Below are 1,001,615 nucleotides of genomic sequence, written 5' to 3'. Positions count from 1 at the left end.
AATTGCCGACACTTGGCCCATATCCCTCTATACCCATCTTACCCATGTAACTGTCCAAATACTTTTTAAAAGACAAAATTGTACCCGCCTCTACTACTGCCTCTGGCAGCTCATTCCAGACATTCACCACCCTTTGAGTGAAAAAATTGCCCCTCTGGACCCTTTTGTATCTCTCCCCTCTCACCTTAAATCTATGTCCCCTCGTTATAGACTCCCCTACCTTTGGGAAAAGATTTTGACTATCTACCTTTTCTATGCCCCTCATTATTTTATAGACTTCTATAAAATAATGAGGGGCATATAAGATCACCCCTTAACCTCCTACTCTCCAGGGAAAAAAGTCTCAGTCCATCCAACCTCTCCCTATAAGTCAAACCATCAAGTCCCGGTAGCATCCTAGTAAATCTTTTCTGCACTCTTTCGAGTTTAATAATATCCTTTCTATAATAGGGTGACCAGAACTGTACACAGTACTCCAAGTGTGGCCTTACTAATGTCTTGTACAACTTCAACAAGACATCCCAACTCCTGTATTCAATGTTCTGACCAATGAAACCAAGCATGCTGAATGCCTTCTTCACCACCCTATCCACCTGTGACTCCACTTTCAAGGAGCTATGAACCTGTACTCCTAGATCTCTTTGTTCTATAACTCTCCCCAACGCCCTACCATTAACGGAATAGGTCCTGGCCCGATTCGATCTCCCAAAATGCATCACCTCACATTTATCTAAATTAAACTCCATCTGCCATTCAGATGGAGTTTAATTTAGATAAATGTGAGGTGATGCACTGGCCCAATTTATCAAGATCCCGTTGCAATCCTAGATAACCTTCTTCACTGTCCACAATGCCACCAATCTTGGTGTCATCTGCAAACTTACTAACCATGCCTCCTAAATTCTCATCCAAATCATTAATATAAATAACAAATAACAGCGGACCCAGCACCGATCCCTGAGGCACACCGCTGGACACAGGCATCCAGTTCGAAAAACAACCCTCTACAACCACCCTCTGTCTTCTGTTGTCAATCCAATTTTGTATCCAATTGGCTACCTCACCTTGGATCCCGTGAGATTTAACCTTATGTAACAACCTACCATGTGGTACCTTGTCAAAGGCTTTGCTGAAGTCCATGTAGACCACGTCTACTGCAAAGCCCTCATCTATCTTCTTGGTTACTCCTTCAAAAAACTCAATCAAATTCGTGAGACATGATTTTCCTCTCACAATACCATGCTGACTGTTCCTAATCAGTCCCTGCCTCTCCAAATGCCTGTAGATCCTGTCTCTCAGAATACCCTCTAACAACTTACCCACTACAGATGTCAGGCTCACCGGTCTGTAGTTCCCAGGCTTTTCCCTGCCTCCCTTCTTAAACAAAGGCACAACATTTGCTACCCTCCAATCTTCAGGCACCTCACCTGTAGCTGTCGATGATTCAAATATCTCTGCTAGGGGACCCGCAATTTCCTCCCTAACCTCCCATAACGTCCTGGGATACATTTCATCAGGTCCCGGAGATTTATCTACCTTGATGCGCATTAAGACTTCCAGCACCTCCCTCTCTGTAATATGTACACTCCTCAAGACATCACTATTTATTTCCCCAAGTTCCCTAACATCCATGCCTTTCTCAACCGTAAATACCGATGTGAAATATTCATTTAGGATCTCATCCATCTCTTGTGGTTCCGCACATAGATGACCTTGTTGATCCTTAAGTGGCCCTACTCTCTCCCTAGTTACTCTTTTGCCCTTTACGTATTTGTAGAAGCTCTTTGGATTCTCCTTTGCCTTATCTGCCAAAGCAATCTCATGTCCCCTTTTTGCCCTCCTGATTTCTCTCTTAACTCTACTCGGCAATCTCTATACTCTTCAAGGGATCCACTTGATCCCAGCTGTCTATTCATGTCATATGCCTCCTTCTTCTTTTTGACTAGGGCCTCAATCTCCCGAGTCATCCAAGGTTCCCTACTTCTACCAGCCTTGCCCTTCACTTTATAAGGAATGTGCTTACCCTGAACCCTGGTGAACACACTTTTGAAAGCCTCCCACTTACCAGACGTCCCTTTGCCTGTCAACAGACTCTCCCAATCAACTTCTGAAAGTTCCTGTCTAATACCATCAAAATTGGCCTTTCCCCAAATTAGAATTTTAACTTTTGGGCCTGTCTGGAACCTTCATGACTTTGAACACCTCTATCAAATCTCCTCTCAGCCTTCTCTGTTCCAAGGAGAACAACCCCAGCTTCTCCAGTCTATCCACATAACTAAAGTCCCTCATCCCTGGGATCATTCTAGTAAATATCTTCTGCACCCTCTCTAAGGCCTTCACATCTTTCCTAAAGTGCGGTGCCCAGAACTGGACACAATACTCCAGTTCTGGCCAAACCAATGTTTTATAAAGTTGCATCAGAACTTCCTTGCTTTTGTACTCTATAGACTATTTGGAAAGCCCAGGATCCTGTAAGCTTTTTTAACCGCTTTCTCAACCTGCCCTGCCACCTTAAACGATTTGTGCACAAACACTCCCAGATCTCTGATCCTGTACTCCTTTTAGAATTGTGTCCTTTAGTTTATATTGCCTCTCCTCATTCTTCCTACTGAAATATATCACTTCGCATTTTCTGCGTTAATTTTCATCTGCCACGTGTCTGCCCATTCCATCTGCCTGTCTACATCCTCTTGATGTCTATCACTATCCTCCTCACTGTTCATTACCCTTCGAATTTTTGTGTCATGTGCAAATTTGGAAATTGTGCCCTGTACATCCAAGTCCAAGTCATTAATATATATCAAGAAAAGCAGTGGTCCCAGCGCTGACCCCTGGTTAACACCACTGTACACCTCCCTCCAGTCCGAAAAACAACCGTTCACCACTACTCTCTGTTTCCTGGTACTTAGCCAATTCTGTATCCATGTTACTACTGCCCCCTTTCTTCCATGGGCTTCAGTCTTGATGATAAGCCTACCGTGCGGCACTTTATCAAATGCCTTTTGAAAGTCCATATATACCACATCTACCGCTTTGCCCTCATCTACCCTCTTTCTTACATCATCAAAAAACTCTATCAGGTTAGTTAAACACGATTTGCCTTTAACAAATCCGTGCTGCCTTTCCCTAATCAATCCACACTCGTCCAAGTGACTGATAATTCTGTCCCGGATTATCGTTTCTAAAAGTTTCCCCACCACTGAGGTTAAACTGATTGGCCTGTAGTTGCTGGTATTTTCCTTACACCCTTTTGTGAACAAGGGTGTAACATTTGCAATTCTCCAGTCCTCTGGCACCACCCCCGTATCTAAGGATGTTTGGAAGATTATGGTCAGTACCTCCGCAATTTCCACCCTTACTTCCCTCAGCAACCTAGGATGCATCCCATCCGGGCCGGGTGACTTATCTACTTTAAGTACAGCCAGCCTTTCTAGTACCTCCTCTTTATCAATTTTTAGCCCATCCAGCATCTCAACCACATCTTCCTTTACTGAGACTCTGGCAGCATCTTCTTCCTTGGTAAAGACAGATGCAAAATACTCATTTAATACCTCGGCCATCCCCACTGCCTCCATGAGTAGATCTCCTTTATGGTCCCTAATCGGCCCCACCCCTCCTCTTACTACCCGCTTACTGTTTACATGTCTATAGAAGACTTTTGGATTCCCTTTTATGTTGGCCGCCAGTCTATTCTCATACTCTCTCTTTGCCCCTCTTATTTCCTTTTCCACTTCCCCTCTGGACTTTCCATATTCTGCCTGGTTCTCACTTGTGTTATCAACCTGACATCTGTCATACGCCCCTTTTTGCAAGTTCTTTTTTACTTGCAGCATTGCTGTCAGAACACGCCTGCTGTTTATATTACGTGGAATTCTACATTTTCCCCCTCTCAGTGATGTGCTTGCTGCATCCTCAGAGTCAGGTAGCATCTCTTCCAGACTTACAAACACAATGGGGTGAGTTTTAACCCCCCCCCCCCCAACAAGGATGGGTGGGAGAGGATCGGGTGGGGGGGGGCGGGGGTGGCGGTTATATCGTCAAACTCGCAAAACCTGCCCCGATTCGCAGGTGCCTGTTTCCGTTATAACCGCGGTGGCTGTCGCGGTGTCGGAGTAACCTGCTCCGGAGAGGTCGGCCCATCATTATAAGATGTTCATCAGATTTTGGCAGCGATTCAAAATTAACGGCTCCAGCACAGGTTTCCCAGGACTCGGGAGACTGGCCAGTGAAACGGAGGTGAGATTGAGCGACACTTCATGGGGCTGGTTAACGGTCAGATATCCCCAATATGGATAAAGGCTCAGTGATCACAGCTGCTTCCTCAGTTCCCTCTGGGAAACGGTTTGGTGAGAGTTCTTGTGATGGAGATGTATTTGTAAAGTTTAGAGATGTTCACACAGAGAACATTAAGATGGGGGACGTCATGGCTGCTTTAGATTGGACCTCGGATGAGGAAGATAATCAGCATCATCAGCAGTAAGGACGTGTTGTGGTGGGAGCAGCAGGTGGACAACAGAGAGTTGGGCAACAGAGAGGTGGGCAACAGAGAGAGGTGGACAACAGAGAGGTGGACAACAGAGAGTTGGGCAACAGAGAGGTGGACAACAGAGAGGTGGGCAACAGAGAGAGGTGGGCAACAGAGAGGTGGACAACAGAGAGTTGGGCAACAGAGAGGTGGACAACAGAGAGAGGTGGACAACAGAGAGGTGGGCAACAGAGAGGTGGGCAACAGAGAGGTGGGCAACAGAGAGGTGGGCAACAGAGAGGTGGGCAACAGAGAGGTGGGCAACAGAGAGGTGGACAACAGAGAGGTGGGCAACAGAGAGAGGTGGAAAATAGAGAGGTGGACGATTGAGAGGTGGGCAACAGAGAGGTGGGTGACAGAGAGGTGGGCGACAGAGAGGTGGGCGACAGAGAGGTGGACGACAGAGAGGTGGACGACAGAGAGGTGGGCGACAGAGAGGTGGACAACAGAGAGGTGGGCGACAGAGAGCTGGGCGATGGAGAGGTGGGCGACAGAGAGGTGGGCGACAGAGAGGTGGGCGACAGAGAGGTGGGCGACAGAGAGGTGGGCGACAGAGAGGTGGGCGACAGAGAGGTGGACAACAGAGAGGTGGGCGATGGAGAGGTTGAGGCTGAGGAGGCACTAACCACCTAACAGGATCGACAGACACAGGCTCAGCTTCCTTGACCTGTCAGAGGAGCAGTGCTTCCGAAGACTCAGATTGTTACATCTGGTGGTCACAGACACCTGCAGCCTCCGAGAGGAACACTTGATCCCTGCTGGACCTGGTGGCCACACATTACCAATAACTGTGGAAATCACCACCGCCCTCGACTTCTTTGCCTCTGGCTCCTTCCAGGGTGCCACCAGAGACATATTGAGGGTCTCGCAGTGTGCTGCACATAAATACATAAGGAGGGTGATGGATGGGTTGTTTGCCAGGGCTGGGAGGTATATAAACTTCCCCTGTGATGACAATAGCCAGAATGAGTGGGCACTCAGATTCGGATCTCTGGCTTCCCACAGGTACAGGGTGCCATCGATTGCTCACACAGGGCAATCCGAGCACCACCAAATCAATCAGGAACATTCGTCAACCACAAGGGATTTCACTCCATCAATGGTCAGCTGGTGTTCAACCACAGGAAAAGGTTCATGCAGGTCCGCACCACATTCCCTGAGAGCTGCTTTCATCCTGCGGCAGTCCAACATCCCCAACACGTTCAGACCTGGAACCAGCCTTAAGGGTGGCTGCTGGGCTACAAAGGATACCCCCTTTAAACCTGGATGGTGGTATCTCTGAGGACCCCCAAGAGAGATACAACACAAGCCACAAGGCAGCTAGATTTGTGATCGAGCAAGCGATCGGCATGCTGAAGATGCGTTTCAGGTGCTTGGACAGTTCTGGAGGCGTCCTTCAGTACTCACCAGCGAGGGCCTCTGGGATAATCATGGTGTGCTGCATTCTGCTCATTGCACAGCACTGAGGATTAGAGGTGGAGGAGGAACAAGGCGATCATCACTCATCATCTGATGAGGATTCCAGTGGAGAGAAGGAGGAAGATGAAGATGGGGCCCCCAGCGCCAGACCAGCCAATCACATTGCTGTTCGGGATACCAGGAATGGAAACATAGAAACATAGAAAATAGGAGCAGGAGTAGGCCATTCGGCCCATCGGGCCTGCTCCGCCATTCAAAATGATCATGGCTGATCCTCTAACTCAGTACCCTGTTCCCACTTTTTCCCCATATCCCATGATCCCTTTAGCATTAAGAAATATATGTATCTCCTTCTTGAATATATTTAATGACTTGGCCTCCACTGCCTTCTGTGGTAGAGAATTCCACAGGTTCACCACCCTCTGAGTGAAGAGATTTCTCCTCATCTCGGTTCTAAATGGCATACCCCGTATCCTGAGACTGTGACCCCTGGTTCTGGACTCCCCAGACATCGGGAACATCATCCCTGCATCTAGTCTGTCTAGTCCTGTTAGAATTTTATATGTTTCGATGAGATCACCTCTCATTCTTCTAAACTTGAGTGAATATAGGCCTAGTCGACCCAATCTCTCCTCATACGTCAGTCCTGCCATCCCAGGAATCAGTCTGGTAAACCTTTGTTGCACTCCCTCCATGGCAAGGACATCCTTCCTCAGATAAGGAGACCAAAACTGTACACAATACTCCAGGTGTGGTCTCACCAAGGCCCCGTACAACTGCAGTAAGACATCCCTGCTCCTGTACTCAAATCCTCTTGCAATGAAGGCCAACATACCATTCGCCTTCCTAACTGCTTGCTGCACCTGAATGCTCGCTTTCAGCGACTGGTGTACAAGGACACCCAGGTCTCGTTGCACCTCCCCTTTTCCCAATCTATCACCATTCAGATAATAATCTGCCTTTCTGTTTTTACAACCAAAGTGGATAACCTCACATTTATCCACGTTATACTGCATCTGCCATGTTCTTGCCCACTCTCCCAACTTGTCTAAATCACATTGGAGCCTCTTTGCATCCTCCTCACAGCTCACATTCCACCCCAGCTTTGTGTCGTCTGCAAACTTGGAAATGTCACATTTAGTTCCCTCATCCAAATCATTGATATATATTGTGAATAGCTGGGGCCCAAGCACTGATCCCTGCGGTACCCCACTAGTCACTGCCTGCCACCCGGAAAAAGACCCGTTTATTCCTACTCTCTGTTTCCTGTCTGTCAACCAATTCTCAATCCATGCCAGTATATTCCCCCCAATCCCATGTGCTTTAATTTTGCTCACTAACCTCTTGTGTGGGACCTTATCAAAAGCCTTCTGAAAATCCAAGTACACCACATCCACTGGTTCTCCCCTATCTATTCTACCAGTTACATCCTCAAAAAACTCCAGTAGATTTGTTAAGCATGATTTCCCTTTCATAAACCCATGCTGATTTTGTCCAATCCCGTTAATACCCTCCAAGTGTATCATATCTTTTACAATAGACTACCATTCTCCCCACTACTGATGTTAGACTAACTGGTCTGTAGTTCCCTGTTTTTTCTCTCCCTCCTTTTTTAAATAGTGGGGTTACATTTGCCACTCTCCAATCTGTAGGAACTGTTCCAGAGTCGATAGAATTTTGGAAGATGATCACCAATGCATCCACTATTTCCAGGGCCACTTCCTTTAATACTCTGGGATGTAGATTATCAGGCCCTGGGGATTTGTCAGCCTTTAGCCCCATTAATTTCCCTAGCACTATTTTTTTACTAATACTGGTTTCCTTCAGTTCCTCCCTCTCACGAGACCCTTGGTTCCCGAACATTTCTGGCAGGTTATTTGTGTCCTCCTTTGTGAAGACAGAACCAAAGTATGTGTTTAATTGTTCTGCCATTTCTTTGTTCCCCATTATAATTTCCCCCATTTCTGACTGTAAGGGAGCTACATTTGTCTTCACTAATCTTTTTCTCTTGACATATTTATAGAAGCTCTTACAGTCAGTTTTTATGTTCCCTGCTAGTTTTCCCCTCTTAATCAATCTCTTTGTCCTCCTTTGCTGAATTCTAAACTGCTCCCAATCCTCAGGCTTGCTGCTTTTTCTGGCAATTTTATATGTCTCCTCTTTGGTCATTGATGAAGCAGCTGAAGATGGTTGGGCCTCGGACACTGCCCTGAGGAACTCCTGCAGGAGTGTCCTGGGGCTGAGATGATTGGCCTCCAACAACCACTACCATCTTCCTTTGTGCTAGGTATGACTCCAGCCACTGGAGAGTTTTCCCCCTGATTCCCATTGACTTCAATTTTACTCGGGCTCCTTGGTGCCACACTCGGTCAAATGCTGCCTTGATGTCAAGGGCAGTCACTCTCACCTCACCTCTGGAATTCAGCTCTTTTGTCCATGTTTGGACCAAGGCTGTAATGAGGTCTGGAGCCGAGTGGTCCTGGCGGAACCCAAACTGAGCATCGGTGAGCAGGTTATTGGTGAGTAAGTGCCGCTTGATAGCACTGTCGATGACACCTTCCATCACTTTGCTGATGATTGAGAGTAGACTGATGGGGTGGTAATTGGTCGGATTGGGTTTGTCCTGTTTCTTGTGGACAGGACATACCTGGGCAATTTTCCACATTGTCAGGTAGATGCCAGTGTTGTAGCTGTACTGGAACAGTTTGGCTAGAGGCGAGCACAAGTCTTCAGCACTACAACTGGGATGTTGTCGGGGCCCATAGCCTTTGTTGTATCCAATGCACTCAGCTGTTTCTTGATATCACGTGGAGTGAATCAAATTGGCTGAAGATTGGCTTCTGTGATGGTGGGGATATCGGGAGGAGGCCGAGATGGATCATCCACACAGCACTTCTGGCTGAAGATGGTTGCAAACGCTTCAGCCTTGTCTTTTGCACTCACATGCTGGACTCCACCATCATTGAGGATGGGGATGTTCACGGAGCCTCCTCCTCCCATTAGTTGTTTAATTGTCCACCACCATTCACGACTGGATGTGGTAGGACTGCAGAGCTTTGATCTGATCCGTTGGTTGTGGGATCGCTTAGCTCTGTCTATAGCATGTTGCTTCCACTGTTTAGGATGCACGCAGTCCTGAGTTGTAGCTTCACCAGGTTGGCACCTTATTTTTAGGTACGCCTGGTGCTGGTCCTGGCATGCTCTTCTACACTCCTCATTGAACCAGGGTTGATCCCCTGTTGGTAATGGTAGAGTGAGGAATATGCCGGGCCATGTGGCACAAGTCAGGAGTGTGATGGAATACTCTCCACTTGCCTGGATGAGTGCAGCTCCAACAACACTCAAGAAGCTCGATAGCATCCTGGACAAAGCAGCCCACTTGATTGGCACCCCAACCACCACCTTAAACATTCAATCCTTTCACCACCGGCGTACAGTGGCTGCAGTGTGTACCATCCACAGGATGCACTGCAGCAACTGGCCAAGGCTTCTTCGACATCACCTCCCAAACCCACGACCTGTACCACCTAGAAGGACAAGGGCAGCAGGCACATGGGAACAACACCATCTGCACGTTCCCCTCCAAGTCACACACCATCGCGACTTGGAAATATATCGCCGTTCCTTCATTGTCGCTGGGTCAAAATCCTGGAACTCCCTTCCTAACAGCACTGTGGGAGAACCGTCACCACACGGACTGCAGCGGTTCAAGAAGGCGGCTCACCACCACCTTCTCAAGGGCAATTAGGGATAGGCAATAAATGCTGGCCTCGCCAGCGATACCCACATCCCATGAGCGAATAAAAAAAAAATCATACAAAGGGTACAGCACAAAGGTGGCCATTCGGCCCATCGAGTTCGTGATGGCTCGATGCAAGAGTCCCACTCCCCCCACCTTTCCCCATCGCCCCGCAAAATTTTCCCTTTCAAGTACTCATCCAGTTCCCTTTTGAAGCCCATGATTGAATCTGCCTCCACCACCCCCTCAGGCAGTGCATTCCAGATCCTAACCACTCGCTGCGTAAAAAAGTTTTTCCTCATGTCACCTTTGGTTCTTTTGCCAATTACCTTAAATCTGTGTCCTCTGGTTTTGACCCTTCCTCCAATGGGAACAGTTTCTCTCCGTCTATTCTGTCCAGACCCTTCATGATTTTGAACACCTCGATCAAATGTCCTCGCAACCGTTTCTGTTTCAAGGAGAACAATCCCAGCTTCTCCAGTCTATCCACGTAACTAAAGTCCCTCATCCCTGGAATCATTCCAGTAAATCTCTTCTGCACCCTCTCTAAGGCCTTCACATCCTTCCTAAAGTGCGGTGCCCAGAACTGGAGACAATACTCCAGTTACGGTCGAGCCAGTGTTTTATAAAGGTGCATCATGACCTCCACACTTCTGTATAGAGTCATAGAGTCATAGAGTTATACAGCACGGATAGAGGCCCTTCGGCCCATCGTGTCCGCGCCAGCCATCAATCCCTGTCTACTCTAATCCCATATTCCAGCATTTGGTCCGTAGACTTGTATGCCTTGTTAGTCCCTTCAAAGTGCATCACCTCGCACTTTTCCGGGTTAAATTCCATTTGCCACTGTTCCGCCCATCTGACCAACCCATCTATATCGTCCTGCAGACTGAGGCTATCCTCCTCGCTATTTACCACCCTACCAATTTTTGTATCATCAGCGAACTTACTGATCATACCTTTTACATTCATATCCAAATCATTAATGTAGACCACAAACAGCAAGGGACCCAGCACCGATCCCTGTGGTACCCCACTGGCCACAGGCTTCCAGTCACAAAAACAACCTTCGACCATCACCCTCTGCCTTCTGCCACTAAGCCAGTTTTGTATCCAAAGTGCCAAGGCACCCTGGATTCCATGGGCTCGTACCTTCTTGACCAGCCTCCTGTGGGGGACTTTATCGAAGGCCTTACTGAAATCCATGTATACCACATCCACTGCGTTACCCTCATCCACACGCCTAGTCACCCCCTCAAAAAATTCAATCAAATTAGTCAGACATGATCTTCCCTTGACAAAGCCATGTTGACTATCCCTGATTAATCCTTGCTTCTCCAAGTGGAGACTAATTTTGTCCTTCAGAATTTTTTCCAATAATTTTCCTACCACTGGCTCACTGGCCTGTAGTTCCCCGGTTTTTCCCTACTCCCCTTCTTGAATAATGGTATTACATTAGCGGTTCTCCAGTCCTCTGGCACATCCCCTGTGGCCAGAGAGGTTCTGAATATATGTGTTAGAGCCCCCGCAATCTCCTCCTTTGCCTCATACAGTAGCCTGGGATACATTTCGTCCGGGCCTGGGGATTTATCCATTTTTAGACCTGCTAAAACCGCCAATACCTCCTCCCGCTCGATGTTAATTTGTTCGAGTATATCTCAGTCTCCCTGCCGTATTTCTATGTCTACATCGTCCTTCTCCACAGTGAAAACAGATGCAAAAAATTCATTTAGAACCCCTCCTACATCTGCCGGCTCCACACACAGATTGCCATTTTTGTCCCTAATGGGCCCTATTTTTTCCCGAGTTATCCTCTTACCCTTAATATACTTATAAAACATCTTAGGATTTTCCTTTATTTTGCTCGCCAGTGTTATTTCATGGCCCCTCCTTGATCTCCTAATTTCTTTTTTAAGTATCCCCCTGCTCTTTTTGTACTCCTCGAGGGCTTCCTCCGTCTTTAGCCTTTTGTATCTGCCAAAAGCCCTCCTTTTTTTCCTAATCCATTCTCGTATATCCCCTGACATCCAAGGTTCCCTGGAGTTCTTGGAACCAGCCTTGACCTTTACGGGAACATGTTGCCATTGTATGGTCTCAATCTCCCTTCTGAAAGACTCCCATTGCTCCGATGCGGATTTTCCTACAAGCTAAGCCCAGGATCCCGTTTGCTTTTTTAACCGCTTTCTCAACCTGGCCTGCCATCTTCAATGATTTGTGCACATAAACCCCCAGATCTCTCTGTTCCTGTACCCCTTTTAGAGTTGTGCCCATTAGTTTATGTTGCCTCTCTTCGTTCCTCCTATCAAAAGGTATCACTTCGTATTTTCAGCTTTAAATTTCATCTGCCACATGTCTGCCTGTGCCACCACTGTCTATATCCTCTTGACGTCTATTACTATCCTCCTCACTGTTCACGACCCTGCCTTTATCCGTGTGAACCCAGGGTATCTCCCTCTCCGTGTGAACCAAGGGTATCTCTCTCTCCGTGTGAACCCAGGGTATCTCTTTCTCCGTGTGAACCCAGGGTATCTCCCTCTCCGTGTGAACCAAGGGTATCTCCCTCTCCGTGTGAACGAAGGGTATCTCTCTCTCCGTGTGAACCCAGGGTATCTCTCTCTCCATGTGAACCCAGGGTATCTCTTTCTCCGTGTGAACCCAGGGTATCTCTCTCTCCGTGTGAACCCAGGGTATCTCTCTCTCCGTGTGAACCCAGGGTATCTCTCTCTCCGTGTGAACCCAGGGTATCTCTCTCTCCGTGTGAACCCAGGGTATCTCTCTCTCCGTGTGAACGCAGGGTATCTGTCTCTCTGTGTGAACCCAGGGTATCTCTTTCTCCGTGTGAACCCAAGGTATCTCTCTCTCCGTGTGATCCCAGGGTATCTGTCTCTCCGTGTGAACCCAGGGTATCTATCTCTCTGTCTGAACCCGGGGTATCTCTCTCTCCGTGTGAACTCAGGGTATCTCTTTCTGCGTGTGAACCCAGGGAATCTCTCTCTCCATGTGAACCCAGGGTATCTCATTCTCCGTGTGAACCAAGGTTTTCTCTTTCTCCGTGCAAACCAAGGGTATCTCTCTCTCCGTGTGATCCCAGGGTATCTGTCTCTCCGTGTGAACCCAGGGTATCTATCTCTCTGTCTGAACCCGGGGTATCTCTCTCTCCGTGTGAACTCAGGGTATCTCTTTCTTCGTGTGAACCCAGGGAATCTCTCTCTCCATGTGAACCCAGGGTATCTCATTCTCCGTGTGAACCAAGGTTTTCTCTTTCTCCGTGCAAACCAAGGGTATCTCTCTCTCCGTGTGAACCCAGGGTATCTCTCTCTCCGTGTGAACCTAGGGTATCTCTATCTCCGTGTGAACACAGGGTATCTCTCTCTCCGTGTGAACCCAGGGTATCTCTATCTCTCTGTGTTCCCAGGATATCACTTTCTCTGTGTGAACCCAGAGTATCTCTTTCTCCGTGTGAACCCAGGGTATCTCTTTCTCCGTGTGAATCCAGGGTATCTCGCTCTCTCTGTGAAGACAGGGAATCTCTCTCTTCGTGGGACCCCAGGGTATCTCTCTCTCCGTGTGAACACAGGGTAAATCTTTCTCCGTATGAACCCAGGGTATCTCTCTCTCTCTGTGAACCCAGGGTATCTGTCTCTCCGTGTCAACCCAGGGTATCTCTTTCTCCGTGTGAACCCTGGGTTTCTCTTTCGCCGTGTGAACCCAGGGTATCTCTCTATCCATGTGAAACATAGGTAGAACTTTCTCTGTCTGAACCCAGGGTATCTGTCTCTCCGTGTGAACCCAGGGTATCTCTTTCTCCGTGTAAACCCAAGGTATCTCTCTCTCCATGTGAACCCAGGGTATCTCTCTCTCCGTGTGAACCCAGGGTATCTCTTTCTCCGTGTGAACCCAGGGTATCTCTCTCTCCGTGTGAACCCAGGGTATCTCTCTCTCCGTGTGAACCCAGGGGATCTCTTTCTCCGTGTGAACCCAGGGTATCTCTCTCTCCATGTGAACCCAGGGTATCTCTTTCTCCGTGTGAACCCAGGGTATCTCTTTCTCCGTGTGAACCCAAGGTATCTCTCTCTCCATGTGAACCCAGGTTATCTCTCTCTCCATGTGAACCCAGGGTATCTCTCTCTCCGTGTGAACCCAGGGTATCTCTTTCTCCGTGTGAACCCAAGGTATCTCTCTCTCCATGTGAACCCAGGGTATCTCTCTCTCCGTGTGAACCCAGGGTATCTCTTTCTCCGTGTGAACCCAAGGTATCTCTCTCTCCATGTGAACCCAGGGTATCTCTCTCTCCGTGTGAACCCAGGGTATCTCTTTCTCCATGTGAACCCAGGGTATCTCTCTCTCCGTGTGAACCCAGGGTATCTCTCTCTCCGTGTGAACCCAGGGTATCTCTCTCTCCGTGTGAACCCAGGGTATCTCTTTCTCCGTGTGAACCCAGGGTATCTCTCTCTCCGTGTGAACCCAGGGTATCTCTTTCTCCGTGTGAACCCAGGGTATCTCTCTATCCATGTGAAACATAGGTAGAACTTTCTCTGTCTGAACCCAGGGTATCTGTCTCTCCGTGTGAACCCAGGGTATCTCTTTCTCCGTGTAAACCCAAGGTATCTCTCTCTCCATGTGAACCCAGGGTATCTCTCTCTCCGTGTGAACCCAGGGTATCTCTTTCTCCGTGTGAACCCAGGGTATCTCTCTCTCCGTGTGAACCCAGGGTATCTGTCTCTCCGTGTGAACCCAGGGTATCTCTTTCTCCGTGTGAACCCAAGGTATCTCTCTCTCCGTGTGAACCCAGGGTATCTCTCTCTCCGTGTGAACCCAGGGTATCTCTTTCTCCGTGTGAACCCAGGGTATCTCTCTCTCCATGTGAACCCAGGGTGTCTCTTTCTCCGTGTGAACCCAGGGTATCTCTTTCTCCGTGTGAACCCAAGGTATCTCTCTCTCCATGTGAACCCAGGTTATCTCTCTCTCCATGTGAACCCAGGGTATCTCTCTCTCCGTGTGAACCCAGGGTATCTCTTTCTCCGTGTGAACCCAAGGTATCTCTCTCTCCATGTGAACCCAGGGTATCTCTCTCTCCGTGTGAACCCAGGGTATCTCTTTATCCGTGTGAACCCAGGGTATCTCTCTCTCCATGTGAACCCAGGGTATCTCTATCTCCGTGTGAACCCAGGGTATCTCTCTCTCCATGTGAACCCAGGGTATCTCTCTCTCCGTGTGAACCCAGGGTATCTCTCTCTCCATGTGAACCCAGGGTATCTCTCTCTCCGTGTGAACCCAGGGTATCTCTCTCTCCCTGTGAACCCAGGGTATCTCTCTCTCCGTGTGAACCCAGGGTATCTCTTTCTCCGTGTGAACCCAGGGTATCTCTCTCTCCATGTGAACCCAGGGTATCTCTTTCTCCATGTGAACCCAGGGTATCTCTTTCTCCATGTGAACCCAAGGTATCTCTCTCTCCATGTGAACCCAGGGTATCTCTCTCTCCGTGTGAACCCAGGGTATCTCTTTCTCCGTGTGAACCCAAGGTATCTCTCTCTCCATGTGAACCCAGGGTATCTCTCTCTCCGTGTGAACCCAGGGTATCTCTTTCTCCGTGTGAACCCAGGGTATCTCTCTCTCCATGTGAACCCAGGGTATCTCTTTCTCCGTGTGAACCCAGGGTATCTCTCTCTCCATGTGAACCCAGGGTATCTCTCTCTCCGTGTGAACCCAGGGTATCTCTCTCTCCATGTGAACCCAGGGTATCTCTCTCTCCGTGTGAACCCAGGGTATCTCTCTCTCCCTGTGAACCCAGGGAATCTCTCTCTCCATGTGAACCCAGGGTAACTCTCTCTCCATGTGAACCCAGGGTATCTCTCTCTCCGTGTGAACCCAGGGTATCTCTCTCTCCATGTGAACCCAGGGTATCTCTCTCTCAGTGTGAACCCAGGGTATCTCTCTCTCCCTGTGAACCCAGGGAATCTCTCTCTCCATGTGAACCCAGGGTAACTCTCTCTCCATGTGAACCCAGGGTATCTCTCTCTCCCTGTGAACCCAGGGTATCTCTCTCCCCATGTGAACCCAGGGAATCTCTCTCTCCGTGTGAACCCAGGGTATCTCTCTCTCCATGTGAACCCAGGGTATCTCTCTCTCCCTGTGAACCCAGGGAATCTTTCTCTCCGTGTGAACCCAGGGTATCTCTCTCTCCGTGTGAACCCAGGGTATCTCTCTCTCCATGTGAACCCAGGGTATCTCTCTCTCCCTGTGAACCCAGGGAATCTTTCTCTCCATGTGAACCCAGGGTATCTCTTTCTCCGTGTGAACCCAGGGTATCTCTCTCTCCATGTGAACCCAGGGTATCTCTCTCTCCGTGTGAACCCAGGGTATCTCTCTCTCCATGTGAACCCAGGGTATCTCTCTCTCCGTGTGAACCCAGGGTATCTCTCTCTCCCTGTGAACCCAGTGAATCTCTCTCTCCATGTGAACCCAGGGTAACTCTCTCTCCATGTGAACCCAGGGTATCTCTCTCTCCGTGTGAACCCAGGGTATCTCTCTCTCCATGTGAACCCAGGGTATCTTTCTCTCAGTGTGAACCCAGGGTATCTCTCTCTCCCTGTGAACCCAGGGAATCTCTCTCTCCATGTGAACCCAGGGTATCTCTCTCTCCGTGTGAACCCAGGGTATCTCTCTCTCCATGTGAACCCAGGGTATCTTTCTCTCAGTGTGAACCCAGGGTATCTCTCTCTCCATGTGAACCCAGGGTATCTCTCTCTCCCTGTGAACCCAGGGTATCTCTCTCTCCCTGTGAACCCAGGGTATCTCTCTCTCCATGTGAACCCAGGGTAACTCTCTCTCTATGTGAACCCAGGGTATCTCTCTCTCCCTGTGTACCCAGGGTATCTCTCTCTCCATGTGAACCCAGGGAATCTCTCTCTCCGTGTGAACCCAGGGTATCTCTCTCTCCATGTGAACCCAGGGTATCTCTCTCTCCCTGTGAACCCAGGGAATCTTTCTCTCCGTGTGAACCCAGGGTATCTCTCTCTCCGTGTGAACCCAGGGTATCTCTCTCTCCATGTGAACCCAGGGTATCTCTCTCTCCCTGTGAACCCAGGGAATCTTTCTCTCCGTGTGAACCCAGGGTATCTCTCTCTCCGTGTGAACCCAGGGTATCTCTCTCTCCATGTGAACCCAGGGTATCTCTCTCTCCCTGTGAACCCAGGGTATCTCTCTCTCCCTGTGAACCCAGGGTATCTCTCTCTCCATGTGAACCCAGGGTATCTCTTTCTCCATGTGAACACAGGGTATCTATTTCTCTGTGTGAACCCAGGGTATCTCTTTCTCCGTGTGAACCCAGGGTATCTCTCTATCCTTGTGAACCCAGGGTATCTCTCTCTCCCTGTGAACCCAGGGAATCTCTCTCTCCCTGTGAACCCAAGGAATCTCTCTCTCCATGTGAACCCAGGGTATCTGTCTCTCCGTGTGAACCCATGGTATCTCTTTCTCCGTGTGAACCCAGGGTATCTCTCTCTCCGTGTGAACCCAGGGTATCTCTCTCTCCGTGTGAACCCAGGGTATCTCTTTCTCCGTGTGAACCCAGGGTATCTCTCTCTCCGTGTGAACCCAGGGTATCTCTTTCTCCGTGTGAACCCAGGGTATCTCTCTATCCATGTGAAACATAGGTAGAACTTTCTCTGTCTGAACCCAGGGTATCTGTCTCTCCGTGTGAACCCAGGGTATCTCTTTCTCCATGTAAACCCAAGGTATCTCTCTCTCCATGTGAACCCAGGGTATCTCTCTCTCCGTGTGAACCCAGGGTATCTCTTTCTCCGTGTGAACCCAGGGTATCTCTCTCTCCGTGTGAACCCAGGGTATCTCTCTCTCCGTGTGAACCCAGGGTATCTCTTTCTCCGTGTGAACCCAAGGTATCTCTCTCTCCGTGTGAACCCAGGGTATCTCTTTCTCCGTGTGAACCCAGGGTATCTCTCTCTCCATGTGAACCCAGGGTGTCTCTTTCTCCGTGTGAACCCAGGGTATCTCTTTCTCCGTGTGAACCCAAGGTATCTCTCTCTCCATGTGAACCCAGGGTATCTCTCTCTCCGTGTGAACCCAGGGTATCTCTTTCTCCGTGTGAACCCAGGGTATCTCTCTATCCATGTGAAACATAGGTAGAACTTTCTCTGTCTGAACCCAGGGTATCTGTCTCTCCGTGTGAACCCAGGGTATCTCTTTCTCCGTGTAAACCCAAGGTATCTCTCTCTCCATGTGAACCCAGGGTATCTCTCTCTCCGTGTGAACCCAGGGTATCTCTTTCTCCGTGTAAACCCAGGGTATCTCTCTCTCCGTGTGAACCCAGGGTATCTCTCTCTCCGTGTGAACCCAGGGTATCTCTTTCTCCGTGTGAACCCAAGGTATCTCTCTCTCCGTGTGAACCCAGGGGATCTCTCTCTCCGTGTGAACCCAGGGTATCTCTTTCTCCGTGTGAACCCAGGGTATCTCTCTCTCCATGTGAACCCAGGATGTCTCTTTCTCCGTGTGAACCCAGGGTATCTCTTTCTCCGTGTGAACCCAAGGTATCTCTCTCTCCATGTGAACCCAGGTTATCTCTCTCTCCATGTGAACCCAGGGTATCTCTCTCTCCGTGTGAACCCAGGGTATCTCTTTCTCCGTGTGAACCCAAGGTATCTCTCTCTCCATGTGAACCCAGGGTATCTCTCTCTCCGTGTGAACCCAGGGTATCTCTTTATCCGTGTGAACCCAGGGTATCTCTCTCTCCATGTGAACCCAGGGTATCTCTTTCTCCGTGTGAACCCAGGGTATCTCTCTCTCCATGTGAACCCAGGGTATCTCTCTCTCCGTGTGAACCCAGGGTATCTCTCTCTCCATGTGAACCCAGGGTATCTCTCTCTCCGTGTGAACCCAGGGTATCTCTCTCTCCCTGTGAACCCAGGGTATCTCTCTCTCCGTGTGAACCCAGGATATCTCTTTCTCCGTGTGAACCCAGGGTATCTCTCTCTCCATGTGAACCCAGGGTATCTCTTTCTCCATGTGAACCCAGGGTATCTCTTTCTCCATGTGAACCCAAGGTATCTCTCTCTCCATGTGAACCCAGGGTATCTCTCTCTCCGTGTGAACCCAGGGTATCTCTTTCTCCGTGTGAACCCAAGGTATCTCTCTCTCCATGTGAACCCAGGGTATCTCTCTCTCCGTGTGAACCCAGGGTATCTCTTTCTCCGTGTGAACCCAGGGTATCTCTCTCTCCATGTGAACCCAGGGTATCTCTTTCTCCGTGTGAACCCAGGGTATCTCTCTCTCCATGTGAACCCAGGGTATCTCTCTCTCCGTGTGAACCCAGGGTATCTCTCTCTCCATGTGAACCCAGGGTATCTCTCTCTCCCTGTGAACCCAGGGAATCTTTCTCTCCGTGTGAACCCAGGGTATCTCTCTCTCCGTGTGAACCCAGGGTATCTCTCTCTCCATGTGAACCCAGGGTATCTCTCTCTCCCTGTGAACCCAGGGAATCTTTCTCTCCATGTGAACCCAGGGTATCTCTTTCTCCGTGTGAACCCAGGGTATCTCTCTCTCCATGTGAACCCAGGGTATCTCTCTCTCCGTGTGAACCCAGGGTATCTCTCTCTCCATGTGAACCCAGGGTATCTCTCTCTCCGTGTGAACCCAGGGTATCTCTCTCTCACTGTGAACCCAGTGAATCTCTCTCTCCATGTGAACCCAGGGTAACTCTCTCTCCATGTGAACCCAGGGTATCTCTCTCTCCGTGTGAACCCAGGGTATCTCTCTCTCCATGTGAACCCAGGGTATCTTTCTCTCAGTGTGAACCCAGGGTATCTCTCTCTCCCTGTGAACCCAGGGAATCTCTCTCTCCATGTGAACCCAGGGTAACTCTCTCTCCATGTGAACCCAGGGTATCTCTCTCTCCCTGTGTACCCAGGGTATCTCTCTCTCCATGTGAACCCAGGGAATCTCTCTCTCCGTGTGAACCCAGGGTATCTCTCTCTCCATGTGAACCCAGGGTATCTCTCTCTCCCTGTGAACCCAGGGAATCTTTCTCTCCGTGTGAACCCAGGGTATCTCTCTCTCCGTGTGAACCCAGGGTATCTCTCTCTCCATGTGAACCCAGGGTATCTCTCTCTCCCTGTGAACCCAGGGAATCTTTCTCTCCGTGTGAACCCAGGGTATCTCTCTCTCCGTGTGAACCCAGGGTATCTCTCTCTCCATGTGAACCCAGGGTATCTCTCTCTCCCTGTGAACCCAGGGTATCTCTCTCTCCCTGTGAACCCAGGGTATCTCTTTCTCCATGTGAACACAGGGTATCTATTTCTCTGTGTGAACCCAGGGTATCTCTTTCTCCGTGTGAACCCAGGGTATCTCTCTCTCCGTGTGAACCCAGGGTATCTCTCTCTCCGTGTGAACCCAGGGTATCTCTTTCTCCGTGTGAACCCAGGGTATCTCTCTCTCCGTGTGAACCCAGGGTATCTCTTTCTCCGTGTGAACCCAGGGTATCTCTCTATCCATGTGAAACATAGGTAGAACTTTCTCTGTCTGAACCCAGGGTATCTGTCTCTCCGTGTGAACCCAGGGTATCTCTTTCTCCGTGTAAACCCAAGGTATCTCTCTCTCCATGTGAACCCAGGGTATCTCTCTCTCCGTGTGAACCCAGGGTATCTCTTTCTCCGTGTGAACCCAGGGTATCTCTCTCTCCGTGTGAACCCACGGTATCTCTCTCTCCGTGTGAACCCAGGGTATCTCTTTCTCCGTGTGAACCCAAGGTATCTCTCTCTCCGTGTGAACCCAGGGTATCTCTTTCTCCGTGTGAACCCAGGGTATCTCTCTCTCCATGTGAACCCAGGGTGTCTCTTTCTCCGTGTGAACCCAGGGTATCTCTTTCTCCGTGTGAACCCAAGGTATCTCTCTCTCCATGTGAACCCAGGGTATCTCTTTCTCCGTGTGAACCCAGGGTATCTCTCTATCCATGTGAAACATAGGTAGAACTTTCTCTGTCTGAACCCAGGGTATCTGTCTCTCCGTGTGAACCCAGGGTATCTCTTTCTCCGTGTAAACCCAAGGTATCTCTCTCTCCATGTGAACCCAGGGTATCTCTCTCTCCGTGTGAACCCAGGGTATCTCTTTCTCCGTGTGAACCCAGGGTATCTCTCTCTCCGTGTGAACCCAGGGTATCTCTCTCTCCGTGTGAACCCAGGGTATCTCTTTCTCCGTGTGAACCCAAGGTATCTCTCTCTCCGTGTGAACCCAGGGTATCTCTCTCTCCGTGTGAACCCAGGGTATCTCTTTCTCCGTGTGAACCCAGGGTATCTCTCTCTCCATGTGAACCCAGGGTGTCTCTTTCTCCGTGTGAACCCAGGGTATCTCTTTCTCCGTGTGAACCCAAGGTATCTCTCTCTCCATGTGAACCCAGGTTATCTCTCTCTCCATGTGAACCCAGGGTATCTCTCTCTACGTGTGAACCCAGGGTATCTCTTTCTCCGTGTGAACCCAAGGTATCTCTCTCTCCATGTGAACCCAGGGTATCTCTCTCTCCGTGTGAACCCAGGGTATCTCTTTATCCGTGTGAACCCAGGGTATCTCTCTCTCCATGTGAACCCAGGGTATCTCTTTCTCCGTGTGAACCCAGGGTATCTCTCTCTCCATGTGAACCCAGGGTATCTCTCTCTCCGTGTGAACCCAGGGTATCTCTCTCTCCATGTGAACCCAGGGTATCTCTCTCTCCGTGTGAACCCAGGGTATCTCTCTCTCCCTGTGAACCCAGGGTATCTCTCTCTCCGTGTGAACCCAGGGTATCTCTTTCTCCGTGTGAACCCAGGGTATCTCTCTCTCCATGTGAACCCAGGGTATCTCTTTCTCCATGTGAACCCAGGGTATCTCTTTCTCCATGTGAACCCAAGGTATCTCTCTCTCCATGTGAACCCAGGGTATTTCTCTCTCCGTGTGAACCCAGGGTATCTCTTTCTCCGTGTGAACCCAAGGTATCTCTCTCTCCATGTGAACCCAGGGTATCTCTCTCTCCGTGTGAACCCAGGGTATCTCTTTCTCCGTGTGAACCCAGGGTATCTCTCTCTCCATGTGAACCCAGGGTATCTCTTTCTCCGTGTGAACCCAGGGTATCTCTCTCTCCATGTGAACCCAGGGTATCTCTCTCTCCGTGTGAACCCAGGGTATCTCTCTCTCCATGTGAACCCAGGGTATCTCTCTCTCCCTGTGAACCCAGGGAATCTTTCTCTCCGTGTGAACCCAGGGTATCTCTCTCTCCGTGTGAACCCAGGGTATCTCTCTCTCCATGTGAACCCAGGGTATCTCTCTCTCCCTGTGAACCCAGGGAATCTTTCTCTCCATGTGAACCCAGGGTATCTCTTTCTCCGTGTGAACCCAGGGTATCTCTCTCTCCATGTGAACCCAGGGTATCTTTCTCTCAGTGTGAACCCAGGGTATCTCTCTCTCCCTGTGAACCCAGGGAATCTCTCTCTCCATGTGAACCCAGGGTAACTCTCTCTCCATGTGAACCCAGGGTATCTCTCTCTCCCTGTGAACCCAGGGTATCTCTCTCTCCGTGTGAACCCAGGGTATCTCTCTCTCCCTGTGAACCCAGTGAATCTCTCTCTCCATGTGAACCCAGGGTAACTCTCTCTCCATGTGAACCCAGGGTATCTCTCTCTCCGTGTGAACCCAGGGTATCTCTCTCTCCATGTGAACCCAGGGTATCTTTCTCTCAGTGTGAACCCAGGGGATCTCTCTCTCCCTGTGAACCCAGGGAATCTCTCTCTCCATGTGAACCCAGGGTAACTCTCTCTCCATGTGAACCCAGGGTATCTCTCTCTCCCTGTGTACCCAGGGTATCTCTCTCTCCATGTGAACCCAGGGTATCTCTCTCTCCATGTGAACCCAGGGTATCTCTCTCTCCCTGTGAACCCAGGGTATCTCTCTCTCCATGTGAACCCAGGGTATCTCTCTCTCCCTGTGAACCCAGGGTAACTCTCTCTCCATGTGAACCCAGGGTATCTCTCTCTCCGTGTGAACCCAGGGTATCTCTCTCTCCATGTGAACCCAGGGTATCTTTCTCTCAGTGTGAACCCAGGGTATCTCTCTCTCCCTGTGAACCCAGGGAATCTCTCTCTCCATGTGAACCCAGGGTAACTCTCTCTCCATGTGAACCCAGGGTATCTCTTTCTCCGTGTGAACCCAAGGTATCTCTCTCTCCATGTGAACCCAGGGTATCTCTCTCTCCGTGTGAACCCAGGGTATCTCTTTATCCGTGTGAACCCAGGGTATCTCTCTCTCCATGTGAACCCAGGGTATCTCTATCTCCGTGTGAACCCAGGGTATCTCTCTCTCCATGTGAACCCAGGGTATCTCTCTCTCCGTGTGAACCCAGGGTATCTCTCTCTCCATGTGAACCCAGGGTATCTCTCTCTCCGTATGAACCCAGGGTATCTCTCTCTCCCTGTGAACCCAGGGTATCTCTCTCGCCGTGTGAACCCAGGGTATCTCTTTCTCCGTGTGAACCCAGGGTATCTCTCTCTCCATGTGAACCCAGGGTATCTCTTTCTCCATGTGAACCCAGGGTATCTCTTTCTCCATGTGAACCCAAGGTATCTCTCTCTCCATGTGAACCCAGGGTATCTCTCTCTCCGTGTGAACCCAGGGTATCTCTTTCTCCGTGTGAACCCAAGGTATCTCTCTCTCCATGTGAACCCAGGGTATCTCTCTCTCCGTGTGAACCCAGGGTATCTCTTTCTCCGTGTGAACCCAGGGTATCTCTCTCTCCATGTGAACCCAGGGTATCTCTTTCTCCGTGTGAACCCAGGGTATCTCTCTCTCCATGTGAACCCAGGGTATCTCTCTCTCCGTGTGAACCCAGGGTATCTCTCTCTCCATGTGAACCCAGGGTATCTCTCTCTCCGTGTGAACCCAGGGTATCTCTCTCTCCCTGTGAACCCAGGGAATCTCTCTCTCCATGTGAACCCAGGGTAACTCTCTCTCCATGTGAACCCAGGGTATCTCTCTCTCCGTGTGAACCCAGGGTATCTCTCTCTCCATGTGAACCCAGGGTATCTCTCTCTCAGTGTGAACCCAGGGTATCTCTCTCTCCCTGTGAACCCAGGGAATCTCTCTCTCCATGTGAACCCAGGGTAACTCTCTCTCCATGTGAACCCAGGGTATCTCTCTCTCCCTGTGAACCCAGGATATCTCTCTCCCCATGTGAACCCAGGGAATCTCTCTCTCCGTGTGAACCCAGGGTATCTCTCTCTCCATGTGAACCCAGGGTATCTCTCTCTCCCTGTGAACCCAGGGAATCTTTCTCTCCGTGTGAACCCAGGGTATCTCTCTCTCCGTGTGAACCCAGGGTATCTCTCTCTCCATGTGAACCCAGGGTATCTCTCTCTCCCTGTGAACCCAGGGAATCTTTCTCTCCATGTGAACCCAGGGTATCTCTTTCTCCGTGTGAACCCAGGGTATCTCTCTCTCCATGTGAACCCAGGGTATCTCTCTCTCCGTGTGAACCCAGGGTATCTCTCTCTCCATGTGAACCCAGGGTATCTCTCTCTCCGTGTGAACCCAGGGTATCTCTCTCTCCCTGTGAACCCAGTGAATCTCTCTCTCCATGTGAACCCAGGGTAACTCTCTCTCCATGTGAACCCAGGGTATCTCTCTCTCCGTGTGAACCCAGGGTATCTCTCTCTCCATGTGAACCCAGGGTATCTTTCTCTCAGTGTGAACCCAGGGTATCTCTCTCTCCCTGTGAACCCAGGGAATCTCTCTCTCCATGTGAACCCAGGGTATCTCTCTCTCCGTGTGAACCCAGGGTATCTCTCTCTCCATGTGAACCCAGGGTATCTTTCTCTCAGTGTGAACCCAGGGTATCTCTCTCTCCATGTGAACCCAGGGTATCTCTCTCTCCCTGTGAACCCAGGGTATCTCTCTCTCCCTGTGAACCCAGGGTATCTCTCTCTCCATGTGAACCCAGGGTAACTCTCTCTCCATGTGAACCCAGGGTATCTCTCTCTCCCTGTGTACCCAGGGTATCTCTCTCTCCATGTGAACCCAGGGAATCTCTCTCTCCGTGTGAACCCAGGGTATCTCTCTCTCCATGTGAACCCAGGGTATCTCTCTCTCCCTGTGAACCCAGGGAATCTTTCTCTCCGTGTGAACCCAGGGTATCTCTCTCTCCGTGTGAACCCAGGGTATCTCTCTCTCCATGTGAACCCAGGGTATCTCTCTCTCCCTGTGAACCCAGGGAATCTTTCTCTCCGTGTGAACCCAGGGTATCTCTCTCTCCGTGTGAACCCAGGGTATCTCTCTCTCCATGTGAACCCAGGGTATCTCTCTCTCCCTGTGAACCCAGGGTATCTCTCTCTCCCTGTGAACCCAGGGTATCTCTCTCTCCATGTGAACCCAGGGTATCTCTTTCTCCATGTGAACACAGGGTATCTATTTCTCTGTGTGAACCCAGGGTATCTCTTTCTCCGTGTGAACCCAGGGTATCTCTCTATCCTTGTGAACCCAGGGTATCTCTCTCTCCCTGTGAACCCAGGGAATCTCTCTCTCCCTGTGAACCCAAGGAATCTCTCTCTCCATGTGAACCCAGGGTATCTGTCTCTCCGTGTGAACCCATGGTATCTCTTTCTCCGTGTGAACCCAGGGTATCTCTCTCTCCGTGTGAACCCAGGGTATCTCTCTCTCCGTGTGAACCCAGGGTATCTCTTTCTCCGTGTGAACCCAGGGTATCTCTCTCTCCGTGTGAACCCAGGGTATCTCTTTCTCCGTGTGAACCCAGGGTATCTCTCTATCCATGTGAAACATAGGTAGAACTTTCTCTGTCTGAACCCAGGGTATCTGTCTCTCCGTGTGAACCCAGGGTATCTCTTTCTCCGTGTAAACCCAAGGTATCTCTCTCTCCATTTGAACCCAGGGTATCTCTCTCTCCGTGTGAACCCAGGGTATCTCTTTCTCCGTGTGAACCCAGGGTATCTCTCTCTCCGTGTGAACCCAGGGTATCTCTCTCTCCGTGTGAACCCAGGGTATCTCTTTCTCCGTGTGAACCCAAGGTATCTCTCTCTCCGTGTGAACCCAGGGTATCTCTTTCTCCGTGTGAACCCAGGGTATCTCTCTCTCCATGTGAACCCAGGGTGTCTCTTTCTCCGTGTGAACCCAGGGTATCTCTTTCTCCGTGTGAACCCAAGGTATCTCTCTCTCCATGTGAACCCAGGGTATCTCTCTCTCCGTGTGAACCCAGGGTATCTCTTTCTCCGTGTGAACCCAGGGTATCTCTCTATCCATGTGAAACATAGGTAGAACTTTCTCTGTCTGAACCCAGGGTATCTGTCTCTCCGTGTGAACCCAGGGTATCTCTTTCTCCGTGTAAACCCAAGGTATCTCTCTCTCCATGTGAACCCAGGGTATCTCTCTCTCCGTGTGAACCCAGGGTATCTCTTTCTCCGTGTGAACCCAGGGTATCTCTCTCTCCGTGTGAACCCAGGGTATCTCTCTCTCCGTGTGAACCCAGGGTATCTCTTTCTCCGTGTGAACCCAAGGTATCTCTCTCTCCGTGTGAACCCAGGGGATCTCTCTCTCCGTGTGAACCCAGGGTATCTCTTTCTCCGTGTGAACCCAGGGTATCTCTCTCTCCATGTGAACCCAGGATGTCTCTTTCTCCGTGTGAACCCAGGGTATCTCTTTCTCCGTGTGAACCCAAGGTATCTCTCTCTCCATGTGAACCCAGGTTATCTCTCTCTCCATGTGAACCCAGGGTATCTCTCTCTCCGTGTGAACCCAGGGTATCTCTTTCTCCGTGTGAACCCAAGGTATCTCTCTCTCCATGTGAACCCAGGGTATCTCTCTCTCCGTGTGAACCCAGGGTATCTCTTTATCCGTGTGAACCCAGGGTATCTCTCTCTCCATGTGAACCCAGGGTATCTCTTTCTCCGTGTGAACCCAGGGTATCTCTCTCTCCATGTGAACCCAGGGTATCTCTCTCTCCGTGTGAACCCAGGGTATCTCTCTCTCCATGTGAACCCAGGGTATCTCTCTCTCCGTGTGAACCCAGGGTATCTCTCTCTCCCTGTGAACCCAGGGTATCTCTCTCTCCGTGTGAACCCAGGATATCTCTTTCTCCGTGTGAACCCAGGGTATCTCTCTCTCCATGTGAACCCAGGGTATCTCTTTCTCCATGTGAACCCAGGGTATCTCTTTCTCCATGTGAACCCAAGGTATCTCTCTCTCCATGTGAACCCAGGGTATCTCTCTCTCCGTGTGAACCCAGGGTATCTCTTTCTCCGTGTGAACCCAAGGTATCTCTCTCTCCATGTGAACCCAGGGTATCTCTCTCTCCGTGTGAACCCAGGGTATCTCTTTCTCCGTGTGAACCCAGGGTATCTCTCTCTCCATGTGAACCCAGGGTATCTCTTTCTCCGTGTGAACCCAGGGTATCTCTCTCTCCATGTGAACCCAGGGTATCTCTCTCTCCGTGTGAACCCAGGGTATCTCTCTCTCCATGTGAACCCAGGGTATCTCTCTCTCCCTGTGAACCCAGGGAATCTTTCTCTCCGTGTGAACCCAGGGTATCTCTCTCTCCGTGTGAACCCAGGGTATCTCTCTCTCCATGTGAACCCAGGGTATCTCTCTCTCCCTGTGAACCCAGGGAATCTTTCTCTCCATGTGAACCCAGGGTATCTCTTTCTCCGTGTGAACCCAGGGTATCTCTCTCTCCATGTGAACCCAGGGTATCTCTCTCTCCGTGTGAACCCAGGTTATCTCTCTCTCCATGTGAACCCAGGGTATCTCTCTCTCCGTGTGAACCCAGGGTATCTCTCTCTCCCTGTGAACCCAGTGAATCTCTCTCTCCATGTGAACCCAGGGTAACTCTCTCTCCATGTGAACCCAGGGTATCTCTCTCTCCGTGTGAACCCAGGGTATCTCTCTCTCCATGTGAACCCAGGGTATCTTTCTCTCAGTGTGAACCCAGGGTATCTCTCTCTCCCTGTGAACCCAGGGAATCTCTCTCTCCATGTGAACCCAGGGTAACTCTCTCTCCATGTGAACCCAGGGTATCTCTCTCTCCCTGTGTACCCAGGGTATCTCTCTCTCCATGTGAACCCAGGGAATCTCTCTCTCCGTGTGAACCCAGGGTATCTCTCTCTCCATGTGAACCCAGGGTATCTCTCTCTCCCTGTGAACCCAGGGAATCTTTCTCTCCGTGTGAACCCAGGGTATCTCTCTCTCCGTGTGAACCCAGGGTATCTCTCTCTCCATGTGAACCCAGGGTATCTCTCTCTCCCTGTGAACCCAGGGAATCTTTCTCTCCGTGTGAACCCAGGGTATCTCTCTCTCCGTGTGAACCCAGGGTATCTCTCTCTCCATGTGAACCCAGGGTATCTCTCTCTCCCTGTGAACCCAGGGTATCTCTCTCTCCCTGTGAACCCAGGGTATCTCTTTCTCCATGTGAACACAGGGTATCTATTTCTCTGTGTGAACCCAGGGTATCTCTTTCTCCGTGTGAACCCAGGGTATCTCTCTCTCCGTGTGAACCCAGGGTATCTCTCTCTCCGTGTGAACCCAGGGTATCTCTTTCTCCGTGTGAACCCAGGGTATCTCTCTCTCCGTGTGAACCCAGGGTATCTCTTTCTCCGTGTGAACCCAGGGTATCTCTCTATCCATGTGAAACATAGGTAGAACTTTCTCTGTCTGAACCCAGGGTATCTGTCTCTCCGTGTGAACCCAGGGTATCTCTTTCTCCGTGTAAACCCAAGGTATCTCTCTCTCCATGTGAACCCAGGGTATCTCTCTCTCCGTGTGAACCCAGGGTATCTCTTTCTCCGTGTGAACCCAGGGTATCTCTCTCTCCGTGTGAACCCAGGGTATCTCTCTCTCCGTGTGAACCCAGGGTATCTCTTTCTCCGTGTGAACCCAAGGTATCTCTCTCTCCGTGTGAACCCAGGGTATCTCTTTCTCCGTGTGAACCCAGGGTATCTCTCTCTCCATGTGAACCCAGGGTGTCTCTTTCTCCGTGTGAACCCAGGGTATCTCTTTCTCCGTGTGAACCCAAGGTATCTCTCTCTCCATGTGAACCCAGGGTATCTCTTTCTCCGTGTGAACCCAGGGTATCTCTCTATCCATGTGAAACATAGGTAGAACTTTCTCTGTCTGAACCCAGGGTATCTGTCTCTCCGTGTGAACCCAGGGTATCTCTTTCTCCGTGTAAACCCAAGGTATCTCTCTCTCCATGTGAACCCAGGGTATCTCTCTCTCCGTGTGAACCCAGGGTATCTCTTTCTCCGTGTGAACCCAGGGTATCTCTCTCTCCGTGTGAACCCAGGGTATCTCTCTCTCCGTGTGAACCCAGGGTATCTCTTTCTCCGTGTGAACCCAAGGTATCTCTCTCTCCGTGTGAACCCAGGGTATCTCTCTCTCCGTGTGAACCCAGGGTATCTCTTTCTCCGTGTGAACCCAGGGTATCTCTCTCTCCATGTGAACCCAGGGTGTCTCTTTCTCCGTGTGAACCCAGGGTATCTCTTTCTCCGTGTGAACCCAAGGTATCTCTCTCTCCATGTGAACCCAGGTTATCTCTCTCTCCATGTGAACCCAGGGTATCTCTCTCTACGTGTGAACCCAGGGTATCTCTTTCTCCGTGTGAACCCAAGGTATCTCTCTCTCCATGTGAACCCAGGGTATCTCTCTCTCCGTGTGAACCCAGGGTATCTCTTTATCCGTGTGAACCCAGGGTATCTCTCTCTCCATGTGAACCCAGGGTATCTCTTTCTCCGTGTGAACCCAGGGTATCTCTCTCTCCATGTGAACCCAGGGTATCTCTCTCTCCGTGTGAACCCAGGGTATCTCTCTCTCCATGTGAACCCAGGGTATCTCTCTCTCCGTGTGAACCCAGGGTATCTCTCTCTCCCTGTGAACCCAGGGTATCTCTCTCTCCGTGTGAACCCAGGGTATCTCTTTCTCCGTGTGAACCCAGGGTATCTCTCTCTCCATGTGAACCCAGGGTATCTCTTTCTCCATGTGAACCCAGGGTATCTCTTTCTCCATGTGAACCCAAGGTATCTCTCTCTCCATGTGAACCCAGGGTATTTCTCTCTCCGTGTGAACCCAGGGTATCTCTTTCTCCGTGTGAACCCAAGGTATCTCTCTCTCCATGTGAACCCAGGGTATCTCTCTCTCCGTGTGAACCCAGGGTATCTCTTTCTCCGTGTGAACCCAGGGTATCTCTCTCTCCATGTGAACCCAGGGTATCTCTTTCTCCGTGTGAACCCAGGGTATCTCTCTCTCCATGTGAACCCAGGGTATCTCTCTCTCCGTGTGAACCCAGGGTATCTCTCTCTCCATGTGAACCCAGGGTATCTCTCTCTCCCTGTGAACCCAGGGAATCTTTCTCTCCGTGTGAACCCAGGGTATCTCTCTCTCCGTGTGAACCCAGGGTATCTCTCTCTCCATGTGAACCCAGGGTATCTCTCTCTCCCTGTGAACCCAGGGAATCTTTCTCTCCATGTGAACCCAGGGTATCTCTTTCTCCGTGTGAACCCAGGGTATCTCTCTCTCCATGTGAACCCAGGGTATCTTTCTCTCAGTGTGAACCCAGGGTATCTCTCTCTCCCTGTGAACCCAGGGAATCTCTCTCTCCATGTGAACCCAGGGTAACTCTCTCTCCATGTGAACCCAGGGTATCTCTCTCTCCCTGTGAACCCAGGGTATCTCTCTCTCCGTGTGAACCCAGGGTATCTCTCTCTCCCTGTGAACCCAGTGAATCTCTCTCTCCATGTGAACCCAGGGTAACTCTCTCTCCATGTGAACCCAGGGTATCTCTCTCTCCGTGTGAACCCAGGGTATCTCTCTCTCCATGTGAACCCAGGGTATCTTTCTCTCAGTGTGAACCCAGGGTATCTCTCTCTCCCTGTGAACCCAGGGAATCTCTCTCTCCATGTGAACCCAGGGTAACTCTCTCTCCATGTGAACCCAGGGTATCTCTCTCTCCCTGTGTACCCAGGGTATCTCTCTCTCCATGTGAACCCAGGGTATCTCTCTCTCCATGAGAACCCAGGGTATCTCTCTCTCCCTGTGAACCCAGGGAATCTTTCTCTCCGTGTGAACCCAGGGTATCTCTCTCTCCGTGTGAACCCAGGGGATCTCTCTCTCCATGTGAACCCAGGGTATCTCTCTCTCCCTGTGAACCCAGGGAATCTTTCTCTCCATGTGAACCCAGGGTATCTCTCTCTCCGTGTGAACCCAGGGTATCTCTCTCTCCATGTGAACCCAGGGTATCTCTCTCTCCCTGTGAACCCAGGGTATCTCTCTCTCCCTGTGAACCCAGGGTATCTCTCTCTCCATGTGAACCCAGGGTATCTCTTTCTCCATGTGAACACAGGGTATCTATTTCTCTGTGTGAACCCAGGGTATCTCTTTCTCCGTGTGAACCCAGGGTATCTCTCTGTCCTTGTGAACCCAGGGTATCTCTCTCTCCCTGTGAACCCAGGGAATCTCTCTCTCCCTGTGAACCCAAGGAATCTCTCTCTCCATGTGAACCCAGGGTATCTGTCTCTCCGTGTGAACCCAGGGTATCTCTTTCTCCGTGTGAACCCAGGGTATCTCTCTCTCCGTGTGAACCCAGGGTATCTCTCTCTCCGTGTGAACCCAGGGTATCTCTTTCTCCGTGTGAACCCAGGGTATCTCTCTCTCCGTGTGAACCCAGGGTATCTCTTTCTCCGTGTGAACCCAGGGTATCTCTCTATCCATGTGAAACATAGGTAGAACTTTCTCTGTCTGAACCCAGGGTATCTGTCTCTCCGTGTGAACCCAGGGTATCTCTTTCTCCGTGTAAACCCAAGGTATCTCTCTCTCCATGTGAACCCAGGGTATCTCTCTCTCCGTGTGAACCCAGGGTATCTCTTTCTCCGTGTGATCCCAGGGTATCTCTCTCTCCGTGTGAACCCAGGGTATCTCTCTCTCCGTGTGAACCCAGGGTATCTCTTTCTCCGTGTGAACCCAAGGTATCTCTCTCTCCGTGTGAACCCAGGGTATCTCTTTCTCCGTGTGAACCCAGGGTATCTCTCTCTCCATGTGAACCCAGGGTGTCTCTTTCTCCGTGTGAACCCAGGGTATCTCTTTCTCCGTGTGAACCCAAGGTATCTCTCTCTCCATGTGAACCCAGGTTATCTCTCCCTCCATGTGAACCCAGGGTATCTCTCTCTCCGTGTGAAACCAGGGTATCTCTTTCTCCGTGTGAACCCAAGGTATCTCTCTCTCCATGTGAACCCAGGGTATCTCTCTCTCCGTGTGAACCCAGGGTATCTCTTTCTCCGTGTGAACCCAGGGTATCTCTCTATCCATGTGAAACATAGGTAGAACTTTCTCTGTCTGAACCCAGGGTATCTGTCTCTCCGTGTGAACCCAGGGTATCTCTTTCTCCGTGTAAACCCAAGGTATCTCTCTCTCCATGTGAACCCAGGGTATCTCTCTCTCCGTGTGAACCCAGGGTATCTCTTTCTCCGTGTGAACCCAGGGTATCTCTCTCTCCGTGTGAACCCAGGGTATCTCTCTCTCCGTGTGAACCCAGGGTATCTCTTTCTCCGTGTGAACCCAGGGTATCTCTCTCTCCATGTGAACCCAGGGTGTCTCTTTCTCCGTGTGAACCCAGGGTATCTCTTTCTCCGTGTGAACCCAAGGTATCTCTCTCTCCATGTGAACCCAGGTTATCTCTCTCTCCATGTGAACCCAGGGTATCTCTCTCTCCGTGTGAACCCAGGGTATCTCTCTCTCCGTGTGAACCCAGGGTATCTCTCTCTCCATGTGAACCCAGGGTGTCTCTTTCTCCGTGTGAACCCAGGGTATCTCTTTCTCCGTGTGAACCCAAGGTATCTCTCTCTCCATGTGAACCCAGGTTATCTCTCTCTCCATGTGAACCCAGGGTATCTCTCTCTCCGTGTGAACCCAGGGTATCTCTCTCTCCGTGTGAACCCAGGGTATCTCTCTCTCCGTGTGATCCCAGGGTATCTCTTTATCCGTGTGAACCCAGGGTATCTCTCTCTCCATGTGAACCCAGGGTATCTCTTTCTCCGTGTGAACCCAGGGTATCTCTCTCTCCATGTGAACCCAGGGTATCTCTCTCTCCGTGTGAACCCAGGGTATCTCTCTCTCCATGTGAACCCAGGGTATCTCTCTCTCCGTGTGAACCCAGGGTATCTCTCTCTCCCTGTGAACCCAGGGTATCTCTCTCTTCGTGTGAACCCAGGGTATCTCTTTCTCCGTGTGAACCCAGGGTATCTCTCTCTCCATGTGAACCCAGGGTATCTCTTTCTCCATGTGAACCCAGGGTATCTCTTTCTCCATGTGAACCCAAGGTATCTCTCTCTCCATGTGAACCCAGGGTATCTCTCTCTCCGTGTGAACCCAGGGTATTTCTTTCTCCGTGTGAACCCAAGGTATCTCTCTCTCCATGTGAACCCAGGGTATCTCTCTCTCCGTGTGAACCCAGGGTATCTCTTTCTCCGTGTGAACCCAGGGTATCTCTCTCTCCATGTGAACCCAGGGTATCTCTTTCTCCGTGTGAACCCAGGGTATCTCTCTCTCCATGTGAACCCAGGGTATCTCTCTCTCCCTGTGAACCCAGGGAATCTCTCTCTCCATGTGAACCCAGGGTATCTCTCTCTCCGTGTGAACCCAGGGTATCTCTCTCTCCATGTGAACCCAGGGTATCTCTCTCTCAGTGTGAACCCAGGGTATCTCTCTCTCCCTGTGAACCCAGGGAATCTCTCTCTCCATGTGAACCCAGGGTAACTCTCTCTCCATGTGAACCCAGGGTATCTCTCTCTCCCTGTGAACCCAGGGTATCTCTCTCTCCATGTGAACCCAGGGAATCTCTCTCTCCGTGTGAACCCAGGGTATCTCTCTCTCCATGTGAACCCAGGGTATCTCTCTCTCCCTGTGAACACAGGGAATCTTTCTCTCCGTGTGAACCCAGGGTATCTCTCTCTCCGTGTGAACCCAGGGTATCTCTCTCTCCATGTGAACCCAGGGTATCTCTCTCTCCCTGTGAACCCAGGGAATCTTTCTCTCCATGTGAACCCAGCGTATCTCTTTCTCCGTGTGAACCCAGGGTATCTCTCTCTCCATGTGAACCCAGGGTATCTCTCTCTCCGTGTGAACCCAGGGTATCTCTCTCTCCATGTGAACCCAGGGTATCTCTCTCTCCGTGTGAACCCAGGGTATCTCTCTCTCCCTGTGAACCCAGTGAATCTCTCTCTCCATGTGAACCCAGGGTAACTCTCTCTCCGTGTGAACCCAGGGTATCTCTCTCTCCGTGTGAACCCAGGGTATCTCTCTCTCCATGTGAACCCAGGGTATCTCTCTCTCCGTGTGAACCCAGGGTATCTCTCTCTCCATGTGAACCCAGGGTATCTTTCTCTCAGTGTGAACCCAGGGTATCTCTCTCTCCCTGTGAACCCAGGGAATCTCTCTCTCCATGTGAACCCAGGGTAACTCTCTCTCCATGTGAACCCAGGGTATCTCTCTCTCCCTGTGTACCCAGGGTATCTCTCTCTCCATGTGAACCCAGGGAATCTCTCTCTCCGTGTGAACCCAGGGTATCTCTCTCTCCATGTGAACCCAGGGTATCTCTCTCTCCCTGTGAACCCAGGGAATCTTTCTCTCCGTGTGAACCCAGGGTATCTCTCTCTCCGTGTGAACCCAGTGTATCTCTCTCTCCATGTGAACCCAGGGTATCTCTCTCTCCCTGTGAACCCAGGGTATCTCTCTCTCCCTGTGAACCCAGGGTATCTCTCTCTCCATGTGAACCCAGGGTATCTCTTTCTCCATGTGAACACAGGGTATCTATTTCTCTGTGTGAACCCAGGGTATCTCTTTCTCTGTGTGAACCCAGGGTATCTCTCTATCCTTGTGAACCCAGGGTATCTCTCTCTCCCTGTGAACCCAGGGAATCTCTCTCTCCCTGTGAACCCAAGGAATCTCTCTCTCCATGTGAACCCAGGGTATCTGTCTCTCCGTGTGAACCCAGGGTATCTCTTTCTCCGTGTGAACCCAGGGTATCTCTCTCTCCGTGTGAACCCAGGGTATCTCTCTCTCCGTGTGAACCCAGGGTATCTCTTTCTCCGTGTGAACCCAGGGTATCTCTCTCTCCGTGTGAACCCAGGGTATCTCTTTCTCCGTGTGAACCCAGGGTATCTCTCTATCCGTGTGAAACATAGGTAGAACTTTCTCTGTCTGAACCCAGGGTATCTGTCTCTCCGTGTGAACCCAGGGTATCTCTTTCTCCGTGTAAACCCAAGGTATCTCTCTCTCCATGTGAACCCAGGGTATCTCTCTCTCCGTGTGAACCCAGGGTATCTCTTTCTCCGTGTGAACCCAGGGTATCTCTCTCTCCGTGTGAACCCAGGGTATCTCTCTCTCCGTGTGAACCCAGGGTATCTCTTTCTCCGTGTGAACCCAAGGTATCTCTCTCTCCGTGTGAACCCAGGGTATCTCTTTCTCCGTGTGAACCCAGGGTATCTCTCTCTCCATGTGAACCCAGGGTGTCTCTTTCTCCGTGTGAACCCAGGGTATCTCTTTCTCCGTGTGAACCCAAGGTATCTCTCTCTCCATGTGAACCCAGGTTATCTCTCTCTCCATGTGAACCCAGGGTATCTCTCTCTCCGTGTGAACCCAGGGTATCTCTTTCTCCGTGTGAACCCAAGGTATCTCTCTCTCCATGTGAACCCAGGGTATCTCTCTCTCCGTGTGAACCCAGGGTATCTCTTTATCCGTGTGAACCCAGGGTATCTCTCTCTCCATGTGAACCCAGGGTATCTCTTTCTCCGTGTGAACCCAGGGTATCTCTCTCTCCATGTGAACCCAGGGTATCTCTCTCTCCGTGTGAACCCAGGGTATCTCTCTCTCCATGTGAACCCAGGGTATCTCTCACTCCGTGTGAACCCAGGGTATCTCTCTCTCCCTGTGAACCCAGGGTATCTCTCTCTCCGTGTGAACCCAGGGTATTTCTTTCTCCGTGTGAACCCAGGGTATCTCTTTCTCCGTGTGAACCCAAGGTATCTCTCTCTCCATGTGAACCCAGGGTATCTCTCTCTCCGTGTGAACCCAGGGTATCTCTTTCTCCGTGTGAACCCAGGGTATCTCTCTATCCATGTGAAACATAGGTAGAACTTTCTCTGTCTGAACCCAGGGTATCTGTCTCTCCGTGTGAACCCAGGGTATCTCTTTCTCCGTGTAAACCCAAGGTATCTCTCTCTCCATGTGAACCCAGGGTATCTCTCTCTCCGTGTGAACCCAGGGTATCTCTTTCTCCGTGTGATCCCAGGGTATCTCTCTCTCCGTGTGAACCCAGGGTATCTCTCTCTCCGTGTGAACCCAGGGTATCTCTTTCTCCGTGTGAACCCAAGGTATCTCTCTCTCCATGTGAACCCAGGGTATCTCTTTCTCCGTGTGAACCCAGGGTATCTCTCTCTCCATGTGAACCCAGGGTGTCTCTTTCTCCGTGTGAACCCAGGGTATCTCTTTCTCCGTGTGAACCCAAGGTATCTCTCTCTCCATGTGAACCCAGGTTATCTCTCCCTCCATGTGAACCCAGGGTATCTCTCTCTCCGTGTGAACCCAGGGTATCTCTTTCTCCGTGTGAACCCAAGGTATCTCTCTCTCCATGTGAACCCAGGGTATCTCTCTCTCCGTGTGAACCCAGGGTATCTCTTTCTCCGTGTGAACCCAGGGTATCTCTCTATCCATGTGAAACATAGGTAGAACTTTCTCTGTCTGAACCCAGGGTATCTGTCTCTCCGTGTGAACCCAGGGTATCTCTTTCTCCGTGTAAACCCAAGGTATCTCTCTCTCCATGTGAACCCAGGGTATCTCTCTCTCCGTGTGAACCCAGGGTATCTCTTTCTCCGTCTGAACCCAGGGTATCTCTCTCTCCGTGTGAACCCAGGGTATCTCTCTCTCCGTGTGAACCCAGGGTATCTCTTTCTCCGTGTGAACCCAAGGTATCTCTCTCTCCGTGTGAACCCAGGGTATCTCTCTCTCCGTGTGAACCCAGGGTATCTCTTTCTCCGTGTGAACCCAGGGTATCTCTCTCTCCATGTGAACCCAGGGTGTCTCTTTCTCCGTGTGAACCCAGGGTATCTCTTTCTCCGTGTGAACCCAAGGTATCTCTCTCTCCATGTGAACCCAGGTTATCTCTCTCTCCATGTGAACCCAGGGTATCTCTCTCTCCGTGTGAACCCAGGGTATCTCTCTCTCCGTGTGAACCCAGGGTATCTCTCTCTCCATGTGAACCCAGGGTGTCTCTTTCTCCGTGTGAACCCAGGGTATCTCTTTCTCCGTGTGAACCCAAGGTATCTCTCTCTCCATGTGAACCCAGGTTATCTCTCTCTCCATGTGAACCCAGGGTATCTCTCTCTCCGTGTGAACCCAGGGTATCTCTCTCTCCGTGTGAACCCAGGGTATCTCTCTCTCCGTGTGAACCCAGGGTATCTCTTTATCCGTGTGAACCCAGGGTATCTCTCTCTCCATGTGAACCCAGGGTATCTCTTTCTCCGTGTGAACCCAGGGTATCTCTCTCTCCATGTGAACCCAGGGTATCTCTCTCTCCGTGTGAACCCAGGGTATCTCTCTCTCCATGTGAACCCAGGGTATCTCTCTCTCCGTGTGAACCCAGGGTATCTCTCTCTCCCTGTGAACCCAGGGTATCTCTCTCTTCGTGTGAACCCAGGGTATCTCTTTCTCCGTGTGAACCCAGGGTATCTCTCTCTCCATGTGAACCCAGGGTATCTCTTTCTCCATGTGAACCCAGGGTATCTCTTTCTCCATGTGAACCCAAGGTATCTCTCTCTCCATGTGAACCCAGGGTATCTCTCTCTCCGTGTGAACCCAGGGTATCTCTTTCTCCGTGTGAACCCAAGGTATCTCTCTCTCCATGTGAACCCAGGGTATCTCTCTCTCCGTGTGAACCCAGGGTATCTCTTTCTCCGTGTGAACCCAGGGTATCTCTCTCTCCATGTGAACCAGGGTATCTCTTTCTCCGTGTGAACCCAGGGTATCTCTCTCTCCATGTGAACCCAGGGTATCTCTCTCTCCCTGTGAACCCAGGGAATCTCTCTCTCCATGTGAACCCAGGGTATCTCTCTCTCCGTGTGAACCCAGGGTATCTCTCTCTCCATGTGAACCCAGGGTATCTCTCTCTCAGTGTGAACCCAGGGTATCTCTCTCTCCCTGTGAACCCAGGGAATCTCTCTCTCCATGTGAACCCAGGGTAACTCTCTCTCCATGTGAACCCAGGGTATCTCTCTCTCCCTGTGAACCCAGGGTATCTCTCTCTCCATGTGAACCCAGGGAATCTCTCTCTCCGTGTGAACCCAGGGTATCTCTCTCTCCATGTGAACCCAGGGTATCTCTCTCTCCCTGTGAACACAGGGAATCTTTCTCTCCGTGTGAACCCAGGGTATCTCTCTCTCCGTGTGAACCCAGGGTATCTCTCTCTCCATGTGAACCCAGGGTATCTCTCTCTCCCTGTGAACCCAGGGAATCTTTCTCTCCATGTGAACCCAGCGTATCTCTTTCTCCGTGTGAACCCAGGGTATCTCTCTCTCCATGTGAACCCAGGGTATCTCTCTCTCCGTGTGAACCCAGGGTATCTCTCTCTCCATGTGAACCCAGGGTATCTCTCTCTCCGTGTGAACCCAGGGTATCTCTCTCTCCCTGTGAACCCAGTGAATCTCTCTCTCCATGTGAACCCAGGGTAACTCTCTCTCCGTGTGAACCCAGGGTATCTCTCTCTCCGTGTGAACCCAGGGTATCTCTCTCTCCATGTGAACCCAGGGTATCTCTCTCTCCGTGTGAACCCAGGGTATCTCTCTCTCCATGTGAACCCAGGGTATCTTTCTCTCAGTGTGAACCCAGGGTATCTCTCTCTCCCTGTGAACCCAGGGAATCTCTCTCTCCATGTGAACCCAGGGTAACTCTCTCTCCATGTGAACCCAGGGTATCTCTCTCTCCCTGTGTACCCAGGGTATCTCTCTCTCCATGTGAACCCAGGGAATCTCTCTCTCCGTGTGAACCCAGGTTATCTCTCTCTCCATGTGAACCCAGGGTATCTCTCTCTCCCTGTGAACCCAGGGAATCTTTCTCTCCGTGTGAACCCAGGGTATCTCTCTCTCCGTGTGAACCCAGGGTATCTCTCTCTCCATGTGAACCCAGGGTATCTCTCTCTCCCTGTGAACCCAGGGAATCTTTCTCTCCGTGTGAACCCAGGGTATCTCTCTCTCCGTGTGAACCCAGTGTATCTCTCTCTCCATGTGAACCCAGGGTATCTCTCTCTCCCTGTGAACCCAGGGTATCTCTCTCTCCCTGTGAACCCAGGGTATCTCTCTCTCCATGTGAACCCAGGGTATCTCTTTCTCCATGTGAACACAGGGTATCTATTTCTCTGTGTGAACCCAGGGTATCTCTTTCTCTGTGTGAACCCAGGGTATCTCTCTATCCTTGTGAACCCAGGGTATCTCTCTCTCCCTGTGAACCCAGGGAATCTCTCTCTCCCTGTGAACCCAAGGAATCTCTCTCTCCATGTGAACCCAGGGTATCTGTCTCTCCGTGTGAACCCAGGGTATCTCTTTCTCCGTGTGAACCCAGGGTATCTCTCTCTCCGTGTGAACCCAGGGTATCTCTCTCTCCGTGTGAACCCAGGGTATCTCTTTCTCCGTGTGAACCCAGGGTATCTCTCTCTCCGTGTGAACCCAGGGTATCTCTTTCTCCGTGTGAACCCAGGGTATCTCTCTATCCGTGTGAAACATAGGTAGAACTTTCTCTGTCTGAACCCAGGGTATCTGTCTCTCCGTGTGAACCCAGGGTATCTCTTTCTCCGTGTAAACCCAAGGTATCTCTCTCTCCATGTGAACCCAGGGTATCTCTCTCTCCGTGTGAACCCAGGGTATCTCTTTCTCCGTGTGAACCCAGGGTATCTCTCTCTCCGTGTGAACCCAGGGTATCTCTCTCTCCGTGTGAACCCAGGGTATCTCTTTCTCCGTGTGAACCCAAGGTATCTCTCTCTCCGTGTGAACCCAGGGTATCTCTTTCTCCGTGTGAACCCAGGGTATCTCTCTCTCCATGTGAACCCAGGGTGTCTCTTTCTCCGTGTGAACCCAGGGTATCTCTTTCTCCGTGTGAACCCAAGGTATCTCTCTCTCCATGTGAACCCAGGTTATCTCTCTCTCCATGTGAACCCAGGGTATCTCTCTCTCCGTGTGAACCCAGGGTATCTCTTTCTCCGTGTGAACCCAAGGTATCTCTCTCTCCATGTGAACCCAGGGTATCTCTCTCTCCGTGTGAACCCAGGGTATCTCTTTATCCGTGTGAACCCAGGGTATCTCTCTCTCCATGTGAACCCAGGGTATCTCTTTCTCCGTGTGAACCCAGGGTATCTCTCTCTCCATGTGAACCCAGGGTATCTCTCTCTCCGTGTGAACCCAGGGTATCTCTCTCTCCATGTGAACCCAGGGTATCTCTCTCTCCGTGTGAACCCAGGGTATCTCTCTCTCCCTGTGAACCCAGGGTATCTCTCTCTCCGTGTGAACCCAGGGTATTTCTTTCTCCGTGTGAACCCAGGGTATCTCTTTCTCCGTGTGAACCCAAGGTATCTCTCTCTCCATGTGAACCCAGGGTATCTCTCTCTCCGTGTGAACCCAGGGTATCTCTTTCTCCGTGTGAACCCAAGGTATCTCTCTCTCCATGTGAACCCAGGGTATCTCTCTCTCCGTGTGAACCCAGGGTATCTCTTTCTCCGTGTGAACCCAGGGTATCTCTCTCTCCATGTGAACCCAGGGTATCTCTTTCTCCGTGTGAACCCAGGGTATCTCTCTCTCCATGTGAACCCAGGGTATCTCTCTCTCCGTGTGAACCCAGGGTATCTCTCTCTCCATGTGAACCCAGGGTATCTCTCTCTCCGTGTGAACCCAGGGTATCTCTCTCTCCCTGTGAACCCAGGGAATCTCTCTCTCCATGTGAACCCAGGGTAACTCTCTCTCCATGTGAACCCAGGGTATCTCTCTCTCCGTGTGAACCCAGGTTATCTCTCTCTCCATGTGAACCCAGGGTATCTCTCTCTCAGTGTGAACCCAGGGTATCTCTCTCTCCCTGTGAACCCAGGGAATCTCTCTCTCCATGTGAACCCAGGGTATCTCTCTCTCCATGTGAACCCAGGGTATCTCTCTCTCCCTGTGAACCCAGGGTATCTCTCTCTCCATGTGAACCCAGGGAATCTCTCTCTCCGTGTGAACCCAGGGTATCTCTCTCTCCATGTGAACCCAGGGTATCTCTCTCTCCGTGTGAACCCAGGGTATCTCTCTCTCCATGTGAACCCAGGGTATCTCTCTCTCCCTGTGAACCCAGGGAATCTTTCTCTCCATGTGAACCCAGGGTATCTCTTTCTCCGTGTGAACCCAGGGTATCTCTCTCTCCATGTGAACCCAGGGTATCTCTCTCTCCGTGTGAACCCAGGGTATCTCTCTCTCCATGTGAACCCAGGGTATCTCTCTCTCCGTGTGAACCCAGGGTATCTCTATCTCCATGTGAACCCAGGGTATCTCTCTCTCAGTGTGAACCCAGGGTATCTATCTCTCCCTGTGAACCCAGGGAATCTCTCTCTCCGTGTGAACCCAGGGTATCTCTCTCTCCATGTGAACCCAGGGTATCTCTCTCTCCCTGTGAACCCAGGGATTCTCTCTCTCCCTGTGAACCCAGGGTATCTCTCTCTCCCTGTGAACCCAGGGTATCTCTCTCTCCATGTGAACCCAGGGTATCTCTTTCTCCATGTGAATACAGGGTATCTATTTCTCTGTGTGAACCCAGGGTATCTCTTTCTCCGTGTGAACCCAGCGTATCTCTCTCTCCTTGTGAACCCAGGGTATCTCTCTCTCCCTGTGAACCCAGGGAATCTCTCTCTCCGTGTGAACCCAGGGTATCTCTCTCTCGATGTGAACCCAGGGTATCTCTCTCTCCATGTGAACCCAGGGTATCTCTCTCTCCCTGTGAACCCAGGGAATCTTTCTCTCCGTGTGAACCCAGGGTATCTCTCTCTCCGTGTGAACCCAGGGTATCTCTCTCTCCATGTGAACCCAGGGTATCTCTCTCTCCCTGTGAACCCAGGGAATCTTTCTCTCCGTGTGAACCCAGGGTATCTCTCTCTCCGTGTGAACCCAGGGTATCTCTCTCTCCATGTGAACCCAGGGTATCTCTCTCTCCCTGTGAACCCAGGGTATCTCTCTCTCCCTGTGAACCCAGGGTATCTCTCTCTCCATGTGAACCCAGGGTATCTCTTTCTCCATGTGAACACAGGGTATCTATTTCTCTGTGTGAACCCAGGGTATCTCTTTCTCCGTGTGAACCCAGGGTATCTCTCTATCCTTGTGAACCCAGGGTATCTCTCTCTCCCTGTGAACCCAGGGAATCTCTCTCTCCCTGTGAACCCAAGGAATCTCTCTCTCCATGTGAACCCAGGGTATCTCTCTCTCCGTGTGAACCCAGGGTATCTCTTTCTCCGTGTGAACCCAGGGTATCTCTCTCTCCGTGTGAACCCAGGGTATCTCTTTCTCCGTGTGAACCCAGGGTATCTCTCTCTCCGTGTGAACCCAGGGTATCTCTTTCTCCGTGTGAACCCAGGGTATCTCTCTATCCATGTGAAACATAGGTAGAACTTTCTCTGTCTGAACCCAGGGTATCTGTCTCTCCGTGTGAACCCAGGGTATCTCTTTCTCCGTGTGAACCCAAGGTATCTCTCTCTCCATGTGAACCCAGGTTATCTCACTCTCCATGTGAACCCAGGGTATCTCTCTCTCCGTGTGAACCCAGGGTATCTCTTTCTCCGTGTGAACCCAAGGTGTCTCTCTCTCCATGTGAACCCAGGGTATCTCTCTCTCCGTGTGAACCCAGGGTATCTCTTTATCCGTGTGAACCCAGGGTATCTCTCTCTCCATGTGAACCCAGGGTATCTCTTTCTCCGTGTGAACCCAGGGTATCTCTCTCTCCATGTGAACCCAGGGTATCTCTCTCTCCGTGTGAACCCAGGGTATCTCTCTCTCCATGTGAACCCAGGGTATCTCTCTCTCCGTGTGAACCCAGGGTATCTCTCTCTCCCTGTGAACCCAGGGTATCTCTCTCACCGTGTGAACCCAGGGTATCTCTTTCTCCGTGTGAACCCAGGGTATCTCTTTCTCCCTGTGAACCCAAGCTATCTCTCTCTCCATGTGAACCCAGGGTATCTCTCTCTCCGTGTGAACCCAGGTTATCTCTTTCTCCGTGTGAACCCAAGGTATCTCTCTCTCCATGTGAAGCCAGGGTATCTCTCTCTCCGTGTGAACCCAGGGTATCTCTTTCTCCGTGTGAACCCAGGGTATCTCTCTCTCCCTGTGAACCCAGGGAATCTCTCTCTACATGTGAACCCAGGGTAACTCTCTCTCCATGTGAACCCAGGGTATCTCTCTCTCCGTGTGAACCCAGGGTATCTCTCTCTCCATGTGAACCCAGGATATCTCTCTCTCAGTGTGAACCCAGGGTATCTCTCTCTCCCTGTGAACCCAGGGAATCTCTCTCTCCATGTGAACCCAGGGTATCTCTCTCTCCATGTGAACCCAGGGTATCTCTCTCTCCCTGTGAACCCAGGGTATCTCTCTCTCCATGTGAACCCAGGGAATCTCTCTCTCCGTGTGAACCCAGGGTATCTCTCTCTCCATGTGAACCCAGGGTATCTCTCTCTCCCTATGAACCCAGGGAATCTTTCTCTCCGTGTGAACCCAGGGTATCTCTCTCTCCGTGTGAACCCAGGGTATCTCTCTCTCCATGTGAACCCAGGGTATCTCTCTCTCCCTGTGAACCCAGGGAATCTTTCTCTCCATGTGAACCCAGGGTATCTCTTTCTCCGTGTGAACCCAGGGTATCTCTCTCTCCATGTGAACCCAGGGTATCTCTCTCTCTGTGTGAACCCAGGGTATCTCTCTCTCCATGTGAACCCAGGGTATCTCTCTCTCCGTGTGAACCCAGGGTATCTCTCTCTCCCTGTGAACGCAGTGAATGTCTCTCTCCATGTGAACCCAGGGTAACTCTCTCTCCATGTGAACCCAGGGTATCTCTCTCTCCGTGTGAACCCAGGGGATCTCTCTCTCCATGTGAACCCAGGGTATCTCTCTCTCAGTGTGAACCCAGGGTATCTCTCTCTCCCTGTGAACCCAGGGAATCTCTCTCTCCGTGTGAACCCAGGGTATCTCTCTCTCCATGTGAACCCAGGGTATCTCTCTCTCCCTGTGAACCCAGGGAATCTTTCTCTCCGTGTGAACCCAGGGTATCTCTCTCTCCGTGTGAACCCAGGGTATCTCTCTCTCCCTGTGAACCCAGGGAATCTCTCTCTCCCTGTGAACCCAGGGTATCTCTCTGTCCCTGTGAACCCAGGGTATCTCTCTCTCCATGTGAACCCAGGGTATCTCTTTCTCCATGTGAACACAGGGTATCAATTTCTCTGTGTGAACCCAGGGTATCTCTTTCTCCGTGTGAACCCAGGGTATCTCTCTCTCCTTGTGAACCCAGGGTATCTCTCTCTCCGTGTGAACCCAGGGTATCTCTCTCTCCCTGTGAACCCAGGGAATCTCTCTCTCCGTGTGAACCCAGGGTATCTCTCTCTCGATGTGAACCCAGGGTATCTCTCTCTCCCTGTGAACCCAGGGTATCTCTCTCTCCATGTGAACCCAGGGTATCTCTCTCTCCCTGTGAACCCAGGGTATCTCTTTATCCGTGTGAACCCAGGGTATCTCTCTATCCTTGTGAACCCAGGGTATCTCTCTCTCCGTGTGAACCCAGGGTATCTATTTCTCTGTGTGAACCCAGGGTATCTCTTTCTCCGTGTGAACCCAGGGTATCTCTCTATCCTTGTGAACCCAGGGTATCTCTCTCTCCCTGTGAACCCAGGGAATCTCTCTCTCCCTGTGAACCCAAGGAATCTCTCTCTCCATGTGAACCCAGGGTATCTCTCTCTCCGTGTGAACCCAGGGTATCTCTTTCTCCGTGTGAACCCAGGGTATCTCTCTCTCCGTGTGAACCCAGGGTATCTCTTTCTCCGTGTGAACCCAGGGTATCTCTCTCTCCGTGTGAACCCAGGGTATCTCTTTCTCCGTGTGAACCCAGGGTATCTCTCTATCCATGTGAAACATAGGTAGAACTTTCTCTGTCTGAACCCAGGGTATCTGTCTCTCCGTGTGAACCCAGGGTATCTCTTTCTCCGTGTGAACCCAAGGTATCTCTCTCTCCATGTGAACCCAGGTTATCTCACTCTCCATGTGAACCCAGGGTATCTCTCTCTCCGTGTGAACCCAGGGTATCTCTTTCTCCGTGTGAACCCAAGGTGTCTCTCTCTCCATGTGAACCCAGGGTATCTCTCTCTCCGTGTGAACCCAGGGTATCTCTTTATCCGTGTGAACCCAGGGTATCTCTCTCTCCATGTGAACCCAGGGTATCTCTTTCTCCGTGTGAACCCAGGGTATCTCTCTCTCCATGTGAACCCAGGGTATCTCTCTCTCCGTGTGAACCCAGGGTATCTCTCTCTCCATGTGAACCCAGGGTATCTCTCTCTCCGTGTGAACCCAGGGTATCTCTCTCTCCCTGTGAACCCAGGGTATCTCTCTCACCGTGTGAACCCAGGGTATCTCTTTCTCCGTGTGAACCCAGGGTATCTCTTTCTCCGTGTGAACCCAAGCTATCTCTCTCTCCATGTGAACCCAGGGTATCTCTCTCTCCGTGTGAACCCAGGTTATCTCTTTCTCCGTGTGAACCCAAGGTATCTCTCTCTCCATGTGAACCCAGGGTATCTCTCTCTCCGTGTGAACCCAGGGTATCTCTTTCTCCGTGTGAACCCAGGGTATCTCTCTCTCCCTGTGAACCCAGGGAATCTCTCTCTACATGTGAACCCAGGGTAACTCTCTCTCCATGTGAACCCAGGGTATCTCTCTCTCCGTGTGAACCCAGGGTATCTCTCTCTCCATGTGAACCCAGGATATCTCTCTCTCAGTGTGAACCCAGGGTATCTCTCTCTCCCTGTGAACCCAGGGAATCTCTCTCTCCATGTGAACCCAGGGTATCTCTCTCTCCATGTGAACCCAGGGTATCTCTCTCTCCCTGTGAACCCAGGGTATCTCTCTCTCCATGTGAACCCAGGGAATCTCTCTCTCCGTGTGAACCCAGGGTATCTCTCTCTCCATGTGAACCCAGGGTATCTCTCTCTCCCTATGAACCCAGGGAATCTTTCTCTCCGTGTGAACCCAGGGTATCTCTCTCTCCGTGTGAACCCAGGGTATCTCTCTCTCCATGTGAACCCAGGGTATCTCTCTCTCCCTGTGAACCCAGGGAATCTTTCTCTCCATGTGAACCCAGGGTATCTCTTTCTCCGTGTGAACCCAGGGTATCTCTCTCTCCATGTGAACCCAGGGTATCTCTCTCTCTGTGTGAACCCAGGGTATCTCTCTCTCCATGTGAACCCAGGGTATCTCTCTCTCCGTGTGAACCCAGGGTATCTCTCTCTCCCTGTGAACGCAGTGAATGTCTCTCTCCATGTGAACCCAGGGTAACTCTCTCTCCATGTGAACCCAGGGTATCTCTCTCTCCGTGTGAACCCAGGGGATCTCTCTCTCCATGTGAACCCAGGGTATCTCTCTCTCAGTGTGAACCCAGGGTATCTCTCTCTCCCTGTGAACCCAGGGAATCTCTCTCTCCGTGTGAACCCAGGGTATCTCTCTCTCCATGTGAACCCAGGGTATCTCTCTCTCCCTGTGAACCCAGGGAATCTTTCTCTCCGTGTGAACCCAGGGTATCTCTCTCTCCGTGTGAACCCAGGGTATCTCTCTCTCCCTGTGAACCCAGGGAATCTCTCTCTCCCTGTGAACCCAGGGTATCTCTCTGTCCCTGTGAACCCAGGGTATCTCTCTCTCCATGTGAACCCAGGGTATCTCTTTCTCCATGTGAACACAGGGTATCAATTTCTCTGTGTGAACCCAGGGTATCTCTTTCTCCGTGTGAACCCAGGGTATCTCTCTCTCCTTGTGAACCCAGGGTATCTCTCTCTCCGTGTGAACCCAGGGTATCTCTCTCTCCCTGTGAACCCAGGGAATCTCTCTCTCCGTGTGAACCCAGGGTATCTCTCTCTCCGTGTGAACCCAGGGAATCTCTCTCTCCGTGTGAACCCAGGGTATCTCTCTCTCCCTGTGAACCCAGGGAATCTCTCTCTCCGTGTGAACCCAGGGAATCTCTCTCTCCGTGTGAACCCAGGGTATCTCTCTCTCGATGTGAACCCAGGGTATCTCTCTCTCCCTGTGAACCCAGGGTATCTCTCTCTCCATGTGAACCCAGGGTATCTCTCTCTCCCTGTGAACCCAGGGTATCTCTCTCTCCCTGTGAACCCAGGGTATCTCTCTCTCCATGTGAACCCAGGGTATCTCTTTCTCCATGTGAACACAGGGTATCTATTTCTCTGTGTGAACCCAGGGTATCTCTTTCTCCGTGTGAACCCAGGGTATCTCTCTATCCTTGTGAACCCAGGGTATCTCTCTCTCCCTGTGAACCCAGGGAATCTCTCTCTCCATGTGAACCCAGGGTATCTGTCTCTCCGTGTGAACCCAGGGTATCTCTTTCTCCGTGTGAACCCAGGGTATCTCTCTCTCCGTGTGAACCCAGGGTATCTCTCTCTCCGTGTGAACCCAGGGTATCTCTTTCTCCGTGTGAACCCAGGGTATCTCTCTCTCCGTGTGAACCCAGGGTATCTCTTTCTCCGTGTGAACCCAGGGTATCTCTCTATCCATGTGAAACATAGGTAGAACTTTCTCTGTCTGAACCCAGGGTATCTGTCTCTCCGTGTGAACCCAGGGTATCTCTTTCTCCGTGTAAACCCAAGGTATCTCTCTCTCCATGTGAACCCAGGGTATCTCTCTCTCCGTGTGAACCCAGGGTATCTCTCTCTCCCTGTGAACCCAGGGAATCTCTCTCTCCGTGTGAACCCAGGGTATCTCTCTCTCCATGTGAACCCAGGGTATCTCTCTCTCCCTGTGAACCCAGGGAATCTTTCTCTCCGTGTGAACCCAGGGTATCTCTCTCTCCGTGTGAACCCAGGGTATCTCTTTCTCCGTGTGAACCCAGGGTATCTCTCTCTCCTTGTGAACCCAGGGTATCTCTCTCTCCGTGTGAACCCAGGGTATCTCTCTCTCCCTGTGAACCCAGGGAATCTCTCTCTCCGTGTGAACCCAGGGTATCTCTCTCTCGATGTGAACCCAGGGTATCTCTCTCTCCCTGTGAACCCAGGGTATCTCTCTCTCCATGTGAACCCAGGGTATCTCTCTCTCCCTGTGAACCCAGGGTATCTCTCTCTCCCTGTGAACCCATGGTATCTCTCTCTCCATGTGAACCCAGGGTATCTCTTTCTCCATGTGAACACAGGGTATCTATTTCTCTGTGTGAACCCAGGGTATCTCTTTCTCCGTGTGAACCCAGGGTATCTCTCTATCCTTGTGAACCCAGGGTATCTCTCTCTCCCTGTGAACCCAGGGAATCTCTCTCTCCATGTGAACCCAGGGTATCTGTCTCTCCGTGTGAACCCAGGGTATCTCTTTCTCCGTGTGAACCCAGGGTATCTCTCTCTCCGTGTGAACCCAGGGTATCTCTCTCTCCGTGTGAACCCAGGGTATCTCTTTCTCCGTGTGAACCCAGGGTATCTCTCTCTCCGTGTGAACCCAGGGTATCTCTCTCTCCATGTGAACCCAGGGTATCTGTCTCTCCGTGTGAACCCAGGGTATCTCTTTCTCCGTGTGAACCCAGGGTATCTCTCTCTCCGTGTGAACCCAGGGTATCTCTCTCTCCGTGTGAACCCAAGGTATCTCTCTCTCCGTGTGAACCCAGGGTATCTCTTTCTCCGTGTGAACCCAGGGTATCTCTCTATCCATGTGAAACATAGGTAGAACTTTCTCTGTCTGAACCCAGGGTATCTGTCTCTCCGTGTGAACCCAGGGTATCTCTTTCTCCGTGTAAACCCAAGGTATCTCTCTCTCCATGTGAACCCAGGGTATCTCTCTCTCCGTGTGAACCCAGGGTATCTCATTCTCCGTGTGAACCCAGGGTATCTCTCTCTCCGTGTGAACCCAGGGTATCTCTCTCTCCGTGTGAACCCAGGGTATCTCTTTCTCCGTGTGAACCCAGGGTATCTCTCTCTCCGTGTGAACCCAGGGTATCTCTTTCTCCGTGTGAACCCAGGGTATCTCTCTATCCATGTGAAACATAGGTAGAACTTTCTCTGTCTGAACCCAGGGTATCTGTCTCTCCGTGTGAACCCAGGGTATCTCTTTCTCCGTGTAAACCCAAGGTATCTCTCTCTCCATGTGAACCCAGGGTATCTCTCTCTCCGTGTGAACCCAGGGTATCTCTTTCTCCGTGTGAACCCAGGGTATCTCTCTCTCCGTGTGAACCCAGGGTATCTCTCTCTCCGTGTGAACCCAGGGTATCTCTTTCTCCGTGTGAACCCAATGTATCTCTCTCTCCGTGTGAACCCAGGGTATCTCTTTCTCCGTGTGAACCCAGGGTATCTCTCTCTCCATGTGAACCCAGGGTGTCTCTTTCTCCGTGTGAACCCAGGGTATCTCTTTCTCCGTGTGAACCCAAGGTATCTCTCTCTCCATGTGAACCCAGGTTATCTCTCTCTCCGTGTGAACCCAGGGTATCTCTTTCTCCGTGTGAACCCAAGGTATCTCTCTCTCCGTGTGAACCCAAGGTATCTCTCTCTCCATGTGAACCCAGGTTATCTCTCTCTCCGTGTGAACCCAGGGTATCTCTCTCTCCCTGTGAACCCAGGGAATCTTTCTCTCCATGTGAACCCAGGGTATCTCTTTCTCCGTGTGAACCCAGGGTATCTCTCTCTCCATGTGAACCCAGGGTATCTCTCTCTCTGTGTGAACCCAGGGTATCTCTCTCTCCATGTGAACCCAGGGTATCTCTCTCTCCGTGTGAACCCAGGGTATCTCTCTCTCCCTGTGAACGCAGTGAATGTCTCTCTCCATGTGAACCCAGGGTAACTCTCTCTCCATGTGAACCCAGGGTATCTCTCTCTCCGTGTGAACCCAGGGTATCTCTCTCTCCATGTGAACCCAGGGTATCTCTCTCTCAGTGTGAACCCAGGGTATCTCTCTCTCCCTGTGAACCCAGGGAATCTCTCTCTCCGTGTGAACCCAGGGTATCTCTCTCTCCATGTGAACCCAGGGTATCTCTCTCTCCCTGTGAACCCAGGGAATCTTTCTCTCCGTGTGAACCCAGGGTATCTCTCTCTCCGTGTGAACCCAGGGTATCTCTCTCTCCCTGTGAACCCAGGGAATCTCTCTCTCCCTGTGAACCCAGGGTATCTCTCTGTCCCTGTGAACCCAGGGTATCTCTCTCTCCATGTGAACCCAGGGTATCTCTTTCTCCATGTGAACACAGGGTATCTATTTCTCTGTGTGAACCCAGGGTATCTCTTTCTCCGTGTGAACCCAGGGTATCTCTCTCTCCTTGTGAACCCAGGGTATCTCTCTCTCCGTGTGAACCCAGGGTATCTCTCTCTCCCTGTGAACCCAGGGAATCTCTCTCTCCGTGTGAACCCAGGGTATCTCTCTCTCGATGTGAACCCAGGGTATCTCTCTCTCCCTGTGAACCCAGGGTATCTCTCTCTCCATGTGAACCCAGGGTATCTCTCTCTCCCTGTGAACCCAGGGTATCTCTCTCTCCCTGTGAACCCAGGGTATCTCTCTCTCCATGTGAACCCAGGGTATCTCTTTCTCCATGTGAACACAGGGTATCTATTTCTCTGTGTGAACCCTGGGTATCTCTTTCTCCGTGTGAACCCAGGGTATCTCTCTATCCTTGTGAACCCAGGGTATCTCTCTCTCCCTGTGAACCCAGGGAATCTCTCTCTCCATGTGAACCCAGGGTATCTGTCTCTCCGTGTGAACCCAGGGTATCTCTTTCTCCGTGTGAACCCAGGGTATCTCTCTCTCCGTGTGAACCCAGGGTATCTCTCTCTCCGTGTGAACCCAGGGTATCTCTTTCTCCGTGTGAACCCAGGGTATCTCTCTCTCCGTGTGAACCCAGGGTATCTCTTTCTCCGTGTGAACCCAGGGTATCTCTCTATCCATGTGAAACATAGGTAGAACTTTCTCTGTCTGAACCCAGGGTATCTGTCTCTCCGTGTGAACCCAGGGTATCTCTTTCTCCGTGTAAACCCAAGGTATCTCTCTCTCCATGTGAACCCAGGGTATCTCTCTCTCCGTGTGAACCCAGGGTATCTCTTTCTCCGTGTGAACCCAGGGTATCTCTCTCTCCGTGTGAACCCAGGGTATCTCTCTCTCCGTGTGAACCCAGGGTATCTCTTTCTCCGTGTGAACCCAATGTATCTCTCTCTCCGTGTGAACCCAGGGTATCTCTTTCTCCGTGTGAACCCAGGGTATCTCTCTCTCCATGTGAACCCAGGGTGTCTCTTTCTCCGTGTGAACCCAGGGTATCTCTTTCTCCGTGTGAACCCAAGGTATCTCTCTCTCCATGTGAACCCAGGTTATCTCTCTCTCCGTGTGAACCCAGGGTATCTCTTTCTCCGTGTGAACCCAAGGTATCTCTCTCTCCGTGTGAACCCAAGGTATCTCTCTCTCCATGTGAACCCAGGTTATCTCTCTCTCCGTGTGAACCCAGGGTATCTCTCTCTCCGTGTGAACCCAGGGTATCTCTTTCTCCGTGTGAACCCAAGGTATCTCTCTCTCCATGTGAACCCAGGGTATCTCTCTCTCCGTGTGAACCCAGGGTATCTCTTTATCCGTGTGAACCCAGGGTATCTCTCTCTCCATGTGAACCCAGGGTATCTCTTTCTCCGTGTGAACCCAGGGTATCTCTCTCTCCATGTGAACCCAGGGTATCTCTCTCTCCGTGTGAACCCAGGGTATCTCTTTCTCCGTGTGAACCCAATGTATCTCTCTCTCCGTGTGAACCCAGGGTATCTCTTTCTCCGTGTGAACCCAGGGTATCTCTCTCTCCATGTGAACCCAGGGTGTCTCTTTCTCCGTGTGAACCCAGGGTATCTCTCTCTCCATGTGAACCCAGGGTATCTCTCTCTCAGTGTGAACCCAGGGTATCTCTCTCTCCCTGTGAACCCAGGGAATCTCTCTCTCCGTGTGAACCCAGGGTATCTCTCTCTCCATGTGAACCCAGGGTATCTCTCTCTCCCTGTGAACCCAGGGAATCTTTCTCTCCGTGTGAACCCAGGGTATCTCTCTCTCCGTGTGAACCCAGGGTATCTCTCTCTCTCTGTGAACCCAGGGAATCTCTCTCTCCCTGTGAACCCAGGGTATCTCTCTGTCCCTGTGAACCCAGGGTATCTCTCTCTCCATGTGAACCCAGGGTATCTCTTTCTCCATGTGAACACAGGGTATCAATTTCTCTGTGTGAACCCAGGGTATCTCTTTCTCCGTGTGAACCCAGGGTATCTCTCTCTCCTTGTGAACCCAGGGTATCTCTCTCTCCGTGTGAACCCAGGGTATCTCTCTCTCCCTGTGAACCCAGGGAATCTCTCTCTCCGTGTGAACCCAGGGTATCTCTCTCTCGATGTGAACCCAGGGTATCTCTCTCTCCCTGTGAACCCAGGGTATCTCTCTCTCCATGTGAACCCAGGGTATCTCTCTCTCCCTGTGAACCCAGGGTATCTCTCTCTCCCTGTGAACCCAGGGTATCTCTCTCTCCATGTGAACCCAGGGTATCTCTTTCTCCATGTGAACACAGGGTATCTATTTCTCTGTGTGAACCCAGGGTATCTCTTTCTCCGTGTGAACCCAGGGTATCTCTCTATCCTTGTGAACCCAGGGTATCTCTCTCTCCCTGTGAACCCAGGGAATCTCTCTCTCCATGTGAACCCAGGGTATCTGTCTCTCCGTGTGAACCCAGGGTATCTCTTTCTCCGTGTGAACCCAGGGTATCTCTCTCTCCGTGTGAACCCAGGGTATCTCTCTCTCCGTGTGAACCCAGGGTATCTCTTTCTCCGTGTGAACCCAGGGTATCTCTCTCTCCGTGTGAACCCAGGGTATCTCTTTCTCCGTGTGAACCCAGGGTATCTCTCTATCCATGTGAAACATAGGTAGAACTTTCTCTGTCTGAACCCAGGGTATCTGTCTCTCCGTGTGAACCCAGGGTATCTCTTTCTCCGTGTAAACCCAAGGTATCTCTCTCTCCATGTGAACCCAGGGTATCTCTCTCTCCGTGTGAACCCAGGGTATCTCTTTCTCCGTGTGAACCCAGGGTATCTCTCTCTCCGTGTGAACCCAGGGTATCTCTCTCTCCGTGTGAACCCAGGGTATCTCTTTCTCCGTGTGAACCCAATGTATCTCTCTCTCCGTGTGAACCCAGGGTATCTCTTTCTCCGTGTGAACCCAGGGTATCTCTCTCTCCATGTGAACCCAGGGTGTCTCTTTCTCCGTGTGAACCCAGGGTATCTCTTTCTCCGTGTGAACCCAAGGTATCTCTCTCTCCATGTGAACCCAGGTTATCTCTCTCTCCGTGTGAACCCAGGGTATCTCTTTCTCCGTGTGAACCCAAGGTATCTCTCTCTCCGTGTGAACCCAAGGTATCTCTCTCTCCATGTGAACCCAGGTTATCTCTCTCTCCGTGTGAACCCAGGGTATCTCTCTCTCCCTGTGAACCCAGGGAATCTTTCTCTCCATGTGAACCCAGGGTATCTCTTTCTCCGTGTGAACCCAGGGTATCTCTCTCTCCATGTGAACCCAGGGTATCTCTCTCTCTGTGTGAACCCAGGGTATCTCTCTCTCCATGTGAACCCAGGGTATCTCTCTCTCCGTGTGAACCCAGGGTATCTCTCTCTCCCTGTGAACGCAGTGAATGTCTCTCTCCATGTGAACCCAGGGTAACTCTCTCTCCATGTGAACCCAGGGTATCTCTCTCTCCGTGTGAACCCAGGGTATCTCTCTCTCCATGTGAACCCAGGGTATCTCTCTCTCAGTGTGAACCCAGGGTATCTCTCTCTCCCTGTGAACCCAGGGAATCTCTCTCTCCGTGTGAACCCAGGGTATCTCTCTCTCCATGTGAACCCAGGGTATCTCTCTCTCCCTGTGAACCCAGGGAATCTTTCTCTCCGTGTGAACCCAGGGTATCTCTCTCTCCGTGTGAACCCAGGGTATCTCTCTCTCCCTGTGAACCCAGGGAATCTCTCTCTCCCTGTGAACCCAGGGTATCTCTCTGTCCCTGTGAACCCAGGGTATCTCTTTCTCCGTGTGAACCCAAGGTATCTCTTTCTCCATGTGAACACAGGGTATCTATTTCTCTGTGTGAACCCAGGGTATCTCTCTCTCCATGTGAACCCAGGTTATCTCTCTCTCCGTGTGAACCCAGGGTATCTCTTTCTCCGTGTGAACCCAAGGTATCTCTCTCTCCATGTGAACCCAGGGTATCTCTCTCTCCGTGTGAACCCAGGGTATCTCTTTATCCGTGTGAACCCAGGGTATCTCTCTCTCCATGTGAACCCAGGGTATCTCTTTCTCCGTGTGAACCCAGGGTATCTCTCTCTCCATGTGAACCCAGGGTATCTCTCTCTCCGTGTGAACCCAGGGTATCTCTCTCTCCATGTGAACCCAGGGTATCTCTCTCTCCGTGTGAACCCAGGGTATCTCTCTCTCCCTGTGAACCCAGGGTATCTCTCTCTCCGTGTGAACCCAGGGTATCTCTTTCTCCGTGTGAACCCAGGGTATCTCTTTCTCCGTGTGAACCCAAGGTATCTCTCTCTCCATGTGAACCCAGGGTATCTCTCTCTCCGTGTGAACCCAGGGTATCTCTTTCTCCGTGTGAACCCAAGGTATCTCTCTCTCCATGTGAACCCAGGGTATCTCTCTCTCCGTGTGAACCCAGGGTATCTCTCTCTCCATGTGAACCCAGGGTATCTCTCTCTCCGTGTGAACCCAGGGTATCTCTCTCTCCCTGTGAACCCAGGGAATGTCTCTCTCCATGTGAACCCAGGGTAACTCTCTCTCCATGTGAACCCAGGGTATCTCTCTCTCCGTGTGAACCCAGGGTATCTCTCTCTCCATGTGAACCCAGGGTATCTCTCTCTCAGTGTGAACCCAGGGTATCTCTCTCTCCCTGTGAACCCAGGGAATCTCTCTCTCCATGTGAACCCAGGGTATCTCTCTCTCCATGTGAACCCAGGGTATCTCTCTCTCCGTGTGAACCCAGGGTATCTCTCTCTCCATGTGAACCCAGGGAATCTCTCTCTCCGTGTGAACCCAGGGTATCTCTCTCTCCATGTGAACCCAGGGTATCTCTCTCTCCGTGTGAACCCAGGGTATCTCTCTCTCCATGTGAACCCAGGGTATCTCTCTCTCCCTGTGAACCCAGGGAATCTTTCTCTCCATGTGAACCCAGGGTATCTCTTTCTCCGTGTGAACCCAGGGTATCTCTCTCTCCATGTGAACCCAGGGTATCTCTCTCTCCGTGTGAACCCAGGGTATCTCTCTCTCCATGTGAACCCAGGGTATCTCTCTCTCCGTGTGAACCCAGGGTATCTCTATCTCCATGTGAACCCAGGGTATCTCTCTCTCAGTGTGAACCCAGGGTATCTATCTCTCCCTGTGAACCCAGGGAATCTCTCTCTCCGTGTGAACCCAGGGTATCTCTCTCTCCATGTGAACCCAGGGTATCTCTCTCTCCCTGTGAACCCAGGGAATCTTTCTCTCCGTGTGAACCCAGGGAATCTCTCTCTCCGTGTGAACCCAGGGTATCTCTCTCTCCCTGTGAACCCAGGGAATCTCTCTCTCCCTGTGAACCCAGGGTATCTCTCTCTCCCTGTGAACCCAGTGAATCTCTCTCTCCATGTGAACCCAGGGTAACTCTCTCTCCATGTGAACCCAGGGTATCTCTCTCTCCGTGTGAACCCAGGGTATCTCTATCTCCATGTGAACCCAGGGTATCTCTCTCTCAGTGTGAACCCAGGGTATCTCTCTCTCCCTGTGAACCCAGGGTATCTCTCTCTCCGTGTGAACCCAGGGTATCTCTCTCTCCATGTGAACCCAGGGTATCTCTCTCTCCCTGTGAACCCAGGGAATCTTTCTCTCCGTGTGAACCCAGGGTATCTCTCTCTCCGTGTGAACCCAGGGTATCTCTCTCTCCCTGTGAACCCAGGGAATCTCTCTCTCCCTGTGAACCCAGGGTATCTCTCTCTCCCTGTGAACCCAGGGTATCTCTCTCTCCATGTGAACCCAGGGTATCTCTTTCTCCATGTGAACACAGGGTATCTATTTCTCTGTGTGAACCCAGGGTATCTCTTTCTCCGTGTGAACCCAGGGTATCTCTCTCTCCTTGTGAACCCAGGGTATCTCTCTCTCCCTGTGAACCCAGGGAATCTCTCTCTCCGTGTGAACCCAGGGTATCTCTCTCTCGATGTGAACCCAGGGTATCTCTCTCTCCATGTGAACCCAGGGTATCTCTCTCTCCCTGTGAACCCAGGGAATCTTTCTCTCCGTGTGAACCCAGGGTATCTCTCTCTCCGTGTGAACCCAGGGTATCTCTCTCTCCATGTGAACCCAGGGTATCTCTCTCTCCCTGTGAACCCAGGGAATCTTTCTCTCCGTGTGAACCCAGGGTATCTCTCTCTCCGTGTGAACCCAGGGTATCTCTCTCTCCATGTGAACCCAGGGTATCTCTCTCTCCCTGTGAACCCAGGGTATCTCTCTCTCCCTGTGAACCCAGGGTATCTCTCTCTCCATGTGAACCCAGGGTATCTCTTTCTCCATGTGAACACAGGGTATCTATTTCTCTGTGTGAACCCAGGGTATCTCTTTCTCCATGTGAACCCAGGGTATCTCTCTATCCTTGTGAACCCAGGGTATCTCTCTCTCCCTGTGAACCCAGGGAATCTCTCTCTCCCTGTGAACCCAAGGAATCTCTCTCTCCATGTGAACCCAGGGTATCTCTCTCTCCGTGTGAACCCAGGGTATCTCTTTCTCCGTGTGAACCCAGGGTATCTCTCTCTCCGTGTGAACCCAGGGTATCTCTCTCTCCGTGTGAACCCAGGGTATCTCTCTCTCCGTGTGAACCCAGGGTATCTCTTTCTCCGTGTGAACCCAGGGTATCTCTCTATCCATGTGAAACATAGGTAGAACTTTCTCTGTCTGAACCCAGGGTATCTGTCTCTCCGTGTGAACCCAGGGTATCTCTTTCTCCGTGTGAACCCAAGGTATCTCTCTCTCCATGTGAACCCAGGTTATCTCACTCTCCATGTGAACCCAGGGTATCTCTCTCTCCGTGTGAACCCAGGGTATCTCTTTCTCCGTGTGAACCCAAGGTGTCTCTCTCTCCATGTGAACCCAGGGTATCTCTCTCTCCATGTGAACCCAGGGTATCTCTTTCTCCGTGTGAACCCAGGGTATCTCTCTCTCCATGTGAACCCAGGGTATCTCTCTCTCCGTGTGAACCCAGGGTATCTCTCTCTCCATGTGAACCCAGGGTATCTCTCTCTCCGTGTGAACCCAGGGTATCTCTCTCTCCCTGTGAACCCAGGGTATCTCTCTCTCCGTGTGAACCCAGGGTATCTCTTTCTCCGTGTGAACCCAGGGTATCTCTTTCTCCGTGTGAACCCAAGGTATCTCTCTCTCCATGTGAACCCAGGGTATCTCTCTCTCCGTGTGAACCCAGGTTATCTCTTTCTCCGTGTGAACCCAAGGTATCTCTCTCTCCATGTGAACCCAGGGTATCTCTCTCTCCGTGTGAACCCAGGGTATCTCTTTCTCCGTGTGAACCCAGGGTATCTCTCTCTCCATGTGAACCCAGGGTATCTCTTTCTCCGTGTGAACCCAGGGTATCTCTTTCTCCGTGTGAACCCAGGGTATCTCTCTCTCCATGTGAACCCAGGGTATCTCTCTCTCCGTGTGAACCCAGGGTATCTCTCTCTCCATGTGAACCCAGGGTATCTCTCTCTCCGTGTGAACCCAGGGTATCTCTCTCTCCCTGTGAACCCAGGGTATCTCTCTCTCCGTGTGAACCCAGGGTATCTCTTTCTCCGTGTGAACCCAGGGTATCTCTTTCTCCGTGTGAACCCAAGGTATCTCTCTCTCCATGTGAACCCAGGGTATCTCTCTCTCCGTGTGAACCCAGGTTATCTCTTTCTCCGTGTGAACCCAAGGTATCTCTCTCTCCATGTGAACCCAGGGTATCTCTCTCTCCGTGTGAACCCAGGGTATCTCTTTCTCCGTGTGAACCCAGGGTATCTCTCTCTCCATGTGAACCCAGGGTATCTCTTTCTCCGTGTGAACCCAGGGTATCTCTCTCTCCATGTGAACCCAGGGTATCTCTCTCTCCGTGTGAACCCAGGGTATCTCTCTCTCCATGTGAACCCAGGGTATCTCTCTCTCCGTGTGAACCCAGGGTATCTCTCTCTCCCTGTGAACCCAGGGAATCTCTCTCTCCATGTGAACCCAGGGTAACTCTCTCTCCATGTGAACCCAGGGTATCTCTCCCTCCGTGTGAACCCAGGGTATCTCTCTCTCCATGTGAACCCAGGATATCTCTCTCTCAGTGTGAACCCAGGGTATCTCTCTCTCCCTGTGAACCCAGGGAATCTCTCTCTCCATGTGAACCCAGGGTATCTCTCTCTCCATGTGAACCCAGGGTATCTCTCTCTCCGTGTGAACCCAGGGTATCTCTCTCTCCATGTGAACCCAGGGAATCTCTCTCTCCGTGTGAACCCAGGGTATCTCTCTCTCCCTGTGAACCCAGGGAATCTTTCTCTCCGTGTGAACCCAGGGTATCTCTCTCTCCGTGTGAACCCAGGGTATCTCTCTCTCCATGTGAACCCAGGGTATCTCTCTCTCCCTGTGAACCCAGGGAATCTTTCTCTCCATGTGAACCCAGGGTATCTCTTTCTCCGTGTGAACCCAGGGTATCTCTCTCTCCATGTGAACCCAGGGTATCTCTCTCTCCGTGTGAACCCAGGGTATCTCTCTCTCCCTGTGAACCCAGGGAATCTCTCTCTCCATGTGAACCCAGGGTAACTCTCTCTCCATGTGAACCCAGGGTATCTCTCCCTCCGTGTGAACCCAGGGTAAGACGGTACATGAGCAGTGGTGTTCATTTCGGGAGTTATTTTACAACTTTCAAAATAAATATATTCCACTGAGGAAAAAAGGGTGTAAAAGAAATGACAGCCACCCGTGGCTAAGTAAAGAAATCAAGGATAGTATCCGACTAAAAACAAGGACATATAAGGTAGCCAAACTTAGTGGGAGGATAGAAGATTGGGAATTCTTCAAAAGACAGCAAAAAGTAACTAAAGGATTGATTAAGAAAGGGAAGTTAGATTATGAAAAGAAATTAGCAAAAAATATAGAAACAGATAGCAAGAGTTTCTATAGTTATATAAAAAGAAAAAGGGTGGCTAAGGCAAACATAGGTCCCTTAGAGGATGAGACCGGGAAATTAATGGTGGGAAACATGGAGATGGCAAAAATGCTGAACAAATATTTTGTTTCAGTCTTTACAGTAGAGGACACTAAGAATATCCCAACACTGGACAAACAGGGGACTCTCGGGGGGGAGGAGCTAAATACGATTAAAATCACTCAAGAGATGGTACTCAGTAAAATAATGGGACTCAAGGCGGATAAATCCCCTGGACCTGATGGCTTCCATCCTAGGGTCTTGAGGGAAGTGGCAGTAGGGATTGTGGATGCTTTGGTGATAGTTTTCCAAAATTCCCTGGACTCAGGAGAGGTCCCGGCAGATTGGAAAACTGCTAATGTAACACCGTTATTTAAAAAGGGTAGTAGGCAGAAGGCTGGAAATTATAGGCCAGTTAGCTTAACATCTGTGGTGGGTAAAATTTTGGAGTCTATTATTAAGGAGACAGTAACGGAACATTTAGATAAGCATAATTTAATAGGACAAAGTCAGCATGGCTTTATGAAGGGGAAGTCATGTCTGACAAATTTGCTTGAGTTCTTCGAGGATATAACGTATAGGGTGGATAAAGGGGAACCAGTGGACGTAGTGTATTTAGACTTCCAGAAGGCATTCGACAAGGTGCCACATAAAAGATTATTACTTAAGATAAAAAATCACGGGATTGGGGGTAATATTCTGGCATGGGTGGAGGATTGGTTATCAAACAGGAAGCAGAGAGTTGGGATAAATGGTTCATTTTCGGACTGGCAACCAGTAACCAGTGGTGTTCCACAGGGGTCGGTGCTGGGTCCCCAACTCTTTACAATCTATATTAACGATTTGGAGGAGGGGACCGAGTGCAACATATCAAAATTTGCAGATGATACAAAGATGGGAGGGAAAGTAGAGAGTGAGGAGGACATAAAAAACCTGCAAGGGGATATAGACAGGCTGGGTGAGTGGGCGGAGATTTGGCAGATGCAATATAATATTGGAAAATGTGAGGTTATGCACTTTGGCAGGAAAAATCAGAGAGCAAGTTATTTTCTTAATGGCGAGAGACTGGAAAGTACTGCAGTACAAAGGGATCTGGGGGTCCTAGTGCAAGAAAATCAAAAAGTTGGTATGCAGGTGCAGCAGGTGATCAAGAAAGCCAACGGAATGTTGGCTTTTATTGCTAGGGGGATAGAATATAAAAACAAGGAGGTATTGCTGCAGTTATATAAGGTATTGGTGAGACCGCACCTGGAATACTGCATACAGTTTTGGTCTCCATACTTAAGAAAAGACATACTTGCTCTCGAGGCAGTACAAAGAAGGTTCACTCGGTTAATCCCGGGGATGAGGGGGCGGACATATGAGGAGAGGTTGAGTAGATTGGGACTCTACTCATTGGAGTTCAGAAGAATGAGAGGCGATCTTATTGAAACATATAAGATTGTGAAGGGTCTTGATCGGGTGGATGCAGTAAGGATGTTCCCAAAGATGGGTGAAACTAGAACTAGGGGGCATAATCTTAGAATAAGGGGCTGCTCTTTCAAAACTGAGATGAGGAGAAACTTCTTCACTCAGAGGGTGGTAGGTCTGTGGAATTTGCTGCCCCAGGAAGCTGTGGAAGCTACATCATTAGATAAATTTAAAACCGAAATAGACAGTTTCCTAGAAGTAAAGGGAATTAGGGGTTATGGGGAGCGGGCAGGAAATTGGACATGAAGCTGAGTTCGGATCGGTCAATGCCCTGTGGGTGGCGGAGAGGGCCCAGGGGCTATGTGGCCGGGTCCTGCTCCGACTTCTTGTGTTCTTTAGATTTGTGGTTGGGATCAGATCAGCCATGATCTTATTGAATGGCGGAGCAGGCTCGAGGGGCCGATTGGCCTACTCCTGCTCCAATTTCTTATGTTCTTATGTTCTTAAAAGGTTACTCAACTCACTGGTGGTCCCTACCAATCTGGCCCTCTTTTACAGCACGACCTATGAAGAAAATCAACTAAAATTCCATTTTAAGTGATTTTCCCCCATGTTGGTTGAGGTCCATTGAGGCACCTTATTGGCTGAGATGAGCTAACCTTGGATAGTCCAAGGATCAAACTGCAACATCATAGAACACCATCACTTGCAAGTTCCTCTGCAAGTCATGCACTATCCTGACCGACATATACTGCTGTTCCTTTGTTGTTGCTGCGTCAAAATACTAGAATTCCCTACTTAATTCCATCACGGGAGAACAGTCATTGTAAGGAATGCAACTGTTCAAGGAGAAGGCCCACCACCTCTTTAGGGCAACTAGGGATGGGCAATAAATGAGGCCTCGCCGGCATCACCCGTATCCCAAGAACAAATAATAAAAAACTACATATTTACTATAAAAAGTCAAATGCAATTGTAAATAACCTCGCAGATAGCAATTGTAAATAACCTGACAGGTCACAGATCTGTGTCAAACAAAAATGTAAAAAGATGGAACTACTCTCACATCCAAGGGCCAATAATAATGTTAATAAAATAATAAACAACCTCCATTTGATCTTTTGATTGAAAGACATCATACAATTCCAAAGCAAATGAAATAAACTATTATATTTACTAGGTATAATATTCAGGAATCGAGAACTATTTCCATGATGGCTGTTTAAATCACAGGCAGTTTATGATAGAGATTTATTCACTGTTAATTATAATAAGCAGAAGCAACAGGGCTCCATTTTGTGGGCACCATTTCCAGAGGACACAGTTCTTCTCAGAGACTAGCTCAAGAAATGCTGCAACATCAAAGAAACATTTTCAATCCATGTTTTAAAATTATTTTTATGGTGCCTGCAACTACAGTTTTGCTAACGTTCTCTTTGTATTGTAATTTAAAAGACAGCACTACTCCTTGAATAGCTATAAATAAGTTGTACCTGACTGGATAAGACAAGCAGGGGGCGGACATATGAGGAGAGGTTGAGTAGATTGGGACTCTACTCATTGGAGTTCAGAAGAATGAGAGGCGATCTTATTGAAACATATAAGATTGTGAAGGGTCTTGATCGGGTGGATGCAGTAAGGATGTTCCCAAAGATGGGTGAAACTAGAACTAGGGGGCATAATCTTAGAATAAGGGGCTGCTCTTTCAAAACTGAGATGAGGAGAAACTTCTTCACTCAGAGGGTGGTAGGTCTGTGGAATTTGCTGCCCCAGGAAGCTGTGGAAGCTACATCATTAGATAAATTTAAAACAGAAATAGACAGTTTCCTAGAAGTAAAGGGAATTAGGGGTTATGGGGAGCGGGCAGGAAATTGGACATGAAGCTGAGTTCGGATCAGTCAATGCCCTGTGGGTGGCGGAGAGGGCCCAGGGGCTATGTGGCCGGGTCCTGCTCCGACTTCTTGTGTTCTTTAGATTTGTGGTTGGGATCAGATCAGCCATGATCTTATTCAATGGCGGAGCAGGCTCGAGGGGCCGATTGGCCTACTCCTGCTCCAATTTCTTATCTTCTTATGTTCTTATGTTCTCCATGTGAACCCAGGGTATCTCTCTCTCAGTGTGAACCCAGGGTATCTCTCTCTCCCTGTGAACCCAGGGAATCTCTCTCTCCGTGTGAACCCAGGGTATCTCTCTCTCCATGTGAACCCAGGGTATCTCTCTCTCCCTGTGAACCCAGGGAATCTTTCTCTCCGTGTGAACCCAGGGTATCTCTCTCTCCGTGTGAACCCAGGGTATCTCTCTCTCCGTGTGAACCCAGGGTATCTCTATCTCCGTGTGAACACAGGGCATCTCTCTCTGTGTGATCCCAGGATATCACATTCTCCGTGTGAACCAAAGTATCTCTTTCTCCGTGTGAATCCAGGGTATCTCACTCTCTCTGTGAACACAGGGAATCTCTCTCTCCTTGTGACGCCAGGGAATCTCTCTCTCCGTGTGAACCCAACGGGATCTCTCTCTCCGTGTGACCCCAGGGTATCTCTGTCTCCGTGTGACCCCAGGGTATCTCTTTCTCCGTGTGAACCCAGGGTATCTCTCTCTCCGTGTGAACACAGGGTATCTCTCCCTCCGTGTGAACCAAGGGTATCTCTTTCTCCGTGTGAACCCAGGGTATCTCTCTCTCTGTGTTCCCAGGGTATCTCTTTCTCCGTGTGAACCCAGGGTATCTCTCTCTCCGTGTGAACACAGGGTATCTCTCTCTCCGTGTGAACCAAGGGTATCTCTTTCTCCGTGTGAACCCAGGGTATCTCTCTCTCTGTGTTCCCAGGATATCTCTCTGTCCGTGTGAACCCAGGGTATCTCTCTCTCCGTGTGAACCCAGGGAATCTCTCTGTCCATGTGAACCCAGGGTATCTCTGTTTCCGTGTGAACCCAGGGTATCTCTTTCTCCGTGTGAACCAAGGGTATCTCTTTCTCTGTGTGAACCCAGGGGATCTCATTCTCTGTGTGAACCAAGGTTTTCTCTTTCTGCGTGTGAATCAAGGGTATCTCTCTCTCTGTGTGAAGCCAGGCTATCTCTCTCTCCATGTGAACACAGGGTATCTCTCTCTCCGTGTGAACCCAGCGAATCTCTCTCTACGTGTGAACCCAGGGTATCTCTTTCTCCGTGTGAACCCAGGGTATCTCTCTCTCCGTGTGAACCCAGGGTATCTCTCTCTCCATGTGAACCCAGGGTATCTCTCTCTCCATGTGAACCCAGGGTATCTCTCTCTCCCTGTGAACCCAGGGTATCTCTCTCTCCGTGTGAACCCAGGGTATCTCTTTCTCCGTGTGAACCCAGGGTATCTCTCTCTCCATGTGAACCCAGGGTATCTCTTTATCCGTGTGAACCCAGGGAATCTCTTTCTCCGTGTGAACCCAAGGTATCTCTCTCTCCATGTGAACCCAGGGTATCTCTCTCTCCGTGTGAACCCAGGGTATCTCTTTCTCCGTGTGAACCCAAGGTATCTCTCTCTCCATGTGAACCCAGGGTATCTCTCTCTCCGTGTGACCCCAGGGTATCTCTTTCTCCGTGTGAACCCAGGGTATCTCTCTCTCCATGTGAACCCAGGGTATCTCTTTCTCCGTGTGAACCCAGGGTATCTCTCTCTCCATGTGAACCCAGGGTATCTCTCTCTCCGTGTGAACCCAGGGTATCTCTCTCTCCATGTGAACGCAGGGTATCTCTCTCTCCGTGTGAACCCAGGGTATCTCTCTCTCCCTGTGAACCCAGGGAATCTCTCTCTCCATGTGAACCCAGGGTAACTCTCTCTCCATGTGAACCCAGGGTATCTCTCTCTCCGTGTGAACCCAGGGTATCTCTCTCTCCATGTGAACCCAGGGTATCTCTCTCTCAGTGTGAACCCAGGGTATCTCTCTCTCCCTGTGAACCCAGGGTATCTCTCTCTCGATGTGAACACAGGGTATCTCTCTCTTCCTGTGAACCCAGGGTATCTCTCTCTCCATGTGAACCCACGGAATCTCTCTCTCCGTGTGAACCCAGGGTATCTCTCTCTCCATGTGAACCCAGGGAATCTCTCTCTCCCTGTGAACCCAGGGAATCTTTCTCTCCGTGTGAACCCAGGGTATCTCTCTCTCCGTGTAAACCCAGGGTATCTCTCTCTCCATGTGAACCCAGGGTATCTCTCTCTCCCTGTGAACCCAGGGAATCTTTCTCTCCATGTGAACCCAGGGTATCTCTTTCTCCGTGTGAACCCAGGGTATCTCTCTCTCCATGTGAACCCAGGGTATCTCTCTCTCCATGTGAACCCAGGGTATCTCTCTCTCCGTGTGAACCCAGGGTATCTCTCTCTCCCTGTGAACCCAGTGAATCTCTCTCTCCATGTGAACCCAGGGTAACTCTCTCTCCATGTGAACCCAGGGTATCTCTCTCTCCGTGTGAACCCAGGGTATCTCTCTCTCCATGTGAACCCAGGGTATCTCTCTCTCAGTGTGAACCCAGGGTATCTCTCTCTCCCTGTGAACCCAGGGAATCTCTCTCTCCATGTGAACCCAGGGTAACTCTCTCTCCATGTGAACCCAGGGTATCTCTCTCTCCCTGTGAACCCAGGGTATCTCTCTCTCCATGTGAACCCAGGGAATCTCTCTCTCCGTGTGAACCCAGGGTATCTCTCTCTCCATGTGAACCCAGGGTATCTCTCTCTCCCTGTGAACCCAGGGAATCTTTCTCCCCGTGTGAACCCAGGGTATCTCTCACTCCGTGTGAACCCAGGGTATCTCTCTCTCCATGTGAACCCAGGGTATCTCTCTCTCCCTGTGAACCCAGGGAATCTTTCTCTCCGTGTGAACCCAGGGTATCTCTCTCTCCATGTGAACCCAGGGTATCTCTCTCTCCATGTGAACCCAGGGTATCTCTCTCTCCCTGTGAACCCAGGGTATCTCTCTCTCCCTGTGAACCCAGGGTATCTCTCTCTCCATGTGAACCCAGGGTATCTCTTTCTCCATGTGAACACAGGGTATCTATTTCTCTGTGTGAACCCAGGGTATCTCTTTCTCCGTGTGAACCCAGGGTATCTCTCTCTCCTTGTGAACCCAGGGTATCTCTCTCTCCCTGTGAACCCAGGGAATCTCTCTCTCCGTGTGAACCCAGGGTATCTCTCTCTCGATGTGAACCCAGGGTATCTCTCTCTCCCTGTGAACCCAGGGTATCTCTCTCTCCATGTGAACCCAGGGTATCTCTCTCTCCCTGTGAACCCAGGGTATCTCTCTCTCCCTGTGAACCCAGGGAATCTCTCTCTCCATGTGAACCCAGGGTATCTCTTTCTCCATGTGAACACAGGGTATCTATTTCTCTGTGTGAACCCAGGGTATCTGTCTCTCCGTGTGAACCCAGGGTATCTCTCTCTCCATGTGAACCCAGGGAATCTCTCTCTCCGTGTGAATCCAGGGTATCTCTTTCTCCATGTGAACCCAGGGTATCTCTCTCTCCGTGTGAACCCAGGGTATCTCTCTCTCCGTGTGAACCCAGGGTATCTCTATCTCCGTGTGAACACAGGGCATCTCTCTCTGTGTGATCCCAGGATATCACATTCTCCGTGTGAACCAAAGTATCTCTTTCTCCGTGTGAATCCAGGGTATCTCACTCTCTCTGTGAACACAGGGTATCTCTCTCTCCGTGTGAACCCAGGGTATCTCTCTCTCCGTGTGAACCTAGGGTATCTCTATCTCCGTGTGAACACAGGGTATCTCTCTCTCCGTGTGAACCCAGGGTATCTCTCTCTCCGTGTGAACCTAGGGTATCTCTTTCTCCATGTGAACCCAGGGTATCTCTCTCTCCATGTGAACCCAGGGTATCTCTTTCTCCGTGTGAACCCAGGGTATCTCTCTCTCCATGTGAACCCAGGGTATCTCTCTCTCCGTGTGAAGCCAGGGTATCTCTCTCTCCATGTGAACCCAGGGTATCTCTCTCTCCATGTGAACCCAGGGTATCTCTCTCTCCGTGTGAACCCAGGGTATCTCTTTCTCCGTGTGAACCCAGGGTATCTCTCTCTCCATGTGAACCCAGGGTATCTCTCTCTCCGTGTGAACCCAGGGTATCTCCCTCTCCGTGTGAACCCAAGGTATCTCTCTCTCCATGTGAACCCAGGGTATCTCTCTCTCCGTGTGAACCCAGGGTATCTCTTTCTCCGTGTGAACCCAGGGTATCTCTCTCTCCATGTGAACACAGGGTATCTCTTTCTCCGTGTGAACCCAGGGTATCTCTCTCTCCATGTGAACCCAGGGTATCTCTCTCTCCGTGTGAACCCAGGGTATCTCTCTCTCCATGTGAACGCAGGGTATCTCTCTCTCCGTGTGAACCCAGGGTATCTCTCTCTCCCTGTGAACCCAGGGAATCTCTCTCTCCATGTGAACCCAGGGTATCTCTCTCTCCATGTGAACCCAGGGTATCTCTCTCTCCCTGTGAACCCAGGGTATCTCTCTCTCCGTGTGAACCCAGGGTAACTCTCTCTCCATGTGAACCCAGGGTATCTCTCTCTCCGTGTGAACCCAGGGTATCTCTCTCTCCATGTGAACCCAGGGTATCTCTCTCTCAGTGTGAACCCAGGGTATCTCTCTCTCCCTGTGAACCCAGGGTATCTCTCTCTCGATGTGAACACAGGGTATCTCTCTCTTCCTGTGAACCGAGGGTATCTCTCTCTCCATGTGAACCCACGGAATCTCTCTCTCCGTGTGAACCCAGGGTATCTCTCTCTCCATGTGAACCCAGGGAATCTCTCTCTCCCTGTGAACCCAGGGAATCTTTCTCTCCGTGTGAACCCAGGGTATCTCTCTCTCCGTGTGAACCCAGGGTATCTCTCTCTCCATGTGAACCCAGGGTATCTCTCTCTCCCTGTGAACCCAGGGAATCTTTCTCTCCATGTGAACCCAGGGGATCTCTTTCTCCGTGTGAACCCAGGGTATCTCTCTCTCCATGTGAACCCAGGGTATCTCTCTCTCCGTGTGAACCCAGGGTATCTCTCTCTCCATGTGAACCCAGGGTATCTCTCTCTCCGTGTGAACCCAGGGTATCTCTCTCTCCCTGTGAACCCAGGGTATCTCTCTCTCCCTGTGAACCCAGTGAATCTCTCTCTCCATGTGAACCCAGGGTAACTCTCTCTCCATGTGAACCCAGGGTATCTCTCTCTCCGTGTGAACCCAGGGTATCTCTCTCTCCATGTGAACCCAGGGTATCTCTCTCTCAGTGTGAACCCAGGGTATCTCTCTCTCCCTGTGAACCCAGGGAATCTCTCTCTCCATGTGAACCCAGGGTAACTCTCTCTCCATGTGAACCCAGGGTATCTCTCTCTCCATGTGAACCCAGGGTATCTCTCTCTCCCTGTGAACCCAGGGAATCTTTCTCTCCGTGTGAACCCAGGGTAACTCTCTCTCCGTGTGAACCCAGGGTATCTCTCTCTCCATGAGAACCCAGGGTATCTCTCTCTCCCTGTGAACCCAGGGTATCTCTCTCTCCCTGTGAACCCAGGGTATCTCTCTCTCCATGTGAACCCAGGGTATCTCTTTCTCCATGTGAACACAGGGTATCTATTTCTCTGTGTGAACCCAGGGTATCTCTTTCTCCCTGTGAACCCAGGGTATCTCTCTCTCCTTGTGAACCCAGGGTATCTCTCTCTCCCTGTGAACCCAGGGAATCTCTCTCTCCGTGTGAACCCAGGGTATCTCTCTCTCGATGTGAACCCAGGGTATCTCTCTCTCCCTGTGAACCCAGGGTATCTCTCTCTCCATGTGAACCCAGGGTATCTCTCTCTCCCTGTGAACCCAGGGTATCTCTCTCTCCCTGTGAACCCAGGGAATCTCTCTCTCCATGTGAACCCAGGGTATCTCTTTCTCCATGTGAACACAGGGTATCTATTTCTCTGTGTGAACCCAGGGTATCTGTCTCTCCGTGTGAACCCAGGGTATCTCTCTCTCCATGTGAACCCAGGGAATCTCTCTCTCCGTGTGAACCCAGGGTATCTCTTTCTCCATGTGAACCCAGGGTATCTCTCTCTCCGTGTGAACCCAGGGTATCTCTCTCTCCGTGTGAACCCAGGGTATCTCTATCTCCGTGTGAACACAGGGCATCTCTCTCTGTGTGATCCCAGGATATCACATTCTCCGTGTGAACCAAAGTATCTCTTTCTCCGTGTGAATCCAGGGTATCTCACTCTCTCTGTGAACACAGGGAATCTCTCTCTCCGTGTGACCCTCGGGAATCTCTCTCTCCGTGTGAACCCAGGGGATCTCTCTCTCCGTGTGACCCCAGGGTATCTCTGTCTCCGTGTGACCCCAGGGTATCTCTTTCTCCGTGTGAACCCAGGGTATCTCTCTCTCCGTGTGAACACAGGGTATCTCTCCCTCCGTGTGAACCAAGGGTATCTCTTTCTCCGTGTGAACCCAGGGTATCTCTCTCTCTGTGTTCCCAGGGTATCTCTTTCTCCGTGTGAACCCAGTGTATCTCTCTCTCCGTGTGAACACAGGGTATCTCTCTCTCCGTGTGAACCAAGGGTATCTCTTTCTCCGTGTGAACCCAGGGTATCTCTCTCTCTGTGTTCCCAGGATATCTCTCTGTCCGTGTGAACCCAGGGTATCTCTCTCTCCGTGTGAACCCAGGGAATCTCTCTGTCCATGTGAACCCAGGGTATCTCTGTTTCCGTGTGAACCCAGGGTATCTCTTTCTCCGTGTGAACCAAGGGTATCTCTTTCTCTGTGTGAACCCAGGGGATCTCATTCTCTGTGTGAACCAAGGTTTTCTCTTTCTGCGTGTGAATCAAGGGTATCTCTCTCTCTGTGTGAACCCAGGGTATCTCTCTCTCCATGTGAACACATGGTATCTCTCTCTCCGTGTGAACCCAGCGAATCTCTCTCTACGTGTGACCCCAGGGTATCTCTTTCTCCGTGTGAACCCAGGGTATCTCTCTCTCCGTGTGAACCTAGGGTATCTCTATCTCCGTGTGAACACAGGGTATCTCTCTCTCCGTGTGAACCTAGGGTATCTCTATCTCCGTGTGAACACAGGGTATCTCTCTCTCCGTGTGAACCCAGGGTATCTCTCTCTCCGTGTGAACCTAGGGTATCTCTATCTCCGTGTGAACACAGGGTATCTCTCTCTCCGTGTGAACCCAGGGTATCTCTCTCTCCGTGTGAACCTAGGGTATCTCTCTCTCCGTGTGAACCCAGGGTATCTCTCTCTCCGTGTGAACCCAGGGTATCTCTCTCTCCGTGTGAACCTCGGGTATCTCTATCTCCGTGTGAACACAGGGTATCTCTCTCTCCGTGTGAACCCAGGGTATCTCTATCTCTCTGTGTTCCCAGGATATCACTTTCTCTGTGTGAACCCAAAGTATCTCTTTCTCCGTGTGAACCCAGGGTATCTCTATCTCCGTGTGAACACAGGGCATCTCTCTCTGTGTGATCCCAGGATATCACTTTCTCCGTGTGAACCCAAAGTATCTCTTTCTCCGTGTGAATCCAGGGTATCTCGCTCTCTCTGTGAACACAGGGAATCTCTCTCTTCGTGGGACGCCAGGGTATCTCTCTCTCCGTGTGAACACAGGGTAAATCTTTCTCCGTATGAACCCAGGGTATCTCTCTCTCTGTGTGAACCCAGGGTATCTGCCTCTCCGTGTCAACCCAGGGTATCTCTTTCTCCGTGTGAACCAAGGGGATCTCTCTATCCATGTGAAACATAGGTAGAACTTTCTCTGTCTGAACCCAGGGTATCTGTCTCTCCGTGTGAACCCAGGGTATCTCTTTCTCCGTGTAAACCCAAGGTATCTCTCTCTCCATGTGAACCCAGGGTATCTCTCTCTCCGTGTGAACCCAGGGTATCTCTTTCTCCTTGTGAACCCAGGGTATCTCTCTCTCCATGTGAACCCAGGGTATCTCTTTCTCCGTGTGAACCCAGGGTATCTCTCTCTCCATGTGAACCCAGGGTATCTCTCTCTCCGTGTGAACCCAGGGTATCTCTCTCTCCATGTGAACCCAGGGTATCTCTCTCTCCGTGTGAACCCAGGGTATCTCTCTCTCCGTGTGAACCCAGGGAATCTCTCTCTCCATGTGAACCCAGGGTAACTCGCTCTCCATGTGAACCCAGGGTATCTCTCTCTCCCTGTGAACCCAGGGTATCTCTCTCTCCCTGTGAAACCAGGGAATCTCTCTCTCCGTGTGAACCCAGGGTATCTCTCTCTCCATGTGAACCCAGGGTATCTCTCTCTCCCTGTGAACCCAGGGAATCTCTCTCTCCGTGTGAACCCAGGGTATCTCTCTCTCCGTGTGAACCCAGGGTATCTCTCTCTCCATGTGAACCCAGGGTATCTCTCTCTCCCTGTGAACCCAGGGAATCTCTCTCTCCGTGTGAACCCAGGGTATCTCTCTCTCGATGTGAACCCAGGGTATCTCTCTCAACCTGTGAACCCAGGGTATCTCACTCTCCCTGTGAACCCAGGGAATCTCTCTCTCCATGTGAACCCAGGGTATCTATTTCTCTGTGTGAACCCAGGGTATCTGTCTCTCCGTGCGAACCCAGGGTATCTCTTTCTCCGTGTGAACCCAGGGTATCTCTCTCTCCATGTGAACCCAGGGTATCTCTCTCTCCCTGTGAACCCAGGGAATCTCTCTCTCCGTGTGAACCCAGGGTATCTCTCTCTCGATGTGAACCCAGGGTATCTCTCTCTCCCTGTGAACCCAGGGTATCTCACTCTCCCTGTGAACCCAGGGAATCTCTCTCTCCATGTGAACCCAGGGTATCTCTTTCTCCATGTGAACACAGGGTATCTATTTCTCTGTGTGAACCCATGGTATCTGTCTCTCCGTGTGAACCCAGGGTATCTCTCTCTCCATGTGAACCCAGGGAATCTCTCTCTCCGTGTGAACCCAGGGTATCTCTCTCTCCGTGTGAACCCAGGGTATCTCTCTCTCCGTGTGAACCCAGGGTATCTCTTTCTCTGTGTGAACCCAGGGTATCTCTATCTCCGTGTGAACACAGGGCATCTCTCTCTGTGTGATCCCAGGATATCACATTCTCCGTGTGAACCAAAGTATCTCTTTCTCCGTGTGAATCCAGGGTATCTCACTCTCTCTGTGAACCCAGGGAATCTCTCTCTCCGTGTGACCCCAGGGAATCTCTCTCTCCGTGTGACCCCAGGGGATCTCTCTCTCCGTGTGACCCCAGGGTATCTCTCTCTCCGTGTGACCCCAGGGTATCTGTTCTCCGTGTGAACCCAGGGTATCTCTCTCTCCGTGTGAACACAGGGTATCTCTCTCTCCGTGTGAACCCAGGGTATCTCTCTCTCTGTGTTCCCAGGATATCTCTCTCTCCGTGTGAACCCAGGGTATCTCTCTCTCCGTGTGAAGCCAGGGAATCTCTCTGTCCATGTCAACCCAGGGTATCTCTGTTTCCGTGTGAACCCAGGGTATTTCTTTCTCCGTGTGAACCAAGGGTATCTCTCTCACCGTGTGAACCCAGCGAATCACTCTCTCCGTGTGAACCCAGGGTATATCTCTCTCCTTGTGAACCCAGGGTATCTCTCTCTCTTTGTGAACCCAGGGAATCTCTCTCTCCGTGTGAACCCAGGGTATCTCTCTCTCCGTGTGAACCCAGGGTATCTCTCTCTCCTTGTGAACCCAGGGTATCTCTCTCTCTTTGTGAACCCAGGGTATCTCTCTCTCCGTGTGAACCCAGGGTATCTCTCTCTCCGTGTGAACCCAGGGTATCTCTCTCTCCGTGTGAACCCAGGGTATCTCTCTCTCCGTGTGAACCCATGGTATCTCTCTCTCCGTGTGAACCGAGGGTATCTCTCTCTCCGTGTGTACCCAGGGGATCTCTCTCTCCGTGTGAACCCATGGTATCTCTCTCTCCGTGTGAACCCAGGGTATCTCTCTCTCCGTGTGAACCGAGGGTATCTCTTTCTCTGTGTGAACCCAGGGGATCTCTCTCTCCGTGTCAACCCATGGTATCTCTCTCTCCGTGTGAACCGAGGGTATCTCTCTCTCCGTGTGAACCCAGGGTATCTCTCTCTCCCTGTGAACCCAGGGTATCTCTCTCTCCCTGTGAAACCAGGGAATCTCTCTCTCCGTGTGAACCCAGGGTATCTCTCTCTCCATGTGAACCCAGGGTATCTCTCTCTCCCTGTGAACCCAGGGAATCTCTCTCTCCGTGTGAACCCAGGGTATCTCTCTCTCCGTGTGAACCCAGGGTATCTCTCTCTCCATGTGAACCCAGGGTATCTCTCTCTCCCTGTGAACCCAGGGAATCTCTCTCTCCGTGTGAACCCAGGGTATCTCTCTCTCGATGTGAACCCAGGGTATCTCTCTCTCCCTGTGAACCCAGGGTATCTCACTCTCCCTGTGAACCCAGGGAATCTCTCTCTCCATGTGAACCCAGGGTATCTCTTTCTCCATGTGAACACAGGGTATCTATTTCTCTGTGTGAACCCAGGGTATCTGTCTCTCCGTGCGAACCCAGGGTATCTCTTTCTCCGTGTGAACCCAGGGTATCTCTCTCTCCATGTGAACCCAGGGTATCTCTCTCTCCCTGTGAACCCAGGGAATCTCTCTCTCCGTGTGAACCCAGGGTATCTCTCTCTCGATGTGAACCCAGGGTATCTCTCTCTCCCTGTGAACCCAGGGTATCTCACTCTCCCTGTGAACCCAGGGAATCTCTCTCTCCATGTGAACCCAGGGTATCTCTTTCTCCATGTGAACACAGGGTATCTATTTCTCTGTGTGAACCCATGGTATCTGTCTCTCCGTGTGAACCCAGGGTATCTCTCTCTCCATGTGAACCCAGGGAATCTCTCTCTCCGTGTGAACCCAGGGTATCTCTCTCTCCGTGTGAACCCAGGGTATCTCTCTCTCCGTGTGAACCCAGGGTATCTCTTTCTCTGTGTGAACCCAGGGTATCTCTATCTCCGTGTGAACACAGGGCATCTCTCTCTGTGTGATCCCAAGATATCACATTCTCCGTGTGAACCAAAGTATCTCTTTCTCCGTGTGAATCCAGGGTATCTCACTCTCTCTGTGAACCCAGGGAATCTCTCTCTCCGTGTGACCCCAGGGAATCTCTCTCTCCGTGTGACCCCAGGGGATCTCTCTCTCCGTGTGACCCCAGGGTATCTCACTCTCCGTGTGACCCCAGGGTATCTCTTTCTCCGTGTGAACCCAGGGTATCTCTCTCTCCGTGTGAACACAGGGTATCTCTCTCTCCGTGTGAACCCAGGGTATCTCTCTCTCTGTGTTCCCAGGATATCTCTCTCTCCGTGTGAACCCAGGGTATCTCTCTCTCCGTGTGAACCCAGGGAATCTCTCTGTCCATGTCAACCCAGGGTATCTCTGTTTCCGTGTGAACCCAGGGTATTTCTTTCTCCGTGTGAACCAAGGGTATCTCTCTCACCGTGTGAACCCAGCGAATCACTCTCTCCGTGTGAACCCAGGGTATATCTCTCTCCTTGTGAACCCAGGGTATATCTCTCTCTTTGTGAACCCAGGGAATCTCTCTCTCCGTGTGAACCCAGGGTATCTCTCTCTCCGTGTGAACCCAGGGTATCTCTCTCTCCTTGTGAACCCAGGGTATCTCTCTCTCTTTATGAACCCAGGGTATCTCTCTCTCCGTGTGAACCCAGGGTATCTCTCTCTCCGTGTGAACCCAGGGTATCTCTCTCTCCGTGTGAACCCAGGGTATCTCTCTCTCCGTGTGAACCCATGGTATCTCTCTCTCCGTGTGAACCGAGGGTATCTCTCTCTCCGTGTGTACCCAGGGGATCTCTCTCTCCGTGTGAACCCATGGTATCTCTCTCTCCGTGTGAACCCAGGGTATCTCTCTCTCCGTGTGAACCGAGGGTATCTCTCTCTCTGTGTGAACCCAGGGGATCTCTCTCTCCGTGTCAACCCATGGTATCTCTCTCTCCGTGTGAACCGAGGGTATCTCTCTCTCCGTGTGAACCCAGGGGATCTCTCTCTCCGTGTGAACCCAGGGTATCTCTTTCTCCGTGTGAACCCAGGGTATCTCTCTCTCCTTGTGAACCCAGGGTATCTCTCTCTCTTTGTGAACCCAGGGAATCTCTATCTCCGTCTGAATCCAGGGTGTCTTTCTCTCCTTGTGAACCCAGGGGATCTCTTTCTCCTTATGAACCCAGGGTATCTCTTTCTCCGTGTGAACCCAGGGTATCTCTCCCTCCGTGTGAACCCAGGGTATCTCTCTCTCCGTGTGAACCCAGGGTATCTCTTTCTCCGTGTGAACCCAAGGTATCTCTCTCTCCGTGTGAACCCAGGGTATCTCTTTCTCCGTGTGAACCCAGGGTATCTCTCTCTCCATGTGAACCCAGGGTGTCTCTTTCTCCGTGTGAACCCAGGGTATCTCTTTCTCCGTGTGAACCCAAGGTATCTCTCTCTCCATGTGAACCCAGGTTATCTCTCTCTCCATGTGAACCCAGGGTATCTCTCTCTCCGTGTGAACCCAGGGTATCTCTTTCTCCGTGTGAACCCAAGGTATCTCTCTCTCCATGTGAACCCAGGGTATCTCTCTCTCCGTGTGAACCCAGGGTATCTCTTTATCCGTGTGAACCCAGGGTATCTCTCTCTCCATGTGAACCCAGGGTATCTCTTTCTCCGTGTGAACCCAGGGTATCTCTCTCTCCGTGTGAACCCAGGGTATCTCTTTCTCCTTGTGATCCCAGGGTATCTCTTTCTCCGTGTGAACCCAGGGTATCTCTTTCTCCGTGTGAACCCAGGGTATCTCCTTATCCGTGTGAACCCAGGGTATCTCCTCATCCGTGTGAACCCACTGTATCTCCTTATCCGTGTGTTCCAAGGGTATCTCCTTATCCGTGTGTTCCCAGGGTATCTCCTCATCCGTGTGAACCCACAGTATCTCCTTATCCGTGTTTTCCCAGGGTATCTCCTTATCCGTCTGAACCCAGGGTATCTCCTTTTTCGTGTGAACCCAGGCTATCTCCTTATCCCTGTGAACCCAGTGTATTTCATTATCCGTGTGTTCCCAGGGTATCTCCTTATCCGTGTGTTCACAGAGTATCTCCTTATCCATGTGAACCCAGGGTATCTCCTTATCTGTGTGAACCCAGGGTATCTCCTTATCCGTGTGAACACAGTGTATCTCCTTATCCGTGTGAACCCAGGGTATCTCCTTATCCGTGTGAACCCAGGGTAACTCCTGATCTGTGTGAACACAGTGTATCTCCTTATCCGTGTGTTCCCAGGGTATCTCCTTATCCGTGAGAACCCAGGGTATCTCCTTATCCGTGTGAACCCAGGGTATCTCCTTATCCGTGTGAACCCAGGGTATCTCCTTATCCGTGTGAACCCAGGGTATCTCCTTATCCGTGTGAACCCAGGGTATCTCCTTATCTGTGTGAACACAGGGTATCTCCTTATCAGTGTGAACCCAGGGTATCTCCTGATCTGTGTGAACACAGTGTATATCCTGATCCGTGTGAACCCAGGGTATCTCTTTATCCGTGTGAACCCAGGGTATGTCCTTACCCGTGTAAACCCAGTGCATATTCTTATCCGTGTGAACCCAGAGTATCTCCTCATCCATGTTAACCCAGGGTATCTCCTTATCCATGTAAACCCAGAGCATCTCCTTATCCGTGTGAACCCAGAGTATCTCCTTATCCGTGTGTTCCCAGGGTATCTCCTTATCTGTGTGTTCCCAGGGTATCTCCTTATCCGTGTGAACGCAGGGTATCTCCTTATCCGTGTGAACCCAGGGTATCTCCTTATCCGTGTGAACCCAGGGTATCTCCTCATCCGTGTGAAGCCAGGGTATCTCCTCATCCGTGTGAACCCAGGGTATCTCTTTATCCGTGTGAACCCAGGGTATCTTCTTACCCGTGTGAACACAGAGTATCTCCTTATCTGTGTGTTCCCAGGGTATCTCCTTATCCGTGTGAACCCAGGGTATCTCCTTATCCGTGTGAACCCAGGGTATCTCCTTATCCATGTAAACCCAGTGCATATTCTTATCCGTGTGAACCCAGAGTATCTCCTCATCCATGTTAACCCAGGGTATCTCCTTATCCATGTGAACCCAGTGTATCTCCTCATCTGTGTGAACCCAGAGGATCTCCTTATCCGTGTTTTCCCAGAGTATCTCCTTATCCGTCTGAACCCAGGGTATCTCCTTTTTCGTGTGAACCCAGGGTATCTCCTTATCCGTGTGTTCCCAGGGTATCTCCTTACATGTGTGAACACAGGGTATCTCAATATCCGTGTGAATCCAGGGTATCTCCTTATCCGTGTGAGCCCAGGGTATCTCCTTATCCGTGTGAACCCAGGGTATCTCCTTATCAGTGTGAACCCAGGGTTTCTCCTTATCCGTGTGTTCCCAGTGTATCTCCTTATCCGTGTGTTCCCAGTGTATTTCCTTATCTGTGTGAACCCAGGGTATCTCCTCATCTGTGTGAACCCAGGGTATCTCCTTATCCGTGTGAACCCAGGGTATCTCATTATCCGTGTGAACCCAGGGTATCTCCTTATCCGTGTGTTCCCAGGGTATCTCCTTATCCGTGTGTTCCCAGTGTATTTCCTTATCTGTGTGAACCCAGGGTATCTCCTTATCCGTGTGAACCCACAGTATCTCCTTATCCGTGTGTTCACAGGTTATCTCCTTATCCGTGTGAACCCAGGGTATCTCCTAATCCGTGTGAACCCAGGGTATCTCCTTATCCGTGTGAACCCAGGGTATCTCCTTATCCGTGTGTTCCCAGGGTATCTCCTTCTCCGTGTGTTCCCAGTGTATTTCCTTATCTTTGTGAACCCAGTGTATCTCCTCATCCGTGTGAACCCAGGGTATCTCCTTGTCCGTGTGAACCCAGGGTATCTCCTTATCCGTGTGAACCCAGGGTATCTCCTCATCCGTGTGAACCCAGGGTATCTCGTTATCCGTGTGAACCCACAGTATCTCCTTATCCGTGTGTTCACAGGTTATATCCTTATCCGTGTGAACCCAGGGTATCTCCTAATCCGTGTGAACCCAGGGTATCTCCTTATCCGTGTGAACCCAGGGTATCTCCTCATCCGTGTGTTCCCAGGCTATCTCCTTACATGTGTGAACCCAGGGTATCTCCTTATCCGTGTGAGCCCAGGGTATCTCCTAATCCGTGTGAACCCAGGGTATCTCCTTATCCGTGAGAACCCAGGGTATCTCCTTATCCGTGTGAACCCAGGGTATCTCCTTATCCGTGTGAACCCAGGGTATCTCCTCATCCGTGTGAACCCAGGGTATCTCGTTATCCGTGTGAACCCACAGTATCTCCTTATCCGTGTGTTCACAGGTTATATCCTTATCCGTGTGAACCCAGGGTATCTCCTAATCCGTGTGAACCCAGGGTATCTCCTTATCCGTGTGAACCCAGGGTATCTCCTCATCCGTGTGTTCCCAGGGTATCTCCTTACATGTGTGAACCCAGGGTATCTCCTTATCCGTGTGAGCCCAGGGTATCTCCTAATCCGTGTGAACCCAGGGTATCTCCTTATCCGTGAGAACCCAGGGTATCTCCTTATCAGTGTGAACCCAGGGTAACTCCTTATCCGTGTGAACCCAGGGTATCTCCTGATCTGTGTGAACACAGTGTATATCCTTATCCGTGTGAACCCAGGGTATCTCCTTATCCGTGTGAACCCAGGGTATCTCCTTATCTGTGTGTTCCCAGGGTATCTCCTTATCCCTGTGAACCCAGGGTATCTCCTCATCCGTGTGAACCCAGGGTATCTCCTCATCCGTGTGAACCCAGGGTATCTCCTTACCCGTGTGAACACAGAGTATCTCCATATCTGTGTGTTCCCAGGGTATCTCCTTATCCGTGTGAACCCAGGGTATCTCCTTATCCATGTAAACCCAGTGCATATTCTTATCCGTGTGAACCCAGAGTATCTCCTCATCCATGTTAACCCAGGGTATCTCCTTATCCATGTAAACCCAGAGCATCTCCTTATCCGTGTGAACCCAGGGTATCTCCTTATCCGTGTGTTCCCAGGGTATCTCCTTATCTGTGTGTTCCCAGGGTATCTCCTTATCCGTGTGAACGCAGGGTATCTCCTTATCCGTGTGAACCCAGGGTATCTCCTTATCCGTGTGAACCCAGGGTATCTACTTATCCGTGTGAACCCAGGGTATCTCCTTATCCGTGTGAACCCAGGGTATCTCCTTATCCGTGTGAACCCAGGGTATCTCCTTATCCGTGTGAACCCAGGGTATCTCCTTATCCGTGTGAATCCAGGGTATCTCCTTATCCGTGTGAACCCAGGGTATCTCCTCATCCGTGTGAAGCCAGGGTATCTCCTCATCCGTGTGAACCCAGGGTATCTCTTTATCCGTGTGAACCCAGGGTATCTTCTTACCCGTGTGAACACAGAGTATCTCCTTATCTGTGTGTTCCCAGGGTATCTCCTTATCCGTGTGAACCCAGGGTATCTCCTCATCCATGTTAACCCAGGGTATCTCCTTATCCATGTGAACCCAGTGTATCTCCTCATCTGTGTGAACCCAGAGGATCTCCTTATCCGTGTTTTCCCAGAGTATCTCCTTATCCGTCTGAACCCAGGGTATCTCCTTTTTCGTGTGAACCCAGGGTATCTCCTTATCCGTGTGTTCCCAGGGTATCTCCTTACATGTGTGAACACAGGGTATCTCAATATCCGTGTGAATCCAGGGTATCTCCTTATCCGTGTGTTCCCAGGGTATCTCCTTATCCGTGTGAGCCCAGGGTATCTCCTTATCCGTGTGAACCCAGGGTATCTCCTTATCAGTGTGAACCCAGGGTTTCTCCTTATCCGTGTGTTCCCAGTGTATCTCCTTATCCGTGTGTTCCCAGTGTATTTCCTTATCTGTGTGAACCCAGGGTATCTCCTCATCTGTGTGAACCCAGGGTATCTCCTTATCCGTGTGAACCCAGGGTATCTCATTATCCGTGTGAACCCAGGGTATCTCATTATCCGTGTGTTCCCAGGGTATCTCCTTATCCGTGTGTTCCCAGTGTATTTCCTTATCTGTGTGAACCCAGGGTATCTCCTTATCCGTGTGAACCCAGGGTATCTCCTTATCCGTGTGAACCCACAGTATCTCCTTATCCGTGTGTTCACAGGTTGTCTCCTTATCCGTGTGAACCCAGGGTATCTCCTAATCCGTGTGAACCCAGGGTATCTCCTTATCCGTGTGAACCCAGGGTATCTCCTTATCCGTGTGTTCCCAGGGTATCTCCTTCTCCGTGTGTTCCCAGTGTATTTCCTTATCTTTGTGAACCCAGTGTATCTCCTCATCCGTGTGAACCCAGGGTATCTCCTTGTCCGTGTGAACCCAGGGTATCTCCTTATCCGTGTGAACCCAGGGTATCTCCTCATCCGTGTGAACCCAGGGTATCTCGTTATCCGTGTGAACCCACAGTATCTCCTTATCCGTGTGTTCACAGGTTATATCCTTATCCGTGTGAACCCAGGGTATCTCCTAATCCGTGTGAACCCAGGGTATCTCCTTATCCGTGTGAACCCAGGGTATCTGCTCATCCGTGTGTTCCCAGGGTATCTCCTTACATGTGTGAACCCAGGGTATCTCCTTATCCGTGTGAGCCCAGGGTATGTCCTAATCCGTGTGAACCCAGGGTATCTCCTTATCCGTGAGAACCCAGGGTATCTCCTTATCCGTGTGAACCCAGGGTATCTCCTTATCCGTGTGAACCCAGGGTATCTCCTCATCCGTGTGAAGCCAGGGTATCTCCTTATCCGTGTGTTCCCAGGGTATCTCCTTATCCGTGTGAGCCCAGGGTATCTCCTTATCCGTGTGAACCCAGGGTATCTCCTTATCAGTGTGAACCCAGGGTTTCTCCTTATCCGTGTGTTCCCAGTGTATCTCCTTATCCGTGTGTTCCCAGTGTATTTCCTTATCTGTGTGAACCCAGGGTATCTCCTCATCTGTGTGAACCCAGGGTATCTCCTTATCCGTGTGAACCCAGGGTATCTCATTATCCGTGTGAACCCAGGGTATCTCCTTATCCGTGTGTTCCCAGGGTATCTCCTTATCCGTGTGTTCCCAGTGTATTTCCTTATCTGTGTGAACCCAGGGTATCTCCTTATCCGTGTGAACCCAGGGTATCTCCTTATCCGTGTGAACCCACAGTCTCTCCTTATCCGTGTGTTCACAGGTTATCTCCTTATCCGTGTGAACCCAGGGTATCTCCTAATCCGTGTGAACCCAGGGTATCTCCTTATCCGTGTGAACCCAGGGTATCTCCTTATCCGTGTGTTCCCAGGGTATCTCCTTCTCCGTGTGTTCCCAGTGTATTTCCTTATCTTTGTGAACCCAGTGTATCTCCTCATCCGTGTGAACCCAGGGTATCTCCTTGTCCGTGTGAACCCAGGGTATCTCCTTATCCGTGTGAACCCAGGGTATCTCCTCATCCGTGTGAACCCAGGGTATCTCGTTATCCGTGTGAACCCACAGTATCTCCTTATCCGTGTGTTCACAGGTTATATCCTTATCCGTGTGAACCCAGGGTATCTCCTAATCCGTGTGAACCCAGGGTATCTCCTTATCCGTGTGAACCCAGGGTATCTCCTCATCCGTGTGTTCCCAGGGTATCTCCTTACATGTGTGAACCCAGGGTATCTCCTTATCCGTGTGAGCCCAGGGTATCTCCTAATCCGTGTGAACCCAGGGTATCTCCTTATCCGTGAGAACCCAGGGTATCTCCTTATCCGTGTGAACCCAGGGTATCTCCTTATCCGTGTGAACCCAGGGTATCTCCTTATCCGTGTGAACCCACTGTATCTCCTTATCCGTGTGTTCCAAGGGTATCTCCTTATCCGTGTGTTCCCAGGGTATCTCCTCATCCGTGTGAACCCACAGTATCTCCTTATCCGTGTTTTCCCAGGGTATCTCCTTATCCGTCTGAACCCAGGGTATCTCCTTTTTCGTGTGAACCCAGGCTATCTCCTTATCCCTGTGAACCCAGCGTATTTCATTATCCGTGTGTTCCCAGGGTATCTCCTTATCCGTGTGTTCACAGAGTATCTCCTTATCCATGTGAACCCAGGGTATCTCCTTATCTGTGTGAACCCAGGGTATCTCCTTATCCGTTTGAACCCAGGGTATCTCCTTATCCGTGTGAACCCAGGGTATCTCCTTATCCGTGTGAACCCAGGGTATCTCCTTATCCGTGTGAACCCAGGGTAACTCCTGATCTGTGTGAACACAGTGTATCTCCTTATCCGTGTGAACCCAGGGTATCTCCTTATCCGTGTGAACCCAGGGTATCTCCTTATCAGTGTGAACCCATGGTACCTCCTTATCCGTGTGAACCCAGGGTATCTCCTTATCCGTGTGAACCCAGGGTATCTCCTTATCCGTGTGAACCCAGGGTATCTCCTTATCCGTGTGTTCTCAGGGTATCTCCTTATCTGTGTGAACCCAGGGTATCTCCTTATCCGTGTGAACCCAGGGTATCTCCTTATCTGTGTGAACACAGTGTATCTCCTTATCCGTGTGAACCCAGGGTATCTCCTTATCTGTGTGAACACAGGGTATCTCCTTATCAGTGTGAACCCAGGGTAACTCCTTATCCGTGTGAACCCAGGGTATCTCCTGATCTGTGTGAACACAGTGTATACCTTATCCGTGTGAATCCAGGGTATCTCCTTATCCGTGTGAACCCAGGGTAACTCCTTATCCGTGTGAACCCAGGGTATCTCCTTATCTGTGTGTTCCCAGGGTATCTCCTTATCCCTGTGAACCCAGGGTATCTCCTCATCCGTGTGAACCCAGGGTATCTCCTCATCCGTGTGAACCCAGGGTATCTCTTTATCCGTGTGAACCCAGGGTATCTCCTTACCCGTGTGAACACAGAGTATCTCCATATCTGTGTGTTCCCAGAGTATCTCCTTATCCGTGTGAACCCAGGGTATCTCTTTATCCGTGTGAACCCAGGGTATCTCCTTACCCGTGTGAACACAGAGTATCTCCATATCTGTGTGTTCCCAGAGTATCTCCTTATCCGTGTGAACCCAGGGTATCTCATTATCCGTGTGAACCCAGGGTATCTCCTTATCCGTGTGTTCCCAGGGTATCTCCTTATCCGTGTGTTCCCAGTGTATTTCCTTATCTGTGTGAACCCAGGGTATCTCCTTATCCGTGTGAACCCAGGGTATCTCCTTATCCGTGTGAACCCACAGTCTCTCCTTATCCGTGTGTTCACAGGTTATCTCCTTATCCGTGTGAACCCAGGGTATCTCCTAATCCGTGTGAACCCAGGGTATCTCCTTATCCGTGTGAACCCAGGGTATCTCCTTATCCGTGTGTTCCCAGGGTATCTCCTTCTCCGTGTGTTCCCAGTGTATTTCCTTATCTTTGTGAACCCAGTGTATCTCCTCATCCGTGTGAACCCAGGGTATCTCCTTGTCCGTGTGAACCCAGGGTATCTCCTTATCCGTGTGAACCCAGGGTATCTCCTCATCCGTGTGAACCCAGGGTATCTCGTTATCCGTGTGAACCCACAGTATCTCCTTATCCGTGTGTTCACAGGTTATATCCTTATCCGTGTGAACCCAGGGTATCTCCTAATCCGTGTGAACCCAGGGTATCTCCTTATCCGTGTGAACCCAGGGTATCTCCTCATCCGTGTGTTCCCAGGGTATCTCCTTACATGTGTGAACCCAGGGTATCTCCTTATCCGTGTGAGCCCAGGGTATCTCCTAATCCGTGTGAACCCAGGGTATCTCCTTATCCGTGAGAACCCAGGGTATCTCCTTATCCGTGTGAACCCAGGGTATCTCCTTATCCGTGTGAACCCAGGGTATCTCCTTATCCGTGTGAACCCACTGTATCTCCTTATCCGTGTGTTCCAAGGGTATCTCCTTATCCGTGTGTTCCCAGGGTATCTCCTCATCCGTGTGAACCCACAGTATCTCCTTATCCGTGTTTTCCCAGGGTATCTCCTTATCCGTCTGAACCCAGGGTATCTCCTTTTTCGTGTGAACCCAGGCTATCTCCTTATCCCTGTGAACCCAGCGTATTTCATTATCCGTGTGTTCCCAGGGTATCTCCTTATCCGTGTGTTCACAGAGTATCTCCTTATCCATGTGAACCCAGGGTATCTCCTTATCTGTGTGAACCCAGGGTATCTCCTTATCCGTGTGAACCCAGGGTATCTCCTTATCCGTGTGAACCCAGGGTATCTCCTTATCCGTGTGAACCCAGGGTATCTCCTTATCCGTGTGAACCCAGGGTAACTCCTGATCTGTGTGAACACAGTGTATCTCCTTATCCGTGTGAACCCAGGGTATCTCCTTATCCGTGTGAACCCAGGGTATCTCCTTATCAGTGTGAACCCATGGTACCTCCTTATCCGTGTGAACCCAGGGTATCTCCTTATCCGTGTGAACCCAGGGTATCTCCTTATCCGTGTGAACCCAGGGTATCTCCTTATCCGTGTGTTCTCAGGGTATCTCCTTATCTGTGTGAACCCAGGGTATCTCCTTATCCGTGTGCACCCAGGGTATCTCCTTATCTGTGTGAACACAGTGTATCTCCTTATCCGTGTGAACCCAGGGTATCTCCTTATCTGTGTGAACACAGGGTATCTCCTTATCAGTGTGAACCCAGGGTAACTCCTTATCCGTGTGAACCCAGGGTATCTCCTGATCTGTGTGAACACAGTGTATACCTTATCCGTGTGAATCCAGGGTATCTCCTTATCCGTGTGAACCCAGGGTAACTCCTTATCCGTGTGAACCCAGGGTATCTCCTTATCTGTGTGTTCCCAGGGTATCTCCTTATCCCTGTGAACCCAGGGTATCTCCTCATCCGTGTGAACCCAGGGTATCTCCTCATCCGTGTGAACCCAGGGTATCTCTTTATCCGTGTGAACCCAGGGTATCTCCTTACCCGTGTGAACACAGAGTATCTCCATATCTGTGTGTTCCCAGAGTATCTCCTTATCCGTGTGAACCCAGGGTATCTCCTTATCCGTGTGAACCCAGGGTATCTCCTTATCCGTGTGAACCCAGGGTATCTCCTTATCCGTGTGAACCCAGGGTATCTCCTTATCCGTGTGAACCCAGGGTATCTCCTCATCCGTGTGAAGCCAGGGTATCTCCTCATCCGTGTGAACCCAGGGTATCTCTTTATCCGTGTGAACCCAGGGTATCTTCTTACCCGTGTGAACACAGAGTATCTCCTTATCTGTGTGTTCCCAGGGTATCTCCTTATCCGTGTGAACCCAGGGTATCTCCTTATCCGTGTGAACCCAGGGTATCTCCTTATCCATGTAAACCCAGTGCATATTCTTATCCGTGTGAACCCAGAGTATCTCCTCATCCATGTTAACCCAGGGTATCTCCTTATCCATGTGAACCCAGTGTATCTCCTCATCTGTGTGAACCCAGAGGATCTCCTTATCCGTGTTTTCCCAGAGTATCTCCTTATCCGTCTGAACCCAGGGTATCTCCTTTTTCGTGTGAACCCAGGGTATCTCCTTATCCGTGTGTTCCCAGGGTATCTCCTTACATGTGTGAACACAGGGTATCTCAATATCCGTGTGAATCCAGGGTATCTCCTTATCCGTGTGTTCCCAGGGTATCTCCTTATCCGTGTGAGCCCAGGGTATCTCCTTATCCGTGTGAACCCAGGGTATCTCCTTATCAGTGTGAACCCAGGGTTTCTCCTTATCCGTGTGTTCCCAGTGTATCTCCTTATCCGTGTGTTCCCAGTGTATTTCCTTATCTGTGTGAACCCAGGGTATCTCCTCATCTGTGTGAACCCAGGGTATCTCCTTATCCGTGTGAACCCAGGGTATCTCATTATCCGTGTGAACCCAGGGTATCTCCTTATCCGTGTGTTCCCAGGGTATCTCCTTATCCGTGTGTTCCCAGTGTATTTCCTTATCTGTGTGAACCCAGGGTATCTCCTTATCCGTGTGAACCCAGGGTATCTCCTTATCCGTGTGAACCCACAGTATCTCCTTATCCGTGTGTTCACAGGTTATCTCCTTATCCGTGTGAACCCAGGGTATCTCCTAATCCGTGTGAACCCAGGGTATCTCCTTATCCGTGTGAACCCAGGGTATCTCCTTATCCGTGTGTTCCCAGGGTATCTCCTTCTACGTGTGTTCCCAGTGTATTTCCTTATCTTTGTGAACCCAGTGTATCTCCTCATCCGTATGAACCCAGGGTATCTCCTTGTCCGTGTGAACCCAGTGTATCTCCTTATCCGTGTGAACCCAGGGTATCTCGTTATCCGTGTGAACCCACAGTATCTCCTTATCCGTGTGTTCCCAGTGTATTTCCTTATCTTTGTGAACCCAGTGTATCTCCTCATCCGTGTGAACCCAGGGTATCTCGTTATCCGTGTGAACCCAGGGTATCTCCTTATCCGTGTGAACCCAGGGTATCTCCTCATCCGTGTGAGGCCAGGGTATCTCCTCATCCGTGTGAACCCAGGGTATCTCTTTATCCGTGTGAACCCAGGGTATCTTCTTACCCGTGTGAACACAGAGTATCTCCTTATCTGTGTGTTCCCAGGGTATCTCCTTATCCGTGTGAACCCAGGGTATCTCCTTATCCGTGTGAACCCAGGGTATCTCCTCATCCGTGTGAACCCAGGGTATCTCGTTATCCGTGTGAACCCACAGTATCTCCTTATCCGTGTGTTCACAGGTTATATCCTTATCCGTGTGAACCCAGGGTATCTCCTAATCCGTGTGAACCCAGGGTATCTCCTTATCCGTGTGAACCCAGGGTATCTCCTCATCCGTGTGTTCCCAGGGTATCTCCTTACATGTGTGAACCCAGGGTATCTCCTTATCCGTGTGAGCCCAGGGTATCTCCTAATCCGTGTGAACCCAGGGTATCTCCTTATCCGTGAGAACCCAGGGTATCTCCTTATCCGTGTGAACCCAGGGTGTCTCCTTATCCGTGTGAACCCAGGGTATCTCCTCATCCGTGTGAACCCAGGGTATCTCGTTATCCGTGTGAACCCACAGTATCTCCTTATCCGTGTGTTCACAGGTTATATCCTTATCCGTGTGAACCCAGGGTATCTCCTTATCCGTGTGAACCCAGGGTATCTCCTCATCCGTGTGTTCCCAGGGTATCTCCTTACATGTGTGAACCCAGGGTATCTCCTGATCCGTGTGAGCCCAGGGTATCTCCTAATCCGTGTGAACCCAGGGTATCTCCTTATCCGTGAGAACCCAGGGTATCTCCTTATCAGTGTGAACCCAGGGTAACTCCTTATCCGTGTGAACCCAGGGTATCTCCTTATCCGTGTGAACCCAGGGTGTCTCCTTATCCGTGTGAACCCAGGGTATCTCCTCATCCGTGTGAACCCAGGGTATCTCGTTATCCGTGTGAACCCACAGTATCTCCTTATCCGTGTGTTCACAGGTTATATCCTTATCCGTGTGAACCCAGGGTATCTCCTTATCCGTGTGAACCCAGGGTATCTCCTTATCAGTGTGAACCCAGGGTATCTCCTGATCTGTGTGAACACAGTGTATATCCTTATCCGTGTGAACCCAGGGTATCTCCTTATCCGTGTGAACCCAGGGTATCTCCTTATCTGTGTGTTCCCAGGGTATCTCCTTATCCCTGTGAACCCAGGGTATCTCCTCATCCGTGTGAACCCAGGGTATCTCTTTATCCGTGTGAACCCAGGGTATCTCCTTACCCGTGTGAACACAGAGTATCTCCATATCTGTGTGTTCCCAGGGTATCTCCTTATCCGTGTGAACCCAGGGTATCTCCTTATCCATGTAAACCCAGGGTATCTCCTTATCCATGTAAACCCAGAGCATCTCCTTATCCATGTAAACCCAGAGCATCTCCTTATCCGTGTGAACCCAGGGTATCTCCTTATCCGTGTGTTCCCAGGGTATCTCCTTATCTGTGTGTTCCCAGGGTATCTCCTTATCCGTGTGAACGCAGGGTATCTCCTTATCCGTCTGAACCCAGGGTATCTCCTTATCCGTGTGAACCCAGGGTATCTCCTTATCCGTGTGAACCCAGGGTATCTCCTTATCCGTGTGAACCCAGGGTATCTCCTTATCCGTGTGAACCCAGGGTATCTCCTCATCCGTGTGAAGCCAGGGTATCTCCTCATCCGTGTGAACCCAGGGTATCTCTTTATCCGTGTGAACCCAGGGTATCTTCTTACCCGTGTGAACACAGAGTATCTCCTTATCTGTGTGTTCCCAGGGTATCTCCTTATCCGTGTGAACCCAGGGTATCTCCTTATCCATGTAAACCCAGTGCATATTCTTATCCGTGTGAACCCAGAGTATCTCCTCATCCATGTTAACCCAGGGTATCTCCTTATCCATGTGAACCCAGTGTATCTCCTCATCTGTGTGAACCCAGAGGATCTCCTTATCCGTGTTTTCCCAGAGTATCTCCTTATCCGTCTGAACCCAGGGTATCTCCTTTTTCGTGTGAACCCAGGGTATCTCCTTATCCGTGTGTTCCCAGGGTATCTCCTTACATGTGTGAACACAGGGTATCTCAATATCCGTGTGAATCCAGGGTATCTCCTTATCCGTGTGTTCCCAGGGTATCTCCTTATCCGTGTGAGCCCAGGGTATCTCCTTATCCGTGTGTACCCAGGGTATCTCCTTATCAGTGTGAACCCAGGGTTTCTCCTTATCCGTGTGTTCCCAGTGTATCTCCTTATCCGTGTGTTCCCAGTGTATTTCCTTATCTGTGTGAACCCAGGGTATCTCCTCATCTGTGTGAACCCAGGGTATCTCCTTATCCGTGTGAACCCAGGGTATCTCATTATCCGTGTGAACCCAGGGTATCTCCTTATCCGTGTGTTCCCAGGGTATCTCCTTATCCGTGTGTTCCCAGTGTATTTCCTTATCTGTGTGAACCCAGGGTATCTCCTTATCCGTGTGAACCCAGGGTATCTCCTTATCCGTGTGAACCCACAGTATCTCCTTATCCGTGTGTTCACAGGTTATCTCCTTATCCGTGTGAACCCAGGGTATCTCCTAATCCGTGTGAACCCAGGGTATCTCCTTATCCGTGTGAACCCAGGGTATCTCCTTATCCGTGTGTTCCCAGGGTATCTCCTTCTCCGTGTGTTCCCAGTGTATTTCCTTATCTTTGTGAACCCAGTGTATCTCCTTATCCGTGTGAACCCAGGGTATCTCCTTGTCCGTGTGAACCCAGGGTATCTCCTTATCCGTGTGAACCCAGGGTATCTCCTCATCCGTGTGAACCCAGGGTATCTCGTTATCCGTGTGAACCCACAGTATCTCCTTATCCGTGTGTTCACAGGTTATATCCTTATCCGTGTGAACCCAGGGTATCTCCTAATCCGTGTGAACCCAGGGTATCTCCTTATCCGTGTGAACCCAGGGTATCTCCTCATCCGTGTGTTCCCAGGGTATCTCCTTACATGTGTGAACCCAGGGTATCTCCTTATCCGTGTGAGCCCAGGGTATCTCCTAATCCGTGTGAACCCAGGGTATCTCCTTATCCGTGAGAACCCAGGGTATCTCCTTATCCGTGTGAACCCAGGGTATCTCCTTATCCGTGTGAACCCAGGGTATCTCCTTATCCGTGTGAACCCAGGGTATCTCCTTATCCGTGTGAACCCAGGGTATCTCCTTATCCGTGTGAACCCAGGGTATCTCCTTATCCGTGTGAACCCTGGGTATCTCCTCATCCGTGTGACCCCAGAGTATCTCCTTATCCGTGTGTTCCAAGGGTATTTCCTTATCTGTGTGAACCCAGGGTATCTCCTCATCCGTGTGAACCCAGAGTATCTCCTTATCCGTGTGTTCCAAGGGTATCTCCTTATCCGTGTGAACCCAGGGTATCTCCTTATCTGTGTGAACCCAGGGTATCTCCTTATCCGTGTGAACCCAGGGTATCTCCTTATCCGTGTGAACCCTGGGTATCTCCTTATCCGTGTGAACCCTGGGTATCTCCTTATCCGTGTGAACCCAGGTTATCTCCTTATCCGTGTGAACCCTGGGTATCTCCTTATCCGTGTGAACCCTGGGTATCTCCTTATCCGTGTGAACCCAGGGTATCTCCTTATCCGTGTGAACCCAGTGTATCTCCTTATCAGTGTGAACCCAGGGTATCTCCTTATCTGTGTGAACCCAGGGTATCTCCTTATCCGTGTGAACCCAGGGTATCTCCTTATCCGTGTGAACCCTGGGTATCTCCTTATCCGTGTGAACCCAGGGTATCTACTTATCCGTGTGAACCCAGGGTATCTCCTTATCTGTGTGAACCCAGGGTATCTCATTATCCGTGTGAACCCAGGGTATCTCCTTATCCGTGTGAACCCTGGGTATCTCCTTATCAGTGTGAACCCAGGGTATCTCCTTATCCGTGTGAACCCAGGGTATCTCCTTATCCGTGTGAACCCAGGGTATCTCCTTATCCGTGTGAACCCAGGGTATCTCCTTATCCGAGTGAACCCAGGGTATCTCCTTATCCGTGTATTCCCAGGGCATCTCCTTATCCGTGTGAACCCAGGGTATCTCCTTTACCGTGTGAACCCAGGGTATCTCCTTATCCGTGTGAACCCAGAGTTTCTCCTTATCCGTGTGAACCCAGGGTATCTCCTTATCCGTGTGTTCCCACTGTATCTCCTTATCCGTGTGTTCCCAGATTATCTCCTTATCCGTGTGAACCGAGGGTATCTCCCTCTCCGTGTGAACCCAGAGTATCTCCTCATCCGTGTGAACCCAGGGTATCTCCTCATCCGTGTGAACCCACAGTATCTCCTTATCCGTGTGTTCCCAGGGTATCTCCTTATCCGTCTGAACCCAGGGTATCTCCTTATCTGTGTGTTCCCATTGTATCTCCTTATCCGTGTGAACCCAGGGTATCTCCTTATCCGTGTGTTCCCAGAGTATCTCCTTATCCGTGTGAACCCAGGGTATTTCCTTATCCGGTTGAACCCAGGGTATCTCCTTATCCGTGTGAACCCAGGGTATCTCCTTATCCGTGTGAACTCAGGGTATCTTCTTATCCGTGTGAACCGAGGGTATCTCCCTCTCCGTGTGAACCCAAGGTATATCCTTATCCGTGTGTACCCAGGGTATCTCATTATCCGTGTGTTCCCAGAGTATCTCCTTATCCGTGTGAACCCAGGTTATCTCCTTATCCGTGTGAACCCAGGGTATCTCCTTATCCGTGTGAACCCAGGGTATCTCCTTATCCGTGTGAACCCAGGGTATCTCCTTACCCGTGTGAACCCAGGGTATCTCCTTATCCATGTGAACCCAGGGTATCTCCTTATCCGTGTGAACCCAGGGTATCTCCTTATCCGTGTGAACCCAGGGTATCTCCTTATCCGTGTGAACCCAGGGGATCTCCTTATCCGTGTGAACCCAGGGTATCTCCTTATCCGTGTGAACCCAGGGTATCTCCTTATCCGTGTGAACCCAGGGTATCTCCTTATCCGTGTGAACCAAGGGTATCTCCTTATCCGTGTTCCCAGGGTATCTCCTTATCCCTGTGTTCCCAGGGTATCTCCTTATCCGTCTGAACCCAGGGTATCTCCTTTTTCATGTGAACCCAGGATATCTCCTTATCCCTGTGAACCCAGTGTATTTCAATATCCGTGTGAACCCAGGGTATCTCCTTATCCGTGTGTTCCCAGGGTATCTCCTTATCCGTGTGAACCCAGGGTATCTCCTTATCCGTGTGAACGCAGGGTATCTCCTAATCCGTGTGAACCCAGGGTATCTCCTTATCCGTGTGTTCCCAGGGTATCTCCTGATCTGTGTGTTCCCAGGGTATCTCCTTATCCGTGTGAACCCAGGTTATCTCCTAATCCGTGTGAACCCAGGGTATCTCCTTATCCGTGTGAACCCAGGGTATCTCCTCATCTGTGTGAACCCAGGGTATCTCCTTATCCCTGTGTTCCCAGGGTATCTCCTTATCCGTGTGAACCCAGGGTATCTCCTTATCCGTGTGTTCCCAGGGTATCTCCTTACATGTGTGAACCCAGGGTATCTCCTTATCCGTGTGAATCCAGGCTATCTCCTTATCCTTGTTTTCCCAGGGTATCTCCTTATCCGTGTGAACCCAGGGTATCTCCTCATCCGTGTGAACCCAGGGTATCTCCTTATCCGTGTGAACCCAGGGTATCTCCTTATCCGTGTGAACCCAGGGTATCTCCTTATGAGTGTGAACCCAGGGTATCTCCTTATCCGTGTGAACCCAGGGTATCTCCTTATCCGTGTGAACCCAGGGTATCTCCTTATCCGTGTGAACCCAGGGTATCTCCTTATCCGTGTGAACCCAGGGTATCTCCTTATCCGTGTGTTCCCAGTTTATTTCCTTATCTGTGTGAACCCAGGGTATCTCCTCATCCGTGTAAACCCAGAGTATCTCCTTATCCGTGTGTTCCAAGGGTATCTCCTTATCCGTGTGAACCCAGTGTATCTCCTCATCTGTGTGAACCCAGAGAATCTCCTTATCCGTGTGAACCCAGGGTATCTCCTTATCCGTGTGAACCCAGTGTATCTCCTTGTCCAAGTGAACCCAGGGTTTCTCCTTATCCGTGTGAACCCAGGGTATCTCCTTATCCGTGTGAACCCAGGTTATCTCCTTATCCGTGTGAACCCTGGGTATCTCCTTATCCGTGTGAACCCTGGGTATCTCCTTATCCGTGTGAACCCAGGGTATCTCCTTATCCGTGTGAACCCAGTGTATCTCCTTATCAGTGTGAACCCAGGGTATCTCCTTATCTGTGTGAACCCAGGGTATCTCCTTATCCGTGTGAACCCAGGGTATCTCCTTATCCGTGTGAACCCTGGGTATCTCCTTATCCGTGTGAACCCAGGGTATCTACTTATCCGTGTGAACCCAGGGTATCTCCTTATCTGTGTGAACCCAGGGTATCTCATTATCCGTGTGAACCCAGGGTATCTCCTTATCCGTGTGAACCCTGGGTATCTCCTTATCAGTGTGAACCCAGGGTATCTCCTTATCCGTGTGAACCCAGGGTATCTCCTTATCCGTGTGAACCCAGGGTATCTCCTTATCCGTGTGAACCCAGGGTATCTCCTTCTCCGAGTGAACCCAGGGTATCTCCTTATCCGTGTATTCCCAGGGCATCTCCTTATCCGTGTGAACCCAGGGTATCTCCTTTACCGTGTGAACCCAGGGTATCTCCTTATCCGTGTGAACCCAGAGTTTCTCCTTATCCGTGTGAACCCAGGGTATCTCCTTATCCGTGTGTTCCCACTGTATCTCCTTATCCGTGTGTTCCCAGATTATCTCCTTATCCGTGTGAACCGAGGGTATCTCCCTCTCCGTGTGAACCCAGAGTATCTCCTCATCCGTGTGAACCCAGGGTATCTCCTCATCCGTGTGAACCCACAGTATCTCCTTATCCGTGTGTTCCCAGGGTATCTCCTTATCCGTCTGAACCCAGGGTATCTCCTTATCTGTGTGTTCCCATTGTATCTCCTTATCCGTGTGAACCCAGGGTATCTCCTTATCCGTGTGTTCCCAGAGTATCTCCTTATCCGTGTGAACCCAGGGTATTTCCTTATCCGGTTGAACCCAGGGTATCTCCTTATCCGTGTGAACCCAGGGTATCTCCTTATCCGTGTGAACTCAGGGTATCTTCTTATCCGTGTGAACCGAGGGTATCTCCCTCTCCGTGTGAACCCAAGGTATATCCTTATCCGTGTGTACCCAGGGTATCTCATTATCCGTGTGTTCCCAGAGTATCTCCTTATCCGTGTGAACCCAGGTTATCTCCTTATCCGTGTGAACCCAGGGTATCTCCTTATCCGTGTGAACCCAGGGTATCTCCTTATCCGTGTGAACCCAGGGTATCTCCTTACCCGTGTGAACCCAGGGTATCTCCTTATCCATGTGAACCCAGGGTATCTCCTTATCCGTGTGAACCCAGGGTATCTCCTTATCCGTGTGAACCCAGGGTATCTCCTTATCCGTGTGAACCCAGGGGATCTCCTTATCCGTGTGAACCCAGGGTATCTCCTTATCCGTGTGAACCCAGGGTATCTCCTTATCCGTGTGAACCCAGGGTATCTCCTTATCCGTGTGAACCAAGGGTATCTCCTTATCCGTGTTCCCAGGGTATCTCCTTATCCCTGTGTTCCCAGGGTATCTCCTTATCCGTCTGAACCCAGGGTATCTCCTTTTTCATGTGAACCCAGGATATCTCCTTATCCCTGTGAACCCAGTGTATTTCAATATCCGTGTGAACCCAGGGTATCTCCTTATCCGTGTGTTCCCAGGGTATCTCCTTATCCGTGTGAACCCAGGGTATCTCCTTATCCGTGTGAACGCAGGGTATCTCCTAATCCGTGTGAACCCAGGGTATCTCCTTATCCGTGTGTTCCCAGGGTATCTCCTGATCTGTGTGTTCCCAGGGTATCTCCTTATCCGTGTGAACCCAGGTTATCTCCTAATCCGTGTGAACCCAGGGTATCTCCTTATCCGTGTGAACCCAGGTTATCTCCTTATCCGTGTGAACCCAGGGTATCTCCTTATCCCTGTGTTCCCAGGGTATCTCCTTATCCGTGTGAACCCAGGGTATCTCCTTATCCGTGTGTTCCCAGGGTATCTCCTTACATGTGTGAACCCAGGGTATCTCCTTATCCGTGTGAATCCAGGCTATCTCCTTATCCTTGTTTTCCCAGGGTATCTCCTTATCCGTGTGAACCCAGGGTATCTCCTCATCCGTGTGAACCCAGGGTATCTCCTTATCCGTGTGAACCCAGGGTATCTCCTTATCCGTGTGAACCCAGGGTATCTCCTTATGAGTGTGAACCCAGGGTATCTCCTTATCCGTGTGAACCCAGGGTATCTCCTTATCCGTGTGAACCCAGGGTATCTCCTTATCCGTGTGAACCCAGGGTATCTCCTTATCCGTGTGAACCCAGGGTATCTCCTTATCCGTGTGTTCCCAGTTTATTTCCTTATCTGTGTGAACCCAGGGTATCTCCTCATCCGTGTAAACCCAGAGTATCTCCTTATCCGTGTGTTCCAAGGGTATCTCCTTATCCGTGTGAACCCAGTGTATCTCCTCATCTGTGTGAACCCAGAGAATCTCCTTATCCGTGTGAACCCAGGGTATCTCCTTATCCGTGTGAACCCAGTGTATCTCCTTATCCAAGTGAACCCAGGGTTTCTCCTTATCCGTGTGAACCCAGGGTATCTCCTTATCCGTGTGAACCCAGGGTATCTCCTTATCCGTGTGAACCCAGGGTATCTCCTTATCCGTGTGTTCCCAGGGTATCTCCTTACATGTGTGAACCCAGGGTATCTCCTTATCCGTGTGAACCCAGGGTATCTCCTTATCCGTGTGTTCCCAGGGCATCTCCTTATCCGTGTGAACCCAGGGTATCTCCTTATCCGTGTGAACCCAGGGTATCTCCTTATCCGTGTGAACCCAGAGTATCTCCTTATCCGTGTGAACCCAGGGTATCTCCTTATCCGTGTGTTCCCAGGGTATCTCCTTATCCGTGTGTTTTCGGGCATCTCCTTATCCGTGTGAACGCAGAGTATCTCTTTATCCGTGTGAACCCAGGGTATCTCCTTATCCGTGTGAATCCAGGGTATCTCCTTATCCGTGTGAACCCAGGGTATCTCCTTATCTGTGTGAATCCAGGGTATCTCCTTATCCGTGTGAAACCACTGTATCTCCTTATCCGTGTTTTCCCAGAGTATCTCCTTATCCATGTGCTCCCAGTGTATCTCCCTCTCCGTGTGAACCCAAGGTATCTCCTTATCCGTGTGTACCCAGCGTCTCTCCTTATCCGTGTGTTCCCAGAGTATCTCCTTATCCGTGTGAACCCAGGGTATCTCCTTATCCGCTGAACCCAGGGTATCTCCTTATCCGTGTGAACCCAGGGTATCTCCTTATCCGTGTGAACCCAGGGTATCTCCTCATCCGTGTGAACCCACAGTATCTCCTTCTCCGTGTGTTCCCAGGGTATCTCCTTATCCGTGTGAACCCAGGGTATCTCCTTATCCGTGTGTTCCCAGAGTATCTCCTTATCCGTGTGAACCCAGGGTATTTCCTTATCCGTGTGAACCCAGGGTATCTCCTTATCCGTGTGAACCCAGGGTATCTCCTTATCCGTGTGAACTCAGGGTATCTTCTTATCCGTGTGAACCGAGGGTATCTCCCTCTCCGTGTGAACCCAAGGTATATCCTTATCCGTGTGTACCCAGGGTATCTCATTATCCGTGTGTTCCCAGAGTATCTCCTTATCCGTGTGAACCCAGGTTATCTCCTTATCCGTGTGAACCCAGGGTATCTCCTTATCCGTGTGAACCCAGGGTATCTCCTTATCCGTGTGAACCCAGGGTATTTCCTTACCCGTGTGAACCCAGGGTATCTCCTTATCCGTGTGAACCCAGGTTATCTACTTATCCGTGTGAACCCAGGGGATCTCCTTATCCGTGTGAACCCAGGGTATCTCCTTATCCGTGTGAACCCAGGGTATCTCCTTATCCGTGTGAACCCAGGGTATCTCCTTATCCGTGTGAACCAAGGGTATCTCCTTATCCGTGTTCCCAGGGTATCTCCTTATCCCTGTGTTCCCAGGGTATCTCCTTATCCGTCTGAACCCAGGATATCTCCTTTTTCATGTGAACCCAGGCTATCTCCTTATCCCTGTGAACCCAGTGTATTTCAATATCCGTGTGAACCCAGGGTATCTCCTTATCCGTGTGTTCCCAGGGTATCTCCTTATCCGTGTGAACCCAGGGTATCTCCTTATCCGTGTGAACGCAGGGTATCTCCTAATCCGTGTGAACCCAGGGTATCTCCTTATCCGTGTGTTCCCAGGGTATCTCCTTATCCGTGTGTTCCCAGGGTATCTCCTTATCCGTGTGAACCCAGGTTATCTCCTAATCCGTGTGAACCCAGGGTATCTCCTTATCCGTGTGAACCCAGGGTATCTCCTTATCCGTGTGAACCCAGGGTATCTCCTTATCCCTGTGTTCCCAGGGTATCTCCTTATCCGTGTGAACCCAGGGTATCTCCTTATCCGTGTGTTCCCAGGATATCTCCTTACATGTGTGAACCCAGGGTATCTCCTTATCCGTGTGAATCCAGGCTATCTCCTTATCCTTGTTTTCCCAGGGTATCTCCTTATCCGTGTGAACCCAGGGTATCTCCTCATCCGTGTGTTCCCAGGGTATCTCCTTATCCGTGTGAACTCAGGGTATCTCCTAATCCGTGTGAACCCAGGGTATCTCCTTATCCGTGTGAACCCAGGGTATCTCCTTATCCGTGTGAACCCAGGGTATCTCCTTATGAGTGTGAACCCAGGGTATCTCCTTATCCGTGTGAACCCAGGGTATCTCCTTATCCGTGTGAACCCAGGGTATCTCCTTATCCGTGTGAACCCAGGGTATCTACTTATCCGTGTGAACACAGGGTATCTCCTTATCCGTGTGTTCCCAGTTTATTTCCTTATCTGTGTGAACCCAGGGTATCTCCTCATCCGTGTAAACCCAGAGTATCTCCTTATCCGTGTGTTCCAAGGGTATCTCCTTATCCGTGTGAACCCAGTGTATCTCCTCATCTGTGTGAACCCAGAGTATCTCCTTATCCGTGTGAACCCAGGGTATCTCCTTATCCGTGTGAACCCAGTGTATCTCCTCATCTGTGTGAACCCAGAGAATCTCCTTATCCGTGTGAACCCAGGGTATCTCCTTATCCGTGTGAACCCAGTGTATCTCCTTATCCATGTGAACCCAGGGTTTCTCCTTATCCGTGTGAACCCAGGGTATCTCCTTATCCGTGTGAACCCAGTGTATCTCCTCATCCGTGTGAAGCCAGGGTATCTCCTTATCCGTGTGTTCCCAGGGTATCTCCTTACATGTGTGAACCCAGGGTATCTCCTTATCCGTGTGAACCCAGGGTATCTCCTTATCCGTGTGTTCCCAGGGCATCTCCTTATCCGTGTGAACCCAGGGTATCTCCTTATCCGTGTGAACCCAGGGTATCTCCTTATCCGTGTGAACCCAGAGTATCTCCTTATCCGTGTGAACCCAGGGTATCTCCTTATCCGTGTGTTCCCAGGGTATCTCCTTATCCGTGTGTTTTCGGGCATCTCCTTATCCGTGTGAACGCAGAGTATCTCTTTATCCGTGTGAACCCAGGGTATCTCCTTATCCGTGTGAATCCAGGGTATCTCCTTATCCGTGTGAACCCAGGGTATCTCCTTATCTGTGTGAATCCAGGGTATCTCCTTATCCATGTGAAACCACTGTATCTCCTTATCGGTGTGTTCCCAGAGTATCTCCTTATCCATGTGCTCCCAGTGTATCTCCCTCTCCGTGTGAACCCAAGGTATCTCCTTATCCGTGTGTACCCAGCGTATCTCCTTATCCGTGTGTTCCCAGAGCATCTCCTTATCCGTGTGAACCCAGGGTATCTCCTTATCCGTGTGAACCCAGGGTATCTCCTTATCCGGTGAACCCAGGGTATCTCCTTATCCGTGTGAACCCAGGGTATCTCCTTATCCGTGTGAACCCAGGGTATCTCCTCATCCGTGTGAACCCACAGTATCTCCTTCTCCGTGTGTTCCCAGGGTATCTCCTTATCCGTGTGAACCCAGTGTATCTCCTCATCTGTGTGAACCCAGAGTATCTCCTTATCCGTGTGTTCCCAGGGTATCTCCTTATCCGTCTGAACCCAGGGTATCTCATTATCCGTGTGTTCCCAGGGTATCTCCTTATCCATGTGCTCCCAGGGTATCTCCTTATCCGTGTCTTCCCAGAGTATCTCCTTATCCGTGTGAACCCAGGGTATCTCCTTATCCGTGTGTTCCCAGGGTATCTGTTATCCATGTGCTCCCAGGGTATCTCATTATCTGTGTGTTCCCATTGTATCTCCTTATCCGTGTGAACCCAGGGTATCTCCTTATCCGTGTGAACCCAGGGTATCTCCTTATCCGTGTGAACCCAGGGTATCTCCTTATCCGTGTGAACCCAGGGTATCTCCTTATCCATGTGCTCCCAGGGTATCTCATTATCTGTGTGTTCCCATTGTATCTCCTCATCCGTGTGAACCCAGGGTATCTCCTTATCCGTGTGTTCCCAGGGTATCTCCTTATCCATGTGCTCCCAGGGTATCTCATTATCTGTGTGTTCCCATTGTATCTCCTTATCCATGTGAACCCAGGGTATCTCCTTATCCGTGTGAACCCAGGGTATCTCCTTATCCGTGTGAACCCAAGGTATCTCCTTATCCGTGTGTTCCCAGGGTATCTCCTTATCCATGTGCTCCCAGGGTATCTCATTATCTGTGTGTTCCCATTGTATCTCCTTATCCGTGTGAACCCAGGTTATCTCCTTATCCGTGTGAACCCAAGGTATCTCCTTATCCGTGTGAACTCAGGGAATCTTCTTATCCGTGTGAACCGAGGGTATCTCCTTATCAGTGTGTACCCAGGGTATCTCCTTATCCGTGTGTTCCCAGAGTATCTCTTCATCCGTGTGAACCCAGGGTATCTCCTTATCCGTGTGAACCCAGGGTATCTACTTATCCATGTGAACCCAGGGTATCTCCTTATCTGTGTGAACCCAGGGTATCTCCTTATCCCTGTGTTCCCAGGGTATCTCCTTATCCGTCTGAACCCAGGGTATCTCCTTTTTCGTGTGAACCCAGGCTATCTCCTTATCTCTGTGAACCCAGTGTATTTCAATATCCGTGTGTTCCCAGGGTGTCTCCTTATCCGTGTGAACCCAGAGTATCTCCTTATCCATGTTAACCCAGTGTATCTCCTTATCCGTGTGTTCCCAGGGTATCTCCTCATCCGTGTGAACGCAGGGTATCTCCTTATCCATGTTAACCCAGTGTATCTCCTCATCCGTGTGTTCCCAGGGGATCTCCTTATCCGTGTGAACCCAGGTTATCTCCTAATCCGTGTGAACCCAGGGTATCTCCTTATCCGTGTGAACCCAGGGTATCTCCTTATCCGTGTGAACCCAGGGTATCTCCTTATCCGTGTGAACCCAGGGTATCTCCTTATCCGTGTGAACCCAGGGTATCTCCTTATCCGTGTGAACCCAGGGTATCTCCTTATCCGTGTGAACCCAGGGTATCTCCTTATCCGTGTGAACCCAGGGTATCTCCTTATCCGTGTGATCCCAGGTTATCTCCTTATCCGTGTGAACCCAGGGTATCTCCTTATCCGTGTGAACCCAGGGTATCTCCTTATCCGTGTGAACCCAGGGTATCTCCTTATCCATGTGAACCCAGGGTATCTCCTTATCTGTGTGAACCCAGGGTATCTCATTATCCGTGTGTTCCCAGTGTATTTCCTTATCTGTGTGAACCCAGGGTATCTCCTTATCCGTGTGAACCCAGTGTATCTCCTTATCCGTGTGTTCCCAGGGTATCTCCTCATCCGTGTGAACGCAGGGTATCTCCTTATCCATGTTAACCCAGTGTATCTCCTTATCCGTGTGTTCCCAGGGGATCTCCTTATCCGTGTGAACCCAGGTTATCTCCTAATCCGTGTGAACCCAGGGTATCTCCTTATCCGTGTGAACCCAGGGTATCTCCTTATCCGTGTGAACCCAGGGAATCTCCTTATCCGTGTGTTCCCAGGGTATCTCCTTGTCCGTGTGAACCCAGGGTATCTCCTTTTTCGTGTGAACCCAGGCTATCTCCTTATCCCTGTGAACCCAGGGTATCTCCTTATCTGTGTGAACCCAGGGTATCTCCTTATCCGTGTGTTCCCAGGGTATCTCCTTGTCCGTGTGAACCCAGGGTATCTCCTTTTTCGTGTGAACCCAGGCTATCTCCTTATCCCTGTGAACCCAGGGTATCTCCTTATCCGTGTGAACCCAGGGTATCTCCTTATCCGTGTGAACCCAGGGTATCTCCTTTTTCGTGTGAACCCAGGCTATCTCCTTATCCCTGTGAACCCAGGGTATCTCCTTATCCGTGTGTTCCCAGGGTATCTCCTTTTCCGTGTGAACGCAGGGTATCTCCTTATCCATGTAAACCCAGTGTATCTCCTTATCCGTGTGTTCCCAGGGTATCTCCTTTTCCGTGTGAACGCAGGGTATCTCCTTATCCATGTTAACCCAGTGTATCTCCTTATCCGTGTGAACCCAGGTTATATCCTAATCCGTGTGAACCCAGGGTATCTCCTTATCCGTGTGAACACAGGGTATCACCTTATCCGTGTGAACCCAGGGTATCTCCTGATCCGTGTGAACCCAGGGTATCTCCTTATCCGTGTGTTCACAGGGTATCTCCTTATCCGTGTGAACCCAGGGTATCTCCTTATCCGTGTGAACCAAGGGTATCTCCTTATCAGTGTGAACCCAGGGTATCTCCTTATCCGTGTGAACCCAGAGTATCTCCTCATCTGTGTGAACCCAGAGTATCTCCTTATCCGTGTGTTCCCAGGGTATCTCCTCATCCGTGTGAACCCAGAGTATCTCCTTATCCGTGTGTTCCCAGGGTATCTCCTTATCCGTGTGTACCCAGGGTATCTCCTCATCTGTGTGAACCCAGAGTATCTCCTTATCCGTGTGTTCCCAGTGTATCTCCTTATCCGTGTGTTCCCCGGGTTTCTCCTTATCCGTGTGTTCCCAGGGTTTCTCCTTATCCGTGTGTTCCCAGGGTATTTCCTTATCCGTGTGATCCCAGGGTATCTCCTTATCTGTGTGAACCCAGGGTATCTCCTTATCCGTGTGAATCCAGGGTATCTCCTTATCCGTGTGTTCCCAGGGTATCTCCATATCCGAGTGATCCCAGGGTATCTCCTTTTTCGTGTGAACCCAGGCTATCTCCTTATCTCTGTGAACCCAGTGTATTTCAATATCCGTGTGTTCCCAGGGTATCTCCTTATCCGTGTGAACCCAGAGTATCTCCTTATCCATGTTAACCCAGTGTATCTCCTTATCCGTGTGTTCCCAGGGTATCTCCTCATCCGTGTGAACGCAGGGTATCTCCTTATCCATGTTAACCCAGTGTATCTCCTTATCCGTGTGTTCCCAGGGGATCTCCTTATCCGTGTGAACCCAGGTTATCTCCTAATCCGTGTGAACCCAGGGTATCTCCTTATCCGTGTGAACCCAGGGTATCACCTTATCCGTGTGAACCCAGGGTATCTCCTTATCCGTGTGAACCCAGGTTATCTCCTTATCCGTGTGAACCCAGGGTATCTCCTTATCCGTGTGAACCCAGGGTATCTCCTTATCCGTGTGAACCCAGGGTATCTCCTTATCCATGTGAACCCAGGGTATCTCCTTATCTGTGTGAACCCAGGGTATCTCATTATCCGTGTGTTCCCAGTGTATTTCCTTATCTGTGTGAACCCAGGGTATCTCCTTATCCCTGTGTTCCCAGGGTATCTCCTTATCCGTCTGAACCCAGGGTATCTCCTTTTTCGTGTGAACCCAGGGTATCTCCTTATCCCTGTGAACCCAGTGTATTTCAATATCCGTGTGTTCCCAGGGTATCTCCTTATCCGTGTGAACCCAGGGTATCTCCTTATCCATGTAAACCCAGTGTATCTCCTTATCCGTGTGTTCCCAGGGTATCTCCTTTTCCGTGTGAACGCAGGGTATCTCCTTATCCATGTTAACCCAGTGTATCTCCTTATCCGTGTGTTCCCAGGGTATCTCCTTATCCGTGTGAACCCAGGTTATATCCTAATCCGTGTGAACCCAGGCTATCTCCTTATCCGTGTGAACCCAGGGTATCACCTTATCCGTGTGAACCCAGGGTATCTCCTTATCCGTGTGAATCCAGGGTATATCCTTATCCGTGTGTTCCCAGGGTATCTCCTTATCCGTGTGAACCCAGGGTATCTCCATATCCGTGTGAACCAAGCGTATCTCCTTATCAGTGTGAACCCAGGGTATCTCCTTATCCGAGTGAACCCAGAGTATCTCCTCATCTGTGTGAACCCAGAGTATCTCCTTATCCGTGTGTTCCCAGGGTATCTCCTCATCCGTGTGAACCCAGAGTATCTCCTTATCCGTGTGTTCCCAGGGTATCTCCTTATCCGTGTGAACCCAGGGTATCTCCTCATTTGTGTGAACCCAGAGTATCTCCTTATCCGTGTGTTCCCAGTGTATCTCCTTATCCGTGTGTTCCCCGGGTTTCTCCTTATCCGTGTGTTCCCAGGGTTTCTCCTTATCCGTGTGTTCCCAGGGTATTTCCTTATCCGTGTGATCCCAGGGTATCTCCTGATCTGTGTGAACCCAGGGTATCTCCTTATCCGTATGAATCCAGGGTATCTCCTTATCCGTGTGTTCCCAGGGTATCTCCATATCCGTGTGATCCCAGGGTATCTCCTTATCTGTGTGAATCCAGGGTATCTGCACATCAGTGTGAACCCAGGGTATCTCCTTATCTGTGTGAACCCAGGGTATCTCCTTATCCGTGTGAACCCAGGGTATCTCCTTATCCATGTGAACCCAGGGTATCTCCTTATCCGTGTGAACCCAGGGTATCTCCTTATCCGTGTGTTTCCAGGGTATCTCCTTATCCGTGTGAACCCAGGGTATCTCCTTACCCGTGTGAACCCAGGGTATCTCCTTATCCGTGTGAACCCAGGGTATCTCCTTATCCGTGTGAACCCAGGGTATCTCCTTATCCGTGTGAACCCAGGGTATCTCCTTATCCGTGTGAACCCATGGTATCTCCTTATCTGTGTGAACCCAGGGTATCTCCTTATCCGTTTGTTCCCAGTGTATTTCCTTATCTGTGTGAACCCAGGGTATCTCCTTATCCGTGTGTTCCCAGTGTATTTCCTTATCTGTGTGAACCCAGTGTATCTCCTCATCTGTGTTCCCAGGGTATCTCCTTATCCCTGTGTTCCCAGGGTATCTCCTTATCCGTCTGAACCCAGGCTATCTCCTTATCCTTGTGAACCCAGTGTATTTCAATATCCGTGTGAACCCAGGGTATCTCCTTATCCGTGTGTTCCCAGGGTATCTCCTTATCCGTGTGAACCCAGGGTATCTCCTTATCCATGTTAACCCAGTGTATCTCCTTATCCGTGTGTTCCCAGGGTATCTCCTTATCCGTGTGAATGCAGGGTATCTCCTTATCCATGGTAACCCAGTGTATCTCCTTATCCGTGTGTTCCCAGGGTATCTCCTTATCCGTGTGAACCCAGGTTATCTCCTAATCCGTGTGAACCCAGGGTATCTCCTTATCTGTGTGTTCCCAGGGTATCTCCTTATCCGTGTGAACCCAGGGTATCTCCTTATCCGTGTGAACCCAGGGTATCTCCTTATCCGTGTGAACCCAGGGTATCTCCTTATCCGTGTGAACCCAGAGTATCTCCTCATCTGTGTGAACCCAGAGTATCTCCTTATCCGTGTGTTCCCAGGGTATCTCCTCATCCGTGTGAACCCAGAGTATCTCCTTATCCGTGTGTTCCCAGGGTATCTCCTTATCCGTGTGAACCCAGGGTATCTCCTCATCTGTGTGAACCCAGAGTATCTCCTTATCCGTGTGTTCCCTGGGTTTCTCCTTATCCGTGTGTTCCCAGGGTTTCTCCTTATCCGTGTGTTCCCAGGGTATCTCCTTATCCGTGTGATCCCAGGGTATCTCCTTATCTGTGTGAACCCAGGGTATCTCCTTATCCGTCTGAATCCAGGGTATCTCCTTATCCGTGTGTTCCCAGGGTATCTCCTTATCCGTGTGATCCCAGGGTATCTCCTTATCTATGTGAACCCAGGGTATCTCCTTATCCGTGTGATCCCAGGGTATCTCCTTATCTGTGTGAACCCAGGGTATCTCCTTATCCGTGTGAATCCAGGGTATCTCCTTATCCGTGTGTTCCCAGGGTATCTTCTTATCCGTGTGAACCCAGGGTATCTCCTTATCCGTGTGAACCCAGAGTATCTCCTTATCCCTGTGTTCCCAGAGTATCTCCTGATCCGTGTGAACCCAGGGTATCTCCTCACCCGTGTGAACCCAGGGTATCTCCTTATCCGTGTGAACCCAGGGTATCTCCTTATCCGTGTGAACCCAGGGTATCTCCTTATGCGTGTGTTCCCAGAGTATCTCCTTATCCGTGTAAACCCAGGGTATCTCCTTGTCCGTGTGTTCCCAGAATATCTCCTTGTCAGTGTGAACCCAGAGTATCTCCCTATCCGTGTAAACCCAGGATATCTCCTTATCCGTGTGTTCCCAGGGTATCTCCTTATCGGTCTGTTCCCAGAGCATCTCCTTATCCGTGTGAACCCAGGGTATCTCCTTATCCATTTAAACCCAGGGTATCTCCTTATCCGTGTAAACCCAGGGTATCTCCTTATCCGTGTGTTCCCAGGGTATCTCCTTATCCGTGTGTTCCCAGAGTATCTCCTTATCCGTGTGAACCCAGGGTATCTCCTTATCCGTGTAAACCTAGGGTATCTCCTTATCCGTGTGAACCCAGGATATCTCCATATCCGTGTGAACCCAGGGTATCTCCTTATCCGTGTGAACCCAGGGTATCTCCTTATCCGTGTGAACCCAGGGTATCCCCTTATCCGTGTGAACCCAGGGTATCTCCTTATCCGTGTGAACCCAGGGTATTTCATATTCCTTGTGTTCCCAGGGTATCTCCTAATCCGTGTGAACCCAGGGTATCTCCTCATCCGTGTGAATCCAGGGTGTCTCCTTATCCGTGTGTTCCCAGGGTATCTCCTTATCCGTGTGAACCCAGGGTTTCTCCTTATCCGTGTGAACCCAGGATATCTCCTTATCCGTGTGAACCTAGGGTATCTCCTTATCCGTGTGAACCCAGGATATCTCCATATCCGTGTGAACCCAGGGTATCTCCTTATCCGTGTGAACCCAGGGTATCTCCTTATCCGTGTGAACCCAGGGTATCCCCTTATCCGTGTGAACCCAGGGTATCTCCTTATCCGTGTGAACCCAGGGTATCTCCTTATCCGTGTGAACCCAGGGTATCTCCTTATCCGTGTGAACCCAGGGTATCTCCTTATCCGTGTGAACCCAGGGTATCTCCTTATCCGTGTGAACCCAGGGTATCTCCTTATCCGTGTGAACCCAGGGTATCTCCTTATCCGTGTGAACCCAGGGTATCTCCTTATCCGTGTGAACCCAGGGTATCCCCTTATCCCTGTGAACCCAGGGTATCTCCTTATCCGTGTGAACCCAGGGTATCTCCTTATCCGTGTGAACCCAGGGTATCTCCTTATCCGTGTGAACCCAGGGTATCTCCTTATCCGTGTGAACCCAGGGTATCTCCTTATCCGTGTGAACCCAGAGTATCTCCTTATCCCTGTGTTCCCAGAGTATCTCCTTATCAGTGTGAACCCAGGTTATCTCCTTATCCGTGTGTTCCCAGAGTATCTCCTTATCCGTGTAAACCCAGGGTATCTCCGTATCCGTGTGTTCCCAGGGTATCTCCTTATCCGTGTGTTCCCAGAGCATCTCCTTATCCGTGTGAACCCAGGGTATCTCCTTATCCGTGTAAACCCAGAGTATCTCCTTATCCGTGTGTTCCCAGGGTATCTCCTTATCCGTGTGAACCCAGGGTATCTCCTTATCCGTGTAAACCCAGGGTATCTCCTTATCCGTGTGAACCCAGGGTATCTCCTTATCCGTGTGTTCCCAGAGTATCTCCTTATCCGTGTAAACCCACGGTATCTCCTTATCCGTGTGAACCCAGGGTATCTCCTTATCCGTGTGTTCCCAGAGTATCTCCTTATCCGTGTGAACCCAGGGTATCTCCTTATCCGTGTAAACCCAGGGTATCTCCTTCTCCGTGTGAACCCAGGTTATCTCCTTATCCGTGTGAACCCAGGGTATCTCCTTATCCGTGTGAACCCAGGGTATCTACTTATCCGTGTGAACCCTGGGTCTCTCCTTATCCGTGTGAACCCAGGGTATCTCCTTATCCGTGTGAACCCAGGGTATCTCCTTATCCGTGTGAACCCAGGGTATCTCCTTATCCGTGTGAACCCAGAGTATCTCCTGATCCGTGTGTTCCCAGGGTATCTCCATATCCGTCTGAACCCAGGGTATCTCCTTTTTCGTGTGAACCCAGGCTATCTCCTTATCCGTGTGAACCCAGGGTATTTCATTATCCTTGTGTTCCCAGGGTATCTCCTAATCCGTGTGAACCCAGGGTATCTCCTCATCCGTGTGAATCCAGGGTGTCTCCTTATCCGTGTGTTCCCAGGGTATCTCCTTATCCGTGTGAACCCAGGGTATCTCCTTATCCGTGTGAACCCAGGATATCTCCTTATCCGTGTGAACCTAGGGTATCTCCTTATCCGTGTGAACCCAGGGTATCTCCTTATCCGTGTGAACCCAGGGTATCTCCTTATCCGTGTGAACCCAGGGTATCTCCTTATCCGTGTGAACCCAGGATATCTCCATATCCGTGTGAACCCAGGGTATCTCCTTATCCGTGTGAACCCAGGGTATCTCCTTATCCGTGTGAACCCAGGGTATCTCCTTATCCGTGTGTTCCCAGAGTATCTCCTTATCCGTGTGAACCCAGGGTATCTCATTATCCGTGTGAACCCAGGGTATCTCCTTATCCGTGTGAACCCAGGGTATCTCCTTATCCGTGTGAACCCAGGGTATCTCCTTATCCGTGTGAACCCAGGGTATCTCCTTATCCGTGTGAACCCAGGGTATCTCCTTATCCGTGTGAACCCAGGGTATCTCCTCATCCGTGTGAACCCAGGGTATCTCCTTATCCGTGTGAACCCAGGGTATCTCCTGATCCGTGTGAACCCAGGGTATCTCCTTATCCGTGTGAACCCAGAGTATCTCCTTATCCCTGTGTTCCCAGAGTATCTCCTTATCAGTGTGAACCCAGGTTATCTCCTTATCCGTGTGTTCCCAGAGTATCTCCTTATCCGTGTAAACCCAGGGTATCTCCGTATCCGTGTGTTCCCAGGGTATCTCCTTATCCGTGTGTTCCCAGAGCATCTCCTTATCCGTGTGAACCCAGGGTATCTCCTTATCCGTGTAAACCCAGTGTATCTCCTTATCCGTGTGTTCCCAGGGTATCTCCTTATCCGTGTGAACCCAGGGTATCTCCTTATCCGTGTAAACCCAGGGTATCTCCTTATCCGTGTGAACCCAGGGTATCTCCTTATCCGTGTGTTCCCAGAGTATCTCCTTATCCGTGTAAACCCAGGGTATCTCCTTATCCGTGTGAACCCAGGGTATCTCCTTATCCGTGTGTTCCCAGAGTATCTCCTTATCCGTGTGAACCCAGGGTATCTCCTTATCCGTGTAAACCCAGGGTATCTCCTTATCCGTGTGAACCCAGGTTATCTCCTTATCCGTGTGAACCCAGGGTATCTCCTTATCCGTGTGAACCCAGGGTATCTACTTATCCGTGTGAACCCTGGGTCTCTCCTTATCCGTGTGAACCCAGGGTATCTCCTTATCCGTGTGAACCCAGGGTATCTCCTTATCCGTGTGAACCCAGGGTATCTCCTTATCCGTGTGAACCCAGGGGATCTCCTTAGCAGTGTGAACCCAGGGGATCTCCTTATCAGTGTGAACCCAGGGTATCTCCTTATCCGTGTGTTCCCAGGGTATCTCCTTATCCGTGTGAACCCAGGGGATCTCCTTAGCAGTGTGAACCCAGGGGATCTCCATATCAGTGTGAACCCAGGGGATCTCCTTAGCAGTGTGAACACAGGGTATCTCCTTAGCAGTGTGAACCCAGGGTATCTCCTTATCCGTGTGTTCCCAGGGTATCTCCTTATCCGTGTGAACCCAGGGTATCTCCTTATCCGTGTGTTCCCAGTGTATTTCCTTATCCGTGTGAACCCAGTGTATCTCCTCATCTGTGTGAACCCAGAGTATCTCCTTATCTGTGTGTTCCCAGGGTATCTCCTTATCCGTCTGAACCCAGGGTATCTCCTTTTTCGTGTGAACCCAGGGTATCTCCTTATCCCTGTGAACCCAGGGTATCTCCTAATCCGTGTGAACCCAGGGTATCTCCTAATCCGTGTGAACCCAGGGTATCTCCTTAGCAGTGTGAACCCAGGGTATCTCCTTATCCGTGTGAACCCAGGGTATCTCCTTAGCAGTGTGAACCCAGGGTATCTCCTTATCCGTGTGAACCCAGGGTATCTCCTTATCCGTGTGAACCCAGGGTATCTCCTTATCCGTGTGAACCCAGGGTATCTCCTTATCCGTGTGAACCCAGGGTATCTCCTTATCCGTGTGAACCCAGGGTATCTCCTTATCCGTGTGAACCCAGGGTATCTCCTTATCCGTGTGTTCCCAGGGTATCTCCTTATCCGTGTGTTCCAAGGGTATCGACTTATCCGTGTGAACCCAGGGTATCTCCTTATCCGTGTGAACCCAGGGTATCTCCTTAGCAGTGTGAACCCAGGGTATCTCCTTATCCGTGTGAACGCAGAGTATCTCCTTATCCGTGTGAACCCAGGGTATCTCCTTATCCGTGTGAACCCAGGGTATCTCCTTATCTGTCTGAACCCAGGGTATCTCCTTAGCAGTGTGCACCCAGGGTATCTCCTTAGCAGTGTGAACCCAGGGTATCTACTTATCCGTGTGAACCCAGGGTATCTCCTTATCCGTGTGAACCCAGGGTATCTCCTTATCCGTGTGAACCCAGGGTATCTCCTTAGCAGTGTGAACCCAGGGTATCTCCTTAGCAGTGTGAACCCTGGGTATCTCCTTAGCAGTGTGAACCCAGGGTATCTCCTTATCCGTGTGAACCCAGGGTATCTCCTTAGCAGTGTGAACCCAGGGTATCTCCTTATCAGTGTGAACGCAGAGTATCTCCTTAGCAGTGTGAACCCAGAGTATCTCCTTAGCAGTGTGAACCCAGGGTATCTCCTTATCCGTGTGAACCCAGAGTATCTCCTTCGCAGTGTGAGCCCAGAGTATCTCCTTAGCAGTGTGAACCCAGGGTATCTCCTTATCAGTGTGAACCCAGGGTATCTCCTTAGCAGTGTGAACCCAGGGTATCTCCTTAGCAGTGTGAACCCAGGGTATCTCCTTATCGGTGTGAACCCAGGGTATCTCCTTAGCAGTGTGAACCCAGGGTACCTCCTTATCAGTGTGAACGCAGAGTATCTCCTTAGCAGTGTGAACCCAGAGTGTCTCCTGAGCAGTGTGAACCCAGGGTATCTCCTTATCCGTCTGAACCCAGAGTATCTCCTTCGCAGTGTGAACCCAGAGTATCTCCTTAGCAGTGTGAACCCAGGGTATCTCCTTATCAGTGTGAACCCAGGGTATCTCCTTAGCAGTGTGAACCCAGGGTATCTCCTTAGCAGTGTGAACCCAGGGTATCTCCTTAGCAGTGTGAACCCAGGGTATCTCGTTATCCGTGTGAACCCAGGGTATCTCCTTATCAGTGTGAACGCAGGGTATCTCCTTATCCGTGTGAACCCAGGGTATCTCCTTATCCGTGTGTTCCCAGGGTATCTCCTTATCCGTGTGAACCCAGGGTATCTCCTGATCCGTGTGAACCCAGGGTATCTCCTTATCCGTGTGTTCCCAGGGTATCTCCTTATCCGTGTGAACCCAGGGTATCTCCTTATCCGTGTGAACCCAGGGGATCTCCTAATCCGTGTGAACCCAGGGTATCTCCTTATCCGTGTGAACCCAGGGTATCTCCTTATCCGTGTGAACCCAGGGTATCTCCTTATCCGTGTGAACCCAGGGTATCTCCTTATCCGTGTGAATCCAGGGTATCTCCTTATCCGTGTGAACCCAGGGTATCTCCTTATCCGTGTGTTCCCAGGGTATCTCCTTATCCGTGTGAACCCAGGGTATCTCCTTATCTGTGTGAACCCAGGTTATCTCCACATCCATGTGAACCCAGGGTATCTCCTTATCCGTGTGTTCCCAGGGTATCTCCTTATCCGTGTGAACCCAGGGTATCTCCTTATCCGTGTGAACCCAGGTTTTCTCCTTATCCGTGTGTTCCCAGGGTATCTCCTTACATGTGTGAACCCAGAGTATCTCCTTATCCGTGGAAACGCAGGGTATCTCCTTATCCGTGTGAACCCAGGGTATCTCCTTATCCGTGTGTTCCCAGAGTATCTCCTTATCCGTGTGAACCCAGGGTATCTCCTTATCCGTGTGAACCCAAGGTATCTCATTATCCGTGTGAACCCAGGGTATCTCCTTATCCGTGTGAACCCGAGGTATCTCCTTATCCGTGTGAACCCAGGGTATCTCCTTATCCGTGTGAACCCAGGCTATCTCCTTATCCGTGTGAACCCAGGGTATTTCATTATCCGTGTGTTCCCAGGGTATCTCCTAATCCGTGTGAACCCAGGGTATCTCCTCATCCGTGTGAATCCAGGGTATCTCCTTATCCGTGTGAACCCAGGGTATTTCATTATCCGTGTGTTCCCAGGGTATCTCCTTATCCGTGTGAAACCAGGGTATCTCCTTTTCCGTGTGAGCCCAGGATATCTCCTTATCCGTGTGAACCCAGGGTATCTCCTTATCCGTGTGAACCCAGGATATCTCCATATCCGTGTGAACCCAAGGTATCTCCTTATCCGTGTGAACCCAGGGTATCTCCTTATCCGTGTGAACCCAGGGTATCCCCTTATCCGTGTGAACCCAGGGTATCTCCTTATCCGTGTGAACCCAGGGTATCTCTTTATCCGTGTGAACCCAGGGTATCTCCTTATCCGTGTGAACCCAGGGTATCTCCTGATCCGTGTGAACCCAGGGTATCTCCTTATCCGTGTGAACCCAGGGTATCTCCTTATCCGTGTGAACCCAGGGTATCTCCTTATCCGTGTGAACCCAGGGTATCTCCTTATCCGTGTGAACCCAGGGTATCTCCTTATCCGTGTGAACCCAGGGTATCTCCTTATCCGTGTGAACCCAGAGTATCTCCTTATCCCTGTGTTCCCAGAGGATCTCCTTATCCGTGTGAACCCAGGGTATCTCCTTATCCGTGTGAACCCAGGGTATCTCCTTATCCGTGTGAACCCAGGGTATCTCCTTATCCGTGTGTTCCCAGGGTATCTCATTATCCGTGTGAACCCAGGGTATCTCCTTATCCGTGTGAACCCAGGGTATCTCCTTATCCGTGTGAACCCAGGGTATCTCCTTATCCGTGTGTTCCCAGGGTATCTCCTTATCCGTGTGAACCCAGGGTATCTCCTTATCCGTGTGAAGCCAGGTTTTCTCCTTATCCGTGTGTTCCCAGGGTATCTCCTTACATGTGTGAACCCAGAGTATCTCCTTATCCATGTGAACCCAGGGTATCTCCTTATCCGTGTGAACCCAGGGTATCTCCTTATCCGTGTAAACGCAGGGTATCTCCTTATCCGTGTGAACACAGGGTATCTCCTTATCCGTGTGTTCCCAGAGGATCTCCTTATCCGTGTGAACCCAGGGTATCTCCTTATCCGTGTGAACCCAGGGTATCTCCTTATCCGTGAGAACCCAGGGTATCTCCTTATCCGTGTGAACCCAGGGTATCTCCTTATCTGTGTGAACCCAGGTTATCTCCTAATCCGTGTGAACCCAGGGTATCTCATTATCCGTGTGAACACAGGGTATCTCCTTATCCGTGTGAACCCAGGGTATCTCCTTAGCAGTGTGAACCCAGAGTGTCTCCTGAGCAGTGTGAACCCAGGGTATCTCCTTATCCGTCTGAACCCAGAGTATCTCCTTCGCAGTGTGAACCCAGAGTATCTCCTTAGCAGTGTGAACCCAGGGTATCTCCTTATCAGTGTGAACCCAGGGTATCTCCTTAGCAGTGTGAACCCAGGGTATCTCCTTAGCAGTGTGAACCCAGGGTATCTCCTTAGCAGTGTGAACCCAGGGTATCTCGTTATCCGTGTGAACCCAGGGTATCTCCTTATCAGTGTGAACGCAGGGTATCTCCTTATCCGTGTGAACCCAGGGTATCTCCTTATCCGTGTGTTCCCAGGGTATCTCCTTATCCGTGTGAACCCAGGGTATCTCCTGATCCGTGTGAACCCAGGGTATCTCCTTATCCGTGTGTTCCCAGGGTATCTCCTTATCCGTGTGAACCCAGGGTATCTCCTTATCCGTGTGAACCCAGGGGATCTCCTAATCCGTGTGAACCCAGGGTATCTCCTTATCCGTGTGAACCCAGGGTATCTCCTTATCCGTGTGAAACCAGGGTATCTCCTTATCCGTGTGAACCCAGGGTATCTCCTTATCCGTGTGAATCCAGGGTATCTCCTTATCCGTGTGAACCCAGGGTATCTCCTTATCCGTGTGTTCCCAGGGTATCTCCTTATCCGTGTGAACCCAGGGTATCTCCTTATCTGTGTGAACCCAGGTTATCTCCACATCCATGTGAACCCAGGGTATCTCCTTATCCGTGTGTTCCCAGGGTATCTCCTTATCCGTGTGAACCCAGGGTATCTCCTTATCCGTGTGAACCCAGGTTTTCTCCTTATCCGTGTGTTCCCAGGGTATCTCCTTACATGTGTGAACCCAGAGTATCTCCTTATCCGTGGAAACGCAGGGTATCTCCTTATCCGTGTGAACCCAGGGTATCTCCTTATCCGTGTGTTCCCAGAGTATCTCCTTATCCGTGTGAACCCAGGGTATCTCCTTATCCGTGTGAACCCAGAGTATCTCATTATCCGTGTGAACCCAGGGTATCTCCTTATCCGTGTGAACCCGAGGTATCTCCTTATCCGTGTGAACCCAGGGTATCTCCTTATCCGTGTGAACCCAGGCTATCTCCTTATCCGTGTGAACCCAGGGTATTTCATTATCCGTGTGTTCCCAGGGTATCTCCTAATCCGTGTGAACCCAGGGTATCTCCTCATCCGTGTGAATCCAGGGTATCTCCTTATCCGTGTGAACCCAGGGTATTTCATTATCCGTGTGTTCCCAGGGTATCTCCTTATCCGTGTGAAACCAGGGTATCTCCTTTTCCGTGTGAGCCCAGGATATCTCCTTATCCGTGTGAACCCAGGGTATCTCCTTATCCGTGTGAACCCAGGATATCTCCATATCCGTGTGAACCCAAGGTATCTCCTTATCCGTGTGAACCCAGGGTATCTCCTTATCCGTGTGAACCCAGGGTATCCCCTTATCCGTGTGAACCCAGGGTATCTCCTTATCCGTGTGAACCCAGGGTATCTCTTTATCCGTGTGAACTCAGGGTATCTCCTTATCCGTGTGAACCCAGGGTATCTCCTGATCCGTGTGAACCCAGGGTATCTCCTTATCCGTGTGAACCCAGGGTATCTCCTTATCCGTGTGAACCCAGGGTATCTCCTTATCCGTGTGAACCCAGGGTATCTCCTTATCCGTGTGAACCCAGGGTATCTCCTTATCCGTGTGAACCCAGGGTATCTCCTTATCCGTGTGAACCCAGAGTATCTCCTTATCCCTGTGTTCCCAGAGGATCTCCTTATCCGTGTGAACCCAGGGTATCTCCTTATCCGTGTGAACCCAGGGTATCTCCTTATCCGTGTGAACCCAGGGTATCTCCTTATCCGTGTGTTCCCAGGGTATCTCATTATCCGTGTGAACCCAGGGTATCTCCATATCCGTGTGAACCCAGGGTATCTCCTTATCCGTGTGAACCCAGGGTATCTCCTTATCCGTGTGTTCCCAGGGTATCTCCTTATCCGTGTGAACCCAGGGTATCTCCTTATCCGTGTGAAGCCAGGTTTTCTCCTTATCCGTGTGTTCCCAGGGTATCTCCTTACATGTGTGAACCCAGAGTATCTCCTTATCCATGTGAACCCAGGGTATCTCCTTATCCGTGTGAACCCAGGGTATCTCCTTATCCGTGTAAACGCAGGGTATCTCCTTATCCGTGTGAACACAGGGTATCTCCTTATCCGTGTGTTCCCAGAGGATCTCCTGATCCGTGTGAACCCAGGGTATCTCCTTATCCGTGTGAACCCAGGGTATCTCCTTATCCGTGAGAACCCAGGGTATCTCCTTATCCGTGTGAACCCAGGGTATCTCCTTATCTGTGTGAACCCAGGTTATCTCCTAATCCGTGTGAACCCAGGGTATCTCATTATCCGTGTGAACACAGGGTATCTCCTTATCCGTGTGAACCCAGGGTATCTCCTTATCCGTGTGAACCCAGGATATCTCCATATCCGTGTGAACCCAGGGTATCTCCATATCCGTGTGAACCCAGGGTATTTCATTATCCGTGTGTTCCCAGGGTATCTCCTAATCCATGTGAACCCAGGGTATCTCCTCATCCGTGTGAATCCAGGGTGTCTCCTTATCCGTGTGTTCCCAGGGTATCTCCTTATCCGTGTGAACCCAGGGTATCTCCTTATCCGTGTGAACCCAGGATATCTCCTTGTCCGTGTGAACCCAGGGTATCTCCTTATCCGTGTGAACCCAGGATATCTCCATATCCGTGTGAACCCAGGGTATCTCCTTATCCGTGTGAACCCAGGGTATCTCCTTATCCGTGTGAACCCAGGGTGTCCCCTTATCCGTGTGAACCCAGGGTATCTCCTTATCCGTGTGAACCCAGGGTATCTCCTTATCCGTGTGTTCCCAGGGTATCTCCTTATCCGTGTGAACCCAGGGTATCTCCTTATCCGTGTGAACCCAGAGTATCTCCTTATCCGTGTGAACCCAGGGTGTCCCCTTATCCGTGTGAACCCAGGGTATCTCCTTATCCGTGTGAACCCAGGGTATCTCCTTATCCGTGTGAACCCAGGGTATCTCCTTATCCGTGTGAACCCAGGGTATCTCCTTATCCGTGTGAACCCAGAGTATCTCCTTATCCCTGTGTTCCCAGAGTATCTCCTTATCAGTGTGAACCCAGGTTATCTCCTTATCCGTGTGTTCCCAGAGTATCTCCTTATCCGTGTAAACCCAGGGTATCTCCGTATCCGTGTGTTCCCAGGGTATCTCCTTATCCGTGTGTTCCCAGAGCATCTCCTTATCCGTGTGAACCCAGGGTATCTCCTTATCCGTGTAAACCCAGGGTATCTCCTTATCCGTGTGTTCCCAGGGTATCTCCTTATCCGTGTGAACCCAGGGTATCTCCTTATCCGTGTAAACCCAGGGTATCTCCTTATCCGTGTGAACCCAGGGTATCTCCTTATCCGTGTGTTCCCAGAGTATCTCCTTATCCGTGTAAACCCAGGGTATCTCCTTATCCGTGTGAACCCAGGGTATCTCCTTATCCGTGTGTTCCCAGAGTATCTCCTTATCCGTGTGAACCCAGGGTATCTCCTTATCCGTGTAAACCCAGGGTATCTCCTTATCCGTGTGAACCCAGGGTATCTCCTTATCCGTGTGAACCCAGGGTATCTACTTATCCGTGTGAACCCTGGGTCTCTCCTTATCCGTGTGAACCCAGGGTATCTCCTTATCCGTGTGAACCCAGGGTATCTCCTTATCCGTGTGAACCCAGGGTATCTCCTTATCCGTGTGAACCCAGGGGATCTCCTTAGCAGTGTGAACCCAGGGGATCTCCTTATCAGTGTGAACCCAGGGTATCTCCTTATCCGTGTGTTCCCAGGGTATCTCCTTATCCGTGTGAACCCAGGGGATCTCCTTAGCAGTGTGAACCCAGGGGATCTCCTTATCAGTGTGAACCCAGGGGATCTCCTTAGCAGTGTGAACACAGGGTATCTCCTTAGCAGTGTGAACCCAGGGTATCTCCTTATCCGTGTGTTCCCAGGGTATTTCCTTATCCGTGTAAACCCAGTGTATCTCCTCATCTGTTTGAACCCAGAGTATCTCCTTATCCGTCTGAACCCAGGGTATCTCCTTTTTCGTGTGAACCCAGGGTATCTCCTTATCCCTGTGAACCCAGGGTATCTCCTAATCCGTGTGAACCCAGGGTATCTCCTAATCCGTGTGAACCCAGGGTATCTCCTTAGCAGTGTGAACCCAGGGTATCTCCTTATCCGTGTGAACCCAGGGTATCTCCTTAGCAGTGTGAACCCAGGGTATCTCCTTATCTGTGTGAACCCAGGGTATCTCCTTATCCGTGTGAACCCAGGATATCTCCTTATCCGTGTGTTCCCAGGGTATCTCCTTATCCGTGTGTTCCAAGGGTATCTACTTATCCGTGTGAACCCAGGGTATCTCCTTATCCGTGTGAACCCAGGGTATCTCCTTAGCAGTGTGAACCCAGGGTATCTCCTTATCAGTGTGAACACAGGGTATCTCCTTATCCGTGTGAACGCAGAGTATCTCCTTATCCGTGTGAACCCAGGGTATCTCCTTATCCGTGTAAACCCAGGGTATCTCCTTATCCGTGTGAACCCAGGGTATCTCCTTAGCAGTGTGAACCCAGGGTATCTCCTTAGCAGTGTGAACCCAGGGTATCTACTTATCCGTGTGAACCCAGGGTATCTCCTTATCCGTGTGAACCCAGGGTATCTCCTTAGCAGCGTGAACCCAGGGTATCTCCTTAGCAGTGTGAACCCAGGGTATCTCCTTAGCAGTGTGAACCCAGGGTATCTCCTTATCCGTGTGAACCCAGGGTATCTCCTTAGCAGTGTGAACCCAGGGTATCTCCTTATCAGTGTGAACGCAGAGTATCTCCTTAGCAGTGTGAACCCAGAGTATCTCCTTAGCAGTGTGAACCCAGGGTATCTCCTTATCCGTGTGAACCCAGAGTATCTCCTTAGCAGTGTGAACCCAGAGTATCTCCTTAGCAGTGTGAACCCAGGGTATCTCCTTAGCAGTGTGAACCCAGGGTATCTCCTTAGCAGTGTGAACCCAGGGTATCTCCTTAGCAGTGTGAACCCAGGGTATCTCCTTAGCAGTGTGAACCCAGGGTATCTCCTTATCCGTGTGAACCCAGGGAATCTCCTTATCAGTGTGAACGCAGGGTATCTCCTTATCCGTGTGAACCCAGGGTATCTCCTTTTCCGTGTGTTCCCAGGGTATCTCCTTATCCGTGTGAACCCAGGATATCTCCTAATCCGTGTGAACCCAGGGTATCACCTTATCCGTGTGTTCCCAGGGTATCTCCTTATCCGTGTGAACCCAGGGTATCTCCTTATCCGTGTGAACCCAGGGGATCTCCTAATCCGTGTGAACCCAGGGTATCTCATTATCCGTGTGAACCCAGGGTATCTCCTTATCCGTGTGAACCCAGGGTATCTCCTTATCCGTGTGAACCCAGGGTATCTCCTTATCCGTGTGAACCCAGGGTATCTCCTTATCCGTGTGAACCCAGGGTATCTCCTTATCCGTGTGAACCCAGGGTATCTCCTTATCCGTGTGAACCCAGGGTATCTCCTTATCCGTGTGAACCCAGGGTATCTCCTTATCCGTGTGAACCCAGGGTATCTCCTTATCCGTGTGAACCCAGGGTATCTCCTTATCCGTGTGTTCCCAGGGTATCTCCTTATCCGTGTGAACCCAGGGTATCTCCTTATCCGTGTGAACCCATGTTTTCTCCTTATCCGTGTGTTCCCAGGGTATCTCCTTACATGTGTGATCCCAGAGTATCTCCTTATCCATGTGAACCCAGGGTATCTCCTTATCCGTGTGAACCCAGGGTATCTCCTTATCCGTGTAAAAGCAGGGTATCTCCTTATCCGTGTGAACCCAGGGTATCTCCTTATCCGTGTGTTCCCAGAGTATCTCCTTATCCGTGTGAACCCAGGGTATCTCCTTATCCGTGTGAACCCAGGGTATCTCCTTATCCGTGTGAACCCAGGGTATCTCCTTATCCGTGTGAACCCAGGGTATCTCCTTATCCGTGTGAACCCAGGGTATCTCCTAATCCGTGTGAACCCAGGGTATCTCATTATCCGTGTGAACCCAGGGTATCTCCTTATCCGTGTGAACCCAGGGTATCTCCTTATCCGTGTGAACCCAGGGTATCTCCTTATCCGTGTGAACCCAGGGTATCTCCTTATCCGTGTGAACCCTGGGTATCTCCTTATCCGTGTGAACCCAGGGTATCTCCTTATCCGTGTGTTCCCAGGGTATCTCCTTATCCGTGTGAACCCAGGGTATCTCCTTATCCGTGTGAACCCAGGGTATCTCCATATCCGTGTGAACCCAGGGTATCTCCTTATCCGTGTGAACCCAGGGTATCTCCTTATCCGTGTGTTCCCAGGGTATCTCCTTATCCGTGTGAACCCAGGGTATCTCCTTATCCGTGTGAACCCAGGTTTTCTCCTCATCCGTGTGTTCCCAGGGTATCTCCTTACATGTGTGAACCCAGAGTATCTCCTTATCCATGTGAACCCAGGGTATCTCCTTATCCGTGTGAACCCAGGGTATCTCCTTATCCGTGTAAACGCAGGGTATCTCCTTATCCGTGTGAACCCAGAGTATCTCCTTATCCCTGTGTTCCCAGAGTATCTCCTTATCCGTGTAAACCCAGGGTATCTCCTTATCCATGTGTTCCCAGAGTATCTCCTTATCCGTGTGAACCCAGAGTATCTCCCTATCCGTGTAAACCCAGGGTATCTCCTTATCCGTGTAAACCCAGGATATTCCTTATCCGTGTAAACCCAGGGTATCTCCTTATCCGTGTGTTCCCAGAGTATCTCCTTATCCGTGTGAACCCAGGGTATCTCCTTATCCGTGTAAACCCAGGGTATCTCCTTATCCGTGTGAACCCAGGGTATCTCCTTATCCGTGTGTTCCCAGAGTATCTCCTTATCCGTGTAAACACAGGGTATCTCCTTATCCGTGTGAACCCAGGGTATCTCCTTATCCGTGGGTTCCCAGAGTATCTCCTTATCCGTGTGAACCCAAGGTATCTCCTTATCCGTGTAAACTCAGGGTATCTCCTTATCCGTGTGAACCCAGGGTATCTCCTTATCCGTGTGTTCCCAGAGTATCTCCTTATCCGTGTGAACCCAGGGTATCTCCTTATCCGTGTAAACCCAGGGTATCTCCTTATCCGTGTGAACCCAGGGTATCTACTTATCCGTGTGAACCCTGGGTAACTTCTTATCCGTGTGAACCCAGGGTATCTCCTTATCCGTGTGAACCCAGGGTATCTCCTTATCCGTGTGAACCCAGGGTATCTCCTTATCCGTGTGAACCCAAGGTATCTCCTTATCCGTGTGAACCCAGGGGATCTCCTTAGCAGTGTGAACCCAGGGGATCTCCTTATCAGTGTGAACACAGGGTATCTCCTTATCCGTGTGAACCCAGGGTATCTCCTTATCCGTGTGAACCCAGGGTATATTCTTATCCGTGTGAACCCAGGGTATCTCCTTACATGTGTGAACCCAGGGTATCTCCTTTTCCGTGTGAACCCAGGGTATCTCCTTATCCGTGTGATCCCAGGGTATCTCCTTATCCGTGTGAACCCAGGGTATCTCCTTATCCGTGTGAACCCAGGGTATCTCCTTATCCGTGTGAACCCAGGGTATCTCCTTATCCGTGTGAACCCAGTTTTTCTCCTTATCCGTGTGAACCCAGGGTATCTCCTGACATGTGTGAACCCAGAGTATCTCCTTATCCGTGTGATCCCAGGGTATCTCCTTATCCGTGTGAACCCAGGGTATCTCCTTATCAGTATGAACCCAGGGTATCTCCTTATACGTGTGAACCCAGGGTATCTCCTTATCCGTGTGTTCCCAGGGTATATCCTTAACCGCGTGAACCCAGGGTATCTCCTTATCCGCGTGAACCCAGAGTATCTCCTTATCCATGTGAACCCAGGGTATCTCCTTATCCGTGTAAACGCAGGGTATCTCCTTATCCGTGTGAACCCAGAGTATCTCCTTATCCCTGTGTTCCCAGAGTATCTCCTTATCCGTGTAAACCCAGGGTATCTCCTTATCCGTGTGTTCCCAGAGTATCTCCTTATCCGTGTGAACCCAGAGTATCTCCCTATCCGTGTAAACCCAGGGTATCTCCATATCCGTGTGTTCCCAGGGTATCTCCTTATCCGTGTGTTCCCAGAGCATCTCCTTATCCGTGTGAACCCAGGGTATCTCCTTATCCGTGTGAACCCAGTGTATCTCCTCATCTGTGTGAACCCAGAGTATCTCCTTATCCGTGTGTACCCAGGGTATCTCCTTTTTCGTGTGAACCCAGGGTATCTCCTTATCCCTGTGAACCCAGGGTATCTCCTTATCCGTGTGAACCCAGGGTATCTCCTAATCCGTGTGAACCCAGTGTATTTCATTATCCGTGTGTTCCCAGGTTATCTCCTTATCCGTGTGAACCCAGGGTATCTCCTAATCCGTGTGAACCCAGGGTATCTCCTTATCCATGTGTTCCCAGGTTATCTCCTTATCCGTGTGAACCCAGTGTATCTCCTTATCCGTGTGAACCCAGGGCATCTCCTTATCCGTGTGAACCCAGGGTATCTCCTTATCCGTGTGAACCCAGGTTATCTCCTTATCCGTGTGAACCCAGGGTATCTCCTTATCCGTGTGAACCCAGGTTATCTCCTTATCCGTGTGAACCCAGGGTATCTCCTTATCCGTGTGAACCCAGGGTATCTCCTCATCCGTGTGAACCCAGGGTATCTCCTTATCCGTGTGAACCCAGGGTATCTCCTTATCCGTGTGAACCAAAGGTATCTCCTTATCCGTGTGAACCCAGGGTATCTTCTTAGCAGTGTGAACCCAGGGTATCTCCTTAGCAGTGTGAACCCAGGGTATCTCCTTATCCGTCTGAACCCAGGGTATCTCCTTTTTCGTGTGAACCCAGGCGATCTCCTTAACCCTGTGAACCCAGGGTATCTCCTTATCCGTGTGAACCCAGGGTATCTCCTTATCCGTGTGAACCCAGGGTATCTCCTTATCCGTGTGAACCCAGGGTATCTCCTTATCCGTGTGAACCCAGGGTATCTCCTTATCCGTGTGAACCCAGGGTATCTCCTTATCCGTGTGTTCCCAGGGTATCTCCTTATCCGTGTGAACCCAGGGTATCTCCTTATCCGTGTGAACCCAGGGTATCTCCTTATCCGTGTGAACCCAGAGTATCTCCTTATCCGTGTGAACCCAGGGTATCTCCTTATCCGTGTGAACCCAGGGTCTCTCCTTACATGTGTGAACGCAGGGTATCTCCTTATCCGTGTGAACCCAGGGTATCTCCTTATCCGTGTGAACCCAGTTTTTCTCCTTATCCGTGTGAACCCAGGGTATCTCCTTACATGTGTGAACCCAGAGTATCTCCTTATCCGTGTGTTCCCAGGGTATCTCCTTATCCGTGTGAACCCAGGGTATCTCCTTATCAGTATGAACCCAGGGTATCTCCTTATACGTGTGAACCCAGGGTATCTCCTTATCCGTGTGTTCCCAGGGTATATCCTGAACCGCGTGAACCCAGGGTATCTCCTTATCCGCGTGAACCCAGAGTATCTCCTTATCCATGTGAACCCAGGGTATCTCCTTATCCGTGTGAACCCAGGGTATCTCCTTATCCGTGTAAACGCAGGGTATCTCCTTATCCGTGTGAACCCAGAGTATCTCCTTATCCCTGTGTTCCCAGAGTATCTCCTTATCCGTGTAAACCCAGGGTATCTCCTTATCCGTGTGTTCCCAGAGTATCTCCTTATCCGTGTGAACCCAGAGTATCTCCCTATCCGTGTAAACCCAGGGTATCTCCATATCCGTGTGTTCCCAGGGTATCTCCTTATCCGTGTGTTCCCAGAGCATCTCCTTATCCGTGTGAACCCAGGGTATCTCCTTATCCGTGTAAACCCAGGGTATCTCCTTATCCGTGTGAACCCAGTGTATCTCCTCATCTGTGTGAACCCAGAGTATCTCCTTATCCGTGTGTACCCAGGGTATCTCCTTTTTCGTGTGAACCCAGGGTATCTCCTTATCCCTGTGAACCCAGTGTATTTCATTATCCGTGTGTTCCCAGGTTATCTCCTTATCCGTGTGAACCCAGGTTATCTCCTTATCCGTGTGAACCCAGGGTATCTCCTTATCCGTGTGAACCCAGGGTATCTCCTCATCCGTGTGAACCCAGGGTATCTCCTTATCCGTGTGAACCCAGGGTATCTCCTTATCCGTGTGAACCCAAGGTATCTCCTTATCCGTGTGAACCCAGGGTATCTTCTTAGCAGTGTGAACCCAGGGTATCTCCTTAGCAGTGTGAACCCAGGGTATCTCCTTAGCAGTGTGAACCCAGGGTATCTCCTTATCCGTCTGAACCCAGGGTATCTCCTTTTTCGTGTGAACCCAGGCGATCTCCTTAACCCTGTGAACCCAGGGTATCTCCTTATCCGTGTGAACCCAGGGTATCTCCTTATCCGTGTGAACCCAGGGTATCTCCTTATCCGTGTGAACCCAGGGTATCTCCTTATCCGTGTGAACCCAGGGTATCTCCTTATCCGTGTGAACCCAGGGTATCTCCTTATCCGTGTGTTCCCAGGGTATCTCCTTATCCGTGTGAACCCAGGGTATCTCCTTATCCGTGTGAAGCCAGGGTATCTCCTTATCCGTGTGAACCCAGGGTATCTCCTTATCCGTGTGAACCCAGGGTATCTCCTTATCCGTGTGAACCCAGGGTATCTCCTTACATGTGTGAACCCAGGGTATCTCCTTATCCGTGTGAACCCAGGGTATCTCCTTATCCGTGTGATCCCAAGGTATCTCCTTATCCGTGTGAACCCAGGGTATCTCCTTATCCGTGTGAACCCAGGGTATCTCCTTATCCGTGTGAACCCAGGGTATCTCCTTATCCGTGTGAACCCAGGGTATCTCCTTATCCGTGTGAACCCAGGGTATCTCCTTATCCGTGTGAACCCAGGTTTTCTCCTTATCCGTGTGAACCCAGGGTATCTCCTTACATGTGTGAACCCAGAGTATCTCCTTATCCGTGTGTTCCCAGGGTATCTCCTTATCCGTGTGAACCCAGGGTATCTCCTTATCAGTATGAACCCAGGGTATCTCCTTATCCGTGTGAACCCAGGGTATCTCCTTATCCGTGTGTTCCCAGGGTATATCCTTAACCGCGTGAACCCAGGGTATCTCCTTATCCGCGTGAACCCAGAGTATCTCCTTATCCATGTGAACCCAGGGTATCTCCTTATCCGTGTGAACCCAGGGTATCTCCTTATCCGTGTAAACGCAGGGTATCTCCTTATCCGTGTGAACCCAGAGTATCTCCTTATCCCTGTGTTCCCAGAGTATCTCCTTATCCGTGTAAACCCAGGGTATCTCCTTATCCGTGTGTTCCCAGAGTATCTCCTTATCCGTGTGAACCCAGAGTATCTCCCTATCCGTGTAAACCCAGGGTATCTCCATATCCGTGTGTTCCCAGGGTATCTCCTTATCCGTGTGTTCCCAGAGCATCTCCTTATCCGTGTGAACCCAGGGTATCTCCTTATCTGTGTAAACCCAGGGTATCTCCTTATCCGTGTAAACCCAGGGTATCTCCTTATCCGTGTGTTCCCAGGGTATCTCCTTATCCGTGTGTTCCCAGAGTATCTCCTTATCCGTGTGAACCCAGGGTATCTCCTTATCCGTGTAAACCCAGGGTATCTCCTTATCCGTGTGAACCCAGGGTATCTCCTTATCCGTGTGAACCCAGGGTATCTCCTTATCCGTGTGAACCCAGGGGATCTCCTTAGCAGTGTGAACCCAGGGGATCTCCTTATCAGTGTGAACACAGGGTATCTGCTTAGCAGTGTGAACCCAGGGTATCTCCTTATCCGTGTGTTCCCAGGGTATCTCCTTATCCGTGTGAACCCAGGGTATCTCCTTATCCGTGTGTTACCAGTGTATTTCCTTATCCGTGTGAACCCAGTGTATCTCCTCATCTGTGTGAACCCAGAGTATCTCCTTATCGGTGTGTACCCAGGGTATCTCCTTTTTCGTGTGAACCCAGGGTATCTCCATATCCGTGTGAACCCAGTGTAACTCCTTATCCGTGTGTTCCCAGGGTATCTCCTTATCCCTGTGAACCCAGGGTATCTCCTTATCCATGTGTTCCCAGGTTACCTCCTTATCCGTGTGAACCCAGGGTATCTCATTATCCGTGTGAACCCAGGGTATCTCCTTATCCGTGTGAACCCAGGTTATCTCCTTATCCGTGTGAACCCAGGGTATCTCCATATCCGTGTGAACCCAGTGTAACTCCTTATCCGTGTGAACCCAGGGTATCTCCTTATCCGTGTGAACCCAGGGTATCTCCTAATCCGTGTGAACCCAGGGTATCTCCTTATCCATGTGTTCCCAGGTTACCTCCTTATCCGTGTGAACCCAGGGTATCTCATTATCCGTGTGAACCCAGTGTAACTCCTTATCCGTGTGAACCCAGGGTATCTCCTTATCCGTGTGTACCCAGGGTATCTCCTTTTCCGTGTGAACCCAGGGTATCTCCTTATCCGTGTGAACCCAGGGTATCTCCTCATCCGTGTGAACCCAGGGTATCTCCTTATCCGTGTGAACCCAGGGTATCTCCTTATCCGTGTGAACCCAGGGTATCTCCTTAGCAGTGTGAACCCAGGGTATCTCCTCAGCAGTGTGAACCCAGGGTATCTCCTTAGCAGTGTGAACCCAGGGTATCTCCTTATCCGTCTGAACCCAGGGTATCTCCTTTTTCGTGTGAACCCAGGCGATCTCCTTATCCCTGTGAACCCAGGGTATCTCCTTATCCGTGTGAACCCAGGGTATCTCCTTATCCGTGTGAACCCAGGGTATCTCCTTATCCGTGTGAACCCAGGGTATCTCCTTATCCGTGTGAACCCAGGGTATCTCCTTATCCGTGTGAACCCAGGGTATCTCCTTATCCCTGTGTTCCCAGGGTATCTCCTTATCCGTGTGAACCCAGGGTATCTCCTTATCCGTGTGTTCCCAGGGTATCTCCTTATCCGTGTGTTCCCAGGGTATCTCCTTATCCGTGTGAACCCAGGGTATCTCCTTATCCGTGTGAACCCAGGGTATCTCCTTATCCGTGTGATCCCAGGGTATCTCCTTACATGTGTGAACCCAGAGTATCTCCTTATCCGTGTGAACCCAGGGTATCTCCTTATTCGTGTGCACCCAGGGTATCTCCTTATCCGTGTGAACCCAGGTTTTCTCTTAATCCGTGTGAACCCAGGGTATCTCCTTACATGTGTGAACCCAGAGTATCTCCTTATCCGTGTGTTCCCAGGGTATCTCCTTATCCGTGTGAACCCAGGGTATCTCCTTATCAGTATGAACCCAGGGTATCCCCTTATCCGTGTGAACCCAGGGTATCTCCATATCCGTGTGTTCCCAGGGTATATCCTTAACCGCGTGAACCCAGGGTATCTCCTTATCCGCGTGAACCCAGAGTATCTCCTTATCCATGTGAACCCAGAGTATCTCCTTATCCCTGTGTTCCCAGAGTATCTCCTTATCCGTGTAAACCCAGGGTATCTCCTTATCCGTGTGTTCCCAGAGTATCTCCTTATCCGTGTGAACCCAGAGTATCTCCCTATCCGTGTAAACCCAGGGTATCTCCATATCCGTGTGTTCCCAGGGTATCTCCTTATCCGTGTGTTCCCAGAGCATCTCCTTATCCGTGTGAACCCAGGGTATCTCCTTATCCGTGTAAACCCAGGGTATCTCCTTATCCGTGTAAACCCAGGGTATCTCCTTATCCGTGTGTTCCCAGGGTATCTCCTTATCCGTGTGTTCCCAGAGTATCTCCTTATCCGTGTGAACCCACGGTATCTCCTTATCCGTGTAAACCCAGGGTATCTCCTTATCCGTGTGAACCCAGGGTATCTCCTTATCCGTGTGTTCCCAGAGTATCTCCTTATCCGTGTAAACCCAGGGTATCTCCTTATCCGTGTGAACCCAGGGTATCTCCTTATCCGTGTGTTCCCAGAGTATCTCCTTATCCGTGTGAACCCAGGGTATCTCCTTATCCGTGTAAACCCATGGTATCTCCTTATCCGTGTGAACCCAGGGTATCTCCTTATCCGTGTGAACCCAGGGTATCTCCTTATCAGTGTGAACCCAGGGTATCTCCTCATCAGTGTGAACCCAGGGTATCTCCGATTCCGTGTGAACCCAGGGTATCTCCTTATCGGTGTGAACCCAGGGTATCTCCTTATCCGTGTGAACCCAGGGTATCTCCTTATCGGTGTGAACCCAGGGTATCTCCTTATCCGTGTGAACCCAGGGTATCTCCTTATCGGTGTGAACCCAGTGTATCAACTTATCCGTGTGAACCCAGGGTATCTCCTCATCCGTGTGAACCCAGAGTATCTCCTTATCCGTGTGTTCCCAGTGTATTTCCTTATCTGTGTGAACCCAGGGTATCTCCTTATCCGTGTGAACCCAGTGTATCTCCTCATCTGTGTGAAACCACTGTATCTCCTTATCCGTGTGTTCCCAGGGTATCTCCTTATCCGTCTGAACCCAGGGTATCTCCTTTTTCTTGTGAACGCAGGCTATCTCCTTATCCCTGTGAACCCAGTGGATTTCATTATCCGTGTGAACCCAGGGTATCTCCTTATCCGTGTGAACCCAGAGTATCTCCTGATCCGTGTGCACCCAGTGTATCTCCTTATCCGTGTGTTCCCAGAGTATTTCCTTATCCGTGTGAATCCAGGATATCTCCTTATCCGTGTGAAACCACTGTATCTCCTTATCCGTGTGTTCCCAGAGTATCTCCTGATCCGTGTGCACCCAGTGTATCTCCTTATCCGTGTGTTCCCCGAGTATCTCCTGATCCGTGTGCACACACTGTATCTCCTTATCCGTGTGTTCCCAGAGTATCTCATTATCCCTGTGAACCCAGGGCATCTCCTTATCCGTGTGAACCCAGGGTATCTCCTTATCCGTGTGAACCCAGGGAATCTCCATATCCATGTGAACCCAGGGCATCTCCTTATCCGTGTGAACCCAGGGTATCTCCTTATCCGTGTGAACCCAGGGAATCTCCATATCCATGTGAACCCAGAGTATCTCCTTATCCGTGTGAACCCAGGGTATCTCCTTATCCGTGTGAACCCAGTGCATATTCTTATCCGTGTGAAGCCAGGGTATCTCCTTATCCGTGTAAACCCAGGGTATCTCCTTATCCGTGTGTTCCCAGGGTATCTCCATATCCGTGTGAACACAGGGTATCTCCTTATCCGTGTAATCCCGGGGTATCTCCTTATCCGTGTAAACCCAGAGCATCTCCTTATCCGTGTGAACCCAGGGTATCTCCTTATCCGTGTGTTCCCAGGGTATCTCCTTATCCATGTGCTCCCAGGGTATCTCCTTATCTGTGTGTTCCCAGGTTATCTCCTTATCCGTGTGAACCCAGCGTATCTCCTTATCCGTGTGAACTCAGGGTATCTTCTTATCCGTGTGAACCGAGGGTATCTCCTTATCCGTGTGTTCCCAGGGTATCTCCTTATCCGTTTGAACCCAAGGTATCTCCTTATCCGTGTGAACCCAGGGTATCTCCTTATCCGTGTGAACCCAGGGTATCTCCTTACCGTGTGTTCCCAGAGTATCTCCTTATCAGTGTGAACTCAGGGTATCTCCTTATCCGTGTGAACCCAGAGTATCTCCTTATTCGTGTGAACCCAGAGTATCTCCTTATCCGTGTGAACCCAGGGTATCTCCTTATCCGTGTGAACCCAGATTATCTCCTTATCCGTGTGAACCCAGGGTTTCTCCTTATCCGTGTGAACCCAGGGTAGCACCTTATCCCTGTGTTCCCAGAGTATCTCCTTATCCGTGTGAACCTCGGGTATCTCCTCATCCGTGTGAAACCAGAGTATCTCCTTATCCGTGTGTTCCCAGAGTATCTCCTTATCCGTGTAAACCCAGGGCATCTCCTTATCCGTGTGAACCCAGGGTATCTCCTTATCCGTGTGAACCCAGAGTATCTCCTTAGCCGTGTGAACCCAGGGTATCTCCTTATCCGTGTGAACCCAGGGTATCTCCTTATCCGTGTGAACCCAGGGTATCTCCTTATCCGTGTGAACCCAGGGTATCTCCTTATCCGTGTGAACCCAGGTTTTCTCCTTATCCGTGTGAACCCAGGGTATCTCCTTACATGTGTGAACCCAGAGTATCTCCTTATCCGTGTGAACCCAGGGTATCTCCTTATCCGTGTGTTCCCAGAGCATCTCCTTATCCGTGTTAACACAGGGTATCTCCTTATCCGTGTTAACACAGGGTATCTCCTTATCCGTGTAAACCCAGGGTATCTCCTTATCCGTGTAAACCCAGGGTATCTCCTTATCCGTGTGATCCCAGAGTATCTCCTTATCCGTGTGAACCCAGGGTATCTCCTTATCCGTGTAAACCCAGGGTATCTCCTTATCCGTGTGTTCCCAGGGTATATCCTTAACCGCGTGAACCCAGGGTATCTCCTTATCCGCGTGAACCCAGAGTATCTCCTTATCCATGTGAACCCAGGGTATCTCCTTATCCGTGTGAACCCAGGGTATCTCCTTATCCGTGTAAACGCAGGGTATCTCCTTATCCGTGTGAACCCAGAGTATCTCCTTATCCCTGTGTTCCCAGAGTATCTCCTTATCCGTGTAAACCCAGGGTATCTCCTTATCCGTGTGTTCCCAGAGTATCTCCTTATCCGTGTGAACCCAGAGTATCTCCCTATCCGTGTAAACCCAGGGTATCTCCATATCCGTGTGTTCCCAGGGTATCTCCTTATCCGTGTGTTCCCAGAGCATCTCCTTATCCGTGTGAACCCAGGGTATCTCCTTATCCGTGTAAACCCAGGGTATCTCCTTATCCGTGTAAACCCAGGGTATCTCCTTATCCGTGTGTTCCCAGGGTATCTCCTTATCCGTGTGTTCCCAGAGTATCTCCTTATCCGTGTGAACCCAGGGTATCTCCTTATCCGTGTAAACCCAGGGTATCTCCTTATCCGTGTGAACCCAGGGTATCTCCTTATCCGTGTGAACCCAGGGTATCTCCTTATCCGTGTGAACCCAGGGTATCTCCTTATCCGTGTGAACCCAGGGGATCTCCTTAGCAGTGTGAACCCAGGGGATCTCCTTATCAGTGTGAACACAGGGTATCTGCTTAGCAGTGTGAACCCAGGGTATCTCCTTATCCGTGTGTTCCCAGGGTATCTCCTTATCCGTGTGAACCCAGGGTATCTCCTTATCCGTGTGTTACCAGTGTATTTCCTTATCCGTGTGAACCCAGTGTATCTCCTCATCTGTGTGAACCCAGAGTATCTCCTTATCGGTGTGTACCCAGGGTATCTCCTTTTTCGTGTGAACCCAGGGTCTCTCCTTATCCCTGTGAACCCAGGGTATCTCCTTATCCGTGTGAACCCAGGGTATCTCCTTATCCATGTGTTCCCAGGTTACCTCCTTATCCGTGTGAACCCAGTGTATCTCCTTATCCGTGTGAACCCAGGGTATCTCCTTATCCGTGTGAACCCAGGGTATCTCCTTATCCGTGTGAACCCAGGTTATCTCCTTATCCGTGTGAACCCAGGGTATCTCCTTATCCGTGTGAACCCAGTGTATCTCCTTATCCGTGTGAACCCAGGGTATCTCCTTATCCGTGTGAACCCAGGGTATCTCCTTTTCCGTGTGAACCCAGGGTATCTCCTTATCCATGTGAACCCACGGTATCTCCTTATTCGTGTGAACCCAGGGTATCTCCTCATCCGTGTGAACCCAGGGTATCTCCTTATCCGTGTGAACCCAGGGTATCTCCTTATCCGTGTGAACCCAGGGTATCTCCTTAGCAGTGTGAACCCAGGGTATCTCCTTAGCAGTGTGAACCCAGGGTATCTCCTTATCCGTCTGAACCCAGGGTATCTCCTTTTTCGTGTGAACCCAGGCGATCTCCTTATCCCTGTGAACCCAGGGTATCTCCTTATCCGTGTGAACCCAGGGTATCTCCTTATCCGTGTGAACCCAGGGTATCTCCTTATCCGTGTGAACCCAGGGTATCTCCTTATCCGTGTGAACCCAGGGTATCTCCTTATCCGTGTGAACCCAGGGTATCTCCTTATCCCTGTGTTCCCAGGGTATCTCCTTATCCGTGTGAACCCAGGGTATCTCCTTATCCGTGTGTTCCCAGGGTATCTCCTTATCCGTGTGTTCCCAGGGTATCTCCTTATCCGTGTGAACCCAGGGTATCTCCTTATCCGTGTGAACCCAGGGTATCTCCTTATCCGTGTGATCCCAGGGTATCTCCTTACATGTGTGAACCCAGAGTATCTCCTTATCCGTGTGAACCCAGGGTATCTCCTTATTCGTGTGCACCCAGGGTATCTCCTTATCCGTGTGAACCCAGGTTTTCTCCTTATCCGTGTGAACCCAGGGTATCTCCTTACATGTGTGAACCCAGAGTAGCTCCTTATCCGTGTGTTCCCAGGGTATCTCCTTATCCGTGTGAACCCAGGGTATCTCCTTATCAGTATGAACCCAGGGTATCCCCTTATCCGTGTGAACCCAGGGTATCTCCATATCCGTGTGTTCCCAGGGTATATCCTTAACCGCGTGAACCCAGGGTATCTCCTTATCCGCGTGAACCCAGAGTATCTCCTTATCCATGTGAACCCAGGGTATCTCCTTATCCGTGTGAACCCAGGGTATCTCCTTATCCGTGTAAACGCAGGGTATCTCCTTATCCGTGTGAACCCAGAGTATCTCCTTATCCCTGTGTTCCCAGAGTATCTCCTTATCCGTGTAAACCCAGGGTATCTCCTTATCCGTGTGTTCCCAGAGTATCTCCTTCTCCGTGTGAACCCAGAGTATCTCCCTATCCGTGTAAACCCAGGGTATCTCCATATCCGTGTGTTCCCAGGGTATCTCCTTATCCGTGTGTTCCCAGAGCATCTCCTTATCCGTGTGAACCCAGGGTATCTCCTTATCCGTGCAAACCCAGGGTATCTCCTTATCCGTGTAAACCCAGGGTATCTCCTTATCCGTGTGTTCCCAGGGTATCTCCTTATCCGTGTGTTCCCAGAGTATCTCCTTATCCGTGTGAACCCAGGGTATCTCCTTATCCGTGTAAACCCAGGGTATCTCCTTATCCGTGTAAACCCAGGGTATCTCCTTATCCGTGTGTTCCCAGGGTATCTCCTTATCCGTGTGTTCCCAGAGTATCTCCTTATCCGTGTGAACCCAGGGTATCTCCTTATCCGTGTAAACCCAGGGTATCTCCTTATCCGTGTGAACCCAGGGTATCTCCTTATCCGTGTGAACCCAGGGTATCTCCTTATCCGTGTGAACCCAGGGTATCTCCTTATCCGTGTGAACCCAGGGGATCTCCTTAGCAGTGTGAACCCAGGGGATCTCCTTATCAGTGTGAACACAGGGTATCTGCTTAGCAGTGTGAACCCAGGGTATCTCCTTATCCGTGTGTTCCCAGGGTATCTCCTTATCCGTGTGAACCCAGGGTATCTCCTTATCCGTGTGTTACCAGTGTATTTCCTTATCCGTGTGAACCCAGGGTATCTCCTTATCCGTGTGTTACCAGTGTATTTCCTTATCCGTGTGAACCCAGGGTATCTCCTTATCCGTGTGTTACCAGTGTATCTCCTCATCTGTGTGAACCCAGAGTATCTCCTTATCGGTGTGTACCCAGGGTATCTCCTTTTTCGTGTGAACCCAGGGTCTCTCCTTATCCCTGTGAACCCAGGGTATCTCCTAATCCGTGTGAACCCAGGGTATCTCCTTATCCATGTGTTCCCAGGTTACCTCCTTATCCGTGTGAACCCAGTGTATCTCCTTATCCGTGTGAACCCAGGGTATCTCCTTATCCGTGTGAACCCAGGGTATCTCCTTATCCGTGTGAACCCAGGTTATCTCCTTATCCGTGTGAACCCAGGGTATCTCCTTATCCGTGTGAACCCAGTGTATCTCCTTATCCGTGTGAACCCAGGGTATCTCCTTATCCGTGTGAACCCAGTGTATCTCCTTTTCCGTGTGAACCCAGGGTATCTCCTTATCCGTGTGAACCCAGGTTATCTCCTTATCCGTGTGAACCCACGGTATCTCCTTATCCGTGTGAACCCAGGGTATCTCCTCATCCGTGTGAACCCAGGGTATCTCCTTATCCGTGTGAACCCAGGGTATCTCCTTATCCGTGTGAACCCAGGGTATCTCCTTAGCAGTGTGAACCCAGGGTATCTCCTTAGCAGTGTGAACCCAGGGTATCTCCTTAGCAGTGTGAACCCAGGGTATCTCCTTATCCGTCTGAACCCAGGGTATCTCCTTTTTCGTGTGAACCCAGGCGATCTCCTTATCCCTGTGAACCCAGGGTATCTCCTTATCCGTGTGAACCCAGGGTATCTCCTTATCCGTGTGAACCCAGGGTATCTCCTTATCCGTGTGAACCCAGGGTATCTCCTTATCCGTGTGAACCCAGGGTATCTCCTTATCCGTGTGAACCCAGGGTATCTCCTTATCCGTGTGAACCCAGGGTATCTCCTTATCCGTGTGAACCCAGGGTATCTCCTTATCCCTGTGTTCCCAGGGTATCTCCTTATCCGTGTGAACCCAGGGTATCTCCTTATCCGTGTGTTCCCAGGGTATCTCCTTATCCGTGTGTTCCCAGGGTATCTCCTTATCCGTGTGAACCCAGGGTATCTCCTTATCCGTGTGAACCCAGGGTATCTCCTTATCCGTGTGATCCCAGGGTATCTCCTTATCCGTGTGAACCCAGGGTATCTCCTTACATGTGTGAACCCAGAGTATCTCCTTATCCGTGTGAACCCAGGGTATCTCCTTATTCGTGTGCACCCAGGGTATCTCCTTATCCGTGTGAACCCAGGTTTTCTCCTTATCCGTGTGAACCCAGGGGATCTGCTTACATGTGTGAACCCAGAGTATCTCCTTATCCGTGTGTTCCCAGGGTATCTCCTTATCCGTGTAAACCCAGGGTATCTCCTTATCCGTGTGTTCCCAGGGTATCTCCTTATCCGTGTGTTCCCAGAGTATCTCCTTATCCGTGTGAACCCAGGGTATCTCCTTATCCGTGTAAACCCAGGGTATCTCCTTATCCGTGTGAACCCAGGGTATCTCCTTATCCGTGTGAACCCAGGGTATCTCCTTATCCGTGTGAACCCAGGGTATCTCCTTATCCGTGTGAACCCAGGGGATCTCCTTAGCAGTGTGAACCCAGGGGATCTCCTTATCAGTGTGAACACAGGGTATCTGCTTAGCAGTGTGAACCCAGGGTATCTCCTTATCCGTGTGTTCCCAGGGTATCTCCTTATCCGTGTGAACCCAGGGTATCTCCTTATCCGTGTGTTACCAGTGTATTTCCTTATCCGTGTGAACCCAGTGTATCTCCTCATCTGTGTGAACCCAGAGTATCTCCTTATCGGTGTGTACCCAGGGTATCTCCTTTTTCGTGTGAACCCAGGGTCTCTCCTTATCCCTGTGAACCCAGGGTATCTCCTTATCCGTGTGAACCCAGGGTATCTCCTTATCCATGTGTTCCCAGGTTACCTCCTTATCCGTGTGAACCCAGTGTATCTCCTTATCCGTGTGAACCCAGGGTATCTCCTTATCCGTGTGAACCCAGGGTATCTCCTTATCCGTGTGAACCCAGGTTATCTCCATATCCGTGTGAACCCAGGGTATCTCCTTATCCGTGTGAACCCAGTGTATCTCCTTATCCGTGTGAACCCAGGGTATCTCCTTATCCGTGTGAACCCAGGGTATCTCCTTTTCCGTGTGAACCCAGGGTATCTCCTTATCCATGTGAACCCACGGTATCTCCTTATCCGTGTGAACCCAGGGTATCTCCTCATCCGTGTGAACCCAGGGTATCTCCTTATCCGTGTGAACCCAGGGTATCTCCTTATCCGTGTGAACCCAGGGTATCTCCTTAGCAGTGTGAACCCAGGGTATCTCCTTAGCAGTGTGAACCCAGGGTATCTCCTTATCCGTCTGAACCCAGGGTATCTCCTTTTTCGTGTGAACCCAGGCGATCTCCTTATCCCTGTGAACCCAGGGTATCTCCTTATCCGTGTGAACCCAGGGTATCTCCTTATCCGTGTGAACCCAGGGTATCTCCTTATCCGTGTGAACCCAGGGTATCTCCTTATCCGTGTGAACCCAGGGTATCTCCTTATCCGTGTGAACCCAGGGTATCTCCTTATCCCTGTGTTCCCAGGGTATCTCCTTATCCGTGTGAACCCAGGGTATCTCCTTATCCGTGTGTTCCCAGGGTATCTCCTTATCCGTGTGTTCCCAGGGTATCTCCTTATCCGTGTGAACCCAGGGTATCTCCTTATCCGTGTGAACCCAGGGTATCTCCTTATCCGTGTGATCCCAGGGTATCTCCTTACATGTGTGAACCCACAGTATCTCCTTATCCGTGTGAACCCAGGGTATCTCCTTATTCGTGTGCACCCAGGGTATCTCCTTATCCGTGTGAACCCAGGTTTTCTCCTTATCCGTGTGAACCCAGGGTATCTCCTTACATGTGTGAACCCAGAGTAGCTCCTTATCCGTGTGTTCCCAGGGTATCTCCTTATCCGTGTGAACCCAGGGTATCTCCTTATCAGTATGAACCCAGGGTATCCCCTTATCCGTGTGAACCCAGGGTATCTCCATATCCGTGTGTTCCCAGGGTATATCCTTAACCGCGTGAACCCAGGGTATCTCCTTATCCGCGTGAACCCAGAGTATCTCCTTATCCATGTGAACCCAGGGTATCTCCTTATCCGTGTGAACCCAGGGTATCTCCTTATCCGTGTAAACGCAGGGTATCTCCTTATCCGTGTGAACCCAGAGTATCTCCTTATCCCTGTGTTCCCAGAGTATCTCCTTATCCGTGTAAACCCAGGGTATCTCCTTATCCGTGTGTTCCCAGAGTATCTCCTTCTCCGTGTGAACCCAGAGTATCTCCCTATCCGTGTAAACCCAGGGTATCTCCATATCCGTGTGTTCCCAGGGTATCTCCTTATCCGTGTGTTCCCAGAGCATCTCCTTATCCGTGTGAACCCAGGGTATCTCCTTATCCGTGTAAACCCAGGGTATCTCCTTATCCGTGTAAACCCAGGGTATCTCCTTATCCGTGTGTTCCCAGGGTATCTCCTTATCCGTGTGTTCCCAGAGTATCTCCTTATCCGTGTCAACCCAGGGTATCTCCTTATCCGTGTAAACCCAGGGTATCTCCTTATCCGTGTAAACCCAGGGTATCTCCTTATCCGTGTGTTCCCAGGGTATCTCCTTATCCGTGTGTTCCCAGAGTATCTCCTTATCCGTGTGAACCCAGGGTATCTCCTTATCCGTGTAAACCCAGGGTATCTCCTTATCCGTGTGAACCCAGGGTATCTCCTTATCCGTGTGAACCCAGGGTATCTCCTTATCCGTGTGAACCCAGGGTATCTCCTTATCCGTGTGAACCCAGGGGATCTCCTTAGCAGTGTGAACCCAGGGGATCTCCTTATCAGTGTGAACACAGGGTATCTGCTTAGCAGTGTGAACCCAGGGTATCTCCTTATCCGTGTGTTCCCAGGGTATCTCCTTATCCGTGTGAACCCAGGGTATCTCCTTATCCGTGTGTTACCAGTGTATTTCCTTATCCGTGTGAACCCAGGGTATCTCCTTATCCGTGTGTTACCAGTGTATTTCCTTATCCGTGTGAACCCAGGGTATCTCCTTATCCGTGTGTTACCAGTGTATCTCCTCATCTGTGTGAACCCAGAGTATCTCCTTATCGGTGTGTACCCAGGGTATCTCCTTTTTCGTGTGAACCCAGGGTCTCTCCTTATCCCTGTGAACCCAGGGTATCTCCTAATTCGTGTGAACCCAGGGTATCTCCTTATCCATGTGTTCCCAGGTTACCTCCTTATCCGTGTGAACCCAGTGTATCTCCTTATCCGTGTGAACCCAGGGTATCTCCTTATCCGTGTGAACCCAGGGTATCTCCTTATCCGTGTGAACCCAGGTTATCTCCTTATCCGTGTGAACCCAGGGTATCTCCTTATCCGTGTGAACCCAGTGTATCTCCTTATCCGTGTGAACCCAGGGTATCTCCTTATCCGTGTGAACCCAGTGTATCTCCTTTTCCGTGTGAACCCAGGGTATCTCCTTATCCGTGTGAACCCAGGTTATCTCCTTATCCGTGTGAACCCACGGTATCTCCTTATCCGTGTGAACCCAGGGTATCTCCTCATCCGTGTGAACCCAGGGTATCTCCTTATCCGTGTGAACCCAGGGTATCTCCTTATCCGTGTGAACCCAGGGTATCTCCTTAGCAGTGTGAACCCAGGGTATCTCCTTAGCAGTGTGAACCCAGGGTATCTCCTTAGCAGTGTGAACCCAGGGTATCTCCTTATCCGTCTGAACCCAGGGTATCTCCTTTTTCGTGTGAACCCAGGCGATCTCCTTATCCCTGTGAACCCAGGGTATCTCCTTATCCGTGTGAACCCAGGGTATCTCCTTATCCGTGTGAACCCAGGGTATCTCCTTATCCGTGTGAACCCAGGGTATCTCCTTATCCGTGTGAACCCAGGGTATCTCCTTATCCGTGTGAACCCAGGGTATCTCCTTATCCGTGTGAACCCAGGGTATCTCCTTATCCCTGTGTTCCCAGGGTATCTCCTTATCCGTGTGAACCCAGGGTATCTCCTTATCCGTGTGTTCCCAGGGTATCTCCTTATCCGTGTGTTCCGAGGGTATCTCCTTATCCGTGTGAACCCAGGGTATCTCCTTATCCGTGTGAACCCAGGGTATCTCCTTATCCGTGTGATCCCAGGGTATCTCCTTATCCGTGTGAACCCAGGGTATCTCCTTACATGTGTGAACCCAGAGTATCTCCTTATCCGTGTGAACCCAGGGTATCTCCTTATTCGTGTGCACCCAGGGTATCTCCTTATCCGTGTGAACCCAGGTTTTCTCCTTATCCGTGTGAACCCAGGGTATCTCCTTACATGTGTGAACCCAGAGTATCTCCTTATCCGTGTGTTCCCAGGGTATCTCCTTATCCGTGTGAACCCAGGGTATCTCCTTATCAGTATGAACCCAGGGTATCCCCTTATCCGTGTGAACCCAGGGTATCTCCATATCCGTGTGTTCCCAGGGTATATCCTTAACCGCGTGAACCCAGGGTATCTCCTTATCCGCGTGAACCCAGAGTATCTCCTTATCCATGTGAACCCAGGGTATCTCCTTATCCGTGTGAACCCAGGGTATCTCCTTATCCGTGTAAACGCAGGGTATCTCCTTATCCGTGTGAACCCAGAGTATCTCCTTATCCCTGTGTTCCCAGAGTATCTCCTTATCCGTGTAAACCCAGGGTATCTCCTTATCCGTGTGTTCCCAGAGTATCTCCTTCTCCGTGTGAACCCAGAGTATCTCCCTATCCGTGTAAACCCAGGGTATCTCCATATCCGTGCGTTCCCAGGGTATCTCCTTATCCGTGTGTTCCCAGAGCATCTCCTTATCCGTGTGAACCCAGGGTATCTCCTTATCCGTGTTAACCCAGGGTATCTCCTTATCCGTGTAAACCCAGGGTATCTCCTTATCCGTGTGTTCCCAGGGTATCTCCTTATCCGTGTGTTCCCAGAGTATCTCCTTATCCGTGTGAACCCACGGTATCTCCTTATCCGTGTAAACCCAGGGTATCTCCTTATCCGTGTGAACCCAGGGTATCTCCTTATCCGTGTGTTCCCTGAGTATCTCCTTATCCGTGTAAACCCAGGGTATCTCCTTATCCGTGTGAACCCAGGGTATCTCCTTATCCGTGTGTTCCCAGAGTATCTCCTTATCCGTGTGAACCCAGGGTATCTCCTTATCCGTGTAAACCCATGGTATCTCCTTATCCGTGTGAACCCAGGGTATCTCCTTATCCGTGTGAACCCAGGGTATCTCCTTATCAGTGTGAACCCAGGGTATCTCCTCATCAGTGTGAACCCAGGGTATCTCCTTATCCATGTGAACCCAGGGTATCTCCGAATCCGTGTGAACCCAGGGTATCTCCTTATCGGTGTGAACCCAGGGTATCTCCTTATCCGTGTGAACCCAGGGTATCTCCTTATCCATGTGTTCCCAGTGTATTTCCTTGTCTGTGTGAACCCAGGGTATCTCCTCATCCGTGTGAACCCAGAGTATCTCCTTATCCGTGTGTTCCCAGTGTATTTCCTTATCTGTGTGAACCCAGGGTATCTCCTTATCCGTGTGAACCCAGTGTATCTCCTCATCTGTGTGAAACCACTGTATCTCCTTATCCGTGTGTTCCCAGGGTATCTCCTTATCCGTCTGAACCCAGGCTATCTCCTTATCCCTGTGAACCCAGTGGATTTCATTATCCGTGTGAACCCAGGGTATCTCCTTATCCGTGTGAACCCAGAGTATCTCCTGATCCGTGTGCACCCAGTGTATCTCCTTATCCGTGTGTTCCCAGAGTATTTCCTTATCCGTGTGAATCCAGGGTATCTCCTTATCCGTGTGAAACCACTGTATCTCCTTATCCGTGTGTTCCCAGAGTATCTCCTGATCCGTGTGCACCCAGTGTATCTCCTTATCCGTGTGTTCCCCGAGTATCTCCTGATCCGTGTGCACACACTGTATCTCCTTATCCGTGTGTTCCCAGAGTATCTCATTATCCCTGTGAACCCAGGGCATCTCCTTATCCGTGTGAACCCAGGGTATCTCCTTATCCGTGTGAACCCAGGGAATCTCCATATCCATGTGAACCCAGAGTATCTCCTGATCCGTGTGAACCCAGGGTATCTCCTTATCCGTGTGAACCCAGTGCATATTCTTATCCGTGTGAAGCCAGGGTATCTCCTTATCCGTGTAAACCCAGGGTATCTCCTTATCCGTATGTTCCCAGGGTATCTCCATCTCCGTGTGAACACAGGGTATCTCCTTATCCGTGTAATCCCGGGGTATCTCCTTATCCGTGTAAACCCAGAGCATCTCCTTATCCGTGTGAACCCAGGGTATCTCCTTATCCGTGTGTTCCCAGGGTATCTCCTTATCCATGTGCTCCCAGGGTATCTCCTTATCTGTGTGTTCCCAGGTTATCTCCTTATCCGTGTGAACCCAGCGTATCTCCTTATCCGTGTGAACTCAGGGTATCTTCTTATCCGTGTGAACCGAGGGTATCTCCTTATCCGTGTGTTCCCAGGGTATCTCCTTATCCATTTGAACCCAAGGTATCTCCATATCCGTGTGAACCCAGGGTATCTCCTTATCCGTGTGAACCCAGGGTATCTCCTTACCGTGTGTTCCCAGAGTATCTCCTTATCCGTGTGAACTCAGGGTATCTCCTTATCCGTGTGAACCCAGAGTATCTCCTTATTCGTGTGAACCCAGAGTATCTCCTTATCCGTGTGAACCCAGGGTATCTCCTTATCCGTGTGAACCCAGATTATCTCCTTATCCGTGTGAACCCAGGGTTTCTCCTTATCCGTGTGAACCCAGGGTAGCACCTTATCCCTGTGTTCCCAGAGTATCTCCTTATCCGTGTGAACCTCGGGTATCTCCTCATCCGTGTGAAACCAGAGTATCTCCTTATCCGTGTGAACCCAGGGTATCTCCTTATCCGTGTGAACCCAGGGTATCTCCTTATCCGTGTGTTCCCAGAGTATCTCCTTATCCGTGTAAACCCAGGGTATCTCCTTATCCGTGTGTTCCCAGGGTATCTCCTTATCCGTGTGTTCCCAGAGTATCTCCTTATCCGTGTGAACCCACGGTATCTCCTTATCCGTGTAAACCCAGGGTATCTCCTTATCCGTGTGAACCCAGGGTATCTCCTTATCCGTGTGTTCCCAGAGTATCTCCTTATCCGTGTAAACCCAGGGTATCTCCTTATCCGTGTGCACCCAGGGTATCTCCTTATCCGTGTGTTCCCAGAGTATCTCCTTATCCGTGTGAACCCAGGGTATCTCCTTATCCGTGTAAACCCATGGTATCTCCTTATCCGTGTGAACCCAGGGTATCTCCTTATCCGTGTGAACCCAGGGTATCTCCTTATCAGTGTGAACCCAGGGTATCTCCTCATCAGTGTGAACCCAGGGTATCTCCTTATCCATGTGAACCCAGGGTATCTCCGAATCCGTGTGAACCCAGGGTATCTCCTTATCGGTGTGAACCCAGGGTATCTCCTTATCCGTGTGAACCCAGGGTATCTCCTTATCCATGTGTTCCCAGTGTATTTCCTTGTCTGTGTGAACCCAGGGTATCTCCTCATCCGTGTGAACCCAGAGTATCTCCTTATCCGTGTGTTCCCAGTGTATTTCCTTATCTGTGTGAACCCAGGGTATCTCCTTATCCGTGTGAACCCAGTGTATCTCCTCATCTGTGTGAAACCACTGTATCTCCTTATCCGTGTGTTCCCAGGGTATCTCCTTATCCGTCTGAACCCAGGGTATCTCCTTATCAGTGTGAACCCAGGGTATCTCCTTATCCGTGTGTTCCCAGAGTATCTCCTTATCCGTGCAAACCCAGGGTATCTCCTTATCCGTGTGTTCCCAGGGTATCTCCTTATCCGTGTGTTCCCAGAGCATCTCCTTATCCGTGTTAACACAGGGTATCTCCTTATCCGTGTAAACCCAGTGTATCTCCTTATCCGTGTAAACCCAGGGTATCTCCTTATCCGTGTGATCCCAGAGTATCTCCTTATCCGTGTGAACCCAGGGTATCTCCTTATCCGTGTAAACCCAGGGTATCTCCTTATCCGTGTGAACCCAGGGTATCTCCTTATCCGTGTGTTCCCAGAGTATCTCCTTATCCGTGTAAACCCAGGGCATCTCCTTATCCGTGTGAACCCAGGGTATCTCCTTATCCGTGTGAACCCAGAGTATCTCCTTAGCCGTGTGAACCCAGGGTATCTCCTTATCAGTGTGAACCCAGGGTATCTCCTTATCAGTGTGAACCCAGGGTATCTCCTTATCAGTGTGAACCCAGGGTATCTCCTTATCCGTGTGTTCCCAGGGTATCTCCTTATCCGTTTGTTCCCAGAGTATCTCCTTATCCATGTGAACCGAGAGTATCTTCTTATCCGTGTGTACCCAGGGTATCTCCTTATCCGTGTGAACCCAGGGTATCTCCTTATCCGCGTGAACCCAGAGTATCTCCTTATCCATGTGAACCCAGGGTATCTCTGAATCCGTGTGAACCCAGGGTATCTCCTTATCCGTGTGTTCCCAGTGTATTTCCTTATCTGTGTGAACCCAGGGTATCTCCTTATCCGTGTGAACCCAGGGTATCTCCTTATCCGTGTGTTCCCAGTGTATTTCCTTATCTGTGTGAACCCAGAGTATCTCCTTATCCGTGTGTTCCAAGGGTATCTCCTTATCCGTGTGAACCCAGTGTATCTCCTCATCTGTGTGAACCCAGAGTATCTCCTTATCCGTGTGTTCCCAGGGTATCTCCTTATCCGTCTGAACCCAGGGTATCTCCTTATCCGTGTGTACCCAGGGTATCTCCTTTTTCGTGTGAAACAAGGGTATCTCCTTATCCCTGTGAACCTAGTGTATTTCATTATCCGTGTGTTCCCAGAGTATCTCCTTATCCGTGTTAACCCAGTGTATCTCCTGATCCGTGTGTTCCCAGGTTATCTCCATATCCGTGTGAACCCAGGGTATCTCCTAATCCGTGTGAACCCAGGGTATCTCCTTATCCGTGTGATCCCAGGGTATCTCCTTATCCGTGTGAACCCAGGGTATCTCCTTATCCGTGTGAACCCAGGGTATCTCCTTATCCGTGTGAACCCAGGGTATCTCCTTATCCGTGTGAACCCAGTGTATCTCCTTATCCGTGTGAACCCAGGGTATCTCCTTATCCGTGTTAACCCAGTGTATCTCCTTATCCGTGTGTTCCCAGGGTATCTCCTTATCCGTGTGAACCCAGGGTATCTCCTTATCCGTGTGAACCCAGTGTATCTCCTTATCCGTGTGAACCCAGGGTATCTCCTTATCCGTGTTAACCCAGTGTATCTCCTTATCCGTGTGTTCCCAGGGTATCTCCTCATCCGTGTGTTCCCAGGGTATCTCCTTATCCGTGTGAACCCAGGGTATCTCCTCATCCGTGTTAACCCAGGGTATCTTCTTATCCGTGTGAACCCAGGGTATCTCCTTACATGTGTGAACCCAGGGTATCTCCTTATCCGTGTGAACCCAGGGTATCTCCTTATCCGTGTGAACCCAGGGTATCTCCTTATCAGTGTGAACCCAGGGTATCTCCTTCTCAGTGTGAACCCAGGGTATCTCCTTATCAGTGTGAACACAGGGTATCTCCTTATCCGTGTGAACACAGGGTATCTCCTTACATGTGTGAACCCAGAGTATCTCCTTATCCGTGTGAACCCAGGGTATCTCCTTATCCGTGTGAACCCAGGGTATCTCCTTATCAGTGTGAACCCAGGGTATCTCCTTATCCGTGTGAACCCAGGGTATCTCCTTATCCGCGTGAACCCAGGGTATCTCCTTATCCGTGTGAACCCAGGGTATCTCCTTATCCGTGTGAACCCAGGGAATCTCTTTATCCCTGTGAACCCAGGGTATCTCCTTATCAGTGTGAACCCAGGGTATCTCCTTATCCCTGTGAACCCTGGGTATCTCCTTATCCGTGTGAACCCATGGTATCTCCTTATCAGTGTGAACCCAGGGTATCTCCTTATCAGTGTGAACACAGGGTATCTCCTTATCCGTGTGAACCCAGGGTATCTCCTTACATGTGTGAACCCAGAGTATCTCCTTATCCGTGTGAACCCAGGGTATCTCCTTATCCGTGTGAACTCAGGGTATCTCCTTATCCGTGTGAACCCAGGGTATCTCCTTATCCGTGTGTTCCCAGGGTATCTCCTTATCAGTGTGAACCCAGGGTATCTCCTTATCCGTGTGAACCCAGGGTATCTCCTTATCCGTGTGTTCCCAGAGTATCTCCTTATCCGAGTGAACCCAGGGTATCTCCTTATCAGTGTGAACCCAGGGTATCTCCTTATCCGTGTGAACCCAGGGTATCTCCTTATCCGTGTGAACCCAGGGTATCTCCTTACATGTGTGAACCCAGGGTATCTCCTTATCCGTGTGAACCCAGGGTATCTCCTTATTCGTGTGAACCCAGGGTATCTCCTTATCCGTGTGAACCCAGGGTATCTCCTTATCCGCGTGAACCCAGGGTACCTCCTTATCCGTGTGAACCCAGGGTATCTCCTTATCAGTGTGAACCCAGGATATCTCCTTATCCGTGAGTTCCCAGTGTATTTCCTTATCTGTGTGTTCCCAGGGTATCTCCTTATCCGTGTGTTCCCAGAGTATCTCCTTATCCGTGTGTTCCAAGGGTATCTCCTCATCCGTGTGAACCCAGAGTATCTCCTTATCCGTGTGTTCCCAGGGTATCTCCTTTTTCGTGTGAACCCAGGGTATCTCCTTATCCCTGTGAACCCAGTGTATTTCATTGTCCGTGTGAACCCAGGGTTTCTCCTTATCCGTGTGTTCCCAGGGTATCTCCTTACATGTGTGAACCTAGGGTATCTCCATATCCGTGTGAACCCAGGGTATCTCCTTACATGTGTGAACCCAGCGTATCTCCTTACATGTGTGAACCCAGGGTATCTCCTTATCCGTGTGAACCCAGGGTATCTCCTTTCCGTGTGAACCCAGGGTATCTCCTTATCCGTGTGAACCCAGGGTATCTCCTTATCCGTGTGAACCCAGGGTATCTCCTTATCCGTGTGAACCCAGGGTATCTCCTTATCCGTGTGAACCCAGGGTATCTCCTTATCCGTGTGTTCCCACGGTATCTCCTTATCCGTGTGAACCCAGGGTATCTCCTTATCCGTGTGAACCCAGGGTATCTCCTTATCCGTGTGAACCCAGTGTATCTCCTTATCCGTCTGAACCCAGGGTATCTCCTTTTTCGTGTGAACCCAGGCTGTCTCCTTATCCCTGTGAACCCAGGGTATCTCCTTTTTCGTGTGAACCCAGGCTGTCTCCTTATCCCTGTGAACCCAGGGTATCTCCTTATCCGTGTGAACCCAGGGTATCTACTGATCCGTGTGAACCCAGGGTATCTCCTTATCCGTGTGTTCCCAGGGTATCTCCTTATCCGTGTCTTCCCAGGGTATCTCCTTATCCGTGTGAACCCAGGGTATCTCCTTATCCGTGTGAACCCAGAGCATCTCCTTATCCGTGTGAACCCAGGGTATCTCCTTATCCGTGTGAACCCAGGGTATCTCCTTATCCGTGTGAACCCAGGGTATCTCCTGATCCGTGTGAACCCAGGGTATCTCCTTATCCGTGTGAACCCAGGGTATCTCCTTATCCGTGTGAACCCAGGGTATCTCCTTATCCATGTGTTCACAGAGTATCTCCTTATCCGTGTAAACCCAGGGTATCTCCTTATCCGTGTGTTCCCAGAGTATCTCCTTATCCGTGTAAACCCAGGGTATCTCCTTATCCGCGTGTTCCCAGAGTATCTCCTTATCCGTGTGAACCCAGAGTATCTCCCAATCCGTGTCAACACAGGGTATCTCCTTATCCGTGTGAACCCAGAGTATCTCCTTATCCGTGAGTTCCCAGAGTATCTCCTTATCCGTGTGAACCCAGAGTATCTCCCAATCCGTGAAAACCCAGGGTATCTCCTTATCCGTGTGTTCCCAGAGTATCTCCTTATCCGTGTGAACCCAGGGTATCTCCTTATCAGTGTGAACCCAGGGTATCTCCTTATCCGTGAGTTCCCAGGGTATCTCCTTATCCGTGTGAACCCAGAGTATCTCCTTATCCGTGTGTTCCAAGGGTATCTCCTTATCCGTGTGAACCCAGTGTATTTCCTTATCTGTGTGTTCCCAGAGTATCTCCTTATCCGTGTGAACCCAGTGTATTTCCTTATCTGTGTGAACCCAGACTATCTCCTTATCCGTGTGTTCCCAGAGTATCTCCTGATCCGTGTGAACACAGTGTATTTCCTTATCTGTGTGAACCCAGAGTATCTCCTTATCCGTGTGTTCCCAGAGTATCTCCTTATCCGTGTGTTCCCAGAGTATCTCCTTATCCGTGTGAACCCATTGTATCTCCTCATCTGTGTGAACCCAGAGCATCTCCTTATCCGTGTGTTCCCAGGGTATCTCCTTTTTCGTGTGAACCCAGGGTATCTCCTTATCCCTGTGAACCCAGTGTATTTCATTGTCCGTGTGAACCCAGGGTTTCTCCTTATCCGTGTGTTCCCAGGGTATCTCCTTACATGTGTGAACCCAGGGTATCTCCTTATCCGTGTGAACCCAGGGTATCTCCTTATCCGTGTGAACCCAGGGTATCTCCTTATCCGTGTGAACCCAGGGTATCTCCTTATCCGTATGTTCCCAGGGTATCTCCTTATCCGTGTGTTCCCATGGCATCTCCTTATCCGTGTGAACCCAGAGTATCTCCTTATCCGTGTGAACCCAGGGGATCTCCTTATCCGTGTGTTCCCAGAGTATCTCCTTATCCGTGTGAATCCAGGGTATCTCCTGATCCGTGTGCATCCACAGAATCTCCTTATCCGTGTGATCCAAGGGTATCTCCTTATCCGTCTGAACCCAGGGTATCTCCTTTTTCGTGTGAACCCAGGGTATCTCCTTGTCGGTGAGAACCCAGGGTTTCTCCTTATCCGTGTGTTCCCAGGGTATCTCCTTACATGTGTGAACCCAGGTTATCTCCTTATCCGTGTGAACCCAGGGTATCTCCTTATCCGTGTGAACCCAGGGTATCTCCTTATCCATGTGTTCCCAGGGTATCTCCTTATCTGTGTGAACCCAGGGTATCTCCTTATCCGTGTGAACCCAGGGTATCTCCTTATCAGTGTGAACCCAGGGTATCTCCTTATCCGTGTGTTCCCAGGGTATATCCTTATCCGTGTGTTCCCATGGTATCTCCTTATCCGTGTGAACCCAGGGTATCTCCTTATCCGTGTGAACCCAGGGTATCTCCTTATCAGTGTGAACCCAGGGTATCTCCTTATCAGTGTGAACACAGTGTATTTCATTATCCGTGTGAACCCAGGGTATCTCCTTATCCGTGTGAACCCAGAGTAGCACCTTATCCCTGTGTTCCCAGAGTATCTCCTTATCCGTGTGAACCTCGGGTATCTCCTCATCCGTGTGAATCCAGAGTATCTCCTTATCCGTGTGAACCCAGGGTATCTCCTTATCAGTGTGAACCCAGGGTATCTCCTTATCCGTGTGTTCCCAGAGTATCTCCTTATCCGTGTAAACCCAGGGTATCTCCTTATCCGTGTGTTCCCAGGGTATCTCCTTATCCGTGTGTTCCCAGAGCATCTCCTTATCCGTGTTAACACAGGGTATCTCCTTATCCGTGTAAACCCAGGGTATCTCCTTATCCGTGTAAACCCAGGGTATCTCCTTATCCGTGTGATCCCAGAGTATCTCCTTATCCGTGTGAACCCAGGGTATCTCCTTATCCGTGTAAACCCAGGGTATCTCCTTATCCGTGTGAACCCAGGGTATGTCCTTATCCGTGTGTTCCCAGAGTATCTCCTTATCCGTGTAAACCCAGGGCATCTCCTTATCCGTGTGAACCCAGGGTATCTCCTTATCCGTGTGAACCCAGGGTATCTCCTTATCCGTGTGAACCCAGGGTATCTCCTTATCAGTGTGAACCCAGGGTATCTCCTTATCAGTGTGAACCCAGGGTATCTCCTTATCAGTGTGAACCCAGGGTATCTCCTTATCCGTGTGTTCCCAGGGTATCTCCTTATCCGTTTGTTCCCAGAGTATCTCCTTATCCATGTGAACCCAGGGTATCTCCTTATCCGTGTGAACCCAGTGTATTTCCTTATCTGTGTGAACCCAGAGTATCTCCTTATCCGTGTGAACCCAGAGTATCTCCTTATCCGTGTGTTCCCAGGGTATCTCCTTATCCGTGTGAACCCAGTGTATTTCTTCATCTGTGTGAACCCAGAGCATCTCCTTATCCGTGTGAACCCAGAGTATCTCCTTATCCGTGTGTTCCAAGGTTATCTCCTTATCCGTGTGAACCCATTGTATCTCCTCATCTGTGTGAACCCAGAGCATCTCCTTATCCGTGTGTTCCCAGGGTATCTCCTTTTTCGTGTGAACCCAGGCTATCTCCTTATCCCTGTGAACCCAGTTTATTTCATTGTCCGTGTGAACCCAGGGTTTCTCCTTATCCGTGTGTTCCCAGGGTATCTCCTTACATGTGTGAACCCAGGGTATCTCCTTATCCGTCTGAACCCAGGGTATCTCCTTACATGTGTGAACCCAGGGTATCTCCTTATCCGTGAGAACCCAGAGTATCTCCTTATCCGTGAGTTCCCAGAGTATCTCCTTATCCGTGTGAACCCAGAGTATCTCCCAATCCGTGAAAACCCAGGGTATCTCCTTATCCGTGTGTTCCCAGAGTATCTCCTGATCCGTGTGCACCCACAGAATCTCCTTATCCGTGTGTTCCAAGGGTATCTCCTTATCCGTGTGAACCCAGTGTATCTCCTTATCCGTCTGAACCCAGGGTATCTCCTTTTTCGTGTGAACCCAGGGTATCTCCTTATCCGTGAGAACCCAGGGTTTCTCCTTATCCGTGTGTTCCCAGGGTATCTCCTTACATGTGTGAACCCAGGGTATCTCCTTATCCGTGAGAACCCAGAGTATCTCCTTATCCGTGAGTTCCCAGAGTATCTCCTTATCCGTGTGAACCCAGAGTATCTCCCAATCCGTGAAAACCCAGGGTATCTCCTTATCCGTGTGTTCCCAGAGTATCTTCTTATCCGTGTGAACCCAGGGTATCTCCTTATCAGTGTGAACCCAGGGTATCTCCTTATCCGTGAGTTCCCAGGGTATCTCCTTATCCGTGTGAACCCAGAGTATCTCCTTATCCGTGTGTTCCAAGGGTATCTCCTTATCCGTGTGAACCCAGTGTATTTCCTTATCTGTGTGTTCCCAGAGTATCTCCTTATCCGTGTGAACACAGTGTATTTCCTTATCTGTGTGAACCCAGAGTATCTCCTCATCCGTGTGTTCCCAGAGTATCTCCTTATCCGTGTGAACACAGTGTATTTCCTTATCTGTGTGAACCCAGAGTATCTCCTTATCCGTGTGAACCCAGGGTATCTCCTTATCCGTGTGTTCCCAGGGTATATCCTTATCCGTGTGTTCCCATGGTATCTCCTTATCCGTGTGAACCCAGGGTATCTCCTTATCCGTGTGAACCCAGGGTATCTCCTTATCAGTGTGAACCCAGGGTATCTCCTTATCAGTGTGAACACAGTGTATTTCATTATCCGTGTGAACCCAGGGTATCTCCTTATCCGTGTGAACCCAGAGTAGCACCTTATCCCTGTGTTCCCAGAGTATCTCCTTATCCGTGTGAACCTCGGGTATCTCCTCATCCGTGTGAATCCAGAGTATCTCCTTATCCGTGTGAACCCAGGGTATCTCCTTATCAGTGTGAACCCAGGGTATCTCCTTATCCGTGTGTTCCCAGAGTATCTCCTTATCCGTGTAAACCCAGGGTATCTCCTTATCCGTGTGTTCCCAGGGTATCTCCTTATCCGTGTGTTCCCAGAGCATCTCCTTATCCGTGTTAACACAGGGTATCTCCTTATCCGTGTAAACCCAGGGTATCTCCTTATCCGTGTAAACCCAGGGTATCTCCTTATCCGTGTGATCCCAGAGTATCTCCTTATCCGTGTGAACCCAGGGTATCTCCTTATCCGTGTAAACCCAGGGTATCTCCTTATCCGTGTGAACCCAGGGTATGTCCTTATCCGTGTGTTCCCAGAGTATCTCCTTATCCGTGTAAACCCAGGGCATCTCCTTATCCGTGTGAACCCAGGGTATCTCCTTATCCGTGTGAACCCAGGGTATCTCCTTATCCGTGTGAACCCAGGGTATCTCCTTATCAGTGTGAACCCAGGGTATCTCCTTATCAGTGTGAACCCAGGGTATCTCCTTATCAGTGTGAACCCAGGGTATCTCCTTATCCGTGTGTTCCCAGGGTATCTCCTTATCCGTTTGTTCCCAGAGTATCTCCTTATCCATGTGAACCCAGAGTATCTCCTTATCCGTGTGAACCCAGTGTATTTCCTTATCTGTGTGAACCCAGAGTATCTCCTTATCCGTGTGAACCCAGAGTATCTCCTTATCCGTGTGTTCCCAGGGTATCTCCTTATCCGTGTGAACCCAGAGTATCTCCTTATCCGTGTGTTCCAAGGTTATCTCCTTATCCGTGTGAACCCATTGTATCTCCTCATCTGTGTGAACCCAGAGCATCTCCTTATCCGTGTGTTCCCAGGGTATCTCCTTTTTCGTGTGAACCCAGGCTATCTCCTTATCCCTGTGAACCCAGTTTATTTCATTGTCCGTGTGAACCCAGGGTTTCTCCTTATCCGTGTGTTCCCAGGGTATCTCCTTACATGTGTGAACCCAGGGTATCTCCTTATCCGTGTGAACCCAGGGTATCTCCTTATCCGTGTGAACCCAGGGTATCTCCTTATCCGTGTGAACCCAGGGTATCTCCTTATCCGTGTGTTCCCAGGGTATCTCCTTATCCGTGTGTTCCCAGGGCATCTCCTTATCCGTGTGAACCCAGAGTATCTCCTTATCCGTGTGAACCCAGGGTACCTCCTTATCCGTGTGTTCCCAGAGCAGCTCCTTATCCGTGTGAATCCAGGGTATCTCCTTATCCGTGTGAAACCACTGTATCTCCTTATCCGTGTGTTCCCAGAGTATCTCCTGATCCGTGTGCACCCACAGAATCTCCTTATCCGTGTGTTCCAAGGGTATCTCCTTATCCGTGTGAACCCAGTGTATCTCCTTATCCGTCTGAACCCAGGGTATCTCCTTTTTCGTGTGAACCCAGGGTGTCTCCTTATCCGTGAGAACCCAGGGTTTCTCCTTATCCGTGTGTTCCCAGGGTATCTCCTTACATGTGTGAACCCAGGGTATCTCCTTATCCGTGAGAACCCAGAGTATCTCCTTATCCGTGAGTTCCCAGAGTATCTCCTTATCCGTGTGAACCCAGAGTATCTCCCAATCCGTGAAAACCCAGGGTATCTCCTTATCCGTGTGTTCCCAGAGTATCTCCTTATCCGTGTGAACCCAGGGTATCTCCTTATCAGTGTGAACCCAGGGTATCTCCTTATCCGTGAGTTCCCAGGGTATCTCCTTATCCGTGTGAACCCAGAGTATCTCCTTATCCGTGTGTTCCAAGGGTATCTCCTTATCCGTGTGAACCCAGTGTATTTCCTTATCTGTGTGTTCCCAGAGTATCTCCTTATCCGTGTGAACACAGTGTATTTCCTTATCTGTGTGAACCCAGAGTATCTCCTTATCCGTGTGTTCCCAGAGTATCTCCTTATCCGTGTGAACACAGTGTATTTCCTTATCTGTGTGAACCCAGAGTATCTCCTTATCCGTGTGTTCCCAGAGTATCTCCTTATCCGTGTGTTCCCAGAGTATCTCCTTATCCGTGTGAACCCATTGTATCTCCTCATCTGTGTGAACCCAGAGCATCTCCTTATCCGTGTGTTCCCAGGGTATCTCCTTTTTCGTGTGAACCCTGGGTATCTCCTTATCCCTGTGAACCCAGTGTATTTCATTGTCCGTGTGAACCCAGGGTTTCTCCTTATCCGTGTGTTCCCAGGGTATCTCCTTACATGTGTGAACCCAGGGTATCTCCTTATCCGTGTGAACCCAGGGTATCTCCTTATCCGTGTGAACCCAGGGTATCTCCTTATCCGTGTGAACCCAGGGTATCTCCTTATCCGTATGTTCCCAGGGTATCTCCTTATCCGTGTGTTCCCATGGCATCTCCTTATCCGTGTGAACCCAGAGTATCTCCTTATCCGTGTGAACCCAGGGTATCTCCTTATCCGTGTGTTCCCAGCGTATCTCCTTATCCGTCTGAACCCAGGGTATCTCCTTTTTCGTGTGAACCCAGGGTATCTCCTTGTCGGTGAGAACCCAGGGTTTCTCCTTGTCCGTGTGTTCCCAGGGTATCTCCTTACATGTGTGAACCCAGGTTATCTCCTTATCCGTGTGAACCCAGGGAATCTCCTTATCCGTGTGAACCCAGGGTATCTCCTTATCCATGTGTTCCCAGGGTATCTCCTTATCTGTGTGAACCCAGGGTATCTCCTTATCCGTGTGAACCCAGGGTATCTCCTTATCAGTGTGAACCCAGGGTATCTCCTTATCCGTGTGTTCCCAGGGTATATCCTTATCCGTGTGTTCCCATGGTATCTCCTTATCCGTGTGAACCCAGGGTATCTCCTTATCCGTGTGAACCCAGGGTATCTCCTTATCTGTGTGAACACAGTGTATTTCATTATCCGTGTGAACCCAGGGTATCTCCTTATCCGTGTGAACCCAGAGTAGCACCTTATCCCTGTGTTCCCAGAGTATCTCCTTATCCGTGTGAACCTCGGGTATCTCCTCATCCGTGTGAATCCAGAGTATCTCCTTATCCGTGTGAACCCAGGGTATCTCCTTATCAGTGTGAACCCAGGGTATCTCCTTATCCGTGTGTTCCCAGAGTATCTCCTTATCCGTGTAAACCCAGGGTATCTCCTTATCCGTGTGTTCCCAGGGTATCTCCTTATCCGTGTGTTCCCAGAGCATCTCCTTATCCGTGTTAACACAGGGTATCTCCTTATCCGTGTAAACCCAGGGTATCTCCTTATCCGTGTAAACCCAGGGTATCTCCTTATCCGTGTGATCCCAGAGTATCTCCTTATCCGTGTGAACCCAGGGTATCTCCTTATCCGTGTAAACCCAGGGTATCTCCTTATCCGTGTGAACCCAGGGTATCTCCTTATCCGTATGTTCCCAGAGTATCTCCTTATCCGTGTAAACCCAGGGCATCTCCTTATCCGTGTGAACCCAGGGTATCTCCTTATCAGTGTGAACCCAGGGTATCTCCTTATCCGTGTGTTCCCAGGGTATCTCCTTATCCGTTTGTTCCCAGAGTATCTCCTTATCCATGTGAACCCAGGGTATCTCCTTATCCGTGTGAACCCAGTGTATTTCCTTATCTGTGTGAACCCAGAGTATCTCCTTATCCGTGTGAACCCAGAGTATCTCCTTATCCGTGTGTTCCCAGGGTATCTCCTTATCCGTGTGAACCCAGTGTATTTCTTCATCTGTGTGAACCCAGAGCATCTCCTTATCCGTGTGAACCCAGAGTATCTCCTTATCCGTGTGTTCCAAGGTTATCTCCTTATCCGTGTGAACCCATTGTATCTCCTCATCTGTGTGAACCCAGAGCATCTCCTTATCCGTGTGTTCCCAGGGTATCTCCTTTTTCGTGTGAACCCAGGCTATCTCCTTATCCCTGTGAACCCAGTTTATTTCATTGTCCGTGTGAACCCAGGGTTTCTCCTTATCCGTGTGTTCCCAGGGTATCTCCTTACATGTGTGAACCCAGGGTATCTCCTTATCCGTGTGAACCCAGGGTATCTCCTTATCCGTGTGAACCCAGGGTATCTCCTTATCCGTGTGAACCCAGGGTATCTCCTTATCCGTGTGTTCCCAGGGTATCTCCTTATCCGTGTGTTCCCAGGGCATCTCCTTATCCGTGTGAACCCAGAGTATCTCCTTATCCGTGTGAACCCAGGGTACCTCCTTATCCGTGTGTTCCCAGAGCAGCTCCTTATCCGTGTGAATCCAGGGTATCTCCTTATCCGTGTGAAACCACTGTATCTCCTTATCCGTGTGTTCCCAGAGTATCTCCTGATCCGTGTGCACCCACAGAATCTCCTTATCCGTGTGTTCCAAGGGTATCTCCTTATCCGTGTGAACCCAGTGTATCTCCTTATCCGTCTGAACCCAGGGTATCTCCTTTTTCGTGTGAACCCAGGGTATCTCCTTATCCGTGAGAACCCAGGGTTTCTCCTTATCCGTGTGTTCCCAGGGTATCTCCTTACATGTGTGAACCCAGGGTATCTCCTTATCCGTGAGAACCCAGAGTATCTCCTTATCCGTGAGTTCCCAGAGTATCTCCTTATCCGTGTGAACCCAGAGTATCTCCCAATCCGTGAAAACCCAGGGTATCTCCTTATCCGTGTGTTCCCAGAGTATCTCCTTATCCGTGTGAACCCAGGGTATCTCCTTATCAGTGTGAACCCAGGGTATCTCCTTATCCGTGAGTTCCCAGGGTATCTCCTTATCCGTGTGAACCCAGAGTATCTCCTTATCCGTGTGTTCCAAGGGTATCTCCTTATCCGTGTGAACCCAGTGTATTTCCTTATCTGTGTGTTCCCAGAGTATCTCCTTATCCGTGTGAACACAGTGTATTTCCTTATCTGTGTGTTCCAAGGGTATCTCCTTATCCGTGTGAACCCAGTGTATCTCCTTATCCGTGTGAACACAGTGTATTTCCTTATCTGTGTGAACCCAGAGTATCTCCTTATCCGTGTGTTCCCAGAGTATCTCCTTATCCGTGTGTTCCCAGAGTATCTCCTCATCCGTGTGAACCCATTGTATCTCCTCATCTGTGTGAACCCAGAGCATCTCCTTATCCGTGTGTTCCCAGGGTATCTCCTTTTTCGTGTGAACCCTGGGTATCTCCTTATCCCTGTGAACCCAGTGTATTTCATTGTCCGTGTGAACCCAGGGTTTCTCCTTATCCGTGTGTTCCCAGGGTATCTCCTTACATGTGTGAACCCAGGGTATCTCCTTATCCGTGTGAACCCAGGGTATCTCCTTATCCGTGTGAACCCAGGGTATCTCCTTATCCGTGTGAACCCAGGGTATCTCCTTATCCGTATGTTCCCAGGGTATCTCCTTATCCGTGTGTTCCCATGGCATCTCCTTATCCGTGTGAACCCAGAGTATCTCCTTATCCGTGTGAACCCAGGGTATCTCCTTATCCGTGTGTTCCCAGCGTATCTCCTTATCCGTGTGAATCCAGGGTATCTCCTGATCCGTGTGCACCCACAGAATCTCCTTATCCGTGTGATCCAAGGGTATCTCCTTATCCGTGTGAACCCAGTGTATCTCCTTATCCGTCTGAACCCAGGGTATCTCCTTTTTCGTGTGAACCCAGGGTATCTCCTTGTCGGTGAGAACCCAGGGTTTCTCCTTGTCCGTGTGTTCCCAGGGTATCTCCTTACATGTGTGAACCCAGGTTATCTCCTTATCCGTGTGAACCCAGGGTATCTCCTTATCCGTGTGAACCCAGGGTATCTCCTTATCCATGTGTTCCCAGGGTATCTCCTTATCTGTGTGAACCCAGGGTATCTCCTTATCCGTGTGAACCCAGGGTATCTCCTTATCAGTGTGAACCCAGGGTATCTCCTTATCCGTGTGTTCCCAGGGTATATCCTTATCCGTGTGTTCCCATGGTATCTCCTTATCCGTGTGAACCCAGGGTATCTCCTTATCCGTGTGAACCCAGGGTATCTCCTTATCTGTGTGAACACAGTGTATTTCATTATCCGTGTGAACCCAGGGTATCTCCTTATCCGTGTGAACCCAGAGTAGCACCTTATCCCTGTGTTCCCAGAGTATCTCCTTATCCGTGTGAACCTCGGGTATCTCCTCATCCGTGTGAATCCAGAGTATCTCCTTATCCGTGTGAACCCAGGGTATCTCCTTATCAGTGTGAACCCAGGGTATCTCCTTATCCGTGTGTTCCCAGAGTATCTCCTTATCCGTGTAAACCCAGGGTATCTCCTTATCCGTGTGTTCCCAGGGTATCTCCTTATCCGTGTGTTCCCAGAGCATCTCCTTATCCGTGTTAACACAGGGTATCTCCTTATCCGTGTAAACCCAGGGTATCTCCTTATCCGTGTAAACCCAGGGTATCTCCTTATCCGTGTGATCCCAGAGTATCTCCTTATCCGTGTGAACCCAGGGTATCTCCTTATCCGTGTAAACCCAGGGTATCTCCTTATCCGTGTGAACCCAGGGTATCTCCTTATCCGTATGTTCCCAGAGTATCTCCTTATCCGTGTAAACCCAGGGCATCTCCTTATCCGTGTGAACCCAGGGTATCTCCTTATCAGTGTGAACCCAGGGTATCTCCTTATCCGTGTGTTCCCAGGGTATCTCCTTATCCGTTTGTTCCCAGAGTATCTCCTTATCCATGTGAACCCAGGGTATCTCCTTATCCGTGTGAACCCAGTGTATTTCCTTATCTGTGTGAACCCAGAGTATCTCCTTATCCGTGTGAACCCAGAGTATCTCCTTATCCGTGTGTTCCCAGGGTATCTCCTTATCCGTGTGAACCCAGTGTATTTCTTCATCTGTGTGAACCCAGAGCATCTCCTTATCCGTGTGAACCCAGAGTATCTCCTTATCCGTGTGTTCCAAGGTTATCTCCTTATCCGTGTGAACCCATTGTATCTCCTCATCTGTGTGAACCCAGAGCATCTCCTTATCCGTGTGTTCCCAGGGTATCTCCTTTTTCGTGTGAACCCAGGCTATCTCCTTATCCCTGTGAACCCAGTTTATTTCATTGTCCGTGTGAACCCAGGGTTTCTCCTTATCCGTGTGTTCCCAGGGTATCTCCTTACATGTGTGAACCCAGGGTATCTCCTTATCCGTGTGAACCCAGGGTATCTCCTTATCCGTGTGAACCCAGGGTATCTCCTTATCCGTGTGAACCCAGGGTATCTCCTTATCCGTGTGTTCCCAGGGTATCTCCTTATCCGTGTGTTCCCAGGGCATCTCCTTATCCGTGTGAACCCAGAGTATCTCCTTATCCGTGTGAACCCAGGGTACCTCCTTATCCGTGTGTTCCCAGAGTATCTCCTTATCCGTGTGAATCCAGGGTATCTCCTTATCCGTGTGAAACCACTGTATCTCCTTATCCGTGTGTTCCCAGAGTATCTCCTGATCCGTGTGCACCCACAGAATCTCCTTATCCGTGTGTTCCAAGGGTATCTCCTTATCCGTGTGAACCCAGTGTATCTCCTTATCCGTCTGAACCCAGGGTATCTCCTTTTTCGTGTGAACCCAGGGTATCTCCTTATCCGTGAGAACCCAGGGTTTCTCCTTATCCGTGTGTTCCCAGGGTATCTCCTTACATGTGTGAACCCAGGGTATCTCCTTATCCGTGAGAACCCAGAGTATCTCCTTATCCGTGAGTTCCCAGAGTATCTCCTTATCCGTGTGAACCCAGAGTATCTCCCAATCCGTGAAAACCCAGGGTATCTCCTTATCCGTGTGTTCCCAGAGTATCTCCTTATCCGTGTGAACCCAGGGTATCTCCTTATCAGTGTGAACCCAGGGTATCTCCTTATCCGTGAGTTCCCAGGGTATCTCCTTATCCGTGTGAACCCAGAGTATCTCCTTATCCGTGTGTTCCAAGGGTATCTCCTTATCCGTGTGAACCCAGTGTATTTCCTTATCTGTGTGTTCCCAGAGTATCTCCTTATCCGTGTGAACACAGTGTATTTCCTTATCTGTTTGAACCCAGAGTATCTCCTTATCCGTGTGTTCCCAGAGTATCTCCTTATCCGTGTGAACACAGTGTATTTCCTTATCTGTGTGAACCCAGAATATCTCCTTATCCGTGTGAACCCAGGGTATCTCCTTATCCGTGTGTTCCCAGGGTATATCCTTATCCGTGTGTTCCCATGGTATCTCCTTATCCGTGTGAACCCAGGGTATCTCCTTATCCGTGTGAACCCAGGGTATCTCCTTATCAGTGTGAACCCAGGGTATCTCCTTATCAGTGTGAACACAGTGTATTTCATTATCCGTGTGAACCCAGGGTATCTCCTTATCCGTGTGAACCCAGAGTAGCACCTTATCCCTGTGTTCCCAGAGTATCTCCTTATCCGTGTGAACCTCGGGTATCTCCTCATCCGTGTGAATCCAGAGTATCTCCTTATCCGTGTGAACCCAGGGTATCTCCTTATCAGTGTGAACCCAGGGTATCTCCTTATCCGTGTGTTCCCAGAGTATCTCCTTATCCGTGTAAACCCAGGGTATCTCCTTATCCGTGTGTTCCCAGGGTATCTCCTTATCCGTGTGTTCCCAGAGCATCTCCTTATCCGTGTTAACACAGGGTATCTCCTTATCCGTGTAAACCCAGGGTATCTCCTTATCCGTGTAAACCCAGGGTATCTCCTTATCCGTGTGATCCCAGAGTATCTCCTTATCCGTGTGAACCCAGGGTATCTCCTTATCCGTGTAAACCCAGGGTATCTCCTTATCCGTGTGAACCCAGGGTATGTCCTTATCCGTGTGTTCCCAGAGTATCTCCTTATCCGTGTAAACCCAGGGCATCTCCTTATCCGTGTGAACCCAGGGTATCTCCTTATCCGTGTGAACCCAGGGTATCTCCTTATCCGTGTGAACCCAGGGTATCTCCTTATCAGTGTGAACCCAGGGTATCTCCTTATCAGTGTGAACCCAGGGTATCTCCTTATCAGTGTGAACCCAGGGTATCTCCTTATCCGTGTGTTCCCAGGGTATCTCCTTATCCGTTTGTTCCCAGAGTATCTCCTTATCCATGTGAACCCAGAGTATCTCCTTATCCGTGTGAACCCAGTGTATTTCCTTATCTGTGTGAACCCAGAGTATCTCCTTATCCGTGTGAACCCAGAGTATCTCCTTATCCGTGTGTTCCCAGGGTATCTCCTTATCCGTGTGAACCCAGTGTATTTCTTCATCTGTGTGAACCCAGAGCATCTCCTTATCCGTGTGAACCCAGAGTATCTCCTTATCCGTGTGTTCCAAGGTTATCTCCTTATCCGTGTGAACCCATTGTATCTCCTCATCTGTGTGAACCCAGAGCATCTCCTTATCCGTGTGTTCCCAGGGTATCTCCTTTTTCGTGTGAACCCAGGCTATCTCCTTATCCCTGTGAACCCAGTTTATTTCATTGTCCGTGTGAACCCAGGGTTTCTCCTTATCCGTGTGTTCCCAGGGTATCTCCTTACATGTGTGAACCCAGGGTATCTCCTTATCCGTGTGAACCCAGGGTATCTCCTTATCCGTGTGAACCCAGGGTATCTCCTTATCCGTGTGAACCCAGGGTATCTCCTTATCCGTGTGTTCCCAGGGTATCTCCTTATCCGTGTGTTCCCAGGGCATCTCCTTATCCGTGTGAACCCAGAGTATCTCCTTATCCGTGTGAACCCAGGGTACCTCCTTATCCGTGTGTTCCCAGAGCAGCTCCTTATCCGTGTGAATCCAGGGTATCTCCTTATCCGTGTGAAACCACTGTATCTCCTTATCCGTGTGTTCCCAGAGTATCTCCTGATCCGTGTGCACCCACAGAATCTCCTTATCCGTGTGTTCCAAGGGTATCTCCTTATCCGTGTGAACCCAGTGTATCTCCTTATCCGTCTGAACCCAGGGTATCTCCTTTTTCGTGTGAACCCAGGGTATCTCCTTATCCGTGAGAACCCAGGGTTTCTCCTTATCCGTGTGTTCCCAGGGTATCTCCTTACATGTGTGAACCCAGGGTATCTCCTTATCCGTGAGAACCCAGAGTATCTCCTTATCCGTGAGTTCCCAGAGTATCTCCTTATCCGTGTGAACCCAGAGTATCTCCCAATCCGTGAAAACCCAGGGTATCTCCTTATCCGTGTGTTCCCAGAGTATCTCCTTATCCGTGTGAACCCAGGGTATCTCCTTATCAGTGTGAACCCAGGGTATCTCCTTATCCGTGAGTTCCCAGGGTATCTCCTTATCCGTGTGAACCCAGAGTATCTCCTTATCCGTGTGTTCCAAGGGTATCTCCTTATCCGTGTGAACCCAGTGTATTTCCTTATCTGTGTGTTCCCAGAGTATCTCCTTATCCGTGTGAACACAGTGTATTTCCTTATCTGTGTGAACCCAGAGTATCTCCTTATCCGTGTGTTCCCAGAGTATCTCCTTATCCGTGTGAACACAGTGTATTTCCTTATCTGTGTGAACCCAGAGTATCTCCTTATCCGTGTGTTCCCAGAGTATCTCCTTATCCGTGTGTTCCCAGAGTATCTCCTTATCCGTGTGAACCCATTGTATCTCCTCATCTGTGTGAACCCAGAGCATCTCCTTATCCGTGTGTTCCCAGGGTATCTCCTTTTTCGTGTGAACCCTGGGTATCTCCTTATCCCTGTGAACCCAGTGTATTTCATTGTCCGTGTGAACCCAGGGTTTCTCCTTATCCGTGTGTTCCCAGGGTATCTCCTTACATGTGTGAACCCAGGGTATCTCCTTATCCGTGTGAACCCAGGGTATCTCCTTATCCGTGTGAACCCAGGGTATCTCCTTATCCGTGTGAACCCAGGGTATCTCCTTATCCGTATGTTCCCAGGGTATCTCCTTATCCGTGTGTTCCCATGGCATCTCCTTATCCGTGTGAACCCAGAGTATCTCCTTATCCGTGTGAACCCAGGGTATCTCCTTATCCGTGTGTTCCCAGCGTATCTCCTTATCCGTGTGAATCCAGGGTATCTCCTGATCCGTGTGCACCCACAGAATCTCCTTATCCGTGTGATCCAAGGGTATCTCCTTATCCGTGTGAACCCAGTGTATCTCCTAATCCGTCTGAACCCAGGGTATCTCCTTTTTCGTGTGAACCCAGGGTATCTCCTTGTCGGTGAGAACCCAGGGTTTCTCCTTGTCCGTGTGTTCCCAGGGTATCTCCTTACATGTGTGAACCCAGGTTATCTCCTTATCCGTGTGAACCCAGGGTATCTCCTTATCCGTGTGAACCCAGGGTATCTCCTTATCCATGTGTTCCCAGGGTATCTCCTTATCTGTGTGAACCCAGGGTATCTCCTTATCCGTGTGAACCCAGGGTATCTCCTTATCAGTGTGAACCCAGGGTATCTCCTTATCCGTGTGTTCCCAGGGTATATCCTTATCCGTGTGTTCCCATGGTATCTCCTTATCCGTGTGAACCCAGGGTATCTCCTTATCCGTGTGAACCCAGGGTATCTCCTTATCTGTGTGAACACAGTGTATTTCATTATCCGTGTGAACCCAGGGTATCTCCTTATCCGTGTGAACCCAGAGTAGCACCTTATCCCTGTGTTCCCAGAGTATCTCCTTATCCGTGTGAACCTCGGGTATCTCCTCATCCGTGTGAATCCAGAGTATCTCCTTATCCGTGTGAACCCAGGGTATCTCCTTATCAGTGTGAACCCAGGGTATCTCCTTATCCGTGTGTTCCCAGAGTATCTCCTTATCCGTGTAAACCCAGGGTATCTCCTTATCCGTGTGTTCCCAGGGTATCTCCTTATCCGTGTGTTCCCAGAGCATCTCCTTATCCGTGTTAACACAGGGTATCTCCTTATCCGTGTAAACCCAGGGTATCTCCTTATCCGTGTAAACCCAGGGTATCTCCTTATCCGTGTGATCCCAGAGTATCTCCTTATCCGTGTGAACCCAGGGTATCTCCTTATCCGTGTAAACCCAGGGTATCTCCTTATCCGTGTGAACCCAGGGTATCTCCTTATCCGTATGTTCCCAGAGTATCTCCTTATCCGTGTAAACCCAGGGCATCTCCTTATCCGTGTGAACCCAGGGTATCTCCTTATCCGTGTGAACCCAGGGTATCTCCTTATCCGTGTGAACCCAGGGTATCTCCTTATCAGTGTGAACCCAGGGTATCTCCTTATCAGTGTGAACCCAGGGTATCTCCTTATCAGTGTGAACCCAGGGTATCTCCTTATCCGTGTGTTCCCAGGGTATCTCCTTATCCGTTTGTTCCCAGAGTATCTCCTTATCCATGTGAACCCAGAGTATCTCCTTATCCGTGTGAACCCAGTGTATTTCCTTATCTGTGTGAACCCAGAGTATCTCCTTATCCGTGTGAACCCAGAGTATCTCCTTATCCGTGTGTTCCCAGGGTATCTCCTTATCCGTGTGAACCCAGTGTATTTCTTCATCTGTGTGAACCCAGAGCATCTCCTTATCCGTGTGAACCCAGAGTATCTCCTTATCCGTGTGTTCCAAGGTTATCTCCTTATCCGTGTGAACCCATTGTATCTCCTCATCTGTGTGAACCCAGAGCATCTCCTTATCCGTGTGTTCCCAGGGTATCTCCTTTTTCGTGTGAACCCAGGCTATCTCCTTATCCCTGTGAACCCAGTTTATTTCATTGTCCGTGTGAACCCAGGGTTTCTCCTTATCCGTGTGTTCCCAGGGTATCTCCTTACATGTGTGAACCCAGGGTATCTCCTTATCCGTGTGAACCCAGGGTATCTCCTTATCCGTGTGAACCCAGGGTATCTCCTTATCCGTGTGAACCCAGGGTATCTCCTTATCCGTGTGTTCCCAGGGTATCTCCTTATCCGTGTGTTCCCAGGGCATCTCCTTATCCGTGTGAACCCAGAGTATCTCCTTATCCGTGTGTTCCCAGGGTATCTCCTTTTTCGTGTGAACCCAGGCTATCTCCTTATCCCTGTGAACCCAGTTTATTTCATTGTCCGTGTGAACCCAGGGTTTCTCCTTATCCGTGTGTTCCCAGGGTATCTCCTTACATGTGTGAACCCAGGGTATCTCCTTATCCGTGTGAACCCAGGGTATCTCCTTATCCGTGTGAACCCAGGGTATCTCCTTATCCGTGTGAACCCAGGGTATCTCCTTATCCGTGTGTTCCCAGGGTACCTCCTTATCCGTGTGTTCCCAGAGTATCTCCTTATCCGTGTGAATCCAGGGTATCTCCTTATCCGTGTGAAACCACTGTATCTCCTTATCCGTGTGTTCCCAGAGTATCTCCTGATCCGTGTGCACCCACAGAATCTCCTTATCCGTGTGTTCCAAGGGTATCTCCTTATCCGTGTGAACCCAGTGTATCTCCTTATCCGTCTGAACCCAGGGTATCTCCTTTTTCGTGTGAACCCAGGGTATCTCCTTATCCGTGAGAACCCAGGGTTTCTCCTTATCCGTGTGTTCCCAGGGTATCTCCTTACATGTGTGAACCCAGGGTATCTCCTTATCCGTGAGAACCCAGGGTTTCTCCTTATCCGTGTGTTCCCAGGGTATCTCCTTACATGTGTGTACCCAGGGTATCTCCTTATCCGTGTGAACCCAGGGTATCTCCTTATCCATGTGAACCCAGGGTATCTCCTTATCCGTGTGTTCCCAGGGTATCTCCTTATCCGGGTGAACCCAGGGTATCTCCTTATCTGTGTGAACCCAGGGTATCTCCTTATCCGTGTGAACCCAGGGTATCTCCTGATCCGTGTGAACCCAGGGTATCTCCTTATCCGTGTGTTCCCAGGGTATCTCCTCATCCGTGTCTTCCCAGGGTATCTCCTTATCCGTGTGAACCCAGGGTATCTCCTTATCCGTGTGAACCCAGAGCATCTCCTTATCCGTGTGAACCCAGGGTATCTCCTTATCCGTGTGAACCCAGGGTATCTCCTTATCCGTGTGAACCCAGGGTATCTCCTGATCCGTGTGAACCCAGGGTATCTCCTTATCCGTGTGAACCCAGGGTATCTCCTTATCCGTGTGAACCCAGGGTATCTCCTTATCCATGTGTTCACAGAGTATCTCCTTATCCGTGTAAACCCAGGGTATCTCCTTATCCGTGTTTTCCCAGAGTATCTCCTTATCCGTGTAAACCCAGGGTATCTCCTTATCCGCGTGTTCCCAGAGTATCTCCTTATCCGTGAGTTCCCAGAGTATCTCCTTATCCGTGTGAACCCAGAGTATCTCCCAATCCGTGTAAACACAGGGTATCTCCTTATCCGTGTGAACCCAGAGTATCTCCTTATCCGTGAGTTCCCAGAGTATCTCCTTATCCGTGTGAACCCAGAGTATCTCCCAATCCGTGAAAACCCATGGTATCTCCTTATCCGTGTGTTCCCAGAGTATCTCCTTATCCGTGTGAACCCAGGGTATCTCCTTATCAGTGTGAACCCAGGGTATCTCCTTATCCGTGAGTTCCCAGGGTATCTCCTTATCCGTGTGAACCCAGAGTATCTCCTTATCCGTGTGAACCCAGAGTATCTCCTTATCCGTGTGAACCCAGTGTATTTCCTTATCTGTGTGTTCCCAGAGTATCTCCTTATCCGTGTGAACACAGTGTATTTCCTTCTCTGTGTGAACCCAGAGTATCTCCTTATCCGTGTGTTCTCAGAGTATCTCCTTATCCGTGTGAACCCAGTGTATTTCCTTATCTGTGTGAACCCAGAGTATCTCCTTATCCGTGTGTTCCCAGAGTATCTCCTTATCCGTGTGTTCCCAGAGTATCTCCTTATCCGTGTGAACCCATTGTATCTCCTCATTTATGTGAACCCAGAGCATCTCCTTATCCGTGTGTTCCCAGGGTATCTCCTTTTTCGTGTGAACCCAGGGTATCTCCTTATCCCTGTGAACCCAGTGTATTTCATTGTCCGTGTGAACCCAGGGTTTCTCCTTATCCGTGTGTTCCCAGGGTATCTCCTTACATGTGTGAACCCAGGGTATCTCCTTATCCGTGTGAACCCAGGGTATCTCCTTATACGTGTGAACCCAGGGTATCTCCTTATCCGTGTGAACCCAGGGTATCTCCTTATCTGTGTGTTCCCAGGGTATCTCCTTATCCGTGTGTTCCCATGGCATCTCCTTATCCGTGTGAACCCAGAGTATCTCCTTATCCGTGTGAACCCAGGGTATCTCCTTATCCGTGTGTTCCCAGAGTATCTCCTTATCCGTGTGAATCCAGGGTATCTCCTGATCCGTGTGCACCCACACAATCTCCTTATCCGTGTGATCCAAGGGTATCTCCTTATCCGTGTGAACCCAGTGTATCTCCTTATCCGTCTGAACCCAGGGTATCTCCTTTTTCGTGTGAACCCAGGGTATCTCCTTATCGGTGAGAACCCAGGGTTTCTCCTTATCCGTGTGTTCCCAGGGTATCTCCTTACATGTGTGAACCCAGGTTACCTCCTTATCCGTGTGAACCCAGGGTATCTCCTTATCCGTGTGAACCCAGGGTATCTCCTTATCCATGTGTTCCCAGGGTATCTCCTTATCTGTGTGAACCCAGGGTATCTCCTTATCCGTGTGAACCCAGGGTATCTCCTTATCAGTGTGAACCCAGGGTATCTCCTTATCCGTGTGTTCCCAGGGTATATCCTTATCCGTGTGTTCCCATGGTATCTCCTTATCCGTGTGAACCCAGGGTATCTCCTTATCCGTGTGAACCCAGGGTATCTCCTTATCAGTGTGAACCCAGGGTATCTCCTTATCTGTGTGAACACAGTGTATTTCATTATCCGTGTGAACCCAGGGTATCTCCTTATCCGTGTGAACCCAGAGTAGCACCTTATCCCTGTGTTCCCAGAGTATCTCCTTATAAATGTGAACCTCGGGTATCTCCTCATCCGTGTGAAACCAGAGTATCTCCTTATCCGTGTGAACCCAGGGTATCTCCTTATCAGTGTGAACCCAGGGTATCTCCTTATCCGTGTGTTCCCAGAGTATCTCCTTATCCGTGCAAACCCAGGGTATCTCCTTATCCGTGTGTTCCAAGGGTATCTCCTTATCCGTGTGTTCCCAGAGCATCTCCTTATCCGTGTAAACCCAGGGTATCTCCTTATCCGTGTAAACCCAGGGTATCTCCTTATCCGTGTGATCCCAGAGTATCTCCTTATCCGTGTGAACCCAGGGTATCTCCTTATCCGTGTAAAGCCAGGGTATCTCCTTATCCGTGTGAACCCAGGGTATCTCCTTATCCGTGTGTTCCCAGAGTATCTCCTTATCCGTGTAAACCCAGGGCATCTCCTTATCCGTGTGAACCCAGGGTATCTCCTTATCCGTGTGAACCCAGGGTATCTCCTTATCCGTGTGAACCCAGGGTATCTCCTTATCAGTGTGAACCCAGGGTATCTCCTTATCAGTGTGAACCCAGGGTATCTCCTTATCAGTGTGAACCCAGGGTATCTCCTTATCCGTGTGTTCCCAGGGTATCTCCTTATCCGTTTGTTCCCAGAGTATCTCCTTATCCATGTGAACCCAGAGTATCTCCTTATCCGTGTGTTCCCAGGGTATCTCCTTATCCGTTTGTTCCCAGAGTATCTCCTTATCCGTGTGAACCCAGGGTATCTCCTTATCCGTGTGAACCCAGGGTATCTCCTTATCCGCGTGAACCCAGAGTATCTCCTTATCCATGTGAACCCAGGGTATCTCTGAATCCGTGTGAACCCAGGGTATCTCCTTATCCGTGTGTTCCCAGTGTATTTCCTTATCTGTGTGAACCCAGGGTATCTCCTTATCCGTGTGTTCCCATGGCATCTCCTTATCCGTGTGAACCCAGAGTATCTCCTTATCCGTGTGAACCCAGGGTATCTCCTTATCCGTGTGTTCCCAGAGTATCTCCTTATCCGTGTGAATCCAGGGTATCTCCTGATCCGTGTGCACCCACACAATCTCCTTATCCGTGTGATCCAAGGGTATCTCCTTATCCGTGTGAACCCAGTGTATCTCCTTATCCGTCTGAACCCAGGGTATCTCCTTTTTCGTGTGAACCCAGGGTATCTCCTTATCGGTGAGAACCCAGGGTTTCTCCTTATCCGTGTGTTCCCAGGGTATCTCCTTACATGTGTGAACCCAGGTTACCTCCTTATCCGTGTGAACCCAGGGTATCTCCTTATCCGTGTGAACCCAGGGTATCTCCTTATCCATGTGTTCCCAGGGTATCTCCTTATCTGTGTGAACCCAGGGTATCTCCTTATCCGTGTGAACCCAGGGTATCTCCTTATCAGTGTGAACCCAGGGTATCTCCTTATCCGTGTGTTCCCAGGGTATATCCTTATCCGTGTGTTCCCATGGTATCTCCTTATCCGTGTGAACCCAGGGTATCTCCTTATCCGTGTGAACCCAGGGTATCTCCTTATCAGTGTGAACCCAGGGTATCTCCTTATCTGTGTGAACACAGTGTATTTCATTATCCGTGTGAACCCAGGGTATCTCCTTATCCGTGTGAACCCAGAGTAGCACCTTATCCCTGTGTTCCCAGAGTATCTCCTTATAAATGTGAACCTCGGGTATCTCCTCATCCGTGTGAAACCAGAGTATCTCCTTATCCGTGTGAACCCAGGGTATCTCCTTATCAGTGTGAACCCAGGGTATCTCCTTATCCGTGTGTTCCCAGAGTATCTCCTTATCCGTGCAAACCCAGGGTATCTCCTTATCCGTGTGTTCCAAGGGTATCTCCTTATCCGTGTGTTCCCAGAGCATCTCCTTATCCGTGTAAACCCAGGGTATCTCCTTATCCGTGTAAACCCAGGGTATCTCCTTATCCGTGTGATCCCAGAGTATCTCCTTATCCGTGTGAACCCAGGGTATCTCCTTATCCGTGTAAAGCCAGGGTATCTCCTTATCCGTGTGAACCCAGGGTATCTCCTTATCCGTGTGTTCCCAGAGTATCTCCTTATCCGTGTAAACCCAGGGCATCTCCTTATCCGTGTGAACCCAGGGTATCTCCTTATCCGTGTGAACCCAGGGTATCTCCTTATCCGTGTGAACCCAGGGTATCTCCTTATCAGTGTGAACCCAGGGTATCTCCTTATCAGTGTGAACCCAGGGTATCTCCTTATCAGTGTGAACCCAGGGTATCTCCTTATCCGTGTGTTCCCAGGGTATCTCCTTATCCGTTTGTTCCCAGAGTATCTCCTTATCCATGTGAACCCAGAGTATCTCCTTATCCGTGTGTTCCCAGGGTATCTCCTTATCCGTTTGTTCCCAGAGTATCTCCTTATCCGTGTGAACCCAGGGTATCTCCTTATCCGTGTGAACCCAGGGTATCTCCTTATCCGCGTGAACCCAGAGTATCTCCTTATCCATGTGAACCCAGGGTATCTCTGAATCCGTGTGAACCCAGGGTATCTCCTTATCCGTGTGTTCCCAGTGTATTTCCTTATCTGTGTGAACCCAGGGTATCTCCTTATCCGTGTGAACCCAGGGTATCTCCTTATCCGTGTGTTCCCAGTGTATTTCCTTATCTGTGTGAACCCAGAGTATCTCCTTATCCGTGTGTTCCAAGGGTATCTCCTTATCCGTGTGAACCCAGTGTATCTCCTCATCCGTGTCAACCCAGAGTATCTCCTTATCCGTGTGTTCCCAGGGTATCTCCTTATCCGTCTGAACCCAGGGTATCTCCTTTTTCGTGTGAAACAAGGGTATCTCCTTATCCCTGTGAAGCTAGTGTATTTCATTATCCGTGTGTTCCCAGAGTATCTCCTTATCCGTGTTAACCCAGTGTATCTCCTGATCCGTGTGTTCCCAGGTTATCTCCTTATCCGTGTGAACCCAGGGTATCTCCTAATCCGTGTGAACCCAGGGTATCTCCTTATCCGTGTGAACCCAGGGTATCTCCTTATCCGTGTGAACCCAGGGTATCTCCTTATCCGTGTGAACCCAGTGTATCTCCTTATCCGTGTGAACCCAGGGTATCTCCTTATCCGTGTTAACCCAGTGTATCTCCTTATCCGTGTGTTCCCAGGGTATCTCCTTATCCGTGTGAACCCAGGGTATCTCCTAATCCGTCTGAACCCAGTGTATCTCGTTATCCGTGTGAACCCAGGGTATCTTCTTATCCGTGTGAACCCAGGGTATCTCCTTACATGTGTGAACCCAGGGTATCTCCTTATCCGTGTGAACCCAGGGTATCTCCTTATCCGTGTGAACCCAGGGTATCTCCTTATCCGCGTGAACCCAGGGTATCTCCTTATCCGTGTGTTCCCAGGGTATCTCCTTATCCGTGTGTTCCCAGGGTATCTCCTTATCCGTGTGAACCCAGGGTATCTCCTTATCCGTGAGTTCCCAGTGTATTTCCTTATCTGTGTGTTCCCAGGGTATCTCCTTATCCGTGTGTTCCCAGAGTATCTCCTTATCCGTGTGTTCCAAGGGTATCTCCTCATCCGTGTGAACCCAGAGTATCTCCTTATCCGTGTGTTCCCAGGGTATCTCCTATTTCGTGTGAACCCAGGCTATCTCCTTATCCCTGTGAACCCAGTGTATTTCATTGTCCGTGTGAACCCAGGGTTTCTCCTTATCCGTGTGTTCCCAGGGTATCTCCTTACATGTGTGAACCCAGGGTATCTCCATATCCGTGTGAACCCAGGGTATCTCCTTATCCGTGTGAACAGAGGGTATCTCCTTACATATGTGAACCCAGGGTATATCCTTATCCGTGTGAACCCAGGGTATCTACTTACATGTTTGAACCCAGGGTATCTCCTTACATGTGTGAACCCAGGGTATCTCCTTATCCGTGTGAACCCAGGGTATCTCCTTACATGTGTGAACCCAGGGTATCTCCTTATCCGTGTGAACCCAGGGTATCTCCTTATCCGTGTAAACCCAGGGTATCTCCTTACATGTGTGAACCCAGGGTATCTCCTTCTCCGTGTGAACCCAGTGTATCTCCTTATCCGTCTGAACCCAGGGTATCTCCTTTTTCGTGTGAACCCAGTGTATCTCCTTATCCGTCTGAACCCAGGGTATCTCCTTTTTCGTGTGAACCCAGGCTGTCTCCTTATCCCTGTGAACCCAGGGTATCTCCTTATCCGTGTGAACCCAGGGTATCTCCTTATCCGTGTGAACCCAGGTTCTCTCCTTATCCGTGTGTTCCCAGGGTATGTCCTTATCCGGGTGAACCCACGGTATCTCCTTATCCGTGTGTTCCCAGGGTATCTCCTTATCCGGGTGAACCCACGGTATCTCCTTATCCGTGTGAACCCAGGGTATCTCCTCATCAGTGTGAACCCAGGGTATCTCCTTATCTGTGTGAACCCAGGGTATCTCCTTATCAGTGTGAACCCAGGGTATCTCCTTATCCGTGTGAAACCAGGGTATCTCCTTATCCGTGTGAAACCAGGGTATCTCCTTATCCGTGTGAACCCAGGGTATCTCCTTATCAGTGTGAACCCAGGGTATCTCCTTATCCGTGTGAACCCAGGGTATCTCCTTATCCGTGTGATCCCAGGGTATCTCCTTATCCGTGTGAACCCAGGTATCTCCTTATCAGTGTGAACCCAGGGTATCTCCTTATCCGTGTGAACCCAGGGTATCTCCTTATCAGTGTGAACCCAGGGTATCTCCTTATCAGTGTGAACCCAGGGTATATCCTTATCTGTGTGAACACAGTGTATTTGATTATCCGTGTGAACCCAGGGTATCTCCTTATCCGTGTGAACCCGGAGTAGCTCCTTATCCCTGTGTTCCCAGGGTATCTCCTCATCCGTGTGAACCCAGAGTATCTCCTTATCCGTGTGAACCCAGGGTATCTCCTTATCAGTGTGAACCCAGGTATCTCCTTATCCGTGTGCTCACAGAGTATCTCCTTATCCGTGTGAACCCAGGGTATCTCCTTATCCGTGTGTTCCCAGGTTATCTCCTTATCCGTGAGAACCCAGGGTATCTCCTTATCCGTGTGTTCCCAGGGTATCTCCTAATCCGTGTGAACCCAGGGTATCTCCTTATCCGTGTGAACCCAGGGTATCTCCTTATCCGTGTGAACCCAGGGTATCTCCTTATCCGTGTGAACCCAGGGTATCTCCTTATCCGTGTGAACCCAGAGTATCTCCTTATCCGTGTGAACCCAGGGTATCTCCTTATCCGTGTTAACCCAGTGTATCTCCTTATCCGTGTGAACCCAGTGTATCTCCTTATCCGTGTGAACCCAGGGTATCTCCTTATCCGTGTTAACCCAGTGTATCTCCTTATCCGTGTGTTCCCAGGGTATCTCCTTATCCGTGTGAACCCAGGGTATCTCCTAATCTGTGTGAACCCAGTGTATCTCCTTATCCGTGTGAACCCAGGGTATCTCCTTATCCGTGTGAACCCAGGGTATCTCCTTATCCGTGTGAACCCAGGGTATCTCCTTATCCGTGTGAACCCAGGGTATCTCCTTATCCGTGTGAACCCAGGGTATCTCCTTGTCCGTGTGAACCCAGGGTATCTCCTTATCCGTGTGAACCCAGGGTATCTCCTTGTCCGTGTGAACCCAGAGTATCTCCTTATCCATGTGAACCCAGGGTATCTCCTTATCCGTGTGAACCCAGGGTATCTCCTGATCAGTGTGAACCCAGGGTATCTCCTTATCCGTGTGAACCCAGGGTATCTCCTTATCCGTGTGAGACCCAGGGTATCTCCTTATCCGCGTGAACCCAGGGTATCTCCTTATCCGTGTGAACCCAGGGTATCTCCTTATCCATGTGAACCCAGGGTATCTCCTTATCCGTGTGAACCCAGGGTATCTCCTCATCCGTGTGAACGCAGGGGATCTCCTTATCCGTGTGTTCCCAGGGTATCTCCTTATCCGTGTGAACCCAGGGTATCTCCTTATCCGTGTGAACCCAGGGTATCTCCTTATCCGTGTGAACCCAGGGTATCTCCTTATCCGCGTGAACCCAGGGTATCTCCTTATCCGTGTGAACCCAGGGTATCTCCTCATCCGTGTGAACCCAGGGTATCTCCTTATCAGTGTGAACCCAGGGTATCTCCTTATCCGTGTGAACCCAGGGTATCTCCTTATCCGTGTGTTCTCAGGGTATCTCCTTATCACCGTGAACGCAGAGTATCTCCTTATCCGTGTGTTCCCAGGGTATCTCCTTATCCGTGTGAACCCAGGGTATCTCCTTATCCGTGTGTTCCCAGAGTATCTCCTTATCCGTGTGTTCCAAGGGTATATCCTCATCCGTGTGAACCCAGAGGATCTCCTTATCCGTGTGTTCCAAGGGTATCTCCTTATCCGTGTGAACCCAGGGTTTCTCCTGATCCGTGTGTTCCCAGGGTATCTCCTTACATGTGTGAACCCACGGTATCTCCTTATCCGTGTGAACCCAGGGTATCTCCTTATCTGTGTGAACCCAGGGTATCTCCTTATCCGTGTGAACCCAGGGTATCTCCTTATCAGTGTGAACGCAGGGTATCTCCTTATCCGTGTGAACCCAGGGTATCTCCTTATCAGTGTGAACCCAGGGTATCTCCTTATCAGTGTGAACCCAGGGTATCTCCTTATCTGTGTGAACACAGTGTATTTGATTATCCGTTTGAACCCAGGGTATCTCCTTATCCGTGTGAACCCGGAGTAGCTCCTTATCCCTGTGTTCCCAGGGTATCTCCTCATCCGTGTGAACCCAGAGTATCTCCTTATCCGTGTGAACCCAGGGTATCTCCTTATCAGTGTGAACCCAGGTATCTCCTTATCCGTGTGCTCACAGAGTATCTCCTTATCCGTGTTTACCCAGTGTATCTCCTTATCCGTGTGTTCCCAGGTTATCTCCTTATCCGTGTGAACCCAGGGTATCTCCTTATCCGTGTGTTCCCAGGTTATCTCCTTATCCGTGAGAACCCAGGGTATCTCCTTATCCGTGTGTTCCCAGGGTATCTCCTAATCCGTGTGAACCCAGGGTATCTCCTTATCCGTGTGAACCCAGGGTATCTCCTTATCCGTGTGTTCCCAGGTTATCTCCTTATCCGTGTGAACCCAGGGTATCTCCGAATCCGTGTGAACCCAGGGTATCTCCTTATCCGTGTGAACACAGGGTATCTCCTTATCCGTGTGAACCCAGGGTATCTCCTTATCCGTGTGAACCCAGGGTATCTCCTTATCCGTGTGAACCCAGGGTATCTCCTTATCCGTGTGAAGCCAGAGTATCTCCTTATCCGTGTGAACCCAGGGTATCTCCTTATCCGTGTTAACCCAGTGTATCTCCTTATCCGTGTGAACCCAGGGTATCTCCTTATCCGTGTGAACCCAGGGTATCTCCTTATCCGTGTTAACCCAGTGTATCTCCTTATCCGTGTTTTCCCAGGGTATCTCCTTATCCGTGTGAACTCAGGGTATCTCCTAATCCGTGTGAACCCAGTGTATCTCCTTATCCGTGTGAACCCAGGGTATCTCCTTATCCGTGTGAACCCAGGGTATCTCCTTATCCTTGTGTTCCCAGGGTATCTCCTTATCCGTGTGTTCCCAGGGTATCTCCTTATCCGTGTGAACCCAGGGTATCTCCTTATCCGTGTGAACCCAGGGTATCTCCTTATCAGTGTGAACCCAGGGTATCTCCTTATCCGTGTGAACCCAGGGTATCTCCTTATCCGTGTGAACCCAGGGTATCTCCTTATCCGTGTGAACCCAGGGTATCTCCTTGTCCGTGTGAACCCAGGGTATCTCCTTATCCGTGTGAACCCAGGGTATCTCCTTACATGTGTGAACCCAGAGTATCTCCTTATCCGTGTGAACCCAGAGTATCTCCTTATCCGTGTGAACCCAGGGTATCTCCTTATCAGTGTGAACCCAGGGTATCTCCTTATCCGTGTGTTCCCAGGGTATCTCCTTATCCGTGTGAGACCCAGGGTATCTCCTTATCCGCGTGAACCCAGGGTATCTCCTTATCCGTGTGAACCCAGGGTATCTCCTTATCCGTGTGAACCCAGGGTATCTCCTTATCCGCGTGAACACAGGGTATCTCCTTATCCGTGTGAACCCAGGGTATCTCCTTATCCGTGTGAACCCAGGGTATCTCCTTATCAGTGTGAACCCAGGGTATCTCCTTATCCGTGTGAACCCAGGGTATCTCCTTATCCGTGTGTTCTCAGGGTATCTCCTTATCCCCGTGAACGCAGAGTATCTCCTTATCCGTGTGTTCCCAGGGTATCTCCTTATCCGTGTGAACCCATGGTATCTCCTTATCCGTGTGTTCCCAGAGTATCTCCTTATCCGTGTGTTCCCAGGGTATCTCCTTATCAGTGTGAACCCAGGGTATCTCCTTATCCGTGTGTTCCCAGAGTATCTCCTTATCTGTGTGTTCCCAGGGTATTTCCTTATCTGTGTGTTCCCAGGGTATCTCCTTATCCGTGTGAACCCAGGGTATCTCCTTATCCGTGTGTTCCCAGAGTATCTCCTTATCCGTGTGTTCCAAGGGTATCTCCTCATCCGTGTGAACCCAGAGTATCTCCTTATCCGTGTGTTCCAAGGGTATCTCCTTATCCGTGTGAACCCAGGGTTTCTCCTTATCCGTGTGTTCCCAGGGTATCTCCTTACATGTGTGAACCCAGGGTATCTCCTTATCCGTGTGAACCCAGGGTATCTCCTTATCTGTGTGAACCCAGGGTATCTCCTTATCCGTGTGAACCCAGGGTATCTCCTTATCCGTGTGAACCCAGGGTATCTCCTTATCAGTGTGAACCCAGGGTATCTCCTTATCTGTGTGAACACAGTGTATTTGATTATCCGTGTGAACCCAGGGTATCTCCTTATCCGTGTGAACCCGGAGTAGCTCCTTATCCCTGTGTTCCCAGGGTATCTCCTCATCCGTGTGAACCCAGAGTATCTCCTTCTCCGTGTGAACCCAGGGTATCTCCTTATCAGTGTGAACCCAGGTATCTCCTTATCCGTGTGCTCACAGAGTATCTCCTTATCCGTGTTAACCCAGTGTATCTCCTTATCCGTGTGTTCCCAGGTTATCTCCTTATCCGTGTGAACCCAGGGTATCTCCTTATCCGTGTGTTCCCAGGTTATCTCCTTATCCGTGAGAACCCAGGGTATCTCCTTATCCGTGTGTTCCCAGGGTATCTCCTAATCCGTGTGAACCCAGGGTATCTCCTTATCCGTGTGAACCCAGGGTATCTTTTTATCCGTGTGTTCCCAGGTTATCTCCTTATCCGTGTGAACCCAGGGTATCTCCGAATCCGTGTGAACCCAGGGTATCTCCTTATCCGTGTGAACCCAGGGTATCTCCTTATCCGTGTGAACCCAGGGTATCTCCTTATCCGTGTGAACCCAGTGTATCTCCTTATCCGTGTGAACCCAGGGTATCTCCTTATCCGTGTGAACCCAGGATATCTCCTTATCCTTGTGTTCCCAGGGTATCTCATTATCCGTGTGTTCCCAGGGTATTTCTTATCCGTGTGAACCCAGGGTATCTCCTTATCCGTGTGAACCCAGGGTATCTCCTTATCAGTGTGAACCCAGGGTATCTCCTTATCAGTGTGAACCCAGGGTATCTCCTTATCCGTGTGAACCCAGAGTATCTCCTTATCCGTGTGAACCCAGGGTATCTCCTTATCCGTGTTAACCCAGTGTATCTCCTTATCCGTGTGAACCCATTTTATCTCCTTATCCGTGTGAACCCAGGGTATCTCCTTATCCGTGTTAACCCAGTGTATCTCCTTATCCTTGTGTTCCCAGGGGATCTCCTTATCCGTGTGAACCCAGGGTATCTCCTAATCCGTGTGAACCCAGTGTATCTCCTTATCCGTGTGAACCCAGGGTATCTCCTTATCCGTGTGAACCCAGGGTATCTCCTTATCCTTGTGTTCCCAGGGTATCTCATTATCCGTGTGTTCCCAGGGTATTTCTTATCCGTGTGAACCCAGGGTATCTCCTTATCCGTGTGAACCCAGGGTATCTCCTTATCAGTGTGAACCCAGGGTATCTCCTTATCCGTGTGAACCCAGGGTATCTCCTTATCCGTGTGAACCCAGGGTATCTCCTTATCCGTGTGAACCCAGGGTATCTCCTTGTCCGTGTGAACACAGGGTATCTCCTTATCCGTGTGAACCCAGGGTATCTCCTTACATGTGTGAACCCAGAGTATCTCCTTATCCGTGTGAACCCAGGGTATCTCCTTATCCGTGTGAACCCAGGGTATCTCCTTATCAGTGTGAACCCAGGGTATCTCCTTATCCGTGTGAACCCAGGGTATCTCCTTATCCGTGTGTTCCCAGGGTATCTCCTTATCCGTGTGAGACCCAGGGTATCTCCTTATCCGCGTGAACCCAGGGTATCTCCTTATCCGTGTGAACCCAGGGTATCTCGTTATCCGTGTGAACCCAGGGTATCTCCTTATCCATGTGAACCCAGGGTATCTCCTTATCCGTGTGAACCCAGGGTATCTCCTTATCCGTGTGAACCCAGGGTATCTCCTTATCAGTGTGAACCCAGGGTATCTCCTTATCCGTGTGAACCCAGGGTATCTCCTTATCCGTGTGTTCTCAGGGTATCTCCTTATCCCCGTGAACGCAGAGTATCTCCTTATCCGTGTGTTCCCAGGGTATCTCCTTATCCGTGTGAACCCAGGGTATCTCCTTATCCGTGTGTTCCCAGAGTATCTCCTTATCCGTGTGTTCCCAGGGTATCTCCTTATCAGTGTGAACCCAGGCTATCTCCTTATCCGTGTGTTCCCAGAGTATCTCCTTATCTGTGTGTTCCCAGGGTATTTCCTTATCTGTGTGTTCCCAGGGTATCTCCTTATCCGTGTGAACCCAGGGTATCTCCTTATCCGTGTGTTCCCAGAGTATCTCGTTATCCGTGTGTTCCAAGGGTATCTCCTCATCCGTGTGAACCCAGAGTATCTCCTTATCCGTGTGTTCCAAGGGTATCTCCTTATCCGTGTGAACCCAGGGTTTCTCCTTATCCGTGTGTTCCCAGGGTATCTCCTTACATGTGTGAACCCAGGGTATCTCCTTATCCGTGTGAACCCAGGGTATCTCCTTATCTGTGTGAACCCAGGGTATCTCCTTATCCGTGTGAACCCAGGGTATCTCCTTATCCGTGTGAACCCAGGGTATCTCCTTATCCGTGTGTTCCCAGGGTATCTCCTTATCCGTGTGTTCACAGGGCATCTCCTTATCCGTGTGAACCCAGAGTATCTCCTTATCCGTGTGAACCCAGGGTATCTCCTTATCCGTGTGTTCCCAGAGTATCTCCTTATCCGTGTGAATCCAGGGTATCTCCTTATCCGTGTGAAACCACTGTATCTCCTTATCCGTGTGTTCCCAGAGTATCTCCTGATCCGTGTGCACCCACTGTATCTCCTTATCCGTGTGTTCCCGGAGTATCTCCTGATCCGTGTGCACCCACTGTATCTCCTTATCCGTGTGAACCCAGGGTATCTCCTTATCCGGGTGAACCCAGGGTATCTCCATATCCATGTGAACCCAGAGTATCTCCTTATCCGTGTGAACCCAGTGTATTTCCTTATCTGTGTGAACCCAGGTTATCTCCTTATCCGTGTGAACCCAGGGTATCTCCTTATCCGTGTAAACCCAGGGTATCTCCTTATCCGTGTGTTCCCAGGGTATCTCCATATCCGTGTGAACCCAGGGTATCTCCTTATCCGTGTGTTCCCAGTGTATCTCCATATCAGTGTGAACCCAGGGTATCTCCATATCCGTGTGTTCCCAGGGTATCTCCTTATCCGTGTGAACTCAGTGTATCTCCTTATCCGTGTGTTCCCAGAGTATCTCCTTATCCGTGTGAACCCAGGGTATCTCCTGATTCGTGTGTTCCCAGAGTATCTCCTTATCCGTGTGAACCCAGGGTATCTCCTTTTCCGTGTGTTCCCAGAGTATCTCCATATCCGTGTGAACCCAGGGTATCTCCTTATCCGTGTGTTCCCAGGGTATCTCCTGATCCGTGTGTTCCCAGAGTATCTCCTTATCCGTGTTTTCCCAGAGTATCTCCTTATCCGTGTGAACCCAAGGTATCTCCTTATCCGTGTGTACCCAGGGTATCTCCTTATCCGTGTGTTCCCAGAGTATCTCCTTATCCGTGTGTTCCCAGAGTATCTCCTTATTAGTGTGAACCCAGGGTATCTCCTTATCCGTGTGAACCCAGGGTATCTCCTTATCCGTGTGAACCCAGGGTATCTCCTTATCCGTGTGAACCCAGGGTATCTCCTTATCCGTGTGAACCCAGGGTATCTCCTAATACGTGTGAACCCAGGGTATCTCCTCATCCGTGTGAACCCACAGTATCTCCTTATCCGTGTGTTCCAAGGGTATCTCCTTATCCGTCTGAACCCAGGCTCTCTCCTTATCCCTGTGAACCCAGTGTATTTCATTATCCGTGTGTTCCCATGGTATCTCCTTATCCGTGTGAACCCAGGGTATCTCCTTATCCGTGTGAACCCAGGGTATCTCCTTATCCGTGTGAACCCAGGGTATCTCCTTATCCGTGTGAACACAGGGTATCTCCTTATCCGTGTGAACCCAGGGTATCTCCTTTTTCGTGTGAACCCAGGCTGTCTCCTTATCCATGTTAACCCAATGGATCTCCTTATCCGTGTGTTCACAGGTTATCTCCTTATCCGTGTGAACCCAGGGTATCTCCTTATCCGTGTTAACCCAGGGTATCTCCTTATCCGTGTTAACCCAGTGTATCTCCTTATCCGTGTGTTCCCAGGGTATCTCCTTATCCGTGAGAACCCAGGGTATCTCCTTATCCGTGTGTTCCCAGGGTATCTCCTTATCCGTGTGAACCCAGGGTATCTCCTAATCCGTGTGAACCCAGTCTATCTCCTTATCCGTGTGAACCCAGGGTATCTCCTTATCCGTGTGAACCCAGGGTATCTCATTATCCTTGTGTTCCCAGGGTATCTCCTTATCCGTGTGAACCCAGGGTATCTCCTTATCAGTGTGAACCCAGCGTATCTGCTTATCCTTGTGAACCCAGGGTATCTCCTTATCCGTGTGAACCCAGGGTATCTCCTTATCCTTGTGTTCCCAGGGTATCTCCTTATCCGTGAGAACCCAGGGTATCTCCTTATCCGTGTGAACCCAGGGTATCTCCTTATCCGTGTGAACCCAGGGTATCTCCTTATCAGTGTGAACCCAGGGTATCTCCTTATCAGTGTGAACACAGGGTATCTCCTTATCCGTGTGAACCCAGGGTATCTCCTTACATGTGTGAACCCAGAGTATCTCCTTATCCGTGTGAACCCAGGGTATCTCCTTATCCGTGTGAACTCAGGGTATCTCCTTATCAGTGTGAACCCAGGGTATCTCCTTATCCGTGTGAACCCAGGGTATCTCCTTATGCGTGTGTTCCCAGGGTATCTCCTTATCCGTGTGAACCCAGGGTATCTCCTTATCAGTGTGAACCCAGGGTATCTCCTTACATGTGTGAACCCAGGGTATCTCCTTATCCGCGTGAACCCAGGGTATCTCCTTATCCGTGTGAACCCAGGGTATCTCCTTATCAGTGTGAACCCAGGGTATCTCCTTATCCGTGTGAACCCAGAGTATCTCCTTATACGTGTGTTCCAAGGGTATCTCCTTATCCGTGTGAACCCAGAGGATCTCCTCATCCGTGTGAACCCAGGGTATCTCCTTCTCCGTGTGAACCCAGGGTATCTCCTTATCCGTGTGAACCCAGGGTATCTCCTTATCCATGAGTTCCCAGGGTATCTCCTTCTCCGTGTGTTCCAAGGGTATCTCCTCATCCGTCTGAACCCAGGGTATCTCCTTATCCGTGTGAACCCAGAGTATCTCCTCATCCGTGTGAACCCAGGGTATCTCCTTCTCCGTGTGAACCCAGGGTATCTCCTTATCCGTGTGAACCCAGGGTATCTCCTTATCCATGAGTTCCCATGGTGTCTCCTTCTCCGTGTGTTCCAAGGGTATCTCCTCATCCGTCTGAACCCAGGGTATCTCCTTATCCGTGTGAACCCACAGTATCTCCTTATCCGTGTGTTCCAAGGGTATCTCCTTATCCGTCTGAACCCAGGGTATCTCCTTATCCGTGTGAACCCAGGGTATCTCCTTATCCGTGTGAACCCAGGGTATCTCCTTATCCGTGTGAACCCAGGGTATCTCCTTATCCGTGTGAACCCAGGGTATCTCCTTTTTCGTGTGAACCCAGTGGATCTCCTTATCTGTGTGTTCCCAGGGTATTTCCTTATCCGTGTGAACCCAGGGTATCTCCTAATCCGTGTGAACCCAGTGTATCTCCTTATCCGTGTGAACTCAGGGTATCTCCTTATTAGTGTGTTCCCAGGGTATCTCCTTATCCTTGTGTTCCCAGGGTATCTCCTTATCCGTGTGAACCCAGGGTTTCTCCTTATCCGTGTGTTCCCAGGGTATCTCCTTACATGTGTGAACCCAGGGTATCTCCTTATCCGTGTGAACCCAGGGTATCTCCTTATCTGTGTGAACCCAGGGTATCTCCTTATCCGTGTGAACCCAGGGTATCTCCTTATCCGTGTGAACCCAGGGTATCTCCTTATCCGTGTGTTCCCAGGGTATCTCCTTATCCGTGTGTTCACAGGGCATCTCCTTATCCGTGTGAACCCAGAGTATCTCCTTATCCGTGTGAACCCAGGGTATCTCCTTATCCGTGTGTTCCCAGAGTATCTCCTTATCCGTGTGAATCCAGGGTATCTCCTTATCCGTGTGAAACCACTGTATCTCCTTATCCGTGTGTTCCCAGAGTATCTCCTGATCCGTGTGCACCCACTGTATCTCCTTATCCGTGTGTTCCCGGAGTATCTCCTGATCCGTGTGCACCCACTGTATCTCCTTATCCGTGTGAACCCAGGGTATCTCCTTATCCGGGTGAACCCAGGGTATCTCCATATCCATGTGAACCCAGAGTATCTCCTTATCCGTGTGAACCCAGTGTATTTCCTTATCTGTGTGAACCCAGGTTATCTCCTTATCCGTGTGAACCCAGGGTATCTCCTTATCCGTGTAAACCCAGGGTATCTCCTTATCCGTGTGTTCCCAGGGTATCTCCATATCCGTGTGAACCCAGGGTATCTCCTTATCCGTGTGTTCCCAGTGTATCTCCATATCAGTGTGAACCCAGGGTATCTCATTATCCGTGTGTTCCCAGGGTATCTCCTTATCCGTGTGAACTCAGGGTATCTCCTTATCCGTGTGTTCCCAGAGTATCTCCTTATCCGTGTGAACCCAGGGTATCTCCTGATCCGTGTGTTCCCAGAGTATCTCCTTATCCGTGTGAACCCAGGGTATCTCCTTTTCCGTGTGTTCCCAGAGTATCTCCATATCCGTGTGAACCCAGGGTATCTCCTTATCCGTGTGTTCCCAGGGTATCTCCTGATCCGTGTGTTCCCAGAGTATCTCCTTATACGTGTTTTCCCAGAGTATCTCCTTATCCGTGTGAACCCAAGGTATCTCCTTATCCGTGTGTACCCAGGGTATCTCCTTATCCGTGTGTTCCCAGAGTATCTCCTTATCCGTGTGTTCCCAGAGTATCTCCTTATTAGTGTGAACCCAGGGTATCTCCTTATCCGTGTGAACCCAGGGTATCTCCTTATCCGTGTGAACCCAGGGTATCTCCATATCCTTATGAACCCAGGGTATCTCCTTATCCGTGTGAACCCAGGGTATCTCCTTATCCGTGTGAACCCAGGGTATCTCCTAATACGTGTGAACCCAGGGTATCTCCTCATCCGTGTGAACCCACAGTATCTCCTTATCCGTGTGTTCCAAGGGTATCTCCTTATCCGTCTGAACCCAGGCTCTCTCCTTATCCCTGTGAACCCAGTGTATTTCATTATCCGTGTGTTCCCATGGTATCTCCTTATCCGTGTGAACCCAGGGTATCTCCTTATCCGTGTGAACCCAGGGTATCTCCTTATCCGTGTGAACCCAGGGTATCTCCTTATCCGTGTGAACACAGGGTATCTCCTTATCCGTGTGAACCCAGGGTATCTCCTTTTTCGTGTGAACCCAGGCTGTCTCCTTATCCATGTTAACCCAATGGATCTCCTTATCCGTGTGTTCACAGGTTATCTCCTTATCCGTGTGAACCCAGGGTATCTCCTTATCCGTGTTAACCCAGGGTATCTCCTTATCCGTGTTAACCCAGTGTATCTCCTTATCCGTGTGTTCCCAGGGTATCTCCTTATCCGTGAGAACCCAGGGTATCTCCTTATCCGTGTGTTCCCAGGGTATCTCCTTATCCGTGTGAACCCAGGGTATCTCCTAATCCGTGTGAACCCAGTCTATCTCCTTATCCGTGTGAACCCAGGGTATCTCCTTATCCGTGTGAACCCAGGGTATCTCATTATCCTTGTGTTCCCAGGGTATCTCCTTATCCGTGTGAACCCAGGGTATCTCCTTATCAGTGTGAACCCAGCGTATCTGCTTATCCTTGTGAACCCAGGGTATCTCCTTATCCGTGTGAACCCAGGGTATCTCCTTATCCTTGTGTTCCCAGGGTATCTCCTTATCCGTGAGAACCCAGGGTATCTCCTTATCCGTGTGAACCCAGGGTATCTCCTTATCCGTGTGAACCCAGGGTATCTCCTTATCAGTGTGAACCCAGTGTATCTCCTTATCAGTGTGAACACAGGGTATCTCCTTATCCGTATGAACCCAGGGTATCTCCTTACATGTGTGAACCCAGAGTATCTCCTTATCCGTGTGAACCCAGGGTATCTCCTTATCCGTGTGAACTCAGGGTATCTCCTTATCAGTGTGAACCCAGGGTATCTCCTTATCCGTGTGAACCCAGGGTATCTCCTTATGCGTGTGTTCCCAGGGTATCTCCTTATCCCTGTGAACCCAGGGTATCTCCTTATCAGTGTGAACCCAGGGTATCTCCTTACATGTGTGAACCCAGGGTATCTCCTTATCCGCGTGAACCCAGGGTATCTCCTTATCCGTGTGAACCCAGAGTATCTCCTTATCCGTGTGAACCCAGGGTATCTCCTTATCAGTGTGAACCCAGGGTATCTCCTTATCCGTGTGAACCCAGAGTATCTCCTCAAACGTGTGTTCCAAGGGTATCTCCTTATCCGTGTGAACCCAGAGTATCTCCTCATCCGTGTGAACCAAGGGTATCTCCTTCTCCGTGTGAACCCAGGGTATCTCCTTATCCGTGTGAACCCAGGGTATTTCCTTATCCATGAGTTCCCAGGGTATCTCCTTCTCCGTGTGTTCCAAGGGTATCTCCTCATCCGTCTGAACCCAGGGTATCTCCTTATCCGTGTGAACCCAGAGTATCTCCTCATCCGTGTGAACCCAGGGTATCTCCTTCTCCGTGTCAACCCAGGGTATCTCCTTATCCGTGTGAACCCAGGGTATCTCCTTATCCATGAGTTCCCATGGTATCTCCTTCTCCGTGTGTTCCAAGGGTATCTCCTCATCCGTCTGAACCCAGGGTATCTCCTTATCCGTGTGAACCCACAGTATCTCCTTATCCGTGTGTTCCAAGGGTATCTCCTTATCCGTCTGAACCCAGGGTATCTCCTTATCCGTGTGAACCCAGGGTATCTCCTTATCCGTGTGAACCCAGGGTATCTCCTTATCCGTGTGAACCCAGGGTATCTCCTTATCCGTGTGAACCCAGGGTATCTCCTTTTTCGTGTGAACCCAGTGGATCTCCTTATCTGTGTGTTCCCAGGGTATTTCCTTATCCGTGTGAACCCAGGGTATCTCCTAATCCGTGTGAACCCAGTGTATCTCCTTATCCGTGTGAACTCAGGGTATCTCCTTATTAGTGTGTTCCCAGGGTATCTCCTTATCCTTGTGTTCCCAGGGTATCTCCTTATCCGTGTGAACCCAGGGTATCTCCTTATCCGTGTGAACCCAGGGTATCTACTTATCCGTGTGAACCCAGGGTATCTCCTTATCAGTGTGAACCCAGGGTATCTCCTTATCCGTGTGAACCCAGGGTATCTCCTTACATGTGTGAACCCAGAGTATCTCCTTATCCGTGTGAACCCAGGGTATCTCCTTATCCGTGTGTTCCCAGGATATCTCCTTCTCCGTGTGAACCCAGGGTATCTCCTTATCAGTGTGAACCCAGGGTATCGCCTTATCCGTGTGAACTCAGGGTATCTCCTTACATGTGTGAACCCCGAGTATCTCCTTAGCCGTGTGACCCCAGGGTATCTCCTTATCCGTGTGAACCCAGGGTATCTCCTTATCAGTGTGAACCCAGGGTATCTCCTTATCCGCGTGAACCCAGGGTATCTCCTTATCCGTGTGAACCCAGGGTATCTCCTTATCCGTGTGAACCCAGGGTATCTCCTTATCCGTGTGAACCCAGGGTATCTCCTTATCCGTGTGAACCCAGGGTATCTCCTTATCCGTGTGATCCCAGGGTATCTCCTTATCAGTGTGAACCCAGGGTATCTCCTTATCCGTGAGTTCCAAGGGTATCTCCTCATCCGTGTGAACCCAGAGTATCTCCTCACCTGTGTGAACCCAGGGTATCTCCTTATCCGTGTGTTCCCAGGGTATCTCCTTATCCGTGTGTTCCCAGAGTATCTCCTTATCCGTGTTTTCCCAGAGTATCTCCTTATCCGTGTGAACCCAAGGTATCTCCTTATCCGTGTGTACCCAGGGTATCTCCTTATCCGTGTGTTCCCAGAGTATCTCCTTATCCGTGTGAACCCAGGGTTTCTCCTTATCCGTGTGTTCCCAGAGTATATCCTTATTAGTGTGAACCCAGGGTATCTCCTTATCCGTGTGAACCCAGGGTATCTCCTAATCCGTGTGAACCCAGGGTATCTCCTCATCCGTGTGAACCCACAGTATCTCCTTATCCGTGTGTTCCAAGGGTATCTCCTTATCCGTCAGAACCCAGGCTCTCTCCTTCTCCCTGTGAACCCAGTGTGTTTCATTATCCGTGTGTTCCCACGGTATCTCCTTATCCGTGTGAACCCAGGGTATCTCCTTATCCGTGTGAACACAGGGTATCTCCTTATCCGTGTGAACCCAGGGTATCTCCTTATCCGTGTAAACCCAGGGTATCTCCTTATCCGTGTGAACACAGGGTATCTCCTTATCCGTGTGAACCCAGGGTATCTCCTTTTTCGTGTGAACCCAGGCTGTCTCCTTATCCCTGTGAACCCAGGGTATCTCCTTATCCGTGTGAACCCAGTGTATTTCATTATCCGTGTGTTCCCAGGTTATCTCCTTATCCGTGTGTTCACAGGTTATCTCCTTATCCGTGAGAACCCAGGGTTTCTCCTTATCCGTGTGTTCCCAGGGTATCTCCTTCTCCGTGAGAACCCAGGGTATCTCCTTATCCGTGTGTTGCCAGGGTATCTCCTTCTCCGTGAGAACCCAGGGTATCTCCTTATCCGTGAGAACCCAGGGTTTCTCCTTATCCGTGTGTTCCCAGGGTATATCCTTATCCGTGTGTTCCCAGGGTATCTCCTTATCCGTGTGTTCCCAGGGTATCTCCTTCTCCTTGAGAACCCAGGGTATCTCCTCATCCGTGTGAACCCAGAGTATCTCCTCACCCGTGTGAACCCAGGGTATCTCCTTATCCGTGTGTTCCCAGAGTATCTCCTTATCCGTGTTTTCCCAGAGTATCTCCTTATCCGTGTGAACCCAAGGTATCTCCTTATCCGTGTGTACCCAGGGTATCTCCTTATCCGTGTGTTCCCAGAGTATCTCCTTATCCGTGTGAACCCAGGGTTTCTCCTTATCCGTGTGTTCCCAGAGTATATCCTTATTAGTGTGAACCCAGGGTATCTCCTTATCCGTGTGAACCCAGGGTATCTCCTAATCCGTGTGAACCCAGGGTATCTCCTCATCCGTGTGAACCCACAGTATCTCCTTATCCGTGTGTTCCAAGGGTATCTCCTTATCCGTCTGAACCCAGGCTCTCTCCTTATCCCTGTGAACCCAGTGTATTTCATTATCCGCGTGTTCCCACGGTATCTCCTTATCCGTGTGAACCCAGGGTATCTCCTTATCCGTGTGAACACAGGGTATCTCCTTATCCGTGTGAACCCAGGGTATCTCCTTATCCGTGTGAACCCAGGGTATCTCCTTATCCGTGTGAACACAGGGTATCTCCTTATCCGTGTGAACCCAGGGTATCTCCTTTTTCGTGTGAACCCAGGGTATCTCCTTATCCGTGTGTTCCCAGGGTATCTCCTTTTTCGTGTGAACCCAGGCTGTCTCCTTATCCCTGTGAACCCAGGGTATCTCCTTATCCGTGTGAACCCAGTGTATTTCATTATCCGTGTGTTCCCAGGGTATCTCCTTATCCGTGTGTTCACAGGTTATCTCCTTATCCGTGAGAACCCAGGGTTTCTCCTCGTCCGTGTGTTCCCAGGGTATCTCCTTCTCCGTGAGAACCCAGGGTATCTCCTTATCCGTGTGTTCCCAGGGTATCTCCTTCTCCGTGAGAACCCAGGGTATCTCCTTATCCGTGAGAACCCAGGGTTTCTCCTTATCCGTGTGAACCCAGGGTATCTCCTTATCCGTGTGTTCCCAGGGTTTCTCCTTATCCGTGTGAACCCAGGGTATCTCCTTATCCGTGTTAACCCAGGGTATCTCCTTATCCGTGTTAACCCAGTGTATCACCTTATCCGTGTGTTCCCAGGGTATCTCCTTATCCGTGTGAACCCAGGGTATCTCCTTATCCTTGTGTTCCCAGGGTATCTCCTTATCCGTGTGAACCCAGGGTATCTCCTTATCCGTGTGAACCCAGGGTATCTCCTTATCCGTGTGTTCCCAGGGTATCTCCTTATCCGTGTGAACCCAGGGTATCTCCTTATCCGTGTGTTCCCAGGGTATCTCCTTATCCGTGTGAACCCAGGGTATCTCCTTGTCCGTGTGAACCCAGGGTATCTCCTTATCCGTGTGAACCCAGGGTATCTCCTTATCAGTGCGTTCCCAGGGGATCTCCTTATCCGTGTGTTCCCAGGGTATCTCCTTATCCGTGTGAACCCAGGGTATCTCCTTATCCGTGTGAACCCAGGGTATCTCTTTATCAGTGTGAACCCAGCGTATCTCCTTATCCGTGTGAACCCAGGGTATCTCCTTATCCGTGTGAACCCAGGGTATCTCCTTATCAGTGTGAACCCAGGGTATCTCCTTATCAGTGTGAACACAGGGTATCTCCTTATCCGTATGAACCCAGGGTATCTCCTTCCATGTGTGAACCCAGAGTATCTCCTTATCCGTGTGAACCCAGGGTATCTCCTTTTCCGTGTGAACTCAGGGTATCTCCTTATCAGTGTGAACCCAGGGTATCTCCTTATCCGTGTGAACCCAGGGTATCTCCTTATCCGTGTGTTCCCAGGGTATCTCCTTATCCGTGTGAACCCAGGGTATCTCCTTATCAGTGTGAACCCAGGGTATCTCCTGACATGTGTGAACCCAGGGTATCTCCTTATCCGCGTGAACCCAGAGTATCTCCTTATCCATGTGAACCCAGGGTATCTCCTTATCCGTGTGTTCCCAGGGTATCTCCTTATCCGTGTGAACCCAGAGTATCTCCTTATCCGTGTGAACCCAGAGTATCTCCTTATCCGTGTGTTCCAAGGGTATCTCCTTATCCGTGTGAACCCAGAGTATCTCCTCATCCGTGTGAACCCAGGGTATCTCCTTCTCCGTGTGAACCCAGGGTATCTCCTTATCCGTGTGAACCCAGGGTATCTCCTTATCCGCGTGAACCCAGGGTATCTCCTTATCCATGAGTTCCCAGGGTATCTCCTTCTCCGTGTGTTCCAAGGGTATCTCCTCATCCGTCTGAACCCAGGGTATCTCCTTATCCGTGTGAACCCAGAGTATCTCCTCATCCGTGTGAACCCAGGGTATCTCCTTCTCCGTGAGAACCCAGGGTATCTCCTTATCCGTGTGAACCCAGGGTATCTCCTTATCCATGAGTTCCCAGGGTATCTCCTTCTCCGTGTGTTCCAAGGGGATCTCCTCATCCGTCTGAACCCAGGGTATCTCCTTACATGTGTGAACCCAGAGTATCTCCTTATCCGTGTGAACCCAGGGTATCTCCTTATCCGTGTGTTCCCAGGGTATCTCCTTCTCCGTGAGAACCCAGGGTATCTCCTTATCCGTGAGAACCCAGGGTTTCTCCTTATCCGTGTGAACCCAGGGTATCTCCTTCTCCGTGAGAACCCAGGGTATCTCCTTATCCGTGTGTTCCCAGGGTATCTCCTTCTCCGTGAGAACCCAGGGTATCTCCTCATCCGTGTGAACCCAGAGTATCTCCTCACCCGTGTGAACCCAGGGTATCTCCTTATCCGTGTGTTCCCAGGGTATCTCCTTATCCGTGTGTTCCCAGAGTATCTCCTTATCCGTGTTTTCCCAGAGTATCTCCTTATCCGTGTGAATCCAAGGTATCTCCTTATCCGTGTGTACCCAGGGTATCTCCTTATCCGTGTGTTCCCAGAGTATCTCCTTATCCGTGTGAACCCAGGGTTTCTCCTTATCCGTGTGTTCCCAGAGTATATCCTTATTAGTGTGAACCCAGGGTATCTCCTTATCCGTGTGAACCCAGGGTATCTCCTAATCCGTGTGAACCCAGGGTATCTCCTCATCCTTGTGAACCCACAGTATCTCCTTATCCGTGTGTTCCAAGGGTATCTCCTTATCCGTCTGAACCCAGGCTCTCTCCTTATCCCTGTGAACCCAGTGTATTTCATTATCCGTGTGTTCCCACGGTATCTCCTTATCCGTGTGAACCCAGGGTATCTCCTTATCCGTGTGAACACAGGGTATCTCCTTATCCGTGTGAACCCAGGGTATCTCCTTATCCGTGTGAACCCAGGGTATCTCCTTATCCGTGTGAACCCAGGCTGTCTCCTTATCCCTGTGAACCCAGGGTATCTCCTTATCCGTGTGAACCCAGTGTATTTCATTATCCGTGTGTTCCCAGGTTATCTCCTTATCCGTGAGAACCCAGGGTTTCTCCTTATCCGTGTGTTCCCAGGGTATCTCCTTCTCCGTGAGAACCCAGGGTATCTCCTTCTCCGTGAGAACCCAGGGTATCTCCTTATCCGTGAGAACCCAGGGTTTCTCCTTATCCGTGTGAACCCAGGGTATCTCCTTATCCGTGTGTTCCCAGGGTTTCTCCTTATCCGTGTGAACCCAGGGTATCTCCTTATCCGTGTTAACCCAGGGTATCTCCTTATCCGTGTTAACCCAGTGTATCTCCTTATCCGTGTGTTCCCAGGGTATCTCCTTATCCGTGTGAACCCAGGGTATCTCCTTATCCATGTGTTCCCAGGGTATCTCCTTATCCGTGTGAACCCAGGGTATCTCCTTATCCGTGTGAACCCAGGGTATCTCCTGATCCGTGTGTTCCCAGGGTATCTCCTTATCCGTGTGAACCCAGGGTATCTCCTTATCCGTGTGTTCCCAGGGTATCTCCTTATCCGTGTGAACCCAGGGTATCTCCTTATCCGTGTGAACCCAGGGTATCTCCTTATCCGTGTGAACCCAGGGTATCTCCTTATCAGTGTGTTCCCAGGGGATCTCCTTATCCGTGTGTTCCCAGGGTATCTCCTTATCCGTGTGAACCCAGGGTATCTCCTTATCCGTGTGAACCCAGGGTATCTCTTTATCAGTGTGAACCCAGCGTATCTCCTTATCCGTGTGAACCCAGAGTATCTCCTTATCAGTGTGAACCCAGGGTATCTCCTTATCCGTGTGAACCCAGGGTATCTCCTTATCCGTGTGTTCCCACGGTATCTCCTTATCCGTGTGAACCCAGGGTATCTCCTTATCAGTGTGAACCCAGGGTATCTCCTTACATGTGTGAACCCAGGGTATCTCCTTATCCGCGTGAACCCAGGGTATCTCCTTATCCGTGTGAACCCAGAGTATCTCCTTATCCGTGTGAACCCAGGGTATCTCCTTATCAGTGTGAACCCAGGGTATCTCCTTATCCGTGTGAACCCAGAGTATCTCCTTATCCGTGTGTTCCAAGGGTATCTCCTTATCCGTGTGAACCCAGAGTATCTCCTCATCCGTGTGAACCCAGGGTATCTCCTTCTCCGTGTGAACCCAGGGTATCTCCTTATCCGTGTGAACCCAGGGTATCTCCTTATCCATGAGTTCCCAGGGTATCTCCTTCTCCGTGTGTTCCAAGGGTATCTCCTCATCCGTCTGAACCCAGGGTATCTCCTTATCCGTGTGAACCCAGAGTATCTCCTCATCCGTGTGAACCCAGGGTATCTCCTTCTCCGTGTGAACCCAGGGTATCTCCTTATCCGTGTGAACCCAGGGTATCGCCTTATCCATGAGTTCCCAGGGTATCTCCTTCTCCGTGTGTTCCAAGGGTATCTCCTCATCCGTCTGAACCCAGGGTATCTCCTTATCCGTGTGAACCCACAGTATCTCCTTATCCGTGTGTTCCAAGGGTATCTCCTTATCCGTCCGAACCCAGGGTATCTCCTTATCCGTGTGAACCCAGGGTATCTCCTTATCCGTGTGAACCCAGGGTATCTCCTTATCCGTGTGAACCCAGGGTATCTCCTTATCCGTGTGAACCCAGGGTATCTCCTTATCCGTGTGAACCCAGGGTATCTCCTTATCCGTGTGAACCCAGGGTATCTCCTTTTTCGTGTGAACCCAGTGGATCTCCTTATCTGTGTGTTCCCAGGGTATTTCCTTATCCGTGTGAACCCAGGGTATCTCCTAATCCGTGTGAACCCAGTGTATCTCCTTATCCGTGTGAACTCAGGGTATCTCCTTATCAGTGTGTTCCCAGGGTATCTCCTTATCCTTGTGTTCCCAGGGTATCTCCTTATCCGTGTGAACCCAGGGTATCTCCTTATCCGTGTGAACCCAGGGTATCTCCTTATCAGTGTGAACCCAGGGGATCTCCTTATCAGTGTGAAAACAGGGTATCTCCTTATCCGTGTGAACCCAGGGTATCTCCTTACATGTGTGAACCCAGAGTATATCCTTATCCGTGTGAACCCAGGGTATCTCCTTATCTGTGTGTTCCCAGGGTATCTCCTTATCCGTGTGAACCCAGGGTATCTCCTTATCAGTGTGAACCCAGGGTATCGCCTTATCCGTGTGAACTCAGGGTATCTCCTGACATGTGTGAACCCCGAGTATCTCCTTAGCCGTGTGACCCCAGGGTATCTCCTTATCCGTGTGAACCCAGGGTATCTCCTTATCAGTGTGAACCCAGGGTATCTCCTTATCCGTGTGTTCCCAGGGTATCTCCTTACATGTGTGAACCCAGGGTATCTCCTTATCCGCGTGAACCCAGGGTATCTCCTTATCCGTGTGAACCCAGAGTATCTCCTATCCGTGTGAACCCAGGGTATCTCCTTATCAGTGTGAACCCAGGGTATCTCCTTATCCGTGTGAACCCAGAGTATCACCTTATCCGTGTGTTCCAAGGGTATCTCCTTATCCGTGTGAACCCAGAGTATCTCCTCATCCGTGTGAACCCAGGGTATCTCCTTCTCCGTGTGAACCCAGGGTATCTCCTTATCCGTGTGAACCCAGGGTATCTCCTTATCCATGAGTTCCCAGGGTATCTCCTTCTCCGTGTGTTCCAAGGGTATCTCCTCATCCGTCTGAACCCAGGGTATCTCCTTATGCGTGTGAACCCAGAGTATCTCCTCATCCGTGTGAACCCAGGGTATCTCCTTCTCCGTGTGAACCCATGGTATCTCCTTATCCGTGTGAACCCAGGGTATCTCCTTATCCATGAGTTCCCAGGGTATCTCCTTCTCCGTGTGTTCCAAGGGTATCTCCTCATCCGTCTGAACCCAGGGTATCTCCTTATCCGTGTGAACCCACAGTATCTCCTTATCCGTGTGTTCCAAGGGTATCTCCTTATCCGTCTGAACCCAGGGTATCTCCTTATCCGTGTGAACCCAGGGTATCTCCTTATCCGTGTGAACCCAGGGTATCTCCTTTTTCGTGTGAACCCAGTGTATCTCCTTATCCGTGTGAACTCAGGGTATCTCCTTATCAGTGTGTTCCCAGGGTATCTCCTTATCCTTGTGTTCCCAGGGTATCTCCTTATCCGTGTGAACCCAGGGTATCTCCTTATCCGTGTGAACCCAGGGTATCTCCTTATCCGTGTGAACCCAGGGTATCTCCTTATCAGTGTGAACCCAGGGGATCTCCTTATCAGTGTGAACACAGGGTATCTCCTTATCCGTGTGAACCCAGGGTATCTCCTTACATGTGTGAACCCAGAGTATCTCCTTATCCGTGTGAACCCAGGGTATCTCCTTATCCGTGTGTTCCCAGGGTATCTCCTTATCCGTGTGAACCCAGGGTATCTCCTTATCAGTGTGAACCCAGGGTATCGCCTTATCCGTGTGAACTCAGGGTATCTCCTTACATGTGTGAACCCCGAGTATCTCCTTAGCCGTGTGACCCCAGGATATCTCCTTATCCGTGTGAACCCAGGGTATCTCCTTATCAGTGTGAACCCAGGGTATCTCCTTATCCGTGTGTTCCCAGGGTATCTCCTTATCCGTGTGAACCCAGGGTATCTCCTTATCAGTGTGAACCCAGGGTATCTCCTTACATGTGTGAACCCAGGGTATCTCCTTATCCGCGTGAACCCAGGGTATCTCCTTATCCGTGTGAACACAGAGTATCTCCTTATCCGTGTGAACCCAGGGTATCTCCTTATCAGTGTGAACCCAGGGTATCTCCTTATCCGTGTGAACCCAGAGTATCTCCTTATCCGTGTGTTCCAAGGGTATCTCCTTATCCGTGTGAACCCAGAGTATCTCCTCATCCGTGTGAACCCAGGGTATCTCCTTCTCCGTGTGAACCCAGGGTATCTCCTTATCCGTGTGAACCCAGGGTATCTCCTTATCCATGAGTTCCCAGGGTATCTCCTTCTCCGTGTGTTCCAAGGGTATCTCCTCATCCGTCTGAACCCAGGGTATCTCCTTATCCGTGTGAACCCAGAGTATCTCCTCATCCGTGTGAACCCAGGGTATCTCCTTCTCCGTGTGAACCCAGGGTATCTCCTTATCCGTGTGAACCCAGGGTATCTCCTCATCCATGAGTTCCCAGGGTATCTCCTTCTCCGTGTGTTCCAAGGGTATCTCCTCATCCGTCTGAACCCAGGGTATCTCCTTATCCGTGTGAACCTACAGTATCTCCTTATCCGTGTGTTCCAAGGGTATCTCCTTATCCGTCTGAACCCAGGGTATCTCCTTATCCGTGTGAACCCAGGGTATCTCCTTATCCGTGTGAACCCAGGGTATCTCCTTATCCGTGTGAACCCAGGGTATCTCCTTATCCGTGTGAACCCAGGGTATCTCCTTATCCGTGTGAACCCAGGGTATCTCCTTTTTCGTGTGAACCCAGTGGATCTCCTTATCTGTGTGTTCCCAGGGTATTTCCTTATCCGTGTGAACCCAGGGTATCTCCTAATCCGTGTGAACCCAGTGTATCTCCTTATCCGTGTGAACTCAGGGTATCTCCTTATCAGTGTGTTCCCAGGGTATCTCCTTATCCTTGTGTTCCCAGGGTATCTCCTTATCCGTGTGAACCCAGAGTATCTCCTCATCCGTGTGAACCCAGGGTATCTCCTTCTCCGTGTGAACCCAGGGTATCTCCTTATCCGTGTGAACCCAGGGTATCTCCTTATCCGTGTGAACCCACAGTATCTCCTTATCCGTGTGTTCCAAGGGTATCTCCTTATCCGTCTGAACCCAGGGTATCTCCTTATCCGTGTGAACCCAGGGTATCTCCTTATCCGTGTGAACCCAGGGTATCTCCTTATCCGTGTGAACCCAGGGTATCTCCTTATCCGTGTGAACCCAGGGTATCTCCTTATCCGTGTGAACCCAGGGTATCTCCTTTTTCGTGTGAACCCAGTGGATCTCCTTATCTGTGTGTTCCCAGGGTATTTCCTTATCCGTGTGAACCCAGGGTATCTCCTAATCCGTGTGAACCCAGTGTATCTCCTTATCCGTGTGAACTCAGGGTATCTCCTTATCAGTGTGTTCCCAGGGTATCTCCTTATCCTTGTGTTCCCAGGGTATCTCCTTATCCGTGTGAACCCAGGGTATCTCCTTATCCGTGTGAACCCAGGGTATCTCCTTATCAGTGTGAACCCAGGGGATCTCCTTATCAGTGTGAAAACAGGGTATCTCCTTATCCGTGTGAACCCAGGGTATCTCCTTACATGTGTGAACCCAGAGTATATCCTTATCCGTGTAAACCCAGGGTATCTCCTTATCCGTGTGTTCCCAGGGTATCTCCTTATCCGTGTGAACCCAGGGTATCTCCTTATCAGTGTGAACCCAGGGTATCGCCTTATCCGTGTGAACTCAGGGTATCTCCTTACATGTGTGAACCCCGAGTATCTCCTTAGCCGTGTGACCCCAGGGTATCTCCTTATCCGTGTGAACCCAAGGTATCTCCTCATCAGTGTGAACCCAGGGTATCTCCTTATCCGTGTGTTCCCAGGGTATCTCCTTACATGTGTGAACCCAGGGTATCTCCTTATCCGCGTGAACCCAGGGTATCTCCTTATCCGTGTGAACCCAGAGTATCTCCTCATCCGTGTGAACCCAGGGTATCTCCTTATCAGTGTGAACCCAGGGTATCTCCTTATCCGTGTGAACCCAGAGTATCACCTTATCCGTGTGTTCCAAGGGTATCTCCTTATCCGTGTGAACCCAGAGTATCTCCTCATCCGTGTGAACCCAGGGTATCTCCTTCTCCGTGTGAACCCAGGTTATCTCCTTATCCGTGTGAACCCAGGGTATCTCCTTATCCATGAGTTCCCAGGGTATCTCCTTCTCCGTGTGTTCCAAGGGTATCTCCTCATCCGTCTGAACCCAGGGTATCTCCTTATCCGTGTGAACCCAGAGTATCTCCTCATCCGTGTGAACCCAGGGTATCTCCTTCTCCGTGTGAACCCATGGTATCTCCTTATCCGTGTGAACCCAGGGTATCTCCTTATCCATGAGTTCCCAGGGTATCTCCTTCTCCGTGTGTTCCAAGGGTATCTCCTCATCCGTCTGAACCCAGGGTATCTCCTTATCCGTGTGAACCCACAGTATCTCCTTATCCGTGTGTTCCAAGGGTATCTCCTTATCCGTCTGAACCCAGGGTATCTCCTTATCCGTGTGAACCCAGGGTATCTCCTTATCCGTGTGAACCCAGGGTATCTCCTTATCCGTGTGAACCCAGGGTATCTCCTTATCCGTGTGAACCCAGGGTATCTCCTTTTTCGTGTGAACCCAGTGGATCTCCTTATCTGTGTGTTCCCAGGGTATTTCCTTATCCGTGTGAACCCAGGGTATCTCCTAATCCGTGTGAACCCAGTGTATCTCCTTATCCGTGTGAACTCAGGGTATCTCCTTATCAGTGTGTTCCCAGGGTATCTCCTTATCCTTGTGTTCCCAGGTTATCTCCTTATCCGTGTGAACCCAGGGTATCTCCTTATCCGTGTGAACCCAGGGTATCTCCTTATCCGTGTGAACCCAGGGTATCTCCTTATCAGTGTGAACCCAGGGGATCTCCTTATCAGTGTGAACACAGGGTATCTCCTTATCCGTGTGAACCCAGGGTATCTCCTTACATGTGTGAACCCAGAGTATCTCCTTATCCGTGTGAACCCAGGGTATCTCCTTATCCGTGTGTTCCCAGGGTATCTCCTTATCCGTGTGAACCCAGGGTATCTCCTTATCAGTGTGAACCCAGGGTATCGCCTTATCCGTGTGAACTCAGGGTATCTCCTTACATGTGTGAACCCCGAGTATCTCCTTAGCCGTGTGACCCCAGGATATCTCCTTATCCGTGTGAACCCAGGGTATCTCCTTATCAGTGTGAACCCAGGGTATCTCCTTATCCGTGTGTTCCCAGGGTATCTCCTTATCCGTGTGAACCCAGGGTATCTCCTTATCAGTGTGAACCCAGGGTATCTCCTTACATGTGTGAACCCAGGGTATCTCCTTATCCGCGTGAACCCAGGGTATCTCCTTATCCGTGTGAACCCAGAGTATCTCCTTATCCGTGTGAACCCAGGGTATCTCCTTATCAGTGTGAACCCAGGGTATCTCCTTATCCGTGTGAACCCAGAGTATCTCCTTATCCGTGTGTTCCAAGGGTATCTCCTTATCCGTGTGAACCCAGAGTATCTCCTCATCCGTGTGAACCCAGGGTATCTCCTTCTCCGTGTGAACCCAGGGTATCTCCTTATCCATGAGTTCCCAGGGTATCTCCTTCTCCGTGTGTTCCAAGGGTATCTCCTCATCCGTCTGAACCCAGGGTATCTCCTTATCCGTGTGAACCCAGAGTATCTCCTCATCCGTGTGAACCCAGGGTATCTCCTTCTCCGTGTGAACCCAGGGTACCTCCTTATCCGTGTGAACCCAGGGTATCTCCTCATCCATGAGTTCCCAGGGTATTTCCTTCTCCGTGTGTTCCAAGGGTATCTCCTCATCCGTCTGAACCCAGGGTATCTCCTTATCCGTGTGAACCCACAGTATCTCCTTATCCGTGTGTTCCAAGGGTATCTCCTTATCCGTCTGAACCCAGGGTATCTCCTTATCCGTGTGAACCCAGGGTATCTCCTTATCCGTGTGAACCCAGGGTATCTCCTTATCCGTGTGAACCCAGGGTATCTCCTTATCCGTGTGAACCCAGGGTATCTCCTTATCCGTGTGAACCCAGGGTATCTCCTTTTTCGTGTGAACCCAGTGGATATCCTTATCTGTGTGTTCCCAGGGTATTTCCTTATCCGTGTGAACCCAGGGTATCTCCTAATCCGTGTGAACCCAGTGTATCTCCTTATCCGTGTGAACTCAGGGTATCTCCTTATCAGTGTGTTCCCAGGGTATCTCCTTATCCTTGTGTTCCCAGGGTATCTCCTTATCCGTGTGAACCCAGGGTATCTCCTTATCCGTGTGAACCCAGGGTATCTCCTTATCCGTGTGAACCCAGGGTATCTCCTTATCAGTGTGAACCCAGGGTATCTCCTCATCAGTGTTAACACAGGGTATCTCCTTATCCGTGTGAACCCAGGGTATCTCCTTACATGTGTGAACCCAGAGGATCTCCTTATCCGTGTGAACCCAGGGTATCTCCTTATCCGTGTGTTCCCAGGGTATCTCCTTATCCGTGTGAACCCAGGGTATCTCCTTATCAGTGTGAACCCAGGGTATCGCCTTATCCGTGTGAACTCAGGGTATCTCCTTACATGTGTGAACCCCGAGTATCTCCTTAGCCGTGTGACCCCAGGGTATCTCCTTATCCGTGTGAACCCAGGGTATCTCCTTATCAGTGTGAACCCAGGGTATCTCCTTATCCGCGTGAACCCAGGGTATCTCCTTATCCGTGTGAACCCAGGGTATCTCCTTATCCGTGTGAACCCAGGGTATCTCCTTATCCGTGTGAACCCAGGGTATCTCCTTATCCGTGTGAACCCAGGGTATCTCCTTATCCGTGTGAACCCAGGGTATCTCCTTATCAGTGTGAACACAGGGTATCTCCTTATCCGTGAGTTCCAAGGGTATCTCCTCATCCGTGTGAACCCAGAGTATCTCCTCACCCGTGTGAACCCAGGGTATCTCCTTATCCGTGTGTTCCCAGGGTATCTCCTTATCCGTGTGTTCCCAGAGTATCTCCTTATCCGTGTTTTCCCAGAGTATCTCCTTATCCGTGTGAACCCAAGGTATCTCCTTATCCGTGTGTACCCAGGGTATCTCCTTATCCGTGTGTTCCCAGAGTATCTCCTTATCCGTGTGAACCCAGGGTTTCTCCTTATCCGTGTGTTCCCAGAGTATATCCTTATTAGTGTGAACCCAGGGTATCTCCTTATCCGTGTGAACCCAGGGTATCTCCTAATCCGTGTGAACCCAGGGTATCTCCTCATCCGTGTGAACCCACAGTATCTCCTTATCCGTGTGTTCCAAGGGTATCTCCTTATCCGTCTGAACACAGGCTCTCTCCTTATCCCTGTGAACCCAGTGTATTTCATTATCCGTGTGTTCCCACGGTATCTCCTTATCCGTGTGAACCCAGGGTATCTCCTTATCCGTGTGAACACAGGGTATCTCCTTATCCGTGTGAACCCAGGGTATCTCCTTATCCGTGTGAACCCAGGGTATCTCCTTATCCGTGTGAACACAGGGTATCTCCTTATCCGTGTGAACCCAGGGTATCTCCTTTTTCGTGTGAACCCAGGGTATCTCCTTATCCGTGTGAACCCAGGGTATCTCCTTATCAGTGTGAACCCAGTGTATTTCATTATCCGTGTGTTCCCAGGGTATCTCCTTATCCCTGTGAACCCAGGGTATCTCCTTATCCGTGTGAACCCAGGGTATCTCCTTTTTCGTGTGAACCCAGTGGATCTCCTTATCTGTGTGTTCCCAGGGTATTTCCTTATCCGTGTGAACCCAGGGTATCTCCTAATCCGTGTGAACCCAGTGTATCTCCTGATCCGTGTGAACTCAGGGTATCTCCTTATCAGTGTGTTCCCAGGGTACCTCCTTATCCTTGTGTTCCCAGGGTATCTCCTTATCCGTGTGAACCCAGGGTATCTCCTTATCCGTGTGAACCCAGGGTATCTCCTTATCCGTGTGAACCCAGGGTATCTCCTTATCAGTGTGAACCCAGGGTATCTCCTTATCAGTGTGAACACAGGGTATCTCCTTATCCGTGTGAACCCAGGGTATCTCCTTACATGTGTGAACCCAGAGTATCCCCTTATCCGTGTGAACCCAGGGTATCTCCTGATCCGTGTGTTCCCAGGGTATCTCCTTATCCGTGTGAACCCAGGGTATCTCCTTATCAGTGTGAACCCAGGGTATCGCCTTATCCGTGTGAACTCAGGGTATCTCCTTACATGTGTGAACCCCTAGTATCTCCTTAGCCGTGTGACCCCAGGCTATCTCCTTATCCGTGTGAACCCAGGGTATCTCCTTATCAGTGTGAACCCAGGGTATCTCCTTATCCGCGTGAACCCAGGGTATCTCCTTATCCGTGTGAACCCAGGGTATCTCCTTATCCGTGTGAACCCAGGGTATCTCCTTATCCGTGTGAACCCAGGGTATCTCCTTATCCGTGTGAACCCAGGGTATCTCCTTATCCGTGTGAACCCAGGGTATCTCCTTATCAGTGTGAACCCAGGGTATCTCCTTATCCGTGAGTTCCAAGGGTATCTCCTCATCCGTGTGAACCCAGAGTATCTCCTCACCCGTGTGAACCCAGGGTATCTCCTTATCCGTGTGTTCCCAGGGTATCTCCTTATCCGTGTGTTCCCAGAGTATCTCCTTATCCGTGTTTTCCCAGAGTATCTCCTTATCCGTGTGATCCCAAGGTATCTCCTTATCCGTGTGTACCCAGGGTATCTCCTTATCCGTGTGTTCCCAGAGTATCTCCTTATCCGTGTGAACCCAGGGTTTCTCCTTATCCGTGTGTTCCCAGAGTATATCCTTATTAGTGTGAACCCAGGGTATCTCCTTATCCGTGTGAACCCAGGGTATCTCCTAATCCGTGTGAACCCAGGGTATCTCCTCATCCGTGTGAACCCACAGTATCTCCTTATCCGTGTGTTCCAAGGGTATCTCCTTATCCGTCTGAACACAGGCTCTCTCCTTATCCCTGTGAACCCAGTGTATTTCATTATCCGTGTGTTCCCACGGTATCTCCTTATCCGTGTGAACCCAGGGTATCTCCTTATCCGTGTGAACACAGGGTATCTCCTTATCCGTGTGAACCCAGGGTATCTCCTTATCCGTGTGAACCCAGGGTATCTCCTTATCCGTGTGAACACAGGGTATCTCCTTATCCGTGTGAACCCAGGGTATCTCCTTTTTCGTGTGAACCCAGGCTGTCTCCTTATCCCTGTGAACCCAGGGTATCTCCTTATCCGTGTGAACCCAGTGTATTTCATTATCCGTGTGTTCCCAGGGTATCTCCTTATCCGTGTGTTCACAGGTTATCTCCTTATCCGTGAGAACCCAGGGTTTCTCCTTATCCGTGTGTTCCCAGGGTATCTCCTTCTCCGTGAGAACCCAGGGTATCTCCTTATCCGTGTGTTCCCAGGGTATCTCCTTATCCGTGTGTTCACAGGTTATCTCCTTATCCGTGAGAACCCAGGGTTTCTCCTTATCCGTGTGTTCCCAGGGTATCTCCTTCTCCGTGAGAACCCAGGGTATCTCCTTATCCGTGTGTTCCCAGGGTATCTCCTTCTCCGTGAGAACCCAGGGTATCTCCTTATCCGTGAGAACCCAGGGTTTCTCCTTATCCGTGTGAACCCAGGGTATCTCCTTATCCGTGTGTTCCCAGGGTTTCTCCTTATCCGTGTGAACCCAGGGTATCTCCTTATCCGTGTTAACCCAGGGTATCTCCTTATCCGTGTTAACCCAGTGTATCTCCTTATCCGTGTGTTCCCAGGGTATCTCCTTATCTGTGTGAACCCAGGGTATCTCCTTATCCTTGTGTTCCCAGGGTATCTCCTTATCCGTGTGAACCCAGGGTATCTCCTTATCCGTGTGAACCCAGGGTATCTCCTTATCCGTGTGTTCCCAGGGTATCTCCTTATCCGTGTGAACCCAGGGTATCTCCTTATCCGTGTGTTCCCAGGGTATCTCCTTATCCGTGTGAACCCAGGGTATCTCCTTATCCGTGTGAACCCAGGGTATCTCCTTATCAGTGTGTTCCCAGGGGATCTCGTTATCCGTGTGTTCCCAGGGTATCTCCTTATCCGTGTGAACCCAGGGTATCTCCTTATCCGTGTGAACCCAGGGTATCTCTTTATCAGTGTGAACCCAGCGTATCTCCTTATCCGTGTGAACCCAGGGTATCTCCTTATCCGTGTGAACCCAGGGTATCTCCTTATCAGTGTGAACCCAGGGTATCTCCTTATCAGTGTGAACACAGGGTATCTCCTTATCCGTGTGAACCCAGGGTATCTCCTTACATGTGTGAACCCAGAGTATCTCCTTATCCGTGTGAACCCAGGGTATCTCCTCATCCGTGTGAACCCACAGTATCTCCTTATCCGTGTGTTCCAAGGGTATCTCCTTATCCGTCTGAACACAGGCTCTCTCCTTATCCCTGTGAACCCAGTGTATTTCATTATCCGTGTGTTCCCAGAGTATATCCTTATTAGTGTGAACCCAGGGTATCTCCTTATCCGTGTGAACACAGGGTATCTCCTAATCCGTGTGAACCCAGGGTATCTCCTCATCCGTGTGAACCCACAGTATCTCCTTATCCGTGTGTTCCAAGGGTATCTCCTTATCCGTCTGAACACAGGCTCTCTCCTTATCCCTGTGAACCCAGTGTATTTCATTATCCGTGTGTTCCCACGGTATCTCCTTATCCGTGTGAACCCAGGGTATCTCCTTATCCGTGTGAACACAGGGTATCTCCTTATCCGTGTGAACCCAGGGTATCTCCTTATCCGTGTGAACCCAGGGTATCTCCTTATCCGTGTGAACACAGGGTATCTCCTTATCCGTGTGAACCCAGGGTATCTCCTTTTTCGTGTGAACCCAGGGTATCTCCTTATCCGTGTGAACCCAGGGTATCTCCTTATCAGTGTGAACCCAGTGTATTTCATTATCCGTGTGTTCCCAGGGTATCTCCTTATCCCTGTGAACCCAGGGTATCTCCTTATCCGTGTGAACCCAGGGTATCTCCTTTTTCGTGTGAACCCAGTGGATCTCCTTATCTGTGTGTTCCCAGGGTATTTCCTTATCCGTGTGAACCCAGGGTATCTCCTAATCCGTGTGAACCCAGTGTATCTCCTTATCCGTGTGAACTCAGGGTATCTCCTTATCAGTGTGTTCCCAGGGTACCTCCTTATCCTTGTGTTCCCAGGGTATCTCCTTATCCGTGTGAACCCAGGGTATCTCCTTATCCGTGTGAACCCAGGGTATCTCCTTATCCGTGTGAACCCAGGGTATCTCCTTATCAGTGTGAACCCAGGGTGTCTCCTTATCAGTGTGAACACAGGGTATCTCCTTATCCGTGTGAACCCAGGGTATCTCCTTACATGTGTGAACCCAGAGTATCCCCTTATCCGTGTGAACCCAGGGTATCTCCTGATCCGTGTGTTCCCAGGGTATCTCCTTATCCGTGTGAACCCAGGGTATCTCCTTATCAGTGTGAACCCAGGGTATCGCCTTATCCGTGTGAACTCAGGGTATCTCCTTACATGTGTGAACCCCGAGTATCTCCTTAGCCGTGTGACCCCAGGGTATCTCCTTATCCGTGTGAACCCAGGGTATCTCCTTATCAGTGTGAACCCAGGGTATCTCCTTATCCGCGTGAACCCAGGGTATCTCCTTATCCGTGTGAACCCAGGGTATCTCCTTATCCGTGTGAACCCAGGGTATCTCCTTATCCGTGTGAACCCAGGGTATCTCCTTATCCGTGTGAACCCAGGGTATCTCCTTATCCGTGTGAACCCAGGGTATCTCCTTATCAGTGTGAACCCAGGGTATCTCCTTATCCGTGAGTTCCAAGGGTATCTCCTCATCCGTGTGAACCCAGAGTATCTCCTCACCCGTGTGAACCCAGGGTATCTCCTTATCCGTGTGTTCCCAGGGTATCTCCTTATCCGTGTGTTCCCAGAGTATCTCCTTATCCGTGTTTTCCCAGAGTATCTCCTTATCCGTGTGATCCCAAGGTATCTCCTTATCCGTGTGTACCCAGGGTATCTCCTTATCCGTGTGTTCCCAGAGTATCTCCTTATCCGTGTGAACCCAGGGTTTCTCCTTATCCGTGTGTTCCCAGAGTATATCCTTATTAGTGTGAACCCAGGGTATCTCCTTATCCGTGTGAACCCAGGGTATCTCCTAATCCGTGTGAACCCAGGGTATCTCCTCATCCGTGTGAACCCACAGTATCTCCTTATCCGTGTGTTCCAAGGGTATCTCCTTATCCGTCTGAACACAGGCTCTCTCCTTATCCCTGTGAACCCAGTGTATTTCATTATCCGTGTGTTCCCACGGTATCTCCTTATCCGTGTGAACCCAGGGTATCTCCTTATCCGTGTGAACACAGGGTATCTCCTTATCCGTGTGAACCCAGGGTATCTCCTTATCCGTGTGAACCCAGGGTATCTCCTTATCCGTGTGAACACAGGGTATCTCCTTATCCGTGTGAACCCAGGGTATCTCCTTTTTCGTGTGAACCCAGGCTGTCTCCTTATCCCTGTGAACCCAGGGTATCTCCTTATCCGTGTGAACCCAGTGTATTTCATTATCCGTGTGTTCCCAGGGTATCTCCTTATCCGTGTGTTCACAGGTTATCTCCTTATCCGTGAGAACCCAGGGTTTCTCCTTATCCGTGTGTTCCCAGGGTATCTCCTTCTCCGTGAGAACCCAGGGTATCTCCTTATCCGTGTGTTCCCAGGGTATCTCCTTATCCGTGTGTTCCCAGGGTATCTCCTTCTCCGTGAGAACCCAGGGTATCTCCTTATCCGTGTGTTCCCAGGGTATCTCCTTCTCCGTGAGAACCCAGGGTATCTCCTTATCCGTGAGAACCCAGGGTTTCTCCTTATCCGTGTGAACCCAGGCTCTCTCCTTATCCCTGTGAACCCAGTGTATTTCATTATCCGTGTGTTCCCACGGTATCTCCTTATCCGTGTGAACCCAGGGTATCTCCTTATCCGTGTGAACACAGGGTATCTCCTTATCCGTGTGAACCCAGGGTATCTCCTTATCCTTGTGTTCCCAGGGTATCTCCTTATCCGTGTGAACCCAGGGTATCTCCTTATCCGTGTGAACCCAGGGTATCTCCTTATCCGTGTGTTCCCAGGGTATCTCCTTATCCGTGTGAACCCAGGGTATCTCCTTATCCGTGTGTTCCCAGGGTATCTCCTTATCCGTGTGAACCCAGGGTATCTCCTTATCCGTGTGAACCCAGGGTATCTCCTTATCCGTGTGAACCCAGGGTATCTCCTTATCAGTGTGTTCCCAGGGGATCTCCTTATCCGTGTGAACCCAGGGTATCTCCTTACATGTGTGAACCCAGGGTATCTCCTTATCCGTGTGAACCCAGGGTATCTCCTTATCCGTGTGAACCCAGGGTATCTCCTTATCCGTGTGAACCCAGGGTATCTCCTTATCAGTGTGAACACAGGGTATCTCCTTATCCGTGAGTTCCAAGGGTATCTCCTCATCCGTGTGAACCCAGAGTATCTCCTCACCCGTGTGAACCCAGGGTATCTCCTTATCCGTGTGTTCCCAGGGTATCTCCTTATCCGTGTGTTCCCAGAGTATCTCCTTATCCGTGTTTTCCCAGAGTATCTCCTTATCCGTGTGAACCCAAGGTATCTCCTTATCCGTGTGTACCCAGGGTATCTCCTTATCCGTGTGTTCCCAGAGTATCTCCTTATCCGTGTGAACCCAGGGTTTCTCCTTATCCGTGTGTTCCCAGAGTATATCCTTATTAGTGTGAACCCAGGGTATCTCCTTATCCGTGTGAACCCAGGGTATCTCCTAATCCGTGTGAACCCAGGGTATCTCCTCATCCGTGTGAACCCACAGTATCTCCTTATCCGTGTGTTCCAAGGGTATCTCCTTATCCGTCTGAACACAGGCTCTCTCCTTATCCCTGTGAACCCAGTGTATTTCATTATCCGTGTGTTCCCACGGTATCTCCTTATCCGTGTGAACCCAGGGTATCTCCTTATCCGTGTGAACACAGGGTATCTCCTTATCCGTGTGAACCCAGGGTATCTCCTTATCCGTGTGAACCCAGGGTATCTCCTTATCCGTGTGAACACAGGGTATCTCCTTATCCGTGTGAACCCAGGGTATCTCCTTTTTCGTGTGAACCCAGGGTATCTCCTTATCCGTGTGAACCCAGGGTATCTCCTTATCAGTGTGAACCCAGTGTATTTCATTATCCGTGTGTTCCCAGGGTATCTCCTTATCCCTGTGAACCCAGGGTATCTCCTTATCCGTGTGAACCCAGGGTATCTCCTTTTTCGTGTGAACCCAGTGGATCTCCTTATCTGTGTGTTCCCAGGGTATTTCCTTATCCGTGTGAACCCAGGGTATCTCCTAATCCATGTGAACCCAGTGTATCTCCTTATCCGTGTGAACTCAGGGTATCTCCTTATCAGTGTGTTCCCAGGGTATCTCCTTATCCTTGTGTTCCCAGGGTATCTCCTTATCCGTGTGAACCCAGGGTATCTCCTTATCCGTGTGAACCCAGGGTATCTCCTTATCCGTGTGAACCCAGGGTATCTCCTTATCAGTGTGAACCCAGGGTATCTCCTTATCAGTGTGAACACAGGGTATCTCCTTATCCGTGTGAACCCAGGGTATCTCCTTACATGTGTGAACCCAGAGTATCCCCTTATCCGTGTGAACCCAGGGTATCTCCTGATCCGTGTGTTCCCAGGGTATCTCCTTATCCGTGTGAACCCAGGGTATCTCCTTATCAGTGTGAACCCAGGGTATCGCCTTATCCGTGTGAACTCAGGGTATCTCCTTACATGTGTGAACCCCTAGTATCTCCTTAGCCGTGTGACCCCAGGCTATCTCCTTATCCGTGTGAACCCAGGGTATCTCCTTATCAGTGTGAACCCAGGGTATCTCCTTATCCGCGTGAACCCAGGGTATCTCCTTATCCGTGTGAACCCAGGGTATCTCCTTATCCGTGTGAACCCAGGGTATCTCCTTATCCGTGTGAACCCAGGGTATCTCCTTATCCGTGTGAACCCAGGGTATCTCCTTATCAGTGTGAACCCAGGGTATCTCCTTATCCGTGAGTTCCAAGGGTATCTCCTCATCCGTGTGAACCCAGAGTATCTCCTCACCCGTGTGAACCCAGGGTATCTCCTTATCCGTGTGTTCCCAGGGTATCTCCTTATCCGTGTGTTCCCAGAGTATCTCCTTATCCGTGTTTTCCCAGAGTATCTCCTTATCCGTGTGATCCCAAGGTATCTCCTTATCCGTGTGTACCCAGGGTATCTCCTTATCCGTGTGTTCCCAGAGTATCTCCTTATCCGTGTGAACCCAGGGTTTCTCCTTATCCGTGTGTTCCCAGAGTATATCCTTATTAGTGTGAACCCAGGGTATCTCCTTATCCGTGTGAACCCAGGGTATCTCCTAATCCGTGTGAACCCAGGGTATCTCCTCATCCGTGTGAACCCACAGTATCTCCTTATCCGTGTGTTCCAAGGGTATCTCCTTATCCGTCTGAACACAGGCTCTCTCCTTATCCCTGTGAACCCAGTGTATTTCATTATCCGTGTGTTCCCACGGTATCTCCTTATCCGTGTGAACCCAGGGTATCTCCTTATCCGTGTGAACACAGGGTATCTCCTTATCCGTGTGAACCCAGGGTATCTCCTTATCCGTGTGAACCCAGGGTATCTCCTTATCCGTGTGAACACAGGGTATCTCCTTATCCGTGTGAACCCAGGGTATCTCCTTTTTCGTGTGAACCCAGGCTGTCTCCTTATCCCTGTGAACCCAGGGTATCTCCTTATCCGTGTGAACCCAGTGTATTTCATTATCCGTGTGTTCCCAGGGTATCTCCTTATCCGTGTGTTCACAGGTTATCTCCTTATCCGTGAGAACCCAGGGTTTCTCCTTATCCGTGTGTTCCCAGGGTATCTCCTTCTCCGTGAGAACCCAGGGTATCTCCTTATCCGTGTGTTCCCAGGGTATCTCCTTATCCGTGTGTTCACAGGTTATCTCCTTCTCCGTGAGAACCCAGGGTATCTCCTTATCCGTGTGTTCCCAGGGTATCTCCTTCTCCGTGAGAACCCAGGGTATCTCCTTATCCGTGAGAACCCAGGGTTTCTCCTTATCCGTGTGAACCCAGGGTATCTCCTTATCCGTGTGTTCCCAGGGTTTCTCCTTATCCGTGTGAACCCAGGGTATCTCCTTATCCGTGTTAACCCAGGGTATCTCCTTATCCGTGTTAACCCAGTGTATCTCCTTATCCGTGTGTTCCCAGGGTATCTCCTTATCTGTGTGAACCCAGGGTATCTCCTTATCCTTGTGTTCCCAGGGTATCTCCTTATCCGTGTGAACCCAGGGTATCTCCTTATCCGTGTGAACCCAGGGTATCTCCTTATCCGTGTGTTCCCAGGGTATCTCCTTATCCGTGTGAACCCAGGGTATCTCCTTATCCGTGTGTTCCCAGGGTATCTCCTTATCCGTGTGAACCCAGGGTATCTCCTTATCCGTGTGAACCCAGGGTATCTCCTTATCAGTGTGTTCCCAGGGGATCTCGTTATCCGTGTGTTCCCAGGGTATCTCCTTATCCGTGTGAACCCAGGGTATCTCCTTATCCGTGTGAACCCAGGGTATCTCTTTATCAGTGTGAACCCAGCATATCTCCTTATCCGTGTGAACCCAGGGTATCTCCTTATCCGTGTGAACCCAGGGTATCTCCTTATCAGTGTGAACCCAGGGTATCTCCTTATCAGTGTGAACACAGGGTATCTCCTTATCCGTGTGAACCCAGGGTATCTCCTTACATGTGTGAACCCAGAGTATCTCCTTATCCGTGTGAACCCAGGGTATCTCCTCATCCGTGTGAACCCACAGTATCTCCTTATCCGTGTGTTCCAAGGGTATCTCCTTATCCGTCTGAACACAGGCTCTCTCCTTATCCCTGTGAACCCAGTGTATTTCATTATCCGTGTGTTCCCAGAGTATATCCTTATTAGTGTGAACCCAGGGTATCTCCTTATCCGTGTGAACACAGGGTATCTCCTAATCCGTGTGAACCCAGGGTATCTCCTCATCCGTGTGAACCCACAGTATCTCCTTATCCGTGTGTTCCAAGGGTATCTCCTTATCCGTCTGAACACAGGCTCTCTCCTTATCCCTGTGAACCCAGTGTATTTCATTATCCGTGTGTTCCCACGGTATCTCCTTATCCGTGTGAACCCAGGGTATCTCCTTATCCGTGTGAACACAGGGTATCTCCTTATCCGTGTGAACCCAGGGTATCTCCTTATCCGTGTGAACCCAGGGTATCTCCTTATCCGTGTGAACACAGGGTATCTCCTTATCCGTGTGAACCCAGGGTATCTCCTTTTTCGTGTGAACCCAGGGTATCTCCTTATCCGTGTGAACCCAGGGTATCTCCTTATCAGTGTGAACCCAGTGTATTTCATTATCCGTGTGTTCCCAGGGTATCTCCTTATCCCTGTGAACCCAGGGTATCTCCTTATCCGTGTGAACCCAGGGTATCTCCTTTTTCGTGTGAACCCAGTGGATCTCCTTATCTGTGTGTTCCCAGGGTATTTCCTTATCCGTGTGAACCCAGGGTATCTCCTAATCCGTGTGAACCCAGTGTATCTCCTTATCCGTGTGAACTCAGGGTATCTCCTTATCAGTGTGTTCCCAGGGTACCTCCTTATCCTTGTGTTCCCAGGGTATCTCCTTATCCGTGTGAACCCAGGGTATCTCCTTATCCGTGTGAACCCAGGGTATCTCCTTATCCGTGTGAACCCAGGGTATCTCCTTATCAGTGTGAACCCAGGGTGTCTCCTTATCAGTGTGAACACAGGGTATCTCCTTATCCGTGTGAACCCAGGGTATCCCCTTACATGTGTGAACCCAGAGTATCCCCTTATCCGTGTGAACCCAGGGTATCTCCTGATCCGTGTGTTCCCAGGGTATCTCCTTATCCGTGTGAACCCAGGGTATCTCCTTATCAGTGTGAACCCAGGGTATCGCCTTATCCGTGTGAACTCAGGGTATCTCCTTACATGTGTGAACCCCGAGTATCTCCTTAGCCGTGTGACCCCAGGGTATCTCCTTATCCGTGTGAACCCAGGGTATCTCCTTATCAGTGTGAACCCAGGGTATCTCCTTATCCGCGTGAACCCAGGGTATCTCCTTATCCGTGTGAACCCAGGGTATCTCCTTATCCGTGTGAACCCAGGGTATCTCCTTATCCGTGTGAACCCAGGGTATCTCCTTATCCGTGTGAACCCAGGGTATCTCCTTATCCGTGTGAACCCAGGGTATCTCCTTATCAGTGTGAACCCAGGGTATCTCCTTATCCGTGAGTTCCAAGGGTATCTCCTCATCCGTGTGAACCCAGAGTATCTCCTCACCCGTGTGAACCCAGGGTATCTCCTTATCCGTGTGTTCCCAGGGTATCTCCTTATCCGTGTGTTCCCAGAGTATCTCCTTATCCGTGTTTTCCCAGAGTATCTCCTTATCCGTGTGATCCCAAGGTATCTCCTTATCCGTGTGTACCCAGGGTATCTCCTTATCCGTGTGTTCCCAGAGTATCTCCTTATCCGTGTGAACCCAGGGTTTCTCCTTATCCGTGTGTTCCCAGAGTATATCCTTATTAGTGTGAACCCAGGGTATCTCCTTATCCGTGTGAACCCAGGGTATCTCCTAATCCGTGTGAACCCAGGGTATCTCCTCATCCGTGTGAACCCACAGTATCTCCTTATCCGTGTGTTCCAAGGGTATCTCCTTATCCGTCTGAACACAGGCTCTCTCCTTATCCCTGTGAACCCAGTGTATTTCATTATCCGTGTGTTCCCACGGTATCTCCTTATCCGTGTGAACCCAGGGTATCTCCTTATCCGTGTGAACACAGGGTATCTCCTTATCCGTGTGAACCCAGGGTATCTCCTTATCCGTGTGAACCCAGGGTATCTCCTTATCCGTGTGAACACAGGGTATCTCCTTATCCGTGTGAACCCAGGGTATCTCCTTTTTCGTGTGAACCCAGGCTGTCTCCTTATCCCTGTGAACCCAGGGTATCTCCTTATCCGTGTGAACCCAGTGTATTTCATTATCCGTGTGTTCCCAGGGTATCTCCTTATCCGTGTGTTCACAGGTTATCTCCTTATCCGTGAGAACCCAGGGTTTCTCCTTATCCGTGTGTTCCCAGGGTATCTCCTTCTCCGTGAGAACCCAGGGTATCTCCTTATCCGTGTGTTCCCAGGGTATCTCCTTATCCGTGTGTTCCCAGGGTATCTCCTTCTCCGTGAGAACCCAGGGTATCTCCTTATCCGTGTGTTCCCAGGGTATCTCCTTCTCCGTGAGAACCCAGGGTATCTCCTTATCCGTGAGAACCCAGGGTTTCTCCTTATCCGTGTGAACCCAGGCTCTCTCCTTATCCCTGTGAACCCAGTGTATTTCATTATCCGTGTGTTCCCACGGTATCTCCTTATCCGTGTGAACCCAGGGTATCTCCTTATCCGTGTGAACACAGGGTATCTCCTTATCCGTGTGAACCCAGGGTATCTCCTTATCCTTGTGTTCCCAGGGTATCTCCTTATCCGTGTGAACCCAGGGTATCTCCTTATCCGTGTGAACCCAGGGTATCTCCTTATCCGTGTGTTCCCAGGGTATCTCCTTATCCGTGTGAACCCAGGGTATCTCCTTATCCGTGTGTTCCCAGGGTATCTCCTTATCCGTGTGAACCCAGGGTATCTCCTTATCCGTGTGAACCCAGGGTATCTCCTTATCCGTGTGAACCCAGGGTATCTCCTTATCAGTGTGTTCCCAGGGGATCTCCTTATCCGTGTGAACCCAGGGTATCTCCTTACATGTGTGAACCCAGAGTATCTCCTTATCCGTGTGAACCCAGGGTATCTCCTTATCCGTGTGTTCCCAGGGTATCTCCTTATCCGTGTGAACCCAGGGTATCTCCTTATCAGTGTGAACCCAGGGTATCGCCTTATCCGTGTGAACTCAGGGTATCTCCTTACATGTGTGAACCCCGAGTATCTCCTTAGCCGTGTGACCCCAGGGGATCTCCTTATCCGTGTGAACCCAGGGTATCTCCTTATCAGTGTGAACCCAGGGTATCTCCTTATCCGCGTGAACCCAGGGTATCTCCTTATCCGTGTGAACCCAGGGTATCTCCTTATCCGTGTGAACCCAGGGTATCTCCTTATCCGTGTGAACCCAGGGTATCTCCTTATCCGTTTGAACCCAGGGTATCTCCTTATCCGTGTGAACCCAGGGTATCTCCTTATCAGTGTGAACCCAGGGTATCTCCTTATCCGTGAGTTCCAAGGGTATCTCCTCATCCGTGTGAACCCAGAGTATCTCCTCACCCGTGTGAACCCAGGGTATCTTCTTATCCGTGTGTTCCCAGGGTATCTCCTTATCCGTGTGTTCCCAGAGTATCTCCTTATCCGTGTTTTCCCAGAGTATCTCCTTATCCGTGTGATCCCAAGGTATCTCCTTATCCGTGTGTACCCAGGGTATCTCCTTATCCGTGTGTTCCCAGAGTATCTCCTTATCCGTGTGAACCCAGGGTTTCTCCTTATCCGTGTGTTCCCAGAGTATATCCTTATTAGTGTGAACCCAGGGTATCTCCTTATCCGTGTGAACCCAGGGTATCTCCTAATCCGTGTGAACCCAGGGTATCTCCTCATCCGTGTGAACCCACAGTATCTCCTTATCCGTGTGTTCCAAGGGTATCTCCTTATCCGTCTGAACACAGGCTCTCTCCTTATCCCTGTGAACCCAGTGTATTTCATTATCCGTGTGTTCCCACGGTATCTCCTTATCCGTGTGAACCCAGGGTATCTCCTTATCCGTGTGAACACAGGGTATCTCCTTTTCCGTGTGAACCCAGGGTATCTCCTTATCCGTGTGAACCCAGGGTATCTCCTTATCCGTGTGAACACAGGGTATCTCCTTATCCGTGTGAACCCAGGGTATCTCCTTTTTCGTGTGAACCCAGGCTGTCTCCTTATCCCTGTGAACCCAGGGTATCTCCTTATCCGTGTGAACCCAGTGTATTTCATTATCCGTGTGTTCCCAGGGTATCTCCTTATCCGTGTGTTCACAGGTTATCTCCTTATCCGTGAGAACCCAGGGTTTCTCCTTATCCGTGTGAACCCAGGGTATCTCCTTCTCCGTGAGAACCCAGGGTATCTCCTTATCCGTGTGTTCCCAGGGTATCTCCTTATCCGTGTGTTCACAGGGTATCTCCTTATCCGTGAGAACCCAGGGTTTCTCCTTATCCGTGTGTTCCCAGGGTATCTCCTTCTCCGTGAGAACCCAGGGTATCTCCTTATCCGTGTGTTCCCAGGGTATCTCCTTCTCCGTGAGAACCCAGGGTATCTCCTTATCCGTGAGAACCCAGGGTTTCTCCTTATCCGTGTGAACCCAGGGTATCTCCTTATCCGTGTGTTCCCAGGGTTTCTCCTTATCCGTGTGAACCCAGGGTATCTCCTTATCCGTGTTAACCCAGGGTATCTCCTTATCCGTGTTAACCCAGTGTATCTCCTTATCCGTGTGTTCCCAGGGTATCTCCTTATCCGTGTGAACCCAGGGTATCTCCTTATCCGTGTGTTCCCAGGGTATCTCCTTATCCGTGTGAACCCAGGGTATCTCCTTATCCGTGTGTTCCCAGGGTATCTCCTTATCCGTGTGAACCCAGGGTATCTCCTTATCCGTGTGAACCCAGGGTATCTCCTTATCCGTGTGTTCCCAGGGTATCTCCTTATCCGTGTGAACCCAGGGTATCTCCTTATCCGTGTGTTCCCAGGGTATCTCCTTATCCGTGTGAACCCAGGGTATCTCCTTATCCGTGTGAACCCAGGGTATCTCCTTATCCGTGTGTTCCCAGGGTATCTCCTTATCCGTGTGAACCCAGGGTATCTCCTTATCCGTGTGAACCCAGGGTATCTCTTTATCAGTGTGAACCCAGCGTATCTCCTTATCCGTGTGAACCCAGGGTATCTCCTTATCCGTGTGTTCCCAGGGTATCTCCTTATCCGTGTGAACCCAGGGTATCTCTTTATCAGTGTGAACCCAGCGTATCTCCTTATCCGTGTGAACCCAGGGTATCTCCTTATCCGTGTGAACCCAGGGTATCTCCTTATCAGTGTGAACCCAGGGTTTCTCCTTATCCGTGTGAACCCAGGGTATCTCCTTATCAGTGTGAACACAGGGTATCTCCTTATCCGTGTGAACCCAGGGTATCTCCTTACATGTGTGAACCCAGAGTATCTCCTTATCCGTGTGAACCCAGGGTATTTCCTTATCCGTGTGAACCCAGGGTATCTCTTTATCCGTGTGTTCCCAGGGTATCTCCTTATCCGTGTGAACCCAGGGTATCTCCTTATCAGTGTGAACCCAGGGTATCTCCTTACATGTGTGAACCCAGGGTATCTCCTTATCCGCGTGAACCCAGGGTATCTCCTTATCCGTGTGAACCCAGAGTATCTCCTTATCCGTGTGAACCCAGGGTATCTCCTTATCAGTGTGAACCCAGGGTATCTCCTTATCCGTGTGAACCCAGAGTATCTCCTCATCCGTGTGAACCCAGGGTATCTCCTTTTCCGTGTGAACCCAGGGTATCTCCTTATCCGTGTGAACCCAGGGTATCTCCTTATCCATGAGTTCCCAGGGTATCTCCTTATCCGTGTGTTCCAAGGGTATCTCCTCATCCGTGTGAACCCAGGGTATCTCCTTATCCGTGTGAACCCAGGGTATCTCCTTATCCGTGTGAACCCAGGGTATCTCCTTATCCGTGTGAACACAGGGTATCTCCTTATCCGTGTGAACCCAGGGTATCTCCTTATCCGTGTGAACCCAGGGTATCTCCTTATCCGTGTGAACCCAGGGTATCTCCTTTTTCGTGTGAACCCAGGCTGTCTCCTTATCCCTGTGAACCCAGTGTATCTCCTTATCCGTGTGTTCACAGGTTATCTCCTAATCCGTGTGAACCCAGGGTATCTCCTTATCCGTGAGAACCCAGGGTTTCTCCTTATCCGTGTGAACCCAGGGTATCTCCATATCCGTGTTCACCCAGTGTATCTCCTTATCTGTGTGTTCCCAGGGTATTTCCTGATCCGTGTGAACCCAGGGTATCTCCTAATCCGTGTGAACCCAGGATATCTCCTTATCCGTGTGAACCCAGGGTATCTCCTTATCAGTGTGTTCCCAGGGTATCTCCTTATCCTTGTGTTCCCAGGGTATCTCCTTATCCGTGTGAACCCAGGGTATCTCCTTATCCGTGTGAACCCAGGGTATCTCCTTATCCGTGTGAACCCAGGGTATCTCCTTATCAGTGTGAACCCAGGGTATCTCCTTATCAGTGTGAACACAGGGTATCTCCTTATCCGTGTGAACCCAGGGTATCTCCTTGCATGTGTGAACCCAGAGTATCTCCTTATCCGTGTGAACCCAGGGTATCTCCTTATCCGTGTGTTCCCAGGGTATCTCCTTATCCGTGTGAACCCAGGGTATCTCCTTATCAGTGTGAACCCAGGGTATCGCCTTATCCGTGTGAACTCAGGGTATCTCCTTACATGTGTGAACCCAGAGTATCTCCTTATCCGTGTGACCCCAGGGTATCTCCTTATCCGTGTGAACCCAGGGTATCTCCTTATCCGCGTGGACACAGGGTATCTCCTTATCCGTGTGAACTCAGGGTATCTCCTTATCCGTGTGAACCCAGGGTATCTCCTTATCCGTGTGACCCCAGGTTATCTCCGTATCCGTGTGAACCCAGGGTATCTCCTTATCCGTGTGAACTCAGGGTATCTCCTTATCCGTGTGAACCCAGGGTATCTCCTTATCCGTGTGAACCCAGGGTATCTCCTTATCCGTGTGAAACCAGGGTATCTCCTTATCCGTGTGAACCCAGGGTATCTCCTTATCAGTGTGAACCCAGGGTATCTCCTCATCTGTGTGAACCCAGAGCATCTCCTTATCTGTGTGAACCCAGGGCATCTCCTTATCCGTGTGTTCCCAGGGTATCTCCTTACATGTGTGAACCCAGGGTATCTCTTATCCGTGTGAACCCAGGGTATCTCCTTATCCGTGTTAACGCAGTGTATCTCCTTATCTGTGTGTTCCCAGGGTATCTCCTTATCCGTGTGTTCCCAGGGCATCTCCTTATCCGTGTGAACCCAGAATATCTCCTTATCCGTGTGAATCCAGGGTATCTCCATATCCGTGTGAAACCACTGTATCTCCTTATCCGTGTGTTCCCAGAGTATCTCCTGATCCGTGTGCACCCACAGAATCTCCTTATCCGTGTGTTCCCAGAGTATCTCCTTATCCGTGTAAACCCAGGGCATCTCCTTATCCGTATGAACCCAGGGTATCTCCTTATCCGTGTGAACCCAGGGTATCTCCTTATCCGTGTGAACCCAGGGTATCTCCTTATCCGTGTGTTCCCAGGGTATCTCCTTTTCCGTGTGTTCCCAGAGTATCTCCTTATCCATGTGAACCGAGGGTATCTCCTTATCCGTGTGTTCCCAGAGTATCTCCTTATCCGTGTGTTCCCAGAGTATCTCCTTATCCGTGTGAACCCAGGGTATCTCCTTATCCGTGTGTTCCCAGGGTATCTCCTTATCCGTGTGAACCCAGGGTGTCTCCTTATCAGTGTGAACCCAGGGTATCTACTTATCAGTGTGAACCCAGGGTATCTCCTTATCCGTGTGTTCCCAGGGTATCTCCTTATCCGTGTGTTCCCAGACTATCTCCTTATCCATGTGAACCCAGAGTATCTCCTTATCCGTATGTACCCAGGGTATCTCCTTATCCGTGTGAACCCAGGGTATCTCCTTATCCACGTGAACCCAGAGTATCTCCTTATCCGTGTGAACGCAGGGGATCTCCTTATCCGTGTGAACCCTGGGTATCTCCTTATCCGTGTGTACCCAGGGTATCTCCTTATCCGTGTGAACCCAGAGTATCTCCTTATCCGTATGTACCCAGGGTATCTCCTTATCCGTGTGAACCCAGGGTATCTCCTTATCCGCGTGAACCCAGGGTATCTCCTTATCCGTGTGAACGCAGGGGATCTCCTTATCCGTGTGAACCCTGGGTATCTCCTTATCCGTGTGTACCCAGGGTATCTCCTTATCCGTGTGAACCCAGAGTATCTCCTTATCAGTGTGAACCCAGGGTATGTCCTTATCCGTGTGTTCCCAGGGTATCTCCTTATCCGCGTGAACCCAGAGTATCTCCTTATCCATGTGAACCCAGGGTATCTCCGAATCCGTGTGAACCCAGGGTATCTCCTTATCCGTTTGTTCCCAGTGTATTTCCTTATCCGTGTTTTCCCAGGGTATCTCCGAATCCGTGTGAACCCAGGGTATCTCCTTATCCGTGTGTTCCAAGGGTATCTCCTTATCCGTGTGAACCCAATGTATCTCCTCATCTGTGTGAACCCAGAGTATCTCCTTATCCGTGTGTTCCCAGGGTATCTCCTTTTTCGTGTGAAACCAGGGTATCTCCTTATCCCTGTGAACCCAGTGTATTTCATTATCCGTGTGTTCCCAGGTTATCTCCTTATCCGTGTGCTCACAGAGTATCTCCTTATCCGTGTTAACCCAGTGTATCTCCTTATCCGTGTGTTCCCAGGTTATCTCCTTATCCGTGTGAACCCAGGGTATCTCCTTATCCGTGTGAACCCAGGGAATCTCCTTATCCGTGTGAACCCAGGGTATCTCCTTATCCGTGTGAACCCAGGGTATCTCCTTATCAGTGTGAACCCAGGGTATCTCCTTATCCGTGTGAACCCAGGGTATCTCCTTATCCGTGTGAACCCAGGGTATCTCCTTATCCGTGTGAACCCAGGGTATCTCCTTATCAGTGTGAACCCAGGGTATCTCCTTATCCGTGTGTTCCCAGGGTATCTCCTTACATGTGTGAACCCAGAGTATCTCCTTATCCGTGTGAACCCAGGGTATCTCCTTATCCGTGTGAACCCAGGATATCTCCTTATCAGTGTGAACCCAGGGTATCTCCTTATCCGTGTGAACCCAGGGTATCTCCTTATCAGTGTGAACCCAGGGTATCTCCTTATCCGTGTGAACCCAGGGTATCTCCTTATCCGCGTGAACCCAGGGTATCTCCTTATCCGTGTGTTCCCAGGGAATCTCCTTATCCGTGTGAACACAGGGTATCTCCTTATCCGTGTGAACCCAGGGTATCTCCTTGTCCGTGTGTTCCCAGGGTATCTCCTTATCCGCGTGAACGCAGAGTGTCTCCTTATCCGTGTGTTCCCAGGGTATCTCCTTATCCGTGTGAACCCAGGGTATCTCCTTATCAGTCTGAACCCAGGGTATCTCCTTATCCGTGTGAACCCAGGGTATCTCCTTATATGTGTGTTCCAAGGGTATCTCCTCATCCGTGTGAACCCATTGTATCTCCTCATCTGTGTGAACCCAGAGCATCTCCTTATCCGTGTGTTCCCAGGGTATCTCCTTAGCCGTCTGAACCCAGGGTATCTCCTTATCCGCGTGAACCCAGAGCATATCCTTATCCATGTGAACCCAGGGTATCTCCGAATCCGTGTGAACCCAGGGTATCTCTTATTCCGTGTGTTCCCAGTGTATTTCCTTATCCGTGTGTTCCCAGGGTATCTCCGAATCCGTGTGAACCCAGGGTATCTCCTTATCCGTGTGTTCCAAGGGTATCTCCTTATCCGTGTGAACCCAGTGTATCTCCTCATCTGTGTGAACCCAGAGTATCTCCTTGTCCGTGTGTTCCCAGGGTATCTCCTTTTTCGTGTGAAACCAGGGTATCTCCTTTTTCGTGTGAAACCAGGGTATCTCCTTATCCCTGTGAACCAAGTGTATCTCCTCATCCGTATGTTCCCAGGGTATCTCCTTATCTGTGTGAACCCAGGGTATCTTCTTATCCGTGTGTTCCCAGGGTATCTCCTTATCCGTGTGTTCCCAGGGTATCTCCTTATCCGTGTGTTCCCAGAGTATCTCCTTATCCGTGTGAACCCAGGGTGTCTCCTTATCAGTGTGAACCCAGGGTATCTCCTTATCAGTGTGAACCCAGGGTATCTCCTTTCAGTGTGAACCCAGGGTATCTCCTTATCCGTGTGTTCCCAGGGTATCTCCTTATCCGTGTGTTCCCAGAGTATCTGCTTATCCATGTGAACCCAGAGTATCTCCTTATCCGTGTGTCCCCAGGGTATCTCCTTATCCGTGTGAACCCAGGGTATCTCCTTATCCACGTGAACCCAGGGTATCTCCTTATCCGTGTGAACCCAGGGAATCTCCTTATCCGTGTGAACCCAGATTATCTCCTTATCAGTGTGAACCCAGGGTATCTCCTTATCCGTGTGTTCCCAGGGTATCTCCTTATCCGCGTGAACCCAGGGGATCTCCGAATCCGTGTGAACCCAGGGTATCTCCTTATCCGTGTGTTCCCAGAGTATTTCCTTATCCGTGTGTTCCCAGGGTATCTCCGAATCCGTGTGAACCCAGGGTATCTCCTTATCCGTGTGTTCCAAGGGTATCTCCTTATCCGTGTGAACCCAGTGTATCTTCTCATCTGTGTGAACCCAGAGTATCTCCTTATCCGTGTGTTCCCATGGTATCTCCTTTTTCGTGTGAAACCAGGGTATCTCCTTATCCCTGTGAACCCAGTGTATTTCATTATCCGTGTGTTCCCAGGGTATCTCCTTATCCGTGTTAACCCAGTGTATCTCCTTATCCGTGTGTTCCCAGGTTATCTCCTTATCCGTGTGAACCCAGGGTATCTCCTTATCCGTGTGAACCCAGGGTATCTCCTTATCCGTGTGAACCCAGGGTATCTCCTTATCCGTGTGAACCCAGGGTATCTCCTTATCAGTGTGAACCCAGGGTATCTCCTTGTCCGTGTGTTCCCAGGGTATCTCCTGACATGTGTGAACCCAGAGTATCTCCTTATCCGTGTGAACCCAGGGTATCTCCTTATCCGTGTGAACCCAGGGTATCTCCTTATCAGTGTGAACCCAGGGTATCTCCTTATCCGTGTGAACCCAGGGTATCTCCTTATCTGTGTGAACCCAGGGTATCTCCTTATCCGTGTGAACCCAGGGTATCTCCTTATCAGTGTGAACCCAGGGTATCTCCTTATCCGTGTGAACCCAGGGTATCTCCTTATCCGTGTGTTCCCAGGGTATCTCCTTATCCGTGTGTTCCCAGGGTATCTCCTTATCCGTGTGAACCCAGGGTATCTCCTTATCTGTGTGAACCCAGGGTATCTCCTTATCCGTGTGAACCCAGGGTATCTCCTTATCCATGTGTTCCCAGGGTATCTCCTTATCCGTGTGTTCCCAGAGCATCTTCTTATCCGTGTGAACACAGGGTATCTCCATATCCGTGTAAACCCAGGGTATCTCATTGTCCGTGTAAACCCAGGGTATCTCCTTATCCGTGTGATCCCAGAGTATCTCCTTATCCGTGTGAACCCAGGGTATCTCCTTATCCGTGTAAACCCAGGGTATCTCCTTATCCGTGTGTTCCCAGAGTATCTCCTTATCTGTGTAAACCCAGGGCATCTCCTTATCCGTGTGAACCCAGGGTATCTCCTTATCTGTGTGAACCCAGGCTATCTCCTTATCAGTGTGTTCCCAGGGTATCTCCTTATCCGTGTGTTCCCAGAGTATCTCCTTATCCGTGTGAACCGAGGGTATCTCCTTATCCGTGTGTTCCCAGAGTATCTCCTTATCCGTGTGTTCCCAGAGTATCTCCTTATCCGTGTGAACCCAGGGTATCTCCTTATCCGTGTGTTCCCAGGGTATCTCCTTATCCGTGTGAACCCAGGGTGTCTCCTTATCAGTGTGAACCCAGGGTATCTACTTATCAGTGTGAACCCAGGGTATCTCCTTATCCGTGTGTTCCCAGGGTATCTCCTTATCCGTTTGTTCCCAGAGTATCTCCTTATCCATGTGAACCCAGAGTATCTCCTTATCCGTATGTACCCAGGGTATCTCCTTATCCGTGTGAACCCAGGGTATCTCCTTATCCACGTGAACCCAGAGTATCTCCTTATCCGTGTGAACGCAGGGGATCTCCTTATCCGTGTGAACCCTGGGTATCTCCTTATCCGTGTGTACCCAGGGTATCTCCTTATCCGTGTGAACCCAGAGTATCTCCTTATCCGTATGTACCCAGGGTATCTCCTTATCCGTGTGAACCCAGGGTATCTCCTTATCCGCGTGAACCCAGGGTATCTCCTTATCCGTGTGAACGCAGGGGATCTCCTTATCCGTGTGAACCCTGGGTATCTCCTTATCCGTGTGTACCCAGGGTATCTCCTTATCCGTGTGAACCCAGAGTATCTCCTTATCAGTGTGAACCCAGGGTATCTCCTTATCCGTGTGTTCCCAGGGTATCTCCTTATCCGCGTGAACCCAGAGTATCTCCTTATCAGTGTGAACCCAGGCTATCTCCTTATCCGTGTGTTCCCAGGGTATCTCCTTATCCATGTGAACCCAGGGTATCTCCGAATCCGTGTGAACCCAGGGTATCTCCTTATCCGTGTGTTCCCAGTGTATTTCCTTATCCGTGTGTTCCCAGGGTATCTCCGAATCCGTGTGAACCCAGGGTATCTCCTTATCCGTGTGTTCCAAGGGTATCTCCTTATCCGTGTGAACGCAATGTATCTCCTCATCTGTGTGAACCCAGAGTATCTCCTTATCCGTGTGTTCCCAGGGTATCTCCTTTTTCGTGTGAAACCAGGGTATCTCCTTTTTCGTGTGAACCCAGGGTATCTCCTTTTTCATGTGAAACCAGGGTATCTCCTTTTTCATGTGAAACCAGGGTATCTCCTTATCCCTGTGAACCCAGTGTATTTCATTATCCGTGTGTTCCCAGGGTATCTCCTTATCCGTGTGTTCCCAGGTTATCTCCTTATCCGTGTGAACCCAGGGTATCTCCTTTCCGTGTGAACCCAGGGTATCTCCTTATCCGTGTGAACCCAGGGTATCTCCTTATCCGTGTGAACCCAGGGTATCTCCTTATCCGTGTGAACCCAGGGTATCTCCTTATCAGTGTGAACCCAGGGTATCTCCTTATCCGTGTGAACCCAGGGTATCTCCTTATCCGTGTGAACCCAGGGTATCTCCTTATCCGTGTGAACCCAGGGTATCTCCTTATCAGTGTGAACCCAGGGTATCTCCTTATCCATGTGTTCCCAGGGTATCTCCTTACATGTGTGAACCCAGAGTATCTCCTTATCCGTGTGTACCCAGGGTATCTCCTTATCCGTGTGAACCCAGGGTATCTCCTTATCAGTGTGAACCCAGGGTATCTCCTTATCCGTGTGAACCCAGGGTATCTCCTTATCAGTGTGAACCCAGGGTATCTCCTTATCCGTGTGAACCCAGGGTATCTCCTTATCCGCGTGAACCCAGGGTATCTCCTTATCCGTGTGTTCCCAGGGTATCTCCTTATCCGTGTGAACACAGGGTATCTCCTTATCCGTGTGAACCCAGGGTATCTCCTTATCCGTGTGTTCCCAGGGTATCTCCTTATCCGCGTGAACGCAGAGTGTCTCCTTATCCGTGTGTTCCCAGGGTATCTCCTTATCCGTGTGAACCCAGGGTATCTCCTTATCAGTCTGAACCCAGGGTATCTCCTTATCCGTGTGAACCCAGGGTATCTCCTTATACGTGTGTTCCAAGGGTATCTCCTCATCCGTGTGAACCCAGAGTATCTCCTTATCCGTGTGTTCCAAGGGTATCTCCTCATCCGTGTGAACCCATTGTATCTCCTCATCTGTGTGAACCCAGAGCATCTCCTTATCCGTGTGTTCCCAGGGTATCTCCTTATCCGTCTGAACCCAGGGTATCTCCTTATCCGCGTGAACCCAGAGTATATCCTTATCCATGTGAACCCAGGGTATCTCCGAATCCGTGTGAACCCAGGGTATCTCCTTATCCGTGTGTTCCCAGTGTATTTCCTTATCCGTGTGTTCCCAGGGTATCTCCGAATCCGTGTGAACCCAGGGTATCTCCTTATCCGTGTGTTCCAAGGGTATCTCCTTATCCGTGTGAACCCAGTGTATCTCCTCATCTGTGTCAACCCAGAGTATCTCCTTATCCGTGTGTTCCCAGGGTATCTCCTTTTTCGTGTGAAACCAGGGTATCTCCTTTTTCGTGTGAAACCAGGGTATCTCCTTTTTCGTGTGAACCCAGGGTATCTCCTTATCCGTGTGAACCCAGGGTATCTCCTTATCAGTGTGAACCCAGGGTATCTCCTTTCAGTGTGAACCAAGGTATCTCCTTATCCGTGTGTTCCCAGGGTATCTCCTTATCCGTGTGTTCCCAGAGTATCTCCTTATCCATGTGAACCCAGAGTATCTCCTTATCCGTGTGTCCCCAGGGTATCTCCTTATCCGTGTGAACCCAGGGTATCTCCTTATCCGCGTGAACCCAGAGTATCTCCTTGTCCGTGTGAACCCAGGGTATCTCCTTATCCGTGTGAACCCAGAGTATCTCCTTATCAGTGTGAACCCAGGGTATCTCCTTATCCGTGTGTTCCCAGGGTATCTCCTTACATGTGTGAACCCAGAGTATCTCCTTATCCGTGTGAACCCAGGGTATCTCCTTATCCGTGTGAACCCAGAGTATCTCCTTATCCGTGTGTTCCAAGGGTATCTCCTCATCTGTGTGAACCCAGAGTATCTCCTTATCCGTGTGAACCCAGGGTATCTCCTTTTTCGTGTGAAACCAGGGTATCTCCTTTTTCGTGTGAAACCAGGTTATCTCCTTATCCGTGTGAACCCAGGGTATCTCCTTATCCGTGTGATCCCAGGGTATCTCCTTATCCGTGTGAACCCAGGGTATCTCCTTATCCGTGTGAACCCAGGGTATCTCCTTATCAGTGTGAACCCAGGGTATCTCCTTATCCGTGTGTTCCCAGGGTATCTCCTTACCAGTGTGAACCCAGGGTATCTCCTTATCCGTGTGAACCCAGGGTATCTCCTTATCCGTGTGAACCCAGGGTATCTCCTTATCCGTGTGAACCCAGGGTATCTCCTTATCAGTGTGAACCCAGGGTATCTCCTTATCCGTGTGTTCCCAGGGTATCGCCTTACATGTGTGAACCCAGAGTATCTCCTTATCCGTGTGAACCCAGGGTATCTCCTTATCCGTGTGTTCCCAGGGTATCTCCTTTTTCGTGTGAAACCAGGGTATCTCCTTTTTCATGTGAAACCAGGGTATCTCCTTATCCCTGTGAACCCAGTGTATTTCATTATCCGTGTGTTCCCAGGTTATCTCCTTATCCGTGTGCTCACAGAGTATCTCCTTATCCGTGTTAACCCAGTGTATCTCCTTATCCGTGTGTTCCCAGGTTATCTCCTTATCCGTGTGAACCCAGGGTATCTCCTTATCCGTGTGAACCCAGGGTATCTCCTTATCCGTGTGAACCCAGGGTATCTCCTTATCCGTGTGAACCCAGGGTATCTCCTTATCAGTGTGAACCCAGGGTATCTCCTTATCCGTGTGAACCCAGGGTATCTCCTTATCCGCGTGAACCCAGGGTATCTCCTTATCCGTGTGTTCCCAGGGTATCTCCTTATCCGTGTGAACACAGGGTATCTCCTTATCCGTGTGAACCCAGGGTATCTCCTTATCCGTGTGTTCCCAGGGTATCTCCTTATCCGCGTGAACGCAGAGTGTCTCCTTATCCGTGTGTTCCCAGGGTATCTCCTTATCCGTGTGAACCCAGGGTATCTCCTTATCAGTCTGAACCCAGGGTATCTCCTTATCCGTGTGAACCCAGGGTATCTCCTTATATGTGTGTTCCAAGGGTATCTCCTCATCCGTGTGAACCCAGAGTATCTCCTTATCCGTGTGTTCCAAGGGTATCTCCTCATCCGTGTGAACCCATTGTATCTCCTCATCTGTGTGAACCCAGAGCATCTCCTTATCCGTGTGTTCCCAGGGTATCTCCTTATCCGTCTGAACCCAGGGTATCTCCTTATCCGCGTGAACCCAGAGTATATCTTTATCCATGTGAACCCAGGGTATCTCCGAATCCGTGTGAACCCAGGGTATCTCCTTATCCGTGTGTTCCCAGTGTATTTCCTTATCCGTGTGTTCCCAGGGTATCTCCGAATCCGTGTGAACCCAGGGTATCTCCTTATCCGTGTGTTCCAAGGGTATCTCCTTATCCGTGTGAACCCAGTGTATCTCCTCATCTGTGTGAACCCAGAGTATCTCCTTATCCGTGTGAACCCAGAGTATCTCCTTATCCGTGTGTTCCCAGGGTATCTCCTTTTTCGTGTGAAACCAGGGTATCTCCTTTTTCGTGTGAAACCAGGGTATCTCCTTATCCCTGTGACCCAGTGTATCTCCTCATCCGTATGTTCCCAGGGTATCTCCTTATCTGTGTGAACCCAGGGTATCTTCTTATCCGTGTGTTCCCAGGGTATCTCCTTATCCGTGTGTTCCCAGGGTATCTCCTTATCCGTGTGCTCCCAGAGTATCTCCTTATCCGTGTGAACCCAGGGTGTCTCCTTATCAGTGTGAACCCAGGGTATCTCCTTATCAGTGTGAACCCAGGGTATCTCCTTTCAGTGTGAACCCAGGGTATCTCCTTATCCGTGTGTTCCCAGGGTATCTCCTTATCCGTGTGTTCCCAGAGTATCTCCTTATCCATGTGAACCCAGAGTATCTCCTTATCCGTGTGTCCCCAGGGTATCTCCTTATCCGTGTGAACCCAGGGTATCCTCTTATCCGCGTGAACCCAGAGTATCTCCTTATCCGTGTGAACCCAGGGTATCTCCTTATCCGTGTGAACCCAGAGTATCTCCTTATCAGTGTGAACCCAGGGTATCTCCTTATCCGTGTGTTCCCAGGGTATCTCCTTATCCGCGTGAACCCAGGGTATCTCCGAATCCGTGTGAACCCAGGGTATCTCCTTATCCGTGTGTTCCCAGAGTATTTCCTTATCCGTGTGTTCCCAGGGTATCTCCGAATCCGTGTGAACCCAGGGTATCTCCTTATCCGTGTGTTCCAAGGGTATCTCCTTATCCGTGTGAACCCAGTGTATCTCCTCATCTGTGTGAACCCAGAGTATCTCCTTATCCGTGTGTTCCCATGGTATCTCCTTTTTCGTGTGAAACCAGGGTATCTCCTTTTTCGTGTGAAACCAGGGTATCTCCTTATCCCTGTGAACCCAGTGTATTTCATTATCCGTGTGTTCCCAGGGTATCTCCTTATCCGTGTTAACCCAGTGTATCTCCTTATCCGTGTGTTCCCAGGTTATCTCCTTATCCGTGTGAACCCAGGCTATCTCCTTATCCGTGTGAACCCAGGGTATCTCCTTATCCGTGTGAACCCAGGGTATCTCCTTATCCGTGTGAACCCAGGGTATCTCCTTATCAGTGTGAACCCAGGGTATCTCCTTATCCGTGTGTTCCCAGGGTATCTCCTTATCCGTGTGAACCCAGGGTATCTCCTTATCCGTGTGAACCCAGGGTATCTCCTTATCAGTGTGAACCCAGGGTATCTCATTGTCCGTGTGAACCCAGGGTATCTCCTTATCCGTGTGAACCCAGGGTATCTCCTTATCCGTGTGAACCCAGGGTATCTACTTATCCGTGTGTTCCCAGTGTATTTCCTTATCCGTGTGAACCCAGGGTATCTCCTTATCCGTGTGAACCGAGGGTATCTCCTTATCTGTGTGAACCCAGGGTATCTCCTTATCCGTGTGAACCCAGGGTATCTCCTTATCCGTGTGAACCCAGGGTATCTCCTTATCCGCGTGAACGCAGGGTATCTCCTTATCCGTGTGAAACCAGGGTATCTCCTTATCCGTGTGAACCCAGGGTATCTCCTTATCCGTGTGTTCCAAGGGTATCTCCTTATCTGTGTGAACCCAGGGTATCTCCTTATCCGTGTGAACCCAGGGTATCTCCTTATCAGTGTGAACCCAGGGTATCTCCTTATCCGTGTGTTCCCAGGGTATCTCCTTATCCGTGTGAACACAGGGTATCTCCTTATCCGTGTGAACCCAGGGTATCTCCTTATCCGTGTGTTCCCAGGGTATCTCCTTATCCGCGTGAACGCAGAGTGTCTCCTTATCCGTGTGTTCCCAGGGTATCTCCTTATCCGTGTGAACCCAGGGTATCTCCTTATCAGTCTGAACCCAGGGTATCTCCTTATCCGTGTGAACCCAGGGTATCTCCTTATATGTGTGTTCCAAGGGTATCTCCTCATCCGTGTGAACCCAGAGTATCTCCTTATCCGTGTGTTCCAAGGGTATCTCCTCATCCGTGTGAACCCATTGTATCTCCTCATCTGTGTGAACCCAGAGCATCTCCTTATCCGTGTGTTCCCAGGGTATCTCCTTATCCGTCTGAACCCAGGGTATCTCCTTATCCGCGTGAACCCAGAGTATATCCTTATCCATGTGAACCCAGGGTATCTCCGAATCCGTGTGAACCCAGGGTATCTCCTTATCCGTGTGTTCCCAGTGTATTTCCTTATCCGTGTGTTCCCAGGGTATCTCCGAATCCGTGTGAACCCAGGGTATCTCCTTATCCGTGTGTTCCAAGGGTATCTCCATATCCGTGTGAACCCAGTGTATCTCCTTATCTGTGTGAACCCAGGGTATCTTCTTATCCGTGTGTTCCCAGGGTATCTCCTTATCCGTGTGTTCCCAGGGTATCTCCTTATCCGTGTGTTCCCAGAGTATCTCCTTATCCGTGTGAACCCAGGGTGTCTCCTTATCAGTGTGAACCCAGGGTATCTCCTTATCAGTGTGAACCCAGGGTATCTCCTTTCAGTGTGAACCCAGGGTATCTCCTTATCCGTGTGTTCCCAGGGTATCTCCTTATCCGTGTGTTCCCAGAGTATCTCCTTATCCATGTGAACCCAGAGTATCTCCTTATCCGTGTGTCCCCAGGGTATCTCCTTATCCGTGTGAACCCAGGGAATCTCCTTATCCGCGTGAACCCAGAGTATCTCCTTATCCGTGTGAACCCAGGGTATCTCCTTATCCGTGTGAACCCAGAGTATCTCCTTATCAGTGTGAACCCAGGGTATCTCCTTATCCGTGTGTTCCCAGGGTATCTCCTTATCCGCGTGAACCCAGGGTATCTCCGAATCCGTGTGAACCCAGGGTATCTCCTTATCCGTGTGTTGCCAGAGTATTTCATTATCCGTGTGTTCCCAGGGTATCTCCGAATCCGTGTGAACCCAGGGTATCTCCTTATCCGTGTGTTCCAAGGGTATCTCCTTATCCGTGTGAACCCAGTGTATCTCCTCATCTGTGTGAACCCAGAGTATCTCCTTATCCGTGTGTTCCCATGGTATCTCCTTTTTCGTGTGAAACCAGGGTATCTCCTTTTTCGTGTGAAACCAGGGTATCTCCTTATCCCTGTGAACCCAGTGTATTTCATTATCCGTGTGTTCCCAGGGTATCTCCTTATCCGTGTTAACCCAGTGTATCTCCTTATCCGTGTGTTCCCAGGTTATCTCCTTATCCGTGTGAACCCAGGATATCTCCTTATCCGTGTGAACCCAGGGTATCTCCTTATCCGTGTGAACCCAGGGTATCTCCTGATCCGTGTGAACCCAGGGTATCTCCTTATCAGTGTGAACCCAGGGTATCTCCTTATCCGTGTGTTCCCAGGGTATCTCCTTACATGTGTGAACCCAGAGTATCTCCTTATCCGTGTGAACCCAGGGTATCTCCTTATCCGTGTGAACCCAGGGTATCTCCTTATCAGTGTGAACCCAGGGTATCTCCTTATCCGTGTGATCCCAGGGTATCTCCTTATCCGTGTGTTCCCAGTGTATTTCCTTATCCGTGTGAACCCAGGGTATGTCCTTATCTGTGTGAACCCAGGGTATCTCCTTATCCGTGTGAACCCAGGGTATCTCCTTATCCGTGTGAACCCAGGGTATCTCCTTATCCGCGTGAACCCAGGGTATCTCCTTATCCGTGTGAACCCAGGGTATCTCCTTATCCGTGTGAACCCAGGGTCTCTCCTTATCCGTGTGAACCCAGGGTATCTCCTTATCCGTGTGAACCCAGGGTATCTCCTTATCCGTGTGAACCCAGGGTATCTCCTTATCCGTGTGTTCCAAGGGTATCTCCTTATCCGTGTGAACCCAGGGTATCTCCTTATCAGTCTGAACCCAGGGTATCTCCTTATCCGTGTGAACCCAGGGTATCTCCTTATCCTTGTGAACCCAGGGTATCTCCTTATCCGTGTGTTCCAAGGGTATCTCCTCATCCGTGTGAACCCATAGTATCTCCTTATCCGTGTGTTCCAAGGGTATCTCCTCATCCGTGTGAAAGCAGAGTATCTCCTTATCCGTGTGTTCCAAGGGTATCTCCTTATCCGTGTGAACCCAGTGTATCTCCTCATCTGTGTGAACCCAGAGCATCTCCTTATCCGTGTGTTCCCATGGTATCTCCTTTTTCGTGTGAAACCAGGGTATCTCCTTTTTCGTGTGAAACCAGGGTATCTCCTTATCCCTGTGAACCCAGTGTATTTCATTATCCGTGTGTTCCCAGGGTATCTCCTTATCCGTGTTAACCCAGTGTATCTCCTTATCCGTGTGTTCCCAGGTTATCTCCTTATCCGTGTGAACCCAGGCTATCTCCTTATCCGTGTGAACCCAGGGTATCTCCTTATCCGTGTGAACCCAGGGTATCTCCTTATCCGTGTGAACCCAGGGTATCTCCTTATCAGTGTGAACCCAGGGTATCTCCTTATCCGTGTGTTCCCAGGGTATCTCCTTATCCGTGTGAACCCAGGGTATCTCCTTATCCGTGTGAACCCAGGGTATCTCCTTATCAGTGTGAACCCAGGGTATCTCATTGTCCGTGTGAACCCAGGGTATCTCCTTATCCGTGTGAACCCAGGGTATCTCCTTATCCGTGTGAACCCAGGGTATCTACTTATCCGTGTGTTCCCAGTGTATTTCCTTATCCGTGTGAACCCAGGGTATCTCCTTATCCGTGTGAACCGAGGGTATCTCCTTATCTGTGTGAACCCAGGGTATCTCCTTATCCGTGTGAACCCAGGGTATCTCCTTATCCGTGTGAACCCAGGGTATCTCCTTATCCGCGTGAACGCAGGGTATCTCCTTATCCGTGTGAAACCAGGGTATCTCCTTATCCGTGTGAACCCAGGGTATCTCCTTATCCGTGTGTTCCAAGGGTATCTCCTTATCTGTGTGAACCCAGGGTATCTCCTTATCCGTGTGAACCCAGGGTATCTCCTTATCAGTGTGAACCCAGGGTATCTCCTTATCCGTGTGTTCCCAGGGTATCTCCTTATCCGTGTGAACACAGGGTATCTCCTTATCCGTGTGAACCCAGGGTATCTCCTTATCCGTGTGTTCCCAGGGTATCTCCTTATCCGCGTGAACGCAGAGTGTCTCCTTATCCGTGTGTTCCCAGGGTATCTCCTTATCCGTGTGAACCCAGGGTATCTCCTTATCAGTCTGAACCCAGGGTATCTCCTTATCCGTGTGAACCCAGGGTATCTCCTTATATGTGTGTTCCAAGGGTATCTCCTCATCCGTGTGAACCCAGAGTATCTCCTTATCCGTGTGTTCCAAGGGTATCTCCTCATCCGTGTGAACCCATTGTATCTCCTCATCTGTGTGAACCCAGAGCATCTCCTTATCCGTGTGTTCCCAGGGTATCTCCTTATCCGTCTGAACCCAGGGTATCTCCTTATCCGCGTGAACCCAGAGTATATCCTTATCCATGTGAACCCAGGGTATCTCCGAATCCGTGTGAACCCAGGGTATCTCCTTATCCGTGTGTTCCCAGTGTATTTCCTTATCCGTGTGTTCCCAGGGTATCTCCGAATCCGTGTGAACCCAGGGTATCTCCTTATCCGTGTGTTCCAAGGGTATCTCCATATCCGTGTGAACCCAGTGTATCTCCTTATCTGTGTGAACCCAGGGTATCTTCTTATCCGTGTGTTCCCAGGGTATCTCCTTATCCGTGTGTTCCCAGGGTATCTCCTTATCCGTGTGTTCCCAGAGTATCTCCTTATCCGTGTGAACCCAGGGTGTCTCCTTATCAGTGTGAACCCAGGGTATCTCCTTATCAGTGTGAACCCAGGGTATCTCCTTTCAGTGTGAACCCAGGGTATCTCCTTATCCGTGTGTTCCCAGGGTATCTCCTTATCCGTGTGTTCCCAGAGTATCTCCTTATCCATGTGAACCCAGAGTATCTCCTTATCCGTGTGTCCCCAGGGTATCTCCTTATCCGTGTGAACCCAGGGAATCTCCTTATCCGCGTGAACCCAGAGTATCTCCTTATCCGTGTGAACCCAGGGTATCTCCTTATCCGTGTGAACCCAGAGTATCTCCTTATCAGTGTGAACCCAGGGTATCTCCTTATCCGTGTGTTCCCAGGGTATCTCCTTATCCGCGTGAACCCAGGGTATCTCCGAATCCGTGTGAACCCAGGGTATCTCCTTATCCGTGTGTTGCCAGAGTATTTCATTATCCGTGTGTTCCCAGGGTATCTCCGAATCCGTGTGAACCCAGGGTATCTCCTTATCCGTGTGTTCCAAGGGTATCTCCTTATCCGTGTGAACCCAGTGTATCTCCTCATCTGTGTGAACCCAGAGTATCTCCTTATCCGTGTGTTCCCATGGTATCTCCTTTTTCGTGTGAAACCAGGGTATCTCCTTTTTCGTGTGAAACCAGGGTATCTCCTTATCCCTGTGAACCCAGTGTATTTCATTATCCGTGTGTTCCCAGGGTATCTCCTTATCCGTGTTAACCCAGTGTATCTCCTTATCCGTGTGTTCCCAGGTTATCTCCTTATCCGTGTGAACCCAGGATATCTCCTTATCCGTGTGAACCCAGGGTATCTCCTTATCCGTGTGAACCCAGGGTATCTCCTGATCCGTGTGAACCCAGGGTATCTCCTTATCAGTGTGAACCCAGGGTATCTCCTTATCCGTGTGTTCCCAGGGTATCTCCTTACATGTGTGAACCCAGAGTATCTCCTTATCCGTGTGAACCCAGGGTATCTCCTTATCCGTGTGAACCCAGGGTATCTCCTTATCAGTGTGAACCCAGGGTATCTCCTTATCCGTGTGATCCCAGGGTATCTCCTTATCCGTGTGTTCCCAGTGTATTTCCTTATCCGTGTGAACCCAGGGTATGTCCTTATCTGTGTGAACCCAGGGTATCTCCTTATCCGTGTGAACCCAGGGTATCTCCTTATCCGTGTGAACCCAGGGTATCTCCTTATCCGCGTGAACCCAGGGTATCTCCTTATCCGTGTGAACCCAGGGTATCTCCTTATCCGTGTGAACCCAGGGTCTCTCCTTATCCGTGTGAACCCAGGGTATCTCCTTATCCGTGTGAACCCAGGGTATCTCCTTATCCGTGTGAACCCAGGGTATCTCCTTATCCGTGTGTTCCAAGGGTATCTCCTTATCCGTGTGAACCCAGGGTATCTCCTTATCAGTCTGAACCCAGGGTATCTCCTTATCCGTGTGAACCCAGGGTATCTCCTTATCCTTGTGAACCCAGGGTATCTCCTTATCCGTGTGTTCCAAGGGTATCTCCTCATCCGTGTGAACCCATAGTATCTCCTTATCCGTGTGTTCCAAGGGTATCTCCTCATCCGTGTGAAAGCAGAGTATCTCCTTATCCGTGTGTTCCAAGGGTATCTCCTTATCCGTGTGAACCCATTGTATCTCCTCATCTGTGTGAACCCAGAGCATCTCCTTATCCGTGTGTTCCCAGGGTATCTCCTTATCCGTCTGAACCCAGGGTATCTCCTTATCCGCGTGAACCCAGAGTATCTCCTTATCCATGTGAACCCAGGGTATCTCCGAATCCGTGTGAACCCAGGGTATCTCCTTATCCGTGTGTTCCCAGTGTATTTCCTTATCCGTGTGTTCCCAGGGTATCTCCGAATCCGTGTGAACCCAGGGTATCTCCTTATCCGTGTGTTCCAAGGGTATCTCCTCATCTGTGTGATCCCAGAGTATCTCCTTATCCGTGTGTTCCCAGGGTATCTCCTTTTTTGTGTGAAACCAGGGTATCTCCTTTTTCGTGTGAAACCAGGGTATCTCCTTATCCGTGTGTTCCCAGGGTATCTCCTTATCTGTGTGAACCCAGGGTATCTCCTTTTTCGTGTGAAACCAGGGTATCTCCTTATCCGTGTGTTCCCAGGGTATCTCCTTATCTGTGTGAACCCAGGGTATCTCCTTATCCGTGTGTTCCCAGGGTATCTCCTTATCCGTGTGTTCCCAGGGCATCTCCTAATCCGTGTGAACCCAGAGTATCTCCTTATCCGTGTGTTCCCGGGGTATCTCCTTATCTGTGTGAACCCAGGGTATCTCCTTTTTCGTGTGAACCCAGGGTATCTCCTTATCCGTGTGTTCCCAGGGTATCTCCTTATCCGTGTGTTCCCAGGGCATCTCCTTATCCGTGTGAACCCAGAGTATCTCCTTATCCGTGTGAACCCAGGGTATCTCCTTATCCGTGTGTTCCCAGAATATCTCTTTATCCGTGTGAATCCAGGGTATCTCCTTATCCGTGTGAAACCACTGTATCTCCTTATCCGTGTGTTCCCAGAGTACCTCCTGATCCGTGCGCACCCAGGGCATCTCCTTATCCGTGTGAACACAGGGTATCTCCTTATCCGTGTGAACCCAGGGATTCTCCTTATCCATGTGAACCCAGAGTATCTCCTTATCCGTGTGAACCCAGTGTATTTCCTTATCCGTGTGAACCCAGGGTATCTCCTTATCCGTGTGAACCCAGGGTATTTCCTTATCCGTGTGAACCCAGGGTATCTCCTTATCCGTGTGAACCCAGGGTATCTCCATATCCATGTGAACCCAGAGTATTTCCTTATCTGTGTGAACCCAGGTTATCTCCTTATCTGTGTGTTCCCAGGGTATCTCCTTATCCGTGTGAACCCAGGGTATCTCCTTATCCGTGTGTTCCCAGAGTATCTCCTTATCCGTGTGAACCCAGGTATCTCCTTATCAATGTGAACCCAGTGTATCTCCTTATCCGTGTGAACCCAGGGTATCTCCTAATCCGTGTGTTCCCAGGGTATCTTCTTATCCGTGTGAACCCAGGGTATCTCCTTATCCGTGTGACCCAAGGTATCTCCTTATCCGTGTGTACCCAGGGTATCTCCTTATCCGTGTTTTCCCAGAGTATCTTCTTATCCGTATGAACCCAAGGTATCTCCTTATCCGTGTGTACCCAGGGTATCTCCTTATCCGTGTGTTCCCAGAGTATCTCCTTATCCGTGTGAACCCAGGGTATCTCCTTATCCGTGTGAACCCAGGGTTTCTCCTTATCCGTGTGTTCCCAGTGTATCTCCTTATCCGTGTGAACCCAGGGTATCTCCTTATCCGTGTGAACCCAGGGTATCTCCTTCTCCGTGTGAACCCAGGGTATCTCCTTATCCGTGTGAACCCAGGGTTTCTCCATATCCGTGTGTTCCCAGAGTATCTCCGTATCCGTGTGAACCCAGGGTATCTCCTTATCCGTGTGAACCCAGGGTATCTCCTTATCCATGTGAACCCAGGGTATCTCCTTATCTGTGTGAACCCAGGGTATCTCCTCATCCGTGTGAACCCAGGGTATCTCCTTATCCCTGTGTTCCAAGGGTATCTCCTTATCCGTGTGAACCCAGGGTATCTCCTTATCCGTGTGAACCCAGGGTATCTCCTAATCCGTGTGAACCCAGGGTATCTCCTTATCCGTGTGTTCCCAGGTTATCTCCTTATCCGTGTGAACCCAGGGTCTCTCCTTATCCGTGTGAACCCAGGGTATCTCCTTATCCGTGTGAACCCAGGGTATCTCCTTTTTCGTGTGAACCCAGGTTGTCTCCTTATCCCTGTGAACCCAGTGTATCTCCTTATCCATGTTAACCCAGTGGATCTCCTTATCCGTGTGTTCCCAGGGTATCTCCTTATCCGTGAGAACCCAGGGTATCTCCTTATCCATGTTAACCCAGTGGATCTCCTTATCCGTGTGTTCCCAGGGTATCTCCTTATCCGTGAGAACCCAGGGTATCTCCTTATCCGTGTGAACCCAGGGTATCTCCTTATCCGTGTGAACCCAGGGTATCTCCTTATCCGTGTGTTCCCAGGGTATCTCCTTATCCGTGTGAATGCAGGGTATCTCCTTATCCGTGTGAACCCAGGGTATCTCCTTATCCGTGTGTTCCCAGGGTATCTCCTTATCCGTGAGAACCCAGGGTATCTCCTTATCCATGTTAACCCAGTGGATCTCCTTATCTGTGTGTTCCCAGGGTATCTCCTTATCCGTGAGAACCCAGGGTATCTCCTTATCCGTGTGATCCCAGGGTATCTCCTTATCCGTGTGAACCCAGGGTATCTCCTTATCCGTGTGTTCCCAGGGTATCTCCTTATCCGTGTGAACGCAGGGTATCTCCTTATCCGTGTGAACCCAGGGTATCTCCTTATCCGTGTGTTCCCAGGGTATCTCCTTATCAGTGTGAACCCAGGTTATCTCCTTATCCGTGTGAACCCAGAGTATCTCCTTATCCGTGTGAACCCAGGTTATCTCCTTATCCGTGTGAACCCAGAGTATCTCCTTATCCGTGTGAACCCAGGGTATCTCCTTATCCATGTGTTCCCAGAGTATCTCCTTCTCCGTGTGAACCCAGAGTATCTCCCTATCCGTGTGAACCCAGGGTATCTCCTTATCCGTGTGTTCCCAGAGTATCTCCTTATCCGTGTGTTCCCAGAGTATCTCCTTATCCGTGTGTTCCCAGAGTATCTCCTTATCCGTGTGAACCCAGAGTATCTCCCAATCCGTGTGTTCCCAGGGTATCTCCTTATCTGTGTGAACCCAATGTATCTCCTTATCCGTGTGAACCCAGAGTATCTCCCAATCCGTGTGTTCCCAGAGTATCTCCTTATCCGTGTGTTCCCAGAGTATCTCCTTATCCGTGTGAACCCAAAGTATCTCCTTATCCGTGTGTTCCCTCCCCCCTCACACTCCCCCCTCACACTCCACCCGCACTCTCCCCCCTCACACTCCCCCCTCACTCTCCCCCCGCACTCTCCCCCCTCACTCTCCCCCCGCACACTCCCCGCACCCTCCCCCCGCACCCTCCCCCCGCACCCTCCCCGCGCACCCTTCACCCTCACACTCCCCCCTCACACTCTCCCCCCTCACACTCCCACCGCACTCTCACCCCGCTCTCCCCCCCCGCAATCCCCCCTCACTCTGCCCCCGCACTCTCCCCCCGCACACTCCCCCCCGCACTCTCCCCCCGCACCCTTCACCCGCACCCTCCCCCCGCACTCTCCCCTCACACTCCCCCCTCACTCTCCCCCCACACTCTCCCCCCGCACACTCCCCCCGCACACTCCCCCCTCACTCTCCCCCTCACTCTCCCCCCGCACACTCCCCCCTCACTCTCCCCCCACACACTCCCCCCTCACTCTCCCCCCCTCACTCTCCCCCCGCACACTCCCCCCTCACACTCCCCCCACACACTCCCCCCTCACTCTCCCCCCACACTCCCCCCGCACACTCCCCCCGCACTCTCCTCTCACACTCCCCCGCACTCCCCCCGCACTCCCCCTCACACTCCCCCCTCACACTCCCCCCGCACTCCCCCCTCACACTCCCCCCCTCACACTCCCCCCTCACTCTCCCCCCGCACACTCCCCCCTCACTCTCCCCCCCTCACTCTCCCCCCGCACACTCCCCCCCTCACTCTCCCCCCACACACTCCCCCCTCACTCTCCCCCTCACTCTCCCCCCCGCACACTCCCCCCGCACACTCCCCCCGCACACTCCCCCCCTCACTCTCCCCCCACACTCCCCCCGCACACTCCCCCCGCACTCCCCTCTCACACTCCCCCCGCACTCCCCCCGCACTCCCCCCTCACACTCCCCCCTCACACTCCCCCCGCACTCCCCCCTCACACTCCCCCCTCACACTCCCCCCGCACTCCCCCCTCACACTCCCCCCTCACACTCCCCCCCGCACTCCCCCCTCACACTCCCCCCCTCACACTCCCCCCGCACCCTCCCCCGCACCCTCCCCCCGCACCCTTCACCCGCACCCTCCCCCCGCACTCTCCCCCCGCACTCCCCACTTGACCCTACCCCTGCACTCTCCACCAGCACTTCACCCCCCTGCGCTCTCCCACCGCACTCCCCCATGGACTCTCCCCCCCCAACTCTCACCCCCACACTCTTCCCCCTCACTCTCCCCCCTCGCTCTCCCCCCCCTCACGCTCCCCCCGCGCTCCCCCCCTGACTCTCCCCTGCACTCCCCCCTCCCTCCCCACACTCACCCCCACCCTTCCCCCATACCACCTCTCCCGCACCCTCCCCTACACTCCCCCTGCACACTCCACACCCTCCCCCCACACCTGACCCCCTTCTCCCTCCAACACCTTCCCCCGTACTCCTCCTGCACACTCCCCTCTCCCCTGCCCTCCTCCGCTCTCCCCCACACCCTCCCTTCCCCTCCATATCTGGCTAAAAACTACCTCCACAATCTCCTCCACATATGGCTAATGACCCCCATCCACAACCCCTCCACATCTGGCTAATGACCTCCATCCACAACCCCTCCACATCTGGCTAATGACTCCTCTCCACAACCCCCTCCACACCTGGCGAATAACTCCCCTCCACAATCTCCTCCACATCTGTCTAATGACTCCCATCCACCACCCCTCCACATCTGGCGAATGACTCCCCTCCACAACCTCCTCCACACCTGCCTAATGACTTCCCTCCACAACCCCCTCCACACCTGAGCAGCATATGTACAATGAGAGTTTGGGACCAGCAGGAATATCCTCGTGCTTACCATTGGCATTTTGAAGCAAAGATTCTGGTGCCTTGATCGTCCTGGAGGCTCCCTGCAATGTGATCCTGACAAAATGGACCACGTTATTGAATTTGCTGCATTCTGCACGACCAAGCAATGCAACAAGGCCTGGCGATGGAGAAAGTTCAGCAACAAGATAGAATTTGATGATGGCGAGGGACAACCATGAGAAGGAGGGCCAGCAGTACGTATTGCAGCTGGAAAGGCCTGGGAGCAGATGATGGAGTAAAAGCTTTCGGTGATCTCCTCACCTAAAAATCACAAAAAGCCCCTCAGCATTAACTGTCCTTGTTAACCTGTCACCACTCCCTCAATTCTGCATTAAAGAACATTAAACCATTCAGCCAACCTTTCTGTCAATGACTTTCCGACAACGCAGACTAAGAAACTTTAATGAGAGGAAACTATAGACCAAGTTTCAAATGTGATAAATATGTTTTAATTCCAAACACAATATTGTAGTGAATTCTTTTGTCATCAATGATCCAATTCATAGCGCTTTCCTGGAAATAAGGTTAACCTTTTTGGGGGGTGTAGAGTGAGGTCTTTAAGATTATGAAGGGTTTGATAGGGTAGACATAGAGAAGATGTTTCCATGTGTGGGGGAGACCAGAACTAGAGGCCATAAATATAAGATAGTCACTAATAAATCCAATCGGGAATTCAGGAGGAACTTCTTTACCCAGAGAGTGGTGAGAATGCAAACTCACGACCACAAGGAGTAGTTGAGGCGAATAATGTAGATGGATTTAAGGGGAAGCACGATAAACACATGGGGGGAAGGAATAGAAGGATATCCTGATCGGGCTAGAGGAAGAGGGGAGGGAGGAGTCTCGTGTGGAGCATAAACACCGGCATGGACCAATTGGGCTGAATGGCCTGTTTCTGTGTTGTAATTTCAATGTAACGTGATGTAACTCAATATAATTCGATATAACTAACTCCACCACTCCTACAAGGTGCTCCCCCAGTGGTTTGAGCAGCGATGGTGGAACGCTGCTGTTGCTCATGTCGGGGTCTCTTAAGATTCTCATGAGTAGCACCTTCTGGGATCTGGAGCCTGAGAGGGCCCGGCTGCAGACATTAGCTCCTCTGCTCCTGTTGGGGCAGTCTGGTCCAGCTGGCTTTCTGGCGCTATGGTGGGCATTGGTTGAAGGGATGGCATGAGAGCAGACCAGCTGACATCCTGAGAAAGGGCAACACGTGCCTCTCCCACTCCTGTGGGCTGGAGCCCATCACTCCCACTGATCTGTACAAGAGCAGATGGTAGAAGATATTTAAAGTCCTGATCCATTTGCTCCACCAATCTCTCCAAGGTGGTGCATAGGTTAGAACCTCCCGCACTCCTGTGAATCTCTGTGCTGGTGCGTGGCAGTGATGGAGCCTAGGACATACCTCCTCAGGACGATTCTTCTCCTCTGAGTTGTCTTTCTGTTTGGGCTGTGGTTGCTGAGCAGGACCCAGAGGAAAGAGAAAAGGTACAAGAGTTCGGGTGACACTGAGAGGCTGAACAGTAGCAGATGACAGGCATCACAAGGCAGCTTGAGGTAGTCGAGCTCTGTGATTGTGTGTTTTTCAGAGGTTCATAAAGGGGTGCAAGTAACAGAGAGGCCTCAGGTGTGAAAATCAGAGGGCGAGAGAGGGCGAGAGCGAGAGGGCGAGAGAGAAGGAGGGCGAGAGAGGGCGAGAGAGAGAGAGGGTGAGAGAGAAGGAGGGATCAGCCATTGGGCTCCAACACTTGCTGCTCCAGCTCGAGAGCGTCACGGTGTTGGGTGAGTCCCTTGCACAGTATTGTCCTGCAGAGGGGGAGGGTGAGAGGGCGAGAGAGAGAGAGGGCGAGAGGATGAGAGGGCGAGAGAGAGAGGGCGAGAGAGAGGGCAACTGGGCGAGAGAGAGGGTGAGAGAGAGAGAGAGAGAGGGCGAGAGGGCAAGAGAGAGGGTGAGAGAGAGAGAGGGCAACTGGGCGAGAGAGAGGGTGAGAGAGAGAGAGGGCAACTGGGCGAGAGAGAGGGCGAGAGAGAGAGAGGGCAACTGGGCGAGAGAGAGGGTGAGAGAGAGAGAGGGCGAGAGGGCAAGAGAGAGGGCGAGAGAGAGAGAGGGCGAGAGGGCAAGAGAGAGGGCGAGAGAGAGAGAGGGCGAGAGGGCAAGAGAGAGGGCGAGAGAGAGAGAGGGCGAGAGGGCAAGAGAGAGGGTGAGAGAGAGAGAGGGCGAGAGGGCAAGAGAGAGGGCGAGAGAGAGAGAGGGCGAGAGGACGAGAGGGCGAGAGAGAGAGAGGGCAACTGGGTGAGAGACAGGGTGAGAGAGAGAGAGGGCGAGAGAGAGGGAGGGTGAGAGAGAGATAGGGCTGGAGAGAAGGAGGGCGAGCGAGGGCCAGAGAGAGAGAGCGAGAGAGAAGGAGGGCGAGAGAGGGCGAGAGCGAGAGGGCGAGAGAGGGCGAGAGAGAGGGAGGGTGAGAGAGAGATAGGGCTAGAGAGAAGGAGGGCGAGCGAGGGCCAGAGAGAGAGAGCGAGAGAGAAGGAGGGCGAGAGAGGGCGAGAGCGAGAGGGCGAGAGAGAAGGAGGGCGAGAGAGGGCAAGAGAAAGAGGGCGAGAGAGAAGGAGGGCGAGAGAGGGCGAGAGCGAGAGGGCGAGAGAGAGAGGGTGAGAGAGAAGGAGGGCGAGAGAGGGCGAGAGAGAGAGAGGGCGAGAGAGAGAGAGGGTGAGAGAGAAGGAGGGCGAGAGAGGGCGAGAGAGAGAGAGGGTGAGAGAGAAGGAGGGCGAGAGAGGGCGAGAGAGAGAGAGGGTGAGAGAGAAGGAGGGTGAGAGAGGGCGAGGGGTCAAGAGTTAGTGAGTATCTGCTACAAATGAGACTGCCGATGCGGGGGGCAATCAGGATGGGGGGGGAACGTGATGAAGGAACCATAAGAGAAGATTGTGCAAAGGCTACCAATTGAGACGAGCTTGCTGATAGTGGCTGCTGCGGAGGGAGTAAGGAAGAGGTAATGAGAATGAGAGGTGGTCCAGTGTGTCCTAGTGCTGGGTGGAGAGGGTGTGATGACGAGGGGGGAATTATTAAGATTGTTGAAGTCGGGGAACGGACTGTGGCCATGTGTTGTGACCTGTAATTACCCTTGTTCATTGCCTGAAGCTTCAAACTTGGACATTTCGAAGCTTCTGCTGAGTTCAGTAAGAATTACAAAGTGACTCCGGAGTCTGGCAATATCTGTCTCTGTAGAAATACAGTTTAAGATAATTTGAGATTGTTTGTCCATATTTGTTAATTTGAGGAGTTGACACATTCATTTGAGGAGCTGTGTTCTACATGTCAAACACTTTGTTTGCTGGAACACGGATAATGATGTGTTTTGGATGAAGTATTTATGATGGTTTTGCATAGCCCTCTGGCAGCTGTTCAGCCGCAGTCTCTCTCAGGCACTGTTTCAACACGATCCTTGGACAAACATAAACTCACAGCTCGTTCCTTCCCGCTGTCTGTTAGATTGAAAGCAGTTTGCAATAGATCCACCTGTGTCGATCTGCCCGTCACTCACGGTGACTCCTTCGTTTCACGTGATTTGATTGATTATAATCACATCTTGTGATACCTTTTGTGTGATTGGTCCTGTGAGGATGACTTAAAACTTTACAGAGTCTGTCTCAGTATCAAATTCATCTGGGGAGGCAGGGAGGGTGTGGGGGAGGGGGAGGAGGAGGGTGTGGGGGAGGGGGGAGGAGCAGGGTGTGGGGGAGGGGGAGGAGGAGGGTGTGGGGGAGGGGAGGAGGAGGGTGCGGGGGAGGGGGGAGGAGGAGGGTGCGGGGGAGGGGGGAGGAGGAGGGTGTGGGGGAGGGGGAGGAGGAGGGTGTGGGGGAGGGGGGAGGAGCAGGGTGTGGGGGAGGGGGAGGAGGAGGGTGCGGGGGAGGGGGGAGGCAGGGAGGGTGTGGGGGAGGGGGAGGAGGAGGGTGCGGGGGAGGTGGGTGCGGGATAGCGGGTGGAGTGTGCAGGCAGGAGGATGCAGAGGGGAGGGTGTGGGGGAGGGTGCAGGGCGGAGGATGGGGGAGGAGCGTGCGGTGGAGGTGTTAGGGTGCGTGATGGGGCGGAGGGTACAGGGGAGGAGGAGGTGAGGGTGAAAAGTAGGGGAAGAGGATACGGGGGAGGGGGCGGTGAGGTTCCAGGCGGTGAGGGTGTGGGGGAGGGGTAGGAGGGTGGGGGGAGGGGGAGGAGGGGGAGGGGAGGGTGCGGGGAGGGGTGGGGAAACCCGATGAGGCCGGGATGCAGAGGTTCTGCTGAACTTAACAACAGGAATTGATTTGGGGGGGAAAATTGGAAAGGGGCTGTTTTTGGGCGCGGGTAGTGTGATGTGCTATTACCCCAGGCCCAATGACCCCGGGGCAGGCAGGACGCGAGTTTCCTCTGGCCCGATGACCCACCTGCAATCAGCGTTCCACACCAGGCCTCGCACCTGGAATCAATGCAATTCACACTTTCCACCAGCAGGGGGAGCTCAATCTCTTAAAGGGAGGATGTTTCTTAGAAATCTCTTAAAGGTAGCTGGTACCTGTTATTTGCTGAAAATAACGGAGTCTGAACAGAGATCAGACATCGCACACGTAAAACACAGATGCAGGTCCGATCCCTATGTTTACACACTGATGAGTTTTGTTAAAACATTGAATAAGGAGATGAGGAGAAACTTCTTCACTCAGAGGGTGGTAGGTCTGTGGAATTTGCTGCCCCAGGAAGCTGTGGAAGCTACATCATTAGATAAATTTAAAACAGAAATAGACAGTTTTCTAGAAGTAAAGGGAATTAGGGGTTACGGGGAGCGGGCAGGAAATTGGACATGAAGCTGAGTTCGGATCGGTCAAGGCCCTGTGGGTGGCGGAGAGGGCCCAGGGGCTGTGTGGCCGGGTCCTGCTCCTACTTCTTGTGTTCTTTAGATTTGTGGTTGGGATCAGATCAGCCATGATCTTATTGAATGGCGGAGCAGGCTCGAGGGGCCGATTGGCCTACTCCTGCTCCTATTTCTTATGTTCTTATGTTCTTAAAGATTGCACACTACTAAATTCCACATCCTCCAATCTGCACACCAGACCTCACCAATCTGCCGATCTGAGTTTGTACCAGCCCTGTGAGAGTGCGTGCACCAAGGTTCTCTGCTGATGCACTAGAGGCCTTGGTGCAAGAGGTGAACAGAAGGAGGGACATCCTATATCCGCGAGGGGGTGGGGGGTGGGGCAAGAGGCCCTCCAGACATATATCCAAAAGGCAGTGGGAGGCAGCGGGGGATGAAGTCAATGCCAGGCTCACAGCACCATGAACATGGATGCAGTGCAGGAAGAAGTTCAATGCTTTGACACAAGTGGTCAAGGTGAGTGAGGTCAACTGTCAAGTGGCGTCTCCCACCAACTGCTCCACACACTACACCCCCATCACCCACATACCAATAAACTCTTTCCATCAGTACTCAACTCTTCCAATCAGATGCTTCCTTTCACCCTTACACATTACCACTGTTGCAAGCCGCCCACTCACATCTCACAGGCCACACCCACTGGCAGCTATTCAACCATGTCCGGCACACCACCCAGACACACGTCCCGCTTTCTTGCAGGAGAAGGTGGCGCATATCAGGAGGCAGCAAGTGGCAGTGGCATTTAGCCCCTCGAGCCTGTTCTGCCATTCAATGAGATCATGGTTGACCTGTGACCTAACTCCATATACCCGCCTTAGCCCCATATCCCTTAATACCCTTGGTTCACAGAAATCTATCAATCTCAGATTTAACATTCACAAGTGAGCTAGCATCAACTGCCGCCTGAAGAAGAGTGTTCCAAACGTCTCCCACCCTTTGCGTGTCGAAGCTTTTCCTAACTTCACTCCTCCACTCCTGTCTCTAAATGTTAGGCTATGTCCCCGCGTCCTAGTATTCAAGTCTAGGAGACCCCCAAAAACAGTTACAAATGTCTCGGCAGCCAGAAGCAATAATCCAGCCACTAACCTGTAAATCCTGCATGGTCCCTTTAAATAGCACTGGTGGGGGGTCCTCCAGGCACCCTAAGACACGTTCAGATGGTCGGGGTTAAAACTGTGCCTTGAGTTGAGCGTTAAGTCCCAAAATGGTGTCTGTCACTTTAAATTAGCGTTGCACACTGATTGTATCCATTTTCTCCCGACTTTACATGATTCCAGTGTTCGTTATCTGCGCCTGCGCTAACTCCTATACCAAGATGGCGTCCGGCGCACGTCACGCTGGAAACATGCGTGCGCATCCAAGACGCTATCTTGGATGTCGAAATAACGGGCGCTACACGGCCCAATTTAGCACCCATTATCTCTTATTAATTGAATTTCCTCCCTCTCAGTCAGTTGGATTGTCAGGCTGGTCGGCTGCCAGGCGGGAAAACCAGCGGCAGGAGGGTGCAGCCGGGGACCCTTGGGGAAGGTTCCCAGCAATCGGATCACGGGACAGGCTATAGATCGGGGCTGGAGGGGAGGGGAGGGGGTCGGCGAACACGGCAAGGGGGAGGGACAAGAGATCGCCGATCGGCGGGCGGGTGGGGGGGCGAAGACTTCCTCGAGGGGTCGGGGGAAGCACTCCTGCTCCTCCTGGCCCACAGGGAGTGCTGGAAAAGGCATTTACCTTCTAGATCCGGCTGGTCCCACCTCCCTTTCACTGCCGGGTTTCCCGAGCTGTGGGAAAACCGGCCGGTAACTGTCCTGTCGTGGGGGGGGATAATATCGAGGCCAGCAAAGTATGACAGAAGAGAATTTTAACATGAAACTCACTGCAATGTGTTCGCATGGAACCTTTCTTAATGAGGTCGTGAATAAAGACTCAGGACACATGGAGTTCACAATAGTTCAAATGTATTACTGAGAACAATTGAAGCAGCCGTCGTCATTACAGCTCATAGTAACTAGTATAAACTAGTCACTGTCTCCTTTCTCACCTCTGGTGATTCGAGTGTGTCCAATACAGAATACGGAATGGATCAAATCGCTACAGGAATATGTGCTGGTGTGAACATCAAACAGCAATCATTTAAAAAGACCCTTTCGAGAGAGGATGAGGGTTCAACAAAAACATAAATAAAATAATTCATAACTGCATCGTTACATTCTCATCCACATCCCCCAGTGGTGAATCTCAGATCTTCACCAAGATAAAGATAAAATCTGCATCTAAAGTTTCTTCCACTGTTCGTTTCATTTCAGCGATCCTTTTCTTCCATTGGTTATTGATGAACCATCCTCGGTATTGTGCTGACTCAAAGCTGAGTGTTCCATCTTGCCGTTCCTTCATGTAGAAGATGAAACGCCATTTTGGACTATTCTCTGTGATTTTCTTCAGGGACTGGGAAGTGCATTCCTGAGAGAAAAGTACATCTCCTCGTCAACCTGTGCAGCGCATGACACGGGACCAACAATTACCATCGTCTGTAATGGTTAATCAAACCACCCAATGGCTGGTGGGTTACAATGCAGAGACAAAACGATTGGAAAAATTTCCTTCAATTAAATATTGGGAAGACCAAAGCCATTGTCTTCAGTCCCCGCCACAAACTCCGTTCCCTAGACACCGACTCCATCCCTCTCCCTGGCCACTGTCTGAGTCTGAACCAGACCGTTCACAACCTTGGTGCCCTATTTGACCTTGAGATGAACTTCTGACCACATACCCGCTCCATCACCAAGACCGCCTACTTCCACCTCCATAACATCGCCCGTCTCCGCCCTGCCTCAGCTCATCTGCTGCTGAAACCCTCCTCCATGCTTTTGTTACCTCCAGACTGGACTATTCCAATGTTCTCCAGGCCGGCCACCCACTTTTCACCCTCCACAATCTTGAGCTCATCCAAAACTCTGCTACCTGCATCCTAACTCACACCAAGTCCAGTTCACCCATCACCCCCTGTGCTCACTGACCTACATTGGCTCCCGGTCCAGGAACGCCTCGATTTTAAAATTCTCATCCTTGTTTTCAAATCCTTCCATGGTCTCACCCCTCCCTATCTCTGTAACCTCCTCCAGCCCTACAACCCTCTGAGATCTCTGCGCTCCTCCAATTCTGGCCTTCTGCGCATCCCCGATTTTGATCGCTCCACCATTGGCGGCCGTGCCTTCAGCTGCCTGGGCCCTAAGCTCTGGAATTCCCTCCCTAAACCTCTCCGCCTCGCCACCTTTCTCTCCTCCTTTAAAAAGCTAATTAAAACCTATCTCTTTGACCAAACCAAGCACTGGGGTTCATTTTTAGAGGAATAGATTTGTTAAACTTGTATTGAACCTTGGTTGGACCACACCTGGAATATTGTGCACCGTTCTGGTCTCCATATTACAAAAAGTATATAGAGGCACTGGAGAAGGTGCAAAAAAAGATTTACACGATGATACCAGAACTGAGAGGTTATAACTATCAGGAAATACTGAGCAGGCTGGGGCTCTTTTCTCCAGAAGAAAAGCTGAGGGGTGACCTGATCGAGGTTTTTAAGATTATGAAGGGATTTGAAATGCTAGACGTAGAGAAGATGTTTCCACTTGTGGGGGGAGACCAGAACTAGAGGCCACAAATATAAGATAGTCACTAATAAATCCAATAAAGAATTCGGGAGAAACTTTACCCAGAGAGTGGTGAGAATGTGGATCCAGTTACCACAAGGAGTAGTTGAGGTGAATAACATTGATGCATTTAAGGGAAAGCCAGATAAACACATGAGGGAGAAAGGAATAGAAGGATATGGTGAAAGGGTGAGATGAAGAGAGGGAGGAGGCTCATGTGGAGCATAAACACCGGCATGAACCAGTTGGGCCGAATGGCCTGTTTCTGTGCTGTAAATTCTATGTAATTTCTGAAGTGTGGTGCCCAGAACTGAACGCAGTATTCTAAATGGGGTCTAACCAGAGCTTTATACAGCTGTAACATAACTTCTATCTCTTCGTAGTCCAGCACCCTTCAGCTGAAGGCCAACGTTCCATTAGCCATTTTAATTATTTTTTGTACCTGTCCACTAGCTTTTTGCGATTTCTGTCCTAAATCTCTCTGCTCCTCCACAGTTCCTGCTTCTCACCATTTAGAAAATACTCTGAGGTCCTAAGTGGATGACCTCACACGTCCCCACATTGAACTCCATCTGCCCCAGTTTTGCCCACTCACTCAATCTCTCAATGTCCCTTTGCAACTTTCTGCTCCCATCTACACTATTTACTGTGCCACCTAACTTAGTGTCAGCAAACTTGGATATACGGCTCTCTATTCCTTCATCCAAGGCATTTATAAATAGAGGCATAGAGTACAAAAGCAAGGAAGTTATGCTCGAACTTTATAAAACACTGGTTAGGCCTCAGCTGGAGTATTGTGTTCAATTCTGGGCACCGCACTTTAGGAAAGATGTGAAGGCCTTGGAGAGGGTGCAGTAAAGATTTGCTCGAATGATTCCAGGGATGAGGGACTTCAGTTATGTGGAGAGACTGGAGAAGCTGGGGTTGTTCTCCTGAGAACAGAGAATTGTAAACAATTTTACAACACCAAGTTATAGTCCAGCAATTTTATTTTAAATTCACAAGCTTTCGGAGGCTTCCTCCTTCGTCAGGTGAACAATGTGAAAAATGTTCACATCGTTCACCTGACGAAGGAGGAAGCCTCCGAAAGCTTGTGAATTTAAAATAAAATTGCTGGACTATAACTTGGTGTTGTAAAATTGTTTACAATTGTCAACCCCAGTCCATCACCGGCATCTCCTCATCATGAGAACAGAGAAGGTTAAGGAGAAATTTGATAGAGGTGTTCAAAATTGTAAAGGATTTTGATAGAGTAAATAAGGAGAAACTTATGTGGCAGAAGGGTCAGTAACCAGAGGACACAGATTTAAAGTAATTGGCAAAGAACCAGAGGGGAGATGAGGAGAAATTTTTTGACACAGCAAGTTGTAATGATCTGGAATTCACTGCCTGAAAGGGCGGTAATAGTAACTTTCAAAAGTGAATTGGATAAATACTTGAAGGGAAAAATTTATTGGGCTATGGGGAAAGAGCGGGGGAGTGGGACTAATTGGATAGCTGTTTCAAAGAGCCGGCACAGGCACGATGGGCCGAATGGCCTCCTTCTGTGCTGTATCATTCTGTGATTCTATGATAATCACATTTACCCACCCTGTTCCCATATTCTTCTAACCCCTTTTCCTTCATCCATTTATCCAATCTAATCTTGCCTGGATGAGTGCAGCTCCAACAACACTCAAGAAGCTCGACACCATCCAGGACAAAGCAGCCCGCTTGATTGGCACCCCATCCACCACCCTAAACATTCACTCCCTTCACCACCGGCGCACTGTGGCTGCAGAGTGTACCATCCACAGGATGCACTGCAGCAACTCACCAAGACTTCTTCGACAGCACCTCCCAAACCCGCGACCTCTACCACCTAGAAGGACAAGGGCAGCAGGCACATGGGAACAACACTACCTGCACGTTCCCCTCCAAGTCACACATATCACCGTTCCTTCATCGTCGCTGGGTCAAAATCCTGGAACTCCCTTCCTAACAGCACTGTGGGAGAACCGTCACCACATGGACTGCAGCGGTTCAAGAAGGCGGCTCACCACCACCTTCTCAAGGGCAATTAGGGATGGGCAATAAATGTCGGCCTTGCCAGTGACGTCTACATCCCATGAACGAATAAAAAAAAAATCTTCAATATTGACAGTTTCTGCCTCAATCACTAACTCTGAGAGTGAATCCCATGGTCTCAGTGTGAAGAGGTTTCTCCTGCCCTCTGGCCTAGATCTCTTACATTTAATCTTGTATCGACAGCCCCTCGTTCTTGACCTCCGACCCACTATAATCAGTCTGTTTCTATCCACCCTGTCCCATCCTTTCATAATTTTGAGCACCTATATTATGTTGCCCCATCATCTGCGATGGTGCAACAAATGAAAAGACCCAATACATGGACGAATGTTGTATCTGTGGAGGAAAGGCTGTCAATCAAGTGGGCTGCTGTGTCCTGGATGGTGTCGAGCTTCTTGAGTTCCTGGACCCTGGGGCCTTCCCGGTCATCAGATTTCTGTTGCTTTCTTTATTTGTTGACTTATTATCACATTGCTTTCTGTTACAGTTTTAAAAAATTCTGCAATAATTAGGGAAGTGTGACTAATTTGATAGCTCTTTGAAAGAGCAGGCACATGATGGGCCAAATGGCCTCCTTCTGTGCTGTATGATTCTATGATTCTTTCGAAAAGTTGAGTACAGATCCCTGGGGAACATCATATTCTGCCAATTTGAGTACATACCCATTATCCCTACTCTCTGCCTCCCACCTCCTCACCAATTCCCTACCCATGTCAATAAATTGCCTCCAATTCCATGCGCTCTTATTTTGTTAAGTCTCCTATGTGGAACCTTATCGAATGCCTTCTGGAAGTTCATATAAATAGCATCCATAGACACTCCCTTATCTACCACGTTAGTGACCTCCTCAAAAAATTCAACCAGGTTCATTAGACAGGACTTACCCTTTACAAATCCATGCTCGCTCTCTCTGATCAGCTCATATTTGTCCAAGTGCTCAGTCACTCTGTCCCTAATAACAGATTCTAGTAACTTCCCCACAACAGACGTTAGATTAATAGGCCTATAATTTCCTGGTTTCTCTCTCCCACCTTCTGAAATAATGGAGTGAGATTGGTAATTTTCCAATCCAAGGGGACAATTCCTGAATGGAGAGAGGTTTTGAAGATCATGACGAGAGCATCTACAATTTCCACACGACTTCTTTTGATAGCCTGGGGTGGAAACAATCAGATCCTGGAGGTTTATCTATCTGTATCATAGAACCATGAAATGATTCGGCACAGAAGGAGGCCATTCGGCCCATCATGCCTGTACCAGCCCTTTGAAAATGCTATCCAATTAGTCAATTTCTGTCTCTTCCCATGAAAGTCAGCCTCACCTAAATTTAAACCCTTAGTTCGTGACTCCCCCTTCTCCCTCTCAAACCTTATATCGAAGATATTATCTGAGGCCCAGTGCGGGGGATTCCCTGCTGGGCTAAACCTCTCGGGAGCTGGATCAAGGGCCAGAAGAGACTCAGGTAAGTTTCAATTTTAAATTTATTAAAGGTTTCCTTGTGAGTGAGGAGGAGCAGGAGTGGGCCTCCAGGCCCAGCAAACAAACCTTGGGCCTCTCCTCCCCTGGGTTCCCTCCCCCTCCCCCGATTGTGATCAGTACCTTCCTCTCCTCCACCCCCCCAACCCCGATCCACTTACCAGCCTGCTCGGGGCTTGGGACCGTCCGTCAGCCCCCTGGGTGTGGCCTGCATTCCCGCCACTGCCGACTGGGCTCAGGCAGGAATCAGATCTGTGTTATGGAAAGAAGTTCCCGGAGCTAAAATTTCTGGGGATCTCAGGCGGTGTCGGTATGGAGCTCACTGCTCACCCCGGGGCCACCCCCCACCAGGCACCGATCCCATTACTTTATACAGATAGACGCGTTATACAGACGGGCGATGGAACATCTATTGATCTGCGAGTAAAATGGATCCTTTGAAGATCAGAGTCTGATTGTTCAGTAAACTCAGCCTCAGGTCACTCATTGTTTAATTGTAGTTTGTTCAGGGAAATATGCCAGATTTTTAGATCAAAATGGGTGATTGTGAAGCTGAATGAGTGAAACTTGGCAGATCTGCACCTTCAAATGTTTCAATGGAATTTGTAAAATGTGTTACTCTGCTGATCATAAACCCACAATTTGGCAATCTCATTAATACAATCTCATTAATACAATCTCATTCAGACAATCTCATTAATACAATCTCATTAATACAATCTCATTCACACAATCTCATTAATACAATCTCATTAATACAATCACATTCAGACAATCTCATTAATACAATCTCATTAATACAATCTCATTCACACAATCTCATTAATACAATCTCATTAATACAATCTCATTCAGACAATCTCATTAATACAATCTCATTCACACAATCTCATGAATACAATCTCATTCACACAATCTCATTAATACAATCACATTCAGACAATCTCATTAATACAATCTCATTAATACAATCTCATTCACACAATCTCATTAATACAATCTCATTAATACAATCTCATTCAGACAATCTCATTAATACAATCTCATTCACACAATCTCATTAATACAATCTCATTCAGACAATCTCATTAATACAATCTCATTCACACAATCTCATTAATACAATCTCATTCAGACAATCTCATTAATACAATCTCATTAATACAATCTCATTAATACAATCTCAATCATACAATCTCATTAATACAATCTCATTAATAGAATCTCATTAATTCAATCTCATTAATACAATCTCATTCAGACAATCTCATTAATACAATCTCATTAATTCAATCTCATTCAGACAATCTCATTAATACAATCTCATTAATACAATCTCATTCACACAATCTCATTAATACAATCTCATTAATACATTCTCATCAATACAATCTCATTCACACAATCTCATTCAGACAATCTCATTAATACAATCTCATTCAGACAATCTCATGAATACAATCTCATTAATACAATCTCATTCACACAATCTCATTAATACAATCTCATTAATACAATCTCATTCAGACAATCTCATTAATACAATCTCATTAATACAATCTCATTCACACAATCTCATTAATACAATCTCATTCAGACAATCTCATTAATACAATCTCATTAATACAATCTCATTCACACAATCTCATTAATACAATCTCATTAATACAATCTCATTAATACAATCTCATTCAGACAATCTCATTAATACAATCTCATTCAGACAATCTCATTAATACAATCTCATTCAGACAATCTCATTAATACAATCTCATTCAGACAATCTCATTCACACAATCTCATTAATACAATCTCATTAATACAATCACATTCAGACAATCTCATTAATACAATCTCATTAATACAATCTCATTCACACAATCTCATTAATACAATCTCATTAATACAATCTCATTCACACAATCTCATTCACACAATCTCATTAATACAATCTCATTAATACAATCTCATTCAGACAATCTCATTAATACAATCTCATTAATACAATCTCATTCACACAATCTCATTAATACAATCACATTAATACAATCTCATTCAGACAATCTCATTAATACAATCTCATTAATACAATCTCATTCACACAATCTCATTCAGACAATCTCATTCACACAATCTCATTAATATAATCTCATTAATACAATCTCATTAATACAATCTCATTCAGACAATCTCATTAATACAATCTCATTCAGACAATCTCATTAAAACAATCTCATTAATACAATCTCATTCAGACAATCTCATTAATACAATCTCATTCACACAATCTCATTAATACAATCTCATTAAGACAATCTCATTCAGACAATCTCATTAATACAATCTCATTAATACAATCTCATTCACACAATCTCATTAATACAATCTCATTAATACAATCTCATTAATACAATCTCATTCAGACAATCTCATTAATACAATCTCATTAATACAATCTCATTCAGACAATCTCATTAATACAATCTCATTAATACAATCTCATTAATACAATCTCATTCAGACAATCTCATTAATACAATCTCATTCAGACAATCTCATTAATACAATCTCATTAATACAATCTCATTCAGACAATCTCATTAATACAATCTCATTCAGACAATCTCATTAATACAATCTCATTAATACAATCTCATTCAGACAATCTCATTAATACAATCTCATTAATACAATCTCATTCAGACAATCTCATTAATACAATCTCATTCAGACAATCTCATTAATACAAACTCATTCAGACAATCTCATTCAGTCAATCTCATTAATACAATCTCATTAATACAATCTCATTCACACAATCTCATTAATACAATCTCATTAATACAATTTCATTCACACAATCTCATTAATACAATCTCATTAATACAATCTCATCAATACAATCTCATTCAGACAATCTCATTAATACAATCTCAGTAATACAATCTCATTCAGACAATCTCATTAATACAATCTCATTCACACAATCTCATTAATACAATCTCATTAATACAATCTCATTCAGACAATCTCATTCAGACAATCTCATTAATACAATCTCATTCAGACAATCTCATCAATACAATCTCATTAATACAATCTCATTCACACAATCTCATTAATACAATCTCATTAATACAATCTCATTAATACAATCTCATTCAGACAATCTCATTAATACAATCTCATTCAGACAATCTCATTAATACAATCTCATTAATACAATCTCATTCACACAATCTCATTAATACAATCTCATTAATACAATCACATTCAGACAATCTCATTAATACAATCTCATTAATACAATCTCATTCACACAATCTCATTAATACAATCTCATTAATACAATCTCATTCAGACAATCTCATTAATACAATCTCATTAATACAATCTCATTCACACAATCTCATTAATACAATCTCATTCAGACAATCTCATTCATACAATCTCATTAATACAATCTCATTCGTACAATCTCATTAATACAATCTCATTCATACAATCTCATTAATACAATCTCAATCATACAATCTCATTAATACAATCTCATTAATTCAATCTCATTAATACAATCTCATTCAGACAATCTCATTAATACAATCTCATTAATTCAATCTCATTCAGACAATCTCATTAATACAATCTCATTAATACAATCTCATTCACACAATCTCATTAATACAATCTCATTAATACATTCTCATCAATACAATCTCATTCACACAATCTCATTCAGACAATCTCATTAATACAATCTCATTCAGACAATCTCATGAATACAATCTCATTAATACAATCTCATTCACACAATCTCATTAATACAATCTCATTAATACAATCTCATTCAGACAATCTCATTAATACAATCTCATTAATACAATCTCATTCACACAATCTCATTAATACAATCTCATTCAGACAATCTCATTAATACAATCTCATTAATACAATCTCATTCACACAATCTCATTAATACAATCTCATTAATACAATCTCATTAATACAATCTCATTCAGACAATCTCATTAATACAATCTCATTCAGACAATCTCATTAATACAATCTCATTCAGACAATCTCATTAATACAATCTCATTCAGACAATCTCATTCACACAATCTCATTAATACAATCTCATTAATACAATCACATTCAGACAATCTCATTAATACAATCTCATTAATACAATCTCATTCACACAATCTCATTAATACAATCTCATTAATACAATCTCATTCACACAATCTCATTAATACGATCTCATTCAGACAATCTCATTCACACAATCTCATTCACACAATCTCATTAATACAATCTCATTAATACAATCTCATTAATACAATCTCATTCAGACAATCTCATTAATACAATCTCATTAATACAATCTCATTCACACAATCTCATTAATACAATCACATTAATACAATCTCATTCAGACAATCTCATTAATACAATCTCATTAATACAATCTCATTCACACAATCTCATTCAGACAATCTCATTCACACAATCTCATTAATATAATCTCATTAATACAATCTCATTAATACAATCTCATTCAGACAATCTCATTAATACAATCTCATTAATACAATCTCATTCAGACAATCTCATTAAAACAATCTCATTAATACAATCTCATTCAGACAATCTCATTAATACAATCTCATTCAGACAATCTCATTAATACAATCTCATTAATACAATCTCATTCAGACAATCTCATTAATACAATCTCATTAATACAATCTCATTCAGACAATCTCATTAATACAATCTCATTAATACAATCTCATTCAGACAATCTCATTAATACAATCTCATTAATACAATCTCATTCAGACAATCTCATTAATACAATCTCATTAATACAATCTCATTCAGACAATCTCATTAATACAATCTCATTAATACAATCTCATTCAGACAATCTCATTAATACAATCTCATTAATACAATCTCATTCAGACAATCTCATTAATACAATCTCATTCAGACAATCTCATTAATACAATCTCATTAATACAATCTCATTCAGACAATCTCATTAATACAATCTCATTAATACAATCTCATTCAGACAATCTCATTAATACAATCTCATTCAGACAATCTCATTAATACAAACTCATTCAGACAATCTCATTCAGTCAATCTCATTAATACAATCTCATTAATACAATCTCATTCACACAATCTCATTAATACAATCTCATTAATACAATTTCATTCACACAATCTCATTAATACAATCTCATTAATACAATCTCATTAATACAATCTCATTCAGACAATCTCATTAATACAATCTCAGTAATACAATCTCATTCAGACAATCTCATTAATACAATCTCATTCACACAATCTCATTAATACAATCTCATTAATACAATCTCATTCAGACAATCTCATCAATACAATCTCATTAATACAATCTCATTCACACAATCTCATTAATACAATCTCATTAATACAATCTCATTAATACAATCTCATTCAGACAATCTCATTAATACAATCTCATTAATACAATCTCATTCACACAATCTCATTAATACAATCTCATTAATACAATCACATTCAGACAATCTCATTAATACAATCTCATTAATACAATCTCATTCACACAATCTCATTAATACAATCTCATTAATACAATCTCATTCAGACAATCTCATTAATACAATCTCATTAATACAATCTCATTCACACAATCTCATTAATACAATCTCATTCAGACAATCTCATTCATACAATCTCATTCACACAATCTCATTAATACAATCTCATTAATACAATCTCATTCAGACAATCTCATTAATACAATCTCATTAATACAATCTCATTCAGACAATCTCATTAATACAATCTCATTAATACAATCTCATTCACACAATCTCATTAATACAATCTCATTAATACAATCTCATTCAGACAATCTCATTAATACAATCTCATTAATACAATCTCATTCACACAATCTCATTCAGACAATCTCATTCACACAATCTCATTAATATAATCTCATTAATACAATCTCATTAATACAATCTCATTCAGACAATCTCATTAATACAATCTCATTAATACAATCTCATTCAGACAATCTCATTAAAACAATCTCATTATTACAATCTCATTCAGACAATCTCATTAATACAATCTCATTCACACAATCTCATTAATACAATCTCATTAATACAATCTCATTCAGACAATCTCATTAATACAATCTCATTAATACAATCTCATTCACACAATCTCATTAATACAATCTCATTAATACAATCTCATTAATACAATCTCATTCAGACAATCTCATTAATACAATCTCATTAATACAATCTCATTCAGACAATCTCATTAATACAATCTCATTAATACAATCTCATTCAGACAATCTCATTAATACAATCTCATTCAGACAATCTCATTAATACAATCTCATTCAGACAATCTCATTAATACAATCTGATTCAGACAATCTCATTAATACAATCTCATTAATACAATCTCATTCAGACAATCTCATTAATACAATCTCATTAATACAATCTCATTCAGACAATCTCATTAATACAATCTTATTCAGACAATCTCATTAATACAAACTCATTCAGACAATCTCATTCAGTCAATCTCATTAATACAATCTCATTAATACAATCTCATTCAGACAATCTCATTAATACAATCTCATTAATACAATCTCATTCACACAATCTCATTCACACAATCTCATTAATACAATCTCATTAATACAATCTCATTCACACAATCTCATTAATACAATCTCATTAATACAATCTCATTAATACAATCTCATTCAGACAATCTCATTAATACAATCTCAGTAATACAATCTCATTCAGACAATCTCATTAATACAATCTCATTAATACAATCTCATTCAGACAATCTCATTAATACAATCTCATTCAGACAATCTCATTAATACAATCTCATTCAGACAATCTCATTAATACAATCTCATTAATACAATCTCATTCACACAATCTCATTAATACAATCTCATTAATACAATCTCATTCAGACAATCTCATTAATACAATCTCATTCAGACAATCTCATTAATACAATCTCATTAATACAATCTTATTCAGACAATCTCATTCAGACAATCTCATTCATACAATCTCATTAATACAATCTCATTCACACAATCTCATTAATACAATCTCATTAATACAATCTCATTCAGACAATCTCATTCACACAATCTCATTAATACAATCTCATTAATACAATCTCATTCAGACAATCTCATTAATACAATCTCATTCACACAATCTCATTAATACAATCTCATTAATACAATCTCATTCACACAATCTCATTAATACAATCTCATTAATACAATCTCATTCATACAATCTCATTAATACAATCTCATTAATACAATCTCATTAATTCAATCTCATTAATACAATCTCATTCAGACAATCTCATTAATACAATCTCATTAATACAATCTCATTCAGACAATCTCATTAATACAATCTCATTCAGACAATCTCATTAATACAATCTCATTCAGACAATCTCATTCAGACAATCTCATTAATACAATCTCATTCAGACAATCTCATTAATACAATCTCATTAATACAATCTCAATCAGACAATCTCATTCAGACAATCTCATTAATACAATCTCATTCATACAATCTCATTAATACAATCTCTTTCAGACAATCTCATTAATACAATCTCATTCAGACAATCTCATTCAGACAATCTCATTAATACAATCTCATTCAGACAATCTCATTAATACAATCTCATTCAGACAATCTCATTAATACAATCTCATTCACACAATCTCATTCAGACAATCTCATTCACACAATCTCATTAATACAATCCCATTAATACAATCTCATTAATACAATCTCATTCAGACAATCTCATTAATACAATCTCATTATTACAATCTCATTAATACAATCTCATTAATACAATCTCATTCACACAATCTCATTAATACAATCTCATTAATACAATCTCATTCAGACAATCTCATTAATACAATCTCATTCACACAATCTCATTCACACAATCTCATTCACACAATCTCATTAATACAATCTCATTCACACAATCTCATTCAGACAATCTCATTAATACAATCTCATTCAGACAATCTCATTCACACAATCTCATCAATACAATCTCATTCAGACAATCTCATTCACACAATCTCATCAATACAATCTCATTCACACAATCTCATTAATACATTCTCATTAATACAATCTCATTCACACAATCTCATTAATACAATCTCATTAATACAATCTCATTCAGAAAATCTCATTAATACGATCTCATTAATACAATCTCATTCACACAATCTCATTAATACAATCTCATTAATACAATCTCATTCAGACAATCTCATTATTACAATCTCATTAATACAATCTCATTCACACAATCTCATTCAGACAATCTCATTAATACAATCTCATTAATACAATCTCATTCACACAATCTCATTCAGACAATCTCATTAATACAATCTCATTAATACAATCTCATTCACACAATCTCATTAATACAATCTCATTAATACAATCTCATTCAGACAATCTCATTAATACAATCTCATTAATACAATCTCATTAATACAATCTCATTCACACAATCTCATTCATACAATCTCATTCACACAATCTCATTAATACAATCTCATTAATACAATCTCATTCAGACAATCTCATTAATACAATCTCATTAATACAATCTCATTCAGACAATCTCATTAATACAATCTCATTAAAACAATCTCATTCAGACAATCTCATTAATACAATCTCATTCAGACAATCTCATTAATACAATCTCATTCAGACAATCTCATTAATACAATCTCATTAATACAATCTCATTCAGACAATCTCATTAATACAATCTCATTAATACAATCTCATTCAGACAATCTCATTAATACAATCTCATTAATACAATCTCATTCAGACAATCTCATTAATACAATCTCATTCAGACAATCTCATTAATACAATCTCATTCAGACAATCTCATAAATACAATCTCATTAATACAATCTCATTCAGACAATCTCATTAATACAATCTCATTAATACAATCTCATTCACACAATCTCATTAATACAATCTCATTCACACAATCTCATTCAGACAATCTCATCAATACAATCTCATTAATACAATCTCATTAATACAATCTCATTCACACAATCTCATTAATACAATCTCATTAATACAATCTCATTCACACAATCTCATTAATACAATCTCATTCAGACAATCTCATTAATACAATCTCATTAATACAATCTCATTCACACAATCTCATGAATACAATCTCATTAATACAATCTCATTCAGACAATCTCATTCAGACAATCTCATTAATACAATCTCATTAATACAATCTCATTCAGACAATCTCATTACTACAATCTCATTAATACAATCTCATTCAGACAATCTCATTAATACAATCTCATTAATACAATCTCATTCAGACAATCTCATTCAGACAATCTCATTAATACAATCTCATTAATACAATCTCATTCAGACAATCTCATTACTACAATCTCATTAATACAATCTCATTCAGACAATCTCATTAATACAATCTCATTAATACAATCTCATTCACACAATCTCATTAATACAATCTCATTAATACAATCTCATTCAGACAATCTCATTAATACAATCTCATTAATACAATCTCATTCATACAATCTCATTAATACAATCTCATTAATACAATCTCATTCAGACAATCTCATTAATACAATCTCATTCATACAATCTCATTCAGACAATTTCATTCAGACAATCTCATTCAGACAATCTCATTCAGACAATCTCATTCAGACAATTTCATTCAGACAATCTCATTCAAACAATCTCATTCATACAATCTCATTCAAACAATCTCATTCAGACAATCTCATTCAAACAATCTCATTCAAACAATCTCATTCATACAATCTCATTCAAACAATCTCATTCTGACAATCCATGATGAAATGGAATTTTTCACTCCAGGTTTGCCAATTCTGGTTGGAGGTATTCCTGGAGATTTGATCACATAATGTCTGACTATGTGATGTCTGATCATGTGGTGTCTGCAAATTTTATTGCTTTTACCATATGAATACTGAGTCCCTGCAGTTGAATGCCTTTCCTTGTGGTTTTGTGCCATCAGCTGTTGCAAGAACCAGGAGCTCCCTTGAGCAGGCGAAGAGGAGAAATGGAGGGTGAGGAAACTGAGGGTGGGGAAACCAAGGGGAAACCAAGGGTGGGGAAACGGGGGGAAACCGAGAGTGGGGAAACAGGGGGAAATGGAGGGCGGGGAAACCGAGAGGAAACCGAGGGTGGGGAAACGGGGGAAACAGAGGGTGGGGAAACCAAGGGGAAACCGAGGGTGGGGAAACGGGGGGAAACGGAGGGCGGGGAAACAGGGGGAAACGGAGGGCGGGGAAACCGAGGGTGGGGAAACGGGGGAAACGGAGGGCGGGGAAACGGAGGGTGGGGAAACAGGGGAAATGGAGGGTGGGGAAACCAAGGGGAAACCGAGGGTGGGGAAACGGGGGAAACGGAGGGTGGGGAAACTGAGGGGAAACCGAGGCTGGGGAAACTGAGGGGAAACGGAGGGTGGGGAAACTGAGGGGAAACGGAGGCTGGGGAAACGGGGGAAACGGAGGGTGGGGAAACTGAGGGGATACAGAGGGTGGGGAAACGGGGGGAAACGGAGGGTGGGGAAACCGAGGGTGGGGAAACAGGGGGAAATGGAGGGCGGGGAAACTGAGGGGAAACCGAGGCTGGGGAAACGGGGGGAAACAGAGGGCGGGGAAACCGAGGGGAAACTGAGGGTGGGGAAACGGGGGGAAACCGAGGGCGGGGAAACCGAGGGGAAACTGAGGGTGGGGAAAAGGAGGGTGGGGAAACAGAGGAGAAACAGAGGGTGGGGAAACGAAGGGCAAACTGAGAGCAGGGAAATGGAGGGCGGGGAAACGGAGGGTGGGGTAACGGAGGGTGGGGTAACGGAGGGTGGGGTAACGGAGGAGAAACGGAGGGTGGGGAAACCGAGGGCGGGGAAGGGATTTCACAGAGGGGGGAAACCTTAGCTGGGAGGAATTTTAATTCCACCAATAATTAACAGTAATACACTGAAATTGCACTGATAACTAATAGAAATACTGGTAACACTCAGATTCCCCTCATAATGAACAGTAATACAATAATTCTCCGATAGTCTATATGTAACTGGTGTAATGCCCCGATATCCTACCTGTAACTAATAGTAATCCTATAACCTGCAGATATTCACCATGAAACCATAGCCAGAGTCCCCCTGCATTGCACAAGGTGCGGTCAGGCTCCCCACTCAGTGCTTCTTTTAAGAAGCCCAATCTCTCTCCCTATCTCTTGGTGTCTGGTTTGGACTCTGGTTCTGTGTGAAGGTGACACTCTGACCTGGGAATCTCAGTCAGAGCCGATCTGTGCTTGGACTTCACAGGTCAAAACCGGCCGGTACAGACTGACCTGAACCAAACCGAGAGATCACACAAAGGGCAGTGGGCTCAGTGATTGGGGCACTGCTCACAGGGCACATCGTCCTGAACTCAGCTCAGCACCAACATTTCTAAACCATTCCTCGGGCTTGGACTCAATAAAGGAGAGTTTTCAGGGAATGATTGAAATTACAGCACAGGAGAAGGCCATTCGACCCCCGGTGCTGGCCCTCTCTCCTGTAACCCTATTACCCCCCAGCTGCTTCTCTTTCTCCTTTTCAAATATTCATCTCATTCCCTTTTAAATTATGCTCTAGTCTCTACCTCAATAGCCACTTGTGGTGAAGGATTCCATGGTCCAATAGCCCTCAGTTCAAGAACCTTCCTCCTCCCTTCCTCCTTGGTTCTTCCAGTGACAATTAGATTGGAAATTTGCCAATGTCACTCCATTATTTCAGAAGGGTGGGAGAGAGAAACCAGGTAACTACAGGCCTGTCAGTCTAACATCAGTTGTGGGGAAGTTACTGGAATCTGTCATTAGGGCACTTGGACAAATATAGCTGATCAGAGAGAGCCAGATTGGTTTTGTTAAGCATAATTCATGTCTGACTAATCTAGTTGAATTTTTTGAGGAGGTCACTAGCGTGGTAGATAAGGGAGTGTCTATGGATCTTATCGATATGGACTTCCAGAAGGCATTCGATAAGGTTCCACACAAACAATTATTGGCAAATACGCGAGCGGACGGAATTGGAGGTAGAGAGTGGGGAGGGGTACTCTGATTGGCAGATGTGACAAGAGGGAACACCATTTGTTTTGGGACCACAACTTTTCACCACATTTATTGATGACTTGGGTGAAGGAATTAGAGAGTCGTCAATCCAAGTTTGCAGATGACACCAAGTTAGGAGGGACAGTAAGTTGTGCAGATGGGAGCAGGAAGCTACAAAGGGATGGACGGACTAAGTGAGTGGGCAGATGGAGTTCAATGTGGGGCAGTGTGAGGTCACCCACTTTGGACCTAAGAAAGATAGATCAGAGTATTTTCTAAATGGTGAGAAACAGGAACTAAGCTAGTGCACAAAAAGCAATCAAAAAGGGCAATGGGATGTTGGCCTTTATCTCGAGAGGCTGGAATACAAAGGGGTGGAAGTTCTGTTCCAGCTGTACAGAGTTCCGGTTAGATCCCATCTGGAGATACTGGGTTCAGTTCTGGGCACCGCATCTCAGGAAGGATATATTGGCCTTGGAGGGGGTGCAGTGCAGATTCACCAGAATGATACCGGGGCTAAAAGGGTTAAATTATGAGGTCAGGTTGCATAGACGAGGCTTGAATTCCCTTTAGTACAGAAGGTTGAGGAGTGATCTGATTGAGCTATTAACATTTTAGAAGGATTTGATAGGGTAGATACAGAGAAACTATTTCCTCTGGTTGGGGAATCAAGAACAAAGGGGGTCATGGAATCATATACTGCATAGTAGGAGGCCATTCAGCCCACCGTGCCTGTACCGGCTCTTTGAAAGACCTATCCAATTGGTCCCACTCCCATGCTCTTTGCCCATAGCCTCCATAATCTTAAAATTAGAGCTAGGCCATTCAGGAGTGAAATCAGGAAGCACTTTTTCACAAGGAGGGTGGTGGCAATCTGGAACTCTCTCCCCCAAAAGGCTGTAGATGCTGGGGGACAATTGAGCTTTCAAGGCTGAGATTGATAGATTTTCGTTAGGCAAGGGTATCAAGGGATATGTAGCATCAAATGGGTAAATGGAGTTGAGGTGCAGATCAGCCATGATCTAATTGAATGGCAGAGCAGGCTCGAGGGGCCGAATGGCCTCCTTCTGTTCCTAATGTTTCTATGACAATCCTCAGTCTCTGTCCCCCTGTTCCCCATTTGCCCACCAGTGGAAACAATCTTTCACTATTTACCCACAGTAAGGTCCCCAGGTTACACTCAGCCCTTTACTGGCCGCTCCTCTCTCAGTGCCACTCACCCTCATCATGTTGCTGCTGCTGCTCCCAGCGCTGCAGGAAATGCTGGTTCCCATGGCCACCCCATTCCCCAGTCTCCCTCTCTCCCCAAGCCCCCATTCCCCAGTCTCCCTCTCTCCCCGAGCCCTATTCCCCAGTCTCCCTCTCTCCCCAAGCCCCCATTCCCCAGTCTCCATCTCTCCCCAAGCCCCCATTCCCCAGTCTCCCTCTCTCCCTGAGCCCCATTCCCCAGTCTCCCTCTCTCCCAAGCCCCCATTCCCCAGTCTCCCTCTCTCCCCGAGCCCCAGTCTCCCTCTCTCCCTGAGCCCCATTCCCCAGTCTCCTTCTCTCCCCAAGCCCCCATTCCCCAGTCTCCCTCTCTCCCCGAGCCCCATTCCCCAGTCTCCCTCTCTCCCCGAGCCCCATTCCCCAGTTTCCCTCTTTCCCCGAGCCCCATTCCCCAGTCTCCCTCTCTCCCCGAGCCTCATTCCCCAGTCTCCCTCTCTCCCCGAGCCTCATTGCCCAGTCTCCCTCTCTCCCCGAGCCCCATTCCCCAGTCTCCCTCTCTCCCCGAGCCCCATTCCCCAGTCTCCCTCTCTCCCCGAGCCCCATTCCCCAGTCTCCCTCTTTCCTCGAGCCCCATTCCCCAGTCTCCCTCTCTCCCCGAGCCTCATTCCCTAGTCTCCCTCTCTCCCTGAGCCCCAACATTCTCCAACCTTCAGGCTCCCTCTTTTCCCCCATCAGATCCCCAACCTCCTGACCCCCATTTCCCAATCTCTCACTCTCCCCCTACCCCCAAATTCCCTGTCTCTAACTCCCCCGACTCCCAGTTCGTTGTCGCTCCATCCCCTCATTCGAACCCCAATCCCCCATCCCCCCAGTCCCTGGTCACCCACTGTTACCCTCCCAAGCCCCAAGTCCCTGTCCCCTAGCCCCTGTTGACCCTAGATTTGCATCTTTCTCCCACACAAAGCTGTTGAGGCTGGGGGTCAATTGAAAATTTCAAAACTGAGATTGATAAATTTTTGTTCGGTCAGGGTTAAGAGTTCTGGAACCAAGATGGGTAGATGGAGTTAAGATAAAGATCAGCCATAATCTCATTGAATGGCGGAAAGGGTTTGAGGTGCTGAATGGCCTCCTCCTGCTCCTATCTTCCTATGTCTCCTCACACAATGAATTGTTTTAACACTTAGTTTCACCTCCTGCTGAAACAGTTACTGATGTGTTAGCTCCCATGAAGCATCCATTTCTGGTGTGAGAGCTCATTACTGCAAAGAGATCCTGAAGATTCTTAAGTGAGCACCATCATTAAGAAAAATATATCTGGGCAGAAAAGTCGAGTGCCGATAATTTGCTCCAGTGATATTGTGAACAAAGGTGGAAAAGTTCCCTCTGCTCAATAAATCTTTATGGTGTTGGTTCACAACATGAAACTACCCCCACAGAAGAGTTCAGGGTGATTTGCACTGTGATGCTCTTATGATCTGGAATTCACTGCCTGACAGGGCAGTGGAAGCAGATTCAATAGTAACTTTCAAAAGGGAGTTAGATAAATACTTGAAAAGGAAAAATTTGCAGGGCCATGGGGAAAGGGCAGGGAAGTGGGATTAGTTGGATTGCTCTTTTAAACAGCCTGCACAGGCACGATGGGCCAAATGGCCTCTGTTTGTGTTGTATCATTCTATGATTCTATAAGCGATGTGGTTGATGTAATTTATATCATCAGGCTGTGTGTTTACAAACAAGCAGAACAACTGGATAAGTGTGGATGAATTAAGGAAAGCCAGCACAGATTAGTTAAAGACAAATCATGTTTAACGAACTTGATTGAGTTTTTTGATGAGGTAACAGAGAGGGTCGATGAGGGCAATGTGGTTGATGTGGTGTATATGGACTTTCAAAAGGCGTTTGATAAAGTGCCGCATAATAGGCTTGTCAGCAAAGTTGTAGCCCATGGAATAAAAGGGGCAGTGGCAGCATGGATAGGAAATTGGCTCAGTGACAGGAAACAGAGAGTAGTGGTGAACGGTTGTTTTTCAGACTGGAGGGAGGTGTACAGTGGTGTTCCCCAGGGGTCGGTACTAGGATCACTGCCTTTTCTTGATCTATATTAATGACTTGGACTTGGGTGTACAGGGCACAATTTCAAAACTTGCAGATGACATAAAACTTGGAAGAGTAGTAAACAGTGAGGAGGATAGTGATAGACTTCAAGAGGACATAGACAGGCTGGTGGAATGGGCGGACACGTGGCAGATCAAATTTAACGCAGAGAAGTGTGAAGTGATACATTTTGGCAGTAAGAACGAGGAGAGGCAAAATAAACTAGAGGGCACAATTCTAAACGCGGTGCAGGAACAGAGAGATCTGGGGGTATACGTGCACAAATCTTTGAAGGTGGCAGGGCAGGTTGAGAAAACGGTTAATAAAGCATAAGGGATCCTGGGCTTTATAAATAGAGGCACAGAGTACAAAAGTATGGAAGTTATGTTGAACTTTTATAAAACACTGGTTCAGCCACAGTTGGACTATTGTGTCCAATTCTGGGCACTACACTTTAGGAAGGATGTGAAGGCCTTAGAGAGGGTGCAGAAAAGATTTACTAGAATGATTCCAGGGATGAAGGACTTCAGTTACGTGGATAGACTGGAGAATCTGGGGTTGTTCGCCCTAGAGCAGAGAAGGTTGAGAGGAGATTTGATAGAAATGTTCAAAATCATGAAGAGTTTAGATAAAGTAAATAAAGAGAAACTGTTCCCATTGGCGGAAGGGTCGAGAACCAGAGAACACAGATTTATGGTGATTGGCAAAACACATGAGGAAAAACTTTTTTACACAGCGAGTGGTTATGATCTGGAATGCACTGCCTGAAAGTGCGGTGGAGGCAGATTCAATTGTGGCTTTTGAAAAGGAATTGGATAAATACTTGAAGGGAAAAAATTTGCAGGGCTACGGGGTAAGAGCGGGGGAATGGGACTGGCTGGAATGTTCTTACAAATAGCTGGCATGGGCTCGATGGGCCAAATGGCCTCTTTCTGTGCTGTAACCATTCTATCATTCTATGAAGAAATTTGCTAAATATTTTTTAATGAGAGCAGAGTCTTTTGGCAAAAGAAAAAGTATCCATCAAACAGGTTTTGAAATCTTGGTGTGTAGATAGAGACCACTAAATATCTAAAACTAGCATTTCAATCATTGTACCAGAGATTTTACAACAGTAAAATAGCTGATCACAGTATTAACACTGGGTAAACAGTGATCAAGTCAAAAATTAAACCACTGATGATGCTTCATAAGCCTTGGATTCTATCTGGGACACATGGTTAAGGTCCAGTTAAGTGTGAATGAAAGAATCAATGAACCAAGCTCTCTAGAAAGAGGAGTGAGGCAACAACAACTTGCTCATTGCTACCTATCCTCTTTGATATCTTCATGGATGATGAATTGGATGAAAAAAGATGGCCTCAGAGAATCTGTTCCAGGTATCTCCGAAAGCATTGCAGCGATCTATTTTACAGGTGATATTGTGTTGTTGGCAACTCACCTGGGGATCAAGTACCCTCTACCCACCACCTTCAGCCTGTGGGATATGATGATGGGAGCACCCATGCATGATATTATAACATGCCTGGTGATGGCAATTCAGGATCATCAGTCCTCTGAGCCAGTGTTGGTAATCTGATACCTGAGTCAGGCAGTATTCCAGGGCACTCTTGGTGATTATCCAGCCAGCCCGCCTATTAATAGAAGCTGGAAATGGAGACCCATTGGACTCACTGGAAACTCTGGAAACTGGGATTCTCCCCACTTGGCCCCACATAGCCCTGAAACCAATGTCCTCCTGGGTACTGTGCTCCTGGTTGGGAAACTGCAGATAGCCGACCATGCTGTGTGCTGTGGGATTAAGTTCCAGTATCCAGGGGGATCAATTAGCCTTGGTTCTGCCAACCTGCACTTTGTGCTCAGTGTGTGCTCCTTATTGGACAAACAGAAAATCTAATATTGAAAACTCAGAAACTCTAGCCGTGTGGATTTCTTGCTTGCTGTACGGGGGTTGGGGGAGAGGAGGACAGGTGGGAGGAAGTGTTTGGTAACGATGCTCTGGTCATCCAGAGTGTGGGGCAGGCATGATGGTCTTTTCCTGCCTGTCAATTTTGTATGTTCATATGTTTGGAGACTCATAAACTTGACGATGAATTCTCCACATGTCACACACACAGCTGGCCAAAACAAAATCACAAGCCTAAAGTGTTCAGCAGACTGAGCACTCACCTCTATCCTGAGCAGTACATTGTTCCCTTCACTGTGACACATCAGGAAACAGCTGGTTTTTGAAAAATTGAGCACAACTGGCATTCCACGGTATGGCCTTAGAATCTTGTTGGATTTATAATAAAAGATCGTCACCTGAGCTGTGAAGGAAACAAACGTCATCACAACTGAGCGAGCTCACCTTCCAACTTTCAGTTCCTAGCTTTAGCTGCCAGAATGATCCTGTACCTCTATAGGCTGCCTCGCCTGTCCTCAATAAATGACAGGGCATTACAACATCACACCTTGTTTTAGGTTTAAACTAATAAGCAAATTCATTCAACAAAAGGTAGACAAGAAAATAAACAATAGTAATATAATGGACATTGTATTACTAATTGCTATTGGATCCCTAAAGTCCAAGAGACGCAGACTCAAGCATATCTGGTGCACAACTGGTTTGGCCATCTATTACCAGATCAGGCTGGACCATATCAAGATCTACCGGGCCAAAATTGCCCACCACTCCTGGAGAACAAATAGAACCCCTGGTTTCTTTTCTCCACTACCAACTATTTCCTTAATCCTCTCTCTCCCGCCCCCTCCACCCTAATCTCTAAAAGCAGAATATAGGGAGTTAGGAGGTAAATTAAAAAATAGGACCTCAAAGGTAGTAATCTCAGGATTGCTGCCAGTGCCACGTGCTAGTCAGAGTAGAAATAGGAGGATATTTCAAATGAATACGTGGCTAGAGGAATGGTGCAAGGGGGAGGGATTCAAATTCCTGGGACACTGGAAACGGTTCTGGGGGAGGTGGGACCAGTACAAACCGGATGGTCTGCACCTGGGCAGGGCCGGGACCGCTGTCCTAGGAGGAGTGTTTGCTAGTGCTGTTGGGGAGGGTTTAAACTAAAGTGGCAGGGGGTTGGGAACCTGAGCAGGGAGAGAGAGGAAAGCGTAACAGGAAGGGACAGAAGGTGTGGAGTAATAGTTAAAGTGTTAAAAAAGGAAAAAGCAGGAACTAAGCGTCACAAAACAGATTTGAAAGTTCTTTATCTGAATGCACGTAGCATTCGTAATAAAATGGACGAGTTAACGGCACAAATAACTACGTATGGGTATGATCTTGTGGCCATTACAGAAACATGGCTGCAGGGTGACAACGACTGGGAATTAAATATGCCAGGGTATTTAACAATCAGGAAGGACAGGCAGGAAGGAAGGGGAGGTGGGGTGGCTATGTTAATAAAGGAAGGAATCACTGTAATACAGAGAAATGATATTGGGACAAAGCATCAAGATAATGAAACAGTTTGGGTGGAGATAAGGAATAATAAGGGAAAAAAAACATTAGTGGGCGTAGTATATAGGCCTCCTAATAGTTGCAACTCTGCTGGAAGAAGTATTAATCAGGAGATAGTCGGGGCATGTAATAAGGGAACAGCTATAATTATGGGGGATTTTAATTATCATATTAACTGGACAAATCAAATTGGGCAGAGCAGCCTTGAGGACGAGTTCATTGAGTGCATCAGGGATGGATTTCTTGAGCAGTATGTAACTGATCCTACAAGGGGGCAGGCAACCTTGGACCTGGTCCTGTGTAATGAGTCAGGATTAATTAATAATGTCCTAGTTAAGGATCCCCTTGGAACGAGCGACCACAACATGGTTGAATTCCATATCCAATTAGAGGGTGAGAAGGTTGATTCTCAAACAAGCGTACTGAGCTTGAATAAAGGAGACTATGATGGTATGAGAGCGGAATTGATTAAAGTGGACTGGGAAAATAGATTAAAGGGTAAGACGGTACATGAGCAGTGGTGTTCATTTAGGGAGTTATTTTACAACTTTCAAAATAAATATATTCCACTGAGGAAAAAAGGGTGTAAAAGAAATGACAGCCACCCGTGGCTAAGTAAAGAAATCAAGGATAGTATCCGACTAAAAACAAGGACATATAAGGTAGCCAAACTTAGTGGGAGGATAGAAGATTGGGAATTCTTCAAAAGACAGCAAAAAGTAACTGAAGGATTGATTAAGAAAGGGAAGTTAGATTATGAAAAGAAATTAGCAAAAAATATAAAAACAGATAGCAAGAGTTTCTATAGTTATATAAAAAGAAAAAGGGTGGCTAAGGCAAACATAGGTCCCTTAGAGGATGAGACCGGGAAATTAATGGTGGGAAACATGGAGATGGCAAAAATGCTGAACAAATATTTTGTTTCAGTCTTTACAGTAGAGGACACTAAGAATATCCCAACACTGGACAAACAGGGGACTCTCGGGGGGGAGGAGCTAAATACGATTAAAATCACTCAAGAGATGGTACTCAGTAAAATAATGGGACTCAAGGCGGATAAATCCCCTGGACCTGATGGCTTCCATCCTAGGGTCTTGAGGGAAGTGGCAGTAGGGATTGTGGATGCTTTGGTGATAGTTTTCCAAAATTCCCTGGACTCAGGAGAGGTCCCGGCAGATTGGAAAACTGCTAATGTAACAACGTTATTTAAAAAGGGTAGTAGGCAGAAGGCTGGAAATTATAGGCCAGTTAGCTTAACATCTGTGGTGGGTAAAATTTTGGAGTCTATTATTAAGGAGACAGTAACGGAACATTTAGATAAGCATAATTTAATAGGACAAAGTCAGCATGGCTTTATGAAGGGGAAGTCATGTCTGACAAATTTGCTTGAGTTCTTCGAGGATATAACGTATAGGGTGGATAAAGGGGAACCAGTGGACGTAGTGTATTTAGACTTCCAGAAGGCATTCGACAAGGTGCCACATAAAAGATTATTACTTCAGATAAAAAATCACGGGATTGGGGGTAATATTCTGGCATGGGTGGAGGATTGGTTATCAAACAGGAAGCAGAGAGTTGGGATAAATGGTTCATTTTCGGACTGGCAACCAGTAACCAGTGGTGTTCCACAGGGGTCGGTGCTGGGTCCCCAACTCTTTACAATCTATATTAACGATTTGGAGGAGGGGACCGAGTGCAACATATCAAAATTTGCAGATGATACAAAGATGGGAGGGAAAGTAGAGAGTGAGGAGGACATAAAAAACCTGCAAGGGGATATAGACAGGCTGGGTGAGTGGGCGGAGATTTGGCAGATGCAATATAATATTGGAAAATGTGAGGTTATGCACTTTGGCAGGAAAAATCAGAGAGCAAGTTATTTTCTTAATGGCGAGAGACTGGAAAGTACTGCAGTACAAAGGGATCTGGGGGTCCTAGTGCAAGAAAATCAAAAAGTTGGTATGCAGGTGCAGCAGGTGATCAAGAAAGCCAACGGAATGTTGGCTTTTATTGCTAGGGGGATAGAATATAAAAACAAGGAGGTATTGCTGCAGTTATATAAGGTATTGGTGAGACCGCACCTGGAATACTGCATACAGTTTTGGTCTCCATACTTAAGAAAAGACATACTTGCTCTCGAGGCAGTACAAAGAAGGTTCACTCGGTTAATCCCGGGGATGAGGGGGCGGACATATGAGGAGAGGTTGAGTAGATTGGGACTCTACTCATTGGAGTTCAGAAGAATGAGAGGCGATCTTATTGAAACATATAAGATTGTGAAGGGTCTTGATCGGGTGGATGCAGTAAGGATGTTCCCAAAGATGGGTGAAACTAGAACTAGGGGGCATAATCTTAGAATAAGGGGCTGCTCTTTCAAAACTGAGATGAGGAGAAACTTCTTCACTCAGAGGGTGGTAGGTCTGTGGAATTTGCTGCCCCAGGAAGCTGTGGAAGCTACATCATTGAATAAATTTAAAACAGAAATAGACAGTTTCCTAGAAGTAAAGGGAATTAGGGGTTATGGGGAGCGGGCAGGAAATTGGACATGAAGCTGAGTTCGGATCGGTCAATGCCCTGTGGGTGGCGGAGAGGGCCCAGGGGCTATGTGGCCGGGTCCTGCTCCGACTTCTTGTGTTCTTTAGATTTGTGGTTGGGATCAGATCAGCCATGATCTTATTGAATGGCGGAGCAGGCTCGAGGGGCCGATTGGCCTACTCCTGCTCCAATTTCTTATGTTCTTATGTTCTATGGACCTCATGGATTTCTTTGTCATCAACTTAGAGACCATCCGTTCAGCTGCCTCTGCTGCTTCCGACCTCGCTCCATGACCCCCAACCCCAGCTCTGAATCTCCGTCTCTCTCTAGTTTCTCCACATCTCCTCTCATGCCTTCTCCAAGCTTATCTCATCCATAAGACTCACCTCCCACTGCCTTGACTGCTATTCCCACTAAATCACAGACCACCCAACTTCCCTTCCTGGCCCCCATGCTAGCTGATATTGTAAATGGTTCTCTCTCCTCAGGTACTGTCCCTCTTCCGCTCAAAACTGCCCTCCTCAAAAGACCTATCCGTGACCTTGCTAACTACCGTCCATCTTTAAGGTCCCTTTCCTTTCTAAAATCCTTGAACTTCTCAGATACGTCGCTATCTCTTGCGCAACTCCTTGTTTGAATCTCTCCAATCAGGATTTGGTTCCTCCCACAGCACCAAAATGGCCTTTATCAAAGTTACAAATGACATTCTCTGTGATTGTGACCATGATGCACTATCCCACCTCATCCTCCTCATCCTCTCTGCAGCCTTTAACACGGTCAACCACACCACCTTCCTGCAAAATGTCTCCTTTAGTGTTCAGCTCCATGGGACTGCTCTCACTTGATTCCACTCTTTCCAATCCAGTCATAGCCAGAGTATGTTTACCAATGGTTCCTATTACCACCCCTGCACTGTCTCAGGAGTTCCCCAAGTATCCATCCCTGGTTCCTCCTCTTCCCCATCTACATGCTGCCCCTTGGCGACCTCATCCGCAGACATGGGGCCAACTTCCACATGTACACTGACGACGCCCAGCTCTACCTCTCCACTGCCTCTCTCCACCCCTGCACTGTCTCTGTGCCGTTAGACCCATTGTCCAACATCCTGTTTTGGATGAGCCGATATTTTCTTCAGCTAAACATTGGCCAGACTGAGCCATCGTCGTCAGTTCCTGCCACTAGCAACGTTCTCTAGCCACCGACTATAACCTCCTCCCCGGCCACTGTCTCAGGTTGCACAAGATTGCTCACAACCTCAGCACCCTATTCAGCGTTCCAAGCTCCCGACCCCATATCCTCTTCATCACAAAGACCACCTACTTCCACCTCTGTAATATCGCCCGCCTCTACCCCTGCCTCAGCCCATCTACTGTTGAATCCCATATCCACGCCATTGTCACCACCATTATTCTGCTGGGCGGCCTCCTATTATCCAACCTCCTTAAACTTCAGCTCACCCAAAGCTCTGCTGCTCATATCCTATCCCTCACCAAATCCTGATCACCCATCACCCTGTCCTCACTAACTTATATTGGCTTCCATTCTCCCATCACCTCAAATTTAAGATTCTCATCCTTGTGCTTATGTCCATTCGTGACCTCGCCCCTCCCTATCTCTTTAACCTCCTCCAGTCCTACAATCTGCCCCCTGCCGCCAACTACTGATTGCTCTGACTTTGGCCTCTTGTACATTCCCGCCTCCCTTTGTCGCACCATTGGTGGCCATGCCTTTAGCCACCTAGTCCCCACTCTCCGGAATTCCTTCCCTAAACCCCTCTGCCCTTTTACCTTCCTCCCCCTTTAAGAGACTACTTAAAACCCGGCTTTTTGACCAACCCTCCCAGTATCTCATTCTTTGGCTCTGCATCCATTCTTTCCTTTCACCTTTTGTGAAACACTTTGAAACATTTTTCTACGTTGAATATAAATCCTTCAGTTTAGCTCCTTGAAAGGAAAATAACAAAAGGTTATTATTTTAAATTTAAATACTAAGCTGTTCTTTTATAAAACAACTTTTATATACTCAATATAAGTTTTTCTTTTCTGCTTGTATTTCTTCCCACTGTGGGAGCTGTGCTAGACGTTCTCAAATGACTCCATTTTGAACAGCAAGAAGTCCTGAAATATCCCTGAACTTCCTGGATTCGAAGAACCGTCAACCAAGTTTGATATTTGGCTGTCAAACACATTATTGAATGAATCGTACAGTCTGTGTTTGATATTTGGCTGTCAAACACATTATTGAATGAATCGTACAGTCTGTGTTTGATATTTAGCCGTCAAACACATTATTGAATGAATCGGACAGTCTGTGTTTGATATTTAGCTGTCAAACACATTATTGAATGAATCGGACAGTCTGTGTTTGATATTTGGCTGTCAAACACATTATTGAATGAATCGGACAGTCTGTGTTTGATATTTAGCTGTCAAACACATTATTGAATGAATCGGACAGTCTGTGTTTGATATTTAGCTGTCAAACACATTATTGAATGAATCGGACAGTCTGTGTTTGATATTTAGCTGTCAAACACATTATTGAATGAATCGGACAGTCTGTGCTTGATATTTGGCTGTCAAACACATTATTGAATGAATCGGACAGTCTGTGTTTGATATTTAGCTGTCAAACACATTATTGAATGAATCGGACAGTCTGTGTTTGATATTTGGCTGTCAAACACGTTATTGAATGAATCGGACAGTCTGTGTTTGATATTTAGCTGTCAAACACATTATTGAATGAATCGGACAGTCTGTGTTTGTTCTGGGCATCTTGGCTCTTTCCTCAATCTTTGCAGACAACCAATAAAATCTGCAACATTTCTGAACTAGGAGGGATTAGTCAGGGGCGAATGCAGGGCAGACTAAGGTGAGTTTGGAGTACATGTGCATAAAAGCAAGGACCGTGGTAAATAAGGTTGGTGAGCTGCAGGCGCAAATTTCCACATGGGATTATGATATAGTGGCAATAATGGAGACCTGGCTCAAACAAGGGGAGGATCGGGCAGTTATAATATTCCTGGCTACAGGTATTCAGGAAAGATAGGGAAGGTAAAAAAGGAGGGGGTGGGGGGAGCAGTATTAATCAAAGATATTGTTACAGCACTTGAAAGGGATGCTGTACTTCAGGGGTCAAAGACAGAATGCATTTGGTTAGAATTTAGGAATAATAGAGAAGCTTTAACACTACTGGGTGTATAATATAGGCACCAAATTGTGGGTAGGAGATAGAGGAGCAAATTTGCATGCAAATTTCGGAAAGGTGCAAGGCCTATAGAGTAGTGATAATGGGGGACGTCAATTATCCTAATATAGACTGGGATAGTAACAGTGAAAAGGGCAAAGAGGGGGAGGAATTCCTGAAATGTGTACAAGAGAACTTTCATGAACAGTGTGTTTCTAGCCCAATGAGGAAGGAAGCAGTGCTGGATCTAGTTCTGGGGAATGAAGTGGGGCAGGTGGAGCATGTTTCAGTGGGAGAGCATTTGGGAAACAGTGATCACAATATCATTAGGTTTAGAATAGTTATGGAAAAGGACAAGGAATAATCAAATGTAAAAATACTTAACTGGAGGAGGGCTAATTTCAGTGAGTTAAAAAGGGGTCTTGCCCAGATGGATTGGAATCATAAATTGGTAAGCAAAACAGTAAATGAGCAATGGGAGACCTTCAAGGAGGAAATAGTTCAGGTACAGACTAGACACATTCTCACAGAGGGAAAGGAACAGCATTCAAAGCCAGAGCTCCCTGGGTGACTAAAGATATAGAGATTAAAATGAAACAGAAAAAGGAAGCTTTTGATAAATGTTAGGCTCATAATTTAGTGGAGAACCAGGCTAAATACAGAAAGTACAGAGGAGAACTGAAAAAGGAAATAAGAGAGGCAAAGAGAGACTATGAGAATAGATTAGTGGTTAACATAAAAGGGAAACCAAAAGTTTTTTATAAACATATAAATCGTAGAAGGTGAGTCAAAGGAAGGGTGGGACCGATTAGGGACCAAAAAGGAGATCCTCTTGTGGAGGCAGAGGGCATGGCTGAGGTACTAAACGATGACTTCACATCGGTCTTCACTAGAGAAGAGGATGCTGCCATTGTAGCAGTAAAGGAGGAGGTAGTGGTGATATTGGATAGGATAGAAATAGATAAAGAGGAGGGACTTAAAAGATTGGCTGTACTCAAAGTAGAAAAGTCACCCGGTCCGGATGGGATGCATCCTCGGTTACTGAGGGAAGTAAGGGTGGAAATTGCGGAGGCTCTGACCACAATCTTCCAATCACCCTTAGATATGGGGACGGTGCCGGAGGACTGGAGGATTGTAAATGTTACATCCCTGTTCAAAAAAGGGGAGAGGGATAAACCCGACAATTACAGGCCAGTCAGCCTAACGTCAGTGGTGGGGAAACTTCTAGAGACAATAATCCGGGACAAAATTAATTGGCACTTGGAAAAATATGGGTTAATAAATGAAAGTCAGCACGGATTTGTTAAAGGCAAATCATGTATGACTGACTTGATTGAGTTCTTTGATGAAGTAACGGAGAGGGTTGATGAGGGGAGTGCGGTTGATGTTGTGTATATGGACTTTCAAAAGGCTTTTGAAAAAGCACCACATAATAGACTTGTTAGCAAAATTAAAGGGGTACTGGCAGCATGGATACAAAATTGGCTAAGAGACAGAAAGCAGAGAGTGGTGGTGAATGGTTGTTTTTCAGACTGGAGGGAAGTACAAAATGGCATTCCCCAGGGGTTGGTATTAGGACTATTGCTCTTCTTGATATATATTAATGATCTAGACTTGGATATTCAAGGTATAATTTCAAAGTTTGCAGATGTCATGGAACTCGGAAATGTAGTAAACAGTGAAGAGGATAGTAACAGACTTCAGGAGGACATAGACAGACTGGTGAAATGGGCAGACACATGGGAGATGAAATTTAATACAGAGAAATGTGAAGTGATGCATTTTGGTAGGAAGAATGAGGAGAGGCAATATAAACTAAATGGGACAATTTTAAAGGGTGTGCAAGAAACCTGGGGGTATATATACACAAATCTTTGAAGGTGGCAGGACAAGTTGAGAAGGTTGTTACAAAAGCATATGGGATCCTGGGCTTTATAAACAAAGGCATAGAGTACAAAGGCAAGGAAGTTATGTTAAACCTTTATAAAACACTGGTTAGGCCTCAGCTGGAGTATTGTGTCCAATTCTGGGCACCGCACTTTAGGAAGGATGTCAAGACCTTGGAGAGGGTGCAAAGATTATTTACTAGAATGGTACCAGGGATGAGGGACTTCAGTTTTGTGGAGAGATTGGAGATGATGGGGTAGTTCTCCTTAGAACAAAGAAGGTTAAGAGGAAATTTGATAGAGGTGTTCAAAATCATGAAGGAATTTGATGGAACAAATAAGGAGAAACTGTTTCCAGTGGCAGAAGGGTCGGTAACCAGAGGACTTTACAGTAGAGGACACTAAGAATATCCCAACACTGGACAAACAGGGGACTCTCGGGGGGGAGGAGCTAAATACGATTTAAATTAATCAGGAGATGGTACTCAGTAAAATAATGGGACTCAAGGCGGATAAATCCCCTGGACCTGATGGCTTCCATCCTAGGGTCTTGAGGGAAGTGGCAGTAGGGATTGTGGATGCTTTGGTGATAGTTTTCCAAAATTCCCTGGACTCAGGAGAGGTCCCGGCAGATTGGAAAACTGCTAATGTAACACCGTTATTTAAAAAGGGTAGTAGGCAGAAGGCTGGAAATTATAGGCCAGTTAGCTTAACATCTGTGGTGGGTAAAATTTTGGAGTCTATTATTAAGGAGACAGTAACGGAACATTTAGATAAGCATAATTTAATAGGACAAAGTCAGCATGGCTTTATGAAGGGGAAGTCATGTCTGACAAATTTGCTTGAGTTCTTCGAGGATATAACGTATAGGGTGGATAAAGGGGAACCAGTGGACATAGTGTATTTAGACTTCCAGAAGGCATTCGACAAGGTGCCACATAAAAGATTATTACTTAAGATAAAAAATCACGGGATTGGGGGTAATATTCTGGCATGGGTGGAGGATTGGTTATCGAACAGGAAGCAGAGAGTTGGGATAAATGGTTCATTTTCGGACTGGCAACCAGTAACCAGTGGTGTTCCACAGGGGTCGGTGCTGGGTCCCCAACTCTTTACAATCTATATTAACGATTTGGAGGAGGGGACCGAGTGCAACATATCAAAATTTGCAGATGATACAAAGATGGGAGGGAAAGTAGAGAGTGAGGAGGACATAAAAAACCTGCAAGGGGATATAGACAGGCTGGGTGAGTGGGCGGAGATTTGGCAGATGCAATATAATATTGGAAAATGTGAGGTTATGCACTTTGGCAGGAAAAATCAGAGAGCAAGTTATTTTCTTAATGGCGAGAGACTGGAAAGTACTGCAGTACAAAGGGATCTGGGGGTCCTAGTGCAAGAAAATCAAAAAGTTGGGATGCAGGTGCAGCAGGTGATCAAGAAAGCCAACGGAATGTTGGCTTTTATTGCTAGGGGGATAGAATATAAAAACAAGGAGGTATTGCTGCAGTTATATAAGGTATTGGTGAGACCGCACCTGGAATACTGCATACAGTTTTGGTCTCCATATTTAAGAAAAGACATACTTGCTCTCGAGGCAGTACAAAGAAGGTTCACTCGGTTAATCCCGGGGATGAGGGGGCGGACATATGAGGAGAGGTTGAGTAGATTGGGACTCTACTCATTGGAGTTCAGAAGAATGAGAGGCGATCTTATTGAAACATATAAGATTGTGAAGGGTCTTGATCGGGTGGATGCAGTAAGGATGTTCCCAAAGATGGGTGAAACTAGAACTAGGGGGCATAATCTTAGAATAAGGGGCTGCTCTTTCAAAACTGAGATGAGGAGAAACTTCTTCACTCAGAGGGTGGTAGGTCTGTGGAATTTGCTGCCCCAGGAAGCTGTGGAAGCTACATCATTAGATAAATTTAAAACAGAAATAGACAGTTTCCTAGAAGTAAAGGGAATTAGGGGTTATGGGGAGCGGGCAGGAAATTGGACATGAAGCTGAGTTCGGATCGGTCAATGCCCTGTGGGTGGCGGAGAGGGCCCAGTGGCTGTGTGGCCGGGTCCTGCTCCGACTTCTTGTGTTCTTTAGATTTGTGGTTGGGATCAGATCAGCCATGATCTTATTGAATGGCGGAGCAGGCTCGAGGGGCCGATTGGCCTACTCCTGCTCCAATTTCTTATGTTCCTATGTTCTTATGACACAGATTTAAGGTGATTGGTGAAAGAACCAGAGGCAGCATGAGGAGAATATTTTTACGCAGCGATTTGTGATTATCTGGAATGCGCTGCATGAAAGGGCGGTGGAAGCAGATTCAATAATAACTTTCAAAAGGGAATTGGATAAATACTTGAAATGGAAAAATTTGCACGGGAAAAGGGCAGGAGAGTGAGACAGAGCTGGCACAGACACGATGGGCTGAATGGCCTCCTTGTGTGCTGAATCATCCTGTGATTCTATGATTGCATTCGTTGAGCTTGGGACAAGATTGTAACTGTGGCCATTTTTTACCCTCCTTATTACTGCCTGAATTAATGGAGCCTCTATGAAAGTAAAACAAGACAAGATCGCCTCACTTTTTAATAGATTTACTGATCTGGTTATTTTAAATGCCTAACAGTTAGAGGATTTTCATATGAATGTATTATTACTAATACAGGACAGTGCAATTTCAGCCCAAATTATGTAAGTTGCACTCCAAACTTAACATTGCATTGCTTGCATGCGATGTCATCATGATAATGATGTGGAAAAAGATGTATACCATTGTTTAGTGATCAGAAATGGAATTAATAATTCCCATGTAGCGTTTCACGTTTATTTGAAAGTTGAGTTTAGTTTCAAGGTTTCCTGAAGGAAATGGAGATGTAATAATGTGGAGAAAGATGTCCAGAGGGATCTTGTGGTCAAAGATGGAATTGATATGTCAACCGTGAGTACTCATGGAAGGAAACAGGCATTTTGAGTAAAGCTAGGTGATAATACAGACAGGCTCCTGAGGGGTGACGTTACATCACCTTGACCAAGCTGCTGTGAAACGTTTCTCCCTTTCTTGCTGTGTGAGTAGGTTCTGTTCAATGCTCAGATCTCATCTAAAGTTCAAATTCTACACTTTGATTGAACTGCACTCTAGAAGGACACCACCCTCACAGTAACACTTTGTTCAGATCTCAAGCCCATCACATTGCATCACAGGCAATCATGTTCTCCAGTGTGTTGAAACCCCACAAGGAAAAGTGCATTGTATAGCTGTCACCGATTCAGACTAAAGCCAGAAGGCTTATCTCCCACAGAACAAACTATTGCAACCTTTTTAAAAAAAAAAATTTTGCTTTTTGAAAAATCAACATCTATTTTTAAATCTCAACATAACTAGAATGTGACAAGAATGTGCAATGTTTATTGAATTCATGGGCAGAACTAGATATAAGGTATTCTTCATGTAATCACTTGTCGTTTAGTAGATTGGGCCTACTTGTGTGAATCTGGGCCTATGTGCAGTACCCTCCTCTTCCTAGCCTCACAGCTGATCCTGAACCTGTATGGACCCTTTATTACTGATGACTTCCTCAGAGTTTGTTAAAAATACTGAACTCCACATTTCTCTCTGCCTTTTCCATTCTGATACAGGTTTGGAGTTGCTGTCCTCTTAATTCCCTTTCTAAATACTGCCATGAATCTTCATAGAAGTGTGAATACCTGTTATTTGAGAACATGTGCTGACACTGACTGCACATAGCTTCTCCAGGGCACTGTGCCATGGAGTGAGGCAGGGGGGCAATCTGAAGTTGGCAAGAGTCATTTCCATGCCCCTCCCAGTAGCCTAGTCAAGAGCAGCAGAGGCACACACCTGAGAGGAGGTGCTCACCTCTCCTCTCGTTCTTGACTGGGGACTGGTATGGGGCAGGAGATAAGGGAATAAATAATACACTTAAAATCCGGTAACAATATAGAGCTACGTAGATAAGGGTAGAATAGCTGCTGTGCAGCAGTGTTATTTCAAACACCATCACCTACCAGACTCAGAATTCTGTCGACTAAGAACTATCCTTTTGTGCCCATTGCCAGGTCGTAAGTATTGATCACGCTCATTGTGAATTAAAAATGGACAATCACTATTCATTACTTTCATTATCATCCCACAGCAATCACTGGGAGACATCCCTTCTGTGGAAAGAAACAAGTGGTTCATTGTTAATAACAGGCCCAGGGTGTGCCGAGGGCATTTGAGTCTAAGGTACTGAAAACTTTTGGGATCAATTTTGTGAGGCTGTTAAATTAACAGAGTAAAGATAATTTGTACTTTGTTCTTCTGTTCTGTAAGGATTTCTCCAGTATTCATTTTCATACCAAAGGAGCAGTAATATTGACTTTCTTTACCTTTGAACTAACTGAGGATTTTTTATGTTTTGGTTTTAGAATTTAAAGAGTTTAATTAAATGATTGTGTTGTGGATGTTACACCCTCAATTTATTCTGCTGCCACTAAGGGTTAAGTAGAGTAAGAAATCCATTTCCATGCATCATTGTGGACAAGGGGTGGGAGGGCAGGGATTAGGGTCGCCAACACTCCAGGATTGTCCTGGAGTCTCCAGGAATTATAGATTAATCTCCAGGGCACTACAATGAGCAACGCCGGAGAAAAATTGCAGGGACATTAATAAAAACTATGCGAGATTTTTAAAATTTTCTTTGAACATGTATTAGTTATAAAAATATTGGAGATGGAATATAACAGATATAAGAATATTGGAATATAAAGTGTGTTTGACTGACAGTCAAGCATCATCCAATTGGATAATGTAGAGCCTGTTCACTTTCCGATTGGCCGTGGGAAGGTGGTGCACCGCGAGGATTGCTATGACGGGTGACCAATGGCGGGAGTGTGGGGGCGGGGCCCCGCGAGGATTGCTATGACGGGTGACCAATGGCGGGAGTGTGGGGGCGGGGCCCCGCGAGGATTGCTATGACGGGTGACCAATGGTGGGAGAGTGGGGGAGGGGGGATGGTCGTGAGGATGGATGTGTCGAGTGACCAATGGCGGGAATGTGGGGGCGGGGTGGTTGGAAGCAGGAGGTCATGTGATGAAACCTCCAGGAATATGTCCAAAGCACAGTGGACAACCCCAGCAGGGATAGTGTGGACACATACCAGTACAGGGCTATTCCTGCTCCCCATAGTGAGGTTTCTGCCTGACCTCAAATATGCTGATTCTGACATTGTTCACCAATAGTTCCCTCTCTGAATAACCTCTTAAAGGAACATTTTGTATTTTATAATTCTCTCAACTAACGGTTCCTTGCTCTTCCCCTTTTACGTTAGCCTCCACATTTCCTCAGGTTACCATTTTTTGGGATATAGAGCCTGTCCGTTCCAGCTATGTAGCTAAATTACATAATTTGCAGTTCTTGAATTCTTTCTAAAAGGTTTTTTTTGGTGGTCTTGGTCTTTCTCACACATCCCCATTTCAAAGCTCATAACATTTCACAGTGATTTTGGTTATAAAACATTTAGCTGTTTCAAGGCATCCAGTCTTAGATTTTATACCAGCATTGTTTTTATATTGTCTAAAGCTTTCTCAAAGTTTCATTTGCCAGTTGTATTCCTCTTTATGTCTTTCACTCAAACAAAACTGTCCAAGACTTGGACAACCATCTGGTGAGAAAACTAATTGGAGGATAGAGGTGGTGAACCATGAATCCTGTTTTTGTACTCTGGCCGGCCAGATGGACTGAAGTGATATTTCCAGTCCTGTACTATCCAATCTGTTTTAAACTAGTAATGCAACTTTCCACTTTTGTATCTAATGGTGCACAGGAATTATTTATTCAAATTTTGAATCAATTTTCATCAATTGCAAAGAAAATATCAGAATATAATCACAGTCGTCCTCCCAGTCACTCCCCTGACTGTCACGAACCCCAGCAGGGTTTAGACTTGCCTAAAGGTAGTAATCCTAAACCCAGGGATACACATTAAATGTACTGAGATGAGTTGGTTGTAAAGAAATCACTAACCTTCTAAATAATACACCTCCGATTTGTCTTCTGAACTCACAGTAACAGTGTGTACATCGCAATTCTTCTTTTTACACACAGCACATCCTCTCCCTGAGGAGAAATGTGGACCACGCCCTCGCATGACAGAAACTGTAACGTCATTGACTGCCACCAACAGTCCACATGCCTTATTACTGCCACATGTAGCCCCTCGCTTTTCCTCTGCAGCATTTGTGGTGATGTGGCTGTCTTGAGGTACGGGGGCTGTTTCTGGGAGCTCACAATCTCCATCCTTTCTCCTGATTTCATCCGGCAGTGTTGTGTCATTGCTCTCAGGTGCGGCCTGCGTTTCCAGGCTCTCACAGCCATCGTCCTCCCCTACCATCTCCAAGCTGAACTGCAGCTGAATCTTTCGTTTGTCATATGGCCAATATACATCTTCACTGGGTTCCTCGGGGTCACTTGACTCTGTTTTGTACTCGGGACTATGAAGAGTCTGTATTTACAGAAACATAAAGTTTGCTGTTAATATGCAATTTTTAAAAAATAATAACTATGTCCAGGCTATGTAAAACTCCTGTATTTTGCACATTCTGACATCAGAATATGCCTGTTTCTTTTTCCAGTCTTTGTGTGCCTCTAATATCTTGGGGTAAATTCACCAACATTGTACTCTCAGTAGTTAGATGTTTTTAAAGGGTTGGAGAATTGACTCTATATCCTATTTCTGGCCCACACTCCCTTCAAGTGCAGCTCTCCGCTGGGAGGGTGCAATCAGAGAGTTTACCCTTATATATTCATTTTGAAGTTCAGCCTTTCAACCATGTGCCTTCATTACTTCATCAACACAATTTTTATTAATGTCCCTATGGTTTGTCTCCTGGGCTGCTCGTAGCAGTGTCCAGGAGATTAATCTTTAATTCCTGGAGACTCCTGGACAATCCCTGCCCTCTCACCCCTTGTCCACAATGATGCATGGAAATGGATTTCTTACTCTACTTAATCCTTAGTGGCAGCAGAATAAATTGAGGGTGTAACATCCACAACACAATCATTTAATTAAACTCCTTAAATTCTAAAACCAAAACATTAAAAATCCTCAGTTAGTTCAAAGGTAAAGAAAGTCAATATTGCTGCTCCTTTGGTGTGAAAATGAATACTAGACAGGGGATAACCAAAGAACCATAGAAAAGATGCAGCACAGAAGGGGGCCATTCGGCCCATCGTATCCGCCCCGGCTCAAAGAACAACCAGGTGCCCATTCTAATCCCACCTTCCAGCACCCGGTCCGTAGCCCTGCAGTTTACAGCACTTTAGGTGCAGGTCCAGGTACTTTTTAAAAGAGTTGAGGGTCCCTGCCTCTACCACCAATTCGGGCAGTGAATTCCATACACCCACCACCCTCTGGGTAAAAAAAGTTTTTCCTCATGTCCCCTCTAATCCTTCCACCAATCAGCTTAAATCTAAGTCCTCTTGTTCTTGAACTCTCCGCTAGGGGAAACAGGTACTTCCTGTCTACTCGATCTGGGCCCCTCATAATTTTGTACACCTCAATCAAGTCTCCCCTCAGCCTCCTCTGCTCCAAGGAAAACAACCCCAGCCTATCCAATCTCTCCTCATAGCTGCAATTTTCAAGCCCTGGCAACATTCTTGTAAATCTTCTCTGCACTCTCTCCAGAGTAATTACGTCCTTCCTGTAATGTGGTGACCAGAACTGCGCACAATATTCTAGCTGCGGCCTTACCAGCGTTTTATACAGTTCCATCATTACATCCCTGCTTTTGTATTCTATACCTCGGCTAATAACAGAGAGCATTCCGTATGCCTTCTTCACAACCTTATCTACCTGTACTGCCACCTTCAGGGACCTGTGCACATGCACTCCAAGGTCTCTCACTTCCTCTACCCCTCTCAATATATTCCCGTTTACTGCGTATTCCCTTTTACTGTTTGCCCTCCCTAAGTGCATTACCTCACACTTCTCCGGGTTGAACTCCATTTGCCACTTTTCCGCCCACTCCACCAACCCATTGATATCTTCTTGGAGTCTACAGCTATCATCTTCACTATCGTCTGCAAATTTGCCAATCATGCCCCCTATATCCAAGTCCAAATCATTAATATATACCACAAACAGCAAGGGACCCAACACTGAGCCCTGTGGCACACCACTGGAAACGGATTTCCATTCACAAAGACATCCATCGACTTTTACCCTTTGTTTCCTGTTACTGAGCCAATTTTGGATCCAATTCACCACATTTCCCTGTATCCCATGGGCTTTTACCATTCTGGCCAGTCTGCCATGTGGGACCTTGTCAAATGCCTTACTAAAATCCATGTAGACAACATCCACTGCACTACCCTCATCAATCCTCCTTGTCACTTCCTCAAAGAATTCAATCAGATTTGTAAGGCATGACCTTCCCTGAACAAATCCATGCTGACTATCCCTGATTAAACCATGCCTTTCCAAGTGACAGTTTATCCTATCTCTCAGTATTGATTCTAATAGTTTGCCCACCACTGAGGTAAGACTGACCGGCCTATAATTGTTCGGCCTTTCCCTCGTACTGTTTTTAAACTATGCTACTACATTTGCAGTCTTCCAGTCCTCCGGTACCTCCCCTGTATCTAGTGAGGATTGGAAAATGATCCTCAGAGCATCCGCTATTTCCTCCCTGGCTTCCTTCAATAGCCGAGGAAACAATCCATCCGGCCCTGGTGACTTATCAACTTTCAAGGATTTCAGTCCCTCTAGTACTTCCTCTCTCGTTATGTTTACCTTATCCAATATTTCACACCTCTCCTCTTTAACTCCTATGTCCAGATCATCCCTTTCCTTTGTGAATACGGAGACAAAATATTCATTTAAAACCCTACCCACATCTTCTGCTTCTACACACAAGTTACCCTTATCATCCCTGATAGGTCCCACCTTTTCCTTAGCTATCCTCTTGTTCTTAATGTACTGATAAAACATCTTTGGGTTTTCTTTAATCTTACTAGCTAATATTTTTTCATGCCCTCTCTTTGCTTTCCTTATTTCCTTTTTTACGTCATCCCTGTACTTTCTATACTCCTCTAGGCTTTCTGCAGTATTTAGTTTTCTGTGACAGTCATAAGCTTTCTTTTTCTGCTTTATCTTGCCCCTTACATTTCTAGGCAACCTGGGGGCTCTAAATTTGGCAGTGCCACCCTTTTTCTTTGAGGGGACGTGTCTGCATTGTACCCATAGAATTTCACTTTTTAGTGCCTCCCACTGGCTTGCCACTGATTTCTCCTCAAGTAGTTGTGTCCAGTCCACTTCTGCTAAATCACCTCTTAGTTCTGTAAAATTTACCTTCCCCCAATTTAAAACGTTCACTCCTGATTTAACTCTGTCCTTTTCCATAATAATGCTAAAACTAACTGCTTTGTGATCACTATCCCCAATATGGCCTGTCAACCAATATCTATTATAAGCCCACCGACTCCCACAGCTACCTTCATTACACTTCCTCCCACCTCACTTCCTCTAAGGACTCTATTACTTTTTCCCAGTTAGAAAATAATAATAGGATTTGGCAGAGTCAACATGGATTTATGAAAGGGAAATCATATTTGACAAACCTACTGGAGTTCTTTGAGGATGTAACTAGTAGAATAGATAAGGGGGAACCAGTGGATGTGGTGTATTTGGATTTTCAGAAGGCTTTCGATAAGGTCCCACACAGGAAGTTGGTGAACAAAGTTAGAGCACATGGAATTGGGGGGAATGTACTGGCATGGATTGAGAATTGGTTAACAGACAGAAAACAGAGAGTAGGAATAAACGGGTCCTTTTCAGGTTGGCAGGCGGTGACTAGTGGGGTACCGCAGGGATCAGTGCTTGGGCCCCAGCTATTCACAATACATATCAATAATTTGGATGAGGGGACCAAATGTGATATTTCCAAGTTTGCTGATGGCACAAAACTAGGTGGGAATGTGAGTTGTGAGGAGGATGCAAAGAGGCTTCAAGGGGATATAGACAGGCTAAGTGAGTGGGCAAGAATATGGCAGATGGAATATAATGTGGAAAAATGTGAAGTTACCCACTTTGGTAGGAAAAACAGAAATGCAGAGTATTTTTTAAATGGTGAGAGATTGGGAAATGTTGATGTTCAAAGGGACCTGGGTGTCCTTGTACATGAATCACTAAAAGCTAACATGCAGGTGCAGCAAGCAATTAGGAAGGCAAATGCCTCCATGCTTGGCATAGAGGGAGTGGAACGAAGGTTCACCAGACTGATTCCTGGGATGGCAGGATTATCGTATGAGGAGAGATTGAGTAGACTAGGCCTGTATTCACTAGAGTTTAGATGAATGAGAGGTGATCTCATTGAAAAGTACAAAATTCTTACAGGGCTCGACAGGGTAGATGCAGGGAGGATGTTTCCCCTGGCTGGGGAGTCTAGAACCAGGGGTCACTGTCTCAGAATAAGGGGTAGGACATTTAGGACTGAGATGAGGAGAAATTTCTTCACTCAGAGGGTGGTGAATCTTTGGAATTCTCTACCCCAGAGGGCTGTGGAGGCTCAGTCATTGAGTACATTCAAAACAGAGATCGATAGATTTCTAGATATTAAAGGCATCAAGGGATATGGGGATGGTGCAGGAAAATGGCATTGAGGTAGACGATCAGCCATGATCTGATTGGATGGGGAACAGGCTCAAGGGGTCAGATGGCCTACTACTGCTCCTATTTCTTGTGTTCTCAGTTTCTTCGTTTCCATCGCATCTGTTCTGATGATGCCACCTTCCACACCAATATTTCCGATATGTCTTCCTTTTTCCCTCCGCTATTGATTGTGTCCGTCCCATTTCCCGCATTTCTGCCCTCACCACTTCCCCTCCCTCCCAGAACCATGATAAGGTCCCCCTTGTCCTCACCTTCCACCCCACCAGCCTCCGCATTCAGCGTATCATCCTCCGCCATTTCCGCCACCTCCAGCACAATCCCACCACCAAACACATCTTCCCCTCCCCTCCCCTTTCAGCATTCTGAAGGGACTGTTCCCTCTGCCACACCCTGGTCCACTCTTCCAGCAACCCCCACGGCACCTTCCTGTGCGAGTACAGGAAATGCAACATCTGCTCTTTCACCTCCTCCCTTCCCACCGTCCAGGGCCCCAAACACTCCTTCCAGGTGAAACAACGATTTACTTATACTTAGGAATATAGGAACAGGAGGAGGCCATTTAGCCCCTCGAACCTGTTCTGCCATTGAATGAGATTATGGCTGATCTCTGATCTAACTCCATATACTCGCCTTAGCCCCATATCCCTTAATACCTTTGGTTTACAAAAATCTATCAATCTCAGATTTAAAATTAACAATTGAGCTAGTATCAATTGCCGTTTACGGAAGAGAATTCCAAACTTCTACCACCCTTTGTGTGTAGAAATGTTTCCTAACTTCACTCCTGAAAGGTCTGGCTCTAATTTTTAGACTGTGTCCCCTAGTCCTACACCCCCAACCAGCGGAAATAGTTTCTCTCTATCCACCCTATCTGTTCCCCTTAATATCTTAAAAACTTTGATCAAATCACCCCTTAATCTTCTAAATTCCAGGGTATACAATCTTTGTTTGTGTAATCTCTCCTCGTAATTTAACCCTTGAAGTCCAGGTATTGTTCTAGTAAACCTACGCTGCACTCCCTCCAAGGCCAATATATCCTTCCTAAGGTGCGGTGCCCAGAACTGAACACAGTACTCTAGCGTGGTCTAACCAGGGCTTCTTTCAATTTAGTATACTGTATTCACTGCACACGCTGTGGTCTCCTCTACATTGGGGAGACCAAATGCAAATTAGATGATGGTTTTGCTGAACACCTCCACTCTGTCCTCAAGCCTGACCCTGTCCTGCCAGTCGCTCGCCAGGAAAGCTGTAGACTGCAGGAAGATATCAATGGACTGGTCAGGTGGGCAAATGGAGTTCAACCTGGAGAAGTGTGAGGTAATGCATTTGGGGAGAGCAAACAAGGCAAGGGAGTACACAATAAATGGGAGGATACTGAGAGGTGTCGAGGAAGTGAGGGACCTTGGAGTGCATGTCCACAGATCCCTGAAGGTAGCAGGACAGGAAGATGAGGTGGTTAAAAAGACATATGGGATACTTTCCTTTATTAGTCGAGGCATAGAATATAAGAGCAGGGAGGTTATGCTAGAACTGTATAAAACACTAGTTAGGTCACATCTTGCATACTGTGTACAGTTCTGGTCACCACATTACAGGAAGGATGTGATTGATCTTTTGTTTCTTAACCTCTCCCATTCCCACCCTCCTCGCCTTGCACCATCATTCCTTTTGTCATTGAATCACTCCTGCCCTCCACCCTTTTTGTTCTTTCCTCCCCTTCCCTTTCTCATTGCCCCACCCTCTCCCCCACCTTTCCCTGGCTCTGTACTTGCTTAAAAATTGTTAAATCTGTAACTTTCTTCCAGTTCTGACGTAAGGTCTTTGACCTGAAATGTTATCTCTGTTTCTCTCTCCACAGATGTTGCCTGACCTGCTGAGCTTCTCCTGCAATTTCTGTTTTAATTGCCTTAATTACTCAAGCTTCCCAACTGACCTTCACACCATGACATCATACCTCAATACCCCTAACCCCTCAAACATGGTATTTGAGAAACAAAATCCACTAATTACAGCTCATCAACTTGTATCTTTCAGTCAAATATTTGTGGGGTTTGGGTGTAATTTTTTAAAATCTCCTTCTTTCACCTGCCTGGTCTAAATTCTGCAGCCAAGACGGAACGGCAGTCCATTATCCACCCTCCCCATTATACACCTCCCCATTATACACCTCCCCATTATACACCCTGCCCATTATACACCCTCCCATTATACACCCTCCCATTATACACCCTCCCGTTACACAACCTCCCGTTATACACCCTGCCCATTATACACCCTCCCGTTACACACCCTCCCATTATACACCCTCCCATTATACACCCTCCCGTTATACACCCTCCCATTATACACCCTCCCGTTACACACCCTCCCGTTATACACCTCCCCATTATACACCCTCCCATTATACACCCTCCCGTGCCACACCCTCCCGTTATACACCTCCCCATTATACACCCTCCCATTATACACCCTCCCGTTACACAACCTCCCGTTATACACCTCCCCATTATACACCCTCCCGTTATACACCCTCCCATTATACACCCTGCCCATTATACACCCTCCCGTTACACACCCTCCCGTTATACACCTCCCCATTATACACCCTCCCGTTACACACCCACCCATTATACACCCTCCCGTTACAAACCCACCCGTTATACAACCTCCCATTATACACCATCCCATTATACACCCTCCCATTATACACCCTCCCGTTATCCACCCTCCCATTATACACCCTCCCATTATACACCCTCCCGTTATACACCCTCCCATTATACACCCTCCCATTATACACCCTCCCGTTATCCACCCTCCCATTATACACACTCCCATTACACACCCACCCGTTAAACACCCTCCCGTTACACACCCACCCATTATACACCCTCCCGTTACACACCCTCCCATTATACACCCTCCCGTTAAACACCCTCCCATTATACACCCTCCCGTTACACACCCACCCATTATACACCCTCCCGTTACACACCCTCCCATTATACACCCTCACGTTATCCACCCTCCCATTATACACACTCCCATTATACACCCTCCCGTTACACACCCACCCGTTACACACCCTCCCGTTACACACCCTCCCGTTACACACCCACCCATTATACACCCTCCCGTTACACACCCACCCATTATACACCCTCCCGTTACACACCCTCCCGTTACACACCCACCCGTTACACACCCACCCGTTACACAACCTCCCGTTATACACCCTCCCATTATACACCCTCCCGTTATACACCCTCCCGTTACACACCCTGCCCATTATACACCCTGCCCATTATACACCCTGCCCATTATACACACTGCCCATTATACACCCTGCCCATTATATACCTCCCCATTATACACCCTGCCCATTATACACCCTGCCCATTATACACCCTGCCCATTATACACCCTGCCCATTATACACCCTGCCCATTATATACCTCCCCATTATACTCCCTGCCCATTATACACCCTGCCCATTATATACCTCCCCATTATACACCCTGCCCATTATATACCTCCCCATTATACACCCTGCCCATTATACACCTCCCCATTATACACCCTGCCCATTATATACCTCCCGATTATACACCCTGCCCATTATATACCTCCCCATTATACACCCTGCCCATTATATACCTCCCCATTATACACCCCGCCCATTATATACCTCCCCATTATACACCCTGCCCATTATACACCTCCCCATTATACACCCTGCCCATTATATACCTCCCCATTATACACCCTGCCCATTATACACCCCGTCCATTATACACCCTGCCCATTATACACCCTGCCCATTATACACCCTGCCCATTATACACCCTGCCCATTATACACCCTGCCCATTATACACCCTGCCCATAAAATACCTCCCCATTATACACCCTGCCCATTATACACCCTGCCCATTATATACCTCCCCATTATACACCCTGCCCATTATACACCCCGTCCATTATACACCCTGCCCATTATACACACTGCCCATTATACACCCTGCCCATTATACACCCTGCCCATTATACACACTGCCCATTATACACCCTGCCCATTATACACCCTGCCCATTATATACCTCCCCATTATACACCCTGCCCATTATACACCCTGCCCATTATACACCCTGCCCATTATACACCCTGCCCATTATATACCTCCCCATTATACACCCTGCCCATTATACACCCTGCCCATTATACACCCTGCCCATTATACACCCTGCCCATTATACACCCCGCCCATTATACACCCCGCCCATTATACACCCTGCCCATTATACACCCTGCCCATTATACACCCTGCCCATTATACACCCTGCCCATTATACACCCTGCCCATTATACACCCTGCCCATTATACACCCTCCCCATTATACACCCTGCCCATTATACACCCTGCCCATTATACACCCTCCCCATTATACACCCTGCCCATTATACACCCTGCCCATTATATACCTCCCCATTATACAGCCTCCCCATTATACACCCTGCCCATTATATATCTCCCCATTATACACCCTGCCCATTATACACCCTGCCCATTATACACCCTGCCCATTATACACCCCGCCCATTATACACCCTGCCCATTATACACCTCCCCATTATACACCCTCCCCATTATACACCCCACCCATTATACACCCTGCCCATTATACACCCTCCCCATTATACACCCCACCCATTACACACCCTGCCCATTATATACCTCCCCATTATACACCCTGCCCATTATACACCTCCCCATTATACACCCCACCCATTACACACCCTGCCCATTATACACCTCCCCATTATACACCTCCCCATTATACACCCTGCCCATTATACACCTCCCCATTATACACCCTCCCCATTATACACCCCACCCATTACACACCCTGCCCATTATATGCCTCCCCATTATACACCCTGCCCATTATACACCCTCCCCATTATACACCCCACCCATTACACACCCTGCCCATTATATGCCTCCCCATTATACACCTCCCCATTATACACCCTGCCCATTATACACCTCCCCATTATACACCCTCCCCATTATACACCCCACCCATTACACACCCTGCCCATTATATGCCTCCCCATTACACACCCTGCCCATTATACACCCTGCCCATTATATACCTCCCCATTATACACCCTCCCCATTATACACCCTCCCCATTATACACCCCGTCCATTATACACCTCCCCATTATACACCCTGCCCATTATACACCCTGCCCATTATACACCCCGCCCATTATACACCCCGTCCATTATACACCCCGCCCATTATACACCCTGCCCATTATACACCTCCCCATTATACACCCTCCCCATTATACACCCCACCCATTACACACCCTGCCCATTATATACCTCCCCATTATACACCCTGCCCATTATACACCTCCCCATTATACACCCCACCCATTACACACCCTGCCCATTATACACCTCCCCATTATACACCCTGCCCATTATACACCCTGCCCATTATACACCCTGCCCATTATATACCTCCCCATTATACACCCTGCCCATTATACACCCTGCCCATTATACACCCTGCCCATTATACACCCTGCCCATTATATACCTCCCCATTATACACCCTGCCCATTATACACCCTGCCCATTATACACCCTGCCCATTATACACCCTGCCCATTATACACCCTCCCCATTATATACCTCCCCATTATACACCCTGCCCATTATACACCCTGCCCATTATACACCCTGCCCATTATACACCCTGCCCATTATACACCCTGCCCATTATACACCCTGCCCATTATACACCCTGCCCATTATACACCCTGCCCATTATACACCCTCCCCATTATACACCCTGCCCATTATACACCCTGCCCATTATATACCTCCCCATTATACACCCTCCCCATTATACACCCTGCCCATTATATACCTCCCCATTATACACCCTGCCCATTATACACCCTGCCCATTATACACCCTGCCCATTATACACCCCGCCCATTATACACCCTGCCCATTATACACCTCCCCATTATACACCCTCCCCATTATACACCCCACCCATTATACACCCTGCCCATTATACACCCTCCCCATTATACACCCCACCCATTACACACCCTGCCCATTATATACCTCCCCATTATACACCCTGCCCATTATACACCTCCCCATTATACACCCCACCCATTACACACCCTGCCCATTATACACCTCCCCATTATACACCTCCCCATTATACACCCTTCCCATTATACACCTCCCCATTATACACCCTCCCCATTATACACCCCACCCATTACACACCCTGCCCATTATATACCTCCCCATTATACACCCTGCCCATTATACACCTCCCCATTATACACCCCACCCATTACACACCCTGCCCATTATACACCCTGCCCATTATATACCTCCCCATTATACACCCTCCCCATTATACACCCTCCCCATTATACACCCCGTCCATTATACACCTCCCCATTATACACCCTGCCCATTATACACCCTGCCCATTATACACCCTGCCCATTATACACCCCACCCATTATACACCCCGTCCATTATACACCCCGCCCATTATACACCCTGCCCATTATACACCACCCCATTATACACCCTCCCCATTATACACCCCACCCATTACACACCCTGCCCATTATATACCTCCCCATTATACACCCTGCCCATTATACACCTCACCATTATACACCCCACCCATTACACACCCTGCCCATTATACACCTCCCCATTATACACCCTGCCCATTATACACCTCCCCATTATACACCCCACACATTACACACCCTGCCCATTATACACCTCCCCATTATACACCTCCCCATTATACACCTCCCCATTATACACCCTCCCAATTATACACCTCCCCATTATAAACCCCACCCATTACACACCCTGCCCATTATACACCTCCCCATTATACACCTCCCCATTATACACCCTCCCCATTATACACCTCCCCATTATACACCCTGCCCATTATACACCTCCCCATTATACACCCCACCCATTACACACCCTGCCCATTATACACCTCCCCATTACACACCCTGCCCATTATACACCTCCCCATTATACACCCTGCCCATTATACACCTCCCCATTATACACCCCACCCATTATACACCCTGCCCATTATACACCTCCCCATTACACACCCTGCCCATTATACACCTCCCCATTATACACCCTGCCAGTTATACACCTCCCCATTATACACCCTGCCCATTATACACCTCCCCATTATATACCCTGCCCATTATATACCTCCCCATTATACACCTCCCCATTATACACCCCGCCCATTATATACCTCCCCATTATACACCCTGCCAGTTATACACCTCCCCATTATACACCCTGCCCATTATACACCTCCCCATTATATACCCTGCCCATTATACACCTCCCCATTATACACCCTGCCCATTATGCACCTCCCCATTATACACCCTGCCCATTATGCACCTCCCCATTATACACCTCCCCATTATATACCTCCCCATTATACACCTCCCCATTATACACCTCCCCATTATATACCTCCCCATTACACACCCTGCCCATTATATACCTCCCCATTACACACCCTGCCCATTATACACCTCCCCATTATATACCTCCCCATTACACACCCTGCCCATTATATACCTCCCCATTATACACCCTGCCCATTATATGCCTCCCCATTATACACCCTGCCCATTATATACCTCCCCATTATACACCCCGCCCATTATATACCTCCCCATTATACACCCCGCCCATTATATACCTCCCCATTACACACCCTGCCCATTATACACCTCCCCATTATATACCTCCCCATTACACACCCTGCCCATTATATACCTCCCCATTATACACCCTGCCCATTATATACCTCCCCATTATACACCCTGCCCATTATATACCTCCCCATTATACACCCCGCCCATTATATACCTCCCCATTACACACCCTGCCCATTATACACCTCCCCATTATATACCTCCCCATTACACACCCTGCCCATTATATACCTCCCCATTATACACCCCGCCCTTTATATACCTCCCCATTATACACCCCGCCCATTATATACCTCCCCATTACACACCCTGCCCATTATACACCTCCCCATTATATACCTCCCCATTACACACCCTGCCCATTATATACCTCCCCATTATACACCCTGCCCATTATATACCTCCCCATTATACACCCTGCCCATTATATACCTCCCCATTATACACCCCGCCCATTATATACCTCCCCATTACACACCCTGCCCATTATACACCTCCCCATTATATACCTCCCCATTACACACCCTGCCCATTATATACCTCCCCATTATACACCCCGCCCTTTATATACCTCCCCATTATACACCCCGCCCATTATATACCTCCCCATTATACACCCCGCCCATTATACACCTCCCCATTATACACCCCGCCCATTATGCACCTCCCCATTATACACCTCCCCATTATACACCTCCCCATTATATACCTCCCCATTACACACCCTGCCCATTATATACCTCCCCATTACACACCCTGCCCATTATATACCTCCCCATTACACACCCTGCCCATTATATACCTCCCCATTACACACCCTGCCCATTATATACCTCCCGATTATACACCCCGCCCATTATATACCTTCCCATTATATTTGCTGCCCGATTATCCTTTCCCTTCCCTGGACCTCTGACCCTTTTCCTCTGCTTTGAACCCAGGAAATAGTTTGTCGAAGCTGTTATGCGAATAGTATACAATTGTTATTCTGGAATGATTAGGTCAAATGGGTCCAAGAACTTTCCTCATCCAAATCGACCATGACTAAAGTGTTGGCACCTGGTTCAGTAAAGCAAAAACCCATTCATCCAGGTCATTTCACTGAGATTATTTGATTATAGTAAGACGGCTAAAGTGGATGCTATGGGGACCCAGTCCCTGCTCAGCACCTAGTCCCAGCTCAGTACCTAGACCCAGCTCAGCACCTAGACCCAGCTCAGCACCTAGACCCAGCTCAGCACCTAGACCCAGCTCAGCACCTAGTCCCTGCTCAACACCTAGACCCAGCTCAGCACCTAGTCCTTGCTCAGCACCTAGACCCAGCTCAGCACCGAGTACCAGCTCAGCACCTAGACCCAGCTCAGCACCTAGACCCAGCTCAACACCTAGACCCAGCTCAGCACCTAGTCCCTGCTCAGCACCTAGTCCCTGCTCAGCACCTAGACCCAGCTCAGCACCTAGTCCCAGCTCAGCACCTAGACCCAGCTCAGCACCTAGACCCAGCTCAGCACCGAGTACCAGCTCAGCACCTAGACCCAGCTCAGCACCTAGTCCCAGCTCAGCACCTAGACCCAGCTCAGCACCGAGTACCAGCTCAGCACCTAGACCCAGCTCAGCACCTAGACCCAGCTCAGCACCTAGACCCAGCTCAGCACCTAGACCCAGCTCAGCACCGAGTACCAGCTCAGCACCTAGACCCAGCTCAGCACCTAGACCCAGCTCAGCACCTAGTCCGTGCTCAGCACCTAGTCCCAGCTCAGCACCTAGTCCCCGCTCAGCACCTAGTCCCTGCTCAGCACCTAGTCCCAGCTCAGCACCTAGTCCCTGCTCAGCACCTAGTCCCTGCTCAGTCTCTAGTCCCAGCTCAGCACCTAGTCCCTGCTCAGTCTCTAGTCCCAGCTCAGCACCTAGTCCCTGCTCAGTCTCTAGTCCCAGCTCAGCACCTAGTCCCTGCTCAGTCTCTAGTCCCAGCTCAGCACCTAGTCCCTGCTCAGTCTCTAGTCCCAGCTCAGCACCTAGTCCCTGCTCAGCACCTAGTCCCAGCTCAGCACCTAGTCCCAGCTCAGCACCTATTCCCTGCTCAGCACCTAGTCCCAGCTCAGCACCTAGTCCCAGCTCAGCACCTAGTCCCTGCTCAGCACCGAGCCTCTGCTCAGCATCTAGTCCCAGCTCAGCACCTAGTCCCTGCTCAGCACCTAGTCCCTGCTCAGCACCTAGTCTCAGCTCAGCATTTAGTCCCAGCTCAGCACCTAGTCCCAGCTCAGCACCTAGTCCCAGCACAGCCTCTAGTCCCTCCTCAGCACCAAGTCCCTGCTCAGCACCCAGGGACACCATATAGATGAGAAATAGGATGGGACCAAGGATAGATCCGCGGGGGACTCCAGCGGTCGCAGTGTGGGAGTGGGAAGAGAAGCCATTGCAGGTGATTCTCTGGCTACAACTGGATAGATAGAAATGAAACCAGGCGAGGGCAGTCCCACCCAGCTGGAGGATGGAGGAGAGGCGTTGGAGGAGGATGGTGTGGTCAACAGTGTCAAAGGCTGAAGACAGGTGGAGAAGGATGAGGAGGGAGAGTTCACCACGGTCACTGTCACAGGGATGTCATGTGTGACTTTGATAAGGGCCGTTTCAGTACTGTGGCAGGGGTGGAAACCTGATTGGAGGGATTCAAACATGGAGTTACGGGAAAGATGGGTATGGATTTGGGAGGCAACAACACGTTCAAGGACATTGGAGAGGAAAGGGAGGTTGGAGATGGGGCGGGAGTTTGCAAGGACAGAGGGGTCAAGGGTGAGTTTGTTGAGGAGTGAGGTGATGATGGCAGATTTGAAGGGGAGGGGGACAGTACCTGAGGAGAGGGAACCGTTAACAATATCAGCTAACATGGGGCCCAGGAAGGGAAGTTGGGTGGTCAGTAGTTTGGCGGGAATAGGGTCGAGGGAGCAGGAGGTGGGTCTCATGGTCAAGATGAGCTTGGAGAGGGCATGAGGGGAGATAGGAGAGAAACACGAGAAAGATGTGAGTTCAGGGCAGGGGGGAACCTTAGGGGAAGTTTGGCTCGGTGGGCTAGAGAACCAAAACAGATGACTGCTGTATACCAAGGTGCTAAAGACTGGCAGAATGAGTCGGAGGATGAGACTGCTGGTCTAATTCTTTAACTGGTTGCTATTCGCCATTCCCCGGTACGTTACAAATAGGGAATATTATTTCCATTCAGATACAGTTACTGATTTGGCTGCTATCTTCTCCTACTGGTTCTTTAAACATTCAGAAATCATTGACTGCTCTCAAACAGAGACCTGTTTCTAGGTATTGTAGTTTGGAATAGATAAACTGACACGCCATCATGTGAGGCTATGCTCAATACAGTTTATCTCTTCTTGTTCCGATGCTCTCTTCTTTATTCCCTTCCTTGCCCGAAGACACTGACTCATAGTGGGATGAGGTATCTGTACCAATTAGTCATTCATCATTCCTCATGTAGGAGCCTGGGCAGAGAGAGTTGGCAGAATATTTCACCGTGACGGGTATCACAGCCACACCTGGCATCCACACACATGAACTTTCCAGCAGCAGTAACTGCATCGAGTTCAGGAACACTGGGTTAGCTTTCCTCTCCTTGATATGGACCCATCCAAAAGCTAACACAATCAATGGGAATTCTTCTTTATAAAGCAGCCACGTGAGGATTCAGTCTCTTAGCCACTCAATCCAGCCATTACTAAACATAGCCATTAAATTCCTAATGTATAAAATCTCAAGTCCACAATTTTTTCCCTTTGAATTTTGGATCTTTTTGAAGTGGAGACACCAGGGTGGGAGTTGGATGCCTACTCAGTACAACAACAACTTGCATTTATATAGTGCCTTTAACATAGCAAAACCTCCCACGGTGCTTCACAGGAGCGATTATCAGACAAAATTTGACACTAAGCCAAAGAAGGAGACATTAGGAAAGGTGACCGAAAGTTTGGTCAAACAGGTAGGTTTTAAGGAACGTCTTCAGAGAGGAGAAAGTTCCTGAAAGTGATCAAAAGCTAAGCAGCACATTGGAGAGCTTTGCCTGTTGGAGACTCAGATCCTCAGGCTGCCTCACCCAGGCCTGGGGCCCGTGCAACTGAGTTTTCAGACTTGGCTGTTCCAGGAAATAAGACTGCCTGATGGATCTTTAATCTGGCAACATTATCCCTTTAAGTTTGGCTGACTATAAATGAGTATATTTACTTAATTAAAGGGGAGTTTTCAATGATTTTCTGGTCCTAGAAAACTTGTCCCAAAAGCTTAGCTTTGAGGGCCAATCGTCAGCAGATGCTGGATCTGCAATGTGGAAATGCTTCGATATAAATGCTTTCCCAAATTTATTCTATTTAAATTAAAATTACGGTTACATTTTAATTTGTAGTAGCCAACACTTCAGACTCTTCCGGTTTGCTGAACCTGGTAGATGATCTGAAAAAAACAATTTGCTAGATGACATTACAGCTTTAAATCAATGCTGTTATAAATAATAACAATGAAAGTCAAAAACATCCAAAGGTAGAGTGAGGAGCAGGGCCCATGATATTCATTTCTCCAGCTTTCCTTTCCTAAAGTTGCTCTGTGTCAGTCACTCACCAGCAGTGTGGAGTTCTCTTTCAATAATTCAGCCAGGGCCTCGGGTGGGAAATCCAATACATTCTTGTTATTTACCTGCAGTAAGTGGTCACCTCTCCTGAAATATGGTTATACAACAACAACATGGTCAAGATCAAGGACATGGTCAATAACACCTCAGGGGACAGTCCAGAACATCTACTTTGCGTTTTGTCAGGTTACCACTTGACTTTATAATAATTATAATCACATATACTTGAAATGGTAAATTTTGACTAGAACATTTGAATCATGCAGCACAGATGGAGGCCATTCGGCCCATCGTGCCTGTGCCGGCTCTTTCCCTGTTCTATCCAATTAGTCCCACTCCCCTGCTCTTTCCCCATAGCCCTGTAAATTTTTCCTTTTCATGTATTTACATTGAGTCCACAGCACAGAAACAGGCCATTCGGCCCAACTGGTCTATGCCGGTGTTTATGCTCCAAACAAGCCTCCTCCCTATTTCATCTCACCCTATCATCATATCCTTCTATTCCTTTCTCCCTCGTGTGCTTATCTAACTTCCCCTTAAATGTATCTAGTCTATTCGCCACAACTACTCCTTGTGGCAGCGAGTTCCACATTCTAACCACTCTCTGAGTAAAGAAATTTCTCCTGAATTCCCTATTGGATTTATTAGTGACTATCTTATATTTATCCAATTCTCTTTTGAAAGTTATTATTGAATCTGCTTCCACCACCCTTTCAGGCAGTGCATGCCAGATTATAACAACTTGCTGCATTAAAATATTTTTCCTAATCTCCCCCCTTGATTTTTTGCCAATTATCTTAATTCTGTGACCTCTGGTTACTGACCCTCCTACCACTGGAAACATTTTCTACCTATCCACTCTATTAAAACCATTCATGATTTTGACTGCCTCTATTAAATCTCCCCTTAACCTTCTCTGCTCTAAGGGGAACAACCCCAGCTTCTCCAGTCTCTCCACATAACTGAAGTCCCTCATCCCTGGAACCATTCTAGTAAATCTCTTCTGCACCCTGTCTAAGGCCTTCACATCCTTCCTGAGTGTGGTGCCCAGAAATGGACACAATATTCCAGTGAAGACATAACCAGTGATTTATAAAAGTTTATGCTAAACTCTATGCCTCTATTTGTAAAGCCCAGGATCCCGTATGTTTTTTTAACAGCCTTCTCAACTTGTCCTGCCACCTTCAAAGATTTGTGCACGTATACCCCCAAGTCTCTGTTCCTGCACCCCCTTTAAAATTGTCCCATTTAGTTTATATTGCCTCTCCTCATTTTTCCTACCAAAATGCATCACTTCACATTTCTTTGCTTTAAATTTCATCTGCCATGTGTCTGCCCATTTCACCAGTCTGTCTCTGTCCTCCTGAAGTCTGTTACTATCCTCCTCACTGATTACTATATTTCCAAGCTTTGTGTCATCTGAAATGATGCCCCCTATACCCAAGCCCAGGTCATTAATGTATATCAAACCGTATACTTCCCTCCAGTCTGAAAAACAACCGTTCACCACTACTCTCTGCTTTCTGTCCTTAGCCAATTTTGTATCCACACTGTCACTGTCCCTTTAATCCCATGGGCTTTAATTTTGCTAACAAGTCTATTATGTGGCACTTTATCAAACACGTTCTGAAAGTCCATATACACAACATCAACCTCACTACCCTCATCAACCCTCTCCGTTACTTCATCAAAGAACTCAATCAAGTTTGTCAGACAGGATTTTCCTTTAACAAATCCTTGTTGGCTTTCATTTATTAACCCTTGTTCTTCCAAGTGAACATTAATTTTGTCCCGGATTATGGTCTCTAGAGGTTTCCCCACCATCGACGTTAGGCTGACTGGCCTATAGTTTCCTGGTTTTTCTCTTTTCCCTTGTTTTGAACAGGGGTGTAACATTTACAATCCTCCAGTCCTCTGGCACCACCCCCATATCTAAGAAGGATTGGAAGATTGTGGCCAGAGTCTCCACAATTTCCACCCTTCCTTCCCTCAGTAACCGAGGATGCATCCCATCCGGACCGGGTGACTTTTCTACTTTGAGTACTGCCAATCTTTTAAATTACTTCCTCTTTATCTATTTTTATCCTCTCCAATATCGCTACTACCTCCTCCTTTACTGCTACAATCGCAGCATCCTCTTCTCTATTGAAGACCGATGCAAAGTATTCATTCAGTATCTCAGCCATGCCCTCTGCCTCCAATAGAAGATCTCCTTTTTTGTTCCTAATCGGTCCCACCCTTCCTTTGACTATCATTTACTCTTTATATGTTTATAAAATACTTTAGTGTTTTGTTTTATGTTACCCGCTATTCTTTACTCGTACATTCTCTTTGCTCCTCTTATTTTCTGTTTCAGTTCTCCCCTCTACTTTCTGTATTCAGCCTGGTTCTCTACTGTTTTATGAAACTTACATTTATCATAAGCCTCCTTTTTCTGTTTCATTTTAATCTCTATATCTTTATTTATCCAGGGAGCTCTAGCTTTGGATGTCCTTCCTTTCCCCCTCGTAGGAATGTGCCTACTCTGTACCCGAACTTTCTCCTCTTTGAAGGCCTCTCATTGCTCATTTACTGTTTTGCCTGCCAATCTTTGATTCCAATCCACCTGGGCCAGATCCCTTTTCAACTCACTGAAATTAGCTCTCCTCCAGTTGAGTAGCTTCCCCTTTGATTGTTCCTTGTCCTTTTCCATAACTATTCCAAACCTAGTGATATTGTGATCGCTGTTTCCCAAATGTTCCCCCACTGACACTTGCCCCACTTCATTCCCCAGGACCAGTTCCAGCACTGCTTCCTTCCATGCTGAGCTGGAAACACACTGATCAAGGAAGCTCTCTTGTACACATTTCAAGAACTCCTCCCCCTCTTTGTCCTTTACCCTCTTATTTTCCCAGTCTACATTGGGATAATTGAAGACCCCCATTATCACTACTCTATTGTTTATAAATCATTTGCTTACAGATTTGCTCCTCTATCTCCTTCCCTCTATTTGGTGGTCTATAGGATACACCCAGCAGTGTAACAGCTCCTGCTCTGGTTCTTAACTCTAAACAAATAGATTCTCTCTTTGAACCCTCAAGCACATCATCCCTTTCTAGGGCTGTAACAGTATCTTTAATCAATTCTGTCACTGCCTCTCCTTTTTATCCTTCCTTATTCATCTCGAATACCCTTGTAGCCAGGAATATTCAGTTCCCATTCCTCCCCTTCTTTGAGCCAGTTCTCCGTTATTGTCACTGTATTATAGTCCCACGTGGCGACTTGTGCCTGCAGCTCACCATCTTATTCATCACGCTCCAAACTCATCTGAGAGTGCCTCGCATTTGCTCCCTGTCTGATCCCTCCGATTTCTGGATGGGATAAACTTAGTGAGAGAGGAAGTATTAAGGGGATTAGCATCTTTGAAAGTAGATAAATCACCAGGGCCGGATGAAATGTATGCCAGGCTGTTAAAAGAAGCAAGGGAGGAAATAGTAGAGGCTCTGACCATTTTTTTCCAATCCTCCCTGGATATAGGGTGATGCCAGAGGATTGGAGGACTGCTAACGTTGTACCGTTGTTTAAAAAGGAGAAAGAGAGAGACCGAGTAATTACAGGCCAGTCAGTCTAACTTCAGTGGTGGGCAAATTATTAGAATCAATTCTGAGGGATGGGATAAACCATCACTTAGAAAGGCACGGGTTAATCAAGGACAGTCAGTATGGATTTGTTAAGGGAAGGTTGCATCTGACTACCTTGATTGGATTTTTTGAGGAGGTAACAAGGAGGGTCGATGAGTGTAGTGCATTTGATGTAGTCTACACGGATTTTAGCAAGGCTTTTGACAAGGTCCCACATGGAAGACTGGTCAAAAAAGTACAAGCCTATGGGATCCAAGGGAAAGTGGCAAATTGGATCCAAAATTGGCTCAGTGGCAGGAAGCAAAGGTCGATGGGTGTTTTTGTGACTGGAAGGCTGTTTCCAGTGGGGTTCCGCAGGGCTCAGTACTCGGTCCCTTGCTTTTTGTGATATATAGTAATGATTTCGACTTAAATGTAGTGGACATGATTAAGAAGTTTGCAGATGATACCGTGTGGTTGATAGTGAGGAGGAAAGCTGTAGACTGCAGGAAGATGTCAATGGCCTCCTCTTGTGCTCTATGATTCTATGATTCTATAACATTAAAGGAGCTGGTTTGAAAGACCCTGATATTGCTCGAACACGTTACCCCAGCAGTTCTGCTGGGATTTCACCTGTTAGTGATTACCACCACTCACCCTACGGAGTCAGTGGGAGGTCACCCTATTTAAATATTGCTGGTGGACTTGCCCTGGTCCACACAGGCTAGAATGGCCAGCATTGCCCCATCTCTGTGGAAGGCGCTAGCCAGTTTTCCGCCAATAAATGATGATTTTTGTGTCCTCTTTGGCCCTTTTTGTAAGGAAGCCGATGCTCTAATTATCTAAAAAGAAATCAAACTGACCTTGTCTTCAGGGGTCCAGACTCCTGCTGTGGTCTGGACACCTCAATAGTGCCTACTTGAGATCTTTAGGAGGCTAGTACACCTGGGCATTTTATGCCAGGTCCTCTCAGAGAGTGGAGTCCCTTCCCTTCCCTTGGCCCCACACATTCCCTCTCGGTGACCTTGTTTGGTGTGGGCGGAAGATTCCCCTTAAACAAGCTCATTGGAAGCGCCATTGTAAGGCTGAATCCAGAAAATGCTGCAGCTAGTGTGCCAGTCTGGTGCCATGGTTCCAGGGGCAATCTGGCAGAAAGGCCAAGCAATTTAGGAGCCAAAATCAGGAAAACTATTCATTTTATGTCCTATCCCAAACTGAAACAGTTTGTGAAAGTATTTCTTTAAATTGCAGTCATCCTTTTATAAAATTAATTTTGTTAATCTGTTCTCTCCTTACTAATGCCAGGGCAATTATTTTGGACCCAAGCTATCCCAGCAGGAATTCCATGTTGCACCTCTATAAAATATAATTTGATTTCAAATAATTACAACTCAAAAAGTTATTAAAAATGTATGTTGCTGTTAGATGATAAACACGTCAGTGTTCAGTGATGTACTTGCATAGTTTACAAAAAAGCCTTGAGCCAAATTTAAAGCAGATAACTCCTTTAATGTAGGGCACAGCGACTCTCAGTAACAGAAATCACAAACACTGTTGAAAATATGCCTTCTTTTCATGAAGAAGCATTTTTAGAAATGATATAATTGAATATGAAATCCAAAATTTATTTAGCAAACAAAAAACTTTCACTGGGTAATTGTAGAAATCACAAATTATCCCTGAGCCTCTTTAGTTTCCTATTTCTAAAAGTTTAGTGAATAATTTACCTGAAAACAGAGCGGGAGCCCTTGCAATGCAGGACCTCTTGGATCTTGTATTGGTGTTTCCCATCTATGATTTGGTGTCGGATCATCACGCCTCCTTTAGGAGAATGTGCCATCTTTGCACAATGGAGAAAATTTATCGGTGATTCCCATCATACAAAAAAAAACTTCTTTTCACACAAGAAGCTACACCAATGAATGCCATTTTAACAATTCTTCAGGCCTCTTACCTTTGCCACCAGTGTTCGGTGCCGCTGGAACCTTCGATTTCTCCAGCGCTGCTTTTCCTTTTTATCCACAACCCTGAATGCAATTTCTACCACGTGACTGGAGCAGAACTGAAGTCATGAGGTTTCACTTCTGCTTTAAAAATAAAGACATTTTAGATGACCTTATTTGACTATTCATTTTATTTGCAAAACAAGACAAATCAGTCCAGGGGTTAAGGCTTCATGTTTAAGAATGAGACCCAGCAGGAAACTCCTTACATTTGCCAATTCAATATTTGTAAATGAACATGCAAACATGCATAATTGCTCCCACCTGATATTTTATCTTTGTCAGAGGTTATTATGGAATGTGTCCCTTTTGTTGCCACTTCCTTTTTAGTCAAAACCTAACTGTAAAATTTATGAAGTGACACCAATCAGGTCTTGATACAGTTCGGTGAATAAACTCAGTGGAGAATAAGGCATTTTTGACAAGTTTTCCAACAACATACCCACAAAATCTCAGTCAGTTCCACTTTATTTAATGGTGACTGCAGTTATCTCACCGTCCAGTGGAAGCTCGAAACTTACATGTGCCCCGAGTGAAGAAGGTGAAAATGTGTACAGTACTTTATGGGGTGAACTTCGCAAACCTCCTGCTAATTGTCAGCAGATTGGGAGCACGCAGATGGGGTGCACTGACTCTGCTAACGATTCTCCAATCTGCATATCCACTGAGTGTGAATGCAGAAGGATTGAATTGGCAGAATTTCCCCTTAGCTGAGGCCGTTTAAACTGTCAAAAAACAAACTTTAAAAAACTGCAGAAGCTGGAAGTCTGAAACAGAAGCAGAAAATGCTGTAAACACGCAGCAAGTCAGGATGTAAGGAAAGAAAAAATATTAGCGTTTCAGGCATCGCCCTTCAAAAGCCTTTCAACTTGTCCTTGATTTTGTCCCTCCCCAATTTTGCTCCCTTCTCCCCTGTAGGTTTGGACTCTGACTGCAGTGTGGTCCTCTCCTGGGAGCGCACTTAACTGACCCTTCTCCGTGTGTAAGCTTCCACACACAGGTATCAGCAGGCCATGTAACCATATGGGGGGCATCCCAGCCAAGGCCAATCCCCCCCTCGCTCAACACCCACACACAGGTATCAGCAGGCCATGTAACCATACGGGGGGCATCCCAGCCAAGGCCAATCCCCCCCTCACTCAACACCCACACACAGTATCAGCAGGCCATGTAACCATATGGGGGGCATCCCAACCAAGGCCAATCCCCCCCTCACTCAACACCCACACACAGGTATCAGCAGGCCATGTAACCATACGGGGGGCATCCCAGCCAAGGCCAATCCCCCCCTCACTCAACACCCACACACAGTATCAGCAGGCCATGTAACCATATGGGGGGCATCCCAACCAAGGCCAATCCCCCCCTCACTCAACACCCACACACAGGTATCAGCAGGCCATGTAACCATACGGGGGGCATCCCAGCCAAGGCCAATCCCCCCCTCGCTCAACACCCACACACAGGTATCAGCAGGCCATGTAACCATATGGGGGGCATCCCAGCCAAGGCCAATCCCCCCCTCGCTCAACACCCACACACAGGTATCAGCAGGCCATGTAACCATACGGGGGGCATCCCAGCCAAGGCCAATCCCCCCCTCACTCAACACCCACACACAGGTATCAGCAGGCCATGTAACCATATGGGGGGCATCCCAGCCAAGGCCAATCCCCCCCTCGCTCAACACCCACACACAGGTATCAGCAGGCCATGTAACCATATGGGGGGCATCCCAGCCAAGGCCAATCCCCCCCTCACTCAACACCCACACACAGGTATTTTGCAGCAAGAATTCTGGCTGACTTTCCACCCATGGGCACTGAGCGGCCACTTAAAGCACCACTATTGGTACTCCTGCTGAGACCAACTATCAACTAATTGTGAATCAGGGACGGGAACTCACCACAATTAACATAAGCAAATTAACAGTAATGAAGAAAATAATGGCACTAAAGAGTAACAAATCCCCAGGACCAGATGGTTTCCATCCTAGGGTTTTAAAGGAAGTAGGTGAGAACATTGAAGAAACCCTAACTATAATCTTTCAAAGTTCTCTCGATTCAGAAACCATTCCTTTAGATTGGAAAATTGCACGTCACTCCGCTATTTAAGAAAGGTGAGAGAGGGAAACCAGGGAATTATAGACCAGTTAACCTAACATCTGTTGTCGGGAAATTACTAGAGTCCATAATTAAGGATAGAATGACTGAACACCTTGAACATTTTCAGCTGATCAGAGAGAGCGAGCCTGGATTTGTGAAAGGGTAGGTCATGTCTGACAAACCTGATTGAATTTTTTGAAGAGATGACTGAAGTAGTTAACAGGGGAATGTCTATGGATGATATTTATATGGACTTCCAGAAGGCATTCGATAAAGTCCCTCATAAGAGACTGTTAGCTAAAGTTGAAGCTCATGGAATTGAGGGCAAATTATTGACCTGGTTAGGAAATTGGTTGAGCAACAGGAGACAAAGAGTTGGATAATAGGCAGGTACTCAAATTGGCAGGATGTGACTCGTGGTGTCCCACAGGGATCTGTGTTGGGGCCTCAATTATTCACTGTATTTATTAATGACTTAGATAATGGGATAGAGAGCCACATATCCAAGTTTGCCGATGACAAAGATAGGCAGCATTGTCAGCAGTGTAGATGGAAGCACAAAATTACAGAGAGATATTATTTAAGTGAACGGCAAAACTGTGGCAAATGGATTTCAATGTAAGCAAGTGTGAGGTCATCCACTTTGGATCTAAAAAGGATAGATCAGAGTACTTTCTAAATGGTGAAAAGCTCGAAACAGTGGAGATCCAAAGAGACTTAGGGATCCGTGTACATAGATCATTAAAACGTCATGGACAAGTACAGAAAATAATCAAAAAGGCTATTGGAATGCTGGCCTTTCTATCTGGAGGACTAGAATACAAGGGGGTAGAAGTTATGCTACAGCTATACAAAGCCCTGGTCAGACCAAACCTGGAGTACTGTGAGCAGTTCTGGGCACCACATCTTAGGAAAGATATATTGGCCTTGGAGGGAGTGCAGCGTAGGTTTACTAGAACAATACCTGGACTCCAAGGGTTAAATTACAAGGAGAAATTACACAAATTGAGGTTGTATTTCCTGGAATTTAGAAGATTAAGGGGTGATTTGATCGAAGTTTTAAAGATATTAAGGGGAACTGATAGGGTGGATAGAGAGAAACTATTTCCGCTGGTTGGGGAGTCTAGGACTAGTCTAAAAATTAGAGCCAGGACTTTCAGGAGTGAAGTTAGGAAACATTTCTACACACAAAGGGTAGAAATTCTCTTCCGCAAATGGCAGTTGATGCTAGCTCAATTGTTAATTTTAAATCTGAGATTGATAGATTTTTGTAAACCAAAGGTATCAAGGGATATGGGGCTAAGGCGGGTATATGGAGTTAGGTCACAGATCAGCCATGATCTCATTCAATGGCGGAACAGGCTCGAGGGGCTAAATGGCCTCCTCCTGTTCCTATATTCCTAAGAATAAGTAAATCGCTGTTTCACCTGGAAGGAGTGTTTGGGGCCCTGGACGGTGGGAAGGGAGGAGGTGTTTGGTGATTGAATTCTTCAGAATATCACCCACTAAATTATGTTAGACCTGGGTTAATTAAAGGCCCAGCTCAGATTACAGCCCGTGGGGTCACTGAATTGGCTAGACACTGCCATCTATGATAGTTGCGACTTCAGGAGGCCAATAGGATTGTTCATTCAGCACTTTTGGTTGAGGATGCTTGGAAACAGTTCAGCCTTTTCTTTTGTCGTCATGTGCTGGGCTCCCCAATGGTTGAGGATGGGAATGTTAGTTGCCTGGTTGTCCACCACCATTCTCATCGGGATTACTTGGTCGACAGACCTTCTCTCTGATCGATTGGTTGCGGGACTGCTTAATTCTTATAGCCAGCTGCTTTTGGTGTTTAGTATAGAGGCAACCCTCTATTGGTACTTAATTCTAAGGTGTAATTGGCTTGTCTACTTCTTGGACAAGAAGACAATTACAATCTCTCTTGGAATTATTTCAGTGTTCATACGTGTGGAGTCATGTGCCTCTTTGTCTGTTGTGGCCACATTAACACTGTACTAACTGCATGTTAATTAATTCTAGCATTTAAGTTTGGTGATTCTTTTCTGACACGCAGTTGTCTGTTAGTAATTAGCAGTATTAGCTTGATTGTTTTCTTTCTCATATACTTCATGTAGAGCATGAAGTTGTCAAAGCCATTTTGAGATTGGTAGGTTTCATTGAATCATAGAATTGCACAGCAGAAGGAGGCCATTCAGCCCATCGTACCTGTGCTGGCTCTTTGAAAGTTCTATCCAATTAGTCCCACTCCCCTGCTCTTTCCCCACAGCCCTACAAAATATTTCTCTTCAAGTATTTATCCACTTCCCTTTTGAAAGTTATTATTGAATCTGCTTCCACCGCCCTTTCAGGCAGTGCATTCCAGATCAGAACAACTCGCTGTGCAAAAGATTTTCTCCTAATCTCCCCCTCTGGATCTTTTGCCATTTACCTTAAATCTGTGTCCTCTGGTTACCGACCCTCCTACCACTGGAAATGGTTTCTCCTTATTTACTCTATCAAAATCATTCATAATTTTGAACACCTCTATCAAATCTCCCCTTAACTTTCTCTGTTCTAAAGAGAACAATCCCAGCTTCTCCAGTCTCTCCACATAACTGAAGTCCCTCGTTCCTGGTACCATTCTAGTAAATCTCCTCTACACTCTCTCCAACGCCTTGACATCCTTCCTAAAGTTTGGTGCCCAGAAATGGACACAATCCTCCAGTTGAGGCCTGAATAGTGTTTTATAAAGGTTTAGCATAGCTTCCTCACTTTTGTACTCTATGCCTCTAATAATAAAGCCCAGGATCCCATATCCTTTTTTAACAACCTTCTCAACTTGTCCTGCCACCTTCAAAGATTTGTGTATATATACCCCCAGGTCTCTCTGTTCCTGCACCCCCTCTAAAATTGTACCATTTAGTTTATATTGCCTCTCCTCATTCTTCCTACCAAAATGCATCACTTCACACTTCTCTGCATTAAATTTCATCTGCCACGTGTCTGCCCATTTCACCAGTCTGTCTATGTCTTCCTGAAGTCTGTTACTATCCTTTTCACTGTTTACTATATTTCTAAGCTTTGTGTCCTAATACTGACCCCTGGGGAACACCACTGCATACTTCCCTCCAGTCTGAAAAACAACCGTTCACCATAATTTCATTTCCACACTGTCACTGTCCCTTTAATCCCATGGGCTTTAATTTTCCTAACGAGTCTATTATGTGACACTTTATCAAACATCTTTTGAAAGTCCATATACACAATATCAACCGTACTATCCTTATCAACAATCTCCGTTACTTCATCAAAGTATTTTCTTGAAAGAGCGTTGTTTTAAGCTGAGAAAGGCAGAACGATAAGACGATCCATAAACCCACGGACAAAGAGACTCCATATTGGTCATAGAACTATGGTGTTTTTCTGAGGAAACAATCACATTTTTAAAAAAGTGAAAGAAATTGATGCAGTGAATGTCAAATGATATTTTGCACTAATTAGAAAGGATGACAGAAATGATCTTGAAGTAAATCATCACTTGTGTGTGATGACGTGTTGATGAAATGACGCCTCTTCTCCCTTTCCAAAGAAGAAAAGTCTTGTCAAGTGCTGTTTGATGAAGGTACTGCCCCTTTAACACAAATGTCAATAGTTACAGATATAAATCTTATGGGTTACTGTTTGTAAGAGTGCTATACATTTATGTTTAATGCTTTCCTACAAATTCCCCACAAAATCCAAAGCCCATGGTGATTTCCACTGACACCATGTCTGACTAATACTTACCAGTGACTCCGAGTCACAGCAGAGCTCAATGGAACTTCAGCCAGACACCATTAAATGAAAGACTCGAGCAGTTCATTCTGAGTGAGTATGACAGCAGACTGTGGAGTACGAAATCACAGTGCTGATTTCAATCTCATCCACAGCTAACGTGCAATGTAATGAAACAATGCGCTCGGATTCCAAACATTTCTCCAATATTCACTGTTTCATAGCATTCAGCCAATGAAGTACACAGAATTTTTCATTTCTTTTGCTCGTATTATAAAAGAGGACAAATATTAAAATATTACAAAAACAGATACATTGGCAGTGAAGTAATGTCAATAGTAAACGGCTCATGCAAGTAACCTCAAAGTTAATAGGTTTGATAATTATGTATAAAAGTAAATGCACTTAATTTGATGAACTGAGATTTCTGCTAAATTGGCATAGATCAGAAATACCCTACATTGTAACAGCAACTAAAAACCAAACCTGCCCTTTGTAAGCCTATGTGAAATGTATTATATTGAGGCCATAGTAAGAACAGGAAGTACAAAGGCATGTTTGGAATCATATCCTCTTTCTTGACAGATAGTAAACAGTATTTCATTCTTTCCACATGAAGACATTCTGTTCTATGAGTTTTCAGTAGAAAAGGAAGTTTATTGTTAAACTTTTTTACAAAGCGGTTTATTTTATTTTAGTGTGTGAAAGTTTTCTAGGCAGTGGGGAACTTACATCAAAGAACTTAGTAATGGAGGTCAACATTATGTCACAAAATTTAGTTTAAAAAGAAATTGCAATGTTCTCCCTTCCTCTCCTGAAGGTATCAATTCATAAGCTGGGTTATTGTCCTGTGAGCACTGGCCACTAACCATTACTTCTCCTTTCTGCTTTTTCTTCGTGAGTGAACATGAGTGTGCCAGCAGCTGGTGGGACAATCGGAGACATTGCATCCATGTCCAATGGGAGACATTGCCCAATGGGAGACATCCATGTCCAATGGGAGACATTGCCCAATGGGAGACATCCATGTCCAATGGGAGACATTGCCCAATGGGAGACATCACATCCACGCCCAATGGGAGACATTGCCCAATGGAAGACATCACATCCATGTCCAATGGGAGACATTGCATCCATGTCCAATGGGAGACATTGCCCAATGGAAGACATCACATCCACGCCCAATGGGAGACATTGCATCCATGTCCAATGGGAGACATTGCCCAATGGAAGACATCCATGTCCAATGGGAGACATTGCCCAATGGGCGACATCACATCCATGCCCAATGGGAGACATTGCCCAATGGAAGACATCCATGTCCAATGGGAGACATTGCCCAATGGGCGACATCACATCCATGTCCAATGGGAGACATTGTCCAATGGGCGACATCACATCCATGCCCAATGGGAGACATTGCCCAATGGAAGACATCCATGTCCAATGGGAGACATTGCCCAATGGGCGACATCACATCCATGTCCAATGGGAGACATTGTCCAATGGGAGACATTGCATCCACGCCCAATGGGAGACATTGCCCAATGGGCGACATCACATCCACGCCCAATGGGAGACATTGCATCCATGTCCAATGGGAGACATTGCCCAATGGAAGACATCCATGTCCAATGGGAGACATTGTCCAATGGGCGACATCATATCCATGTCCAATGGGAGACATTGCCCAATGGGCGACATCACATCCACGCCCAATGGGAGACATTGCATCCATGTCCAATGGGAGACATTGCCCAATGGAAGACATCCATGTCCAATGGGAGACATTGCCCAATGGGCGACATCACATCCATGTCCAATGGGAGACATTGTCCAATGGGAGACATCATATCCATGTCCAATGGGAGACATTGCCCAATGGGCGACATCACATCCATGTCCAATGGGAGACATTGCCCAATGGGCGACATCACATCCATGTCCAATGGGAGACATTGTCCAATGGGCGACATCACATCCATGTCCAATGGGAGACATTGCCCAATGGGCGACATCACATCCATGTCCAATGGGAGACATTGTCCAATGGGAGACATCATATCCATGTCCAATGGGAGACATTGCCCAATGGAATTCATGCCCAATCCTATCCCCAGTGAAGAGAGGACAAAGATTTTCTCTCTTCACCTTTTGCTGTGAAATTGCATATGTGATTATAAAGATCACGTTTATGATTTCAGTATTATAGCAAACAGAAGAATGTTCCTCTCTAATATCTCAAAACGCACATTTTCCAGTGGGGTTCACTAGATAGTAATCAGGAGTAGAAATCTGGTTGATTCTTGACTTCCCTAGAGTGGGGATAGATTACAACAAACCAAAGTGTTTTCAAACATTGTACAAGTTCAATTGATCATAGGTCAGTCAGGACTTACCAATGATTTCATTTCACTTTTGGGAACATAAATTTGATTATAATAGATATTATCAAATTTTCTAAGCTAAATCTAACCACATTTTTGATACATTCTGATGCCAAAACATAAAAAAACATAAAGCTACAAATTTGCATCTCCAAGGTTGTTCTGTTTATCCGTTGTGTTGAATTGCAAGCTATTCATTTGGTCAAAGTGAACATCAGTGCACAACACCGGCTCTGACACTGAAAGTGTACAGTGTTTTAACTCTCTCTTTATTCTTTAGGGTGATCCACAGATTTCTCAGTTTTACAGATAGAGATGTTTAAAACCCAGTCAGTCGCACAACTCGAATCTCAGAATGGTCAAATTCTTTTGCCTCGGGAGACTAAGAGATTAATTCTTTGTTGATGCCCTCCTGGTCTGTCTCTGGTCTATCTCCTGAAGATTATTAACTTATACTGTTCTTGCTGGAAAATCAAGCTGTTGGTAGATTTCCATTCTCTCTCTTTCCCATGGTGCTGCAAACTGTTGCTACAAAAAACAGATTCATTTGAAGTTACTATTGAACCTGCTTCCACCACCCTTTCAGGCAGAGCATTCCACATCATAACAACTCGCTGCGTAAAAAAATGTTTCCTCATGTCGCCTTTGGTTCTTTTGCCAATTACCTTAAATCTGTTTCCCCTGGTTACCGACCCTCCTGCCACTCTATCAAAACCCCTCATAATTTTGAACACCTCCATCAAATCTTCCCTTAACCTTCTCTGCTCTAAGGAGAACAACCCCAGTTTCTCCAGTCTATCCACATAACTGAAGTCCCTCATCCCTGGTACCATTCTAGTAAATCTCTTCTGCACCCTCTCTAAGGCCTTGACATCCTTCCTAAAGTGTGGTGCCCAGAATTGAACACAATACTCCAGCTGAGGCCTGACCAGTGATATCTTTCATTCAGCAATGCAACTCAGAAACTTTGCCGAATTGAAATGAAAACAATTGATTTAGATCTCAAATCTCACAGACATAAAACAGGACATCGTCCTGTAATTGTGTAATTCCCCAAACTCCATTTTACTTTTTTTTCAAAGCCTTTGTACATTTAACTCGGCTTTCTTAGATATCGACTGTATTCACATTCTCCAAAATTTAGCACAACAACTCCAGTTACATTATTTATACTCAACAATTCACTACGTATAAAACTATAATGATTGATTCGCTGTCATGGGTGATGAACCCTTAGTTTGATCATTTGATCAGAGACTCAGTGTGTAGATCCTGACCCTGTGCGACAGTGTGAAACAGGTGAGAATGAGTTCCGCAGCCCATCCCTCACCATCGAGCTGTTGGTAGATTTCCATTCTCTCTCTTTCCTATGGTGGGTACATCTAGGGTACAGTCTTTACACTCAGGATACTGGGCATCAATTATTTTCATTCAGTTCAGACCTAAAAACAGAGGGTCTCTATGGCCTGATATTTACTGGGGGACGGGGAGAGAGCGAGGGAGCTTGTTTGCTGGGGGGAGCCAGGAGATGCCGGGGAGGCTGAGGTTCTGCCGAATTTAACAGCAGGACCTCATTATCATGTTTTACTCCGTTTCCGGCCTGGCGGGCGGACAGATTGAAGGCTGATCGGCTGCCGGGTGGGAAAGCCAGTGGTAGAAGGGATCCTTGGGGATGGTCACTGGCAACCAGGAAATATCATGATGGGCGTGGGGGGTGGCTGACCGGCAATCGGGAGGGAGTGGGGACCACAAGAGATTGTGGGCTTGGAGGGGGGAGCACGGGAGGTCGTGGGCTTGGAGGGGGGATCAGGGGAGGTCGTGGGTTTGGAGGGGGAACAGGGGAGGTCGTGGGCTTGGAGGGGGAACAGGGGAGGTCGTGGGCTTGGAGGGGGGATCAGGGGAGGTCGTGGGTTTGGAGGGGGAACAGGGGAGGTTGTGGGCTTGGAGGGGGGGCAGGGGAGGTTGTGGGCTTGGAGTGGGGGGCAGGGGAGGTCGTGGGTTTGTGGGGGGAGCAGGGGAGATCGTGGGTTTGGAGGGGGGAGCAGGGGAGGTCGTGGGCTTGGAGGGGGGAGCAGGGGAGGTCGTGGGTTTGGGGGGGGACCAGGAGAGGTCGTGGGTTTGGGGGGGGAGCAGGGGAGGTCGTGGGTTTGGAGGGGGGAGCAGGGGAGGCCGTGGGTTTGGAGGGGGGGAGAGATTGTGGGTTTGGAGGGGGGAGAGATCGTGTGTTTGGAGGGGGGAGTGATTGTGGGTTTGGAGGGGGGAGTGATTGTGTGTTTGGAGGGGGGAGTGATTGTGGTTTTGGAGGGGGGGAGATCGTGGGTTTTGGAGGGGGGAGAGATTGTGGGTTTGGAGGGTGGAGAGATTGTGGGTTTGGAGGGGGGGAGAGATTGTGGTTTTGGAGGGGGGAGAGATTGTGGGTTTGGAGGGGGGAGAGATTGTGGGTTTGGAGGGTGGAGAGATTGTGGGTTTGGAGGGGGGAGTGATTGTGTGTTTGGAGGGGGGAGTGATTGTGGTTTTGGAGGGGGGGAAGATCGTGGGTTTTGGAGGGGGGAGAGATTGTGGGTTTGGAGGGTGGAGAGATTGTGGGTTTGGAGGGGGGGAGAGATTGTGGTTTTGGAGGGGGGAGAGATTGTGGGTTTGGAGGGGGGAGAGATTGTGGGTTTGGAGGGGGGGAGTGATTGTGGGTTTGGAGGGGGGAGAGAATGTGGGTTTGGAGGGGGGGAGAGATTGTGGTTTTGGAGGGGGGGAGAGATTGTGGTTTTGGAGGGGGGGAGAGATTGTGGGTTTGGAGGGGGGAGAGATTGTGGGTTTGGAGGGGGGAGAGATTGTGGGTTTGGAGGGGGGAGAGATTGTGGGTTTGGAGGGGGGAGAGATTGTGGGTTTGGAGGGGGGAGAGATTGTGGGTTTGGAGGGGGGAGAGATTGTGGGTTTGGAGGGGGGGAGAGATTGTGGGTTTGGAGGGGGGGAGAGATCGTGGGTTTTGGAGGGGGGAGTGATCGTGGGTTTGGAGGGGGTGAGTGATTGTGGGTTTGGAGGGGGGGAGAGATTGTGGGTTTGGAGCGGGGGAGAGATTGTTTTTTTGTCGGGGGTGAGATCGTGGGTTTGGAGGGGGTCAATGGAGGGAGATCGTGAGCTCGGAGTCTGAAGCTCACAGTCCGTGACCTTTCTCGAGCCTGATGTGGAGAAGTTCCCGGCAATAGCCTGGAGGACTTTTAATTTCTTTCTCTTTTTCCAAAGGCAGCTGGTGGGATCTGGAGAGGCCGGTGAGTTAGCACGTTGCCCTGTTACCTCTCTAGACTTCCTGGTCCTGCTAATTTCTTTGAATCTCACTCTTCAGATTAAACTCTCCCACCCACAGTCTTGGCCACCCTTCAATATCATCCATACCCTGGCCAAGCTCTCTGATAACATCTGGATCGGCATTCTTCTCTACATATCTTTGCCCATCCCCACACGTTGCACCATCATTTCTGCCCCGGTAAAAATCACGTCAATCTCTGGTGCCGCCTCTAGCTCTCACCTCCCCTGCACCCTGCAATAACATTGGAGTCTCTTTCTCCATAATTGTCTTCCCTCCAACTTCACTGCCCTCACCTGCTTAGATTTCATACAGTCTCCCAGCCCCGTCATCCCCATGGTTTAACACCAACAGCTTCAAATCTGCTGCCCATAAGCTCAAATTGACTTGTTCACTTGGCCGGTCTGTCATCATAGAATCATAGAATTACAGAAATTTACGGCACAGAAGGAGGCCATCCGGCCCATCATGACCATGCCAGCCAAAAAAGAGCTATGCAGCTTAATCCCACTTTCCAGCTCTTGGTCCATAGCCCTGCAGGTTACGGCACTTCAGTTGCACATCCAGGTACTTTTTAAATGAGTTGAGGGTTTCTGCCTCTACCACCCTTTCAGGCAGTGAGTTCCAGACCCCCACCACCCTCTGGGTGAAAACATTTCTCCTCAACTCCACTCTAATCCTTCTACCAATTACTTTAAATCCATGCCCGCTGGTTATTGACCTCTCTGCTAAGGGAAATAGGTCCTTCCTATCCACTCTATCTAGGCCCCTCATAATGTTATACTCCTCAATTAAATCTCCCCTCAGCCTCCTCTGTTCCATTGAAAAAAACCCAGCCTATCCAATCTTTCCTCATAGCTCCAGTTCATTGATATCTTCCTGCAGTTCACCTCCTCCTCTGTTCTCCTCACTATCAACCACACAGCCAATTTTTGTATCATCTGCAAACTCCTTAATCCTTACATTTAGGTCTAAATCATTAACTTACACCACAAAAGGCAAGGGATCTAGTACTGAGCCCTGCGGAACCCCACTGGAAACAGCCTTCCAGTCACAACCTGTCAACCATTCCTCTTTGCTTCCTGCCACTGAACCAATTTTGGATCCAACTTGCCACTTTCCCTTGGATCCCATGGGCTTTTACTTTTCTGACCAGACTGCCATGTGGGACCTTGTCAAAAGCCTTGTTAAAATCCATGTAGACTACATCAAACGCATTACCCTCATCGACCCTCCTTGTTACTTCCTCAAAAAATTCAATCAAGTTAGTCAGACAAATTCCCTTAACAAATTCAAGCTAACTTTCCTTGATTAACTCGTGCCTTTCTAAATGACGATTAATACTGTCCCTCAGAATTGTTTCCAATAATTTGCCCACCACCGAGGTTAGGCTGACTGGCCTGTAATTACTCGGTCTATACTTTTTTCCCTTTTTAAAGCACCCACATTGCTGGCTCGATCAACTCAAGCTGTATGATCCAGGCTGAAACTGCTCACTACTTGATCATCAACCTGCAGAATAGAAGCAAGTCCAAACATCTCCAACATTAACCACCTCCTCAGCCCTCGTTCCACCTCATCCTTCATTCTCACTTCACACACAACATGCAAGGAGCTCATAGATTTTTTTGTGTCAAAAGTGAGGCCATCTGCATTGCTGATGTTGTCGACTCTGACAGCCGCTAACATCCCCACTTCCCTAAACTCCTACCTCTCCAATCTTGCCTCCACCTAACCCTCCCTGTTCTTTGCAGTTTCTCCCCCAACTCCCCATCTTATCCATGGACTCCACCACCTTTTCCTTGACCACCCAATCTCATCTCCTTAGCCTCAACTTTGCTATCTCTCTCATCTATCCCAATGTTCTTCAAAACAGCTGCTGTCACTCCCTTCCTCAAGAAACCCACCCTAAACCCCTCCACTCTGTTCAACTCCTACCCTATCTCAAACCTATTCCACCTCTCTATAGTCTCATCATGCCTTATTAGAGTCCCTCCAATTTGGCTTCTGCTCTGCCTGCAGTACCAAGACCTCTCTGATCAAAGTCACAAACTACATCTTTGAACAACTTGACCAATCCATTCTCCTCCAAAATCTCTCTTCTGCAGTCCATCACTGGGTCACTGCTCTTTCCTGGATCCATTCATCTGACTCAACACAGCCACCATTATTGCCAATACTATTTTCTCCTTTATTCACATGGCTATCTACGGTCTACCCTAGGCTTCCATCCTTGGTCCTGTCCTCTTCACTATCTGCGTACTACCCCTTGGCAACATTATCCGGGAGCGTGTATGTATGCTGATAGTACCCAACACTACCTCACTGTCTCCTTGAACCAAATATTCTTGCCATTCTCTCAAGTTGCCTGTCTCATATCAAGAACTGGGTGAGTTTGGATCATTTGACTAGGGTGGCTGGATGGGACGGATGTTATGTTACCCTGATAGACTCATCTGGATCTACTCCTGCAAGGTTCCTGCTCTAGGGCGCTCCTTCAGAATGTGTAGTAACAGACTCCGGGCAAGAACTGAGGAGTGAAAAGTCTTGCATTAAGGTTCGGTTCAGTAGATGCCCAGCATGGAGAAGGCGCTTCGACAGATTTGTGGACATTGGAGCCCAAGGTAACCATGGTGTTATTCAGAACATTCCCGAGAGCTCCTGGGTGTAATTATGACCCTCCTCTAAAGGGGCCTTAGCTCTAGATGTGCCTGGAAGTGCCATGCAAGTCAGGGCAGACGGCAGCTCAGACAAGTCATCTTATATCTCCTCACACATGAAGCTAGTGAACATTGGCCAACATATCTTGCAGGTTGTCGCTGACACCATCAAACGCCTCTGTAGTGTTCAGAAAACAGTATTCGCAGCTCCTGAAAGGTACCAATTCCAAAGCTTGGCAGCTCAGGATGGACATACCCTCCAGGAAACAAGTTCCTGCTTCTCTTCTGTTATCTCTACTTGCCCCTGCTCTCTCGTGCTATATGTTTTAGCAAGTGCCGCCTCCTGATCCTCACCAGCTAAATCCCTTGAAGCAGATGTATCTATCATGATGTTTGCAACAGGTGGAGTGAGTAACAACATTTGCTGCAAAGTGCTGACCTGGGCAGGGCTGGGCTGGACTGACCTGGGCTGGGCAGGGTTGGGCTTGGCTGGGCTTTGACTGGGACTGGGCTGAGTTGGCCTGGGCTGGATTGGGCTGGGCTGGGCTGGGCTTGGCCGGGCTGGGCTGGGCTGGATTGGGCTGGGCTGGGCTGGGCCAGGCCAGGCTGGGCTGGGCTGGATTAGGGTGGGCTGGGCTGGGCTGGGCTGGATTGGGCTGGGCTGGGCTGGGCTGGGGTGGGCTGGATTGGGCTGGGCTGGGCTGGTGTGGGCTGGGCTGGGCTGGATTGGGCCGGGCTGGGCTGGGGTGGGCTGGATTGGGTTGGGCTGGGCCGGGCTGGATTGGGCTGGGCTGGGCTGGGGTGGGCTGGATTGGGCTGGGCTGGGGTGGGCTGGATTGGGCTGGGCTGGGGTGGGCTGGATTGGGCTGGGCTGGGCCGGGCTGGATTGGGCTGGGCTGGGCTGGGCCGGGCTGGGCTGGGGTGGGCTAGATTGGGCTGGGCTGGGCTGGTGTGGGCTGGGCTGGGGTGGGCTGGGCTCGGCTGGATTGGGCCAGGCTGGGCTGGGCTGGGCTGGGACTGGTGCTGCTGGTTCCTTGGGGACATCCTATGGAATATTACAATTCAAGATTCCTCCAATTTTCCACTATATATAGGAGACTGTATGCAGTCAGCATGTAAGTGGTAAAATCACAAGCTTTCGGAGGCTTGTGATTTTAAATAAAGCTTGTGATTTTAATTCACCTGACGAAGGAGGAAGCCTCCAAAAGCTTGTGATTTAAAATAAAGCTGTTGGACTATAACCTGGTGTTGTAAGACTCCTTACATTTGTCCACCCCAGTCCATCACCTGCATCTCCACATCACGGAAGCCAGATTAGTGAGCCACAGTTTTCAGATATGTGTGTCATCTCATTTCAAAGTTTGTTTAGCAGCATGTCACAGCTCAGAATGGGGTTTCCTCGTCCCATGATCAGGGAAAGTCCCATGGAACGTCCAAGCTTAGATTTCAGAACAGCCAGTATGCAAGTAGGAGGAAGCATGTGGAGGGTGATGGATTTGCAGCTTAGGGAAAACAAGAGAGCAAGATCTCCCCAAGGCCTTACCGATCTCCCACCCACCCACGATCTCTCCACCCCTCCCTCCACAATCTCCCCTTACCCACGATCTCTCCACCCCTCCCTCCACAATATCCCTGCCTCCGCAATCTCCCTCCCTCCACAATCTCACTCCCCCCATGATCTCCCCCCGACCCATGATCTCTCCATCCCTGTCTCCAGGATCTCCCTCTCTCCCTCCACGATCTCTCCCTCCCTCCACGATCTCACTCCCCCCCCATGATCTCCCACCAACCAATGATCTCTCCATCCCTGTCTCCAGGATCTCCCTCCCTCCCTCCACGATCTTTCCCTCCCTCCCCCCACGATCTCTCCCTCCCTCCACGATCTCACTCCCCCCATGATCTCCCACCAACCCATGATCTCTCCATCCCTGTCTCCAGGATCTCCCTCCCTCCCTCCACGATCTCTGCCTCCCTCCCTCCACGATCTCCCCATGATCCACAATCTCTCCCCAGACACATGATCTCTCACTCCACAATCTCCCTCCAGAGGGAGAGAGCGAGAAAATCGGGAAAATGCTGGAATCCATTATTAAGGAAGTGGTAACAGGGCACTTAGAAAATCATAATATGATTAGGCAGAGTCAACATGGTTTTATGAAAGGGAAATCGTGTTTGACAAATTTATTGGAGTTTTTTGAGGGTTGATAAAGGGGAACGAGTGGATGTTGTATATTTGCATTTTCAAAAGGCTTTCGATAAGTTGCCACAAAAGAGATTGTTACACAAGATTAGGGCTCATGGGATTGGGGGTAATATATTAATATGATTGAGGATTGGTTAATGGACAGAAAACAGAGAGTAGGGATTCTCAGGTTGGCCGGCTGTAACGAGTGGGGTGCCGCAAGGACCAGTGCTTGGGCCTCAGCTATTGACAATCAAGATTAATTTTTTTTCTTTATTTGTTCATGGGATGTGGGCGTCGCTGGCGAGGCCGGCATTTATTGCCCATCCCTAATTGCCCTTGAGAAGGTGGTGGTGAGCCGCCTTCTTGAACCGCTGCAGTCCGTGTGGTGAAGGTTCTCCCACAGTGCTGTTAGGAAGGGAGTTCCAGGATTTTGACCCAGCGACGATGAAGGAACGGTGATATATTTCCAAGTCGGGATGGTGTGTGAATTGGAGGGGAACGCGCAGGTGGTGTTGTTCCCATGTACCTGCTGCCCTCGTCCTTCCAGGTGGTAGAGGTCGCGGATTTGGGAGGTGTTGTTGAAGAAGCCTTGGTGAGTTGCTGCAGTGCATCCTGTGGATGGTACACACTGCAGCCACAGTGCGCCGGTGGTGAAGAGAGTTAATTTTAGGGTGGTGGATGGGGTGCCAATCAAGCGGGCTGCTTTGTCCTGGATGGTGTCGAGCTTCTTGAGTGTTGTTGGAGCTGCACTCATCCAAGCAAGTGGAGAGTATTCCATCACACTCCTGACTTGTGCCTTGTAGATGGTGGAAAGGCTTTGGCGATTCGGAGGTGAGTCACTCGCCACAGAATACCAAGCCTCTGACCTGCTCTTGTAGCCACAGTATTATGTGGCTGGTCCAGTTAAGTTTCTGATCAATGGTGACCCCCCAGGATGTTGATGGTGGGGGATTCGGTGATGGTAATGCCGTTGAATGTCAAGGGGAGGTGGTTAGATTCTCCATTGTTGGAGATGGTTATTGCCTGGCACTTGTCTGGCACGAATGTTACTTGCCACTTATCAGCCCAAGCCTGGATGTTGTCCAGGTCTTGTTGCATGTGGGCACGGACTGCTTCATTATCTGAGGGGTTGCGAATGGAACTGAACTCTGTGCAATCATCCCCAAACATCCCCATTTCTGACCTTATGATGAAGGAAAGGTCATTGATGAAGCAGCTGAAGATGGTTGGGCCTAGGACACTGCCCTGAGGAACTCCTGTAGCAACGTCCTGGGGCTGAGATGATTGGCCTCCAACAACCACTACCATCATCCTTTGTGCTAGGTATGACTCCAGCCACTGGAGAGTTTTCCCCCTGATTCCCATTGACTTCAATTTTACTAGTGCTCCTTGGTGCCACATTCGGTCAAATGCTGCCTTGATGTCAAGGGCAGTCACTCTCACCTGGCCAAAAATAATCCACCCAGCCTAATCCCACTTTCCAGCACTTGGTCCCTATCCCTGTAGGTTACGACACTTCAGGTGCTCATTCAAGTACTTTTGAAATGAGTTGAGGGTTTCTGCCTCTACCACCCTTTCAGGCAGTGAGTTCCAGACACCCACCACCCTCTGGGTGAAAAACATTTTCTTCAGCTCCCCTCTAATCCTTCTACCAATTACTTTAAATCTACACTCCCTGGTTATTGGCCTCTCTGCTAAGGGAAATAGGTCCTCCCTAACCACTCTATCTGGGCCCCTCATAATTTTGTACACCTCAATTAAATCACCCCTCAGCCTCCTCTGTCCCAGCCTATCCAATCTTTCCTCGTAGCTAAAATTCTCCAGTCCTGGCAACATCCTCGTAAATCTCCTCTGTACCCTCTCGAGTGCAATCACATCTTTCCTGTAATGTGACGACCAGAACTGTGCACAGTACTCAAGCTGCGGCCTAACTAGTGTTTTGTACAGTTCCAGCATAACCTCCCTGCTCTCATATTCTATGCCTCGGCTGATAAAGGAAAGTATCCCATATGCCTTCTTAACCAACTTATGTACTAGTCCTGCTACCTTCAAGGATCTGTGAACATGCACTCCAAGGTCCCTCACTTCCTCTACACCTCTCAGTATCCTCCCATTTATTGTGTATTCCCTTGCCTTGTTTGCTCTCCCCAAATGCATTACCTCACACTTCTCTGGATTGAATTCCATTTGCCGCTTTTCTGCCCACCTGACCAGTCCATTGATATCTTCCTGCAGTCTACAGATTTCCTCCTCACTATCAACCACACGGACAATTTTTGTATCATCTGCAAACTTCTTAATCATGTCCCCTGTATTTAAGTCTAAATCATTACTATATATCACAAAAAGCAAAGGATCTAGTACTAAGCCCTGTGGAACCCCACTAGAAACAGCCTTCCAGTCACAAAAACACCCATCGACCATTACCCTTTGCTTCCTGCCACTGAGCCAATTTTGGATCCAATTTGCCACTTCCCTTGGATCCTATGGGCTTGTACTTTTTTGACCAGTCTGCCACGTGGGACCTTGTCAAAAGCCTTGCTAAAATCCATGTAGACTACATCAATTACGCTCCCCTCATCGAAACTCCTTGTTTTCTCCTCCAAAAATTCAATCAAGTCAGACACGACCTCCCCTTAACAAATCCACGCTGACTGCCCTTGATTAATCCGTGCCTTTCTAAGTGACGGTTTTATCCTGTCCTCAGAATTGATTCCAATAATTTGCCCACCACCGAGGTTAGACTGACTGGCCTGTAATTACTCGGTCTATCCCTCACTCCCTTTTTAAACATCGGTACAATGTTAGCAGTCCTCCAATCCTCTGGCACTATGTCTGTAACCAGGGAGGATTGGAAAATGATGCTCAGAGCCTCCGCTATTTTCTCTCTTGCTTCTTTTAACAGCCTGGGATACATTTCATCCGGCCCTGGTGATTTATTTAGTTTCAAAGATGCTGATCTCAATACTTCCTGTCTCACTATGTTTATCCCATCTAATATTTCACACTCCTCCTTAACTACAATCTCTGCATCGTCCATCTCTTTTGTGAAGACAGATGCAAAGTATTCATTAAGAACCAGACCCACATCTTCCACCTCCACACACAGGTTACCTTTTTGGTCTCTAATAGGCCCTACATTTCCTTAGTTATCCTCTTGCTCTTTATGTATTTATAAAACATCTTTGCGTTTTCCTTGATTTTACATGCTAATATTCCTGGGATGAGAGGGTTGTCCTGTGAGGAGAGATTGAGTAGAATGGGCCGATACTCTCTGGAGTTTAGAAGAATGAGAGGTGATCTCATTGAAACATATAAGATTCTAAGAGGGCTTGACAGGGTAGATGATGAGAAGATATTTCCCCTGGCTGGAGGGTCTAGAACTAGGGGGCATAGTTTCAGGATAAGGGGTTGGACATTTAGGACTGAAAAGAGGAGGAATTTCTTCACTCAAAGGGTCATGAATCTTTGGAATTCTCTACCCCAGAGGGCTGTGGATGTTAGTCATTGAGTATATTCAAGACTGAGATCGATAGATTTTTGGGTTCTCAGGGAATCAAGGGGTAAACATGGACAAAAGAGCTGAATTCCAGAGGTGAGGTGAGAGTAACTGCACTTGACATCAAGGCAGCATTTGACCGAGTGTGGCACCAAGGAGCCCTAGTAAAATTGAAGTCAATGGGAATCAGGGGGAAAACTCTCCAGTGGCTGGAGTCATACCGAGCACAAAGGAAGATGGTAGTGGTTGTTGGAGGCCAATCATCTCAGCCCCAGGACATTGCTGCAGGAGTTCCTCAGGGCAGTGTCCTAGGCCCAACCATCTTCAGCTGCTTCATCAATGACCTTCCCTCCATCATAAGGTCAGAAATGGGGATGTTCACTGATGATTGCACAGTGTTCAGTTCCATTCGCAACCCCTCAGATAATGAAGCAGTCCGAGCCCGCTTGCAGCAAGACCTGGACAACATCCAGGCTTGGGCTGATAAGTGGCAAGTAACACTCGCACCAGACAAGTGCCAGGCAATGACCACCTCTAAAAAGAGAGCGCCTAACCACCTCCACTTGATATTCAACTGCATTACCATCGCCGAATCCCCCACCATCAACATCCTGGGGGTCACCATTGACCAGAAACTTAACTGGACCAGCCATATAAATACTGTGGCTACAAGAGCAGGTCGGAGGCTGGGTATTCTGCGGCGAGTGACTCATCTCCTGACTCCCCAAAGCCTTTCCACCATCTACAAGGCACAAGTCAGGAGTGTGATGGAATACTCTCCACTTGCCTGGATGAGTGCAGCTCTAACAACACTCAAGAAGCTCGACACCATCCAGGACAAAGCAGCCCGCTTGATTGGCACCCCATCCACCACCCTAAACATTCACTCCCTTCACCACCGGCGCACTGTGGCTGCAGTGTGTACCATCCACAGGATGCACTGCAGCAACTCGCCAAGGCTTCTTCAACAGCACCTCCCAAATCCACGACCTCCACCACCTAGAAGGACAAGAGCAGCAGGTACATGGGAACAACACCACCTGCACGTTCCCCTCCAAGTCACACACCATCCCGACTTGGAAATATATCACCGTTCCTTCATTGTCGCTGGGTCAAAATCCTGGAACTCCCTTCCTAACAGCACTGTGGGAGAACCTTCACCACACGGACTGCAGCGGTTCAAGAAGGCAGCTCACCACCACCTTCTCAAGGGCAATTAGGGATGGGCAATAAATGCCGGCATCGCCAGCGACGCCCACATCCCGTGAACGAATTTTAAAAAAATGGGGAATCAGGCAGGAATGTGGAGTTGAGGTAAAAGATCAGTCACAATCTTAATGAATGGCGGTGCAGGTTCGAGGGGTCGTATGGCCTACTCCTGCTCCTATTTCTTATGTTTCTTATTTTCCCCTCCACGATCTCGCCTTCCCTCCCTCCACTATCTCTAACTCCCTCATGATCTCACCCTCCCTCCCTCCACAATCTCTCCCTCCCTCCCTCCCTCCCTCTACGATCTCTCCCACCCTTCACAATCTCTCCCTCCCTCATGATCTCTCCCTCCCTCCCTCCACAATCTCTCCCTCCCTCCCTCCACAATCTCTCCCTCCCTCATGATCTCTCCATCCCTCCCTCCACAATCTCTCCCTCCCTCATGATCTCTCCCTCCCTCCCTCCCTCCCTCCACAATCTCTCCCTCCACAATCTCTCCTTTCTGGCCGTGGGCCCTCCCCCATGACAGCTGGTCAGCCTCTCAATCAGGTGAGTGAGTACGAGGAAGGAGACACCGTATTAATGATGAGCCGTGGTCTGGAGCAGAGTAAATCACATCCTATTTGCTGCATAGTCTGAGCCCAGTAAGATCATTCCTTCCACTCGGGTTCAGAGCCCCAGGTTGGGCAGCACCCAGAGTTCTTCCCACCTGCCATCTATTGTATTCCTCATTCTCATTTAAGCAGAAATATATTGGTGAAGTGCTGGTTGTTTCAAAAGCATAAATATTACAATTCAAGATTCCCCCAAGTTTCCACTATAGAGGAGACTGTATGCAGTCAGCATGCAAGTGGTATTGTTGGAAGCCAGATTGGTGAGTCACAGTTTTCAGATATGTGTGTCAGGCCATTTCAAAGTTTGTTTAGCAGCATGTCACAGCTCAGAATGGGGTTTCCTCGTCCCATGATCAGGGGAAACCCCATGGAACGTCCAAGCTTAGATTTCAGAACAGCCAGTATGCAAGTAGGAGGAAGCATGTGGAGGGTGATGGATTTGCAGCTTAGGGAAAACAAGAGAGCAAGATTTCCCCAAGGCCTTACTGATCTCCCACCCACCCACGATCTCTCCACCCCTCCCTCCACAATCTTCCTCCCTCCACGATCTCCCTTACCCACGATCTCCCTCCCTCCACAACCTCACTCCCGCCATGATCTCCCTCCATCCACGATCTCGCTCCCTCCACGATCTCCCTCCATCCACAATCGCCCTCCCTCCACGATCACCCTCCCTCCATCCACGATCTCCCTCCCTCCATCCACGATCTCCCTCCCTCCACGATCTCCCTCCCTCCACGATCTCACTCCCTCCACGATCTCCCTCCACGATCTCCCTCCCTCCACGATCTCCCTCCCTCCACGATCTCCCTCCACGATCTCCCTCCCTCCACGATCTCCCTCCCTCGATGATCTCCCTCCCTCCCTCCAACATCTCCCTCCCTCCAACATCTCCCTCCCTCCAACATCTCCCTCCCTCCATGATCTCCCTCCCTCCACGATCTCCCTCCCTCCACGATCTCCCTTCCTTCACGATCTTCCTCCCTCCACGATCTCCCTCCCTCCACGATCTCCCTCCACGATCTCCCTCCCTCCACAATCTCCCTCCCTCCACGATCTCCCTCCACGATCTCCCTCCCTCCACGATCTCCCTCCCTCCACGATCTCCCTCCCTCCACGATCTCCCTCCCTCCACGATCTCCCTCCCTCCAATATCTCCCTTCCTTCACGATCTCCCTCCCTCCACGATCTCCCTCCCTCCACGATCTCCCTCCATGATCTCCCTCCCTCCACGATCTCACTCCCTCCACGATCTCCCTCCCTCCACGATCTCACTCCCTCCATGATCTCCCTCCCTCCCTCCTACATCTCCCTCCCTCCACGATCTCCCTCCCTCCACGATCTTCCTCCCTCCACGATCTCCCTTCCTTCACGATCTCCCTCCCTCTACCATCTCCCTCCCTCCACGATCTCCCTCCCTCCAATATCTCCCTTCCTTCACGATCTCCCTCCCTCCACGATCTCCCTCCCTCCACGATCTCCCTCCATGATCTCCCTCCCTCCACGATCTCCCTCCCTCCACGATCTCCCTCCCTCCACGATCTCCCTCCCTCCATGATCTCCCTCTCTCCCTCCAACATCTCCCTCCCTCCACGATCTCCCTCCCTCCACGATCTCCCTCCCTCCACGATCTCCCTCCCTCCACGATCTCCCTCCCTCCATGATCTCCCTCCCTCCCTCCAACATCTCCCTCCCTCCACGATCTCCCTCCGTCCATGATCTCCCTCCCTCCACGATCTCCCTTCCTTCACGATCTCCCTCCCTCCACGATCTCCCTCCCTCCACGATCTCCCTTCACGATCTCCCTCCCTCCACGGTCTCCCTCCCTTCACAATCTCCCTCCCTCCATGGCCTCCCTCCCTCCACGATCTCCCTCCTTCCAATATATCCCTCCCTCCATGATCTCCCTCCCTCCATGATCTCCCTCCCTCCATGATCTCCCTCCATCCACGATCTCCCTCCATGATCTCCCTCCCTCCACGATCTCCCTCCACGATCTCCCTCCCTCCACGATCTCCCTCCACGATCTCCCTCCCTCCACGATCTCCCTCCCTCCATGATCTCCCTCCCTCCCTCCAACATCTCCCTCCCTCCACGATCTCCCTCCTTCCAATATATCCCTCCCTCCATGATCTCCCTCCCTCCATGATCTCCCTCCCTCCACGATCTCCCTCCACGATCTCCCTCCACGATCTCCCTCCCTCCACGATCTCCCTCCACGATCTCCCTCCCTCCACGATCTCCCTCCACGATCTCCCTCCACGATCTCCCTCCCTCCACGATCTCCCTCCACGATCTCCCTCCCTCCACGATCTCCCTCCCTCCACGATCTCCCTCCACGATCTCCCTTCCTTCACGATCTCCCTCCCTCCATGATCTCCCTCCCTCCACGATCTCCCTCCATGATCTCCCTCCCTCCACGATCTCACTCCCTCCACGATCTCCCTCCCTCCACGATCTCACTCCCTCCATGATCTCCCTCCCTCCCTCCTACATCTCCCTCCCTCCACGATCTCCCTCCCTCCACGATCACCCTCCCTCCACGATCTCCCTTCCTTCACGATCTCCCTCCCTCTACCATCTCCCTCCCTCCACGATCTCCCTCCATGATCTCCCTCCCTCCACGATCTCCCTCCCTCCACGATCTCCCTCCCTCCATGATCTCCCTCCCTCCCTCCAACATCTCCCTCCCTCCACGATCTCCCTCCCTCCACGATCTCCCTCCCTCCACGATCTCCCTCCCTCCCTCCAACATCTCCCTCCCTCCACGATCTCCCTCCCTCCATGATCTCCCTCCCTCCACGATCTCCCTTCCTTCACGATCTCCCTCCCTCCACGATCTCCCTCCCTCCACGATCTCCCTTCACGATCTCCCTCCCTCCACGGTCTCCCTCCCTTCACGATCTCCCTCCCTCCATGGTCTCCCTCCCTCCACGATCTCCCTCCTTCCAATATATCCCTCCCTCCATGATCTCCCTCCCTCCATGATCTCCCTCCCTCCACGATCTCCCTCCACGATCTCCCTCCCTCCATTGACGATCTCCCTCCCTCCACGATCTCCCTCAATCTGGCTGCAGCCGGGAGATGGAGACAAAATACTTTAATCCAATCCTGCCATTAAATTCAGCAGATTCTGTATTTCTGGGTTTCCCGTTTGCTAAACGTCCTCCTCCCCCTCACTCCGCTCCCTTCCCATATATATCGGGCTAAAATAAGTACAGAAAGATTGGATTGGGATATTAACGCACGGCATCTCTTCCTTGCCATAACTCGTGGGTTTTTTACACACTAACAATGGCGGGTACCCTGAACTCACCATTATTTCTCCAGCATTTTCTGGGCCAATAATAAAATTGAGAGAGACAAGGAATCTTGTGATGGAGAAAGGTTGGCGATGAAAGCTGAGAGAGGGATCAAGTAGTCTGTTTCCTGCCCAAGAGTGTGAGAGATGTTAGCGTCCAGAGATAAGGGAACAGTGTCCAAATGTTGGACAGAACTGGACATTATGGGGTTAACATTTATTGAGTGGGAAAGTATTCGGCATGAAATAAAAAAGTTTCTTCGAGTCCGATCATTTACTAGCATTTTTTAAGTTTAGGGAAGTTGCTTCCCAATATTCAATCATAAATGTAAGTTCTTCAAAATTATTTTTAATTGACATGTCGTTGAATTTATTAAACATGTCATTACCAGCTTCCTGTGGCTATCTGCTCCCGAAAACAGGTACCACTTCCCTCACTGAGGCCACCATGACTTCCCTCCTGTACACTGCTGCTACTCTTTCTACAACTGTCGAGCTGCCTGTTTATACTAAACCTCACCATACCCTTACCCTTCCTGGTCTTTGCAGTTTCTCTCTATCTCCCACTCAGCCCTCAGCTCACTTATCACGTCCATGGTCCATCGCCTACCCTCCCATCCATCTCCTGACCACCCAACTTCATCAGCTCACCCCCATGCTTGCCAACTTCAATGCACCTCTCACATCCAGCACTGACCCCATCTCCTTCAAAACCACCATTATTACTCTGTACCTCAGGAAACCCACCCTTACCCCTTATAATCTCTTCAACTATTGCTCAATCTCAAATCTTTCCTTCCTCCCAAAAGTCCTGGAATATGTTGTTGCCTCACAACACTGCTCCGACCTGTCTCACCACGCTGTGTCAGAGTCCCTCCAGCTGTGGCTCAGTGGGTAGCACTCCCCTGAGTCAGACCGTTGTAGGTTCAAACCCCACGCCGGAGATTTGAACCCATAATCAAAGCTAACGCTCCAGTGCCGTACTGAGGGAGCGCTATACTGTTGGAGGTGCTGTCTTTCAGATGAGATGTTAAATCAAGGCCCCATCTGCCCTCTCAGGTGTTTGTAAAAGATCCCATGATGCTATTTTGAAGAAGAGCAGGGGAGATCTGGCCAATAATTATCCCTCAACCAAATCCCCTAAAAAACAGATTATCTGGTCATTTTTCATTGCTATTTGTGGGATCTTGCTGTGTGCAAATTAGCTGCCGTGTTTCCTACATTACAACGGTGAACCACACTTCAAAAGTACTTCATTGGCTGTAAAGTGCATTGGGACATCCTGAGGTCATGAAGGGGCTGAAAAGTGCAAGTATTTCTTTCTTTATCTTTCTCCACCCCACCCACAGTGGCAAGATCACATTGGTCAAGGTCACAAACTATATCCTGTGCTATGGTCCACTCTCTCTCCTCATCTTCCTCATCTTCCTCAATGTCCACATCACCATCGAGAAGTTCGAATACGCCAGCCTCCACTCAGACACTGATATCTCCTCTCACTTGACTAAACAAAGGCACTACTGCCAAAGACAACTCCTCCGCTCTAGCATGGTCATCTCCAGCGCAGCCCAGGGTTCATCCATGGCACCTCCTCTTCACTATCTACATGCGACCTCTTGGCAACATTCTCCAGACGCTTGGATGTATGTTGATGACACCCAGCTCCCGCTTACTGCAGCCTCCAGCAACCCACACTAAACCCCACATCACCACCCGCAATAAACCCCACATCCCCACCCAAACTAAACCCCGAATCACAACCCACACTAAACCCCGAATCACCACCCACACTAAACCCCACATCACCACCCGCACTAAACCCCACATCACCACCCGCACTAAACCCCACATCACCACCCACACTAAACCCCACATCACCACCCAAACTAAACCCCACATCACCACCCACACTAAACCCCGAATCACCACCCACACTAAACCCTGAATCACCACCCAAACTAAACCCCGAATCACCACCCGCACTAAACCCCGAATCACAACCCATACTAAACCCCGAATCACCACCCACACTAAACCCCACATCACCACCCACACTAAACCCCACATCACCACCCACACTAAACCCCGAATCACCACCCAAACTAAATCCCACATCACCACCCACACTAAACCCCGAATCACAACCCAAACTAAACCCCACATCACCACCCACACTAAAAACCACATCACCACCCAAACTAAACCCCACATCACCACCCGCACTAAACCCCGAATCACCACCCACACTAAACCCCGAATCACCACCCACACTAAACCCCGAATCACCACCCAAACTAAACCCCACATCACCACCCGCACTAAACCCCGAATCACCACCCACACTAAACCCCACATCACCACCCACACTAAACCCCACATCACCACCCGCACTAAACCCCGAATCACCACCCACACTAAACCCCACATCACCACCCACACTAAACCCCGAATCACCACCCACACGAAACCCCGAATCACCACCCACACGAAACCCCACATCACCACCCACACTAAACCCCGAATCACCACCCACACTAAACCCCGAATCACCACCCGCACTAAACCCCGAATCACCACCCACAGTAAACCCCGAATCACCACCCACACTAAACCCCACATCACCACCCACACTAAACCCCACATCACCACCCGCACTAAACCCCGAATCACCACCCACACTAAACCCCACATCACCACCCGCACTAAACCCCGAATCACCACCCACACTAAACCCCGAATCACCACCCGCACTAAACCCCGAATCACCACCCACACTAAACCCCACATCACCACCCACACTAAACCCCACATCACCATCCACACTAAACCCCACATCATCACCCACACTAAACCCCACATCACCACCCAAACTAAACCCCACATCACCACCCAAACTAAACCCCGAATCACCACCCACACTAAACCCCACATCACCACCCACACTAAACCCCACATCACCACCCAAACGAAACCCCGAATCACCACCCACACTAAACCCCACATCACCACCCACACTAAACCCCGAATCACCACCCACACTAAACCCCACATCACCACCCACACTAAACCCCGAATCACCACCCGCACTAAACCCCACATCAACACCCACACTAAACCCCACATCACCACCCACACTAAACCCCTAATCACCACCCACAATAAACGCCGAATCATCACCCGCACTAAACCCCACATCAACACCCACACTAAACCCCACATCACCACCCAAACTAAACCCCGAATCACCACACGCACTAAACCCCACATCACCACCCAAACTAAACCCCGAATCACCACATGCACTAAACCCCACATCACCACCCAAACTAAACCCCACATCACCACCCACACTAAACCCCGAATCACCACCCACACTAAACCCCGAATGACCACACGCACTAAACCCCGAATCACCACACGCACTAAACCCCACATCACCACCCACACTAAACCCCGAATCATCACCCACACTAAACCCCGAATCACCACCCACACGAAACCCCGAATCACCACCCACACTAAACCCCACATCACCACCCACACTAAACCCCACATCACCACCCACACTAAACCACACATCACCACCCACACTAAACCCCACATCACCACCCCCACTAAACCCCACATCACCACACGCACTAAACCCCACATCACCACCCGCACTAAAACCCACATCACCACCCACACTAAACCCCACATCACCACCCACACTAAACCCCACATCACCACCCGCACTAAACCCCACATCACCACCCACACTAAACCCCACATCACCACCCGCACTAAACCCCACATCACCACCCACACTAAACCCCACATCACCACCCGCACTAAACCCTGAATCACCACCCACACGAAACCCCGAATCATCACCCACACTAAACCCCGAATCACCACCCACACTCAACCCCACATCACCACCCACACTAAACCCCGAATCACCACCCGCACTAAACCCTGAATCACCACCCACACTAAACCCCACATCACCACCCACACTAAACCCCGAATCACCACCCGCACTAAACCCTGAATCACCACCCACACGAAACCCCGAATCATCACCCACCCTAAACCCCGAATCACCACCCACACTCAACCCCACATCACCACCCACACTAAACCCCGAATCACCACCCACACTAAACCCCACATCACCACCCAAACTAAACCCCACATCACCACCCACACTAAACCCCACATCACCACCCAAACTAAAACCCACATCACCACCCAAACTAAACCCCACATCACCACCCACACTAAACCCCACATCACCACCCACACTAAACCCCACATCACCACCCACACTAAACCCCACATCACCACCCACACTAAACCCCGATTCACCACCCACACTAAACCCCACATCAACACCCACACTAAACCCCACATCACCACCCACACTAAACCCCACATCACCACCCACACTAAACCCCACATCACCACCCACACTAAACCCCGAATCACCACCCACACTAAACCCCACATCACCACCCACACTAAACCCCACATCACCACCCACACTAAACCCCGAATCACCACCCACACTAAACCCCACATCACCACCCACACTAAACCCCGAATCACCACCCACACTAAACCCCGAATCACCACCCACACTAAACCCCACATCAACACCCACACTAAACCCCGAATCACCACCCACACTAAACCCCACATCACCACCCACACTAAACCCCACATCACCACCCGCACTAAACCCCACATCACCACCCACACTAAACCCCACATCACCACCCACACTAAACCCCGAATCACCACCCACACTAAACCCCACATCACCACCCACACTAAACCCCACATCACCACCCACACTAAACCCCACATCACCACCCACACTAAACCCCACATCACCACCCACACTAAACCCACATCACCACCCACACTAAACCCCACATCACCACCCACACTAAACCCCACATCACCTCCCACACTAAACCCCACATCACCACCCACACTAAACCCCACATCACCACCCAAACTAAACCCCGAATCACCACCCACACTAAACCCACATCACCACCCACACTAAACCCCACATCACCACCCACACTAAACCCCACATCACCACCCACACTAAACACCACATCACCACCCACACTAAACCCCACATCACCTCCCACACTAAACCCCACATCACCACCCACACTAAACCCCACATCACCACCCACACTAAACCCCGAATCACCACCCAAACTAAACCCCACATCACCACCCACACTAAACCTCACATCACCACCCACACTAAACCCCACATCACCACCCACACTAAACCCTGAATCACCACCCACACTAAACCCCACATCACCACCCACACTAAACCCCACATCACCACCCACACTAAACCCCACATCACCACCCAAACTAAACCCCACATCACCACCCACACTAAACCCCACATCACCACCCGCACTAAACCCCACATCACCACCCACACTAAACCCCACATCACCACCCACACTAAACCCACATCACCACACAAACTAAAGCCCACATCAGCACCCACACTAAACCCCGAATCACCACCCAAACTAAACCCCACATCACCACCCAAACTGAACCCCACATCACCACCCACACTAAACCCCGAATCACCACCCAAACTAAACCCCGAATCACCACCCACACTAAACCCCACATCACCACCCACACTAAACCCCACATCACCACCCACACTAAACCCCACATCACCACCCGCACTAAACCCCACATCACCACCCACACTAAACCCCACATCACCACCCACACTAAACCGCACATCACCACACAAACTAAAGCCCACATCAGCACCCACACTAAACCCCGAATCACCACCCAAACTAAACCCCACATCACCACCCAAACTAAACCCCGAATCATCACCCACACTAAACCCCACATCACCACCCACACTAAACCCCACATCACCACCCACACTAAACCCCGAATCACCACCCACACTAAACCCCACATCACCACCCAAACTAAACCCCACATCACCACCCACACTAAACCCCGAATCACCACCCACACTAAACCCCACATCACCACCCAAACTAAACCCCACATCACCACCCACACTAAACCCCACATCACCACCCACACTAAACCCCACATCACCACCCACACTAAACCCCACATCAACACCCACACTAAAACCCATATCACCACCCACACTAAACCCCACATCACCACCCACACTAAACCCCACATCACCACCCACACTAAACCCCACATCAACACCCAAACTAAACCCCACATCAACACCCACACTAAACCCCACATCACCACCCACACTAAAACCCACATCACCACCCACACTAAACCCAGAATCACCACCCACACTAAACCCCGAATCACCACCCAAACTAAACCCCACATCACCACCCGCACTAAACCCCACATCACCACCCACACTAAAACCCACATCACCACCCACACTAAACCCCGAATCACCACCCACACTAAACACCGAATCACCACCCAAACTAAACCCCGAATCACCACCCACACTAAACCCCGAATCACCACCCGCACTAAACCCCGAATCACCACCCGCACTAAAACCCACATCACCACCCACACTAAACCCCACATCACCACCCACACTAAACCCCACATCACCACCCAAACTAAAACCCACATCACCACCCACACTAAACCCCACATCACCACCCACACTAAACCCCACATCACCACCCAAACTAAACCCCACATCCTCAACCAAACTAAACCCCACATCACCACCCACACTAAACCCCACATCACCACCCAAACTAAACCCCACATCACCACCCACACTAAACCCCGAATCACCACCCAAACTAAACCCCACATCACCAACCACACTAAAACCCACATCACCACCCACACTAAACCCCACATCACCACCCACACTAAACCCCACATCACCACCCACACTAAACCCCACATCACCACCCACACTGAACCCCACATCACCACCCACACTAAACCCCACATCACCACCCACACTAAACCCCACATCACCACCCACACTAAACCCCACATCACCACCCAAACTAAACCCCACATCACCACCCACACTAAACACCGAATCACCACCCACACTAAATCCCGAATCACCACCCGAACTAAACCCCACATCACCACCCACACTAAACCCCACATCACCACCCACACTAAACCCCACATCAACACCCACACTAAACCCCACATCACCACCCACACTAAACCCCGAATCACCACCCACACTAAACCCCACATCACCACCCACACTAAACCCCGAATCACCACCCACACTAAACCCCACATCACCACCCACACTAAACCCCACATCACCACCCACACTAAACCCCACATCACCACCAACACTAAACCCCACATCACCACCCACACTAAACCCACATCACCACCCACACTAAACCCCACATCACCACCCACACTAAACCCCGAATCACCACCCACACTAAACCCCGAATCACCACCCACACTAAACCCCACATCACCACCCACACTAAACCCCACATCACCACCCACACTAAACCCCGAATCACCACCCACACTAAACCCCGAATCACCACCCACACTAAACCCCACATCACCTCCCACACTAAACCCCGAATCACCACCCACACTAAACCCCACATCACCACCCAAACTAAATCCCGAATCACCACCCACACTAAACCCCACATCACCACCCACACTAAACCCCGAATCACCACCCACACTGAACCCCACATCACCACCCACACTAAACCCCACATCACCACCCACACTAAACCCCACATCACCACCCACACTAAACCCCGAATCACCACCCAAACTAAACCCCACATCACCAACCACACTAAAACCCACATCACCACCCACACTAAACCCCACATCACCACCCACACTAAACCCCACATCACCACCCACACTAAACCCCACATCACCACCCACACTGAACCCCACATCACCACCCACACTAAACCCCACATCACCACCCACACTAAACCCCGAATCACCACCCACACTAAACCCCACATCACCACCCACACTAAACCCCACATCACCACCCACACTAAACCCCACATCACCACCAACACTAAACCCCACATCACCACCCACACTAAACCCACATCACCACCCACACTAAACCCCACATCACCACCCACACTAAACCCCGAATCACCACCCACACTAAACCCCGAATCACCACCCACACTAAACCCCACATCACCACCCACACTAAACCCCACATCACCACCCACACTAAACCCCGAATCACCACCCACACTAAACCCCGAATCACCACCCACACTAAACCCCACATCACCTCCCACACTAAACCCCGAATCACCACCCACACTAAACCCCACATCACCACCCAAACTAAATCCCGAATCACCACCCACACTAAACCCCACATCACCACCCACACTAAACCCCGAATCACCACCCACACTGAACCCCACATCACCACCCACACTAAACCCCACATCACCACCCACACTAAACCCCACATCACCACCCACACTAAACCCCGAATCACCACCCAAACTAAACCCCACATCACCAACCACACTAAAACCCACATCACCACCCACACTAAACCCCACATCACCACCCACACTAAACCCCACATCACCACCCACACTAAACCCCACATCACCACCCACACTGAACCCCACATCACCACCCACACTAAACCCCACATCACCACCCACACTAAACCCCACATCACCACCCACACTAAACCCCACATCACCACCCAAACTAAACCCCACATCACCACCCACACTAAACACCGAATCACCACCCACACTAAATCCCGAATCACCACCCGAACTAAACCCCACATCACCACCCACACTAAACCCCACATCACCACCCACACTAAACCCCACATCAACACCCACACTAAACCCCACATCACCACCCACACTAAACCCCGAATCACCACCCACACTAAACCCCACATCACCACCCACACTAAACCCCGAATCACCACCCACACTAAACCCCACATCACCACCCACACTAAACCCCACATCACCACCCACACTAAACCCCACATCACCACCAACACTAAACCCCACATCACCACCCACACTAAACCCACATCACCACCCACACTAAACCCCACATCACCACCCACACTAAACCCCGAATCACCACCCAGACTAAACCCCGAATCACCACCCACACTAAACCCCACATCACCACCCACACTAAACCCCACATCACCACCCACACTAAACCCCGAATCACCACCCACACTAAACCCCGAATCACCACCCACACTAAACCCCACATCACCTCCCACACTAAACCCCGAATCACCACCCACACTAAACCCCACATCACCACCCAAACTAAATCCCGAATCACCACCCACACTAAACCCCACATCACCACCCACACTAAACCCCGAATCACCACCCACACTGAACCCCACATCACCACCCACACTAAACCCCACATCACCACCCACACTAAACCCCACATCACCACCCACACTAAACCCCACATCACCACCCACACTAAACCCCACATCACCACCCACACTAAACCCCACATCAACACCCACACTAAACCCCACATCACCACCCACACTAAACCCCGAATCACCACCCACACTAAACCCCACATCACCACCCACACTAAACCCCGAATCACCACCCACACTAAACCCCACATCACCACCCACACTAAACCCCACATCACCACCCACACTAAACCCCACATCACCACCAACACTAAACCCCACATCACCACCCACACTAAACCCACATCACCACCCACACTAAACCCCACATCACCACCCACACTAAACCCCGAATCACCACCCACACTAAACCCCGAATCACCACCCACACTAAACCCCACATCACCACCCACACTAAACCCCACATCACCACCCACACTAAACCCCGAATCACCACCCACACTAAACCCCGAATCACCACCCACACTAAACCCCACATCACCTCCCACACTAAACCCCGAATCACCACCCACACTAAACCCCACATCACCACCCAAACTAAATCCCGAATCACCACCCACACTAAACCCCACATCACCACCCACACTAAACCCCGAATCACCACCCACACTGAACCCCACATCACCACCCACACTAAACCCCACATCACCACCCACACTAAACCCCACATCACCACCCACACTAAACCCCACATCACCACCCACACTAAACCCCACATCACCACCCAAACTAAACCCCACATCACCACCCACACTAAACCCCACATCACCACCCAAACTAAACCCCACATCACCACCCACACTAAACCCCACATCTCCACCCACACTAAACCCCACATCACCACCCACACTAAACCCCACATCACCACCCACACTAAACCCCACATCACCACCCACACTAAACCCTACATCACCACCCAAACTAAACCCCACATCACCACCCAAACTAAACCCCACATCACCACCCAAACTAAACCCCACATCACCACCCAAACTAAACCCCACATCACCACCCAAACTAAACCCCGAATCACCACCCAAACTAAACCCCGAATCACCACCCAAACTAAACCCCACTTCACCACCCACACTAAACCCCACATCACCACCCAAACTAAACCCCACATCACCACCCAAACTAAACCCCACATCACCACCCACACTAAACCCCGAATCACCACCCAAACTAAACCCCACATCACCAACCACACTAAAACCCACATCACCACCCACACTAAACCCCACATCACCACCCACACTAAACCCCACATCACCACCCACACTAAACCCCACATCACCACCCACACTGAACCCCACATCACCACCCACACTAAACCCCACATCACCACCCACACTAAACCCCACATCACCACCCACACTAAACGCCACATCACCACCCAAACTAAACCCCACATCACCACCCACACTAAACACCGAATCACCACCCACACTAAATCCCGAATCACCACCCGAACTAAACCCCACATCACCACCCACACTAAACCCCACATCACCACCCACACTAAACCCCACATCAACACCCACACTAAACCCCACATCACCACCCACACTAAACCCCGAATCACCACCCACACTAAACCCCACATCACCACCCACACTAAACCGCGAATCACCACCCACACTAAACCCCACATCACCACCCACACTAAACCCCACATCACCACCCACACTAAACCCCACATCACCACCAACACTAAACCCCACATCACCACCCACACTAAACCCACATCACCACCCACACTAAACCCCACATCACCACCCACACTAAACCCCGAATCACCACCCACACTAAACCCCGAATCACCACCCACACTAAACCCCACATCACCACCCACACTAAACCCCACATCACCACCCACACTAAACCCCGAATCACCACCCACACTAAACCCCGAATCACCACCCACACTAAACCCCACATCACCTCCCACACTAAACCCCGAATCACCACCCACACTAAACCCCACATCACCACCCAAACTAAATCCCGAATCACCACCCACACTAAACCCCACATCACCACCCACACTAAACCCCGAATCACCACCCACACTGAACCCCACATCACCACCCACACTAAACCCCACATCACCACCCACACTAAACCCCACATCACCACCCACACTAAACCCCACATCACCACCCACACTAAACCCCACATCACCACCCAAACTAAACCCCACATCACCACCCACACTAAACCCCACATCACCACCCAAACTAAACCCCACATCACCACCCACACTAAACCCCACATCTCCACCCACACTAAACCCCACATCACCACCCACACTAAACCCCACATCACCACCCACACTAAACCCCACATCACCACCCACACTAAACCCCACATCACCACCCAAACTAAACCCCACATCACCACCCAAACTAAACCCCACATCACCACCCACACTAAACCCCACATCACCACCCAAACTAAACCCCACATCACCACCCAAACTAAACCCCACATCACCACCCAAACTAAACCCCGAATCACCACCCAAACTAAACCCCGAATCACCACCCAAACTAAACCCCACTTCACCACCCACACTAAACCCCACATCACCACCCAAACTAAACCCCACATCACCACCCAAACTAAACCCCACATCACCACCCAAACTAAACCCCACATCACCACCCAAACTAAACCCCACATCACCACCCACACTAAACCCCGAATCAACACCCACACTAAACCCCACATCACCACCCACACTAAACCCCACATCACCACCCACACTAAACCCCGAATCAACACCCACACTAAACCCCACATCACCACCCACACTAAACCCCACATCACCACCCACACTAAACACCGAATCACCACCCACAAAAAATCCCGAATCACCACCCGAACTAAACCCCACATCACCACCCACACTAAACCCCGAATCACCACCCACACTAAACCCCACATCACCACCCACACTAAACCCCACATCAACACCCACACTAAACCCCACATCACCACCCACACTAAACCCCGAATCACCACCCACACTAAACCCCACATCACCACCCACACTAAACCCCGAATCACCACCCACACTAAACCCCACATCACCACCCACACTAAACCCCACATCAACACCCACACTAAACCCCACATCACCACCCACACTAAACCCCGAATCACCACCCACACTAAACCCCACATCACCACCCACACTAAACCCCGAATCACCACCCACACTAAACCCCACATCACCACCCACACTAAACCCCACATCACCACCCACACTAAACCCCACATCACCACCAACACTAAACCCCACATCACCACCCACACTAAACCCCACATCACCACCCACACTAAACCCCACATCACCACCCACACTAAACCCCGAATCACCACCCACACTAAACCCCGAATCACCACCCACACTAAACCCCACATCACCACCCACACTAAACCCCACATCACCACCCACACTAAACCCCGAATCACCACCCACACTAAACCCCGAATCACCACCCACACTAAACCCCGAATCACCACCCACACTAAACCCCACATCACCACCCACACTAAACCCCACATCACCACCCACACTAAACCCCACATCACCACCCACAATAAACCCCGAATCACCACCCAAACTAAACCCCACATCACCACCCACACTAAACCCCACATCACCACCCACACTAAACCCCACATCAACACCCACACTAAACCCCACATCACCACCCAAACTAAACCCGACATCCCCACCCAAACTAAACCCCGAATCACCAACCAAACTAAACCCCACATCACCACCCACACTAAACCCCACATCACCACCCACACTAAACCCCACATCACCACCCACACTAAACCCCGAATCACCACCCAAACTAAACCCCACATCAGCACCCACACTAAACCCCACATCACCACCCACACTAAACCCCACATCACCACCCACACTAAACCCCACATCACCACCCACACTAAAACCCGAATCACCACCCAAACTAAACCCCGAATCACCACCCACACTAAACCCCACATCACCACCCAAACTAAACCCCGAATCACCACCCACACTAAACCCCACATCACCACCCACACTAAACCCCACATCACCACCCACACTAAACCCCACATCACAACCCACACGAAAACCCACATCACCACCCACACTAAACCCCACATCACCACCCACACTAAACCCCACATCACCACCCACACTAATCCCCACATCACCACCCACACTAAACCCCACATCACAACCCACACGAAACCCCACATCACCACCCACACTAAACCCCACATCACCACCCACACTAAACCCCACATCACCACCCACACTAAACCCCGAATCACCACCCACACTAAACCCCGAATCACCACCCACAATAAACCCCACATCACCACCCACACTAAACCCCGAATCACCACCCACACTAAACCCCGAATCACCACCCACACTAAACCCCACATCACCACCCACACTAAACCCCGAATCACCACCCACACTAAACCCCACATCACCACCCACACTAAACCCCACATCACCACCCACACTAAACCCCACATCACCACCCACACTAAACCCCACATCACTACCCACACTAAACCCCACATCACCACCCACACTAAACCCCACATCACCACCCACACTAAACCCCACATCACCACCCACACTAAACCCCACATCACCACCCAAAATAAACCCCGAATCACCACCCACACTAAACCCCACATCACCACCCAAACTAAACCCCACATCACCTCCCACACTAAACCCCACATCACCACCCACACTAAACCCACATCACCACCCAAACTAAACCCCGAATCACCACCCACACTAAACCCCACATCACCACCCAAACTAAATCCCACATCACCTCCCACACTAAACCCCACATCACCACCCACACTAAACCCCACATCACCACCCACACTAAACCCTGAATCACCACCCACACTAAACCCAACATCACCACCCAATCTAAACCCTGAATCACCACCCACACTAAACCCCGAATCACCACCCACACTAAACCCCACATCACCACCCACACTAAACCCCACATCACCACCCACACTAAACCCCACATCACCACCCGCACTAAACCCCACATCACCACCCAAACTAAACCCCACATCACCACCCGCACTAAACCCCGAATCACCACCCACACTAAACCCCACATCACCACCCAAACTAAACCCTGAATCACCACCCACACTAAACCCCACATCACCACCCAAACTAAACCCTGAATCACCACCCACACTAAACCCCACATCACCACCCAAACTAAACCCTGAATCACCACCCACACTAAACCCCACATCACAACCCACACTAAACCCTGAATCACCACCCACACTAAACCCCACATCACCACCCAAACTAAACCCCGAATCACCACCCACACTAAACCCCACATCACCACCCACACTAAAACCCACATCACCACCCACACTAAACCCTACATCACCACCCACACTAAACCCCGAATCACCACCCACACTAAACCCCGAATCACCACCCACAATAAACCCCACATCACCACCCACACTAAACCCCGAATCACCACCCACACTAAACCCCACATCACCACCCACACTAAACCCCGAATCACCACCCACACTAAACCCCACATCACCACCCACACTAAACCCCACATCACCACCCACACTAAACCTCACATCACTACCCACACTAAACCCCACATCACCACCCACACTAAACCCCACATCACCACCCACACTAAATCCCACATCACCACCCACACTAAACCCCACATCACCACCCAAACTAAACCCCGAATCACCACCCACACTAAACCCCACATCACCACCCAAACTAAACCCCACATCACCTCCCACACTAAACCCCACATCACCACCCACACTCAACCCCACATCACCACCCAAACTAAACCCCGAATCACCACCCACACTAAACCCCACATCACCACCCGCACTAAACCCCACATCACCACCCAAACTAAACCCCACATCACCACCCGCACTAAACCCCGAATCACCACCCACACTAAACCCCACATCACCACCCAAACTAAACCCTGAATCACCACCCACACTAAACCCCACATCACCACCCAAACTAAACCCTGAATCACCACCCACACTAAACCCCACATCACCACCCAAACTAAACCCTGAATCACCACCCACACTAAACCCCACATCACAACCCACACTAAACCCTGAATCACCACCCACACTAAACCCCACATCACCACCCAAACTAAACCCCGAATCACCACCCACACTAAACCCCGAATCACCACCCACACTAAACCCCGAATCACCACCCACACTAAACCCCGAATCACCACCCACAATAAACCCCACATCACCACCCACACTAAACCCCGAATCACCACCCACACTAAACCCCACATCACCACCCACACTAAACCCCGAATCACCACCCACACTAAACCCCACATCACCACCCACACTAAACCCCACATCACCACCCACACTAAACCTCACATCACTACCCACACTAAACCCCACATCACCACCCACACTAAACCCCACATCACCACCCACACTAAATCCCACATCACCACCCACACTAAACCCCACATCACCACCCAAACTAAACCCCGAATCACCACCCACACTAAACCCCACATCACCACCCAAACTAAACCCCACATCACCTCCCACACTAAACCCCACATCACCACCCACACTAAACCCCACATCACCACCCAAACTAAACCCCGAATCACCACCCACACTAAACCCCACATCACCACCCACACTAAACCCCACATCACCACCCAAACTAAACCCCGAATCACCACCCAAACTAAACCCCACATCACCACCCACACTAAACCCCGAATCAACACCCACACTAAACCCCACATCACCACCCAAACTAAACCCCACATCACCACCCACACTAAACCCCACATCACCACCCACACTAAACACCGAATCACCACCCACACTAAATCCCGAATCACCACCCGAACTAAACCCCACATCACCACCCACACTAAACCCCGAATCACCACCCACACTAAACCCCACATCACCACCCACACTAAACCCCACATCAACACCCACACTAAACCCCACATCACCACCCACACTAAACCCCGAATCACCACCCACACTAAACCCCACATCACCACCCACACTAAACCCCGAATCACCACCCACACTAAACCCCACATCACCACCCACACTAAACCCCACATCAACACCCACACTAAACCCCACATCACCACCCACACTAAACCCCGAATCACCACCCACACTAAACCCCACATCACCACCCACACTAAACCCCGAATCACCACCCACACTAAACCCCACATCACCACCCACACTAAACCCCACATCACCACCCACACTAAACCCCACATCACCACCAACACTAAACCCCACATCACCACCCACACTAAACCCCACATCACCACCCACACTAAACCCCGAATCACCACCCACACTAAACCCCGAATCACCACCCACACTAAACCCCACATCACCACCCACACTAAACCCCACATCACCACCCACACTAAACCCCGAATCACCACCCACACTAAACCCCGAATCACCACCCACACTAAACCCCGAATCACCACCCACACTAAACCCCACATCACCACCCACACTAAACCCCACATCACCACCCACACTAAACCCCACATCACCACCCACACTAAACCCCGAATCACCACCCAAACTAAACCCCACATCACCACCCACACTAAACCCCACATCACCACCCACACTAAACCCCACATCAACACCCACACTAAACCCCACATCACCACCCAAACTAAACCCGACATCCCCACCCAAACTAAACCCCGAATCACCAACCAAACTAAACCCCACATCACCACCCACACTAAACCCCACATCACCACCCACACTAAACCCCACATCACCACCCACACTAAACCCCGAATCACCACCCAAACTAAACCCCACATCAGCACCCACATTAACCCCACATCACCACCCACACTAAACCCCACATCACCACCCACACTAAACCCCACATCACCACCCACACTAAAACCCGAATCACCACCCAAACTAAACCCCGAATCACCACCCACACTAAACCCCACATCACCACCCAAACTAAACCCCGAATCACCACCCACACTAAACCCCACATCACCACCCACACTAAACCCCACATCACCACCCACACTAAACCCCACATCACAACCCACACGAAACCCCACATCACCACCCACACTAAACCCCACATCACCACCCACACTAAACCCCACATCACCACCCACACTAATCCCCACATCACCACCCACACTAAACCCCACATCACAACCCACACGAAACCCCACATCACCACCCACACTAAACCCCACATCACCACCCACACTAAACCCCACATCACCACCCACACTAAACCCCGAATCACCACCCACACTAAACCCCGAATCACCACCCACAATAAACCCCACATCACCACCCACACTAAACACCGAATCACCACCCACACTAAATCCCGAATCACCACCCGAACTAAACCCCACATCACCACCCACACTAAACCCCGAATCACCACCCACACTAAACCCCACATCACCACCCACACTAAACCCCACATCAACACCCACACTAAACCCCACATCACCACCCACACTAAACCCCGAATCACCACCCACACTAAACCCCACATCACCACCCACACTAAACCCCGAATCACCACCCACACTAAACCCCACATCACCACCCACACTAAACCCCACATCAACACCCACACTAAACCCCACATCACCACCCACACTAAACCCCGAATCACCACCCACACTAAACCCCACATCACCACCCACACTAAACCCCGAATCACCACCCACACTAAACCCCACATCACCACCCACACTAAACCCCACATCACCACCCACACTAAACCCCACATCACCACCAACACTAAACCCCACATCACCACCCACACTAAACCCCACATCACCACCCACACTAAACCCCACATCACCACCCACACTAAACCCCGAATCACCACCCACACTAAACCCCGAATCACCACCCACACTAAACCCCACATCACCACCCACACTAAACCCCACATCACCACCCACACTAAACCCCGAATCACCACCCACACTAAACCCCGAATCACCACCCACACTAAACCCCGAATCACCACCCACACTAAACCCCACATCACCACCCACACTAAACCCCACATCACCACCCACACTAAACCCCACATCACCACCCACACTAAACCCCGAATCACCACCCAAACTAAACCCCACATCACCACCCACACTAAACCCCACATCACCACCCACACTAAACCCCACATCAACACCCACACTAAACCCCACATCACCACCCAAACTAAACCCGACATCCCCACCCAAACTAAACCCCGAATCACCAACCAAACTAAACCCCACATCACCACCCACACTAAACCCCACATCACCACCCACACTAAACCCCACATCACCACCCACACTAAACCCCGAATCACCACCCAAACTAAACCCCACATCAGCACCCACACTAAACCCCACATCACCACCCACACTAAACCCCACATCACCACCCACACTAAACCCCACATCACCACCCACACTAAAACCCGAATCACCACCCAAACTAAACCCCGAATCACCACCCACACTAAACCCCACATCACCACCCAAACTAAACCCCGAATCACCACCCACACTAAACCCCACATCACCACCCACACTAAACCCCACATCACCACCCACACTAAACCCCACATCACAACCCACACGAAACCCCACATCACCACCCACACTAAACCCCACATCACCACCCACACTAAACCCCACATCACCACCCACACTAATCCCCACATCACCACCCACACTAAACCCCACATCACAACCCACACGAAACCCCACATCACCACCCACACTAAACCCCACATCACCACCCACACTAAACCCCACATCACCACCCACACTAAACCCCGAATCACCACCCACACTAAACCCCGAATCACCACCCACAATAAACCCCACATCACCACCCACACTAAACCCCGAATCACCACCCACACTAAACCCCGAATCACCACCCACACTAAACCCCACATCACCACCCACACTAAACCCCGAATCACCACCCACACTAAACCCCACATCACCACCCACACTAAACCCCACATCACCACCCACACTAAACCCCACATCACCACACACACTAAACCCCACATCACTACCCACACTAAACCCCACATCACCACCCACACTAAACCCCACATCACCACCCACACTAAACCCCACATCACCACCCACACTAAACCCCACATCACCACCCAAAATAAACCCCGAATCACCACCCACACTAAACCCCACATCACCACCCAAACTAAACCCCACATCACCTCCCACACTAAACCCCACATCACCACCCACACTAAACCCCACATCACCACCCAAACTAAACCCCGAATCACCACCCACACTAAACCCCACATCACCACCCAAACTAAACCCCACATCACCTCCCACACTAAACCCCACATCACCACCCACACTAAACCCCACATCACCACCCACACTAAACCCTGAATCACCACCCACACTAAACCCAACATCACCACCCAATCTAAACCCTGAATCACCACCCACACTAAACCCCGAATCACCACCCACACTAAACCCCACATCACCACCCACACTAAACCCCACATCACCACCCACACTAAACCCCACATCACCACCCGCACTAAACCCCACATCACCACCCAAACTAAACCCCACATCACCACCCGCACTAAACCCCGAATCACCACCCACACTAAACCCCACATCACCACCCAAACTAAACCCTGAATCACCACCCACACTAAACCCCACATCACCACCCAAACTAAACCCTGAATCACCACCCACACTAAACCCCACATCACCACCCAAACTAAACCCTGAATCACCACCCACACTAAACCCCACATCACAACCCACACTAAACCCTGAATCACCACCCACACTAAACCCCACATCACCACCCAAACTAAACCCCGAATCACCACCCACACTAAACCCCACATCACCACCCACACTAAAACCCACATCACCACCCACACTAAACCCTACATCACCACCCACACTAAACCCCGAATCACCACCCACACTAAACCCCGAATCACCACCCACAATAAACCCCACATCACCACCCACACTAAACCCCGAATCACCACCCACACTAAACCCCGAATCACCACCCACACTAAACCCCACATCACCACCCACACTAAACCCCGAATCACCACCCACACTAAACCCCACATCACCACCCACACTAAACCCCACATCACCACCCACACTAAACCTCACATCACTACCCACACTAAACCCCACATCACCACCCACACTAAACCCCACATCACCACCCACACTAAATCCCACATCACCACCCACACTAAACCCCACATCACCACCCAAACTAAACCCCGAATCACCACCCACACTAAACCCCACATCACCACCCAAACTAAACCCCACATCACCTCCCACACTAAACCCCACATCACCACCCACACTAAACCCCACATCACCACCCAAACTAAACCCCGAATCACCACCCACACTAAACCCCACATCACCACCCACACTAAACCCCGAATCACCACCCACACTAAACCCCACATCACCACCCACACTAAACCCCACATCACCACCCGCACTAAACCCCGAATCACCACCCGCACTAAACCCCACATCACCACCCAAACTAAACCCCACATCACCACCCACACTAAACCCCACATCACCACCCACACTAAACCCCACATCACCACCCGCACTAAACCCCACATCACCACCCAAACTAAACCCCACATCACCACCCGCACTAAACCCCGAATCACCACCCAAACTAAACCCCACATCACCACCCACACTAAACCCCACATCACCACCCACACTAAACCCCACATCACCACCCACACTAAACCCCACATCACCACCCACACTAAACCCTGAATCACCACCCACACTAAACCCCACATCACCACCCAAACTAAACCCTGAATCACCACCCACACTAAAACCCACATCACCACCCAAACTAAACCCCGAATCACCACCCTCACTAAACCCCACATCACCACCCACACTAAACCCCACATCACCACCCACACTAAACCCCACATCACCACCCACACTAAACCCCACATCACCACCCAAACTAAACCCTGAATCACCACCCACACTAAACCCCACATCACCACCCAAACTAAACCCCGAATCACCACCCACACTAAACCCCACATCACCACCCAAACTAAACCCCGAATCACCACCCACACTAAACCCCACATCACCACCCACACTATACCCCACATCACCACCCAAACTAAACCCCGAATCACCACCCACACTAAACCCCACATCACCACCCACACTAAACCCCACATCACCACCAACACTAAACCCCACATCACCACCCACACTAAACCCCGAATCACCACCCACACTAAACCCCACATCACCACCCACACTAAACCCCACATCACCACCCACACTAAACCCCACATCACCACCCACACTAAACCCCGAATCACCACCCACACTAAACCCCACATCAACACCCACACTAAACCCCACATCACCACCCACACTAAACCCCACATCACCACCCACACTAAACCCCGAATCACCACCCACACTAAACCCCACATCACCACCCACACTAAACCCCACATCACCACCCACACTAAACCCCACATCACAACCCACACTAAACCCCACATCACCATCCACACCAAACCCCACATCACCACCCACACTAAACCCCACATCACCACCCACACTAAACCCCGAATCACCACCCACACTAAACCCCACATCACCACCCACACTAAACCCCACATCACCACCCACACTAAACCCCACATCACCACCCACACTAAACCCCGAATCACCACCCACACTAAACCCCGAATCACCACCCACACTAAACCCCACATCACCACCAACACTAAACCCCGAATCACCACCCACACTAAACCCCGAATCACCACCCACACTAAACCCCACATGACCACCCACACTAAACCCCACATCACCACCCACACTAAACCCCACATCACCACCCACACTAAACCCCACATCACCACCCGCACTAAACCCCACATCACCACCCAAACTAAACCCCGAATCACCACCCACACTAAACCCCACATCACCACCCACACTAAACCCCACATCACCACCCACACTAAACCCCACATCACCACCCAAACTAAACCCCACATCACCACCCAAACTAAACCCCACATCACCACCCACACTAAACCCCGAATCACCACCCACACTAAACCCCACATCACCACCCAAACTAAACCCCACATCACCACCCAAACTAAACCCCACATCACCACCCACACTAAACCCCGAATCACCACCCAAACTAAACCCCACATCACCACCCAAACTAAACCCCACATCACCACCCAAACTAAACCCCACATCACCACCCAAACTAAACCCCACATCACCACCCACACTAAACCCAACATCACCACCCAAATTAAACCCCGAATCACCACCCACACTAAACCCCACATCAGCACCCACACTAAACCCCACATCACCACCCACACTAAACCCTGAATCACCACCCACACTAAACCCCACATCACCACCCACACTAAACCCCACATCACCACCCACACTAAACCCCACATCACCAACCACACTAAACCCAACATCACCACCCAAACTAAACCCTGAATCACCACCCACACTAAACCCCACATCACCACCCAAACTAAACCCCGAATCACCACCCACACTAAACCCCACATCACCACCCGCACTAAACCCCACATCACCACCCACACTAAACCCCACATCACCACGCACACTAAACCCCACATCACCACCCAAACTAAACCCCACATCACCACCCAAACCTAACCCCACATCACCACCCAAACTAAACCCCACATCACCTCCCACACTAAACCCCACATCACCACCCAAACTAAACCTCACATCACCACCCACACTAAACCCCGAATCACCACCCAAACTAAACCTCACATCACCACCCACACTAAACCCCGAATCACCACCCACACTAAACCCCACATCACCACCCACACTAAACCCCACATCACCACCCACACTAAACCCCACATCACCACCCACACTAAACCCCACATCACCACCCACACTAAACCCCACATCACCACCCAAACTAAACCCCACATCACCACCCGCACTAAACCCCGAATCACCACCCACACTAAACCCTACATCACCACCCAAACTAAACCCTGAATCACCACCCACACTAAACCCCACATCACCACCCAAACTAAACCCTGAATCACCACCCACACTAAACCCTACCTCACCACCCAAACTAAACCCCACATCACCACCCAAACTAAACCCTGAATCAGCACCCACACTAAACCCCACATCACCACCCAAACTAAACATCGAATCACCACCCACACGAAACCCCACATCACAACCCACACTAAACCCCACATCACCACCCAAACTAAACCCCACATCACCACCCACACTAAACCCCACATGACAACCCACACTAAAACCCACATCACCACCCGCACTAAACCCCGAATCACCACCCACACTAATCCCTACATCACCACCCACACTAAACCCTGAATCACCACCCACACTAAACCCCGAATCACCACCCACACTAAACCCTACATCACCACCCAAACTAAACCCCGAATCACCACCCACACTAAACCCCACATCACCACCCACACTAAACCCCACATCACCACCCACACTAAACCCCGAATCACCACCCACACTAAACCCCACATCACCACCCACGCGAAACCCCACATCACCACCCACACTAAACCCCACATCACCACCCACACTAAACCCCACATCACCACCCACACTAAACCCCGAATCACCACCCACACTAAACCCTACATCACCACCCACACTAAACCCTGAATCACCACACACACTGAACCCCACATCACCACCCAAACTAAACCCCGAATCACGACCCACACTAAACCCCACATCACCACCCACACTAAACCCCGAATCACCACCCACACTAAACCCCACATCACCACCCACACTAAACCCCACATCACCACCCACACTAAACCCCACATCACCACCCACACTAAACCCCACATCACCACCCACACTAAACCCCACATCACCACCCACACTAAACCCCACATCACAACCCACACTAAACCCCACATCACCACCCACACTAAACCCCACATCACCACCCACACTAAACCCCACATCACCACCCACACTAAACCCCACATCACAACCCACACTAAACCCCACATCACCACCCACACTAAAGCCCACATCACCACCCACACTAAACCCCACATCACCACCCACACTAAACCCCACATCACCACCCACACTAAACCCCACATCACCACCCACACTAAACCCCGAATCACCACCCACACTAAACCCCGAATCACCACCCACACTAAACCCCACATCACCACCCACACTAAACACCGAATCACCACCCACACTAAACCCCGAATCAGCACCCACACTAAACCCCACATCACCACCCACACTAAACCCCACATCACCACCCACACTAAACCCCACATCACCACCCACACTAAACCCCACATCACCACCGACACTAAACCCCACATCACCACCCACACTAAACCCCACATCACCACCCGCACTAAACCCCACATCACCACCCAAACTAAACCCCGAATCACCACCCACACTAAACCCCACATCACCACCCACACTAAACCCCACATCACCACCCAAACTAAAGCCCACATCACCACCCACACTAAACCCCACATCACCACCCAAACTAAACCCCGAATCACCACCCACACTAAACCCCACATCACCACCCAAACTAAACCCCACATCACCACCCAAACTAAACCCCGAATCACCACCCACACTAAACCCCACATCACCACCCAAACTAAACCCTGAATCACCACCCACACTAAACCCCACATCACCACCCAAACTAAACCCCGAATCACCACCCACACTAAACCCCACATCACCACCCAAACTAAACCCTGAATCACCACCCACACTAAACCCCACATCACCACCCAAACTAAACCCCGAATCACCACCCACACTAAACCCCACATCACCACCCACACTAAACCCTGAATCACCACCCACACTAAACCCCACATCACCACCCAAACTAAACCCTGAATCACCACCCACACTAAACCCCACATCACCACCCAAACTAAATCCCGAATCACCACCCAAACTAAACCCCACATCACCACCCACACTAAACCCTGAATCACCACCCACACTAAACCCCACATCACCTCCCACACTAAACCCCACATCACCACCCAAACTAAACCCCGAATCACCACCCACACTAAACCCCACATCACCACCCACACTGAACCCCACATCACCACCCACACTATACCCCACATCACCACCCACACTAAACCCCGAATCACCACCCACACTAAACCCCACATCACCACCCACACTAAACCCCACATCACCACCCACACTAAACCCCACATCACCACCCAAACTAAACCCCGAATCACCACCCACACTAAAACCCACATCACCACCCGCACTAAACCCCACATCACCACCCAAACTAAACCCCGAATCACCACCCACACTAAACCCCACATCACCACCCACACTAAACCCCACATCACCACCCAAACTAAACCCCGAATCACCACCCACACTAAACCCCACATCACCACCCACACTAAACCCCGAATCACCACCCACACTAAACCCCACATCACCACCCACACTAAACCCCGAATCACCACCCACACTAAACCCCGAATCACCACCCAAACTAAACCCCACATCACCACCCACTCTGAACCCCACATCACCACCCACACTAAACCCCACATCACCACCCACACTAAACCCCACATCACCACCCACACTAAACCCCGAATCACCACCCACACTAAACCCCGAATCACCACCCAAACTAAACCCCACATCACCACCCAAACTAAACCCCACATCACCACCCACACTAAACCCCGAATCACCACCCACACTAAACCCCACATCACCACCCACACTGTACCCCACATCACCACCCACACTAAACCCCACATCACCACCCACACTAAACCCCACATCACCACCCACACTAAACCCCACATCACCACCCGCACTAAACCCCACATCACCACCCACACTAAACCCCACATCACCACCCACACTAAACCCCGAATCACCACACACACTAAACCCCACATCACCACCCACACTAAACCCCACATCACATCCCACACTAAACCCCACATCACCACCCAAACTAAACCCCGAATCACCACCCACACTAAACCCCACATCACCACCCACACTAAACCTTGAATCACCACCCACACTAAACCCCACATCACCACCCACACTAAACCCCACATCACCACCCACACTAAACCCCACATCACCACCCACACTAAACCCCACATCACCACCCAAACTAAACCCCGAATCACCACCCACACTAAACCCCACATCACCACCCACACTAAACCCCACATCACCTCCCACACTAAACCCCACATCACCACCCAAACTAAACCCCGAATCACCACCCACACTAAACCCCACATCACCACCCACACCAAACCCCGAATCACCACCCACACTAAACCCCACATCACCACCCACACTAAACCCCACATCACCACCCACACTAAACCCCATATCACCACCCACACTATACCCCACATCACCACCCACACTAAACCCCGAATCACCACCCACACTAAACCCCACATCACCACCCAAACTAAACCCCGAATCACCACCCAAACTAAACCCCGAATCACCACCCACACTAAACCCCACATCACCACCCACACTAAACCCCACATCACCACCCACACTAAACCCCACATCACCACCCACACTAAACCCCACATCACAACCCACACTAAACCCCACATCACCACCCACACTAAACCCCACATCACCACCCAAACTAAACCCCACATCACCACCCACACTAAACCCCGAATCACCACCCACACTAAACCCCGAATCACCACCCACACTAAACCCCGAATCACCACCCACACTAAACCCCGAATCACCACCCACACTAAACCCCGAATCACCACCCACACTAAACCCCGAATCACCACCCACACTAAACCCCGAATCACCACCCACACTAAACCCCGAATCAGCACCCACACTAAACCCCACATCACCACCCACACTAAACCCCACATCACCACCCACACTAAACCCCACATCACCACCCACACTAAACCCCACATCACCACCCAAACTAAACCCCGAATCACCACCCACACTAAACCCCACATCACCACCCACACTAAACCCCACATCACCACCCAAACTAAACCCCACATCACCACCCGCACTAAACCCCACATCACCACCCACACTAAACCCCACATCACCACCCAAACTAAACCCCGAATCACCACCCACACTAAACCCCACATCACCACCCAAACTAAACCCCACATCACCACCCAAACTAAACCCCGAATCACCACCCACACTAAACCCCACATCACCACCCACACTGAACCCCACATCACCACCCACACTAAACCCCACATCACCACCCAAACTAAACCCCACATCACCACCCACACTAAACCCTGAATCACCACCCACACTAAACCCCACATCACCACCCACACTAAACCCCGAATCACCACCCACACTAAACCCCACATCACCACCCAAACTAAACCCCGAATCACCACCCAAACTAAACCCCGAATCACCACCCACACTAAACCCCACATCACCACCCACACTAAACCCCACATCACCACCCACACTAAACCCCACATCACCACCCACACTAAACCCCACATCACAACCCACACTAAACCCCACATCACCACCCACACTAAACCCCACATCACCACCCAAACTAAACCCCACATCACCACCCACACTAAACCCCGAATCACCACCCACACTAAACCCCGAATCACCACCCACACTAAACCCCACATCACCACCCACACTAAACCCCGAATCACCACCCACACTAAACCCCGAATCACCACCCACACTAAACCCCGAATCACCACCCACACTAAACCCCGAATCACCACCCACACTAAACCCCGAATCAGCACCCACACTAAACCCCACATCACCACCCACACTAAACCCCACATCACCACCCACACTAAACCCCACATCACCACCCACACTAAACCCCACATCACCACCCAAACTAAACCCCGAATCACCACCCACACTAAACCCCACATCACCACCCACACTAAACCCCACATCACCACCCAAACTAAACCCCACATCACCACCCGCACTAAACCCCACATCACCACCCACACTAAACCCCACATCACCACCCAAACTAAACCCCGAATCACCACCCACACTAAACCCCACATCACCACCCAAACTAAACCCCACATCACCACCCAAACTAAACCCCGAATCACCACCCACACTAAACCCCACATCACCACCCACACTGAACCCCACATCACCACCCACACTAAACCCCACATCACCACCCAAACTAAACCCCACATCACCACCCACACTAAACCCTGAATCACCACCCACACTAAACCCCACATCACCACCCACACTAAACCCCACATCACCACCCAAACTAAACCCCGAATCACCACCCACACTAAACCCCACATCACCACCCACACTAAACCCCACATCACCACCCACACTAAACCCCGAATCACCACCCAAACTAAACCCCACATCACCACCCACACTAAACCCCACATCACCACCCACACTAAACCCCACATCAACACCCACACTAAACCCCACATCACCACCCAAACTAAACCCGACATCCCCACCCAAACTAAACCCCGAATCACCAACCAAACTAAACCCCACATCACCACCCACACTAAACCCCACATCACCACCCACACTAAACCCCACATCACCACCCACACGAAACCCCGAATCACCACCCAAACTAAACCCCACATCAGCACCCACACTAAACCCCACATCACCACCCACACTAAACCCCACATCACCACCCACACTAAACCCCACATCACCACCCACACTAAAACCCGAATCACCACCCAAACTAAACCCCGAATCACCACCCACACTAAACCCCACATCACCACCCAAACTAAACCCCGAATCACCACCCACACTAAACCCCACATCACCACCCACACTAAACCCCACATCACCACCCACACTAAACCCCACATCACAACCCACACGAAACCCCACATCACCACCCACACTAAACCCCACATCACCACCCACACTAAACCCCACATCACCACCCACACTAATCCCCACATCACCACCCACACTAAACCCCACATCACAACCCACACGAAACCCCACATCACCACCCACACTAAACCCCACATCACCACCCACACTAAACCCCACATCACCACCCACACTAAACCCCGAATCACCACCCACACTAAACCCCGAATCACCACCCACAATAAACCCCACATCACCACCCACACTAAACCCCGAATCACCACCCACACTAAACCCCGAATCAACACCCACACTAAACCCCACATCACCACCCAAACTAAACCCGACATCCCCACCCAAACTAAACCCCGAATCACCAACCAAACTAAACCCCACATCACCACCCACACTAAACCCCACATCACCACCCACACTAAACCCCACATCACCACCCACACTAAACCCCGAATCACCACCCAAACTAAACCCCACATCAGCACCCACACTAAACCCCACATCACCACCCACACTAAACCCCACATCACCACCCACACTAAACCCCACATCACCACCCACACTAAAACCCGAATCACCACCCAAACTAAACCCCGAATCACCACCCACACTAAACCCCACATCACCACCCAAACTAATTCCCGAATCACCACCCACACTAAACCCCACATCACCACCCACACTAAACCCCACATCACCACCCACACTAAACCCCACATCACAACCCACACGAAACCCCACATCACCACCCACACTAAACCCCACATCACCACCCACACTAAACCCCACATCACCACCCACACTAATCCCCACATCACCACCCACACTAAACCCCACATCACAACCCACACGAAACCCCACATCACCACCCACACTAAACCCCACATCACCACCCACACTAAACCCCACATCACCACCCACACTAAACCCCGAATCACCACCCACACTAAACCCCGAATCACCACCCACAATAAACCCCACATCACCACCCACACTAAACCCCGAATCACCACCCACACTAAACCCCGAATCACCACCCACACTAAACCCCACATCACCACCCACACTAAACCCCGAATCACCACCAACACTAAACCCCACATCACCACCCTCACTAAACCCCACATCACCACCCACACTAAACCCCACATCACCACCCACACTAAACCCCACATCACTACCCACACTAAACCCCACATCACCACCCACACTAAACCCCACATCACCACCCACACTAAACCCCACATCACCACCCACACTAAACCCCACATCACCACCCAAAATAAACCCCGAATCACCACCCACACTAAACCCCACATCACCACCCAAACTAAACCCCACATCACCTCCCACACTAAACCCCACATCACCACCCACACTAAACCCCACATCACCACCCAAACTAAACCCCGAATCACCACCCACACTAAACCCCACATCACCACCCAAACTAAACCCCACATCACCTCCCACACTAAACCCCACATCACCACCCACACTAAACCCCACATCACCACCCACACTAAACCCTGAATCACCACCCACACTAAACCCAACATCACCACCCAATCTAAACCCTGAATCACCACCCACACTAAACCCCGAATCACCACCCACACTAAACCCCACATCACCACCCACACTAAACCCCACATCACCACCCACACTAAACCCCACATCACCACCCGCACTAAACCCCACATCACCACCCAAACTAAACCCCACATCACCACCCGCACTAAACCCCGAATCACCACCCACACTAAACCCCACATCACCACCCAAACTAAACCCTGAATCACCACCCACACTAAACCCCACATCACCACCCAAACTAAACCCTGAATCACCACCCACACTAAACCCCACATCACCACCCAAACTAAACCCTGAATCACCACCCACACTAAACCCCACATCACAACCCACACTAAACCCTGAATCACCACCCACACTAAACCCCACATCACCACCCAAACTAAACCCCGAATCACCACCCACACTAAACCCCACATCACCACCCACACTAAAACCCACATCACCACCCACACTAAACCCTACATCACCACCCACACTAAACCCCGAATCACCACCCACACTAAACCCCGAATCACCACCCACAATAAACCCCACATCACCACCCACACTAAACCCCGAATCACCACCCACACTAAACCCCGAATCACCACCCACACTAAACCCCACATCACCACCCACACTAAACCCCGAATCACCACCCACACTAAACCCCACATCACCACCCACACTAAACCCCACATCACCACCCACACTAAACCTCACATCACTACCCACACTAAACCCCACATCACCACCCACACTAAACCCCACATCACCACCCACACTAAATCCCACATCACCACCCACACTAAACCCCACATCACCACCCAAACTAAACCCCGAATCACCACCCACACTAAACCCCACATCACCACCCAAACTAAACCCCACATCACCTCCCACATTAAACCCCACATCACCACCCACACTAAACCCCACATCACCACCCAAACTAAACCCCGAATCACCACCCACACTAAACCCCACATCACCACCCACACTAAACCCCGAATCACCACCCACACTAAACCCCACATCACCACCCACACTAAACCCCACATCACCACCCGCACTAAACCCCGAATCACCACACGCACTAAACCCCACATCACCACCCAAACTAAACCCCACATCACCACCCACACTAAACCCCACATCACCACCCACACTAAACCCCACATCACCACCCGCACTAAACCCCACATCACCACCCAAACTAAACCCCACATCACCACCCGCACTAAACCCCGAATCACCACCCAAACTAAACCCCACATCACCACCCACACTAAACCCCACATCACCACCCACACTAAACCCCACATCACCACCCACACTAAACCCCACATCACCACCCACACTAAACCCTGAATCACCACCCACACTAAACCCCACATCACCACCCAAACTAAACCCTGAATCACCACCCACACTAAAACCCACATCACCACCCAAACTAAACCCCGAATCACCACCCTCACTAAACCCCACATCACCACCCACACTAAAACCCACATCACCACCCACACTAAACCCTACATCACCACCCAAACTAAACCCCGAATCACCACCCACACTAAACCCCACATCACCACCCACACTAAACCCCACATCACCACCCACACAAAACCCCACATCACCACCCAAACTAAACCCTGAATCACCACCCACACTAAACCCCACATCACCACCCAAACTAAACCCCGAATCACCACCCACACTAAACCCCACATCACCACCCAAACTAAACCCCGAATCACCACCCACACTAAACCCCACATCACCACCCACACTATACCCCACATCACCACCCAAACTAAACCCCGAATCACCACCCACACTAAACCCCACATCACCACCCACACTAAACCCCACATCACCACCAACACTAAACCCCACATCACCACCCACACTAAACCCCGAATCACCACCCACACTAAACCCCACATCACCACCCACACTAAACCCCACATCACCACCCACACTAAACCCCACATCACCACCCACACTAAACCCCGAATCACCACCCACACTAAACCCCACATCAACACCCACACTAAACCCCACATCACCACCCACACTAAACCCCACATCACCACCCACACTAAACCCCGAATCACCACCCACACTAAACCCCACATCACCACCCACACTAAACCCCACATCACCACCCACACTAAACCCCACATCACAACCCACACTAAACCCCACATCACCATCCACACCAAACCCCACATCACCACCCACACTAAACCCCACATCACCACCCACACTAAACCCCGAATCACCACCCACACTAAACCCCACATCACCACCCACACTAAACCCCACATCACCACCCACACTAAACCCCACATCACCACCCACACTAAACCCCGAATCACCACCCACACTAAACCCCGAATCACCACCCACACTAAACCCCACATCACCACCAACACTAAACCCCGAATCACCACCCACACTAAACCCCGAATCACCACCCACACTAAACCCCACATGACCACCCACACTAAACCCCACATCACCACCCACACTAAACCCCACATCACCACCCACACTAAACCCCACATCACCACCCGCACTAAACCCCACATCACCACCCAAACTAAACCCCGAATCACCACCCACACTAAACCCCACATCACCACCCACACTAAACCCCACATCACCACCCACACTAAACCCCACATCACCACCCAAACTAAACCCCACATCACCACCCAAACTAAACCCCACATCACCACCCACACTAAACCCCGAATCACCACCCACACTAAACCCCACATCACCACCCAAACTAAACCCCACATCACCACCCAAACTAAACCCCACATCACCACCCACACTAAACCCCGAATCACCACCCAAACTAAACCCCACATCACCACCCAAACTAAACCCCACATCACCACCCAAACTAAACCCCACATCACCACCCAAACTAAACCCCACATCACCACCCACACTAAACCCAACATCACCACCCAAATTAAACCCCGAATCACCACCCACACTAAACCCCACATCAGCACCCACACTAAACCCCACATCACCACCCACACTAAACCCTGAATCACCACCCACACTAAACCCCACATCACCACCCACACTAAACCCCACATCACCACCCACACTAAACCCCACATCACCAACCACACTAAACCCAACATCACCACCCAAACTAAACCCTGAATCACCACCCACACTAAACCCCACATCACCACCCAAACTAAACCCCGAATCACCACCCACACTAAACCCCACATCACCACCCGCACTAAACCCCACATCACCACCCACACTAAACCCCACATCACCACGCACACTAAACCCCACATCACCACCCAAACTAAACCCCACATCACCACCCAAACCTAACCCCACATCACCACCCAAACTAAACCCCACATCACCTCCCACACTAAACCCCACATCACCACCCAAACTAAACCTCACATCACCACCCACACTAAACCCCGAATCACCACCCAAACTAAACCTCACATCACCACCCACACTAAACCCCGAATCACCACCCACACTAAACCCCACATCACCAACCACACTAAACCCCACATCACCACCCACACTAAACCCCACATCACCACCCACACTAAACCCCACATCACCACCCACACTAAACCCCACATCACCACCCAAACTAAACCCCACATCACCACCCGCACTAAACCCCGAATCACCACCCACACTAAACCCTACATCACCACCCAAACTAAACCCTGAATCACCACCCACACTAAACCCCACATCACCACCCAAACTAAACCCTGAATCACCACCCACACTAAACCCTACCTCACCACCCAAACTAAACCCCACATCACCACCCAAACTAAACCCTGAATCAGCACCCACACTAAACCCCACATCACCACCCAAACTAAACCCCGAATCACCACCCACACGAAACCCCACATCACAACCCACACTAAACCCCACATCACCACCCAAACTAAACCCCACATCACCACCCACACTAAACCCCACATGACAACCCACACTAAAACCCACATCACCACCCGCACTAAACCCCGAATCACCACCCACACTAATCCCTACATCACCACCCACACTAAACCCTGAATCACCACCCACACTAAACCCCGAATCACCACCCACACTAAACCCTACATCACCACCCAAAATAAACCCCGAATCACCACCCACACTAAACCCCACATCACCACCCACACTAAACCCCACATCACCACCCACACTAAACCCCGAATCACCACCCACACTAAACCCCACATCACCACCCACGCGAAACCCCACATCACCACCCACACTAAACCCCACATCACCACCCACACTAAACCCCACATCACCACCCACACTAAACCCCGAATCACCACCCACACTAAACCCTACATCACCACCCACACTAAACCCTGAATCACCACACACACTGAACCCCACATCACCACCCAAACTAAACCCCGAATCACGACCCACACTAAACCCCACATCACCACCCACACTAAACCCCGAATCACCACCCACACTAAACCCCACATCACCACCCACACTAAACCCCACATCACCACCCACACTAAACCCCACATCACCACCCACACTAAACCCCACATCACCACCCACACTAAACCCCACATCACCACCCACACTAAACCCCACATCACAACCCACACTAAACCCCACATCACCACCCACACTAAACCCCACATCACCACCCACACTAAACCCCACATCACCACCCACACTAAACCCCACATCACAACCCACACTAAACCCCACATCACCACCCACACTAAAGCCCACATCACCACCCACACTAAACCCCACATCACCACCCACACTAAACCCCACATCACCACCCACACTAAACCCCACATCACCACCCACACTAAACCCCGAATCACCACCCACACTAAACCCCGAATCACCACCCACACTAAACCCCACATCACCACCCACACTAAACACCGAATCACCACCCACACTAAACCCCGAATCAGCACCCACACTAAACCCCACATCACCACCCACACTAAACCCCACATCACCACCCACACTAAACCCCACATCACCACCCACACTAAACCCCACATCACCACCGACACTAAACCCCACATCACCACCCACACTAAACCCCACATCACCACCCGCACTAAACCCCACATCACCACCCAAACTAAACCCCGAATCACCACCCACACTAAACCCCACATCACCACCCACACTAAACCCCACATCACCACCCAAACTAAAGCCCACATCACCACCCACACTAAACCCCACATCACCACCCAAACTAAACCCCGAATCACCACCCACACTAAACCCCACATCACCACCCAAACTAAACCCCACATCACCACCCAAACTAAACCCCGAATCACCACCCACACTAAACCCCACATCACCACCCAAACTAAACCCTGAATCACCACCCACACTAAACCCCACATCACCACCCAAACTAAACCCCGAATCACCACCCACACTAAACCCCACATCACCACCCAAACTAAACCCTGAATCACCACCCACACTAAACCCCACATCACCACCCAAACTAAACCCCGAATCACCACCCACACTAAACCCCACATCACCACCCACACTAAACCCTGAATCACCACCCACACTAAACCCCACATCACCACCCAAACTAAACCCTGAATCACCACCCACACTAAACCCCACATCACCACCCAAACTAAATCCCGAATCACCACCCAAACTAAACCCCACATCACCACCCACACTAAACCCTGAATCACCACCCACACTAAACCCCACATCACCTCCCACACTAAACCCCACATCACCACCCAAACTAAACCCCGAATCACCACCCACACTAAACCCCACATCACCACCCACACTGAACCCCACATCACCACCCACACTATACCCCACATCACCACCCACACTAAACCCCGAATCACCACCCACACTAAACCCCACATCACCACCCACACTAAACCCCACATCACCACCCACACTAAACCCCACATCACCACCCAAACTAAACCCCGAATCACCACCCACACTAAAACCCACATCACCACCCGCACTAAACCCCACATCACCACCCAAACTAAACCCCGAATCACCACCCACACTAAACCCCACATCACCACCCACACTAAACCCCACATCACCACCCAAACTAAACCCCGAATCACCACCCACACTAAACCCCACATCACCACCCACACTAAACCCCGAATCACCACCCACACTAAACCCCACATCACCACCCACACTAAACCCCGAATCACCACCCACACTAAACCCCGAATCACCACCCAAACTAAACCCCACATCACCACCCACTCTGAACCCCACATCACCACCCACACTAAACCCCACATCACCACCCACACTAAACCCCACATCACCACCCACACTAAACCCCGAATCACCACCCACACTAAACCCCGAATCACCACCCAAACTAAACCCCACATCACCACCCAAACTAAACCCCACATCACCACCCACACTAAACCCCGAATCACCACCCACACTAAACCCCACATCACCACCCACACTGTACCCCACATCACCACCCACACTAAACCCCACATCACCACCCACACTAAACCCCACATCACCACCCACACTAAACCCCACATCACCACCCGCACTAAACCCCACATCACCACCCACACTAAACCCCACATCACCACCCACACTAAACCCCGAATCACCACACACACTAAACCCCACATCACCACCCACACTAAACCCCACATCACATCCCACACTAAACCCCACATCACCACCCAAACTAAACCCCGAATCACCACCCACACTAAACCCCACATCACCACCCACACTAAACCTTGAATCACCACCCACACTAAACCCCACATCACCACCCACACTAAACCCCACATCACCACCCACACTAAACCCCACATCACCACCCACACTAAACCCCACATCACCACCCAAACTAAACCCCGAATCACCACCCACACTAAACCCCACATCACCACCCACACTAAACCCCACATCACCTCCCACACTAAACCCCACATCACCACCCAAACTAAACCCCGAATCACCACCCACACTAAACCCCACATCACCACCCACACCAAACCCCGAATCACCACCCACACTAAACCCCACATCACCACCCACACTAAACCCCACATCACCACCCACACTAAACCCCACATCACCACCCACACTATACCCCACATCACCACCCACACTAAACCCCGAATCACCACCCACACTAAACCCCACATCACCACCCAAACTAAACCCCGAATCACCACCCAAACTAAACCCCGAATCACCACCCACACTAAACCCCACATCACCACCCACACTAAACCCCACATCACCACCCACACTAAACCCCACATCACCACCCACACTAAACCCCACATCACAACCCACACTAAACCCCACATCACCACCCACACTAAACCCCACATCACCACCCAAACTAAACCCCACATCACCACCCACACTAAACCCCGAATCACCACCCACACTAAACCCCGAATCACCACCCACACTAAACCCCACATCACCACCCACACTAAACCCCGAATCACCACCCACACTAAACCCCGAATCACCACCCACACTAAACCCCGAATCACCACCCACACTAAACCCCGAATCACCACCCACACTAAACCCCGAATCAGCACCCACACTAAACCCCACATCACCACCCACACTAAACCCCACATCACCACCCACACTAAACCCCACATCACCACCCACACTAAACCCCACATCACCACCCAAACTAAACCCCGAATCACCACCCACACTAAACCCCACATCACCACCCACACTAAACCCCACATCACCACCCAAACTAAACCCCACATCACCACCCGCACTAAACCCCACATCACCACCCACACTAAACCCCACATCACCACCCAAACTAAACCCCGAATCACCACCCACACTAAACCCCACATCACCACCCAAACTAAACCCCACATCACCACCCAAACTAAACCCCGAATCACCACCCACACTAAACCCCACATCACCACCCACACTGAACCCCACATCACCACCCACACTAAACCCCACATCACCACCCAAACTAAACCCCACATCACCACCCACACTAAACCCTGAATCACCACCCACACTAAACCCCACATCACCACCCACACTAAACCCCGAATCACCACCCACACTAAACCCCACATCACCACCCGCACTAAACCCCACATCACCACCCACACTAAACCCCACATCACCACCCACACTAAACCCCGAATCACCACACACACTAAACCCCACATCACCACCCACACTAAACCCCACATCACATCCCACACTAAACCCCACATCACCACCCAAACTAAACCCCGAATCACCACCCACACTAAACCCCACATCACCACCCACACTAAACCTTGAATCACCACCCACACTAAACCCCACATCACCACCCACACTAAACCCCACATCACCACCCACACTAAACCCCACATCACCACCCACACTAAACCCCACATCACCACCCAAACTAAACCCCGAATCACCACCCACACTAAACCCCACATCACCACCCACACTAAACCCCACATCACCTCCCACACTAAACCCCACATCACCACCCAAACTAAACCCCGAATCACCACCCACACTAAACCCCACATCACCACCCACACCAAACCCCGAATCACCACCCACACTAAACCCCACATCACCACCCACACTAAACCCCACATCACCACCCACACTAAACCCCACATCACCACCCACACTATACCCCACATCACCACCCACACTAAACCCCGAATCACCACCCACACTAAACCCCACATCACCACCCAAACTAAACCCCGAATCACCACCCAAACTAAACCCCGAATCACCACCCACACTAAACCCCACATCACCACCCACACTAAACCCCACATCACCACCCACACTAAACCCCACATCACCACCCACACTAAACCCCACATCACAACCCACACTAAACCCCACATCACCACCCACACTAAACCCCACATCACCACCCAAACTAAACCCCACATCACCACCCACACTAAACCCCGAATCACCACCCACACTAAACCCCGAATCACCACCCACACTAAACCCCACATCACCACCCACACTAAACCCCGAATCACCACCCACACTAAACCCCGAATCACCACCCACACTAAACCCCGAATCACCACCCACACTAAACCCCGAATCACCACCCACACTAAACCCCGAATCAGCACCCACACTAAACCCCACATCACCACCCACACTAAACCCCACATCACCACCCACACTAAACCCCACATCACCACCCACACTAAACCCCACATCACCACCCAAACTAAACCCCGAATCACCACCCACACTAAACCCCACATCACCACCCACACTAAACCCCACATCACCACCCAAACTAAACCCCACATCACCACCCGCACTAAACCCCACATCACCACCCACACTAAACCCCACATCACCACCCAAACTAAACCCCGAATCACCACCCACACTAAACCCCACATCACCACCCAAACTAAACCCCACATCACCACCCAAACTAAACCCCGAATCACCACCCACACTAAACCCCACATCACCACCCACACTGAACCCCACATCACCACCCACACTAAACCCCACATCACCACCCAAACTAAACCCCACATCACCACCCACACTAAACCCTGAATCACCACCCACACTAAACCCCACATCACCACCCACACTAAACCCCGAATCACCACCCACACTAAACCCCACATCACCACCCAAACTAAACCCCGAATCACCACCCAAACTAAACCCCGAATCACCACCCACACTAAACCCCACATCACCACCCACACTAAACCCCACATCACCACCCACACTAAACCCCACATCACCACCCACACTAAACCCCACATCACAACCCACACTAAACCCCACATCACCACCCACACTAAACCCCACATCACCACCCAAACTAAACCCCACATCACCACCCACACTAAACCCCGAATCACCACCCACACTAAACCCCGAATCACCACCCACACTAAACCCCACATCACCACCCACACTAAACCCCGAATCACCACCCACACTAAACCCCGAATCACCACCCACACTAAACCCCGAATCACCACCCACACTAAACCCCGAATCACCACCCACACTAAACCCCGAATCAGCACCCACACTAAACCCCACATCACCACCCACACTAAACCCCACATCACCACCCACACTAAACCCCACATCACCACCCACACTAAACCCCACATCACCACCCAAACTAAACCCCGAATCACCACCCACACTAAACCCCACATCACCACCCACACTAAACCCCACATCACCACCCAAACTAAACCCCACATCACCACCCGCACTAAACCCCACATCACCACCCACACTAAACCCCACATCACCACCCAAACTAAACCCCGAATCACCACCCACACTAAACCCCACATCACCACCCAAACTAAACCCCACATCACCACCCAAACTAAACCCCGAATCACCACCCACACTAAACCCCACATCACCACCCACACTGAACCCCACATCACCACCCACACTAAACCCCACATCACCACCCAAACTAAACCCCACATCACCACCCACACTAAACCCTGAATCACCACCCACACTAAACCCCACATCACCACCCACACTAAACCCCACATCACCACCCAAACTAAACCCCGAATCACCACCCACACTAAACCCCACATCACCACCCAAACTAAACCCCGAATCACCACCCACACTAAACCCCGAATCACCACCCACACTAAACCCCGAATCACCACCCACACTAAAACCCCACATCAACACCCACACTAAACCCCGAATCACCACCCACACTAAACCCCACATCACCACCCACACTAAACACCGAATCACCACCCACACTAAACCCCACATCACCACCCAAACTAAACCCTGAATCACCACCCACACTAAACCCCACATCACCACCCACACTAAACCCCGAATCACCACCCAAACTAAACCCTGAATCACCACCCACACTAAACCCCACATCACCCCCCAAACTAAATCCCGAATCACCACCCACACTAAACCCCACATCACCCCCCAAACTAAATCCCGAATCACAACCCACACTGAACCCCGAATCACCACCCACACTAAACCCCACATCACCACCCACACTAAACACCGAATCACCACCCACACTAAACCCCACATCACCACCCAAACTAAACCCTGAATCACCACCCACACTAAACCCCACATCACCCCCCAAACTAAATCCCGAATCACCACCCACACTAAACCCCACATCACCACCCACACTAAACCCTGAATCACCACCCACACTGAACCCCACATCACCTCCCACACTAAACCCCACATCACCACCCAAACTAAACCCCGAATCACCACCCACACTAAACCCCACATCACCACCCACACTAAACCCCACATCACCACCCACACTAAACCCTACATCACCACCCACACTAAACCCCGAATCACCACCCACACTAAACCCCACATCACCACCCACACTAAACCCCACATCACCACCCACACTAAACCCCACATCACCACCCAAACTAAACCCCGAATCATCACCCGCACTAAACCCCGAATCACCACCCACACTAAACCCCGAATCACCACCCACACTAAACCCCACATCACCACCCACACTAAACCCCAAATCACCACCCACACTAAACCCCACATCACCACCCACACTAAACCCCGAATCACCACCCAAACTAAACCCCACATCACCACCCACACTAAACCCCACATCACCACCCACACTAAACCCCGAATCACCACCCACACTAAACCCCACATCACCACCCACACTAAACCCCAAATCACCACCCACACTAAACCCCACATCACCACCCACACTAATCCCCGAATCACCACCCACACTAAACCCCACATCACCACCCACACTAAACCCCAAATCACCACCCACACTAAACCCCACATCACCACCCACACTAAACCCCGAATCACCACCCACACTAAACCCCACATCACCACCCACACTAAACCCCGAATCACCACCCACACTAAACCCCACATCACCACCCACACTAAACCCCACATCACCACACACACTAAACCCCGAATCACCACCCACACTAAACCCCACATCACCACCCACACTAAACCCCAAATCACCACCCACACTAAACCCCACATCACCACCCACACTAAACCCCGAATCACCACCCACACTAAACCCCGAATCACCACCCAAACTAAACCCCACATCACCACCCAAACTAAACCCCACATCACCACCCATACTAAACCCCGAATCACCACCCACACTAAACCCCACATCACCACCCACACTATACCCCACATCACCACCCACACTAAACCCCACATTACCACCCACACTAAACCCCACATCACCACCCACACTAAACCCCACATCACCACCCACACTAAACCCCACATCACCACCCGCACTAAACCCCACATCACCACCCACACTAAACCACACATCACCACCCAAACTAAACCCCGAATCACCACCCACACTAAACCCCACATCACCACCCACACTAAACCCTGAATCACCACCCACACAAAACCCCACATCACCACCCGCACTAAACCCCACATCACCACCCAAACTAAACCCCGAATCACCACCCACACTAAACCCCACATCACCACCCACACTAAACCCTACATCACCACCCACACTAAACCCCACATCACCACCCACACTAAACCCTACATCACCACCCACACTAAACCCCACATCACCACCCACACTAAACCCCACATCACCTCCCACACTAAACCCCACATCACCACCCAAACTAAACCCCGAATCACCACCCACACTAAACCCCACATCACCACCCACACTAAACCCCGAATCACCACCCACACTAAACCCCACATCACCACCCACACTAAACCCCACATCACCACCCACACTAAACCCTACATCACCACCCACACTAAACCCCACATCACCACCCACACTAAACCCTACATCACCACCCACACTAAACCCCACATCACCACCCACACTAAACCCCACATCACCACCCACACTAAACCCCACATCACCACCCGCACTAAACCCCGAATCACCACCCACACTAAACCCCGAATCACCACCCACACTAAACCCCACATCACCACCCACACTAAACCCCACATCACCACCCAAACTAAACCCCGAATCACCACCCACACTAAACCCTGAATCACCACCCACACTAAACCCAACATCACCACCCAAACTAAACCCTGAATCACCACCCACGCTAAACCCCACATCACCACCCAAACTAAACCCTGAATCACCACCCACACTAAACCCCAAATCACCACCAACACTAAACCCCACATCACCACCCAAACTAAACCCCGAATCACCACCCACACTAAACCCCACATCACCACCCACACTAAACCCCGAATCACCACCCACACTAAACACTACATCACCACCCACACTAAACCCCACATCACCACCCACACTAAACCCTGAATCACCACCCTCACTAAACCCCACATCACCACCCACACTAAACCCCGAATCACCACCCACACTAAACCCCACATCACCACCCACACTAAACCCCACATCACCACCCACACTAAACCCCACATCACCACCCAAACTAAACCCCACATCACCACCCAAACTAAACACCGAATCACCACCCACACGAAACCCCGAATCACCACCCAAACTAAACCCCACATCACCACCCACACTAAACCCCACATCACCACCCAAACTAAACCCCACATCACCACCCGCACTAAACCCCACATCACCACCCACACGAAACCCCACATCACCACCCACACGAAACCCCGAATCACCACCCGCACTAAACCCCACATCACCACCCACACTAAACCCCACATCACCACCCACACTAAACCCCACATCACCACCCACACTAAACCCCACATCACCACCCACACTAAACCCCACATCACCACCCACACTAAACCCCACATCACCACACGCACTAAACCCCGAATCACCACCCACACTAAACCCCACATCACCACCCACACTAAACCCCACATCACCACCCACACTAAACCCCACATCACCACCCACACTAAACCCCGAATCACCACCCACACTAAACACTACATCACCACCCACACTAAACCCCACATCACCACCCACACTAAACCCTGAATCACCACCCTCACTAAACCCCACATCACCACCCACACTAAACCCCGAATCACCACCCACACTAAACCCCACATCACCACCCACACTAAACCCCACATCACCACCCACACTAAACCCCACATCACCACCCAAACTAAACCCCACATCACCACCCAAACTAAACACTACATCACCACCCACACTAAACCCCACATCACCACCCACACTAAACCCCACATCACCACCCACACTAAACCCCACATCACCACCCACACTAAACCCCACATCACCACCCACACTAAACCCCACATCACCACCCACACTAAACCCCACATCACCACCCACACTAAACCCCACATCACCACCCACACTAAACCCCACATCACCACACGCACTAAACCCCGAATCACCACCCACACTAAACCCCACATCACCACCCACACTAAACCCCACATCACCACCCACACTAAACCCCACATCACCACCCACACTAAACCCCGAATCACCACCCGCACTAAACCCCGAATCACCACCCACACTAAACCCCGAATCACCACCCACACTAAACCCCACATCACCACCCACACTAAACCCCGAATCACCACCCACACTAAACCCCACATCACCACCCACACTAAACCCCACATCACCACCCACACTAAACCCCACATCACCACCCACACTAAACCCCGAATTACCACCCACACTAAACCCCACATCACCACCCACACTGAACCCCACATCACCACCCACACTAACCCCACATCACCACCCACACTAAACCCCACATCACCACCCACACTAAACCCCGAATCACCACCCACACTAAACCCCACATCACCACCCATACTAAACCCCGAATTACCACCCACACTAAACCCCACATCACCACCCATACTAAACCCCAAATTACCACCCACACTCAACCCCGAATCACCACCCACACTAAACCCCACATCACCACCCGCACTAAACCCCGAATCACCACCCAAACTAAACCCCACATCACCACCCACACTAAACCCCACATCACCACCCACACTAAACCCCGAATCACCACCCACACTAAACCCCACATCACCACCCACACTAAACCCCACATCACCACCCACACTAAACCCCGAATCACCACCCACACTAAACCCCACATCACCACCCACACTAAACCCCACATCACCACCCACACTAAACCCCACATCACCACCCACACTAAACCCCACATCACCACCCACACTAAACCCCGAATCACCACCCAAACTAAACCCCACATCACCACCCACACTAAACCCCACATCACCACCCACACTAAACCCCACATCACCACCCACACTAAACCCCACATCACCACCCACACTAAACCCCGAATCACCACCCACACTAAACCCCACATCACCACCCAAACTAAACCCCACATCACCACCCACACTAAACCCCACATCACCACCCACACTAAACCCCACATCACCACCCACACTAAACCCCGAATCACCACCCACTCTAAACCCCACATCAACACACACACTAAACCCCACATCACCACCCACACTAAACCCCACATCACCACCCACACTAAACCCCACATCACCACCCAAACTAAACCCCACATCACCACCCACACTAAACCCCACATCACCACCCACACGAAACCCCGAATCACCACCCGCACTAAACCCCACATCACCACCCACACTAAACCCCACATCACCACCCACACTAAACCCCACATCACCACACGCACTAAACCCCGAATCACCACCCACACTAAACCCCACATCACCACCCACACTAAACCCCACATCACCACCCACACTAAACCCCACATCACCACCCACACTAAACCCCACATCACCACCCACACTAAACCCCACATCACCACCCACACTAAACCCCACATCACCACCCACACTAAACCCCACATCACCACCCACACTAAACCCCGAATCACCACCCGCACTAAACCCCGAATCACCACCCACACTAAACCCCGAATCACCACCCACACTAAACCCCACATCACCACCCACACTAAAACCCACATCACCACCCACACTAAACCCCGAATCACCACCCACACTAAACCCCACATCACCACCCACACTAAACCCCACATCACCACCCACACTAAACCCCACATCACCACCCACACTAAACCCCGAATTACCACCCACACTAAACCCCACATCACCACCCAAACTAAACCCCAAATTACCACCCACACTAAACCCCACATCACCACCCACACTGAACCCCACATCACCACCCACACTAACCCCACATCACCACCCACACTAAACCCCACATCACCACCCACACTAAACCCCGAATCACCACCCACACTAAACCCCACATCACCACCCATACTAAACCCCGAATTACCACCCACACTAAACCCCACATCACCACCCATACTAAACTCCAAATTACCACCCACACTCAACCCCGAATCACCACCCACACTAAACCCCACATCACCACCCGCACTAAACCCCGAATCACCACCCAAACTAAACCCCGAATCACCACCCACACTAAACCCCACATCACCACCCGCACTAAACCCCGAATCACCACCCAAACTAAACCCCGAATCACCACGCACACTAAACCCCACATCACCACCCACACTAAACCCCACATCACCACCCACACTAAACCCCACATCACCACCCAAACTAAACCCCGAATCACCACCCACACTAAACCCCACATCACCACCCACACTAAACCCCGAATCACCACCCACACTAAACCCCACATCACCACCCACACTAAACCCCACATCACCACCCACACTAAACCCCACATCACCACCCACACTAAACCCCACATCACCACCCAAACTAAACCCCGAATCACCACCCACACTAAACCCCACATCACCACCCACACTAAACCCCGAATCACCACCCACACTAAACCCCGAATCACCACCCACACTAAACATCGCATCACCACCCAAACTAAACCCCACATCACCACCCACACTAAACCCTGAATCACCACCCACACTAAACCCCACATCACCACCCACACTAAACCTCACATCACCACCCACACTAAACCCCGAATCACCACCCACACTAAACCCCACATCACCACCCACACTAAACCCCACATCACCACCCACACTAAACCCCACATCACCACCCACACTAAACCCCACATCACCACCCAAACTAAACCCCACATCACCTCCCACACTAAACCCCACATCACCACCCACACTAAACCCCACATCACCACCCAAACTAAACCCCGAATCACCACCCACACTAAACCCCACATCACCACCCAAACTAAACCCCACATCACCACCCACACTAAACCCAACATCACCACCCAAACTAAACCCTGAATCACCACCCAAACGAAACCCCACATCACCACCCAAACTAAACCCCACATCACCTCCCACACTAAACCCCACATCACCACCCACACTAAACCCCACATCACCACCCAAACTAAACCCCGAATCACCACCCACACTAAACCCCACATCACCACCCAAACTAAACCCCACATCACCTCCCACACTAAACCCCACATCACCACCCAAACTAAACCCTGAATCACCACCCAAACGAAACCCCACATCACCACCCAAACTAAACCCCGAATCACCACCCACACTAAACCCCACATCACCACCCAAACTAAACCCCACATCACCACCCACACTAAACCCCACATCACCACCCAAACTAAACCCCGAATCACCACCCACACTAAACCCCGAATCACCACCCACACTAAACCCCACATCACCACCCACACTAAACCCCGAATCATCACCCACACTAAACCCCACATCACCACCCAAACTAAACCCCACATCACCACCCAAACTAAACCCCACATCACCACCCAAACTAAACCCCACATCACCACCCAAACTAAACCCCACATCACCACCCACACTAAACCCCACATCACCACCCAAACTAAACCCCACATCACCTCCCACACTAAACCCCACATCACCACCCACACTAAACCCCACATCACCACCCACACTAAACCCTGAATCACCACCCACACTAAACCCCACATCGCCACCCAAACTAAACCCCACATCACCACCCACACTAAACCCTGAATCACCACCCTCACTAAACCCCACATCACCACCCACACTAAACCCCGAATCACCACCCACACTAAACCCCACATCACCACCCACACTAAACCCCACATCACCACCCACACTAAACCCCACATCACCACCCAAACTAAACCCCACATCACCACCCAAACTAAACACCGAATCACCACCCACACGAAACCCCGAATCACCACCCAAACTAAACCCCACATCACCACCCACACTAAACCCCACATCACCACCCAAACTAAACCCCACATCACCACCCGCACTAAACCCCACATCACCACCCACACGAAACCCCACATCACCACCCACACGAAACCCCGAATCACCACCCGCACTAAACCCCACATCACCACCCACACTAAACCCCACATCACCACCCACACTAAACCCCACATCACCACCCACACTAAACCCCACATCACCACCCACACTAAACCCCACATCACCACCCACACTAAACCCCACATCACCACCCACACTAAACCCCACATCACCACCCACACTAAACCCCACATCACCACACGCACTAAACCCCGAATCACCACCCACACTAAACCCCACATCACCACCCACACTAAACCCCACATCACCACCCACACTAAACCCCACATCACCACCCACACTAAACCCCGAATCACCACCCGCACTAAACCCCGAATCACCACCCACACTAAACCCCGAATCACCACCCACACTAAACCCCACATCACCACCCACACTAAACCCCGAATCACCACCCACACTAAACCCCACATCACCACCCACACTAAACCCCACATCACCACCCACACTAAACCCCACATCACCACCCACACTAAACCCCGAATTACCACCCACACTAAACCCCACATCACCACCCACACTGAACCCCACATCACCACCCACACTAACCCCACATCACCACCCACACTAAACCCCACATCACCACCCACACTAAACCCCGAATCACCACCCACACTAAACCCCACATCACCACCCATACTAAACCCCGAATTACCACCCACACTAAACCCCACATCACCACCCATACTAAACCCCAAATTACCACCCACACTCAACCCCGAATCACCACCCACACTAAACCCCACATCACCACCCGCACTAAACCCCGAATCACCACCCAAACTAAACCCCACATCACCACCCACACTAAACCCCACATCACCACCCACACTAAACCCCGAATCACCACCCACACTAAACCCCACATCACCACCCACACTAAACCCCACATCACCACCCACACTAAACCCCGAATCACCACCCACACTAAACCCCACATCACCACCCACACTAAACCCCACATCACCACCCACACTAAACCCCACATCACCACCCACACTAAACCCCACATCACCACCCACACTAAACCCCACATCACCACCCACACTAAACCCCGAATCACCACCCAAACTAAACCCCACATCACCACCCACACTAAACCCCACATCACCACCCACACTAAACCCCACATCACCACCCACACTAAACCCCGAATCACCACCCACACTAAACCCCACATCACCACCCAAACTAAACCCCACATCACCACCCACACTAAACCCCACATCACCACCCACACTAAACCCCACATCACCACCCACACTAAACCCCGAATCACCACCCACTCTAAACCCCACATCAACACACACACTAAACCCCACATCACCACCCACACTAAACCCCACATCACCACCCACACTAAACCCCACATCACCACCCAAACTAAACCCCACATCACCACCCACACTAAACCCCACATCACCACCCACACGAAACCCCGAATCACCACCCGCACTAAACCCCACATCACCACCCACACTAAACCCCACATCACCACCCACACTAAACCCCACATCACCACACGCACTAAACCCCGAATCACCACCCACACTAAACCCCACATCACCACCCACACTAAACCCCACATCACCACCCACACTAAACCCCACATCACCACCCACACTAAACCCCACATCACCACCCACACTAAACCCCACATCACCACCCACACTAAACCCCACATCACCACCCACACTAAACCCCACATCACCACCCACACTAAACCCCGAATCACCACCCGCACTAAACCCCGAATCACCACCCACACTAAACCCCGAATCACCACCCACACTAAACCCCACATCACCACCCACACTAAAACCCACATCACCACCCACACTAAACCCCGAATCACCACCCACACTAAACCCCACATCACCACCCACACTAAACCCCACATCACCACCCACACTAAACCCCACATCACCACCCACACTAAACCCCGAATTACCACCCACACTAAACCCCACATCACCACCCAAACTAAACCCCAAATTACCACCCACACTAAACCCCACATCACCACCCACACTGAACCCCACATCACCACCCACACTAACCCCACATCACCACCCACACTAAACCCCACATCACCACCCACACTAAACCCCGAATCACCACCCACACTAAACCCCACATCACCACCCATACTAAACCCCGAATTACCACCCACACTAAACCCCACATCACCACCCATACTAAACTCCAAATTACCACCCACACTCAACCCCGAATCACCACCCACACTAAACCCCACATCACCACCCGCACTAAACCCCGAATCACCACCCAAACTAAACCCCGAATCACCACCCACACTAAACCCCACATCACCACCCGCACTAAACCCCGAATCACCACCCAAACTAAACCCCGAATCACCACGCACACTAAACCCCACATCACCACCCACACTAAACCCCACATCACCACCCACACTAAACCCCACATCACCACCCAAACTAAACCCCGAATCACCACCCACACTAAACCCCACATCACCACCCACACTAAACCCCGAATCACCACCCACACTAAACCCCACATCACCACCCACACTAAACCCCACATCACCACCCACACTAAACCCCACATCACCACCCACACTAAACCCCACATCACCACCCAAACTAAACCCCGAATCACCACCCACACTAAACCCCACATCACCACCCACACTAAACCCCGAATCACCACCCACACTAAACCCCGAATCACCACCCACACTAAACATCGCATCACCACCCAAACTAAACCCCACATCACCACCCACACTAAACCCTGAATCACCACCCACACTAAACCCCACATCACCACCCACACTAAACCTCACATCACCACCCACACTAAACCCCGAATCACCACCCACACTAAACCCCACATCACCACCCACACTAAACCCCACATCACCACCCACACTAAACCCCACATCACCACCCACACTAAACCCCACATCACCACCCAAACTAAACCCCACATCACCTCCCACACTAAACCCCACATCACCACCCACACTAAACCCCACATCACCACCCAAACTAAACCCCGAATCACCACCCACACTAAACCCCACATCACCACCCAAACTAAACCCCACATCACCACCCACACTAAACCCAACATCACCACCCAAACTAAACCCTGAATCACCACCCAAACGAAACCCCACATCACCACCCAAACTAAACCCCACATCACCTCCCACACTAAACCCCACATCACCACCCACACTAAACCCCACATCACCACCCAAACTAAACCCCGAATCACCACCCACACTAAACCCCACATCACCACCCAAACTAAACCCCACATCACCTCCCACACTAAACCCCACATCACCACCCAAACTAAACCCTGAATCACCACCCAAACGAAACCCCACATCACCACCCAAACTAAACCCCGAATCACCACCCACACTAAACCCCACATCACCACCCAAACTAAACCCCACATCACCACCCACACTAAACCCCACATCACCACCCAAACTAAACCCCGAATCACCACCCACACTAAACCCCGAATCACCACCCACACTAAACCCCACATCACCACCCACACTAAACCCCGAATCATCACCCACACTAAACCCCACATCACCACCCAAACTAAACCCCACATCACCACCCAAACTAAACCCCACATCACCACCCAAACTAAACCCCACATCACCACCCAAACTAAACCCCACATCACCACCCACACTAAACCCCACATCACCACCCAAACTAAACCCCACATCACCTCCCACACTAAACCCCACATCACCACCCACACTAAACCCCACATCACCACCCACACTAAACCCTGAATCACCACCCACACTAAACCCCACATCGCCACCCAAACTAAACCCCACATCACCACCCACACTAAACCCCACATCACCACCCACACTAAACCCAACATCACCACCCAAACTAAACCCTGAATCACCACCCACACTAAACCCCACATCACCACCCAAACTAAACCCCGAATCACCACCCACACTAAACCCCACATCACCACCCACACTAAACCCCACATCACCACCCAAACTAAACCCCACATCACCACCCACACTAAACCCCACATCACCACCCACACTAAACCCTGAATCACCACCCGCACTAAACCCCACATCACCACCCAAACTAAACCCCGAATCACCACCCACACTAAACCCCACATCACCACCCACACTAAACCCTGAATCACCACCCACACTAAACCCCACATCACCACCCAAACTAAACCCCGAATCACCACCCACACTAAACCCCACATCACCACCCACACTAAACCCTGAATCACCACCCACACTAAACCCCACATCACCACCCAAACTAAACCCCGAATCACCACCCACACTAAACCCCACATCACCACCCGCACTAAACCCCGAATCACCACCCACACTAAACCCTACATCACCACCCACACTAAACCCTGAATCACCACCCACACTAAACCCCACATCACCACCCAAACTAAACCCTGAATCACCACCCACACTAAACCCCACATCACCACCCAAACTAAACCCCGAATCACCACCCACACTAAACCCCACATCATCACCCAAACTGAACCCCGAATCACCACTCTCACTAAACCCCACATCACCACCCACACTAAACCCTACATCACCACCCACACTAAACCCCGAATCACCACCCACACTAAACCCCACATCACCACCCACACTAAACCCCACATCACCACCCACACTAAACCCCACATCACCACCCACACTAAACCCCACATCACCACCCACACTAAACCCCACATCACCACCCACACTAAACCCCGAATCACCACCCACACTAAACCCCACATCACCACCCACACTAAACCCCACATCACCACCCACACTAAACCCCACATCACCACCCACACTAAACCCCACATCACCACCCACACTAAACCCCACATCTCCACCCACACTAAACCCCACATCACCACCCACACTAAACCCCGAATCACCACCCACAATAAACCCCACATCACCACCCACACTAAACCGCACATCACCACCCACACTAAACCCCGAATCACCACCCACATTAAACCCCGAATCATCACCCACACTAAACCCCACATCAGCACCCACACTAAACCCCGAATCACCACCCACACTAAACCCCGAATCACCACCCACACTAAACCCCACATCACCACCCAAACTAAACCCCACATCACCACCCACACTAAACCCCGAATCACCACGCACACTAAACCCCGAATCGTCACCCACATTAAACCCCGAATCATCACCCACACTAAACCCCACATCACCACCCACACTAAACCCCACATCACCACCCACACTAAACCCCACATCACCACCCACACTAAACCCCACATCACCACCCACACTAAACCCCGAATCACCACCCACACTAAACCCCACATCACCACCCACACTAAACCCCACATCACCACCCACACTAAACCCCACATCACCACCCACACTAAACCCCACATCACCACCCACACTAAACCCCACATCTCCACCCACACTAAACCCCACATCACCACCCACACTAAACCCCACATCACCACCCACACTAAACCCCGAATCACCACCCACACTAAACCCCACATCACCACCCACACTAAACCCCACATCACCACCCACACTAAACCCCACATCACCACCCACACTAAACCCCACATCACCACCCACACTAAACCCCACATCTCCACCCACACTAAACCCCACATCACCACCCACACTAAACCCCGAATCACCACCCACAATAAACCCCACATCACCACCCACACTAAACCCCACATCACCACCCACACTAAACCCCGAATCACCACCCACATTAAACCCCGAATCATCACCCACACTAAACCCCACATCAGCACCCACACTAAACCCCGAATCACCACCCACACTAAACCCCGAATCACCACCCACACTATACCCCACATCACCACCCAAACTAAACCCCACATCACCACCCACACTAAACCCCGAATCACCACCCACACTAAACCCCGAATCATCACCCACACTAAACCCCGAATCATCACCCACACGAAACCCCACATCACCACCCACACTAAACCCCACATCACCACCCACACTAAACCCCACATCACCACCCACACTAAACCCCGAATCACCACCCACACTAAACCCCACATCACCACCCACACTAAACCCCGAATCACCACCCACACTAAACCCCACATCACCACCCACACTAAACCCCGAATCACCACCCAAACTAAAACCACATCACCACCCAAACTAAACCCCACATCACCACCCACACTAAACCCCGAATCACCACCCGACCTAATCCCCGAATCACCACCCGCACTAAACCCCACATCACCACCCACACTAAACCCCACATCACCACCCACACTAACCCCCACATCACCACCCACACTAAACCCCACATCACCACCCACACTAAACCCCGAATCACCACCCGCACTAAACCCCGAATCACCACCCACACTAAACCCCACATCACCAACCACACTAAACCCCACATCACCACCCAAACTAAACCCCACATCACCACCCACATTAAACCCCACATCACCACCCACACTAAACCCCACATCACCACCCAAACTAAACCCCACATCACCACCCACACTAAACCCCGAATCACCACCCACACTAAACCCCGAATCACCACCCGCACTAAACCCCGAATCACCACCCGCACTAAACCCCGAATCACCACCCACACTAAACCCCACATCACCACCCAAACTAAACCCCACATCACCACACTAAACCCCACATCACCACCCAAACTAAACCCCGAATCACCACCCACACTAAACCCCACATCACCTCCCACACTAAACCCCACATCACCACCCACACTAAACCCCACATCACCTCCCACACTAAACCCCACATCACCACCCAAACTAAACCCCACATCACCACCCACACTAAACCCCACATCACCACCCACACTAAACCCCGAATCACCACCCACACTCAACCCCGAATCACCACCCACACTAAACCCCACATCACCACCCACACTAAACCCCACATCACCACCCGCACTAAACCCCACATCACCACCCAAACTAAACCCCACATCACCACTCACACTAAACCCCACATCACCACCCACACTAAACCCCACATCACCACCCACACTAAACCCCACATCACCACCCACACTAAACCCCACATCACCACCCACACTAAACCCCACATCACCACCCACACTAAACCCCACATCACCACCCACACTAAACCCCGAATCACCACCCACACTAAACCCCACATCACCACCCACACTAAACCCCACATCACCACCCACACTAAACCCCGAATCACCACCCACACTAAACCCCACATCACCACCCACACTAAACCCCACATCACCACCCACACTAAACCCCACATCACCACCCACACTGAACCCCGAATCACCACCCACACTAAACCCCACATCACCACCCACACTAAACCCCGAATCACCACCCGCACTAAACCCCACATCACCACCCACAATAAACCCCGAATCACCACCCGCACTAAACCCCACATCACCACCCACAATAAACCCCGAATCACCACCCACACTAAACCCCACATCAACACCCACACTAAACCTCGAATCATCACCCACACTAAACCCCACATCAGCACCCACACTAAACCCCGAATCACCACCCACACTAAACCCCGAATCACCACCCACACTAAACCCCACATCACCACCCAAACTAAACCCCACATCACCACCCAAACTAAACCCCGAATCACCACCCACACTAAACCCCGAATCATCACCCACACTAAACCCCGAATCATCACCCACACTAAACCCCACATCACCACCCACACTAAACCCCACATCACCACCCACACTAAACCCCACATCACCACCCACACTAAACCCCGAATCACCACCCACACTAAACCCCACATCACCACCCACACTAAACCCCGAATCACCACCCACACTAAACCCCACATCACCACCCACACTAAACCCCGAATCACCACCCAAACTAAAACCACATCACCACCCAAACTAAACCCCACATCACCACCCACACTAAACCCCGAATCACCACCCGACCTAATCCCCGAATCACCACCCGCACTAAACCCCGAATCACCACCCGCACTAAACCCCGAATCACCACCCACACTAAACCCCACATCACCACCCACACTAAACCCCACATCACCACCCACACTAACCCCCACATCACCACCCACACTAAACCCCACATCACCACCCACACTAAACCCCGAATCACCACCCGCACTAAACCCCGAATCACCACCCACACTAAACCCCACATCACCAACCACACTAAACCCCACATCACCACCCAAACTAAACCCCACATCACCACCCACATTAAACCCCACATCACCACCCACACTAAACCCCACATCACCACCCAAACTAAACCCCACATCACCACCCACACTAAACCCCGAATCACCACCCACACTAAACCCCGAATCACCACCCGCACTAAACCCCGAATCACCACCCGCACTAAACCCCGAATCACAACCCACACTAAACCCCACATCACCACCCAAACTAAACCCCACATCACCACCCACACTAAACCCCACATCACCACCCAAACTTAACCCCACATCACCTCCCACACTCAACCCCGAATCACCACCCACACTAAACCCCACATCACCTCCCACACTAAACCCCACATCACCACCCACACTGAACCCCACATCACCTCCCACACTAAACCCCACATCACCACCCAAACTAAACCCCACATCACCACCCACACTAAACCCCACATCACCACCCACACTAAACCCCGAATCACCACCCACACTCAACCCCGAATCACCACCCACACTAAACCCCACATCACCAACCACACTAAACCCCACATCACCACCCGCACTAAACCCCACATCACCACCCAAACTAAACCCCACATCACCACTCACACTAAACCCCACATCACCACCCACACTAAACCCCACATCACCACCCACACTAAACCCCACATCACCACCCACACTAAACCCCACATCACCACCCACACTAAACCCCACATCACCACCCACACTAAACCCCGAATCACCACCCACACTAAACCCCACATCACCACCCACACTAAACCCCACATCACCACCCACACTAAACCCCGAATCACCACCCACACTAAACCCCACATCACCACTCACACTAAACCCCACATCACCACCCACACTAAACCCCGAATCACCACCCACACTAAACCCCACATCACCACCCACACTAAACCCCGAATCACCACCCGCACTAAACCCCACATCACCACCCACAATAAACCCCGAATCACCACCCGCACTAAACCCCACATCACCACCCACAATAAACCCCGAATCACCACCCACACTAAACCCCACATCACCACCCACAATAAACCCCGAATCACCACCCGCACTAAACCCCACATCACCACCCACACTAAACCCCGAATCACCACCCACACTAAACCCCACATCACCACCCACACTAAACCCCGAATCACCACCCACACTAAACCCCACATCACCACCCACACTAAACCCCGAATCACCACCCACACTAAACCCCACATCACCACCCACACTAAACCGCACATCACCACCCACACTAAACCCCGAATCACCACCCACACTAAACCCCACATCACCACCCACACTAAACCCCACATCACCACCCACACTAAACCCCACATCACCACCCACACTAAACCCCACATCACCACCCACACTAAACCCCACATCACCACCCACACTAAACCCCACATCACCACCCACACTAAACCCCACATCACCACCCACACTAAACCCCACATCACCACCCAAACTAAACCCCACATCACCACCCAAACTAAACCCCACATCACCACCCACACTAAACCCCACATCACCACCCACACTAAACCCCACATCACCACCCACACTAAACCCCACATCACCACCCACACTAAACCCCACATCACCACCCAAACTAAACCCCACATCACCACCCAAACTAAACCCCACATCACCACCCAACTAAAACCCCACATCACCACCCACACTAAACCCCACATTACCACCCGCACTAAACCCCACATCACCACCCACACTAAACCCCGAATCACCACCCAAACTAAACCCCACATCACCACCCAAACTAAACCCCACATCACCACCCGCACTAAACCCCGAATCGCCACCCACACTAAACCCCACATCACCACCCACACTAAACCCCACATCACCACCCAAACTAAACCCCACATCACCACCCGCACTAAACCCCGAATCACCACCCACACTAAACCCCACATCACCACCCAAACTAAACCCCACATCACCACCCGCACTAAACCCCGAATCACCACCCACACTAAACCCCACATCACCACCCACACTAAACCCCACATCACCACCTAAACTAAACCCCACATCACCACCCACACTAAACCAAGAATCACCACCCACACTAAACCCCACATCACCACCCACACTAAACCCCACATCACCACCCACACTAAACCCCACATCACCACCCACACTAAACCCCACATCACCACCCACACTAAACCCCACATCACCACCCACACTAAACCCCGAATCACCACCCGCACTAAACCCCTCATCACCACCCACAATAAACCTCGAATCACCACCCACACTAAACCCCACATCACCACCCAAACTAAACCCCACATCACCACCCACACTAAACCAAGAATCACCACCCACACTAAACCCCACATCACCACCCAAACTAAACCCCACATCACCACCCACACTAAACCAAGAATCACCAACCACACTAAACCCCACATCAGCACCCAAACTAAACCGCACATCACCACCCAAACTGAACCCCACATCACCACCCACACTAAACCCCACATCACCACCCACACTAAACCCCACATCACCACCCACACTAAACCCCGAATCACCACCCACACTAAACCTCGAATCACCACCCGCACTAAACCCCACATCACCACCCACACTAAACCCCACATCACCACCCACACTAAACCCCACATCACCACCCACACTAAACCCCACATCACCACCCACACTAAACCCCGAATCACCACCCACACTAAACCCCACATCACCACCCACACTAAACCCCACATCACCACCCACACTAAACCCCGAATCACCACCCACACTAAACCCCACATCACCACCCACACTAAACCCCACATCACCACCCACACTAAACCCCATATCACCACCCACACTAAACCCCGAATCACCACCCACACTAAACCCCACATCACCACCCACACTAAACCCCGAATCACCACCCACACTAAACCCCACATCACCACCCACACTAAACCCCACATCACCACCCACACTAAACCCCGAATCACCACCCACACTAAACCCCATATCACCACCCAAACTAAACCCCGAATCACCACCCAAACTAAACCCCACATCACCACCCAAACTAAACCCCGAATCACCACCCAAACTAAACCCCATATCACCACCCAAACTAAACCCCGAATCACCACCCACACTAAACCCCACATCACCACCCAAACTAAACCCCACATCACCACCCAAACTAAACCCCACATCACCACCCACACTAAACCCCGAATCACCACCCAAACTAAACCCCACATCACCACCCACACTAAACCCCACATCACCACCCAAACTAAACCCCGAATCACCACCCAAACTAAACCCCACATCACCACCCACACTAAACCCCACATCACCACCCACACGAAACCCCGAATCACCACCCACACTAAACCTCACATCACCACCCACACTAAACCCCGAATCACCACCCACACTAAACCCCACATCACCACCCACACTAAACCACACATCACCACCCACACTAAACCCCACATCACCACCCACACTAAACCCCACATCACCACCCACACTAAACCCCATATCACCACCCACACTAAACCCCGAATCACCACCCACACTAAACCCCACATCACCACCCACACTAAACCCCGAATCACCACCCACACTAAACCCCACATCACCACCCACACTAAACCCCGAATCACCACCCACACTAAACCCCACATCACCACCCACACTAAACCCCGAATCACCACCCACACTAAACCCCACATCACCACCCACACTAAACCCCGAATCACCACCCACACTAAACCCCACATCACCACCCACAATAAACCCCGAATCACCACCCACACTAAACCCCACATCACCACCCACACTAAACCACACATCACCACCCACACTAAACCCCACATCACCACCCACATTAAACCCCACATCACCACCCACACTAAACCCCACATCACCACCCACACTAAACCCCACATCACCACCCGCACTAAACCCCACATCACCACCCACACAAACCCCACATCACCACCCACACTAAACCCCACATCACCACCCAAACTAAACCCCACATCACCACCCACACTAAACCCCACATCACCACCCACACTAAACCCCGAATCACCACCCACACTAAACCCCACATCACCACCCACACTAAACCCCGAATCACCACCCACACTAAACCCCACATCACCACACACACTAAACCCCGACATCACCACCCACACTAAACCCCACATCACCACCCACACTGAACCCCACATCACCACCCACACTAAACCCCGACATCACCACCCACACTAAACCCCACATCACCACCCACACTAAACCCCACATCACCACCCACACTAAACCCCACATCACCACCCACACTAAACCCCGAATCACCACCCACACTAAACCCCACATCACCACCCGCACTAAACCCCACATCACCACCCACACTAAACCCCGAATCACCACCCACACTAAACCCCACATCAACACCCGCACTAAACCCCACATCAACACCCACACTAAACCCCACATCACCACCCACACTAAACCCCACATCAACACCCGCACTAAACCCCACATCAACACCCGCACTAAACCCCACATCACCACCCACACTAAACCCCGAATCACCACCCACACTAAACCCCGAATCACCACCCACACTAAACCCCGAATCACCACCCACACTAAACCCCGAATCACCACCCACACTAAACCCCGAATCACCACCCACACTAAACCCCGAATCACCACCCACACTAAACCCCACATCACCACCCACACTAAACCCCGAATCACCACCCACACTAAACCCCGAATCACCACCCACACTAAACCCCACATCACCACCCACACTAAACCCCGAATCACCACCCACACTAAACCCCGAATCACCACCCACACTAAACCCCACATCACCACCCACACTAAACCCCACATCACCACCCACACTAAACCCCACATCACCACCCACACGAAACCCCACATCACCACCCACACTAAACCCCACATCACCACCCACACTAAACCCCGAATCACCACCCACACTAAACCCCACATCACCACCCACACTGAACCCCACATCACCACCCACACTAAAGCCCGAATCACCAACCACACTAAACCCCACATCACCACCCACACTAAACCCCGAATCACCACCCACACTAAACCCCGAATCACCACCCACACTAAACCCCACATCACCACCCACACTGAACCCCACATCACCACCCACACTAAACCCCGAATCACCACCCACACTAAACCCCACATCACCACCCACACTAAACCCCACATCACCACCCACACTAAACCCCACATCACCACCCACACTAAACCCCACATCACCACCCACACTAAACCCCGAATCACCACCCACACTAAACCCCACATCACCACCCAAACTAAACCCTGAATCACCACCCACACGAAACCCCACATCACCACCCAAACTAAACCCCACATCACCTCCCACACTAAACCCCGAATCACCACCCACACTAAACCCCGAATCACCACCCACACTAAACCCCACATCACCTCCCACACTAAACCCCACATCACCACCCACACTAAACCCCACATCACCTCCCACACTAAACCCCACATCACCACCCAAACTAAACCCCACATCACCACCCACACTAAACCCCACATCACCACCCACACTCAACCCCGAATCACCACCCACACTAAACCCCGAATCACCACCCACACTAAACCCCGAATCACCACCCACACTAAACCCCACATCACCACCCACACTAAACCCCACATCACCACCCACACTAAACCCCACATCACCACCCGCACTAAACCCCACATCACTACCCAAACTAAACCCCACATCACCACTCACACTAAACCCCACATCACCACCCACACTAAACCCCACATCACCACCCACACTAAACCCCGAATCACCACCCACACTAAACCCCACATCACCACCCACACTAAACCGCACATCACCACCCACACTAAACCCCGAATCACCACCCACACTAAACCCCACATCACCACCCACACTAAACCCCACATCACCACCCACACTAAACCCCACATCACCACCCACACTAAACCCCGAATCACCACCCACACTAAACCCCACATCACCACCCACACTAAACCCCGAATCACCACCCGCACTAAACCCCACATCACCACCCACAATAAACCCCGAATCACCACCCGCACTAAACCCCACATCACCACCCACAATAAACCCCGAATCACCACCCACACTAAACCCCGAATCACCACCCACACTAAACCCCGAATCACCACCCACACTAAACCCCACATCACCACCCACACTAAACCCCGAATCACCACCCACACAAACCCCACATCACCACCCACACTAAACCCCACATCAACACCCACACTAAACCCCACATCACCACCCACACTAAACCCCACATCACCACCCACACTAAACCCCGAATCACCACCCACACTAAACCCCACATCACCACCCACACTAAACCCCACATCACCACCCAAACTAAACCCCGAATCACCACCCGCACTAAACCCCACATCACCACCCACACTAAACCCCGAATCACCACCCACACAAACCCCACATCACCACCCACACTAAACCGCACATCACCACCCACACTAAACCCCACATCAACACCCACACTAAACCCCGAATCACCACCCACACTAAACCCCACATCACCACCCACACTAAACCCCACATCACCACCCACACTAAACCCCACATCACCACCCACACTAAACCCCACATCACCACCCACACTAAACCCCACATCACCACCCAAACTAAACCCCACATCACCACCCAAACTAAACCCCACATCACCACCCAACTAAAACCCCACATCACCACCCACACTAAACCCCACATTACCACCCGCACTAAACTCCGAATCACCACCCACACTAAACCCCACATCACCACCCACACTAAACCCCACATCACCACCCACACTAAACCCCACATCACCACCCACACTAAACCCCACATCACCACCCACACTAAACCCCACATCACCACCCAAACTAAACCCCACATCACCACCCAAACTAAAACCCACATCACCACCCAACTAAAACCCCACATCACCACCCACACTAAACCCCACATTACCACCCGCACTAAACCCCACATCACCACCCACATTAAACCCCGAATCACCACCCAAACTAAACCCCACATCACCACCCAAACTAAACCCCACATCACCACCCGCACTAAACCCCGAATCGCCACCCACACTAAACCCCACATCACCACTCACACTAAACCCCACATCACCACCCAAACTGAACCCCACATCACCACCCGCACTAAACCCCGAATCACCACCCACACTAAACCCCACATCACCACCCAAACTAAACCCCACATCACCACCCGCACTAAACCCCGAATCACCACCCACACTAAACCCCACATCACCACCCACACTAAACCCCACATCACCACCTAAACTAAACCCCACATCACCACCCAAACTAAACCCCACATCACCACCCACACTAAACCCCACATCACCACCCACACTAAACCAAGAATCACCACCCACACTAAACCCCACATCACCACCCACACTAAACCCCACATCACCACCCGCACTAAACCCCACATCACCACCCACACTAAACCCCACATCACCACCCACACTAAACCCCACATCACCACCCACACTAAACCCCGAATCACCACCCACACTAAACCCCTCATCACCACCCACAATAAACCTCGAATCACCACCCACACTAAACCCCTCATCACCACCCACAATAAACCTCGAATCACCACCCACACGAAACCCCACATCACCACCCAAACTAAACCCCACATCACCACCCAAACTAAACCCCGAATCACCACCCACACTAAACCAAGAATCACCACCCACACTAAACCCCACATCAGCACCCACACTAAACCCCACATCACCACCCAAACTAAACCGCACATCACCACCCAAACTAAACCCCACATCACCACCCACACTAAACCCCACATCACCACCCACACTAAACCCCACATCACCACCCACACTAAACCCCGAATCACCACCCGCACTAAACCCCTCATCACCACCCACAATAAACCTCGAATCACCACCCACACTAAACCCCACATCACCACCCAAACTAAACCGCACATCACCACCCAAACTAAACCCCACATCACCACCCACACTAAACCCCACATCACCACCCACACTAAACCCCACATCACCACCCACACTGAACCCCACATCACCACCCACACGAAACCCCACATCACCACCCACACTAAACCCCACATCACCACCCACACTAAACCCCACATCACCACCCACACTAAACCCCACATCACCACCCACACGAAACCCCACATCACCACCCACACTAAACCCCACATCACCACCCACACGAAACCCCACATCACCACCCACACTAAACCCCACATCACCACCCACACTAAACCCCACATCACCACCCACACTAAACCCCACATCACCACCCACACTAAACCCCACATCACCACCCACACTAAACCCCACATCACCACCCACACTAAACCCCACATCACAACCCACACTAAACCCCACATCACCACCCACACTAAACCACACATCACCACCCACACTAAACCCCACATCACCACCCACACTAAACCCCACATCACCACCCACACTAAACCCCATATCACCACCCACACTAAACCCCGAATCACCACCCACACTAAACCCCACATCACCACCCACACTAAACCCCGAATCACCACCCACACTAAACCCCACATCACCACCCACACTAAACCCCACATCACCACCCACACTAAACCCCACATCACCACCCACACTAAACCCCGAATCACCACCCACACTAAACCCCATATCACCACCCAAACTAAACCCCGAATCACCACCCAAACTAAACCCCACATCACCACCCACACTAAACCCCACATCACCACCCAAACTAAACCCCACATCACCACCCAAACTAAACCCCACATCACCACCCACACTAAACCCCGAATCACCACCCAAACTAAACCCCACATCACCACCCACACTAAACCCCACATCACCACCCAAACTAAACCCCGAATCACCACCCAAACTAAACCCCACATCACCACCCACACTAAACCCCACATCACCACCCACACTAAACCCCGAATCACCACCCACACTAAACCTCACATCACCACCCAAACTAAACCCCACATCACCACCCACACTAAACCCCGAATCACCACCCACACTAAACCCCACATCACCACCCACACTAAACCACACATCACCACCCACACTAAACCCCACATCACCACCCACACTAAACCCCACATCACCACCCACACTAAACCCCATATCACCACCCACACTAAACCCCACATCACCACCTAAACTAAACCCCACATCACCACCCAAACTAAACCCCACATCACCACCCACACTAAACCCCACATCACCACCCACACTAAACCAAGAATCACCACCCACACTAAACCCCACATCACCACCCACACTAAACCCCACATCACCACCCGCACTAAACCCCACATCACCACCCACACTAAACCCCACATCACCACCCACACTAAACCCCACATCACCACCCACACTAAACCCCGAATCACCACCCACACTAAACCCCTCATCACCACCCACAATAAACCTCGAATCACCACCCACACTAAACCCCTCATCACCACCCACAATAAACCTCGAATCACCACCCACACGAAACCCCACATCACCACCCAAACTAAACCCCACATCACCACCCAAACTAAACCCCGAATCACCACCCACACTAAACCAAGAATCACCACCCACACTAAACCCCACATCAGCACCCACACTAAACCCCACATCACCACCCAAACTAAACCGCACATCACCACCCAAACTAAACCCCACATCACCACCCACACTAAACCCCACATCACCACCCACACTAAACCCCACATCACCACCCACACTAAACCCCGAATCACCACCCGCACTAAACCCCTCATCACCACCCACAATAAACCTCGAATCACCACCCACACTAAACCCCACATCACCACCCAAACTAAACCGCACATCACCACCCAAACTAAACCCCACATCACCACCCACACTAAACCCCACATCACCACCCACACTAAACCCCACATCACCACCCACACTGAACCCCACATCACCACCCACACGAAACCCCACATCACCACCCACACTAAACCCCACATCACCACCCACACTAAACCCCACATCACCACCCACACTAAACCCCACATCACCACCCACACGAAACCCCACATCACCACCCACACTAAACCCCACATCACCACCCACACGAAACCCCACATCACCACCCACACTAAACCCCACATCACCACCCACACTAAACCCCACATCACCACCCACACTAAACCCCACATCACCACCCACACTAAACCCCACATCACCACCCACACTAAACCCCACATCACCACCCACACTAAACCCCACATCACAACCCACACTAAACCCCACATCACCACCCACACTAAACCACACATCACCACCCACACTAAACCCCACATCACCACCCACACTAAACCCCACATCACCACCCACACTAAACCCCATATCACCACCCACACTAAACCCCGAATCACCACCCACACTAAACCCCACATCACCACCCACACTAAACCCCGAATCACCACCCACACTAAACCCCACATCACCACCCACACTAAACCCCACATCACCACCCACACTAAACCCCACATCACCACCCACACTAAACCCCGAATCACCACCCACACTAAACCCCATATCACCACCCAAACTAAACCCCGAATCACCACCCAAACTAAACCCCACATCACCACCCACACTAAACCCCACATCACCACCCAAACTAAACCCCACATCACCACCCAAACTAAACCCCACATCACCACCCACACTAAACCCCGAATCACCACCCAAACTAAACCCCACATCACCACCCACACTAAACCCCACATCACCACCCAAACTAAACCCCGAATCACCACCCAAACTAAACCCCACATCACCACCCACACTAAACCCCACATCACCACCCACACTAAACCCCGAATCACCACCCACACTAAACCTCACATCACCACCCAAACTAAACCCCACATCACCACCCACACTAAACCCCGAATCACCACCCACACTAAACCCCACATCACCACCCACACTAAACCACACATCACCACCCACACTAAACCCCACATCACCACCCACACTAAACCCCACATCACCACCCACACTAAACCCCATATCACCACCCACACTAAACCCCGAATCACCACCCACACTAAACCCCACATCACCACCCACACTAAACCCCGAATCACCACCCACACTAAACCCCACATCACCACCCACACTAAACCCCGAATCACCACCCACACTAAACCCCACATCACCACCAACACTAAACCCCGAATCACCACCCACACTAAACCCCACATCACCACCCACACTAAACCCCACATCACCACCCACACTAAACCCCACATCACCACCCACACTAAACCCCACATCACCACCCACACTAAACCCCACATCACCACCCAAACTAAACCCCACATCACCACCCACACTAAACCCCACATCACCACCCACACTAAACCCCACATCACCACCCACACTAAACCCCGAATCACCACCCACACTAAACCCCACATCACCACCCACACTAAACCCCGAATCACCACCCACACTAAACCCCACATCACCACCCACACTAAACCCCGAATCACCACCCACACTAAACCCCACATCACCACCCACACTAAACCCCACATCACCACCCACACTAAACCCCACATCACCACCCACACTAAACCCCACATCACCACCCACACTAAACCCCACATCACCACCCACACTAAACCCCACATCACCACCCAAACTAAACCCCACATCACCACCCACACTAAACCCCACATCACCACCCACACTAAACCCCACATCACCACCCACACTAAACCTCGAATCACCACCGACACTAAACCCCGAATCACCACCCACACTAAACCCCGAATCACCACCCACACTAAACCCCCACATCACCACCCACACGAAACCACGAATCACCACCCACACTAAACCCCGAATCACCACCCACACTAAACCCCACATCACCACCCACACTAAACACCACATCACCACCCACACTAAACCCCACATTACCACCCACACTAAACCCCGACATCACCACCCACACTAAACCCCACATCACCACCCACACTGAACCCCACATCACCACCCACACTAAACCCCGACATCACCACCCACACTAAACCCCACATCACCACCCACACTAAACCCCACATCACCACCCACACTAAACCCCACATCACCACCCACACTAAACCCCGAATCACCACCCACACTAAACCCCACATCACCACCCGCACTAAACCCCACATCACCACCCACACTAAACCCCGAATCACCACCCACACTAAACCCCACATCAACACCCGCACTAAACCCCACATCACCACCCACACTAAACCCCACATCACCACCCACACTAAACCCCGAATCACCACCCACACTAAACCCCACATCACCACCCACACTAAACCCCACATCACCACCCACACTAAACCCCACATCACCACCCGCACTAAACCCCGAATCACCACCCACACTAAACCCCACATCAACACCCGCACTAAACCCCACATCACCACCCACACTAAACCCCGAATCACCACCCACACTAAACCCCGAATCACCACCCACACTAAACCCCGAATCACCACCCACACTAAACCCCGAATCACCACCCACACTAAACCCCGAATCACCACCCACACTAAACCCCACATCACCACCCACACTAAACCCCGAATCACCACCCACACTAAACCCCGAATCACCACCCATACTAAACCCCACATCACCACCCACACTAAACCCCGAATCACCACCCACACTAAACCCCGAATCACCACCCACACTAAACCACACATCACCACCCACAATAAACCCCACATCACCACCCACACTAAACCCCACATCACCACCCACACGAAACCCCACATCACCACCCACACTAAACCCCGAATCACCACCCACACTAAACCCCGAATCACCACCCACACTAAACCCCGAATCACCACCCACACTAAACCCCACATCACCACCCACACGAAACCCCGAATCACCACCCACACTAAACCCCACATCACCACCCACACTAAACCCTACATCACCACCCACACTAAACCCCACATCACCACCCACACTAAACCCCGAATCACCACCCACACTAAACCCCACATCACCACCCACACTAAACCCCACATCACCACCCACACTAAACCCCACATCACCACCCACACTAAACCACACATCACCACCCACACTAAACCCCACATCACCACCCACACTAAACCCCGAATCACCACCCACACTAAACCCCGAATCACCACCCACACTAAACCCCGAATCACCACCCACACTAAACCCCGAATCACCACCCACACTAAACCCCACATCACCACCCACACTAAACCCCACATCACCACCCAAACTAAACCCCACATCACCACCCGCACTAAACCCCACATCACCACCCACACTAAACCCCACATCACCACCCAAACTAAACCCCACATCACCACCCAAACTAAACCCCACATCACCACCCACACTAAACCCCACATCACCACCCACACTAAACCCCACATCACCACCCACACTAAACCCCACATCACCACCCACACTAAACCCCACATCACCACCCACACTAAACCCCACATCACCACCCACACTAAACCCCACATCACCACCCACACTAAACCCCGAATCACCACCCACACTAAACCCCACATCACCACCCAAACTAAACCCCACATCACCACCCACACTAAACCCCGAATCACCACCCACACTAAACCCCACATCACCACCCACACTAAACCCCACATCACCACCCACACTAAACCCCACATCACCACCCACACTAAACCCCGAATCACCACCCGCACTAAACCCCGAATCACCACCCGCACTGAACCCCGAATCACCACCCACACTAAACCCCGAATCACCACCCGCACTAAACCCCGAATCACCACCCACACTAAACCCCACATCACCACCCACACTAAACCCCACATCACCACCCACACTAAACCCCGAATCACCACCCAAACTAAACCCCGAATCACCACCCACACTAAACCCCACATCACCAGCCACACTCAACCCCGAATCACCACCCAAACTAAACCCCACATCACCACCCAAACTAAACCCCGAATCACCACCCACACTAAACCCCGAATCACCACCCAAACTAAACCCCGAATCACCACCCACACTAAACCCCACATCACAACCCACACTAAACCCCACATCACCACCCACACAAAACCCCGAATCACCACCCACACTAAACCCCACATCACCACCCACACTAAACCCCACATCACCACCCACACTAAACCCCACATCACCACCCACACAAAACCCCGAATCACCACCCACACTAAACCCCGAATCACCACCCACACGAAACCCCACATTACCACCCACACTAAACCCCGACATCACCACCCACACTAAACCCCACATCACCACCCACACTGAACCCCACATCAACACCCGCACTAAACCCCACATCAACACCCGCACTAAACCCCACATCACCACGCACACTAAACCCCGAATCACCACCCACACTAAACCCCACATCACCACCCGCACTAAACCCCACATCACCACCCACACTAAACCCCGAATCACCACCCACACTAAACCCCACATCAACAACCGCACTAAACCCCACATCAACACCCACACGAAACCCCACATCACCACCCACACTAAACCCCGAATCACCACCCACACTAAACCCCACATCACCACCCACACTAAACCCCGAATCACCACCCAAACTAAACCCCACATCACCACCCAAACTAAACCCCACATCACCACCCACACTAAACCCCGAATCACCACCCACACTAAACCCCACATCACCACCCACACTAAACCCCACATCACCACCCACACTAAACCCCTCATCACCACCCACACTAAACCCCACATCACCACCCACACTAAACCCCACATCACCACCCACACTAAACCCCGAATCACCACCCACACTAAACCCCGAATCACCACCCACACTAAACCCCGAATCAACACCCGCACTAAACCCCGAATCACCACCCGCACTAAACCGCACATCAACACCCGCACTAAACCCCACATCACCACGCACACTAAACCCCGAATCACCACCCACACTAAACCCCACATCACCACCCACACTAAACCCCACATCACCACCCACACTAAACCCCACATCACCACCCACACTAAACCCCACATCACCACCCACACTAAACCCCGAATCACCACCCGCACTAAACCCCGAATCACCACCCAAACTAAACCGCACATCACCACCCAAACTAAACCCCACATCACCACCCAAACTAAACCCCACATCACCACCCACACTAAACCCCGAATCACCACCCAAACTAAACCCCACATCACCACCCAAACTAAACCCCACATCACCACCCACACAAAACCCCACATCACCACCCACACTAAACCCCACATCACCACCCAAACTAAACCCCACATCACCACCCACACTAAACCCCGAATCACCACCCACACTAAACCCCACATCACCACCCACACTAAACCCCACATCACCACCCACAATAAAACCCGAATCACCACCCGCACTAAACCCCGAATCACCACCCACACTAAACCCAACATCACCACCCACACTAAACCCCACATCACCACCCAAACTAAACCCCACATCACCACCCAAACTAAACCCCACATCACCACCCACACTAAACCCCACATCACCACCCACACTAAACCCCACATCACCACCCACACTAAACCCCGAATCACCACCCACACTAAACCCCACATCACCACCCACACTAAACCCCACATCACCACCCACACTAAACCCCGAATCACCACCTGCACTAAACCCCACATCACCACCCGCACTAAACCCCACATCACCACCCACACTAAACCCCGAATCACCACCCACACTAAACCCCACATCACCACCCACACTAAACCCCGAATCACCACCCACACTAAACCCCACATCACCACCCACACTAAACCCCACATCACCACCCACACTAAACCCCACATCACCACCCACACTAAACCCCACATCACCACCCGCACTAAACCCCACATCACCACCCACACTAAACCCCGAATCACCACCCACACTAAACCCCACATCACCACCCACACTAAACCCCACATCACCACCCGCACTAAACCCCTAATCACCACCCACACTAAACCCCACATCACCACCCACACTAAACCCCACATCACCACCCACACTAAACCCCGAATCACCACCCGCACTAAACCCCGAATCACCACCCACATTAAACCCCGAATCACCACCCACACTAAACCCCACATCACCACCCACACTAAACCCCGAATCACCACCCGCCAAAAACATCGAATCACCACCCGCACTAAACCCCGAATCACCACCCACATTAAACCCCGAATCACCACCCGCACTAAACCCCACATCACCACCCGCACTAAACCCCGAATCACCACCCACATTAAACCCCGAATCACCACCCGCACTAAACCCCACATCACCACCCGCACTAAACCCCACATCACCACCCACACTAAACCCCACATCACCACCCGCACTAAACCCCTAATCACCACCCACACTAAACCCCACATCACCACCCACACTAAACCCCACATCACCACCCGCACGAAACCCCGAATCACCACCCACATTAAACCCCACATCACCACCCACACTAAACCCCACATCACCACCCACACTAAACCCCACATCACCACCCGCACCAAACCCCTAATCACGACCCACACTAAACCCCACATCACCACCCACACTAAACCCCACATCACCACCAACACTAAACCCCACATCACCACCCACACTAAACCCCACATCACCACCCACACTAAACCCCACATCACCACCCAAACTAAACCCCACATCACCACCCACACGAAACCCCACATCACCACCCACACTAAACCCCACATCACCACCCACACTAAACCCCACATCACCACCCACACTAAACCCCGAATCACAACCCAAACTAAACCCCACATCACCACCCAAACTAAACACCACATCAACACCCACACTAAACCCCACATCACCACCCACACTAAACCCCACATCACCACCCACACTAAACCCCACATCACCACCCACACTAAACCCCACATCACCACCCGCACTAAACCCCGAATCACCACCCAAACTAAACCCCACATCACCACCCACACTAAACCCCACATCACCACCCACACTAAACCCCGAATCACCACCCGCACTAAACCCCGAATCACCACCCACACTAAACCCCACATCACCACCCACACTAAACCCCACATCACCACCCACACTAAACCCCACATCACCACCCACACTAAACCCCACATCACCACCCACACTAAACCCCACATCACCAACCACACTAAACCCCACATCACCACCCACACTAAACCCCACATCACCACCCGCACTAAACCCCGAATCACCACCCGCACTAAACCCCGAATCACCACCCGCACTAAACCCCACATCACCACCCACACTAAACCCCACATCACCACCCACACTAAACCCCACATCACCACCCACACTAAACCCCACATCACCACCCACACTAAACCCCGAATCACCACCCACACTAAACCCCGAATCACCACCCACACTAAACCCCGAATCACCACCCACACTAAACCCCACATCACCACCCACACTAAACCCCGAATCACCACCCAAACTAAACCCCTTATCACCACCCAAACTAAACCCCGAATCACCACCCACACTAAACCCCACATCACCACCCACACTAAACCCCACATCACCACCCACACTAAACCCCACATCACCACCCACACTAAACCCCACATCACCACCCAAACTAAACCCCACATCACCACCCAAACTAAACCCCACATCACCACCCACACTAAACCCCACATCACCACCCAAACTAAACCCCACATCACCACCCAAACTAAACCCCAAATCACCACCCACACTAAACCCCACATCACCACCCACACTAAACCCCACATCACCACCCAAACTAAACCCCACATCACCACCCACACTAAACCTCACATCACCACACAAACTAAACCCCACATCACCACCCAAACTAAACCCCACATCACCACCCAAACTAAACCCCAAATCACCACCCAAACTAAACCCCACATCACCACCCAAACTAAACCCCACATCACCACCCACACTAAACCCCACATCACCACCCAAACTAAACCCCACATCACCAACCGCACTAAACCCCGAATCACCACCCAAACTAAACCCCACATCACCACCAAAACTAAACCACAAATCACGACCCAAACTAAACCCCACATCACCACCCAAACTAAACCCCACATCACCACCCACACTAAACCCCACATCACCACCCACACTAAACCCCACATCACCACCCACACTAAACCCCACATCACCACCCACAATAAACCCCACATCACCACCCACACTAAACCCCACATCACCACCCGCACTAAACCCCACATCACCACCCGCACTAAACCCCACATCACCACCCACACTAAACCCCACATCACCACCCAAACTAAACCCCACATCACCACCCACACTAAACCCCACATCACCACCCAAACTAAACCCCACATCACCACCCACACTAAACCCCACATCACCACCCGCACTAAACCCCACATCACCACCCACACTAAACCCCACATCACCACCCAAACTAAACCCCACATCACCACCCACACTAAACCCCACATCACCACCCAAACTAAACCCCACATCACCACCCACACTAAACCCCACATCACCACCCGCACTAAACCCCACATCACCACCCGCACTAAACCCCACATCACCACCCAAACTAAACCCCACATCACCACCCAAACTAAACCCCACATCACCACCCACACTAAACCCCACATCACCACCCAAACTAAACCCCACATCACCACCCACACTAAACCCCACATCACCACCCAAAGTAAACCCCACATCACCACCCACACTAAACCCCGAATCAACACCCACACTAAACTCCACATCACCACCCACACTAAACCCCACATCACCACCCAGACTAAACCCCACATCACCACCCACACTAAACCCCACATCACCACCCAAACTAAACCCCGAATCACCACCCACACTAAACCCCGAATCACCACCCACACTTAAACCCACATCACCACCCGCACTAAACCCCGAATCACCACCTGCACTAAACCCCACATCACCACCACACTAAACCCCACATCACCACCCACACTAAACCCCGAATCACCACCCACACTAAACCCCACATCACCACCCACACTAAACCCCACATCACCACCCACACTAAACCCCGAATCACCACCCACACTAAACCCCACATCACCACCCACACTAAACCCCACATCACCACCCACACTAAACCCCACATCACCACCCACACTAAACCCCGAATCACCACCCACACTAAACCCCGAATCACCACCCACACTAAACCCCACATCACCACCCACACTAAACCCCACATCACCACCCACACTAAACCCCACATCACCACCCACACTAAACCCCACATCACCACCCACACTAAACCCCGAATCACCACCCACACTAAACCCCGAATCACCACCCACACTAAACCCCACATCACCACCCGCACTAAACCCCACATCACCACCCAAACTAAACCCCACATCACCAACCGCACTAAACCCCACATCACCACCCACACTAAACCCCACATCACTACCCAAACTAAACCCCACATCACCAACCGCACTAAACCCCACATCACCACCCACACTAAACCCCACATCACCACCCACACTAAACCCCACATCACCACCCACAATAAACCCCACATCACCACCCACACTAAACCCCACATCACCACCCGCACTAAACCCCACATCACCACCCAAACTAAACCCCACATCACCACCCAAACTAAACCCCACATCACCACCCAAACTAAACCCCACATCACCACCCAAACTAAACCCCACATCACCACCCACACTAAACCCCACATCACCACCCAAACTAAACCCCACATCACCACCCACACTAAACCCCACATCACCACCCAAAGTAAACCCCGCATCACCACCCACACTAAACCCCGAATCACCACCCACACTAAACCCCACATCACCACCCACACTAAACCCCACATCACCACCCAGACTAAACCCCACATCACCACCCACACTAAACCCCACATCACCACCCAAACTAAACCCCGAATCACCACCCACACTAAACCCCGAATCACCACCCACACTAAAACCCACATCACCACCCGCACTAAACCCCGAATCACCACCCACACTAAACCCCACATCACCACCCACACTAAACCCCGAATCACCACCCACACTAAACCCCACATCACCACCCACACTAAACCCCACATCACCACCCACACTAAACCCCGAATCACCACCCACACTAAACCCCACATCACCACCCACACTAAACCCCACATCACCACCCACACTAAACCCCACATCACCACCCACACTAAACCCCGAATCACCACCCACACTAAACCCCGAATCACCACCCACACTAAACCCCACATCACCACCCACACTAAACCCCGAATCACCACCCACACTAAACCCCACATCACCACCCGCACTAAACCCCGAATCACCACCCGCACTAAACCCCTAATCACGACCCACACTAAACCCCACATCACCACCCACACTAAACCCCACATCACCACCCACAATAAACCCCACATCACCACCAACACTAAACCCCACATCACCACCCACACTAAACCCCACATCACCACCCACACTAAACCCCACATCACCACCCAAACTAAACCCCACATCACCACCCAAACTAAACCCCACATCACCACCCACACTAAACTCCACATCACCACCCACACTAAACCCCACATCACCACCCACACTAAACCCCGAATCACCACCCAAACTAAACCCCTTATCACCACCCAAACTAAATCCCGAATCACCACCCACACTAAACCCCACATCACCACCCACACTAAACCCCACATCACCACCCAAACTAAACCCAACATCACCACCCATACTAAACCCCACATCACCACCCACACTAAACCCCGAATCACCACCCACACTAAACCCCACATCACCACCCACACTAAACCCCACATCACCACCCAAACTAAACCCCGAATCACCACCCACACTAAACCCCACATCACCACCCACACTAAACCACGAATCACCACCCACACTAAACCCCACATCACCACCCACACTAAACCCCGAATCACCACCCATACTAAACCCCACATCACCACCCACACTAAACCCCACATCACCACCCACACTAAACCCCGAATCACCACCCACACTAAACCCCACATCACCACCCGCACTAAACCCCACATCACCACCCACACTAAACCCCACATCACCACCCGCACTAAACCCCGAATAACCACCCGCACTAAACCCCTAATCACGACCCACACTAAACCCCACATCACCACCCACACTAAACCCCACATCACCACCCACACTAAACCCCACATCACCACCCACACTAAACCCCACATCACCACCCGCACTAAACCCCACATCACCACCCACACTAAACCCCACATCACCACCCACACTAAACCCCACATCACCACCCACACTAAACCCCACATCACCACCCACACTAAACCCCACATCACCACCCACACTAAACCCCGAATCACCACCCACACTAAACCCCACATCACCACCCACACTAAACCCCACATCACCACCCAAACTAAACCCCACATCACCACCCAAACTAAACCCCACATCACCACCCGCACTAAACCCCGAATCACCACCCGCACTAAACCCCGAATCACCACCCACACTAAACCCCACATCACCACCCGCACTAAACCCCGAATCACCACCCACACTAAACCCCACATCACCACCCACACTAAACCCCACATCACCACCCACACTAAACCCCACATCACCACCCAAAGTAAACCCCACATCACCACCCACACTAAACCCCGAATCACCACCCACACTAAACCCCACATCACCACCCACACTAAACCCCGAATCACCACCCACACTAAACCCCACATCACCACCCACACTAAACCCCACATCACCACCCAAACTAAACCCCGAATCACCACCCACACTAAACCCCACATCACCACCCACACTAAACCCCACATCACCACCCAAACTAAACCCCGAATCACCACCCACACTAAACCCCGAATCACCACCCACACTAAACCCCACATCACCACCCACACTAAACCCCACATCACCACCCAAACTAAACCCCACATCACCACCCAAACTAAACCCCACATCACCACCCGCACTAAACCCCGAATCACCACCCGCACTAAACCCCGAATCACCACCCACACTAAACCCCACATCACCACCCACACTAAACCCCACATCACCACCCACACTAAACCCCACATCACCACCCAAAGTAAACCCCACATCACCACCCACACTAAACCCCGAATCACCACCCACACTAAACCCCACATCACCACCCACACTAAACCCCGAATCACCACCCACACTAAACCCCACATCACCACCCACACTAAACCCCACATCACCACCCAAACTAAACCCCGAATCACCACCCACACTAAACCCCACATCACCACCCACACTAAACCCCGAATCACCACCCACACTAAACCCCACATCACCACCCACACTAAACCCCACATCACCACCCACACTAAACCCCACATCACCACCCAAACTAAACCCCGAATCACCACCCACACCAAACCCCACATCACCACCCAAACTAAACCCCACATCACCACCCACACTAAACCCCACATCACCACCCACACTAAACCCCGAATCACCACCCACACTAAACCCCGAATCACCACCCACACTAAACCCCACATCAACACCCACACTAAACCCCACATCACCACCCACACTAAACCCCACATCACCACCCGCACTAAACCCCACATCACCACCCACACTAAACCCCACATCACCACCCACACTAAACCCCGAATCACCACCCACACTAAACCCCGAATCACCACCCACACTAAACCCCACATCACCATCCACACTAAACCCCACATCACCACCCACACAAAACCCCACATCACCACCCACACTAAACCCCACATCACCACCCACACTAAACCCCACATCACCACCCACACTAAACCCCACATCACCACCCGCACTAAACCCCTAATCACGACCCACACTAAACCCCACATCACCACCCACACTAAACCCCACATCACCACCCACACTAAACCCCACATCACCACCCACACTAAACCCCACATCACCACCCACACTAAACCACGAATCACCTCCCACACTAAACCCCGAATCACCACCCACACTAAACCCCACATCACCACCCACACTAAACCCCGAATCACCACCCACACTAAACCCCACATCACCACCCACACTAAACCCCACATCACCACCCACACTAAACCCCACATCACCACCCACACTAAACCCCGAATAACCACCCGCACTAAACCCCTAATCACGACCCACACTAAACCCCACATCACCACCCACACTAAACCTCACATCACCACCCGCACTAAACCCCTAATCACGACCCACACTAAACCCCACATCACCACCCACACTATACCCCACATCACCACCCACACTAAACCCCACATCACCACCCACACTAAACCCCACATCACCACCCGCACTAAACCCCACATCACCACCCACACTAAACCCCACATCACCACCCACACTAAACCCCACATCACCACCCACACTAAACCCCACATCACCACCCACACTAAACCCCACATCACCACCCACACTAAACCCCACATCACCACCCACACTAAACCCCGAATCACCACCCACACTAAACCCCACATCACCACCCACACTAAACCCCACATCACCACCCACACTAAACCCCACATCACCACCCAAACTAAACCCCACATCACCACCCAAACTAAACCCCACATCACCACCCGCACTAAACCCCACATCACCACCCACACTAAACCCCACATCACCACCCAAACTAAACCCCACATCACCACCCAAACTAAACCCCACATCACCACCCGCACTAAACCCCGAATCACCACCCACACTAAACCCCACATCACCACCCACACTAAACCCCACATCACCACCCGCACTAAACCCCGAATCACCACCCACACTAAACCCCACATCACCACCCACACTAAACCCCACATCACCACCCACACTAAACCCCACATCACCACCCACACTAAACCCCACATCACCACCCACACTAAACCCCGAATCACCACCCACACTAAACCCCACATCACCACCCACACTAAAGCCCACATCACCACCCACACTAAACCCCGAATCACCACCCACACTAAACCCCACATCACCACCCAAAGTAAACCCCACATCACCATCCACACTAAACCCCGAATCACCACCCACACTAAACCCAACATCACCACCCACACTAAACCCCACATCACCACCCGCACTAAACCCCGAATCACCACCCGCACTAAACCCCGAATCACCACCCACACTAAACCCCACATCACCACCCAAAGTAAACCCCACATCACCACCCACACTAAACCCCGAATCACCACCCACACTAAACCCAACATCACCACCCACACTAAACCCCGAATCACCACCCGCACTAAACCCCACATCACCACCCACACTAAACCCCACATCACCACCCGCACTAAACCCCGAATCACCACCCGCACTAAACCCCGAATCACCACCCGCACTAAACCCCACATCACCACCCGCACTAAACCCCGAATCACCACCCGCACTAAACCCCACATCACCACCCACACTAAACCCCACATCACCACCCGCACTAAACCCCACATCACCACCCGCACTAAACCCCGAATCACCACCCGCACTAAACCCAACATCACCACCCACACTAAACGCCACATCACCACCCACACTAAACCCCACATCACCACCCACACTAAACCCCGAATCACCACCCACACTAAACCCCACATCACCACCCGCACTAAACCCCACATCACCACCCACACTAAACCCCGAATCACCACCCACACTAAACCCCACATCACCATCCACACTAAACCCCACATCACCACCCACACTAAACCCCACATCACCACCCACACTAAACCCCACATCACCACCCACACTAAACCCCACATCACCACCCACACTAAACCCCACATCACCACCCACACTAAACCCCACATCACCACCCACACTAAACCCCACATCACCACCCACACTAAACCCCACATCACCACCCACACTAAACCCCACATCACCACCCACACTAAACCCCACATCACCACCCACACTAAACCCCGAATCACCACCCACACTAAACCCCCCATCACCACCCACACTAAAGCCCACATCACCACCCACACTAAACCCCGAATCACCACCCACACTAAACCCCACATCACCACCCAAAGTAAACCCCACATCACCACCCACACTAAACCCCGAATCACCACCCACACTAATCCCAACATCACCACCCACACTAAACCCCACATCACCACCCGCACTAAACCCGAATCACCACCCGCACTAAACCCCGAATCACCACCCACACTAAACCCCACATCACCACCCAAAGTAAACCCCACATCACCACCCACACTAAACCCCGAATCACCACCCACACTAAACCCAACATCACCACCCACACTAAACCCCGAATCACCACCCGCACTAAACCCCACATCACCACCCACACTAAACCCCACATCACCACCCGCACTAAACCCCGAATCACCACCCGCACTAAACCCCGAATCACCACCCGCACTAAACCCCACATCACCACCCGCACTAAACCCCGAATCACCACCCGCACTAAACCCCACATCACCACCCACACTAAACCCCACTTCACCACCCGCACTAAACCCCACATCACCACCCGCACTAAACCCCGAATCACCACCCGCACTAAACCCAACATCACCACCCACACTAAACCCCACATCACCACCCACACTAAACCCCACATCACCACCCACACTAAACCCCGAATCACCACCCACACTAAACCCCACATCACCACCCGCACTAAACCCCACATCACCACCCACACTAAACCCCGAATCACCACCCACACTAAACCCCACATCACCATCCACACTAAACCCCACATCACCACCCACACTAAACCCCACATCACCACCCACACTAAACCCCACATCACCACCCACACTAAACCCCACATCACCACCCACACTAAACCCCACATCACCACCCACACTAAACCCCACATCACCACCCACACTAAACCCCACATCACCACCCACACTAAACCCCACATCACCACCCACACTAAACCCCACATCACCACCCACACTAAACCCCGAATCACCACCCACACTAAACCCCACATCACCACCCAAACTAAACCCCACATCACCACCCACACTAAACCCCGAATCACCACCCAAACTAAACCCCGAATCACCACCCACACTAAACCCCACATCACCACCCACACTAAACCCCACATCACCACCCACACTAAACCCCACATCACCACCCAAACTAAACCCCACATCACCACCCACACGAAACCCCGAATCACCACCCACACTAAACCCCACATCACCACCAACACTAAACCCCACATCACCACCCACACTAAACCCCAAATCACCACCCAAACTAAACCCCAAATCACCACCCAAACTAAACCCCACATCACCACCCAAACTAAACCCCACATCACCACCCACACTAAACCCCACATCACCACCCGCACTAAACCCCAAATCACCACCCGCACTAAACCCCACATCACCACCCAAACTAAACCCCGAATCACCACCCAAACTAAACCCCACATCACCACCCACACTAAACCCCACATCACCACCCAAACTAAACCCCACATCACCACCCACACTAAACCCCGAATCACCACCCACACTCAACCCCACATCACCACCCACACTAAACCCCACATCACCACCCACACTAAACCCCACATCACCACCCACACTAAACCCCACATCACCACCCAAACTAAACCCCGAATCACCACCCAAACTAAACCCCACATCACCACCCACACTAAACCCCACATCACCACCCACACTAAACCCCACATCACCACCCACACTAAACCCCGAATCACCACCCACACTCAACCCCACATCACCACCCACACTAAACCCCACATCACCACCCACACTAAACCCCACATCACCACCCAAACTAAACCCCGAATCACCACCCACACTAAACCCCGAATCACCACCCACACTAAACCCCACATCACCACCCACACTAAACCCCACATCACCACCCGCACTAAACCCCACATCACCACCCGCACTAAACCCCACATCACCACCCGCACTAAACCCCACATCACCACCCGCACTAAACCCCACATCACCACCCGCACTAAACCCCACATCACCACCCAAACTAAACCCCACATCACCACCCAAACTAAACCCCACATCACCACCCAAACTAAACCCCACATCACCACCCAAACTAAACCCCACATCACCACCCACACTAAACCCCACATCACCACCCGCACTAAACCCCGAATCACGACCCACACTAAACCCCACATCACCACCCACACTAAACCCCACATCACCACCCACACTAAACCACGAATCACCACCCACACTAAACCCCACATCACCACCCACACTAAACCCCGAATCACCACCCACACTAAACCCCACATCACCACCCACACTAAACCCCACATCACCACCCGCACTAAACCCCACATCACCACCCACACTAAACCCCACATCACCACCCGCACTAAACCCCGAATAACCACCCGCACTAAACCCCTAATCACGACCCACACTAAACCCCACATCACCACCCACACTAAACCCCGAATCACCACCCACACTAAACCCCACATCACCACCCGCACTAAACCCCTAATCACGACCCACACTAAACCCCACATCACCACCCACACTAAACCCCACATCACCACCCACACTAAACCCCACATCACCACCCGCACTAAACCCCACATCACTACCCACACTAAACCCCACATCACCACCCACACTAAACCCCACATCACCACCCACACTAAACCCCGAATCACCACCCACACTAAACCCCACATCACCACCCACACTAAACCCCACATCACCACCCAAACTAAACCCCACATCACCACCCAAACTAAACCCCACATCACCACCCGCACTAAACCCCGAATCACCACCCGCACTAAACCCCGAATCACCACCCACACTAAACCCCACATCACCACCCGCACTAAACCCCGAATCACCACCCACACTAAACCCCACATCACCACCCACAGTAAACCCCACATCACCACCCACACTAAACCCAACATCACCACCCAAAGTAAACCCCACATCACCACCCACACTAAACCCCGAATCACCACCCACACTAAACCCCACATCACCACCCAAACTAAACCCCGAATCACCACCCACACTAAACCCCGAATCACCACCCACACTAAACCCCACATCACCACCCACACTAAACCCCACATCACCACCCACACTAAACCCCACATCACCACCCACACTAAACCCCGAATCATCACCCACACTAAACCCCACATCACCACCCACACTAAACCCCGAATCATCACCCACACTAAACCCCACATCACCACCCACACTAAACCCCACATCACCACCCACACTAAACCCCGAATCATCACCCACACTAAACCCCACATCACCACCCGCACTAAACCCCACATCACCACCCAAACTAAACCCCACATCACCACCCAAACTAAACCCCACATCACCACCCGCACTAAACCCCGAATAACCACCCGCACTAAACCCCTAATCACGACCCACACTAAACCCCACATCACCACCCACACTAAACCTCACATCACCACCCGCACTAAACCCCTAATCACGACCCACACTAAACCCCACATCACCACCCACACTAAACCCCACATCACCACCCACACTAAACCCCACATCACCACCCACACTAAACCCCACATCAACACCCGCACTAAACCCCACATCACCACCCACACTAAACCCCACATCACCACCCACACTAAACCCCACATCACCACCCACACTAAACCCCACATCACCACCCACACTAAACCCCACATCACCACCCACACTAAACCCCACATCACCACCCACACTAAACCCCGAATCACCACCCACACTAAACCCCACATCACCACCCACACTAAACCCCACATCACCACCCAAACTAAACCCCACATCACCACCCAAACTAAACCCCACATCACCACCCGCACTAAACCCCGAATCACCACCCGCACTAAACCCCGAATCACCACCCACACTAAACCCCACATCACCACCCACACTAAACCCCACATCACCACCCACACTAAACCCCGAATCACCACCCACACTAAACCCCACATCACCACCCACACTAAACCCCACATCACCACCCACACTAAACCCCACATCACCACCCAAAGTAAACCCCACATCACCACCCACACTAAACCCCGAATCACCACCCACACTAAACCCCACATCACCACCCACACTAAACCCCACATCACCACCCACACTAAACCCCACATCACCACCCACACTAAACCCCGAATCATCACCCACACTAAACCCCACATCACCACCCACACTAAACCCCACATCACCACCCACACTAAACCCCACATCACCACCCACACTAAACCCCACATCACCACCCACACTAAACCCCGAATCATCACCCACACTAAACCCCACATCACCACCCACACTAAACCCCACATCACCACCCACACTAAACCCCACATCACCACCCACACTAAACCCCACATCACCACCCACACTAAACCCCACATCACCACCCACACTAAACCCCACATCACCACCCACACTAAACCCCGAATCATCACCCACACTAAACCCCACATCAACACCCACACTAAACCCCGAATCACCACCCGCACTAAACCCCGAATCACCACCCGCACTAAACCCCGAATCACCACCCGCACTAAACCCAACATCACCACCCACACTAAACCCCGAATCACCACCCGCACTAAACCCCGAATCACCACCCGCACTAAACCCAACATCACCACCCACACTAAACCCCACGTCACCACCCACACTAAACCCCACATCACCACCCACACTAAACCCCACATCACCACCCACACTAAACCCCACATCACCACCCACACTAAACCCCACATCACCACCCACACTAAACCCCGAATCACCACCCGCACTAAACCCAACATCACCACCCACACTAAACCCCGAATCACCACCCACACTAAACCCCACATCACCACCCACACTAAACCCCACATCAACACCCACACTAAACCCCGAATCACCACCCGCACTAAACCCCGAATCACCACCCGCACTAAACCCAACATCACCACCCACACTAAACCCCGAATCACCACCCACACTAAACCCCACATCAACACCCACACTAAACCCCGAATCACCACCCGCACTAAACCCCGAATCACCACCCGCACTAAACCCCACATCACCACCCACACTAAACCCCGAATCACCACCCACACTAAACCCCGAATCACCACCCACACTAAACCCCGAATCACCACCCGCACTAAACCCCACATCACCACCCACACTAAACCCCGAATCACCACCCACACTAAACCCCACATCACCACCCACACTAAACCCCGAATCACCACCCGCACTAAACCCCGAATCACCACCCGCACTAAACCCCACATCACCACCCACACTAAACCCCGAATCACCACCCACACTAAACCCCACATCACCACCCACACTAAACCCCGAATCACCACCCACACTAAACCCCGAATCACCACCCGCACTAAACCCCACATCACCACCCACACTAAACCCCACATCACCACCCACACTAAACCCCACATCACCACCCACACTAAACCCCGAATCACCACCCACACTAAACCCCGAATCACCACCCACACTAAATCCCACATCACCACCCACACTAAACCCCGAATCACCACCCACACTAAACCCCACATCACCACCCAAACTAAACCCCACATCACCACCCACACTAAACCCCACATCACCACCCACACTAAACCCCGAATCACCACCCACACTAAACCCCACATCACCACCCAAATTAAACCCCACATCACCACCCACACTAAACCCCGAATCACCACCCAAACTAAACCCCGAATCACCACCCACACTAAACCCCACATCACCACCCACACTAAACCCCACATCACCACCCACACTAAACCCGACATCACCACCCAAACTAAACCCCACATCACCACCCACACTAAACCCCGAATCACCACCCACACTAAACCCCACATCACCACCCACACTAAACCCCACATCACCACCCACACTAAACCCCACATCACCACCCACAATAAACCCCACATCACCACCCACACTAAACCCCACATCACCACCCACAATAAACCCCGAATCACCACCCACACTAAACCCCACATCACCACCCACAATAAACCCCACATCACCACCCACACTAAACCCCACATCACCACCCAAACTAAACCCCACATCACCACCCACACTAAACCCCACATCACCACCCGCACTAAACCCCACATCACCACCCAAACTAAACCCCACATCACCACCCAAACTAAACCCCACATCACCACCCAAACTAAACCCCGAATCACCACCCACACTAAACCCCACATCACCACCCACACTAAACCCCACATCACCACGCACACTAAACCCCACATCACCACCCAAACTAAACCCCGAATCACCACCCACACTAAACCCCGAATCACCACCCACATTAAACCCCACATCACCACCCACACTAAACCCCACATCACCACCCACACTAAACCCCACATCACCACCCACACTAAACCCCGAATCACCACCCGCACTAAACCCCGAATCACCACCCGCACTAAACCCCGAATCACCACCCGCACTAAACCGCGAATCACCACCCACACTAAACCCCGAATCACCACCCACAATAAACCGCACATCACCACCCACACTAAACCCCACATCACCACCCGCACTAAACCCCACATCACCACCCGCACTAAACCCCACATCACCACCCGCACTAAACCCCACATCACCACCCGAACTAAACCCCACATCACCACCCAAACTAAACCCCACATCACCACCCAAACTAAACCCCACATCACCACCCAAACTAAACCCCACATCACCACCCAAACTAAACCCCACATCACCACCCACACTAAACCCCACATCACCACCCGCACTAAACCCCACATCACCACCCACACTAAACCCCGAATCACCACCCGCACTAAACCCCACATCACCACCCGCACTAAACCCCACATCACCACCCAAACTAAACCCCACATCACCACCCAAACTAAACCCCACATCACCACCCAAACTAAACCCCGAATCACCACCCAAACTAAACCCCACATCACCACCCACACTAAACCCCACATCACCACCCAAACTAAACCCCACATCACCACCCACACTAAACCCCACATCACCACCCAAAGTAAACCCCACATCACCACCCACACTAAACCCCGAATCACCACCCACACTAAACCCCACATCACCACCCACACTAAACCCCACATCACCACCCAAACTAAACCCCACATCACCACCCACACTAAACCCCGAATCACCACCCACACTAAACCCCACATCACCACCCACACTAAACCCCACATCACCACCCAAAGTAAACCCCACATCACCACCCACACTAAACCCCGAATCACCACCCACACTAAACCCCACATCACCACCCACACTAAACCCCACATCACCAACCAAACTAAACCCCGAATCACCACCCACACTAAACCCCACATCACCACCCGCACTAAACCCCACATCACCACCCAAACTAAACCCCACATCACCACCCACACTAAACCCCACATCACCACCCACACTAAACCCCACATCACCACCCACACTAAACCACGAATCACCACCCACACTAAACCCCACATCACCACCCACACTAAACCCCGAATCACCACCCACACTAAACCCCACATCACCACCCACACTAAACCCCACATCACCACCCGCACTAAACCCCACATCACCACCCACACTAAACCCCACATCACCACCCGCACTAAACCCCGAATAACCACCCGCACTAAACCCCTAATCACGACCCACACTAAACCCCACATCACCACCCACACTAAACCTCACATCACCACCCGCACTAAACCCCTAATCACGACCCACACTAAACCCCACATCACCACCCACACTAAACCCCACATCACCACCCACACTAAACCCCACATCACCTCCCACACTAAACCCCACATCACCACCCACACTAAACCCCACATCACCACCCACACTAAACCCCACATCACCACCCACACTAAACCCCACATCACCACCCACACTAAACCCCGAATCACCACCCACACTAAACCCCACATCGCCACCCACACTAAACCCCACATCACCACCCAAACTAAACCCCACATCACCACCCGCACTAAACCCCGAATCACCACCCGCACTAAACCCCGAATCACCACCCACACTAAACCCCACATCACCACCCGCACTAAACCCCGAATCACCACCCACACTAAACCCCACATCACCACCCACACTAAACCCCACATCACCACCCACACTAAACCCCACATCACCACCCAAAGTAAACCCCACATCACCACCCACACTAAACCCCACATCACCACCCGCACTAAACCCCACATCACCACCCACACTAAACCCCACATCACCACCCACACTAAACCCCACATCACCACCCACACTAAACCCCACATCACCACCCACACTAAACCCCACATCACCACCCACACTAAACCCCGAATCACCACCCACACTAAACCCCACATCACCACCCACACTAAACCCCACATCACCACCCACACGAAACCCCGAATCACCACCCACACTAAACCCCACATCACCAACCAAACTAAACCCCGAATCACCACCCACACTAAACCCCACATCACCAATCAAACTAAACCCCACATCACTACCCACACTAAACCCCACATCACCACCCACACTAAACCCCACATCACCAATCAAACTAAACCCCACATCACCACCCACACTAAACCCCACATCACCACCCACACTAAACCCCACATCACCACCCACACTAAACCCCACATCACCACCCACACTAAACCCCACATCACCACCCACACTAAACCTCACATCACCACCCACACTAAACCCCACATCACCACCCACACTAAACCCCACATCACCACCCACACTAAACCCCGAATCACCACCCACACTAAACCCCGAATCACCACCCACACTAAACCCCACATCACCACCCACACTAAACCCCGAATCGCCACCCACACTAAACCCCGAATCACCACCCACACTAAACCCCACATCACCATCCACACTAAACCCCACATCACCACCCACACTAAACCCCACATCACCACCCACACTAAACCCCACATCACCACCCACACTAAACCCCACATCACCACCCACACGAAACCCCACATCACCACCCACACTAAACCCCACATCACCACCCGCACTAAACCCCTAATCACGACCCACACTAAACCCCACATCACCACCCACACTAAACCCCACATCACCACCCACACTAAACCCCACATCACCACCCGCACTAAACCCCGAATCACGACCCACACTAAACCCCACATCACCACCCACACGAAACCCCACATCACCACCCACACTAAACCCCACATCACCACCCACACTAAACCCCACATCACCACCCACACTAAACCCCACATCACCACCCACACTAAACCCCGAATCACCACCCACACTAAACCCCACATCACCACCCACACTAAACCCCGAATCACCACCCAAACTAAACCCCGAATCACCACCCAAACTAAACCCCGAATCACCACCAACACTAAACCCCACATCACCACCTACACTAAACCCCACATCACCACCAAAACTAAACCCCACATCACCACCCACACTAAACCCCACATCACCACCCAAACTAAACCCCACATCACCACCCAAACTAAACCCCACATCACCACACACACTAAACCCCACATCACCACCCGCACTAAACCCCACATCACCACCCAAACTAAACCCCACATCACCACGCACACCAAACCCCGAATCACCACCCACACTAAACCCCACATCACCACCCACAATAAACCGCACATCACCACCCACACTAAACCCCACATCACCACCCGCACTAAACCCCGAATCACCACCCACACTAAACCCCACATCACCACCCGCACTAAACCCCACATCACCACCCAAACTAAACCCCACATCACCACCCAAACTAAACCCCACATCACCACCCAAACTAAACCCCACATCACCACCCACACTAAACCCCACATCACCACCCGCACTAAACCCCACATCACCACCCAAACTAAACCCTGAATCACCACCCAAACTAAACCCCACATCACCACCCACACTAAACCCCACATCACCACCCACACTAAATCCCACATCACCACCCACACTAAACCCCACATCACCACCCACACTAAACCCCGAATCACCACCCACACTAAACCCCGAATCACCACCCGCACTAAACCCCGAATCACCACCCACACTAAACCCCACATCACCACCCACACTAAACCCCGAATCACCACCCGCACTAAACCCCGAATCACCACCCACACTAAACCCCACATCACCACCCGCACTAAACCCCGAATCACCACCCGCACTAAACCCCGAATCACCACCCACACTAAACCCCGAATCACCACCCACAATAAACCGCACATCACCACCCACACTAAACCCCACATCACCACCCGCACTAAACCCCACATCACCACCCGCACTAAACCCCACATCACCACCCGCACTAAACCCCACATCACCACCCAAACTAAACCCCACATCACCACCCAAACTAAACCCCACATCACCACCCAAACTAAACCCCACATCACCACCCACACTAAACCCCACATCACCACCCGCACTAAACCCCACATCACCACCCGCACTAAACCCCACATCACCACCCAAACTAAACCCCACATCACCACCCAAACTAAACCCCGAATCACCACCCAAACTAAACCCCACATCACCACCCACACTAAACCCCACAACACCACCCAAACTAAACCCCACATCACCACCCACACTAAACCCCACATCACCACCCAAAGTAAACCCCACATCACCACCCACACTAAACCCCGAATCACCACCCACACTAAACCCCACATCACCACCCACACTAAACCCCACATCACCACCCACACTAAACCCCGAATCACCACCCACACTAAACCCCACATCACCACCCACACTAAACCCCACATCACCACCCACACTAAACCCCACATCACCACCCAAACTAAACCCCGAATCACCACCCACACTAAACCCCGAATCACCACCCACACTAAACCCCACATCACCACCCACACTAAACCCCACATCACCACCCACACTAAACCCCACATCACCACCCACACTAAACCCCGAATCACCACCCGCACTAAACCCCGAATCACCACCCGCACTAAACCCCGAATCACCACCCGCACTAAACCCCGAATCACCACCCGCACTAAACCCCGAATCACCACCCACACTAAACCCCACATCACCACCCACACTAAACCCCACATCACCACCCACACTAAACCCCGAATCACCACCCACACTAAACCCCGAATCACCACCCACACTAAACCCCACATCACCACCCACACTAAACCCCACATCACCACCCACACTAAACCCCACATCACCACCCACACTAAACCCCACATCACCACCCACACTAAACCCCGAATCACCACCCACACTAAACCCCACATCACCACCCACACTAAACCCCACATCACCACCCACACTAAACCCCACATCACCACCCACACTAAACCCTGAATCACCACCCACACTAAACCCCACATCACCACCCACACTAAACCCCACATCACCACCCACACTAAACCCCACATCACCACCCACACTAAACCCCACATCACCACCCACACTAAACCCCGAATCACCACCCACACTAAACCCCACCTCACCACCCACACTAAACCCCGAATCACCACCCACACTAAACCCCACATCACCACCCACACTAAACCCCACATCACCACCCACACTAAACCCCACATCACCACCCAAACTAAACCCCGAATCACCACCCACACTAAACCCCGAATCACCACCCACACTAAACCCCACATCACCACCCACACTAAACCCCACATCACCACCCACACTAAACCCCACATCACCACCCACACTAAACCCCAAATCACCATCCACTCTAAACCCCACATCACCACCCACACTAAACCCCGAATCACCACCCACACTAAACCCCGAATCACCACCCGCACTAAACCCCGAATCACCACCCACACTAAACCCCGAATCACCACCCACACTAAACCCCACGTCACCACCCAAACTAAACCCCGAATCACCACCCACACTAAACCCCACATCACCACCCACACTAAACCCCACATCACCACCCACACTAAACCCCACATCACCACCCACACTAAACCCCGAATCACCACCCACACTAAACCCCACATCACCACCCACACTAAACCCCACATCACCACCCACACTAAACCCCACATCACCACCCACACTAAACCCCGAATCACCACCCACACTAAACCCCACATCACCACCCACACTAAACCCCACATCACGACCCACACTAAACCCCGAATCACCACCCAAACCAAACCCCACATCACTACCCACACTAAACCCCACATCACCACCCACACTAAACCCCACATCACCACCCAAACTAAACCCCACATCACCACCCGCACTAAACCCCACATCACCACCCACACTAAACCCCACATCACCACCCACACTAAACCCCGAATCACCACCCACACTAAACCCCACATCACCACCCACACTAAACCCCACATCACCACCCACACTAAACCCCACATCACCACCCACACTAAACCCCGAATCACCACCCACACTAAACCCCACATCACCACCCAAACTAAACCCCACATCACCACCCGCACTAAACCCCGAATCACCACCCACACTAAACCCCACATCACCACCCACACTAAACCCCGAATCACCACCCACACTAAACCCCACATCACCACCCACACTAAACCCCACATCACCACCCACACTAAACCCCACATCACCACCCACACTAAACCCCACATCACCACCCACACTAAACCCAACATCACCACCCAAACTAAACCCCACATCACCACCCACACTAAACCCCACATCACCACCCACACTAAACTCCACATCACCACCCACACTAAACCCCACATCACAACCCACACTAAACCCCACATCACCACCCACACTAAACCCCGAATCACCACCCACACTAAACCCCACATCACCACCCACACTAAACTCCACATCACCACCCACACTAAACCCCACATCACCACCCACACTAAACACCGAATCACCACCCACACTAAACCCCACATCACCACCCACACTAAACCCCACATCACCACCCACACTAAACCCCACATCACCACCCACACTAAACCCCGAATCACCACCCACACTAAACCCCACATCACCACCCACACTAAACCCCACATCACCACCCGCACTAAACCCCGAATCACCACCCACACTAAACCCCACATCACCACCCACACTAAACCCCACATCACCACCCACACTAAACCCCACATCACCACCCACACTAAACCCCACATCACCACCCACACTAAACCCCACATCACCACCCACACTAAACCCCGAATCACCACCCACACTAAACCCCGAATCACCACCCACACTAAAAACCACATCACCACCCACACTAAACCCCACATCACCACCCACACTAAACACCACATCACCACCCACACTAAACCCCACATCACCACCCACACTAAACCCCGAATCACCACCCACACTAAACCCCACATCACCACCCACACTAAACCCCGAATCACCACCCACACTAAACCCCACATCACCACCCACACTAAACCCCACATCACCACCCACACTAAACCCCGAATCACCACCCACACTAAACCCCACATCACCACCCACACTAAACCCCACATCACCACCCACACTAAACCCCACATCACCACCCGCACTAAACCCCGAATCACCACCCACACTAAACCCCACATCACCACCCACACTAAACCCCACATCACCACCCACACTAAACCCCACATCACCACCCACACTAAACCCCACATCACCACCCACACTAAACCCCACATCACCACCCACACTAAACCCCGAATCACCACCCACACTAAACCCCACATCACCACCCACACTAAACCCCACATCACCACCCACAATAAACCCCACATCACCACCCACACTAAACCCCACATCACCACCCACACTAAACCCCACATCACCACCCACACTAAACCCCGAATCACCACCCACACTAAACCCCACATCACCACCCAAACTAAACCCCGAATCACCACCCACACTAAACCCCACATCACCACCCACACTAAACCCCGAATCACCACCCACACTAACCCCCACATCACCACCCACAATAAACCCCACATCACCAACAACACTAAACCCCGAATCACCACCCACACTAAACCCCACATCACCACCCACACTAAACCCCGAATCACCACCCACACTAAACCCCACATCACCACCCACACTAAACCCCACATCACCACCCACACTAAACCCCGAATCACCACCCACAATAAACCCCGAATCACCACCCACACTAAACCCCGAATCACCACCCACACTAAACCCTGAATCACCACCCACACTAAACCCCGAATCACCACCCACACTAAACCCCGAATCACCACCCACACTAAACCCCGAATCACCACCCACACTAAACCCCACATCACCACCCACACTAAACCCTGAATCACCAATCACACTAAACCCCACATCACCACCCACACTAAACCCCACATCACCACCCACACTAAACCCCACATCACCACCCACACTAAACCCCACATCACCACCCACACTAAACCCCACATCAGCACCCGCACTAAACCCCACATCACCACCCACACTAAACCCCACATCACCACCCACACTAAACCCCGAATCACCACCCACACTAAACCCCACATCACCACCCAAACTAAACCCCACATCACCACCCAAACTAAACCCCACATCACCACCCAAACTAAACCCCACATCACCACCCACACTAAACCCCACATCACCACCCACACTAAACCCCACATCACCACCCACACTAAACCCCACATCACCACCCACACTAAACCCCACATCACCACCCACACTAAACCCCACATCACCACCCGCACTAAACCCCACATCACTACCCGCACTAAACCCCACATCACCACCCAAACTAAAGCCCACATCACCACCCACACTAAACCCCACATCACCACCCAAACTAAACCCCACATCACCACCCACACTAAACCCCACATCACTACCCACACTAAACCCCACATCACCACCCAAACTAAACCCCACATCACCACCCACACTAAACCCCACATCACCACCCACACTAAACCCCGAATCACCACCCACACTAAACCCCGAATCACCACCCACACTAAACCCCACATCACCACCCACACTAAACCCCACATCACCACCCACACTAAACACCACATCACCACCCACACTAAACCCCACATCACCACCCACACTAAACCCCGAATCACCACCCACACTAAACCCCACATCACCACCCACACTAAACCCCGAATCACCACCCACACTAAACCCCACATCACCACCCACACTAAACCCCACATCACCACCCACACTAAACCCCGAATCACCACCCACACTAAACCCCACATCACCACCCACACTAAACCCCACATCACCACCCACACTAAACCCCACATCACCACCCGCACTAAACCCCGAATCACCACCCACACTAAACCCCACATCACCACCCACACTAAACCCCACATCACCACCCACACTAAACCCCACATCACCACCCACACTAAACCCCACATCACCACCCACACTAAACCCCACATCACCACCCACACTAAACCCCGAATCACCACCCACACTAAACCCCACATCACCACCCACACTAAACCCCACATCACCACCCACAATAAACCCCACATCACCACCCACACTAAACCCCACATCACCACCCACACTAAACCCCACATCACCACCCACACTAAACCCCGAATCACCACCCACACTAAACCCCACATCACCACCCAAACTAAACCCCGAATCACCACCCACACTAAACCCCACATCACCACCCACACTAAACCCCGAATCACCACCCACACTAACCCCCACATCACCACCCACAATAAACCCCACATCACCAACAACACTAAACCCCGAATCACCACCCACACTAAACCCCACATCACCACCCACACTAAACCCCGAATCACCACCCACACTAAACCCCACATCACCACCCACACTAAACCCCACATCACCACCCACACTAAACCCCGAATCACCACCCACACTAAACCCCGAATCACCACCCACACTAAACCCCGAATCACCACCCACACTAAACCCTGAATCACCACCCACACTAAACCCCGAATCACCACCCACACTAAACCCCGAATCACCACCCACACTAAACCCCACATCACCACCCACACTAAACCCTGAATCACCAATCACACTAAACCCCACATCACCACCCACACTAAACCCCACATCACCACCCACACTAAACCCCACATCACCACCCACACTAAACCCCACATCACCACCCACACTAAACCCCACATCAGCACCCGCACTAAACCCCACATCACCACCCACACTAAACCCCACATCACCACCCACACTAAACCCCGAATCACCACCCACACTAAACCCCACATCACCACCCAAACTAAACCCCACATCACCACCCAAACTAAACCCAACATCACCACCCAAACTAAACCCCACATCACCACCCACACTAAACCCCACATCACCACCCACACTAAACCCCACATCACCACCCACACTAAACCCCACATCACCACCCACACTAAACCCCACATCACCACCCACACTAAACCCCACATCACCACCCGCACTAAACCCCACATCACTACCCACACTAAACCCCACATCACCACCCAAACTAAACCCCACATCACCACCCACACTAAACCCCACATCACCACCCAAACTAAACCCCACATCACCACCCACACTAAACCCCACATCACTACCCACACTAAACCCCACATCACCACCCAAACTAAACCCCACATCACCACCCGCACTAAACCCCACATCACCACCCACACTAAACCCCACATCACCACCCACACTAAACCCCACATCACTACCCACACTAAACCCCACATCACCACCCACACTAAACCCCACATCACCACCCACACTAAACCCCACATCACCACCCACACTAAACCCCACATCACCACCCACAATAAACCCCACATCACCAACAACACTAAACCCCGAATCACCACCCACACTAAACCCCACATCACCACCCACACTAAACCCCGAATCACCACCCACACTAAACCCCACATCACCACCCACACTAAACCCCACATCACCACCCACACTAAACCCCGAATCACCACCCACACTAAACCCCGAATCACCACCCACACTAAACCCCGAATCACCACCCACACTAAACCCTGAATCACCACCCACACTAAACCCCGAATCACCACCCACACTAAACCCCGAATCACCACCCACACTAAACCCCACATCACCACCCACACTAAACCCTGAATCACCAATCACACTAAACCCCACATCACCACCCACACTAAACCCCACATCACCACCCACACTAAACCCCACATCACCACCCACACTAAACCCCACATCACCACCCACACTAAACCCCACATCAGCACCCGCACTAAACCCCACATCACCACCCACACTAAACCCCACATCACCACCCACACTAAACCCCGAATCACCACCCACACTAAACCCCACATCACCACCCAAACTAAACCCCACATCACCACCCAAACTAAACCCAACATCACCACCCAAACTAAACCCCACATCACCACCCACACTAAACCCCACATCACCACCCACACTAAACCCCACATCACCACCCACACTAAACCCCACATCACCACCCACACTAAACCCCACATCACCACCCACACTAAACCCCACATCACCACCCGCACTAAACCCCACATCACTACCCACACTAAACCCCACATCACCACCCAAACTAAACCCCACATCACCACCCACACTAAACCCCACATCACCACCCAAACTAAACCCCACATCACCACCCACACTAAACCCCACATCACTACCCACACTAAACCCCACATCACCACCCAAACTAAACCCCACATCACCACCCGCACTAAACCCCACATCACCACCCACACTAAACCCCACATCACCACCCACACTAAACCCCACATCACTACCCACACTAAACCCCACATCACCACCCACACTAAACCCCACATCACCACCCACACTAAACCCCACATCACCACCCACACTAAACCCCACATCACCACCCACAATAAACCCCACATCACCACCCACACTAAACCCCACATCACCACCCACACTAAACCCCACATCACCACCCACACTAAACCCCGAATCACCACCCACACTAAACCCCACATCACCACCCAAACTAAACCCCGAATCACCACCCACACTAAACCCCACATCACCACCCACACTAAACCCCGAATCACCACCCACACTAAACCCCACATCACCACCCAAACTAAACCCCGAATCACCACCCACACTAAACCCCACATCACCACCCACACTAAACCCCACATCACCACCCACACTAAACCCCGAATCACCACCCACACTAAACCCCACATCACCACCCACACTAAACCCCGAATCACCACCCACACTAAACCCCACATCACCACCCACACTAAACCCCACATCACCACCCACACTAAACCCCGAATCACCACCCACACTAAACCCCGAATCACCACCCACACTAAACCCCGAATCACCACCCACACTAAACCCTGAATCACCACCCACACTAAACCCCGAATCACCACCCACACTATACCCCGAATCACCACCCACACTAAACCCCGAATCACCACCCACACTAAACCCCACATCACCACCCACACGAAACCCTGAATCACCAATCACACTAAACCCCACATCACCACCCACACTAAACCCCACATCACCACCCACACTAAACCCCACATCAGCACCCGCACTAAACCCCACATCACCACCCACACTAAACCCCACATCACCACCCACACTAAACCCCGAATCACCACCCACACTAAACCCCGAATCACCACCCACACTAAACCCCACATCACCACCCACACTGAACCCCACATCACCACCCACACTAAACCCCACATCACCACCCACACTAAACCCCACATCACCACCCACACTAAACCCCACATCACTACCCACACTAAACCCCACATCACCACCCAAACTAAACCCCACATCACCACCCGCACTAAACCCCACATCACCACCCACACTAAACCCTACATCACCACCCACACTAAACCCCACATCACTACCCACACTAAACCCCACATCACCACCCACACTAAACCCCACATCACCACCCACACTAAACCCCACATCACCACCCACACTAAACCCCACATCACCACCCAAACGAAACCCCGAATCACCACCCACACTAAACCCCACATCACCACCCACACTAAACCCCGAATCACCACCCACACTAAACCCCACATCACCACCCACACTAAACCCCACATCACCATTCAAACTAAACCCCACATCACCACCCACACTAAACCCCGAATCACCACCCACACTAAACCCCACATCACCACCCACACTAAACCCCGAATCACCACCCACACTAAACCCCACATCACCACCCAAACTAAACCCCACATCACCACCCACACTAAACCCCGAATCACCTCCCAAACTAAACCCCACATCACCACACACACTAAACCCCGAATCACCACCCGCACTAAACCCCACATCACCACCCACACTAAACCCCGAATCACCACCCACACTAAACCCCACATCACCACCCAAACTAAACCCCACATCACCACCCACACTAAACCCCGAATCACCTCCCAAACTAAACCCCACATCACCACCCACACTAAACCCCACATCACCACCCACACTAAACCCCACATCACCACCCACACTAAACCCCACATCACCACCCACACTAAACCCCACATCACCACCCACACTAAACCCCGAATCACCACCCACACTAAACCCCACATCACCACCCAAACTAAACCCCACATCACCTCCCACACTAAACCCCACATCACCACCCAAACTAAACCCCGAATCACCACCCACACTAAACCCCACATCACCACCCACACTAAACCCCACATGACCTCCCACACTAAACCCCACATCACCACCCAAACTAAACCCCACATCACCACCCACACTAAACCCCGAATCACCACCCGCACTAATCCCCACATCACCACCCACACTAAACCCCGAATCACCTCCCACACTAAACCCCACATCACTACCCACACTAAACCCCACATCACCACCCACACTAAACCCCACATCACCACCCACACTAAAACCCGAATCACCTCCCACACTAAACCCCACATCACTACCCACACTAAACCCCACATCACCACCCACACTAAACCCCACATCACCACCCAAACTAAACCCCACATCACCACCCACACTAAACCCCGAATCACCACCCACACTAAACCCACATCACCACCCAAACTAAACCCCACATCACCACCCGCACTAAACCCCGAATCACCACCCAAACTAAACCCCGAATCACCACCCACACTAAACCCCACATCACCACCCAAACTAAACCCCACATCACCACCCACACTAAACCCCACATCACCACCCACACTAAACCCCACATCACCACCCAAACTAAACCCCACATCACCACCCACACTAAACCCCGAATCACCACCCACACTAAACCCACATCACCACCCAAACTAAACCCCACATCACCACCCACACTAAACCCCACATCACCACCCACACTAAACCCCGAATCACCACCCACACTAAACCCCACATCACCACCCACACTAAACCCCGAATCACCACCCACACTAAACCCCACATCACCACCCACACTAAACCCCACATCACCACCCACACTAAACCCCGAATCACCACCCACACTAAACCCCACATCACCACCCACACTAAACCCCACATCACCACCCACACTAAACCCCACATCAGCACCCGCACTAAACCCCACATCACCACCCACACTAAACCCAACATCACCACCCACACTAAACCCCGAATCACCACCCACACTAAACCCCACATCACCACCCAAACTAAACCCCACATCACCACCCACACTAAACCCCACATCACCACCCAAACTAAACCCCACATCACCACCCAAACTAAACCCCACATCACCACCCAAACTAAACCCCACATCACCACCCACACTAAACCCCACATCATCACCCAAACTAAACCCCGAATCACCACCCACACTAAACCCCACATCACCACCCACACTAAACCCCACATCACTACCCACACTAAACCCCACATCACCACCCAAACTAAACCCCACATCACCACCCACACTAAACCCCACATCACCACCCACACTAAACCCCACATCACCACCCACACTAAACCCCACATCACCACCCACACTAAACCCCACATCACCACCCACACTAAACCCCACATCACCACCCGCACTAAACCCCACATCACCACCCACACTAAACCCCACATCACCACCCACACTAAACCCCGAATCACCACCCACACTAAACCCCACATCACCACCCACACTAAACCCCACATCACCATTCAAACTAAACCCCACATCACCACCCACACTAAACCCCGAATCACCACCCACACTAAACCCCACATCACCACCCACACTAAACCCCGAATCACCTCCCAAACTAAACCCCACATCACCACACACACTAAACCCCGAATCACCACCCGCACTAAACCCCACATCACCACCCACACTAAACCCCGAATCACCACCCACACTAAACCCCACATCACCACCCAAACTAAACCCCGAATCACCACCCAAACTAAACCCCACATCACCACCCACACTAAACCCCGAATCACCTCCCAAACTAAACCCCACATCACCACCCACACTAAACCCCACATCACCACCCACACTAAACCCCACATCACCTCCCACACTAAACCCCACATCACCACCCAAACTAAACCCCACATCACCACCCAAACTAAACCCCACATCACCACCCAAACTAAACCCCACATCACCACCCAAACTAAACCCCACATCACCACCCAAACTAAACCCCACATCACCACCCACACTAAACCCCACATCACCACCCACACTAAACCCCACATCACCTCCCACACTAAACCCCACATCACCACCCAAACTAAACCCCACATCACCACCCAAACTAAACCCCACATCACCACCCAAACTAAACCCCACATCACCACCCAAACTAAACCCCGAATCACCACCCGCACTAAACCCCACATCACCACCCACACTAAACCCCGAATCACCTCCCACACTAAACCCCACATCACTACCCACACTAAACCCCACATCACCACCCACACTAAACCCCGAATCACCTCCCACACTAAACCCCACATCACTACCCACACTAAACCCCACATCACCACCCACACTAAACCCCACATCACCACCCACACTAAACCCCACATCACCACCCACACTAAACCCCGAATCACCACCCACACTAAACCCCACATCACCACCCACACTAAACCCCACATCACCACCCACACTAAACCCCGAATCACCACCCACACTAAACCCTACATCACCACCCAAACTAAACCCCACATCACCACCCACACTAAACCCCACATCACCACCCACACTAAACCCCACATCACCACCCACACTAAACCCCACATCACCACCCACACTAAACCCCGAATCACCACCCACACTAAACCCCACATCACCACCCACACTAAACCCCGAATCACCTCCCACACTAAACCCCACATCACCACCCACACTAAACCCCACATCACCACCCAAACTAAACCCCACATCACCACCCACACTAAACCCCGAATCACCACCCACACTAAACCCCACATCACCACCCACACTAAACCCCGAATCACCACCCACACTGAACCCCACATCACCACCCACACTAAACCCCACATCACCACCCACACTAAACCCCGAATCACCACCCACACTAAACCCTACATCACCACCCAAACTAAACCCCACATCACCACCCACACTAAACCCCACATCACCACCCACACTAAACCCCACATCACCACCCACACTAAACCCCACATCACCACCCACACTAAACCCCACATCACCACCCACACTAAACCCCACATCACCACCCACACTAAACCCCACATCACCACCCACACTAAACCCCACATCACCACCCACACTAAACCCCACATCACCACCCACACTAAACCCCACATCACCACCCACACTAAACCCCACATCACCACCCACACTAAACCCCACATCACCACCCACACTAAACCCCACATCACCACCCACACTAAACCCCACATCACCACCCACACTAAACCCCACATCACCACCCACACTAAACCCCACATCACCACCCACACTAAACACCACATCACCACCCACACTAAACCCCACATCACCACCCACACTAAACCCCACATCACCACCCACACTAAACCCCACATCACCACCCACACTAAACCCCACATCACCACCCGCACTAAACCCCACATCACCACCCACACTAAACCCCACATCACCACCCACACTAAACCCCGAATCACCACCCACACTAAACCCCACATCACCACCCACACTAAACCCCACATCACCATTCAAACTAAACCCCACATCACCACCCACACTAAACCCCGAATCACCACCCACACTAAACCCCACATCACCACCCCACTAAACCCCGAATCACCTCCCAAACTAAACCCCACATCACCACACACACTAAACCCCGAATCACCACCCGCACTAAACCCCACATCACCACCCACACTAAACCCCGAATCACCACCCACACTAAACCCCACATCACCACCCAAACTAAACCCCGAATCACCACCCAAACTAAACCCCACATCACCACCCACACTAAACCCCGAATCACCTCCCAAACTAAACCCCACATCACCACCCACACTAAACCCCACATCACCACCCACACTAAACCCCACATCACCTCCCACACTAAACCCCACATCACCACCCAAACTAAACCCCACATCACCACCCAAACTAAACCCCACATCACCACCCAAACTAAACCCCACATCACCACCCAAACTAAACCCCACATCACCACCCAAACTAAACCCCACATCACCACCCACACTAAACCCCACATCACCACCCACACTAAACCCCACATCACCTCCCACACTAAACCCCACATCACCACCCAAACTAAACCCCACATCACCACCCAAACTAAACCCCACATCACCACCCAAACTAAACCCCACATCACCACCCAAACTAAACCCCGAATCACCACCCGCACTAAACCCCACATCACCAATCACACTAAACCCCGAATCACCTCCCACACTAAACCCCACATCACTACCCACACTAAACCCCACATCACCACCCACACTAAACCCCGAATCACCTCCCACACTAAACCCCACATCACTACCCACACTAAACCCCACATCACCACCCACACTAAACCCCACATCACCACCCACACTAAACCCCACATCACCACCCACACTAAACCCCGAATCACCACCCACACTAAACCCCACATCACCACCCACACTAAACCCCACATCACCACCCACACTAAACCCCGAATCACCACCCACACTAAACCCTACATCACCACCCAAACTAAACCCCACATCACCACCCACACTAAACCCCACATCACCACCCACACTAAACCCCACATCACCACCCACACTAAACCCCACATCACCACCCACACTAAACCCCGAATCACCACCCACACTAAACCCCACATCACCACCCACACTAAACCCCGAATCACCTCCCACACTAAACCCCACATCACCACCCACACTAAACCCCACATCACCACCCAAACTAAACCCCACATCACCACCCACACTAAACCCCGAATCACCACCCACACTAAACCCCACATCACCACCCACACTAAACCCCGAATCACCACCCACACTAAACCCCACATCACCACCCACACTAAACCCCACATCACCACCCACACTAAACCCCGAATCACCACCCACACTAAACCCTACATCACCACCCAAACTAAACCCCACATCACCACCCACACTAAACCCCACATCACCACCCACACTAAACCCCACATCACCACCCACACTAAACCCCACATCACCACCCACACTAAACCCCACATCACCACCCACACTAAACCCCACATCACCACCCACACTAAACCCCACATCACCACCCACACTAAACCCCACATCACCACCCACACTAAACCCCACATCACCACCCACACTAAACCCCACATCACCACCCACACTAAACACCACATCACCACCCACACTAAACCCCACATCACCAACCAAACTAAACCCCACATCACCACCCACATTAACCCCACATCACCACCCACACTAAACCCCACATCACCACCCACACTAAACCCCGAATCACCACCCACACTAAACCCCACATCACCAACCAAACTAAACCCCGAATCACCACCCACACTAACCCCACATCACCACCCACACTAAACCCCACATCACCACCAACACTAAGCCCCACATCACCACCCACACTAAACCCCACATCACCACCCGCACTAAACCCCACATCACCACCCAAACTAAACCCCGAATCACCACCCGCACTAAACCCCACATCACCACCGACACTAAACCGCGAAACACCACCCACACTAAACCCCGAATCACCACCCACACTAAACCCCACATCACCACCCACACTAAACCCCGAATCACCACCCACACTAAACCCCACATCACCACCCACACTAAACCCCACATCACCACCCACACTAAACCTCGAATTACCACCCGCAATAAACCCCACATCACCACCCACACTAAACCCCACATCACCACCCTCACTAAACCCCACATCACCACCCACACTAAACCCCGAAAAACCACCCACACTAAACCCCACATCACCACCCACACTAAACCTCGAATCACCACCCACACTAAACCCCACATCACCACCCACACTAAACCCCACATCACCACCCACACTAAACCCCACATCACCACCCACACTAAACCCCGAATCACCACCCACACCATACCCCGAATCACCACCCACACTAAACCCCGAATCACCACCCACACTAAACCCCGAATCACCACCCACACTAAACCCCACATCACAACCCACACTAAACCCCACATCACCACCCACACTAAACCCCACATCACCACCCACACTAAACCCCACATCACCACCCACACTAAACCCCGAATCACCACCCACACTAAACCCCACATCACCACCCACACTAAACCCCGAATCACCACCCGCACTAAACCCCGAATCACCACCCGCACTAAACCCCGAATCACCACCCACACTAAACCCCACATCACCACCCACACTAAACCCCACATCACCACCTACACTAAACCCCGAATCACCACCCACACTAAACCCCACATCACCACCCACACTAAACCCCGAATCACCACCCACACTAAACCCCACATCACCACCCACACTAAACCCCGAATCACCACCCACACTAAACCCCACATCACCACCCACACTAAACCCCACATCACCACCCACACTAAACCCCACATCACCACCCACACTAAACCCCGAATCACCACCCACACTAAACCCCACATCACCACCCACACTAAACCCCGAATCACCACCCGCACTAAACCCCGAATCACCACCCGCACTAAACCCCGAATCACCACCCACACTAAACCCCACATCACCACCCACACTAAACCCCACATCACCACCCACACTAAACCCCACATCACCACCCACACTAAACCCCACATCACCACCCACACTAAACCCCGAATCACCACCCACACTAAACCCCACATCACCACCCACACTAAACCCCGAATCACCACCCGCACTAAACCCCGAATCACCACCCAAACTAAACCCCACATCACCACCCACACTAAACCCCACATCACCACCCGCACTAAACCCCGAATCACCACCCGCACTAAACCCGGAATCACCACCCACACTAAACCCCACATCACCACCCACACTAAACCCCACATCACCACCTACACTAAACCCCGAATCACCACCCACACTAAACCCCACATCACCACCCACACTAAACCCCGAATCACCACCCACACTAAACCCCACATCACCACCCACACTAAACCCCGAATCACCACCCACACTAAACCCCACATCACCACCCACACTAAACCCCACATCACCACCCACACTAAACCCCACATCACCACCCACACTAAACCCCGAATCACCACCCACACTAAACCCCACATCACCACCCACACTAAACCCCGAATCACCACCCGCACTAAACCCCGAATCACCACCCACACTAAACCCCACATCACCACCCACACTAAACCCCACATCACCACCTACACTAAACCCCGAATCACCACCCACACTAAACCCCACATCACCACCCACAATAAACCCCGAACCACCACCCACACTAAACCCCACATCACCACCCACACTAAACCCCACATCACCACCCACACTAAACCCCACATCACCAACCAAACTAAACCCCGAATCACCACCCACACTAACCCCACATCACCACCCACACTAAACCCCACATCACCACCAACACTAAACCCCACATCACCACCCACACTAAACCCCACATCACCACCCGCACTAAACCCCACATCACCACCCAAACTAAACCCCGAATCACCACCCGCACTAAACCCCACATCACCACCGACACTAAACCGCGAAACACCACCCACACTAAACCCCGAATCACCACCCACACTAAACCCCACATCACCACCCACACTAAACCCCGAATCACCACCCACACTAAACCCCACATCACCACCCACACTAAACCCCACATCACCACCCACACTAAACCTCGAATTACCACCCGCACTAAACCCCACATCACCACCCACACTAAACCCCACATCACCACCCTCACTAAACCCCACATCACCACCCACACTAAACCCCGAAAAACCACCCACACTAAACCCCACATCACCACCCACACTAAACCTCGAATCACCACCCACACTAAACCCCACATCACCACCCACACTAAACCCCACATCACCACCCACACTAAACCCCACATCACCACCCACACTAAACCCCGAATCACCTCCCACACCATACCCCGAATCACCACCCACACTAAACCCCGAATCACCACCCACACTAAACCCCGAATCACCACCCACACTAAACCCCACATCACAACCCACACTAAACCCCACATCACCACCCACACTAAACCCCACATCACCACCCACACTAAACCCCACATCACCACCCACACTAAACCCCGAATCACCACCCACACTAAACCCCACATCACCACCCACACTAAACCCCGAATCACCACCCGCACTAAACCCCGAATCACCACCCGCACTAAACCCCGAATCACCACCCACACTAAACCCCACATCACCACCCACACTAAACCCCGAATCACCACCCACACTAAACCCCACATCACCACCCACACTAAACCCCGAATCACCACCCACACTAAACCCCACATCACCACCCACACTAAACCCCACATCACCACCCACACTAAACCCCACATCACCACCCACACTAAACCCCGAATCACCACCCACACTAAACCCCACATCACCACCCACACTAAACCCCGAATCACCACCCGCACTAAACCCCGAATCACCACCCGCACTAAACCCCGAATCACCACCCACACTAAACCCCACATCACCACCCACACTAAACCCCACATCACCACCCACACTAAACCCCACATCACCACCCACACTAAACCCCACATCACCACCCACACTAAACCCCGAATCACCACCCACACTAAACCCCACATCACCACCCACACTAAACCCCGAATCACCACCCGCACTAAACCCCGAATCACCACCCGCACTAAACCCGGAATCACCACGCACACTAAACCCCACATCACCACCCACACTAAACCCCACATCACCACCTACACTAAACCCCGAATCACCACCCACACTAAACCCCACATCACCACCCACACTAAACCCCGAATCACCACCCACACTAAACCCCACATCACCACCCACACTAAACCCCGAATCACCACCCACACTAAACCCCACATCACCACCCACACTAAACCCCACATCACCACCCACACTAAACCCCACATCACCACCCACACTAAACCCCGAATCACCACCCACACTAAACCCCACATCACCACCCACACTAAACCCCGAATCACCACCCGCACTAAACCCCGAATCACCACCCACACTAAACCCCACATCACCACCCACACTAAACCCCGAATCACCACCCACACTAAACCCCGAATCACCACCCACACTAAACCCCACATCACCACCCACACTAAACCCCGAATCACCACCCACACTAAACCCCACATCACCACCCACACTAAACCCCACATCACCACCCAAACTAAACCCCACATCACCACCCACACTAAACCCCACATCACCACCCACACTAAACCCCACATCACAACCCACACTAAACCCCACATCACCACCCACACTAAACCCCACATCACCACCCAAACTAAACCCCACATCACCACCCACACTAAACCCCACATCACCACCCACACTAAACCCCACATCACCACCCACACTAAACCCCGAATCACCACCCACACTAAACCCCACATCACCACCCACACTAAACCCCAGATCACCACCCACACTAAACCCCACATCACCACCCACACTAAACCCCGAATCACCACCCACACTAAACCCCACATCACCACCCACACTAAACCCCACATCACCACCCACACTAAACCCCACATCACCACCCACACTAAACCCCGAATCACCACCCACAATAAACCCCACATCACCACCCACACTAAACCCCACATCACCACCCACACTAAACCCCACATCACCACCTACACTAAACCCCGAATCACCACCCTCACTAAACCCCACATCACCACCCACACTAAACCCCGAACCACCACCCACACTAAACCCCACATCACCACCCACACTAAACCCCACATCACCACCCACACTAAACCCCACAACACCACCCACACTAAACCCCACATCACCACCCACACTAAACCCCGAATCACCACCCACACTAAACCCCACATCACCACCCACACTAAACCCCGAATCAACACCCACACTAAACCCCACATCACCACCCACACTAAACCCCACATCACCACCCACACTAAACCCCACATCACAACCCACACTAAACCCCACATCACCACCCACACTAAACCCCACATCACCACCCACACTAAACCCCACATCACAACCCACACTAAACCCCACATCACCACCCACACTAAACCCCACATCACCACCCAAACTAAACCCCACATCACCACCCACACTAAACCCCACATCACCACCCACACTAAACCCCACATCACCACCCACACTAAACCCCGAATCACCACCCACACTAAACCCCACATCACCACCCACACTAAACCCCACATCACCACCCACACTAAACCCCACATCACCACCCACACTAAACCCCGAATCACCACCCACACTAAACCCCACATCACCACCCACACTAAACCCCACATCACCACCCACACTAAACCCCACATCACCACCCACACTAAACCCCACATCACCACCCACACTAAACCCCGAATCACCACCCACACTAAACCCCACATCACCACCCAAACTAAACCCCGAATCACCACCCACACTAAACCCCACATCACCACCCACACTAAACCCCGAATCACCACCCACACTAAACCCCACATCACCACCCACACTAAACCCCACATCACCACCCACACTAAACCCCACATCACCACCCACACTAAACCCCACATCACCACCCACACTAAACCCCGAATCACCACCCACACTAAACCCCACATCACCACCCACACTAAACCCCGAATCACCACCCACACTAAACCCCACATCACCACCCACACTAAACCCCACATCACCACCCACACTAAACCCCACATCACCACCTACACTAAACCCCGAATCACCACCCACACTAAACCCAACATCACCACCCACACTAAACCCCGAACCACCACCCACACTAAACCCCACATCACCACCCACACTAAACCCCACATCACCACCCACACTAAACCCCACATCACCACCCACACTAAACCCCACATCACCACCCACACTAAACCCCACATCACCACCCACACTAAACCCCACATCACCACCCACACTAAACCCCACAACACCACCCACACTAAACCCCACATCACCACCCACACTAAACCCCGAATCACCACCCACACTAAACCCCACATCACCACCCACACTAAACCCCGAATCACCACCCACACTAAACCCCGAATCACCACCCACACTAAACCCCACATCACCACCCACACTAAACCCCGAATCACCACCCACACTAAACCCCACATCACCACCCACACTAAACCCCACATCACCACCCACACTAAACCCCACATCACAACCCACACTAAACCCCACATCACCACCCACACTAAACCCCACATCACCACCCACACTAAACCCCACATCACCACCCACACTAAACCCCACATCACAACCCACACTAAACCCCACATCACCACCCACACTAAACCCCACATCACCACCCAAACTAAACCCCACATCACCACCCACACTAAACCCCACATCACCACCCACACTAAACCCCGAATCACCACCCACACTAAACCCCACATCACCACCCACACTAAACCCCACATCACCACCCACACTAAACCCCGAATCACCACCCACACTAAACCCCACATCACCACCCACACTAAACCCCACATCACCACCCACACTAAACCCCACATCACCACCCACACTAAACCCCACATCACCACCCGCACTAAACCCCACATCACCACCCACACTAAACCACACATCACCACCCACACTAAACCCCACATCACCACCCAAACTAAACCCCACATCACCACCCACACTAAACCCCACATCACCACCCACACTAAACCCCACATCACCACCCGCACTAAACCCCACATCACCACCCACACTAAACCCCACATCACCACCCAAACTAAACCCCACATCACCACCCACACTAAACCCCACATCACCACCCACACTAAACCCCACATCACCACCCGCACTAAACCCCACATCACCACCCACACTAAACCACACATCACCACCCACACTAAACCCCACATCACCACCCAAACTAAACCCCACATCACCACCCACACTAAACCCCACATCACCACACACACTAAACCCCACATCACCACCCACACTAAACCCCACATCACCACCCACACTAAACCCCACATCACCACCCACACTAAACCCCGAATCACCACCCGCACTAAACCCCACATCACCACCCACACTAAACCCCACATCACCACCCACACTAAACCCCACATCACCACCCACACTAAACCCCACATCACCACCCAAACTAAACCCCACATCACCACCCACACTAAACCCCACATCACCACCCACACTAAACCCCACATCACCACCCACACTAAACCCCACATCACCACCCACACTAAACCCCACATCACCACACACACTAAACCCCACATCACCACCCACACTAAACCCCGAATCACCACCCACACTGAACCCCGAATCACCACCCACACTAAACCCCATATTCCCATTACCTGCCACCTCCAAGCTCCACTGGTCCTGTCCCCCAGCATGTTGATTTCACAGATTCTTGTTCTTGTTTTCAGCTCTCTCTGCACCTTCTCTGATGTCCCTCCAAACCCCCTCTGCTGCTCTGACAGTTGACTCCTCCTCACCCCCTGCTCCCTTCATTCCACCATCAGTCGTTGCTCGTTCAATTTGATCCAGCTGTCCTTGGGAATTCTTTACACAGTTCCTTCCATCTTGCCACCTCATTCCCTGCTTTCACAAACCTTTGAGACTGTTTCTTTGATTCCCTGCCCTGGGCTCTCCAATTCCCCATGCTTCTAGTTGACTGTATTCCCTTTCTCCTCCTGTTCAGTGCTCCAAGATGTCATCCTACACGTGCCAGGTTTTATATAAATGCAACTTCTTGTTGTTCTCTGTCATTTTTGAAGGCCTTAAGATACTTCTACCTCCAACAATGCTGTAGTCCTGTCCTTTGCCCACTGTGTTCCCCAGAGAGCTGGTCTATCCTCCCAATACAGTTCCCCAGACAGCTGGTCTATCCTCACAATACAGTTCCCCAGACAGCTGGTCTATCCTCACAATACAGTTCCCCAGACAGCTGGTCTATCCTCACAAAACTGTTCCCCAGACAGCTGGTCTATCCTCCCAATACTGTTCCCCAGACAGCTGGTCTACCCTCCCAATACAGTTCCCCAGACAGCTGGTCTATCCTCCCAATACAGTTCCCCAGACAGCTGGTCTATCCTCCCAATACAGTTCCCCAGACAGCTGGTCTATCCTCCCAATACATTTCCCCAGACAGCTGGTCTATCCTCCCAATACAGTTCCCCAGACAGCTGGACTATCCTCCCAATACAGTTCCCCAGACAGCTGGTCTACCCACCCAAAACAGTTCCCCAGACAGTTGGTCTATCCTCCCAATACAGTTCCCCAGACAGTTGGTCTATCCTCCCAATACAGTTCACCAGACAGCTGGTCTACCCTCCCAATACAATTCTCCAGACAGCTGGCCTATTCTCCCAATACAGTTCCCCAGACAGCTGGACGATCCTCCCAATACAGTTCCCCAGACAGCTGCTCTATCCTCCCAATACAGTTCCCCAGACAGCTGGTCTATTCTCCCAATACAGTTCCCCAGACAGCTGGTCTACCCTCCCAATACAGTTCCCCAGACAGCTGGTCTGCCCTCCCAATACAGATCCCCAGACAGCTGGTCTATTCTCCCAATACAGTTCCCCAGACAGCTGCTCTATCCTCCCAATACAGTTCCCCAGATAGCTGGTCTATCCTCTCAATACAGTTCCCCAGACAGCTGGTCTGTCCTCCCAATACAGTTCCCCAGACAGCTGGTCTATCCTCCCAATACTGTTCCCCAGACAGCTGGTCTATCCTCTCAATACAGTTCCCCAGACAGCTGGTCTGTCCTCCCAATACAGTTCCCCAGACAGCTGGTCTGTCCTCCCAATACACTTCCCCAGATAGCTGGTCTATCCTCCCAATACACTTTCACAGATAGCTGGTCTGCCCTCCCAATACAGTTCCCCAGACAGCTGGTCTGCCCTCCCAATACGGTTCCCCAGACAGCTGCTCTATCCTCCCAATACAGTTCCCCAGATAGCTGGTCTATCCTCCCAATACACTTTCACAGACAGCTGGTCTGCCCTCCCAATACAGTTCCCCAGACAGCTGGTCTGCCCTCCCAATACGGTTCCCCAGACAGCTGCTCTATCCTCCCAATACAGTTCCCCAGACAGCTGGTCTACCCTCCCAATACTGTTCGCCAGACAGCTGGTCTATCCTCTCAATACAGTTCCCCAGACAGCTGGTCTACCCTCCCAATACAGTTCCCCAGGCAGCTGGTCTGGCCTCCCAATACAGTTCCCCAGACAGCTGGTCTATCCTCTCAATACAGTTCCCCAGACAGCTGGTCTACCCTCCCAATACAGTTCCCCAGACAGCTGGTCTATCCTCCCAATACAGTTCCCCAGACAGCTGGTCTATCCTCCCAATACAGTTCCCATTTGGTTTCAGTACAAACGATAATTTGCTGCAATGTGAAACTACATGTGAGTCTGTGCCTATTTACAGGTCGATTTGCCTCTACAATTTCTAGGCTGCACTGACGATAGATGCTTGCTGGTGTTTTTCCTCGTTTGATGAGTGGTTCCCATTGTTTGATCTGTGATAAAATGTTGAATCGGTTTTTGGTTTACACAAACCCCACCCAAGTGTTGATTCTTGACGTGTCAGCCTAGGTCTTGAGTGTCTGCAGACTGTTCTACCACACTGACTATCACAGCTCGGCCCAACTCTCTCTTCACCCACATGCACCTTCCCCCTGAGCTCACTGGCTAGCGATGAGGAGTGCAAACACTGGCTGATTTTTTTTCCCCAGGCCAGAGATGCTGGTACTAATTGTGGCGATAGTGGAAGTGATAATCACCTGTGCTCCACAAGCCATATTTAAAAGGTCTCACCCCTATTGACACATTGAGGTCAGGAGCTGTCCCTTGTGATTCCATTGTGTGCGGTGTAGCTTGTGTGAGGGAGACATGTCTCTTCACAAGATGGATTCAGATGAAGAAAGCCCTTGGCCCATTTGATCTCAACCTTTCAGAATACCATTTTCCCATTCTCGTATCTAGTTGTTTTTAGTGTTCTAATAGTCACTCAGTTGTGAATGGAACCAGCCCTTTGAACTGTGAATCTCCTTTGCTGCTTGTTTTCTGAAAATGATGATTGTTTATGGAAGGTAACTTGGTTCAATTGTTTGTTGTTGAATTGATTAGGGATCTATGTCGAACAATACAAACAGGAAGTACAGTTTAATACTCTGCAGCTATTCAAGGGTGAAGAGAGCCAACTTCCTCAAAACATAAAATATGTGAAGTAGGATCCATTTTACAATTATAGTTGTACAAAGGACACACCCAAATAACAAACCTGAGAGGTCCTTAGATGTCTAAATACACCCTGTGTTGGAATACTAAACGCAGGAAAGTCCTGTGTTTGATTCTCCATCACTGAGCTGTTCTCACCTGGAGCAGTGTTTGAGTGAGGGATAATAATCAGCTGTCCCCAGTCTGAATGGGACTCCAGTTGGAAGTCCAAACATTAGGTGAGGACAGCATTGTGATGCCCTCATGGTTGAATATTTCAATAACACTTGGAAGGCGGGGGGGTCTGTCCTCCACAATCCTGTCTAAAATCTGCTCTTTAAGGTTCTGCAGAGGGTCCATGATGCAGTATTCAGGATTCTGCTCTCCTCCACTCCCTTTCCTTGGTGGAAATCCCACTCTGAGCCTGTTTTACGTGAAGAATAAGCCCCAACTCAGGAAGATGTGTTGGGGTTGGGTTTGAGGCTGGGGCGGACACAGAGGGGTGGGTGACAGAACCTCGCTGCTGAAACTTCATCCCAAGGAAAAGTATTCCCCCGCCTTCTTTCTGTCCAAACTCTCAAATAAAGAATGACTACCAGCCTGAGGTGCTGGGGGCCGCTGGTCATCAGCTTTCAGGAGATGAGGTTTAAGGTGGGGAAGTTGGAGGAGGAAAATTCAAATATATCCTGGGCTTTCTTTTGTGGTGCACATTGGAAAACGTTTAATTTGCTATTTTTTTATGATTCGTTCATGGGATGTGGGCGTCGCTGGCGAGGCCGGCATTTATTGCCCATCCCTAATTGCCCTCGAGAAGGTGGTGGTGAGCCGCCTTCTTGAACCGCTGCAGTCCGTGTGGTGACGGTTCTCCCACAGTGCTGTTAGGAAGGGAGTTCCAGGATTTTGACCCAGCGACGATGAAGGAACGGCGATATATTCTCAAGTCGGGATGGTGTGTGACTTGGAGGGGAACGTGCAGGTGGTGTTGTTCCCATGTGCCTGCTGCTCTTGTCCTTCTAAGTGGTAGAGGTCGTGGGTTTGGGAGGTACTGTCGAAGAAGCCTTGGTGAGTTGCTGCAGTGCATCCTGTGGGTGGTACACACTGCAGCCACTGTGCGCCGGTGGTGAAGGGAGTGAATGTTTAGGGTGGTGGATGGGGTGCCAATCAATCGGGCTGCTTTGTCCTGGATGGTGTCAAGCTTAACCCAGCCTCTGACCTGCTCTTGTAGCCACAATATTTATGTGGTTGGTCCAGTTAAGTTTCTGGTCAATGGTGACCCCCAGGATGTTGATGGTGGGGGATTCGGCGATGGTAATGCCGTTGAATGTCAAGGGGAGGTGATTAGACTCTCTATTGTTGGAGATGGTCATTGCCTGGCACTTATCTGACGCGAGTGTTACTTGCCACTTATGAGCCCAAGCCTGGATGTTGTCCAGGTCTTGCTGCATGCGGGCACGGACTGCTTCATTATCTGAGGGGTTGCGAATGGAACTGAACACTGTGCAATCATCAGCGAACATCCCCATTTCTGACCTTATGATGGAGGGAAGGTCATTGATGAAGCAGATGAAGATGGTTGGGCCTAGGACACTGCCCTGAGGAACTCCTGCAGCAATGCCCTGGGGCTGAGATGATTGGCCTCCAACGACCATTACCATCTTCCTTTGTGCTAGGTATGACTCCAGCCACTGGAGAGTTTTCCCCCTGATTCCCATTGACTTCAATTTTACTCGGGCTCCTTGGTGCCACACTCGGTCAAATGCTGCCTTGATGTCAAGGGCAGTCACTCTCACCTCACCTCTGGAATTCAGCTCTTTTGTCCATGTTTGGACCAAGGCTGTAATGAGGTCTGGAGCCGAGTGGACCTGGCGGAACGCAAACTGAGCATCGGTGAGCAGGTTATTGGTGAGTAAGTGCCGCTTGATAGCACTGTCGATGACACCTTCCATCACTTTGCTGATGATTGAGAGTGTACTGATGGGGCGGTAATTGGCCGGATTGGATTTGTCCTGCTTTTTGTGGACAGGACATACCTGGGCAATTTTCCACATTATCGGGTAGATGCCAGTGTTGTAGCTGGATTGGAACAGTTTGGCTTGAGGCGCAGCTCGTTCTGGAGCACAAGCCTTCAGCACTACAGCTGGGATGTTGTCGGGGCCCATAGCCCTTGCTGTATCCAGTGCACTCAGCCGTTTCTTGATATCACGTGGAGTGAATCGAATTGGCTGAAGACTGGCTTCTGTGATGGTGGGCATTAAAAATGACACAGAAAATGCCAAAGAAGCACAAGCACAAAGTATAAAGCAAATCATTTTAATAGTAGCACAGTATAGGTGACAGTTGTTTAATCAGCTGAAATAATCAGATTCATTTAAATGTCATTGGAGGGTTTCTTTTTGCTGTAGGTTATGTTGCCTCTCCTTCCCTTCCTCATTGGGTATCCCTGAATTGACAAGCCATATTCTGGCAATAAAACAGTGGGTCACCTGTTCCCAGGCCTTTGACAAATGCCACTCAGATAATGAAGCAGTCCGTGCCTGCATGCAGCAAGACCTGGACAACATCCAGGCTTGGGCTGATAAGTGGCAAGTAACACTCGCACCAGACAAGTGCCAGGCAATGACCATCTCCAACAAGAGAGAGTCAAACCACCTCCCCTTGACATTCAACGGCATTACCATCGTCAAATCCCCCACCATCAACATCCTGGGGGGTCACCATTGACCAGAAACTTAACTGGAACAGCCATATAAATACTGTAGCTACGAGAGCAGGTCAGAGGCTGGGTATTCTGCGGCGAGTGACTCACCTCCTGACTCCCCAAAGCCTTTCCACCATCTACAAGGCACAAGTCAGGAGTGTGATGGAATACTCTCCACTTGCCTGGATGAGTGCAGCTCCAACAACACTCAAGAAGCTCGACACCATCCAGGACAAAGCAGCCCGCTTGATTGGCACCCCATCCACCACCCTAAAATTAACTCTCTTCACCACCGGCGCACAGTGGCTGCAGTGTGCACCATCCACAGGATGCACTGCAGCAACTCACCAAGGCTTCTTCGCCAGCACCTCCCAAACTCACGACCTCTACCACCTAGAAGGACAAGGGCAGCAGGCACATGGGAACAACACCACCTGCACGTTCCCCTCCAATTCACACACCATCCCGACTTGGAAATATATCGCCGTTCCTTCATTGTCGCTGGGTCAAAATCCTGGAACTCCCTTCCTAACAGCACTGTGGGAGAACCTTCACCACACGGACTGCAGTGGTTCAAGAAGGCGGCTCACCACCACCTTCTCAAGGGCAATTAGAGATCGGCAATAAATACTGGCCTCGACAACGACGCCCACATCCCATGAACGAATAAAAAAAAACTCTATTACCCATTCCTAGGATGTAGAATCATAGAAACATAGAATCATACAGCATAGAAGGAGGCCATTCGCCCCATCAATGCCTGTGCCGGCTCTTTGAAAGAGCTATCCTATTAGTTCCACTCTCCTGCTCATTCCCCATAGCCCTGCAAATTTCTCCTTTTCGAGTATTTATCCAATTCCCTTTTGAAAGTTATTACTGAATCTGCTTTCACCGCCCTTTCAGGCAGTGAATTCCAGATCATCACAACTCGCTGCGTAAAGAAAGTGCACAGGATTGGCCCTGAGTCACCCACCCATTTGTTATTCTTCCTTCCTGTCTGTGGGGAAACACTTGCACTCCATTCATTGCCTCTTCCTGGACTCAGTGACAGTGTATTGGGACATAAATTGGTCCCAGTTAACTCATACTGATGTTAAACCATCTGGCAATTTGTATAATAAATGTAGCAGTGCCTTGGGAGGGAGGAGCATGCAATGTGACACGTACAATTTGACAAACACACCATTTAATTAGAATAACAGAAGCATGTCTATTCAATTCTACATTACTTGTTGAGGGAGTCATTTGCTTTTTGTGAGTAGCCTTGAGATTCCCACAAGTGCTGGAGCAGGATGAAGCATCAAAAAAACTCAATCATCTGACATCACAAGCTTTATATAAACCATGACTGCACTGAGACACCACACTCCTTTCAAAATATAATCACCACACCAGCCACCACCAGCTTTAGATAAAAATCAAACAATTGCAATAATTTTGAAACCAGAAACAGTGAGCTGTACAGACAGCATTCAGGCAGCACTATCCTTATGTTGTGGGTCGGGAGTCTGAGCATGATTCAGACCTCAATCTTATGCTGTAAACTGTCACTCAGAATTAACTGAGGACCAATATTGCGATTTGCCACCCATTCAAAATAACAGATTAGTAATTTAGGAGAAGCCCGAGTTAATGTTCGTAATTTATGAGTTCTGTGCTGTCCCAAGAAATAAAAAAGTCTGGTGTCCTTATCTGTAATTGTCGGATGATAATAGTTTACAGCTGGAGATTCTCCATCAACAATAGTGACAAAATGAGAATGTACAATCTTATCACATTCCTCACTGAAAGAACAACAGAGTTCAAGGGTACCGATGTTAAGAAGGGGCACTTTTAGGCACATTAATGCAAACAAGCATCTGAAGCAATAGAAAGAGCAACGGAGTTCTACCTTTCTCCGATGCTGGTCGAACTTTTGAAAAACAAATAATTGTGCTCATCAAGGTGAGGGATGTCAGTCTGATTAATGTAACACATCTGATTTGGGCATCCAGTGTCAGCATTAATCCCTCCCAGGTCAGACAAAATACAGTTAGATACAGAGTAAAGCTCCCTCTATACTGTCCACATCAATCCCTCCCAGGTCAGATAAAATACAGTTAGATACAGAGTAAAGCTCCCTCTATACTGTCCACATCAATCCCTCCCAGGTCAGATAAAATACAGTTAGATACAGAGTAAAGCTCCCTCTATACTGTCCACATCAATCCCTCCCAGGTCAGATAAAATACAGTTAGATACAGAGTAAAGCTCCCTCTATACTGTCCACATCAATCCCTCCCAGGTCAGGTATCGTACAGTTAGATACTGAGTAAAGCTCCCTCTATACCGTCCACACCAATCCCTCCCAGGTCAGGTATCGTACAGTCAGATACAGAGTAAAGCTCCCTCAATACTGTCCACATCAATCCCCCCCAGGTCAGGTATCGTACAGTTAGATACAGAGTAAAGCTCCCTCTATACTGTCCACATCAATCCCTCCCAGGTCAGATAAAATACAGTTAGATACAGAGTAAAGCTCCCTCTATACTGTCCACACCAATCCCTCCCAGGTCAGGTATCGTACAGTTAGATACTGAGTAAAGCTCCCTCTATACCGTCCACACCAATCCCTCCCAGGTCAGGTATCGTACAGTTAGATACAGAGTAAAGCTCCCTCGATACTGTCCACATCAATCCCTCCCAGGTCAGGTATCGTACAGTTAGATACAGAGTAAAGCTCCCTCTATACTGTCCACATCAATCCCTCCCAGGTCAGGTATAGTACAGTTAGATACTGAGTAAAGCTCCCTCTATACTGTCCACATCAATCCCCCCCAGGTCAGGTATCGTACAGTTAGATACAGAGTAAAGCTCCCTCGATACTGTCCACATCAATCCCTCCCAGGTCAGGTATCGTACAGTTAGATACAGAGTAAAGCTCCCTCTATACTGTCCACATCAATCCCTCCCAGGTCAGATATTGTACAGTTAGATACAGAGTAAAGCTCCCTCTATACTGTCCACATCAATCCCCCCCAGGTCAGGTATCGTACAGTCAGATACAGAGTAAAGCTCCCTCAATACTGTCCACATCAATCCCCCCCAGGTCAGGTATCGTACAGTTAGATACAGAGTAAAGCTCCCTCTATACTGTCCACATCAATCCCTCCCAGGTCAGATAAAATACAGTTAGATACAGAGTAAAGCTCCCTCTATACTGTCCACACCAATCCCTCCCAGGTCAGGTATCGTACAGTTAGATACTGAGTAAAGCTCCCTCTATACCGTCCACACCAATCCCTCCCAGGTCAGGTATCGTACAGTTAGATACAGAGTAAAGCTCCCTCGATACTGTCCACATCAATCCCTCCCAGGTCAGGTATCGTACAGTTAGATACAGAGTAAAGCTCCCTCTATACTGTCCACATCAATCCCTCCCAGGTCAGATATTGTACAGTTAGATACAGAGTAAAGCTCCCTCTATACTGTCCACATCAATCCCTCCCATGTCAGATATTGTACAGTTAGATACAGAGTAAAGCTCCCTCGATACTGTCCACATCAATCCCTCCCAGGTAAACATAGGAACACAGGAACAGGAGTAGGCCATTCAGCCCCTCGTGCCTGTTCCGCCATTTGATAAGATCATGGCTGATCTGTGATCTAACTCCATATACCTGCCTTTGGCCCATATCCCTTAATACCTTTGGTTGCCAAAAAGCTATCTATCTCAGATTTAAATTTAGCAATTGAGCTAGTATCAATTGCCGTTTGCGGAAGAGAGTTCCAAACTTCTACCACCCTGTGTGCAGACAAGCTCCCTCAACTCTCCCCTAATCCCAATCTCAGAATAATGCCCCCTACTACGCCTGTCACATTTTTATGTATTTGCCACACCAGCCATTCTGTGGCCTCTCTGAGTGAGATTGCAATTAGAGACTGTTCCCCCACTCCCACTGGACACTGTATTCAGACTTCCCCAAATTGATATCACTCAGGACTCCATGGAGAATGCAGACTTTCATCCCATCAGTCTCGGTGGCAGTAAAAGACCAGTGTCCAACGCTCTGCATCACCCAGTTCCCATTGGGAGAATGATCTTTACCCACTATAAAACCTAATAAAGCTCAGAAGAGCCCATGCTAATTTGAGGACCTGACTGTTCATGCTCATTATCACAATACAGTTATAAACATTTCCTCATCAGCTGTGATGTTTTATTTAGCACTGCCAAAGGGGTCAGCATTGGGTCCTCAAGTTCTGGAAAGCCATCAGTAGCATTTGTGTGTTCATATTTCCCATAAACTTTACAAAATGTTAAAATATTTTTAGATCCAAAAAAGGACAGGAATAGAAACCATTTATGATGCAATATGCCACAAAGGCACAAGTGCAGACGGGGTCTGTCTGAATAATGCATTACAGCAAGTCATTACAACAAGTCAGGAGAAAGGGGAACATCCAGAGGACAGCAAATTCCTGTTTATTGTTTGTCATCTTCTCGCAGAGCCTGGATATTAAGTAACAGCTGCTTAAAAGTCGGCCGATCTTCTGGTTGCTGTATAGGAAAAAGAGAAGGAAATCTGAGCTCCCACAATGAAAGGTGAGATTTACAAGTTTCTACAACAGAGGCACCGTTGGTGGTGTTGGGTCCAATTGCAATTTAATTGTCCATCTTACCACAGCAAAAAGGACAGTCTCCGCTCTGGTTGGAGCTGCTGTTGTCATAGGGCCGAGTATGGATGAGCAGTTGTGTCGGAAACTTTATGATACAGTCAAATAGAAGCAGCTTCATCTCATTCATGATAATCATCGTCCTCCCTATCTGCACCAACACAGACTGGGGCCCTATCATCACACCAACAGGCTGAGGCCCTATCAGCATCCACAGACTGGGGCCCTATCTCCACACACAGACTGAGGCCCTATCTCCACACACAGACTGGGGCCCAATCTCCACACACAGACTGAGGCCCTATCTCCATCCACAGACTGGGGCCCTATCTCCACCCACAGACTGGGGCCCTATCTCCACCCACAGACTGGGGCCCTATCTCCATCCACAGACTGGGGCCCTATCTCCATCCACAGACTGGGGCCCTATCTCCACCAACAGACTGGGGCCCTATGTCCATCCACAGACTGGGGCCCTATCTCCACACACAGACTGAGGCCCTATCTCCATCCACAGACTGGGGCCCTATCTCCACCCACAGACTGGGGCCCTATCTCCATCCACAGACTGGGGCCATATCTCCACACACAGACTGAGGCCCTATCTCCATCCACAGACTGGGGCCCTATCTCCACCCACAGACTGGGGCCCTATCTCCACCCACAGACTGGGGCCCTATCTCCATCCACAGACTGGGGCCCTATCTCCATCCACAGACTGGGGCCCTATCTCCATCCACTGACTGTGGCCCTATCTCCATTCACAGACTGGGGCCCTATCTCCATCCACAGACTGGGGCCCTATCAGCATCCACAGACTGGGGCCCTATCTCCACACACAGACTGAGGCCCTATCTCCATCCACAGACTGGGGCCCTATCTCCACCCACAGACTGGAGCCCTATCTCCACCCACAGACTGGGGCCCTATCTCCATCCACAGACTGGGGCCCTATCTCCATCCACAGACTGGGGCCCTATCTCCATCCACAGACTGGGGCCCTATCTCCACCCACAGACTGGGGCCCTATCTCCATCCACAGACTGGGGCACTATCAGCATCCACAGACTGGGGCCCTATCTCCACCCACAGACTGGGGCCCTATCTCCATCCACAGACTGGGGCCCTATCTCCATCCACAGACTGGGGCCCTATCTCCACCCACAGACTGGGGCCCTATCTCCATCCACAGACTCGGGCCCTCTCTCCATTCACAGTCTCGGGCCATCTCTCCACCCACAGACTGGGGCACTATCTCCATCCTCAGACTGGGGCCCTATCTTCACCCACAGACTGGGGCCCTATCTCCACCCACAGACTGGGGCCCTATCTCCACCCACAGACTGGGGCCCTATCTCCATCCACAGACTGGGGCCCTATCTCCACCCACAGACTGGGGCCCTATCTCCACCCACAGACTGGGGCCCTATCTCCATCCACAGACTTGGGCCCTATCTCCATCCTCAGACAGGGCCCCTATCTCCACCCACAGACTGAGGCCCTATCTCCATCCACAGACTGGGGCCCTAGCTCCATCCACAGACTGGGGCCCTATCTCCACCCACAGACTGGGGCCCTATCTCCACCCACAGACTGGGGCCCTATCTCCACCCACAGACTGGGGCCCTATCTCCATCCACAGACTGGGGCCCTATCTCCATCCACAGACTGGGGCCCTATCTCCATCCACAGACTGGGGCCCTATCTCCATCCACAGACTGGGGCCCTATCTCCATCCACAGACTGGGGCCCTATCTCCATCCATTGACTGGGGCCCTATCTCCACACACAGACTGGGGCCCTATCTCCATCCATTGACTGGGGCCCTATCTCCATCCACAGACTGGGGCCCTATCTCCATCCACAGACTGGGGCCCGATCACCATCCACAGACTGGGGCCCTATCTCCACCCACAGACTGGGGCCCTATCTCCACCCAGACTGGGGCCCTATCTCCATCCACAGACTGGGGCCCTATCTCCACCCACAGACTGGGGCCCTATCTCCATCCACAGACTGGGGTCCAATCTCCACCCACAGACTGGGGCCCTATCTCCATCCACAGACTGGGGCCATATCTCCATCCACAGACTGGGGCCCTATCTCCACCCAGACTGGGGCCCTATCTCCATCCACAGACTGGGGCCCTATCTCCATCCACAGACTGGGGCCCTATCTCCTCCCACAGACTGGGGCCCTATCTCCACCCACAGACTGGGGCCCTATCTCCACCCACAGACTGGGGCCCTATCTCCTCCCACAGACTGAGGCCCTATCTCCACCCACAGACTGAGGCCCTATCTCCATCCTCAGACTGGGGCCCTATCACCACCCACAGACTGGGGCCCCATCTCTACCCACAGACTGAGGCCCTATGATCATCCACAGACTGAGGCCCTATCACCACCCACAGACTGGGGCCCTATCTCCATCCTCAGACTGGGGCCCTATCTGCATCCTCAGACTGGGGCCATATCTCCACCCACAGACTGGGGCCCTTCCTCCTCCCACAGACTGGGGCCCTTTCTCCATCCACAGACTGAGGCCCTATCTCCTCCCACAGACTGGGGCCATATCTCCACCCACAGACTGGGGCCCTTTCTCCTCCCACAGACTGGGGCCCTATCTCCATCCACAGACTGGGGCCCTTTCTCCTCCCACAGACTGGGGCCCTATCTCCATGCACAGACTGGGGCCATATCTCCACCCACAGACTGGGGCCCTATCTCCTCCCACAGACTGGGGCCCTATCTCCATCCACAGACTGGGGCCCTATCTCCACCCACAGACTGGGGCCCTATCTCCATCCACAGACTGGGGCCCTATCTCCACCCACAGACTGGGGCCCTATCTCCATCCACAGACTGGGGCCCTATCTCCACCCACAGACTGGGGCCCTATCTCCATCCACAGACTGGGGCCCTATCTCCATCCACAGACTGGGGCCCTATCTCCAACCACAGACTGGGGCCCTTTCTCCATCCACAGACTGGGGCCCTATCTCCATCCACAGACTGGGGCCCTATCTCCATCCACAGACTGGGGCCCTTTCTCCATCCACAGACTGGGGCCCTACCTCCATCCACAGACTGGGGCCCTATCTCGAACCACAGACTGCGGCCCTATCTCGAACCACAGACTGGGGCCCTATCACCATCCACAGACTGAGGCCCTATCTCCATCCACAGACTGGGGCCCTATCTCCACCCACAGACGGCGGCCCTATCTCGAACCACAGACTGGGGCCCTATCACCATCCACAGACTGAGGCCCTATCTCCATCCACAGACTGGGGCCCTATCTCCACCCACAGACTGAGGCCCTTTCTCCATCCACAGACTGGGGCCCTATCTCGAACCACAGACTGGGGCCCTATCTCCATCAACAGACTGGGGCCCTATCTCCATCCACAGACTGGGGCCCTATCGCCATTCACTGACTGGGGCCCTATCTCCATCAACAGACTGGGGCCCTATCTCCACCCTCAGACTGGGGCCCTATCTCCACCCACAGACTGGGGCCCTATCTCCACCCACAGACTGGGGCCCTATCTCCATCCACAGACTGGGGCCCTATCTCCACCCACAGACTGGGGCCCTATCTCCACCCACAGACTGGGGCCCTATCTCCATCCACAGACTGAGGCCCTATCTCCACCCACAGACTGGGGCCCTATCTCCACCCACAGACTGAGGCCCTATCTCCATCCACAGACTGGGGCCCTATCTCCATCCACAGACTGGGGCCCTATCTCCACCCACAGACTGGGGCCCTATCTCCACCCACAGACTGGGGCCCTATTTCCACCCACAGACTGAGGCCCTATCTCCATCCACAGACTGGGGCCCTATCTCCATCCACAGACTGGGGCCCTATCTCCACCCACAGACTGGGGCCCTATCTCGACCCCAGACTGCGGCCCTATCTCCATACTCAGACTGGGGCCCTATCTCCACCCACAGACTGGGGCCCTATCTCCACCCACAGACTGAGGCCCTATCTCCATCCACAGACTGGGGCCCTATCTCCACCCACAGACTGGGGCCCTATCTCCATCCACAGACTGGGGCCCTATCTCCATCCACAGACTGGGGCCCTATCTCCTCCCACAGACTGGGGCCCTATCTCCATCCACAGACTGGGGCCCTATCTCCTCCCACAGACTGGGGCCCTATCTCCATCCACAGACTGGGGCCCTATCTCCATCCTCAGACTGGGGCCCTATCTCCTCCCACAGACTGGGGCCCTATCTCCATCCTCAGACTGGGGCCCTATCACCACCCACAGACTGGGGCCCCATCTCCACCCACAGACTGAGGCCCTATCTCCTCCCACAGACTGGGGACCTATCTGCATCCTCATACTGGGGCCAAATCTCCATCCACAGACTGGGGCCCTATCTCCATCCTCAGACTGGGGACCTTTCTCCATCCACAGACTGGGGCCCTATCTCGAACCACAGAATGGGGCCCTATCTCGAACCACAGACTGGGGCCCTATCTCCATCCACAGACTGTGGCCCTACCTCCATCCACAGACTGGGGCCCTATCTCGAACCACAGACTGGGGCCCTATCTCGAACCACAGACTGGGGCCCTATCTCGAACCACAGACTGGGGCCCTATCTCGAACCACAGACTGGGGCCCTATCTGCACCCACAGACTGGGGCCCTATCTGCACCCACAGACTGAGGCCCTATCTCCATCCACAGACTGAGGCCCTATCTCCATCCACAGACTGGGGCCCTATCTCCATGCACAGACTGGGGCCCTATCTCCATTCACAGACTGAGGCCCTATCTCCACACACAGACTGGGGCCCTATCTCCATGCACAGACTGGGGCCCTATCTCCATGCACAGACTGAGGCCCTATCTCCATGCACAGACTGGGGCCCTATCTCCATCCACAGACTGAGGCCCTATCTCCATGCACAAACTGGGGCCCTATCTCCACCCACAGACTGAGGCCCTATCTCCACACACAGACTGGGGCCCAATGTCCATCCACAGACTGGGGCCCTATCTCCATCCACAAACTGGGGCCCTATCTCCACCCGCAGACTGGGGCCCTATCTCCACACACAGACTGGGGCCCAATGTCCATCCACAGACTGGGGCCCTATCTCCATCCACAAACTGGGGCCGTATCTCCATCCACAGACTGGGGCCCTATCTCCATCCACAGACTGGGGCCCTATCTCCACCCACAGACTGGGGCCCTTTCTCCATCCACAGACTGGGGCCCTATCTCCATCCACAGACTGAGGCCCTATCTCCACCCACAGACTGGGGCCCTATCTCCACCCACAGACTGGGGCCCTATCTCCATCCTCAGACTGGGGCCCTATCTTCACCCACAGACTGGGGCCCTATCTCCACCCACAGACTGGGGCCCTATCTCCACCCACAGACTGGGGCCCTATCTCCACCCACAGACTGGGGCCCTATCTCCTCCCACAGACTGGGGCCCTATCTCCATCCACAGACTGGGGCCCTATCTCCTCCCACAGACTGGGGCCCTATCTCCATCCACAGACTGAGGCCCTATCTCCTCCCACAGACTGGGGCCCTATCTCCATCCACAGACTGGGGCCCAATCTCCATCCTCAGACTGGGGCCCTATCTCCTCCCACAGACTGGGGCCCTATCTCCATCCTCAGACTGGGGACCTTTCTCCATCCACAGACTGGGGCCCTATCTCCACCCACAGACTGGGGCCCTATCTCGAACCACAGAATGGGGCCCTATCTCGAACCACAGACTGGGGCCCTATCTGCACCCACAGACTGGAGCCCTATCTGCACGCACAGACTGAGGCCCTATCTCCATCCACAGACTGGGGCCCTATCTCCATGCACAGACTGGGGCCCTATCTCCATCCACAGACTGTGGCTCTATCTCCATCCACAGACTGGGGCCCTATCTCCACCCACAGACTGGGGCCCTATCTCCATCCACAGACTGTGGCCCTACCTCCATCCACAGACTGGGGCCCTATCTCGAACCACAGACTGGGGCCCTATCTCGAACCACAGACTGGGGCCCTATCTCGAACCACAGACTGGGGCCCTATCTCGAACCACAGACTGGGGCCCTATCTGCACCCACAGACTGGGGCCATATCTGCACCCACAGACTGAGGCCCTATCTCCATCCACAGACTGAGGCCCTATCTCCACCCACAGAGTGGAGCCCTATCTCCATCCACAGACTGAGGCCCTATCTCCATCCACAGACTGGGGCCCTATCTCCACCCACAGACTGGGGCCCTATCTCCACCCACAGACTGGGGCCCTATCTCCACCCACAGACTGGGGCCCTATCTCCATCCACAGACTGGGGCCCTATCTCCACCCACAGACTGGGGCCCTATCTCCACCCACAGACTGGGGCCCTATCTCCTTCCACAGACTTGGGCCCTATCTCCATCCTCAGACAGGGCCCCTATCTCCACCCACAGACTGAGGCCCTATCTCCATCCACAGACTGGGGCCCTAGCTCCATCCACAGACTGGGGCCCTATCTCCACCCACAGACTGGGGCCCTATCTCCACCCACAGACTGGGGCCCTATCTCCACCCACAGACTGGGGCCCTATCTCCATCCACAGACTGGGGCCCTATCTCCATCCACAGACTGGGGCCCTATCTCCATCCACAGACTGGGGCCCTATCTCCATCCACAGACTGGGGCCCTATCTCCATCCACAGACTGGGGCCCTATCTCCATCCATTGACTGGGGCCCTATCTCCACACACAGACTGGGGCCCTATCTCCATCCATTGACTGGGGCCCTATCTCCATCCACAGACTGGGGCCCTATCTCCATCCACAGACTGGGGCCCGATCACCATCCACAGACTGGGGCCCTATCTCCACCCACAGACTGGGGCCCTATCTCCACCCAGACTGGGGCCCTATCTCCATCCACAGACTGGGGCCCTATCTCCACCCACAGACTGGGGCCCTATCTCCATCCACAGACTGGGGTCCAATCTCAACCCACAGACTGGGGCCCTATCTCCATCCACAGACTGGGGCCATATCTCCATCCACAGACTGGGGCCCTATCTCCACCCAGACTGGGGCCCTATCTCCATCCACAGACTGGGGCCCTATCTCCATCCACAGACTGGGGCCCTATCTCCTCCCACAGACTGGGGCCCTATCTCCACCCACAGACTGGGGCCCTATCTCCACCCACAGACTGGGGCCCTATCTCCTCCCACAGACTGAGGCCCTATCTCCACCCACAGACTGAGGCCCTATCTCCATCCTCAGACTGGGGCCCTATCACCACCCACAGACTGGGGCCCCATCTCTACCCACAGACTGAGGCCCTATGATCATCCACAGACTGAGGCCCTATCACCACCCACAGACTGGGGCCCTATCTCCATCCACAGACTGGGGCCCTATCTCCATCCACAGACTGGGGCCCTATCTCCAACCACAGACTGGGGCCCTTTCTCCATCCACAGACTGGGGCCCTATCTCCATCCACAGACTGGGGCCCTATCTCCATCCACAGACTGGGGCCCTATCTCCATGCACAGACTGGGGCCATATCTCCACCCACAGATTGGGGCCCTATCTCCTCCCACAGACTGGGGCCCTATCTCCATCCACAGACTGGGGCCCTATCTCCACCCACAGACTGGGGCCCTATCTCCATCCACAGACTGGGGCCCTATCTCCACCCACAGACTAGGGCCCTATCTCCATCCACAGACTGGGGCCCTATCTCCACCCACAGACTGGGGCCCTATCTCCATCCACAGACTGGGGCCCTATCTCCATCCACAGACTGGGGCCCTATCTCCAACCACAGACTGGGGCCCTTTCTCCATCCACAGACTGGGGCCCTATCTCCATCCACAGACTGGGGCCCTATCTCCATCCACAGACTGGGGCCCTTTCTCCATCCACAGACTGGGGCCCTACCTCCATCCACAGACTGGGGCCCTATCTCGAACCACAGACTGCGGCCCTATCTCGAACCACAGACTGGGGCCCTATCACCATCCACAGACTGAGGCCCTATCTCCATCCACAGACTGGGGCCCTATCTCCACCCAGAGACTGAGGCCCTTTCTCCATCCACAGACTGGGGCCCTATCTCGAACCACAGACTGGGGCCCTATCTGCACCCACAGACTGGAGCCCTATCTGCACCCACAGACTGAGGCCCTATCTCCATCCACAGACTGGGGCCCTATCTCCATGCACAGACTGGGGCCCTATCTCCACCCACAGACTGGGGCCCTATCTCCATCCACAGACTGTGGCCCGACCTCCATCCACAGACTGGGGCCCTATCACCACCCACAGACTGGGGCCCTATCTCCATCCTCAGACTGGGGCCCTATCTGCATCCTCAGACTGGGGCCATATCTCCACCCACAGACTGGGGCACTACCTCCTCCCACAGACTGGGGCCCTTTCTCCATCCACAGACTGAGGCCCTAACTCCTCCCACAGACTGGGGCCATATCTCCACCCACAGACTGGGGCCCTTTCTCCTCCCACAGACTGGGGCCATATCTCCACCCACAGACTGGGGCCCTATCTCCTCCCACAGACTGGGGCCCTATCTCCATCCACAGACTGTGGCCCTACCTCCATCCACAGACTGGGGCCCTATCTCCATCCACAGACTGTGGCCCTATCTCCATCCACAGACTGGGGCCCCATCTCCACCCACAGACTGGGGCACTATCTCCATCCACAGACTGGGGCCCTAACTCCATCCACAGACTGGGGCCCTATCTCCATCCTCAGACTGGGGCCCTATCTCCATCCACAGACTGTGGCCCTATCTCCATCCACAGACTGGGGCCCTATCTCCATCCACAGACTGGGGCCCTATCTCCATCCACAGACTGGGGCCCTATCTCCATCAACAGACTGGGGCCCTATCTCCATCCACAGACTGGGGCCCTATCGCCATTCACTGACTGGGGCCCTATCTCCATCAACAGACTGGGGCCCTATCTCCACCCTCAGACTGGGGCCCTATCTCCACCCACAGACTGGGGCCCTATCTCCACCCACAGACTGGGGCCCTATCTCCATCCACAGACTGGGGCCCTATCTCCATCAACAGACTGGGGCCCTATCTCCATCCACAGACTGGGGCCCTATCTCCATCCACAGACTGGGGCCCTATCTCCATCCACAGACTGGGGCCCTATCTCCATCAACAGACTGGGGCCCTATCTCCATCCACAGACTGGGGCCCTATCGCCATTCACTGACTGGGGCCCTATCTCCATCAACAGACTGGGGCCCTATCTCCACCCTCAGACTGGGGCCCTATCTCCACCCACAGACTGGGGCCCTATCTCCACCCACAGACTGGGGCCCTATCTCCATCCACAGACTGGGGCCCTATCTCCACCCACAGACTGGGGCCCTATCTCCACCCACAGACTGGGGCCCTATCTCCATCCACAGACTGAGGCCCTATCTCCACCCACAGACTGGGGCCCTATCTCCACCCACAGACTGAGGCCCTATCTCCATCCACAGACTGGGGCCCTATCTCCATCCACAGACTGGGGCCCTATCTCCACCCACAGACTGGGGCCCTATCTCCACCCACAGACTGGGGCCCTATTTCCACCCACAGACTGAGGCCCTATCTCCATCCACAGACTGGGGCCCTATCTCCATCCACAGACTGGGGCCCTATCTCCACCCACAGACTGGGGCCCTATCTCCACCCCAGACTGCGGCCCTATCTCCATACTCAGACTGGGGCCCTATCTCCACCCACAGACTGGGGCCCTATCTCCACCCACAGACTGAGGCCCTATCTCCATCCACAGACTGGGGCCCTATCTCCACCCACAGACTGGGGCCCTATCTCCATCCACAGACTGGGGCCCTATCTCCATCCACAGACTGGGGCCCTATCTCCTCCCACAGACTGGGGCCCTATCTCCATCCACAGACTGGGGCCCTATCTCCTCCCACAGACTGGGGCCCTATCTCCATCCACAGACTGGGGCCCTATCTCCATCCTCAGACTGGGGCCCTATCTCCTCCCACAGACTGGGGCCCTATCTCCATCCTCAGACTGGGGCCCTATCACCACCCACAGACTGGGGCCCCATCTCCACCCACAGACTGAGGCCCTATCTCCTCCCACAGACTGGGGACCTATCTGCATCCTCAGACTGGGTCCAAATCTCCATCCACAGACTGGGGCCCTATCTCCATCCTCAGACTGGGGACCTTTCTCCATCCACAGACTGGGGCCCTATCTCGAACCACAGAATGGGGCCCTATCTCGAACCACAGACTAGGGCCCTATCTCCATCCACAGACTGAGGCCCTACCTCCATCCACAGACTGGGGCCCTATCTCGAACCACAGACTGGGGCCCTATCTCGAACCACAGACTGGGGCCCTATCTCGAACCACAGACTGGGGCCCTATCTCGAACCACAGACTGGGGCCCTATCTGCACCCACAGACTGGGGCCCTATCTGCACCCACAGACTGAGGCCCTATCTCCATCCACAGACTGAGGCCCTATCTCCATCCACAGACTGGGGCCCTATCTCCATGCACAGACTGGGGCCCTATCTCCATTCACAGACTGAGGCCCTATCTCCACACACAGACTGGGGCCCTATCTCCATGCACAGACTGGGGCCCTATCTCCATGCACAGACTGAGGCCCTATCTCCATGCACAGACTGGGGCCCTATCTCCATCCACAGACTGAGGCCCTATCTCCATGCACAGACTGGGGCCCTATCTCCACCCACAGACTGAGGCCCTATCTCCACACACAGACTGGGGCCCAATGTCCATCCACAGACTGGGGCCCTATCTCCATCCACAAACTGGGGCCCTATCTCCACCCGCAGACTGGTGCCCTATCTCCACACACAGACTGGGGCCCAATGTCCATCCACAGACTGGGGCCCTATCTCCATCCACAAACTGGGGCCGTATCTCCATCCACAGACTGGGGCCCTATCTCCATCCACAGACTGGGGCCCTATCTCCACCCACAGACTGGGGCCCTATCAGCATCCACAGACTGGGGCCCTATCTCCACCCACAGAGTGGGGCACTATCAGCATCCACAGACTCGGGCCCTATCTCCATTCACAGTCTCGGGCCATCTCTCCACCCACAGACTGGGGCACTATCTCCATCCTCAGACTGGGGCCCTATCTTCACCCACAGACTGGGGCCCTATCTCCACCCACAGACTGGGGCCCTATCTCCACCCACAGACTGGGGCCCTATCTCCACCCACAGACTGGGGCCCTATCTCCTCCCACAGACTGGGGCCCTATCTCCATCCACAGACTGGGGCCCTATCTCCATCCACAGACTGGGGCCCTATCTCCTCCCACAGACTGGGGCCCTATCTCCATCCACAGACTGGGGCCCTATCTCCTCCCACAGACTGGGGCCCTATCTCCATCCACAGACTGGGGCCCTATCTCCATCCTCAGACTGGGGCCCTATCTCCTCCCACAGACTGGGGCCCTATCTCCATCCTCAGACTGGGGCCCTATCACCACCCACAGACTGGGGCCCCATCTCCACCCACAGACTGAGGCCCTATCTCCTCCCACAGACTGGGGACCTATCTGCATCCTCAGACTGGGGCCAAATCTCCATCCACAGACTGGGGCCCTATCTCCATCCTCAGACTGGGGCCCCATCTCCACCCACAGACTGAGGCCCTATCTCCTCCCACAGACTGGGGACCTATCTGCATCCTCAGACTGGGGCCAAATCTCCATCCACAGACTGGGGCTCTATCTCCATCCACAGACTGGGGACCTTTCTCCATCCACAGACTGGGGCCCTATCTCGAACCACAGAATGGGGCCCTATCTCGAACCACAGACTGGGGCCCTATCTGCACCCACAGACTGGAGCCCTATCTGCACGCACAGACTGAGGCCCTATCTCCATCCACAGACTGGGGCCCTATCTCCATGCACAGACTAGGGCCCTATCTCCATCCACAGACTGTGGCTCTATCTCCATCCACAGACTGGGGCCCTATCTCCACCCACAGACTGGGGCCCTATCTCCATCCACAGACTGTGGCCCTACCTCCATCCACAGACTGGGGCCCTATCTCGAACCACAGACTGGGGCCCTATCTCGAACCACAGACTGGGGCCCTATCTCGAACCACAGACTGGGGCCCTATCTCGAACCACAGACTGGGGCCCTATCTGCACCCACAGACTGGGGCCCTATCTGCACCCACAGACTGAGGCCCTATCTCCATCCACAGACTGGGGCCCTATCTCCATCCTCAGACAGGGCCCCTATCTCCACCCACAGACTGGGGCACTATCTCCATCCTCAGACTGGGGCCCTATCTTCACCCACAGACTGGGGCCCTATCTCCACCCACAGACTGGGGCCCTATCTCCACCCACAGACTGGGGCCCTATCTCCACCCACAGACTGAGGCCCTATCTCCACCCACAGACTGGGGCCCTATCTCCATCCACAGACTTGGGCCCTATCTCCATCCTCAGACAGGGCCCCTATCTCCACCCACAGACTGAGGCCCTAGCTCCATCCACAGACTGGGGCCCTATCTCCACCCACAGACTGGGGCCCTATCTCCACCCACAGACTGGGGCCCTAGCTCCATCCACAGACTGGGGCCCTATCTCCACCCACAGACTGGGGCCCTATCTCCACCCACAGACTGGGGCCCTATCTCCACCCACAGACTGGGGCCCTATCTCCATCCACAGACTGGGGCCCTATCTCCATCCACAGACTGGGGCCCTATCTCCATCCACAGACTGGGGCCCTATCTCCATCCACAGACTGGGGCCCTATCTCCACCCACAGACTGGGGCCCTATCTCCACCCACAGACTGGGGCCCTATCTCCACCCACAGACTGGGGCCCTATCTCCACCCACAGACTGGGGCCCTATCTCCATCCACAGACTGGGGCCCTATCTCCATCCACAGACTGGGGCCCTATCTCCATCCACAGACTGGGGCCCTATCTCCATCCACAGACTGGGGCCCTATCTCCACCCACAGACTGGGGCCCTATCTCCATCCATTGACTGGGGCCCTATCTCCACACACAGACTGGGGCCCTATCTCCATCCATTGACTGGGGCCCTATCTCCATCCACAGACTGGGGCCCTATCTCCATCCACAGACTGGGGCCCTATCTCCATCCACAGACTTGGGCCCTATCTCCTCCCACAGACTGGGGCCCTATCTCCACCCACAGACTGGGGCCCTATCTCCACCCACAGACTGGGGCCCTATCTCCTCCCACAGACTGAGGCCCTATCTCCACCCACAGACTGAGGCCCTATCTCCATCCTCAGACTGGGGCCCTATCACCACCCACAGACTGGGGCCCCATCTCCACCCACAGACTGAGGCCCTATCACCATCCACAGACTGAGGCCCTATCACCACCCACAGACTGGGGCCCTATCTCCATCCTCAGACTGGGGCCCTATCTGCATCCTCAGACAGGGGCCATATCTCCACCCACAGACTGGGGCCCTACCTCCTCCCACAGACTGGGGCCATATCTCCACCCACAGACTGGGGCCCTTTCTCCTCCCACAGACTGGGGCCATATCTCCACCCACAGACTGGGGCCCTATCTCCTCCCACAGACTGGGGCCCTATCTCCATCCACAGACTGGGGCCCTATCTCCACCCACAGACTGGGGCCCTATCTCCATCCACAGACTGGGGCCCTATCTCCACCCACAGACTGGTGCCCTATCTCCATCCACAGACTGGGGCCCTATCTCCATCCACAGACTGGGGCCCTATCTCCATCCACAGACTGGGGCCCTTTCTCCATCCACAGACTGGGGCCCTATCTCCATCCACAGACTGGGGCCCTATCTCCATCCACAGACTGGGGCCCTTTCTCCATCCACAGACTGGGGCCCTACCTCCATCCACAGACTGGGGCCCTATCTCGAACCACAGACTGCGGCCCTATCTCGAACCACAGACTGGGGCCCTATCTGCACCCACAGACTGAGGCCCTATCTCCATCCACATACTGGGGCCCTATCTGCACCCACAGACTGAGGCCCTTTCTCCATCCACAGACTGGGGCCCTATCTCGAACCACAGACTGGGGCCCTATCTGCACCCACAGACTGGAGCCCTATCTGCACCCACAGATTGAGGCCCTATCTCCATCCACAGACTGAGGCCCTATCTCCATGCACAGACTGGGGCCCTATCTCCACCCACAGACTGGGGCCCTATCTCCATCCACAGACTGTGGCCCTACCTCCATCCACAGACTGGGGCCCTATCTCCATCCACAGACTGTGGCCCTATCTCCATCCACAGACTGGGGCCCTATCTCCACCCACAGACTTGGGCCCTATCTCCATCCTCAGACAGGGCCCCTATCTCCACCCACAGACTGAGGCCCTAGCTCCATCCACAGACTGGGGCCCTATCTCCACCCACAGACTGGGGCCCTATCTCCACCCACAGACTGGGGCCCTAGCTCCATCCACAGACTGGGGCCCTATCTCCACCCACAGACTGGGGCCCTATCTCCACCCACAGACTGGGGCCCTATCTCCACCCACAGACTGGGGCCCTATCTCCATCCACAGACTGGGGCCCTATCTCCATCCACAGACTGGGGCCCTATCTCCATCCACAGACTGGGGCCCTATCTCCATCCACAGACTGGGGCCCTATCTCCACCCACAGACTGGGGCCCTATCTCCATCCATTGACTGGGGCCCTATCTCCACACACAGACTGGGGCCCTATCTCCATCCATTGACTGGGGCCCTATCTCCATCCACAGACTGAGGCCCTATCTCCATCCACAGACTGGGGCCCTATCTCCACCCACAGACTGGGGCCCTATCTCCACCCAGACTGGGGCCCTATCTCCATCCACAGACTGGGGCCCTATCTCCACCCACAGACTGGGGCCCTATCTCCATCCACAGACTGGGGTCCAAACTCCACCCACAGACTGGGGCCCTATCTCCATCCACAGACTGGGGCCATATCTCCATCCACAGACTGGGGCCCTATCTCCACCCAGACTGGGGCCCTATCTCCATCCACAGACTGGGGCCCTATCTCCATCCACAGACTGGGGCCCTATCTCCTCCCACAGACTGGGGCCCTATCTCCACCCACAGACTGGGGCCCTATCTCCACCCACAGACTGGGGCCCTATCTCCTCCCACAGACTGAGGCCCTATCTCCACCCACAGACTGAGGCCCTATCTCCATCCTCAGACTGGGGCCCTATCACCACCCACAGACTGGGGCCCCATCTCCACCCACAGACTGAGGCCCTATCACCATCCACAGACTGAGGCCCTATCACCACCCACAGACTGGGGCCCTATCTCCATCCTCAGACTGGGGCCCTATCTGCATCCTCAGACTGGGGCCATATCTCCACCCACAGACTGGGGCCCTACCTCCTCCCACAGACTGGGGCCATATCTCCACCCACAGACTGGGGCCCTTTCTCCTCCCACAGACTGGGGCCATATCTCCACCCACAGACTGGGGCCCTATCTCCTCCCACAGACTGGGGCCCTATCTCCATCCACAGACTGGGGCCCTATCTCCACCCACAGACTGGGGCCCTATCTCCATCCACAGACTGGGGCCCTATCTCCACCCACAGACTGGGGCCCTATCTCCATCCACAGACTGGGGCCCTATCTCCACCCACAGACTGGGGCCCTATCTCCATCCACAGACTGGGGCCCTATCTCCATCCACAGACTGGGGCCCTATCTCCATCCACAGACTGGGGCCCTTTCTCCATCCACAGACTGGGGCCCTATCTCCATCCACAGACTGGGGCCCTATCTCCATCCACAGACTGGGGCCCTTTCTCCATCCACAGACTGGGGCCCTACCTCCATCCACAGACTGGGGCCCTATCTCGAACCACAGACTGCGGCCCTATCTCGAACCACAGACTGGGGCCCTATCTGCACCCACAGACTGAGGCCCTATCTCCATCCACATACTGGGGCCCTATCTGCACCCACAGACTGAGGCCCTTTCTCCATCCACAGACTGGGGCCCTATCTCGAACCACAGACTGGGGCCCTATCTGCACCCACAGACTGGAGCCCTATCTGCACCCACAGACTGAGGCCCTATCTCCATCCACAGACTGAGGCCCTATCTCCATGCACAGACTGGGGCCCTATCTCCACCCACAGACTGGGGCCCTATCTCCATCCACAGACTGTGGCCCTACCTCCATCCACAGACTGGGGCCCTATCTCCATCCACAGACTGTGGCCCTATCTCCATCCACAGACTGGGGCCCTATCTCCACCCACAGACTGGGGCACTATCTCCATCCACAGACTGGGGCCCTAACTCCATCCACAGACTGGGGCCCTATCTCCATCCTCAGACTGGTGCCCTATCTCCATCCACAGACTGTGGCCCTATCTCCATCCACAGACTGGGGCCCTATCTCCATCCACAGACTGGGGCCCTATCTCCATCAACAGACTGGGGCCCTATCTCCATCCACAGACTGGGGCCCTATCGCCATTCACTGACTGGGGCCCTATCTCCATCAACGGACTGGGGCCCTATCTCCACCCTCAGACTGGGGCCCTATCTCCACCCACAGACTGGGGCCCTATCTCCACCCACAGACTGGGGCCCTATCTCCATCCACAGACTGGGGCCCTATCTCCACCCACAGACTGGGGCCCTATCTCCACCCACAGACTGGGGCCCTATCTCCATCCACAGACTGAGGCCCTATCTCCACCCACAGACTGGGGCCCTATCTCCACCCACAGACTGAGGCCCTATCTCCATCCACAGACTGGGGCCCTATCTCCATCCACAGACTGGGGCCCTATCTCCACCCACAGACTGGGGCCCTATCTCCACCCACAGACTGGGGCCCTATCTCCACCCACAGACTGAGGCCCTATCTCCATCCACAGACTGGGGCCCTATCTCCATCCACAGACTGGGGCCCTATCTCCACCCACAGACTGGGGCCCTATCTCCACCCACAGACTGCGGCCCTATCTCCATACTCAGACTGGGGCCCTATCTCCACCCACAGACTGGGGCCCTATCTCCACCCACAGACTGAGGCCCTATCTCCATCCACAGACTGGGGCCCTATCTCCACCCACAGACTGGGGCCCTATCTCCACCCACAGACTGAGGCCCTATCTCCATCCACAGACTGGGGCCCTATCTCCACCCACAGACTGGGGCCCTATCTCCATCCACAGACTGGGGCCCTATCTCCATCCACAGACTGGGGCCCTATCTCCTCCCACAGACTGGGGCCCTATCTCCATCCACAGACTGGGGCCCTATCTCCTCCCACAGACTGGGGCCCTATCTCCATCCACAGACTGGGGCCCTATCTCCATCCTCAGACTGGGGCCCTATCTCCTCCCACAGACTGGGGCCCTATCTCCATCCTCAGACTGGGGCCCTATCACCACCCACAGACTGGGGCCCCATCTCCACCCACAGACTGAGGCCCTATCTCCTCCCACAGACTGGGGACCTATCTGCATCCTCAGACTGGGGCCAAATCTCCATCCACAGACTGGGGCCCTATCTCCATCCAGAGACTGGGGCCCTATCTCGAACCACAGAATGGGGCCCTATCTCGAACCACAGACTGGGGCCCTATCTGCACCCACAGACTGGAGCCCTATCTGCACCCACAGACTGAGGCCCTATCTCCATCCACAGACTGGGGCCCTATCTCCATGCACAGACTGGGGCCCTATCTCCATCCACAGACTGTGGCTCTACCTCCATCCACAGACTGGGGCCCTATCTCCACCCACAGACTGGGGCCCTATCTCCATCCACAGACTGTGGCCCTACCTCCATCCACAGAGTGGGGCCCTATCTCCACCCACAGACTGGGGCCCTATCTCCATCCACAGACTGTGGCCCTACCTCCATCCACAGACTGGGGCCCTATCTCGAACCACAGACTGGGGCCCTATCTCGAACCACAGACTGGGGCCCTATCTCGAACCACAGACTGGGGCCCTATCTCGAACCACAGACTGGGGCCCTATCTGCACCCACAGACTGGGGCCCTATCTGCACCCACAGACTGAGGCCCTATCTCCATCCACAGACTGAGGCCCTATCTCCATCCACAGGCTGGGGCCCTATCTCCATGCACAGACTGGGGCCCTATCTCCATCCACAGACTGAGGCCCTATCTCCACACACAGACTGGGGCCCTATCTCCATGCACAGACTGGGGCCCTATCTCCATCCACAGACTGAGGCCCTATCTCCATGCACAGACTGGGGCCCTATCTCCACCCGCAGACTGAGGCCCTATCTCCACACACAGACTGGGGCCCAATGTCCATCCACAGACTGGGGCCCTATCTCCATCCACAAACTGGGGCCCTATCTCCACCCGCAGACTGGGGCCCTATCTCCACACACAGACTGGGGCCCAATGTCCATCCACAGACTGGGGCCCTATCTCCATCCACAAACTGGGGCCCTATCTCCATCCACAGACTGGGGCCCTATCTCCATCCACAGACTGGGGCCCTATCTCCACCCACAGACTGGGGCCCTATCTCCACCCACAGACTGGGGCCCTATCTCCATCCACAGACTGGGGCCCTATCTCCATCCACAGACTGGGGCCCTATCTCCATGCACAGACTGGGGCCCTATCTCCATCCACAGACTGGGGCCCTATCTCCATCCACAGACTGGGGCCCTATCTCCATGCACAGACTGGGGCCCTATCTCCATCCTCAGACTGGGGCCCTATCACCATCCACAGACTGGGGCCCTATCACCATCCACAGACTGGGGCCCTATCTCCACCCACAGACTGGGGCCCTATCTCCATCCACAGACTGGGGCCCTATCTCCATCCACAGACTGGGGCCCTATCTCCACCCACAGACTGGGGCCCTATCTCCACCCACAGACTGGGGCCCTATCTCCACCCACAGACTGAGGCCCTATCTCCATCCACAGACTGGGGCCCTATCTCCATCCACAGACTGGGGCCCTATCTCCACCCACAAACTGGGGCCCTATCTCCACCCACAGACTGCGGCCCTATCTCCATACTCAGACTGGGGCCCTATCTCCACCCACAGACTGGGGCCCTATCTCCACCCACAGACTGAGGCCCTATCTCCATCCACAGACTGGGGCCCTATCTCCACCCACAGACTGGGGCCCTATCTCCATCCACAGACTGGGGCCCTATCTCCATCCACAGACTGGGGCCCTATCTCCTCCCACAGACTGGGGCCCTATCTCCATCCACAGACTGGGGCCCTATCTCCTCCCACAGACTGGGGCCCTATCACCACCCACAGACTGGGGCCCCATCTCCACCCACAGACTGGGGCCCTATCTCCACCCACAGACTGAGGCCCTATCTCCATCCACAGACTGGGGCCCTATCTCCACCCACAGACTGGGGCCCTATCTCCATCCACAGACTGGGGCCCTATCTCCATCCACAGACTGGGGCCCTATCTCCTCCCACAGACTGGGGCCCTATCTCCATCCTCAAACTGGGGCCCTATCTCCTCCCACAGACTGGGGCCCTATCTCCATCCTCAGACTGGGGCCCTATCACCACCCACAGACTGAGGCCCTATCTCCTCCCACAGACTGGGGACCTATCTGCATCCTCAGACTGGGGCCAAATCTCCATCCACAGACTGGGGCCCTATCTCCATCCTCAGACTGGGGACCTTTCTCCATCCACAGACTGGGGCCCTATCTCGAACCACAGAATGGGGCCCTATCTCGAACCACAGACTGGGGCCCTATCTGCACCCACAGACTGAGGCCCTATCTCCATCCACAGACTGGGGCCCTATCTCCATGCACAGACTGGGGCCCTATCTCCATCCACAGACTGTGGCTCTACCTCCATCCACAGACTGGGGCCCTATCTCCACCCACAGACTGGGGCCCTATCTCCATCCACAGACTGTGGCCCTACCTCCATCCACAGACTGGGGCCCTATCGCGAACCACAGACTGGGGCCCTATCTCGAACCACAGACTGGGGCCCTATCTCGAACCACAGACTGGGGCCCTATCTCGAACCACAGACTGGGGCCCTATCTGCACCCACAGACTGGGGCCCTATCTGCACCCACAGACTGAGGCCCTATCTCCATCCACAGACTGAGGCCCTATCTCCATCCACAGACTGGGGCCCTATCTCCATGCACAGACTGGGGCCCTATCTCCATCCACAGACTGAGGCCCTATCTCCACACACAGACTGGGGCCCTATCTCCATGCACAGACTGGGGCCCTATCTCCATGCACAGACTGAGGCCCTATCTCCATGCACAGACTGGGGCCCTATCTCCATCCACAGACTGAGGCCCTATCTCCATGCACAGACTGGGGCCCTATCTCCACCCGCAGACTGAGGCCCTATCTCCACACACAGACTGGGGCCCAATGTCCATCCACAGACTGGGGCCCTATCTCCATCCACAAACTGGGGCCCTATCTCCACCCGCAGACTGGGGCCCTATCTCCACACACAGACTGGGGCCCAATGTCCATCCACAGACTGGGGCCCTATCTCCATCCACAAACTGGGGCCCTATCTCCATCCACAGACTGGGGCCCTATCTCCATCCACAGACTGGGGCCCTATCTCCACCCACAGACTGCGGCCCTATCTCCATCCACAAACTCCGGCCCTATCTCCACCCGCAGACTGGGGCCCTATCTCCACACACAGACTGGGGCCCAATGTCCATCCACAGACTGGGGCCCTATCTCCATCCACAAACTGGGGCCCTATCTCCATCCACAGACTGGGGCCCTATCTCCATCCACAGACTGGGGCCCTATCTCCACCCACAGACTGCGGCCCTATCACCATCCACAGACTGGGGCCCTATCACCATCCACAGACTGGGGCCCTATCTCCATGCACAGACTGGGGCCCTATCTCCATCCACAGACTGGGGCCCTATCTCCATGCACAGACTGGGGCCCTATCTCCATCCACAGACTGGGGCCCTATCTCCATCCACAGACTGGGGCCCTATCTCCATGCACAGACTGGGGCCCTATCTCCATCCTCAGACTGGGGCCCTATCACCATCCACAGACTGGGGCCCTATCACCATCCACAGACTGGGGCCCTATCTCCACCCACAGACTGGGGCCCTATCTCCATCCACAGACTGGGGCCCTATCTCCATCCACAGACTGGGGCCCTATCTCCATCCACAGACTGGGGCCCTATCTCCACCCACAGACTGGGGCCCTATCTCCATCCACAGACTGGGGCCCTATCTCCATCCACAGACTGGGGCCCTATCTCCATCCACAGACTGGGGCCCTATCTCCATCCACAGACTGGGGCCCTATCTCCACCCACAGACTGGGGCCCTATCTCGAACAACAGACTGTGGCCCTATCTCGAACCACAGACTGGGGCCCTATCACCATCCACAGAGTGGGGCCCTATCTCCACACACAGACTGGGGCCCTATCTCGAACCACAGACTGTGGCCCTATCTCGAACCACAGACTGGGGCCCTATCACCATCCACAGAGTGGGGCCCTATCTCCACACACAGACTGGGGCCCTATCTCCATCCTCAGACTGGGGCCCTATCTCCATCCACAGACTGGGGCCCTATCTCGAACCACAGACTGGGGCCCTATCTCGAACTACAGACTGGGGCCCTATCTCGAACCACAGACTGGGGCCCTATCTCGAACCACAGACTGGGGCCCTATCTCGAACTACAGACTGGGGCCCTATCTCTACACACAGACTGGGGCCCTATCTCCATCCACAGACTGGGGCCCTATCTCCACACACAGACTGGGGCCCTATCTCGAACCACAGACTGGGGCCCTCTGTCCATCCACAGACTGGGGCCCTATCTCCACACACAGACTGGGGCCCTATCTCCACACACAGACTGGGGCCCTATCTCGAACCACAGACTGGGGCCCTATGTCCATCCACAGACTGGGGCCCTATCTCCATCCACAGACTGGGGCCCTATCTCCACACACAGACTGGGGACCTATCTCGAACCACAGACTGGGGCCCTATGTCCATCCACAGACTGGGGCCCTATCTCCACACACAGACTGGGGCCCTATCTCCATCCACAAACTGGGGCCCTATCTACACCGGCAGACTGGGGCCCTATCTCCACCCACAGACTGGGGCCCTATCTCCATCCACAAACTGGGGCCCTATCTCCACCCACAGACTGGGGCCCTATCTCCATCCACAGACTGGGGCCCTATCTCCATCCACAGACTGGGGCCCCTTCTCCATCCACAGACTGGGACCCTATCTCCACCCACAGACTGCGGCCCTATCACCATCCACAGACTGGGGCCCCTACTCCATCCACAGACTGGGGCCCTATCTCCACCCACAGACTGGGGCCCTATCTCCATCCACAAACTGGGGCCCTATCTCCACCCACAGACTGGGGCCCTATCTCCATCCACAGACTGGGGCCCTATCACCATCCACAGACTGGGGCCCCTTCTCCATCCACAGACTGCGGCCCTATCACCATCCACAGACTGGGGCCCTATCTCCATCCACAGACTGGGGCCCTATCTCCATCCACAGACTGGGGCCCCTTCTCCATCCACAGACTGGGGCCCCTTCTCCATCCACAGACTGGGGCCCTATCTCCACCCACAGACTGGGGCCATATCTCCACCCACAGACTGGGGCCCCTTCTCCATCCACAGACTGGGGCCCTATCTCCATCCACAGACTGGGGCCCCTTCTCCATCCACAGACTGGGGCCCTATCTCCACCCACAGACTGGGGCCCTATCTCCATCCACAGACTGGGGCCCTATCTCCATCCACAGACTGGGGCCCCTTCTCCATCCACAGACTGGGGCCCTATCTCCATCCTCAGACTGGGGCCCTATCTCCATCCACAGACTGGGGCCCTATCTCCATCCACAGACTGGGGCCCCTTCTCCATCCACAGACTGGGGCCCTATCTCCATCCACAGACTGGGGCCCTATCTCCATCCACAGACTGGGGCCCTATCTCCATCCACAGACTGGGGCCCCTTCTCCATCCACAGACTGGGGCCCTATCTCCATCCACAGACTGGGGCCCTATCTCCATCCACAGACTGGGGCCCTATCTCCATCCACAGACTGGGGCCCCTTCTCCATCCACAGACTGGGGCCCTATCTCCATCCACAGACTGGGGCCCCTTCTCCATCCACAGACTGGGGCCCTATCTCCATCCACAGACTGGGGCCCCTTCTCCATCCACAGACTGGGGCCCTATCTCCATCCACAGACTGGGGCCCTATCTCCATCCACAGACTGGGGCCCCTTCTCCATCCACAGACTTGGGCCCTATCTCCATCCTCAGACTGGGGCCCTATCTCCATCCACAGACTGGGGCCCTATCTCCATCCACAGACTGGGGCCCTATCTCCACCCACAGACTGGGGCCCTATCTCCATCCACAGACTGGGGCCCTATCTCCATCCTCAGACTGGGGCCCTATCTCCATCCTCAGACTGGGGTCCTATCTCCACCCACAGACTGGGGCCCTATCTCCATCCACAGACTGGGGCCCTATCTCCATCCTCAGACTGGGGCCCTATCTCCATCCTCAGACTGGGGTCCTATCTCCACCCACAGACTGGGGCCCTATCTCCATCCACAGACTGAGGCCCTATCTCCACCCACACAGACTGGGGCCCTATCTCCACCCACAGACTGGGGCCCTATCTCCACCCACAGACTGGGGCCCTATCTCCATCCTCAGACTGGGGCCCTATCTCCATCCACAGACTGGGGCCCTATCTCCATCCACAGACTGGGGCCCTATCTCCACCCACAGACTGGGGCCCTATCTCCACCCACAGACTGGGGCCCTATCTCCATCCACAGACTGGGGCCCTATCTCCATCCTCAGACTGGGGCCCTATCTCCATCAACAGACTGGGGCCCTATCTCCATCAACAGACTGGGGCCCTATCGCCATTCACTGACTGGGGCCCTATCTCCATCAACAGACTGGGGCCCTATCTCCATCCACAGACTGGGGCCCTATCTCCACCCTCAGACTGGGGCCCTATCTCCATCAACAGACTGGGGCCCTATCTCCAACCACAGACTGGGGCCCTATCTCCATTCACAGACTGGGGCCTTATCTCCATCCACAGACTGGGGCCCTATCTCCACCCACAGACTGGGGCCCTATGTCCACCCACAGACTGGGGCCCTATCTCCATTCACAGACTGGGGCCTTATCTCCATCCACAGACTGGGGCCCTATCTCCACCCACAGACTGGGGCCCTATCTCCACCCACAGACTGGGGCCCTATCTCCATCCACAGACTGGGGCCCTATCTCCACACACAGACTGGGGCCCTATCTCCATCCACAGACTGGGGCCCTATCTCCACCCACAGACTGGGGCCCTATCTCCATCCTCAGACTGGGGCCCTATCTCCACCCACAGACTGGGGCCCTATCTCCATCCACAGACTGGGGCCCTATCTCCACACACAGACTGGGGCCCTATCTCCATCCACAGACTGGGGCCCTATCTCGAACCACAGACTGGGGCCCTATCTCCACACACAGACTGGGGCCCTATCTCCATCCACAGACTGGGGCCCTATCTCGAACCACAGACTGGGGCCCTATCTCCATCCACAGACTGGGGCCCTATCTCGAACCACAGACTGGGGCCCTATCTCCACCCACAGACTGGGGCCCTATCTCCATCCACAGACTGGTGCCCTATCTCCACACACAGACTGGGGCCCTATCTCCATCCACAGACTGGGGCCCTATCTCCATCCACAGACTGGGGCCCTATCTCCATCCACAGACTGGGGCCCTATCTCCACCCACAGACTGGGGCCCTATCTCCATCCACAGACTGGGGCCCTATCTCCATCCACAGACTGGGGCCCTATCTCCACCCACAGACTGGGGCCCTATCTCCACCCACAGACTGGGTCCCAATCTCCATTCACAGACTGGAGCCCTATCTCCACCAACAGACTGGGGCCCTTTCTCCCTCCATTGACTGGGGTCCTATCTCCATCCACAGACTGGGGACCTATCTCCATCCATTGACTGGGGCCTTATCTCCATCCATTGACTGGGGCTCTATCTCCATCATCAGACTGAGGCCCTATCTCCATCCACAGACTGGGGCCCTATCTCCATCCATTGACTGGGGCCCTATCTCCCTCCATTGACTGGGGCCCTATCTCCTCCCATTGACTGGGGCACTTTCTCCATCCATTGACTGGGGCTCTATCTCCATCCTCAGACTGGGGCCCTATCTCCATCCTCAGACTGGGGACCTATCTCCATCCATTGACTGGGTCCCTATCTCCACTCATTGACTGGGGCTCTATCTCCACCCACAGACTGGGCCCTATCTCCATCCATTGACTGGGGCCCTATCTCCATCCATTGACTGGGGCCCTATCTCCTCCCATTGACTGGGGCCCTATCTCCACCCATTGACTGGGGCCCTATCTCCACCCATTGACTGGGGCCCTATCTCCACCCATTGACTGGGGCCCTATCTCCACCCATTGACTGGGGCCCTATCTCCACCCATTGACTGGGGCCCTATCTCCCTCCATTGACCGGGGCCCTATCTCCCTCCATCGATTGGGGCCTATCTCCACCCATTGACTGGGGCCCTATCTCCACCCATTGACTGGGGCCCTATCTCCACCCATTGACTGGGGCCCTATCTCCACCCATTGACTGAGGCCCTATCTCCACCCATTGACTGGGGCCCTATCTCCCTCCATTGACTGGGGCCCTATCTCCCTCCATTGACTGGGGCCCTATCTCCACCCATTGACTGGGGCCCTATCTCCACCCATTGACTGGGGCCCTATCTCCACCCATTGACTGGGGCCCTATCTCCCTCCATTGACTGGGGTCCTATCTCCCTCCATTGACTGGGGCCCTATCTCCCTCCATTGACTGGGGCCCTATCTCCACCCATTGACTGGGGCCCTATCTCCCTCCTTTGAATGGGGTCCTATCACCCTCCATTGACTGGGGCCCTACCTCCCTCCATTGACTGGGGCCCTATCTCCACACACAGACTGGGGCCCTATCTCCACACACAGACTGGGGCCCTATCTCCATGCACAGACTGGGGCCCTATCTCCATCCACAGACTGGGGCCCGATCACCATCCACAGACTGGGGCCCTATCTCCATCCACAGACTGGGGCCCTATCTCCATCCACAGACTGGGGCCCTATCTCCATCCACAGACTGGGGCCCTATCTCCATCCACAGACTGGGGCCCTATCTCCATCCACAGACTAGGGCCCTATCTGCACACACAGACTGGGGCCCTATCTCCACCCACATAGACTGGGGCCCTATCTCCACCCACACAGACTGGGGCCCTATCTCCACCCACAGACTGGGGCCCTATCTCCATCCACAGACTGGGGCCCTATCTCCATGCACAGACTGGGGCCCTATCTCCATCCACAGACTGGGGCCCTATCTCCATCCACAGACTGGGGCCCTATCTCCACCCACAGACTGGGGCCCTATCTCCATCCACAGACTGGGGCCCTATCTCCATCCACAGACTGGGGCCCTATCTCCATCCACAGACTGGGGCCCTATCTCCATCCACAGACTGGGGCCCTATCTCCATCCTCAGACTGGGGCCCTATCTCCATCCTCAGACTGGGGCCCTATCTCCATCCTCAGACTGGGGCCCTATCTCCATCCAGAGACTGAGGCCCTATCTCCACCCACAGACTGGGGCCCTATCTCCATCCACAGACTGGGGCCCTATCTCCATCCACAGACTGGTGCCCTATCTCCATCAAAAGACTGGGGCCCTATCGCCATTCACTGACTGGGGCCCTATCTCCATCAACAGACTGGGGCCCTATCGCCATTCACTGACTGGGGCCCTATCTCCATCCACAGACTGGTGCCCTATCTCCATCAACAGACTGGGGCCCTATCTCCACCCTCAGACTGGGGCCCTATCTCCACCCACAGACTGTGGCCCTATCTCCACCAACAGACTGGGGCCCTTTCTCCCTCCATTGACTGGGGTCCTATCTCCATCCACAGACTGGGGACCTATCTCCATCCATTGACTGGGGCCCTATCTCCATCCATTGACTGGGGCTCTATCTCCATCCTCAGACTGAGGCCCTATCTCCATCCTCAGACTGGGGCCCTATCTCCCTCCATTGACTGGGGCCCTATCTCCACCCATTGACTGGGGCACTATCTCCATCCATTGACTGGGGCTCTATCTCCATCCTCAGACTGAGGCCCTATCTCCATCATCAGACTGGGGACCTATCTCCATCCATTCACTGGGTCCCTATCTCCACCCATTGACTGGGGCCCTATCTCCACTCACAGACTGGGCCCTATCTCCATCCATTGACTGGGGCCCTATCTCCATCCATCGACTGGGGCCCTATCTCCTCCCATTGACTGGGGCCCTATCTCCCTTCATTGACTGGGGCCCTATCTCCCTCCATTGACTGGGGCCCTATCTCCACCCATTGACTGGGGCCCTATCTCCACCCATTGACTGGGGCCCTATCTCCACCCATTGACTGGGGCACTATCTCCCTCCATTGACTGGGGCCCTATCTCCCTCAATTGACTGGGGCCCTATCTCCACCCATTGACTGGGGCCCTATCTCCACCCATTGACTGGGGCCCTATCTCCACCCATTGACTGGGGCACTATCTCCCTCCATTGACTGGGGCCCTATCTCCCTCCATTGACTGGGGCCCTATCTCCCTCCATTGACTGGGGTCCTATCTCCCTCCATTGACTGGGGCCCTATCTCCCTCCATTGACTGGGGCCCTATCTCCACCCATTGACTGGGGCCCTATCTCCCTCCTTTGACTGGGGTCCTATCTCCCTCCATTGACTGGGGCCCTATCTCCCTCCATTGACTGGGGCCGTATCTCCACACACAGACTGGGGCCCTATCTCCACACACAGACTGGGGCCCTATCTCCATGCACAGACTGGGGCCCTATCTCCATGCACAGACTGGGGCCCTATCTCCATCTTCAGACTGGGGCCCTATCTCCACCCACAGACTGGGGCCCTATCTCCATCCACAGACTGGGGCCCTATCTCCATCCACAGACTGGGGCCCTATCTCCACCCACAGACTGGGGCCCTATCTCCATCCACAGACTGGGGCCCTATCTCCATCCACAGACTAGGGCCCTATCTCCATCCACAGACTAGGGCCCTATCTGCACACACAGACTGGGGCCCTATCTCCATCCACAGACTAGGGCCCTATCTCCATCCACAGACTAGGGCCCTATCTGCACACACAGACTGGAGCCCTATCTCCACCCACACAGACTGGGGCCCTATCTCCATCCACAGACTGAGGCCCTATCTCCATCCTCAGACTGGGGCCCTAACTCCATCCTCAGACTGGGGCCCTATCTCCATCCTCAGACTGGGGCCCTATCTCCACCCACAGACTGAGGCCCTATCTCCATCCACAGACTGGGGCCCTATCTCCACCCACAGACTGGGGCCCTATCTCCATCCACAGACTGGGGCCCTATCTCCATCCACAGACTGGGGCCCTATCTCCACCCACAGACTGGGGCCCTATCTCCACCCACAGACTGGGTCCCAATCTCCATTCACAGACTGGAGCCCTATCTCCACCAACAGACTGGGGCCCTTTCTCCCTCCATTGACTGGGGTCCTATCTCCATCCACAGACTGGGGACCTATCTCCATCCATTGACTGGGGCCCTATCTCCATCCATTGACTGGGGCTCTATCTCCATCCTCTGTCTGAGGCCCTATCTCCATCCTCAGACTGGGGCCCTATCTCCATCCATTGACTGGGGCCCTATCTCCCTCCATTGACTGGGGCCCTATCTCCACCCATTGACTGGGGCACTATCTCCATCCATTGACTGGGGATCTATCTCCATCCTCAGACTGAGGCCCTATCTCCATCATCAGACTGGGGACCTATCTCCATCCATTCACTGGGTCCCTATCTCCACCCATTGACTGGGGCCCTATATCCACCCACAGACTGGGCCCTATCTCCATCCATTGACTGGGGCCCTATCTCCATCCATCGACTGGGGCCCTATCTCCTCCCATTGACTGGGGCCCTATCTCACTTCATTGACTGGGGCCCTATCTCCCTCCATTGACTGGGGCCCTATCTCCACCCATTGACTGGGGCCCTATCTCCACCCATTGACTGGGGCCCTATCTTCACCCATTGACTGGGGCCCTATCTCCCTCCATTGACTGGGGCCCTATCTCCCTCCATTGACTGGGGCCCTATCTCCACCCATTGACTGGGGCCCTATCTCCACCCATTGACTGGGGCCCTATCTCCACCCATTGACTGGGGCACTATCTCCCTCCATTGACTGGGGCACTATCTCCCTCCATTGACTGGGGTCCTATCTCCCTCCATTGACTGGGGCCCTATCTCCACCCATTGACTGGGGCCCTATCTCCACCCATTGACTGGGGCCCTATCTCCACCCATTGACTGGGGCCCTATCTCCCTCCATTGACTGGGGTCCTATCTCCCTCCTTTGACTGGGGCCCTATCTCCCTCCATTGACTGGGGCCCTATCTCCACCCATTGACTGGGGCCCTATCTCCACACATTGACTGTGGCCCTATCTCCCTCCATTGACTGGGGTCCTATCTCCCTCAATTGACTGGGGCCCTATCTCCCTCCATTGACTGGGGCCCTATCTCCACCCATTGACTGGGGTCCTATCTCCCTCCATTGACTGGGGCCCTATCTCCCTCCATTGACTGGGGCCCTATCTCCACACACAGACTGGGGCCCTATCTCCATCCACAGACTGGGGCCCTATCTCCATCCACAGACTGGGGCCCTATCTCCATCCACAGACTGGGGCCCTATCTCCATCCTCAGACTGGGGCCCTATCTCCATCCACAGACTGGGGCCCTATCTCCATGCACAGACTGGGGCCCTATCTCCATCCACAGACTGGGGCCCTATCTCCATCCTCAGACTGGGGCCCTATCTTCATCCACAGACTGGGGCCCTATCTCCATGCACAGACATGGTCCCTATCTCCATGCACAGACTGGGGCTCTATCTCCATGCACAGACTGGGGCCCTATCTCCTTCCTCAGACTGGGGCCCTATCTCCATCCACAGACTGGGGCCCTATCTCCATCCACAGACTGGGGCCCTATCTCCATCCTCAGACTGGGGCCCTATCTCCATCCACAGACTGGGGCCCTATCTCCACACACAGACTGGGGCCCTTTGTCCATCCACAGACTGGGGCCCAATGTCCATCCACAGACTGGGGCCCTATCTCCATCCTCAGACTGGGGCCCTATCTCCATCAACAGACTGAGGCCCTAGCTCCATCCACAGACTGGGGCCCTATCTCCACACACAGACTGAGGCTCTATTTACACCCAAAGTCTGGGGCCCTATCACCATTCCCACAGACTGGGGCCCTATCTCCATCCACAGACTGGGGCCCTATCTCCATCCTCAGACTGGGGCCCTTTATCCATCCTCAGACTGGGGCCCTATCTCCACACACAGACTGAGGCTCTATTTACACCCAAAGTCTGGGGCCCTATCACCATTCCCACAGACTGGGGCCCTATCTCCATCCACAGACTGGGGCCCTATCTCCATCCTCAGACTGGGGCCCTATCTCCATCCACAGACTGGGGCCCTATCTCCATCCACAGACTGGGGCCCTATCTCCATCCACAGACTGGGGCCCTATCTCCATCCACAGACTGGGGCCCTATCTCCATCCACAGACTGGGGCCCTATCTCCACCCACAGACTGGGGCCCTATCTCCATCCACAGACTGGGGCCCTATCTCCACCCACAGACTGGGGCCCTATCTCCATCCACAGACTGGGGCCCTATCTCCATCCACAGACTGGGTCCCTATCTCCATCCACAGACTGGGGCCCTATCTCCATCCACAGACTGGGTCCCTATCTCCATCCACAGACTGGGGCCCTATCTCCATCCACAGACTGGGGCCCTATCTCCATCCACAGACTGGGGCCCTATCTCCACACACACAGACTGGGGCCCTATCTCCATCCACAGACTGGGGCCCTATCTCCATCCACAGACTGGGGCCCTATCTCCATCCACAGAGTGGGGCCCTATCTCCATCAACAGACTGGGGCCCTATCTCCATCCACAGACTGAGGCCCTATCTCCACCCTCAGACTGGGGCCCTATCTCCACCAACAGACTGTGGCCCTATCTCCATTCACAGACTGGGGCCTTATCTCCATCCACAGACTGGGGCCCTATCTCCACCCACAGACTGAGGCCCTATCTCTATCCACAGACTGGGGCCCTATCTCCACCCACAGACTGAGGCCCTATCTCCACCCACAGACTGAGGCCCTATCTCCATCCACAGACTGGGGCCCTATCTCCACACACAGACTGAGGCCCTATCTCCACCCTCAGACTGGGGCCCTATCTCCGTCCACAGACTGAGGCCCTATCTCCACCCTCAGACTGGGGCCCTATCTCCACCAACAGACTGTGGCCCTATCTCCATTCACAGACTGGGGCCTTATCTCCATCCACAGACTGAGGCCCTATCTCCACACACAGACTGGGGCCCTATCTCCACCCACAGACTGAGGCCCTATCTCCACCCACAGACTGAGGCCCTATCTCCACCCACAGACTGAGGCCCTATCTCCATCCACAGACTGGGGCCCTATCTCCACCCACAGACTGGGGCCCTATCTCCATCCACAGACTGGGGCCCTATCTCCATTCACAGACTGGGGCCTTATCTCCACCCACAGACTGGGGGCCTATCTCCACCCACAGACTGAGGCCCTATCTCCATCCACAGACTGGGGCCCTATCTCCACCCACAGACTGGGGCCCTATCTCCACCCACAGACTGGGGCCCTATCTCCATCCACAGACTGGAGCTCTATCTCCATCCACAGACTGGGGCCCTATCTCCACCCACAGACTGGGGCCCTATCTCCACCAACAGACTGGGGCCCTTTCTCCCTCCATTGACTGGGGTCCTATCTCCATCCACAGACTGGGGACCTATCTCCATCCATTGACTGGGGCCCTATCTCCATCCATTGACTGGGGCTCTATCTCCATCCTCAGACTGAGGCCCTATCTCCATCCTCAGACTGGGGCCCTATCTCCATCCATTGACTGGGGCCCTATCTCCCTCCATTGACTGGGGCCCTATCTCCACCCATTGACTGGGGCACTATCTCCATCCATTGACTGGGGCTCTATCTCCATCCTCAGACTGAGGCCCTATCTCCATCATCAGACTGGGGACCTATCTCAATCCATTCACTGGGTCCCTATCTCCACCCATTGACTGGGGCCCTATCTCCACCCACAGACTGGGCCCAAACTCCATCCATTGACTGGGGCCCTATCTCCATCCATCGACTGGGGCCCTATCTCCTGCCATTGACTGGGGCCCTATCTCCCTTCATTGACTGGGGCCCTATCTCCACCCATTGACTGGGGCCCTATCTCCACCCATTGACTGGGGCCCTATCTCCACCCATTGACTGGGGCCCTATCTCCACCCATTGACTGGGGCCCTACTCCCTCCATTGACTGGGGCCCTATCTCCCTCCATTGACTGGGGCCCTATCTCCACCCATTGACTGGGGCCCTATCTCCACACATTGACTGGGGCCCTATCTCCCTCCATTGACTGGGGTCCTATCTCCCTCCATTGACTGGGGCCCTATCTCCCTCCATTGACTGGGGCCCTATCTCCACCCATTGACTGGGGCCCTATCTCCCTCCTTTGACTGGGGTCCTATCTCCATCCATTGACTGGGGCCCTATCTCCACACACAGACTGGGGCCCTATCTCCACACACAGACTGGGGCCCTATCTCCACCCATTGACTGGGGCCCTATCTCCCTCCATTGACTGGGGCCCTATCTCCCTCCATTGACTGGGGCCCTATCTCCACACACAGACTGGGGCCCTATCTCCACACACAGACTGGGGCCCTATCTCCATCCACAAACTGGGGCCCTATCTGCACCCGCAGACTGGTGCCCTATCTCCATCCACAGACTGGGGCACTATCTCCACACACAGACTGGGGCCCTATCTCCATCCACAAACTGGGGCCCTATCTACACCCGCAGACTGGGGCCCTATCTCCATGCACAGACTGTGGCCCTATCTCCATCCACAGACTGGGGCCCTATCTCCATCCACAGACTGGGGCCCTATCTCCATCTTCAGGCTGGGGCCCTATCTCCATCCACAGACTGGGGCCCTATCTCCATCCACAGACTGGGGCCCTATCTCCATCCACAGACTGGGGCCCTATCTCCATCCACAGACTGGGGCCCTATCTCCATCCTCAGACTGGGGCCCTATCTCCATCCACAGACTGGGGCCCTATCTCCATCCACAGACTGGGGCCCTATCTCCATCCACAGACTGGGGCCCTATCTCCATCCTCAGACTGGGGCCCTATCTCCATCCACAGACTGGGGCCCTATCTCCACCCACAGACTGGGGCCCTATCTCCATCCACAGACTGGGGCCCTATCTCCATGCACAGACTGGGGCCCTATCTCCATCCACAGACTGGGGCCCTATCTCCACCCACAGACTGGGGCCCTATCTCCACCCACAGACTGGGGCCCTATCTCCATGCACAGACTGGGGCCCTATCTCCACCCACAGACTTGGGCCCTATCTCCACCCACAGACTGGGGCCCTATCACCATCCACAGACTGGGGCCCTACCTCCACCCACAGACTGGGGCCCTATCTCCATCCTCAGACTGGGGCCCTATCTCCATCCACAGACTGGGGCCCTATCTCCATCCACAGACTGGGGCCCTATCTCCATCCTCAGACTGGGGCCCTATCTCCATCCACAGACTGGGGCCCTATCACCATCCACAGACTGGGGCCCTATCTCCATCCTCAGACTGGGGCCCTATCTCCATCCACAGACTGGGGCCCTATCTCCATCCTCAGACTGGGGCCCTATCTCCATCCACAGACTGGGGCCCTATCTCCATCCATTGACTGGGGCCCTATCTCCATCCACAGACTGGGGCCCTATCTCCATCCTCAGACTGGGGCCAAATCTCCATCCACAGACTGGGGCCCTATCTCCATCCTCAGACTGGGGCCCTATCTCCATCCTCAGACTGGGGCCCTATCTCCACCCACAGACTGGGGCCCTATGTCCATCCTCAGACTGGGGCCCTATCTCCATCCACAGACTGGGGCCCTATCTCCACCCACAGACTGGGGCCCTATCACCATCCACAGACTGGGGCCCTATCTCCATCCACAGACTGGGGCCCTATCTCCATCCATTGACTGGGGCCCTATCTCCATCCACAGACTGGGGCCCTATCTCCATCCTCAGACTGGGGCCCTATCTCCACCCACAGACTGGGTCCCTATCTCCATCCTCAGACTGGGGCCCTATCTCCATCCACAGACTGGGGCCCTATCTCCATGCAAAGACTGGGGCCCTATCTCCATCCACAGACTGGGGCCCTATCTCCATCCACAGACTGGGGCCCTATCTCCATCCACAGACTGGGGCCCTATCTCCACCCACAGACTGGGGCCCTATCTCCACCCACAGACTGGGGCCCTATCACCATCCACAGACTGGGGCCCTATCTCCATCCACAGACTTGTGCCCTATCTCCATCCACAGACTGGGGCCCTATCTCCACCCACAGACTGGGGCCCTATCTCCACCCACAGACTGGGGCCCTATCTCCATCAACAGACTGGGGCTCTATCTCCATGCACAGACTGGGGCCCTATCTCCATCCACAGACTGGGGCCCTATCTCCATCCACAGACTGGGGCCCTATCTCCATGCACAGACTGGGGCCCTATCTCCATCCACAGACTGGGGCCCTATCTCCATCCACAGACTGGGGCCCTATCTCCATCCACAGACTGGGGCCCTATCTCCATGCACAGACTGGGGCCCTATCTCCATCCACAGACTGGGGCCCTATCTCCATCAACAGACTGGGGCTCTATCTCCATGCACAGACTGGGGCCCTATCTCCACCCACAGACTGGTGCCCTATCTCCATCCTCAGACTGGGGCCCTATCTCCATCCACAGACTGGGGCCCTATCTCCATCCACAGACTGGGGCCCTATCTTCCTCCATTGACTGGGGTCCTATCTCCATCCACAGACTGGGGCCCTATCTCCACCCACAGACTTGGGCCCTATCTCCACCCACAGACTGGGGCCCTATCACCATCCACAGACTGGGGCCCTACCTCCACCCACAGACTGGGGCCCTATCTCCATCCTCAGACTGGGGCCCTATCTCCATCCACAGACTGGGGCCCTATCTCCATCCACAGACTGGGGCCCTATCTCCATCCTCAGACTGGGGCCCTATCTCCATCCACAGACTGGGGCCCTATCACCATCCACAGACTGGGGCCCTATCTCCATCCTCAGACTGGGGCCCTATCTCCATCCACAGACTGGGGCCCTATCTCCATCCTCAGACTGGGGCCCTATCTCCATCCACAGACTGGGGCCCTATCTCCATCCTCAGACTGGGGCCCTATCTCCATCCACAGACTGGGGCCCTATCACCATCCACAGACTGGGGCCCTATCTCCATCCTCAGACTGGGGCCCTATCTCCATCCACAGACTGGGGCCCTATCTCCATCCTCAGACTGGGGCCCTATCTCCATCCACAGACTGGGGCCCTATCTCCATCCATTGACTGGGGCCCTATCTCCATCCACAGACTGGGGCCCTATCTCCATCCTCAGACTGGGGCCAAATCTCCATCCACAGACTGGGGCCCTATCTCCATCCTCAGACTGGGGCCCTATCTCCATCCTCAGACTGGGGCCCTATCTCCACCCACAGACTGGGGCCCTATCTCCATCCTCAGACTGGGGCCCTATCTCCATCCACAGACTGGGGCCCTATCTCCACCCACAGACTGGGGCCCTATCACCATCCACAGACTGGGGCCCTATCTCCATCCACAGACTGGGGCCCTATCTCCATCCATTGACTGGGGCCCTATCTCCATCCACAGACTGGGGCCCTATCTCCATCCTCAGACTGGGGCCCTATCTCCACCCACAGACTGGGTCCCTATCTCCATCCTCAGACTGGGGCCCTATCTCCATCCACAGACTGGGGCCCTATCTCCATGCACAGACTGGGGCCCTATCTCCATCCACAGACTGGGGCCCTATCTCCATCCACAGACTGGGGCCCTATCTCCATCCACAGACTGGGGCCCTATCTCCACCCACAGACTGGGGCCCTATCTCCACCCACAGACTGGGGCCCTATCACCATCCACAGACTGGGGCCCTATCTCCATCCACAGACTGGGGCCCTATCTCCATCCACAGACTGGGGCCCTATCTCCACCCACAGACTGGGGCCCTATCTCCACCCACAGACTGGGGCCCTATCTCCATCAACAGACTGGGGCTCTATCTCCATGCACAGACTGGGGCCCTATCTCCATCCACAGACTGGGGCCCTATCTCCATCCACAGACTGGGGCCCTATCTCCATGCACAGACTGGGGCCCTATCTCCATCCACAGACTGGGGCCCTATCTCCATCCACAGACTGGGGCCCTATCTCCATCCACAGACTGGGGCCCTATCTCCATGCACAGACTGGGGCCCTATCTCCATCCACAGACTGGGGCCCTATCTCCATCAACAGACTGGGGCTCTATCTCCATGCACAGACTGGGGCCCTATCTCCACCCACAGACTGGTGCCCTATCTCCATCCTCAGACTGGGGCCCTATCTCCATCCACAGACTGGGGCCCTATCTCCATCCACAGACTGGGGCCCTATCTCCCTCCATTGACTGGGGTCCTATCTCCATCCACAGACTGGGGACCTATCTCCATCCATTGACTGGGGCCCTATCTCCATCCATTGACTGTGGCTCTATCTCCATCCTCAGACTGAGGCCCTATCTCCATCCTCAGACTGGGGCCCTATCTCCATCCACAGACTGGGACCCTATCTCCACCCACAGAATGTGGCCCTATCTCCATCCTCAGACTGGGGCCCTTTCTCCATCCACAGACTGGGACCCTATCTCCACCCACAGACTGCGGCCCTATCTCCATACTCAGACTGGGGCCCTATCTCCACCCACACAGACTGGGGCCCTATCTCCATCCACAGACTGGGGCCCTATCTCCACCCACAGACTGGGGTTCTATCTCCATCCACAGACTGGGGCCCTATCTCCACCCACAGACTGGGACCCTATCTCCACCCACAGACTGCGGCCCTATCTCCATACTCAGACTGGGGCCCTATCTCCACCCACACACTGAAGCCCTATTTCAATCCTAAGAATGGGTACCGATCTCCTCCCACAGACTGGGGCCCTATCTCCTCCCACAGACTGAGGCCCTATCTCCATCCTCAGACTGGGGCCCTATCTCCACCCCCACAGACTGGGGCCCTATCTCCATCCTCAGACTGGGGCCCTATCTCCATCCACAGACTGGGGCCCTATCTCCATCCACAGACTAGGGCCCTATCTGTACACACAGACTGGGGCCCTATCTCCACCCACACAGACTGGGGCCCTATCTCCATCCACAGACTGGGGCCCTATCTCCATCCTCAGACTGGGGCCCTAACTCCATCCTCAGACTGGGGCCCTATCTCCATCCTCAGACTGGGGCCCTATCTCCATCCTCAGACTGGGGCCCTATCTCCATCCACAGACTGAGGCCCTATCTCCACCCACAGACTGGGGCCCTATCTCCACCCACAGACTGGGGCCCTATCTCCATCCACAGACTGGGGCCCTATCTCCATCCACAGACCGGGGCCCTATCTCCATCCACAGACTGGGGCCCTATCTCCATCAACAGACTGGGGCCCTATCGCCATTCACTGACTGGGGCCCTATCTCCATCAACAGACTGGGGCCCTATCTCCACCCTCAGACTGGGGCCCTATCTCCATCAACAGACTGGGGCCCTATCTCCACCAACAGACTGGGGCCCTATCTCCACCCACAGACTGTGTCCCTATCTCCATTCACAGACTGGGGCCCTATCTCCACCCACAGACTGAGGCCCTATCTCCATCCACAGACTGGGGCCCTATCTCCACCCACAGACTGGGGCCCTATCTCCATCCACAGACTGGGGCCCTATCTCCATCCACAGACTGGGGCCCTATCTCCACCCACAGACTGGGGCCCTATCTACACCCACAGACTGGGTCCCAATCTCCATTCACAGACTGGAGCCCTATCTCCACCAACAGACTGGGGCCCTTTCTCCCTCCATTGACTGGGGTCCTATCTCCATCCACAGACTGGGGACCTATCTCCATCCATTGACTGGGGCCCTATCTCCATCCATTGACTGTGGCTCTATCTCCATCCTCAGACTGAGGCCCTATCTCCATCCTCAGACTGGGGCCCTATCTCCATCCATTGACTGGGGCCCTATCTCCCTCCATTGACTGGGGCCCTATCTCCACCCATTGACTGGGGCACTATCTCCATCCTTGACTGGGGCTCTATCTCCATCCTCAGACTGAGGCCCTATCTCCATCCTCAGACTGGGGACCTATCTCCATCCATTGACTGGGTCCCTATCTCCACCCATTGACTGGGGCCCTATCTCCACCCACAGACTGGGCCCTATCTCCATCCATTGACTGGGGCCCTATCTCCATCCATTGACTGGGGCCCTATCTCCTCCCATTGACTGGGGCCCTATCTCCCTCCATTGACTGGGGCCCTATCTCCACCCATTGACTGGGGCCCTATCTCCACCCATTGACTGGGGCCCTATCTCCACCCATTGACTGGGGCCCTATCTCCACCCATTGACTGGGGCCCTATCTCCCTCCATTGACTGGGGCCCTATCTCCACCCATTGACTGGGGCCCTATCTCCACCCACAGACTGGGCCCTATCTCCCTCCATTGACTGGGGCCCTATCTCCACCCATTGACTGGGGCCCTATCTCCACCCATTGACTGGGGCCCTATCTCCACCCATTGATTTGGGCCCTATCTCCCTCCATTGACTGGGGCCCTATCTCCCTCCATTGACTGGGGTCCTATCTCCCTCCATTGACTGGGGCCCTATCTCCACCCATTGACTGGGGCCCTATCTCCACCCATTGACTGGGGCCCTATCTCCACCCATTGACTGGGGCCCTATCTCCCTCCATTGACTGGGGTCCTATCTCCCTCCATTGACTGGGGCCCTATCTCCCTCCATTGACTGGGGCCCTATCTCCACCCATTGACTGGGGCCCTATCTCCCTCCTTTGACTGGGGTCCTATCTCCCTCCATTGACTGGGGCCCTATCTCCCTCCATTGACTGGGGCCCTATCTCCACCCATTGACTGGGGCACTATTTCTGCCCGCACAGACTGGGGCCAAAACTCCACCCTAACCAGGTAAAGATATAAAGAGGACATCATAACTTGGAGAACTCTGCTACTTGTGAGTTAATATTCAGAGCTATTAAGTTTCAAATGTTGTAACTAAAAGTTAGCTTCTGACCATAAATGTGACACATTAATTTAGCAATGTGATTCAACCAGTGAAGTGCAATCAATAAATTGTCAAAACAATGTTTGGAGCAGCAACACACCCTGCTGGTGGAGCACTTGTACTGGACACACTTCTCTGCAGTGGCATCAGCAGTGATATCATGGTATTACAGCACTGTGATTGTGATCAGTTAAATATCAAGTCAGGCCAAGTAGGTGTGTCGAACTCCTGGATGATTGGCCAGCCAGTCTGGCTCACTATTAGAACCTGGAGAGGTAGAGATGTCATTGGGGTCTGGCGTTCTATCCAGTTGCTCCAAATAACCGTCTAATGGTTAGTAGAATGTTCCTGGACAAACAGCAGTCAGCTGACTCTTGGTCCTTCCTGACCCAGCAGTCCTCCTCCTTTGGCTCTACCAACCTGAACCTAAGATCTCTGGATCTAGACTGGTGGGATATGTCCTGTGGGGGAGAGTTTGCACTTTTTAATGGGTAAACAGAATGCCACTGGTGTGGATTTTTCAGTATCTTTGTTTGGAGACTCTCAAATGTGGTGACAGGTTTCTGTATGTGTCAAAACAATGACGACCAAGCTGAGAGCAGAGCTACTGTCACACATTGTGTGTGTCACTTGTATTCTAAAATGTCTTCATGGTTTCTTGATGTGGTTCTGAGGCCACTTTCTATCTGATTGTCTTCTGGATAATGGAGTACGAGAGTGACTGGAATCAGCCTCAAGTCCAGAGCAGGAGGAAATAGCAGCTTTTTTTTTTAGTAAAGTGTCCATTTCACAATATTCTGCCATCACACAGATGATCGAAACATAATTACCATGGGCTTTTTGTTAATTCTCTCTTTTTCTCTTCTCCTCTCCTCCTTGCTGAAGGGACTGACTGGTGCTTGGATTCCGTGGGCATCAGTCATCCTCCCCGACTTTGCCCAAGTGCCTATTCTTAATGTGCAAACCTGGACATTGAGTGATCATCACAGCCTTAATCCTGCCTGCACTTAATGGCCACATTTCAGCAGCTCTCCAACTTAGGTGCATTCAGGAGCAGGAGCCCAGGCACACTCAAGCCAACTATCGCAGGCCCCCTGCCACCTTGGTTGAGATTAGTTAGCCCAGCACGGGCCAGGTACTGAATCTGGGTGACAAAAATTGACCTGACTTCCCTTCTTACTAACTTCTCCAATTTTGTTTTTTCTTCCCTGTTACCTGAGTCCTTCAGTGTAATGGAGCCATCGCTTGGTCCCGTATCTTTTGCCTGGAAATAATGGTTAGCTTATCCAGATGTTCTACTTGCCTCATGCCAGCAGTTGGACATAATGTGATAGATTTCCTTCGATGCCAAGTGTGGCCTATACAATCTGAATCCTGACAGAATCTTCTGAATGAGCTCAGTGTTGTTAAACCTTTCATATGGCATTTTCCCCAAAGTAAAGACCTCCCACATCAGGACTCCTATAGAAATAAACATAAGATAATCTTAACGGCAAGCACATGGGTAAGTAGAGGTCAGTAATTCATTGTTTTGGTGTGGAGATCCATAGAATTTTGGCCAATAAAAACAAATTTTACTATTTGCTTAAGAGTCAATTTTCTGTGCAAAATGCTATTGCTCTAGCAAAGAGCTGGCACAGACACAACGGGCTGAATGGTCTCCGCCTGCAGTTAAACTTCTACTCAGGAATTTCTGTGGCAGCTCTTCCGATCTCTGAGGGAACTTTGGCAGAAATGGCTGTTTACGATGTTTCTCGAGGGTTTTGACCAATCTTCTACCAAAGTTCTGACAGGAGCTCGGAGAATGTTGCAGAGATTCCAGGCGATGCTTTCTATTTAGTATATAGGGGCTTAAAATGGATAAACCCTGAAAACAGGCCTACGTGGCCCAATTTAACGCCCATAATGTTTCTGTACCACCTGTTTCTGAAGGACACCTACATTTTCACATTATAATGCCAATTTCTCTTCCCTGCTACTCTTTCTCAGTCAAAGTCACAGCAAGCAGCCAGGGAAGTCAGTGTAACTTGTAAATTCAGGCACGCATGTGAAATATTGCAGGTTAGGGTTAGATGCCATTGTCTCACCACATTAAAGGGACTTGCAGCCACTTTATTTTCAGTATTATTTTGTATGTTTTGTGCTTTGGTTTGGACCTAACCACCCTTTAATATTGTACAATGAATATAAAGAGATTTCAGCAATACAATTAACATGAGTGGCTTACTGAAAGCACAACTCTGGTGCTAAAGGAACCAGCTCCTTCAGCAGCGCACTGGGAGACAGGAAACCTCGAGTGAGACAAGAGTCTGGCACCATGCTGTGTTTTGGAGCTGCTGTAATATTGAAATGTTGTATTTTTGTGAACTAACCCAGACAGTTTAGGGGCAGATTGCTGTAACAATGAAGAAGTTCAGACACTTGACTTCCGGTGGTTTGCTCCTTCCCCTTAGGTTAAGATCAATGCACCACCTCTCGATGTCGTTAATGCTCTCAAACCCCAGAGCACTGGTATGTGAGGATCCCAGCACTCTGTTCAAACCATGTACTGGTTAACTTGCACCGCTGCTATTACAGTCCCACCACATGGTGGCTGTTGAAGAAATGTTAACATGTTGTAGAATTCCCTCCTAGAGGAAATGTAACACTCCGTTTGTTCTTTCCTGGGTATCTGGTTTACAAACTAATTACTATTTCCCTCCACAAAAAATCCCTACAATAAGGGTAAACATCTATTTTCAGGTTTCAGTTATGTCATCGTTTTAGGTAAATATTTCCTAAGTTGCTTTGATTTTTGCAGAATGGGTGCCTGCAAAGCAACATTAATGGCCTGTGAAAAGAATGGCTCCAATAAGAAAAGACATACTTGCTCTCGAGGCAGTACAAAGAAGGTTCACTCGGTTAATCCCGGGGATGAGGGGGCGGACATATGAGGAGAGGTTGAGTAGATTGGGACTCTACTCATTGGAGTTCAGAAGAATGAGAGGCGATCTTATTGAAACATATAAGATTGTGAAGGGGCTTGATCGGGTGGATGCGGTAAGGATGTTCCCAAGGATGGGTGAAACTAGAACGAGGGGGCATAATCTTAGAATAAGGGGCTGCTCTTTCAAAACTGAGATGAGGAGAAACTTCTTCACTCAGAGGGTAGTAGGTCTGTGGAATTTGCTGCCCCAGGAAGCTGTGGAAGCTACATCATTAAATAAATTTAAAACAGAAATGGACAGTTTCCTAGAAGTAAAGGGAATTAGGGGTTACGGGGAGCGGGCAGGAAATTGGACATGAATTTAGATTTGAGGTTAGGATCAGATCAGCCATGATCTTATTGAATGGCGGAGCAGGCTCGAGGGGCCGATTGGCCTACTCCTGCTCCTATTTCTTATGTTCTTATAACAAATAATAAAGAAAGCACGATATAGAACAAAATGATGGCTGAGAGAATGGTACGAGGTAGGAATAGGCGAGAGAGATTTGGAGGACGTCACAGTCCTGCGATTGTGTTAGTCTTGCACACTTTGCTAAACATCACTGATTCCTTTTACACATGCAGTGAAACCTCCATTATCCACCATATTAGAGACTACCTGCACCCCAGTGCTGATGGATAATGGAACTTGGCAGATAATCAAGCGTACCCACATTTTAATGTTACATTTATGGTGCAACAACATTATAGGATTAAAAATGAAAAATAAAAATGAAACATCCATATAGTGCCTTATAATGTCTTCAGTACGTCGCAAAGAATTTATTTCTAACAATTTTTTTTGAAGTGTAGTCACTATAGTTTAGTTGGCAAAACACAACATAAATAACAATGTCAGGGATTATCCTCCCTGCAGTGATGTTCCACCAGGGTGGATTTGGCCCAACACCCTGACACTCGCGGCTCCCTAGGTCAGGGGCCATCGATTATGTCCTGCGGGCTCCAAATCACCAAGAGGGAGCTCGTCACTGCCTGGCCATCGAATCCTTACCGTGCTGCAGTGAGGCCGCTGCTGCAGCATCAGAGAGCAGGCCGTGCAGTTAAATCATAGAATTATAGAAAATTTACAGCACAGAAGGAGGCCATTCGGCCCATCGTGACCATGCTGGCCGAAAATGAGCCACCCAGCCTAATCCCACTTTCCCGCATTTGCTCCGTAGCCCTGCAGGTTACGGCACTTCAGGTGCACATCCAGGTACTTTTTAAATGAGTTGAGGGTTTCTGCCTCTACCACCCTTTCAGGCAGTGAGTTCCAGACCCCCACCACCCTCTGGGTGAAAAACAAATTCCTCAGCTCCCCTCTAATCCTTCTACCAATTACTTTAAATCTATGCCCCCTGGTTATTGACCCCTCCGCTAAGGGAAATAGGTCCTTCCTATCCACTCTATCTAGGCCCCTCATAATTTTATACACCTCAATCAAATCTCCCCTCAGCTTCCTCTGTTCCAAGGAAAACAACCCCATCCTATCCAATCTTTCCTCATAGCTAAAATTCTCCAGTCCTGGCAACATCCTCGTAAATCTCCTCTGTACCCTCTCTAGTGCAATCACATCTTTCCTGTAATGTGGTGACCAGAACTGTGCACAGTACTCAAGCTGTGGCCTAACTAGTGTTTTATACAGTTCTAGCATAACCTCCCTGCTCTTATATTCTATGCCTCGGCTAATAAAGGAAAGTATCCCATATGCCTTCTTAACCACCTTATCTACCTGTCCTGCTACCTTCAGGGATCTGTGGACATGCACTCCAAAAACCCATCTGTTCCTCTACACCTCTCAGTATCCTCCCATTTATTGTGTATTCCCTTGCCTTGTTTGCCCTCCCCAATTGCATTACCTCACACTTCTCTGGATTGAATTCCATTTGTCACTTTTCTGCCCAACTGACCAGTCCATTGATATCTTCCTGCAGTCTACAGCTTTCCTCCTCACTATCAACCACACGACTAATTTTTATATCATCTGCAAACTTCTTAATCATGCCCCTTATATTTAAGTCCAAATCTTTAATGCATAATTAAAAGGGAAGAAGTGGCCCAAAGATAGAATCATGGAATCATAGAATCTTACAGCAGAGAAGGAGGCCATTAGGCCCATCGTGCCTGTGTCGGCTCTTTGAAAGAGCTGTCCAATTTAGTCCCACACTCCAGTTATTCCCCCATGACCCTGCAAATTAGTCCTATTCAAGTACATGTCCAATTGCCTTTTGAAAGTTCCTATGGAATCTGCTTCCTGGTAGTGCATTCCAGATCTTAACAACCCTCTGTGTGAAAAAAATTCTCCTCATTTCCCCTCTAGTCCTTTTGTCAATTATTTTAAATCTGTGACCACTTGTCAGAGGAAACAATTTCTCCCTCCTGGCTCTACCAAAACCCCTCATAATTTTGAATACCTCTATTAGGTTTCCCCTTAGCCTTCTAAGGAGAACAATCCCAGCTTCTCCAATCTCTCCAGATAACTGAAGCTAGCTAGCTAGCTGTACTTGAAGTAGATAAGTCACCCGGTCCGGATGGGATGCATCCTAGGTTGCTGAGGGAAGTAAGGGTGGAAATTGCGGAGGTACTGGCCATAATCTTCCAAACATCCTTAGATACGGGGGGTGGTGCCAGAGGACTGGAGAATTGCAAATGTTACACCCTTGTTCAAAAAAGGGTGTAAGGATAAACCCAGCAACTACAGGCCAGTCAGTTTAACCTCGGTGGTGGGGAAACTTTTAGAAACGATAATCCGGGACAGAATTAACAGTCACTTGGACAAGTGTGAATTGATTAGGGAAAGCCAGCACGGATTTGTTAGAGGCAAATCATGTTTAACTAACCTGATAGAGTTTTTTGATGAGGTACCAGAAAGGGTCGATGAGGGCAATGTAGTTGATGTGGTGTATATGGACTTTCAAAAGGCTTTTGATAAAGTCCCGTATTATAGGCTTGTCATCAAGATTGAAGTCCATGGAATAAAAGGGGCAGTGGCAGCACGGATACAGAATTATCTCAGTGACAGGAAACAGAGAGTAGTGGTGAACGGTTGTTTTTCGGACTGGAGGGTGGTGTACAGTGGTGTTCCCCAGGGGTCGGTGCTGGGACCACTGCTTTTCTTGATATATGTTAATGACTTGGACTTGGGTGTACAGGGCACAATTTCAAAATTTGCAGATGACACAAAACTTGGAAGTGTAGTGAACAGTGAGGAGGATAGTGATAGACTTCAAGAGGACATAGACAGGCTGATGGAATGGGTGGACACGTAGCCTCCTCACTGTTCACTACACTTCCAAGTTTTGTGTCATCATTAATGACACAATGCTGTTTGTGGTCTACATTAATGACTTGGATATGAATGTAAAAGGTATGATCAGTAAGTTCGCTGATGATACAAAGATTGGTAGGGTGGTAAATAGCGAGGAGGATAGCCTCAGTCTGCAGGACGATATAGATGGGTTGGTCAGATGGGCGGAACAGTGGCAAATGGAATTTAACCCGGAAAAGTGCGAGGTGATGCACTTTGGAGGGACTAACAAGGCAAGGGAATACACAATGAATGGGAGGACCCTAGGCAAGACAGAGGGTCAGAGGGATCTTGGTGTGCAAGTTCACAGATCCCTGAAGGCGGCGGAACAGGTAGATAAGGTGGTAAAGAAGGCATATGGGATACTTGCCTTTATTAGCCGAGGCATAGAATATAAGAGCAAGGAGGTTATGATGGAGCTGTATAAAACACTGGTTAGGCCACAGCTGGAGTACTGTGTGCAGTTCTGGTCGCCACACTACAGGAAGGATGTGATCACTTTGGAGAGGGTGCAGAGGAGATTCACCAGGATGTTACCAGGGCTGGAGCGCTTCAGCTATGAAGAGAGACTGGGAAGATTGGGTTTGTTTTCCTTGGAGCAGAGGAGGCTGAGGGGGGACATGATTGAGGTGTACAAAATTATGAGGGGCACAGATAGGATGGATACTAAGGAGCTTTTTCCCTTCGTTGAGGGTACTATAACAAGGGGACATAGATTCAAGGTAAAAGGCGGGAGGTTTAGAGGGGATTTGAGAAAGAACTTTTTCACCCAGAGGGTGGTTGGAGTCTGGAACTCACTGCCTGAAAGGGTTGTGGAGGCAGGAACCCTCACAACATTCAAGAAGCATTTGGATGAGCACTTGAAATGCCATAGCATACAAGGCTACGGACCAAATGCTGGAATATGGGATTAGAGTAGACAGGGCTGATGGCCGGCGCGGACACGATGGGCCGAAGGGCCTCTATCCGTGCTGTATAACTCTATGACTCTATGACTCTATGATAGTGATAGACTTCAAGAGGATATAGACAGGCTGGTGGAATGGGCAGATTAAGTTTAGCGCAGAAAAATGCGAGGTAATACATTTCGGTAGGAAGAATGAGGAGAGGCAATATAAAGGGCACAATTCTAAAAGGAGTACAGGAACAGAGAGACCTGGGGGTATATGTGCACAAATTGTTGAAGGTGGCAGGACAGGTTGAGAAAGTGGTTAAAAAACATACGGGATTCTGGGCTTTATAAATAGAGGCATAGATACAAAAGTATAGGAGTCCTGATGAAACTTTATAAAACACTGGTTCGACCACAGCTGGAGTATTGTGTCCAGTTCTGGGCACCGCACTTTAGGAAAGATGTGAAGGACTTAGAGAGGGTGCAGATGGGATTTATAAGAATGATTTGAGGGATGAGGGACTTTAGTTACGTGGATAGACTGGAGAAGCTGGGGTTTTTTCTCCTTGGAACAGAGAAGGTTGAGAGGAGATTTGATCGAGGTGTTCAAAATCATGAAGGGTCCAGACAGAGTAGATAGAGAGAAACTGTTCCCATTGGCAGAAGGGTCGAGAACCAAAGGACACAGATTTAAGGTGATTGGCAAAAGAACCAAAGGTGACATGAGGAAAAACTTTTTTACGCAGCGAGTGGTTATGATCTGGAATGCACTGCCCGAGGGGGTGGTGGAGGCAGATTCAATCATGGCCTTCAAAAGGGAACTGGATAAATACTGGAAGGGAAAAAAATTGCAGGGCTACGGGGATGGGGCGGGGAGTGGGACTAGCTGGATTGCTCTTGCATAGAGTCAGCAATGGCTCAATGGGCCGAATGGACTCCTTCCATGCTGTAACCTCTCTATGATTCTATGATTGTAAGTCCCTCATCTCTGGTATTATCCTGGTAAACCTCTTCTGTATCCTCTCTAAGGCTTTTGGACTCGAGGGGAATCAAGGGATATGGGGATCGGGCAGGGAAGTGGAGTTGAGGTCGAAGATCAGCCATGATCTGATTGAATGGCAGAGCAGGCTCGAGGGGCCGTATGGCCAACTCCTGCTCCTATTCCTTATGTTTTTATGACATTCTTCCTAAAATGTGGTGCCCAGAATTGTACACAATACTCCAGCTGAGGCCTAATCAGTGATTTGTAAAAGTTTAGCATGACTCCCTTGTTTTTATGTTCAATGCCCCCTTTTTACAAAACCAAGTATCACATACACTTTCTTAAGATGGGAAGATTAGCATTCTGGTTGGCAGAGACCAAGACCTACCCAAGAAGGTAAGTGGGGGCCAGAATGGAGGGAAGGAGTCTGCTACAAAGTCCTTTCCTTCCATTGGAGGAGCCTAGGATCATAGGCACTGCTTCTCAGGGCCTGCTCCTACCTCCCCCATGGCAGCCTGGAGGAGTGGTAATAAGTGGGATGGAAGGGGCTGGAGCCCCAGACCCTACCCTCCGCCACTATTGGCAAATGGCAGGTGGGGCAGGAGCGGCCAGCGGCAGTCCCAGCAGGGGCAGGGGGAGGGTCGTGATGCAGCGGTCAGATTCACTGCCTGTAGTTTTCTTCATTCTCCATGCAATCTAGGGTTGCCAACCCTCCAGGATCGTCCAGGAGTCTCCAGGAATTGAAGACCGATCTCCAGGGCATGGCTGGGAGCAACCCAGGGGCATTAAAATAAAAAACTTCTTTCAACACTTTTATTTATTAGTTATAGAAATGTTGGAGATGGGAAAGAAAAGGCTGTTTGACTGACGGTGAAGAATCATCCAATCGGGTAATGAAGAGTCTATTCACTTTCCAATTGGCTGTGGAAAGGTGGTGCGCTGTGGGAATGGACATGTTGGGCGACCAATGACAGGAGCGTGGGGCGGGGCAGTGGAAGGGAGGAGGTCATGTGATGAAACCTCCAGGAATGCATCCAGCCAGAGTTGGCAACCCTAACGCAATCCACCCGGGCAGGAGTGTGGAGGAGTATCCTGGCCATTATTATGTTTTATTCACCAAGAAAAGATGGAACTGAAATAACAAAAGGATCTGCACAATGAGGTGAAATCTACACACTTCCTCTTCGTGATATCAACCCGAGACATTGGATCAGCTTCCACACATATGTCAATGAGACGCAGCTCTATCTCTCCACCAGCTCTTTCAACCCCTCAACTACTCCAATCTTGTCAGACTCCGTGACTAACATCCACTCTTGAATGAGTCTCAACTTGCTCCTTCTCACCATAGCCATCATCTCCCAGCACAAGCTCTGCACCCTCACCACCAACACAAACCAGGGACTCTGCACCCTTACCACCAACACAAACCAGGGACTCTGCACCCTCACCGCCAACACAAACCAGGGACTCTGCACCCTCACCGCCAACACAAACCAGGGACTCTGCACCCTCACCGCCAACACAAACCAGGGACTCTGCACCCTTACCACCAACACAAACCAGGGACTCTGCACCCTCACCACCAACACAAACCAGGGACTCTGCACCCTTACCACCAACACAAACCAGGGACTCTGCACCCTCACCGCCAACACAAACCAGGGAATCTGCACCCTCACCGCCAACACAAACCAGGGACTCTGCACCCTCACCGCCAACACAAACCAGGGACTCTGCACCCTCACCGCCAACACAAACCAGGGACTCTGCACCCTTACCACCAACACAAACCAGGGACTCTGCACCCTCACCACCAACACAAACCAGGGACTCTGCACCCTTACCACCAACACAAACCAGGGACTCTGCACCCTCACCGCCAACACAAACCAGGGACTCTGCACCCTCACCGCCAACACAAACCAGGGACTCTGCACCCTCACCGCCAACACAAACCAGGGACTCTGCACCCTCACCACCAACACAAACCAAGGACTCTGCACCCTCACCGCCAACACAAACCAGGGACTCTGCACCCTCACCGCCAACACAAACCAGGGACTCTGCACCCTCACCGCCAACACAAACCAGGGACTCTGCACCCTCACCGCCAACACAAACCAAGGACTCTGCACCCTCACCGCCAACACAAACCAGGGACTCTGCACCCTCACCGCCAACACAAACCAGGGACTCTGCACCCTCACCGCCAACACAAACCAGGGACTCTGCACCCTCACCACCAACACAAACCAAGGACTCTGCACCCTCACCGCCAACACAAACCAGGGACTCTGCACCCTCACCGCCAACACAAACCAGGGACTCTGCACCCTCACCGCCAACACAAACCAGGGACTCTGCACCCTCACCGCCAACACAAACCAAGGACTCTGCACCCTCACCGCCAACACAAACCAGGGACTCTGCACCCTCACCGCCAACACAAACCAGGGACTCTGCACCCTCACCGCCAACACAAACCAGGGACTCTGCACCCTCACCGCCAACACAAACCCCTCACGAGCCACCATCTCAGTTTGAACCAGACTGTTCATTGCCTCAGTGTCCTCCTCAATCCCACACTGTGCTTTCAACCTTATCTCCATCACTAAGACCACCTATTTCCACCTCCTTACATTGCCCACCTCCCTATTTCAGGCCTTCTGCTGCTGAATCCCTCTTACGTGCGTTTGTCACCTCCTGATTTCCTCTGACTCTGGCCTCTTGTGTATTCCCCCTCTTTTTGCCCCACTCTTAACACCAGACCCTTCAGCTGCCTGGTTCCTACTCTCTGCAATTCCCTTTCCAAACCCTTCTACCTCTCCACCTCTCTCTCTTCCTCTAAGATGCTCCTTAAAACCCAACTCTTTGACCAACCGTTCGGAAAGCCCTTCTAATCTCTCTTTCTATGGCTCATTACCTGTTTTTCTCACGCCAATGAAGTGCCTTGGGATATTTTTGTACATAGGCATTACATAAATACAAGTTATTTTTGTTGTAAAAGATTTTGTCCTGCGCAAATTCTGATGGTTAATCAGGATGGTGGAGAATAGGGGTGCAGATACTGGTTTCTCAATGTACTGTTTTCATAGAATCATAGAATTGTGCAGAACAGGATGGGGCCATTCGGCCCTTCGTGCCTGTGCTGGCTCTTTGAAAGAGCTATCCAATTAGTCCCATTCCTTGGCTCTTTTTATTTATTTGTTCATGGGATGTGGGTGTCGCTGGCGAGGCCAGCATTTATGGCCCATCCCTAATTGCCCTTGAGAAGGTGGTGGTGAGCCGCCTTCTTCAACCGCTGCAGTCCGTGTGGTGAAGGTTCTCCCACAGTGCTGTTAGGAAGGGAGTTCCAGGATTTTGACCCAGATACGATGAAGGAACGGCGATATATTTCCAAGTCAGGATGGTGTGTGACTTGGAGGGGAACGTGCAGGTGGTGTTGTTCCCATGCTGCTCTTGTCCTTCTAGGTGGTAGAGGTCGTGGGTTTGGGAGGTGCTGTCGAAGAAGCCTTGGCGAGTTGCTGCAGTGCATCCTGTGGATGGTCCACACTGCAGCCACAGTGCGCCGGTGGTGAAGGGAGTGAATGTTTAGGGTGGTGGATGAGGTGCCAATCAAGCGGGTTTTCCCCATAGCTCCGCAAATTTACTACCGGAATTTTTATTTTTCATTACCACTTTCATTGCAGCTGGTAATTGTTTCTGTGCATCACGTGACAGGAAGATTATACTCGACCAGCAGATCAGCCAACAGGAAAAGGGAATATTTTTAAATACAGTGTTTAGCAGAAGTACGACATCCAGTATTTATGATAAAGTTATACATACTCTTGAGTTTGTTTGGGGCTGGTATTTAGGTGTGCAACACAGACACAAAAATATTGATGTGTTCTCGAATGATCGACTTTGATACCTGCAAGGATATTTGTTTCTCAGGACTCTGTACAGAATCTGATTACATTACAACAGAATTCTAGAAAGTAACTGCTTACCATAGGCCCACACATCTGATTTGCTGCTAAATTTTGAGTAGGAGAAAATCTCTGGAGATGACCACTTCACTGGAAATTTGGTTCCTGTTGAGCTTATGTATTGATCATCGAGAACATACCTGAACAGTGACAACAGAGTTAGTGGGAATACAGCGGGAAAAGAAAAAGTTTGACATTATGATGCAAAAGTTCATGAATATGTGATCTTACACGTATCATACATACCAAACACTGAACACAGTGAAACGTTGACAAGTGTATTGATTATCTACGTCATTTACGTTTTCTGCAAAGATTTGGAAAAGTGGATAAAACAGAGAAAGTCTGATGGCACAATATGTTGGTGGGCTGATAGATTCCGCGGGATGGCAGGATCTGAGCAATCACCTGGAATTCCTCACCTGGTGATGACACTCACTTATGCTGGGCATGGTCCCGTGGGACTCGCAGCCCCCTGCCATCCTTGCTGGGCCAGTCTACAGCGTAGAGCCTGGATCTCCTGGTGCCAGTGACCTGTTCTCCAGTGTAAATCAGGCAGCCAGGAGCAGGGAATGGGCTGGAGATCTGTTCCATTTTAATAATTTTTTGGAACTGGGGACATCTCCCTCTCTTGGGCGTGCAAGACATTGTTTTCACAAGGGACACAAGTGAATGTGCGTCCAGCGTTGCCGGGGAAACAGCTGTGGCAGTTGCTGATTCAAAGTGCATAAGTAAATCGAATGGGCGATACTTCAGTCATTTCCTCATTCTTTTCAATGTTTTTCCTGTTTTTCATCTCCTGCTCCTTCGGTTCCCACCTGCCTTTGTGGTAATGTTTTGCCCAAAGTACCAATGAGTTTCCCGATGGGAATCTCCCAGTCTGATGTGTTTGAAGAAGAGGATGATCCACGCAGGGTATGCCAGGTAGGTCAGGACACATAAGAGATGGTGTTTGCCACCTGCCAGGACCTTCACCGTTACATCTACATCCAGAGGCACTGAAACGGCCCTTATCAAAGTCACACATGGCATCCTATGTGACAGTGACCGTGGTGAACTATCCCTCTTCACCCTCCTCGACCTGTCTGCATCCTTTGACACGGTGACCACACCATCCTCCCCCAACACCTCTCCTCCATCGTCCAGCTGGGTGGGACTGCCCTCACCTGGTTCCATTCCTATCAATCCAGTCGCAGCCAGAGAATCTCCTGCAATGAGGGTTCTATAACAAGGGGACATAGATTCAAGGTAAAAGGCGGGAGGTTTAGAGGGGATTTGAGAAAGAACTTTTTCACCCAGAGGGTGGTTGGAGTCTGGAACTCACTGTCTGAAAGGGTTGTGGAGGCAGGAACCCTCACAACATTCAAGAAGCATTTGGATGAGCACTTGAAATGCCATAGCATACAAGGCTATGGACCAAATGCTGGAATATGGGATTAGAGTAGACAGGGCTGATGGCCGGCGCGGACACGATGGGCCGAAGGGCCTCTATCCGTGCTGTATAACTCTATGACTCTATGACTTCACTTCCCGCTCCCCCACTGTTACCTCTGAAGTCCCCAAGGATCTTTCCTTAGCCCCCTCCTATTTCTTATCTACAGGCAGCCCCTCGATGACATCATCAGAAAACACATCAGGTTCCACGTGTACACTGACGACACCCAGCTCTACCTCACCACCACCTCCCTTGACCTCTCCACTGTCTCTGATTTGTTACGCTGCTTGTCCGACATCCAGTACATAATGAGCAAAAATGTCCTCCAATATTGGGAAGACTGAAGCCATTGTCTTCAGTCCCCGCCACAAACTCCGTTCCCTAGCCACCGACTCCATCCCTCTCCCTGGCCACTGTCTGAGTCTGAACCAGACCATTCGCAACCTTGGTGTCCTATTTGACCCTGAGATGAGCTTCTGACCCCATATCCGCTCCATCACCAAGACCGCCTACTTCCACCTCTGTAACATTGCCCGTCACCGCTCCTGCCTCAGCTCATCTGCTGCTGAAACCCTCCTCCATGCCTTTGTTAACTCTAGGCTTTACTATTCCAATGCTCTCCTGGCCGGCCTCACATCTTCCACCCTCTGTAAACTTGAGCTCATCAAAAACTCTGCTGCCTGTATCCTAACTCGCACTAAGTCCTGTTCACCCATCACCCCTGTGCTCCCTGACCTACATTGGCATGGGTGGGGTATGGTGCTGTATGGGTGGGGTATGGGTGGTGTATGGTGGGTATGGGTGGTGTATGGTGGGGTATGGGTGCTGTATGAGGGGTATGGGTGGTGTATGGTGGGGTATGGGTGGGGTTTGTGGGGTATGGGTGGTGTGTGGTGGGGTATGGGTGGTGTATGAGGGGTATGGGTGGGGTATGTAGGGTATGGGTGGTGTATGAGGGGTATGGGTGGGGTATGAAGGGTATGGGTGGTGTATGGTGGGGTATGGGTGGTGTATGAGGGGTATGGGTGGGGTATGTAGGGTATGGGTGGTGTATGAGGGGTATGGGTGGGGTATGAAGGGTATGGGTGGTGTGTGTGGGGTATGGGTGGGGTATGGTGGGGTATGGGTGGTGTATGGTGGGGTATGGGTGGTGTATGGTGGGGTATGGGTGGGGTATGTAGGGTATGGGTGGTGTATGAGGGGTATGGGTGGTGTATGGTGGGGTATGGGTGGTGTATGAGGGGTATGGGTGGGGTATGTAGGGTATGGGTGGTGTATGGTGGGGTATGGGTGGTGTATGAGGGGTATGGGTGGTGTATGGTGGGGTATGGGTGGTGTATGAGGGGTATGGGTGGGGTATGGTGGGGTATGGATGGTGTATGGGTGGGGTATGTAGGGTATGGGTGGTGTATGGGTGGTGTACGGTGGGGTATGGGTGGTGTATGGGTGGGGTACGGTGGGTATGGGTGCAGTATTTTGGGATATATTTGGGGTACGGTGGGATGTAATTGGGGTACGGTGGGGTATAGGTGTGGTATTTTGGGGTATGGTGGAGTATAGGTGGGGTACCGTGGGGTACGGTGGGGTATGGGTGGGGTACGGTGGGGAATCGGTGGGGTACGGTGGGGAATGGGTGGGGTACGGTGGGGAATGGGTGGGGTATGGTGGGGAATGGGTGGGGTATGGTGGGGTACGATGGGGAATGGGTGGGGTACGGTGGGGAATGGGTGGGGTATGGTGGGGTACGATGGGGAATGGGTGGGGTACGGTGGGGAATGGGTGGGGTACGGTGGGGAATGGGTGGGGTATGGTGGGGTACGATGGGGAATGGGTGGGGTACGGTGGGGAATGGGTGGGGTACGGTGGGGAATGGGTGGGGTACGGTGGGGAATGGGTGGGGTATGGTGGGGAATGGGTGGGGTATGGTGGGGTACGGTGGGGAATGGGTGGGGTATGGTGGGGAATGGGTGGGGTATGGTGGGGTACGGTGGGGAATGGGTGGGATATTTTGTGATATAGGCAGGGTAAGGTGGGGTCGTGGTTTATGCTATGGACTCCAGAGGTCTGGACTAACAATCCAGTAAAACATGAGATCAAATCCCATCCAGACAGTTTAAATTTGAACTAAGTTTAAAAATCTGGAACTGACCTTGAAACTGCCAGATTGCCGTAAAAACCCATCTGGTTCACTAATGTCCTTTAGGGGAGGAAACCTGCCGTCCTTACCCGGTCTGGTCTATTTGTGACTCCAGACTGTTAATCGTCCTGTGAGGTGGCCTAGCAAGCATTCAGTTTTATTAAACTGCCAGTCAAGGAGACCCACCACCACCGCCTCCTCATGGCAACTAGGGATGGGCAATACCTTGCCAGCAATGCCCACATGCTGAAAATGAATTAAAAAATATATACTTGCAGCCCGAACACACCTATCTGGCACGGAGCATGGGCTACAACATCATCTCAGAGTCAGCAGAGAGGCAGGGGCAGTGCGGTGCCATCAGCTGCCAGGATACCTGCAGCCACTCTTCAGCATCGGGCTGGCACATCCAGTGACAGTAATCACAGAATCATAGAAAGTTACGGCAGAGAAGGAGGCCATTTGGCCCATCATATCCATGCCGGTCGAAAAGAGCTATCCAGCCTAATCCCACTTTCCAGCTCTTGGTCCGTAGCCCTGTAGGTTACGGCATTTCAAATGCATATCCAAGTACTTTTTAAAATGTGATGAGGGTTTCTGCCTCTCCCACCCTTTCAGGTAGTGAGTTCCAGACCCCCACCATTCCATGGGTGAAAAAATTTCTCCTCAGCTCCCCTCTAATCCTTCTACCAATTACTTTAAATCTATGCCTCCTGGTCACTGACCCCTCTGCTAAGGGAAATAGGTCCTTCCTATCCACTCTATCTAGGCCCCTCATAATTTTATACACTTCAATTAAATCTCCCCGCAGCCTCCTCTGTTCCAAAGAAAACAACCCCAGCCTATTCAATCTTTCCTCATAGCTAAAATTCTCCAGTCCTGGCAGCATCCTCATAAATCTCCTCTGCACACTCTCTAGTGCAATTACATCTCTCAGTATCCTCCCATTTATTGTGTATTCCCTTGCCTGGTTTGCCCTCCCCAAATGCATTACCTCACACTTCTCCGGATTGAATTCCATTTGCCACTTTTCTGCCCACCTGACCAGTCCATTGATATCTTCCTGCAGTCTACAGCTTTCCTCCTCACTATCAACCACACGGCCAATTTTGGTTTAATCTGCAAACTTCTTGATCATGTCCCCTGTATTTAAGTCCAAATCATTACTATATATCACAAAAAGCAAAGGGCCTAGTACTGAGCCCTGTGGAACCCCACTGGAAACAGCCTTCCAGTCACAAAAACACCCGTCGACCATTCCCCTTTGCTTCCTGCCACTGAGCCAATTTTGGTTCCAACTTGCCACTTTCCCTTGGATCCCGTGGGCGTTTAGTTTTTTGACCAGTCTGCCATGTGGAAACTTGTCAAATGCCTTGCTAAAATCCATGTAGACTACATCAAATACACTACCCTCATCGACCCTCCTTGTTACCTCCTCAAAAGATTCAATCAAGTTAGTCAGACACGACCTTCCCTTAAATCCATGCTAACTGTTCTTGATTACTCCGTGCCTTTCTAAATGAAGATTTATTCTGACCCTCTGAATTGATTCCAATAGGTTAGACTCACTGGCCTATAATTACTCGGTCTATCCCTTTCTCTCTTTTTAAACAACGATGTAACGTTAGCAGTTCTTCGGCACCATGCCTGTATCCAGAGAGAATTGGAAAATGATGGTCAGAGCCTCCGCTATTTCCTCTTTTGCTTCTCGTAACAGCCTGGGATACATTTCATCCGGGCCTGGTGATTTATCTACTTTCAAAGATGCTAAACCCCTTAAAACTTCCTCTCTCACTATGTTTATCCCATCCAATATTTCACACGCCTCCTTAACTATAATCTCTGCATCGTCCCTCTCCTTTGTGAAGACAGATGCAAAGTATTCATTAAGAACCATACCCACATCTTCCGCCTCCACACGTAGTTTACCTTTTTGGTCTCCAATAGGCCCTACAGTTCCTTAGTTATTCTATGAACATAAGAACATAAGAAATAGGAGCAGGAGTAGGCCATACGGCCCCTTGAGTCTGCTCCGCCATTCAATAAGATCATGGCTGATCTTCAATCTCAACTCCACTTTCCTGCCCAATCCCCATATCCCTTGATTTCCCCTCGAGTCCAAAAATCTATCGATCTCAGCCTTCAATAGACTCAACGACTCAGAATCCACAGCCCTCTGGGGTAGAGAATTCCAAAGATTCACAACCCTCTGAGTGAAGAAATTCCTCCTCATCTCAGTCTTAAATGGCCGACCCCTTATCCTGCGACTATACCCTCTAGTTCTAGACTCTCCAGCCAGGGGAAACAACCTCTCAGCATCTACCCTGTCAAGCCCCCTCAGAATCTTATAAGGTTCAATGAAATCACCTCTCATTCTTCTAAATTCCAGAGAGTATAGGCCCATTCTACTGAACCTCTCCTCATAGTACAACCCTCTCATCCCAGGAATTAATCTAGTGAACCTTCGTTGCACCACTTCTAAGGCAAGTATATCCTTCCTTAGATAAGGATACCAAAACTGTACACAGTACTCCAGGTGAGGTCTCACCTGTAGTGAGACTTCCTTACTCTTGTACTCCAACCCCCTTGCAATAAATGCCAACGTGTCATTTGCCTTCCTAATTGCTTGCTGTCAAGTACGATTTCCCTTTCATAAATCCATGTTTACTCTGCCTAATCATATTATGATTTTCTAAGTGCCCTGTTACCACTTCCTTAATAATGGATTCCAGCATTTTCCCGACTATTGATGTCAGGCTAACTGGCCTGTAGTTCTCTGTTTTCTCTCTCTCTCCTTTCTTTAATAGCGGGGTTACATTTGCTACCTGCCAATCCACTGGGACCGTTCCAGAATCTAAGGAATTTTGGAAGATCTTAACCAATGCATCCACTATCTCTGCAGCCACCTCTTTTAGAACCCTTGGATGTCGGCCATCAGGTCCAGGGAATTTATCGGCTTTTAGTCCCATTAGTTTCTCCAATACTTTTCTCTACTGATATTAATTACTTTAAGCTCCTCATTCTCATTGGCCCCTTGGTTCCCCATTATTTCTGGTATGTTTTTTGTATCTTCTGCTGTGAAGACAGATACAAAATATTTGTTTAACGTCTCTGCCATTTCTTGATTCCCAATTATAATTTCTCCTGTCTCAGCCTCTAATGGACCGATGTTTACTTTTGCTACTCTCTTCCTTTTTACATACTTGTAGAAACTTTTACAATCTGTTTTTATATTTCTTGCTAGTTTACTCTCATATTCTATTTTCTCTCTTTTTATCAATTTTTTGGTCGTCCTTTGCTGGTTTCTAAAACTCTCCCAATCCTCAGGCTTACTACTCTTCTTGGCAACATTAGAGGTTTCTTCTTTTAATCTAATTGTATCTTTAAGCAGTGAGGAGGACACAAAGAGTTTGCATAGGTATACAGACAAATTAAGCAAGAGGGCAAAAAGATGGCAGATGGAGTATAATGTGGAGAAATTTTAGGTTATTCACTTTGGTAGGAAGAATAGAAAAACAGAATATCTTTTAAATGGTGAGAAACTATTAAATGTTGGTGTTCAGAGAGACTTGGGTGCCCTCGTACAAGAAACACAAAAAGTTAATATGCAGGTACAGCAAGCAATTAGGAAAGCAAATGGCATGTTGGCCTTTATTGCAAGGGGGTTGGAGTACAAGAGTAAGGAAGTCTTATTACAGTTGTACAGGGCTTTAGTGAGACCTCACCTAGAGTAATGCATATAGTTTTGGTCTCCTTATCTAAGGAAGGATATACTTGCCTTAGAGGCGGTGCAATGAAGGTTCACTATGTTAATTCCTGGGATGAGAGGGTTGTCCTATGAGGAGAGGTTGAGTAGAATGGGCCGATACTCTCTGGAGTTTAGAAGAATGAGGGGTGATTTAATTGAAACATATAAGATTATGAGGAGGCTTGACAGGGTAGATGCTGAGAGGTTGTTCCCCCTGGCTAGAGAGTCTAGAACTAGGGAGCATAGTGGCAGGATAAGGGGTCAGCCATTCAAGACTGAGATGAGGAGGAATTTCCTCATGCAGAGAGTTGTGAATCTTTGGAATTCTCTACCCCAGAGGGCTGTGGATGCTCAGTCATTGAGTATATTCAAGACTGAGATCGATAGAATTTGGATTCTAGGGGAGTCAAGGGATATGGGGATCGGGCAGGAAACTGGAGTTGAGGTCGAAGATCAGCCATGATCTGATTGAATGGTGGAGCAGGCTCGAGGGGGCCGTATGGCCTACTCCTGCTCCTATTCCTTATGTTCTTATGTTCTTATTAACTTCTTTAGTTAGCCACGGATGGATCATTTTTCCTGTGGAGTTTTTATTTCTCAATAGAATGTGTATTTGTTGAGAATATTGAAATATATCTTTAAATGTTTGCCTATTGTTTACTAACCATCATACCCCTTAATTTAATTTCCCAATCTACTTTTGCCAACTCGCCCCTCATACCTCCGTAATTGGTTTCATTTAAGTTTAAGACTCTAGTTTCTGACTTAAGTACATCACTCTCCAACTCAATGTGAAATTCTATCATATTATGATCACTCTTCCCCAGAGGATCCTTTACTATGAGATTACTAATTTACCATGTGTCATAACACAAGACAAGATCTAAAATAGCCTGTTCCCTGGTTGGTTCCATGACGTATTGTTCTAGGAAACTGTCTTGAATACATTCCATGAACTTGTCCTCCAAACTCCTTTTGCTAATTTGGTTTGCCCAATCTATATGAAGATTAAATTCCCCACGATTATTGCATTACCTTTGTTACAAGCTCCGTTATTTCATGATTAATACTCTGTCCAATTATATAGCTACTGTAAGGGGGCCTATAAACTACTACCACCAGTGTTTTCTGCCCCTTATTATTTTTTATCTCCACCCAGACTGATTCTACTTCCTGATCGTCTGAGCCAAGATCCTTTCTCACCACTCTCCTTATCTCATCCTTTATTATCAGGGCAACACCCATTCCTGTTCCATTCTGCCTGTCTTTTCTAAATGTCATGTACCCTGGAATATTTAGTTCCCAATCTTGGTCACTTTGCAACCATGTCTCTGTATTGGCTATTAGATTAAACCCATTTATCTCTATTTGTGCCACTAATTCATCTATCTTGTTACGAATGCTCCGTACATTCAGATAAAGAGCCTATGGTTTTGACTTTTTACCATTTTTTCCTGCTTTGACCTTATTCGTTGATGCTCTATTATTGGTAAACTCTCTGTCCCTTCCTGCCACACTCTCCTGATCTTTACCCAAATCACTACACTGTTCTGTTGCCTTGACTTTTCTCATTAGATTTCTAAATTTCCCCTCACCTGACCCTTTCCCGCCCTTTTTAGTTTAAAGCCCTATCTACAGCCCTAGTTACTCGATTCACCAGGACCCTGGTCCGAGCCCGGAGTAAGTGGAGCCCATCCCAATGGACCAGCTCCCTCTGTCCCCAGTACTGGTGCCAGTGCCCCATGAATCGAAACCCCTGTCTCTCACACCAATCTTTTCGCTAACTCTCTTGTTCTTTATGAAACATCTTTGGGTTTTCCTTGATTTTACTTGCCAGTATTTTTTCATGCCCTTTCTTTGCTTTCCTAATTTCCTTTTTAATTTCACCCCTGCACTTTCTATACTCCTCTAGTCTTTCTGCAGTATTGAGCTCTCGGTATCTGACATAAGCTTCCCTTTTTTGTCTTATCTTACCCTGTACGCTCCTGGTCATTCAGGGGGCTGTAGATTTGGCAGTCCCACCCTTTTCCTTTATTTGTTCTGAACCCTCACTATCTCTCCCTTGAATGCCTCCCACTGCTCTGACACTGATTTACCTTCAAGTAACTGTTTCCAATCCACTTTTGCCAAATCAATTAGCTTAGTAAAATTGGCCTTTCCCCAATTGAGAACTTTAACTCCTGTTCTATCTTTGTCCTTTTCCATAACTATGCTAAATCTAACTGAATTATGATCACTACCACCAAAATACTCTCCCACTGATACTCCTTCCACCTGCCCAGCTTCATTCCCTAAAACTAAATCCATAACTGCTCCCTCTCTTGTTGGGCTTGCTATGTACTGGCTAAAAAAGTTCTCCTGAATGCAATTTAAGAATTTTGCGCCCTCTATACCCTTCGCACTGTTTGTGTCCCAGTTAATATTCGGGTAGTTGAAATCCCCTACTATTACTGCCCTATTGTTTTTGCACTTCTCAGAAATTTGCCTGCATATTTGCTCTTCTATCTCCCTCTGACTGTTTGAGGTTCTATAGTACACTCCCAGCAGTGTGACTGCCAAGTTTCAGGCCACAGCTGACCATTACTTCCTGGATACAGGGTTTTCAGATGAGATAGAGATGGGGATAAAAAAGGAGGGGGGAGTGTCACAATATTGGTTAAAGAAACAATTACAGCTGTGAGGAGGGATGATATGTTAGAAGGATCACCAAATGAGGCCATATGGGTTGAACTGAAAAACAAAAAGGGGCAGTCTGCCTCCCTGCCAACCTATGGGGATGATGCCATGGAGTTGCACAGAGGGCAGCTTTTCTCAGAAGCTTCCCATGCAACTCCAGGCTCTACTTCAGCAGCTATGAAACAAGGGTCTGGGTGCTGGGATTTGCCCTTTGCCTGTCTCTTCACTCCTTAGTCCCCTTGTCCTTCAGCCTAGGCAAAGTCTGCTAATAGATTGAAAGGCCTACTGAGCTTTTACAAAGGCTTTCAGATGAGCTGTCCCTCTATTCTGACATTCTCCTTCCCTTTAAATTCCCCTCATTTGTCACTCTCACCCTGAGTGTCTTTCCTGCACATGGCCAAATCTGCACCAGAAGCTACGCTAATGATCGGAGCTGGGAAAACTGGGAGAACAACTCCCATCACATTTCCCATTCCCGTCCACTTCGAAAAACACCCCAAAAATGGGCATAGAGATGGGTAAATCTCAGCCTCTATGTTTCTTAAGCACCACCAATCAGTGGCTGGCTTTACTGTAGGAAGCCTCACCAATAATGACCTGTTACTGTCCAGCAAGAAGATAATCCAGAGCATAATGAGCATAAAATGAATGTCACCTTAATCATGGAACAGGAAGGTGCACATTTTATATATAATTACCTGGCCATTCCAAAGTCACACACTTTAACTATAAGTGTTTTATCAACCAGGCAGTTTCTGGCAGCCTAGAGAAAGAAGTAAAGGAGCAGAATTTAATGTAAACAAAATACAAATCTCACAGGCAGTGGGATTAAAGAACTAACCTGTCCATTCTAATTCTGAAACACAATGAGAGAAGGTTATTTGGATTTAAAGAATCCTCAAGATTATAGTTTGCAAACTGTGACAAATTAGATAAAAAGAACACTTCCCACCTTTCATTATCCACATTCAATCACAGTAGCGGTTTAATTAACCGGTCAGATGATGTCATAATCTTTAAAGGACCTGGACTGTAGTACAGAGGAGATGATTCAATTCAGCATTCCCTGTGCCTGGGGCACACGTCAAGAGATGCACAGAAAATCACAGAACGAGGGCACAGTCTCCAGTCTGCACTACCCCTGGGCTCAGTTTCCTGACCTGTACTATCCCTGGGCTCAGTTTCCTGACCTGTACTATCCCTGGGCTCAGTTTCCTGACCTGTACTATCCCTGGGCTCAGTTTCCTGATCTGTACTACCCCTGGGCTCAGTTTCCTGACCTGTACTACCCCTGGGCTCAGTTTCCTGACCTGTACTATCCCTGGGCTCAGTTTCCTGACCTGTGCTATCCCTGGGCTCAGTTTCCTGACCTGTACTATCCCTGGGCTCAGTTTCCTGACCTGTACTATCCCTGGGCTCAGTTTCCTGATCTGTACTACCCCTGGGCTCAGTTTCCTGATCTGTACTACCCCTGGGCTCAGTTTCCTGACTTGTACTATCCCTGGGCTCAGTTTCCTGATGTGTACTACCCCTGGGCTCAGTTTCCTGATCTGTACTACCCCTGGGCTCAGTTTCCTGACTTGTACTATCCCTGGGCTCAGTTTCCTGACCTGTACTATCCCTGGGCTCAGTTTCCTGATGTGTACTATTCCTGGGCTCAGTTTCCTGATCTGTACTACCCCTGGGCTCAGTTTCCTGATCTGTACTACCCCTGGGCTCAGTTTCCTGACTTGTACTATCCCTGGGCTCAGTTTCCTGATGTGTACTATTCCTGGGCTCAGTTTCCTGATCTGTACTACCCCTGGGCTCAGTTTCCTGATCTGTACTACCCCTGGGCTCAGTTTCCTGACCTGTACTATCCCTGGGCTCAGTTTCCTGACCTGTACTATTCCTGGGCTCAGTTTCCTGACCTGTACTATTCCTGGGCTCAGTTTCCTGATCTGTACTATCCCTGGGCTCAGTTTCCTGACTTGTACGATTCCTGGGCTCAGTTTCCTGACCTGTACTATCCCTGTGCTCAGTTTCCTGACCTGTACTATCCCTGTGCTCAGTTTCCTGACTTGTACTATCCCTGGACACATTTTCCTGACCTGTACTATCCCTGGGCTCAGTTTCCTGATGTGCTCTTCTCCTGGGCACATTTTCCTGATGTGCTCTTCCCCTGGGCACAGTTTCCTGATCTGCTGTGCCCCTGGGCACAGTTTCCTGATCTGCTCTGCCCCTGGGCACAGTTTCCTGATCTGCTCTGCCCCTGGGCACAGTTTCCTGATCTGCTCTTCCCCTGGGCACAGTTTCCTGATCTGTTGTGCCCCTGGGCACAGTTTCCTGACTTGTACTATCCCTGGGCTCAGTTTCCTGATGTGTACTACCCCTGGGCTCAGTTTCCTGATCTGTACTACCCCTGGGCTCAGTTTCCTGACTTGTACTATCCCTGGGCTCAGTTTCCTGACCTGTACTATCCCTGGGCTCAGTTTCCTGATGTGTACTATTCCTGGGCTCAGTTTCCTGATCTGTACTACCCCTGGGCTCAGTTTCCTGATCTGTACTACCCCTGGGCTCAGTTTCCTGACCTGTACTATCCCTGGGCTCAGTTTCCTGACCTGTACTATTCCTGGGCTCAGTTTCCTGACCTGTACTATTCCTGGGCTCAGTTTCCTGATCTGTACTATCCCTGGGCTCAGTTTCCTGACTTGTACGATTCCTGGGCTCAGTTTCCTGACCTGTACTATCCCTGTGCTCAGTTTCCTGACCTGTACTATCCCTGTGCTCAGTTTCCTGACTTGTACTATCCCTGGACACATTTTCCTGACCTGTACTATCCCTGGGCTCAGTTTCCTGATGTGCTCTTCTCCTGGGCACATTTTCCTGATGTGCTCTTCCCCTGGGCACAGTTTCCTGATCTGCTGTGCCCCTGGGCACAGTTTCCTGATCTGCTCTGCCCCTGGGCACAGTTTCCTGATCTGCTCTGCCCCTGGGCACAGTTTCCTGATCTGCTCTTCCCCTGGGCACAGTTTCCTGATCTGTTGTGCCCCTGGGCACAGTTTCCTGACTTGTACTATCCCTGGGCTCAGTTTCCTGATCTGCTCTGCCCCTGGGCACAGTTTCCTGATCTGCTCTGCCCCTGGGCACAGTTTCCTGATCTACTCTGCCCCTGGGCACAGTTTCCTGATCTGCTCTGCCCCTGGGCACAGTTACATGCTGGGAGTATTGAAGCAACAAATCTCCCTTTACATTCCTATGTGAAAATAAATACTTGAAGCGAAAACATTTACAGGGGTTTGGGGGAAGAGCAGGGGAATGGGACTTATTGGAGAGCTCTATCAAAGAGCTGGCACAGGCACGATGGGCCGAATAGCCTCCTCCTGTGCTGTACCTACTACGATACTATGATACTATGAAACAGGAGAAGCATAGCAAGACCTAGACAGCAGCGGTCAAGAATAATAGAAATGACAGCACTGATAGAGCCAATCAACCGTGAGGCCTGTGTAAGCTCTTCAAATGAAGCTGTTGAGCCTGAATTTCCTGTTCAGTTGCACCTGGCATAACCTGGATGAGCAGGGAAGGAAATTCGGGAGGAAATTTCCGCTGGCTCCCCGCTACCTGACTTCACCTCTGGGATTTTCTGCTGGAAGTGATGTGGGGCATTTAATATGTCTGACCAAATATGGGTGGGCATATTATAATGGAACACAAATGAGAGGATGATGATATACCACCTATTTCCTGTCGTCACACTGGACATAAGGGATTACACCAGCGAGTCAAGGGTTAAAATTTAACTGGCCAGTCAGCCAGGGGAGTCGATTGCAGAGCAATCAATTGCACTACGCAAAGCAGCAAATTCAAAAAGTTTTTGTCTTACACTGCTGGATAAAGAAGGCTGTGGTCACAAGCCAGGGCAACAGTTGCCCTCTCTTCCTTCTCTGAGGCAGCCATCAATAGCCTCATTGTTTCCCGATATGGGAACCAGGCTGCAGTCAGGAGAACAGGCGCAAAGCAGGCAGAAGTCCCACCCAATAAAGATCTGTGGCAAAGAGGAAATTCAGGGCTATCAACTATAATATCATTGCTCTGCCCAGTCCCATTTTATATTCTTCCTTTTCAAATACTTATTCAATTCCCATTTAAATGATATCATGGTCTGTGCCTCCAGTTAATGGTGGTAAAGCATTCCATGTTCTAATAGCTCTGTGTGTGAAAACATTCCTTTTAACTCCCCCCTTCATTCATCTAGTGACAATCCTCAGTTTATGGCCCCTTTTTATTAATTTTCTAATCAATGGAATCAGTCTTTCACTATTTATCCATGCAAAATTTTCCAGAATTTAGAAAATCTCTATTACATCTGTCTTTACCAAGGAAGAAGGTGCTGCCAAAGTCAGAGTAAAAGAGAAGGTAATTGAGATACTGGATGGGCTAAAAATTGATAATGAGGAGGTACTAGAAAGGCTGGTTGTACTTAAAGTAGATAAGTCACCCGGTCCAGATGCTGAGGGAAGTAAGGGTGGAAATTGCGGAGGTACTGGCCATAATCTTCCAAACATCCTTAGATAGGGGGTGGTGCCAGAGGACTGGAGAATTACAAATGTTACACCCTTGTTCAAAAAAGGGTGTAAGGATAAACCCAGCAACTACAGGCCAGTCAGTTTGGGGAAGCTTTTAGAAACAATAATCTGGGACAAAATTAATAGTCACTTGGACAAGTGTGGATTAATTAAGGAAAGCCAGCACAGATTTGTTAAAGGCAAATCATGTTTAACTAACTTGATAGAGTTTTTTCATGAGGTAACAGAGAGGGTCGATGAGGGCAATGTGGTTGACGTGGTGTATGTAGGATTATCATTTTTAATCCAAGATTTTATTCGCCAGAGGAAAACCCCAGTTTTGGGAAAATGGCTGCGAAAAGGACCCTGTTTAAAACACAGTTCCCAGACCACAAAGGACAAGCTTTTGAACTAAAACCCATCCCATCCAACAGAGACAGTGCCTTACATCATCGTCGGCTCCAAGTTGGCTAAGGAGACAATGAAATCCCCCGGTTGATATAATTGAGTCAATCGTTCGGGACAACAGAACCCATCTGAAATCAGCTCACACCTTATATAGTTGTAAACAATTTTACAACACCAAGTTATAGTCCAGCAATTTTATTTTAAATTCACAAGCTTTCGGAGGCTACCTCCTTCCTCAGGTGAACGATGTGAAAATGAAATCCTCGAAATGAAATCGCATTTATAATTCACAGAACAATGCTTGGTGATTACAGACAGTTTTTTCAACTGCCCGTTGCCAAGGCAATCAGTGTGCAGACAGACAGATGTTACCTGCCAGGTCTCAGAATATACAAATCACCAAAAAAAAACAACAAACAAAAAAAACAGATAGAGAGGTAGAAACATAGAAAAGACAGCAACTGACCCGTTATATTAAAAACAGATAACATTTGTTCGCTGGTGGGGTAACGTGTAGCGTGACATGAACCCAAGATCCCGGTTGAGGCCGTCCTCAAGGGTGCGGAACTTGGCTATCAATTTCTGCTCGACGATTTTGCGTTGTCGTGTGTCTCGAAGGCCGCCTTGGAGTACGCTTACCCGAAGGTCGGTGGATGAATGTCCATGACTGCTGAAGTGTTCCCCGACTGGGAGGGAACCCTCCTGTTTGGCGATTGTTGCGCGGTGTCCGTTCATCCGTTGTCGCAGTGTCTGCATGGTCTCGCCAATGTACCATGCTCTGGGGCATCCTTTCCTGCAACGTATGAGGTAGACAACGTTGGCCGAGTCACAGGAGTATGAACCATGCACCTGGTGGGTGGTGTCCTCTCGTGTGATGGTGGTATCTGTGTCGATGATCTGGCATGTCTTGCAGAGGTTACCGTGGCAGGGTTGTGTGGTGTCGTGGACGCTGTTCTCCTGAAAGCTAGGTAATTTGCTGCGAACGATGGTCTGTTTGAGGTTGGGTGGCTGTTTAAAGGCGAGTAGTGGAGGTGTGGGGATGGCCATAGCGAGGTGTTCGTCGTCATTGATGACATGTTGAAGGCTGCGGAGAACATGGCGTAGTTTCTCCGCTCCGGGGAAGTACTGGACGACAAAGGGTACTCTGTTGGTTGCGTCCCGTGTTAGTCTCCTGAGGAGGTCTATGCGATTTTTTGCTGTGGTCCGTCAGAACTGTCGATCGATGAGTCGAGCGTCATATCCCGTTCTTACTAGGGCGTCTTTCAGCGTCTGTAGGTGCCCATCGCGTTCCTCCTTGTCTGAGCAGATCCTGTGTATTCGCAGGGCCTGTCCATAGGGGATGGCCTCTTTGACGTGGTTAGGGTGGAAGCTGGAAAAGTGGAGCATCGTGAGGTTGTCCGTGGGCTTGCGGTAGAGTGAGGTGCTGAGGTGCCCGTCTTTGATGGAGATTCGTGTGTCCAAGAAAGAAACTGATTCTGAGGAGTAGTCCATGGTGAGCTTGATGGTGGGATGGAACTTGTTGATGTTATCGTGTAGTCTCATGCACCCATGAGGACGGCCTCAACCGGGATCTTGGGTTCATGTCACGCTACACGTTACCCCACCAGCGAACAAATGTTATCTGTTTTTAATATAACGGGTCAGTTGCTGTCTTTTCTATGTTTCTACCTCTCTATCTCTGTTTTTTTTTGTTTGTTGTTTTTTTTTTGGTGATTTGTATATTCTGAGACCTGGCAGGTAACACCTGTCTGTCTGCACACTGATTGCCTTGGCAACGGGCAGTTGAAAAAACTGTCTGTAATCACCAAGCATTGTTCTGTGAATTATAAATGCGACTTCATTTCGAGGATTTCATTTCCACATCGTTCACCTGAGGAAGGAGGAAGCCTCCAAAAGCTTGTGAATTTAAAATAAAATTGCTGGACTATAACTTGGTGTTGTAAAATTGTTTACAATTGTCAACCCCAGTCCATCACCGGCATCTCCACCTTATATAGTGCTCAAGATCAGCAGTTCCCATTGTCCCCAAAACCAGCTGGATGAGAGGCAGGAAAATAATACACATTCAAACAAAGCTTTCTCTCCAGGGACCAATCGTAGCATTTTGCACCTTCTGACTCGATCAGCCAGAAAACAGTCTAACTGTTGCAGCCTCAGGAAGGAGGGGGTCGAACAGTGGATGTCAAAGGGACACCAGGCACACAGCTCTACAACATCAGAATATCAGAGCAGGCTGCTCTCTCTACAACCAGGACCGAAGGAAGTCACATGCCCCAAGGAACGGGTACAGCCCCAAGGACTTTGATCGTAGAAGACACGACCCAGCAGCCAAAGTCAGCAGGGTGAGAATTTCAACTCACAGCCGTGTGGAGAGTTCCCTCTGCATGTCCCAACCAAACCTTAGCAGTGTAGTGCTGGGAGTTAACAGCCGTGAGTAAGGGAATACGGGGGGGCTTAGTTTAAGAAATCTAAGGGGAAGTAATCTATTTGTCCGTAGTTATATAGGAACGTTAGCATCGGTTTTGCCATATTGAGATTTGCTGTACATATTAAACATAGTTTTACTGTTCAAAACCTGAAACCTGTATTGATTGCATTACCCATCATCCTTCAGTGTGATGCCTGAGGGCAAGCCCAGACCTTCAACCATAAATAAGTGAGTTCAGTTGTGACCAGCGAGGCTGAACAACCCTCACACGATCGGAATCACCCGACATCTATATGGGCTTCCAAAAGGCATTTGATAAAGTGCCATATAATTGGCTTGTCAGCAAAATTGAAGCCCATGGAATAAAAGGGGCAGTGGCAGCATGGATAGGAAATTGTCTCAGTGACAGGAAACAGAGAGTAGTGGTGAACGGTTGTTTTTCGGACTGGAGGGAGGTGTACAGTGGTGTTCCCCAGGGGTCAGTGCTGGGACCACTGCTTTTCTTGATATATATTAATGACTTGGACTTGGGTGTACAGGGCACAATTTCAAAATTTGCAGATGACACAAAACTTGGAAGTGTAGTGAACAGTGAGGAGGATAGTGATAGACTTCAAGAGACAGGCTGGTGGAATGGGCGGACACGTGGCAGATGAAATTTAATGAAGAGAAGTGTGAAGTGATACATTTTGGCAGGAAGAACGAGGAGAGGCAATATAAACTAAATGGTTCAATTCTAAAAGGGGTACAGGAACAGGGGGATCTGGGGGTGTTTGCGCACAAATCTTTGAAGATGGCAGGGCAGGTTGAGAAATTGGTCAAAAAAGCACATGGGACCCTGGGCTTTATAAATAGAGGCATAGAGTACAAAAACAAGGAAGTTATGATGAACCTTTATAAAACATTGGTTCGGCCACAACTGGAGTATCGTGTCCAGTTCTGGGCACCGCACTTTAGGAAGGATGTGAAGGTCTTAGAGAGGGTGCAGAAAAGATTTACTAGAATGATTCCAGGGATGAGGGACTTTAGTTACGTGGATAGACTGGAGAAGCTGGGGTTGTTCTCCTTGGAACAGAGAAAGTTAAGAGGAGATTTGCTAGAAGAATTCAAAATCATGAAGGGTTTAGATAAAATAGATAAAGAGAAAGTGTTCCCATTGGCGGAAGGGTCAAGAACCAGAGGACACAGACTTAAGGTGATTGGCAAAAGAACCAAAGGCGACATGAGGAAAAACATTTTTACACAGCGAGTGGTTATGATCTGGAATGCGCTGCCTGAAAGGGTGGTGGCAGGGTCAATTGTGGCCTTCAAAAGGGAATTGGATAAATACTTGAAGCAAAAAAAATTGCAGGTCTACAGGTAAAGAGCGGGGGAGTGGACTAGTTGGATCACTCTTTCAAAGAGCCAGCACAGTTACGATGGGCCGAATGGCCTCCAGTGCTGTACAATTCTACGATTCTATGACAATCATGCGGGAAAGTGCTTGTTGAAAGTAGCTACATTGGGAAAATATTGGCGCTGACTATGGATAATTAGTGTGAAATAGAAACAACCAATGTTGGGAGCTCGTTAATTGAAACTGCAACGATCCATCAGTATATATTTCTAGAATTGCTCTAGTCTGTCACTTACTAGGTCTCTATGTATGAACTGCAGATCCTCCAAGTACACCATGGCTTCAGTTACATCGTAACACATTTCCAGGAGCTGAAGCTGGTTTAGCTCCTTCCCATGACTGTTGAGGTAGCTAAGCAAGCAGCCATTACTCATGAACTCAGTTACTATGTAGATCGGGTATCCCATGGTGCAGACACCATGCAGCTGGACTAACTTTGGATGTATCAGTTTCCTAAAAAAAACATAAGGCAACAGGAGAGCTGGATGTGAATATGCAGTGGGAGAGATACATTGATACAAATGTTGTTTCTACATTGGATGGGATCTTTTTTTTGCTGGAGACCTTGACACAAATGCAAATGATTATGAAGAAAGCAGTACGGTTGGGGTATTGTCCTGGTACCTCAATCGTGTCCATTCTTCACCTGCGAACCCGGGCGGTGAGCGTCAGCGGGTTATTTAACTATGGGGGCATCGCAGTAAAGACAATTCTGTCTTCACATCCTCACATTTCCAGCAGGGGCCACTGGACAACAATCGGGAGTGGTAAAGTTGGAGTATTTTTCTTCGGTCACTGGGATCTGAGATCAATTCTAGTGGCCTGACAGTTCCGACCTGCCATTAGCCAGCTCAGCAAAGATCAGGCATTAAACCTGAGCCTTTCCCGCTCTCATGGCTCAGTGCCATTACATGCCCATGTATTTGAAGAAGTTCTGAAATAGATGTAGGTGATTTAATGTTGGCATAATAGGATTCAGTATTAAATCATATTTTCTTAAAATACCAATAAGGAGGCAGCTCCCCTTGTTAAGTTATTCCGAGCCATATCCCAGTATAGACTGACTATCAGCACGAGAACTTAAAGGGGCATGTCCACCTGTTCCCAACACTTGTACAGTTGCAGGAAATAAATAGGAGGTAGTAAATGGTCTGCATTGCACCCATTTTTCAGACATTAACCGGGCACAAAGCATACCAATTTAGCAGTGAGACGGCCTGTACCCAATCATCACAGGCGTTGGACCCACTGCTTAATTCATGAGGCCCTTTTGTTAAAGGTCCAGGTGGACACCTAGAACAGACATTAGGCCCCTTAGATATGTAAATTGAGGCCTGACACCCTTTTCCACATTTCTCAGCGATGAGCTGGGCAAGTGTCGGGCCTAGCCCAGGCAGGGTCCCTCGGCAGTCTGTGTGACTAATGACAGGTAGTGAAGTACTCTCCTGACTTTACAGGAGTCGTGAATACTATACCCCTCCTCCCCGGGACTTACCTGTGGGCTGCTAATGGTTGAAGCCTTGGCTCGGAGTTGGGCTGACTGCGGAAGCTTGGCCTAGTGTACTGATGAGTCCTGAGGACCAATTTCCATCCACCCTCATGTCTCACATTTCGGGCCCGGACCAAAGCCGACCCCTAGCTGTCCTCAATACAGCGGCACAACAACAACAACAACAACAACTTGCATTTATATAGTGCCTTTAATGTAATAAACGTCCCAAGTTGCTTCACAGGAGCGATATTAGGAGAGGTGACCAAAAGTTTAGTCAAAGAGGTAGGTTTTAAGGAGCGCCTTAAAGAGAGAGAGGCAGAGAGGTTTATCAAAAAGTTATGGCACAGAAGGAGGCCATTCGGCCTATCATGTCCGTACGGGTCAAAAAAGAGCCATCCAGCTTAATCCCACTTTCCAGCAATTGAAGTGCTGTAATCTACAGGGCTACGGACCAAGTGCTCATCCAGGTACTTTTTAAATGAGTTGAGGGTTTCTGCCTCTACCACCCTTTCAGGCAGTGAGTTCCAGACCCCCAACACCCTCTGGGGGAAAAAAAATTCTCCTCAGCTCCCCTCTAATCCTTCTACCAATTACTTTAAATCTATGTCCCCTGGTCACTGACCCCTCTGCTAAGGGAAATAGGTCCTCCCTATCCACTCTATCTGGGCCCCTCATAATTTTATACACTTCAATTAAATCTCCCCTCAGCTTCCTTTGTTCCAAAGAGAACAACTCCAGCCTATCCAATCTTTCTTCATAACTAAAATTCTCCGGTCCTGGCAACATCCTCGTAAATCTCCTCTGTACCCTCTCTAGTGCAATCACATCTTTCCTGTAATGTGGTGACCAGAACTGTACACAGTACTCAAGCTGTGGCCTAACTAGTGTTTTATACAGTTCAAGCATAACCTCCCTGCTCTTATATTCTATGCCTCGGCTAATAAAGGAAAGTATCCCATATGCCTTTTTAACCACCTTATCTACCTATCCTGCTACCTTCAGGGATCTGTGGACATGCACTCCAAGGTCCCTCACTTCCTCTACACCTCTCTGTATCCTCCCATTTATTGTGTATTCCCTTGCCTTGTTTGCCCTCCCCAAATGCATTACCTCACATTTCTCTGGATTGAATTCCATTTGCCACTTTTCTGCCCACCTGACCAGTCCATTGATATCTTCCTGCAGTCTACAGCTTTCCTCCTCACTATCAACCACATGGTCAACTTTTGTATCATCTGCAAACTTCTTAATTGTGCCCCCTATATTCAAGTCCAAATCATTAATATATATCATAAAAAGCAAGGGACCGAGTACTGAGCCCTGCGGAACCCCACTGGAAACAGCCTTCCAGTCACAAAAACACCCGTCGACCATTACTGTTTGCTTCCTGCCACTGAGCCCATTTTGGATCCAATTTGTCACTTTCCCTTGGATCTCTTTTTTGACCAGTCTGCCATGTGGGACCTTGTCAAAAGCCTTGCTAAAATCCGTGTAAACTACATCAAACGCGTTACCCTCATCGACCCTCCTTGTTACCTCCTCAAAAAATCCAATCAAGTTAGTCAGACACGACCTTCCCTTAAAAAATCCATGCTGACTGTCCTTGATTAACCCATGCCTTTCTAAATGACAATTTATACTCTCCCGCAGAATTGATTCCAGTAATTTGCCCACCACTGAGGTTAGACTGACTGGCCTGTAATTACTCGGTCTATCCCTTTCTCCCTTCTTAAACATCGGTACAATGTTAGCAGTCCGCCAGTCCTCCCCAAATGCCTGAAGCCAGGGACGATTGTAAAATGATGGTCAGAGCCTCCGCTATTTCCTCCCTTACTTCTCTTAACAGCCTGGGATATATTTCATCCGGGCCTGGCGATTTATCCACTTTCAAAGATGCTAATCCCCTTAATACTTCCTCCCACACCAGGGAGGGAATTCCAGAGCTTAGGGCCGAGGCAGCTGAAGGTACGGCCGCTCATGGTGAAGTGATTAAAATCAAGGATGCGCAGGAGGCCAGAATTGGAGGAGTGCAGAGATCTTAGAGAATTATAGGGCTGGAGGACAGAGATAGGTAGGGGCGAGGCTGTGGAAGGATTTGAAAACGAGGAAGAGAATTTTAAAATCGAGGGAGCCAATGTAGGTCAGCGAGCACAGGGGTGATGGGAGAACAGGACTTGGTGCGAGTTAGGATACGGGCAGCAGAGTTTTGGATGAGCTCAAGTTTGTGGAGGGTGAAGAATGTGAGGCCGGCCAGGAGAACATTAGAATAGTCCAGTCTAGAGGTAACAACGGCATGGATGAGGGTTTCAGCAGCAGGTGAGCTGAGGTGGGGCGGAGACAGGCGATGTTATGGAGGTGGGAGTAGGCGGTCTTGGTGATGGAGAGGATATGTGGTCAGAAGCTCATCTCAGGGTCAAATAGAACATCAAGGCCGCGAACAGTCTGGTTCAGCCTCAGACAGTGGGCAGGGAGAGGGATGGAGTCGGTGGCTAGGGAACGGAGTTTGTGGAGGGGACCGGAGACAATGGCTTCAGTCTTCCCAATATTTAGTTGGAGGAAGTTTCTGCTCATCAAGTACTGATGTGGGACAAGCAGTGTGACAAATCAGAGACAGTGGAGGGGTCGAGGGAGGTGGTGGTGAGGTAGAGCTCATAAAATCATGAGGTAAATATGGATGACGGTGACATTTAGCCCATTCTGGATTGTCCATCTCAAAAAACCGGCCTCACAGCACCTAACTGTTTGTTAAATGATTCTGGGAGTTTTGCCTCTCCTGCCATACACAGAAATCCATTCCATATATTGATCACTTTCGGTGTGAAGAACTCCCTGATATCAGTCACCATTTTCCCCTTGTCCTACTGTCAAGCATTACCTTGATGCAGTGTTCTGGATTTTTATATAATTTATTAATTTATAACCCTGCATTCTGTCCTGCACTGAATCCCACTCACCCACCATCCCCATCCTCATTGATTTCCACTGGCTGGATCGATAACTCTCATCCTCATTTACAAGCCCATCCACAGCCAAACCTCACCCGACCTCTGAGCCCCTAATTCTGACCTCTGACTCTGACCTCTGGCCCTCTGACTGTCCCCTCTCTCTGCTCCACCATTGGTGGCCGAGCCTTCAGCCATCTTGACCCTAATGTCTGGAACTCCTTCCCTAAACCCCTCTCCTGGCCTTCCCACGCCCACCTTTTCAACCAAGGCTTTGGTCACCTCTCCCGGCCCTCCCAGAGAGGCTCGTGTTCATTTCTATTCTCCTCTATGATATGCTCTGAGACATTTTCTACATTAAGAGTGCTGTAGTAAGTTGTTACTGTTGTCCTCTTCAATGCCGTTATTTAAAGGTTGAACAGCTCATGTTCCCTGCGTTTTCTCATTATTCAGTCCTGAGACTAGGGGGTAATTTTACCCCCAAGAATGGGTGGGTTGGGGACAGGTGGGCAGTAAAAATAGTTGCTTTTTGGAGTGGGACCGCACCCCGGCTCCAATGCTCCCACTTCCGGGTTTAACCCAGGCACGTTTGTTGTGCACGCAACAGACATCTGGAAGTCCCGTCCCCACTTAACACCGACCGGCCAATAGCTAAAGGGCCAATTCAGGTCATTTAAACACTTGAGGTATTTAACTTTTTGTGGATTCTGCAACAGAATCGGATTGAACTTCTCCTGAACGTGTCTCTCGTGCCTTCTGAAACACCCCATAGAAACAGAGGCGAGTTACAGTGAAGCTCATTTGACCCTTTAAACCTGTGATTGTCACATCTCAATAAAAGGGGAGGTGTTGTCGTTGGGCACTCAGTTCCCTCAGACAAACCTTTGTCCGGGAGTTCCTTGTGTTTAGACTGAGATTTCTTTGTTGAGACTGAGAATTCTTGTGTTCACACAAATTTACCTGCATTTTGGACCCCCTCAAACTGACACTATCAGTCTGGGGGGGGCAATGGATTTATTCCACACCTCAGGAGGAGGCACCTCACCATCCACGGCAGGCACGGAGTGCAGTTCTGGGATCTACAGGTGCACAAGACGGAGGTGCATCACAAGGACCTGCAGAAGAGCAGAGAGGGGACCAATGGAGGGGCCGAGATCACAGGAGGGAATACAGACAGAGGGTGATCTTCCTGGACCTCTCTGAGGAGCAGAGCCCACGCAGGCTCAGATTGAGTCACCAGGTGATCGCAGACGTCTGCAGGCTCCTTCAGGAAGAGCTGCTCCTGGCTGGGCCTGGTGGCCACGCATTCCCTGTCGTGGTTAAAGTCAACACTGCCCTCAATTTCATAACCTCCAGATCCTTCCAGGGCTCCACCGGTGACATCACCAGGATCTCTCAGTCGTCTGTCCATAAGTGTATACGACAGGTCACGGATCTTGTTTGCCAGGGCATCGACTACGTCAACTTCCCCATCGAAGACATCAGCCAGACTGAGAGGGCAGTGAGTTTCCACTCTCTGACTGGCTTCCCATGGGTACAGGGTGCAATTGATTGCACACACGTAGCAATCCAAGGACCTGCACATGGACAACGGCAGTTCATCAATGGAAAGAGATATCAGTCCATCAATGCACAGCTGGTGTGTGACCACCAGAGGAGGTTTCTGCAGGAGTGTGCTGGATTCCCTGGTAGCTGCCATGATTCCTTCATTTTGTGTGAGTCTAACATCCTGGCCCTCTTCCACACACAAGACAGACTTAAGGGCTGGCTCCTTGGAGACAAGGGCTACCCCCTGGAGACATGGCTCATGACACCTGTGAGAAACCCCACCAGTGAGGCACAGCAGCAGTACAACGACAGTCACATCACCACCAGGTCTGTCATTGAACAAGCCAGAGGAATATTGAAGATGTGGTTCAGGTGCCTGGATCGACCTGGGGAAGCCCTTCAGTACTCGCCAGTGAGGGTGTGGTGTGCTGCGTCCTGCTCAATATAGCACAGCAGAGAGGGTTACAGGTGGAGGAGGTCGAATGCACTCATCTGCTGGCAACATTGAAGAAGAAGAAGATGAGGAGCAGGAAGAGGAAAATGAAGATGGGGAAACCCATGGCCAGAGCAGTGCTGCACATTACTGCCCGTGATGTCTCATCTCCAACAGATTCTCATCACGAGATCTGCAAATTGAAGACTTGAAATACTCGGGCCGCCTGGAACAATCACCACCATCGCCCTCCCCCACCCGCCTCCGTTTGAACTAAACACTCCTTCACCTACGTGTACACTCACTGTACACGCACCCAGTGGGTGGCCTCATGTCTTGGCGCTCATGATGAAACACATGAAAGTGGGAATTCACAAAAGGGACTCAATAATGGGCAAGACGTGGCAGTGGTGAGAATGATTACATTTAATGTGCCATAACAAAATAAATATAGAAATGAACAACATGACGTCTCGTCACCCACCCTTGTACGTACCCTCGGTGAACTATATTTGCTCAGCCTGTGAATTCAGCACAAGTAATGGCAGGTTTCTCAGATCACTGCCCTGACTGCTGAGATGTTCTCGGCCGACCACCTCTGGGTTTTGGAGCCCGTGAGGGCCCCGTCAAAGACTGCTCCACCTCACCTGTGGAGGGGCAGACTCGGCCATCGGGGGAGGAGGCAGCATGTCGGGTACTGTTTAAGGTGGCAAACATGTTGGCCTCCAGAGTGCGCACAGCCGTGATCATGGCCTGAATGGACTCATTTGGGAGCCATGCTTGAAGCTCATTGGAGGCGGCCACTCTCTCCATGGCAGACATTCTCGCAATTACCTGTGACACCAATCCACTAGCGATGGAGCTGGACTCCTCCATCCTCTCCACTATTGTGGAGAGTGTACGTGGCACATTTTCCAGAACTTCACAAAAGGTGCAGCTGTACCTCAATCATTCTTATTCTCAACGATGGTCCCTCAGGGTTCAACATCTGTGTCCAGCTGAGCAGAGCTTGGAGAGGAGCAAGCCCCCCGATGCGGACTCTCCACAGCTGCCCCTTCCACCAGTGTCTGCTCGTGATCACTTGTGAGTTGTGAATCACCAGGTGACAACCCAACTAACCGTGTAACTGGACCCACCGAAGTGCTGGTCCATGGCTGGATGTCATGTGACGGTGCACCCTCAGAAGGAAGGAGCTCCTCTGAGGAATTGATGTCATCCATCTCCGCACATACATCTTCTAAGCGTGAAGGCCCTGGAAGACAACAGAAAGTGATATGAATTAGTCACTGGCAAAGTAACAGTCTTTCCAATGGCCATACTCAGGTTTCTCATAGTTCAGTAATTGATAAAATCAATTCATCATGTGTGTGAAAGATGTTTAATTCTGTCACCAGGCACCTGTGGGTTCCCTGTCTCTCTATCTCCGATGGACAGGGATACCGATGTCCTACTTATCTCCATGGCCTCCTCCTCTGCATCTGTTATCTGGACTATTAGAGAAGGTCCATCTCCAGTTCTAATCCTCTCTCTTGTGATTTGCGCTCTCTTCTCCTACAAGGGACGAAAGAACAGACCTGTGAGTGACTGACGGTCCCGTATTCACCCGATGGATGCAGTGCATTGGGTGAGACTGACAATGAAACGATGCATCAGAGGGTGACTATCAGACAGATGCATCACATTGCACCAGGATTGGGGAGAGTGGCAGCGGGGGATGGATAAATGGGGAGGTGAGGAAGTGCAAAGAAAGTGAAGGACGGGAGCTGCTGAAAGTGAAGTGGGTGTGAGGAGTGATGTGGTGGAGTAGGCGTGTCAGCACAGAGTGAGGGGGGAGGAGTGATGTGGTGGAGTAGGCGTGTCAGCACAGAGTGAGGGGGGAGGAGTGATGTGGTGGAGTAGGCGTGTCAGCACAGAGTGAGGGGGGAGGAGTGATGTGGTGGAGTAGGCGTGTCAGCACAGAGTGAGGGGGAGGAGTGATGTGGTGGAGTAGGCGTGTCAGCACAGAGTGAGGGGGAGGGGGGTCTTGCACAACACCGGATGTGAGCGAATCAGTAACTGTACTCACCTTTCCTGACCTGGTTAGATCATTGAACCGCTTCCTGCACTGAACCCAAGACCTGGGCACCGTGCTCCTGCTGCTGACCTGTTCGGTCACCTCCAGCCAGGCCTTCTTGGTGACAGAACCAGGTTTGTACTCCGATCACTTGGCGAGATGACCTCCCTCCTGGTTCTCACTGCACCCAGCAACACTCCCAGTGGAGAAACCTAGACCTGAGTGCTGCCTTCACTCTCATTGAATCCACAGATTCACTTTCTCCTTTCTCCTCCAAAATCCATCTCTGCATTGGCCCATTAAACAGTGGACTTCAGGTCGTATCATGTGGGTGTACAGTACGCCCGCCCGGAGCCCGGAGACCCGAAACCCAGGAGTAAAATTAATTGCCTTCAATTCAGTGGCGATCACAGATTCCGACCTGCTGACTTCACTTCCGGGTTTCCCACCCGATTATCCACCCACACGCTGAGTTCCCGGCTCCAGGTAAAAATCATGTCCTTGGAATCAGCCTTTTGATTCTCGTCTGCAACATTTTCCAAGGCCTGACTGTCTCCTTTGTACCTCAGTGACTAAATCACACCAGAGAATCAGCATAACCTGGACTCTACTGATTTACCAATATAGTTACTGTTCTAGTTGTGAGAAGCTGCACTCTTAAGAACTAAGTGCAGGAGTAAGCCATTCGTCCCCTCGAGCCTGCTCCACCATTCAATCAGATCATGGCTGATCTTCAACCTCAACTCCACTTTCCCGCCCGATCCCCATATCCCTTGATTCCCCGAGAGTCCAAAAATCTATTGATCTCAGCCTTGAATATATTCAACGACTGAGCATCCACAGCCCTCTGGGGTAGAGAATTCCAAAGATTCACAACCCTCTGAGTGAAGAAATTCCTCCTCATCTCAGTCTTAAATGTCCAACCCCTTTTCCTGAGACTATACTCCCTAGTTCTAGACTCTCCAACCAGGGGATATAACCTCTCAGCATCTACCCTGTCGAGCCCCCTCAGAATTTTATATGTTTCAATGAGATCACCTCTCATTCTCCTAAACTCCAGAGAGTATCGGCCCATTCTACTCCGCTCTTAGGGAATCATTCTGGTTTTAGTCATTTCAATCCCTGTTTAACTGATGGAACGGGGGATGTACAAGAATAAATAGTAGGGTAAGTACTTACCATTCATAAAACTGACCTCAAAAGTTACCTCTCTTCGTGCCAGGCTGTAATATTTCTACAACTCTCTGCCTTACTGTTTTATTTGTCTTTGTTGTAATATTTCTGAACTGCCACTTACATCATGGTTTCAGCTTCCTCGATGAACTCCTCTGTTGACATTGAACCTTCCTTTATCATCTTAATGGCCACATCGTATTTCTGTTTCCATTTTCCCAGCTGAACCACTCCGAACTGCCCATTTCCCAGCTCCTTTAACAGGGTGATTTCTTTACGATCGAGCTCCCATTCCCCTAAAATCAAAATATAGAATCATTGGATGATACAGCACAGAAGGAGGCACTTCCAACATATTGTGGATCAAATAGGATAAACGAACAATATGGACTGAGTGGTAAACTAGAAAACAACTGACTTCAGTCAATTCTGCGAATATTGGAACAAGCTTAGTAATAATCAAGAAAGAATGGGCTTTGGAATAATTGATTCTCATGGCATCAGGTTTCAGTGCTGCTACTGTGCAACGGTGTTTCAGGTCATCAAGATTTGTGTTTACCTTATCAGAAATATCTCAAAGCCCTGCACTTCCAGTGAATTACTTTGAAGATTAGTTAATGTTGTGATATAGTAAATGCAGCAGCAGGTTTTTGGTCCTGGTGATGATTGAGGGAGCAGTGATGACCAGGACACGGCTCAACTCCTGACCTGTTTTTCAAATAGGCTCATAAGATCCTTAACACCACATGAAACAGAGGAATAAGCAGACAGAACCTTACATTAACGTCTCATCTGAAGGAGGGCACATCCAGAAGCGCAGCACTCCATCAGTACTGCCCCTCCAACAGTGCAGCACTCCTTCAGTACTGCCCCTCCGACAGTGCAGTGCTCCCTCAGTACTGCCCCTCCGACAGTGCAGTGCTCCCTCAGTACTGCCCCTCCGACAGTGCAGTGCTCCCTCAGTACTGCCCCTCCAACAGTGCAGCACTCCTTCAGTACTGCCCCTCCGACAGTGCAGTGCTCCCTCAGTACTGCCCCTCCGACAGTGCAGTGCTCCCTCAGTACTGCCCCTCCAACAGTGCAGCACTCCCTCAGTACTGACCCTCCGACAGTGCAGCACTCCATCAGTACTGCCCCTCCGACAGTGCAGCACTCCCTCAGTACTGACCCCCCGACAGTGCAGCACTCCCTCAGTACTGACCCTCCGACAGTGCAGCACTCCCTCAGTACTGACCCCCCGACAGTGCAGCACTCCCTCAGTACTGACCCTCCGACAGTGCAGCACTCCCTCAGTACTGCCCCTCCGACAGTGCAGTGCTCCCTCAGTACTGCCCCTCCAACAGTGCAGCACTCCCTCAGTACTGACCCTCCGACAGTGCAGCACTCCCTCAGTACTGACCCTCCGACAGTGCAGCACTCCCTCAGTACTGACCCTCTGACAGTGCAGCACTCCCTCAGTACTGACCCTCCGACAGTGCAGCACTCCATCAGTACTGCCCCTCCGACAGTGCAGCACTCCCTCAGTACTGACCCTCCGACAGTGCAGCACTCCCTCAGTACTGACCCTCCGACAGTGCAGCACTCCCTCAGTACTGACCCTCCGACAGTGCAGCACTCCCTCAGTACTGACCCCCCGACAGTGCAGCACTCCCTCAGTACTGACCCTCCGACAGTGCAGCACTCCCTCAGTACTGACCCTCCGACAGTGCAGCACTCCCTCAGTACTGACCCCCCGACAATGCAGCACTCCATCAGTACTGCCCCTCCGACAGTGCAGCACTCCATCAGTACTGCCCCTCCGACAGTGCAGCACTCCCTCAGTACTGACCCCCCGACAGTGCAGCACTCCCTCAGTACTGACCCTCCGACAGTGCAGCACTCCCTCAGTACTGACCCCCCGACAATGCAGCACTCCATCAGTACTGCCCCTCCGACAGTGCAGCACTCCTTCAGTACTGACCCTCCGACAGTGCAGCACTCCATCAGTACTGCCCCTCCAACAGTGCAGCACTCCTTCAGTACTGCTCCTCCAACAGTGCAGCACTCCCTCAGTACTGCCCCTCCGACAGTGCAGCACTCCCTCAGTACTGCCCCTCCGACAGTGCAGCGCTCCCTCAGTACTGCCCCTCCGACAGTGCAGTGCTCCTTCAGTACTGACCCTCCGACAGTGCAGCGCTCCCTCAGTACTGCCCCTCCGACAGTGCAGTGCTCCCTCAGTACTGACCCTCCGACAGTGCAGCACTCCCTCAGTACTGAACCTCTGATGGTGCAGTGCTCCCTCAGTACTGCCCCTCCGACAGTGCAGCACTCCCTCAGTACTGACCCTCTGATGGTGCAGTGCTCCCTCAGTACTGACCCTCCAAAAGTGCAGCACTCCCTCAGTACTGCCCCTCCGACAGTGCAGTGCTCCCTCAGTACTGACCCTCCAAAAGTGCAGCACTCCTTCAGTACTGACCCTCCGACAGTGCAGCGCTCCCTCAGTACTGACCCTCCGACAGTGCAGCACTCCCTCAGTACTGACCCACCGACAGTGCAGCGCTCCCTCAGTACTGACCCCCCGACAGTGCAGCACTCCCTCAGTACTGACCCTCCGACAGTGCAGCACTCCCTCAGCACTGCCCCTCTGACAGTGCAGCGCTCCCTCAGTACTGACCCTCCGACAGTGCAGCACTCCCTCAGTACTGACCCACCGACAGTGCAGCGCACCCTCAGTACTGACCCTCCGACAGTGCAGCACTCCCTCAGTACTGACCCACCGACAGTGCAGCGCACCCTCAGTACTGACCCTCCGACGGTGCAGCACTCCCTCAGTACTGCCCCTCCGACAGTGCAGCGCACCCTCAGTACTGACCCCGTGTGAGTTCTCTGTCCGTGTTCACTGTGTATGTTCGCTGTGTGGGTTTACTGTGCGTGTTCACTGTGTGTGTTCACTGTGTGAGTTCACTGTTTGTGTGTTCACTATATGTGTACACTGTCCGTGTTAACTGTGTGTGTCTACCGTGTGGGTTCATTGTGTGTGTTCACTGTTGGTGTTCACTGTGTGTGATCACTCTCTGTGTTCACTTTCCTTGTTCACTGCGTGTGTTCACTGTCCGTGTTCATTTTGTGTGTTCACTGTGTGAGTTCACTGTGTGAATTCACTGTGTGTGTTCACTGTGTGTGTTCACTGTGTGAGTTCACTGTGTGTGTTCACTGTGTGTGTTCACTGTGTGAGTTCACTGTGTGTGTTCACTGTGTGTGTTCACTGTGTGAATTCACTGTGTGTGTTCACTGTGTGTGTTCACTGTGTGTGTTCACTGTGTGAGTTCACTGTGTGTGTTCACTGTCCGTGTTCATGTTCATGTTCACTCTGTGTGTTCACTGTTTGAGTTCACTGTGTGTGTTCACTGTGTGTGTTCACTGTGTGGGTTCACTGTGTGGGTTCACTGTGTGAGTTCACTGTGTGTATGTTCACTGTGTGTGTGTTCACTGTGTGTGTTCACTTTATGTGTTCACTGTGCGTGTTCACTTTTTGTGTTCACTGTGCGTGTTCACTGTCCGTGTTCACTGTGTGTGTATTCACTGTGTGTGTGTTCACTGTCCATGTTCACTTTCCATGTTCACTGTGTCGGTTCACTGTATGTTCACTGTGTGTGTGTTCACTCTGCGTGTTCACTGTGTGTGTTCACTTTTTATGTTCACAGTGCGTGTTCACTGTGTCTGTTCGCTCTGTGTGTTCACTCTGCGTGTTCACTGTGTGTGTTCACTTTTTATGTTCACTGTGCATGTTCACTGTGTGAATTCACTGTGTGGGTATACTGTCCGTGTTCATTGTGTGTGTTCACTGTGTGTGTGTGTTCACTGTGTGCGTGTTCACTGTGTGTGTTCATTTTTTATGTTCACTGTGCGTGTTCATTGTGTGAGTTCAGTGTGTGGGTTTACTGTCCGTGATCACTGTGTGTGTTCATTGTCCGTGTTTGCTGTGTGGGTTCACTGTGTGAGTTCACTGCGTGTGTTCACTGTGTGTGTTCACTGTGTGTGTTCACTGTGTGTGTTCACCGTGTGAGTTCACCGTGTGTTCACTGTGTGTGTTCACTGTGTGTATTCACTGTCCGTGTTCATGTTCATGTTCACTCTGTGTATTCACTGTCCGTGTCGATATTCATGTTCACTCTGTGTGTTCACTGTGTGAGTTCACTGTGTGTGTTCACTGTGTGAGTTCACTGTGTGTGTTCACTGTGTGTGTTCACTGTCCGTGTTCATGTTCATGTTCACTCTGTGTGTTCACTGTGTGTGTTCACTGTGTGTGTTCACTGTGTGAATTCATTGTGTGTGTTCACTGTGTGAGTTCACTATGTGGGTTCACTGTGTGTGTTCACTGTGTGAGTTCACTGTGTGAGTTCACTGTGTGTGTTCACTGTGTGAGTTCACTGTGTGTGTTCACTGTGTGTGTTCACTGTGTGAGTTCAATGTGTGTGTTCACTGTGTGTGTTCACTGTGTGTGTTCACTGTGTGAGTTCAATGTGTGTGTTCACTGTATGTGTTCACTGTGTGTGTTCATGTTCGTGTTCACTGTGTGAGTTCACTGTGTGTGTTCACTGTGTGTGTTCATGTTCGTGTTCACTGTGTGAGTTCACTGTGTGTGTTCACTGTGTGAGTTCACTGTGTGAGTTCACTGTTTGTGTTCACTGTGTGAGTTCACTGTGTGTGTTCATGTTCGTGTTCACTGTGTGAGTTCACTGTGTGTGTTCACTGAGTGTGTTCACTGTGTGAGTTCACTGTGTGTGTTCACTGTGTGAGTTCACTGTGTGAGTTCACTGTGTGTGTTCACTGTGTGTGTTCACTGTGTGTGTTCACTGTGTGTTCACTGTTTGTGTTCACTGTGTGTGTTCACTGTGTGAGTTCACTGTTTGTGTTCACTGTGTGTGTTCACTGTGTGTGTTCACTGTGTGTGTTCATGTTCGTGTTCACTGTGTGAGTTCACTGTGTGAGTCAACTGTGTGTGTGTGTTCACTGTGTGTGTTCACTGTGTGAGTTCACTGTGTGAGTTCACTGTGTGTGTTCATGTTCGTGTTCACTGTGTGTGTTCACTGTGTGTGTTCACTGTGTGAGTTCACTGTGTGTGTTCACTGTCCGTGTTCATGTTCATGTTCACTCTGTGTGTTCACTGTTTGAGTTCACTGTGTGTGTTCACTGTGTGTGTTCACTGTGTGGGTTCACTGTGTGGGTTCACTGTGTGAGTTCACTGTGTGTATGTTCACTGTGTGTGTGTTCACTGTGTGTGTTCACTTTATGTGTTCACTGTGCGTGTTCACTTTTTGTGTTCACTGTGCGTGTTCACTGTCCGTGTTCACTGTGTGTGTATTCACTGTGTGTGTGTTCACTGTCCATGTTCACTTTCCATGTTCACTGTGTCGGTTCACTGTATGTTCACTGTGTGTGTGTTCACTCTGCGTGTTCACTGTGTGTGTTCACTTTTTATGTTCACAGTGCGTGTTCACTGTGTCTGTTCGCTCTGTGTGTTCACTCTGCGTGTTCACTGTGTGTGTTCACTTTTTATGTTCACTGTGTATGTTCACTGTGTGAATTCACTGTGTGGGTATACTGTCCGTGTTCATTGTGTGTGTTCACTGTGTGTGTGTGTTCACTGTGTGCGTGTTCACTGTGTGTGTTCATTTTTTATGTTCACTGTGCGTGTTCATTGTGTGAGTTCAGTGTGTGGGTTTACTGTCCGTGATCACTGTGTGTGTTCATTGTCCGTGTTTGCTGTGTGGGTTCACTGTGTGAGTTCACTGCGTGTGTTCACTGTGTGTGTTCACTGTGTGTGTTCACTGTGTGTGTTCACCGTGTGAGTTCACCGTGTGTTCACTGTGTGTGTTCACTGTGTGTATTCACTGTCCGTGTTCATGTTCATGTTCACTCTGTGTATTCACTGTCCGTGTCGATATTCATGTTCACTCTGTGTGTTCACTGTGTGAGTTCACTGTGTGTGTTCACTGTGTGTGGTCACTGTGTGTGTTCACTATGTGAGTTCACTGTGTGAGTTCACTGGGTGGGTTCACTGTGTGTGTTCACTGTGTGAGTTCACTGTGTGTGTTCACTGTGTGTGTTCACTGTCCGTGTTCATGTTCATGTTCACTCTGTGTGTTCACTGTGTGTGTTCACTGTGTGTGTTCACTGTGTGAATTCATTGTGTGTGTTCACTGTGTGAGTTCACTATGTGGGTTCACTGTGTGTGTTCACTGTGTGAGTTCACTGTGTGTGTTCACTGTGTGTGTTCACTGTGTGTGTTCACTGTGTGAGTTCAATGTGTGTGTTCACTGTGTGTGTTCACTGTGTGTGTTCACTGTGTGAGTTCAATGTGTGTGTTCACTGTGTGAGTTCACTATGTGGGTTCACTGTGTGAGTTCACTGTGTGAGTTCACTGTGTGAGTTCACTGTGTGTGTTCACTGTGTGTGTTCACTGTGTGTGTTCACTGTGTGAGTTCAATGTGTGTGTTCACTGTGTGTGTTCATGTTCGTGTTCACTGTGTGAGTTCACTGTGTGAGTCAACTGTGTGTGTGTGTTCACTGTGTGTGTTCACTGTGTGAGTTCACTGTGTGAGTTCACTGTGTGTGTTCATGTTCGTGTTCACTGTGTGTGTTCACTGTGTGTGTTCACTGTGTGAGTTCACTGTGTGTGTTCACTGTCCGTGTTCATGTTCATGTTCACTCTGTGTGTTCACTGTTTGAGTTCACTGTGTGTGTTCACTGTGTGTGTTCACTGTGTGGGTTCACTGTGTGGGTTCACTGTGTGAGTTCACTGTGTGTATGTTCACTGTGTGTGTGTTCACTGTGTGTGTTCACTTTATGTGTTCACTGTGCGTGTTCACTTTTTGTGTTCACTGTGCGTGTTCACTGTCCGTGTTCACTGTGTGTGTATTCACTGTGTGTGTGTTCACTGTCCATGTTCACTTTCCATGTTCACTGTGTCGGTTCACTGTATGTTCACTGTGTGTGTGTTCACTCTGCGTGTTCACTGTGTGTGTTCACTTTTTATGTTCACAGTGCGTGTTCACTGTGTCTGTTCGCTCTGTGTGTTCACTCTGCGTGTTCACTGTGTGTGTTCACTTTTTATGTTCACTGTGCATGTTCACTGTGTGAATTCACTGTGTGGGTATACTGTCCGTGTTCATTGTGTGTGTTCACTGTGTGTGTGTGTTCACTGTGTGCGTGTTCACTGTGTGTGTTCATTTTTTATGTTCACTGTGCGTGTTCATTGTGTGAGTTCAGTGTGTGGGTTTACTGTCCGTGATCACTGTGTGTGTTCATTGTCCGTGTTTGCTGTGTGGGTTCACTGTGTGAGTTCACTGCGTGTGTTCACTGTGTGTGTTCACTGTGTGTGTTCACTGTGTGTGTTCACCGTGTGAGTTCACCGTGTGTTCACTGTGTGTGTTCACTGTGTGTATTCACTGTCCGTGTTCATGTTCATGTTCACTCTGTGTATTCACTGTCCGTGTCGATATTCATGTTCACTCTGTGTGTTCACTGTGTGAGTTCACTGTGTGTGTTCACTGTGTGTGTTCACTGTGTGTGTTCACTATGTGAGTTCACTGTGTGAGTTCACTGGGTGGGTTCACTGTGTGTGTTCACTGTGTGAGTTCACTGTGTGTGTTCACTGTGTGTGTTCACTGTCCGTGTTCATGTTCATGTTCACTCTGTGTGTTCACTGTGTGTGTTCACTGTGTGTGTTCACTGTGTGAATTCATTGTGTGTGTTCACTGTGTGAGTTCACTATGTGGGTTCACTGTGTGTGTTCACTGTGTGAGTTCACTGTGTGAGTTCACTGTGTGAGTTCACTGTGTGTGTTCACTGTGTGAGTTCACTGTGTGTGTTCACTGTGTGTGTTCACTGTGTGTGTTCACTGTGTGAGTTCAATGTGTGTGTTCACTGTGTGTGTTCACTGTGTGAGTTCAATGTGTGTGTTCACTGTATGTGTTCACTGTGTGTGTTCATGTTCGTGTTCACTGTGTGAGTTCACTGTGTGTGTTCACTGTGTGTGTTCATGTTAGTGTTCACTGTGTGAGTTCACTGTGTGTGTTCACTGTGTGAGTTCACTGTGTGAGTTCACTGTTTGTGTTCACTGTGTGAGTTCACTGTGTGTGTTCATGTTCGTGTTCACTGTGTGAGTTCACTGTGTGTGTTCACTGAGTGTGTTCACTGTGTGAGTTCACTGTGTGTGTTCACTGTGTGAGTTCACTGTGTGAGTTCACTGTGTGAGTTCACTGTGTGTGTTCACTGTGTGAGTTCACTGTGTGTGTTCACTGTGTGTGTTCACTGTGTGAGTTCACTGTGTGTGTTCACTGTGTGTTCACTGTTTGTGTTCACTGTGTGTGTTCACTGTGTGAGTTCACTGTTTGTGTTCACTGTGTGTGTTCACTGTGTGTGTTCACTGTGTGTGTTCATGTTCGTGTTCACTGTGTGAGTTCACTGTGTGAGTCAACTGTGTGTGTGTGTTCACTGTGTGTGTTCACTGTGTGAGTTCACTGTGTGAGTTCACTGTGTGTGTTCATGTTCGTGTTCACTGTGTGAGTTCACTGTGTGAGTTCACTGTGTGTGTTCACTGTGTGAGTTCACTGTGTGTGTTCACTGTGTGTGTTCATGTTCGTTTTCACTGTGTGAGTTCACTGTGTGAGTTCACTGTGTGTGTTCACTGTGTGAGTTCACTTTGTGTGTTCACTGTTTGTGTTCACTGTGTGAGTTCACTGTGTGTGTTCATGTTCGTGTTCACTGTGTGAGTTCACTGTGTGAGTTCACTGTGTGTGTTCACTGTGTGAGTTCACTTTGTGTGTTCACTGTTTGTGTTCACTGTGTGTGTTCACTGTGTGTGTTCACTGTGTGTGTTCACTGTGTGAGTTCACTTTGTGTGTTCACTGTTTGTGTTCACTGTGTGTGTTCACTGTGTGAGTTCACTGTTTGTGTTCACTGTGTGAGTTCACTGTGTGTGTTCATGTTCGTGTTCACTGTGTGAGTTCACTGTGTGTGTTCACTGTGTGTGTTCACTGTGTGTGTTCATGTTCGTGTTCACTGTGTGAGTTCACTGTGTGTGTTCACTGTGTGTGTGTGTTCACTGTGTGCGTGTTCACTGTGTGTGTTCATTTTTTATGTTCACTGTGCGTGTTCATTGTGTGAGTTCAGTGTGTGGGTTTACTGTCCGTGATCACTGTGTGTGTTCATTGTCCGTGTTTGCTGTGTGGGTTCACTGTGTGAGTTCACTGCGTGTGTTCACTGTGTGTGTTCACTGTGTGTGTTCACTGTGTGTGTTCACCGTGTGAGTTCACCGTGTGTTCACTGTGTGTGTTCACTGTGTGTATTCACTGTCCGTGTTCATGTTCATGTTCACTCTGTGTATTCACTGTCCGTGTCGATATTCATGTTCACTCTGTGTGTTCACTGTGTGAGTTCACTGTGTGTGTTCACTGTGTGTGTTCACTGTGTGTGTTCACTATGTGAGTTCACTGTGTGAGTTCACTGGGTGGGTTCACTGTGTGTGTTCACTGTGTGAGTTCACTGTGTGTGTTCACTGTGTGTGTTCACTGTCCGTGTTCATGTTCATGTTCACTCTGTGTGTTCACTGTGTGTGTTCACTGTGTGTGTTCACTGTGTGAATTCATTGTGTGTGTTCACTGTGTGAGTTCACTATGTGGGTTCACTGTGTGTGTTCACTGTGTGAGTTCACTGTGTGAGTTCACTGTGTGTGTTCACTGTGTGTGTTCACTGTGTGTGTTCACTGTGTGAGTTCAATGTGTGTGTTCACTGTGTGTGTTCACTGTGTGTGTTCACTGTGTGAGTTCAATGTGTGTGTTCACTGTATGTGTTCACTGTGTGTGTTCATGTTCGTGTTCACTGTGTGAGTTCACTGTGTGTGTTCACTGTGTGTGTTCATGTTCGTGTTCACTGTGTGAGTTCACTGTGTGTGTTCACTGTGTGAGTTCACTGTGTGAGTTCACTGTTTGTGTTCACTGTGTGAGTTCACTGTGTGTGTTCATGTTCGTGTTCACTGTGTGAGTTCACTGTGTGTGTTCACTGAGTGTGTTCACTGTGTGAGTTCACTGTGTGTGTTCACTGTGTGAGTTCACTGTGTGAGTTCACTGTGTGAGTTCACTGTGTGTGTTCACTGTGTGAGTTCACTGTGTGTGTTCACTGTGTGTGTTCACTGTGTGAGTTCACTGTGTGTGTTCACTGTGTGTTCACTGTTTGTGTTCACTGTGTGTGTTCACTGTGTGAGTTCACTGTTTGTGTTCACTGTGTGTGTTCACTGTGTGTGTTCACTGTGTGTGTTCATGTTCGTGTTCACTGTGTGAGTTCACTGTGTGAGTCAACTGTGTGTGTGTGTTCACTGTGTGTGTTCACTGTGTGAGTTCACTGTGTGAGTTCACTGTGTGTGTTCATGTTCGTGTTCACTGTGTGAGTTCACTGTGTGAGTTCACTGTGTGTGTTCACTGTGTGAGTTCACTGTGTGTGTTCACTGTGTGTGTTCATGTTCGTGTTCACTGTGTGAGTTCACTGTGTGAGTTCACTGTGTGTGTTCACTGTGTGAGTTCACTTTGTGTGTTCACTGTTTGTGTTCACTGTGTGAGTTCACTGTGTGTGTTCATGTTCGTGTTCACTGTGTGAGTTCACTGTGTGAGTTCACTGTGTGTGTTCACTGTGTGAGTTCACTTTGTGTGTTCACTGTTTGTGTTCACTGTGTGTGTTCACTGTGTGTGTTCACTGTGTGTGTTCACTGTGTGAGTTCACTTTGTGTGTTCACTGTTTGTGTTCACTGTGTGTGTTCACTGTGTGAGTTCACTGTTTGTGTTCACTGTGTGAGTTCACTGTGTGTGTTCATGTTCGTGTTCACTGTGTGAGTTCACTGTGTGTGTTCACTGTGTGTGTTCACTGTGTGTGTTCATGTTCGTGTTCACTGTGTGAGTTCACTGTGTGTGTTCACTGTGTGTGTTCACTGTGTGTGTTCATGTTCGTGTTCACTGTGTGAGTTCACTGTGTGTGTTCACTGTGTGTGTTCACTGTGTGAGTTCACTGTGTGAGTTCACTGTGTGTGTTCACTGTGTGTGTTCATGTTCGTGTTCACTGTGTGAGTTCACTGTGTGTGTTCACTGTGTGAGTTCACTGTGTGAGTTCACTGTGTGTGTTCACTGTGTGTTCACTGTGTGAGTTCACTGTGTGAGTTCACTGTGTGAGTTCACTGTTTGTGTGTTCACTATATGTGTACACTGTCCGTGTTAACTGTGTGTGTCTACCGTGTGGATTCATTGTGTGTGTTCACTGTTGGTGTTCACTGTGTGTGATCACTCTCTGTGTTCACTTTCCTTGTTCACTACATGTGTTCACTGTCCGTGTTCACTTTGTGTGTTCACTGTGTGAGTTCACTGTGTGTGTTCACTGTGTGTGTTCACTGTGTGTGTTCACTGTGTATGTTCACTGTCCGTGTTCATGTTCATGTTCACTCTGTGTGTTCGCTGTTTGAGTTCACTGTGTGTGTTCACTGTGTGTGTTCACTGTGTGGGTTCACTGTGTGTGTTCACTGTGCGTGTTCACTGTGTGAGTTCACTGTGTGTGTTCACTGTCCGTGTTCATGTTCATGTTCGCTGTGTGGGTTCACTCTGTGTGTTCACTGTGTGTGTTCATGTTCGTGTTCACTGTGTGAGTTCACTGTGTGTGTTCACTGTGTGAGTTCACTGTGTGAGTTCACTGTGTGTGTTCATGTTCGTGTTCACTGTGTGAGTTCACTGTGTGTGTTCACTGTGTGAGTTCACTGTGTGTGTTCACTGTGTGTGTTCACTGTCCGTGTTCATGTTCGTGTTCACTATGTGGGTTCACTGTGTGTGTTCACTGTGTGAGTTCACTGTGTGAATTCACTGTGCATGTTCACTGTGTGAAGTCACTGTGTGTGTTCACTGTTTGTGTTCACTGTGTGAGTTCACTGTGTGTGTTCACTGTGTGAATTCACTGTGTGAGTTCACTGTTTGTGTTCACTGTTGGTGTTCACTGTGTGTGATCACTCTCTGTGTTCACTTTCCTTGTTCACTGCGTGTGTTCACTGTCCGTATTCACTTTGTGTGTTCACTGTGTGAGTTCACTGTGTGAGTTCACTGTGTGTGTTCACTGTTTGAATTCACTGTGTGTGTTCACTGTGTGTGTTCACTGTGTGAGTTCACTGTGTGTGTTCACTGTCCGTGTTCATGTTCATGTTCACTCTGTGTGTTCACTGTTTGAGTTCACTGTGTGTGTTCACTGTGTGTGTTCACTGTGTGGGTTCACTGTGTGTGTTCACTGTGCGTGTTCACTGTGTGAGTTCACTGTGTGTGTTCACTGTCCGTGTTCATGTTCATGTTCGCTGTGTGGGTTCACTCTGTGTGTTCACTGTGTGTGTTCATGTTCGTGTTCACTGTGTGAGTTCACTGTGTGTGTTCACTGTGTGAGTTCACTGTGTGAGTTCACTGTGTGTGTTCATGTTCGTGTTCACTGTGTGAGTTCACTGTGTGTGTTCACTGTGTGAGTTCACTGTGTGTGTTCACTGTGTGTGTTCACTGTCCGTGTTCATGTTCGTGTTCACTGTGTGGGTTCACTGTGTGTGTTCACTGTGTGTGTTCACTGTGTGTGTTCACTGCGTGAATTTACTGTGTGTGTTCACTGTCCGTGTTCATGTTCGTGTTCACTATGTGGGTTCACTGTGTGTGTTCACTGTGTGAATTCACTGTGTGGGTTCACTGTGTGTGTTCACTGTGTGTGTTCACTGTGTGAATTCACTGTGCATGTTCACTGTGTGAAGTCACTGTGTGTGTTCACTGTTTGTGTTCACTGTGTGAGTTCACTGTGTGTGTTCACTGTGTGAATTCACTGTGTGAGTTCACTGTGTGAGTTCACTGTGTGTGTTCATGTTCGTGTTCACTGTGTGAGTTCACTGTGTGTGTTCACTGTGTGTGTTCACTGTTTGTGTTCACTGTGTGGGTTCACTGTGTGAGTTCACTGTGTGTGTTCACTGTGTGTGTTCACTGTGTGGGTTCACTGTGTGAGTTCACTGTGTGTGTTCACTGTGTGAGTTCACTGTGTGTGTTCACTGTGTGTGTTCACTGTGTGTGTTCACTGTTTGTGTTCACTGTGTGAGTTCACTGTGTGAGTTCACTGTGTGTGTTCACTGTGTGTGTTCACTGTGTGAGTTCACTGTTTGTGTTCACTGTGTGTGTTCACTGTGTGAGTTCACTGTTTGTGTTCACTGTGTGAGTTCACTGTGTGTGTTCACTGTGTGTGTTCACTGTTTGTGTTCACTGTGTGAGTTCACTGTGTGTGTTCATGTTCGTGTTCACTGTGTGAGTTCACTGTGTGTGTTCACTGTGTGTGTTCACTGTGTGAGTTCACTGTGTGTGTTCACTGTGTGTGATCACTGTGTGAGTTCACTGTGTGAGTTCACTGTTTGTGTGTTCACTATATTTGTACACTGTCCGTGTTAACTGTGTGTGTCTACCGTGTGGGTTCATTGTGTGTGTTCACTGTTGGTGTTCACTGTGTGTGAACACTCTCTGTGTTCACTTTCCTTGTTCACTGCGTGTGTTCACTGTCCGTGTTCACTTTGTGTGTTCACTGTGTGAGTTCACTGTGTGAGTTCACTGTGTGTGTTCACTGTGTGAATTCACTGTGTGTGTTCACTGTGTGTGTTCACTGTGTGAGTTCACTGTGTGTGTTCACTGTCCGTGTTCATGTTCATGTTCACTCTGTGTGTTCACTGTTTGAGTTCACTGTGTGTGTTCACTGTCCGTGTTCATGTTCATGTTCACTCTGTGTGTTCACTGTTTGAGTTCACTGTGTGTGTTCACTGTGTGTGTTCACTGTGTGGGTTCACTGTTTGTGTTCACTGTGTGTGTTCACTGTGTGAGTTCTCTGTGTGTGTTCACTGTCCGTGTTCATGTTCATGTTCGCTGTGTGAGTTCACTGTGTGTGTTCACTGTTTGTGTTCACTGTGCGAGTTCACTGTTTGGGTTCACTGTGTGAGTTCACTGTGTGAGTTCACTGTGTGTGTTCACTGTGTGAGTTCACTGTGTGAGTTCACTGTGTGTGTTCACTGTGTGAGTTCACTGTGTATGTTCACTGTTTGAGTTCACTGTGTGTGTTCACTGTGTGCGTTCACTGTTTGTGTTCACTGTGTGTGTTCACTGTGTGAGTTCACTGTTTGTGTTCACTGTGTGAGTTCACTGTTTGTGTTCACTGTGTGAGTTCACTGTGTGTGTTCACTGTGTGAATTCACTGTGTGTGTTCACTGTTTGTGTGTTCACTATATGTGTACACTGTCCGTGTTAACTGTGTGTGTCTACCGTGTGGGTTCATTGTGTGTGTTCACTGTTGGTGTTCACTGTGTGTGATCACTCTCTGTGTTCACTTTCCTTGTTCACTGCGTGTGTTCACTGTCCGTGTTCACTTTGTGTGTTCACTGTGTGAGTTCACTGTGTGAGTTCACTGTGTGTGTTCACTGTGTGAATTCACTGTGTGTGTTCACTGTGTGTGTTCACTGTGTGTGTTCACTGTGTGAGTTCACTGTGTGTGTTCACTGTCCGTGTTCATGTTCATGTTCGCTGTGTGGGTTCACTCTGTGTGTTCACTGTGCGTGTTCATGTTCGTGTTCACTGTGTGAGTTCACTGTGTGTGTTCACTGTGTGAGTTCACTGTGTGTGTTCACTGTGTGTGTTCACTGTCCGTGTTCATGTTCATGTTCGCTGTGTGGGTGCACTCTGTGTGTTCACTGTGTGTGTTCATGTTCGTGTTCACTATGTGAGTTCACTGTGTGTGTTCACTTTGTGAGTTCACTGTGTGAGTTCACTGTGTGTGTTCACTGTGTGGGTTCACTGTGTGAATTCACTGTGTGAGTTCACTGTGTGTGTTCACTGTGTGAGTTCACTGTGTGAGTTCACTGTGTGAGTTCACTGTGTGTGTTCACTGTCCATGTTCATGTTCGTGTTATCTATGTGGGTTCACTGTGTGTGTTCACTGTGTGAGTTCACTGTGTGAGTTCATGTTCGTGTTCACTGTGTGGGTTCACTGTGTGAATTCACTGTGTGAGTTCACTGTGTGTGTTCACTGTGTGAGTTCACTGTGTGAGTTCACTGTGTGTGTTCACTGTCCATGTACATGTTCGTGTTAACTATGTGGGTTCACTGTGTGTGTGTTCACTGTGTGAATTCACTGTGTGGGTTCACTGTTTGTGTTCACTGTGTGAGTTCACTGTGTGTGTTCACTGTGTGAGTTCACTGTGTGAGTTCACTGTGTGAGTTCACTGTGTGTGTTCACTGTGTGAGTTCACTGTTTGTGTTCACTGTGTGAGTTCACTGTGTGTGTTCACTGTGTGTGTTCACTGTGTGAGTTCACTGTTTGTGTTCACTGTGTGAGTTCACTGTGTGTGTTCACTGTGTGAGTTCACTGTGTGTGTTCACTGTGTGAGTTCACTGTGTGTGTTCACTGTTTGAGTTCACTGTGTGAATTTACTGTGTGTGTTCACTGTCCATGTTCATGTTCGTGTTAACTATGTGGGTTCACTGTGTGTGTGTTCACTGTGTGTGTTCATTGTGTGAGTTCACTGTTTGTGTTCACTGTGTGAGTTCACTGTGTGTGTTCTCTGTGTGTGTTCACTGTGTGTGTTCATTGTGTGAGTTCACTGTTTGTGTTCACTGTGTGAGTTCACTGTGTGTGTTCACTGTGTGAGTTCACTGTGTGAGTTCACTGTGTGAGTTCACTGTGTGTGTTCCCTGTGTGAGTTCACTGTTTGTGTTCACTGTGTGAGTTCACTGTGTGTGTTCACTGTGTGAGTTCACTGTGTGTGTTCACTGTGTGAGTTCACTGTTTGTGTTCACTATGTGTGTTCACTGTGTGAGTTCACTGTGTGAGTTCACTGTGTGTGTTCACTGTGTGAGTTCACTGTGTGTGTTCACTGTGTGAGTTCACTGTGTGTGTTCACTGTTTGTGTTCACTGTGTGAGTTCACTGTCCGTGTTCACTGTGTGAGTTCACTGTGTGAGTTCACTGTGTGAGTTCACTGTGTGAGTTCACTGTGTGAGTTCACTGTTTGTGTTCACTGTGTGAGTTCACTGTCCGTGTTCACTGTGTGTGTTCACTGTCCGTGTTCATGTTCGTGTTCACTATGTGTGTTCACTGTGTGTGTTCACTGTGTGAGTTCACTGTGTGAGTTCACTGTCCGTGTTCACTGTCCGTGTTCATGTTCGTGTTCACTATGTGTGTTCACTGTGTGAGTTCACTGTGTGTGTTCACTGTCCGTATTCATGTTCGTGTTCACTGTTTGTGTTCACTGTGTGAGTTCACTGTGTGTGTTCACTGTGTGAGTTCACTGTTTGTGTTCACTGTGTGAGTTCACTGTGTGAGTTCACTGTGTGTGTTCACTGTGTGAGTTCACAGTGTGTGTTCACTGTTTGTGTTCACTGTGTGAGTTCACTGTTTGTGTTCACTGTGTGTGTTCACTGTGTGTGTTCACTGTGTGAGTTCACTGTGTGAGTTCACTGTTTGTGTTCACTGTCTGTGTTCACTGTGTGTGTTCACTGTGTGAGTTCACTGTGTGTGTTCACTGTGTGAGTTCGCTGTGTGTGTTCACTGTGTGTGTTCACTGTGTGAGTTCACTGTGTGAGTTCGCTGTGTGTGTTCACTGTGTGAGTTCACTGTGTGTGTTCACTGTATGAGTTCACTGTGTGTGTTCACTGTGTGAGTTCACTGTGTGTGTTCACTGTGTGAGTTCACTGTGTGTGTTCACTGTGTGAGTTCACTGTGTGTGTTCACTGTGTGAGTTCACTGTGTGAGTTCACTGTGTGTGTTCACTGTGTGTGTTCACTGTGTGAATTCACTGTGTGTGTTCACTGTTTGTGTTCACTGTGTGAGTTCACTGTGTGTGTTCACTGTGTGAATTCACTGTGTGTGTTCACTGTTTCTGTTCACTGTGTGAGTTCACTGTGTGTGTTCACTGTGTGAGTTCACTGTGTGTGTTCACTGTGTGAATTCACTGTGTGTGTTCACTGTGTGTGTTCACTGTTTGTGTTCACTGTGTGAGTTCACTGTGTGTGTTCACTGTGTGAGTTCACTGTGTGTGTTCACTGTGTGTGTTCACTGTTTGTGTTCACTATGTGGGTTCACTGTGTGTGTTCACTGTGTGAGTTCACTGTGTGAGTTCACTGTGTGTGTTCCCTGTGTGAGTTCACTGTGTGAGTTCACTGTGTGAGTTCACTGTGTGAGTTCACTGTGTGAGTTCACTGTTTGTGTTCACTATGTGGGTTCACTGTGTGTGTTCACTGTGTGAGTTCACTGTTTGTGTTCACTGTGTGAGTTCACTGTGTGTGTTCACTGTGTGAGTTCACTGTGTGAGTTCACTGTGTGTGTTCACTGTTTGTGTTCATTGTGTGAGTTCACTGTGTGAGTTCACTGTCCGTGTTCACTGTGTGTGTTCACTGTCCGTGTTCACTGTCCGTGTTCATGTTCGTGTTCACTGTTTGTGTTCACTGTGTGAGTTCACTGTGTGTGTTCACTGTGTGAGTTCACTGTGTGAGTTCACGTGTGTGTTCACTGTGTGAGTTCACTGTGTGTGTTCACTGTTTGTGTTCACTGTGTGAGTTCGCTGTTTGTGTTCACTGTGTGTGTTCACTGTGTGAGTTCACTGTGTGAGTTCACTGTTTGTGTTCACTGTGTGAGTTCACTGTGTGTGTTCACTGTGTGTGTTCACTGTGTGAGTTCACTGTGTGCGTTCATTGTGTGAGTTCACTGTGTGTGTTCACTGTGTGAGTTCACTGTGTGAGTTCACTGTGTGTGTTCACTGTGTGAGTTCACTGTGTGTGTTCACTGTGTGAGTTCACTGTGTGTGTTCACTGTGTGAGTTCACTGTGTGTGTTCACTGTGTGAGTTCACTGTGTGAGTTCACTGTGTGAGTTCACTGAGTGTGTTCACTGTGTGAGTTCACTGTGTGTGTTCACTCTGTGTGTTCACTGTGTGAGTTCACTGTGTGAGTTCACTGTGTGAGTTCACTGTGTGTGTTCACTGTGTGAATTCACTGTGTGTGTTCACTGTTTGTGTTCACTGTGTGAGTTCACTGTGTGTGTTCACTGTGTGAATTCACTGTGTGTGTTCACTCTTTGTGTTCACTGTGTGAGTTCACTGTGTGAGTTCACTGTGTGTGTTCACTGTGTGTGTTCACTGTGTGAGGTCACTGTGTGTGTTCACTGTGTGAGTTCACTGTGTGTGTTCACTGTGTGAATTCACTGTGTGTGTTCACTGTGTGAGTTCACTGTTTGTGTTCACTGTGTGTGTTCACTGTGTGAGTTCACTATGTGTGTTCACTGTGTGTGTTCACTGTGTGTGTTCACTGTCCGTGTTCATGTTCGTGTTCACTATGTGTGTTCACTGTGTGAGTTCACTGTGTGAGTTCACTGTGTGAGTTCACTGTCCGTGTTCACTGTCCGTGTTCATGTTCGTGTTCACTGTGTGTGTTCACTGTGTGAGTTCACTGTGTGTGTTCACTGTCCGTGTTCATGTTCGTGTTCACTGTTTGTGTTCACTGTGTGAGTTCACTGTGTGTGTTCACTGTGTGAGTTCACTGTTTGTGTTCACTGTGTGAGTTCACTGTGTGAGTTCACTGTGTGTGTTCACTGTGTGAGTTCACAGTGTGTGTTCACTGTTTGTGTTCACTGTGTGAGTTCACTGTTTGTGTTCACTGTGTGTGTTCACTGTGTGTGTTCACTGTGTGAGTTCACTGTGTGTGTTCACTGTGTGTGTTCCCTGTGTGAGTTCACTGTGTGAGTTCACTGTTTGTGTTCACTGTGTGTGTTCACTGTGTGTGTTCACTGTGTGAGTTCACTGTGTGTGTTCACTGTGTGAGTTCGCTGTGTGTGTTCACTGTGTGTGTTCACTGTGTGAGTTCACTGTGTGAGTTCGCTGTGTGTGTTCACTGTGTGAGTTCACTGTGTGTGTTCACTGTATGAGTTCACTGTGTGTGTTCACTGTGTGAGTTCACTGTGTGTGTTCACTGTGTGAGATCACTGTGTGTGTTCACTTGTGAGTTCACTGTGTGTGTTCACTGTGTGAGTTCACTGTGTGAGTTCACTGTGTGTGTTCACTGTGTGTGTCCACTGTGTGAATTCACTGTGTGTGTTCACTGTTTGTGTTCACTGTGTGAGTTCACTGTGTGTGTTCACTGTGTGAATTCACTGTGTGTGTTCACTGTTTCTGTTCACTGTGTGAGTTCACTGTGTGTGTTCACTGTGTGAGTTCACTGTGTGTGTTCACTGTGTGAATTCACTGTGTGTGTTCACTGTGTGTGTTCACTGTGTGTGTTCACTGTGTGTGTTCACTGTTTGTGTTCACTGTGTGAGTTCACTGTGTGTGTTCACTGTGTGAGTTCACTCTCTGTGTTCACTGTGTGGGTTCACTCTGCGTGTTCACTGTGTGAGTTCACTGTGTGAGTTCACTGTGTGTGTTCACTGTGTGAGTTCACTGTGTGTGTTCACTGTGTGAATTCACTGTGTGTGTTCACTGTGTGAGTTCACTGTTTGTGTTCACTGTGTGTGTTCACTGTGTGAGTTCACTATGTGTGTTCACTGTGTGTGTTCACTGTGTGTGTTCACTGTGTGTGTTCACTGTGTAAGTTCACTGTGTGAGTTCACTGTGTGTGTTCACTGTCCGTGTTCATGTTCATGTTCACTCTGTGTGTTCACTCTGTGTGTTCACTGTGTGGGTTCACTCTGCGTGTTCACTGTGTGAGTTCACTGTGTGAGTTCACTGTTTGTGTTCACTGTGTGAGTTCACTGTGTGTGTTCACTGTGTGAGTTCACTGTGTGAGTTCACTGTCCGTGTTCACTGTGTGTGTTCACTGTCCGTGTTCACTGTCCGTGTTCATGTTCGTGTTCACTGTTTGTGTTCACTGTGTGAGTTCACTGTGTGTGTTCACTGTGTGAGTTCACTGTGTGAGTTCACGTGTGTGTTCACTGTGTGAGTTCACTGTGTGTGTTCACTGTTTGTGTTCACTGTGTGAGTTCGCTGTTTGTGTTCACTGTGTGTGTTCACTGTGTGAGTTCACTGTGTGAGTTCACTGTTTGTGTTCACTGTGTGTGTTCACTGTGTGAGTTCACTGTGTGTGTTCACTGTGTGAGTTCACTGTGTGCGTTCACTGTGTGAGTTCACTGTGTGCGTTCACTGTGTGAGTTCACTGTGTGCGTTCACTGTGTGAGTTCACTGTGTGTGTTCACTGTGTGAGTTCACTGTGTGTGTTCACTGTGTGAGTTCACTGTGTGTGTTCACTGTGTGAGTTCACTGTGTGAGTTCACTGTGTGAGTTCACTGAGTGTGTTCACTGTGTGAGTTCACTGTGTGTGTTCACTCTGTGTGTTCACTGTGTGAGTTCACTGTGTGAGTTCACTGTGTGAGTTCACTGTGTGTGTTCACTGTGTGAATTCACTGTGTGTGTTCACTGTTTGTGTTCACTGTGTGAGTTCACTGTGTGTGTTCACTGTGTGAATTCACTGTGTGTGTTCACTCTTTGTGTTCACTGTGTGAGTTCACTGTGTGAGTTCACTGTGTGTGTTCACTGTGTGTGTTCACTGTGTGAGGTCACTGTGTGTGTTCACTGTGTGAGTTCACTGTGTGTGTTCACTGTGTGAATTCACTGTGTGTGTTCACTGTGTGAGTTCACTGTTTGTGTTCACTGTGTGTGTTCACTGTGTGAGTTCACTATGTGTGTTCACTGTGTGTGTTCACTGTGTGTGTTCACTGTCCGTGTTCATGTTCGTGTTCACTATGTGTGTTCACTGTGTGAGTTCACTGTGTGAGTTCACTGTCCGTGTTCACTGTCCGTGTTCATGTTCGTGTTCACTGTGTGTGTTCACTGTGTGAGTTCACTGTGTGTGTTCACTGTCTGTGTTCATGTTCGTGTTCACTGTTTGTGTTCACTGTGTGAGTTCACTGTGTGTGTTCACTGTGTGAGTTCACTGTTTGTGTTCACTGTGTGAGTTCACTGTGTGAGTTCACTGTGTGTGTTCACTGTGTGAGTTCACAGTGTGTGTTCACTGTTTGTGTTCACTGTGTGAGTTCACTGTTTGTGTTCACTGTGTGTGTTCACTGTGTGTGTTCACTGTGTGAGTTCACTGTGTGAGTTCACTGTGTGTGTTCACTGTGTGAGTTCACTGTGTGTGTTCACTGTGTGAGTTCGCTGTGTGTGTTCACTGTGTGTGTTCACTGTTTGAGTTCACTGTGTGAGTTCGCTGTGTGTGTTCACTGTGTGAGTTCACTGTGTGTGTTCACTGTATGAGTTCACTGTGTGTGTTCACTGTGTGAGTTCACTGTGTGTGTTCACTGTGTGAGATCACTGTGTGTGTTCACTTGTGAGTTCACTGTGTGTGTTCACTGTGTGAGTTCACTGTGTGAGTTCACTGTGTGTGTTCACTGTGTGTGTCCACTGTGTGAATTCACTGTGTGTGTTCACTGTTTGTGTTCACTGTGTGAGTTCACTGTGTGTGTTCACTGTGTGAGTTCACTGTGTGTGTTCACTGTGTGAATTCACTGTGTGTGTTCACTGTGTGTTCACTGTTTCTGTTCACTGTGTGAGTTCACTGTGTGTGTTCACTGTGTGAGTTCACTGTGTGTGTTCACTGTGTGAATTCACTGTGTGTGTTCACTGTGTGTGTTCACTGTGTGTGTTCACTGTGTGTGTTCACTGTTTGTGTTCACTGTGTGAGTTCACTGTGTGTGTTCACTGTGTGAGTTCACTCTCTGTGTTCACTGTGTGGGTTCACTCTGCGTGTTCACTGTGTGAGTTCACTGTGTGAGTTCACTGTGTGTGTTCACTGTGTGAGTTCACTGTGTGTGTTCACTGTGTGAATTCACTGTGTGTGTTCACTGTGTGAGTTCACTGTGTGTGTTCACTGTGTGAATTCACTGTGTGTGTTCACTGTGTGAGTTCACTGTTTGTGTTCACTGTGTGTGTTCACTGTGTGAGTTCACTATGTGTGTTCACTGTGTGTGTTCACTGTGTGTGTTCACTGTGTGTGTTCACTGTTTGTGTGTTCACTATATGTGTACACTGTCCGTGTTAACTGTGTGTGTCTACCGTGTGGGTTCATTGTGTGTGTTCACTGTTGGTGTTCACTGTGTGTGATCACTCTCTGTGTTCACTTTCCTTGTTCACTGCGTGTGTTCACTGTCCGTGTTCACTTTGTGTGTTCACTGTGTAAGTTCACTGTGTGAGTTCACTGTGTGTGTTCACTGTGTGTGTTCACTGTGTGAGTTCACTGTGTGTGTTCACTGTGTGAGTTCACTGTGTGTGTTCACTGTGTGAGTTCACTGTGTGTGTTCACTGTGTGTGTTCAATGTGTGTGTTCACTGTCCGTGTTCAGGTTCATGTTTGCTCTGTGTGTTCACTCTGTGTGTTCACTGTGTGGGTTCACTCTGCGTGTTCACTGTGTGTGTTCACTGTGTGAGTTCACTGTGTGAGTTCACTGCGTGTGTTCACTGTGTGAGTTCATTGTGTGAGTTCACTGTGTGTGTTCACTGTCCTTGTTCATGTTCACTCTGTGTGTTCACTGTGTGGGTTCACTCTGCGTGTTCACTGTGTGTGTTCACTGTGTGAATTCACTGTGTGTGTTCGCTGTGTGAGTTAACTGTGTGGGTTCACTGTGTGTGTTCACTGTGTGTGTTCACTGTGTGAATTCACTGTGTGTGTTCGCTGTGTGAGTTAACTGTGTGTGTTCACTGTGTGAGTTCACTGTGTGGGTTCACTGTGTGTGTTCACTGTGTGTGTTCACTGTGTGAGTTCACTGTGTGAGTTCACTGTGTGGGTTCACTGTGTGTGTTCACTGTGTGTGTTCACTCTGTGTGTTCACTGTGTGAGTTCACTTTGTGAGTTCACTGTGTGTGTTCACTGTGTGAGTTCAGTGTGTGTTCACTGTGTGAATTCACTGTGTGTGTTCACTGTGTGAGTTCACTGTCCGTGTTCATGTTCATGTTCACTCTGTGTGTTCACTGTGTGAGTTCACTGTGTGTATTCACTGTGTGAATTCACTGTGTGTGTTCACTGTTTGTGTGTTCACTGTGTGAGTTCACTGTGTGTGTTCACTGTGTGAATTCACTGTGTGTATTCACTCTTTGTGTGTTCACTGTTTGTGTGTTCACTGTGTGTGTTCACTGTGTGAGTTCACTGTGTGAGTTCACTGTTTGTGTGTTCACTATATGTGTACACTGTCCGTGTTAACTGTGTGTGTCTACCGTGTGGATTCATTGTGTATGTTCACTGCTGGTGTTCACTGTGTGTGATCACTCTCTGTGTTCACTTTCCTTGTTCACTACGTGTGTTCACTGTCCGTGTTCACTGTGTGTGTTCACTGTGTGTATGTTCACTGTGTGTGTGTTCACTGTGTGTGTTCACTTTATGTGTTCACTGTGCGTGTTCACTTTTTGTGTTCACTGTGCGTGTTCACTGTCCGTGTTCACTGTGTGTGTATTCACTGTGTGTGTGTTCACTGTCCATGTTCACTGTGTCGGTTCACTGTATGTTCACTGTGTGTGTGGTCACTCTGCGTGTTCACTGTGTGTGTTCACTTTTTATGTTCACTGTGCGTGTTCACTTTATGTGTTCACTGTGCGTGTTCACTTTTTGTGTTCACTGTGCGTGTTCACTGTCCGTGTTCACTGTGTGTGTATTCACTGTGTGTGTGTGTTCACTGTCCATGTTCACTGTGTCGGTTCACTGTATGTTCACTGTGTGCGTGTTCACTGTCCGTGTTCACTGTGTGTGTATTCACTGTGTGTGTGTTCACTGTCCATGTTCACTTTCCATGTTCACTGTGTCGGTTCACTGTATGTTCACTGTGTGTGTGTTCACTCTGCGTGTTCACTGTGTGTGTGTTCACTCTGCGTGTTCACTGTGTGTGTTCACTTTTTATGTTCACTGTGCGTGTTCACTGTGTGTGTTCGCTCTGTGTGTTCACTGAGTGTGTGTTCACTCTGCGTGTTCACTGTGTGTGTTCACTTTTTATGTTCACTGTGCGTGTTCACTGTGTGTGTTCGCTCTGTGTGTTCACTGTGTGTGTGTTCACTCTGCGTGTTCACTGTGTGTGTTCACTTTTTATGTTCACTGTGCATGTTCACTGTGTGAATTCACTGTGTGGTTATACTGTCCGTGTTCATTATGTGTGTTCACTGTGTGTGTTCACTGTGTGTGTTCACTATTTATGTTCACTGTGCATGTTCACTGTGAAGTCACTGTGTGGGTATACTGTCCGTGTTCATTGTGTGTGTTCACTGTGCGTGTTCACTGTGTGTGTTCATTTTTTATGTTCACTGTGCGTGTTCATTGTGTGAGTTCACTGTGTGGGTTTACTGTCCGTGTTCACTGTGTGTGTTCATTGTCCGTGTTTGCTGTGTGGGTTCACTGTGTGAGTTCACTGTGTGTGTTCTCTGTGTGAGTTCACTGTGTGTGTTCACTGTGTGTGTTCACTGTGTGTGTTCACCGTGTGAGTTCACCGTGTGTTCACTGTGTGTGTTCACTGTCCGTGTTCATGTTCATGTTCACTCTGTGTATTCACTGTCCGTGTTCATATTCATGTTCACTCTGTGTGTTCACTGTGTGAGTTCACTGTGTGAGTTCACTGTGTGTGTTCACTGTCCGTGTTCATGTTCATGTTCACTCTGTGTGTTCACTCTGTGGGTTCACTGTGTGTGTTCGCTGTGTGTGTTCAATGTGTGTGTTCACTGTCCGTGTTCATGTTCATGTTCACTCTGTGTGTTCACTCTCTGTGTTCACTGTGTGGGTTCACTCTGCGTGTTCACTGTGTGAGTTCACTGTGTGAGTTCACTGTGTGTGTTCACTGTGTGTATTCACTGTGTGAGTTCACTGTGTGAGTTCACTGTGTGAGTTCACTGTGTGTGTTCACTATGTGAGTTCACTATGTGAGTTCACTGTGTGGGTTCACTGTGTGTGTTCACTGTGTGTGTTCACTATGTGAGTTCACTTTGTGAGTTCACTGTGTGAGTTCACTGTGTGTGTTCGCTGTGTGTGTTCACTGTCCGTGTTCATGTTCGTGTTCACTATGTGGGTTCACTGTGTGTGTTCACTGTATGTGTTCACTGTGTGTTTTCACTGTCCGTGTTCACTGTGTGTGTTCACTGTATGTGTTCACTGTGTGTTTTCACTGTCCGTGTTCACCGTGTGTGTTCACTGTCCGTGTTCACTGTGTGTGTTCACTGTCCATGTTCACTGTCCATGTTCACTGGAGGTGTTCACTGTGTGTTCAATGTCCGTGTTCACTGTCCATGTTTACTGTGTGTGTTCGCTGTCCGTGTTTACTGTGTGTGTTCACTGTCCATGTTCACTGTGTGTGTTCAATGTCCGTGTTCACTGTCCGTGCTTACTGTATGTGTTCACGTATGGACTCACTGTATGTGTTCACGTATGGATTCACTGTGTGTGTTCACTGTGTGATTTCACTGTTTGTGTGTTCACTGTCCGTGTTCACCTTGTGTGTTCACCGTGTGTGTTCCCTGTATGTGTTCACTGTCCGTGTTCACTGTCCGTGTTCACTGTGTGTGTTCACTGTGTGAGTTCACTGTGTGTGTTCACTGTCCGTGTTCATGTTCGTGTTCACTGTTTGTGTTCACTGTGTGAGTTCACTGTGTGTGTTCACTGTGTGAGTTCACTGTTTGTGTTCACTGTGTGAGTTCACTGTGTGAGTTCACTGTGTGTGTTCACTGTGTGAGTTCACAGTGTGTGTTCACTGTTTGTGTTCACTGTGTGAGTTCACTGTTTGTGTTCACTGTGTGTGTTCACTGTGTGTGTTCACTGTGTGAGTTCACTGTGTGAATTCACTGTGTGTGTTCCCTGTGTGAGTTCACTGTGTGAGTTCACTGTTTGTGTTCACTGTGTGTGTTCACTGTGTGTGTTCACTGTGTGAGTTCACTGTGTGTGTTCACTGTGTGAGTTCGCTGTGTGTGTTCACTGTGTGTGTTCACTGTGTGAGTTCACTGTGTGAGTTCGCTGTGTGTGTTCACTGTGTGAGTTCACTGTGTGTGTTCACTGTATGAGTTCACTGTGTGTGTTCACTGTGTGAGTTCACTGTGTGTGTTCACTGTGTGAGATCACTGTGTGTGTTCACTTGTGAGTTCACTGTGTGTGTTCACTGTGTGAGTTCACTGTGTGAGTTCACTGTGTGTGTTCACTGTGTGTGTCCACTGTGTGAATTCACTGTGTGTGTTCACTGTTTGTGTTCACTGTGTGAGTTCACTGTGTGTGTTCACTGTGTGAGTTCACTGTGTGTGTTCACTGTGTGAATTCACTGTGTGTGTTCACTGTGTGTTCACTGTTTCTGTTCACTGTGTGAGTTCACTGTGTGTGTTCACTGTGTGAGTTCACTGTGTGAATTCACTGTGTGTGTTCACTGTGTGTGTTCACTGTGTGTGTTCACTGTGTGTGTTCACTGTTTGTGTTCACTGTGTGAGTTCACTGTGTGTGTTCACTGTGTGAGTTCACTCTCTGTGTTCACTGTGTGGGTTCACTCTGCGTGTTCACTGTGTGAGTTCACTGTGTGAGTTCACTGTGTGTGTTCACTGTGTGAGTTCACTGTGTGTGTTCACTGTGTGAATTCACTGTGTGTGTTCACTGTGTGAGTTCACTGTTTGTGTTCACTGTGTGTGTTCACTGTGTGAGTTCACTATGTGTGTTCACTGTGTGTGTTCACTGTGTGTGTTCACTGTGTGTGTTCACTGTTTGTGTGTTCACTATATGTGTACACTGTCCGTGTTAACTGTGTGTGTCTACCGTGTGGGTTCATTGTGTGTGTTCACTGTTGGTGTTCACTGTGTGTGATCACTCTCTGTGTTCACTTTCCTTGTTCACTGCGTGTGTTCACTGTCCGTGTTCACTTTGTGTGTTCACTGTGTAAGTTCACTGTGTGAGTTCACTGTGTGTGTTCACTGTGTGTGTTCACTGTGTGAGTTCACTGTGTGTGTTCACTGTGTGAGTTCACTGTGTGTGTTCACTGTGTGAGTTCACTGTGTGTGTTCACTGTGTGTGTTCAATGTGTGTGTTCACTGTCCGTGTTCAGGTTCATGTTTGATCTGTGTGTTCACTCTGTGTGTTCACTGTGTGGGTTCACTCTGCGTGTTCACTATGTGTGTTCACTGTGTGAGTTCACTGTGTGAGTTCACTGCGTGTGTTCACTGTGTGAGTTCATTGTGTGAGTTCACTGTGTGTGTTCACTGTCCTTGTTCATGTTCACTCTGTGTGTTCACTGTGTGGGTTCACTCTGCGTGTTCACTGTGTGTGTTCACTGTGTGAATTCACTGTGTGTGTTCGCTGTGTGAGTTAACTGTGTGGGTTCACTGTGTGTGTTCACTGTGTGTGTTCACTGTGTGAATTCACTGTGTGTGTTCGCTGTGTGTGTTCACTGTGTGAGTTCACTGTGTGGGTTCACTGTGTGTGTTCACTGTGTGTGTTCACTGTGTGAGTTCACTGTGTGGGTTCACTGTGTGAGTTCACTGTGTGTGTTCACTGTGTGAGTTCACTGTGTGGGTTCACTGTGTGTGTTCACTGTGTGTGTTCACTCTGTGTGTTCACTGTGTGAGTTCACTTTGTGAGTTCACTGTGTGTGTTCACTGTGTGAGTTCAGTGTGTGTTCACTGTGTGAATTCACTGTGTGTGTTCACTGTGTGAGTTCACTGTCCGTGTTCATGTTCATGTTCACTCTGTGTGTTCACTGTGCGAGTTCACTGTGTGTATTCACTGTGTGAATTCACTGTGTGTGTTCACTGTTTGTGTGTTCACTGTGTGAGTTCACTGTGTGTGTTCACTGTGTGAATTCACTGTGTGTATTCACTCTTTGTGTGTTCACTGTTTGTGTGTTCACTGTGTGTGTTCACTGTGTGAGTTCACTGTGTGAGTTCACTGTTTGTGTGTTCACTATATGTGTACACTGTCCGTGTTAACTGTGTGTGTCTACCGTGTGGATTCATTGTGTATGTTCACTGCTGGTGTTCACTGTGTGTGATCACTCTCTGTGTTCACTTTCCTTGTTCACTACGTGTGTTCACTGTCCGTGTTCACTGTGTGTGTTCACTGTGTGTATGTTCACTGTGTGTGTGTTCACTGTGTGTGTTCACTTTATGTGTTCACTGTGCGTGTTCACTTTTTGTGTTCACTGTGCGTGTTCACTGTCCGTGTTCACTGTGTGTGTATTCACTGTGTGTGTGTGTTCACTGTCCATGTTCACTGTGTCGGTTCACTGTATGTTCACTGTGTGTGTGGTCACTCTGCGTGTTCACTGTGTGTGTTCACTTTTTATGTTCACTGTGCGTGTTCACTTTATGTGTTCACTGTGCGTGTTCACTGTCCGTGTTCACTGTGTGTGTATTCACTGTGTGTGTGTGTTCACTGTCCATGTTCACTGTGTCGGTTCACTGTATGTTCACTGTGTGCGTGTTCACTGTCCGTGTTCACTGTGTGTGTATTCACTGTGTGTGTGTTCACTGTCCATGTTCACTTTCCATGTTCACTGTGTCGGTTCACTGTATGTTCACTGTGTGTGTGTTCACTCTGCGTGTTCACTGTGTGTGTGTGTTCACTCTGCGTGTTCACTGTGTGTGTTCACTTTTTATGTTCACTGTGCGTGTTCACTGTGTGTGTTCGCTCTGTGTGTTCACTGAGTGTGTGTTCACTCTGCGTGTTCACTGTGTGTGTTCACTTTTTATGTTCACTGTGCGTGTTCACTGTGTGTGTTCGCTCTGTGTGTTCACTGTGTGTGTGTTCACTCTGCGTGTTCACTGTGTGTGTTCACTTTTTATGTTCACTGTGCATGTTCACTGTGTGAATTCACTGTGTGGTTATACTGTCCGTGTTCATTATGTGTGTTCACTGTGTGTGTTCACTGTGTGTGTTCACTATTTATGTTCACTGTGCATGTTCACTGTGAAGTCACTGTGTGGGTATACTGTCCGTGTTCATTGTGTGTGTTCACTGTGCGTGTTCACTGTGTGTGTTCATTTTTTATGTTCACTGTGCGTGTTCATTGTGTGAGTTCACTGTGTGGGTTTACTGTCCGTGATCACTGTGTGTGTTCATTGTCCGTGTTTGCTGTGTGGGTTCACTGTGTGAGTTCACTGTGTGTGTTCTCTGTGTGAGTTCACTGTGTGTGTTCACTGTGTGTGTTCACTGTGTGTGTTCACCGTGTGAGTTCACCGTGTGTTCACTGTGTGTGTTCACTGTCCGTGTTCATGTTCATGTTCACTCTGTGTATTCACTGTCCGTGTTCATATTCATGTTCACTCTGTGTGTTCACTGTGTGAGTTCACTGTGTGAGTTCACTGTGTGTGTTCACTGTCCGTGTTCATGTTCATGTTCACTCTGTGTGTTCACTCTGTGTGTTCACTGTGTGGGTTCACTGTGTGTGTTCGCTGTGTGTGTTCAATGTGTGTGTTCACTGTCCGTGTTCATGTTCATGTTCACTCTGTGTGTTCACTCTCTGTGTTCACTGTGTGGGTTCACTCTGCGTGTTCACTGTGTGAGTTCACTGTGTGAGTTCACTGTGTGTGTTCACTGTGTGTATTCACTGTGTGAGTTCACTGTGTGAGTTCACTGTGTGAGTTCACTGTGTGTGTTCACTATGTGAGTTCACTATGTGAGTTCACTGTGTGGGTTCACTGTGTGTGTTCACTGTGTGTGTTCACTATGTGAGTTCACTTTGTGAGTTCACTGTGTGAGTTCACTGTGTGGGTTCACTGTGTGTGTTCGCTGTGTGTGTTCACTGTCCGTGTTCATGTTCGTGTTCACTATGTGGGTTCACTGTGTGTGTTCACTGTATGTGTTCACTGTGTGTTTTCACTGTCCGTGTTCACTGTGTGTGTTCACTGTATGTGTTCACTGTGTGTTTTCACTGTCCGTGTTCACCGTGTGTGTTCACTGTCCGTGTTCACTGTGTGTGTTCACTGTCCATGTTCACTGTCCATGTTCACTGGAGGTGTTCACTGTGTGTTCAATGTCCGTGTTCACTGTCCATGTTTACTGTGTGTGTTCGCTGTCCGTGTTTACTGTGTGTGTTCACTGTCCATGTTCACTGTGTGTGTTCAATGTCCGTGTTCACTGTCCGTGCTTACTGTATGTGTTCACGTATGGACTCACTGTATGTGTTCACGTATGGATTCACTGTGTGTGTTCACTGTGTGATTTCACTGTTTGTGTGTTCACTGTCCGTGTTCACCTTGTGTGTTCACCGTGTGTGTTCCCTGTATGTGTTCACTGTCCGTGTTCACTGTCCGTGTTCACTGTGTGTGTTCACTGTGTGTGTTGACTGTGTGTGTTCAGTGTCCGTGTTCATGTTCGTGTTCACTATGTGGGTTCACTGTGTGTGTTCACTGTGTGAGTTCACTGTGTGTGTTCACTGTGTGAATTCACTATGTGGGTTCACTGTGTGTGTTCACTGTGTGAGTTCACTGTGTGTGTTCACTGTCCGTGTTCATGTTCGTGTTCACTATGTGGGTTCACTGTGTGTGTTCACTGTGTGTGTTCACTGTGTGGGTTCACTCTGCGTGTTCACTGTGTGTGTTCACTGTATGTGTTCACTGTCCGTGTTCATGTTCGTGTTCACTATGTGGCTTCACTGTGTGTGTTCACTGTGTGAATTCACTGTGTGTGTTCACTGTCCGTGTTCATGTTCGTGTTCACTATGTGGGTTCACTGTGTGTGTTCACTGTGTGAATTCACTGTGTGGGTTCACTGTGTGTGTTCACTGTGTGGGTTTACTGTCCGTGTTCATTGTGTGTGTTCACTGTGTGTGTGTGTTCACTGTGCGTGTTCACTGCGTTTGTTAACTTTTTATGTTCACTGTGCGTGTTCATTGTGTGAGTTCACTGTGTGGGTTTACTGTCCGTGATCACTGTGTGTGTTCATTTTCCGTGTTTGCTGTGTGGGTTCACTGTGTGAGTTCACCGTGTGAGTTCACTGTGTGTGTTCACTGTGTGTGTTCACTGTCCGTGTTCATGTTCGTGTTCACTATGTGGGTTCACTGTGTGAGTTCACTGTGTGTGTTCACTGAGTGTGTTCACTGTGTGAGTTCACTGTGTGACTTCACTGTGTGTGTTCACTGTCCGTGTTCATGTTCATGTTCACTCTGTGTGTTCACTGTGTGTGTTCACTTCTGTGTTCACTGTGTGAGTTCACTTTCTGTGTTCACTGTGTGAGTTCACTGTGTGTGTTCACTGTGTGTGTTCACTGTGTGAGTTCACTGTGTGTGTTCACTGTGTGTGTTCACTGTGTGTGTTCACTGTCCATGTTCACTGTGTGTGTTCACTGTATGTGTTCACTGTGTGTTTTCACTGTCCGTGTTCACCGTGTGTGTTCACTGTCAGTGTTCACTGTGTGTGTTCACTGTCCGTGTTCATGTTCGTGTTCACTATGTGGGTTCACTGTGTGTGTTCACTGTGTGAATTCACTGTGTGGGTTCACTGTGTGAGTTCACTGTGTGTGTTCACTGTGTGGGTTTACTGTCCGTGTTCATTGTGTCTGTTCACTGTGTGTGTGTGTTCACTGTGCGTGTTCATTGAGTGAGTTCACTGTGTGGGTTTACTGTCCGTGATCACTGTCCGTGTTCATTGTCCGTGTTCACTGTGTGAGTTCACTGTGTGAGTTCACTGTGTGTGTTCACTGTGTGAATTTGCTGTGTGTGTTCACTGTGTGAGTTCACTGTGTGAGTTCACTGTCCGTGTTCATGTTCATGTTCACTCTGTATGTTCACTGTGTGAGTTCACTGTGTGTGTTCACTGTGTGGGTTCACTGTGTGAGTTCACTGTGTGAATTTACTGAGTGTGTTCACTGAGTGTGTTCACTGTGTGTGTTCACTTTCTGTGTTCACCGTGTGAGTTCACCGTGTGAGTTCACTGTGTGTGTTCACTTTCTGTTTTCACTGTCCGTGTTCACTGTGTGTGTTCACTGTATGTGTTCACTGTGTGTTTTCACTGTCCGTGTTCACCGTGTGTGTTCACTGTCCGTGTTCACTGTGTGTGTTCACTGTATGTGTTCACTGTGTGCTTTCACTGTCCGTGTTCACTGTGTGTGTTCACTGTATGTGTTCACTGTGTGTTTTCACTGTCCGTGTTCACCGTGTGTGTTCACTGTCCGTGTTCACTGTGTGTGTTCACTGTATGTGTTCACTGTGTGTTTTCACTGTCCGTGTTCACTGTGTGTGTTCACTGTATGTGTTCACTGTGTGTTTTTACTGTCTGTGTTCACCGTGTGTGTTCACCGAGTGTGTTCACTGAGTGTGTTCACTCTGTGTGTTCACTTTCTGTGTTCACTGTCCGTGTTCACTGTGTGTGTTCACTGTATGTGTTCACTGTGTGTTTTCACTGTCCGTGTTCACCGTGTGTGTTCACTGTCCGTGTTCACTGTGTGTGTTCACTGTCCATGTTCACTGTCCATGTTCACTGGAGGTGTTCACTGTGTGTTCAATGTCCGTGTTCACTGTCCATGTTTACTGTGTGTGTTCGCTGTCCGTGTTTACTGTGTGTGTTCACTGTCCATGTTCACTGTGTGTGTTCAATGTCCGTGTTCACTGTCCGTGTTTACTGTATGTGTTCACGTATGGACTCACTGTATGTTTTCACGTATGGATTCACTGTGTGTGTTCACTGTGTGATTTCACTGTTTGTGTGTTCACTGTCCGTGTTCACCTTGTGTGTTCACCGTGTGTGTTCCCTGTATGTGTTCACTGTCCGTGTTCACTGTCCGTGTTCACTGTGTGTGTTCACTGTCTGTGTGTGTTCACTTTCTGTGTCCACTGTCCGTGTTCACCTTGTGTGTTCACCGTGTGTGTTCCCTGTATGTGTTCACTGTCCGTGTTCACTGTCCGTGTTCACTGTGTGTGTTCACTGTCTGTGTGTGTTCACTTTCTGTGTCCACTGTCCATGTTCACTGTGTGTGTTCACTTTATGTGTTCACTGTGCGTGTTCACTTTTTGTGTTCACTGTGCGTGTTCACTGTCCGTGTTCACTGTGTGTGTATTCACTGTGTGTGTGTGTTCACTGTCCATGTTCACTGTGTCGGTTCACTGTATGTTCACTGTGTGTGTGGTCACTCTGCGTGTTCACTGTGTGTGTTCACTTTTTATGTTCACTGTGCGTGTTCACTTTCTGTGTTCACTGTGCGTGTTCACTTTTTGTGTTCACTGTGCGTGTTCACTGTCCGTGTTCACTGTGTGTGTATTCACTGTGTGTGTGTGTTCACTGTCCATGTTCACTGTGTCGGTTCACTGTATGTTCACTGTGTGCGTGTTCACTGTCCGTGTTCACTGTGTGTGTATTCACTGTGTGTGTGTTCACTGTCCATGTTCACTTTCCATGTTCACTGTGTCGGTTCACTGTATGTTCACTGTGTGTGTGTTCACTCTGCGTGTTCACTGTGTGTGTGTTCACTCTGCGTGTTCACTGTGTGTGTTCACTTTTTATGTTCACTGTGCGTGTTCACTGTGTGTGTTCGCTCTGTGTGTTCACTGAGTGTGTGTTCACTCTGCGTGTTCACTGTGTGTGTTCACTTTTTATGTTCACTGTGCGTGTTCACTGTGTGTGTTCGCTCTGTGTGTTCACTGTGTGTGTGTTCACTCTGCGTGTTCACTGTGTGTGTTCACTTTTTATGTTCACTGTGCATGTTCACTGTGTGAATTCACTGTGTGGTTATACTGTCCGTGTTCATTATGTGTGTTCACTGTGTGTGTTCACTATTTATGTTCACTGTGCATGTTCACTGTGAAGTCACTGTGTGGGTATACTGTCCGTGTTCATTGTGTGTGTTCACTGTGCGTGTTCACTGTGTGTGTTCATTTTTTATGTTCACTGTGCGTGTTCATTGTGTGAGTTCACTGTGTGGGTTTACTGTCCGTGATCACTGTGTGTGTTCATTGTCCGTGTTTGCTGTGTGGGTTCACTGTGTGAGTTCACTGTGTGTGTTCTCTGTGTGAGTTCACTGTGTGTGTTCACTGTGTGTGTTCACTGTGTGTGTTCACCGTGTGAGTTCACCGTGTGTTCACTGTGTGTGTTCACTGTCCGTGTTCATGTTCATGTTCACTCTGTGTATTCACTGTCCGTGTTCATATTCATGTTCACTCTGTGTGTTCACTGTGTGAGTTCACTGTGTGAGTTCACTGTGTGTGTTCACTGTCCGTGTTCATGTTCATGTTCACTCTGTGTGTTCACTCTGTGTGTTCACTGTGTGGGTTCACTGTGTGTGTTCGCTGTGTGTGTTCAATGTGTGTGTTCACTGTCCGTGTTCATGTTCATGTTCACTCTGTGTGTTCACTCTGTGTGTTCACTGTGTGGGTTCACTGTGTGTGTTCGCTGTGTGTGTTCAATGTGTGTGTTCACTGTCCGTGTTCATGTTCATGTTCACTCTGTGTGTTCACTCTCTGTGTTCACTGTGTGGGTTCACTCTGCGTGTTCACTGTGTGAGTTCACTGTGTGAGTTCACTGTGTGTGTTCACTGTGTGTGTTCACTGTGTGTGTTCACTGTGTGAGTTCACTGTGTGTGTTCACTGTGTGTATTCACTGTGTGAGTTCACTGTGTGAGTTCACTGTGTGAGTTCACTGTGTGTGTTCACTATGTGAGTTCACTATGTGAGTTCACTGTGTGGGTTCACTGTGTGTGTTCACTGTGTGTGTTCACTATGTGAGTTCACTTTGTGAGTTCACTGTGTGAGTTCACTGTGTGGGTTCACTGTGTGTGTTCGCTGTGTGTGTTCACTGTCCGTGTTCATGTTCGTGTTCACTATGTGGGTTCACTGTGTGTGTTCACTGTATGTGTTCACTGTGTGTTTTCACTGTCCGTGTTCACTGTGTGTGTTCACTGTATGTGTTCACTGTGTGTTTTCACTGTCCGTGTTCACCGTGTGTGTTCACTGTCCGTGTTCACTGTGTGTGTTCACTGTCCATGTTCACTGTCCATGTTCACTGGAGGTGTTCACTGTGTGTTCAATGTCCGTGTTCACTGTCCATGTTTACTGTGTGTGTTCGCTGTCCGTGTTTACTGTGTGTGTTCACTGTCCATGTTCACTGTATGTGTTCACTGTCCGTGTTCACTGTCCGTGTTCACTGTGTGTGTTCACTGTGTGTGTTGACTGTGTGTGTTCAGTGTCCGTGTTCATGTTCGTGTTCACTATGTGGGTTCACTGTGTGTGTTCACTGTGTGAGTTCACTGTGTGTGTTCACTGTGTGAATTCACTATGTGGGTTCACTGTGTGTGTTCACTGTGTGAGTTCACTGTGTGTGTTCACTGTCCGTGTTCATGTTCGTGTTCACTATGTGGGTTCACTGTGTGTGTTCACTGTGTGTGTTCACTGTGTGGGTTCACTCTGCGTGTTCACTGTGTGTGTTCACTGTATGTGTTCACTGTCCGTGTTCATGTTCGTGTTCACTATGTGGCTTCACTGTGTGTGTTCACTGTGTGAATTCACTGTGTGTGTTCACTGTCCGTGTTCATGTTCGTGTTCACTATGTGGGTTCACTGTGTGTGTTCACTGTGTGAATTCACTGTGTGGGTTCACTGTGTGTGTTCACTGTGTGGGTTTACTGTCCGTGTTCATTGTGTGTGTTCACTGTGTGTGTGTGTTCACTGTGCGTGTTCACTGCGTTTGTTAACTTTTTATGTTCACTGTGCGTGTTCATTGTGTGAGTTCACTGTGTGGGTTTACTGTCCGTGATCACTGTGTGTGTTCATTTTCCGTGTTTGCTGTGTGGGTTCACTGTGTGAGTTCACCGTGTGAGTTCACTGTGTGTGTTCACTGTGTGTGTTCACTGTCCGTGTTCATGTTCGTGTTCACTATGTGGGTTCACTGTGTGAGTTCACTGTGTGTGTTCACTGAGTGTGTTCACTGTGTGAGTTCACTGTGTGACTTCACTGTGTGTGTTCACTGTCCGTGTTCATGTTCATGTTCACTCTGTGTGTTCACTGTGTGTGTTCACTTCTGTGTTCACTGTGTGAGTTCACTTTCTGTGTTCACTGTGTGAGTTCACTGTGTGTGTTCACTGTGTGTGTTCACTGTGTGAGTTCACTGTGTGTGTTCACTGTGTGTGTTCACTGTGTGTGTTCACTGTCCATGTTCACTGTGTGTGTTCACTGTATGTGTTCACTGTGTGTTTTCACTGTCCGTGTTCACCGTGTGTGTTCACTGTCAGTGTTCACTGTGTGTGTTCACTGTCCGTGTTCATGTTCGTGTTCACTATGTGGGTTCACTGTGTGTGTTCACTGTGTGAATTCACTGTGTGGGTTCACTGTGTGAGTTCACTGTGTGTGTTCACTGTGTGGGTTTACTGTCCGTGTTCATTGTGTCTGTTCACTGTGTGTGTGTGTTCACTGTGCGTGTTCATTGAGTGAGTTCACTGTGTGGGTTTACTGTCCGTGATCACTGTCCGTGTTCATTGTCCGTGTTCACTGTGTGAGTTCACTGTGTGAGTTCACTGTGTGTGTTCACTGTGTGAATTTGCTGTGTGTGTTCACTGTGTGAGTTCACTGTGTGAGTTCACTGTCCGTGTTCATGTTCATGTTCACTCTGTATGTTCACTGTGTGAGTTCACTGTGTGTGTTCACTGTGTGAGTTCACTGTGTGAGTTCACTGTGTGAATTTACTGAGTGTGTTCACTGAGTGTGTTCACTGTGTGTGTTCACTTTCTGTGTTCACCGTGTGAGTTCACCGTGTGAGTTCACTGTGTGTGTTCACTTTCTGTTTTCACTGTCCGTGTTCACTGTGTGTGTTCACTGTATGTGTTCACTGTGTGTTTTCACTGTCCGTGTTCACCGTGTGTGTTCACTGTCCGTGTTCACTGTGTGTGTTCACTGTATGTGTTCACTGTGTGCTTTCACTGTCCGTGTTCACTGTGTGTGTTCACTGTATGTGTTCACTGTGTGTTTTCACTGTCCGTGTTCACCGTGTGTGTTCACTGTCCGTGTTCACTGTGTGTGTTCACTGTATGTGTTCACTGTGTGTTTTCACTGTCCGTGTTCACTGTGTGTGTTCACTGTATGTGTTCACTGTGTGTTTTTACTGTCTGTGTTCACCGTGTGTGTTCACCGAGTGTGTTCACTGAGTGTGTTCACTCTGTGTGTTCACTTTCTGTGTTCACTGTCCGTGTTCACTGTGTGTGTTCACTGTATGTGTTCACTGTGTGTTTTCACTGTCCGTGTTCACCGTGTGTGTTCACTGTCCGTGTTCACTGTGTGTGTTCACTGTCCATGTTCACTGTCCATGTTCACTGGAGGTGTTCACTGTGTGTTCAATGTCCGTGTTCACTGTCCATGTTTACTGTGTGTGTTCGCTGTCCGTGTTTACTGTGTGTGTTCACTGTCCATGTTCACTGTGTGTGTTCAATGTCCGTGTTCACTGTCCGTGTTTACTGTATGTGTTCACGTATGGACTCACTGTATGTTTTCACGTATGGATTCACTGTGTGTGTTCACTGTGTGATTTCACTGTTTGTGTGTTCACTGTCCGTGTTCACCTTGTGTGTTCACCGTGTGTGTTCCCTGTATGTGTTCACTGTCCGTGTTCACTGTCCGTGTTCACTGTGTGTGTTCACTGTCTGTGTGTGTTCACTTTCTGTGTCCACTGTCCGTGTTCACCTTGTGTGTTCACCGTGTGTGTTCCCTGTATGTGTTCACTGTCCGTGTTCACTGTCCGTGTTCACTGTGTGTGTTCACTGTCTGTGTGTGTTCACTTTCTGTGTCCACTGTCCATGTTCACTGTGTGTGTTCACTTTATGTGTTCACTGTGCGTGTTCACTTTTTGTGTTCACTGTGCGTGTTCACTGTCCGTGTTCACTGTGTGTGTATTCACTGTGTGTGTGTGTTCACTGTCCATGTTCACTGTGTCGGTTCACTGTATGTTCACTGTGTGTGTGGTCACTCTGCGTGTTCACTGTGTGTGTTCACTTTTTATGTTCACTGTGCGTGTTCACTTTCTGTGTTCACTGTGCGTGTTCACTTTTTGTGTTCACTGTGCGTGTTCACTGTCCGTGTTCACTGTGTGTGTATTCACTGTGTGTGTGTGTTCACTGTCCATGTTCACTGTGTCGGTTCACTGTATGTTCACTGTGTGCGTGTTCACTGTCCGTGTTCACTGTGTGTGTATTCACTGTGTGTGTGTTCACTGTCCATGTTCACTTTCCATGTTCACTGTGTCGGTTCACTGTATGTTCACTGTGTGTGTGTTCACTCTGCGTGTTCACTGTGTGTGTGTTCACTCTGCGTGTTCACTGTGTGTGTTCACTTTTTATGTTCACTGTGCGTGTTCACTGTGTGTGTTCGCTCTGTGTGTTCACTGAGTGTGTGTTCACTCTGCGTGTTCACTGTGTGTGTTCACTTTTTATGTTCACTGTGCGTGTTCACTGTGTGTGTTCGCTCTGTGTGTTCACTGTGTGTGTGTTCACTCTGCGTGTTCACTGTGTGTGTTCACTTTTTATGTTCACTGTGCATGTTCACTGTGTGAATTCACTGTGTGGTTATACTGTCCGTGTTCATTATGTGTGTTCACTGTGTGTGTTCACTATTTATGTTCACTGTGCATGTTCACTGTGAAGTCACTGTGTGGGTATACTGTCCGTGTTCATTGTGTGTGTTCACTGTGCGTGTTCACTGTGTGTGTTCATTTTTTATGTTCACTGTGCGTGTTCATTGTGTGAGTTCACTGTGTGGGTTTACTGTCCGTGATCACTGTGTGTGTTCATTGTCCGTGTTTGCTGTGTGGGTTCACTGTGTGAGTTCACTGTGTGTGTTCTCTGTGTGAGTTCACTGTGTGTGTTCACTGTGTGTGTTCACTGTGTGTGTTCACCGTGTGAGTTCACCGTGTGTTCACTGTGTGTGTTCACTGTCCGTGTTCATGTTCATGTTCACTCTGTGTATTCACTGTCCGTGTTCATATTCATGTTCACTCTGTGTGTTCACTGTGTGAGTTCACTGTGTGAGTTCACTGTGTGTGTTCACTGTCCGTGTTCATGTTCATGTTCACTCTGTGTGTTCACTCTGTGTGTTCACTGTGTGGGTTCACTGTGTGTGTTCGCTGTGTGTGTTCAATGTGTGTGTTCACTGTCCGTGTTCATGTTCATGTTCACTCTGTGTGTTCACTCTGTGTGTTCACTGTGTGGGTTCACTGTGTGTGTTCGCTGTGTGTGTTCAATGTGTGTGTTCACTGTCCGTGTTCATGTTCATGTTCACTCTGTGTGTTCACTCTCTGTGTTCACTGTGTGGGTTCACTCTGCGTGTTCACTGTGTGAGTTCACTGTGTGTGTTCACTGTGTGTGTTCACTGTGTGTGTTCACTGTGTGAGTTCACTGTGTGTGTTCACTGTGTGTATTCACTGTGTGAGTTCACTGTGTGAGTTCACTGTGTGAGTTCACTGTGTGTGTTCACTATGTGAGTTCACTATGTGAGTTCACTGTGTGGGTTCACTGTGTGTGTTCACTGTGTGTGTTCACTATGTGAGTTCACTTTGTGAGTTCACTGTGTGAGTTCACTGTGTGGGTTCACTGTGTGTGTTCGCTGTGTGTGTTCACTGTCCGTGTTCATGTTCGTGTTCACTATGTGGGTTCACTGTGTGTGTTCACTGTATGTGTTCACTGTGTGTTTTCACTGTCCGTGTTCACTGTGTGTGTTCACTGTATGTGTTCACTGTGTGTTTTCACTGTCCGTGTTCACCGTGTGTGTTCACTGTCCGTGTTCACTGTGTGTGTTCACTGTCCATGTTCACTGTCCATGTTCACTGGAGGTGTTCACTGTGTGTTCAATGTCCGTGTTCACTGTCCATGTTTACTGTGTGTGTTCGCTGTCCGTGTTTACTGTGTGTGTTCACTGTCCATGTTCACTGTGTGTGTTCAATGTCCGTGTTCACTGTCCGTGCTTACTGTATGTGTTCACGTATGGACTCACTGTATGTGTTCACGTATGGATTCACTGTGTGTGTTCACTGTGTGATTTCACTGTTTGTGTGTTCACTGTCCGTGTTCACCTTGTGTGTTCACCGTGTGTGTTCCCTGTATGTGTTCACTGTCCGTGTTCACTGTCCGTGTTCACTGTGTGTGTTCACTGTGTGTGTTGACTGTGTGTGTTCACTGTCCGTGTTCATGTTCGTGTTCACTATGTGGGTTCACTGTGTGTGTTCACTGTGTGAGTTCACTGTGTGTGTTCACTGTGTGAATTCACTATGTGGGTTCACTGTGTGTGTTCACTGTGTGAGTTCACTGTGTGTGTTCACTGTCCGTGTTCATGTTCGTGTTCACTATGTGGGTTCACTGTGTGTGTTCACTGTGTGTGTTCACTGTGTGGGTTCACTCTGCGTGTTCACTGTGTGTGTTCACTGTATGTGTTCACTGTCCGTGTTCATGTTCGTGTTCACTATGTGGCTTCACTGTGTGTGTTCACTGTGTGAATTCACTGTGTGTGTTCACTGTCCGTGTTCATGTTCGTGTTCACTATGTGGGTTCACTGTGTGTGTTCACTGTGTGAATTCACTGTGTGGGTTCACTGTGTGTGTTCACTGTGTGGGTTTACTGTCCGTGTTCATTGTGTGTGTTCACTGTGTGTGTGTGTTCACTGTGCGTGTTCACTGCGTTTGTTAACTTTTTATGTTCACTGTGCGTGTTCATTGTGTGAGTTCACTGTGTGGGTTTACTGTCCGTGATCACTGTGTGTGTTCATTTTCCGTGTTTGCTGTGTGGGTTCACTGTGTGAGTTCACCGTGTGAGTTCACTGTGTGTGTTCACTGTGTGTGTTCACTGTCCGTGTTCATGTTCGTGTTCACTATGTGGGTTCACTGTGTGAGTTCACTGTGTGTGTTCACTGAGTGTGTTCACTGTGTGAGTTCACTGTGTGACTTCACTGTGTGTGTTCACTGTCCGTGTTCATGTTCATGTTCACTCTGTGTGTTCACTGTGTGTGTTCACTTCTGTGTTCACTGTGTGAGTTCAATTTCTGTGTTCACTGTGTGAGTTCACTGTGTGTGTTCACTGTGTGTGTTCACTGTGTGAGTTCACTGTGTGTGTTCACTGTGTGTGTTCACTGTGTGTGTTCACTGTCCATGTTCACTGTGTGTGTTCACTGTATGTGTTCACTGTGTGTTTTCACTGTCCGTGTTCACCGTGTGTGTTCACTGTCAGTGTTCACTGTGTGTGTTCACTGTCCGTGTTCATGTTCGTGTTCACTATGTGGGTTCACTGTGTGTGTTCACTGTGTGAATTCACTGTGTGGGTTCACTGTGTGAGTTCACTGTGTGTGTTCACTGTGTGGGTTTACTGTCCGTGTTCATTGTGTCTGTTCACTGTGTGTGTGTGTTCACTGTGCGTGTTCATTGAGTGAGTTCACTGTGTGGGTTTACTGTCCGTGATCACTGTCCGTGTTCATTGTCCGTGTTCACTGTGTGAGTTCACTGTGTGAGTTCACTGTGTGTGTTCACTGTGTGAATTTGCTGTGTGTGTTCACTGTGTGAGTTCACTGTGTGAGTTCACTGTCCGTGTTCATGTTCATGTTCACTCTGTATGTTCACTGTGTGAGTTCACTGTGTGTGTTCACTGTGTGGGTTCACTGTGTGAGTTCACTGTGTGAATTTACTGAGTGTGTTCACTGAGTGTGTTCACTGTGTGTGTTCACTTTCTGTGTTCACCGTGTGAGTTCACCGTGTGAGTTCACTGTGTGTGTTCACTTTCTGTTTTCACTGTCCGTGTTCACTGTGTGTGTTCACTGTATGTGTTCACTGTGTGTTTTCACTGTCCGTGTTCACCGTGTGTGTTCACTGTCCGTGTTCACTGTGTGTGTTCACTGTATGTGTTCACTGTGTGCTTTCACTGTCCGTGTTCACTGTGTGTGTTCACTGTATGTGTTCACTGTGTGTTTTCACTGTCCGTGTTCACCGTGTGTGTTCACTGTCCGTGTTCACTGTGTGTGTTCACTGTATGTGTTCACTGTGTGTTTTCACTGTCCGTGTTCACTGTGTGTGTTCACTGTATGTGTTCACTGTGTGTTTTTACTGTCTGTGTTCACCGTGTGTGTTCACCGAGTGTGTTCACTGAGTGTGTTCACTCTGTGTGTTCACTTTCTGTGTTCACTGTCCGTGTTCACTGTGTGTGTTCACTGTATGTGTTCACTGTGTGTTTTCACTGTCCGTGTTCACCGTGTGTGTTCACTGTCCGTGTTCACTGTGTGTGTTCACTGTCCATGTTCACTGTCCATGTTCACTGGAGGTGTTCACTGTGTGTTCAATGTCCGTGTTCACTGTCCATGTTTACTGTGTGTGTTCGCTGTCCGTGTTTACTGTGTGTGTTCACTGTCCATGTTCACTGTGTGTGTTCAATGTCCGTGTTCACTGTCCGTGTTTACTGTATGTGTTCACGTATGGACTCACTGTATGTGTTCACGTATGGATTCACTGTGTGTGTTCACTGTGTGATTTCACTGTTTGTGTGTTCACTGTCCGTGTTCACCTTGTGTGTTCACCGTGTGTGTTCCCTGTATGTGTTCACTGTCCGTGTTCACTGTCCGTGTTCACTGTGTGTGTTCACTGTCTGTGTGTGTTCACTTTCTGTGTCCACTGTCCATGTTCACTGTATGTGTTCACTGTGTGTGTTCCCTGTATGTGTTCACTGTATGTGTTCACATATGGATTCACTGTATGTTTTCACGTATGGATTCACTGTATGTGTTCACGTATGGATTCACTGTGTGTGTTCACTGTGTGATTTCACTCTTTGTGTGTTCACTGTCCGTGTTCACCTTGTGTGTTCACTTTCTGTGTTCACTGTCCATGTTCACTGTGTGTTTTCACTGTCCGTGTTCACTGTGTGTGTTCACTGTATGTGTTCACTGTCCATGTTCACTGTGTGTGTTCACTGTGTGTTTTCACTGTCCGTGTTCACTGTATGTGTTCACTGTCCGTGTTCACTGTATGTGTTCACTGTTTGTTTTCACTGTCCGTGTTCACTGTGTGTTTTCACTGTCCGTGTTCACTGTGTGTGTTCACTGTCCGTGTTCACTGTGTGAGTTCACTGTGTGTGATCACTGTCCCTGTTCACTGTCCGTGTTTACTGTGTGATTTCACTGTATGTGTTCACTGTCCGTGTTCACTGTCCGTGTTCTCCTTGTGTGTTCACCGTGTGTGTTCACTGTCCGTGTTCACTGTCCGTGTTCACTGTGTGTGTTCACTGTGTGTGTTCACTGTCCGTGTGTGTTCACTTTCTGTGTCCACTGTCCATGTTCACTGTATGTGTTCACTGTGTGTGTTCCCTGTATGTGTTCACTGTATGTGTTCACGTATGGACTCACTGTATGTGTTCATGTATGGATTCACTGTGTGTGTTCACTGTGTGAATTCACTGTTTGTGTGTTCACTGTCCGTGTTCACCTTGTGTGTTCACTTTCTGTGTTCACTGTCCATGTTCACTGTGTGTTTTCACTGTCCGTGTTCACTGTGTGTGTTCATTGTATGTGTTCACTGTCCGTGTTCACTGCCCGTGTTCACCTTGTGTGTTCACCGTGTGTGTTCACTTTCTGTGTTCACTGTCCGTGTTCACTGTGTGTTTTCACTGTCCATGTTCACTGTATGTGTTCACTGTATGTTTTCACTGTCCGTGTTCACTGTGTGTTTTCACTGTCCGTGTTCACTGTGTGTGTTCACTGTGTTTTCACTGTCCACGTTCACTGTGTGTGTTCACTGTTCGTGTTCACTGTATGTTTTCACTGTATGTTTTCACTGTCCGTGTTCACTGTGTGTTTTCACTGTCCGTGTTCACTGTGTGTTTTCACTGTCCATGTTCACTGTCCATGTTCACTGTATGTGTTCACTGTCCGTGTTCACTGTCCGTGTTCACTGTGTGTGTTCACTGTCCGTGTTCACTGTGTGTTTTCACTGTCCGTGTTCACTGTGTGTGTTCACTGTCCGTGTTCACTGTGTGTTCACTGTATGTTTTCACTGTCCGTGTTCAATGTATGTGTTCACTGTCTGGATTCCCTGTATGTGTTCACTGTATGTGTTCACTGTGTGTGTTCACTGTATGGATTCCCTGTATGTGTTCACTGTCCGTGTTCACTGTGTGTGTTCACTGTATGTTTTCACTGTCCGTGTTCAATGTGTGTGTTCACTGTATGGATTCCCTGTATGTGTTCACTGTCCGTGTTCACTGTGTGTTTTCACTGTCCGTGTTCACTGTGTGTGTTCACTGTCCGTGTTCACTGTGTGTGTTCACTGTGTGTGTTCACTGTATGGATTCCCTGTATGTGTTCACTGTCCGTGTTCACTGTGTGTGTTCACTGTCCGTGTTCACTGTGTGTGTTCACTGTCCGTGTTCACTGTCCGTGTTCACTGTCCGTGTTCACTGTGTGGATTCACAAGCGACTGGCCAGCGGGAATTTTGTATGCCCCACTCTATGGTGGGAACTCGATGAGCCTGGTTACACCGGCAACCACCATATAAATGCAGATTAGGAAATCTCCTTCGAGCCCAGAGTCAAGGGTGGAGGTTCCCAGTGAGGACATCCCAGCACAGATACCAGGAACATGGAGACTCACATTTTCAACTTCTGCCTGTGTGGTTCACCCACCTACATGTCAAGACTTAATATTGGGTTCCAAATGGTGATTTATTGGCCAGTTTTTGTTATATTTCTTGCTCTTATAAAGAATTCCACTTAAAGTTTGTCCCTCACCATCAATAGAAATTGGAGCCTTATTAGTTTCAGTCGAAACAGGTTGTCGAAGTCTTGAAACCAACCCTAAACAAAAGTTAAAAATTGTGTGATAAGTTTGTTGTAGACAGTTGGATAAAGACGGCAGCAAATAATCATTAGAATATTGAAATAATAACAGGCACAATTTCTTGAATTCATATTTATCTGGATTTTGGAAAGAATACTTTACCAATTTTTATACAATCTAATGACCAATCTCACTCCATTATTTAAGAAGGTGGGAGAGATAAACCAGGAAATTATAGGCCTATTAATCTCACGTCTGTTGTGGGGAAGTTACTAGAATCTGTTATTAGGGACAGAGTGACTGAGCACTTGGACAAATATGAGCTGATCAGAGAGAGCGAGCATGGATTTGTAAAGGGTAAGTCCTGTCTAATGAACCTGGTTGAATTTTTTGAGGAGGTCGCTAACGTGGTAGATAAGGGAGTGTCTATGGATATTATTTATATGAACTTCCAGAAGGCATTCGATAAGGTTCCACATAAGAGACTGTTAACGAAAATGAGAGCACATGGCATTGGAGGCAATTTATTGACATGGGTAGTGAATTGGTGAGCAGGTCGGAGACAGAGAGTAGGGATAATGGGTATGTACTCAAGTTGGCAGAATATGATGTTCCCCAGGGATCTGTACTGGGGCCTCAGCTTTTCACTATTTATAAGTGACCTGGATGAAGGAATAGAGAGCCGTATATCCAAGTTTGCTGACACTAAGTTAGGTGACACAGTAAATAGTGTAGATGGGAGCAGAAAGTTGCAAAGGGACATTGAGAGATTGAGTGAGTGGGCAAAACTGGGGCAGTTGGAGTTCAATGTGGGGACGTGTGAGGTCATCCACTTAGAATTATAGAATCATAGAAAGGCTACAGCATGGAAGGAGGCCATTTGGCCCATCAAGTCCGTGCCGCCACTATGCAAGAGCAGTCCAGCTAGACCCACTCCCCCGCCCTAACCCCATAGCCCTACTTTCCCTTCAAGTACTTATCCAATTCCGAAGGCCATGATTGAATCTGCCTCCACCACCCCCTCGGGCAGTGCATTCCAGATCATAACCACTCACTGTGTGAAAAATATGTTTCTCATGTCACCTTTGGTTCTTTTGCCAAACACCTTAAATCTATGTCCTCTGGTTCTTGACCCTTGTTCCCTTGGGAATAGTTTCTCTCTACCAGACTGATTCCTGGGATGGCAGGACTATCGTATGAGGAGAGATTGGGTTGACTCGGCCTGTATTCACTCGAGTTTAGAAGAATGAGAGGGGATCTCATCGAAACATATAAAATTCTGACAGGGCGAGACAGACTGGATGCAGGGAGGATGTTTCCCCTGGCTGGGGGGTCTAGAACGAGGGGTCACAGTCTCAGGATACGGGGTAGGACATTTAGGACTGAGATGAGGAGAAATTTCTTCACTCAGAGGGTGGTGAACCTGTGGAATTCTCTACCACAGGAGGCAGTGAGTATATTTGAGAAGGAGCTAGATAGATTTCGAAACACAAAAGGCATCAAGGGGCATGGGGAGAGAGCGGGAATATGTTACTGAGATAGAGGATCAGCCATGATCATATTGAATGGCGGAGCAGGCTCGAAGGGCTGAATGGCCTACTCCTGCTTCTATTTTCTATGTTTCTATCTATTCTGTCTAAACCCTTCATGATTTTGAACACCTCTATCAAATATCCTCTCAATCTTCTCTGTTCCAAGGAGAACAACCCCAGCTTCTCCAGTCTATCCACGCAACTAAAGTCCCTCATCCCTGGAATCATTCTAGTAAATCTCTTCTGCACCCTCTCTAAGGCCTTCACATCCTTCCGAAAGTGCGGTGCCCAGAACTGGACACAATACTCCAGTTGTGATCAAATCAGTGTTTTATAAAGGTTCATCATGACTTCCATACTTTTGTACTCTCTTGCTCTATTTATAAAGCCCAGGATCCCGTATGCTTTTTTAACCGCTTTCTCAATCTGCCCTGCCACCTTCAACGATTTGTGCACATATACCCCCAGATCTCTCTATTACTTCGCCAATTCTGTATCCATGCTGCTGCTCCCCCCTTGATTCCCTGGGCTTCAGTCTTGATAACAAGCCTATTATGTGGCACTTTATCAAACGCCTTTTGAAAGTCCATATACACCACATCAACTGCATTGCCCTCATCAACCCTCTCTGTTACCTCATCACAAGTTAGTAAAACATGATTTGCCTTTAAAAAATCCATGCTGGCTTTCCCTAATCAATCCACACTCGTCCAAGTGACTGTTAATTTTGTCCCGGATTATCATTTCCAGAAGTTTCCCCACCACTGAGGTTAAACTGACTGGCCTGTAGTTGCTGGGTTTATCCTTACACCCTTTTTTGAACAAGGGTGTAACATTTACAATTCTCCAGTCCTCTGGCACCACCCCCCGTATCTAAGGATGTTTGGAAGATTATGGCCAGTACCTCTGCAATTTCCACCCTTACTTCCCTCAGCAACCTAGGATGCATCCCATCCGGACCGGGTGACTTATCTACTTTAAGTACAGCCAGCCTTTCTAGTACCTCCTTTATCAATTTTTAGCCAATCCAGTATCTCAACTATATCTTCCTTTACTGAGACTCTGGCAGCATCTTCTTCCTTGGTAAAGACAGATGCAAAGTACTCGTTTAGTACCTCAGCCATTCCCTCTACTTCCATGATTCGATGTCCTTTTTGGTCCCTAATCGGCCCCACCCCTCCTCTTACTACCCGTTTACTGTTTACACGCCTGTAGAAGACTTTTGGATTCTCTTTTCTGTTACCCACCTGTCTATTCTCATACTCTCTCTTTGCCCCTCTTATTTCCTTTTTCACTTCCCCTCTGGACTTTCTATATTCTGCCTGGTTCTCACTTGTATTATCAACCTGACATCTGTCATACGCCCCCTTTCTCTGCTTCATCTTACTCTCTCTCTCTTTCATCATCCAGGGAGCTCTGTCTTTAGTTGCCCTACCTTTCCCCCTCATGGGAATGTACCTAGACTGTACCCGAACCATCTCCTCCTTAAAGGCCACCCATTGTTCAATTATAGTTTTGCCTGCCAATCTTTGATTCCAATTTACCCGGGCCAGATCCGTTCTCATCTGACTGAAATTGGCCCTCCTCCAATTGAGTATTTTTACTCTAGATTGCTCCTTGTCCTTTTCCATAACTATTCTAAACCTCATGATACTATGATCGCTGTTCCCTAAATGTTCCCACACTGACACTTGCTCCACTTGACCCACCTCATTCCCTAGAACCAGATCCAGCAATGCTTTCTTCCTCATTGGGCCTGAAATGTACTGGTCAAGAAAGTTCTCCTGAACACACTTCAGAAATTCCTCCCCCTCTTTGCCCTTTACACTATTACTGTCCCAGTCTATATTAGGATAGTTGAAGTCCCCCATTATCACTGCTCTATAGTTCTTGCACCTCTCTGTAATTCCCCTGCAAATTTGCTCCTCTATTTCCTTCCCACTAGTTGGTGGCCGATAGAATACACCCAGTAGTGTAATGGCACCTCTATTGTTTCTTAACTCTAACCAAATAGATTCTGTCCTTGATCCCTCCAGGACATCCTCTCTCTCCAGCACTGCAATATTCTCCTTAATCAATACTGCCACCCACCGTCCTTTCTTTCCTTCCCTATCTTTCCTGAACACCTTGTATCCAGGAATATTTAGTACCCAATCCTGCCCTTTTTTGAGCCAGGTCTCTGTTATCGCCATATTCCCATGTGGCTATTTGCACCTGCAGCTCACCAACCTTATTTACCACACTTCGTGTGTTTACACACACGCACTCTAAACCTACCTTAGACCTTCTTGTACTCGCTTAGTCTGATCCCATCTAAGACTGTACTATTTCTTACTCTAGTGCTCTCTGTCTCTTTGTGTACCTTGTTTCTCCTTTCCAATGCTACATCCTGGTGTCCATCCCACTGTCAAATTAGTTTAAACACCCCACCCGACAACAGCACTAGCGAACATCCCCGCGAGGATATTGGTCCTGGCCATGTTGAGGTGCAACCCGTCCGGCCTGCACAGGTCCCACCTCCCCCAGAACTGGTCCCAATGCCCCAGGAATCTAAAGCCTTCCCTCCTGCACCATCTCTCCAGCCACGCATTCATCTGCTCTATCCTCCTATTTCTATACTCACTAGCATGTGGCACTGGGAGTAATCCAGAGATTTCTACCTTTGCTGTCCTGTTTATTAATCTCTTTCCTAGTCCCCTAAAATCTGCCTGCAGGACCTCATCCCTCTTTCTATCTATGTTGTTGGTCCCGATATGGACCACGACCTCTGGCTGTTCACCCTCCCCCTCCAGAATGTTCTGCAGCCACTCAGTGACATCCTTGACCCTGACACCAAGGAGGCAACATACCATCCTGGAATCACGTCTGCACCTGCAGAAACACCTGTCTGTTCCCCTAACTATAGAATCCCCCATCACTATCGCTCTCCTGACCTTCCTCTCCCCTCCTGTATAGCTGAGCCCCCCATGGTGCTGTGGACTTGGCGCTGGCTGCACTCCCCAGAGAAACTCTCTCCCTCATCAGTATTCAGAACTTTGGACCTAAGAAAGAGAGATCAGAGTATTTTCTAAATGGTGAGAAGCAGGAACTGTGGAGGAGCAGAGAGATTTAGGGGTCTAAGTACAGAAATCACGAAAAGCTGGTGGACAGGTACAAAAAATAATTTAAAAGGCTAATGGAATGTTGGCCTTTATCTCAGTAGGCTGGAATACAAAGGGGTGGAAGTTCTGTTCCAGCTGTACAGAGCTCTGGGTAGATCCCATCTGGAGATACTGGGTTCAGTTCTGGGCACCGCACCTCAGGAAGGATATATTGGCCTTGGAGTGGGTGCAGTGCAGATTTACCAGAATGATACTGGGGCTAAAAGGGTTAAATAATGAGGACAGGTTGCATAGACCAGACTTGTATTCCCTCGAGTTTAGAAGATTAAGGGGTGATCTAATTGAGGTGTTTAAGATGATTAAAGGATTTGATAGAGTAGATAGAGTGAAACTATTTCCTCTGGTGGGATAGTCCAGAACAAGGGGGCATAACCTTAAAATTAGAGCTAGGCCGTTCAGGGGTGATGTCAGGAAGCATTTCTTCACACAAAGGGGAGTGGAAATCTGGAACTCTCTCCCCCAAAAAGCTGTCGAGGCTGGGGGTCAATTGAGAATTTCAAAAAAGTGATTGATAGATTTTTGTTAGGCAAAGGTATTGAGGGATATGGAACCAAGGCAGGTAAATGGAGTTGAGGTTCAGATCAGCCATGATCCAATTGAATGGTGGAACAGGCTTGAGGGGCTGAATGGCCTCCTCCTGCTCCTATGCTCCTAATTCAAATTCTTGCACATAGCAAGGGTCAGAGGAAAGTTCAGGGGAATGTAATTAAGCAGAGAGCTCTTTCAGCGAGCCAGCACAGGTGTGATGGGTGGAATGGCCTCCTTCTGGGCTGTAAAATTCAATGGGGGTAGTTTTCACCTTTGGCACCTGCGCAGAATCTGGTGGATCACTCGCCCGCCCGTTATAGATCACGCCCGGTTTTCACCCCTCTCATTTACCCCCGAGTTTCTAAGATTGTCGGTGTGGTCACTGGACATTGGGCAAGAACCTGCTCGAGCAAAAATTACAAACTCCCCCCGGGAAAGGAAGGGGAGAAAATAACCATCAATATCTGAGAGGGGGAAGGAGAGGAAAGACCGTAAATTCACCATGGAAAGGAGGTCTTTTCTATAATGTAAACATGAGATACAAGGTTTGGGGCCGGGAAGGACAGTTACTTGAATTTTAAGCAAGTTTTGTAAAGTGATAAGTAAATCTATTGATATTAAAAATGTATTAAAAACATCAACTTCCACCCAGCCTCGATCGGATCCAATACCTCATATCGTCACAATAGGTTTCTGCCTGCTGCCCAAGGGAGGGGACAGCTGGGAGACTTCTTCAGGCCTGCTTTCCCCCAACCCCCTTTCCCCAGGCCCCTTTCCTCAGGCCCCTTTCCTCAGGCCCCTTTCCCTAACCCCCTCCCCCAGGCCTTTCCCCAGGCCCCTCTCCCTAACCCCCTTTCCCTAACCCCCTCTCCCCAGGCCCCTCTCCCCAGGCCCCTTTCCTCAGGCCCCTCTCCCTAACCCCCTCCCCCAGGCCTTTCCCCAGCCCCTTTCCCTAACCCCCTCTCCCCAGGCCCCTTTCCTCAGGCCCCTCTCCCTAACCCCCTCTCCCCAGGCCCCTTTCCCCGGCCCCTCTCCCTAACCCCCTCTCCCCAGGCCTTTCCCCGGCCCCTCTCCCTAACCCCCTCCCCCAGGCCTTTCCCCGGCCCCTCTCCCTAACCCCCTCTCCCAGGCCTTTCCCCGGCCCCTCTCCCTAACCCCCTCTCCCCAGGCCTTTCCCCGGCCCCTCTCCCTAACCCCCTCTCCCCAGGCCCCTCTCCCTAACCCCCTCTCCCCAGGCCTCTTTCATATTTTCCTGGGCTTTCCCTCCCTTCCCCATTCAGAGAATTCGCCATTGTGTGAAGAAGTTTCTCCTGCTCGGTCCTGAACATCCTTCCTGTGGTGTGGAGCATACACCTGCACACAGTGCTCTAAATCTGGCAGTGGTAAGGTTTTATACAGATTCACCGTTACATCACCAATCTTGCCTTCAGCCCAGTATTCCACTGGATTTACTGTGGCCTTCTCCACTCCAGGTGCTGTTTCTAATATCCAGTGAATGTGAGACCCCAGGTTCACCTCATCTTTCTCTGAAATGTGTTTAAACTTTACCTGCTGAATTGTGCTGATGATATTTAATAACGTCTGGTATTGTGTCAAACAAGTGTTTCTCTGCCAGGAAGTATTTTCCTTCTGCTGTAAGGTGAACATGGTAATGTCTAGTTGCTCCATTTTTGCATCTATAAACATTCAGGCAAATGTATTGATTACAAAATATTTAGTATGTATTGTCATTCCGTTTTTGTACATTCAAAATGCAATCGTTTAGAGTCAAAATTTAAACATGATGGCCATGAAATCCCACACTGCTGGGAAATATCCAAATTCCCATTAGTTTCCTGCGCTGTTAATAAATGTATACCATAGGCACTAAGCATGCAGGCAGGGGTATGTGCAGGTGCACACTGTACACCCACTCAAGCCCCTAAACGTGACAACATGAGCTCCCTAGGATTCCCAACTTTGAAACTGAGAAGATCTCGAGAGAGAGAGAGAGAGAGAGGGAGAGAGGAGAGTTTGTTTGCTATGTAGCGTCCTCATTTTGGAATGGCTGCTGGCTGGTCATTGGTGGGTTACACTCTGTGTTGACCCGCCACCTCCAATGGTGTTGGATTCATTTCACTGCCCAGTGAGTTTTCTGCCTGGGCCATGTCCAGTGCAACAATTGGTGCCGTTTTCCAGTATAGCTACTCCTACAATTAATGCTGTAGAATGGAGCACAGGTCACTGATAAATGGTGTAAAATGCACTAAATGAAGTGTCAAAAATGACCATTTTCTGAGGATGATGCTCCAGGCCGTGCTCAGATGTACAATATTTGGTGTGTGTACATCTCGGGGATCTGCAGATAGAGAGATTCTGTTTTTGGCTTCATTTTATCGATTTGAAAGCATTTTAAAATAAAGCCACTTTCCAAATTACCACTAAAGAATGGGTTAAATTCACTGTAAAATTCACTAAATGAAATTCCAAAAATGACACTTTCGGGGAGTGAGCCTCAAATCCCACCTCCCAAATATACACTATACCCACTTCGAAAAGTACCACAATACCACTGTGTAGTATCAACAGCAATCAACAGCTATTCACATTTAAATTAATCAACAAGTCGATAACAGGCTACTAAATCAGTATTAATAACAAAAGCTAAATACTGCGGATGCCGGAAATCTGAAATAAAAACAGAGAGTACTGGAATCGTTCAGCAGGGCAGGCAGCATCGGCCCCCCTTGTCATCCCTTCTGTCATTTAATCACCCCTGCCCTCCACCCTATCACAGACCTTCCCTTTTGTACTTTCTCCCCCCTCCCCAAACCCATTTTCCTCGCTCTGTACTTGCTTAAAAACTGTTAAATCTCAAACTTAGAATCATACAATCACAGAATGGTTACTGCACAGAAGGAGGCCATCCATGCCAGCTCTTTGTAAGGGAAATCAAGTTAGTCCCATTCCCCAACTCTTTCTCCGTAGCCCTGCAAATTTTTCCTTTCTAGTATTTATCCAGTTCCCTTTTGAAGGCCATGATTGAATCTGCCTCCACCACCCCCTCGGACAGTGAATTCCAGATCATAACCACTCGCTGTGTAAAAAAGTTTTTCCTCATGTCACCTTTGGTTCTTTTGCCAAAAACTTTAAATCTGTGTCCTCTGCTTCTTGACCCTTCCACCAATGGGAACAGTTTCTCTTTATTAACTTTATCAAAACCTTTCATGATTTTGAACATATTTCAAATCTCACCATACCCTTCTCTGCTCGAAGGAGAACAACCCCAGCTTCTCCAGTCTATCCACGTATTTAAAGTCCCTCATCCCTGGAATCATTCCAGTAAATCTTTTCTGCACCCTCTCTAAGGCCTTCACATCCTTCCTAAAGTGCGGTGCCCAGAATTAGACACAATATTCCAGCTCTGGCAGAACCAGTGCTTTTTAAAGGTTCACCATAACTTCCTTGCTTTTGTACTCGATGGGCCCGATGTTACCAGGGCTGCGGGTACGTGGCGGGGGGGCTATCGGGCGCGTGGGTAATGCGCCCGGTGAAATTAGTCAGCCACCCGCGCGATCGCAGCCCAATTGGATCCACTTACCTGGTCTTCCAGGTTCCCCACTGCTGATCTGCGCGTCGGGCGGGCTGCGCATGCACAGTAAGGTCTGTCAGCTGGAGGAGCTCTATTTAAAGGGGCAGTCCTCCACTGACAGATGCTGCAACAAATAGCAAAAATTACAGCATGGAGCAGCCCGGGGGAAGGCTGCTCCCAGTTTAATGATGCCTCACTCCAGGTAGCATTGGATGGGGTGAGGAGGAGGGGGAGGACAGAGATCTTCCCCCCGGCGGGCGGGAGGAAGCGGCCTGCCTCTGCCACCAGGAAGGCCTGGCTCGAGGTGGCAGAGGAGGTCACCAGCGCAACCAACATATCGCCCACCTGCATACAGTGCAGGAGGCGCTCCAATGACCTCAGTAGGTCAGCCAAAGTGAGTACACTTACTCATTCCCCTACACTCCGTCTGCCACATCACTGCCCCCACCCCACATCTCCTTCTGCACTGCCAACACTACTCTGTCACATCACCCCTCACACCCACTCAAACCTCATCCTCATCTTACCTGCACTTACTCACCTCCCCAGTACTCATCCCACCACTACCACTCAACCCAATCCTCATACAATCTCATGGCTCTATCTCATACTCACCCTCTCGTGCATCTCTTTCACGATCAGCCTCACTCAACCTGCCACCACCTGTGCTGCAGCCACAGGGCATGCATCACATATGTGCAGTAGGAAGCGTAAGGCAAACGTGTCGTGAGCATGAAGGGGATGCACAAGGGTGTTTGAGGGTTTGTCATGGTTGTTACTTATATTGAATTTCTGACCAACTCACATCACATATTATATTGGCACCACGACTGCCATGTCTTTGCGAATCTTGTCTGGTTTGTGCAATAATGCCCGCTCCTGAGGATCACTATGAAGACCCACAACTGATGCCACCCATTGTGTCACTGCAGAGTGGGTGTAGGTGTATTTTCAGGGCTCTTTTGTGCAGACGACTGAGAGACATCGGCGATGTCCCCGGTGGCACCCTGGAAGGATGCGGAGGAGAAGTTGTTGAGGGCGGTGGTGACTTTGACAGCGACAGGTAAGAAGATGGTGCTCGGGCCAGCCGGGAGCAGCTCGGCATGAAGGAGGCTGCAGATGTCCACGACTACATGTCGGGTGACTCTGAGCCTCCGTGTGCACTGCTGCTCAGAGAGGTCCAGGAAGCTGAGCCTCGGTCTGTGGACCCTGTGGCGAGGGTAGTGCCCTCTGCGACACATCTCTCTCTGCGGTTGCCCTCCCTCCTGCTGTACAGGTGGATGTGTCACAGCACTCTGTTGTGGAGCTCCACGTGTCAGAGGTGGACGGCTTGGACGGCGTGGATGGTGATGCTGTTCGCCCTCCGAGGAGGTCATGACTGCAGCTACGGCGGCCCCCATCCTGAAGATGTACATCTGAGGGGGTCCGCAAGGTAGGTACATGTCTCTGGACCCCGGGGTAAGTGTGCAAGTTGGTGAATTTCATTGTCAGGAGGAGGGTGGTGGAGGCCAAACTTTGTCCCAAGTGACAGAGTGGCCTCCTGCAATGAGTGAGGGTCTCCCCCCAACCCCCCCACATGTCAAATGGACCTTTGCAGCTGCCACAGGCTGATGGCTGCAACACGTCCATTTCAACTGGGAGTGTTTCCCCCAGTACGGGAAACAGTCCCAGTTTGCTCTAAAATCCCACCTCTCCTGACATAATCCCTTAATCAGGTCAGTTAATGACCTGAACAAGCAAAATAAATACTCTCAAGTGACACCCCGCCGGCTTTAATTGCCTGCGGGATTCCCACATGCGGGGGCTGTGCGCGCACGCCGGCGCGTCAGCGGGGAACCCGGAAGTGGGCGGGTTGGAGTCGGGCTCCCGACCCGCTCCGGGATTCTCCGATTTTCGGAGCCCCCCCCGCCAGGAACGCACCCGATAGCGGGTGCTAAAATGATGCCCGATGTCTCTATAAAGCCCAGGGTCCCGTAAGCTTTTTTAACCACTTTCTCAACCTGCCCTGCCACCTTCAAAGATTTGTGCACATATACCCCCAGATCTCTCTGTTCCTGCACCCCCTTTTAGAATTGTACCCTTTAGTTTATTTTGCCTCTCCTCGTTCTTACTGCAATGTATCACTTTGCACTTCTCTGCGTTAAATTTGATCTGCCACGTGTCCGCCCATTCCACCAGCCTGTCTATATCCTCTTGAAGTCTATCACTATCCTCCTCACTGTTCACTACACTTCCAAGTTTTGTGTCATCTGCAAATTTGGAAATTGTGCTCTGTACACCCAAGTCCAAGTCATTAATATATATCAAGAAAAGCAGTGGTCCCAGCACTGACCCCTGGGGAACACCACTGTACACCTCCCTCCAGTCCGAAAAACAACCGTTCACCACTACTCTCTGTTTCCTGTCACTTCGCCAATTTCCTATCCATGCTGCCATTGCCCCTTTTATTCCATGGGCCGCAATCTTGCTGACAAACGTATTATGTGGCACTTTATCAAACGTCTTTTGAAAGTCCATATACTCCACATCAACCACATTGCTCTCATCGACCCTCTCTGTTACCTCATCAAAAAACTCTATCAAGTTAGTTAAACACGATTTGCCTTTAATAAATCCATGCTGCCTTTCCCTAATTAATCCACACTCATCCAAGTGACTGTTAATTCTGTCCCGGATTATCGTTTCTAAAAGTTTCCCCACCACCGAGGTTAAACTGACTGGCCTATAGTTGCTGGGTTTATCCTTACACCCTTTTTTGAACAAGGGTGTAACATTTACAATTCTCCAGTCCTCTGGCACCACCCCTGTATCTAAGGATGTTTGGAAGATTATGGCCAGTACCTCCGCAATTTCCACCCTTACTTCCCTCAGCAACCTAGGATGCATCCCATCCGGACCGGGTGAATGATCTACTTTAAGTACAGCCAGCCTTTCTAGTACCTCCTCTTTATCAATTTTTAGCCCATTCAGTATCTCAACTCCCTCCTCTTTTACTGTGACTTTGGCAGCATCTTCTTCCTTGGTAAAGACAGATGCAAAATAATCATTTAGTACCTCGGCCACCCCCTCTGCCTCCATGAATAGATCTCCTTTTTGGTCCCTAATCGGCCCCACCCCTCCTCTTACTACCCGTTTACTGTTTACATGTCTATAGAAGACTTTTGGATTCCCTTTTATGTTGGCCGCCAGTCTATTCTCATACTCTCTCTTTGCCCCTCTTATTTAATTTTTCACTTCCCCTCTGAACTTTCTATATTCTGCCTGGTTCTCACTTGTATTATCAACCTGACATCTGTCATTTTTCTGCTTCATCTAACTCTCTAACTCTCTCAGGAAGCTCTGGCTTTAGTTGCCCTACCTTTCCCCATCGTGGGAATGTGCCTAGACACTTCCCGGAACCATCTCCTCTTTAAAGGCCGCCCATTGTTCGATTACAGTTTTGCCTGCCAATCTTTGATTTCAATTTACCCGGGCCAGGTCCGTTCTCCACCCACTGGAAACATACTGATCAAGAAAGTTCTCCTGAACAAACTTCAGAAATTCCTCCCCCTCTCTGCCCTTTATACTATTACTATCCCAGTCTATATTAGGATAGTTGAAGTCCCCCATTATCACTACTCTATGGCTTTTGCACCTCTCTGTAATTTCCCTGTAAATTTGCCCCTCTATCTCCTCCCCACTAGTTGGTGTCCTATAGAATACACCCAGCAGTGTAATGGCACCTCTATTGTTTCTTAACTCTAACCAAATAGATTCTGTCCTTGACCCCTCCAGGACATCCTCTCTCTCCAGCACTGCAGTATTCTCCTTAATCAATACTGTCACCCCACCCCCACCCCCTAACACGGGTTCTTTCCTTCCCTATCTTTCCTGAACACCTTGTATCCAGGAATATTTAGTACCCAATCCTGCCTTTTTTGAGCCAGGTCTCCGTTATCGCCACATCATATTCCCATGTGGCTATTTGCGCCTGCAGCTCACCAACCTTATTTACCACACTTCGAGTGTTTACACACATGCCCTGTAAACTAGTCTTAGACTTTCATGTATTCTCTCTTGGTCTGATCCCATCTAATACTGTACTGTTTCTTATTCTAGTGCTCTCTGTCATCGACCTGAAGCGGTAACTCTGTTTCTCTCACCACCGATGCCTTTGTTACCTCGAGACTTGATGGTTCCAATTCTCTCCTGGCCGGCTTCCCATCTTCTACCCTCCATAAACTTGAGTTCATCCAAAACTCTGCTGCCTGTATCCTAACTCGCACTAAGTCCCGTTCACCCATCACCCCTGTGCTCGCTGGCCTATGTTGGCTGCTGGTGTAGCAAACAGCTCAAATTTAAAATTCTCATCCTTTTGTTCAAATCCTTCCATCGCCTCGGCCCCACTCCCTATCTCTAGAAACTTCTCCAGCCCTACAACCTCCTGAGATCTTTACACTCCTCCAATTCTTGCCTCTCGTGCATCTCCGATTTCCATGCTCCACCATTGGCGGCTGTGCCTTTAGCTGCCTCGGCCCTCAGCTCTAGAATCCAGGACATCCAGGACAAAGCAGCCCGCTTGATTCGTACCCCATCCACCACCCTAAACATTCACTCCCTTCACCACCGGCGCACCGTGGCTGCAGTGTGTACCATCCACAGGATGCACTGCAGCAACTCGCCAAGGCTTCTTCGACAGCACCTCCCAAACCCGCGACCTCTACCACCTAGAAGGACAAGGGCAACAAGTACATGAGAACAACACCACCTGCACGTTCCCCTCCAAGTCACACACCATCCTGACTTGGAAATATATCGCCGTTCCTCCATCGTCGTTGGGTCAAAATCCTGGAACTCCCTTCCTAACAGCACTGTGGGAGAACCTTCACCACATGGACTGCAGCGGTTCAAGAAGGCGGCTCACCGCCACCTTCTCAAGGGCAATTAGGGATGGGCAATAAATGCCGGCCTCGCCAGCGACACCCACATCCCATGAACGAATTTAAAAAAAATTCCCTCCTCAAACCTCACGGCCTCTCTCTCCTCTTTTAAGACACTCCGTAAAACCTACCTCTTTGACCAAGCTTTTGGTCACCTGTCCTAATATCTGCTTATGTGGCTTGGTGTAAAATTTTGTTTGATAATCGCTCCTGTGAAGCACCTTGGGGCATTTTACTACATTAAAGGTGCTGTTGAAATGCAAGGTGTTGTTTGATGCTGCCTGACCTGCTGAGTGTTTCCAGCATTTTATGTTTTTAGGTATGAATAACAATTCACTGATGAAGTAGACTGGACAGAGGAAAAGAGGCTCCTCGCTGGGAGCACACAACGAGAACATTTACCCTCCGTTCAAGATAAGGGAGGAAACCTTCCACTCGTTGAAGTCAATGGAAAGGTAAATCACAGGCCGTATAATGGTGGAGGGGGGGTGTATAACAGGGGTGTATAACGGGGGTGTATAATGGGGGGTGTATAATGGGGGGTGTATAATAGGGGGTGTATAATGGGGGTGTATAATGGGGGTTGTATAACGGGGGTGTATAACAGAGGTGTATAACGGGGGTGTATAATGGGGGGTGTATAATGGGGGGTGTATAATAGGGGGTGTATAATGGGGGTGTATAATGGGGGTTGTATAACGGGGGTGTATAACAGAGGTGTATAATGGGGGGAGTATAATGGGGGTTGTATAACGGGGGTGTATAACAGAGGTGTATAACGGGGGTGTATAATGGGGGGTGTATAATGGGGGGTGTATAATAGGGGGTGTATAATAGGGGGTGTATAATGGGGGTGTATAATGGGTGGTGTATAATGGGGGTTGTATAACGGGGGTGTATAATGGGGGGAGTATAATGGGGGGTGTATAATAGGGGGTGTATAATAGGGGGTGTATAATGGGGGTGTATAATGGGGGTTGTATAACGGGGGTGTATAACAGAGGTGTATAATGGGGGGAGTATAATGGGGGTTGTATAACGGGGGTGTATAACAGAGGTGTATAACGGGGGTGTATAATGGGGGGTGTATAATGGGGGGTGTATAATAGGGGGTGTATAATGGGGGTGTATAATGGGGGTGTATAATGGGGGGTGTATAACGGGGGTGTCTAACGGGAGTGTCTAATGGGGGGTGTATAACGGGGGTGTCTAATGGGGGGTGTATAACGGGGGTGTAGAATGGCGGGTGTATAATGGGGGGGTTTATAACGGGGCGTGTATTACGGGGAGTTTATAATGGGGGGTGTATTACGGGGGGTGTATTACGGGGGGTGTATAACGGACGGGTGTTTATGGGGGTGTGTGTAATGGATGGGTGTATAACGGGGGGTGTATAACTTGGGGGTGCATAATGGGTGGGTGTTTAAGGGTGGGTGTATAACGGGGGGGTGTTTAAGGGGGGGGTGTTTAAGGGTGGGTGTATAACGGGGGGTGTATAATGGGGGGGTGTTTAAGGGGTGGGTGTATAATGGGGGGTGTATAATGGGGGGTTGTATAACGGGCGGGTGTTTAAGGGGGGGTGTTTAAGGGGGGGATAATGAGGACTGTTCAATGAGCAGCTGATCTGCTAGTTTTCTGCTCCCGCTAAAATTGAAAGTTATCCCCAAGGTATGGTGAAATAATTCTGCAGTGGCCCCAACAAGAAGAAAACCCTCACTACTTGCATCATTAGCACTGAGTCCATCGAGGCAGAGAGAAGAGCAGAAGTTTAAGGTCCTGCCTGTGATGCTGATATTTACAATGTGGTAACATTCTCTTGTTTACAAAATTGATCAAAGACTGGATTTAAACCCAGTCATTCCACCTTCACTATAAATACCAGTGGGAATTGTCCGAGTGTCACAACTGCTCTCTCAGATTAAGGTGAGTTTTGGTGAAGTTTGTACTCAGTACGGTGAGGGATGCAAGCTCGGCATTCAATTCAAATGCCAAGTACTCCCAGATCTGGTATAGCATTGTTACATTCAAAGTAAAGCACCCTCGACTCTGCACCGATATTCGTAAAGAGGAAGCTGCCTGTTTCTTTATTTGAATGCAGACGTCATGATATTTGCATGTGTCAGGTCGTGTCTGCTGTGCTTCATTAATAAGGGTTCAGCTGCTCACTTCGATATAACTGAACACTTACTGAAGGGCCTTGGTGAAAACGGACACAACATAGCGACCAGCCTGACTGGAGTCTCGGACCATGTATCCACCCTCCTTTCCCTAAATCAGAAACAAGCCATAGAGTGAAACAAAGTCATATCATTGCAAGGACATGAAAAAACCAGGACATTGATTCAGCAACAGTTGTGTAAAGTTAGACAATGTGTATAACAGAAAATGCAACAACTGCAATAGAAACCTCAATCGATAGTTCAAGAGAACACACAGTGCACTATAGTCATTCGGAGCACTGTGTACTGTAGTGTGTTAGAACACTGTGTACTGTAGTGTGTTAGAACACTGTGTACTGTAGTGTGTTAGAACACTGTGTACTGTAGTGTGTTAGAACACCGTGTACTGTAGTGTGTTAGAACACTGTGTACTGTAGTGTGTTAGAACACTGTGTACTGTAGTGTGTTAGAACACTGTGTACTGTAGTGGGTTAGAACACTGTGTACTGTAGTGGGTTTGAACACTGTGTACTGTAGTGTGTTAGAACACTGTGTACTGTAGTGTGTTAGAACACTGTGTACTGTAGTGTGTTAGAACATTGTGTACTGCAGTGGGTTTGAACACTGTGTACTGTAGTGTGTTAGAACACTGTGTACTGTAGTGTGTTAGAACACTGTGTACTGTAGTGTGTTAGAACACTGTGTACTGTAGTGGGTTTGAACACTGTGTACTGTAGTGGGATTGAACACTGTGTATTGTAGTGGGTTAGAACCCTGTGTACTGTAGTGTGTTAGAACACTGTGTACTGTAGTGTGTTAGAACACTGTGTACTGTAGTGTGTTAGAACACTGTGTACTGTAGTGGGTTTGAACACTGTGTACTGTAGTGGGATTGAACACTGTGTATTGTAGTGGGTTAGAACCCTGTGTACTGTAGTGTGTTAGAACACTGTGTACTGTAGTGGGTTTGAACACTGTGTACTGTAGTGGGTTTGAACACTGTGTACTGTAGTGGGTTAGAACACTGTGTACTGTAGTGTGTTAGAACACTGTGTACTGTAGTGTGTTAGAACACTGTGTACTGTAGTGTGTTAGAACAATGTGTACTGTAGTGGGTTTGAACACTGTGTACTGTAGTGGGTTAGAACACTGTGTACTGTAGTGGGTTTGAACACTGTGTACTGTAGTGTGTTAGAACACTGTGTACTGTAGTGTGTTAGAGCACTGTGTACTGTAGTGTGTTAGAACACTGTGTACTGTAGTGGGTTAGAACACTGTGTACTGTAGTGTGTTAGAACACTGTGTACTGTAGTGGGTTAGAACACTGTGCACTGTAGTGTGTTAGAACACTGTGTACTGTAGTGGGTTAGAACACTGTGTACTGTAGTGGGTTAGAACACTGTGCACTGTAGTGTGTTAGAACACTGTGTACTGTAGTGGGTTTGAACACTGTGTACTGTAGTGTGTTAGAACACTGTGTACTGTCGTGGGTTTGAACACTGTGTACTGTAGTGTGTTAGAACACTGTGTACTGTAGTGGGTTTGAACACTGTGTACTGTAGTGTGTTAGAACACTGTGTACTGTAGTGGGTTTGAACACTGTGTACTGTAGTGTGTTAGAACACTGTGTACTGTAGTGTGTTAGAACACTGTGTACTGTAGTGTGTTAGAACACTGTGTACTGTAGTGGGTTTGAACAATCTGGACTGTAGTGTGTTAGAACACTGTGTACTGTAGTGTGTTAGAACACTGTGTACTGCAGTGGGTTAGAACACTGTGTACTGTAGTGTGTTAGAACACTGTGTACTGTAGTGTGTTAGAACACTGTGTACTGTAGTGTGTTAGAACACTGTGTACTGTAGTGTGTTTGAACACTGTGTATTGTAGTGTGTTAGAACACTGTGTACTGTAGTGTGTTAGAACACTGTGTACTGTAGTGGGTTAGAACACTGTGTACTGTAGTGTGTTTGAACACTGTGTATTGTAGTGTGTTAGAACACTGTGTACTGTAGTGTGTTAGAACACTGTGTACTGTAGTGGGTTAGAACACTGTGTACTGGAGTATGTTAGAACACTGTGTACTGTAGTGTGTTAGAACACTGTGTACTGTAGTGTGTTAGAACACTGTGTACTGTAGTGGGTTTGAACACTGTGTACTGTAGTGGGTTAGAACACTGTGTACTGTAGTGGGTTTGAACACTGTGTACTGTAGTGGGTTAGAACACTGTGTACTGTAATGTGTTAGAACACTGTGTACTGTAGTGGGTTGGAACACTGTGTACTGTAGTGGGTTAGAACACTGTGTACTGTAGTGTGTTTGAACACTGTGTACTGTAGTGTGTTTGAACACTGTGTACTGTAGTGGGTTAGAACACTGTGTACTGCAGTGGGTTAGAACACTGTGTACTGTAGTGTGTTAGAACACTGTGTACTGTAGTGTGTTTGAACACTGTGTACTGTAGTGGGTTAGAACACTGTGTACTGTAGTGGGTTTGAACACTGTGTACTGTAGTGTGTTAGAACACTGTGTACTGTAGTGGGTTTGAACAATCTGGACTGTAGTGTGTTTGAACACTGTGTTCTGTAGTGTGTTAGAACACTGTGTACTGGAGTATGTTAGAACACTGTGTACTGTAGTGGGTTAGAACACTGTGTACTGTAGTGGGTTGGAACACTGTGTACTGTAGTGGGTTAGAACACTGTGTACTGTAGTGTGTTTGAACACTGTGTACTGTAGTGGGTTAGAACACTGTGTACTGCAGTGGGTTAGAACACTGTGTACTGTAGTGTGTTAGAACACTGTGTACTGTAGTGTGTTTGAACACTGTGTACTGTAGTGGGTTAGAACACTGTGTACTGTAGTGGGTTTGAACACTGTGTACTGTAGTGTGTTAGAACACTGTGTACTGTAGTGGGTTTGAACACTGTGTACTGTAGTGTGTTAGAACACTGTGTACTGTAGTGGGTTTGAACACTGTGTACTGTAGTGTGTTAGAACACTGTGTACTGTAGTGTGTTAGAACACTGTGTACTGTAGTGGGTTTGAACAATCTGGACTGGAGTGTGTTAGAACACTGTGTATTGTAGTGTGTTAGAACACTGTGTACTGTAGTGGGTTTGAACAATCTGGACTGTAGTGTGTTAGAACACTGTGTACTGTAGTGTGTTAGAACACTGTGTACTGTAGTGGGTTTGAACAATCTGGACTGTAGTGTGTTAGAACACTGTGTATTGTAGTGTGTTAGAACACTGTGTACTGTAGTGTGTTAGAACACTGTGTACTGTAGTGTGTTAGAACACTGTGTACTGTAGTGTGTTAGAACACTGTGTACTGTAGTGGGTTAGAACACTGTGTACTGCAGTGGGTTTGAACACTGTGTACTGTAGTGTGTTAGAACACTGTGTATTGTAGTGTGTTAGAACACTGTGTACTGTAGTGTGTTAGAACACTGTGTACTGTAGTGTGTTAGAACACTGTGTACTGTAGTGTGTTAGAACACTGTGTACTGTAGTGTGTTAGAACACTGTGTATTGTAGTGTGTTAGAACACTGTGTGCTGTAGTGTGTTAGAACACTGTGTACTGTAGTGTGTTAGAACACTGTGTACTGCAGTGTGTTAGAACACTGTGTACTGTAGTGTGTTAGAACACTGTGTATTGTAGTGTGTTAGAACACTGTGTACTGTAGTGGGTTAGAACACTGTGTATTGTAGTGTGTTAGAACACTGTGTACTGTAGTGTGTTAGAACACTGTGTACTGCAGTGTGTTAGAACACTGTGTACTGTAGTGTGTTAGAACACTGTGTACTGCAGTGTGTTAGAACACTGTGTACTGTAGTGTGTTAGAACACTGTGTACTGCAGTGTGTTAGAACACTGTGTACTGTAGTGTGTTTGAACACTGTGTACTGTAGTGGGTTAGAACACTGTGTACTGTAGTGGGTTAGAACACTGTGTACTGCAGTGGGTTTGAACACTGTGTACTGTAGTGTGTTAGAACACTGTGTACTGTAGTGTGTTAGAACACCGTGTACTGTAGTGTGTTAGAACACTGTGTACTGTAGTGTGTTAGAACACTGTGTACTGTAGTGTGTTAGAACATTGTGTACTGTAGTGGGTTTGAACACTGTGTACTGTAGTGTGTTAGAACACTGTGTACTGTAGTGTGTTAGAACATTGTGTACTGCAGTGGGTTTGAACACTGTGTACTGTAGTGTGTTAGAACACTGTGTACTGTAGTGTGTTAGAACACTGTGTACTGTAGTGTGTTAGAACACTGTGTACTGTAGTGGGTTTGAACACTGTGTACTGTAGTGGGATTGAACACTGTGTATTGTAGTGGGTTAGAACCCTGTGTACTGTAGTGTGTTAGAACACTGTGTACTGTAGTGTGTTAGAACACTGTGTACTGTAGTGTGTTGGAGCACTGTGTACTGTAGTGTGTTAGAACACTGTGTACTGAAGTGTGTTAGAACACTGTGTACTGTAGTGGGTTAGAACACTGTGTACTGTAGTGGGTTTGAACACTGTGTACTGTAGTGTGTTAGAACACTGTGTATTGTAGTGTGTTAGAGCACTGTGTACTGTAGTGTGTTAGAACACTGTGTACTGTAGTGTGTTAGAACACTGTGTACTGTAGTGGGTTTGAACACTGTGTACTGTAGTGGGTTAGAACACTGTGTATTGTAGTGTGTTAGAACATTGTGTACTGTAGTGTGTTAGAACACTGTGTACTGTAGTGGGTTAGAACACTGTGCACTGTAGTGTGTTAGAACACTGTGTACTGTAGTGGGTTTGAACACTGTGTACTGTAGTGTGTTAGAACACTGTGTACTGTAGTGTGTTAGAACACTGTGTACTGTAGTGGGTTTGAACACTGTGTGCTGTAGTGTGTTAGAACACTGTGTACTGTAGTGGGTTAGAACACTGTGTACTGTAGTGGGTTTGAACACTGTGTACTGTAGTGTGTTAGAACACTGTGTACTGTAGTGGGTTTGAACACTGTGTACTGTAGTGTGTTAGAACACTGTGTACTGTAGTGGGTTTGAACACTGTGTACTGTAGTGTGTTAGAACACTGTGTACTGTAGTGTGTTAGAATACTGTGTACTGTAGTGGGTTTGAACAATCTGGACTGTAGTGTGTTAGAACACTGTGTATTGTAGTGTGTTCGAACACTGTGTACTGCAGTGTTTTAGAACACTGTGTACTGTAGTGGGTTAGAACACTGTGTACTGTAGTGTGTTAGAACACTGTGTACTGTAGTGTGTTCGAACACTGTGTACTGTAGTGTGTTAGAACACTGTGTACTGTAGTGTGTTTGAACACTGTGTACTGTAGTGTGTTAGAACACTGTGTACTGTAGTGTGTTAGAACACTGTGTACTGTAGTGTGTTTGAACACTGTGTACTGTAGTGGGTTAGAACACTGTGTACTGCAGTGGGTTAGAACACTGTGTACTGTAGTGTGTTAGAACACTGTGTACTGTAGTGTGTTTGAACACTGTGTACTGTAGTGTGTTTGAACACTGTGTACTGTAGTGGGTTTGAACACTGTGTACTGTAGTGGGTTAGAACACTGTGTACTGTGGTGGGTTTGAACACTGTGTACTGCAGTGGGTTTGAACACTGTGTACTGTAGTGGGTTAGAACACTGTGTACTGTAGTGTGTTTGAACACTGTGTACTGTAGTGTGTTAGAACACTGTGTACTGTAGTGGGTTAGAACACTGTGTACTGTAGTGGGTTAGAACACTGTGTACTGCAGTGGGTTAGAACACTGTGTACTGTAGTGTGTTAGAACACTGTGTACTGTAGTGGGTTTGAACACTGTGTACTGTAGTGTGTTAGAACACTGTGTACTGTAGTGTGTTAGAACACTGTGTACTGTAGTGGGTTAGAACACTGTGTACTGTAGTGGGTTAGAACACTGTGTACTGTAGTGGGTTAGAACACTGTGTACTGTAGTGGGTTAGAACACTGTGTACTGTAGTGGGTTAGAACACTGTGTACTGTAGTGGGTTAGAACACTGTGTACTGTAGTGTGTTAGAACACTGTGTACTGTAGTGGGTTAGAACACTGTGTACTGTAGTGGGTTTGAACACTGTGTACTATAGTGGGTTAGAACACTGTGTACTGTAGTGTGTTTGAACACTGTGTACTGTAGTGTGTTTGAACACTGTGTATTGTAGTGTGTTAGAACACTGTGTACTGTAGTGGGTTAGAACACTGTGTACTGTAGTGGGTTTGAACACTGTGTACTATAGTGGGTTAGAACACTGTGTACTGTAGTGTGTTTGAACACTGTGTACTGTAGTGTGTTAGAACACTGTGTACTGTAGTGGGTTTGAACACTGTGTACTGTAGTGGGTTAGAACACTGTGTACCGTAGTGGGTTAGAACACTGTGTACTGTCGTGGGTTTGAACACTGTGTACTGTAGTGTGTTAGAACACTGTGTACTGTAGTGGGTTAGAACACTGTGTACTGTAGTGGGTTAGTACACTGTGTACTGTAGTGGGTTAGAACACTGTGTACTGTAGTGGGTTTGAACACTGTGTACTGTAGTGGGTTTGAACACTGTGTACTGTAGTGGGTTAGAACACTGTGTACCGTAGTGGGTTAGAACACTGTGTCCTGTAGTGTGTTAGAACACTGTGTACTGTAGTGTGTTAGAACACTGTGTACTGTAGTGGGTTTGAACACTGTGTACTGTAGTATGTTAGAACACTGTGTACTGCAGTGGGTTAGAACACTGTGTACTGTAGTGGGTTAGAACACTGTGTACTGTAGTGGGTTAGAACACTGTGCACTGTAGTGTGTTAGAACACTGTGTATTGTAGTGTGTTAGAACACTGTGTACTGTAGTGTGTTAGAACATTGTGTATTGTAGTGTGTTTGAACACTGTGTACTGTAGTGGGTTTGAACACTGTGTATTGTAGTGTGTTAGAACACTGTGTACTGTAGTGTGTTAGAACATTGTGTACTGTAGTTTGTTAGAACACTGTGTACTGTAGTGTGTTAGAACACTGTGTACTGTAGTGTGTTTGAACACTGTGTACTGTCGTGGGTTAGAACACTGTGTACTGTAGTGTGTTTGAACACTGTGTACTGCAGTGGGTTAGAACACTGTGTACTCTAGTGGGTTAGAACACTGTGTATTGTAGTGGGTTTGAACACTGTGTACTGTAGTGTGTTAGAACACTGTGTACTGTAGTGTGTTAGAACACTGTGTACTGTAGTGTGTTAGAACATTGTGTACTGTAGTGGGTTTGAACACTGTGTACTGTAGTGTGTTAGAACACTGTGTACTGTAGTGTGTTAGAACACTGTGTACTGTAGTGTGTTAGAACACTGTGTACTGTAGTGTGTTAGAACACTGTGTACTGTAGTGTGTTAGAACACTGTGTACTGTAGTGTGTTAGAACATTGTGTACTGTAGTGGGTTTGAACACTGTGTACTGTAGTGTGTTAGAACACTGTGTACTGTAGTGTGTTAGAACACTGTGTACTGTAGTGGGTTTGAACACTGTGTACTGTAGTGGGTTTGAACACTGTGTATTGTAGTGGGTTAGAACCCTGTGTACTGTAGTGTGTTAGAACACTGTGTACTGTAGTGTGTTAGAACACTGTGTACTGTAGTGTGTTAGAACACTGTGTACTGTAGTGTGTTAGAACACTGTGTACTGTCGTGTGTTAGAACACTGTGTACTGTAGTGGGTTTGAACACTGTGTACTGTAGTGTGTTAGAACATTGTGTACTGTAGTGTGTTGGAACAATGTGTACTGTAGTGTGTTAGAACACTGTGTACTGTAGTGTGTTAGAGCACTGTGTACTGTGGTGTGTTAGAACACTGTGTACTGTAGTGGGTTAGAACACTGTGTACTGTAGTGTGTTAGAACACTGTGTACTGTAGTGGGTTAGAACACTGTGCACTGTACTGTGTTAGAACACTGTGTACTGTAGTGGGTTTGAACACTGTGTACTGTCGTGTGTTAGAACACTGTGTACTGTAGTGTGTTAGAACACTGTGTACTGTAGTGTGTTAGAACACTGTGTACTGTAGTGGGTTAGAACACTGTGTACTGTAGTGGGTTTGAACACTGTGTACTGTAGTGGGTTTGAACACTGTGTACTGTAGTGGGTTAGAACACTGTGTACTGTAGTGTGTTAGAACACTGTGTACTCTAGTGTGTTAGAACACTGTGTACTGTAGTGTGTTAGAACACTGTGTACTGTAGTGGGTTTGAACACTGTGTACTGTAGTGTGTTAGAACACTGTGTACTGTCGTGGGTTTGAACACTGTGTACTGTAGTGTGTTAGAACACTGTGTACTGTAGTGTGTTAGAACACTGTGTACTGTAGTGGGTTTGAACACTGTGTATTGTAGTGTGTTAGAACACTGTGTACTGTAGTGTGTTAGAACACTGTGTACTGTAGTGGGTTAGAACACTGTGTACTGTAGTGTGTTAGAACACTGTGTACTGTAGTGGGTTAGAACACTGTGTACTGTAGTGTGTTAGAACACTGTATACTGTAGTGTGTTAGAACACTGTGTATTGTTGTGTGTTAGAACACTGTGTACTGTAGTGTGTTAGAACACTGTGTACTGTAGTGGGTTAGAACACTGTGTACTGTAGTGTGTTAGAACACTGTGTATTGTAGTGTGTTAGAACACTGTGTACTGTAGTGTGTTAGAACACTGTGTACTGTAGTGGGTTAGAACACTGTGTACTGTAGTGTGTTAGAACACTGTGTATTGTTGTGTGTTGGAACACTGTGTACTGTAGTGTGTTAGAACACTGTGTACTGTAGTGTGTTTGAACACTCTGTACTGTAGTGTGTTAGAACACTGTGTATTGTAGTGTGTTTGAACACTGTGTACTGTAGTGGGTTTGAACACTGTGTACTGTAGTGTGTTTGAACACTGTGTACTGTAGTGGGTTTGAACACTGTGTACTGTAGTGGGTTTGAACATTGTGTACTGTAGTGTGTTAGAACACTGTGTACTGTAGTGGGTTTGAACACTGTGTACTGTAGTGTGTTTGAACACTGTGTACTGTAGTGTGTTAGAACACTGTGTACTGTAGTGGGTTTGAACACTGTGTACTGCAGTGGGTTAGAACACTGTGTACTGTAGTGGGTTTGAACACTGTGTACTGTAGTGTGTTAGAACACTGTGTACTGTAGTGGGTTAGAACACTGTGTACTGTAGTGTGTTAGAACACTGTGTACTGTAGTGTGTTAGAACACTGTGTACTGCAGTGTGTTAGAACACTGTGTACTGTAGTGTGTTAGAACACTGTGTACTGTAGTGTGTTAGAACACTGTGTACTGTAGTGTGTTAGAACACTGTGTACTGTAGTGGGTTAGAACACTGTGTACTGTACTGGGTTAGAACACTGTGTACTGTAGTGTGTTAGAACACTGTGTATTGTAGTGTGTTAGAACACTGTGTACTGTAGTGTGTTAGAACACTGTGTACTGTAGTGTGTTTGAACACTGTGTACTGTAGTGGGTTAGAACACTGTGTACTGCAGTGGGTTAGAACACTGTGTACTGTAGTGTGTTAGAACACTGTGTACTGTAGTGTGTTAGAACACTGTGTACTGTAGTGTGTTAGAACACTGTGTACTGTAGTGTGTTAGAACACTGTGTACTGTAGTGTGTTAGAACACTGTGTACTGCAGTGTGTTAGAACACTGTGTACTGTAGTGTGTTAGAACACTGTGTACTGTAGTGTGTTAGAACACTGTGTACTGTAGTGTGTTAGAACACTGTGTACTGTAGTGGGTTAGAACACTGTGTACTGTACTGGGTTAGAACACTGTGTACTGTAGTGTGTTAGAACACTGTGTATTGTAGTGTGTTAGAACACTGTGTACTGTAGTGTGTTAGAACACTGTGTACTGTAGTGTGTTTGAACACTGTGTACTGTAGTGGGTTAGAACACTGTGTACTGCAGTGGGTTAGAACACTGTGTACTGTAGTGGGTTAGAACACTGTGTATTGTAGTGGGTTTGAACACTGTGTACTGTAGTGTGTTAGAACGCTGTGTACTGTAGTGGGTTTGAACACTGTGTATTGTAGTGTGTTAGAACACTGTGTACTGTAGTGGGTTTGAACACTGTGTACTGTTGTGTGTTAGAACACTGTGCACTGTAGTGGGTTAGAACACTGTGTATTGTAGTGTGTTCGAACACTGTGTATTGTAGTGTGTTAGAACACTGTGTATTGCAGTGGGTCAGAACACTGTGTATTGTAGTGTGTTAGAACACTGTGTATTGTAGTGGGTTTGAACACTGTGTACTGTAGTGTGTTAGAACACTGTGTACTGTAGTGGGTTTGAACACTGTGTATTGTAGTGTGTTAGAACACTGTGTACTGTATTGGGTTTGAACACTGTGTACTGTAGTGTGTTAGAACACTGTGCACTGTAGTGGGTTAGAACACTGTGTAATGTAGTGTGTTAGAACACTGAGTACTGTAGTGGGTTTGAACACTGTGTACTGTAGTGGGTTTGAACACTTTGTACTGTAGTGTGTTAGAACACTGTGTACTGTAGTGGGTTTGAACACTGTGTACTGGAGTGGGTTCGAACACTGTGTACTGTAGTGTGTTAGAACACTGTGTACTGTAGTGGGTTTGAACACTGTGTATTGTAGTGTGTTAGAACACTGTGTACTGTATTGGGTTTGAACACTGTGTACTGCAGTGTGTTAGAACACTGTGTACTGTAGTGTGTTAGAACACTGTGTACTGTAGTGTGTTAGAACACTGTGTACTGTAGTGGGTTTGAACACTGTGTACTGTAGTGGGTTTGAACACTGTGTACTGTAGTGTGTTAGAACACTGTGTACTGTAGTGTGTTAGAACACTGTGTACTGTAGTGTGTTAGAACACTGTGTACTGTAGTGGGTTTGAACACTGTGTACTGTAGTGGGTTTGAACACTGTGTACTGTCGTGTGTTAGAACACTGTGTACTGTAGTGTGTTAGAACACTGTGTACTGTAGTGTGTTAGAACACTGTGTATTGTAGTGTGTTAGAACACTGTGTACTGTAGTGGGTTTGAACACTGTGTACTGTAGTGTGTTAGAACACTGTGTACTGTAGTGGGTTTGAACACTGTGTACTGTAGTGGGTTAGAACACTGTGCACTGTAGTGTGTTAGAACACTGTGTGCTGTACTGGGTTTGAACACTGTGTACTGTAGTTTGTTAGAACACTGTGTACTGCAGTGTGTTTGAACACTGTGTACTGTAGTGGGTTTGAACACTGTGTACTGTAGTGGGTTTGAACACTGTGTACTGTAGTGTGTTAGAACACTGTGTACTGCAGTGTGTTAGAACACTGTGTACTGTAGTGTGTTAGAACACTGTGTACTGCAGTGTGTTAGAACACTGTGTACTGTAGTGGGTTAGAACACTGTGTATTGTAGTGTGTTAGAACACTGTGTACTGTGGTGTGTTAGAACACTGTGTACTGTAGTGGGTTTGAACACTGTGTACTGTAGTGTGTTAGAACACTGTGTACTGGAGTGGGTTTGAACACTGTGTACTGTAGTGTGTTAGAACACTGTGTAGTGCAGTGGGTTAGAACACTGTGTACTGTAGTGTGTTAGAACATTGTGTAATGTAGTGGGTTTGAACACTGTGTACTGTAGTGTGTTAGAACACTGTGTACTGTAGTGTGTTAGAACACTGTGTACTGTAGTGTGTTAGAACACTGTGTACTGTAGTGGGTTTGAACACTGTGTACTGTAGTGGGTTTGAACACTGTGTACTGTAGTGTGTTAGAACACTGTGTACTGTTGTGTGTGAGAACACTGTCTACTGTAGTGGGTTAGAACACTGTGTACTGTAGTGTGTTAGAACACTGTGTACTGTAGTGTGTTAGAACACTGTGTACTGTAGTGGGTTAGAACACTGTGTACTGTAGTGTGTTTGAACACTGTGTATTGGAGTGGGTTTGAACAATCTGGACTGTAGTGTGTTAGAACACTGTGTATTGTAGTGTGTTAGAACACTGTGTATTGTAGTGGGTTTGAGCAATCTGGACTGTAGTGTGTTAGAACACTGTGTATTGTAGTGTGTTAGAACACTGTCTACTGTAGTGTGTCAGAACACTGTGTACTGTAGTGGGTTAGAACACTGTGTACTGTAGTGGGTTTGAACACTCTGTACTGTAGTGTGTTAGAACACTGTGTATTGTAGTGTGTTAGAACACTGTGTACTGTAGTGTGTTAGAACACTGTGTACTGTAGTGTGTTTGAACACTGTGTACTGTAGTGGGTTAGAACACTGTGTACTGTAGTGTGTTAGAACACTGTGTATTGTAGTGGGTTTGAACACTGTGTACTGTAGTGTGTTAGAACACTGTGTACTGTAGTGGGTTTGAACACTGTGTATTGTGGTGTGTTAGAACACTGTTTACTGTAGTGTGTTAGAACACTGTGTACTGTAGTGGGTTTGAACACTGTGTACTGTAGTGTGTTTGAACACTGTGTACTGTAGTGTGTTAGAACACTTTGTACTGTAGTGGGTTTGAACACTGTGTACTGTAGTGTGTTAGAACACTGTGCACTGTAGTGGGTTAGAACACTGTGTATTGTAGTGTGTTCGAACACTGTGTACTGTAGTGGGTTTGAACACTCTGTACTGTAGTGGGTTTGAACACTTTGTACTGTAGTGCTGTAGTGTGTTAGAACACTGTGTACTGTAGTGGGTTTGAAAACTGTGTACTGCAGTGGGTTTGAACACTGTGTACTGTAGTGTGTTAGAACACTGTGTACTGTAGTGGGTTTGAACACTGTGTACTGTAGTGGGTTTGAACACTGTGTACTGCAGTGGGTTTGAACACTTTGTACTGTAGTGTGTTCGAACACTATGTACTGTAGTTTGTTAGAACACTGTGTACTGTAGTGGGTTTGAACACTGTGTACTGTAGTGGGTTTGAACACTGTGTACTGCAGTGGGTTTGAACTCTTTGTACTGTAGTGTGTTAGAACACTGTGTACTGTAGTGTGTTAGAACACTGTGTACTGTAGTGGGTTTAAACACTGTGTACTGCAGTGGGTTTGAACACTTTGTACTGTAGTGTGTTAGAACACTGTGTACTGTAGAGGGTTTGAACACTGTGTACTGTAGTGTGTTTGAACACTGTGTACTGTAGTGGGTTTGAACACTGTGTATTGTATTGGGTTTGAACACTGTGCACTGTAGTGTGTTAGAACACTGTGTACTGTAGTGGGTTAGAACACTGTGTACTGTAGTGTGTTAGAACACTGTGTACTGTAGTGGGTTAGAACACTGTGTACTGTAGTGTGTTAGAACACTGTGTACTGTAGTGTGTTAGAACACTGTGTACTGTAGTGTGTTAGAACACTGTGCACTGTAGTGTGTTTGAACACTGTGTACTGTAGTGGGTTTGAACACTGTGTATTGTATTGGGTTTGAACACTGTGCACTGTAGTGTGTTAGAACACTGTGTACTGTAGTGTGTTTGAACACTGTGTACTGTAGTGGGTTTGAACACTGTGTATTGTATTGGGTTTGAACACTGTGCACTGTAGTGTGTTAGAACACTGTGTACTGTAGTGGGTTAGAACACTGTGTACTGTAGTGTGTTAGAACACTGTGTACTGTAGTGGGTTAGAACACTGTGTACTGTAGTGTGTTAGAACACTGTGTACTGTAGTGTGTTAGAACACTGTGTACTGTAGTGTGTTAGAACACTGTGCACTGTAGTGGGTTTGAACACTGTGTACTGTAGTGGGTTTGAACACTGTGTATTGTAGTGTGTTAGAACACTGTGTACTGTAGTGGGTTTGAACACTGTGTACTGTCGTGGGTTTGAACACTGTGCACTGTAGTGTGTTAGAACACTGTGTACTGTAGTGTGTTAGAACACTGTGTATTGTAGTGGGTTTGAACACTGTGTATTGTAGTGGGTTTGAACACTGTGTATTGTAGTTGGTTTGAACACTGTGTGTTGTAGTGGGTTAGAACACTGTGTACTGTAGTGTGTTAGAACACTGTGTACTGTAGTGTGTTTGAACACTGTGTACTGTAGTGGGTTAGAACACTGTGTACTGCAGTGGGTTAGAACACTGTGTACTGTAGTGGGTTAGAACACTGTGTATTGTAGTGGGTTTGAACACTGTGTACTGTAGTGTGTTAGAACGCTGTGTACTGTAGTGGGTTTGAACACTGTGTATTGTAGTGTGTTAGAACACTGTGTACTGTAGTGGGTTTGAACACTGTGTACTGTTGTGTGTTAGAACACTGTGCACTGTAGTGGGTTAGAACACTGTGTATTGTAGTGTGTTCGAACACTGTGTATTGTAGTGTGTTAGAACACTGTGTATTGCAGTGGGTCAGAACACTGTGTATTGTAGTGTGTTAGAACACTGTGTATTGTAGTGGGTTTGAACACTGTGTACTGTAGTGTGTTAGAACACTGTGTACTGTAGTGGGTTTGAACACTGTGTATTGTAGTGTGTTAGAACACTGTGTACTGTATTGGGTTTGAACACTGTGTACTGTAGTGTGTTAGAACACTGTGCACTGTAGTGGGTTAGAACACTGTGTAATGTAGTGTGTTAGAACACTGAGTACTGTAGTGGGTTTGAACACTGTGTACTGTAGTGGGTTTGAACACTTTGTACTGTAGTGTGTTAGAACACTGTGTACTGTAGTGGGTTTGAACACTGTGTACTGGAGTGGGTTCGAACACTGTGTACTGTAGTGTGTTAGAACACTGTGTACTGTAGTGGGTTTGAACACTGTGTATTGTAGTGTGTTAGAACACTGTGTACTGTATTGGGTTTGAACACTGTGTACTGCAGTGTGTTAGAACACTGTGTACTGTAGTGTGTTAGAACACTGTGTACTGTAGTGTGTTAGAACACTGTGTACTGTAGTGGGTTTGAACACTGTGTACTGTAGTGGGTTTGAACACTGTGTACTGTAGTGTGTTAGAACACTGTGTACTGTAGTGTGTTAGAACACTGTGTACTGTAGTGTGTTAGAACACTGTGTACTGTAGTGGGTTTGAACACTGTGTACTGTAGTGGGTTTGAACACTGTGTACTGTCGTGTGTTAGAACACTGTGTACTGTAGTGTGTTAGAACACTGTGTACTGTAGTGTGTTAGAACACTGTGTATTGTAGTGTGTTAGAACACTGTGTACTGTAGTGGGTTTGAACACTGTGTACTGTAGTGTGTTAGAACACTGTGTACTGTAGTGGGTTTGAACACTGTGTACTGTAGTGGGTTAGAACACTGTGCACTGTAGTGTGTTAGAACACTGTGTGCTGTACTGGGTTTGAACACTGTGTACTGTAGTTTGTTAGAACACTGTGTACTGCAGTGTGTTTGAACACTGTGTACTGTAGTGGGTTTGAACACTGTGTACTGTAGTGGGTTTGAACACTGTGTACTGTAGTGTGTTAGAACACTGTGTACTGCAGTGTGTTAGAACACTGTGTACTGTAGTGTGTTAGAACACTGTGTACTGCAGTGTGTTAGAACACTGTGTACTGTAGTGGGTTAGAACACTGTGTATTGTAGTGTGTTAGAACACTGTGTACTGTGGTGTGTTAGAACACTGTGTACTGTAGTGGGTTTGAACACTGTGTACTGTAGTGTGTTAGAACACTGTGTACTGGAGTGGGTTTGAACACTGTGTACTGTAGTGTGTTAGAACACTGTGTAGTGCAGTGGGTTAGAACACTGTGTACTGTAGTGTGTTAGAACATTGTGTAATGTAGTGGGTTTGAACACTGTGTACTGTAGTGTGTTAGAACACTGTGTACTGTAGTGTGTTAGAACACTGTGTACTGTAGTGTGTTAGAACACTGTGTACTGTAGTGTGTTAGAACACTGTGTACTGTAGTGGGTTTGAACACTGTGTACTGTAGTGGGTTTGAACACTGTGTACTGTAGTGTGTTAGAACACTGTGTACTGTTGTGTGTGAGAACACTGTCTACTGTAGTGGGTTAGAACACTGTGTACTGTAGTGTGTTAGAACACTGTGTACTGTAGTGTGTTAGAACACTGTGTACTGTAGTGGGTTAGAACACTGTGTACTGTAGTGTGTTTGAACACTGTGTATTGGAGTGGGTTTGAACAATCTGGACTGTAGTGTGTTAGAACACTGTGTATTGTAGTGTGTTAGAACACTGTCTACTGTAGTGTGTTAGAACACTGTGTACTGTAGTGGGTTAGAACACTGTGTACTGTAGTGTGTTAGAACACTGTGTATTGTAGTGGGTTTGAGCAATCTGGACTGTAGTGTGTTAGAACACTGTGTATTGTAGTGTGTTAGAACACTGTCTACTGTAGTGTGTCAGAACACTGTGTACTGTAGTGGGTTAGAACACTGTGTACTGTAGTGGGTTTGAACACTCTGTACTGTAGTGTGTTAGAACACTGTGTATTGTAGTGTGTTAGAACACTGTGTACTGTAGTGTGTTAGAACACTGTGTACTGTAGTGTGTTTGAACACTGTGTACTGTAGTGGGTTAGAACACTGTGTACTGTAGTGTGTTAGAACACTGTGTATTGTAGTGGGTTTGAACACTGTGTACTGTAGTGTGTTAGAACACTGTGTACTGTAGTGGGTTTGAACACTGTGTATTGTGGTGTGTTAGAACACTGTTTACTGTAGTGTGTTAGAACACTGTGTACTGTAGTGGGTTTGAACACTGTGTACTGTAGTGTGTTTGAACACTGTGTACTGTAGTGTGTTAGAACACTTTGTACTGTAGTGGGTTTGAACACTGTGTACTGTAGTGTGTTAGAACACTGTGCACTGTAGTGGGTTAGAACACTGTGTATTGTAGTGTGTTCGAACACTGTGTACTGTAGTGGGTTTGAACACTCTGTACTGTAGTGGGTTTGAACACTTTGTACTGTAGTGCTGTAGTGTGTTAGAACACTGTGTACTGTAGTGGGTTTGAAAACTGTGTACTGCAGTGGGTTTGAACACTGTGTACTGTAGTGTGTTAGAACACTGTGTACTGTAGTGGGTTTGAACACTGTGTACTGTAGTGGGTTTGAACACTGTGTACTGCAGTGGGTTTGAACACTTTGTACTGTAGTGTGTTCGAACACTATGTACTGTAGTTTGTTAGAACACTGTGTACTGTAGTGGGTTTGAACAATGTGTACTGTAGTGGGTTTGAACACTGTGTACTGCAGTGGGTTTGAACTCTTTGTACTGTAGTGTGTTAGAACACTGTGTACTGTAGTGTGTTAGAACACTGTGTACTGTAGTGGGTTTAAACACTGTGTACTGCAGTGGGTTTGAACACTTTGTACTGTAGTGTGTTAGAACACTGTGTACTGTAGAGGGTTTGAACACTGTGTACTGTAGTGTGTTTGAACACTGTGTACTGTAGTGGGTTTGAACACTGTGTATTGTATTGGGTTTGAACACTGTGCACTGTAGTGTGTTAGAACACTGTGTACTGTAGTGGGTTAGAACACTGTGTACTGTAGTGTGTTAGAACACTGTGTACTGTAGTGGGTTAGAACACTGTGTACTGTAGTGTGTTAGAACACTGTGTACTGTAGTGTGTTAGAACACTGTGTACTGTAGTGTGTTAGAACACTGTGCACTGTAGTGGGTTTGAACACTGTGTACTGTAGTGGGTTTGAACACTGTGTATTGTAGTGTGTTAGAACACTGTGTACTGTAGTGGGTTTGAACACTGTGTACTGTCGTGGGTTTGAACACTGTGCACTGTAGTGTGTTAGAACACTGTGTACTGTAGTGTGTTAGAACACTGTGTATTGTAGTAGGTTTGAACACTGTGTATTGTAGTGGGTTTGAACACTGTGTATTGTAGTTGGTTTGAACACTGTGTGTTGTAGTGGGTTAGAACACTGTGTACTGTAGTGTGTTAGAACACTGTGTACTGTAGTGTGTTTGAACACTGTGTACTGTAGTGGGTTAGAACACTGTGTACTGCAGTGGGTTAGAACACTGTGTACTGTAGTGGGTTAGAACACTGTGTATTGTAGTGGGTTTGAACACTGTGTACTGTAGTGTGTTAGAACGCTGTGTACTGTAGTGGGTTTGAACACTGTGTATTGTAGTGTGTTAGAACACTGTGTACTGTAGTGGGTTTGAACACTGTGTACTGTAGTGTGTTAGAACACTGTGCACTGTAGTGGGTTAGAACACTGTGTATTGTAGTGTGTTCGAACACTGTGTATTGTAGTGTGTTAGAACACTGTGTATTGTAGTGGGTTAGAACACTGTGTATTGTAGTGTGTTAGAACACTGTGTATTGTAGTGGGTTTGAACACTGTGTACTGTAGTGTGTTAGAACACTGTGTACTGTAGTGGGTTTGAACACTGTGTATTGTAGTGTGTTAGGACACTGTGTACTGTAGTGGGTTTGAACACTGTGTACTGTAGTGTGTTAGAACACTGTGCACTGTAGTGGGTTAGAACACTGTGTAATGTAGTGTGTTAGAACACTGTGTACTGTAGTGGGTTTGAACACTGTGTACTGTAGTGGGTTTGAACACTTTGTACTGTAGTGTGTTAGAACACTGTGTACTGTAGTGGGTTTGAACACTGTGTACTGGAGTGGGTTCGAACACTGTGTACTGTAGTGTGTTAGAACACTGTGTACTGTAGTGGGTTTGAACACTGTGTATTGTAGTGTGTTAGAACACTGTGTACTGTATTGGGTTTGAACACTGTGTACTGTAGTGTGTTAGAACACTGTGTACTGTAGTGTGTTAGAACACTGTGTACTGTAGTGTGTTAGAACACTGTGTACTGTAGTGTGTTAGAACACTGTGTATTGTAGTGTGTTAGAACACTGTGTACTGTAGTGTGTTAGAACACTGTGTACTGTAGTGGGTTAGAACATTGTGTACTGTAGTGGGTTTGAACACTGTGTACTGTAGTGTGTTAGAACACTGTGTACTGTAGTGTGTTAGAACACTGTGTACTGTAGTGTGTTAGAACACTGTGTACTGTAGTGTGTTAGAACACTGTGTATTGTAGTGTGTTAGAACACTGTGCACTGTAGTGGGTTTGAACACTGTGTACTGTAGTGGGTTTGAACACTGTGTACTGTAGTGTGTTAGAACACTGTGTACTGTAGTGTGTTAGAACACTGTGTATTGTAGTGGGTTTGAACACTGTGTACTGTGGTGTGTTAGAACACTGTGTACTGTAGTGGGTTTGAACACTGTGTACTGTAGTGTGTTAGAACACTGTGTACTGCAGTGTGTTAGAACACTGTGTACTGTAGTGTGTTAGAACACTGTGCATTGTAGTGTGTGAGAACACTGTGTACTGTTGTGTGTGAGAACACTGTCTACTGTAGTGGGTTAGAACACTGTGTACTGTAGTGGGTTAGAACACTGTGTACTGTAGTGTGTTAGAACACTGTGTACTGTAGTGGGTTAGAACACTGTGTAATGTAGTGTGTTAGAACACTGTGTACTGTAGTGTGTTAGAACACTGTGTACTGTAGTGTGTTAGAACACTGTGTGCTGTAGTGTGTTAGAACACTGTGTACTGTAGTGTGTTAGAACACTGTGTACTGTAGTGTGTTAGAACACTGTGTGCTGTAGTGTGTTAGAACACTGTGTATTGTAGTGGGTTTGAACAATCTGGACTGTAGTGGGTTAGAACACTGTGTGCTGTAGTGGGTTTGAACACTGTGTACTGTAGTGTGTTTGAACGCTGTGTACTGCAGTGGGTTAGAACACTGTGTACTGTAGTGTGTTAGAACACTGTGTATTGTAGTGGGTTTGAACAATCTGGACTGTAGTGGGTTAGAACACTGTGTACTGTAGTGTGTTAGAACACTGTGTATTGTAGTGGGTTTGAACAATCTGGACTGTAGTGTGTTAGAACACTGTGTGCTGTAGTGGGTTTGAACACTGTGTATTGTAGTGTGTTAGAACACTGTCTACTGTAGTGTGTTAGAACACTGTGTTCTGTAGTGGGTTTGAACACTGTGTACTGTAGTGTGTTTGAACGCTGTGTACTGTAGTGGGTTAGAACACTGTGTACTGTAGTGGGTTTGAACACTGTGTACTGTAGTGGGTTAGAACACTGTGTACTGTAGTGTGTTAGAACACTGTGTACTGTAGTGGGTTTGAACACTGTGTACTGTAGTGTGTTTGAACGCTGTGTACTGTAGTGGGTTTGAACACTGTGTACTGTATTGTGTTAGAACACTGTGTACTGTAGTGGGTTTGAATGCTGTGTACTGTAGTGGGTTTGAACATTGTGTACTGCAGTGGGTTTGAACACTGTGTACTGTAGTGGGTTAGAACACTGTGTACTGTAGTGGGTTAGAACACTGTGTACTGTAGTGGGTTTGAACACTCTGTACTGTGGTGTGTTAGAACACTGTGTACTGTAGTGTGTTAGAACACTGTGTACTGTAGTGTGTTAGAACACTGTGTATTGTAGTGGGTTTGAACACTGTGTACTGTAGTGTGTTAGAACACTGTGTACTGTGGTGGGTTTGAACACTGTGTATTGTAGTGTGTTAGAACACTGTTTACTGTAGTGTGTTAGAACACTGTGTACTGTAGTGGGTTTGAACACTGTGTACTGTAGTGTGTTTGAACACTGTGTACTGTAGTGTGTTAGAACACTGTGTACTGTAGTGGGTTTGAACACTGTGTACTGTAGTGTGTTAGAACACTGTGCACTGTAGTGGGTTAGAACACTGTGTACTGTAGTGTGTTCGAACACTGTGTACTGTAGTGGGTTTGAACACTCTGTACTGTAGTGGGTTTGAACACTTTGTACTGTAGTGTGTTAGAACACTGTGTACTGTAGTGGGTTTGAAAACTGTGTACTGCAGTGGGTTTGAACACTGTGTACTGTAGTGTGATAGAACACTGTGTACTGTAGTGGGTTTGAACACTATGTACTGTAGTGGGTTTGAACACTGTGTACTGCAGTGGGTTTGAACACTTTGTACTGTAGTGTGTTCGAACACTATGTACTGTAGTTTGTTAGAACACTGTGCACTGTAGTGGGTTTGAACACTGTGTACTGTAGTGGGTTTGAACACTGTGTACTGCAGTGGGTTTGAACACTGTGTACTGTAGTGTGTTCGAACACTGTGTACTGTAGTGGGTTTGAACACTGTGTACTGTAGTGGGTTTGAACACTTTGTACTGTAGTGTGTTAGAACACTGTGTACTGTAGTGTGTTAGAACACTGTGTACTGTAGTGTGTTAGAACACTCTGTACTGTAGTGGGTTTAAACACTGTGTACTGCAGTGGGTTTGAACACTTTGTACTGTAGTGTGTTAGAACACTGTGTACTGTAGAGGGTTTGAACACTGTGTACTGTAGTGTGTTTGAACACTGTGTACTGTAGTGGGTTTGAACACTGTGTATTGTAGTGTGTTAGAACACTGTGTACTGTATTGGGTTTGAACACTGTGCACTGTAGTGTGTTAGAACACTGTGTACTGTAGTGGGTTAGAACACTGTGTACTGTAGTGTGTTAGAACACTGTGTACTGTAGTGGGTTAGAACACTGTGTACTGTAGTGTGTTAGAACACTGTGTACTGTAGTGTGTTAGAACACTGTGTACTGTAGTGTGTTAGAACACTGTGCACTGTAGTGGGTTTGAACACTGTGTACTGTAGTGGGTTTGAACACTGTGTATTGTAGTGTGTTAGAACACTGTGTACTGTAGTGGGTTTGAACACTGTGTACTGTAGTGAGTTTGAACACTGTGTACTGTAGTGTGTTAGAACACTGTGTACTGTAGTGTGTTAGAACACTGTGTATTGTAGTGGGTTTGAACACTGTGTATTGTAGTGGGTTTGAACACTGTGTATTGTAGTGGGTTTGAACACTGTGTGTTGTAGTGGGTTAGAACACTGTGTACTGTAGTGTGTTAGAACACTGTGTATTGTAGTGTGTTAGAACACTGTGTACTGTAGTGTGTTAGAACACTGTGTTCTGTAGTGGGTTTGAACACTGTGTACTGTAGTGTGTTTGAACACTCTGTACTGTAGTGTGTTAGAACACTGTGTATTGTAGTGTGTTAGAACACTGTGTACTGTAGTGTGTTAGAACACTGTGTACTGTAGTGGGTTTGAACACTGTGTACTGTAGTGTGTTTGAACGCTGTGTACTGTAGTGGGTTTGAACACTGTGTACTGTAGTGGGTTAGAACACTGTGTACTGTAGTGGGTTTGAACACTGTGTACTGTAGTGGGTTAGAACACTGTGTACTGTAGTGTGTTAGAACACTGTGTACTGTAGTGGGTTTGAACACTGTGTACTGTAGTGTGTTTGAACGCTGTGTACTGTAGTGGGTTTGAACACTGTGTACTGTAGTGGGTTTGAACGCCGTGTCCTGTAGTGGGTTTGAACACTGTGTACTGTAGTGGGTTATGAAAACTGTGTATTGTAGTGGGTTAGAACACTGTGTACTGTAGTGGGTTAGAACACTGTGTACTGTAGTGGGTTTGAACACTGTGTACTGTAGTGGGTTAGATCACTGTGTACTGTAGTGTGTTAGAACACTGTGTACTGTAGTGGGTTTGAACACTGTGTACTGTTGTGGGTTTGAACGCTGTGTACTGTCGTGTGTTAGAACACTGTGTACTGTAGTGTGTTAGAACACTGTGTACTGTAGTGTGTTAGAACACTGTGTACTGTACTGTGTTAGAACACTGTGTACTGTAGTGGGTTTGAACACTGTGTACTGTAGTGTGTTAGAACACTGTGTACTGCAGTGGGTTAGAACACTGTGTACTGTAGTGGGTTTGAACACTGTGTACTCTCGTGTGTTGGAACACTGTGTACTGTAGTGGGTTAGAACACTGTGTACTGTAGTGGGTTTGAACACTGTGTACTGTAGTGTGTTAGAACACTGTGTCCTGTAGTGTGTTAGAACACTGTGCACTGTAGTGGGTTAGAACACTGTGTACTGTAGTGGCTTTGAACACTGTGTACTGCAGTGTGTTAGAACACTGTGTACTGCAGTGGGTTAGAACACTGTGCACTGTAGTGGGTTTGAACACTGTGGACTGTAGTGTGTTAGAACACTGTGTACTGTAGTGGGTTTGAACACTGTGTACTGTAGTGTGTTAGAACACTGTGTACCGTAGTGGGTTTGAACACTGTGTACTGTAGTGTGTTAGAACACTGTGTACTCTCGTGGGTTATAACACTGTTTATTGTAGTGTGTTAGAACACTGTGTACTGTAGTGGGTTTGAACACTGTGTACTGTAGTGGGTTTGAACACTGTGTACTGTAGTGTGTTAGAACACTGTGTACTGTAGTGTGTTAGAACACTGTGTATTGTAGTGGGTTTGAACACTGTGTATTGTAGTGGGTTTGAACACTGTGTATTGTAGTGGGTTTGAACACTGTGTGTTGTAGTGGGTTAGAACACTGTGTACTGTAGTGGGTTTGAACACTGTGTACTGTAGTGGGTTTGAACACTGTGTACTGTAGTGTGTTAGAACACTGTGTACTGTAGTGTGTTAGAACACTGTGTACTGTCGTGGGTTTGAACACTGTGTACTGTAGTGGGTTTGAACACTGTGTACTGTAGTGTGTTAGAACACTGTGTACTGTAGTGTGTTAGAACACTGTGTACTGTAGTGGGTTTGAACACTGTGTACTGTAGTGTTTTGAACACTGTGTACTGTAGTGGGTTTGAACGCTGTGTACTGTAGTGGGTTTGAACACTGTGTACTGTAGTGTGTTAGAACACTGTGTACTGTAGTGGGTTTGAACGCTGTGTACTGTAGTGGGTTTGAACACTGTGTACTGTAGTGTGTTAGAACACTGTGTACTGTAGTGTGTTAGAACACTGTGTACTGTAGTGGGTTTGAACACTGTGTACTGTAGTGGGTTAGAACACTGTGTACTGTAGTGTGTTAGAACACTGTGTACTGTAGTGGGTTTGAACACTGTGTACTGTAGTGGGTTTGAACGCTGTGTACTGTAGTGGGTTTGAACACTGTGTACTGTAGTGTGTTAGAACACTGTGTACTGTAGTGGGTTTGAACGCTGTGTACTGTAGTGGGTTTGAACACTGTGTACTGTAGTGGGTTTGAACACTGTGTACTGTAGTGGGTTAGAACACTGTGTATTGTAGTGGGTTAGAACACTGTGTGTTATTGTAGGTTAGAACACTTTGTACTGTAGTGTGTTGGAACACTGTGTACTGTAGTGTGTTAGAACACTGTGTACTGTAGTGGGTTAGAACACTGTGTGTTATTGTAGGTTAGAACACTGTGTACTGTCGTGTGTTAGAACACTGTGTACTGTAGTGGGTTTGAACACTGTGTACTGTAGTGGGTTTGAACACTGTGCATTGTAGTGTGTTGGAACACTGTGTACTGTAGTGGGTTTGAACACTGTGTACTGTAGTGGGTTTGAACACTGTGTACTGTAGTGTGTTAGAACACTGTGTATTGTAGTGGGTTTGAACACTGTGTATTGTAGTGGGTTTGAACACTGTGTATTGTAGTGGGTTTGAACACTGTGTGTTGTAGTGGGTTAGAACACTGTGTACTGTAGTGTGTTAGAACACTGTGTATTGTAGTGTGTTAGAACACTGTGTACTGTCGTGTGTTAGAACACTGTGTACTGTCGTGGGTTTGAACACTGTGTACTGTAGTGTGTTAGAACACTGTGTATTTTAGTGTGTTAGAACACTGTGTACTGTAGTGGGTTTGAACACTGTGTACTGTAGTGTGTTAGAACACTGTGTACTGTCGTGGGTTTGAACACTGTGTACTGTAGTGTGTTAGAACACTGTGTATTTTAGTGTGTTAGAACACTGTGTACTGTAGTGGGTTTGAACACTGTGTACTGTAGTGTGTTTGAACGCTGTGTACTGTCGTGGGTTAGAACACTGTGTACTGTAGTGTGTTAGAACACTGTGTACTGTAGTGGGTTTGAACACTGTGTACTGTAGTGGGTTAGAACACTGTGTACTGTAGTGTGTTAGAACACTGTGTACTGTAGTGGGTTTGAACACTGTGTACTGTAGTGTGTTTGAACGCTGTGTACTGTAGTGGGTTTGAACACTGTGTACTGTAGTGTGTTAGAACACTGTGTACTGTCGTGGGTTTGAACGCTGTGTACTGTAGTGGGTTTGAACACTGTGTACTGTAGTGGGTTTGAACGCTGTGTACTGTAGTGTGTTTGAACACTGTGTGCTGTAGTGGGTTAGAACACTGTGTATTGTAGTGGGTTAGAACACTGTGTACTGTAGTGGGTTAGAACACTGTGTACTGTAGTGGGTTTGAACACTGTGTACTGTAGTGGGTTAGATCACTGTGTACTGTAGTGTGTTAGAACACTGTGTACTGTAGTGGGTTTGAGAACTGTGTACTGTAGTGGGTTTGAACGCTGTGTACTGTAGTGTGTTAGAACACTGTGTACTGTAGTGTGTTAGAACACTGTGTACTGTGGTGTGTTAGAACACTGTGTACTGTCGTGGGTTTGAACACTGTGTACTGTAGTGTGTTGGAACACTGTGTACTGCAGTGGGTTAGAACACTGTGTACTGTAGTGGGTTTGAACACTGTGTACTCTAGTGTGTTAGAACACTGTGTACTGTAGTGGGTTAGAACACTGTGTACTGTAGTGGGTTTGAACACTGTGTACTGTAGTGTGTTAGAATACTGTGTACTGTAGTGTGTTAGAACACTGTGCACTGTAGTGGGTTAGAACACTGTGTACTGTAGTGGGTTTGAACACTGTGTACTGTAGTGTGTTAGAACACTGTGTACTGCAGTGGGTTTGAACACTGTGCACTGTAGTGGGTTAGAACACTGTGTACTGTAGTGGGTTTGAACACTGTGTACTGTAGTGTGTTAGAACACTGTGTACTGTAGTGGGTTAGAACACTGTGTACTGCAGTGGGTTAGAACACTGTGTACTGTAGTGGGTTTGAACACTGTGTACTGTAGTGTGTTAGAACACTGTGTACTGTAGTGGGTTTGAACACTGTGTACTGTAGTGGGTTAGAACACTGTGTACCGTAGTGGGTTTGAACACTGTGTACTGTAGTGTGTTAGAACACTGTGTACTCTAGTGGGTTATAACACTGTGTATTGTAGTGTGTTAGAACACTGTGTACTGTCGTGGGTTTGAACACTGTGTATTGTAGTGTGTTAGAACACTGTGTACTGTAGTGGGTTTGAACACTGTGTACTGTAGTGGGTTTGAACACTGTGTACTGTAGTGTGTTAGAACACTGTGTGCTGTAGTGTGTTAGAACACTGTGTATTGTAGTGGGTTTGAACACTGTGTATTGTAGTGGGTTTGAACACTGTGTACTGTTGTGTGTTAGAACACTGTGCACTGTAGTGGGTTTGAACGCTGTGTACTGTAGTGGGTTTGAACACTGTGTACTGTAGTGGGTTTGAACGCTGTGTACTGTAGTGGGTTTGAACAGTGTGTACTGTAGTGGGTTAGAACACTGTGTATTGTAGTGGGTTAGAACACTGTGTGTTATTGTAGGTTAGAACACTGTGTGCTGTAGTGTGTTAGAACACTGTGTACTGTAGTGGGTTAGATCACTGTGTACTGTAGTGGGTTTGAACACTGTGTACTGTAGTGTGTTGGAACACTGTGTACTGTAGTGTGTTAGAACACTGTGTACTGTAGTGGGTTAGATCACTGTGTACTGTAGTGTGTTTGAACACTGTGTACTGTAGTGTGTTAGAACACTGTGTACTGTAGTGTGTTAGAACACTGTGTACTGTAGTGGGTTAGAACACTGTGTACTGTAGTGGGTTTGAACACTGTGTACTGTAGTGGGTCAGATCACTGTGTACTGTAGTGTGTTAGAACACTGTGTACTGTAGTGTGTTAGAACACTGTGTATTGTAGTGTGTTAGAACACTGTGTACTGTAGTGTGTTAGAACACTGTGTACTGTAGTGGGTTTGAACACTGTGTACTGTAGTGTGTTTGAACGCTGTGTACTGTCGTGGGTTAGAACACTGTGTACTGTAGTGGGTTAGAACACTGTGTACTGTAGTGGGTTTGAACACTGTGTACTGTAGTGGGTTAGAACACTGTGTACTGTAGTGTGTTAGAACACTGTGTACTGTCGTGGGTTTGAACACTGTGTACTGTAGTGTGTTTGAACGCTGTGTACTGTAGTGGGTTTGAACACTGTGTACTGTCGTGTGTTCGAACACTGTGTACTGTAGTGGGTTTGAACGCTGTGTACTGTAGTGGGTTTGAACACTGTGTACTGTAGTGTGTTAGAACACTGTGTACTGCAGTGGGTTAGAACACTGTGTACTGTAGTGGGTTTGAACACTGTGTACTCTAGTGTGTTAGAACACTGTGTGCTGTAGTGGGTTAGAACACTGTGTACTGTAGTGGGTTTGAACACTGTGTACTGTAGTGTGTTTGAACGCTGTGTACTGTAGTGGGTTTGAACACTGTGTACTGTAGTGTGTTAGAACACTGTGTACTGTCGTGGGTTTGAACGCTGTGTACTGTAGTGGGTTTGAACACTGTGTACTGTAGTGGGTTTGAACGCTGTGTACTGTAGTGTGTTTGAACACTGTGTGCTGTAGTGGGTTAGAACACTGTGTATTGTAGTGGGTTAGAACACTGTGTATTGTAGTGGGTTAGAACACTGTGTGTTATTGTAGGTTAGAACACTTTGTACTGTAGTGTGTTGGAACACTGTGTACTGTAGTGTGTTAGAACACTGTGTACTGTAGTGGGTTAGAACACTGTGTGTTATTGTAGGTTAGAACACTGTGTACTGTCGTGTGTTAGAACACTGTGTACTGTGGTGTGTTGGAACACTGTGTACTGTAGTGTGTTAGAACACTGTGTACTGTAGTGGGTTTGAACACTGTGTACTGTAGTGTGTTAGAACACTGTGTACTGTAGTGTGTTAGAACACTGTGTACTGTAGTGGGTTTGAACACTGTGTACTGTAGTGGGTTTGAACACTGTGCATTGTAGTGTGTTGGAACACTGTGTACTGTAGTGGGTTTGAACACTGTGTACTGTAGTGGGTTTGAACACTGTGTACTGTAGTGTGTTAGAACACTGTGTATTGTAGTGGGTTTGAACACTGTGTATTGTAGTGGGTTTGAACACTGTGTATTGTAGTGGGTTTGAACACTGTGTGTTGTAGTGGGTTAGAACACTGTGTACTGCAGTGGGTTTGAACACTGTGTACTGTAGTGGGTTAGAACACTGTGTACTGTAGTGGGTTTGAACACTGTGTACTGTAGTGGGTTAGAACACTGTGTACTGTAGTGTGTTAGAACACTGTGTACTGTAGTGTGTTAGAACACTGTGTACTGTCGTGTGTTAGAACACTGTGTACTGTCGTGGGTTTGAACACTGTGTACTGTAGTGTGTTAGAACACTGTGTATTTTAGTGTGTTAGAACACTGTGTACTGTCGTGGGTTAGAACACTGTGTACTGTAGTGGGTTTGAACACTGTGTACTGTAGTGGGTTAGAACACTGTGTACTGTAGTGTGTTAGAACACTGTGTACTGTAGTGGGTTTGAACACTGTGTACTGTAGTGTGTTTGAACGCTGTGTACTGTAGTGGGTTTGAACACTGTGTACTGTAGTGTGTTAGAACACTGTGTACTGTCGTGGGTTTGAACGCTGTGTACTGTAGTGGGTTTGAACACTGTGTACTGTAGTGGGTTTGAACGCTGTGTACTGTAGTGTGTTTGAACACTGTGTGCTGTAGTGGGTTAGAACACTGTGTATTGTAGTGGGTTAGAACACTGTGTACTGTAGTGGGTTAGAACACTGTGTACTGTAGTGGGTTTGAACACTGTGTACTGTAGTGGGTTAGATCACTGTGTACTGTAGTGTGTTAGAACACTGTGTACTGTAGTGGGTTTGAGAACTGTGTACTGTAGTGGGTTTGAACGCTGTGTACTGTAGTGTGTTAGAACACTGTGTACTGTAGTGTGTTAGAACACTGTGTACTGTGGTGTGTTAGAACACTGTGTACTGTCGTGGGTTTGAACACTGTGTACTGTAGTGTGTTGGAACACTGTGTACTGCAGTGGGTTAGAACACTGTGTACTGTAGTGGGTTTGAACACTGTGTACTCTAGTGTGTTAGAACACTGTGTACTGTAGTGGGTTAGAACACTGTGTACTGTAGTGGGTTTGAACACTGTGTACTGTAGTGTGTTAGAATACTGTGTACTGTAGTGTGTTAGAACACTGTGCACTGTAGTGGGTTAGAACACTGTGTACTGTAGTGGGTTTGAACACTGTGTACTGTAGTGTGTTAGAACACTGTGTACTGTAGTGGGTTTGAACACTGTGCACTGTAGTGGGTTAGAACACTGTGTACTGTAGTGGGTTTGAACACTGTGTACTGTAGTGTGTTAGAACACTGTGTACTGTAGTGGGTTAGAACACTGTGTACTGCAGTGGGTTAGAACACTGTGTACTGTAGTGGGTTTGAACACTGTGTACTGTAGTGTGTTAGAACACTGTGCACTGTAGTGTGTTAGAACACTGTGTACTGTAGTGTGTTAGAACATTGTGTACTGTAGTGTGTTAGAACACTGTGTACTGCAGTGGGTTAGAACACTGTGCACTGTAGTGTGTTAGAACACTGTGTACTGTAGTGTGTTAGAACACTGTGTACTGTAGTGTGTTAGAACACTGTGTATTGTAGTGGGTTAGAACACTGTGTACTGTAGTGGGTTTGAACACTGTGTACTGTAGTGGGTTAGAACACTGTGTACTGTAGTGGGTTTGAACACTGTGTACTGTAGTGGGTTAGAACACTGTGTACCGTAGTGGGTTTGAACACTGTGTACTGTAGTGTGTTAGAACACTGTGTACTCTAGTGGGTTATAACACTGTGTATTGTAGTGTGTTAGAACACTGTGTACTGTAGTGGGTTTGAACACTGTGTATTGTAGTGTGTTAGAACACTGTGTACTGTAGTGGGTTTGAACACTGTGTACTGTAGTGGGTTTGAACACTGTGTACTGTAGTGTGTTAGAACACTGTGTGCTGTAGTGTGTTAGAACACTGTGTATTGTAGTGGGTTTGAACACTGTGTATTGTAGTGGGTTTGAACACTGTGTACTGTTGTGTGTTAGAACACTGTGCACTGTAGTGGGTTTGAACGCTGTGTACTGTAGTGGGTTTGAACACTGTGTACTGTAGTGGGTTTGAACGCTGTGTACTGTAGTGGGTTTGAACAGTGTGTACTGTAGTGGGTTAGAACACTGTGTATTGTAGTGGGTTAGAACACTGTGTGTTATTGTAGGTTAGAACACTGTGTGCTGTAGTGTGTTAGAACACTGTGTACTGTAGTGGGTTAGAACACTGTGTACTGTAGTGTGTTGGAACACTGTGTACTGTAGTGTGTTAGAACACTGTGTACTGTAGTGGGTTAGATCACTGTGTACTGTAGTGTGTTTGAACACTGTGTACTGTAGTGTGTTAGAACACTGTGTACTGTAGTGTGTTAGAACACTGTGTACTGTAGTGGGTTAGAACACTGTGTACTGTAGTGGGTTTGAACACTGTGTACTGTAGTGGGTCAGATCACTGTGTACTGTAGTGGGTTTGAACACTGTGTACTGTAGTGTGTTGGAACACTGTGTACTGTAGTGTGTTAGAACACTGTGTACTGTAGTGGGTTAGATCACTGTGTACTGTAGTGTGTTTGAACACTGTGTACTGTAGTGTGTTAGAACACTGTGTACTGTAGTGTGTTAGAACACTGTGTACTGTAGTGGGTTAGAACACTGTGTACTGTAGTGGGTTTGAACACTGTGTACTGTAGTGGGTCAGATCACTGTGTACTGTAGTGTGTTAGAACACTGTGTACTGTAGTGTGTTAGAACACTGTGTATTGTAGTGTGTTAGAACACTGTGTACTGTAGTGTGTTAGAACACTGTGTACTGTAGTGGGTTTGAACACTGTGTACTGTAGTGGGTTTGAACACTGTGTACTGTAGTGGGTTAGAACACTGTGTACTGTAGTGTGTTAGAACACTGTGTACTGTCGTGGGTTTGAACACTGTGTACTGTAGTGTGTTTGAACGCTGTGTACTGTAGTGGGTTTGAACACTGTGTACTGTCGTGTGTTCGAACACTGTGTACTGTAGTGGGTTTGAACGCTGTGTACTGTAGTGGGTTTGAACACTGTGTACTGTAGTGTGTTAGAACACTGTGTACTGCAGTGGGTTAGAACACTGTGTACTGTAGTGGGTTTGAACACTGTGTACTCTAGTGTGTTAGAACACTGTGTGCTGTAGTGGGTTAGAACACTGTGTACTGTAGTGGGTTTGAACACTGTGTACTGTAGTGTGTTAGAATACTGTGTACTGTAGTGTGTTAGAACACTGTGTGCTGTAGTGGGTTAGAACACTGTGTACTGTAGTGGGTTTGAACACTGTGCACTGTAGTGGGTTAGAACACTGTGTACTGTAGTGTGTTAGAACACTGTGTACTGCAGTGGGTTAGAACACTCTGTCCTGTAGTGGGTTTGAACACTGTGTACTGTAGTGTGTTAGAACACTGTGTACTGTAGTGGGTTTGAACACTGTGTACTGTAGTGTGTTAGAACACTGTGTACTGCAGTGGGTTAGAACACTGTGTCCTGTAGTGGGTTTGAACACTGTGTACTGTAGTGGGTTTGAACACTGTGTACTGTAGTGTGTTAGAACACTGTGTACTGCAGTGGGTTAGAACACTGTGTCCTGTAGTGGGTTTGAACACTGTGTACTGTAGTGGGTTAGAACACTGTGTACTGTAGTGGGTTTGAACACTGTGTACTGTAGTGGGTTTGAACACTGTGTACTGTAGTGGGTTAGAACACTGTGTACCGTAGTGGGTTTGAACACTGTGTACTGTAGTGTGTTAGAACACTGTGTACTCTAGTGGGTTATAACACTGTGTATTGTAGTGTGTTAGAACACTGTGTACTGTAGTGGGTTTGAACACTGTGTACTGTAGTGGGTTTGAACACTGTGTACTGTAGTGTGTTAGAACACTGTGTACTGCAGTGGGTTTGAACACTGTGTATTGTAGTGTGTTAGAACACTGTGTACTGTAGTGGGTTTGAACACTGTGTACTGTAGTGGGTTTGAACACTGTGTACTGTAGTGTGTTAGAACAATGTGTACTGTAGTGTGTTAGAACACTGTGTATTGTAGTGGGTTTGAACACTGTGTATTGTAGTGGGTTTGAACACTGTGTACTGTTGTGTGTTAGAACACTGTGTACTGTAGTGGGTTTGAACGCTGTGTACTGTAGTGGGTTTGAATGCTGTGTACTGTAGTGGGTTTGAACAGTGTGTACTGTAGTGGGTTAGAACACTGTGTATTGTAGTGGGTTAGAACACTGTGTGTTATTGTAGGTTAGAACACTGTGTGCTGTAGTGTGTTAGAACACTGTGTACTGTAGTGGGTTAGATCACTGTGTACTGTAGTGGGTTTGAATGCTGTGTACTGTAGTGGGTTTGAACAGTGTGTACTGTAGTGGGTTAGAACACTGTGTATTGTAGTGGGTTAGAACACTGTGTGTTATTGTAGGTTAGAACACTGTGTGCTGTAGTGTGTTAGAACACTGTGTACTGTAGTGGGTTAGATCACTGTGCACTGTAGTGGGTTTGAACACTCTGTACTGTAGTGTGTTGGAACACTGTGTACTGTAGTGTGTTAGAACACTGTGTACTGTAGTGGGTTAGATCACTGTGTACTGTAGTGTGTTTGAACACTGTGTACTGTAGTGTGTTAGAACACTGTGTACTGTAGTGTGTTAGAACACTGTGTACTGTAGTGGGTTAGAACACTGTGTACTGTAGTGGGTTTGAACACTGTGTACTGTAGTGGGTTAGATCACTGTGTACTGTAGTGTGTTAGAACACTCTGTACTGTAGTGGGTTTGAACACTGTGTACTGTAGTGGGTTTGAACCCTGTGTACTGTAGTGTGTTAGAACACTGTGTCCTGTAGTGTGTTAGAACACTGTGTACTGTAGTGTGTTAGAACACTGTGTACTGTAGTGGGTTTGAACACTGTGTGCTGTAGTGTGTTAGAACACTGTGTACTGTAGTGGGTTTGAACACTGTGTACTGTAGTGTGTTAGAACACTGTGTACTGTAGTGGGTTTGAACACTGTGTACTGTAGTGTGTTAGAACACTGTGTACTCTAGTGGGTTATAACACTGTGTATTGTAGTGTGTTAGAACACTGTGTACTGTAGTGTGTTTGAACACTGTGTACTGTAGTGGGTTTGAACACTGTGTACTGTAGTGTGTTAGAACACTGTGTACCGTAGTGGGTTTGAACACTGTGTACTGTAGTGTGTTAGAACACTGTGTACTCTAGTGGGTTATAACACTGTGTATTGTAGTGTGTTAGAACACTGTGTACTGTAGTGGGTTTGAACACTGTGTACTGTAGATGGTTTGAACACTGTGTACTGTAGTGTGTTAGAACACTGTGTACTGTAGTGGGTTTGAACACTGTGTACTGTAGTGTGTTAGTACACTGTGTACTGTAGTGGGTTTGAACACTGTGTTCTGTAGTGTGTTAGAACACTCTGTACTGTGGTGGGTTTGAACACTTTGTACTGTAGTGTGTTAGAACACTGTGTACTGTAGTGTGTTAGAACACTGTGTACTGCAGTGTGTTAGAACACTCTGTACTGTAGTGGGTTTGAACACTGTGTACTGTAGTGTGTTAGAACACTGTGCACTGTAGTGTGTTAGAACACTGTGTACTGTAGTGTGTTAGAACACTGTGTACTGTAGTGGGTTGGAGCACTGTGTACTGTAGTGTGTTTGAACACTGTGTATTGTAGTGGGTTTGAACAATCTGGACTGTAGTGTGTTAGAACACTGTGTATTGTAGTGTGTTAGAACACTGTGTACTGTAGTGTGTTAGAACACTGTGTACTGTAGTGGGTTAGAACACTGTGTACTGTAGTGGGTTTGAACACTCTGTACTGTAGTGTGTTAGAACACTGTGTATTGTAGTGTGTTAGAACACTGTGTACTGTAGTGTGTTAGAACACTGTGTATTGTAGTGGGTTAGAACACTGTGTACTGTAGTGGGTTTGAACACTCTGTACTGTAGTGTGTTAGAACACTGTGTATTGTAGTGTGTTAGAACACTGTGTACTGTAGTGTGTTAGAACACTGTGTACTGTAGTGGGTTAGAACACTGTGTACTTTAGTGGGTTTGAACACTCTGTAATGCAGTGGGTTAGAACACTGTACTGTCGTGGGTTTGAACACTGTGTACTGTAGTGTGTTAGAACACTGTGTATTGTAGTGGGTTTGAACACTGTGTACTGTAGTGGGTTAGAACACTGTGTACTGTAGTGGGTTTGAACACTGTGTACTGTAGTGTGTTAGAACACTGTGTATTGTAGTGGGTTTGAACACTGTGTACTGTAGTGTGTTAGAACACTGAGTACTGTAGTGGGTTTGAACACTGTGTACTGTAGTGTGTTAGAACACTGTGTATTGTAGTGGGTTTGAACACTGTGTACTGTAGTGTGTTAGAACACTGTGTACTGTAGTGGGTTTGAACACTGTGTATTGTAGTGTGTTAGAACACTGTGTACTGTAGTGTGTTAGAACACTGTGTACTGTAGTGGGTTTGAACACTGTGTACTGTAGTGTGTTAGAACACTGTGTACTGTCGTGTGTTAGAACACTGTGTACTGTAGTGTGTTAGAACACTGTGAACTGTAGTGGGTTTGAACACTGTGTGTTGTAGTGTGTTAGAACACTGTGTACTGCAGTGGGTTTGAACACTGTGTCCTGTAGTGGGTTTGAACACTTTGTACTGTAGTGTGTTAGAACACTGTGTACTGTAGTGGGTTTGAACACTGTGTACTGTAGTGGGTTTGAACACTTTGTACTGTAGTGTGTTAGAACACTGTGTACTGTAGTGGGTTTGAACACTGTGTACTGTAGTGGGTTAGAACACTGTGTACTGTAGTGGGTTAGAACACTGTGTACTGCAGTGGGTTTGAACACTGTGTACTGTAGTGTGTTAGAACACTGTGTATTGTAGTGTGTTCGAACACTGTGTGCTGTAGTGTGTTTGAACACTGTGTACTGTAGTGGGTTTGAACACTGTGTATTGTGGTGTGTTAGAACACTGTGTACTGTATTGGGTTTGAACACTGTGTACTGTAGTGTGTTAGAACACTGTGTACTGTAGTGGGTTAGAACACTGTGTACTGTAGTGTGTTAGAACACTGTGTACTGTAGTGGGTTAGAACACTGTGTACTGTAGTGTGTTAGAACACTGTGTACTGTAGTGTGTTAGAACACTGTGTACTGTAGTGTGTTAGAACACTGTGTATTGTAGTGTGTTAGAACACTGTGTACTGTAGTGGGTTTGAACACTGTGTACTGTCGTGGGTTTGAACACTGTGTATTGTAGTGTGTTAGAACACTGTGTACTGTAGTGCGTTTGAACACTGTGTACTGTAGTGGGTTTGAACACTGTGTACTGTAGTGTGTTAGAACACTGTGTACTGTAGTGTGTTAGAACACTGTGTATTGTAGTGGGTTTGAACACTGTGTATTGTAGTGGGTTTGAACACTGTGTATTGTAGTGGGTTAGAACACTGTGTACTGTAGTGGGTTAGAACACCGTGTACTGTAGTGTGTTTGAACACTGTGTACTGTAGTGGGTTAGAACACTGTGTATTGTAGTGTGTTAGAACACTGTGTACTGTAGTGGGTTTGAACACTGTGTGTTGTAGTGGGTTAGAACACTGTGTACTGTAGTGGGTTAGAACACCGTGTACTGTAGTGGGTTTGAACACTGTGTACTGTAGTGTGTTAGAACACTGTGTACTGTAGTGTGTTAGAACACTGTGTACTGTAGTGGGTTTGAACACTGTGTACTGTAGTGGGTTAGAACACTGTGTATTGTAGTGTGTTAGAACACTGTGTACTGTAGTGGGTTTGAACACTGTGTGTTGTAGTGGGTTAGAACACTGTGTACTGTAGTGGGTTAGAACACCGTGTACTGTAGTGGGTTTGAACACTGTGTACTGTAGTGTGTTAGAACACTGTGTACTGTAGTGTGTTAGAACACTGTGTACTGTAGAGGGTTTGAACACTGTGTGTTGTAGTGGGTTAGAACACTGTGTACTGTAGTGTGTTAGAACACTGTGTGCTGTAGTGGGTTTGAACACTGTGTACTGTAGTGTGTTAGAACACTGTGTACTGTAGTGTGTTAGAACACTGTGTACTGTAGTGGGTTAGAACACTGTGTACTGTAGTGTGTTAGAACACTGTGTACTGTAGTGGGTTTGAACACTGTGTACTGTAGTGTGTTAGAACACTGTGTACTGTAGTGTGTTAGAACACTGTGTACTGTAGTGGGTTTGAACACTGTGTACTGTAGTGTGTTAGAACACTGTGTACTGTAGTGGGTTTGAACACTCTGTACTGTAGTGGGTTTGAACACTGTGTACTGTAGTGGGTTAGAACACTGTGTATTGTAGTGTGTTAGAACACTGTGTACTGTAGTGTGTTAGAACACTGTGTACTGTCGTGGGTTTGAACACTGTGTACTGTCGTGTGTTAGAACACTGTGTATTGTAGTGGGTTTGAACACTGTGTACTGTAGTGTGTTAGAACACTGTGTACTGTAGTGGGTTTGAACACTGTGTACTGTAGTGTGTTAGAACACTGTGTATTGTAGTGGGTTTGAACACTGTGTACTGTAGTGTGTTAGAACACTGAGTACTGTAGTGGGTTTGAACACTGTGTACTGTAGTGTGTTCGAACACTGTGTATTGTAGTGGGTTTGAACACTGTGTACTGTAGTGTGTTAGAACACTGTGTACTGTAGTGGGTTTGAACACTGTGTACTGTAGTGTGTTAGAACACTGTGTACTGTAGTGTGTTAGAACACTGTGTACTGTAGTGGGTTTGAACACTGTGTACTGTAGTGTGTTAGAACACTGTGTACTGTAGTGTGTTAGAACACTGTGCACTGTAGTGGGTTAGAACACTGTGTATTGTAGTGTGTTAGAACACTGTGCACTGTAGTGGGTTAGAACACTGTGTATTGTAGTGGGTTAGAACACTGTGTATTGTAGTGTGTTAGAACACTGTGAACTGTAGTGGGTTTGAACACTGTGTATTGTAGTGTGTTAGAACACTGTGCACTGTAGTGGGTTAGAACACTGTGTATTGTAGTGGGTTTGAACACTTTGTACTGTAGTGTGTTAGAACACTGTGTACTGTAGTGGGTTTGAACACTGTGTACTGCAGTGGGTTTGAACACTGTGTACTGTAGTGTGTTAGAACACTGTGTATTGTAGTGTGTTCGAACACTGTGTACTGTAGTGTGTTTGAACACTGTGTACTGTAGTGGGTTTGAACACTGTGTATTGTAGTGTGTTAGAACACTGTGTACTGTATTGGGTTTGAACACTGTGTACTGTCGTGTGTTAGAACACTGTGTACTGTAGTGGGTTAGAACACTGTGTACTGTAGTGTGTTAGAACACTGTGTACTGTAGTGTGTTAGAACACTGTGTATGGTAGTGTGTTAGAACACTGTGTATTGTAGTGTGTTAGAACACTGTGTACTGTAGTGGGTTTGAACACTGTGTACTGTAGTGGGTTTGAACACTGTGTATTGTAGTGTGTTAGAACACTGTGTACTGTAGTGCGTTTGAACACTGTGTACTGTAGTGGGTTTGAACACTGTGTACTGTAGTGTGTTAGAACACTGTGTACTGTAGTGTGTTAGAACACTGTGTACTGTAGTGGGTTTGAACGCTGTGTACTGTAGTGGGTTTGAACACTGTGTACTGTAGTGGGTTTGAACGCTGTGTACTGTAGTGGGTTTGAACACTGTGTACTGTAGTGGGTTAGAACACTGTGTATTGTAGTGGGTTAGAACACTGTGTACTGTAGTGTGTTGGAACACTTTGTACTGTAGTGTGTTAGAACACTGTGTACTGTAGTGGGTTTGAACACTGTGTACTGTAGTGTGTTAGAACACTGTGTACTGTAGTGTGTTAGATCACTGTGTACTGTAGTGTGTTAGAACACTGTGTACTGTAGTGGGTTTGAACACTGTGTACTGTAGTGGGTTTGAACGCTGTGTACTGTAGTGTGTTAGAACACTGTGTACTGTAGTGTGTTAGAACACTGTGTACTGTGGTGGGTTTGAACACTGTGTACTGTCGTGTGTTAGAACACTGTGTATTGTAGTGGGTTTGAACACTGTGTACTGTAGTGTGTTAGAACACTGTGTACTGTAGTGGGTTTGAACACTGTGTACTGTAGTGTGTTAGAACACTGTGTATTGTAGTGGGTTTGAACACTGTGTGCTGTAGTGTGTTAGAACACTGAGTACTGTAGTGGGTTTGAACACTGTGTACTGTAGTGTGTTAGAACACTGTGCATTGTAGTGGGTTTGAACACTGTGTACTGTAGTGTGTTAGAACACTGTGTACTGTAGTGGGTTTGAACACTGTGTACTGTAGTGTGTTAGAACACTGTGTACTGTAGTGTGTTAGAACACTGTGTACTGTAGTGGGTTTGAACACTGTGTACTGTAGTGGGTTTGAACGCTGTGTACTGTAGTGTGTTAGAACACTGTGTACTGTAGTGTGTTAGAACACTGTGAACTGTAGCGGGTTTGAACACTGTGTACTGTAGTGTGTTAGAACACTGTGCACTGTAGTGGGTTAGAACACTGTGTATTGTAGTGTGTTCGAACACTGTGTACTGTAGTGTGTTAGAACACTGTGTACTGTAGTGGGTTTGAACACTGTGTACTGTAGTGTGTTAGAACACTGTGTACTGTAGTGTGTTAGAACACTGTGAACTGTAGTGGGTTTGAACACTGTGTATTGTAGTGTGTTAGAACACTGTGCACTGTAGTGGGTTAGAACACTGTGTATTGTAGTGGGTTTGAACACTTTGTACTGTAGTGTGTTAGAACACTGTGTACTGTAGTGGGTTTGAACACTGTGTACTGCAGTGGGTTTGAACACTGTGTACTGTAGTGTGTTAGAACACTGTGTATTGTAGTGTGTTCGAACACTGTGTACTGTAGTGTGTTTGAACACTGTGTACTGTAGTGGGTTTGAACACTGTGTATTGTAGTGTGTTAGAACACTGTGTACTGTATTGGGTTTGAACACTGTGTACTGTCGTGTGTTAGAACACTGTGTACTGTAGTGGGTTAGAACACTGTGTACTGTAGTGTGTTAGAACACTGTGTACTGTAGTGTGTTAGAACACTGTGTATGGTAGTGTGTTAGAACACTGTGTATTGTAGTGTGTTAGAACACTGTGTACTGTAGTGGGTTTGAACACTGTGTACTGTAGTGGGTTTGAACACTGTGTATTGTAGTGTGTTAGAACACTGTGTACTGTAGTGCGTTTGAACACTGTGTACTGTAGTGGGTTTGAACACTGTGTACTGTAGTGTGTTAGAACACTGTGTACTGTAGTGTGTTAGAACACTGTGTATTGTAGTGGGTTTGAACACTGTGTATTGTAGTGGGTTTGAACACTGTGTATTGTCGTGGGTTTGAACACTGTGTATTGTAGTGTGTTAGAACACTGTGTATTGTAGTGGGTTTGAACACTGTGTATTGTAGTGGGTTAGAACACTGTGTACTGTAATGTGTTAGAACACTGTGTACTGTAGTGTGTTAGAACACTGTGTACTGTAGTGGGTTTGAACACTGTGTACTGTAGTGGGTTAGAACACTGTGTACTGTAATGTGTTAGAACACTGTGTACTGTAGTGTGTTAGAACACTGTGTACTGTAGTGGGTTTGAACACTGTGTACTGTAGTGGGTTAGAACACTGTGTACTGTAGTGTGTTAGAACACTGTGTACTGTAGTGGGTTTGAACACTGTGCACTGTAGTGGGTTTGAACGCTGTGTACTGTGGTGGGTTTGAACACTGTGTACTGTAGTGTGTTAGAACACTGTGTACTGTAGTGGGTTTGAACGCTGTGTACTGTAGTGGGTTTGAACACTGTGTACTGTAGTGGGTTTGAACGCTGTGTACTGTAGTGGGTTTGAACACTGTGTACTGTAGTGGGTTAGAACACTGTGTATTGTAGTGGGTTAGAACACTGTGTACTGTAGTGTGTTGGAACACTTTGTACTGTAGTGTGTTAGAACACTGTGTACTGTAGTGGGTTTGAACACTGTGTACTGTAGTGTGTTAGAACACTGTGTACTGTAGTGTGTTAGAACACTGTGTACTGTAGTGGGTTTGAACACTGTGTACTGTAGTGGGTTAGATCACTGTGTACTGTAGTGTGTTAGAACACTGTGTACTGTAGTGGGTTTGAACACTGTGTACTGTAGTGGGTTTGAACGCTGTGTACTGTAGTGTGTTAGAACACTGTGTACTGTAGTGTGTTAGAACACTGTGTACTGTGGTGTGTTAGAACACTGTGTACTGTAGTGGGTTTGAACACTGTGTACTGTAGTGTGTTAGAACACTGTGTACTGCAGTGGGTTAGAACACTGTGTACTGTAGTGGGTTTGAACACTGTGTACTCTAGTGTGTTAGAACACTGTGTACTGTAGTGGGTTAGAACACTGTGTACTGTGGTGGGTTTGAACACTGTGTACTGTAGTGTGTTAGAACACTGTGTACTGTAGTGTGTTAGAACACTGTGTACTGTAGTGGGTTTGAACACTATGTACTGTAGTGGGTTTGAACACTGTGTACTGTAGTGTGTTAGAACACTGTGTCCTGCAGTGGGTTAGAACACTGTGTACTGTAGTGGGTTTGAACACTGTGTACTGTAGTGTGTTAGAACACTGTGTACTGTAGTGGGTTTGAACACTGTGTACTGTAGTGTGTTCGAACACTGTGTACCGTAGTGGGTTTGAACACTGTGTACTGTAGTGTGTTAGAACACTGTGTACTCTAGTGGGTTATAACACTGTGTATTGTAGTGTGTTAGAACACTGTGCACTGTAGTGGGTTTGAACACTGTGTACTGTAGTGGGTTTGAACACTGTGTACTGTAGTGTGTTAGAACACTGTGTACTGTAGTGGGTTTGAACACTGTGTACTGTAGTGTGTTAGTACACTGTGTACTGTAGTGGGTTTGAACACTGTGTACTGTAGTGTGTTAGAACACTGTGTACTGTAGTGGGTTTGAACACTGTGTACTGTATTGTGTTAGAACACTGTGTACTGTAGTGGGTTTGAACACTGTGTATTGTAGTGTGTTAGAAGACTGTGTACTGTAGTGGGTTTGAACACTGTGTACTGTAGTGGGTTTGAACACTGTGTACTGTAGTGGGTTAGAACACTGTGTACTGTAGTGGGTTAGAACACTGTGTACTGTAGTGGGTTTGAACACTCTGTACTGTCGTGTGTTAGAACACTGTGTACTGTAGTGTGTTTGAACACTGTGTATTGTAGTGTGTTCGAAGACTGTGTACTGTAGTGGGTTTGAACACTGTGTACTGTAGTGGGTTTGAACACTGTGTATTGTAGTGTGTTAGAACACTGTGTACTGTAGTGGGTTAGAACACTGTGTACTGTAGTGGGTTAGAACACTGTGTACTGTAGTGTGTTAGAACACTGTGTACTGTCGTGGGTTTGAACACTGTGTATTGTAGTGTGTTAGAACACTGTGCACTGGAGTGGGTTTGAACACTGTGTACTGTAGTGGGTTAGAACACTGTGTACTGCAGTGGGTTAGAACACTGTGTACTGTAGTGTGTTAGAACACTGTGTACTGTAGTGTGTTAGAACAATGTGTACTGTAGTGGGTTAGAACACTGTGTACTGTAGTGTGTTAGAACACTGTGTACTGTAGTGTGTTAGAACAATGTGTACTGTAGTGGGTTAGAACACTGTGTACTGTAGTGTGTTAGAACACTGTGTCCTGTAGTGTGTTAGAACACTGTGTACTGTAGTGGGTTAGAACACTGTGTACTGTAGTGGGTTAGAACACTGTGTACTGTCGTGTGTTAGAACACTGTGTACTGTAGTGGGTTTGAACACTGTGTATTGTAGTGTGTTAGAACACTTTGTACTGTAGTATGTTTGAACACTGTGTACTGTAGTGGGTTTGAACACTGTGTATTGTAGTGTGTTAGAACACTGTGTACTGTAGTATGTTTGAACACTGTGTACTGCAGTGGGTTAGAACACTGTGTACTGTAGTGTGTTGGAACACTGTGTACTGTAGTGTGTTAGAACACTGTGTACTGTAGTGGGTTTGAACACTGTGTACTGTAGTGTGTTAGAACACTGTGTACTGTAGTATGTTTGAACACTGTGTACTGCAGTGCGTTAGAACACTGTGTACTGCAGTGGGTTAGAACACTGTGTACTGTAGTGGGTTTGAACACTCTGTACTGTAGTGTGTTAGAACACTGTGTACTGTAGTGGGTTTGAACACTGTGTACTGTAGTGGGTTAGAACACTGTGCACTGTGGTTTGTTAGAACACTGTGTACTGCAGTGGGCTAGAACACTGTGTACTGTAGTGTGTTTGAACACTCTGTACTGTAGTGTGTTAGAACACTGTGTACTGCAGTGGGTTAGAACACTGTGTACTGTAGTGTGTTTGAACACTCTGTACTGTAGTGTGTTAGAACACTGTGTACTGTAGTGTGTTAGAACACTGTGTACTGTAGTGTGTTAGAACACTGTGTACTGTAGTGGGTTAGAACACTGTGTACTGTAGTGTGTTCGAACACTGTGTACTGTAGTGGGTTTGAACACTGTGTACTGTCGTGTGTTAGAACACTCTGTACTGTAGTGGGTTGGAACACTGTGTACTGTAGTTTGTTAGAACACTGTGTACTGCAGTGGGCTAGAACACTGTGTACTGTAGTGGGTTTGAACACTCTGTACTGTAGTGTGTTAGAACACTGTGTACTGCAGTGGGTTAGAACACTGTGTACTGTAGTGTGTTTGAACACTCTGTACTGTAGTGTGTTAGAACACTGTGTACTGTAGTGTGTTAGAACACTGTGTACTGTAGTGTGTTAGAACACTGTGTACTGTAGTGGGTTAGAACACTGTGTACTGTAGTGTGTTCGAACACTGTGTACTGTAGTGGGTTTGAACACTGTGTACTGTAGTGTGTTAGAACACTGTGTACTGTAGTGGGTTAGAACACTGTGTACTGTAGTGTGTTAGAACACTCTGTACTGTAGTGGGTTGGAACACTGTGTACTGTAGTGTGTTAGAACACTGTGTACTGTAGTGGGTTAGAACACTGTGTACTGTAGTGTGTTAGAACACTGTGTACTGCAGTGGGTTAGAACACTGTGTACTGTAGTGGGTTAGAACACTGTGTACTGTAGTGTGTTAGAACACTGTGTAATGCAGTTGGTTAGAACACTGTGTACTGTAGTGGGTTAGAACACTGTGTACTGTAGTGGGTTTGAACACTGTGTACTGGAGTGGGTTTGAACACTCTGTACTGTAGTGTGTTAGAACACTGTGTACTGTAGTGTGTTGGAACACTCTGTACTGTAGTGTGTTAGAACACTGTGTACTGTAGTGTGTTAGAACACTGTGTACTGTAGTGGGTTGGAACACTGTGTACTGTAGTGGGTTTGAACACTGTGTGCTGTAGTGGGTTTGAACACTGTGTATTGTAGTGTGTTAGAACACTGTGTACTGTAGTGTGTTAGAACACTCTGTATTGTAGTGTGTTAGAACACTGTGTGCTGTAGTGTGTTTGAACACTGTGTACTGTAGTGGGTGAGAACACTGTGTCCTGTAGTGTGTTTGAACACTGTGTACTGTAGTGGGTTAGAACACTGTGTACTCTAGTGGGTTAGAACACTGTGCACTGTAGTGGGTGAGAACACTGTGTACTGTAGTGTTTTTGAACACTGTGTACTGTAGTGGGTTAGAACACTGTGTACTGTAATGGGTTTGAACACTGTGTACTGTAGTGGGTTTGAACACTTTGTATTGTAGTGTGTTAGAACACTGTGTCCTGTCGTGGGTTTGAACACTGTGTACTGCAGTGGTTTTGAACACTGTGTACTGTAGTGTGTTAGAACACTGTGTATTGTAGTGTGTTAGAACACTGTGTACTGTCGTGGGTTTGAACACTTTGTATTGTAGTGTGTTAGAACACTGTGTACTGCAGTGGGTTTGAACACTGTGTCCTGCAGTGGGTTTGAACACTGTGTACTGTAGTGTGTTAGAACACTGTGTACTGTAGTGGGTTTGAACACTGTGTCCTGCAGTGGGTTTGAACACTGTGTACTGTAGTGTGTTAGAACACTGTGTGCTGTAGTGGGTTAGAACACTGTGTACTGTAGTGGGTTTGAACACTGTGTATTGTAGTGTGTTAGAACACTGTGTACTGTAGTGTGTTAGAACACTGTGTACTGTAGTGTGTGAGAACACTGTGTACTGTAGTGTGTTAGAACACTGTGTACTGTAGTGTGTTAGAACACTGTGTATTGTAGTGTGTTAGAACACTGTGTACTGTAGTGGGTTTGAACACTGTGTACTGTAGTGGGTTTGAACACTGTGTATTGTAGTGTGTTAGAACACTGTGTACTGTAGTGTGTTTGAACACTGTGCACTGTCGTGTGTTAGAACACTGTGTACTGTAGTGGGTTAGAACACTGTGTACTGTAGTGTGTGAGAACACTGTGTACTGTAGTGTGTTAGAACACTGTGTACTGTAGTGTGTTAGAACACTGTGTATTGTAGTGTGTTAGAACACTGTGTACTGTAGTGGGTTTGAACACTGTGTACTGTAGTGGGTTTGAACACTGTGTATTGTAGTGTGTTAGAACACTGTGTACTGTAGTGGGTTTGAACACTGTGTACTGTAGTGGGTTTGAACACTTTGTATTGTAGTGTGTTAGAACACTGTGTACTGTAGTGGGTTTGAACACTGTGTACTGCAGTGGGTTTGAACACTGTGTACTGTAGTGTGTTAGAACACTGTGTACTGTAGTGGGTTTGAACACTGTGTACTGTAGTGTGTTAGAACACTGTGTACTGTAGTGGGTTTGAACACTGTGTCCTGCAGTGGGTTTGAACACTGTGTACTGTAGTGTGTTAGAACACTGTGTGCTGTAGTGGGTTAGAACACTGTGTACTGTAGTGGGTTTGAACACTGTGTATTGTAGTGTGTTAGAACACTGTGTACTGTAGTGTGTTAGAACACTGTGTACTGTAGTGTGTGAGAACACTGTGTACTGTAGTGTGTTAGAACACTGTGTACTGTAGTGTGTTAGAACACAGTGTATTGTAGTGTGTTAGAACACTGTGTACTGTAGTGGGTTTGAACACTGTGTACTGTAGTGGGTTTGAACACTGTGTATTGTAGTGTGTTAGAACACTGTGTACTGTAGTGTGTTTGAACACTGTGCACTGTAGTGTGTTCGAACACTGTGTACTGTAGTGGGTTAGAACACTGTGTACTGTAGTGTGTGAGAACACTGTGTACTGTAGTGTGTTAGAACACTGTGTACTGTAGTGTGTTAGAACACCGTGTACTGTAGTGTGTTAGAACACTGTGTACTGTAGTGTGTTAGAACACTGTGCACTGTAGTGGGTTTGAACACTGTGTACTGTAGTGGGTTTGAACACTGTGTATTGTAGTGTGTTAGAACACTGTGTACTGTAGTGGGTTTGAACACTGTGTACTGTAGTGGGTTTGAACACTGTGTACTGTAGTGTGTTAGAACACTGTGTACTGTAGTGTGTTAGAACACTGTGTATTGTAGTGGGTTTGAACACTGTGTACTGTAGTGGGTTTGAACGCTGTGTACTGTAGTGTGTTAGAACACTGTGTACTGTAGTGGGTTTGAACACTGTGTACTGTAGTGTGTTAGAACACTGTGTACTGCAGTGGGTTAGAACACTGTGTACTGTAGTGGGTTTGAACACTGTGCACTCTAGTGTGTTAGAACACTGTGTACTGTAGTGTGTTAGAACACTGTGTACTGTAGTGGGTTTGAACACTGTGTACTGTAGTGGGTTTGAACACTGTGTACTGTAGTGTGTTAGAACACTGTGCACTGCAGTGGGTTAGAACACTGTGTACTGTAGTGGGTTTGAACACTGTGTACTGTAGTGTGTTAGAACACTGTGTACTGTAGTGGGTTTGAACACTGTGTACTGTAGTGGGTTTGAACACTGTGTCCTGTAGTGGGTTTGAACACTGTGTATTGTAGTGTGTTAGAACACTGTGTACTGTAGTGGGTTTGAACACTGTGTACTGCAGTGGGTTTGAACACTGTGTACTGTAGTGTGTTAGAACACTGTGTATTGTGGTGTGTTAGTACACTGTGTACTGTAGTGGGTTTGAACACTGTGTACTGTAGTGGGTTTGAACACTTTGTATTGTAGTGTGTTAGAACACTGTGTACTGTAGTGGGTTTGAACACTGTGTACTGCAGTGGGTTTGAACACTGTGTACTGTAGTGTGTTAGAACACTGTGTACTGTAGTGGGTTTGAACACTGTGTACTGTAGTGTGTTAGAACACTGTGTGCTGTAGTGGGTTTGAACACTGTGTCCTGCAGTGGGTTTGAACACTGTGTACTGTAGTGTGTTAGAACACTGTGTACTGTAGTGGGTTAGAACACTGTGTACTGTAGTGGGTTTGAACACTGTGTATTGTAGTGTGTTAGAACACTGTGTACTGTAGTGTGTTTGAACACTGTGTATTGTAGTGTGTTCGAAGACTGTGTACTGTAGTGGGTTTGAACACTGTGTACTGTAGTGGGTTTGAACACTGTGTATTGTAGTGTGTTAGAACACTGTGTACTGTAGTGGGTTAGAACACTGTGTACTGTAGTGGGTTAGAACACTGTGTACTGTAGTGTGTTAGAACACTGTGTACTGTCGTGGGTTTGAACACTGTGTATTGTAGTGTGTTAGAACACTGTGCACTGGAGTGGGTTTGAACACTGTGTACTGTAGTGGGTTTGAACACTGTGTACTGTAGTGTGTTAGAACACTGTGTACTGCAGTGGGTTAGAACACTGTGTACTGTAGTGTGTTAGAACACTGTGTACTGTAGTGTGTTAGAACAATGTGTACTGTAGTGGGTTAGAACACTGTGTACTGTAGTGGGTTAGAACACTGTGTACTGTCGTGTGTTAGAACACTGTGTACTGTAGTGGGTTTGAACACTGTGTATTGTAGTGTGTTAGAACACTTTGTACTGTAGTATGTTTGAACACTGTGTACTGTAGTGGGTTTGAACACTGTGTATTGTAGTGTGTTAGAACACTGTGTACTGTAGTATGTTTGAACACTGTGTACTGTAGTGGGTTAGAACACTGTGTACTGTAGTGTGTTAGAACACTGTGTACTGCAGTGGGTTAGAACACTGTGTACTGTAGTGTGTTGGAACACTGTGTACTGTAGTGTGTTAGAACACTGTGTACTGTAGTGGGTTTGAACACTGTGTACTGTAGTGTGTTAGAACACTGTGTACTGTAGTGGGTTTGAACACTCTGTACTGCAGTGCGTTAGAACACTGTGTACTGCAGTGGGTTAGAACACTGTGTACTGTAGTGGGTTTGAACACTCTGTACTGTAGTGTGTTAGAACACTGTGTACTGTAGTGGGTTTGAACACTGTGTACTGTAGTGGGTTTGAACACTCTGTACTGTAGTGTGTTAGAACACTGTGTACTGTCGTGGGTTAGAACACTGTGTACTGTAGTGTGTTTGAACACTCTGTACTGTAGTGTGTTTGAACACTCTGTACTGTAGTGTGTTAGAACACTGTGTACTGCAGTGGGTTAGAACACTGTGTACTGTAGTGTGTTTGAACACTGTGTACTGTAGTGTGTTTGAACACTCTGTACTGTAGTGTGTTAGAACACTGTGTACTGCAGTGGGTTAGAACACTGTGTACTGTAGTGTGTTTGAACACTCTGTACTGTAGTGTGTTAGAACACTGTGTACTGTAGTGTGTTAGAACACTGTGTACTGTAGTGTGTTAGAACACTGTGTACTGTAGTGGGTTAGAACACTGTGTACTGTAGTGTGTTCGAACACTGTGTACTGTAGTGGGTTTGAACACTGTGTACTGTAGTGTGTTAGAACACTCTGTACTGTAGTGGGTTGGAACACTGTGTACTGTAGTGTGTTAGAACACTGTGTACTGTAGTGGGTTAGAACACTGTGTACTGTAGTGTGTTAGAACACTCTGTACTGTAGTGGGTTGGAACACTGTGTACTGTAGTGTGTTAGAACACTGTGTACTGTAGTGGGTTAGAACACTGTGTACTGTAGTGTGTTAGAACACTGTGTACTGTAGTGTGTTAGAACACTCTGTACTGTAGTGTGTTAGAACACTGTGTACTGTAGTGTGTTAGAACACTGTGTACTGTAGTGGGTTGGAACACTGTGTACTGTAGTGGGTTTGAACACTGTGTGCTGTAGTGGGTTTGAACACTGTGTATTGTAGTGTGTTAGAACACTGTGTACTGTAGTGTGTTAGAACACTCTGTATTGTAGTGTGTTAGAACACTGTGTGCTGTAGTGTGTTTGAACACTGTGTACTGCAGTGGGTGAGAACACTGTGTCCTGTAGTGTGTTTGAACACTGTGTACTGTAGTGGGTTAGAACACTGTGTACTCTAGTGGGTTAGAACACTGTGCACTGTAGTGGGTGAGAACACTGTGTACTGTAGTGTTTTTGAACACTGTGTACTGTAGTGGGTTAGAACACTGTGTACTGTAATGGGTTTGAACACTGTGTACTGTAGTGGGTTTGAACACTTTGTATTGTAGTGTGTTAGAACACTGTGTCCTGTCGTGGGTTTGAACACTGTGTACTGCAGTGGTTTTGAACACTGTGTACTGTAGTGTGTTAGAACACTGTGTATTGTAGTGTGTTAGAACACTGTGTACTGTCGTGGGTTTGAACACTTTGTATTGTAGTGTGTTAGAACACTGTGTACTGCAGTGGGTTTGAACACTGTGTCCTGCAGTGGGTTTGAACACTGTGTACTGTAGTGTGTTAGAACACTGTGTACTGTAGTGGGTTTGAACACTGTGTCCTGCAGTGGGTTTGAACACTGTGTACTGTAGTGTGTTAGAACACTGTGTGCTGTAGTGGGTTAGAACACTGTGTACTGTAGTGGGTTTGAACACTGTGTATTGTAGTGTGTTAGAACACTGTGTACTGTAGTGTGTTAGAACACTGTGTACTGTAGTGTGTGAGAACACTGTGTACTGTAGTGTGTTAGAACACTGTGTACTGTAGTGTGTTAGAACACTGTGTATTGTAGTGTGTTAGAACACTGTGTACTGTAGTGGGTTTGAACACTGTGTACTGTAGTGGGTTTGAACACTGTGTATTGTAGTGTGTTAGAACACTGTGTACTGTAGTGTGTTTGAACACTGTGCACTGTCGTGTGTTAGAACACTGTGTACTGTAGTGGGTTAGAACACTGTGTACTGTAGTGTGTGAGAACACTGTGTACTGTAGTGTGTTAGAACACTGTGTACTGTAGTGTGTTAGAACACTGTGTATTGTAGTGTGTTAGAACACTGTGTACTGTAGTGGGTTTGAACACTGTGTACTGTAGTGGGTTTGAACACTGTGTATTGTAGTGTGTTAGAACACTGTGTACTGTAGTGGGTTTGAACACTTTGTATTGTAGTGTGTTAGAACACTGTGTACTGTAGTGGGTTTGAACACTGTGTACTGCAGTGGGTTTGAACACTGTGTACTGTAGTGTGTTAGAACACTGTGTATTGTGGTGTGTTAGAACACTGTGTACTGTAGTGGGTTTGAACACTGTGTACTGTAGTGGGTTTGAACACTTTGTATTGTAGTGTGTTAGAACACTGTGTACTGTAGTGGGTTTGAACACTGTGTACTGCAGTGGGTTTGAACACTGTGTACTGTAGTGTGTTAGAACACTGTGTACTGTAGTGGGTTTGAACACTGTGTACTGTAGTGTGTTAGAACACTGTGTACTGTAGTGGGTTTGAACACTGTGTCCTGCAGTGGGTTTGAACACTGTGTACTGTAGTGTGTTAGAACACTGTGTACTGTAGTGGGTTAGAACACTGTGTACTGTAGTGGGTTTGAACACTGTGTATTGTAGTGTGTTAGAACACTGTGTACTGTAGTGTGTTAGAACACTGTGTACTGTCGTGTGTGAGAACACTGTGTACTGTAGTGTGTTAGAACACTGTGTACTGTAGTGTGTTAGAACACTGTGTATTGTAGTGTGTTAGAACACTGTGTACTGTAGTGGGTTTGAACACTGTGTACTGTAGTGGGTTTGAACACTGTGTATTGTAGTGTGTTAGAACACTGTGTACTGTAGTGTGTTTGAACACTGTGCACTGTAGTGTGTTCGAACACTGTGTACTGTAGTGGGTTAGAACACTGTGTACTGTAGTGTGTGAGAACACTGTGTACTGTAGTGTGTTAGAACACTGTGTACTGTAGTGTGTTAGAACACTGTGTATTGTAGTGTGTTAGAACACTGTGTACTGTAGTGGGTTTGAACACTGTGTACTGTAGTGGGTTTGAACACTGTGTATTGTAGTGTGTTAGAACACTGTGTACTGTAGTGGGTTTGAACACTTTGTATTGTAGTGTGTTAGAACACTGTGTACTGTAGTGGGTTTGAACACTGTGTACTGTAGTGTGTTAGAACACTGTGTACTGTAGTGTGTTAGAACACTGTGTATTGTAGTGTGTTAGAACACTGTGTACTGCAGTGGGTTTGAACACTGTGTACTGTAGTGTGTTAGAACACTGTGTATTGTAGTGTGTTAGAACACTGTGTACTGTAGTGGGTTTGAACACTGTGTACTGTCGTGGGTTTGAACACTTTGTATTGTAGTGTGTTAGAACACTGTGTACTGTAGTGGGTTTGAACACTGTGTACTGCAGTGGGTTTGAACACTGTGTACTGTAGTGTGTTAGAACACTGTGTACTGTAGTGGGTTTGAACACTGTGTACTGTAGTGTGTTAGAACACTGTGTACTGTAGTGGGTTAGAACACTGTGTACTGTAGTGGGTTAGAACACTGTGTACTGTAGTGGGTTTGAACACTGTGTACTGTAGTGGGTTAGAACACTGTGTACTGTAGTGGGTTAGAACACTGTGTACTGTAGTGGGTTAGAACACTGTGTATTGTAGTGTGTTAGAACACTGTGTACTGTAGTGGGTTAGAACACTGTGTACTGCAGTGTGTTAGAACACTGTGTACTGTAGTGGGTTAGAACACTGTGTACTGCAGTGGGTTAGAACACTGTGTACTGTAGTGGGTTAGAACACTGTGTACTGTAGTGGGTTAGAACACTGTGTACTGTAGTGGGTTTGAACACTGTGTACTGCAGTGGGTTAGAACACTGTGTACTGCAGTGGGTTAGAACACTGTGTACTGTAGTGGGTTAGAACACTGTGTACTGCAGTGGGTTAGAACACTGTGTACTGCAGTGGGTTAGAACACTGTGTACTGTAGTGGGTTGGAACACTGTATACTGTAGTGGGTTAGAACACTGTGTACTGTAGTGGGTTAGAACACTGTATACTGTAGTGGGTTAGAACACTGTGTACTGCAGTGGGTTAGAACACTGTGTACTGCAGTGGGTTTGAACACTGTGTACTGTAGTGTGTTAGAACACTGTGTACTGTAGTGGGTTAGAACACTGTGTACTGCAGTGGGTTAGAACACTGTGTACTGTAGTGGGTTAGAACACTGTGTACTGTAGTGGGTTAGAACACTGTGTACTGCAGTGGGTTAGAACACTGTGTACTGCAGTGGGTTTGAACACTGTGTACTGCAGTGTGTTAGAACACTGTGTACTGTAGTGGGTTAGAACATTGTGTACTGTAGTGGGTTAGAACACTGTGTACTGTAGTGTGTTAGAACACTGTGTACTGTAGTGTGTTAGAACACTGTGTACTGTAGTGGGTTAGAACACTGTGTACTGTAGTGTGTTAGAACACTGTGTACTGTAGTGTGTTAGAACACTGTGTACTGTAGTGGGTTAGAACACTGTGTACTGTAGTGGGTTAGAACACTGTGTACTGTAGTGGGTTTGAACATTGTGTACTGTAGTGTGTTAGAACACTGTGTACTGTAGTGGGTTAGAACATTGTGTACTGTAGTGGGTTAGAACACTGTGTATTGTAGTGTGTTAGAACACTGTGTACTGTAGTGGGTTAGAACACTGTGCACTGTAGTGTGTTAGAACACTGTGTACTGCAGTGGGTTAGAACACTGTGTACTGTAGTGTGTTTGAACACTCTGTACTGTAGTGTGTTAGAACACTGTGTACTGCAGTGGGTTAGAACACTGTGTACTGTAGTGTGTTAGAACACTGTGTACTGTAGTGTGTTAGAACACTCTGTACTGTAGTGGGTTGGAACACTGTGTACTGTAGTGTGTTAGAACACTGTGTACTGTAGTGGGTTAGAACACTGTGTACTGTAGTGTGTTAGAACACTGTGTACTGCAGTGGGTTAGAACACTGTGCACTGTGGTGTGTTTGAACACTGTGTACTGTAGTGGGTTTGAACACTCTGTACTGTAGTGTGTTAGAACACTGTGTACTGTAGTGTGTTAGAACACTGTGTACTGTAGTGGGTTGGAACACTGTGTACTGTAGTGTGTTAGAACACTGTGTACTGTAGTGTGTTAGAACACTGTGTATTGTAGTGGGTTTGAACACTGTGTACTGAAGTATGTTAGAACACTGTGTACTGTAGTGGGTTAGAATACTGTGTACTGTAGTGTGTTAGAACACTGTGTATTGTAGTGGGTTTGAACACTGTGTACTGTAGTATGTTTGAACACTGTGTACTGCAGTGGGTTAGAACACTGTGTACTGTAGTGTGTTAGAACACTGTGTATTGTAGTGGGTTTGAACACTGTGTACTGAAGTATGTTAGAACACTGTGTACTGTAGTGGGTTAGAATACTGTGTACTGTAGTGTGTTAGAACACTGTGTATTGTAGTGGGTTTGAACACTGTGTACTGTAGTATGTTTGAACACTGTGTACTGCAGTGGGTTAGAACACTGTGTACTGTAGTGGGTTAGAACACTGTGTACTGTAGTGTGTTAGAACACTGTGTACTGTAGTGGGTTGGAACATTGTGTAATGTAGTGGGTTTGAACACTGTGTACTGTAGTGGGTTGGAACACTGTGTCCTGTAGTGGGTTTGAACACTGTGTACTGTAGTGTGTTAGAACACTGTGTACTGTAGTGGGTTAGAACACTGTGTACTGTAGTGTGTTAGAACACTGTGTGCTGCAGTGGGTTCGAACACTGTGTACTGTAGTGGGTTAGAACACTGTGTACTGTAGTGGGTTTGAACACTGTATACTGTAGTGGGTTAAAACACTGTGTACTGTAGTGTGTTAGAACACTGTGTACTGGAGTGGGTTTGAACACTCTGTACTGTAGTGTGTTAGAACACTGTGTACTGTAGTGTGTTAGAACACTGTGTACTGTAGTGGGTTAGAACACTGTGTACTGTAGTGTGTTAGAACACTGTGTACTGTAGTGTGTTAGAACCCTGTGTACTGTAGTGGGTTAGAACACTGTGTGCTGCAGTGTGTTAGAACACTGTGTACTGTAGTGGGTTAGAACACTGTGTACTGTAGTGTGTTAGAACACTGTGTACTGTAGTGTGTTAGAACCCTGTGTACTGTAGTGGGTTAGAACACTGTGTACTGTATTGTGTTAGAACACTGTGTGCTGCAGTGGGTTCGAACACTGTGTACTGTAGTGTGTTAGAACACTCTGTACTGTAGTGTGTTAGAACACTGTGTACTGTAGTGTGTTAGAACACTCTGTACTGTAGTGTGTTAGAACACTGTGTACTGTAGTGGGTTGGAACACTGTGTACTGTAGTGGGGTTGAACACTGTGTACTGTAGTGGGTTTGAACACTGTGTATTGTAGTGTGTTAGAACACTGTGTACTGTAGTGTGTTAGAACACTGTGTATTGTAGTGTGTTAGAACACTGTGTACTGTAGTGTGTTTGAACACTGTGTACTGTAGTGGGTGAGAACACTGTGTCCTGTAGTGTGTTTGAACACTGTGTCCTGTAGTGGGTTAGAACACTGTGTACTCTAGTGGGTTAGAACACTGTGTACTGTAGTGGGTTCGAACACTGTGTACTGTAGTGGGTTTGAACACTTTGTATTGTAGTGTGTTAGAACACTGTGTGCTGTAGTGGGTTTGAACACTGTGTACTGTAGTGTGTTCGAACACTGTGTACTGTAGTGGGTTTGAACACTGTGTACTGTAGTGTGTTAGAACACTGTGTACTGTAGTGTGTTTGAACACTGTGTATTGTAGTGTGTTCGAAGACTGTGTACTGTAGTGGGTTTGAACACTGTGTACTGTAGTGTGTTTGAACACTGTGTACTGTAGTGGGTTAGAACACTGTGTACTGTAGTGGGTTTGAACACTGTGTACTGTAGTGGGTTTGAACACTTTGTATTGTAGTGTGTTAGAACACTGTGTGCTGTAGTGGGTTTGAACACTGTATACTGCAGTGGGTTTGAACACTGTGTACTGTAGTGTGTTAGAACACTGTGTATTGTAGTGTGTTAGAACACTGTGTACTGTAATGGGTTTGAACACTGTGTACTGTAGTGGGTTTGAACACTTTGTATTGTGGTGTGTTAGAACACTGTGTACTGTAGTGGGTTTGAACACTGTGTCCTGCAGTGGGTTTGAACACTGTGTACTGTAGTGTGTGAGAACACTGTGTACTGTAGTCTGTTAGAACACTGTGTACTGTAGTGTTTGATAACACTGTGTACTGTAGTGTGTTAGAACACTGTGTACTGTAGTGTGTTGGAACACTGTGTATTGTAGTGTGTTAGAACACTGTGTACTGTAGTGGGTTTGAACACTGTGTACTGTAGTGGGTTTGAACACTGTGTACTGTAGTGTGTTAGAACACTGTGTACTGTAGTGTGTTAGAACACTGTGTATTGTAGTGGGTTTGAACGCTGTGTATTGTAGTGGGTTAGAACACTGTGTATTGTAGTGGGTAAGAACACTGTGTACTGTAGTGTGTTAGAACACTGTGTACTGTAGTGTGTTAGAACACTGTGTACTGTAGTGTGTTAGAACACTGTGTACTGTAGTGGGTTTGAACACTGTGTACTGTAGTGTGTTAGAACACTGTGTACTGTAGTGGGTTAGAACACTGTGTACTGTAGTGTGTTAGAACACTGTGTACTGTAGTGGGTTTGAACACTGTGTACTGTAGTGTGTTAGAACACTGTGTACTGTAGTGGGTTTGAACACTGTGTACTGTAGTGTGTTAGAACACTGTGTACTGTAGTGGGTTAGAACACTGTGTACTGTAGTGGGTTAGAACACTGTGTACTGTAGTGTGTTAGAACACTGTGTAATGTAGTGGGTTTGAACACTGTGTACTGTAGTGTGTTAGAACACTGTGTACTGTATTGGGTTAGAACACTGTGTACTGTAGTGGGTTAGAACACTGTGTACTGTAGTGGGTTTGAACACTGTGCACTGTAGTGGGTTTGAACACTGTGTACTGTAGTGGGTTTGAACACTGTGTCCTGCAGTGTGTTAGAACACTGTGTACTGTATTGGGTTAGAACACTGTGTACTGTAGTGTGTTCGAACACTGTGTACTGTATTGGGTTAGAACACTGTGTACTGTAGTGGGTTTGAACACTGTGTACTGTAGTATGTTCGAACACTGTGTACTGTAGTGGGTTAGAACACTGTGTACTGTAGTGTGTTAGAACACTGTGTACTGTAGTGTGTTAGAACACTGTGTACTGTAGTGGGTTTGAACACTGTGTACTGTAGTGTGTTAGAACACTGTGTACTGTAGTGGGTTAGAACACTGTGTACTGTCGTGGGTTTGAACACTGTGTACTGTAGTGTGTTAGAACACTGTGTACTGTAGTGCGTTAGAACACTGTGTACTGCAGTGTGTTAGAACACTGTGTACTGTAGTGGGTTTGAACACTCTGTACTGTAGTGTGTTAGAACACTGTGTACTGTAGTGGGTTAGAACACTGTGTACTGTCGTGGGTTTGAACACTGTGTACTGTAGTGTGTTAGAACACTGTGTATTGTAGTGGGTTAGAACACTGTGTACTGTAGTGGGTTAGAACACTGTGTACTGTCGTGGGTTTGAACACTGTGTACTGTAGTGTGTTAGAACACTGTGTACTGTAGTGGGTTAGAACACTGTGTACTGTAGTGGGTTTGAACACTGTGTACTGTAGTGCGTTAGAACACTGTGTACTGCAGTGGGTTAGAACACTGTGTACTGTAGTGGGTTTGAACACTCTGTACTGTAGTGTGTTAGAACACTGTGTACTGTAGTGTGTTAGAACACTGTGTACTGTAGTGGGTTAGAACACTGTGTACTGTAGTGGGTTAGAACACTGTGTACTGTCGTGGGTTTGAACACTGTGTACTGTAGTGTGTTAGAACACTGTGTACTGTAGTGGGTTAGAACACTGTGTACTGTAGTGTGTTAGAACACTGTGTACTGTAGTGGGTTTGAACACTGTGTACTGTAGTGCGTTAGAACACTGTGTACTGCAGTGGGTTAGAACACTGTGTACTGTAGTGGGTTTGAACACTCTGTACTGTAGTGTGTTAGAACACTGTGTACTGTAGTGTGTTAGAACACTGTGTACTGTAGTGGGTTAGAACACTGTGTACTGTAGTGTGTTAGAACACTGTGTACTGTCGTGGGTTTGAACACTGTGTACTGTAGTGTGTTAGAACACTGTGTACTGTAGTGGGTTTGAACACTGTGTACTGTAGTGTGTTAGAACACTGTGTACTGTAGTGGGTTAGAACACTGTGTACTGTCGTGGGTTTGAACACTGTGTACTGTAGTGTGTTAGAACACTGTGTACTGTAGTGGGTTTGAACACTGTGTACTGTAGTGCGTTAGAACACTGTGTACTGTAGTGGGTTTGAACACTGTGTACTGTAGTGTGTTAGAACACTGTGTACTGTAGTGGGTTTGAACACTGTGTACTGTAGTGTGTTAGAACACTGTGTACTGTAGTGAGTTTGAACACTGTGTACTGTAGTGTGTTAGAACACTGTGTACTGTAGTGGGTTAGAACACTGTGTACTGTCGTGGGTTTGAACACTGTGTACTGTAGTGTGTTAGAACACTGTGTACTGTAGTGGGTTTGAACACTGTGTACTGTAGTGCGTTAGAACACTGTGTACTGCAGTGGGTTAGAACACTGTGTACTGTAGTGGGTTTGAACACTCTGTACTGTAGTGTGTTAGAACACTGTGTACTGTAGTGTGTTAGAACACTGTGTACTGTAGTGGGTTTGAACACTGTGTACTGTAGTGGGTTAGAACACTGTGTATTGTAGTGTGTTAGAACACTGTGTACTGCAGTGGGTTAGAACACTGTGCACTGTAGTGTGTTAGAACACTGTGTACTGCAGTGTGTTTGAACACTGTGTACTGCAGTGGGTTAGAACACTGTGTACTTTAGTGTGTTTGAACACTCTGTACTGTAGTGTGTTAGAACACTGTGTACTGCAGTGGGTTAGAACACTGTGTACTGTAGTGTGTTTGAACACTCTGTGCTGTAGTGTGTTAGAGCACTGTGTACTGCAGTGTGTTAGAACACTCTGTACTGTAGTGGGTTGGAACACTGTGTACTGTCGTGGGTTAGAACACTGTGTACTGTAGTGGGTTAGAACACTGTGTACTCTAGTGGGTTAGAACACTGTGTACTGTAGTGGGTTAGAACACTGTGTACTGTAGTGTGTTAGAACACTGTGTACTGTAGTGGGTTAGAACACTGTGTACTCTAGTGGGTTAGAACACTGTGTACTGTAGTGGGTTAGAACACTGTGTACTGTAGTGGGTTAGAACACTGTGTACTGTAGTGGGTTAGAACACTGTGTACTGTAGTGTGTTAGAACACTGTGTACTGTAGTGGGTTAGAACACTGTGTACTGTAGTGTGTTAGAACACTGTGTACTGTAGTGTGTTAGAACACTGTGTACTGGAGTGTGTTAGAACACTCTGTACTGTAGTGTGTTCGAACACTGTGTACTGTAGTGTGTTAGAACACTGTGTACTGTAGTGGGTTAGAACACTGTGTACTGTAGTGTGTTAGAACACTGTGTACTGTAGTGTGTTAGAACACTGTGTACTGCAGTGGGTTAGAACACTGTGTACTGTAGTGTGTTTGAACACTGTGTACTGCAGTGGGTTTGAACACTCTGTCCTGTAGTGTGTTAGAACACTGTGTACTGTAGTGTGTTAGAATACTGTGTCCTGGAGTGGGTTGGAACACTGTGTACTGTAGTGTGTTAGAACACTGTGTACTGTAGTGGGTTAGAATACTGTGTATTGTAGTGTGTTAGAACATTGTGTACTGTAGTGTGTTAGAACACTGTGTACTGTAGTGTGTTTGAACACTGTGTACTGTAGTGGGTTAGAACACTGTGTACTGTAGTGGGTTTGAACACTCTGTACTGTAGTGGGTTTGAACACTGTGTACTGTAGTGTGTTAGAACACTGTGTACTGTAGTGGGTTTGAACACTGTGTACTGCAGTGGGTTAGAACACTGTGTACTGTAGTGGGTTAGAACACTGTGTACTGTAGTGTGTTAGAACATTGTGTACTGTAGTGTGTTAGAACACTGTGTACTGTAGTGGGTTGGAACACTGTGTAATGTAGTGGGTTTGAAGACTGTGTACTGTAGTGGGTTGGAACACTGTGTACTGTAGTGGGTTTGAACACTGTGTACTGTAGTGTGTTAGAACACTGTGTACTGTAGTGGGTTAGAACACTGTGTACTGTAGTGTGTTAGAACACTGTGTACTGTAGTGGGTTTGAACACTGTGTACTGTAGTGTGTTAGAACACTCTGTACTGTAGTGTGTTAGAACACTGTGTACTGTAGTGGGTTAGAACACTGTGTGCTGCAGTGGGTTAGAACACTGTGTACTGTAGTGGGTTAGAACACTGTGTACTGTAGTGGGTTTGAACACTGTGTACTGTAGTGTGTTAGAACACTCTGTACTGTAGTGTGTTAGAACACTGTGTATTGTAGTGGGTTTGAACACTGTGTACTGTAGTGTGTTAGAACACTGTGTACTGTAGTGGGTTGGAACACTGTGTACTGTAGTGGGTTTGAACACTGTGTACTGTAGTGGGTTTGAACACTGTGTATTGTAGTGTGTTAGAACACTGTGTACTGTAGTGTGTTAGAACACTGTGTATTGTAGTGTGTTAGAACACTGTGTACTGTAGTGTGTTTGAACACTGTGTACTGTAGTGGGTGAGAACACTGTGTCCTGTAGTGTGTTTGAACACTGTGTACTGTAGTGGGTTAGAACTCTGTGTACTCTAGTGGGTTAGAACACTGTGTACTGTAGTGGGTTAGAACACTGTGTACTGTAGTGTGTTTGAACACTGTGTAACTGTAGTGGGTTAGAACACTGTGTGCTGTAGTGGGTTTGAACACTGTGTACTGTAGTGGGTTTGAACACTTTGTATTGAAGTGTGTTAGAACACTGTGTACTGTAGTGGGTTTGAACACTGTGTCCTGCAGTGGGTTTGAACACTGTGTACTTTAGTGTGTTAGAACACTGTGTACTGTAGTGGGTTAGAACACTGTGTACTGTAGTGGGTTTGAACACTGTGTATTGTAGTGTGTTAGAACACTGTGTACTGTAGTGTGTTAGAACACTGTGTACTGTAGTGTGTGAGAACACTGTGTACTGTAGTGTGTTAGAACACTGTGTACTGTAGTGTGTTAGAACACTGTGTATTGTTGTGTGTTGGAACACTGTGTACTGTAGTGGGTTAGAACACTGTGTACTGTAGTGGGTTTGAACACTGTGTACTGTAGTGTGTTAGAACACTGTGTACTGTAGTGGGTTAGAACACTGTGTGCTGTAGTGGGTTAGAACACTGTGTATTGTAGTGGGTTAGAACACTGTGTACTGTAGTGGGTTTGAACACTGTGCACTGTAGTGTGTTAGAACACTGTGTACTGTCGTGGGTTTGAACACTCTGTACTGTAGTGTGTTAGAACACTGTGTACTGTAGTGTGTTAGAACACTGTCTACTGTAGTGGGTTTGAACACTGTGCACTGAAGTGTGTTAGAACACTGTGTACTGTAGTGTGTTAGAAAACTGTGTACTGTAGTGTGTTAGAACACTGTGTACTGTAGTGGGTTTGAACACTCTGTACTGTAGTGTGTTAGAACACTGTGTACTGTAGTGTGTTAGACAATGTGTACTGTAGTGGGTTTGAACACTGTGTACTGTAGTGGGTTAGAACACTGTGTACTGTAGTGGGTTTGAACACTCTGTACTGTAGTGTGTTAGAACACTGTGTACTGTAGTGGGTTAGAACACTGTGTACTGTAGTGTGTTAGAACACTGTGTACTGCAGTGGGTTAGAACACTGTATACTGTAGTGGGTTAGAACACTGTGTACTGTAGTGTGTTAGAACACTGTGTACTGTAGTGTGTTAGAACACTGTGTACTGTAGTGCGTTTGAACACTGTGTACTGTAGTGTGTTAGAACACTGTGTACTGTCGTGTGTTAGAACACTGTGTACTGTCGTGGGTTTGAACACTGTGTACTGGAGTGGGTTTGAACACTCTGTACTGTAGTGTGTTAGAACACTGTGTACTGTAGTGTGTTAGAACACTCTGTACTGTAGTGTGTTAGAACACTGTGCACTGTAGTGTGTTAGAACACTGTGTACTGTAGTGGGTTGGAACACTGTGTACTGTAGTGGGTTTGAACACTGTGTGCTGTAGTGTGTTAGAACACTGTGTACTGTAGTGTGTTAGAACACTGTGTACTGTAGTGGGTTTGAACACTGTGTACTGTAGTGTGTTAGAACACTGTGTACTGTAGTGGGTTAGAACACTGTGTACTGTAGTGGGTTTGAACACTGTGTACTGTAGTGTGTTAGAACATTGTGTACTGTAGTGGGTTAGAACACTGTGTGCTGTAGTGGGTTAGAACACTGTGTATTGTAGTGGGTTTGAACAATCTGGACTGTAGTGTGTTAGAACACTGTGTACTGTAGTGGGTTAGAACACTGTGTACTGTAGTGGGTTAGAACACTGTGTACTGTAGTGGGTTAGAACACTGTGTACTGTAGTGGGTTTGAACACTGTGCACTGTAGTGTGTTAGAACACTGTGTACTGTAGTGTGTTAGAACACTGTGTGCTGTAGTGGGTTAGAACACTGTGTATTGTAGTGTGTTAGAACACTGTGTACTGTAGTGGGTTTGAACACTGTGCACTGTAGTGTGTTAGAACACTGTGTACTGTAGTGTGTTAGAACACTGTGTGCTGTAGTGGGTTAGAACACTGTGTATTGTAGTGTGTTAGAACACTGTGTACTGTAGTGGGTTTGAACACTGTGTACTGTAGTGGGTTTGAACACTGTGTACTGTAGTGTGTTTGAACACTGTGTACTGTAGTGGGTTAGAACACTGTGTACTGTAGTGGGTTTGAACACTGTGTATTGTAGTGTGTTAGAACACTGTGTACTGTTGTGGGTTAGAACACTGTGTACTGTAGTGTGTTAGAACACTGTGTACTGTAGTGGGTTAGAACACTGTGTATTGTAGTGTGTTAGAACACTGTGTACTGTAGTGGGTTTGAACACTGTGTATTGTAGTGTGTTAGAACACTGTGTACTGTTGTGGGTTAGAACACTGTGTACTGTAGTGTGTTAGAACACTGTGTACTGTAGTGTGTTAGAACACTGTGTACTGTAGTGGGTTTGAACACTGTGTACTGTAGTGTGTTAGAACATTGTGTACTGTAGTGGGTTTGAACACTGTGCACTGTAGTGTGTTAGAACACTGTGTGCTGTTGTGGGTTAGAACACTGTGTACTGTAGTGGGTTAGAACACTGTGTATTGTAGTGTGTTTGAACACTGTGTACTGAAGTGTGTTAGAACACTGTGTACTGTAGTGTGTTAGAACACTGTGTACTGTAGTGGGTTTGAACACTGTGTACTGTAGTGTGTTTGAACACTGTGTACTGTAGTGGGTTAGAACACTGTGTACTGTAGTGGGTTTGAACACTGTGTACTGTAGTGTGTTAGAACACTGTGTACTGTAGTGGGTTAGAACACTGTGTACTGTAGTGTGTTAGAACACTGTGTACTGTAGTGGGTTTGAACACTCTGTACTGTAGTGTGTTAGAACACTGTGTACTGTAGTGGGTTAGAACACTGTGTACTGCAGTGTGTTAGAACACTGTGTACTGTAGTGGGTTAGAACACTGTGTACTGTGGTGGGTTTGAACACTCTGTACTGTAGTGTGTTAGAACACTGTGTACTGTAGTGGGTTAGAACACTGTGTACTGCAGTGTGTTAGAACACTGTGTACTGTAGTGTGTTAGAACACTGTGTACTGTAGTGGGTTAGAACACTGTGTACTGTAGTGGGTTAGAACACTGTGTACTGTAGTGTGTTAGAACACTGTGTATTGTAGTGTGTTAGAACACTGTGTACTGTAGTGTGTTAGAACACTGTGTATTGTAGTGTGTTAGAACACTGTGTACTGTAGTGGGTTTGAACACTTTGTACTGTAGTGTGTTAGAACACTGTGCACTGTAGTGGGTTTGAACACTGTGTACTGTAGTGGGTTAGAACACTGTGTATTGTAGTGGGTTAGAACACTGTGTACTGTAGTGTGTTAGAACACTGTGTACTGTAGTGGGTTGGAACACTGTGTAATGTAGTGGGTTTGAACACTGTGTACTGTAGTGGGTTGGAACACTGTGTACTGTAGTGGGTTTGAACACTGTGTACTGTAGTGTGTTAGAACACTGTGTACTGTAGTGGGTTAGAACACTGTGTACTGTAGTGTGTTAGAACACTGTGTACTGCAGTGGGTTAGAACACTGTGTACTGTAGTGGGTTTGAACACTGTGTACTTGAGTGGGTTTGAACACTCTGGACTGTAGTGTGTTAGAACACTGTGTACTGTAGTGTGTTAGAACACTCTGTACTGTAGTGTGTTAGAACACTGTGTACTGTAGTGTGTTAGAACACTGTGTACTGTAGTGGGTTGGAACACTGTGTACTGTAGTGGGTTTGAACACTGTGTACTGTAGTGGGTTTGAACACTGTGTATTGTAGTGTGTTAGAACACTGTGTACTGTAGTGTGTTAGAAAACTGTGTATTGTAGTGTGTTAGAACACTGTATACTGTAGTGTGTTTGAACACTGTGTACTGTAGTGGGTGAGAACACTGTGTCCTGTAGTGTGTTTGAACACTGTGTACTGTAGTGGGTTAGAACACTGTGTACTCAAGTGGGTTAGAACACTGTGTACTGTAGTGTGTTAGAACACTGTGTACTGTAGTGTGTTAGAACACTGTGTACTGTAGTGTGTTAGAACACTGTGTACTGTAGTGTGTTAGAACACTGTGTACTGTAGTGGGTTAGAACACTCTGTACTGTAGTGGGTTTGAACACTGTGTACTGTAGTGTGTTAGAACACTGTGTACTGTAGTGTGTCAGAACACTGTGTACTGTAGTGGGTTAGAACACTCTGTACTGTAGTGGGTTTGAACACTGTGTACTGTAGTGTGTTAGAACACTGTGTACTGTAGTGGGTTAGAACACTGTGTACTGTCATGTGTTTGAACACTGTGTACTGTAGTGGGTTAGAATACTGTGTACTGTAGTGGGTTTGAACACTGTGTACTGTAGTGGGTTTGAACACTTTGTATTGTAGTGTGTTAGAACACTGTGTACTGTAGTGGGTTAGAACACTCTGTACTGTAGTGGGTTTGAACACTGTGTACTGTAGTGTGTTAGAACACTGTGTACTGTAGTGGGTTAGAACACTGTGTACTGTAGTGTGTTTGAACACTATGTACTGTAGTGGGTTAGAACACTGTGTACTGTAGTGGGTTTGAACACTGTGTACTGTAGTGGGTTTGAACACTTTGTATTGTAGTGTGTTAGAACACTGTGTACTGCAGTGGGTTTGAACACTGTGTACTGTAGTGTGTTAGAACACTGTGTATTGTAGTGTGTGAGAACACTGTGTACTGTAGTGGGTTTGAACACTCTGTACTGTAGTGTGTTAGAACACTGTGTACTGTAGTTTGTTAGAACAATGTGTACTGTAGTGGGTTAGAACACTGTGTACTGTAGTGGGTTAGAACACTGTGTACTGTCGTGGGTTAGAACACTGTGTACTGTAGTGTGTTAGAACACTGTGTATTGTAGTGGGTTTGAACACTGTGTACTGTAGTGTGTTAGAACACTGTGTACTGTAGTGGGTTGGAACACTGTGTAATGTAGTGGGTTTGAACACTGTGTACTGTAGTGGGTTTGAACACTGTGTACTGTAGTGTGTTGGAACACTGTGTACTGTAGTGGGTTGGAACACTGTGTAATGTAGTGGGTTTGAACACTGTGTACTGTAGTGGGTTGGAACACTGTGTACTGTAGTGGGTTTGAACACTGTGTACTGTAGTGTGTTAGAACACTGTGTACTGTAGTGGGTTAGAACACTGTGTACTGTAGTGTGTTAGAACACTGTGTACTGCAGTGGGTTAGAACACTGTGTACTGTAGTGGGTTAGAACACTGTGTACTGCAGTGGGTTAGAACACTGTGTACTGTAGTGGGTTTGAACACTGTGTACTTGAGTGGGTTTGAACACTCTGTATTGTAGTGTGTTAGAACACTGTGTACTGTAGTGTGTTAGAACACTCTGTACTGTAGTGTGTTAGAACACTGTGTACTGTAGTGTGTTAGAACACTGTGTACTGTAGTGGGTTGGAACACTGTGTACTGTAGTGGGTTTGAACACTGTGTACTGTAGTGGGTTTGAACACTGTGTATTGTCGTGTGTTAGAACACTGTGTACTGTAGTGTGTTAGAAAACTGTGTATTGTAGTGTGTTAGAACACTTTATACTGTAGTGTGTTTGAACACTGTGTACTGTAGTGGGTGAGAACACTGTGTCCTGTAGTGTGTTTGAACACTGTGTACTGTAGTGGGTTAGAACACTGTGTACTCAAGTGGGTTAGAACACTGTGTACTGTAGTGGGTTAGAACACTGTGTACTGTAGTGTGTTTGAACACTGTGTACTGTAGTGGGTTAGAACACTGTGTACTGTAGTGGGTTTGAACACTGTGTACTGTAGTGTGTTTGAACACTTTGTATTGTAGTGTGTTAGAACACTCTGTACTGTAGTGGGTTTGAACACTGTGTACTGCAGTGGGTTTGAACACTGTGTACTGTAGTGTGTTAGAACACTGTGTATTGTAGTGTGTTAGAACACTGTGTACTGTAGTGGGTTTGAACACTGTGTACTGTAGTGGGTTTGAACACTTTGTATTGTAGTGTGTTAGAACACTGTGTACTGTAGTGGGTTTGAACACTGTGTCCTGCAGTGGGTTTGAACACTGTGTACTGTAGTGTGTTAGAACACTGTGTACTGTAGTGGGTTAGAACACTGTGTACTGCAGTGGGTTTGAACACTGTGTATTGTAGTGTGTTAGAACACTGTGTACTGTAGTGTGTTAGAACACTGTGTACTGTAGTGTGTGAGAACACTGTGTACTGTCGTGTGTTAGAACACTGTGTACTGTAGTGTGTTAGAACACTGTGTATTGTAGTGTGTTAGAACACTGTGTACTGTTGTGGGTTTGAACACTGTGTACTGTAGTGGGTTTGAACACTGTGTATTGTAGTGTGTTAGAACACTGTGTACTGTAGTGTGTTTGAACACTGTGCACTGTAGTGTGTTGGAACACTGTGTACTGTAGTGGGTTAGAACACTGTGTACTGTGGTGTGTGAGAACACTGTGTACTGTAGTGTGTTAGAACACTGTGTACTGCAGTGTGTTAGAACACTGTGTACTGTAGTGGGTTAGAACACTGTGTACTGTAGTGGGTTTGAACACTGTTTGCTGTAGTGGGTTTGAACACTGTGTATTGTAGTGTGTTAGAACACTGTGTACTGTAGTGGGTTTGAACACTGTGTACTGCAGTGGGTTTGAACACTGTGTACTGTAGTGTGTTAGAACACTGTGTATTGTAGTGTGTTAGAACACTGTGTACTGTAGTGGGTTTGAACACTGTGTACTGTAGTGGGTTTGAACACTTTGTATTGTAGTGTGTTAGAACACTGTGTCCTGTATTGGGTTTGAACACTGTGTACTGCAGTGGGTTTGAACACTGTGTATTGTAGTGTGTTAGAACACTGTGTCCTGTAGTGGGTTTGAACACTGTGTACTGTAGTGTGTTAGAACACTGTGTACTGTAGTGTGTTAGAACACTGTGTACTGCAGTGTGTTAGAACACTGTGTACTGAAGTGTGTTAGAACACTGTGTACTGTAGTGTGTTAGAACACTGTGTACTGTAGTGGGTTGGAACACTGTGTACTGTAGTGTGTTAGAACACTGTGTACTGCAGTGGGTTAGAACACTGTGTACTGTAGTGGGTTTGAACACTGTGTACTGTAGTGTGTTAGAACACTGTGTACTGTAGTGGGTTTGAACACTGTGTACTGAAGTGTGTTAGAACACTGTGTACTGTAGTGTGTTAGAACACTGTGTACTGTAGTGGGTTAGAACACTGTGTACTGAAGTGTGTTAGAACACTGTGTACTGTAGTGGGTTTGAACACTGTGTACTGTAGTGGGTTTGAACACTCTGTACTGTAGTGTGTTAGAACATTGTGTACTGTAGTGGGTTAGAACACTGTGTACTGTAGTGTGTTTGAACATTGTGTACTGTTGTGGGTTAGAACACTGTGTACTGTAGTGTGTTAGAACACTGTGTACTGTAGTGGGTTTGAACACTCTGTACTGTAGTGTGTTAGAACACTGTGTACTGTAGTGTGTTAGAACAATGTGTACTGTAGTGGGTTTGAACACTGTGTACTGTAGTGTGTTAGAACACTGTGTACTGAAGTGTGTTAGAACACTGTGTACTGTAGTGTGTTAGAACACTGTGTACTGTAGTGTGTTAGAACACTGTGTACTGCAGTGTGTTAGAACACTGTGTACTGAAGTGTGTTAGAACACTGTGTACTGTAGTGTGTTAGAACACTGTGTACTGTAGTGGGTTTGAACACTGTGTACTGTAGTGTGTTAGAACACTGTGTACTGCAGTGGGTTAGAACACTGTGTACTGTAGTGGGTTTGAACACTGTGTACTGTAGTGGGTTTGAACACTCTGTACTGTAGTGTGTTAGAACATTGTGTACTGTAGTGGGTTAGAACACTGTGTACTGAAGTGTGTTAGAACACTGTGTACTGTAGTGGGTTTGAACACTGTGTACTGTAGTGGGTTTGAACACTCTGTACTGTAGTGTGTTAGAACATTGTGTACTGTAGTGGGTTAGAACACTGTGTACTGTAGTGTGTTTGAACATTGTGTACTGTTGTGGGTTAGAACACTGTGTACTGTAGTGTGTTAGAACACTGTGTACTGTAGTGGGTTTGAACACTCTGTACTGTAGTGTGTTAGAACACTGTGTACTGTAGTGTGTTAGAACAATGTGTACTGTAGTGGGTTTGAACACTGTGTACTGTAGTGGGTTAGAACACTGTGTACTGTAGTGGGTTAGAACACTGTGTACTGTAGTGGGTTAGAACACTGTGTACTGTAGTGTGTTAGAACACTGTGTATTGTAGTGTGTTAGAACACTATGTACTGTAGTGTGTTTGAACACTGTGTACTGTAGTGTGTTAGAACACTGTGTACTGTAGTGGGTTAGAACACTGTGTACTGCAGTGGGTTTGAACACTGTGTATTGTAGTGTGTTAGAACACTGTGCACTGTAGTGGGTTTGAACACTGTGTACTGTAGTGTGTTGGAACACTGTGTACTGTAGTGTGTTAGAACACTGTGTACTGTAGTGTGTTAGAACACTGTGTACTGTAGTGGGTTTGAACACTGTGTATTGTAGTGTGTTAGAACACTGTGTACTGTAGTGGGTTTGAACACTGTGTATTGTAGTGGGTTTGAACACTGTGTGCTGTAGTTGGTTAGAACACTGTGTACTGTAGTGGGTTTGAACACTGTGTACTGTAGTGTGTTAGAACACTGTGTACTGTAGTGTGTTAGAACACTGTGTATTGTAGTGTGTTAGAACACTGTGTACTGTAGTGTGTTAGAACACTGTGTACTGTAGTGTGTTAGAACACTGTGTACTGTAGTGTGTTAGAACACTGTGTACTGTAGTGGGTTTGAACACTGTGTATTGTAGTGAGTTAGAACACTGTGTACTGTCGTGGGTTAGAACACTGTGCACTGTAGTGTGTTAGAACACTGTGTACTGTAGTGGGTTTGAACACTGTGTATTGTAGTTTGTTAGAACACTGTGTACTGTAGTGGGTTAGAACACTGTGTATTGTAGTGTGTTAGAACACTGTGTACTGTAGTGGGTTTGAACACTGTGTATTGTAGTGGGTTTGAACATTGTGTACTGTAGTGGGTTAGAACACTGTGTACTGTAGTGGGTTAGAACACTGTGTACTGTAGTGGGTTAGAACACTGTGTACTGTAGTGGGTTTGAACACTGTGTACTGTAGTGTGTTAGAACATTGTGTATTGTAGTGTGTTAGAACACTGTGTACTGTAGTGGGTTAGAACACTGTGTATTGTAGTGTGTTAGAACACTGTGTACTGTAGTGGGTTAGAACATTGTGTACTGTAGTGTGTTAGAACACTGTGTACTGCAGTGGGTGAGAACACTGTGTACTATAGTGGGTTAGAACACTGTGTACTGTAGTGTGTTAGAACACTGTGTACTGTAGTGGGTTAGAACACTGTGTACTGTAGTGGGTGAGAACACTGTGTACTATAGTGGGTTAGAACACTGTGTACTGTAGTGTGTTAGAACACTGTGTACTGTAGTGGGTTAGAACACTGTGTACTGTAGTGTGTTAGAACACTGTGTACTGTAGTGTATTAGAACACTGTGTACTGTAGTGGGTTAGAACACTGTGTACTATAGTGGGTTAGAACACTGTGTACTGCAGTGGGTTAGAACACTGTGTACTGTAGTGTGTTAGAACATTGTGTACTGTAGTGTGTTAGAACACTGTGTACTATAGTGGGTTAGAACACTGTGTACTGTAGTGTGTTAGAACACTGTGTACTGTAGTGTGTTAGAACACTGTGTACTGTAGTGGGTTAGAACACTGTGTACTGTAGTGTGTTAGAACACTGTGTACTGTAGTGGGTTAGAACACTGTGTACTGTAGTGTGTTAGAACACTGTGTACTGTAGTGTGTTAGAACACTGTGTACTGTAGTGTGTTAGAACACTGTGTACTGTAGTGTGTTAGAACACTGTGTACTGTAGTGGGTGAGAACACTGTGTACTGTAGTGTGTTAGAACATTGTGTACTGTAGTGTGTTAGAACACTGTGTACTATAGTGGGTTAGAACACTGTGTACTGTAGTGTGTTAGAACACTGTGTACTGTAGTGGGTTAGAACACTGTGTACTGTAGTGTGTTAGAACAATGTGTACTGTAGTGGGTTTGAACACTGTGTACTGAAGTGGGTTAGAACACTGTGTACTGTAGTGGGTTAGAACACTGTGTACTGTAGTGGGTTAGAACACTGTGTACTGTAGTGTGTTTGAACACTGTGTCCTGTCGTGTGTTTGAACACTGTGTGCTGTAGTGTGTTTGAACACTGTGTACTGTAGTGTGTTTGAACACTGTGTCCTGTCGTGGGTTGGAACACTGTGTACTGTAGTGTGTTTGAACACTGTGTACTGTAGTGGGTTAGAACACTGTGTACTGTAGTGGGTTAGAACACTGTGTACTGTAGTGTGTTTGAACACTGTGTCCTGTCGTGGGTTGGAACACTGTGTACTGTAGTGGGTTAGAACACTGTGTACTGTAGTGTGTTTGAACACTGTGTCCTGTCGTGGGTTGGAACACTGTGTACTGTAGTGTGTTTGAACACTGTGTACTGTAGTGTGTTAGAACACTGTGTACTGTAGTGGGTTAGAACACTGTGTACTGTAGTGTGTTTGAACACTGTGTCCTGTCGTGGGTTGGAACACTGTGTACTGTAGTGGGTTAGAACACTGTGTACTGTAGTGTGTTTGAACACTGTGTCCTGTCGTGTGTTTGAACACTGTGTGCTGTAGTGTGTTTGAACACTGTGTCCTGTCGTGGGTTGGAACACTGTGTACTGTAGTGGGTTAGAACACTGTGTCCTGTAGTGTGTTAGAACACTGTGTACTGTAGTGGGTTTGAACACTGTGTACTGTAGTGGGTTAGAACACTGTGTACTGTAGTGGGTTAGAACACTGTGTACTGTAGTGTGTTAGAACACTGTGTACTGTAGTGGGTTAGAACACTGTGTACTGTAGTGGGTTAGAACACTGTGTACTGTAGTGGGTTAGAACACTGTGTACTGTAGTGGGTTTGAACACTGTGTATTGTAGTGGGTTAGAACACTGTGTACTGTAGTGGGTTAGAACACTGTGTACTGTCGTGTGTTTGAACACTGTGTACTGTAGTGGATTAGAACACTGTGTACTGTAGTGGGTTTGAACACTGTGTACTGTAGTGGGTTTGAACACTTTGTATTGTATTGTGTTAGAACACGGTGTACTGTAGTGGGTTTGAAAACTGTGTACTGCAGTGGGTTTGAACACTGTGTACTGTAGTGTGTTAGAACACTGTGTACTGTAGTGGGTTAGAACACTGTGTACTGTAGTGTGTTAGAACACTGTGTATTGTAGTGTTTTTGAACACTGTGTACTGTAGTGTGTTAGAACACTGTGTACTGTAGTGGGTTTGAACACTGTGTATTGTAGTGTGTTAGAACATTGTGTACTGCAGTGGGTTAGAACACTGTGTACTGTAGTGGGTTTGAACACTGTGTACTGTAGTGTGTTAGAACACTGTGTACTGTAGTGGGTTAGAACACTGTGTCCTGTCGTGGGTTTGAACACTGTGTACTGTAGTGGGTTAGAACACTGTGTACTGTAGTGGGTTAGAACACTGTGTACTGTAGTGGGTTAGAACACTGTGTACTGTAGTGTGTTAGAACACTGTGTACTGTAGTGGGTTTGAACACTGTGTACTGTAGTGTGTTAGAACACTGTGTACTGTAGTGTGTTAGAACACTGTGTATTGTAGTGGGTTAGAACACTGTGTATTGTAGTGTGTTAGAACACTGTGTATTGTAGTGGGTTAGAACACTGTGTACTGTAGTGTGTTAGAACACTGTGTACTGTAGTGGGTTAGAACACTGTGTACTGTAGTGGGTTTGAACACTGTGTACTGTAGTGTGTTAGAACACTGTGTACTGTAGTGGGTTAGAACACTGTGTACTGTAGTGGGTTTGAACACTGTGTACTGTAGTGGGTTAGAACACTGTGTACTGTAGTGTGTTAGAACACTGTGTACTGTAGTGGGTTAGAACACTGTGTACTGTAGTGGATTAGAACACTGTGTACTGTAGTGGGTTTGAACACTGTGTACTGTAGTGGGTTAGAACACTGTGTACTGTAGTGTGTTAGAACACTGTGTACTGTAGTGGGTTTGAACACTGTGTACTGTAGTGGGTTTGAACACTGTGTACTGTAGTGGGTTAGAACACTGTGTACTGTAGTGAGTTAGAACACTGTGTACTGTAGTGTGTTAGAACACTGTGTACTGTAGTGGATTAGAACACTGTGTACTGTAGTGGGTTAGAACACTGTGTACTGTAGTGTGTTAGAACACTGTGCACTGTAGTGGGTTAGAACACTGTGTACTGTAGTGGGTTTGAACACTGTGTACTGTAGTGGGTTTGAACACTGTGTACTGTAGTGGGTTTGAACACTGTGTACTGTAGTGTGTTAGAACACTGTGTATTGTAGTGTGTTAGAACACTGTGTACTGTAGTGGGTTTGAACACTGTGTACTGTAGTGGGTTTGAACACTGTGTACTGTAGTGGGTTAGAACACTGTGTATTGTAGTGGGTTAGAACACTGTGTACTGTAGTGTGTTAGAACACTGTGTACTGTCGTGGGTTTGAACACTGTGCACTGTAGTGTGTTAGAACACTGTGTGCTGTTGTGGGTTAGAACACTGTGTATTGTAGTGGGTTAGAACACTGTGTACTGTAGTGTGTTAGAACACTGTGTACTGTAGTGGGTTAGAACACTGTGTACTCTACTGTGTTAGAACACTGTGTACTGTAGTGGGTTAGAACACTGTATACTGTAGTGTGTTTGAACACTGTGTATTGTTGTGGGTTAGAACACTGTGTACTGTCGTGTGTTAGAACACTGTGTACTGTAGTGTGTTTGAACACTGTGTACTGTCGTGTGTTAGAACACTGTGTACTGTAGTGGGTTAGAACACTGTGTACTGTAGTGGGTTTGAACACTCTGTACTGTAGTGTGTTAGAACACTGTGTACTGTAGTGTGTTAGAACACTGTCTACTGTAGTGGGTTTGAACACTGTGTACTGTGGTGTGTTAGAACACTGTGTACTGTAGTGTGTTAGAACACTGTGTACTGTAGTGTGTTAGAACACTGTGTACTGTAGTGGGTTTGAACAATCTGTACTGTAGTGGGTTAGAACACTGTGTACTGTCGTGTGTTAGAACACTGTGTACTGTAGTGGGTTTGAACACTCTGTACTGTAGTGTGTTAGAACACTGTGTACTGTAGTGTGTTAGAACACTGTCTACTGTAGTGGGTTTGAACACTGTGTACTGAAGTGTGTTAGAACACTGTGTACTGTAGTGTGTTAGAACACTGTGTACTGTAGTGGGTTAGAACACTGTGTACTGAAGTGGGTTTGAACACTGTGTACTGTAGTGGGTTTGAACACTGTGTACTGTCGTGGGTTTGAACACTCTGTACTGTAGTGTGTTAGAACACTGTGTACTGAAGTGTGTTAGAACACTGTGTACTGTAGTGGGTTAGAACACTGTGTACTGAAGTGTGTTAGAACACTGTGTACTGTAGTGGGTTAGAACACTGTGTACTGTAGTGGGTTTGAACACTGTGTACTGTAGTGGGTTTGAATACTGTGTACTGTAGTGGGTTAGAACACTGTGTACTGTAGTGGGTTAGAACACTGTGTACTGTAGTGGGTTTGAACACTGTGTACTGTAGTGGGTTTGAATACTGTGTACTGTAGTGGGTTAGAACACTGTGTACTGTAGTGGGTTAGAACACTGTGTACTGTAGTGGGTTTGAATACTGTGTACTGCAGTGTGTTAGAAAACTGTGTACTGTAGTGGGTTAGAACACTGTGTACTGTAGTGGGTTTGAACACTGTGTACTGTAGTGTGTTAGAACACTGTGTACTGTAGTGGGTTAGAACACTGTGTACTGTAGTGGGTTAGAACACTGTGTACTGTAGTGGGTTTGAACACTGTGTACTGTAGTGTGTTAGAACACTGTGTACTGTAGTGTGTTAGAACACTGTGTACTGTAGTGGGTTAGAACACTGTGTACTGTAGTGTGTTAGAACACTGTGTATTGTAGTGTGTTTGAACACTGTGTACTGTAGTGTGTTAGAACACTGTGTACTGTAGTGGGTTAGAACACTGTGTACTGTAGTGTGTTTGAACACTGTGTACTGTAGTGGGTTTGAACACTGTGTATTCTAGTGTGTTAGAACACTGTGTACTGTAGTGGGTTTGAACACTGTGTACTGTAGTGTGTTGGAACACTGTGTACTGTAGTGTGTTAGAACACTGTGTACTGCAGTGGGTTTGAACACTGTGTACTGTAGTGGGTTTGAACACTGTGTACTGTAGTGGGTTAGAACACTGTGTACTGTAGTGGGTTAGAACACTGTGTACTGTAGTGGGTTTGAACACTGTGTACTGTAGTGTGTTAGAACACTGTGTACTGTAGTGGGTTTGAACACTGTGAACTGTCGTGTGTTAGAACACTGTGTACTGCAGTGGGTTTGAACACTGTGTACTGAAGTGTGTTAGAACACTGTGTACTGTAGTGTGTTAGAACACTGTGTACTGTAGTGGGTTTGAACACTGTGTACTGTAGTGTGTTAGAACACTGTGTACTGTAGTGGGTTAGAACACTGTGTACTGTAGTGGGTTTGAAAACTGTGTACTGTAGTGTGTTAGAACACTGTGTACTGTAGTGGGTTAGAACACTGTGTACTGTAGTGTGTTAGAACACTGTGTACTGTAGTGGGTTTGAACACTCTGTACTGTAGTGTGTTAGAACACTGTGTACTGTAGTGGGTTTGAACACTGTGTACTGTAGTGGGTTAGAACACTGTGTACTGTAGTGGGTTAGAACACTGTGTACTGTTGTGGGTTAGAACACTGTGTACTGTAGTGTGTTAGAACACTGTGTACTGTAGTGGGTTTGAACACTCTGTACTGTAGTGTGTCAGAACATTGTGTACTGTAGTGGGTTAGAACACTGTGTACTGTAGTGTGTTTGAACACTGTGTACTGTTGTGGGTTAGAACACTGTGTACTGTAGTGTGTTAGAACACTGTGTACTGTAGTGGGTTTGAACACTCTGTACTGTAGTGTGTTAGAACACTGTGTACTGTAGTGTGTTAGAACAATGTGTACTGTAGTGGGTTTGAACAATGTGTACTGTAGTGGGTTAGAACACTGTGTACTGTAGTGTGTTAGAACACTGTGTATTGTAGTGTGTTAGAACACTATGTACTGTCGTGTGTTTGAACACTGTGTACTGTAGTGTGTTAGAACACTGTGTACTGTAGTGGGTTAGAACACTGTGTGCTGTAGTGGGTTTGAACACTGTGTACTGTAGTGTGTTAGAACACTGTACTGTAGTGGGTTTGAACACTGTGTACTGTAGTGGGTTAGAACACTGTGTACTGTAGTGGGTTAGAACACTGTGTATTGTAGTGTGTTAGAACACTGTGTACTGTAGTGGGTTTGAACACTGTGTATTGTAGTGGGTTTGAACACTGTGTGCTGTAGTGGGTTTGAACACTGTGTATTGTAGTGTGTTAGAACACTGTGTACTGTAGTGGGTTTGAACACTGTGTGCTGTAGTGGGTTTGAACACTGTGTATTGTAGTGTGTTAGAACACTGTGTACTGTAGTGGGTTTGAACACTGTGTACTGTAGTGTGTTAGAACACTGTGTACTGTAGTGTGTTAGAACACTGTGTACTGTAGTGTGTTAGAACACTGTGTACTGTAGTGTGTTAGAACACTGTGTACTGTAGTGTGTTAGAACACTGTGTACTGTAGTGGGTTTGAACACTGTGTACTGTAGTGTGTTAGAACACTGTGTACTGTAGTGGGTTTGAACACTGTGTACTGTAGTGGGTTTGAACACTGTGTATTGTAGTGTGTTAGAACACTGTGCACTGTAGTGGGTTTGAACATTGTGTACTGTAGTGTGTTAGAACACTGTGTACTGTAGTGGGTTAGAACACTGTGTACTGTAGTGTGTTAGAACACTGTGTACTGTAGTGGGTTTGAACACTGTGTACTGTAGTGGGTTTGAACACTGTGCACTGTAGTGGGTTTGAACATTGTGTACTGTAGTGTGTTAGAACACTGTGTACTGTAGTGTGTTAGAACACTGTGTACTGTCGTGGGTTAGAACACTGTGTACTGTAGTGTGTTAGAACACTGTGTACTGTAGTGTGTTAGAACACTGTGTACTGTCGTGTGTTAGAACACTGTGTACTGTAGTGTGTTAGAACACTGTGTACTGTCGTGTGTTAGAACAATGTGTGCTGTAGTGGGTTAGAACACTGTGTACTGTAGTGGGTTAGAACACTGTGTACTGTAGTGGGTTTGAACACTGTGTATTGTAGTTTGTTAGAACACTGTGTGCTGTAGTGGGTTAGAACACTGTGTACTGTAGTGGGTTAGAACACCGTGTAATGTAGTGGGTTAGAACACAGTGTATTGTAGTGTGTTAGAACACTGTGTACTGTAGTGGGTTAGAACATTGTGTACTGTAGTGTGTTAGAACACTGTGTACTATAGTGGGTTAGAACACTGTGTACTGTAGTGGGTTAGAACACTGTGTACTGTAGTGGGTTTGAACACTGTGTATTGTAGTGGGTTAGAACACTGTGTACTGTAGTGGGTTAGAACACTGTGTACTGTAATGGGTTTGAACACTGTGCACTGTAGTGGGTTTGAACACTTTGTATTGTATTGTGTTAGAACACGGTGTACTGTAGTGGGTTTGAACACTGTGTACTGCAGTGGGTTTGAACACTGTGTACTGTAGTGTGTTAGAACACTGTGTATTGTAGTGTGTTAGAACACTGTGTACTGTAGTGGGTTTGAACACTGTGTACTCTAGTGGGTTTGAACACTTTGTATTGTAGTGTGTTAGAACACTGTGTACTGTAGTGGGTTTGAACACTGTGTACTGCAGTGGGTTTGAACACTGTGTACTGTAGTGTGTTAGAACACTGTGTACTGTAGTGGGTTTGAACACTGTGTACTGCAGTGTGTTAGAACACTGTGTACTGTAGTGGGTTAGAACACTGTGTACTGTAGTGTGTTAGAACACTGTGTACTGTAGTGTGTTAGAACACTGTGTACTGTAGTGTGTTAGAACACTGTTTTGTTGTAGTGTGTTAGAACACTGTGTACTGTAGTGGGTTTGAACACTGTGTACTGTACTGGGTTTGAACACTGTGTATTGTAGTGTGTTAGAACACTGTGTACTGCAGTGGGTTTGAACACTTTGTATTGTAGTGTGTTAGAACACTGTGTACTGTAGTGGGTTTGAACACTGTGTGCTGCAGTGGGTTTGAACACTGTGTACTTTAGTGGGTTTGAACACTTTGTATTGTACTGTGTTAGAACACTGTGTACTGTAGTGGGTTTGAACACTGTGTACTGCAGTGGGTTTGAACACTGTGTACTGTAGTGTGTTAGAACACTGTGTACTGTAGTGGGTTTGAACACTGTGTACTGTAGTGTGTTAGAACACTGTGGAGTGTAGTGGGTTAGAACACTGTGTACTGTCGTGGGTTTGAACACTGTGTACTGTAGTGTGTTAGAACACTGTGTACTGTAGTGTGTTAGAACACTGTGTACTGTAGTGTGTTTGAACACTGTGTACTGTAGTGTGTTAGAACACTGTGTACTGTAGTGGGTTAGAACACTGTGTACTGTAGTGTGTTAGAACACTGTGTATTGTAGTGTGTTAGAACACTGTGTACTGTAGTGGGTTTGAACACTGTGTACTGTAGTGTGTTAGAACACTGTGTACTGTAATGGGTTTGAACACTGTGTACTGTAGTGTGTTAGAACACTGTGCACTGTCGTGTGTTAGAACACTGTGTACTGTAGTGGGTTTGAACGCTGTGTATTGTAGTGGGTTAGAACACTGTGTATTGTAGTGGGTTAGAACACTGTGTACTGTAGTGTGTTAGAACACTGTGTACTGTAGTGTGTTAGAACACTGTGTACTGTAGTGTGTTAGAACACTGTGTACTGTAGTGGGTTTGAACACTGTGTACTGTAGTGGGTTAGAACACTGTGCACTGTAGTGTGTTAGAACACTGTGTACTGTAGTGGGTTTGAATACTGTGTACTGTAGTGGGTTTGAACACTGTTTACTGTAGTGTGTTTGAACACTGTGTACTCTAGTGTGTTAGAACACTGTGTACTGTAGTGGGTTAGAACACTGTGTACTGTAGTGGGTTTGAACACTGTGTACTGTAGTGGGTTAGAACACTGTGTACTTTAGTGTGTTAGAACACTGTGTACTGTAGTGGGATAGAACACTGTGTACTGTAGTGTGTTAGAACATTGTGTACTGTAGTGGGTTAGAACACTGTGTACTGTAGTGGGTTAGAACACTGTGTACTGTAGTGGGTTAGAACACTGTGTATTGTAGTGGGTTTGAACGCTGTGTATTGTAGTGGGTTAGAACATTGTGTACTGTAGTGTGTTAGAACACTGTGTACTGTAGTGGGTTTGAACACTGTGTACTGTAGTGTGTTTGAACACTGTGTATTGTAGTGGGTTAGAACACTGTGTACTGTAGTGTGTTAGAACACTGTGTACTGTAGTGTGTTAGAACACTGTGTACTGTAGTGTGTTAGAACACTGTGTACTGTAGTGGGTTTAAACACTGTGTACTGTAGTGGGTTAGAACACTGTGCACTGTAGTGTGTTAGAACACTGTGTACTGTAGTGGGTTTGAACACTGTGTACTGTAGTGGGGTTGAACACTGTTTACTGTGGTGGGTTTGAACACTGTGTACTCTAGTGTGTTAGAACACTGTGTACTGTAGTGGGTTAGAACACTGTGTACTGTAGTGGGTTTGAACACTGTGTACTGTAGTGGGTTAGAACACTGTGTACTGTAGTGTGTTAGAACACTGTGTACTGTAGTGGGATAGAAAACTGTGTACTGTAGTGTGTTAGAACACTGTGTACTGTAGTGTGTTAGAACACTGTGTACTGCAGTGGGTTTGAACGCTGTGTACTGAAGTGTGTTAGAACACTGTGTACTGTAGTGTGTTAGAACACTGTTTACTGTAGTGGGTTTGAACACTGTGTACTGTAGTGGGTTAGAACACTGTGTACTGTAGTGTGTTAGAACACTGTGTACTGTAGTGTGTTAGAACACTGTGTACTGTAGTGTGTTAGAACACTGTGTACTGTAGTGGGTTTGAACACTGTGTACTGTAGTGGGTTAGAACACTGTGCACTGTAGTGTGTTAGAACACTGTGTACTGTAGTGGGTTTGAACACTGTGTACTGTAGTGGGTTTGAACACTGTTTACTGTAGTGGGTTTGAACACTGTGTACTGTAGTGTGTTAGAACATTGTGTACTGTAGTGGGTTAGAACACTGTGTCCTGTAGTGGGTTTGAACACTGTGTATTGTAGTGGGTTAGAACACTGTGTACTGTAGTGTGTTAGAACACTGTGTACTGTAGTGGGTTAGAACACTGTGTCCTGTAGTGGGTTTGAACACTGTGTACTGTAGTGGGTTAGAACACTGTGTACTGTAGTGTGTTAGAACACTGTGTACTGTAGTGGGATAGAACACTGTGTACTGTAGTGTGTTAGAACATTGTGTACTGTAGTGGGTTTGAACACTCTGTACTGTAGTGTGTTAGAACACTGTGTACTGTAGTGGGTTTGAACACTGTGTACTGAAGTGTGTTAGAACACTGTTTACTGTAGTGGGTTTGAACACTGTGTACTGTAGTGTGTTAGAACACTGTTTACTGTAGTGGGTTTGAACACTGTGTACTGTAGTGTGTTAGAACACTGTGTACTGTAGTGGGTTTGAACACTGTGTACTGAAGTGTGTTAGAACACTGTGTACTGTAGTGTGTTAGAACACTGTTTACTGTAGTGGGTTTGAACACTGTGTACTGTAGTGTGTTAGAACACTGTGTACTGTAGTGTGTTAGAACACTGTTTACTGTAGTGGGTTTGAACACTGTGTACTGTAGTGTGTTAGAACACTGTGTACTGTAGTGGGTTAGAACACTGTGTACTGTAGTGGGTTTGAACACTGTGTACTGTAGTGGGTTAGAACACTGTGTACTGTAGTGGGTTTGAACACTGTGTACTGTAGTGGGTTTGAACACTGTGTACTGTAGTGGGTTTGAACACTGTGTACTGTGATGTGTTAGAACACTGTGTACTGTAGTGGGTTTGAACACTGTGTACTGTAGTGGGTTTGAACACTGTGTACTGTAGTGGGTTTGAACACTGTGTACTGTGATGTGTTAGAACACTGTGTACTGTAGTGGGTTAGAACACTGTGTACTGTAGTGTGTTAGAACACTCTGTACTGTAGTGGGTTAGAACACTGTGTACTGTAGTGTGTTAGAACACTCTGTACTGTAGTGGGTTTGAACACTCTGTACTGTAGTGTGTTAGAACACTGTGTACTGTAGTGGGTTTGAACACTGTGTACTGAAGTGTGTTGGAACACTGTGTACTGTAGTGGGTTAGAACACTGTGTACTGTAGTGTGTTAGAACACTGTGTACTGTAGTGTGTTAGAACACTGTGTACTGTAGTGGGTTTGAACACTCTGTACTGTAGTGTGTTAGAACACTGTGCACTGTAGTGGGTTAGAACACTGTGTACTGTAGTGTGTTAGAACACTGTGTACTGTAGTGGGTTTGAACACTCTGTACTGCAGTGTGTTAGAACACTGTGTACTGTAGTGGGTTAGAACAGTGTGTACTGTAGTGTGTTAGAACACTGTGTACTGTAGTGGATTAGAACACTGTGTACTGTAGTGGATTTGAACACTGTGTACTGTAGTGTGTTAGAACACTGTGTACTGTAGTGTGTTAGAACACTGTGTACTGTAGTGGGTTTGAACACTGTGTACTGTAGTGTGTTAGAACACTGTGTACTGTAGTGGGTTAGAACACTGTGTACTGTAGTGGGTTTGAACACTGTGTACTGTAGTGTGTTAGAACACTGTGTACTGTAGTGTGTTAGAACACTGTGTACTGTAGTGGGTTAGAACACTGTGTACTGTAGTGGGTTTGAACACTGTGTACTGTTGTGTGTTAGAACACTGTGTACTGTAGTGGGTTAGAACACTGTGTTCTGTAGTGGGTTAGAACATTGTGTACTGTAGTGGGTTTGAACACTGTGTACTGTAGTGGGTTAGAACACTGTGTACTGTAGTGGGTTTGAACACTGTGTACTGTAGTGGGTTAGAACACTGTGTACTGTAGTGGGTTAGAACACTGTGTACTGTAGTGTGTTAGAACACTGTGTATTGTAGTGTGTTTGAACACTGTGTACTGTAGTGTGTTTGAACACTGTGTACTGTCGTGGGTTTGAACACTGTGTATTGTAGTGTGTTAGAACACTGTGTACTGTAGTGGGTTTGAACACTGTGTACTGTAGTCTGTTGGAACACTGTGTACTGTAGTGGGTTTGAACACTGTGTATTGTAGTGTGTTAGAACACTGTGTACTGTAGTGTGTTAGAACATTGTGTACTGTAGTGTGTTAGAACACTGTGTACTGTAGTGGGTTAGAATACTGTGTACTGTAGTGTGTTTGAACACTGTGTACTGTTGTGGGTTTGAACACTGTGTATTGTAGTGTGTTAGAACACTGTGTACTGTAGTGGGTTTGAACACTGTGTACTGCAGTGTGTTGGAACACTGTGTACTGTAGTGTGTTCGAACACTGTGTACTGTAGTGTGTTAGAACACTGTGTACTGTAGTGGGTTTGAACACTGTGTACTGTAGTGTGTTAGAACACTGTGTACTGTAGTGGGTTAGAACACTGTGTATTGTAGTGGATTAGAACACTGTGTATTGTAGTGGGTTTGAACACTGTGTGCTGTAGTGGGTTTGAACACTGTGTACTGTAGTGGGTTTGAACACTGTGTACTGTAGTGTGTTAGAACACTGTGTACTGTAGTGTGTTAGAACACAGTGTACTGTTGTGGGTTTGAACACTGTGTGCTGTAGTGGGTTTGATCACTGTGTACTGTAGTGTGTTAGAACACTGTGTATTGTAGTGTGTTAGAACACTGTGTACTGTAGTGGGTTTGAACACTGTGTACTGTAGTGGGTTTGAACACTGTGTATTGTAGTGTGTTAGAACACTGTGTACTGTAGTGGGTTTGAACACTGTGTACTGTGGTGTGTTAGAACACTGTGTACTGTAGTGTGTTAGAACACTGTGTATTGTAGTGTGTTAGAACACTGTGTCCTGTAGTGTGTTAGAACACTGTGTACTGTAGTGGGTTTGAACACTGTGTACTGTAGTGGGTTTGAACACTGTGTATTGTAGTGTGTTAGAACACTGTGTACTGTAGTGGGTTAGAACACTGTGTACTGTAGTGGGTTTGAACACTGTGTACTGTAGTGTGTTTGAACACTGTGTACTGTAGTGTGTTAGAACACTGTGTACTGTAGTGGGTTAGAACACTGTGTACTGTAGTGGGTTAGAACACTGTGTACTGCAGTGGGTTTGAACACTGTGTACTGTAGTGTGTTAGAACACTGTGTACTGTAGTGTGTTAGAACACTGTGTACTGTAGTGGGTTAGCACACTGTGTACTGTAGTGTGTTAGAACACTGTGTACTGTAGTGGGTTAGAACACTGTGTACTGTAGTGGGTTGGAACACTGTGTACTGTAGTGGGTTTGAACACTGTGTATTGTAGTGGGTTAGAACACTGTGTACTGTAGTGTGTTAGAACACTGTGTACTGCAGTGGGTTAGAACACTGTGTACTGTAGTGGGTTTGAACACTGTGTACTGTAGTGTGTTAGAACACTGTGTATTGTAGTGTGTTAGAACACTGTGTACTGTAGTGGGATAGAACACTGTGTACTGTAGTATGTTAGAACACTGTGCACTGTAGTGGGTTATATCACTGTGTACTGTAGTGGGTTAGAACACTGTGTGCTGTAGTGGGTTTGAACACTGTGTATTGTAGTGGGTTAGAACACTGTGTACTGTAGTGTGTTAGAACACTGTGTACTGTAGTGGGTTAGAACACTGTGTACTGTAGTGGGTTAGAACTCTGTGTATTGTAGTGTGTTCGAACACTGTATACTGTAGTGGGTTAGAACACTGTGTACTGTAGTGTGTTAGAACACTGTGTACTGTAGTGTGTTAGAACACTGTGTATTGTAGTGTGTTAGAACACTGTGTACTGTAGTGGGTTAGAACACTGTGTACTGTAGTGTGTTAGAACACTGTGTACTGTAGTGGGTTAGAACACTGTGTATTGTAGTGGGTTTGAACACTGTGTACTGTAGTATGTTAGAACACTGTGTATTGTAGTGTGTTAGAACACTGTGTAATGTAGTGGGTTTGAACACTGTGTACTGTAGTATGTTAGAACACTGTGTATTGTAGTGGGTTAGAACACTGTGTACTGTAGTGTGTTCGAACACTGTATACTCTAGTGGGTTAGAACACTGTGTACTGTAGTGGGTTAGAACACTGTGTACTGTAGTGTGTTAGAACACTGTGTATTGTAGTGGGTTAGAACACTGTGTACTGTAGTGTGTTTGAACACTGTATACTGTAGTGGGTTTGAACACTGTGTGCTGTAGTGGGTTAGAACACTGTGTACTGTAGTGGGTTAGAACACTGTGTATTGTAGTGTGTTAGAACACTGTATACTGTAGTGGGTTAGAACACTGTGTACTGTAGTATGTTCGAACACTGTGCACTGTAGTGGGTTATATCACTGTGTACTGTAGTGGGTTAGAACACTGTGTGCTGTAGTGGGTTTGAACACTGTGTATTGTAGTGGGTTAGAACACTGTGTACTGTAGTGTGTTAGAACACTGTGTACTGTAGTGGGTTAGAACACTGTGTACTGTAGTGGGTTAGAACTCTGTGTATTGTAGTGTGTTCGAACACTGTATACTGTAGTGGGTTAGAACACTGTGTACTGTAGTGTGTTAGAACACTGTGTACTGTAGTGTGTTAGAACACTGTGTATTGTAGTGTGTTAGAACACTGTGTACTGTAGTGGGTTAGAACACTGTGTACTGTAGTGTGTTAGAACACTGTGTACTGTAGTGGGTTAGAACACTGTGTATTGTAGTGGGTTTGAACACTGTGTACTGTAGTATGTTAGAACACTGTGTATTGTAGTGTGTTAGAACACTGTGTAATGTAGTGGGTTTGAACACTGTGTACTGTAGTATGTTAGAACACTGTGTATTGTAGTGGGTTAGAACACTGTGTACTGTAGTGTGTTCGAACACTGTATACTCTAGTGGGTTAGAACACTGTGTACTGTAGTGGGTTAGAACACTGTGTACTGTAGTGTGTTAGAACACTGTGTATTGTAGTGGGTTAGAACACTGTGTACTGTAGTGTGTTTGAACACTGTATACTGTAGTGGGTTTGAACACTGTGTGCTGTAGTGGGTTAGAACACTGTGTACTGTAGTGGGTTAGAACACTGTGTATTGTAGTGTGTTAGAACACTGTATACTGTAGTGGGTTAGAACACTGTGTACTGTAGTGTGTTCGAACACTGTATACTGTAGTGGGTTAGAACACTGTGTACTGTCGTGTGTTCGAACACTGTATACTGTAGTGGGTTAGAACACTGTGTACTGTAGTGGGTTAGAACACTGTGTACTGCAGTGGGTTTGAACACTGTGTACTGTAGTGTGTTAGAACACTGTGTACTGTAGTGTGTTAGAACACTGTGTACTGTAGTGGGTTAGCACACTGTGTACTGTAGTGTGTTAGAACACTGTGTACTGTAGTGGGTTAGAACACTGTGTACTGTAGTGGGTTGGAACACTGTGTACTGTAGTGGGTTTGAACACTGTGTATTGTAGTGGGTTAGAACACTGTGTACTGTAGTGTGTTAGAACACTGTGTACTGCAGTGGGTTAGAACACTGTGTACTGTAGTGGGTTTGAACACTGTGTACTGTAGTGTGTTAGAACACTGTGTATTGTAGTGTGTTAGAACACTGTGTACTGTAGTGGGATAGAACACTGTGTACTGTAGTATGTTAGAACACTGTGCACTGTAGTGGGTTATATCACTGTGTACTGTAGTGGGTTAGAACACTGTGTGCTGTAGTGGGTTTGAACACTGTGTATTGTAGTGGGTTAGAACACTGTGTACTGTAGTGTGTTAGAACACTGTGTACTGTAGTGGGTTAGAACACTGTGTACTGTAGTGGGTTAGAACTCTGTGTATTGTAGTGTGTTCGAACACTGTATACTGTAGTGGGTTAGAACACTGTGTACTGTAGTGTGTTAGAACACTGTGTACTGTAGTGTGTTAGAACACTGTGTATTGTAGTGTGTTAGAACACTGTGTACTGTAGTGGGTTAGAACACTGTGTACTGTAGTGTGTTAGAACACTGTGTACTGTAGTGGGTTAGAACACTGTGTATTGTAGTGGGTTTGAACACTGTGTACTGTAGTATGTTAGAACACTGTGTATTGTAGTGTGTTAGAACACTGTGTAATGTAGTGGGTTTGAACACTGTGTACTGTAGTATGTTAGAACACTGTGTATTGTAGTGGGTTAGAACACTGTGTACTGTAGTGTGTTCGAACACTGTATACTCTAGTGGGTTAGAACACTGTGTACTGTAGTGGGTTAGAACACTGTGTACTGTAGTGTGTTAGAACACTGTGTATTGTAGTGGGTTAGAACACTGTGTACTGTAGTGTGTTTGAACACTGTATACTGTAGTGGGTTTGAACACTGTGTGCTGTAGTGGGTTAGAACACTGTGTACTGTAGTGGGTTAGAACACTGTGTATTGTAGTGTGTTAGAACACTGTGTACTGTAGTGGGTTAGAACACTGTGTACTGTAGTGTGTTCGAACACTGTATACTGTAGTGGGTTAGAACACTGTGTACTGTCGTGTGTTCGAACACTGTATACTGTAGTGGGTTAGAACACTGTGTACTGTAGTGGGTTAGAACACTGTGTACTGTAGTGGGTTAGAACACTGTGTGCTGTAGTGGGTTTGAACACTGTGTATTGTAGTGTGTTCGAACACTGTATACTGTCGTGGGTTAGAACACTGTGTACTGTAGTGTGTTAGAACACTGTGAACTGTAGTGTGTGAGAACACTGTGTACTGTAGTGGGTTAGAACACTGTGTACTGTAGTGGGTTAGAACTCTGTGTATTGTTCTGTGTTCGAACACTGTATACTGTAGTGGGTTAGAACACTGTGTACTGTAGTGGGTTAGAACACTGTGTACTGTAGTGTGTGAGAACACTGTGTACTGTAGTGGGTTTGAACACTGTGTACTGTAGTGGGTTAGAACACTGTGTACTGTAGTGTGTTAGAACACTGTGTACTGTAGTGTGTTCGAACATTGTGTACTGTTGTGGGTTAGAACACTGTGTACTGTAGTGGGTTTGAACGCTGTGTACTGTAGTGTGTTGGAACACTGTGTACTGTAGTGGGTTGGAACACTGTGTACTGTAGTGGGTTTGAACACTGTGTACTGTAGTGGGTTTGAACACTGTGTACTGTAGTGTGTTAGAACACTGTGTACTGTGGTGTGTTGGAACACTGTGTACTGTAGTGGGTTGGAACACTGTGTACTGTAGTGGGTTTGAACACTGTGTACTGTAGTGGGTTTGAACACTGTGTATTGTAGTGTGTTAGAACACTGTGTACTGTAGTGGGTTTGAACACTGTGTACTGCAGTGTGTTGGAACACTGTGTACTGTAGTGTGTTCGAACACTGTGTACTGTAGTGTGTTAGAACACTGTGTACTGTAGTGGGTTTGAACACTGTGTACTGTAGTGGGTTAGAACACTGTGTATTGTAGTGGATTAGAACACTGTGTATTGTAGTGGGTTTGAACACTGTGTGCTGTAGTGGGTTTGAACACTGTGTACTGGTGTGGGTTTGAACACTGTGTACTGTAGTGTGTTAGAACACTGTGTACTGTAGTGTGTTAGAACACTGTGTACTGTTGTGGGTTTGAACACTGTGTGCTGTAGTGGGTTTGATCACTGTGTACTGCAGTGTGTTAGAACACTGTGTGCTGTAGTGTGTTAGAACACTGTGCACTGTAGTGTGTTAGAACACTGTGTATTGTAGTGTGTTAGAACACTGTGTACTGTAGTGGGTTTGAACACTGTGTACTGTAGTGGGTTTGAACACTGTGTATTGTAGTGTGTTAGAACACTGTGTACTGTAGTGGGTTTGAACACTGTGGACTGTGGTGTGTTAGAACACTGTGTACTGTAGTGTGTTAGAACACTGTGTATTGTAGTGTGTTAGAACACTGTGTCCTGTAGTGTGTTAGAACACTGTGTACTGTAGTGGGTTTGAACACTGTGTACTGTAGTGGGTTAGAACACTGTGTACTGTAGTGGGTTAGAACACTGTGTACTGTAGTGTGTTAGAACACTGTGTACTGTAGTGGGTTAGAACACTGTGTATTGTAGTGGGTTTGAACACTGTGTACTGTAGTATGTTAGAACACTGTGTATTGTAGTGTGTTAGAACACTGTGTAATGTAGTGGGTTTGAACACTGTGTACTGTAGTATGTTAGAACACTGTGTATTGTAGTGGGTTAGAACACTGTGTACTGTAGTGTGTTCGAACACTGTATACTGTAGTGGGTTAGAACACTGTGTACTGTAGTGGGTTAGAACACTGTGTACTGTAGTGTGTTAGAACACTGTGTATTGTAGTGGGTTAGAACACTGTGTACTGTAGTGTGTTCGAACACTGTATACTGTAGTGGGTTTGAACACTGTGTGCTGTAGTGGGTTAGAACACTGTGTACTGTAGTGGGTTAGAACACTGTGTATTGTAGTGTGTTAGAACACTGTATACTGTAGTGGGTTAGAACACTGTGTACTGTAGTGTGTTCGAACACTGTGTACTGTAGTGGGTTAGAACTCTGTGTATTGTGGTGTGTTCGAACACTGTATACTGTAGTGGGTTAGAACACTGTGTACTGTAGTGGGTTAGAACACTGTGTACTGTAGTGTGTTTGAACATTGTGTACTGCAGTGGGTTTGAACACTGTGTACTGTAGTGTGTTAGAACACTGTGTACTGTAGTGTGTGAGAACACTGTGTACTGTAGTGGGTTTGAACACTGTATACTGTAGTGGGTTAGAACACTGTGTACTGTAGTGGGTTTGAACACTGTGTACTGTAGTGTGTTAGAACACTGTGTACTGTAGTGTGTTAGAACACTGTGTACTGTAGTGGGTTAGAACACTGTGTACTGTAGTGGGTTTGAACACTGTGTACTGTAGTGGGTTAGAACACTGTGTACTGTAGTGTATTAGAACACTGTGTACTGTAGTGGGTTTGAACGCTGTGTACTGTAGTGGGTTTGAACACTGTGTACTGTAGTGTGTTAGAACACTGTGTACTGGAGTGGGTTTGAACACTGTGTACTGTAGTGGGTTAGATCACTGTGTACTGTAGTGTGTTAGAACACTGTGTACTGTAGTGGGTTTGAACACTGTGTACTGTAGTGGGTTTGAACGCTGTGTACTGTAGTGTGTTGGAACACTGTGTACTGTAGTGTGTTAGAACACTGTGTACTGTAGTGTGTTAGAACACTGTGTACTGTAGTGGGTTAGAACACTGTGTACTGCAGTGGGTTAGAACACTGTGTACTGTAGTGGGTTTGAACACTGTGCACTCTAGTGTGTTGGAACACTGTGTACTGTAGTGGGTTAGAACACTGTGTACTGTAGTGGGTTTGAACACTGTGTACTGTAGTGTGTTCGAACATTGTGTACTGCAGTGGCTTTGAATACTGTGTGCTGTAGTGTGTTAGAACACTGTGTACTGTAGTGTGTTAGAACACTGTGTACTGTAGTGTGTTAGAACACTGTGTACTGCAGTGGGTTTGAACACTGTGTACTGTGGTGTGTTAGAACATTGTGTACTGCAGTGGGTTTGAACACTGTGTACTGTGGTGTGTTAGAACATTGTGTACTGCAGTGGGTTTGAACACTGTGTACTGTCGTGTGTTAGAACACTGTGTACTGTAGTGTGTTAGAACACTGTGTACTGTAGTGTGTTTGAACACTGTGTGCTGTAGTGTGTTAGAACACTGTGTACTGTAGTGTGTTAGAACACTGTGTACTGTAGTGGGTTAGAACACTGTGTGCTGTAGTGTGTTAGAACACTGTGTACTGTAGTGTGTTAGAACACTGTGTACTGTAGTGTGTTAGAACACTGTGTACTGTAGTGTGTTAGAACACTGTGTACTGTAGTGGGTTAGAACACTGTGTACTGTAGTGTGTTAGAACACTGTGTACTGTAGTGTGTTAGAACACTGTGTACTGCAGTGGGTTTGAACACTGTGTACTGTGGTGTGTTAGAACATTGTGTACTGCAGTGGGTTTGAACACTGTGTACTGTGGTGTGTTAGAACATTGTGTACTGCAGTGGGTTTGAACACTGTGTACTGTCGTGTGTTAGAACACTGTGTACTGTAGTGTGTTAGAACACTGTGTACTGTAGTGTGTTTGAACACTGTGTGCTGTAGTGTGTTAGAACACTGTGTACTGTAGTGTGTTAGAACACAGTGTACTGTAGTGTGTTAGAACAGTGTGTATTGTAGTGTGTTAGAACACTGTGTACTGTAGTGGGTTTGAACACTGTGTACTGTAGTGGGTTAGAACACTGTGTACTGTAGTGGGTTTGAACACTGTGTACTGTAGTGTGTTAGAACACTGTGTACTGTAGTGGGTTTGAACACTGTGTACTGCAGTGTGTTTGAACACTGTGTACTGTAGTGTGTTTGAACACTGTGTACTGTCGTGGGTTAGAACACTGTGTATTGTAGTGGGTTAGAACACTGTGTACTGTAGTGTGTTCGAACACTGTATACTGTAGTGAGTGAGAACACTGTGTACTGTAGTGGGTTAGAACACTGTGTACTGTAGTGGGTTAGAACACTGTGTACTGTAGTGTGTTAGAACACTGTATACTGTAGTGGGTTAGAACACTGTGTACTGTAGTGTGTTAGAACACTGTGTACTGTAGTGTGTTCGAACACTGTATACTGTAGTGGGTGAGAACACTGTGTACTGTAGTGGGTTAGAACACTGTATACTGTAGTGTGTTAGAACACTGTGTACTGTAGTGTGTTAGAACACTGTGTACTGTAGTGTGTTCGAACACTGTATACTGTAGTGGGTGAGAACACTGTGTACTGTAGTGGGTTAGAACACTGTATACTGTAGTGTGTTAGAACACTGTATACTGTAGTGGGTTAGAACACTGTATACTGTAGTGGGTTAGAACACTGTGTACTGTAGTGTGTTCGAACACTGTATACTGTAGTGGGTTAGAACACTGTGTACTGTAGTGGGTTAGAACACTGTATACTGTAGTGTGTTAGAACACTGTGTACTGTAGTGTGTTCGAACACTGTATACTGTAGTATGTTAGAACACTGTATACTGTAGTGGGTTAGAACACTGTATACTGTAGTGGGTTTGAACACTGTGTACTGTAGTGTGTTAGAACACTGTGTACTGTAGTGGGTTAGAACTCTGTGTATTGTAGTGTGTTCGAACACTGTATACTGTAGTGGGTTAGAACACTGTGTACTGTAGTGGGTTAGAACACTTTGTACTGTAGTGTGTTTGAACATTGTGTACTGCAGTGGGTTTGAACACTGTGTACTGTAGTGTGTTAGAACACTGTGTACTGTAGTGTGTGAGAACACTGTGTACTGTAGTGGGTTAGAACACTGTGTACTGTAGTGGGTTTGAACACTGTGTACTGTCGTGGGTTAGAACACTGTGTACTGTAGTGTGTTAGAACACTGTGTCCTGTAGTGGGTTTGAACACTGTGTACTGTAGTGGGTTAGAACACTGTGTACTGTAGTGTGTTAGAACACTGTGTATTGTAGTGTGTTAGAACACCGTGTACTGTAGTGGGTTAGAACACTGTGTACTGTAGTGGGTTTGAACACTGTGTACTGTAGTGTGTTCGAACATTGTGTACTGTAGTGGGTTAGAACACTGTGTACTGTAGTGAGTTAGAACACTGTGTACTGTAGTGGGTTTGAACACTGTGTACTGTAGTGTGTTCGAACATTGTGTACTGCAGTGGGTTTGAACACTGTGTGCTGTAGTGTGTTAGAACACTGTGTACTGCAGTGTGTTAGAACACTGTGTACTGTAGTGTGTTAGAACACTGTGTACTGTAGTGTGTTAGAACACTGTGTACTGTAGTGTGTTAGAACACTGTGTACTGTGGTGTGTTAGAACATTGTGTACTGCAGTGGGTTTGAACACTGTGTACTGTGGTGTGTTAGAACATTGTGTACTGCAGTGGGTTTGAACACTGTGTACTGCAGTGGGTTTGAACACTGTGTACTGTAGTGTGTTTGAACACTGTGTGCTGTAGTGTGTTAGAACACTGTGTACTGTAGTGTGTTAGAACACAGTGTACTGTAGTGTGTTAGAACACTGTGTACTGTAGTGTGTTAGAACATTGTGTACTGTAGTGTGTTAGAACACTGTGTACTGTAGTGTTTTAGAACATTGTGTACTGTGGTGTGTTAGAACAATGTGTACTGCAGTGGGTTTGAACACTGTGTACTGTAGTGTGTTAGAACACTGTGTACTATAGTGTGTTAGAACACTGTGTACTGTAGTGTGTTAGAACACTGTGTACTGCAGTGGGTTTGAACACTGTGTACTGTAGTGTGTTAGAACACTGTGTACTGTAGTGTGTTAGAACACTGTGTGCTGTAGTGTGTTAGAACACTGTGTACTGTAGTGTGTTAGAACACTGTGTACTGTAGTGTGTTAGAACACTGTGTATTGTCGTGTGTTAGAACACTGTGTACTGTGGTGTGTTAGAACACTGTGTACTGTGGTGTGTTAGAACATTGTGCACTGCAGTGGGTTTGAACACTGTGTACTGTGGTGTGTTAGAACATTGTGTACTGCAGTGGGTTTGAACACTGTGCACTGTAGTGTGTTAGAACACTGTGTACTGTAGTGTGTTAGAACACTGTGTACTGTGGTGTGTTAGAACATTGTGCACTGCAGTGGGTTTGAACACTGTGTACTGTGGTGTGTTAGAACATTGTGTACTGCAGTGGGTTTGAACACTGTGCACTGTAGTGTGTTAGAACACTGTGTACTGTAGTGTGTTAGAACACTGTGTACTGTAGTGTGTTTGAACAATGTGTGCTGTAGTGTGTTAGAACACTGTGTACTGTAGTGTGTTAGAAGACAGTGTACTGTCGTGTGTTAGAACACTGTGTATTGTAGTGTGTTAGAACACTGTGTACTGTAGTGGGTTTGAACACTGTGTACTGTAGTGTGTTAGAACACTGTGTACTGTCGTGGGTTTGAACACTGTGTACTGCAGTGTGTTTGAACACTGTGTACTGTAGTGTGTTTGAACACTGTGTACTGAAGTGGGTTTGAACACTGTGGACTGTAGTGTGTTAGAACACTGTGTACTGTAGTGTGTTAGAACACTGTGTATTGTCGTGTGTTAGAACACTGTGTACTGTAGTGGGTTTGAACACTGTGTGCTGTAGTGGGTTTGAACACTGTGTATTGTAGTGTGTTAGAACACTGTGTACTGTAGTGGGTTTGAACACTGTGTACTGCAGTGTGTTAGAACACTGTGTACTGTAGTGTGTTAGAACACTGTGTACTGTAGTGGGTTAGAACACTGTGTACTGTAGTGGGTTAGAACACTGTGTATTGTAGTGTGTTAGAACACTGTGTACTGTAGTGGGTTTGAACACTGTGTACTGTCGTGGGTTTGAACACTGTGTATTGTAGTGTGTTAGAACACTGTGTACTGTAGTGGGTTTGAACACTGTGTACTGTAGTGGGTTAGAACACTGTGCACTGTAGTGTGTTAGAACACTGTGTACTGTAGTGGGTTTGAACACTGTGTACTGTAGTGGGTTTGAACACTGTTTCCTGTAGTGGGTTTGAACACTGTGTACTCTAGTGTGTTAGAACAGTCTGTACTGTAGTGGGTTAGAACACTGTGTACTGTAGTGGGTTTGAACACTGTGTACTGTAGTGGGTTAGAACACTGTGTACTGTAGTGGGTTAGAACACTGTGTACTGTAGTGTGTTAGAACACTGTGTACTGTAGTGGGTTAGAACACTGTGTGCTGTAGTGTGTTAGAACATTGTGTACTGTAGTGTGTTAGAACACTGTGTACTGTAGTGGGTTAGAACACTGTGTACTGTAGTGGGTTAGAACACTGTGTACTGTAGTGTGTTAGAACATTGTGTACTGTCGTGGGTTAGAACACTGTGTACTGTAGTGTGTTAGAACATTGTGTACTGTAGTGTGTTAGAACACTGTGTACTGTAGTGGGTTAGAACACTCTGTACTGTAGTGGGTTTGAACACTGTGTACTGTCGTGGGTTTGAACACTGTGTACTGTAGTGGGTTAGAACACTGTGTACTGTAGTGTGTTAGAACACTGTGTACTGTAGTGGGTTAGAACACTGTGTACTGTAGTGTGTTTGAACACTGTGTACTGTAGTGGGTTAGAACACTGTGTACTGTAGTGGGTTTGAACACTCTGTACTGTAGTGTGTTAGAACACTGTGTACTGTAGTGTGTTAGAACACTCTGTACTGCAGTGGGTTTGAACACTGTGTACTGAAGTGTGTTAGAACACTGTGTACTGTAGTGTGTTAGGACATTGTTTACTGCAGTGGGTTTGAACACTGTGTACTGTAGTGTGTTAGAACACTGTGTACTGTTGTGGGTTAGAACACTGTGTACTGTAGTGGGTTTGAACACTGTGTACTGTGGTGTGTTAGAACACTGTGTACTGTTGTGGGTTAGAACACTGTGTACTGTAGTGTGTTTGAACACTGTATACTGTAGTGGGTTAGAACACTGTATACTGTAGTGGGTTAGAACACTGTGTACTGTAGTGTGTTCGAACACTGTATACTGTAGTGGGTTAGAACACTGTGTACTGTAGTGGGTTAGAACACTGTATACTGTAGTGTGTTAGAACACTGTGTACTGTAGTGTGTTCGAACACTGTATACTGTAGTGTGTTAGAACACTGTATACTGTAGTGGGTTAGAACATTGTGCACTGCAGTGGGTTTGAACACTGTGTACTGTGGTGTGTTAGAACATTGTGTACTGCAGTGGGTTTGAACACTGTGCACTGTAGTGTGTTAGAACACTGTGTACTGTAGTGTGTTAGAACACTGTGTACTGTAGTGTGTTTGAACAATGTGTGCTGTAGTGTGTTAGAACACTGTGTACTGTAGTGTGTTAGAAGACAGTGTACTGTCGTGTGTTAGAACACTGTGTATTGTAGTGTGTTAGAACACTGTGTACCGTAGTGGGTTTGAACACTGTGTACTGTAGTGTGTTAGAACACTGTGTACTGTCGTGGGTTTGAACACTGTGTACTGCAGTGTGTTTGAACACTGTGTACTGTAGTGTGTTTGAACACTGTGTACTGAAGTGGGTTTGAACACTGTGGACTGTAGTGTGTTAGAACACTGTGTACTGTAGTGTGTTAGAACACTGTGTATTGTCGTGTGTTAGAACACTGTGTACTGTAGTGGGTTTGAACACTGTGTGCTGTAGTGGGTTTGAACACTGTGTATTGTAGTGTGTTAGAACACTGTGTACTGTAGTGGGTTTGAACACTGTGTACTGCAGTGTGTTAGAACACTGTGTACTGTAGTGTGTTAGAACACTGTGTACTGTAGTGGGTTAGAACACTGTGTACTGTAGTGGGTTAGAACACTGTGTATTGTAGTGTGTTAGAACACTGTGTACTGTAGTGGGTTTGAACACTGTGTACTGTCGTGGGTTTGAACACTGTGTATTGTAGTGTGTTAGAACACTGTGTACTGTAGTGGGTTTGAACACTGTGTACTGTAGTGGGTTAGAACACTGTGCACTGTAGTGTGTTAGAACACTGTGTACTGTAGTGGGTTTGAACACTGTGTACTGTAGTGGGTTTGAACACTGTTTCCTGTAGTGGGTTTGAACACTGTGTACTCTAGTGTGTTAGAACAGTCTGTACTGTAGTGGGTTAGAACACTGTGTACTGTAGTGGGTTTGAACACTGTGTACTGTAGTGGGTTAGAACACTGTGTACTGTAGTGGGTTAGAACACTGTGTACTGTAGTGTGTTAGAACACTGTGTACTGTAGTGGGTTAGAACACTGTGTGCTGTAGTGTGTTAGAACATTGTGTACTGTAGTGTGTTAGAACACTGTGTACTGTAGTGGGTTAGAACACTGTGTACTGTAGTGGGTTAGAACACTGTGTACTGTAGTGTGTTAGAACATTGTGTACTGTCGTGGGTTAGAACACTGTGTACTGTAGTGTGTTAGAACACTCTGTACTGTAGTGGGTTTGAACACTGTGTACTGTCGTGGGTTTGAACACTGTGTACTGTAGTGGGTTAGAACACTGTGTACTGTAATGTGTTAGAACACTGTGTACTGTAGTGGGTTAGAACACTGTGTACTGTAGTGTGTTTGAACACTGTGTACTGTAGTGGGTTAGAACACTGTGTACTGTAGTGTGTTTGAACACTGTGTACTGTAGTGGGTTAGAACACTGTGTACTGTAGTGGGTTTGAACACTCTGTACTGTAGTGTGTTAGAACACTGTGTACTGTAGTGTGTTGGAACACTGTGTACTGTAGTGTGTTAGAACACTGTGTACTGTAGTGTGTTGGAACACTGTGTACTGTAGTGTGTTAGAACACTGTGTACTGTAGTGGGTTAGAACACTGTGTACTGTAGTGTGTTTGAACACTGTGTACTGTAGTGGGTTAGAACACTGTGTACTGTAGTGGGTTTGAACACTCTGTACTGTAGTGTGTTAGAACACTGTGTACTGTAGTGTGTTAGAACACTCTGTACTGCAGTGGGTTTGAACACTGTGTACTGAAGTGTGTTAGAACACTGTGTACTGTAGTGTGTTAGGACATTGTTTACTGCAGTGGGTTTGAACACTGTGTACTGTAGTGTGTTAGAACACTGTGTACTGTTGTGGGTTAGAACACTGTGTACTGTAGTGGGTTTGAACACTGTGTACTGTGGTGTGTTAGAACACTGTGTACTGTTGTGGGTTAGAACACTGTGTACTGTAGTGTGTTTGAACACTGTATACTGTAGTGGGTTAGAACACTGTATACTGTAGTGGGTTAGAACACTGTGTACTGTAGTGTGTTCGAACACTGTATACTGTAGTGGGTTAGAACACTGTGTACTGTAGTGGGTTAGAACACTGTATACTGTAGTGTGTTAGAACACTGTGTACTGTAGTGTGTTCGAACACTGTATACTGTAGTGTGTTAGAACACTGTATACTGTAGTGGGTTAGAACACTGTATACTGTAGTGGGTTTGAACACTGTGTACTGTAGTGTGTTAGAACACTGTGTACTGTAGTGGGTTAGAACTCTCTGTATTGTAGTGTGTTCGAACACTGTATACTGTAGTGGGTTAGAACACTGTGTACTGCAGTGGGTTAGAACACTTTGTACTGTAGTGTGTTTGAACATTGTGTACTGCAGTGGGTTTGAACACTGTGTACTGTAGTGTGTTAGAACACTGTGTACTGTAGTGTGTGAGAACACTGTGTACTGTAGTGGGTTAGAACACTGTGTACTGTAGTGGGTTTGAACACTGTGTACTGTAGTGGGTTAGAACACTGTGTACTGTAGTGTGTTAGAACACTGTGTATTGTAGTGTGTTAGAACACTGTGTACTGTAGTGGGTTAGAACACTGTGTATTGTAGTGGGTTAGAACACTGTGTACTGCAGTGGGTTAGAACACTGTGTACTGTAGTGGGTTAGAACACTGTGTACTGTAGTGGGTTTGAACACTGTGTACTGTAGTGGGTTCGAACACTGTGTACTGTAGTGTGTTAGAACACTGTGTATTGTAGTGTGTTAGAACACCGTGTACTGTAGTGGGTTAGAACACTGTGTACTGTCGTGGGTTTGAACACTGTGTACTGTAGTGTGTTCGAACATTGTGTACTGTAGTGGGTTAGAACACTGTGTACTGTAGTGGGTTAGAACACTGTGTACTGTAGTGGGTTTGAACACTGAGTACTGTAGTGTGTTAGAACACTGTGTACTGTAGTGGGTTAGAACACTGTGTACTGTAGTGTGTTAGAACACTGTGTACTGTAGTGTGTTAGAACACTGTGTACTGTAGTGTGTTAGAACACTGTGTACTGTAGTGTGTTAGAACACTGTGTACTGTAGTGTGTTAGAACACTGTGTACTGTGGTGTGTTAGAACATTGTGTGCTGCAGTGGGTTTGAACACTGTGTACTGTAGTGTGTTAGAACTCTGTGTACTGTCGTGTGTTAGAACACTGTGTACTGTAGTGTGTTTGAACACTGTGTGCTGTAGTGTGTTAGAACACTGTGTACTGTAGTGTGTTAGAACACAGTGTACTGTAGTGTGTTAGAACACTGTGTACTGTAGTGTGTTAGAACATTGTGTACTCTAGTGTGTTAGAACACTGTGTACTGTAGTGTGTTAGAACATTGTGTACTGTAGTGTGTTAGAACAATGTGTACTGCAGTGGGTTTGAACACTGTGTACTATAGTGTGTTAGAACACTGTGTACTGTAGTGTGTTAGAACACTGTGTACTGTAGTGTGTTAGAACACTGTGTACTGCAGTGGGTTTGAACACTGTGTACTGTAGTGTGTTAGAACACTGTGTACTGCAGTGGGTTTGAACACTGTGTACTGTAGTGGGTTTGAACACTGTGTACTGTAGTGTGTTAGAACACTGTGTGCTGTAGTGTGTTAGAACACTGTGTACTGTAGTGTGTTAGAACACTGTGTACTGTGGTGTGTTAGAACATTGTGCACTGCAGTGGGTTTGAACACTGTGTACTGTGGTGTGTTAGAACATTGTGTACTGCAGTGGGTTTGAACACTGTGCACTGTAGTGTGTTAGAACACTGTGTACTGTAATGTGTTAGAACACTGTGTACTGTAGTGTGTTTGAACAATGTGTGCTGTAGTGTGTTAGAACACTGTGTACTGTAGTGTGTTAGAAGACAGTGTACTGTTGTGTGTTAGAACACTGTGTATTGTAGTGTGTTAGAACACTGTGTCCTGTAGTGGGTTTGAACACTGTGTACTGTAGTGTGTTAGAACACTGTGTACTGTCGTGGGTTTGAACACTGTGTACTGCAGTGTGTTTGAACACTGTGTACTGTAGTGTGTTTGAACACTGTGTACTGAAGTGGGTTTGAACACTGTGTACTGTAGTGGGTTTGAACACTGTGTGCTGTAGTGGCTTTGAACACTGTGTATTGTAGTGTGTTAGAACACTGTGTACTGTAGTGGGTTTGAACACTGTGTACTGCAGTGTGTTAGAACACTGTGTACTGTAGTGTGTTAGAACACTGTGTACTGTAGTGGGTTAGAACACTGTGTACTGTAGTGGGTTAGAACACTGTGTATTGTAGTGTGTTAGAACACTGTGTACTGTAGTGGGTTTGAACACTGTGTACTGTAGTGGGTTTGAACACTGTGTATTGTAGTGTGTTAGAACACTGTGTACTGTAGTGGGTTTGAACACTGTGTACTGTAGTGGGTTAGAACACTGTGCACTGTAGTGTGTTAGAACACTGTGTACTGTAGTGGGTTTGAACACTGTGTACTGTAGTGGGTTTGAACACTGTTTACTGTAGTGGGTTTGAACACTGTGTACTCTAGTGTGTTAGAACACTCTGTACTGTAGTGGGTTAGAACACTGTGTACTGTAGTGGGTTTGAACACTGTGTACTGTAGTGGGTTAGAACACTGTGTACTGTAGTGGGTTAGAACACTGTGTACTGTAGTGTGTTAGAACACTGTGTACTGTAGTGGGTTAGAACACTGTGTGCTGTAGTGTGTTAGAACATTGTGTACTGTAGTGTGTTAGAACACTGTGTACTGTAGTGGGTTTGAACACTGTTTACTGTAGTGGGTTTGAACACTGTGTACTCTAGTGTGTTAGAACACTCTGTACTGTAGTGTGTTAGAACACTGTGTACTGTAGTGTGTTAGAACACTGTGTACTGTAGTGGGTTAGAACACTGTGTACTGTAGTGGGTTAGAACACTGTGTACTGTAGTGGGTTAGAACACTGTGTACTGTAGTGTGTTAGAACATTGTGTACTGTAGTGGGTTAGAACACTGTGTACTGTAGTGGCTTTGAACACTGTGTACTGTAGTGTGTTAGAACACTGTGTACTGTAGTGGCTTTGAACACTGTGTACTGTAGTGTGTTAGAACACTGTGTACTGTAGTGGGTTAGAACACTGTGTACTGTAGTGGGTTAGAACACTGTGTACTGTAGTGTGTTTGAACACTGTGTACTGTAGTGGGTTAGAACACTGTGTACTGTAGTGGGTTTGAACACTCTGTACTGTAGTGTGTTAGAACACTGTGTACTGTAGTGTGTTAGAACACTCTGTACTGCAGTGGGTTTGAACACTGTGTACTGAAGTGTGTTAGAACACTGTGTACTGTAGTGTGTTAGGACATTGTTTACTGCAGTGGGTTTGAACACTGTGTACTGTAGTGTGTTAGAACACTGTGTACTGTTGTGGGTTAGAACACTGTGTACTGTAGTGGGTTTGAACACTGTGTACTGTAGTGTGTTAGAACACTGTGTACTGTAGTGGGTTAGAACACTGTGTACTGTAGTGTGTTAGAACACTGTGTACTGTAGTGTGTTTGAACACTGTATACTGTAGTGGGTTAGAACACTGTATACTGTAGTGGGTTAGAACACTGTGTACTGTAGTGTGTTCGAACACTGTATACTGTAGTGGGTTAGAACACTGTGTACTGTAGTGGGTTAGAACACTGTATACTGTAGTGTGTTAGAACACTGTGTACTGTAGTGTGTTCGAACACTGTATACTGTAGTGTGTTAGAACACTGTATACTGTAGTGGGTTGGAACACTGTATACTGTAGTGGGTTTGAACACTGTGTACTGTAGTGTGTTAGAACACTGTGTACTGTAGTGGGTTAGAACACAGTGTACTGTAGTGGCTTTGAACACTGTGTACTGTAGTGGGTTAGAACACTGTGTACTGTAGTGTGTTAGAACACTGTGTATTGTAGTGTGTTAGAACACTGTGTACTGTAGTGGGTTAGAACACTGTGTACTGTAGTGGGTTAGAACACTGTGTACTGTAGTGTGTTAGAACACTGTGTACTGTAGTGTGTTAGAACACTGTGTATTGTAGTGTGTTAGAACACTGTGTATTGTAGTGGGTTAGAACACTGTGTACTGTAGTGGGTTAGAACACTGTGTATTGTAGTGTGTTAGAACACTGTGTACTGTAGTGGGTTAGAACACTGTGTACTGTAGTGGGTTAGAACACTGTGTACTGTAGTGTGTTAGAACACTGTGTACTGTAGTGGGTTAGAACACTGTGTATTGTAGTGTGTTAGAACACTGTGTACTGTAGTGTGTTAGAACACTGTGTACTGTAGTGTGTTAGAACACTGTGTATTGTAGTGTGTTAGAACACTGTGTACTGTAGTGGGTTAGAACACTGTGTACTGTAGTGGGTTAGAACACTGTGTACTGTAGTGTGTTAGAACACTGTGTACTGTAGTGGGTTAGAACACTGTGTATTGTAGTGTGTTAGAACACTGTGTACTGTAGTGGGTTAGAACACTGTGTACTGCAGTGGGTTAGAACACTGTGTACTGTAGTGGGTTTGAACACTGTGTACTGTCGTGGGTTAGAACACTGTGTACTGTAGTGTGTTAGAACACTGTGTATTGTAGTGTGTTAGAACACCGTGTACTGTAGTGGGTTAGAACACTGTGTACTGTAGTGGGTTTGAACACTGTGTACCGTAGTGGGTTAGAACACTGTGTACTGTAGTGGGTTAGAACACTGTATACTGTAGTGTGTTCGAACATTGTGTACTGTAGTGGGTTAGAACACTGTGTACTGTAGTGGGTTAGAACACTGTGTACTGTAGTGGGTTTGAACACTGTGTACTGTAGTGTGTTCGAACATTGTGTACTGCAGTGGGTTTGAACACTGTGTGCTGTAGTGTGTTAGAACACTGTGTACTGTAGTGTGTTCGAACATTGTGTACTGTAGTGGGTTAGAACACTGTGTACTGTAGTGTGTTAGAACACTATGTACTGCAGTGTGTTAGAACACTGTGTACTGTAGTGTGTTAGAACACTGTGTACTGTAGTGTGTTAGAACACTGTGTACTGTAGTGTGTTAGAACACTGTGTACTGTGGTGTGTTAGAACATTGTGTACTGCAGTGGGTTTGAACACTGTGTACTGTGGTGTGTTAGAACATTGTGTACTGCAGTGGGTTTGAACACTGTGTACTGTAGTGTGTTAGAACACTGTGTACTGTCGTGTGTTAGAACACTGTGTACTGTAGTGTGTTTGAACACTGTGTGCTGTAGTGTGTTAGAACACTGTGTACTGTAGTGTGTTAGAACACAGTGTACTGTAGTGTGTTAGAACACTGTGTACTGTAGTGTGTTAGAACATTGTGTACTGTAGTGTGTTAGAACATTGTGTACTGTAGTGTGTTAGAACATTGTGTACTGTAGTGTGTTAGAACAATGTGTACTGCAGTGGGTTTGAACACTGTGTACTATAGTGTGTTAGAACACTGTGTACTGTAGTGTGTTAGAACACTGTGTACTGCAGTGGGTTTGAACACTGTGTACTGTAGTGTGTTAGAACACTGTGTACTGTAGTGTGTTAGAACACTGTGTGCTGTAGTGTGTTAGAACACTGTGTACTGTAGTGTGTTAGAACACTGTGTACTGCAGTGGGTTTGAACACTGTGTACTGTAGTGTGTTAGAACACTGTGTACTGTAGTGTGTTAGAACACTGTGTGCTGTAGTGTGTTAGAACACTGTGTACTGTGGTGTGTTAGAACATTGTGCACTGCAGTGGGTTTGAACACTGTGTACTGTGGTGTGTTAGAACATTGTGTACTGCAGTGGGTTTGAACACTGTGTACTGTAGTGGGTTAGAACACTGTGTACTGTAGTGTGTTAGAACACTGTGTACTGTAGTGGGTTTGAACACTGTGTACTGTAGTGTGTTAGAACACTGTGTACTGTAGTGGGTTTGAACACTGTGTACTGTAGTGGGTTTGAACACTGTGTATTGTAGTGTGTTAGAACACTGTGTACTGTAGTGGGTTTGAACACTGTGTACTGTAGTGTGTTAGAACACTGTGCACTGTAGTGTGTTAGAACACTGTGTACTGTAGTGGGTTTGAACACTGTGTACTGTAGTGTGTTAGAACACTGTGTCCTGTAGTGGGTTAGAACACTGTGTACTGTAGTGGGTTAGAACACTGTGCACTGTAGTGTGTTAGAACACTGTGTACTGTAGTGGGTTTGAACACTGTGTACTGTAGTGGGTTTGAACACTGTTTACTGTAGTGGGTTTGAACACTGTGTACTCTAGTGTGTTAGAACACTCTGTACTGTAGTGGGTTAGAACACTGTGTACTGTAGTGGGTTTGAACACTGTGTACTGTAGTGGGTTAGAACACTGTGTACTGTAGTGGGTTAGAACACTGTGTACTGTAGTGTGTTAGAACACTGTGTACTGTAGTGGGTTAGAACACTGTGTGCTGTAGTGTGTTAGAACATTGTGTACTGTAGTGGGTTAGAACACTGTGTACTGTAGTGGGTTAGAACACTGTGTACTGTAGTGTGTTAGAACACTGTGTACTGTAGTGGGTTTGAACACTGTGTACTGTAGTGGGTTTGAACACTGTGTACTGCAGTGTGTTAGAACACTGTGTACTGTAGTGGGTTAGAACACTGTGTACTGTAGTGGGTTAGAACACTGTGTACTGTAGTGTGTTAGAACACTGTGTATTGTAGTGTGTTAGAACACTGTGTACTGTAGTGGGTTAGAACACTCTGTACTGTAGTGTGTTAGAACACTCTGTACTGCAGTGGGTTTGAACACTGTGTACTGTAGTGGGTTAGAACACTGTGTACTGTAGTGTGTTACAACACTGTGTACTGTAGTGGGTTAGAACACTGTGTACTGTAGTGTGTTTGAACACTGTGTACTGTAGTGTGTTTGAACACTGTGTACTGTAGTGGGTTAGAACACTGTGTACTGTAGTGTGTTTGAACACTGTGTACTGTAGTGGGTTTGAACACTGTGTACTGTAGTGTGTTAGAACACTCTGTACTGCAGTGGGTTTGAACACTGTGTACTGAAGTGTGTTAGAACACTGTGTACTGTAGTGTGTTAGAACACTGTGTACTGTAGTGGGTTAGAACACTGTGTACTGTTGTGGGTTAGAACACTGTGTACTGTAGTGGGTTTGAACACTGTGTACTGTGGTGTGTTAGAACACTGTGTACTGTTGTGGGTTAGAACACTGTGTACTGTAGTGTGTTAGAACACTGTGTACTGTAGTGGGTTTGAACACTCTGTACTGTAGTGTGTTAGAACACTCTGTACTGTAGTGTGTTAGAACACTGTGTACTGTAGTGTGTTAGAACACTGTGTACTGTAGTGGGTTTGAACACTGTGTACTGTAGTGTGTTAGAACACTGTGTACTGTAGTGTGTTAGAACACTGTGTACTGTAGTGGGTTTGAACACTGTGTACTGAAGTGTGTTAGAACACTGTGTACTGTCGTGGGTTTGAACACTGTGTACTGAAGTGTGTTAGAACACTGTGTACTGTAGTGGGTTAGAACACTGTGTACTGTAGTGTGTTAGAACACTGTGTACTGTAGTGGGTTAGAACACTCTGTACTGTAGTGGGTTTGAACACTCTGTACTGTAGTGTGTTAGAACACTGTGTACTGTAGTGTGTTAGAACAGTGTGTACTGTAGTGGGTTTGAACACTGTGTACTGTAGTGGGTTTGAACACTGTGTACTGTAGTGGGTTTGAACACTGTGTACTGAAGTGTGTTTGAACACTGTGTACTGTAGTGGGTTAGAACACTGTGTACTGTAGTGTGTTAGAACACTGTGTACTGTAGTGTGTTAGAACACTGTGTCCTGTAGTGTGTTAGAACACTGTGTGCTGTAGTGGGTTTGAACACTCTGTACTGTAGTGTGTTAGAACACTGTGTACTGTAGTGGGTTAGAACACTGTGTACTGTAGTGTGTTAGAACACTGTGTACTGTAGTGGGTTAGAACACTGTGTACTGTAGTGTGTTAGAACACTGTGTACTGTATTGTGTTAGAACACTGTGTACTGTAGTGTGTTTGAACACTGTGTACTGTAGTGGGTTTGAACACTCTGTACTGTAGTGTGTTAATACACTGTGTATTGTAGTGGGTTAGAACACTGTGTACTGCAGTGTGTTAGAACACTGTGTACTGTAGTGGGTTAGAACACTGTGTACTGTAGTGCATTTGAACACTGTGTACTGTAGTGTGTTAGAACACTGTGTACTGTAGTGTGTTAGAACACTGTGTACTGTAGTGGGTTTGAACACTGTGTGTACTGTAGTGTGTTAGAACACTGTGTACTGTAGTGGGTTAGAACACTGTGTACTGTAGTGGGTTTGAACACTGTGTACTGTAGTGTGTTAGAACACTGTGTACTGTAGTGTGTTAGAACACTGTGTACTGTAGTGGGTTAGAACACTGTGTACTGTAGTGGGTTAGAACACTGTGTACTGTAGTGTGTTAGAACACTGTGTACTGTAGTGGGTTAGAACACTGTGTACTGTAGTGTGTTAGAACACTGTGTATTGTCGTGTGTTTGAACACTGTGTACTGTAGTGTGTTAGAACACTGTGTATTGTAGTGTGTTTGAACACTGTGCACTGTAGTGTGTTAGAACACTGTGTACTGTAGTGGGTTAGAACACTGTGTACTGTAGTGTGTTTGAACACTGTGTACTGTAGTGGGTTTGAACACTGTGTATTGTAGTGTGTTAGAACACTGTGTACTGTAGTGGGTTTGAACACTGTGTACTGTAGTGTGTTGGAACACTGTGTACTGTAGTGGGTTTGAACACTTGTATTGTAGTGTGTTTGAACACTGTGTACTGTAGTGTGTTAGAACATTGTGTACTGTAGTGGGTTCGAACACTGTGTACTGTAGTGTGTTAGAACACTGTGTATTGTAGTGTGTTTGAACACTGTGTACTGTAGTGTGTTAGAACACTGTGTACTGTAGTGGGTTAGAACACTGTGTACTGTAGTGTGTTTGAACACTGTGTACTGTAGTGGGTTTGAACATTGTGTATTGTAGTGTGTTAGAACACTGTGTACTGTAGTGGGTTTGAACACTGTGTACTGTAGTGTGTTGGAACACTGTGTACTGTAGTGTGTTCGAACACTGTGTACTGTAGTGTGTTAGAACACTGTGTACTGTAGTGGGTTTGAACACTGTGTGCTGTAGTGTGTTAGAACACTGTGTACTGTAGTGGGTTAGAACACTGTGTATTGTAGTGTGTTAGAACACTGTGTACTGTAGTGGGTTTGAACACTGTGTATTCTAGTGGGTTTGAACACTGTGTGCTGTAGTGGGTTTGAACACTGTGTACTGTAGTGGGTTTGAACACTGTGTACTGTAGTGTGTTAGAACACTGTGTACTGTAGTGTGTTAGAACACTGTGTACTGTAGTGGGTTTGAACACTGTGTGCTGTAGTGGGTTTGAACACTGTGTACTGTAGTGTGTTAGAACACTGTGTGCTGCAGTGCGTTCGAACACTGTGTACTGTAGTGTGTTAGAACACTGTGTATTGTAGTGTGTTAGAACACTGTGTACTGTAGTGGGTTTGAACACTGTGTACTGTAGTGGGTTTGAACACTGTGTATTGTAGTGTGTTAGAACACTGTGTACTGTAGTGGGTTTGAGCACAGTGTACTGTGGTGTGTTAGAACACTGTGTACTGTAGTGTGTTAGAACACTGTGTATTGTAGTGTGTTAGAACACTGTGCACTGTAGTGGGTTTGAACACTGTGTACTGTAGTGTGTTAGAACACTGCGTACTGTAGTGGGTTAGAACACTGTGTACTGTAGTGGGTTTGAACACTGTGTACTGTAGTGGGTTTGAACACTGTGTACTGTAGTGGGTTAGAACACTGTGTACTGTAGTGCGTTAGAACACTGTGCACTGTAGTGTGTTAGAACACTGTGTACTGTAGTGTGTTAGAACACTGTGTACTGTAGTGGGTTAGAACACTGTGCACTGTAGTGTGGTAGAACACTGTGTACTGTAGTGGGTTAGAACACTGTGTACTGTAGTGGGTTAGAACATTGTGTACTGTAGTGGGTTTGAACACTGTGTATTGTAGTGGGTTAGAACACTGTGTACTGTAGTGTGTTAGAACACTGTGTACTGTAGTGTGTTAGAACACTGTGTACTGTAGTGTGTTAGAACACTGTGTACTGTAGTGTGTTAGAACACTGTGTACTGTAGTGTGTTAGAACACTGTGTACTGTAGTGTGTTAGAACACTGTGTACTGTAGTGGGTTGGAACACTGTGTACTGTAGTGGGTTTGAACACTGTGTATTGTAGTGGGTTAGAACACTGTGTACTGTAGTGTGTTAGAACACTGTGTACTGTAGTGTGTTAGAACACTGTGCATTGTAGTGTGTTAGAACACTGTGTACTGTAGTGGGTTAGAACACTGTGTACTGTAGTGTGTTCGAACACTGTGTACTGTAGTGGGTTATATCACTGTGTATTGTAGTGTGTTAGAACACTGTATACTGTAGTGGGTGAGAACACTGTGTACTGTAGTGTTTTCGAACACTATATACTGTAGTGGGTTAGAACACTGTGTACTGTAGTGTGTTCGAACACTGTGTACTGTAGTGTGTTAGAACACTGTGTACTGTAGTGTGTTAGAACACTGTGTACTGTCGTGGGTTAGAACACTGTGTACTGTAGTGGGTGAGAACACTGTGTACTGTAGTGGGTTAGAACACTGTGTACTGTAGTGTGTTAGAACACTGTGTACTGTAGTGGGTTTGAACACTGTGTACTGTAGTGTGTTAGAACACTGTGTACTGTAGTGTGTTAGAACACTGTGTACTGTAGTGGGTTTGAACACTGTGTACTGTAGTGGGTTAGAACACTGTGTACTGTAGTGTGTTAGAACACTGTGTACTGTAGTGGGTTTGAACACTGTGTACTGTAGTGGGTTAGAACACTGTGTACTGTAGTGGGTTTGAACACTGTGTACTGTAGTGGGTTAGAACACTGTGTACTGTAGTGGGTTAGAACACTGTGTCCTGTAGTGGGTTTGAACACTTGTATTGTAGTGTGTTTGAACACTGTGTACTGTAGTGTGTTAGAACATTGTGTACTGTAGTGGGTTTGAACACTGTGTACTGTAGTGTGTTAGAACACTGTGTATTGTAGTGTGTTTGAACACTGTGTACAGTAGTGTGTTAGAACACTGTGTACTGTAGTGGGTTAGAACACTGTGTACTGTAGTGGGTTTGAACACTGTGTACTGTAGTGTGTTAGAACACTGTGTATTGTAGTGTGTTAGAACACTGTGCACTGTAGTGGGTTTGAACACTGTGTACTGTAGTGTGTTAGAACACTGTGTACTGTAGTGGGTTTGAACACTGTGTACTGTAGTGGGTTTGAACACTGTGTACTGTAGTGGGTTTGAACACTGTGTACTGTAGTGGGTTAGAATACTGTGTATTGTAGTTTGTTAGAACACTGTGCACTGTAGTGGGTTTGAACACTGTGTACTGTAGTGTGTTAGAACACTGTGTACTGTAGTGGGTTTGAACACTGTGTACTGTAGTGGGTTTGAACACTGTGTACTGTAGTGGGTTTGAACACTGTGTACTGTAGTGGGTTAGAACACTGTGTATTGTAGTGTGTTAGAACACTGTGCACTGTAGTGGGTTTGAACACTGTGTACTGTAGTGTGTTAGAACACTGTGTACTGTAGTGGGTTAGAACAATGTGTACTGTAGTGGGTTTGAACACTGTGTACTGTAGTGGGTTTGAACACTGTGTACTGTAGTGGGTTAGAACACTGTGTACTGTAGTGGGTTAGAACACTGTGTACTGTAGTGGGTTTGAACACTGTGTATTGTAGTGGGTTAGAACACTGTGTACTGTAGTGTGTTAGAACACTGTGTACTGTAGTGTGTTGGAACACTGTGTATTGTAGTGTGTTAGAACACTGTGTACTGTAGTGGGTTAGAACACTGTGTACTGTAGTGTGTTAGAACACTGTGTACTGTAGTGGGTTATATCACTGTGTACTGTAGTGGGTTAGAACACTGTGTACTGTAGTGTGTTAGAACACTCTGTATTGTAGTGTGTTAGAACACTGTGTACTGTAGTGTGTTAGAACACTGTGTACTGTAGTGGGTTATATCACTGTGTACTGTAGTGGGTTAGAACACTGTGTACTGTAGTGGGTTAGAACATTGTGTACTGTAGTGGGTTTGAACACTGTGTATTGTAGTGGGTTAGAACACTGTGTACTGTAGTGTGTTAGAACACTGTGTACTGTAGTGTGTTAGAACACTGTGTACTGTAGTGTGTTAGAACACTGTGTACTGTAGTGTGTTAGAACACTGTGTACTGTAGTGTGTTAGAACACTGTGTACTGTAGTGTGTTAGAACACTGTGTACTGTAGTGGGTTGGAACACTGTGTACTGTAGTGGGTTTGAACACTGTGTATTGTAGTGGGTTAGAACACTGTGTACTGTAGTGTGTTAGAACACTGTGTACTGTAGTGTGTTAGAACACTGTGCATTGTAGTGTGTTAGAACACTGTGTACTGTAGTGGGTTAGAACACTGTGTACTGTAGTGTGTTCGAACACTGTGTACTGTAGTGGGTTATATCACTGTGTATTGTAGTGTGTTAGAACACTGTATACTGTAGTGGGTGAGAACACTGTGTACTGTAGTGTTTTCGAACACTATATACTGTAGTGGGTTAGAACACTGTGTACTGTAGTGTGTTCGAACACTGTGTACTGTAGTGTGTTAGAACACTGTGTACTGTAGTGTGTTAGAACACTGTGTACTGTCGTGGGTTAGAACACTGTGTACTGTAGTGGGTGAGAACACTGTGTACTGTAGTGGGTTAGAACACTGTGTACTGTAGTGTGTTAGATCACTGTGTACTGTAGTGGGTTTGAACACTGTGTACTGTAGTGTGTTAGAACACTGTGTACTGTAGTGGGTTTGAACACTGTGTACTGTAGTGGGTTTGAACACTGTGTACTGTAGTGGGTTTGAACACTGTGTACTGTAGTGTGTTAGAACACTGTGTACTGTAGTGGGTTAGAACACTGTGTACTGTCGTGGGTTTGAACACTGTGTACTGTAGTGTGTTAGAACACTGTGTACTGTAGTGGGTTTGAACACTGTGTACTGTAGTGGGTTTGAACACTGTGTACTGTAGTGTGTTAGAACACTGTGTACTGTAGTGGGTTAGAACACTGTGTACTGTAGTGTGTTAGAACACTGTGTACTGTAGTGGGTTTGAACACTGTGTACTGTCGTGGGTTAGAACACTGTGTACTGTAGTGGGTTTGAACACTTGTATTGTAGTGTGTTTGAACACTGTGTACTGTAGTGTGTTAGAACATTGTGTAATGTAGTGGGTTCGAACACTGTGTACTGTAGTGTATTAGAACACTGTGTATTGTAGTGTGTTTGAACACTGTGTACAGTAGTGTGTTAGAACACTGTGTACTGTAGTGGGTTAGAACACTGTGTACTGTAGTGGGTTTGAACACTTTGTACTGTAGTGTGTTAGAACACTGTGTATTGTAGTGTGTTAGAACACTGTGCACTGTAGTGGGTTTGAACACTGTGTACTGTAGTGTGTTAGAACACTGTGTACTGTAGTGGGTTTGAACACTGTGTACTGTAGTGGGTTTGAACACTGTGTACTGTAGTGGGTTTGAACACTGTGTACTGTAGTGGGTTAGAATACTGTGTATTGTAGTTTGTTAGAACACTGTGCACTGTAGTGGGTTTGAACACTGTGTACTGTAGTGTGTTAGAACACTGTGTACTGTAGTGGGTTTGAACACTGTGTACTGTAGTGGGTTTGAACACTGTGTACTGTAGTGGGTTTGAACACTGTGTACTGTAGTGGGTTAGAACACTGTGTATTGTAGTGTGTTAGAACACTGTGCACTGTAGTGGGTTTGAACACTGTGTACTGTAGTGTGTTAGAACACTGTGTACTGTAGTGGGTTAGAACAATGTGTACTGTAGTGGGTTTGAACACTGTGTACTGTAGTGGGTTTGAACACTGTGTACTGTAGTGGGTTAGAACACTGTGTACTGTAGTGGGTTAGAACACTGTGTACTGTAGTGGGTTTGAACACTGTGTATTGTAGTGGGTTAGAACACTGTGTACTGTAGTGTGTTAGAACACTGTGTACTGTAGTGTGTTGGAACACTGTGTATTGTAGTGTGTTAGAACACTGTGTACTGTAGTGGGTTAGAACACTGTGTACTGTAGTGTGTTAGAACACTGTGTACTGTAGTGGGTTATATCACTGTGTACTGTAGTGGGTTAGAACACTGTGTACTGTAGTGTGTTAGAACACTCTGTATTGTAGTGTGTTAGAACACTGTGTACTGTAGTGTGTTAGAACACTGTGTACTGTAGTGGGTTATATCACTGTGTACTGTAGTGGGTTAGAACACTGTGTACTGTAGTGTGTTAGAACACTCTGTATTGTAGTGTGTTAGAACACTGTGTACTGTAGTGTGTTGGAACACTGTGTACTGTAGTGGGTTATATCACTGTGTACTGTAGTGGGTTTGAACACTGTGTACTGTAGTATGTTAGAACACTCTGTATTGTAGTGTGTTAGAACACTGTGTATTGTAGTGGGTTTGAACACTGTGTACTCTAGTATGTTAGAACACTGTGTATTGTAGTGGGTTAGAACACTGTGTACTGTAGTGTGTTCGAACACTGTATACTGTAGTGGGTTAGAACACTGTGTATTGTAGTGTGCTAGAACACTGTATACTGTAGTGGGTTAGAACACTGTGTACTGTAGTGTGTTAGAACACTGTATACTGTAGTGGGTTTGAACACTGTGTACTGTAGTGTGTTCGAACACTGTATAATGTAGTGGGTTAGAACACTGTGTACTGTAGTGGGTTAGAACACTGTGTACTGTAGTGGGTTTGAACACTGTGTACTGTAGTGTGTTCGAACACTGTATACTGTAGTGGGTTAGAACACTGTGTACTGTAGTGGGTTAGAACACTGTGTACTGTAGTGGGTTTGAACACTGTGTACTGTAGTGTGTTAGAACACTGTGTACTGTAGTGTGTTAGAACACTGTGTACTGTAGTGGGTTAGAACACTGTGTACTGTAGTGTGTTAGAACACTGTGTCCTGTAGTGGGTTAGAACACTGTGCACTGTAGTGGGTTGGAACACTGTGTACTGTAGTGGGTTTGAACACTGTGTATTGTAGTGGGTTAGAACACTGTGTACTGTAGTGTGTTAGAACACTGTGTACTGTAGTGTGTTGGAACACTGTGTATTGTAGTGTGTTAGAACACTGTGTACTGTAGTGGGTTAGAACACTGTGTACTGTAGTGTGTTAGAACACTGTGTACTGTAGTGGGTTATATCACTGTGTACTGTAGTGGGTTAGAACACTGTGTACTGTAGTGTGTTAGAACACTGTGTATTGTAGTGTGTTAGAACACTGTGTATTGTAGTGGGTTTGAACACTGTGTACTCTAGTATGTTAGAACACTGTGTATTGTAGTGGGTTAGAACACTGTGTACTGTAGTGTGTTCGAACACTGTATACTGTAGTGGGTTAGAACACTGTGTATTGTAGTGTGCTAGAACACTGTATACTGTAGTGGGTTAGAACACTGTGTACTGTAGTGTGTTCGAACACTGTATACTGTAGTGGGTGAGAACACTGTGTACTGTAGTGTGTTCGAACACTGTATACTGTAGTGGGTTAGAACACTGTGTACTGTAGTGTGTTCGAACACTGTATACTGTAGTGGGTTAGAACACTGTGTACTGTAGTGGGTTAGAACACTGTGTACTGTAGTGTGTTAGAACACTGTGTACTGTTGTGTGTTAGAACACTGTGTACTGTAGTGGGTTTGAACACTGTGTACTGAAGTGTGTTAGAACACTGTGTACTGTAGTGTGTTAGAACACTGTGTACTGTAGTGGGTTTGAACATGTGTACTGAAGTGTGTTAGAACACTGTGTACTGTAGTGGGTTAGAACACTGTGTACTGTAGTGTGTTAGAACACTCTGTACTGTAGTGGGTTTGAACACTCTGTACTGTAGTGTGTTAGAACACTGTGTACTGTAGTGTGTTAGAACACTGTGTACTGTAGTGGGTTTGAACACTGTGTACTGTAGTGTGTTAGAACATTGTGTACTGTAGTGTGTTAGAACACTGTGTACTGTAGTGGGTTTGAACACTGTGTACTGTAGTGGGTTTGAACACTGTGTACTGTAGTGGGTTAGAACACTGTGTACTGTGGTGTGTTAGAACATTGTGTACTGCAGTGGATTTGAACACTGTGTACTGTAGTGTGTTAGAACACTGTGTACTGTAGTGTGTTAGAACACTGTGTACTGTAGTGGGTTAGAACACTGTGTACTGTAGTGTGTTAGAACACTGTGTACTGCAGTGGGTTTGAACACTGTGTACTGTAGTGGGTTAGAACACTGTGTACTGTAGTGGGTTAGAACACTGTGTACTGTAGTGGGTTAGAACACTGTGTAATGTAGTGGGTTTGAACACTGTGTACTGTAGTGTGTTAGAACACTGTGTACTGTAGTGTGTTAGAACACTGTGTACTGTAGTGGGTTAGAACACTGTGTACTGTAGTGTGTTAGAACACTGTGTACTGTAGTGTGTTAGAACACTGTGTCCTGTGGTGTGTTAGAACATTGTGTACTGCAGTGGGTTTGAACACTGTGTGCTGTAGTGTGTTAGAACATTGTGTACTGTAGTGTGTTAGAACATTGTGTACTGTAGTGTGTTCGAACACTGTGTACTGTAGTGTGTTGGAACATTGTGTACTGTAGTGGGTTTGAACACTGTGTACTGTAGTGTGTTAGAACACTGTGTACTGTAGTGTGTTAGAACACTGTGTACTGTAGTGTGTTAGAACCCTGTGTACTGTAGTGTGTTAGAACACTGTGTACTGTAGTGGGTTAGAACACTGTGTACTGTAGTGTGTTAGAACACTGTGTACTGTAGTGTGTTGGAACATTGTGTACTGTAGTTGGTTTGAACACTGTGTACTGTAGTGTGTTAGAACACTGTGTACTGTAGTGTGTTCGAACACTGTGTACTGTAGTGTGTTGGAACATTGTGTACTGTAGTGGGTTAGAACACTGTGTACTGTAGTGGGTTAGAACACTGTGTACTGTAGTGTGTTAGAACACTGTGTACTGTAGTGTGTTAGAACATTGTGTACTGTAGTGTGTTCGAACACTGTGTACTGTAGTGTGTTGGAACATTGTGTACTGTAGTGGGTTAGAACACTGTGTACTGTAGTGTGTTAGAACATTGTGTACTGTAGTGTGTTAGAACACTGTGTACTGTAGTGTGTTAGAACATTGTGTACTGTAGTGTGTTCGAACACTGTGTACTGTAGTGTGTTGGAACATTGTGTACTGTAGTGGGTTTGAACACTGTGTACTGTAGTGTGTTAGAACACTGTGTACTGTAGTGTGTTAGAACACTGTGTACTGTAGTGTGTTAGAACCCTGTGTACTGTAGTGTGTTAGAACACTGTGTACTGTAGTGTGTTAGAACACTGTGTGCTGTAGTGTGTTAGAACACTGTGTACTGTAGTGTGTTGGAACATTGTGTCCTGTAGTGTGTTAGAACACTGTGTACTGTAGTGTGTTAGAACACTGTGTACTGTAGTGTGTTAGAACACTGTGTACTGTAGTGTGTTAGAACATTGTGTCCTGTCGTGGGTTTGAACACTGTGTACTGTAGTGGGTTTGAACACTGTGTACTGTAGTGGGTTTGAACACTGTGTACTGTAGTGGGTTAGAACACTGTGTCCTGTGGTGTGTTAGAACATTGTGTACTGTAGTGGGTTTGAACACTGTGTACTGTAGTGTGTTAGAACACTGTGTACTGTAGTGTGTTAGAACACTGTGTACTGTAGTGTGTTAGAACATTGTGTACTGCAGTGGGTTTGAACACTGTGTACTGTAGTGGGTTAGAACACTGTGTACTGTAGTGGGTTTGAACACTGTGTACTGTAGTGTGTTAGAACACTGTGTACTGTCGTGGGTTTGAACACTGTGTACTGTAGTGTGTTAGAACACTGTGTACTGTAGTGTGTTAGAACACTGTGTACTGTAGTGGGTTAGAACACTGTGTACTGTAGTGGGTTCAAACACTGTGTACTTTGGTCTGTGAGATTATAGTTTTTTTTGTTCTCATTAATTGTCTATAAAGAAACATTTGAACAATTTGAACTGGATTACCATTTGTGTTAGAAGCTGCTCTGCTTTGGCTCGTGTTATCGGCCCCGCATACCAGCTGAAACCAGAAATAAATACATATTGGTGACAATGAACTGAGTAAAATGAAGTACAACACTGTGCTCGAAAACCTTTCAATCAGTAACAAGGTTTGAGCTACTATCCTGGCTCTGCTGTTAAGACTAACAGCTCCTTCTGTGAGGCAGAGCGAGTCTGAAACATCGTGTCCCTCCTAGCCCTCAGGGTGGGGAAGGAGTGACAGACCCTGGATGTGTTTATTCCAATGCACAGGGACAGTTTCTGGAGCCTCCTCTCCCTCTTACTGACTGTCACAGCTCTCCAATCAGGGCACAATTACAGGGAGGGGGCCACTTTTCCAAGAAGAGCAGGGGAACTCTCCCTGGTGTCCTGGCCAAATATATCCCTCAACCAACATCACCAAAAACACATTATCTGGTCACTGGCCTTGATTTTAACTCCCACCCCCACCCCCCACAGGCAGGAAGGGTCAAGTGATGGGTTAAAATCCCGGGCGACAGCAATCCCGCCCCTAACCCTCTGTGTTCCCGGGAGCTGCGATAGTAACGGTAGATAGAGAAACTATTCCCTCTGTTGGGGGAGTCAAGGACAAGGGGGCATAACCTTAAAATTAGAGCTAGGCCGTTCAGTGATATCAGGAAGCACTTCTTCACACAAAGGGTAGTGGAAATCTGGAACTCTCTCCCCCAAAAAGCTGTTGAGGCTGGGGGTCAATTGGAAATTTCAAAACTGAGATTGGTAGATTTCTGTTGGGTAAGGGAATTCAGGGATATGGAACCAAGGTGATCAGCCATGATCTGATTGAATGGCTGAAGAAACTTGAGGGGCTGAATGGCCTCCTCCTGTTCCTATGTTCCTATGATTGGGTGGTAACTGGTCAGAGAGCTGATAGTGAAGGGGCCACAATGTGAATAAAGCTTCTGTCCTCCGTTGTGGGCTGTGATTCTGAATGCAGGCAAAACTTGAACAGAAAAGGGCATTCAATTTTTCAAGTCCATTGTTTGTAGATTTTGTTTACAATCAACGAACAGTGAAGTATTTGACATACTGAACTTACTCAGCTCAACTTTTTCAAGGGGCAGAGTCACCATACTGGGCAGTTTTCAGACAGGCTCATTTCTAGAAATAGGTAATGACAGTCTGCTCTTATTCTGAGGAGATGTTGCCTCAGGAAGAGGAGGTGCCTGTTGCCAATCCAATGTGGTTTCCAAAGTTTCATCTCAATTTTTATTCAACCCAGGCTGTCACGGGGGACCGATCGAGGGAGTCTCAGTCAGTCACCCACAAATGCATCAGGCAGGTGACCAGTGCTTTTTTTTACTCGTTCATGGGATGTGGGCGTCTCTGGCGAGGCCGGCATTTATTGCCCATCCCGAATTGCCCTTGAGAAGGTGGTGGTGAGCCGCCTTCTTGAACCGCTGCAGTCCGTGTGGTGAAAGTTCTCCCTTTTGCAAGGGACAGTCGATATATCTCATTCCAGCTGATGATAACAGTCAGACGGAGAGAGCATTGGGGTTTGCAACTCTGGCTGGCTTTCCACAAGTGCAGGGAGCCATAGACTGCACACACATATCAGGGCACCTCCAACCAGCCAGCAGCCTTTGTAAACTACAATGGATTCCACTCCATTAACGTTCAGCTCGTGTGCAACCACAAGAAGAGGTTCATGCAGGTATCTGCCCGACACCCAGGGAGCTGCCATGACCTCAGTCTTATATCCCCCCATGTTTTGCCCTGGGACCAGTCTTACAGGATGGCTGCTTGGGGACAAGGGATACCCCCTTATACCATGGCTGATGACACCTCTTTGGAACCCCATCACTCCACTCCAGGACGACAGCAGCCACATCACCACAAGGTCCGTCACAGAGCAGGCCATTGGGATGGTAAAGTTGAGGTTCAGGTGCCTTGACAGGTCTGGGGGCTCGCTGCAATCCTCACCAGCCAGAGTCTCCAGAATCACTGTGACGTGCTGCGTCCTGCGTAACATCACTCAACAGAGAGGACTGGGGGTGGAGGAGGAAGGAGGCCTGCAGGACTCATCATCTGATGAGGAAGAGGATGGTGAAGAGAATGCTGGAGGACATGACGCAGGGCGTGAGGAGCATCTTGCGGCCCCAGATGCTAGGGATGCTCACATAGCTCGACACCTCACTTAGAGCTCTGTCACTTCTACCACTCTTGACCAGACCACCAGAAGGAGGTGTATCACAGGAGATGGGTAAAGAAGGATGTGTCAAGCCTAGATCAGTGTGTTGGAGATGGTCAAATCTAGACCAGTGTGTGTTAGAGATGGTCAAATCTAGATCAGTGTGTGTTGGAGATGGTCAAATCTAGATCAGTGTGTGTTGGAGATGGTCAAATCTAGTTCAGTGTGTGTTAAAGATGGTCAAATCTAGATCAGTGTGTGTTGGAGATGGTCAAATCTAGATCAGTGTGTGTTGGAGATGGTCAAATCTAGTTCAGTGTGTGTTAAAGATGGTCAAATCTAGATCAGTGTGTGTTGGAGATGGTCAAATCTAGATCAGTGTGTGTTGGAGATGGTCAAATCTAGTTCAGTGTGTGTTAAAGATGGTCAAATCTAGATCAGTGTGTTGGAGATGGTCAAATCTAGATCAGTGTGTTAGAGATGGTCAAATCTAGATCAGTGTGTGTTAGAGATGGTCAAATCTAGATCAGTGTGTGTTAGAGATCGTCAAATCTAGATCAGTGTGTGTTGGAGATGGTCAAATCTAGATCAGTGTGTGTTGGAGATGGTCAAATCTAGTTCAGTGTGTGTTAAAGATGGTCAAATCTAGATCAGTGTGTGTTGGAGATGGTCAAATCTAGATCAGTGTGTGTTGGAGATGGTCAAATCTAGTTCAGTGTGTGTTAAAGATGGTCAAATCTAGATCAGTGTGTTGGAGATGGTCAAATCTAGATCAGTGTGTTAGATATGGTCAAATCTAGATCAGTGTGTGTTAGAGATGGTCAAATCTAGATCAGTGTGTGTTAGAGATGGTCAAATCTAGATCAGTGTGTGTTGGAGATGGTAAAATCTAGATCAGTGTGTGTTGGAGATGGTCAAATCTAGATCAGTGTGTGTTAGAGATGGTCAAATCTAGATCAATGTGTGTTGGAGATGGTCACATCTAGATCAGTGTGTGTGGAGATGGTCAAATCTAGATCAGTGTGTGTTGGAGATGGTCAAATCTAGATCAGTGTGTGTTGGAGATGGTCAAATCTAGTTCAGTGTGTGTTAAAGATGGTCAAATCTAGATCAGTGTGTGTTGGAGATGGTCAAATCTAGATCAGTGTGTGTTGGAGATGGTCAAATCTAGTTCAGTGTGTGTTAAAGATGGTCAAATCTAGATCAGTGTGTTGGAGATGGTCAAATCTAGATCAGTGTGTTAGAGATGGTCAAATCTAGATCAGTGTGTGTTAGAGATGGTCAAATCTAGACCAGTGTGTGTTAGAGATGGTCAAATCTAGATCAGTGTGTGTTGGAGATGGTCAAATCTAGATCAGTGTGTGTTGGAGATGGTCAAATCTAGTTCAGTGTGTGTTAAAGATGGTCAAATCTAGATCAGTGTGTGTTGGAGATGGTCAAATCTAGATCAGTGTGTGTTGGAGATGGTCAAATCTAGTTCAGTGTGTGTTAAAGATGGTCAAATCTAGATCAATGTGTGTTGGAGATGGTCAAATCTAGATCAGTGTGTTAGAGATGGTCAAATCTAGATCAGTGTGTGTTAGAGATGGTCAAATCTAGATCAGTGTGTGTTAGAGATGGTCAAATCTAGATCAGTGTGTGTTGGAGATGGTAAAATCTAGATCAGTGTGTGTTGGAGATGGTCAAATCTAGATCAGTGTGTGTTAGAGATGGTCAAATCTAGATCAATGTGTGTTGGAGATGGTCACATCTAGATCAGTGTGTGTGGAGATGGTCAAATCTAGATCAGTGTGTGTTGGAGATGGTCAAATCTAGATCAGTGTGTGTTGGAGATGGTCAAATCTAGTTCAGTGTGTGTTAAAGATGGTCAAATCTAGATCAGTGTGTGTTGGAGATGGTCAAATCTAGATCAGTGTGTGTTGGAGATGGTCAAATCTAGTTCAGTGTGTGTTAAAGATGGTCAAATCTAGATCAGTGTGTTGGAGATGGTCAAATCTAGATCAGTGTGTTAGAGATGGTCAAATCTAGATCAGTGTGTGTTAGAGATGGTCAAATCTAGATCAGTGTGTGTTAGAGATGGTCAAATCTAGATCAGTGTGTGTTGGAGATGGTAAAATCTAGATCAGTGTGTGTTGGAGATGGTCAAATCTAGATCAGTGTGTGTTAGAGATGGTCAAATCTAGATCAATGTGTGTTGGAGATGGTCACATCTAGATCAGTGTGTGTGGAGATGGTCAAATCTAGATCAGTGTGTGTTGGAGATTGTCAAATCTAGATCAGTGTGTGTTAGAGATGGTCAAATCTAGATCAGTGTGTGTTGGAGATGGTCAAATCGAGATCAGTGTGTGTTAGAGATGGTCAAATCTAGATCAGTGTGTGATAGAGATGGTCAAATCTAGATCAGTGTGTGTTGGAGATGGTCAAATCTAGATCAGTGTGTGATAGAGATGGTGAAATCTAGATCAGTGTGTTGGAGATGGTCAAATCTAGATCAGTATGTGTTGGAGATGGTCAAATCTTGATCAGTGTGTGTTGGAGATGGTCAAATCTAGATCAGTGTGTGTTGGAGATGGTCAAATCTAGATCAGTGTGTGATAGAGATGGTCAAATCTAGATCAGTGTGTGTTGGAGATGGTCAAATCTAGATCAGTGCGTGATAGAGATGGTCAAATCTAGATCAGTGTGTGTTGGAGATGGTCAAATCTAGATCAGTGTGTGTTGGAGATGTTCAAATCTAGATCAGTGTGTGTTCGAGATGGTTAAATCTAGATCAGTGTGTGTTGGAGATGGTTAAATCTAGATCAGTGTGTGTTGGAGATGGTTAAATCTAGATTAGTGTATTCTGCGGAGAGTGACTCACCTCCTGACTCCCCAAAGCCTTTCCACCATCTACAAGGCACAAATCAGGAGTGTGATGGAATACTCTCCACTTGCCTGGATGAGTGCAGCTCCAACAACACTTGTCGTCGTTGACTATATTCAAGGCTGAGATGGATAAATTTTTGGACTCTAGTGGATTCAAGGGATACGGGGTCAGGCACGAAAGTGGAGTTGAGGTTGAAGATCAGCCTTGATCTGGTTGAATGGTGGAGCAGGCTCGAGGGGCCGTATTGCCTACTCCTGCTCCTATTTCTTATGTTCTTATGTTCACTCAATAAGCTCGACACCATTCAGGACAAAGCAGCCCACTTGGTGGGATCCCATCCACCACCCTAAACATTCACTCCCTTCACCACCAGCGCACAGTGACTGCAGTGTGCACCATCCACAGGATGCACTGCAGCAACTCACCAAGGCTTCTTCGACAGCACCTCCCAAACCCGCGACCTCTACCACCTGGGAGGACAAGAGCAGCAGGCACATGGGAACAACACCACCTGCACGTTCCCCTCCAAGTCACACACCATCCCGACTTGGAAATATATCGCCGTTCCTTCATCGTCGCTGGGTCAAAATCCTGGAACTCCCTTCCTAACAGCACTGTGGGAGAACCTTCACCACACGGACTGCAGTGGTTCAAGAAGGCGGCTCACCACCACCTTCTCAAGGGCAATTAGGGATGGGCAATAAATGCCGGCCTCGCCAGCGACGCCCACATCCCATGAACGAATAAAAAAAGGGTGAGGCTGTGCACCTGGAATCTGCCCTATAATCTATTCCACATTTTGGAGAATTTTAGAGTCAAAGAATCGTGTGCCATAAGTTGAGTTTAACTCACACATAGTCCTCCAATTCACCCGACTGCTTTGGTGAATTGATGGATTTATTGCTGCTTGCTTTCCTGAAAATACAAACAAAAAAACAATAATGATTCATATTGAATCATTTACACTTTGAAAAATATTAGTTTACATCAAACTTGTCACCAGATCTGGGGAAATTTCAGCCTCACTGTGGCAGCAGTTTTCAAAGCCTAATATTACATAACAAAGCTTAAATTAGAAATAACTATAAACTCCCATCTATAAAAACAATTTAAAACAAATAAAAAATAAAACATTGAAAATGCTTTCATTCTGCTCATCCTACTGTTTATTTTCCCCTGTTCTTTCTTCTTTTCCATTTTCATTTTATCCTATTTTTATTTTTCTGTGCACACTCTTCCATGTTTTTGTAAAACACAAACTTTAAACTCTTTATTAATAATGAGGGCAGGTAAACAATGAATCAGTGTAATCTTTACTTAGTATCAGGAGTGGCTGGTTTAACTCGAGGCCCCTCGCTCTCACTGCCACACACTATCAGCACAATCAATACAACAAGACCACTTTCCAATCTCGGAACCGTTTTCGAGGACGATCCTATATTTCATTTTATTCGGTTCAACATTATCAAAAAGTATTTTTCTCTGGTATCGACTGGCAATCAGGGCCTGGAGCACAAGACAAAGCAGAGTAGCTTCCGAGACAAATGGTAATCCAGTCAAAATTCTTCAAATATCCTCAGATAATGAAATTACATTTTAATAGAGAGTTATGGACCCGGCTATATGAGTTAGTAATAGTAAGATAGTAACAGTTAGTAATAGTTACTAATAATGCAGCTAGATCTTCAGCCTATGCGAAGCTGCTACGATACAGAATTACAGCCTACAAATTAGTGTTGTCAGTATCAGCGGATATCATACAAATGTGTTAAGAATTCATATCTGTTAATATTTCCAACAGTCATTTATTGTGGCCCGTATGATAAAAAGAAGACCACAGTCCTTTTACCCGAAGAGATACAATCTGCCAACAGCCTGAGGAACTGTAGCCGTTTCCTAGTTAATATGTTGTATAAAGGAGCCATGATGAGGCCACTCCTGTCAATGTGACTGTATCCGACAGCAAAAGTAGACACATTCAGTTGGGGTGAGGGCAACCCGAATTCTCCCCAAAATACCATCTGGAAGGATCCAGCTAACTCTCAAAAGACCATGAAAGCAGAGCACACCTTGAAACATGGGCCTGGTCACTCAAGATGAGATTGGACAGGTGGACAAAGGAAAGGTGATATGGGAACAGGCTGGGTAAATGTGATTGGAACAGGTTGCTCACATGGAAGGGAAATTACAATCGGGATTGGCTGTGTCCAATGGTCTGCATTCATTCTATAACTTCGATGCACACCAGTGAATGTATTCCATGTACGTCAGTATGTGTATTCCATGTACGTCAGTGTGTGTATTCCATGTACGTCAGTGTGTGTATTCCATGTACGTCAGTGTGTGTATTCCATGTACGTCAGTGTGTGTATTCCATGTACGTCAGTCTGTGTATTCCATGTACGTCAGTATGTATATTCCATGTACGTCAGTGTGTGTATTCCATGTACGTCAGTATGTGTATTCCATGTACGTCAGTGTGTGTATTCCATGTACGTCAGTCTGTGTATTCCATGTACGTCAGTCTGTGTATTCCATGTACGTCAGTGTGTGTATTCCATGTACGTCAGTGTGTATATTCCATGTACGTCAGTGTGTGTATTCCATGTACGTCAGTCTGTGTATTCCATGTACGTCAGTGTGTGTATTCCATGTACGTCAGTGTGTATATTCCATGTACGTCAGTGTGTGTATTCCATGTACGTCAGTCTGTGTATTCCAGGTGCGTCAGTCTGTGTATTCCATGTACGTCAGAGTGTGTATTCCATGTACGTCAGTCTGTGTATTCCATGTCTAACAGTCTGTGCATTCCATGTACATCAGTGTGTGTATTCCATGTCCGTCAGTGTGTGTATTCCATGTACATTAGTCTGTGTATTCCATGTACGTCAGTGTGTGTATTCCATGTACGTCAGTGTGTGTATTCCATGTACGTCAGTGTATGTATTCCATGTACGTCAGTGTGTGTATTCCATGCCCGTCAGTGTGTGTATTCCATGTACGTCAGTCTGTGTATTCTATGTACGTCAGTGTGTGTATTCCATGTACGTCAGTGTGTGTATTCAATGTACGTCAGTGTGTGTATTCCATGTACGTCAGTGTGTGTATTCTATGTACGTCAGTGTATGTATTCCATGTACGTCAGAGTGTGTATTCTATGTACGTCAGTGAGTGTATTCCATGTACGTCAGTGTATGTATTCCATGTACGTCAGTGTGTGTATTCTCTGTCCGTCAGTGTGTGTATTCCATGTACGTCAGAGTGTGTATTCTATGTACGTCAGTGAGTGTATTCCATGTACGTCAGTGTGTGTATTCCATGTCCGTCAGTGTGTGTATTCTATGTACGTCAGTGTATGTATTCCATGTACGTCAGTGTGTGTATTCCATGTACGTCAGTGTGTGTATTCCATGTACGTCAGTGTGTGTATTCCATGTACGTCAGTGTGTGTATTCCATGCACGTCAGTGAGTGTATTCCATGTACGTCAGTGAGTGTATTCCATGTACGTCAGTGTGTGTATTCCATGTACGTCAGTCTGTGTATTCCAGGTGCGTCAGTCTGTGTATTCCATGTACGTCAGAGTGTGTATTCCATGTACGTCAGTCTGTGTATTCCATGTCTAACAGTCTGTGCATTCCATGTACATCAGTGTGTGTATTCCATGTCCGTCAGTGTGTGTATTCCATGTACATTAGTCTGTGTATTCCATGTACGTCAGTGTGTGTATTCCATGTACGTCAGTGTGTGTATTCCATGTACGTCAGTGTATGTATTCCATGTACGTCAGTGTGTGTATTCCATGCCCGTCAGTGTGTGTATTCCATGTACGTCAGTCTGTGTATTCTATGTACGTCAGTGTGTGTATTCCATGTACGTCAGTGTGTGTATTCAATGTACGTCAGTGTGTGTATTCCATGTACGTCAGTGTGTGTATTCTATGTACGTCAGTGTATGTATTCCATGTACGTCAGTGTGTGTATTCCATGTACGTCAGTGAGTGTATTCCATGTACGTCAGTGTGTGTATTCCATGTACGTCAGTGAGTGTATTCCATGTACGTCAGTGTGTGTATTCCATGTACGTCAGTCTGTGTATTCCATGAACGTCAGTGAGTGTATTCCATGTCCGTCAGTGTGTGTATTCCATGTACGTCAGTGTGTGTATTCCATGTACGTCAGTCTGTGTATTCCATGTACGTCAGTATGTATATTCCATGTACGTCAGTGTGTGTATTCCATGTACGTCAGTCTGTGTATTCCATGAACGTCAGTGAGTGTATTCCATGTCCGTCAGTGTGTGTATTCCATGAACGTCAGTGAGTGTATTCCATGTCCGTCAGTGTGTGTATTCCATGTACGTCAGTGAGTGTATTCTATGTACGTCAGAGTGTGTATTCCATGTACGTCAGTCTGTGTATTCCATGTCCGTCAGTGTGTGTATTCCATGTCCGTCAGTGTGTGTATTCCATGTCCGTCAGTGTGTGTATTCCATGTACGTCAGTGTGTGTATTCCATGTACGTCAGTGTGTGTATTCCATGTACGTCAGTGTGTGTATTCCATGTACGTCAGTGTATGTATTCCATGTACGTCAGTGTGTGTATTCCATGTACGTCAGTGTGTGTATTCCATGTACGTCAGTGTGTGTATTCCATGTACGTCAGTGTGTGTATTCTATGTACGTCAGTGTGTGTATTCTATGTACGTCAGTGTGTGTATTCCATGTACGTCAGTGAGTGTATTCCATGTACGTCAGTGTATGTATTCCATGTACGTCAGTGTGTGTATTCCATGTACGTCAGTGTGTGTATTCTATGTACGTCAGTGTGTGTATTCTATGTACGTCAGTGTGTGTATTCCATGTACGTCAGTGTGTGTATTCTATGTACGTCAGTGTGTGTATTCTATGTACGTCAGTGTGTGTATTCCATGTACGTCAGTGTGTGTATTCCATGTCCGTCAGTGTGTGTATTCCATGTACGTCAGTGTGTGTATTCCATGTACGTCAGTGTGTGTATTCTATGTACGTCAGTGTGTGTATTCTATGTACGTCAGTGTGTGTATTCCATGTACGTCAGTGTGTGTATTCCATGTACGTCAGTGAGTGTATTCCATGTACGTCAGTGTGTGTATTCCATGTACGTCAGTGTGTGTATTCCATGTACGTCAGTGTATGTATTCCATGTACGTCAGTGTGTGTATTCCATGTACGTCAGTGTGTGTATTCCATGTACGTCAGTGTGTGTATTCCATGTACGTCAGTGTGTGTATTCCATGTACGTCAGTGTGTGTATTCCATGTACGTCCGTGTGTGTATTCCATGTCCGTCAGTGTGTGTATTCCATGTACGTCAGTGTGTGTATTCCATGTACGTCAGTGTGTGTATTCCATGTACGTCAGTGTGTGTATTCCATTTACGTCAGTGTGTGTATTCCATGTACGTCAGTGTGTGTATTCCATGTACGACAGTCTGTTTATTCCATGTACGTCAGTGTGTGTATTCGATGTACGTCAGTGTGTGTATTTAATGTACGTCAGTGTGTGTATTCCATGTCCGTCAGTGTGTGATTTCCATTTACGTCAGTGTGTGTATTCCATGTACGTCAGTGTGTGTATTCCATGTACGTCAGTGTGTGTATTCCATGTACGTCAGTGTGTGTATTCCATGTACGTCAGTCTGTGTATTCCATGAACGTCAGTGAGTGTATTCCATGTCCGTCAGTGTGTGTATTCCATGTACGTCAGTGTGTGTATTCCATGTCCGTCAGTGTGTGTATTCCATGTACGTCAGTGTGTGTATTCCATGTACGTCAGAGTGTGTATTCCATGTACGTCAGTCTGTGTATTCCATGTCCGTCAGTGTGTGTATTCCATGTACGTCAGTGTGTGTATTCCATGTACGTCAGTGTGTGTATTCCATGTACGTCAGTGTGTGTATTCCATGTACGTCAGTGTGTGTATTCCATGTACGTCAGTGTATGTATTCCATGTACGTCAGTGTGTGTATTCCATGTACGTCAGTGTGTGTATTCCATGTACGTCAGTGTGTGTATTCCATGTACGTCAGTGTGTGTATTCCATGTACGTCAGTGAGTGTATTCCATGTACGTCAGTGTATGTATTCCATGTACGTCAGTGTGTGTATTCCATGTACGTCAGTGTGTGTATTCCATGTACGTCAGTGTGTGTATTCTATGTACGTCAGTGTGTGTATTCTATGTACGTCAGTGTGTGTATTCCATGTTCGTCAGTGTGTGTATTCTATGTACGTCAGTGTGTGTATTCTATGTACGTCAGTGTGTGTATTCCATGTACGTCAGTGTGTGTATTCCATGTACGTCAGTGTGTGTATTCTATGTACGTCAGTGAGTGTATTCCATGTACGTCAGTGTATGTATTCCATGTACGTCAGTGTGTGTATTCCATGTACGTCAGTGTGTGTATTCCATGTACGTCAGTGTGTGTATTCCATGTACGTCAGTGAGTGTATTCCATGTACGTCAGTGTGTGTATTCCATGTACGTCAGTGTGTGTATTCCATGTACGTCAGTGTGTGTATTCCATGTACGTCAGTGTGTGTATTCCATGTACGTCCGTGTGTGTATTCCATGTCCGTCAGTGTGTGTATTCCATGTACGTCAGTGTGTGTATTCCATGTACGTCAGTGTGTGTATTCCATGTACGTCAGTGTGTGTATTCCATTTACGTCAGTGTGTGTATTCGATGTACGTCAGTGTGTGTATTCCATGTACGACAGTCTGTTTATTCCATGTACGTCAGTGTGTGTATTCGATGTACGTCAGTGTGTGTATTTCATGTACGTCAGTGTGTGTATTCCATGTCCGTCAGTGTGTGTATTCCATGTACGTCAGTGTGTGTATTCCATGTACGTCAGTGTGTGTATTCCATGTACGTCAGTGTGTGTATTCTATGTACGTCAGTGAGTGTATTCCATGTCCGTCAGTGTGTGTATTCCATGTACGTCAGTGAGTGTATTCCATGTACGTCAGTGTGTGTATTCCATGTACGTCAGTGTGTGTATTCCATGTACGTCAGTGTGTGTATTCCATGTACGTCCGTGTGTGTATTCCATGTCCGTCAGTGTGTGTATTCCATGTACGTCAGTGTGTGTATTCCATGTACGTCAGTGTATGTATTCCATGTACGTCAGTGTGTGTTTTCCATGTACGTCAGTGTGTGTATTCCATGTACGTCAGTGTGTGTATTCCATGTACGTCAGTGTATGTATTCCATGAACGTCAGTGTGTGTATTCCATGTACGTCAGTGTACGTATTCTATGTCCGTCAGTGTGTGCATTCCATGTACGTCAGTGAGTGTATTCCATGTACGTCAATGTGTGTATTCTATGTCCGTCAGTGTGTGCATTCCATGTACATCAGTGTGTGTATTCCATGTACGTCAGTGTGTGTATTCCATATACATTAGTCTGTGTATTCCATTTACGTCAGTGTGTGTATTCGATGTACGTCAGTGTGTGTATTCCATGTACGTCAGTCTGTTTATTCCATGTACGTCAGTGTGTGTATTCCATGTACGTCAGAGTGTGTATTCCATGTACGTCAGTGTGTGTATTCCATGTACGTCAGTGTGTGTATTCCATGTACGTCAGTGTGTGTATTCTATGTACGTCAGTGAGTGTATTCCATGTCCGTCAGTGTGTGTATTCCATGTACGTCAGTGAGTGTATTCCATGTACGTCAGTGTGTGTATTCCATGTACGTCAGTGTGTGTATTCCATGTACGTCAGTGAGTGTATTCCATGTACGTCAGTGTGTGTATTCCATGTACGTCAGTGTGTGTATTCCATGTCCGTCAGTGTGTGTATTCCATGTACGTCAGTGTGTGTATTCCATGTACGTCAGTGTGTGTATTCCATGTACGTCAGTGTGTGTATTCCATGTACGTCAGTCTGTGTATTCCATGAACGTCAGTGAGTGTATTCCATGTCCGTCAGTGTGTGTATTCCATGTACGTCAGTGTGTGTATTCCATGTCCGTCAGTGTGTGTATTCCATGTACGTCAGTGTGTGTATTCCATGTACGTCAGTCTGTGTATTCCATGTCCGTCAGTGTGTGTATTCCATGTCCGTCAGTGTGTGTATTCCATGTCCGTCAGTGTGTGTATTCCATGTACGTCAGTGTGTGTATTCCATGTACGTCAGTGTGTGTATTCCATGTACGTCAGTGTGTGTATTCCATGTACGTCAGTGTGTGTATTCCATGTACGTCAGTGTATGTATTCCATGTACGTCAGTGTGTGTATTCCATGTACGTCAGTGTGTGTATTCCATGTACGTCAGTGTGTGTATTCCATGTACGTCAGTGTGTGTATTCTATGTACGTCAGTGTGTGTATTCCATGTACGTCAGAGAGTGTATTCCATGTACGTCAGTGTATGTATTCCATGTACGTCAATGTGTGTATTCCATGTACGTCAGTGTGTGTATTCCATGTACGTCAGTGTGTGTATTCTATGTACGTCAGTGTGTGTATTCTATGTACGTCAGTGTGTGTATTCCATGTACGTCAGTGTGTGTATTCCATGTACGTCAGTGAGTGTATTCCATGTACGTCAGTGTGTGTATTCCATGTACGTCAGTGTGTGTATTCCATGTACGTCAGTGTGTGTATTCCATGTACGTCAGTGTGTGTATTCCATGTACGTCCGTGTGTGTATTCCATGTCCGTCAGTGTGTGTATTCCATGTACGTCAGTGTGTGTATTCCATGTACGTCAGTGTGTGTATTCCATGTACGTCAGTGTGTGTATTCCATTTACGTCAGTGTGTGTATTCGATGTACGTCAGTGTGTGTATTCCATGTACGACAGTCTGTTTATTCCATGTACGTCAGTGTGTGTATTCGATGTACGTCAGTGTGTGTATTTCATGTCCGTCAGTGTGTGTATTCCATGTACGTCAGTGTGTGTATTCCATGTACGTCAGTGTGTGTATTCCATGTACGTCAGTGTGTGTATTCCATGTACGTCAGTGTGTGTATTCCATGTACGTCAGTCTGTGTATTCCATGTACGTCAGTGTGTGTATTCCATGTACGTCAGTGTGTGTATTCCATGTACGTCAGTGAGTGTATTCCATGTACGTCAGTGAGTGTATTCCATGTACGTCAGTGTGTGTATTCCATGTACGTCAGTGTGTGTATTCCATGTACGTCAGTGTGTGTATTCCATGTACGTCCGTGTGTGTATTCCATGTACGTCAGTGTGTGTATTCCATGTACGTCAGTGTGTGTATTCCATGTACGTCAGTGTGTGTATTCCATGTACGTCAGTGTGTGTATTCCATGTACGTCAGTGTGTGTATTCCATGTACGTCAGTCTGTGTATTCCATGAACGTCAGTGAGTGTATTCCATGTCCGTCAGTGTGTGTATTCCATGTACGTCAGTGTGTGTATTCCATGTCCGTCAGTGTGTGTATTCCATGTACGTCAGTGTGTGTATTCCATGTACGTCAGAGTGTGTATTCCATGTACGTCAGTCTGTGTATTCCATGTCCGTCAGTGTGTGTATTCCATGTACGTCAGTGTGTGTATTCCATGTACGTCAGTGTGTGTATTCCATGTACGTCAGTGTGTGTATTCCATGTACGTCAGTGTGTGTATTCCATGTACGTCAGTGTATGTATTCCATGTACGTCAGTGTGTGTATTCCATGTACGTCAGTGTGTGTATTCCATGTACGTCAGTGTGTGTATTCCATGTACGTCAGTGTGTGTATTCTATGTACGTCAGTGTGTGTATTCCATGTACGTCAGTGTGTGTATTCCATGTACGTCAGTCTGTGGATTCCATGTACGTCAGTCTGTGTATTCCATGTACGTCAGTCTGTGTATTCCATGTACGTCAGTGTGTGTATTCCATGTACGTCAGAGTGTGTATTCCATGTACGTCAGTGAGTGTATTCCATGTACGTCAGTGTGTGTATTCCATGTACGTCAGTGTGTGTATTCCATGTACGTCAGTGTGTGTATTCTATGTACGTCAGTGTGTGTATTCTATGTACGTCAGTGTGTGTATTCCATGTTCGTCAGTGTGTGTATTCTATGTACGTCAGTGTGTGTATTCCATGTACGTCAGTGTGTGTATTCTATGTACGTCAGTGTGTGTATTCTATGTACGTCAGTGAGTGTATTCCATGTACGTCAGTGTATGTATTCCATGTACGTCAGTGTGTGTATTCCATGTACGTCAGTGTGTGTATTCCATGTACGTCAGTGTGTGTATTCCATGTACGTCAGTCTGTGTATTCCATGTACGTCAGTGTGTGTATTCCATGTACGTCAGTGTGTGTATTCCATGTACGTCAGTGAGTGTATTCCATGTACGTCAGTGAGTGTATTCCATGTACGTCAGTGTGTGTATTCCATGTACGTCAGTGTGTGTATTCCATGTACGTCAGTGTGTGTATTCCATGTACGTCCGTGTGTGTATTCCATGTACGTCAGTGTGTGTATTCCATGTACGTCAGTGTGTGTATTCCATGTACGTCAGTGTGTGTATTCCATGTACGTCAGTGTGTGTATTCCATGTACGTCAGTGTGTGTATTCCATGTACGTCAGTCTGTGTATTCCATGTACGTCAGTCTGTGTATTCCATGTCCGTCAGTGAGTGTATTCCATGTACGTCAGTGTGTGTATTCCATGTACGTCAGTGTGTGTATTCCATGTACGTCAGAGTGTGTATTCCATGTACGTCAGAGTGTGTATTCCATGTCCGTCAGTGTGTGTATTCCATGTACGTCAGTGTGTGTATTCCATGTACGTCAGTGTGTGTATTCCATGTACGTCAGTGTGTGTATTCCATGTACGTCAGTGTGTGTATTCCATGTACGTCAGTGTGTGTATTCCATGTACGTCAGTGTGTGTATTCCATGTACGTCAGTGTGTGTATTCCATGTACGTCAGTCTGTGGATTCCATGTACGTCAGTCTGTGTATTCCATGTACGTCAGTCTGTGTATTCCATGTACGTCAGTCTGTGTATTCCATGTACGTCAGTGTGTGTATTCCATGTATGTCACAGTGTGTATTCCATGTACGTCAGTGTGTGTATTCCATGTACGTCAGTGAGTGTATTCCATGTACGTCAGTGTATGTATTCCATGTACGTCAGTGTGTGTATTCCATGTACGTCAGTGTGTGTATTCCATGTACGTCAGTGTGTGTATTCTATGTACGTCAGTGTGTGTATTCTATGTACGTCAGTGTGTGTATTCCATGTTCGTCAGTGTGTGTATTCTATGTACGTCAGTGTGTGTATTCTATGTACGTCAGTGTGTGTATTCCATGTACGTCAGTGTGTGTATTCTATGTACGTCAGTATGTGTATTCTATGTACGTCAGTGAGTGTATTCCATGTACGTCAGTGTATGTATTCCATGTACGTCAGTGTGTGTATTCCATGTACGTCAGTGTGTGTATTCCATGTACGTCAGTGTGTGTATTCCATGTACGTCAGTGTGTGTATTCCATGTACGTCAGTGAGTGTATTCCATGTACGTCAGTGTGTGTATTCCATGTACGTCAGTGTGTGTATTCCATGTACGTCAGTGTGTGTATTCCATGTACGTCAGTGTGTGTATTCCATGTACGTCAGTGTGTGTATTCCATGTACGTCCGTGTGTGTATTCCATGTCCGTCAGTGTGTGTATTCCATGTACGTCAGTGTGTGTATTCCATGTACGTCAGTGTGTGTATTCCATGTACGTCAGTGTGTGTATTCCATTTACGTCAGTGTGTGTATTCGATGTACGTCAGTGTGTGTATTCCATGTACGACAGTCTGTTTATTCCATGTACGTCAGTGTGTGTATTCGATGTACGTCAGTGTGTGTATTTCATGTACGTCAGTGTGTGTATTCCATGTCCGTCAGTGTGTGTATTCCATGTACGTCAGTGTGTGTATTCCATGTACGTCAGTGTGTGTATTCCATGTACGTCAGTGTGTGTATTCTATGTACGTCAGTGAGTGTATTCCATGTCCGTCAGTGTGTGTATTCCATGTACGTCAGTGAGTGTATTCCATGTACGTCAGTGTGTGTATTCCATGTACGTCAGTGTGTGTATTCCATGTACGTCAGTGTGTGTATTCCATGTACGTCCGTGTGTGTATTCCATGTCCGTCAGTGTGTGTATTCCATGTACGTCAGTGTGTGTATTCCATGTACGTCAGTGTATGTATTCCATGTACGTCAGTGTGTGTTTTCCATGTACGTCAGTGTGTGTATTCCATGTACGTCAGTGTGTGTATTCCATGTACGTCAGTGTATGTATTCCATCTACGTCAGTGTGTGTATTCCATGTACGTCAGTGTACGTATTCTATGTCCGTCAGTGTGTGCATTCCATGTACGTCAGTGAGTGTATTCCATGTACGTCAATGTGTGTATTCTATGTCCGTCAGTGTGTGCATTCCATGTACATCAGTGTGTGTATTCCATGTACGTCAGTGTGTGTATTCCATATACATTAGTCTGTGTATTCCATTTACGTCAGTGTGTGTATTCGATGTACGTCAGTGTGTGTATTCCATGTACGTCAGTCTGTTTATTCCATGTACGTCAGTGTGTGTATTCCATGTACGTCAGAGTGTGTATTCCATGTACGTCAGTCTGTGTATTCCATGTCCGTCAGTGTGTGTATTCTATGTACGTCAGTGTGTGTATTCTATGTACGTCAGTGTGTGTATTCCATGTACGTCAGTGTGTGTATTCCATGTACGTCAGTGTGTGTATTCCATGTACGTCAGTGTATGTATTCCATGTACGTCAGTGTGTGTATTCCATGTACGTCAGTGTACGTATTCTATGTCCGTCAGTGTGTGCATTCCATGTACGTCAGTGAGTGTATTCCATGTACGTCAATGTGTGTATTCTATGTCCGTCAGTGTGTGCATTCCATGTACATCAGTGTGTGTATTCCATGTACGTCAGTGTGTGTATTCCATATACATTAGTCTGTGTATTCCATTTACGTCAGTGTGTGTATTCGATGTACGTCAGTGTGTGTATTCCATGTACGTCAGTCTGTTTATTCCATGTACGTCAGTGTATGTATTCCATGTACGTCAGAGTGTGTATTCCATGTACGTCAGTGTGTGTATTCCATGTACGTCAGTGTGTGTATTCCATGTACGTCAGTGTGTGTATTCTATGTACGTCAGTGAGTGTATTCCATGTCCGTCAGTGTGTGTATTCCATGTACGTCAGTGAGTGTATTCCATGTACGTCAGTGTGTGTATTCCATGTACGTCAGTGTGTGTATTCCATGTACGTCAGTGAGTGTATTCCATGTACGTCAGTGTGTGTATTCCATGTACGTCAGTGTGTGTATTCCATGTACGTCAGTGTGTGTATTCCATGTACGTCAGTGTGTGTATTCCATGTACGTCCGTGTGTGTATTCCATGTCCGTCAGTGTGTGTATTCCATGTACGTCAGTGTGTGTATTCCATGTACGTCAGTGTGTGTATTCCATGTACGTCAGTGTGTGTATTCCATTTACGTCAGTGTGTGTATTCGATGTACGTCAGTGTGTGTATTCCATGTACGACAGTCTGTTTATTCCATGTACGTCAGTGTGTGTATTCGATGTACGTCAGTGTGTGTATTTCATGTACGTCAGTGTGTGTATTCCATGTCCGTCAGTGTGTGTATTCCATGTACGTCAGTGTGTGTATTCCATGTACGTCAGTGTGTGTATTCCATGTACGTCAGTGTGTGTATTCCATGTACGTCAGTCTGTGTATTCCATGAACGTCAGTGAGTGTATTCCATGTCCGTCAGTGTGTGTATTCCATGTACGTCAGTGTGTGTATTCCATGTCCGTCAGTGTGTGTATTCCATGTACGTCAGTGTGTGTATTCCATGTACGTCAGAGTGTGTATTCCATGTACGTCAGTCTGTGTATTCCATGTCCGTCAGTGTGTGTATTCCATGTCCGTCAGTGTGTGTATTCCATGTCCGTCAGTGTGTGTATTCCATGTACGTCAGTGTGTGTATTCCATGTACGTCAGTGTGTGTATTCCATGTACGTCAGTGTGTGTATTCCATGTACGTCAGTGTGTGTATTCCATGTACGTCAGTGTATGTATTCCATGTACGTCAGTGTGTGTATTCCATGTACGTCAGTGTGTGTATTCCATGTACGTCAGTGTGTGTATTCCATGTACGTCAGTGTGTGTATTCTATGTACGTCAGTGTGTGTATTCCATGTACGTCAGAGAGTGTATTCCATGTACGTCAGTGTATGTATTCCATGTACGTCAATGTGTGTATTCCATGTACGTCAGTGTGTGTATTCTATGTACGTCAGTGTGTGTATTCTATGTACGTCAGTGTGTGTATTCCATGTACGTCAGTGTGTGTATTCCATGTACGTCAGTGAGTGTATTCCATGTACGTCAGTGTGTGTATTCCATGTACGTCAGTGTGTGTATTCCATGTACGTCAGTGTGTGTATTCCATGTACGTCCGTGTGTGTATTCCATGTCCGTCAGTGTGTGTATTCCATGTACGTCAGTGTGTGTATTCCATGTACGTCAGTGTGTGTATTCCATGTACGTCAGTGTGTGTATTCCATTTACGTCAGTGTGTGTATTCGATGTACGTCAGTGTGTGTATTCCATGTACGACAGTCTATTTATTCCATGTACGTCAGTGTGTGTATTCGATGTACGTCAGTGTGTGTATTTCATGTACGTCAGTGTGTGTATTCCATGTCCGTCAGTGTGTGTATTCCATGTACGTCAGTGTGTGTATTCCATGTACGTCAGTGTGTGTATTCCATGTACGTCAGTGTGTGTATTCCATGTACGTCAGTGTGTGTATTCCATGTACGTCAGTCTGTGTATTCCATGTACGTCAGTGTGTGTATTCCATGTACGTCAGTGTGTGTATTCCATGTACGTCAGTGAGTGTATTCCATGTACGTCAGTGTGTGTATTCCATGTACGTCAGTGTGTGTATTCCATGTACGTCAGTGTGTGTATTCCATGTACGTCAGTGTATGTATTCCATGTACGTCAGTGTGTGTATTCCATGTACGTCAGTGTACGTATTCTATGTCCGTCAGTGTGTGCATTCCATGTACGTCAGTGAGTGTATTCCATGTACGTCAATGTGTGTATTCTATGTCCGTCAGTGTGTGCATTCCATGTACGTCAGTGTGTGGAATACACAGACTAATGTATATGGAATACACACACTGACGTACATGGAATACACATTCCATGTACGTCAGTGTGTGTATTCCATACACATTAGTCTGTGTATTCCATTTACGTCAGTGTGTGTATTCGATGTACGTCAGTGTGTGTATTCCATGTACGTCAGTCTGTTTATTCCATGTACGTCAGTGTGTGTATTCCATGTACGTCAGAGTGTGTATTCCATGTACGTCAGTGTGTGTATTCCATGTACGTCAGAGTGTGTATTCCATGTACGTCAGTCTGTGTATTCCATGTCCGTCAGTGTGTGTATTCCATGTCCGTCAGTGTGTGTATTCCATGTCCGTCAGTGTGTGTATTCCATGTACGTCAGTGTGTGTATTCCATGTACGTCAGTGTGTGTATTCCATGTACGTCAGTGTATGTATTCCATGTACGTCAGTGTGTGTATTCCATGTACGTCAGTGAGTGTATTCCATGTACGTCAGTGTGTGTATTCCATGTACGTCAGTGTGTGTATTCCATGTACGTCAGTGTGTGTATTCCATGTACGTCAGTGTGTGTATTCTATGTACGTAAGTGTGTGTATTCTATGTACGTCAGTGTGTGTATTCCATGTACGTCAGTGAGTGTATTCCATGTACGTCAGTGTATGTATTCCATGTACGTCAGTGTGTGTATTCCATGTACGACAGTCTGTTTATTCCATGTACGTCAGTGTGTGTATTCGATGTACGTCAGTGTGTGTATTTCATGTACGTCAGTGTGTGTATTCCATGTCCGTCAGTGTGTGTATTCCATGTACGTCAGTGTGTGTATTCCATGTACGTCAGTGTGTGTATTCCATGTACGTCAGTGTGTGTATTCCATGTACGTCAGTGTGTGTATTCCATGTACGTCAGTCTGTGTATTCCATGAACGTCAGTGAGTGTATTCCATGTCCGTCAGTGTGTGTATTCCATGTACGTCAGTGTGTGTATTCCATGTCCGTCAGTGTGTGTATTCCATGTACGTCAGTGTGTGTATTCCATGTACGTCAGAGTGTGTATTCCATGTCCGTCAGTGTGTGTATTCCATGTCCGTCAGTGTGTGTATTCCATGTCCGTCAGTGTGTGTATTCCATGTACGTCAGTGTGTGTATTCCATGTACGTCAGTGTGTGTATTCCATGAACGTCAGTGTGTGTATTCCATGTACGTCAGTGTATGTATTCCATGTACGTCAGTGTGTGTATTCCATGTACGTCAGTGTGTGTATTCCATGTACGTCAGTGTGTGTATTCCATGTACGTCAGTGTGTGTATTCTATGTACGTCAGTGTGTGTATTCTATGTACGTCAGTGTGTGTATTCCATGTACGTCAGTGAGTGTATTCCATGTACGTCAGTGTATGTATTCCATGTACGTCAGTGTGTGTATTCCATGTACGTCAGTGTGTGTATTCCATGTACGTCAGTGTGTGTATTCTATGTACGTCAGTGTGTGTATTCCATGTACGTCAGTGTGTGTATTCCATGTACGTCAGTGTGTGTATTCCATGTACGTCAGTGAGTGTATTCCATGTACGTCAGTGTGTGTATTCCATGTACGTCAGTGTGTGTATTCCATGTACGTCAGTGTGTGTATTCCATGTACGTCAGTGTGTGTATTCCATGTACGTCCGTGTGTGTATTCCATGTCCGTCAGTGTGTGTATTCCATGTACGTCAGTGTGTGTATTCCATGTACGTCAGTGTGTGTATTCCATGTACGTCAGTGTGTGTATTCCATTTACGTCAGTGTGTGTATTCGATGTACGTCAGTGTGTGTATTCCATGTACGACAGTCTGTTTATTCCATGTACGTCAGTGTGTGTATTCGATGTACGTCAGTGTGTGTATTCCATGTACGTCAGTGTACGTATTCTATGTCCGTCAGTGTGTGCATTCCATGTACGTCAGTGAGTGTATTCCATGTACGTCAATGTGTGTATTCTATGTCCGTCAGTGTGTGCATTCCATGTACGTCAGTGTGTGTATTCCATATACGTCAGTGTGTGTATTCCATATACATTAGTCTGTGTATTCCATTTACGTCAGTGTGTGTATTCGATGTACGTCAGTGTGTGTATTCCATGTACGTCAGTCTGTTTATTCCATGTACGTCAGTGTGTGTATTCGATGTACGTCAGTGTGTGTATTCCATGTACGTCAGTGTGTGTATTCCATGTCCGTCAGTGTGTGTATTCCATGTACGTCAGTGTGTGTATTCCATGTACGTCAGTGTGTGTATTCCATGTACGTCAGTGTATGTATTACATGTACGTCAGTGAGTGTATTCCATGTACGTCAGTGTGTGTATTCCATGTACGTCAGTGTGTGTATTCCATGTACGTCCGTGTGTGTATTCCATGTACGTCAGTGTATGTATTCCATGTACGTCAGTGTGTGTATTCCATGTACGTCAGTGTACGTATTCTATGTCCGTCAGTGTGTGCATTCCATGTACGTCAGTGAGTGTATTCCATGTACGTCAGTGTGTGTATTCTCTGTCCGTCAGTGTGTGCATTCCATGTACGTCAGTGTGTGTATTCCATATACATTAGTCTGTGTATTCCATGTACGTCAGTGTGTGTATTCTATGTACGTCAGTGTATGTATTCCATGTACGTCAGTGTGTGCATTCTTTGTACGTCAGTGAGTGTATTCTATGTACGTCAGAGTGTGTATTCTATGTACGTCAGTGAGTGTATTCCATGTACGGTAGTGTGTGCATTCCATGTACGTCAGTGAGTGTATTCTATGTACGTCAGAGTGTGTTTTCCATGTACGGTAGTGTGTGCATTCCATGTACGTCAGTGAGTGTATTCCATGTACGTCAGTGTGTGTATTACATGTACGTCAGTGTGTGTATTCCATGTACGTCAGTGTGTGTATTCCATGTACGTCAGTGTGTGTATTCCATGTACGTCAGTGTGTGTATTCCATGTACGTCAGTGTATGTATTCCATGTACGTCAGTGTGTGTATTCCATGTACGTCAGTGTGTGTATTCCATGTACGTCAGTGTATGTATTCCATGTACGTCAGTGTGTGTATTCCATGTACGTCAGTGTACGTATTCTATGTCCGTCAGTGTGTGCATTCCATGTACGTCAGTGAGTGTATTCCATGTACGTCAGTGTGTGTATTCTCTGTCCGTCAGTGTGTGCATTCCATGTACGTCAGTGTGTGTATTCCATATACATTAGTCTGTGTATTCCATGTACGTCATTGTGTGTATTCGATGTACGTCAGTGTATGTATTCCATGTACGTCAGTGTGTGCATTCTATGTACGTCAGTGAGTGTATTCTATGTACGTCAGAGTGTGTATTCTATGTACGTCAGTGAGTGTATTCCATGTACGTCAGTGAGTGTATTCCATGTACCTCAGTGTATGTATTCCATGTACGTCAGTCTGTTTATTCCATGTACGTCAGTGTGTGTATTCCATGTACGTCAGAGTGTGTATTCCATGTACGTCAGTCTGTGTATTCCATGTCCGTCAGTGTGTGTATTCCATGTCCGTCAGTGTGTGTATTCCATGTCCGTCAGTGTGTGTATTCCATGTACGTCAGTGTGTGTATTCCATGTACGTCAGTGTGTGTATTCCATGTACGTCAGTGTGTGTATTCCATGTACGTCAGTGTATGTATTCCATGTACGTCAGTGTGTGTATTCCATGTACGTCAGTGTGTGTATTCCATGTACGTCAGTGTGTGTATTCCATGTACGTCAGTGTGTGTATTCTATGTACGTAAGTGTGTGTATTCTATGTACGTCAGTGTGTGTATTCCATGTACGTCAGTGAGTGTATTCCATGTACGTCAGTGTATGTATTCCATGTACGTCAGTGTGTGTATTCCATGTACGTCAGTGTGTGTATTCCATGTACGTCAGTGTGTGTATTCTATGTACGTCAGTGTGTGTATTCTATGTACGTCAGTGTGTGTATTCCATGTACGTCAGTGAGTGTATTCCATGTACGTCAGTGTGTGTATTCCATGTACGTCAGTGTGTGTATTCCATGTACGTCAGTGTGTGTATTCCATGTACGTCCGTGTGTGTATTCCATGTCCGTCAGTGTGTGTATTCCATGTACGTCAGTGTGTGTATTCCATGTACGTCAGTGTGTGTATTCCATGTACGTCAGTGTGTGTATTCCATTTACGTCAGTGTGTGTATTCGATGTACGTCAGTGTGTGTATTCCATGTACGACAGTCTGTTTATTCCATGTACGTCAGTGTGTGTATTCGATGTACGTCAGTGTGTGTATTTCATGTACGTCAGTGTGTGTATTCCATGTCCGTCAGTGTGTGTATTCCATGTACGTCAGTGTGTGTATTCCATGTACGTCAGTGTGTGTATTCCATGTACGTCAGTGTGTGTATTCCATGTACGTCAGTCTGTGTATTCCATGAACGTCAGTGAGTGTATTCCATGTCCGTCAGTGTGTGTATTCCATGTACGTCAGTGTGTGTATTCCATGTCCGTCAGTGTGTGTATTCCATGTACGTCAGAGTGTGTATTCCATGTACGTCAGTCTGTGTATTCCATGTCCGTCAGTGTGTGTATTCCATGTCCGTCAGTGTGTGTATTCCATGTCCGTCAGTGTGTGTATTCCATGTACGTCAGTGTGTGTATTCCATGTACGTCAGTGTGTGTATTCCATGTACGTCAGTGTGTGTATTCCATGTACGTCAGTGTGTGTATTCCATGTACGTCAGTGTGTGTATTCTATGTACGTCAGTGTGTGTATTCTATGTACGTCAGTGTGTGTATTCCATGTACGTCAGTGAGTGTATTCCATGTACGTCAGTGTATGTATTCCATGTACGTCAGTGTGTGTATTCCATGTACGTCAGTGTGTGTATTCCATGTACGTCAGTGTGTGTATTCCATGTACGTCAGTGTGTGTATTCCATGTACGTCAGTGTGTGTATTCCATGTACGTCAGTGTGTGTATTCCATGTACGTCAGTGAGTGTATTCCATGTACGTCAGTGTGTGTATTCCATGTACGTCAGTGTGTGTATTCCATGTACGTCAGTGTGTGTATTCCATGTACGTCAGTGTGTGTATTCCATGTACGTCCGTGTTTGTATTCCATGTCCGTCAGTGTGTGTATTCCATGTACGTCAGTGTGTGTATTCCATGTACGTCAGTGTGTGTATTCCATGTACGTCAGTGTGTGTATTCCATTTACGTCAGTGTGTGTATTCGATGTACGTCAGTGTGTGTATTCCATGTACGACAGTCTGTTTATTCCATGTACGTCAGTGTGTGTATTCGATGTACGTCAGTGTGTGTATTCCATGTACGTCAGTGTACGTATTCTATGTCCGTCAGTGTGTGCATTCCATGTACGTCAGTGAGTGTATTCCATGTACGTCAATGTGTGTATTCTATGTCCGTCAGTGTGTGCATTCCATGTACGTCAGTGTGTGTATTCCATATACGTCAGTGTGTGTATTCCATATACATTAGTCTGTGTGTTCCATTTACGTCAGTGTGTGTATTCGATGTACGTCAGTGTGTGTATTCCATGTACGTCAGTCTGTTTATTCCATGTACGTCAGTGTGTGTATTCGATGTACGTCAGTGTGTGTATTCCATGTACGTCAGTGTGTGTATTCCATGTCCGTCAGTGTGTGTATTCCATGTACGTCAGTGTGTGTATTCCATGTACGTCAGTGTGTGTATTCCATGTACGTCAGTGTGTGTATTCCATGTACGTCAGTGTGTGTATTCCATGTACGTCAGTGTATGTATTCCATGTACGTCAGTGTGTGTATTCTATGTACGTCAGTGTGTGCATTCCATGTACGTCAGTGAGTGTATTCCATGTACGTCAGTGTGTGTATTCTCTGTCCGTCAGTGTGTGCATTCCATGTACGTCAGTGTGTGTATTCCATATACATTAGTCTGTGTATTCCATGTACGTCAGTGTGTGTATTCTATGTACGTCAGTGTATGTATTCCATGTACGTCAGTGTGTGCATTCTATGTACGTCAGTGAGTGTATTCTATGTACGTCAGAGTGTGTATTCTATGTACGTCAGTGAGTGTATTCCATGTACGGTGGTGTGTGCATTCCATGTACGTCAGTGAGTGTATTCTATGTACGTCAGAGTGTGTTTTCCATGTACGGTAGTGTGTGCATTCCATGTACGTCAGTGAGTGTATTCCATGTACGTCAGTGTGTGTATTCCATGTACGTCAGTGTGTGTATTCCATGTACGTCAGTGTGTGTATTCCATGTACGTCAGTGTGTGTATTCCATGTACGTCAGTGTATGTATTCCATGTACGTCAGTGTGTGTATTCCATGTACGTCAGTGTGTGTATTCCATGTACGTCAGTGTATGTATTCCATGTACGTCAGTGTGTGTATTCCATGTACGTCAGTGTACGTATTCTATGTCCGTCAGTGTGTGCATTCCATGTACGTCAGTGAGTGTATTCCATGTACGTCAGTGTGTGTATTCTCTGTCCGTCAGTGTGTGCATTGCATGTACGTCAGTGTGTGTATTCCATGTACGTCAGTGTGTGTATTCCATGTACGTCAGTGTGTGTATTCCATTTACGTCAGTGTGTGTATTCGATGTACGTCAGTGTGTGTATTCCATGTACGACAGTCTGTTTATTCCATGTACGTCAGTGTGTGTATTCGATGTACGTCAGTGTGTGTATTCCATGTACGTCAGTGTACGTATTCTATGTCCGTCAGTGTGTGCATTCCATGTACGTCAGTGAGTGTATTCCATGTACGTCAATGTGTGTATTCTATGTCCGTCAGTGTGTGCATTCCATGTACGTCAGTGTGTGTATTCCATATACGTCAGTGTGTGTATTCCATATACATTAGTCTGTGTGTTCCATTTACGTCAGTGTGTGTATTCGATGTACGTCAGTGTGTGTATTCCATGTACGTCAGTCTGTTTATTCCATGTACGTCAGTGTGTGTATTCGATGTACGTCAGTGTGTGTATTCCATGTACGTCAGTGTGTGTATTCCATGTCCGTCAGTGTGTGTATTCCATGTACGTCAGTGTGTGTATTCCATGTACGTCAGTGTGTGTATTCCATGTACGTCAGTGTGTGTATTCCATGTACGTCAGTGTGTGTATTCCATGTACGTCAGTGTATGTATTCCATGTACGTCAGTGTGTGTATTCTATGTACGTCAGTGTGTGCATTCCATGTACGTCAGTGAGTGTATTCCATGTACGTCAGTGTGTGTATTCTCTGTCCGTCAGTGTGTGCATTCCATGTACGTCAGTGTGTGTATTCCATATACATTAGTCTGTGTATTCCATGTACGTCAGTGTGTGTATTCTATGTACGTCAGTGTATGTATTCCATGTACGTCAGTGTGTGCATTCTATGTACGTCAGTGAGTGTATTCTATGTACGTCAGAGTGTGTATTCTATGTACGTCAGTGAGTGTATTCCATGTACGGTGGTGTGTGCATTCCATGTACGTCAGTGAGTGTATTCTATGTACGTCAGAGTGTGTTTTCCATGTACGGTAGTGTGTGCATTCCATGTACGTCAGTGAGTGTATTCCATGTACGTCAGTGTGTGTATTCCATGTACGTCAGTGTGTGTATTCCATGTACGTCAGTGTGTGTATTCCATGTACGTCAGTGTGTGTATTCCATGTACGTCAGTGTATGTATTCCATGTACGTCAGTGTGTGTATTCCATGTACGTCAGTGTGTGTATTCCATGTACGTCAGTGTATGTATTCCATGTACGTCAGTGTGTGTATTCCATGTACGTCAGTGTACGTATTCTATGTCCGTCAGTGTGTGCATTCCATGTACGTCAGTGAGTGTATTCCATGTACGTCAGTGTGTGTATTCTCTGTCCGTCAGTGTGTGCATTGCATGTACGTCAGTGTGTGTATTCCATATACATTAGTCTGTGTATTCCATGTACGTCAGTGTGTGTATTCGATGTACGTCAGTGTATGTATTCCATGTACGTCAGTGTGTGCATTCTATGTACGTCAGTGAGTGTATTCTATGTACGTCAGAGTGTGTATTCTATGTACGTCAGTGAGTGTATTCCATGTACGTCAGTGAGTGTATTCCATGTACCTCAGTGTATGTATTCCATGTACGTCAGTCTGTTTATTCCATGTACGTCAGTGTGTGTATTCCATGTACGTCAGAGTGTGTATTCCATGTACGTCAGTCTGTGTATTCCATGTCCGTCAGTGTGTGTATTCCATGTCCGTCAGTGTGTGTATTCCATGTCCGTCAGTGTGTGTATTCCATGTACGTCAGTGTGTGTATTCCATGTACGTCAGTGTGTGTATTCCATGTACGTCAGTGTGTGTATTCCATGTACGTCAGTGTGTGTATTCCATGTACGTCAGTGTGTGTATTCCATGTACGTCAGTGTGTGTATTCCATGTACGTCAGTGTGTGTATTCCATGTACGTCAGTGTGTGTATTCCATGTACGTCAGTGTGTGTATTCTATGTACGTAAGTGTGTGTATTCCATGTACGTCAGTGAGTGTATTCCATGTACGTCAGTGTATGTATTCCATGTACGTCAGTGTGTGTATTCCATGTACGTCAGTGTGTGTATTCCATGTACGTCAGTGTGTGTATTCTATGTACGTCAGTGTGTGTATTCTATGTACGTCAGTGTGTGTATTCCATGTACGTCAGTGTGTGTATTCCATGTACGTCAGTGTGTGTATTCCATGTACGTCAGTGTGTGTATTCCATGTACGTCAGTGTGTGTATTCCATGTACGTCAGTGTGTGTATTCCATGTACGTCCGTGTGTGTATTCCATGTCCGTCAGTGTGTGTATTCCATGTACGTCAGTGTGTGTATTCCATGTACGTCAGTGTGTGTATTCCATGTACGTCAGTGTGTGTATTCCATTTACGTCAGTGTGTGTATTCGATGTACGTCAGTGTGTGTATTCCATGTACGACAGTCTGTTTATTCCATGTACGTCAGTGTGTGTATTCGATGTACGTCAGTGTGTGTATTTCATGTACGTCAGTGTGTGTATTCCATGTCCGTCAGTGTGTGTATTCCATGTACGTCAGTGTGTGTATTCCATGTACGTCAGTGTGTGTATTCCATGTACGTCAGTGTGTGTATTCCATGTACGTCAGTCTGTGTATTCCATGAACGTCAGTGAGTGTATTCCATGTCCGTCAGTGTGTGTATTCCATGTACGTCAGTGTGTGTATTCCATGTCCGTCAGAGTGTGTATTCCATGTACGTCAGTGTGTGTATTCCATGTACGTCAGAGTGTGTATTCCATGTCCGTCAGTGTGTGTATTCCATGTCCTTCAGTGTGTGTATTCCATGTACGTCAGTGTGTGTATTCCATGTACGTCAGTGTGTGTATTCCATGTACGTCAGTGTATGTATTCCATGTACGTCAGTGTGTGTATTCCATGTACGTCAGTGTGTGTATTCCATGTACGTCAGTGTGTGTATTCCATGTATGTCAGTGTGTGTATTCTATGTACGTCAGTGTGTGTATTCTATGTACGTCAGTGTGTGTATTCCATGTACGTCAGTGAGTGTATTCCATGTACGTCAGTGTATGTATTCCATGTACGTCAGTGTGTGTATTCCATGTACGTCAGTGTGTGTATTCCATGTACGTCAGTGTGTGTATTCTATGTACGTCAGTGTGTGTATTCCATGTACGTCAGTGTGTGTATTCCATGTACGTCAGTGTGTGTATTCCATGTACGTCAGTGAGTGTATTCCATGTACGTCAGTGTGTGTATTCCATGTACGTCAGTGTGTGTATTCCATGTACGTCAGTGTGTGTATTCCATGTACGTCAGTGTGTGTATTCCATGTACGTCCGTGTGTGTATTCCATGTCCGTCAGTGTGTGTATTCCATGTACGTCAGTGTGTGTATTCCATGTACGTCAGTGTGTGTATTCCATGTACGTCAGTGTGTGTATTCCATTTCCGTCAGTGTGTGTATTCGATGTACGTCAGTGTGTGTATTCCATGTACGACAGTCTGTTTATTCCATGTACGTCAGTGTGTGTATTCGATGTACGTCAGTGTGTGTATTCCATGTACGTCAGTGTACGTATTCTATGTCCGTCAGTGTGTGCATTCCATGTACGTCAGTGAGTGTATTCCATGTACGTCAATGTGTGTATTCTATGTCCGTCAGTGTGTGCATTCCATGTACGTCAGTGTGTGTATTCCATGTACGTCAGTGTGTGTATTCCATATACATTAGTCTGTGTATTCCATTTACGTCAGTGTGTGTATTCGATGTACGTCAGTGTGTGTATTCCATGTACGTCAGTCTGTTTATTCCATGTACGTCAGTGTGTGTATTCGATGTACGTCAGTGTGTGTATTCCATGTACGTCAGTGTGTGTATTCCATGTCCGTCAGTGTGTGTATTCCATGTACGTCAGTGTGTGTATTCCATGTACGTAAGTGTGTGTATTCCATGTACGTCAGTGTGTGTATTCCATGTACGTCAGTGTGTGTATTCCATGTACGTCAGTGTATGTATTCCATGTACGTCAGTGAGTGTATTCCATGTACGTCAGTGAGTGTATTCCATGTACGTCAGTGTGTGTATTCCATGTACGTCAGTGTATGTATTCCATGTACGTCAGTGTGTGTATTCTATGTACGTCAGTGGATGTATTCCATGTACGTCAGTGTGTGTATTCCATGTACGTCAGTGTGTGTATTCTATGTACGTCAGTGAGTGTATTCCATGTCCTTCAGTGTGTGTATTCCATGTACGTCAGTGTATGTATTCCATGTACGTCAGTGAGTGTATTCCATGTACGTCAGTGTGTGTATTCCATGTACGTCAGTGTGTGTATTCCATGTACGTCCGTGTGTGTATTCCATGTACGTCAGTGTATGTATTCCATGTACGTCAGTGTGTGTGTTCCATGTACGTCAGTGTACGTATTCTATGTCCGTCAGTGTGTGCATTCCATGTACGTCAGTGTGTGTATTCCATGGACGTCAGTGTGTGTATTCCATGTACGTCAGTGAGTGTATTCCATGTCCGTCAGTGTGTGTATTCCATGTACGTCAGTGTATGTATTCCATGTACGTCAGTGAGTGTATTCCATGTACGTCAGTGTGTGTATTCCATGTACGTCAGTGTGTGTATTCCATGTACGTCCGTGTGTGTATTCCATGTACGTCAGTGTATGTATTCCATGTACGTCAGTGTGTGTGTTCCATGTACGTCAGTGTACGTATTCTATGTCCGTCAGTGTGTGCATTCCATGTACGTCAGTGAGTGTATTCCATGTACGTCAGTGTGTGTATTCTCTGTCCGTCAGTGTGTGCATTCCATGTACGTCAGTGTGTGTATTCCATATACATTAGTCTGTGTATTCCATGTACGTCAGTGTGTGTATTCTATGTACGTCAGTGTATGTATTCCATGTACGTCAGTGTGTGCATTCTATGTACGTCAGTGAGTGTATTCTATGTACGTCAGAGTGTGTATTCTATGTACGTCAGTGAGTGTATTCCATGTACGGTAGTGTGTGCATTCCATGTACGTCAGTGAGTGTATTCTATGTACGTCAGAGTGTGTTTTCCATGTACGGTAGTGTGTGCATTCCATGTACGTCAGTGAGTGTATTCCATGTACGTCAGTGTGTGTATTACATGTACGTCAGTGTATGTATTCCATGTACGTCAGTGTGTGTATTCCATGTACGTCAGTGTATGTATTCCATGTACGTCAGTGTGTGTATTCCATGTACGTCAGTGTGTGTATTCCATGTACGTCAGTGTATGTATTCCATGTACGTCAGTGTGTGTATTCCATGTACGTCAGTGTACGTATTCTATGTCCGTCAGTGTGTGCATTCCATGTACGTCAGTGAGTGTATTCCATGTACGTCAGTGTGTGTATTCTCTGTCCGTCAGTGTGTGCATTCCATGTACGTCAGTGTGTGTATTCCATATACATTAGTCTGTGTATTCCATGTACGTCAGTGTGTGTATTCGATGTACGTCAGTGTATGTATTCCATGTACGTCAGTGTGTGCATTCTATGTACGTCAGTGAGTGTATTCTATGTACGTCAGAGTGTGTATTCTATGTACGTCAGTGAGTGTATTCCATGTACGGTAGTGTGTGCATTCCATGTACGTCAGTGAGTGTATTCTATGTACGTCAGTGTGTGTATTCCATGTACGGTAGTGTGTGCATTCCATGTACGTCAGTGAGTGTATTCCATGTACGTCAGTGTGTGTATTACATGTACGTCAGTGTGTGTATTCCATGTACGTCAGTGTGTGTATTCCATGTACGTCAGTGTGTGTATTCCATGTACGTCAGTGAGTGTATTCCATGTACCTCAGTGTATGTATTCCATGTACGTCAATGTATGTATTCCATGTACGTCAGTGTGTGTATTCCATGTACGTCCGTGTGTGTATTCCATGTACGTCAGTGTGTGTATTCCATGTACGTCAGTGAGTGTATTCTATGTACGTCAGTGTGTGTATTCCATGTACGTCAGTGTATGTATTCCATGTACGTCAGTGTGTGTATTCCATGTACATCAGTGTGTGTATTCTATGTACGTCAGTGTATGTATTCCATGTATGTCAGTGTGTGTATTCCATGTACATCAGTGTGTGTATTCTATGTACGTCAGTGTGTGTATTCCATGTACGTCAGTGTGTGTATTCCATGTACGTCAGTGTGTGTATTCCATGAACGTCAGTGTGTGTATTCCATGTACGTCAGTGTGTGTATTCCATGTACGTCAGTGTGTGTATTCCATGTACGTCAGTGTATGTATTCTATGTCCGTCAGTGTGTGCATTCCATGTACGTCAGTGAGTGTATTCCATGTACGTCAGTGTGTGTATTCTATGTCCGTCAGTGTGTGCATTCCATGTACGTCAGTGTGTGTATTCCATATACATTAGTCTGTGTATTCCATGTACGTCAGTGTGTGTATTCTATGTACGTCAGTGTATGTATTCCATGTACGTCAGTGTGTGCATTCTATGTACGTCAGTGAGTGTATTCTATGTACGTCAGAGTGTGTATTCTATGTACGTCAGTGAGTGTATTCCATGTACGTCAGTGTGTGTATTCCATGTACGTCAGTGTGTGTATTCCATGTCCGTCAGTGTGTGTATTCCATGTACGTCAGTGTGTGTATTCCATGTACGTCAGAGTGTGTATTCCATGTACGTCAGTGTGTGTATTCCATGTCCGTCAGTGTGTGTATTCCATGGACGTCAGTGTATGTATTCCATGGACGTCAGTGTGTGTAATCCATGTACGTCAGTGAGTGTATTCCATGGACGTCAGTGTGTGTATTCCATGTACGTCAGTGTGTGTATTCCATGTACGTCAGTGTATGTATTCTATGTCCGTCAGTGTGTGCATTCCATGTACGTCAGTGAGTGTATTCCATGTACGTCAGTGTGTGTATTCCATGTCCGTCAGTGTGTGTATTCCATGTACGTCAGTGTGTGTATTCCATGTACGTCAGTGTGTGTATTCCATGTATGTCAGAGTGTGTATTCCATGTACGTCAGTGTGTGTATTCCATGTACGTCAGTGTGTGTATTCTATGTCCGTCAGTGTATGTATTCCATGGACGTCAGTGTGTGTATTCCATGGACGTCAGTGTGTGTATTCCATGTACGTCAGTGTGTGTATTCCATGTACGTCAGTGTGTGTATTCCATGGACGTCAGTGTGTGTATTCCATGTATGTCAGAGTGTGTATTCCATGTACGTCAGTGTGTGTATTCCATGTACGTCAGTGTGTGTATTCTATGTCCGTCAGTGTGTGTATTCCATGTACGTCAGTGTGTGTATTCCATGGACGTCAGTGTGTGTATTCCATGGACGTCAGTGTGTGTATTCCATGTACGTCAGTGTGTGTATTCTCTGTCCGTCAGTGTGTGTATTCCATGGACGTCAGTGTGTGTATTCCATGTACGTCAGTGTGTGTATTCCATGTACGTCAGTGTGTGTATTCCATGTACGTCAGTGTGTGTATTCCATGGACGTCAGTGTGTGTATTCCATGTACGTCAGTGTGTGTATTCCATGGACGTCAGTGTGTGTATTCCATGGACGTCAGTGTGTGTATTCCATGTACGTCAGTGTGTGTATTCCATGTACGTCAGTGTGTGTATTCTCTGTACGTCAGTGTGTGTATTCCATGTACGTCAGTGAGTGTATTCCATGTACGTCATTGTGTGTATTCCATGTACGTCAGTGTGTGTATTCCATGTACGTCAGTGAGTGTATTCCATGTACGTCAGTGTGTGTATTCCATGGACGTCAGTGTGTGTATTCCATGTACGTCAGTGTGTGTATTCCATGTACGTCAGTGTGTGTATTCTATGTACGTCAGTGTGTGTATTCCATGTACGTCAGTGTGTGTATTTCATGTACGTCAGTCTGTGTATTCCATGTACGTCAGTCTGTGTATTCCATGTACGTCAGTGAGTGTATTCCATGTACGTCAGTGTGTGTATTCCATGTACGTCAGTGTGTGTATTCCATGTACGTCAGTGTGTGTATTTCATGTACGTCAGTCTGTGTATTCCATGTACGTCAGTGAGTGTATTCCATGTACGTCAGTGTGTGTATTCCATGTACGTCAGTGTGTGTATTCCATGGACGTCAGTGTGTGTATTCCATGGACGTCAGTGTGTGTAATCCATGTACGTCAGTGTGTGTATTCCATGTACGTCAGTGTATGTATTCCATGTACGTCAGTGTGTGTATTCCATGTACGTCAGTGTGTGTATTCTATGTACGTCAGTGTGTGTATTCCATGTACGTCAGTGTGTGTATTCCATGTACGTCAGTGTGTGTATTCCATGTACGTCAGTGTGTGTATTCCATGTACGTCAGTGTGTGTAATCCATGTACGTCAGTGTGTGTATTCCATGGACGTCAGTGTATGTATTCCATGTACGTCAGTGTGTGTATTCCATGTACGTCAGTGTATGTATTCCATGTACGTCAGTGTGTGTATTCCATGTACGTCAGTGTGTGTATTCCATGGACGTCAGTGTGTGTATTCCATGGACGTCAGTGTATGTATTCCATGGACGTCAGTGTGTGTATTCCATGTACGTCAGTGAGTGTATTCCATGTACGTCAGAGTGTGTATTCCATGTACGTCAGTGTGTGTATTCCATGTACGTCAGTGTGTGTATTCCATGTACGTCAGTGTGTGTATTCCATGTACGTCAGTGTGTGTATTCCATGGACGTCAGTGTATGTATTCCATGGACGTCAGTGTGTGTAATCCATGGACGTCAGTGTATGTATTCCATGTACGTCAGTGTGTGTATTCCATGTACGTCAGTGTGTGTATTCTATGTACGTCAGTGTGTGTATTCCATGTACGTCAGTGTATGTATTCCATGGACGTCAGTGTGTGTAATCCATGGACGTCAGTGTATGTATTCCATGTACGTCAGTGTGTGTATTCTATGTCCGTCAGTGTGTGTATTCCATGTACGTCAGTGTGTGTATTCCATGTACGTCAGTGTGTGTATTCCATGGACGTCAGTGTATGTATTCCATGGACGTCAGTGTGTGTAATCCATGGACGTCAGTGTATGTATTCCATGTACGTCAGTGTGTGTATTCCATGTACGTCAGTGTGTGTATTCTATGTACGTCAGTGTGTGTATTCCATGTACGTCAGTGTATGTATTCCATGGACGTCAGTGTGTGTAATCCATGGACGTCAGTGTATGTATTCCATGTACGTCAGTGTGTGTATTCTATGTCCGTCAGTGTGTGTATTCCATGTACGTCAGTGTGTGTATTCCATGTACGTCAGTGTGTGTAATCCATGGACGTCAGTGTATGTATTCCATGGACGTCAGTGTATGTATTCCATGTACGTCAGTGTATGTATTCCATGTACGTCAGTGTGTGTATTCCATGTACGTCCGTGTGTGTATTCCATGTACGTCAGTGTGTGTATTCCATGTACGTCAGTGAGTGTATTCTATGTACGTCAGTGTGTGTATTCCATGTACGTCAGTGTATGTATTCCATGTACGTCAGTGTGTGTATTCCATATACATCAGTGTGTGTATTCTATGTACGTCAGTGTATGTATTCCATGTATGTCAGTGTGTGTATTCCATGTACATCAGTGTGTGTATTCTATGTACGTCAGTGTGTGTATTCCATGTACGTCAGTGTGTGTATTCCATGTACGTCAGTGTGTGTATTCCATGAACGTCAGTGTGTGTATTCCATGTACGTCAGTGTGTGTATTCCATGTACGTCAGTGTGTGTATTCCATGTACGTCAGTGTATGTATTCTATGTCCGTCAGTGTGTGCATTCCATGTACGTCAGTGAGTGTATTCCATGTACGTCAGTGTGTGTATTCTATGTCCGTCAGTGTGTGCATTCCATGTACGTCAGTGTGTGTATTCCATATACATTAGTCTGTGTATTCCATGTACGTCAGTGTGTGTATTCTATGTACGTCAGTGTATGTATTCCATGTACGTCAGTGTGTGCATTCTATGTACGTCAGTGAGTGTATTCTATGTACGTCAGAGTGTGTATTCTATGTACGTCAGTGAGTGTATTCCATGTACGTCAGTGTGTGTATTCCATGTACGTCAGTGTGTGTATTCCATGTCCGTCAGTGTGTGTATTCCATGTACGTCAGTGTGTGTATTCCATGTACGTCAGAGTGTGTATTCCATGTACGTCAGTGTGTGTATTCCATGTCCGTCAGTGTGTGTATTCCATGGACGTCAGTGTATGTATTCCATGGACGTCAGTGTGTGTAATCCATGTCCGTCAGTGAGTGTATTCCATGGACGTCAGTGTGTGTATTCCATGTACGTCAGTGTGTGTATTCCATGTACGTCAGTGTATGTATTCTATGTCCGTCAGTGTGTGCATTCCATGTACGTCAGTGAGTGTATTCCATGTACGTCAGTGTGTGTATTCCATGTCCGTCAGTGTGTGTATTCCATGTACGTCAGTGTGTGTATTCCATGTACGTCAGTGTGTGTATTCCATGTACGTCAGTGTGTGTATTCCATGTATGTCAGAGTGTGTATTCCATGTACGTCAGTGTGTGTATTCCATGTACGTCAGTGTGTGTATTCCATGTCCGTCAGTGTGTGTATTCCATGTACGTCAGTGTGTGTATTCCATGTATGTCAGAGTGTGTATTCCATGTATGTCAGTGTGTGTATTCCATGTACGTCAGTGTGTGTATTCTATGTCCGTCAGTGTATGTATTCCATGGACGTCAGTGTGTGTATTCCATGGACGTCAGTGTGTGTATTCCATGTACGTCAGTGTGTGTATTCCATGTACGTCAGTGTGTGTATTCCATGGACGTCAGTGTGTGTATTCCATGTATGTCAGAGTGTGTATTCCATGTACGTCAGTGTGTGTATTCCATGTACGTCAGTGTGTGTATTCTATGTCCGTCAGTGTGTGTATTCCATGTACGTCAGTGTGTGTATTCCATGGACGTCAGTGTGTGTATTCCATGGACGTCAGTGTGTGTATTCCATGTACGTCAGTGTGTGTATTCTCTGTCCGTCAGTGTGTGTATTCCATGGACGTCAGTGTGTGTATTCCATGTACGTCAGTGTGTGTATTCCATGTACGTCAGTGTGTGTATTCCATGTACGTCAGTGTGTGTATTCCATGGACGTCAGTGTGTGTATTCCATGTACGTCAGTGTGTGTATTCCATGGACGTCAGTGTGTGTATTCCATGGACGTCAGTGTGTGTATTCCATGTACGTCAGTGTGTGTATTCCATGTACGTCAGTGTGTGTATTCTCTGTACGTCAGTGTGTGTATTCCATGTACGTCAGTGAGTGTATTCCATGTACGTCATTGTGTGTATTCCATGTACGTCAGTGTGTGTATTCCATGTACGTCAGTGAGTGTATTCCATGTACGTCAGTGTGTGTATTCCATGGACGTCAGTGTGTGTATTCCATGTACGTCAGTGTGTGTATTCCATGTACGTCAGTGTGTGTATTCTATGTACGTCAGTGTGTGTATTCCATGTACGTCAGTGTGTGTATTTCATGTACGTCAGTCTGTGTATTCCATGTACGTCAGTCTGTGTATTCCATGTACGTCAGTGAGTGTATTCCATGTACGTCAGTGTGTGTATTCCATGTACGTCAGTGTGTGTATTCCATGGACGTCAGTGTGTGTATTCCATGGACGTCAGTGTGTGTAATCCATGTACGTCAGTGTGTGTATTCCATGTACGTCAGTGTATGTATTCCATGTACGTCAGTGTGTGTATTCCATGTACGTCAGTGTGTGTATTCTATGTACGTCAGTGTGTGTATTCCATGTACGTCAGTGTGTGTATTCCATGTACGTCAGTGTGTGTATTCCATGTACGTCAGTGTGTGTATTCCATGTACGTCAGTGTGTGTAATCCATGTACGTCAGTGTGTGTATTCCATGGACGTCAGTGTATGTATTCCATGTACGTCAGTGTGTGTATTCCATGTACGTCAGTGTATGTATTCCATGTACGTCAGTGTGTGTATTCCATGTACGTCAGTGTGTGTATTCCATGGACGTCAGTGTGTGTATTACATGGACGTCAGTGTGTGTATTCCATGGACGTCAGTGTGTGTATTCCATGTACGTCAGTGAGTGTATTCCATGTACGTCAGAGTGTGTATTCCATGTACGTCAGTGTGTGTATTCCATGTACGTCAGTGTGTGTATTCCATGTACGTCAGTGTGTGTATTCCATGTACGTCAGTGTGTGTATTCCATGGACGTCAGTGTATGTATTCCATGGACGTCAGTGTGTGTAATCCATGGACGTCAGTGTATGTATTCCATGTACGTCAGTGTGTGTATTCCATGTACGTCAGTGTGTGTATTCTATGTACGTCAGTGTGTGTATTCCATGTACGTCAGTGTATGTATTCCATGGACGTCAGTGTGTGTAATCCATGGACGTCAGTGTATGTATTCCATGTACGTCAGTGTGTGTATTCTATGTCCGTCAGTGTGTGTATTCCATGTACGTCAGTGTGTGTATTCCATGTACGTCAGTGTGTGTAATCCATGGACGTCAGTGTATGTATTCCATGGACGTCAGTGTGTGTATTCCATGTACGTCAGTGTATGTATTCTCTGTCCGTCAGTGTGTGCATTCCATGTACGTCAGTGAGTGTATTCCATGTACGTCAGTGTGTGTATTCTATGTCCGTCAGTGTGTGCATTCCATGTACGTCAGTGTGTGTATTCCATATACATTAGTCTGTGTATTCCATGTACGTCAGTGTGTGTATTCTATGTACGTCAGTGTATGTATTCCATGTACGTCAGTGTGTGCATTCTATGTACGTCAGTGAGTGTATTCTATGTACGTCAGAGTGTGTATTCTATGTACGTCAGTGAGTGTGTTCCATGTCCGTCAGTGTGTGTGTTCCATGTCCGTCAGTGTGTGTATTCCATGGACGTCAGTGTATGTATTCCATGTACGTCAGTGTGTGTATTCCATGGACGTCAGTGTATGTATTCCATGGACGTCAGTGTGTGTAATCCATGTACGTCAGTGAGTGTATTCCATGGACGTCAGTGTGTGTATTCCATGTATGTCAGAGTGTGTATTCCATGTACGTCAGTGTGTGTATTCCATGTACGTCAGTGTGTGTATTCTATGTCCGTCAGTGTATGTATTCCATGTACGTCAGTGTGTGTATTCCATGGACGTCAGTGTGTGTATTCCATGGACGTCAGTGTGTGTATTCCATGTACGTCAGTGTGTGTATTCCATGTACGTCAGTGTGTGTATTCCATGGACGTCAGTGTATGTATTCCATGGACGTCAGTGTGTGTAATCCATGTACGTCAGTGTGTGTATTCCATGTACGTCAGTGTGTGTATTCCATGTACGTCAGTGTGTGTATTCTCTGTCCGTCAGTGTGTGCATTCCATGTACGTCAGTGAGTGTATTCCATGTACGTCAGTGTGTGTATTCTATGTCCGTCAGTGTGTGCATTCCATGTACGTCAGTGTGTGTATTCCATATACATTAGTCTGTGTATTCCATGTACGTCAGTGTGTGTATTCTATGTACGTCAGTGTATGTATTCCATGTACGTCAGTGTGTGCATTCTATGTACGTCAGTGAGTGTATTCTATGTACGTCAGAGTGTGTATTCTATGTACGTCAGTGAGTGTATTCCATGTCCGTCAGTGTGTGTATTCCATGTACGTCAGTGTGTGTATTCGATGTACGTCAGAGTGTGTATTCCATGTACGTCAGTGTGTGTATTCCATGGACGTCAGTGTATGTATTCCATGGACGTCAGTGTGTGTATTCCATGTACGTCAGTGTGTGTATTCCATGTACGTCAGTGTGTGTATTCCATGTACGTCAGTGTGTGTATTCCATGTACGTCAGTGAGTGTATTCCATGGACGTCAGTGTGTGTATTCCATGTACGTCAGTGTGTGTATTCCATGTACGTCAGTGTGTGTATTCCATGTACGTCAGTATATGTATTCCACGTATGTCAGTGTGTGTATTCCATGTACGTCAGTGTATGCATTCTATGTCCGTCAGTGTATGTATTCCACGTATGTCAGTGTGTGTATTCCATGTACGTCAGTGTATGCATTCTATGTCCGTCAGTGTATGTATTCCATGTACGTCAGTGTGTGTATTCCATGTACGTCAGTGTGTGTAATCCATGTACGTCAGTGAGTGTATTCCATGGACGTCAGTGTGTGTATTCCATGTACGTCAGTGTGTGTATTGCATGTACGTCAGTGTGTGTATTCCATGTACGTCAGTGTGTGTATTCCATGTACGTCAGTGAGTGTATTCCATGGACGTCAGTGTGTGTATTCCATGTACGTCAGTGTATGCATTCTATGTCCGTCAGTGTATGTATTCCACGTATGTCAGTGTGTGTATTCCATGTACGTCAGTGTATGCATTCTATGTCCGTCAGTGTATGTATTCCATGTACGTCAGTGTGTGTATTCCATGTACGTCAGTGTGTGTATTCCATGTACGTCAGTGAGTGTATTCCATGTACGTCAGTGTGTGTATTCCATGTACGTCAGTGAGTGTATTCCATGTACGTCAGTGTGTATATTCTATGTCCGTCAGTGTATGTATTCCATGTACGTCAGTGTGTGTATTCCATGTACGTCAGTGTGTGTATTCCATGTACGTCAGTGAGTGTATTCCATGTACGTCAGTGTGTGTATTCCATGTACGTCAGTGAGTGTATTCCATGTACGTCAGTGTGTATATTCTATGTCCGTCAGTGTCTGTATTCCATGTACGTCAGTGTGTGTATTCCATGTACGTCAGTGTGTGTATTCCATGTACGTCAGTGAGTGTATTCCATGTACGTCAGTGTGTATATTCTATGTCCGTCAGTGTGTGCATTCCATGTACGTCAGTGTGTGTATTCCATATACATTAGTCTGTGTATTCCATGTACGTCAGTGTGTGTATTCTATGTACGTCAGTGTATGTATTCCATGTACGTCAGTGTATGTATTCTCTGTCCGTCAGTGTGTGCATTCCATGTACGTCAGTGAGTGTATTCCATGTACGTCAGTGTGTGTATTCTATGTCCGTCAGTGTGTGCATTCCATGTACGTCAGTGTGTGTATTCCATATACATTAGTCTGTGTATTCCATGTACGTCAGTGTGTGTATTCTATGTACGTCAGTGTATGTATTCCATGTACGTCAGTGTGTGCATTCTATGTACGTCAGTGAGTGTATTCTATGTACGTCAGAGTGTGTATTCTATGTACGTCAGTGAGTGTGTTCCATGTCCGTCAGTGTGTGTATTCCATGTCCGTCAGTGTGTGTATTCCATGTACGTCAGTGTGTGTATTCCATGTACGTCAGTGTGTGTATTCCATGGACGTCAGTGTATGTATTCCATGTACGTCAGTGTGTGTATTCCATGGACGTCAGTGTATGTATTCCATGGACGTCAGTGTGTGTAATCCATGTACGTCAGTGAGTGTATTCCATGGACGTCAGTGTGTGTATTCCATGTATGTCAGAGTGTGTATTCCATGTACGTCAGTGTGTGTATTCCATGTACGTCAGTGTGTGTATTCTATGTCCGTCAGTGTATGTATTCCATGTACGTCAGTGTGTGTATTCCATGGACGTCAGTGTGTGTATTCCATGGACGTCAGTGTGTGTATTCCATGTACGTCAGTGTGTGTATTCCATGTACGTCAGTGTGTGTATTCCATGGACGTCAGTGTATGTATTCCATGGACGTCAGTGTGTGTAATCCATGTACGTCAGTGTGTGTATTCCATGTACGTCAGTGTGTGTATTCCATGTACGTCAGTGTGTGTATTCTCTGTCCGTCAGTGTGTGCATTCCATGTACGTCAGTGAGTGTATTCCATGTACGTCAGTGTGTGTATTCTATGTCCGTCAGTGTGTGCATTCCATGTACGTCAGTGTGTGTATTCCATATACATTAGTCTGTGTATTCCATGTACGTCAGTGTGTGTATTCTATGTACGTCAGTGTATGTATTCCATGTACGTCAGTGTGTGCATTCTATGTACGTCAGTGAGTGTATTCTATGTACGTCAGAGTGTGTATTCTATGTACGTCAGTGAGTGTATTCCATGTCCGTCAGTGTGTGTATTCCATGTACGTCAGTGTGTGTATTCGATGTACGTCAGAGTGTGTATTCCATGTACGTCAGTGTGTGTATTCCATGGACGTCAGTGTATGTATTCCATGGACGTCAGTGTGTGTATTCCATGTACGTCAGTGTGTGTATTCCATGTACGTCAGTGTGTGTATTCCATGTACGTCAGTGTGTGTATTCCATGTACGTCAGTGAGTGTATTCCATGGACGTCAGTGTGTGTATTCCATGTACGTCAGTGTGTGTATTCCATGTACGTCAGTGTGTGTATTCCATGTACGTCAGTATATGTATTCCACGTATGTCAGTGTGTGTATTCCATGTACGTCAGTGTATGCATTCTATGTCCGTCAGTGTATGTATTCCACGTATGTCAGTGTGTGTATTCCATGTACGTCAGTGTATGCATTCTATGTCCGTCAGTGTATGTATTCCATGTACGTCAGTGTGTGTATTCCATGTACGTCAGTGTGTGTAATCCATGTACGTCAGTGAGTGTATTCCATGGACGTCAGTGTGTGTATTCCATGTACGTCAGTGTGTGTATTGCATGTACGTCAGTGTGTGTATTCCATGTACGTCAGTGTGTGTATTCCATGTACGTCAGTGAGTGTATTCCATGGACGTCAGTGTGTGTATTCCATGTACGTCAGTGTATGCATTCTATGTCCGTCAGTGTATGTATTCCACGTATGTCAGTGTGTGTATTCCATGTACGTCAGTGTATGCATTCTATGTCCGTCAGTGTATGTATTCCATGTACGTCAGTGTGTGTATTCCATGTGCGTCAGTGTGTGTATTCCATGTACGTCAGTGAGTGTATTCCATGTACGTCAGTGTGTGTATTCCATGTACGTCAGTGAGTGTATTCCATGTACGTCAGTGTGTATATTCTATGTCCGTCAGTGTATGTATTCCATGTACGTCAGTGTGTGTATTCCATGTACGTCAGTGTGTGTATTCCATGTACGTCAGTGAGTGTATTCCATGTACGTCAGTGTGTGTATTCCATGTACGTCAGTGAGTGTATTCCATGTACGTCAGTGTGTATATTCTATGTCCGTCAGTGTCTGTATTCCATGTACGTCAGTGTGTGTATTCCATGTACGTCAGTGTGTGTATTCCATGTACGTCAGTGAGTGTATTCCATGTACGTCAGTGTGTATATTCTATGTCCGTCAGTGTATGTATTCCATGTACGTCAGTGTGTGTATTCCATGTACGTCAGTGTGTGTATTCCATGTACGTCAGTGAGTGTATTCCATGTACGTCAGTGTGTGTATTCTATGTACGTCAGTGAGTGTATTCTATGTACGTCAGTGAGTGTATTCCATGTACGTCAGTGTGTGTATTCTATGTCCGTCAGTGTGTGTATTCTATGTACGTCAGTGAGTGTATTCCATGTACGTCAGTGTGTGTATTCCATGTACGTCAGTGTGTGTATTCTATGTACGTCAGTGAGTGTATTCTATGTACGTCAGTGAGTGTATTCCATGTACGTCAGTGAGTGTATTCAATGTACGTCAGTGTGTGTATTCCATGTACGTCAGTGTGTGTATTCCATGTACGTCAGTGAGTGTATTCCATGTACGTCAGTGTGTGTATTCTATGTACGTCAGTGAGTGTATTCCATGTACGTCAGTGAGTGTATTCCATGTACGTCAGTGTGTGTATTCCATGTCCGTCAGTGAGTGTATTCCATGTACGTCAGTGTGTGTATTCCATGTACGTCAGTGTATGTATTCCATGTACGTCAGTGTGTGTATTCCATGTACGTCAGTGTGTGTATTCCATGTACGTCAGTGTGTGTATTCTATGTACGTCAGTGTGTGTATTCTATGTACGTCAGTGTGTGTATTCCATGTACGTCAGTGTGTGTATTCGATGTACGTCAGTGTGTGTATTCCATGTACGTCAGTCTGTTTATTCCATGTACGTCAGTGTGTGTATTCCATGTACGTCAGTGTGTGTATTCCATGTACGTCAGTGTGTGTATTCCATGTACGTCAGTGTGTGTATTCCATGTACGTCAGTGTAAGTATTCCATGTACGTCAGTGAGTGTATTCCATGTACGTCAGTGTGTGTATTCCATGTACGTCAGTGTGTGTATTCCATGTACGTCGGTGTGTGTATTCCATGTCCGTCAGTGTGTGTATTCCATGTACGTCAGTGTGTGTATTCCATGTACGTCAGTGTATGTATTCCATGTACGTCAGTGTGTGTATTCCATGTACGTCAGTGTGTGTATTCCATGTACGTCAGTGTGTGTATTCCATGTACGTCAGTGTACGTATTCTATGTCCGTCAGTGTGTGCATTCCATGTACGTCAGTGAGTGTATTCCATGTACGTCAGTGTGTGTATTCTATGTCCGTCAGTGTGTGCATTCCATGTACGTCAGTGTGTGTATTCCATATACATTAGTCTGTGTATTCCATTTACGTCAGTGTGTGTATTCGATGTACGTCAGTGTGTGTATTCCATGTACGTCAGTCTGTTTATTCCATGTACGTCAGTGTGTGTATTCGATGTACGTCAGTGTGTGTATTCCATGTATGTCAGTGTGTGTATTCCATGTCCGTCAGTGTGTGTATTCCATGTACGTCAGTGTGTGTATTCCATGTACGTCAGTGTGTGTATTCCATGTACGTCAGTGTATGTATTCCATGTACGTCAGTGAGTGTATTCCATGTACGTCAGTGTGTGTATTCCATGTACGTCAGTGTGTGTATTCCATGTACGTCAGTGTGTGTATTCCATGTACGTCCGTGTATGTATTCCATGTACGTCAGTGTGTGTATTCCATGTACGTCAGTGTACGTATTCTATGTCCGTCAGTGTGTGCATTCCATGTACGTCAGTGAGTGTATTCCATGTACGTCAGTGTGTGTATTCTCTGTCCGTCAGTGTGTGCATTCCATGTACGTCAGTGTGTGTATTCCATGTACGTCAGTGTGTGTATTCTATGTACGTCAGTGTATGTATTCCATGTACGTCAGTGTGTGCATTCTATGTACGTCAGTGAGTGTATTCCATGTACGTCAGTGTGTGTATTCCATGTACGTCAGTGTGTGTATTCCATGTACGGTAGTGTGTGCATTCCATGCACGTCAGTGAGTGTATTCTATGTACGTCAGTGTGTGTATTCCATGTACGGTAGTGTGTGCATTCCATGTACGTCAGTGAGTGTATTCCATGTACGTCAGTGTGTGTATTACATGTACGTCAGTGTGTGTATTCCATGTACGTCAGTGTGTGTATTCCATGTACGTCAGTGTGTGTATTCCATGTACGTCAGTGTATGTATTCCATGTACGTCAGTGTGTGTATTCCATGGACGTCAGTGTATGTATTCCATGGACGTCAGTGTGTGTAATCCATGTACGTCAGTGTGTGTATTCCATGTACGTCAGTGTGTGTATTCCATGTACGTCAGTGTATGTATTCTCTGTCCGTCAGTGTGTGCATTCCATGTACGTCAGTGAGTGTATTCCATGTACGTCAGTGTGTGTATTCTATGTCCGTCAGTGTGTGCATTCCATGTACGTCAGTGTGTGTATTCCATATACATTAGTCTGTGTATTCCATGTACGTCAGTGTGTGTATTCTATGTACGTCAGTGTATGTATTCCATGTACGTCAGTGTGTGCATTCTATGTACGTCAGTGAGTGTAATCTATGTACGTCAGAGTGTGTATTCTATGTACGTCAGTGAGTGTATTCCATGTCCGTCAGTGTGTGTATTCCATGTCCGTCAGTGTGTGTATTCCATGTACGTCAGTGTGTGTATTCCATGTACGTCAGAGTGTGTATTCCATGTACGTCAGTGTGTGTATTCCATGTACGTCAGTGTGTGTATTCCATGGACGTCAGTGTGTGTATTCCATGGACGTCAGTGTATGTATTCCATGGATGTCAGTGTGTGTAATCCATGTACGTCAGTGAGTGTATTCCATGGACGTCAGTGTGTGTATTCCATGTACGTCAGTGTGTGTATTCCATGTACGTCAGTGTGTGTATTCCATGTACGTCAGTGTGTGTATTCCATGTACGTCAGTGAGTGTATTCCATGGACGTCAGTGTGTGTATTCCATGTACGTCAGTGTATGCATTCTATGTCCGTCAGTGTATGTATTCCACGTATGTCAGTGTGTGTATTCCATGTACGTCAGTGTGTGTATTCCATGTACGTCAGTGTGTGTATTCCATGTACGTCAGTGAGTGTATTCCATGTACGTCAGTGTGTATATTCTCTGTCCGTCAGTGTCTGTATTCCATGTACGTCAGTATGTGTATTCCATGTACGTCAGTGTGTGTATTCCATGTACGTCAGTGAGTGTATTCCATGTACGTCAGTGTGTATATTCTATGTCCGTCAGTGTATGTATTCCATGTACGTCAGTGTGTGTATTCCATGTACGTCAGTGTGTGTATTCCATGTACGTCAGTGAGTGTATTCCATGTACGTCAGTGTGTGTATTCTATGTACGTCAGTGAGTGTATTCTATGTACGTCAGTGAGTGTATTCCATGTACGTCAGTGTGTGTATTCTATGTCCGTCAGTGTGTGTATTCTATGTACGTCAGTGAGTGTATTCCATGTACGTCAGTGTGTGTATTCCATGTACGTCAGTGAGTGTATTCCATGTACGTCAGTGTGTGTATTCTATGTACGTCAGTGAGTGTATTCCATGTACGTCAGTGTGTGTATTCCATGTACGTCAGTGAGTGTATTCCATGTACGTCAGTGTGTGTATTCCATGTCCGTCAGTGTGTGTATTCCATGTACGTCAGTGTGTGTATTCTATGTACGTCAGTGAGTGTATTCCATGTACGTCAGTGTGTGTATTCCATGTACGTCAGTGAGTGTATTCCATGTCCGTCAGTGTGTGTATTCCATGTCCGTCAGTGTGTGTATTCCATGTACGTCGGTGTGTGTATTCCATGTACGTCAGTGAGTGTATTCCATGTACGTCAGTGTGTGTATTCCATGTACGTCAGTGTATGTATTCCATGTACGTCAGTGTGTGTATTCCATGTACGTCAGTGAGTGTATTCCATGTACGTCAGTGTGTGTATTCCATGTCCGTCAGTGAGTGTATTCCATGTACGTCAGTGTGTGTATTCCATGTACGTCAGTGTATGTATTCCATGTACGTCAGTGTGTGTATTCCATGTACGTCAGTGTGTGTATTCCATGTACGTCAGTGTGTGTATTCCATGTACGTCAGTGTGTGTATTCTATGTCCGTCAGTGTGTGTATTCCATGTACGTCAGTGTGTGTATTCCATGTACGTCAGTGTGTGTATTCCATGTACGTCAGTGTGTGTATTCCATGTACGTCAGTGTGTGTATTCCATGTACGTCAGTGTGTGTATTCCATGTACGTCAGTGTGTGTATTCCATGTACGTCAGTGAGTGTATTCCATGTACGTCAGTGTGTGTATTCCATGTACGTCAGTGCGTGTATTCCATGTACGTCAGTGTGTGTATTCCATGTACGTCAGTGTGTGTATTCCATGTACGTCCGTGTGTGTATTCCATGTCCGTCAGTGTGTGTATTCCATGTACGTCAGTGTGTGTATTCCATGTACGTCAGTGTGTGTATTCCATGTACGTCAGTGTGTGTATTCCATTTACGTCAGTGTGTGTATTCCATGTACGTCAGTGTGTGTATTCCATGTACGTCAGTCTGTTTATTCCATGTACGTCAGTGTGTGTATTCCATGTACGTCAGTGTGTGTATTCCATGTACGTCAGTGTGTGTATTCCATGTACGTCAGTGTGTGTATTCCATGTACGTCAGTGTATGTATTCCATGTACGTCAGTGAGTGTATTCCATGTACGTCAGTGTGTGTATTCCATGTACGTCAGTGTGTGTATTCCATGTACGTCAGTGTGTGTATTCCATGTACGTCCGTGTGTGTATTCCATGTCCGTCAGTGTGTGTATTCCATGTACGTCAGTGTGTGTATTCCATGTACGTCAGTGTATGTATTCCATGTACGTCAGTGTGTGTATTCCATGTACGTCAGTGTGTGTATTCCATGTACGTCAGTGTATGTATTCCATGTACGTCAGTGTGTGTATTCCATGTACGTCAGTGCACGTATTCTATGTCCGTCAGTGTGTGCATTCCATGTACGTCAGTGAGTGTATTCCATGTACGTCAGTGTGTGTATTCTATGTCCGTCAGTGTGTGCATTCCATGTACGTCAGTGTGTGTATTCCATATACATTAGTCTGTGTATTCCATTTACTTCAGTGTGTGTATTCGATGTACGTCAGTGTGTGTATTCCATGTACGTCAGTCTGTTTATTCCATGTACGTCAGTGTGTGCATTCGATGTACGTCAGTGTGTGTATTCCATGTACGTCAGTGTGTGTATTCCATGTCCGTCAGTGTGTGTATTCCATGTACGTCAGTGTGTGTATTCCATGTACGTCAGTGTGTGTATTCCATGTACGTCAGTGTATGTATTCCATGTACGTCAGTGAGTGTATTCCATGTACGTCAGTGTGTGTATTCCATGTACGTCAGTGTGTGTATTCCATGTACGTCAGTGTGTGTATTCCATGTACGTCCGTGTGTGTATTCCATGTACGTCAGTGTATGTATTCCATGTACGTCAGTGTGTGTATTCCATGTACGTCAGTGTACGTATTCTATGTACGTCAGTGTGTGTATTCTATGTCCGTCAGTGTGTGCATTCCATGTACGTCAGTGTGTGTATTCCATGTACGTCAGTGTATGTATTCCATGTACGTCAGTGTGTGTATTCTATGTCCGTCAGTGTGTGCATTCCATGTACGTCAGTGAGTGTATTCCATGTACGTCAGTGTGTGTATTCTCTGTCCGTCAGTGTGTGCATTCCATGTACGTCAGTGTGTGCATTCCATATACATTAGTCTGTGTATTCCATGTACGTCAGTGTGTGTATTCTATGTACGTCAGTGTATGTATTCCATGTACGTCAGTGTGTGCATTCTATGTACGTCAGTGAGTGTATTCCATGTACGTCAGTGTGTGTATTCCATGTACGGTAGTGTGTGCATTCCATGTACGTCAGTGAGTGTATTCTATGTACGTCAGTGTGTGTATTCCATGTACGGTAGTGTGTGCATTCCATGTACGTCAGTGAGTGTATTCCATGTACGTCAGTGTGTGTATTACATGTACGTCAGTGTGTGTATTCCATGTACGTCAGTGTGTGTATTCCATGTACGTCAGTGTGTGTATTCCATGTACGTCAGTGTTTGTATTCCATGTACGTCAGTGTGTGTATTCCATGTACGTCAGTGTGTGTATTCCATGTACGTCAGTGTATGTATTCCATGTACGTCAGTGTGTGTATTCCATGTACGTCAGTGTACGTATTCTATGTCCGTCAGTGTGTGCATTCCATGTACGTCAGTGAGTGTATTCCATGTACGTCAGTGTGTGTATTCTCTGTCCGTCAGTGTGTGCATTCCATGTACGTCAGTGTGTGTATTCCATAGACATTAGTCTGTGTATTCCATGTACGTCAGTGTGTGTATTCTATGTACGTCAGTGTATGTATTCCATGTACGTCAGTGTGTGCATTCTATGTACGTCAGTGAGTGTATTCTATGTACGTCAGAGTGTGTATTCTATGTACGTCAGTGAGTGTATTCCATGTACGGTAGTGTGTGCATTCCATGTACGTCAGTGTATGTATTCCACGTATGTCAGTGTGTGTATTCCATGTACGTCAGTGTATGCATTCTATGTCCGTCAGTGTATGTATTCCATGTACGTCAGTGTGTGTATTCCATGTACGTCAGTGTGTGTAATCCATGTACGTCAGTGAGTGTATTCCATGGACGTCAGTGTGTGTATTCCATGTACGTCAGTGTGTGTATTGCATGTACGTCAGTGTGTGTATTCCATGTACGTCAGTGTGTGTATTCCATGTACGTCAGTGAGTGTATTCCATGGACGTCAGTGTGTGTATTCCATGTACGTCAGTGTATGCATTCTATGTCCGTCAGTGTATGTATTCCACGTATGTCAGTGTGTGTATTCCATGTACGTCAGTGTATGCATTCTATGTCCGTCAGTGTATGTATTCCATGTACGTCAGTGTGTGTATTCCATGTGCGTCAGTGTGTGTATTCCATGTACGTCAGTGAGTGTATTCCATGTACGTCAGTGTGTGTATTCCATGTACGTCAGTGAGTGTATTCCATGTACGTCAGTGTGTATATTCTATGTCCGTCAGTGTATGTATTCCATGTACGTCAGTGTGTGTATTCCATGTACGTCAGTGTGTGTATTCCATGTACGTCAGTGAGTGTATTCCATGTACGTCAGTGTGTGTATTCCATGTACGTCAGTGAGTGTATTCCATGTACGTCAGTGTGTATATTCTATGTCCGTCAGTGTCTGTATTCCATGTACGTCAGTGTGTGTATTCCATGTACGTCAGTGTGTGTATTCCATGTACGTCAGTGAGTGTATTCCATGTACGTCAGTGTGTATATTCTATGTCCGTCAGTGTATGTATTCCATGTACGTCAGTGTGTGTATTCCATGTACGTCAGTGTGTGTATTCCATGTACGTCAGTGAGTGTATTCCATGTACGTCAGTGTGTGTATTCTATGTACGTCAGTGAGTGTATTCTATGTACGTCAGTGAGTGTATTCCATGTACGTCAGTGTGTGTATTCTATGTCCGTCAGTGTGTGTATTCTATGTACGTCAGTGAGTGTATTCCATGTACGTCAGTGTGTGTATTCCATGTACGTCAGTGTGTGTATTCTATGTACGTCAGTGAGTGTATTCTATGTACGTCAGTGAGTGTATTCCATGTACGTCAGTGAGTGTATTCAATGTACGTCAGTGTGTGTATTCCATGTACGTCAGTGTGTGTATTCCATGTACGTCAGTGAGTGTATTCCATGTACGTCAGTGTGTGTATTCTATGTACGTCAGTGAGTGTATTCCATGTACGTCAGTGAGTGTATTCCATGTACGTCAGTGTGTGTATTCCATGTCCGTCAGTGAGTGTATTCCATGTACGTCAGTGTGTGTATTCCATGTACGTCAGTGTATGTATTCCATGTACGTCAGTGTGTGTATTCCATGTACGTCAGTGTGTGTATTCCATGTACGTCAGTGTGTGTATTCTATGTACGTCAGTGTGTGTATTCTATGTACGTCAGTGTGTGTATTCCATGTACGTCAGTGTGTGTATTCGATGTACGTCAGTGTGTGTATTCCATGTACGTCAGTCTGTTTATTCCATGTACGTCAGTGTGTGTATTCCATGTACGTCAGTGTGTGTATTCCATGTACGTCAGTGTGTGTATTCCATGTACGTCAGTGTGTGTATTCCATGTACGTCAGTGTAAGTATTCCATGTACGTCAGTGAGTGTATTCCATGTACGTCAGTGTGTGTATTCCATGTACGTCAGTGTGTGTATTCCATGTACGTCGGTGTGTGTATTCCATGTCCGTCAGTGTGTGTATTCCATGTACGTCAGTGTGTGTATTCCATGTACGTCAGTGTATGTATTCCATGTACGTCAGTGTGTGTATTCCATGTACGTCAGTGTGTGTATTCCATGTACGTCAGTGTGTGTATTCCATGTACGTCAGTGTACGTATTCTATGTCCGTCAGTGTGTGCATTCCATGTACGTCAGTGAGTGTATTCCATGTACGTCAGTGTGTGTATTCTATGTCCGTCAGTGTGTGCATTCCATGTACGTCAGTGTGTGTATTCCATATACATTAGTCTGTGTATTCCATTTACGTCAGTGTGTGTATTCGATGTACGTCAGTGTGTGTATTCCATGTACGTCAGTCTGTTTATTCCATGTACGTCAGTGTGTGTATTCGATGTACGTCAGTGTGTGTATTCCATGTATGTCAGTGTGTGTATTCCATGTCCGTCAGTGTGTGTATTCCATGTACGTCAGTCTGTGTATTCCATGTACGTCAGTGTGTGTATTCCATGTACGTCAGTGTATGTATTCCATGTACGTCAGTGAGTGTATTCCATGTACGTCAGTGTGTGTATTCCATGTACGTCAGTGTGTGTATTCCATGTACGTCAGTGTGTGTATTCCATGTACGTCCGTGTATGTATTCCATGTACGTCAGTGTGTGTATTCCATGTACGTCAGTGTACGTATTCTATGTCCGTCAGTGTGTGCATTCCATGTACGTCAGTGAGTGTATTCCATGTACGTCAGTGTGTGTATTCTCTGTCCGTCAGTGTGTGCATTCCATGTACGTCAGTGTGTGTATTCCATGTACGTCAGTGTGTGTATTCTATGTACGTCAGTGTATGTATTCCATGTACGTCAGTGTGTGCATTCTATGTACGTCAGTGAGTGTATTCCATGTACGTCAGTGTGTGTATTCCATGTACGTCAGTGTGTGTATTCCATGTACGGTAGTGTGTGCATTCCATGCACGTCAGTGAGTGTATTCTATGTACGTCAGTGTGTGTATTCCATGTACGGTAGTGTGTGCATTCCATGTACGTCAGTGAGTGTATTCCATGTACGTCAGTGTGTGTATTACATGTACGTCAGTGTGTGTATTCCATGTACGTCAGTGTGTGTATTCCATGTACGTCAGTGTGTGTATTCCATGTACGTCAGTGTATGTATTCCATGTACGTCAGTGTGTGTATTCCATGGACGTCAGTGTATGTATTCCATGGACGTCAGTGTGTGTAATCCATGTACGTCAGTGTGTGTATTCCATGTACGTCAGTGTGTGTATTCCATGTACGTCAGTGTATGTATTCTCTGTCCGTCAGTGTGTGCATTCCATGTACGTCAGTGAGTGTATTCCATGTACGTCAGTGTGTGTATTCTATGTCCGTCAGTGTGTGCATTCCATGTACGTCAGTGTGTGTATTCCATATACATTAGTCTGTGTATTCCATGTACGTCAGTGTGTGTATTCTATGTACGTCAGTGTATGTATTCCATGTACGTCAGTGTGTGCATTCTATGTACGTCAGTGAGTGTAATCTATGTACGTCAGAGTGTGTATTCTATGTACGTCAGTGAGTGTATTCCATGTCCGTCAGTGTGTGTATTCCATGTCCGTCAGTGTGTGTATTCCATGTACGTCAGTGTGTGTATTCCATGTACGTCAGAGTGTGTATTCCATGTACGTCAGTGTGTGTATTCCATGTACGTCAGTGTGTGTATTCCATGGACGTCAGTGTGTGTATTCCATGGACGTCAGTGTATGTATTCCATGGATGTCAGTGTGTGTAATCCATGTACGTCAGTGAGTGTATTCCATGGACGTCAGTGTGTGTATTCCATGTACGTCAGTGTGTGTATTCCATGTACGTCAGTGTGTGTATTCCATGTACGTCAGTGTGTGTATTCCATGTACGTCAGTGAGTGTATTCCATGGACGTCAGTGTGTGTATTCCATGTACGTCAGTGTATGCATTCTATGTCCGTCAGTGTATGTATTCCACGTATGTCAGTGTGTGTATTCCATGTACGTCAGTGTGTGTATTCCATGTACGTCAGTGTGTGTATTCCATGTACGTCAGTGAGTGTATTCCATGTACGTCAGTGTGTATATTCTCTGTCCGTCAGTGTCTGTATTCCATGTACGTCAGTATGTGTATTCCATGTACGTCAGTGTGTGTATTCCATGTACGTCAGTGAGTGTATTCCATGTACGTCAGTGTGTATATTCTATGTCCGTCAGTGTATGTATTCCATGTACGTCAGTGTGTGTATTCCATGTACGTCAGTGTGTGTATTCCATGTACGTCAGTGAGTGTATTCCATGTACGTCAGTGTGTGTATTCTATGTACGTCAGTGAGTGTATTCTATGTACGTCAGTGAGTGTATTCCATGTACGTCAGTGTGTGTATTCTATGTCCGTCAGTGTGTGTATTCTATGTACGTCAGTGAGTGTATTCCATGTACGTCAGTGTGTGTATTCCATGTACGTCAGTGAGTGTATTCCATGTACGTCAGTGTGTGTATTCTATGTACGTCAGTGAGTGTATTCCATGTACGTCAGTGTGTGTATTCCATGTACGTCAGTGAGTGTATTCCATGTACGTCAGTGTGTGTATTCCATGTCCGTCAGTGTGTGTATTCCATGTACGTCAGTGTGTGTATTCTATGTACGTCAGTGAGTGTATTCCATGTACGTCAGTGTGTGTATTCCATGTACGTCAGTGAGTGTATTCCATGTCCGTCAGTGTGTGTATTCCATGTCCGTCAGTGTGTGTATTCCATGTACGTCAGTGTGTGTATTCCATGTACGTCAGTGAGTGTATTCCATGTACGTCAGTGTGTGTATTCCATGTACGTCAGTGTATGTATTCCATGTACGTCAGTGTGTGTATTCCATGTACGTCAGTGAGTGTATTCCATGTACGTCAGTGTGTGTATTCCATGTCCGTCAGTGAGTGTATTCCATGTACGTCAGTGTGTGTATTCCATGTACGTCAGTGTATGTATTCCATGTACGTCAGTGTGTGTATTCCATGTACGTCAGTGTGTGTATTCCATGTACGTCAGTGTGTGTATTCCATGTACGTCAGTGTGTGTATTCTATGTCCGTCAGTGTGTGTATTCCATGTACGTCAGTGTGTGTATTCCATGTACGTCAGTGTGTGTATTCCATGTACGTCAGTGTGTGTATTCCATGTACGTCAGTGTGTGTATTCCATGTACGTCAGTGTGTGTATTCCATGTACGTCAGTGAGTGTATTCCATGTACGTCAGTGTGTGTATTCCATGTACGTCAGTGCGTGTATTCCATGTACGTCAGTGTGTGTATTCCATGTACGTCAGTGTGTGTATTCCATGTACGTCCGTGTGTGTATTCCATGTCCGTCAGTGTGTGTATTCCATGTACGTCAGTGTGTGTATTCCATGTACGTCAGTGTGTGTATTCCATGTACGTCAGTGTGTGTATTCCATTTACGTCAGTGTGTGTATTCCATGTACGTCAGTGTGTGTATTCCATGTACGTCAGTCTGTTTATTCCATGTACGTCAGTGTGTGTATTCCATGTACGTCAGTGTGTGTATTCCATGTACGTCAGTGTGTGTATTCCATGTACGTCAGTGTGTGTATTCCATGTACGTCAGTGTATGTATTCCATGTACGTCAGTGAGTGTATTCCATGTACGTCAGTGTGTGTATTCCATGTACGTCAGTGTGTGTATTCCATGTACGTCAGTGTGTGTATTCCATGTACGTCCGTGTGTGTATTCCATGTCCGTCAGTGTGTGTATTCCATGTACGTCAGTGTGTGTATTCCATGTACGTCAGTGTATGTATTCCATGTACGTCAGTGTGTGTATTCCATGTACGTCAGTGTGTGTATTCCATGTACGTCAGTGTATGTATTCCATGTACGTCAGTGTGTGTATTCCATGTACGTCAGTGCACGTATTCTATGTCCGTCAGTGTGTGCATTCCATGTACGTCAGTGAGTGTATTCCATGTACGTCAGTGTGTGTATTCTATGTCCGTCAGTGTGTGCATTCCATGTACGTCAGTGTGTGTATTCCATATACATTAGTCTGTGTATTCCATTTACTTCAGTGTGTGTATTCGATGTACGTCAGTGTGTGTATTCCATGTACGTCAGTCTGTTTATTCCATGTACGTCAGTGTGTGCATTCGATGTACGTCAGTGTGTGTATTCCATGTACGTCAGTGTGTGTATTCCATGTCCGTCAGTGTGTGTATTCCATGTACGTCAGTGTGTGTATTCCATGTACGTCAGTGTGTGTATTCCATGTACGTCAGTGTATGTATTCCATGTACGTCAGTGAGTGTATTCCATGTACGTCAGTGTGTGTATTCCATGTACGTCAGTGTGTGTATTCCATGTACGTCAGTGTGTGTATTCCATGTACGTCCGTGTGTGTATTCCATGTACGTCAGTGTATGTATTCCATGTACGTCAGTGTGTGTATTCCATGTACGTCAGTGTACGTATTCTATGTACGTCAGTGTGTGTATTCTATGTCCGTCAGTGTGTGCATTCCATGTACGTCAGTGTGTGTATTCCATGTACGTCAGTGTATGTATTCCATGTACGTCAGTGTGTGTATTCTATGTCCGTCAGTGTGTGCATTCCATGTACGTCAGTGAGTGTATTCCATGTACGTCAGTGTGTGTATTCTCTGTCCGTCAGTGTGTGCATTCCATGTACGTCAGTGTGTGCATTCCATATACATTAGTCTGTGTATTCCATGTACGTCAGTGTGTGTATTCTATGTACGTCAGTGTATGTATTCCATGTACGTCAGTGTGTGCATTCTATGTACGTCAGTGAGTGTATTCCATGTACGTCAGTGTGTGTATTCCATGTACGGTAGTGTGTGCATTCCATGTACGTCAGTGAGTGTATTCTATGTACGTCAGTGTGTGTATTCCATGTACGGTAGTGTGTGCATTCCATGTACGTCAGTGAGTGTATTCCATGTACGTCAGTGTGTGTATTACATGTACGTCAGTGTGTGTATTCCATGTACGTCAGTGTGTGTATTCCATGTACGTCAGTGTGTGTATTCCATGTACGTCAGTGTTTGTATTCCATGTACGTCAGTGTGTGTATTCCATGTACGTCAGTGTGTGTATTCCATGTACGTCAGTGTATGTATTCCATGTACGTCAGTGTGTGTATTCCATGTACGTCAGTGTACGTATTCTATGTCCGTCAGTGTGTGCATTCCATGTACGTCAGTGAGTGTATTCCATGTACGTCAGTGTGTGTATTCTCTGTCCGTCAGTGTGTGCATTCCATGTACGTCAGTGTGTGTATTCCATAGACATTAGTCTGTGTATTCCATGTACGTCAGTGTGTGTATTCTATGTACGTCAGTGTATGTATTCCATGTACGTCAGTGTGTGCATTCTATGTACGTCAGTGAGTGTATTCTATGTACGTCAGAGTGTGTATTCTATGTACGTCAGTGAGTGTATTCCATGTACGGTAGTGTGTGCATTCCATGTACGTCAGTGAGTGTATTCTATGTACGTCAGTGTGTGTATTCCATGTACGGTAGTGTGTGCATTCCATGTACGTCAGTGAGTGTATTCCATGTACGTCAGTGTGTGTATTACATGTACGTCAGTGTGTGTATTCCATGTACGTCAGTGTGTGTATTCCATGTACGTCAGTGTGTGTATTCCATGTACGTCAGTGTGTGTATTCCATGTACGTCAGTGAGTGTATTCCATGTACCTCAGTGTATGTATTCCATGTACGTCAGTGTATGTATTCCATGTACGTCAGTGTGTGTATTCCATGTACGTCAGTGTGTGTATTCCATGTACGTCCGTGTGTGTATTCCATGTACGTCAGTGTGTGTATTCCATGTACGTCAGTGAGTGTATTCTATGTACGTCAGTGTGTGTATTCCATGTACGTCAGTGTATGTATTCCATGTATGTCAGTGTGTGTATTCCATGTACATCAGTGTGTGTATTCTATGTACGTCAATGTGTGTATTCCATGTACGTCAGTGTGTGTATTCCATGTACGTCAGTATGTGTATTCCATGTACGTCAGTGTGTGTATTCCATGTACGTCAGTGTGTGTATTCCATGTACGTCAGTGTGTGTATTCCATGTACGTCAGTGTATGTATTCTATGTCCGTCAGTGTGTGCATTCCATGTACGTCAGTGAGTGTATTCCATGTACGTCAGTGTGTGTATTCTATGTCCGTCAGTGTGTGCATTCCATGTACGTCAGTGTGTGTATTCCATATACATTAGTCTGTTTCTTCCATGTACGTCAGTGTGTGTATTCCATGTACGTCAGTGAGTGTATTCTATGTACGTCAGTGTGTGTATTCCATGTACGTCAGTGTATGTATTCCATGTACGTCAGTGTGTGTATTCCATGTACGTCAGTGTGTGTATTCCATGTACGTCAGTGTATGTATTCCATGTACGTCAGTGAGTGTATTCCATGTACGTCAGTGTGTGTATTCCATGTACGTCAGTGTGTGTATTCCATGTACGTCCGTGTGTGTATTCCATGTACGTCAGTGTGTGTATTCCATGTACGTCAGTGTATGTATTCCATGTACGTCAGTGTGTGTATTCCATGTACGTCAGTGTACGTATTCTATGTCCGTCAGTGTGTGCATTCCATGTACGTCAGTGAGTGTATTCCATGTACGTCAGTGTGTGTATTCTCTGTCCGTCAGTGTGTGCATTCCATGTACGTCAGTGTGTGTATTCCATATACATTAGTCTGTGTATTCCATGTACGTCAGTGTGTGTATTCTATGTACGTCAGTGTATGTATTCCATGTACGTCAGTGTGTGCATTCTATGTACGTCAGTGAGTGTATTCCATGTACGTCAGTGTGTGTATTCCATGTACGGTAGTGTGTGCATTCCATGTACGTCAGTGAGTGTATTCTATGTACGTCAGTGTGTGTATTCCATGTACGGTAGTGTGTGCATTCCATGTACGTCAGTGAGTGTATTCCATGTACGTCAGTGTGTGTATTACATGTACGTCAGTGTGTGTATTCCATGTACGTCAGTGTGTGTATTCCATGTACGTCAGTGTGTGTATTCCATGTACGTCAGTGTATGTATTCCATGTACGTCAGTGTGTGTATTCCATGTACGTCAGTGTGTGTATTCCATGTACGTCAGTGTATGTGTTCCATGTACGTCAGTGTGTGTATTCCATGTACGTCAGTGTACGTATTCTATGTCCGTCAGTGTGTGCATTCCATGTACGTCAGTGAGTGTATTCCATGTACGTCAGTGTGTGTATTCTCTGTCCGTCAGTGTGTGCATTCCATGTACGTCAGTGTGTGTATTCCATATACATTAGTCTGTGTATTCCATGTACGTCAGTGTGTGTATTCTATGTACGTCAGTGTATGTATTCCATGTACGTCAGTGTGTGCATTCTATGTACGTCAGTGAGTGTATTCTATGTACGTCAGAGTGTGTATTCTATGTACGTCAGTGAGTGTATTCCATGTACGGTAGTGTGTGCATTCCATGTACGTCAGTGAGTGTATTCTATGTACGTCAGTGTGTGTATTCCATGTACGGTAGTGTGTGCATTCCATGTACGTCAGTGAGTGTATTCCATGTACGTCAGTGTGTGTATTACATGTACGTCAGTGTGTGTATTCCATGTACGTCAGTGTGTGTATTCCATGTACGTCAGTGTGTGTATTCCATGTACGTCAGTGTGTGTATTCCATGTACGTCAGTGAGTGTATTCCATGTACCTCAGTGTATGTATTCCATGTACGTCAGTGTATGTATTCCATGTACGTCAGTGTGTGTATTCCATGTACGTCAGTGTGTGTATTCCATGTACGTCCGTGTGTGTATTCCATGTACGTCAGTGTGTGTATTCCATGTACGTCAGTGAGTGTATTCTATGTACGTCAGTGTGTGTATTCCATGTACGTCAGTGTATGTATTCCATGTATGTCAGTGTGTGTATTCCATGTACATCAGTGTGTGTATTCTATGTACGTCAGTGTGTGTATTCCATGTACGTCAGTGTGTGTATTCCATGTACGTCAGTATGTTTATTCCATGTACGTCAGTGTGTGTATACCATGTACGTCAGTGTGTGTATTCCATGTACGTCAGTGTGTGTATTCCATGTACGTCAGTGAGTGTATTCTATGTACGTCAGTGTGTGTATTCCATGTACGTCAGTGTATGTATTCCATGTATGTCAGTGTATGTATTCCATGTACATCAGTGTGTGTATTCTATGTACGTCAGTATGTGTATTCCATGTACGTCAGTGTGTGTATACCATGTACGTCAGTGTGTGTATTCTATGTCCGTCAGTGTGTGCATTCCATGTACGTCAGTGTGTGTATTCCATATACATTAGTCTGTGTATTCCATGTACGTCAGTGTGTGTATTCTATGTACGTCAGTGTATGTATTCCATGTACGTCAGTGTGTGCATTCTATGTATGTCAGTGAGTGTATTCTATGTACGTCAGAGTGTGTATTCTATGTACGTCAGTGAGTGTATTCCATGTACGTCAGTGTGTGTATTCCATGTACGTCAGTGTGTGTATTCCATGTACGTCAGTCTGTGTATTCCATGTACGTCAGTGTGTGTATTCCATGTACGTCAGTGTATGTATTCCATGTCCGTCAGTGTGTGTATTCCATGTACGTCAGTGTGTGTATTCCATGTACGTCAGTGTGTGTATTCAATGTACGTCAGTGTGTGTATTCCATGTACGTCAGTGTGTGTATTCCATGTACGTCAGTGAGTGTATTCCATGTACGTCAGTGTGTGTATTCCATGTCCGTCAGTGTGTGTATTCCATGGACGTCAGTGTGTGTATTCCATGTACGTCAGTGTGTGTATTCCATGTACGTCAGTGTGTGTATTCCATGGACGTCAGTGTGTGTATTCCATGGACGTCAGTGTGTGTATTCCATGTACGTCAGTGTGTGTATTCCATGGACGTCAGTGTGTGTAATCCATGTACGTCAGTGAGTGTATTCCATGGACGTCAGTGTGTGTATTCCATGTACGTCAGTGTGAGTATTCCATGTACGTCAGTGTATGTATTCTATGTCCGTCAGTGTGTGCATTCCATGTACGTCAGTGAGTGTATTCCATGTACGTCAGTGTGTGTATTCCATGTACCTCAGTGTGTGTATTCCATGTACGTCAGTGTGTGTATTCCATGTACGTCAGTGTGTGTATTCCATGTCCGTCAGTGTGTGTATTCCATGTACGTCAGTGTGTGTATTCCATGTATGTCAGAGTGTGTATTCCATGTACGTCAGTGTGTGTATTCCATGTACGTCAGTGTGTGTATTCCATGGACGTCAGTGTGTGTATTCCATGTACGTCAGTGTGTGTATTCCATGGACGTCAGTGTATGTATTCCATGGAAGTCAGTGTGTGTAATCCATGTACGTCAGTGTGTGTATTCCATGTACGTCAGTGTGTGCATTCCATGTACGTCAGTGAGTGTATTCCATGTACGTCAGTGTGTGTATTCTATGTCCGTCAGTGTGTGCATTCCATGTACGTCAGTGTGTGTATTCCATATACATTAGTCTGTGTATTCCATGTACGTCAGTGTGTGTATTCTATGTACGTCAGTGCATGTATTCCATGTACGTCAGTGTGTGCATTCTATGTACGTCAGTGAGTGTATTCTATGTACGTCAGAGTGTTTATTCTATGTACGTCAGTGAGTGTATTCCATGTACGTCAGTGTGTGTATTCCATGTACGTCAGTGAGTGTATTCCATGTACGTCAGTGTGTGTATTCCATGTACGTCTGTGTGTGTATTCCATGGACGTCAGTGTATGTATTCCATGGACGTCAGTGTGTGTATTCCATGTACGTCAGTGTGTGTATTCCATGGACGTCAGTGTGTGTAATCCATGTACGTCAGTGAGTGTATTCCATGGACGTCAGTGTGTGTATTCCATGTACGTCAGTGTGTGTATTCCATGTACATTAGTCTGTGTATTCCATGTACGTCCGTGTGTGTATTCCATGTACGTCAGTGTGTGTATTCCATGTACGTCAGTGAGTGTATTCTATGTACGTCAGTGTGTGTATTCCATGTACGTCAGTGTATGTATTCCATGTATGTCAGTGTGTGTATTCCATGTACATCAGTGTGTGTATTCTATGTACGTCAGTGTGTGTATTCCATGTACGTCAGTGTGTGTATTCCATGTACGTCAGTATGTGTATTCCATGTACGTCAGTGTGTGTATACCATGTACGTCAGTGTGTGTATTCCATGTACGTCAGTGTGTGTATTCCATGTACGTCAGTGTATGTATTCCATGTACGTCAGTGAGTGTATTCTATGTACGTCAGTGTGTGTATTCCATGTACGTCAGTGTATGTATTCCATGTATGTCAGTGTGTGTATTCCATGTACATCAGTGTGTGTATTCTATGTACGTCAGTATGTGTATTCCATGTACGTCAGTGTGTGTATACCATGTACGTCAGTGTGTGTATTCTATGTCCGTCAGTGTGTGCATTCCATGTACGTCAGTGTGTGTATTCCATATACATTAGTCTGTGTATTCCAAGTACGTCAGTGTGTGTATTCTATGTACGTCAGTGTATGTATTCCATGTACGTCAGTGTGTGCATTCTATGTATGTCAGTGAGTGTATTCTATGTACGTCAGAGTGTGTATTCTATGTACGTCAGTGAGTGTATTCCATGTACGTCAGTGTGTGTATTCCATGTACGTCAGTGTGTGTATTCCATGTACGTCAGTCTGTGTATTCCATGTACGTCAGTGTGTGTATTCCATGTACGTCAGTGTATGTATTCCATGTCCGTCAGTGTGTGTATTCCATGTACGTCAGTGTGTGTATTCCATGTACGTCAGTGTGTGTATTCAATGTACGTCAGTGTGTGTATTCCATGTACGTCAGTGTGTGTATTCCATGTACGTCAGTGAGTGTATTCCATGTACGTCAGTGTGTGTATTCCATGTACGTCAGTGTGTGTATTCCATGTCCGTCAGTGTGTGTATTCCATGGACGTCAGTGTGTGTATTCCATGTACGTCAGTGTGTGTATTCCATGTACGTCAGTGTGTGTATTCCATGGACGTCAGTGTGTGTATTCCATGGACGTCAGTGTGTGTATTCCATGTACGTCAGTGTGTGTATTCCATGGACGTCAGTGTGTGCATTCCATGTACGTCAGTGAGTGTATTCCATGTCCGTCAGTGTGTGTATTCCATGTCCGTCAGTGTGTGTATTCCATGTACGTCAGTGTGTGTATTCCATGTACGTCAGTGTGTGTATTCCATGTCCGTCAGTGTGTGTATTCCATGTACGTCAGAGTGTGTATTCCATGTACGTCAGTGTGTGTATTCCATGTACGTCAGTGTGTGTATTCCATGGACGTCAGTGTGTGTATTCCATGTACGTCAGTGTGTGTATTCCATGGACGTCAGTGTATGTATTCCATGGAAGTCGGTGTGTGTAATCCATGTACGTCAGTGTGTGTATTCCATGTACGTCAGTGTGTGCATTCCATGTACGTCAGTGAGTGTATTCCATGTACGTCAGTGTGTGTATTCTATGTCCGTCAGTGTGTGCATTCCATGTACGTCAGTGTGTGTATTCCATATACATTAGTCTGTGTATTCCATGTACGTCAGTGTGTGTATTCTATGTACGTCAGTGTATGTATTCCATGTACGTCAGTGTGTGCATTCTATGTACGTCAGTGAGTGTATTCTATGTACGTCAGAGTGTTTATTCTATGTACGTCAGTGAGTGTATTCCATGTACGTCAGTGTGTGTATTCCATGTACGTCAGTGAGTGTATTCCATGTACGTCAGTGTGTGTATTCCATGTACGTCAGTGTGTGTATTCCATGGACGTCAGTGTATGTATTCCATGGACGTCAGTGTGTGTATTCCATGTACGTCAGTGTGTGTATTCCATGGACGTCAGTGTGTGTAATCCATGTACGTCAGTGAGTGTATTCCATGGACGTCAGTGTGTGTATTCCATGTACGTCAGTGTGTGTATTCCATGTACGTCAGTGTGTGTATTCCATGTACGTCAGTGAGTGTATTCCATGGACGTCAGTGTGTGTATTCCATGTACGTCAGTGTATGCATTCTATGTCCGTCAGTGTATGTATTCCATGTATGTCAGTGTGTGTATTCCATGTACGTCAGTGTATGCATTCTATGTCCGTCAGTGTATGTATTCCATGTACGTCAGTGTGTGTATTCCATGTACGTCAGTGTGTGTATTCCATGTCCGTCAGTGAGTGTATTCCATGTACGTCAGTGTGTATATTCTATGTCCGTCAGTGTCTGTATTCCATGTACGTCAGTGTGTGTATTCCATGTACGTCAGTGTGTGTATTCCATGTACGTCAGTGAGTGTATTCCATGTACGTCAGTGTGTATATTCTATGTCCGTCAGTGTATGTATTCCATGTACGTCAGTGTGTGTATTCCATGTGCGTCAGTGTGTGTATTCCATGTACGTCAGTGAGTGTATTCCATGTACGTCAGTGTGTGTATTCTATGTACGTCAGTGAGTGTATTCTATGTACGTCAGTGAGTGTATTCCATGTACGTCAGTGTGTGTATTCTATGTCCGTCATTGTGTGTATTCTATGTACGTCAGTGAGTGTATTCTATGTACGTCAGTGAGTGTATTCCATGTACGTCAGTGAGTGTATTCCATGTACGTCAGTGTGTGTATTCTATGTACGTCAGTGAGTGTATTCTATGTACGTCAGTGAGTGTATTCCATGTACGTCAGTGTGTGTATTCCATGTCCGTCAGTGTGTGTATTCCATGTACGTCAGAGTGTGTATTCCATGTACGTCAGTGTGTGTATTCTATGTACGTCAGTGAGTGTATTCTATGTACGTCAGTGAGTGTATTCCATGTACGTCAGTGTGTGTATTCCATGTACGTCAGAGTGTGTATTCCATGTACGTCAGTCTGTGTATTCCATGTACGTCAGTGTGTGTATTCTATGTATGTCAGTGTGTGTATTCTATGTACGTCAGTGAGTGTATTCAATGTACGTCAGTGTGTGTATTCCATGTTCGTCAGTGTGTGTATTCCATGTACGTCAGTGTGTGTAATCCATGTACGTCAGTGTGTGTATTCCATGTACGTCAGTGAGTGTATTCCATGTACGTCAGTGTGTGTATTCCATGTACGTCAGTGAGTGTATTCCATGTACGTCAGTGTGTGTATTCCATGTCCGTCAGTGAGTGTATTCCATGTACGTCAGTGTGTGTATTCTATGTCCGTCAGTGTGTGTATTCCATGTACGTCAGTGTATGTATTCCATGTACGTCAGTGTATGTATTCCATGTACGTCAGTGTGTGTATTCCATGTACGTCAGTGTGTGTATTCCATGTACGTCAGTGTGTGTATTCCATGGACGTCAGTGTGTGTATTCCATGTACGTCAGTGTGTGTATTCCATGTACGTCAGTGTATGTATTCCATGTACGTCAGTGCATGTATTCCATGTACGTCAGTGTGTGTATTCCATGTACGTCAGTGTGTGTATTCCATGTACGTCAGTGTGTGTATTCCATGGACGTCAGTGTGTGTATTCCATGGACGTCAGTGTGTGTATTCCATGTACGTCAGTGTGTGTATTCCATGGACGTCAGTGTGTGTATTCCATGTACGTCAGTGTGTGTATTCCATGTACGTCAGTGTGTGTATTCCATGTACGTCAGTGCATGTATTCCATGTACGTCAGTGAGTGTATTCCATGTACGTCAGTGTGTGTATTCTATGTCCGTCAGTGTGTGTATTCCATGTACGTCAGTGTATGTATTCCATGTACGTCAGTGTGTGTATTCCATGTACGTCAGTGTGTGTATTCTATGTCCGTCAGTGTGTGTATTCCATGTACATCAGTGAGTGTATTCCATGTACCTCAGTGTATGTATTCCATGTACGTCAGTGTGTGTATTCCATGTACGTCAGTGTGTGTATTCTATGTCCGTCAGTGTGTGTATTCCATGTACGTCAGTGTGTGTATTCCATGTACGTCAGTGTGTGTATTCTATGTACGTCAGTGTGTGTATTCGATGTCCGTCAGTGTGTGTATTCCATGTACGTCAGTGAGTGTATTCCATGTACCTCAGTGTATGTATTCCATGTACGTCAGTGTATGTATAGCATGGACGTCAGTGTGTGTATTCCATGTACGTCAGTGTGTGTATTCCATGTACGTCAGTGTGTGTATTCCATGTACGTCAGTGTGTGTATTCCATGTACGTCAGTGTGTGTATTCCATGTCCGTCAGTGTGTGTATTCCATGTACGTCAGTGAGTGTATTCCATGTACGTCAGTGTGTGTATTCCATGTACGTCAGTGAGTGTATTCCATGTACGTCAGTGTGTGTATTCCATGTCCGTCAGTGAGTGTATTCCATGTACGTCAGTGTGTGTATTCCATGTCCGTCAGTGTGTGTCTTCCATGTACGTCAGTGTATGTATTCCATGTACGTCAGTGTGTGTATTCCATGTACGTCAGTGTGTGTATTCCATGTACGTCAGTGTGTGTATTCCATGGACGTCAGTGTGTGTATTCCATGTACGTCAGTGTGTGTATTCCATGTACGTCAGTGTATGTATTCCATGTACGTCAGTGCATGTATTCCATGTACGTCAGTGTGTGTATTCCATGTACGTCAGTGTATGTATTCCATGTACGTCAGTGCATGTATTCCATGTACGTCAGTGTGTGTATTCCATGTACGTCAGTGTGTGTATTCCATGTACGTCAGTGTGTGTATTCCATGTACGTCAGTGTGTCTATTCCATGGACGTCAGTGTGTGTATTCCATGTACGTCAGTGTGTGTATTCCATGTACGTCAGTGTATGTATTCCATGTACGTCAGTGCATGTATTCCATGTACGTCAGTGAGTGTATTCCATGTACGTCAGTGTGTGTATTCTATGTCCGTCAGTGTGTGTATTCCATGTACGTCAGTGTATGTATTCCATGTACGTCAGTGTGTGTATTCCATGTACGTCAGTGTGTGTATTCTATGTCCGTCAGTGTGTGTATTCCATGTACATCAGTGAGTGTATTCCATGTACCTCAGTGTATGTATTCCATGTACGTCAGTGTGTGTATTCCATGTACGTCAGTGTGTGTATTCTATGTCCGTCAGTGTGTGTATTCCATGTACGTCAGTGTGTGTATTCCATGTACGTCAGTGTGTGTATTCTATGTACGTCAGTGTGTGTATTCGATGTCCGTCAGTGTGTGTATTCCATGTACGTCAGTGAGTGTATTCCATGTACCTCAGTGTATGTATTCCATGTACGTCAGTGTATGTATTCCATGGACGTCAGTGTGTGTATTCCATGTACGTCAGTGTGTGTATTCCATGTACGTCAGTGTGTGTATTCCATGTACGTCAGTGTGTGTATTCTATGTCCGTCAGTGTGTGTATTCCATGTACGTCAGTGAGTGTATTCCATGTCCCTCAGTGTATGTATTCCATGGACGTCAGTGTGTGTATTCCATGTACGTCAGTGTGTGTATTCCATGTACCTCAGTGTGTGTATTCCATGTACCTCAGTGTGTGTATTCCATGTACGTCAGTGTATGTATTCCATGTACGTCAGTGTGTGTATTCCATGTACCTCAGTGTGTGTATTCCATGTCCGTCAGTGTGTGTATTCCATGTACGTCAGTGTATGTATTCCATGTACGTCAGTGTGTGTATTCCATGTACGTCAGTGTATGTATTCCATGTACGTCAGTGAGTGTATTCCATGTACGTCAGTGAGTGTAATCCATGTACGTCAGTGAGTGTATTCCATGTACGTCAGTGTGTGTATTCCATGTACGTCAGTGTGTGTATTCCATGTACGTCAGTGTGTGTATTCCGTGTACGTCAGTGTGTGTATTCCATGTACGTCAGTGAGTGTATTCCATGTACGTCAGTGTGTGTATTCCATGTACGTCAGTGAGTGTAATCCATGTACGTCAGTGAGTGTATTCCATGTACGTCAGTGTGTGTATTCCATGTACGTCAGTGTGTGTATTCCATGTACGTCAGTGTGTGTATTCCGTGTACGTCAGTGTGTGTATTCCGTGTACGTCAGTGAGTGTAATCCATGTACGTCAGTGAGTGTATTCCATGTACGTCAGTGTGTGTATTCCATGTACGTCAGTGTGTGTATTCCATGAACATCAGTGTGTGTATTCCATGCACGTCAGTGTGTGTATTCTATGTACGTCAGTGTGTGTATTCCACGTACGTCAGTGTGTGTATTCCACGTACGTCAGTGTGTGTATTCCACGTACGTCAGTGAGTGTATTCCATGTACGTCAGTGTGTGTATTCCATGTACGTCAGTGTGTGTATTCCATGTACGTCAGTGTGTGTATTCCATGTACGTCAGTGTGTGTATTCCATGTACGTCAGTGAGTGTATTCCATGTACGTCAGTGAGTGTAATCCATGTACGTCAGTGTGTGTATTCCATGTACGTCAGTGTGTGTATTCCATGTACGTCAGTGAGTGTATTCTATGTACGTCAGTGTGTGTATTCCATGTACGTCAGTGTGTGTATTCCATGTACGTCAGTGTGTGTATTCCATGTACGTCAGTGAGTGTATTCCATGTACGTCAGTGTGTGTATTCCATGTACGTCAGTGTGTGTATTCCATGTACGTCAGTGAGTCTATTCCATGTACGTCAGTGAGTGTAATCCATGTACGTCAGTGAGTGTATTCCATGTACGTCAGTGAGTCTATTCCATGTACGTCAGTGAGTGTAATCCATGTACGTCAGTGAGTGTATTCCATGTACGTCAGTGAGTGTATTCCATGTACGTCAGTGAGTGTATTCCATGTACGTCAGTGTGTGTATTCCATGTCCGTCAGTGTGTGTATTCCATGTCCGTCAGTGTGTGTATTCCATGTACGTCAGTGAGTGTAATCCATGTACGTCAGTGAGTGTAATCCATGTACGTCAGTGAGTGTATTCCATGTACGTCAGTGAGTGTATTCCATGTACGTCAGTGTGTGTATTCCATGTACGTCAGTGTGTGTATTCCATGTACGTCAGTGAGTGTATTCCATGTACGTCAGTGAGTGTATTCCATGTACGTCAGTGTGTGTGTTCCATGTACGTCAGTGTGTGTATTCCATGTACGTCAGTGTGTGTATTCCATGTACGTCAGTGTGTGTATTCCATGTACGTCAGTGAGTGTATTCCATGTACGTCAGTGAGTGTATTCCATGTACGTCAGTGTGTGTATTCCATGTACGTCAGTGTGTGTATTCCATGTACGTCAGTGTGTGTATTCCATGTACGTCAGTGTGTGTATTCCATGTACGTCAGTGTGTGTATTCCATGTACGTCAGTGAGTGTAATCCATGTACGTCAGTGTGTGTATTCCATGTACGTCAGTGTGTGTATTCCATGTACGTCAGTGAGTGTATTCCATGTACGTCAGTGTGTGTATTCTATGTACGTCAGTGAGTGTATTCCATGTACGTCAGTGAGTGTATTCCATGTACGTCAGTGTGTGTATTCCATGTACGTCAGAGTGTGTATTCCATGTACGTCAGTCTGTGTATTCCATGTACGTCAGTGTGTGTATTCTATGTACGTCAGTGTGTGTATTCTATGTACGTCAGTGAGTGTATTCAATGTACGTCAGTGTGTGTATTCCATGTTCGTCAGTGTGTGTATTCCATGTACGTCAGTGTGTGTAATCCATGTACGTCAGTGTGTGTATTCCATGTACGTCAGTGAGTGTATTCCATGTACGTCAGTGTGTGTATTCCATGTACGTCAGTGAGTGTATTCCATGTACGTCAGTGTGTGTATTCCATGTCCGTCAGTGAGTGTATTCCATGTACGTCAGTGTGTGTATTCTATGTCCGTCAGTGTGTGTATTCCATGTACGTCAGTGTATGTATTCCATGTACGTCAGTGTATGTATTCCATGTACGTCAGTGTGTGTATTCCATGTACGTCAGTGTGTGTATTCCATGTACGTCAGTGTGTGTATTCCATGGACGTCAGTGTGTGTATTCCATGTACGTCAGTGTGTGTATTCCATGTACGTCAGTGTATGTATTCCATGGACGTCAGTGCATGTATTCCATGTACGTCAGTGTGTGTATTCCATGTACGTCAGTGTGTGTATTCCATGGACGTCAGTGTGTGTATTCCATGGACGTCAGTGTGTGTATTCCATGGACGTCAGTGTATGTATTCCATGTACGTCAGTGCGTGTATTCCATGTACGTCAGTGAGTGTATTCCATGTACGTCAGTGTGTGTATTCTATGTCCGTCAGTGTGTGTATTCCATGTACGTCAGTGTGTGTATTCCATGTACGTCAGTGTGTGTATTCCATGTACGTCAGTGTGTGTATTCTATGTCCGTCAGTGTGTGTATTCCATGTACATCAGTGAGTGTATTCCATGTACCTCAGTGAGTGTATTCCATGTACGTCAGTGTGTGTATTCTATGTCCGTCAGTGTGTGTATTCCATGTACGTCAGTGTATGTATTCCATGTACGTCAGTGCGTGTATTCCATGTACGTCAGTGAGTGTATTCCATGTACGTCAGTGTGTGTATTCTATGTCCGTCAGTGTGTGTATTCCATGTACGTCAGTGTGTGTATTCCATGTACGTCAGTGTGTGTATTCCATGTACGTCAGTGTGTGTATTCTATGTCCGTCAGTGTGTGTATTCCATGTACATCAGTGAGTGTATTCCATGTACCTCAGTGTATGTATTCCATGTACGTCAGTGTGTGTATTCCATGTACGTCAGTGTGTGTATTCTATGTCCGTCAGTGTGTGTATTCCATGTACGTCAGTGTGTGTATTCCATGTACGTCAGTGTGTGTATTCTATGTACGTCAGTGTGTGTATTCGATGTCCGTCAGTGTGTGTATTCCATGTACGTCAGTGAGTGTATTCCATGTACCTCAGTGTATGTATTCCATGTACGTCAGTGTATGTATTCCATGGACGTCAGTGTGTGTATTCCATGGACGTCAGTGTGTGTATTCCATGTACGTCAGTGTGTGTATTCCATGTACGTCAGTGTGTGTATTCCATGTACGTCAGTGTGTGTATTCTATGTCCGTCAGTGTGTGTATTCCATGTACGTCAGTGAGTGTATTCCATGTACGTCAGTGTGTGTATTCCATGTACGTCAGTGAGTGTATTCCATGTACGTCAGTGTGTGTATTCCATGTCCGTCAGTGAGTGTATTCCATGTACGTCAGTGTGTGTATTCTATGTCCGTCAGTGTGTGTATTCCATGTACGTCAGTGTATGTATTCCATGTACGTCAGTGTGTGTATTCCATGTACGTCAGTGTGTGTATTCCATGTACGTCAGTGTGTGTATTCCATGGACGTCAGTGTGTGTATTCCATGTACGTCAGTGTGTGTATTCCATGTACGTCAGTGTATGTATTCCATGTACGTCAGTGCATGTATTCCATGTACGTCAGTGTGTGTATTCCATGTACGTCAGTGTGTGTATTCCATGTACGTCAGTGTGTGTATTCCATGGACGTCAGTGTGTGTATTCCATGGACGTCAGTGTGTGTATTCCATGTACGTCAGTGTGTGTATTCCATGGACGTCAGTGTGTGTATTCCATGTACGTCAGTGTGTGTATTCCATGTACGTCAGTGTGTGTATTCCATGTACGTCAGTGCGTGTATTCCATGTACGTCAGTGAGTGTATTCCATGTACGTCAGTGTGTGTCTTCCATGTCCGTCAGTGTGTGTATTCCATGTACGTCAGTGTATGTATTCCATGTACGTCAGTGTGTGTATTCCATGTACGTCAGTGTGTGTATTCCATGTACATCAGTGAGTGTATTCCATGTACCTCAGTGTATGTATTCCATGTACGTCAGTGTGTGTATTCCATGTACGTCAGTGTGTGTATTCTATGTACGTCAGTGTGTGTATTCCATGTACGTCAGTGTGTGTATTCCATGTACGTCAGTGTGTGTATTCTATGTACGTCAGTGTGTGTATTCGATGTCCGTCAGTGTGTGTATTCCATGTACGTCAGTGAGTGTATTCCATGTACCTCAGTGTATGTATTCCATGTACGTCAGTGTATGTATTCCATGGACGTCAGTGTGTGTATTCCATGTACGTCAGTGTGTGTATTCCATGTACGTCAGTGTGTGTATTCCATGTACGTCAGTGTATGTATTCCATGTACGTCAGTGTGTGTATTCCATGTACCTCAGTGTGTGTATTCCATGTCCGTCAGTGTGTGTATTCCATGTACGTCAGTGTATGTATTCCATGTACGTCAGTGTGTGTATTCCATGTACGTCAGTGTATGTATTCCATGTACGTCAGTGAGTGTATTCCATGTACGTCAGTGAGTGTAATCCATGTACGTCAGTGAGTGTATTCCATGTACGTCAGTGTGTGTATTCCATGTACGTCAGTGTGTGTATTCCATGTACGTCAGTGTGTGTATTCCGTGTACGTCAGTGTGTGTATTCCATGTACGTCAGTGAGTGTATTCCATGTACGTCAGTGTGTGTATTCCATGTACGTCAGTGAGTGTAATCCATGTACGTCAGTGAGTGTATTCCATGTACGTCAGTGTGTGTATTCCATGTACGTCAGTGTGTGTATTCCATGTACGTCAGTGTGTGTATTCCGTGTACGTCAGTGTGTGTATTCCGTGTACGTCAGTGAGTGTAATCCATGTACGTCAGTGAGTGTATTCCATGTACGTCAGTGTGTGTATTCCATGTACGTCAGTGTGTGTATTCCATGTACGTCAGTGTGTGTATTCCATGCACGTCAGTGTGTGTATTCTATGTACGTCAGTGTGTGTATTCCATGTACGTCAGTGTGTGTATTCCATGTACGTCAGTGTGTGTATTCCACGTACGTCAGTGAGTGTATTCCATGTACGTCAGTGCGTGTATTCCATGTACGTCAGTGTGTGTATTCCATGTACGTCAGTGTGTGTATTCCATGTACGTCAGTGTGTGTATTCCATGTCCGTCAGTGTGTGTATTCCATGTACGTCAGTGAGTGTATTCCATGTACGTCAGTGTGTGTATTCCATGTACGTCAGTGTGTGTATTCCATGTACGTCATTGTGTGTATTCCATGTACGTCAGTGAGTGTATTCTATGTAAGTCAGTGTGTGTATTCCATGTACGTCAGTGTGTGTATTCCATGTACGTCAGTGAGTGTAATCCATGTACGTCAGTGTGTGTATTCCATGTACGTCATTGTGTGTATTCCATGTACGTCAGTGAGTGTATTCTATGTAAGTCAGTGTGTGTATTCCATGTACGTCAGTGTGTGTATTCCATGTACGTCAGTGAGTGTATTCCATGTACGTCAGTGAGTGTATTCCATGTACGTCAGTGTGTGTATTCCATGTACGTCAGTGTGTGTATTCCATGTACGTCAGTGAGTGTATTCCATGTACGTCAGTGAGTGTAATCCATGTACGTCAGTGAGTGTATTCCATGTACGTCAGTGTGTGTATTCTATGTACGTCAGTGTGTGTATTCCATGTCCGTCAGTGTGTGTATTCTATGTACGTCAGTGTGTGTATTCCATGTACGTCAGTGTATGTATTCCATGGACGTCAGTGCATGTATTCCATGTACGTCAGTGTGTGTATTCCATGTACGTCAGTGTGTGTATTCCATGGACGTCAGTGTGTGTATTCCATGGACGTCAGTGTGTGTATTCCATGGACGTCAGTGTATGTATTCCATGTACGTCAGTGCGTGTATTCCATGTACGTCAGTGAGTGTATTCCATGTACGTCAGTGTGTGTATTCTATGTCCGTCAGTGTGTGTATTCCATGTACGTCAGTGTGTGTATTCCATGTACGTCAGTGTGTGTATTCCATGTACGTCAGTGTGTGTATTCTATGTCCGTCAGTGTGTGTATTCCATGTACATCAGTGAGTGTATTCCATGTACCTCAGTGTATGTATTCCATGTACGTCAGTGTGTGTATTCCATGTACGTCAGTGTGTGTATTCTATGTCCGTCAGTGTGTGTATTCCATGTACGTCAGTGTGTGTATTCCATGTACGTCAGTGTGTGTATTCTATGTACGTCAGTGTGTGTATTCGATGTCCGTCAGTGTGTGTATTCCATGTACGTCAGTGAGTGTATTCCATGTACCTCAGTGTATGTATTCCATGTACGTCAGTGTATGTATTCCATGGACGTCAGTGTGTGTATTCCATGTACGTCAGTGTGTGTATTCCATGTACGTCAGTGTGTGTATTCCATGTACGTCAGTGTGTGTATTCCATGTACGTCAGTGTGTGTATTCTATGTCCGTCAGTGTGTGTATTCCATGTACGTCAGTGAGTGTATTCCATGTACGTCAGTGTGTGTATTCCATGTACGTCAGTGAGTGTATTCCATGTACGTCAGTGTGTGTATTCCATGTCCGTCAGTGAGTGTATTCCATGTACGTCAGTGTGTGTATTCTATGTCCGTCAGTGTGTGTATTCCATGTACGTCAGTGTATGTATTCCATGTACGTCAGTGTATGTATTCCATGTACGTCAGTGTGTGTATTCCATGTACGTCAGTGTGTGTATTCCATGTACGTCAGTGTGTGTATTCCATGGACGTCAGTGTGTGTATTCCATGTACGTCAGTGTGTGTATTCCATGTACGTCAGTGTGTGTATTCCATGTACGTCAGTGTGTGTATTCCATGTACGTCAGTGTGTGTATTCCATGTACGTCAGTGTGTGTATTCCATGGACGTCAGTGTGTGTATTCCATGGACGTCAGTGTGTGTATTCCATGTACGTCAGTGTGTGTATTCCATGTACGTCAGTGTGTGTATTCCATGTACGTCAGTGTGTGTATTCTATGTCCGTCAGTGTGTGTATTCCATGTACGTCAGTGAGTGTATTCCATGTACGTCAGTGTGTGTATTCCATGTACGTCAGTGAGTGTATTCCATGTACGTCAGTGTGTGTATTCCATGTCCGTCAGTGAGTGTATTCCATGTACGTCAGTGTGTGTATTCTATGTCCGTCAGTGTGTGTATTCCATGTACGTCAGTGTATGTATTCCATGTACGTCAGTGTATGTATTCCATGTACGTCAGTGTGTGTATTCCATGTACGTCAGTGTGTGTATTCCATGTACGTCAGTGTGTGTATTCCATGGACGTCAGTGTGTGTATTCCATGTACGTCAGTGTGTGTATTCCATGTACGTCAGTGTATGTATTCCATGTACGTCAGTGCATGTATTCCATGTACGTCAGTGTGTGTATTCCATGTACGTCAGTGTGTGTATTCCATGTACGTCAGTGTGTGTATTCCATGGACGTCAGTGTGTGTATTCCATGGACGTCAGTGTGTGTATTCCATGTACGTCAGTGTGTGTATTCCATGGACGTCAGTGTGTGTATTCCATGTACGTCAGTGTGTGTATTCCATGTACGTCAGTGTGTGTATTCCATGTACGTCAGTGCGTGTATTCCATGTACGTCAGTGAGTGTATTCCATGTACGTCAGTGTGTGTCTTCCATGTCCGTCAGTGTGTGTATTCCATGTACGTCAGTGTATGTATTCCATGTACGTCAGTGTGTGTATTCCATGTACGTCAGTGTGTGTATTCTATGTCCGTCAGTGTGTGTATTCCATGTACATCAGTGAGTGTATTCCATGTACCTCAGTGTATGTATTCCATGTACGTCAGTGTGTGTATTCCATGTACGTCAGTGTGTGTATTCTATGTACGTCAGTGTGTGTATTCCATGTACGTCAGTGTGTGTATTCCATGTACGTCAGTGTGTGTATTCTATGTACGTCAGTGTGTGTATTCGATGTCCGTCAGTGTGTGTATTCCATGTACGTCAGTGAGTGTATTCCATGTACCTCAGTGTATGTATTCCATGTACGTCAGTGTATGTATTCCATGGACGTCAGTGTGTGTATTCCATGTACGTCAGTGTGTGTATTCCATGTACGTCAGTGTGTGTATTCCATGTACGTCAGTGTGTGTATTCCATGTACGTCAGTGTGTGTATTCTATGTCCGTCAGTGTGTGTATTCCATGTACGTCAGTGAGTGTATTCCATGTACCTCAGTGTATGTATTCCATGGACGTCAGTGTGTGTATTCCATGTACGTCAGTGTGTGTATTCCATGTACCTCAGTGTGTGTATTCCATGTACCTCAGTGTGTGTATTCCATGTACGTCAGTGTATGTATTCCATGTACGTCAGTGTGTGTATTCCATGTACCTCAGTGTGTGTATTCCATGTCCGTCAGTGTGTGTATTCCATGTACGTCAGTGTATGTATTCCATGTACGTCAGTGTGTGTATTCCATGTACGTCAGTGTATGTATTCCATGTACGTCAGTGAGTGTATTCCATGTACGTCAGTGAGTGTAATCCATGTACGTCAGTGAGTGTATTCCATGTACGTCAGTGTGTGTATTCCATGTACGTCAGTGTGTGTATTCCATGTACGTCAGTGTGTGTATTCCGTGTACGTCAGTGTGTGTATTCCATGTACGTCAGTGAGTGTATTCCATGTACGTCAGTGTGTGTATTCCATGTACGTCAGTGAGTGTAATCCATGTACGTCAGTGAGTGTATTCCATGTACGTCAGTGTGTGTATTCCATGTACGTCAGTGTGTGTATTCCATGTACGTCAGTGTGTGTATTCCGTGTACGTCAGTGTGTGTATTCCGTGTACGTCAGTGAGTGTAATCCATGTACGTCAGTGAGTGTATTCCATGTACGTCAGTGTGTGTATTCCATGTACGTCAGTGTGTGTATTCCATGTACATCAGTGTGTGTATTCCATGCACGTCAGTGTGTGTATTCTATGTACGTCAGTGTGTGTATTCCATGTACGTCAGTGTGTGTATTCCATGTACGTCAGTGTGTGTATTCCACGTACGTCAGTGAGTGTATTCCATGTACGTCAGTGCGTGTATTCCATGTACGTCAGTGTGTGTATTCCATGTACGTCAGTGTGTGTATTCCATGTACGTCAGTGTGTGTATTCCATGTCCGTCAGTGTGTGTATTCCATGTACGTCAGTGAGTGTATTCCATGTACGTCAGTGTGTGTATTCCATGTACGTCAGTGTGTGTATTCCATGTACGTCATTGTGTGTATTCCATGTACGTCAGTGAGTGTATTCTATGTAAGTCAGTGTGTGTATTCCATGTACGTCAGTGTGTGTATTCCATGTACGTCAGTGAGTGTAATCCATGTACGTCAGTGTGTGTATTCCATGTACGTCATTGTGTGTATTCCATGTACGTCAGTGAGTGTATTCTATGTAAGTCAGTGTGTGTATTCCATGTACGTCAGTGTGTGTATTCCATGTACGTCAGTGAGTGTATTCCATGTACGTCAGTGAGTGTATTCCATGTACGTCAGTGTGTGTATTCCATGTACGTCAGTGTGTGTATTCCATGTACGTCAGTGAGTGTATTCCATGTACGTCAGTGAGTGTAATCCATGTACGTCAGTGAGTGTATTCCATGTACGTCAGTGTGTGTATTCTATGTACGTCAGTGTGTGTATTCCATGTCCGTCAGTGTGTGTATTCTATGTACGTCAGTGTGTGTATTCCATGTACGTCAGTGTATGTATTCCATGGACGTCAGTGCATGTATTCCATGTACGTCAGTGTGTGTATTCCATGTACGTCAGTGTGTGTATTCCATGGACGTCAGTGTGTGTATTCCATGGACGTCAGTGTGTGTATTCCATGGACGTCAGTGTATGTATTCCATGTACGTCAGTGCGTGTATTCCATGTACGTCAGTGAGTGTATTCCATGTACGTCAGTGTGTGTATTCTATGTCCGTCAGTGTGTGTATTCCATGTACGTCAGTGTGTGTATTCCATGTACGTCAGTGTGTGTATTCCATGTACGTCAGTGTGTGTATTCTATGTCCGTCAGTGTGTGTATTCCATGTACATCAGTGAGTGTATTCCATGTACCTCAGTGTATGTATTCCATGTACGTCAGTGTGTGTATTCCATGTACGTCAGTGTGTGTATTCTATGTCCGTCAGTGTGTGTATTCCATGTACGTCAGTGTGTGTATTCCATGTACGTCAGTGTGTGTATTCTATGTACGTCAGTGTGTGTATTCGATGTCCGTCAGTGTGTGTATTCCATGTACGTCAGTGAGTGTATTCCATGTACCTCAGTGTATGTATTCCATGTACGTCAGTGTATGTATTCCATGGACGTCAGTGTGTGTATTCCATGTACGTCAGTGTGTGTATTCCATGTACGTCAGTGTGTGTATTCCATGTACGTCAGTGTGTGTATTCCATGTACGTCAGTGTGTGTATTCTATGTCCGTCAGTGTGTGTATTCCATGTACGTCAGTGAGTGTATTCCATGTACGTCAGTGTGTGTATTCCATGTACGTCAGTGAGTGTATTCCATGTACGTCAGTGTGTGTATTCCATGTCCGTCAGTGAGTGTATTCCATGTACGTCAGTGTGTGTATTCTATGTCCGTCAGTGTGTGTATTCCATGTACGTCAGTGTATGTATTCCATGTACGTCAGTGTATGTATTCCATGTACGTCAGTGTGTGTATTCCATGGACGTCAGTGTGTGTATTCCATGTACGTCAGTGTGTGTATTCCATGGACGTCAGTGTGTGTATTCCATGTACGTCAGTGTGTGTATTCCATGTACGTCAGTGTGTGTATTCCATGTACGTCAGTGCGTGTATTCCATGTACGTCAGTGAGTGTATTCCATGTACGTCAGTGTGTGTCTTCCATGTCCGTCAGTGTGTGTATTCCATGTACGTCAGTGTATGTATTCCATGTACGTCAGTGTGTGTATTCCATGTACGTCAGTGTGTGTATTCCATGTACATCAGTGAGTGTATTCCATGTACCTCAGTGTATGTATTCCATGTACGTCAGTGTGTGTATTCCATGTACGTCAGTGTGTGTATTCTATGTCCGTCAGTGTGTGTATTCCATGTACGTCAGTGTGTGTATTCCATGTACGTCAGTGTGTGTATTCTATGTACGTCAGTGTGTGTATTCGATGTCCGTCAGTGTGTGTATTCCATGTACGTCAGTGAGTGTATTCCATGTACCTCAGTGTATGTATTCCATGTACGTCAGTGTATGTATTCCATGGACGTCAGTGTGTGTATTCCATGTACGTCAGTGTGTGTATTCCATGTACGTCAGTGTGTGTATTCCATGTACGTCAGTGTGTGTATTCCATGTACGTCAGTGTGTGTATTCTATGTCCGTCAGTGTGTGTATTCCATGTACGTCAGTGAGTGTATTCCATGTACCTCAGTGTATGTATTCCATGGACGTCAGTGTGTGTATTCCATGTACGTCAGTGTGTGTATTCCATGTACCTCAGTGTGTGTATTCCATGTACCTCAGTGTGTGTATTCCATGTACGTCAGTGTATGTATTCCATGTACGTCAGTGTGTGTATTCCATGTACCTCAGTGTGTGTATTCCATGTCCGTCAGTGTGTGTATTCCATGTACGTCAGTGTATGTATTCCATGTACGTCAGTGTGTGTATTCCATGTACGTCAGTGTATGTATTCCATGTACGTCAGTGAGTGTATTCCATGTACGTCAGTGAGTGTAATCCATGTACGTCAGTGAGTGTATTCCATGTACGTCAGTGTGTGTATTCCATGTACGTCAGTGTGTGTATTCCATGTACGTCAGTGTGTGTATTCCGTGTACGTCAGTGTGTGTATTCCATGTACGTCAGTGAGTGTATTCCATGTACGTCAGTGTGTGTATTCCATGTACGTCAGTGAGTGTAATCCATGTACGTCAGTGAGTGTATTCCATGTACGTCAGTGTGTGTATTCCATGTACGTCAGTGTGTGTATTCCATGTACGTCAGTGTGTGTATTCCGTGTACGTCAGTGTGTGTATTCCGTGTACGTCAGTGAGTGTAATCCGTGTACGTCAGTGAGTGTATTCCATGTACGTCAGTGTGTGTATTCCATGTACGTCAGTGTGTGTATTCCATGTACATCAGTGTGTGTATTCCATGCACGTCAGTGTGTGTATTCTATGTACGTCAGTGTGTGTATTCCATGTACGTCAGTGTGTGTATTCCATGTACGTCAGTGTGTGTATTCCACGTACGTCAGTGAGTGTATTCCATGTACGTCAGTGCGTGTATTCCATGTACGTCAGTGTGTGTATTCCATGTACGTCAGTGTGTGTATTCCATGTACGTCAGTGTGTGTATTCCATGTCCGTCAGTGTGTGTATTCCATGTACGTCAGTGAGTGTATTCCATGTACGTCAGTGAGTGTAATCCATGTACGTCAGTGTGTGTATTCCATGTACGTCAGTGTGTGTATTCCATGTACGTCAGTGAGTGTATTCTATGTAAGTCAGTGTGTGTATTCCATGTACGTCAGTGTGTGTATTCCATGTACGTCAGTGAGTGTATTCCATGTACGTCAGTGAGTGTATTCCATGTACGTCAGTGTGTGTATTCCATGTACGTCAGTGTGTGTATTCCATGTACGTCAGTGAGTGTATTCCATGTACGTCAGTGAGTGTAATCCATGTACGTCAGTGAGTGTATTCCATGTACGTCAGTGTGTGTATTCTATGTACGTCAGTGTGTGTATTCCATGTCCGTCAGTGTGTGTATTCTATGTACGTCAGTGTGTGTATTCCATGTACGTCAGTGTGTGTATTCCATGTACGTCAGTGTGTGTATTCCATGTACGTCAGTGTGTGTATTCCATGTACGTCAGTGAGTCTATTCCATGTACGTCAGTGAGTGTAATCCATGTACGTCAGTGAGTGTATTCCATGTACGTCAGTGAGTCTATTCCATGTACGTCAGTGAGTGTAATCCATGTACGTCAGTGAGTGTATTCCATGTACGTCAGTGAGTGTATTCCATGTACGTCAGTGAGTGTATTCCATGTACGTCAGTGTGTGTATTCCATGTCCGTCAGTGTGTGTATTCCATGTCCGTCAGTGTGTGTATTCCATGTACGTCAGTGAGTGTAATCCATGTACGTCAGTGAGTGTATTCCATGTACGTCAGTGTGTGTATTCCATGTACGTCAGTGTGTGTATTCCATGTACGTCAGTGAGTGTATTCCATGTACGTCAGTGAGTGTATTCCATGTACGTCAGTGTGTGTATTCCATGTACGTCAGTGTGTGTATTCCATGTACGTCAGTGTGTGTATTCCATGTACGTCAGTGTGTGTATTCCATGTACGTCAGTGTGTGTATTCCATGTACGTCAGTGAGTGTATTCCATGTACGTCAGTGTGTGTATTCCATGTACGTCAGTGTGTGTATTCCATGTACGTCAGTGTGTGTATTCCATGTACGTCAGTGTGTGTATTCCATGTACGTCAGTGAGTGTAATCCATGTACGTCAGTGTGTGTATTCCATGTACGTCAGTGTGTGTATTCCATGTACGTCAGTGTGTGTATTCTATGTCCGTCAGTGTGTGTATTCCATGTACGTCAGTGTGTGTATTCCATGTACGTCAGTGTGTGTATTCTATGTACGTCAGTGTGTGTATTCGATGTCCGTCAGTGTGTGTATTCCATGTACGTCAGTGAGTGTATTCCATGTACCTCAGTGTATGTATTCCATGTACGTCAGTGTATGTATTCCATGGACGTCAGTGTGTGTATTCCATGTACGTCAGTGTGTGTATTCCATGTACGTCAGTGTGTGTATTCCATGTACGTCAGTGTGTGTATTCCATGTACGTCAGTGTGTGTATTCTATGTCCGTCAGTGTGTGTATTCCATGTACGTCAGTGAGTGTATTCCATGTACGTCAGTGTGTGTATTCCATGTACGTCAGTGAGTGTATTCCATGTACGTCAGTGTGTGTATTCCATGTCCGTCAGTGAGTGTATTCCATGTACGTCAGTGTGTGTATTCTATGTCCGTCAGTGTGTGTATTCCATGTACGTCAGTGTATGTATTCCATGTACGTCAGTGTATGTATTCCATGTACGTCAGTGTGTGTATTCCATGTACGTCAGTGTGTGTATTCCATGTACGTCAGTGTGTGTATTCCATGGACGTCAGTGTGTGTATTCCATGTACGTCAGTGTGTGTATTCCATGTACGTCAGTGTATGTATTCCATGTACGTCAGTGTGTGTATTCCATGTACGTCAGTGTGTGTATTCCATGTACGTCAGTGTGTGTATTCCATGGACGTCAGTGTGTGTATTCCATGGACGTCAGTGTGTGTATTCCATGTACGTCAGTGTGTGTATTCCATGGACGTCAGTGTGTGTATTCCATGTACGTCAGTGTGTGTATTCCATGTACGTCAGTGTGTGTATTCCATGTACGTCAGTGCGTGTATTCCATGTACGTCAGTGAGTGTATTCCATGTACGTCAGTGTGTGTCTTCCATGTCCGTCAGTGTGTGTATTCCATGTACGTCAGTGTATGTATTCCATGTACGTCAGTGTGTGTATTCCATGTACGTCAGTGTGTGTATTCCATGTACATCAGTGAGTGTATTCCATGTACCTCAGTGTATGTATTCCATGTACGTCAGTGTGTGTATTCCATGTACGTCAGTGTGTGTATTCTATGTCCGTCAGTGTGTGTATTCCATGTACGTCAGTGTGTGTATTCCATGTACGTCAGTGTGTGTATTCTATGTACGTCAGTGTGTGTATTCGATGTCCGTCAGTGTGTGTATTCCATGTACGTCAGTGAGTGTATTCCATGTACCTCAGTGTATGTATTCCATGTACGTCAGTGTATGTATTCCATGGACGTCAGTGTGTGTATTCCATGTACGTCAGTGTGTGTATTCCATGTACGTCAGTGTGTGTATTCCATGTACGTCAGTGTGTGTATTCCATGTACGTCAGTGTGTGTATTCTATGTCCGTCAGTGTGTGTATTCCATGTACGTCAGTGAGTGTATTCCATGTACCTCAGTGTATGTATTCCATGGACGTCAGTGTGTGTATTCCATGTACGTCAGTGTGTGTATTCCATGTACCTCAGTGTGTGTATTCCATGTACCTCAGTGTGTGTATTCCATGTACGTCAGTGTATGTATTCCATGTACGTCAGTGTGTGTATTCCATGTACCTCAGTGTGTGTATTCCATGTCCGTCAGTGTGTGTATTCCATGTACGTCAGTGTATGTATTCCATGTACGTCAGTGTGTGTATTCCATGTACGTCAGTGTATGTATTCCATGTACGTCAGTGAGTGTATTCCATGTACGTCAGTGAGTGTAATCCATGTACGTCAGTGAGTGTATTCCATGTACGTCAGTGTGTGTATTCCATGTACGTCAGTGTGTGTATTCCATGTACGTCAGTGTGTGTATTCCGTGTACGTCAGTGTGTGTATTCCATGTACGTCAGTGAGTGTATTCCATGTACGTCAGTGTGTGTATTCCATGTACGTCAGTGAGTGTAATCCATGTACGTCAGTGAGTGTATTCCATGTACGTCAGTGTGTGTATTCCATGTACGTCAGTGTGTGTATTCCATGTACGTCAGTGTGTGTATTCCGTGTACGTCAGTGTGTGTATTCCGTGTACGTCAGTGAGTGTAATCCGTGTACGTCAGTGAGTGTATTCCATGTACGTCAGTGTGTGTATTCCATGTACGTCAGTGTGTGTATTCCATGTACATCAGTGTGTGTATTCCATGCACGTCAGTGTGTGTATTCTATGTACGTCAGTGTGTGTATTCCATGTACGTCAGTGTGTGTATTCCATGTACGTCAGTGTGTGTATTCCACGTACGTCAGTGAGTGTATTCCATGTACGTCAGTGCGTGTATTCCATGTACGTCAGTGTGTGTATTCCATGTACGTCAGTGTGTGTATTCCATGTACGTCAGTGTGTGTATTCCATGTCCGTCAGTGTGTGTATTCCATGTACGTCAGTGAGTGTATTCCATGTACGTCAGTGAGTGTAATCCATGTACGTCAGTGTGTGTATTCCATGTACGTCAGTGTGTGTATTCCATGTACGTCAGTGAGTGTATTCTATGTAAGTCAGTGTGTGTATTCCATGTACGTCAGTGTGTGTATTCCATGTACGTCAGTGAGTGTATTCCATGTACGTCAGTGAGTGTATTCCATGTACGTCAGTGTGTGTATTCCATGTACGTCAGTGTGTGTATTCCATGTACGTCAGTGAGTGTATTCCATGTACGTCAGTGAGTGTAATCCATGTACGTCAGTGAGTGTATTCCATGTACGTCAGTGTGTGTATTCTATGTACGTCAGTGTGTGTATTCCATGTCCGTCAGTGTGTGTATTCTATGTACGTCAGTGTGTGTATTCCATGTACGTCAGTGTGTGTATTCCATGTACGTCAGTGTGTGTATTCCATGTACGTCAGTGTGTGTATTCCATGTACGTCAGTGAGTCTATTCCATGTACGTCAGTGAGTGTAATCCATGTACGTCAGTGAGTGTATTCCATGTACGTCAGTGAGTCTATTCCATGTACGTCAGTGAGTGTAATCCATGTACGTCAGTGAGTGTATTCCATGTACGTCAGTGAGTGTATTCCATGTACGTCAGTGAGTGTATTCCATGTACGTCAGTGTGTGTATTCCATGTCCGTCAGTGTGTGTATTCCATGTCCGTCAGTGTGTGTATTCCATGTACGTCAGTGAGTGTAATCCATGTACGTCAGTGAGTGTATTCCATGTACGTCAGTGTGTGTATTCCATGTACGTCAGTGTGTGTATTCCATGTACGTCAGTGAGTGTATTCCATGTACGTCAGTGAGTGTATTCCATGTACGTCAGTGTGTGTATTCCATGTACGTCAGTGTGTGTATTCCATGTACGTCAGTGTGTGTATTCCATGTACGTCAGTGTGTGTATTCCATGTACGTCAGTGTGTGTATTCCATGTACGTCAGTGAGTGTATTCCATGTACGTCAGTGTGTGTATTCCATGTACGTCAGTGTGTGTATTCCATGTACGTCAGTGTGTGTATTCCATGTACGTCAGTGTGTGTATTCCATGTACGTCAGTGAGTGTAATCCATGTACGTCAGTGTGTGTATTCCATGTACGTCAGTGTGTGTATTCCATGTACGTCAGTGTGTGTATTCTATGTCCGTCAGTGTGTGTATTCCATGTACGTCAGTGTGTGTATTCCATGTACGTCAGTGTGTGTATTCTATGTACGTCAGTGTGTGTATTCGATGTCCGTCAGTGTGTGTATTCCATGTACGTCAGTGAGTGTATTCCATGTACCTCAGTGTATGTATTCCATGTACGTCAGTGTATGTATTCCATGGACGTCAGTGTGTGTATTCCATGTACGTCAGTGTGTGTATTCCATGTACGTCAGTGTGTGTATTCCATGTACGTCAGTGTGTGTATTCCATGTACGTCAGTGTGTGTATTCTATGTCCGTCAGTGTGTGTATTCCATGTACGTCAGTGAGTGTATTCCATGTACGTCAGTGTGTGTATTCCATGTACGTCAGTGAGTGTATTCCATGTACGTCAGTGTGTGTATTCCATGTCCGTCAGTGAGTGTATTCCATGTACGTCAGTGTGTGTATTCTATGTCCGTCAGTGTGTGTATTCCATGTACGTCAGTGTATGTATTCCATGTACGTCAGTGTATGTATTCCATGTACGTCAGTGTGTGTATTCCATGTATGTCAGTGTGTGTATTCCATGTACGTCAGTGTGTGTATTCCATGGACGTCAGTGTGTGTATTCCATGTACGTCAGTGTGTGTATTCCATGTACGTCAGTGTATGTATTCCATGTACGTCAGTGTGTGTATTCCATGTACGTCAGTGTGTGTATTCCATGTACGTCAGTGTGTGTATTCCATGGACGTCAGTGTGTGTATTCCATGGACGTCAGTGTGTGTATTCCATGTACGTCAGTGTGTGTATTCCATGGACGTCAGTGTGTGTATTCCATGTACGTCAGTGTGTGTATTCCATGTACGTCAGTGTGTGTATTCCATGTACGTCAGTGCGTGTATTCCATGTACGTCAGTGAGTGTATTCCATGTACGTCAGTGTGTGTCTTCCATGTCCGTCAGTGTGTGTATTCCATGTACGTCAGTGTATGTATTCCATGTACGTCAGTGTGTGTATTCCATGTACGTCAGTGTGTGTATTCCATGTACATCAGTGAGTGTATTCCATGTACCTCAGTGTATGTATTCCATGTACGTCAGTGTGTGTATTCCATGTACGTCAGTGTGTGTATTCTATGTCCGTCAGTGTGTGTATTCCATGTACGTCAGTGTGTGTATTCCATGTACGTCAGTGTGTGTATTCTATGTACGTCAGTGTGTGTATTCGATGTCCGTCAGTGTGTGTATTCCATGTACGTCAGTGAGTGTATTCCATGTACCTCAGTGTATGTATTCCATGTACGTCAGTGTATGTATTCCATGGACGTCAGTGTGTGTATTCCATGTACGTCAGTGTGTGTATTCCATGTACGTCAGTGTGTGTATTCCATGTACGTCAGTGTGTGTATTCCATGTACGTCAGTGTGTGTATTCTATGTCCGTCAGTGTGTGTATTCCATGTACGTCAGTGAGTGTATTCCATGTACCTCAGTGTATGTATTCCATGGACGTCAGTGTGTGTATTCCATGTACGTCAGTGTGTGTATTCCATGTACCTCAGTGTGTGTATTCCATGTACCTCAGTGTGTGTATTCCATGTACGTCAGTGTATGTATTCCATGTACGTCAGTGTGTGTATTCCATGTACCTCAGTGTGTGTATTCCATGTCCGTCAGTGTGTGTATTCCATGTACGTCAGTGTATGTATTCCATGTACGTCAGTGTGTGTATTCCATGTACGTCAGTGTATGTATTCCATGTACGTCAGTGAGTGTATTCCATGTACGTCAGTGAGTGTAATCCATGTACGTCAGTGAGTGTATTCCATGTACGTCAGTGTGTGTATTCCATGTACGTCAGTGTGTGTATTCCATGTACGTCAGTGTGTGTATTCCGTGTACGTCAGTGTGTGTATTCCATGTACGTCAGTGAGTGTATTCCATGTACGTCAGTGTGTGTATTCCATGTACGTCAGTGAGTGTAATCCATGTACGTCAGTGAGTGTATTCCATGTACGTCAGTGTGTGTATTCCATGTACGTCAGTGTGTGTATTCCATGTACGTCAGTGTGTGTATTCCGTGTACGTCAGTGTGTGTATTCCGTGTACGTCAGTGAGTGTAATCCGTGTACGTCAGTGAGTGTATTCCATGTACGTCAGTGTGTGTATTCCATGTACGTCAGTGTGTGTATTCCATGTACATCAGTGTGTGTATTCCATGCACGTCAGTGTGTGTATTCTATGTACGTCAGTGTGTGTATTCCATGTACGTCAGTGTGTGTATTCCATGTACGTCAGTGTGTGTATTCCACGTACGTCAGTGAGTGTATTCCATGTACGTCAGTGCGTGTATTCCATGTACGTCAGTGTGTGTATTCCATGTACGTCAGTGTGTGTATTCCATGTACGTCAGTGTGTGTATTCCATGTCCGTCAGTGTGTGTATTCCATGTACGTCAGTGAGTGTATTCCATGTACGTCAGTGAGTGTAATCCATGTACGTCAGTGTGTGTATTCCATGTACGTCAGTGTGTGTATTCCATGTACGTCAGTGAGTGTATTCTATGTAAGTCAGTGTGTGTATTCCATGTACGTCAGTGTGTGTATTCCATGTACGTCAGTGAGTGTATTCCATGTACGTCAGTGAGTGTATTCCATGTACGTCAGTGTGTGTATTCCATGTACGTCAGTGTGTGTATTCCATGTACGTCAGTGAGTGTATTCCATGTACGTCAGTGAGTGTAATCCATGTACGTCAGTGAGTGTATTCCATGTACGTCAGTGTGTGTATTCTATGTACGTCAGTGTGTGTATTCCATGTCCGTCAGTGTGTGTATTCTATGTACGTCAGTGTGTGTATTCCATGTACGTCAGTGTGTGTATTCCATGTACGTCAGTGTGTGTATTCCATGTACGTCAGTGTGTGTATTCCATGTACGTCAGTGAGTCTATTCCATGTACGTCAGTGAGTGTAATCCATGTACGTCAGTGAGTGTATTCCATGTACGTCAGTGAGTCTATTCCATGTACGTCAGTGAGTGTAATCCATGTACGTCAGTGAGTGTATTCCATGTACGTCAGTGAGTGTATTCCATGTACGTCAGTGAGTGTATTCCATGTACGTCAGTGTGTGTATTCCATGTCCGTCAGTGTGTGTATTCCATGTCCGTCAGTGTGTGTATTCCATGTACGTCAGTGAGTGTAATCCATGTACGTCAGTGAGTGTATTCCATGTACGTCAGTGTGTGTATTCCATGTACGTCAGTGTGTGTATTCCATGTACGTCAGTGAGTGTATTCCATGTACGTCAGTGAGTGTATTCCATGTACGTCAGTGTGTGTATTCCATGTACGTCAGTGTGTGTATTCCATGTACGTCAGTGTGTGTATTCCATGTACGTCAGTGTGTGTATTCCATGTACGTCAGTGTGTGTATTCCATGTACGTCAGTGAGTGTATTCCATGTACGTCAGTGTGTGTATTCCATGTACGTCAGTGTGTGTATTCCATGTACGTCAGTGTGTGTATTCCATGTACGTCAGTGTGTGTATTCCATGTACGTCAGTGAGTGTAATCCATGTACGTCAGTGTGTGTATTCCATGTACGTCAGTGTGTGTATTCCATGTACGTCAGTGAGTGTATTCCATGTACGTCAGTGTGTGTATTCCATGTACGTCAGTGTGTGTATTCTATGTCCGTCAGTGTGTGTATTCCATGTACGTCAGTGAGTGTATTCCATGTACGTCAGTGTGTGTATTCCATGTACGTCAGTGAGTGTATTCCATGTACGTCAGTGTGTGTATTCCATGTCCGTCAGTGAGTGTATTCCATGTACGTCAGTGTGTGTATTCCATGTCCGTCAGTGTGTGTATTCCATGTACGTCAGTGTATGTATTCCATGTACGTCAGTGTATGTATTCCATGTACGTCAGTGTGTGTATTCCATGTACGTCAGTGTGTGTATTCCATGTACGTCAGTGTGTGTATTCCATGGACGTCAGTGTGTGTATTCCATGTACGTCAGTGTGTGTATTCCATGTACGTCAGTGTATGTATTCCATGTACGTCAGTGCATGTATTCCATGTACGTCAGTGTGTGTATTCCATGTACGTCAGTGTGTGTATTCCATGTACGTCAGTGTGTGTATTCCATGGACGTCAGTGTGTGTATTCCATGTACGTCAGTGTGTGTATTCCATGTACGTCAGTGTATGTATTCCATGTACGTCAGTGCATGTATTCCATGTACGTCAGTGAGTGTATTCCATGTACGTCAGTGTGTGTATTCTATGTCCGTCAGTGTGTGTATTCCATGTACGTCAGTGTATGTATTCCATGTACGTCAGTGTGTGTATTCCATGTACGTCAGTGTGTGTATTCTATGTCCGTCAGTGTGTGTATTCCATGTACATCAGTGAGTGTATTCCATTTACCTCAGTGTATGTATTCCATGTACGTCAGTGTGTGTATTCCATGTACGTCAGTGTGTGTATTCTATGTCCGTCAGTGTGTGTATTCCATGTACGTCAGTGTGTGTATTCCATGTACGTCAGTGTGTGTATTCTATGTACGTCAGTGTGTGTATTCCATGTACGTCAGTGAGTGTATTCCATGTACCTCAGTGTATGTATTCCATGTACGTCAGTGTATGTATTCCATGGACGTCAGTGTGTGTATTCCATGTACGTCAGTGTGTGTATTCCATGTACGTCAGTGTGTGTATTCCATGTACGTCAGTGTGTGTATTCTATGTCCGTCAGTGTGTGTATTCCATGTACGTCAGTGAGTGTATTCCATGTACCTCAGTGTATGTATTCCATGGACGTCAGTGTGTGTATTCCATGTACGTCAGTGTGTGTATTCCATGTACCTCAGTGTGTGTATTCCATGTACCTCAGTGTGTGTATTCCATGTACGTCAGTGTATGTATTCCATGTACGTCAGTGTGTGTATTCCATGTACCTCAGTGTGTGTATTCCATGTCCGTCAGTGTGTGTATTCCATGTACGTCAGTGTATGTATTCCATGTACGTCAGTGTGTGTATTCCATGTACGTCAGTGTATGTATTCCATGTACGTCAGTGAGTGTATTCCATGTACGTCAGTGAGTGTAATCCATGTACGTCAGTGAGTGTATTCCATGTACGTCAGTGTGTGTATTCCATGTACGTCAGTGTGTGTATTCCATGTACGTCAGTGTGTGTATTCCGTGTACGTCAGTGTGTGTATTCCATGTACGTCAGTGAGTGTATTCCATGTACGTCAGTGTGTGTATTCCATGTACGTCAGTGAGTGTAATCCATGTACGTCAGTGAGTGTATTCCATGTACGTCAGTGTGTGTATTCCATGTACGTCAGTGTGTGTATTCCATGTACGTCAGTGTGTGTATTCCGTGTACGTCAGTGTGTGTATTCCGTGTACGTCAGTGAGTGTAATCCATGTACGTCAGTGAGTGTATTCCATGTACGTCAGTGTGTGTATTCCATGTACGTCAGTGTGTGTATTCCATGTACATCAGTGTGTGTATTCCATGCACGTCAGTGTGTGTATTCTATGTACGTCAGTGTGTGTATTCCACGTACGTCAGTGTGTGTATTCCACGTACGTCAGTGTGTGTATTCCACGTACGTCAGTGAGTGTATTCCATGTACGTCAGTGCGTGTATTCCATGTACGTCAGTGTGTGTATTCCATGTACGTCAGTGTGTGTATTCCATGTACGTCAGTGTGTGTATTCCATGTCCGTCAGTGTGTGTATTCCATGTACGTCAGTGAGTGTATTCCATGTACGTCAGTGAGTGTAATCCATGTACGTCAGTGTGTGTATTCCATGTACGTCAGTGTGTGTATTCCATGTACGTCAGTGAGTGTATTCTATGTAAGTCAGTGTGTGTATTCCATGTACGTCAGTGTGTGTATTCCATGTACGTCAGTGAGTGTATTCCATGTACGTCAGTGAGTGTATTCCATGTACGTCAGTGTGTGTATTCCATGTACGTCAGTGAGTGTATTCCATGTACGTCAGTGAGTGTAATCCATGTACGTCAGTGAGTGTATTCCATGTACGTCAGTGTGTGTATTCTATGTACGTCAGTGTGTGTATTCCATGTCCGTCAGTGTGTGTATTCCATGTACGTCAGTGTGTGTATTCCATGTACGTCAGTGTGTGTATTCCATGTACGTCAGTGTGTGTATTCCATGTACGTCAGTGTGTGTATTCCATGTACGTCAGTGAGTGTAATCCATGTACGTCAGTGAGTGTATTCCATGTACGTCAGTGAGTCTATTCCATGTACGTCAGTGAGTGTAATCCATGTACGTCAGTGAGTGTATTCCATGTACGTCAGTGAGTGTATTCCATGTACGTCAGTGAGTGTATTCCATGTACGTCAGTGTGTGTATTCCATGTCCGTCAGTGTGTGTATTCCATGTCCGTCAGTGTGTGTATTCCATGTACGTCAGTGAGTGTAATCCATGTACGTCAGTGAGTGTAATCCATGTACGTCAGTGAGTGTATTCCATGTACGTCAGTGAGTGTATTCCATGTACGTCAGTGTGTGTATTCCATGTACGTCAGTGTGTGTATTCCATGTACGTCAGTGAGTGTATTCCATGTACGTCAGTGAGTGTATTCCATGTACGTCAGTGTGTGTATTCCATGTACGTCAGTGTGTGTATTCCATGTACGTCAGTGTGTGTATTCCATGTACGTCAGTGTGTGTATTCCATGTACGTCAGTGTGTGTATTCCATGTACGTCAGTGTGTGTATTCCATGTACGTCAGTGTGTGTATTCCATGTACGTCAGTGTGTGTATTCCATGTACGTCAGTGAGTGTAATCCATGTACGTCAGTGTGTGTATTCCATGTACGTCAGTGTGTGTATTCCATGTACGTCAGTGAGTGTATTCCATGTACGTCAGTGTGTGTATTCCATGTACGTCAGTGAGTGTATTCCATGTACGTCAGTGAGTGTATTCCATGTACGTCAGTGAGTGTAATCCATGTACGTCAGTGAGTGTATTCCATGTACGTCAGTGTGTGTATTCCATGTACGTCCGTGTGTGTATTCCATGTACGTCAGTGAGTGTATTCCATGTACGTCAGTGAGTGTATTCCATGTACGTCAGTGAGTGTATTCCATGTACGTCAGTGAGTGTATTCCATGTGCGTCAGTGAGTGTATTCCATGTACGTCAGTGAGTGTATTCCATGTACGTCAGTGAGTGTATTCCATGTCCGTCAGTGTGTGTATTCCATGTACGTCAGTGAGTGTATTCCATGTACGTCAGTGTGTGTATTCCATGTACGTCAGTGTGTGTATTCCATGTACGTCAGTGAGTGTATTCCATGTACGTCAGTGAGTGTATTCCATGTACGTCAGTGTGTGTATTCCATGTACGTCAGTTTGTGTATTCCATGTACGTCAGTGTGTGGATTCCATGTCCGTCAGTGTGTGTATTCCATGTACGTCAGTGTGTGTATACCATGTACGTCAGTGTGTGGATTCCATGTACGTCAGTGAGTGTATTCCATGTACGTCAGTGTGTGTATTCCATGTACGTCAGTGAGTGTATTCCATGTACGTCAGTGTGTGTATTCCATGTCCGTCAGTGTGTGTATTCCATGTACGTCAGCGTGTGTATACCATGTACGTCAGTGTGTGGATTCCATGTACGTCAGTGTGTGTATTCCATGTACGTCAGTTTATGTATTCCATGTACGTCAGTGTGTGTATTCTATGTACGTCAGTGTGTGTATTCCATGTACGTCAGTGTGTGTATTCCATGTACGTCAGTGTGTGTATTCCATGTACGTCAGTGTATGTATTCTATGTCCGTCAGTGTGTGTATTCCATGTACGTCAGTGTGTGTATTCCATGTACGTCAGTGTGTGTATTCCAAGTAAGTCAGTGTGTGTATTCCATGTACGTCAGTGTGTGTATTCCATGTACGTCAGTGTGTGTATTCTATGTCCGTCAGTGTGTGTATTCCATGTACGTCAGTGTGTGTATTCCATGTACGTCAGTGTGTGTATTCTATGTACGTCAGTGTGTGTATTCCATGTACGTCAGTGTGTGTATTCCATGTACGTCAGTGTGTGTATTCCAAGTAAGTCAGTGTGTGTATTCTATGTACGTCAGTGTGTGTATTCCATGTACGTCAGTGTGTGTATTCTATGTCCGTCAGTGTGTGTATTCCATGTACGTCAGTGTGTGTATTCCATGTACGTCAGTGTGTGTATTCCATGTACGTCAGTGTGTGTATTCCATGTACGTCAGTGAGTGTATTCCATGTACGGTAGTGTGTGCATTCCATGTACGTCAGTGTGTGTATTCCATGTACGTCAGTCTGTGTATTCCATGTACGTCAGTGTGTGTATTCTATGTACGTCAGTGTATGTATTCCATGTACGTCAGTGTGTGTATTCCATGTACGTCAGTGAGTGTATTCCATGTACGTCAGTGAGTGTATTCAATGTACGTCAGTGTGTGTATTCCATGTACGTCAGTGAGTGTATTCTATGTACGTCAGTGTGTGTATTCTATGTCCGTCAGTGTGTGTATTCCATGTACGTCAGTGTGTGCATTCCATGTACGTCAGTGTGTGTATTCAATGTACGTCAGTGTGTGCATTCCATGTACGTCAGTGAGTGTATTCAATGTACGTCAGTGTGTGTATTCCATGTACGTCAGTGAGTGTATTCAATGTACGTCAGTGTGTGTATTCCATGTCCGTCAGTGTGTGTATTCAATGTACGTCAGTGTGTGTATTCCATGTACGTCAGTGAGTGTATTCTATGTACGTCAGTGTGTGTATTCTCTGTACATCAGTGTGTGTATTCCATGTACGTCAGTCTGTGTATTCTCTGTACGTCAGTGTGTGTATTCCATGTACGTCAGTGTGTGTATTCTATGTACGTCAGTGTGTGTATTCCATGTACGTCAGTGTGTGTATTCCATGTACGTCAGTGAGTGTATTCCATGTACGTCAGTGTGTGTATTCCATGTCCGTCAGTTTATGTATTCCATGTACGTCAGTGTGTGTATTCTATGTACGTCAGTGTGTGTATTCCATGTACGTCAGTGTGTGTATTCCATGTAAGTCAGTGTGTGTATTCCATGTACGTCAGTGTATGTATTCTATGTCCGTCAGTGTGTGTATTCCATGTACGTCAGTGTGTGTATTCCATGTACGTCAGTGTGTGTATTCCATGTACGTCAGTGTGTGTATTCCAAGTACGTCAGTGTGTGTATTCTATGTACGTCAGTGTGTGTATTCCATGTACGTCAGTATGTGTATTCGATGTCCGTCAGTGTGTGTATTCCATGTACGTCAGTGTGTGTATTCCATGTACGTCAGTGTGTGTAATCTATGTACGTCAGTGTGTGTATTCCATGTACGTCAGTGTGTGTATTCCATGTTCGTCAGTGTGTGTATTCCATGTACGTCAGTGAGTGTATTCCATGTACGGTAGTGTGTGCATTCCATGTACGTCAGTGAGTGTATTCCATGTACGTCAGTGTGTGTATTCTATGTCCGTCAGTGTGTGCATTCCATATACGTCAGTGTGTGTATTCCATATACATTAGTCTGTGTATTCCATGTACGTCAGTGTGTGTATTCTATGTACGTCAGTGTATGTATTCCATGTACGTCAGTGTGTGCATTCTATGTACGTCAGTGAGTGTCCTCTATGTACGTCAGAGTGTGTATTCTATGTACGTCAGTGAGTGTATTCCATGTACGGTAGTGTGTGCATTCCATGTACGTCAGTGAGTGTATTCTATGTACGTCAGTGTGTGTATTCCATGTACGTCAGTGAGTGTATTCCATGTACGTCAGTGTGTGTATTCCATGTACGTCAGCGAGTGTATTCCATGTCCGTCAGTGTGTGTATTCCATGTACGTCAGTGTGTGTATTCCATGTACGTCAGTGTGTGTATTCCATGTACGTCAGTGTGTGTATTCCATGTACGTCAGTGTGTGTATTCCATGTACGTCAGTGTGTGTATTCCATGTACGTCACTGTGTGTATTCTATGTCCGTCAGTGTGTGTATTCCATGTACGTCAGTGTGTGCATTCCATGTACGTCACTGTGTGTATTCTATGTCCGTCAGTGTGTGTATTCCATGTACGTCAGTGTATGTATTCCATGTACGTCAGTGTGTGTATTCCATGTACGTCAGTGTGTGTATTCCATGTACGTCAGTGTGTGTATTCCATGTACGTCAGTGTGTGTATTCCATGTACGTCAGTGTGTGTATTCTATGTACGTCAGTGTGTGTATTCCATGTACGTCAGTGTGTGTATTCCATGTACGTCAGTGTGTATATTCTATGTCCGTCAGTGTGTGTATTCCATGTACGTCAGTGTATGTATTCCATGTACGTCAGTGTGTGTATTCCATGTACGTCAGTGTGTGTATTCCATGTACGTCCGTGTGTGTATTCCATGTACGTCAGTGTGTGTATTCTATGTACGTCAGTGTGTGTATTCTATGTACGTCAGCGAGTGTATTCCATGTACGTCAGTGTGTGTATTCCATGTCCGTCAGTGTGTGTATTCCATGTACGTCAGTGTATGTATTCCATGTACGTCAGTGTATGTATTCCATGTACGTCAGAGTGTGTATTCCATGTACGGTAGTGTGTGCATTCCATGTACGTCAGTGAGTGTATTCCATGTACGTCAGTGTGTGTATTCCATGTACGTCAGTGTGTGTATTCCATGTACGTCAGTGTGTGTATTCCATGTACGTGTGTGTGTATTCCATGTACGTCAGTGTGTGTCTTCCATGTACGTCAGTGTGTGTATTCTATGTACGTCAGTTTGTGTATTCCATGTACGTCAGTGTGTGTATTCCATGTACGTCAGTGTGTGTATTCCATGTACGTCAGTGTGTGTATTCCATGTACGTCAGTGTGTGTATTCCATGTACGTCAGTGTGTGTATTCCATGTACGTCAGTGTGTGTATTCCATGTACGTCAGTGTGTGTATTCCATGTACGTCAGTGTATGTATTCTATGTCCATCAGTGTGTGCATTCCATGTACGTCAGTGAGTGTATTCCATGTACGTCAGTGTTTGTATTCTATGTCCGTCAGTGTGTGCATTCCATGTACGTCAGTGTGTGTATTCCATATACATTAGTCTGTGTATTCCATGTACGATAGTGTGTGTATTCTATGTACGTCAGTGTATGTATTCCATGTACGTCAGTGTGTGCATTCTATGTACGTCAGTGAGTGTATTCTATGTACGTCAGAGTGTGTATTCTATGTACGTCAGTGAGTGTATTCCATGTACGGTAGTGTGTGCATTCCATGTACGTCAGTGAGTGTATTCCATGTACGTCAGTGTGTGTATTCCATGTACGTCAGTGTGTGTATTCCATGTACGTCAGTGTATGTATTCTATGTCCATCAGTGTGTGCATTCCATGTACGTCAGTGAGTGTATTCCATGTACGTCAGTGTTTGTATTCTATGTCCGTCAGTGTGTGCATTCCATGTACGTCAGTGTGTGTATTCCATATACATTAGTCTGTGTATTCCATGTACGATAGTGTGTGTATTCTATGTACGTCAGTGTATGTATTCCATGTACGTCAGTGTGTGCATTCTATGTACGTCAGTGAGTGTATTCTATGTACGTCAGAGTGTGTATTCTATGTACGTCAGTGAGTGTATTCCATGTACGGTAGTGTGTGTATTCCATGTACGTCAGTGAGTGTATTCCATGTACGTCAGTGTGTGTATTCCATGTACGTCAGTGTGTGTATTCCATGTACGTCAGTGAGTGTATTCCATCTACCTCAGTGTATGTATTCCATGTACGTCAGTGTATGTATTCCATGTACGTCAGTGTGTGTATTCCATGTACGTCAGTGTGTGTATTCCATGTACGTCCGTGTGTGTATTCCATGTACGTCAGTGTGTGTATTCCATGTACGTCAGTGTATGTATTCCATGTATGTCAGCGTGTGTATTCCATGTACATCAGTGTGTGTATTCTATGTACGTCAGTGTGTGTATTCTATGTACGTCAGTGTGTGTATTCCATGTATGTCAGCGTGTGTATTCTATGTACGTCAGTGTGTGTATTCCATGTACGTCAGTGTGTGTATTCCATGTACGTCAGTGTGTGTATTCCATGTACGTCAGTGTGTGTATTCCATGTTCGTCAGTGTGTGTATTCCATGTACGTCAGTGTCTGTATTCCATGTACGTCAGTGTATGTATTCTATTTCCGTCAGTGTGTGCATTCCATGTACGTCAGTGAGTGTATTCCATGTACGTCAGTGTGTGTATTCTATGTCCGTCAGTGTGTGTATTCCATGTACGTCAGTGTGTGCATTCTATGTACGTCAGTGAGTGTATTCTATGTACGTCAGAGTGTGTATTCTATGTCCGTCAGTGTGTGCATTCCATGTACGTCAGTGAGTGTATTCCATGTACGTCAGTGTGTATATTCTATGTCCGTCAGTGTGTGCATTCCATGTCCGTCAGTGTGTGTATTCTATGTACGTCAGTGTATGTATTCCATGTACGTCAGTGTGTGCATTCTATGTACGTCAGTGAGTGTATTCTATGTACGTCAGAGTGTGTATTCTCTGGACGTCAGTGAGTGTATTCCATGTACGGTAGTGTGTGCATTTCATGTACGTCAGTGAGTGTATTCTATGTACGTCAGTGTGTGTATTCCATGTACGGTAGTGTGTGCATTCCATGTACGTCAGTGAGTGTATTCCATGTACGTCAGTGTGTGTATTCCATGTACGTCAGTGTGTGTATTCCATGTACGTCAGAGTGTGTATTCCATGTACGTCAGTGAGTGTATTCCATGTACCTCAGTGTATGTATTCCATGTACGTCAGTGTGTGTATTCCATGTACGTCAGTGTGTGTATTCCATGTACGTCAGTGTGTGTATTCCATGTAAGTCCATGTGTGTATTCCATGTACGTCAGTGTGTGTATTCCATGTACGTCAGTGAGTGTATTCCATGTACGTCAGTGTGTGTATTCCATGTACGTCAGTGTGTGTATTCTATGTCCGTCAGTGTGTGTATTCCATGTACGTCAGTGTGTGCATTCCATGTACGTCAGTGAGTGTATTCCATGTACGTCAGTGTGTGTATTCCATGTACGTCAGTGTATGTATTCCATGTACGTCAGTGAGTGTATTCCATGTACGTCAGTGTGTGTATTCCATGTACGTCAGTGTGTGTATTCTATGTACGTCAGTGTGTGTATTCCATGTACGTCAGTGTGTGTATTCCATGTACGTCAGTCTGTGGATTCCATGTACGTCAGTCTGTGTATTCCATGTACGTCAGTCTGTGTATTCCATGTACGTCAGTGTGTGTATTCCATGTATGTCAGAGTGTGTATTCCATGTATGTCAGAGTGTGTATTCCATGTACGTCAGTGTGTGTATTCCATGTCCGTCAGTGTGTGTATTCCATGTACGTCAGTGTGTGTATTCCATGTATGTCAGAGTGTGTATTCCATGTACGTCAGTGTGTGTATTCCATGTACGTCAGTGTGTGTATTCCATGTACGTCAGTGTGTGTATTCCATGTATGTCAGAGTGTGTATTCCATGTACGTCAGTGTGTGTATTCCATGTCCGTCAGTGTGTGTATTCCATGTCCGTCAGTGTGTGTATTCCATGTACGTCAGTGTGTGCATTCCATGTACGTCAGTGTGTGTATTCCATGTATGTCAGAGTGTGTATTCCATGTACGTCAGTGTGTGTATTCCATGTACGTCAGTGTTTGTATTCCATCTACATCAGTGTGTGTATTTCATGTACGTCAGTGTGTGTATTCCATGTATGTCAGTGTGTATATTCCATGTACGTCAGAGTGTGTATTCCATGTACGTCAGTGTGTGTATTCCATGTCCGTCAGTGTGTGTATTCCATGTACCTCAGTGTGTGTATTCCATGTACGTCAGTGTGTGTATTCTATGTACGTCAGTGTGTGTATTCCATGTACATTAGTCTGTGTATTCCATGTCCGTCAGTGTGTGTATTCCATGTACGTCAGTGTGTGTATTCCATGTCCATCAGTGTGTGTATTCCATGTACGTCAGTGTGTGTATTCCATGTACGTCAGTCTGTGTATTCCATGTACGATAGTCTGTGTATTCAATGTACGTCAGACTGTGTATTCTATGTACGTCAGTCTGTGTATTCCATGTACGTCAGTGTATGTATTCCATGTACATCAGTGTGTGTATTCTCTGTACGTCAGTCTGTGTATTCCATGTACGTCAGTGTGTGTATTCTCTGTACGTCAGTGTGTGTATTCCATGTACGTCAGTGTGTGTATTCTATGTCCGTCAGTGTGTGTATTCTATGTACGTCAGTGTATGTATTCCATGTACGTCAGTGTGTGTATTCTATGTCCGTCAGTGTGTGTATTCCATGTATGTCAGTGTGTGTATTCCATGTACGTCAGTGAGTGTATTCCATGTACGTCAGTGTGTGTATTCTTTGTCCATCAGTGTGTGTATTCCATGTACGTCAGTGTATGCATTCCATGTACGTCAGTGAGTGTATTCTATGTCCGTCAGTGTGTGTATTCCATGTACGTCAGTGTGTGTATTCCATGTACGTCAGTGTGTGTATTCTATGTCCGTCAGTGTGTGTATTCCATGTACGTCAGTGTGTGTATTCTATGTCCGTCAGTGTGTGTATTCTATGTCCGTCAGTGTGTGTATTCCATGTACGTCAGTGTGTGTATTCTATGTCCGTCAGTGTGTGTATTCCATGTACGTCAGTGTGTGTATTCCATGTACGTCAGTGAGTGTATTCCATGTACGTCAGTGTATGCATTCCATGTACGTCAGTGAGTGTATTCCATGCACGTCAGTGAGTGTATTCCATGTACGTCAGTGTGTGTATTCCATGTACGTCAGTGAGTGTATTCCATGTACGTCAGTGTATGCATTCCATGTACGTCAGTGAGTGTATTCCATGTACGTCAGTGTGTGTATTCCATGTACGTCAGTGTGTGTATTCCATGTACGTCAGTGTGTGTATTCCATGTACGTCAGTGAGTGTATTCCATGTACGTCAGTGTGTGTATTCCATGTACGTCAGTGTGTGTATTCCATGTACGTCAGTGTGTGTAATCCATGTACGTCAGTGAGTGTATTCCATGCATGTCAGTGTGTGTATTCCATGTCCGTCAGTGTATGCATTCCATGTACGTCAGTGAGTGTATTCCATGTACGTCAGTGTGTGTATTCCATGTACGTCAGTGTGTGTATTCCATGTACGTCAGTGAGTGTATTCCATGTACGTCAGTGTGTGCATTCCATGTACATCAGTGTGTGTATTCTATGTACGTCAGTGTGTGTATTCCATGTACGTCAGTGTGTGTATACCATGTACGTCATTGTGTGTATTCCATGTACGTCAGTGTGTGTATTCCATGTACGTCAGTGTGTGTATTCCATGTACGTCAGTGTGTGTATTCCATGTACGTCAGTGTGTGTATTCCATGTACGTCAGTGTATGCATTCCATGTACGTCAGTGAGTGTATTCTATGCAAGTCAGTGTACGTATTCCATGTACGTCAGTGTGTGTAATCCATGTACGTCAGTGTATGTATTCCATGTACGTCAGTGAGTGTATTCTATGTAAGTCAGTGTACGTATTCCATGTACGTCAGTGTATGTATTCCATGTACGTCAGTGTATGTATTCCATGTACGTCAGTGTATGTATTCCATGTACGTCAGTGTATGTATTCCATGTACGTCAGTGTGTGTATTCCATGTACGTCAGTGTGTGTATTCCATGTACGTCAGTGTGTGTATTCCATGTACGTCCGTGTGTGTATTCTATGCACGTCAGTGTGTGTCTTCCATGTACGTCAGTGTGTGTATTCTATGTACGTCAGTGTGTGTATTCTATGCACGTCCGTGTGTGTATTCCATGTACGTCCGTGTGTGTATTCCATGTACGTCAGTGTGTGTATTCCATGTACGTCCGTGTGTGTATTCTATGCACGTCAGTGTGTGTATTCCATGTACGTCAGTGAGTGTATTCCATGTACGTCAGTGTGTGTATTCTATGCACGTCAGTGTGTGTATTCCATGGACGTCAGTGTGTGTATTCTATGCACGTCAGTGTGTGTATTCCATGTACGTCAGTGTATGTATTCCATGTACGTCAGTGTGTGTATTCTATGTCCGTCAGTGTGTGTATTCCATGTACGTCCGTGTGTGTATTCCATGTACGTCAGTGTGTGTATTCCATGTACGTCAGTGTGTGTATTCCGTGTACGTCAGTGTGTGTATTCCATGTACGTCCGTGTGTGTATTCCATGTACGTCAGTGTGTGTATTCCATGTACGTCAGTGTGTGTATTCCATGTACGTCAGTGAGTGTATTCCATGTACGTCCGTGTGTGTATTCCATGTACGTCAGTGTGTGTATTCCATGTACGTCAGTGTGTGTATTCTATGTCCGTCAGTGTGTGTATTCTCTGTACGTCAGTGTGTGTATTCTATGTCCGTCAGTGTGTGTATTCCATGTACGTCAGTGTGTGCATTCCATGTACATCAGTGAGTGTATTCCATGTACGTCAGTGTGTGTATTCCATGTACGTCAGTGAGTGTATTCCATGTACGTCAGAGTGTGTATTCCATGTACGTCAGTGTGTGTATTCCATGTACGTCAGTGTGTGTATTCCATGTACGTCAGAGTGTGTATTCCATGTACGTCAGTGTGTGTATTCCATGTACGTCAGAGTGTGTATTCCATGTACGTCAGTGTGTGTATTCCATGTACGTCCGTGTGTGTATTCCATGTACGTCAGTGTGTGTATTCCATGTACGTCAGAGTGTGTATTCCATGTACGTCAGTGTGTGTATTCCATGTACGTCAGAGTGTGTATTCCATGTACGTCAGTGTAAGTATTCCATGTACGTCAGTGAGTGTATTCCATGTACGTCAGAGTGTGTATTCCATGTATGTCAGTGTGTGTATTCGATGTACGTCAGTCTGTGTATTCCATGTACGTCAGTGTGTGTATTCCATGTACGTCAGTGTGTGTATTCCATGTCCGTCAGTGTGTGTATTCCATGTACATCAGTGTGTGTATTTCATGTACGTCAGTCTGTGTATTCCATGTACGTCAGTGTGTGTATTCCATGTCCGTCAGTGTGTGTATTCCATGTACATCAGTGTGTGTATTTCATGTCCGTCAGTGTGTGTATTCCATGTATGTCAGTGTGTATATTCCATGTACGTCAGAGTGTGTATTCCATGTCCGTCAGTGTGTGTATTCCATGTACATCAGTGTGTGTATTTCATGTACGTCAGTCTGTGTATTCCATGTACGTCAGTGTGTGTATTCCATGTACGTCAGTGTGTGTATTCCATGTACATCAGTGTGTGTATTCCATGTACATTAGTCTGTGTATTCCATGTCCGTCAGTGTGTGTATTCCATGTACATTAGTCTGTGTATTCCATGTCCGTCAGTGTGTGTATTCCATGTACGTCAGTGTGTGTATTCCATGTCCGTCAGTGAGTGTATTCCATGTACGTCAGTGTGTGTATTCCATGTCCATCAGTGTGTGTGTTCCATGTACGTCAGTGTGTGTATTCCATGTACGTCAGTCTGTGTATTCCATGTACGACATTCTGTGTATTCCATGTACGTCAGTGTATGTATTCCATGTACATCAGTGTGTGTATTCTCTGTACGTCAGTCTGTGTATTCCATGTACGTCAGTGTGTGTATTCTCTGTACGTCAGTGTGTGTATTCCATGTACGTCATTGTGTGTATTCTATGTCCGTCAGTGTGTGTATTCTATGTACGTCAGTGTGTGTATTCCATGTACGTCAGTATGTGTATTCCATGTACGTCAGTGTGTGTATTCCATGTACGTCAGTGTGTGTATTCCATGTACGTCAGTGTGTGTAATCCATGTACGTCAGTGAGTGTATTCCATGTACGTCAGTGTGTGTATTCCATGTACGTCAGTGTGTGTAATCCATGTACGTCAGTGAGTGTATTCCATGTACGTCAGTGTGTGTATTCCATGTACGTCAGTGTGTGTATTCCATGTACGTCAGTGAGTGTATTCCATGTACGTCAGTGTGTGTATTCCATGTACGTCAGTGTATGCATTCCATGTACGTCAGTGAGTGTATTCTATGTACGTCAGTGTGTGTATTCCATGTACGTCAGTGTGTGTAATCCATGTACGTCAGTGAGTGTATTCCATGTACGTCAGTGTGTGTATTCCATGTACGTCAGTGTGTGTATTCCATGTACGTCAGTGTGTGTATTCCATGTACGTCAGTGTGTGTATTCTCTGTACGTCAGTCTGTGTATTCCATGTACGTCAGTGTATGCATTCCATGTACGTCAGTGAGTGTATTCCATGTACGTCAGTGTGTGTATTCCATGTACGTCAGTATGTGTATTCCATGTACGTCAGTGTGTGTATTCCATGTACGTCAGTGTGTGTATTCCATGTACGTCAGTGTGTGTAATCCATGTACGTCAGTGAGTGTATTCCATGTACGTCAGTGTGTGTATTCCATGTACGTCAGTGTGTGTATTCCATGTACGTCAGTGAGTGTATTCCATGTACGTCAGTGTGTGTATTCCATGTACGTCAGTGTATGCATTCCATGTACGTCAGTGAGTGTATTCTATGTACGTCAGTGTGTGTATTCCATGTACGTCAGTGTGTGTAATCCATGTACGTCAGTGAGTGTATTCCATGTACGTCAGTGAGTGTATTCCATGTACGTCAGTGTGTGTATTCCATGTACGTCAGTGTGTGTATTCCATGTACGTCAGTGTGTGTATTCCATGTACGTCAGTGTGTGCATTCCATGTACGTCAGTGAGTGTATTCCATGTACGTCAGTGTGTGTATTCCATGTACGTCAGTGTGTGTATTCCATGTACGTCATTGTGTGTATTCCATGTACGTCAGTGTGTGTATTCCATGTACGTCAGTGTGTGTATTCCATGTACGTCAGTGAGTGTATTCCATGTACGTCAGTGTGTGTATTCCATGTACGTCAGTGTGTGTATTCCATGTACGTCAGTGTGTGTATTCCATGTACGTCAGTGTGTGTATTCCATGTACGTCAGTGAGTGTATTCCATGTACGTCAGTGTGTGTATTCCATGTACGTCAGTGAGTGTATTCCATGTACGTCAGTGTGTGTAATCCATGTACGTCAGTGTGTGTATTCCATGTACGTCAGTGTGTGTATTCCATGTACGTCAGTGTGTGTATTCCATGTACGTCAGTGAGTGTATTCCATGTACGTCAGTGTGTGTATTCCATGTACGTCAGTGAGTGTATTCCATGTACGTCAGTGTGTGTATTCCATGTACGTCAGTGTGTGTATTCCATGTACGTCAGTGTGTGTATTCCATGTACGTCAGTGTGTGCATTCCATGTACGTCAGTGAGTGTATTCCATGTACGTCAGTGTGTGTATTCCATGTACGTCAGTGTGTGTATTCCATGTACGTCAGTGTGTGTATTCCATGTACGTCAGTGAGTGTATTCCATGTACGTCAGTGAGTGTATTCCATGTACGTCAGTGAGTGTATTCCATGTACGTCAGTGAGTGTATTCCATGTACGTCAGTGTGTGTATTCCATGTACGTCAGTGAGTGTATTCCATGTACGTCAGTGAGTGTATTCCATGTACGTCAGTGTGTGTATTCCATGTACGTCAGTGTGTGTATTCCATGTACGTCAGTCTGTGTATTCCATGTACGTCAGTGTGTGTATTCCATGTACGTCAGTGTATGTATTCCATGTCCGTCAGTGTGTGTATTCCATGTACATTAGTCTGTGTATTCCATGTCCGTCAGTGTGTGTATTCCATGTACGTCAGTGTGTGTATTCCATGTCCGTCAGTGAGTGTATTCCATGTACGTCAGTGTGTGTATTCCATGTACGTCAGTCTGTGTATTCCATGTACGTCAGTGTGTGTATTCCATGTACGTCCGTGTGTGTATTCCATGTACGTCAGTGTGTGTATTCTATGCACGTCAGTGTGTGTATTCCATGTACGTCAGTGTGTGTATTCTATGCACGTCAGTGTGTGTATTCCATGTACGTCAGTGTTTGTATTCCATGTAAGTCAGTGTGTGTATACCATGTCCGTCAGTGTGTGTATTCCATGTACGTCAGTGTGTGTATTCCATGTACGTCAGTGTGTGTATTCCATGTACGTCAGTGTGTGTATTCTATGCACGTCAGTGTGTGTATTCCATGTACGTCAGTGTGTGTATTCCATGTAAGTCAGTGTGTGTATACCATGTACGTCAGTGTGTGTATTCCATGTACGTCAGTGTGTGTATTCTATGTCCGTCAGTGTGTGTATTCCATGTACGGTAGTGTGTGCATTCCATGTACGTCAGTGTGTGTATTCCATATACATTAGTCTGTGTATTGCATGTACGTCAGTGAGTGTATTTAATGTAAGTCAGTGTATGTATTCCATGTACGTCAGTGTGTGTATTCCATGTACGACAGTCTGTGTATTCTCTGTACTTCAGTGTGTGTATTCCATGTACGTCAGTGTGTGTATTCCATGTACGTCAGTGTGTGCATTCTATGTACGTCAGTGAGTGTATTCTATGTACGACAGTCTGTGTATTCCATATAAGTCAGTGTATGTATTCCATGTACGTCAGTGTGTGTCTTCCATGTACGTCAGTGTGTGTATTCCATGTACGTCAGTGTGTGTATTCCATGTACGTCAGTGAGTGTATTCCATGTACGTCAGTGAGTGTATTCCATGTACGTCAGTGAGTGTATTCCATGTACGTCAGTGAGTGTATTCCATGTACGTCAGTGTGTGTATTCCATGTACGTCAGTGTGTGTATTCCATGTACGTCAGTCTGTGTATTCCATGTACGTCAGTGTGTGTATTCCATGTATGTCAGTGTATGTATTCCATGTACGTCAGTGTGTGCATTCCATGTACGTCAGTGTGTGTATTCCATGTACGTCAGTGTGAGTATTCCATGTACGTCAGTGTGTGTATTCCATGTACGTCAGTGTGTGTATTCCATGTACGTCAGTGTGTGTATTCCATGTACGTCAGTGTGTGTATTCCATGTACGTCAGTGTGTGTATTCCATGTACGTCAGTGTGTGTATTCCATGTACGTCAGTGTGTGTATTCCATGTACGTCAGTGTGTGTATTCCATGTACGTCAGTGTGTGTATTCCATGTACGTCAGTGTGTGTATTCCATGTACGTCAGTGTGTGTATTCCATGTACGTCTGTGTGTGTATTCCATGTACGTCAGTGAGTGTATTCCATGTACGTCAGTGTGTGTATTCCATGTACGTCAGTGAGTGTATTCCATGTACGTCAGTGTGTGTATTCCATGTACGTCAGTGTGTGTATTCTATGTACGTCAGTGTGTGTATTCCATGTACGTCAGTGTGTGTATTCCATGTACGTCAGTGTGTGTATTCCATGTACGTCAGTGTGTGTATTCCATGTACGTCAGTGTGTGTATTCGATGTACGTCAGTGTGTGTATTCCATGTACGTCAGTGTGTGTATTCCATGTACGTCAGTGTGTGTATTCCATGTACGTCAGTGAGTGTATTCCATGTACGTCAGTGAGTGTATTCCATGTACGTCAGTGTGTGTATTCCATGTACGTCAGTGTGTGTATTCCATGTACGTCAGTGAGTGTATTCCATGTACGTCAGTGTGTGTATTCCATGTACTTCAGTGTGTGTATTCCATGTACGTCAGTGTGTGTATTCCATGTACGTCAGTGTGTGTATTCCATGTACGTCAGTGAGTGTATTCCATGTACGTCAGTGTGTGTATTCCATGTACGTCAGTGTGTGTATTCCATGTACGTCAGTGTGTGTATTCCATGTACGTCAGTGAGTGTATTCCATGTACGTCAGTGTGTGTATTCCATGTACGTCCGTGTTTGTATTCCATGTACGTCAGTGTGTGTATTCCATGTAAGTCAGTGTGTGTATACCATGTCCGTCAGTGTGTGTATTCCATGTACGTCAGTGTGTGTATTCCATGTACGTCAGTGTGTGTATTCCATGTACGTCAGTGTGTGTATTCTATGCACGTCAGTGTGTGTTTTCCATGTACGTCAGTGTGTGTATTCCATGTAAGTCAGTGTGTGTATACCATGTACGTCAGTGTGTGTATTCCATGTACGTCAGTGTGTGTATTCTATGTCCGTCAGTGTGTGTATTCCATGTACGGTAGTGTGTGCATTCCATGTACGTCAGTGTGTGTATTCCATATACATTAGTCTGTGTATTGCATGTACGTCAGTGAGTGTATTTAATGTAAGTCAGTGTATGTATTCCATGTACGTCAGTGTGTGTATTCCATGTACGACAGTCTGTGTATTCTCTGTACTTCAGTGTGTGTATTCCATGTACGTCAGTGTGTGTATTCCATGTACGTCAGTGTGTGCATTCTATGTACGTCAGTGAGTGTATTCTATGTACGACAGTCTGTGTATTCCATATAAGTCAGTGTATGTATTCCATGTACGTCAGTGTGTGTATTCCATGTACGTCAGTGTGTGCATTCTATGTACGTCAGTGTGTGTATTCTATGTACGTCAGTGAGTGTATTCTATGTAAGTCAGTGTGTGTATTCCATGTACGTCAGTGTGTGTATTCCATGTACGTCAATGAGTGTATTCCATGTACGTCAGTGTGTGTATTCCATGTACGTCAGTGTGTGTATTCCATGTACGTCAGTGTGTGTATTCCATGTACGTCAGTGTGTGTATTCCATGTACGTCAGTGTGTGTATTCCATGTACGTCAGTGTGTGTATTCCATGTACGTCAGTGAGTGTATTCCATGTACGTCAGTGAGTGTATTCTTTGTACGTCAGTGTGTGTATTCCATGTACGTCAGTGAGTGTATTCTATGTAAGTCAGTGTGTGTATTCCATGGACGTCAGTTTGTGTATTCCATGTACGTCAGTGTGTGTATTCCATGTACGTCAGTGAGTGTATTCTATGTACGTCAGTGTGTGTATTCCATGTACGTCAGTTTGTGTATTCTATGTAAGTCAGTGTGTGTATTCTATGTCCGTCAGTGTGTGTATTCCATGTACGTCAGTGAGTGTATTCCATGTACATCAGTGTGTGTATTCCATGTACGTCAGTGTGTGTATTCCATGTACATCAGTGTGTGTATTCTATGTACGTCAGTGTGTGTATTCCATGTACGTCAGTGTGTGCATTCCATGTACGTCAGTGTGTGTATTCTATGTCCGTCAGTGTGTGTATTCTATGTACGTCAGTGTGTGTATTCTATGTCCGTCAGTGTGTGTATTCTATGTCCGTCAGTGTGTGTATTCTATGTCCGTCAGTGAGTGTATTCCATGTACGTCAGTGTGTGTATTCCATGTACGTCAGTTTGTGTATTCTATGTAAGTCAGTGTGTGTATTCTATGTCCGTCAGTGTGTGTATTCCATGTACGTCAGTTTGTGTATTCTATGTAAGTCAGTGTGTGTATTCGATGTCCGTCAGTGTGTGTATTCCTTTTACGTCAGTTTGTGTATTCTATGTACGTCAGTGAGTGTATTCCATGTACGTCAGTGAGTGTATTCCATGTACGTCAGTGAGTGTATTCCATGTACGTCAGTGAGTGTATTCTATGTAAGTCAGTGTGTGTATTCCATGTACGTCAGTTTGTGTATTCTATGTAAGTCAGTGTGTGTATTCTATGTCCGTCAGTGTGTGTATTCCATGTACGTCAGTGAGTGTATTCTATGTACGTCAGTGTGTGTATTCCATATAAGTCAGTGTATGTATTCCATGTACGTCAGTGTGTGTATTCCATGTACGTCAATGTGTGCATTCTATGTACGTCAGTGTGTGTATTCTATGTACGTCAGTGAGTGTATTCTATGTCAGTCAGTGTGTGTATTCCATGTACGTCAGTGTGTGTATTCCATGTACGTCAGTGAGTGTATTCCATGTACGTCAGTGTGTGTATTCCATGTACGTCAGTGTGTGTATTCCATGTACGTCAGTGTGTGTATTCCATGTACGTCAGTGTGTGCATTCCATGTACGTCAGTGTGTGTATTCCATGTACGTCAGTGTGTGTATTCCATGTACGTCAGTGAGTGTATTCCATGTACGTCAGTGAGTGTATTCTATGTACGTCAGTGTGTGTATTCCATGTACGTCAGTGAGTGTATTCTATGTAAGTCAGTGTGTGTATTCCATGGACGTCAGTTTGTGTATTCCATGTACGTCAGTGTGTGTATTCCATGTACGTCAGTGAGTGTATTCCATGTACGTCAGTGTGTGTATTCCATGTACGTCAGTTTGTGTATTCTATGTAAGTCAGTGTGTGTATTCTATGTCCGTCAGTGTGTGTATTCCATGTACGTCAGTGTGTGTATTCCATGTACGTCAGTGTGTGCATTCCATGTACGTCAGTGTGTGTATTCTATGTCCGTCAGTGTGTGTATTCTATGTACGTCAGTGTGTGTATTCTATGTCCGTCAGTGTGTGTATTCTATGTCCGTCAGTGAGTGTATTCCATGTACGTCAGTGTGTGTATTCCATGTACGTCAGTTTGTGTATTCTATGTAAGTCAGTGTGTGTATTCTATGTCCGTCAGTGTGTGTATTCCATGTACGTCAGTTTGTGTATTCTATGTAAGTCAGTGTGTGTATTCTATGTCCGTCAGTGTGTGTATTCCATGTACGTCAGTTTGTGTATTCTATGTACGTCAGTGAGTGTATTCCATGTACGTCAGTGAGTGTATTCCATGTACGTCAGTGAGTGTATTCGATGTAAGTCAGTGTGTGTATTCCATGTACGTCAGTTTGTGTATTCTATGCAAGTCAGTGTGTGTATTCTATGTCCGTCAGTGTGTGTCTTCCATGTACGTCAGTGAGTGTATTCTATGTACGTCAGTGTGTGTATTTCATGTACGTCAGTTTGTGTATTCTATGTAAGTCAGTGTGTGTATTCTATGTCCGTCAGTGTTTGTATTCCATGTACGTCAGTGAGTGTATTCTATGTACGTCAGTGTGTGTATTTCATGTACGTCAGTTTGTGTATTCTATGTAAGTCAGTGTGTGTATTCTATGTCCGTCATTGTGTGTATTCCATGTACGTCAGTTTGTGTATTCTATGTAAGTCAGTGTGTGTATTCCATGTACGTCAGTGTGTGTATTCCATGTACGTCAGTTTGTGTATTCTATGTAAGTCAGTGTGTGTATTCTATGTCCGTCAGTGTGTGTATTCCATGTACGTCAGTGAGTGTATTCTATGTACGTCAGTGTGTGTATTCCATGTTCGTCAGTGAGCGTATTCCATGTACGTCAGTGTGTGCATTCCATGTACGTCAGTGTGTGTATTCTATGTCCGTCAGTGTGTGCATTCTATGTACGTCAGTGTGTGTATTCTATGTCCGTCAGTGTGTGTATTCTATGTCCGTCAGTGTGTGTATTCTATGTACGTCAGTGTATGTATTCCATGTACGTCAGTGTGTGTATTCTATGAACGTCAGTGTGTGTATTCCATGTACGTCAGTGTATGTATTCCATGTACGTCAGTGTGTGTATTCCATGTACGTCAGTCTGTGTATTCCATGCACGTCAGTGTGTGTATTCTATGTCCGTCAGTGTGTGTATTCCATGTACGTCAGTGTGTGTATTCCATGTCCGTCAGTGTGTGTATTCTATGTACATCAGTGTGTGTATTCCATGTCCGTCAGTGTGTGTATTCTATGTCCGTCAGTGTGTGTATTCTATGTCCGTCAGTGTGTGTATTCTCTGTCCGTCAGTGTGTGTATTCTATGTACGTCAGTGTATGTATTCCATGTACGTCAGTGTGTGTATTCTATGTCCGTCAGTGTGTGTATTCTATGTACGTCAGTGTGTGTATTCCATGTAAGTCAGTGTATGTATTCCATGTACGTCAGTGTGTGTATTCCATGTACGACAGTGAGTGTATTCTATGTAAGTCAGTGTGTGTATTCCTTTTACGTCAGTTTGTGTATTCTATGTACGTCAGTGAGTGTATTCCATGTACGTCAGTGAGTGTATTCCATGTACGTCAGTGAGTGTATTCCATGTACGTCAGTGAGTGTATTCTATGTAAGTCAGTTTGTGTATTCCATGTACGTCAGTTTGTGTATTCTATGTAAGTCAGTGTGTGTATTCTATGTCCGTCAGTGTGTGTATTCCATGTCCGTCAGTGAGTGTATTCTATGTACGTCAGTGTGTGTATTTCATGTACGTCAGTTTGTGTATTCTATGTAAGTCAGTGTGTGTATTCTATGTCCGTCAGTGTGTGTATTCCATGTACGTCAGTTTGTGTATTCTATGTAAGTCAGTGTGTGTATTCTATGTCCGTCAGTGTGTGTATTCCATGTACGTCAGTGAGTGTATTCCATGTACGTCAGTCTGTGTATTCCATGTACGTCAGTGAGTGTATTCTATGTACGTCAGTGTGTGTATTCCATGTACGTCAGTGAGTGTATTCTATGTACGTCAGTGTGTGTATTCCATATAAGTCAGTGTATGTATTCCATGTACGTCAGTGTGTGTATTCCATGTACGTCAGTGAGTGTATTCTATGTACGTCAGTGTGTGTATTCCATATAAGTCAGTGTGTGTATTCTATGTCCGTCAGTGTGTGTATTCCATGTACGTCAGTTTGTGTATTCTATGTACGTCAGTGAGTGTATTCCATGTACGTCAGTGAGTGTATTCCATGTACGTCAGTGAGTGTATTCCATGTACGTCAGTGAGTGCATTCGATGTAAGTCAGTGTGTGTATTCCATGTACGTCAGTTTGTGTATTCTATGTAAGTCAGTGTGCTTATTCTATGTCCGTCAGTGTGTGTCTTCCATGTACGTCAGTGAGTGTATTCTATGTACGTCAGTGTGTGTATTTCATGTACGTCAGTTTGTGTATTCTATGTAAGTCAGTGTGTGTATTCTATGTCCGTCAGTGTTTGTATTCCATGTACGTCAGTGAGTGTATTCTATGTACGTCAGTGTGTGTATTTCATGTACGTCAGTTTGTGTATTCCATGTACGTCAGTGTGTGTATTCTATGTAAGTCAGTGTGTGTATTCCATGTACGTCAGTGTGTGTATTCCATGTACGTCAGTTTGTGTATTCTATGTAAGTCAGTGTGTGTATTCTATGTCCGTCAGTGTGTGTATTCCATGTACGTCAGTGAGTGTATTCTATGTACGTCAGTGTGTGTATTCCATGTTCGTCAGTGAGCGTATTCCATGTACGTCAGTGTGTGCATTCCATGTACGTCAGTGTGTGTCTTCCATGTCCGTCAGTGTGTGCATTCTATGTACGTCAGTGTGTGTATTCTATGTCCGTCAGTGTGTGTATTCTATGTCCGTCAGTGTGTGTATTCTATGTACGTCAGTGTATGTATTCCATGTACGTCAGTGTGTTTATTCTATGTCCGTCAGTGTGTGTCTTCCATGTACGTCAGTGAGTGTATTCTATGTACGTCAGTGTGTGTATTTCATGTACGTCAGTTTGTGTATTCTATGTAAGTCAGTGTGTGTATTCTATGTCCGTCAGTGTTTGTATTCCATGTGCGTCAGTGAGTGTATTCTATGTACGTCAGTGTGTGTATTTCATGTACGTCAGTTTGTGTATTCTATGTAAGTCAGTGTGTGTATTCTATGTCCGTCATTGTGTGTATTCCATGTACGTCAGTTTGTGTATTCTATGTAAGTCAGTGTGTGTATTCCATGTACGTCAGTGTGTGTATTCCATGTACGTCAGTTTGTGTATTCTATGTAAGTCAGTGTGTGTATTCTATGTCCGTCAGTGTGTGTATTCCATGTACGTCAGTGAGTGTATTCCATGTACGTCAGTGTGTGTATTCCATGTACGTCAGTGTGTGTATTCCATGTACGTCAGTGTGTGTATTCCATGTACGTCAGTGTGTGTATTCCATGTAAGTCAGTGTGTGTATTCTATGTCCGTCAGTGTGTGTATTCCATGTACGTCAGTGTGTGTATTCCATGTACGTCAGTGTGTGTATTCTATGTACGTCAGTGTGTGTATTCCATGTTCGTCAGTGAGCGTATTCCATGTACGTCAGTGTGTGCATTCCATGTACGTCAGTGTGTGTATTCTATGTCCGTCAGTGTGTGCATTCTATGTACGTCAGTGTGTGTATTCTATGTCCGTCAGTGTGTGTATTCTATGTCCGTCAGTGTGTGTATTCTATGTACGTCAGTGTATGTATTCCATGTACGTCAGTGTGTGTATTCTATGAACGTCAGTGTGTGTATTCCATGTACGTCAGTGTATGTATTCCATGTACGTCAGTGTGTGTATTCCATGTACGTCAGTCTGTGTATTCCATGTACGTCAGTGTGTGTATTCTATGTCCGTCAGTGTGTGTATTCCATGTACGTCAGTGTGTGTATTCCATGTCCGTCAGTGTGTGTATTCTATGTACGTCAGTGTGTGTATTCCATGTCCGTCAGTGTGTGTATTCTATGTCCGTCAGTGTGTGTATTCTATGTCCGTCAGTGTGTGTATTCTATGTCCGTCAGTGTGTGTATTCTATGTACGTCAGTGTATGTATTCCATGTACGTCAGTGTGTGTATTCTATGTCCGTCAGTGTGTGTATTCTATGTACGTCAGTGTGTGTATTCCATGTAAGTCAGTGTATGTATTCCATGTACGTCAGTGTGTGCATTCCATGTACGACAGTGAGTGTATTCTATGTACGTCAGTGTGTGTATTTCATGTACGTCAGTTTGTGTATTCTATGTAAGTCAGTGTGTGTATTCCTTTTACGTCAGTTTGTGTATTCTATGTACGTCAGTGAGTGTATTCCATGTACGTCAGTGAGTGTATTCCATGTACGTCAGTGAGTGTATTCCATGTACGTCAGTGAGTGTATTCTATGTAAGTCAGTTTGTGTATTCCATGTACGTCAGTTTGTGTATTCTATGTAAGTCAGTGTGTGTATTCTATGTCCGTCAGTGTGTGTATTCCATGTCCGTCAGTGAGTGTATTCTATGTACGTCAGTGTGTGTATTTCATGTACGTCAGTTTGTGTATTCTATGTAAGTCAGTGTGTGTATTCTATGTCCGTCAGTGTGTGTATTCCATGTACGTCAGTTTGTGTATTCTATGTCAGTCAGTGTGTGTATTCTATGTCCGTCAGTGTGTGTATTCCATGTACGTCAGTGAGTGTATTCCATGTACGTCAGTGTGTGTATTCCATGTACGTCAGTGAGTGTATTCTATGTACGTCAGTGTGTGTATTCCATGTACGTCAGTGAGTGTATTCTATGTACGTCAGTGTGTGTATTCCATATAAGTCAGTGTATGTATTCCATGTACGTCAGTGTGTGTATTCCATGTACGTCAGTGTGTGCATTCTATGTACGTCAGTGTGTGTATTCTATGTACGTCAGTGAGTGTATTCTCTGTAAGTCAGTGTGTGTATTCCATGTACGTCAGTGTGTGTATTCCATGTACGTCAGTGAGTGTATTCCATGTACGTCAGTGTGTGTATTCCATGTACGTCAGTGTGTGTATTCCATGTACGTCAGTGTGTGTATTCCATGTACGTCAGTGTGTGTATTCCATGTACGTCAGTGTGTGTATTCCATGTACGTCAGTGAGTGTATTCCATGTACGTCAGTGAGTGTATTCTATGTACGTCAGTGTGTGTATTCCATGTACGTCAGTGAGTGTATTCTATGCAAGTCAGTGTGTGTATTCCATGGACGTCAGTTTGTGTATTCCATGTACGTCAGTGTGTGTATTCCATGTACGTCAGTGAGTGTATTCTATGTACGTCAGTGTGTGTATTCCATGTACGTCAGTTTGTGTATTCTATGTAAGTCAGTGTGTGTATTCTATGTCCGTCAGTGTGTGTATTCCATGTACGTCAGTGAGTGTATTCCATGTACGTCAGTGAGTGTATTCTATGTACGTCAGTGTGTGTATTCCATGTACGTCAGTGTGTGCATTCCATGTACGTCAGTGTGTGTATTCTATGTCCGTCAGTGTGTGTATTCTATGTACGTCAGTGTGTGTATTCTATGTCCGTCAGTGTGTGTATTCTATGTCCGTCAGTGTGTGTATTCTATGTCCGTCAGTGAGTGTATTCCATGTACGTCAGTGTGTGTATTCCATGTACGTCAGTTTGTGTATTCTATGTAAGTCAGTGTGTGTATTCTATGTCCGTCAGTGTGTGTATTCCATATACGTCAGTTTGTGTATTCTATGTAAGTCAGTGTGTGTATTCTATGTCCGTCAGTGTGTGTATTCCATGTACGTCAGTTTGTGTATTCTATGTACGTCAGTGAGTGTATTCCATGTACGTCAGTGAGTGTATTCCATGTACGTCAGTGAGTGTATTCCATGTACGTCAGTGAGTGTATTCTATGTAAGTCAGTGTGTGTATTCCATGTACGTCAGTTTGTGTATTCTATGTAAGTCAGTGTGTGTATTCTATGTCCGTCAGTGTGTGTCTTCCATGTACGTCAGTGAGTGTATTCTATGTACGTCAGTGTGTGTATTTCATGTACGTCAGTTTGTGTATTCTATGTAAGTCAGTGTGTGTATTCTATGTCCGTCAGTGTGTGTATTCCATGTACGTCAGTTTGTGTATTCTATGTAAGTCAGTGTGTGTATTCTATGTCCGTCAGTGTGTGTATTCCATGTACGTCAGTGAGTGTATTCTATGTACGTCAGTGTGTGTATTCCATGTACGTCAGTTTGTGTATTCTATGTAAGTCAGTGTGTGTATTCTATGTCCGTCAGTGTGTGTATTCCATGTACGTCAGTGAGTGTATTCTATGTACGTCAGTGTGCGTATTCCATGTACGTCAGTGAGCGTATTCCATGTACGTCAGTGTGTGTATTCCATGTACGTCAGTGTGTGCATTCCATGTACGTCAGTGTGTGTATTCTATGTCCGTCAGTGTGTGCATTCTATGTCCGTCAGTGTGTGTATTCTATGTCCATCAGTGTGTGTATTCTATGTACGTCAGTGTATGTATTCCATGTACGTCAGTGTGTGTATTCTATGTACGTCAGTGTGTGTATTCCATGTACGTCAGTGTATGTATTCCATGTACGTCAGTGTGTGTATTCCATGTACGTCAGTGTGTGTATTCTATGTCCGTCAGTGTGTGTATTCCATGTACGTCAGTGTGTGTATTCCATGTACGTCAGTGTGTGTATTCTATGTCCGTCAGTGTGTGTATTCCATGTACGTCAGTGTATGTATTCCATGTACGTCAGTGAGTGTATTCCATGTACGTCAGTCTGTGTATTCCATGTACGTCAGTGTGTGTATTCTATGTCCGTCAGTGTGTGTATTCCATGTACGTCAGTGTGTGTATTCCATGTACGTCAGTGTGTGTATTCCATGTACGTCAGTGTGTGCATTCCATGTACGTCAGTGCGTGTATTCTATGTCCGTCAGTGTGTGTATTCTATGTCCGTCAGTGTGTGTATTCTATGTCCGTCAGTGTGTGTATTCCATGTCCGTCAGTGTGTGTATTCTATGTCCGTCAGTGTGTGTATTCTATGTCCGTCAGTGTGTGTATTCCATGTCCGTCAGTGTGTGTATTCTATGTACGTCAGTGTATGTATTCCATGTACGTCAGTGTGTGTATTCTATGTCCGTCAGTGTGTGTATTCTATGTACGTCAGTGTGTGTATTCCATGTAAGTCAGTGTATGTATTCCATGTACGTCAGTGTGTGTATTCCATGTACGACAGTCTGTGTATTCTCTGTACGTCAGTGTGTGTATTCCATGCACGTCAGTGTGTGTATTCCATGTACGTCAGTGTGTGTATTCCATGTACGTCAGTGTGTGTATTCCATGTACGTCAGTGTGTGTATTCCATGTACGTCAGTGTGTGTATTCCATTTACGACAGTCTGTGTATTCTCTGTACGTCAGTGTATGTTTTCCATGTACGTCAGTGTGTGTATTCTATGTACGTCAGTGTATGTATTCCATGTACGTCAGTGTGTGTATTCTATGTACGTCAGTGTATGTATTCCATGTACGTCAGTGTGTGTATTCCATGTACATCATTGTGTGCATTCTATGTACGTCAGTGAGTGTATTCTATGTCCGTCAGTGTGTGTATTCCATGCACGTCAGTGTGTGTATTCCATGTACGACAGTCTGTGTATTCTCTGTACGTCAGTGTGTGTATTCTATGTCCGTCAGTGTGTGTATTCTATGTCCGTCAGTGTGTGTATTCCATGTACGTCAGTGTGTGTATTCCATGTACGTCAGTTTGTGTATTCTATGTAAGTCAGTGTGTGTATTCTATGTCCGTCAGTGTGTGTATTCCATGTAAGTCAGTGTGTGTATTCCATGTACGTCAGTGTGTGTATTCCATGTCCGTCAGTGTGTGTATTCCATGTACGTCAGTGTGTGTATTCCATGTACGTCAGTGTGTGTCTTCCATGTACGTCAGTGTGTGTATTCCATGTCCGTCAGTGTGTGTATTCCATGTACGTCAGTGTGTGTATTCTATGTACGTCAGTCTGTGTATTCCATGTACGTCAGTGAGCGTATTCCATGTACGTCAGTGTGTGTATTCCATGTAAGTCAGTGTATGTATTCCATGTACGTCAGTGTGTGTATTCCATGTACGACAATCTGTGTATTCTCTGTACGTCAGTGTGTGTATTCCATGTACGTCAGTGTGTGTATTCCATGTACGTCAGTGTGTGTATTCCATGTACGTCAGTGTGTGTATTCCATGTACGTCAGTGTGTGTATTCCATTTACGACAGTCTGTGTATTCTCTGTACGTCAGTGTATGTTTTCCATGTACGTCAGTGTGTGTATTCTATGTACGTCAGTGTATGTATTCCATGTACGTCAGTGTGTGTATTCTATGTACGTCAGTGTATGTATTCCATGTACGTCAGTGTGTGTATTCCATGTACATCATTGTGTGCATTCTATGTACGTCAGTGAGTGTATTCTATGTCCGTCAGTGTGTGTATTCCATGCACGTCAGTGTGTGTATTCCATGTACGACAGTCTGTGTATTCTCTGTACGTCAGTGTGTGTATTCTATGTCCGTCAGTGTGTGTATTCTATGTCCGTCAGTGTGTGTATTCCATGTACGTCAGTGTGTGTATTCCATGTACGACAGTCTGTGTATTCTATGTCCGTCAGTGTGTGTATTCCATGTACGTCAGTGTGTGTATTCCATGTACGTCAGTGTGTGTGTTCCATGTACGTCAGTGAGTGTATTCCATGTACGTCAGTGAGTGTATTCCATGTACGTCAGTGTGTGTATTCCATGTACGTCAGTGTGTGTATTCCATGTACGTCAGTGTGTGTATTCTATGTACGTCAGTGTGTTAATTCCATGTACGTCAGTGAGTGTATTCCATGTACGTCAGTGTGTGCATTCCATGTACGTCAGTGTGTGTATTCCATGTACGTCAGTGTATATATTCCATGTACGTCAGTGTGTGTATTCTATGTCCGTCAGTGTGTGTAATCTATGTCCGTCAGTGTGTGTATTCTATGTACGTCAGTGTGTGTATTCTATGTCCGTCAGTGTGTGTATTCCATGTACATCAGTGAGTGTATTCTATGTACGTCAGTGTGTGTATTCCATGTACGTCAGTTTGTGTATTCTATGTAAGTCAGTGTGTGTATTCTATGTCCGTCAGTGTGTGTATTCCATGTACGTCAGTGAGTGTATTCTATGTACGTCAGTGTGTGTATTCCATGTACGTCAGTGAGTGTATTCTATGTCCGTCAGTGTGTGTATTCCATGTACGTCAGTGAGTGTATTCTATGTCTGTCAGTGTGTGTATTCCATGTACGTCAGTGTGTGTATTCCATGTACGTCAGTTTGTGTATTCTATGTAAGTCAGTGTGTGTATTCTATGTCCGTCAGTGTGTGTATTCCATGTACGTCAGTTTGTGTATTCTATGTAAGTCAGTGTGTGTATTCTATGTCCGTCAGTGTGTGTATTCCATGTACGTCAGTGAGTGTATTCCATGTACGTCAGTGTGTGTATTCCATGTACGTCAGTTTGTGTATTCTATGCAAGTCAGTGTGTGTATTCTATGTCCGTCAGTGTGTGTATTCTATGTACGTCAGTGAGTGTATTCTATGTACGTCAGTGTGTGTATTCCATGTACGTCAGTGAGTGTATTCTATGTCCGTCAGTGTGTGTATTCCATGTACGTCAGTGAGTGTATTCTATGTCCGTCAGTGTGTGTATTCCATGTACGTCAGTGTGTGTATTCCATGTACGTCAGTTTGTGTATTCTCTGTAAGTCAGTGTGTGTATTCTATGTCCGTCAGTGTGTGTATTCCATGTACGTCAGTGAGCGTATTCCATGTACGTCATTGTGTGTATTCCATGTACGTCAGTGAGTGTATTCTATGTACGTCAGTGTGTGTATTCCATGTACGTCAGTGTGTGTATTCCATGTACGTCAGTGAGTGTATTCTATGTACGTCAGTGTGTGTATTCCATGTACGTCAGTTTGTGTATTCTATGTAAGTCAGTGTGTGTATTCTATGTCCGTCAGTGTGTGTATTCCATGTAAGTCAGTGTGTGTATTCCATGTACGTCAGTGTGTGTATTCCATGTCCGTCAGTGTGTGTATTCCATGTACGTCAGTGTGTGTATTCCATGTACGTCAGTGTGTGTATTCCATGTACGTCAGTGTGTGTATTCCATGTACGTCAGTGTGTGTATTCCATGTACGTCAGTGTGTGTATTCTATGTACGTCAGTGTGTGTATTCCATGTACGTCAGTGAGCGTATTCCATGTACGTCAGTGTGTGTATTCTATGTACGTCAGTGTGTGTATTCTATGTCCGTCAGTGTGTGTATTCTGTGTCCGTCAGTGTGTGTATTCTATGTACGTCAGTGTATGTATTCCATGTACGTCAGTGTGTGTATTCTATGTACGTCAGTGTGTGTATTCCATGTACGTCAGTGAGCGTATTCCATGTACGTCAGTGTGTGTATTCTATGTACGTCAGTGTGTGTATTCTATGTCCGTCAGTGTGTGTATTCTGTGTCCGTCAGTGTGTGTATTCTATGTACGTCAGTGTGTGTATTCCATGTACGTCAGTGTGTGTATTCTATGTCCGTCAGTATGTGTATTCTATGTACGTCAGTGTGTGTATTCTATGTCCGTCAGTGTGTGTATTCTATGTCCGTCAGTGTGTGTATTCTATGTACGTCAGTGTATGTATTCCATGTACGTCAGTGTGTGTATTCTATGTCCGTCAGTGTGTGTATTCTATGTACGTCAGTGTGTGTATTCCATGTAAGTCAGTTTATGTATTCCATGTACGTCAGTGTGTGTATTCCATGTACGACAGTCTGTGTATTCTCTGTACGTCAGTGTGTGTATTCCATGTACGTCAGTGTGTGTATTCCAAGTCCGTCAGTGTGTGTATTCCATGTACGTCAGTGTGTGTATTCCATGTACGTCAGTGTGTGTATTCCATTTACGACAGTCTGTGTATTCTCTGTACGTCAGTGTGTGTATTCCATGTACGTCAGTGTGTGTATTCTATGTACGTCAGTGTATGTATTCCATGTACGTCAGTGTGTGTATTCTATGTACGTCAGTGTGTGTATTCCATTTACGACAGTCTGTGTATTCTCTGTACGTCAGTGTGTGTATTCCATGTACGTCAGTGTGTGTATTCCATGTACGACAGTCTGTGTATTCTCTGTACGTCAGTGTATGTATTCCATGTACGTCAGTGTGTGTATTCCATTTACGACAGTCTGTGTATTCTCTGTACGTCAGTGTGTGTATTCCATGTACGTCAGTGAGTGTATTCTATGTACGTCAGTGTGTGTATTCCATGTACATCATTGTGTGCATTCTATGTACGTCAGTGAGTGCATTCTATGTCCGTCAGTGTGTGTATTCCATGTATGTCAGTGTGTGTATTCCATGTACGACAGTCTGTGTATTCTCTGTACGTCAGTGTGTGTATTCCATGTACGTCTGTGTGTGTATTGATTGCCTTGGCAACGGGCAGTTGCAGGGGCAGTCTGTAAACACCATGTATTGTTCAATATGTATAAATGCGTAGGCTTCAAGGAGATCTTGAAACATTTGCCTGAGGAAGGAGAAAATCTCCGAAAGCTTGTGAATTTAAAATAAAATTGCTGGACTATAACTTGGTGTTGTAAAATTGTTTACAATTATTCCATGTATGTCAGTGTGTGTATTCCATGTACGTCAGTGAGTGTATTCCATGTACGTCAGTGTGTGTATTCCATGTACGTCAGTGTGTGTATTCTATGTACGTCAGTGTGTGTATTCCATGTTCGTCAGTGTGTGTATTCCATATACGTCAGTGAGTGTATTCCATGTACGTCAGTGTGTGTATTCCATGTACGTCAGTGTATATATTCCATGTACGTCAGTGTGTGTATTCTATGTCCGTCAGTGTGTGTATTCTATGTCCGTCAGTGTGTGTATTCTATGTACGTCAGTGTGTGTATTCCATGTACGTCAGTGTGTGTATTCCATGTACGTCAGTGAGTGTATTCTATGTACGTCAGTGTGTGCATTCTATGTACGTCAGTGAGTGTATTCCATGTACGACAGTCTGTGTATTCTCTGTACGTCAGTGTGTGTATTCCATGTACGTCAGTGTGTGTATTCCATGTACGTCAGTGTGTGTATTCCATGTACGTCAGTGTGTGTATTCTATGTACGACAGTCTGTGTATTCCATGTACGACAGTCTGTGTATTCCATGTCCGTCAGTGAGTGTATTCTATGTAAGTCAGTGTATGTATTCCATGTACGTCAGTGTGTGTATTCCATGTACGACAGTCTGTGTATTCTCTGTTAGTCAGTGTGTGTATTCCATGTACGTCAGTGTGTGTATTCCATGTACGTCAGTGTGTGTATTCCATGTACGTCAGTGTGTGTATTCCATGTACGTCAGTGTGTGTATTCCATGTCCGTCAGTGTGTGTATTCTCTGTACGTCAGTGTGTGTATTCCATGGACGTCAGTGTGTGTATTCCATGTACGTCAGTGTGTGTATTCCATGTACGTCAGTGTGTGTATTCCATGTACGACAGTCTGTGTATTCTCGGTACGTCAGTGTATGTATTCCATGTACGTCAGTGTGTGTATTCCATGTATGTCAGTGTGTGTATTCCATGTACGACAGTCTGTGTATTCTCGGTACGTCAGTGTATGTATTCCATGTACGTCAGTGTGTGTATTCTATGTACGTCAGTGTATGTATTCCATGTACGTCAGTGTGTGTATTCCATGTACGTCAGTGAGTGTATTCTATGTACGTCAGTGTGTGTATACCATGTACGTCAGTGTGTGTATTCCATGTACGTCATTGTGTGCATTCGATGTACGTCAATGAGTGTATTCCATGTACGACAGTCTGTGTATTCTCTGTACGTCAGTGTATGTATTCCATGTACGTCAGTGTGTGTATTCTATGTACGTCAGTGTATGTATTCCATGTACGTCATTGTGTGCATTCGATGTACGTCAGTGAGTGTATTCTATGTCCGTCAGTGTGTGTATTCCATGTACGTCAGTGTGTGCATTCCATGTACGACAGTCTGTGTATTCTCTGTACGTCAGTGTATGTATTCCATGTACGTCAGTGTGTGTATTCTATGTACGTCAGTGTGTGTATTCTATGTACGTCAGTGTGTGTATTCCATGTACGTCAGTGTGTGCATTCTATGTACGTCACTGAGTGTATTCTATGTCCGTCAGTGTGTGTATTCCATGTACGTCAGTGAGTGTATTCTATGTACGTCAGTGTGTGTATTCCATGTACGTCAGTGTGTGTATTCTATGTCCGTCAGTGTGTGTATTCCATGTACGTCAGTGAGTGTATTCTATGTACGTCAGTGTGTGTATTCTATGTCCGTCAGTGTGTGTATTCCATGTCCGTCAGTGAGTGTATTCTATGTACGTCAGTGTGTGTATTTCATGTACGTCAGTTTGTGTATTCTATGTAAGTCAGTGTGTGTATTCTATGTCCGTCAGTGTGTGTATTCCATGTACGTCAGTTTGTGTATTCTATGTAAGTCAGTGTGTGTATTCTATGTCCGTCAGTGTGTGTATTCCATATAAGTCAGTGTATGTATTCCATGTACGTCAGTGTGTGTATTCCATGTACGTCAGTGTGTGCATTCTATGTACGTCAGTGTGTGTATTCCTTTTACGTCAGTTTGTGTATTCTATGTACGTCAGTGAGTGTATTCCATGTACGTCAGTGAGTGTATTCCATGTACGTCAGTGAGTGTATTCCATGTACGTCAGTGAGTGTATTCTATGTAAGTCAGTTTGTGTATTCCATGTACGTCAGTTTGTGTATTCTATGTAAGTCAGTGTGTGTATTCTATGTCCGTCAGTGTGTGTATTCCATGTCCGTCAGTGAGTGTATTCTATGTACGTCAGTGTGTGTATTTCATGTACGTCAGTTTGTGTATTCTATGTAAGTCAGTGTGTGTATTCTATGTCCGTCAGTGTGTGTATTCCATGTACGTCAGTTTGTGTATTCTATGTAAGTCAGTGTGTGTATTCTATGTCCGTCAGTGTGTGTATTCCATGTACGTCAGTGAGTGTATTCTATGTACGTCAGTGTGTGTATTCCATATAAGTCAGTGTATGTATTCCATGTACGTCAGTGTGTGTATTCCATGTACGTCAGTGTGTGCATTCTATGTACGTCAGTGAGTGTATTCTCTGTAAGTCAGTGTGTGTATTCCATGTACGTCAGTGTGTGTATTCCATGTACGTCAGTGAGTGTATTCCATGTACGTCAGTGAGTGTATTCCATGTACGTCAGTGAGTGTATTCCATGTACGTCAGTGAGTGTATTCTATGTACGTCAGTGAGTGTATTCTCTGTAAGTCAGTGTGTGTATTCCATGTACGTCAGTGTGTGTATTCCATGTACGTCAGTGAGTGTATTCCATGTACGTCAGTGTGTGTATTCCATGTACGTCAGTGTGTGTATTCCATGTACGTCAGTGTGTGTATTCCATGTACGTCAGTGTGTGTATTCCATGTACGTCAGTGTGTGTATTCCATGTACGTCAGTGAGTGTATTCCATGTACGTCAGTGAGTGTATTCTATGTACGTCAGTGTGTGTATTCCATGTACGTCAGTGAGTGTATTCTATGTAAGTCAGTGTGTGTATTCCATGGACGTCAGTTTGTGTATTCCATGTACGTCAGTGTGTGTATTCCATGTACGTCAGTGAGTGTATTCTATGTACGTCAGTGTGTGTATTCCATGTACGTCAGTTTGTGTATTCTATGTAAGTCAGTGTGTGTATTCTATGTCCGTCAGTGTGTGTATGCCATGTACGTCAGTGAGTGTATTCCATGTACGTCAGTGAGTGTATTCTATGTACGTCAGTGTGTGTATTCCATGTACGTCAGTGTGTGCATTCCATGTACGTCAGTGTGTGTATTCTATGTCCGTCAGTGTGTGTATTCTATGTACGTCAGTGTGTGTATTCTATGTCCGTCAGTGTGTGTATTCTATGTCCGTCAGTGTGTGTATTCTATGTCCGTCAGTGAGTGTATTCCATGTACGTCAGTGTGTGTATTCCATGTACGTCAGTTTGTGTATTCTATGTAAGTCAGTGTGTGTATTCTATGTCCGTCAGTGTGTGTATTCCATATACGTCAGTTTGTGTGTTCTATGTACGTCAGTGAGTGTATTCCATGTACGTCAGTGAGTGTATTCCATGTACGTCAGTGAGTGTATTCCATGTACGTCAGTGAGTGTATTCTATGTAAGTCAGTGTGTGTATTCCATGTACGTCAGTTTGTGTATTCTATGTAAGTCAGTGTGTGTATTCTATGTCCGTCAGTGTGTGTCTTCCATGTACGTCAGTGAGTGTATTCTATGTACGTCAGTGTGTGTATTTCATGTACGTCAGTTTGTGTATTCTATGTAAGTCAGTGTGTGTATTCTATGTCCGTCAGTGTGTGTATTCCATGTACGTCAGTTTGTGTATTCTATGTAAGTCAGTGTGTGTATTCTATGTCCGTCAGTGTGTGTATTCCATGTACGTCAGTGAGTGTATTCTATGTACGTCAGTGTGTGTATTCCATGTACGTCAGTTTGTGTATTCTATGTAAGTCAGTGTGTGTATTCTATGTCCGTCAGTGTGTGTATTCCATGTACGTCAGTGAGTGTATTCTATGTACGTCAGTGTGCGTATTCCATGTACGTCAGTGAGCGTATTCCATGTACGTCAGTGTGTGTATTCCATGTACGTCAGTGTGTGCATTCCATGTACGTCAGTGTGTGTATTCTATGTCCGTCAGTGTGTGCATTCTATGTCCGTCAGTGTGTGTATTCTATGTCCATCAGTGTGTGTATTCTATGTACGTCAGTGTATGTATTCCATGTACGTCAGTGTGTGTATTCTATGTACGTCAGTGTGTGTATTCCATGTACGTCGGTGTATGTATTCCATGTACGTCAGTGTGTGTATTCCATGTACGTCAGTCTGTGTATTCCATGTACGTCAGTGTGTGTATTCTATGTCCGTCAGTGTGTGTATTCCATGTACGTCAGTGTGTGTATTCCATGTACGTCAGTCTGTGTATTCCATGTACGTCAGTGTGTGTATTCCATGTACGTCAGTGTGTGCATTCCATGTACGTCAGTGCGTGTATTCTATGTCCGTCAGTGTGTGTATTCTATGTCCGTCAGTGTGTGTATTCTATGTCCGTCAGTGTGTGTATTCCATGTCCGTCAGTGTGTGTATTCTATGTCCGTCAGTGTGTGTATTCTATGTCCGTCAGTGTGTGTATTCCATGTCCGTCAGTGTGTGTATTCTATGTACGTCAGTGTATGTATTCCATGTACGTCAGTGTGTGTATTCTATGTCCGTCAGTGTGTGTATTCTATGTACGTCAGTGTGTGTATTCCATGTAAGTCAGTGTATGTATTCCATGTACGTCAGTGTGTGTATTCCATGTACGACAGTCTGTGTATTCTCTGTACGTCAGTGTGTGTATTCCATGTACGTCAGTGTGTGTATTCCATGTACGTCAGTGTGTGTATTCCATGTACGTCAGTGTGTGTATTCCATGTACGTCAGTGTGTGTATTCCATGTACGTCAGTGTGTGTATTCCATTTACGACAGTCTGTGTATTCTCTGTACGTCAGTGTATGTTTTCCATGTACGTCAGTGTGTGTATTCTATGTACGTCAGTGTATGTATTCCATGTACGTCAGTGTGTGTATTCTATGTACGTCAGTGTGTGTATTCCATGTACGTCAGTGTGTGTATTCCATGTACATCATTGTGTGCATTCTATGTACGTCAGTGAGTGTATTCTATGTCCGTCAGTGTGTGTATTCCATGTACGTCAGTGTGTGTATTCCATGCACGTCAGTGTGTGTATTCCATGTACGACAGTCTGTGTATTCTCTGTCCGTCAGTGTGTGTATTCTATGTCCGTCAGTGTGTGTATTCCATGTACGTCAGTGTGTGTATTCCATGTACGACAGTCTGTGTATTCTATGTCCGTCAGTGTGTGTATTCCATGTACGTCAGTGTTTGTATTCCATGTACGTCAGTGTGTGTATTCCATGTACATCAGTGAGAGAATTCTATGTACGTCAGTGTGTGTATTCCATGTACGTCAGTTTGTGTATTCTATGTAAGTCAGTGTGTGTATTCTATGTCCGTCAGTGTGTGTATTCCATGTACGTCAGTGAGTGTATTCTATGTACGTCAGTGTGTGTATTCCATGTACGTCAGTGAGTGTATTCTATGTCCGTCAGTGTGTGTATTCCATGTACGTCAGTGAGTGTATTCTATGTCCGTCAGTGTGTGTATTCCATGTACGTCAGTGTGTGTATTCCATGTACGTCAGTTTGTGTATTCTATGTAAGTCAGTGTGTGTATTCTATGTCCGTCAGTGTGTGTATTCCATGTACGTCAGTTTGTGTATTCTATGTAAGTCAGTGTGTGTATTCTATGTCCGTCAGTGTGTGTATTCCATGTACGTCAGTGAGTGTATTCCATGTCCGTCAGTGTGTGTATTCCATGTACGTCAGTTTGTGTATTCTATGTAAGTCAGTGTGTGTATTCTATGTCCGTCAGTGTGTGTATTCTATGTACGTCAGTGAGTGTATTCTATGTACGTCAGTGTGTGTATTCCATGTACGTCAGTGAGTGTATTCTATGTCCGTCAGTGTGTGTATTCCATGTACGTCAGTGAGTGTATTCTATGTCCGTCAGTGTGTGTATTCCATGCACGTCAGTGTGTGTATTCCATGTACGTCAGTTTGTGTATTCTATGTAAGTCAGTGTGTGTATTCTATGTCCGTCAGTGTGTGTATTCCATGTACGTCAGTGAGCGTATTCCATGTACGTCATTGTGTGTATTCCATGTACGTCAGTGAGTGTATTCTATGTACGTCAGTGTGTGTATTCCATGTACGTCAGTGTGTGTATTCCATGTACGTCAGTGAGTGTATTCTATGTACGTCAGTGTGTGTATTCCATTTACGTCAGTTTGTGTATTCTATGTAAGTCAGTGTGTGTATTCTATGTCCGTCAGTGTGTGTATTCCATGTAAGTCAGTGTGTGTATTCCATGTACGTCAGTGTGTGTATTCCATGTCCGTCAGTGTGTGTATTCCATGTACGTCAGTGTGTGTATTCCATGTACGTCAGTGTGTGTATTCCATGTACGTCAGTGTGTGTATTCCATGTACGTCAGTGTGTGTATTCTATGTACGTCAGTGTGTGTATTCCATGTACGTCAGTGAGCGTATTCCATGTACGTCAGTGTGTGTATTCTATGTACGTCAGTGTGTGTATTCTATGTCCGTCAGTGTGTGTATTCTGTGTCCGTCAGTGTGTGTATTCTATGTCCGTCAGTGTGTGTATTCCATGTACGTCAGTGAGTGTATTCTATGTACGTCAGTGTGTGTATTCCATGTACGTCAGTTTGTGTATTCTATGTAAGTCAGTGTGTGTATTCTATGTCCGTCAGTGTGTGTATTCCATGTACGTCAGTGAGTGTATTCTATGTACGTCAGTGTGCGTATTCCATGTACGTCAGTGAGCGTATTCCATGTACGTCAGTGTGTGTATTCCATGTACGTCAGTGTGTGCATTCCATGTACGTCAGTGTGTGTATTCTATGTCCGTCAGTGTGTGCATTCTATGTCCGTCAGTGTGTGTATTCTATGTCCTTCAGTGTGTGTATTCTATGTACGTCAGTGTATGTATTCCATGTACGTCAGTGTGTGTATTCTATGTACGTCAGTGTGTGTATTCCATGTACGTCGGTGTATGTATTCCATGTACGTCAGTGTGTGTATTCCATGTACGTCAGTCTGTGTATTCCATGTACGTCAGTGTGTGTATTCTATGTCCGTCAGTGTGTGTATTCCATGTACGTCAGTGTGTGTATTCCATGTACGTCAGTCTGTGTATTCCATGTACGTCAGTGTGTGTATTCCATGTACGTCAGTGTGTGCATTCCATGTACGTCAGTGCGTGTATTCTATGTCCGTCAGTGTGTGTATTCTATGTCCGTCAGTGTGTGTATTCTATGTCCGTCAGTGTGTGTATTCCATGTCCGTCAGTGTGTGTATTCTATGTCCGTCAGTGTGTGTATTCTATGTCCGTCAGTGTGTGTATTCCATGTCCGTCAGTGTGTGTATTCTATGTACGTCAGTGTATGTATTCCATGTACGTCAGTGTGTGTATTCTATGTCCGTCAGTGTGTGTATTCTATGTACGTCAGTGTGTGTATTCCATGTAAGTCAGTGTATGTATTCCATGTACGTCAGTGTGTGTATTCCATGTACGACAGTCTGTGTATTCTCTGTACGTCAGTGTGTGTATTCCATGTACGTCAGTGTGTGTATTCCATGTACGTCAGTGTGTGTATTCCATGTACGTCAGTGTGTGTATTCCATGTACGTCAGTGTGTGTATTCCATGTACGTCAGTGTGTGTATTCCATTTACGACAGTCTGTGTATTCTCTGTACGTCAGTGTATGTTTTCCATGTACGTCAGTGTGTGTATTCTATGTACGTCAGTGTATGTATTCCATGTACGTCAGTGTGTGTATTCTATGTACGTCAGTGTGTGTATTCCATGTACGTCAGTGTGTGTATTCCATGTACATCATTGTGTGCATTCTATGTACGTCAGTGAGTGTATTCTATGTCCGTCAGTGTGTGTATTCCATGTACGTCAGTGTGTGTATTCCATGCACGTCAGTGTGTGTATTCCATGTACGACAGTCTGTGTATTCTCTGTCCGTCAGTGTGTGTATTCTATGTCCGTCAGTGTGTGTATTCCATGTACGTCAGTGTGTGTATTCCATGTACGACAGTCTGTGTATTCTATGTCCGTCAGTGTGTGTATTCCATGTACGTCAGTGTTTGTATTCCATGTACGTCAGTGTGTGTATTCCATGTACATCAGTGAGAGAATTCTATGTACGTCAGTGTGTGTATTCCATGTACGTCAGTTTGTGTATTCTATGTAAGTCAGTGTGTGTATTCTATGTCCGTCAGTGTGTGTATTCCATGTACGTCAGTGAGTGTATTCTATGTACGTCAGTGTGTGTATTCCATGTACGTCAGTGAGTGTATTCTATGTCCGTCAGTGTGTGTATTCCATGTACGTCAGTGAGTGTATTCTATGTCCGTCAGTGTGTGTATTCCATGTACGTCAGTGTGTGTATTCCATGTACGTCAGTTTGTGTATTCTATGTAAGTCAGTGTGTGTATTCTATGTCCGTCAGTGTGTGTATTCCATGTACGTCAGTTTGTGTATTCTATGTAAGTCAGTGTGTGTATTCTATGTCCGTCAGTGTGTGTATTCCATGTACGTCAGTGAGTGTATTCCATGTCCGTCAGTGTGTGTATTCCATGTACGTCAGTTTGTGTATTCTATGTAAGTCAGTGTGTGTATTCTATGTCCGTCAGTGTGTGTATTCTATGTACGTCAGTGAGTGTATTCTATGTACGTCAGTGTGTGTATTCCATGTACGTCAGTGAGTGTATTCTATGTCCGTCAGTGTGTGTATTCCATGTACGTCAGTGAGTGTATTCTATGTCCGTCAGTGTGTGTATTCCATGCACGTCAGTGTGTGTATTCCATGTACGTCAGTTTGTGTATTCTATGTAAGTCAGTGTGTGTATTCTATGTCCGTCAGTGTGTGTATTCCATGTACGTCAGTGAGCGTATTCCATGTACGTCATTGTGTGTATTCCATGTACGTCAGTGAGTGTATTCTATGTACGTCAGTGTGTGTATTCCATGTACGTCAGTGTGTGTATTCCATGTACGTCAGTGAGTGTATTCTATGTACGTCAGTGTGTGTATTCCATTTACGTCAGTTTGTGTATTCTATGTAAGTCAGTGTGTGTATTCTATGTCCGTCAGTGTGTGTATTCCATGTAAGTCAGTGTGTGTATTCCATGTACGTCAGTGTGTGTATTCCATGTCCGTCAGTGTGTGTATTCCATGTACGTCAGTGTGTGTATTCCATGTACGTCAGTGTGTGTATTCCATGTACGTCAGTGTGTGTATTCCATGTACGTCAGTGTGTGTATTCTATGTACGTCAGTGTGTGTATTCCATGTACGTCAGTGAGCGTATTCCATGTACGTCAGTGTGTGTATTCTATGTACGTCAGTGTGTGTATTCTATGTCCGTCAGTGTGTGTATTCTGTGTCCGTCAGTGTGTGTATTCTATGTACGTCAGTGTATGTATTCTATGTCCGTCAGTGTGTGTATTCTATGTACGTCAGTGTGTGTATTCCATGTACGTCAGTGTGTGTATTCTATGTCCGTCAGTATGTGTATTCTATGTACGTCAGTGTGTGTATTCTATGTCCGTCAGTGTGTGTATTCTATGTCCGTCAGTGTGTGTATTCTATGTACGTCAGTGTATGTATTCCATGTACGTCAGTGTGTGTATTCTATGTCCGTCAGTGTGTGTATTCTATGTACGTCAGTGTGTGTATTCCATGTAAGTCAGTTTATGTATTCCATGTACGTCAGTGTGTGTATTCCATGTACGACAGTCTGTGTATTCTCTGTACGTCAGTGTGTGTATTCCATGTACGTCAGTGTGTGTATTCCAAGTCCGTCAGTGTGTGTATTCCATGTACGTCCGTGTGTGTATTCCATGTACGTCAGTGTGTGTATTCCATTTACGACAGTCTGTGTATTCTCTGTACGTCAGTGTGTGTATTCCATGTACGTCAGTGTGTGTATTCTATGTACGTCAGTGTATGTATTCCATGTACGTCAGTGTGTGTATTCTATGTACGTCAGTGTGTGTATTCCATTTACGACAGTCTGTGTATTCTCTGTACGTCAGTGTGTGTATTCCATGTACGTCAGTGTGTGTATTCCATGTACGACAGTCTGTGTATTCTCTGTACGTCAGTGTATGTATTCCATGTACGTCAGTGTGTGTATTCCATTTACGACAGTCTGTGTATTCTCTGTACGTCAGTGTGTGTATTCCATGTACGTCAGTGAGTGTATTCTATGTACGTCAGTGTGTGTATTCCATGTACATCATTGTGTGCATTCTATGTACGTCAGTGAGTGCATTCTATGTCCGTCAGTGTGTGTATTCCATGTATGTCAGTGTGTGTATTCCATGTACGACAGTCTGTGTATTCTCTGGACGTCAGTGTGTGTATTCCATGTACGTCTGTGTGTGTATTCCATGTATGTCAGTGTGTGTATTCCATGTACGTCAGTGAGTGTATTCCATGTACGTCAGTGTGTGTATTCCATGTACGTCAGTGTGTGTATTCCATGTACGTCAGTGTGTGTATTCCATGTACGTCAGTGTGTGTATTCCATGTACGTCAGTGAGTGTATTCCATGTACGTCAGTGTGTGTATTCCATGTACATCAGTGTATATATTCCATGTACGTCAGTGTGTGTATTCTATGTCCGTCAGTGTGTGTATTCTATGTCCGTCAGTGTGTGTATTCCATGTACGTCAGTGTGTGTATTCCATGTACGTCAGTGTGTGTATTCCATGTACGTCAGTGTGTGTATTCCATGTACGTCAGTGTGTGTATTCTATGTACGACAGTCTGTGTATTCCATGTACGACAGTCTGTGTATTCCATGTCCGTCAGTGAGTGTATTCTATGTAAGTCAGTGTATGTATTCCATGTACGTCAGTGTGTGTATTCCATGTACGACAGTCTGTGTATTCTCTGTTAGTCAGTGTGTGTATTCCATGTACGTCAGTGTGTGTATTCCATGTACGTCAGTGTGTGTATTCCATGTACGTCAGTGTGTGTATTCCATGTACGTCAGTGTGTGTATTCTCTGTACGTCAGTGTGTGTATTCCATGTACGTCAGTGTGTGTATTCCATGTACGTCAGTGTGTGTATTCCATGTACGTCAGTGTGTGTATTCCATGTACGACAGTCTGTGTATTCTCGGTACGTCAGTGTATGTATTCCATGTACGTCAGTGTGTGTATTCCATGTATGTCAGTGTGTGTATTCCATGTACGACAGTCTGTGTATTCTCGGTACGTCAGTGTATGTATTCCATGTACGTCAGTGTGTGTATTCTATGTACGTCAGTGAGTGTATTCTATGTACGTCAGTGTGTGTATACCATGTACGTCAGTGTGTGTATTCCATGTACGTCATTGTGTGCATTCGATGTACGTCAGTGAGTGTATTCCATGTACGACAGTCTGTGTATTCTCTGTACGTCAGTGTATGTATTCCATGTACGTCAGTGTGTGTATTCTATGTACGTCAGTGTATGTATTCCATGTACGTCATTGTGTGCATTCGATGTACGTCAGTGAGTGTATTCTATGTCCGTCAGTGTGTGTATTCCATGTACGTCAGTGTGTGCATTCCATGTACGACAGTCTGTGTATTCTCTGTACGTCAGTGTATGTATTCCATGTACGTCAGTGTGTGTATTCTATGTACGTCAGTGTGTGTATTCTATGTACGTCAGTGTGTGTATTCCATGTACGTCAGTGTGTGCATTCTATGTACGTCACTGAGTGTATTCTATGTCCGTCAGTGTGTGTATTCCATGTACGTCAGTGAGTGTATTCTATGTACGTCAGTGTGTGTATTCCATGTACGTCAGTGTGTGTATTCAATGTCCGTCAGTGTGTGTATTCCATGTACGTCAGTGAGTGTATTCTATGTACGTCAGTGTGTGTATTCCATGTACGTCAGTGAGTGTATTCCATGTCCGTCAGTGTGTGTGTTCCATGTACGTCAGTCTGTATATTCTATGTACGTCAGTGTGTGTATTCCATGTCCGTCAGTGTGTGCATTCCATGTACGTCAGTCTGTATATTCTATGTCCGTCAGTGTGTGTATTCCATATACGTCAGTGTGTGCATTCCATGTACGTCAGTGTGTGTATTCCATGTACGTCAGTGTATGTATTCCATGTACGTCAGTCTGTATATTCCATGTACGTCAGTGTGTGTATTCCATGTACGTCAGTATGTATATTCCATGTACGTCAGTGTGTGTATTCTATGTACGTCAGTGTGTGTATTCCATGTACGTCAGTATGTATATTCCATGTACGTCAGTGTGTGTATTCCATGTACGTCAGTATGTATATTCCATGTACGTCAGTGTGTGTATTCTATGTACGTCAGATTATGTATTCCATGTACGTCAGTGTATGTATTCCATGTACGTCAGTATGTATATTCCATGTACGTCAGTATGTATATTCCATGTACGTCAGTGTGTGTATTCCATGTACGTCAGTATGTATATTCCATGTACGTCAGTGTGTGTATTCTATGTACGTCAGATTATGTATTCCATGTACGTCAGTGTGTGTATTCTATGTACGTCAGTGTGTGTATTCCATGTACGTCAGTGTATGTATTCCATGTACGTCAGATTATGTATTCCATGTACGTCAGTGTGTGTATTCCATGTACGTCGGTGTGTGTATTCCATGTATGTCAGTGTATGTATTCCATGTACGTCAGTGTGTGTATTCCATGTACGTCAGTGTGTGTATTCCATGTACGTCAGTGTGTGTATTCCATGTACGTCAGTGTGTGTATTCCATGTACGTCAGTGTGTGTATTCCATGTACGTCAGTGTGTGTATTCCATGTCCGTCAGTGTGTGTATTCCATGTACGTCAGTGAGTGTATTCCATGTACGTCAGTGTGTGTATTCTATGTACGTCAGTGTGTGTATTCCATGTACGTCAGTGTGTGTATTCCATGTACGTCAGTGTGTGTATTCCATGTCCGTCAGTGTGTGTATTCCATGTCCGTCAGTGTGTGTATTCCATGTACGTCAGTGTGTGTATTCCATGTACGTCAGTGAGTGTATTCCATGTACGTCAGTGTGTGTATTCTATGTACGTCAGTGTGTGTATTCCATGTACGTCAGTGAGTGTATTCCATGTACGTCAGTGTGTGTATTCTATGTACGTCAGTGTGTGTATTCCATGTCCGTCAGTGTGTGTATTCCATGTACGTCAGTGTGTGTATTCTATGTACGTCAGTGTGTGTATTCCATGTACGTCAGTGTGTGTATTCCATGTACGTCAGTGTGTGTATTCCATGTCCGTCAGTCTGTTTATTCCATGTCCGTCATTCTGTTTATTCCATGTACGTCAGTGTACGTATTCCATGTACGTCAGTCTGTGTATTCCATGTACGCCAGTGAGTGTATTCCATGTACGCCAGTCTGTGTATTCTATGTACATCAGTGAGTGAGTGAATTAATACCCATTTCCTATTCTCGGAGAAAGCATTTCATTCTGTTTTACTGTTCGCCCCTTGAAAGCTACGAAGAATTTATTTTGAAATTGAACTGAGGTATGAACCTGTCAACGAGAGTATTCATCTTCATTTCATTCTCCAAACTGTTACTTTTTGGTGCACTGCAAAAAGTAATGGATGATTAAAAGTTTCACCTTTTAAAATTGTTCTGTCATCAAAAAAGTTAAAGGAAACAGCAAGCTCATCTGTGCAGGCTAAGTTCAGCAAAGTTCAGCAGACATCACAGTTGTACCCACACACTCAAGGCACTGTGACTGTCAGGTCACAGGTCAGAACTCGTAACAAAGGGCAAGAGAATCCACAGGCTGAGAACTTGGACCTGGAACAGCACCATTGTTCGCAATGTGAAGAACTTCCAGAGATAACGATAGTCTAGTTGGATCTCTGCATCCCCATATTGCTCATCATTCATTGAGTTTAATGAACAGTGTTGAACTAATTACAGTGATACTGTGGATTATCGCGGGCTGGAGCTGTACCTAACACAAAATAAGCCTCTTGACCGATATAAGAAACAAACTGGGCAGGAGGGCAGTGCCATTTTGCTCTAAACTGCACCCCTCATTAATATGCAAGAAAGCAAACTCGGAAGGAGGGTGCCAGCTATGTCAAGTACATGCCCATAAACCAGGCATGTGGAAGGTGACAGGAGATGAGAAAGAGGTTCAATGATATTATGAAGTAAGCTAAACTATCAATCAACCCACAATCATGTACGTTGGGTAACAGGAGATCAAAGTTTGAGACTACTCAAAGAAGTTGTTAGGCGTTTGTTTGTCCTGAAAAGTTCGGAGAGGGCAACAGAAGCTGAAATGGGTCTGCCTTCCATTGACTCCAATAAGGGTCTTTCATACTTTCCCCAAATATTACCAGATAATAAGTCTTGTTTACAATAGGAATTGGGCTTCTTAATGGACTATATTATCTATTGTGCAATAAGTAAACACAGTCTGTAGTTTGAAATCTTATGCTCCATCCACAGCACAAACAGATATTATGTTAAGTGATATGGACCATCAGACTCTGGGGCACAACGACATCTTGCACCATAACAAAAGACACTCACTGAACCATTGCTACTGAACCAGGCATCAGCAGAAAGGAAGAGTCTCCTGCAGCTCCACATTATAGGGGCACTCACAGAGCATGGAGGAAGTGGGACTTCCACGAACTGAATCTATTTTTGGTCGGGCAGTGAGGGATTTCAGAAGTTCGAGGCTCAAGCAGAGAGACTGGTAAATACAGAATCAATGGACCTGCCTTCAAACTGACAGTATAGCGTAGCACCATGTCCAGAGGGTGAGAGTCATCATTCACATTAATGATGGATGGGATTCATACTTGCATCTCATCTCTGTCATCCCTAATGTGCTGGACCAATAGCTGGCTGAGGTGGAAATAATGATTGACCAAGGGAATGAACAATATGTTCTGGCTGCTGTTTTAATCTGACGTGGGAGGGGTTTAATCATGGAACGAAAATTGGGCGGCTTCCATAAAGAGTAGTGATCCATTCTGTCAGTTTACCACCCAGGCAGCAAAGTTGACAATGACCCCTGGGATTTCCTATTCAAGGAATTGGAGTTAGACAGTAAAAAGGAAGGACTTGGGTCACCTTGTAAATGCACGTTATTCCGTCATAAAAACAGAAAATGCTGGAAACACTCAGCAACATCTTTGGAGAGAGAAACAGAGTTAATGGGCTCGATATTGCCAGGGCTGCAGGTTCGCGGCGGGGGGGCTATTGGGCGCGTGGGTAACGCGCCCGGTGAAATCAGTCTGCCCCCCGCGCGATCGCAGCCTAATTGGATCCACTTACCTGCTCCTCCGGGTTCCCCACTGCTGATCTGCGCGTCGGGCGGGCTGCACAGTAAGGTCTGTCAGCTGGAGGAGCTCTATTTAAAGGGGCAGTCCTCCACTGACAGATGCTGCAACAAATAGGAACAATTACATCATGGAGCAGCCCAGGGGGAAGGCTGCTCCCAGGTTTAATGATGCCTCACTCCAGGTATCAAGACATGGGGTGAGGAGGTGGGGGAGGACAGAGATCTTCCCCCTGGCGGGTGGGAGGAAGCGGCCTGCCTCTGCCACCAGGAAGGCCTGGCTGGAGGTGGCAGAGGAGGTCACCTGCACCACCAACATATCGCCCACCTGCATACAGTGCAGGAGGCGCTCCAATGACCTCAGTAGGTCAGCCAAAGTGAGTACACTTACTCTTTCCCCTACACTCCGTCTGCCACATCACCGCCCCCACCCCACATCTCCTTCTGCACTGCCAACACTACTCTGTCACATCACCCCTCACACCCACTCAAACCTCATCCTTATCTTACCTGCACTTACTCACCTCGCCAGTACTCATCCCACCACTACCACGCAACCCAATCCTCATACAATCTCATGGCTCTATCTCATACTCACCCTCTCGTGCATCTCTTTCACGGTCAGCCTCACTCAACCTGCCACTACCTGTGCTGCAGCCACAGGGCATGCATCACATATGTGCAGTAGGCAGCGTAAGGCAAACGTGTTGTGAGCATGAAGGGGATGCACAAGGGTGTTTGAGGGTTTGTCATGGTTTTTACTCATATTGAATTTCTGACCAACTCACATTACATATTATATTGGCACCACTACTGTCACGTCTTCGCGAATCTTGTCTGGTTTGTGCAATAATGTCCGTTCCTGAGGATCACAATGAAGACCCACAACTGATGCCACCCACTGTGTCACTGCAGAGTGGGTGTAGGTGTATTTGCAGGGCTCTTTTGTGCAGACGACTGAGAGACGTCGGCGATGTCCCCGGTGGCACCCTGGAAGGATGCGGAGGAGAAGTTGTTGAGGGCAGTGGTGACTTTGACAGCGACAGGTAAGAAGATGGTGCTCGGGCCAGCCGGGAGCAGCTCGGCATGAAGGAGGCTGCAGATGTCCACGACTACATGTCGAGTGACTCTGAGCCTCCGTGTACACTGCTGCTCAGAGAGGTCCAGGAAGCTGAGCCTCGGTCTGTAGACCCTGTGGCGAGGGTAGTGCCCTCTGCGACGCATCTCTCTCTGCGGTTGCCCTCCCTCCTGCTGTACAGGTGGATGTGTCACAGCACTGTGTTGTGGAGCTCCACGTGTCAGAGGTGGACGGCGTGGATGGTGATGCTGGTGATGCTGTTCACCCTCCGAGGAGGTCATGACTGCAGCTACGGCGGCCCCCATCCGGAAGATGTACATCTGAGGGTGTCCGCAAGGTAGGTACATGTCTCTGGACCCCGGGGTAAGTGTGCAAGTTGGTGAATTTCATTGTCAGGAGGAGGGTGGTGGAGGCCAAACTTTGTCCCAAGTGACAGAGTGGCCTCCTGCAATGGGTGAGGGTCTCCCCCCACCACCTGTCAAATGGACCTTTGCAGCTGCCACAGGCTGGTGGCTGCAACACGTCCATTTCAACTGGATGTTTCCCCCAGTACGGGAAACAGTCCCAGTTGTTTCTAAAATCCCAACTCTCCTGAAATATTCCCTTAATCAGGTCTGTTAATGACCTGAAACGCCCCCGCCAGGAACGCACCCGATAGCGGGTGCTAAAATGGAGCCCAATGTTTCAGGTCTGAAAGGCCATCAACCTGAAACATTGGGCCCGATATTAGCACTCACTATCGGGTGCGTTCCTGGCGGGGGGGCTCCAAAAATCGGGGATTCCCGGAGCGAGTCGGGAGCCCGGCTCCAACCCGCCCATTTCCGGGTTCCCCACAGATGCGCTGACGTGCGCACACAGCCCCCGCATGTGGGACTCCCGCAGGCAATTAAAGCCAGCGGGGGGCCACTTGACAATATTTATCCAGCTATTTCAGGTCATTAACTGACCTGATTAAGGGAATATTTTAGCAGGGATGGGATTTTGCAACTGACTCAGACTGTTTCCCGTACTGGGGGAAACACTCCGAGTTGAAATGGACGTGTTGCAGCTGTTAGCCTGTGGCAACTGCAAAGGTCCATTTGACATGTGGGGGGGTTGGGGGAGACCCTCACTCATTGCAGGAGGCCACTCTGTCACTTTGGACAAAGTTTGGCCTCCACCACCCTCCTCCTAACAATGAAATTCAGCAACTTGCACACTTACCCCGGGGTCCAGAGACATGTACCTACCTTGCGGACCCCCTCAGATGTACATCTTCCGGATGGGGGCCGCCGTAGCTGCAGTCATGACCTCCTCGGAGGGCGAACAGCATCACCAGCCTCGCCATCCACGCCGTCCACCTCTGACACGTGGAGCTCCACAACACAGTGCTGTGACACATCCACCTGCACAGCAGGAGGGAGGGCAACCGCAGAGAGAGATGCGTCGCAGAGGGCACTACCCTCGCCACAGGGTCCACAGACCGAGGCTCAGCTTCCTGGACCTCTCTGAGCAGCAGTGCACACGGAGGCTCAGAGTCACTCGACATGTAGTCGTGGACATCTGCAGCCTCCTTCATGCCGAGCTGCTCCCGGTTGGCCCGAGCACCATCTTCTTACCTGTCGCTGTCAAAGTCACCACTGCCCTCAACAACTTCTCCTCCGCATCCTTCCAGGGTGCCACCGGGGACATCGCCGACGTCTCTCAGTCGTCTGCACAAAAGAGCCCTGAAAATACACCTACACCCACTCTGCAGTGACACAATGGGTGGCATCAGTTGTGGGTCTTCATTGTGATCCTCAGGAAAGGGCATTATTGCACAAACCAGACAGGATTCGCAAAGACGTGACAGTAGTGGTGCCAATATAATATGTAATGTGAGTTGGTCAGAAATTCAATATGAGTAAAAACCATGACAAACCCTCAAACACCCTTGTGCATCCCCTTCATGCTCACAACACGTTTGCCTTACGCTGCCTACTGCACATATATGATGCATGCCCTGTGGCTGCAGCACAGGTAGTGGCAGGTTGAGTGAGGCTGACCGTGAAAGAGATGCACGAGAGGGTGAGTATGAGATAGAGCCATGAGATTGTATGAGGATTGGGTTGAGTGGTAGTGGTGGGATGAGTACTGGCGAGGTGAGTAAGTGCAGGTAAGATGAGGATGAGGTTTGAGTGGGTGTGAGGGGTGATGTGACAGAGTAGTGTTGGCAGTGCAGAAGGAGATGTGGGATGGGGGCAGTGATGTGGCAGACGGAGTGTAGGGGAATGAGTAAGTGTACTCACCTCGGCTGACCTACTGAGGTCATTGGAGCGCCTCCTGCACTGTATGCAGGTGGGCGATATGTTGGTTGCGCTGGTGACCTCCTCTGCCACCTCGAGCCAGGCCTTCCTGGTGGCAGAGGCAGGCCGCTTCCTCCCGCCCGCCCGGGTGGAAGATCTCTGTCCTCCCCCTCCTCCTCACCCCATGTCTTGATACCTGGAGTGAGGCATCATTAAACTGGGAGCAGCCTTCCCCCTGGGCTGCTCCATGCTGTATTTTGTCCTATTTGTTGCAGCATCTGTCAGTGGAGGACTGCCCCTTTAAATAGAGCTCCTCCAGCTGACAGATCTTACTGCGCATGCACAGCCCGCCCGACGCGCAGATCAGAAGTGGGGAACCCGGAGGAGCAGGTAAGTGGATCCAATTAGGCTGCGATCGCGCGGGGGGCAGACTGATTTCACCGGGCGCGTTACCCACGCGCCCAATAGCCCCCCCGCCGCGAACCCGCAGCCCTGGTAACATCGGGCCCATTAACTCTGTTTCTCTCTCCACAGATGCTCCCTGACCTGCTGAGCATTTGCAGCATTTTCTGTTTATATTTCAGATTTCCAGCATCTCTGCTTTTGTTTCTCATTATTTTATTCTTGGACAGATTATTAGCATCTACAAAGAGATTCCAATGCCAATGGTCTCAGTACAGCACAGAGGCAAGTCACTGGAACTCATCTCAGGAGCTGGTCGCTGATTTGCTGCCTCCCTGCCGTATTGTTTCAGGTGACCCACTGGATGGGGGGAAGACTCTGCAGCGACTATTCAAGGCAATTCCTCCTCTTTATATTCCATTATCAGCAGTGCTGCTGACTCTCCACCATTCCCTACGGACAATCTGATGATCATCAACAACAACTTGCATTTATACAGCACCTTTAACGTAGTAAAACATCCCAAGGCGCTTCACAGGAGCGATTATCAAACAATATTTGACACCGAGCCACATAAGGAGATATTAGGACAGGTGACCAAAAGCTTGGTCAAAGAGGTAGGTTTTATGGAGTGTCTTAGGAACATAGGAACAGGAGTAGGCCATTCAGGAGGGTGCAAGATGGGAGGCCGACAAGGAGAGCATTGAAATAGTCCACAGGTGGTCAAACTATCAAAAGAGGAACACAGGCACACATGTACAGGATAACAAGTACGTGGTTTGTACAGAAGGAGGCCATGAAATACACACAGTATTTTACTCATGCACAGAACAAAATAAATTGTTTATAGCACTACCTTTGCTTGTGTCCTTTGATAGATACATTTTTCATTAATAGGGCAACAGTATGCTTACGGAATGGAAGAATTTATGGTGTGACAAAAAGGGATAGAGAGATGTAGCTATGGCAGATGATTTACTGTATCTTATGTAAAGCATTCTACACATTCTGGGTTGACTTGACTTAATGATTAAAGAGGAATTTGTTACAGACATAGGAACATACAACATGAATAGGCCATTCAGCCCTTCGATCCTGTTTCACCATTCAATGAGATCATGGCTGATCTGTATCTTAACTCCATCTACCCGCCTTGGTTCCAGAACACTGAATACCTTTGCCTAACTAAAATCTAGCAATTGCATTTTTTAAATTTTTAATTGACCCCCAGCATCAATAACTTTCTGGGGGAGAGAGTTCCAGATTTCCACTCCCCTTTGTGTGAAGAAGTGCTTCCTGACATCACCCCTGAACGGCCCGGCTCTAATTTTAAGGTTACGTCCTCTTGCTGTGGACTCCCCCACCAGAGGAAATAGTTTTGCTCTGTCAAATCCTTTAATCGTCTTAAACACCTCAATTTGATCACCCCTTAATCTTCTATACTCAAGGGAATACAAGCCTAGTCTATGCAACCTACCCTCATAATTTAACCCTTTTAGCCCCAGTATCATTCTGGTGAATCTGCACTGCACCCCCTCCAAGGCCAATATATCCTTCCTGAGGTGCGGTGCCCAGAACTGAACCCAGTCTCCAGATGGGATCTAACCGGAACTCTGTACAGCTGGAACAGAACTTCCACCCCTTTGTATTCCAGCCCTCATGAGATAAAGGCCAACATTCAAAGAATCATAGAATCATGGAATATTACAGCACAGAAGGAGGCCATTCGGCCCATCGTGTCTGTGCCAGCTCTTTGAAAGAGCTATCCAATTAATCCCAATCCCCCTGCTCTTTCCCTGTAGCCCTGCAATTTTTTCCTTTTCAAGTATTTATCAAATTCCCTTTTGAAAGTTATTATTGAATCTGCTTCCACCGCCCTTTCAGGCAGTGAATTCCAGATCATCACAACTCGCTGCATAAAAAAAAAATTTCCTCATCTCCCCCTTTTATTTATCTATTTATTTATTCCATTAGCCTTTTTAATATTTTTCGTACCTGTCCATTAAAGGGGTATTTATTGCCTTTGACCCTGCCTCTGCAATAGTTGGCTCTGGTAACTACCTTTGACCCTGCCTCTGCAATAGTTGGCTCTGGTAACTACCTTTGACCCTGCCTCTGCAATAGTTGGCTCTGGTAACTACCTTTGACCCTGCCTCTGCAATAGTTGGCTCTGGTAACTACCTTTGATCCTCACTCCTTCTATCTTTGATCGCAGGCAACACAAAATATATCAGCCCTCATAATCTGCCCTTCACACTGGCAAATCCGATTAGTGCAGAGTCTGCACTGTCAAAATGAACACTCCCCATCAACTAAATAAAGTCACCCCTGAAATAAACTCACCCTAAATACAACACAAACCCGATGATTGACTCGAATCATCAGCCCAACCCTAACCCTAACCCTAATCCAAATTTAACCCGAACCCCAATGCTGACCTAAGAAGATTTTACTACGGGGCAGATTTATTTAGACACCGGCAGCAACAAGACTGAGAGCAAAGCCAGTGGGAGCAGCAACAAGGCAGGAGTGTCATTGGAGACGGGACGTGAGGGTTCGAAAGCAAGGTCAAAAATCTATTAACATTAAACAAGCAAACTTGGCTGCACCTTTAAGGGCCAATCACTGGACTGGGAGGAATGGCAGTGAGTCACCAGGGATGAAGCAGGGGGCAGCAGCTTTTTTCCTAATCTTGTGAGATCGATTGGCCAATGAAGAAAGGATAACTTTGGGAATCTTGTACAGGTTCTTGGTCTTCTCATTATCAGTACCCAGTGAGAAAAGAACAGGAGAGGAGTCCCGAGCCATCCCAGAACACGTTAGCCCCGATTTGATAGTGAATACGTGCTCTAAGCCCCTGATTTGATGGTGAATGGGTATATTGGTCCCCTGATTTGATGGTGAATGTGTGTATTAAGCCCCTGATTTGATGGTGAATGCATGTGTTGAGCCTTTGATTTAATAGTGATTGTGCGTGCTGATCCATTGATTTGATGGTGACTATGTTTTCTGAGCCCCTGGTTTGATGGTGAATGTATGTGTGGAGCCCCTGATTTTATGTTGAATGAGTGTGTTAATCCCCTGATTTGATGGTGAATGTATGTGTTGAGTCCCTGATTTGATGGTGAATGCATGTGTTGAGTCCCTGATTTGATGGTGACTACTTATGCAGAGCCACTCATTTGATGGTGAATGTTTATGTAGAGCCCCTGATTTGATCGTGATTTTGTGTGTAAGCCCCAGCTTTGATATATGTTCTGAACACCTGATTTGCTGGTGAACGCACGTGTTAATCCCCTGATTTGATAGTGAATGTGTGTGTTAATCCCCTGATTTGATGGTGAATGTGTGTTTATCCCCTGATTTGATGGTGAATGTGTGTGTTGAGCCCCTGGTTTCATGGTGAATGCGTGTGTTAAATGCCTGATTTGATGGTGAATGCGTGAATTGTACTCTTGATTTGATGGTGAATATGTGCGTTGAACCGCTTATTTGTTGGTGAATACGTGCTCTGAGCCCCTGATTTGATGGTGAATACGTGCTCTGAGCCCCTGATTTGATGGTGAATACGTGCTCTGAGCCCCTGATTTGATGGTGAATGCGTGCACTGAGCCCCTGATTTGATGGTAAATACATGCTCTGAGCCCCTGATTTGATGTTAAATACATGCTCTGAGCCCCTGATTTGATGGTGAATGCGTGCACTGAGCCCCTGATTTGATGGTGAATACATGCCCTGAGCCCCTGATTTGATGGTAAATACATGCTCTGAGCCCCTGATTTGATGGTGAATACATGCTCTGAGCCCCTGATTTGATGGTGAACACATGCCCTGAGCCCCTGATTTCATAGCGAATGCGTGCAGTAAGCCCCTGATTTGATGGTGAACACATGCCCTGAGCCCCTGATTTGATGGTGAATACATGCCCTGAGCCCCTGATTTGATGGTGAACACATGCCCTGAGCCCCTGATTTGATGGTGAATACATGCCCTGAGCCCCTGATTTGATGGTGAATACATAGGAACATAGGAACAGGAGTAGGCCATTCAGCCCCTCGTGCCTGCTCCGCCATTTGATAAGATCATGGCTGATCTGTGATCTAACTCCATATACCTGCCTTTGGCCCATATCCCTTAATACCTTTGGTTGCCAAAAAGCTATCTATCTCAGATTTAAATTTAGCAATTGAGCTCGTATCAATTGCCATTTGCGGAAGAGAGTTCCAAACTTCTACCACCCTTTGTGTGTAGAAATGTTTTCTAATCTCGCTCCTGAAAGGTCTGGCTCTAATTTTTAGACTGTTCCCCCTACTCCAAGAATCCCCAACCAGCGGAAATAGTTTCTCTCTATCCACCCTATCTGTTCCCCTTAATATCTTATTGTTGGCCAGAGGCTGCAGAAACCTATTGAGGTTAATTCGAATTGCTAACAAAGACACTGACCTTTTGAACTGAGGTGACCTGGAGTTCAGTCACTGGTCTGAACTGGCCAGAACCGGTTTGAATTCGTTCCGCTTCTTACAGGGACAAAGGGGTAATGAGGTGATGCTACCTCGGCCCTTGGAACAGAGCCAATCAGGGGATGACACTGACCACTCAAGGAATTTTAAGCCAACCGGAGAAGACAGCATCGTTCGAAAAGACAGACTTGGAATAAAACTGAAGAATTGCAGGTTTGATCTCAGTTTGTTTGTTGTTTGTGAGGGAGACTCCGGAGACTGACCCTCGTGGAAGTAGGAACCCTACGTCAGGGACATAGAGACTACGTCAGGGACGTAGAGACTACGTCGGGAGTGAGAGAGAGAATTGCCTGGCCAGCAGTATCTCTCCTTTCCGGGTAATATAAAATCCTTTCTATTCTGTGACCACTGGGGGGGTGTTCGTCAGAAAAACCTAGTGGGTGTGTGTTTAAATCCTAATACTCAGGGGGTGTTCGTCAGCAAGTGGGTGTGCGTTTAAATCCTAATACTCAGGGAGTGTTAGTCAGCTAGTGGGTGTGCGTTTAAATCCTAATACTCAGGGGGTGTTCGTCAGCTAGTGGGTGTGCGTTTAAATCCTAATACTCAGGGAGTGTTAGTCAGCTAGTGGGTGTGCGTTTAAATCCTAATACTCAGGGAGTGTTAGTCAGCAAGTGGGTGTGCGTTTAAATCCTAATACTCAGGGAGTGTTAGTCAGCTAGTGGGTGTGCGTTTAAATCCTAATACTCAGGGAGTGTTAGTCAGCTAGTGGGTGTGCGTTTAAATCCTAATACTCAGGGAGTGTTAGTCAGCTAGTGGGTGTGTGTTTAAATCCTAATACTCAGGGAGTGTTAGTCAGCTAGTGGGTGTGCGTTTAAATCCTAATACTCAGGGAGTGTTAGTCAGCTAGTGGGTGTGCGTTTAAATCCTAGTTTGAGTATAAACCTGTATAACCTGCTGTAAACTGCATGCCTCTATCTAACCAGACATATAAGTGGTATGTACACGATCTAATAACGTTAATAAAGCGAATTGAGAATTAAGAGGGAATTGACTCTTCCTCTGTGTACTAAGCCAAAACCGTTAACCGGTGACTTACGGTCAACATCCTTGGCGTCCCTGGGTGGGCTCGAGGATAAATCTCTCCGTTGCGTCAGTGGGAGCCTCGAGGCGAACCGAATTTGGCAAAGTATACAGAGAACAGGAGTTTACGATAATTCATAGTTAATAACGTAAGATGACGAATAAAGGGCAATCACCAAGCCCTGGGGACTTGGACTGTTTTGACTGGAAGGGACTCCTTCAAAAATACGTAATAGGGAAGTGGCCGCAATACGGGGATTATGCGGGTCACATTGGAGACAAGGGAACGCCTGTTGGGGAGGTCCTTTGGAAAATTGCGCAAACAAAGATGTCAGATAGGAAATTTAAAAAGATACAAAAGTCCGTAGCGATCGGATGTTTACTTGAGGAATGGATAGAATGCCAACAGCAGGCTAGGAGAGAGAAAGAAGGGACTCAGAAAATCCAAGACGGATTAGGGGAAGAGAATAAAAAACTCCGTGAGGAGATAGCCCGCCTTAGTGAGAAGGTAACTGATCTACAGGGACAGAGAAGTGCAGATTTGATGCACATGAACCAATATCAGTTACAGTGCGAAAAATTGACTAATGAAAAGAGTAAGAGAGAGGGAGAAGCCCAAGCAGCTAAAGCTGAGGTGGAGAGATGGAAACAACAATGTGGTGATTTAAAAACTGCTATGAATGTGATTCACAGATCAGCTCAAGAGAAGAGGAGTAGTACTGGCGATCACACAACGTGTCAGAAACTGATAGGGAGGCTGCAAGATCAGCTAGCCGCACAGAGGGGCATATTGTGTGCTTTTGCACCCGGGAGAGGTGAAGAAAGTGTTTAGGGGATGTAGATTGGGATGATTTAGCAGACAAGGCGGATAGATACAGCAGCGGTGATAGGGAACCTCCACTAGGGGACCCACCGCCAGCATATGCTCCAGAGCCGAAAAAACCGCCTGCCCCAATGGCCCCCCTGGTAACCACTAGAGCACAGATGGGGGAAGATGGCCAGGATATGACATATTCCACCCCAATTGGGATACAAGAACTGAGGGTTATTGTGAAAGATATCGGAACGTGTGCGCCTGGGGATGATCCTAGGGAGTTGTTCCTAGCGGTCAGGCAACAGAGAGCGATACACGGCTTAGATGATGCTGAGGAAAGGAAATTAATCCGAATGTGCCTACACCCACATATACACTCCGCCCTACCGGAGGAACAAAAACTTGGTAGAGGCACGAATGAAGCCTTAAAGGACCAGGTATTATCTGTCATGGGCGATAACAGAGGGGATCCAGTGGAGGCGCTGATGAGATGCCATCAAAGGAAAGGTGAACACCCCACTGTATTTTCGGCTCGCATTTGGGCGATGTTTCAGGGGGTCTATGGTACAGACTTAGACAGGGATAATTTACAGCGGGAGGTTAGGAACCGATGACTGAGAACACTAGTGTCGCATGGCACTGAGGAGTCGAGGAAGGCACTAGATCAGTTTGACCCCGCTGATGACACACATACGGAACCCTGGATAATTAGGAAGATGGTTAGAGTATGGGAAAGGGAAATACCAAAACGATCCAAGGCATCCGGGGACAGAGCAACGCCTGTTAAAGATCAGATGATAATTTGGAGAAATGAAGGGAGGGGACCTACTCAGGGGGAACCCCCTCCAGCTTATCAGACAGTGGGAAGAGGTAGAGGCAGAGGAAGAGGAAACTTCTCAGGAACGGGGAGAACTCAAGGCGAGGTGTCCAAATGCTATAACTGTGGCCAAGAGGGACACTTCGCAAGGGACTGCCCGAACCAGAGATGAGAGAGAGCAGGTCGGGGAAGGAATCAGAGCCGACCCGTGGAAGGGCCGAATAGACCAAGTCCTCAGTGTGATACGATAGAAATATCACCGAGTTCCGGGTTGTACCCTGAACTGCAATGACGGTGTCAGGCCTCTCCGTTATGGGTGTGTGACGTGCGGTTGGATGACACGGGGAGACCCCTAGTGAATGGTAGGGTCGGAGGCCGCCCTCTTACATTTCTTTGGGACACAGGGGGATCTCGAACCACCGTTAACACCACTCAGATCAATGACATAGATTGGAAAATTCAAAACAAGATTATTCTAAGTGGATTCACAGGGCATTCACAAGTGGGATATGTGAGTGTACCGTTGGCAGTCGGTGTGGGAGACATAGTGATAGAGCATTCAGTGGTCCTTATTAAATTACCCAGAGAACAAGAACATATATTAGGGAGTGACTATATGGCCAAAGCGGGATTCTGCTTCGACCCTGTTAATTGTATGATTTGGAAAATGCCTTTGGGCATGGGCAGTATAAATCACACACTCGTCCCGGTGGGGGAATATCAGGAAAGGATACGCACGATCGGGGAAATGTGGATAGAACCAGGAGAAATGAGTAACGATCGTGAAGTACAACAGATTATTGTACAAAACTCAACAGTATTTGCCCGACATAAACATGATTGTGGGAAAATGACCGGGAGTGTGTGTATACAAGGTCCAGACCCCAAACCACAGAAGCAGTATGGTTTCCCAAAACAAGCAGAAGAAGAGATAGAGAAGGTGATACAGAGTCTGCTGCAGCAAGGGGTATTAAGACCAATAGCTTCTACTAATAACGCACCTATTTGGCCAGTGAGGAAACCCGACGGTAGCTGGCGACTGACGATAGACGACAGAGAATTAAATAAAGTCACCCCGTTAACAGCCCCTACTGTAGCAACTAGCCCAGAGACAGTAGTTCGACAAAAGGAGGATGCGCAGTGGTTTACGGTTTTGGATATCAGTAACAGTTTTTGGTCTATTCCACTGGAGAAAGAATGTCAATATAAATTCGCATTTACTTTCCAAGGACAGCAATATACATGGACCGCCCTGCCGCAGGGGTTTCACAATTCCCCGTCCATATTTCACCAACGGCTGAGGGAAGGGTTAAAAGGATTCTCAAGGCCTGAATGTCTCGTGCAGTATGTAGACGACTGACTCCTACAAACTGAAACCAAGAAGGAACATTATCAACTGCTAAGTGAATTACTGCAGTTGTTACATGACTTGGGATTAAAGATTAACCCTAAAAAAGCACAGATCATGAAACAAAAAGTTACTTACTTGGGAATGATTCTGACGCCGGGACAAAGGGACATTGACAAGCGAAGGGTAGAGACAGTTGGCAGACTCCCTGTTCCGCGGGATGTAAAAGGGTTAAGGTCCTTCTTGGGGTTGGTGGGATATTGCAGGGACCATATTGATGGATTCGCCACAAAGGCGGCCCCACTGATGGAATTATTAAAAAAGAATGTGGCCTGGGAATGGAAAACAGAACACAGCCAGGCCATGACTGATCTAAAGCAAGCACTAGCTGCCGCGCCTGCTCTAAAAACCCAAAATCCAACGGAACCGTTTGCATTGGAGGTGGCTACCACACACACCACCCTCTCGGCAGTTCTATTACAGGAGACACACGGGAAATTACGACCAGTAGCGTACGCCTCACGTATGCTCTCACCAGTAGAGCAGGGGTATACGGTATGTGAAAGACACTTGCTAGCTGTCTTTTGGGCAGTGCAGCATTTTACCTATATAGTGGGACTAAACCCACTTACAATATTAACAGAACACACCCCAGTACAGCTACTGTTAGACGGAAGGATTAAGGATGGTTCAGTTAGCCAAAATAGAATTGCTAGATGGACATTGTTGCTGCAAGGGAGAAATATAACCGTGAAGGGGGTAAAAACCACCACTATGTTAGCAGACAACTTAGTTTATCAGGGAGAAAAACATGAGTGTCAATTGATGATAGCAAATGACCCCAAGGACCCATTTGTATCAAAACAAAAAGGAGGGGGTAAGACGGGGCCTGAAAGCAGAAAGACAAAGGAAACAGGAAAGGAAGAACCCTCTTTTAAAATTTTTGTGGATGGCTCTTCATCAGTACAGGATGGGGAAAGGAGAACTGGCTGTGGGATATACATGGAGGATGACCACGGACAGGAAAGATTTAGTGCGGCTCTGAAATTACCTAACACTATGAGTGCGCAGGCAGCAGAACTAGCAGCCGTCGCATATGTGGTTGGTCACCCGGAATATTTTCCGCCCAGATCAGTCATATATTCTGATAGCATGTATGTCTGTAATAGCCTCACAGAACATTTGCCCCTATGGGAAGCGAGAGGATTTGTCTCAGCGGATGGAAGGCCCCTTCCGTCAGCCCCGCTATTACGGTACATCTTTGAAGAAGCACAGGGGAAAGGATATGGGGTCACAAAAGTGAAAGCTCATTCAAAACTATCTCCCGATGGGAACAGGAAAGCTGATGAATTAGCCAAACGAGGTGCTGTAAGTGGACACGAATGGCAGCCACCGATTGGGGAAATCGGAGGCCAGAAAGAGAAGCAGGTCAAAGTAATGGATTTAACAGAGGAGCAAAAGAAAGATGGAGAATTAAAAAAACTAATAGAAGGAGCAGAGTCAGACACATACAAAAGGCACAAGGGGGGTCTATATTCAAGACGGAGTGGTTTTATGTAAAGGAAAATTTGTGGTGCCAGAAGGGGGACAAAACCAAATAATCCACTGGTACCATGACTTATGGGGACATAAAGGGACGGAGAGCATCCTAGATAGGATAAAGGAGGTGTGCTGGTGGCCCGGAATGACAGGTGACGTGGAACACTATGTCAAGAATTGTTTGATCTGTGCACAACACAACCCTGATAGAAATGTTAAGAAAGGGGTCCTCCGACATACTAGACCAGTAGAAGGGCCTTGGACTAATTTACAGATAGACTATGTAGGACCGCTTCCTCCCACTCCAGGAGGGTACAAGTACATTCTAGTAATAGTGGATACCTTCACTAAATGGGTGGAAGCTTTTCCGACCAGAACAAACACAGCCAAAGTTACTGCGAAAATTCTATTAGAAAAGGTGTTTACCCGTTGGGGTTTACCCCGAAGCATAGAATCGGATCAGGGAACACATTTTACAGCCCAAGTAATGCAGGATGTTATGACCCTTTTTGCGGTCAGACAGAGATTTCACATACCCTATAGACCACAGTCTAGCGGAATTGTGGAAAGAATGAATCGGACATTGAAAAACATGATAGCCAAAATGGTGCAGCAGCGCAAGACAACCTGGTTCTGCCCTTTGTGCTGATGATAGTCAGGAATACCGTGGCTTCATCAACAGGCTACACTCCTTATAAACTCATGACAGGAAGGGACATGAGGGGAATGGAGGGGTTGGTAGGTTTGGATTTGTCTGAACCCGAGGTGGACCACATTATATCAGAAAAATGGGTACAACAGCTCGTAGAAACAGTAAAAGAAGCAAATTATGTAGCCGCTCACCGACAGGGAAAGAAGAAACAGCAAAGCAAGGCTTATTTCGATGCAAAAGCCAGCCCGATAGAGTTGAGCCCTGGACAGAGAGTAATGATTAGAATACACCAGCCCACCTCATTCTTGAGTCCAAAGCTTGCCGGTCCCTATGAGATAGTAGACAAAGCTAGCCCATCTGTATACAGGATATTAACGGCACCAGATAAGAGTGGCTGGTACCACATTAATCAGCTAAAGTTGGTAGGAGAAAAACAAGATAATCATCATTGGCATGTGCTGCTCGATGATAACGATGTTCTGAATTCTGAAGGTCAGGGAGATCACGAACTGGACCAGTTACAGGTCCAAGAGGAGGTGATCGAAAACAAATTTGATACTGTGCGTTCACATGCAGAGGCGAATCCAGGAACAAAACGAAAGGAACATTAAACAGAAAGGGGGAATAAGTGGGTTCGAAGAAACGGACGGTTAGAATCTGAAACAAATTGGGAACAGGATTTGGACGGTCTGGCTCAGTATATGGAGAGACTGAACTTATGATAGTACCTGAAAGAAACTGTACATAAGAGCAGAAATTACACTTGTTTATTCCAGGTCCAGCCTAGAATGAAGGGGATGATGCATTTTGTTGCTATCAGATTGATCATCATCAGGACTGTGGTTGAACCTGCCTCGGAGCCGTCACGACGAATGAACGTGCCTGAAGCAGTGTTGACGGCGGAGGGATATCCCGAGACCAGGGACAACTTTGCTCTGCAGAATAAGACAGTCCGAACCAACAAAGGGAAAAGGGAGGATTTAAATTTGTATTATACGGGAGTGAATGGGTTAGCGTGTGTAGAAAAGACTTTGGGTATACCGGAGGGAGCGGGAGTACAGTTTTCATGTAACACAGTTCTAGAGGTGACATTATCGGTAATCCCAGAGGGAAATATTATTCATCAATTTGTGAGTCCATTTATGGAGCGACCATCGGGGAGCGACGGTCGAGGTAAGATTATGGTCCACTGGGACCACACCTATGTAAATATTGATTGGGGTAGTGACTCGTACCAGAGATATATTGATTGGGGTGGATATAGTCAGTGTTTTAGAAAGATCGGCTGGATCATCATCAATTGTATAAAGGAAGACACAACACAGAAAGGGGATAGAGCAAAAAGGGCGTTAAGGGTTGCAGACAGGAGTTTCTGTCGGGGGCCAGGACCCTTCATAATTTTCAGGACCCCGAGGAGGCTTACCACACCACCCCCTCCAGTGATTAAAACCACACCGGAACCTAGATGTAGCGAATCTCAGTATAAAACGGACGGTGTAGGTCTGGTGCTGGAGGAAACGGGAGAATCTGTCACTTTGGTACCAGGATATCAACATGTGCAGGTGGTCTTCAATTTGACTGAAATAACTGCTCCAGAATGGTGTTCATACGCCACAAAACACTTATTTATCCACCTCCTTAGGAGACAGTTAAGCAGGAACGAGTTCAGGTCAGTAAAAAACAGGAAAAAGAGAGGGCTATTAGAACTGGCAGGGGCAGGTTATGCATCGGGTGTGGCAACAGTTAACACATTGGACATAGCTGAGTTGGAAAACCAGATACAATCCCTCCAGCAGAAAATGCAGGTTATTACTGGAGAGGGTTATCGGGATCAAATACGAGACAGCCAAATAGGTCCAGATACATCACAAGTGACCCGAGACACAGTAAAATTGCTGAAACCTTTACAGGATACAATAAATTTGATCATTGACCGTACGGCTAATACTTCAGAGGAGGCCCATAAGGCTGAGACGTGTGCCATATATACTAGCTGGGTGTTGACAATGATTGGTACTAATTTATTACAGCTCAATACACACCAAGTTCCAGACTGGGTGTCGGATGAACAGTTAGAGAAATGGGTCGGAGAAGAAACACCTCTATGCCACCTCAGCAGTTTAACCTTAGCTAATAGGGTGTTAGGTACCTGTCCCGAGGAGAAAGGGAGATATTACGTTGGGGCGGTGTTTCATATTCCCCGGCACGGAGGCAATTTGACCTACCCTTTAAAAAGAGTTCATAACGTGGGCAAGTATCATGAGGGTACTTGGATATCTTTGAGCAATCCACCATCTCATGCTATTGTAATGGATGGTGCTGAGAAAGGGGTAGATTTGTCAAAGTGTCACCAAGGAGGGAATCACTGGGCCTGTCCAGAAGAGATAACGAGACAGAAACTTACTAATTGCGGGTTCAGTACTTATGAAAATTGTTCATTGTCCATTTTGCCAGTTAACAACCAGTCCTTTTTACAATACGCCCTTGTGGGACAAACGTATTACACAGCCACAGTGGCTATGAACTATAATAAAGGATGGAAACAGTGCCCTCTGGAAGGACACAATGTGGCCATTAACAGTGTGACCTCAGACCTGGTTGTCGGTGGACAAGTTCTGCCTAAGCCAATAATGAGGATGGTAATAAACGAAAACCTCACAGTCCAACGTACCGATATAGTCCAAGATCTGTGGAAATATGTTCCTACCGAACTACCACCCATTCCGCACCTGACTGCAGATTGGATGCAAATAGCGGAGGAAGCCAATGAGATAATTCATCAATGGACTAAACACACTAAAATAATTAAAACGCATGCTGATAAAGCAGATGAACTGCTACGGGACCCCGGGTTCTGGGATAAGTTTTGGAATTGGGGATCTAATGTTCAAATACATCCATGGGTCAGGATTTTATCACATGCTGCTGTAATTGTGATTTTATGTGCATTAATACTTGTCATATTCAATGTATATCAGCTTAGAAGGTGGAAAAATGAAATTTTGCAACAATTGAGTGTTAGTGCTATAATGAACCAGAAGAAGCGATTATCAACATAAGGACAGTGTGTGAAGTATATTTTATATGTTTCTGTTTGTATTTTTTCTATAACCATTTATATTTTTCTATAATCATATGATATCACGGATGTAACATGCCCATTGGGGGACAATGACAGCCTCAGGAGTGGTGCACAGAAAGGGAGAATAATGATCCTAAGATAGGCATCTTTGGATCAAAAGGGGGGAGATGTTGGCCAGAGGCTGCAGAAACCTATTGAGGTTAATTCGAATTGCTAACAAAGACACTGACCTTTTGAACTGAGGTGACCTGGAGTTCAGTCACTGGTCTGAACTGGCCAGAACCGGTTTGAATTCGTTCCGCTTCTTAGAGGGACAAAGGGGTAATGAGGTGATGCTACCTAGGCCCTTGGAACAGAGCCAATCAGGGGATGACACTGACCACTCAAGGAATTTTAAGCCAACCGGAGAAGACAGCATCGTTCGAAAAGACAGACTTGGAATAAAACTGAAGAATTGCAGGTTTGATCTCAGTTTGTTTGTTGTTTGTGAGGGAGACTCCGGAGACTGACCCTCGTGGAAGTGGGAACCCTACGTCAGGGACGTAGAGACTACGTCGGGAGTGAGAGAGAGAATTGCCTGGCCAGCAGTATCTCTCCTTTCCGGGTAATATAATATCCTTTCTATTCTGTGACCACTGGGGGGGTGTTCGTCAGAAAAACCTAGTGGGTGTGTGTTTAAATCCTAATACTCAGGGAGTGTTAGTCAGCAAGTGGGTGTGCGTTTAAATCCTAATACTCAGGGAGTGTTAGTCAGCTAGTGGGTGTGCGTTTAAATCCTAATACTCAGGGAGTGTTAGTCAGCAAGTGGGTGTGCGTTTAAATCCTAATACTCAGGGAGTGTTAGTCAGCTAGTGGGTGTGCGTTTAAATCCTAGTTTGAGTATAAAACTGTATAACCTGATGTAAACTGCATGCCTACATATAACTAGACGTATAAGCGGTATGTACATGATCTAATAACGTTAATAAAGCGAATTGAGAATTAAGAGAGAATTGACTCTTCCTCTGTGTACTAAGCCAAAACCGTTAACCGGTGACTTCCGGTCAACATTATAAACTTCGATCAGATCACCCCTTAACCTTCGAAACTCCAGAGAATACAACCCCAATTTGTGTAATCTCTCCTCGTAACTTAACCCTTGAAGTCCGGGTATCATTCTAGTAAACCTACGCTGCACTCCCTCCAAGGCCAATATGTCCTTCCGAAGGTGCGGTGCCCAGAACTGCTCACAGTACTCCAGGTGCGGTCTAACCAGGGTTTTGTAGAGCTGCAGCATAACTTCTGCCCCCTTGTACTCTAGTCCCCTAGATATAAAGGCCAGCATTCCATGAGCCTTATTGATTATTTTCTGCATCTGTTCATGACACTTCAATGATCTATGTACCTGAACCCCAAAGTCCTTTTGGACATCCACTGTTTTTAACTTTTCACCATTTAGAAAGTACCCTGTTCTATCCTTTTTTGGTCCAAAGTGGATGATCTCACATTTGTCTGCATTGAATTCCATTTGCCACAGTTTTGCCCATTCACCTAATCTATCAATATCGCTTTGTAATTTTATGTTTTCATCTACACTGCCTACAATGTCACCAATCTTTGTGTCATCGGCAAACTTAGATATGAGATTTTCTATGCTTTCCTCTAAGTCGTTAATAAATATTGTGAATAATTGAGGCCCCAAGACAGACCCCTGCGGGACTCCACTAGTCACATCCTGCCAATGTGAGTACCTACCCATTATCCCTACTCTCTGTCGCCTTTCGCTCAGCCAACTTCCTAACCAAGTCCGTACTTTTCCCTCGATTCCATGGGCTTCTATCTTAGCTAACAGTCTCTTATGTGGGACCTTATCAAATGCCTTCTAGAAGTCCATATAAATAACATCCATTGACATTCCCCTGTCCACTACTTTAGTCACCTCTTCAAAAAATTCAATCAGGTTTGTCAGGCACGACCTACCTTTCACAAATCCATGCTGGCTCTCTCTGATTAACTGAAAATTCTCGAGGTGTTCAGTCACCCTATCCTTAATTATAGACTCTAGCATTTTCCCCACAACAGATGTTGGGCTAATTGGTTTATAATTCCCTGGTTTCCCCCTCTCTCCTTTCTTAAAAAGCGGAGTGACATGTTCAATTTTCCAATCCAGATGGCCAGCTCCTGAATCTAGAGAACTTTGAAAGATTATAGTTAGGGCATCCGCAATGTGCACACCTACTTCCTTTAAAACCCTGGGATGGAAACCATCTGATCCTGGGGATTTGTCACTCTTTAGTGCTATTATTTTCTTCATTATTGTTGTTTTACTTATGTTAATTTTATTGAATCCCTGTCCCTGATTCAATATTAGTTTTCTTGGGATTTCCGGCATGCTATCCTCTTTTCCTATTGTAAATACTGATGCAAAGTAATCGTTCAACATGTCCGCCATTTTCCCATTGTCAATGACAATATCCCCACTTTCAGTTTTTAAGGGGCCAACACTGCTCCTGACCACCCTCTTTTTCCTAATGTAACTCTAAAAGTTCTTCGTATTGGTTTTGATATCCCTTGCAAGTTTCTTTTCATACTCTCTTTTTGTAGCTCTTACTATCTGTTTTGTGACCCTTTGTTGATCTTTGTATCTTTCCCATTTGCCAGGATCTGTGCCATTTTTTGCCTTTTTGTAAGCCCTTTCCTTATGTCTTATACTGTCCCTTACCTCTTTAGTTGTCCATGGCTGTTTTTTTGGCAAGTAGAGTTCTTGCCCCCAGGGGTAGAAACGGGTTCTGTATCACGTTAAATGTTTCTTTAAACATTTCCCACTGATCATCAGTCGTTTTACCCATTAACAGATTTGCCCAGTTACATGCTCTGAGCCCCTGATTTCATAGTGAATGCGTGCACCCAGCCTCTGATTTGATGATGAACACATGCTCTGAGCCCCTGATTTGATGGTGAACACATGCTCTGAGACCCTGATTTGATGGTGAACACATGCTCTGTGACCCTGATTTGATGGTGAATACATGCTCTGAGCCCCTGATTTGATGGTGAACACATGCTCTGTGACCCTGATTTGATGGTGAACACATGCTCTGAGCCCCTGATTTGATGGTGAACACATGCTCTGAGACCCTGATTTGATGGTGAACACATGCTCTGAGACCCTGATTTGATGGTGAACACATGCCCTGAGCCCCTGATTTGATGGTGAACACATGCTCTGAGACCCTGATTTGATGGTGAACACGTGCTCTGAGACCCTGATTTGATGGTGAACACGTGCTCTGAGACCCTGATTTGATGGTGAACACGTGCTCTGAGACCCTGATTTGATGGTGAACACATGCTCTGAGACCCTGATTTGATGGTGAATACATGCTCTGAGCCCTTGATTTGATGCGTGCGCTCTGGATTCAGCCAGACCAACTGAACAATATCATCCTCCCATTCCCTGGATCTGTTCTTGCTTCTCAACTCTTAAATCTCTAACTTCTTCCAGTTCACCTCCAAAATATCATTTCGAGTACAAGAGTAAGGAAGTTTTATTACAATTGTACAGGGCTTTGGTGAGACCTCACCTGGAGTACTGTGTACAGTTTTGGTCTCCTTATCTAAGGAAGGATATACTTGCTTTAGAGGCGGTGCAGTGAAGGTTCACTAGATTAATTTCTGGGATGAGAGGGTTGTCCTATGAGGAGAGGTTGAGTAGAATGGGCCTATACTCTCTGGGGTTTAGAAGAATGAGAGGTGATCTCAGATACTGAGGGGGTCTGGAACTCACTGCCTGAAAGGGTGGTGGAGGCAGAAGCCCTCATCACATTTAAAAAGTGCTTGGATATGCACTTGAAATGCCATAAACTACAGGACTTATGGACCATGTGCTCGGAAGTGGGATCAGGCTGGGTAGCTCTTTTTTGACTGGCACAGATATGATGGGCTCAATGGCTTCCTTCTGTGCCGTAAATTTTTCTATGTTTCTTTGATGTTTCCCCTGGTTGGAGAATCTAGAACTAGGGGACATAGTCTCAGGATAACGGGTTGATAAGGACTGAGATGAGGAGAAATTTCTTCACGCAGAGGGTTGTGAATATTTGGAACTCTCTACCCCAGAGGGCTGTGGATGCTCAGTTGTTGAGTATATTTAAGACTGAGATCGATAGATTTCTGGACTCTAGGGGAATCAAGGGATATGGGGATCGGGCGGGAAAGTGGAGTTGAGGTCGAAGATCAGCCATGATCTTATTGAATGGTGGAGCAGGTTCGAGGGGCCGTATGGCCTACTCCTGGCTCCAGATGCCTTCATTGGATTGACTCCCCGTCCCTGTCCCAGGAACCTTTAAATTCCACATACCAACTTCCAATTACCCCTACCTGTACCTCTTTCAACTCTCAATTCTGTTCCAACCAGATTTTTGTCCAATTTGACAATGTCTTCTGTTGGAGCCATTTTAAATGATGGAATGTGATGTAATAATTTATAAAAGCATAAAAATTATAAATATTACTGGTGCAACCTGTAAGAATTGTTATTAGACTAACTGACCTGTATTCTTCAGGCTTTCTGTCACTCAGGTAAGTGGAGGGAGCATATCCTTCTCTCCTGTGGACCAAAAGGTATCATCCATTAAAGGAAGAGGTCCTTTTTAAATTTATTTACATTCTTTCAGTGAACTCAGCGACCCCCCCATTGAGTTAAGTGCTCGCAGTGCTGGAGAATGGAATAGTTTTCCACTTTTGACACCCAGTGCCAGCATCAAGCACTCTTAAACCAGGTGTGGCACAGCCTGATGCAGAATACCTCCTGCTCGACAAAAAATGGGCCTTAACCTGAAATGGCAGAGGAGCATCTTCAAATGCACCTCTGTGACACATATGTTACACCTGTAGTGAGTCACTGAAAACCTATCGTGAATAGTTTGTGGATCTTGGCAGGTTAAATTATGAGGACAGGTGGCATAAACTTGGGTGGTATTCCATTGAGTTCAGAGAGTTGAGAGGTGATCGAATCAAGGTGTTTAAAATGACAAAGGAATTCAATAGAGAAGATACAGGGAAGCTATTTCCTCTGGTGGGGGAGTCCAGAACAAGGGGACACAATCTTAAAATTAGAGCTTGGCTGTTCAGGAGTGAAATCAGGAAGCACTTTTTCACATAAAGGGTAGTGGAAATCTGGAACTCTCTCCCCCAGAAGGTTTTGGATGCTGGGGGTCAATTGGAGCTTTTGAAACGGAGATCGATACACTTTTGTTGAGGACATCAAGGGAAATGGATCAAAGGCGAGTAAACAAGGGAGAAAGGTAGGATAATTAAAGCCAGAGCTCCCTGGATGATGATGAAAGAGATAGAGAGTAAGATGAAGCAGAAAAAAGGGGCGTATGACAGATGTCAGGGTGATAGTACAAGTGAGAACCAGGCAGAATATAGAAAGTTCAGAGGGGAAGTGAAGACACCATCCAACGTGTTGTGTGGCACTATCACCGTGCTAAATGGGATAGATTCAGAGCAGATCCAGCAGCTCAAAACTGGGCATCCATGAGGCATTGTGGGCCATCAGCAGCAGCAGAATTGTATTCCAGCACAATCTGTAACCTCATGGCCCGGCGTATTCCTCACTCTACCATTACCAACAAGACAGGGGATCAACCTGGATTCAATGAGGAATGTAGAAGAGCATGCCAGGAAGCAGCACCAGGCGTACCTAAAAATGAGGTGCCAACCTGGTGAAGCTACAACTCAGGACGACATGCATGCTAAACAGCGGAAGCAACATGCTATAGAGAGAGCTAAGCGATGCCACAACCAACGGATCAGATCAAAGCTCTGCAGTCCTGCCACATCCAGTCGTGAATGGTGGTGGACAATTAAACAACTAACGGGAGGAGGAGGCTCCGTGAACATCCCCATCCTCAACGATGGTGGAGTCCAGCACATGAGTGCAAAAGACAAGGCTGAAGCGTTTGCAACCATCTTCAGCCAGAAGTGCCGAGTGGATGATCCGTCTCGACCTCCTCCCGATATCTCCACCGTCACAGAAACCAGCCTTCAGCCAATTCGATTCACTCCACATGATATCAAGAAACGGCTGAGTGCACTGGATACAGCAAAGGCTATGGGCCCCGACAACATCCCAGCTGTAGTGCTGAAGACTTGTGCTCCAGAACGAGCTGCGCCTCAAGCCAAACTGTTCCAGTACATCTACAACACTGGCATCTACCTGACAATGTGGAAAATTACCCAGGTATGTCCTGTCCACAAAAAGCAGGACAAATCCAATCCGGCCAATTACCGCATCATCAGTCTACTCTCAATAATCAGCAAAGTGATGGAAGGTGTCGACAGTGCTATCAAGCGGCACTTACTCACCAATAACCTGCTCACCAATGCTCACTTTGGGTTCCGCCAGGACCACTAGGCTCCAGATCTCATTACGGCCTTTGTCCAAACATGGACAAAAGAGCTGAATTCCAGAGGTGAGGTGAGAGTGACTGCCCTTGACATTAAGGCAGCATTTGACCGAGTGTGGCACCAAGGAGCCCTAGTAAAATTGAAGTCAATGGGAATCAGGGGGAAAACTCTCCAGTGGCTGGAGTCATACCCAGCACAAAGGAAGATGGTAGTGGTTGTTGGAGGCCAATCATCTCAGCCCCAGGGCATTGCTGCATGTGTTCCTCAGGGCAGTGTCCTAGGCCCAATCATCTTCAGCTGCTTCATCAATGACCTTCCCTCCATCATAAGGTCAGAAATGGGGATGTTCACTGATGATTGCACAGTGTTCAGTTCCATTCGCAACCCCTCAGATAATGAAGCAGTCCGAGCCTGCCTGCAGCAAGACCTGGACAACATCCAGGCTTGGGCTGATAAGTGGCAAGTAACATTCGCGCCAGACAAGTGCCAGGCAATGACCATCTCCAACAAGAGAGAGTCTAACCACCTCCCCTTGACATTCAACGGCATTACCATCGCCGAATCCCCCACCATCAACATCCTGGGGGTCACCATTGACCAGAAACTTAACTGGACCAGCCATATAAATACTGTGGCTACAAGAGCAGGTCAGAGACTGGGTATTCTGCGGAGAGTGACTCACCTCCTGACTCCCCAAAGCCTTTCCACCATCTACAAGGCACAAGTCAGGAGTGTGATGGAATACTCTCCACTTGCCTGGATGAGTGCAGCTCCAACAACACTCAAGAAGCTCGACATCATCCAGGACAAAGCAGTCCACTTGATTGGCACCCCATCCACCACCCTAAACATTCACTCCCTTCACCACTGGCGCACAGTGGCTGCAGTGTGTACCATCCACAGGATGCACTGCAACAACTCGCCAAGGCTTCTTCGACAGCACCTCCCTAACCTGCGACCTCTACCTCCTAGAAGGACAAGGGCAGCAGGTACATGGGAACATCACCACCTGCACGTTCCCCTCCAAGTCACACACCATCCTGACTTGGAAATATATCGCCGTTCCTTCATCGTCGCTGGGTCAAAATCCTGGAACTCCCTTCCTAACAGCACTGTGGGAGAACCGTCACCACACGGACTGCAGCGGTTCAAGAAGGCGGCTCACCACCACCTTCTCAAGGGCAATTAGGGATGGGCAATAAATGCCAGCCTCGCCAGCGACGCCCACATCCCACGAACGAATAACAAAAAAAGGAAATAAGAGGGGCAAAGAGAGAGTATGAGGAAACACTGGCGGCCAACATAAAAGGGAATCCAAATGTCTCCTACAGGCGTGTAAACAGTAAACGGGTAGTAAGAGGAGGGGTGGGGACGATTACGTCTGGAGGCAGTGGGCAATGCCGAGGTACTAAATGAGTACTTTGCATCTGTCTTTACCAAGGAAGAAGATGCTGCCAGAGTCTCAGTAAATGAGGATATAGTTGAGATACTGGATGGGCTAAAAATTGATAAAGGAGGTACTGGAAAGGCTGGCTGTACTTAAAGTAGATAAGTCACCCGGCCCGGATGGGATGCATCCTAGGTTGCTGAGGGAAGTAAGGGTGGAAATTGCGGAGGTACTGGCCATAATCTTCCAAACAGCCTCAGATATGGGGGTAGTTCCAGAGGACTGGAGAATTGCAAATGTTACATTCTTGTTAAAAAAAAGGGTGTAAGGATAAACCCAGCAACTACAGGCCAGTCAGTTTAACCTCAGTGGTGGGGAAACTTTTAGAAATGATAATCCGGGACAGAATTAACAGTCACTTGGACGAGTGTGGATTAATTAGGGAAAGCCAGCACGGATTTGTTAAAGGCAACTCGTGTTTAACGAACTTGATAGAGTATTTTAATGAGGTAACAGAGAGGGTAGATGAGGGCAATGCAGTTGATGTGGTGTATATGGACTTTCAAAAGGCGCTTTATAAAGTACTGCATGGTAGCCTTGTCATCAAGATTGTGGCCCATGGCATAAAGGGGGCAGTAGCAATATGGATACAGAATTGGCTAAGTGACAGGAAACAGAGAGTAGTGACGAGCGGTTGTTTTTCGGAGGTGTACAGTGGTGTTCCCTAGGGAACGGTACTAGGAGCACTGCTTTTCTTGATATATATTAATGACTTAGACTTGGGAGTACAGGGCACAATTTCCAAATTTGCAGATGACACAAAACTTGGAAGTGTAGTGAACAGTGAGGAGGATAGTGATAGACTTCAAGAGGATATAGACAGGCTGGTGAAATGGGCGGACACGTGGCAGATGAAATTTAACGCAGAAAAATGCGAAGTGATACATTTAGGTAGGAAGAATGAGGAGAGGCAATATAAACTAGAGGGCACAATTTTAAAAGGGGTACAGCAACAGAGAGATCTGGGGGTATATGTGCACAAATCGTTGAAGGTGGCAGGACAGGTTGACAATTGTAAACAATTTTACAACACCAAGTTATAGTCCAGCAATTTTATTGTAAATTCACAAGCTTTCGGAGGCTTCCTCCTTCGTCAGGTGAACGATGTGAAAATGAAATCCTCGAAATGAAATCGCATTTATAATTCACAGAACAATGCTTGGTGATTACAGACAGTTTTTTCAACTGCCCGTTGCCAAGGCAATCAGTGTGCAGACAGACAGGTGTTACCTGCCAGGTCTAAGAATATACAAATCACCAAAAAAAACAACAAACAAAAAAAAACAGAGATAGAGAGGTAGAAACATAGAAAAGACAGCAACTGACCCGTTATATTAAAAACACATAACATTTGTTCGCTGGTGGGGTAACGTGTAGCGTGACATGAACCCAAGATCCCGGTTGAGGCCGTCCTCATGGGTGCGGAACTTGGCTATCAATTTCTGCTCGACGATTTTGCGTTGTCGTGTGTCTCGAAGGCCGCCTTGGAGTACGCTTACCCGAAGGTCGGTGGATGAATGTCCATGACTGCTGAAGTGTTCCCCGACTGGGAGGGAACCCTCCTGTTTGGCGATTGTTGCGCGGTGTCCGTTCATCCGTTGTCGCAGTGTCTGCATGGTCTCGCCAATGTACCATGCTCTGGGGCATCCTTTCCTGCAACGTATGAGGTAGACAACGTTGGCCGAGTCACAGGAGTATGAACTATGCACCTGGTGGGTGGTGTCCTCTCGTGTGATGGTGGTATCTGTGTCGATGATCTGGCATGTCTTGCAGAGGTTACCGTGGCAGGGTTGTGTGGTGTCGTGGACGCTGTTCTCTTGAAAGCTAGGTAATTTGCTGCGAACGATGGTCTGTTTGAGGTTGGGTGGCTGTTTAAAGGCGAGTAGTGGAGGTGTGGGGATGGCCATAGCGAGGTGTTCGTCGTCATTGATGACATGTTGAAGGCTGCGGAGAACATGGCGTAGTTTCTCCGCTCCGGGGAAGTACTGGACGACAAAGGGTACTCTGTTGGTTGCGTCCCGTGTTAGTCTCCTGAGGAGGTCTGTGCGATTTTTTGCTGTGGCCCGTCGGAACTGTCGATCGATGAGTCGAGCGTCATAGGTTGAGAAAGTGGTTAAAAAAGCATATGGGATCCTGGGCTTTATAAATAGAGGCATAGAGTACAGAAGTATGGAAGTTATGATGAACCTTTATAAAACACTGGTTCGACCACAACTGGAGTATTGTGTCCAATTCTGGGCACCGCACTTTAGGAAAGATGTGAAGACCTTAGAAAGGGTGCAGAAAAGATTTACTAGAATGATTCCAGGGATGAGGGACTTTAGTTATGTGGATAGACTGGAGAAGCTGGGTTGTTCTCCTTAGAGCAGAGACGGTTGTGAGGAGATTTGATCGAGGTATTCAAAATCATGAAGGGTCTCGACAGAGTAGATAGAGAGAAACTGTTCCCATTGGTGGAAGGATCAAGAACCAGAAGACATAGATTTAAGGTGATTGGCAAAAGAACCAAAGGTGACATGTGGAAAAACCTTTTTACACAGCGAGTGTCTAGGATCTGGAATGCACAGTCTGAGGGGGTTGTGGAGGCAGATTCAATCATGGCCTTCAAAAGGGAACTGGATAAGTACTTGAAAGGAAAAAAATTTGCAGGGCTACAGGGATAGGGCGGGGAATGTGACTAGCTGGATTGCTCTTGCATCGAGCTGGCACGGACTCGATGGGCCAAATGGCCTCCATCTGAGCTGTAACCTTTTTATGATTCTATGATTCTATGAAATGGAGTTGAGGTACAAATCAGCCATGATCCAAAAGAATGGTGAAACAAGGCTCGAGGGGCTGAATGGCCTCCTACTGTTCCTATGTTCCTATGGTGTGGAGATAAATTATCTGGGAAGTGGATAGAGCCAACAGTTAAAGGAGACTTCATCCCATCAACCAAAAATATTTATGACTCTTACAAACTCAACCCTGTATTAAATCCAGCTACCGCAGTTACTTTTACCGGATTCCCTAACTAACTCCTGTAACGACCAAGAAAATTTGCAGACCTAGGGTCAGGGATCAAGTACATAGACAAGAACACAAACACAATGGGCCCACTTAGGAATATCATTGCTGGGAATTCCCTTGAGGGTGCTCCTGATCAGCCACCATTACTTCGGCAGATGATCAGTGGAAATCCTGTGTCCCAAGTTTCCACCGAAGTTACACCAATCAGAGAACCCATGAGGAAATTCCCAGTGGATGAATTTAGCACCTTTCAGCTAAACCAGTGGCCCATCTGAGAATTTTTGATGGAAAAATCACAAACAACATAAATAGAAAACCAAAGCCTTACCCTTTCATATCTTTTAATTTCCACCAATGTTGATCACTGTCATCAACGATATAATACTTTTCACCCTTCACTAAGGATATATCAATATGCTGTCCGGCATTATATTTGTACAAAGCTTCCACCATTTTTAGAGATGTCTCTCCTGGTTCAGGAAGGCTGTTGAGTTGACTCTGTTTACAGATATAAAATATATACCATATTAGTGACAGATCAATGGGAAATCCTAATCTTTCATATTAATTCGTCATTTGTTTTATAAAACATATATTTGTAAATGACCATTTAAATTGTTTATCAGAACTGTAATTTTTCTTCCTTTCATGTTGGTTTTGTTCTCTTGCCTCAGGGCTGGACTATGGACCACAGGTCCCGACTGCTCTCTGCACCTTGCCCAAAGGTTACTGGGAACATCCCAGCACCTTTCCTCACTCAACGTCCACATAAATATCGTTTCCAGCACAGGCCACTGGACAGCAATCAGGAGCGGAACCCCTCTTACTTTCTCCTCTCTGTAGCCCTGAGGATGCTGAAACAAACTGTCATACCCCGCTGACTGACATCAACTAACACAGCATGGACCAGGAAATAAACCTAGTACCTCTCTGGGCTCAGTGCCACACCACATGGTTCATTTATACACTCAACCATTCGGGTAACCTCCTCCTGATTTTTCAAATCCTGTTGTATATTTCCCTCCTCTTTCTGTGCCTTACACCATTTTGCAGCAGCAGGAAGTGAAATAATAAAGAGAGAATAGCTGATGTTCATTGCCTATAAAGGAAAATCGTATCTGACTAACTTGATTGAGTTCTTTGATGAAGTAACGGAGAGGGTTGATGAGGGTAGTATGGTTGATGTTGTGTATATGGACTTTCAACAGGTGTTTGATAAAGTGCCACATAATAGACTTGTTGGCAAAATTAAAGCCCATGGGATTAAAGGGACAGTGACAGCGTGGATACAAAATTGGCTAAGGGACAGAAAGCAGAGAGTAGTGGTGAACGGTTGTTTTTCAGACTGGAGGGAAGTTTACAGTGGTGTTCCCCAGGGGTCAGTATTAGGACCACTGCTCTTTTTGATATCTCTTAATGACCTGAACTTGGTATAGAGGGTATAATTTCAAAGACTGCAGATGACATAAAGTTTGGAAATGTAGTAAACAATGTGGAGGACAGTAACAGACTTCAGGAGGACATCGACAGACTGGTGAAATGGGCAGATACTTGGGAGATGAAATTTAAAGCAGAGAAGTGTGAAGTGATACATTTTGGTAGGAAGAATGAGGAGAGGCAATATAAACTAAATGGGACAATTTTAAAGGGGGTGCAAGAACAGAGACTTTTTTCTTCCTTTCAGATGTCAGGGACCGCAAGTTTTGAAGGGATTCGCAAAATTTCACATGTTCCCCCCACCCCGAAGATTTATTGGAGTTATTAAAGAAACCCTGGTGTGACTGTTTTAAAAAATCCAAGGTCTCTCAAAATGGCTGCAGTCAGACACATGGCCAAGGACCGGCAGATTTGAAATTGCATTTTTCAACAACTTGGCAGGTTTTCGTGTCTAGACAGGTTTCTTTAAACAATGCAGCTGCTTTCTAGCCCTGAGGCAAGCTATCAACATGGCCGGTCAACACATCAAAATTCGAGCAGGAAGTGATTGCAGGACAAAAGGTGAACCATCAAGGTACATTCGGAACAATGGTAAAGCAGTTAGCATACAGATCGATACAGGAAACGGCCATAATGTAAATGGGCCAGAGATGGGGTCCTTTGTCTTACGTTTCGTGCTTAAAATCAAACAATGAAGCAAGCTGATAAGGTATGAAAAAACCTGTTACCAAGAGGGTATAACTGAAGCTGCCCAGTATATTTCTGGCGAGTAGCTGCTCTCTTCACCTCTTGGCCCTGTCCTGTCTGTCTGCTAGCAACTAAGAAGGAAGGCCATTCAGTAAACCTCGCAACCACATGTCGACGGCAGCAGCAGGCACAGGGGCCAGGCCTTTTCATCTGTTTTCACCGGTGAGCATTAATTTTCTGGCTGCCACAAGACAACCTAGCATAAGTGTAAGGTTGGGGGTTAAAGGGGATATTGCTAAACTTGTGATTTTAGAATTTTCCCTCGATGTGTCTGTTTCTTTCAACCCGATAAGTGTAAGACTGTATTACATCCATAGCGATTTCTTTATCTTCTGTATTATACTGTTTACCTTGTAGTTTTAGTTTTCTTATTAATAAACATTGGTTTTCCTTGTACCAATCCACTGGTCTGTTTGTCTGTCTTTGTTACCACTCGATAAGTCCTCAGCTCAGAATCAGGAAGGGGTAAGCGATTCGCAACCGCACTGCGGGCAGGGCAGCTCAGGAAAACATAACTGGCTGACCTATTATAAGCCCGTGAAACAGTAAAAAAAGAAACCCCTTACAGTTTCAACAACTCTTAGATACCGACACCCCTCCTGATCCTCCTTCCCCTTCACTTTCCTCTGACCCCCATCCCTCCCTCCAATCTCACCCCTTGTCATGTTTTCACTATCTGTCTTCACAATAGAAGACACTAATAACATACCAATAATTGTAGAAAATCATGGGGCAAAGGGGAGTGAGGAACTAAAAACAATCACTATCACTAGAGAAAAAGTTATTGGTAAACTAATGGGTCTAAAGGCTGACAAGTCCCCTGGACCTGATGGCTTGCATCCGAGGGTCTTAAAGGAAGTGGCTACAGAGGTAGTGGATGCATTGGTTGTAATCTTCCAGAATTTACCAGATTCTGGAAAAGTACCAGCAGATTGGAAAACTGCAAATGTAACACCCCTATTCAAGAAGGGAGTGAGACAGAAAGCAGTAACTATAGACCAGTTAGCCTAACATCTGTCATTGGGAAAATGCTAGAATCCATTATTAAGGAAGTAGTAGCAGGACATTTGGAGACTCATAATACAATCAAGGAGAGTCAACATGGTTTTATGAAGGGGAAATCATGTCTGACAAATTTATTAGAGTTCTTTGAGGAAGTAACGGACAGGGTGGATAAAGGGGAACCAATGGATGTAGTATATTTGGATTTCCAGAAGACATTCGATAAGGTGCCACATAAAAGGTTACTTCAAAAGCTAAGAGGGTAATATACTGGCATGGATAGAGGATTGGCTAACTAACAGTAAACAAAGAGTCGGGATAAAAGGGTCATTTTCAAAATGGCAATCTGTAACTAGTGGGGTGCCGCAGGGCTCAGTGCTGGGGCCTCAACTATTTACAATATATATCAATGACTTAGATGAAGGAACAGAGTGTCTTGTGGCCAAATTTGCTGTTGATACAAAGGTAGGTGGAAAAGCAAGTTGTGAGGAGGACACAAAGTGTCTGCAAAGGGATATTGACAGGTTAAGCGAATAGGCAAAAATTTGGCAGATGGAATATAATGTGGGAAAATGTGAAGTCATCCACTTTGGGAGGAAAAATTAAAAAACAAAATATTATTTGAATGGAGAAATACTACAAAATGCTGCGGTACAGAGGGATCTGGGTGTCCTTGTACATGAAACACAAAGAGTCAACATACAGGTGCAGCAGGTAATCCGGAAGGCAAATGGAATATTGGCCTTTATTTCTAGGGGGATGGAATATAAAAGCAGGGAAGTCATGCTGCAACTGTACAGGGTGCTGGTGAGACCACACCTGGAGTACTGCGTTCAGTTCTGGTGCCCTTATTTAAGGAAGGACATACTTGCATTGGAGGCAGTTCAGAGAAGGTTCACGAGGTTGATTCCGGGTATGGAAGGGTTGTCTTATGAGGAAAGATTGAACAGGTTGGGTCTACACTCATTGGAGTTTAGAAGAATGAGAGGAGATCCTATTGAAACATACAAGATTCTGAGGGGACTCGATAGGGTCGATGCTGAGAGGATGTTACCCCTCATGGGGGAATCTAAAACTAGGGGGCACAGTCTCAGAATAAGGGGTCGCCCGTTTACGATGGAAATGAGGAGGAATTTCTTCTCCCAGAGGGTTGTGAATCTTTGGAATTCGTTACCTCAAAAAGCTGTGGAGGCTGAGTCATTGAATACATTCAAGGCTGAGTTAGACAAATTTTTGATCAGCAAGGGAGTCAAAGGATATGGGGAAAGGGCGGGAAAGGGGAGTTGAGGTAAAAATCAGATCAGCCATGATCTCATTAAATGGCGGAGGAGGCTCGAAGGGCAAAATGGCTGACCCCTGCTCCTATCTCTTATGGACTTATGGACTTAGTCCCTCTGACCTTCCCCTCTCTGACCCCGAAAGATCAGTCCTTACCAAAGGCCTTAGCTTCATCCCCTTACGCCCCCACTTCAATAATTTCGAGCTCGGCACGATACTGAGCTCTTCTTCCATCGCCTTCGCCTCCTTGCCCACTTCTTTGTCCAGGAGTTCTGCCCCCGCAGAGCGGACCCTCTCTCCCATCTTCAGAATTCTCGTTCCACCTGGACCCCTCCCTCTGGCCTCTCACCCTCTCTTGATCTTTTCATTGGGAACTGCCGGCGTGACATCGGCCGTCTCAATTTCTCTGCTCCCCTCACTCACTCTAACCTCCCTCCCTCACTCTAACCTCCCTCCCTCACTCTAACCTCCCTCCCTCACTCTAACCTCCCTCCCTCACTCTAACCTCCCTCCCTCACTCTAACCTCCCTCCCTCACTCTAACCTCCCTCCCTCACTCTAACCTCCCTCCCTCACTCTAACCTCCCTCCCTCACTCTAACCTCCCTCACTCACTCTAACCTCCCTCCCTCACTCTAACCTCCCTCCCTCACTCTAACCTCCCTCCCTCACTCTAACCTCCCTCCCTCACTCTAACCTCCCTCCCTCACTCTAACCTCCCTCCCTCACTCTAACCTCCCTCCCTCACTCTAACCTCCCTCCCTCTGAACTCACAGCACTCCGTTCTCTCAGGTCCAACCCTGACATTGTCATTAAACCTGCTGACAAGGGCAGTGTTGTTGTTGTTTGGTGAACAGACCTCTACCTTGTGGAGGGTGAACGCCAACTCTCCGACATCTCCTCCTACCTCCCCCCGGACCACGAACCCACCCCCGAACATCAAGCCATAGTTTCCCAGACCGTCACTGACCTCATCTCCTCTGGAGATCTTCCCCCCACGGCTTCCAACCGCATCGTCCCCCAACCCCCCACAGCCCACTTCTACCTCCTTCCCAAGATCCACAAACAGGACTGCCCCAGGAGACCCATCGTTTCAGCCTGTTCTTGCCCCACAGAACTTATTTCCTCCTATCTCCACTCTATCTTTTCTCCCCTTGTCCAGTCTCTCCCGACCTACATCCGCGTCTCTTCTGATGCCCTCCGTCACTTTAACAGTTTCCAGTTCCCCGACCCTAACCGTCTCCTTTTCACCATGGACGTCCAGTCCCTCTACACCTCCATCCCCCACCAGGACGGCCTGCGGACCCTCTGCTTCTACCTTGAACGGAGGCCCAACCAGTCCCCATCCACCACCACCCTCCTCCACCTGGCTGAACTTGTCCTTACGTTGAACAACTTCTCCTTTGGCTACACTCACTTCCTCCAAATAAAAGGTGTCGCTATGGGAACCTGTGTGGGTCCCAGCTATGCCTGACTTTTTGTGGGATACGTTGAACATTCCTTGTTCCAGTCCTACTCAGGTCCTCTCCCTCACCTCTTTTTCCGGTACAATGTTGACTGTATCGGGGCCGTTTCCGGCTCTCGCCCTGAACTGGAAAATTTCATCAACTTTGCTTCCAATTTCCACCCTTCCCTCATCTTCACATGGTCCATCTCTGACTCTTCCCTTCCCGTCCTCGACTTCTCATTTCTGGGGATAGGCTGTTGACCAATCTCTATTATAAGCCCACCGACTCCCACAGCTACCTTGATTACACTTCCTCCCACCCCGCTTCCTGTAAGGACTCGATTCCCTTCTCCCAGTTTCTCCATCTCCGTCACATCTGTTCTGACGTTGCCACCTTTCACACCAGTGCTTCCGATATGTCTTCCTTTTACCTCAACCGAGGATTCCCCTCCACCATGGTTAACAGGGCCCTCGACCGTGTCCGTCCTATTTCCCTCACTTCTGCCCTCACCCCTTCCCTCCCAGAGCCATGATAAGGTCCCCCTCGTCCTCACCTTCCACCCCACCAGCCTCCACATTCAACGTATCATCCTCCGCCATTTCCGCCACCTCCAGCGCGATGCCATCACCAAACACATCTTCCCTCCCCTCCCCTTGCAGCATTCTGAAGGGACCCTTCCCTCCGCGACACCCTGGTCCACTCTTCCATCACCCCCAACACCCGCTCTCCTCCCCATGGCACCTTCCTGTGCGAGTACAGGAGATGCAACACCTGCCCCTTCTCCTCCTCCCTTCCCACCGTCCAGGGCCCCAAACAGTGATTTACCTGTACTTTTTTCAATTTACTATACTGTAGTCACTGCTCACAATGTGGTCTCCTCCACACTGGGGAGACCAAACACAGACTGGGTGATCGCTTCACTGAACACCTCAGATCAGTCCACAAGTGTGACCCTGACCTGCCAGTCACTCGCCATTTTAATTCCCCGTCCCACTCCCACTCTGACCTCTCTGTTCTCGGCCTCTTACTCTGTTCCAATGAAGCTCAACGGAAGCTCGAGGAACAGCACCTCATCTTTCGTTTAGGCACTTTACAACCTTCCGGACTCAACACTGGTTTCAATAATTTCAGATCATAACCACTCCTCCCATTTTTTCGGACAGCAAGTGCTGGTATTGGTTCTGCTGCTGTCATTTACCTGATAAATCTTTTGTTTCTTTACTTGTCCCATTACCACTCTCCTTGCCTTGCACCATCATCCCTTTTGTTATCTAATCACTTGTGCCCCCCACCCTATCACAGACCTTCCCTTTTGTTCTTTCCTCCACTCCCTCTTTCCCTCCCTCTGTTCTTGCTGAAAAACTGTTTAAATCTCTTACATCTTCCAGTTCTGACGAAAGGTCATCGACCTGAAACATTAACTCTGTTTCTCTCTCCACAGATGCTGCCTGACCTGCTGAGGGTTTCCAGCATTTTCTGTTTTTATTTCATTTCGAGCAACAGTAGTATTTTGCTGTTGAGAGAGACCTGGGGTTTCACATACACAAATCTTGGAAGGTGGCAGGACAAGTTGATACAGCTGTAAAAAAGCATACGGCATTCTTGGCTTTATAAACAGAGGCATAGAGTACAAAATCAAGGACATTATACTCAACATTTATTAATCACTGGTTAGACCTCAGCTGGAGTATTGTGTCCAGTTCTGGGCACCACACTTTAGGAAGGATGTGAAGGCCTTAGAGAGGGTGCAGGAGAGATTTACTAGAATGGTACCAGGGATGAGGGACTTCAGTTATGTGGAGAGACTGGAGAAGCTGGAATTGTTCTCCTTGGAACAGAGAAGGTTAAGAGGAAATTTAATAGAGGTGTTCAAAATTATGAATAGTTTTGATAGAGTCGATAAGAAGAAACTGTTTCCAGTGGCAGGAGGGTCGGTAACCAGAGGACACAGATTTAAGGTGATCGGCAAAAGAACCAGAGGGGGAGATGAGGAGAATTTTTTTTACACAGTGAGTTGTAATGATCTGGAATGCACTGCCTGAAAGGGCGGTGGAAGCAGATTCAATAATAACTTTCAAAAGGGAATTGGATGAATACTTAATCAAAAGCAAAATACTGTGGATGCTGGAAATCTGAAATAAAAACAGAGAATGCTGGAAACACTCAACAGGTCAGGCAACATCTGTGGAGAGAGAAACAGAGTTAATGTTTCAGGTCGAAGACTTTGCATCAGATATTTTGTTCGCGGTTTAAACAGTTTTTCAGCAAGTACAGAGCCCGGGAAAGAGGGAGGAGAGGAAATACTTAAACAGTTTCTCCTTATTTACTCTATCAAAACCCTTCATAATTTTGAACACCGCTATTAAAGAACCAACGGTGAATAAATCATCAGGGAGCAAAGTACCAGTGACCTATTGAAGGGGTCTCAAAACCTTCTGTGTGTGGCTCTTGACCCACTGTATTTTAACAGCAAAGATAGCTGAGTATTACCTGTTCACCGGGGACAGGAGGGAGTGGTAAGGAGCATCTCTTTCTGGCTGCTACTTTTAATGCACCTTAAAACAACAAAAGACAGCACAGTTAATTTCAACAACCTTCCTATTTGGATGGTTTGAGAATTTAAGCTCATAATTTTTAATTATTATAAAGTTCATAAACTATAGTACATTATTAAAGAGGTGTTGTCAAAACTGTAAATTATATATCAAGATTCTTTACTATATCTAAATTTAGGCGTAAATTGATGTCAGCAAAATGGGCAATCATTTTCATCATTTTGGTTGTTCAGATACTTTAATTTCTGTGGCTTTTCCTTTGAGCGCCATCTTGTGAGGACACCCTTGGCTTGAGGTGCTCACTAAGATTTCACCAATGGCTCCAATTCCAAACAATGTTAAGGACTGCTCTCTGAAACCCAGGATCAGATTTATTGTGAACAGTAATATTTGTGATCAAAGTACTCAGTCTCCAATCGAAGATATGAACAGTAATCCAAAGACATCAAATTATGAAGGTAGTTGTTTAGCATTGCAATACGCAAGGATTTTAAACCAACTGTAACATGGCCACACACTGCCACTTCCCCTTAAAGGCAACCACTCGATTCCTGACTCCTCCCTTCCCCAGGCATGATCACATGATTGGCCCCTGCCTTTTTTCTGAACATAGTACATGCTTCTCTCCTCCTCCCCCAGACGTGCCCACTATCTTCATGAAACCGTGAGCTGCCTGCTTTTGGTTTAAAACAACTGAAAGGGGAGACTGTTCCTGTTAAAAAAAGAACCAGAAAGTAGATGGTTGTTTTTTGGGGGGAAGTGACAGACCGACTTCAATCATCTCTCACCTGAACTGGACACAATACAAATATTCATGAATTCACTCAAAAGAGATCCATTCAGCTCATTTCACATTCAAAATTTGGGTTCATAGAAACATAGAAAATAGGAGCAAGAGTAGGCCATTCGGCCCTTCGGGCCTGCTCCACCATTCAAAATGATCATGGCTGATCGTCTAACTCAGTACCCTGTTCCCGCTTTTTCCCCATATCCCTTGATCCCTTTAGCATTAAGAAATATATCTATCTCCTTCTTGAATATATTTAATGACTTGGCCTCCACTGCCTTCTGTGGTAGAGAATTCCACAGGTTCACCACCCTCTGAGTGAAGAAATTTCTCCTCATCTCGGTTCTAAATGGCATACCCCGTATCCTGAGACTGTGACCCCTGGTTCTGGACCCCCCAGACATCGGGAACATCCTCCCTGCATCTAGTCTGTCTAGTCCTGTTAGAATTTTATATGTTTCGATGAGTTTGAATCTCATCTCTAGACAACAGGTGCAAAAAGTAATCAAAACAGCTAATGGAACGTTGGCCTGTATCTCAAGAGGGCTGGAATACAAAAGTGAGAAAGTGATGCTTCAGCTGTACAGAACCTTGGTCAGACCCCATCTGGAGATACTGCATTCAGTTCTGGGCACCGCACCTTAGGAAGGATATATTGACCTTGGAGGGGGTGCAGTGCAGATTCACCAGAATGATACTGGGGCTAAAAGGGTTAAATTATAAGGACAGGTTTCTATTCTCTTGAGTTTAGAAGGTTGAGGGCTATTCTAATCAAGGTGATTAAAATGTTAAAAGGTTTTGATAGGGTAGTTCGAGAGAAACCATTTCCTCTGATGGGGGAGTCAAGAACAAGGGGGCATAACCTTAAAATTAGAGCTAGGCCGTTCAGGGGTGATGTCAGGAAGCACTTTTTCACACAAAGGGGAGTGGAAATCTGGAACTCTCTCCCCCAAAAGGCTGTGGATGCTGGGGGTCAATTGAAATTTTGAAGACTGAGATTGATAGATTTTTGTTAGGTAAGGGTATCAAGGGATATGGAACCAAGGCGGGTAAATGGAGTTAAGATACAGATCAGCCATGATCTAATTGAATGGTGTAGCAGGCTTGAGAGGATGAATGGCCGACTCTTGTTCCTAACTTCCTATGCAAAATGTTAATAGATGCAAATATATGCACATGTCCTTCATTAAATATGCATCAGAATTCCATCATTTAGATTTAAAATATGTCCCCACTTGATTTTGCTTTTTATTTTTTCACCTATAATTTTGCAAAAATACTGTCAACAGTTTTAACGTCTTAATTCAATGTAAGTGATGTACATATTAAAATATAAATAGCTCAGCTAACTGATAATTTCAATACATAACGTAGTGTATTAGAAGCTGCTTGTTCACCGTCAGTACAGGGATTTTGTTGCCAATAGATTTACATAATATAAAAATAAGGTGAATGCATTCCAGATGTTACAGGTAACAAAGACCTTGGTGAACACAAACCTGTGTTTGTTACGATTGTACAGCCTAGGGCCGTTTTGGAAGTCTGCATACAGCAAAGCCATTTACCAGCTGCCCAGAATCCACAATGGTATTTCAGTGCTAGGTGTGGATTATTTCTGATTGCTAAAAAAATAATGAAAATGAATGATTACTCAGTACTAGAAACATGAATTTATCAATTGCTGCTGTGTCAATCATTTAAATGAATGGTTTACTTGTATTTTCTAGAACCTCTACTCAAATTGAAAAGTACCATTCATTTAAACTCCTAATGCCGGAATCACCATCCATGGGGTAATGCTGGTGTTTCGAACAGTGTGCTCCCACTGCTGTTCCAATCACCACAAGTCTACCTCTTCCACATTAGATTCAATCCACACATAATACCAATGGTTCCTCATCATGATGAGCTGTCAACAGAGAGTGGAAGGGGGAGCTGGATAAATACATGAGGGAGAAAGGAATAGAAGGATTTGCTGATAGAGTGAGATGAAGAGGAGAGGGAGGAGGCTCGTGTGGAGCATAAACACCAGCATAGACCAGTGGGGCCGAATGGCCTGTTCCTGTGCTGTAAGTTCTATGTAATTCTAAGTAAATGAAAGAAGAGAAAGTAAGTGGGCAGTTGTTCTAAGTCAGGGTCACAGGAGTCCAGCAGTTCGAGAGCATCACCTGCCCACATGGGACTCAATGTGTAACGTGGGCAAACCCAAGGGGCAGAGGACAAATGAGCACATGGAGGGATTTCCAAAAACCTGCATTATTAAAGAATTGGTGTTAGTGAGTCTCTGTCTATAATGCATTTTATGCATGTGTATGATATGCTGATTGTAAGATTGTAATATTGTACACAGTCTCTAATATTGTTGATTGGTCCATGGTAGCAATCTGAGATCATACACCGTTCAGATCATTGGGGGAAGAAAATCAACTTATTTTCGGCCACCATGATGATGACCTTTAGTCATTCAAGTTCCATCCCAGGCATTTTAGTTACTTTGCCCGGCCTCTCTCCCCCTTCGACCTTCTCTCAAGTCTCTATTCTACTCCTTCCCTGTCCCACCCAGAGTGCTCCAGCTCTGCTTTGCTCCCTCCCTCCCTCCCTCCCTTCTAGGCCCAGTTCCAGTTCTGCTCTACTCACTGGTCACCTCCTCGAGTGTCCACCTCTCCTCACTGGTCACCTCCTCGAGTGTCCCCCTCTCCTCACTGGTCACCTCCTCGAGTGTCCCCCTCTCCTCACTGGTCACCTCCTCGAGTGTCCACCTCTCCTCACTGGTCACCTCCTCGAGTGTCCACCTCTCCTCACTGGTCACCTCCTCGAGTGTCCCCCTCTCCTCACTGGTCACCTCCTCGAGTGTCCACCTCTCCTCACTGGTCACCTCCTCGAGTGTCCACCTCTCCTCACTGGTCACCTCCTCGAGTGTCCCCCTCTCCTCACTGGTCACCTCCTCGAGTGTCCACCTCTCCTCACTGGTCACCTCCTCGAGTGTCCACCTCTCCTCACTGGTCACCTCCTCGAGTGTCCACCTCTCCTCACTGGTCACCTCCTCGAGTGTCCACCTCTCCTCACTGGTCACCTCCTCGAGTGCCCACCTCTCCTCACTGGTCACCTCCTCGAGTGTCCACCTCTCCTCACTGGTCACCTCCTCGAGTGCCCACCTCTCCTCACTGGTCACCTCCTCGAGTGCCCACCTCTCCTCCCCTCGAATGGCCCACCCCTGCTCTGCTCTATGAATACCTTTGGTGGATAATTTCTGAAGTATAGCATAGGCTAAAGAATATTGAATTGTTTTTAACTAAATAATGTGGACAATGATGTTTATTTACCATATTTCAATGCATTCAACCACTTAGCTCTGCTTTGTTCTCCATTAGCATACACATACAGAGTTTCCTCATTATAAAAAATCTGTAAATGTAAAATAATTACAGTTAAAATATGAAAAACAAACTCAGAGGTTCCGACTTTACGGGTACGGTGTGCGCGAGCCCCGAAGCGGGCGGCGAGCCCAGAGAGTCCGGGGATGTGGAGGCCGATCTTAATGGCAGGGCCTCATTAACATAAAAATTCCAGGTACCCAGCCAGCACCCGGACAGATCCATTACCCGGTGGGCGGAGTGGGGGGGAAGGAGTGGGAGGGGAGTCTGGCGGCAGGGGGCTGCAGCTGGGGGCCCCTGAGACCCAAAAGGAGCCTCCCATTTGCTTCCAGGTAGAGCAGACCCACCTGGCTGCATTCACCTGCTCATTGACTTCCATCTACACAGCTTTCAACTGGGCCTTTACACATGGATTGCCTTCACCCTCCCAGAAGAACAATTGTGGGACGCCCCTTTAAGTAGCCCTTTACGAACTGCCTGATGGTTTCGGCCAATCATCTTGCGGGCCTGCCCTCTTGCACATATTTTCCATGTGCAGGTAGTCTATTCAAATGAAGAGAAGGAGCCTTGTTTCACAAAATAGATGAGTCTGGCCCTCCCTGCTCACGGTGCGGGCACTAGTCATGGCCAATCTGGCCCTCCCTGCTCACGGTGCGGGCACTAGTCATGGCCAATCTGGCCCTCCCTGCTCACAGTGCGGGCACTAGTCATGGCCAATCTGGCCCTCCCTGCTCACAGTGCGGGCACTAGTCATGGCCAATCTGGCCCTCCCCGCTCACAGTGCGGGCACTAGTCATGGCCAATCTGGCCCTCCCTGCTCACAGTGCGGGCACTAGTCATGGCCAATCTGGCCCTTCCCGCTCACAGTGCGGGCACTAGTCATGGCCAATCTGGCCCTCCCTGCTCACGGTGCGGGCACTAGTCATGGCCAATCTGGCCCTCCCTGCTCACAGTGCGGGCACTAGTCATGGCCAAGTCTGGCCCTCCCTACTCACAGTGCGGGCACTAGTCATGGCCAATCTGGCCCTCCCTGCTCACAGTGCGGGCACTAGTCATGGCCAAGTCTGGCCCTCCCTGCTCACAGTGCGGGCTCTAGTCATGGCCAATCTGGCCCTCCCTACTCACAGTGCGGGCACTAGTCATGGCCAATCTGGCCCTCCCTACTCACAGTGCGGGCACTAGTCATGGCCAATCTGGCCCTCCCTGCTCACAGTGCGGGCACTAGTCATGGCCAAGTCTGGCCCTCCCTGCTCACAGTGCGGGCTCTAGTCATGGCCAATCTGGCCCTCCCTGCTCACAGTGCGGGCACTAGTCATGGCCAAGTCTGGCCCTTATTGTGCTGCCCTTGGAAAACTATGGCGTAAGCCCCTGAGGTGACAGCCTTCAGTTAACTTGAATATTCTGCTACCCTCCCTGTGATCACAGTCTGTACAGTTTTCAGAGTGAAGATGGTTTTTACAACATTACAATATCACTGGTCAGATATCCTGTATTATATTCAGACATTTCTTGCTGTATTAACTGTCAAATTTTCAAACAATAAACATTAGAATTAGAAGTGTCACCTCTAGCCACCATGAATGTAATGTTTACTTTCATTATCTTTCGAGTTTGTTATTCAATAGTAGAGGTGACTGGAGTTTGCACTGTGTTTAGGTCTTACCTGAATTGGATATTGCCTCTCCACAGGAGTTGGTTCATCCAAATTTACAGTCTCAACACATTTAATTGTGCAAAGGTCAATCACTCCCTTTCTTTTTCCTTGTTTCTACCAAATAAAATAATTGATTTTATCGACTTTATAATTTAAAGATATTTAAAAATACACAGTGATGGCAAAACCGTAGGTAGAATGTTTGAATGTAACAATTCATCCTATAAATCTGGCACCGTGTTTTAGGGGCTGAATGGCCTCCTCCTGTTCCTATGTTCCTATGAATTTGGCAAATTAATCATGCATTGCATCAGTACTAAAACCAAAAGCCTGGATTTTCTGATCGGGTTCACCTGATTTACGGTGTCCTGGTCAATATTTATCCCTCAACCAACATCACCGAAACAGTGTGGTGTGGTACTGATCCATACGGTAAGGAAAGTCTTGATTTGACTCTGGTCTGGGCTGGGTTAGCTGGAGTGGCAGTGTGTGCGTACGATACTTAGCGTCAGAGACCCCAAGCGAGGGAGGGGGAAAATCAGCCAAAGTTTCAGCTCTCGCTTGTTACCACATGAATCTGAATGCACGTGGATGTTGGGTGAGGACAGAATGGTGAGGAGGCCCAGGGAATGATGAGGAGGCCCAGAGAATGGTGACGTGGCCCAGAGAATGGTGAGGAGGCCCAGAGAATGGTGAGGAGGCCCAGAGAATGGTGAGGAGGCCCAGAGAATGGTGAGGAGGCCCAGAGAATGGTGAGGAGGCCCAGAGAATGGTGAGGAGGCCCAGAGAATGGTGACGTGGCCCAGAGAATGGTGAGGAGGCCCAGAGAATGGTGAGGAGGCCCAGAGAATGGTGAGGAGGCCCAGAGAATGGTGAGGAGGCCCGGAGAATGGTGAGGAGGCCCAGAGAATGGTGAGGAGGCCCAGAGAATGGTGACGTGGCCCAGAGAATGGTGAGGAGGCCCAGAGAATGGTGAGGAGGCCCGGAGAATGGTGAGGAGGCCCAGAGAATGGTGAGGAGGCCCAGAGAATGGTGAGGAGGCCCAGAGAATGGTGAGGAGGCCCAGAGAATGGTGAGGAGGCCCAGAGAACGGTGACGTGGCCCAGAGAATGGTGACGTGGCCCAGAGAATGGTGAGGAGGCCCAGAGAATGGTGAGGAGGCCCAGAGAATGGTGAGGAGGCCCAGAGAATGGTGAGGAGGCCCAGAGAATGGTGAGGAGGCCCAGAGAATGGTGAGGAGGCCCAGAGAATGGTGAGGAGGCCCAGAGAATGGTGACGTGGCCCAGAGAATGGTGACGTGGCCCAGAGAATGGTGAGGAGGCCCAGAGAATGGTGACGTGGCCCAGAGAATGGTGAGGAGGCCCAGAGAATGGTGACGTGGCCCAGAGAATGGTGAGGAGGCCCAGAGAATGGTGAGGAGGCCCGGAGAATGGTGAGGAGGCCCAGAGAATGGTGAGGAGGCCCAGAGAATGGTGAGGAGGCCCAGAGAATGGTGACGTGGCCCAGAGAATGGTGAGGAGGCCCAGAGAATGGTGACGTGGCCCAGAGAATGGTGAGGAGGCCCAGAGAATGGTGAGGAGGCCCAGAGAATGGTGAGGAGGCCCAGAGAATGGTGACGTGGCCCAGAGAATGGTGAGGAGGCCCAGAGAATGGTGAGGAGGCCCGGAGAATGGTGAGGAGGCCCAGAGAATGGTGAGGAGGCCCAGAGAATGGTGAGGAGGCCCGGAGAATGGTGAGGAGGCCCAGAGAATGGTGAGGAGGCCCAGAGAATGGTGAGGAGGCCCGGAGAATGGTGAGGAGGCCCAGAGAATGGTGAGGAGGCCCAGAGAATGGTGAGGAGGCCCGGAGAATGGTGAGGAGGCCCAGAGAATGGTGAGGAGGCCCAGAGAATGGTGAGGAGGCCCAGAGAATGGTGAGGAGGCCCAGAGAATGGTGACGTGGCCCAGAGAATGGTGACGTGGCCCAGAGAATGGTGAGGAGGCCCAGAGAATGGTGAGGAGGCCCGGAGAATGGTGAGGAGGCCCAGAGAATGGTGACGTGGCCCAGAGAATGGTGAGGAGGCCCGGAGAATGGTGAGGAGGCCCAGAGAATGGTGAGGAGGCCCAGAGAATGGTGAGGAGGCCCAGAGAATGGTGACGTGGCCCAGAGAATGGTGACATGGCCCAGAGAATGGTGAGGAGGCCCGGAGAATGGTGAGGAGGCCCAGAGAATGGTGAGGAGGCCCAGAGAATGGTGACGTGGCCCAGAGAATGGTGAGGAGGCCCAGAGAATGGTGAGGAGGCCCAGAGAATGGTGAGGAGGCCCAGAGAATGGTGAGGAGGCCCAGAGAATGGTGAGGAGGCCCGGAGAATGGTGAGGAGGCCCAGAGAATGGTGAGGAGGCCCAGAGAATGGTGAGGAGGCCCGGAGAATGGTGAGGAGGCCCAGAGAATGGTGAGGAGGCCCAGAGAATGGTGAGGAGGCCCAGAGAATGGTGAGGAGGCCCAGAGAATGGTGACGTGGCCCAGAGAATGGTGACGTGGCCCAGAGAATGGTGAGGAGGCCCAGAGAATGGTGAGGAGGCCCGGAGAATGGTGAGGAGGCCCAGAGAATGGTGACGTGGCCCAGAGAATGGTGACGAGGCCCGGAGAATGGTGAGGAGGCCCAGAGAATGGTGAGGAGGCCCAGAGAATGGTGAGGAGGCCCAGAGAATGGTGACGTGGCCCAGAGAATGGTGACGTGGCCCAGAGAATGGTGAGGAGGCCCAGAGAATGGTGACGTGGCCCAGAGAATGGTGAGGTGGCCCAGAGAATGGTGACGTGGCCCAGAGAATGGTGACGTGGCCCAGAGAATGGTGACGTGGCCCAGAGAATGGTGAGGAGGCCCAGCGAATGGTGAGGTGGCCCAGAGAATGGTGACGTGGCCCAGAGAATGGTGACGTGGCCCAGAGAATGGTGAGGAGGCCCAGAGAATGGTGAGGAGGCCCAGAGAATGGTGAGGTGGCCCAGAGAATGGTGAGGAGGCCCAGAGAATGGTGAGGAGGCCCAGAGAATGGTGAGGAGGCCCAGAGAATGGTGAGGAGGCCCAGAGAATGGTGAGGAGGCCCAGAGAATGGTGACGTGGCCCAGAGAATGGTGACGTGGCCCAGAGAATGGTGAGGAGGCCCAGAGAATGGTGAGGAGGCCCGGAGAATGGTGAGGAGGCCCGGAGAATGGTGAGGAGGCCCGGAGAATGGTGAGGAGGCCCGGAGAATGGTGAGGAGGCCCGGAGAATGGTGAGGAGGCCCGGAGAATGGTGAGGAGGCCCGGAGAATGGTGAGGAGGCCCAGAGAATGGTGACGTGGCCCAGAGAATGGTGAGGAGGCCCAGAGAATGGTGAGGTGGCCGGGAGCTGCCTATGTAAATATATCAGAGCACGAGTTCCATTTCCAGGAGAGCAAGAAAATTGGGGGTGAGGAAGGAACACGGTCATTTCAATTCCAAAATTGTTCATTGGGGCAAATTAGACTAAAATGCAAATGATAATAGTTTGGGGATTATTATGTTTGGGTCTGTATTTGACACCGTCATAGTTAGCTTTAGAGATTTATCGAATTTATTGAGTGATATAAAAGACCAATGTGAAACCTAAAGTCAGAGGAGACACACTGGGGGTAAAATTCAACTTGGGTTGGGGTGCAAAGCGGGTGGTCGGGGATCAGCTGCCTGTCATGCACCCCGCCTGCTCACCCGCCCGCCTCTCCGTCATTGGCCCTCCCCAGGCCCGAGCAGCTCAGATGCTGACTGCTTCCCTGCCCCCCACAACCAACCCATTTGGTGCCTGCATTCCAATTAGTTATAAACCTGAAAATGATTTAGGTGTCTCCACGTCAGTTTTGGGCAGGCAGCACAGAGAGCCAAAGTCAGAAATCCCCCACAAGACGTAGGCATAAGTCAGGAAAGAAAGAAAGAACTTGCATTTATATAGTGCCTTTCACAAGCTCAGGATCTCCCAAAGCACTTTACAGCCAATGAAGTACCTTTCAAGTGTCGTCACTGGTGTTATGTGGGAAATGCGGCAACCAATTGGCGCACAGCAAGATCCCAAACAATGTGATATGTGATAATGACCAGGTAAACTGTTTCGGTGATGTTGGTTGAGGGATAAATATTGGCCACGACACCGTAAATCAGGTGAACCCGATCAGAAAATCCAGGCTTTTGATTTTAGTACTGATGCAATGCATGATTAATTTGCCAAATTCATAGGAACGTAGGAGCAGGAGGAGGCCATTCAGCCCCTAAAACCTGTTCCATCATTCAATTAGATCACGGCTGATCTGTATATTAACTCCATTTACCTGCCTTGGTTCCATAACTCTTAATACCCTTGCCTAAAAATCTATCAATTCTGCAGAACAACTCGTATTTAACTGTGGTGGGGAATGCACAAGAGGCCAGAATTGGAGGAGTGCAGAGATCTCAGAGGGTTGTAGGGCTGGAGGAGGTTACAGAGATAGGGAGGGGCGAGGCCATGGAGGGATTTGAGCACAAGGATGAGAATTTTAAAATCGAGATGTTCCCGGACCGGGAGCCAATGTAGGTCAGTGAGCACAGGGGGTGATGGGAGAACGGGACTTGGTGCGAGTTAGGATACGGGCAGCAGAGTTTCGAATGAGCTCAAGTTTACAGAGGGTAGAAGATGGGAGGTCGGCCAGGAGAGCATTGGAATAGTTGAGTACAGAGGTACAAAAGCACGGATGAGGGTTTCAGCAGCAGATGGGCTGAGGCAGGAGCAGAGACGGGTGATGTTACAGAGGTGGAAGTAGGCGGTCTTGGTGATGGAGAGGATATGGGGTCAGAAGCTCATCTCAGGGTCAAATAGGAGGCTAAGATTGCGTACAGTCTGGTTCAGCCTCAGACAGTGGGCAGGGAGAGGGATGGAGTAGGTGGTTGAGGAACGGAGTTTGTGGCGGGGACCGGAGACAATGGCTTCGGTCTTCCCAATATGTAACTGGAGAAATTTTGGCTTATCCAGGATTGGATGTCGGACAAGCAGTGTGACAAATCAGAAACTTAACTGGACCAGCCACATAAATACTGTGGCTACAAGAGCAGGTCAGAGGCTGGGTATTCTGCGGCAAGTGACTCACCTCCTGACTCCCCAAAGCCTTTCCACCATCTGCAAGGCACAAGTCAGGAGTGTGATGGAATACTCTCCACTTGCCTGGATGAGTGCAGCTCCAACAACACTCAAGAAGCTCGGCACTGTCCAGGACAAAGCAGTCCGCTTGATTGGCACCCCATCCACCACCCTGAACATTCACTCCCTTCACCACCGGCGCACAGTGGCTGCAGTGTGTACCATCCACAGGATGCACTGCAGCAACTCGCCAAGGCTTCTTCGACAGCACCTCCCAAACCCGCGACCTCTACCACTTAGAAGGACAAGGGCAGCAGGCAATGGAAACAACACCACCTGCACGTTCCCCTCCAAGTCACACACCATCCCGACTTGGAAATATATCGCCGTTCCTTCATCGTCGCTGGGTCAAAATCCTGGAACTCCCTTCCTAACAGCACTGTGGGAGAACCTTCACCACATGGACTGCAGCGGTTCAAGAAGGCGGCTCACCACCACCTTCTCAAGGGCAATTAGGGACGGGCAATAAATGCTGGCCTGAGGACAGGTTGCACAGACTAGGCTTGTATTCCCTTGAGTATAGAATTGATCTAATTGAGGTGTTTAAGATGATTAAAGGATTTGATAGGGTAGATAGAGTGAAGGTATTACCTCTGGTGGGGGAGTCCAGAACAAAGGGGCATAATCTTAAAATTAGAGCTGGGCCGTTCAGGGGTGATGTCAGGAAGCACTTCTTCACACAAAGGGGAGTGGGAATCTGGAACTCTCTCCCCCAAAAAGCTGTTGTGGCTGGGGGTCAATTGAAAATTTCAAAACTGAGATTGATCGATTTTTGTTAGACAAGGGTATTAACGGTTACAGAACCAAGGCGGGTAGATGGAGTTAATATACAGATCAGATATGATCTGATTGAATGGTGGAGCAGGCTTGAGTTGCTGAATGGCCTCCTCCTATTCATATGTTCCTAAATAGAGGGGGTCCAAGGATAGATCCTTGGGGGACTCCAGAGGTAACGGTGCAGGGGTGGGAAGAGAAGCCATTGCAGGAGATTTTTGGCTCTGACTGGATTGATAAGAATGGAACCAGGCGAGGGCAGTCCCACCCAGCTGGATGACGGAGGAGTGGCATTGGAGGAGGATGGTGTGGTCACTGTGTCAAAGGCTGCAGAGTTTGGGTACAGGCTAGGCACATTCCCATGAGGGGGAAAGGAAGGTAACTCATAGCTAGAGCTCCCTGGATGATTAAAGATATAGAGATTAAAATGAAACAGAAAAAGGAGGCTTATGATAAATGTCAGGTTCATAATACAGTAGAAAATCAAGCAGAATGCAAAAAGTACAGAGGAACATAAGAACATAAGAACATAAGAAATTGGAGCAGGAGTAGGCCAATCGGCCCCTCGAGCCTGCTCCGCCATTCAATAAGATCATGGCTGATCTGATCCTAACCACAAATCTAAAGAACACAAGAAGTCGGAGCAGGACCCGGCCACATAGCCCCTGGGCCCTCTCCGCCACCCACAGGGCATTGACCGATCCGAACTCAGCTTCATGTCCAATTTCCTGCCCGCTCCCCATAACACCTAATTCCCTTTACTTCTAGGAAACTGTCTATTTCTGTTTTAAATTTATCTAATGATGTAGCTTCCACAGCTTCCTGGGGCAGCAAATTCCACAGACCCACCACCCTCTGAGTGAAGAAGTTTCTCCTCATCTCAGTTTTGAAAGAGCAGCCCCTTATTCTAAGATTATGCCCCCTAGTTCTAGTTTCACCCATCTTTGGGAACATCCTTACTGCATCCACCCGATCAAGCCCCTTCACAATCTTATATGTTTCAATAAGATCGCCTCTCATTCTTCTGAACTCCAATGAGTAGAGTCCCAATCTACTCAACCTCTCCTCATATGTCCGCCCCCTCATCCCCGGGATTAACCGAGTGAACCTTCTTTGTACTGCCTCGAGAGCAAGTATGTCTTTTCTTAAGTATGGAAAAGGAAATTAGAGGGGCAAAGAGAGAGCATGAGATTAGTGGGTAACATAAAAGGGAACACTAAAATCTTTTATAAACATATAAATAGTAAGCGGGTAGTCATAGGAAGGGTGGGGCCTTTTAGGGACAAAAAGGAGATCTTCTTGTGGAGGCAGAGGGCATGGCTGAGGCACTAAATAAATACTTCACATCCATCTTTACAAAACAAGAGGATTCTGCCAATGTCACATTAAAGGAGGAGGTAGTAGTGATATTGGATAGGATTGAAATAGATAAAGAGGAGGTACTTAAAAGATTGGCAGTACTCAAAGTGGAAAAGTCACCCGGTCCGGATGGGATACATCCTCGGTTCCTGAGGGAAGTGAAAATTGTGGAGGCAATTACAGGCCAGTCAGCCTAATGTTGATGGTGGGGAAACTTTTAGAAACAATAATCCGGGATAAAATTAATAGTCACTTGGAAAAATACGGGTTAATAAATGACGAGGAGGGAGAGTTTACCACGGTCACTGTCACATAGGATCTCATTTGCAACTTTGATAAGGGCCGTTTCAGTACTATGGCAGGGGTAGAAACCTGATTGGAGGGATTCGAACATGGAGTTGGGGGAAAGGGGCACCGATTTGGGAGGTGACGAAACATTCAAGGACTTTGGGGAGGAAAGGAGAGGGCGGGAGTTTGCAAGGTCAGAGGGGTCAAGATAATAATAAACAATTATTTGCAAATAGATCCTTCTGTAATATTGGTGACAAGAACAGAGGCGAATTGTGTTATTTTTAATGAAAATTAACGGTAGGATATTAGGCCAAAGCTCACAGTGACAATATTAGGATGACAAAATGACTTAAATACACATAAAAGTTGGATCACCAAAGATCCACTTCAAATAGATCAAAATATTTCAAAAGAAAAACAGATCATATAATAATCAGTAATTGAGCGAATGAGACATACACTTTAAAGCGTAAAACAAAACCTGCAAAAAGAAATCATAGAGATGGCCAAAGTATCACAAGTTTCTATTTACAGACTCCACTCCCATTATTTTCTTAATATATATTAATGTCAACCTAATAACCACCGAAACTTCAAAAATGTTTAAATGGAGCCACAAAATGGTCATTAGGCAGGTTTGAGACGCTTTACTTTGAACGGAACCACATGACTAGAGGTTTAATAAAGAGATGTTTGTATTACCCTGCCTTTGTAACTGTAGTATTCCAGGCTTGTGATTGTTAAAACAAACAAGTATTCCTTGTAATTGATAGAGGACATTCTCTTCTGTTCTGACCGTTTTAAAAGAACCTCTTCCAGTAAAGGCTTTTCCATTTCACTGTCCTGGGAGTTAGAGCAAAAATGGCAGTTACTGGTACATTGATGCTTTGCTCAAAAATCGAGATTATATCTCACCTGTGCAGGCCACTGAATAGTTTTGCACAGTAGCAACACATTAATAAAACCAAGGTTAACTAAACATTACAAGCACCAGATTATCTCATTTTATTTTGATGTAACAATATAATGTAGGTGTTCAGTGAGTGAGTGCACTGCAGGTCATGGTAATGAGACCTCCCTAGATCAGAACACCCTCAAGTTCAATGGATATGGGCCTTGATATCATTGGCCTAGTGAGGGAGAAATCAGGCAGAATGTCCCGTCAGGAGGATTACCCACTGACCTTGCTAGAAAATGTGTAGATATTGGTAAGATAGGACCAGCCTCAGCCCCACACTCTGATTGTCGAATAACCTTCCAACACTCACTGCCTGAGCTGTGAAGAATGAGATTCCATAGGATCAGGCTCCATTGGCACTCTCCAACATCATGAGAGGGGACAGATAGGAAAAATTATATAATGTAAACACTCCCAATATGGTGCAATCAAAGAGCATCAACTTCAACACATCAGTTGTTTAGTGTTTTGCTCGGCTGTGGGCAATGATCTGGCCTTCTGACAGCAATGCAATAGAGAGATTTCCAATGTGCCAGAGGCAAAGGATATGTGAAATTACTGGCACCATTACGTAGCGAAAATTTCCTTTTAGACGCTATATGTTGGTGACATTGTAAACACTTCCTCTGATTGCAGAAATAGTGATCAGAGGAAACCTTCCTCTGTGATGTTTAAAGTATTAATGTAAACGCAATCACGAAATGGATACAGCAAAGGCTATGGGTCCCGACAACATCCCAGCTGTCGTGCTGAAGACTTGTGCTCCAGAACTAGCCGCGCCTCCAGCCAAACTGTTCCAGTACAGCTAAAGCACTGGCATCTACCCGACAATGTGGAAAATTGCCCAGGTATGTCCTGTCCACAAAAAGCAGGACAAATCCAATCCGGCCAATTACCGCCCCATCAGTCTACTCTCAATCATAAGCAAAATGATGGAAGGTGTCGTCGACAGTGCTATCAAGTGGCACTAACTCACCAATAACCTGCTCACCGATGCTCAGTTTGGGTTCCGCCAGGACCACTCGGCTCCAGACCTCATTACAGCCTTGGTCCAAACATGAACAAAAGAGCTGAATTCCGGAGGTGAGGTGAGAGTGACTGCCCTTGACATCAAGGCAGCATTTGACCAAGTGTGGCACCAAGGAGCCCTAGTAAAATTGAAGTCAATGGGAATCAGGGGGAAAACTCTCCAGTGGCTGGAGTCATACCTAGCACAAAGGAAGGTGGTAGTGGTTGTTGGAGGCCAATCATCTCAGCCCCAGGACGTTGCTGCAGAAGTTCCTCAGGGCAGTGTCCTAGGCCCAACCATCTTCAGCTGCGTCATCAATGACCTTCCCTCCATCATAAGGTCAGAAATGGGGATGTTTGCTGATGATTGCACAGTGTTCAGTTCCATTCGCAACCCCACAGATAATGAAGCAGTCCAAGCCCGCATGCAGCAAGACCTGGATAACATCCAGGTTGGGCGGATAAGTGGCAAGTAACATTCGTGCCAGACAAGTGCCAGGTAATAGCCATCTCCAACAAAAGAGAGTCTAACCACCTCCCCTTGACATTCAACGGCATTACCATCACCGAATCTCCCACCATAAAATACCCTCGGTGTCACCATTGACCAGAAACTTAACTGGACCAGCCACATAAATACTGTGGCTACAAGAGCAGGTCAGAGGCTGGGTATTCTGCGGCGAGTGACTCACCTCCTGACTCCCCAAAGCCTTTCCACCATCTACAAGACACAAGTCAGGAGTGTGATGGAATACTCTCCACTTGCCTGGATGAGTGCAGCTCCAACAACACTCAAGAAGCTCGACACCATCCAGGACAAAGCAGCCCGCTTGATTGGCACCCCATCCACCACCCTAAACATTCACTCCCTTCACCACCGGCGCACAGTGGCTGCAGTGTGCACCATCCACAGGATGCACTGCAACAACTCGCCAAGGCTTCTTCGACAGCACCTCCCTAACCTGCGACCTCTACCTCCTAGAAGGACAAGGGCAGCAGGTACATGGGAACAACACCACCTGCACGTTCCCCTCCAAGTCACACACCATCCCGACTTGGAAATATATCGCCGTTCCTTCATCGTCGCTGGGTCAAAATCCTGGAACTCCCTCCCTAACAGCACTGTGGGAGAACCTTCACCACACGGACTGCAGCGGTTCAAGAAGGCGGCTCACCACCACCTTCTCAAGGGCAATTAGGGATGGGCAATAAATGCCGGCCTCGCCAGCGACGCCCACATCCCATGAACAAATAAAAAAAAACTGTCAGTTTTGCTTCACACTGGTCATTTTTCGTAAAAGCCTGTTTACTATCATTCCATATTCTAGTGATTCGACTCTTGTTAAATCTTCTTAATCAATCAAAAATACACTGACAGGAAAGAAGGTTATTTGTCCTAAATACTTGTTAGATTTAAGAGTTGTTTAATTTTTATACGCATTTATTTTGTACTGCTGTAACCTTCTGGCCTAATTTCTTACAGGGCCCGAATGCTGACAGGCCGGTTCATGAGTCAGTTTAAAGACTCTCTCTGTGCTGCTTTGGGCCTGTGCACTGGTCCTGATGGGACTTCTCCTCGGCCTGCAGAATGAAGGACAGCAGTGGATCAACCCAGGCAGTACAAGAGACCAAGCTTAGTCTACAGCACCTTTAATAAAACATCCAAAGGGGCTTCATAAACGTGTGGGGATATCAAACAGTGAACTGGAATTGAGAGAAGAGTTAGGGGAGGTGATTGAAAGAAAGGTCAAAGGGATAGTTTTTGAGAAGGCTTGTGAAGGACGACAAAGAGAAAGCAAGATGGATGGATTTAAGGAGACAGATTTGTCAGTGTGGTCCGCAGTTGAGTCATAAATTGATTTTATGGGCCTCATTAAAACGTTATGAGATGCATCTGCTTTGGATGATGTAATTGCTCAGATGTCTTTAAGATCATTGTAACTCAGGCTTGTTGTGATTTCTTACTTGTTAATACACAATGCAGACAACAAAGGAAGCTTAGAACTCATGGGGGCCTAAATTGGGCCGTGTAGCGCCCGTTGTTTCAGCGCTGCACGGCCTCTCGAACATCCAAGGTGGCGTCTTGGCTGCACATACACGTTTCCTGCGTGACATGCGCTGGACGCCATCTTGGTATAGGAGTTAGCGCAAATACCAAACGCCGGCACCTTGTAAAGTAGGGAGAAAATGGACACAATCAGTGTGCAATGATGATTTAAAGTGATAGACACCATTTTGGGACTTTAAGCACAGTCTTAACCCCGACATCTGAACGTGTCTTAGAGTGCCTGGAGGACCCCCCACCGACGCTATTTAAAGGGACCATGCAGGATTTACAGGTTAGTGGCTGGGTTATTGCTTCTGGCTGCCGAGACATTTGTAACTGTTTTTGGAGGTCTCCTAGACTTGAATACTAGGACGCGGGGACATAGCCTAACATTTAGAGCCAGGAGTGCAGGAGTGAAGTTAGGAAATGCTTCTACATGCAAAGGGTGGGAGATGTTTGGAACACTCTTCTACAGACAGCAGTTGATGCGAGCTCACTTGTGAATGTTAAATCTGAGATTGATAGATTTCTGTGAACCAAGGGTATTATGGGATATGGGCTAAGGCGGGTATATGGAGTTAGGTCACAGGTCAACCATGATCTCATTGAATGGTGGAACAGGCTCGAGGGGCTAAATGCCAATCCCACTCGCTGTCTCCTGATATGCGCCACCTTCTGCTGCAAGAAAGCGGGACGTGTGTCTGGGTGATGTGCCGGACATGGTTGAATAGCTGCCAGTGGGTGTGGCCTGTGAGTTGTGGGTGGGCGGCTTGAAACAGTGGTAATGTGTAAGGGTGAGAGGAAGCATCTGATTGGAAGAGTTGAGTACTGATGGAAAGAGTTTATTGGTATGTGGGTGATGGGGGTGTAGTGTGTGGTGCAGTTGGTGGGAGACGCCACTTGACAGTTGACCTCACTCACCTTGACCACTCATGTCAAAGCATTGAACTTCTTCCTGCACTGCATCCATGTTCATGATGCTGTGCACCTGGCATTGACTTCGTCCCCCGCTGCCTCTCACTGCCATTTGGATATATGTCTGGAGGGCCTCTTGCCCCCCCACTCCCCATGTATAAAGGATGTCCCTCCTTCTGTCCACCTCTTGCACCAAGGCCTGTAGTGCATCAACAGAGAACCTTGGTGCACGCACTCTCACAGGCCTGGTACAAACTCAGATCGGCAGATTGGTGAGGTCTGGTGTGCCGATTGGAGGATGTGGGATTTAGTAGTGCGCAATCTTTATTTAATGTTTTAACATAACTCACCAGTGTGTAATTATAGGGATGCGATCTGCATCTGTGTTTTACATGTGCGATGTCTGATCTCTGTTCAGACTCAGTGTAGACAGCAGACTGTTATTTTTAGCAAATAACAGGTACCAGCTACCTTTAAGAGATTTGAAGAGACAGCCTCCCTTTAAGAGATTGGGACTGCCCCCGTTGGTGGAAAGTGCGAATTGCATTGAATTGAATTGCAAGGCCTGGAATCAGCGTCGATTGATGGTGAGCACTGAGGCCAGACGATGTTCTCCTCCTGCCTGCGCAGGGGCCATTGTGCGCGGGGTGATAGCAGATCACACTGTCCGCGCCCAATAATAGGCCCTATCGAATTTTTCCCTGATAGAATATGGTTCATTTTCGAAATAGTTTATTGTTTGACAAAGATGATACTATGTGTGGAAAAGGATATTTAACAAACTGTTTGAAACTCGATACCTTGTACAAGTATCAGTATCCTGTCACTGATGCTGATTTTTCAGAGTTGTGTTGTTAATATTGAGGGCTTTATATATTCCCCAGATATCACTGTATTCTGTGAAATGAGAGCAACTCGATAGCAGATCATTTCACGGGAATGGAAACCCCAGGATAGAAGTTTGTTTGGGCTCATTTTGGGGCCCAGTCTCAGCGAGGCACAGGCAGCGCACACCCCAACCGAGGGGCCCAAGACCGGCCTGAAATAGGGCCTCAGGCCTCATTGAGATTTAATGCAGGAACTGTCGGTGCCTGTCGATACTTTGCCCATTTGAGGGGCACGAATTTCAGGCCTCGCTGGCAGAAGCCTGAAAGAAAGTCCTGGGAGGGGGAGGTTGGAGTGGGGTCAGGGAGAGATGGGGTGATTGTGAGGATTGCGGAGTGGAGGGGGAGGGTCATTCCTGCTCCTCCTGGCTCCACTTACCTTTTATTGGCGGCTGCTGCCTCGGCCGCTGAGGGCTCCTGGTCGAGGTTGGCCTGACTCCTGCCCCGCTTGACACTGACCAGTTTCTGTGAGGGGAGACAACACAGGCCTTTTATTTACATATCTAGTGTGTTTTAGGTGGCCCCCGAGGGCGCCTGAAAAATAGCCCAACCTAATTTTGAGTCAGAGATTTTTAAGGCGTCCTTGGGGCACAGGACATTGGTCTGTAAAACTGTGTCTCTTTGTGCTCATTTCATGCCCGTAAAACAAGGGCAACAAAGTCCAATTTCTACTACCCATGCTTTTCTACAATACCCACTCCCTGAACAATGATGTGGAGATGCCGGTGATGGACTGGGGTTGACAATTGTAAACAATTTTACAACACCAAGTTATAGTCCAGCAATTTTATTTTAAATTCACAAGCTTTCGGAGATTTTCTCCTTCCTCAGGCAAATGTTTCAGGAGCTCCTTGAAGCCTACGCATTTATACATATAGAACAATACATGGTGTTTACAGAATGCCCCTGCAACTGCCCGTTGCCAAGGCAATCACCGTGTTCAGACAGAGAGGTGTCACCTGCAGAACCCCCGAATACACATTCAACAAAAAAACAAACAGGGAAAAAAAAACAGAGAAAAAAAACAGAGAGAGGCAGAAACATCCGGAAGGCAGAGAGAGCCAGCAAATGACCCATTATATTAAAAACAGATAACATTTGTTCGCTGGTGGGGTAACGTGTAGCGTGACATGAACCCAAGATCCCGGTTGAGGCCGTCCTCATGGGTGCGGAACTTGGCTATCAATTTCTGCTCGACGATTTTGCGTTGTCGTGTGTCTCGAAGGCCGCCTTGGAGTACGCTTACCCGAAGGTCGGTGGATGAATGTCCATGACTGCTGAAGTGTTCCCCGACTGGGAGGGAACACTCCTGTTTGGCGATTGTTGCGCGGTGTCCGTTCATCCGTTGTCGCAGCGTCTGCATGGTCTCGCCAATGTACCATGCTCTGGGGCATCCTTTCCTGCAACGTATGAGGTAGACAACGTTGGCCGAGTCACAGGAGTATGAACCATGCACCTGGTGGGTGGTGTCCTCTCGTGTGATGGTGGTATCTGTGTCGATGATCTGGCATGTCTTGCAGAGGTTACCGTGGCAGGGTTGTGTGGCGTCGTGGACGCTGTTCTCTTGAAAGCTAGGTAATTTGCTGCGAACGATGGTCTGTTTGAGGTTGGGTGGCTGTTTAAAGGCGAGTAGTGGAGGTGTGGGGATGGCCATAGCGAGGTGTTTGTCCTCATTGATGACATGTTGAAGGCTGCGGAGAACATGGCGTAGTTTCTCCGCTCCGGGGAAGTACTGGACGACAAAGGGTACTCTGTTGGTTGCGTCCCGTGTTAGTCTCCTGAGGAGGTCTATGCGATTTTTTGCTGTGGCCCGTCGGAACTGTCGATCGATGAGTCGAGCGTCATATCCCGTTCTTACTAGGGCGTCTTTCAGCGTCTGTAGGTGTCCATCGCGTTCCTCCTCGTCTGAGCAGACCCTGTGTATTTGCAGGGCCTGTCCATAGGGGATGGCCTCTTTGACGTGGTTAGGGTGGAAGCTGGAAAAGTGGAGCATCGTGAGGTTGTCCGTGGGCTTGCGGTAGAGTGAGGTGCTGAGGTGCCCGTCTTTGATGGAGATTCGTGTGTCCAAGAAAGAAACTGATTCTGAGGAGTAGTCCATGGTGAGCTTGATGGTGGGATGGAACTTGTTGATGTTATCGTGTAGTCTCTTTAGTGATTCCTTGCCGTGGGTCCATAGAAAGAAAATGTCGTCGATGTATCTGGTGTATAGTGTTGGTTGGAGGTCTTGTGCAGTGAAGAAGTCCTGCTCGAACTTGTGCATGAAAATGTTGGCGTATTGGGGTGCGAATTTGGTCCCCATGGCTGTTCCGTGTGTTTGGGTAAAGAACTGGTTATCGAAGGTGAAGACATTGTGATCCAGGATGAAGCGGATGAGTTGTAGGATGGCTTCCGGAGATTGGCTGTTGTTGGTGTTGAGTATTGATGCTGTCGCAGCGATGCCGTCATCGTGGGGGATACTGGTGTATAGTGCCGAGACGTCCATCGTGGTGAGAAGTGTTCCTGGTTCAACTGGTCCGTGGGTACTGAGTTTTTGTAGGAAGTCTGTAGTGTCGCGACAGAAGCTGGGGGTTCCCTGTACGATGGGTTTCAGGATGCCCTCGATGTATCCAGAGAGGTTCTCACACAGGGTTCCGTTGCCTGATACGATGGGACGTCCGGGTGTGTTGGCTTTGTGTATCTTTGGGAGGCAGTAGAAGTCTCCCACGCGGGGATTACGTGGGATGAGAATGCGTAGGATGCTTTGAAGGTCTGGATCGAAGGTCTTGATCAGTTTGTTGAGCTGGTGGGTGTGTTCTTTGGTCGGATCTGCGGGTAACCGTCTGTAGTGTTCCTGGTTGTCCAGTTGTCGGTATGCTTCTTTGCAATAGTCTGTTCTTTTCTGTACGACTATGGCTCCTCCAATGAACAATGGCAGAGGGAAGTCTGCAAAGTACAATATCGAAGGAGATGGAGGATCTCACTCGGTCTGTGGTATAGTGTACAAGAATGAGAACAGGGATTGCATTTTGAAAAAATAATGTTTTCCTCCATGGGATGTGGCCGTCGCTGGCAAGGCCAGGATATAATGCCCCATCCCCAATATTGTGCCACATGTAACTTCTTCAAGGACAGAGCAAATATTGAAGTAAAAGAGATCATGTTTAACTCACCTGTTGGAATTATTGAAAGGTTTCATTGCCACGGTGATATTATTGTGTAAAATAAAAACAGAAAATGCTGGAAATACACATCAGGTTCCTTTATCTCCTGAACAGTGGGGATAAAAGGTTACTATTTGGGAAAAACACCTCTTATCGGAACTGAAAATTGAAAAGAAGAGAGATTTGTACTTGCATAACATGTTTTAATACCTCACAGTAACTTCTCAAAGCACTTAATAGAATTGTAGAATCTTACAGCACAGAAGTTCGGCCCATCGTGTCTGTGCTGGCCCTTTGAAAGTTCTATCCAATTGGTCCCACTTCCCCGCTCTTTCCCCATAGCCCTGAAAATCTTTCATTTTCAAGTATATATTCTTGATTATTATTGAATCTGCTTCCACCGCCCTTTCAGGCAGTGCATTCCAGATCATCACAACTCACTGAGTAAAAAATGCTTCCTCATCTCCCCTCTGGTTCTTTTGTCAATTACCTTAAATCTGTGTCCTCTGGTTACCGACCCTCCTGCCAGTGGAAGTAGTTTCTCCTTATTTACTCTACCAAAACCCTTCATAATTTTGAACAATTCAATTAAATCTCTCCTTAACCTCCTCTGTTCTAAGGAGAACAATCCCAGTTTCTCCAGTCTCTCCACATAACTGAAGTCCCTCATCCCTGGTACCATTCTAGTAAATCTCCTCTGCACCCTCTCTAAGGCCTTGACATCCTTCCTAAAGTGCAGTGCCCAGAATTGAACACAATACTCCAGGCTGAGGCCTAACCAGTGTTTTATAAAGGTTTAGCATAACTTCCTTGCTTTTGTACTCTATGCCTCTGTTAATAAAGCCCAGGATCCCATATGTTTTTTAACAGCCTTCTCAATGTGTCCTGCCACCTTCAAAGATTTGTGTACGTACACCGCAGATCTCACTGTTCCTGCACCCCCTTTAAAATCGTACCATTTAGTTTATATTGCTTCTCATTCTTCCTGCTAAAATATATCACTTCACACTTCTCTGTGTTAAATTTCATCTGCCATGTGTCTGCCCATTTCACCAGTCTGTCTATGTCCTCCTGAAGTCTGTTACTATCCTCCTCACTTGTGGGGGAGTCCAAAACTAGGGGCCATAAATATAAGATAGTCACTAATAAATCCAATAAGTAATTCAGGAGAAACTTCTTCACCCAGAGAGTGGTGAGAATGTGAACTTGCTACCACAAGGAATAGTTGAGGCGAATAGACTAGATACATTTAAGGGGACGCTCGATAAGCACCTGAGGGAGAAAGGAATAGAAGGATATGCTGATAGGGTGAGATGAAGAGGGGTGGGAGGAGGCTTGTGTGGAGTATAAACACCGGCATGGACCAGTTGGGCCGAATGGCCTGTTTCTGTGCTGTACATTCTATGTAACACAATTCCAAGCTTTGTGTCATTTGTAAACTTTCAAATTATACCCCCTAAACCCAAGTCCAGGTTATTAATATATATCAAAAAGAGCAGTGGTCCTAATACTGACCCCTGGGGAACACCACTGTAAACTTCCCTCCAGTCTGAAAAACAACCGTTCACCACTACTCTCTGCTTTCTGTCCTTAGCCAATTTTGTATCCACACTGTCACTGTCCCTTTAATCCCATGGGCTTTAATTTTGCTAACAAGTCTATTATGTGGCACTTTATCAAATGTCTTTTGAAAGTCCATATACACAACATCAACCGCACTCCCCTCATCAACCCTCTCCGTTACTTCATCAAAGAACTCAATCAAGTTAGTCAGTCATGATTTGCTCTTGTCCATCTTGGCTTTCATTTGATAAATTTTATTTCAAGTGATAATTAATTTTGTCTTGGATTATTGTTTGTCGAAGTTTTCCCACCACCCACGTTACACTGCCTGGCCTGTAGTTGCCGGGTTTATCCCTCACCTATTTTTTTGAACAGAGGTGTTTCATTTGCCTCCAGTCCTCTGAGACCACTCCCATCTCTAAGGGTGATTGGAAGATTGTGGTCAGAGCCTCCGCAATTTCCACCCTTCCTTCCCTCAGTAACCGAGGATGTATCCCATCCGGACCGGGTGTGACCTTTCCACTTTGAGTACTGCCAATCTTTTTAGTACCTCCTCTTTATCTATTTTTATCTTATCCAATATCGTTCCTCCCTCCTTCTTTACAACGGCAGCATCCTCTCCAGTGAAGACCGATGTGTTGTATTCATTTAGTGCCTCAGTCATGCCCTCTGCCTCCACAAGAAGATCTCCTTTTTGGCCCTGTAATTTTGAGGCTCGAGCCTCATTTAAATCTGGCAGGTGAGCTGTGGGGAGATAACCCGGCACTGGGGTCCCGATCGCAGAGGGTGCAGGTCCTGGGGTAGCAGAGGCCCAGTTTATTACTGTGGGCCCCGGAGGAACTGTGCCCCCCGTGCAGTCCTTTGCCCCACGGTACTGTGGATATTCTCTAGACTACACTCCCCCCGAGGTGCCGTCACCCTCACTGGTATTCAGCACTGAAAATCATTTAGAGAGTGGCCACACTCCCGGAGGATTCCTGCACTGCCTGCCTCCTCCTACAATGCCGGATGGCCACTCACTTACTATCCTCCTGATCTCTCTGTGGCTGTGGGGTGACCACCTCCTGGAACGTGCGATCCAGGAAAGTTTCAGTCTCCCATATGCCCTGCAGTGACTCCAGCCACTCCTCAAACTCAGAAACCTCGAGCTCGAGCTCGAGCAGCTGGAGGCACTTCCTGCACACATGGTTATCCAGGAAACATGAAGCGTCCTGGAGTTCCCACATGGAATCATCGAATCTTACAGCACAGGAGGAGGCCATTTGAAATGGCCTTTCAAAAGACGTTTGATAAAGTGCCACATAATAGGCTTGTCAGCAAAGTTGAAGCCCATGGAATAAAAGGGGCAGTGGCAGCATGGATAGGAAATTGGCTCAGTGACAGGAAACAGAGAGTAGTGGTGAACGATTGTTTTTTCGGACTGGAGGGAGGTGTACAGTGGTGTTCCCCAGGGGTCAGTGCTGGGACCACTGCTTTTCTTGATATATATTAATGACTTGGACTTGGGTGTACAGGGCACTATTTCCAAATTTGCAGATGACACAAAACTTGGAAGTGTAGTGAACAGTGAGGAGGATAGTGATAGACTTCAAGAGGATAAAGACAGGCTGGTGGAATGGGCGGACACATGGCAGATCAAATTTAACGCAGAGAAGTGCGAAATGATACATTTTGGCAGGAAGTACAAGGAGAGGCAAAATAAACAAAAGGGTACAATTCTAAAGCGGGTGCAGGAACAGGGGGATCTGGGGGTATATGTGCACAAATCGCTGAAGGTGGCAGGACAGGTTGAGAAAGCGGTTAAAAAAACACATGGGATCCTGGGCTTCATAAATAGAGCTCATAAATAGAGCTCCTGAACATTTACCTGAGGAAGGAGGAAGTCTCCGAAAGCTTGTGAATTTAAAATAAAATTGCTGGACTATAACTTGGTGTTGTAAAATTGTTTACAATTCATAAATAGAGGCATAGAGTACAAAAACAAGGAAGTTATGTTGAACCTTTATAAAACATTGGTTCAGCCATATCTGGAATATTGTGTCCAATTCTGGGCACTGCACTTTAGGAAGGATATGAAGGCCTTAGTGAGGGTGCAGAAAAGATTTACTAGAATGATTCTGGGGATGAGGGACTTTAGTTATGTGGATAGACTGGAGAAGCTGGGGTTGTTCTCCTCAGAGCAGAGGAGTTTGAGAGGAGACTAGATAGAAGTGTTTAAAATCATGAAGGGTCTTGATAAAGTAAATAAAGAGAAACTGCTCCAATTGGCGGAAGGGTCGAGAACCAGAGGACATAAATTGGCAAAGGAACCAAAGGCGACATGAGGAAAAACTTTTTTACACAGCGAGTGGTTATGATCTGGAATGCACTGTCTGAAAAGACGGTGATGTGGAGATGCCGGTGATGGACTGGGGTTAACAATTGTAAACAATTTTACAACACCAAGTTATAGTCCACCGATTTTATTTTTAATCCCACAAGCTTTCGGGGGCTTTCCCCTTCCTCAGGCGGTGTGGAAGTGACAATTTCGAATCCTTTGCATTTTAAGATCACATAACAAAGCCTGGTGATTACTGCCCGTTGCCAAGGCAATCACAGTGAGCAGACAGAAAGGTGTCATCAAGAAGATCTCCTTTATGTCCCTGGAATTTTGAGGCTCGAGCCTCATTTAAATCTGGCAGGTGAGCTGTGGGGAGATAACCCGGCACTGGGGTCCCGATCGCAGAGGGTGCAGGTCCTGGGGTAGCAGAGGCCCAGTTTATTACTGTGGGCCCCGGAGGAACTGTGCCCCCCGTGCAGTCCTTTGCCCCACGGTACTGTGGATATTCTCTAGACTACACTCCCCCCGAGGTGCCGTCACCCTCACTGGTATTCAGCACTGAAAATCATTTAGAGAGTGGCCACACTCCCGGAGGATTCCTGCACTGCCTGCCTCCTCCTACAATGCCGGATGGCCACTCACTTACTATCCTCCTGATCTCTCTGTGGCTGTGGGGTGACCACCTCCTGGAACGTGCGATCCAGGAAAGTTTCAGTCTCCCATATGCCCTGCAGTGACTCCAGCCACTCCTCAAACTCAGAAACCTCGAGCTCGAGCTCGAGCAGCTGGAGGCACTTCCTGCACACATGGTTATCCAGGAAACATGAAGCGTCCTGGAGTTCCCACAAGGAATCATCGAATCTTACAGCACAGGAGGAGGCCATTCGGCCCATCGAGCCTGTGATTGCTGTTTGAATGAGCTATCCAATTAATACCACTCTCCTGCTCCTTACTCATAGCCCTGCAAATTTTTAATTTTCAAGTATTTATTTAATTCCCTTTTGAAAGTTATTATTGAATCTGCTTCCACCACCCTTTCAGACAGATCATCACAACTCGCTGCATAAAAATATGTTTCCTCATTTCGCCTCTGGTTCTTTTGCCAATTATTTTAAATGTATCCTCTGGTTACCGACCCTCCTGTCACTGGAAACAGTTTCTCCTTATTTACTCAACCAAACCATTCATGATTTTGAACACCTCTATCAAATCTCCCCTTAACCACCTCTGTTCTAAGGACTTGGCACTGGATGTGCAGGCAGTGGGTCTCAGCTTCTCGGCCATATTCCCAGAAGTTGATCAGCGACCTTGTGTAAAGCAGTCACCAGTCTTGTAATAATCACCTGTCCTTACCTGAAAGTGGTATTGATGTCAACAGAAACGTAATCACCCTGATTAGCAGGAACTCCACACTTAAAAAGCCCTCCGCACTCTGAAAGATCTCAAAGAATTGCACCTCACAAAATGTTTGGGGAAATGAAGGAGTCTCAATTATCAGCTGGCTCCTTTAAATGGTGGTTGTTCCATACGCAAATGTCCCTGCTTACGATTGGCTGTCTTGCTGTATCCCAGTTGGCAAAACCAAGAGTTAGTGAAAAAATACTCGCATTCATCCACTTTGCATACAAGGAATTACTTTGCTGTATTTGCCTAATATAACTTTTGAAATCACTGTGCAACAGCAAGAGCCGACAAACAGCAAGGCTTTGATAAGGTGACAGAGAGGGTAGATGAGAGCAATGTGGTTGATTTTGTGTATATGAACTTTCCAAAGGCGTTCGATAAAGTGCCGCATAATAGGCTTGTCATCAAAGTTGAAGCCCATGGAATAAAAGGGGCAGTAGCAGCATGGATACAGAATTGGCTCAGTGACAGGAAACAGAGAGTAGTGGTGAACGGTTGTTTTTCGGACTGGAGGGAGGTGTACAGTGGTGTTCCCCAGGGGTCGGTGCTGGGACCACTGCTTTTCTTGATATATATTAATGACTTGGATTTGGGCACAATTTCAAAATTTTCAGATGACACAAAACTTGGAAGTGTAGTGAACAGTGAGGAGGATAGTGATAGACTTCAAGAGACAGGCTGGTGGAATGGGCGGACACGTGGCAGATGAAATTTAATGCAGAGAAGTGCGAAGTGATGCATTTTGGCAGGAAGAACAAGGAGAGGCAATATAAACTCGAGGGCACAATTCTAAAGGGGGTACAGGAACAGAGAGATCTGGGGGTATATGTGCACAAATCTTTGAAGGTGGCAGGACAGGTCGAGAAAGCGGTTAAAAAAGCATACGGGATCCTGGGCTTTATAAATAGAGGCAGAGTAGAAAGGCAAGGAGGTTATGATGAACCTTTATAAAACACTGGTTCGGCCACAACTGGAGTATTGTGTCCAATTCTGGGCACCGCACTTTAGGAAGGATGGAAGGCTTAGATTTATTTACTCGAATGGTTCCAGGGATGAGGGATTTCAGTTACGTGGATAGACTGGAGAAGCTGGGGTTGTTCTCCTTCGGGCAGAGAAGGTTGAGAGGAGATTGGACAGAAGTGTTTAAAATCATGATGGGTTTAGATAAAGTAAATGAAGAGAAATTGTTCCAATTGGCAAAAGGACCAAGAACCAGTGGACACAGATTTAAGGAGATTGGCAAAAGCACCAAAGGCAACATGAGGAAAAACTTATTTACGCAGCGAGTAGTTATGATCTGGAATGCACTGCCTGAAAGAGTGGTAGAGTCAGATTCAATCGTGGCCTTCAAAAGGGAATTGGATAAACATTTGAAGAGAAAAAATGTGCAGGGCTACAGGGAAAGAGCGGGGGAATGGGACCAACTGGATTGTTCTTACAAAGTGCTGGCACGGACTCGATGGGCCGAATGACCATAAGACCATGAGAGATAGGAGCAGGAGTAGGCCATTCGGCCCTTCGAGCCTGCTCCGCCATTTAATGAGATCATGGCAGATCTGATTTTTACCTCAACTCCACTTTCCCGCCTTTTCCCCATATCCTTTGACTCCCTTGCTGATCAAAAATTTGTCTAACTCAGCCTTGAATGTATTCAATGACTCAGCCTCCACAGCTTTTTGGGGTAAAGAATTCCAAAGATTCACGACCCTCTGGGAGAAGAAATTCCTCCTTATTTCCGTCTTAAACGGGCGACCCCTTATTCTGAGACTATGCCCCCTAGTTTTAGATTGCCCCATGAGGGGTAACATCCTCTCAGCATCTACCCTATCGAGTCCCCTCAGAATCTTGTATGTTTCAATAGGATCTCCTCTCATTCTTCTAAACTCCAATGAGTGTAGACCCAACCTGTTCAATCTTTCCTCATAAGACAACCCTTCCATACCCGGAATCAACCTAGTGAACCTTCTCTGAACAGCCTCCAATGCAATGCATGTTCCTTAAATAAGGGCACCGGACCTGTATGCAGTACTCCAGGTGTGGTCTCACCAGCACCCTGTATAGTTGTAGCATGACTTCCCTGCTTTTATACTCCATCCCTCTAGAAATAAAGGCCAATATTCCGTTTGCCTTCCGGATTACCTGCTGCACCTGTATGTTGACTCTTTGTGTTTCATGTACGAGGACACCCAGATCCCTCTGTACCGCAGCATTTTGTAGTATTTCTCCATTCAAATAATATTTTGTTTTTTCATTTTTCCTCCCAAAGTGGATGACTTCACATTTTCCCACATTATATTCCATCTGCCAAATCTTTGCCCATTCACTTAACCTGTCAATATCCCTTTGCAGACACTTTGTGTCCTCTTCACAACTTGCTTTTCCACCTATCTTTGTATCATCAGCAAATTTGGCCACATGACACTCTGTTCCTTCATCTAAGTCATTGATATATATTGTAAATAGTTGAGGACCCAGCACTGAGCCCTGCAGCACCCCACTAGTTACAGATTACCATTTTGAAAATGACCCTTTTATCCCGACTCTTTGTTTTCTGTTAGTTAGCCAATCCTCTATCCATGCAGTATATTACCCACAACACCATGAGCTCTTATCTTGTGCAGTAATCTTTTATGTGGTCTCCTTCTGTGCTGTAACCATTCTATGATTCTATGATTCTAGTGAACGACCGGTTCATCTGCTTCTGGTGGTAATTGTTGAGCCACAAATGTTGGACAGGACACCTGGAGAAACTTCTTGTTTCTCTTCGAATGGTGGCATGGGATGGTTAATGTCCACATGATCCATTGGTATTGGAAAACGGGACCTTGGTTCAATAACTCATCCACAGGACAGTGCTTCAGAGAATGCAGCACCCTCTCAGTACCGAACTGCACTATCAATTTAAAGAAAGAAAGTCTTGCATTTTTTAGCACCTTTCATAAGAACATAAGAAATTGGAGCAGGAGTAGGCCAATCGGCCCCTCGAGCCTGCTCCGCCATTCAATAAGATCATGGCTGATCTGATCCCAACCACAAATCTAAAGAACACAAGAAGTTGGAGCAGGACCCGGCCACATAGCCCCTGGGCCCTCTCCGCCACCCACAGGGCATTGACCGATCCGAACTCAGCTTCATGTCCAATTTCCTGCCCGCTCCCCATAACCCCTAATTCCCTTTACTTCTAGGAAACTGTCTATTTCTGTTTTAAATTTATCTAATGATGTAGCTTCCACAGCTTCCTGGGGCAGCAAATTCCACAGACCCACCACCCTCTGAGTGAAGAAGTTTCTCCTCATCTCAGTTTTGAAAGAGCAGCCCCTTATTCTAAGATTATGCCCCCTAGTTCTAGTTTCACCCATCTTTGGGAACATCCTTACTGCATCCACCCGATCAAGACCCTTCACAATCTTATATGTTTCAATAAGATCGCCTCTCATTCTTCTGAACTCCAATGAGTAGAGTCCCAATCTACTCAACCTCTCCTCATATGTCCGCCCCCTCATCCCCGGGATTAACCGAGTGAACCTTCTTTGTACTGCCTCGAGAGCAAGTATGTCTTTTCTTAAGTATGGAGACCAAAATTGTATGCAGTATTCCAGGTGCGGTCTCACCAATACCTTATATAACTGCAGCAATACCTCCTTGTTTTTATATTCTATCCCCCTAGCAATAAAAGCCAACATTCCGTTGGCTTTCTTGATCACCTGCTGCACCTGCATACCAACTTTTTGATTTTCTTGCACTAGGACCCCCAGATCCCTTTGTACTGCAGTACTTTCCAGTCTCTCGCCATTAAGAAAATAACTTGCTCTCTGATTTTTCCTGCCAAAGTGCATAACCTCACATTTTCCAATATTATATTGCATCTGCCAAATCTCTGCCCACTCACCCAGCCTGTCTATATCCCCTTGCAGGTTTTTTATGTCCTCCTCACTCTCTACTTTCCCTCCCAACTTTGTATCATCTGCAAATTTTGATATGTTGCACTCGGTCCCCTCCTCCAAATCGTTAATATAGATTGTAAAGAGTTGGGGACCCAGCACCGACCCCTGTGGAACACCACTGGCTACTGGTTGCCAGTCCGAAAATGAACCATTTATCCCAACTCTCTGCTTCCTGTTCGATAACCAATCCTCCACCCATGCCAGAATATTACCCCCAATCCCGTGATTTTTTATCTTAAGTAATAATCTTTTATGTGGCACCTTGTCGAATGCCTTCTGGAAGTCTAAATACACTATGTCCACTGGTTCCCCTTTATCCACCATATACGTTATATCCTCGAAGAACTCAAGCAAATTTGTCAGACATGACTTCCCCTTCATAAAGCCATGCTGACTTTGTCCTATTAAATTATGCTTATCTAAATGTTCCGTTACTGTCTCCTTAATAATAGACTCCAAAATTTTACCCACCACAGATGTTAAGCTAACTGGCCTATAATTTCCAGCCTTCTGCCTACTACCCTTTTTAAATAACGGTGTTACATTAGCAGTTTTCCAATCTGCCGGGACCTCTCCTGAGTCCAGGGAATTTTGGAAAACTATCACCAAAGCATCCACAATCCCTACTGCCACTTCCCTCAAGACCCTAGGATGGAAGCCATCAGGTCCAGGGGATTTATCCGCCTTGAGTCCCATTATTTTACTGAGTACCATCTCCTGAGTGATTTTAATCGTATTTAGCTCCTCCCCCCCGAGAGTCCCCTGTTTGTCCAGTGTTGGGATATTCTTAGTGTCCTCTACTGTAAAGACTGAAACAAAATATTTGTTCAGCATTTTTGCCATCTCCATGTTTCCCACCATTAATTTCCCGGTCTCATCCTCTAAGGGACCTATGTTTGCCTTAGCCACCCTTTTTCTTTTTATATAACTATAGAAACTCTTGCTATCTGTTTTTATATTTTTTGCTAATTTCTTTTCATAATCTAACTTCCCTTTCTTAATCAATCCTTTAGTTACTTTTTGCTGTCTTTTGAAGAATTCCCAATCTTCTATCCTCCCACTAAGTTTGGCTACCTTATATGTCCTTGTTTTTAGTCGGATACTATCCTTGATTTCTTTACTTAGCCACGGATGGCTGTCATTTCTTTTACACCCTTTTTTCCTCAGTGGAATATATTTATTTTGAAAGTTGTAAAATAACTCCCTAAATGAACACCACTGCTCATGTACCGTCTTACCCTTTAATCTATTTTCCCAGTCCACTTTAATCAATTCCGCTCTCATACCATCATAGTCTCCTTTATTCAAGCTCAGTACGCTTGTTTGAGAATCAACCTTCTCACCCTCTAATTGGATATGGAATTCAACCATGTTGTGGTCGCTCGTTCCAAGGGGATCCTTAACTAGGACATTATTAATTAATCCTGACTCATTACACAGGACCAGGTCCAAGGTTGCCTGCCCCCTTGTAGGATCAGTTACATACTGCTCAAGAAATCCATCCCTGATGCACTCAATGAACTCGTCCTCAAGGCTGCTCTGCCCAATTTGATTTGTCCAGTTAATATGATAATTAAAATCCCCCATAATTATGGCTGTTCCCTTATTACATGCCCCGACTATCTCCTGATTAATACTTCTTCCAGCAGAGTTGCAACTATTAGGAGGCCTATATACTACGCCCACTAATGTTTTTTTTCCCTTATTATTCCTTATCTCCACCCAAACTGTTTCATTATCTTGATGCTTTGTCCCAATATAATTTCTCTGTATTACAGTGATTCCTTCCTTTATTAACATAGCCACCCCACCTCCCCTTCCTTCCTGCCTGTCCTTCCTGATTGTTAAATACCCTGGCATATTTAATTCCCAGTCGTTGTCACCCTGCAGCCATGTTTCTGTAATGGCCACAAGATCATACCCATACGTAGTTATTTGTGCCGTTAACTCGTCCATTTTATTACGAATGCTACGTGCATTCAGATAAAGAACTTTCAAATCTGTTTTGTGACGCTTAGTTCCTGCTTTTTCCTTTTTTAACACTTTACCTATTACTCCATACCTTCTGTCCCTTCCTGTTACGCTTTCCTCTCTCTCCCTGCTCAGGTTCCCAACCCCCTGCCACTTTAGTTTAAACCCTCCCCAACAGCACTAGCAAACACTCCTCCTAGGACAGCGGTCCCGGCCCTGCCCAGGTGCAGACCGTCCGGTTTGTACTGGTCCCACCTCCCCCAGAACCGTTTCCAGTGTCCCAGGAATTTGAATCCCTCCCCCTTGCACCATTCCTCTAGCCACGTATTCATTTGAAATATCCTCCTATTTCTACTCTGACTAGCACGTGGCACTGGCAGCAATCCTGAGATTACTACCTTTGAGGTCCTATTTTTTAATTTACCTCCTAACTCCCTATATTCTGCTTTTAGGACCTCATCCCCTTTTTTACCTATATCGTTGGTGCCTATGTGCACCACGACAGCTGGCTGTTCGCCCTCCCCCTCCAAAATGTTCTGTAGCCGCTCCGAGACATCCTTGATCCTTGCACCAGGGAGGCAACACACCATCCTGGAGTCTCGGTTGCGGCCGCAGAAACGCCTGTCTATTCCCCTTACAATTGAGTCCCCTATCACTATAGCTCTGCCACTCTTTTTCCTCCCAGCCTGTGCAGCAGAGCTACCCGTGGTGCCAGGAAGTTGGCTGCTGCTGCCTTCCCCTGATAAGTCATCCCCCCCAACAGCATCCAAAGTGGCATATCTGTTTGAGAGGGGGATGGCCACAGGGGACCCCTGCACTACCTGCCTGCATCTCTTACTCTTCCTGGTGGTCACCCATTCACTTCCTGCCTGTATACCCTTTACCTGCGGTGTGACCAACTCGCTAAACGTGCTATCCACGAGTTTCTCTGCATCGCGAATGCTCCACAGTGAGTCCACCCACAGCTCCAGCTCCGAGATACGATTGGTCAGTAGCTGCAGGTGGACACACTTCCCGCACACATGGTCGGCAGGGACACTGGTAGTGTCCATGACTTCCCACATCTTGCAGGAGGAGCATATCACGGGTGCGAGGTCTGCTGCCATGACTTGCCTTAGCTTAGTTACCCCTTTTAAATTACGTTGAAATTAGAAAATGTTAACTATACTAGGGACCTAGGTTCACTAAAAAAAAAACACTATCTGCTATAAAACCTGCAGATCTTCCCTTTCTTATTACTTTACTTACAGTAAAATGGTAGAAATACTCACCTGAACCTACTCACCAATCAGCTGCCTCCCCTGTGCCGCGTCACTTTCTGACTGGTGACGTCACCCCGAACTGCCGCTGGTCTCAGAGTCTCGCTCTCAGAGTAAGCTCTGGTCTCGCTCTCTCCGCGCTGTTTATATCCCCGCTCTGGTCTCGCTCTCTCCCGCCGCTCACCGACTGAACTCTCGCTCTCTCCGCGCTGTTTATATCCCCGCTCTGGTCTCGCTCTCTCCCGCCGCTCACCGACTGGACTCTCGCTCTCTCCGCGCTGTTTATATCTCCGCTCTGGTCTCGCTCTCTCCCACCGCTCACCGACTGGACTCTCGCTCTCTCCGCGCTGTTTATATCTCCGCTCTGGTCTCGCTCTCTCCCGCCGCTCACCGACATCCCAAAGTGCTTTACAGCCAATGAAGTGCTTTGAAGTGTAGTCACTGTTTTAATGTAGGAAATGCAGAAGCCACTTTGTGCACAGCAAGGTCCCTCAAACTGCAATTAAATAAATGATCAGATAATCTGTTTTAGTGATGTTGGTTGAGGGATAAATATTGGCCAGGACACCGGGGAGAACTCCGCTGCTCTTCTTCGAAACAGCACCATGAGATGTTTTACGTCCACCTGAGAGGGCAAACAAGACCCATCTCATGCGAAAGACAGCAGCTCTGACAGTATAGTAATCCCTCAGTACTACACTGAGTGTATCAGCCTAGATTTTGTGCTCAAGTCTCTGGAGTGGAACTTCTGACCCAAAAGTAGGAGTGCTACCAACTGAGCCAAGCTGAGCCCTTTATGGTTCTGAGGGGAGGGGAGAGCAACAGGTGGAGGTCACTTTACATTGAATTACATAGAATTTACAGCACAGAAACAGGCCATTCGGCCTCCTCCCACCCCACTTAAATACTTGAAGGGGAAAAATTTGCAGGGCTTTTGCAGAGTAGGAGCAGGAACCAGTACCAGCACATTCATCACTGTAACAGAGGAAGAGATTGAGGGTTGAGCCTCAATGGGATTAGAACAAAATATTCCACATATCCTATGAAATGGCCAATCTAAGAGCCATGCAGGTTCCAAAAGCGACAACGTTAATTTGGAGAAAGCATATGGAGTTAAAAGAGAAATTGTTGAGGGATTGAATAGATCCTGTGAAGCAGAGGAAGGACATGGAAATTGGTTGGCAAGCTGCACCAAGAAGAAATAGAGGATTTGGAGACCATCCTAGTGAGGGTATGAGTGTATCAAAGGATTGGATCCATGTGAAGAGTTGCACCCCAGCATGTCTGCTGGGATGGTCATGTCTGCTGGGATGGTCATGATTGCTGGGATGGTCATGTCTGCTGGGATGGTCATGTCTGCTGGGATGGTCATGATTGCTGGGATGGTCATGTCTGCTGGGATGGTCATGATTGCTGGGATGGTCATGATTGCTGGGTTGGTCATGATTGCTGGGTTGGTCATGTCTGCTGTGATGGTCATGTCTGCTGGGATGGTCATGATTGCTGGGGCGGTCATGATTGCTGGGACGGTCATGTCTGCAGGGACGGTCATGTCTGCTGGGATGGTCATGATTGCTGGGGCGGTCATGTCTGCTGCGATGGTCATTCTGCTGGGATGGTCATGTCTGCTGGGATGGTCATTCTGCAGGGATGGTCACGTCTGCTGCGATGGTCATTCTGCTGGGATGGTCATGTCTGCTGGGATGGTCATTTTGCAGGGATGGTCACGTCTGCTGGGGCGGTCATGTCTGCAGGGATGTTCATGTCTGCTGGGATGCTCTTGTCTGCTGGGATGGTCATGTCTGCTGAAATGGTCATGTCTTATTTGTAAATCTGGGGGAGAATGACAGAGAGTGGAGATGAGCTCAGCAACCTGTTGAATGTGGAAATTATTGAAGTGTGTAAAAGGAAAGAAGAGGACTTGCATTTTTATCGTGCCTTTCAAGACCTCAGGATGACCCAAAGTGCTTTACAGCCAATGAAATACTTTTTGAAGTGCAGTCACTGTTGTAATGTAGGGAAACGCAGCAGCCCAATTTGTGCACAGCAAGATCCCACAAACAGCAATGTGATAATGACCAGATAATCTGTTTTAGTGATGTTGGTTGAGGGATCAATATTGGACCCAGGACACTGGGGAGAACTCCCCTGCTCTTCTTCAAATCGTGCCATGGGATCTTTTCCCTACATGTGAGAGGGCAGACGGGGCTTCGGTTTAATGTCTCATCCATAAGACGGCGCATCCGACAATGCAGCACTCCCTCAGTGTTACACTGGAGTGTTGGCCTAGATTATGGGTTCAAGTCTCTGGAGTGGGACTCGAACCCACAACCTTCTGACATCAGAGGCGACAAAGTGCTACCACTGAGCAATGGCATTGAAACTGAAGCCTTTGCTGGAGGCATGTTGTTCAGACGCAGAAAGATGGTGAAAATGCATCAAACAGGCTTTCACAATAATTAAGCTATTTTTGTCTCACTCAAATTGTTGTTACTACTATTGTTAAGTTAGTTGTTAAGCAGTTTACTCGAGCCAGAAGCCAAATTACTCAATTCAAATATCCTCTGTAATTTGTTCACATTTTTGTCTCAATGCTAGCAATTAATTCAATTCAGTTCAAGCCTATAGTAACTGTTTTAGGAGTATTTGTCATCCTGTACTTTTCAAATCAATTATCTGGAGCATCAAAGATAGGTGAACATGACTGGAATCTCTGAAAAGAAATCTGACAATTATCACCGTTAAAGCCGAGAACTAGATCTTGTGCAGTTGGTGAGGAAAGGGTAAAATCAGGACATAAAAATTAATGAGTACAAGAATTGCAAGCGATTTATTATCTTCCACTCAATGAGGAACGAGTAAAGTTGGCAACCACAGTAAAGTATGTTCAGTGGAGTTTCTATGTGCTTGTTCTATTATTGTGTTGACAAATTTATTTTTCAATTAAAACCAAAAACAAATGTCATTCTGGCACATTCTAAAAATAAGAAGAGTCCCGTGGCAACATAGAATAGAACCAGCATCTCAAATAATCTAAAAATGCATTCTCTGTTTGTTATCCTGGGGGCAGTCTGTGAAACCTACCTAGATATCAGGGCAAGGATTAACAATCTCAAGGGCACAGGGAGCTAAGGGTCAATTATGAGAGGGGCCTGAAATACCGAAGTCAAAATGATCAAGAGAAATATCAGGCACCCACAGGGGTAGATTTAGAAGGGAGGATGGGGGTCAGGGGAAATGCAGGGGAAGAGGTAACAGGAGGTTGTCTGGCCCTCAGGTGTTCCTTCAGTTCCCAGACCATCCGAGTTAATTGGAAGAAAAAATGTTCATTAAAATGCCAAATGAGATGAACGATGATGTGAAGCTGAGGACATCACAGAGTTACATCGAAAATACAGAAACCGGCCGCTTGGACCAACTGGATTATGGCGGCATTTAAGTTCCACATGAGCCTCCTCCCTCTCTTCATCTCACCCGATCACCATATCCGTCTATTCATAGGAACAAAGGAAACATAGGAACAGGAGTAGGCCATTCAGCCCCTCGTGCCTGCTACGCCATCTGATAAGATCATGGCTGATCTGTGATCTAACTCCATATACCTGCCTTTGGCCCATATCCCTTAATACCTTTGGTTGCCAAAAAGCTATCTAACTCAGATTTAAATTTAGCAATTGAGCTAGTATCAATTGCCGTTTGCGGAAGAGAGTTCCAAACTTCTACCACCCTTTGTGTGTAGAAATGTTTTCGAATCTCACTCCTGTAAGGTCTGGCTCTAATTTTTAGACTGTCTCCCCTACTCCAAGAATCCCCAACCAGCGGAAATAGTTTCTCTCTATCCACCCTATCCGTTCCCCATAATATCTCATAAACTTCGATCAGATCACCCGTTTACCTTCGAAACTCCAGAGAATACAACCCCAATTTGTGTAATCTCGTCTCGTAACTCAACCCTTGAAGTCCGGGTATCATTCTAGTAAACCTACGCTGCACTCCCTCCAAGGCCAATATGTCCTTCCGAAGGTGCGGTGCCCAGAACTGCTCACAGTACTCCAGGTGCGGTCTAACCAGGGTTTTGTATAGCTGCAGCATAACTTCTGCCCCCTTGTACTCCAGTCCTCTCGATATAAAGGCCAGCATTCCATTAGCCTTCTTGATTATTTTCTGCACCTGTTCATGACCCTTTAATGATCTATGTACCTGAACCCCGAGGTCCCTTTGGACATCCACTGTTTTTAACTTTTTACCATTTAGAAAGTACCCTGTTCTATCCTTTTTTGATCCAAAGTGGATGACCTCACATTTGTCTACGTTGAATTCCATTTGCCACAGTTTTGCCCATTCACCTAATCTATCAATATCGCTTTGTAATTTTATGTTTTCATCTGCAATGCTTACAATGCCACCAATCTTTGTGTCATCTGCAAACTTAGATATGAGACTTTCTATGCCTTCATCTAAGTCGTTAATAAATATTGTGAATAATTGAGGCCCCAAGACAGATCCCTGCCCGCGGGACTCCACTAGTCACATCCTGCCAATGTGAGTACCTACCCATTATCCCTACTCTCTGTCGCCTTTCGCTCAGCCAACTTCCTAACCAAGTCCGTACTTTTCCCTCGATTCCATGGGCTTCTATCTTAGCCAACAGTCTCCTATGTGGGACCTTATCAAATGCCTTCTGGAAGTCCATATAAATAATATCCATTGACATTCCCCTGTCCACTACTTTAGTCACCTCTTCAAAAAATTCCATCAGGTTTGTCAGGCACGACCTACCTTTCACAAATCCATGCTGGCTCTCTCTGATCAACTGAAAATTCTCGAGGTGTTCAGTCACCCTATCCTTAATTATAGACTCCAGCAATTTCCCCACAACAGATGTTAGGCTAACTGGTCTATAATTCCTTGGTTTCCCTCTCTTTCCTTCCTTAAAAAGCGGAGTGACATCTGCAATTTTCCAATCCAGAGGGACAGTTCCTGAATCTAGAGAACTTTGAAAGATTATAGTTAGGGCATCTGCAATGTGCTCACCTACTTCCTTTAAAACCCTGGGATGGAAACCATCTGGTCTTTGGGATTTGTCACTCTTTAGTGCTATTATTTTCTTCATTACTGTTGCTTTACTTATTTTAATTTTATCGAGTCCCTGTCCCCGATTCAATATTAGTTTTCTTGGGATTTCCGGCATGCTATCCTCTTTTCCTACTGTAAATGCTGACGCAAAGTAATTATTCAACATGTCCACCATTTTCCCATTGTCAATGACAATATCCCCACTTTCAGTTTTTAAGGGGCCAACACTGCTCCTGACCAGCCTCTTTTTCCTAATGTAACTATAAAAGTTCTTCGTATTGGTTTTGATATCCCTTGCAAGTTTCTTTTCATACTCTCTTTTTGTAGCTCTTACTATCTGTTTTGTGACCCTTTGTTGATCTTTGTATCTTTCCCATTTGCCAGGATCTGTGCCATTTTTTGCCTTTTTGTATGCCCTTTCCTTATGTCTTATACTGTCCCTCACCTCTTTAGTTGTCCATGGCTGTTCATTTTTTGGCAAGTAGAGTTCTTGCCCCTCATGGGTATAAACCGATTCTGTATCACGTTAAATGTTTCTTTAAACATTTCCCACTGATCATTAGTCGTTTTACCCATTAACAGATTTGCCCAGTTTACTGTGGACAGTCTCTGTCTCATCCCATTGAAGTCGGCCTTGCCCAAGTCCAGAATCTGAGCAGCTGATTCACTTTTTTCACTTTCAAACACTACATTGAACTCGATCATGTTATGATCACTATTGGATAGATGTTCGCATACAGTTAAGCCGTTAACAAAATCTGATTCATTACTCATTACTAAATCTAGTATGGCTTGCCCCCTTGTTGCCTCGAGGACATACTGCTGTAGAAAACTATCCCGGACACACTCAAGAAATTCACTACCTTTCTGACAGTTGCTAGTCTGCTCTTCCCAATCTGTGTGAAGATTAAAGTCCCCCATTAAGACCACTATGCCTTTCTTGCACGCTTGTCTAATCTCTGCATTTATACAATCGAGCACTTCAGCTGCTGCCAGGGGTCCTATACACAACTCCCACTATAGTCTTAGATCCTTTCCTATTTCTCAAATCAACCCATAAGTTCTCTGTTGGTTGCTTACCTCTCGTTATATCCTCCTTGATCATTGAAGTGATTTCATCTCTAATCACTAAGGCTACTCCTCCCCCTCTTCCATTTTCCCTGTCTCTCCTGTAGACCTTATAACCTGGTATAATTAGTTCCCAATCCTGACCATCCTGCAGCCATGTCTCAGTAATAACTATCATGTCATACCCTCCAATTTGAATTTGAACCTGTAGTTCATTTAATTTATTCCTTATACTCCGTGCATTTGTATATCGAACTCTTAGTTGGGCCACACACCCTAGTCTGACCTTCAGCTTTGATGCTGGGTTAATCGCCTTACGCCTTCTCGTTTTCACTTTATCTGTAGTGTCTAAAGTACATTTTCCACTGCTCTACGCTTTTCCCTTTCACTTGTTCTTGAACAACTGTTTGTACTATTTGGATTGTAAATTTCCCCTGGGTTTTCCCCTCTCTTGCTGCTCTCAACTTTACTCCCTTCTGACTCCCCTCTCAGGTTCCCATCCCCCTGCCACTCTAGTTTAAACCTTCCCCAACAGCACGAGCAAACAATCCCGCGAGGACATTGGTCCCGGTCCTGCTCGGGTGTAACCCATCCCGCTTGTACAGGTCCCACCTTCCCCAGAACCGGTCCCAATGTCCCAGGAATCTAAATCCCTCCCTCCTACACCATCCCTGCAGCCACGCATTCATCCGGTCTATTCTCCTGTTCCTATACTCACTAGCACGTGGCACTGGGAGTAATCCTGAGATCACTACCTTTTGAAGTCCTGCTTTTTAATTTATCTCCTAACTCCTTAAATTCACCTTGCAGCACCTCATCCCTTTTTTTACCTATGTCGTTGGTACCGATATGGACCACGACTACTGGCTGTTCACCCTCCCCCTCCAGAATGTCCTTTCTCTTTCATGTGTTTATCTAACTTCCCCTTAAATGCATCTATGCTATTCGCCTCAACCACTCCTTGTGTTAGCGAGTCCCACATTCTCACCACTCTCTGGGTAAAGAAGTTTCTCCTGAGTTCCCTATTGGATTTATGAGCGACTGTTTTATATTTATGACCTCTAGGTCTGGTCTCCCCCATATGTGGAAACATTTTCCCTTTGTCCACCCTATCAAACCCTAGCGTTATCTTAAAGAGCACTATCAGGTCACCCCTCAGCCTTCTCTGCCCAGAGGCAGTGGCAGCTTTGTAAATCGAGGCATGTGGAGAGTGTGTGTTGGATGGGACAGCAAGACCACGATCCAAAGAGCTCTGAATAGCACAGATATCGGTGATCATGAGTCCATGCAAAGGCGGAACAGTGAAAGTTTAGCTTTAACACCGTGAATAATTAAGCATTGTTCCTCGTAGGTTATTTTCAGGAGTTGAGGAACAGATTATGCGGTCATTTATTTCATTGCTTGGTTTCATTTTTTTTAAGATCTGTAGAATACTTCAGAGCAGTTAATGAGAGCCCTGTGCATACTGATTGTTGTATGTAAATAACTTCTTATAATAATCAAGGTGGAAAAGATATCGATTGGTCAGATGGGTGAAAATCATCCTGCCACCAATAACAGCGAGAGGGCAGGTGACCCTGACCCGCCTCTCCACCAATCACAGTGAGTGAGTTGGTGACCCTGACCCACCTCTCCACCAATCACAGTGAGTGAGTGAGCAGGTGACCCAGACCCACCTCTCCACCAATCATAGTGAGTGAGTGGGTGACCCAGACCCACCTCTCCACCAATCACAGTGAGAGAGTGAGTGGGTGACCCTGACCCACCTCTCCACCAATCACAGACGTAATCAGAAACAAGTGGATGCCAAGTCAAAGAAGGAGAGGTGACCAAAAGCTTGGTCAAAGAGATGGATTTTAAGGTCGGTGTTAAATGAAGAGAGGGAGTTGGAGAGGTGGAGGTTCAGGGAGGGAATTCCAGAAAATGGAACCTGCACAGCTGAAGGCACAGCCACTAATGATGGGCAAAAGGAGGGATGGTTTCTCAAAAGGTCAGAGTCGGAAGGATGGGGAGTTCTAAGGGTGTTGTAGAGCTGGAGGAGGTTAAAGAGATAGGGAGGGGTGGGGCCATGAAGAGATTTAATGGAGGGATTTGATCGTGAGGATGAGAATTTTGAAATTGGAGATGTTTGGAGACGGGGAGCCAAAGTAGGTCAGTAAGCACAGGAGCAGGACATGGGGCAAAATAGAATATGTGCAGCAGAGTTTTGGATGAGCTCAAGTTTACAGAGGGTGGAAGATGTGAGGCCGGCCAGGAGAGCATTGGAATAGTCAAGTCTGGAGGTAACAAAGGCATGGATGAGGGATCCAGCAGCAGATGAGCTGAGGCAGGGGCGATGTACAATGTTACTGAGGTGAATGTAGGCGGTCTTTGTGATAGAGAGGATGTGGAGTCAGAAACTCAGCTGTGGGTCAAATAGGATGTCAAAGGTTTTGAATGGTCAGATTCAACCTCAGACATTGGCTGGGGAGGGGAATGGAATTGGTAGCAACGGTCTGTGGTGGAGGCCAAAGATAATGGCTTTGGTCTTCCCAATGTTTAACTGGAGGAAATTGTGGTTCATCTAAGACTGGTTGTCAGACAAGCAGTCTCACACACAGTGGCAGTGAAGGGGTGGGAGGTGTGGGGGGCGTTGGGAAAGGTGCTGGAGAGATGGAGATGGGTGTCTTCAGCAAACAGATAGAAGCTGACCCCATGTATTCAGATGATGTCACCCAGGAACAGCATGTAGACAAGGAAGTGGAGAGGGCCAAGGATAGGTCCATTAGGGACCCAAGAGGTAATGGTGCAAGGCAAGAGTAACCATTGCTGGAGATGCTGTGGCCACGATTGGATAAGTAAGAACGGAACCCAGACAGGGCTGTCCCACTGAGCTGGACAACAGAAAAGAGGTGTTGGAGGAGGCCGTGTCAAAGGCTACAGAGAAGTTGAACACAATGAGGAGGGATAATGCTCCGCAGTCACAGACTTTGTAACTGAAGCTGTCGGTACACACAACATCTGTTCACTTGAATTATACCTGGCCATCTGACCAGTACCTCACCGGGTGCTGACAGGTACCAAACCAATTCCTCACAGGTGAGCAACACACTTAAATATGTCAAAAAATTAAAAATATATTACCTCTGCGTATTAACAAAGTACACAAATGCAATCAATCAAACCAGTTTACAGGGAGAAGCATTTTAGAACATTTCAAAAGTAGACTTTCGCGAATCATTAATGAGAAATTCTACTTCTGGCAATATTACTTATATTTTTAAGTTTAAGAGAAAAACGTACCTAGCAACCAATGTTCTCTCACAAAGAAACTTCTTGAATGTGATGCTACGTTAAAGCACCTGCTTCACGGTGAACACAGGCCTGGCATTCTCCATCAGGAACTGATGTTTCAGGTGATAACATTCTCTCATACATGGAATTTGCATTGCACTCACCCTGAGAGGAAATCAGCAGCAGATTATTTTATTAATAATGGGAGGGGAACACATGTTATCTTTTGACAATCTTCACTCTGTTTTCATTATTTAATAATAACTACGAACACCATCACTGAGGAAAGATATGGATTATAAAGGCCACAGTGTCCAACATCTGAATGGGCTAAACATGTGAGAGGGGAGAGGGTACAACAAGTCAGGTTATATGAGAGAATTTTAATGTACAGCACAGAATTTCAAACTGAATTCTGTGGCTCTTACGAGGCCTGCAACATGATAGCAGTGTTTAATTAGATTTCTGCCATTTGGGGCCAGGCATGCTGCCCAACAGTGTCCATACTTCCCAACATTGCCCATACTGCCCAACATTGCCCATACTGCCCAACATTGCCCATACTGTTCAACACTGTCCATACTGTTCAACACTGTCCATACTTCCCAACATTGCCCATACTGCCCAACATTGCCCATACTGCCCACCACTGCCCACCACTGCCCAACACTGCCCACCACTGCCCACCACTGCCCAACATTGCCCATACTGCCCAACACTGCCCAACACTGCCCATACTGTTCAACACTGCTCAACACTGCCCATACTGCTCAAACTGAATTCTGTGGCTCTTACGAGGCCTGCAACGTGATAGCAGTGTTTAATTAGATTTCTGCCATTTGGGGCCAGGCATGCTGCCCAACACTGTCCATACTTCCCAACATTGCCCATACTGCCCAACATTGCCCATACTGCCCAACACTGCCCATACTGTTCAACACTGCCCACACAGTTCAACACTGCCCAACACTGCCCATACAGTTCAACACTGCTCGACACTGCCCAACATTGTCCATACTGTTCAACACTGTCCATACTGCCCATACTGTTCAACACTGCCCAACACTGCCCACCACTGCCCATACTGTTCAACATTGCCCAACACTGTCCATACTGTTCAACACTGTCCATACTGCCCAACATTGCCCATACTGTTCAACACTGTCCATACTGCCCAACACTGTCCATACTGTTCAACACTGTCCATACTGTTCAACACTGTCCATACTGTTCAACACTGTCCATACTTCCAAACATTGCCCATACTGCCCAACATTGCCCCTACTGCCCACCACTGCCCACCACTGCCCACCACTGCCCACCACTGCCCATCATTGCCCACCACTGCCCACCACTGCCCAACATTGCCCATACTGCCCAACACTGCCCAACACTGCCCATACTGCCCAACACTGCCCAACACTGCCCATACTGTTTAACACTGCTCAACACTGCCCAACACTGCCCACCACTGCCAATACTGTTCAACACTGCCCATACTGTTCAACACTGCCCAACATTGCCCATACTGCCCAACACTGCCCATACTGTTTAACACTGCTCAACACTGCCCAACACTGCCCACCACTGTCCATACTGCCCAACACTGTCCATACTGTTCAACACTGTCCATACTGCCCAACACTGTCCATACTGTTCAACACTGTCCATACTGCCCAACACTGTCCATACTGTTCAACACTGTCCATACTTCCCAACATTGCCCATACTGCCCAACATTGCCCATACTGCCCACCACTGCCCACCACTGCCCAACATTGCCCATACTGCCCATACTGCCCAACACTGCCCAACACTGCCCATACTGTTCAACACTGCCCAACACTGCCCATACTGCCCAACACTGCCCAACACTGCCCATACTGTTCAACACTGCCCAACACTGCCCATACTGCCCAACACTGCCCAACACTGCCCATACTGTTCAACACTGCCCAACACTGCCCATACTGCCCAACACTGCCCAACACTGCCCATACTGTTTAACACTGCTCAACACTGCCCAACACTGCCCACCACTGCCCATACTGTTCAACATTGCCCAACACTGCACATACTGTTTAACACTGCCCAACACTGCCCACCACTGCCCATACTGTTCAACACTGCCCAACACTGCCCATACTGTTCAACACTGCCCAACACTGCCCAACACTGCCCACCACTGCCCATACTGTTCAACACTGCCCAACACTGCCCATACTGTTCAACACTGCCCAACACTGCCCAACACTGCCCATACTGTTCAACACTGCCCAACACTGCCCATACTGCCCAACACTGCCCAACACTGCCCATACTGTTCAACACTGCCCAACACTGCCCATACTGCCCAACACTGCCCAACACTGCCCATACTGTTCAACACTGCCCAACACTGCCCACCACTGCCCAACACTGCCCAACACTGCCCATACTGTTCAACACTGCCCAACACTGCCCATACTGCCCAACACTGCCCAACACTGCCCATACTGTTTAACACTGCTCAACACTGCCCAACACTGCCCACCACTGCCCATACTGTTCAACACTGCCCATACTGTTCAACACTGTCCATACTGCCCAACACTGTCCATACTGTTCAACACTGTCCATACTGCCCAACACTGTCCATACTGTTCAACACTGTCCATACTTCCCAACATTGCCCATACTGCCCAACATTGCCCATACTGCCCACCACTGCCCACCACTGCCCACCACTGCCCAACACTGCCCAACATTGCCCACCACTGCCCACCACTGCCCAACACTGCCCATACTGTTCAACACTGCCCAACACTGCCCATACTGTTCAACACTGCCCAACACTGCCCATACTGTTCAACACTGCTCAAAACTACCCATACTGCTCAAACTGAATTCTGTGGCTCTTACGAGGCCTGCAACATGATAGCAGTGTTTAATTAGATTTCTGCCATTTGGGGCCAGGCATGCTGCCCAACACTGTCCATACTGTTCAACACTGTCAATACTGCCCAACACTGCTCAACACTGCTCAACACTGCCCAACACTGTCCATACTGCTTAACACTGCTCAACACTGCCCAACACTGCCCATACTGTTCAACACTGCCCATACTGTTCAACACTGCCCAACACTGCCCATACTGTTCAACACTGCCCATACTGTTCAACACTGCCCAACACTGCCCATACTGTTCAACACTGCCCATACTGTTCAACACTGCTCAACACTGCCCATACTGTTCAACACTGCCCATACTGTTCAACACTGCTCAACACTGCCCATACTGTTCAACACTGCCCATACTGTTCAACACTGTCCATACTGTTCAACACTGCCCAACACTGCCCATACTGTTCAACACTGCCCATACTGTTCAACACTGTCCATACTGTTCAACACTGCTCAACACTGCCCATACTGTTCAACACTGCCCATACTGCTCAACACTGCCCATACTGTTCAACACTGTCCATACTGTTCAACACTGCCCAACACTGCCCATACTGTTCAACACTGTCCATACTGTTCAACACTGCTCAACACTGCCCATACTGTTCAACACTGTCCATACTGTTCAACACTGTCCATACTGTTCAACACTGCTCAACACTGTCCATACTGTTCAACACTGTCCATACTGTTCAACACTGTCCATACTGCCCAACACTGCTCAACACTGCTCAACACTGTCCAACACTGCCCATACTGCTCAACACTGCTAACCACTGCCCAACACTGTCCATACTGCTCAACACTGTCCAACACTGCTCAACACTGTCCAACACTACTCAACAGTGCCTAACACTGTCCAACACTGCTCTGTACTGCCCAACACTGCCCATACTGCTCAACACTGTCCAACACTGTCCATACTGCCCAACACTGCCCATACTGCTCAACACTGCCCATACTGCTCAACACTGTCCAACACTGTCCATACTGTCCAACACTGTCCATACTGCTCAACACTGCTAAACAGTGCCCAACACTGTCCATACTGCTCTATACTGCCCAGTGACCATACTGCCCAACACTGCCCAATACTGCTCAACATTGCCCAACACTGCCCAATACTGCTCAACATTGCCCAACACTGCCCAATACTGCTCAACATTACCCAACACTGCCCAACAGTGCTCATACTGCCCAACACTGCCCAACAGTGAACATACTGCAGGAGTTCCTCAGGGCAGTGTCCTAGGCCCAACCATCTTCAGCTGCTTCATCAATGACCTTCGCTCCATCATAAGGTCAGAAATGGGGATGTTCACTGATGACTGCACAGTGTTCAGTTCCATTCGCAACCCCTCAGATAATGAAGCAGTCCGAACCCGCATGCAGCAAGACCTGGACAACATCCAGGCTTGGGCTCATAAGTGGCAAGTAACATTCGCGCCAGATAAGTGCCAGGCAATGACCATCTCCAACAAGAGAGAGTCTAACCACCTCCCCTTGACATTCAACGGCATTACCATCGCCGAATCCCCCACCATCAACATCCTGGTGTCACCATTGACCAGAAACTGAACTGGACCAGCCATATAAATACCGTGGCTACGAGAGCAGGTCAGAGGCTGGGTATTCTGTGGCGAGTGACTCACCTCCTGACTCCCCAAAGCCTTTCCACCATCTACAAGGCACAAGTCAGGTGTGTGATGGAATACTCTCCACTTGCCTGGATGAGTGCAGCTCCAACAACACTCAAGAAGCTCGACACCATCCAAGATAAAGCAGCCCGCTTGATTGGCACCCCATCCACCACCCTAAACATTCACTCCCTTCACCACCGGCGCACTGTGGCTGCAGTGTGTACCATCCACAGGATGCACTGCAGCAACTCGCCAAGGCTTCTTCGACAGCACCTCCCAAACCCGCGACCTCTACCACCTAGAAGGACAAGAGCAGCAGGCGCATGGGAACAACACCACCTGCACATTCCCCTCCAAGTCACACACCATCCCGACTTGGAAATATATCGCCGTTTCTTCATCGTCGCTGGGTCAAAATCCTGGAACTCCCTTCCTAACAGCACTGTGGGAGAACCGTCACCACACGGACTGCAGCGGTTCAAGAAGGCGGCTCACCACCACCTTCTCGAGGGCAATTAGGGATGGGCAATAAATGCTGGCCTCGCCAGCGACGCCCACATCCCGTGAACGAATAAAAAAAAATACTGCCCAACACTGCCCAACAGTGAGCATACTGCCCAACAGTGAGCATACTGCCCAACACTGCCCAACAGTGAGCATACTGCCCAACAGTGAGCATACTGCCCAACACTGCCCAACAGTGAGCATACTGCCCAACACTGCCCAACAATGAGCATACTGCCCAACAGTGAGCATACTGCCCAACACTGCCCAACAGTGAGCATACTGCCCAACACTGCCCAACAGTGAGCATACTGCCCAACACTGCCCAACAGTGAGCATACTGCCCAACACTGCCCAACAGTGCTCATACTGCTCAACACTGCTCAACAGTGAGCATACTGCCCAACACTGCCCAACAGTGAGCATACTGCCCAACACTGCCCAACAGTGCTCACACTGCTCAACACTGCTCAACAGTGAGCATACTGCCCAACACTGCCCAACAGTGAGCATACTGCCCAACACTGCCCAACAGTGAGCATACTGCCCAACACTGCTCAACAGTGCTCATACTGCTCAACACTGCTCAACAGTGAGCATACTGCTCAACACAGCCCAACACAGCTGAACACTGCTCAACACTGCTCAACACAGCCCAACACTGCTCAACACAGCCCAACACTGCTCAACATTGCTCATACAGCCCAACACTGCTCAACACAGCCCAACACTGCTCAACACAGCCCAACACTGCTCAACACAGCCCAACACTGCTCAACACAGCCCAACACTGCTCAACACAGCCCAACACTGCTCAACATTGCTCAACACTGTCCAACACTGCTCATACTGCCCAACACTATTCAACATTGCCAATACTGCCATATTGCACAACACTGTCCAACACTGCTCATACAGCACAACACTGCCGATACCGTCCAACACTGCCCAACACTGCCCAACAGTGCTCAACAGTGCCCAATACTGCCGATACCGTCCAACACTGCCCAACACTGCCCAACACTGCTCAACAGGGCCCAATACTGCCGATACTGTCCAACACTGCCCAACACTGCCCAACACTGCCAATACTGCCCATATTGCCCAACACTGCTCAACAGTGCACAACAGTGCGCATACTGCACAACACTGCCCATATTGCCCAATTGTAAACAATTTTACAACACCAAGTTATAGTCCAACTATTTTATTTGAAAATCACAAGCTTTCGGAGGCTTCCTCCTTCCTCAGGTGAATGTGGAAATGAAATCCTTGAACCTCTCGCATTTATAAATCACAGAACAATACCTGGTGATTACAGAAAGTCTTTCCAACTGCCCGTTGCCAAGGCAATCAGAGTGTTCAGACAGAGGGGTGTTACCTGCAGGGCCACCGAATATACAAACACCAAAAAAGGTAACACCTCTCTGTCTGAACACTCTGATTGCCTTGGCAACGGGCAGTTGGAAAGACTATCTGTAATCACCAGGTATTGTTCTGTGATTTATAAATGCGATAGGTTCGAGGATTTCATTTCCACATTCACCTGAAGAAGGAGGTAGCCTCCGAAAGCTTGTGATTTTCAAATAAAATAGTTGGACTCTAACTTGGTGTTGTAAAATTGTTTACAATTGTCAACCCCAGTCCATCACCGGCATCTCCACATCATATTGCCCAAGTCTGCCGATACTATCCAACACTGCCTAACACCACCCATGATGTGGAGATGCCCATACTGCCCAACAGTGCACAGTGCCCAAGACTGCTGACACGTCCAACACTGCCCAACACAGCCTAACATTGCCCATACTGCCCAGCACTGACTAAACTGCCCAACACTGCCCATCTCTGCCCAACATTGCCCAACACTGCTGAACACTGCCCAACACTGTCCATATTAACCATACTGCACAACAGTGCCCAACACTGCCCATACTGCCCAATATAGCCCACATGTCCCACTATTATCCATACTACCCAACACTGAGCATACTGCCCATACTGCCCAATGCTGCCCAACACTGACCAACAGTGCCCATACTGCCCAATGCTGCCCAACACTGACCAACAGTGCCCATACTGCCCAATGCTACCCAACAGTGCCCATACTGCCCAACACTGACCCATACTGCCCAACACTGACCCATACTGCCCAACACTGACCAACCATGCCCATACTGCCCAATGTTGTCCAACACTGACCAACACTACCCAACAGGTGCCCATACTGCCCATACTATATAAGTTGGAGCCAATGTCTCTTGTGTACAAGAGGTGTTGGCTCAAATTTATATCCAAAAGACCATGAAACATTCAATGTAAACTTCTATCTATGTGTTCAACAGTCCAGGAGTAGGAACATCTCCTGGATACATTTTAATACAACTTCTACTAAACTAGGAAAATAAGATGATAATAACAGCACTACATATAATTCATAAACTTCCTGTTGCCATGGTTTAATAAACTTTTTGAAAATTGATAACGCCTATTTCAATGCCTTTTTAATAGAGAATATTGTTCCACATGCCATTCAGTCCTTCCACCTCTGGTGACGCTGTAGTGAACATTTGCACATGTCCGTCTGCCATTCTGGCCTGTTTCAACAAACGGTGAGAACACATTCCAGGTCTTCATTGAATCATAGAAAGTTACGGCACAGAAGGAGGACATTCGGCCCATCATGTCCATGCCGGCTGAAAAAGAGCTATCCAGCCTAATCCCACTTTCCAGCACTTGGTACTTGGTCCCTATCCCTGTAGGTTACGGCACTTCAAGTGCACATCCAAGTACTTTTTAAATGAGTTGAGGGTTTCTGTCTCTACCACCCTTTCAGGCAGTGAGTTCCAGACCCCCACCACCCTCTGAGTGAAAAAAATTCTCCTCAGCTCCCCTCTAATCCTTCTACCAATTACTTTAAATCTATGCCCCTGGTTATTGACCTCTTTGCTACGGGAAATAGGTCCTTCCTATCCACTCTATCTCGGCCCCTCATAATTTTATACACCTCAATTAAATCTCCCCTCAGCCTCCTCCATTCCAAAGAAAACAACCCCAGCCGATCCAATATTTCCTCATAGCTAAAATTCTCCAGTCCTGGCAACATCCTCATAAATCTTCTCTGTACCCTCTCTAGTGCAATCACATCTTTCCTGTAATGTGGTGACCAGAACTGTACACAGTACTCAAGATGTGGCCTAACTAGTGTTTTATACAGTTCTAGCATAACCTCCCTGCTCTTATATTCTATGCCTCGGCTAATAAAGGAAAGTATTCCATACGCCTTCTTAACCACCTTATCTACCTGTCCTGCTACCTTCAGGGATCTGTGGACATGCACTCCAAGGTCCCTCTGTTCCTCCACACCTCTCAGTATCCTCCCATTTATTGTGTATTCCCTTGCTTTTTTTGCCCTCCCCAAATGCATTACCTCACACTTCTCTGGATTGAATTCCATTTGCCACTTTTCTGCCCACCTGACCAGTCCATTGATATCTTCCTACAGTCTACAGCTTTCCTCCTCACTATCAATCACATGGACAATTTTTGTATCATCTGCAAACCTCTTAATCATGCCCCCTACGTTTAGGTCTAAAGCATTAATATATACCGCAAAAAACAAGGGACCGAGTACTGAACCCTGTGGAACCCCACTGAAAACAGCCACCCAATCACAAAAACACCCGTCGTCCATTACCCTTTGCTTCCTGCCACTGAGCCAATTTTGGATCCAATTTGCCACTCTCCCTTAAACCCCATGGGCTTTTACTTTTTTGACCAGATTGCCATGTGGGACCTCGTCAAAAGCCTTGCTAAAATCCATGTAGACCACGTCAGATAAGCCACCCTCAACGACCCTCCTTGTTACCTCCTCAAAAACTTCAATTAAGTTAGTCAGACACAACCTTCCCTTAACAAATCCATGCTGACTGTCCTTGGTAAATCTGTGCCTTTCTAAATGATGATTTATCCTGTCCCTCAGAATTGATTCCAATAATTTGCCCATCACCGAGGTTAGACTGACTGGCCTATAATTACTGGATCTATCCCTCACTCCCTTTTTAAACAATGGTACAACATTAGCAGTCCTCCAATCCTCTGGCACCATACCTGTGTCCAGTGAGGATTGGAAAATGATGGTCAGAGCCTCCGCTATTTCCTCCCTTGGTTCTCTTAACAGCCTGGGATACATTTCATCTGGGTCTGGTGATTTATCTACTTTCAAAGATGCTAAACCCCTTAATACTTCCTCTCTCACAATGTTTATCCCATCCAATATTTCTCATTCTTCCTTGTTAACTACAATCTCTGCATCGTTCCCCTCTTTTGTGAAGACAGAAGCAAAGTATTCATTAAAAACCATATCCACATCTTCCACCTCCACACACAGGTCACCTTTTTGGTTTCTATTTTCTCATGCCCTCTCTCTTTGCTTTCCTAATCTCCTAAGTGTTGGGTCAGTGGGGTGTTAGTGTGGGGCTGGGTCAGTGGGGTGTTAGTGTAGGGCTGGGTCAGTGGGGTGTTAGTGTAGGGCTGGGTCAGTGGGGTGTCAGTGTAGGGCTGGGTCAGTGGGGTGTTAGTGTAGGGCTGGGTCAGTGGGGTGTTAGTGTAGGGCTGGGTCAGTGGTGTTGGGCAGAGTTGGGCAGTGTTGAACAGTATGGGCAGTACTGGGCTGTTTTGGGCACTGTTGGGCAGTATGGGTACTTTTGGGCAGGGTTGGACAATGTCAGGCAGTGTTGGGCATTATGTGCAGTGTTGGATACTGTTGGACAGTAAAGGCAGAATGGGCAGTGTTGGGCAGTGTTTTGCAGTGTTGGGCAGTGTTGAGCAGTGTTGAGCAGTGTTGGACAATATGGGCAGTGTTGGCCAGTATGGGCAGTGTTGGGCAGCGTTGAACAGTATGGGCAGTGTTGGGCAGTGTTGGGCAGTATGGGCAATGTTGGGCAGTGTTGGGCAGTGTTGAACAGTATGGGCAGTGTTGGGCAGTGTTGAACAGTATGGGCAGTGGTGGGCAGTGTTGGGCAGTGTTGGGCAGTGTTGAACAGTATGGGCAGTGTTGGGCAGTGTTGAACAGTATGGGCAGTGGTGGGCAGTATTGGGCAGTGTTAAACAGTATGTGCAGTGTTGGGCAATGTTGAACAGTATGGGCAGTGGTGGGCAGTGTTGGGCAGTGTTGAGCAGTATGGGCAGTGTTGAGCAGTGTTGAACAGTATGGGCAGTGGTGGGCAGTGTTGGGCAGTGTTGAACAGTATGGGCAGTGTTGGGCAGTGTTGGGCAGTGTTGAACAGTATGGGCAGTGTTGGGCAGTGTTGGGCAGTGTTGAACAGTATGGGCAGTGTTGGGCAGTGTTGAACAGTATGGGCAGTGTTGGGCAGTGTTGGGCAGTGTTGAACAGTATGGGCAGTGTTGGGCAGTGTTGAACAGTATGGGCAGTGGTGGGCAGTGTTGGGCAGTGTTGAGCAGTGTTGAACAGTATGGGCAGTGGTGGGCAGTGTTGAACAGTATGGGCAGTGTTGGGCAGTGTTGAACAGTATGGGCAGTGTTGGGCAGTGTTGAACAGTATGGGCAGTGGTGGGCAGTGTTGGGCAGTGTTGAGCAGTGTTGAACAGTATGGGCAGTGGTGGGCAGTGTTGGGCAGTGTTAAACAGTATGGGCAGTGTTGGGCAATGTTGAACAGTATGGGCAGTGGTGGGCAGTGTTGGGCAGTGTTGAGCAGTATGGGCAGTGTTGGGCAGTGTTGAACAGTATGGGCAGTGTTGGGCAGTATGGGCAATGTTGGGCAGTATGGGCAATGTTGGGCAGTGGTGTGCAGTGGTGGGCAATGTTGGGCAGTGTTGAGCAGTGGTGGGCAGTGGTGGGCAGTATGGGCAATGTTGGGCAGTATGGGCAATGTTGGGAAGTATGGACAGTGTTGGGCAGCATGCCTGGCCCCAAATGGCAGAAATCTAATTAAACACTGCTATCATGTTGCAGGCCTCGTAAGAGCCACAGAATTCAGTTTGAAACTCTGTGCTGTACATTAAAATTCTCTCATATAACCTGACTTGTTGTACCCTCTCCCCTCTCACATGTTTAGCCCATTCAGATGTTGGACACTGTGGCCTTTATAATCCATATCTTTCCTCAGTGATGGTGTTCGTAGTTATTATTAAATAATGAAAACAGAGTGAAGATTGTCAAAAGATAACATGTGTTCCCCTCCCATTATTAATAAAATAATCTGCTGCTGATTTCCTCTCAGGGTGAGTGCAATGCAAATTCCATGTATGAGAGAATGTTATCACCTGAAACATCAGTTCCTGATGGAGAATGCCAGGCCTGTGTTCACCGTGAAGCAGGTGCTTTAACGTAGCATCACATTCAAGAAGTTTCTTTGTGAGAGAACATTGGTTGCTAGGTACGTTTTTCTCTTAAACTTAAAAATATAAGTAATATTGCCAGAAGTAGAATTTCTCATTAATGATTCGCGAAAGTCTACTTTTGAAATGTTCTAAAATGCTTCTCCCTGTAAACTGGTTTGATTGATTGCATTTGTGTACTTTGTTAATACGCAGAGGTAATATATTTTTAATTTTTTGACATATTTAAGTGTGTTGCTCACCTGTGTGGTGTTGGTTTGGTACCTGTCAGCACCCGGTGAGGTACTGGTCAGATGGCCAGGTATAATTCAAGTGAACAGATGTTGTGTGTACCGACAGCTTCAGTTCCAAAGTCTGTGACTGCGGAGCATTATCCCTCCTCATTGTGTTCAACTTCTCTGTAGCCTTTGACACGGCCTCCTCCAACACCTCTTTTCTGTTGTCCAGCTCAGTGGGACAGCCCTGTCTGGGTTCCGTTCTTACTTATCCAATCGTGGCCACAGCATCTCCAGCAATGGTTACTCTTGCCTTGCACCATTACCTCTTGGGTCCCTAATGGACCTATCCTTGGCCCTCTCCACTTCCTTGTCTACATGCTGTTCCTGGGTGACATCATCTGAATACATGGGGTCAGCTTCTATCTGTTTGCTGAAGACACCCATCTCCATCTCTCCAGCACCTTTCCCAACGCCCCCCACACCTCCCACCCCTTCACTGCCACTGTGTGTGAGACTGCTTGTCTGACAACCAGTCTTAGATGAACCACAATTTCCTCCAGTTAAACATTGGGAAGACCAAAGCCATTATCTTTGGCCTCCACCACAGACCGTTGCTACCAATTCCATTCCCCTCCCCAGCCAATGTCTGAGGTTGAATCTGACCATTCAAAACCTTTGACATCCTATTTGACCCACAGCTGAGTTTCTGACTCCACATCCTCTCTATCACAAAGACCGCCTACATTCACCTCAGTAACATTGTACATCGCCCCTGCCTCAGCTCATCTGCTGCTGGATCCCTCATCCATGCCTTTGTTACCTCCAGACTTGACTATTCCAATGCTCTCCTGGCCGGCCTCACATCTTCCACCCTCTGTAAACTTGAGCTCATCCAAAACTCTGCTGCACATATTCTATTTTGCCCCATGTCTTGCTCCTGTGCTTACTGACCTACTTTGGCTCCCCGTCTCCAAACATCTCCAATTTCAAAATTCTCATCCTCACGATCAAATCCCTCCATTAAATCTCTTCATGGCCCCACCCCTCCCTATCTCTTTAACCTCCTCCAGCTCTACAACACCCTTAGAACTCCCCATCCTTCCGACTCTGACCTTTTGAGAAACCATCCCTCCTTTTGCCCATCATTAGTGGCTGTGCCTTCAGCTGTGCAGGTTCCATTTTCTGGAATTCCCTCCCTGAACCTCCACCTCTCCAACTCCCTCTCTTCATTTAACACCGACCTTAAAATCCATCTCTTTGGCCAAGCTTATGTTCACCTCTCCTTCTTTGACTTGGCATCTACTTGTTTCTGATTACGTCTGTGATTGGTGGAGAGACGGGTCTGGGTCACCTGCTCACTCTCTCACTGTGATTGGTGGAGAGGTGAGTCAGGGTCACCCACTCACTCACTGTGATTGGTGGAGAGGTGGGTCTGGGTCACCCACTCACTCACTGTGATTGGTGGAGAGGTGGGTCAGGGTCACCTGCCCTCTCCCTGTTATTGGTGGCAGGATGATTTTCACCCATCTGACCAATCGATATCTTTTCCACCTTGATTATTATAAGAAGTTATTTACATACAACAATCAGTATGCACAGGGCTCTCATTAACTGCTCTGAAGTATTCTACAGATCTTAAAAAAAATGAAACCAAGCAATGAAATAAATGACCAGATAATCAACTCCTGAAAATAACCTACGAGGAACAATGCCTAATTATTCACGGGTGTTAAAGCTAAACTTTCACTGTTCCGCCTTTGCATGAACTCATGATCACCGATATCTCTGATATTCAGAGCTTTTTGGATCGTGGTCTTGCTGTCCCATCCAACACACTCTCTCTACATGCCTCGATTTACATGGCAGCATGCTATAGACAGAGCTAAGCGATTCCACAACCAACGGATCAGATCAAAGCTCTGCAGTCCTTCCACATCCAGTCATGAATGGTGGTGGACAATTAAACAACTGATGGGAGGAGGAGGCTCTGTGAACATCCCCATCCTCAATGATGGCGGAGTCCAGCACGTGAGTGCAAAAGACAAGGCTGAAGTGTTTGCAACCATCTTCAGCCAGAAGTGCCTCCTCCCGATATCCCCACCATCATAGAAGCCAGTCTTCAGCCAATTCGATTCACTCCACATGGTATCAAGAAACAGCTGAGTGCACTGGATACAGCAAAGGCTATGGGCCCCGACAACATCCCGGTTGTAGTGCTGAAGACTTGTGCTCCAGAACTAGCTGCACCTCGAGCCAAACAGTTCCAGTACAGCTACAACACTGGCATCTACCCGACAATGTGGAAAATTGCCCAGGTATGTCCTGTCCACAAAAAGCAGGACAAATCTAATCCGGCCAATTACCGCCCCATCAGTCTACTCTCAATCATCAGCAAAGTGATAGAAGGTGTCGTCGACAGTGCTATCAAGCGAAACTTACTCACCAATAACCTGCTCACCGATGCTCAGTTTGGGTTCCGCCAGGACCACTCGGCTCCAGACCTCATTACAGCCTTGGTCCAAACATGGACAAAAGAGCTGAATTCCAGAGGTGAGGTGAGAGTGACTGCCCTTGACATCAAGGCAGCATTTGACCGAGTGTGGCACGAAGGAGCCCTAGTAAAATTGAAGTCAATGGGAATCAGGGGGAAAACTCTTCAGTGGCCCCTACCTCTGGGCAGAGAAGGCTGAGGGGTGACCTGATAGAGCTCTTTAAGATAACGGTAGGGTTTGATAGGGTAGACATAGGGAAAATGTTTCCACATATGGCGGAGACCAGACCTGGAGGTCATAAATGTAAAATAGTCGCTCATAAATCCAACAGGGAATTCAGGAGAAACTTCTTTACCCAAAGAGTGGTGAGAATGTGGGACTCGCTAACACAAGGAGTAATTGAGGCGAATAGCACGGATGCATTTAAGGGGAAGCTGGTTAAACACATGAAAGAGAAAGGAATAGACGGATATGGTGATCGGGTGAGATGAAGAGAGGGAGGAGGCTCATGTGGAGCTTAAATGCCATCATAATCCAGTTGGTCCAAGCGGCCGGTTTCTGTATTTTCGATGTAACTCTCTGATGTCCTCAGCTTCACATCATCGTTCATCTCATTTGGCATTTTAATGAACATTTTTTCTTCCAATTAACTCGGATGGTCTGGGAACTGAAGGAACTCCTGAGGGCCAGACAACCTCCTGTTACCTCTTCCCCTGCATTTCCCCTGACCCCCATCCTCTCTTCTAAATCTACCCCTGTGGGTGCCTGATATTTCTCTTGATCATTTTGACTTCGGTATTTCAGGCCCCTCTCATAATTGACCCTTAGCTCTCTGTGCCCTTGAGATTGTTAATCCTTGCCCTGATATCTCGGTAGGTTTCACAGACTGCCCCCAGGATAACAAACAGAGAATGCTTTTTTAGATTATTTGAGATGCTGGTTCTATTCTATGTTGCCACGGGACTCTTCTTATTTTTAGAATGTGCCAGAATGACATTTGTTTTTGGTTTTAATTGAAAAATAAATTTGTCAACACAATAATAGAACAAGCACATAGAAACTCCACTGAACATACTTTACTGTGGTTGCCAACTTTACTCGTTCCTCATTGAGTGGAAGATAATAAATCGCTTGCAATTCTTGTACTCATTAATTTTTATGTCCTGATTTTACCCTTTCCTCACCAACTGCACAAGATCTAGTTCTCGGCTTTAACGGTGATAATTGTCAGATTTCTTTTTAGAGATTCCAGTCATGTTCACCTATCTTTGATGCTCCAGATAATTGATTTGAAAAGTACAGGATGACAAATACTCCTAAAACAGTTACTATAGGCTTGAACTGAATTGAATTAATTGCTAGCATTGAGACAAAAATGTGAACAAATTACAGAGGATATTTGTATTTGAATTGAGTAATTTGGCGTCTGGCTCGAGTAAACTGCTTAACAACTAACTTAACAATAGTAGTAACAACAATTTGAGTGAGACAAAAATAGCTTAATTATTGTGAAAGCCTGTTTGATGCATTTTCACCATCTTTCTGCGTCTGAACAACATGCCTCCAGCAAAGGCTTCAGTTTCAATGCCATTGCTCAGTGGTAGCACTTTGTCGCCTCTGATGTCAGAAGGTTGTGGGTTCGAGTCCCACTCCAGAGACTTGAACCCATAATCTAGGCCAACACTCCAGTGTAACACTGAGGGAGTGCTGCATTGTCGGATGCGCCGTCTTATGGATGAGACATTAAACCGAAGCCCCGTCTGCCCTCTCACATGTAGGGAAAAGATCCCATGGCACGATTTGAAGAAGAGCAGGGGAGTTCTCCCCAGTGTCCTAGGTCCAATATTGATCCCTCAACCAACATCACTAAAACAGATTATCTGGTCATTATCACATTGCTGTTTGTGGGATCTTGCTGTGCACAAATTGGGCTGCTGCGTTTCCCTACATTACAACAGTGACTGCACTTCAAAAAGTATTTCATTGGCTGTAAAGCACTTTGGGTCATCCTGAGGTCTTGAAAGGCACGATAAAAATGCAAGTCCTCTTCTTTCCTTTTACACACTTCAATAATTTCCACATTCAACAGGTTGCTGAGCTCATCTCCACTCTCTGTCATTCTCCCCCAGATTTACAAATAAGACATGACCATCCCTGCAGACATGACCGCCCCTGCAGACATGACCGTCCCTGCAGACATGATCGCCCCAGCAGAGATGACCGTCCCTGCAGACATGATCGCCCCAGCAGACATAACCATCCCTGCAGACATAACCATCCCTGCAGACATGACCGTCCCTGCAGACATGATCGCCCCAGCAGACATAACCATCCCTGCAGACATGACCATCCCTGCAGACATGTCCGCTCCAGCAGACATGACCATTCCAGCAATCATGACCGTCCCATCAGACATGACCAACCCGGCAGACATGACCAACCCAGCAGACATGACCATCCCAGCAGACATGACCATCCCAGTAGACATGCTGGGGTGCAACTCTTATCTTTATTTGTCTTCACATGGATTCAATCCTTTGATACACTCATACCCTCACTAGGATGGTCTCCAAATCCTCTGTTTCTTCTTGGTGCAGCTTGTCAACCAATTTCCATGTCCTTCCTCTGCTTCACAGGATCTATTCAATCCCTCAACAATTTCTCTTTTAACTCCATATGTTTTCTCCAAATTAACGTTGTCGCTTTTGGAACCTGCATGGCTCTTAGATTGGCCATTTCATAGGATATGTGGAATATTTTGTTCTAATCCCATTGAGGCTCAACCCTCAATCTCTTCCTCTGTTACAGTGATGAATGTGCTGGTGCTGGTTCCTGCTCCTACTCTGCAAAAGCCCTGCAAATTTTTCCCCTTCAAGTATTTAAGTGGGGTGGGAGGAGGCCGAATGGCCTGTTTCTGTGCTGTAAATTCTATGTAATTCAATGTAAAGTGACCTCCACCTGTTGCTCTCCTCTCCCCTCAGAACCATAAAGGGCTCAGCTTGGCTCAGTTGGTAGCACTCTTACTTTTGGGTCAGAAGTTCCACTCCAGAGACTTGAGCACAAAATCTAGGCTGATACACTCAGTGCAGTACTGAGGGATTACTACACTGTCAGAGCTGCTGTCTTTCGCATGAGATGGGTCTTGTTTGCCCTCTCAGGTGGACGTAAAACATCTCATGGTGCTGTTTCGAAGAAGAGCAGCGGAGTTCTCCCCGGTGTCCTGGCCAATATTTATCCCTCAACCAACATCACTAAAACAGATTATCTGATCATTTATTTAATTGCAGTTTGAGGGACCTTGCTGTGCACAAAGTGGCTTCTGCATTTCCTACATTAAAACAGTGACTACACTTCAAAGCACTTCATTGGCTGTAAAGCACTTTGGGATGTCCTGAGGTCATGAAAGGTGTTAAAAAATGCAAGACTTTCTTTCTTTAAATTGATAGTGCAGTTCGGTACTGAGAGGGTGCTGCATTCTCTGAAGCACTGTCCTGTGGATGAGTTATTGAACCAAGGTCCCGTTTTCCTATACCAATGGATCATGTGGACATTAACCATCCCATGCCACCATTCAAAGAGAAACAAGAAGTTTCTCCAGGTGCCCTGTCCAACATTTGTGCCTCAACAATTACCACCAGAAGCAGATTAACCGGTCGTTCACTAGAATCATAGAATGATTGCAGCACAGAAGGAGATCATTCAGCCCATCAAGTCTGTGCTGGCTCTTTGTAAGAACAATACAGCTAGTCGCATTCCCCTAGTCTTTCCCCATGGCCCTGCAAATTTTTTATCTTCAAGTATTTATCCAATTCCTTTTTGAAAGCCACGATTGAATCTGCTCCCACCGTCTTTTCAGACAGTGCATTCCAGATCATAACTACTCGCTGTGTAAAAAAGTTTTTCCTCATGTCGCCTTTGGTTCCTTTGCCAATTTATGTCCTCTGGTTCTCGACCCTTCCGCCAATTGGAGCAGTTTCTCTTTATTTACTTTATCTAAACCCTTCATGATTTTAAACACTTCTATCTCGTCTCCTCTCAAACTCCTCTGCTCAAAGGAGAACAACCCCAGCTTCTCCAGTCTATCCACATAACTGAAGTCCCTCATCCCCAGAATCATTCGAGTAAATCTTTTCTGCACCCTCTCTAAGGCCTTCATATCCTTCCTAAAGTGCAGTGCCCAGAATTGGACACAATATTCCAGATATGGCTGAACCAATGTTTTATAAAGGTTCAACATAACTTCCTTGTTTTTGTACTCTATGCCTCTATTTATAAAGCCCAGGATCCCATGTGTTTTTTTAACTGCTTTCTCAACCTGTCCTGCCACCTTCAGCGATTTGTGCACATATACCCCCAGATCCCCCTGTTCCTTCACCCGCTTTAGAGTTGTGCCCTCTAGTTTATATTGCCTCTCCTTGTACTTCCTGCCAAAATGTATCATTTCGCACTTCTCTGCATTAAATTTCATCTGCCACGTGTCCGCCCATTCCACCAGCCTGTCTTTATCCTCTTGAAGTCTATCACTATCCTCCTCACTGTTCACTACCCTTCCAAGTTTTGTGTCATCTGCAAATTTGGAAATTGTGCCCTGTACTCCCAAGTCCAAGTCATCAACATATATCAAGAAAAGCAGTGGTCCCAGCACTGACCCCTGGGGAACACCACTGTACACCTCCCTCCAGTCCGAAAAACAACCGTTCACCACTACTCTCTGTTTCCTGTCACTGAGCCAATTTCCTATCCATGCTGCCACTGCCCCTTTTATTCCATGGGCTTCAACTTTGCTGACAAGCCTATTATGTGGCACTTTATCAAACGTCTTTTGAAAGGCCATTTCAAATGGCCTCCTCCTGTGCTGTAAGATTCGATGATTCCATGTGGGAACTCCAGGACGCTTCATGTTTCCTGGATAACCATGTGTGCAGGAAGTGCCTCCAGCTGCTCGAGCTCGAGGTTTCTGAGTTTGAGGAGTGGCTGGAGTCACTGCTGGGCATATGGGAGGCTGAAACTTTCCTGGATCGCACGTTCCAGGAGGTGGTCACCCCACAGCCACAGAGAGATCAGGAGGATAGTAAGTGAGTGGCCATCCGGCATTGTAGGAGGAGGCAGGCAGTGCAGGAATCCTCCGGGAGTGTGGCCACTCTCTAAATGATTTTCAGTGCTGAATACCAGTGAGGGTGACGGCACCTCGGGGGGAGTGCAGTCTAGAGAATATCCACAGTACCGTGGGGCAAAGGACTGCACGGGGGGCACAGTTCCTCCGGGGCCCACAGTAATAAACTGGGCCTCTGCTACCCCAGGACCTGCACCCTCTGCGATCGGGACCCCAGTGCCGGGTTATCTCCCCACAGCTCACCTGCCAGATATAAATGAGGCTCGAGCCTCAAAATTCCAGGGACATAAAGGAGATCTTCTTGTGGAGGCAGAGGGCATGACTGAGGTACTCAATGAATACAACACATTGGTCTTCACTAGAGAGGATGCTGCCGTTGTAAAGAAGGAGGGAGGAACGATATTGGATAAGATAAAAATAGATAAAGAGAAGGTACTAAAAAGATTGGCAGTACTCAAAGTGGAAAGGTCACACCCGGTCCGGATGGGATACATCCTCGGTTACTGAGGGAAGGAAGGGTGGAAATTGCGGAGACTCTGACCACAATCTTCCAATCACCCTTAGAGATGGGAGTGGTCTCAGAGGACTGGAGGCAAATGAAACACCTCTGTTCAAAAAAATAGGTGAGGGATAAACCCGGCAACTACAGGCCAGGCAGTGTAACGTGGGTGGTGGGAAAACTTCGACAAACAATAATCCAAGACAAAATTAATTATCACTTGAAATAAAATTTATCAAATGAAAGCCAAGATGGACAAGAGCAAATCATGACTGACGAACTTGATTGAGTTCTTTGATGAAGTAACGGAGAGGGTTGATGAGGGTAGTGCGGTTGATGTTGTGTATATGGACTTTCAAAAGACATTTGATAAAGTGCCACATAATAGACTTGTTAGCAAAATTAAAGCCCATGGGATTAAAGGGACAGTGGCAGTGTGGATACAAAATTGTCTCAGAGACAGAAAGCAGAGAGTAGTGGTGAACGGTTGTTTTTCAGACTGGAGGGAAGTTTACAGTGGTGTTCCCCAGGGGTCAGTATTAGGACCACTGCTCTTTTTGATATATATTAACGACCTGGACTTGGGTTTAGGGGGCATAATTTGAAAGTTTACAAATGACACAAAGCTTGGAATTGTATTACATAGAATGTACAGCACAGAAACAGGCCATTCGGCCCCACAGGTCCATGCCGGTGTTTATACTCCACACAAGCCTCCTCCCTCCCCTCTTCATCTCACTCTATCAGCAAATCCTTCTATTCCTTTCTCCCTCATGTGCTTATCGAGCGTCCCCTTAAATGCGTCTAGTCTATTTGCCTCAACCACTCCTTGTGTTAGCGAGTTCCACATTCTCACCACTCTCTGGGTGAAGAAGTTTCTCCTGAATTACTTATTGGATTTATTAGTGACTATCTTATATTTATGGCCCCTAGTTTTGGACTCCCTCACAAGTGAGGAGGATAGTAACAGACTTCAGGAGGACATAGACAGACTGGTGAAATGGGCAGACACGTGGCAGATGAAATTTAACACAGAGAAGTGTGAAGTGATATATTTTAGCAGGAAGAATGAGAAGCAATATAAACTAAATGGTACGATTTTAAAGGGGGTGCAGGAACAGTGAGATCTGCGGTGTACGTACACAAATCTTTGAAGGTGGCAGGACACATTGAGAAGGCTGTTAAAAAAACATATGGGATCCTGGGCTTTATTAATAGAGGCATAGAGTACAAAGGCAAGGAAGTTATGCTAAACCTTTATAAAACACTGGTTACTCAGCTGGAGTATTGTGATCAATTCTGGGCACCACACTTTAGGAAGGATGTCAAGGCCTTAGAGAGGGTGCAGGAGAGATTTACTAGAATGGTACCAGGGATGAGGGACTTCAGTTATGTGGAGAGACTGGAGAAACTGGGATTGTTCTCCTTAGAACAGAGGAGGTTAAGGAGAGATTTAATTGAATTGTTCAAAATTATGAAGGGTTTTGGTAGAGTAAATAAGGAGAAACTACTTCCACTGGCAGGAGGGTCGGTAACCAGAGGACACAGATTTAAGGTAATTGACAAAAGAACCAGAGGGGAGATGAGGAAGCATTTTTTACTCAGTGAGTTGTGATTATCTGGAATGCACTGCCTGAAAGGGCGGTGGAAGCAGATTCAATAATAATCAAGAATATATACTTGAAAATGAAAGATTTTCAGGGCTATGGGGAAAGAGCGGGGAAGTGGGACCAATTGGATAGAACTTTCAAAGGGCCAGCACAGACACGATGGGCCGAACTTCTGTGCTGTAAGATTCTACAATTCTATTAAGTGCTTTGAGAAGTTACTGTGAGGTATTAAAACATGTTATGCAAGTACAAATCTCTCTTCTTTTCAATTTTCAGTTCCGATAAGAGGTATTTTTCCCAAATAGTAACCTTTTATCCCCACTGTTCAGGAGATAAAGGAACCTGATGTGTATTTCCAGCATTTTCTGTTTTTATTTTGCACAATAATATCACCGTGGCAATGAAACCTTTCAATAATTCCAACAGGTGAGTTAAACATGATCTCTTTTACTTCAATATTTGCTCTGTCCTTGAAGAAGTTACATGTGGCACAATATTGGGGATGGGGCATTATATCCTGGCCTTGCCAGCGACGGCCACATCCCATGGAGGAAAACATTATTTTTTCAAAATGCAATCCCTGTTCTCATTCTTGTACACTATACCACAGACCGAGTGAGATCCTCCATCTCCTTCGATATTGTACTTTGCAGACTTCCCTCTGCCATTGTTCAGGGAGTGGGTATTGTAGAAAAGCATGGGTAGTAGAAATTGGACTTTGTTGCCCTTGTTTTACGGGCATGAAATGAGCACAAAGAGACACAGTTTTACAGACCAATGTCCTGTGCCCCAAGGACGCCTTAAAAATCTCTGACTCAAAATTAGGTTGGGCTATTTTTCAGGCGCCCTCGGGGGCCACCTAAAACACACTAGATATGTAAATAAAAGGCCTGTGTTGTCTCCCCTCACAGAAACTGGTCAGTGTCAAGCGGGGCAGGAGTCAGGCCAACCTCGACCAGGAGCCCTGAGCGGCCGAGGCAGCAGCCGCCAATAAAAGGTAAGTGGAGCCAGGAGGAGCAGGAATGACCCTCCCCCTCCACTCCGCAATCCTCACAATCACCCCATCTCTCCCTGACCCCACTCCAACCTCCCCCTCCCAGGACTTTCTTTCAGGCTTCTGCCAGCGAGGCCTGAAATTCGTGCCCCTCAAATGGGCAAAGTATCGACAGGCACCGACAGTTCCTGCATTAAATCTCAATGAGGCCTGAGGCCCTATTTCAGGCCGGTCTTGGGCCCCTCGGTTGGGGTGTGCGCTGCCTGTGCCTCGCTGAGACTGGACCCCAAAATGAGCCCAAACAAACTTCTATCCTGGGGTTTCCATTCCCGTGAAATGATCTGCTACCGAGTTGCTCTCATTTCACAGAATACAGTGATATCTGGGGAATATATAAAGCCCTCAATATTAATAACACAACTCTGAAAAATCAGCATCAGTGACAGGATACTGATACTTGTACAAGGTATCGAGTTTCAAACAGTTTGTTAAATATCCTTTTCCCCACATAGTATCATCTTTGTCAAACAATAAACTATTTCGAAAATGAACCATATTCTATCAGGGAAAAATTCGATAGGGCCTATTATTGGGCGCGGACAGTGTGATCTGCTATCACCCCGCGCACAATGGCCCCTGCGCAGGCAGGAGGAGAACATCGTCTGGCCTCAGTGCTCACCATCAATCGACGCTGATTCCAGGCCTTGCAATTCAATTCAATGCAATTCGCACTTTCCACCAACGGGGGCAGTCCCAATCTCTTAAAGGGAGGCTGTCTCTTCAAATCTCTTAAAGGTAGCTGGTACCTGTTATTTGCTAAAAATAACAGTCTGCTGTCTACACTGAGTCTGAACAGAGATCAGACATTGCACATGTAAAACACAGATGCAGGTCCCATCCCTATATTTACACACTGATGAGTTATGTTAAAACAGTGAATAAAGGTTGTGCACTACTAAATCCCACATCCTCCAATCGGCACACCAGACCTCACCAATCTGCCGATCTGAGTTTGTACCAGGCCTGTGAGAGTGCGTGCACCAAGGTTCTCTGCTGATACACTAGAGGCATTGGTGTAAGAGGTGGACAGAAGGAGGGACATCCTATATCTGCAGGGGAGGAGGGTGGAGGGGCAAGAGGCCCTCCAGACATATATCCAAAAGGCAGTGGGAGGCAGCGGGGGACGCAGTCAATGCCAGGCTCACAGCATCATGAACATGGATGCAGTGCAGGAAGAAGTTCAATGCTTTGACATGAGTGGTCAAGGTGAGTGAGGTCAACTGTCAAGTGGTGTCTCCCACCAACTGCACCACACACTACACCCCCATCACCCACATACCAACAAACTCTTTCCATCAATACTCAACTCTTCCAATCAGATGCTTCCTCTCACCCGTACACATTACCACTGTTTCAAGCCGCCCACCCACAACTCACAGGCCACACCCACTGGCAGCTATTCAACCATGACCGGCACATCACCCACACACACGTCCCGCTTTCTTGCAGGAGAATGTGGCGCATATCAGGAGACAGCGAGTGGGAGTGGCATTTAGCCCCTCGAGCCTGTTCCACCATTCAATGAGATCATGGTTGACCTGTGACCTAACTCCATATACCCGCCTTAGCCCCATATCCCATAATACCCTTGGTTCACAGAAATCTATCAATCTCAGATTTAACATTCACAATTGAGCGAGCATCAACTGCCGTCTGAAGAAGAGCGTTCCAAACCTCTCCCACCCTTTGCGTGTAGAAGCTTTTCCTAACTTCACTCCTGCACGTCCTGGATCTAAATGTTAGGCTATGTCCCCGCGTCCTAGTATTCAAGTCTAGGAGACCTCCAAAAACAGTTACAAATGTCTCGGCAGCCAGAAGCAATAACCCAGCCACTAACCTGTAAATCCCGCATGGTCCCTTTAAATAGCGCTGGTGGGGGGTCCTCCAGGCATTCTAAGACACGTTCAGATGGTCGTTTTTAAGACTGTGCGTTGAGATGAGCGTTAAGTCCCAAAATGGTGTCTATCACTTTAAGTAATCATTGCACACTGATTGTGTCCATTTTCTCCCTACTTTACAAGGTGCCGGCGTTTGGTATTTGCGCTAACTCCTATACCAAGATGGCGTCCAGCGCATGTCACGCAGGAAACGTGTATGTGCAGCCAAGACGCCACCTTGGATGTTCGAGAGGCCATTCAGCGCTGAAACAACGGGCGCTACACGGCCCAATTTAGGCCCCCATGAGTTCTAAGCTTCCTTTGTTGTCTGCATTGTGTATTAACAAGTAAGAAATCACAACAAGCCTGAGTTACAATGATCTTAAAGACATCTGAGCAGTTACATCATCCAAAGCAGATGCATCTCATAACGTTTTAATGAGGCCCATAAAATCAATTTATGACTCAACTGCGGACCACACTGACAAATCTGTCTCCTTAAATCCATCCATCTTGCTTTCTCTTTGTCGTCCTTCACAAGCCTTCTCAAAAACTATCCCTTTGACCTTTCTTTCAATCACCTCCCCTAACTCTTCTCTCAATTCCAGTTCACTGTTTGATATCCCCACACGTTTATGAAGCCCCTTTGGATGTTTTATTAAAGGTGCTGTAGACTAAGCTTGGTCTCTTGTACTGCCTGGGTTGATCCACTGCTGTCCTTCATTCTGCAGGCCTAGGAGAAGTCCCATCAGGACCAGTGCACAGGCCCAAAGCAGCACAGAGAGAGTCTTTAAACTGACTCATGAACCGGCCTGTCAGCATTCGGGCCCTGTAATTAGACTCGATCGGACCGGATTTTGCAGGTGGGGAGCCTCACGGCGTGCCCCATTAGTGAGACTTGTTCCTCGCCCCTCAACTCGAAAATGTTCTGCCCACCAAGTTGCTGGGAGTGTGAGCTGATAACAGCACGGTGAGGGCAATGGGGCATCTGGGACCTTAGTGAACGACAGGACCAATGGTCTATCTCCTTAATCAGTGAGATTTAAGGATTGAGAAATAAACAGAGGAGGGACTGAGGAGGAAATCGAGGAATTAGAGTCAAATCAGGTACAGAAAGAGAAATAGGGAGAGGGAAAGAAAGAATTGGATTAAGAGAGAGAAAAAAGAGACAGAGAGGATAATAAGAATAGCATTTTTTAAAAAATAATTTGACATTTTTTAAATCATCAACGATTCACAACCTGTAGGGATGAGACTCCACAATTTAATGTGTTCCCTTTCTGAGCCAAAGAAGTTGATCGGCATAGAATTAACAATTATTACATCATTAAAAAGGTACTTATGCTCTTAAGTACCGGACTTAACTTACAGTGTTGAGTTCAATGGACAACTAATGTGCAAATCCAGCGAGCTCTTAGAAATAACGGGGAGGTTAAGGACGAGATACTGTTTGCATGTAGCAAATGGTGGAGAGGCAAAAATCGCCCAGCAAATTCTGGAGATTGACAGTTCACGGCAGATCCCTCCATCCCTGAACCTGCTGGCCGATTTGCAAACTAACAATGGCGTGCGTCGTTAACAAGCCGTTATTTTTCCAGCAAGATTCGGCCCGAAGTCTGTGTATCACCACCGCCTTCTGCACTGAATGTAATGGGTGATGATGTGGTCCAAGCAGTTCACAGCTCTGAATAGTCCTCAGACATTGATCCAATACAGACCTGTTTCACAGGGTGAGATTGATGGTTTGATGTTCACTGATTCGGATTTTGTATGTGTGTTGAATTCCATCTGCCATTAACAAAAAGGTTCAGTACCTGAACTTAAAGCAGATGCTCTAGAGTGGATGTTTCATTGAAATCCTTTTTACTTTTAGAAACTGCCACAGTGATCAATGGAATCCTATTTCACATTATATTTAAAATAATAAAGGAAAGAATTTTAATACTATTAGTTATTCTTTGCACTTTATCTGCATTTCACGTTATAATAGTCATTGCACCTGAAGACTTAAAAAAAAGAACTTGCATTTCTATAGTGCCTTTCACAACCTCAGGACATCCCAAAGCACTTTACAGCCAATAGGAAGGATGTGAAGGCCTTAGAGAGGGTGCAGAAAAGATTTACTAGAATGGTTCCAGGGATGAGGGACTTTAGTTGCGAGGATAGACTGGAGAAGCTGGGGTTGTTCTCTTTGGAACAGAGAAGGTTGAGAGGAGATTTGATCGAGGTGTTCAAAATCATGAAGGGTCAGAGTAGATAGAGAGAAACTGTTCCCATTGGCGGAAGGGTCAAGAACCAGAGGACACAGATTTAAGGTGATCGGCAAAAGAACCAAAGGCGACATGAGGAAACACTTTTTTACACAGCGAGTGGTTATGATCTGGAATACACTGCCCGAGGGGGTGGTGGAGGCAGATTCAATCATGGCCTTCAAAAGGGAACTGGATAAATACTAGAAAGGAAAAAATTTGCAGGGCTACAGGGATAGGGTGGGGGAGTGGGACTAACTGGATTGCTCTTGCATAGAGCCGGCGCAGACTTGATGGGTCGAATGGCCTCCTTCCGTGCTGTAACCTTTCTATGATTCTAATGAAGTACTTTTGAAGCGTAATCACTATTATAATGTAGGAAATGCGGCAGCCAATTTATGCACAGCAAGATCCCACATTCAATAATATGATAAACTGTTTTTAGTTATGTTGATTGAGGAGTAAAAATTGGTCAGGACACCAGGGAGAACTCCCATCTCTTCTTCAAAATAGTGCTATGGGATCTTTTATGTCCACCTGAGAGGGCAGATGGGGCCTCGGTTTAATGTCTCATCCAAAAGACGTTTTAATACTATTAGTTACTCTTTGCACTTCAAACAGTACGGCACTGGAAGTGTCAGCCTAGATTTTGTCCCCAGAGTGGGATTTAACCCCACGACCGTCTGACTCAGAGGCAAGGGTTGCTACCACTGAGCCATGGCTGACACTTGAAGTAAAGTTGAGGATAAGAAAGGCCCATTGAAGATTAACCTTCAATTACTCTGTAACTTTCCCACTGTACCCCTGAGATGAGTCTTGTTCTCCTCTACACTCATTCCAGTGCTTGGAAAAGCTTATTGTGGCATGGTGACAATTAAACACAATATTCCAAGTATGGTCTCATACAGTGATCATAAAGTCCCAGCAGAGATTTACTCGACTGAACTGGTTATATATTGCAGCATTCTGTTTGCATTTTTAATTGCATTGTCACATATCCAGACATTGAAAACAAGGAATAAACTATCACTCCATTATTTAAGAAGGTGGGAGAGAGAAACGAGGACATTCTAGGCCTATTAATCTAACGTCTGTTGTGGGGAAGTTACTAGAATCTGTTATTAGGGACAGAGTGACTGAGCACTTGGACAAATATGAACTGATCAGAGAGCGAGCGTGGATTTGTAAAGGGCAAGTCCTGTCTAATGAACTGAGTTTAATGTTTTGAGGAGGTCACTGAAATAGATAAGGGAGTGTCTATGGATGTTATTTATATGAACTTCCAGAAGGCATTCGATAAGGTTCCACATAAGAGACTGTTAACGAAAATGAGTGCACATGGAATTGGAGGCAATTTATTGACATGGGTGGGGAATTGGTGAGGAGGTGGGAGACAGAGAGTAGGGATAATGGGTATGTACTCAAATTGGCAGAATATGATGTTCCCCAGGGATCTGTACTGGGGCCTCAGCTTTTCACTATATTTATAAATGCCTTGGATGAAGGAATAGAGAGCCGTATATCCAAGTTTGCTGACACTAAGTTAGGTGGCACAGTAAATAATGTAGATGGGAGCAGAAAGTTGCAAAGGGACATTGAGAGATTGAGTGAGTGGGCAAAACTGGGGCAGATGGAGTTCAATGTGGGGAAGTGTGAGGTCATCCACTTTGGACCTAAGAAAGATAAATCAGTGTATTTTCTAAGTGGCGAGTAGTGGGAACTGTGGAGGAGCAGAGAGATTTAGGGGTCTAAGTACAGAAATCACTAAAAGCTGGTGGATAGGTCCAAAAAATAATTTAAATGTTGGCTTTAATCTCAAAAGGGCTGGAATACAAAGGGGTGGAAGTTCTGTTCCAGCTGTACAGAGTTCCGGTTAGATCCCATCTGGAGATACTGGGTTCAGTTCTGGGCACCGCACCTCAGGAAGGATATATTGGCCTTGGAGGGGGTGCAGGGCAGATTCACCAGAATGATACCGGGGCTAAAAGGGTTAAATTATGAGGGCAGGTTGCATAGACTTGAATAAAGAAGATTAAGGGATGATCTAATTATTGAATTGTTTAAGATGATTAAAGGATTTGATAGGGTAGATAGAGTGAAGGTATTTCCTCTGGTGGGGGAGTCCAGAACAAGGGGGCATAAAATTAAAATTAGAGCCAGGCCGTTCAGAGGTGATGTCTGGAGGCACTTCTTCACACAAAGGGTAGTGGGAATCTGGAACTCTCTCCCCCAAAAAGCTGTTGATGCTGGGGGTCAATTGAAAATTTCAAACCAGGGATTGATCGATTTTTGTTAGGTAAGGGACCAAGGCAGGTAAATGGAGTTAATATACAGATCAGATCTGATTGAATGGCGGAACTGGCTCGAGGGGCTGAATGGCCTCCTCCTGTTCCTATATTCCTAGATCCCTTTCTAACTCCCCACTGCCGATTCAATCCAATTCATCGTATACCCATGGAAGCTGATTTTCCAAGGATATGCTGCCACTGAGGAGCTTTGTCCATTGGACAGGCATATCAAGAAACCGTGCCTGCAACTTTCCACCCATCTCAGACAGCCGAGGATTCCCCAATATGTGTAGCTGGTAGGCAGATCTGTCCATCAGCAGTACATATTGGGGAAATCAGCCTCATGATGCCCATTCTTACCACTAATATCCAATACTCAGCATTTGTCAGTGTTCCATTTCAAATGTCTTACCTGCCCAGTTGAATATCTTGTCTAAATGATACAGTAAATCTTTTGCTGCTACTTTTGCCATTATCATGCTTTCTATTTTGGTGTCATCAGTAGATCTGACAGTTGTGCATTGAGTTTTGATATCCAGATCATTTATGTAGATGAGGAATAGCGGGAGTCAGACCACTGGTTGGACCTCGAAGACCACACTCAACATCTCCCCCCGCCCCTGCCCCAATTGTGACATTACTCCACTATATTTTATACATTACTAACGCAAGCTCACTAGAAAGGCTTAAAATAAAGACTTGCATTTACGACCTTGATCAGTAAGTTCGCTGATGATACAAAAATTGGTAGGGTGGTAAATAGCGAGGAGGATAGCCTCAGTATGCAGGACGATATAGATGGGTTGGTCAGATGGGCGGAACAGTGGCAAATGGAATTTAACCCGGAAAAGTGCGAGGTGATGCACTTTGGAGGGACTAACAAGGCAAGGGAATACACAATGAATGGGAGGACCCTAGGCAAGACAGAGGGTCAGAGGGATCTTGGTGTGCAAGTTCACAGATCCCTGAAGGCGGCGGAACAGGTAGATAAGGTGGTAAAGAAGGCATATGGGATACTTGCCTTTATTAGCCGAGGCATAGAATATAAGAGCAAGGAGGTTATGATGGAGCTGTATAAAACACTGGTTAGGCCACAGCTGGAGTACTGTGTGCAGTTCTGGTCGCCGCACTACAGGAAGGATGTGATCGCTTTGGAGAGGGTGCAGAGGAGATTCACCAGGATGTTACCAGGGCTGGAGCGCTTCAGCTATGAAGAGAGACTGGGAAGATTGGGTTTGTTTTCCTTGGAGCAGAGGAGGCTGAGGGGGGACATGATTGAGGTGTACAAAATTATGAGGGGCACAGATAGGATGGATACTAAGGAGCTTTTTCCCTTCGTTGAGGGTTCTATAACAAGGGGACATTGATTCAAGGTAAAAGGCGGGAGGTTTAGAGGGGATTTGAGAAAGAACTTTTTCACCCAGAGGGTGGTTGGAGTCTGGAACTCACTGCCTGAGAGGGTTGTGGAGGCAGGAACCCTCACAACATTCAAGAAGCATTTGGATGAGCACTTGAAATGCCATAGCATACAAGGCTACGGACCAAATGCTGGAATATGGGATTAGAGTAGACAGGGCTGATGGCTGGCGCGGACACGATGGGCCGAAGGGCCTCTATCCGTGCTGTATAACTCTATGACTCTATGACTCTATGACCTCAGGATGTCCAAAAGTGCTTTATACCAGTGAAATGTACTCACTGTTGTAATGTAGGAAACGCAGCAGCCAATTTGTGCACAGCAAGATCCCACAGACAGCAACCTGATAATGACCAGATAATCTATTTTTAGTGATGTTAGTTGAAGGAGAAATATTGTCCGGGACACTGGGGAGAACTCCGCTGCTCTCTTTCAAAGTAGGGCCATGGGATCTTTTACTTCCACCTGAGAGAGTAGGCGGGGCCTCGGTATAACATCTCTTCCAAAAGTCAGCACCTTTGATAGTGAAGCTCTCCCTCAGTACTGAACTGAAGTGTCAGCCTGAGATTATGTCCCTGGAGTGAGACTTGACCCTATAAACCTTCTGACTCCGAGGTAAGTGTGTGACCCACTGGGCCACGGCTAACAAATCCCTGTTTCATTCTATTTTATACATTATGAACATGAGCCCACTAGGTGTAGAAGTCCTTGGGTTGAATTTGATGCCCTTTTTTGAATAGGTCCCACAGCAGCTTGATTCTGGTCCTGTGCCCAGTGACTGTGGAAAGGGCCTTATCGGATTTCCTCTCTGGTCTCCCTTAGAACTCAAAGACAAATGCTACTTTCACCGGTGGATTTGATAATTTCAAGGTCTGATACCTTGCCAGGCAACTGCTCCTCATCCATGTTTTAGCCCTTTAAATATTTGGTGTACGACACAAATTGGCTAGTATATTACTGTAATTCTCTTTGGTAAATATTTGCACAAAATACTTGTTTAATATATTGAGCTATTTTATTTTCAATGTCAGCATAGCTTTTATCTTAGAATTTAAATTTCCTCTCTAACTACCCTTACTATTATGATACTAGAAGAATGTTTTACTATTCATATCTTTTGCTATCCTCAACTCTTTATGCACATTTAACACATTCTTAGTGTGTTTCAGTGAATTTCTCCACTTCCACTATAATTCACCCTCCCCTTTCTGTGTAGATTTAGTATATTCTCTTTTTCTTTCTTGTTCCTATTTTTATTATCCTATTCTTACAGTTTTTTGCTGCTACATGTTACCATTTGTAAAGAATCACAGAATCTTACAGCACAGAGGGAGGCCATTCAGCACATCCTGCCTGTGCCGGCTCTTTGAAAGTTCTATCCAATTAGTCCCACTCCCCTGCTCTTTCCCCAATGGCCCGGCAAACCTTTCCTTTTCAAGTATATATATATATATGTATATATATGCGTGTGTAGCCGAAAATATTTTAAATCATGTACATGTTTCAAATTGTAGCAGAAATCACCAGAAATGCAACTTTAACATGTTAACGCTGTATCTGTATAAATCATGTGATATTTCATCATTTTATGTGCTGTAGATACATAGAATGACTTCTAAATTTGTGGATTTTTTTTTGTAATATCTGATTGCGAGAAGGTATCACTTGTCAGCACAGATGTGCTGCCCCTTATTGCAGAACGCTGTGCAAGAATTTCCTGTAATATTTGAATGAGCTGCACTCTCTGCCACATTCAGGGTGAGAATGCCTTTTTCAGTGACAATCGCTTAGGGAAAAGATTGTCATCTGAGGCCGAATCTTTACTTGAACCTGTCGGACATTGGACTTCTTCATGAATCAGGTATGATGGCTGTTTTAACACAGTTTGTGTGACAAGCAGTTTGTCATGAAGTGAAGCAGAGAGGTTTGTGCAGCAATTGAATGCTTGTAGGAAACAGCTGGAAAGACTGTTGGGATTTCACCCACAGGATGTACCTCAACTACTAACAGCTGAAGTAATTGAATCATGGGCTCAAAATGGATTCATTATTTTAGCAAATTGCAACTCACTTCAACAACTCTGATCAGATCTAACCTTGCTTCAGATTCAAAATGGAATACCATTTCCATTCACTGCCATGGAAAATATTATGATTTCAGAGAACTCTATAAGATTAAACCCTGCCCTTCAGTGTTATGTATTCCTTGTTCTACTTTCCAGTGATATAGGAAAGTTATTAATGAAAGTATATTTTCAATACCTTAGAAATATAAAAACATAGAAAATTTATGACACAGAAGGAGGCCAATCGGCCCATCGTGTCTGTACAAGTCGAAATGGTGCTATCCAGCCAATCCCACTTTCCAGCTCTTGGCCCGTAGCCCTGTAGGTAACGACACTTCAAGTGCTCATCCAAGTACTTTTTACTTCTGCCTCTACCACCCTTTCAGGCAGTGAGTTCCAGACCCCCACCACCCTCTGGGGGAAAACATTTCTCCTCAACTCCCCTCTAATCCTTCTACCAATTACTTTAAATCTATGCCCCCTGGTCACTGACCCCTCTGCTAAGGGAAATAGTCCTCCCTATCCACTCTATCTCGGCCCCTCATAATTTTATACAACTCAATTAAATCTCCCCTCAGCCTCCTCTGTTCCAAAGAAAACAACCCCAGCCTATCCAATCTTTCCCCATCGCTAAAATTCTCCAGTCCTGGCAACATCCTCATAAATCTCCCCTGTACCCTCTCTAGTGCAATCACATCATTCCTGTAATGTGGTGACCAGAACTGTGCACAGTACTCAAGCTGTGGCCTAACTAGTGTTTTATACAGTTCCAGCATAACCTCCCTGCTTTTATATTCTATGCCGCGGCTAATAAACATTTTTACCCACCTTATCTACCTGTCCTGCACTCCAAGGTCCCTCTGTTCCTCTACACCTCTCAGTATCCTCCCATTTATTGTGTATTCCCTTGCCTTGTTTGCCCTCCCCAAATGCATTACCTCACACTTCTCTGGATTGAATTCCATTTGCCACTTTTCTGCCCACCTGACCAGTCCATTGATATCTTCCTGCAGTCTACAGCTTTCCTCCTCACTATCAACCACACGGACAATTTTTGTATCATCTGCAAATTTCTTGATCATGCCCCCTACATTTAAGTCTAAATCATTAATACCACAAAAAGCAAGGGACCTAGTACTGAGCCCTGTTGAACCCCACTGGAAACAGCATTCCAGTCACAAAAACACCCGTCGACCATTACCCTTTGCTTCTTGCCACTGAGCCAATTTTGGATCCAACTTGCCACTTTCCCTTGGATCCTATGGGCTTGTACTTTTTTGACCAGTCTGCCATGTGGGACCTTGTCAAAAGCCTTGCTAAAATCCATGTACACTACATCAAATGCGTTACCCTCTTCGACCCTCCTTGTTATATTCCTCAAAAAATTCAATCAAGTTAGTCAGACACGACCTTCCCTTTTTAAAAGGAACTCGCTCCCGATTTCCGTTCCCCTATTTTCGAAGGCACTGACCCATGCGGGGGTTCCATGGGCACAAGCCATGTTAAAGTGTTCATGTTTCATATTCAGCGTAAATGGTGAGTGTTGGTGAGCTATTTGGCTATAGGGAGCATCGTAGCCAGGCTCAATTCTATTCCTAATGACATCTACTTTCCAGCAGGAGTGTGAACCCTGGCCAATTTCCCTTCCCCAGCTCAGGGTTACAGAGGTGGATTGTAATACTGCAGGGTTACAGAGGTGGATTGTAATACTGCAGGGTTACAGAGGTGGATTGTAATACTGCAGGGTTACAGAGGTGGATTGTAATACTGCAGGGTTACAGAGGTGGATTGTAATACATACAGTATTTCATTAAAAGTACAATATCTTCAACTGTAACTGGATACTGGCAGTTTTTAAATAATATTGGCTCAAAGAATAACACCAAGTGACAGAGTCTGCACAATCTTCATGTTTTATCATTAGTTAAAGATACCAATCCACTCCAGGAGTGTTCAAACTTTGCAGATGTGAACTGTGGAGCCTCAGGTGCCACATACAGGGGGAGTTCACAATCCAAGGGAGAACCATGCTCACAGGGAGCACATCGCCAGAAATTTTGATGGACAGAAAATCACAGGCTTTGCTCACAGACTTCCCAAGGTGTGCTCTCCCTGTGTGCCACTCCCCACTGGGAGCACTGCATTGCCAAAAAGGTTAAATTCATTCGCATCATACAGCACAGAAGGAGGCGATTTGGCCCATCGTGTTTGTGCCACTCTTTGAAGGAGCTATTAAATTAGTCCCACTCCCCTGGCCTTACCTCATAGCCCTGCAAATTTCTCCCCTTCAAGTATATACCTCATTCCCTTCAGAATGTTACCACTGAATCTGCTTCCACTGCCCTCTAGATCGTAACAACTCATTGCGGAAAACAATTTCTCCTCATCTCCCCCCGGTTCTTTTTGCCAATTAAATCTGTGTCCTCTGGTCACCAACTCTCCTGCCAGTGGAAAGAGTTTCTCCCTATTTATTCTATCAAAACCCCTCATGATTTTGAACACCTCTATTAGCTCTCCCTTTAACCTTCCCTGATCTAAGGCAAACAATCCCAGCTTCTCCAGTCTCTCCACATAACTCCACAAGTCCCTCGTCCATGGTACCATTCTAGTAAATCTCTTCTGCACCCTCTGCAAGGACTTGACATCCTAAAGTGTGATTCCCAGAATTAGACACAATACTCCAGCTGGGGCCTAACCAATGATTTATAAAAGATTTGCATAACTTCCTTGTTTTTGTACTCTATGCCTCTGTTTATAAAGTCCAGGATCCCAATGCTTTTTTAACAGCCTTCTCAACTTGTCCCGCTACCTTCAAATATTTGTCTATGTGCACCCCCAGATCTCTCTGTTCCTGCACCCTGCACCCTGGACCATTTAGTTTATATTGCCTCTCCTCATTTTTCATTCCAAAATGCATCACTTCACACTTCTCTACATTAAATTTCATCTGCCATGTGTCTGTCCATTTCACCAGTCTGTCTATGTCCTCCTGAAGTCTGTCACTATCCTTCACATAGTTTACAACATTTCTGAGTTTTGTGTCATCTGCAAACTTTGAAATTATACCCTCGATACCCAAGTCCAGGTCATTAATATATATCAAAAAGAGCAGTGGTCCTAATACTGACCCCTGGGGAACACCACTGTAAACTTCCCTCCAGTCTGAAAAACCACCGTTCACCACTACTCTCTGCTTTCTGTCTCTTGGACAATTTCATATCCACACTGTCACTGTCCCTTTAATCCCACGGGCTTTAATTTTGTTAATAAGTCTATTATGTGGCACTTTATCAAAGGCCTTTTGAAAGTCCATATACACAACATCAACCACACTACCCTCATCAACCCTCTCTGTAATTTCATTGAAGAATTCAATCATATTTGTAATACACAATTTGCTTTTAACAAATCTATGTAGGCTTTCATTTATTAACCCATATTAACCAAGTGACAATTAATTTTCCCCACCACCGACGTTAGGCTGACTGGCCTGTAATTGTCGGGTTTATCCCTCTCCCCTTTTTTGAACAGGGGTGTAACATTTACAATCCTCCAGTCCTCCGGCACCGTCCCCATATCTAAGGGTGATTGGAAGATTGTGGCCAGAGCCTCCGCAATTTCCACCCTTCCTTCCCTCAGTAACCGAGGATGTATCCCATCCGGACCGGGTGACTTTTCCACTTTGAGTACTGCCAGCAGTTTAAGTCGCTCTGCTTTATCTATTTCTATAGATAGAGAAAGGATATTTCTATCCTATCCAATTTCTCAACCCCCTTCTCCTTTACTGTGACATTAGCAGCATCCTCTTCCTTAGTGAAGACAGATGCAAAGTCCTCATTCTCTATCTCAGCCATGCCCTCTGCCTCCACAAGAAGATTTCCTTTTCGGTCCCTAATTGGCCCCACCCTTTCTTTGACTACCCTTTTACTTTTTGTATGTTTATAAAATACTTTAGTGTTCCCTTTTATGTTACTTGCCAATCTTTTCTCTAAACCTTTCCGCTAAACCCTCCGAGATCTCCGCAGACCTCCAGTTCTGGCCTCCTGTCCATCCCCCACTCCCTTCACCCCATCATTGGCAGCCCTGCCTTCAGCTGCCTGGGCCCCAAGCTCTGGAATTTCTTCCCTAAATCTCTCGGCCTCTCTCCACCTTTAAGACCCTCCTTCAAACCTACCTGTTTGGCCAAATTTCCAGTCACCTGTCCTGTTTGACTCGGTGTCAATTTATCTAATTACGCTCCTGTGAAGTGCCTTGGGATGTTTGTAACCTGTGGTGTAATCAGATTAAATAAGACTGATTGACGGAGAGGCTGAACTGATATTTGATCGTTTCTCAGTGAGATGCCTCGGAGAAATAGTTGTCCATCTTGGCCAGTGGTAAGTTCATGGGTTGAACATGTACAACAGTAGGTGTTGTAATAGGTTGGGATCAGAAAATAAAATCAACAAAATCATGTAAAATGCTATGTTAATTATAAATGTTCATATTTTTTGCTTTTCCCTGGGAGGCAGGCAGGCAGCCTAATTCCAGGCTTGCATAACCATTTAAAGAAAGGTTACGAGTGTCTTGACATCAGCTTCAAGGTCCCGTAAATCAGCACAACAAACTGACCTACCTGTCAAAACAATCCCCCTTTAAATTGTCTGTCTGTAAGGCTTTCTCTGGGGTTTTTTGATCCCTCCTGGGAGAAAGTGGCTGTTCTTTGCCCAATGTACTGCACTGAAAGTACAATTTCCTGGAATGTAACCAGAGCGAGTCTCAAAGAATCTGCTCCATGTTGTAATCCTGAATAGATGATGAGGTGAGGTTCCTGGTCCTGGTTCATCACTGACTCACTGGTTCCTTGATTAACACATCCGTTCTCTGCAATATTAAGTTACAATCCTAATATGGCATGGAGGCAAATTTAGAAATTCAGAGATGCTCTGAAGTTGGCTTGTTACTCCGTCAAAGTCAGTGGAAGGAGAGGGAGCTACATCTGTTATTCAGTCTTACAGACGGGGAATTTAAAGATTTTGGATGCTGTACCACTTGGACCTAAAAGTTTATACAGTGTAAATGAATGGACTAGTTCTAGTGGGCTATATCTAACCTGGGAATTCACTTCAAGGGTTACTGACTGAGGCAGAATGTATGTCAACACAGTGAACATTCGATTTGATAGGGAGAGGTAGAAAAAGGAAGTGAAGGGATGTGGGAACAAGGTCGGATAAATGTGGTTTGGACTATTGGTCATGTGGAGAGTAAATGGCGAGACATCCTGATCATCTGAAATCTGAAGGGGGAGGGGAGAGGGGGAAGGGAGGGGAGAGGAGGGGAGGGGGAGGGGAGAGTGAGAAGGGGAGAGGAGGGGAGGGGAGAGGAGGGGAGAGGAGGGGCGGGCAGAGGTGGGGAGGGGAGGAGAGGGCAGGGGAGAGCAGGGGAGAGCAGTGGAGGGTAGGGCAGGGCAGAGCAGGGCAGGGGAGAGCAGGGCAGGGGAGAGCAGCACAGGGCAGATCAGGGCAGGGCTATCCGAATTGCCCACTTTCACTATCAGGAATAAGATTGAGAGGAATTTCTGCCTGGGGTCCACCCATTCATTCACAGAACAGCAGCTGCTGGGTGTCTGTGGGAAATGGAGCTTCCGCTACTCTCACAATAAAGAGATATTCTGGTTTTATATTGTGAAACTATACTCAATGAAAACCAGCGCTGCTGCACAGGTGAGTAAGCCAGCAACTGTGAGCTATTTTTGGTTCAGCACAGTCTTCATCGAATCACAGAATCTTACAGCACAGAAGAGGCCATTCGGCCCATCGTGCCTGTGCCGGCTCTTTGAAAGTTCTATCCAATTAGTCCCACTCCCCTGCTCTTTCCCTATAGCCCTGTAAATTTTTCCCTTTTGAAAGTTATTATTGAATCTGCTTCCACCGCCCTTTCAGGCAGTGAATTCCAGATCAGAACAACTCGCTGCGTAAAAAAATTTCTCCTCATCTCCCCCTCTGGTTCTTTTGCCAATTACCTTAAATCTGTGTCCTCTGGTTACCGACCCTCCTGCCACTGGAAACAGTTTCTCCTCATTTACTCTATCGAAACCCTTCATGATTTTGAACACCTCTATTAAATCTCCCCTTAACCTTCTCTGCTCTGAGGAGAACAACCCCAGCTTCTCCAGTCTCTCCACATAACTGAAGTCCCTCATCCCTGGAATCATTCTAGTAAATCTCTTCTGCACCCTCTCTGAGGCCTTCACATCTTTCCTAAATTGAACACAATACTCCAGCCCAGGCCTAACCAGTGTTTTATAAAGGTTCAGCATAACTTCCCTGCTTTATGCCTCTATTAATAAAGCCCAGGATCCCATATGCTTTTTAAACAGCCAACTTGTCCTGCCACCTTCAAAGATTTGTGTATATACACCCCCAGGTCTCTCTGTTCCTGCACCCCCTTTAAAATTGTCCCATTTAGTTTATATTGCCTCTCCTCTTTCTTCCTACCAAAATGCATCACTTCACAGTTCTCTGCGTTAATTTTCATCTGCCACGTGTCTGCCCATTTCACCAGTCTGTCTCTGTCCTCCTGAAGTCTGTTACTATCCCACTCACTATTTGCTATATTCCCGAGTTTCGTGTCATCTGCAAAGTTTGAAATTATACCCTCTATACCCAAGGTCATTAATCTATATCAAAAAGAGCAGTGGTCCTAATACTGATCCCTGGGAAACACCACTGTAAACTTCCCTCCAGTCTGAAAAACAACCGTTCACCACTACTCTCTGCTTTCTGTCTCTGAGACAATTTTGTATCCACACTGCCACTGTCCCTTTAATCCCATGGGCTTTAATTTTGCTAACAAGTCTATTATGTGGCACTTTATCAAATGCCTTTTGAAAGTCCATATACACAACATCAACCATACTACCCTCATCAACCCTCTCCGTTACTTCATCAAAGAACTCAATCAAATTAGTCAGACGTGATTTTCCTTTAACAAATCCGTGCTGACTTTCATTTATTAGCCCAGACTTTTCCAAGTGCCAATTCATTTAATCCCTGATTATTGTCTCTAAAGGTTTCCCCACCACCGATGTTAGGCTGACTGGCCTGTAATTACCGGGTTTATCCCTCTCCCCTTTTTTGAACAGGGGTGTAACATTTACAATCCTCCAGTCCTCCGGCACCGTCCCCATATCTAAGGGTGATTGGAAGATTGTGGTCAGAGCCTCCGCAATTTCCACCCTTCCTTCCCTCAGTAACCGAGGATGTATCCCATCTGGACCAGGTGACTTTTCCACTTTGAGCACTGCCAATCTTTTAAGTACCTCCTCTTTATCTATTTCTATCCTCTCCAATATCACCACTACCTCCTCCTTTACTGCTACACTGGCAGCATCCTCTTCTCTAGTGAAGACCGATGTGAAGTCATCGTTTAGTACCTCAGCCATGCCCTCTGCCTCCACAAGAGGATCTCCTTTTTGGTCCCTAATCGGTCCCACCCTTCCTTTGACTCACTTTTTCTATTTATATGTTTATAAAAGACTCCTACACCCTGCCCCTCTTATTTCCTTTTCCAGTTCTCCCCTGTACTTTTGATATTTAGTTTGGTTCTCTACTGAATTATGAGCCCGACATTTATCATAAGCCTCCTTTTTCCTCTCCAGGGGCACTAAATTGGGCCGTGTAATGCCTGTTGTTTCGGCGCTACGCGGCCTCTCCCACATCCAAGATGGCGTCTTGGCTCTGCGTGATGTGCGCCGGACGCCATCTTGGTATAGGAGTTAGCGCAGGCGCAGATAACGAACGCTGGAATCATGTAAAGTCGGGAGAAAATGGCTTCAATCAGTGCACAACGCTAATTTAAAGTGACAGACACCATTTTGGGATTTAACGTTCAACTCAACGCACAGTTTTAACCCCGACCATCTGAACGTGTCTTAGAGTGCCTGGAGGAACCCCCACCGACGCTATTTAAAGGGACCATGCAGGATTTACAGGTTAGTGGATGGATTATTGCTTCTGGCTGCCGAGACATTTGTAACTGTTTTTGGGGGTCTCCTACACTTCAATACTAGGACACGGGGACATAGTCTAACATTTAGAGACAGGAGTGGACGAGTGAAGTTAGGAAATGCTTCTACACGCAAAGGCTGGGAGACGTTTGGAACACTCTTCTACAGACAGCAGTTGATGCGAGCTCACTTGTGAATGTTAAATCTGAGATTGATAGATTTCTGTGAACCAAGGGTATTAAGGGATATGGGGCTAAGGATATGGAGTTAGGTCACAGGTCAACCATGATCTCATTGAATGGTGGAACAGGCTCGAGGGTGTAAATGCCACTGCCACTCGCTGTCTCCTGATATGCGCCACCTTCTGCTGCAAGAAAGCGGGACGTGTGTCTGGGTGATGTGCCGGTCATGGTTGAATAGCTGCCAGTGTGTGTGGCCTGTGAGTTGTGGGTGGGCGGCTTGAAACAGTGGTAATGTGTAAGGGTGAGAGGAAGCAGCTGATTGGAAGAGTTGAGTACTGATGGAAAGAGTTTATTGGTATGTGGGTGATGGGGGTGTAGTGTGTGGTGCAGTTGGTAGGAGACGCCACTTGAGAGTTGACCTCACTCACCTTGACCACTCATGTCAAAGCATTGAACTTCTTCCTGCACTGCATCCATGTTCATGATGCTGTGCGCCTGGCATTGACTTCGTCCCCCGCTGCCTCCCACTGCCTTTTGGATATATGTCTGGAGGGCCTCTTGCCCCACCCCCCACCCCCTCACGGATATAGGATGTCCCTCCTTCTGTCCACCTCTTGCACCAAGGCCTCTAGTGTATCAGCAGAGAACCTTGGTGCACACACTCTCGCAGGACTGGTACCAACTCAGATCGGCAGATTGGTGAGGTCTGGTGTGCAGATTGGAGGATGTGGGATTTAGTAGTGCACAACCTTTATTCAATGTTTTAACATAACTCATCAGTGTGTAAACATAGGGATGGGACCTGCATCTGTGTTTTACGTGTGCGAGGTCTGATCTTTGTTCAGACTCTGTGCAGACAGTAGACTGTTATTTTCAACAAATAACAGGTACCAGCTACCTTTAAGAGATTTCTAAGAAGCATCCTCCCTTTAAGAGATTGAGCTCCCCCTGCTGGTGGAAAGTGTGAATTGCATTGATTCCAGGTGCAAGGCCTGGTGTGGAACGCTGATTGCAGGTGGGTCATCGGGCCAGAGGAAACTCGCGTCCTGCCTGCCCCGGGGTCATTGGGCCTGGGGTAATAGCACATCACACTACCCGCGCCCAAAAACGGCCCTTATCCAATTTTTTCCCCCTATATCTTTACTTTCCTTTATTCGCCGAGGCATAGAATATAAGAGCAGGGAGGTTATGCTGGAACTGTATAAATCACTAGTTAGGCCACAGCTTGAGTACTGTGCACAGTTCTGGTCACCACATTACAGGAAAGATGTAATTGCACTAGAGAGGGTACAGAGGAGATTTACAAGGATGTTGCCAGGACTGGAGAATTTTAGCTATGAGGAAAGATTGGATAGGCTGGGGTTGTTTTTTTCTGGAACAAAGGAGGCTGAGGGGTGATTTAATTGAGATGTATAAAATTATGAGGGGCCCAGATTGAGTGGATAGGAAGGACCTATTTCCCTTAGCAGAGAGGTCAATAACCAGGGGGCACAGATTTAAAGTAATTGGTGGAAGGATTAGAGGGGAGCTGAGGAGAAATGTTTTCACCCAGAGGGTGGTGAGGGTCTGGAACTCACTGCCTGAAAGGGTGGGAGAGGCAGAAACCCTCAACTCATTTAAAAAGTACCTGGATGTGCACCTGAAGTGCCGTAACCTACAGGGCTAGGGACCAAGTGCTGGAGAGTGAGATTAAGCTGGGTGGCTCTTTTTCGACCAGCACAGACACGATGGGCCGAATAGCCTCCTTCTCTGCCTTAACTTTCTCTGATTCTATATCATTAGTCATCCATTGAGCTCTAGCTTTGTGTGTCCTCCCTATCCACCTGTGGGAATGTGTCCAGACTGTCCCCGAACTGTCTCCTCTTTGAATGCCTCCCATTGGTCATTTACTGTTTTACCTGCCAATCTTTTAATCCAATCTACCTGGGCCAAATTCCTTTTCAACTCACGGAAATTAGCCCTCCTCTATTTGAGTATTTTCACTGATTGATTATTCCTTGTCCTTTTCTATTACCATTCTAAACCTGTTCCCCAAACGTTCTCCCACCGAAACCTGCCCCACTTCATTCCCCAGAACTAGATCCAGCACTGCTTCCTTCCTCATGGGCTGGAAACACACTGAATTCAAAATCATGAAGGGTCTAGACAGAGTAAATAGAGAGAAACTGTTCCCATTGGCAGAAGGGTCAAGAACCAGAGGACACAGATTTAAGGTGATTGGCAAAAGAACCACAGGCGACATGAGGAAAAACTTTTACACAGCGAGTGGTTAGGATCTGGAATGCACTGCCCGAGGGGGTGGTGGAGGCAGATTCAATCATGGCCTTCAAAAGGGAACTGGATAAGTACTTGAAAGGAAAAAATTTGCAGGGCTATGGGGAAAGGGCGGGGAGTGGGACTAGCTGGGTTGCTCTTGCATAGAGCCAGCACAGACTCAATGGGCCGAATGGCCTCCTTCCGTGCTGTAACCTTTCTATGATTCTATGATTCTGTCATCATGAAAGTTCTCTTGTACACATTTCAGGAATTCCTCCCATTGCCCTTTACTCTGTTACTGTCCCAGTCTATACTGGGATAATTAAAGTCCCCCATTATCACTACTTTAAAGTTCTTGCATCTTTCTGTAATTTCCCTGCAAATTTGTTCCTCTATCTCCTTCCCACTATTTGGCGCTCTACAGTATACACCCAGTAGTGTAATAGCTCCTCTATTGTTCCTTAATTCTAACCAAATCGATTCTGTCTTTGACCCTCAATGACATCATCCCTTTGCAGTGCTGATACCTGATACCTGATCATAGGCAGATTCTGCTTGGTGGGAGCTCAGCAAAAGGGAGTGGGTGGAGCTTCAGTGAATGAATATGTACAAATAGTGAACGCCATCCCTGTGCACCTGATGCAATTTGGAGAACTGGTTTGCCTGGTTGTCTCCCTGCCCTCTCACTCTGCTGAGTCACTGTCAGTGTTTGCAATCTCCCTGAGCCCTTTCTGTTGCTTTTGTGAACATTCTGTGGGAGCTTTCCGACTATTATTACCGTCTGAACAGGTAAAGGTGTGAAACATCTCAATTTAATGGAACTAAGGGTTCGATTTTCGGATGGCCAAGCGGATGCATTAGAGCCGGGGGGACTCGTAAAATCGGGGAATCCCGGAGCCCGGCTCCAACCCACCCACTTCCAGGTTCCCCAGTGACGTGTTCGGGTGAGCGCGCAGCCCCCGCATGCGGGACTCCCACCGGCAATTAAAGCCGGCGGGATGATAATTTAAATCCTTACTTACCTAGTTGAGGTACTTGAAAGACCTCATTGACTGGAGATTTTGGCAGGGGTGCGATTTTGAATGATCCTCAGCGTGTTTCCCGTGCTGTGGGAAACACTCCCTGTTGGAGCAGACGTGTTTCAGCCAGCAGACAGTGGGAGATGCAAAGGATTATTTGACACGTGGGGGGAAAACCTCATTTATTGCAGCAGGGCACTCTGTCACTTCAGACTAAGTTTTGGCTGCAACACCTTTGTCTTTCCACTCAAAATTATTAATTCATACCCTAAACTCTGCTGTGCAAACACATTTATCTACTTTGTGGACCCCCTCAAACTCACACCGTCAGGATGGGGGGGGCGCCATGGCTGCATTCATCACTTCATCCGAGGACGAGCAACATCACCAGCCTCGCCAGGCACACCGTCCACCTCCGCCACGTGGAGCTCCACAACACAGTGCTGCGCCACAGGCACCTGCACAAAACAGTCGTGCAACTACACATACACCCACTGTAGGGTGACCCAATGGGTGGCATCAAGTGTGGGTGTTCATGGAGAACCTCATGAAAGAGACTTATTGCACAAGCCAGTCAAGAATGGCCAAGACGTGGCAGTAGTGGTGACAATATAATATTTAATGTGAGTTGAACCAAAATCAAATATAAATAAAAAACATGACAAACCGTCAAACACCCTTGTGCATCCCCTTTGTGCTCACGAAACCTTTGCCTTACGCTTCCTACTACTCATACGTGATGCATCCCCTGTGGCTGCAGCACAGGTAGTGGCAGGTTGGGTGAGGCTGGCCGTGAAAGAGATGCATCAGTGGGTGAGTATGAGATAGAGCCATGAGATTGTATGAGGATTGGGTTGAGTGGTAGTGGCGGGATGAGTACTGGGGAGGTGAGTAATGGGGAGGTGAGTAAGTGCAGGTAAGTTGAGGATGAGGTTTGAGTGAGTGTGAGGAGTGATGTGATAGAGTAGTGTTGGCAGTGTAGAATGAGTTGTGGGGTGGGGGTGGTGATGTGGAAGACGGGGTGTAGGAGAATGAGTAAGTGAACTCACTTTGACTGACCTAGTTAGGTCATTGAAGCGCTTCCTGCACTGGATCCAGGTGCGAGAGACGTTGCTGCTGCTGGTGACCTCCTCTGCCACCTCGAGCCAGGCCTTCTTGGTGGCAGAGGCAGGCCACTTCCTCCCGTCCACCGGGTAGAAGATCTCCCTCCTCCTCCTCATCCCATCCAGTAAGACCTGGAGTGAGGCCTCGCTGAATCTTGGAGCAGCCTTTCCCCTGGGCTGCTCCATTCTATAATTTTGGTTCTTTGCTGCAGGAGCGGCATTGGAGGACTGTCCCTTTAAATAGGGCTCCTCCAGCTGACAGCCTGTGATGCGGGTGCGCAGTCCGCCCACTCCGCAGGTTTCCAACCCAGAAGCCAAGGTAAGTGGCTTCAATTTACTCGTGATCAAGTGGGGAGCCCACCGATTTTACTGGACAGGTTACCCACGCGCCCAGTCGACCCCCCGCTGCCAACCTGCCTCCCTGGTAATATCGAGGCCCATTTGTCTTTGCAGCTTTAGGCCGACAGTGGTACTTGCTCTCCTGGCCGGCCTCCCATCTTCCACCCTCCATAAACTCATTCAAAACTCTGCTGCCCGTATCCTAACTCGCGCCGAGTCCCGTTCACCCATCACCCCTTTGCTCACTGACCTACATTGGCTCCCGGTCTGGGAATGCCTCAATTTTAAAATTCACATCCTTGTTTTCAAATCCCTCCATGGCCTCGTCCCTCCCTATCTCTGTAATCTCCTCCAGCCCTACAACCCTCCGAGATCTCTGCGCTCCTCCAATTCTGGCCTCTTGCGCATCCCCGATTTTAATCGCTCCACCATTGGCGGCCGTGCCTTCAGCTGCCTCGGCCCTAAGCTCTGGAATTCCCTCCCTAAACCTCTCCACCTCTCTGCCTCTCTCTCCTCCTTTAAGATGCTCCTCATAACCTATCTCTCTGACTGTGCTTTTGCTCACCTGCCCTAATATCTCCTAATGTTGATTGGTGTCCAAATTTGTTTGATAATGGCTCCTGTGAAGCACCTTGGGACATTTTACTACATTAAAAGCACTATGTAAATACGAGTTGTTGTTGTTGTAGTAGTAGTCGTGCCTTCTCTCCACAGATGTCGGTCCCACTGAGGCTATCGGGGGCTTTTTGGGTGGAATTCCCAGGGAAGCCCAGGCACACCCCTAGAAATGACCCCAAAATATTGGGCAACACAGCTGGGGTAGGCATTTGAAGCAGCCCCTCCCACTGGGAGCAATTTGATGGATTGGGAATCTGCCCCAAATTGTGCCGCCCCCCTCCCCTGCCCCAAGCTGGCCTTTGGGCCCGAATTGCTGGAATTCGAGGAATTTCTGGGCTAAAGAATATGAAAGTAAAAGTCGAGTGCTGGTCACACTTCATTTAGAGCACTGCACTCAGTATAGGCTTCACACTTCTCCTTCGGAAGGAGAGACTGTCCCAGGTAAAGTCTAGGGCCCAGTCACCAGAAATACACCATGGGTGAAGGGAATTACAAGAAACATACGCTAAAAACCTGACAAACAACTTCAAAAAAGCTGATCATAGAAGAAAATGTACGGCACAGAAGGAGGCCATTCGGCCCATCGTGTCAGCGCCGGCTGAGAAATGAGCCACCCAGCCTAATCCCACTCTCCAGCATTTGGTCTGTAGCCCTTCAGGTGCACATCCAGGTACTTTTTAAATGAGTTGAGGGTTTCTGCCTCTCCCACCCTTTCAGGCAGTGAGTTCCAGACCCCCACCACCCTCTGGGGGAAAAAAATTCTGCTCAGCTCCCCTCTAATCCTTCTACCAATTACTTTAAATTATGCCCCCCGGTCACTGACCCCTCCTTTAAGGGAAATAGGTCCTTCCTATCCACTCTATCTCGGCCCCTCATAATTTTGTACACCTCAATTAAATCTCCCCTCAGCCTCCTCTGTTCCAAGGAAAACAACCCCAGCCTATCCAATCTTTCCTCATAGCTAAAATTCTCCAGTCCTGGCAACATCCCCATAAATCTCCTCTGCACACTCTCTAGTGCAATCACATCCTTCCTGTAATGTGGTGACCAGAACTGTACACAGTACTCAAGCTGTGGCCTAACTAGTGTTTTATACAGTTCAAGCATAACCTCCCTGCTCTTATATTCTATGCCTCGGCTAATAAAGGAAAGTATTCCATATGCCTTCTTAACCACTTTATCTACCTGTCCTGCTATCTTCAGGGATCTGTGGACATGCACTCCAAGGTCCCTCTCTGTTCCTCTACACCTCTCAGTATCCTCCCATTTATTGTGTATTCCCTTGCCTGGTTTGCCCTCCCCAAATGGATTACCTCACACTTCTCCGGATTGAACTCTATTTGCCACTTTTCTGCCCACCTGACCAGTCCATTGATATCTTCCTGCAGTCTACAGCTTTCCTCCTCACTATCAACCACACGGCCTATCTTTGTGTCATCCACAAATTTCTTAATCATGTCCCCTACGTTTAAATCCAAATCGTTAATGTATACCACAAAAAGCAAGGGACCTATTACCGAGCCCTAGGGAACCCCACTGGAAACAGCCTTCCAGTCGCAAAAACACCCATCAAACATTACCCTTTGCTTCCCACCACTGAGCGAACGTTGGATCCAATTTGCCACTTTCCCTTGGATCCCATGGGCTTTTACTTTTTTGACCAGTCTGTCATGTGGGAGCTTGTTAAAAGCCTTGCTAAAATCCATGTACACTACATCATCAATCCTCATCGACCCTCCTTGTCACCTCCTCGAAAAATTCAATCAAGTTAGTCAGACACGACCTCCCCTTAACAAATCCGTGCTGACTGTCCTTGATTAACCCGTGCCTTTCTAAATGACAGTTTATTCTGTCCCTCAGAATTGATTCTAATAATTTGCCCACCACCGAGGTTAGACTGACTGGCCTGTAATTACTCGGTCTATCCTTCGCTCCCTTTTTAAACAACGGTACAATGTTAGCAGTCCTCCAATCATCCATCACTACGCCTGTATCTAGTGAAGTTTAGAAAATGATTGTTAAAGCCTCTGCTAATTCCTCCCTGGCTTCTTTTAACAGCACCCCGCTAGTTACAGCCTGCCAACCCGAGAATGACCCGTTTATCCCTACTCTCTGTTTTCTGTCCATTAACCAATCCTCTATCCATGCTAATATATTACCCCCCCTTCTCATGAACCCTTATCTTGTGTAACAACCTTTTATGTAGCACCTTTTGAAAATCCAAATATGCGACATCCACTGGTTCCCCTTTATCTACCCTGCTAGTTACATCCTCAAAAAACTCCAATAAATTTGTCAAACACGGTTTCCCTTTCATAAAACCATGTTGACTCTGCCTAATCATATTATGATTTTCTAAGTGCCCTGTTACCACTTCCTTAATAATGGATTCCAGCATTTTCCCGATGACTGATGTCAGGCTAACTGGCCTGTAGTTCCCTGTTTTCTCTCTCCCTCCTTTCTTCAATAGCAGGGTCACATTTTCTACCTTCCAATCCGCTGGAACCGTTCCAGAATCTAGAGAATTTTGGAAGATCACAATCAATGCATCCACTATCTCTGCAGCCACCTCTTTTAGAACCCTCAGGTCCAGGGGATTTATCGGCTTTTAGTCCCGTTATTTTTTCCGGACTTTTTACTCTAGTCATATTAATTGTTTTAGGTTCCTCACTCTCTTTAGCCCCTTGGTTCCCCACTATTTCCGGTATGCTTTTTGTGTCTTCTACTGTGAAGACAGATACAAAATATTTGTTTAATGCATCTGCCATTTTCTGATTCCCCATTATAATTTCTCCTGTCTCAGCCTCTAAGGGACCAACGTTTACGTTTGCTGCTCTCTTCCTTTTTACATACTTGTAGAAACTTTTACAATCTGTTTTTATATTTCTTGCTAGTTTACTTTCATATTCTATTTTCTCCCCTTTTATCAATTTTTTGGTCGTCCTTTGCTGGTTTCTAAATCTCTCCCAATCCTCAGGCTTACAACTCTTCTTGGCAACATTATAGGCCTCTTCTTTCAATCTAATACTCTCCTTAACTTCTTTAGTTAGCCACGGGTGGATCACTTTTCCTGTGGGGTTTTTATTTCTCAATGGAATGTATATTTGTTGAGAATATTGAAATATTTCTTTAAATGTTTGCCATTGCTTTTCAACTGTCAAACCCTTTAATTTAATTTCCCAATCTACCTTTGACAACTTGCCCCTCATACCTATGTAATTGGCTTTATTTAAGTTTAAAACTCTAGTTTCTGACTTAAGTACGTTACTTTTAAACTCAATGTGAAATTCTATCATATTATGATCGCTCTTCCCCAGAGGTTCTTTTACTGTGAGATTATTAATTAACCCTCTCTCATTGTATGTTACAAGATTTAATTCTAATCTCTTGCTTGATACCATATCCTTTAATATTCCCTTTTTTCTATCTAATTTCCTTTGAAAAGAATTTACAGACTGAGCCTTAATAGCAGTTGGTGGCAGAGAATCCCACATTCTCATCATCCACTGTGGAAAGACATTTCTTCCACCTCCTCATTAATTCTTTTGGTGATTATCTTAAATGTGGAAGCAATCTATTAGTATTTACCTGATCATAACTGTCTGATAATCTCCATCAGGCCACCCCTTAACCTTATCCACTCTAGTGAGGAAAAGCTGAATCTTCTCAAGTCTCTCTTCATAACCCATCCCTGGCCGGATCCTGGTGAATCTATGCTGCATCTTTTATACCCAATAAACAGGTTATTTTAATACCAGACAAAATGTAAGATGGAACTGTCCAGGTGCTTGGGGTCTTAGTTCCAAAATGGTAGTTCTAACCCTGATAAGGAGGACAGCCCTTATGAACATATCATGAGGCGACATGGAGTACAGGGCAGTGTACAGCAGCATGTGCCTACACGCCATATCAGATATTAATGTCAGAGAGCTTGCTAAACATTCTCCCCACTTCTGTAATTATTTAGGAGCAAAAAAATAACTTCTTCAAATAAAAAAATGTTCATTTCTTTTAATTGCGCAGATAGGATCTAAATGATGAGATCTCTAAAGCCATTACTATATATTTTACATAGAATTACATTGAATGTACAGCACAGAAACAGGCCATTCAGCCCAACAGGTCCATGCCGATGTTTATGCTCCACACGAGCCTCCTCCCTCCCTACTCCATCTCACCCTATCAGGCTATCCATATCCTTCTATTCCTTTCTCCCTCATGTGTTTATCGAGCTTCCCCTTAAATGCATCAATGTTATTCGCCTCAACTATTCCTTGTGGTAGTGAGTTCCACATTCTCACCACTCTCTGGGTGAAGAAGTTTCTCCTGAATTTCCCATTGGATTTATTAGTGACTATCTTATATTTATGGCCCCTAGTTCTGGTCTCCCCAACAAGTGGAAACATCTTCTCTATGTCTACCCTATCAAACCCTTTCATAATCTTAAAGACCTCTATCAGGTCACCCCTCAGTCTTCTCTTTTCTCTTTAGTTTCAATATTACTCTTATTTCTTCATTTATCCATGGTGTATCATCACCGACTCGTTTGCTTTTGCTTTTTAGTGGGATATATTTCTCCTGGACTCTAAATGTTTCCCACTGCTGTTCTATTTCTTTATTTGTCAGTAAATTTCTCCAGTTTATTTACCCTAGTTCCATTCTCATCCCCATAAAATCAGCTTTTTTACAACTACCAATCCTCTCGCAATTGAAACAGTTTAGTGATAATTTGAACCCCCAAGAACAGGTGGGTTGGAGTCAGGAGGGAGTTACAAATAGTTGTTTTTTCGGTCACAACTGCAACCCGGCTCCACTTCTGGGTTTAACATGGGTGGTAAAAGTCCAGACTTCCCACTGGGAATGCAGAGTCCAAACATTTTGCAGCTGTGACCCCCATCCTTGGGGGTTAAAATTACCCCCTTTCTCTTTATTTACGTTAACGTGTTTTTTTCCTTCTCTTCTTTTAGATTTAGCATAGAATTATAGAGTTTGACAGCACAGAAGGAGGCCAGTCAGCCGCTGCCAGCTCTTTGAAAGTTCTATCCAATTCGTCCCACTCCCCCGCCCTTTCCCCATAGCCCTGCATATTTACACCTTTTCAACTATTTATCCAATTCCCTTTTGAAAGTTATTATTGTATCTGCTTCCATCACCCTTTCAGGCAGTGCATTCTAGATCATAACAACTCGCTGCGTAAAAAATATTCTCCTCATTCCTCCTCTCTGGTTCTTTTGCCGATCACCTTAAATCTGTGTCCTCTGGTTACCGACCCTTCTGCCACTGGAAACAGTTTCTCATTATTTACTCGATCAAAACCCTTCGTGTTTTTGAACACCTCTATCAAATCTCCCCTTAACCTCCTCTGTTCTAAGGAGAACAATCCCAGCTTCTCCAGTCTCTCCACATAACTGAAGTCCCTCATCCCTATATTGTATTTTAAATATTGTAATTACAATTTCTTTTCGATGTATTTTAATGGTTCCTCGATGTTTGAAGAGTGAGCAGTTAATTAAGTCTGTGTGTGTTTTATCCCTTATTGTAGAGTGAACCTATATCGTTACCAAGGCTACGATGTCTATTAGAAAAATTGTCCAAATAGTTCTCGCTGTGGAGCAGTCTGAAGGTGTTGGTGCACAAGTTCGACGCAGCATTGGGAGATGGGAGGTACGTGCCAGGCTATATTCTGTCTTTTAGTACATCATAGGACACTCTTCGATAACACTCAGACCTTAACTTTTACCAAAGATCTCATGTTTTAAAATTCATGAATTTTTATTAATACATGATTCAATAATACAGATCGAACTAAAGTCATAGCTGGGTGACTATGTGATACAATGGAGGAGTTTTAACCCTGCAACGATGGGCAGGAGATCTCTATCTCCCCGCCCCACGATCTCCAGCTCAGATCTTCCTGGTTGCTGTGGATTATACCCAACGTTCCCCAGCTGCGGCCTTCTACCACAGGCTTTCCTGCCCGGCAGGGACTCAGCTGCTCAATCTGGCCGGCTGCCGAGGGGAAAATGGAATGAACAAATTTTAATTCTGCAGCACCTCCGCCTTCCTGGTATCACTCCCTCCCCTGCCTCCACCTCTCTCTCCCCACCCCACCCCGTCCCCTCGTCCGGCCTTTCCCCCACTTCCTCCCCTGCCCCTTCCCTACCCCCTCCCCCTCTACCCTCTCCCCGCTCCATCTCTCCCTCCCCTCCCCCACCCCGCTCCCTCCCTCCACCCTCGCCCCTCCCCGCCCCTCCTCCCTCCCCCACTCCCCCATTTAATTACCAACCTTCATGTTTGAGCCTAGACAACATGTGTTATTTGGCTCTTCAACTGTGAAGAGCATCAGAGCTGACCCCAATCTGGCCCTCACCTAAAGTCTACTGATGGACTTTACGTGAGTCCCTGTATCCTGATGAGAAGCAAGAACCTTGGCTGACTTTGCACCTCCTCCCCCCCATAGACCAGGAGTGCCGAGACCAATCGTGGTAAACCCTTAGTGCCACCTGACTGATATTAATTAACTGACCAGTGATTGAAGCTGAGACATCGGGCTGAATCTTGCTGGAAAAATAACCGTGTGTTAACGACGCAAATCGTCCCGCAGGTTCAGGGGGTGAAGAGATACGCTGTGAGTTGTGAGTCTCTGGAACTTGCTGGGCGATTTGAGCCTCTCGCAAACGGCGTCTCGCCCGTAACCTCCCCGTTATTGATAAGAACTTGCTGGGTTTGCACGTTAATTGCCCCTTAACCTGGTCACAGAAAGTTAGAACTGGTGTTTAAGAGCACAAGAACATTTTTATCGATGTGATAATTGATAACGTAACAATCAACCTCTCTGGCCCAGAAATTGGGCAATTTAAACTGTTCAGTCTCATTCCTTCACGGAGTGAATTGTTGCTGAAGATTTTTAAAATGTCAAGTTTAAATTTTTAAATTTTTTCTTACTTCTTTCTGACTTTTTTTTCTCTCTTAATCCAATCTTTCTTTCCCTCTCTTTATTTCTCTTTCTGAACCTGATTTGATCTAATTCACCCTCCTTCTCTGCTGTTCCTCTGTTTCTTTCTCAATCCTTAAATTTAATTGATTAAGGAGATACCCTGTTGGTGCCATCGTTCACTACGGCCCCACTGGTGCCCCATTGCCCTCACCCTGTTATCAGCTCACAACTTCCAGCACATTATAGATTGTAGGATTTAAAGCCCCTACTCTCAGGATTACAATTTAATCCAATCCAAGGACTGGTTCATGACAACAACAAGACCCCCGCGGTACTGGTATTATGGTTAAAGGCAAAACAGATTTATTAAACACATCACAATTAGTATAAAAAGGTTAACAAAGAGAAATAGTCACAGTCTGTTCCTTGAAACCTTGGAAGTATCTCTCCGAGTGACTGCGGCTCGGTCTCTCTCTCTCTCTCTCTCTCTATCTCTCCGAGTGACTGCGACACGGTCTCTCTCTCTCTCTCTCTCTCTCTCTATCCCTCCAAGTGACTGCGGCTCGGTCTCTCTCTCTCTCTCTCTCTCTATCCCTCCAAGTGTCTGCGGTGCGGTCTCTCTCTCTCTCTCTATCTCTCCGAGTGTCTGTGACACGGTCTCTCTCTCTCTCTCTCTCTCTATCTCTCCGAGTGACTGCGACACGGTCTCTCTCTCTCTCTCTCTCTCTCTATCTCTCCGAGTGACTGCGACACGGTCTCTCTCTCTCTCTCTCTCTATCCCTCCGAGTGACTGCGACACGGTCTCTCTCTCTCTCTCTCTCTCTCTATCCCTCCAAGTGTTTGCGGTGCGGTCTCTCTCTCTCTCTCTCTCTCTCTATCCCTCCAAGTGACTGCGACACGGTCTCTCTCTCTCTCTCTCTCACTCTCTCTATCCCTCCAAGTGTCTGCGGTGCGGTCTCTCTCTCTCTCTCTCTCTCTCTCTATCCCTCCAAGTGACTGCGACACGGTCTCTCTCTCTCTCTCTCTCTCTCTCTATCCCTCCAAGTGTCTGCGGTGCGGTCTCTCTCTCTCTCTCTCTCTCTCTCTATCCCTCCAAGTGTCTGCGGTGCGGTCTCTCTCTCTCTCTCTCTCTCTCTCTATCCCTCCAAGTGACTGCGACACGGTCTATCTCTCTCTCTCTCACTCTCTCTATCCCTCCAAGTGTCTGCGGTGCGGTCTCTCTCTCTCTCTCTCTCTCTATCCCTCCAAGTGACTGCGGCTCGGTCTCTCTCTCTCTCTCTCTATCCCTCCAAGTGTCTGCGGTGCGGTCTCTCTCTCTCTCTCTCTCACTCTCTATCCCTCCAAGTGTCTGCGGTGCGGTCTCTCTCTCTCTCTCTCTCTCTCTCTCTATCCCTCCAAGTGACTGCGACACGGTCTCTCTCTCTCTCTCTCTCTATCCCTCCAAGTGTCTGCGGTGCGGTCTCTCTCTCTCTCTCTCTCTCTCTATCCCTCCAAGTGTCTGCGGTGCGGTCTCTCTCTCTCTCTCTCTCTCTCTATCCCTCCAAGTGACTGCGACACGGACTCTCTCTCTCTCTCTCACTCTCTCTATCCCTCCAAGTGTCTGCGGTCTCTCTCTCTCTCTCTCTCTCTCTATCCCTCCAAGTGACTGCGGCTCGGTCTCTCTCTCTCTCTCTCTCTCTATCCCTCCAAGTGTCTGCGGTGCGGTCTCTCTCTCTCTCTCTCTCACTCTCTCTATCCCTCCAAGTGACTGCGGCTCGGTCTCTCTCTCTCTCTCTCTCTCTCTATCCCTCCAAGTGACTGCGGCTCGGTCTCTCTCTCTCTCTCTCTCTCTCTATCCCTCCGAGTGACTGCGACACGGTCTCTCTCTCTCTCTCTCTCTCTCTCTATCCCTCCGAGTGTCTGCGGCTCGGTCTCTCTCTCTCTCTCTCTCTCTCTATCCCTCCGAGTGTCTGCGGCTCGGTCTCTCTCTCTCTCTCTCTCTCTCTATCCCTCCGAGTGTCTGCGGTGCGGTCTCTCTCACTCTCTCTCTCTCTCTCTATCCCTCCAAGTGACTGCGACACGGTCTCTCTCTCTCTCTCTCTCTCTCTCTCTCTATCCCTCCGAGTGTCTGCGGTGCGGTCTCTCTCACTCTCTCTCTCTCTCTCTCTCTCTCTCTCTCTATCTCTCCAAGTGTCTGCGGTGCGGTCTCTCTCTCTCTCTCTCTCTCTATCCCTCCGAGTGACTGCGACACGGTCTCTCTCTCTCTCTCTCTCTATCCCTCCAAGTGTCTGCGGTGCGGTCTCTCTCTCTCTCTCTCTCTCTATCCCTCCGAGTGACTGCGACACGGTCTCTCTCTCTCTCTCTCTCTCTCTATCCCTCCGAGTGTCTGCGGTGCGGTCTCTCTCTCTCTCTCTCTCTCTCTATCCCTCCAAGTGTCTGCGACACGGTCTCTCTCTCTCTCTCTCTCTATCCCTCCAAGTGACTGTGACACGGTCTCTCTCTCTCTCTCTCTCACTCTCTCTATCCCTCCAAGTGACTGTGACGCGGTCTCTCTCTCTCTCTCTCTCTCTCACTCTCTCTATCCCTCCAAGTGACTGTGACGCGGTCTCTCTCTCTCTCTCTCTCTCTATCCCTCCAAGTGACTGCGGCTCGGTCTCTCTCTCTCTCTCTCTCTCTCTATCCCTCCAAGTGACTGCGGTGCGGTCTCTCTCTCTCTCTCTCTATCCCTCCAAGTGACTGCGGTGCGGTCTCTCTCTCTCTCTCTCTCTCTATCCCTCCAAGTGACTGCGGTGCGGTCTCTCTCTCTCTCTCTCTCTCTCTCTATCCCTCCAAGTGACTGCGGTGCGGTCTCTCTCTCTCTCTCTCTCTCTCTATCCCTCCAAGTGACTGCGGTGCGGTCTCTCTCTCTCTCTCTCTATCCCTCCAAGTGACTGCGACACGGTCTCTCTCTCTCTCTCTCTCACTCTCTCTATCCCTCCAAGTGACTGCGACACGGTCTCTCTCTCTCTCTCTCTCTCTCTCTATCCCTCCAAGTGACTGCGGTGCGGTCTCTCTCTCTCTCTCTCTCTCTCTATCCCTCCAAGTGACTGCGACACGGTCTCTCTCTCTCTCTCTCTCACTCTCTCTATCCCTCCAAGTGTCTGCGACACGGTCTCTCTCTCTCGCTCTCTCTCTCTCTCTATCCCTCCAAGTGACTGCGACACGGTCTCTCTCTCTCTCTCTCACTCTCTCTATCCATTCAAGTGTCTGCGGTGCGGTCTCTCTCTCTCTCGCTCTCTCTCTCTCTATCCCTCCAAGTGACTGCGACACGGTCTCTCTCTCTCTCTCTCACTCTCTCTATCCCTCCAAGTGTCTGCGGTGCGGTCTCTCTCTCTCTCTCTCTCTCTCTATCCCTCCAAGTGTCTGCGGTGCGGTCTCTCTCTCTCTCTCTCTCTCTCTATCCCTCCAAGTGACTGCGGTGCGGTCTCTCTCTCTCTCTCTCTCTCTCTATCCCTCCAAGTGTCTGCGGTGCGGTCTCTCTCTCTCTCTCTCTCTCTCTATCCCTCCAAGTGACTGCGGTGCGGTCTCTCTCTCTCTCTCTCTCTCTCTCTCTCTCTATCCCTCCAAGTGACTGCGACACGGTCTCTCTCTCTCTCTCTCTCACTCTCTCTATCCCTCCAAGTGACTGCGACACGGTCTCTCTCTCTCTCTCTCTCTCTCTCTCGATCCCTCCAAGTGACTGCGGTGCGGTCTCTCTCTCTCTCTCTCTCTCTCTATCCCTCCAAGTGACTGCGACACGGTCTCTCTCTCTCTCTCTCTCACTCTCTCTATCCCTCCAAGTGACTGCGACACGGTCTCTCTCTCTCTCTCTCTCACTCTCTCTATCCCTCCAAGTGTCTGCGACACGGTCTCTCTCTCTCGCTCTCTCTCTCTCTCTATCCCTCCAAGTGACTGCGACACGGTCTCTCTCTCTCTCTCTCACTCTCTCCATCCCTCCAAGTGTCTGCGGTTCGGTCTCTCTCTCTCTCGCTCTCTCTCTCTCTATCCCTCCAAGTGACTGCGACACGGTCTCTCTCTCTCTCTCTCACTCTCTCTATCCCTCCAAGTGTCTGCGGTGCGGTCTCTCTCTCTCTCTCTCTCTCTCTCTCTATCCCTCCAAGTGACTGCGGCTCGGTCTCTCTCTCTCTCTCTCTCTCTCTATCCCTCCAAGTGTCTGCGGTGCGGTCTCTCTCTCTCTCTCTCTCACTCTCTCTATCCCTCCAAGTGACTGCGGCTCGGTCTCTCTCTCTCTCTCTCTCTCTCTATCCCTCCAACTGACTGCGGCTCGGTCTCTCTCTCTCTCTCTCTCTCTCTATCCCTCCGAGTGACTGCGACACGGTCTCTCTCTCTCTCTCTCTCTCTCTATCCCTCCGAGTGTCTGCGGCTCGGTCTCTCTCTCTCTCTCTCTCTCTCTCTATCCCTCCGAGTGTCTGCGGTGCGGTCTCTCTCACTCTCTCTCTCTCTCTCTCCCTCCGAGTGTCTGCGGTGCGGTCTCTCTCACTCTCTCTCTCTCTCTATCCCTCCAAGTGACTGCGACACGGTCTCTCTCTCTCTCTCTCAATCTCTCTATCCCTCCAAGTGTCTGCGACACGGTCTCTCTCTCTCTCTCTCTCTCTATCCCTCCAAGTGACTGTGACGCGGTCTCTCTCTCTCTCTCTCTCTCTCTCTATCCCTCCAAGTGTCTGCGACACGGTCTCTCTCTCTCTCTCTCTCACTCTCTCTATCCCTCCAAGTGTCTGCGACACGGTCTCTCTCTCTCTCTCTCTCACTCTCTCTATCCCTCCGAGTGTCTGTGACACGGTCTCTCTCTCTCTCTCTCTATCCCTCCGAGTGTCTGCGACACGGTCTCTCTCTCTCTCTCTCTCTCTCTCTCTATCCCTCCAAGTGACTGTGGTGCGGTCTCTCTCTCTCTCTCTCTCTCTCTCTATCCCTCCGAGTGTCTGCGGTGCGGTCTCTCTCTCTCTCTCTCTCTCTCTATCCCTCCGAGTGTCTGCGGTGCGGTCTCTCTCTCTCTCTCTCTCTATCCCTCCAAGTGACTGCGACACGGTCTCTCTCTCTCTCTCTCTCTCTCTATCCCTCCGAGTGTCTGCGACGCGGTCTCTCTCTCTCTCTCTCTCTCTCTATCCCTCCGAGTGTCTGCGACGCGGTCTCTCTCTCTCTCTCTCTCTATCTCTCCGAGTGTCTGCGGCTCGGTCTCTCTCTCTCTCTCTCTCTCTCTATCCCTCCGAGTGTCTGCGGTGCGGTCTCTCTCTCTCTATCTCTCCGAGTGACTGCGACACGGTCTCTCTCTCTCTCTCTCTCTCTCTATCCCTCCGAGTGTCTGCGGTGCGGTCTCTCTCTCTCTCTCTCTCTATATCCCTCCGAGTGTCTGCGGTGCGGTCTCTCTCTCTCTCTCTCTCTCACTCTCTATATCTCTCCAAGTGTCTGTGACACGGTCTCTCTCTCTCTCTCTCTATCCCTCCGAGTGTCTGCGGTGCGGTCTCTCTCTCACTCTCTCTCTCTCTATCTCTCCGAGTGACTGCGACACGGTCTCTCTCTCTCTCTCTCTCTATCCCTCCGAGTGTCTGCGACGCGGTCTCTCTCTCTCTCTCTCTCACTCTCTCTATCCCTCCAAGTGACTGTGGTGCGGTCTCTCTCTCTCTCTCTCTCTCTATATCCCTCCGAGTGTCTGCGGTGCGGTCTCTCTCTCTCTCTCTCTCTCTATATCCCTCCGAGTGTCTGCGGTGCGGTCTCTCTCTCTCTCTCTCTCTCTCACTCTCTATATCTCTCCAAGTGTCTGTGACACGGTCTCTCTCTCACTCTCTCTATCCCTCCAAGTGTCTGCGGCTCGGTCTCTCTCTCTCTCTCTCTCTCTCTATCCCTCCAAGTGTCTGCGACACGGTCTCTCTCTCTCTCTCTCTCTCTCTATCCCTCCAAGTGACTGTGGTGCGGTCTCTCTCTCTCTCTCTCTCTCTCTATCCCTCCGAGTGTCTGCGGCTCGGTCTCTCTCTCTCTCTCACTCTCTCTATCCCTCCAAGTGACTGCGGCTCGGTCTCTCTCTCTCTCTCTCTCTCTCTCTCTATCCCTCCAAGTGTCTGCGACACGGTCTCTCTCTCTCTCTCACTCTCTCTATCCCTCCAAGTGACTGCGGCTCGGTCTCTCTCTCTCTCTCTCTCTCTCTATCCCTCCAAGTGTCTGCGACACGGTCTCTCTCTCTCTCTCTCTCTCTATCCCTCCAAGTGACTGTGGTGCGGTCTCTCTCTCTCTCTCTCTCTCTCTATCCCTCCAAGTGTCTGCGGTGCGGTCTCTCTCTCTCTTTCTCTCTATCCCTCCAAGTGTCTGCGACACGGTCTCTCTCTCTCTCTCTCTCTCTCTCTATCCCTCCAAGTGACTGTGACGCGGTCTCTCTCTCTCTCTCTCTCTCTCTCTCTATCCCTCCGAGTGTCTGTGACACGGTCTCTCTCTCTCTCTCTCTCTATCCCTCCGAGTGTCTGTGACACGGTCTCTCTCTCTCTCTCTCTCTCTCTATCTCTCCGAGTGTCTGTGACACGGTCTCTCTCTCTCTCTCTCTCTATCCCTCCGAGTGTCTGTGACGCGGTCTCTCTCTCTCTCTCTCTCTATCTCTCCGAGTGTCTGTGACGCGGTCTCTCTCTCTCTCTCTCTATCCCTCCGAGTGTCTGTGACACGGTCTCTCTCTCTCTCTCTCTCTCTATCCCTCCAAGTGACTGTGGTGCGGTCTCTCTCTCTCTCTCTCTCTCTCTCTATCCCTCCGAGTGTCTGTGACACGGTCTCTCTCTCTCTCTCTCTCTATCCCTCCAAGTGTCTGCGGTGCGGTCTCTCTCTCTCTCTCTCTCCCTCTCTCTATCCCTCCAAGTGACTGTGGTGCGGTCTCTCTCTCTCTCTCTCTCTCTCTCTATCCCTCCGAGTGTCTGTGACACGGTCTCTCTCTCTCTCTCTCTATCCCTCCAAGTGACTGTGGTGCGGTCTCTCTCTCTCTCTCTGTGTTCTGTTGACTGAAGAGTTCTCTTTTTCCTCACCAGAATCTTGTGCGCCTTCCTCAGCTTTTGAGGTCTCTTCTTATCCCCTTTTTTCAGTCTATGTGGCCGTTCACTATCACATCCACATCTCTCAGCCTCACCATTAATCATGTCTCTCACCCTTTAGAAGTTACATTCCAAGCCACTCCTGGTACCATCTGTGCCTTGTTACAGACTTAACGATACCTTATCTTAGAGTTACATTGCCAGCCTTCACAGGACACAGTTTGTATAAACAGACTTCTGTTCACTAGCTTGCCGGGGCTCGAGATAGAGAGGCCTGAGCCTGGGTCACTCCTTGATTTATTTCACCTTCAGTCCCATTATCTACATGTCTTTGGACACTATAGTCATAGAGTCATAGAGTTATACAGCACGGATAGAGGCCCTTCGGCCCATCGTGTCCGCGCCGGCCATCAAGCCCAGTCTCATCTAATCCCATATTCCAGCATTTGGTCCGTAGCCTTGTATGCTATGGCATTTCAAGTGCTCATCCAAATGCTTCTTGAATGTTGTGAGGGTTCCTGCCTCCACAACCCTCTCAGGCAGTGAGTTCCAGACTCCAACCACCCTCTGGGTGAAAAAGTTCTTTCTCAAATCCCCTCTAAACCTCCCGCCTTTTACCTTGAATCTATGCCCCCTTGTTATAGAACCCTCAACGAAGGGAAAAAGCTCCTTAGTATCCATCCTATCTGTGCCCCTCATAATTTTGTACACCTCAATCATGTCCCCCCTCAGCCTCCTCTGCTCCAAGGAAAACAAACCCAATCTTCCCAGTCTCTCTTCATAGCTGAAGCGCTCCAGCCCTGGTAACATCCTGGTGAATCTCCTCTGCACCCTCTCCAAAGCGATCACATCCTTCCTGTAGTGTGGCGACCAGAACTGCACACAGTACTCCAGCTGTGGCCTAACCAGTGTTTTATACAGCTCCATCATAACCTCCTTGCTCTTATATTCTATGCCTCGGCTAATAAAGGCAAGTATCCCATATGCCTTCTTTACCACCTTATCTACCTGTTCCGCCGCCTTCAGGGATCTGTGAACTTGCACACCAAGATCCCTCTGACCCTCTGTCTTGCCTAGGGTCCTCCCATTCATTGTGTATTCCCTTGCCTTGTTAGTCCCTCCAAAGTGCATCACCTCGCACTTTTCCGGGTTAAATTCCATTTGCCACTGTTCCGCCCATCTGACCAACCCATCTATATCGTCCTGCAGACTGAGGCTATCCTCCTCGCTATTTACTACCCTACCAATTTTTGTATCATCAGCAAACTTACTGATCATACCTTTTACATTCATATCCAAGTCGTTAATGTAGACCACAAACAGCAAGGGCCCCAGCACAGATCCCTGTGGTACCCCACTGGCCACAGGCTTCCAGTCACAAAAACAACCTTCGACCATCACCCTCTGCCTTCTGCCACTAAGCCAGTTTTGTATCCAAAGTGCCAAGGCACCCTGGATTCCATGGGCTCGTACCTTCTTGACCAGTCTCCTGTGGGGGACTTTATCGAAGGCCTTACTGAAATCCATGTATACCACATCCACTGCGTTACCCTCATCCACACGCCGAGTCACCCCCTCAAAAAATTCAATCAAATTAGTCCGACATGATCTTCCCTTGACAAAGCCATGTTGACTATCCCTGATTAATCCTTGCTTCTCCAAGTGGAGACTAATTTTGTCCTTCAGAATTTTTTCCAATAATTTTCCTACCACTGATGTTAGGCTCACTGGCCTGTAGTTCCCGGTTTTTCCCTACTCCCCTTCTTGAATAATGGTACTACATTAGCGGTTCTCCAGTCCTCTGGCACATCCCCTGTGGCCAGAGAGGTTCTGAATATATGTGTCAGAGCCCCCGCAATCTCCTCCTTTGCCTCACACAGTAGCCTGGGATACATTTCGTCCGGGCCTGGGGATTTATCCATTTTTAGGCCTGCTAAAACCGCCAATACCTCCTCCCGCTCGATGTTAATATGTTCGAGTATATCACAGTCCCCCTGTCGTATTTCTCTGTCTACATCGTCCTTCTCCATAGTGAAAACAGATGCAAAAAATTCATTTAGAACCCCTCCTACATCTGCCGGCTCCACACACAGATTGCCATTTTTGTCCCTAATGGGCCCTATTTTTTCCCTAGTTATCCTCTTACCCTTAATATACTTATAAAACATCTTAGGATTTTCCTTTATTTTGCTCGCCAGTGTTATTTCATGGCCCCTCCTTGATCTCCTAATTTCTTTTTAAGTATCCCCCTGCTCTTTTTGTACTCCTCTAGGGCTTCCTCCGTCTTTAGCCTTTTGTATCTGCCAAAAGCCCTCCTTTTTTTCCTAATCCATTCTCGTATATCCCCTGACATCCAAGGTTCCCTGGAGTTCTTGGAACCACCCTTGACCTTTACGGGAACATGTTGCCATTGTATGGTCTCAATCTCCCTTCTGAAAGACTCCCATAGTGTCACAGCACATTCTCCCTGAGCCCTGTGATTTCTCCAAGGTCTGTTAATTCCCACTTTAATGTTGTCTTAGAGTTCTGTTAGTTTTAATTGCAAACTTGACTATAATAACCATCATGCATCCTTCTCGGACCACCAGCCCTTTCTGATTGGACACACGTTACATGGTTCATACCCAGGACAGTTTACGTTTATAGATACATAGATTCATCGTACATTCCATTCTACTGTTAATTATAATTATACTAAATTATATCTGTTATTGGGTTCATTCTAACAAGATATCGACCTATATTGCATCACGAGGGGACAGGGACTACAGGGCAGTGTACAGCAGCGTGTACCTCCACGAGGGGACAGGGCGTACAGGGCAGTGTACAGCAGTGTGTGCCTACACGAGGGGACAGGGAGTACAGGGCAGTGTACAGCAGCGTGTGCGTACACGAGGGGACAGGGAGTACAGGACAGTGTACAGCAGCGTGTGCCTACACGAGGGGACAGGGAGTACAGGGCAGTGTACAGCAGCGTGTGCGTACACGAGGGGACAGGGAGTACAGGGCAGTGTACAGCAGCGTGTGCGTACACGAGGGGACAGGGAGTACAGGGCAGTGTACAGCAAAGTGTACCTACACGAGGGGACAGGGAGTACAGGGCAGTGTACAGCAGTGTGTGCCTACACGAGGGGACAGGGAGTACAGGGCAGTGTACAGCAGCGTGTGCGTACACGAGGGGACAGGGAGTACAGGGCAGTGTACAGCAGTGTGTGCCTACACGAGGGGACAGGGAGTACAGGGCAGTGTACTGCAGTGTGTGCCTACACGAGGGGACAGGGAGTAGAGGGCAGTGTACAGCAGTGTGTGCGTACACGAGGGGACAGGGAGTACAGGGCAGTATACAGCAGCATGTGCCTACACGAGGGGACAGGGAGTACAGGGCAGTGTACAGCAGCGTGTGCGTACACGAGGGTATAGGGAGTACAGGGCAGTGTACAGCAGCGTGTGCGTACACGAGGGGACAGGGAGTACAGGGCAGTGTACAGCAGTGTGTGCCTACACGAGGGGACAGGGAGTACAGGGCAGTGTACAGCAGCGTGTGCGTACACGAGGGGACAGGGAGTACAGGGCAGTGTACAGCAGCGTGTGCGTACACGAGGGGACAGGGAGTACAGGGCAGTGTACAGCAAAGTGTACCTACACGAGGGGACAGGGAGTACAGGGCAGTGTACAGCAGTTTGTGCCTACACGAGGGGACAGGGAGTACAGGGCAGTGTACAGCAGCGTGTGCCTACACGAGGGGACAGGGAGTACAGGACAGCGTACAGCAGCGTGTGCCTACACGAGGGGACAGGGAGTACAGGGCAGTGTACAGCAGCGTGTGCGTACACGAGGGGACAGGGAGTACAGGGCAGTGTACAGCAGAGTGTACCTACACGAGGGGACAGGGCGTACAGGGCAGTGTACAGCAGCGTGTGCGTACACGAGGGTATAGGGAGTACAGGGCAGTGTACATCACCGTGTGCGTACACGAGGGGACAGGGAGTACAGGGCAGTGTACAGCAGTGTGTACCTCCACGAGGGGACAGGGCGTACAGGGCAGTGCACAGCAGCGTGTGCGTACACGAGTGGACAGGGAGTACAGGACAGTGTACAGCAGCGCGTGCCTACACGAGGGGACAGGGAGTACAGGGCAGTGTACAGCAGCGTGTGCGTACACGAGGGGACAGGGAATACAGGGCAGTGTACAGCAGTGTGTGCCTACACGAGGGGACAGGGAGTACAGGGCAGTATACAGCAGCGTGTGCCTACACGAGGGGACAGGGAGTACAGGGCAGTGTACAGCAGCGTGTGCGTACACGAGGGTATAGGGAGTACAGGGCAGTGTACAGCAGCGTGTGCGTACACGAGGGGACAGGGAGTACAGGGCAGTGTACAGCAGTGTGTGCCTACACGAGGGGACAGGGAGTACAGGGCAGTGTACAGCAGCGTGTGCGTACACGAGGGGACAGGGAGTACAGGGCAGTGTACAGCAGCGTGTGCGTACACGAGGGGACAGGGAGTACAGGGCAGTGTACAGCAGAGTGTACCTACACGAGGGGACAGGGAGTACAGGGCAGTGTACAGCAGAGTGTACCTACACGAGGGGACAGGGCGTACAGGGCAGTGTACAGCAGCGTGTGCGTACACGAGGGTATAGGGAGTACAGGGCAGTGTACATCACCGTGTGCGTACACGAGGGGACAGGGAGTACAGGGCAGTGTACAGCAGTGTGTACCTCCACGAGGGGACAGGGCGTACAGGGCAGTGCACAGCAGCGTGTGCGTACACGAGTGGACAGGGAGTACAGGACAGTGTACAGCAGCGCGTGCCTACACGAGGGGACAGGGAGTACAGGGCAGTGTACAGCAGCGTGTGCGTACACGAGGGGACAGGGAATACAGGGCAGTGTACAGCAGTGTGTGCCTACACGAGGGGACAGGGAGTACAGGGCAGTATACAGCAGCGTGTGCCTACACGAGGGGACAGGGAGTACAGGGCAGTGTACAGCAGCGTGTGCGTACACGAGGGTATAGGGAGTACAGGGCAGTGTACAGCAGCGTGTGCGTACACGAGGGGACAGGGAGTACAGGGCAGTGTACAGCAGTGTGTGCCTACACGAGGGGACAGGGAGTACAGGGCAGTGTACAGCAGCGTGTGCGTACACGAGGGGACAGGGAGTACAGGGCAGTGTACAGCAGCGTGTGCGTACACGAGGGGACAGGGAGTACAGGGCAGTGTACAGCAGAGTGTACCTACACGAGGGGACAGGGAGTACAGGGCAGTGTACAGCAGAGTGTACCTACACGAGGGTATAGGGAGTACAGGGCAGTGTACAGCAGCGTGTGCCTACACGAGGGGACAGGGAGTACAGGGCAGTGTACAGCAGCGTGTGCCTACACGAGGGGACAGGGAGTACAGGGTAGTATACAGCAGAGTGTACCTACATGAGGGGACAGGGTGTACAGGGCAGTGTACAGCAGCGTGTGCCTACACGAGGGGACAGGGAGTACAGGGCAGTGTACAGCAGCATGTGCCTACACGAGGGGACAGGGAGTACAGGGCAGTGTACAGCAGCGTGCACCTACACGAGGGGACAGGGCGTACAGGGCAGTGTACAGCAGCGTGTGCCTACACGAGGGGACAGGGAGTACAGGGCAGTGTACAGCAGCGTGTGCGTACACGAGGGTATAGGGAGTACAGGGCAGTGTACATCACCGTGTGCGTACATGAGGGGACAGGGAGTACAGGGCAGTGTACAGCAGTTCGTACCTCCACGAGGGGACAGGGCGTACAGGGCAGTGTACAGCAGCGTGTGCCTACACGAGGGGACAGGGAGTACAGGGCAGTGTACAGCAGCGTGTGCGGACACGAGGGTATACGGAGTACAGGGCAGTGTACAGCAGCGTGTGCGTACACGAGGGGACAGGGAGTACAGGGCAGTGTACAGCAGTGTGTGCCTACACGAGGGGACAGGGAGTACAGGGCAGTGTACAGCAGCGTGTGCGTACACGAGGGGACAGGGAGTACAGGGCAGTGTACAGCAGTGTGTGCCTACACGAGGGGACAGGGAGTACAGGGCAGTGTACAGCAGCGTGTGCCTACACGAGGGGACAGGGAGTACAGGGCAGTGTACAGCAGTGTGTACCTACACGAGGGGACAGGGAGTACAGGGCAGTGTACAGCAGCGTGTGCCTACACGAGTGGACAGGGAGTCCAGGGCAGTGTACAGCAGAGTGTACCTACACGAGGGGACAGGGAGTACAGGGCAGTATACAGCAGCGTGTACCTACATGAGGGGACAGGGAGTACAGGGCAGTATACAGCAGCGTGTACCTACATGAGGGGACAGGGAGTACAGGGCAGTGTACAGCAGTGTCTGCCCACACGAGGGGACAGGGAGTACAGGGCAGTGTACAGCAGAGTGTACCTCCACGAGGGGACAGGGAGTACAGGGCAGTGTACAGCAGAGTGTACCTACATGAGGGGACAGGGAGTACAGGGCAGTGTACAGCAGCGTGTGCGTGCACGAGGGGACAGGGAGTACAGGGCAGTGTACAGCAGCATGTACCTACATGAGGGGACAGGGAGTACAGGGCAGTGTACAGCAGCGTGTGCGTACACGAGGGGACAGGGAGTACAGGGCAGTGTCCAGCAGCGTGTGCCTACACGAGGGGACAGGGAGTACAGGGCAGTGTACAGCAGAGTGTACCTACACGAGGGGACAGGGAGTACAGGGCAGTATACAGCAGCGTGTACCTACATGAGGGGACAGGGAGTACAGGGCAGTATACAGCAGCGTGTACCTACATGAGGGGACAGGGAGTACAGGGCAGTGTATTGCAGTGTGTGCCTACACGAGGGGACAGGGAGTACAGGGCAGTGTACAGCAGAGTGTACCTACACGAGGGGACAGGGAGTACAGGGCAGTGTACAGCAGTGTGTGCCTACACGAGGGGACAGGGAGTACAGGGCAGTGTACAGCAGCGTGTGCGTACACGAGGGGACAGGGAGTACAGGGCAGTGTACAGCAGTGTGTGCCTACAGGAGGGGACAGGGAGTACAGGGCAGTGTACAGCAGCGTGTGCCTACACGAGGGGACAGGGAGTACAGGGCAGTGTACAGCAGAGTGTACCTACACGAGGGGACAGGGAGTACAGGGCAGTATACAGCAGCGTGTACCTACATGAGGGGACAGGGAGTACAGGGCAGTATACAGCAGCGTGTACCTACATGAGGGGACAGGGAGTACAGGGTAGTGTACAGCAGTGTCTGCCGACACGAGGGGACAGGGAGTACAGGGCAGTGTACAGCAGAGTGTACCTACACGAGGGGACAGGGAGTGCAGGGCAGTGTACAGCAGAGTGTACCTACATGAGGGGACAGGGAGTACAGGGCAGTGTACAGCAGCGTGTGCGTACACGATGGGACAGGGAGTACAGGGCAGTGTACAGCAGCGTGTACCTACATGAGGGGACAGGGAGTACAGGGCAGTGTACAGCAGCGTGTGCGTACACGAGGGGACAGGGAGTACAGGGCAGTGTACAGCAGCGTGTGCCTACACGAGGGGACAGGGAGTACAGGGCAGTGTACAGCAGCGTGTGCCTACACGAGGGGACAGGGAGTACAGGGCAGTGTACAGCAGCGTGTACCTACACGAGGGGACAGGGAGTACAGGGCAGTATACAGCAGCGTGTACCGACATGAGGGGACAGGGAGTACAGGGCAGTATACAGCAGCGTGTACCTACATGAGGGGACAGGGAGCACAGGTCAGTGTACAGCAGTGTGTGCGTACACGAGGGGACAGGGAGTACAGGGCAGTGTACAGCAGAGTGTACCTACACGAGGGGACAGGGAGTACAGGGCAGTGTACAGCAGTGTGTGCCTACAGGAGGGGACAGGGAGTACAGGGCAGTGTACAGCAGTGTGTGCGTACACGAGGGGACAGGGAGTACAGGGCAGTGTACAGCACTGTGTGCCTACAGGAGGGGACAGGGAGTACAGGGCAGTGTACAGCAGCGTGTGCCTACACGAGGGGACAGGGAGTACAGGGCAGTGTACAGCAGCGTGTGCCTACACGAGGGGACAGGGAGTACGGGGCAGTGTACAGCAGCGTGTGCCTGCACGAGGGGACAGGGAGTACAGGGCAGTATACAGCAGCGTGTACCAACATGAGGGGACAGGGAGTACAGGGCAGTGTACAGCAGCGTGTACCTACATGAGGGGACAGGGACTACAGGGCAGTGTACAGCAGCGTGTACCTACACGAGGGGACAGGGAGTACAGGGCAGTGTACAGCAGCGTGTGCGTACACGAGGGGACAGGGAGTACAGGGCAGTGTACAGCAGCGTGTGCGTACACGAGGGGACAGTGAGTACGGGGCAGTGTACAGCAGCGTGTGCGTACACGAGGGTATAGGGAGTACAGGGCAGTGTACATCACCGTGTGCATACACCAGGGGACAGGGAGTACAGGGCAGTGTACAGCAGTGTGTACCTCCACGAGGGGACAGGGCGTACAGGGCAGTGCACAGCAGCGTGTGCGTACACGAGGGGACAGGGAGTACAGGACAGTGTACAGCAGCGTGTGCCTACACGAGGGGACAGGGAGTACAGGGCAGTGTACAGCAGCGTGTGCGTACACGAGGGTATAGGGAGTACAGGGCAGTGTACAGCAGCGTGTGCGTACACGAGGGGACAGGGAGTACAGGGCAGTGTACAGCAGCGTGTACCGACACGAGGGGACAGGGAGTACAGGGCAGTGTACAGCAGCGTGTGCGTACACGAGGGGACAGGGAGTACAGCGCAGTGTACAGCAGTGTGTGCCTACACGAGGGGACAGGGAGTACAGGGCAGTGTACAGCAGAGTGTACCTACATGAGGGGACAGGGAGTACAGGGCAGTGTACAGCAGTGTGTGCCTACACGAGGGGACAGGGAGTACAGGGCAGTGTACAGCAGAGTGTACCTACACGAGGGGACAGGGAGTACAGGGCAGTGTACAGCAGAGTGTACCTACACGAGGGGACAGGAAGTACGGGGCAGTATACAGCAGCGTGTACCTACATGAGGGGACAGGGAGGACAGGGCAGTATACAGCAGAGTGTACCTACACGAGGGGACAGGGAGTACAGGGCAGTGTACAGCAGCGTGTGCCTACACGAGGGGACAGGGAGTACAGGACAGCGTACAGCAGCGTGTGCCTACACGAGGGGACAGGGAGTACAGGGCAGTGTACAGCAGCGTGTGCGTACACGAGGGGACAGTGAGTACAGGGCAGTGTACAGCAGAGTGTACCTACACGAGGGGACAGGGAGTACAGGGCAGTGTACAGCAGTGTGTGCCTACACGAGGGGACAGGGAGTACAGGGCAGTGTACAGCAGCGTGTGCGTACACGAGGGGACAGGGCGTACAGGGCAATGTGCAGCAGTGTGTGCCGACACGAGGGGACAGGGAGTACACGTCAGTGTACAGCAGCGTGTGCCTACACGAGGGGACAGGGAGCACAGGGCAGTGTACAGCAGCATGTGCCGACACGAGGGGACAGGGAGTACAGGGCAGTGTACAGCAGCATGTGCCTACACGAGGGGACAGGGAGTACAGGGCAGTGTGCAGCAGCGTGTACCTCCACGAGGGGACAGGGAGTACAGGGCAGTGTACAGCAGAGTGTACCTCCACGAGGGGACAGGGAGTACAGGGCAGTGTACAGCAGTGTGTGCGTACACGAGGGGACAGGGCGTACAGGGCAGTGTACAGCAGCGTGTGCCTACACGAGGGGACAGGGAGTACAGGGCAGTGTACAGCAGCGTGTGCGTACACGAGGGTAAAGGGAGTACAGAGCAGTGTACAGCAGCGTGTGCGTACACGAGGGGACAGGGAGTACAGGGCAGTGTACAGCAGAGTGTACCTACACGAGGGGACAGGGAGTGCAGGGCAGTGTACAGCAGAGTGTACCTACACGAGGGGACAGGAAGTACGGGGCAGTATACAGCAGCGTGTACCTACATGAGGGGACAGGGAGGACAGGGCAGTATACAGCAGAGTGTACCAACACGAGGGGACAGGGAGTACAGGGCAGTGTACAGCAGCGTGTGCCTACACGAGGGGACAGGGAGTACAGGACAGCGTACAGCAGCGTGTGCCTACAGGAGGGGACAGGGAGTACAGGGCAGTGTACAGCAGCGTGTGCGTACACGAGGGGACAGGGAGTACAGGGCAGTGTACAGCAGCGTGTACCGACACGAGGGGACAGGGAGTACAGGGCAGTGTACAGCAGCGTGTGCGTACACGAGGGGACAGGGAGTACAGCGCAGTGTACAGCAGTGTGTGCCGACACGAGGGGACAGGGAGTACAGGGCAGTGTACAGCAGAGTGTACCTACATGAGGGGACAGGGAGTACAGGGCAGTGTACAGCAGTGTGTGCCTACACGAGGGGACAGGGAGTACAGGGCAGTGTACAGCAGAGTGTACCGACACGAGGGGACAGGGAGTACAGGGCAGTGTACAGCAGAGTGTACATACACGAGGGGACAGGAAGTACGGGGCAGTATACAGCAGCGTGTACCTACATGAGGGGACAGGGAGGACAGGGCAGTATACAGCAGAGTGTACCTACACGAGGGGACAGGGAGTACAGGGCAGTGTACAGCAGCGTGTGCCTACACGAGGGGACAGGGAGTACAGGACAGCGTACAGCAGCGTGTGCCTACACGAGGGGACAGGGAGTACAGGGCAGTGTACAGCAGCGTGTCCCTACATGAGGGGACAGGGACTACAGGGCAGTGTACAGCAGCGTGTACCTACACGAGGGGACAGGGAGTACAGGGCAGTGTACAGCAGCGTGTGCGTACACGAGGGGACAGGGAGTACAGGGCAGTGTACAGCAGCGTGTGCGTACACGAGGGGACAGTGAGTACGGGGCAGTGTACAGCAGCGTGTGCGTACACGAGGGTATAGGGAGTACAGGGCAGTGTACATCACCGTGTGCATACACCAGGGGACAGGGAGTACAGGGCAGTGTACAGCAGTGTGTACCTCCACGAGGGGACAGGGCGTACAGGGCAGTGCACAGCAGCGTGTGCGTACACGAGGGGACAGGGAGTACAGGACAGTGTACAGCAGCGTGTGCCTACACGAGGGGACAGGGAGTACAGGGCAGTGTACAGCAGCGTGTGCGTACACGAGGGTATAGGGAGTACAGGGCAGTGCACAGCAGCGTGTGCGTACACGAGGGGACAGGGAGTACAGGGCAGTGTACAGCAGCGTGTACCGACACGAGGGGACAGGGAGTACAGGGCAGTGTACAGCAGCGTGTGCGTACACGAGGGGACAGGGAGTACAGCGCAGTGTACAGCAGTGTGTGCCTACACGAGGGGACAGGGAGTACAGGGCAGTGTACAGCAGAGTGTACCTACATGAGGGGACAGGGAGTACAGGGCAGTGTACAGCAGTGTGTGCCTACACGAGGGGACAGGGAGTACAGGGCAGTGTACAGCAGAGTGTACCTACACGAGGGGACAGGGAGTACAGGGCAGTGTACAGCAGAGTGTACCTACACGAGGGGACAGGAAGTACGGGGCAGAACACAGCAGCGTGTACCTACATGAGGGGACAGGGAGGACAGGGCAGTATACAGCAGAGTGTACCTACACGAGGGGACAGGGAGTACAGGGCAGTGTACAGCAGCGTGTGCCTACACGAGGGGACAGGGAGTACAGGACAGCGTACAGCAGCGTGTGCCTACACGAGGGGACAGGGAGTACAGGGCAGTGTACAGCAGCGTGTGCGTACACGAGGGGACAGTGAGTACCGGGCAGTGTACAGCAGAGTGTACCTACACGAGGGGACAGGGAGTACAGGGCAGTGTACAGCAGTGTGTGCCTACACGAGGGGACAGGGAGTACAGGGCAGTGTACAGCAGCGTGTGCGTACACGAGGGGACAGGGCGTACAGGGCAATGTGCAGCAGTGTGTGCCGACACGAGGGGACAGGGAGTACACGTCAGTGTACAGCAGCGTGTGCCTACACGAGGGGACAGGGAGCACAGGGCAGTGTACAGCAGCATGTGCCGACACGAGGGGACAGGGAGTACAGGGCAGTGTACAGCAGCATGTGCCTACACGAGGGGACAGGGAGTACAGGGCAGTGTGCAGCAGCGTGTACCTCCACGAGGGGACAGGGAGTACAGGGCAGTGTACAGCAGAGTTTACCTCCACGAGGGGACAGGGAGTACAGGGCAGTGTACAGCAGTGTGTGCGTACACGAGGGGACAGGGCGTACAGGGCAGTGTACAGCAGCGTGTGCCTACACGAGGGGACAGGGAGTACAGGGCAGTGTACAGCAGCGTGTGCGTACACGAGGGTAAAGGGAGTACAGAGCAGTGTACAGCAGCGTGTGCGTACACGAGGGGACAGGGAGTACAGGGCAGTGTACAGCAGAGTGTACCTACACGAGGGGACAGGGAGTGCAGGGCAGTGTACAGCAGAGTGTAACTACACGAGGGGACAGGAAGTACGGGGCAGTATACAGCAGCGTGTACCTACATGAGGGGACAGGGAGGACAGGGCAGTATACAGCAGAGTGTACCAACACGAGGGGACAGGGAGTACAGGGCAGTGTACAGCAGCGTGTGCCTACACGATGGGACAGGGAGTACAGGACAGTGTACAGCAGCGTGTGCGTACACGAGGGGACAGGGAGTACAGGGCAGTGTACAGCAGCGTGTACCGACACGAGGGGACAGGGAGTACAGGGCAGTGTACAGCAGCGTGTGCGTACACGAGGGGACAGGGAGTACAGCGCAGTGTACAGCAGTGTGTGCCTACACGAGGGGACAGGGAGTACAGGGCAGTGTACAGCAGAGTGTACCTACATGAGGGGACAGGGAGTACAGGGCAGTGTACAGCAGTGTGTGCCTACACGAGGGGACAGGGAGTACAGGGCAGTGTACAGCAGAGTGTACCGACACGAGGGGACAGGGAGTACAGGGCAGTGTACAGCAGAGTGTACATACACGAGGGGACAGGAAGTACGGGGCAGTATACAGCAGCGTGTACCTACATGAGGGGACAGGGAGGACAGGGCAGTATACAGCAGAGTGTACCTACACGAGGGGACAGGGAGTACAGGGCAGTGTACAGCAGCGTGTGCCTACACGAGGGGACAGGGAGTACAGGACAGCGTACAGCAGCGTGTGCCTACACGAGGGGACAGGGAGTACAGGGCAGTGTACAGCAGCGTGTGTGTACACGAGGGGACAGGGAGTACAGGGCAGTGTACAGCAGAGTGTACCTACACGAGGGGACAGGGAGTACAGGGCAGTGTACAGCAGTGTGTGCCTACACGAGGGGACAGGGAGTACAGGGCAGTGTACAGCAGCGTGTGCGTACACGAGGGGACAGGGCGTACAGGGCAATGTGCAGCAGTGTGTGCCGACACGAGGGGACAGGGAGTACAGGGCAGTGTACAGCAGCGTGTGCCTACACGAGGGGACAGGGAGTACAGGGCAGTGTACAGCAGCATGTGCCTACACGAGGGGACAGGGAGTACAGGGCAGTGTACAGCAGCATGTGCCTACACGAGGGGACAGGGAGTACAGGGCAGTGTACAGCAGCGTGTACCTCCACGAGGGGACAGGGAGTACATGGCAGTGTACAGCAGCGTGTGCGTACACGAGGGGACAGGGCGTACAGGGCAGTGTACAGCAGCGTGTGCCTACACGAGGGGACAGGGAGTACAGGGCAGTGTACAGCAGCGTGTGCGTACACGAGGGTAAAGGGAGTACAGAGCAGTGTACAGCAGCGTGTGCGTACACGAGGGGACAGGGAGCACAGGGCAGTGTACAGCAGTGTGTGCCTACACGAGGGGACAGGGAGTACAGGGCAGTGTACAACAGCGTGTGCGTACACGAGGGGACAGGGAGTACAGGGCAGTGTACAGCAGCGTGTGCGTACACGAGGGGACAGGGAGTACAGGGCCGTGTACAGCAGCGTGTGCCTACACGAGGGGACAGGGAGTACAGGGCAGTGTACAGCAGAGTGTACCTACACGAGGGGACAGGGAGTACAGGGCAGTATACAGCAGCGTGTACCTACATGAGGGGACAGGGAGTACAGGGCAGTATACAGCAGCGTGTACCTACATGAGGGGACAGGGAGTACAGGGCAGTGTACAGCAGTGTGTGCCTACACGAGGGGACAGGGAGTACAGGGCAGTGTACAGCAGAGTGTACCTACACGAGGGGAAAGGGAGTACAGGGCAGTGTACAGCAGAGTGTACCTACACGAGGGGACAGGAAGTACGGGGCAGTATACAGCAGCGTGTACCTACATGAGGGGACAGGGAGGACAGGGCAGTATACAGCAGCGTGTACCTACATGAGGGGACAGGGAGTACAGGGCAGTGTACAGCAGCGTGTACCTACACGAGGGGACAGGGAGTACAGGGCAGTGTACAGCAGCATGTGCCGACACGAGGGGACAGGGAGTACAGGGCAGTGCACAGCAGCGTGTACCTCCACGAGGGGACAGGGAGTACAGGGCAGTGTACAGCAGAGTGTACCTCCACGAGGGGACAGGGAGTACAGGGCAGTGTACAGCAGTGTGTGCCTACA

General features: G+C 47.8%; 3 protein-coding genes across 4 annotated transcripts in view; 1 reads left to right on the top strand and 2 right to left on the bottom strand.

Annotated features, from left to right (window-relative positions):
• Positions 1-241,984: 241,984 nt before the first annotated feature.
• Positions 241,985-494,783, bottom strand: LOC137327531 (uncharacterized). Its single transcript, XM_067993432.1, has 9 exons — positions 494,691-494,783; positions 317,099-317,887; positions 302,585-302,692; positions 302,358-302,470; positions 297,022-297,118; positions 279,932-280,409; positions 277,933-278,082; positions 265,017-265,156; positions 241,985-242,503 (listed from the first exon to the last, which is right to left on the bottom strand). Exons 1-9 carry the CDS (start codon positions 494,781-494,783, stop codon positions 242,282-242,284), a joined length of 2,190 nt encoding a protein of 729 aa, XP_067849533.1. The 3' UTR covers positions 241,985-242,281.
• Positions 494,784-495,142: 359 nt separating this feature from the next.
• Positions 495,143-879,305, bottom strand: LOC137327530 (tyrosine-protein kinase BTK-like). The gene is made up of 12 exons (XM_067993431.1): positions 879,159-879,305; positions 874,867-875,036; positions 868,221-868,277; positions 708,885-708,939; positions 595,041-595,120; positions 585,911-586,038; positions 579,093-579,158; positions 534,521-534,692; positions 524,992-525,208; positions 516,675-516,739; positions 506,002-506,120; positions 495,143-495,321 (listed from the first exon to the last, which is right to left on the bottom strand). Exons 1-12 carry the CDS (start codon positions 879,303-879,305, stop codon positions 495,143-495,145), a joined length of 1,455 nt encoding a protein of 484 aa, XP_067849532.1.
• A 91,394-nt stretch (positions 879,306-970,699) lies between these two features.
• The window catches only part of pir (pirin), a 218,651-nt gene continuing 187,735 nt past the window's right edge, over positions 970,700-1,001,615 (top strand). For both annotated transcript variants that reach the window (XM_067992258.1, XM_067992257.1), the window contains exons 1-2: positions 970,700-970,774; positions 978,607-978,728. In XM_067992258.1, coding sequence (XP_067848359.1) covers positions 978,636-978,728 — 93 coding nt within the window. In that variant the 5' untranslated portion in view covers positions 970,700-970,774; positions 978,607-978,635. The remainder of the gene's footprint in view (positions 970,775-978,606; positions 978,729-1,001,615) is intronic.

Source organism: Heptranchias perlo, chromosome 11 (assembly GCF_035084215.1).
Source record: "Heptranchias perlo isolate sHepPer1 chromosome 11, sHepPer1.hap1, whole genome shotgun sequence".
In the NCBI taxonomy this organism is placed as follows: Eukaryota; Metazoa; Chordata; class Chondrichthyes; order Hexanchiformes; family Hexanchidae; genus Heptranchias; species Heptranchias perlo.
Note: the sequence above shows the minus strand (reverse complement) of the source record. Positions and strands in the feature narration are given on the sequence as shown.

Bases quoted from the DNA above. Each gene is read 5' to 3' on its own strand.
- LOC137327531 (XM_067993432.1), bottom strand. From the start codon at position 494,783: ATGACTGATGCCCACGGAATCCAAGCACCAGTCAGTCCCTTCAGCAAG. The intron at 297,119-302,357 runs GTAAATTATTCA...ACCATATTTCAG, and splicing joins GGCTCCCGCTCTGTTTTCAG to GAGAGGTGACCACTTACTGC. The intron at 265,157-277,932 runs GTAGGTGATGGT...TTTCCTTCACAG, and splicing joins TCGACAGAATTCTGAGTCTG to CTCAGGTGACGATCTTTTAT.
- LOC137327530 (XM_067993431.1), bottom strand. From the start codon at position 879,305: ATGGGAGAGAGGGTCCGCTCTGCGGGGGCAGAACTCCTGGACAAAGAA. The intron at 579,159-585,910 runs GTAAAGTTTAAA...ACTTTTGTTTAG, and splicing joins TCATCAGCACAATTCAGCAG to GGTTGGTTTCAAGACTTCGA. The intron at 506,121-516,674 runs GTAATTATATAT...GTCACTGTTCAG, and splicing joins TGTGACTTTGGAATGGCCAG to GTATGTTCTCGATGATCAAT.